The 932313-nt window shown below is 43.3% G+C and overlaps 31 protein-coding genes, 2 long non-coding RNA genes and 4 pseudogenes across 111 annotated transcripts; 14 read left to right on the forward strand and 23 right to left on the reverse strand.

Moving 5' to 3' along the window:
• Window positions 1-17564: 17564 nt before the first annotated feature.
• RPP25L (ribonuclease P/MRP subunit p25 like) lies at window positions 17565-19912 on the reverse strand. Of its 2 annotated transcripts, none has more exons than XM_082694643.1 (2): window positions 19803-19912; window positions 17565-18386 (listed from the first exon to the last, which is right to left on the reverse strand). In XM_082694643.1, exon 2 carries the CDS (start codon window positions 18350-18352, stop codon window positions 17861-17863), a length of 492 nt encoding a protein of 163 aa, XP_082550769.1. In that variant the 5' UTR covers window positions 18353-18386; window positions 19803-19912; the 3' UTR covers window positions 17565-17860. The 2 variants fall into 2 exon arrangements, with proteins under 2 accessions (XP_082550769.1, XP_082550770.1); XM_082694644.1 differs by having other exon boundaries at window positions 19566-19856.
• Window positions 19913-21375: 1463 nt separating this feature from the next.
• Window positions 21376-27577, reverse strand: DCTN3 (dynactin subunit 3). 2 transcript variants are annotated; one of them, XM_082694647.1, is made up of 7 exons: window positions 27388-27577; window positions 26009-26093; window positions 25196-25282; window positions 23535-23618; window positions 22536-22594; window positions 21889-21948; window positions 21376-21694 (listed from the first exon to the last, which is right to left on the reverse strand). In XM_082694647.1, exons 1-7 carry the CDS (start codon window positions 27481-27483, stop codon window positions 21605-21607), a joined length of 561 nt encoding a protein of 186 aa, XP_082550773.1. In that variant the 5' UTR covers window positions 27484-27577; the 3' UTR covers window positions 21376-21604. The 2 variants fall into 2 exon arrangements, with proteins under 2 accessions (XP_082550773.1, XP_082550774.1); XM_082694648.1 differs by lacking the exon at window positions 25196-25282.
• A 929-nt stretch (window positions 27578-28506) lies between these two features.
• ARID3C (AT-rich interaction domain 3C) lies at window positions 28507-36252 on the reverse strand. Of its 3 annotated transcripts, XM_082694649.1 has the most exons (8): window positions 36088-36150; window positions 34837-35223; window positions 32937-33009; window positions 30975-31158; window positions 30552-30841; window positions 29782-29964; window positions 29499-29588; window positions 28807-29038 (listed from the first exon to the last, which is right to left on the reverse strand). In XM_082694649.1, exons 2-8 carry the CDS (start codon window positions 35149-35151, stop codon window positions 28938-28940), a joined length of 1236 nt encoding a protein of 411 aa, XP_082550775.1. In that variant the 5' UTR covers window positions 35152-35223; window positions 36088-36150; the 3' UTR covers window positions 28807-28937. The 3 variants fall into 3 exon arrangements, with proteins under 3 accessions (XP_082550777.1, XP_082550775.1, XP_082550776.1); XM_082694651.1 differs by lacking the exon at window positions 29499-29588 and having other exon boundaries at window positions 28507-29038; window positions 36088-36252; XM_082694650.1 differs by lacking the exon at window positions 36088-36150 and having other exon boundaries at window positions 29499-29585; window positions 34837-35246.
• Window positions 36253-44743: 8491 nt separating this feature from the next.
• On the reverse strand, window positions 44744-47479 carry SIGMAR1 (sigma non-opioid intracellular receptor 1). Of its 4 annotated transcripts, none has more exons than XR_014301713.1 (4): window positions 47189-47461; window positions 46893-47046; window positions 46620-46712; window positions 44744-45811 (listed from the first exon to the last, which is right to left on the reverse strand). XR_014301713.1 is itself a non-coding variant. In XM_082694652.1 (4 exons), exons 1-4 carry the CDS (start codon window positions 47337-47339, stop codon window positions 45585-45587), a joined length of 672 nt encoding a protein of 223 aa, XP_082550778.1. In that variant the 5' UTR covers window positions 47340-47479; the 3' UTR covers window positions 44744-45584. The 4 variants fall into 4 exon arrangements, 2 of the variants coding, with proteins under 2 accessions (XP_082550778.1, XP_082550779.1); XM_082694652.1 differs by having other exon boundaries at window positions 46846-47046; window positions 47189-47479; XR_014301714.1 differs by lacking the exon at window positions 44744-45811 and adding an exon at window positions 45939-46152 and having other exon boundaries at window positions 47189-47436.
• A 5840-nt stretch (window positions 47480-53319) lies between these two features.
• GALT (galactose-1-phosphate uridylyltransferase) lies at window positions 53320-56867 on the forward strand. Of its 3 annotated transcripts, none has more exons than XM_082694684.1 (11): window positions 53320-53486; window positions 53776-53945; window positions 54170-54245; window positions 54359-54407; window positions 54507-54636; window positions 54794-54850; window positions 54996-55118; window positions 55407-55539; window positions 55639-55722; window positions 56034-56188; window positions 56696-56867. In XM_082694684.1, exons 1-11 carry the CDS (start codon window positions 53405-53407, stop codon window positions 56774-56776), a joined length of 1140 nt encoding a protein of 379 aa, XP_082550810.1. In that variant the 5' UTR covers window positions 53320-53404; the 3' UTR covers window positions 56777-56867. The 3 variants fall into 3 exon arrangements, with proteins under 3 accessions (XP_082550810.1, XP_082550812.1, XP_082550811.1); XM_082694686.1 differs by having other exon boundaries at window positions 53323-53486; window positions 54167-54245; XM_082694685.1 differs by having other exon boundaries at window positions 53371-53570.
• Window positions 56868-58274: 1407 nt separating this feature from the next.
• Window positions 58275-67555, forward strand: IL11RA (interleukin 11 receptor subunit alpha). Of its 4 annotated transcripts, XM_082694668.1 has the most exons (14): window positions 58606-58659; window positions 60380-60463; window positions 61632-61731; window positions 62022-62082; window positions 63094-63263; window positions 63399-63513; window positions 63634-63666; window positions 63752-63918; window positions 64624-64787; window positions 65550-65691; window positions 66020-66139; window positions 66236-66332; window positions 66568-66650; window positions 67124-67555. In XM_082694668.1, exons 3-14 carry the CDS (start codon window positions 61632-61634, stop codon window positions 67138-67140), a joined length of 1269 nt encoding a protein of 422 aa, XP_082550794.1. In that variant the 5' UTR covers window positions 58606-58659; window positions 60380-60463; the 3' UTR covers window positions 67141-67555. The 4 variants fall into 4 exon arrangements, with proteins under 4 accessions (XP_082550791.1, XP_082550793.1, XP_082550792.1 ...); XM_082694665.1 differs by lacking the exon at window positions 62022-62082 and having other exon boundaries at window positions 58275-58659; XM_082694666.1 differs by lacking the exon at window positions 60380-60463 and having other exon boundaries at window positions 58584-58659.
• A 69-nt stretch (window positions 67556-67624) lies between these two features.
• Window positions 67625-70737, reverse strand: CCL27 (C-C motif chemokine ligand 27). Of its 2 annotated transcripts, none has more exons than XM_082694687.1 (4): window positions 70616-70737; window positions 68275-70244; window positions 67990-68122; window positions 67625-67801 (listed from the first exon to the last, which is right to left on the reverse strand). In XM_082694687.1, exons 2-4 carry the CDS (start codon window positions 68471-68473, stop codon window positions 67642-67644), a joined length of 492 nt encoding a protein of 163 aa, XP_082550813.1. In that variant the 5' UTR covers window positions 68474-70244; window positions 70616-70737; the 3' UTR covers window positions 67625-67641. The 2 variants fall into 2 exon arrangements, with proteins under 2 accessions (XP_082550813.1, XP_082550814.1); XM_082694688.1 differs by having other exon boundaries at window positions 68275-68563; window positions 69655-70737.
• A 373-nt stretch (window positions 70738-71110) lies between these two features.
• On the reverse strand, window positions 71111-73397 carry LOC309846073 (uncharacterized protein). Of its 3 annotated transcripts, none has more exons than XM_082694701.1 (4): window positions 72119-73397; window positions 71682-71749; window positions 71395-71454; window positions 71111-71273 (listed from the first exon to the last, which is right to left on the reverse strand). In XM_082694701.1, the coding sequence occupies exons 2-4, from the start codon at window positions 71726-71728 to the stop codon at window positions 71117-71119; spliced, it is 264 nt and encodes an 87-aa protein (XP_082550827.1). In that variant the 5' UTR covers window positions 71729-71749; window positions 72119-73397; the 3' UTR covers window positions 71111-71116. The 3 variants fall into 3 exon arrangements, with proteins under 3 accessions (XP_082550827.1, XP_082550826.1, XP_082550828.1); XM_082694700.1 differs by lacking the exon at window positions 72119-73397 and adding an exon at window positions 72044-72108; XM_082694702.1 differs by lacking the exon at window positions 72119-73397 and adding an exon at window positions 71825-72037.
• Window positions 73398-90310: 16913 nt separating this feature from the next.
• Window positions 90311-92178, reverse strand: CCL19 (C-C motif chemokine ligand 19). 2 transcript variants are annotated; one of them, XM_082694691.1, is made up of 4 exons: window positions 91837-92178; window positions 90980-91106; window positions 90671-90764; window positions 90311-90580 (listed from the first exon to the last, which is right to left on the reverse strand). In XM_082694691.1, exons 1-4 carry the CDS (start codon window positions 91895-91897, stop codon window positions 90560-90562), a joined length of 303 nt encoding a protein of 100 aa, XP_082550817.1. In that variant the 5' UTR covers window positions 91898-92178; the 3' UTR covers window positions 90311-90559. The 2 variants fall into 2 exon arrangements, with proteins under 2 accessions (XP_082550817.1, XP_082550818.1); XM_082694692.1 differs by having other exon boundaries at window positions 90311-90577; window positions 91837-92162.
• An 11170-nt stretch (window positions 92179-103348) lies between these two features.
• CCL21 (C-C motif chemokine ligand 21) lies at window positions 103349-104608 on the reverse strand (the record flags this gene model as incomplete). 2 transcript variants are annotated; one of them, XM_082694689.1, is made up of 4 exons in its annotated part: window positions 104367-104608; window positions 104152-104272; window positions 103882-104064; window positions 103349-103794 (listed from the first exon to the last, which is right to left on the reverse strand). In XM_082694689.1, the coding sequence occupies exons 1-4, from the start codon at window positions 104431-104433 to the stop codon at window positions 103752-103754; spliced, it is 414 nt and encodes a 137-aa protein (XP_082550815.1). In that variant the 5' UTR covers window positions 104434-104608. The 2 variants fall into 2 exon arrangements, with proteins under 2 accessions (XP_082550815.1, XP_082550816.1); XM_082694690.1 differs by lacking the exon at window positions 103349-103794 and having other exon boundaries at window positions 103878-104064.
• Window positions 104609-112170: 7562 nt separating this feature from the next.
• On the forward strand, window positions 112171-389182 carry LOC309846075. Its single transcript, XR_014301724.1, has 2 exons — window positions 112171-112341; window positions 388107-389182. It is a non-coding gene; the product is annotated as an uncharacterized lncRNA (long non-coding RNA).
• Window positions 117074-123751, reverse strand: LOC309847218 (protein SPATA31F1 pseudogene; annotated as a pseudogene). Its single transcript has 3 exons — window positions 123731-123751; window positions 121233-122174; window positions 117074-120863 (listed from the first exon to the last, which is right to left on the reverse strand). The product of its transcript is annotated as a protein SPATA31F1 pseudogene (transcript).
• Window positions 137192-160759, reverse strand: LOC309847219 (uncharacterized protein; the record flags this gene model as incomplete). The annotated part of the gene is made up of 7 exons (XM_082697153.1): window positions 137192-137437; window positions 142496-142550; window positions 143609-143648; window positions 157036-157131; window positions 157623-158049; window positions 160285-160414; window positions 160738-160759. The coding sequence occupies 7 exons, from the start codon at window positions 160757-160759 to the stop codon at window positions 137410-137412; spliced, it is 798 nt and encodes a 265-aa protein (XP_082553279.1). The 3' UTR covers window positions 137192-137409.
• Window positions 172518-210787, reverse strand: LOC309847220 (protein SPATA31F1-like). The gene is made up of 9 exons (XM_082697154.1): window positions 210580-210787; window positions 210042-210087; window positions 209450-209510; window positions 207807-208291; window positions 204450-204910; window positions 179031-179177; window positions 178352-178391; window positions 177763-177823; window positions 172518-176597 (listed from the first exon to the last, which is right to left on the reverse strand). Exons 1-9 carry the CDS (start codon window positions 210721-210723, stop codon window positions 172826-172828), a joined length of 5217 nt encoding a protein of 1738 aa, XP_082553280.1. The 5' UTR covers window positions 210724-210787; the 3' UTR covers window positions 172518-172825.
• On the reverse strand, window positions 228627-290601 carry LOC309846074. Its single transcript, XR_014301723.1, has 3 exons — window positions 290495-290601; window positions 244360-244406; window positions 228627-228776 (listed from the first exon to the last, which is right to left on the reverse strand). It is a non-coding gene; the product is annotated as an uncharacterized lncRNA (long non-coding RNA).
• On the forward strand, window positions 270414-271095 carry LOC309847221 (mediator of RNA polymerase II transcription subunit 7 pseudogene; annotated as a pseudogene). Its single transcript has one exon. The product of its transcript is annotated as a mediator of RNA polymerase II transcription subunit 7 pseudogene (transcript).
• Window positions 290191-320701, forward strand: PHF24 (PHD finger protein 24). Of its 4 annotated transcripts, none has more exons than XM_082694681.1 (8): window positions 290191-290384; window positions 305954-306335; window positions 306997-307182; window positions 314150-314228; window positions 314559-314764; window positions 315110-315270; window positions 315567-315662; window positions 315983-320701. In XM_082694681.1, exons 2-8 carry the CDS (start codon window positions 305958-305960, stop codon window positions 316077-316079), a joined length of 1203 nt encoding a protein of 400 aa, XP_082550807.1. In that variant the 5' UTR covers window positions 290191-290384; window positions 305954-305957; the 3' UTR covers window positions 316080-320701. The 4 variants fall into 4 exon arrangements, with proteins under 4 accessions (XP_082550807.1, XP_082550806.1, XP_082550808.1 ...); XM_082694682.1 differs by lacking the exon at window positions 290191-290384 and adding an exon at window positions 290910-291192; XM_082694680.1 differs by lacking the exons at window positions 290191-290384; window positions 306997-307182 and adding an exon at window positions 290586-290834.
• On the forward strand, window positions 327278-336546 carry DNAJB5 (DnaJ heat shock protein family (Hsp40) member B5; the record flags this gene model as incomplete). 9 transcript variants are annotated; one of them, XM_082694669.1, is made up of 5 exons in its annotated part: window positions 327278-327419; window positions 328286-328430; window positions 330778-331022; window positions 334398-334999; window positions 335130-336546. In XM_082694669.1, the coding sequence occupies 4 exons, from the start codon at window positions 328363-328365 to the stop codon at window positions 335361-335363; spliced, it is 1149 nt and encodes a 382-aa protein (XP_082550795.1). In that variant the 3' UTR covers window positions 335364-336546. The 9 variants fall into 9 exon arrangements, with proteins under 9 accessions (XP_082550795.1, XP_082550796.1, XP_082550798.1 ...); XM_082694670.1 differs by having other exon boundaries at window positions 328289-328430; XM_082694673.1 differs by lacking the exon at window positions 328286-328430 and adding an exon at window positions 328037-328229 and having other exon boundaries at window positions 327330-327419.
• SPATA31G1 (SPATA31 subfamily G member 1) lies at window positions 350812-361893 on the forward strand. The gene is made up of 2 exons (XM_082694654.1): window positions 350812-353701; window positions 354064-361893. The coding sequence occupies exons 1-2, from the start codon at window positions 353471-353473 to the stop codon at window positions 357478-357480; spliced, it is 3648 nt and encodes a 1215-aa protein (XP_082550780.1). The 5' UTR covers window positions 350812-353470; the 3' UTR covers window positions 357481-361893.
• VCP (valosin containing protein) lies at window positions 362544-377735 on the reverse strand. Of its 2 annotated transcripts, XM_082694662.1 has the most exons (18): window positions 377363-377716; window positions 375958-376116; window positions 373444-373555; window positions 373066-373238; window positions 371807-371949; window positions 371032-371162; window positions 369180-369311; window positions 368274-368376; window positions 367566-367699; window positions 367353-367488; window positions 366899-367011; window positions 366340-366504; window positions 366133-366255; window positions 365684-365896; window positions 365199-365507; window positions 364767-364922; window positions 363361-363515; window positions 362544-363205 (listed from the first exon to the last, which is right to left on the reverse strand). In XM_082694662.1, the coding sequence occupies exons 4-18, from the start codon at window positions 373230-373232 to the stop codon at window positions 363100-363102; spliced, it is 2286 nt and encodes a 761-aa protein (XP_082550788.1). In that variant the 5' UTR covers window positions 373233-373238; window positions 373444-373555; window positions 375958-376116; window positions 377363-377716; the 3' UTR covers window positions 362544-363099. The 2 variants fall into 2 exon arrangements, with proteins under 2 accessions (XP_082550788.1, XP_082550787.1); XM_082694661.1 differs by lacking the exon at window positions 375958-376116 and having other exon boundaries at window positions 377363-377735.
• FANCG (FA complementation group G) lies at window positions 379103-386396 on the reverse strand. Of its 5 annotated transcripts, none has more exons than XR_014301719.1 (15): window positions 385205-386396; window positions 384885-385005; window positions 384600-384690; window positions 383956-384087; window positions 383522-383724; window positions 382651-382786; window positions 382352-382482; window positions 382105-382251; window positions 381834-381985; window positions 381354-381420; window positions 380818-381107; window positions 380581-380627; window positions 380202-380357; window positions 379629-379720; window positions 379103-379487 (listed from the first exon to the last, which is right to left on the reverse strand). XR_014301719.1 is itself a non-coding variant. In XM_082694664.1 (15 exons), the coding sequence occupies exons 2-15, from the start codon at window positions 384978-384980 to the stop codon at window positions 379379-379381; spliced, it is 1881 nt and encodes a 626-aa protein (XP_082550790.1). In that variant the 5' UTR covers window positions 384981-385005; window positions 385205-386395; the 3' UTR covers window positions 379103-379378. The 5 variants fall into 5 exon arrangements, 2 of the variants coding, with proteins under 2 accessions (XP_082550790.1, XP_082550789.1); XR_014301720.1 differs by having other exon boundaries at window positions 385136-386396; XM_082694664.1 differs by having other exon boundaries at window positions 379629-379752; window positions 385205-386395.
• A 1497-nt stretch (window positions 389183-390679) lies between the features above and the next one.
• Window positions 390680-398135, reverse strand: PIGO (phosphatidylinositol glycan anchor biosynthesis class O). 9 transcript variants are annotated; one of them, XR_014301715.1, is made up of 11 exons: window positions 398050-398113; window positions 396762-397273; window positions 396003-396146; window positions 395696-395819; window positions 395220-395379; window positions 394832-395011; window positions 392999-394601; window positions 392305-392511; window positions 391874-392088; window positions 391205-391275; window positions 390680-391052 (listed from the first exon to the last, which is right to left on the reverse strand). XR_014301715.1 is itself a non-coding variant. In XM_082694656.1 (11 exons), the coding sequence occupies exons 2-11, from the start codon at window positions 397270-397272 to the stop codon at window positions 390923-390925; spliced, it is 3270 nt and encodes a 1089-aa protein (XP_082550782.1). In that variant the 5' UTR covers window position 397273; window positions 398050-398135; the 3' UTR covers window positions 390680-390922. The 9 variants fall into 9 exon arrangements, 6 of the variants coding, with proteins under 6 accessions (XP_082550782.1, XP_082550784.1, XP_082550785.1 ...); XR_014301717.1 differs by having other exon boundaries at window positions 396762-397276; window positions 398050-398089; XM_082694656.1 differs by having other exon boundaries at window positions 393074-394601; window positions 398050-398135.
• A 4990-nt stretch (window positions 398136-403125) lies between these two features.
• On the reverse strand, window positions 403126-406478 carry STOML2 (stomatin like 2). 3 transcript variants are annotated; one of them, XM_082694705.1, is made up of 10 exons: window positions 406313-406478; window positions 405935-406072; window positions 405375-405474; window positions 405178-405236; window positions 404985-405086; window positions 404701-404835; window positions 404409-404553; window positions 404210-404289; window positions 403820-403948; window positions 403126-403406 (listed from the first exon to the last, which is right to left on the reverse strand). In XM_082694705.1, exons 1-10 carry the CDS (start codon window positions 406355-406357, stop codon window positions 403269-403271), a joined length of 1071 nt encoding a protein of 356 aa, XP_082550831.1. In that variant the 5' UTR covers window positions 406358-406478; the 3' UTR covers window positions 403126-403268. The 3 variants fall into 3 exon arrangements, with proteins under 3 accessions (XP_082550831.1, XP_082550829.1, XP_082550830.1); XM_082694703.1 differs by lacking the exon at window positions 403820-403948 and having other exon boundaries at window positions 406313-406464; XM_082694704.1 differs by lacking the exon at window positions 405375-405474 and having other exon boundaries at window positions 406313-406410.
• A 1010-nt stretch (window positions 406479-407488) lies between these two features.
• ATOSB (atos homolog B) lies at window positions 407489-419606 on the reverse strand. Of its 5 annotated transcripts, none has more exons than XM_082694771.1 (9): window positions 419516-419606; window positions 411432-411575; window positions 410205-411173; window positions 409987-410045; window positions 409691-409796; window positions 409406-409564; window positions 409153-409221; window positions 408893-409068; window positions 407489-408754 (listed from the first exon to the last, which is right to left on the reverse strand). In XM_082694771.1, exons 3-9 carry the CDS (start codon window positions 411096-411098, stop codon window positions 408601-408603), a joined length of 1617 nt encoding a protein of 538 aa, XP_082550897.1. In that variant the 5' UTR covers window positions 411099-411173; window positions 411432-411575; window positions 419516-419606; the 3' UTR covers window positions 407489-408600. The 5 variants fall into 5 exon arrangements, with proteins under 5 accessions (XP_082550897.1, XP_082550895.1, XP_082550893.1 ...); XM_082694769.1 differs by having other exon boundaries at window positions 419489-419571; XM_082694767.1 differs by lacking the exon at window positions 419516-419606 and adding an exon at window positions 419065-419225.
• Window positions 419607-437350: 17744 nt separating this feature from the next.
• UNC13B (unc-13 homolog B) lies at window positions 437351-663331 on the forward strand. 9 transcript variants are annotated; one of them, XM_082694714.1, is made up of 41 exons: window positions 437362-437747; window positions 494359-494388; window positions 505965-506064; window positions 510988-511105; window positions 512299-512422; window positions 515457-515530; window positions 522238-522295; window positions 555276-555311; window positions 560265-560499; window positions 573172-573486; window positions 575537-575627; window positions 623950-623996; window positions 626651-626729; window positions 628959-629033; window positions 629515-629734; window positions 632895-633122; window positions 633722-633863; window positions 636057-636226; window positions 636691-636806; window positions 637131-637294; window positions 639887-640037; window positions 641614-641682; window positions 643105-643194; window positions 643528-643656; window positions 648703-648830; window positions 649463-649548; window positions 654342-654468; window positions 654720-654816; window positions 655211-655354; window positions 655675-655752; window positions 656259-656336; window positions 656580-656668; window positions 656906-657058; window positions 657182-657305; window positions 657414-657470; window positions 657658-657738; window positions 658637-658784; window positions 661157-661249; window positions 661432-661591; window positions 661758-661939; window positions 662987-663331. In XM_082694714.1, exons 1-41 carry the CDS (start codon window positions 437726-437728, stop codon window positions 663109-663111), a joined length of 4833 nt encoding a protein of 1610 aa, XP_082550840.1. In that variant the 5' UTR covers window positions 437362-437725; the 3' UTR covers window positions 663112-663331. The 9 variants fall into 9 exon arrangements, with proteins under 9 accessions (XP_082550839.1, XP_082550842.1, XP_082550838.1 ...); XM_082694713.1 differs by lacking the exon at window positions 555276-555311 and adding an exon at window positions 660273-660329 and having other exon boundaries at window positions 437351-437747; window positions 661758-663331; XM_082694716.1 differs by lacking the exon at window positions 555276-555311 and having other exon boundaries at window positions 437351-437747.
• Window positions 445423-451462, forward strand: LOC309847222 (large ribosomal subunit protein uL22 pseudogene; annotated as a pseudogene). Its single transcript has 2 exons — window positions 445423-445959; window positions 451451-451462. The product of its transcript is annotated as a large ribosomal subunit protein uL22 pseudogene (transcript).
• LOC309847224 (aminoacyl tRNA synthase complex-interacting multifunctional protein 1 pseudogene) lies at window positions 524660-527826 on the reverse strand (annotated as a pseudogene). The gene is made up of 3 exons: window positions 527805-527826; window positions 525600-526212; window positions 524660-525143 (listed from the first exon to the last, which is right to left on the reverse strand). The product of its transcript is annotated as an aminoacyl tRNA synthase complex-interacting multifunctional protein 1 pseudogene (transcript).
• A 1379-nt stretch (window positions 663332-664710) lies between the features above and the next one.
• On the forward strand, window positions 664711-775442 carry LOC309846081 (phospholipid-transporting ATPase FetA-like). Its single transcript, XM_082694730.1, has 29 exons — window positions 664711-664800; window positions 672222-672265; window positions 693560-693637; window positions 715492-715550; window positions 720058-720171; window positions 721100-721198; window positions 722769-722830; window positions 727968-728040; window positions 728413-728483; window positions 729566-729648; window positions 731342-731500; window positions 733955-734043; window positions 744210-744406; window positions 747514-747722; window positions 748457-748500; window positions 755707-755872; window positions 759500-759688; window positions 760376-760491; window positions 764443-764607; window positions 766134-766245; window positions 767648-767753; window positions 768083-768230; window positions 768783-768966; window positions 770304-770527; window positions 771894-771977; window positions 773348-773593; window positions 773777-773915; window positions 774663-774793; window positions 774890-775442. Exons 2-29 carry the CDS (start codon window positions 672238-672240, stop codon window positions 775079-775081), a joined length of 3567 nt encoding a protein of 1188 aa, XP_082550856.1. The 5' UTR covers window positions 664711-664800; window positions 672222-672237; the 3' UTR covers window positions 775082-775442.
• Window positions 775443-785424: 9982 nt separating this feature from the next.
• RUSC2 (RUN and SH3 domain containing 2) lies at window positions 785425-855773 on the forward strand. Of its 6 annotated transcripts, none has more exons than XM_082694725.1 (12): window positions 785425-785748; window positions 842527-844623; window positions 849707-850336; window positions 850586-850771; window positions 850932-851072; window positions 852125-852201; window positions 852408-852582; window positions 852670-852775; window positions 853450-853496; window positions 853958-854762; window positions 854857-854994; window positions 855078-855773. In XM_082694725.1, exons 2-12 carry the CDS (start codon window positions 842595-842597, stop codon window positions 855277-855279), a joined length of 4536 nt encoding a protein of 1511 aa, XP_082550851.1. In that variant the 5' UTR covers window positions 785425-785748; window positions 842527-842594; the 3' UTR covers window positions 855280-855773. The 6 variants fall into 6 exon arrangements, with proteins under 6 accessions (XP_082550851.1, XP_082550852.1, XP_082550853.1 ...); XM_082694726.1 differs by having other exon boundaries at window positions 785429-785748; window positions 850097-850336; XM_082694724.1 differs by lacking the exon at window positions 785425-785748 and adding an exon at window positions 832597-832849.
• On the reverse strand, window positions 855708-858198 carry CIMIP2B (ciliary microtubule inner protein 2B). Of its 4 annotated transcripts, none has more exons than XM_082694797.1 (6): window positions 857681-858198; window positions 857055-857245; window positions 856748-856965; window positions 856488-856539; window positions 856214-856266; window positions 855708-855967 (listed from the first exon to the last, which is right to left on the reverse strand). In XM_082694797.1, exons 1-6 carry the CDS (start codon window positions 857734-857736, stop codon window positions 855746-855748), a joined length of 792 nt encoding a protein of 263 aa, XP_082550923.1. In that variant the 5' UTR covers window positions 857737-858198; the 3' UTR covers window positions 855708-855745. The 4 variants fall into 4 exon arrangements, with proteins under 4 accessions (XP_082550923.1, XP_082550921.1, XP_082550922.1 ...); XM_082694795.1 differs by having other exon boundaries at window positions 857055-857278; window positions 857681-858196; XM_082694796.1 differs by having other exon boundaries at window positions 856214-856411; window positions 857681-858190.
• Window positions 858199-874105: 15907 nt separating this feature from the next.
• TESK1 (testis associated actin remodelling kinase 1) lies at window positions 874106-880054 on the forward strand. The gene is made up of 10 exons (XM_082694762.1): window positions 874106-875692; window positions 875826-875947; window positions 876077-876125; window positions 876628-876774; window positions 877083-877165; window positions 877338-877428; window positions 877678-877761; window positions 877914-878003; window positions 878139-878253; window positions 878586-880054. The coding sequence occupies exons 1-10, from the start codon at window positions 875474-875476 to the stop codon at window positions 879470-879472; spliced, it is 1887 nt and encodes a 628-aa protein (XP_082550888.1). The 5' UTR covers window positions 874106-875473; the 3' UTR covers window positions 879473-880054.
• CD72 (CD72 molecule) lies at window positions 879715-887513 on the reverse strand. Of its 2 annotated transcripts, XM_082694785.1 has the most exons (9): window positions 887074-887513; window positions 886875-886982; window positions 886183-886254; window positions 885498-885587; window positions 884834-885169; window positions 881949-882091; window positions 881194-881312; window positions 880331-880477; window positions 879715-880053 (listed from the first exon to the last, which is right to left on the reverse strand). In XM_082694785.1, exons 1-8 carry the CDS (start codon window positions 887153-887155, stop codon window positions 880336-880338), a joined length of 1092 nt encoding a protein of 363 aa, XP_082550911.1. In that variant the 5' UTR covers window positions 887156-887513; the 3' UTR covers window positions 879715-880053; window positions 880331-880335. The 2 variants fall into 2 exon arrangements, with proteins under 2 accessions (XP_082550911.1, XP_082550912.1); XM_082694786.1 differs by lacking the exon at window positions 880331-880477.
• An 11318-nt stretch (window positions 887514-898831) lies between these two features.
• On the reverse strand, window positions 898832-900576 carry SIT1 (signaling threshold regulating transmembrane adaptor 1). Its single transcript, XM_082694803.1, has 5 exons — window positions 900286-900576; window positions 900031-900166; window positions 899890-899948; window positions 899711-899772; window positions 898832-899619 (listed from the first exon to the last, which is right to left on the reverse strand). Exons 1-5 carry the CDS (start codon window positions 900332-900334, stop codon window positions 899386-899388), a joined length of 540 nt encoding a protein of 179 aa, XP_082550929.1. The 5' UTR covers window positions 900335-900576; the 3' UTR covers window positions 898832-899385.
• A 2516-nt stretch (window positions 900577-903092) lies between these two features.
• On the forward strand, window positions 903093-906066 carry CCDC107 (coiled-coil domain containing 107; the record flags this gene model as incomplete). 4 transcript variants are annotated; one of them, XM_082694800.1, is made up of 6 exons in its annotated part: window positions 903093-903295; window positions 903386-903537; window positions 905284-905344; window positions 905436-905526; window positions 905624-905736; window positions 905818-906066. In XM_082694800.1, exons 1-6 carry the CDS (start codon window positions 903190-903192, stop codon window positions 906021-906023), a joined length of 729 nt encoding a protein of 242 aa, XP_082550926.1. In that variant the 5' UTR covers window positions 903093-903189. The 4 variants fall into 4 exon arrangements, with proteins under 4 accessions (XP_082550926.1, XP_082550924.1, XP_082550925.1 ...); XM_082694798.1 differs by having other exon boundaries at window positions 903122-903295; window positions 903383-903537; window positions 905791-906066; XM_082694799.1 differs by having other exon boundaries at window positions 903122-903295; window positions 905791-906066.
• ARHGEF39 (Rho guanine nucleotide exchange factor 39) lies at window positions 905346-909945 on the reverse strand (the record flags this gene model as incomplete). 2 transcript variants are annotated; one of them, XM_082694789.1, is made up of 9 exons in its annotated part: window positions 905346-906721; window positions 906884-906972; window positions 907225-907454; window positions 907637-907765; window positions 908020-908090; window positions 908724-908842; window positions 909099-909219; window positions 909483-909577; window positions 909763-909945. In XM_082694789.1, the coding sequence occupies 9 exons, from the start codon at window positions 909943-909945 to the stop codon at window positions 906709-906711; spliced, it is 1050 nt and encodes a 349-aa protein (XP_082550915.1). In that variant the 3' UTR covers window positions 905346-906708. The 2 variants fall into 2 exon arrangements, with proteins under 2 accessions (XP_082550915.1, XP_082550914.1); XM_082694788.1 differs by having other exon boundaries at window positions 905346-906724.
• Window positions 909946-910011: 66 nt separating this feature from the next.
• Window positions 910012-922497, forward strand: CA9 (carbonic anhydrase 9). Of its 4 annotated transcripts, none has more exons than XM_082694778.1 (11): window positions 910012-910101; window positions 916522-916756; window positions 917570-917599; window positions 917867-918037; window positions 918203-918513; window positions 919547-919613; window positions 920957-921114; window positions 921323-921467; window positions 921615-921641; window positions 922074-922155; window positions 922267-922497. In XM_082694778.1, the coding sequence occupies exons 1-11, from the start codon at window positions 910027-910029 to the stop codon at window positions 922331-922333; spliced, it is 1368 nt and encodes a 455-aa protein (XP_082550904.1). In that variant the 5' UTR covers window positions 910012-910026; the 3' UTR covers window positions 922334-922497. The 4 variants fall into 4 exon arrangements, with proteins under 4 accessions (XP_082550904.1, XP_082550902.1, XP_082550905.1 ...); XM_082694777.1 differs by lacking the exon at window positions 910012-910101 and having other exon boundaries at window positions 916354-916756; window positions 918203-918345; window positions 918421-918513; XM_082694776.1 differs by lacking the exon at window positions 910012-910101 and having other exon boundaries at window positions 916182-916756.
• Window positions 922498-923450: 953 nt separating this feature from the next.
• On the reverse strand, window positions 923451-931579 carry TPM2 (tropomyosin 2). 4 transcript variants are annotated; one of them, XM_082694793.1, is made up of 9 exons: window positions 930549-931579; window positions 929995-930120; window positions 926929-927062; window positions 926714-926831; window positions 926551-926621; window positions 926019-926094; window positions 925780-925842; window positions 925544-925613; window positions 923451-924661 (listed from the first exon to the last, which is right to left on the reverse strand). In XM_082694793.1, the coding sequence occupies exons 1-9, from the start codon at window positions 930660-930662 to the stop codon at window positions 924579-924581; spliced, it is 855 nt and encodes a 284-aa protein (XP_082550919.1). In that variant the 5' UTR covers window positions 930663-931579; the 3' UTR covers window positions 923451-924578. The 4 variants fall into 4 exon arrangements, with proteins under 4 accessions (XP_082550919.1, XP_082550918.1, XP_082550917.1 ...); XM_082694792.1 differs by having other exon boundaries at window positions 923451-923599; window positions 930549-931565; XM_082694791.1 differs by lacking the exon at window positions 926019-926094 and adding an exon at window positions 926337-926412 and having other exon boundaries at window positions 930549-931565.
• Between the last annotated feature and the right edge of the window lie 734 nt (window positions 931580-932313).

Raw genomic sequence — 932313 nt, forward strand, 5'->3', positions numbered from 1 at the left:
CCTCTGACCCATAATCCCTGCGCCTTGCCCCTCCTGGGAGCTGGTCCAGGGCTGGGGGCGGGGAGAGGGGAAGGAACTATCTCGCAGTTTCCTCACGCCCTTCCCCAGTAGGCTGCCCAGAGTGCCCGGGCCCTTTCCCAAGAAGTGCCTCAGGGATTCTGGTTGCAAAGGAAAAACCTTCTTCGCGCCACTGCCGGGGCTTTTCACTTTCACTTCCGTGGCTTCAAAAATCCCCTCGGTGCAACCGGTAGGGGTCAGCCGGGGCTGAGGCTCAGAGAGGGCTGGCTGGCGCTTAAAGACACACAGCGAAATAATGGCTCTCAGCTGAGACCCCGTCCATCTCCATTCACAGTAAGCGTTCCCTATTTGGTCTCTTGGGCCCGCAGCCTCCAGAGTCCCGAGCCACGGACGAGGACGAGATGGTGGGAACCGGGAAAGAGCGGGGGCTGTGCGAAGAAACTGGGAGAGGGAAGGAGGGCCCAGCGCGAAAACTAGGCCTGGTTGAGGTTGGGTGCTCAAGAGGCCCCGCTCCCCTCGAGGGGCCGAAGGGCGTTGAGATCGGCGGGTCATTGGTGGGCTGACTTGACCTCCAGAGCCTCCTGTGTCCTGGACACTGCCTCCTTCTTGAAAGCAGAGGAGAGTTCACCCCGGACAACATCCCTTCTCCACCAGTCAGCAGTGCCGAAGTCCGCGGGTCCCGGGGCAGGGTCTGCGCGGGGCAACCGGGATCCGGGAGCCGGACATGTGGGTCTGTCAGAGGATTAGCGAGGACAAGAGGCGCACGTCGGACCGGATCCCGGCATCCGTTGATCCTCAGCAACTTCCAGGCGCAGCACCCATCGGCCGCTCTCGCTTCCTCGGTGCCGCAGCGACACCTGGCGGGAAGTTAGAGAGGCGCGTAACCCCTAAGTCTGAAGATCTGTCTCAGAGGCAGCGCCCACCTACGGAACAACCTGTGGGTGCGGCCCCTTCCCTTCCGCCTCCCTCCGAACAGATTCTGCCACCACCCGGGCTGGGGCAACAGATTACGTTTCCGCTCCTGCGGCCTTCAATGCCCTATCTGCCCAGGAGCTTATGAGCTTCCTAAGCCTCTGTTGTTGAACACTCCCATATCCCAGAGCCGTGGGGGCACAGGCAGGCTTCTTAGGTGGGGCTTAAAAACCCTTGCAGGATCTGGTCGAGTATCCTCTCAAACTTTTTAATATTTATTTATTTATTTTTAAGATTTAATTTTTCTAAAAAGTAATCTCCACACCCAAGGTGGGGTTGGAACTCACAACCCTGAGATCAAGAGTCACATGATCTAGGGACTGAGCCAGCCAGGTGCCTCTCCTCTCAAGCTTTATTAGGCACCCCTCTTCCTAGCCGCCCTAGCTCTGCACCAGCCCCCTTCTCCGTCATGGTGCACTTTTCCTTAAACTAAACCCCACTTCACTGATACCCTCCCCCCAGCCCCATCCCATCTTCATCATTCTTCAACATCTGCCTCTCCCTTAAGGGGCAGCAGGAAATAACTCCCTTAGTTCAGAGCTCTCCTGCAGGCAAGTAGTGTAGTTTTCAGATTTGATAACCCTGGAAGGCCTTGGGAAATTGAGGGAAGTTCTTGACCTTGAATTCTCAGAGTTTTACACCTGCCATGACAGGTGGCTCTATGGCAGAATTTTTGGCTCCGCCTTACTCCACCATGGCACGTGACCTAACCCGGGACCACCTTGTGCCCCTCGCTCTCAGGAATCAACTTGGCCATCCCAGGACTGGGTAGCAAGGAGCCTTGCCCCCATTCCTACTGATGTGCCCTCAGGGAAAGAGAGCTTCCACCCCACCTCCTGTAGTCTGCCTTTTCTAGTGCTCCTTTGGGAAATGATGCTCTTCTAACCAGCCATACCATCAGAAAGCTCCACTGTGGTCACGGATCTGGCTACCCAAAGGTAAAAATACAAAGAGGCTCTCTGTCTTGCCTTCAAATACACCATCATGTAAAGTCACATACTCAGTCTCAAAGAGTCAAATGTTTATATTCAACCTTACTATGTTCCACTGGGCATCAGGGTCCTCTGCTTGCAACTAGCAGCTAGAGGTCCTTGTACACCATCCCCACACACTTGTACACCATCCCCACACACAGATTTAGCCCCACACACAGCCATGCACTCACACCACGTGTCACAGAGGCACACACTCATAGGCACACACTGTCAATCATACAGTCCCACAAAGTCCCTTAGCAGTAGGGGCGGGCTCTGGGAGGCAGTTACGTAAAAGCCCTCATAGCTCCCCCCTCTCACTCCCCCTCACCGCGCCCCCCCTCCCCTGCTTCCTCTCGCAGTGCCAGCGCCCGGGGCGGCTTGGCCGGGGACCGGGAACAGCTCGGCCTCGCGGAGGCTCCAGGCGCCGAGAAACCCGATCCTAACACAGCCCCGGGCCGAGCTAGGGAGGGGGGCCCCTTGAGCACCCACACACACACACACTGAGGGTCCAGCCTGGCTCCCCAGGGGGGACTCACCCCTATTCTGGGACAGCACCTAGGGCTCACTTACCACACTCCCATGCTGCAGAGCCCCTTCTGGAATTCTGTTATTTGGACCACTGCCTAAGTGTGCCCTGACCCTTCCAACCTTGGCACCAGAAAAGGGCAAAGATTCCCTAAAGGTAGAAACTAGGAGAGAGCTGCAACTCTAATGGAGAAACCTAAGTATTCAGCCGGAATTGCCCTCAGTTCTCCGGAGTTACCTACACTTCCCTCCTCACTGGGGCCCTCTAAACCACTCTGATAGAAACAGTGCTTTCAGTCCTGCTCCAGGCCCCCCTCAGATTTGCTGCCTACTGATCCCATTGTATTCTACAAGAATTCTAAATTATTTGGATAGACCAAAGCCTCCCTTCCTTTTCTTTGATACCCTTCTTTCCTCCTTAGTTGGAAGTTCTAACGCCAGTCTAACCCCAGTTCCTCCTGTTTTGCTAAGAAGGAAGTTTGGAAGGCAACCTGAGACATTGAGAATAAAATCCCTGAAAGGAGGAAGGATTAAGGTTCAGGAAGCCCCTGAAAGTCCGGAGTCTAAGAGGAGGGAAGAAAATGTCTGTATCTCTCCTCCACCCCCCACCCCCCAAAATAACCTCCACCCTACTCTGCAGCCCAGACTCTATTTTTCAAAATAGCTTTTGAGTATTTGCCTGGGCTGCCCAGGCCCAGGCAGCAAGGGAATTTCCCCCTATGTTCTCTGCTAATGAACAAAACATTTCATGTTGAAATTTCTCCTCTGCCCCCAACCCAGTGTCTCTAGGGCCCCCCAGGCTGACCAAGCAGAGGAATCACTAGGAGTAGAGTAACAGTAGGGGGAAGCCTCAAGAGGAAACATAATTTACATGGGGGTGCATCTTTTTTTCATAAATAATTAGAGTGTCTTTTTTTTTTTTTTTTCACTTTTGGCTAAAATTACCCACTCCTGTGGCAGCTTCCCAGAAAGGGCGGCGGAAGGGCAGCCGGAGCTGTCCCAAGGCCCAGGACATGGCCCCCCTCCCCTGGGCGAGGAGCTTTCCCCAAGTTGTTTTCCTGGTCTCTTCCTCTTGGATGTTTTTTTGATTATTAATCACATTTTCCATCCACAGGCTCAGCCCAGACCCTCTCCCCCTTGGGTCAGGGCTGGACAGAGAGAGGAGGAACAAGCTCCAGAAGGATGAGTTGGGGACAAGATGGGCAGTGACCCCTGATTTTGGCTGACCTGAAAGAAGCTGTGAGTGATATGTCACAGATCACACTCTCGCCATCCTGGCACCCATCAGTAGCACCTTGATTGGTACAAGCAGAGTAAGTGAATGAGCAGGTGTCTAGCTCTCACAGTGCCTAGCTGGCACTGGAAGGCAAAGCCCCTACTGTCAGTCCCCTTATGCTACAGACAGGGCAACAACTCAGAGAGGGGGATTCACCTAACCAGAGTCACACAGCAAGTTAGTGCCAGAGCCAGAACAGGACCCCAGGAATGCTGATGGCCTCCCCTTCATAAGGTAGCCAATAAATATATATTGAGCATCTACTATATGCCAGGCATTGATGTAAGTGATAGAACAGAGCAGTGAGCCAAACAGACAAAAATCCCCCACCCTGGCAAGGATGTGGGGCAACTAGGAGGCCACACACTGCTAATATGTGTACAAGTTAGTACAACCATTTGGAAACATTGTTTGGCAGGATCTACTAAGTTGAACATAGATATACCCTACCACCTCACAAAGAATGTTCATAGCAGTTTTATTCATAATATTATCAAACTGGAAACAACCCAAACGGATGAAGAGATTATGATGCAGTTATGGCAATAAAAAAGACCAACAGGAGCTACACGCAACCAAAAATGGATAAAGCTGGCAGATAAGATGTTGAGCAAAGAGAAAAAAGTAACCAGACCAAAAGGGTCCATAATGAATGATTTCATTTGTATAAAGCTCAAGAATAGGGCACCTAGGGGGGGCTCAGTTAGTTGAGCATCTGCCTTCAGCTCAGGTCGTGATCCCTGGGTCCTGGGATCGAGTCCCACAATGGGGCTCCCTGCTCCACAGGGAGCCTGCTTCTCCCTCTGCCTCTGTCTCCCTCTCTCTGTCTTTCATGAATAAATAAATAAAATATTTCTTTAAAAAAAAATAATGCTCTAAGAACAGGAAAACTCATTTATGGTGATAGAAGTTGGAATTGCACTTACTTTTATTGGGGTGGGGGGGAATGGTGGTTCCAAGAGTTTAGACCCATGCCTCAAAATTTAAGCTGTACCCTTAAGGTTTGTGTACTTTACTCTTTACTTTTTGTCAAAAAAAAAATAAAAGTTTAAACACCCCCTGCCCTCATGGAACTCTCATTCTAGTCAAGGAAGATGGATACTAAACAAAATAGCTAAGGATACAATTTGTCCACATGAGAGGGCCATGTCTGACTCAGCCCCCTTGGGCAAGAGGTGACAGCCTAAATGCCACCTAAAAGCAGCGTAGATTAAGCCCTTTGTCTTCTCCCTTTGTGCCACAGTCTTTTTCCTTACGGTAATTTGTGTGATGTTTAACTACCTAGTTACTTGTGAGCTCCATGAGGGCAGCCCTGTGGCAGCTAGAGCTGGGTCTGGCATAGAAAAGGTGCTCCTAACATTTGAATTAGATTTAAGGAACTATTGAATGAATGAATGAATGAATGAACGAATGAATGAATGAATGAACAAATGATATAAGCAAGCAGGACAACGTTCACCTGGAGGAGTCAAGTCCCAGGGCACAGGAGAGGGAACTACCTGAATGGGTTACAGCCTCAAGGGGTGGGAAAGGTTTGGTAGGCAGTAAGGGAGTAAGCAGAGACCCAGAAGGCAGACTGAGACAGTCTGAGTGGCTCAGAGACCTCATCCTGAAGTGTGTTTGGTGCTAAGGCCATGCAGGCCTGGAAAGGCAGGACGCAGGTGAGGAACATCACCAGATCTGTATTTTAGTGTGATCCCTGAGGCAGCTGCTGTTCGGGGTGGTGGGCGAGATGGAGGATAAAGGTGGGACACCCAGGGAACAGGTGTTTGCAGTTACCCTAGGAGGGAGAGCTCCAGCACAAGCTGGGGCAGGGCCATGGGGCTGAAGAGAGAACAGAGCTTTGAGGGAGGAGAGTGGGCACTCAGATTCATTTCCACCTGCTCCCATGATGGAGGAAACCCTGTGTTGCCCTGTACACAGAGAAGAGATCCCTGGACACTTAGCCTAGCATCTGCTCTCCTAAGGACCCTCCCTGCCATGATCCTGGAGTCTGGAATAAGTTTGGGAAAGGAGCAGATGGTCAGGGAGAAAGAAAAGGATCCAGAGAGGATGGGGAGGTAGGGTGGGGAGAGGGACAAGAGAGGACAGAGAAACTAGGAATTAGGACACTAGAGCAGGGGCATAGACTTGCAAAACCACAGATGCAATTTTTCATTTTGTGTTGTAAAAATTTGCATGAAGCGAGTTCCAAACGAAGCACAAAGTCCCTCCTACCTTTCCTCCCCCTCCAGTGGGTCTCGATCCCTTTCTCCCACAATCCTTCATGGAGGAGACTTATGTCTTCAAAGAACTGCCTCCTTCCAGTGACAGCCCAGAGTCCGACTTCAATCCCCATTGCTATAGGGCCGCCTCCCTGATAATGGCACTGGGATTTCCAAATAGGAACATGGCTCCAAGATTGGCTCCCTCTCTTCAGCTCCCACAGCTCCATTTCTAGCCAGGCTGCGATTCCCTGGGGCAAGGGCAGAGGGAATAAAAGAGGCCCAACTTCTCCCTCAGAAACTCAATTGCAGTGATTCAGAAGACAGAGGAAAATTCGAGATTTGAAGACCGAAACACCAGAAACACCAAGTCCCAGAGAAACAGACAGAAGCAGATGGGAGTCCAAAGGAGAAAATTGAAATAAGTTCAGTTCAACAGACATTTTATTAGCACCTACTGTGTGCCAGGGCCAGAGGGAACATTGTGTACAAAAGCATAGATGACACCCAGCTTTTTGGCATAAGTGACGGGGAGATGATGGTGCCATTCATTGAGCTGGAGAGAGCTGGGGCTTGACATGTCCAGTTGAAGGGTCTGTGGGATGATGGCCAGCAGGGACAAGGATGGGGAGGACAACACAGAAGGTAAGAGAGGGCTGCCAGGTGGCAGTGTGCCGTTCCCTGCTCAGTAGCTCCCAGTGCCCTCTGTAACTGGCTCTTGGAGGTTGTGTGGGTATTCGTCAAAGTCTCAGACTGATCCAGGCACTCTGAGTGATGTAGGAGATAAAAAGATCATGGAGTGGGGAGAGAAAATGAGAGGGAGCGGGAGGGGTAGAGAGGGTGGCGGTGAAGCCCTAGGAATCATGACTGAAGAAGACCAGAGAGGCTGGATGACTGGGTGGCTCAGTCAGTTGAGCCTCTGACTCTTGAATTCAGCGCTGGTCATGATGTCAGGTCCTGAGATTGAGCCCCACAGTCTCCCTCTGTCCCTCTCTTTGCCCTAGAGCTAGTATGGCATGTGTGCTCTCTCTCTCTCTGATAGATAAACAAACAAAAAAATAAATAAATCTTTGAAGAATAAAACAAACAAAAAACAGAGAGGGCAGAGAAAGTGTGGTTGCTCCAGAGACAGAAGAGCAGGAGTCAGGGATGTCACAAGACCAAAAAGGAGCCTGGTGAGGCCAAGAAAGAGCTCTGGGCTTTAGCAGCCAGGACTGGGCTGAGGTCACTGGGACCACGCTGGTGTTAAGGAGCTGGCTGACGTAGCCCTTCCACAGAAGCTTGGGAGCAGAGGGTGGGCCCCTCTTTCCCCAGCCTCCCTGTTGTCCTCAGAGCCCTGCTTGGTCTGGGGGCCTCTCTCAGCCAGACATTAGGAAGAAAAGGTTGGAAAAGCTCCCTCGCCCCCAGCCTCCTATCCCTGAGTCTCTAGTCTCTGGCATTCCCAGGAGGGTCCTGAGCATTCCTCAAGCTTGGGAGCCCTCAACAGCCAGGGAACCCCGGGGACCCTGGGGGTAATTGAAACCAGGGTTAAGACATTAGAAACCATAACGCCAACTCCCCGACTCCCTCAGGATAGTTCCTGGTTTTCTTCTCAACCCTATCCTCCTTGCTGCTGACAGCTCAGCTCTCTGGGCCCCACCAGCTGGGCCATGACCTTCTTCCCCAGACCAACTACAAGGGGCCTCCAACCAGAAGGCACCCAAAGCCAGTCCTTAGGGACCTCTTCTCTGTGCTTAGCTAGGCTAAGCCTCCATATTGAAGTGTCCCCAAATTCTAATCTGGATCCTTTATTGCAGAATTTATCTTCGGGGATTTACATTAGACAATAGGAAGGGTTTCTCAATAGGGAAAGAGAAAGAGGTAGGAGATGTGGGGCAGGAGTGCCTCTACTAGTAGATGCTCAGTAAATCTGTAGGGAAGAAAGAATGAATCTCAAAGTCTGGGTCCCACCAAGGCAAGGCGTTGGATGGGCCAGATCCGAATCAGGAGCAGGACAGGCTGTACACCTGGCAGGGAGGAGGGTCTGACAAGGAATTCTGTGGCCTGGAGATCCCTTTCCATCTCTCTCCCTGCTCTGAGGTCTCTGTCTCTCTCTCCTTCTATGTCTCTCTCTGTTACAGTCCTTGTCTCTGATAGAAAGGATGGGAAGCTGCATGCTTGTTGACCTGTGGGAAAGCCCTCCCCTGCCAGCTGCCTGATGACTTCAGGATTCCCAGATTTCCCATGCGTGCTGGTGGGATAATCTGTCCCCACCTCAGTCTCTATATTTGTCTCTTTTCTTAGCTCTTCGGTGAGACTGTAGGGTTCAAATACCTACTCCACCATTTACTGGCTTTGTGACCTCAGGGAAATGACTTCATGTCTCTGTTCTTCAATTACCTCAGGAGTAAAATAGGATCATAATAGTGCCTATTTCCTAGGGCTATTGTGAATATTCAATTAAATGAGATAATCCAGTCAAGTGTTGAGCACTAGCCTGGTGGGCACCAGACCCCCCTTCATCTGCTGGCTTCGGCTTTCTCCCCATCAATGTCTTTATGTCTCCTCTGTCTTCCTCCACCTCCCTCTATGTATCTCATCCTCTGTCTCTCCGTCTCTCTCACTCTCCATCTTTCCCCTGATCCCTTTTTCTTTCTCCATATGTGGCTTTGCCAGAAGCCCCCCAGACAGCCTGTTTGACCCTGCTCCAACCCCGTTGGCACAACTAGCCCAGATGGGGTGGGATGTCCAGGGAGGTTTTTAATTCAAACATGGAATTCCTAACAGCAGGATCACGCCTGGGCCTGAACATGGGTGAATCACAGTTGGTGGGAAGAGTGATTATGTCTGTGTCCTCTGGAGAGACAGGAGAGCTGGGGGCTCAAATTGGCACTCTCTTAGAGCAAGGGGGACTTGCCCTGACTTCTCTGACTGCCCCCACACCTGGGCCCAAGCCAGATCCCCCATGTCTAGTGCCTGCTTGGAGGTAAGGCAACCTGCCCAGAGCCCAGGACTGAAGGGGGAAGCCTTCTACCTCTATGTAGCGTGGCTTACCTGCCCTCAAAACATTCTGGGCCACCCTCACCCTGAGTCCTGCCTCGTTTCCCACACCCCATCCCAAACCCTGTATGGAGACATATTGTTTCTCTATCTTTATCTCTGTGTCTCTGTTTCTCCTAACCTTGATCTATGACTTTTGCAGCTGTATATGCTTTACACCCCCTAATGAGCCCACCAGGGATAGGAAGCTGTGGGATTGAAGAGTCTGTGTTCTTCCACCTGGACCAAAGAGCACATTCTGGGGCGGGGGAGGTAGGGGGAGGATGCAAAAAGTCCAGATGTCAGTTCTCTATCACTGTGGATCTGTGAAGACAGAGACACGGTGTAGAACAGGTGCTCTATAAATAGAAATCCAATGACAGAGGGGCAAACAAAGGACCCTGAATAGGTAATTGGATGGTTAAGGCTGCAACAGACAGGAGCATGGATAGACTGTGGATACGTTGCTGCTTGATTTTGTGGCTGAACAAGGAGTCTTCTCTGGGGCCAGGATTGGTCTCAACTAGCCCTAGACACCCCCATACTTGGACCCCAGCCAGACCCCTCACGTCAGCCCTTAGGCAGAGGGCCAGATGGATGAACCACTAAGACTTACCTCTCAATTGCCTGTTCTCTACACATCATTGCCTCAGGATGCCCACCAGATTCATGGAGCGAGAGATGAGATTACAGATCCAGAGAGAGAGAAATACTAGGTAGGGTCACACAGCAGGCAGAGGCTGGAACAGGAGCCCGGGTGTACCAGCAGCCAGTGTGGGCCTGTCACGGGGATTCTGTGCCAAGGCTGACAGGAGCCAGACCTGAAACTGGATTATATGTGGGCAGAGCACTCAGGAAACTTCGAACATGCAGGCAGTCGGGCTGTCAGGCAAGGACGGATATGTAGCTTTCTTTCCTTCCCATCAGACAGAGACAAGCATTGGAATAAGAAGTTCAGAGAGAGAGAATCAGAGTGAAAGAGAGGGGGGAGAACCTGGAAGAGAGACCAAGAAATAGACACAATTAGACAGAGTCAGACACAAAAATAGAGATGCAGAGAAAAAAAGATGTGAGTCAGAGACATGGAGAAAGGGAGATGCAGGAGGGAGAGCCATGCAATTTAAGACATAAAGATAAGGGAAGACATGAAGTCACAGAGAAATACTGTCTCAGAGTCATAGAGCAACAGTTACATGGAGTCAAATATATACAGACAGGGACAGACAGAACTCAGAGACTGAGAGACAGAAACGAAAAAACAGGAGGGAGAAATAGAGGTGGAGACAGAAAGATCAAGGGAGGCAGAGAGATGGAGAGAGCAAGGAGACAAAGACAGAGTGAGGCAAAGAAAATGATCAAAACAGCAGGAAAGGGAAAAGCAGGCGACAGAGGAGAGGCTCTTGGTCTCCAGTCTCTCCAGCCTGGCCTCCCCAGGGTTTGGGCCCCCCTTTGCTATTCTTTGGTTTCCATAGCAACAGGGAGGGCAGCACTAAATTTGCATATACATTTACATCCTTTCGGTCTGCATAATTCAACAGGTTTCTGTGCATATTCATGAGACTGTGAATGAAGGTGACTCTCCCAAACCCTGCTCAAAACCTGGCTGTGGTGCCCCCTGCCGGCAATACATGGTCATGTCTCCAGGCCCAACCTCAAGGGTTAGCCAGACCTGTTAAAACATTCCCCCTCTTGGGGCGCCTGGGTGGCTCAGTGGTTAGGCCATTGCCTTTGGCTTGGGTCGTGATCTCAGGGTCCTGGGATCGAGCCCCGCATCGGGCTCTCTGCTCAGCAGGGAGCCTGCTTCCTCCTCTCTCTCTCTGCCTACTTGTGGTCTCTCTCTGTCAAATAAATAAATAAATCTTTAAAAAAAAAAATTCCCCCTCTTTCCCTTGTACTTTCTTTCTTCAGGTGATGCCCCTCTGCCTCAGCATCAGTCCTTCCAGTGGTACACATGTACACGTACAAACACATACACACTGGTGAGGTGGGGGGCATGGCAGGGAGGGACAGCTGCAAACTGAAGGCTGACACATCTACCAAAAGAATGGGGACATAGGAACTGTGGGCCTCACATGGAAACTGACAAAGGACGCTGGTTCCAACAAGAATAACCAGGAGAGCTAAGACAGAGACAAAAGGGGCCTCTGAAACAGAAGGGCTGAGGTGGCTTAAATGGTGGTAAAGATAGGGCTAAGAACTCTTTCAAAGTGCCAGGCTTTGGAAGCTCTTGTGGACTGGGAGGGGCTTCTCTAAGGCTCCACCCATCATTTTGGCTTTACCATCTCTCCCTGGACCCCTACAGGACCCCTACAGAACTCCCTGGACCCCTCCACTGCCCTTTCTGACCTGTGTCCCCAATCTACTATCCACACTGGAGCAGCCAGAGCTCTAAGACATGAATCTGATATGCCACATTTTCTCCTTAAAGCCTTCAGTGACTCTCCATCACCTTCAAGAAAAAATCCAGGCTCCTTGGCCCAGCACTCAGGCCCTTCCTCACATTCCCTGCCTTGAACTTCATGCTCCAGTATGATCTCTGTGCTCTTCTCACCTCTATGCCTTAGTTCATGCCTGTCCTTTAAAAAAATTTTTTTTTAATTTATTTGAGAGAGAGAATGCAAGAGTGAGCACGAGAAGGGAGAGGTCAGAGGGAGAAGCAGACTCCCCGCTGAGCAGGGAGCCCAATGTGGGGTGACTTGATTCTGGGACTCCAGGATCATGACCTGAGCCGAAGGCAGTTGCTTAACCAACTGAACCACCCAGGCGCCCCAGTTCATGCCTGTCCTTTACCTAGAATGTCCTCTTCACTTTCTACTTCTGGAGTTTTTTTCGAGATTCTACACAGGCATCATCTCTTCTTTGAAGCTTTGTCCCTAAAGACTGGATGAGGGCCTCTGAACTCTTGAAGTCTAACAAAATTCTCTAATCCCTCTATGTATCATACCAATAATGAAACTATCTACGTATGTGGCTATTGGCCTCTTGGGGGGGAAGTTCTGAAGCCAGTGGCTGCATTTGTCACATTAAGGGTAGCCTTTGGCTGTTTGTTGAACAAACGAATAATCTTTGTAAGCCTAGACTAACTATCCCTGTCTTGAGGCTCCTGGAACCTCTGCCCAAACCCTGCAACAGGATGGGGCATCCCTTTGTAAATGCTGCCACCTAGTGGTCATGTTCAGAAGTGCAGCCAAACATCACCTTCCCAGGGGGAGGACTAAAGTGGGAGTTGGAGGTACCCATCAGAATCAGGCCAAGTCCTGGGGCGCCTGGGTGGCTCCGTGGGTTAAAGCCTCTGCATTCGGCTCAGGTCATGATCCCAGGGTCCTGGGATGGAGCCCCGCATCGGGCTCTCTGCTCAGCAGGGAGCCTGCTTCCTCCTCTCTCTGTGCCAGCCTCTCTGCCTACTTGTGATCTCTATCAAATAAATTAAAAAAAAAAAAAATCAGGCTAAATCCCAAATGGCGGAGGGAGGGGGCAGGGAGAGGACTGGTGAGGAGGGAGGTCCTCAGGGCGAGTGCCCAGAGCTTAGCGTTCTTTGAACAGCAGACAGAATGGCTCAGAAGCAGAAAATATCATGGCATGTGAGAAAAGTAAGGCATTAGTGTGGCCAGAGCCCAAGTCCAAGAGCAGTGGGCCAAAGATGAGCTGAGCAATGGCAGTGACTAAGCAAGGGGGTCCTTTAAGACTATCCAGTGAATGGGTGTGCCTCTGTGGCTCAGTGGGTTAAGCCTCTGCCTTCTGCTGTCATGATCTCAGGGTCTTGGGATTGAGCCCCGCATTGGGCTCTCTGCTTAGTGGGAGCCTGTCTCCCCCTCTCTCTGCCTGCCTCTCTGTCTACTTGTGATCTCTCTCTCCTTGTCAAATAAATAAATGAAATCTTAAAAAAATAAATAAATAAAAGACTATCCAGTGAATGAATTTGGATTTTGTCTTATAATCTGGACATGGGGAGGTTGAGGGAGAATGACAGATGGCCTAAATATTTATCAAGCACCTACTATGTAACCAAGCAATGTTCAAGATTAATCAACAAAACAAAGATTCCTGCCTTTTCCAAGCTTACATTCTCATCTAGAGGAGACAAGACAATAAACAAAAACACTATTTTAGAGAAGTAAATTAGAAGTGGGGGGGGGGGGGAGGCAGGGTCAGGGAAATCAAGTGCTTGACTGATGGGGCACCTGGGTGGCTTAGTCAGTTAAGCATCTGACTGTTGGTTACAGCTCAGGTCATGATCTCCTGGTCCTGGGATTGAGCCCTGTGTTGAGCTCCATACTCAGTGTGGAGTCCGCTTCAGATTCTCGTTCCCTCTTCCTGCTTATTCTCGCTCACATGTGCTCTCTCTCTTATTTCTTTTTGAACAAATTAAACCCTTAAAAAAAAAAAAAAGTACAGAAGTGTTTGACTGCAATCTTAAATGGATCAGTCAGAAAAGGCCTTGCTGAGGTGACATTTGAGCAAAGGCTTAAAGGAGAAAGGGAGACAGCCAGGAAGGAATCTGGCAGAAGAGCATTCTGAATAAAGGAAACGTGGTTTGAAGGATAGCTCAGAAGGGTGTAAAGCAAGGAGACCAGTAAGGAGAATGTTCTAAGATAATGAGGGGCACAAAACAAGTAGTCATGTGGGAATGGAGAGACACCTAGGAAGCAAAATTGGCAGGACTTGGTGCCTGCTTGCATGGGGAAGGTATATAACACCTCCAGTCATGTTGTGTTTCTAAGTCCCCATCCCAAGACTACCAAAATCACCTGACATGCCACCTCCAAACCAGGCAACAAGAATGCTCAGCACATTCCATCCTGGATGACTCCATTGCCCATCTTGATGCCCAACTCCTGCCCCCAACACACTGCCACCCTCCCCAGCCTCTTAATTCTTCAGCCTCATCTTCAGTGACTTTTCCTCCAGGCCACCCAGCTATCTACTCTCATGGCCACAACAAAGTCCAGTCAGCTCCTAAAACTCTCAAAACCACCTTCTTCCATCTCATCCTTTAGTTAATGTTAAATTATGTCCCTCTATAAAGGATATGTTTAAGTCCTAACCCCAGTAAGAGAAAAGGTGACTTTATTTGTAAATAAGATCTTTACAGAGGGATTCAAATTAAAATGAGGCTATTTGGGTGGGCCCTAATCCAATATGATCAGTTTCCTTATAAAAAGAAGAAAACTGAACATAGAAACAGACACAAGGGAAGAAAGGGTGAAGATGAAAGACTGGAGTCATTTTAGAATGACATCTAAAAGCTAGGAAGGCCAAAGACTGATAAATCAGAAATTGGGATGAGTCTGGGGCGCCTGAGTGCTTCAGTTGGTTAAGCGTCTGCCTTGGGCTCAGGTTGTGATCCCAGGGTCTGAGATGGAGTCCCAGGGCCTGAGGATGGAGCCCTGCATTGTCGGGCTGCTTGCTCAGCAGGGAGCCTGCTTTCCCCTTTGCCTGCCACTCCCCCAGCTTGTGGTCTCTGTCAAATAAAATCTTTTAAAACAAACAAACAAACAAACAAACAAATTAGGACAAGTCAAGGAAGGATTCTCCCATAGGTTTCAGAGGGAAAATGGCTCTGCTGATGCCAACTTGAGACTTCTAGTCTCCCAACACTGTCAGGCAATACATTTCTGTTGTGCTAGGCCACTCTGTGGTACTTTGGTATGACTGTCCTAGAACTAGGGCAGTGCCCTGTCCTAGTTCTCTCAACTACTCCATTTCATTCCACCCCACCCCAGACATCTTCATGTGGATCTCCAGGACAGTGACTTCTACCCCTTTCTATCTTCACTTGTCTCCTGGCCCACTTTGGATTCCTTGACTCTTCACTACATCTTGCTATTCTCCCCACTCTTCTTTCATCATTTCTGCCAGTCTCAATCACAGTCTGGAAGAATGCAACAGTGATTTCTCTTGAGTCCTCACCTATCCTATGGATGTTACTGAAGCTCACACACTCTGATAACACTACAAGTTCATGGTCACCAGCCTCACCTCGGCTTTTAGACTTGCCTGTTCATCCTCCTGTACCTCTCTGGGTCTCTCTCCTCCAACAACTATCTCGTACTACTTTCCCACCAGCCTCCTCATTCCACTCTCAGCAGCAGAGCTGGATTCCTGCTTCAAGAAGAGAGAGAAACCTTCTGAACTCCCTCATATCCCACCTTCATCTCCACATCCTTCCTCATGCACACCCATCTTCAACTCCTTCTCTGGGAACTTACAGGGAGTCCTCTTTGGGAGGCCCATACCTCCATGATTCTGGCTCCCATTCCCTTTTACCTCTTACAGAGTCTCATTCTGAGTTAACCACAGTCTCTTGCATCTTTCTCTTTCTCTACTAGCTTCTTCCACCAACCTACAAGTATGCTCAAATTTCTAAGTCATTAAAATAAAAAATTCTCTGTATCCCGCATTCCTCTACATTTACCACCTCTCCTCCCATTCACAAACCTACTTCTGGAAAGAGCTATCTCCACTTCCTTACCTTTCATACCAAAGCATAACCTTTCCTAAGAAATTATGGAGGCAGAAGCCACACTGGAGTGGATTAAGAATGTGGGAAGAAACTGAATCAGCAGTTACACACAACTCTTATGTCCCTCCTAAGTTGGGTCAAGATTTCTGGTTCTAAAGGCCTATCTTCTCTCTGGCTCCCTCCCTATAATTCCTCCTCTAGGTTCCAATAGGGCCCCACAGAAACCCAGGAGGGAAAATACCCCAGAATCACTAGTCATCCCTCTCTAAGCTTCTGGCCTATTTCCTGATTCTTGGAACTACAGATCCTGTTCCTCCCAATTGTGACCCCAGCTGTTTCCCTCACACATACCCCTGCCATCATCCTGGAGTTGCCAGGTGGTGCCTCAGTGTGCCCACATGGGAGCCCCTCCTAGGACTCCCAGGGCTTGTGATACCACCTTACTGAAGCATTCATTCAGTACCGGTCACCATGTTTATTCCACTTGACCATTACAAGTGGTAGAGCAGACTGGATCAGGATGGGATGTTGAGGTATGTAACAAAAGTCTTCAAGAGGCTGGTCCTGAAGTTCTGGAGACTAGTGGCACTCGGAAAGCTTTTCATGGTAGAAAACACCAAGTGATGCTTAGAGAAAAGTCAATATGCAGAAGTTGGGAAGGAGCAAAAACCCGAGTTAGCCACAAAGAGAATAGGGAGAAGTCAGGCAGTTGTTGCTAGCAAGACACCAGAGTGCCTGTCAGAGCTTCTAGGGGTGTGTTAGATGCTCCTTGACCTTCTGAGTTTGAGAGGCCTGGCTGGTGAGCTGCTCAGAGGATTTCACATCTCTAATATCACTTGCCTCTCCCTCAGAGTCTTCTCTATTACACTGGGCAACCTCCTTGAAAAGCACAGAATGCAGCATTCAAAGCTTGACCACAGCCTTTTGGCCTTACGCTTGGTCCCCTAATCCCTGCCCTAAAGCCCTTATTGAGGCCTCTGTCCTCCATTTCTCCCAACCTCCTAACCCCTCCCACCTAGACTCAGCCAAATATCATTTCACCACTCTCAAATTGCTGGGCCCTCCATGCCACAATGTGAGCCCAGAAGAGCCTCAAGTTTGTGCTTTCCTGGTGAATGGACACTCAGTCTACTGGATACATTGAAGACCTCAAAATCCAGTGGGAGACTCACCTGACTTAACTCTTCACTGAATCTACACTGCCCACAATCCTGCTCTGTTCCTGCAGACTCCTGGCTACCACTGCAATCTTCACCTCTCCTCATGCCCCTGCCTTACCATGGTGAATGTAAGAATCTATGGCCAAGTTGACAGAAAAGGAGCAGCAAGGGATAAAAAGGAAGGATGAAACCTGGAGAGGAGATATGAATTTGAGCTATTTTTTTTTAAGATTTTATTTATTTATTTGACAGAGAGGACAAGTAGGCAGAGAGAGGGGGAAGCAGGCTCTCTGCTGAGCAGAGCCTGATGTGGGGCTCAATCCCAGGACCTGAGATCATGACCTGAGCTGAAGGCAGAAGCTTAACCCACTGAGCCAGCCAGGTGCCCCAAGCTATAGTTTTGTTTTTTTAAAGTCTATCTATTTAAGTAGTCTCTACACCTAACATGGGGCTTGAACTCATGACCCTGAGATCAAGAGCCACTTGATATTCCAACTGAGCCAGCCAGGTGCCCCGTGAGTTGTTTTTAAGATAGGAAAAAATATGTTTGTAAGTGGAGTTATTAATAATGATAGCAATTAACATTTATATAACACTATACGCCAGGTGTTATCTAAGAGTTGTATGTGTATATTTCTACATTTAATCCTCATAACAACCTTATGAGGTAAAACCCACATATATCCTGTGTTATGGATGGGATCACTAAGGCTCAAAGTACTACTTACCCAAGTTCACAAAGCAGTAACTTACTAGCAAATGGCAGAACTAGGATTCAAATCCAGGTAGTCAGTACTTGAGACCATGACCTTAATCACTACATTGTAAATCACTACAATGAAAAAAATGCTGCAAAAGAAAAATGTCCCTAAACTAGGGGTGGGATGGAAGGGTACAGGGACTCCCCCTCCTTTATTCCCACCTCCACAAAGCAGGTCAAGCAGAGGCTCATCAAACAAATGGGCAGAACGTTTATTTCCTAACCCACTCCCTGGATCTCTGTCAGAAGAAAGGACAGAGGCACAGTAGGTAGAATGCCAAGTAAACCCCAGCTGAGACTGCACACCTTTTAACTCTTCGTAGCAGTCCCATTTCACACCCCAGAAAGAAGGGGAAGCAGGACAGGGAGGCCCATTTCTGTGAATTCAAGTCTTGTTGGGGATGTTGAACAGTTACAAGAGGCTTTCCTGAGGAGGCAAAGCCATCCTAGACATTCATGCGTGGAAAACAGCTTGCTTGGCACATCTTCAGGACCAGGTGTCTCGAACCCTTCTTCGGGGTCGTGGACCACAGCTGGAGGTTGATGTGGGGCCCAGGCCAGGGGGTGCTCCTGGAGGCTGGTAGCCACACTCATTGGGGTCCAAGGGGTCCCGGCTGAGCAGTACCCACACTGCAGGTACATGGCGGCGTACCGTGAGGGGATCCAGGCCTGTGTCAGGTGAGACTGGCACCCAGCTGTCCTCGGTCTGCAGGAAGCGCAGCTTGGTAAGCTGGTGCAGGCCTGGTACACGCCGCTTGACAATCTCAGCACAGCTGACTGCCTTCCCTGCAGCCCGACCAGAACCTGAGAACACCACATGCCGTGCACCACCACCCTCCAATCGACCCAGTGCCAGCCCTAGTAGGTTGCGGATTTTGCTGCCATCTCGGACCCGCATCTCCAGGGTATCAGGAGGTAGCCGCGGCATCGGAGAAGGTGCTGGGAGTTCCACAGAGCCAGCTTTTCGGTAGTGCTCCATTCCTCTTGTTGTTGTGTCTGAATTTCACGGTCCACTGCAGGGAAGTATCAGATGAATGCTGGGCAATACGCCCCAAGCCATCCTCTAACCCCAGCTCTCCAGGAAATGGTCCCGCTCCTCAACCCAGACTTCCCAGGAACAGGACTGTATCCCCTCATCCCTGGCTTCTCAGCACAGGTGCCATGCCTACTTTATCCTGGGAAAGGGCAGTATCCCAAATGTCCCATTCTTCTGGACATAGCCATAAGCCTCCCTCCACCGTGCAGTCCCTGACACAGGGCCAAATTCATCAAAAACTGGTCTCTTTAGGATAGGCCAAGCCCCCTCATCCTAAGCTCCCTAGGACTGGGACTGAGCCTCCTTCACCTTGAGCTCCTTGGGACAGGGCTGTGCCCTTGAACATGGACTTCAAGTACCTCCATTTTTACCTCAACCTGTACTTTCTAATAAAGTTCTTTCCAGTTTATCTTTCTTCCATCCTTTTTTTTTTTTTTAAAGCTCTACACCCAACGTGGGGCTCCAACCTACAACCCCCAAGATCAAGAGTTGCATGCTTTACTGAGCCAGCAATGCACCCCTTTAGCTATCTTTTAACTCAGGCAAAAAGAAGACCCTGCAAGCAAAGCATCCCCTGATGCGAACCAAAACTACCCCTCAAGCAGTAAGGACTGTGTTAAAGGCCAGCAAGACCCTCATTGGTCTCAAGACAATGATGGACCTGCCTTTTACTGCCCATTGCACCTACAGACTGACCGTTGCCCCACGTTCTCCTTGTATAAACACAGAAGCACTGTCAGCAATTTGAAGACAGTTTTTGAGTTTTTGAGACAGCACTGAGTCCGCTGTCTTCTCAGTGCTGGATCCACTGAAATAAAAGTCCTTTCTTGTTTTATCAACACTCATCTCTCTGCCTTTGGATTTTGTCAGCCGGGAGTGGCAGAATCTGTTCTGTTGGGGACCCCCAGAGCCAGGTGCTTTTGCGTCCCTGTGCCCCGGTTACAACCCTGCCGTAGACTTTTGAAAACAAGACTAAGCGCCCCTCACCCACAGCTCCTTAAGATAGGGCCAAGGACCCCTCACTCCGCTCGCAGAAGTTCCTACACTCCAAGCTGCCTGGCAAGAGCAAAGAACCCTCCTCCAACATGCTCCTCAAACAGAACTGAACCCCTCCCCCCATTCCGGAATCCTAAGAATAGGGCCGAGCACCTCTCACCCTGAGATTCCCAGTGTTGATGCTCCCAACCCAGGTCACTCAGAAACTCAGAGGCTTGACGCGGAGCGCTGCGTGGGCTACTCCTAGAGCGGGGTCCACAGCACGGCCCCCTCCACCGCCACGAGCGGCCCAAAGTCCAGCATGCCTCAGACACCAAGGAGCCTGCCTCAGCTCTCCTCCCTGTACATCCAGACACCCGTACCACCGACCCCAAACCCGCCTCGCTCCAGCTCTCACCGCCACGGCTGCGCACACCTCCGATTCGATATGGAGCCAAGATGGCGCGCACGCCGGGAGCGCGCCGAAGCCGCGGGGCCGCGCACGCCGGGTAGAGGCGGGGCCTGCGGGGCCGTGACCTACCCAGCCGTAGCCCGCTGTGCCTCAGCGGTAAAACCGAGTATGGCCTGGACGTCTAGGAGTGAGCTGAGCCAGGGCAACCTGAGACCATGAACATACGGGCAGTCTCCGCTGTTACGCCCTGGGGAAGGGGCACCCCTACCGGGGCGCAGAAGAGCCCCGCGGAGAGGAGCCACCATCAGAGACTCGCGTCCCAAAAATGGGGAGGATCCGGCCCTGAGAAGATGGCCGGGGGGCGTCACCAGTAGAACGCCTGCAATAGCGAAGGCGAAGCAGTGGGTTTCACTTGACGGGGCAAGAGGTTCCGTTTGAAGTGGCTGCTGCTGCGGGGGGAGAGCGTTGGTCACCGAGTTCTGAGCTTCGACCTCATCCTGTGGGCATGGCGAGCCACGGTGGCTTTTCATCAGGGGCCAGTCAAACCAGTTTGTGTGCACAGCTCACTCTGGCAGGGGGTGGGAGCGGGGAAACTGGTCTGCAACCTCGGGTGAACAGTCGGCGGGGTGCCGGGGGCGTGCCCACGGAGACTCGTATGGTGCCTAGCGCATAGTAGAAGCTCAAATATTTGTTAAATGATTTAAGAGAATGAAACAAATAGCAGTTGGAATAGAGAAAAGTAGATTAAGTTGGGAGATAATAGGAGGTAGGTTTGGTGCGTTGGTGACTGTACTGAGAAGAAGGTTAAAATCTAGGATGACTCCCAAGTTTCCATCTTAGAACATGCTGAATTTGAGATGCTAGCGAAACGATGCAGGTGGGGTGGCGGGCGGGCAGGCAGCTCTAAAGCGGTTTGGGACCACAGCGCTCCCTGAGACCACAAGGGGGCAGCAAACACTTGTTGGAGTGAGGCACCAATCTCCATCTAGGCTCCATCAAGCTCCCTCCGTCTCTATCCCAGCCACCCCCAACCACACCACTCCAAAAACAGCCCATGCCCACCAAAGAGCCCAAAGCCCTGCAACCAAACCTATTCTGGGCTCCTCTTCCCGCTTAATAGCACCAAGTAAGCTCCTAAGAGAGAAACCTCAAGGATCCTGCCTTTGCACATGCTGCTCCCCAGCTCCGGAATACCCTGCATATCACCTTCCAGGGCTGCCTCCCCCATCCCTTTTTCTTCGGTGCTCCAAAGGACCCAGTGCCCAACTGGTGGGATGGGTCTTTTCCTTGATCATCTCTGCAGCTAGTGTGCAGGGCAGGGATCACATCCTCCCCACCTAGCATGGTATCTGACATTTGCAGGATACTTGATAAATGTGAAATAAATGAATGCACAAACAAATCTTCCACTCATATTAATCAAATGAGAGTATCTGCTGAGAGCTCTACATCCCCCAGAAAGCCAGACCAGGATGAGTATAGCTCCTGGTCCAACCACTAGCAAGGCTGACAATTCTGCCCTCTACCACCCTCATCTTCACCATCATTCCCATTATAGACCAGGAAGTTGGCACATACCTCCAGTGATTTCTATAGTTTATTGTCACTGGAATAGGACACTGATGTGGGGGAAGGGTGCAAATAGCAAACATCAAGTAGCTAGAGCTCTGACCTCAGAGCCCCACCTGAATGCAGGTAGGCTGAGAATCCAGTAAATACAGAGCTGCCTCTGCCCTGTTACAAAGGCAGTTTAGCACATGGCCCTGGAGCCTGGCTGTCCTGGTCCACCCAGCAATGGGAAGCAGCCATCATTCCTCTGCTGGCTTCACTTGCTTGGCGGCCTCTAGCTGGCAAAGTAGCTCATCCCACTGCACAAACTGCTTGGAGAGAAGCATCGTCTGGTGGCAGGTCAAGGTGAGAACAAGAGCTTGAATGAGGGAGTGGAGATATCTTCCATCTGCCAAAGGATTGGGGAGGAGGGGAATAGGCAGGGTCATTAGGATGGGGTAAAACAGCCAGAGCTGGAGATGGAACAAAAGGACAGGGTTTTGGACATCATTCTTTTAGGGGCCTGGCCGAGCAGAAAGGATACAGTCTTGTTGTATTCCTCCAGGAGAGCCTTCGACTCCTCAGTGATCTCCACACACTGGTCCTATGGGGCCAACGTATGACAAAGGAGCTGGATAAAGTCCCCACTTCCCACTAACTTTCCCGCCTTATAAGGGGCCCTCACTCCCCATAAAGCCTAGAAAAGGTAGTGTTTAACCCCAGAGCCAAAAAGAGCAAATTTCTAGCAAGGCACAATCAAGCTCCAAGATGGGTACCTTAACAGCAGTCCTAAGGGGGAGTGGACCACTCATTTAAGGAAATATTCCTGCTAGTTTACAGACATATATATACCTCCTTCCCTGTCCCCTATGTTTGAATCCTCTCTGAAGGATTAATCTAAGGCCTGGGAATGGTAAAACAAAACAAAATAGAAAACAGCTCCTCCACTCATAGTCAAGGACACACCATCCCCAGAAATTCTTGGGCACCTCCCATTATCAACCTTCTGGTGTCTCAGAACAGTCCTACTCAGAGGCAAGAGACCTAAGACAGATGGAAAATAAAGGATAAATCCAGTTTCCCCTGGAGCTGATATGAGGGTAGCCTGAGGCTGCTTCCCCAGGTAGCATGGGTTGGAACTAGGAGCCTCACCACCTCTACTTTCCCTTCAAGTCCTCTCCCCTCCCATACCTGCTGCTGGATGTGGATCTGGGCCAAGCGCTGCAGGCGGGCAGCATGCTCAGGAACAGCTGTAAAACACAACACACACTGCCTGATGATGCTTGTGCTTTCCCCTGGGACTGCTCAATAGTCTATTAGGTCTTCAGCAGGATTAGAGTATTGAGTGGAGAAGCTAAGCAAACGCCAGGCTTCATCGACCACTGCAGCTAAAGGTGGCGGGGCTCCCTGCCCACCCCAGTCTTACTCTAGGACCCAGAGTGGGTGAAGATACAGGCTCCTAGGAGAAAACAAGGAGGAGGTCCCCAGAGTTGCCCCATGCCCCCACCCCAGTGCTGTAAGCAGGATGAAGTAAAGAAAGCTTTGCCTATCATAGGATCTCTCCCTTTGCTCTCAATCCAGTGGGACCAGGTCAGCCTGGAACAGGGATCCTGCGGGTGGGTTGAAGATGAATGCCAGGTTCCTATGCTGGACACCTGGAATCCAACACCTAGAGCCTTGGCCACCATGCTGGTCCTCAGCTTAAGGCTGTCAGACCCACAACAGATAGCTGATCAGGGGTGGGGATAGGGAACTAGGAAAAAATACCTCCAGAGACAGACAAGATGGATATCTGGATTCAATTAAAGTCACTGTCTGCCTGTAAAAACAGGCCCAGGGACTGCTCTGGGAAGTGCGGTGAGAAGAATTTACACACATTCACAAGCCTGGCAGGAACTCGGGCTTCACAGCACCATGCAGAACAGATGCTGAGAGGGTGAGGAAGAAGGTAGAAGGAATACCCAGAGTTGGGGACTACTGGACTTAAACTAGTGTCCTTAGGTCCAAACTGCCTGAGGTTCTGAAACTGACTCTGCTCTGGCCATTTTAATCCCAATGCAGGTAGCAGGATGAGGGTAAAGATAAGGAACAGACTTAGTTTGAACCCAGGGCACCTGAGGCACAGGGAAGTCCTGGCCATCTACCCACCTCCCCAAGCAGAATAGTAGAGCTGCAGCCCCAAAGAGGTACCTTTGATGTGAGCGCTGTCCAGCATGGGCACCAAAGCCTCCACCTGCTCCAGGAGTGCAATCTGGGATAAGATAAACTGCTCCTCTGAGGCAAAAACAGACAAGACAGTGAGGTAAGCCTGGGCACTGCTACTCCTATGTGAGGGGCTGAGAACATGGCAGGGGAGATGGCTGAGTCCTGGAGCATGAGTCAGCTACTCTGCCCATTGCCCCTTCTCTAGGTGCATATTCCCCTATTCTGCCCCCACCTCTCCTAGATGCCTCTAGTATGAGCCATCTTGAGCCCAAGGAGCCTCAGCGTTTCTCCAAATCCCACCTGTCTTAAAGTTTTAACTCTAGGGCCTCTTCCTCTAGCCTCCTATTATCAAACTCAGTAAGTCCTTCTGACACCACAGGAGACCGAGTACTTCAGACTTGGGTCTCCATGCCCAAGGACTCCTGGGATGGTATGAAAGAGGAGACATGCGCCAGACTATCAGGCAGGTTCTTCTCAGTGGCCCTGAGAGGCAGGGACAATTACAAGCTTCTGGAGAGCTCGGGCAGTAACAACAGAGCCCAGTGAGAAGAGCAGGATATGAACTGGATCTGGAACAGGTGATTTCAATGGCTGCAGCGAGTAGGAAGCACATTCAAGAAAAAATGAGTATTATGTCAAATGTTGGGAGGCAAGGATGCTTATCAATTAATAGAGGAAAAAGAATTCAATTGGCTGAACTGGTGCAAGGAGAGCACAGGAAACAGAGCTGCATGGGAGGGTGGATCCACAGACTATAGAAGGCTCTGAATGGCAGGCTAAGGAATTGGGATTTTACTCTAGCAAGGAGAGAGATGGAGATGCTGAGGTTCCAAAGTAGACAAAGTAGCATATTGATGTGTTTGGGGAAGAGGATACTGGATCACAGGCATGGAGAGAAAGACTAGGGTCAGGAAGAGGACTCGACTGTAACTATTCATGTATGAGGGGACAGACGCTGAGGCAGTGGACAGGGAGGGATGCAGAGGCTGGACTCCATAGTCGGTGTAGGAGAAGCTCTCCTGAACTTGGTACCTGAGCCATGGCAATGGTTTAGGGATGTCCTGGTTCACCACCATATACCTCACACCAAGGATGGTCTGGATCACAGCAGATGATCAGTCACTAAACATCTTTTGAATGAATGAACAAACACAGATACTTGGCAAGCCCTACCTCATGGAGTGGCTGACTAAACTGGGTAGCAGACATTGCCAGGTCTAGAACTATGAAATCCCAGTGCTTTCTCACATGAAAGAAAAATGTTGAAACTCATACCAATATTCTCGCCTCTCCCAAATGCAATGTTCTGCTCCCACCCTTTCCTAGAAGCTCTCCTGTCTAGTGAATGGAAGTGAGGAAGGTTCTGAAGGAAAATGCTAGAGATAGATCACTGATAGAACACTGAAGTAGTTCCCACTGTTGCTGGCACTATGGCCTGCAGCTGGCTCAGAAAGATACCACACCCAAAGCCTACTAGAGGACTATAGGATGACCTCAGGCCTCAGCACAGAGCTAGGCCAGAATTCCAGACAGCAGATTCCAGAGCTGTTATCCATGAAAGGACTGGCAGGATGGCCATCTCTGTGCCCAGCTTCCCCCACAAACCAAAATCCCCAGATGCATGTGCACACATTGTCCAGCACTACCTGCTAATATGAACTGCAGCTTAGAGGCATCAGGTATGGCAATGCGGTCAATGTATTCAGGATCCAGATATTTGATCAGGTCTTCAACTAGAAAAGAAGCAAGATGAAAATGGAATGGGGCTGGGGAGTGGGGAATCTGTCTTATGAAGGATATTAGGGGATATTAGGAGGATATCAGTGGTCAACCTTGGGGAGAGCCTTGAGTGGGAAGAGGACAACCACAGTGCCCATCAGCAGACCTCCATCAGGCCCCACCTCCCTTTCTCTCTCCTCTGACCACCTCCTGGTTAACCTCAGCCTTTACAACTGGGAACACAATTGCCTCCACTATTCTGGGGCCCTCGCCTTTCCCACTAACCTATCTTCAACAAAGGTGGAAGTTCCCTTGCCCCTTAGTACCACCAAGACAAGTCAGAGCTTTTTCCAATTTTTAGGTTGCTTGCTTTGACATAGCAAAAAGACATGGATAAAAAAAATAAGGTATGGCAAAAAAAAAAAAAAATTAGACCATAGGACTCTCAGGGTCTAATTTCTTTCCTGCCTTTGAACCTTGCCTATGGAAATCCCATATCTCTCCTCCTTACTCTACCAAGAGGATCTTTGAGGCAGAGGTCTTACCCCATAATTTAGGACACTATCATGGGCTTGGAGTTTAAGCACAACACCCCACTTTACCATTTCAGCAGGAAAACATGTTCACATTCTATCCCTATAGGGCAATTCCAGTGACCTTGCTGGCCTGGAGGGCAAGGACCACATCCCACGAAGCACAGGCATAGGAAGGTCAGGCAGGCACCCTATGGAATCACTTACTCTTTTTGTACAGAATCTTTACTCTCTCCCTCTTGCTGGCAATGTTCCCCAAAGCCACCTGTACCTTGACTAGGCCATCAGCCACCTGTAAGGGGATTGAAAGTTAATTCCAAGACTCATCTCTTGACTCAAGGCTTGAAAAGGGTAAAAAACACTCATTTCCCCAGACTCCCAAATCTCCTTGTCCCAGCAAAGTAGGCTGGCCCCTTCTTTTGCCTTAAAGGAGATGCAACCCCCCCTTCCGGGAATCCTCAGTGTGAAGGGGACGATAATCATGTAGTCCTTGGGAAGTTTCAAATCTGATTAGGGAGATAATTAACTATAATTGCGTTCATAGGGCATTAGTATATCCTATATATTATATTCCCTGGTTCCTACCTCTCTAGCTAAACCTACATAGACTTTAGGGGTAGAGGGTGTGGAGTCCCAATATTAAAGTGTTAAACAAAGGGAGAGGCTATAGGAGGTGGATGATCTCACTCAGGTTTCTAAAACTTGTATTTTAGAATACAGGATAAGGAATGCCAATATGCAAGGGTCAAATATATGGGGAGGCGAATAGGACTAAGCAGCAACAGCTACAGAGGAAGGAGGAAAATTACGATTTCGTGTCATAGATGTCAACTGAAGCACATGCTTTGAGAAATCAGTTCTCAAATGGGGCATAATCTGTTACTGACAACTAATTCCAGAGGAAATGTACAAAAAGACATCATTACCTCTGATGCACTTAACGCCAGGGAATGCCTGACACTCCGCCTTCAGTAAAAGATCTTCTCATAGTAAAAAGGGGATGAGGGGGTTGGGATTGAGAGAACTAAGCTTCACGGTTGTCAAAATCCAGTCACTGGTGTGAAGGAGTCCGGGTCCATATCTCAACACCCGGTACCCAATCTCTTCCCCTCCTAGTCCTGGCTCTTTCAGACCTCGCCTCCCATCCCGGGGGCCTTCCTTATCCACCTTTGCTCTGCCTCCTCTGGCGTCCCATGGCCTTCTTTCTGTACAGTATTTAGCAATTAATGACGCAGCGCTCTGTGACGGCCCTTCCACTGCGGACTCCAGCTCTTCACGATACTTTCTCTAGTCAGTTTTCTCGAGTGTGTTAGGTCTCCCCAAGCTAGTCCGCGAGGACAGAGGAGGAGTCTTAGTCACAGTTCACACCGAGCCCATTGCAATTGGTCCTAGTAACCCGAAGTGCACGCCATATGAAAATGGACCCCGAGGGTCCGATAAACTCTGGAAGGCTTCGAACCTTTATTATGTCAAAAGCCAGGCTGCGGGAGATGATACTGGAGTGGTAGCATCCATCCCAGGGACCAGGCCAGTAGACCGCTCTTGCTCTGCCCCAAAAAGAGAGCACTGGAAAACAGATCGCTCACCTTCCGCGAGCCGCGCGGCCCGCCCGACCCATACACCCAGCGCTCCAGTTCCTCCACACGGGCCTGTAGCCGCTGCACATCGGTCACAGCCGCCATAGCTACTGCCACCCCGCCTCAGCCGGGGATCAGCCAGAAGGCGGGACATCCGGCCAAATAGAGAAGATTGGCTAATCCGAGTGCGTGGGTGAACTACGATACGGGAAGTGGCGTCACGATTCAGCCCTCTGATGCCGGAAGTGACCGACTGGGCCGGTGAAAGATGTCAAACGCCGTCTGGTTACCTAGGCAACGGTTACCTAGCCAAGTTGTCAAGCCCTACCTTAGCTTCCATGGATGTCTCCTCCCCTCCCCTCAAGACAAGGTCTGGCCGGTCTTCTAATTCCAGGGAACCGGAGAGGTTTCCCAACCTATTCCCCGAGATTGCCCATATAAATACACCTAATTTTAAAGGATTGATCCTTTCCTATAGATCAGTAGGGGACTCCCTGGGATACCACAATCAAGAGTCTTAGAGGTTCAAGCGATTAAATGTCTTGCCCAAGGCCACCCCACACTCTAGTAGTAGAATCAGGATTTGAACTCAGGCAGTCCGAGTCATGAAATCCAGCCCCTCTATTTTCCTTCCTTCTTCCTTTTTTTTTTTTTTTTTTTTTTTTTTTAGATTTTATTTATTTATTTATTTGACAGAGAGAAATCACAAGTAGATGGAGAGGCAGGCAGAGAGAGACAGAGGGAAGCGGGCTCCCCGCGGAGCAGAGCCCGATGCGGGACTCGATCCCAGCACCCTGAGATCATGACCTGAGCCGAAGGCAGCGGTGCAACCCACTGAGCCACCCAGGCGCCCCCCTTCTTCCTTTTTTAAAAAAGATTTTATTTATTTATTTGACAAATCACAAGTAGGCAGAGAGGCAGGCAGAGAGAGGGGGCCTGATGAGGGGGCTCGATCCCAGGACCCTGAGACCACGACCTGAGCCAAAGGCAGAGGCTTAACTTACTAAGCCACCCAGGCACCCCTCCAGCCCCTCTACTTTCGTGGGCCTTTGCTGTTCTCTCATCCCCTCTGAGAACCTCTGGCCTCAACTCCCAGACCCAAAGAAAAAAGGAGAGGAGGCACTGGAGAGGGAGGGACTGCAGCTTTATTATTCTGATGTGACCTGAGGGACGACTCCTTCACAACACCCCAACGTAACCCTTCACATGGCTTCTGAAGAGAAGCAGGTATGATTTGAAGAAGTGGGGTCCCAGAGATGACATTGATACAGGGAAGCACATGAGGAGATGACTGGGGTTACTGGGGGCAGAACTCTTTGGTAGATGCTGATGCTGCTGGGGTCAAGCAGGGAGGAGATGCTCTCCCTTTACAATGAGGTAGATGTAACATTGAAAGAAAACTCTTTGGCTTCAATCCCACATGGCATCTTGCCGGGGGGGGGGGCATGTCCCAGGGCTGGGTCCTAGAGTGGGCACCCTGAAAGAATCAAGGTGTGGGGGATGTCTCCTCCCCTCCCCTCAGCACTGGAGCTGGGACTCTTAATTCCAAGTGGGAGTTCTCATGGTGAGGTGCTGGAAGGGGGTCCTGTAGGGAGAAGAGGTGCAGGGTTGGTTGGACCCTGGGAAGCTGGCACAGGCTGGCGACGGGCAAAGAGGACACCTGACAAAGGGGTGAGGAGACAGTTAGAGGGAAAACACAGGCAGGAAGGGGTGGGCACAGAAACAGAAGAGGAAAACAAAAGTCAATGTCCTGATTGTTAGAACACCACACACATATCCCTGCCACAAACCAATGAGGACAAACCCCTTAGGTCAGTGGAGATCCTGTGCCAATATAGATACCCTCAAACAGGTAAACAAGAAATATTTACACTGATACACAGGCCCATGACAAGGCAGACATCCCATGGTACCCATGCCAGAGAGGTCATGCCTTAGACCCCATGCCATTGTAGACACCCCTTTAACCCATGCCATTGTAGCAATCCCCTGACCACCACATTACCCATGCAAGTTTGGATATCCCTGAGCCTCATGCTAGCTGAGAAATTCTAAAATCCCCATGCCAGAGCAAATACCCCTAACCTCATGCCAGTATAGACAGCCTGCAGTACCCATACCAGTGTAGACCACCCCGTTGATCTCTAGTGCCATGTTGATACTGCTGATACCACTGCCTGCCAGATTGAGAGGCCCATCCAGCCGCTCTTCTGTCCAGGAGGGGCAGGGAGTCACATTTTGGAGAATCAGGCTTCAGACTTATAAGCTCCCCCCTCCATCGTTATAGACAACCCCCATTCCACTTCTGCTGGACACCTATAATCACACAGTTGTCTATTGAGGGATCTTTCTGCCCCACCTCCAACACCTATGTTCTCCCTCAGTGCACAGACCCCTCCTCACCCCTTAGGGGAACCTTGCCACGGGGCAGGAAACTGGAGGGAACTCCAGGTCGAGGTGGGTCCATGTGCCCCATCAGCACAGCCCTCTTCTCTGGTGGCTCCTCTGGTGCCAACTTCTCCCTTGCAGTTCCCAAAGCCAGGCCCACAGGCAGTGCCAGTCGAGGGGCTGGAATTCCACTTTCCTCTGGAAGAAAGGTCATTCAACTCTCTGGACCAACCAACTCTGCCTCTGCATTTGGTTCACCTCCCAGGCCTGGGACCAAAGGAAGTTACCCAAGCTGAAGCACCAAGTGTGATCCGCCCCGCCCCTGCCCCCCCCCCCCCCCCATCCAGAGTCTCAGCCTTGAGGCTCTGAAGCTGGCGTGCCCAAAGGGCCAGTATATGCCTAGGTTGGTCCAAGATAATGTGGGGGCTTTTCTTGTTCTTAGTTATTAAATAATACAGGTCATAGGAGGCAAAAACTACATGCAAACAGGAGCCCAAGTTGGACAGGTGTGGAATGGAGCTCCTCTGGATAAATGGCCTTTTTCTGAGCTTCAGGCCCACATCGCAGTAACCTGTACCCCAGACCTCCCACGGCTTCATTGACCCCAAACCTCAGTACACCTGAACCTTAGCGATCGGCAAACCCCAGTGCCCTGTCAGTCCTTACTGCCCTCATACCTCAATGCCTCCCAGACTTCAGAGTCGCCACATTTTAATGTTCTCTATATTTCAGCACACCCCCTAGGTCTCAGAGACGCCCAAACCTCAGCCCCTCTCCCCTCACACCTTTCTTAATGGGGCTCGGGCTCAGCTGTGCGCAGGCGTGGGCCGGCAGGCCTGAGGCGGAGCCCTGGGCTGTACCGGGGCTGGGCGTAGGCGTCAGCGGGGCGGCGCCGGGACCCGAGAGGTGGCCCGGGGTTCCCCGAGGGGTAGGCCCAGCTAAGCCGTAGAGCGGAGCGGCGGTATAAGCCTGACGACGGCCCTCGCGTCGGTTGCTGTCGATGGCTGCCTGGAGCTCCCCCGGGGAGCTAAGCGCCCGCGTCTCGCACTCATAGGGGTACAGGTACTTCATGTACCTAGGGACGGACGAACAAGGCAGGGTGGGTGGGAGGCTAGACCCAACTGATCAAGCCCACTGCGAAAGTACCCCTGGGCCCTCCACGCCCTGTGGTCCCCTTCCCGCGCGCGCCTTCCAGCGCCTGGCCTCACTGGGTGCGTAGAGTGAAGGCTGCCGACGTGATGGTGGTGGGCAGGCTGAGGCCGCGCGTGACCTCCCGCCACACCTTGCGGTTGATGACTTCCACCAGGCCGCCTTTGGCTGTCACCAGACGGAAGAGCGCGTACAGGTCCAGCACCTGTTTTGCCATGATGGGCACACGGTTCACTGGCGTCCCTGGTGGGAGGTGGGCAGAGAGTCAGGACATTAAGACTGAGATCCTGTCTGCGGACATCCTGGGGGGCGAGGCCAGGGTACAGGGCAAGACCTCTGAGAAAAGGGAATAGGGAGGGACAGGGAGGTGGGATTCCAGGCAGAGTCCACAGAGCCCCCAAGTCCTGCATTGTAGCAGGAAGGACAGGAAGCTAGATCAGGGGTCGGCAAACTTCTGTAAAAGTCCAGACGGTAAATATTACAGGCTTTGAGGGTCAAACCTCTTCTGTCCCAACTACTCCACTCTGCCATAGATTGAAAGCAGGTATAGATAATATATAGAGGAATGGGCCCGGCTGTGTTGCAATAAAAACTTTATTTACAGACCCTGAAATTCGAATTTCACATGTCCTTAAATGTCATTCGTCTTTTAAATTTTTCCCACTATTTAAAAATGTAAAAACCTTTCTTATCCTGCTAGATTTGGCCAGTAGCCTTAAGTTTGCCGACCCCCGGGGTTAGACCCCTGGAGTAGACTGTAGTAAGGACTTCCTGATAGTGCTGAAGAGCTGGACTCCCCTAAGCAGGGGCCCCAGGATGGCTGCCCGAGACCGGGGGATGGCTGATGGAAGAAGCAGCGGCCCCCCGGCTCGGCTCACCAACTCCGCAGCTCACGCCGCCCCCGCTGGCCAGTCCTGACAAAGGGGCCTGTCTGCGCTGAGCGATGGGCCCCAGTTAATTCCTTACCGATCCCGTCCCCTTCCGCCGCCGCCTTTGGACCCGAACAATTAGCTGCGGCCTGATTAATGGGGGGAAATTATCGGTCCCGCGGGACCTCCTCCCCCAGCAGAGGGAGCGGAGGGAGGCAGGGACCGGAGGGAGGCAGAGCTCCCGGCCAGAGGGTGATGGGAGGGAATGCTGGGACCCTACCCCACTTCCCCAGCGGAGGCAGACCTTGAGGAAAGGAAGGGAGGGGACATTGGGACCAAAATGACTGGCCCTCCCTGGGAAGCAAAAAAGACCTGGGGTCCCACTGATGCTCCCTGGCTATAAAGGATCCCAAAAGGGGATGCTGGGCCTGCAGTGGGAGCCTGGGGGACTTTGACCAGCAGCTGCACTAAGGCAGGGAGGGGGGGTGCAGTGCAGCTAGTTAATTAGTGGCTTATCAGGCCAAGCTCGGAGTGAGTTAATTAGCTTTGTGGAGAGAGATAATGAGTCAGTCTTCGGACCCATGAATCTGGGGAGAAGCCTTAGTGATGGACTGCCGCCCACCCTGATCTCCTGGACCCTTGCATTTTCTTCTAGCTCTGAGAATCCTGGAAAGGAATTCCTCCTCCTCCACAATCTCAAATCACATGGTCCCCAGCCTACCCCTTGGGAAGTCCTTCCTTCAGTCTAAGCCCAGTCCTTCCTGCTGTGGAGCACATTGGGTGTCCCCTGCCTAAAGCAAGGGGAAACTGAGGAGAGACAAGGCTGGACAAAGGGCCACTGAAAGAGGAACAAGGCATTCCCAGCCCCCCAATCCTGGGAACCACCCCCAAGCCAACCCCCTACCAGTTCCCCCTCCCACCCTCCCAATTGATCCCACACTCATTAACCTACCAGTGGGCTGGCCACTAATTAATCCCTGGGTGGAGGAGGGGGGCAGGGTCAGAGGTTAAAGACGCTATTGAGGGCCCAAAGGATAGGTGTTGCCAAGCTCAGGCCTCTGCAGAGAGGACCCAACCTAGGGACTAAACCCTGGGGTCTCCCTTCCTCAGAACTGGTAGGTAGGGGTCCTTCCCTTACATCATCCCACTCACCCCTCTTCTGCATGAAGCTAAACAGGTCATCCAGAAATTCCTTCCTCTTGGGGTCTGCATCAAGCTCGTACAGCTGGGGAAGGACTGAGGTCATTTTTCAGCTCCACTGACTTCCCCCCTCCCCCTGGGACCCCAACTCAGGTTATACTCTGAATAAGGGTTCTTAGCTGAAAGGGTGAGTAGGGTCTGAAATATGGACTTCCTGGTATTAGACTCTCTCTCCCCATGAGGGTAGGTAGGGGCACTTTTTTCTAATATAGAAGACCCTCCATTGGCCAGGCAGGCCCTGGGAAACTCAAACAATCCCTCTGGGGAATAGGGGACTGAGAGGAAGTTTAGCTGCCCTCTAGGGCATGCACAGAGCCCTAGGGAGGAAGTCAGGCTAGGAGAGTGCATCACATTGAAGAAACTGACAGATGTCTCTGAGGCGCTCATTTACTCTTGCTCATTCCTGCAAAGGCTTCTTGCTTTTCACATCTCCATGCATCAAGGCTGGGGATGAAGGGCACAGATACCTCTAAACCATTCCTCAGGCAGAGTGGATGCTCAGAAGCTCCTGGATTGAAACGTGGGGCCCCTGAGCCCACCTTCTGGTCTCTTACCAGGGACAGTGACCTCTCCACTATAGAGGCTGCCACAGAGGTAATGGCCCTGCACCACTCAGGACCTTTGGGGTCAGAACTTGGAAGGCCCAGAGGTCATTCCACACATTTCCAGTCACCTGGAGCCTCATCTCCAGTTTCACCTCCCAAATACCACCCAGGACAAACAATCCCAAGAGTAACAGTCATTTACCCAGAATAACAGTCCCTGAGTAACACCAATAGGTAACACTCCATTCCCCAAGAAGAACTCTCAGAACAACAACAAAAAACACCCATAAGTAACAAACCCTAGAGTTCCACTTTAGACCTACGCTCCCATAAGAACCGAGCCCTAAGTATTAGATAGATACACACAAATAACACACATGCTCTCCAAGTAATAATTCCCAGAATTATAGCCAGAAGAGACAGTCACTAGAACCACAGAGCTCTGAATAACTCTTCCAGTTTGACGCTAATGCCACAGAGTACTAGGCACAGATGAATACTTCTGGAAAATACCCAAGACCAACATCCTACAAGTAACATTACCAGGACAACCCAGCTAGAGTCAGAGTCCCTCATAATACCCTCATAGTGACAACCTGAAGCAGTGCCTTAGAATAACAACCAGATGCATTCCACAGAGAGGAAGAACCTCAAATTAAGGCTCTATGAGTAAGATCTTGTCATTCCCAGCTGTGCAGGAGTCCTTTAGTCACTCTGCGGCTGTAGTGGCCATCACAGACTAGGAACTGTCACACACAGACTTCAGGCCATGGAGAGGTTTGGATGAGGGCAGTGCACCAGGGAAGAGATGAGGCGGCTATCAGCTTGCCAGAGAACTAGCAACCTCCAGCCTGCTTCGAAAGACAGAAATAGGCAGCCCAGGAAACCCCCACTGGTTGCTGGAATATGACCTTGTGACTTGATGTGGGAGAAGGTAGGGTATGATGGTTCTGGCACTGGAATCCTCATTCCTCAGATCCTACTCCCTCAAAAGAATTCTTGAAGCTCCTCACCCCTCCCACTTTTCCTTCCAGCCTCACCAAAAGCCTCTAGTCTGTCATGCCTCCATGTTTCTGGGCGTCTCCTGCACCTTTCAGTGTGTGCCTATGCACTTCTTTCCATGTCTCTGGGTGTCTGTTTCTCCCTTCCTGTCATTTTCTATCTTTCAGTCTTCCCCCTCTCTCCAAGTCTCTGTGTCTCTGTCTTTCCATCCTGCAGAGGGCAGTGGGGGTGGGTGGGCTAAAAATCCCCTGGTTTTGCCTTTGCCCAGAGAAAGGGGAGAGGGCCTGACATCGACGGGGTCCTACCTGCTTGAACTGTTCCTCGTAGGTCCATTCATGGGGATGAGGTCCAGGGGGTTGGCTGGAAGGTGAGCTGGGGCCCCGTGTCCCTGGACGGCTCTCCTCGGCTGCCTCCTCCTCTGCCCCAGCTTCCTCCCCTTCCTCATCCTCTTCAGCATCCTCCTCTTCTTCAGTCCCAACCTCCCCCAAGGCCCCCTCAGGGGCCTGCAGGGTCGGGGGGCCAGGCAAAGGAGGTAGTGGTGGTGGCAGTGAGCGTGGGGGGGCCAATGGCCCCACCCCTTGGGCCAGGCGGGCTGCCTGCTGCCTCTGCAGGGCCTCCATTACAGCTTCCAGGCGCAGTCCCCCCGCTGGTGAGGGGGCTGGCACCAGGCGGGGCCCCGAGGAAAGGGCCGCCTGTGGGGGTGGGAATTATGAGTGTTGGGCCCTGCTGCCCCCACAACCCCCAGCACAAGAGGAGCTGGTCACTGATTCCGGGAAGTGTAAAGGGGCCACAAGAAAAAAAGCAGAAAAATAGCTTTTCCAGAGATTGACAGACATGGGTAGAAAGAGCAGGAGAGACAAGAAACGAGACCCAAAGAGATGGAAAGGGACATTGACAGAGGACAGGTAGAGACAGCAGATCAGAGAGGGTGACAAGGACCAAGAAACAGAGAGAAGGAGAGGGGAGGGGGGAGAGAAGGCGAGAGCAAAAGAGAGATCCAAGGGAGAGACAATGAAAGGAGAGGTACAGAAATAGAAATAGAGATGAGACTGAGAGACAATGAGAGATCGAGGTGGGAAGAGACAGAGATATCCAGCAAAGACAAGAACGGAGAGACAGAAGTGGGGAGAGATGAGATTGACAGAGATGCTGGGTAAAGAGGGAAGGTAAGAGACATAGAGAAGCAAGAGATAAATAACAAGACCTGAGTGGCAGGCAGTCCAGAGAGGGACAGGGACAGAGACAGAGCTGGAGAGACAAATAGTGAGATAGTGGTTGAGAGGGACCGGGAAATAGCGACGCAGCATGAAGGAGACAGAGACTGAAGAGAGAGAAGAGATTAGAAGGAAACAGGGGGAGACAGTAAATAGGGGAAAACAGAGACAGAGGCAAGGAAACAGACGGAGAGACGGGGCAGAGACGCAGAGGACCAGCACTGAGGAGGCGCGGGAACAGAGGGCGGTGGGGACAGAGCCTGGGACCGGGCGGGCTAGGGACCACGACCGCGGGGTCTCGACGCCCGCTCTCTGGCTTCCCACGGCCCGCGGCGCACTCACCAGCCTGGAGCGGCCCGGTGCCCCCGGCGTCTCCACGGCGCTCCCTCTGCTCCGCCCGCCTCTCGGGCAGCCACTTGCTCCGCTCGCTTCCCTGCGCGGGGTCCCCCGCCGTGCGCTCCTGCCGCGGTGCGCTCTTCTGACCGCGGTGCGCTCACAAGCGGCTCTGCCGGCGCCGCCGCGGGGGCGGGACCCGACAGGGGCAGGGCGGGCGGGGGCGCCCGGGGAGAGGCCCCGGGGGCCTCTGCCGATCCCAGCCCCCCAACAGGTGTTTCCCCCTTCGTACTATCAGACGGGGGCGGAGAGGGCGCTGGAGAGCTGCCGGGGATCGTTCAAAGGAGAGTGAGGAGTCTAACACCACTGGACTCTGGACCAGGGCTCCGTCACACCAAGTCGTGCCCCCCAAATCCACACTCAGTGCCTGGCATTCACACACAGATAACCGTGTTCATACCCTGTCACAAGTTCAGGCACACAGCCGCCCTGTCTCACATATCTGGTTACACGGACATTACAGCACCAGTGGCCTGGGCAGGTTGTGATCACGAGGGTACTCACACAGCAAGATGCTAGGTGAATGTGGAGGGCCTGCACAGAGCAAAAGCTTTCCCGCTGCCCTGCCCAAGCGCTGTCCCCAAACGCATGCACGCTGCAGCTTGCGCAGTCCGTGCCCACGGTGGCGAAGGCACACATCTGCACTGACACGCAGAGGTCATTGAACTGCTTCGGCACCCACATCAGCAGGCTACACACGCCACGCGCAGATACATTCACACTTTGTTGTTGTTGTTTTGTTTTGTTTTAAAGCTTTTGTAACCTTCTGTTATGGACATTTTCAAACATATACCCAAGGAGAATAATAGTATTATGAACCTCTGGTATCCATCCCACATTTCAACTGTCATTCTTACCATTTTGCCAATCTTCACATGCTTCCTCAACCATTTTGTGTGTGACTCCACAGTTTGTATTTCCAGACCCCTTCAGCCAACTGTTCCAGGCCCACTCTACCCCCAGTGATCCCCCAGAGGCTGAGATTCTTTATCTTATTTGGGGGCGCTGAGTGGCAGGCCACGATTTGATTTTTCCTCTGAGAAGCTTGGATACCCCCTCCCTTTCCTAGGCACCCTCATAACTTCTCCAGTTTCTTCCTGTGCCCAATGGGATGGACCTACCAAAAGCATGACAGCCATCCAGAAATGATTCCAAGTCTGTGAGTGAACAACCTGTATCTGTTGGTTTGACACCTGGCTTGAGTATGAAACTCAACTATGTCAGAGCCAGAGACCATCCTCTGACCTCACACCCAGTGAGGCACACTGTTCTCAGGGCCAAGATTCCTTGAGGAGGCAGAAATCCAGGTGTGACTTTGCCTCCCCTCCCCTCCCTCCTCTCAGACCCAGCTTGTCCTGGCCTGGATCACTACTAGCTCTTCCTACTTCTCCTCTTGTGCTTACTTCTCTTCTTGTGTAACACCTTGCAGGTCTTCTTCTTCTTTTTTTTTTTTTTTTTGAAAGATTTTATTTATTTATTTGACACAGAGAGAGAGATCAAAAGTAGGCAGAGAGGCAGGCAGAGAGAGAGGGGGAAGCAGGCTCCCCACTGAGCAGAAAGCCCCATGTGGGGCTCAATCCCAGCACCCTGAGATCATGACCTGAGCTGAAGGCAGAGGCTTAACCCACTGAGTCACCCAGGCGCCCCACCTTGCCACTCTTCTTGTCCTCTAATCTCCACCTTTGTCCCTCGCCCAGATTCCACTGCAGCACTAAGTCCTTGTTCTCTTTGACCCATCCCTGATCATACTGAAACTCAGTACTGCTCATACCTTTGGCTCACTCCAGTGTTCTCCTGCTTACATTTCAGACCTGACGGCCAGACAACCCCAACCTCCCAAGAAGCAGCCTTGGTGATCCAACTGCCTTCAGTACTGATGCCTGCTCCCCCATAGCTTTGTGTGCCGTGAGTTCTCCTGAAGAGTCCTGCTCCCTCTTCGGGACCCAGAGGGGAGAATCTGAAGGTGCAGAAGCTGGCAGACATGTCTTAGGGGCTTCTGGGGAATAAGGACAGAGGGTAGAGCTCTGAAGAACTCCTGTGCCCACCTTGCTCCCCTTAAACCCTCCCCCATACCCAAACCCCTGCTTTGAAAAGAGGGGGTACCTGGAAAGAGAGATGGTTAAGATTTTTCTTGGAAAGACAGAAACTGGCCTAGGGAAATTCCAGTTCTGAGAGTTTGGAGACTGCTTTGCAGAGGGCAGAGTAGGACAGGGGCAAGGGATTGGGCAACTAATCCCAAAAGGAAGGAAATCAATCTTGAATCAAGCATAGTAAACCTGTCCTTGGGGTCTGGGCCAGGAGGGCTACAACTGAGAAGGGCTGAGAGGAAGCAATAAGCATCACTGGGACCTGGTTTACCTCTCTCTTCCATCTGTAAAGAGGAGAGGCTGTCTCTTACACCCTCACTGAACTCCCATCTGATCCTAAACCACCTCACAGAGACAAAGACAGACAGAAAGACACAGACCTCCATATATCCAACACATATTTACTGAGCACCTTTGTGCTAGATGCTGTTGGACATGGGAATAAATAAAACATATTATGGGACGCCTGGGTGGCTCAGTTGGTTGGACGACTGCCTTCGGCTCAGGTCATGATCCCGGAGTCCCGGGATCGAGTCCCACATTGGGCTCCCGGCTCATGGGGAGTCTGCTTCGCTCTCTGACCTTCTCCTCGCTCATGCTCTCTCTCACTGTCTCTCTCTCAAGTAAATAAATAAAAAAAATAATAATAAAAAAATAAAACATATTATAATGGTATAATTCCAGTGGGGGAAATACACAGTATATCAGATGGCAATAATTAAAGTGGGGAAAAATAAATCTGGGTTGAGGGGAATAGAAAGGAAAGGATACATGCTACCCATTACATTGTAACAAACTACACTTAAACTTAGCAAGCTTAAAACATTTATTTTCTCACAATTCAGTGGATCAGGAATTTGAGAGTGGCGTAGCTGAGTGGTTCTGGCTCACTTCTCATGAGGTTGTAGTGCAAATACTGGCTGTAGCTACAGCTCCATGAAGACTAGACTGGAATTGGAGGATCCACCTCCAGGATGGCTCACTCCCATGGCTGTTGGTGGGAAGCTGTTCTCCCTGATGGAACTCTCCAGAGGACAGGGCCTTGTGCCTCAGTGTCTTCCTAACATGGAGTTGGTTTCCCCCAGATTGACCCAAGAGAGACTAAAAGAGGCAGCAATGCTATTTTATGGGCTAATCCTGGAAATCAGTCACTTCTGACATGTATTTGTTAAAATTACATAACCAAGTCCAGGCCATATTCAAGGGGAAGGGAATTAGTCTTCATCTCTTAAAGGGAGGAGTATCAAAAATTTTATGGAGGCATTTTAAAACCACCATAGAAGGGTGCCTGGGTGGCTCAAATGGTTCAGCATCTGCCCTGCCTTGGGCTTGCAGCTCAGTGGGGAGTCTGTTTCTCCCTCTGCCCCTGCTTGTGCTCTCTCTCAAATGAATAAATAAAAAATCTTAAAAACAAAAACAAAAACAAAAACAAAAACAAAAACAAAAAACAACTGGGGCACCTGGGTGGCTTAGTCGTTAACCGTCTGCCTTCAGCTCATGTCAAGATCCCAGAGATCAAGTCCTGCTTTGGGATCCCTGCTCAGTGAGCCTGCTTCTCCCTCTCCCTTTCCCTCTGCTGCTCCCCTGCTGTGCTCTATCAAACAAATAAATAAAATCTTTAAAACATAAAGAAAGAAATAAAAATAAAACCACAGAACAGGGAGAGGGACAGTGCCTGGCTGGCTCAGTTGGCAGAGCATATGACTCTTTTTTTTTAAAGATTTATTTTATTTATTCTAGAGAGAGAAGGAGTGTGTAGTGGGAGGGACAGAGGGAGTGGGAGAGAGAATCTCAAGCAGACTCCCCACTAAGCGTGGAGCCCAATACAGGGCTCAATCTCATGACCATGAGACCATGGCCTGAGCCCAAATAGAATTGGATGCTTAACCAACTGAGCCACCTAGGCACCCTAGAGCATGCAACTCGTGATATCAGGATTGTGAGTTCGATTCCCATGTTGAGTGTGGGGTCTACTTAAACAAATGATAAATTAAAACAAACAAACACCCTTTTGTGTTTACAGAAATGTTAAGGGAAGAACCAAGTATTGAAGGAGTGGAAGAAAAGAGCCACAGGCATAGGGAAGAGCACAGCAGCCAGAACAGCAGGTGCAAATATCCTGTGGTGGAAGTTTGCTTGGTGTATGGAGGAAAGCAAGGAAGACACTGTGCTAAAATAAGGTAGCAATGATTAGACGTTTGGTCACAGCTAACATGGGCCTTAGAGTTGGTAGGTACCTGGAGGCAGTGAAAGGACTAAATGAGATGGAAACCATTAGAAACGTCTGAGCATAAGGAAAGACAAAGAAAAGTGAGCAGAGAGAAGACAGAAGTCTGACTCAGGCTACTGTGTGGAGAATCATCCACACAGGAAACAAACATGAGGATTAAGAAGCTGTTGCAGTAATCCAGGTCCAAGATGCCCTGGACCAAATGGTAACAGTGAAAGTGGCAAGACATGGGTAGATTCTGATATGTTTTATCTTTAAAACAGGATCTAGGTGGCGCCTGGGTGGCTCAGTGGGTTAAGCCGCTGCCTTCGGCTCAGGTCATGATCTCAGAGTCCTGGGATTGAGCCCCGCATCAGGCTCTCTGCTCAGCGGGGAGCCTGCTTCCTCCTCTCTCTCTGCTTGCCTCTCTGCCTGTTTGTGATCTCTCTGTCAAATAAATAAAATCTTTAAAAAAAACAAAAAACAAACAGGATCTGGGGGTGCCTGGGTAGCTCAGTGGGTTGGGCTTCTGCCTTCAGCTCAGGTCATGATCTCAGGGTCCTGGGATCAAGCCCTGCATCAGGCTCTCCGGAGCCTGCTTCCCCCTCTCTCTGCCTACTTGTGATCCCTATCAAATAAATAAACAAAATCTTTAAAACAAACAAACAAACAAACAAAAAACAGGATCTGTACGGGGCACCTGGGTGGCTCAGATGGTTAAGCGTCTGCCTTCGGCTGTTTGTGATCTGGGGGTCCTGGGATCCCTGCTCAGCAAGGAGCCTGCTTCCCCATCTCTCTGCCTGCCTCTGCCTATTTGTGATCTCTGTCAAATAAATTAATAAAATCTTAAAACAAAAACAAAAACAAAAACAGGATCTGTTGATGGATATCGGATGTGAGAATGAAAGGTATTCAAGATGGGATGCCTGGTTGGCTCAGTTAGTACAGTATGTGATTCGATCTTGGGGTTGTGAGTTCAAGCCCCATGTTGGGTGTAGAGATTACTTAAAATTATAATCTTTTTAAAAAATTTTATTCATTTATTTACTTGACAAAGAGAGAGAGAAAGAGAGAACAAATGGGGGATGGAGCAGAGGGAGAGGGACAGACTCCGCACTGGGCAGAGCCTGATCCAATGACCCTGAGATCACAACCTAAGCCAAAATCAAGAGCTGCCCATTCAACCACTGAGCCATCCAGGTGCCCCTAAAAATAAAATCTTAAAAAAATAAATACATTTAAAAAAATAATAAAATCTTTTTCCTTTAGATTTTATTTGTTTGTTGGAGAGAGTGAGCACACAAGAACAGGGGGAGAGGCAGGTGGAGGGAGAAACAGGCTCCTTGCCAAGCAAGAAGACTGATGTAGGAAATGATCCCAGGACTCTGGGATCATGACCTGAGCTGAAGGCAGATGCTTGACTGAGCCACCTAGGCACCCAAAAATAAAATCTTAAGGGAAAAAAAAGGTACCCAAGATGACTCCAAGATTCTTGGCAGCTGAGTACATGTAGGTACCCTGAACTCAGACAGTAAAGACTGTAAGAGGTGCTGGGCTAGGAGCAAAATCAGTTTGTGCTGCCATTTCATTTTATTTTTTAACTTTTTAAAAAGATTTTATTTATTTATTTGACAGATAGAGATCACAAGTAGGCAGAGAGGCAGGCAGAGAGAGAGATAGGAGGAGCAGACTCCCTGCTGAGCAGAGAGCCCGATGTAGGGCTCGATCCCAGGACCCTGGGATCATGACTCGAGCGGAAGGCAGAGGCTTTAACCCACTGAGCCACCCTGGCGCCCCTATTTTTTTTTTTTTTTAAGTTTTATTTGTTTGGGAGAGAGAGCACAAACAGGCAGAGTGGCAGGCACAGGGAGTGGGAGAGGCAGATGCTTAGCCAACTGAAGCACCGAGGAGCCCCTCGCTGCCATTTTAAGTTTGCGATGCCAATGAGACAGTCAAGTGGAGAAGACAGTCTGGTATCTGAACCCGGAGCTCAGAGGTCTAGGTTAAGACAAAACAAACCCCCCACCACCCCATTCACACACACACACACACACACACACACACACACACACACACACACAACACAGGAGTTAAGGCATATAGATGGTCCTCAAGACCCATCCATGTTGTTATAAATGGCAGGTTTTCCTTTTTTAATGGCTGAATAATATTCCGTGGTATGTTCATATGGACCTTCATACATACATACATTTTCTTTATACATTCATCTTTGCAGGCATTATGCTAAGTGAAGTTAAGTCAGATGAAGACAAGTACTCTATGTTCTCACTTATATGTGAACTCTACAAAAATCCAAACTCACAGAAACAGAGAACAGACTGATAGTTGCCAGCGGTGGGGGTAGGTGGGCATGAGGGCAGGGTTGGGGGGTAGTGGAGAAATGAGGGAAGGTAGTTAAGAGGCACAAAGTTCCAGCTGTAAAATAAATAAGTCCTGTGGATGTAATGTGAAGCTTAGTGCTCTAATACTGTATTATTTAAGAGTATATGAAACATCATACAGAGAGGGACACCTGGGTGGCTCAGTCAGTTAAGTGTTTGCTCAGGTCATGATCCCAGGGTCCTGGGATCCAGCCCTCCATTGGCTTCCCTGCTCCTCTTCCTGTCACTCCCACTGCTTATACTATGACGAAGAAGGATATAAAATCTTGAAAAAAAACTACATATAGAATTGAAAGGTTGCTGGGAGTAGATATTGGAAGTTCTCACCTCAAGAAAAAAAAACTATGTGAGACGATGGATGCTAACTTACTGCGGTAATCATTCCACCATACATGTATCAAATCATTTATACTGAACACCTTAAATGAACAGAATGTTGTATGTCAATTATAGTTCGATGAAACTGTTAAAAAAAAAAAAAAAGACAAAGATATTTGAAAACACCTGGGAGGGGTATAGAGAGAGAAGTTCGAGGATTAACTCTTGGGAAGTCAAAGGAGCCAATCTAGGATTTATGGAGGTAAGAGCAAGGTAAGGAGCCAATTTAGGGTGAGTGGAGTTCGGGAAACTTGAGTGTTTTATGAGGAATTAACTGCATCAAAAGAAAGTTAAGAAATACCCATTGGGTCTTGCAACTCAGGGAGGAGTCTGGGAGCCTAGCCCCATGTGGAAAAGGAAAGAGGACAAGCGGAGCTAGGGCATTCCTGATAGATGTGGTCTCTGAGCTGTGGCAGAGCTGGGTTACAGGGTGGGAGAAATCCTTAGAGGAATGGCTTTGCAACCCAGTGGAGAAGCCCCAGCCAAGACCTGTCACAGCCAACACAGTTGTGGTAGTGAGAATGGCCATCTTGCCTGGGCCTCACAGTCACTGAGGTACAAACCGAAACTTGGTTTCCCAATGGTTTTATATGTAGTCTTTGGTGTTGTTGTTCATTAGGATGTTATTTGGGGATGCCTGAGTGGGTCAGTTGGGTGTCTGTCTTCAGCTCATAATCCCAGAGTCCTGGATCTAGTCCAGCACTGGGCTCTTTGCTCAGTGGGGACTCTACTTCTCCCTTTGCTTGCTGCTCTCTCAAAAGATTGTATATACTGTTGAGTTTGTATATAAAAATGGAGTATTTTGGGGGCACCTGGGTGGCTCAGTTGGTTAAGCGTCTGCCTTGGGCTCAGGTCGTATCTCAGGGTCCTGGGATCAAGCCCCATTTCAGGCTGTGCTCAGTGGGGAGTCTGCTTTTCCCTCTCCCTGACCCTCCCCACCACTAGTGCTCTCTCTCCATCTCAAACAAAATCTTTTAAAAAATTGTGTATTTTTATAACCAGTTTCCTTCTGTTCTTAATATAGCAGGAGGCGTAAGAAGTGACAGTGGCCTGGCTCTTACTCAACCTCAGAACAAGGCCAGGAGGAAGGTGAGGCCAGCCAGATGCCAGGGTGCAAAATTTAAGAGGTCAAAGGTGGTGTCCCTGGGAGTGACAGCACCTTAGGCACCTCTTTTGCCCCATCCTAGCACCAGGACACCTCGGACACCACCAGGTAGCACTCTTGCTCTCCACCCCTGGGGGCTTCTATGAAGTCAGGTGTTCTAGAAAAGACAGATTGGAGAGGAAGAACTCCTACTCTGGGTGGGCATTATCATCCTAGAAAACAGACAAAAATGATTGTGCCTCCTTCAGCTCAAAAGTGGGTATACACTGCCACCCAGTGGCCATCCAGGGTTGAAGTACCAGGACTATTTCCAGAATGGCTCAGGCAGAGGTTAAGGCAAGAACAAGTCACATACTACCTCACCCAGACCTTAATTTCTTCACATTAGCAGGTTTTCCTGCTGCTGAGACACACGAAGAAGTGAAACTGTTCAACAGGTCTTTATTAACAGAGACAGATGGACAGACAGTGCACCAAAGGCAGTGTCTGAAAGCTGTGATGGGGGTATATGTGTGCAGACCTTCTCTAGGCAAGGGATGGCTCCCTGGACCTAGGCTAACCTCTCTAGGTCCCCTGCCCAGCAGTGGGTCCTGAGCTGCGGCCAGCCTCCCCATCATACTCCTGAGGGATGAATGGGATTGGGGGCAGGGTCTTTCAGGATAAGAGGACCCTGACCTCAGCATTCTCCATTCTTATGGTTCCCCAGTTGACTTGGTTGCTGGGAGGGTGGGGACAGGCCACGAGAGCACTTGCATAGCAGGGGAAGAGAATGGGGGTAAGGCATATGGTGAGGACAGGGAGATGATGGGGGCCACCACAGGTAACCCTTCATCTTCCTCCCCCCTCAACTGCTGTTGGATTGAGGGGTCAGGCCCAGACAAGTGTATACCCACACCCATCCCTAATTCCAGAGCCCTGACTGCTGGCAGGGAAGCTCTGAAAGGCCTGAGTTACTGAGTCAAGCCTATAGTATGTGTGTCTCAATATGACTGGCCCCCTGGGTATATGTGGGGCTCCCTCTCTGGGCAGGTGTGAATGCATGATGCTGCTGTACACATGGAACTGTATCTGCATGTATGTCCCGTATGTTCCCATGAGTCTATGTTTGTTTGTATAAGCATGTATGTCCTTGCTCGTACACCAGGAACTGGAATAGTTGCATGTTGTGAATATGTCCCTGTCTTTTCACGTGAGCTCCAGAAAGAGGATGCATGCGGGCCTGCCCGCTCCTTTCTATCCACAGGTCCTCCTTCACGCCTGGCTGGTCAGGGGTCCTGGCCGAAGAGGTAGGTGGTAAACTCAAGCCGGAGGCCCCGGGCATAGGCGCGAAGAGTATAGAAGAGTGTGAGGAAGTCCTGGGTGCTGAAGATCGTGTCAGCCAGCGCGAAGGCCAGGGTGGATGGGATGACACCCCGACCATACTCCACCATCCATGTGTTTGGCCCCCATTCCACAGCCGTTGCCTCACCAGGCCCATGCACCACGGTCTCTCCTGGGGAACAGGGAGCGTGCACATAAGAAGCCTAGCCCTGTCCTTCCATTGCTGCCACCTCCCTAGCCCACGGGCTATCTAGGGGCAGGGAACAGAGCAGGAGCTTCAGGGAAGGAAAAGGCCTTACCTCACTGGCCTTGCTGCCCATCTGGAAGAGTAAGAAGCCAAGATAGCCACTCCTAAGTTTTCCTCTGTGCCATCACCTGGCTCACGTCCTCTTTGGGGGGAAGCCAGGGAGGGCCACCTCACCAGGCCATGGGCCACTGTATGGGAGTCCTGGAAGTCTGCATTCCCAAACCTCACTCATGTCAGGCAGAAATTTAGCTAAACTTGGGCTGGGCCTGTTAGATAGGGAGGGAGTGATAATAAGACTTGTGTGGCTTTCTGAGAAATGCCGCTGTCATGTGTCATGCCTGTTAACACTCAACCTCAAACTTATATGGAAGTCCAAAGCTCTACTTTTTATGTAAAATGTTTTAACCACAGAAACAAAGAAGACGATAATCTGTCTTGTCTTTGGAGGTATGAGAAGATATCTGATTACCCAACTGTCTCCCCAACAACTGCTGGAATGTTGGATGAACAGAACAGTGTCATAACAGGAAGCTGTTTTGTTTTGTTTCCTTTTGACAGTGGGAAGCAAAAGGGGCGTTTGGACCTGCTTCAATCGAGGGCCTGTGGTGCACTGGCGGGCGGTATGGGAACCAGACAAGAGCCCCCAACCCACCCCCCTTCCATGATATGGCTCTACTCCAACTATGGGCACCCCAGAACGAACGGACCCACATGACAGAGCCCCCCTACCCACCTGGGTAGAAGACCTCACTTTTGGTAGTGCCCTCTCTCCACTGGTGGAAGGTGCCAGAGATGATGGTGTCCGAGATCTCAGCCCAATAGCGTCCTAAGGGACAATCAGATGGACACCGAAGATCAGGATATCAGCGCCAATACATGGCTTGGCCAAACATCAGAAAGGAAGGCATGAGCCCCTGCACAGCCCCAGCCTCCCAGTTCTGCCCGCCGCCAGCACTGACCCGAGTGGCCGCGAGAGCCTAGGGCGGTGCCGAAGAGCAGCACGTACTCGGACAGTGAGGCGTGCAGAAGGCACATGGCGCCCATCCAGCCGCCCGCGTTTACGAACACCCACTGCAGCTCCTCGTCGGGCAACACGTGGCCTGGGTGAAGCCGCCGTAGTTCCACGATCAGCCGAGAGAAGGCCAGCTCGTGGTCCAGCCCTGGCGGGGTCAGAGGAACAACAGAGTCAGAGCCAAAACCACTCCGAACTGGAAAGGCGCTTCTGAAACTCCCAGCTCAGTTCGGGCCTCCCCAGGCCCCTGCCCTCCACCCGCTCACTCGCCCGGTCATCCGTCGGCTCACCCGCGTACTGCCTGGCCAGCTGCGCGATTTCTTCGTGCTGGAAGACGAAGCTTTGCGTGCCCAGCCAGAGCCAGACCACCTGGGTCAGCACAGCCGCGGCAGCCAGGAGCAGCGCGGCCCACACCCACCGCCGGCCCAGTGCCCACTGCATCCCGGCGGGCGGCCTGGCACAGAGAAGCGAAGGACCGAACTAAGGCCTGGAGCTGTGACTCCCACTTCCTCCAAACCTGCGGAACGCTGTCCACTATCGTTCCCCCGCCACCGCCGTGGTACGGCTTGCCTTGGCCAATCAGAACAGTCCGGGCACCCGGGCACCGCCCCTCGGGTTGAACCATTCCTTCTCGGGAAGCGGGGAGCGCGAAGGGGTGGGGCGGAGCCTCGCGCGTGATGCGAAGGGGCGGGGCTAAGCCATCCCGGCGGCCGCGTTTAGGGTCTACAGGCTGGGTAGCTTCCAGTGCCAAAGCTGGTGTGGGTTGGGGGGTGAGTGTGGGTGGGGCTAGTAGGTGGCCGTGACACTCAGAATGGACTGGCCTGTTTGGGCTCCCAGGTGAATAAAGCGAGCCCGGAAGTAGAGCTTCCTGGGGACTTGTGATTGTCACCTTTGCTAGCACAGAAAGTAGAAGGCGCTTTTGCCTGGGAATGTTACGGAAGGCTTTCCGGAGGCGGTGACGCCTGAGCTATGTATCTAAGGGAAATGGGGAAGGCGGAATGAGGCCTATTCCAAGTAAAAGACGCCATGAAGAGTCAGCATGGGGGTTTTTTGGAGCCTACGATTCATTCTTTGTTTTGAAGCACAAAATGTGAGAAAAGGGCATTGTAAACCAACAGGGTTACAGGGAGGGAATGATAAAGGAAGAGGAGCAAGGGAGAAAAAAGGCAGCAAAGTGCAGTGATTAAGAAAGAAACTCTGGAGGGGTGCCTGGGTGGCTCGGTGTGTTAAGCCTCTGCCTTTGGCTCAGGTCATGATCTCAGGGTCCTGGGTCTTGCTTGGCAGGAAGCCTGCTTCGCCCACTCTCTGCCTGTCTCTCTGCCTACTTGTGATTTCTGTCAAATAAATAAGTAAATAAGTAAGTAAGTAAGTAAGTAAGTAAGAAAGAAAGAAAGAAAAAAGAGACTGGACTGGAGCTGGACTGGGTTAATAAGCCTGGCTCTGGATACCTACTAGTTGTGTGATCTTGGGTAAGTTATTTAAACCCTGTGACTCAGTTTTCTCATCTGTGAAATGGGATGAATAAAAGTACCTACCTCATAGTACATACCTTCGTTGTGATGAAGTTTAAATGAGTTAATATTTATAAAGCAATTAGTGCCTGGCAAGTGGTGACATACATGTTTGTTTTATAAATAAAACACAAAGAAGAAGAGAACTGGAAGAGCATAGCATCATACATGATTGTGATGGAATGAAGGGTCAACACAGTCAAATGTAGTTGAGAGTTCCGATAAAATGATGGGAAATGGTCAGTAGGGACATGTAGCTCAGATGATAATATATACATTCACAAATCTATTTCCTTTTGCTCTTGGGCAGTCAGATTACATTCCACAGTATACTCTGTAGTTGATGAGGCCATATGATTGTGTTCTGGCCAATGAAGTATAGCCAGAAACCATGTATGTCACTTTCAGATCTAGCTCCTAAAACCTGTGAAATTCTTTACATTTTCACTCTTTTCTCACTTATTATCTTAATTACAGAGAATTAAGTAGTGGAGAATTCTGAATGCTGCTTTCCCTATCCCCCCACAATGGACTGTGTTGCTAAGCCACTGAGTTTGGGGGGGGGGTGTCATTTGCTACAGCAGCTAAGATTACTTAATCTAATACAGACCATTAGACATGTTACAGTGTATTGTACAGGTAAGAGTAAAGGCTGGGAAGATGGACTATTTTTTTTAGAAACTTGGCCAAGAAGGTTAAGGTAAAGAAGGGATTATCTAGAGGAGACTGCGTGATGGTGGAAACATTTTTTTAAAAGATTATTTATTTATTTATTTATTTGACAGAGATCACAAGTAGTCAGTGAGGCAGGCAGAGAGAGAGGAGGAAGCAGGCTCCCCACTGAGCAGAGAGCTGTAAGGGCCTATTTGGCCAGAGGGATGCCATCAGGTTAAAGAGTGATTTTGTTGTTTATGCAGTAAATCTTAAACTGTCCCTGCCCCTTCTCTCCCCAGGGGACCTACTTAAAAACAAGTCCCCGGAAACCAGTTCCAGGTAACAAAGCCCAAATACAAGGGTGGGTCAGGTCAGGTGGAGGTATTCAATCAGTGGGGGCACATACTGTCTCCCTAGCTATCAAGGAGTGTGGGCCCCACCTTTTTGGGTGCCTTTTGGGTGCCAATTCTGACCGAGGTGATAGGCTAATTCAAATATCTACTATAGGGTAAATTGTAATTCAATTGGTCACTTATGTGTGACCTAGCAGGACTGTGCAGCTTTCTTGTGTTACAATCTCATTGGCCACCTGTGCATGGCCAGGCCCAACTACCTGGACTTTGCCTTAAAAGCTAGTCTGTAAGGCAGAGAGAGGTTGCCTCTTTGCAAGAGATGGCCCTGGCTGGTCAGTTTGATTCCCGATGTGGGGCTCTATCCCAGGACCCCAGGATCATGACCCGAGATGAAGGCAGAGGCTTTAACCCACTGAGCTACCCAGGCGCCCCAAGATAGACCTTGTGCCCTGAGCCAGAATCAAGAGTCCGATGCTTAAGGTGCCCTGGAAGTGGAAGTTTTTTTTTTTAAGGAAGAAGTCTGGGACAAGAAGATTAGAAAGAGAAAAGGATTGGTGCAGGCCTGTTCCTTTTGCCTTAAGGGGAAAAGCAGGGCCTCTTATTATGCAGATTACCTTGTCTTCCTTTGGGGGAGAGGGCCCAGGTAGGGAATCGTTGGTGCTAATCGGAAAATTCTGATTGACCAGGGAAGACTGTATTTCTGGGGAAGTTGAAACCATAGTTAGATGAGGCATTAAGCCTCTGTTTGAAAACTTGTCACATGTGACGCCAGTTTGGGCCTATAGCTTTTTTTTTTTTTTTTTTAAAGATTTTATTTATTTACTTGACAGAGATCATAAGGAGGCAGAGAGGCGGGGGTGGGGGGTGGGGGGTGGGGGGGAAAGCAGGCTCCCTGCTGAGCAGAGAGCCCGCTATTCAGGGCTCGATCCCAGGACCCTGGGATCATGACCCGAGCCGAAGGCAGAGGCTTTAACCCACTGAGCCACCCAGGTGCCCCTATAATGTTCTTTTTAACAACAGTGTAGAAGAGATCTTGGAGGAGAAGGGCTCGGTAGGCCCCATCTCAGCCATTTTACTCTTCCCCCAAAAAGTGATCGTGGGGAGACAGAAGAGAAGTTTGGAAAGTTTGGAAATGTTTCTGAAGGGGGTAAGGAGTTAGCTGGCATTGATGAGGGGGCAGAAGGCAAGCAAGGACAAAGCACAAGCTGACACCATGCAAGCCCCTTCCCCCCACACAGGGGGCAGTGTCACACAGGTGGGACAGGTGTGACATTCCTCAGGCCCTGCTGGCTGCCCGACCGCTAAGGAAAAACAAATGCTTAACTTACAGAGATCACAGTCCAACTAGACATCCGCCTCCCTCAATTTACAAATGTTTTAGTGATATTTGCAAGAAAAAAAAATTCTTATCAATAACCCAACTTCCAAAAGGAAGTTCCCAACTGTCTTCAGGTTAATGCTTTACTAGAGGACACGGCCTCCAATCTCTAGAAGGTCCTCTTTACCACAGGAAAGTTTCTTAAAAATCTCTCTTTTCCCCCCACACCTGGGTGGCTCAATCATTAAGTGTCTGCCTTTGGCCCAGTTCATAATCCCAGGGTCCTGAGGTTGAGACCCAGGAAGCAGGAGCCCTGCTTCTCCCTCTGCCACTCCCCCTGCTTGTGTTCCCTCTCTCACTGTGTCTCTCTCTGTCAAATGAATAAATAAATAACATCTTGGAAAAAACAAAAACAAAAAAACCCCTTTTTCCTTACCCCCAACTCCCAAGTATATAATCAACCACTCCTCACAACTCTGGTGCAGCCCCTCTCTCTGTCCAAGGTCCTGTCCCTTTGCTTTAATAAAATCACCTTTTTGCACCAAAGACGTCTTAAAATTCCTTCTTGGCCATGGGCTCTGGACCTCATCTACATTCAAAACTACATCATCGCAATCCAAGAAGTGGCACCAAAGAACTGGTATTCTTGGGAAAATGGGGCTGCCTACAAAATCCAGTCACTCCCAACAACAAAGATGGCTGAGAGAGGAGAAAGACAAATCTTCTATCTCAGCTCCCCTCACCCCCACTCCAAAGAATGAAAAGCCAGTGGTATATGTAAAAGCCTCATTTCTCAGTTCCCTGCCCCCTACCTAATAGCCTCTTTAGATTCCAGTCTGAGGACCTAGGGCAGAGATTAGGTCAATGACCAAAGACCCAGTTTTTGCATCTGAGCTGCAAAACACCGGTTGGCCTGGCCTGGGTTGGGGGAAGGGGCCTCCCTGCTACTGTAGGGTTCCTAGCTCACTAGGTTTCTGTCTTGATCTCACTGAAATCTCAGAGGCATTTTAGAGCAGTGAGAAGAGCCTGGAAACCTGGTTCAAATCTTAGCTAGGCCACTAATCCTTTAGCTGACCTTAGGCTTCTGTCCTTCACTGTGGAATACAGAGGAGGTTGAAACAATATTTAGATGTCTTTTTGAAAGTGTCATGGGAGGAATTAATTTGGATTTTAACTTAGTGTAAAGGAAACACCCCTGATCCCACCTAGGTGGTAGTTGGAGCTACTGGCCATGGGGTCCTCTTCACACTTTCATGATTTTTCTTTGCTTTTCTTCTTCTTCTTCTTCTTCTTTTTTAAAAATTTATTTTATATTTTTAAAGATTTTATTTATTTATTTATTTGTGAAAGAGAGAGAGAGAGTGCGAGCACACGCACAAGCTGGCAGAGTGCCAGGCAGAGAGAGAGAGAGAAGCAGGCTCCCTGCTAAGCAAGGAGCCTGATGTGGGACTCCATCCCAGGACCCTGGGATTATGACCTGAAGACAGTGGCTTAACCAACTGAGCCACCCAGGCGTCCCTCTTTTGGTTTTTTTAAAATAAGGTGTGCTTTCTTTTCTTTCTCTCTTTAAAAAAAAGATTTTATTTACTATTTGACAGAGAGCACAAGCAAGGGGAGTGAGAGGGAGCAGGAAGCCCAATGCAGGGCTTGATCCCCAAACCCTGGGATCAGGACCTGAGCCAAAGGCAGAGCCTAGCGGACTAAGCCACTCTGGTGCCCCATTTACTTCCAGGTTTCTTTCTTTCTTTTTCTTTTTTTTTTTTTACATTTATTGACAGAGATCACAAGTAGGCAGAGAGGCAGGCAGAGAAAGGGGGAAGCAGGCTCCCCGCTGAGCAGAGTCCCATGGGCCGCTGTATCTCAGGACCCCAGGACCATGACCTGTGGGAAGGCCGAGGCTTTAAACCACTGGGTCACCCAGGCGCCCCACTTCCAGATTTCTTATAGCCCTCTTACACTCCTTACCTCTTGTGCTTTCAGCACGAGCGTGTGTGAGAGAGTATGGTTACTTAGCCTTTTTTTCCAAACCTGTTTCTCCTGCCTGGAGGGGGCGGGCTGTGATTTTGGAGAGCTATGGACTCCTCCAGGTACTAACTGGAGGCCAGGGTTCAGCTAAAGCAGATCACTCTCACCCTCAACCCCATACTATTTTGCTTCTCCTCCACTAAAGCTATTGAGCAAGTAAGTGAGGTAGCTATGGATCCAGGGTTATACCCCTACTTGGCCCTAGACTGTAAGCTGCGGGAGAGCAGAGACCATGCCTGACTGGTGCAGGGGCATCCCTTTGCCCCACATGGAGTCTAGGCTAGGGGCCTGACACACAAATATTCAGTAAATATTTGCTAAATGAATGACCGAATGCACCACCTCATGCAGCAAAGAAATCTTGTAAATGTCATGGAGCTGAGGGATCTGCAATACGTGGCTTTTACAGAGAGTCTTCTAAGGTAGTGACTTGGCGCAAGGGGTATTGGGATGACCAAAGCCGCCCCTCCAAAGTGCTAGGCTTTCCGGAATCCGGCTCGGGATTGGGCGGGTGCGCGGGCGGGCCCTTTGGCAGTCACGTGCTGGCTACTGGCCAGTCACCCGGGTGGGGCGGGGCAGACCCGGAGGTGAGTGAGAGTCGGCTCTGTACAGTTCCAGACGATCCCCACCCACACAAGTGGTCTAATGTCGCGCGGCGGATCAATTCCTGAGCAGCGCCAGCAGGCGTCAGAAGCAGACGCCGCCGCCACCACCTTCCGGGCTAGCGGTAACTGCAGGGCGTCTGGGACTTGCTGGAACGCGGAGCCGAGCCCTCCCTTTGCTTAGAAAGTTATCGTCCTTTCCCCCCCAGGTCGGCGCGCCCACCCCGCCAAGCTGGCGCGACTGAGTTGTGGTCCCAGGCTAATGGAAGCTGGGAAAGCTCAAGCCCCGGCCATTGGCTCCTGAGCCGGACAGGGCTGAGAGGGTGCTTCTGAGGTTGGGCCTGCTGGTGGGTGAGACCCAGGGCAGAGAGGGTCAGAGAGTTTTGCCGACTGATCTTGTCTCTCTGTCCCCAGAACATCAGCATATCCGCTACAACCCGCTTCAAGATGAGTGGGTGCTGGTGTCAGCTCACCGCATGAAGCGGCCCTGGCAAGGGCAAGTAGAGCCGCCTCTCCTGACGACAGTTCCCCGCCATGACCCCCACAACCCTCTGTGTCCCGGGGCCACACGGGCCAATGGAGAGGTAAGCCTTTAGAACCTACTTCTGCAACCGGAACACGAGTAGTAGCTCCCTCTTAGAGCTGCCCCTCACCCACAAGGGAGTAGACGACCTTCTGTGTTAGGTCCCACCAAGTCTTTGACCCCACAGCCCATCTTCCACACCCCCTTGTAGTCTGTCCAGCCCTGAAGCCCACGTGACTGGTGGGTAGGGAGCAGCAAATGCTTCTATCAAAACCTTGTCAGTAGGTGAATCCCTACTATGACGGTACCTTTGTGTTTGACAACGACTTCCCAGCGCTGCAGCCTGATGCCCCCAATCCAGGTAATCTGGCTGTAGCTGCTGTTGACGGGGGAGGGGGCAGGGGAGGGGGGAGGGGAGAGGAGGCTGGACCTCTTGGGGAACTTCTGTTGTCAGACTACAACCTTTTACCTCAGGACCCAGTGATCATCCCCTTTTCCAAGCAGAGGCTGCTCGAGGAGTTTGGTAACTATGGATTTCCTCTCTTCAACCCAGGGCTTGGATTCTGCGCCTAGCAACAGCTAAGCCCTGTATCTCTCTCATTTCTTCTCCCACACTACCTAGTAAGGTCATGTGCTTCCACCCCTGGTCGGATGTAACACTACCACTCATGTCGGTGCCTGAGATCCGCACTGTCATTGATGCATGGGCCTCAGTGACAGAGGAGCTGGGAGCCCGGTATCCTTGGGTGCAGGTCTGTGAGGTTGCCTCCTCCCTTGGATGGATGGACAGGGAGGGGGTGACACAGCTTTGGTGCTGGGAAGCGGTATTCCTGTTCTCAAAGGGTGTGGTCAGGAGAGGCTGATTCGGTGTCTCTCTGGGTACTAAAGCTCCCTACCTCTACCTGATAGATCTTTGAAAACAAAGGAGCTATGATGGGTTGTTCCAACCCCCATCCCCACTGCCAGGTAAGTGTGTCAGGGGCTCCAGTGGATTTCTGGGCTGAGTCCAAGGCAGTATTGTGGGGAAGGGAACTGGAGGGACAGACTAAGTAATGAGGAGGCTTGGGGGTGAAGGATCTGCCAGCTCTTCACTCCTCCTGCCCCTTGACAGGTGTGGGCCAGTAGTTTTCTGCCGGATATTGCCCAGCGTGAGGAGCGAACTCAGCGGGCCTATCAGAGTCAACGTGGAGAGCCCCTGCTAATGGAATATGGCCACCAGGAGCTGCTCAGAAAGGTGGGAAAAACCCAGACCCTGTTTTCCCAAGGAACCCCTAATCTCACCATAGAAGAGAAAGGTCTGTGAAGGAGAAGGGTAGAAGGGAAATAGCAGGATACTTGATGGGAAGCTATAGCAGTAATCTAAAAGAAAGAGGATGGTGGCTTACATAGGATGGTAGTGGTGGAGGTGACGAGAAGCTATCAGATTCTGAGTACATTTTTTCTTCTCCTATTTGCTGACAACCCCTCCCCCGTCTCACCTCTCCCCCACTTTGATGACTTCATGTCCACTCGGTCTGCCCAGGAACGTTTGGTCTTAACCAGTGAGCACTGGTTGGTACTGGTCCCCTTTTGGGCAGTGTGGCCCTACCAGACACTGCTGCTGCCCCGTAGGCATGTGCGGCGCCTGCCTGAGCTGACCCCTGCTGAGCGTGATGGTGAGTCTCCCAACTGACCCAGGGGCCACGTACAGGATGGGGATGGCTCTGGTAGGGTCAACATCTTGGCCCCAGCTGAGAGTCAGGCTCTGATTCCAGATCTAGCCTCTATCATGAAGAAGCTCTTGACCAAGTATGACAACCTTTTTGAGACGTCCTTTCCCTACTCCATGGGCTGGCATGGTAAGACTTTGAGCATCCATACCTATCCCCAGTGTCATTTTTGAGGTCCTGAGGCCAAGATTAGTGGACTGTAGCTCCCAGCAGGCTTTGAAATACTTTTTGTGGGGTGTGTCCTGAGCAGGGATACTGGGACTGAAAGTGGAACAACAAACTTGGTGAAACTATGTTTCCCAGTCTTTTCCAATGCCTGGTCTACTTACTGGCAAGGAATGCTGGGAGATGTAGTTTTTAGGTACCCAACCTGGTTTGGGGGTAGAGGCTAGGTGGAAGAATTAAAAATGGGCTCTCCAGTTTTCTCTTCTTCCTGTTAGGGGCTCCCATGGGATCAGATGCTGGCGCCAACTGGGATCACTGGCAGCTGCATGCTCATTACTATCCTCCACTTCTGCGCTCTGCCACCATCCGGAAATTCATGGTTGGCTATGAAATGCTTGCCCAGGCCCAGAGGGACCTCACTCCCGAGCAGGTCAGGTTTCAGAGCACCCTGGATTTTTGGGATCCTTTTCTCTCCCATTTCTCCAAGGGAGTCTAAAAATCATGACCCTGTGGGACGCCTGAGTGGCTCAGCGGGTTAAGCCTCTGTTCAGATCAGGTCATGATCTCAGGGTCCTGGGATCGGGTCCCGCATCGGGCTCTCTGCTTGGAAGCAGGGAGCCTGCTTTCCTCTCTGTCTCTCTGCCTGCCTCTCTGCCTACTTGTCATCTCTCTCTCTCTCTCTGTCAAAAAAAAAAAAAAAAAAAAATCATTAAAAATCATGACCCTGAAAACCTCATAACCTAGGCATTCCTAAGGACTCAAGCTGCTCATCTCTACCTCTGGTTATTCTGGCAGTCCTTACCACCAGCCTCCTGGTCCTACAAGCCTTCCCCTCAGTGTCTCCTAGGCAGTCGTTACTACTGTTCCGCTCATATGACTCCATACCACCATTCTGGGCAGCTCGTATTCTCCCTGATTGTCCCCTGTTCCCTTCCAGGCTGCGGAGAGACTAAGGACACTTCCTGAGGTTCATTACCGCCTGGGGCAGAAGGATAGAGAGACAGCAACCATCGCCTGACCACACTGACCACAGGGCCTTCTGCTTGAGGGAACCAGGGACTGGGGTTGGGAAGATGTGGGATCAATAAAAGTAAACTGTGTTTCTCAAACTTGAATCACATATTCTAATGACAGAGGAGTATAAACTATAATCCTCAGGGATCTGGGTTAAAGGCTGATGGCACAAAACCAGCCACAACTTCTTTTGCCTGCTGATACTCAAAAACTTAGAGTACAAAATTTCCGCCCCAAATCTCAACCCAAATGAAGACTCAGTGCTATATCTGGCCTATAGATTATCGTATTTCTGGAGTAACAAAGGCATCATAGTTTCAAGAAATGTTTAAAATCCTGAGTTCTTGTCTGTGGCTAAGGCTTTGGGAAGCCCAGAGCCCTTCACCACCACCCCTAGGATGATATGTCAGCTCATTAGGCCTAGGCCTGAGGCTTTGGTGTGGAGCTGGTGAACAGGATCCTGGTCCCAGTGGTCAGTGGCCAGACACTGGGCTGCTGGCCAGAACCCTGGCTTTGTGAGTGGCTGCAGCTTGGCTCTGCTCCAGCCCACAGGGGCTGAAGGGGTGGGTAGGGAACGTGCACGTGGCTTTGTGTCCTTGACTTGTCTAGACTTTCACGTGCAGCATATATGGGCAGGCTTTGGCCACTTGTATTGCCCATGGGCCCCCATCATTGCAGGGAAGGAAAGCAAGAAAACAGTTTTGGCAGGAAAGGGCATGTGAGAGTTAGGAGCCCCAGCCTGGGAAGAAGGGACCCTTGAGTCTGCTCCCTCCTCTCTGCACCTGTTCCCTTGGTAAGATTATGAGAGTGTGTGGCAATAATAGGGCATGCGACCCAGGAGACTTGATGCCACCTAGTGCCCTCCAAACTTCAGGGGAGGATAGGGCCTGTGAGCAATGCAAGGATGGCCTGAGGCTTTTCATCTTAATTCTTTTCTCAAGGTAACAGTTTGGGAGGGGCTCTCATGCCAAGGCTAGGCAGTGATGACTTGGCCCAGGAGTACCTGAGGCTTTTCATCTTAATTCTTCTCTCAAGGTAACAGTTCGGGAGGGGCTATCATGCCAAGGCTAGGCAGTGATGACTTGGCCCAGGAGTACCTTGGCTGCCTGCTTCTAGTCCAGGGGTTTTTGTTTCTTTTTTTATCTTCAGACCCTGCAGGGGTAGGACCTGGGACTTAGAGCATCTGGAGGGAGCTCAGACAGACATGATACACATCTCCCTTGAGGCCGCAGTGACTGGGGAGTAGATGTGAACCCTGAAGGTGGGTGGCTGGTTTCTTAAGTCATACACCTACAAACACCTGATCCTACACCCTTGACTTGGCTGCATTTTGGAATCATTTGGGAGTTTTCAACACCGATGCCAAGGCCAGCTTCCAAAGATTCGGATTTAATTGGTTTGGAGTGTGGCTTGCCAGTTTTAAAACCAAAAGGTCCAGCAAAGTTTGAGAACCATTGCCCCACAAAAGTCCTTATCTGGAGTCTGGGGCACCTTCAGCTTCTCCAGTCACCTGCCCAATGGCTCCCCAGCCACTGAACTTGTGGCTTTGTTTTTGGACTGCTGGAAGGAGGAGGGGCCTGAAAACTTCCAGTCCTGCTGTCCCAGCAGGGCAGTGCTGTAGACGAGGACCCAGGAATCCAGCTCCACACTCTGTCCCCCAGCAGTCTCCTCAGTCCCGGACGGGACAGGAAGTGTCCGGCAGAGGTGGGGTGGAAGTGATTGGCAGTTGGAGGCTCCAATGGGCCCAGACCCCCTCCCTTTTCACCCCTGTCCTTCCATTGGTGCCTGGGCAGAGCCGCCCCCTCTGCTGGGGCCCCAGGGCGGGAGGGAGCAGAGGCCGGGGCAGAGGGCGAGGGCGGAGGGCGCAGGCGGCGGAGGCCGCAGAAGGTGAGGCCTTGGAGGAGCGGGGGGAGTGGTGGCGGCGGCGGGAGTCCTCGGGGAAGGCCTGCCAGGAGAGGGCGGGGCAGGGTAGTGAACGATCTGAAGGGCCTGGACCGGCTGACGGACTGTCAGTGTGTGCGTGTGACTCTTGGGCTGTGTGTGACGATGTCAGCGTGTGGACCTGTACCGCTTGGTGCAGCTGTCAGTTACATGACTGCGTGTGTCAGTGCGCGTGTGGTCGAGTGTGCATGCGGCTGTGCGAGTGTGGGATTATGTGTTCTGTCCATGTGCAGTTTTTGGTGAGAGACTGGGTTGTGTGTTAGTGTGTGAGAGGGCCTGTCACAGCATAGGGAATGGGTTTGGGGAAGGTCTCTGGGGGGTTTAAGACTATGTGAGAGTGGGTGGCTGGGTTTATGTGTGCAGTGTGTGACTTGAGCAGTAGCAGAGTGAGAGGGAGACTTGTAGTATGTGTGTGTCCTGTGTCAGACCGTGTATTATGTGTGTGTCCTGTGTGCTGTTTTAGACTGCGTGAGAGTGGAGCTGTGTTGTATCTTGGGGACCAACTTCATTAGTCAGTGGGACTGACCTTTCTGCTTAACACCCAGCAAAGACAGACCCACGCCAGCACACTTATCTTCCCTTCCTTTCTGTGCCCTGGAATCCCTCTCATTGGTCTACTGCTTATTTTCTGTTTCCCTGACTCAGTTTCCTTTTATTTCTTTTTCTCTTCTTACTATTGTCTTTCTGGAGCTGTCAGTCATCTGTGTCTCCTCCTCACAGTTTTGTCTGCCCAGGTATCTCTTGTGTATCTGCCTCTCACATCCTCTGCATCTCTCTCTCTCTCTCTCTCTCTGTACCCCTGTGCCTAGCTCCCTTGCTCACCTTTGTCTCTTTGGGTACATGGGGGCCTGAGCGGTGATGAGATGTGGGATCTGCCATGCTAAGAGCTCCCTGAAAGAGGGGCTGAAACCATCATGAGGATTTGCTTTTAGGGAGTGCTGCATCCCTATCCCAGGGGCAGAGTGCTAAGTGTCTATGTGTCTGTGTGTGAGGGTATGGGTATGAGTCTGAGTGGGGGTGTCTGAGTGTGTTCTTGTGACTGTGAGTGGCTATATCTGAGAGTGTGTGTCTGAGGGTAAGTGTGGATCTTGTGTATCTGGCACCAAGGGACCAAAGGCATTTCCTGGTGCTGGGGCCCAAAGAGTGGAGGGGGAGGTGAGAAATGGCTGGAACGTCCAGGGGCAGAGGGACTGGACTCTGGGTTTTCTTTATACCTCCCAACCTGGGGCCTCCCTTCCCCTCAAAAAACAGCTAGCTATGCCCCAAGGAAATATTTGCTAGGGAGTGAAAAGAGTGGGGGCAGGAGTCTGTGTCTGATTTTTCATTTGGTTATGCCCCTGTGTGTTCAAGGGAGTTTCTTTTTGTTGACTGTGCTTAGTTGAGTCCATGCATGAATGTGGCTGGGTGAAAACCTAGGGAATCTCTCCCTGACAGGGACATAGCAGCCCTCCTTTTCCTCTTGCTGGCCCTGGCTGTGCCTGTGGCTTCCTTTCCAGACTGGGGGGGAGGCCTCTTCCCTTCCCAGGGCCTCGGGTGGGAGGGGGGGCAAAAGGGGAGGAGGGAGGAGGAATGAGGGAGGTGGGGGCCTCGCTCAGGGCGGCTGAGCTCTAGGGCCCAGAGGGGCGGAGGAGGGAAAGGGAAGGAGGGGATGATTCTGGGGTCCCAGAACTGAGTGGAGCTGAGACGGGTGCTGTAGCTGGTGCGAGGAAGTCCTGGAGGCCATGGACAGTCAGCCACTGGGATCACCGAGGTAGGGCGGGGCTAAGCAGGGTGAATGTGGCTGGGGGGGTGGGTTGGGGGAGTGTGAGCCACTAGACACATTCAGACCGATACACAGACATGTGGAGGCCCTTGTTCGCTCTGCTTGAGAGGGCTCAGTGCTCTTCCTCTTTTGGAGCCCTTGCTTGCTTGGGCCCTCTCCCTATGTGCTCCTCCTGTGCCCATGGCCACTTCCCCACTGCCTTTCTCATCCTGCTCCAAAATCCCTCTCTCCCAGCACTCCCACGGGCAGTGGTTATCATACACCTCCTTTGCTTTTCTAGTTCCCTCTGCCCTAGCCCAGCCCTGAACCCCACCACCACCTGGTTTTGATGTCGGAGCATCTTTTAGTCCTGTAGCCTCCACCCCAGACCCCTTCCCTGCAGGCTTCTCACTCCTCTCAGCCTTCTCTCCCCTCCCCGACACCCTGTCTCCATCTCCTGGCTCCTTGCCCACCTCCAGCCTCTGGCAGCAGCCAAGGCATCTGGATCTGCTTAACTCTGCAGCCTCAGCCTGCACCCCAGCCCCATCCAGCCTCACAGGCTCGGGACCAACAAGATTCCAGAGTCAGGCCTAGATGAGTGGCCCAGGGAGCTGGGCTCAGGAGAGAAGAGGCCTGGCAGCCAGAGCAGGGCTAGGCCTCGTGGTAGGAAAACAGCGTGGGCTCAGACCCACCACGACAGCACCCCCACCCAAGTTTGATGAAGGCTGTCTTAGGTTAACCAGAGGCAGTGAGTCGCCCTGGGCCAGGTCGGGGTAGACACTGGAATTCCCAACAGCTGGGTTGGAGGAGTTAATGGGAGTGACTGAACTGGTGCCAGCACTTGGTGCCAGGGGTGGGCGCCAAGGGTGGTGTGTGTGGGGGGGTACTGCTGGCACAGTCTGTCGCCTCCGGCTTTTGTTCTGGGCCTTAGGCCCAGGACTGAGATGGAGGGTGTGTGTGTGTGTGTGTGTGTGTGTGTGTTGTTTGTTTGCATGTATGTGTATGGGTGTATGGTGGAAAGGGGGACCTTAGATCAGATCTCTTGCTGTTTTCTGATACCCTGATCCCATTTGGGACCAGTTTTCTTCTAGAAGTTCCCAGTTTAGAAGAGGAGGAGGCAGGCTTTAGCCTCACATCTGGGCATGGGGGATTGCTGACCCTGCCTCTCTCTCCACAGATGAGCAGCAGCTGCTCAGGGTTGAGCAGGGTTCTGCTTGCCTTGGCTGTAGCCTTGGTGTCCACTGCCTCCCCCTGTCCCGAGGCCTGGGGCCCCACAGGTGAGAAGAATCCTGCTGTATGCCTCCAACTCTGACTTACGACTTGCCATCCTCCGTGTGAACCCTTTCCTTGCCTAGTCTGTGACCCCCAACCCCTGACATCCAACCAGGCAACATTCCTTCTCTGCCCTGTCTTCTGACCTCTGTCTCTAGATTATAACATGATGCTTTGAGCCAGTGACCCCACCCAGCCTTAAAAGTCTGCTGTTTACCCTGTCATGCTCACTAAGAGGGGGCTGGGATGGGAGAGAGGGACAGAAAGAGCCTTTCCTCAGAAATGCCCTCCACAGGGGTCCAGTATGGGCAGGCTGGCAGGTCCATGACACTGTGTTGCCCTGGAGTGACTGCTGGGTAAGTCCCCCACCCCTGCCCACGGGCTGACAGTCATGACCCTTTCTTGACTCTCTCCAGTCCTCATGCCCCTCCCATCTTTGCCCTGTGTCTTTAATCCTCATCTCTTTAGCTATGCTAACCCTCAGACCATCCTTATTTAATGGAAAATTTGAACCAACATGTATTGAGCACCTGCTCAGTCCCTGGTCTGTTCTAGGCTCTGGGATCTAGCAGCGCACATGCCTGGCAAGATGCCTGCCTGTGTAGAGGTTAGATTCTAGTAGGCCAGACAGATAATAAGCAAATATAAATCTTGCTAGGGAGTGGTACCTGCAGGGCAGAAAATCAGAAGAAAGTGACGTGGAAGAGGATAACCGATTGGTTACTTCTTCTTCTTCTGGAAGAGGATAACCGATTGGTTACTACTTCTTCTTCTTCTTCTTTTTTTTTAAGATTTTATTATTTATTTGACAGAGAGAGAGATCACAAGTAGGCAGAGAGGCAGGCAGAGGGGGGGGGGAAGTAGGCTCCCTGCCGAGCAGAGAGCCTGATGCGGGGCTCGATCCCAGGACCCCAAGATCATGACTGGAGCTTAAGGCAGAGGCTTAACCCACTGAGCAACCCAGGCGCCTCTGATTGATTACTTTTTATTGGTAATAAGGGAAAGCTTCTCTGAGGAGGTGACATTGAAGCTAATTTCTGAAGGTCAAGAAATAGGCAGCCATGCACGTGTTAGGCATTCCTGACTGAGGGAATAGCTAGTGCAAATGCCCTGAGGTGTGAATGAGTTCAATACTCTTGAACAGAAAGAAGACCAATGTCACTGAAGTGTAGTGGGTGAGGGGGCGAGAGGGAGGAGCTGAAGAAGGAAAGGAAGGCAAGGGCTAGATCACCAGGGGCTTTGTAAACGCCTGGATTTAAAGGACCTAAAAGGGTTTTATTGCAAGCGCAGTGAAAAGCCAATGGAGAGCTGTGGCTTGGGTTAACACTTTAAATCTTCCCTCTATCATCACCTCATCTCACCCCCAGGGCCCCGGTGTCCTGGTTTCGGGACGGGGAGACGAGACTGCTCCAGGGACCTGACTCTGGGCTAGGGCATGAACTGGTCTTGGCCCGGGCAGACAGCACCGACGAAGGCACCTACATCTGCCGGACCCTGGATGGTGCACTTGGGGGAATTGTGACCCTACAGCTGGGCTGTGAGTTGGGGAGGGAGTATTGGGTGGCCGCGATGAGGCAAGGGGCTGCTGAGGGCATCCAGGCCCTGAGTAGGCCCTCTCGGAGGGGAAGGACCTGGGGACTTCTCAGACTCCAGTTGCACCTTCTGCCTCTAGACCCCCCAGCCCGCCCTGTTGTCTCCTGCCAAGCAGCTGACTATGAGAACTTCTCTTGCACTTGGAGTCCCAGTCAGGTCAGCGGTTTACCCACCCGCTACCTCACCTCCTACAGGTGTGTGCATGATTGGGTGTGTAAGCCTATACATTTGGGTGTGTGTGGGAGGCAGAAGGCCTCAGAGGGAGGGAGGATACTCTTTTCCTTCCTGACCTCAGATGGTCCCCTTCCTGCCAGGAAGAAGACCGTACCAGGAGCTGATGGCATGAGGTAGGACATAAAGGAGAGGCTGGGGACTCCAGCTGGATCCCCTAATGAGCATTTCCAAATCCCACAACCACATTGTCCCTCCTAGGATGAATCCATCCACAGGGCCCTGGCCGTGCCCACAGGATCCTCCAGGGGCTGCCCGCTGTGTAGTCCATGGGGCAGAGTTCTGGAGCCAGTACCGAATAAATGTGACTGAGGTGAACCCGCTGGGGGCCAGCACACGCCTGCTGGATGTGAGCTTGCAGAGCATCTGTGAGTACCCATTCCCGCTGCACCTCAGAGACTCCAGATGGACTTCAGGGCACAGAGACCCCAACACCAAACCTCCACCTACCAGAGCTCCCAAACAGCTCCCTCCTGATGGAGACCCCATTTTAGCACACAGGTAGCTACTGTGGAGACTAAGAAGCTGAAGAGATCAGCCCAGGAGGCAGGGTTACCTCAGCCTCTAGAGGTTGCTACCCCTAGCTCCTCCTGGCTTCTAGTGCACAAGTCCTTCCCGGGTGCCTAGTCCCAGACTGCCTCTGGTTCCAGGCCCTGTGCTAAAGGCAACCATGCCTTGTGTCCTTCCTGCCCAGTGTAAGCCCTTGCTGGCCTCTCTTTCTTTTGATCTGTATGTGGGAGGGGGAACTAAACCTCTAGTTAAGAGCTAGAGAGAGACAAGCAGACCCCACGCTGAGCATGGAGCCTGACGTGGGCCCAATCCCATAACCCTGAGATCCTGACCCGAGCCGAAACTAAGAGGAGGACGCCCAACTGGCTGAGCCACCCAGGCGCCCCAGCTCATTTTATAACAGGGATAACAGACAGGTCCTGAGCCCAGAGGATGATCAAGCTCAAGATATCCCCAAACCCCTTGGAAATGCCTCCTTCAGGTACCTTTAGGCATATACCCACCTTCCCTTGGTGGGTATATGCCTTTGTCCCGTCCTGACTTTGTGTCTCCACTACCCTCAGTGCGCCCTGACCCACCCCAGGGGCTTCGGGTAGAGTCGGTTCCTGGCTATCCCCGCCGTCTGCATGCCAGCTGGACGTACCCTGACTCTTGGCCCCGCCAGCCCCACTTTCTGCTCAAGTTCCGACTGCAGTACCGTCCAGCGCAGCATCCAGCCTGGTCCACGGTGAGGCCTGGAATGTGCCCCAGACTTCATGTACCTGGCTATTCTACATAGCGTACTGGCAGGTCACCAGAGCCCTGTCACCTCCCCCAGTAGAATACTGTCCCTGGGTGATCCTTTGTGCCAGGTGCTGGAGTTGCTGCTGGGTGCGAAAGGCCCACTCTCTGCCTTGTGGGGGCTGTAACTCTGATGCCAGCCCATCTGTGGGAGGACAGGAGTGGCTTTTTGCAAATGACTTTTCTAGAAAAAGGAGTGCCTTTCACCCAGAGGCACATTCTCATACAAACATTCATATATCCAGATGAGGACAGTAGTGAATTTCCACCTCTGAAGATGTTAAAGATTGGCTGGCAGCAAGTCTGGGGAGCAGCGGCTTCAGATAATGCCTAGTATTTATTGGGTGCTGCCTGCCCATCAGGGCATACTACACATTTAGTATGCATTGTCTTATTTGGGTATATTCTCCACTATTTTACAAATGAAGAAACCAAGGCACAGAGTGGCCTAAGGTCACTCAGTAAGTGCTACAGCAAGGATTTGAACCCAAGCAGGCTGCCTGTGTAACCACTATGCACTTTCATCTTCCACACACTTGATGTACACCTGACGCCACCAGCCACCCCACATGAGGCCCAGACAGCTCCTGCAGTCTGACAGGAATGGAACTGGGAGGAAGGGGTGCTCTTTGCTAACTAAGGCTGGGGAGGAGATAGGCTTGGTATTAACAACCTAGATAACTGGCCGAGGAGCCATCTTCATTCCCAGGTGGAACCAGCTGGATTGGAGGAAGTGATCACGGATGCCGTGGCTGGGCTGCCCCACGCTGTACGAGTCAGTGCCCGGGACTTTCTGGACGCTGGCACATGGAGTGCTTGGAGTCCTGAGGCCTGGGGAACTCCGAGCACCGGTGAGAGACAGCCCAGGGCACGGGCACCAAGCCCGTCCTGCAGCATCTGTCGGCTGGATTGGTGTGCAAGTGGGCTGCACGCACATGCCCTGTCAGTGGCAATTGAGGTCCCAGTCTTCAGCCTTGGCTCTCCTCAGCCCTGCCCCAGTTTAAGCCCTGCCCCTCAGCCTCCACCTCTGTTAGGTCCCCAGAAGCTGGCTCTACCCTTTCGGCTTCCACCTCCTGGGCTCCCCCCATGTCCAAGCCAGGTCCTGGCCTCCCCTCGCAGACCCTGTCTTCCACCGCCACCCCGTGTGGAGATTTCTCTTCAAGTCTCTCCTCCCTTCAGGGCCTTTGCTGAAGGAGATGCCAGCTGAGGGACAGCTACAGAAGCCCCTGGAGAAAGAGCCTCAGGCAGACAGCCCCGCTCCCCCCAGGCCCTCCCTCCTGCCGGACCCACGGCCACTTGGTAAGCTTGGGCAGGTGAACAAAGGTTGTATAGTATGGGAAAGGGTTTGGTCAGGCAGCCTCGCTGTGACTGTGGCCTGTGACCCTCCCCCCTCAGACCACAGAGACCCCCTGGAGCAGGTAGCAGTGTTGGCATCTTTGGGAATCTTCTCTTTCCTGGGACTGGCAGCTGGGGCCCTGGCACTGGGGCTCTGGTAAGTAACTGCAAGTAGTCCTCTCAAATTTGGATCCCACACAGATGTTCTGATACCCACAGACCACACCTGTTCCCACCCTTCATGATTTCCCAGGGAAACTCTGATTCTGGAACAACTCCCTCCTTCTCCCTCCAACCCCCACTTCATTATTGGCACTGATTTCTCTCCTGACCTTGTATTTATACACTGTTTTGGAGGAGACAAAGATGCCCACTACCTTTTTGTGCTCCAGGCTGAGACTGAGACCAGATGGGAAGGATGGACCCCAAAAGCCTGGGTTCTTGGCTCCAGTGATTCCAGTAGACAAGATTCCAGGTGAGTAGGTCATCTAGGAGGTTTGGACTCAGAGGTGTGTACCCTCATTTTGAGTGTCTGGATTAATAGCCAGATGCTCTTGTCAGAGTTGGGTCACCTCATTCATACAAAGTCTGAGCTCAGGGATAGACCTTTCATTCTTGAGTCCTTGGGCTCAGAGTTGGGTCTCTTCCTTCCCTCACATGGTATTCGATTGGCCCCCCCCCTCATTTTCAGGGTGTTAAGCTAAGAGCTGGATATCTATCTTGATTCTGGGGTGTCTTAGATCAGAGCTGGGTCCCCTCCCTTATTCTCAATGTATCTGGGTCCAGAACTAGGAACACTTCATCTTCAGGGTGTTGGGGTTCAGAGCTGGGTTCCCCTACTCATTCTTGGTGTTGGGCTCAGACCTTCTTCCCCTCCCTCATTTTCAGGGTCTCTGGGCCAAAATCTAGTCCTTTTATCTTCCTTGATTTGCCTCCTGCTTCTTCTAGGAGCCCCAAACCTGTAGATGACCCAGGAGGGCTTCAGCTGATTCCACCTATAACTCTGTCTTGCTCGTGTGGATGGATAGAATCCAGGCAGGATAGTAGATCCCCACGGAGGCAGGAGGGCGGGGAGTGGTCTCAGCTGGAGATTCTGTTTGGAACCCAGTTCTGTCAGACTTTGTTCCAGACTTGCCAGCTGAAAGGTGCCTGGACCTCTCATTTCATCTCAGAGCTGGAGGTCCACCTGAGGAATGTGTGTAGATGTGTGTTCGTGTCCATGTGTGCCCATGTGTATGTGAGGTAGGGAACATGTTTTCTCTCAATGTATGCATGTAGGTGCCTGGGGAATATTTGTGGCTCCTTGGCACTTGGCTTTGCCCCTGGAGGGGTTTGTGAAGATGTGAATAAAGAGAACGAGGAGGTTCTTCTGTTTATTAACATGTCTCCCAGATTCAGATTCGGGGCCCACAGGAGAATGCACAGAATTTGGAAACCACAGTCAGAGACTGTTATCCAGTGCTGCTTTATTGTTCCAGCTCCTGGGGCCCCTGGCCCATTTTCCCTATCAGCCCCAAATTCAGGTTAGGCAGAGTCCCCTGGAGCCTCCTCCCTTGGCGCTCAAACCACCGAGCCAGGCTGCGGTTCTGAGGGTGGATGCAGACACTGCGTCGAGACAGGTGAAGCCTAGGAAAGGAAAGGTGCAAAGCCATAGTCATAGCTTGGCGATGAGGTTAGAGTCCAGGGGTTAGGGCAAAGGCTAGATGAAAACCCAAGTCAGCATCAGAATTAGCAGTTGGGGTTGGGGTTGGCATCAGCATCAGGGGATGGGACTGAGGTCAGGGGTCTGTATAAGGGAGAGGGTCAGAGCTCACACAAAGGCCTGGAGGTGACAGTCCCCATCAGCTTCCTGCACTTCCACCCGGATGACCCTCCTCAGTAGCTTGTTCGAGAGTGGCTGGCGGTAGAGCTGAGTACAGCAGGTAATGCTGGTTGGCAGTGGCAGTGCTAGGGGACAATGGGGCCATATGTTCAGAGGGCTCCTGACCCAAAACCCTTCCATGAGACACCTGGAAGATGGACTTCCTTGGTCCCTTTCCCTCCATCCCGTTCCAGAGGCATTCTGAGGAAATGCCCTTCTAGACCCCCCAAGCGCTCACCTGCTCCAGGGTCTGGGCTCAGCAGCAGCAACAGCAGCAGCAGCAGCAGCAGCAGGACGCTGCTTGTGGATGAGGGCCCCTTCATGCTGCTCAGCCTGGGTACTTCTCTCTCTCCTCCTCCTTCTCCCCTACCTTTTATCTGGTGCCTTTTACCTGGGGCACCAGGTGAGTCAGAGGCAGATGAAGATGTATTGCTCATCCTGTGACATTCCTGGGCCCTAATTGCCACAGACCCCTTCCTCTTCCAGGGCTGCCATTTCACTTGGCTTCTAAGCCCTGGACAGAGAAGCTGGAGAGAGGGGTAGTGGCTGATGTGAAGACTGATGGTACAGTAACTGAATGAGGGCACCTAAGTATCCACATGTTCAGGGATGGACATTCACACTCACAAACCCACAGTCATAGTCACACCTCAATCACTCAGTCAACCTTATGTTCAGAGACAGAATCACATAGCCCCAGTTGTACTCGAAGTCCCACTCCCACATAGTTGTGTCTTCACAATCATTCAATCACACACAAATTCTCATAGGGATTGTGGGTGGGGTGGGAGCAGATGGCAGGCCAGCACCAACTTGCCTTCATCTTCCCCTCTCTCCTTCCTGCCCTAGCCTGCCTGTCTTATCAGGAAAAATTGATGGGTATGGATCCTTAAAGCAAGCTCTGCTGGCTGAGGATGAGTCTTGGCTGGGACAGTCACATCCAGAGTGAGGAGCTGGGTGCTACTGGGGTACCTTTGGGATGCTAAGGTGAGGGCTGCTTTACCCAGGGAGATGAGACAGGGCAGAAGGATGGGGTGGATAAGGCGGAAAGATAAGAGAAGATAAAGTTCTTTGGTGCCAGATTGCTGCTGTCAAACAAGAAAAAGACCCAAGAAATCTTACCATCCTATTTTTGCCTGGTCTTGTCCCAGAAATAGCAGCCTCTTACCAGCAGGGTCCTGGGGGTTCCAGACTCAGTCCTGGCTTATTGAGACATCAGACTCAAGAGCTCAATTACTTCTCTTTTGTTCTATTCAAATTCCAGCCTCTCCCTGCTGCCCACCCAGATCCAGTAATTCACCCCCCCAAACCTTATACATTTTGCATCCCTGCATCCCATCATCTTGCTAAAACCCTAACTTCTCCTCTCCTTCCTGTCTCTTGTCTCCTAATTGCATTTCCAGCCCCCACTCCCTTCTTCCCCTTACCCCCTAAAGCAAAAGTCCTCCTCCTCCTCTTGTCCTTTCCAGGAAGCCAGGGACTGCCTGTGGTGGGGACAAGCTGCTAAGTTTAATGCCTCTGGCACCTTGAATTTCCCACTCCTGGTCTGGGGATTTCAATCCTCAAGTCCTGCTTTCTTTTTGAAACATAAACTGAGTCATAACCTAGTAATCCAGACCTTATCTGGTTGTTGTAAGGGTGCCTTCTGCAGCCTTCTGCTCTGTGGCCAACTCTCCTCTAAGGGGCAGGCTTTCTCCCGGGATAGGGACGCAAACCTATCCTGGGCATCTTGCTGCTGCAGGACTGCTGAAACAAGTGGGAGGAACCATCCATTCCAAGAGTAAGAACTAGTCTCCGTGCCATGCTGACCAGCTCGAGCTTCTCCTCCTTCCTGTCCAGGGTAAGGCCTGAAGGCCCTTTCCTGGAGTTTGTCTTATGGATACTCAGGAATTCTGACAGTGTCCTGGTGAGGTGTTGGCCCAGGGTTGGACAGGGCACTCCACTTCTGACAGGGTTCCTGATGTAGAAGTTTTGAAGAAATGGCTCAGGAACCTGGGTCCGTTCTTGAAGGTGGCCACAACCCAGAGGTCACTCATCTTGAACTGCTAGTACCTAGAGGCCTTGGAGTCTCTCCCACCCTCCAGTCTGGACTCGTGCCCCAGAGCTTGGGTACAGCTCTTGGGAGGCCATTTACTTATCCCAGATCTCCATCAGCTGGTTGTCTGCCACATACTTTGTGGTCTTTCCTGGACCAATCGATCCAGATACCTGGGAAGACAAGAAATAAATTCTTCCAGGTATGCACCCATCTCTCCCCTTTGGCTCTTCCAAATATAGGGCCAAGTCTTCTCCCTAGCCACAGTCTGCTGTGATGGGGGGAGCCCCAGGCTGAAAGTTAGCTTTGCCCCATAAATTGGGCCGTTTCTTTTCTTAATCTTCCCTGTACCTTTTCTGGTGCTGGGTCTCCTCCCTAACTGAAAGCAGGCCCACTAGGAGTCCCTCACCCTCAGCACTTCAGGAGCTAGAGAGTCTCAGGTCAACTAGGTGACAAGACAGGGGTGGCAGGGAGCTGTGGCCTTTGGGTTCTCCTAGGGATAGAGCAAGAACTGCTAGGTAAGCTGATGCCAAATATCTTTAACCTGGGAAACACTGGGGGAGCCAGAAGTTGCGGTATTAATTGTAGGAAAGATCTCCAACCATCCCAAGTCACTCCCCTGTGGCAGGCTGAGGGAGTCGGCGTCTAGGAATCTTCTCCTCTCACAGCCCACTTCCTACAACTCTGGGCTTACAGTAGTTTAGATTCACTCTCAGAAGAAGATTCTCCAGACACCTGGCCAAGTCCTGTCTAGAAGGAAGGTGGAACACATCAATGTGGGAGGAAGACAGGGACAGGGTTACTGAGTTCCCAGCATATAGGCTACTTACAGTGAAGTGTGTGTGTGTGGGGGGGGGGGGGGTAGGTGGCGCAGGGCAGTGACACTGAGAAGGGATCCTTAGTAGTAACCGGGGCCAAGATATGGAAGGGCACCCTATCAGGGAGGGAAGCCCTGTCAGTAACGAAAAGCAGGCGTGTAGAGGGGCTCCCAGCCCGAATGGTGGCAGCGGCGGCAGAGTCAGGAGGGCAGCACGGTGGCTTCGGTTTAAATTTTTAATGCACCGGCTGGCTGGGCAGTGGCGGTGGGGGTGCGGCGGGGGAGGCCGCGACCCGAGCGCTGGGGGGCAGGGCCCAGGCCGCTTGACAGACAGCTCATCAGGCCTCGCAGAGGCTCCAGCTTCTGCTCCCGGGGATGCGCCGAGCTGTGGGGCAACCCGACAGTGGCATGAGGCAGGGAGGGGACTCCCGGATTCCCCCCATCCGTCCTCCTGAGGCTGAGCCTCGTATGCCCCGGGCGGGTCCGCGGTGTCGCAGCCCCCTCACCTCCTGTCCCTCCGCCACATGCGCAGCCAGGGAAAAAAGTAGAAGCAACCCCAGTAGATCCTGCAGAGAGAAGGCCGGGCCGGGCGGGGCGGGGCGGGGCTGACCCCACAGCCTCCGCCGTTCAGACGCCTCGCCCCTCCCTTGGAAGGCCCCGCCCTTTGGAGGCGGTCCCCTCCACAGCCCACGCCCCCTGATGGGCCCCACGCCTCCCGCCCGCGGAGAACTCGCGCCCTCCCCCAACCCCGGAGCGGCTAGGTTCCTCCTCCGCAGAACCCGCCTCCACTCACTCCTCCTCCGCCTCCAGCGCCACCTCGTATCTCCTCAATCCCGACATGTCCTGGGCTCCGAACGTCTCCTGGGGAGCGGCATGATTGGATCACGGATACTCCAACCCCAGGTCCCCTTCTGTCATTCTCGGGACCAGTCTGACCTGTTCTCAGATAATCTGAGGCAGGTGCCCCCGGGAAGCCTCAATTGCCACATTGGGACAGGGTGGGACTGAAGAATTGGGAGGCATCAGACGTTAAGGAATTAGGAGGTCGATCATCGCGGGGGCCTGGGGCATCCAGGGGGTCAGGACGAAAGATTTTTCGGTCATGGACCTGGGATATTTGGGGCCCTAGGTGAGGATTTCGGGGGCTGGCATCACCTGGAGGGGGGCTGAGGGGTCGGCGCAGCCTAAACTCCCGCCCTCCCTGGCTCCACCCCGGAAACAGACCGTTACCGTTACGTCATAGGGACTCCGTCGCGCTCCAGGGGTGGGGTTTGCCTATTACCCGGAAGGGGCGAAGTCTGAGGGTTTCTTCAGAGGAGGAGGAGTTAAAGTGTCACGCGGGAGGTGGAGCCAGGGTCCTTCTGTCACTAAAGGGACCGAGTCGGGCCCTATTACCTAGGTTGGGGACGGACGGAGTGTGGGATTGTCTTTTGTCAGGGATAGTGTCAGATTGCGGAACTCCCTCCCTGGAGACCTCAGCCCCAGGCAGCAAAATGAGAGCTTTGGGACTCTATCCAGTGCTGTTTTCCTAGTCTTCTCTCGTCTTGCTCTGCCCTCTGCCCTGCCACTTGTTTGGCTGTGGTCTGAGAAGGAATAGGTCTCCAGAGAGGTCTCAGCTTAGATGAAGCAGACTACAGAAGTACTTGATGTGTGAGTGGCTTTGTCCAAGTCACTTGATGGCCAGGAGGTCACAGCCCTTCCTCTCTGAGCTGAAATTTATCTTCCTCTGATTTTTTGTTCCTACAGTCAGTCATTCGGTCCGCAAATATATTATGCTAGGAATGGGTATACAGCAGTAGAGCAGCCAGATTATTACAGGAAACATAGCACAGTGGTTGGAGGCAATAGAGCGTGTTGCAGTAGAACCTAGAGAGCGCAATTAACCAAGCATGGGAGGTTGGGAATAGCTGTCTCTTTGAATTTCCCATGTAATAAGAATGTCTTTTTTTTTTTTTTTTTTATGAGCCCCTTGGATAGTCACACCTGAGTTTATGCTAAGAGATGGGATGACTTAGGATCATCTGGGGAGGGAGGAAGAGACCCTTCTGGCTGGACTGTAGGGGAGTGACCAGAGTCATTCAGGCTTTAGTGTGGCAAATGGGTACACTACTCTTTTCCCCCATCCCACCTTTTTTCTCCCTCTCATACCTCTCTTCCCCTGCCTGGGCCACAAACAAGATTGTAGACAGGTCCGTGGGTACCGGTTGGGTTTTACTGGAAGCATTGCTGTCTTGAGTGTAGAGGAGAAGCTGTGCTCCTGCCACACTCACTCCTGCTCACACTCACCCTTCCATTGACACTCCAGGCCCTGTCTCTGCTGGGTCAGGTCTGGTGCAGAGCTGCTGGAGGCCTGGTCCTCTCTTCTGATCCTTGGTTCCCCAGGACTGCAGTGAGTCACATCCCTTCACTTGGACACAGGGCTCCCTCTGGGGCTGCCATGGGTTAACTACAGTGGTGCTCCTAGGGCAGGAAGGAAAGGGCAGGAAGGAGAGGCAGGGGCATGGGTTGGGTCTTGAGCAGGGGCTGTGAGGGAGGAGGCAGGGCTGGGGAGGGTTGGGGTTGCCTTTGCAGAGTTCTTCTGCAGTCTCCGGATGATGCAGTCCACCCAGGACTGGTCTGGAGGGGCATAAAGGTGGTGATTTCTCAGTGCAGTGAACCTGGAATAAGAAGGAATGGAAAAGAGTCCTGGAACCCAGCTTCCTGGCAGGCCCTGGTGTGAGGGGCAGAAACTGAGGACCGCATCTGGGACCCTGGTTCAGGGGCTTCCTTGTGGTGAGGAGCTTGGCAAGGAGAAGGGAAGTAAAATGATGAGTGGGCGCCCAGGTGACAGAGGAGGTGACTGGAAGAGGAAGAGACCAGTTCATTTTCACCGCCTCCCCCACAAAGACAGCAGTACCCTACAGCCATCATTGAGAAGGAGATAGGAACAAAAAGGCACCAGAAATGTTCCTGGAAATCGGGTATTGGTTCACCAAGAGACAGTGTCCTCGGAGTTGTTGGCATCACTCAGAGCTGGGGTGTGGGTGTAAGGGCTAGGGTTTGAGGGACTTTTACATGGAAAGACCACAGCACTGACTAGAATTCAGGATGCCTATCTGCTGCACCATAGCTTTAGTGTTCCTTTCTTTTCCATCCACGTGCACTAGCCTCCTCTTCCTCTGGAAGCCCAGGCTAAAGGAGATAGACCCTCTACAGAGAAGGGCAGCCAGAGGCCCCAGGACCCATCCAACTGTTGACACATTAAGGAATAGCAGGGGCACAGGCACATCTGTATCACACAGGTGCACACCTGGGTCACAGGCACACCCACACCACACAAGTCTGTGTATACATGGCACATGAATGTGCACATGAATTTCGGGTACACCCGACAGTACACAAGAACGCAATCACAAGGGCACACCCATTTGGCACGTGTACACTCTCAGGTTCACAGACTCACTTGGACCTGAACTCACAGTGTCCTCCACAGACTCCCTGATCCCTCCTCTGCCCCTCATCTTACCATTTTACCCCTTCCCCTTCCCAGGGGAGACCAAGAAAGCAGTATGCTGAGAAGAGGAGTGGTGCTGTGCAGGTGGCCACAAAAGATGGAGGGAGATGGACAGATGGATAGACTCTTTGCAAGCAGCAAGTGTGTGGGTTGCAGGAGTCCTGCTTGTGTGCAGTGTTTGTGAGACTGTGAGGCTGGATGGCAGAGATTGAGTGGAAGAGTGACGGTAAGGGGGAGGGATCCATGATGGTTCTGTGATATGTATGTGAGGCTCTTGCTGTCTTGTTTATGGCCTCCTGAAGCCTTCATTTTTTAAATATATTTTTTAAATATATATCCAAAAATTTCTTCCTTTCTGTTGTATAATAAAGAATTTGACTGGTCTTTGTCTCTGATTTCTGAAAGGGAGATTTTAAATCTTTTAATTTCCCATGTAATAGGAATATTTTTGTTATTTATGAGCCCCTTGGATAGTCACACCTGAGTTTATGCTAAGAGATGGGATGACTTAGGATCATCTGGAGGATGGTCACAAGAAAAACCAACCATGTCACTGAAGAGTCGGGGCTTTGAGGGGCACTGGAGATTGAGTTCAGCCAATTCAGTCATGTCTACATAACGAAATTTCAATAAAAACCTTGGACACCAGAACTTGTAGAACTTCCTGGTTGGTGGACACATTGATGTGCCAGGAGGGTGATGTGTCCATGAGGTTTAGAGCATGAAGCTCTGTATTTGAGACCTTCCCAGACTTTGCCCTGTGTGTGTCTTCATTTGGCTCTTCCTGATTTATATTCTTTACAAAAAACTGTAAATATAGCCCTCCCGACTTTCACGAGTCATTCTAGTGAAATATTGAAGCTGAGGGATCATGGGATCTCCCTGGGCTTATAGCCAGTTGGTCAGAAATGCACGTCTTGTGGGGAACCCCACAAGTAGGGGCAGACGTGTTGGGGACTGGGCCCTTAGGCTTATGGAGTACGATTGGGAGTGGTTAGTGTGTGAACTGAATTGGAGTACGTGAGTTGGTAGAATACCTTTCCACTGAATATATTTTTTAAAGATTTTATTTATTTATTTGATAGAGATAGAGCCAGAGAGCACATGATGGTTTTGTGTGTGGCTGGGGGGGGGAATGGGAGAGGGAGAAGCAGACTCCCCGCTGAGCAGGGAGCCTGATGCAGGACTCGATCCCAAGACCCTGGAATCATGACCTGAGCCAAAGGCTGTTGCCCAGCCAACTGAGCCACCCAGGCTCCACTGAATATTTTACCCACTGTCTATCTAGAAGAACCTTCTATTCCTTTCATAACTCCTCAGTAGCCTCCCCATATCCATTTCCCGTTCTTTATCTTTTACCTCTGAGAATCTGAGGACTCTAGGCCTTCACCCTCCTGACCCAGCCAGCACTGACCCTTTGCCCTGTTGACCCATTTTCCTATGCCCCAAGCTGAGTCAGAGGAATAGCTTGAGGGGAATCTGGCCTAGAATGCCCCTCCTACTGTGCTTTTCCTATCGTGGGAATGAAGAGAGAATTTCTGAGAGGCTGGTCAGCTTACAGAAACAAGGAAACTATGTAGGAGGAAGAGGAGCAAGTGCTTTCCTTACCTGATAAGAGGATCAAGAGACAGACCAGAGGAGGAGACCTCCCCTAACAGACGAATTGTGGAGCACTCCTCTGTTTCCTTTTCCAGCCCTAGAGCATATGATGTGACAAACTTAACTGCAGACCCCAATTTTTCTACCTTCTCTATCACCCATCCTCGGGTCCATGTCTACCCTTCTTTGTCTATCTATCTATTCTTCCTTCTTCCATCTTTCATACATCTTTTCATATCTTCATTTCCATTTGTACATGCATATGTTCAACCATTTTAATCCAGTCATCATCTATTAATATATTGTTTATCCATCTATTAGTTATGTTAATAATTCATATTTGTTGGTACTTGAGTGCCAGGTACCATGTTAAATTCTTTAAATTCATTGTCTCATGGCAAATCTATGAAGTAGAGTGCTGTGGGCTATGCTTTTGTTCATGCAGAAACTTTTTTTTTTTTAGACTGTATTTATTTATTTGAGAGAGGGAGAGAATGAAAGAACATGAGAGGGGAGAAGGTCAGAGGGAGAAGCAGACTCCCCACTGAGCAGGGAGCCCAATGCAGGACTCCATCCTGGGACTCTGGGATCATGACCTAAACCAAAGGCAGATGAATGACTGAGACACCTAAGTGCCCCTATTTTTTAAGTATTTTATTCTTAAGTAATCTCTACACCCAACATGGGGCTTGAACTCACAACTCTGAGAACAAAAGTCCTATGCTGTATCCACTGAACTAGCCAGGTATCCCAGACAACCTCTGTTTTAGATGGCTCATTATAAAATGTAGACTTGAGGGGATGCCTGGGTGGCTCAGTCGGTTAAGCGGCTGCCTTTGGCTCAAGTCATGATCTCAGGGTCCTGGGATCGAGTCCCACATCGGGCTCCTTGCTCCGCAGAGAGCCTGCTTCTCCCTCTGCCTCTACCTGCCACTCTGCCTGCCTGTACTCTCTTCATCTCTCTGACAAATAAATAAATAAAATCTTTAAAATGTAGACTTGAGGCTTCTAGGATCTATATTTCCTGCTGTTAGAACAGTACCTATCTACAAGAGGAATGAACCCCCCTAAAAAAATTAGAAGTTAAGAGGAGTTAACATCATTTGGACCCCTAGGGCAGAAGTAGACTAAAATGTATTAAAAAAAAGGGTTTTTTTTTTGAGAGAGAGAGCACGCAGGTGCATGAGTGAGCTTGAGTCGGGGGGATGGGCAGAGGGAGCAGGAAAGAGAATCCTAAGCAGGCTCCACACCCAGCTGTAGAGTCCAATGTGGGGCTCAATCTTACAACCCTGAGATCCTGAGCTGAACCAAAATCAATAGGCAGATGCTTCCCTAACTGAGCCATATAGGTGCCTCCAAAATCTATTTTTAATGCTCCTAGTTCTGTGATACAACAATTTTAACTTTTTGTTTAAGCACTTTAAGTTGGATTTTTGTCATTTGCCATGGGAGGGGCTCTGAATAATGATTACTATTATTCCCATTTTACAGATGAGGAACCTAAGACACAGAAATTTTTCCAAGGTTTTCTAGCATATAAATGACAGAACATTGGTATTTAGAATGCAAATTCTGGTATATTACCTATAGTATCCATCTACCTGTGCAATCATCCTTGCTCTATCCCTTTCATTTATTTACTTGACTAACCTTTCAGGACTAAAACTCTGAAGACAATAAGCCTTGTCTCACTTGCTAACTCCAGTTCTGAGGCAGAGTTTGGATCAGGGGCTGGCAAACTTTTCTGTAAAGGGCCAGACAGTATATATTTAAGATTTTGCTGGCTAAACTGTCTCTGTAGTGACTACTCAGCTTTGCTGTTGTAGCCCCAAAGCAACCACAGACAATATATAAATGAACAGGTATGGCAGCATTTCCATAAAGCTTTGTTTACAAAACAGGTGGCAGGCTGGATCTCTCCCACGGGCCATAGTTTGCCAATCCTGTCTGGATCAATATTTTTGGGAACATAATTTGGGAGTGGGAGCATGTATGCCTTGCATTTGTCATTACCAATGAAGGAAAACAACAGGATTTTAATATTCAAACTCATGTTTGAATCTGGCTTTATGATCTTGGACAAATGAGGGAAGAGATGACCATTTCCTTACCTGTAAAACAGAACTAATGTATATCCTATGAGGTAGTTCATGTGCCTGACTCACGGTGGGAAATTAGTGAAGGTCAGGTCCATCGCCGTTCTCATTTATCACCTACCACGTATTGCCAGTACCCTGGATACAGTGAGGACAGCTCAGCCCCGCTGGCTGAGTTCAGGAGTCCAGCTTCTAAGAATGAGATTTTGTACAAGTTATATAGATTAAGCTCTTGTAAACTCCAAATTTCTTTTTCTTTTATTCAAATTTCTTTCTTTCTTTCTTTTTTTTTTTTAAAGATTTTATTTATTTATTTGAGAGAGACACAGGGAGAGAGAGCATGAGTGAGGAGAAGGGCAGAGAGAGAAGCAGACTCCCCGTGGAGCTGGGAGCCCGATGCGGGACTCGATCTCCGGCCTCCGAGATCATGATCTAAGCTGAAGGCAGTTGTCCAACCAACTGAGCCACCCAGGCGACCCTCCAAATTTCTTTTTAATAGCTCTACCCCATCTCTTATCTGTGCTGTTCCAAACGGAAAACCCCTCTAGAACCCAGCAAAACAGAAAATTGTCTCTCTAGTCAATAAGCCCTATTAGACCTAGAAGTGGCTCAGCCTCCTTTTATATCACTCAGAATACTACCCTGTTCCCCCGGTGGCTTTTCAACCCAATTCTTCCAAACAAATACTCCTCTTTAGGAGAAAAGATTACATCCATGTGTGTTTGTGTGTCTGTGTTTCTGTGACATGTGCATGAATCATGTGTATCTGATATGCCCTTGTGTCCATCCATATTGTGATTTTGGCTAAGATCAAGTGAAGATTAAATGTTTATAGTGTGTCCTTTGGTGTATATGAGTGATGGGCTGTGTATGCATACATGGGTAGGACATATGTGAGTGGGTGAGGGTGTCGGCACTTGTGTGTGTGTGTGTGTGTGTGTATTCTGGTTGCTGTTCAGTCCATCCCTTTGTGATTCCCAACCTCACAGCGCCTGCAGGCCGCTCCTATTGCACAGGGAAAGGGGATAGGAGGCTTCCGGCTTGGGCTCTCAACCTCACGGGGCCTGTAGAGGGCGTCCAGGGTATGCAGAAAATGAGAATGTGTGGCTCCTCGCTTGTGGAGTGGGGGCTTTGGTCTGAGGAGGCTGGGCTGTCTTGTTCCAGAAAGGAGCTGGAAATGAACAAGAAACCAAATGACTCAGTCCCCGAAAGTCCCTGATCGTGGGAAGGGGTCTGCTTCACATCCCATCCTTTTCTAAACCTTCTTCCATATTCAGAGGCTCCTGGCCCAGCCAGAAGGGCAGAGCTTGGCCCTTTGGTCTCAGGGTGTGGGTAGAACATTGCACAGGACTTCCAGAGATGACAGGACATCAGGATGGGGAGAAGTCTTGAGCAATAGTATACCCCCCTTTCCTGCTTTCTGCCCTCTGGAGCTTGAAATAACACCACTGCCAGGATTTTCTAATATCCCCTCTCCTTCGTTTCCTGCAATTCGGGCTACTCCAGGCCCCAAGGTTCTTTGCTGGGAGAAGTGCAAGAAACAAGGATCCCTGAACCCAAAATAGAAAGTGATACACGTAGCTGGAGATGAAGAATCTGTAAGGGCCTATTTAGCCAGAGCGATGCCATCCGGTTAAACAGTGATTTTGTTGTTTATGCAGTAAAACTTAATCTGACCCTGCCCCCAGTCAGGGACTTACTTAGAAGCAAGTCCTGGAATCCAGCCCCAGGTAACAAAGCCCAAATACAAGGGTGGGTCAGGCCAGGCGGAGGTATTCAGTCAGTGGGGGCGCATACTGTCTCCCTAGCTACCAAGGAGTATGGGCCCCGCCTTTTTGGGTGTCTTTTGGGCGCCAATTCTGACCAAGGTGATAGGCTAGTTAAAATATCTACTATAGGGTAAATTGTAATTCAATTGGTCACTTATGTGTGACCTAGCATGACTGTGCAGCTTTCCCTCTCTGTTACAATCTCATTGGCCACCTGTGCATGGCCAGGCCCAACCACATGGCCTTTGCCCTTAAAAGCTAGTCTATAAGGCAGGGAGAGATCGCCTCTTTGTTAAAGACGGCCCTGACCAGTTGGTTTGATTCTCGATGCTTGGCACGAAATAAAGCTTTGCTTGACCTTCACTTTGTATCAGTCTCGCTCCTTTAATCACGGACCCATTATTGGGGGACCTTTCAAACCCTTGAAGGTCAGAGAGGAGGCTACATGGAGGAAGGACTTCTGCAGAGCCTCGAGGGTGGGTGAGGCAGGAGGGAGGACATTCCAAGTAGAATGAACAGTAAGCACAGAGGCTCAGAGGAGGGAGAGGGGTTTGGGATTAATCCCAGTGTGGGCAAGGAAGGGGAAGGACAAGTGGTGAGAGGCTCTATGTGTGTGGGTAATACCTGGGGTACTTGGGGCACTTCCTCTTGGTGATGCCATGCCTAGTGGTCAAAGTTAATGGATGACCCTTGTGACCTTGATCAGGCAGGACCACTAGGGACTAGTATCCCTTGGGTGTGAAGGTTTGAGTCTCTTTGCAGTCACAGAATGTCAGCTGATTGAAGCGCCAGTTGGAGGTAGAGGCAATGAGTCACAAGGGAAGTGTGGTGAACATAATTCTAAAATTCCTGCCCCCTGGTGTGTATGCCTGTATCTTCTTGATCTGGGATCACCTTGACCTCTTGACCTGTAAATATGACAGAATATCCTTCATGGGATTAGGTTATGATAAATGACAAAATGGAGGGATTTTGCAGATGTGATTAAAGTCCCTGATCAGGGCGCCTGGGTGGCTCAGTAGGTTAAGCTGCTGCCTTCGGCTCAGGTCGTGATCTCAGGGTCCTGGGATTGAGTCCCGCATCAGGCTCTCTGCTCAGGAGGGAGCCTGCTTCCCTCTCTCTCTCTGCCTGCCTCTCTGTCTACTTGTGATCTCTCTCTGTCAAATAAATAAACAAAATTAAAAAAAATTAATAAAGTCCCTGATCAGTTGACTTTGAGTTAATCAAAAGAGAGGTTACCTTGGATGGGCCTGACCTAATCAGGTAGGTCCTTTAAAAAAGTGTCTAGAGATTAGAAATAAGCAGTAGCCTTAAATTTTTTTTTAAGATTTTATTTATTTATTTGACAGAAATCACAAGCAGGCAGAGAGGCAGACAGAGGAGGTGGGGGAAGAAGGCTCTGTACTGAGCAGAGAGCCCGATGTGGGGCTCAATCTCACGACCCTGAGATCATGTCCTGAGCCAAAGGCAGAGGCTTAACCCACTGAGCCACTCAGGCGCCCCTAAATTTTTTTTAAAAAGGGGGTTCCTTGGGGCACCAGAATGGCTAGTTGGTTAAGCACCTGACTCTTGATTTTGGCTCAGGTCATGATTTCAGTGTTGTGAGATTGAGCCCTGCAGCCAGGCTCCATGCTGGGTGTGAAGCCTTCTAGGATTCTCCCTCTGCACACACACCGCTGTCCCCCTCTCCCCGACTCATGTGTTCAATCTCTCTCTCTGTCTCTCTCTTAAAAAAAGGGGAATGTGTCTGGCTGACTCATTTGGTAGAGCATGTGACCCTTGATCATGAGTTCAAGCCCCATGTGTGGCATAGGGTTTACTTAGAAAAAAGAAAGAAAGGAAGAAAAAAAGAGAAATAAGCAGCAGCAGATGCTGTCATGTTGGTTGTGAAGAAGCAAACTGCCATGTTTGTAGAAGGGGCCATGTGGCGGGCAGCTACAGGAACTCAGGACCTCAGTCCTACAAGCACAGCTGCCAATACCCCATGAGTTTGAAAGACGAATCTGAATCTGAAATGCAACTGCAGCCCGGACTGAGTCTAAGTTCAGTCCGGTAAGACCCCGAGCAGAGAGGACCCAGTCAGCATGTCCCTGGACTCTTGACCCATAGAAACTTTGAAACAGTAAATCTGGATTTTTTGAAGCTGCTAAGTTTGTGGTGATTTGTTACATAAAAATAGAAAATGAGTATGAGAAGGAAGAAGACAATAAATGTTAGTTAAGCCCCAGGGGTAGTTTCATAACAACAGACTATAGCTTTTTTTTTCTTTTTTAAAAGATTATTTATTTATTTATTTGACAGACAGAGATCACAAGTAGGCAGAGAGAAAGGCAGAGAGAGAAGAGGAAGCAGGCTCCCTGCCGCGCAGAGGGCCCGATGCCAGGCTCGATCCCAGGACTCTGGGATCATGACCCGAACCAAAGGCAGAGGCTCTAACCCACTGAGCCACCCAAGCGCCCCCAGACTATAGCTTTTAACCATGTTTTCCTCCTAGCTTTGAAATACCCTTCTTTCTTTAACTGACTCCCCTTTTCTTTCATCCTCCTTTATTCCATTCTTTTTTTTTTTTTAAAGATTTTATTTATTTAACAGAGAGAGATCACAAGTAGGCAGAGAGACAGGCAGAGAGAGAGGAGGAAGCAGGCTCCCTGCTGAACAAAGAGCCCGATTCGGGGCTTGATCCCAGGACCCTGGGATCATGACCTGAGCTGAAGGCAGAGGCTTTAACCCGCTGAGCCACCCAGGTGCCCCTCTTTTTTTTTTTTTTAAGATTTTATTTATTTATTTGAAAAAATAGAGAGCATGATGGTGAGATCAGAGGGAGAGGGAGAAACAGACTCCCTGCCGAGCAGGAGTTGAGGAGGGGGCTGGCGCTTGGTCCCAGGACCCCGGGATCATGACCTGAGCCAGAAGCAGATGCTTAACCAACTGAATCACCCAGGTGCCCCTATTCCATTCTTGAAGATAGATTTTTGTGCGGATATTATTACTACGCACCAAGACACTGATCTACTTCTCCTCCCAGACATTGTTTCCTTCAAGTTAAGTATGGCTGGGGGCACCTGGGTGGCTTAGTCAGTTAAGCGTCTGCCTTCAGTTTAGGTCATGATCCCAGGGTCCTGGGATCCAGCCCTACATCGGGCTCCCTGCTCAGTGGGGAGTCTGCTTGTCCATCTTTGTCTGCCCCTCCCCCTGCTCATGCTCTCTCACTCATGATCTCTCTCTCTCTCAAATAAATAAATAAAATCTTTTTAAAAAAATGTTAAGTGTGGTTGTATGACACACTTTGGCCAATAAAATGTGTATAGAAATGGCATGTATCATTTGTGGATAGACGTGTTTAAACAAAAGATGCCCATCTTTCCTGGCTGCAATGATGTTGGAAATATGTGTTGAGATGAAGGAGCATTCCAGAAGATCAAGGCAGCCTAGAATGTTGAGCCGCCACATGGAAAACAGCTGTGCTAAAGACCCGCCTAGACCCAAAGCGGGCTTGGAATGCATGGGGATAGAGTTTTGTTGTGTTAAGGCACTCAGATTTGGTGTCATCTGTTATTGCAACATAACCTAGCCTATCCTGACCAATCAGGTGTGTCGTTGGTGGTTACCAGGCATTGTGCAACAGAGATGGGATTATAACAAACTAGAAGAAGAATGGATGTCACCCTGAGATCTTGGATGTAGAATTGGATTTTGCTGTGGGCCGAATTGTTTCTGTGTGACCGTATCTGGAAATAAGATCTTTAGGAAGTAATTTAAAGTAAATGAGGTCATAAAGGTAGGGCCCTAATCTGCTAGGACTGTGGCCTTATAAGAAAAGAAAGAGAGGTGTGCCTGGGTGGTTCAGTGGGTTAAGGCCTCTGCCTTCGGCTCAGGTCATGATCCTGGGGTCCTGGGATCAAGCCCCACATCCAGCCTCACATGGGGCTCTCTGCTCAGCGGGGAGCCTGCTTCCTCCTCTCTCTCTGTCTGCCTGCCTCTCTGCCTACTTGTGATCTCTTCTATGAAATAAATAAATATAATGTTAAAAAAGAGAGAGAGAGAGTGAGAGATCTTTTTCTCTCTGTTGTGGGACAGAGTAAGGCGGCGGCCATCTGCAAGACAGGTAGGGCGCTCTCACCAGAAATTGACCATACTGGCACCTTGATCTTGAACTTGTAATCTGCAGAACTGTGAGAAAATAAATGTCTGTTGTTTAAGCCACCCAGACTATGATATTTCATTTTGGCAGCCCAAGCTGACTAAGACAGATGTGGTAATTGTTAAAACTCTGAAGTCTCTCTTTGAGGAGGAGTGAAGTTTTTTGGTTGTATAAGCAAAAGTGATTACTATATTAGGTGATACCCTTAAATTTTTAAGAGGCCTAGGGTTTGAGACAAAGGGTGTATTTTGATGTTGGCTAGCCAGAGGGTAGGCTATAGAGGTATTTATTATTGTTTTCACTGCCCACATCCTTAACCCTTTTCGGTATTTGAGGAATTTCCTATTATATTAGTCTTAGTTCCCAATAGTTATCTTCCATCATAAAATGCCCCACGGTCACATACTAATTCCTGCCTCCCTTTGCTATTTGACCTTGGACGTATGACTTGGACTTAGCCCATCAGAAGCACCTTCCAAGGATTGTGAGTAGGAAGTTAGCAGTGATGCAAAGTAGCAGGATTAGTAGAGAGTCTATATTGATGGTGACAGGAGTGGTGGCAGAAGTGATGTGTGTTTTCCAGGAGCACGGGAGCTGTGATCCCAGAGGTAGAATCTGGCAAGCTGATCACCTAACATTTTCGGGGTTTGGAGCAATGGTACAAATGAAGGGCAGCATACCATGGATCTAAATATTTAAAAGTTACAGGGCGCCTGGGTGGCTCAGCCAGTTAGGCGGTTAAACATCTGCCTTTGGCTCAGCTCATGATCTCGGGGTTTTGGAATCGAGCCTAGGGTTGGGCTCCCTCCTTGGCAGGGATTCGCTTCTCTCTCTGTCTGTAACCCTTCTCCCGACTTGTGCTCTCTGTCTCTCTCTCAAATAAATAAATAAAATCTTACAGACTGAGCCACCCAGAAGTCCCAGAAAATAAAATCTTAAAAAAAATTATTTAGAAGCTATAAATCGAGCTAACACGTTGTCAGATAAAAAATGTCTCTCTCTTACTGCCTTGAAAAATATGCCTTTAGAGCAATTCAAAGGCGAGGTTCAAATTTAGAATTCTTGGACTCCTTGGAGTTCTATGATGGAATGAGGTGGTAAGAGGAGAGCCAAGCTCTCGCGCTCTACTTGTCCCCTTCTCTTTCACCAGCTCCTCTTCTAGCCTCAGTTTCATCATGAACCATGAAAGGCCTCCTGTGCCTGGTGTAGACACTCTGGCCCCATACATACATTTCCCTGGAAATATCTACCTCTTGGCAACCCTCTGGTTGCTGGGAGTGACACAGTCCATTCTAGGAAGGATGACTCTCAGGAAGAAGCTTGCACGGACTCTGGAAGCTGCTTGGGGCTGCTTAGGCAGGGAGTTCTCTAGTTCCTGAAATGTGCTCTAGAAGGAGAAGACAAGCTCCAGGTGGATATGTCCCCTTAGCCCTGTGTACTCTTTGCTTTGTGCCCAGATATATGACTGGCGAAGAGCCGGAGCAGAGCCCTCTGAAACGTGAGACGCAGGGCAGGGGCTCCAGCTGTCTGGACATGAGGGTGGTGTTGGCATTTGGCATCCCTTCTAGGGATGCTGTCTGAAAGGCTGTCTGGCCTGGCCTGGCTCTATACAAGATTTGCAAGCTGTTCCAGCTGCTCGGGCTCTCTTGCTCTTCCATTCTCTCCAATTTCTCAGGGTCTTTTCTACAAATTACTTTTCTGCTTAAATCAGCTAACAAGGGGCGCTTGGGTGGCTCAGTCAGTTAAGAGTCTGCCTTTGGCTCAGGTCATGATCCCAGAGTCATGGGATCGAGTCCCACATTGGGCTCCCTGTCCCGTGGGGAGCCTGCTTCTCCCTCTTCCTCTGCCTACTGCTCTGCCTGCTTGTATTCTCTGTCAAATAAATAAATAAAATCTTAAAACAAATAAAAGAAAAAAATTAGCTAATGAGGTTTAGTAGCTTGCAACTAAGAATCCTTGTTAATACATTTGTCTATTCACTTCTTTGTGTGTGGGGGCAGGTAGTGTAACCTTCATTAGAGGCTTTCATTCAGCTTCATGAAGCCCGAAACCATATCTGTCTTGTTCATGATGGTATCACGGGCTCTGAGAACAGTGCCTGGTAGGAATAAATGTTCTGGGTTCCAGTAATGTGGTATCCCTTTGGACACAAGGATTTGCCAGGGTTAGGACCCTAGATCATGGTAGCCCTGAGACTACTAGGGGCCCTACATTAACAGATACTCTGACACCTAGGGCTGCCGTGCTGAGGTGCCGAGGGGCGCCATTTACATGGACTACAGGGAACATGGTGTCCTCGGAGTTATACAATGTTGATGTCTTGCCTGGAAGGCATGGTGTTCCTGATTGTCTTTCTACGTGGCCCACTCTCAGGGGTCACTGAGGAAGTCCTCTGACCAGAGAAACACCGTCTTGTTCTTACAGAGGGGTTCTTGAGGAAATTCCCCACTTGGGAGTCCTGCTCCTTTGTGAGACTGTTATTTCCAAGATTTTTCTGGCTGTTTCTGAGTTTCCCGGAGGCCAGAAAAGGGGAGCCTGGGGGTGGGGGCTTACCGAGAAATCGAACATGAGCTGATGAAAACATGATCAAAACCGTATGGGGCTGGCTCTTACCAAACATTTACCCATGCAACAGAGAGCCCCAGCTCTTAAGAACTGGATGTGCTCCAGGTAGGAGTTGGGCGGGGCATCATGGGAAAGGGCCATTTTCAGTTACATTTTTTGTTAATTAAATGAGTTCTGGGGCTTGTTCTGGGCCAGCCCCTGAACAGAGCAATGTTGGCAATGGAGACGAATAGGTTCAATCCAGTTCTCTGGGAAGCCTATCCAGAGACAGGGCAGGGAGCTTTTTGTCTATCATGTAGATGGGAGCTGGGAGTTCTCTGAGCAGGAATGTCAGGTCCCTTTAGGGAGGTGTTGGCTGCTGGGGTCTTGGGCTTTCAGGGTAGGGAATTTTCCCTCTGCTGTTGGCCTTAAACTGGTAGTAGGAGCCATGAGCCCTAGACAGGAAGGTGTCTACTCAGAGGCAGGCAGCAAGACCCCTATATTCTGGTGGGGGAGCTAGTCCACACTGTCCCTTGGAGACACAGACAGTATTGTCAGGCAGGCAGGAGGTTTCTGGCCTGCCAGAACTCAGGATAGTGACATAAAACTTGTCATTAAATCATAGTAAAACAGGGAGCAGGTGTGATTAGATGAAATCACAGTGCTGAGAATGTTTGGGTGGTTGGGACAAGTCACAGGTGGCTGGGCTAAGCCCTCATGTATCTGGCAGGGAGATAAGAGGCTAGGACTCAGTGCCCAGGAGAGGTTAGTGGCTGGGGATGGGGAGGCATGGGCTGGGGAAGGGTTAGGGAGGGCTGCATGCCTGCTCTCTGTGGTACTCTGGTGTCTACGCCCTTAGACTTTCTTGAAATTCTTTATTCCTCAGTCCTCCAGGGTCTGGCCAGACACTGTTCAATTCAAGCTCCTTCACTAGCTCCTGAATTCTTTTCTCTTTTGCTGAGTCTCAGCTCTTTCTTTGTTCCCAGAGGGTGGCCCCTGGGGCCCCAAGAAGTAGGGACATTTCTGAATGTGCATGACTTTGAGGGAGCCTGTGTGAATGCTAGGGGTTTAGCCTGAGACCCAAAGATTCATGAGTCAAACCTTTGGAGAAATTAAGCACCTCTCCCCATACACCTGACTGATGGGGAACTGAGGTTTTAGAGATGGGAGTTAAGGAAGAGACTTGACTGGAGTGGCACAAGGAAGCACTGAAGCAGAACGGTGGGCTGGGCACTGAGCTCAGGACTTGTTCGTGTCCCTCCCCTCAGTGGCAGTGGGAGGGAGGGAGTGTCCAGGACCTCCGTCATAGCAGCATCTTCCTCAGGTCTCCTGCCCTCACTCCCTCTACTCTATCTGGGATTTTCCCCCAAGAGTCCAAAGGGGAGGCTTTATGTCTTCCTCTGTGGCAGGCTGACTTCTGCTTGGCTTCCCTGGGAACTGAGAAGGATTTGAAGCAATGTGCTCCCCTCACACCTGTGTTTGTCCTTTGCTTGCTGGAGTACAGGGTACGGGGTCCAGAAGGTGTCTGTATGTAGCTGGGACCCCTGGAGCTCCACGTTTGACTGCCTTCAGGGATGGATCAATGGATGAATGAGTACATGGATAGAGGAGGGGAGGGATGGACAGCAGTCTAATGGGTACAGAGATGGCTCAATGGATGGACTCATGGGGGCATGAGTTGGACAGCTAATTTCCTCCAGGCAGCAAAACCACACTTCCCAGCTACAGCAGTTGTTCTTGCAAACTATCCTCATCCCACCTGTAAGGGCCTATTTGGCCAGAGGGATTCCATCTTGGGTTAAACAGTGATTTTGTTGTTTATGCAGTAAAACTTAAACTGACCCTGCCCCCCACTCCCCCCAACCAGGGACTTACTTAAAAGCAAGCCCGGGAAACCAGTCCCAGGTAACAAAGCCCAAATACAAGGGTGGGTCAGGCCAGGCGGAGGTATTCAGTCAGTGGGGGCGCATACTGTCTCCCTAGCTACCAAGGAGTGTGGGTCCCGCCTTTTGGGTGCCAATTCTTACCAAGGTGATAGGCTAGTTCAAATATCTACTATAGGGTAAATTGTAATTCAATTGGCCACCCGTATGTGACCTAGCATGACTATGTAGCTTTCTCTGTGTGTTACAGTTTTATTGGCCACCTGTGCATGGCCAGGCCCAACCACATGGCCTTTGCCCTTAAAAGATAGTCTGTAAAGCAGAGAGGAGTTGCCCTCTCTGTAAGAGGCGCAGCCCCGGCCGGTTGGTTTGATTCTTGATGCTTCGTGTGGAATAAAGCTTTGCTTGGCCTTCGCTTTATATCAGTCTCTCTCCTTTAATCATGGACCCATTAGTGGGGGACCTTTCACCACCCACTCCTGTGACTCTAAGAGATGGGATATCTGAGATCTTGAATACCTTCCTTCTGGGAGTGGGGGTGGGGGAGAAGCTGCTGTGTACTCAGCTCAGTGAGGAGGGGCTGGCACAAACCCCTCACCACTGTTCCCCTTCCTAGGCTGCTCAGGCCTGATTTTGTTACCAGATGAGGTATGTCTACTTTAAGGATGACCCCCTTCCCAGGAAACGATGCCCAGTCTTCTGTCATGGCTGTCATCCAACCCCAGTGCCACAGCCTGACTGCCCTCAGTGGGACAGGCCCTTAGAGACCCAAGTTGGAGAGCAGCAGCTTCTCCAGAGACTTCCTGGGCATGAGGAATTCACTCCTTCCAGAGAAGCCCTTCAGTATGCTCCAAGAATCACAGTGCTTTCATGTCCCCAAGAGGAGACTCCTGCTCTGTAACTCCCTGGTCTTGGTGTTGCCTCCGTCCTGGAGGTTGCACGGCTGGTGGGGAAGTTCCTCCTTGTTCAGTCTCCCTGGCTTCCTGGTTGCTCCTTCTTCCACCCTCTAAACCCTCTTCCACTCTGACTTCTGGCTCCCAGGTTTCTCTGTCATTATCCCTCAGAAATGTGACGCCAGGATTGCTCAGACGGGGCTAGACCTGGCCCAGCCTGAGGAGAGAGAAAGGCTATCCTGAAGGTCAGATTCTGTGTGGACAGATGGGCCCACAAAGCTGGCTGTTGAGCTTTTCCTCACATATGTATTCATTTTCTAGATAAATATTTATTGAGTGACTACCTTTTGCCAGGCAGTGACACCACCACCAGGGAGACAGTGGAAACCAAAAGAGACATGAGATCTCTTGAGGAAGGCTGACAAACTATCAGTTAGAAAGAACTCAATGTGATGGTGCTGCAAGGGGAGGGGGCGAGGGCCCTGGGAGCTTGGGAGGAACGGGGGCTACTTAATCTAGCCTGGAGTCAGGGGAAGCTTCCTGGGTTAAGAGTCATTAAGCCCCAGAAGGAAAGGCAGGTGAGCTGCTGAGAGAGAAGTGTTCCAGACAGGGAAAGGCGGGGGTGTGGGGGAATATGGATGGGGACTCTCCTTGCCCTTGGCCAGGAAAGCTGGTTCCTGACATCTCCCCTCCTGCTGGTGACACCTGATCCCTGAGACACCTGGATACTTTGTTTTGGAGAAGAAAGACTGGGAGGCATAAAAGAGTTGGCTCAATCAGAGAAAAGACACAGGTTTGGTGTTGCTGAACCGTGGAGAGTTAGAGGGCTGTGAGTAGACCAGGTGGGGCTCTGATGGTGGGAACTCATCCCCAGAACGCTGGGTGTGAAGTAGGGGTCCATGAGGAGGTTGCTCAGGTTGCAGAGGAAACGTGAGATTCTGCTGTTGCATCTCCCCCTTTCCCATTCTGGTCCTCTCAGACAGACAACAAACAGCAGACAGGTCTGTGGGTACCAGCTGGGCTTTATTGGAAGCATTGCGGTCTGGGTGTGGAGGAGAAGCTGCGCTCCTGCCACACTCACCCCTGCTCACACTCACACTCCCATTGACACTCCAGGTCCTGAACCTGCTGGGTCAGGTCTGGTGCAGAGCTGCTGGAAGCCTTGTCCTCCCTTCTGATCCTTGGTTCCTCAAGACTGCAGTGAATCACATTCCTTCACTCAGACACAGGGTTCTCTCTGGGGCTGTCAGGGGCTAACTGCCATGGCGCTTCTTCTAGGGCAGGAAGGAAAGGCAGGGTCATGAGCTGGGGTTTTGAGCAGGGGCTCTGAGGGAAGAGGCAGGGCTGGGGAGGGCTGGGCTTGCCTTTGCAGAGTTCTTCTGCAGTCTCCGGATGATGCGGTCCACCCAGGGCTGGTCTGGGGGAGCACAGAGCTGGTGACCCCTCAGTGTGGTGAACCTGGAGTCATAGGTCAGAGGTCAGAGAGGCTGGAGCCCAGGAACCCACCTTCCTGGCAGGCCCTGGCAGAGGCTGGGGACCACATATGGGAACCTGTTTCAGGGGCTTCCTTGAAGAGATTGGGCTTGGCAAGGAGAAGACAGATAAGAAGGTGGGGGCATAACCAGTGGCTGATGGGGGGGATGAGGCTAGACGAGCTCCTCCCCACAACTCACACAACAGCAGGCACTCTGCAGCCATCCTTGATGAGGAGGTAGCGAAAGGCTCTGATGATATTCCCTGGGATCGGGCGCTGAGTTACAGACAGGCAGCAGTCTTCCGCATCGTTGGCACCACCCAGAGCTGGGGTGGGAAGAGGGGAGTGTCAGGGCACAGGGACCCTGAGGAGGGGAGGCCAGAGCCCTACAGGGATGAAGGACACACGCATGCATGTGCCTGAGCATGTGTGTGTGTGTGTGGGTGTCGTGGAGGGGGGCAGTTAAATCTGTTATTTAGCTGATATATACCCATATGGCCCTAATTGTTGCTAAAAATACTGGAGTACTTCTGAGCTATTTGGTAAACCACCACTGCCCTGAGCCCCACAAATGCTTTCCCGCTGCCCTGATCACCCCAAGCTCTCTCCCAGGATCTCTCAACTGCCACATAAATGCAGAGTTGATGCTGCTCACAGCATGGGGCTGGGGTGTGAGGGGTAGGGGTAGTAGGAGACCGAGATTAGAGGACTTATGAATTGTAAAATATTTGGACTATTAGCCCTGTCTCAGCATCTCCCATCCTCCCCACCGTAAACAAATGCGTACTGTTCTCTCCAGTCTGGGAAACAGAGGCAGCAGGAAACAGGCTCCTGAGGGAGGGGTAGCCACAGACCCCTGGGATACAGACACCAAGAGACAGACATTGGGATTCAGGGTCCCAGGTATACCCACACTCACAGGTACACACACAGGGCTCAGGGCACCCCCAGGTTGACCCAAATGGGCAGACCTAACTCAGTGTCCCTCATGGCCAGCACCCTGAGATTTAGACGCCCCCTCCCCTACGCCCACCACAAGCCTTCCCTCAGCCTTACCAGGGGAGGTGCAGAGAGCCAGCAGGCTGAGGGTCAGTAGTGTTCCAGCTCGGAATGCCATGGAGGGCGGACAGAGGCAGAGCGACAGTGAGCTGAGCGTGAGCGCGGGTGAATCCCTGGGGGTGTGCTGGAGTCTTGCGAGGCTGACACTTGGCTGGCAGTGGGAGGGAGCAGTGGGAAGCGCCCTTGTGGGGTGTGAGGGGCTCTGGGAATGTGTGTGAACGCCTGTGTGAGGCTGCAACTGCCTCTTATTTATGGCTCAAAGCTTTCACTTTCCCCGCTCAGAAATTCCCCTCCGCGTCCTTTCCATGGATTCCCCTCCCCCCATTTTCTGAGGGAAACTGCCCCTGCCCCCCCTTCCTCCCTCAATAGTTTACTGCTTTTCTGCTTTTTTTGGCTTCATCTCTGAGAATCTAAGCAGTTGGCAATCTAGCCAAGAGAAGGGACCTTGTCCCCTCAGCCAAAGATAGGGTGTCTGCACTATCACCTTCTAGGTGGTATTTGCGTCATTAACCGTAGAGCTGGCTTTCAGAGGTGATGTTCGGGACTGGGGGCTCAGAGTGAGGACTTGCATCTGCTTCCCTAAGTTTATGCCTCATTCTCAGTCTTGTCTATGTGGTTCTTCTCTTCTCTGTGGTGTAGGTGGTGGGGAGGACGGGTCTCTGGTCCTCTCAGAACAATCGTGAAGCCTGAGGTACCCTCTCAGCGCTGCCCATCTGTTATCTGGGAACCAGTCCCTTACTTGGGATAAGCAGAGTTGAAAGGGAATGTCCCTTGGGAAGAGGCCCGGCACCCATCCCACATCTCAGGCCTCTGGGATTCAGTCTCTTGGCTCAGCCAGCACTGCCCTGTTCTCTGTTTGCCATGTTCATATGTCTAACACCTGGGTCAGAAGAACAGCTGGAGGGAGGCTGGCCTAGAATAGCTCCCTTCATGTTTCCCCTGCTCTCAATCCTGGGAACCACGAGGGGATTTTTAAGGAGAGGGGCTGGTCAGCTTATACTCAGACAATCCCCAAATTTCAAGGAATCGACAGATGGAGGAGGGGACAACTGATTTCCCATCCTTATGAGAAAGACCAGGACTCAAAAGGGAAATTAATATGTGGAACACCCGTTCAACAAACCCGCCCAAGCTCTGGATCCTCTTTTGGATGGGGTGGTGTTTCTCACATCTTTTACCTTTCTTTATCTTTATCTATTTCATCTCTTATCTTTCTTTCCATCCATTAATAATAATAATAATAATAATAGTAATATTATTGTTATTTCATATTGTTTACTCTGTACTAGGCTCTGTATCAAGAATGCCACTTTACTAACTTTCCCAACAAAACTATGAAGTCATTTATTTTTATTTATTTATTTGTGAGAAAGAGCGAGTGTTCAAGTGCATGCTTGCGCAAGAGTGGGGGAGGGGCACAGGGGGAAGCAGACTCCCTGCTGAGGAGGGAGCCCAGTGTGAGACTCAATCCCAGGACCCTGGGACCTGACCTGAACCGAAGGCAGACTCTTTTTTTTTTTTAATTTATTTACTTGACAGAGATCATAAGTAGGCAAAGAGGCAGGCAGAGAGAGAGGAAGAGGCAGGCTCTCTGGTAGGATGTGGGGCTCCATCCCAGGACCCTGAAATCATGACCTGAGCCAAAGGCAGAGGCTTTAACCCACTGAGCCATCCAGGCGTCCCCGAAGGCAGACTCTTAACTGATTGACCCACCCAGGCGCCTGTAATTTTTATCATTAACATATTATTGTTTCTATTTTATGCATAAAGAGCATGAGGTTCAGAGCACAAGACCATACGCTGAGTGAGTGTCTTATGCCTAGGTGTCTTTCACTCTAAGGTTTGCACTCTTTGCCGCTATCCCAGGCTGCCTGTCTGCCAAACGTCCATTGATCACAGAACAGTACAGATGAGAGAAACTCTACAGATAGAATGCCTTGCTTAGGATTCCAATTCCACCACTTGTTTACTGTGTCACCCTGTGCAAGTTATCCAGTTCCTGTGTCTTACTGCCCTTATCTATAAAGTAGGAATGGTATAAGAACTACTTCTTAGGATTAAGTGAGGTAATCCGAGCAAAGCCCTTAGTTCAGAGGTTGGCATGTAATAAATACCTATCAAATGTTGACTAGTGTTATTGTTCTATCCTTTCATTCAGGTATATGTCAGTTCATCTATCTATCCATTTTTCATTGACCTATGCATCCTCTTGCCTCTGGTGGTTCTGATTATTCCCCATTGTCCCACACTCACCCTCCCACCTAACTCTCCCCTGCTCTCTTCTCTGGAAGACTGACCTCTATAGACTGAATTACTCAGGATCCCTTGCCCTCCAGTTTCTATTTGAGTTTGGTCCACAAGAGCAGCAGCAGGAGATGTGTGGGTGATAGGAGAGAGATGTTAATTCCCCAGAGCCTTCCATCTTGCTGTAGTCCTGGCAATGAATAATTTTCTGTCTGGTAGTTATTCTCAGAGTGGTCTTCAGATAGCAGAAGCAGCATCACCTGGGAGCTGTTAAGTTTATTGATATTGGTGGAACTGTATTAGCTCAGCACCTGGGAGTGGTGTTAATTGTCTGTTGGGCTGGTCACTGGAAGTGTAGACTCAACACTACACTTTGATCAATGAGGTTGAGATGTTAGAACCTCACTGACATATTGTACAACAGTGCTTCTTTTTTTTTTTTTTTAAAGATTTTATTTATTTATTTGACAGACAGAGATTGTAAGTAGGCAGAGAGGCAGGCAGAGAGAGAGGAGAAGCAGGCTCCCTGCTGAGCAGAGAGCCCGATGCGGGACTCGATCCCAGGACCCTGAGATCATGACCTGAGCCGAAGGCAGCGGCTTAACCACTGAGCCACCCAGGCGCCCTACAACAGTGCTTCTTAAACTTTGATGCACATGTGATTCACATGGGAGTCTTGTTAAACTCTAGATTCTGATTCACTAGGTCTGAGATGAAACCCAAAATGTCACATTTCTAACAAACTTCTAAGTGATGCTGGTGTTGCTGGTCCTCAGACTATATACTTTAAGGAGCAAAGTAGAGGAAGGAGTTCAAAGTTTAGAGAGGTGGGAATGTTAGACTGTACCTGTGGTGTGCAACCACTAAAGGCACACCTCTGAAGGCCCCAAAAGATAATTCCTTTTCCAAGGCAACAAGAAATGCATTAATGAGGGGAACAGTAGCTTCTTGGAAAAGCACTGTTGTGGCTTCCTTAATAGGCAAAAGATAGGGTTAGGGGATGCCTTCTTGGGACTGGGCAATCTTATTTCAAGGGGAATAATGGAATCCATAAGTGGAAGAGGTCAGATATTGGCACATGACCATGAGCAATAAGGTAAATGAGATTACTATATAAACTGTAGGGACAAGTGGTAATTTATGTGCTTTGCCCAGAGGGATCTGCGGTGCTAGCTAATTGATCATAGTGTTCCTAGTAATGAAATAGATGGACATCTTACTGATGTGTTACTTGACCTGTTTAAGTGGAAACAGCTAGACCTGGTGGGAAGAAATTTGATCCAAATAGTATTGGGGATTTACAGTCTTTTACCCAGTTCCTCTACTTAAGTCATTTTGCCAGACTGAAAGCCCTTTAATCAGATGGGAGGTGGGAGGTGGGACGGATTGAGGCTCTTTCATAGGTGGATTCTATAAATCTTTCTCCCAGTTAGCAGTTCTCCTAGTACATCTCCAACAGCATCTGCATCACCTAAGAACTTGCCAGAAATGTAAATTATTGGGCTCTGGCCTAACTTCACTGGATCAGAAACTCTGCAACTGGTCCAGCAATCTGTACTTGAACAAACCTTTCTTGTGATTCTGATGCATGCTAAAATTTGAGAATAACTAGTCCAAGGCTTCTCTTCAGAGAGATCTGTAGCCATTTGCTAGGGTGAATCTGAATGTGAAACAGGACATACTCAGAACTTTGGGACGTTATTAGATACTGTCTGTCTTATGTTAATACTAATCTTGGGGACCCAAAATCCCACTGGGGTCCACCAGTCGGAGTGAGGCTTTACAGAGGTCAAGTGACAGATTTGCCACTGGGCCCTGGTCTAAAGTTCAGGCTCTAATTCCCTCAGTGACAATGTGTTCTAAGAGTGTTACCTATAGCAGATCATATAGTTGGAGGTGCAGAACAGCATTCCATTGTTAAATGGTCATTGAACATACGAGATCAGGCCTCAGAAGTTTCAGAAGGTGCGAGTAAAAGCATGGGCAGGTGGCTCAGATGCCTATCTGTATAGTGTCTTCCTCTGATCATGCTCACGCCTTCATGGAGAAGTTTTCTACAGTCAACACAGAAAGAAAATGCATGGTCTTGGTTTTTAGATGGGTGGTGTTTTATTTTTTTATTTTTTTTAAAGATTTTATTTATATATTTGACAGACAGAGATCACAAGTAGGCAGAGAGGCAGGCAGAGAGAGGAAGGGAAGCAGACTCCCTGCTGAGCAGAGAGCCCAATGCGGGGCTCTATTCCAGGACCCTGGGATCATGACCTGAGCTGAAGGCAGAGGTTTTAACCCACTGAGCCACCCAGGTGCCCCAGATGGGTCTTTAAGGCAGGCTGGCCCTGGAAGATGGTGATGAAAGCAAGTCCTTTCAGTGGGCAGAATTTCAGGCAGTACACTGTGAACATTGTCTGGAAGGAGAGATGGCCTGAGGTTTGGAGGTGCCACCAGCAATGGCTGCCTACAACAACACTGCCCCACTTTTGTAAAAGTTTCCCTCACATTTTTCCACATTGAACCTTTTTGGACATGCAATTTATTTCCCACCAAGATCCTGAATGATATAAGAGTATAGTGCCGAAGCTGACATAGAAGTTTCAATTAAATTTTAATGCTGTCTGCCTGGAATGCCTGTTGGGAAAGATCCGAAGAATCAGCAGGAAAGAGTGAAATAATGAAATAATAATAAACAAGGGATTTGTAACACATTCATTCAATAAATATTTACTGAAAGCCCCCTATGTTCCAGACACTGTTCTTGGCACTGGGATATAGCAGTAAACAAAACAGACATTTCTGCTCTTGTGGAGTTCTTAATCTAATGAAGGAGACAGGCAATAAGCAAACAAGCAAAATATATAGTATTTCAGATGACAGTAAGTGCTATGAAGAAAAATAAAGAAGGCAAGAGGGATAGGGAGCCCTGGGGAGGATGGTCAGGGAAAACTTAACTGACAACATTTGAGAAGAAAGCTTGTGTGAAGAAGGTGAGGGAGAGAGCCTTGCAGAGATCTGGGGAAGAAGTTCCAGGTAAAGAAAATAGCAAGTGAGGGGCGCCTGGGTGGCTCAGTGGGGTTAAAGCCTCTGCCTTCAGCTCAGGTCATGATCCTAGGGTCCTGGGATTGAGCCCCGCATCGAGCCTGCTCCCCCCACCCCTGCCTGCCTCTCTGCCTACTCGTGATCTCTGTCTGTCAAATATAAAAATAAAATCTTAAAAAAAAAAAAAAGAAAGAAAATAGCAAGTGAGAAGATTTTGAGATGAGAGTGTGTTTGAGGAATAGAAAGGAGCCCCATGTTTGGAAGGGAAGTGAGCAAAGAATAGAGTGGTAGGAGTTATAGTTAGATAATAACAGGGGCCAAATGGTGTAAGGGTTTGGAGGCCATCGTAGGGTTTATGTTTTACTGTAAGTGAGATCGGGAATCATTGGAGAGTTGACAGAGGTGTGACATGATCTGACTTGTTTTAAAGGCTCCTCTGGCTGTCCGATGGAGAACAGACCAAAGTAATGCAAGAAGGGAAGCACAGAGACCAGGTAGAGGCTCCTGCAATAACTGAAAGGGGACATGATGTTACTGGGAGTTGGTGAGAAGTGGTTAGATTCTGGAATATTTTGAAGGTAAAGTCATGGCTTTGCTAAGGGGTTCAGAATAGGATGAGAGAGAAAGACGAGGCAAGAATACTGCAATATTTTTGGCTTGAGCTGTGTGATAGCCAGAGTTGTATTTATCAAAATGTGGATGAGTACCAAGGAGTGGGTTTGTGGGAAGATCAGGGGCCTTTTCGGACTTGTTAAGACGAGGCTACATTTTGAACATATAATTGGAGATGTTAAGTAGGCAGCTGGTAATATGAGTTTGAAGATCAGGGGAGAGATTTTAGCTGAAGATACAAAGTTGAGAGCATATATAAGGCCGTAAGACTTTGAAATCTCCAAGAGAGTGAGGATAGATAGAAGAGGTTCCTGTTCTAAGTCCTGAAGCTCCCAAGATTGACAGATCAGGAATATGAAGAGGAATCAGGGAAGGAGGGGAGCTGTCAGTGTGATGATGGTACCCATTATCATGGAAAAAAGTGAAAGGACACAGGGCCCATGGAAGGTTAAAGCACCCACTTCCTTTGTTTAGATGGTCTCATGGGTGTGGGAGTGGGAGATTGGATGTCAAGGAGGTAGGTTTGAAACAGTTTCTGACCACACACACAGAACCCTAAGTAGGCTGCATGCTTCACCTAGTTCACTCTTCCCAGTCAAGTCGTCTTTGTGGGGTTCTTGGTTCATTGCGAGCCCTGGAGCAGTCATCTTACAACTCAGGGCAGCCCATTCCAGCCTAGACCCACACTGCTCCAAGGATCCCACACAGTCTTCATGCTTCCTGGTCCTACCAGAATCCCTGTTCCAGGAGCAGAGATCTTGGATGGTGGGTATCTTAGCTATTGGGGCAGGGGAGGTAGCATCTGGGCCTGGGAAGTCAACCTTGGTAGGGGTGAGAGTACAGGGGAGTGAATGAGTGTAGGAAGAGGACCTCTATTAGGTGCTTAGTGTTTTTTGAGTGGATGAATGTTTCCTGGAGGGAGGGCGTGTGGGGGGGGGGCGGGTGGGGGCTGTGTGTCTGTGTGTGTGGCTGTGTGTCACCCCTCCCAGGCCTGCAGAGGGCGCTCCAGTCCCGGAAGGGCGCTCTGGAGTAGGGTAGGGCTCTGGTGGAGTGATGAAGGGAAGCTGTGGCTGGCTGGGGGTGCTCTAGCAGGAACGCGTGGAGGCCTTGACTCGGCGGGCCCCTCAGAGGCTGAGGAGGGCGTTGGGCCCAAAGTCCCTGGGCCCGGAACCGCCTCTGGTGCCCTCCCGGCTCCAGGCACCCGCGGGCCCCGAGGCGGAGTATCCTAGCCCGCCCCGGGGTCCGGAGAGCGGGCCGGAGGCACGGCGGGGAGACTCGGACTGTAGGTGGGATCCCACCCCCGAGGACGTGGGCCAGCGTGGGTCTCGGATGTTCCCGGGAGGCGGTTGCCCCAGGCTTAGGACTACAGCACTCCCCCACATCCCCGCCACTCAGGTCCTGAATCCGTCAGGTACCAGGCGGGCTGGCGGAGACGCGTGGGCGGGCGAAGTCCCGTATTTGGCTACGAATATTTCTCTGTCCCACCCCCACTGCAACCTACCCTGAGTCCAAGGCACCCAACTTAGAAGACTTGACATAATGTTTGCCTTAAACGCTAAAGGAAGTTCACACCCCCTCCGGCACTTCCTTCACAGAATAACCTGCATCCGATCGACTCCTTACGCCGCATAACTACGGTGCCAACTCTACCAAAAGGTTTCTTTAGGCAGCGGGGGTTTATGGAAAGCCTAACTGTACCGGGCGCCAGAAGATGAAGGGCTTTAGCACGGGCAGAGCAGAAAAGCAGTTTGTCCTACTTGTCAGTGGACACGGGAAAACTCTAGGCCTCTGGCCTATCATGAGACGCACTTGAGGACAACTAAAAAAAATAATTAAAAAAACTGATCCCAGAAAAAGAAAAACAAAAACAAAAAACCAAACAACACATCCCAGAAAGATGAAGGAAATGAGGATAGAAAATTAAACCCACAAGCCTGCTGTTTGCCTTTAGCAGACCGAGGATCGCGGCGACGATGCTGCCTCCTGGTGGCGGGACGGGGCGATGACGCTACACAGCCAAGCGGAGTTTCGCGCGGTTGTGGTGATGGTGGTGACGGGGATTCTGAACCAAAAGAGGCTCTGGCTGCCCAGGTGACCAAAAGCGAAGTTTGGTTATTTTAATATTAGATTGGCATTTATTATTACCACACTCCATAGCTCTAAAGCAAAGTCTTCAAGAACACGGCATCAGAGTTTGCCTGGGATGTTTTGGTTTGCCACCAACTGAGAAAGGGATGTCTTTAAGAAAACAAAGTCTTCAGCTTCTTGGCATAGCTAACACATTGTCTCTAGGGGAGCTGTAGACACCAATAGAAGAAATACAAATATAGGTGTTAGGAAACAAGACTTGGCAACTTCAGCATTGATAATCATTGGTCAAGACTGATGCCAAAGTAGAGAAGCATTAATGATTTTATTAAAACAGTGTAGCATCATTTTGTCCCAAATATAAGGAAAAATAACACTTGGATATGGGAAAGAAAAAGAACTTCACATGAGAAGCCAGTGAAGCTGAAGACATTTTCACAGGTAAGTGACTAAAGCTAGGAAACAAATTGATTTTGAGCTTCATAAATAGCAGGTATAGACCTAGTCCCTCTGACCTTCCTGTACCATAATGCAAGGTAGAAGATGCCAAGTGTGTCAGTGGTGCTGTGTTGTTAGCCCCATATTGTTGCGTTTTTAATTTAAAAATTTTTAAGGTTTTTAAAAAATTTATTTGACACAGTATTAGAGAGTACAAGTAGGTAGAACAGCAGGCAGAGGGAAAGGAAGAACCAGGCTCTCCACTGAGCAGGGAGCCCGATGCGAGGCTCAATCCCAGAACCCTGGGACCATGCCCTGAGCTGAAGGCAGTGGCTTAACTGACTGAGCCACCCAAGGACCTCTAATTAAAAAAAATTTTTTTAAAGGATCTTGTTTATTTATTTGACAGACAGAGATCACAAGTAGGCAGAGAGGCAGGCAGAGAGAGAGGAGGGGAAGCGGGCTCCCTGCTGAGCAGAGAGCACGATGTAGGGCTCAATCCCAGGACTCTGGGATCATGATCTGAACTGAAGGCAGAGGCTTTAACCCACTGAGCCACCCAGGTGCCCCTAATTTAAAAATTTTTTTAAAAAGATTTTATTTATTTGACAGACGGAGTAGGTGCAGAGGCAGGGAGAGGCAGGCAGAGAGAGAGAGAGAGAGGAAGAAGCAGGCTCCTAGGGCTTGATCCCAGGACCCTGAGATCATGACCTGAGCCAAAGGCAGATGCTTAACTGGCTGAGCTGCTCAGGTGCCCCAAATCTCCACTTTTTATAATAGGAAGTCAGTTGGCCATATTTAAAATAGATAAACCAAGAAACAGAAGTAGGAACAAAATATTTAGACGTATGGCACCAACTCCTAGAAGAAGTACCTTAAGAGTTAAGATTTGCAGGAAATGTTTTTCAGAATAAGCCATTTGGTACATTTCAATATTTTAAAAAAACTATGAATATGTATTATTTGATCTTGTAAAAATTATGCATCTTACAGGAAAAAGGAAGAACAGGATAACATTGTCAGAGATGATGGCAGACAAGGAAAGTGGTCATTCTTTTTCTGACGGAATAGAGAGTATATTGCACATCTGCTCAGGGCAGGGTTTGAGACACATATGCAGCATGCAACGTGGCAGGATAATTTAGCAAAGTAGGAACTTTTGTTTGTTCTGCCTATGTGTTTCCTTTCTCTCTGGAGCAAGCAAGAGTTTTGGCAGGGCTCAGAACAGAGGCAGCCTGATGTCAAAGGACCTTCTGCCTATGTAAAAGTCCAAAGTAAACCTGGGGAAAGGTTCTGTCCTGGAGGGCCTGGGAAGAGGATTTTGAAGAGGCTTTTATGACTGGGAGGGGATTGGTGTGTAGGTTCAGCAGTGGGTTGTGTTGAAGCAAGTGGCAGAACGTGAGTACATGGCTCTGGGGGTGTCTGAGGAAGCCAGGTACAAGCCTAGAGGCTCTCATAGCTGAGTTTCCATATCTTGAATATGGCACAGAGCTAAGAGTTTGAGAGTCCAGCACCTGAAAAGCCGTACCAACTAGTATTATAGGGACCTTAGCAATCACTGGTAAGACTGATGTCCAATGATGGGATGGTGTGTGTGGGGGCGGGTAGGAAGCCTACTCTGTGCCTTGGTGTTTCTCTGACCTTTTGCACAGCTCTTGGTAGGTGGGAGCTCAGGACTGCCAGATGCTGAATTCCTCACTAGCACCCAGTGCAGGGACTCAGAGTAGGATTGAGGTCATTGGAAGAACTTTTTATTTTATTTTACTTATTTTTTTTAAAGATCTTATTTATTTACTTGACAGAGAGAGATGACAAGCAGGCAGAGAGGCAGGCAGAGAGAGAGGAGGAAGCAGGCTCCCTGCTGAGCAGAGAGCCCGATGCGGGGCTTGATCCCAGGACCCTGAGATCATGACCTGAGCCGAAGGCAGCAGCTTAAGCCACTGAGCCACCCAGGCGCCCCTGGAAGAACTTCTTAAAAATGCAGTAATTCTTGCACACCTGAGTTTGCAGACTAAGATCACATTTGCTGCACAAGCAGAGCGAGGCAGAGTCCCTGTTTTCACTGGTTGCAGGAGGAGCCAACAGCAAGTACTTAATGACTTCATGATAAGTAGTAAATGAGATGGTGTGCTCAGGCTCCCACTGAAGGAAAGGCTGGTGGGGCAGTCACCTCTAGCTTTTTGCTCCTCCAGGATCTATTTCCTTCTTTCTCACATGGCCTGGCCCACCTGATGGTCGTCCCTCTCCCTATATAAGAGTGAAGGAGGGAATAAGAGGATCTCTGCTCGAGGGAGAAAGAGATAGAAAAGACCCAGGCAAGAGTCTTTCTTGCTCAGGACACTGATTTACATCTGAATTCTGGGGTTCTAAATCACTGCCGGAGGTTAAAGGGGCTTGGTGTCCAGAGGTTAGAGGGGCTAAAGGACCCTAGGGGAGAAAAGAAGGGAAGGGGAGGAGGCTTTCCCAACTGGAAGGGAGCTGAGGGAGTCAAGAAGCCCAGATAGGGATAGAGACGCACACAGTCCTATTAAACAAAGAGGGACCCAACTTCACTGATTAGGGCAGAAGGGAATCCTCTTGGATGTTTGAGAAGAGATGGGGCTCTGAAGGGGTCCCAGGGCTGGAGCTGTGCAATAGGGTAGGGTTTAGTAGAACTTGAGTTTGCCCGTGTTACAGGTCTCCCTCGGGGGGACCCTTCCAAAGGAGGACTTGGGAGTTGGCGTTCAGAAGGCCCCAGGGAAAGTGGAGTCAGTCCCAGGTAGAGCTAGGAAAAGATCTGTAGGTCACTCCTGGAGTGAGAGAATGCTGGATAGAATCACGAAAGGGCTCTCTTCAAGGTCTCAGAGGCCTGCAGAGCCTTTGGGGATATGTGCTATGGGTCCAACGTCTCTTATCAATAGGGATTTCTCAGAGACCAGGAGCAGCCCAGGTCCCTTCTACTGCCAGGGTACCTGGGGGGCAGAGAAACTCTTGGACTAGGTGAGAAAATAGGATTTTCCAGGTTTAGCTCTTGGCTGGGACCCCAGAGTGTGTGACCCCACCCTGTAGCGACACTGGCTTCCCCCAGGACACAAACACACAGGAACAGATATTTGGGTGGGAGGCTGGAACAGTTTTTTATTGTTAGGTAGAAATCATGTTTACAAGGAAGCAGTAGGGTGCAGCGGGAACAGGGTCAGGTCCAGAGGGTCCTGGGTGACCTTTCCTCAGAGGGGACAGTCCTGCTGTCTCCTCTCACGCTTTCTGGGAGATTCGCCCTCCTCTTTGTTTCTGGGCCTGGCCTGGTGTGGGCATCTCAGCCATGCAGGGTAGGGCTGGGAATTTAGATGGGATGGTTGAAGCAGGAGAAGGGGTGAGGCAAGGCCAGCATGAGGTGGTTGCTCTGGGGCCCCTGAGCAAGAGGACCCCATCCTTTCTCCTAGCCCACTTCTTGCTCCTTGGATCGGGGTTCCAAGCCCTGGTGAGGTTTGGGGGCCTCCTGGGCTCTAGGCTGGTCACTGGGCTGTGGACCTTTCTGGGGTCTGTGGCGGTTTAGTCCTGGGAGGGCAGAAGAGGGGAGGGGCTTGAGGGGCGAGGCTCCCCTTCACTCCCCCCTCCCCACCCCCGTTCCTTTAGCTTCCTCACCTCTTACAGCCTTTGGAGCCTTTTCCCTTCTTGCCAGACTTAGGAGTCCCTTTGTCCTTCTTACAGCCCTGGACTTGTTTCTGCGGGGCTGGCGGCTGGTCCAGACGCTGCATCAGCTGCTGCACCCAAGGCTCTTTAGGGTCTGCACACAGCTCTGGTTGAGAGCGCTTCCGAGGTGAGAACCTGGGGGTTGGGCATTAGCAAGCCTGTCCTAGTCTTGCCCACCACACCCTCCCACTCAGTGGCACCCACCTTCTTGCATTCACTCACAGGATAGCCGGGATGGGGCAGCCCAAACTTGGCTCCTGCTTCCGGTAGCTGCGGACAACCCGGGCAGGAATCTTCCTTAGGCTGTACTTGAGGCAACAGTCCTGGGCCCCTCCATCACTGCCTGCAGGGTGGGGTTTACAGGGAGCCAGGGCTTCTTGTAGGCTCCCACCCAGGCCTACCATTGTCCCCATCCTTGGCAACTCCCTCCTCGGTACCTTGGGTCCAGGGGATGCAGAAAGCCAGGACGAGGACAAGAAGGCTAGGAGTCAGTAACTGAGCCATGGCTGTGGTGGAGGGTGAGGGCGAGGCCAGAGTAGTGCGCGAGGTGGACAGCTGCAAGTTGGGGGTCCGAGTGTCCGCTCGCACTGGTCTGTTGCCTATTTATGCAGGCAGGCACTTTCACTTCCTCCACTCCCAGTCACTCTGTCCAGGCAAGAATAGGGATCTCCCTCCTTTTCCTTCCTGAAAGGCAGATCCTGTCTTGGCACCCAGCCTCACTAGTATGCGGAAACAAAAACTACACGCGGCTCATCCGGGTCCTAAGCCGCCCGAGTCTTTCCCCTCAGTATCAGGTGAATCTGTCAGACCCTCTTTCTACCTTTGACCGCTGTCTTGGTGCAGGCCTCACCACCTCTCCCCTGGAATGTTCCCCAGGAAGACTGCCTCTTCACTGCATTCCAGGTTCCATACTCTCCCCATCCTTCTAGCAGGCTGAGGACTGTTCCTAAAATGCACATCTGATTACTGGATTGTAAGAGTTCTTTCTATGTTCTGGATAATAGACCTTTGTCAGATATATGATTTGCATATATTTCCTCCCATTCTGTGGGTTTTCACTCTCTTGATAGTGTCCTTTAATATACAGAATTTTAAAATTTTGTCCAACTTACCTATTTATTTTTCTGTTTCCTGTGCTTTTGGTGTCATATTTTTAAAAAAAGATTTTAAGAACCAAGATGCCCTTCAACAGACGAATGGATAAGGAAGATGTGGTCCATATACACTATGGAGTATTATGCCTCCATCAGAAAGGATGAATACCCAACTTTTGTAGCAACGTGGACAGGACTGGAAGAGATTATGCTGAGTGAAATAAGTCAAGCAGAGAAAGTCAATTATCATATGGTTTCACTTATTTGTGGAGCATAACAAATAGCATGGAGGACAAGGGGAGATGGAGAGGAGAAGGGAGTTGAGGGAAACTGGAAGGGGTGGTGAACCCAGAGAGACTATGGACTCTGAAAAACAATCTGAGGGTTTTGAAGGGGTGGGGGGGGTGGGAGGTTGCGGGATCTAGGTGGTGGGTATTGGAGAGGGCACAGATTGCATGGAGCACTGGTTGTGGTGCAAAAATAATGAATACTGTTATGCTGAAAAAAAATTAACTAATTAATTTAATTATGTTCAGTTAACCAAAAAAAAAATAAAATAAAATACAAAAGATTTTATTTATTTACTTGACAGGAGAGAGAGATCACAAGTAGGCAGAGAGGCAGGCAGAGGAAGGGAGAAGCAGACTCCCTGCTGAGCAGAAAGCCCATGCAGGCCTTGATCCTAGGATCCCGAGATCATGACCTAAGCTGAAGGCAGAGGCTTAACTCACTGAGCTACCCAGGTGCCCTGATGTCGTATTTTAAGAAACCATTGCCAATCCAAGGCCATGAAGTTTTCCACTTGTTTTCCCCCCAGCTTTATTGAGGTATAACTGAAAAGTACAAATTTGTGTTTATTTTAAGCATTATAATGTGATGATTTCGTGTAGGTATACATTGTAAAATAATTACCACAATCAAGTTAATGAACAACTCCATCACTTCACATAGTGACTTTTTTCTTTTTTTTGTGGTGAGAATGTTTAAGATATACTTTCTTAGCAAACTTCAAGTGTATACTATAGTATTATTAACTAAAGTGACCATGTTGTACATTCATTCCTTAGAACTTATTCATCTTCTAACAAAGTTTGTACCCTTTGACCAACATTTTCCCATTCTCTCTCTGCCCTGAACCCCTGGCAACCACCACTCTTTTTCTGTGTGTTTGAATTTTTTTTTAATTGCATATATAAGTGATACTGTGTAGTATTTCTGTTTATCTGTCTGGCTTATTTCTCTTAGTAAAAGGATATCTAGGTTCATCCATGTTGTCTCAAAGTGCAGTTTCTTTCTTTTTTTAATGGCTGAATAATATTCCATTGTATGTATATACCCCATCTTTATCCATTCATCCATTAATAGACACTTAAGTTGTTTCCATGTCTTGGCTATGTGGATAATGATACAATGAACAAGGGAGGACAAATATCCTTTGGATATATACCCAAAAGAGGGATTGCTGGATTATACAATTGTTCTATTTTTAATTATTTGAGGACTATCTATACTGTTTTTCATAATGGATGCACCAATTTACATTCTCCTCAATAAGGTACAGGGTTCCTTTTTCTCCACATCATCTCCAACATTTGATATCTCTTGTCTTTCTTTATAATTTATTTATTTGAGAGAGAGAGAGAAAGAGAGCGCAAGAGCACAAGTATGAGCATGAGCGGGGTGAGGGGGTTGGGGGTGAGAAGGGGAGGACCAGAGTGAGAGGGGTGAGGGGCAGAGGGAGAGAGAGAGGTAGAAGCAGACTCCCCTTGATGCAGGGCTAGATCCCAGAACCCTGAGATCAGGATCTGAGCAGAAGACCAATGTTTAACCAACTGAGCCACCTAGGCACCTCACTCTTGTCTTTTTGATACTAGGCATTCTAACAGGAATGAGGTGATATGTCATTGTGGTTTTGTTTGCATTTCTCTGATGACTCTCCACACCTCCTTGCCCAGTGTGGAGCCTCGCTGAAATCAAGTTGGATCCTTAACTGACTGAGCTGCTCAGGTGCCTGGATTAGTATAGCATTTTACTATAGTTTGAAATCAGGAAGTATGATGCTTCCAGCTTAGTTTTTCTTTTTCAAGATTCTGGCTATTTGGGATCTTCTGTGGTTCAATATGAATTTTACATTTTCTTTTTTATATTTCCGTGGAAGAATGCCATTGGGATTGTGATAAGATTGCTTTGAATCTGTAGCTCACTTTAAGTAGTATGGACATTTTAACATTATTAATATTCCAATCAAAGAACACAGAATATCTTTCCATTTATTTGTGTCTCCTCTTCAATTTCTTTCATCAATATCTTATATTTTTCAGTTTATAAGTCTTTACCTCCTTGGTTAAATTTATTCCTAAGTATTTTATTATTTTTGATGATATTGTAAGTAGGATTATTTCTTAATTTCTCTTCTAGTTTGTTATTAGTATATAGAAATGCAACTGGTTTTTGTATGTTGATTTTGTATCCTGCAACTTTACTGAATTTGTTTATTAGTTCTAACAGGTTTTTTGGGTGAAGTCCTTGGGATTTTCTATATGTAAGATCATGACATCTACAAGCAGAGACAGTTTTACTTCTTCCTTTCTGATCGGCATGCTTTTTATTTCTTTTCTTTTCTTTTCCTTCCTTCCTTTCTTTATTCCTTTCTCTCTCTCTTTCTTTCTTTCTTTCTTTGCCTAATTGCTCTGGCCAGGACTTTTAGAACTGAGTTGAACAGAAGTGATGATAGTAAGCACCCTCATGTTTTTCCTAATCTTCCCCAATAGGAGGCTCCAACTCACAACCTTGAGATCAAGAGTCACGTGTTTTACCAACTGAGCTAGCCAGGTGCCCCAAATATTTTTTAAAGTAAACTCTATGCCTAATGTGGGGCTTGAACTCAGACCCCTAGATCAAGAGTCTCAAGCTCTACTGACTGAGACAGCAGGTACCCCAGTTTTGTTCCTAATCTTACAGGAAAAGCTTTCAACCTTTCACTTTTGAGGATGATGTTAGCTGAAAGCTTGTCATCTATGACCTTATTTATATTGAGATATGTTCCTTGCATACCTAATTTATTGAGAGTTTTTTTTATCATGACATGATGTTGAATTTTGTCAAATGCTTTACTGCATCTGCTGAGATGATCATATAATTTTTATCCTTCATTCTGTTAATGTGGTATTTCAGATTTATTGATTTGAGTATATGACCCATCCTTGGATCCCAGGGATAAATACCATTTTATCATAGTGCATGAGTCTTAATGTGCTGCTGAATATGATTTGTAAGTATTTTGTTGAGGATTTTTGCATGTATGTTAATCAGGGATATTGGCCTGTAATTTTATTATCTTGCAGTGTTCTTGTCTGGCTTTGGTATCAGAGTAAGGCTGGCCTCATAAAATGAGTTTGGAAGTGTTCCTTCATCTTCAGTTTTGAGGAAGAGTTTCAGAAGGATTGGTATTAATTCTTCTTTAAATGTTTGGTAGAATTCACCAGTGAAGGATTCACCTGGTAGAATTTACCAGGACCATCTATCTGGTCATGGGCTTTTCTTTGTTGAGAGATTTTTTTTTTTTTTTAAGATTTTATTTTATTTATTTGACAGAGAGAGATAACAGGTAGGTAGAGAGGCTGGCAGAGAGAGAGAGAGAGAGAGAGAGAGAGAAGCAGGCTCCCTGCCGAGCAGAGAGCCCGATGCGGGACTCGATCCCAGGACCCTGAGATCATGACCTGAGCTGAAGGCAGCGGCTTAACCCACTGAGCCACCCAGGCGCCCCTGTTGAGAGATTTTTTAATTGCAGATTTAATGTCCTAATTAGTTATAGGTCTATTTAGATTTTCTATTTCTTCGTGATTCAGACTTGGAAGGTTGTATGTTCTTGGGAATTTATCCCTATCTTCTAGATTATCCAATTTGTTGGTATATAATTGTTCATTGTGGTCTCTTATGATCCTTTGTATTTGTATGGTATATGTTAGAATGTCTTCTTTTTCAATTATGATTTTATTTTCCAATAGAAACTTCCAGCTGTTTCCATTGCTGCATGAATTTATATTATATTGTGGTTCCCTTTTCTCCACCAATACTTGTTATTTTTTGTCTTTTTGGTAATAGCCAATCTGACAGGTGTGAGGTGATATCTCATTGTTTTGATTTGCATTTCCCTGATCATTAGTGATGTTGAGCATCTTTTCATGTGCCTCTTGGCCATCTCTATGTCTTCTTTGAAAAAATGTTTATTCAAATCCTCTACTTATTTTTAAATTGGGGTTTTAAAATATTAAGTTATTAATATTAATAAATGTAATATTAGGTTTAAATATGAGTTCTTTATATATTTTGGATATTAGCCTGTTCTTGGATGTGTGATTTGCAAATTTCTCCTCTGATTCAACAGGTTGCTTTTCATTTTGTTGATGGTTTCCTTTACTGTGCAAAAGCCTTCTAGTCTGATATAATCCCATTTGTTTATTTTAGCTTTTGTTGTCCTTGCCTAAGGAGATTGCCTCCCCCCCAAATATATTACTAAGACTGATGTCAAAGAGTTTACTGTCTAGGTTTTCTTCTAAGAGTTTTATGGTTTCAGGTTTTATAATCAAGCCAGACTCAGTAATTTTGATTGCCTTATCTTCAAGTATCTGATCCTTCCTTCTACCTTCTCAAGTTTCGTTGAATTCTGCCAGCTAATTTTTTCACTTAAGTTATTATATTTTTGGCTTGGGGCACCTGGATGGCTTGGTTTTTTAAACATCTGACTCTGGGTTTTGGCTCAGATCATAATCTTAGGGTCTTGAGATCAAGCCTTGCATTGGACTCTGTGCTCACTCTTCCTCTCCCTCTGCCCCACTTCTCCCTCTCTCTCAAATACATAAAGTCTTTAAAAATTAAATTATTGCTTTTTTGGCTCTAGAATTTTTGTTTGGTTCATTTTTTAAAGGATTATTTATTTATTTATTTGACAGACAGAGATCACAAGTAGGAAGAGAGGCAGGCAGAGAGAGAGAGAGAGAGGAGGAAGCAGGCTCCCTGAAGAGCAGAGAGCCCAATGTGGGGCTCGATCCCAGGACCCTGAGATCATGACCTGAACCGAAGGCAGAAGCTTAACCCATTGAGCCACCCAGATGCCCCTGGTTCTGTCCCTTTTAATATTGTGATTTATGCCACTGTGGAAGTTGCTGTAGCCTAAGAGGTCTGCAACCAAGGCAAGCATTTGCACCTGTCCTTTAGGGAACCGCCAGACCAACCAAAATGCATAATCCCCAACTCTTGGAGGACAAGATTCTCTGCAACCAGCCAGACACTCCAGGAATGTGGGCTACTTTCCCTACAGCATTAGCTAGTAGCTAGTTGATGCATAGTGTTCTCTTATGAAAGATCAAGCATCCTCTCCCTTCATCAATTGTTATAAGTGTCTGATCAAGTTACAGAGTTCTGAAATAGGTGCTTCCAATTGCTCTTTCCAGTTCAATGGTTGCTTCATTGGAGGGATCAACTCCTAGAGCTTCCTGCTCTGCCATTTTGCATGCTGTCATTACTTTAGATTAGTTTTTAACATTTTAAGACTTTAATCCATTTGAAATTTATGCTGGTATATGGTGTATTATTAGGTTATATCTTAGAATCTATATATATATTTTTATTATGTTATATATATATTTTTAAAGATTTTATTTATTTATTTGACAGAGAGAGATCACAGGTAGGTAGAGAGGCTGGCAGAGAGAGAGAGAGAGAGAGAGAAGCAGGTTCCCTGCTGAGCAGAGAGCCCGATGTGGGACTCGATCCCAGGACCCCGAGATCATGACCTGAGCCGAAGGCAGCGGCTTAACCCACTGAGCCACCCAGGGGCTTGATTCATTGTGTATAACACCCATGTTGGAGAAATTATGGAGAAAATACAATGGAGATAAAAGGGGAATCCTCTTACACTGTTGGTAGACAGACCAGCTTGGGACCTCAGAGTTGTGATTATCAGGTTAGGACTGGAAAATTCATCTAGTTCCCAGAGTGCTAAACTCAGCACCATGCCCTCTCTTCCCTAGGCTTATCCCAGATTTCTGAAAGACAGTTTGTATTGGGATAGGGAGACCATAGAGAAATGTGGAGAGGTTAAGAACTGAGAGGAATAAAATCAGGACAGGGTGGTTCAAGTACAAGATAGTGACAGAAAGATTGTGCCCTTGATTGGGGTGTTTTTGTGGGATTCAGCAGGGATGGGGATTGGAGATGGGGATATTGGGGATATTGTTGGTTGGGGATGAGGATGTGGTGTTTTATCCCATCCACTGAGTGGAGAGACTGGAATCTGAATGAATTAAAGGAGAGATAATTGAGCTCTTGAACTTGAGGTGTTGTTGTTGTTTTTGAGCTTGAGGTTTTACAACAGGCTGAGACTTTAAGCAGAGCAGGGATTGACTCAGCTGGCAAGAGTTTGGCATTTTTGGGACAGGACTGGGCAAAAACAAGGAGATAAGATTTCTTGGGTCATTTACCTGGTCTGATGGTAAATCCTGGCATGAGAAAGCTTTTAATTCCCATATCTTCAATCTCTCCTTCCCCATCTACCCCCACCCTCTGTGGAAGTGACTAAGTAAGGAGTGAGCAGCCTGTTTCTGAAGAGTTCCCAGAAAGGTAGGATAGCTTGGGTCTGGGGTGGTGGTGGGGGCATGTAGATGATTCCAGAGGTATATCATATTAAATTGTTTCTACTCTTTCCAAATTTGACTGTACTTCAGAATCACATGAGGAGCTCATTGGAAATATAGAATTAGAGACACCACTCTAGACTAACTTTTTTTTTTTTAAACATTTTATTTATTTATTTATTTATTTATTTATTTATTTATTTGGGAGAGAGAGCAAGCAAGGAATCAGGGGGAAGAGCAGAGAGGAGAAGCGGACTCTGCTCTGAATGTGGAACCTGACCTGGGGCTCGGTTCTATGACCCCAAGATCATGACCCAAGCCAAAATCAAGAGTCTGATGCCCAACCAACTGAGTCATCTGGGTGCCTCCCTGCCTCCCTCTACCCCCCCACCAGACCATCTTAAATAGAATCTTAGAATAGAGTCAAAGGATTTGTGTTTTTTTAAAGTTCTCCATACACTTTCAAACATTTGGTGGGGGGCGCCTGGGTGGCTCAGTGGGTTAAGCCGCTGCCTTCGGCTCAGGTCATGATCTCAAGGTCCTGGGATCGAGTCCCGCATCGGGCTCTCTGCTCAGCAGGGAGCCTGCTTCCCTTCCTCTCTCTCTGCCTGCCTCTCTGTCTACTTGTGATTTCTCTCTGTCAAATAAATAAATAAAATCTTTAAAAAAAAAAACAACATTTGGTGGGGGTGGGGCTGGAAGATCCACCTGGTCTGTTTTGCACCCCATCCCAAACTCCAGATGGGCACAGAACCTGTAGTAGGTAACAAAGATGGTCTGGGAGAAGAGGAAGCTAGAGTGATACACCCCCCAATCTTCCTGAGGGAAAGGACTTTCTGGCCTGGCACAATGTATAGAAAAAGGGAGAGATGGCTGGGAAGAATTGGGGACAGTCTATTTCTTCTCCTCAAATCCTGGCTTCCCTCTGTCTCCCAAGACATCTTGTCCTTCCCCTTATTTATACCATCATGGAGGGAGGCTCTTTTTTGTCAAATGGTCCAAAGCCCCCTTAGGTCCCATCCTTGACTGAATTTCCTCTACTCAGGAGGCTTTTTCTAGGGTCTACTATAAGTCCCTACTGCTGGACTTAAGCTTATAGTGGTAGATCAGCTATTGAGAGATGTTTCATCTTGGAGGTGGATGTTTCATCCATGCTTATTCCTAGGACTTAGATCCTAAGTTAGGGGCCCTGGGAAAAGCAAGGGAAAGACTAAAGACTTTGCTGGAGGTAGATAATTGGCTGGACAAAAAACTAGAACTGGAAAGAGCTGCTGTCAGAGCAGGAAGGTGACAGCAAGTCTCTGCCACATACAGGGCTGCAGGTGACTGAGCCTATGAGGTGGAGGTGGGAGACATGGCAGGGAGACAGTGAGAAAGTCTGGAAGATAGTGGAGACCTGGTATAGATACAGTCCACAGGACAGGGGTTGAGACAATAGAAGGAGTTGTTATCCTTCTCTGGGAACACAAGTTGGCCACACAGCCATTCCTGGGCACTCAGCTGCTAGCCTTGGCTCATTCCACTCATAGTTCCACTTGCCTTAAGCTTGGTGTGGCAGTCTGGAACTTGCAGCCCTGAACCAAGCCCCTCATTTAATCCTCAGGATAGGCTGGAATGTAGATATTGGAGAACAGAACACAGAGACTTGGATGAATTTCTGTTTAACAAGGATCAAATGGCCTGGGTACCTTGGTGCTCCTAGGTTCCTAGCTGAGCACTGAGCCCTCCAGGAACATCCTGCTCTGATGACTATGCACGTGTTAATGAAGGGGCTACTGATCTCCTGGAGTGCAGATGACCTATTCTGTCCTAAGTGTGTGATATTTGTGGGCCTAGTGGAAGCACAGACATTTCTCAGTGTGTAGCCATCTAGGGTTAGGTAACTGCTTGGAATAGCATTGATGTAGTTGGTTACAGATTCGAGGTAGACAGTGGTAAGCATAGGGCAAGGTAAAGATTTTGGGAGGCAATACCCACCAGCATTATCTTGAAAGGTCTGGTTTATTCTTCCCTTAGGTCTATGTCTGCTGAGAGCCTGGGGGTCAGGACCCTGCAGTAAACTGGGGACACTCCTGTGGATGGGGATGGGTGTATAGGTGAAGGATGGGGCTGCTGAAGAGGGCAGTGGACTCACTTGCTGACCTTGTCATTTCCCTTTGAAAGCCCACAGCCATGTTGTTGAGACCAGGGTGTGCATGTGAATCCAAGACTGTCCTTATTAAAGGAGAAGCAATGAGACAGAAATCAGAAAGCAGAGTTTAGAGGAGGGAAAGACAGGCCTGCTTTAAGGTGACCTAGGAGCTTTATGGAGGAGACCAATGTTGAGGGACGAATTTGGACTGCATTTGTGTTTGTAGGTCTGCAAGATGGTCTGTATCTGTTTGCAGACACAATGGGGAGACTGTCTTTGTGCCTGCATGGTGCTTGTGCCAGCATCTGCTCCTGCATGTCTGACTCAGGGTGTTCTTGAGTCTAGGTAGGTGTGTTTCCTGGACATGTCTCTGGGTTCTCTGAATTAGTTTTGCAGTGGCAACATTGACTTTGTGTCCTTGTGTTTATGCATCTGTGTGGCTGGATGTCTGTGTCCATGTGTCTTTGACTATGTGTGGGATTCTGCTCTGGCCTCTCACTTTACCCTGCCCCTCTTCCCTGACACTCCCCAGCTGCCAGCATCATTTACCGCAAGGAATGGCTTCCTTTCCCTTCCCGCTGTCTGGATTCCCATGAGACCAGCTGTCTGCCCAGGGTCCTGCCCCTGTGGCCTCTGTAGCAGACTCGACCTTGAGAGCGATATACTCTGGAAAGCCCCCAACATGCTCCTTGCATGGCCATGGACCCAGAGAAGTTACAGTGGAAGAGAGGGGGAAGGCAGAAAAGGGGGGGCAGTTGGCAGAGCCCACCCCTCCTTCTGGAAACAGAGATCTCCCTCTGGCCCCTTCCCAGGGCCCCTTTCCCTCCCTATGCTCTCATCCAGACCAAGTATTCAGGGTCCTGGCCTCAGTATCTCTGGGGATAGGAATGAACATTCCTCTGCAGGCCCTGCCAGAGCCACAGGGATCTGGTCTTCTGTGTCCCCCAGTACCTTCCATGCCTGCATCGTGTTCGTTCCTCATCTCTGCACCTGAAGCCCAGGCTGTCTTCTCTTCTTTCCTCTTCCTATGTTGGACGCAGTAACCACTCTTGTTCCTTGTTCTGTGACAGACCTGGCCTCTGCCGTGGGCCCCTGACCCAGGTGGAACATTAGGCTTTGGATGGCTGGGAATGAGCAGAAGCCCAGGCCCCTCTCACATGGTGCAGAAAGTAGCATCTGTGGGGTTTACTCCTGTTCCCATTCTGTGTTCACTGTTCTCCCTGGATGGGCTGTGGTAAGCAGGTACAAAAATGAAGCAGTCATGGTTTCTATCCTCTAGGACTCAATGTTTGACAGGAGAAGTGATTTTGTGGAGAAGCCACTTTCCTCCACCGCAGGTAGTCAGGTGCCTGAAATTCTCTCCATAGAATTCTTAGGTGTCCTCTGCAGAAGTCGGGAAGGGCTCCAGAAGGTCCGAACCTTTCACCATGCCATGTTACTTGTGAGGGTCAGAGGTGTACTCCACAGAGTTCCCAAGCAAGCACTGATATATTCCTAGCACCTGCCACCACCATTTACACTGGAGGTGTAAATGCTTGAGTTTCTATCCTCCATGAGGCCTTTTATTCTGATTTTACCTCTGTTGAGACTCGGGAAAGCTGGAGGGTGGGGGCTGTGCTAGGGTAATGGGATGGGATGAACAAGGTTTCATCTCTCAACAACATCCTGTGTGAATCACAGGCTCTGACCCTATCTTCTCTCAGCTCTTGGCTTTGCTGAAACTGAGAATCCTGAAGGTGTTTGTTCCAGCTCATCTTTATGCCTTTTGACCCTTTATTGTAGGACTTTGGTCAGCACTATGAACTCACACTGTTCTGGGACAGGTAGAAGCTTGAGGGGACCATGGGAAGGACCCATTCCACCTAAGTCAGGATGTGTGCACATTAACCTTGGCTTCCCACACGATGCTGCTGTGACCTTTCTGGGTCATTCCCTTCATGCTGTCCCCTCTCCCCCCACCCCACATCCTTGCTCCGTGGCTCTCTGCCTAATTGCTACCTGACAGGGAGGATGTGTCTGTCACAAGACCTCCTATGATCTCTGGGCATGCTTTAGGAAAACACCTGGAGGGTGTTGGCTCAGCAGGCTTGAGCCTTGTACCTCCTCATCCTGAGGGTCACAAAGGGGCTTGGCTCCCATCCCTTAGGCAGAGTCACCATTCAGAGGAGGGATACATTCATGCTTCTTTCCATCCTGGCTTTTCTTCATCCTGTTAGCAGTGGACACATTGGGTCCTATCAGAGGAAGAAAGTCCTGCCACCACCTCTTGGTTTAATGGGATATTGAGTCATCCTGGATTTCCTTAGGAATTAGTAAGGCAGGGGCATTTAATTGTCCCCCATACCACATTATAGGGAAACTATAACACTTCTTCCACTTCCTTGAGCTCTTGGCTTTTGTGAGGTAGGCCAGAAGGTGGGAATGCAGAGATGCCACCTTTTGAGAGATACAGAGTGTCCAAAACAGATTCTTTCCATCTCCTCAGGGGAGCCCTCAGAGGCTCTTTGTCTTTTGCCTTCCATTTCTCTCTTCCCCCCTCCAAACTACCGTAGTCCCTGGGAGGACACCAGGACACAACAGCTGCCCTATTCCTCTGTCTCAAGTCCTCTCCTCTTCCTTATGTTCCATGCATTTAGAGCTTTCTCTGCCATCTCTTCTACTGTGTTCCAAGAGCAACTGTTCCACACAGATGATCACCAACTTCAACCAGTTTTTCTGACCACCTGGGCTCACACACTACTACCGACTTCTTAGGCCTTAAATATAACTCACCATGGTACTTTCTAGAATTCTCCTCCACATATGACTTTGGCTTTCCATTTTGTCCTTTCCACCATTTGCTATGATTCTTCCCAGCTTCTCGTTCTCCCTTCATGATCTTTGTCCCCACTCTCTTAATTGTGGGGGAAACTTTTTTCTCTTGATATACAAAGTCCTCCCTCATTAATGTCACCTGTTCCTTACTTACCACCAGTGCATCGTCTGTGCTTAGTCAAGTCCCCCCCCCCCCCAACCCCTTTTTGGGGGGACTCACTCCTATTGTGTTACTTTGTTCTCTTGCATTGTCAACTTACTCCTCTCCATTTAGTCTTTTCCATCAACATCTAACATATTATGTCTCCCACCTTTAAAAACCCTGCTCTATGTCCTCATTTTTCAGCATGCCTATGGAACAGAATTCCTTGGAACAGTTGCTTATACTTGCTATGACCACTTGCTCTTCCATTCTCTCTTGAATCTACTCCAATCACAGCTTCATTTCCACTATTCACCTGGGTCTGTTCTTCTCAAGGCATGAATGATCTCTATGTTGCTAAACTTAAAAATCATCTGAGTCCTCATCTTACTTGGCTGATTGGCAACTTTTCATGCAGTTTCTCACTATCTCCTTGTAATACTCTTTCCCTTGGCTTCTGGTATATTATACTCTACTGCTCTTCTTCCTACCTCACTGGCTACTACTTTGCAGTCTTTACTTATTGGTTCCTGCATTCCCCTCTGCCCCTAATTTGTTAATGTTAGAGTGTCTCAGAGCCCAGTCCTAGAACTCTCCTTAATTTATACTCATTTCTTTGGTGATCCTATCCAATCTCATGGTTTTATACCTACCTATCTATCATCTATTATCTCTTTCTCTCTCTCTCCCTCTATCTATCTAATCATCCACAGCCTGCTAGGACCCTCCTTGAGGACTATCAAGCTTCTGTGTTGATAACAGGCTGTTGAGATATAGTCTTAGAAAGAAGCTGGAAAATTAGTTATGTGGCTACTGCAGAGACAGAATGAGAAGTGGTCATGTTCTCAATTAATTTTGTAGGTGGACACAGGATTTACTGATGGATTGGATATGTATTATGGAAAAAAAGGCCAAAGATGACATTAATATTTTTGTCTTGAGAAAATGATAAGATGGAGTTGCCATTAAGTGATATGGTAAATACTGTCCAGGAAGTGTGTTTTGTATGTGTGATTGGGTAATGGTGATGGGTGGGGAATCAGTTGTTCACTTTTCTGTAGTTTAAGATGACTATTGGACATCCAAACATATATTTTGATTAGACAATATTGGCAAGTGAGACTCTATCCCATGAGATCATGAGCTCCATTGTGTAAGTCCTCTGTTTTCTTCATTGTTGTGTTTGCTATAGTACCTTGGATATAGTAAGTACTCAAATATTTTTATTGTTGAATGTAAGACACTTCTCAAAGTCATTCTTACTGTAATCCTTCTGGGGTCCTCTTCCTCCTGTGACAGGATCTCCCATTCTATAGACCTTATCATACTAATGTAGTGATTTGTCTGCTTCCCAGCTCAGAATTTTATTTTAAGTAGTATTAATGTATTACTGTGGATCAGCCACTATTCTAAGCCCTGGGATATGAGCCATTATTTAAACTATTCTGTCAAGAATAGATGGAAACGGAATACAAATAGGCAATAATAGTAGAGGAAAGGAGCAAACTTGACGGATATCAAGCTTAGAACTCAGTGACTAACTTCATATTTGGGCTAAGCAAACAATGTGCTTCTAGTTACAACATTACAAGACATTAGGTCACAGTTTGGTAGGGTACAGGGAGAGTGTTCTGATTTTGGATTTATTTGTATTACCTTTGGATAACAAGGCTCAGCTGGTTGCTCTTTATTACACCATGGGCAAGCAGACTGAAGCTCAGATTTACTCTTTCACTTCCCCTAAAGAGCATCTGAACTTTGGTTTGGCTTCCTGGCTCCAGGCTCTTTTGAGTGCAAAGTAAATTGGCTTTGCTTCCTTATCATACCCTGGTCAGGAACAGTCAGCCTCTGTCCCAGGTACTCTGATCTCCCATCTACATGCTCCCCCTCCCTGATTCTCTCCCTGCCTGCCCTTGGGAGTGGGGGACAAGTCCCTTTTCATGACCTACTCTGATCTTCATTCCAAGAGTCCATGCAGCTGGCAGGCAGTGGGCAAGATATAGGCAAGAGAGTTACAGCAGCTTCCCAGATGAGCTCTCCAAAAAGATCTTGCCAATAACCATCAGGAGCAGAGGAGGGGGGAGATTCTATCATTTGCTTTTGACATCCTGTCATGTTAGCTACATGTTTTTGATAAACACAACATACCTCCTCAAAGTTGGAACACTATGGCACTCCTCTAAAAACCTCCCCCGCAGACTGTGGGCCTCTAAGGAAATCATGAGTGATTCTGCCTGTGGGATTCGTGGCCAATCCTCCTCATCACTGCTATCCTCAAGTCCACATTGCTTCTCTGGGGCTAAAGACACCAATGGGAAGCCATGATAGAATTCAAACCTGACCTTTATTTACCTTACCTTCCTTCTCTGCCCAAGCCCCTTTATCCATAGTCCAGGGTGGGCCAGGAGGAGTTGTGTGGAAAGCTGACCCAGCTTAAGAGTGGATTAAAGTTCCTTCTCTATATGGGAAGGACACTTCAGCCTCCCCTCATGCCTTCCCTTAACACACCACAGTGGAGAGAAGGAGGAGACAGACAGTGCTTTGCTTAGAGACATAGAGTGTATTTTAGGTGGCACTCTGCCCCACATGCACCATTAAATGAAAATGACAGTAGCAATCCTCTTCAAGGGACACAGATGAGAGCCTACAATGACTTTTGATTGTGTTGGGTCTTCTTGAGCAGACCAACGTTTCTCTCTGAGGTGGGAGGTGAGAGCTAGGGTACATTCCCTGGTTGTGTGGCACAAGCCACTAAAGGACAGTGCCGAGGGCAGTGGCGGGAGTGGCCCAGGACTGAGGCAGAATGGAATTGGTGAGAGCGGGAGCGGTGCCGGAGCTTACTGTCAGGGGAATGGGGACCATCCAAGAAGGCCAGGCCCTCCTGCTTCTCAGTGGGGGAAGATTGGGCCTTGGAGTCCCCTCTTGTCCTCTCTGTCTTGGTTTGCCCCATGGAACTTTTGGCTGGAGCCAGGCCCTTTTCTGCATTTTCTTTTCTGGTGTTGGCCCCTTTCCCGGCTGTAGAGGACATGGATTCCTCATGCACTTTGCTTTTTGCCTTGGAGTTAAAACAGTGAAGAAAGGATTTCATCTTACTTCTCAAGCCTGATTCTGGAAGGCTGGGCCTCTTGTGAGTGTGGACTGGCATCACCTGTCCCTGCAAAACCTGACCTTTCAAAGTTGGGCCCTGCAAAGGCTTACCCTGAACGAGTTGGCCCAGGAAAAGCTGGCCCTGTGATGCCTGGGGCACCACAGGCTGGGCATTCTTAGGAATCCTTGCTGGTTTGAGGAATACATTAAGCTTGGTTTGACTGTTGTGCGGGTCATTCTTCTCAGGTACCTTCACCCCAGGGATTCCTGGAGGTGGCTCTGGAAGCTTAATCTGAGGGTGATGTCGGGTACTGTGTTCACAGGGAGCATCAAGATGAAAGCTACGGCTCCGTCGCCAGGGGCTGTGAGGTGTCCTGTTCAGAAGCATCCCTTTTGGTGTCTGGGCTTCATCAGGGTGGCTTATGTCTCTTGTGGAGGAGTGTGCAAACCCTGCATCCCCTTCTCCATGGTCCCCTGCCAATTTGGGTTTCCCTGGGTCCTCTCTCTTTTCTGCCAGCATGGGGACATGGGCTGAGTCCTTGCTGTGGCCAGGGCTTTGGGACTCAGGACTCCAGGGCTCCTCCAGGCTGGGGCTGTTCACACTGGCCTCCAACTGAACACAGAGCACCTGGGCCTCTGTCATGTCCCCACTGGGTTGTGATATCTTAGAGGCCCAGTGGGCAGAACCATGAGATACTGCTCTTGAACTAGGTTGCTTCTGGTTCTGCTGCACCGCCTTTAACTCAAGGGCCAGCTGTTCTTTAAGGTGGAGCCATTCTGGATCTGGGACACGAGGAGTATCTGGTGGGATGGGGAGATCCTGGAGCAATGTTTCTCCTAGGTTCTCTAGACTAATCCTGTGTGGATGTGTTGTCTGAGTTTGCTACAGTTTGTTCTCTGGACAGCCTAGCCTTTATGGGAATTCCAAGTTGTATCTCTAGGATCTTCTTTCTTAGATGGAAATTTAGTTTGGCTAAGATGGGTTTCTTGAGTGTGTAGGGCCCAGAGGTCTCTGCCTGGCTTTCTTTTTTAAAAAAAACTGTTTATTTATCTATTTTTTTTTCAAAACAGGAAAAAATATACAGTGGAAAAAAGACAGCCTATTTATCTATTTTTAATAAAACTTTTTATAAACATACAATGTATTATTAGCCCCAGGGGTACAGATCTGTGAATTGCCAGGTTTACATACTTCACAGCACTCACCATAGCACATACCTTCCCCAATGTCTATAACCCCACCACCCTCTCCCCACCCACCTCCCCCCGGCAACCCTCAGTTTGTTTGTTTTGTGAGATTAAGAGTCTCTTATGGTTTGTCTCCCTCCTGATCCCATCTTTTTCATTTATTCTTTTCCTACCCCCCAAATCCCCCACGTTGCATCTCCACTTTCTCATATCAGAGAGATCATATGATAGCTATTTTTCTCCAATTGACTTATTTCTCTAAGCATAATATGCTCTAGTTCCATCCACGTTGTCGCAAATGGCATGATTTCATTTCTTTTGATGTCTGCCTGGCTTTCTAAAGGCACCATCTTGATCATTTCTTCTACCAGCTCTTCAACCTGGAGCTCATCTTCAATGTCTGCACAAGTATCACTGATATCTTGAAAGCTTGGTCCAGGACTCAGAGACTGCTCTTCAGATGAGATCATCTGAGTCAGAGGTTCAGTTGAGAATTCACCAGGTCCAGGCACTATTCTTGTGATTACAGCTTGGGTAGAGATTGCCAGTGCCATGGCCCTAGAGAGAGCCACTTAATAAAGAGCTGGCAGCCCTGACAAGAAGGCCAGGTACTTGTGCCACAATGTTGTCTCCAGTTTCTCAATGGCTCCCTTGGACAGGGCTTGGGGCAGCTTAGGGTGTTCAGGGACAGCATCTGGTGAGGCCTGTTGCTGTTGGTCAAGGGCCATTGGTATCCAGGGCATAGCTTTCTGCTGTAGGGCAGGGTCAGTTGCTGCCTCTAGCTCCAAGGGCTTGTTTTCTGGGATGCAAGTGAAGGGAGCCACTTGCAGGCCCCCAGGAATTATGCACTGCCAAGAGCTATATACACCAGCAAGGACCTCACCATGGTGAATCTGCCCACATTTGGAGTTGATGTGGCTCTGCAATTTTGCCTTGGCCTGGTCAGACGAGTGTGGCATGGGGATTGACACTGGGTCTGTGATGGGTGAGAATGGGTCACTGGCCCCAGTGGCCTCCAGGGCTGTAGGTTGGGAATCATGCACGGTGGTTAGGGCTGGGCTGCTCTAGGACAGAGTTGACTGATCAGTGGGGGACAGAAGTAACTGGATGGACTCCTGGATCTCTTGGGGCAGGCCCTAGTGATGATGAATCACCTGTCACTGGAAGTGGATTTTCTAGACTATGTATCTAAAGATGGACATATGGACCAATTCTGCCTAATACGATATATGATGAAATTTACTGGGGGCTTCTGGGGAAGAATTTGCATTGGGATTAAAGAGACAAGATATGAGAACTTGCTTCTATTTCTCCAGTCCATGACCTGTTGCTTCCTGTCTTGAATAAGAAGTATAGGTGTAATGTTTACATTTATTTTTTTTAATGTAAAGATTTTTACTTTTTTATTTGAGAGAGAGGGAGAGCAAGAGAGCATGCACACACATGAGCGGGAGAGGGTTGTTGGGGAGGGGCAGAGGGAGAGGGAGAATCTGACTTCCCACTGAGCAGGGAGCCCAGTGTGGGACTCAATCCCAGGACCTGCATATCATGACCCAAGCTGAAGGCAGATGCTTAACCAGTTGAGCTACCCAAGCACTCCTGTAATATTTACATCTAGAGCTGCCATCTTAAGATCCTGAGTTGATATCTCTAGGTTAAAATATCATTATCTGAGGATGATGGAGATGAATGGATAGTGGTTAGATGTTTGATGGCATCAATAAATTGAAAAGAAATTGGAACCTCTTGGGTTTGACTATATTTTTTGAGCCACAGCACTTATATTTCTTTGAACTACCTTTCATTTTCATGTACCATAGTTCTGGGTTATAGCTAGCTATTTCCTAGTTTCATCTAAGGTGTAGTTTGCAATTGTGTCTTCCTTGTTTTGAGGTGATTTTCTAGAAGAAAATATTTCTCAGATTGAAAAAAAAGTTTGATTATAAGATATATTAGGAAAGATGTGGGGAAAATGCTTTATTACATACTTCTGGTTGAAACATAAAAAGGAACAAGCTTTTGGAGTGCAATTAAGGATAGGAAATGTAAAATGCACATAGCCCTTGACCTAGCATTTCCTCTTCTATGAATTTATCTAATAGATAAACTCACAGAGACTTATGTGTAAAGATGTTTACTGCATCATTCTTTGTAACAGTGAAAGAGTGGAAACAACTTAACATGATGCTGGTTAATTAAATTATGATTTAGCCACACAATGAAATACTATGCAATCATTAAAAAGGATGAGATCAGTATATATGCTCTTACATGTAAGTGAAACAAGTATATCTAGTACCCTTTCATTTTTGTAAAAAAACCCATGGGAACACACAAATATATATTTATATTATATATATTATATATAATTATATATGATATATCTATAATATTTATTATATTATATATAATATTATATATGTTTATGTTATATATTAAATTATGCATAATATAACACATATTTATAAATATTATATTTTATATTATATATTTACATTTATATAAATATATTTATATTTATAAATCTATATAAATATAAATAAAGGACCATCTTGGAGGCTGGGTATTACACAGGCAGATGAAATCTCTCTCTGTTCTCCAATAGATTGCTACAAAATTACACTGTTTCTGTATTCCCTGTTCAGAGATGTCCTGCATGACTAAGTGACAGTTGGGCTGCCTCTGTAATTGGCTTTCCATCTTTTCCTACCTCACTTCCCTTTTCCTTCATCCTCTCTATAAATAATTGGTACTTAAGCTTTTCCTGGGCTCTGTTTTCTTGGGAACTGGGGCTAATACCAAGAATATAGCTTAAATAGTCCATGATAAATATTTTAAATGGGAGGAAAAAGGGAAAAGAAAGTACTCTTAAGATATGCAGGGCTGGGTGACTGGGTCACTCTGTTGGTTAAGCGACTGCCTTCAGCTCAGGTCATGATCCATGATCAGCAAGGAGTGTGCTTCTCCCTTTGACCTTCCCCCTGTCATGCTCATTCTCTCTCTCTCTCTCAAATAAATAAATAAAATCTTAAAAAAAAAAAAGATATGCAGTGCTTACTGTGTTGCAACCATGTATTCTCGTCTTGAGAAAATTCTTGAAAGTACAGAGCAAAGAAATGTCATGGTATAAAAGAACTGCCAATGAACACTGAACTCATTTAACTAGATTTATTTTTCCATTTAATTATTTTCTCTTCAAAATCACTATTAAATTGTCCAAGGAAATATAGTAAATAGGAAAAAAATCCAATTCTGTAATGGAAGGGCATTTATATTTTATGAAGTTTCAGGAAGGTATAGGGCAAATGTACCTGGACTGAGGGCACATTAACCAGCTTTCAATTTTGTGAATATAGAAATCCACGATCAGAACAACAGACTTATGAGTGAGAGTGGGCTGTAGGGGGAGGGAACCAAATGACTTTGAACACTGCTCCCATGGCCTAGTCCTGGAGTACCTCTCTCCTTACTCTCAGCATTTCCACATAGTAGACACCTCTGGGAACATTGCTGCAGGTCCTCCAACAAAGAGTTGCGTTTCAGGTGACTTCTTTTTTTTTTTTTTTAAGATTTTGTTTATTTATTTGACAGACAGAGATCACAAGTAGGCAGAGAGGCTGGCAGAGAGAGGAGGAAGCAGACTCCCAATGGAGCAGAGAGCCTGATGCGGGGCTCCATCCCAGGACCCCGGGATCACGACCCGAGCTGAAGGCAGAGGCCTCAACCCACTGAGCCACCCAGGCGCCCCAAGGTGACTTCTGGTTGTCACAACCAATACAGAGAAAAAGTGACCACTAACTACATTAGTGAATATGGTAGATCTACTCTTTTTTTGCATAGGGTGAAAAATTATGTGCCTTATTTATATGAATTTGCATTGAACACTTGCATTTTAAAAAGTCACACCTTTTAAAAGATTATTTATTTATTTATTTGACAGAGAGAAAGAGAGAGAGCACAAGTAGGCAGAGAGGCAGGCAGAGGGAGAGGGAGAAGCAGGTTCCCCATTGAGCAGGGAGCCCAACAGGGGACCCGATCCCAGGACCCTGGGATCATGACCTGAGCCAAAGGCAGTTGCTTAACTGAATGAGCCACCCAGGTGTCCCAAAAAGTCACATTTTAACATAACTATTACCTATAGTAAAGGTTGCTTCATGAAAATGTAGTACAATTCAGATATCAAGTTGCCTATTTTTGTAAATAAAGTTTTATTGGAATACAGTCATGTCATTTGTTGATGTACTGTCTGTGGTTGGTTTTTCAGTACAATGGGTGAGTTGGGTAGTTGCAACAGAGACCGCTACTCTAAAATATTTACTATCGGGGTGCCTGGGTGGCTCAGCGGGTTAAAGCCTCTGCCTTCGGCCCAGGTCATGATCCCAGGACCCTGGGATCGAGCCCCGCATCGGGCTCTCTGCTCAGTGCAGAGCCTGCTTCTCTCTCTCTCTCTCTCTCTGCCTGCCTCTCTGCTCCTTGTGTTCTCTGTCAAATAAATAAATAAAATCTTTAAAAAAAATATTTACTATCTAAAAATGTGGCTTCCAACAGCACTGTAGTTAAATGATACCAGTAGTTAAATGAGAAACAGTTTCAGTAAGAGTATATTCTCTCATTTGTATCGCACATTTTCCCCAAGCCCTTGTGCAAGTATACATACCTTACCCTCAAAGACTTTATATCTCTCTATATATTTTATTTTATATTATATTTTCCCCAAGTCCTTGGGCAAGTATATATACCTTACCCCCAAAGACTTTATTTCTCTAGGTACAAATGCTATATAAAAATTTTTCCTTTATCAAAATTGTAAATCTTTTTATAAATATTTTAATCCTATATGGCATATGGCATTGCATTTCTACAAAGTAGTAAACTCTGTAAAGCACCGTTAGGTTAGCACGTTTTTATACTGAAAAAGGGACATATTTTAATATAGAATGGAAAAATTGAATTTTGAACACAAAAGGGATAAAATCCCTCTAGAGTGTCTATTTGGGAGGATTATTTACAAACATACTAAACCATAAAGTTGACATTGGTTTCTTGCTCTTAACTCTCCAGGTAACTGCAGAAAGATTTTTAGGTTGTTTAGCCATTTCTATTCATCTGCATCTATCCCTTGAAAATATGAGGGCCACAAATTGATTTAACTACCGGGATTTGGGAAGGACCCATGACATTAGCCAGCATTCTTATGTCAGGGAATATCCCTCAAGTATCATAGGAGTGTCTTTATTTTTTTTATTTTTTTTTTAATTTACAGCTCTTCTTAAGTTTGAGCAAAGAATTTTGAATGGGTCCAGTAGACGTGCCTAAAAAACATTGCCTCTTTTCCTTCAGAAGATGGCTGGTCCTCTCCTTACTCTTTCCCTATTTCTCCCAAACAACCTTAATTCTAAGCTGGCAAAAGTACCCACGATTAGGAGCTAGAGACAAGAATGGCTGCCAGTGGGGAGCCAAAGTATAGTTAGATACCTGACTCTCGGTATTGTATCAGTGACTTCATTGGAGAATAAATAGGTTTGGGATTTTGAAGAACCAATAAACTACCTGTTTATTAGAGTAAGAAAGGTATAATGCTTAATCATGGACCTGTAAGTTTGTGTTCAGCCTAGAAGTTATAACAAAAGTAGCTTTTTTATGACCAACCACATATTGGGTTGCAACACAGATCTGTGCTGTGTATCAGAAGGTTCTCAGTAATTATTTTCCAATGAGAAGAATAACTACTTTCTTCCAAAGCAGTGTTTTTCAACCTTGATGATTTTTCACCAAATAATATCATACAAAATCTATGGAATGTTTTATCCAATGAAAAATAAACATGATTTAAGTTTCTCTCTCTAATACACTGCTTTTTCTCACCTTCCTTCAGATGTTCTTGGCTGTGTGGGAGAAAAAGGGGTGAAGTTACAACATGTATGCTAGAAATCGTGCCCAGGAATATACTGAGCATTTGAATATCATTTGTCAAATGTGTTGGGGCAGAAAAAAAGTGTGAGAGCCACTTCTCTAAACAACATGTCCTGCCAAAATCAGATAATCTTTGGCACAGGAATATTCCTAGTAGGTAGAAGAGAGAGTATCAAATGTTAAAGTGCTTTTCTTTCTTTCTTTTTACACATATATCCAGGACCATAACATATTCATTAATTGCCTGCTCCACCAGCCAGACAGGTGTTGGAAGAAGAAGACATGGCTTAAGTACAACTCAACAGGAATACTTTAGCACAATGCAAAGGAGACAAGGCCATCTCCTTAGTAGCAGGCTTAGGCAGAAGCTAGTACTATTGGTGGGTTGGATGCTGAAGGAGTAGTGTGGGTATTCTGAGCACACTGAAGTAAAGGAGAGATTAGACAAAAGAATGGACAACTGACAGACTAATTTCCAGGACTCATAGCAGAGGAGGGGGCAGGAGGAAGCTGAAATAGGCTGAATATCAGGTTTCCATAGCTAAGGTATTGCTAATTCTGATCAAACCTCCTATTCTTCCTCCCCAGTACCTGGCTTCTTGGCTTAACAGCTACGCTGGCCAAACTTGGTGAGCCATGACCAAGAGGTTGAACAGAGTGGGCTACTGTATTTTTCATCCACCATTAGTTTCTTTTGCATAGGCTAGCTGGTTCACTGGGGTGTAAGAAAGAGCTATAGGTATTCTCTTGAGAGAATGAAAAAAATGGTGTTTAATTAATCTTTTGGAAAAATGATATTTACAATAAGTAGCTAGGTAGAACACTGATGTAATAAAGTTAGGTGAAGAAGAAAGCATGTGTAATTATTTGAGCATCACAAGTGTAATTGTGTAAAAATGTACCCATAAGAAAAAAGATCAGAAAGAAATAGCCCAGACTGTTGGCAGTAATTATTAGGGAGGTAAAATTGTTAAGTATATACTTTTTCATTTTCTGAATATGTCACTTTACTTATACAGTTTTTTTAAGTTTTTTTTTTTTAAGATTTTATTTATTTGTCAGAAAGAGAGAGTGAGCACAGGAGACAGAATGGCAGGCAGAGGCAGAGGGAGAAGCAGGCTCCCTGCTGAGCAAGGAGCCTGATGTGGGACTCCATCCCAGCACGCTGGGATCATGACCTGAGCCAAAGGCAGCGGCTTAACCAACTGAGCCACGCAGACATCCCTACTTCTACAGTTTTAAAAAGCATGTCAAAGTAAATAATTAGAGGGCTGCCAATCTAATGATAGATTATTTATTCAGACCATCCCTCCTGCTAATAACAACCAGAAAAGACTGGCAAATTTTTAAAAATGTTGTTTGAGGCACGATCCTTGAAGACAGAGACTGGGAGAAAATATTTGCAAAAGACACATCTGATAAAGGGGTGTTTTCCAATATATGCAAAAACAAACAAACAAATACTCAACAAAAAAACACAAGCAACCCCATTAAAAAATGGGCCAAAGACCTTAACAGACACCTTACCGAAAAAGATAGAAGGATGACAAATAAGCACATGAAAAGATGCTCCACATCATATGTTATCAGGGAAATGCAAATTAAAACTGTGAGATACCACTACACATCTATTAAAATGGCCCAAATCCAGAACACTGACAACAACAAATGTTGATGAGAATGTGTAGCAACAGGAACTTTCAGACACCGTTGATGGGAATGCAAAATGTTGCAGCCACTCTGGAAGACAGTTTGGTGGTTTCTTATAAAGCAAAACATACTCTTATTATACAATCCAGCAATCATTGTCTTTGATATTTATGCAGAGAAGTTGAAAACTCATGCCCACACAAAAACCAGCACACAAATGTGTATAGCAGTTTTATTCATAATGCCAAAATTTGGAGGTAACCCAGATGTCCTTCAATAGGTGAGTGGAAAATAAACTGGTACATTCAGACAATGGAATATTATTATTCAGCACTAAGAAGAAATGAGCTATCAAGCCGCAAGTAGCCATGAAGGAAATGTAAATATTTATTACTAAGAAAGAAGTCATACTGATAAGGCTATATATCATATGATTCCATCTATATGACATTCTGGAAAAGGCAAAACTGTGGAGACAGTTAAGTTGCCAGAGATTAGGGAGGAGGGAAGGATGAGTAAGTGGAGCACAAAGGATTTTTAGGGCAATGAAACTATTCTTGTGTGATGCACAATGGTGGATACATGTCATTATACATGTGTTCAAGCCCATAGAATGTATATCAACAAGTGTGAACCTTAAGGTCAGCTATAGCCTCTAGGTTATAATGATGTGTTCATGTAGATTAATCTATTGTAACAAATATACCACTTATGGTGGAGGATAATGATAGTGGGGAAGGCTGTGCATATGTTGGGAGAGGGATATATGGAAAATCTGTGCCTCTTTCTCTAAATTTTGATATGAACCTCAAACTGCTCTAAAAAATAAAGTTTATTTAAAAATCTGATTTGATGATTAGTGCTGTGAAATACGTAAACCTGGTGATTCATAGACCTATACCCCTGGGGCTAATAATACATTATATGTTAATAAAAAATAAAAAAAAATTTAGACATCTGATTTGGATGAAGAAATGCTCAACATAATTCATCAACAGGGAAATACAAACTGAAAGTATAATGAGATATTACCTCACACCTGTCAGAATGGCTAAAATCAACAACACAAGAAACAACAGGTGTTGGCTGGGGATGTGGAGAAAGGGAACGCTCTTGCACTGTTGGCAGGAATACAAACTGGAGCAGCCACTCTGGAGAACAATATAGAGGTTCCTCAAAAAGTTATAAATAGAATTACTCTATGATCCAGCAATTAAAGTATTTACCCAAAGAATTAAAAAAAAATACTAATTCAAAGGGATACATGCACCCAATGTTTATAGCAGCATTGTCTACAATAGCCAAATTATAGAAACAACCCAAGTGTCCATCAACTGATGAATGGATAAAGAAGATGTGAGATAGATATATATATATGTATGCATACATATATATGTATATATTTAATATGTGATATTCATATTAGTCATAAAAAATAAAATCTTTGCCATTTTCAGTGACATGGATAGAGTTTAGAGAGTGTTATGCTAAGTGAAATAAGTCAGAGAAATACAAATACGATATGATTTTATTCATGTGTGGAAGTTAAGAAACAAAACAAATAACATGGGGGCAAGCCAAGAAATAGACTCTTAACTATAAAGAACAAATTAATGGTGACCAGAGGGGAGGTGGGTGGGAGGATGGATTAGATGGGTGATGGAGATTAAGGAGTGCATGTTGTGACAAGCACTAGGTGTTGTATGGAAGTATTGAATCACTTTACTATACACCTGAAACTAATATAGCACTGTATGTTCGCTAACTAGAATTTAAATAAAAGTTCTAAAAAATCTGTTTGAAGGCATTACCGAAACAGTGAGGATTTATGGGTCCAAGACTGAGGCAAGAAGGAAAGATTTCAGAGATTAGTGTGACATTTAGTGCTATCCTTTCCCTTAAGGCTATCATCAATGACAATGACCAAGAGGCTGAAATGAGCAGAAAATTTCACAGATTCACAGGATAGAGGTAACAAGAATTGGAGTCAGGGTCTGATTAAGGAGGAGAGGCTCTGGTAAACACCAAAGACTTTTGACTGAGACCTGGGAGGACCCATATCAGTAAGTATGAATTGTAAAGAGACTAAACCGCCCCTGCCCCCCCGAGATGGAATCCATGTTGAATCCTCTCAGTCTCTGATTTAAATAGATGATCTGGGATCACCAGTGCCTCTAGCTTACCTTCCAGCCATAAAATACCAAAACCTGATAAAGACAGAATGAGGGGGTGCCTGGGTGGCTCAGTGGGTTGGGGCCTCTGCCTTTGGCTCGGGTCATGATACCAGGGTCCTGGGATCCAGCCCCATATCGGCCTCTCTGCTCAGCGGGGAGCCTGCTTCCTCCTCTCTCTCTGCCTGCCTCTCCGCCTACTTGTGATCTCTATCTGTCAAATAAATAAATAAATAAAATCTTAAAGACAGAATGAGAAAAAGAAAATTACAAGCTAATCTAATTTATGAGCAGAGGTCTTATGAGCCTAAACAAAATATTACCCAACTAAATAAAAAAATATAAAAAACAAGAACCCACTATGACTGAAATGGATTTAGGGAGTGCAAGGCAAATTTATGACTGAAAATGCAATCACTGCAATACATATTAAAAGAATTAGGAAGAAAAATTAAGTGACCATATTGATGGATGTAGAAAAAGAAGTTTATATCAAATTAAACACCATTCATAACAACATTTTCTCAAATGAGGCATAGAAGAAATCTGATAAAGAATATCTATTAAGCAAATATTATATTTAAAAAGGAAATGTTGAAGGTTTTCCCCCTGAGATAAGGAATGAGATAGGTATGCTTACTATTATTCTTTATAATTAATCATATACCAGAGGTTCTAACCAATGTACTAAGACATGAAAAGAAGAAAGGGGTAATACAGATTGGAAAGAAGGAAATAAAATAGCCATATTTCACAGATTACTTGATTTATATGTTGAAAATCTTAGAGAATCTTCAGATAAAAACTGTTAGAATAAATAAGAGAATTTAACAAGATAGAAGATCAATAAATAGAAGATAGGAGATCAATATATAAAAATCAATAGATCTGAGACTACTTCAAAAAATAGAAATGGAAGGAAACTTCCAAACTCATCCTATGAGGCCAGCATTACCTTGATTCCAAAACCAAATAAAGACCCCACCAAAAAGGAGAATTACAGACCAATACCCCTGATGAACATGGATGCAGAAATTCTCACCATGATACTAGATAATAGGATCCAACAATACACTAAAAGGATTATTCAATACAAACAAGTGAGATTTATTCCTGGGCTGCAAAGTTGGTTCAACATCTGAAAATCAACCAATGTGATACCACATTAATAAATGAAAGGACAAGAATCGTATGTCCTCTCAGATGCAGAGAAGCATTTGATGAAATGCTTCTTGATGAAAACTAGAAGGAACATACCTCAATTATCATAAAAGTAATACACAAAAAACCCACAGTGAATATCATCCTCAACAGAGAAAAACTGAGAGCTTTTCCTCTAAGGTCAGGAACACGACAGGGATGTCCACTCTTACCACTGTTCAACATAATACTGGAAGTGCTAGCCTCAGCAATCAGACAACAAAAATAAATAAAAAGCATCCAAGTTGGCAAAGAAGAATTTAAACTCTCACTCCTCACATATGACAACTATAGCCACTTTGGAAAACAGTTTAGCAGTTCCTCAAGGTCAAATGTAGAGTTACCATATGACCTATATTCCACTCTAAGCATGTACCCAAAGAGAAATGAAAATACATCCACACAAAAATCTGTACATGAATGTTCATAACAGCATTATTGATAACATCCAAAAGCCATAAACAACCCAAATGCCTATCAACTGATGAATGGATTGACAAATGTGGTATATCCAAGATCTATAAAGAAATCCTTAAACTCAACACTCAAAAAACATAATCACGTCAAAAAATGGGCAGAAGACATGAACAGATACTTCTCCAAAGAAGACATACAAATGGCTAACAGAATGATAATATTCATCATCATTAGCCATCAGGGAGATTCAAATCAAAACCACATTGAGGGGCACCTGGGTAGCTCAGTGGGTTAAGTCTCTGCCTTCGGCTCAGGTCATGATCTCAGGGTCCTGGGATCGAGTCCTGAGTTAGGCTCTCTGTTCAGCAGGGAGCCTGCTTCCCCCTCTCTTTCTGCCTGCCTCTTGCCTACTTGTGATCTCCCTCTCTCTCTGTCAAATAAATAAATAAATAAAATCTTTAAAGAAAAAATATAATCAAAACCTCATTGGGATACCACCTTACACCAGTTAGAATGGCCAAAATTAACAAGACAGTAAACAACAAGTGCAGAGAGGATGTGGAGAAAGGGGAACCCTCTTACACTCTTGGTAGGAATGCAAGTTGGTGTAGCCACTTTAGAAAACAGTGTGGAGATTCCTTAAGAAATTAAAAATAGAGCTACCCTACGACCTGCGATTGCACTTCTGGGTATTTACCCCAAAGATATAGATGTAGTGAAAAGAAGGGCCATCTGTACCCCAATGTTCATAGCAGCAATGGCCACAGTTGCCAAACTGTGGAAAGAACCAAGATGCCCTTCAACAGACGAATGGATAAAGATATGGTCCATATATACAATGGAGTATTATGCCTCCATCAGAAAGGACGAAAACCCAACTTTTGTAGCAACATGGACAGGACTGGAGGAGATTATGCTGGGTGAAATAAGGCAAGCAGAGAGAGTCAATTATCATATGGTTTCACTTACTTGTGGAGCATAAGGAATAACATGGAGGATATTAGGAGACGGAAAGGAGATGTGAATTGGGGGAAACTGGAGGGGGAGGTGAACCATGAGAGACTGTGGACTCTGAGAAACAAACAGGGTTTTGGAGGAGAGAGAGGTGGGGGGATGGATGAGTCTGGTGGTGGGTATTAAAGAGGGCATGTACTTCATGGAGCACTTGGTGTGGTGCATAAACAATGAACACTTTGGAACACTGAAAAAAATAAATTAAATTAAAAAAACCCAAATATGGTATATCCATATAATTGAATATTTTTCAGCCATATAAATAAATGAAATATTGATATATTCTACAACATGGATGAACCTTTAAAACATTCTTCTTAGTGGAAAGAAGCCAGTATCAAAAGACCAATGTTGTATGATTCTATTTACATGAAATGTCCAGAGTAGGCAAATATATAGGGACAAAAAGTAAATTAGTGAATGCCTAGGGTTGGGATATGGGAAGATTGAGAGGCAATGGTTACAGGATATGGGTTTTCTTCTGAGGTGATGAAAATATTCTTTAAAAAAATTTAACCTAAATGTATTATTTGTTTCAGGGGTACAGGCCTGTGATTCATCAGTCTTACACAATTCATAGCACTCAGCATAGCACATAACCTCCCCAATGTCCATCACCCAGCCACCCCATCCCTCCTACTCCCCTCCGCTCCAGCAACCCTCAGTTTGTTTCCTAAGATTAAGAGTCTCTTATGGTTTGTGTCCCTCTCTGGTTTCATCTTGTTTCATTTTTTCCTCTCTTCCCCCATGATCCTCTGCCTTGTTTCTCATATTCCACATATCAATGAGATCCTAAGATAATTGTCTTTCTCTGATTGACTTATTTCACTTAGCGTAATACCCTCTAGTTCCATCCATGCCATTGCAAATGGCAAGATTTCACTTTTTAGTGGCTGCGTAATATTCCATTCCATAATATTCCATGGTGTATATATATATACACCACATCTTTTTTATCCATTCATCTGTCGATGGACATCTAGGTTCTTTCCATAGTTTGGCTATTGTGGACATTGCTGCTATAAATATTGGGGTACACATGCCCCTTTGGATCACTACATTTGTATCTTTGGAGTAAATACCCAGTAGTGCAATTGTTGGGCCATAGGGTAGCTCTATTTTCAACTTTTTGAGGAACCTCCAAACTGTTTTCCAGCGTGGCTGCACCAGTTTGCATTCCCACCAACAGTGTAGGGGGTTCCCCTTTCTCTGCATCCTCACCAACATCTGTCCTCTCCTGACTTGTTAACTTTAGCCATTCTGATTGGTGTGAGATAGTATCTTAACTGTGGTTTTGGTTTGTATTTTCCTGATGCAGAGTGATGTTGAGCAGATGTCTCCTTTGACGGAGTGTCTGTTCATGTCTTCCACCCATCTCTTGATTGGATTATTTGTTCTTTGGGTGTTGAGTTTGATAAGTTCTTTATAGATTTTGGATACTAGCCCTTTATTTGATATGTCATTTGCAAATATCTTCTGCCACTTGTCAGTTGTCTTTTGGTTTTGTTGACTGTTTCCTTTGCTGTGCAAAAGCTTTTTAATCTTGATAAAATCCCAATAGTTCATTTTCGCCCTTGTTTTCCTTGCCTTTACCTATGTGTCTAGGAAGAAGCTGCTGTGGCTGAAGTCAAAGAGTTTGCTTCTTGTGTTCTCCTCAAGGATTTTGATAGATTCCTGACTCACATTTAGGTCTTTCAAGAGATGAAAATATTCTTTTTTATTTTTTTAAAAAGATTTTTATTTATTTGACAGAGTGAGAAAGAGCACAAGCAGGGGGAGCAGCAGGCAGAGGGAGAGGGAGAATAAGGCTCCCCACTGAACAGGGAGCCCGATGTGGGGCTTGATGTGAGGCTTGGTCCCGGGACTCTGGGATCATGACCTGAGCCGAAGGCAGACGCTTAACTGACTGAGCCACCCAGGCGCCCCTGATGAAAAAATATATATATATTTAAAGGTTTTATTTATTTATTTATTTGACAGAGAGACACAGAGAGAGAGATATCACAAGTAGGCAGAGAGGCAGGCAGAGAGGGGGACGCAGACTCCCCGCTGGGCAGAGCCTGACGTGGGGCTCGGTCCCAGGACCCTGAGATCATGACCTGAGCCGAAGGCAGTGGCTTAACCCACTGAGCCACCCAGGCGCCCCTGATGAAAGTATTCTTAAATTAAGAGTAGTGATGGTTGCCTAACTCTGTAAATATATATAAAAAAGCACTGAATTGTACACTTTAAGTTGTCTAATTGTATGGTATGTGAATTATATCTCTATAAGGCTGTAATAAAAAACCCATTAGTATCCATGTTTCCCTCCCCCAGGTAAGAATATTTGGGAAATTATGTTTAAGATAAAGAAACAAATTACTATATGTTATTTTTTAGAGACCTTATTATATCTTCAAACCAAAATAGATCCTTACATTTAAGATAGTTTAGGAGTATTCCTACCTAAACATGGGATGAATCTGAGATCCTTCAGGAACTTTTTTGAGCTTAAAAATTCCAGAATACAGGGATGCCTGGGTGGCTCAGTGGGTTAAGCCGCTGCCTTCGGCTCAGGTCATGATCCCAGCGTCCTGGGATCGAGTCCCACATGGGGCTCCTTGCTTGGCAGGGAGCCTGCTTCTCCCTCTGCCTCTGTCTGCCATTCTGTCCACCTGTGCTCGCTCTCTCTCCCTCTCTCTCTGACAAATAAATAAATAAATAAAATATTAAAAAAAAATTCCAGAATACAAGAACAAGAAGACTCTTTCTAACAAAGAACAATGAATGATTAATGCAAATAAAATATGGTGAATATACAAATAAAAAGCAGCTTGTGTCAGGAAACCTACAAAGTAGCTTAATCTTTTATTATTGTCCTGTATTTATTATGAGGCCTAAAATTTAATGTGCTGTCCTGACATCTTTGAGCCTTATGAGGTCCCAAAGGTCTAACTATGAGTTCAACTCTTCTCAGATACACCCCTCACCCAGCAGGAAAACCCCCTACTTTGCTAGTTTCCCTACAGCTGGACCAGTTGCACTTAACTCTTCCTCAACCTAGTGGGCTTACCCTGCAGTCTGTGGAATTATTTGCCAATCACATCCTCCCATGGAAACCCCATCTTCTTGTTACTACAAAGCCTACCTCCCAAACTCCCCTTTTGTTCACTCTACTCCTGAAAGCAGCCCAGTGTGATGTTGCATGGTGTTTGGTGTCCTCCTTCCCTGGGCTGTGAATATATGTGATTAATAAACTGATGTCAATCTCACAGGTCCAGTGTCCAGTGCTGTGAGTTCAGCCACCTCCAGAACCCTAGGACACTCCCTCTCTCACCAATGGGATGAAGAGAAGGTGAGCAGAATTTTGTATTTCCTACCCAACCAGCTCTGCTTCCTGCAGCTCCTGCTGCCTTCTCACTGCTGAAACAGTTCTGTCTCCTCCTAACCTCCTGCCCATGACAAAACCACCAGATTGTGCAAACCTTGCACCTGTTCTAAGCAGTGCACTGTTTACCTTACAGATAGCCCACTACTAAGCCGTTAAAACCATCTGCTGCGAACCCCTCTGCAGCAACTCACTCACCCTTGTTCCTATCTCCAAACTCAGGAGGTAGAGCCAAAGACAATCTTACGTGTTTTTGCAGAGTAGGCCTTTAGTACAGGTTTGTTTATTGAGCTGGTACTCATTGATGAAAGGTGCTTGAGTAGTTGGGACTGTGGGATCAGAGTCTTCCCAAACAAAGGCACATTCATGTGATGAACACATCAAGGATGTGGGCATGGATCTTCACATTTGCCCTTCCTGCTTCACAGATTATTGTGAAGAGCAGACAAAGGAGATGAAGTACCTGAAAAGCCTCTATGGATTCTGGAGCCTCTATGGACTCTACACAACCATAAATTCACATTTCATCATTTGTTTCCAGAAAACTTGCCAAAGCTAGAATCTGCTTCCATGATTGTGCCACAGTGTCACAGTTACTGTAATAGTAGAATTTCTTCAGGAAACTGTTCAGAGTTGTTGACTCATATGTACCATGGGTCATATCAGAGCCCCGTAGAGAAAAATCCTGAAAGACATGCCACTGATGTGAGTTTGTCTCTCTACATAAACCGTATGAAGAGCTGCTGTGCTGCTATGTTTTATTCTCAGAAAATATTACTGAATACCTAAGATTTGCCCAGCATTATATTAGGTACTGGAGACAGAAAAACATAGTTGCTGCTATTTAACAGCAACATTAAAATTTTTAAAATTTTAAATTATGTTAAGAAACATGTAACATAGGGGGACAGTGGCTGGCTCAGTCAGTTAAGTGTCTGCCTTCATCTCAGGTCATGATCCCAGGGTCTTCAAGGCAGCCTGCTTTTCCCTCTCTACCACTTGTGCTTTCTCTCATGTACTTTCTCTCTCTTTCTCAAATAAATAAACAAATGATATTTAAAAAGAAACATGTAACATAAAATGTATCATTTTTAAAAATTTGAGGTATAATTGATATAACATTATATTAGTTTCAGGTATACAACATGATTCAGCATTTGTATATATTGCAAAAAGATCACCACAATTCTAGTTACCATCCATCACCTGACAAGTTTGCCAAAAATTTTTTTTTCTCATGATGAGGATCTTTTAAAATTAACATATAATGTATTATTAGCCCCAGGGGTACAGGTCTGTGAATCGCCAGGTTTACACACTTCATAGCACTTACCTTCCCCAATATCCATAACCCCACCACGCTCTCCCTCCCCTCTCCCCCCAGCAACCCTGTTTGTTCTGTGAGATTAAGAGTCTCTTATGTTTTTTTTTTCATTTATTTATTTTCAGCATAACAGTATCATTATTTTTTCACCACACTGTTTTGTCTTCCTCCTGATCCCATCTTGTTTCATTTATTCTTTTCCTACCCCCCAAATACCCCATGTTGCCTCTCTACTTCCTCATATCAGGGAGATCATACAATAATTGTCTTTCTCTGATTGACTTATTTTGCTAAGCATAATAAGCTCTAGTTCTATCCACACCATAGCAAATGGCAAGATTTCATTTCTTTTGATGGCTGCAAGTATTCCATTGTATACATATACTACATCTTCTTTATCCATTCATCTGTTGATGGACATCTAGGTTCTTTCCATAGTTTGGCTATTGTGGACATTGCTGCTATAAAATGCAGGTGCACGTGCCCCTTCGGATCACTACATTTGTATCTTTAGGGTAAATATCCAGTAGTGCAATTGTTGGGCCATAGGGTAGCTCTACTTTCAACTTTTTTTTTTTTAAAGATTTTATTTATTTATTTGACAGAGAGAGATCACAAGTAGGCAGAGAGACAGGCAGAGACAGAGAGAGAGGAGGAAACAGGCTCCCTGCGAGCAGAGAGCCCGATGCAGGGCTTGATCCCAGGACCCTGAGATCATGACCTGAGCTGAAGGCAGAGGCCCAACCCACTGAGCCACCCAAAACCTCCATGCTGTTTTCCGGAGTGGTTGCACCAGCTTGCATTCCCACTAACAGTGTAAGAAGGGTTTTTAAGATATATTCTGTGCAACTTTCAAATATGCAACACAGTATTGTTAACGATAGTCACCACGCTGTACATTAAATCACCATGACATAATTATTTTATAACTGGAAGTTTGTACCTTTTGACTCCCTTCACCCATTTCTCTCACCCCTTACCTCTTACCTGTGGCAACCACCAATCTGTTCTCTGTGAGCTTGGTTTTGTTGTTTTAAATTCCATATGCGAGTGGGATCATTCAGTATTTGTTGTTCTCTATCTGACTTATTTTACTTAACATGCCCTTGATGTCCATTCATGTTGTCACAAATGGCAAGATTTCATTCTTTTTAATGGCTGAATATTATTCCATTTGTGCATGTATATCACATTTTCTTTACATATTCATCTATCAGTGGATATTTAGGTTGTTTCCTATCTTGGTTATTATAAATAATGCTGCAACATGGAAATGCCTTTATCTTTTCAAGTTAGTGTTTTCATTTTCTTCAGATAATACCTAGAATTAGAACTGATCAATCATATGGTAGTTCTATTTTTAATTTTTTAAAGATTTTAAATATTTATTTATTTATTTGTCAGAGAGAGCAAGGTGAGTGGCAGGCAGAGGGAGGAGAGAGTCCATGCTGAGTAGGGAGCCTGATGTGGGACTCGATACCAGCACCCTGGGATCATGACCTGAGCCGAATGCAGACTCTCTACTAACTGAGGTACCCAGGCGCCCCTATTTTTAATTTTTTGAGGAACCTTCCTACTGTGTTCCACAGTGCCTGTACCAACAACTTGCATTCCCACCAACAATGTATGATGGTTCCCTTTGTATCCCTGCCAATACTTGTTATTCCAGGTCTTTTTTTTTTTTTTTTTTGGAGCAGGGAGGACAGAGGGAGAAGGAGAAAGAAAATCTTAAGCAAGCTCCATGCCCAGCACAGAGCCCCAATTAGGGCTCCATCTCACAACCCTGAGGTTACGACCTAAGCCAAAATCAAGAGTTGGATGTTTAACTGACTGAGCCACCCAGGGACCCCTCTTGAAATATTTTTGATATTAACCCCTTAGCAGCTATATAATCAGCAAATATTTTCTCCCTTTCTGCCTTTTCATTTTGTTGATGATTTTCTTAGCTGTGCAGAAGCTTTTTAGTTTGATGTATTCCCATTTATATATTTTTGCTCTTGTTATCTTTGCTTTTGGGATCAGATAAAAAAAACTCATTGCTGAGACCCATGTCAAGGAGTTTACTGCCTATGTTTTCTTCCAGTTTTATGGCTTCAGTTCCTAAAATTTACCATTGTAACAATTTTTAAGTGTATAGCTCACTAGTGTGAATTGCATTCACAGTGGTGTTCAACAGATGTCTAGAAACTTTTCTTCTGACAAAATGGAGACACCCTAATTATTGAACAACTCTGCCTCCTTGGTTAAATTACTCCTAAGTGTTTTATCCCTTTTCATGCTATTGTAATTGTAATTGTTTTCTTAATTTTCTATTCAGTTAGTTTTCTTTTCATATTTTTGTGTGTTTACATAACATTTTTATACATGACCATGTTTATTAATGCCCAAGAGCTAAGATTTCCTTGGAAATCTTTGCACAGTAGTATCAGGCAGCAGGACCACAAGCCCTTCGTAGCTGACGTAAAAATGTAGTATTACTAGATGGCAGCCAGAGACACTAGAGGGCAGCACCCACCCACCCAGTGCTCCTGGTTCTGCAGAATCAGTGACCAGAACTTTTAAAAGATAATTTGCTCCCCCTGGGGCTAATAATACATTATATGTTAATAAACAATTAAAAATTTAAAAAGATTATTTGCTCTTGTGGTTCTCAATCCTGCCCTTATTTCAGAATCACTGGAAGGCTTGTTAAAAATGGCTGGTTACAGGGGGACCTGGGGTGGCTCAGTTGGTTGGGCATCTGACTCTTTGGGCTCAGGTCATGGTCTTGGGGTCATGGGATGGGAGCTTTGTGTGAGGCTGCATGCACCTTTCTATGCTGCTCCCCATCCCCAACTCTCTCTCTCCAATAAATAAATAAATGAGTAAAATGTTTTTAAAAAAGTGGCTGGTTGGGGCACCTGGGTGGCTCAGTGGGTTAAAACCTTTGCCTTTGGCTCTGGTCATGGTCCTAGGGTACTGGGATCAAGCCCCAAGTCGGGTTCTCTTCTCAGCAGGAGGCTGCTTCCTCCTCTCTCTCTCTGCCTACTTGTAATCTCTGTCAAATAAATAAATAAAACCTTTTTTTAAAAAGTGGCTGGTTTCTCAGTGTTATTTGATTTGAATAGTTTTGATTTGAATCTCCCTGATGGCTAATGATGATGAACATTTTTTCATGTGTCTGTTAGCCATTTGTATGTCTTCTTTGGAGAAGTGTCTATTCATGTCTATTGCCCATTTTTTATTTATTTATTTATTTATTTATTTATTTTTAAGATTTTATTTATTTATTTGACAGACAGAGATCGTAAGTAGGCAGAGAGGCAGGCAGAGAGAGAGAGGAGGAAGCAGGCTCCCTGCTGAGCAGAGAGCCCGATGCGGGGCTCGATCCCAGGACCCTGGGATCATGACCTGAGCAGAAGGCAGCGGCTTAACCACTGAGCCACCCAGGCGCCCCTATTGCCCATTTTTTGACGTGATTATCTGTTTTGTGTGGGAGAACAATAGGAGAAGGAGAGGAGAAGTGAGTTGGGAGAAATCGGAGGGGGAAACAAACCATGAGAGACTGTGGACTCTGAGAAACAAACTGAGGGTTTTGGAGGGCAGTGTGGTGAGGGTGTGTTTGGGTAAGCCTGGTGGTAGGTATTAAGGAGGACAGGTATTGCTTGGAGCACTGGGTGTGGTGCATAAACAATGAATCTTGGAACACTGAGAAAAATAAAATAAAATTACAAAAAAAAAAGTGGCTGGTCACATTATTTGTGGGGTCTAGAGTAAAATGAAAATGGTGACACTATATTAAAAAATTAGGAAAGAATGTGTTTAAAGGTACTAAAATATTAAACTTTTCCCTTTTTGCTACAGTCCCTCCTTCCCCCTCTCCTGACTTGTCCTGGTGTTTTGTTGTTTGTTTGTTTTTTACTTGTCTAGTGTTACTCTAAATAAACATTTAGAACTTTAAATAATAACCCTGAATTTTACTGTTAATCATTGTATTGTACAATGCCAGTTTTAAGTATAAATTTCAGATCATTTAACCTTTATGCAGGATCACCAACATTACACAATTCATATTTTGTAACTAACTCGTGCATATGTACTTCATTCTTTTTTTGTTGTTGTTAAAGATTTTAGTTATTTATGTGACAGACAGAGATCACAAGTAGGCAGAGAGGCAGGCAGAGAGAGAGAAGAAGGGAAGCAGGCTCTGCGCTGAGCAGAGAGCCGGATGCGGGGCTCAATCCCAGGACCCTGGGACCATGACCTGAGCTGAAGGCAGAGGCTTTAGCCCACTGAGCCACCCAGGCACCCCTATGTACCTCAATCTTACCAAAACATGGAAACACTAAACAAAATTAACTCTATTTTTTATTTTACTTCTTGATAAGTGTACATTTAGTAACACTCCATGGAAGTCAGTGACTTTCCTACTATGCTTACCTTGTATTCACTTTGGGTCTTGAACAATTCCCAACATCATGGGTCCACAAGATTTCTGTTTATGGGGACATGCAAATGTTCCATGTGAATGGAGCAGCAAGGAATGGCAGACATACATGACCCTGTGTCTTTACTCATGAATACTGCATTATCTCATTAGACACCACTTACAAAATACAAAATAAAATTATACTCCACACAAAAATTTACTCTATTTCAGAGGCTATGGGCAATTAGAAATCCATTCAAGGACATCCTAGGGAGCCCCATCAAGAACCTCATCAAGAGGGGCGCCTGGATGGCTCAGTGGGTTAAGCCACTGCCTTCGGCTCAGGTCATGATCTCAGGGTCCTGGGATTGAGGCCCGCATCGGGCTCTCTGCTCGGCAGGGAGCCTGCTTCCCTCTCTCTCTCTCTCTGCCTGCCTCTCCATCTACTTGTGATTTCTCTCTGTCAAATAAATAAATAAAATCTTTAAAGAAAAAAAAAAAAGAACCTCATCAAGAAATGAGAATGGAGGGCGCCTGGGTGGCTCAGTGGGTTAAAGCCTCTGCCTTCTGCTCAGGTCATGATCTCAGGGTCCTGGGATCGAGCCCTGCATCAGGCTCTCTGCTCAGCAGGGAGCCTGCTTCCCTTCCTCTCTCTCTGCCTGCCTCTCCACCTACTTGTGATCTCTATCTGTCAAATAAATAAATAAAATCTTAAAAAAAAAAAGAAATGAGAATGGATCCTGCCAAAACCACAGACCATAGCTCAGATGTAGTGGTCTTTAGCAAAGTCATACTCCTTATAGTCTGAAAAGTTACAGCAAAGAGAGGCTTATGGTATTCTCAGATGTACCCAATTAGCCTGGCAATTAAGAGTAGTTTCTTTGGGGGTGCCTGGGTAGCTCAGTGGATTAAGCCTATCCCTTCAGCTCAGGTCATGATCTCAGGGTCCTGGGATAGAGCCCCGCATGGGGCTCTCTGCTCAGCAGGGAGCCTGCTTCCCTGCCCCCTCTCTGCCTGCAACGCTGCCTACTTGTGATCTCTCTCTGTGTCAAATGAATAAAAATAATTTTTTTTAAAAGAGTAGTTTCTTTGGAATTACAACGGGATTTGAATCTCAGTTTTACCTTGGTAAGTTCCTTCTTTTCTGCGTTTTAGATCTTTTATCTGTAAAATGAAGATGATAATTATATAAACATCATAGAGTGCTTGTAGGATTATGGGGGGTTTTGTAAAACAAGAGAGTTTAGCACAGTGCCTGGCACAACTGATAGCTACAATGAAAGAAAAAAAAAATCTAACAAGCACCCTCACTGAAGGCCTCTTCTAGAATCTCTGAATACCTGCTTACCTGGCTTCTCCTTGTCTTCACTTGGTAGAGGATAGAGTGGCTAACACAATAAAAAAATGGAAATAAGTTGAAAGCATAAAAAATTAGTAAGATGAAAGTAAACAGTCATTATTGGAAGGTGATATGATTGTGTCTGAAAAACAGAAGATAATTGACTCAAAAATTACTACTACTACTACTACCACTAGTGTTATTACTACTACCACCGAAAGAGAGAGAGAGAGAGAGAGTGAGTGAGTAATGGAAAGAGAGACAGAGAATTCACTAGGTAGTTGAATACAAAAATTAACATGCTGAAATCAAAAGCCTTTGTATATACAAATATACGATTGGAAGATATATTGGAGAAAAAAATCCCCTTTCCAATAGCAACCCAAAATAATAAATACTTAGGAATAAAACAGCAAAAATTTTTTGAGAAAAATATTAAAACCTTTTCAAACGTATAAATGCAGTCTTGAACAACAACAAAAAAGACATACCATATTCTTAGAGATAGGAACACTAAAAAAATCCCAAAGTTAATTTATAAGTTAATGTTTTTAAAAACATATTTATTTATTGGGGCACCTGGTTGTCTCGTTCAGTTAAGCGTGGGACTTGTGATTTCAACTCAGGTCAGGATCACATGGGTCCCGGGATAGAGCACCGGTAGGCTCCTGGCTCAGCAGAAAGTCTGTTTGAGATTCTCTCCCACTGCCTCTCCCTGTCTGCTCTTTCTTTCTCTCTCTCTAAAATTATTTATTTGAGAGAGAGAGAGAGAGTGCATGGGCGAGTGGGAGGAGGGGCAGAGGGAGAGAAAATCCCAAGCAGACTCCCTCTGAGCCCTATAGGGACTTGATCTCACCACTCAGAAATCGCAACTTGAGTCAAAACCAAGAGTTCCATGCTTAACCAACTGAGCCACCCAGATGCTCCTATTTTAATGTGATCTCAATAAGATTTTATTCACAAGTAGGCAGAGAAACAGGCAGAGAGAGAGGAGGAAGCAGGCTGCTTGCTGAGCAGAAAGCCCGATGCGGGCTCGATCCCAGGACCCTGGGATCATGACCTGCACCGAAGGCAGAGGCTTTAACCCACTGAGCCACCCAGGTGCCCCAACTAGGCTGATTTCTAAATTTATGGTTGGAAGTAAGCAAAAATAGTAAAACTCTCAACAGGAAGAACTATGATAGAACTGAGATTAGTGATATCAAATAATTTAAAAAATTATATAGCCTTAATTATTAAAACATGATGGTACTTGTGCATGAATAGACTGACAGATAAATGGAACTAATGAAAATGTTCAAGAATAGAACAAACACATAGTAGTATATGATAGAGGTGTCATTTCAAATCAGTACAGTAAACATGTATCTTTTTTAAAAAATTTTTTAAAAAGTCTGTTTGTTTATTTAAGCAATCTCTACTCCCAATGTGGGGCTCCAAATCATGAATATGGGGCCAAGAGTTGCCTGCTTTTCTATTTGAGCCAGCCAGGCACCACTAAGCACACGTATCTTTTAAATAAATGGTTTTAGGACAGCTGGATAGCTTTTTAAAGAAAGATAGGTGAATTCATATTTTGTACTATATACTTAGATAAACTTCCAATCAACAGATTTAATTTTAAAAATCATACAAAAAGTTTATAGATTAAAGTACTAGAAGAATACATGGAATAATTGTTTTAGAACCTTGGAGAAAGGAAAGCCTTTCTAGTAACTATGAAACCATAAAATGAGTGATTAATTTATTCTGCATAGAATATCTTCTGCCATATCTACATATGTCAGAACACACCACAAAAAAGCCAAAAGACAAATTACAACCTGAATTGCAAATCTTTTTTCAAAGCCCAATCTCCTCTTACATATAAAAAGCAGTTAGTAAGCCAGCAGAAGTATTTATAAAGGACAGAAACAGTCCATAGAAAAAGAAATACTAATGACTCTTAAAAAAGAAATACTAATGACTCTTAAAAACATGAAAAGACAGAGTGACTGAGTGGCTTGGTCAGTTAATCGGCTGCCTTTGATTCAGGTTATGATGCCAGGATCCTAGCAGGGAGTCTGCTTCTCTCTCTCCCTTGGCCTGTCTCTCACACTTGTGCTTTCTCTCTCTGAAATAAATAAAAATCTTTTAAAAAGACATTCAAACTTACTCTTAATAAGATAAATGCAAATTAAAATCACTGCAGCAGATTGAAAATTCAAAAGTTCAATAGCACACTCTTTTGGCAAAGTGAGGAGAAAGTAACAATCTCATATTTTTCTGATGGGAGTGTAAAATGGTGCAATTATTAAGGAGAAAAATTTAAGAAATATTTGTTATAAATTGCAAGTACATTTTCCCTTGACCCAACAATTACAACTCTAGAATTATTCTTACATTTAATTCTGTCTTGGCAACAGCTTTTCTGAGGGCTCAGACTAACACATATCCTTTTGGTGGGAAAACTGGAATAATAAGAATATATATTCATATTTTCAAGTATTTATATAAAATACATTAGAAGTATATAGAAGAAAAGAATAAGGGAAGCAATAGAAATGGTGGTAATGGGTTGGGTGGAGAAATAGGAGAGAGTGAGAGTTTTGAATCCATGTGAATTCATCTATGCAAAAACTAAAAGGCTCTTGGAGAATTTCTGTAAATTTTTTATTGAGTAATTGCAGAGGTCCCATGTACTCTTACCCAATTTCTCCCAATGGCTACATTTTACATAATTATAGTAAAATATCAAAACTGGAATTTAACATTGACACAATATGTATATGATTTTAGCCACTCTTTCACATGTGTGTAATCACAACTGCTACCAAAATACAGAATTATCCCATCACCACAAGAAGAAGAAAGAATTTGATAGTACATACTAAAGGGAAAGCAGTCAGCTTCAGGTGTTAAGAATTTAGGCCTAAGCCTAGGGCTTAGACTCAGAATGACTTGCTTTAAAGAAAGCATATGTGGGGGTGGCTGGGTGGCTCAGTCTGGTTCAGTTAAGTGTCTGCCTTTGGGCTCAGTAGGTTAAAGCCTCTGCCTTTGGCTCAGGGTCATGATCCCTGGGATTGAGCCCTGCCTGGGGCTCTCTGCTCAGCAGGGAGCCTGCTCCCCACCCCCCCACCCCCCCAGCCTGCCTCTCTGCCTACCTGCGATCTCTGTCTGTCAAATAAATAAATAAAATATTAAAAAGAAAAAAAATGTCTGCCCTTGGCTCAGGTCATGATCCCAGGGTCCAGGGTCTGGGGACCAGGGATTGAGCTCCACGTCATGCTACCTCTTCGCCTCTCCCACTCCCCCTGCTTGTGTTCCCTCTTTCGCTCTCTCTCTCTGTCAAATAAATAAATAAAATTTTTTAAAAAGGCAAGCAAGCAAGCAAGCATGCATTTGTGTTACATCTCTCCAATGTTAAGTTTGGCTGAGGCTGTAGTCAAACAGATCAACATGGCCTTGTTCTCATTCTCATTCTGAGATTGGCTGAGACATGCTAGGACTTGAGATAAAAATGTTTATCTCACTTTATTATGGATACTTTGATACTTCTTCCAGTATCAAGATGTTACTATGGAAATTAATCACCATTAAATAACCCCAGGTGTTAAATACAAGAATGCTCATTTCTTAGCTGATCTCCAGTCTGAACATTAAATTAACCTTAATTTACTAGATTTCAGCTCAAATTTCACTACCTATATAAGAGCCAGTTACAATGAATTAAGTTAAAACTCTCCAAGAGAATGACAGATACCTAGGATCAGTCAACAATACATAAAAGCCTTGCTGATGGGAATGTAAACTGCAGCAACTGTTCTGGAGAGAGATCTGGCTCTAGATATCAAAGGCTTAACAATGTGCCATTTTGGAGCACCTGGGTGGCTCAGTGGGTTAAGCCTTTGCCTTCAGCTCAGGTCATGATCTTGGGTTCCTGGGATCAAGCCCTGCATCAGACTCTCTGCTCAGCAGGGAATCTGCTTCCCCCTCTTTCTCTCTGCCTGCCTCTCTATTTGTGATCTCTGTCAAAAAAAAAAAAAAAAAAAGAAAAGAATGTGCCATTTTTTCTTGACTCAGTAATTTGACTTCTAGAAATTTGTCTTGAGGAAACAAGCATAAGTAAAAAACTTTATTACCTAGTATGGTCATCATAAGAAATCATTAAAGGATATAATATAATATATTCACTTAATGTAAAAGAAGGCAATAAGGGGGAAAAGAACAAAAAAGACATGAAATGTATAGAAAACAAAAATCAAAATGGCAGACATAAATCTGACCATATCAATAATAACATTAAATATTAAGGAGGCTGACTCTGTGGCCTTTCTGTTTGATTTGATTACCACTACAAAACCTCAAACTTTGCCTCAGAATAAACTCACTGTCTTGAGAATGAGTTAGCTTTTCTGTTTTACTTTGACCTTTATTAACTTCATCTAAAAACCCTTCTTCTCAAATGGCCTTCTCAGATGGTCTTCAGACTACCTGCTGTCAGAATTCTGACAGGTCCCTGATTCAACATGAATAAATCCTGTCCTCTCACTGACTTGTCTCACTCTCACACCTCTCACACTATACCTCAAGGGGTATGCATATCCCATGCCTAAAGCAGTGAACCATCTAAAAATATGATCTATTTTCCAAGCATAAACTGGGTTTCAAAAGAGGAATTTGGGGTCTTTTAAAGACTCCCTGTCAAAAATACTCTAAGGAGGGGCACCTGCGTGGCTCAGTGGGTTAAAGCTTCTGCCTTGGGCTCAGGTCATGATCCCAGGGTCCTGGGATCAAACCCCACATCGGGCTCTCTGCTCAGCGGGGAGCCTGCTTCCCCTTCTCTCTCTCTGCCTGCCTTTCTTCCTACTTGTGATCTCTGTCAAGTAAATAAATAAAATCTTTTTAAAAAAATTAAAAAAACCCTAAAGAAAAGTGGAGTAGGGAACAAATCCTTTAGAACATATCCCAGATGAATACCTTTTTGATAAATCAAGAGATATTCAGTCAAAAGATACAGATGCAGTGAAAAGAAGGGCCATCTATACCCCAGTGTTCATAACAGCAATGGCTACAATCGCCAAAATGTGGAAAGAGCCAAGATGCCCTTCAACAGACAAATGGATAAAGAAGATATGGTCTATATATACTATGGAATATTACGCCTCCATCAGAAAGGATGAATACCCTTTGTATCAACATGAATGGGTCTGGAGGAGATTATGCTGAGTGAAATAAGTCAAGCAAAGAAAGTCAATTATCATATAGTTTCACTTACTTGTGGAGCACAAAGAATAACAAGGAGGGGGCCCCTGGGTGGCTCAGTGGGTTAGACCTCTGCCTTCAGCTCAGGTCATGATCTCAGGGTCCTGGGATAGAGCCCCAAATCAGGCTCTCTGCTCAGCGGGGAGCCTGCTCCCGCTGCTCCCCCGCCCGTCTCTCTGCCTACTTGTGACCTGTCAAATAAATAGTTCCTCGAATACAGATCCTTTACCTTTTTGGTTAGGTTTATTCCCAGGTATCTTACAGTTCTTGGTGCTATAGTGAATGGAATTGATTCTCTAATTTCCCTTTCTGTATTTTCATTGTTAGTGTATAAGAAAGCCACTGATTTCTGTACATGGACTTTGTATCCTGCCACGTTGCTGAATTGCTGTATGAGTTCTAGTAGTTTGGGGGTGGAGTCTTTTGTGTTTTCCATATAAAGAATCATGTCATCTGCGAAGAGAGAGAGTTTGACTTCTTCATTGTCGATTTGGATACCTTTTATTTCTCTTTCTTGTCTGATTGCTGTTGCTAGGACTTCTAATACTATGTTGAACAAGAGTGGTGAGAGTGGGCATCCTTGTGTTCCGGATCTCAACAGGAAGGCTGCAAACTTTTCCCATTGAGGGTGATATTTACTGTGGGTCTTTGATAGATAGATTTAACGAAGTTCAGGAATGCTCCCTCTATCCCTATACTTTGAAGTGTTTTAATCAGGAATGGATGCTGGATTTTGTCATATGCTTTTTCTGCATCGATTGAGAGGACCATGTGGTTCTTCTCTCTTCTCATATTAATTTGTTGTATCACATTGATTGATTTGCGAATGTTGAACCATCCTTGTAGCCCAGGGATGAATCCCACCTGGTCATGGTACCCCAATGTTTATAGCAGCAATGGCCACAGTCGCCAAACTGTGGAAAGAACCATGATGCCCTTCAATGGACAAATGGATAAGGAAGATGTGGTCCATATTCACTACAGAGTATTATGCCTCCATCAGAAAGGATGAATACCCAACTTTTGTAGCAACATGGACGGGACTGGAAGAGATTAAGCTGAGTGAAATAAGTCAAGCAGAGAGAGTCAATTATCATATGATTTCACTTGTTTGTGGAGCATAACAAATAGCATGGAGGACATGGGAGTTAGAGAGGAGAAGGGAGTTGGGGGAAATTGGAAGGGGAGGTGAACCATGGAGACTATGGACTCTGAAAAACAATCTGAGGATTTTGAAGGGGCGGGGGGTGGGAGGTTGGGGTACCAGGTGGTGGGTATTATAGAGGGCACGGATTGCATGGAGCACTGGGTGTGGTGCAAAAATAATGAATACTGTTATGCTGAAAACAAACAAACAAACAAATAAATAAATAAATAAAATCTAAAAAAAGGGGCACCTGGGTGGCTCAGTGGGTTAAGCCTCTGTCTTCAGCTCAGGTCATGATCTCAGGGTCTTGGGATCGAGCCCCACGGGCTCTCTGCTCAGCAGGGAGCCTGCTTCTCCCTCTCTCTCTGCCTGCTGCTCTACCTACTTGTGATCTCTCTCTCTCTCTGTCAAATAAATAAATAAAATCTTTAAAAAAATCTTAAAAAGAAAAAAAGAATAACATGGAGGACATTAGGAGAAGGAAAGGAAAAGTGAATTGGGGGAAATTGGAGGGGGAGGTAAACCATGAGAGACTGTGGACTCTGAGAAACAAACAGGGTTTTGGAGGGGAGGGAGGTGGAGGGATGGGTGAGCCTGGTTGTAATAAGGGGGGGCATGTATTGCATGGAGCACTTGGTGTGGTGTATGGACAATGAATCTTGGAACACTGAGAAAATAAAATTTTAAAAAATCAACAAAGGATCAAAAGAGAGGGAGACAAACCAAAATACAGACTTTTATCTATAGAAAACAAAATGTTGGTTACCAGAGGGGGTGGGGACTGGAGGGATAGGTGAAATAGGTGATGGGGATTAAGGAGTGCACTTGTGATGAGCACTGGGTGAAGTCTGGAACTGTTTAATCATTACATTGTACACCTGAAACAAATATAATATTGTATATTATTTATATTGGAATTAAAATAGAGTTTAAAAATATTAACAAAACAAAGTTCAAACTTTTTAGTGGGGAAGCTATAACTTACTAAATTCCAAAAGGAAAATATATGGAAGAAACACAAATGTGTATCACTGAGTGAAAGAAACCAATCTGAATAGGTGACATACTACATGATTCTAATTGTATGACATTCCAGAAAAGGTTAAAACTATGGAGACAGTAGAAAGATCAGTGGTTGTCAGGGGTTGGGGGAAGGGAGGAATCAATAGGCAGAACACAGAGGATTTTTAGGGCAGTGAAAATATTTTGCATGACACTATAATGATATATACACATCATTATACATTTGCCCAAACCCATATAATGTACAACACCAAGACTTTATGTAGATTATGGACTCTGATGATGACCTGATGTAGGCTCATCAGTTGTTAACAAATGTACCACTGTGATGAGGGGATATTGATAATGGAGGTGGCTGTGTGTGTTGGGGGGACCAGGGGTATATGGGAAATCTCTGTAACTTCCACTCAATTTTCTGTGAACCAAAATGCTTTAAAAAATAAAGTCTAGGGATGCCTGGGTGGCTCAGTCAGTTAAGCATCTGCCTTCAGTTCAGGTCATGATCCCAGAGTCCTGGGATCAAGTCCTGCATGGGGCTCCTAGCTCAGCAAGAGCCTGCCTCTTCTTCTGCCCCTCCCCCTGCTCATGCTCATGTGCACTTGCTCTCTCTCTCTCTGACAAGTAAGTAAATAAATAAATAAAATCTTTTAAAAAAATGAAGTCTATTAAAATTAAAAATTTTAAAAGCAGTAGACCACCAGAATCCTGGACCCAGCATGTTCTGAATCTGTCTGGAGGCCAGAGTTAGGTCAGAAAAAAGCAATAGGAGATGGAGGGAAGTAGATGGGTGATGGGTATTAAAGAAGGCACTTGTTGTGATGAGCACTGGGTATGGTATGTAAGTTACGAATCACTGAATTCCACTCCAGAAACCAATATTGCACTGTATATTGATTAACAAAACTTAAAGAAAAAAGGAAAAGAAAAAAGAAAAAGGGTAAGGTATGGAGTATAAAGACAGAGGCTGAAGAGAAGGCCAGGATCTATTTCCTTTGAAATTCAGCAGCTTGATAGAATGCAGCCTGAATGGTTCCATTATTCTACTGGGTGTATCAATCCTGGTCCAACAATTCATCAGACTAATGTTCTAAGAGCCTTCCTCAAGAAAATCTTTATGGAAGAGATGACCAGCATGCCATTTTCAGTTGAAATAGGCACCATTTATGCTCTTCCTTGGTCAATAAAGATTAGCCCCTTGTAGACCCTTTTAAGTACTAAAGCAAAATACACATTTAATGTTGGAGAGGGACATAATACATAATATGTGGTATTAATATGCATTCTCTTAAGCTTAGAAAATCCATCCTTCACGGAGCTGCTCTGAGAAATCTCTTAGATTTTTTGAAAGATTTAATGTATTTATTTGAGAGAAAGAGAAAGAGAGAACAGAACAAGTAGGGGCAGGGACAGAGGGAGAGAATCTTCAAGCAGACTCTGCTAATCACAGACCCACGAGATCACAATCTGAGCTGAAACCAAGAGTCCAGTGCTTAACTAACCGCCCAATTATCCCTTAGATTTTTAAAAATAGAGATGCTGAGAAAGATGTTTTCTCTTTCCTCTGGGCCTGCTAAACTGGAATGACATAATCCTGAAACTGCTTGCAGCTATGATCCTACTGTCCCAGTATGGCTCAGTAGGTGTGATGTTAAAGAGAAAAATTATTAGTGATACTTGTTAAAGAATAATAAGGCAGACTTTACTCAGGTGACTATCACAATAGATATGGGGACCACTACAATGGGTTTTGCAGTAGAAGAGAGAGATTGGGCTCGACCCCAAATATAACAAGGAAAAGTGGGAGTATATAGCCAAGGAGTAGAGGGGGTGGTCAGTAGATGGAAAGTTAAAAGGAAACATCAAAACTAAGGGAGGAGTCTAGAAAAACAACCTAACAAGATTTTTTTTTTTTAAGATTTTATTTATTTGAGAGAATGAGAGAGAATCATGAGAAGGGGGAGGGTCCCAGGGAGAAGCAGACTCCCTGCTGAGCAGGGAGCCTGATGTGGGACTCGATCCAGGGACTCCAGGATCATGACCTAAGCTGAAGGCAGCTGCTTAACCAACTGAGCCACCCAGGTGCCCAGCCTAACAAGATTTTTGTTGAAGGCAGGCCAGGGAGATCAACCTCACCTAAGGAATGGTGGAAGATGAACCCTATCAGATACTGAGTGTGATCAGATATCAAGGATGGGGGATTCTGGTTGAATGGACTCAGTAGGATTCTTGCTAAAATTGGACAATGCAGAGATAACACAAAAGGTCAAAAGTCAGGGCTTGGTTGAGTAGAGTTCAGAGGAGCCTGACTAAACTTTGTTTAAAAACTCTGCCAATAAAAGGAGTCATTGATCCAAGATTGGAAATAAGATCCAAGATTGGAAAGAAATGATAATTTTTGAGTATGTGAGCTCAGCTCCACCCCTGGATTTTCCAACTTCCTGTTATATGAACCAATAACTTTACTTTTGTTCTTCAAATTTATTTGAATTAGATGGAAGAGAGCAAATGGAAGAGAGCTCATTAATATGAAAAGAGGATTGATTTGATGAGTAAGTTCGAGGTGATGGGTAGATGATTAAAAGCAGTGAGTCAATGGCAAAATAAGAAAGTATACATTTCTAAGCTAACACATCATCATAGGCAACATACAAACTTCCTATATACCATTCTTACTGTGTCCTCAGGGCTGTAGGCTTAAAGGGAGTATTCTATAAATGGCATAGCAATGTTTGCGAAATTGGGATTCCAGAACTGAACAGTTTTGCAAGACTGGGCAATATAGTAGCTGACACTTACTAGGTATATACTTTATTCTAGGCATGCTAAGTGTCTGATATGCATTATTTTAATCTCCATTTCATAGACTCAGAGATATTAAGATATTAAGACCTATTCCAAGGACAGATAACTACTAATTACACTTTCAGGATCTGAACATAGATCTCTCTATTCCTGAATGCATGCACTTCAAAAAAAAGTTTTATTGAGATTTAATTCATATTTATCATACATTCCAAATTCATCCATTTATAGTATGCAATTCAATTTTTGGTATATTCACAGATATGTACAACCATTACTATATTTTTCAAACATTTTAATCACTTAAAAAAGAAACATCATACCTTTTAGCTATCAATCCTATGTCCTCCCCAACCTTCCACCTTAAGCAACCACTAATCTACTTTCTGTCTCTATAGATTTCCCTGTTCTGGACTTTCATATAAATGGAATCATAGAGTGTGTTATCTTTTGTGATTGGCTTCTTTCACCTACCATTATTTTTTTTAAAGATTTATTTCTTTGAGAGAGAGAGCATGAGAGGGGAGGGGCAGAGGGACAAGCAGACTCCCCGCTGAGCACAGAGCCTGTCATGGGGCTGGATCTCACCATCCTGAAATCATGATCTGAGCTGAAGTCAGAAGCCTGAACTGATTGAGCCACCCAGGTGCCCCTCAGCACTTCATTTTTTTATGGCTGGATACTATTCCTTTAGAGATATCACATTTTACTTATCCAGATATCCATTGGTGAATATTTATGTTATTTCCACTTTTTGGCTATTATAAATAGTGCTGCTATATATATTTATATGCAAGTTACTGTGCGGATATGTTTCATTACTCTTGAAAATATACCTAAGAGTAGAATTATTGGGTCATATGGTAATGCTATGTTTAATAATTTGAGGAACTGCTAGACTGTGTTCTAAAGTGGCTGCACCACTTTATATTCTCATCAGCAGTGTAGGAAGATTTCATTTCTCCAATCTTTGCTAAACTTGTTGTTATCTGACTTTTTGATTTAAGCCATTCTAGCGGGTATGAAGTGACATCTTATAGTGTTATTGATTTGCATTCCTTTCATGATTAATGATATTGAACGTTATTTCATGTACTTTCTGGCTATATGTATATCTTTGAAGAAACATCTTTTAGATCCATTGCCCATTTAGAATATGATTATCTTTTTGTTATTAAGTTACATATTCTAGATGCAAATTATTAAATATATGATTTATAAATATATTTTATCCCATCCCATGGGCTGTATTTTCACAATCTTGATAGTGTACCTTGATGCACAGAAGTTTTTGATTTTGGTCAAAATCAATTTTGGTCCAGTTACCTGTTTTTCCTTTTGTTGCCTGTGTCTTTGGTGTCATATCCAAGAAATCTTTGCTAAGTCTAGTGTAATGAAGATTTTCCCCTTGTTTTCTTCTAAGAGTTTTATAGTTTAGCTTTTAGGTTTAGGTCTTTGATGATTTTGAGTTAATTTTTGTGTATGGTATAAGGTAACTTCATTATTTTGCATGTGGATATCCAGTTGTCTGTTATCTGTTATCTGTTGAAGAAACTATCCTTATCTCACTGAATAGTTTTGGCACTCTTGTTGAAAATCAGTTGGCCATAGATGTATGGGTTTATTTCTGGACTCCCAATTTTGTCTCATTGATACAAATGTCTATCCTTGTTTACACAGTAACACACTGACTACCGCGTTCTAGCAAATTTTGAAATTAGGAAGTGTGAGTCCTCCTACTTTATTCTTCTTTTCCAGGATTATTTTAGCTATTCAAGATCCTTTGTAATTCTATATGAATTTTAGAATCAGCTTGTCAATTTCTAAAAAAGAAGTCAGCTGGGATTCTGGTAGGTATTGTGTTGAATCTATACATCAATCTAGAGAATACTGTCATCTTAATTTGTCTTCAGATTCATGAACATGGGATTTAAAAAAATCTTTACTTAGATCTTTAATTTCTTTTCAACAATTTTTCATAGTTCTCAGAGTATTAGTTTTATATTTCTTTTGTTGAATTTATTCCCAGATATTTTATTCTTTTTGATTCTATTAAGTTTTGAGAGAGCATTAGAAACCAGTATTCACAGGTGGCAAGATGGATGATGTGGTGTTATAAGTAATAATACAACTAGCAATAAAAAAATGATATTAGGAAACTAAAGAGGCAAGAAGACCTACTTTATTTCAAGATGTAATGAGAAGTAACGGTCTTATGAGTAATAATACTGTCATTACATTTTTCTTGTGTGAGATGTAAAATTTGGAAACAATAGGGGCACCTGGAGAGATCAGTGGTTTAAGCCACTGCCTTAGGCTCAGTTCATGATCCCAGGGTCCTGGGATTGAGCCTCATATCCGGCTCTGTGCTCCGCAGGGAATTTGCTTCCCTTCCTCTCTCTCCGCCTGCCTCTCAGCCTACTTGTGATCTCTGTCAAATAAATAAATAAATAAAATCTTTAAAAAAATTTTTAAAAAATTGCCAACAATGGTGAATATGAAATAAAGACAAAAAGAGATGGTATACAGACAGTACCAAGAATCTTTACGTGCACTGATATAACTGCAAACAAATATGTAAGTACCACTTTTATACCCACTATCTCAAACTTCATTAATAAAACATTATACCCCACATAGGATCATGAATTTTATAACACACCTTATAACAGTATTATTTACATAATAAGTGTCCTTGAAAAAATATTTTTGTGGGATGATGCATATCCTCAAGGTGGTTCTGGAGGCAGTGCAGCAAAACAAATGGTTAGGAGAATGGGATCTGGGGTCTAAATACCTAGATTCCATGTATTAGCTATGTGATCTTAAGCAGGCGGTTTAACCTCTCTGTGCCTCTCTGCATCTGTATAATCTAAGCAATGAAATACAATACTTTATCGTGATGTTGTAAAGTTTAAATTTCTTAATACATATACAGTGTTTAGTAGCTGGCATTTTGTTTAAAGGTGGATAGTTGTATATAGTACTGTACTTACTTTATATTCCATATTGTTAAGTTTCATGATGGTAAAAACAAAATGTTTGTCTTTGTATCCCCCACAGGATGAACTGAATTGTATTTCTGAATTTACCTGTAAACAGGAAGTATATTAAAAATGTAAGCAAAATATTAAACATTTAAAAATAGTTTAAATAAAAATCCTCAGCATATCATCTGTATTTCTTCAGTTACTGCTTTATAATTAGCTGTTAGGGACTTCATGACTTCTGACGTTCTTTTTGTTACCCTCACTTTCTTCAAAGCCATCTAGTTACGGTGTAATGTCAGAACAGCCTTCAGAACCTCTAACGGGGTAGTTTGAGGAATGCTGAGGTAGTTTGCTGCCCCTGCAAAGAGTGGCTGCTGGAGATGGAGGACCAATAACCTCAGAAAACAGCGCACAGGAGCAGCTGGGCCAGCAGAGCACTTTGTGAGGGCTCATCTGGACACTCCGCAGTGGGGAACCGCGAAGGTGAGTGCCCTAACGCGCGGGTAGTCGACCCCGAGGCCTTGACGGGGCACCTGGGTTTGGTGAGAAAGGGAAGGGCTCCAGCCGAGGCCGCTTGGATGAGTCATTCTCACCTCCCTAGGCAGGTGCGGGTGGCAGGACGCTTCGCTTCGGCGGCGGGCGGGCGACGAGAGCCGCGAGCTGCCGCGGAGTCCCCTCTCGGGACGCCTCCTACGGGCCGGCACTGACCTTGCCGCTGGCGGCCCGACCGCCGAGAAGACCCGGCGCCGCAGAGCCGGGCGCTGGTCGGGGCCGCCCACTGCCACCCGGACCCACCCGTCGTCGGAGCCGGCCGCCGCCCTCCTGCGGTTCCTCAGCGCCTCAGTCCCACGCGAGGTCGCCAGCTGAGCCCAGAGGGCCGCGCCGCGCGGCGCAGGAGGGCGGGGCCGGGCGCTGGCCCACCGGCCCGCGGAGGTCGTCTCGCGCGGGCGCACGCGCCGCAGTCGCGCGGGGCGGGGGGTGGGGAGGGTGGGTGTGCTTGGGGCGCGCGCGTCGCCGCCGCTGCCGCCTCAGCCTGCTGCTCCGCCCGCGCCGCCTGCTCCCGGCGCTTGGCCCCAGCACGCCGGCTCCCGAGCGGCCATGGGCGGCGCGGGGTTCGCGGTGTAGAGTCCGCCAGTCCCGGACCCGCGTCCCGCACCCTGACGGTCCCGGTAAGCGGGGGCGGGGGCGGCGGGGACCGGCAGGCACCCTAAGGGACGGGTCTGCGGGCCTCGGACAACCCTGTGGGGACTCTGAGGTGTTGTGTGGGAGCCGCCCCGAAGGGAGTCCTTGAGTAAGTGGATAAACCCCGAGTGTCCCTGCCTCTGCCCCTTGGGAGAGCCCCGGAGGCGGTGCCGGGAGCCGCCCCCCAGGAGGACCCCTGTGTGAATGGAGACTCACACAGGGCTCTGTGTGAAGGGCTCTGTCTGCATTTGCTGCCATGGGGAGGCGCAGTGTGGGAGCACTGTCCCCTCAGAGAGACCGTCTGTATGACTACCAGACGGCAAGGGTGGTCTCTGATGTTGTCTCGGTGGAAGACCATTTGAGAAAAGAGGGGAGCCTCGGGAGCCTCAGGAGCCTGCGCGGTGGAGATGGACCCCACAGAGGACCCCTGTAATAAAGGCATACTTTAGACTGCTCCTTAGAACTGCCTGGAAGGAACCTGACTGGAAGGAGAGGAGCCTGCCATGGATCTAGGCCAGGAGTAACTCCCCATATGCCCACTTTGGCCTTGACCTTTCTCGGTCTCGGTGTGCCCTTAATTGAGTCCCTCCATAGTGGTCGAGAGGCTGGGGCCCTGCAGGACTGCTGCCTTTGTCCATTCCAACCCCCACGCCATTAGAAATTTTATTCTCCGTGGTAGCCCAGGTTGGCTCCAAGCTGGATTTTTGTGGAGGCAGGAACTTCTATTAGAGCAAAGGGCAAAAGGGAAGGGAGGACCAGTGAAGCCTCTGAAGCAAAGATAGGAGACTTGGGGCCCTGGGCTTGACCATCCACAAGCAAGCAGTGAAGATCAGGTGGAATAATTGATGCTGGCAGGTCCTGGAAGAGAAAGTCCTTTGAAGGAAAGAAGAAGAATGCATGGGATTATCGAGCTCCAGTGTGCTAGGCACTATACTATGTTTAAACATATGACTCTTAACAACCTTGTGAAATTATCCCTTCAGTGATCATTAATCTGAGACTCAGAGATTTTAAGCAATTTGTCCAAGGTCACAAAGCTTGAAATCATGAATTCTGTTTTTCAGATTTTATTTGGGAAGAGATATCAGAGAGACAAGCAAGAATGTATGTTTGCCTAATTTTAAGAGGTAAAACTATATAGAACACTAAGGGAAACATCTCCACAACCTTGGATTTGCCAGTAGTTTCTTAAGTATAACATCAAAAGCACAGACATGAGAGAAAAAATAGAAAAATTGGACCTCCTCAAAATTTAAATTTGTGCATCAAAGAATTCACTGAAGAGAGTGAAAGGACACCCATGGAATAGGAGAAAATATCTGCAAATCATATATCTGCTAAACACCTAATATCTACTGTGTATAACGAACTCCTACAAGTCAATGACAACAAAAACTACACTCGATTCAAAAATGGAGAGGATGTGAATAGCCATTTCTTCATAGAAGACACATAAATGGCTAACCAGCACTATTCTCAAAAAAATGGAAAATAATGGAAGGATGTGGAGAGATTAGAATGCTGGTACATTGTTGGTAGAAATGTAAAATTGTGTAGCTGCTATGGAAATGTTTCATGGTTCTTCAAAAATTTTAAAAAGAATTTTCATATGACCCAGCATTTCTACTCTTTATTATATATCCAAAAGAAATGTGATATGATATGGAAACTGGCCAAATTACAAATTTGGTAGCTCTCTCCTGTGATCAAAGAAATGACACATTTCTGTATTATTGGTTACCTAGCATCATCCCTGCTAACTCCAACTCACCAATCAGGTTCCATCTCTGAGGAAGCACAGTGGATATGATGACTTCTTGATTACATTGTTTCTAGAAACAAGTTCTGAAGAAGTGGTCTTCTCAGACCCTTCTGGCCCCCTTTGAACTACAGAGAGGATACTGACACTGTGGTCTCAAATAAACTCTTTGCTTCCTCCAACCATCTTTGCAGCATTTCTTTAAGATTTATTCAACATTTGTTCTGTGTAAAGCAGTGGAAACTATTCTGATTGTTCCTTCTTCCTGAACTCAAAGAAAATCTGGAGTTCCTATTTCTACCTGTGAAACTTACTGATTTGGGTTGTTTCTTCCACTTTCCTTTTCAGAGGTTTCTTTTACTCTGTTACTTCCTGGGTGACATTCCTCCCCATTTTCTACAAGATCACTGCCAGTTACATCTTTGAGCCTTTCACAGATATTCGCTATTCCCATATCAAAAAATCAGATGAAAGCACAAAAGGGTAATTTACATTTAATATGTGGGATGAGATGGTTCCAACTTATTAAGAGAGCAGCACACTCTCTGTAGCTATGTGTCTTTATAGAATGAGCTGAGGGAGAAGATCTACCTAGATACCGTCTCCTTCTCTCTTTCTTCCCAAACTCGTACTGTGGAACAGCTCCTTCTTCATCCTAACTCCACTTGCTCTTGTAAATAATCTCACTGAACTTTAAGCAGATGCTCTACAGAGAATGTGTGTGCCTTGGACACATACAAGCTGCATGCTGCCCACATATACCTTACTGTCAGACACTTTTACTTTCATGGCTACAACAGTGTATTAGTTTCCTGTTACTCTGCAACAAGTTACCACAAATGTGGTGGCTTAAGATAATACACAATTTATGATCTCACAACCTCTGTGAGTCAGAATTCCAACTTAGTGAGAAGAATTCCAACTACTGAGAAGTCTGTAAAATATTGGCTGGGCTGTGTTCTCACTGGAGGCCTGAATGGGGAAGAATCTTCCAAGCTTAGTCACGTTGTTGGCAGAATTCATTTCTTTGCAGTCATATGACCAAGGGCACTGGATTCTTGGTGTCTCTTAGCTGGAGGCCATGGTCATCATCTAAAGGCCACTTACAGTTCCTAGAGGGTACATGGACTTTCCCAAAATAGCCATTTTATCAAGCCAGAAAGGAGAGACTTAGAAAAAGTATTCTAGAAGACAGTCTTATATAATGTAATGTAAGTACAAAAGTAACATCTTATTACTTCTGCCATCATTCTGTTAATTACAACTAAATTGCAGGTCTGTTAACACTCAAGAGGATGTAATGACACAAAGCATGAACACCAGGGGTTGAGAACATGGGGGAAACCAGCTTAGAGACTTTCCCCACAAAGAGTACCAAGGAAAGGTTTAGGTTGTCATCTCATACCTCATTTTGTTTGACTAAATGGGCCTATTCTACTTTCTCGTCCCATTGGGATTTACCACCACTTGCCCCAGACCCTTGAATTTTTTTTTAAGCCCTTCTCAAGTTACCACAGATTCTTCAACATTCATGTTGTCTCTATGATAATATCTTCTCTCTCTCTTTTCTTCTTCGATAAGGACACAGAAAACCATAATTCTAGTTATCTGCTAAAGAAATAATCATTAAGCATAATTTGTGGGCCAAATCAAAATTTGATTTTCTTTTTAACCTGGGTATCTCTCCTAGGACTTCTTTCAGGACATGGAAAACACTTTTCCCCTTCACCATTCATTTGTTTTTAACCATTGTTAGTCATGGTTGGGAGAGACAACCTAGCATGGGCTCTTAGCATCCTTGAATGTTTTTACTGGGTAGGTCAACAATGTGGGACACTGACTGTTTTCTAGGCCATTTCTTAGAATTGTATTTACAACAAGCAACCTTGAAAAATAAAGCAACATCTCTCCCTGGACAGTGATCAGGCTTGCTTTTTCTTTCTGTAAAAGGTGTGAAACCCCAAACCTTAGCATTCCTCTCCTGTAACACAGCCCACTGTATGAGTAGGTATAGGTCATAGATCCTGTGCTACACCCAAGGCATTTGATAGACACGGAGAACTAATACAGAAAAACCATGCTAAATCTCTTGCTATGGTTGTACTGTGAGTAGTAAAATCCTTGATATCTTACCCAGGAGTCTTGTGTCTTCTGCCAGCATTCATGAAGCAGTAATAGGATATCTTGTTAACTTAAAAACACAGTAAAATCTAGGGATGCATGGGTGGCTGAGTTGGTTGGGCATTTGGCTCTTGATTTTGACTGAGGTCATGATCTCAGAGTCATGAGATCGAGTCCTGCGTCAGGGTCCATGCCCAGCGCAGAGTCTGCTTGAAACTCTCTCCCTCTGGCCCTCCCCCCACTTGTGCTCTTTCCCCCACCTAAAATAAATAAATAAATATTTTTAAAAAATAGAGCAAAATCCCAGCCCCTGCACTGTTCTTGACAATTACTACTATTTGTTTTTCTAGAGGTTAAAACTGATTTTGTTAATTTCTCAAGCACCTTGTTCATATTTTGGAGCTTGCTGCCCTGAACTAAGGTTGCCCATCTCTTGGTCTCCAAGCCAAACATTGGGGAAGGGGTCATAGCTTGGATGGCTAACATCTGAGTTGTGAGTGTCCACCAAAGAGCTGTAGTCTGTTGGGTGAAAATATTTGCTTGGTGAACTCCTGACAGAGCCTCAGTAGTGTTTGACAATCTCTAGGGTGGCCGGGGTTCAGAGGAGTCCGGTATAAGAGATTCTGATGCCTGGAGTTGGGAAGTGAGGGATAAATGGATTAGGGAGGTACAATGGCTGACTTCAGCTTTATCTCTGCTGATGAGTTCATTGTGAATATACCCTTTAATTCCCTTCAGGAGTAGAGGAAGAGGAGGTGTGCTCATTCACCCTTATTCTCCCCCAGTGTCAGTAGGTTCACTGTCTATCTAGGAGAGGCACATCGGCCAGGCTTTGAAATAAAGCTCCTAGGTATGATTGTTGCAAGAGTCTGGAAATCCCCACATCCTTCATCCCCAGGTCGGAGGCATATTTACTCCTGCCTGGGTGAAGTTCCAGGGCAACAGATGTTCCCTGTTTGACAGGAAGGAGCCGGGGAAGGGTATGGTGGAAATTTGAGCTCAAAGCCTTGGCTAGTCCCAGAACAGGGCTTGGAGTGGGCTGAGCCCCTGCAGGCTTTTCTGTCTAGCAAGGGTCAAATGGCCTGGGCATTTGGTGCTCTTGGGTCACAGCTGAGCACTGAGCCCTCCAGGGACATCCTGCTCTGATGACTATGCACGTGTTAATGAAGGGGCTACTATCTCCTGGAGTGCAGATGACCCATCGTGTCATAAGTGTGTGATATTCATGGGCCTAGTGGAGGCACAGACATTTCTCAGTGTGTAGCCATCTAGGGCTAGGTAACTGCTTGGAATAGCATTGATTTAGTCGGTTACAGATTCGAGGTAGACAGTGTTAAGCATAGGGCAAGGTAAAGATTTTGGGAGGCAATACCCACCAGCATTATCTTGAAAGGTCTGGTTTATTCTTCCTTTAGGTCTGTGTCTGCTGAGAGGCTGGGGGTCAGGACCCTGCAGTAAACTGGGGACACTCCTGTGGATGGGGATGGGTGTATAGGTGAGGGATGGGGCTGCTGAAGAGGGCAGTGGACTCACTTGCTGACCTTGTCATTTCCCTTTGAAAGCCCACAGCCATGTTGTTGAGACCAGGGTGTGCATGTGAATCCAAGACTGTCCTTATTAAAGGAGAAGCAATGAGACAGAAATCAGAAAGCAGAGTTTAGAGGAGGGAAAGACAGGCCTGCTTTAAGGTGACCTAGGAGCTTTATGGAGGAGACCAATGTTGAGGGACGAATTTGGACTGCATTTGTGTTTGTAGGTCTGCAAGATGGTCTGTATCTGTTTGCAGACACAATGGGGAGACTGTCTTTGTGCCTGCATGGTGCTTGTGCCAGCATCTGCTCCTGCATGTCTGACTCAGGGTGTTCTTGAGTCTAGGTAGGTGTGTTTCCTGGACATGTCTCTGGGTTCTCTGAATTAGTTTTGCAGTGGCAACATTGACTTTGTGTCCTTGTGTTTATGCATCTGTGTGGCTGGATGTCTGTGTCCATGTGTCTTTGACTATGTGTGGGATTCTGCTCTGGCCTCTCACTTTACCCTGCCCCTCTTCCCTGACACTCCCCAGCTGCCAGCATCATTTACCGCAAGGAATGGCTTCCTTTCCCTTCCCGCTGTCTGGATTCCCACGAGACCAGCTGTCTGCCCAGGGTCCTGCCCCTGTGGCCTCTGTAGCAGACTCGACCTGGAGAGCGATATACTCTGGAAAGCCCCCAACATGCTCCTTGCATGGCCATGGACCCAGAGAAGTTACAGTGGAAGAGAGGGGGAAGGCAGAAAAGGGGGGGCAGTTGGCAGAGCCCACCCCTCCTTCTGGAAACAGAGATCTCCCTCTGGCCCCTTCCCAGGGCCCCTTTCCCTCCCTATGCTCTCATCCAGACCAAGTATTCAGGGTCCTGGCCTCAGTATCTCTGGGGATAGGAATGAACATTCCTCTGCAGGCCCTGCCAGAGCCACAGGGATCTGGTCTTCTGTGTCCCCCAGTACCTTCCATGCCTGCATCGTGTTCGTTCCTCATCTCTGCACCTGAAGCCTAGGCTGTCTTCTCTTCTTTCCTCTTCCTATATTGGACGCAGTAACCACTCTTGTTCCTTGTTCTGTGACAGACCTGGCCTCTGCCGTGGGCCCCTGACCCAGGTGGAACATTAGGCTTTGGATGGCTGGGAAGGAGCAGAAGCCCAGGCCCCTCTCACATGGTGCAGAAAGTAGCATCTGTGGGGTTTACTCCTGTTCCCATTCTGTGTTCACTGTTCTCCCTGGATGGGCTGTGGTAAGCAGGTACAAAAATGAAGCAGTCATGGTTTCTATCCTCTAGGACTCAATGTTTGACAGGAGAAGTGATTTTGTGGAGAAGCCACTTTCCTCCACCGCAGGTAGTCAGGTGCCTGAAATTCTCTCCATAGAATTCTTAGGTGTCCTCTGCAGAAGTCAGGAAGGGCTCCAGAAGGTCCGAACCTTTCACCATGCCATGTTACTTGTGAGGGTCAGAGGTGTACTCCAGAGTTCCCAAGCAAGCACTGATATATTCCTAGCACCTGCCACCACCATTTACACTGGAGGTGTAAATGCTTGAGTTTCTATCCTCCATGAGGCCTTTTATTCTGATTTTACCTCTGTTGAGACTCGGGAAAGCTGGAGGGTGGGGGCTGTGCTAGGGTAATGGGATGGGATGAACAAGGCTTCATCTCTCAACATCCTGTGTGAATCATAGGCTCTGACCCTATCTTCTCTCAGCTCTTGGCTTTGCTGAAACTGAGAATCCTGAAGGTGTTTGTTCCAGCTCATCTTTATGCCTTTTGACCCTTTGTTGTAGGACTTTGGTCAGCACTATGAACTCACACTGTTCTGGGACAGGTAAAAGCCTGAGGGGACCATGGGAAGGACCCATTCCACCTAAGTCAGGATGTGTGCACATTAACCTTGGCTTCCCACATGATGCTGCTGTGACCACTCTGGGACATTCCCTTCATGCTGGGCTCCCCTCTTATCTCCTTGCTCTGTGGCTTTCTGCCCAACTGCCACCTGACAGGGAGGATGTGTCTGTCACAAGATCTCCTTTGATATTTGGGGATGCTTTAGGAAAACACCTGGAGGGTGTTGGCTCAACAGGCCTGGACCTTGTATCTTCTCATCTCGGGGGCCACAGCAGGGGCTGGGCCCTCATCTAATAGGCACAGAGTCACCATTCAGAGGAGGGACACATTCATGCTGCTTCTCATTCTGACTTTTCTGCATCCTGTTAGCAGTGGACACCTTGTGGTAAGTACTGGGGTCCTATCGTGGAAGGGAGTCCTGCCACCACTTCTTGGTTTGATGGGATGTTGGATTTCATAGGGAGACTACAGCACTTCATGCACTTCCTGTAGCTCTTGGCTCTTATGTTGTAGGTCAGAAGTGGGAATGCAGAGGTTTCACCTTCTGAGAGATGTGAGGTATCCAAAACAGAGGTCCATCACATCCACTCAGGACAATATATTTTTTAAAGATTTTATTTATTTGACAGATCACAAGTAGGCAGAGAGGCAGGCAGAGAGAGGAAGGGAAGCAGGTTCCCTGCTGAGCAGAGGGCCAGATGTGGAGCTCCATCCCAGGGATCATGACCTGAGCTGAAGGCAGAGGCTTTAACCCACTGAGCCACCCAGGCACCCCAGGACAATTTTTTTTTTTTTTTTTTTTTTTGCCTTCCAGTTCTGTCCTCCCACCCCTAAACATCCCTAATCTCTGAACACTAGGATGGAATACCTGCCCTCTTGGTCTCTAACTTAATGTACTAGGCTCCACACATCTAAAACTTCTCGAAATCTCTCCCTCTCCACTCATCTGAGAGCATCTTTATACACACAATCAGCAGTGGAAACACCTTTTTATGCCCACCTGGTCTCTCTGTTGGATACCTACTCCATAGACTCTAATAGTTATTTGCCATGGTAACTTCCAGAATCCATCTCTACTTCCAGTTTTTTGGTTTTGATATTTCATACCCCTCTCTCCATCCCCAGCCATGGTCTCTTCCTTGCTCTTTCCTTATCCTTTTGGGCCTTTGCTTACACTTTGTTACATGTGAGGGAATCTTCCTCCCTCCCTCTCTGCCTTCTTTCTCTCTTTCCTTCCTTCCTACCCTCCTTCCTTCCTCTCTCTTTCTAGATTTTATTTGAGAGAGCACAAGACAGACACAGTGCATAAGCTGGGGTGAGGGGCAGAGGGAGAAGGAGAAGCAGGCTCCCTACTGAGGGAAGCTGAAGCTGGGCTTGATCTCAGGACTCTGGGATCACGACCTGAGCTGAAGGCAGATGCATAATCGACTGAGCCACCCAGGCACAACACATGAGGGAATCTTTCTTGTGGTCCTTTTAGACAAAGTCATCTTTAGGACATGTGCATTTGGTCTTATCCCCTACTTCTACACTGCCTCATTACTCCAGTAGTTTTTTTCTTGCTCTGCCTTATCCATCTGTCCCTCCTGATTGCATCATTTCAGTCAGCATCCAATATGTTATGTCTCTCATTTTTTTCCCCTTACTGTTTTCCACAGTGGCTGCACCAATTTAAATTCCCACCAATAGTACGCAAATGTTTACTTTTCTCTGCATCCTCACCAGCATTCATCTCTTGTCTTCTTGAGTATAGCCATTGTAACAGGTGTGAGATGACATCTCATTGTGGTTTTGATTTGCATTTCCCTGATGATTAGTGATGTTGAACATCTCCTCAGGTACCTGTTTGACATTCAAATGTCTTGTTTGGAAAAATAGTCTAATTAGTTCCTCTGCCCATTTTTATTTTATTTTAATCTATTTAGGTTTTTATTTAAATTTCAGTTAGTTAACATACAGTGTAATATGATTTTGAGGTATACAATATAGTGATTCAACACTTCTATACAACACACAGTGCTCATCACAAGTCTACTCCTTAATCCCCATCACCTATTTAACCCATCCCCTCCCACCTCCTCTGGTAACAATCACTTTATTCTTAATAGTTAAGAGTCTGTTTGTTAGGGGAGCCCTCCTACCCTGTTGGTAGGAATGCAAACTGGTGCAGCCACTCTGGAAAACAGTGTGGAGGTTCCTCAAAAAGTTGAAAATAGAGCTGCCCTACAACCTAGCAATTGCACTTCGGGTATTTACCCCAAAGATCCAAATTTAGTAATCCAAAGGGGCATGTGCACCTCATTTAGTAATCCAAAGGGGCATGTCCACAATAGCCAAACTATGGAAAGAGCCTAGATATCCATCAACAGATAAATGGATAAAGAAGATGTGGTATATATACACAGTGGGATATTATGCAGCCATCAAAAAATTGAAATCTTGCCGTTTGCAATGATGTGGGTGGAGCTAGAGGATATTATGTTAAACGAAATAAGTCAATCAGAGAAAGACAATTATAGGATCTCAGTGATACGTGGAATTTCATATAGGGAAAGAGAGGAAAAAATGAAACAAGACAAAACCAGAGAAGGAGACAAACCATAAGAGACTCAATCTCAGGAAACAGACTGAGGGTTGCTGGAGTAGAGGTGGGTGGGAGGGATGGGGTGGCTAGGTGATGGACACTGGGGAGGGTATGTGCTATGGTAAGCATTGTGGATTGTGTAAGAATCACAGACCTGGATGCTTGAAACAAAAATACATTATATGCTAATAAAAAAAAAATAAGATTCTGTTTCTTGGTTTGCCCCTCTGTCTCTTTTTTCCTTTTGCTTGTTTTGTCTCTTAAATTCCACAAATGAGTGAAATCACATGGTGTTTTTCTTTAATTTTCCTTTGCATAATATTCTCTAGTTCCATATATTCCATATCTTCTTTATCCATTTGTCAGTTGATGGACGCTTGAGCAGTTTCCATAATTTGGCCATTAAATCAGACTTTTTTGTTGTCATTGATGTCATAAACCTCCCCCTCCCCCTTTTTAAGATTTATTTGTGAGAAAGAGAGGGCTCGAGCAGGGAAAAGAGCAGAGGGAGGGGGAGAGGACGCAGACTCCCCCCTGAATGTGGAGCCCCATGTGAAGACTCCCAATCCCAAGATCCCGAGATCATGACCTGAGCCAAAGTCAAGACGCTTAAACGACTGAGACACACAGATATCCCTGATGTCACTCACCTTTTAAAAAAATCATCTCTGGGTCCCTCTTCCTTCTACTGCTATTTCATTTTTCTGCACTTCTATGAAACAAACTTCCTTGAAAGAATGACTACACTTGCTATCAGCAGTTATTCTGCTTCCATTCTTTCTTGAATACATTCCAGTCATGCCTTAATGTCCACCATTCACCAAACTATTTTCAATGCCATAAGTGATCTGTGTTGCTGAATCTAATGGTCAATTCTGAGTCCTCATTTTCTTTGGCCCATTTGCAACTTTTGACACAGTTGCATATATCTCCTTGCAATACTTTTCTCCTCTTGGTTATGATATACCATACTCTTCTGCTTTTCCTTCCTCCCTGGCTACAGATTCTCAGTCTCCTCTCTTATATAACTTTTTTCCTCCAATTTATTAGTTAGAATATTCCAAAGCCCAGTCCTTAGTTCTTTCTTAATTTCACTGATTCCTTTGGTGATCTTTTCTAGTCTCATGGTTTCATGTACATCAATCAATTAGTCAGTCAATCTAATCAGTCATCTCTCTCTGAGGACCATCGTGTTTTTGTGCTTTTTTAATTTTTTATTTTTATTAAGACTTGTTTATTTGACAGACAGCACAAGTAGGGGGAACTACAGGAGGAAAGGGAGAAGCAGGCTCCCTGCTCAGTAGGGAGCCTAATGTGGGACTCGATCCCTGGACCCTGGGATCATGAACTGAGCCAAAAGCAGATGCTTAACCAACTGAGCTACCCAGGCACTTCTGTATATGTTGATTAGAGGCATGAGACTCAAGTTCGGAGGCATGAGACTACCCCATAGAGTAATGATCTCCTTGAAGGCAAGGCCTGTGTCTTGGTGATTATTTTGTCTGGCATAGTTCCTGGCACATATTAAGTACACAAATATTTTAATTGTCAAATGAAAGATACCTCTCAAGGTCATTTTTATTGTGAGCCTTTTATGTTACCCTAAGGTTCTCATCAGTTGAGTACTTACTCCTGTGGCAGGAGCTCATAGACCATAGTACTTATCACATTGATGTAATAATTTATCTGCTTCCTCAGACCAGACTTTAGAGTCAAGTCTATTAAGGTATTACCATATGCCAGCCCCTATTATAAGCCCTGGGAATATGAGATACTACTGTAATTTTTTTTTAGGAAAGAAAGGATGTGAAACTGAACTCAAAGCAGAGGCAAATCTGAGAGATGTCAAAGATATCAAAATTAGAACCCAGTGACTGACTTGATGTATGGTCCAAGCAAATAAAGTGGATGTATAGTGATACCATTCCATGACATTAGAAAGCAGTTTGGTGGGGTAGATGTTGTTTAGAAACTTTGAATCAATCTGCATTGTGTTTGGAGCAAGATGGACTTTCTTCCTATCTATTGACTGGCTATATAGTTGGAGCTCAGAGGAAAGACTAGAACAACAAAGTGACTTTGGGAATCACCAGTATATTAGCAGTAATTGAGGTTTGGGATATGGATGTACAGTTGTCCCCCTTTCCAGATAAAGGAATTGGGACTCAGAAACTTGCCAAATGTCAGTTAGGATTCTAACTCTGATTTTTTTCACATTCCATTCTTGTGACTTTGACCTTAAAATCTGCATCCTGTCCAAGGGTCACACATTTGGCATGAAAATTGTAAAAACATGCTCAAGGATTTTGTAATGTTTTTCTTGTGTTGTAGTTTTGCTGCCCTTTATTCAGGCTTGTCATTTTTCTCTGAAGTCATTCTCTGGTCATTTTAGTCAGAAGTCTCCTTCTGAAGGTGACCTAAACCTTTTTTTTTTTTTTTTAAGATTTTATTTGCCTGACAAGAGTCACAAGTAGGCAGACAGGCAGGCAGAGAGAGGAAGGGAAGCAGGCTCCCTGCTGAGCAGAGAGCCAGATGCGATGTGATGCGGGGCTCAATGTGAGGCTGGATCTCGGGACCCTGGGATCATGACCTGAGCCAAAGGCAGATGCTTAACCCACTGAGCCACCCAGGCCTCTCATGGTGACCCAAATCTTTTATTCATACTTAACCTTATATTGAGTGGAATAAGCACAACTTTCAGGTATGCTGTTTCGCTGTAGCCTCCTTAAGGGCCAGATTCCAGTCTTCCTTCCAAGGACACCATGCCTGCCCCAACCCAGTTAATGGGGAAAGGTAGGACAGATCCAATCACACCTCCTTGGGAGGTCAGAGAATATATGAGTCTGATGGCCACCGTTAAGAGATTCACTTTGTGGCCAGGGCTACAGAGGCTGCTAGTGGTGCTGGGGGTGAAGGTGGGAGAGTAGGTTGACTGAAGTGGAAGTGGGAAAGAGTTCTAATATTGCCTTAGTATGGCAAGCTCTTGGAGAGTCCTCATAAAACAGGTCTGTATGAGGGACTTCATTTAGTTTGTGTGTGAGGGACTGTATAGACAAGATATGGTCAGATCTCAGCTTGCCTGAGATAGTTTCTCCATTATATTCCAGGGGTTTCAGAGAACTTCATGTCATCTTTCCATTAACGAGAAACAGATATTACTATGAAATAGCCAATTATTGCACATTTCAGAAAAATTGAAAGGACCACAGTCCCTGTTCAGTTCTGAGCAGCTTATCTGCTTTGGAGCCTCATGTGTGGCATTAAATTCTGGATCCCTGTCCATTTTCCGTGACTTTTAATGGAACAGCACACTACAAAAGCCTAAAAGTTTTTTTGTTTGTTTCTGTTTTGTTTGTTTTGAGAGTCAAAGTGAATGGTTCTGGTGTTTTCTGAAATATAGGGGGATATAAGAAATGGGGAAAGATGACAGGCATCAAAGGCGGGAGTGGGCAGACTAATTTGGCTGGGGAGAGAAGAGTTATCCTCTGAGGGGAAGATACCAGTCAGATCCTGGGAGAGGATACAGCTGATTTCAACACCATACAACATGCATGAACATATAAAAATGAACATAATACACTTATGTGTGTATATTCAGGAAGGCAAGACTGGTGGAAAGAAGGAAAATAGAGAAGGGTCGCAGTTGTAGGTGGTATACAAATAACTCATAGCACAAGCACAAGACTGAATGTGTTTGGAAAACCACTCCTGTTTATGGTTCTTTCCCAGAAGCTTCAACACTTAGCCAGTCACTCTTAATCACACTAAAAACAAATAGATTGAAGCTCAGATTTACTCACCTACTTCCCCCCAAAACACTTGAATCTTGGGTTGCCTTCCTGGCTCCAGGCTCTTTTGAGTGCAAAGTAAATTAGCTTTGCTTCCTTATCATACCCTGGTCAGGAACAGTCAGCCTCTGTCCCAGGTACTCTGATCTCCCATCTACATGCTCCCCCTCCCTGATTCTCTCCCTGCCTGCCCTTGGGAGTGGGGGAAATGTCCCTTTTCATGACCTACTCTGATCTTCATTCCAAGAGTCCATGCAGCTGGCAGGCAGTGGGCAGGATATAGGCAAGAGAGTTACAGCAGCTTTCCAGATAAGCTCTCCAGAAAGGTCTTGCCAATAACCAACAGGGAGCAGAGGAGGGGGAGATTTCTATCATTTGCTTTTGACATCCTGTCCTGTTAGCTACATTTTTGATAAACACAACATACCTCCTCAAGGTTGGAGCACTATGGCACTCCTCTAAAAACCTCCCCCGCAGACTGTGGGCCTCTAAGGAAATCATGAGTGATTCTGCCTGTGGGATTCGTGGCCAATCCTCCTCATCACTACTATCCTCAAGTCCACATTGCTCCTCTGGGGCTAAAGACACCAGTGGGAAGCCATTATAGAATTCAAGCCTGACCTTTATTTACCTTACCTTCCTTCTCTGCCTAAGCCCCTTTATCCATAGTCCAGAGTGGGCCGGGAGGAGTTGTGTGGAAAGCTGACCCAGCTTAAGAGTGGATTAAAGTTCCTTCTCTATATGGGAAGGACACTTCAGCCTCCCCTCATGCCTTCCCTTAACACACCACAGTGGAGAGAAGGAGGAGACAGACAGTGCTTTGCTTAGAGACATAGAGTGTATTTTGGGTGGCACTCTGCCCCACCTGCACCATAAATGAAAATGACAGTAGCAATCCTCTTCAAGGGATACAGATAAGAGCCTACAATGACTTTTGATTGTGTTGGGTCTTCTTGAGCAGACCAACGTTTCTCTCTGAGGTGGGAGGTGAGAGCTAGGGTACATTCCCTGGTTGTGTAGCACAAGCCACTCGAGGACAGTGCCGAGGGCAGTGGCGGGGGTGGCCCAGGACTGAGGCAGAATGGAGCTGGTGAGAGCGGGAGCGGTGCCGGAGTTTACTGTCAGGGGAATGGGGACCATCCAAGAAGGCCAGGCCCTCCTGCTTCTCAGTGGGGGAAGATTGGGCCTTGGAGTCCCCTCTTGTCCTCTCTGTCTTGGTTTGCCCCATGGAACTTTTGGCTGGAGCCAGGCCCTTTTCTGCATTTTCTTTTCTGGTGTTGGCCCCTTTCCCGGCTGTAGAGGACATGGATTCCTCATGCACTTTGCTTTTTGCCTTGGAGTTAAAACAGTGAAGAAAGGATTTCATCTTACTTCTCAAGCCTGATTCTGGAAGGCTGGGCCTCTTGTGAGTGTGGACTGGCATCACCTGTCCCTGCAAAACCTGACCTTTCAAAGTTGGGCCCTGCAAAGGCTTACCCTGAACGAGTTGGCCCAGGAAAAGCTGGCCCTGTGATGCCTGGGGCACCACAGGCTGGGCATTCTTAGGAATCCTTGCTGGTTTGAGGAATACATTAAGCTTGGTTTGACTGCTGTGCGGGTCATTCTTCTCAGGTACCTTCACCCCAGGGATTCCTGGAGGTGGCTCTGGAAGCTTAATCTGAGGGTGATGTCGGGTACTGTGTTCACAGGGAGCATCAAGATGAAAGCTACGGCTCCGTCGCCAGGGGCTGTGAGGTGTCCTGTTCAGAAGCATCCCTTTTGGTGTCTGGGCTTCATCAGGGTGGCTTATGTCTCTTGTGGAGGAGTGTGCAAACCCTGCATCCCCTTCTCCATGGTCCCCTGCCAATTTGGGTTTCCCTGGGTCCTCTCTCTTTTCTGCCAGCATGGGGACATGGGCTGAGTCCTTGCTGTGGCCAGGGCTTTGGGACTCAGGACTCCAGGGCTCCTCCAGGCTGGGGCTGTTCACACTGGCCTCCAACTGAACACAGAGCACCTGGGCCTCTGTCATGTCCCCACTGGGTTGTGATATCTTAGAGGCCCAGTGGGCAGAACCATGAGATACTTCTCTTGAACTAGGTTGCTTCTGGTTCTGCTGCACTGCCTTTAACTCAAGAGCCAGCTGTTCTTTAAGGTGGAGCCATTCTGGATCTGGGACACGAGGAGTATCTGGTGGGATGGGGAGATCCTGGAGCAATGTTTCTCCTAGGTTCTCTAGACTCTCTAGAGAATCCTGTGTGGATGTGTTGTCTGAGTTTGCTACAGTTTGTTCTCTGGACAGCCTAGCCTTTATGGGAATTCCAAGTTGTATCTCTAGGATCTTCTTTCTTAGATGGAAATTTAGTTTGGCTAAGATGGGTTTCTTGAGTGTATAGGGCCCAGAGGCCTCTGCCTGGCTTTCTAAATTCACCATCTTGATCATTTCTTCCACCCGCTCTTCAACCTGGAGCTCATCTTCAATGTCTGCACAAGTCTCATTGGCATCTTGAAAGCTTGGCCCAGGACTCAGAGACTGCTCTTCAGATGAGATCATCTGAGTCAGAGGTTCAGTTGGGAATTCACCAGGTCCAGGCACCATTCCTGTGATTACAGCTTGGGTAGAGATTGCCGGTGCCATGGCCCTAGAGAGAGCCACATAATAAAGAGCTGGCAGCCCTGACAAGAAGGCCAGGTACTTGTGCCGCAATGTTGTCTCCAGTTTCTCAATGGCTCCCTCGGACAGGGCTTGGGGCAGCTTAGGGTGTTCAGGGACAGCATCTGGTGAGGCCTGTTGCTGTTGGTCAAGGGCCATTGGTATCCAGGGCATAGCTTTCTGCTGTAGGGCAGAGTCAGTTGCTGCCTGTAGCTCCAAGGGCTTGTTTTCTGGGATGCAAGTGAAGGGAGCCTCTTGCAGGCCCCCAGGAATTATGCACTGCCAAGAGCTATATACACGAGCAGGGACCTTGCCCTGCTGAATCTGCCCACATTTGGAGTTGATGTGGCTCTGCAATATTGCCTTGGCCTGCTCAAACAAGTGTGGCATGGGGATTGACACTGGGTCTGTGATGGTTGAGAATGGGTCATCGACCTCAGTGACTTCTATGGCTGTAGGTTGGGGATCATGCATGTTGGCTAGGGCTGTGCTGCTCCAGGACAGAGTTGACTGATCAGTGGGGGACAGAAGTAACTGGATGGATTCCTGGATCTTTTGGGGCAGGCCCCAGCGATGGTGAATTAACTGACGCTGGAGGTGGAATTCTAGCAGTCTCCGGGCATGCTCTGGGAAGAAGACTAATTCCCTAGTGAAGACTGTGATGGGCTTCACTGGCCAGGAAGTTTTCACTGTCTCAGGAGACTGGGCTTTGCCACATGGCCTATATTGCACGGGGTTCTGGGTGTGCTGAGGTCTCTGGAAAACAGCTGGTAAGCCCCACTGAAGCTGGAGCTGCCTCTGCAGCAGGTGCCACTCCAAGGCATCACACTCGGCCAGGGTCAGAAATGGGACACTTATTTGAGGTTGTTGGTAGTCAGATGGAATGACCCAATTTGGGGAGGATGGGGAGGAGGGTGTGGTTGACTGGGGTGGAGTTTTAGGTAACAGAGGGAGAATAGAAAGTTCCTTGAAAAGAAAAGGATCCTTCAAGGGATGCTTGGACATGCTCCCATTCATATAGAAACTTTGAGAGCCTAGGAAGGTGTTAACCAATGATTCACTGTGCAGGGAAGGGAGTCCACAGAATAGCTGGCTGTATTTCTGCTGCAGATGGCCCACTGAGTCATGATCCTGGTACCCAGGAAGTGCATAGAGACCACTTGAGTCTTCAAGGCCTGGAGAGTGCAAGGCCACAGCCATATTGTTTGGGATTTGCTGGTGGTGGTGTCTTTGTTCTGGGTCCATAATGGACCATTCAGAAATCCAGAAGGCCTGGGTAGGCTGGCTGGCCATACATGAACCCCAGGTCTGGTAGGAATAGGTCCCCAATTTTTCAATAGGGAACTTAGAATTGTTCTTCTGGATGAAAGAAACTGGTTGGTTGTTTACAGGTTGGTAACACAATGGCGGATTTGGCATAAGCTGCCTCAGGGACTCCTCCACACGTCTGGGTAGCCCCCACCTCTGGAAATGCATCCATTTTTTCACATGTACCTCAAGAAGTCTCAGTACTTCAGGACTGAGGAATGGCAGGTGGGCAGGGAGGACAGTAACCACATGCAAGGCCATAGGGTGTGTCAGGGTAGTGATTTCTCCGTTCAGGGTCTGCAGAGAGACCTGGGAATTAAAGGGCTGTAGCCTTTGATTTCCACAGTCAAGGGTGGGGCTACTCTGCACCATCTCCTGTTGGTTCACTAGAACCCTGGGCTCCTCAAGTCTTGAACAACATAAAGTCTCTGGGTCCGTGGGCACCTCCTGTATCTGAAATCCCTGCCCCAGCTGGAGATGTTCAGTCCAGCAATCATGGATCTTAACTGTACCAGCTGACGGGACAATCGACTGTGTTAAGGATTTCTGATCCACTAATTGCAACACTGGGGGGGTTGTAGATCGAAGTGCAAGTGCTTTGGAGTGTAAGGAGTGTTGCTGCAGACTCTGGTCAAAAGACACAGTAGGCATAGACACAATCTCTAGGCAAGAGGAATCCTGCAATGGTCCCGATGAAGGGGGAGAGATCAGGGTGTTCTCACCCACCAACAGCTGCTGAATTTCCAGAGCCATGGCATTGCAGATTTCGCAGCAGGTATCTGCACATAGGACCCGCCTCACACTTCCCTCCTGAGGAAGCCAGCCCTGGCTGGGAGGGAAGAGGACAACAGTTATGGATGGAGTGACACCGGCCTCTTTGTTTGTTTGTTTGGCTTGTTTGCTTTTTTAAATAGTCTCCTTACATAGCATGGAGCCCAGAGCAGGGCTCAAACTCAGAACCCTGAGATTAAGACCCAAGCTGACATCAAGAGTGGAACGCTTAACCGACTGAGCCACCCAGGCACCCCAACACCTGCCTCTTTGAGCGTGGCCTGGAGATTTGGTCCACCCACACCTAGTCCTGGGAGCCTTTGGGCCTATACCCCCAGGGTGTTTATCCACCCCTCTTTTCCTCCTAGGAAAATGCTATAGTTAAGTTATGTTGGCTGGGCTGGGCTGAGGGTCTGGAGCTTGTTGGGCAAGGTCTCAGACAATCCATGGAAATGCAGAGCCACGAGAGACTAGGAGGTGGGGTACATTCTCTGTTGATCTATGTTGAGAAGCTGAACCAGGAAAAAGGAACAAGGCAGAAGTGGGCAGCCAATGGTTAGCTGATGGGGCATCACCAGGAACATTACCAGGGAGAACGGAGAGTCAGACTCATCTGGGATTAAGAAGGCCATTCATATTCCTAAACTGTGGAAAATGAGGTCTTTGTGGGAACTCCACATTCTGGGGATTATGGAGTGTCCTAGATCCTATACATAGCATCTCTTGAGAGCCAATCCCATTCCTGGAGCTTTTAAAAGGATGACAGGCTCGTTTCTGAGGGCTGTCCTAGGAGTTGGCCTCCCTGAAGACAAAGCCATGGAGCTAATATCAGCAGGTTCCCAGGGGTCTGCCCTTGAATAGCTGTAACTGTAAAGGGAATATGGCATGGTCATTTATTTGTGCAGGCATTTGCCTATTCTCTTGACTGGATAACTTGTCTGTGGCTGAGTGCAAACTCATGTAGCATCTTCAGTGAATCACATAGTAGTGAAATCCTGAATTTCAGGACCACTGTGAACCTAGCCAGAGCAGAACTGGGAGACTCCTCCTACCTGAGACACCTGATCCCCCTCTGCCCTGGCAACCCTCTCAACCAGTCTTCACCATCCACTGTGTCTGACTCCCTCCCAGACATTATCCCTCTTCTCCTCCCTGCCCCAGGCCAAGCAGAGAAATCATCACAGGCCAGGCTGAGAGTTTGGAGACCACAAAGAAGGGATCACCTTTTCATGACAGAGAGCAGCTCCCATGGTTTCTCAGCTTCTTCCTGGCAAAATCTCCTAGCTGAAAAACCAGGACAGTGTTACAAGAAATGAGAGGATGCAGGGATATCCTGTAGGAAGCTAGAGGCCTTGAGTAAGAGGAGGTTGAAAACCCCAAGAGTCAATGCTCTAAGGCATGTCTGTGTACAACTTAACCCATTGCAACATGCTGTCCTGGACCCAATTTCACTTGATCATCACAACCACACTGTGAGTGAGGCAGGATCATGAGACTCCCATTTCCTGGATCATGGACTGAGACATGAAGTGACTTCCACAGGGTGGTAAAACTATATATAAAAAAAAAGGCTTCTGTCCTACTTCCTCATTCTTCATTCCCAGGGGCAGGTGTAAGGTAGAGAATTTTGGGACATTCCTAGGCTCTGATTTCCCACCCAAGAAAGTCTTCTGGGAGAATTTGTCAGCTGGGGCAATAGGAGCCTTCAGTGGTTAGAGTACCTGGCTACTTGTTTCAGGGGTCATAGAGGGACAGGAGTTAGGGGAATATTGTCCATAGTGAGGGGAGTCAGAACAGAGATGTAGATCTTACCTCTTGTTGCTGCATCTCTTATCTTGACTCTTCGGTGACGCTTAAAGACAAAATGTTAAAGTATGAAGCTGGGACACCATTTTTTTTTTTCATGTTTAAAACATGACAAAGCTAATACACATTTCCTAATCCCTTTCTATGTGTCTATATTTTATTTACTTCCCTAACTTTTCTTTCCATACCCATTTCTTTTTACCTTAAAGTTTCCCTTATCTGCTTGTTTTTTATTTATTTTAAGGCTTTCCCATACTCAATACCTCTCATTTATTTTCCAGGAGAAGTTATGCATGAAGTTTATGATGAAGCAAGAGAAAAAGTAGAACAGATTAAAGGGTGTGTAGGTGTAATAGCCAAAGATTTTCTGTTAACAAATGTCTATAGAAACCACCAACCAGAAAAATTCGACTTATTGGGAGGTAGTCTGAGATCCAGGATGTAGATTCCATTTCATCTAGATCCCAACCCAAACCAGACTGAAAGGTTCTTTATTTTTCAACTAGTATACACTGTAGCGTGGCCTGGAAAATAATTATTTCTAGTCTCTGAGAAGTAACATATAAGAGTTACTGAATGTATGATATAAAAATTAGGGGGGGTGATAAAAGGAGAGACTCTGAGATCTTAAAAGCTTCTTATCTAAAGCATAATTAGTTTAATCATGGTCATAATATTTCCCTACCTGGCAGCAGATCCTTTTAGGTTCCAACCTCAATCCACAGTAACTCCTTGTTACTTGCCAGATAATTAGAAGAATAATGAAGATGAAGCCATAGGTATATAAGGGATACTTGAAATCCCACAGAACCACATTATGGCTCAACATGGTCTAAACCATGAGGAGACCAACCACTCCTATATCTAGACATTCAGTGTCCTGGTGCCTAATGACTTCCAGTGCTATGCCTTGTCATCTCCGCCTCATAGATGATGGAACCAGGTCACCAGACTGCATCACAAAGCCCTACTGTTTCACAAGGCAGGTGTAGTGTCAAAGACTTTTATGTGTCTTAGGGAAGCTTATATGGTGACTGAATCTGTAGATAGTGTTCAGTTGTCTGTAAGGGCTATAGAGCCTGGGACTAAAGGTGTCTACTCATAGGCAGTGTCTTTGCCTCCACTTGATCTTTACTCAGCCCACTCTATATCGGCCTGATGTCTTGGCTCTCTCCTTTGTAACTATCTGGTGACCTGTCCCCAGAAAACAATGTTTAGGGACACAGGGAACCTTTTTAGGAAGAGTGGCTTGGACAGAGGAATCTCCATTAACTCCCCTACCTGTACTAGAAATATATCTGTGAAGCACTCTGAGCTTAGGGAGGGCAGATTCTGGTTATGGCTTGAGAATGGAGAGCTTTGATATTACAGGCTTTGGGTGATGGGGAATCAGAAGTGTATCAAGGGGACCGTGGCTTAATAGGAGGAAAAGGGCAAGGTGACATCTTTAAAAGACATTGTGGGAAGCAGGGAGGAATACCTCCTGGTCTGTGTGGCCTCAAGCTTACAGATAGGTGGAAAGAGATATAAACACTGCCTTCCACGGAGATACAGTAACGAGATTCACTTACTGAGCTCTTAAAAGTTAGTTTTCTAGAGCTGTTTTTACCATGTTCTAGAATTCTGTCTGCTCATGGATATGACTACCTCCAGAGAGGGGTTAGTGGCCACTTCTGACTTAAGATCATAAACTAGTTGGTAACCATGGTTAAATCTATTTATCTACTCTGTATCTATGCTATTTGCCTGCAGGAGGGTTTTTAGTTTTGTTTGTTATTTTTTTAAAACTTGGATTTTTGATGGGGCGCTTGGGTGGCTCAGTGGGTTAAGTCGCTGCCTTTGGCTCAGGTCATGATCTCAGAGTCCTGGGATGGAGTCCGCGGGATCGAGTCCCTCATCGGGCTCTCTGCTCAGCAGGGGGCCTGCTTCCCTTCCTTTCTTTCTGCCTGCCTCTCTGCCTACTTGTGATCTCTCTCTGTCAAATAAATAAATAAAATCTTAAAAAAAAAAACTTGGATTTTTGATAACTTTAAGCAAGCTAGTTGTTTTCTAATTGATACCTGGGGCCCAAGTCTATTCTCTGCCCATTTATTTATGCATTTATGTTACCTGATTGGTATCTGTGGTTATTGTCATATTTCTCCAACCTTGAACTTTTGAATTTCCTTGAGAATCTTACCCTGGTGGACAGCAGTCTCACAGCCAAAAAAATCCTTTTGCTCAAAATCTGTGAAGAGGCTATTTTGGTCCCTTCTCTAGCATCCAGTCCTTCACCCACCTGGCATGGTGAGCCCTCTTCTGCTCATCCCTAATTGGGGCAGTGTCAAGGGTACAAAGGCATTTGAGTTGTTTTGCCTTCCAGCTCTCAAGACACTTAAATATCTGGTTACCAAGATAAGACTAATCCAGGATCTATAAAGAACTCCTCAAACTCAGCACACACAAAACAGACAATCATATCAAAAAATGGGCAGAAGATATGAACAGATACTTTTCCAATGAAGACATACAAATGGCTATCAGACACATGAAAAAATGTTCATCATCACTAGCCATCAGGGAGATTCAAATTAAAACTACATTGAGATACCACCTTACACCAGTTAGAATTGCCAAAATTAGCAATACAGGAAACAACACGTGTTGGAGAGGATGTAGAGAAAGGGGAACCCTCTTACACTATTGGTGGGAATGCAAGTTAGTGCAGCCACTTTGGAGAACAGTGTGGGGATTTCTCAAGAAATTAAAAATAGAGCTTCCCTATGACCCTGCAATTGCACTACTGCAGGTATTTACAGATGTAGTGAAAAGATACAGATGTAGTGAAAAGAAGGGCCATCTGTACCCCAATGTTTGTAGCAGCAATGACCATGGTCGCCAAACTGTGGAAAGAACCAAGATGCCCTTCAACAGACAAATGGATAAGGAAAATGTGGTCCATATACACTATGGAGTATTATGCCTCCATCAGAAAGGATGAATACCCAACTTTTGTAGCAACATGGACAGGACTGGAAGAGATTATGCTGAGTGAAATAAGTCAAACAGAGAGAGTCAATTATCATATGGTTTCACTTATTTGTGGAGCATAACAAATAACATGGAGGACATGGGGAGAAGGAGAGGAGAAGGAGTTGAGGGAAATTGGAAGGGGAGGTGAACCATGAGAGACTATGGACTCAGCAAAACAACCTGAGGGTCTTGAAGGGGTTGGGAGGGGGAGGTTGAGGGAACAAGGTGGTGGGTATTAGTGAGGGCACAGATTGCATGGAGCACTGGATGTGGTGCAAAAACAATGAATACTGTTACACCAAAAAGAAATTTAAAAAAAATTTTTAAAAAGACTAATTCACACAAAGCATGAGGTAATAATCTAGAACAAATAGAATTACATACTCACTTGCAAAGTCCAGGTTATGAATATTCCATTTCAGAGGAGAGAAACCATAGTGAGGATCAGGGTGGTCAAGAGGGCTCCTGGGTAGAGTGACATAGGAATTGGGTCTAAAAGTGCAGGCTGTGGGGGATGGAGCATATTCCATGTGGAAGAGAAACTTATGAATAAATGCAGAACACAGAACAATGGGCCATGGAGTGAATTTGGCAGTAAGAAATGCAGTCTATCTCTAGCAGAGATGGAGATGGGTAGATTGGAGAGGACTTGTGACAAAATATTGGAGTAGCAGGGATGAGGTCCCTTGATGGAGGGCCAGTGCATTTAATGGATTTTTAAAATTTTTATTTTATTTTCTCAGTGTTCCAAGATTCATTGTTTATGCACCATATCCAGTGCCCCATGCAATACATGCCCATAATACTACTTCAACATTGGCCACAGCAACTTCTTTCAAGACATGTCTCCAAAAGCAAAGGAAACAAAAGCTAAAATGAACTTTTGGGACTTCATCAAGATCAAAAGCATCTGCACAACAAAGGAAATAGTCAACAAAAGAAAGAGGCAACCCATGGAATGGGAGAAGATATTCACAAATGTTACTACAGACTAAGGGCTGATATCCAAGATCTATAAAGAACTCCTCAAACTCAACATTCAATAAACAGATAAACATGTCAAAAAATGGGCAGAAGACATGAACACACACTTCTCCAAAGAAGACATACAAATGGCTAACAGACGCATGAAAAACTGTTCATCATCATTAGCCATCAGGGAGATTCAAATCAAAATCACATTGAGATACCAACTTTCACCAGTTAGAATGGCCAAAAATAACAAGACTGTAAACAACAAGTATTGGGGAGGTTGTGAAGAAAGGGGAACCCTCTTACACTGTTGGTGGGAATGCAAGTTGGTGTAGCCACTTTGGAAAACAGTGTGGAGATTCCTAAAAAATTGAAAATAGAGCTACCCTATGACCTAGCAATTGCACTACTGGGTATTCACCCCAAAGATACAAATGTAGTGAAAAGAAGGGCCATATGTACCCCAGTGTTCATAGCAGCAATGACCACAGTCACCAAACTGTGGAAAGAGCCAAGATGCCCTTCAACAGATGAATGGATAAAGATGTGGTCCATATATACAATGGAATATTACTTCGGCGTCAGAAAGGATGAATACCCAGCTTTTATATCAACATTGGAGTTTTATATCAATATTGGACTGGAGGAGATTATGCTGAGTGAAATAAGTCAAGCAGAGAAAGTCAATTATCACTGGTTTCATTTACTTGTGGAACATAAGGAGTAACATGGAGGACATTAGGAGAAGGAAAGAAAAGTGAATTGGGGGAAATCAGAGGGGAGATGAACTGTGAGAGACTGTGGACTCTGAGAAACAAATTGAGGGTTTTGGAGGGGATGGGGGTGGGGAAATGGGTGAGCCTGGTGCTGGGTATTAAGGAGGGCATGTATTGCATAGAGCACTGGGTGTGGTGCATAAATAATAAATCTTGGAACACTGAAAAAAATTCCTTAGGGACTTAGCTATCTCTAACTTCCTCCAAACTTGAAAGTGTATAATGGGCCACTCCTCATGACCCCAGGGCAGCTCTTTCTGCCACAGGTCCTGTCCCTGTGCCTTAATAAAACCAGTTTTTGCACCAAAATAATAAATAAATAAATATAAATTCTTGTGAGAATACACAGAACCCACAATAGCCAAAACAATTTTGCAAAAGAGTAAAGTTTGAGGATTACTTGATAAATTACTTGAAGATTTATAAAGTGACAGAAATTAGGATGATGTGTTATTAGTATAAATATAGACAAATTGATCAATGGAAAAGAATAGAGAATAGGGTGCCTGGGTGGCTCAGGGGGTTAAGCCTCTGCTTTCTGCTCAGGTCATGGTCTCAGGGTCCTGGGATCAAGGCCCACATCAGGGTCTCTGCTCTGTGGGGAGCCTGCTTCTCCCTCTCTCTGCCTGCCTCTCTGCCTACTTGTGATCTCTGTCTGTCAAATAAATAAATAAAATCTTTAAAAGAAAGAATAGAGAATAGAATAGACCCACTCATGTATGGACAGCAAATTTTCAACAAAGGAGAAGGTCTTTTCAACAAATGGTGCTGGAATAACTGGTTATCAAGATCCAAGAAAATGAATTTCAGCTCCTACTTCATAATGTATACAAAACCTTATTCAAAATGGATTACAGATCAAAGGTAGAGCCTAAAACTATAAAATTTGTAGAAAACATAGAAGAAAACCTATGAACATGAGTTAGGCAAAGATTTCTCAGATGTAATTCCAAAAGTATGATTCATACAAGACAAAGTGGGTAAACTGTATTTCATCAAAATTTTAAAATTTCTGCCTCTGAAAGACAATGTTAACAGAATACAAGTCATATAGTGGGAGAAAATGTTTGGATGTCATCTATCTGGAAAAGGACTCATACCCAGAATATATAAAGAACTCCCAAGATTCAACAATATGAAAGAAAACAACACATTTTTTTCTCCAAACAACATAATTTTAAAAGCAGGAAAGGATTTAAACACACACTTCACCAGAGAATTGGTGAGGCACAGGAATATAGCATCCCAAGGCCTTTGCCAGACTGTAGTACATACATTGAAAGCCCTGGAACTTTAACAGAGTTACCCCACTTCCTGTCTGTATTACTATTGCTGCATAACAAATTACTACAAAATTTAGGCATACCAACACATATTTATTATCTCATGGTGTCTATGGGTCAGGAATCCAGACATAGCTTAGCTGGATCTTCTACCTCATGGTGTCTCATAAGGTCAAAATCAAGGCATCAGCCAGCAGTCTGCAGTCTCATCCAAAGTTTCAACTGGGAATATGTTTCCAAGCTCACTCCATAGTTGTTGGCAGAATTCAGTTCATCAGGCTCTTTTGGACTGAGAGCTTTAGTTCCTTACTAGTTGTTTGCCATAGGCCATCCTCAGTGGGGTGGGCCTTTCCAGTATGACAGCTTAATTCATAAAAGTGTGCACATTAAGAAGGCAATAGAAAGAGTTTGGCTAGCAAGATATAAGTAATATTTTGTCACCTAGTCATGAAGGATGATACCCCTCAATGTTGCCAACCCTTCTGTTGGCCAGAAGCATGGTATTCAGGAGGGGTTTATATAATGCCATGAATATCAGGAAGCAGGGCTGAACAGGAGCCATTTAAGAGACTGCCTACCCCACTAGCCACAGGAAATCCAGTTCTCTAGGTTAGTTTATTTTTAATTTCTGAAATCCAAGGACATATTTCCTTATTACTTTAACTGTATTATTTCTGATCAATTCTTTGAGCTAATGATAATTCTATGTGAAAGCATGTTTCCTTGCCAATATATTTCTTCCCAGCACCCAGTCTGGTTTCATACTACCTGAGCCACAATGCAGGGGTGTTGGGGGGGCAGTCTGTGTGCCTGCCTTTCTGTGTGCTTTTACTTCTTTCTGGATTGACTGTTCTTTATCCATTGCAGAAACTCTTACTTATCTTTCAAGATTAAGTTTAAGCAGCATCTTCTCAAGAAGTCTTCCACGTATGCACCCTGCTGCTGCCCCTCAGAACAATTTGTTACTTAAACTGTAACCCCTGGAGGATTTTACTAGTTACCAAGCACATTTAGATATGGCCTTAAGAAATACATATACTGGCAACAGGTCTTTGGGGAGAAGGACGATGTACAACGGTGAAGCTGGGCAGCTGGGGGTACCTGGCTTGCTCAGGGAGGAAGGCCGCCCCTTCACAGAAGCCAGGCAGACGGAACGCCCGGCCCACCCAGGGTGGAACAAAAACCGCCTGCTTCCCTTTTCCATTATTGCTCCTTTCTCTTCCCAGAGCGCCTGTTGTTAGTTAGATGAGACCTTTGAATGTGCTTGTTTAACTATAAACTCTATCCTCCTCCTTGCTTGTTTGCAAGATGGGATTAACATTTGACCTTCATCAGTCCTTCTGTTGGCTATTGTTTCTATCCAATAAAAGTGAGACTGTGGAGTTGCTTGTGGCAGCAGTCCTTTTCCACTGTTGTCCCCGGCTCCCAATCTCTTAAAGCTGGCTTGTTTGTGCCTAATTCTTCTGTCGTCGCCGGCTGGAAGCAGCAGCACCCTACATACACATACTCATACTGCATTCTACAGGCTGAGCGAAGTTCCATTTGTTCATTTTACCACATTTATTATGAGGCTGATGTGTGCTTGATACATACAAGGTTGCACTCTGCAAATGTTTGTAGTATCAGCAAATAAGTAAATGGTGACAAACGGTATAATGAGTGCATTAGATAGGACTAAATCTATTAACATGGGTTCAGAGCAGAGAACAGGGAGTGCCTCTGCATCTTGCTAGAGAGTTCTGCCTGCTAAATGCAGTCATACCAGTCACTGATAGGGGATATTCCTTAACTATTGTTCTGCTTCTGTGGGAAGCCAGCACTGTAGCTTTTCATGAAGATGCACGCAAGGGCCCCAGAGGCTAAAGATCATGTCATAATTTTGTCTCCATATATATTAGAGCTTTATGGGCTTTCAGTAAATATTAAGCACCAGTAGGATCTCACAGATGCCTCATTCTCTTGAGCTGAGTCCAGAATGTTTCAGTTTCTGTCCTTGGAAACCCCAAAATAACTCAGTTAATGTAGGGTGGCCATATTTTCTGGGTTGGCTGAAGCTAGTGTTGCTGTACTGGATAAACGAGGGTGAATGGAAGGACACTGAATCTACAGAGATAGAAACTAAAAATAGCATGCCAAGTCTCTCTCTGGCTAAGAATAGGCTCCAAAAGCACTGTGGGGAAGTGCTCCATTCCTAAAGCAACAGCCAGTGACTGGAGAACAGGCAAATCACTTAGGACTTGGATTTCCTCAAAGAGCAGGAGTCTCATGGAAGGGTAAAAAGACTTTTCTTTCCCCATATAAATTCACACTTTTAAAATTATGTTCAGTTTGCCAGCATTTAAAATGTACATTGTAAGTTTTTGTTACAGTGTCCAACAATTCATTAGTTGCATAAAGAGACTTTTTGTTGTTGTTTTGGTTATGTTTAGAGCTTCATCAGTGTTAATAACAGCCAGATGTGCAGTTATGTGTGAGTTCTGGGTGTTGTTATGTGCATTCTACATTTTTATTTTTTTTTTTTTTTACAGACCCGAGTTCTGTTGGTTTTCCACTTTCTATGTTAGGTATATGGCTTTCCCTGAGGCTCTCACAATACAATCATTCAGGCACATGCTTCCAGAAGCCAATTATCAATCACTCTGAAAATTTTCACTGTTATGTGCAGATGCTGCTTGTGGTCAATTTCTCCAGCTCAAACCCAGGACAGAAGAGATGCATTTTGAAGATCCCTACACATGCCTTTAGGCCAGCTGCCCCGCTGTGGGCCAGGTCACAGTGCCCCAGGACACAGAATAATTGCAGCAAACTTTTGACTTTGGTCTCTCTTTTATCATTGCAGTTATAGAAACTGGCTAAATACCACATTTTTGTAGCTCTCCTCTGTAGTCAGAGAAACCACTTATAGCTACTATATAATTGCCTATTCTCATCCCTGCTAGCCCTGAATTGTTATTCAGGCTCTACCTCTGGGGAAGCAAAGTAGATGTGATGAGCCTTGTAACTGTGTATTTTCTAGAATTGAATTTTGAAGATTTGTCTGTTCAGTCTCTGTGGTCCATTTTGAGGGGAAAAAAGGTACTGATACCATAACCTCACACATTTTCTATTGCCCATTCATTGATACAGCATTCATTCAACAAAGATATAAAAATACATGCTCTCTGAAAGGCAGCAAGAATCATCTAGGTTTGTTTACCTCTCTTCTGATCTTAATGAAAAGTTAGGGCTTTCTTTTCCACCTTTTGAGCTCTCTTTGGCTGTTTCCAACGGTCTCCCCTTTCAGAGGTTTCTTTTAGTTTGTTTTTGCCTAACAAAGCCCTCTCACTTTTCAGGAGATCACTATTATTTACTTTCTCAGTTATTTAGCCTTACAGAGAGAGGTTCCTAAACTGCCTTCCAATTCCCTCTTTCCTGTCTCCTGATGCAAAGCAGCACCCCTCCTCCCACTTTGTACTTATAAATAAGCAAATTCTCTGCAGAGAATAGACATATTTTGTACACACATAAACATACAACCCAAGTTGCCATGTATATCTTAGTACTTTAGAAAGACATCTGGACAGACTTCTTGGCTGCCACAGTCCCAAGGAAAGATTCAGGCTGTCATCTGCTTTCATTTCCTCTGGTTCAAACAACTAGATGGTCTTATACCTTTATACATTTTTGTCTCTCTTTTACTCTTCTCCTTCAAAATTGAATTTACTATATAAACTTTAAAATCAGCTTTTTGGTGGGATTTTTAAAAATTTTAAATTCAATTTAATTAACATGTAGTATATTACTAGTTTCAGAGGTAGAATTTAGTAACTCATCAGTTATATATGACACCCAGTATTCATTCCCTCAGGTGCCCTCCTTGATGCTAGAATCAGTTGTATTGATATCTATAAAATAACTTGCTGGGATTTTGATTGGAATTGCATTGAATCTTTAGATCATCTGGGAAGAACTGATTATCTTGATAATGTTGAACCTTCCTTTTCTTTAAAAATGGAATATCTATTTAGTTTTTTAAAAAAATATTGTTCATTAGAATTTTGTAGTCTTCCTTATATAACTGGTACCTAGGAAGGCAATGGACTTTTATGTGTGTGTGTGTGTGTGTGTGTGTATTTTTTTTTTTTAAGATTTTATTTATTTATTTGTCAGGGGATAGAAGGAGAGAGAGCGAGTGAGCACAGGCAGAGAGGCAGGCAGAGGCAGAGGGAGAAACAGGATCCCCGCTGAGTAAGGAGCCTGATGCGGGACTCGATCCCAGGATGCCGAGATCATGACCTGAGCCGAATGCAGCCACTTAACCACCTGAGCCACCCAGGCGTCCCTGGACTTTTGTATATTAACCTTATATCCTACAACCTTGCTATAATTATTACAGTTTTGTCAGTTCTTTTGGTTTTTCTACATACACATTCATGTCATCTTTGAGCAAAGATAGTTTGATTTCTTCCTTCCCAGTCTGTGTACCTTTCATTTCCTTTTTGTGTCTTATTACATTAGCTGTAACTCTCCAGACATTTGTTTTTAGCAGAGAACCACTTGGTTCTCTGGAAATTCAAGCTGATTTTGCTAATTTCTCAAATATTTCATGTGCACATGTTGGATATTTGAGAACACTCACTTTTAATCAAGGTGTCTTTTTTATCCATTTTAAATTTTTTTCAAGTTTTACTTTTAAAATTTTAATCCCAGTGTAGTTAACATAATTTACATTGTATATTCATTTCAGGTGTACAGTATAGTGATTCAATAATTCCATATATTACTCAGTGCTTATCAAGAGAAGTATACTCTTAATCCCCTTCACCTATTTCATCCATTCCCCCACCCCCCTCCCCTCTGGTAACTATTTGTTCTATACACTTAAGATTCTGGTTTTTGGTTTGTCTCTTTTGCTTTTCCTTGGTTCATTTGTTTTGCTTCTTAAATTCCACATATAAATGAAAACAACAGTATTTGTCTATTTCTGACTGGTTTATTTCCCTCAGGATTATATTCTCTAAATTCATCCATGTTGTTGCAAATGGCAAGATTTCACTCTTTTTATAGTTGAATAGTATTCCATTGTGTATGTATGTATATATATATGTATATGTATATGTATATGTATATGTTTATGACATCTTTTTTATCCATTCATCAGTTGATGGACATTTAGGTTGCTTCTGTAATTTGGTTCTTGTAAATAATGTAGCTGTAAATATAGTGGTTCATGTATCCCTTTGAATTAGTTTTTGTATTCCTTGGGTAAATACCCAGTAGTGTGATTTCATAGGATAGATCTATTTTTATCTTTTTTTTTTAATTTATTTTTTATTTTCAGCATAACAGTATTCATTATTTTTGCACCACACTCAGTGCTCCATGCAATCCGTGCCCTCTATAATACCCACCACCTGGTACACCAACCTCCCACCCCCCCGCCCCTTCAAAACCCTCAGATTGTTTTTCAGAGTCCATAGTCTCTCATGGTTCACCTCCCCTTCCAACTTCCCCCAACTCCCTTCTCCTCTCTAACTCCCCATGTTCTCCATGCTATTTGTTATGCTCCACAAATAAGTGAAACCATATGATAATTGACTCTCTCTGCTTGACTTATTACACTCAGCATAATCTCTTCCAGTCCTGTCCATGTTGCTACAAAAGTTGGGTATTCATCATTTCTGATGGAGGCATAATACTCCATAGTGTATTTTTATCTTTTTGAAGAATCTCCTTGTTGTTTTCTCTAGTGACTGTACCAGTTTACCTTCCCACCAATAGTGCAAGAGGGCTTACTTTCAAAACTCTCATTCTTTGCCAGCACTTGTTTCTTGTGTTTTTTATTTTAGCCATTCTGACAGGTGTGAGGTGATACTTTATTGTGGTTTTGATTAGCATTTCCTCAATGATGAATGATGTTGAACACCTTTTTATGTGTCTGTTGGCCATCTGTGTGTTTTCTTTGGAGAAATGTCTGTTCATGTCTTCTGTCTGTTTTTAAATTGGATTATTATTTTTTGGTGTTAAGTTGTATAAATTCACTATATATTTTAAATACTAGCCCTTTATTGACTATGTCATTTGCAAATATCTTCTCTATTCAGTAGAGTGTCTTTTAGTTTTGGTTGTTTCCTTTACTGTGAAGAAGCTTTTTATTTTGGTATAGAACAATAGTTCATTTTTGCTTTTGTTTTCCTTGCCTCAGGAGGCATATTTAGAAAGATATCAGAGAAATTACTGCCTGTGTTCTCTTGTAGGATTTTTATGGTTTCAGCTCTCATTTTCAGGTCTTTAAACTATTTTGAATTTATTTTTGTATATGGTACAAGAAAGTGGTCCAGTTTTATTATTTTGCATGTAGCTGTCCAATTTTCCCAACACCATCTGATGAAGAGACCAAGGTATCTTTTGTTTATAGGTTTGAACCTCTCTTCCATTAACTATTAAAAACTTTGGCCTCATTCACTAATCCTAGTTCTCTTGTGAGAACTCACAGTTTACTCTCAAAAATCAAAGCCAGGGGCGCCTGGGTGGCTCAGTGGGTTAAGCCGCTGCCTTCGGCTCAGGTCATGATCTCAGGGTCCTGGGATCAAGTCCCGCATCGGGCTCTCTGCTCAGCAGGGAGCCTGCTTCCTCCTCTCTCTCTCTCTGCCTGCCTCTCTGCCTACTTGTAATCTCTCTCTGTCAAATAAATAAATAAATCTTTAAAAAAAAAAAAAAAAAAAATCAAAGCCATATAAATTCAAAATGACTTGGGATCTTGTTTGGATTTTCCTGTTTTCTTTTCAAGGTTCTATTTTATATTTTCTGCCTTTAGAGAGGGAAAAGGGTTGTTAAGAAAGGAGTCATCTCAGGTAAAAGGAGCAGAAGTCCTCTTAGAGTCTGTGGTCAGGGTTGGAAAGCATTGGGGTGTTTGGGTGTTTTTTCTGGGAGGGAGATGTGGGGTTTTTTTTAATTAGTATTTCTTTTACTGGTAGATGTCCACTTTAGTTCATTAAAATTCCTTCAAAGACAGTCTCCCAAAGCCACTATAATGACATGCTTAACAATTGAGATAACTTAATAGTGATTCTTGTTATCCTTATAGAGAATAATAGTGGTAGCAGGACTACAGTGTATTAAGAGGTGCCTGTGGTTAATTTGCTGATACAATATTAATGAGTAAGTTCACTTAAAGTGTAACTCTCCTAATTGGTTGGCCTTTGTTCAATAACTCTTACTATGTTGTCTGAAAAAGCCTATAAGAGCTTTTTTTTTTAAAGAGTTTATTTATTTGACAGACAGAGATCACAAGCAGGCAGAGAGGCAGACAGAGAGAGAGGGAGAAGCAGGCTCCCCGCCGAGCAGAGAGCCCAATGTGGGGCTTGATCCCAGGACCCTGGGATCATGACCTGAGTGGAATGCAGAGGATTTAACCCACTGAGCCACCTAGGTGCCCCTGAAAAAGCCTATAAGAATTAAATGGTTACCACTGATTTTCCTCCAAGGAATAATTCTGTTAAAAAAAAAAAAGTTTTATTTATTTATTTATTTGTCAGAGAGAGAGAGAGGGAGAGCACAAGCAGGCAGAGTGGCAGACAGAGGCAGAGAGAGAAACAGGCTCCCCACTGAGCAAGGAGCCTGATATGGGACTCCATCCCAGGACTCTGGGATCATGACCTGAGCCAAAGGCAGCGGCTTAACCAACTGACACACCCAGGTGTCCCAGGAATAATTCTTGAAATTAAAATTTCAAGTATGTTTGTTCTAGGTCTTTGAACAAGTGTTTCCAGTTTTTAAGATATAAACATTTTATGACTGCTCCCTAAAACTTCGGATATAGCTTTTTGGAGGGGGCTTCCCCAAACTATTTAAAAAGCTGGTACTTTGTGTCTTCCCAAGAACAAAGAAGATACTATAAACCTCTGCTCCTTTTTGGTTTATATTACCAAAAAAAAAAGCGGGGGGGGTGTATTTTAATATTTGTCTTATAAATATAAATATGTATATTCTAATTAATATGCTTTTTCAATCCACTCATTTTCTCCCTCTTCTTGGAGATTCTTATAGACCCTTCCCACCTGCCCAGAATCCATCCAGTTCCACCATTTAAGAATTGTTGCTCTAGACTTTATATTCCTGTTGAGATTGTTTCCACATTTAATAAAAAATGATTTTATTCACTGGAGAGGGAGAGCAAGAGAGTAGGGGCAGGGAGGAGAGGGAGAAGCAGGCTCCCCGCTGAGCAGGGAGCCCAACGTGGGGCTTAATCCCAGGACCCTGGGATCACAACCTGAGCCAAAGGCAGATGCTTAACCAACTGAGCCACCCAGGTGCCCTTATTTCCATATTTAAATCACTAAAAACAGTGCTCCAATAAATATTCTTTTTTTATATATATTCACAGGTCTAAAAGGATCAGCCTTTCATAGAGTACAGGGTTTTTTTCAGTCAAAGATATACTAGTAGCTGTCCATCTCTGTTAGACCTTCCAACCACACAGACTCTTAAGACAAGCTTGAGAATTCTGTTCTTGCACAGCAGAAGTCAAGGGGAAAGCTTACCTTATACTCTACAATGTTGTCCTTGTCTTTTAGAGGTAACCATCTTTAAATCAAGATAAAAATGTGGTTCTGTAATCAAAAATGTAAAATTATCCTAAGGCTGTGTTTCTCAAATTGTAGGTCCAGACTCATCGGGAAGTCACAAAATCATCTGAGAGAGTCACTATCAGGATTGTTTTAATGGAATAGATAAAAAAGGATAGAAAATATCAGGGAATGCAGCCATCAAAAGAAATGAAATCGGGGCGCCTGGGTGGCTCAGTGGGTTAAGCCGCTGCCTTCGGCTCATGTCATGATCTCAGGGTCCTGGGATCGAGTCCCACATCAGGCTCTCTGCTCAGCGGGGAGCCTGCTTCCCTCTCTCTCTCTCTCTGCCTGCCTCTCCATCTACTTGTGGTTTCTCTCTGTCAAATAAATACATAAAATCTTTAAAAAAAAAAAAGAAATGAAATCTTGCCATTTGCTATGACATGGATGGAACTAGAGGGTATCATGCTTAGTGAAATAAGTCAATCAGAGAAAGACAACTATCATATGATCTCCCTTATATGAGGAAGTGGAGATGCAACATGGGGGGTTAAGGGGGTAGGAGAAGAATAAATGAAACAAGATGGGATTGGGAGGGAGATAAACTATAAGTGGCTCTTAATCTCACAAAACAAACTGAGGGTTGCTGAGGGGAGGAGGATTGGGAGAAGGGGGGTGGGGTTATGGACATTGGGGAGGGTATGTGCTATGGTGAGTGCAGTGAAGTATGTAAACCTGGTGATTCACAGACCTGTACCCCTGGGGATAAAAATATATTATATGTTTATAAAAAAATTTTTTTAAAGAAAAAAAAATATCAGGGAACATCACATGTAGTAAAAGTAGGATTATTTCACAAAACTTTGGGTTCAGTTCTAGATCTATGAACACATGTTTATAACTCTGTATTACAGCTATATTTCTTGCTATAGGTCACAATAAAAAAATGATAGGACACCTTTGTGGCTCAGTTGATTAAGTATCTGACTCCTGATTTCAACTCAGGTCATGATCTCAGGGTCATGAGATTAAACCCCACATCGGGCTCTGTGCTGGGTGTAAAGACTGCTTAAGATTCTCAAGAGAGAAAGGGTGAGAGAGAGAGAGAGTGCGGGAGGGGCAGAGGGAGAGGGAGAGGGAATCCCAAGCAGACACTATGCTGAGGGCACGATGTGGGGGGGGTCTCAATCCCAGGACCCCAAGACCATGACCTGAGATGAAACCATCTCAGACCATGACCAAGATGAAACCAACTCAGACCATATCTGAGATGAGTCATACGCTTAACCAATGACATTGCCCAGGTACCCCAATATTCTGCCATTTTTATATCATTTATACTTTCACCCATTCTCTACCACTTTCATTCTATCATCATAATCATCATCATCATCATCATCATTAATATATGGTTCTTTTTTGGTAATACATACACTAAAGTGTATAATTTTTAACTGTATACTTTTGACAAAAGGATATTACAGTATAGAACATTTCCAACACCCCAGAATGTTCCCTTGTATCCTTTTTCAGCCAGTGCCTAGCCTATAAGTAATAATAATTTATGATTTTTTTCACCTTAGTTTTTCTTCTCTAGTGTGTTCTTTTTTGTTATTGCTGAATAGTAATCCATTGTGTGAACGTTAACACTAAGGTTTTCATTTTTTGCTATTGTAAATAAAGTTGCTGTGAATATACCTATACAAAAATAATTCTCTCTCCCCCTCTCCTTCTGCCCTCCACTTGTGCTTGCTTATTAGCTTGCTCTCTCCAAAAACAAAAACAAAACAAAACAAAACCAAACCTGAAATAAAAATCTGAAAGGCTTACCACAAAAGGCTTCTGAGAAAAAGTGTGGCCTTGGAAATAATAATTGATCATGAGGAAGTCCACAATGAAGGATTGTTTGTCAGCTTTTTGTTTTTGTTTTTTTGAGAGAGAGACCAAGTGGAGGGAGGGGCAGAGGAAGAGGGAGAGAGAATCCCAAGCCGACTGCAAGATGAGTGAGGAGCCCATCATGGGGCTCAATGCTAGGACCTTGAGATCATGACCTGAGTCAAAGCCAAGACTTAGTGGCTCAACAGACTGAGCCACCCAGGTGCCCCTCCCCCCTTTTTAAAGATTTATTTATTTTAGAGAAATAAATTAATTTAAATAAATTTAATTTATTTAAAGAGAAAGAGAGAGAGAGAGAACACACACAGGAGAGTGCACAGCATGGAGAGGCAGAGGGAGTCTCAAGCACACTCTACACTGAGCAGGGAGCCTGACTGGGAATTCGATCTCATGCCCTGAGATCACAACCTGAGCTGAAACCAGTCAGATGCTTAACTGACTGCATCACCTAGGTGCTCCACCCTGCCTTTTTTTTTTTTTTTAAGATTTTATTTATTTGACAGAGAGAGATCACAAGTAGGCAAAGAGGGCAGGAAGAGAGGGGGAGGGGAAGCTGGCTCCTTGCTGAGCAGAGAGCCTGATGCGGGGCTCCATCCATGAGCCAAAGGCAGAGGCTTAACCCATTAAACCACCCTGCCTTTTTTTTTTTTTTAAGATTTCTTTATTTGAGAGAGAGTGTGTGTGTGAGAGTGCAGGGGAGAGAGGCAAAGCAGATTTTTAAATTAAATTTTTTGTGTATAGTTGACACAAAATACTATATTAGTTTCCAGTATATAGTATAGTGATTCAAGTTTATGCAATGTTCGCAAGTATAGGTACTATCTGTCCATATACATCACTATTACAATATCACTGACTGTATTCTTTACGCTGTATCTCCCTCTCCTTTTACCCATTTTGCCCAACAACCCCACCTGTTGCCCTCAGGAAACTATCAGTTTGTTCTCTGTATTTATAGACCTGATTCTGCTTTTTTGTTTATTCATTTTTTCGATTCCACATATTAGTGAAATCATATGGCATTCAGATAAGCAAAATATAACATATACACAAAGTGGAATATTTAGCAGTAAATATTTCAATCTCATCTTTTTTATGGCTGTATAATATTCCATTATATACATAAGGGGTGTGTGTGTGTGCTGCATCTTCCTTATCCATTCATCTATTGATAGACATTTAGGTTGCGTCCGTATCTTGGCTATTGGAAATAATGCTGCAGTAAATAAAGGGGTGCATATTTCTTTTTGGATTAATGTTTTCATTTTCTTTGGGTAAATACCCAATAGTAGGAATTATTGGATCTTATAGTATTTCTATTTTTAATTTGTGAGGATCTTCCATACTGTTTTCCATAGTGGCTGTACTAATTTATGTTCCAGATTGTATGTCAGTTTCACATTCTCCTCTCTGGTGTGGTGTGCCTATTCCTCTCATAGGGACCTGCTTTCCCACCTAACCACAGAGCACAGCTGGTGCTCATGAGACATGTGGACAGTGTCTGGAAACTATAGACCCACCTTCTTACTTCAATAAAATCCTAGGTGAATAGCCTAAAAAATGTTTACACATATGCACATAGTCCTCCCCTGACCCATGACTGGATTCTAGAGAGAATCCTGGCTGCATGCTCCGATTTAGTCCATGGATGTTTTAAACCAGTTGAAAAAAAGTATGAGTATCCTAGATGTTATGACAAAACGGGAACTCTGTGATATCTCTGTTTCAGTACTCACTGATAGATAGGGAAACTGAAACTCAAAGTGGTAAAATTTTGTCTTCTGGGTCACAGAGTGCTATATGTAAAACTAAAATAAGCTACCTTGTTGCCAAATCTGGGATTTTAAAATTATATAATAAAGTTTGTAATTAATTTGCAATGTAAAAATCAGAAAACACAAATTAACAAAAGATGAAAAATGGAAACATATTTTTTTTCAAGTATGAGATTATGAGAAAATCCATATGACCTTGATGATGACTTCTTAGATGCATCATCAAGAGCAAAATCTGCGAAAAAAATTAACCTGAACTGCATTAAAACTAAAAACTTCTTTCTAAAATACACTGCTAAGAGAATGAAAAAGCAAGCCACACTTGGAGAAAATTTGTGTTAAAGACATAACTGATAAAGGACTGATATCCAAAATATACAAAAAAATTATTAAAACTCAACAATAAGAATTTTAAAAATGGTCAAAAGACTTGAGCCCTTCACCAAAAGAAGATGCAGAAAGATATTCAACATTATATGTCATTAGAGAATTGAAAATTAAAACCACTATGATATACCACTACACAGTTATTAGAATGGCCAAAATCCAGAACACTAACCATGAATGCTAGTAAGGATGTGGACCAATAAGATCTCTCATTCATTCTTGGTGGAAATGCAAAATGCTGTTGTAAAAACAATTTGGTAGCAGTTTCTCTAAAAGTTAAACACAGAATTACCATATGATTCAACAATTCCACTTCCACTTCTATCCAAAGAAACATAAAGCCAGGACACAAATGTTCCTAGCAGCTTTTCTCACAGTAGCTACAAGAGGAAACAATCCAAGTTGCCCATCAATGGGTAAATGGATAAGCAAAATATAACATAAACACAATGTGGAATATTTAGCAATAAAAAGAAATTAAATTCTGATACACGTACAATATAGATGAAACTTGAACACATTATGTCAGATGCAAATAAGCCAGACACAGGGGTGCCTGATTGGCTCAGTGGTTTGGGCCTTTGCCTTTGGCTCCAGTCATGATCTCAGGGTCCTGGGATTGAGCCCCCGCATCAGGCTCTCTGCTCAGTGGGGAGTCTGCTTCCCTCTCTCTCTTTCTGGCTGCCTCTCTGCCTACTTGTGATCTCTCTCTCTGTCAAATAAATAAATAAAATCTTTAAAAAAATGTTTATATCAGCAAGGGCCACGGTCGCCAAACTGTGGAAAGAACCATGATGCCCTTCAACAGATGAATGGATAAGGAAGATGTGGTCCATATACATTATGGAGTATTATGCCTCCATCAGAAAGGATGAATACCCAACTTTTGTAGCAACATGGATGGGACTGGAAGAGATTATGCTGAGTGAAATAAGTCAAGCAGAGAGAGTCAATTATCATATGGTTTCACTTATTTGTGACATAACAAATAGCATGGAGGACAAGGGGAGATGGAGAGGAGAAGGGAGTTAGAGGAAATTGGAAGGGGAGGTGAACCATGAGAGACTATGGACTCTGAAAAACAAATCTGAGGGTTTTGAAGGGGTGGGGGGTGGGAGGTAGGGGTACCAGGTACCAGTATTATAGAGGGCACAGATTGCATGGAGCACTGGGTGTGGTGCAAAAATAATGAATACTGTTATGCTGAAAATAAAAAATAAATTAAAAAATATAAGCCAGTCACAAAAGGACAGATATTGCATGATTTCTCTTATATGAAGTAACTAAAATAAGGAAATTGATAGAGACAGAAAATAGAAGTTACCAGGCACTGGGGTGGGTGGGGAGGAAGTTGAGGGTTATTGTTTAATGAGTACGGAGTTTCTGTTTGGGTTGATGAAAAAGTTTTAGAAATAGTGATGATGGTTATACAACACTGAATGTACTTAATGCTACTGAATTATACACTTAAAAATGGTTAAAATAGGGGCACCTGGGTGGCTCAGTGGGTTAAAGCCTCTGCCTTCAGCTCGGGTCATGATCCCAGGGTCCTGGGATTGAGCCCTGAGTCGGGCTCTCTGCTCAGTGGGGAGCCTGCTTCCTCCTCTCTCTCTCTGCCTGCCTCTCTGCCTACTTGTGATCTGTCAAATAAATAAATAAATAATTTTTTTAAATGGTTAAAATAGGGGCCTGGGTGGCTCAGTGGGTTAAAGCCTCTGCCTTTAGCTCAGGTCATCATCCCAGGGTCCTGGGATTGAGCCCTGCATTGGGCTCCCTGCTTGGTGAGAAGCCTGCTTCTCCCTCTCCCACTCCCCCTGCTTGTGTTCCCTCTCTGTGGTAGCGGCATCTTTCAAATAAATAAAATCTTTTTAAAATTTTTTAAATGATTAAAGTAGTAAATTTCATGTTATATGTATATTTTATCACAGTTTTTAAAAAGGAGCAGCAATGGCCATGGTGACCAAACTGTGGAAAGAACCAAGATACCCTTCAACGGACAAATGGATAAGGAAGATGTGGTCGATATGCCTCCATCAGAAATGACGAATACCCAACTTTTGTAGCAACATGGACGGGACTGGAAGAGATTATGCTGAGTGAAATAAGTCAAGCAGAGAGAGTCAATTATCATATGGTTTCATTTATTTGTGGAGCATAACAAATAGCATGGAGGACAAGGGGAGATGGAGAGGAGAAGGGAGTTAGGGGAAATTGGAAGGGGAGGTGAACCATGAGAGACTATGGACTCTGAAAAACAATCTGAGGGGTTTGAAGGGGTAGGGGGTGGGAGGTTGGGGGAACCAGGTGGTGGGTATTATGGAGGGCATGGATTGCATGGAGCACTGGGTGCGGTGCAAAAACAATGAATACTATTAACGCTGAAAAGAAACAAAAATTTTTTTAAAAAAAGAAACATTAAAAAAATAAAAGGATCAGAGGTTGCCAAGGGTTTGGAGGAAGGGAAAAAGGAATGAATAAGTGTAATACACAGAATTCTTAGGGCACAGAAACTATTCTGTATGATACCTTAATGGTAGATACACATCATTATACATTGGTTAAAACCCATAGCATGTATAATACAAAGAATGAAACCTAATGTAAACTATGAACCTTGGTTAATAATAATGTATCAATATTGGCTCATCAATTTTAATTTACCACACTAAATGCAAAATGTTAAAAGAAGGGAAACTGTATGTGGTCAAGGGTGGAAAGAGATATATGGGAATTCCCTGTACTTGCCGCTCAATATTTCTGCAAACATAAAACTGCTCTAAAAATAAAAACTGGGTGTGATTTATAAACAATGAATCTTGGAACACGGAAAAAATAAAGTTAAAAAATAAAAATAAAATCTGTAATTAAAAAAAATGAGATTGTAATACGATTATTTTTATAACTTGCTTTTTTTCACTACTATGTTCATATATTAATACCATCCTGCCAGGGACTCAGCCTGGACACAGAAGAGCAAGTATAAGGTGGCAATGGGAAGTTAGGCCAAAATAGAGATGAGGCTGTGGAAAGGAGGATGAGATTCAGATGATGTGAGAATTTAGGGACAAGGCACATTTTACCCAAAGACCTACAGAGTAGGGAGACTAGAATTTTGAGTGGATAAGCAAAGATAACTGAGTGCCTCTAAGCATCTCCAACAGGTTAGGAATTTGAGTAGGGCAGGTGTTTCAACACATGTTCATAGCAAGACAGAACTGAGCAAGAGCAAGGAAATGAAGACTCACACACTTACTCCTGTGCTCAGAATATTCTATGACCTCCCTGCCACAGTGGAGGGAAGCAGGAACAAAAGTCTAGCTGTTATGGTCAGCTGTTTGAAACTTCTGTGATAGGAATCTACTGGGGGCAGGTAGGAGACTGAGGGGGACCATGGGAAGGACCTGCTCCACTTAAGCCAGGATGTGTGCACATTAACCTTGGCTTTTCTCCTGATGCTGCTGTGACCCTTCTGAGTCACATTCCTTCTCCTGGGCATCCTCCTACATGGCTCTCTGCCCAACGCCTACCAGGCCGTGAGGATGTGCCTGTCACAGGACCTCCTATGATCTCTGGGGATGCTTTAGGAAAACACCTGGAGGGTGTTGGCTCAGCAGGCTTGGGCCTTGTGCCTCCTCACCCTGAGGGCCACAACTGGGGCTGAGACGCCATCCATTAGGCACAAAATCATCATTCAGAGGAGGGACACATTCATGCTTCTTCCCACCCTGGCTTTTCTGCATCTTGCAAGCAGTGGACACATTAGGTCCTGTCAGTGGAAGACAGTCCTGCCACCGCCTCTTGGTTTGATGGGATACTGAGTCATCCGGGATTTCCTTACCAATCAGTGGAGCAGGAGTGTCCTATAGTCCCCCATACCACATCATAGGGAGATTAGAGCACTTCCTGCACTTCCTTTAGCTTTTGGCTCCTGTGTGGTAGGTCAGAAGGTGGGAATGCAGAGGTACCACCTTCTGTCCAAAACATAGATCCATATCTTCCACTCAGGGCAGCTTCTGTCTTTCTATGTGTGGTATGTCTGGTATGTGTGATTCTGTGGGAGAGGGACACAGGGAATCAGAAGTTCACTTATGAGATGAATGTTGCACATCCATGTATTTATTTTGATTAGCCAATTTGGGCATGTGAGACTATCCACCCAGGAGATCATGATCTGCATAAAGGCAAGGCCTGTGTCTTGGTGACTGTTATGCTTGCCATAGTTTCTGTAACACAGTACATACTCAAATATTTTAATTGTTGAATGTAAGATGTCTTTCAAGGTCACTTTTATTGTGACAACTTTTTTGAGACCTCAGGGTTCTCCTTATCTGCTGAGTACCTCCTTTGAGGACAGGACCCCATATATCATAGCACTCATCATACCAATGTAATAATTTTTCTGTCTCTCTAGCCTAGTCACATGGTTTATGGTTTTAAATACATCTATCTACCTATCTATCTACCTATCTATCTATATCATCACCATCACTACCACCACCACCACCACCATCATCATCATCATCATCATCATCATCATCTATGTATATCTATTTATCTAGTTGTCTGTCTGCCTGCACTTCCATGAATTCCAGGGTCATATGCTCAAATTGTCTAATCAATATATACACTTGAATGTTCAGTATCTATCTCTATGTAAACGTGAACTCCTAATTGAACACAATTTAAAAAAATTAAAAGAAAGTGAAGTCCTGATTACCACTCTCCCCATCCAATCACACATATCACTCTGCTCCAGTCCTAGCATTTCTCATATCAGTTAATGGTAACTCCATATTGCCAGAAAATTGGGCCAGAAACATTGGCATTATCCTTGATTTTTTTTATTTTTCCTAACTGTCCACATCCAATGTATCAGCAAGTGGATATAAGTATCCTATTGTCTGTACCTCAAAATGAATCCAGCATCTAAACACTTCTAGCCCTTCTGCTAAGATTACTGGAATAATCTCATAACTAATCTCCTTGTGTCTCTCCAACTCTATATCCCCAACACTGCTGTTAGCAACTCAGCCTAAGTGACTTTTTAAAACACAAGGGAGATCTAAGCAGATCCTCTAACAGCAACGTCCATTTACTCAAAAATCAAAGACTTTGCAGTGACCTTCTAGGCCTTACCCCATTTGGCTCCTTTACTACTCTGACTTTGTCCACCATTACTTTCCCCCTAACTCTGCTTTGGGCTCACTGTGCTTCTTCCTTGGAATAGCTCAGGCATATTCCAGCCTCCAGACTATTCATGTTTGACATAAAAGTTCCTCAGTTATCCATGTCTGACATGAAATTTCCTCAGTTACGTATGTGATTTACTCTCTCACCTCTCTCTAGTCCATGCCTATATTTTTTAAAATGGTGTTTATTTGTCAGAGAGAAAGAGAGAGTGTGAGCGTGCAAGCAGGGGGAGCAGCAGGGAGGGAGAAGCGGGCTCCCTGTGAGCAAGGAATCTGATGAGTGACTCAATCCCAGGATCCTGGGGTCATGACTTGAGCCAAAGGCAAGTGCTTAGCTGACTGAGCCACCCAAGCATCCCATATGCCCACATTTTGGAAGGAAAAAAAAAAAAGATTTTATTTATTTATTTGAGAGAAGGGCAGATAGCGACAGCATGAGTGGAGAAGAGAGGGAGAAAAAGGCTCTCCACTGAGCAGGGAGTCCAATGCATCTAGGGGCTCGATTCCAGGTCCCTGGGATCATGACCTGAGCCAAAGGACACACAGGCATACCCATGCCCACATTTTTTTGTGAGACTTGCCCTGAAATCCCTATTTTAAACTGCACCCCACTTAAATCTTCCCCAAACTTCTTACCTCTTACATATTTGGTCACCTTCTACATATTGCATTTTTTACTTGTGCTTCTTTTAAAAACTATTTTATTTATTTGACAGAGAGAGAGAGAGAGCACAAGCAGGGGGAGCAGCAGAGGGAGAGGAAGAGGGAGAAGCAGGCCTCCTGCTGAGCAGGGAGCCCAATGTGGGGCTCTATCTATATCTGAGATTATGACCTGAGCCAAAGGCAGATGCTTAACCGATTGAGCCACCCAGAAGCCCCTACTTATGCTTCTTTTCTCTCCCTCCCTAGTGTACCATCAACGTAAGCTCATTGAAGACATTGTTTTTTCCTCTTTTGTCCATTGCTGTATACTCAGTGCTTATACAAGTGTGTGGCCTATAGTAGGTGCTCAGTATTAGTTGAAGAAATGAAAAAAATGCATGAGTGAATGCCATCCATTCCCCAGCTTGGCAATCTCATTCTGATCCCTCAAGTTTTAATATGCTTTTGATTATTATAAGCACTTCTCCAGGAAGTTACTGTTCTCTTACATAAGCATATCCATTTGTTTGACACCATACATTTGCACAATTTGTACACTCAGGCTGTGGGAAACCCAGAGACTCTCCACTTCCTTCCTGGAAACTTCTTATCCTTTGAAATTCAGTCTACATATCACCACTTCTAAGAAAATTGCCATGAACCCCCTCCCCCTACCACATTAGTTTAAGTGCCCTCCTGTGTATTTTCACCTACCTCCTCTAACCCGTCTTTATCAAAGTGCTTTAGTAGCTTTTTATTTGACTGTCTACTCCATGAGTCCATAAGCTCAATGGAGGAAGGCCTGTTGTTCATTGTTGTGCTCCTAGTGTCTGGCATAGTACTGGCACATAGTGGTTGAATATTTGAACTATTGAATGTTAAGACTCAGGTCTTAGGTTTTATTGTGATCTTTTTGGGAACCTTCTCTTCAACTGATCTTCATTCTATGAGGCATTTATTCCATGCAACTGAAAGGCAATGGGGGTCAAACTGGCAACAGGCTGCAGCAGACTCCCAGATGATTAGTCCTTTTAAAGATCTAATCAGTAATAACAGCGTTCAGAGAGGGGAGAGTCTATCATTTGCTTCTGACACATGTCACATTACCTGTATGCTTTTGTGTTTATCAAGGATGAGCAATGTGACACTCCTGTAAAAAACCTCCCTTCAGACTCTGGGCATATAAAGAAGTTATTGGTGAATTGTGCCTATGGGCCAAAAATGCACTAGATTCCTGGCTGCTACTTCTTATACTATTCTCATGTCCACATTGCTCCTATAGGGCTCATAGATGCCACAGGAAGACATGATAGAAATCAAGCCTGGTGCACCTTCCATGCACCTTGGACAAGGGTCTTCCTTCTTTGCTGAAGTCTCCCAATCCATAGTTCAGATTGGGACTGAAAGAGTTGTATGGAAAATGCTGCTCTATTTGAAATACATATTTAAGCTCCTATTCTGTATGTCAAGTATTATATACCTTCTTTACTCTCTATATCACACACAACCTTAGAAATAAGGAAGCAGAAACAGAGGGTTCTTTGCTTAGAGGTATAGAGTATATTTGGAGAGGGTCCTGCCTCACCTGCACATTAACAGAAATGATGACAGCCTTTTTCATGGGCATGCAGAGGATTGGGAACCTATGAACTCCTTTTTCCTGGACTGGGTATTCTCTTTGTATAGATCAGTGCCTTCTGCTGAGGTGAGAGCTGAGAAGTGGGATGGATTTTCTAGTTGAGTGGCACAAGTCAGCTGAGGACAATGCTTGGAGCCATCTCGGGAAGGGCACAGGAACCAGGAGTGTCTGGGCTGAAGGGATTGTTCCTTGAGTTCATTGTCCAGAGACTGGTGGGCATCAAAGAAGGTCATGCCCTCCTCCTCTGTTTTCTTCTCCAACTTGGCTCCTCTCACAGGGTGTCCAGTCGGGGATGGATTCTTCTCAACCTTTTTTGTCATGGTTTTGGGAACTGTTTCATCCTTAGAGAGGAGAATGGATTCTTTATGCCCTTGACCTTTCATCTCAGGATTAATCCAGTGTGGAAAGTGCTTCACCTTATCTTCCAAGCCAGCTTCTGCAGCTTCTGGAAGAATGAGATCTTGTGAATATGGGCTGCTTTTACTAGACCCTGTAGCTTTTGACCCTAGAAAGTGTGGCCCTATAAATTTTGGCCCTACAAAGTTAGGATCTCAAAACTGTGGTCACTTTAAATGCTGGACTTAACAGTTTGCTCCAGCAAATAATTACCCAGTAAATTGGCCATGTAAGGTCTGGCCCATTAAGCTCTGGGACTCTAGTTTTGGCATTCTGAGGAATCTTTATTTGGATGAGGTCATTCAGCCTGCTTTAACAGCCTTGCAGACCATTCTCATCTGGCCTTTTGACCCAAGGAATCCTAGGGGATACTCTAGGAACTCAAAGTGAAGGGGAAACTTGTGAAGGTGCTGACAGGGATAAGTCAGCTGAGAGGATAGAAATAGTGGCTCTGCAGATCCAGACAGATCCTTACTAGTTCCAACTCACTCAAGGAAATCCTAACTAAAATCCTACCTGAGAAAGATCCTGGAGATACATGTGGGAAGTCAGGGGCACTAAGAGTTCTATTTATAAGTGTCCCTCCTGGCCTCAGTAGAGTAGATGTTCTCTCTGGCTAGGGAGAGCTTCAAAACTGAACCCCCCTTGTCTGTGATTCTCTGTTGCTTTAAGTCTTTCTGGATCCTTTGTTCTCTCTGCTGGGGTAGGGAGTTGTGCTCACCTTTGCAGGGATAAGTGTTCCAGGGCTCCTCCAGGCTGAGTTTGTTCACATGGCCTCCAGGGGAATGCAAAGCATCTGGGCCCCTGTTGTGTCACCAGTGGGTTGTGAGATCTTGGAAGCCAGTTGGGACTAGCTTGCTTTTGGTTCTCCTGCACTGTCTTAGTTTATCTGCAAGCTATTCTTTAAGGTGGAACATTCTAGAGCCCATGGGATGATGCCTGGTGGGATGGGGAGATCCTGGAGCAATGTTTTTCCTTGCTTGTTTAGACTCTGAAAGGACTTCTAGATATTCTTTGGGACAGCCACAATTTGTTCCTGGACTCCTTTTTCTTTATAAGACTTCCCAAATGTATCTACAGGAATTTTTCAGATTAAAATTAAGTTTGGGCAAGATGGATATCTTGAGTGAACAGGGGGCAGCAATATGTCTGGCTCTTTAGAGGCACCATCTCCATTCACCTATACTTCAACCTGGAATGCTTATATATTGTCAGAACAAGTCTCACAGGCATCTTGAAAACCTGGCCCAGGACTTATACATTGATGTTTAGATGATATTGAGCCATAGGTTATACTGGGCCCTCAAAAGCCCCAGGCACATCTCTGTGAATGCAGATTGGCCAGTGATTTCTGTGGTCATGGCCTTGGAGAAAGCCACATAATAAAAAGCTGGCAGCCCTGACAGTAAGGCCAAAACTTGTCTCCAGTTTCTCAGTGGCCCCGTGGGAAGATACCCAGGCAGGTGCTGACCAGAATGATCAGTGACAGCATCAAGTGGGGCTTGTTGCTGCTGGTCAAGGCCTATCAGTGTTGAGGATGTGGCTTCCTGATCCATGTAGGGGCTGACAGCTACCACTACATCTAGAAACTTTCTTTCTGAGCACAAGGGAACCAAGCTATTGTCAGGGCCCTTGGAATGCTGCAGGCCCAATGATTTCTAGTCCCAACAGCTGCAAATGTGAACATGAAAACTGCCCCAGCAGTTTTCCCCACACCTGTAGTCACCGTATCTCTGCAACAGTGCCTTAGCCTGGGCAAGCAACTGTGGACTGGCCCTGCTGCCACAGTGGATCAAAACAACTCACTATCTCCACTGGCCTCTAGGTCTGCAAGCTAAGGGGACACTCACATTGGTCAGTGTGCTGCTCTGGGGCAGGGGCTGCTGGTCAGGAGGAGATAGGAGCAACTGTTTGGACTGCTGGATCTTTTGGGGCAGGCCCTTGCAATAGTGAATCAATTTGCTAAATCAACAACTTCTGAAAGTAGAACTCAAGCAGCTTTGGGCATGTTCCAGTGAAACACCACCTCCCTCTTGCAGACTGAAAGGGGTTTCTCCTAACAGGTAGGCCCCTGGGGACAAGCGGAACCATGTCTCAGGGCTTATTTTATATGGTTCTCTGCACCTACAGAGATTTCTGGGCTAGCAAACCCCACTGAAGATATAGCTGCCTTTGCAGCTGGTGCTGCTCTAAATCTTCACACTTGGCCAGAGGAGGAAATGAGATATTGAAATGGGTTCGTTGTTAGTCAGATGGAGAAGCCCACATTTGGGAATGTGGAAAGAAGGTGGGGCTAACTTAGGTGAAGGAAATTTTAGACAGTAGAGAGATTATGAAGAAATTCTTGAAGAATAAGGGGACTGGGCTTCCCTTTTGTGGAGAGATCTTTATGGGGAGACTGAGGACTCATTGTGCAGAAAAGAGGAACCACAGAAAGGTAGCTATGTTTCTGCTGCAGATAGCACACTGCAGCCTCAGTAGGTCCTCCAGGCAATGGATAGAGACCACTTAGAAATTGAAATGTAGTAGAGGGTAGAGCCAGAGCTATGGAGTTTGGGATTTGCTTGCAGTGGTATTTGCTCTGGGTTCATAGTGGATCCTTCTATAAACCAGAAAATTTGGGTGGAATGGCTCAACTCTCATGAACCCAGGATCAGGAAGATACCTCATATTTTCAATAGCGGCCTTAGAGGTAGCATTATGATTAAAGAAATGACTGGTTTTTTTCCTCCCAGGCTTGGAAAGTATCTGAGGCTATGTGTTATAAGCTGTCAGAGGAACTCTTCTAAAGATCTTGGAAGCCCTCAGGTATAGAAATGCATGCATTTATATACGTGTACTTAAGGTTTGGGGAAATAGGCACATGCAAGGCAATGGGGTGTTTCAGGTTCATGAGTTCTGAATTCAAGGAAAGAAAGAGAATCAGATATTCAAGGGCAGCTGACCTTGTTTTTCCAGCACACATTCAGAGTGGCTCTTCCTCTTGTCCTCCTGATTCACAGGAATCCTAGGCTCCTCACTTGAAGAAGACCGAGCTCCTGCATCCCTGGACACATCTGGCACTTCAAATCCCTTCCTTCGCTGAAGGAGTTCAGCCTGGTGATCTTGGAGGCTGACACTGGTTGATTGGGCAGCTGACTGTGTTAAGGATTTCTGATCCGTTAATTGTAACTTTGTGGAGGTTACAGATGGAAGTGAAAGATCTTTGGAGAGCAGGGAACCCTGACTCTGCTCCAAAGAGAGACTAGACATGGACAAAATCTCCAGGCAAGAGGAGCCCTGCGATGGCCCCGATGAAGGGGGAGAGATCAGGGTGTTCTCACCCGCCAGCAACTGCTGAATCTCTAGAGCCACAGCATTGCAGATGGGGCAGGAAGGATCTGCACACAGGAGCCGCCTCACACTTCCCTCCTTAGGAAGCCAGCCCTGGCTGGGAAGGGAAGATGGCAACAGTTACTGATGGAGTGACACCGGCCTCTTTGTTTGTTTGGCTTGGTTTGCTTTTTTAAATAGGCTCCACACCTAGCATGGAGCTCAGAGCAGAGCTTGAACTCAGAACCCTGAGATTAAGACCCAAACTGACATCAAGAGTGGAACGCTTAACCGACTGAGCCACCCAGGCACCCCAACACCTGCCTCTTTGAGCGTGGCCTGGAGATTTGGTCCACCCACACCTAGTCCTGGGAGCCTTTGGGCCTATACCCCCAGGGTGTTTATCCACCCCTCTTTTCCTCCTAGGAAAATGCTATAGTTATGTTGGCTGGGCTGGGCTGAGGGTCTGGAGCTTGTTGGGCAAGGTCTCAGACAATCCATGGAAATGCAGGGCCACGAGAGACTAGGAGGTGGGGTACATTCTCGGTTGATCTATGTTGAGAAGCTGAACCAGGAAAAAGGAACAAGGCAGAAGTGGGCAGCCAATGGTTAGCTGATGGGGCATCACCAGGAACATTACCAGGGAGAACGGAGAGTCAGACTCATCTGGGATTAAGAAGGCCATTCATATTCCTAAACTGTGGAAAATGAGGTCTTTGTGGGAACTCCACATTCTGGGGATTATGGAGTGTCCTAGATCCTATACATAGCATCTCTTGAGAGCCAGTCCCATTCCTGGAGCTTTTAAGAGGATGACAGGCTCGTTTCTGAGGGCTGTCCTAGGAGTTGGCCTCCCTGAAGACAAAGCCATGGAGCTAATATCAGCAGGTTCCCAGGGGTCTGCCCTTGAATAGCTGTAACTGTAAAGGGAATATGGCATGGTCATTTATTTGTGCAGGCATTTGCCTATTCTCTTGACTGGATAACTTGTCTGTGGCTGAGTGCAAACTCATGTAGCATCTTCAGTGAATCACATAGTAGTGAAATCCTGAATTTCAGGACCACTGTGAACCTAGCCAGAGCAGAACTGGGAGACTCCTCCTACCTGAGACACCTGATCCCCCTCTGCCCTGGCAACCCTCTCAACCAGTCTTCACCATCCACTGTGTCTGACTCCCTCCCAGACATTATCCCTCTTCTCCTCCCTGCCCCAGGCCAAGCAGAGAAATCATCACAGGCCAGGCTGAGAGTTTGGAGACCACAAAGAAGGGATCACCTTTTCATGATAGACAGCAGCTCCCACGGCTTCTCAGTTTCTTCTCGGGAATGTTTCCTAGCTGAAAAAACACAACAGTGTTACAAGAAATTAGAGGATGCAGGGATATCCTATAGGAAGCTGAAGGCCTTGAGTAAGAGCAGATTGAAAACCCCAAGAGTCAATGCTCTAAGGCATGTCTGTGTACAACTTAACCCATTGCAACATGCTGTCCTGGACCCAATTTCACTTGATCATCACAACCACACTGTGAGTGAGGCAGGATCATGAGACTCCCATTTCCTGGATCATGGACTGAGACATGAGGTGACTTCCACAGGGTGGTAAAACTATTAAAAAAAAAAAAAAAAGGCTTCTGTCCTACTTCCTCATTCTTCATTCCCAGGGGCAGGTGTAAGGTAGAGAATTTTGGGACATTCCTAGGCTCTGATTTCCCACCCAAGAAAGTCTTCTGGGAGAATTTGTCAGCTGGGGCAATAGGAGCCTTCAGTGGTTAGAGCACCTGGCTACTTGTTCCAGGGGTCAGAGTGTGTCAGGAATCAGAGAATCTTGCCCATAGCAAGGGGAGTCCAAGGAGAAACTAGGACTTTACCTCTTGATGTTCTATCTTTAGCCCTTTGTTTGACTCTCCGGTGATGCTTGAAAACAAGAAAGTTAAGAGTATTAAATTGGGGTACCTTTTACTTTTTGTCTCTAAATGAGACAAAATCTGTAAATATTTCCCAAACTTTTTCTATATTCCAATTTTATATACTCTCCTACCATTCTTTTCCCTACTCTATCTTTTTCACCCATCATTTCCCTTCTCTTATTACTAATTCATTTTAAGGCTCTACTATACTATATACCTTTACCCCCACTCCCTGAACAAGTTCTGTGGGGATATCAGAATGAGACAGGAGAAAATATGAGCAGATTAAAGGATAAGAGGTCTAGAAGCCAAAGCATTTTAGCTACCCAAGGTCCTGAATGTCTCCCAACCAGAAGAATCAACCCAAATTTGGATCTATTAAGGGATCCATGAGGAAACCCCCATAAAAATGTAGGGGTCAGGGTAACAGGAGAAAGTAAGAGGATGAAATCTTGTTTGAAGCTTAATCAGTTTAGTTATGGTAATTGTGTTTCCCTACCCGGCAACAGCTCCTGTTAGGTCCCAACCTTAATTCTTGGTGGCTCTTTTTCACTTGCCAAATAATTAATGCAATAATAATGATGGAGCCATAAGTGTATAAGGGATATCCAACATCCCACAGAAGAAAGGTAGGGGTCAACATAATCTAAACCTCACTAGCCATCCCTCTTCCTAGGCTTTCAGGGACTTGGAACTTAATGCCTCCAAATTCTAGACCTTGTCATCTCTGCCTCACAGAAGATGGAACCAGATCACTAGCCTACATCACAAAGCTCTCCTATTTCAAAGGGCATGTAGAGCATCACAGACCTTTATTTGTCTGGGAGAAGCTCATGTGATGCAGTGTTCAGATGAAGTATCTGGTTGTCTGTATGAGTTGCAGAGCTTGGGCCCTAGAGGTGCCAAGGTCACCGGCAGCATATATCTTTTCATGTATTCCCTATAATCTTATGGCTTAGGTCTCTTCTTAAGACAACAGTCTGGCATCTATCCTAAGATAAGTTAGTCTTCATGTACACAGCATTTCCTATAAGAGAGAGAGAGAGAGTGGCTAGGTCAGAGGAACCCTATGTTACATCACCTATACTGGGAAGATAACTAAAAAACACACAAGAGGCTAGGACATGCTTTGTCTTGTTAACTATTAGAAAATGAGGATTTGGGGTACCTGGGTGGCTCAGTTGGTTAAACAACTGCTTTCAGCTTAGGTCATAATCCTGGAGTCCTGGGATCGAGTCCCAAGTCAGGCTCCCTGCTTGGCAGGGAGTCTGCTTCTCCCTCTGACTCTCCCCCTTCTCATGCTCTCTCTCTCTCTCAAACAAACAAATAAAAATCTAAAAAAAAAAAAAAAAAACAACAGGATTTTGATGTTACAAGCAATTGGTGGTCAGTATTAAGAGCCTCAAGAAGAGTGGGATTATGGACATTGGGGAGGGTATGTGCCATGGTTAGTGCTGTGAAGTGTGTAAACCTGGCGATTCACAGACCTGTACCCCTGGGGCTAATAATACATTATATGTTTATAAAAAAATATTTTTAAAAAGAGGTTCAAGAAGAAGATCATGCCTGATATGTCAAGGAAAGGATATAGCTCTTGTCTTTTAAAATAACTTTCTAGAATTAAAGAAAGGTTCCTCTCAGTTTATGGTCAAGCTTGGGATGGGTGGGAAAAGACTGTAAATACTGCCTTCCATGAGGCACATAAATGAGGCTCTCTTCTGGAGCTTGATTTTCCAGAATAGCTCTACAGATCTTTTAGCATCCTGCCTATTCTGGAGATGAGTCACTGGCAACATTTCTGATTAAGGAATACAAACTTGTGGTTCTTTGGCTCAATCCAACATGTTTGGAATGTTTGGCTAAATGTTTTATGAAGTCTGAATTTGAATACCTTTAGGCAGGGCAAGCTTTTTCCTGTCCAACCTCAGTTACCCACCACTCTTATGTCCACAGATTCACATATTAATGTTAACTTCATGGCCCTTGTCGACATTGTGAGATGCCTCCAACACCCTAGGACTCTGGAAATTCCTTAAATTCTTGCCCTGATAAGAGAGGTCTCATACCCCAAAATTCTTAGGCCGAAAATCTCTGAAAGTGCTACTTGGTCCTTCCTCCAGCATCCAGTCTAACACCAGACAGTGTGATGAGCATTCAATCTGAGTTCATCCTTAAGCTAGGCAGTATCAAAAGCACAGACACATTTGTGTTGTGTTGTTACCCGCCTTCTCTCAAGACACTTAACAAACCTAGTTACAAAGATAAAACTAATTAACGTGAATCAAGGCTCAATCTTACTAGAGTTTGGGGAGGAAGGGATTAAGGAGTTATTATTCAGTGGGTACAGAGTTTCTATTTGGGATGTTGAAAGAGTTCTGAAAATGGATAGTGAAGATGACTGCACAACACTGTAAATGTATTAAATGACACTGAACTATACATTAAAAATAGTTAAAACAGTAAATTTTATGTTAAGTATATATACCATAATTTCAGAAACAAAAGGCAAAAAATATCCCTACCAATCATTAGTATGAAGGATTTTCTTTATTAGCTATGGGGAAGAATACTCTGAAAATGATTTAATAAAAAATGGAAAGAAATAGATCAGTGAATGTTTTTAAGTGTCCTTTTTATATAGAACAAAACACAAACAAAAGTCATCCTTACATTTAACATAATTTAAGAAGAGTCTCCCCCTGATGATGGGATGAATTTGAGCTATTTTAATATCTTTATTGTTTTTTGTTTTTTGTTTTTTTCAGATCACAATGCTTTGAAACTGGAGCTCAATCACAAGGAAAAGTTCAGAAGGAACTCAAACACCTGGAAGCTAATGACCACCTTGCTTAAGAACGCTTGGATCAACCAGGAGATCAAAGAAGAACTGAAACAATTCATGGAAACCAATGAGAATGAAGACACTTCGGTCCAAAACCTATGGCATACAGCAAAGGCGGTCCTAAGGGGGAAATACATAGCCATCCAAACCTCCCTCAAAAAACTGAAAAATCCAGAACACACCAACTGTCTCTATACCTTAAGGAACTGGAGAATCAACAAGAAATCAAACCAACTCCACACATAAGAAGGGAAATCATCAAGATTAGAGCTGAAATCAATGAGGTAGAAACCAGAGATACAGTAGAACGTATCAATGAAACTAGAAGCTGGTTTTTTGAAAGAATCAATAACATCGATAAACCATTGGCCACACTAATCCAAAAGAAAAGAGAGAAAGCCCCAATTAATAAAATTATGAATGAAAAGGGAGAGATCACAGCTAACACCAAGGAAGTAGAAACAATCATCAGAAGTTATTATCAACAGTTATATGCCAATAAGCTAAGCAACCTAGATGAAATGGATGCATTCCTGGAAAACCAAAAACTCCCAAAATTGAACCAGGAAGAAATTGACAACCTGAATAGACCGATATCTAGTAACGAGATTGAAGCAGTGATCAAAAACCTCCCAAAAAACAAGAGCCCAGGACCTGATGGATTCCCTGGGGAATTCTACCAAACTTTCAAAGAAGAAATAACACCTATTCTCCTGAAGCTGTTTCAAAAAATTGAAGCAGAAGGAAAACTTCCAGACTCTTTCTATGAAGCCAGCATTACCCTGATCCCCAAACCAGGCAAAGACCCTACCAAAAAGGAGAATTTCAGACCAATATCACGGATGAATATGGATGCTAAGATTCTCAACAAGATCCTAGCCAACAGGATCCAACAGCACATTAAAAAGTCTTCAACTTTTATTATTTCTACCCAAACTGCTCCTGCTTCCTGCAGCTGCTTCTGCCTTCTAGGCTACTTCAACAGTTCTGTCTTCCATTAGCATGACCTAACGTGGCCCTGCATGGTGACTGGTGTCTTTTTACCCTGGGCTGTGAATACATATGATTAATAAATTGTTGTCAGTCTCAGAAGTCCAGTGTCAGGTGTCATGAGTTCAGCCACCTCCAGAACCCTAGGACACTCCCTCTCTCACCAATGGGATGAAGAGAAGGTGAGCAGAATTTTGTATTTCCTACCCAACCAGCTCTGCTTCCTGCAGCTCCTGCTGCCTTCTCACTGCTGAAACAGTTCTGTCTCCTCCTAACCTCCTGCCCATGACAAAACCACCAGATTGTGCAAACCTTGCACCTGTTCTAAGCAGTGCACTGTTTACCTTACAGATAGCCCACTACTAAGCCGTTAAAACCATCTGCTGCGAACCCCTCTGCAGCAACTCACTCACCCTTGTTCCTATCTCCAAACTCAGGAGGTAGAGCCAAAGACAATCTTACGTGTTTTTTGCAGAGTAGGCCTTTAGTACAGGTTTGTTTATTGAGCTGGTACTCATTGATGAAAAGTGCTTGAGTAGTTAGGACTGTGGGATCAGAGTCTTCCCAAACAAAGGCACATTCATGTGATGAACACATCAAGGATGTGGGCATGGATCTTCACATTTGCCCTTCCTGCTTCACAGCTTATCGTGAAGAGCAAACAAGGGAGATGAACTACCTGAAAAGCCTCTATGGACTCTGGAGGGATACACAGCCATAAATTCACATTCATTTGTTTCCAGATTCTTGCCCAAGCTAGAATCTGCTTCCATGATTATTCCACAGTGCAACAATTACTGTAATAGTAGAATTTCTTCAGGAAACTGTTCAGAGTTGTTGACTCTCTTCAGAGTTGTTGACTCTGACTGCTGTGTCTCAGTATCAGAAAATATTGCTGAACATCTAAAATGTGTTGAGGTTCTGGGGATAGAGAAGCACAGTGTGCTATTCAGCAGCAACCTTTTTATACATAAGTGTTTTTATTAATGCCTAAGAGTTAAAATTTGCAGGAGCTGGACAGGAAACTCAATAGCTGTGTCAGGCAGCAAGACCACCAGGGCTCATGCAGCAGGTTGCAGTATGCATTAAGTGCAGCAAGAAGCTGGCGACACTAGAGGGCAGCACTTGCCCACCCAATGCTCCTGGTCCGGCGCCCTCTTAAAAGTGACTTTCTTTTTTATTAAAAATTTTATTAATTTATTTGTCAGAGAGAGGGAGCACAAGCACAAGCAGGGGAAGTGGCAGGCAGAGGGAGAAGCAGGCTCCCTGCTGAGCAAGGAGCACAACACGGGACTTGATTCCATAACCAGACCTGAAGGCAGACCCTGAACCCACTGAGCCACTCAGGTGTCCCCTTAATGACTTTAAAAGGTCATCTGTTCCAGTGGCTCTCCATCCTAGCCTTACATCAGAATCACTGGGAAGCCTGTAGAAATACAGATTTTCTGGCCTCATTCCAGACTTAATTCGTCAGAATATCTAGGGGCAGGGTCTAGCAATCTATATATGAAGTATCAAAAATAATCCTCAAGAAATGAAGCACCAAGGTCTGGGTGTATATTTGGGAGATACGGGCAACTGCCACCCCAACCCCCTTCCGGTTTTACTGAGATATAATTGACATATAACATTGTATTAGTTTTAGGTGCACAACATAATGATTTATGTATATATTGAAAAAATGATTACCAAGTAAGTTTAACATCCATCTCCTCACAGTTACAATTTTTTTCTTGTGATGAAAACTTTTAAATTAAATCTGCTCTCTCAGCAGCTCTCAAATATACAAAATATATTATTGTTAATTATAGTCATTATGCTGTATATTAGATCCCCAGAACTTATTAATCTTCTAACTGGAAGAGTAGAGCAAACAAGGGAGATGAACTACCTGAAAAACCTTTTGGTACCTTTTAACCACCTTCCCCTGCTTTCCCTCCACCCTTCACCCCTTGCCACTGACATCCACCAATCTGTTTTCTGTTCTGTGAGTTTAGGAATTTTTTTTTTAGATTACACATATAAATGAGATAATACAGTATTTGTCTTCCACTGTTTTTCTTTTCACTCAACATAATGCCCTCAAGATTTATCTATTGTTGTTGCAAAAAGCAAGATTTCCTTCTTTTTTACACCTCATAATATTCCATTGTATGTATGTGTGTGTGTGCGTGTATCACATATTCTTTATTCTTTCATATATATTCATTCACATATAGTGATTTTGTTTCCTTGAGCTATATACCCAGAAGTAGGACTACTGGATTATATGGTAGCTATATATTTAGTTTTTTGAGGAACCTCTATGATGTTTTCCATAGTGGCTGCATCAATTTACATGCCCACCAGCAGGGCACAAGTGTTCCTTTTTCTCACAAGCATTTTTTATTTCTTGTCTTTTTAGTGACAGCCACTCTTTTTTAAAATAATACTTTAAGATTTTTATTCATTCTACAAAGAATGATATGATGTTAATTCATGGCAGATTGTGGTAATTTCAGGGTGGTTGTACAATTTCTACAGTACTAATTTATAAACAAAAAACCCCCCAGTGATACAGCTAAAAAGTAATAGAGTATATAAAAAGAATACTGAAAATAAGCATTTGAATAATCAAAACAAAGCTGTAAAGGAGAAAATAAATAAATAAGTCAATAAATAAATGAAAAACAAACCACAAATTCAACCATATATATATAATTGCATTACATATAGTTGGACTAAACAATTAAAAAATAATTAGAAGTCCAATTAAGATAGAGATTGTCAATCTGGGTTGGGTTTTTTTTTTTTTTTTTGACACAATGTCTTTCTTTTTTATTTATTTATTTGTTTGTTTGTTTTATTTTATTTTTCAGTGTTCCAAGATTCATTTTTTATGCACCACACCCAGTGCTCCACGTGCCTTCCTTAATACTCACCACCAGGCTCACCTATACCCTAACCCCCCCTCCCTTCCAAAACCCTCAGATTGTTTCTCAGAGTCCACAGTCTCTCATAGTTCATCTCCCCCTCCGATTTCCACCAACTCATTTCTCATGTTATTCCTTACACTCTACAAGTGAAACCATATAATTGACTTTCTCTGCTTGACTTATTTTACTTAGCATAATCTCCTCCAGTCCCATCCATGTTGATATAAAAGTTGGGTATTCATCCTTACTTTTTTTTTAATTTTTATTTTTTATCAACATATAATGTATTATTAGCCCCAAGAGTACAGGTCTGTGAATTGCCAGGTTTACACACTTAACAGCACTCACCATAGCACATACCTTCCCCAATGTCTATAACCCAACCCCTTTCCCCCCCAAAACCCTGTTTGTTTTGTGAGATTAAGAGTCTCTTATGGCTTATCTCCCTCCCGATCCCACCTTGTTTCATTTATTCCTTTCCTAACCCCCAACCCCCCCATGTTGCCTCCCAACCTCCTCATATCAAGGAGATCATATGATAATTGTCTTTCTCAGATTGACTTATTTCACTAAGCATGGTATTCATCCTTTCTGATGGAGGCATAATACTCCATTGTATATAGGCACCATATCTTCTTTATCCATTCATCTGTTGAAGGGTATCTTGGCTCTTACCACGGTTTGGTGACTGTGGCCATTGCTGCTGTGAACATTGGGGTACAGATGACCCTTCTTTTCACTGCATCTGTATCTTTGGGATAAATACCCAGTAGTGCATTTGCAGGGTCATAGGGTAGCTCTATTTTTAATTTCTTAAGGGTTTGGGAGAAGGGGGTGGGATTATGGACATTGGGGAGGGTATGTGCTTTGGTGAGTGCTGTGAAGTGTGTAAACCTGGTGATTCACAGACCTGTACCCCTGGGGATAAAAATACATGTTTATAAAAAATAAAAAATTAAAAAAAAAAAGCAATCTCCACACTGTTTTCCAAATTGGCTGCACCAACTTGCATTCCCACCAACAGTATAAGAGGGTTCCCCTTTCTCCACATACTCTCCAAATTTTGTTGTTTGTTGTCTTGTTAATTTTGGCCATCTTAACTGGTGTAAAGTGGTATCTCAATGTGGTTTTTATTTGAATCTCCCTGATGACTAATGATGATGAACATTTTTTTCATGTGTCTGTGAGCCATTTGTATGTCTTCTTTGCAGAAGTGTCTGTTCATGTCTTCTGCCCATTTTTTGACATGATTATCTGTTTTTTGAGTGTTGAGTTTGAGGGGTTCTTTATAGATCTTGGATATCAGTCCTTTGTCTGCAGTTGATGACAACCATCCTAACACATCTGAGATGATGTTTCATTGTGGTTCCCATTTGCATTTTGCTGATGATTAGTGAAATTCAGGACCTTCTCATGTATCTGCTAGCCAATTGTATGTTCTCTTTGGATGAGTGTTTCTTCAGTTCCTCTGCTCTTTTTTTAAAGTAAGCTCCATGCCCAGCATGGAGCCCAATGTGGGGCTTGAATTCATAACTCTGAGATCAAGACATTAGCTTTAACTGAGTCACTCTGGCACCCTGACCAATTTTTAATCAGATTTTTTTTTGCTACTCAGTTGTATGAGTTCTTTATATATTTTGTGTATTAACCACTTATTAGATATATGATTTGCAAATATTTTATCTCATTCTATAGTCGCTTATTCATTTTGTTGATGGTTTCCTTTGTTGTGCAGAAGCCTTTTGGTTTGATGCAGTCATACTTGTTTATTTTTGCTTGTGTTGTCTTTGCTTTTAGTGTCAAATCCAAAAAATCACTGCAAAGGCTGATGTCAAGGCACTTACCCCCTAATTTTCTTCTAGGACTTATACTCAAGTTAAAGGTCTTATATTCAAGTCTTTAATCCATTTTGAGTTGATTTTTATATATGTTGTAAGATAGGGGTCCAGTTTTATTTCTGTTGCACATGGCTCTCCAGTTTTCCCAAAACCACTTACTGAAGATATTATCCTTTCCCCCATCATATATCCCTGGTTCTTTTGTCATAAATTAATTGATCATAAATGCATGAGTTTCTTTCTGGGCTCTCCCTATTCTATTCCATTGATTGGTATGTCTGTTTAGGTCAGAGAAACAGTTCTTACATTGTTACAGACTTTTGTGAGTATCTGATGAAACTGTGTCTCTTTCCTCACTCTCAATATTTGATTCAACATCAAAGGGTCAAGACTTCATTTATCAACACTCTAAAAACCCAAGGAAACTAATTTGAGTGTACTACACTCAAATTTCTTAATTTGAGTGTAGTACATGTCAAGACAAAGACCACAGCTCTAAGACCTTTATATTCTGAGAAGTTATAGAAAAATAAGGGAAAAACAGGGGCACCTGGGTGGCTTAGTTGGTTGTGTGTCTGCCTTCAGCTCAGGTCATGATCCCATGGAATCAAGACCTCAGGGTCTAGGGATCAAGACCCACTTTGCATGAGGTTCTCTACTCACTAAGGAGTCTGCTTCTCCCTCTCCCCCTGCTCCTGCTCTCTCTCTCTCTCTCTCGCTCTCATACATGCTCTCTCTAATAAATAAATAAAAGCTTAAAAAAAGAAAGAAAAGAAAAATAAGGGAAAAACAGAGAAGACACAAATTATCAATATCAGGAATGAGAGAAGTGACTCCATACAAATTCTAGATATTAAAAAAATGATAAATTAGTATGTGAAAATTTTAACATATATAAATCAACAACTTAGATAAAATGAACAAATTCTGTAAAAGACACAAACCTTCAAGACCTACTCAACAAGGGACGCCTGGGTGGCTCAGTTGGTTGGGCAGCTGCCTTCAGCTCAGGTCATGATCTTCAGGTCCTGGGATTGAGTCCCACATCGGGCTCCTTGCTCATCAGGGAGCCTGCTTTCTCCTCTCTCTCTGCCTGCCTCTCTGCCTGCTTGTGTGTGTTCTCTCTCTCTCTGACAAATAAATAAAAATCTTAAAAAAAAAAAACCTACTCAAGAAGAAATAGAAGGGGAGTTTAAGAGGTAGAGGAGTGGGGGGGCGGTTCTTAAGTTTGCCTTGTCCCTCAAACACAGCTAGATAAATACCAAATCATTCTGGACACCCAAGAAATCAATCTGAGAGAACAAACTGCACAACTAGAGATTAAAAAAAAAAAAAAAAAAAAAAAGACCACATCCTGGAAGCTATGAATTACAGAGTGTTGATTTGGGGGAGTAAAGTGCTGCCAGTGCTATGGAGGGGAGACAGCCCTAATCAGAGAGAGGAAGGGTAGGGAGGGAGAAAAAGGTGGGAAGGAGAGAGGGAGAGAGAGAACAGGAAAATGGGCAGGGGATTGCACAAGAAAAACTTTCCCCTAAAACTACTGACTGGGAAAAGGGGAGGGGCCAACTACCACAAGTTTTTATAAGCAATGGAATGCAAAGTCTGAAGTTGTAGAGGTCCATGCCATTGCCAGTGTTGCACCCAGCAGTTTTAGCAGTACTCTGGAGCAGAAGGAGGGTAGAGACCAGGGATTCTGGAGATCCCCTAGGTCACATGGGTAAATACAGTTCCCCTTCTTGGAAGTGCATTTGGGAGGGGTGGCATAGCCTCTCTGGGGACAAAAGACCCAGCAGATGCCATTAAGCTTTCCCATTCAATAGCATAGGAACAGGGACTCTGGCTGAGGGCAGCAAGCCTTGGTGCTGGCTTTTTGCTACATGCTTTACCATAAATTCCCAGCTGGTGCTCAGGCACAACCAGTACCTGGCCATGGCAAGGCGGCCCTCCCCAAGAGGATCAGCGTGGGTCCATGCTGCTGGGGGGTCTCTGAAGTTTGGAGTTTTGAAACCCAGCCTTGCTGGAGATAAAACATGGGAATGCTGTACTGCCTGGCAGGCAGACAGCTCAGACACAGACAGAGTGAAGGCAGAGATCTGACAGAAGCCAGAGACACAGGAGGGGTAACTGTTCTTCTGTGAGGGCTTCCAGAAGAGTGACAGGTGTAAGCTGCCCACAGTGAGGAGGAGAGGGTGGGGTGATGCCATTTTCTTCCCACTGCCCATCAACACTGACCAACTTCAGTGAGCAAAACAGTGCCACCAAGTGGAGGCTGGAGCTGCTTACACCAAGCCTTGCCCAGACCCTGCACCCTGCAGGTGCATCTCCACTAGGGCAAGTCCACCTGAGAATCAGTGAAGCAGGGCAGTATAGAAGACCAGTATAAACCTCTGCAAGAACCTAGTCTACTGATCATAGAGTGCTGCAAAACTTCAGCTCTAGGAGAAATAGGATCTAGCCTCCTTCCTCTCTCTCTCTTTCTAGATTTTATTTATTAGACAGACAGAGTACAAGTAGGCAGAAAGGCAGGCAGAGGGAGAGGGAGAAGCAGGCTCTCCACTGAGAAGAAAGACTGATGAGGGGCTCAATTCCAGGACTCTGGGATCATGATCCGAGCTGAAGGCAGCTGCTTAACCAACTGAGCCACCCAGGCACCCCACTTTCTTTCTTTCTTTTTCCTTCTTTCTTTCCTTTCTTCCTTCTTTTCTTCCCTCCCTCCTTTCTCCCCTTTTCTTTCCCACTCTCTTTCTTTCTTTCCTTCCCTCCCTTTCTCTTCTTTCTTTCTTTCTTCCTTCTCTCTCTCTTTCTTCTCTTCTTAATATAGCCATTACTTTCAAGAGCAGGAATGCAGCAGACTGTCCTAACAATCACACACAAAAAATGACCCAGACAAAATGACAAGATGGAGGCATTCACCCCAAATGAAAGAAAAGGAAGAAGTCACCGAAAAGGATTTAATCAACACATATAGAAGATGTCTGAAATGTAATTTAAAACAATAATTACTAAAGACATTGGGGTTGAGAAAAGCATTGAAAACACTAGAGAAAATAATGAAACTGAAAGAAGAGTGATATAAAGTTACTGAATCACAAATGTAGACTTAGAGAACTAAGGAACTCCTTAAAGCATTGTAACATTCAAGTGAGTCCCAGAAGAAGAGAAAGAAAAAGGGGCAGATTTATTTCAGCAAATTATAGCTGAAAACTTCCCTAATCTGGGGAAGTAAACAGACACTGAAATCCAAGAAGCACAGAGAACTCCCATTAAATTCAACAAAAGCTGGCTATCACCAAGACATATCATAGTCAAACTCACAAAATACACAGATAAGGAAAGAATCCTGAAAGCAGCAAGAGAAAAAAGTCCTTAACCTACAAGGGAAGACAACTTAAGTTCACAGCAAATCCATCCACCTGGCAGACCAGAAGAGAGTGGCAGGATGTTTTCAACGTGCTAAATGGAAAAATATGCAGCCAAGAATACTTTATCCAGCAAGGCTGTCATTCAGAATAGAAGAAGAGACAGAGTTTCCCAGACAAAAACTAAAGGAGTTTGTGACCACTAAACCAGCCCTGCAAGAAATAGTAAAGGGGACTCTCTGGGGTAAAAAAGACCAAAGGCAACAAAGACTAGAAAGGAACAGAGAACATCACCAGAAATACTAACTTTACAGGTAGCACAATGACACTAAATTCATATCACTAATGTAAATGGACTAAATGTTCCAATCAGGGGCGCCTGGGTGGCTCAGTGGATTAAGCCGCTGCCTTCGGCTCAGGTCATGATCGAGCCCCGCATGGGGCTCTTTGCTCAGCGGGAGCCTGCTTCTCTCTCTCTCTCTGCCTGACTCTCCGCCTGCTTGTGATTTCTCTCTCTGTCAAATAAATAAATAAAATCTTTAAAAAATAAATAAATAAATAAATAAATAATTTAAATGTTCCAATCAAAAGACTGAGGACATCAGAATGAATAAAAAAAAATAAGACCCATCTATATGCTGTCTATAAGAGACTCATTTTAGACCTAAAGACACCTGTAGCTGGAAAATGAGGGGATGGAGAATCATATATTGTGCTAATGGGTGCCAAAAGGAAGCCCAACTATCAGAAAAACTAGATTTTAAAACAAAAACTGTAACAAGATATAAAGAAGGGCATTATATCATAATTAAGGGGTCTAATTAAGAAGATCTAACAGTTGTAAATATTTATGCCCCCAACCTGGGAGCACCCAAACACATAGATAAACTAAAAATCATAAAGAAACTCACTGATAATAATACAATAATAGTAGGGAACTATAACACTGTACTTAGAGCAATGGACAGATCATCTAAGCAGAAAATCAACAAGGAAAAAATGGCTTTGAATGACACACTGGACCAGATGGACTTAACAGATACAGTCAGAAGATTTCATCCTGAAACAGTGGAATACACATTCTTTTCAATGCAAGGGAACCTTCTCCAGAAAAGGATCACATACTGGGTCACAAATCAGCCCTCCACAAGTACAAAAAGATCAAGATCAAGATCAAGATCAGATCATGCATATCATCACATGACAACACTATGAAACTTGAAGTCAACCACAAGAAAGAATTTGGAAAGACCACAAATACATGGAGGTTAAAGAATATCCTACTAAAAAACGAATGGGTTAACCAGGAAATTAAGGAAGAGATAAAGGGGTGCCTGGGTGGCTCAGTCAGTTAAGCGTCTGCCTTTGGCTCAGGTCATGATCCTCATGTTCTGGATTCAAGCTCTGCATCAGGCTCCCTGCTTGGGTAGGGAGTCTGCTTCTCCTTCTCCCTCTGCACTTCCCCCGACACATACACGTTCTCTCTCTCCTCTCTCAAAAATAAATTAAAATCTTTAAAAAGTAAAAAAAAAACTTTAAAAAGAAGAAATAAGAAAGTACATGGATATGAAGAGGATGGTTGGGTTATGGACACTGGGGAGAGTATGTGCTATGGTGAGTGCTGTGAATTGTGTAAGCCTGACACAGATCTGTACCCCTGGGGCAAATAATACATGATATGTTAATAAAAAATAAATAAATAAAATAAAGTACATGGAAGCAAATGAGAGAATACACGACAGTCCAAAACCTTTGGGATGCAGGAAAGGCAGTCCCAAGGGAAGTATATTGCAATACAAGCCAACCTTGAGAAGCAAGAAAAGTTTCAAATACACAATCTAACTTTACACCTAAAGGAGCTAGAAAGGAACAGCAAATAATGCCTAAAGCCAGCAGAAAAGAATAAAGATTAGAGCAGAAATACATGATATAGAAACAAACAAAAAAGTAGAACAGATCAATGATCTAAGAGCTTGTCCTTGAATTAATAAATAAACCCCTAGACAGACTTATCAAAAAGAAAAGAGAAAGGACCCAAATAAATAAAATCATGAATGAAAGAGGAAAGATAACAGTCAACACCACAGAAATATAAATAATCATAAGAGAATATTATGAAAAATTACACACACACACAGAGGAATATTGCTCAGCCATCAAAAAGATGAAATCTTGCCATTTGCAATTATGGGGATGGAACTAGAGTGTACTATGTTAACGAAATAAGTTTGTCAGAGAAAGACAAATACCATATGATTTCACTCATATGTGGGATTTAAGAAACAAAACAGATGAACATAGGGGAAGGGAAGGAAAAATAAAATAAGGTGAAATCAAAGATGGAGATAAACCATAAGAGTATAAGAGTCTTAACTATAGAAAACAAACTGAGGGTTGCTGGGGAGGAGGGAGGGAAGGAGATGGGGTAACAGGATGATGGGCATTAAGGTGGGCACTTGATGTAATGAGCACTGGCTATTATGTATAACTGATGAATCACTAAATTCTACCCTTAAAACTAATAATACATTATATGTTAATTACATTGAATTTAAATTAAAATGATTTTTTAAATATACCTTTTTTCCCATTTAAAGAAATGCTTCTAAATATTCTGAAAATTTACTTCCTATTTATGACAGAGTTCAGTTAAAAAGGAAAGGGCTCTCATGGGGAGGGTGGAGTGAAAGGGGTGACAGCAAAAGAGTCATAAAATCTATGTGATGATATTGTAAAATACCCTCCTATATTAGATAAGTTTGGTTATCTCTAGGAATGACCTAACGTAGACAGTGAACTACTAATGGAGGTTAAGAAGTCAAGAATGCAAACAGTATGGAGGCTCCTCAAAAAGTTAAAAATAGAGCTACCCAATGACCCAGCAATGCACTACTGGGTATTCAACCCTAAGATACAAATGTAGTGATCCGAAGACGCACCTGCACCCCAATATTTATAGCACAATAGCCAAATTATGGAAAGAGCCTAGATGTCCATAAACAGATGAATGGATAAAGAAAATGTGGTATGTATATACAATGAAATGTGCAGCCATCAAAAAACCCTGAAATCTTGGGGCGCCTGGGTGGCTCAGTGGGTTAAAGCCTCTGCCTTCAGCTCGGGTCATGATCCCAGGGTCCTGGGATCGAGTCCCACATCCGGCTCTCTGCTCCGTGGAGAGCCTGTTTTCTCCTCTCTCTCTCTGCCTGCCTCTCTGCCTACTTGTGATCTCTTTCTGTCAAATAAATAAATAAAATCTTTTAAAAAATTGTAAAAAAAAAACCAAAACCCAAAACCCTGAAATATTGCCATTTGCAATCATGTGGATGGAACTAGAGGGTACTATGCTAAGCACAATAAGTCAATCAGAGAAAGAGAATTATCATATGATCTCACTGATACAAGGAATTTGAGAAACAAAACAGAAGAGCATAGGGGAAGGGAGGGCAAATGAAACAGGACGAAACCAGAGAGGGAGACAAACCATAATCTTAATGTTAGGAAACAAACTGAGGGTTGCCGGAGTGGAGGGGAGTGGGAGGGATGGGGTGGCTGAGTAATGGACATTGGGGAGGGTATTTACTATGGTAAGTGCTGTGAATTGTGTAAGACTGATGAATCACAGAGCTGTACCCCTGAAACAAATAATACATTCTATGTTAATTTTAAAAAAGAATTCAAGAATGCAAGGAAGAAAGAGGAGCCTTTCTAAGATTGTCCCATTCATACTCCTGGCTTGATGACAGGCTCATCACTCTGACTAGGTTATAACTTTCAATATAAATAAACTTGTAAGAAGAGAATGCCCTGACCAACAAATGGGAGTATGTCAGGTCTCTTGGGATTATATTTTCCAGTATAAATTAGTATATTAGTATTATAATTTATGTCTCAGATTCTTTATTTTTTTTTTTAAAGATTTTAAGTAATCTCTACACCCAACATGGAGCTTTAACTCACCACCCTGAGATCGAGAGTTGCATGTTTCAGTGACTGACCCAGCCAGGTGCCCAACATTCTTTTACATTTAATTACAGTTTGTCCATCCTGAAGAAACCAATTGGCTCACAGAACTTTGACAAGTTGGAGTCTTTCTATTTGTAAAGCTGAGGAATGCTGTACTCCTACTTCACCCTCCTGTCTGTTCTTCCTAGCTAGTAGTTTCCATCCTCCCAGCCAGCTGCACAGGCAAGGAGAGTGGTCCTCAACATCACACTACTGCAATGACCACAATCTCCAGCATCCTCAGAGGAGAGTGAGAGCCACTGTTTCTCAATCTAAGCTGCCTTCCTCTTGTGTGCCTCAGTTTTCTCCTATTAGTATAAAGTAGTAGTATCTATTAAAGCCTATTTAATGAATAAAGCATGAGAGGTAGTAAATGTTTTCTGGAAGTGAATCCAGATCACTTTAAAGTTTTGTTTTCCGCTTGGTAGGAAATAATAGGTAGTTATACAAAAATACTCAAAATATCTCAGAGTGTACCTCATACAGACAAACTGCTATATAAGTCTCCTATAAAGAAGAGAGAGATTATTTTTGGCTGAAGTGATCTGGGAAAGCTTCATGTAGAAAATGGCATTTAATCTACTGCTTGAAGCAGAGAGAAAATTATAATGTGTGGAAGAGAAAGTGATCCAAATGCAGTAGTCAGTATGCACATAGAGTTTGCTAGTTTTTCTGTGTAATGATATGTGGGGATAACAGAAGGATTTTTGAAATATTTATTTTACTCTGGGTACATTTTATTTTGTATATATTTTATCTCAGTGCAGTGAGGTTTAGACTTCATTTTGCCTCTGTGTGGAAACCGAGGTTGCAGATATCTCATTGCGGCTGTATTTTTCTGCATGATGTGGACATAAACTCTGGAGATAGGTCTCCTGAATCTGACCATATGTGTTTCTAGGTATAAACGTGTGTGGGTGCATTTCTCTGCAGATATTTTGGTCTTTGTGGGTGTATGCACATGCAGTCCTGAGATGATAGGAAGGAAAGACAGAGGAAGGATTAGAAGGGTGGCAGGGTAGAGGGGAAGAAAGTGAGCTGTTGAAAGGAACCTGTCTGAAGCCCAAATATGGAGCTGTTAAACATTATTAGCATTTTTTAAAAGATTTATTTATTTGACAGAGATCACAAGTAGGCAGAGAGGCAGACAGAGAGAGGAGGAAGCAGGCTCCCTGCTGAGCAGAGAGCCCCCAATATGGGGCTTGATCCCAGGACCCTGGGATCATGACCCAAGCTGAAGGCAGAGGCTTTAACCCACTGAGCCACCCAGGCACCCCAAACATTATTAGTATTTTAGGTAGTTGATAATTCATTATCACACGGACCTCAGAAGCTCTTTTTTAATAAAACAACATTTACTGGTAAAAGAATAGTGTTTCAAAATGCCAGTTTTTATCCATCACATTCTGTCTCTTTTCGTTGTCCTTCCTTTCATTCAATTCAACTCTCTTTTTCGAGTTTTTTTTCTTTTAATTTCCTCTTCCTTCCTTCCTTTTTTTTTTTTGGTTGTCAAAAATAAAGTTTTATTTCTTCCTTTCCTTTCTTATCCTTCCAGTTTTATTCCTTTCTCCATTGAAATGTTCTCTTTCTGTTTTCCCCTTTCTCTTCTAATGTATGGAGCTAATACCATACCCCACCCACACCCCAGAATTGATTGTTTTTAAATTGGGAAAGGGGTAGGTCCCTCTTGTTGTAAAGATATTTTAGGCTCAGTCTTAGCCTTTTGTCTTTACTGTCACTGCCACAGTCAGTTCATTCATTGATTCAACAAACTTTAATTGGGTACTTTGGTGCATGTTAAAGGCCTTCTCTGATTACTGGAGACACAGAAAAAATTATCTAGCATGCCAACCAATTATATTCATTATCATCTTTATTGAAGGCAACCAACTTTTCTTTTTTCCAGACATAGCAGAAAATTAAAAGACAGAAATGCAAAAGTGATTTAGCTAGTTTTTTTTAGCTAGTTTTTTTAGAAATGTATTATATATCATTTTAAGAAAATTGAGGTAGTAAATAATCATCCAGTGTATTTGCATATTTTTTCATATTTGTTCATATATTGCCATTCTAGGAAATGAGGACAAATCAAAATTGTTTTCTGAGCAGTATTTCTACATTTGTTTCTATACTCCAGGGATTCAATTTTTTTAAATTAATTAACCTAATTGTCTGTTTAATGATTAAAGTTTTAAAGAGTTAAGAATCTGGGGGACTTAAGTGGCTCAGTGGGTTAAGCTTCTGCCTTCCGCCCAGGTCATGATCTCAGGTCCTGGGTTCGAGCCCTGCATCAGGCTCTCTGCTCAGCAGGGAATCTGCTTCCCCCTCTCTCTCTTCCTGCTTCTCTGTCTATTTGTGATCTCTCTCTCTGTGTTAAATAAATAAATAAAATCTTTTTAAAAAGTAAAGACTTAAGAATCTGAAAATACAATTTTAGCTAATACATTATACCTTTATGACTTCTAGAATTATTAGAATGCCATAAAATTAAACTCCTCTGAAAATGCATTCATTATTACCATTGTATTTAAACTAATATATGTATATCATTGGTACAGAAAATATATTCCAAGAAATGATGGCTGGGGCACCTGGGTGGCTCAGTGGGTTAAGCTTCTGCCTTCAGCTCAGGTCATGATCTCGGGGTCCTGGGATCGAGGCCCATGTCAGGCTCTTTGCTCAGCAGGGAGCCAGCTTCCCCCATCTCTCTCTGCCTGCTGCTCTGCCTGCTTGTGATCTCTCTCTCTCTGTCAAATAAATAAATAAAATCTTAAAAGAAAAAAAAGAAATGATAGCTGAAAATTGCTCAAATTTAATGAAAGTTATAAATTCACACATTCAAAAACTCAGTGAAACCTAAACAGGATAAACTAAAAGAAACCCGTTCCTAGACCCATCATAATCAAGCTTCTTAAAACCAAATAAATCTAGAAAATAACCAGAGAAAAACAATATGTTACAGGTAGGATGACTGGATTTCTCATGGAAAAACCATATATGCCAGAAGGCAGTGTAACAACATCTTCAAAGTTGTTTTTTTAAAAAAAGCACACTATCAATCCACAATGTTATAGCTAGCTAAAATGTCCTTAAAATAAAGATGAACTAGGGGGTGCCTGGGTGGCTCAGTGGGTTAAGCCACTGCCTTCGGCTCAGGTCATGATCTCAGAGTCCTGGGATCGAGCCCCGCATCGGGCTCTCTGCTCGGGAGGGAGCCTGCTTCCTCCTCTCCTGTGCCTGCCTCTCTGCCTGCTTGTCATCTCTCTCTGTCAAATAAATAAATAAAATCTTTAAAAAAAAATAAAGATGAACTAGAAACATTCTCACATGAAAGAAAACTAAGAGAATTTGCTGCCAGCAGACCTGCTCTAAAAGAAATGCTAAAAGTTCTTCAGATGTGATCCCAGAAAGAAACTGAACTTCAGGTATTAAAGAAGAGCAACAGAAAGAGTAAATATCAGGGTAAATAGACTCTTTTTCTACTCCTATTAAAATACATAATAATGTTGAAAGCAATAATTACAACATTGTGTTTATATGTAATACACAGACACCTTTTTTTCTTTTTTTTTAATTTATTTTCAGCATAACAGTATTCATTGTTTTTGCACCACACCCAGTGCTCCATGCAACCCGTGCTCTCTCTAATACCCAACACCTGGTTCCCCCAACCTCCCACACTCTGCTGCTTCAAACCCCTCAGATTGTTTTTCGGAGTCCATAGTCTCTCATGTTTCACCTCCCCTTCCAATTTCTCCCAACTCCATTCTCCTCTCTAACACCCCTTGTCCTCCATGCTATTTGTTATGCTCCACAAATAAGTAAAACCATACGATAATTGACTCTCTCTGCTTGACTTATTTCACTCAGCATAATCTCTTCCAGTCCCGTCCATGTTGCTACAAAAGTTGGGTATTCATCCTTTCTGATGGAGGCATAATACTCCAGAGTGTATATGGACCACATCTTCCTTATCCATTTGTCCGTTGAAGGGCATCTTGGTTCTTTCCACAGTTTGGCGACCGTAGCCATTGCTGCTATAAACATTGGGGTACAGATGGCCCTTCTTTTCACTACATCTGTATCTTGGGGGTAAATACCCAGTAGTGCAATGGCAGGGTCATAGGGAAGTTCTATTTTTAATTTCTTGAGGAATATCCACACTGCTCTCCAAAGAGGCTGCACCAACTTGCATTCCCACCAACAGTATAAGAGGGTTCCCCTTTCTCCACATCCCCTCCAACACATGTTGTTTCCTGTCTTGCTAATTTTGGCCATTCTAACTGGTGTAAGGTGATATCTCAATGTAGTTTTTTTTTAAATAAATTTATTTATTTTCAGAAAAACAGTATTCATTATTTTTTCACCACACCCAGTGCTCCATGCAATCCATGCCCTCCATAATACCCACCACCATGTACCCCAACCTCCCACCCCCCCTGCCACTTCAAACCCCTCAGATTGTTTTTTGGAGTCCATAGTCTCTCATGTTTCACCTCCCCTTCCAATTTCTCCCAACTCCATTCTCCTCTCTAACACCTCTTGTCCTCCATGCTATTTGTTATGCTCCACAAATAAGTAAAACCATACGATAATTGACTCTCTCTGCTTGACTTATTTCACTCAGCATAATCTCTTCCAGTCCCGTCCATGTTGCTACAAAAGTTGGGTATTCGTCCTTTCTGATGGAGGCATAATACTCCATAGTGTATATGGACCACATCTTCCTTATCCATTTGTCTGTTGAAGGGCATCTTGGTTCTTTCCATAGTTTGGCGACCGTAGCCATTGCTGCTATAAACATTGGGGTACAGATGGCCCTTCTTTTCACTACATCTGTATCTTGGGGGTAAATACCCAGTAGTGCAATTGCAGGGTCATAGGGAAGTTCTATTTTTAATTTCTTGAGGAATATCCACACTGCTCTCCAAAGAGGCTGCACCAACTTGCATTCCCACCAACAGTGTAAGAGGGTTCCCCTTTCTCCACATCCTCTCCAACACATGTTGTTTCCTGTTTTGTTAATTTTGGCCATTCTAACTGGTGTAAGGTGATATCTCAATGTGGTTTTAATTTGAATCTCCCTGAGGGCTAGTGATGATGAACATTTTTTCATGTGTCTGATAGCCATTTGTATGTCTTCATTGGAGAAGTGTCTGTCCATATCTTCTGCCCATTTTTTGATATGATTGTCTGTTTTGTGTGTGTTGAGTTTGAAGAGTTCTTTATAGATCCTGGATATCAACCTTTTGTCTGTACTGTCATTTGCAAATATCTTCTCCCATTCCATGGGTTGCCTTTTTGTTTTGCTGTTTCCTTTGCTGTGCAGAAGCTTTTGATTTTGATGAAGTCCCAAAAGTTCATTTTCACTTTTGTTTCCTTTGCCTTTGGAGACATATCTTGAAAGAAGTTGCTGTGGCTGAATATCAAAGAGATTACTGCCTATGTTCTCTTCTAGGATTCTGATGGATTCCTGTCCCACATTGAGGTCTTTTATCCATTTTGAGTTTATCTTTGTGTACAGTGTAAGAGAATGGTCGAGTTTCATTCTTCTACATATAGCTGCCACATGGTCCTCTCAATCGATGCAGAAAAAGCATTTGACAAAATCCAGCATCCGTTCCTGATTAAAACGCTTCAAAGCATAGGGATAGAGGAAACATTTCCTGAACTTCATCAAATCTATCTATGAAAGACCCACAGCAAATATCATCCTCAATGGGAAAAAGCTTGCAGCCTTCCCGTTGAGATCAGGAACACGACAAGGATGCCCACTCTCACCACTCTTGTTCAACATAGTATTAGAAGTCCTAGCAACAGCACTCAGACAACAAAGAGAAATAAAAGGTATCCAAATTGACAATGAAGAAGTCAAATTCTCTCTCTTCGCAGATGACATGATTCTTTATATGGAAAACCCAAGAGACTCCACCCCCAAACTACTAGAACTCATACAGCAATTCAGCAACGTGGCAGGATACAAAGTCAATGTGCAGAAATCAGTGGCTTTCTTATACACTAACAATGAAAATACAGAAAGGGAAATTAGAGAATCGATTCCATTTACTATAGCACCAAGAACCATAAGATACCTGGGAATAAACCTAACCAAAGAGGTGAAGGATCTGTACTCGAGGAACTACAGAACACTCATGAAAGAAATTGAAGAAGCCACAAAAAGATGGAAGACCATTCCATGCTCTTGGATCGGAAGAATAAACATTGTTAAAATGTCTATACTGCCTAGAGCAATCTATACTTTTAATGCCATCGCGATCAAAATTCCACTGGTATTCTTCAAAGAGCTAAAGCAAATAATCCAAAAATTTGTATGGAATCAGAAGAGACCCTGAGTCACTAAGGAAATGTTGAAAAACAAAAATAAAACTGGGGGCATCACACTACCTGATTTCAAGCTTTACTACAAAGCTGTGATCACCAAGACAGCATGGTACTGGCATAAAAACAGACACATAGACCAGTGGAACAGAGTAGAGAGCCCAGATATGGACCCTCAAGTCTATGGTCAAATAATCTTCGACCATACAGAAAAAAATATACAGTGGAAAAAAGGCAGTCTCTTCAATATTGCTTTTCTTTTTCTAATCTACTTACTATCCTCAGGTACCATTAAAACTTTTGAGATTAGTCAAACCTCATCCACTCACTGAATTTTTTATTAACATATAATGTATTATTTGTTTCAGAGGTACAGGTCTGTGAGTCATCAGTCTTACACAATTCACAGGACTCACCGTAGCACATACCCTCCCCAGTGTCCATCACCCAGCCACCCCATCCCTCCCACTCCCCTCCACTCCAGCAACCCTCAGTTTGTTTCCTGACATTAATATTATGGTTTGTCTCCCTCTCTGGTTTCGCCTGTTTCATTTTACCCTCCTTTCCCAACTATGCTCCTCTGTCTGGTTTCTCAAATTCTCATATCAGTGAGATCATATGATATTTGTCTTTCTCTGATTGACTTATTTTGCTTAGCACAATAACCTCTATTTTTAAGTCTGTGCCTTGAGTATACTATTCTTTCAGACAGCTTTTGAACACTGTCTCCAAGAAACTAGCAGTAAGTGGACTTGACAACTGTTTATTCTGTGTAAGTTAGCACCAGAGCAGCCTCTGTGGGAATCTCGTTGCATAGGTGGCAAAAACATTTTAACCTTAAAAATGCCCTAAGGAAGGGTATTTATCTATCTATCTATCTATCTATCATCTATTTTATTTTTTTTAAAGATTTTATTTATTTATTTGAGAGAGAGAAATCACAAGTAGATGGAGAGGCAGGCAGAGAGAGAGAGAGAGAGAGGGAAGCAGGCTCCCTGCTGAGCAGAGAGCCCGATGCGGGACTCGATCCCAGGACCCTGAGATCATGACCTGAGCCGAAGGCAGCGGCTTAACCCACTGAGCCACCCAGGCGCCCTATCTATCTTCTATTTTAAAGATTTTATTTATTTATTTATTTGACAGAGAGAGACCACAAGTAGGCAGAGAGGCAGGCAGAGAGAGAGAGGAAAGCAAGCTTCCTGCTGAGCAGAGAGCCCAATGCAGTGCTCAATCCCAGGGCCCTGAGATCATGACCTGAGCTGAAGGCAGAGGTTTAACCCACTGAGCCACCCAGGTGCCCCTAAGGAAGGGTATTTATAAATGAACTTGGCTCTGCAGCCAGTGAGGTATCTTTTTTTTTTTTTTTTTAAGATTTATTTGTCAGAGAAAGAGAGGGTACAAACAAGCAGAGGGAGCAGCAGGTGGAGGGAGAAGCAGACTCCCCCCTGAGCAAGGAGCCCCATGCAGGACTTGATCCCAGGACCCTAGGCTTATGACCGGACCCCAAGGCAAATGCTTAACCAACTGAGCCACCCAGTGAGGTGTCTTTTCCTTCCTGGGTGGCATAGAACAATTGGTTGTATGATTTTGTATGTGCTTGAGTGAAAGTGATTACAATGCAGGTAGGTGGATGGGCATGGAACCAACTTATCCATGACAATCTTAGCTAGTAATTCATCCCCCAGAGAGAAGGAAATGGGGAAATGCTTGCTGCTACCAATTTGGAACTTAGAGTATATTGGGAAGGGGAACATTTTTAAACATACTAAATAAACCTAATCATTGAAATAATAAATTTGGGGGTTTTCCTACTTTGGAGTTATAGGAATTTGAGAGAATTCCAAAACATTATTAGCCCAAGTCCCTCTTTTGAGCAAGGTTCAGCCTCTATAAGAACCAAAAGATTGTGTGGTAGATGCAGGGAAATATCTTGCTCCACACACAGTTCAAGCTCTTATGATCTGAAGGTTCTGTCTTCTGGCCTTTAATCTTCCATGTTTTCATCAGTACCACGTAGCTCCAGCTCTTAAAAGAAATTTATTTGATGATGACTTTCATCGCCCTACACTTGTGCTCTGAATTTTTAAGTGTCAGCAATGAATACAGGGTTGAGACAAAATGAATCCTCTCATTTTTCAGTATCCCTATAAAATGAGTATAAATCATCTCAATAAGTCAGTCTCCTTCTAACAGCTAACCAAATTTTTTTTCATTTATTTATTTTCAGCATAACAGTATCACTATTTTTTCACCACACCCAGTGCTCCATGTAATCCGTGCCCTCTATAATACCCACCACCTGGTACCCCGATCTCCCACCCCCCCTGCCACTTCAAACCCCTCAGATTGTTTTTCAGAGTCCATAGTCTCTCATGATTCACCTCCCCTTCCAATTTGCCCCAACCCCCTTCTCTCTAACAGCTAACCAAATTTTAAGACAGTAAAAGGATTAGGGAAAATTTTGTAGACATGTAGGTTATAGGCAGAACTTACCTGGCATAGTTCCCAAATGCACAAATTTCAGTTACCACAGTCAGTTAAATAACAGCAGTTCCCAAACAGCATAGTTGAGATTTCAGTTACAACAGTATGTTAACTGCGAATAATTGCATGAAGTACAAACTTCATACTAACCTTTTAGTCCACTAATCCCTATGTAAATAACAGATAAGTATGGGTCAGTGGCCAATGCATCACCTCTTTCAAAGTCTGTTAGTGATTGATCACCTGTGATTAATCAGTTTACAGAGAGATAACAAAGAAAGTACAGTTGTGTTGCCTCCTTATCTCATGGTGATAAACCACACACACTTTACTAAAAATAGATGTTTGACAGAGAAGAGTACAGCAAAGAAACAAAAAATAATAATAATAGGGGTGAAATCTGAATCAAATGTAAAGTAAATGGAGTTAGAAAAGAAACCAATAACTATGAGTGACTCTGCCATCATTCAAGAGACCTTAGATATGTAGCAAAAAGGAATGTAGTAAAGGTGAACTTAACATAAATAGGGAAAGAATGATGATGTCCCAGAAAAAGTGATGCCAGCAAAATACCCCACATTAAAGTAATGGTTGGAAACACTTTGCAACACTGAAAGTGCAAAGGATAAAATGTTGGAAGCCGATCCAGACTTAGGAGTATGATAATCTGCAAAAGCACAGAAAAGATACTCACTCTATACCCTAAGTTACATGATAAGAAGGCAAGCATGATTCAAATCATTCTTGATAAATTTTTTTGGTTTGAAAGTATTTTATTAAATCTTAGGAAGACAGTTCAGAAAGCATTATCACACAGTTACACTATGCAACCTTGTTAAAAGGATAGGTTTTCTTCTTTTTTTTTCTTTTTTTATAAACATATAATGTATTATTAGCCCCAGGTATACAGGTCTGTGAATCAGCAGGTTTATACACGTCACAGCACTCACCATAGCATGTACCCTCCTCGATGTCCATAACCCTGCCATCCTCTCCCTACACCCCTCCCCGCCGCAGCCCTCAGTTTGTTTTGTGACATTAAGAGTCTCTTTTGGTTTGTCTCCCCCCTGACCCCATCTTGTTTCATTTATTCTTTTCCTACGCCCTTAACCTCCCCGCCTCCCATCGCTGCATCTCCACTTCCTCATATCAGGGAGATCATATGATAGTTGTCTTTCTCCAATTGACTTGTTTCACTCAGCATAATACCCTCTAGTTCATTCCATGTCATCACAAATGGCAAGATTTGGGGCGCCTGGGTGGCTCAGTGGGTTAAGCCGCTGCCTTCGGCTCAGGTCATGACCTCAGGGTCCTGGGATCGAGTCCCGCGTTGGGCTCTCTGCTCAGCAGGGAGCCTGCTTCCCTTCCTCTCTCTCTGCCTGCCTCTCCGTCTACTTGTGATTTCTCTCTGTCAAATAAATAAATAAAATCTTTTTAAAAATCTAAAAAAAAATGGCAAGATTTCATTTCTTTTGATGGCTGCATAATACTATATATATATATATCACATCTTCTTTAACCATTCATCTGTTGATGGACATTTAGGTTCTTTCCACAGTTTGGCTATTGTGGACATTGCTGCTATAAACATGCGGGTGCATGTGCCCCTTCAGATCACTATGTTTGTATCTTTAGGGTAAATACCCAGTAGTGCAATTGCTGGGTTGTAAGGTAGCTCTATTTTCAACTTTTTGAGGAACCTCCATGCTGTTTTCCAGAGTGGTTGCACCAGCTTGCATTCCCACCAACAGTATAGGAAGGTTCCCCTTTCTCCACATCCTCACCAGCATCTGTCATTTCCTGACTTGTTAATTTTAGCCATTCTGACTGGTGTGAGGTGGTATCTCATTGTGGTTTTGATTTGTATGTCCCTGATGCTGAGTGATGTGGAGCACTTTTTCATGTGTCTGTTGGCCATCTGGATGTCTTCTTTGCAGAAATGTCTGTTAATGTCCTCTTCCCATTTCTTGATTGGATTATTTTTTCTTTGGGTGTTGAGTTTGATAAGTTCTTTACAGATTTTGGATACTAGCCCTTTATCTGATATGTCATTTGCAAATATCTTCTCCCATTCTGTCAGTTGTATTTTGGTTTTGTTAACTGTTTCCTTTGCTCTGTAAAAGCTTTTGATCTCGATGAAATCCCAATAGTTCATTTTTGCCCTTGCTTCCCTTGCCTTTGGCATTGTTCCTAGGAAGAAGTTGCTGCAGCTGAGGTCAAAGAGGTTGCTGACTGTGTTTTCCTCAAGGATTTTGATGGATTCCTTTCTCACATTGAGGTCCTTCATATATTTTGAGTCTATTTTCATGCATGGTGTAAGGAAAAGGTCCAATTTCATTTCTTTGCATGTGGCTGTCCAATTTTCCCAACACGATTTGTTGAAGAGGCTGTCTTTTTTCCATTGGACATTCTTTCCTGCTTTGTCGAAGATTAGTTCACCATAGAGTTGAGGGTCTATTTCTGAGCTCTCTATTCTGTTCCATTGATCTATGTGTCTGTTTTTGTGCCAGTACCATACTGTCTTGATGATGACACCTTTGCAATAGAGTTTGAAGTCTGGAATTGTGATGCCACCAACTTTGGCTTTTTTTTTTTTTTCAATATTCCTTTGGCTATTTGAGGTCTTTTCTGGTTCCATATAAATTTTAGAATTATTTATTCCATTTCTTTGAAAAAAAAATGGATGGGATTTTGATAGGGATTGCATTAAATGTGTAGATAGCTTTATGTAGCATAGACATTTTCACAATATTTTTTCTTCCAATCCAGGAGCATGGAACATTTTCCCATTTCTTTGTGTCTTCCTCAATTTCTTTCATGAGTACTTTATAGTTTTCTGAGTATAGATTCTGTGCCTCTTTGGTTAGGTTTATTCCTAGGTATCTTATGGTTTGGGGTGCAATTGTAAATGGGACTGACTCCTTAATTTCTCTTTCTTCTGTCTTGTTGGTGTAAAGAAATGCAACTGATTCAAGATATGTCTCCAAAGGCAAAGGAAACAAAAGCAAAGGTGAACTTTTGGGACTTCATCAAAATCAAAAGCTTCTGCACAGCAAAGGAAACAGTTAGCAAAACAAAGAGGCAACCCACAGAATGGGAGAAGATATTTGCAAATGACAGTACAGACAAAAGGTTGATATCCAGGATCTATAAAGAACTCCTCAAACTCAAAACACACAAAACAGACAATCATATCAAAAAATGGGCAGAAGATATGGACAGACACTTCTCCAATGAAGACATACAAATGGCTATCAGACACATGAAAAAAATGTTCATCATCACTAGCCCTCAGGGAGATTCAAATTAAAACCACATTGAGATATCACCTTAACACCAGTTAGAATGGCCAAAATTAGCAAGACAGGAAACAACGTGTTGGAGGGGATGTGGAGAAAGGGAAACCCTCTTACACTGTTGGTGGGAATGCAAGTTGGTGCAGCCTCTTTGGAGAGCAGTATGGAGATTCCTCAAGAAATTTAAAATAGAACTTCCCTATGACCCTGCCATTGCACTACTGGGTATTTACCCCCAAGATACAGATGTAGTGAAAAGAAGGGCCATCTGTACCCCAATGTTTATAGCAGCAATGGCTACGGTCGCCAAACTGTGGAAAGAACCAAGATGCCCTTCAACGGACAAATGGATAAGGAAGATGTGGTCCATATACACTATGGAGTATTATGCCTCCATCAGAAAGGATGAATACCCAACTTTTGTAGCAACATGGATGGGACTGGAAGAGATTATGCTGAGTGAAATAAGTCAAGCAGAGAGAGTCAATTATCATATGGTTTCACTTATTTGTGGAGCATAACAAATAGCATGGAGGACATGGGGAATTAGAGAGGAGAATGGAGTTGGGGGAAATTGGAAGGGGAGGTGAACCATGAGAGACCGTGGACTCTGAAAAACAATCTGAGGGTTTTGAAGGGGTGGGGGTGGGAGGTTGGGGTACCAGGTAGTGGGTATTATAGAGGGCATGGATTGCATGGAGCACTGGGTGTGGTGCAAAAATAATGAATACTGTTATGCTGAAAATAAAAAATAAATTTAAAAAATTTTACCATAAAAAAAAGAAATGCAACTGATTTCTGTGCATTGGTTTTATAAAAGGATAGGTTTTCAAAGAGAAATACATACTTTCCATGTACATGAACAATAATATACCAAAATTAAAAATCCTATTTTCCTATATAAATTATTCTGTATCTTTGAAAAATTTAAAATATCACTGAATAGTTCAAAAACTTGCAAGGTTGGGCTCCTGGTTGGTGGAGCATCTGACTCTCGATTTTGGCTCAGGTCATTGTCTTGGGGTTGTGAGATCAAGCTCCACATCAGGCTCCACACTCAGCAGGCAGTGTGCTTGAGATTCTTTCCCTCTCTTTCTCCCTTTATACCACCCCCTGTTTGCATGCTCATGCTAGTGCTCTATTTCTCTCAAATAAATAAATCTTTAAAAAAAATAAGATTTAGGGGCGCCTAGGTGGCTCAGGGGGTTAAGCCTCTGCCTTCGGCTCAGGTCATGATCTCAGGGTCCCGGGATCGAGCCTTGCATCAGGCTCTCTGCTCTGTAGGGAGACTGCTTCCTCCTCTCTCTCTCTGCCTGCCTCTCTGCTTACTTGTGATCTCTCTTTCTGCCAAATAAATAAATAAATAAAATCTTTAAAAAAAAAAAAAAAGCTTTAAAAAAGCTTACAAGCTTTTGAATACTAGAATATGGATGAACAAAAATCATGGGGGATTTTTTGTTTACAAAGTTACTGAAGTGTTCACACCTATAAAATTCTTCAGTGTTGAAAAAAAAGATATAAAACATATCCTTTAAAATGTCTCCTATAAGTAGGAAAGACTAGTCTGAAAGCCTTAAGATATCGGTTCTGAGTTTAGAGAGAGACGTAGGGAAAATCCTTACAGTATTACCTTGTTAAGTTTCTTTATAAAAATTAAAAATAAAAAATAAAACACTTGAAATCTCAGTATTTCTTTATTAACAGCAATAAGAGGTTTTTTAATATTTTGAAAGAAAAATTTTAAAGGTTGCTAAACAATTGTAATTTTCCCCATTGATTATTTAAGATCACTTTACATGGTTTCAGCTTACACAGTCCTTTTTATGGCCCCAGGCTACTATGCAAAGTAAGAACTGCTTGTGCTGGAAACTGAATTACCTTAAGAATCATTTATATTGATTAGACTAGTAGTTTCATATTGTGCTCTGAAAAATCCTGGGTTCTAGCAAAGTGTTCCAGGACTTTCAAACATTTCACAAGTTTTAGTTTTAATTTCACTTTTAAAATGCAGTTTAACTATCTTTCTTAACAAACTGTTTTTTGGAAGTTTTGGATATACAGAAAAATTGAAGTGACAGTGCTAGAAGTCCCTTCCCTTCCTCACCCCCCCCCCACACATTTTCCCTTGTCACTTATTATTATTATTATATTAGAGTGGCACACTCGTTACAATTAATGAATCAATAGTAATACATTATTATTAATTAAGGTCCACATTTTAGTCAAATTTCAATCATTTCTAACTAATGCTCCTTTCCTATTTCTGGATGCTATCCAGGATACCACATCACATTTAGTTGTCATGTCTCCTTTAGGCTCCTCTGCAGCAGTTCCTCAGAATTTCCTTGTTTTTGATGGCCTTGACAGGTTGTTTTTTTTTTTTTAAGATTTTATTTATTTGTGTGAGAGAGAGAGAGAGAGAGAGCACAAGCAGGGGGAGCAGCAGGTAGAGGAAGAATCCAGCTCCCTGCTGATCATGACCTGAGCTGAAAGCAAATGCTTAATCAACTGAGCCACCTGGCATCCCAAATGGCCTTGACAGTTTTGAGGAGTATTGGTCAGGTACACTGTGAGATATACATCTACTGGAATTTGTCTATTGTTGTTCTCATGAATATACTGGGGTTATGGGGTTTGGAGAGAAAGATGACACAGGTCATCTTCCATTTTTATCACATATTAGCTATTTCTTTAATGAATATATAATAACAGACTCTTGGTGGTGCCATGGCCCCTGAACTCTAAGCAGGCTCTGCTGACTGCTGGGGGAGCAAGATCAAGAGGGGCAGTGCCCCAGGAGAAAACTGACACATTTAAAAGTATAGGTTCCAGGGAGGAGTCCAAGATGGTGAAGGAAATGGAGCCTTAATTTCATCTGGTTCCAGGAATTCAGCTAGATAACAAATCATTCTGAACACCTGTGAACTCAACTGGAGATCTAAGAAAATAATAGCTGCAACTCTACTAATAGAAAAGTGACTACTTACTGCAAGAATTACAAGATGGAAAAACTCACCTCAAAAAAGAAAACAAGAGGCAGTACTGACTGCCAGATACCTAACCAGTAAGGATATAAGTAAATTGTTGGAACTAGAGTTCAGAATAATGATTAGCTGGGACTGAAAAAGCATAGAAGACACTAGATTCCCTTTCTGGAGAAATAAAAGAACTAAAATCTAACCAAGTAAAAATCAAAAAGGCTATTAATGAAATGCAATAAAAAATGGACACTCTAACTGCTAGAATAAATGAGCAGAAGAGAGAATTAGTGATATAGAAGAGCAAATGATGGAGAATAAAGAAGCTGAGAAAATGAGAGATAAACTACTGGATCAGGAGGGGAGAAATTGAGAGATAAGTAAAGTAATACCATAAAGCAAAACACATTAGAATATGTTTTATATATTTTGTATACCTAATATGTATATTAGAATAATTGGGATCCCAGAAGAAGAGGAAAGAGAGAGGGGGCAAAAGGTATACTGGAGCAAATTATGACAAAGAACTTCCCTAATTTGGGGAAGGAAACAGGCATCAAAATCCAGGAAGCACAGAGAACCCCCCTCAAAATCAATAAAATAGGTCAATAACCCAATAAATAATAGTGAAATTTACAAATCTCAGAGACAAAGAGAAAATCCTGAAATCAGCTCAGGACAAGAGGTCAGTAACCTCCAAGGGCAGAATACTAGATTGGCAGCAGAGCTATCCACAGAGACCTGGCAGGCCAAAAAGGACTGGCATGATATACTCAAGGTGTTTTGTGTGTGTGTGTGTGTGTGTGTGTGTGCGCACGCGTAAAGATTTTATTTATTTAATTGACAGACAGAGATCACAAGTAGGCATAGAGGCAGGCAGAGAAAGAGAAGGAAGCAGGCTCCCCACTGAGCAGAGAGCCCCCATGTGGAGCTCAATCCCAGGACCCTGGGATCACAACCGGAACTTAAAGCAGAGGCTTTAACCCACCGAGCCACCCAGGTGCCCCTATTCAGGGTGTTAATAAGAAAAGTATGCAGCCAAGAATACTTTATCCAGCCACAGTGTCATTTAAAATAGAAGGAGTGATAAACAGAAACTAAAAGAATTTATGAACATGAAACCAGCCTTGCAAGAAATATTAAAAGGGATCCTTCAAGCAAAGAGAGAGCCCAAGAGTAACAAAGACCAGAAAGGAACAGAGACAATATACAGTAACAGTCACTTTACAGGTAATACAACAGCACTAAATTCATATCTTTCAATAGTTACTCTGAATGTAAATTGTAAATTGTAAATGTAAGTGGGCTAAATGCCCCAATCAAAAGACTCAGTGTATCAGATTGGATAGAAAAGCAAGACCATCAATATGCTGTCTGCAAGACACTCATTTTAGACCCCAAAACACATCCAGATTTAAAGTGAGGGGGTAGAAATCCACTTAGCATGCTAATGGACATCAAAAGAAAGCTGAGGTGGCAATCCTTATATAAGACAAAATAGATTTTAAACCAAAGACTGTAATAAGAGATGACAAAGGACACTATATCATAATTAAAAGTTCTATCCAACAAGAAGATCTAAGAATTCTAAGTATTTATGCCCCTAATGTGGGAGCAGCCAATTATATAAGGCAATTAATAACAAAATTAAAGAAACACATTGATAATGATACAACAATAATAGCGAACTTTAACACCCACCCCTCACTGCAAAGGACAGATCATGTAAGCATAAGATCAACAAGGAAATAAAGGTTTTGAATGACACACCGGGCCAGATGGACTTAACAGATGTATTCAGAATATTCCATCCTAAAGCAACAGAATACACACTTTCTCAAGTTCACATGGAACAGTCTCCAGAATAAATCACATACCGGGTCACAAATCAGGTCTCAACCTGTACCAAAAGACTGGGATCATTCCCTGAATATTTTCAGACCACAATGCTTTGAAACTGGAACTCAACCACAAGAGGAAATTTGGAAAGAACTCAAATACATGGAAATTAAAGAGTATGCTACTAAAGAATGAATGGGTCAACCAGGGAATTAAAGAAGAAATTAAAAAATTCGTGGAAACAAAATGAAAACAAAACTGTTCAAAATCTTTGGGATGCAGCAAAGGTGGTTGTAAGAGGAAAGTATATAGCAATATAAGCCTTTCTCAAGAAACAAGAAAGGTCTCAAATATACACCCTAACCTTACACCTAAAAGAGCTGAAGAAAGAACAGCAAATAAAGCCTAAACTGAGGAGGAGAAGAGAAATAATAAAGATTAGAGCAGAAACTAATGAACAGAAACCAAAATAACAGATCAACAAAACTAGGAGCTGGTTCTTTGAAAGAATTAATAAGACTGATAGACCCCTGCCCAGACTTAATAAAAAGAAAAGAGAAAGGATCCAGATAAATAAAATCATGAATGAAAGAAGAGATCACAACTGACACTGAAGGAATCAATTATAAGAATATATTATAAAAACACGTAAGAACATATATGCCAACAAATTAGGCAATCTGAAAGAAATAAATGCATTCCTAGAGACATATAAACTACCAAAACTGAAACAGAAACCTGAACAGACTCAAAACCAGCAAGGAAATTGAAGCAGTAATCAAAAATCTCCCAAAAAACAAGAGCCCAGGGCCAGATGGCTTCCCAGGGGAATTCTACCAAACATTTAAAGAAGAATTAATATATATTCTTCTGAAGCTGTTTCATTTTTAATTATTATGTTTAGTTAGACACTGTATAGTACATAATTAGTTTTTCATGTCGTGTTCAATGATTCATTAGTTGCATACAATACCCAGTGCTCATCACAACACATGCTCGAAAAACAGAAATAGAAAGAAAACTTCCAAACTCTTTTCATAAGGTCATCGTTACCTTGATACCAAAACCAGACATAGACCCCACCAAAAAGGAAAATCACAGACCAATATCCTTAATGAACACGGATGCAAAAATTCTCACCAAAATACCAGTCAGTAGGATCCAACAGTACATTAGAAGGATTACTCACGGGGCACCAGGGTGGCTCAGTGGGTTAAAGCCTCTGCCTTCAGCTCAGGTCATGAACCCAGGGCCCTGGGATTGAGCCCCACACCAGGCTCTCTGCTCTGCAGGGAGCCTGCTTTCTCCTCTCTCTCTCTCTCTGCCTACTTATGATCTCTGTCTGTCAAATAAATAAATAAAATTAAAGAAAAAAATTCAGGAGGATTACTCACCATGACCAAGTGGGATTTAGTCCTGGGCTGCAAGGGTGGTTCAACATCTGCAAATCAATGTGATACATCACATTAATCAAAGAAAGGACAAGAACCATAATATCTTCTCAATAGATGCAGAAAAAGCATCTGACAAAGTACAGCACCCTTTCTTGATTTAAACTCTTCACAGTGTAGGGATAGAAGGAACATACCTTAATATTATAAAAGCCATATATGAAAAGTCCACAGCAAGTATCATTCTCAATGGGGAAAAACTGAGAGCTTTTCCCTGAAGGTCAGGAACTGACCAGGGATGTCCACTTTCACCACACCGTTCAACATAGTACTAGAAGTCCTAGACTCAGCAATCAGACAACAAAAAGAAATAAAAGGCATCTGAATTGGCAAAGAAGTAGTCAAACTCTCACTCTTTGCAGATGACATGATGTTCTATGTGGGAAACCCAAAAGACTCCACCCCCAAAGTACTAGAACTCACACAGGAATTCAGCAAAGTGGCAGGATATAAAATAAATGCATAGAAACCAGTTGTATTTCTATACACTAACAATGAGACAGAAGAAACAGAAATTAAGGAACAAATCTTATTTACAATTGCACCCAAAACCATAAAATACTTAGGAATAAACCTAACCAAAGAGGCAACGAATCTATACTCAGAAAACTATAGGATATTCATGAAAGAAATTGAGGGAGAAACAAACAAATAGAAAAACTTTCTGTGCTCATGGATTGAAAGAACAAATACTGAAACAATGTCTATGCTATCAGAGCAATCTAAGCATTCAATGCAATCCCTATCAAAATACCATGAACTTTTTTCACAGAGCTGAACAAATAATCCTAAAAGTTATATGGAACCAGAAAAGACCACAAAGAGCCAAAGGAATGTTGAAAAAGAAAATGAGTTTATCTTTGTGTATGGTGTAAGAGAATGGTCGGGTTTCATTCTTCTTACATATAGCTGTCCAGTTTTCCCAGCAGCATTTATTGAAGAGACTGTCTTTTTTCCACTGTATATTTTTTCCTGTTTTGTCGAAGATTATTTGACCATAGACTTGAGGGTCCATATCTGGGCTATTCCACTGGTCGATGTGTCTGTTTTTATGCCAGTACCATGCTGTCTTGGTGATCACAGCTTTCTAGTAAAGCTTGAAATCAGGTACGTGATGCCCCCTGTTTTATTTTTGTTTTTCAACATTTCCTTAGTGACTCAGGGTCTCTTCTGATTCCATACAAATTTTTGGATTATTTGCCCAGCTCTTTGAAAAATACCGGTGGAATTTGATCGGAATGGCATTAAAAGTATAGATTGCTCTAGGCAGTATAGATAAATATTTTTATATTTATATTTTAATTTAATAATTTAATGTAATTAATAAAATTTAATTTAAATTAATAATAATTAATTTAATAATTTAATTTAATTTATATTGCTCTAGGCAGCATAGATAAATAAACATTTTAACAATGTTTATTCTTCCAATCCAAGAGCATGGAATGGTCTTCCATCTTTTTGTGTCTTCTTCAATTTCTTTCATGAGTGTTCTGTAGTTCCTCGAGTACAGATCCTTTACCTCTTTGGTTAGGTTTATTCCCAGGAATCTTATGGTTCTTGGTGCTATAGTAAATGGGATCGATTCTCTAATTTCCCTTTCTGTATTTTCATTGTTAGTGTATAAGAAAGCCACTGATTTCTGCACATTGACTTTGTATCCTGCCACGTTACTGAATTGCTGTATGAGTTCTAATAGTTTGGGAGTGAAGTCTTTTGGGTTTTCCATATAAAGAATCATGTCATCTACGAAGAGAGAGAGTTTGACTTCTTCATTGCCAATTTGGATACCTTTTATTTCTCTTTGTTGTCTGATCGCTGTTGCTAGGACTTCTAATACTCTGTTGAACAAGAGTGATGAGAGTGGGCATCCTTGTCATGTTCCTGATCTCAACGGGAAGGCTGCAAGCTTTTTCCCATTGAGGATGATATTTGCTGTGGGTCTTTCATAGATAGATTTGATGAAGTTCAGGAATGTTCCCTCTATCCCTATACTATATAAGTGTTTTAATCAGGAACGGATGCTGGATTTTGTCAAATGCTTTCTCTGCATCAATTGAGAGGACCATGTGGTTCTTCTCTCTTCTCATATTAATTTGTTCTATCACATTGATTGATTTGCAAATGTTGAACCATCCTTGTAGCCCAGGGAAGAATCCCACCTGGCCATGATGGATAATCTTTTTAATGTGCTGTTGGATCCTGTTGGCTAGGATCTTGTTGAGAATCTTAGCATCCATATTCATCAGTGATATTGGTCTGAAATTCTCCTTTTTGGTAGGGTCTTTGCCTGGTTTGGGGATCAGGGTAATGCTGGCTTCATAGAAAGAGTCTGGAAGTTTTCCTTCTGCTTCAATTTTTTGAAACAGCTTCAGGAGAATAGGTGTTATTTCTTCTTTGAAAGTTTGGTAGAATTCCCCAGGGAATCCATCAGGTCCTGGGCTCTTGTTTTTTGGGAGGTTTTTGATCACTGCTTCAATCTCGTTACTAGATATCGGTCTATTCAGGTTGTCAATTTCTTCCTGGTTCAATTTTGGGAGTTTTTGGTTTTCCAGGAATGCATCCATTTCATCTAGGTTGCTTAGCTTATTGGCATATAACTGTTGATAATAACTTCTGATGATTGTTTCTACTTCCTTGGTGTTAGTTGTGATCTCTCCCTTTTCATTCATAATTTTATTAATTGGGGCTTTCTCTCTTTTCTTTTGGATTAGTGTGGCCAATGGTTTATCGATGTTATTGATTCTTTCAAAAAACCAGCTTCTAGTTTCATTGTTAGGTTCTACTGTATCTCTGGTTTCTACCTCATTGATTTCAGCTCTAATCTTGATGATTTCCCTTCTTATGTGTGGAGTTGGTTTGATTTGTTGTTGATTCTCCAGTTCTTTAAGGTGTAGAGATAGCTGGTGTGTTCTGGATTTTTCAACTTTTTGAGGGAGGCTTGGATGGCTATGTATTTCCCCCTTAGGACCGCCTTTGCTGTATGCCATAGGTTTTGGACCGAAGTGTCTTCATTCTCATTGGTTTCCATGAATTGTTTCAGTTCTTTGATCTCCTGGTTGATCCAAGCATTCTTAAGCAAGGTAGTTTTTAGCTTCCAGGTGTTTGAGTTCCTTCTGAACTTTTCCTTGTGATTGAGTTCCAGTTTCAAAGCATTGTGATCTGAGAATATGCAAGGAATCATCTCAGTTTTTTGGTATCAGTTGAGTCCTGATTTGTGACCCAGTAGGTGGTCTATTCTGGAGAACGTTCCGTGTGCACTTGAGAAGAATGAGTATTCTGTTGTTTTAGGGTGGAAAGTTCTGTATATATCTATGAGGTCCATCTGGTCCAATGTGTCATTCAATGCTCTTGTTTCTTTATTGATTTTCTGCCTCGATGATCTATTTCTGAGAGAGGCATGTTAAGATCTCCTACGATTAGTGTCTTCATGTCAATATGATTCTTTATCTTGATTAACAGTTTTCTTAAGTAATTGGCTGCTCCCATATTGGGAGCATAGATATTTACAATTGTTAGATCATCTTGGTGGATAGTCCCTATAAGGATTATGTAGTGTCCTTCTGTTTTTTTAAGTTACTTTTCTTTGGCATATGTGTTTGAGTTTTAAAATTTTTATCCTCCCACCAGCACTACATTATCACACAAATAAATATAAAATCACACACACAAAAGTGCTACTTGGGAAAAAGTAGAGTATTCTGACTGTGTATAGCACTGGAACAAAGCCTAACCTTGGGGATGTGGCTGTCAGAGAAAGGTTTGCGGAGGAAGTAATATTTAGATTGAGACCAAAAGAGTGAGTTAAATTGAAGAAAAGCATTCTACACAGAGGTAATAATGTATACAAAGGTGTAGAAAAGGGGCACCCAGGGGTGCCTGGGTGGTTCAGTGGGTTAAGCCTCTGCCTTTGGCTCAGGTCATGGTCTCAGGGTCCTGGGATCAAGCACTGCATCCGGCTCTCTACTTAGCAGGAAGCCTGCTTCTTCCTCTCCCTCTGCCTGCCTCTCTGCCTACTTGTGATCTCTCTCTCTCTCTCTCTGTCAAATAAATAAATAAAATCTTTTTAAAAAGGGAGGGCACCTGGTGGCACAGTTGGTTAAGCATCTGACTCTTAGGTTTGGCTTAGGTCATGATCTCAGGGTTGTTGTGAAGTCTGTTTAAGACTCTCTCCCCCTCTCCGTCTGCTCCTTCCCGTTGTTCTCTCTCTCTCAAAAAAATAAATGAATAAATAAATAAATTTTTAAAAAACAAAAATGTGTTGAAGTGGAAAGAACCTGCACATGAGGAAGTAAAGCAAGCAGTACAGTATGGTGATGAAGAGTCCAGGCTCCAAAGCCAAATGGCCTGGATTTGAATCCCCCTCCACTGGCTGAGTGACCTTGGATAATTTACATAACCTGTCTGGACCTTGGTTTTTGTGAGGTGAGTAATTTAATTGTTCAATAAATATTAGTTTGTTATTATAATAACTGGTTAAACTAGAATGATGCTACAGGTGTTGGAAAGGTAGGCAGGACCAAAATATCATGGAGGCTTCTAGGCTCTATTAAGAATTTAGGACTCATCTTCAATGCAGTGGGAAGCCACTGGAGAATTTTAAGCAGAGATGTAACATCCTGAAACTTGTGTTTTAAAACATTAATCAACAAATATTATACTTCTGCTTTGTGGTGAAAAAGACTCTCATGAGCTAAACCTTTCCTATCAGTTCAGCCTTCTTTTCATTCTCTCCTTTTCCCCTTGATCTTTTCAAGATTTTTTAAAAAGATTTTTTAATTTATGACGGAGAGAGAGATCACAAGTAGGCAGAGAGGCAGGCAGAGAGAGAGGTGGGGGGGCAGGCTCCCTGCTGAGCAGAGAGCCCGACATGGGGCTTGATCCCAGGACCCTTAGATTATGACTTGAGCTGAAGGCAGAGGCTTAACCCCCTGAGCCACCCAGATACCCTGTTTTCCAGTAAGTTTTAAGTCAATTCAAAGTTCAGCCCTCATAGGAGTCTTCTTCCCCTCCCTTTCCTCCTTCTCAAGCACACCGTGCTGTTGTAAGGGAATGCTTATTACTCTTCCTTGGTAACATGGAGGTATAGCTGGTCTCCACGCTCTTTTTCTGCTGGCCTGCAGTTTAGCTGTTTCATCCTGTTTATCTCTATCTAATCCATCTCTGTCATTTTCTATCCTTCTAGAATCCATTTGGGATGAAAAAACACCACCACCAGAACTCTGGGGGCACCAACCTCCATTACTGACATCATCTCAGTAACCCAGGAGTTCCTGGTCTTGCTGTGTTCACAATTCTGGGGCCATAGAGGCACTTTTGAGTCTCTTATATTCTCGATACAGACCATTGGGAACCAGCAGCATTATTTGAGAAGGTCTACTTAGACACTTGCCTTCACAGATGCTCCCCTGCTGCCCACTCTCCCCTCTCTATCTGCATGTCAAACACAGCTTTTCCTTGGTTTGTACCTGCCACCAAGCTCAAAGGATCTCATGTCACCCTTCTCCCAATGTCAGTATTTCCACTGCATCTTCCCACATTCATATCCCTACTCTCAAAACAAAAGTGCTTCTTTTTACTTCATCTTCCTCTCTGGAGGGAATTTTACAGTATGTCCCTTCTTTAGGTAGGGACTGTATTGGTGGAATGGCTGCAGCTGAATATGATTGGATATAGGAAATATGATTGGGGTTAGGATGTCCATGAAAAAAAAAGCCACATTAGTTTATTGTCAGAATATCATCTCCAACTGTTTGGCTCAACCACAAAATACAAGCTGCAGGAGGAATGGGTCGCCTTTGTCTGTTTTCTTGACTGCTATATCTCCAATTTCTGCTACTCAATAGATATTTGTAGAAAGAATGAAGAAATAATATGAGCAAACCAACAGAAAATGAGTGATTTTGTGCTGTTGGCACTGGGACCCATTGGAGGATTTTGAGCAGAGGATTGAAGCAATCAGATTTGCAGATTATCACATATTTTTGTTATAAACTGTATGGTTGTGTTCCCCCCTCCTAATTCATATGTTGAAACCCTAACCCCAATGTGCTGGTATTAGGAAGTGGGGCCTTTGGAAGATAAGTAGGATTAAATAAGGACAGGCATGCAGAGGACTCACAAATGGGATTAGAGTTACCTTACAAGAGTCAGGAAATGACTTGCTTTACCTCTAGGCTTTCTGCCATCTAAAGATACAGCAAGCAGATCACCAGGAAGCAGGCCCTCATAAGACATTGAATCTACCAGCACCTTAATCTTGGATGTCCCAGCCAGTCCCAAAACTGTGAGAATTAATTTCTGTTGTTTATAAGCCACCCAGTCTATTGTATTTTGATATAGAAGCCCAAGCATATTAAGACAGTCCTCAAGCTATCACAGTCATCATAAGCAGCAGTCTGTATTATCCCAAGTAACAGTTATTAAATTAAACCTCAAGTACCCATACTCTAGCAAGAGAATATACACTACTGTAAATATTCAAATCCAAGAACAGCCTCCTGAGAAGAACTAAGAAGATGTCACAAACATTAAAACTGCCTCACCTTCTCTCTATATCCTCTTTTTACCTCTTCCTTCTCCTAACACTAGGGCCCTTTAGTCAGTGGAACTAGCGAGCCATTGTAACCCTTTCAGAGAATTTCAGCTGAAATCTGGATACCCAGCCAACTCTGATGTGGTATTTGCCTTTCATGCTTAATGTGTCTATAACATTACAAATTTCATACTCCTACATTTCTACTGTTAAAATCATAATACTATTTTAGTACTTCTCTTTTGCAAGTGAAATTAGCATTTACATGTAAAATAGAAAAATTGTTGGTTGTCTCCCTAATGTTTCTTGGGGCTTAATCCAAGCCTGAAATTTAAGTTCTCCGTGCCTAAGATGACATATGTTTTGTGCAGGTTTCTCCGCATACTTAACTGATACTGGGGGCTTACACCTGGGTCTCTTTAAATCAGGTGATGACCAGGTTGACTTTTTCTTTGGTAAAACAGAAGGAACCTGAGTTCAGAGACATCATCTGAGCATATTCTCCTGAAATGTTCTATTGCTCCTTATCCTTACAGGATTTTCCAACAGAAGGGCAGAGCATGGATGCCTCTCCATTAAAGGAGGTACCAGGAATCTGTGGGCCTCATGTCTAGAGTAAAAAACTTGAAGGTTTTTTCTAGATATGTCTCCTAAGGCAAGGGAAATAAAATAAAATTAAAAATAAACTATTGGGAACTAAACTATCAAAGTAAAAAGCTTCTGCACAGGAAAGGAAACAACAAAAAGACAACCTACTGAATGGGAGAAAATATTTGTAAATGATATATCTGAGAAGGAGTTAATAGCCAAAATACATAAAGAAATTCTACAACTCAACACCCCCAAAATAAATAACCCAATTAAAAAAAAATGAGTAGAAGGGGCACCTGGGTGGCTCAGTGGGTTAAAGCCTCTGCTTTCAGCTCAGGTCATGATCCCAGGGTCCTGGGATTGAGCCCTGCCTCGGGCTCTCTGCTCTGCAGGGAAGCCTGCTTCCTCCTCTCTCCTCTCTCTCTGCCTGCCTCTCTGCCTACTTGTGATCTCTGTCTATCAAATAAATAAATAAAATCTTTTAAAAAATGGATAGAAGACATGAAGAGATATTTCTCCAAAGAAGACGTACAGATGACCAACAGACATGAAAAAACTGAATATTACTCATCATTAGGGAAATGCAAATCAAAATCTCAATTAACTATCACCTCACACCTGTCAGAATGGCTAAAATTAAAAACATTAAATAACAAGTTTTTTAAAAGATTTATTTATTTATTTTAGAGAGAGGGAGCAGGGGGAGGGGCAGAGGGAGAGAGAATCTTAAGCAGGTTCCACGCCCAGTGTGGATCCCTACTTGGGGCTTGGTTTCATGACCCTGAGATCAAAAGCTGAGCCAAGGGGCACCTGGGTGGCTCAGTGGGTTAAAGCCTCTGACTTTGGCTCAGGACATGATCCCAGGGTCCTGGGATCGAGCCCCACATTGGGCTGTCTGCTCAGCAGAGAGCCAGCTTCCCCCTCTCTCTCTGCCTGCTTATCTCCCTACTTATGATCTCTGTCTGTCAAATAAAAATATAAAATATTTTAAAAAAGCGCTGAGCCAAAACCAACAGTCAGATGCTTAATCAACTGTGCCACCCAGGCGCCTCAAGAAATAACAAGTTTTATGAGGATGTGGAGAAAAAGGAACCCTAATGCACTGTCGGTAAGAATGCAAACTGCTACAGCCACCTTGGAAAATAGTATGGAGGTTTCTCAAAAAATTAAAAATAAAATCACTATATGATTCAGTAATCCCACCATTGGGTATTTCCTCAAAGAATACAAAAACACTAATTCAAAAAGATATATGCACCCTTGTGTTTATTGCAGCATTATTTACAATAGCCAAATAATGGAAGCAACCCAAGTGTCCATCAATAAATGAATGGATAAAGGAGATATGGTTTATATATACAATGGAATGTTATTTGGCCATAAAAAAGAATGATATCTTGCCTTTTGCTGCAACATGGATGGATCTAGAAGGTATAGTGCTAAGTGAAAGAAGTTCATAGATAAAGACAAATACCATATGATTTTACTCATATGTGGAATTCAAAAAACAAAACAAAGAAAGAAAGAAAAGAGAGACAAACAAAGAACCAGATTCTTAAATATACAAAACAAACCAGTGATTATGGCAGGGGGCAGGGAGCAGAGGAGGTGGGTTAGGACATGGGTGAAAGAGATGAAGGAGATTAAGCATACATGTATCTTTTTTTATTTTTTAGATTTTATTTTTATGTAATCTCAACACAACACAACACAACACGGGACTCAAACTCACAACCCCAAGATCAACAGTCATATGCTCCACTGACTGAGCCAGCCAGGTGCCCCAAGAGTATACATATCTTGATGAGCACTGAATAATGTATAGAATTGTTGAATCACTATACTGTAAACCTGATGAATCACTATACTGTAAACCATAATTCAGTATTTGTCTTTCACTGACTATGTCGCTTAGCATAATATACTCTAACTCCATCCATGTCATTGCAAATGGCTGTGTATATATATATATATATATACATATATATGTATATATATATATATATATACACACACACACACACACACACACATACATACATACATACAAACATTGTATGTTAATTATATTGGAACTAAATACATAAATAAAAATTTAATTAAAAAGGAGGCTTAAGTGGGTAGAAGAAGAAAAAATGAAACAAAATGGGATTGGGAGGGAGACTAAACATAAGTGACTCTTAATCTCACAAAACAAACTGAGGGTTGCTGGGGGGAGGGGGTTTGGGAGAAGGGGGTGGGATTATGGACATTGGGGAGGGTATGTGCTTTGGTGAGTGCTGTGAAGTGTGTAAACCTGGTGATTCACAGACCTGTACCCCTGGGGATAAAAATATATGTTTATAAAAAATAAAAAGTTAAAAAAAAAAAAAAAAAAAAAAAGCCTGTGGGTTTTGCAGCTAGTGCTCACGTCCAGAGCAGAATCAAGGTAGTGTCTCAGGAAAGTGGCTTGAAGCAAGCGCAAGAGCCCAAAACACATTTACATAAAAATCAGGAACATTTACCCCTAGTACTAATGAAAATTTCTAATAATTGTGTGACTGTTGTTCTTATTTTATATAATTTCACCATCAGGGAACTAACAATTTAAGCAGAACAATAAACTTTTTTAAGTTTAACATTTTAAGCAGAGACCAATGAACATTTCAGACAGGGTCAGGGACACAGAGAGGAATTTCTCAGATGATCTTTTTAACATCTTTTTCAATTTTATAACTTTAATCTAACCCTAAAAATCTAAAAATTGTTCATAAACTCATTTCAGTATCTGAATAGTAGGGAATAAATTAGGAAACTGCACCCCAATTTAGATATATCTAGGCAAGAACTCAGCCTAAGACACTGGTGGCAGCTAGAAAAGAAAGCAAGAGGCCAAATCTATGGCCTATACAACTCAAAATTAACTTGTTTCAAAATTATCTCAGAAGGGGTTATGGCTTGCATCTCAATCCATAGCCCCAATATCTTAACAGAAAAAAAGTACAGGTCTTTGCTGTGGGGGTAGGGGAAGTATTTCTCTAGAAATCACCTAAGGTTGAGAAGGCAACGGTGAGAATCTGAGGCTCCTCTCTACTTCTAGAACCTTCTCGCTGGTCTCCAGGCACTGACATATCCCAGGGATTGAATCCTGCTTCTGTCTACTCATCTTCTCAGTAATACCAATATACCTCTCTTTATCTCATCCCTTCAAAGCAGGCTCTGGGCTAAGTTCAGAATGCCTTTATGTGATATTCCCTCCCACTGTTACCATCCCACTGCACTGTCTGCAGCCCCAAGCCATGGCCAAATATCAGGAAACAGCCCATTTTTTTCCATGCTGAAACAGCATGGGAAAATTCTTGGAAATGTATGCTGAATAAACTATATACAAATATATGCTAAGGCAATTGAAAAAGAATAATATTGTAATGAAATTATGGATAATTTTTCTATTTTAAAAAATTTCAACATAGTGGTATTATTTACATAATTATAAATAAAATAATACTTGCTTTTCAAAATGTTCTAAATTTATGTTTATTTTTAAAATAAAATATATAATTATACATTTAATACTTTTATAAAAATGAAAAGTTTATACGTACTTAACCTACTGCTATAATAAATTACCATTTTTATATAAAAGTCAGAAAAAAGTTTCTCACATGTTTTCTAAATCATGCTTCTATCTCTCTACATTGGCTGCACTCCTACTGGAATATAAGCCCATGATCATGATAATGTGAGCTGTCTCCCTCCTACCAAAATATAAACTTCATGAGAGCAGGAAGTCCTTTTTGTTTACCACTGTATCTCTAGCTCCAGGAATACTGCATGATAAATGGTAGGCACTCAATAAATATTGCTGAGTAAGTGAATGTATGCCTGCATGCATCTTTATCCAAAGACAGGAACACTAATATAATCAAATGGAAGCAAAAAATGCATATATTATATGGGTCTTATTACAGTATTGATAATAGGTATTGTTTATTAAGCATTTATTAATATGTGAGGCACTGGGCTAAATACTTGATATGTAAAAATATGATCTAGGTACTATTGTTCATTTTATTTTTCAAAAACCTGGAGGAAATGAATTTGAGACGTTAGTATTGTTATTACATACCTACATATATCTTCTTTGTAAAGATTTATTTATCCGAGAGAGAGAGAAAAAGTGTGTGCACAGGAGGAGGGGCAAAGGGAGAAAAACAGACTCCTGGCTGAGTAAGGAGCCCGACTCAGGGCTTGATCTCATGACCCCAAGATGGGATCACTGATGGAGGGGCAGAAAGAGAGGGAGAGAGAGAATCTCAAGCAGACTCTGCACTGAGCGTGGAACCCAATGCTGGGTACCATCTCATGACCCTGAGATCATGACCAAGAGTCCGACACTTAACCAACTGAGGCACCAAGGTGCTCCTGCATATATCTTTTTAAATTTACCAAACCCCGGATCCATCTTTATGAATTGTTCTTCATAATAAAATTATAGAGTAAGACAATGTTCAAGTTCTCATATGGATTCTCAAAATCACATGAGTGAAAGAGCTGCAGTAAGGATTTTGATTCCTTAATCCTAATATGTGGCCAAAGCAGCTCATATTTCTTCCCAGAAGACAAAAACAAACATTTGCAATAATGTTGCCTATGTCACAAGTCTCTGGTGATGGAGAGTTAATAAGTGATTATAAAATTCTTAGTAAATACAAATTGCTGTGGAAATGCAAAACATTTACAACAACAGTAATTAATTTTAATCATCATCTCTTTTCTATGTGCAGCTGTCTCTCAAAATTCACTTTGGGGGTTTAATCACCACATCTCAACAAATAAACTCCCTCTCTCTCAGACCTTATGAATAAGCTGCCCCACATTCCCCCCAGCTACTGAAATTCTTCTCCTCCTCACCCCTACACACTTCCAACTCCCAGGTGATTAGTAAAAGGCTGAATGATGATATTAATCAGAAAAAAAGAGTTCAGACTGAGACTTGAGCCTTTCAAAAATCCCTGAATTTCACTTTTTTTAACTTCAAGTTTTTATTTAAATTCTAGCTAGTTAACATATAGGGTAAAATTGGTTTCAGGTGTAGAATTTAGTGATTCATCACTTACATATACCACCAAGTGCTCATCACAAGTGCCCTCCTTCACACCCATTACCCATTCAGGCCATCCACCACCCAGTTCCCTCTATCAACCCTCACTTTGTTCTCTATCATTAAAAGTCTCTCATGTTTTACTTCACTCTCTCCCTTTCCCCACCCCTTCCCTTATGATCATCTGTTTTGTTTCTTAAATTTCACATGAACAAAATCATTGTTTGTTCAAATATATATGTATATATCTCTCACAGTATTCCATTATGTGTGTGTGTGTATATATATATATACACACACACAAAACATATTATACACACACACACTGAAATATTACTCAACCATTAAAAAGAATGAAATCTTGCCATCTGCAACGACATGGATGGAACTAGACAGTATTATGCTAAGTGAAGTAAGTCAGTCAGAGGAAGTCATAGGAATACAAATACATGATATCATTCATATATGGGATGTAAGAAACCAAACAAATGAACATGGGAAAGAGAAGGAAAAATAAGACAAAACCAGAAAGGGATACAAACCATAAGAGATTCTTAAGTATAAGAGACAAACTGAGGGTTGCTGGAGGGGAGATGGGTAGGGGGATGGGCTAACTTGGTGATGGGCATTAAGGAAGGAACTTGATATAATGAGCACTGGATGTTATAAGCAACTGATGAACCACTAAATTACCTTTGAAACTAATAATACATTATATGTTAATTAAACTGAATTAAAAAAAAAAAAGATTCTCTCTTTGCCTCTCCTTCTGTTCTTTCCGCCCTCACTACCCCCTCTAAAAAAAATATGTATTTTGAGAAGAAGCAGTTCATGAAATGGCAGAAAAGCAGGGAACTGTGGTGTCTCCAAAGACAGGTGAAGACAAAGACCACTTTTTAAAAGATTTTATTTATTTATTTGACACACAGAGAGAGACAGCGAGAGGGAATACAAGCAGGGGGAGTGGGAGAGGGAGAAGAAGGCTTCCCTCTGAGTGGGGGGCCTGATGTAGGGCCAGGGCAATCAGGACCCTAGGATTGGGACCTGAGTAGAAAGCAGACACCGAATGGCTGAGCCATCCAGGCATCTCTGACAAAGACCACTTTAAGGTAAGAGGAAGTGATCAAGCACATTAATATTGCGTAGAGGACAAGCAAAGTGGGAACTAAGAAAATGAATGTTGAGTTTTATAACCTAAAGGCCACTGGGGACCTTCATAAGAACATTCTCTTTGGAATGGTAGGAAATGATGTGGGAGTTCACCAAAGAATGGGAAGAGAGGCAGGGGAGACAGGTAAGAGTTTTGCTAGAAAGGAGAACAGAGAAACTGGTCGGAAAAAGGTGAATGAATTCCATAGGCATAGCACCTGGACTACAAAATCCAGATAGCCCTTGGTTTTCACTTCAGTGTTAACCATTAAAATTTTGTGTTTTAGTTAATAAAAAAGAAGAAACCTTACAAAATCACAGAAGATTTTATGTGGAGAGACATGTTCTAATAAGATAATGAGAATAAAGGTACATGGTTTCTCTTATAAAACAAAATTGAACTTTTTTCCCCCTTAACTGAACTTTCATAACTTAATTCTCCAAGGAGAATTTCCAAGCAGGAAAGGGCAAGCTCAGCAAAGCTGCCCCAACTGTGTTCTCTGAGTTTCTCCTTCCCCACGGAGACTCTTTTTAATTCCAAGAACTGTCACAGACCCCAGGAATACAAATGTTCTTCTTTTCACATTCTGGTAAAAGTGCGGTCAAAAACTCTTCCTACCTTTGCAAGGTAGAGACAGACTGGAATATTCAAAAGCCTTTCCAGGAGACTAAGAGAGAATGAAGTAAACAGAAAGGGCAGAGGCAGGAAAACAAGAATATGAAATCTAGGCACACAGGCTTTGAAGTCAGATAATCCTGGATTAAAATCATTGCTCTGCCACTAAGTGGCTGTATAACCTTGTGCAGGTCACTTCTGCACCTCTCCAAAGCATAGTTTTTTCATCTATATAATGGGTAAACTTACTCCTACCTGTGTTCATTCAGGTCTTCCAAGAAATAAACACCAAGATCAGATCAGACTTGCAAGAAATTGGTGGGAATGCCTGTGAAAGAAAATGGAGAAGGGGGGAAAAAAAGAAAATGGAGAGGGAGCTAGAGAAGGAGGATATCTGTCACAGAATGACACACATCTCACTCATAGGAAGGAGAACGTGAAAGAAGGTACGACAGGAAAAGCCTTAGACTGCTCTGAAGCTTTCAGAAAGTTTCTGCAAAGCTGATATAGAATAATTGGGCCAAAACCATCAGTCAGAGAACTCTGTCTCACAGGAATGGGCTGGGCTTGCTGCAGTATCTCTGCTGTGCACCTCACTGGCTAAAAGATACCACAGGAAACATAGCCTCTGAGCAAATGCAGTGGTGTATTTAGATACAGCAGTTGGGGGCATCAGTAATAATGCTCCCCACAGTAGGAGATCTGAGAGGCACATTCTCATAGTTGCACATCTCCCTCTCTACAGGGGATTGCAGAGCAGCTCCTCCTTGGTTCTCAGGGGCCTTTCTTTTCGAGGAAGGGCCGGGTAGTGAAATGAACTGCAGCTCTCATCACTGCTGTTGATTTCAGGCCTGCAACTGATACTCTGCCTTCTCCATTTTAAATTCTCCTCACTGTCATCTGTCACCTTGGCTGGTCTTGGTGGCCTATCTGGTGGTGTGACCTGAACATTCATTCCTAAAGGGTTTGGTAATCATATAGTTGGTAATCACACCCTTCTCAGGTTGAAACATCTTTTATTCCTTGGTTCCCAGACCTGTGTATTCTTCCCATTGGAGGCCTAGCATCAAAAGTTTTCTCTATATATTTCCCACCCTTTCAGAGTGTTATTACAAAGCTGGCACTTCAGCTCTGCCTTTAAAAGACTGTTCCAATGTTTTCTAAGGCCAGCTGACCCTGGATGGTGCAATATATGACCAGTGGGCCCATACCTACTTCACAAATCCTCTACTGTGAAGGAGGTTCCATGTTTGGAAACTAAGCTGTGTGAGAATTCTGCGTGTAGACTAGGCATTCCATAAGCCTATAGTGATGGTGGCCAAGGCACTACAGGTAGGAAATGCAAACTCATATCCAAAATAAGTCACCTATCCCATCTATCCCTGTTCACCTATCCCTAACCACCAGCTCTTCCATTATAGATAAGGCCCAATGTAGTTGACTTGCCAGCAAGTACCTGATAGGCTTCCTCAAAGAATAGTGCCCCATCAAGGGCTCAGCATTGATCTCTATTGTTGATAAGTTAAACATTCAGAGGCTACAATAGTCAGAATTCTAAAGGCCTGCGCTATGATTCCCCCACTGGATCTTTTTTTTTAAGATTATTTATTTATTGGGGCGCCTGGGTGGCTCAGTGGGTTAAAGCCTCTGCCTTCAGCTCAGGTCATGATCTCAGGGTCCTAGGGTCAAACCCTGCATTGGGCTCTCTGCTCAGCAGGGAGCCTGCTTCCCCCTCTGTCTCTGCCTGCTTCTCTGCCTGCTTGTAATCTCTGTCTGTCAAATAAATGGATAAGATCTTTGAAGAAAAAGATTATTTATTTATTTATTTGAGAGAGAGAGAAAGAATGAGAATGAATGGAGAAAGGTCAGTGGAAGAAGCAGACTCCCTGCCGAGCAGGGAGCCCAATTCAGGAACCGATCCGGAGACTCGAGGATCATGACCTGAGCCGAAGGCAGTCGCCCAACCAACTGAGCCACCCAGGTGCCCCTCCCCCACTGGATCTTAACAGAAACTCCATACTGCATCTTTTCCCATCATCGATGCTTCCAACCCCAGAAGGTTCTCCTGATCTTATTGGCAGAGCCCTTTTCTTTTCCAGGTCTCACTCAGAGCTGGCAGCCTTCCATATTATCTGGTATGTGAGCCAAAGCAATGATCCTAGGTATAGAATACATTGCTTCCAGAACCCAAACAGGTCTATTGGCACTGTGCTTCTATCTTAGTGGTAGGGAATAAAAGATGCTGCAATTTTTTACTTTGGAGAGCTATCACAATATACTCCTGACCATTAGATTCCTAAAACCTTCACTGAAATGGCAGGTTCCTTAATCTTTGTAGGATTTATCTCCCACCATCTAGAGCACATCAGCATGCCATCGATGAAGTGGAAGTGTGATAGTTCTGTGGGATACCTAGGCAGTCCAGATCTCATCAAACTATATTATGACAGTGGGCAGGAAAGTTGACAAAGCCCTGAGGCCAAAGTATAAATGAATAGTGTTGGCCACATAACATGAACACAAACTCTTTCTGATCCTCCTTCCTGACTGAAATTGAAAAGAATTGCTTTTGTCAGATCAATGGCCATATATAATGTATCTGAAGACTTACTGATGTGCTTTTGCAATTAGGCCGTATCTGGCACTAAGTAGCTATGATGAAGGCTACTCCTTGTTTAAGCCAGCAATAGTCTTCAGTCATTCTCTAGGGATGTGATATTGTTTCTGATTTATTATCTCGGCTGGGAAAGGAAAGAAGGTAAAGGAAACTGTTTCAACAGTTTCTACTTGGCTTTCCTCACTCTTTTACCGTACAGAACCTAATGCGAGGGTTATTCTAACATTCAAGTGTATCAGTGCAATCAGGAACAGAAAAAATGACCACTGCATGCATCCATTAACCTAGGAGGCCCATTCTGAGCAGATTTTAGTGAGGACTTAATTTATTACCCAGTATCTGTAGGTCCTCCCTTTTATTAGAATTATAATGATGCTTTGGGTCTCCAGGTATCAATAACAACTCAGATTGAGTTCCAAAAATGTCTGAGCATTTTATCTTTCCCAGTACACAATCACCCAAGTAAACTGTCAGAGGTACCTTTTAAAAGAGAACTAGGGGAGTAGTATGTACTTGCCATGGTGGCGCTACTTCTTTTTCTGTCAGAGACATCATGCTCTATTACCATCTCTACAATTCTGTGCAGCTCAGGTCCCTTGACTGGACCCTCAGATCTTGAAGGTCATTATAATTATTGTAGTCTCTATTACATTGAAAGTCATCATCCCTACAGATATTTATGAGCCTCACTCTGTAACCACCCCTTCTACTATCAGGTCTGACCTGCAGAGGAGAGCTACGACTATGATGCTGATGCTAATCTCACCACTGCTTTCCTGATGGCCTGATGAATGGTGTCTCTTCTGAGCCCTGCCAGAGAACAAAATCAACCAGTATGTTTTGTGGCCTCACATAATACAGCCATTCCTGCTTGCCCACTTTCCTTAGCTCAAGCACTTCTATTTCACTCAGCATTGGCCATTCCTTTGTATTTATTTATTTATTTGTTTGTTTGTTTTCAGCATAGCAGAATTCATTATTTATGCACCACACCCAGTTCTCTTACACTGTTGGTGGGAATGCAAGTTGGTGCAGCCACTTTGGAAAAACAGTGTGGAGATTCCTCAAGAAATTAAAAATAGAGCTTCCCTATGACCCTGCAATTGCACTACTGGGTATTTACCCCAAAGATATAGAGTGAAAAGAAGGACCATCTGTACCCCAACGTTTATAGCAGCAATGGCTACAGTTGCCAAACTGTGGAAAAAAAACAAGATGCCCTTCAAGGGACAAATGGATAAGGAAGATGTGGTCCATGTACACTATGGAGTATTATGTCTCCATCAGAAAGGATGAATAACCAACTTTTGTATCAACATGGATGGGACTGGAAGAGATTATGCTGAGTGAAATAAGTCAAGCAGAGAAAGTCAATTATCATATGGTTTCACTTATTTGTGGAGCATAACAAATAACATGGAGGACATGGGGAGATGGAGAAGAGAAGGGAGTTGAGGGAAATTGGAAGAGGAGATGAACCATGAGAGACTATGGACTCTGAAAAACAATCTGAGGGTTTTGAAGGGGTGGGGGTGGGAGATTGGGGGAGCCAGGTGGTGGGTATTATGGAGGGCATGTATTGCACATTGAGATACCACCTTATACCAGTTAGAATGGCCAAAATTAGCAAGACAGGAAACAACGTGTTGGAGAGGATATGGAGAAATGGGAACCCTCTTACACTGTTGGTGGCCATTCCTTTTTTAAAGACTCTAAGAACCACCTCATCCTCTAGGGTTCTTGCCAGTGTGTTAAATCCTATGACCCCCCCCCCACCAAAATTGTCTATAAGTCTATGAATACCGGATTATCCAGTCTTACAGTCTAACCTCAAAATATAATCCCAGGTATATCACCTTGCTTCTGGTAGCTAATTCTTGCAGTTCCTTCAGTGTATAACATCTTTCCTCTCTTACAAGGTCCAGCATTTCTCTAGCCAGACTGGACTAGTATTTAACCCTAAGTTATTGACATACTGGCCAGGAGATGAGGTAGGGCAGCTGAGGGGGAATCCTCTGCCTTATTGGAGAAGGAACTATAGAACTTACATTATAATACAATGTCTATCAATGCAAAAGTGCTAGCTCTTACTACAGAAGAGTAGGTTACCTCTGCAAATTCTTAGGGTTTGGGGGAGTCTTTAGAGCCAAGTCCTTAGAAGCATGTATTCAGATGTCCCTATCCCATAAATCTAGGTCCCCAGTTTTCCCAGCCAGGACCCTTAGCATAACAGACCAGGTTTGACTGTAATTTAAATGTCTCCTGGAGCTTGGGGCACCTGGGTGGCTCCATTGGTTAAGCATCTACTCTTGGTTTTGGCTCAGTTCATGATCTTAGGGTTGTGGGATTAAGCCCCATGTTGGGCTCCACACCCAATAGGAAGCCTGAGTCTGAGATTCTCTCCCTCCTTTTGTCCCTCCCTTGTCCCCTCTACTCACAGGCACACTCAAGCACTCTCTCTCTAAAACAAATACATAAATCTTTTTAAAAAATGTTTCTGGGGCTCTGCGATTCTAATCAGATCATATGTTTGCTGCTCAGCTATGTATTCTCTTCCACTGCAATGTATAAGGCTCTCATACTTAGACTTTAACTTGTTTTTTTTTTTTTTAGACTTTAACTATTTAATAGCCTTCTGATTCTCATCCCCTGCCAAGTGAGTGTTCATTCAACTTAGCAGTAGCCAACCAACAAGACTGTCTTTGTATGCATTGTTCTCCCATATCTTCTAAATAACTGAATCAAAGCAAAAAAATCAGCACGGTCAATCCTCTTAACCAGGATTCTTTCACAGTGAATTTTTCACTGGCCCACCTCTGTGTATCAGGGACTATTCATACTTCACATATCACCCAGGAGGGAATAATCTTTACCCACTGGGAAACAGGTGAACCATACCCAGAATCCCATCTTACCACCTGTTTTCTTGGGCCACATGTATTGACTGAAATATCTAAGGAGCAGAAGTCAAGTTAAAATTAGATACACAAGAGATCTGTGGTGGGAGCAAGATGAACTCCTGTGAGAGAAAATGGGGAGAGAACCAGAGAAGGGTGAGAGAGCTATCTGACCATGATACAGGTCTGTCCCCTTGTATAGGAGAGGCAAATAAAAAAAGAAAGAAAGAAGAAAGGTTGGGTAGGAAGAGTCTTAGATAGTCATTCAGTCCAAAGAAAATTTTGGCAATGCCAATGGGAGATCGTTAAGCCAAAGGAACCGGCTGAGGAGTCCTCTATCTTGCAGGACTGGTCTGCCTTAGTAAGGCTAATGTATTCAGTCATTGGCTAAGAACAGTCAGTGGGAAGTACACCCTTAGTGCAAATGCAGTGGTAGGTTCACAGTGCAGCAGCATATGAATGGAAGGAGCTATGCAGAGAGAAAAACCAGACCTAAGAGATGACATTTTTAAAGAACCTACAGTCAGCTCTACCCCTAACATTCCAATTACATAAACCTTTGCTTGAATTTGTTTTCCCTTGTTCACATTTCTTTGAATTGGGCTTCTGTCATTTTTTTAAAGATTTTATTTATTTATTTGACAGACAGAGATCACAAGTAGGCAGAGAGGTAGGCAGAGAGGGTGGGGGGGAGAAGGCTCCCTGCTGAGCAAAGAGCCCGATGTGGGGCTTGATCCCAGGACCCCAGATCATGACCTGAGCCGAAGGCAGAGGCTTTAACCCACTGAGCCACCCAGGCGCCCCTGATTTGGGCTTCTGTCATTTTTTAAGTGCAAGAGAACTCAGAACATAAGGAGAGAACTGATTTAATATACAAGTTTGAGGTAATGAAAGGAAGGTTAAAAGGAGTCAATGCCAGAATAAGAAAGCCTATATTTCCAGGTGCCTGGGTGGCTCAGTGGGTTAAGCCGCTGCCTTCGGCTCAGGTCATGATCTCAGGGTCCTAGGATTGAGTCCCATATTGGGCTCTCTGCTCAGCAGGGAGCCTGCTTCTCTCTCTCTGCCTGCCTCTCCATCTGCTTGTGATATCTGTCTGTCAAATAAATAAATAAAATCTTAAAAAAAAAAAAGAAAACCTATATTTCCAAACTAATAGATAAGCATATACAGTACATAAAAATATATACCATCCCTATTATGTCCAGATGTCTATAGGTATAAGAGAATATTGTTTGTGAAACTTGAATTCCAGCACTGAACAATTTTATAATCTTGGGCAACATAATAACTGATATCTATTAAGTGCATACCTTATGCCAAGCATGACCCTAAGGGCTTTATATACATTACTTTATTTAACCAGTATTTCACAGATGAGAAGACTGTGACTCAGAGATATTAAGAAACCACCTCTGGGGGGCGCCTGGGTGGCTCAGTGGGTTAAGCCGCTGCCTTCGGCTCAGGTCATGATCTCAGGGTCCTGGAATCGAGTCCCGCATCAGGCTCTCTGCTAAGCGGGGAGCCTGCTTCCCTCTCTCTCTCTCTGCCTGCCTCTCCGACTACTTGTGATTTCTCTCTGTCATATAAATAAATAAAATCTTTAAAAAAAAAAAAAAGAAGAAAGAAACCACCTCTGGGGCACCTAGTTGACTCAGTTGGAAGAGAGTGTGACTCTTGATCTTGGCATCATGAGTTTGAGCCCCACATTGGGTGTGGAGAGTACTTAAAAATAAATAAACTTAACCACCAGGCTCAGCCTGGTGGTGGGTATGGGGAGGGCACGTATTAACATGGAGCACTGGGTGTGATGCATAAACAATGAATCTTGGAACACTAAAAAAAATAAACTTTAAAAAAAGGGCAGATATCTACTAAATGCAGTTTTAGGATCTGAATACAGATCTTTTTGACTCCAGAATCCATGCCCTTTACCAGCATATTATATGGTCTCTCTTGAAGTCAATTTGTGTCTAGACCTGTGGCTAAAATGTTTAAAATTCACAGATGTCCTTTCACTAATATTCATAATCTCTCTACTCACTGGAGTTCTTAAAAACCATAGAATATGGGGCACCTGTGTGGGTCAGTGGGTTAAAGACTGCTTTTGATTCAGGTCATGATCCCAGGGTCCTGGGATGGAGTCCCGCACTGGGCTCTCTGCTTCAGTGGGGGGGCTGCTTTCCCTGCTCTCTCACTCTGTCTATTTGTGATCTCTATCTGTCATATAAATAAATAAATAAAATCTTTTTTAAAAAACCATGAAATAGGGACGCCTGGGTGGCTCAGTTGGTTAAGCAGCTGCCTTCGGCTCAGGTCATGATCCCAGCGTCCTGGGATCGAGTCCCACATCGGGCTCCTTGCTCCGCAGGGAGCCTGCTTCTCCCTCTGACTCTGCCTTCCGCTCTGTCTGCCTGTGCTTGCTCTCTCTCTCTTACAAATAAATAAATAAAATCTTTAAAAAAAAACCATGAAATAATTATGAATATCTGTTTTCCAGATAATAAAATTTCTGGCAATATTTAATAACTTAGAGCTAGAATATGGAGCTTCTACTCCACCTGAAGCCTAACACTGACAGTTTCACAGACAGTAGAATTTGATTTGATATAATGGTAATTCTTGTGTAGAGGCATCAGGAGCACAAAGATTTGTAGTTACTTTCTGAGGGATTTATTCTCTTTTCATCAGAATCCCCAGAAGACTGGAAAATATACAGTCACTCTTTCCTTGCCCTTTGCAATCATTTTGTCCAAGACATTTAAAGAAATTTATATCAAATAAAGGAGAAACCAGACACAAGAAGGTCTTCCATAGTTAGAGTATAGTTAAGAAAAGACTCTTCCTTTTCTTCTCTGTCTCCAGGATACTTAATATCTAAGTCCTCATTATCACTTATAACCTCAGTGAAAGACATTTTCTGTATTTGAATCCATTAGGCATGTGAAAACCTGGGCTAAGTGTAATATGCTCACCAATTCCCTCTAAAGTGGTCATCTATCATCTTGCTAGATATTGGCAGGACATATCTCAGAATTCCATTACTTCCAATCTGGCTCTTACCACCAGTCCCTCCGCTGAAATTGCTCTTTCCCAGTCCCCAGCAACACCCACATTGCCAAATCCAATAACTATTTTTTTAAAAGCTTATTGTTCTGGAACTCAGCAACAATTACTGAGTTGGTCGCCTCCTGCTCTGTTCTCCTGCCTTCCTCTGGCTCCTTGCTCCTTCTGGTCACATTCCCTCCCATTGGGGTCACATTGCCCTTCAGTCTCTTTCAAAGGCTTTCTTCTTTTTCTGGCTCCTTAAAAGAATTTGTCTTTGGTCTCCTTCTATGTTCTCTCTATTCCCTCTCCGTGGATGATCTTAACTTTATCCATAGTTTCAAGAAATACCCTGATGACCAGTGATGTGTATTAAGGAGGGCACAGATTGCATGGAGTACTGGGTGTTATGGGCAAACAATGAATCATGGAACACTATATCAAAAACTAATGATATGGGGCACCTGAGTGGCTCAGTGGGTTAAGCCTCTGCCTTCGGTTCAGGTCATGATCCCAGCATCCTGGGATCGAGCCCCACATTGGGCTCTCTGCTCATTGGGGACCCTGCTTCCCCCTCCTCTCTCTGCCTGCCTCTCTGCCTACTTGTGATCTCTGTCTGTCAAACAAATAAATAAAATCTTTAAAAAAAAACTAATGTGGTGAAAAAATAATTTTCTGTAAATAAAAAAAACTAATGATGTACTGTATGGTGACTAACATAATTATATATATATATATATATATATATATATATATATATAGTCTTAGCTAATATTTCAATAATTTCTTGACCAGTCTACTTAAGCAGTTTAACTCAAACCTCAATCCCTTCTGCTCTATTCTCCACACAGCTTTCAGAATGATCTTTCTAAAATCAAATTAGATCATACCACTCCCGAGCTTAATGACTTTAATGGGTTCACTATAGCCCTGGGATAGTCCAAAACCTAAGTAGGATATAACTGAAACCTCTCCATGTTTTGGCTCCTGCCTACCTATTCTCCAGCCATATCACTCACCACTCACCCACAGGCACTTAATAAATTAGACTGCTAGTCCCTCCACACATACATAACTTCCAACTGTCTACCCTGAATCACTCTTATTCTTTCATAAAATGTTTATTGACCACTTGATACGTGCCAGGCAATATTCTAGGTACTGGATACTATGTGATGAATACAAAGGCAAAAATCTCTGCCTTCTTGGTGAATTCGATCTCTCTTCAAATGCTAGCTACCTTGAACTGGATGCCTTTCTTCAGACCTTCTATAGAACTGTCCGAATATCTTTATGATACTTTATCACAACATGCCATAATTGTTGATGTACTTGAATGCTAGGGAAAATCTAGGTTTTATGAGCCCTAAAGCTTATGTAATTTGGTTGTATGCATCTGAGGGGGCATCTTTAAGAAAAAATATTACTTATATAATATTGCTAAGCCTTTTTCAGGCAGAGCCTTGGAAGGAGCCTATGCAAATCATTTCATTGTAAATCCACTCCTATTTGCCCATCTTTTCCAAAAGACTATGAACTTTTTGTTTTCTATACCTCCATTTCTATACCTCCATTCTGTGCCATCTCAGAGAGTTATTTCCTCACAAAACTTTGTTTACTGTTTGCCCACAAAGGGTACTACAGAACAAGAATCTTGCCTAGGAGCCCTATCTACCTGTCTTGTCTTAGAGAACTTCCTCTTGAGATAGTGAATTACCAATTCTAACACTTCATCTCAATTCTGCATGCTTTCCTGAAAGTACAAATCCTCTTAGAAGACCACTCTCTGGCTTTTCAGGGGTTCCAGACACTTCAGTTAGTGCAGTCTATTTCCATAAGGCACAGGACCCCTTAAACCAGATTAATAACTAGTACAAGGGTGTTTCCAACAATCACTAAAAGATTTCAAAACTGTTTACAATAGGGGTTGTCACACATACAAAGAGCAGACCCAGAGTCCAGATTTAGAAAAATTCTTTCTGACATTTAAGACTTTCTACATTTAAGACTTTAAGACTACCTAAATCTACAAATTTCTTGGTCCAGTATCACTTTGGGTTTTTTTTCTGGATATATATACTCTATCCATCCAAACATTTCCTGAACTGCCCACGATCAGAGAATCAAGAGATTTTATTTTATTTTTAAGATTTTATTTATTTATTTGACAGAGAGAGATTACAAGTAGGCAGAGAGACAGGCAGAGAGAGAGAGAGAGAGGAGAAAGCAGGCTCCCTGCTGAGCAGAGAGCCCGATGCGGGACTCGATCCCAGACCCTGAGATCATGACCTGAGCCGAAGGCAGCGGCTTAACCCACTGAGCCACCCAGGCGCCCAAGAGATTTTATTTTTTAAAAGATTTTATTTATTTATTTGACAGACAGAGATCACAAGTAGGCAGAGAGGCAGGCAGGCGGGGAGCAGGCTCCCCGCTGAGCAGAGAGCCCCATGTGGGACCCTGAGATCATGACCCGAGCCGAAGGCAGAGACTTTAACCCACTGAGCCACCCAGGCACCCCAAATCAAGAGATTTTAGAGTAAGAAGGAACTGAGAGTTTTTTTAAAAATCATATATTAGTATATCTATTATATGTGAGCCATTGTGAGGAAAACAAAGAAGAGTAACCTATCCTAGGTCTCAAGGAGCATACAAAAAGGTCATGCCCAGATTTTTCTACCTATGGTGTTATTTTTACCTCCTTTCTCCATCTCTGAACATTTTATTTTACTGAACTTTAAAACAGTCCCATTATTAAAGTCACATGCTACTGGCAAAAATTACAAATAACTGCAGAAAAACAAGCATACCTATCAACTACTCTCCTAAATATGGTAGACATACTCAAAGAGAGAAAATTACCTTTTTAATACCTTAGAACCAGGCAGTGTATCCTAGAAATTAGCTAAATTTCATTTGCTGGAAACTAAGCAACTGAGCCCTAAGGAATGACTAAGGGCTTCCACAAGCTTCAGTGGCCTCATAGATCTACATCACTGATGAGTTCCATACTGCAAATAATTCAGTTTTGAGGAAAATAAAGAATCTAAAGATATTAAAAATAATACCCAACAAACATTTATGTTTGTGCCTTTGAGGACCCACCACATCTCAGACACTGAAAATAAAACATGATATCTGCCCTTAAGAAACTCACAGGCTAGTAATAAGACAGAAATCCTGCAGATAATAGTACAAAATGGCCAATGAAAGAAATGACAGAGATAAGCACAGGGTACTATGTAGATCCGGAAGATGGGTACTAACATAGCTGGTATGGAGGAAATAATATTTGACCTGACTTTTAAAAAAAAATGTGTTTCAGAAAGCAAAACTGAGAGGCAAAGTAAGGCAAGGTGCATAGATCTGTCATGTTACCAACGAATCAACAGAAAACAACTTCGGGGATTTCAGTTGCAGAGGCAAAGGTGGCTCCAGTATAAACCCTTAGCCGAGGATCTTGATCTTCTGCTATGGGTGAGCCACAAGTGAGTGCTCTTCCACCCCCCCCACCCCAATGCAGTACATCAAGGAATATACAGATGAAAATATTCAGGAAGACCTAGTTCCCAAGCCTCCACCTCCAATAAAAGGCAGTTATATAATGGATGGCAATCAGTTCCAATGTGATGATCTTATCATCCTCCCTGTAGAATGCCAGGGCATCAAACGGCTTCATCCTATACAGTTTGATCACAGGAAGGAACTGAGAAAACTCAGTATGTCTATTCTTATTAATTTCATAGATGTCTTAGATATCATGATAAGGAGCCCTGGAAGTATAAAATGAGAAGAGAAACTAGAAGATCTTAAGCTGCTTTTGTACATGTGCATCATCTCATAAATGAACACCAACTCCACCAAGCAAGAGAGACATTGAGAGTCATAATGGAGGTGCAGAAATGTCAACGTCTTAAAACAGCTGAGCAGTTTCAGAAGCATCTGGAACGAGTCATTGAGATGATTCAGAATTGCCTGGCTTCTTTGCCTGATGATCTGCCTCATTCAGAAGCAGGGATGAAAGTAAAAACTAAACCAATGGATACTGATTATAGCAGCAATTGTACTGGACAGAATGAACAGCAAAGAGAAAATTCAGGTCATAGGAGAGACCAGATTATAGAGAAAGACAAAATGAATGAAAGACCATAAAGGATGTTACTTTTTCTTTTTGCTTTTCTCTTTATCTTTCCAGTAAATGTCATATATTCATTAATTTGCTCTTGGAGAGTCTTAGAAGAGATATAACTAGAAGTCATGTGGGGCACCTGGGTGGCTCAGTGGGTTAAGCCTCTGCCTTCAGCTCAAGTCATAATCTCAGGGTCCTGGGATCAAACCCCACATCCGGCTCTCTGCTCAGCAGGAAGCCTGCTTCTTTCTCTCTCTGCCTCTCTGCCTACTGGTGATCTCTCTGTCAAATAAATAAATAAAATCTTTAGAAGTCATTTGAATGGCTTGACTCCAGCTTAATCAGTTATGAGGTGTTACAGTCTGTAACTGCACTGTATGGCAAGTGTAGGCAAATGAGTATATATGTATACATTAAGAGTAATCACCTTAAAAAGGAAAGTCCTGCAATTGTGTGAACATTCCTGGATTTGGAGTTGCAGAAAACATTGAAGATCTCAGTAATAGCAAGCTTTCAGCTTTGAAAACTAGATTTGTCATTTGCTTTAAGAATGATAGATAAGGGCGCCTGGGTGGCTCAGTGTGTTAAGCCTCTGCCTTCGGCTCAGGTCATGGTCTCAGGGTCCTGGGATCGAGCCCCGCATCGGGCTCTCTGCTCTGCAGGGAGCCTGTTTCCCTTCCTCTCTCTCTCTCTGCCTGCTTCTCTGTGATCTCTATCTGTCAAATAAATAAATAAAATCTTAAAAAAAAAGAATGATAGATAAAGGATATCAAGCTGTATAAATGTGAAATTATAAATTCTTTAGATTTACTTAAAAATTTACTTGATCTCTAAAAATGTAGTATAACATGTTAAAAGAGAGGAAACCTATAGAGTTATAAAACAGCAATTTTATTTTTCCTCTTGACTGCTTCTTAAACACACTATTTCAGCTTCTTGTTCCTACCATGGATAGGTCTATTAACTTTTTTCCAGTCACTCAGATAATAAATCTTTTGATTACTTTTTGTTACCAAAAAAGGAAAGAAAGAAAGAAAGAAAGAAAGAAAGAAAGAAAGAAAGAAAGAAAGAAAGAAAGAAAGAAAGAAAACAACTTTGGCCGATTTAATTAGAAATAGAGTTTATTTTAAAAATGTGCTGTGTAGCTCAGAGAACCCCAGAAAGACTGATGATGCAAGATTAAAAAATAGACAGGAACAAAAAGATGATGCTCAGAGTAAACACAGTCCAAATCATACCAGAGAATGTGTCCAATGAAAGTACTCCTGCTGCCATCATTGAACTCTGGATTCTTTAGTTTAAAATGCCAATGTTGCTGTATTAGATACTAGACGCTGGCACTGAATGGTGGATGCTGATACTAGATAATGGATGTCCAGTGCAAGACACTGCAACCTTCAAAACTCATAAAATTGGTGATTCCTAAACCATACAAAGGATACTCCAATACTGACAGTTAAAAAAAGAGGCATGGGACAACTGAATGATTCAGTTGGTAAAGGACTGATTCTTGATCTCAGGGTTGTAGGTTCAAGCCCCACTGTGAGTGCAGAAATTGCTAAAAAATAAAATCTTAAAAAAAAAAAAAGAGGCACTATTGCAGCAATCTAAGAAGATGAGAAAGCAAGAGAAAATACATAGCTAAAATTTTTAAAAGCTTCCCTATGACCCTGCAATTGCACTCCTGGGTATTTACCCCAAAGATACAGATGTCGTGAAAAGAAGGGCCATCTGTATCCCAATGTTTATAGCAGCAATGGCCACGGTCGCCAAACTATGGAAAGAACCAAGATGCCTTTCAACAGACGAATGGATAAGGAAGATGCGGTCCATATACACTATGGAGTATTATGCCTCCATCAGAAAGGATGAATACCCAACTTTTGTAGCAACATGGACGGGACTGGAAGAGATTATGCTGAGTGAAATAAGTCAAGCAGAGAGAGTCAATTATCATATGGTTTCACCTGTTTATGGAGCATAACAAATATCATGGAGGACAAGGGGTGTTAGAGAGGAGAAGGGAGTTGAGGGAAATTGGAAGGGGAGGTAAATGAGAGACTAGGGACTCTGAAAAACAATCTGAGGGGTTTGAAGTGGCAGGGGGGTGGGAGGTTGGGGTACCAGGTTGTGGGTATTATAGAAGGCACGGATTGTATGGAGCACTGGGTGTGGTGAAAAAATAATGAATACTGTTTTTCTGAAAGTAAATAAATTAATTTAATTTTTAAAAAAGCTTGTATTAGAAAAGAATAATCACATATCAATAACTTTAGGCTTTAATCTTGAGAAAACAGGAAAAGATGAATAAACCAAATGCTAAGCTAGCTATGGGACACCTGGGGGGCTCAGTGGATTAAGCAGCTGCCTTGGTTCAGGTCATGATTCCAGCGTCCTGGGATCTGAGCCCTTCATCAGGCTCCTTGTTCAGCAGGAAGCCTATTTCTCCCTCTGTCTGCTCTGCCTGCCACTCCCCTGCTTGTGCTCTCTCCCTCTCTCTGATAAATAAATAAATAAAATCTTTTTAAAATAAAATAAATTTTAAAAAAAGAATACTGCTAATAGATTTTGTGATACTTAACCTTGTTATGTAATGTGGAAACTTTAATTTCCTTTTTCATCTCCACTCTTCTTTACTTTCCCTAGGTGGAAAAGTGATTTTTTTTTTTACCTTTTGCATTTTTCCATGCATTTATTTTTTTGTATTTTCCTGAGTATTAGTAATATACAAGTGCAAAAAGAATATACATCAACATAAATGAGCTCTATGTTTTTTCTACCTACTTATTTTTTATATTTTCCAAAAGCACATACAATACTGTTACAATTTAAGAATGATTAATTGTGGGGGCACCTGGTGGCTCAGTGGGTTAAAGCCTCTGCCTTTGGCTTAGGTCATGATCCTAGGGTCATGGGATCAAGCCCCGCATCAGGCTCTCTGCTCAGCGAAGAGCCGCTTCCCCCCACCCCCCGCCTTCCTCTCTGCCTACTTGTGATCTCTGTCTGTCAAATAAATAAATAAAATCTTTAAAATAAAATAAAATAAAATAAATAAATGCTAAGCTAGCAGGAAATAAAAAACAATAAAAATCAATGAAATAGAAAAAAAACAATGAAGGAAATCAATAAAGACAAAAGTTGGTTCTTTGGGGGGGTTTTGGTGTTTTTTAAAAAGATTTTACTTATTTATTTGACAGAGAGAGGGTTCACAAGTAAGCCGAGAGGCAGGCAAAGACAGAGGGGGAAGCAGGCTCCCCGCTGAGCAGAGAGCCTGATGCCGGGTCTCAATCCCAGGACCCTGAGATCATGACCTGAGCCAAAGACAGAGGCTTAATTCACTGAGCCACACAGGTTCCCTTGGTTCTTTGTTTTTTGTTGTTGTTGTTGTTGTTGTTTTTTAAAGATTTAAATCTTAGAGAAATTAAAGGGTTATAAAAGAAATGGTATTAACAAATTTATGCCAATAATTTGGACAACTTATATAAAATAGATGAAGTTCTAAAAAGATACAAATTACCAAAACTAACTTGCAAAGAAATGGAAAATCCAACTAGACCCATAAAAATAAAGAAAGTGAGTGGTGCCTGGGTGGCTCAGTGGGTTAAAGCCTCTGCCTTCGGCTCAGGTCATGATCCCAGGGTCCTGGGATCGAGCCCCACATCAGGCTTTCTACTTGGCAAGGAGCCTGCTTCCCCTTCTCTCTCCCTCTGCCTGCCTCTCTGCCTACTTGTGATCTCTGCCTGTCAAATAAATAAACAAATAAATAATCTTTAAAAAAAAAAAGAAAGTGAATTAATAATTTAAAATATCTCCACAAATAAAATCCGAGGCCCACATAATTTCAGTGGTGAATTCTATCAAAATTTCAAGAATGTGTAATACCAATTACTCACAAACTCTTTGGAAAATAGCAAATGAAGAAACACTTCTCAACTTACTCTTCTAGGTTAATATTACCAAATACAAATGTTGGACAAAAACATAAAAAGAAAAATGGGGCGCCTGGGTGGCTCAGTGGGTTGAGCCGCTGCCTTCGGCTCAGGTCATGATCTCAGGGTCCTGGGATCGAGTCCCGCATCAGGCTCTCTGCTCAGCAGGGGGCCTGCTTCCCTCTCTCTCTCACTGCCTGCCTCTCTGTCTACTTGTGATTTCTCTCTGTCAAATAAATAGATAAAATCTTTAAAAAAGGAAAAAAAAACATAAAAAGAAAAAAATTATAAACCAAATGCTTCATGAATACAGACACAAAAATCCTCAACAAAATAACAGGAAATTGAATCTAGCAGAATATAAAATGGATTAAACAATATGATCAAATGGAATTTATCCCAGGAATACAAGTCTGATTTAACATATAAAAACCAACTAATGCAATACATCGTGGTAATTTAATAAAGGACAAAAACTATATGATCACCTTAATAGGTACAGAAAAACCATTCAACAAGCTCCAACAGCAATTCGTGAGAAAAAATTTTCCTTTTTTTAATTAGTCAGAGTTTATTGTGTGCATAAAAATAGTTTGCAATTGGGAGCTCTCAGACTAACATGTACTGAGACTCAAAGGTATACTGTTATAAGATACCTTAAATAGTGCGAATGGAGAGGTTGTTTATTATTTTCAGTGATTTATTTTATTAGAGTTTTCCTAATGATTGAGGGTTGGTTAGAAGTGATCACCTCATTCCAGTTTGGGGGAACAATTTGAATTTTATCTATGATTTTCAGAGGTATATACAAGAAGAAGCCCGAGGTAGCTTTCCCTTCTTTTGCAGAATAAGCTAAGGTTGGATACAGTAATTTTCCTAATAGCATAATCAAAGTTATCTATTGTCATTATTCTAAAATCTAAAAATAGATAGGATTGGGACGCCTGGGTGGCTCAGTTGGTTAAGCAGCTGCCTTCAGCTCAGGTCATGATCCCAGCGTCCTGGGATCGAGTCCCACATCGGGCTCCTTGCTCCGCAGGGAGCCTGCTTCTCCCTCTGACTCTGCCTGCCATTCTGTCTGCCTGTGCTCGCTCTCGCTCGCTCTCGCTTGCTCTCTGACAAATAAATAAATAAAATCCTTTAAAATAAATAAATAAATAAATAAATAAATAAATAAATAAAAATAGATAGGATAGAAGTCCTATCTCAATCATGAGTCAAACCAAACTGTGTGATTATAAAGTGAGCCTAGAACATGCTCTAAATTAGGTTCAGTACCTTTAAGGTTTTCTATGCATAAGGACGATTGCTAGCAATGAAGTCTGAGTGCTTATGGGGCATCCTTTGGCTTCCAAGCTTCCTTCTAGTATCAGATTAATGGGTATAAGTATTAGTTGAGTGGCCAAGGGATGGATACCATTCTTTTTTGTAAAGCCATTTTCCTGTCATCCAAGCATGTAGAGGAGCTGGTTTTAATATTAACTGAAAATCTTCCTAAGCATTTAAGTGGCTCCATAACCAACAATCATTTTGATTAATATAGAAGGGTATGTATATACACTATGGAGTATTATGCTTCCATGAGAAAGGATGAATACCCAACTTTTGTAGCAACATGGATGGGACTGGAAGAGATTATGCTGAGTGAAATAAGTCAAGCAGAGAGAATCAATTATCATATGGTTTCACTTATTTGTGGAGCACAACAAATAGCATGGAGGACAAGAGGAGTTAGAGAGGAGAAGGGAGTTGAGGGAAATTGGAAGAGGAGGTGAACCATGAGAGACTGTGGACTCTGAAAAACAATCTGAGGGTTTTGAAGGGGCAGAGGGGGCATGGGAGGTCAGGGTACCAGGTGGTGGGTATTATCGAGGGCACGGATTGCGTGGAGCACTGGGTGTGGTGCAAAAACAATGAATACTGTTATGCTGAAAATAAATTTAAAAATTTTTTTTAAAAAGGGGTATGCATTGAGTGATAGGCCTTGAGTAGAGAAAATAACAGAAAAAGAAAAATGAGTATGAAAGTTTTGTGTTAGTTTGTAAAAGAGTAATAACATAATAACTGTTATAAAAATGAGTTCTGGAGAAAAGGCGATCTAATAGAATCTTGTTCAGTGATCTTTGGTGTAACCTTTCTGCTTTGCCTTATTGTCTGCTTTGTGGGAAGTTTTTTTCTTTCCCGGAAAATCCTTAATTTAAAGTTTGTCATAGATTTAGAAGTCCAATAGTTGAGGAATAAGGAGAATTCTCTTTAATTGAGAGACATGACCCAAGTAATTTAACTGCCGTGTGAAAAGAGAACCTCATAGAGCCCTTTTCATCAAAGTACAAGTACTGTTATGTAAAAAAATTCAACAAACTCGGAAGACAAGAGAATTTCCTTAACCTAATAACATTTATGAAAAACCCATAGCTAACATTATACCTATGGAGATTATGAAACACTGAGTGATTTCCCCCTAAAATCAAAGCAAGGAGATGATGTCTGCACTCACCATTGCTATGTAACATTCTGTTGGAGATTCTAGCCAGTACAACTAGGCAAGAAAAAGGAATAAGAGGCATCCATGTTGGAAAAGAAGAAGTAAAACTATCTTTATTCATAGATAACATGATCTTGTGAGTAAAAAATCCTTAAAGAATCAAAAAACAAACAAAAAATTAGTTTTGAATGAGTTAAGTTCATGAGATTCGAGATCAATACACAAAAAAGAAATTTCATTTCTAAATATCACCACTCAATCATCCACAAATAAAATTAAGAAAATAACTCTTAAGAATTTAACAAAAGGGACAAACCATAAGTGACTCTTAATCTCACAAAACAAACGGAGGGTTGCTGGGGGGAGGGGGGTTGGAAGAAGGGAGGTGGGGTTATGGACATTGGGGAGGGTATGTGCTATGGTGAGTGCTGTGAAGTGTGTAAATCTGGCGATTCACAGACCTGTACCCCTGGGGATAAAAATATATTATATGTTTATAAAAAATAAAAATAAATAAATAAATACTTGTTTAATGTAAAAAAAAAAAAGAATTTAATAAAAGGGGTGCCTGGGTGGCTCAGTGGGTTAAAGCCTCTGCCTTCAGCTCAGGTCATGATCCCAGGGTGCTAGGATCCAGTCTGCATTGGGCTCTCTGCTCAGCAGGGAGCCTGCTTCCTCCTCTCTCTGCCTGCCTCTCTACCTACTTGTGATCTCTGTCTCTCAAATAAATTTAAAAAAATTTTTTTAAATAATTTAATAAAAGAAATACAAGAATTATACACAGGAAACTATGAACTACTGCTAAGAAAAAGAGCTAAATAAATTGAGAGACATTTCATGTTCATAGATTAGAAAATGAAATATTATTAAATAGCAATTCTTTCCAAATCTATCTATAGATTCAATGCAATCACTATTAAAATACAAGCTGTCTTTATTACAGAAATTGACAAGTTGATACTGTTTTTTTTATTGTGACCAGACTTATTTAGTGATCTGAATGATTTTTTTTAATTTACTTTTTTAAATTTATTTTTTATTTATTTTCAGCATAACAGTATTCATTATTTTTGCACCACACCCAGTGCTCCATGCAATCTGTGCCCTCTCTAATACCCACCACCTGGTTCCCCCAACATCCCACCCACCCCCGCCACGTCAAACCCCTCAGATTGTTTTTCAGAGTGCATAGTCTCTCATGGTTCACCTCCCCTTCCAATTTCCCCCAACTCCCTTGTCCTCTCTAACTCCCCATGTCCTCCATGCTAAGTTTTATGTGAAAAGTCAAAGGACCCAAAATAGAAAAAACAATTTTGAAGAACAAACTTATATTTTCTGATTTCAAAACTAACATGAAGCTATAGTAATCAAGACAGCATGATACTAGTGTAAAAACAGCTATATAGATTAATAAAAGATAATTGATAGTCCATAAATAAATGGCTAAATTGCCAGAAACTTCTAGAATTAATCCAAATGTCCATCTACTGGTGAATGGATAAACAAAAAACATGTCATCCATACAATGGACTTACTAGGAGGCAATAAAAAGGAAAGCAGTGATACATGTTACAACATAGATGAACCTCAGAAACATGCTACACTTAAATATCCAGGTGCAAGAGGCCATATATTATATAATTACATTTATAGCAAATGTCCAGAAAAAGTAAATCTATACAAACAGAAAGTAGATTCATGGATGACTGGGGTTAGGAAAAGAGGAGTAACTACATGGGTAAGAGGGGTATTTCTGTGATGGTAAAACTATTCTAAAACTGAACTGTGGTGATGGTTACAAAACTCTATAAATGTACTAAAAATAATGAATTGTACACATAAGTGGATTCAGGTATATAAATTAATTCTTTTTTTAAGATTTTATTTATTTATTTGACAGAGAGATCACAAGTAGGCAGAGAGGCAGACAGAGAGAGAGAGGAGGAAGCAGGCTCCCCGCCGAGCAGAGAGCCTGACACGGGGCTCGATCCCAGAACCCTAGGACCATGACCTTTGCCGAAGGCAGAGGCTCAACCCACTGAGCCACCCAGGTGCCCCTATAAATTAATTCTTAATAAAGGAGTTAAAAACAATTGCTGAATCACTGAATAAGGTACATGGAGAGGAAGAGACCTAAATCTACATATCAAAAAAAGGAAAAAAAATTACTAAAGATAAATGTTGGGGGGGGGGATTCCCTGTCAATGGATGTTTGCTTTGACATCTAGCTCCCTCCTTGCACTACAGAAGTGCATTTCTAAGATGCAAATAAAAATCACAATAAACCTAAAAAAAAAAGATGTTAAATATAAATAGTATAAGCATACCAATTAAACAATAGACATTGTCAGAATAAATAAAAATAATACCCAACTATATGCTATCTATAGGAAATCCACTTTAAATAACAAGATATAAATAAAGAGTTAAAAGATGGAAAAATAAATACCACTGGAAACTAATTAAAAGAAATTTGGAGGGGCGCCTGGGTGGCTCAGTGGGTTAAAGCCTCTGCCATTGGCTTGGGTCATGATCCCGGGGGTCTGGGATCGAGCCCCACATCGGGCTCTCTGCTCAGCAGAGAGTCTGCTTCCTCCTCTCTCTCTCTGCCTGCCTCTCTGCCTACTTGTGATCTGTCTGTCAAATAAATAAATAAATAAATCTTAAAAAAAAAAAGAAATTTGGAGTTCCTATATTAATATTAAACAGAACAAGGACCATCACCAGGAAAAACAGCCACATTATTTTATGTAATGATAAAAGGATTAATTCACAAAGGAAGCATCACAATCCTAAAGGTATATGTACCTAATAACAGATGTTCAAAATACAGAGAGCAAAAACTAGTATTACTAGAAGTAAAATTCATCACATATATCTGAAAGGTTAAACACCATTCTCTCAGTAATCAATAGAAAAAAAATAAAAAATCAGTAAGGGTATAGAAGATCTGAAGAACACTGTCAACCAAACTTGACACAGATGACATTTATAGAGCACTGCAGCTAACAAAATTCTTTTAAAGAGCATTTGAGGGGTGCCTGCATGGCTCAGTCTTTGGGCTTCTGACTCCTGATTTCAGCTCAGGTCATGATCTCAGGGTTGTAAGATAGAGCCATGAGTCAGGCTCAGTGCTGGGCATGGAACCTGCTTAGGATTCTCTCTCTCCCTTTCCCTCTGCCCCTCCCCAGCCCCCACCCTGACTCATGCACATATGCACACACACTCTCTCTCACACACACACAAAGAAAGAGTACTTGAAAGATTCACCAAGATAGGCCATATTTCATATTTCTAGACTATAAAATAAGCTATAATGAATTTAAAGGAATTGAAATCATACAGAGTCTGTTCTTGGACCGTAATGAAATAAAATGGAAATCAATAATAGAAAAGTATCTGGGAAAATCCTACAATAGATGGAAATTAAACAAGATATTATAAATAGTTCATGTACCAGAGCATAGATCTCAAGGGAAATGAGAAAATATTTTTGAATTGAATGAAAATATAACATATCAGGGGCACCTGGGTGGCTCAGTGGGTTAAGCCCTCTGCCTTCAGCTCAGGTCATGATCTCAGGGTCCTGGGATCAAGCCCCACATCAGGCTCTCTGCTCAGCGGGGAGCCCACTTCCTCCTCTCTCTCTCTCTCTCTCTCTCTGCCTGCCCCTTTGCCTACTTGTGATCTGTCTGTCAAATAAATAAATAAAATCTTTAAAAAAAAGAAAATACAACATATCAAAACTTGAAGATACTTGTGTTAATAAAGAAGAATGTTCTGAAATTAAACAGTGGTGACCATTACACAACAATGTGACTATAAGAACACTGAACTGCATTTTTTAAAGGTGGGTTTATGGTATGTGAATTATATCTCAATTTAAAATCATAAAAGAAAGAAAAAAATGTCTCAAAACAAAAATCTAAGTTTCCACCTTAAACTAAAACTAGAAGAACAAACTAAACCCAAAGAAAACAAAAGAAAGAAAATAATAAAGGTAAGAGCAGTTAAAAAAAAAAGATTTTATTTATATATTTGAGGGAGAGAGATAAAGAAAGCACACAACCAGGGAGAGGGGCAGAGAGAGAGAAGCAGGCTCCCAAGCAGGGAGCCCAACATGGGACTCAATTCTAGGACCCTGGAATCATGACCTCAGCAGAAGGCAGATGCTTAACTGACTGAGCCACCCAGGTCCCCCAAGAACAGTTTTACAGTAAAATTATAAATAAAAAAAAAAGAGGAAAATCAATGAAAACAAAAGCTGATTCTTTGAAATGATAATAAAATTGACAAACCTCTAGCCAGACAGACCAAGAGTGGGGGAAAGGACACATATTACTAATATTGGAAATAAAATAGGGCACCTGGATGGCTCAGTCAGTTAAGTATCTGCCTTCAGCTCAGGTCATGATCCCGGGGTCTTGGGACAGAGTCCTGCATCAGGCTCCCTGCTTAGCGGGGAGTCTGCTTCTCCTTCTACTCCTTCCCCCTGCTCATGATCTTTCTCTCTCTCTCTCTCTCTCTCTCTCTCTCTCTTAGTCTCAGATACACAAATTAAATCTTTTTTTAACAAAGGAAATAAAATAAGGGACACCATTACAGATCCTACAGATGTTAAAAGGATAATGAAGAAACATCATGAACAGCTACATGCCCATTGTATTAGTTTTCTACTGCTATTTAACAAATAACCCCAAACTTAGTAGCTTAAAACAACACATTTATTAACTTACACTTTCTGTGGGTTAAGAGTTCAAACTTGATTTAGCTGGATGCTGTTTATGGTCTCATAAGGTTGTAATCAAGATGTTGGCTGGGCTGTGTTTTCCTATGAGGGTATGACTGGCATAGTAGGCAGAATAATGGTTCTCCTAAGATGCCAATGCCCTTATTTCCAGAACCTGTGAATAAGTTACCTTATGTAGCAAATGGGCTTTGCAGATGTGACTAAATTAAGATTCTTTTTTTTTTAAAGATTTTATTTATTTATTTGACAGACAGAGATCACAAGTAGGCAGAGAGGCAGGCAGAGAGAGAGAGAGAGGGAAGCAGGCTCCCTGATGAGCAGAGCCCGATGCGGGACTCGATCTCAGGACCCTGAGATCATGACCTGAGCCGAAGGCAATGGCTTAACCCACTGAGCCACCCAGGCACCCCTAAATTAAGATTCTTAAAATGGGAGATTTTTCTGGATTATCTAGGTGGGTTCAATGTAAATACAAAGGTCCTTATAAGAGAAATAGGCAGGCAGGCAAGTCAGAGAAGAAAATGTGACAATGGAAAAAGTCAAGGTGATATGATGTGAGAAAAATGTAACGTGCCACTGCTGGTTTGGAAGACAGAAGAAGGGGCCACAAGCCAGAGAATACAGGTGGCCTCTAGAAACTGGGAAAGACAAGGAATGGATTCTTTTTTTTTTTTTTTTAGTCTTTAAAGATATTACTTATTCATTTGACAGAGGGAGAGATCACAAGTAGGCAGAGCAGCAGGCAGAGAGAGAGGGGGAAGCAGGCTTCCTGCTGAGCCGAGAGCCCATTGTGGGGCTCAGTCCCAGGACACTGAGATCATGACCTGAGCTAAAGGCAGAGGCTTAACCCACTGAGCCACCCACGTACCCCTAGGAATGGATTCTTCCCCAGAACCTCCAGAAGGAATACAGGTCTGTTGCCACCTTGATCTCTGGTCCCATATACTCATTTAGGACTTCTGATCTTCAAAATTATGAGATAATAAATTTGTGGTTTTTTTAAAGCCACTAAGTTTGTGGAAATTTGTTACAGCAGCAATAGGAAACTAGTATCATTAAGAAAGAATAAACTTGGGCACTCTCTGCTCAGCAGGGAGCCTGCTTCCTTCTCTCTTTCTCTACCTGCTGTTCTGCCTACTTGTGATCTCTTTCTGTCAAATAAATAAATACAATCTTTAAAAAAAAATGTTAAATGGAGAGTGCTTGGGTGACTCAGTCTGTTAAGCATCTGCCTTTGGCTGAGGTCAAGGCCCAAGTCAGTCTCCCTGCTCAGCAGGGAGTCTGCTTCTCCCTCTCTCTCTGCTCCTCCTCCCCCATTGTGCTCACACGTGTTCTCTCTCTTTCTCTCTCTCTCAAATAAATAAAGATAATCTTTTTTTAAAATGTTAAATGGATGACAAATAAGCACAGGAAAAAAAGTTCAGCATCATTAGTCATTATAAAATCTAATAAAATCAATGAGATACCAATATATACTTATAATAGTTAAAACAAAAACCTGATGATACCAAATACTGGAGAGGATGCAGAACAACTGGAGCACTCATACATTGCTGATGAGAATGCAAAAAGATACACCCATTTTGGAAAACACTTTGTAAGTTCCTTACAAAGTCAAACATATACTTACCATACCACCCAGCAATCATACATCTTGGTATTTGCACAAGTGAAATGAAAACGTACCACACAAAAACTTGTAAGTAAATATTTCTAGTGACTTCATTCATAATCGCCAAAAACTAGAAACAGCCCTAATGTCCCTCAACTGACTGGCTGAAACATAAGGGAAAGAAATGGAAAGAAAAGAACCACCAAGCTGCAGGAAGAACAGGGACCAACCAATACAGTCTTGGGGTCACAGCAGCAACAGTGGGTGGGCCTTCTCTTCAGGACACCCACTAACTCAAGTCTATCAGTTCCTAAGCTCTGTGACACTTGGTTCTTTTGTTTTGATTTTGGGTTTTGTTTAATTGTGAGGAAATTCACATAACACAAATTTAACCATTTTAAGAGAACAATTTAGTGATATACAGTACATTCACAATATATAGAATGAGAGAAATATTTACAAATCAAATATATAATAACAATCTAGTATCTGGCTGCCTGGGTGGCTCAGTGGGTTAAGCCGTTGCCTTCGGCTCAGGTCATGATCTCAGGGTTCTGGGATCGAGTCCCGCATTGGGCTCTCTGCTCAGCAGGGAGCCTGCTTCCTCCTCTCTCTCTCTGCCTCCCTCTCTGCCTACTTGTGAACTCTCTCTGTCAAGTAAATAAAATAAAATCTTTAAAAAAAAAACAATCTAGTATCCAAAATATTAGTATCCAAATATTAGTTCTTACAACTCAACAACAACAAAAAGCAAACAAAAATTGGGCAAATAAATTGAATAGGCATTTCTCTTAAGATGACCTATGAATGGCAAACAAGCACATGAAAAACATGTTCAACACCACCCTGAGCGGGTGGCTCAGTCAGTTAAGTGGCTGCCTTCTGCTCAGATCATGACCCCAAGGTGCTGGGATCGAGACCCACATCAAGATCCCTGCTCAGCAGAGACCCTGCTTCTCCCTGTCCCTCTGCCTGCCACTCTGCCACTTGTGCTCTCTCTCTCTCTCTAGCAAATAAATAAAATCTTAAGAAAAAAACAACAATACCCTGAGGTACCACTTACATCCACTAAAATGTCTAAAACAAGAAAAAAAATTTAACAGGTGTTTGTGAAGGCATAGAAAAATGGAATTTTCATAGAATTCTGGTGGGAATGTAAAATGGTTCAGCCACCGTGGAAAACAGTTTGCCAACTCCTCAAAAAGTTAAACATAGAATTACCGTGTATTGCTTGGTTCTGAATTTCAAATTTGGGAGAAACTATGACAGCACCAATTTAAGTTGGGTGTCTACCTCTGGATCAACTCACAGCAACCAGGGGGGTGAGTTGCTTAAGTCTGAGAAGGCCACTGGGATGTTATCCTTGTGCTCTAGAGCCACACACAGCAAAGGGAAACTGTGTGCTAGGTAGCCCCAAGAGATGTGTACTGTAAGCAAAAAGGGTGCATCTTCCACTGGAGGTCACCATCAGAATATGAAAAGCACAAAATAGGATTCAGTGGCATTCTGATTAATTTTTCCCCTCACAGTTTTCTCAATATCCCAACAGATTTTTGTCTAAGGCCTAAGGGAGAATACACTCATTCTCACGTTTATATTTTAAAAATTTTGTTTGAACAGGGGTGCCTGGGTGGTGCAGTGAGTTAAGCATCTGGCTCCTGGTTTCCACTCAGGTGGTGATCCCAGGGCTATGAGATTGAGCCCCCCATTAAGCTCTGCCCTCCTCAAGGAGTCTACTTGAGATTCTTTCTCTCTTTCCCTGCCCCTCCTGCTTGTGCTCTCTCTCTCAGATAAATAAATAAATCTTAAAAAAAAAAAAAAGTAACATTTTGTTTGAACTACTGACAGAAGATCATGTGCACTTCTGTTCAGTCCTTTATCTAAAAGAAGACACTTCTAGAGGCACTTGGGTGGCCCAGTCAATTGAGCTTCAGCCTTCAGCTCAGGTCATGATCCCAGAGTTCTGGGATCAAGCCCCACATCAGGCTCCCTGCTCAGTGGGGAGCCTACTTCTCTCTCTCCCTGCTGCTTCCCCTGCTTGTACTCTCTCTCTGTCATATAAATAAATAAAATTGTTAAATAAATAAATAAAAGATAACACTTCTAAATGCTTGGGGTGGTCTTTAATATGCAACTAACTACCTGTTCAAAAACTTGTATGTGCTCCGTATTACCTACCATATTAAAACATCTAACTATTTAGAGTTCTTTATCAAATAGCCTTTCTCCGCCTTTCCAAACTCCTTATTTATTAAACATTTGTTGAAGGGCACCAGGGTGGCTCAGTCTGTTAAGCATCTGACTTTGACTCAGGTCATGATCTCAGGATCTTGGGATCGAACTTTGTGTCAAGTTCTGCATTCCACAGGGATTCTGTTTGTCCCTCTGCCCTTCTCCCTCCTCATACACACTCTCTCTCAAATAAATAAATAATATCTTTTTAAAAAATTTGTTGAATATACAATGACCTCTACTTTCCAGACACTAACATGGATATGCTGACCATATCTGTCAATCTTAATGACAAGAACTTCTGGGCATAATGGCATCAAATTTCTGAACTCAGACCATCCCAGAAGATTTGTGGCATGTGTTTGTCATAATTAAAAGACAAGGAAAAAAATAGCTGAAAACACAGTCTCTATCTTGCAAGAGCAATTCTGTGTGGTACAGACTACTCTCCAGCAATCTTTGACCCAGTCTTGTCAGAGTCCTGGCTGCCCCAGATATACCTTGTTCCCTCACACCCTGAATTTTATATATAAATATATATATATGAATTATATAATTATATGAGATATGATAATATATAATTATATGAGAATTATATAAATTCTCATACTGTTTAAAACACTTAAGTATCAACAATAACTTAAATAAAAATTATATATATATAATTGAAGTACTGCTGACATATTAGTTTCTGATGCACCACATAGTGATTTGACAATTCTATACATTACTCAGTGCTTGCCACAATAAATGTAGTTGCCCTCTGTCACCATACAATGTTATTACAGTATTAGTGACTATATTCCCATGCTACACTTTTTAATCTGCATTATTTATTCATTACTGGAAATGTGTACCTTTTAATCCCTTTCACCTATTTCACTCATCTGCCTATCCACCTCCCCTCTGGCAACCACCAGTTTGTTCTCTGTATTTACAAGTTTGTTTTTGTTTATCGTTTCTTCAATCATTTTGTTTTTTAGATTCCACATATGAGTGAAATCATAATGTATTTGTCTTTCTCTGTCTGACTTATTTCACTTAACATAATACCCTCTAATTACATCCATGTTGTCACAAATGACAAGATTTCATTCTTTTTTGTGGCTGAACAATATTCGTGTGTGTGTGTGTGTGTGTGTGCATGTGTGTGTGTGTATACACATACTACACCTTCTTTATCCATTTATCTACCAATGGACACTTGGATTGCCTCCATTTTTGGTTATTGTGAATAATGCTGCAATAAATACAGGGGGCATATATATCTTTTTAAATTAGTATTTTTGTTTTCTTGGGGAAAATACCCAGCGGCGGAATTACTGGATCATATGGTATTTCTATTTCTAACTTGAGGAGCCTCCCTACTATTTTCCAAGTGGTTGTACCAATATACATTCCCACCAATGGTTTGAGCGTTCCCTTTTCTCTACATCCTTGCCAACATTTGTTATTTCTTGTCTTTTGGACACTAGTCAGTTTGACTGGTATGAGGTGATAGCTCAAAGAAACTGGACCACTTTCTTACACCACACACAAAAATAAACTCAAAATGTATTAAAGATCTAAGTGTGAGACCTGAAACCATCAAAGTCCTAAAAGAAAATAGGCAGTAATCTCTTGGACATTAGTCTTAGCAACATATTTATGGGTATGTCTTCCCAGGCAAGAGAAACAAAGCAAAAATAAACTATTGGGACTGCACCAAAATAAAAGCTTTTGCACAAAGGAAGCCATCAACAACATAAAAAGGCAACCACTGACTGGGAGAAGATATTTGCAAATGATATATCCTAAAGGCTTAATATCTAAGATATATAAAGTACTTGTAGAACACCCCAATAATAATAATAATAATCTGATTTACAATGGGCAGAGGACTTGAATAGACATTTTTCCAAAGAAGACAGACAGAAGGCCAACAGACACATGAAAAGATGTTTAACATCACTAATCATCAGTGGAATGCAAACCACCTTACTTCTTTTGCTATTTCTTTGACCTTGAAATCTTATCTTGAGCATCATCATTCTATTCTGTGCCCCTCACTAGGAGAGATAAGGTAAACCAACTTCAAAATGTTTGTACTTACTAACCTCTCCATACTCAGAACAATTCTTACAGTAAAAAGTTGTCTTTTGAGTGCCTGGTGGCTCAGTTGGTTAAGCCACTGCCTTTGGCTCAGGTCATGATCCCGGAGTCCAGGGATGAAGTCCCACATCAGGCTCCCAGCTCTGTGGGGAGTCTGCTTCTCCCTCTAACCTTCTCCCCTCTCATGCTCTCTCTCTCTCTCTGAAATAAATAAAATCTTTTTTAAAATAAGTTGTCTTCTCTGAACATGAGAACTTTGCATGTAATTTTTAAGAAATAAGGGAATTTGAAAAATTCTCATACTGTTTAAAACACTTAAATATCAACAATAACTTAAATAACAATTATGTGTTTTCCTTAACCCAAGTTCCTCTCTTCATGAAGTAATCTGTCTCTCTCCTCCTTGGAATTCCCATTGCATTTCATTCCTTTATTGAGCACAAATCATTTTCTGTTTTATATTATGGTTCTCTGTCAATGCTTGCTTCCTCTGTGAGATTCAACTCCTTGAGGGAAAGTACTGTTTCTTTTTTTTTTTTTTAAGATTTTATTTGTTTATTTGACAGACAGAGATCACAAGTAGACAGAGAGGCAGGCAGAGAGAGAGAGGGAGGCAGGCTCCCTGCTGAGCCGAGAGCCTGACGCAGGACTCAATCCCAGGACCCTGAGATCATGACCTGAGCCGAAGGCAGCGGCTTAACCCACTGAGCCACCCAGGCACCCCGAAAGTACTGTTTCTTAATCCTATCTGCACCCCTTCCAGTTCTCAGCACAGTGTCTGACATACTATAAGTGCACAATACACATTTTTTTTTAATGAAGGAAAGAATTAACCAACAGAGATTTATACGGTGATAGCCTTTTCTTCCATATATCCTATCAAACAGCCTGGAAATAAAACACTTACTGAAAAGAGTTCAGAGAATTGTATCTGTGAAACTGTTTATATGATGTAATTCTAAAGAAGGTTAGGGGCCTCCAAGCTAATAGAAAGCTGTCTGTTCTTTTGTGTTACTTTCACAAGCAGGGAGGAGGGAGAGGAGGGACAGTGGTTCCTGAGCAATAAGTACTAATTTTAAAATTCCATATATAAGTGTTAATATCCTTTTTTTCCTCAATGGCAGTACAGTAAAATAGGAACTGGAAGTCTGAAGTCAGAATTTAAGGATTTCAATCTCAACCTCCACCATGTATTAGCTATGTGACCTTAAGCAAATTGTTTAACTTCTCTGTGTTTCATTTTCATCACTAGCAAAATGTAGTCCCTCAAAAGAATGGTATAAAAATTCACGACTTCGGGGTGCCTGGGTGGCTAAGTGGGTTAAAGCCTCTGCCTTCCGCTCAGGCTATGATCCCAAGATCCTGGGATGGAGCCCCCCATCAGGCTCTCTGCTCAGCAGGGAGCGGGCTTCCTCCTCTCTCTCTGCCTGCCTCTCTGCCTACTTGTGATCTGTCAAATAAATAAACAAAATCTTTAAAAAAAAATTCACCACTTAATATATTTTTTTAGAATAAAAGTTTGTAGAATAATACCTGGTACTTTGTTTGCAAGTAACAGCATACAATACCAGTGCTCATTACTTCAAGTGATGAATCACTAAATTCTACCTCTGAAACGAATACAGTTTCTGTTAATTAAATTGAATTTTTAAAAAGTGACAGCAGCATGTAGTACTATATTGATCTTATATCCCCTATTGGGAGTCCCAGGATGGTAAGACTAAAATGAGTTTCCTTTTTTTTTAATCCCCTAGTACATGCCTGGTACACGGTGTAACAAATACTAGAGGCTCAAAAAATGATGTGAATTGTATTTGAGATACGTATTTAAATGCACAAGAAAATGAAGGTATGTTAAAAATGTAAGCGAAATTACAAAGGGTTCTTGCATTTCATTTGCATATCTTCAGTTATTTCTATATAATTACTTGTTAGGTGCTTTATGACTTGATCTTTTTCTTACCCTCGTCAGAGGATGCAGTTTGGTGTAATGCATGTTATAGCCCTCAGGGCTGCGGGCCTCCTCACACGCTGGCTGTTCAGATAGTCTGAGGGATGAGGCTGCTGCAGCCAAAAGTGGGTTACATTACAGTACTGCCTGCTACTGGAGATGGAGGACCAATAACCTCAGAAAACAGCGCACAGGAGCAGCTGGGCCAGCAGAGCACTTTGTGAGGGCTCATCTCGACACTCCGCAGTGGGGTACCGCGAAGGTGAGTGCCCTAACGCGCGGGTCGTCGACCCGGAGGCCTTGACGGGGCACCTGGGTTTGGTGAGAAAGGGAAGGGCTCCAGCCGAGGCCGCTTGGATGAGTCATTCTCACCTCCCCAGGCAGGTGCGGGTGGCAGGACGCTTCGCTTCGGCGGCGGGCGGGCGACGAGAGCCGCGAGCTGCCGCGGAGTCCCCTCTCGGGACGCCTCCTCCGGGCCGGCAATGACCTTGCCGCTGGCGGCCCGACCGCCGAGAAGACCCGGTGCCGCAGAGCCGGGCGCTGGTCGGGGCCGCCCACTGCCACCCGGACCCACCCGTCGTCGGAGCCGGCCGCCGCCCTCCTGCGGTTCCTCAGCGCCTCAGTCCCACGCGAGGTCGCCAGCTGAGCCCAGAGGGCCGCGCCGCGCGGCGCAGGAGGGCGGGGCCGGGCGCTGGCCCACCGGCCCGCGGAGGTCGTCTCGCGCGGGCGCACGCGCCGCAGTCGCGCGGGGCTGGGGGTGGGGAGGGTGGGTGTGCTTGGGGCGCGCGCGTTGCCGCCGCTGCCGCCTCAGCCTGCTGCTCCGCCCGCGCCGCCTGCTCCCGGCGCTTGGCCCCAGCACGCCGGCTCCCGAGCGGCCATGGGCGGCGCGGGGTTCGCGGTGTAGAGTCCGCCAGTCCCGGACCCGCGTCCCGCACCCTGACGGTCCCGGTAAGCGGGGGCGGGGGCGGCGGGGACCGGCAGGCACCCTAAGGGACGGATCTGCGGGCCTCGGACAACCCTGTGGGGACTCTGAGGTGTTGTGTGGGAGCCGCCCCGAAGGGAGTCCTTGAGTAAGTGGATAAACCCCGAGTGTCCCTGCCTCTGCCCCTTGGGAGAGCCCCGGAGGCGGTGCGGGGAGCCGCCCCCCAGGAGGACCCCTGTGTGAATGGAGACTCCCAGGGCTCTCTCTGCATTTGCTGCCATGGGGAGGCGCAGTGTGGAGGCACTGTCCCCGCAGAGAGACCGTCTGTATGACTACCGGAGGGCAAGGGTGGTCTCTGATGTTGTCTCGGTGGAAGACCATTTGAGAACAGAGGGGAGCCTCGGGAACCTGCGCGGTGGAGATGGACCCCAGAGAGGACCCCTGTATAAAAGCATACTTCAGACTGCTCCTTAGAAGTGCCTGGAAGGAACCTGGCTGGAAGGAGAGGAGCTTACCATGGGTCTAGGCCAGGAGTAACTCCCCATATGCCCACTGGCCTTGACCTTTCTCGGTCTCGGTGTGCCCTAAATTGAGTCCTCCAAGGTGGTCGAGAGGCTGGGGCCCTGCGGGACTGCTGTCTTTGTCCATTCCAACCCCCATGCCATTAGAAATTTTATTCTCCGTGGTAGCCCAGGTTGGCTCCAAGCTGGATTTTTGTGGAGGCAGGAACTTCTATTAGAGCAAAGGGCAAAAGGGAAGGGAGGACCAGTGAGGCCTCTGAAGCAAAGATAGGAGACTTGGGACCCTGGGCTTGACTATCCACGAGCAAGCAGTGAAGATCAGGTGGAATAATTAATTGATGCTGGCAGGTCCTGGAAGAGAAAGTCCTTTGAAGGAAAGAAGAAAGGATATGTAGGATTATTGAGCACTCATGTGCCAAGTATCATGCCAGGGATATTTAACATCTCATATAATCCTCACAACAGCATTATGAAATTATTCCCTTTTAAACATTAGGCACTTTAGACTCAGAAGTTTACCAGTTTGTCCAAGGTCACAAAGCTTGGAATCATGAAATCTGTTTTTGGAAGTTTATTTTGGAAAAAAGTATTAAGGAGAGACAGAAGCAAGAATGTATATTTGTTACGTTGCATGAAGATACCTAACATAGGGCTTTGTATATGGTTAGTAAATGTGTTGATTAAATGAGTGAACAAGGACAGTTTAATTGGGGATGAGACTGCTGCAGGAACTGATATCTACTGAATCCCCAGATTTCAGGGTGTGGCTTCCTTTCCTGGCAACCTCATTGTAATGATACCTCTGGGGGTCTCCGGACTTAATTGGGTCTGAAAGAGACCTCTGCCTGTGGCCTTTGATAGGACGTGCTCTGGGAAACAAGAGGAACACTCCAGAGGATGGTCTTCTAAGACTACCCTCCCAGCTTGCAGGGAGCAGAGGGAGAGACAGGGTCACTTTTAGGAAGCGTAATTCACAGTATCTTTGTAGCCATCTGAATAGTGCACCATAGACACTGGTCCACAGATAACATGCAGGACACTTTTCCCAAAAAGTGCTTCTGCATGATGAGGAGGAGGGCTAAACAGGTGCACAACCAAGGAAGGCTTATTGGAAGTCTACTGTCTGGGGAAGGCAAAGGGTTCTTTGCCTGATAGTGATGCATCCTTATCTCTCCTCTTTGGCTCTGGTGGTGCTTTCATTACACCTGAATTCCAGGGTGCAAATTTGGGACCAAGGAGAGATTTTGGTTTCTTGCCCAAAAATTGAGTGGCAAGGGAAGTAAGCAATGTAATTCACTAAAGAACCATTCTGAGTTTTCCTGCACCCCCCCCCCTTTTTATCCTTCCTCATACCCAAACCTAGTGACATCCTCCTATAACAGAAGTGGCTTCCCTAGGCTCCTGATCAGGGTTGTGAGAAAACAAAACAACCTCATTTACCAATTGCTGGCTTTTCTATTTAAGTCAATGGCTGCCTGAAGCATGGGTGTGGCACCTCATACACAGCTCCTCAGTGGAGTAAATTCTGACAAAGGTTTATATTCCTTAATCACCTCCCCGTGACAAAGTTGTTTATAACTGTTTATAATTCCCTTTCAGTTCAAACCCCTTTATTCAGCTTAACACACCAAAATAAATAGGGATATGGATATATGGATATATACACACACACATATATATATATAGTTTTTTAATATCCGTATGTAGCTTTTTAAGAAAATCAGAAGGAACAAGCCTGCAAATGTGATCTTTGCTCCAATTCAGAATATGTCTTTGGGGTTTTTTTTCTACACTGGTCTTTTCGTTGAGCGCTCTTAGTATCACACCCTCTTGTGTCCCTGGAAAGATTGCATACTGGACCTTGAATATCATCTCCTTGATGTCCAGGTTTGGATAAACATAAAGATTATGAAAATCCTAAGAATACTGTCTAACTCTCCCCTAATCACAATGTAAGCCAAATCATTCCAGAATGGATGTGAAGGATGTCAAGTAGTTGCCTTAATCTACTAAAAAAAAAAAAAAAAAAGCTTTCTCCAAAGGATAATGAAAGGGGAAAGAATTTCACTTGCATGTACACAGATATATCTGGGTTTTACTTAAGGATTTTTTAGCCTTTAATCTTGTACATCTTCTCTGATCACATTGTTAGTCTTCTTCCTCCTACATTTGCCATATTTTTGACAGTGCTTCCTTTTCCTCAAATATGAATAGTAGGACTCTCTCCAGCCCATTTCCCCCATTCCTTTTATTTTTTCCAATACACCTGTTCCTTAGTGGATCATATTTATGCAAATAGTTTCCTTTCTCTTTAGTCACAGAATCCATTATCTTCTAGTCCCACGTGCTTTTCTCCAGCAGTACTCTTGATTTCTGCTATCTTCATTTCCCGGATTGATTTATTCATTTCTGATGAGAGTACTATCATCTACTCCACCCCTCACTCTTAATGACCAAGTTCTGACGAGAATTGCTTACCAGCTTTGGATCAAGAAACCAAGACCATCAATTTGTAGCTGGAGACATTATTTTTTCCATTATAACATTCCTTTCCAAACCTTCTCCCCTTCCAGCAATCCCCTCAGAGACTCATAGATAGTTCTTACTAAGTGCTACCTACTCGCCAGGCATTATGTTAGATAAATATGACAGTTGGTTGCTCTTGAGGAGTTCACATAGAATCAGTCTGCATTTCTTCTTCTTTTTTTTTTTTTTGAGATTTTATTTATTTATTTGACAGAGAGAGAGAGAGAGATCATAAGGAGGCAGTCAGAGAGAGACAGGAAAGCAAGCTCCCTGCTGAGCAGAGAGCCTGATTCGGGGCTCAATCCCAGGACCCTGAGGTCATGACCTGAGCCAAAGGCAGAGGCTTAAACTCGCTGAGCCACCCAGTCGTCCCCACAGTCCACATTTCTCCAATCATTTACTATAGAGTAAGAAAAGTGAGGGGAAATTACAGTTTTACAGAGTATCTATAGGAATCTTTGTAGAGTAAGTATGCCTTTTCCCAGGCATCAATGAAACACAGCTGCTGTTTCTGTGCCTCCTCTGGCAGCTCCATTGTTAGTCCCCCTGCCATTGCCCTGTCAAAATTACTTTTGCCCATGTGCTTTCAGTGAACTAGCCACATGATAATAATGACAGTGATAATAATGACAGTGTCTTATATTTGGATAACACGTTGTAGTTAGAGCCCTTTTACATACCTAATTGCCATTTGTTTGTGAGAAATATTTCATCTTACTGGGGTCTTCTCACTAAAACAACAGTGTGTGGGCTGCCTAAATCACTTTCTCTCTCTCCATTTTTTTTTTCTTCTTTTTGGAGTCTTTTAATTAAGTTTATGGGTCTCCCAGAGGGAAAGCCCAGTGATTAACTACAGTCACCATCTAGCAGCTCTTATGCTATAGAGAGGAGTTTCTTTGTTGGGTCCAAAGGCCAAGCAATGTGCTCACTGGTCAGCCCTGGTACTTATCAGGGCTATCCTACTAACTGGCCTTGGAAAATTCAGTTCTCCGGTTTTTTTTTTAACCTCCTAAAATTCAAATACATATTCCCTTCTAAACAAATATTTTAAGCATACTGTCTCAAACCAATTTGGGGGGCTGATTCATAATGTGAAGGCAGTTTTCCTTGCCTATTTCTATCCAGCAACCGGCTGGCTTCATACCATCTAAGCTAGAGTCCCCATATAGCAGTCCATGCCTTGGCATGTGCTTTTACCTCTTCCTGGAATGCTTTTTTTTTTTTTTTCTTTCCCTTAGCCACTCGGGTAACTCCCACTCATATTTCAAAATTTAGCTCAAGCAACACCTTTTTTTAAAAATCCTACACTCATGCCCCCTACACATGCATATACACTGCATTCTCACAGACTGAGTGAGATTCCATTTGTTCATTCTACCAAGTTATTAAATGCCTGATTTGTGCCTGACACTTAGTAGGTTGCACTCAGCAAATACTAGCAAAATCAATAAACAAAGATAATTAATGTGTAATAATTCATTCAACCCCATTTGTTTTGGGTTGAATCCCTGCTTCAGGGGCCCAGAGCAGAGAACAGGGAGTGCCTCTTCATCTTGCTGAAAAGCTCTGCTTGCTAAGTGCAGTCACAACAGCCAATCACTGATAGTGTGCTATTTCTTAACTGTTGCTCTGCTTCTGTGGAAGCCAGCACTGTAGCTTTTCATGAAGACTCACCCTAAGCCCTCAGAGGCTGAAGATCGTGCCATAATTTTGTTCTCATGTATATTAGAGCTTTATTGGCTTTCAGTAAATATTAAAAACAGGACCTCCGTCATGACTTACTCTTGAGCAGAGTTCAGGAAGACAGTTTTATTCAGTCTTTAGCCCTTCTGCTGCTTGGAAATCCCAAAAGAGCCCTGTGCAGTTGGGGATGACTGTCTCCCTGGACCAACTGAACCCAGTGCTGCTGTGCTGGATAAATAGGGTGATTGGAGGAAGACAGGGAGGTACTAGGTAGATCCTTTTAGGGTCTGCAGATATGAAAACTAAAAGCTGTACAATACTGTTGGGCCACAGAATGGCTGACTATGAACAGGGCCCCAGAATACTGTCATGAGACACTGCATTCCTAAACCAAAACTCTTTTTGATGACTTTAAAAAAAAAACTTGAGATTGATATTGATGTCCACAGTAAGCTTAGAGTCTGTGCTATGCATTTTGCATTTCTTAGACCCTGGTTCTGCTGGTTTTCCATACCCTTGTGGCTGTTAACATTCTATGTTAAGTACATACCTTTCCCCAAGGCTCTCTATCATTTTTGGAACATACTTCTATGAACCAGCTGTCAGCCACCTTGAAATTTTTATCCTCATGTGCTCATGCTGCTCATGCTAAATTTCTCCAGCCCAAACCTAGGAGGGAGGAGATATATTTTCAAGCTTCCTACACATGCCCTTAGAGCAGTAGCCCTCCTTTGGGCCAGGACACAGTGCCACAGGACGCAGCATAAATGAAGGGGACCGTTGACCTTGGTAACATTATCTCTTTTTTGTTTGTATAAACTAGCTAACTTCCAAAATTCTGTAGCTCTCCCCTGTGGTCAAAGTAATCACCTGTAACTACTATTTGGTTACCCATTCTCATCCCTGCTAGCCCTGAACTACCATACCATACAGGGTCCACCTCTGGAGAAGTAGAGTGGATGTGATGAGATGAGGTGGTGACTCTAAGTTTTGATCAGTCTCTCTGGCTAACTATGAAGAAAAGAAAGGGTACTGACACCATGATCTCAAACTTTTTATGTTGTCCAGTCATCTTTGCAACATTCACTCAACAAAGATTTATAGAATCCATGCTCTGTGGAAGATAGTGAGAACCATCTAAATTTTTCTCCCTCTTGATATCACTGAAAACCTGAAATTCCCTTCTCTACCTGCTCAACCCAGTCTGCTTTTTTCCCCTTGTCCCTCCACTCAGAGGTTTTCTTTGCCTGTTCCCACCTAGGAAAGCCTTCATAACCTCCAAGCAATCATTTTTAGATGTTTTTGAGCCTTTTCAAATAGCTGCCAGTCCTATATGGAGAATCAGATGAAAGAAATAAAAGGCAGGATGCTTGGGTGGCTCAGTCGATTAAGCATCAGCCTTCAGCTCAGGTCATGATCCTGGAGTCCTGGGTTCAAGTCCTGCATCGAGCGCCTTGCTTGGCAGGGATCCTGCTTCTCCCTCTGCCTGCCACTCCCCTTGCTTATGCACTTTCTCTCTCTCTCTCTCTCTCTCTGACATATAAATGAGTAAAATCTTTAAAAGAAAAAAAAAGAAAGAAAGAAAAGGCATCCAGATTGGTAAAGAAGTAAAACTTTCACTATTTGCAGATGATATGTTACTATATATAGAAAACCCTGAAATTCCACCAAAAAACTATTAGAACCGATAAATGAATTCAGTAAATTTCAGAATGCAAAATTAATAAATTTTAAAAAAGAAATCAGATAAAAGCAAGTACAGTAAATGTTCTTTACATTTAACATGTGAAATGAGGAGACTCCTGCCTATTAGCAGGGCTGCTCCCCAGGCTTCTCACAGTTACAAATCTTGTTTTTTTTTTTTTTTTAAGTACTCTGTACACCCAAAATGGGGCTTGAACTCACAACCCTGAGATCAAGGGTCACATGATCCACCAACAGAGCCAACCTCTCAGTACGAATCTTTATAGAGAGCTTGGGAAGAGAGTCCCTAGCTGCCTTTTCCTTCCTTATTTTTCCACCAGCTCCTACTGTGGAGCAACCCTTCCTCCTCTCACTCCCACCACTCTGCCCTTATAAGTATTTTCACTGTGTTCTAAGCATGTGCTCTGCAGAGAATGGGTGTGTCTTTCACACACACATTCCAAGCTGCCCGCATATGTCTTACTACCTGGTAAATACATTTATTTTTTAATGATTTTATTTATTTATGTAACAAAGAGAGAGAGAGATCACAAGTAGGCAGAGAGGCAGACAGAGAGAGGCGGAAGCAGCCTCCCCACTGAGCAGAGAACCCAATGCGGGGCTCGATCCCAGGACCCTGAGATCATGACCTGAGCTGAAGGCAGAGGCTTAACCACTGAGCTATCCGGGCGCTCCCTGGCAAATACATTTAGACAGACTTCTCTTACCCAAAGAAAGATTTTGTTTTTTGTTATCTGTTTTCATTTTCTCTGGATCATATAGCTACACAGCCCCATTCTACCTTCTTGTCCCTCTGTTATTCACCACCACCTGCTCCTGCCCTCCTGAGGTTTATTCCAAGCCTAACTTAGATACTACAGACTCTCTGGCAGTGACATCATTCTTGAGACAACATCTTTTTATCCTTCTTTCATCCTTTTTAGGAAGGCAGAAAACCCAATTCCACCCACCAGCCAAAGAAGTAATCATTAGCTATCATTTGTGGGATCTTTACAACCTGATTTCCTTTTAACTCACTTTTCTTGCTAAGGCTTTTTCCGCACAGGAAAAGCCAGGTTTTTCTCACAAGGCATTTGTTTTTACCTGTCACTAATCACTACCACTTGTTCCTCTAGAAATTAGAGCACATTTTGTTAATTTCTCAAACACTCAGGGGCACATCATGGGTATTTCAGCACACCTGCATTTAATCAATGTGTCTTGTATACAGGTTTGATGTTCCATTAAGCACTAAGGGTTTCTTTTTTTTTATTAAAGATTTTTATTTATTTATTTGATAGGGAGAAAGATCACAAGTAGGCAGAGAGGCAGGCAGAGAGAGAGGGGGAAGCAGGCTCCCCGCTGAGCAGAGAGCCCGATGTGGGGCTCCATCCCAGGACCCTGAGATCAAGACCTGAGCTGAAGGCAGAGGCTTAACCCACTGAGCCACCCAGGTGCCCCCACTAAGGGTTTCAACCTCATTCTTTGAAGCCTACTGTTATTGTGTCCTCACAGTTTACTCTCAAAATCAAAGCTGTGTCACAATGACTTGGGGTCTTGTTTGGGTTTGACGGTTTCTTTTTGAGGTTCTGCTCTACATTTTCTGCCCGTATGAGCACAAAGTGGCCTAGAAAACTGAACCATCTTAGGTAAAAGTAGTAACAATTCCAGGATCCTGTGGTAAGGAATGGAAGGTGGTTTTAATTTCTTTTTATGTTTGTTTTGCTGGTGGATGTCATCTTCAGTCTTCATTGAAATTCCTTTAAAGATTAACTCCCCAAACCACTGCAGTGACATCATTAACAATTGAGATAGCTTAATAGTGATTCTTATTATCCTTACAGAGAATAATGGGTCGTAGCAGGACTACAATGTATTGGGAGATGCCTGTGGTTAATTTGCTGATACACTATTAATGATTCAGTCCACTTACAGAGTAACCTTCCTCTTTGGCCTTTGTTGAGAACTCATTACATTATCTGAAAAAGCTAGGAAGAGCCAAATGCATATCATTGATTTTCCTTCAGTGGATCATTCTTGAAAAAGTGAATTTCATATGGTTATTCTAGGTCTCCAAATAAGCATTTCATGACTTTTTTTTTCAACCCATACTTTCTTGCTGATAAACCTGGAAATAATTAATCATGAAGAAGGTCCATAGTGAAGGGCTATGTGTCAGTTTTACATTCTCCCTCCTGGTGTGGTATACCTATTCCTCTTGTTCTAAGTCGGGGGCTTGCTTTCCCACCTAACCATAGAGCACAGCTGGTACTCTTGAGTCATGGACAGTTTCTGAAGATTATCGATCCAGCCTCTTCAAGAATCCTCTGGACCCTTTGGGGCACCTGGGTGGTTCAGTTGGTTAAGTATCTATCTTCGGCTCAGGTCTTGATCTCGGGATCCTGGGATCTAGCCCTATACTGGGTTTCCTGCTCAGAGGGCAGTCAGCTTCTTCCTCTCCCTTTGCCTCTCTCTACCATCCCACTTATGCTTGCTCTCTCTCTTAAATAAATAAAATCCTTAAAAAAAATAAAAAGAAAAAGAAAAAAGGTAAAGAATCATCTGGCTCCATAGCAAAAGCTCTAACATACACATACTCTCCTCTCTACCCCTAGGCCCACCCCCGCCAGGCTAGGTCACATGAATTTTTTTCTTTTTTTTTTTAATTTAAATTAAACTTTGTTAACAAAGTGTATTATTAGTTTATTACTAGTTTATTATTAGTAGTAGTAGTAGTATTTTCAGAGGTAGAATTTAGTGATTCATCAGTTGCATATAATTATTATTATATGTGTATTATTAGTTTCAGAGGTAGAATTTAGTGATTCATCAGTTGCATATAACACCGAGGGCTCATTTTATCTAGTGCCCTCCTTAATGCTCATCACCCGCTAACCCTATCCCCCCTACCTGCCCTCCAGAAACCCTCAGTTTGTTTCCTGTAGTTAAGAGTCTTATGGTTTGCCTCCCTCTCTGTTTTCATGTTATTTTTCCTTCCCTTCCCCTATGTTCATCTGTTTTGTTTCTTAAATTCCACATATGAGTGAAATCACATGGAATTTGTCTTTCTCTGACTAACTTATTTCGCTTAGCATAGTACCCTCTAGTTCTATCCATGTTGTTGCAAATGGCAAGACTTCATTCTTTCTTATGGCTGAGTAATATGCCATTGTATATATAGTCTACATTTTATTTATCTTCTTTATCCACTCATCTATTGATAGACATCTGGGCTCTTTCCATATTTAGCTATTGTGGCCATTGTTGCTATAAACATTAGGGTGCAAGAGTTGGCTGCTTAACTGACTGAGCCACCCAGAAACCCCCCAAAAAGGATTTTTTAAATCACAGTTTATTATTGTCCACTGGGGGCACCTTGGTGGCTCAGTCAGTTAACTCAGGCTCTTGATTTCAGCTCAGGTCATGATCTCAGGGTTGTGAGATAGAGCTCCTGCAGGTCAGGTCTCCACATTCAGCAGGAAGTCTGCTTGAGATTCTCTCTCACCCCCTCCCTCATGCTCATGCTCTCCCTTACTTGGGCTCTCTCCTTCTTTCTCTCTCTCAAATAAATAAAATATATTTTTTAAATGTCCACTTGGGCAAGAGCACCTTAACGTGAATACAATTTCCTGAATCTGATCAATAATTCTTTACTCAGTCTTCTTTGCACAGTCCTGTAAACGACAGTTATTTATTCAAAGTAAATATTTCTGGAGCACCTGGCTGGCTCAGTCAGTGAGTGTCCCAACTCCTGATCTCGAGGTATGGGTTTGAGCCCCACATTGGGTGTAGAGTTTACTTAAATCTCTAAAAACAAAAACACCAAATTAAATATTCCTTAGTCGTGCACTTTAATTTTATAAGCAAATTTTACAAATGGGGAGAGGGGATATACTTACTTTCTTACCATTCTCTAAATTCAAAAACATGGGTTGTTTCTTTGGTAACAATTGATGGCAGGACAATTCCAGGCAGTGTGGAAATTTGCACCTCTATGATAACATGACAGTTGTTTCTGGAATGAAGATAGAGTTGTCCTCATATATTATGTGTAGTTGAAATTCCTTTAAAGAATTTCTCAGTCAGTTAAACATTTGACTGCCTTAGGCTCAGATCATGATCCCAGGGTGCTAGGATTGAGCCCTGAGCCCCACGTCAGGCTCCTTGCTCAGCAGGGAGTCTGCTTCTCCCTCTGCCCCTCCCCCTGCTCATGTTCTCTCTCACTCGTGCTCTCTCAAATAAATAAAATTTTTTAAAAAGGTATTATGTGTATTAAGACTTTATTTAAGGGGTACCTGGGTGGCTCAGTCAGTTAAATATCTGCCTTAGACTCGGGTCGTCGTTCTAGAGTCCCAGGGTCTTCTTGTCCCTCTCTCTCTGTTCCCCCCGCTCATGCACTCTCGTTCACTCTCCCTCTATCAAATCAATAAGTAAATTCTTTTAAAAAGACTTTATTTAAAATATCAAAAAAGGGGCACCTGGGTGGCTCATTGGGGTAAAGCCTCTGCATTCGACTCAGGTCATGATCTCAGGGTCCTGGGATCGAGCTCTGCATTGGGCTCTCTGCTCAGCAGGGAGCCTGCTTCCCCATCTCTCTCTCTCCCTGCCTCTCTGCCAACTTGTGATCTCTGTCTGTCAAATAAATAAAATCTTCAAAAACACAAAATAACAAAAAAAATCAAAAAACCTTCTTCACTATTAATTGGAAAGTGTTTATTTTTTTTTAAGTTTAATGTTTTTAGTAATCTCTGCACTCAATGTGGGTTTCAAACTCACTACCGCAAGACTGAGAGTCCTGTATTCTTCTGACTGAGCCAGCCAGGCACCCTGGGAAATGTTTATTGTCACTCTTTTTCATACACATTTTTAGGCAGTGGAGATAGGTACTAACCAGGGTAAAAACAATCTAATAGAGGAAACTGACATTGATTGGATAATTATCCTTCTGAATATGTAATGACAAAGATAAGTGCTCTAGATCAGATCTAGTATTATGTGTACACTCCAATCTGGACTTCCACGAGAACATGATACTTGAGTTGAGCTCTGACAGATGAATAGGTATTAACAGAGGGAAGGAACGTTCAAAGGTCCCAAAAATATAGGGAGCAAACAATGACTGAAATAAAGCCAGTATGGTTAGAACACAGAGTAAAGAAAGGAGACCAGACCAAGCAAGGCCTCACAAGCAATGGTTAAAAAACAATAAAAAAAAAAAAAAGCGTAACTTGAATGACTTTATCCTGAAAGCTATAGAAAGCCATTTAAAAGTTTTAAGCAGGGGATAACATAAGACTGGAATGTCCAAGATATCTTTAATTCAACATGTACAAAATCCTATTTCATTTCCCAATTTCTATAAATGGCAATACCATTCTGCTAAGTTTTTTTAAAGTTTTTTTTAAATTTTTTTTTATTTATTTGCAGCATAACAGTATTCATTATTTTTGCACCACACTCAGTGCTTCATGCAATCCGTGCCCTCTATAATACCCACCACCTGGTACCCCAACCTCCCATCCCCCGCCACTTCAAACCCCTCAGATTGTTTTTCAGAGTCCATAGTCTCTCATGGTTCACCTCCTCTTCCAGTTTCCCTCAACTCCCTTCTCCTCTCTAACTCCCCATGACCTCCATGCTATTTGTTATGCTCCACAAATAAGTGAAACCATATGATAATTGACTCTCTCTGCTTGACTTATTTCACTCAGCATAATCTCTTAAATTCCAGTTAGTTAATATACAGTGTAATGTTAGTTTTAGGTATGCAATGTAGTGATTCAACATTTCCATACATTACCTGATGCTCATCACAAGTGCCCTCCCTAATCCCCGTCATCTATTTCACCCAGCCAACAACCTACCTCCCGTCTGGTAACCATCAGTTTGTTCTCTATAGTTAAGGGTCTGTTTCTTGGTTTGCCTCTCTCTTTTTTTTCCCCTATGATTGATTGTTTTGTTTCTTAAATTCCACTAGTTAGTTTATTTAAAACTGCTCTCTCAGTAAGTAAGGCAGTGAAAGGCTGAATGAAATACTGCATAACTTTACTTATACATGGAATCTAAAAACATTGGACTCGGGGCACCTGGGTGGCTCAGTGGGTTAAAGCCTCTGCCTTCAGCTCGGGTCATGATCCCAGGGTCCTGGGATCAAGCCCCACATGGGGCTCTCTGCTCAGCAGGGAGCCTGCTTCCCTTCCTCTCTCTCTGCCTGCATCTCTGCCTACTTGTGATCTCTGTCTGTCAAATAAATAAATAAAATCTTTAAAAAATAAAATAAAATAAAAACATTGGACTCATAAAAACAGAATAAAATTACCACTGCCAAAGGCTGAGGAGAGGAGGAAATGGGGAGGCATTGGTCAAGAGGTATAGATGTTCAGATATAAAATGAATAAGTTCCAGGGATCTCAGGTATAGCAGGGTAACCATAATTAATAAAACTTAAAAGATTCTATGAGAATAGAGCTTTAATGTTCTTACCATAACAACAATGAAAAAATGGTAATTACGTGAGGTAAAGGATGAGCAACCAAGCCTTATTATGGTAAGCATTTTGCAATATATAAGTGTATCAAAACATCACATTGTATATCTTAAACTTACATGGTATTATATGTCAATTATATCTTAGTAAAGCTGAGAAATAAATATGAAACTGTCCTCTTTCCCTTTAACCTTTATCCAGTTAGTTACCAATTTATTCCCAAATTTCTCTAATTCTATTCCCATGGTATCAGGTAGACTCAGTCAACGTTATTCCTGCTGCCATCATTTCAGTTTAAACTCTCTACATCTTGCCTGGACTATTAAAGTAGTCTTCTAAGTGGCCCTAACTTCTCCTCCTATCCTCTCCCCCCCTTTCATCCAAACAAACAGAGGATAACTTCCTACCCATTCTTCATGGTCCGCTTTGATTCCCAGTACTGCAGTCTTAACCTTCATTTAGGCATTTCTGATACTTTGTCTCACTCTTTGAGGTTTTTAAAAATATTTTATTTATTAGAGAGAGAGCATGAGCAGTGGGGAGGTAAGGGAGAGACAGATGGAGTAGGAGGGACAGACTCCCCACTGAGCAGGGAGCCCAATAGTGGGCTAGAGCCCAGGGATCATGACCCAAGCTAAAGGCAGACACTTAACGAACTGAGCCATCTAGATGCCCTCTTCTTTGAGTTCTGATATTAAGTAGCTTAAGTGGTGAGACTGTCCTCCTGTCTTTTATTTCCTATGATGAGTAGTTAGTACCTTATATATAGTACTGTTCAATAAGTCTTAATTATAACGGATTGAGAGCAAGGCTAAAATGGACTCTCCGTTTCACTTTACTTAGAACACGCTTTCCCCAGCCAAATTCTACTTCAGAAGACCCTCAAGGCTCAGAAAGAGTAAACCAGCTTTGCAATATGCCATGTCATGCCCTCACTTTCTGGTATTGTAGAATTTCCCTGCAGAAGAGCAGGGATAATGTTACTTCTTAACCTGTGAAGTTTTTATTAAACAGCTCAGAAAATCAAAAGAGAAAATATGGGAGCAACATTAGTGAAGCCTTAAAAGTCTGAGAAGCACTTTAAGCACTTATAATGGGCAGGCTGTCTGTGAAAGACAAACAGACCCACAAAGAACTATAGCTAATTAGAGGGGGCAAAGGAGTCTTTGTGATCTTGACCGTGTGGATAGATTGGTAGAGTTTCCTATCTAATCCAGGAGTCCCCTAAAAGTAGGAGTGCATTCACTCTGACTGAAAAATTGAGAATTTGATGTGGATTATCCCCGGATGCAGTGAGCACAGCACTTATTGCAGAAGCTTTTCTTCAATCAGAAGTCTGAAATGTATTCCTATAATATTGCTTTAAGCTTGGGTCCTCTCACGGGGCAGAGGAGAGACTTAAGCTCTAAAGTCTCCAACCATCTCCAGAGGCCTGGGACCCCTGGACCTAATGGCTTTGGGACAGCAAGAAATAAATAGATACCATTTCACATTTGTAGAATACTTTCTAATGTTTTTCTAATGTTATCCTCATGACAGCCCTGTGAAGTGCACTGCGCAGACAGCCCTCATTTTACACGTATGAAAACCAAAATCACAGTACCAGTCAGAAATAGAACCAGGGTCTTCTGACTCATTAACAAGTGTTTTTTCTATGCCACCATGCCTCTGAGTTCCAGAAGAGGGAAAAACTATTTAAATTTTTTTTTTAATTTTTTGCTTATTTGACAGAGAGGGATCACAAGTAGGCAGAGAGGCAGGCAGAGAGAGGGAGAGAGAGAGAGAGGGAAGCAGGCTCCCTGCTGAGCAGAGAGCCTGATGTAGGACTCTATCCTAGGACCCTGAGATCATGACCTGAGTGGAAGGCAGAGGCCCAACCCACTGAGCCACCCAGGTGCCCAGGAAAAACTATTTAATAGCACCTGCCACTTAGGTGAATGGTTGAAATTGCTTGGCTTGACATGGTCTGCCATTGGCTGAATCTGGGCCCCTCTGCTTTTTGTCCACAGAGCCATGGGGGTGTTGATGTCCAAACGGCAGACAGTAGAGCAGGTACAGAAGGTGAGCCTGGCTGTGTCTGCTTTCAAGGATGGTCTACGGGACAGGCCTTCCATCCGGCGCACCGGTGAGCTTCCAGGGTCCCGCCGTGGCACTGTAGAGGGCTCTGTCCAGGAGGTACAGGAGGAGAAGGAAGCAGAGGCAAGTACCCCAGTACTGCAAGAAGAGAGCAGTACCAAACGTGCAGCCTGGGAGAGGCTCCGAGATGGGCGTGGAGTGGAGCCGGAGGAGTTTGATAGGAGTAATCGTTTCACACCGCCGGCTTTCATCCGCCCCACCCGGAAGCTGGATGATGACAAGCCTCCTGATATCTGCTTGGAGCCCAGAGAACTTGTGAGTATCCAGTTAGGGCACAGTCTTCAAGTCTTAGACCTTCTGAGGACCAGGGAGCAAGACAGGGAGGCCTGGGTACAGTAAAGTGAGACCCAAAAAGAAAAAACTCCAAAAAGGTGCAGTTGAGTCTGGAATAATCTTTGAATTTTTTCCGCAAGAATAAAAATGTTACATCCTGGGTTGGTCTTAGTGAAAGACTGGAAGACAGGTGATGAGGAATGACACCATGGCAGGTCTCTTGCCATCCATCTCGCTATGGGATAGTAGTGTTCCCTGTAGGAGGCATTTGGAAATTTATGGGCATTCAAGAAGGTCATCATCACTGGGAGTTGCTACTGGTTTTTAGTGCCAAGAAAACCAGGTATGCTCAGTGTCCTGCAATGTCTGGGACAGTCTTTCAGAATGGATTATTTTTTCCAAAAATGTTAGTAGCATCCCTGTTCAGAAAAGTGGGCACAGAGTCCTGAGCAGTTGGAAGAGCTTGCTGGTTCTTATCTTTCAGAGAGAAAGCTCTATCACCTTAGCACTGACGTCAGTTGGAATTGTTCTTCTGGGCTGCTCCAGGGATATTCAGCCCCATGTGGGTAACTGTGTTTGGTGGTCATAGGACCTTGCTGCCTACACTGCAATGAATACACTCCTTACTTATTCTTTTTGCCAGGTTGTCAACGATGAGATGTGTGATGTCTGTGAGGTCTGGACAGCTGAGAGCCTCTTTCCATGCAGGATCTGTACCAGGGTTTTCCATGATGGCTGTCTGCGCCGCATGGGCTACATCCAAGGAGATAGCGTGGCAGAGGTGACTGAGGCAGCCCACACAGAAACTGGCTGGAGCTGCCACTACTGTGTAAGCCCGGACAGCAGGGACTGTGGACCACAGCACTACAGGGAACTTGGCACTTTTCTGGAGACCCATTCTTAGAACACTAGTTTCTAGGCACTGACCTAAAAGACTTTTCCAATAGTAGATACAGATATCCTCAAACTTGGTCAGGCTTTTTCTACCTCAGTACTATGACATTTTGGACAGAGTAATTTTCTGTTGTGGGGGATGTGTGCATTGTAGTATGTTTAGCAGGATCCCTGGCCTCTAACCCATTAGATATCAGTAGCACCCACCCTCAGTTGTGACAACCAAAAATGTCTCCAGATATTACCCAGTGTGTCCTAGGGGAGCAAACTCATCCCCTCAGAGTCCCCTTAGCTCAGAAACACTGAGCTAAAGGAATCAATGGTTAGGATGAGACCTAATTATTTAGAAGTAATACTGCTTAGAGTAGTGCTTTCTCTAGTAGTCTATAGTTGTCATTCATTGTACTCATCTGAAAAACCAACCTAACCAACTTGCTTTCAATAGGAATAGGTTCTAAAACAGTAACACTTCTTAGTCTAAAGATCATCACTTAGCTTACCACCTAACTCTTAGGAGCATTTGTTCTTCATCTCTAATGTGATCATTATGTAAATTAAATAACAATTGTTGATTCAGAACTTTGCAAATTATATATAAATGCCTTCCAACTTTTTTTTTTTTTTAAGATTTTGTTTATTTGACAGAGAGAATCCACAAGCAGGGTGAGCAGCAGAGGGAGAGGGAGAGGCAGGCTCTCTACTGAGCAAGGTGCTGGAGGCAGGGCTCGATCCTAGGACCCTAAGATCATGACCTGAGCCAAAGGCAGACACTTAACCCCCTGAAGCACCCAGGCACCCCACCTTCCAACTTTTAAAAAGACAAAAGCCAGATTCGTATCTATTTCTTAGCATATCTGAATAGAATTTAAGTCTTGCTTTATTGGTCTGTTATCCTGCAGATATCTTCTAAGAAACATCTTAGCAGATCCCCCCCTTCTTCCTACTGCCTAAAAGAAAGCAAAGATGTACCACTTTCTAACAAATATCACTTTATCGATGGCTTGCCTAATAACTCAAGTATAGAACAGTTATTTTGAGCCCCTTACACACCTTTTCCCCAGCTGAAGTATGCCACAGTAGAGCCTGCTCTACACACCATTTTCTCTAGTCACCACCCCTCCAAACACCAGCCTTTTCACTCATAGTAACTCTGCCCTGCAGGGTTCTTCTGATGTGGGACCCTGCTGAAGATGTCTCCTTCCTACTCCTTCCTGGCTTTCTGTCACAGTCCTACCATCATTACTGCCACTTGCCAGACTTTTTACAAAGGTTTCTTCCCTTCACAGCCAGGCTGCTTCTATTTTCTTTTTTCTTTTTTTTTTTTTTTTAGCTTATTCTTTTTTTGTTGTTGTTTAAATTTCTTTTCAGCGTAACAGTATCCATTGTTTTTGCACCACACCCAGTGCTCCATGCAATCTGTGTACTCTCTAATACCCACCACCTGGTTTCCCCAACCTCCCACCTCTTACCCCTTCAAAACCCTCAGATTGTTTCAGAGTCCATAGTCTCTCATGTTTCACCTCCCCTTCCAATTTCCCTCAACTCCCTTCTCCTCTCCATCTCCCCTTGTCCTCCATGCTATTTGTTATGCTCCATAAACAAGTGAAACCATATGATAATTGGCTCTCTCTGCTTGACTTATTTCACTCAGCATAATCTCTTCCAGTCCCGTCCATGTTGCTACAAAAGTTGAGTATTCATCCTTTCTGATGGAGGCATAATACTCCATAGTGTATATGGACCACATCTTCCTTATCCATTCATCCGTTGAAAGGCATCTTGGTTCTTTCCATAGTTTGGCGACCGTGGCCATTGCTGCTATAAACATTGGGGTACAGATGGCCCTTCTTTTCACTACATCTGTATCTTTGGGGTAAATACCCAGTAGTGCAATTGCAGGGTCGTAGGGAAGCTCTATTTTTAATTTCTTGAGGAATCTCCACATTGTTTTCCAAAGTGGCTGCACCAACTTGCATTTCCACCAACAGTGTAAGAGGGTTCCCCTTTCTCCACATCCTCTCCAACAGATGTTGTTTCCTGTCTTGCTAATTCTGGCCATTCTAACTGGTGTAAGGTGGTATATCAATGGGGTTTTAATTTGAATCTCCCGGAGGGCTAGAGATGATGAACATTTTTTCATGTGTCTGATAGCCATTTGTATGTCTTCATTGGAGAAGTATCTGTTCATATCTTCTGCCCATTTTTTGATATGATTGTCTGTTTTGTGTGTGTTGAGTTTGAGGAGTTCTTTATAGATCCTGGATATCAACCTTTTGTCTGTACTGTCATTTGCAAATATCTTCTCCCATTCCGTGGGTTGCCTCTTTGTTTTGTTGACTGTTTCCTTTGCTGTGCAGAAGCTTTTGATTTTGATGAAGTCCCAAAAGTTCATCTTTGCTTTTGTTTCCTTTGCCTTTGGAGACATATCTTGAAAGAAGTTGCTGTGGCTGATATCGAAGAGGTAGTATACTGCCTATGTTCTCCTCTAGGATTCTGATGGATTCCTGTCTCACGTTGAGGTCTTTTGTCCATTTTGAGTTTCTCTCTCTCTTTTTAATCTTATTTATTTATTTATTTATTTGACAGACAGAGATCACAAGTAGGCAGAGAAGCAGGGAGAGAGAGAGGAGGAAGCAGGCTCCCTGCTGAGCAGAGAGCCCGATGTGGGGCTCGATCCCAGGACCCTGGGATCATGACCTGAGCCGAAGGCAGAGGCTTTAACCCACTGAGCACCCAGGCGCCCCTTGAGTTTATCTTTGTGTACGGTGTAAGAGAATGGTCAAGTTTCATTCTTCTACATATAGCTGTCCCGTTTTCCCAGCACCATTTATTGAAGAGACTGTCTTTTTTCCACTGTATATTTTTTCCTGTTTTGTCGAAGATTATTTGACCATAGACTTGAGGGTCCATATCTGGGCTCTCTACTCTGTTCCACTGGTCGATGTGTCTGTTTTTATGCCAGTACCATGCTGTCTTGGTGATCACAGCTTTGTAATAAAGCTTGAAATCAGGTAACGTGATGCCCCCAGTTTTATTTTTGTTTTTCAACATTTCCTTAGCAATTTGGGGTCTCTTCTGAGATTATTTGCTCCAGCTCTTTGAAAAATACTGGTAAAATTTTGATCGGAATGGCATTAAAAGTATAGATTGCTCTAGGCAGTATAGACATTTTAACAATGTTTATTCTTCTGATCCAAGAGCATGGAATGCTCTTCCATCTTTTTGTGTCTTCTTCAATTTCTTTCATGAGTGTTCTGTAGTTCCTCGAGTACAGATCCTTTACCTCTTTGGTTAGGTTTATTCCCAGGTATCTTATGGTTCTTGGTGCTATAGTAAATGGAATCGATTTTCTAATTTCCCTTTCTGTTTTTTCATTGTTAGTGTATAAGAAATCAAACCAACTCCACACATAAGAAGGGAAATCATCAAGATTAGAGCTGAGATCAATGAGGTAGAAACCAGAGATACAGTAGAACATATCAATGAAACTAGAAGCTGGTTTTTTGAAAGAATCAATAACATCAATAAACCATTGGCCACACTAATCCAAAAGAAAAGAGAGAAAGCCCCAATTAATAAAATTATGAATGAAAAGGGAGAGATCACAGCTAACACCAAAGAAGTAGAAACAATCATCAGAAGTTATTATCAACAGTTATATGCCAATAAGCTAAGCAACCTAGATGAAATGGATGCATTCCTGGAAAACCATAAACTCCCAAAATTGAGCCAGGAAGAAATTGACAACCTGAATAGACTGATATCTAGTAATGAGATTGAAGCAGTGATCAAAAACCTCGCAAAAAACAAGAGCCCAGGACCTGACGGATTCCCTGGGGAATTCTACCAAACTTTCAAAGAAGAAATAACACCTATTCTCCTGAAGCTGTTTCAAAAAATTGAAGCAGAAGGAAAACTTCCAGACTCTTTCTATGAAGCCAGCATTACCCTGATCCCCAAACCAGGCAAAGACCCTACCAAAAAGGAGAATTTCAGACCAATATCACTGATGAATATGGATGCTAAGATTCTCAACAAGATCCTAGCAAACAGGATCCAACAGTACATTAAAAAGATTATCCACTATGACCAGGTGGGATTCATCCCTGGGCTACAAGGGTGGTTCAACATTTGAAAATCAATCAATGTGATAGAACAAATTAATATGAGAAGAGAGAAGAACAACATGGTCCTCTCAATTGACGCAGAGAAAGCATTTGACAAAATCCAGCATCCGTTCCTGATTAAAACGCTTCAAAGTATAGGGATAGAGGGAACATTCCTGAACTTCATCAAATCTATCTATGAAAGACCCACAGCAAATATCATCCTCAATGGGAAAAAGCTTGCAGCCTTCCCGTTGAGATCAGGAACATACAAGGATGCCCACTCTTACCACTCTGGTTCAGCATAGTATTAGAAGTCCTAGCAACAGCAATCAGACAACAAAGAGAAATGAAAGGTATCCAGACTGGCACTGAAGAAGTCAAATTCTCTCTCTTCGCAGATGACATGATTCTTTATATGGAAAACCCAAAAGACTCCACCCCCAAACTACTAGAACTCATACAGCAATTCAGCAACGTGGCAGGATACAAAGTCAATGCACAGCCAGGCTTCTTGTAAAAACTCCATCATTTCCTTGTGGCTCCTCAACCACCTGTAATTCAGCTTCTGCGTCCATCATTCTGCTGTCATTCTGACAGTGACCTGTCAAGTCTAGTGACCTTTTCTCAGGCATCTTCTTATTTGACCTCTATGAGGTATTTAGCACTCCCTTATTGCCGTCTCTTTTTGCAGGGGATTTAAGTATTTATGAGAATTATTATAGAAAATAAGGAAAATAGAGAAAATAGAAAATCAGTAAAGTCCCATCATAGTTGTATCACCACTGTTAACCTTACCTTCTATTTTTGCAACTCTCTTTTCTTGGCTTCCAGTGCTCTCTACTGATTCTCCTCCTACCTTCTTCTCTGACCATTTGGGTGCCCTTAGTTCATTTCTTGACACAGTCCTAAACACTGGTCTTCCTTTGGGTTCTGTTGTTAATAGTTTTCTTTTCTCATTACACACATTCTCTCCCTGGGTTATTTCATCTACTTCAGTGGCTACAGCTACCATCTAAACACAGATGATTCCAAAACCTGCATGTCTAGACCTAAATTTCTTATCTCTTGGCGTTACATTCATCTTGATGCTTCACAGGTACTTCACACTCAACATGCCCCAAAATGCCTCTTCTTCCAGAAACCTGTTCTAAATTTCTTACCTCTCTGAATAATAATACCAGCCCTCCAGATGTCAATACCAACTCATTTCTGTCCTTCATCACTCACATCCAGTAAGTTAACAGGTCCTAGTGATCTACCTATTAATACCTCTCAAATCTACTCTCTTTTCCATCCTCATGTCTTAGGTTAGCCACTCATCTTTTCTTTTTTTTTTTTAAGATTTTATTTATTTATTTGACAGAGAGAGAGAGAGAGATCATAAGTAGGCAGAGAGACAGGCAGAGAGAAAGGAGGAAGCAGGTTCTCCACCAAGAAAAGAGCCCACTGCGGGGCTCGATCCCAGGACCCTGAAACCATAACCTGAGCCAAAGGCAGAGGCTTACCCCACTGAGCCACCCAGGCACCCCAACCACTCATCTTTTCTTAACCTGTACTATAGCAACAGCTAACTAACTTTTCTCCATGTCTCTAGACTTTGCCCCTCCAATTCATTCTCCATGTACCAAAGATCTGACCATGGCACTACATATGCCCTTAAAAACCATTCAGTCAGCCACCCGGATGGCTCGATCGGCTAAGTGTCCGACTCTTGATCTCAGCTCAGGTCGTGATCTCGGGGTTGTGAGTTCAAGCCCTGAATTGGGCTCCACGCTGGGGGTGGGCCCTACTTAAAACACAAACATTTGGTGACTCCCTTTTGACCTCAGAATAAAAGCCCATTTGAAAAGCTCAATAATGGGTATTTGAGGCACTTCACAGTCAGGCTTCTGCCTAGCTCTCCCTTATCTTTGTCATTCCTCTCAGTTTTCCCTCCACACACATACACACACAGCCTACGCTCCAGCCCCACTGGACATTTCACAATATTACACCTCACTGTGCCCAGCATAAACCAGGTACTCAATAAGTGCTTATTGAAAGAGTTGAGTTATGAAATCCACAAATGAATGTTCATGAAATGTCTATTTCTCTTCTTTGCTAGTATTTTAAGAGAGAAAAATAACCCACTGGAAAGAATCTTTGACAGCTTAAAGACTATAAGACTGTAAATTAGTATTAATAAAATAACATATCACTGTTATTTTGGAATTAAAATTTCTATGGCACCACAAAAAACTCATTTTGTTTTAGGAACTTTGTCATAATGGCATTCTTTCAAAACCACTCTGGATTTCTTAAAGTAACACAGCCTACTAGGAGCAGAGTTAGAATTAAACTTCTTTTTTAACTGAAATACTTTTTGAGCACAGTCTAACATAGAGGCTGAATACATAAAATGAATAAAGATGGAGCTGTTGTGGTTGATGGAGCAGGGGATTCACAACCCTGCCCACTTATTAGTCTCCTTTTCCTTTGCAACAGCTTCCTAAGGCACTTCCAAGGAATCCCTAGGGTATCTCAGGATAATTTTAAAACTACTATTTAGTAAAAGGGTCTCAGGTATAGAATCAGGATACCTGGCTTTTGGAGAAGATTCTGCTACAGAGTTGGACAACTCTGAGCAAATCCGTTCCCCTTTCTGGAGCTTCAGTCTCTTTGATTATGATTATAGGCGGGGATTAGATGATCCCATAGGTGCCTTCAAGTTGAAATACAATTTCCATCTTTCTTGATCCTTGGCCTTTCATACTGGTCTCTATGGCCACTGACTCAGATTTTTCTTTTTTTCAGGATAATCTCAACTTGCTGCTAACTGAGGAGGAAATGTACAGCCTCACAGAGACCTTTCAGCAGTGTAAAGTCATTCCTGGTAAGGCCGGACAGTGCTGCCAGATGGAGAGGGGCTGGCACATTTTCCTCTATACTTTCTAGGATGAACCATAAAAGGAGTATGCTGGAATTTGGAGAGTAGGGGTCAATAGGTCCCTATTCCCAAGCTGTTGGCCAGCAGGGGCACCCACACACCCACCCATCTTCCCCACCCACCACAGCCTGAGTTATCCTGGGTATGGGAGAAAAAGACGAAAATCTATGGATATAGGGGTTCTGGAGTATACCCTAGAAGTAATAGAGGGTACCCTAGAAGTAAAAAGAGGCTGAGGAAAGGGTGGGCTTGGCTAGTATGGGGTGCCTCCCACAGATTGCTCCCTGACACTGGAGGACTTCCTGCGCTACCGCCACCAAGCAGCAAAGCGGGGGGACAGTAACAGGGCTCTAAGCGAGGAGCAAGAGGAACAGGCAGCCCGCCAGTTTGCAGCCTTGGACCCTGAACATCGAGGACACATAGAGTGGTCTGACTTCTTGTCCCATGAGTCCCTCCTACTTCTGCAGCAATTGCGTCCCCAGGTGAGGGCCAACTGGGGTGAATGTCTATGGGATATTGGGTGACAAAGACTTCGGAAGCATGCTGGGCAGGTTGGAGGGGCACTAGATACTGTCTTAGCAGGGACCACAGCAGGAAAGGCTCACATTCCACCCAGTGACAGATGATCCAGTGCCTAAGCTGGGGAAACTGCCCAAGGAAGATTGATTTGCACTGGACCCAACTACAAATGTTAATATGACCAGAAAGGCTCTGGGCGGCTTCAAAGGGAGGCTACAGAGGTGGTAATGGAGGTAGGATTCTCTATGGTTTGACATTTTACAAAATATTTTCACCTCCAAGATCTTAACTTGTTGCTTTTTCCCCAGAACTCTCTGTTAAGGCTTCTGACAGTCAAGGAGCGGGAACGAGCCCGGGCCACCTTCCTCGCCCGGGGCAATGGGAGTACTATCAGTGAGGCAGAGTGCCGTGCAGCCCAGCACTCTTGGTTCTGCAAACGCCTTGCAGAGGCTCCTTCCTGCAGTGTCAGGTCTGTTCCCTACCAATCCCTGCCACCACTCACATGCCTTCCTCCTTTTTCCACACCAAATGGCCCTTGGTATGAAAGGTACCTCTCTGTTTCTTCTGTCAACACACAGGAGAGAATCCTCCTGTGCATTACACATAGGACATTGCCTCTTATTGTTCAAGGCATAGGGCATCCTCTGCTGGCTCATGTCAGAAAAGCATGGACATGCATTTCTAGAGCCATGGGTTCCCCAGAGTTTGGGAGGGGCCAGACCTTTCACTTTCCTACTCCTAACCACATATCCTTGTACCCAACAGCATCAGCCATGTGGGTCCCATAGCAGACAGCAGCCCAGCTAGCAGCAGCAGCAAGAGTCAGGACAAGGCTCTGCTGCCCACAGAGCAGGAGTCCAGGTGAGTAGGTTCCCTCACCAGGCTGTCTGCACTCCTAACCCTTCAATACACATAAGTGAGCATTGCCCACTGCTATCCCAAAACAACAAGTGCCTATCCCAGAAACCAGGCTCTAAAAATGTCCATTTGATCCTAGATCCATAGGGTAAACTGGCTGGGCTGTCAACTTGGAAGCACAGCCAGCCATACCTATGTCAGCCAAAAGCCAGGGTTTCCCTGAGCTTTGCCCGGCTTAATCCATACTGCTGCTGGGATCAGGTCTCATGAGCATCCAGGTTTTGCGGCCAACCTCACAAACCTGTTCTTTCCTTCCATTCCAGATTTGTGGACTGGCCTACATTCTTGCGGGAGAATGTTGTCTACATCTTGGCTGCTCGCCCCAACAGTGCAGCAATTCATCTGAAACCCCCAGGATAGCATGGAGCAGAGAAGCTCAGTTCGGGGACAATGGTCTCCCTCCTCTCCTTTTTCTCTTTCCCTCTTTCCCCCAACATCCTCTGGTACTGAGACTTGTGGGGATGGAGCACTGCCAGCATCTCAATTTGCCACTAAGCTTTATGGAACCGAAATCACTGCTCCCCTCACAACAGAGGCAGTATATGCATTGCTGCAGGGAAAAGCCCTGGGAGCTGTGGCAGTATCCACTCCTGGAGCCACTCCCCTGTCCTCACATCATAGACTGGACCTGCCACTGCACACAAATGTGCGCACATGCACACACACACACGTACGCGTCACACTGTCCATGCCTTCAGAGAGCTGGTTCTTCTTGGTTGAAAAGGACCAAAGTTCTTTTTGTGAAGCTCCTAGTATAGATGAGAGGGGTCTCTATTCACTTCTTCTATTGGCCAGTTCTGATTTCCAATAGACAAGTCTCTGGCCAAGTGATTGTTTTTTGTTTTTTGTTTTTTTAATTTATTTTCTCACCATAGCATACATCCCCAATGTCCATCACCCAGACAAGTGATTTTTAATAATAGGGCATATCAGACTCACATGCTATCCTAGAGATGTTGATAGGTTTCCTCTTCCTCTGTTGAAAATCCCTTCTGTGGTGAGCCACTGTTCTGATAGGTATGTGCTATGTCCCTTGGGTATGTTGGGGTGGGAAAATTACTGAAAACCACCACTGCACTTCAGCCCATTCTTTATTTAAATTCTAATTCCTAGTGACAGAGAAGGCAACTAGTCTATGGAGTCCTAATTAGAAGAAGGGAAGGCAGCCCTCCCAGGAACCCAGGATTCTAGGAACCTCTCAGCCAGGTCTTTCGAGTCCAAAAGTCTTTAGCAGAAGAGTCAAAAACGAAGATGAGCCATCCTGGCCCCTGTTTTACAGATGGGACCACATGGCCCAGAGCCCAAAGGCCCTGAATAGAACAAGTATGATGGCAGAAGTCACAGCCCTCTGTATTAGATGCGTCACCCAAGTCAACTACCCCAAAGACGGGAAGCCTGATCTCCAATGAAGACAAGGTTTGGATGAAAAACAAGAGAAGGCTCATGATTTTCCATCTTTCCACCTCACCCCAGATGTGGACCTGGAAGAGTGTGCCGTTGGATGGAGAACAAGAGCCAGCATCTTCACAGCTCAGAAAGAGCAGCGAGGACTCCTTTCAACCACCCTGACAAGTTGGAACCAAGAAGAGGATTTGCATCTCAGCTCTTTCCTTCTTTTTTTTTCTTTTTTTTTTTAAGATTTTATTTATTTATTTGACAGAGAGAGAGATCACAAGTAGGCAGAGAGGCAGGCAAAGAGAGAGGGGGAATCAGGCTCTCCAATGAGCATAGAGCCTGATGCAAGGCTCAATCCCAGGACCCTGAGATCATGATATAGGCCAAAGGCAGAGGCTTAACCCACTGAGCCACGCAGGCACCCCTCTTTTTTTTTTTTTAATCTCACCTCTTCAGCAGAGGAAGTCCCAGCAAAGCCTCACAGAAGAAGGTTCATCCTTCTCTCCCTCACTGAGATATGGCCTGAGTTGTTGCTTCTCCCTGCTGCTCACTACATGTCTTTCTCCACCAAGCCTGGCCTCTAAGTCCCAGCTGTGCTCCCTAGTTCTCATGAAGTTCTCAAGTCACTGCATGTTGTGGGCCAGCCCTGTTCCTGGAGTCCAGTTTCTGTTCCCAGTCTAAATACTAGAGAGGGGCTTGGTTCAGTCATGTAAAAGCTAACATATCTCTATTGCTCAAGGCACTTGTACTGAATTGGGTGCTAACAGAAGTAGCATACAGCTCAGTGTTGAGATGCTCAGAGGAAAGTGGGGAGTTACAACAGGGTTATGGTAACAGCACCTTCTGTAGAAACTGCCTAATATAGAACAGATAGTGAAGCTTCAGGGGTTGGATTATTCAGGTCTAAAATGAAGCAGACAGACGGTGAATCTGGGTTCATGTGTATGGCCCTGAACATTTCAAAACAAAAAGAGCTTTTTGTAAATACTGCTTAGCCATACTCCCAAGACTGATCAGTAAGTGGGACCATTGTTCAGTTTATCCAGAATGAAAAAAAAAAAAAAAAGTGAAAGCACATGACTCTTGGGTCCAAGGACTGCCTCTGAAGCAGCCAGACCTGGGGTTTTGCACTGAAAAAGATGAAAGCACATTCAGCACAGGGGCTCTCACTTACTCTCCTGGTAAATCACATTGTATGCAATGACCTTGGGCTGCTGGATCTCACAGGGCATTTTGAGTAGAGACAAGCTCTGGGCTTTGTCTGAACAGTTTTTCTTTCTGCTTCTTCATCAGGCATAGGGACTAGAAATCTATCTTCTTGTTCCCTGATCCTTCACAGACAAGGTGATGCCTACCTCTCTGAAGCTGCACCTTCTAGCTTTCTGTAGATGAGTGGTGAAAGACTATGGGCCAGATCAGGCCAGCTATATCTCAGGGCCTGGCAAAGCAAGATTTCTTCCAAGGTAGTATCAGGCCCATTTGGGACTATTCCTCTCCCTATTCCAAGACAGCAAGTTTCCTTGGTAGGGGCATGCTACAGAGGGCCCCAGGGATCCCAGCATAGAGTTCCAGTCCACAAGAATCCTAAGAAGCAGAAAAACATGGAGGAACAACTAGCCTCTTTACCATTAGGCATCTACCTTTTTACCAATGAAAAGATTCCCTTGCTCCCCCAGACCAGAGTTGTAGAAGCCCCACCCGAACCCCCCTGCCTAGGATCTCCCCCTGCAGTGTTCTAATCCATAGAGCCCCTCTGCTGTACATATGAAGATGCTCAAACTTTTATAAACCAAGTGAAGCTCATTCCCTTTTCATCAAGCCTTTCCACCACTGTGACTATCTGAAATTCTGCCAAGAAAAAAAATCAGTGTCTGACTCTAAGGGTTTGAAGAAATGTTCTAGTCATTTCTCCTTGGCTTCCCAGAATTGAAATCAACACTTTTTAGAAACACCAGCCACTCCACCCACTATCAACAGAGGTTAGGGTTGCTCCTCTGAAGACTCTTTGCCCTAAGCCTATTTTTCACCCAATACTCCTCTTCCCTATGCTCAGATTTAAAGACAGGGGCCTCTGGATGACACAGTGGAGCTGCAGGGACAGAAGGTAAGAAGAGGCGGTTAGCTGTGGCTACATAACCTCTCCAGGTCTTCTCTGTGGCTTCCTCTCCTGAGACCAGCCTTTCTCAACAGAGGTAGGCTCTGTGATTTTAGGCAGTGGCTCCTTTGGATCCCAGGGATGGAGCAGTTCCCTTGCTCCCAGGTACTGATCCACTCTCAAGTGCTTTTCTTCTTTGAGAATGGCCAAAGCCATGAGCACATTGCCTCTTCCCACCGTCAGCCCAAGTGACTGGGGCTAAAGGGCAGATATGCCTTTAAGCCCTAGTGCTCCCCATGGGATGTCACCCTGGCCTTATGGCCATATCTTGGAGTTCCCCCACTCCTATCACTAACATTGGAAGTACAGAATCAAACTCTCTGGGAAGAGGGCACCTCACTGGGGTGTAAGCCCAGGATTATGCCTAGGCCTCTTAGTCTGAAGCAAAACCTCAACCATTGCAGGTCTCATGGCTTCAGTAAGAGTGATACAAGGAAGCCCTAAAGAGGGAAGCTCAGCAGAAGCTGTCTGGCAGGGCCTCAGGCTAGTCATGACCACCCCAGAGCCAAGAATAACCCAGGCAGGACTGATAGCAGGCTCTAGTGATCCTACAAGCATGGCCCCTTCAAACTAGCAGAGTAAAGGCAGGTATATACTTGGCACCAAAAGACAGAACAATTGGATGTCAGAATAACATCCAGGCAGCACCTCTTTTCCCTCAATTTACAGTCGAATAAAATTGGTACTTTCCCTGTGCCACTTAGTTTGAATTTGCCCAGGATCTCTCTCCAGGGCCCTGGCTACAGCTCAGACAACAGAGAACTGGATGGAGAATGGAAAATATTAATGCATCATACCTGTTTCTATAGCTCAGTCCTGGAGTGTGGTGGGACTGGGCATTTCCCCTGCTCTTGCTTTCCTGCTGCCACTGCTTTTGGCAACCTTAGAAAGAAAATAAACCGGTAACAGAATTTCCACTAGACCCAACTAGCACTAAGGAAAACCTTCCCTCTGAGCCACATGACCTGATGACCCAGATGTGGACAGTGTGTCACATCTAGTCTGGGCTAGTGACTAAGAAGTTCAATCACATTCCAGTTTGTATAGAATGGGTTGGCATGACCACAGATGAGAATGTCAAGGTATAAGCATCAAAGACTTTCCATATCCATGTGAAATAAAAGCCTTCAAGCTTACCCTCCTTTAAGAGATGGCCTGTGATCTGTCTCCCAGCCAAACATAGGCTTGTGAGGGGAGTTCTGAGAACACTTAAGTAACTGGAGGATCCAATGCCTTCTGGTCCCTCATGCCCTTCCTACATTCTTTTCTGTGGAAGGTACCTTGACTCAGCTGAGGGGAACATCCCCAAGCCCTGTCTTCCCACCGGTACAGCTGCATGCTCCTCTCCATGGCTCAGCCTTAACTCTTGAAGGAGCTGATGCTCCCAGAGGCTGGACACAGTGGAAATCATAATAAAGAGATTGCTATGTTATTTTGGCTTCCTGCTTCCCATTATTTGGGGCACCTGCTGAGTTTCTGTGTGGTTTCCTATCATTAGCCAATTCTTAAATCTAAGGAGCTGCTGTGGCCTCCAGGAAGATTGCAATACACGATGGCTCTTTCTAGAGTTTTCCTGGTGTCAACTTTCCTAAGAATCAAGCAATGGGTGGGAGGAGGCAGGGGCTCCACCATGGACACAGAGGGGGAAATGAAAGCACTGAAGAGAGAAGCCAGAATTTTCTAAGAAGCTGAGGAAGAGGTAAGGCCTCTAAGCTGTGTGTAATGTATTCCATCATCACCACCACCAAGGGCCAGTTTTAGGCACATTTCTCTTCCCAATCCCTGTTTGGTGACAAAGTAGGGAAGCTAGCTGGCTATGTTTTCTCCTGGTCCTCTGGGTCCTTCTTGGTAGAGAATTTCCTCCCCATTTTTGCAATGTTTTAATATGATATGATAGAGTTGGGTAAACTAAGGTCAAGAAAAGCCTTTAGAGGTCTGTGAAATCCCCTTTTCATTTCCTTTACCTGATAAAAGCAAAGCCAATACCTAATAGGCAAGAAAGCATCTTTAGAGTGTGGGTCAGCAGTGTATAGTCTTACTTCTAAACCAAAAGGGCCCCAAATACAAATCATTGCTAATACTTTTGAGCAGTCACTACGGACTGGGCAGTTCTAAGTGCTTTACATAAAATCATCTTCAAAACAACCCTGGGGTTTGTATTACAAATAAAAGTCAGGAATAGAGGCTGAGAGTTTCTGAGGGTTACGAAACAAGGGAACCAGGTAGTCTGGCTTCAGTGCCCATGTTCTTAACCACTTTATTGTGCTGCCTGTCAGAGCACACCTCAAGCAAACAGCTGTTGTGTAGTCTAGCATTATCCCCTTTCCACCCTGGAAACAGACACATAAGCAGCCAGTCCTGTAGCCACTGTCATAGGATTTCTAACAACCTGCACAATTCATCCCATTCACTCACATAGCTCCCATTATCTCTCCTCCCTGGAATTTTCAAATGGAGGTCCATCAGGCTCAGGACAGCTTGAGATCTTAAGGGTCCCTTCTGTCTCCAAATTCAATGAAGACAAAGCATTAGGACAGAAAAAGAGATGTAAAAACTGGGCCTCTGGACCCTAATGAAAAGCAAGATTTTCCTACTCTCGGGGCCGCGGTCTTGAACTTCAGATCCTCTTAGGATTGTTCCTCCTCCTGCTACTTGTTCCCAGGGCTGGCTGGAGCTCAGTTACATACAAACTTCCACTGACCCTGCCCTGCTTTGGGTCAAATGAAATCCTCTTACCTCTAGAGGAAGTCATTCCTCAAAGGAGAAAGAGCAGCTGCTAAATTTGCTAAACATGGAATAGAGTTCTCTCTCCCCCCCTATGCAAAGTGTTTGTTGAAGTTGGACCTTGCTGAACTTGTTTCCTCATCTGTAAAAGTCTGGGAAACAATTCTTGTCCTGTCTCCTGGGCTGATAGTCAAGTGAAGACAGAGAGTTTGGTAAGAGGAACTATAAGGCATTCAGTGAGCAGCAAGGATTTCTGGCCCTATCTAAAAGCTGTGCACATATCATCTTCCATCCACCCACAATCACAGGCATAACCCAGGGGGTACCGCTAATGTCCTCTGTCCACAGTGCTGAAGTCATAGCTGAGACGGTGGGGTATCTTCAGTCCCTTTTTTTTTTCTTTTTTGGTAATATACTAATTTATTCATATATACACTCACTTTACATTATTACATTTTAACATTCATCAAAACCAAAAATATAGAACGCTTCATGAATTTGCATGTCATCCTTGTCCAGGAGCCATGCTAATCTCTGTATGGTTCCATATGTGCTGCTGAAGCAAGCACTTCAGTCCCTCCTATCCCACTTTTAAGTAAACATAAATGTAGAGAATTGCAGGCCCAAAGATTGTTCTAAAGTACAAAAAGTATTGCAAAAATGTTTCATTTTTTCCCAAGTATCTTCATTTTTAAATTAAATATAACACTCCTTTCAAAATCATAACATTTGGGCAATTGTACACTTGTAGCATTGTACAAAGGGGCAAGATGTGATCCGGCAGCTCAGGAAGAGGAGGTTATAGTCTTCACTTGATATGGAGGAACAGTACGAGGGAGCTACCAAAAAAACTGATGTAACATGAGGCTATGTAGGAAGAAGTTCAGAGTCAGATGCGAAAGGCCGGCTGGCTCATTTGTACACTGCACCAGCATTCCTGGAAAAAGCTAATCAGACCCAGGCACCATGAACTGAAACCCAGCCAAGGGAGCATATTCTTAGGGGCTGGAAGGGAATAAGGCAGAGGAGGAACCCATGAAGACCTGAGAGGTGTCTCATCCTGGAGAGGAGCAGACTTCAGGGATGTAAATGTAGATGGGACTGATGAGGTCAATGTGACCTCAAAAACAGAGCTAAGACCAAAGGTGGAGGAGAGGCAGATTTTTGCTCAATAGGACAAAAAGGTAACTGGATACCAGGGAAGGTAGTGAAGCTGTATAGGATAGAAATGTTGAGTTTGGGGTGGGATACCTTACCAGGTATACAGTCCTCTTGAGATTTGTGATACCTATAAATGGTGAAGCACCTTCTGGTGTATGCCCAGCCCTAAGCCCAGCTGAGATACAGGCAGATTCAAGATTTTACAGACCCAAGAAACTTAAATTCTTTAGTTCAACGTCATAGACTGACTGTTGTGCCTCCAGCTCTGGGTCCTGACCTCAGAGAAAAGAGCCAAGGTCTCAATACACCTAATACCCCCTTCCCAGATGGGCTCTGGAAAGCCGGCCTCTAGAACCTGATGTTGCACGCCATCTGCTGGTCATTTCTAGCATTATTCTCTAACTTCCAAGGCAAGAAATAACCCTTAAGGTACTACTACTGGTCAGTGTAGGTTTAGACCAGGTAAGAACCAGGGAGTTAGATCGCTGGTCAGTGTCCAGTGAGCGAACAGGACCAGAACTGAATCTGCAGTTGAATTCAAGTAGGATTAAGGCTCATCCATGTCTAGAAAGGTCTTAGGCTAGTGTTGAGTTTGGGGAACTGACTGGTCCAGGACTAAGGCCAAGGTCGGTTACTCAGGTGAGGTCAAAGTTGGTACTCTGTGTGAAACTGAATTCTGGGTTCAAGTGTCAGCATGAAGTATGTATTCAGGTGAGATGCTAAGAGTCTGACTTCAGGAAGAAGTCAGTCAGCTTTCAGGGGTCAATGTAGCATTCCGATAGCAGGTGAAAGCATCAGGTAGTAAGTACCAGCCACAGGAGAACTCAAGCAAAGACATTGCAAGGGGAGAAGTATAGGGTTGGGGGACAGAATGAAGTAGTCACTAATTTCTAAGGACCTCCCAACTTTAAAGATGGTAAAGGGCAGGCTAGAGCCACGGTCCTCTCAGAAGGTGGATTCCTATATTCCAATTCCAGCTTCCTGTGAAAGCCCCCCACCAACAATAGTATTGCCACTTACAAGTCAAAGGTACAGTTTGGGGACAGGAGAGGTCCAAGGACCAGTCGGGTCACCACAGAAAGCGCAGCTGTGGGGCTAGTCTTCCTTCCCCCCAACTCCTGTTCTCTGTTTCTACTGGCAACAGGGCCTAGCAGCCTCCCACACCTAGACCTTAGCAACCGTGGGAGCCCCTGGCAACTGCTGCCATGGCGACAAGACAGGGAACTAAGAATGGGCGGGGTGGGGGGGCACTTCCTCTGGAGCCTTCAGGATATGTGCAAGATAGGGGGCTCCCCCTCCCATACACAGTCTGGGAGGGAACATGTGCTCCTGTCTAAACACCTCCTCACTGGCACCCACCCCCGCCCCTGCCCCCAGGTTCCGGTTCCCTCAGGGTGAGAAAATGAGGGACACCTAGGGTTATGACGTCTTCATAGGAAGGGAGGAGAATGAGGGTGTTCAGAACAGACATGATCACGGGTTCATGCATGCACTGGCAGTCAACGTGTCAATATGCATGACACGGTTTATCACAGGGACACAGACCTACATGGTCATTTAATCACACATGTATATTAACACAAAATCACATATACAACAAATAATACACAATCAGGCATATTACCTCACAAAAGTATTACACGGATATACACAGACACACTTTCACTTACAAATCACACTACAGATACAACAGTACAAATAAGTCTCAATCAGACTTGAACATCAAACAATGCACTCACACATCCAGATACCTGGAACATACAGAGTAACGGTTAACTCTGCTGAGCAATAACTACATACCAAGCTCAGAACTACATGTTTTGCATGTGTTACCTTAATTAACCCTCACAACAACCCTATGAGGTACTGCTCTTTTCTATACCCATGATACAAAGAAAGAAATGAGGCACAGATGTGGCAAGCAATCTCACAGGTCAACAGAGTCTACATTCTTACACCTATACCACATTGTGCACCCTGGTTCCTAATGCACACCTGATACCCAGGGCAATAGGACCCAGGGTGAAAATAAAAACCCAGCAGACAATGGAATCCATGCTACCAGCACCTGAAGGCAAGGCCCTGCACCCCCAAAGGTCTAAGCCCACAATATAGCATTAGCAGGGACCAGGTAACGGCCAATGACTAAACTCTGCCTCCGTGTTGGCACAAGCAAGGCTGGAGGAGGCAAAATAGACAGAACTGGAATAGGAAGAAGTAGAGCCACCCACAGCCCGGGCCCCCATTGAGTCTGGAGGGGGCAGAGTGAGATCCCCCAGACTGAAGTAGCCAGTATCGGTCCTGAGCCCCCTCATCCTACCTTGCCCATCTCCATGTCACACTACTATTCCATTCCTTCATCATCCCATTTCCCCTCCCTTCTAGTCTTTGTTTCCCACTTCTTCCCTTCTCAGGGCCCCTCCTTACCTTCCACCCTATCTCTTCTCCCCTCCTCTTCCCATCCCCCTCACCCCATCTATCCTCCTTCTTCTCATTTCCCTCATTCCACCTTTTCTCTATCCTCTACCCCAGTTCCTTTCCTTACGTCACAGCTCACACCCCTTTACATCTGGGATCACCATGGCGAGTACTGGAAAGAAGGCAGATAATGGAGAATATGCAGACCTGACCTTGAAACCCCCCAGATCTCTCTCCTGCTCTGCTCTGTGGCCAGGTACTGATGTTCTCCAAGCCTCAGTTTCCACCTCTCTCCAGATTGCATGAACTCATGAGTGTCCAAACTGTTTCTGGGAAACACTTGGACACTCTGGCGAAGAGAGAGAGAGGTAAGAGCTTCTGCCCTGGCCCTTCCTTTGTCCTCAAACCTCCCAAGAACTCCTTCTCCTTCCTCACCCCCGGATAACCCCCTCCCCACCCCCGCTCCCTGTAGCACAGATGGTCCTGGGAGACAGTGACGTGGGCGCCAGGCACCGTGTCTGCTCAAGCGTCGGCTTCCGCTGGCTACCGCCTCCGCAGCCCTGCCTGCTCTGAACACCGGGGACACTAGGGCTGAGATTTAACGGCGGGGGGGGGGGGGGGGGGGGGTTGGGATTGAGATGAGAGATTCTGAGTGCGTTAAAGAAATCATGTGGAGCTGAGATGAAGGGTTAAAGGGGAGAGTTAGGATAGGACAGATCATACAAGTAGATAACGGATTAATAGGATGAAACGGAAGATGCGGAGGGGGGCGGGGGGAGGCAGGAGATAATATCCAGCCAAGAAGAGGGGAAAGAAAGGGTGGGCTAACATTTGGGAACTCAAAGGGGAAGTAGGATGAAAGATTACAGAGAGAACGTTAATGAGAATTGTGGGGGTTGCTGAGGAGGGGCTGCTCACAAGGGAGCTGGGATGAGAGGATTATACAGAGGATGAATAGGGGACTCACAAAGGGAATGAGGAGGCGCTAAACCTGGAAACAACTACCAGTGTAAATTACCAAGGAGAAAGCGGAAGGGTGCTTAAATTCTGCATGTCTATCGGGGTCTGTTTTGTTAGGTCACCTCAGGTCAATTCTGGGTCAAGATAAGGTAAAGCTGAATCAGGTCTGGTCGAGGTCAGTTCACAGCCCGGATGGAAGACAGGTAAGAAGGGGTGACCTTTTGACCCTGGTCCAGACTACACCTCGCAAAGCGCACTGTTCTCTCCCTTACCCTCCTAAATCAAGAAAGGAAAGAATGCCCAGAAATCACCGCCAACTGGTAGGCAGTTTTCCTTTAAGGCTGCCTTTGACGTTACACAGGTTCCAGAAGGTTCTCCCGGGATTCGAGCGGTGGCCAGTACGTCCCACCTTCTCAAACCCGAGATTGGACTAATATAGTTGCCCCCAGTCTCGGGTCTGAGCCCGATAGACCAACCAATAAAATCAAAGGGCGCCTAGAGTTGCCGCCCTCTTTTCCTTTCACCAATGACACGACGAGCTAGCGAAGAGGTGTGGTTGACTGATCCCAGAGTGCACCAATCAGACGGACACCAATCACTGCCCGGAATGTGTGCGCGTGTGGCCGGGTGACAGGGGCGGAGAATGGGCGGCTATCACGAAGGCACTCGTTGAAGGCTGTCCAATTACAGCGGAGGCTGGGTTGAGTGACGGCCAGGCCGCGCAATGGGCGGCGCGGAGGCGGAGCCGTGGGGGCGGGTTCCCCGGCCCGCTGTCTGCGGCCGGCGGGCAGGCGACTCCTGTCCCGAGTGGAGGCGGCGGAGCCGGAGCCAGGGGAGGGGGCAGCGGCTGTCTGACGGACCGCGGTGGCGCCCGCAGCTCCTCACTGGTGAGGGCACCGAGCCAGGACTCAGGGGTCCCGGGAGCGGGGGCGTCGCGGAGCCAGGGGTCCTGGTGTAGGGGGTGGGGGAAACGGGGGGAGGCGCTGGGACACTGAAGGCCCATCGTTTCTTCTGCCGTGGTGGTGCGGGGACTGGGGTCTGCAAGTGCTCGATGTCTGCGACCCTCTTAACGGGGGGTAGCCAGCGTCTGAGCTGGGGGGAGGGTCGGGCCGGGTCGGATTGGGTTCCGCCGGCGGAGGCGTTTCTGAGCCAGCCCAGCCTGTCAGCGCCGGTGACATCACCGACCACCCTCCCCCGCCCGAGCCCCTTCCCCTCCCTTCCCCTCCCTTCCCCTCCTCTCCCCTCCTCTCCTCGCCGCGCCTTTTGTCCGGGGCGAGCTCCGCTCTGCCCCGCCCCTCCCCGCCCATCTGAGAGGGAGGAGACTCCGGGTCAGTGACTTCATTGAGTAGGTTCTCGGGGATTGGGGTCGGATCCTCCCTGGAGAGAGGCGAGAGGAACTCACTGCCTCTCAGGCACTCACAATCACACCTGCCACAGGTACACAGGCTGCCACTAGCAAGCACACGCTTGCCACTGCCAGCCTTACTGTCACACTGCCATACAGCCATTCATACAGACATTGCTGCACCTGAGAGCAGGTGGCTGCTGGACCCTATTCCTTCACTCTCCACACCTGGGGATCAGGTCTAGCTCCTGCTGCACCGGACAGGACTTGCTGGGCAAGTGCCTCTGAGAACCTGAGGAGGTGGCTTCCAGAGCTGCAGCTTTCCAAGCAGGCTCCTGTGGAGCGATCAGAGGTGAGGGGCTGGGCTGGGCATGTTTAAGCGCACAGTGCTCTCCTGCCCATCCCCAGCAGCACCCCCACTACAGGCCCGAGGAGCTTTCCGGAGCTTCCCACACTTCTGGGGAGAAGACTTCTTAGCCAGCTTGATGTTTAAAATTCAGCTGGAGCCCTTAAAACTTCGAGCGTGGACGCTGAATGGGTTTGTAAAGTTCCGGTAAGTCCCTCTGGAGAAGGGCACTCATATCCCTACCACGTCAAATTCTCCACATCATATCCCCCTTCATTGCCAACCATATCATCCTCATCCCATCCCCATTACATGTAAGAACCCCCCTCCTACCTCACCCTTACATCTGAATGAACTGCACCCCTTGTCATTTATCTCCTATACCAAACCTTTTGGGCATCCATCCGTTTTCCACAGACATCTTCTCCAGTATTTCAACTCTCTACATCTCTCTCTCAACCCATTGGTAACCCATTTTCCACCTCCGTCGTTTCCATTTGTCATCCCTTGTCTCCTTCACCAGTAATTCATTTTCTGTCTCAACCATTCCCCTCCCTATACAGGCCTTCTTGCTATTTCTCATTTTTCACTCCTGCCTCTACATGAACATCCTCTTCATTCTTCTCCATCCAAGGCAGTGCCATGCCATGGGGTTCCTTTGTCATTGCAACACGTGGCTTGTGGGTATGGGGAGGGAGGGAGAGAGGGAGGAAAGGAGGAGGAAAAAGGCAATTCCTGAAAAAGCTTGCTCTGTGTCTGTGGAGACAAGAGAATTGTAGGTCTAGAATGCTTATCAGGTGAGTGCCAGGAAGGAAGCTGGCCTGATAAGGAGGTAATACAGGGACAGCAAGAGGAGGGGGGGAGCACTGGCAAGCTGTTCCACTTGCCCTCTGCCTAGAAGCTGCTGTGGCTCTCTGCAGGCACCCTCTTGGTGTACTAAGGTTCCTTCCCAGTCCTGGGGTGATGGGGAGAAGGTGTGGGCTGAGGCAGAGATGGCAGACCACCCCCAGTTCCCTTTCAGACGGCTTTTACCGCTGCTTCCGAAAATGGCTGCCCACCCCCAGATGCTCTTCTCTCACTCTTGCAACCCCAGCTTCCCCCACCAGGCGTGACATGCTGGTAGGGGGATAAGGGGGAGTACCCGCCTTTATGGAGCCTTTTCTTCGTCAGAGTGAGGTGACTCCCAGAACCATGAGTCAACTCAGCCACCTGCAACAGGCCCTGTGGGAGCAGGAACTAGGGCCATTGTCCCTGCCTTCCTGGGGCCTTAAGGCCTCCCCTTACCCATTAGAGCCCTCCCTCCTGCCAGGAAACCCTGTATACCTTACTGAAGCAGTCAGAGGCAGAAAACCAGACCTCAGCTATGGCTGCCAGCCCAGGACATTGCTAGAAAGACTCTGATTTTCTGGGCTTTGGTAGGGGTTGGCCAAGCCACTGAAGGCCTAGAGAATGTCTTCTGGCCATCTCCCCAGCTACAGAACAGTCCCCTTCCCTCCTATCCACTACGTAGTCAGTGATGAAAGGGGATTAGGGTGAAGAATGAGGGCCCTATGTTTCTGCCTCACAAAACAAATGCCCCTGCATCTAGCTTAGAAGGAACTATCAGAGGAGTGTGAACCTGGCCCTGGGCCACATCCTGAACCACTGGGCAGGTGAGAAGGAGGGACTGGTAGGGAAGGGAAGGTATTAAGGAAATAGTGATTAGTGCCTAACTGTTCTGTCAACTAAGGTTAAGAAAGGCCCTATGCCCAGGATGCTTTTGTTCACTAACACTAGTGCTTAGATGGCAAAGACATGTCTTCACAAACATTTTGTGTGTAGACACTGGAAAATGAGTAAAGGGAACTGTTGCCCTGGTTGGAGGAAGGACAGTGTCATCTCCCTGCTAATCAGGGAGTTAGAAACACCAGTTTCCAAAGGCTATGAGTCATCCTCTGATCTGAGTCACACGTGAGGCTTAGCATTTTCTGGGAAACAGGGACAGGAGGCCTGGGGTCTTCACTAGTGGAGAGGACTCCAGGCACCCACACCCTGACTCAGCCTGGCTGGCCAGGACAGCTGGCTAAAGACCGGGCCTGTCCCTAGTCCTGGGCCACTGCCCCAGCTGCCCTTAGCCCAGGCACCATGCCTGAGGAGTGGCGTAAAAGACCACAACGCTCAGTGACCTCACCCAGCACACTGATCTTTGCCAGCTTCTGTGTGTGGGCCTGTCAGTCCAGGGTGCCACCTCATGCAGCAGGACCTCTCAGGGGTCCTCAGTCTGGCCCAAGGACCTGGGCCTTAGCCTAGCCCCTAGTAGGCCACAGCCCCCAGCTTCTTGCCGGGAAAATCCAGGAGCTGACGAAAGAATCACAGAATCCTAGAATGTCAGAGCTGGAAGAGATCATCTAGACCAAACCTTTCATTTCACTGATGGGGAGACAGAGGCCTACAGAACAGGCATGACCTGCTGAAAGTCACACAGTGAGTCACTTAGAGATTATAGGATCATCAGGAACAGGGCTAGGTCAGGAGGGAAGAGGGGCTTCAAGGACTGCCCCTGGGTTTCTTTCAGAAACAAGGAGACAAGTGCCGGTCCAGTGGCTGTGATGGGAAAGGACTATTACAAGATTCTTGGGATCCCATCGGGAGCCAACGAGGATGAGATCAAGAAAGCCTACCGGAAGATGGCATTGAAGTACCACCCAGACAAGAACAAAGAACCCAATGCTGAGGAGAAGTTTAAGGAGATTGCAGAGGCCTATGATGTGCTGAGTGACCCTAAGAAACGGGGCCTGTATGACCAGTATGGGGAGGAAGGTAAGAGGACAGTGCTCCAGTCTGATACTGGACCCCTGTCCTTGTCTGGGGTGCTGGGTGACCCAGTTCTCATAGGCAACTGGAAGCTGAGGAGGGGGATGAGGGAGGCAAGGGTACTTAGCACTGACACCTGGAGGAGAGAAGAGACCACCCACTACCCAGCCTTGGCTTACCATAGTTCTCCCCACTTCTCTCTAACCCTCTCCCTCCTCAAATTCAGGCCTTAGAGACTTCTGGAGTCAGGAGCAGAGGCCTTCCCCCTCCCATTTTGCCCTCCCAGCCTTATTAGTCCAGTCTGAAGTCCCAGCCACTTCATTGGCTGATAGGGAATGTTAAGGAGAAGGAGTGTGTGCGGTTTGGCGGTCTGAGGACAGAGCATTTACATTCATCAGCATCAAAGTTTGGCCCTTAAGCAGCCTGGGAATTAACCACTGGAGCTCTGATATGGAGAGATGATCTTCCCCTTCCTTGCCCACTTCAAGCCAGCATAATGGAGGGGGAGCTTTGCCTCCCGGAGGAAGTGGCAGGGATCCAAGGATGGAAGGGGAACTGCTGCTGGCATCTTGCCACCCTCCCTGAAGTAGCTGATGGCCTCGCACAGGGTGGCAGGAAAGGCCCAAATAAAGCCTCTGAGAGGGCGGCCCCTCCCAGTACATCCCACAGGCATGAGGTAGCTGCTAATTCTGGGCCTGCCCCTCAGGGCCGCCTGCCACCCGCCAGCCACAGGCACCTGTTAGGCTATATTAAGAGACGTTGCCACAGCTGAAGACTCTCCTTCCCAAGAGGAACTGTCCTTCCTGCCCAAGAGCATCTACCTTTCTTCCACATTCTCCTCCTCACTCTCCCCACTCCAGCTTCAAAACTAGATGGGCTAATGATACATACTGTACTTGCTACAGAGTGTGCTCCAAAGTGTTCTTTTCCTCTCCTCTTCGCTTTGTGTCCCATGTTAGCCTCTCTGCACCCCAGTCCTCCCAACCCCACTCCTCATTCTCCATGCCACCAGTTTCTTCAGTTTTAACCCGCTCACCTACTAGACTTGCCAGCTCCCAGATTCACAGACATTTGCTGGAATCCCCCAGTGTTCTCTCAGCTAAGACATTTTTCTCTCTGGGGTGGAGGGGGTGGGGAAGAGGGAAGCAGTGTACACACCATGCCACCGTGTGACCTGTCTAGAAATTACACTCTTTTTAAAAAAATTTTTTTAAAGATTTTATTTATTTATTTGACAGAGAGATAGATCACAAATACACAGAATAGCAGGCTGAGAGAAGGAGAAGCAGGCTCCTTACTGAGCAGAGAGCCCAATGCGGGGCTTGATCCCAGGACCCTGGGACCATGACTTGAGCTGAAGGCAGAGGCTTAACCCTCTGAGCCACCCAGGCGCCCCTAGGAATTGTACTCTTTTCTCCACTTGGCCTCACCTTTATTAGCAGAAGAGCTACCCAGAAACTTCACCCCGCCTGCATGACCAAGCCTGAGTGAAGGGCAAAGCTCAGCCCCCAGGACCAGACACTGGGTTCTGCTGTCAATCTACAGCCCAGGAGGTCTCCAAAGAATGCAGCACAACCTTAAGGAGAAACCCAGGGCCCAGGGAAGGAGAACCAGCCTTGAAAATGTGGGTTATATTTGTTGGCCCTGCCCCGGCCCCAAGAGCCAGCCAGCAAAAGTGTGCACAGAGACTCTCTGCACAACCCTGGCTGGGGACAAGTTGTTCCCAGCTTGGGAAAGGGAGTGGTCACTGCCACTGCAACAGGGATCCCTACAGAGAAGTTTCCCCTCTTGCTGTTACCAGTCCAACCTCTCTCTCTCACTGAGCTCTGGCAAGCTTCTTGAACTTACCTGATAATCAGACCCTCAGTATAAGCAAAGAACAGACCCCGAGTCTCAGGGGAGGGATGAAGAGACAGCTGCCACAAATCTCTGAACTGCCTGACACTTGGCCTCTCTAATGAAACCTAAGTCTGTCCTTGCAGTCCCAGGAAATAAGAGGCTAATTATTTTAGGCTTAGACTTCCACAGCCAATTGAAATTCGAGATAAAAAGCCTCAAAGAGAAGAGTCCTTCCCCTAGCCTGTGCCCCACCTGAGTCTACACATTGTAGATCCTTTCTCAGTGTTAACCCACTCCCTCACTCCTCCCCACACCCTACCCCATCACCACCACTACCATCCCCCCATGAAGGCTGCCTCCAGCAATCTGAGCTCTGTAGGCAGGACCTGACTGTGAGAGAGCAGCTAGGGCCACTACCCACAACGTGCCAGCACATTCGCACATTTTGGCTGCTCTGACATCAGGTATAGGATGTGGGGCTTGGTGTTGTAGAAGTCCAAGAAGCATTATTCCCATTTGTATTTTGTGTCTGTCCAGTGTGTGAACAGCACCCCTGGAGTTGTATAATACCATGAGCTCTGAGTGTGGAAGCAAAACATCTGAAAACTTTTTCTAGAGAAACAGCTTCTTGGGGCACCTGGGTGGGTCAGTTAGTTAAGCATCTGACTTTGGGTCCGGTCATGATCTCAGGGGTCCTGGAATCAAGCACCCCCATCCTGCCCCCTCATCCAGCCCCTTTGTGTCCAGGCCCTGTGTCCAGTTCCCCCCCCACTCCACCACAGGGCTCCCTATTCAGCAGGGAAGCTGCTTGTCCCTCTCCCTCTGCCCCTCGCACCCCCCCCACCCCCAGCTCATGGACACGCTATCTCTCTCTTGCTCTCTCATATAAATAAAATATTTTTTAAACAGAAAGAAAGAAAAAGAAATAGCTCCTCATCTCCAAGCTAATGAGCTTTCCTGCTTTTTGGGGCCCTCCTGATTTCCCATTTGGGTAGGAGTCAGGAAGAAGAAGAACAACACTAGAAGCAGAATGAGCGTGGGCTTCCTCCTGGACAGTATCCCCACATTATTTGGGACAGGTCACTTATAGCTTCCTGTACAGTTAAATCCGGTCCAGTTGCCTCTCACTCTGTTTGTCTTAGGAAATAAACAAAGATTTGGGAGTCAGGTATGACTGTAATGTGATCCCAGGCCAGCCACTGAAGGCTTTGTGAGATATCTTTGGGTCATGGGGACATGGAAGAGAGTACATGACTGGAAGTCCTATCCTCCAAGTCTTCTAGCCTTGGCTTTTCTACCCGTTAGGTAACTCAGCTTCTTTGAACCTCCTGATGGGCTTTATTATTAAACATATAATTAAGAATAGAAATTAATCTTATCAGATTCTGGCATACTGGCATACTCTGTTATGCCAGTCCTCTTTATGCGAGTTGAAGGGGGCTTCTTTCTCTAGGCCCATGAACTAGGAGCTAGAAGGCAGGGGGCGGAGATTGGGGTGGAGCCAGGACCAGCCACACTATGCCTAACTTCTCCTCCCTCCAGGCCTGAAGACCGGCGGTGGTTCATCAGGTGGCTCCAGTGGCTCCTTTCACTACACCTTTCATGGGGATCCCCATGCCACCTTTGCCTCCTTCTTTGGTGGCTCCAACCCCTTCGATATCTTCTTTGCCAGCAGCCGGTCCACTAGACCATTTGGTGGCTTTGACCCAGAGGACATGGATGTGGATGAAGATGAGGATCCATTTGGTGCCTTTGGCCGCTTTGGCTTCAATGGGCTGAGTAGGGGTCCAAGGCGAGCCCCAGAACCACTGTACCCTCGGCGCAAGGTACAAGACCCACCTGTGGTGCATGAGCTGCGGGTGTCCCTGGAAGAGATCTACCACGGCTCTACCAAGCGCATGAAGATCACAAGGCGGCGCCTCAACCCTGATGGGCGAACTGTGCGCACCGAGGACAAGATCCTACACATTGTCATCAAGCGTGGCTGGAAGGAAGGCACCAAGATCACCTTTCCCAAAGAGGGTGATGCCACACCTGACAACATCCCTGCTGACATTGTCTTTGTGCTCAAAGACAAGCCCCATGCACACTTCCGCCGAGATGGCACCAACGTGCTCTACAGTGCCCTGATTAGCCTCAAGGAGGTAGGGCTTGGGTCAGGGTGTTTGTGTGTTGGGGATGGAGGGAAAATGGGCACATTCTTTCCTCGCTTCAATCTTTTCCTCCTTTCCCACTCTGTGCCACCTTTTCCTCACTCTGCCTCATTTTCCCCAGGCGCTGTGTGGCTGCACTGTGAACATTCCCACTATCGATGGCCGGGTGATCCCATTACCCTGCAATGATGTCATCAAGCCAGGCACCGTGAAGAGACTCCGTGGGGAGGGCCTTCCCTTCCCCAAAGTGCCCACCCAGCGAGGAGACCTCATTGTCGAGTTCAAAGTTCGCTTCCCAGACAGATTAACACCACAGACACGACAGATCCTTAAGCAGCACCTACCCTGTTCTTAGGCTCTGCCCCAGCCAGCCCAGAGTCTACCACAGCAATACCCCCTACACTCACCCCACCCAGTGTGCACCCAGCTTGGTGTCCGCCGGACACGGGCAACTTTTTCTAAAATGGAAAAAAAAAAAAAAAGCCACTGGGTTTCAGGAAAATGTTCCTGTCCCTGACCCTTTTCAGAGCTGGGCTGCCTTGGGGAAGTGGGTGGGAGGTGGGGAGAGCTAGCCCAGGCCTGGGGTCAATTTTCATGTCACTTGTTTTGAATCCAGTAACCACGCCAGTGGCTGGAGAGTGACCTGAGTGCTACTTGAAGATACAGAGATTCCCTGTCCATGCCTGTAAATAGCATGTCCTCTTTCCCCTCTCAGCTTTGCTAATACCTCTCCTCTCCCTTCTCTTCAGCTTCCTCCTACTGGGGGATGAAGAAGATAGAAAGGGCACTGCTTCCCCACCCCACCCCTAGGTCCACAGTGTCTAAGGTTAATGCACACATACTCACTCACACAAAGCACTCACCTAGAGCTATCTGTGCCTCTCCTGAGTCAAGATAAGAAGGGAAGGTCCGTAACCCATGAACCGGGCCACTGAGCACGAGACACTTTTCATTTGGGGCAGAAAGGTGAACAGGAGGGCCCTTGGCAGCCTCCCTGAGAGCTTCCCTGCCCAGATCCCACAGAGCTGAAAGTTCTGTCCTCCCTGCTGCTCTCAGGAGTGTGCAAGGTGGGGGGAGGGGAAGAGGGCCTGCTGTATTAAGGCTAAGAGGTAGGGGGCAAGGTCCATCTCCCAGCCTTCATCAGGAAGGGAAAGGGCTTTGGGGTCAGGTGGCAGCTATTCCCCACCAAGAGATTCAGGGTCACAGGTTTCTCCCCACACCTCTGAACTCAGGGCCTAGCCACCCCCAAACTTCCAAATCCTACTTTTGTGATATGTGAAGCTACTTATTTCTTACCCTTCATGGAGACTGCGTGGGAGAATTTCCAGCCCTTTGATGTCTGTTACCCCACCCCACTCCCACAGTTGTAGAAAGGTCAAATAGTGAAGAAGCTAGGGGAAGATGGCTTCCGCCAGGTCCTGGGGTGGGGTCTTTAGGTTTTCTCACTTTGACAAGCCCCTGAATGTTTTTATAGTAGTTTTTTTGTATTTTTTTGTAATGACAGTATTATGAAAAAAAATAAAGTATTTTAAAAATAAGCCATCTGAGCAGGAACAATGAACCTGGGATGGGGGCAGATGTGAAGTACCACTCAACTTCCCTCCAGGGCCCTGGTCACTGCAGAGAAAATCCTGGAAGTCCCACAATATAAGGTGAAGCGGACCCCTTCCTTCCTCTAAGCCTAGGCTCCTGGGATTTCTAAAACCTATACCCCAAACACAGCAGAGCAGAAGACACCACTCAACTATTAGAAGAAACAAATCTATTTAGAAAGAATAAATATCCTTGGTTATGAGAAATAGAGACTATCCTCTTTGAAGGATGTGCTAGCATGAGAACTAATATATCTTCTCTACGGGGACTGGAATTTTCCTTTGAGAAAAATGTTCCTCCTATGAGGGGATAAAGGAGGACTTTCTGGCAACTAGAAGAGAATCATCCCCACAGACAGAGCCTGGGGCAGTGGAAAAAGCGACTAGAGGTAACTGGCTGGTGTCTCTGGCCCATGCTGGCAGGGCCTGGCTGGGGATGCAGGCTCTTTAGAAGGCATGAACACTGTTGCTGATCCTTAAATCTTAGAGTTTTCTGAGGATGTTTGTCCTTGTCTCTGAACTACTTATCCCTGATGAGACAACTCTGATCCTCATGGGCTGTACATGGCCTGCCCGATGCACTTGTCAGTCTCCTTGGATCTGGGTAAGGAGGGGACCCATAGTTGTAGGAATGCCCACCTGCAGGCTGGGCCTGGGCCTGGACTTCCTCCTGATGCTGACTTTATTCCATGCCTGAGCCCCAGATTCTTCTTCAAGATCAAGCTACAAGAACCGTGCCCTCCTAAGCTTCACAGTGCCATGAAGACACCTCTGCCTTTACCGGGGCCTAGGCTCCATACAGAGGCTAACACAAACTAAGCTTTAACAAGGAACTTCTGTCCTTGCCTTTTCCCCTGGGACAATGCCAGTGAAAAAGCTTATCATCATTTTACCTATGGTACTTTGGGAGGAGCCTGTTCCTTCCACTGCAGAAACCAAGGGGTCTTGTTCACAAAAGTGTCTGCAAATTTCCTGGCCTGGGCAGGGAGATCCCCAACCCTGCATCCACTACTCTGGGCTTTCTTGTTTTGGGTCCCCTAGGTTGTCCCTCTTTGCTTGGGACTAAATTATTGTCCTGGCTCTCTCCCAAGGCCTGAAGCTTTGGGATCCAGGTCTGCTGAGCCAGACTACTTCCTCTGGCTTCAGTGTGTAAATGTAAGACCTGGGAAACTGTTGTATCTCACTGAGCACTCTCTGGGGATAAGCTTATGAGTCCTTAAAAGCCAGGCAATCTGAGGCCAGGGGCACTCCTGTGAGAAAACCCTGAAGCTGGTTCTGCTGCTCTAACTGCAACTTGAGCCTTTCCCATCTTAAAGGTTGCGTGGGGGATTTTGGTCATTTAATGCCTGTGTAACCCTACACACACACACACACACACACACACACACACATCCCTCCCAACATAAAAGTCAAGATAGTAAAAGAGCTAATGGAAAGACTAGTTTAAAAAAAAAAAAAAAAAGACTAGTTTTGCCAGGTCCTGGGCAGGGGCGTCTTAACTCACTTTGAGAAGCCCCTGAAGCCTTTTATAGTAGTGTGTGTGTATATGTGTACAATTTTGTAATGACAGTACTGTGACTGTCATTTGCTCATTTGTATAACAGTAACATGTTCTTTAAGGTCTGGCCATCCTGAATCTTAAGCAGCCATCACTCTTGGTGGTAGGGGCCATTCCTTGGTCACTGGAGCTCCTTGACCACTCAGATAGCCATTTAGCTTCTGGGCATCTCCCAGCTCACTGACTCAGAACACCTTAACATCTGGAGTCTTCTTGGACTTCACTATCTTCCTAGACTATTTGACCCTTGAAGGAATCCCTAAATTAATCTCCAATATCCTTTTCCCAAGTGGAGACTCCAAGAAGATGCTCCCCTCTGTGGCCATCCCCCTCCAGACACTCCTCCTCTGCATTTGGGGCACTGCTTCTCCATGGCTGGAGTCTGTGGGTACATAACTCCACTCTTAATCCTTGGGTCATCATTTGGAAGTGACTCTGGACTGCCTCTCTTATCCCCCATACATTTGCATTCTGCTACGATTTGTCCAGAATGAGGGGCAAAAGTTTGTCTGCTCTTCTTCTTGGACTGAGGGTCCTATGTGAGCCAGAACCAGCATCTCAGGGCCCTCTGGCTTCCTTGCTCACAGGAAGCAGGGAAAGAACTATACAAGGTAGGGACTGAATCTTTTGTGATCAGCCTTTCCTCTGACCTACACAATGGTTTCTTTCAAAGAGTTACACAATCTTGGCTTAGCCATTGCCAAAACATGTGTGGCTGAGAAAGAAAAGTGGACCAGGGAATAAATCATGATTGGGTCTCCAACAATGTAACAGTTTTATGATTCAAGGACCTAGTGAGGTAAGCTCTACCTCTGCAGCACCCAAAATTATTTAACCTGGGCTTCCTAGTGCTTAGCTAATGCCTACCTAGATCAAGGAACGAAAGATACCTTTCAAGAGGTATTCAGCCAGTGTTCCTGACTCATTGAGGGTACCAAATTTCCAGTTTCTAAGCAGCTGTAAGATTTCCCAGGAGGCAGCAAATGTATAATAGGCAGCAAGCCATGAACAATACACACCTATAGGAATCCCACTGTGATAGACTTGTCCCAGCTTCCTGTCCAAGTAAACCAATGCATTTTCCAGTTGCTTCCAATTTAGTTTTTCTTTTGAACACCTTGAAAAGTCATTTTCTGACCAATTCTGTCAATGACTCAACAAGTCACTTTTTATCTCCTCTACAGAATCAGCCCCAAAACCTCACTAGATAGCTTTCTGAACTCCTTGATAGGTAACAACTCTGTGATAGGTCTTTTCTAACTATGCCTCAGACTCTTCCTTTGGTTATTCCCTAACTGGAACTTTGTGGATTCCTCACATAGGAACTTCCTGGGTGTCACAATCCAATCTTCCTTAGAGCCTTGCTGCTTTGGCTCATAAACACATAGGGCTATGAAAGTCTATGATTGTTCCTTAGTTGAGATTTGTCTGTTGGTTGCCACGAGGCTGCATCAATACCAGAGACTTGGATCATGCAAGCCAAGACCCACCACTGTCACATGGACTCTTTCAAAGGTGATGCACTCTAGTTGGTTCCAAATATTATTGCTTATAGTAAATTCTCTAGGAAGAATGGAAACTGCCACATAGGTCTGGGAGGCCAGGCTATACTGAAAAAGATTAAAACTCACAAATCTACAAACCACTTCTGTAACAGGTATTAAATTTCATTTGAGGTGAGAGATTGTACCTCATGCTGGATTCTAGGAAAGGATACCCCAGAGATCCTAATCTGGGATGAAAAAGAAAGTAGTAGGAGTGGGAGCATGGGTTGAAGTTTGGCTTGAGGTAGGGGCTGGTAATGAAGCAGGGTTCAGGGCTGGGGGAGCACTGGGGAACCTGTAGTCTGAATTTTAACTGAGGGGTGGAGGAGTGGGCATTAGAAATTATACCACAGTGGTGCCTGGGTAGCTCAGTCAGCTGAGCATCTGGTTCTTGGGTTTTGGCTCAGGTCATGATCTCAGGGTCGCAAGACAACCCTGCCTCAGCTTCTGCACTAGGCTTGCAGCCTGCTTAAGAAGAATCTTAATCTTTCCCTCTCCCTCTGCCTCTACCCGCCCACCATTCACTCTCTCTCAAAACAAACAAAAAATTTTTAAACTACTGATTTTTTTTTGATTTTTTTTAAGATTTTATTTTGACAGACAGAGATTACAAGTAGGAAGAGAGGCAGGCAGAGAGAGAGAGGGGAGGAAGCAGGCTCCCTGCTGAGCAAAGAGCCCGATGCAGGGCTTGATCCCAGGACCCTGGGATCATGACCTGAGCCGAAGGCAGAGGCTTTAACCCACTGAGCCACCCAGGCGCCCCTAAACTACTGATTTTTAAAATGATGGGCATAGGGGCGCCTGGGTGGCTCAGTGGGTTAAGCCGCTGCCTTCGGCTCAGGTCATGATCTCAGGGTCCTGGGATCGAGTCCCACATCGAGCTCTCTGCTCAGCAGGGAGCCTGTTTCCTCCTCTCTCTCTCTCTCTGCCTGCCTCTTTGCCTACTTGTGATCTCTCTGTCAAATAAATAAATAAAAATCTTTTAAAAATAAATAAATAAATAAATAAAATGATGGGCATATATTACTCTGATTTAAAAAAAAAAACTAATTTGGGGTGTCTGGGTGGCTCAGTGGGTTAAGCCTCTGCCTTCGGCTCAGGTCATGATCTTAGGGTCCTGGGATCAAGCCCTGCGTCGGACTCTCTGCTCAGCAGGGAGCCTGTTTCCACCTCTCTCTCTGTGGGCCTCTCTGCCTACTTGTGATCTCTGTCTCTCTGTCAAATAAATAAAATCTTAAAAAAAAACAAACAAACCTAATTTTAAAAATAACCAAGAAAAAAAGCAAACAGGTGTTTGATAGAGATTGCATTATAAAAATCTCCACATAGGGGCGCCTGGGTGGCTCCGTGGGTTAAAGCCTCTGCCTTTGGCTCGGGTCATGATCCCAGGGTTCTGGGATCGAGCCCCATGTCCGGCCCTCTGCTCGGCAGGGAGCCTGCTTCCCTTCCTCTCTCTGCCTGCCTCTCTGCCTCCTTGTAATCTCTGTCTGTCACATAAATAAATAAAATCTTTAAAAAAAAAATCTCCACATAAATTCCACGTGGATGGAACTGGATAGTATTACACTGAGTGAAATAACTCAGTAAGACAAAGACAAATATCATATAGTCTCAGTCATATGCAGAATACAAGAAACAGTGCAGAGAATCATAGGGGAAGGGAGGGAAAACTGAATGTGATGTCATCAGAGAGGGAGACAAACCAGGAGAAACTCTTAATTATAGGAAACAAACTGAGGGGGTGCCTGGGTGGCTCAGTTGGTTAAGCAACTGCCTTCAGCTTGGGTTATGATCCTGACGTCCCAGGACTGAATCCTGCATCAGGCTCCCTGCTCAGTGGGGAGTCTGCTTCTCCCTCTGACTCCTCTGACTCTCTCCCCTCTCACACATACTCTCTCTATCTCTCATTCTCTCTCTCAAATAAACAAATAAAATTAAAAAAAAAAAAAGGAAACAAACTGTTGCTGGAGGGAAGGTTGGTAGGGGATGTGGTAGCTGGATGATGGGCACGAACGACAGCATGTGACATGATGAGCACTGGGTGTTATATGCAACTGATGAATTACTGAATGCTACATCTGAAACTAATGATGTACTCTATGTTGGATAACTGAATTTAAATTTCAAAAAAATCTCCAAGTAAGCCTGAAATAATCCAATTTTAAAAATGAAGTCTATAAGATATCCATCTCTGACATTTAGCTAGTCTAGGTATTATGAAATGTCCTCCCACTGCAAAACACCCAAATGCTGATAAATTAGAGCAAATACACTTTTAAGTGCATTGCTGAGCTTATAAAAAAAGTAAGGGAGGGCACCTGGGTGGCTCAGTGGGTTAACGCCTCTGCCTTCGGCTCAGGTCATGGTTCCAGGGTCCTGGGATCGAGCCCCCCACATCGGGCTCTCTCCTCGGCAGGGAGCCTGTTTCCTCCTCTCTCTCTGCCTGCCTCTCTGCCTACTTATGATCTCTGTCAAATAAATAAATAAAATCTTAAAAAAGAAAAAAAAAAGTAAGGGAAGCTTTCAGTAAACAAAAAAAGAAGAGAGAAAAAGAAAAAGACAAATAAAAGAGAGAGGAACGGGCACCTGGTTGGCTCAGACCACAGAGCATACAACTCTTGATCTGCAGATTGTAAATTCAAGCCCCATGTTGAGTGTAGAGAGTACTTAAAAATGAAATCTTAAGAGAGAGAGAGAGGGAGGGGCGCCTGGGTGGCTCAGTGGGTTGCGTCTTTGCCTTCCACTCAGGTCATGATCTCAGGGTCCTGGGATCAAGCCCCGAATCGGGCTCTCTGCTCGGCGGGGAGCCTGCTTCCCATCTCTCTCTGCCTACTATGTGATCTCTGTCTGTCAAATTTTAAATAAATAAAATTCTTTTAAAATTTTAAAAAATTTTTAAAGGTTTGGGGGGAAGAAAGGAAGAAGGAAGGGAGGAAGCAGGGAAGATGAAAGAAGGAAGGAAGAAAAAATTCTACAGCCAAAATTAGATGGAAAGCCAACACTGACACCAGGGCTGCCTTAGGAATATGCCCAAACCAGAAACCTAAAGCTTTGCTGGTTATCAGCCCCACTGAGGAACAGTGTTTAGATTTAACAAAGGGAGCTGAATCTAAGGACAGCACATAAAGCACCCAAAAGGACTATATCTTGAAGATATAAACAGAAAAATCTACATGCTAGTAACAAGAATCAACAAGAAAATCAATCTGTCTCAGGTGACACTAAGAATGGGGAGGAGAGACTGATTTGAAAAATAGACAAAGTCTGCAAAACTGAGTGGAAAGACTAACAACATTAATGTTAATGATTTTCCCTAATAATTTATAATCATAATCCTAGTCTCATGCAATCCTGGGATTTGAATTTATACCATACTCACAGAATGAGAAATCCCAATACAAGAAATAGAAACAGTTCCAAGTTCTTCAAGATTCATAAAGCTAAAACTGAACCAAATATGAGCTCCTAATAATACATATATCAAACATATAAGGAATAAGACCTCCAAAAGCCAAAGTCCAGAGAAACTACAAACAGAAAAACAAGACATGTTCAGACTGCAGATACTGAAATTATAAGAAAAAGTACACAAAGTAAATAGATTTAAAGTGTTTTAAGTGAAAAGACAGAGATCATCTCTATGCAGAGCAGAAAGAAGGAACATTTAGACCTACCTGGATCTTCAGGGTAGGTTACCTAAGGAGATAATGTCTGAATTAAGACAGAAGGAAATTTAAGAATTAGCCAGGTGAGGGCATTCTAGAGAGAGAAATAAGAATCATCATGGGCAAAGATATGAAAGCAATAATGAGCACAGGGGGCTCAGGGGAAACTACTAACATTCTTCTTCTTTATTAGAACAAATGCAAGCAGGTAATGGCAAGATAAGCAAAGAAGTACAGAGAGATCTGTAAGTGGAGGGTTCTGTACATCGTGTAGGAAATATGGCCTCACTGAAGGATTTTAAAGAGGGTAGTATCATGGACATTTTTGGTGAGGAGAGAGGACTTAAGACAGACAAAGTTGGAGAAATGGAGATCAGCTAGGAGACAATTGCACAGTCTGTGAGAGAAATGATGAGAGCCTGAACTAAAACAGGATGACAATGAGAATGGGGAAGAGAGATTTAAGAAACAGCAGATAAAATTAGCAAAAGTTGGAAAAAAATAAAGGGGGACCAGTGTAGAATGGCTCCTGTTTCTTTTCTTATAAGATTTTATTTATTTGATTGAGAGAGACACAGCAAGAGAGGGAACACAAGCAGGGGGAATGGGAGAGGGAGAAGCAGGCTTCCTGGCAAGCAGGGAGCCCAGTGCGGGGCTTGATCCCAGGACTCTGGGATCATGACCCCAGCTGAAGGCTGACACTCAATGACTGAGTCACCCAGGCGCCCCGGGCTCTTGCTTCTTGCCTGGGTGATTAGGTGATACTGATTGCTTTGGGGAACACAGCAGGAAGAGCAGACTGGGACAGAAGGAGAAAATGGTTTAAGTTATGAAGATGATAGACCTGGGGTACCTGTGGGAAACTGAGCTTGGGGATGTTTAGCAAGCAACTGGGATTTACTAGACTGAAGCCCAAAGAAGTCAGTGCAGAAATAACTAACCACAAGAGAGGCTACTGACTACCTAAGATAACCTACTTTAGAGAATAACATAGTTATTAAAATTGATGGTTAGGAAGAGTTTACAGTGAGTAGAAAAGGCTTACACTAAAATATTAACTGCCTTCCTACCTTATTAAACCTACATTTATTTAATCAACATAAAAATATGAATAGCAGGGGCACCTGGGTGGCTCAGTGGGTTAAAGCCTCTGCCTTCCGCTCAGGTCATGATCCCAGGGTTCTGGGATCAAGCCCCCATCGGGCTCTCTGCTCAGCGGGGAGCCTGCTTCCTCCTCTCTCTCTGCCTGCCTCTCTGCCTGCTTGTGATCTCTGTCAAATAAATTTTTTAAAAATAATAATAATAGGGCGCCTGGGTGGCTCAGTGGGTTAAGCCGCTGCCTTCGGCTCAGGTCATGATCTCAGGGTCCTGGGATCGAGTCCCGCATCGGGCTCTCTGCTCAGCAGGGAGCCTGCTTCCCTCTCTCTCTCTCTCTCTGCCTGCTTCTCCATCTACTTGTGATTTCTCTCTGTCAAATAAATAAATAAAATAAAATCTTAAAAAAAAATAAAAAATAAAAAAAATAAAAATAATAATAATAAATAAATATATATATGAATAGCAAAGTCTGAAAAGAAACGTCAAAGTGCTAGGGAAATTATTTTGAGATTGGAAGTTTATGGGATTCTTCCTTCTAGTTTTTCATATCTCCTAAATTCAGTATATAATACTATCTTAACTGTTAAAAAAAAAAAAAAAAAGGCAATATTTCTTCCTGCCTCTAGTGGGACATAGCTAAACTTCCAAACCCAAAACCTTACACACAGTAGCCCCTCAATAAATGCAGTAAAGTACCAACACCTGGGATCTGAAAGCAGATGCTTCAGATTTTCCTATCTTCTTTTTTAAATTTTATTGATTTAAGTAACCTCTGCACCCAACGTGGGGCTCCAACTCCCATCCCCAAGATCAAGAGTCGCATGCTCTAACAACGAGCAAGCCAGGCGCCCCAGATCTTGCTGTTCTAAAAGCCTTGGCCTGGCCTGTCTGCTAGAGGCCTCTCCATGGTGGGCCTCAGCTCCTAGGGAGCCCGCCTCACCTCAGCCGCTTGACACTCTGCCCTACCTAGTGGGCCAGTGCTGGGCTGCCTCCCACCACTCCCACTGGCGCCCCCCGCGGCCTCACAGCACCCATCATTCTCCTCTGAAACTTCCCGGGGCCAGGTCCGGCATCCTGGCTCCTGTGGATGAGTGTGAAGGAAGGAGAGTTTGAGAAACTGACCTCTCCTGGAGGAGTGGCTCCGTGAGGTCTCACTGTCCTCTGACCAGTCCAGACATGTTCAGGACACCGGGCCTCTCCGGGACACTGGACAAGACCGTGTCCTTGCGGCCAGGGTAGTGGGGCTGGGCTGCTGGCGGGGCCCTTCCCGACAACGCCATGGAGGAGGCGGGGACGGGAGGAAAAAGGGGAGAGGGAGGGGGAAAGGAAAGGGAGGAGGAGGGAGAGGAAGAACGACTAGCGGGTTAGGCAGGGAAGAAGCTGCTGCAGCGGCGACCCGTCAACGCTCGGACCCACGGCTGATCCTCGGCGCAGCGCCCCCTACCCAGAAGCCTCATCGCTGGAGGTGGGGTAGTCCCGCGGCGGAAAGGGCTCTGGGGCGTCGTTAAAGTCCCGCCTGAACCTGGGCTGTGAACTTAACTGCCCAGCTCACGTCTCACGGAAGCCAATGAGGCTCACCAGACTGGAGGCCTCCAACCTGGAGATGAGGCCTCAAGAAGTGGCGAAGGCCTCAAGGAAGCCTGAGGAAAGAGTTCGGAAGCCCGGGAAGAGGACCTAGGCGGGGCCTCTCCAAGAAATCCCGCCCATCGCTCATTCTAGATACTGAACTCTAGCCAAATACTACCAGGCAGATGCTGGAGTTAAAGCAGTGGAGTGAGTAGACAAGGACTCTGCCCTCAGATTATTAAGGCACAAGTTACAGTCTAGTGTATTAAGTGCCAGTTGTGGGTGAGGGCAGTGTGTTAGGATAAGGGCTCCCATCCTAGCCTGGGAAGGTGAAGAAGGGCCTCCCGTAGAAACACCTTTCACTGCAGCAAGAAGGAAGGAGACTGAACGTTAAGCGTTTTTAATGATGAAAAATTCCCATATGATGGCTTCCATTCCTTTGAAAAGTGGAGATCTGGCCCATCTGCTAGGAGCAAGAGAAGTTGAAGAAAGTAAATAAGGTTTGAATTGATTTTAAGTAGAATAGGAAACTTTCTTTTTTAAGATTTTTTTTTAAGATTTTATTTATTCATTTGAGAGAGAGCACAAGCAGGGGGAGAGGCAAAGAGAGAGGGAGAAGCAGACTCCCCCTTGAGCTAGGAGCTGGACCTAGGGCTTGATTTAAGGACCTGGAGATCATGATCTGAGCCAAAGTCAGACGCTTAACCATCTGGACCACCCGTGTGCCCCTAAGACTTTTTTTTCTTTAATATTTTATTTATTTGTCAGAAGGGGAAAGAGCAAAACCAGGGGGAGCAGCAGGCAGAGAGGCAGAAGCAGGCTTCCTGCTGAGCAGGCAGCCTAATGTGGAACTCAGTTCCATGACCCTGGGATCATGACCTGAGCCGAAGGCAGATCCTTAACAAACTGAGCCACCCAGGTGTCCCTAGGATGGGAAAGCATTTAAGGAATAAATGAAATAAGCTCCACGAGCAGGGAGTTTTGTCTGTTTCAAAAGCTGATGTATCCCAAGTACTTAGTGCCTAGCACATAGTAGGCACTTAATGGAATGCATGAATAAATGCTTTTCAAGTGATAGTGGAGCTGACCATTAGTTACAGACCATGAATGTACAGTGATACGAACATGTACAATTTTATCCAACAGGGCCGAGCTACTTTCTAAAGGGCAGGTTCAGCAGAGGCAGAATTGGGATTTTGCCAGGTAAAAGTGATGAAAGGAAGAACTGAAGTGTTTGGGATGTGATTAAGTGATAGACCTTGAAGTCTATCATAAAGAGGGAGGAAATGAAGGCAAGAAGTTATTGATGGACAAGGAGAAAGTGAAACGGATGTTCTGACAAGACTGAAGAATTGGCATATTTAGGACAAATCTAGAGGTTGAAGTCAGAGGATGGGATGCCAAACTATTTTAGAGAGCAAAACAGTCCATGATGAGGCTTCAGATATGGCATAGCTAGACTGGAGCTGAGGTAAAGGACTCTAAGATGAAAAAGTCTAGGAATTGAGAGTCATTAAATGGGCTATCCATACAGATGTTTACATTTCCCACAGATTCCCTCCTCTTAAAGATGCTTCCCTGGGCTCCATCCAGCCCCTTCCCCAGTCTTCAGAGGATCTGCCTTCATACTTCAATGTTAGCCATAGATCCTAAAAGGATAATGGCATGGCTGAGCCAGAAAACAGAATAGAAAAGTTAGAGAGGGCGGTAGTGGACATCTATTTTGTTTTATTTTGTTTTCATACCAACATGCATACACTTTTCTGAAAACAGTCTGCTTCCTTTGGAGGAACTACAACATCCCGGCTTCTTCAGTCTCAGTCCATGCGCAGGTAGAGTGCAAGTAACTCTGACCTGTTAGAAGAAGCATTCTGTTTCCCTGAGAGCAGTTCAGTGAGTAGTTCAGGGATGGATACATGACCAACTGGAACCCATAAGCACAATGTTGTCAGCACAACACCACAGTTTCAGCTTCACTTGAACCTGCTATGACACAAAACCTGAGAATATAGTTAGCACAGAAGAGAGCCAAGAAATAGAAAATAAGGACATCTGGATGGCTCCATTGGTTAGGCATCTTCCTTCAGCTCAGGTCATGATCCCAGGGTCCTGGGATCAAACCCTTCAGGGAGGCGGGGGGAGTCCCTGCTCAGCAGGAAGGGTCTGTTCCCTCTCCCCTGCTCCTCCTCCTGCTTGTGTGCTCTCTCTTTTAAATAAATAAATAAAATCTTTTTTTTTTTTAAGATTTTATTTATTTATTTGACAGAGAAAGACATAGCAAAAGAGGGAACACTAGGGGAAGTGGGAGAGGGAGAAGCAGACGAGAGCCCAATGCAGGGTTTGATCCCAGAACCCTGGGATCATGACCTGAGCTGAAGGCAGACGCTCAACAATTGAGCCACCCAGGTGCCTCAGTAAATAAAATCTTAAAAGAAAGAAAGAAACAGAAACTGAATCCTGATGACATTGAAATTAGTTCCTGAATCAACCCTACTATCTGAAACCAGACAGTCCTAACTCTTCAGTTAGGGTCAATATAGTCTCATTTGCTTACACCTATCGGATTTTATTTACTGTCTCTTATATCCAAATGATTCCTCACAATGCAAGGGGGTCCTCAAACTCTGGCTCTGCTTTCTGGGATAGCCATATTATATTTTATATATATATATATATATATATATATATAAAATATATAAATATTTACATATTTATATATAAATATAAATTATATTTACAAATATAAATTATATATAATTTATATTTATAATTTATATATACATATAATTATATACATATAAATTATATATACATATATAAATTACATATATAACATATAAGAATATATAATATTGTATAGTAACAAATTATATAATTAATATAATTATACTAATATATTAGTAATAAATTATATAATTATATAAATTATATAATTAATATATATTAACTTCTCTGTGCCTCAGTTTCCATTTATATGGGAAAAAATAACAATACCTACTTCAAAGGTTTGTAAAGATAAAACAAAAGAGTTGTAGGAGCGCCTGTGTGGCTCAGATGGTTAAGCATCTGCCTTCCACTCAGGTCATGATCTCCAGGTCCTGTGATCTAGCTGCATGTGAGGAGCCTGCTTCTCCCTCTCTCTCTCTCTGCCTCTCCCCCTGCTTGTATTCTGTCTCTCTCTCTCAAATGAATAAAATCCTTAAAAAAAATAAAGAGTTGTAAAGATTAATAGAGTATTATTAAAGAGTAAAAATTTAAGATTATAAATTTGTTCCACAACACTGAGAAACAAGAAACATTACATTACTTAATTTTTCTAAGTTAAATTAAATCCAGTTCAAATCCCATTTACTAGTGTTGGAAGACATCCATTATTAAATCACGATGTGGCAGGGGCTTTTTTCCTCTTTAGCATGATACATTCACCAACAAAACAACCCTTCCCTACCCCCCACCCCCAAAAAACCACTTAGAAAATAACCTCTGCTCTTGAGTATATCACAGTTGCCACTGGGATGTGCATTGTATAAATGCATACAGTCCGTTCAAAGACAGGTGGCTCCACAGCATCTCTCTCAGGTATGCACACAGCATTTTTGCCATAGTTCCCAAGACTATGTGCTGGGTGTTCAGTGCCCTAACCATTAAATTGGCTCTCCCCATTAGAAGCCCTTGCCCCCCTCCCCCAAAATCCTGCTGCCTACCAGTGGACTTGTGTACAGACCCTGTCACTCATGGAACCCATTATTATCTCTTTTCTCAAATTTCTGAACACACTTCTATCCTTGGGCAAGTCTTCTTTCAATCATCCTCCATCTTCTCCTTCTCAAGAACACCTAGCTAGGGGCGCCTGGGTGGCTCAGTGGGTTAAGCCGCTGCCTTCAGCTCAGATCATGATCTCAGGGTCCTGGGATCCAGCCCCGCATTGGGCTCTCTGCTTGGCAGGGAGCCTGCTTCCTCCTCTCTCTGCCTGCCTCTCTGCCTGCTTGTCATCTCTCTCTGTCAAATAAATAAAATCTTTAAAAAAAAAAAAAAAACACACCTAGCTAAATTAAATTCCCCCTCCCACACAAGAGCCTGGATAAAGTTGTAGACTGGATATCTTGAAACTTGGGTTCGGGACTAGAAAACTAAAATCTATTACCAATTCCATGAGACAAGAAACCTAGAACTCCTGGAAGAGAGGAATTCTATACATAACATAAAAAGTTACCTTTTTATCCTACTGGTTGTTTCCTTTGGCAAGAAGTAGGAAAAAACAATTAAAAGCTTGGTAAATTGTCCTGCCATAAATGTATGTAAGTATTCAACATTGCTTTTGCTTTTTCCCATTAGGACTCAACTTACCTTCTTCATCCACAGGTAGCAAACTCAAATGCAAGGCAGGCAATACAAGTACAAGTAAAAATGGACACATATAAGCAAACAAAATCACAGGCACAATAGATAAACTGCAACTAGCCTTAGCTTTGGCATCAATGATGAGAATATGGAGAGAACCATGGTGAAGGGGAGCCACTGCTACTTGGCTCTAAATGGTCTTTACTTAGGGGTGCCTGGGTGGCTCAGTGGGTTAAGACTCTGCCTTTGGCTCAGGTCATGACCTCAGGGTCCTGGGATTGAGCCCTGCATCCAGCTTCCAGTTCAGTGGGGAACCTGCTTCCCTCTCTCCCTGCCTGCCTCTCTGCCTACTTGTGATCTCTCTCTCTATCAAATAAATAAATAAATATATATATATTTTTTTTAGATTATTTATTTGTTTATCAGAGAGAGAGAGGGAGAGCGAGCACAGGCAGACAGAATGGCAGGCAGAGGCAGAGGGAGAAGCAGGCTCCCTGCTGAGCAAGGAGCCCAATGTGGGACTCGATCCCAGGACGCTGGAATCATGACCTGAGCCGAAGGCAGCTGCTTAACCAACTGAGCCACCCAGGCGTCCCAATAAATAAATAATCTTTAAAAAAAAAAAAAAAAAAAAAAAAAGGTCTTTACTTAGTGGAAATGAGTGTCTACTGCTGCCAGATTTTAAACTTGAAATACTGATTATTATGTACAATCTGCTAGTAGTTTTATAGTGTTGGCTACTCCAGTTTTTAATGCTGGCCACATTGAACCAAATGGTACATATCAGTACATAATTTTTAAGCCCTTTTGTGGTTTCAGCTGCTATATATATGCTGCTAGCTGTCAAATTTTACATCTCCACCATAGACTGCTCTTCCAAGCTTCAGATCCATGTATCTAATTGCCTCCTGCCCAGTTTTTCCTTGTCACAAAAACCTCACATTTGAATGTCTAAATGGAGCCCATTACCCTCCCCCAACCCTAACTTGGTTCCCAGGTCTGTGTTCTCTATTTCAGAAAAATGGCACTAATAGGGACGCCTGAGTGTCTCAGTCAGTTAAGCACCTGCCTTCAGTTCAGGTCATGATCCCAGGGTCCTGGGGGATAGAACCTGACATCGGGCTCCCTTCCGACATCGGGCTCCCTGCTCAGTGGGGAGCCTGCTTCTCCCTCTTCTGCTGGGGCTCCCCCTGCTTGTGCTTCTCTCTCACTCTGACAAATAAATAAAATCTTAAAGAAAAATGGCACTAATATACACACCAAGCCTCCTGAGTTAGGAACCCTAGAGTCATTCTCAACTCCCACTCTCCTCCACTCCATGCCATTGGTAATGAAGTCTAAACCAACTGTATCTTTGGAATTGTACTTGAATTCATCATTGTCTCACTCACTGCCTTGGTTTAGGCCTCATCTAAACTAAACTAAAGCAAGAGTTCCTTAATTAATCTCTCCTCAATCTCTTTGCCCTCAATAGAGCCAGTGTTCTTTCTAAGACACAAAACTTGATCTTGTCACTTTCATGCTCAAAATTTTTCAATGATTTTCCATCCTCTTCAGGATAAATTTCAGTTTCTCAGACTGAAATTGAGGGGCCTTGGTGATCCTGTCTTTCCAGGTCCATCTTTTACTGCTTCTCCAACCCCCATACATTGAAATACCTGCAATTTCCCCAATGGTACATGCTTTCTCTGCCCTAGCACCTTTAGACAGGCTGTTTCTCCTATGTGAATTGTCCTTCTCTTGCTCCCTATACTTTCATTTTCTTGGCTCCTCAAAACAAGCATTAATCATCTCATCTGGGAAGCAGCCCCTGGCAAGAAACCCCAGGCTAATTAGATACCTTCCTCTAACCCCATAGTACCCTGTGTATATTTCTATTTTAACTGTCTATTACTTGACTGTTTTCCCCCCACTGAAATGGGACCTACTTTAGTGCAGAGACTGTCTTATTTCTATCTCCTCAAGCCTGAGACAGTATCTGATCCATAGTAGGCAATCAATAAGTATGTTGAAAGAGTGAATGAATAAATAAATCTAGTCCAACTCATGATATCTAGGGGAGAAATCCTTCTTGTCTGAAATCACAGAGCTTATTAGTGACAGAGTTAGGAAACCCAAATCTTAATTTCAGCTCAGTGCTTTCTATCAGACTAAGAGGCCCTTTGATGGGGGTGGGATGAGGAGAGAGGCATTAAATTGTACCTTGAAGGTGGGGATTGAAGTTTGGCCCTGAAAGGAAGAGTCCATTTGGAACAGAGTGGTGGTTTTAGGATAAAGAGGGGCAAATGAAGACAAATGGTCAAGCATATTTGATTTGTATTCACATACACGCTTGCCAAAAAGTTCTTAACCAACTTAAAGTCAAATAAAACATTTCACAGCTGACACAAGATTTTAAAAGGGGGTAGGGTGGGAACAGAGTCCTTATATTAAAGATGGAACAAGGCTTATAATTAAAAACCTTAAAAAAGTAATTTTTAAAAGATTTATTTTAGAAAGAGAGCACACACGCACACGCGTGCACAGAAGAAGGGGCAGAGGGAGAGGGAGAGGGAGAGAAGCAGACTCCCCAGTGAGTGCAGAGCTCCATGCAGGGCTTGATTTCAGGGCCCTGATATCATGACCCGAACTGAAACCAAGAATCAGCCACTCAAATCAACTGAGCCACCCAGGTGCCCCAAAAGAGATTCTTAGCATATACTATGTTCTATCCTAATCATATGAGTTTGTTCATTTAATCCTCACAACAATTCTATATGGTAATATCACCCCCATTTGACAGGTGAGAGAACTGAAGCACTAGAAGATTAAGCAGTTTGATTTCATAGACAGGAAGTAGCAGCACCAGGATTTGAATAAAGCAGTTTGATGCTAGAATCCACGTTCTTAATGACAATGTCTGAAGCATAAATCTGGCTCTGGCAATCAAGACAAAAGGTATCACTAAGGTTTCACTGTTATGAAATATTAGTTGCCTGACAAGAGGCAATGTTTTGGCTCTAAATTCAGGGAAAAGGCTGTTAGGCATGTGGGGGATGGGAGTTCTTTGTTCTGTGATGCAGTGATGACCTCGGTAAACTGCCACTAGGCTGAGGAAAATGAAATGGCTGTTAGAAAGCCTGCTTGGGGCTGAAGGGGACATGGAGCTTCTCTGGAGCCAGTTGACCCATGCCCTGGCCTGTAGACACTGTGGCAGCAGCTGCCTCCAGAGTCCAGGGAATCTGGTGACACTACTCCTGTTCATGATTTGGCAGATCCGGAGGTGGTGGCAGCTTGGGAGGTGGCGACAGCTTCAACCCTGGTACTCTGGGGACATGATGCAAGGCACGGTGGGTGACATGGATGTGCAGCTGGGTGAATGACTCTTGATATTACATGTTGAGTTCAGGCAAAAAAAATTACTGACATGGAAGGACTTTAAGTCTTAAATGTGAGGCCGGATGAGTGACCATGGATACCAGATTTAAAGACAGGTGAATGATCACTGACCCTAGATATAGTTACGGTAGGGAATGCTGATCTCTAAATATGATCTAGGACATGGCCCAGGTGGGTAAGTGACTACTGACCACAGACATGGGGGCCAGGTGAGTAACTTCCTTCTGGATGTGGAACAGAGATTAAGGGCTTTATGACACACCTTGTGTCTCTGAAAGGTTTCATGCCTGAAGTATCTTTCTCCACTCCCCAGGGCCTACCACTTCTGTACAATGTGGTTTTCTTTGATCACCTGTGGAAGCAGAAGTCAGAGGATGAAGAGGAGGAGGAGGAAGAAGAGGAGACATCTCTGGATCCACTGAAGCCATATTCATTTCCCAAAGAAGCTTCCACTAGAGAGCAAGCCATCACAGCCCCATCTCAACCATCCTGTGGTTCTGAGGACCTCCACAAAGCTGTAAGGACACCAAATGAAGTACAAACACAGAGCCCAAGCTCTTCCAGATCCTTCCCCACCTTTCAGATCCTGACCAACCTGCCTGTGAGGCACAAAACAGAATCAGGAAGCTATCTACGTCAGAGAAAAAGCCAGCTCTTCTGGGGTCTCCCCTCTCTGCACAGTGAGTCCTTGGAAACCATCTTCCTGAGCTCAAGTGGCCCCTCTCCCCTGAAGTTGTCTGTTGGTCCCTTTGTCTTCTTCAACAAGCTTGCCTTCGTGGCTAGGTCCAATCTGCAGCTTCCCCAGTATTGCTCCCCAGTTCAGCCTCCTACCCATAAAATCCACATTACGGAAGATCTAGAAGGGATAGCCCTTGATCCTCAGCAACTTCCTCCTCCTTCCCCTTCTGTCCCATCACTACCCTTCCATCTTAAGTCCTTTCCCACGGACCACCAGGGAGTCCTATGTGGTGCTAAGGCATATACACAGTGGCTTATGCAGCAGAAAGAGGTCCCTTGGATCTCTAAGGATCAACCCCTGTACCTACAGCCTGAACGCCAAAGAACCAGACCTTCTAAGCTCTCCCTCTTATCTGAGGTCTGGTGGGATGTGCCACCGGATCCCAGCATCCAACAACACATCCTAGATTCACTCTCTGACTCTCCACTGTATCCTCCTAGCCTTCTGGGAGTCCTGACAAGGCTTGAGGCCCCACAGAGGACAATGGGACAAAATGAGGACACCACGGCCACTAAGCCTGTAATGCCAGCTCTCAGCACAAATCTGGCTTCCCTTTCAGAACTCCAGGAAGTCACCCCTATAGAAGGCTTGCCTACAGCTAAGGCCCTCTGGGAAACCACAAGGCAAAGAAAGTATCCTCAAATCTCTGAGCCTTCAATCCTGGTCCATTGCCAATCTGTAGACCCCATGAGAGAGACACAAGAAACCAGCCCCCTGGGAGTTCCACCTGGATATAAAACTCAGTGGAGAACCACAGGACATAAAGGGAGTTCTCAAGCCTTTGAGCCTTCAATACCAGCTCCCTGCCAAGTCCGAGATGCTCTGTCAGAACTCCATAAAGTCATCCCTGAAGGAGGACCTTCTGCACCAAAGAACTTCTGGGAAACCATGAGTCACAGAGAGAGCCCTCAGACCTCTAGGTCTCCAATGCCATGCCTTTGCTCTCCCCCAGGGCCCCTGCAAGAACTCCAGGGAGAAAGTTCTCTGGAAGGTCCATCTAGGTATAAGCCCCAGTGGGGACACAGAGAAAATTCAGGAAACCCATGGGCCTTTAGGCCCCCAGCCCTGGACCTCAACCCAGCACTCTATTCAACCAGCCCTGTATATGTCCCACCAAGATCTGAGACTTCGTGGAATGGTAGGGAGAGTAGAGAAAATCTCTGGGTTTCTGTAGACCCCATTTCTTCTCCCAGGCTTCCTCTATCTTCCTTGCTGGTATCCCTAGGAATGAGTTCCCAGGGAATTGTGTCTGAGTCCAAAGCTCTGGAAGGGCAGAGAGAGAACCTCTGGACCTCTGAGTCCCCAGCCCCTGACCACAGCCCATTTCTAGCTTCCATTCTGGAACTTCACAGACTCAATCCTATGGGAGGCCTCACCAGATCAGAAGCTGCATGGAGGGACATTGAGCATTCTAGGAATTCCTGGGCTTCTGAACCTCCATCTCTGGCCCTCAGCCCATCCCCAGCTCTTAAATTTGAGCCCCTCAGAGCTAGCCCCATGGGGGTCCTGTTTGATTCTGAGGATAGATGTGGGGATATAAAAAGGAGAAAGAACTCCTGGGCCTCGGAGCTCCCAGCTTGCAGCTTACCCCAAGACCCACGTGGAGCCAGATCCTTGGGAGCCCTGACTGACTCTGAGCCTACTGGGAGGAACAAGCAGCAGAAAGAAACCTCTTGTGTTCCCGGGTCCCCACTATGGGGCCCCAGCCCACCTTCAAACTCTAAATCAAAGTCTCACATAAGTGAGCCTCCTGGAGACCAACATACCTGTAAGCCAAAGGGGGAAACAGTGGAGCAGAGAGACAACTGCTGGGCCACTGAGCTCCCAACCCCAACCTCCAGCTCTCTCTCTGCCCCTCCTCCAGATCCATATATTGACTCTGACTTTGTGTGGAGGAATGTGCAACCAAAAGGGATCCCCCAGGGCTCTAGTCCTCCAGCAGTGGATCTCCTGCAGCCAAAACGCTGGCCTGCCACTTTAGCTAAAGCTCTGAAGATTGAGCCCAACCAGCCTGACCTACCCAAGAGAGAACTGTTTCCAGGGACTAAGGCAGAGATTCCATCCTTCCAGGGAGAGGCTGTCCCAGAGGTGACCCCTAACTCTAGGATCCAGGCCTGGCACTGGAGTAGAGAATTGGAACTCAGGCTGAAAAAACTACAGCAGAGCCCTGCTTCCAGATCCCCTGACCCAAGTCAATCGTTTGGCAGCAACTCTGTGCTGAGCTCCACAACTCAAGGCTCCTGGAGACACTCTTCCTGCCCCCCACAGCTGAATCGTCCCTCTAATTTATGCCCCCACTCTTCAAGCTGTCATCCCTCCAAAATTCACAGCCCAGATCAGCCTGTCCAGATCTCCCACTGTTACCATTCACACTCTTCTTCCCAGCCACAGCCACAAGGGTCTGGCAGGGCCGAACAAAGGTCTCAGACAGAGGAAAGAATGAAGATGAAGATAGTAGCTGAGGTCTTATGCCAGGGGCCATGTGTTTGCATGGAGACTGGTGAAAACTGCTCAGACCTAAGCAAGTCCTCAAACCCTGAGGTTCCTGCCTCAGGTAACAAGGCTTCAGCCCCATCTTCAGCCAAAAAGAGAGGGAGTCCCAGGAAACCCAAAGCAGGAGACCACAGAAGAGGGGATGCAAGACTGGAGTCATCCACAGTTACACGGAAAAGCCACCCAGCCCAGGCAAGACGACCAGTAGAAGCCCCTGTAAGCAGACTTTTCCAAAGACCTCAGCACCAAGACCATAACTCTCAACACATTGCTCTTCCTCACCACTTTCACTCTAAGGCTGCAGGTCCCCAAATTCAGCGAGGAGCCGGGCTGGGAGCTGGTCACATCCTGACCCCTCAACACTCTAAGCACTGCCCTTGGGCCCACATGGAAAAGCATTTCTCCTCCCCTACACCTCAGATTCCCCTTACCAAGGGTCTCCAAAGAATGTTAGCCAAGTTTCTGGTCACCCATGGCCCCTGCCAACCAAAACCATAAAAGGAAAGGCTGGTAGTACTGGCACCCAATACCCTAAAATTTGAAGCCAAACCAGTTGTGGGATGGGGAGAGGAAATCCTAATAAACTAGGTTAACTAGACCAATCCCTCTCACGTCATCTTTGGAATCTGTGGTACTGAGAATTATCAGCTCCCTATTAGCTTCTGCTATAGCTGTACTACCTCAGGATCCAAGAAGTAGAGAACTCAGGATTTTGCAGGCTTAATTAACTTTTCAAACCCTTCAGATCATCAGCCTGGAGTCCACACTTCTCTGCGCTACAGGGGGAGACTGTAACGCCAGAAGAGTCCAATGCTACCCATGAAAAAAACTTCACAACAAGTGAACATTAGAAAAATACATCCATTCACATCAACACAACTGGTCTGAGTCTAGTCAGCTGTTCTTGATCCTCAATACAGTCCCCTTCTTCACCCACTTGACCCACAAGTTCTCTATACTTCTGACCATTTCTTTGATCATCTATCCCCAAGAACATAAAAATAAGCGCCTTTTTGTATGCTCAGTGACGATGGGGATTTTTTCTATAATTGCCTGTTCATAGCCTTTACCCATTTTTCTACTGCTGCCCAAACAAATTTACCACAAAACACAAATTTGTCAAAGGTCTGACATGTCCCATGGAGCTGAAATCAAGGTTGGCAGGGCTGCATTCATTTCTGTAGGCACTGAAAATTCATTCCTTGTCTTTCCCAGCTTCTAGAAGCTACCCACATTCTTCAGCTACTGGCTGTCTTCCTCCATCTTCAAAGCTAGCAAATCCAAGTTAAGTTCTTACCACTCTGCTTTCTTCTGCCTCCCTCTTCAACTTTTGTTTTGTTTTGTTTTTGTTTATTTGACAGAGAGAGAACACAAGTAGGCAGAGAGGCAGGCTGAAAGAGGAGGAAGCAGGCTCCCCGCTGAGCAGAGAGCCTGATTCGGGGCTCGATCCCAGGACCCTGAGATCATGACCTGAGCTGAAGGCAGAGGCTTTAACCCACTGAGCCACCCAGCCGCCCCTCCCTCTTCAACTTTTAAGGACACCTGTAATTACATTGGGTCTACCTGGATAATCCGAGATACTCTTCCTATCTTGAAGTCTAACCATTTTAAAGTCAGCAACCATTAATTTAAACTGCAATGTTTAATTCCTGTGCCAGATAAAAATAATATATTCATAGGTTCCAGGAATTAAGGTGTGGACCTCCTGGAAGGGCCTACCTACCACAGATATTATCCTATTATGCAGGCTACAAATATTTTCTCCCAATCTGTAGCTTAATTTCTAATTTTGTTTAAGGTGACTTTCACTGTACTAAGCTTGAAAGTTTTTATGTAATTAAGTAGACCAATTATTAAGATGATGATTTTTAAAATGTGCTCATATGTATTTTTAAAGATTTATTTTAGAGACAGACACAAGAATAGGGAGAGAGAAAAGGAGTCTTAAACAGACTCCTCACTGAATGCAGATACATGGCTCCATCTCGTAACACTGAGATCACAGCCTGAGCTGAAACCCAAGGGTCAGATGCTCAACAGACTACACCACTCTGGTACCACATAAAATTTGCTTGTATTTTTCTAAAATTCTACAATACACATTACTGCTTCTATAAAAACAAGAAGTTTTTAAAATGTGAATTGTCAAGGTGCCTGGCTGTTGGTAGAGGGTATAACTCTTGATCTCTAGGTGGGGAGTTTAACACCCACACTGGGCATGACTACTTCAAAAAAATTAAGTGAACGGTCTATGCACAATGCATATATGTCTGACAATATTATGTACACTTGGAAATTGAGTGAATTTTTTTTTTTTTGCCACAATTAAAAACGGGAGGAAAATAAGTGAATTGTCTAGCACTAAAATCTGTCACTTCCTGCCTAAACCGCCCAGAAAACCCACAACTTTAAAACGAACTTCATGGGGCACCTGGGTGGCTCAGTTGGTTAAGTGGCTGCCTTCCGCTCAGATCATGATTGTGGGGTCCTGGGATCGAGCCCCGCATCAGGCTCCCTGGTCAGCAGAGAGCCTGCTTCTCTCTCTCCCTCTGCCTGCCACTTTGCTTCCTTGTGCTCTGTCAAATAAAAAAGTAAGATCTTAAAAAAGAAAAATAAACTTCACTTGGGGAGGCACCTGGGTGGCTCAGCCGATTAAGCATCTCTTATTTTTAGCTCAGGTCATGATCTCGAGGTCATGGGATCAAGCCCTATGTCGGGCTCTGCAATCAACAGGAGTATGCCTGACTTACTCTCCCTTTCTGCCCCTACCCCACCACTGCATATGCGCACATGCACACATACTCTCTCTAAAACAAACAAATCTTTAAAAAAAAAAGTAGCAGGAAAAATAAAATAAAAAATAAATTTCACTTGGGGCCCCTGGCTCGCTCAGTCAGTAGAGCATGCAACTCTTGATCTTGGGGGTTAAGTTCAAGTCCCATGTTGGGTGTAGAGTACTTAAAATCTTTTTAAAAAATAAAGGTTCTATGAGGTTAAATCCACATTCCCAATCCACTGCTAAACTTTTCATTCCACAATATTCCCTCTATTCCATATATACAGTTGACAAAAAAGACAGTACATGCTGTTCCTCTGCCTCCTGTCACTCTTCTGTTCCAAAGCTTTATTTAGCCTAAACCTGTCCAGAGGGTCTTTCTCCAGAACTCACCACCTGCTGGCCAGGAGTGGAACTGAAGATATTTTTCCTCTTCCCAACTACTGCCCCGGCCTCCTAAATAATCTCAAAGCCACTGCAATTCTTTAATTTTTTTGGTTAATTTTAGGTAGGTTCCATGCTGACTATGGGGCTTGAACTCAATCCTGAGACCAAGAGTTGCATGCTCTACCAACTGAGCCAGTCAGGCACCCTGAACACAATGCAATTCTTAATTTCTACTTGTCACAGGGGGCATTTCATGAGTATGTGCCTATCTTTTTAAGCCCTTGGTGGAAAAGAGTAACAAACCATTAATATTTGGCTCAGTTCAGCTGAATTAACGACTGGCAGACCTGTGTTCTCATAGGCACTGTGACTAGACTTTCACGGCAACTTTTAAGATCAGTATCTTAAATCCAAATATATCTTAGGGTGCTGGGTAGTTCAATCGGTTAAGTATCTGACTCTTGATCTCCGCTCCAGTCTTATCTCAGGGTCATGAGTTCAAGCCCTGTGTTGGGCTCCATGCTGGGTGTGGAGCCTCCTTAAAAAAACAATAAAAACAAATATATCTTAAGATATTGGGTTTATAGTTTCATCTTTGCTTTTCCATCTGCAGTATACTGTTGGTCCTCTATAGTCTGTTTCATGCCATATTCCTGGTTAGAAATCCATCTCCAAACTGTAGCACCTATCCTATGAAAGAAGCAATTAGCTACAGTAAAATTATAAAATCCAATTTCTTTCTATGAACACTGGAAGGAAAAAATGGGGCTGCCTATATTTGCCTCTTGGTTTAGGTATGCAGGTGTCTGCATGTGCAAGCTGACAGTTCCTCACACTGCTTTGTACAGTTTGCAAAGCATTGTCAACCACTTTACTTATCAGAGACCCCAGAAGAATTAAGTGCCTTGTTCAAAGCTACACTGCTATAAGCTCCAGTGCCAAAACCAGAACCAGACCTCTCTCTCACTGTAAGTCTTGTTCCCTGGTTTTTCCTAAAGGATCTATAGAGCTCCATCTGTCTTCTACAAACACACTCTGTGTGACATGTAAAACAATCATTCCAACTCAAATTTCTCACATTATCAACCAGTATCTCTACATATTTTGCAAGAAAATACCACTTGTCTTCTAATCTGATCCTATAGCTTGATGCAGAGGCACCACCCAAATGTCTTTCCCCCAAATGATTGTCTTTGGCCCACAATGAAGTTAGGCTGCCAACCCAGTGATAAGCCATATATGACAGAATGATAATGTTCAAAGTGGAAATAAGACTGAAGGCTAGCCATCAGGACACATAAATGGTGGGAAAACCAGAAGAGGATGAAAGACAGAATGTGGCAGAGAACGAAACATGGAGAATGAGGGAAGAGTCAACTCAATCTCCAACGTCCAAAAATCTCTATTTCACAACACACCAAGTTCCATCAGCCAATAAAATTATCTTGTCCTTGCAGATTATCTATCTTTGTAATCCATACCAGTGACTGGTGTAAGTACTAGGAAGACCAGTAAAAAGCTGATTGGGGATTATTTTTTCTGCACCATACTCCTCTTTAGGTAAGGCATCACAGTACTGATACTAAGAGCATTAAATGATTATGTTGGTACCCATTGAACAAAAAGGATATTCTATACCTGGACATGGACAAGACTATGCAAGCAATCATCTGAACAGGGTGAGCAGAGGAGGATGTTAAGTTTAGGAAAAAAACACATCCAATACTAGAATTTTATATTAAGAAAAAAAACCCGGGGCGCCTGGGTGGCTCAGTGGGTTAAGCCACTGCCTTCGGCTCGGGTCATGATCTCAGGGTCCTGGGGTCGAGTCCTGCATCGGGCTCTCTGCTCAGCAGGGAGCCTGCTTCCCTCTCTCTCTCTGCCTGCCTCTCCATCTACTTGTGATTTCTCTCTGTCAAATAAATAAAATCTTAAAAAAAAAAAAAAGAAAAAAAACCCATATTTTTTATAATACAAATTACATAAAGGTGGACATAACTAGTAATCCTCAACCAAAGCATCAATGTTTAGGACTTTCAGATGCATGTAAACAATATCCACCTCAGACAGAGATTCTCTTTCTGCAACCCTTAAGGTTTTTGGAGGGCAGCCGAATTCAGTCGTTGGTCAGGAAAAAAAGAGAGCTCTGCAGGCTAAACCTTACCATCCACATGAAACACAACTGGAGCTCCATCAGGCAGGCTGCACCCCCTCCCCTGCAGTCCTACTCAGTGATGATACAGACATGGGGCAAGGTGGCAGTTCATACTACAGTAAATCAGAAGGGGAAAGAGGGTGCAATCTTTAATTTTTCACATTTGAAGAGGGCCTTGACAGTAAGGGATAGCCCAAGGCCCTTCCCAGGAAAAGAAGCAGGCACAGGGGCCAGGACTCAGGCTCCATTTTGACCCAACGTTTATTGTCCTTTTACAACATGTCATTTTTGGTTTAGAAACTGCTTGTGATTAGTTTTCCAACATTAACTCAAAAGCATGTAAAATAAAATCAACCTACTCTCTATATAAACACCCAGCAACTGTGGCCCTTCAACCTCCTGCCCAGGCTGGGTAGAAGGAAGGAGGGAGGGCTTGGGTAGCACTGAGTGAAGTGCAGACGCTTTACTGTGGGGAGTGGCAGTGGTGCCTTGGTTCACACCCACACAGGTCTCCTGCACTGCCCCAAACTACAACAGAAATGGCGTAGGCCCAAGGCCCAATTCCCTGTTGGTAATTCACTCTCTGCCTCCCAAATGAAAATCGCTTTTATTTTATCTCTTTTGTTTGTATTTTTTTGCAACAGAAACCCCCTGTCCAGAGTCTGACTGTAGCTGAACTGTTCAGACTGAGGAATGGAGCAGGCCATGGGCACACCCCTGGTCCCTCCTGGGCAAATGCCCCCACCCTCAGGGAACAAGGTCCAGCCAGGCCAGCTCGCTGCATGCTGGCCAGCACCACTTAGCCATACAGATCATCATCATTGTCTTCCGTGTACACACTGCCACCTGTGCCGCCTCCACTGCCCTGACTGGGGCCAGCTCCACCCTGGTTTCCTGAAGGGAATCTGTATGCACAAAAGCAGAGCCAAAAAAGAGAGTTAGGATAGGGCCTGTGTAGGATTTTCACAACTAACCCTCCAGCCTCCTTAGGATTTCCACAATCCTGGTTGTATAATTACCCAAAAAACAACTTAAGAACTGCCCACTGTAATGAAATTACCTGAAGCTGCCAAAGCCCCGACTCTGCTGAAGGGTCTGAGCAAACATCTCATACTTCCGGATGTCATTATCACTGACAGAACGGCGAGCAAAGCGCATGGCTTCCTCAAAGTGATCTCGGCGGATCTCAGGCACTGGATCATCTTCTTCTACCTCCTATAAGATTGGTAAACACAGACCACCAGGGCTAAAAGTCCAGCCCGAATTCCTTCCCTGGCCTTCCTGGACACTCCCCTCCCTTACTGTCTCCTCTAATCCAAACCGAGTAAGTTGAAAGGTCAATCTTCCTAAGAGTCAGTGCCCTGTTTAAAAACCTGTCAGTGTATTCTGGAAAAAGCCCAACTGTGGCAACAAAACTCATGTTAGTGGTTGCCAAGGTCTTAAGAGTAAAAGCTGTAGTACTGAAGTGGCATGAGGGAACTTTCTAGGGCAGAAATTTATCTAAACTGTGATAATAGTTATAGAACTTAAATACATTTGTCAAGATACACAGAGACAGTATATATAAAAAGGATGACTTTTACTACATGTGAATCATATCTCAATAAAGCTAAATTTTAAAAATAAAGTTTCTAAAAACAAAACAAAACAAAAAACTGAAACCACCTAAATTTTAAAAAGACAAATGACTTTCAGCACTTACTACATCAGATGACACCTTACCTCATGGCCTCACTCCAGTAACATATGCCCTCTTAAATCTATCCAGGTTTCCCCCAATTCCTGCAATCCTATTTCTTGAGCCAGTTATTTGGGCTACTTATTTCCTTATTCCTTAGCCTTTACAGTCTCCTTTCATAACCCAGCTCAAACTCTAGCTCTTCCACTAAGAAGCCACTCCGACTGCTGTGACATAAGAGATTGCTCCACAGAATTAAGTATATCAATAGTTTCTAAGCTTTTACGGGAGAGAAGGAGAATCTCAGAACTCCTACAAAAGGTAAAGTTTCTCATTCATTTATTTATTCATTTATGAAGTCTCTAACACGGTGCCAAAATACACTAGAAAACATACAAGATTATATAGATTCCCTATCTTTATGAAGCTTACATACACACCCCAAATTCTGCATTTAATTTCAGGAGGTCCATGGATCACCAAGGAACACAGGCCCACGGATCCCAGGTTCTAAACCCTGCTCTATTTGTTTATGTGCACAATCACATTTTGATTTCCTTCACAGAGCCTACTTCAGGCTGAGCATACAGACTAGACTATGCATCTCTCCTTGGCTTTTACAATTCCAGACTGAGGAGATTAATACTCCATATTCTCTCTGACGTCCACCTAACAGGGCATTTATCAGGTATCTTTTCAAAACCTTACAACTCTTAACTCCAGAGCATGGCAGAGATTGCCCCTGACGCCCCACAACTGGCACATATGGCGAAAAGATGCATACTCACCATGGCAGATGGATTGGTCTGCCTCTCCCGTTCTCGCCTAATTTCACTTTCGATAGATTCACGGATGGCCAGCTTGCAAGCACGCTGGCAAATTTCTGTCAGGTCAGCTCCAGAGAAGCCATTAGTCATCTTAGCCAGGAACTCCAAGTCCACATCCTAAAAGAAGCAATAGAACCTTACCATTTAGCCTCTCCACCCCTGCAATACACTGATCTCTGGGCCACCCAAGCACTCCTAATACTAGTCCGTGCCACCTTCCGCCGCTGTTTTACTCCTGATTACGAACTGTATTAATACCTTCAAATCTTCCATCTTCCCCTGACATCCCTAACCCCAATGGATTCCCCCCAATGGAATCTTTTCCAGGAATTGAACTCCATACTAGGCTGAGCACTCACAGAAATCCCTTATCATCAATGCCCTTGCACCTGCCTTGGCAACTGGAGACTTGCGCAGGTTGGCCTTGAGGATGGCAACACGGGACTTCTCATCAGGAAGAGGAATATAGATGAGCTGATCGAGGCGGCCAGGTCGCAGGATAGCAGGATCAATAATGTCAGGTCGATTGGTAGCGCCAATAATAAACACATTCTTTTTTGTAGACATGCCATCCATTTCTGTCAGGATCTGGTTGATGACTCGGTCTGCAGCCCCACCGCCATCTCCAATGTTGCCACCACGGGCCTTGGCAATTGAATCCAGCTCATCAAAGAACAGTACACAGGGGGCAGCTTGGCGGGCCTATGGGAGAGATACACGGACTCAAGCATTAACATAACTGGGTCTCTCAGATCTGAGAAGGAAAGGAAATTAAAGTGATCTTCACTGCTCCAGAACAAGATATCTTCAATTCTCCCAAGAAAAAGCTACCTTGCTGCCAAACAAGCGAAAAGACAGCTCAACTGCTTGTAGCTCACCTTGTCAAAGATTTCCCTGACATTGGCTTCAGACTCCCCAAACCACATGGTGAGCAGCTCAGGACCCTTGATGGAGATGAAGTTGGCCTGGCACTCATTAGCAATGGCTTTGGCCAGCAAGGTTTTCCCACAGCCAGGAGGGCCATAGAAGAGTACTCCCTTGGAGGGTGTCATACCAAACTTGAGGAATTTGTCTGGATGCTCCACAGGATACTAGGAAGAAAAGGAAAGATGGTTTGGCATACCCCCATAGTCTGAAACAAACTTAACCGAAGAGCAGCATCCCTCCCAAGGTGTAAAATCTGGTTCTCTAGGGGCACGGTCCTTGGTGCCTATAAATTGAGAATAACAGGTTCATGAATTATGCTCTCACAATTCTTGAACTACTAACACCCCAAGCCACCTACAATATATTGAAGCAATGACTCACTCTGGACGAGTTACCCTACCTGGACCAGCTCCTGAAGCTCACGTTTGACATCCTCCAGGCCCCCAATGTCCTCCCAGGTCACCTGTGGTACCTCCACCACAGTTTCCCTCAGTGCTGATGGATTGCTCTGGCTCAGGGCCCACTAAAAAGAAAACTGGAGATGAGATTACCAATGGAAAGGTCAAAATGCATGTGTGTATACCTGAGATAGGGGTGCAGTCCTTACCCGGAAGTCATCCATAGTAACTGCCAGAGAGTTCATGACTTCAGCATCGATAGTCTCATCCTCTAAGTCAATGAGGTCCATCTTCTTGCGGATAGCTTGAAGAGCAGCTTCCGAGCACAGGGCTGCTAAGTCAGCGCCCACATGCCCATGAGTCTCATTGGCGACCTGCAGAGAAAAGATCTACTTACTACTCTGTAAGACCTAGCTGCCTTAGGAGGCTCAGAGTATATATAAAATCCTGGCCCCTTCCCGATACGCCTATCTCTGGGTCCTCCCATTTCCCTGAACACATACTAGCAGTTCTTTCATGGCTGGGTTTTAAGTAGTCAAGCCTAGAGTTGGGGCCTGGAAATAAAGCTGACCTCAAAGTTCTGGTTTACTCTAATGTGGTGTCAACAGAGAAATATGCCAGCTCCAGTTTCCTGGATTCAACCTCAGATCAATTCCTTTCCCCTGTCCAAGAATCAAAATCAGTCTCTTTACATCTTAAGCTTATGTTCACTTTAACTGCCCGGGAACAGGTATCGTAACTCAGGGCCAGCCCTCTTCACCACTCCACCTGCTCCAGGTCCACATCGTCTGCCAGCTTCATGTTCTTGGTATGGATCTGAAGAATTTCCAAGCGTCCTGTAGCGTCAGGGATTCCAATATCTACCTCCCTGTCAAAGCGACCTGTGGGACAGTGTGTGAACACAGACAGGGCTCATTTCTGGTCCAGAGGGAAGAAGGGACAAGTCTCAGGTGACCAACCATCCCTGTCTGTCCAGGACTGTCCTGGAACTGATAGTTCCATGTCCTGGGAAACTCCTCAGTCTCAGGCAAACCACGATGGCTGGTCACCCTAGACAGGACACAGAATAAGGGAAAGGCCCCCAGGCCCTATCACTGCAAGGAGCTTCAAGAAATCCTCAGATTAAATGAAGGACAGGCATGGGATCAAAGAGATTCAGCTCAGTAAAGCTATAGTCTCCCTTTGAACAAGAGGAGGGTTGAAAGAAATCTGGGGTCCTTACCAAATCGCCGAAGGGCTGGGTCAATGCTATTGGGTCTGTTTGTTGCTGCCATTACAATCACATGTGCTCTCTGCTTTAGACCATCCATGAGGGTCAACAATTGTGATACAATACGCCGTTCCACCTCCCCGTGGGTCTGTCAGGACAGGATGTCTGGTCAGAAGTGAAGTGAGGACCTTTCAACCCCCACTATCCCCTCGGATAAGTTCCTACTTTCTCTCTTTTGGGAGCGATGGCATCTAGTTCATCAATGAAGATGATAGCAGGAGCATTCTTCTCAGCCTCCTCAAAGGCTTTACGAAGGTTGCTCTCAGACTCACCAGCCAACTTGCTCATGATCTCAGGACCTAAAAGGATACAGAATTCAAACAATGACAAAACTGTATCCTTCTTCAATCCTGAAAGAAATAATCTCTTATCTGCCCAGCCCAGAGACAGGCACTGTATGAAAATGTGGTAACCTCTGCCTACTTTCTCAGAGACTCTACCAGACACTATCTCACAATCAAGCTCTAAATGTCAAGCACATGCTCTGGGACTTCTGGCCAGAGCAGGAGACGCAGCAAACCAGTTAGACCTCTATCATTCTCAAGGAGCCAGGTGATCTCAGCCAGTCTTCCCTCAAAACCTCTCAAATAAATTTGCAGACAAAATGTGAGTTCTCCTTCTATCTTGTTCCCTCTAAGTGCCTTCAGCCTTTCAACAATCTTTCTCAAGGGGGTTAAGTCGGGGGCACCAGAGTACAATACCTTCCCCTTTTTGCGTATCTGTCCATAATGTACGCTAGCAGAAGAAAGATGATGAAATATACACGAGGGCACGTGTGGAAATAAACACCCGTGAGTTCTCCAGCTCATGAACCTGGATCATGCTCAGCTCAGAGTATGATCCAGCCAAACGAAGGTGAATCAAGTCTCCTACCATTGATCAAGAAGAAGAAGGCTCCAGTCTCATTTGCCACAGCTCGGGCAATTAGGGTCTTCCCAGTCCCAGGAGGTCCATACAGCAGGATTCCCCGAGGAGGCTGAAGAACAGTACAGAGGATATGTTTAGGTTCAGAGTCCTACCTTCTCCCATCGCCATCCACTCTAAAATGGTTTGACTGCGGCTCTATCTAGAGAGGGTGAGAATCAGAGCTTGACCCTGACACTAATAAAAATAAGCTCTCAGCATTAACTGCCAGGAAAACAGTTTACTTCAGATTATACTCACTCATTCCTCTTATTAGCAGAAAAAATACAGTCAGAAAACTGACGTTTATGACATTTATCACATACATTGCATACAAGACTCAGAGCACAGAAACCACCTAAGAAACTCTAATGTGGCGAAGTCTAAGATCCTGGACTACAAAATAGCAAGAGGCCACTAGGTCAAGGGCTTGACTTTTGACAGACAAGGGCCAGGACTAGCTTAGCCACCTAAGTGGCCTCATTCACAGGCTGCACATGGGAAATGCCCACGCAAAAGATAAAATTATTTGTATGCTACATACTAGATGGAGGAGTAATTTCATCTTCAGTGTGCCCCATGATATGCAAATGGTTAGGAAGTTACACTGTAGATCTGCAGTTCTCAAATGTTTTGGATTCAGGACCCTTCACACTGCAAATTTCCTGAAAGTTCTACTTCTGTTAGGTGATACTATTATAAACAAGCTAGCAAACCATGGTATTTGCTTTTATAGAGTCCATGAGATAACAATGGTTTTTTACATTTTTAAAGGACTGTTAAAAAAAAAAATAGACATGTAACAAAGAATGGACCTACCTGATTCTATGTTAGTCACCAGCCGAGATTATGTCTCACGGGGCCCAGGATGCTTACCTTAACACCAATTGCCTTAAAGAGGGCAGGATGTCTGAGGGGTAGCTCTACCATCTCCTTTATCTGAGCCAGCTGTTTTCTGCAGCCACCAATGTCATCATAGCCTACTTCATTCAAGGATTCTTCCTCATCCTGGATAAAGAGACAAAGAAAAAAGAAGGCAGGATATTAGTAACAGCAAAAGTTGAGTTTCTCTAAACCCTTCTATAATCTAGAGAAATCTGTTCTAGGATTTCCTCTAAAGGGATCCTGACTCAAAGAACAACTCTAAAAATCCCAAAGCAAAGATTTCTAGCACAGCCTTTCCCTTTCACACTACTATCCTTAGTATTATTACTGGTAAGGGCTCCCCCACAGACCTAAAGCTGGAAACTCTGGGAAACAGGCAGAAGTCTGGATGCCATCATCAATATCACTTCTACAAAAATTATTCTAACCACTTAAGATCTTTCGGGTTTAATCTAGATTGTATTTATTTATTTTTTTTTTTAAAGATTTTATTCATTTGGGATGACTGAGTGGCTCAGTCGGTTAAGCGGCTGCCTTCGGCTCAGGTCATGATCTCAGGGTCCTGGGATCGAGTCCCACATCGGGCTCCTTGCTCTGCAGGGAGCCTGCTTCCTCCCTATGCCTCCACCTGCCACTCTGCCTGCCTGTACTCTCTCTAGCTCTCTGACAAATAAATAAAATCTTTAAAAAAAAAAAAAAGATTTTATTCATTTATTTCACAGACAGAGATCACAAGTAGGCAGAGAAACAGGCAGAGAGGAGGAAGCAGGCTCCCTGCTGAGCAGAGAGCCAATGCGGGGCTTGATCTCAGGACCCTAGGATCATGACCTGAGCTAAAGACAGAGGCTTTAACTCACTGAGCCACCCAGGTGCCCCGAGATTTTATTTTATTTTAAAGATTTTATTTATCAGAGAGAGCACACAAGCAGGGGGAGGGGCAGGCAGAGAGAGAAGCAGGCTCTCCACTGAGCAAGGAGCCCAATGTGAGACTTGATCCCAGAACCCTGCGATCATGACTTGAGCTGAAGGCAGATGCTTAACTGACTGAGCAACCCAGGCATCCCAAATAATCCAGATCTTAAAAATCACCGGTATCAGGGTGCCTGGGTGGCTTGGTGGGTTAAGCCTCTGCCTTCAGGTCCTGGGATCAAGCCCCACGTTGGGCTCTCTGCTCTGCGGGGTGCCTGTTCCCCGCCCCACCGCCTTCTCTCTGCCTGCTTGTGGTCTCTGTCAAATAAATAAATAAAATCTTAAAAAAAAAAAAATCACTGGTATTACATACTTCTAGGAAACACACAGGTCTGAAAATGAATAGTTGAGAAATTTTCCCACCTCTGGAAAGCAGCTTAGTTCCAAAGAGCAACCAGTTTTATTTTAATTTTTTTTTTTTGGTGGGAGGAGAAGGAAAGGGAAAGAGAAATCTTTTTTGTTGTTGTTTTTAAAGATATTTAATTATTTGACACAGAGAGAGACAGAGAGCAGGAACACAAGCAAGGGGAGTGGGAGAGGGAGAAGGTGAGCAGGGAGCTTGATGCGGGGCTTGATCTCAGGACTCTGGGATCGTGACCTGAGTGTAAGGTAGATGCTTAACCACCTGAGCCACCCAGGCACCCCAGGAAAGAGAAAATCTTAACCAGGCTCCATACCTAGCACATAGCCCAAAGCAGGGCTTGATCTCACAACCCTGAAATCATAACCTGACTTGAGATCAAGAGTCAGACGCTTAACAGACCAAGCCACCCAGGTGTCCCAAAGAGCACCCACCTGATTTCAGTAGTTATCACGTGACTGCCCCACTTTTGTAATTATGAAACTGGGTACTGGAATGAAGGAGAGAACTCACCTCTCGTTTGATAGGCTCCCCTTCACAGTGAATCACTGTGTCTGGAGCAACAATGCAGTAAGGGCTGGGATCTGTCTCCACTACTTTGAACTCTACAGCACGCATTCCACCCCGGACAAGGAAAATGTCTCCTGTGAGAGCAATTAGCACAAGTGAAGTCAGAGAGGTCAAATACCAGAGCAAGTGAGAATTCCTCATCAGTACCTAGAGTCTAAAACGCCAAATTCGTGCTCGCTTTGGCAGCACATATACTAAAACACCAAATTCATTAGATATTGCTCTTTTCCCTTCCCACCTCCACTTTATTAAGCATCAGGCAAAAGGAAAAAGCTAAGCTGTGAAGCATCCCACTGCCACTCAAGGACGCTGAACAAAACCTTATGGGTTTTTTTGGTACATCAGGTTTTAGCCTCTGGCCTAAAGTCCATAAGGTTTTTGATTTCTGGACTATAAGTAACCAAGCTTTCACAACCACCACCAATGGTCAGGATGTGCTAAATATTAAATACACTTTGGACTGGGACACAGTCACAAGTGCCCAAGCCCTCCTCCTGGGACAAAAGAAGATAGATTACTCTACTAAAACAGGGAGTGGAAGTAGGAAAACGGGGCAGGGGGAAGGGAGAAGGAGGGAAGGACAGTACACATAAGCATGGGTGCAGAATATATGCGTAAGCACATATATATGAGAATGAGATAAAGACAATCCAAGGTTCACTCCTAGGTAGCCCTACAACCAACCATCCTTAAACTCAGTCCCTAGATTGTCTCTCACCTTTCCGGATGGGTCGATAAGCTTCCAGGAAATATGGCTTAAGGTATACCTCGAAGAGATTGCCAGTGATGCCTTCCACCGTGTCATCGATGGGTAGTACATGGATACGTTTGCCGTACTTCACATCAGGGCACGGCTGGATGCTGAGGATGACAAGCAGACTCCACATTACCAACCACACTGCAGCCCCAAGCACTGGGTGTCCAAAAGGGCCTGGCACAGAAAGCTGATGGCGAGCGAAAGAGAAAAGGCAGGGATGGCTTTAGGTGAAGAGAGGCAGGACGGTAGTGTGAAAGTGAGGACAAAAGAGCAACCACGTAGAACTAAGACAAGTCATACTCGGTGGGGTAGTAGCAGGAGCCATTAGAAGAAGCTACTGGGGCTGCTCACTCCTCATCAGCAAGCCAAAAGGAAGACCCACACATGTAAAGCCCCCAAAATAAAACAGGAGAAAGGGTCTTTAGTGAGAGATATCCAAAGATGACCCATTCTATATCAATAACCCAATATTACAAAGGGAGGCCTCAGACAAGTGTCAGGATCAAAGAAATAGAACTGAAAAAAATCATCTCAGCCAAGTGATCAGAGCATCTTGACAAAGTGACTAAGCACCTCTAGGAAGAAGGCTACATGAAACCTAGAATCCATGAAAAACAATCAGAAGTCTGAGATGTTCCTGGCCAGATGACAGGTGGTTAAAGAGCAGTGGCTAATGAGGACTCCAAAATGGGGAAGCCTCTTGCCTAAAGTTAAGGCCAAAATCACTCCAAATGAAGCTATTTAGGGATCTAACTCAAACCATGTCTCCCTGCTATATTAACTTGGATCCTTAAAAAAATTTACTCGGGAGTCCACCCTCTGTGCCCACACTTCCACCTCATTCTGGCCCCAACACAAGCCATTATTTCAACATAACAGTGAGACCATTTTATAGACACACACCCTCAAATGGCATCCTAAACCAGTGTCTAGCATGTGATAAATTATACCTCTGGCAAAGAAAGAAGGAAAGAAGGAAGGAAGGAAGACAGGCATCAAGAAAGTCATAGAAATCCAATTTGTCCCAAGGATCAGCAGAAGTAAATTCTGAAGTCCCAGGGAGGAAGAAACAAAACCTAGACAGTCTTGCTATAATAAGCCTTCCCATGGCTAAAAGGCTTCTGCTTTGTGTAGCTGCCAAGGACTTCGCTGGGGTCCTGTCTATAATTCAGGCTGTCTCTGGCCTCCCATCCTTGAGGGTACAAGAACCCCACACACACCTGATGACATCTCCTAGGTGTACACGAAGGTTGTTCCGAACAACTCTATTCATTCGAATCTTCTCATCGGAACATGTGTCATCAGAAAGCACAATGCACACAGCTTCCCTCCTCTTCTTTCCTTTCAGCAACACCGTGTCACCTCGGAACAATTGCAGCTCATCCATCTTGGGCTGAGAAAAGAAGGTTAAGGGCTTTGGGTCACTGGGCCAGGGGTTAAGCAGCAGCCCTGGAAGCCAGAATACCCAGTAAACCCTGCTCTATCTGTGGTCACTGCAAAAAACAAACAAACGAACAAAAAAACCCAAGGAAAGAAACCCGGGAAAAGCCCTCAGGTTAAGTGCAATGAGGAAAGATTAGACCTTGGACCCAACTTACCTGGGACAAAGACACCACACTGTTGTCCTCATTGATGGCTTCATCAACAATTAACCGATTGGGACGGTTCTTCTGTTTAAGAATGGCTGTTGATAAGTCATCACCTTTTGAACTAGAAAGAAAATGAAGTTAGTCCCAATACATACTCTAGTCCCAAGGGCCCCACCAGTCATTAAAACTCACACTTAAGGAAAGAAATAGTGGATAAATGAAGCTGTCCCTAAACCAGTGATGTGAGATAAAAGATATTCAGCCAAGGTCATATAGAGTAACATTTAGCACATACAGTTCCCATTCCAGCAGCTCTTGGTATTCTGAGCACTGGTAACCTAGCTGTAAAGGCCCCAAGTGATCCTGCCCCAGAGTCAGGAAACTATAGCCTGAGAAGACTAAACAGATGTAGAGGCTGGATAACAATTAGAGAAATGACAACAGTCTTAATATGAGACAGTGATTAGGAGAAGGGACTCACAGTAAGACCTGCTAGGTCTGAATCCCAACCCTGCCACTGCTTGATTGTGATCTTGGGCAAGTCATTTAACCTCTCTGGAAGTTGATGTCCTCATCTGTAGAGAGGTGAATACAGTAGTACCTATCTTACAGGATTATTGTCTTAAGTGAGATAATGAATGCAAAATGTTCAACACAATGCCTGGCACATGGTATTAATGGTCACAATGATTAGCACTGCAGAACAAAGCATAAGCTCGCTCTTTGCTAACCTTCTTGGAGAATGAAGTGAGCAAGACAACTTCCTGTAGGGCTCAGCGAAGCCCCAAGTCCCACCAAGCAAGCCTGGGGACAATGAAGCAAAATCATTAGCACTACTATCCTTACTGGCTAAACCAGCCGATGCCAGCGCATTCAATATACCACAGAAATGCCAAGCATAAAGACCATGATATTTGGGGAAAACAAAACAACTCAACTAACAGATATGAAACCTTAAAAAAGATAGCCAAGCTCAAAAACAGCTTCACAAATCACTGCAAAGACATACAATTCCACAATGTTGGCTCAAAAAGTCCCCAAGTCCCACCAAGCAAGCCTGGGGACAATGAAGCAAAATCATTAGCACTACTATCCTTACTGGCTAAACCAGCTGAATGCCAGCGTATTTGATATACCACAGAAATGCCAAGCATAAAGACCATGATATTTGGGGAAAACAAAACAACTCAACTAACAGACATGAAACCTTAAAAAAGATGGCCAAGCTCAAAAACAGCTTCACAAATCACTGCAAAGACATACAATTCCACAATGTTGGCTCAAAAAGTCCCCAAGTCCCACCAAGCAAGCCTGGGGACAATGAAGCAAAATCATTAGCACTACTATCCTTACTGGCTAAACCAGCTGAATGCCAGCGTATTTGATATACCACAGAAATGCCAAGCATAAAGACCATGATATTTGGGGAAAACAAAACAACTCAACTAACAGACATGAAACCTTAAAAAAGATGGCCAAGCTCAAAAACAGCTTCACAAATCACTGCAAAGACATACAATTCCACAATGTTGGCTCAAAAAGTCAAAACCAAGAAATGCTGAGACATGGAGCAAATCCAAATCCCTCACCCAAATCAAGGCTGCCTGAGTCTAAGCTCGGTTTAAGCCCTCTAAATAGTTTCATTTCATTTCTTCATTTCCTTGAAGATTATTCACTTTATACCAACTTTTTACCTACCTCTTCTTCAATCTTCAGTAACTAGACTCAGTGGGCTTTCCCTTTGAAAAGTTATCCTCTTTTACTAAGGCTCAGGAAAACCTGAACATTAACCAAAACAGGGAGACCAGAAAATGGAGAAAATGAAGAAATAAAAAGGAATCTTTTCCATTAATTATTCCTTCAGTTAACAAATTAGCAAGTATACATTACAGGCCAGCCACCCTCCTAAGTTGGATGTATCTTCACAACTTGCAAGAAAAAAAAGATGCCCATATTCCAGAATACCAGCGAAGGCATTGTGGGGTTTCTCCATCTTTTGGTCCTGATATACCCAACAGAAATACAAATCCCGTTCATCTAGCAAATCTGCTGATCCTCTCACATAGGCTGCATCTTTAATCATCACCTTAAAACTGATTTCTAAGAGTAGAGTTTCCTCAGCTTAAACTTGCCTCCTCAACCTAAAAATGTAGCACTCTGGGTACAATGCTGCATAGCAGGCAGACTCTTCCAGTGCTTATCAACACGCTGGAGAACAAGTATGATCAATATGGCAGCTGAAGGCAATTCCATCCCATCAACTCTCCCTCTCTCCCACACATCAAAATACCTTCCAAAGACTGCCCACTTTCCTGTTTAATCTATGATACTGGGGCTAGAGAAAAATAAAATGCCAGATGCCTCTAGTCATCACAGTTTATATTTTAACCCCAAAGCTGCATTCTAGGAAAACTTACCTGCCTACCATTCCTGACCCTGGCAAATGGAGATGAGCAGTATGTCCTTCTCTTAAGGTAAAGACCTTTACTTCCCTATCTATCTACTAAGATCAAAGGAAGTAACCTCTAAAAGAGAGCTTCAGCCTGATCGTGGGCCAACAGCAGTCCTGGAGGCTCTTTGGGGACATCCCCCATTGTCTTCTGCATGAGTCAGGCCCTTTCCAGAACTCCAATGGGCCACAGGGGACTTGGAGGGAATTCAGGTAAGAGTCATCAAGATGACCTAGAGGTTAGAAACCATCTATGATGCCAGGTTCCGAGAATTTTGAATTCTTATTTTTAGTCTTGAAAATAAATGATTGACTAAATTACCTAAGAGAGTAAGAATTAATAAGTAATGGTCCTTTAAAAGACACCCAAGTAATACTTCATCTCGGTTTAGAGACCAAAAAAAAGAAACACACCTCAAAAAACTTAATTCTCTTCAAGTCAGGAAAGTGATTTGCATAAGAGTTTTCACAGAATGTTTTTTTTTTCCTTTTTCAGTATCTAAAGCTCTTGATTCTAAATATAATGGGCAGAGGGGTTGAGGTGGTCATCTCTTATCTGATGCTTTCCTGAGGAACTGACGACCCAAGATTTCTCAACACAGCGGTTTGGAGAAAGGAGCGTGTGTGTTCAAAGAGTTAGGGCAACTCTAACCTCAACACAAAGGCTGATATCGAAGAAGGCCCGCAAATTACCATCTGAGATTCGAACTTTAGCAAACGACCAAAACAGTAGAGAAAAGTTCCTACTCCCCCCCCCCCCACTTCCTAAAATTAAGGAAAACTGACTAAAGCTTTATCATGTGAACAACCAACATAAACTACGAAGGCCAGAAACCTAGGGCCCGCCCTCTCCCTAACAGCCCCTCACTACTCAGGTCGTGAGGATGTCAACCAAGGGACAGGCCGAGCCAGCTCCGAAATAGCCGTTGTGAGCTTCCCTGAGCTCGCCGAGTCTTCCCCGTTCCCCGCTCCGGCCTCCGCCTGTCTCGCAGCTACTAAGGCCTTCACGTGGCCCAAAGTCCACGCCCACCGGGCCCAGTTAGGGCGTCAGGCCCACGGGGCCTGCTCCCTCCGGGGACCAAAGGCTTTCCGCGGATAGTAGACCTGATCGCAGGTGGGCGCCCTAAGGCCCTGGGGCTCCGCGCCGGCCATGTGGACTAGAGACTTCACAAGAACCAGACAGTGGTTCCCAGGGAGCCAATCAGGCCGGCCGGGCCTGCATGACACAGCACGATCTGGCCCAGGCCCCGACCCAGGCCCAACGCAAGCCCGGCCTAGGGGACGCGCGGCTGCGCAGCCAGGCCCAGACCCGACCGCGGCCCCTCATCGCCCCCCTTCTTCTGCTTTCCCTGTCTCCCTCCTTCCCTGCCTCCACCTCTTAGACGCGCCCACTGCCAGGCCCCGCCGGGCCTACCCAGCTCCGCGAGTCCCCAGGTGCGCGCACCCGCAGCGGGCGGGCGGGCGCGCGCACACACTCACTCAGCTCCAGAGGCCATGGCGCGCGCCTCTCCCGGCCGGCGGCTGTGGCGGCCCGCGGGTAACGGCTACGAGGGGTGGCAGGCGACCGACTGGGCCGGGGCTCGGCTCTCCCGGGCAGGGGGCGAGCTGCGGCGACAAACCCGCAGGCGGCCTCCTTCTCGTTTCCTCCTAGCGGCACCGAGGCGGTGGGCGGGCGGTATACACTGGCTCCTGATCCGGGAGGGGGCAGCGGCAGCAACGACTCAAACGACGGCTGCAGACGCTGCGCTGAGACTGAACCCAGAAGAGCCGAATCATCGGAAGGAGAGGTGCTCTCACCTCAGCCAATCAGCGCCTGGCCTGGGGACTCCCTCCCGCCTCTCTGCGCCTCTCCCCAGCAACCCGCCGACCAGAGCCAATCAGGAAATTCGCTTGTGGCCTGGCTCCCGCCTCAGGGATGCAACACGCCTAGTAACGCCACGTCAATTGGCCGCAGCGCTACGCTTCCTCGACGGATTGGAATTTACGACCAATCAACAAAAAGGATGGGGCCAGATCGACGGGCGAAAAAAAGAGCCTTTAATCCCTGGGAGGCGGACTCTCCCACTTGGCTCCAGTTCATTGGTTCCTGATCTTACCCTGCTGAAGAACCTGGCACAATGGATTGAACCCTTGTATTAGTCTAGTCCTGTTGCAGTGATAACCTACACACCATTTTCTTCCCAAACCTAAGGATCCACCCTAAACCTTCTCCTGGCTTCTTCAAAACGCTGGCTGGAGCCATGCCTACTCTGAACCCTTTGACTAGCACCCCACCTTTTAATCCACTCCACCCTATTCTTGTGGCACCCTCTGGTAACCCTAATCCCATAAGCTTTACAGTTCCTCAGAGCTTGGAGGTACATGCTTCCTCTTACCACTGTGTATTTATATTAATGGCTAGAGGAGGGAGGGCACTCAAGTCCAAAAAGGAGTCTAAAGGCAACCACAGGGGCGCCTGGGTGGCTCAGTGGGTTAAGCCGCTGCCTTCAGCTCAGGTCATGATCTCAGGGTCCTGGGATCGAGTCCCGCATCGGGCTCTCTGCTCAGCAGGGGGCCTGCTTCCCTCTCTCTCTCTCTGCCTGCCTCTCCATCTACTTGTGATTTCTCTCTGTCAAATAAATAAATAAAATCTTTAAATAAATAAATAAATAAAATAAAGGCAACCACAGAACCCAGTAGATTCAATAGAACCCAAAGCAGCAAGAAAGCTGCATGCTGAGACTTGAAGTCCTTGGGCCCCAAATGCCAGCTAGCCCTGACTAAATTCAATAAACAGATTTGGTATCATGCTGATTATATTAATTCACCCTTCACCTCCTATCCACACAGACAGGATTGACTGAGACTGTCAAATCCCAAATTTCTAGAATTTGGGATAGGGGTAGGGAGTCACTTAGAGACTCAGAGGTCTGCTTGTCCCTCCCCTCTAAGAACCAAATGTTTGCCCTTGTCCTGAGAGGTCTGCCCAGACCACCTTCCAGACCCAGCTCCACTCATTCTGTGACCTTGCACAGGATCCTGGGCTTTGAGACTCTGGCTTTTAGGCAACAGAAAGAACCAAAGCCATTGCAAGGATTCCTGTGGCCCTTTCCCTTTCTTCTACCCAGAACTCAATCTCATAAGGTAGATGATGTTGGGAGAGGGCATCTTAGAGAACCAGCACTCAACTGAATCAGACAGCTGTGAGCCATCCCACTCAAGTATATGTAGTAGGCAAACAAGAGATAAATATGCATTTTACTCAACACAATTAACAGGAATATAGGAAAAAAAGGTGTCAGTCATAGCAAAGTTAATGCCTTTTTGGTGGCAAAGGAACCAGAATGGCAGTAACTAGGCCAAATTTTGCAGGACTCCTACCAACTTCACCAATACCAGACTTATACAGGAATGATCTATTTCACCCACACTCCTCAAGAATGGTAAAGCAGAAAGCCGTCCCCACGGAGAAATGGGCCACTGGAGCCCCAGCTCAGGCTCTTTAAAATGTGGCAGCTACAGTTCATGAGGCTCCGGCAGAGATGTCTGAAACTCCTCAAGAAGGGTTTCACGGTCAGGGGAATGAATCCAGTCCAGATAGGTTTCTAGGTACAGGGGGAGAGACCTGCAGAGCAAAAAGAGTCATGTTTGAGGGTGAAGGATAGGCAGCCACTCCATCCCTTTCATTCATTACCACCCCCAACAGACTCAAGGACTCCAAGAAGCCAACTGCCCTCAGCCCCAACCCCGCAGGCCTCAGCCTCACCATGCAGCATTCTCCTGTGGCAACTCTGTTTGGGCCTTTAGCCTCCACCAGAGAGCAGTGGCCTCATGCCTCCGATCCATCCTCCTCAGAGTCTGAAGCAGGTGAAAGGAAGCATCTTGATTACCTGCAGCCCCACCCCAAAGTAGAAAGGCTTAGAACCTGACACAGCCTTAAGCATTTTATAAAAGGAGAAACTGAGGCTTAGAGCAGGAAAGTATCTTTTCTACAGTCACACATGGAACCAGGAGGGTCCATTCCCAACCATTCCTACTCCAGGGTACTGCCCGCCCAAGAAAAAGGGCTCAGCTGACTGCTTCTCCCCAGCAAACTCTGAGCATAGTTGTGGTCTTTGTGTCTGAGGACACTGGAAAGACTGAGGAACTCCAGAGAGCCCTCACACACACTTGCAAATGTCTTCAAGCCTGGGTATATCCCTAGGTATATATGGTACAACCTCATTCATCCCCTTCTATCTGGGAACATCACTCTTCCACTGATCCCCAAGTACCTCCCAGATGGCCCTCTCTGTCCTTGTACATCTGGACATAGCTGATATCATGCAAATATACATACCTGGGCACATTTGCACACTGAGAAGGAAGTCCTGTAGGGCTTTCGTATCTTGGTCAACGGCCACCCACTGAAGTCCACGACTAATCAGGGCAGCTGCCCGAAGCTGTTGTAGTGCCACATCTGATATACACCCCTTCTCACGATTGGAAGCAGGCCCTGGGGACCACCTCAAAGTCAAAAAAGTGTGTCCCTGCTACACAGGCACCTGTGTACTGTAGTACTACAGAATCCCAAGTACTCCTCCTTCTCTTCTTATGTCTGGAGTACCCCCCCCACCTTTTTTTAAAGTCTCCTGGTAGGCTAGGATACAAGGAAAGGCAACACATTCACCACCCCTCCCCTTCCAGGAGGGAAGAGGAAAATTGAGAGTCTAGATCACCTTGTTCTTCATCCTTAGGTGTGGTCCGGAAAAGCAGCTCAAGGCACCTGAAGTGGAACACAAAATAGGGGTGAGGAAGAGTCAACCTCAGAAACTCTACGGTGAAAAAAAAAAAAGAAAAGAAAGAAAGAAAGAAACTCTAGGGTGACTCGGTAAGAATGGAGCTTACTCAGGTCCCAATCAGCAAATTATCCCTCCACACTTCCCCTAGGATTCTGGTTGGCTTCCTGAGCTCACCGGCTAAATTCACTAATTGCCTCTTTTGGGGCCCCCAGCTGCACCCAGGCTTGACCCTGAAGCAGGTAGGTTGCAGAGACCCAGGATGGGCAGTGTGGTGACTCTTTGGTTCCTTTTCTGGCATCTTCCCTCAGCTGGGGCATCTTGGGAAGCAGAGATGATGTGCGGCTGAGTAGCTCCTCACATACAGTCAAGGCATCCTGGGCTCGGCCAGCCTGGATCAGTGCTGCAGCTGCCTCTAAGAACACCTCAGGCATACAAGGCCCTGGAGGGGAAGGCGGGGGAAAGAACTGGGGTGGGAAGAGGACACAGTGTCTTAAAGAGACATTAGTCACCATCCCCAACCTCTTCACCAGGCTCTGGTACCACAGAGACCACCCATTGCTTGCTACCCCGGACCTTTTGCTCGAGAACCTTTGTGGTCTAGCCTTCCAGCTTGGACAGACAGAATAGCAGAAGAAAGAGAAAACAACAGTCCTATTCTACTCCAGAGGAGACTCCAACCCTCTTACAGAGAATCTTGAAGACATACCCACCTTTGATTCTGAGCCATCCAGCACCAGAGCCAGTAGGTCCAAGTAATGCTCTGCAGCATCCTCTGCCCTGAGAAGTCATAGCCTATGAGCTTCATCTTAGGCCCTTAGCAGGGTCCGCCAAGGGCTCTAAACTAACAAAAGGATGCTCAAGGTCCCTGGGGAGTAGGGAGAGTGGGAGCTTGGGGCTCCCACTCCTTACAGAATGGATTTGGGAGATTTCAGGGTTTTACACTTGATCTTAGCCAAAAGGCCAAGAAGCGACTGATTTCAGAATTTTAAAGGTACAAGAGCTTAGTGTCTGGGTGAAGAATCTTAAGTTCAGGTCCAGCAATAAGGCAGAAGGTTGAGGAGTGGAAACCTATGTCCTACCACTGACTCGTCCACACAGCTGACGTGCAAGAACAGAAGCAGAATCACACCCCAGGGAAGGCATCAGAAATGGGAAAAGGAGCTCAGATGAGCAAGGCAGTGGAACCTCACCTTCCCACCTGTAAACATCGACTTGCTAGCAAGTACTTGGCCTGGCTCTGTGTGCCACAATGAAGGGGTGAGGCTGGGTGAGGTCTGGGGAGTAGTAACTCTACTTCAATGAGAAGCTGAGGGGCTTCAAAACTGTGAGTGACATTCAAGGCCTAAAAGGGACAAAAAGAAAAAAGTATATCTTTAATCTTTGGAAGTCCTATTTCCTTCTATTTACAATTTAATTAGTCTCCCTAACACTTCAGCAATCCCTGTATCTTCAGTCCCTTACCTCAACCAACAGCTCCAGACTCTCCAGCTCTGCTGCTGTGTTCCCCAGTTGCCGATACAGCCTAGAGGCCTCCAGAAGTGGGGGACCACATGTTGACCCCCCTTTCAGGGCTGCAGCCAAGTACAGCAGAGCTCTTTGTGGATTGCCCTAGAAGGTTGAGAGGACACAAGCCTCAGCTACCCTCATGACGCAGAAAGGTGTCTATAACACCCATAATTTCCCCGACCCCCACTAGGACTGTCTTTACCATTTTACGGAGACAGGTCCCCAGAGCCGTGTACACCTGGACCAACACAGGCCGTGAGCATAGACCTGAGGCTGCTTCTTGTAGGCTGCTCAGTGCCCTGGGCAGGCTTCCTGTGATCAGCTCCTGGAGGCCTAAGGTCAGTTCAGGGTTTAAACTTAAGGAAGCTGGGGGATGATAGGTAACAAGAAGTACAGAGAAGCTCCACTGAGCTGAATGGAACATGACAGGGAAGGTTTGAGCCAAAGGACCCCTTAAGACAGGGAGCGGGGAAGAAGGGATGAGTAGGACTGCTAGCTGACCTTGGCGATAGGCAGAAGCTGTAAGAAGGATATCCCTTAAGCCCCGGGCATCCTGCAGGGTCAGTGGAGCATCTGACTCCTCAGCTGGAGGGCTCCAAGTTTTCAGAAGCAGCAGCAGATTCTCAGAGGCCTCACTCTGAGGAAAGAAGGGTGATCAGAGGCTCTAAGCCTATAAACCACCTCTCCTCTCCTATCTCAGTCTATCCTGACTGGACCTTGAAATCAAGGGTCCTCCTGATTCCTGTTCCCTCAGTTTTAAGACATAGATAGCTATGGGGTGAGGATAAAGGGAGGATGAAAACCTTGGGGGCACTGATGATCTGTTTTAGTGAGCCTCCTCATTCAGTATGAGCCCAGAAGACTCAGGGCAAGAACTATGTGTGGGTTATTGATGAGAAGACTGAGCTGGGAGATGACTTCAGCAAGGTCAATAAAAGCCCTAACCCTATCCAAGATCATTAAGCAATTTGAAAAAACACTCAAGAGGCACCGGGGTGGCTGGGTTGCTTAAGTGTCAGATTCTTGATTTTGGCTCAGATTATGATCTCAGGGTCATAAGGTCAAGCCCCACATCTGGCTCTACGCTTGAGTCTGTTTGAGATTCTCTCCCTCTCCCTATGCCCTGCCCGTGCATATGATCCCTCTCTCTTTCTCTCAAAACAAATAAATAAATATTAAAAACCTACCACCACTCAAGAGAATCCCCCCAGTGAAAGACCAACCAGAACAATGTCACCAAGAGTCCCAGAGAGAATCCAGGTCTTCTAACCACCAACCCAGCAGCCTTTCCAGCACAAAAATGATGCTACTGCCACTGAGACAGGTGAGAAATAGGAAGAGACCCTTAGATCCAAGTTACTTCCCAAATTACCTGGTTGCCATTCAAGGTCTGCAGCAAGAAGGTCAAGTCCCCCAAACAGTCAGTGCTTAGCCAGACGGCAGCCTGCAGGCCAGCCAGGTGGTGAAGGGCAGGGAGCACCTCCAGGAGAAGGGTGGAATAATGGAGAACGGAGTCCCACAGCCCCCTGAGCCCACATTCCAGTCTGGGCCCCAACTTCTTCTGGGTCTCCAGCACTGTAGAGGACAAACATACAGCTGAGGTTGGGACCTCATCTCTGCTTTTCTCTTTCTGCAGGAGCCCAAAGGTCACAAAAAGTGCTCCTGGTCTGAAGAACACCTGGAGGATAAGAGAATTGCAACTCTCTCCATGGAGGTGACAAATTTTATTGCTCCTGATATCCCCTTTGCAAGTACTTAAACCCAGACAATCTGGCAGGGAAATGGAAAGCAATCTCTGGCCCTCACCTCTCTCCAGGCCCTGTTGGATATCCTGTGCCTGGTCCTCAGTGAAACCCTGGGCCAGGCTCGCCCTCAGGGTAATGAAATTGCAGGTAACAGTCAATTCCAAGGGGAGAACAGGAACAGCTGCAGGGAGCCCTGGAGGAACACAAGTTGATCTCACAGACCACTCCCCGCAGAAAGATTCCCCAAATAAGATCCAAACCCAGGGACGCCTGGGTGGCTCAGTTGGTTAAGCGGCTGCCTTCGGCTCAGGTCATGATCCCAGCGTCCTGGGATCGAGTCCCACATTGGGCTCCTTGCTCCGCAGGGAGCCTGCTTCTCCCTCTGCCTCTGCCTTCCACTCTGTCTGCCTGTGCTTGCTCTCACTCTCTCTCTCTCTGACAAATAAATAAATAAAATCTTTAAGATCCAAACCCAAAGATCTTCTCACCCCAACCAAAATGGCCATTTGCAGAGTTTGGAAAGGGCGAGTGATGGAGCAAAGAGATTCACCTGCACCAAAGTGAATTCCACTCCAGTCCTGTCTGTGACTTAAATAGGATCCCCTGTCCCCTGAGGAATTTTCTCAGTTCCAGAAATGCAGAACAGGAACTGGTCTCTAGCTGTGGGGGAAGGTAACTGACCAACCTGAGGAGTATCCTACTTACCCCTCAGACTATGGAGGAGTCCCCTGAACCCTTCCAGTGAATCTTGAGCCAACTGCTGTCGCCTCAGAGACAGACCCGAGTCCTGAGCCACCTAACAGATGTGGGATGAGGTATCATTGAGGATCAATCCTTATTTCTCCCCTTGCAACAGTGGCAAGGGATGATGTTCTCCAGTCATTTCTGGCTCCTGACGGGGGAAGCCAAACTCACTCCCTCCCCATCAGTTGCGGTAAATCCACCGGAAACCCCCTTTCTGGTAAACGAGGGTCCCAGCAACCGTGTTACCTTGGCCTGTCGAACTAGCTGGTCATTCTTTTCCCTCCACAGGTCTAGGCAGCTGGTGTGTGGCACTGAGGTGCCCAGAGGGTTCTGGTGCGACATGGTGGTCGAGGCTGGGGTTGGACACCTGGAGGGGAACCCTGAAAGGTAAGCCCGGCCCCGCCGCGGTCCCCACCGGAGCGGGGAGGGGTCCTTCCGCTTCCGAAACCCCCCGCAGCTCCTTTGCTCCCCTCCGGGCCCCAGCAGGAGCGACTCGCCCTTTACAGGAGAAATGGACTATCTCCTGGACACTGTGGCGGCTCCCACCCCCGCCTCTTCCATCTCGCCTCTGGTTGGCCCGGCCGGCAAAACTCTCGGCTGCGGTTGGTCCTCTTCAAGGGTTACTGCCCGCGGGAAACTCGAGGAAGAAACGAGTCGGGTAGCGATGGGTGAGAGAGGCTACGGCGGACCAGAGGGCGGAAGTGGTACTTTTCAGGGTTCGGCTTGCTAGTCCTTCGCGCAGGCCAAAACCCTGAGAAATCGATCTCGGTACTAGAAACCGTGTCCCATCCCTTCCCTCGCAGCCACACTTCCCGGTCTGTCTAGCTTTGCCCCCGCAGAGGGCAGGCCCGCGCAGTGCATGCTGGGAATCGTAGTACCGCCCGGAGTCGCCACAATATACCCAGCCGAGGCACAAAGTATCTCCAAAAACGAACTGAGGCCAGACCAGGGCCCTTGGTAATCCGCCCATCCTTTCTTTGCTCACCATGGAGCACCAGCACGCTACCGCATTCTGCTCAACCCTATGCAGGCCGACTGCTGGCAGAACGGCCCTGGGCTTGCACAACCCGCTCTGCTCAAAGGTACCTGCCCCTTTCAACAAATGAGACCCAAGAGAACTGGCTATCAGTACGCAGAAACAAAGCAAAACTGTGACCCTTACCACAGATAAAGCCAACTCAATATGGGTAAGCTGAACTTCATTAAGAACTTTTGCTACAAAGGCAAGATCAAGAAAATTAGGGGTGCCTGGGTGGCTCAGTGGGTTAAAGTCTCTGCCTTCAGCTCAGGTCATGATCCCAGTGTCCTGGGATCCAGCCTTGCATCAGGCTCTTCAGCAGGGCACCTGCTTCCCTTCCTCTCTCTCTGGCTTCCTCTCTGCCTACTTGTGATCTGTGTCTGTCAAGTAAATAAAATCTTAAAAAAAGAAAGAAAATGCAAAGTCAAAAATGGAGAAATTATTTTCCGATTATTACCTACCTTATAATCTTATAACCGACCAGTATCCACAATATGTAACTCTCAAAGCTCAATAATGAAAAGAATCTAAACCATTTTAAGATGAACAGAAAAACATGAATAGGAATTTTATGGGGAAAAAAGGTAAATGAATGGCTAAGCACCATATTAAAAAATGATTAGCCATCAGGGAAATGCAAATTAAAACCACAAGATAACCTGGCTGGCTCAGTATGTCTCTTGATCTTGGAGTTGCAAGTTCAAGCCCCATGTTGGGTGTAGAAATTACTTAAAAGAATAAAATCTGGGACGCCTGGGTGGCTCAGTTGGTTAAGCAGCTGCCTTCGGCTCAGGTCATGATCCCAGCATCCTGGGATCGAGTCCCACATCGGGCTCCTTGCTCCGCAGGGAGCCTGCTTCTCCCTCTGATTCTGCCTTCCACTCTGTCTGCCTGTGCTCACTTTCGCTCGTGCTCTCTCTCTGACAAATAAATAAAATCTTAAAAAAAAAAAAAAAAACCTTAAAAAAAAAAAAAAGAATAAAATCTTTTAAAAAAATCTTTAAAAAATAATAAAACCATAAAATACCATGACACATGTACACACACAGAATGGTTACAATTCTTAAAATGCAGATAATGCCAGGGGTACCTGGCTGGCTCAGTCCGTAGGGTGTGTGGCTCTTGATATCACAGTTTAGAGTTCTAGCTCCACATTAAGTGTGGAGCCTACTTTAAATAAATAAACAAACAAACAAATAAAAACACAGGTGATACCAAATGTTAGTGAGGATGTGGAAGAACTAGAACTCTTACACATAGTGGGAATATAAAATGTTATAGTTACCTTGGAAAATAGTCTCGCAGTTTCTTAAAAATTAAATCATAAGCTTATCATAGGACCCAAAAATTCTACTCTAGGGAAACCTCTCAAGAAAAATAAAAACACATCTACACCAAGAATGGTATGCAAATGCTCACAGCAGCTCCAAAAATATTCATAATAGCTAAAAAACAATGTCCATTAGCCATACAATGGACTATGACTCAGCAATAAAGAGGCAAAAACTGATACATGCTTCAACATGGATGAACCTTAAAAAATTCTAAGTCATTGGGGTGCCTGGGTGGCTCAGTGGGTTAAGCCTCTGACTTTGGCTCAGGTCATGATCCCAGGGTCCAAGGATTAAGCCCCACATTGGGTTCTCTGCTCAGCAAGGAGCTTGCTTCCCCCTCTCTTTCTTTGCCTGCCTCTCTGCCTACTTGTGATCTCTGTCAAATAAATAAAAATTAAAGACCACGTATTTGATGACCCCATTTGTATGAAATGTTCAGAAAAGACAAATTTAGAAAAACAGAAAACAGATCAGTGACCTGCAGTGAAACTGAGGATCAGTTGTAAACAAAGTATAGGGACTCTGTAGGAGTGATAAAATTTTTTCTAAAACTAGGGGCGCCTGGGTGGCTCAGTGAGTTAAAGCCTCTGCCTTTGGCTCAGGTCAGGATCCCAGGACACTGGGATTGAGCCCTACATCAGGCTCTCTGCTTAGCAGGGAGCCTGCTTCCCTACCTCTCTCTCTCTGCCTACTTGTGATCTCTGTCAAATAAATAAAATCTTAAAAAAATATTTTTTTCTAAAACCAAATTGTGGCATTAAACAAGGTTTCTTACATATGAACACCAAACACACAAGCAACAAAAGAAAAATAGGATGAACTGGACTTCACCGAAATTTTAAAATTTTGTACTGCAAAGACGATCAAGAAGATGAACACTATCAAGAAAAGGAAAAGACGGGGCGCCTGGGTGGCTCAGTGGGTTAAGCCGCTGCCTTCGGCTCAGGTCATGATCTCGGGGTCCTGGGATGGAGTCCCGCATCGGGCTCTTTGCTCAGCAGGGAGCCTGCTTCTCTCTCTCTCTCTCTCTCTCTCTCTCTCTGCCTGCCTGTCTACTTGTGATTTCTCTCTGTCAAATAAATAAATAAAATCTTAAAAAAAAAAGAAAATGAAAAGACTAGGGCAGTTGGCTCAGTCAGTAGAACATGGGTATCTTGATCTCAGCGTCAAAAGAATTCAAGTCCCAACTCAGGAGTGGAGTCTACCTAAAAAAAAAAAAAGAGGGACGCCTGGATGGCTCAGTCAGGTCAGTGTCCAGCTCTTGGTTTCAGCTCAGGTCATGATCTCAGGGTCCTAGGATTAAGCACTGCCTTGGGCTCCATGCTCAGTGTGTCTAATGAAGATTTTCTCTCTCCCTCTACCTCTCCCTGCACTTGCACACACACTCTCTCAAATAAATCAATCTTTAAAAAAAAAATGAAAGGACAACTCAAGAAAATGAACAAAGTATTTGCAAATCATGTATCTGACAAGGTATGTATACCTGAAATATATAAACAATGCTTATAACTCAAAAATTAGGAAAAAACTCAATTAATAAACAGAGAAAGACTCTGAATGGACAGTTCTCCAACAAGCACAAGAAAAATGCTCATTACCTTTAATCATCAAGGGCATGCAAACCAAAACCATGAAATACCACTTCACACCCACTAGGATGGTTAGAATCAAAAGTAGTAATTATAAGGCACGGATGTGCAAAAATTGGCACCCTTATATACTAACCATAAGAGTATTACGTGGTACGGCACCTTGGAAAACAAACTGGCAGTTCCTCAAAAAGTTAAACATAGATGTACCATTTGACCTAGCAATTCCACAATATACCACTAGGTATATACCAAAAATAAATGAGAACATACATCCAAACAAAACTTTTACATGGATGTTCAAAGCAGCATTATTTGTAAAAACTGAAAGGTGTTAAGAACCCAAATGGCCATCAATGAATGAACAGATAAAATGTGATATATCCCTGCAATGGAACATTATTTGGCCATAAAAAAGAAATGAAATACTGATACGTGAAGCAACATGGATGAACCTTGAAAAATTGGGCTGAGTGAGAAGCCCGACAGAAAAGGACACATATTGTAGGATACCATTTATATAAAATGTCCAGAATAGAAAACACAGTCAGAAAGGAGATTAGTGGTTGCCTAAGTTTAGGGATGGAGGTAGGGAGGGTTGGAGGGTGATAGGAAAATGTACCGAGTTTCTTTTGGGGGTGATGATAATGTTCTGAAATTGACTCTGGTGAGTTGTACAGCTCTGTGAATATACCAAAAGTTATTGAATTGTGCACTTTAAATGGCCAAATTTTATATGAATTGTACCTCAATAAAGCTCTTTAGAAAAACAGTGAGTTAGTGTGGAATGGGTGTTTTGATGTCAACTAGGAGGCAGGGATAAGAATTTTTAACCATATATCTTTCTCCAAAAGGATCTTGAAGTTAGATCAGAAGAAAAGGAAATAGCCGATGGCAGATCAGCATATTTTCCTTAGGCTTTAGGCTTCAGGCTCCAGGAAAGGAGGCTCCCTGCCAAGAAAAAAAAAGAAAGAAAGAAAAAAAAAGGACGAGGTGGAACCTGACTAGGAGAAGCTGAGGAACTGGAGTCCTGAAATCCTTCCCATTGGTGCTAGGGATGGAATAGGGTCTTTTCTTCTCACAGAGGTACTGTGTGCTTATTAAATGATGCCTGGGAATGGTGTCCACGAGACAGAGAAAAGCAAAGGGACTTTTTTCTAATTCATCTTTTAGTCTTTGCTGGGGCCTAACTTCTTTCTTTTTTAGTGTATCCCTGCCAAGGTTACCAATGTCCTATCCTCTAATTGCCTGAAATAGTATACATTTCTTATCATCTTTCTGTTTGACCTATGTAGCACTACAGACTATTAGCCATGAATAATTCCATCTCTTTCTTTAGCTACCACAGCCGTGAATGCCTTTCCTTCACACTCACTGCTAAGCAGCTTGTCTTTCTGCCAAGAAGAAGTGCTATTCCACAATTTTACATCTGTTCTTCTTTCAGTTGTTTCATCTCCTCCTGTCCTGGGCATTCTTGAACATCAAATAGCAGGCCTGACCCTTCTCTTCAGAGCTTCCCCCCACCCTCCTTTGAGGCACATTTCCATGAGAATTTCATGCCAGCACTGCAATGTGACACAGTAGTGAGATGGATGGAGAGCACAAGGGTCATGCTTTAAACTTATAATTTTGGTTTCAAGTCTGGAATAATCAATGGGACAAGATGAAATGCTATGTAAGAAGGGCATTAGGTCTGATAAATGATAGCAAATGTTGGAAACCTAGGGTGGCCTCCTAAGCCACTTTGTCCTAGAAGTGAAGGACAAAGGGTGCTCTGGGGTGAAAGAACCCAAAAGAGGAGGGAATACAGCACCGTTTCGGGTTTTAGACAATGAGTCTGTGTACTCCATGATGCCTGGGCTTGTCTTTCCAGCAGTCTCTGCTATCAGCCAAAGGATAAGAATTTAATAAAATACATTACACGGAAAAGAAAAGAAAAATGGCAGGTGGGATAACAGGAATGAAGTAAGGGGAGGAGGAGGAGGAGGAAGTAAGGGAAGTGAATTCAGACACTTTCAAACACTTCCCAAAGGTTTTCAGGCATAGGCAGGTCTGCATAAGATACAGGTGGGGGGCTCTGCCACCTCTCAGACACACATATTTACATTATTAGTTTATTCTTCTTTGGAGGCCACCCTCGAAAGCAAGAGTTAGGGAGCAGGCCCCACTATGATTTTGAATTATAAAATAATGAAGTCCCAGGTGTCAGTAGCTCCTGGCTGCATGGTGGTAAAAAGTGGAGCTAAGCCTCTCTTGCAGATGATCCAGCCAGCACCTATATAGGCCAGGCTAGACTGTTCTCCAGCTCTGCCTGTGGCCACAAACCAGCACTAGCTGCCTAGGCTATCTCTGCTGGGCCAGAACTAGCTGCCTGAACCAGGAGCTCACAGCACCATCCACTCGCATCACCAAAGCTATGCCCAGGAAAAGTCCCACGCTGCTCACAATAAAGCCCATGGCTTCAAAAATGAACCTGAAAAGAAAAGTGGAGAATTCTCAGGGGACACTGAGAGTAGGTCTAGAGCCTTTTCCCTGACGAGACAAAACCTGACCACCCTAATGTTCATTCTTTCCTCCAAGCTTCACCCTCCCCAACACCAATACTTCTCAAGCAAATCCACTTACTTGGGGGCAAACACCTTCCAGACCATGAGATGCCTGCGGAGGATGGAGGCTGCCAAGGCACAGGCCAGAATCTAGGGAGGACAGGAAAGGTCAATTTACTTGGGGAGGAGGAAACAGGTCAAAGGGAGAGTTGCCCCTGTGAGGACTGGAAGGAGTAGGAAAGTAGTGCATGTCAGTGGAAAAAAACCTGGGTTAGGAGTCAGGAGACTTAAGTCTTTTCCTGGCCTCACCATGACTCACTGTGTGACCTTGGACAAGCACTATCCACCTGTGCTGATCACATTCAGGCTCTGCCTCCCAGGTTGAGAGGAAGATGTCAGTCACACCTTCTGCCTCTGAAGAGAAGGAAGATCCATGACATAGTCTGGGAAAGAATCCTGGCCATCACCTCAGTTTTTCCTGTCTGTCCACTAATGAAGGAATCGCCAAATGCAATCAGCAAGGTCCAGATCTAGCTTATAGAGAGGAAACAATCCAAGGCTAGGATTTAGGAGACCCAAGTTCAAGTCTCAATACAGCCAGCCCCTTGAGGCCACAGCCTTAGGCAACCATTTTGCTTATCTGTACTTCGGTCCAGGCTCTCCCCCAGGGTTTTGGCAAAGTATGAAAGAATGTGATGTACAGGCATGAGAAAAGGTCACTAACTCCGTGCTCTCTCTCTGCACTCACCTGAATACCGAGGACAAAGAGGTACTTGAGGCCCAGCTGCAGCAGCGCTGCATTGAAGTGATGAGGTGCATCCCGGAGCCGCATCTCCATCAGTGGCTCCTCTTCCTCCTCAGGCCTGACTCTGGCTTCAGCTTCATTCCCTAGGGACTGCCACCTCTTCCGGGGCCCTTGACTCTCACAGAGGAAGGGCCAGAGCAAAAGCAATGGGCAACCTACTGCCTCAGGGGGAAGGCAGGGCTAGAATCAGTGGAGGCCCTAGGAACCAGGCCACCCCGGCCCCCAACCACCCTAGCCGACTAAGGCTCCAGGAAGTGCTGGCCAAGGGGTGCCCAAAGATCCAACAAAATAACCTCGCCCCACTCAAATCCAGGGGTCTCCTTTCTCTCCAGAAAGTCAGGGTAAACAATGGAAGCAACGGAGGAATAAAGTACCTGCAAAGAGGAGATGGGAGGCAAAGGTGTTGGCTCCCACCAGCAGAGCAGGCAGCCAGGTGGAGGAGCCATGACCCTCTGGGAATCCCACGAAGGCTGCGTGCCAATGAATGGCTGGAAAGACAGGCTGGTGGCCCATGGAGTAGAAGCTCTGCGTGGCCATGAGGGCCCAAGCAGAGACTGCCTGCCATGGCACAGTAAAAGGACCTGGGGGAAGACAGAAACCTCTTCACAGTCACATCCCATTCCCTAATCCATAGCCTACTGCCTGGCAGTCAGATCCTCCTACTGCTTCAGTGCTACACACATACATGCCCCTCACCCCGACCTCCTTACATGCAACACTCTGCTATTCTAATTCCCTCTTTGGCACTAAGCCTCCATTTCTCTAATCTGAACTGTGTTCCATCTCTCTCTCTCTCTCTATCTCTCTCTCTCTCTCATATACAAACAGCTCACTATGACTTTACACACTTGTAATTCCCCACTCCCATTCCCACTCCCACTCCCACTTCCTGGAAAATCAGGAAATGAACTCCATGAAGGTGCAGCATTTCCACTAAGAAATGAATCTTAGAGTACTCATGTCTCTCCCTCCTTCATGAGCCTTGCTGAGAGCCAGTGGCAGGGATCAGTTAGCTTGGCTACACCAGGAAGACCATCCCAACTTTGTGAAGAATCTGAGGAGCAACACCTCCCTGAAAACAAGCGAGGCTGAAGTCACATCACTACTGTCCTTGGAGGAATAAGGGCTGAGAAACGTATTTACCAGGGGTGGTGATGGGTATCCCAGCAGCAAGCAGATGCAGGAGAAGGAAGCTCTGCAGAAACAGAAGCAGGAACACCAGGCTAACGCGCTCTGCATGCAATAGCAGAAGTGGGAAGGCCAAGAGGGTGAGTGCCGTGACCATAGCAGCTGAGTAGACACTCCCCAACTGATAGGCCGCCACAGTCAGGGGGCCCCGGGATCTGGTCCTCTCTAGCCGGCCCCGGAACTCCTCTTGCATGTGTCGATAGATCTGAGGTACCACATAATCCAAGTCAGCCTGAGAAGTGGGGGGGCCTGAGAAGGGAGTGAGGACAGTCCTGGTCCTTGGGGCTCCTGTCGTAGCCTTTACTAGCACTGTCACGGGCCTCCAGAGCAGCAGCATGAGCCCTGAAGCGGCCAACACGGCCACAGCCCTAGGCAGCACAACTGATGCCCCAGCAACCAAGGCCCGGAGACGTGGGGGTGCTTCATCAGCCCCCGACGCCAGCGCCCAGTAGGCAGCAGTGCCCAGTACCATTAGGGGCAGCCCCCAGCGCACAAAGAGCACAGAGGGCTCAGGACTCTTGAGATTGCTATAGCGGCGAAGCCATAGGCGCACGACAGCTAACAGGGCTACCAAAGCCCCCACACAAGCTCCATACCACAGATTCTTGGCTCGACCACCCACCATGGATGCCAAGGGACTCAGCCAGGGAGAGGAACGGCAAGCAGGTGTCTCTTCAGGGCAGCGATGAAAAAGCCCAGCTAGCCTTATACATAAAAGCAACCCTACTCCAAGTCCCAGGGCATAAGTACCACTGTGTCGGGGAGGGCCCGTAGAGGCTGGAAAACAAAGGCGGGGCATTGTGAGCAGCTTAGGTGGGAGCAACTTGCCCTCCCAGTGAAGCTGGGCAATCAGGAGCAAGATGAGGGAACCCAAAAGGAAGGGGGTGGCCCTCGCCTCAGCTACAACAAAGCTATCAGAGAAGAAAGCAGCAAAGCGAATGAGCAGGAATAATAGGACAGGCCCAGGGATGGGAAGTAGGGCTTCCAGGGGCCTCTTGGACCCCCAGCCAGCCCATGCTTTCCACAGAAAAGGCAGGAGTGAGCCCACTGCAGCCATAGCCCCTAGGACCACTGGATCCAGCCTCAGCCCAGTAGTTGTCAGGAGTCCAGCACACACTATGGTACCAGCCAGACCACAGGCCATAGGTATTAGGAGGAAGGGGTGGAAGCAGAAGCCTGGGGATGTCGCCCACTGGGATACCAGCAGACAAAGAAAGCAGGCAGCGGCCATGAGAGCAGCACCCCCGGCCATGCGACCCAGAGAGAAACGAGCCCAAGACTGAATGCACATGGCCCGAACTCCCCGCAGGAACTGCTGCAGCTCAGTAATCACAGTCTGTAGTGCTGCCTCAGCCCCCTGGGGGCTCTGCAGAAGCCGCTGGTAGTCAGCAGAGGCATTGGAGAAAAGGTTCTGCAGCCGATGAAGCTCCGTAATTTGAAGGTCCTGAGAAGCAGCTGAGTAGGCGTGAAGAAATCGGGATACCTGGCAAAAATGGTCAGAGACCAAGGGGAAAACATCAGAGATATCAACCAGGACAGAGGCAAAGATAGCTGTTATCAAAAGGGGTATCTGGAAATCAGGGACCTGAACTCTGTCTGGAACAGGGGGGAAGGGAGGGAAGGAGGACATGACTGTGGAAGGTGGGATTAAGACTGAACAAATGACAAGTGATCATTATGCTTCTCCTATGCCCACCCTAGTCCATCACCTACCTGCTGGGCATTGAGATGGAGAGCTGAGGCTTGGGCCAGAGCAGAGGAGTGAGGCTGGGCATCTTCAACCTCTGAGAACAGCTCAGCCATCACCTCCCCAATGTTCCCAAACGGAATGGGCAGGCCCAGCAGCAGGGCCAGCGTAGGAACAAGGCTGATTTGAGGAACTATCTCCGGCTCCTAGAGGAAAAGGAGAGGGGCCAATGGGTTCACCACAGAGCTGAGATCAGGATTTGGGATGGAAGACATAGGGACCTCAGTAGGAAATGAGTGGGGGATGCCCAGAGTCATGAATTTGAGAGCCAAAAATGGAGAGAGCCACAAGAATGCTGTGATCATAATTCAACTGAATACCAAGAGACCAGACAAAGAACACCCCAGGCCTCACCTCTGGGGGGGCACCAGGAAAGAGGGCTTTGGGACTGTACAGAAAAAGTGCAGCAGAGATCTCCAGCTCACTGTCTCCTCCATGGTCCCCAGTCATGGTCATCCCATGGTCCCCAATCACAACCAGCAGTGTGTCATTTTCCAGACGCTCCACAAGTCCCCTGAGGGCCAAGAAATACATCAGGAGGTAGGAATGGATAAAGATTTTCCTAGGAGATCATTCCCCGCCACCATAACTTCCATTAGGAGGGTCTAGACTTTTGGCAAAGAGATACCTCTTCAGTCATGACCCTACTTCCCAAAGTCACATGCTGAGTTACTCAAGATGGATGAGGCCCCTAACTTCAGAAAAATGCCTAGAAAAGGCAGAATTCAGCAAGGAAAGAGGCTCCAAGATAAAGACTTTTTCTCTTGGGTCAATATATCCTAAGATTCTCAGACACAAACCCATTCCCCCAGCCAATATCCCACACTCACTGGATCACCTGGTCCATTTGGCTAAGTTTCTTGGCCATTTCAGGGTGGTGAGGGCCATACTTGTGGCCACAGTGATCCACACCCAGGAAGTGAGCAATCAGCATATCCCATTTACCACTGTCCACTGTGAAAGGAAAAACACTAAGCACAGGGGACTAAGGCCCACTCCTCAACCCCAGCCAAGTTCTGACACTATGTGAAGGGACACAATCCCAGGCCACTGTATCCACGGGAAGCTCAGAATTTGTGACCTGAAGTAGCCCTCCACAGCTCCCAGTCTTGGGCCTGCCTCTGGCCCCATGCTCACTGGTTGGATACAGGTGTTCCAGGATGCCATTGTCCACTGTGTGCAGGTCTCTGACATTGAAGGATGGGAAGAAGAAAGCTTGGGAGAAAGCTCCAGGGAAAAGATCTTTCCAGGTATCATCTCCCATGAAGACCACACGCCTTCCTGCAGGGACATGAGAGTGGGTCACAACCTAAGCAAGAGTCAAGGCAGAGGGAAAGAGAAGAGGATGCCCTTTATAGATGTCTCAGAAATCTCAACCAGCAATTTCACCCAGCAACTCTTTATCCTTCAAGGCCTAAAATTTTCTGCTATGAAGCTTTCCCTGATAACCATACTTTCCCCAATAACCAGACTTCTCACTCCTTGTTTCTACAAAAGGCTCTGCTAGTTCTCAATCCCTAGCTATTTTTGCTACTCTGTTTTTCCTGGGTATATGCTGCTTTTTCCAAGTCAGTGAGTGGACAAGGTATGGCACCCTCTGCACTTTCCTCCACACTTATGAGAATATCAGACTCACATCGTCTCCTCTTCATTGCTCTACTGCCTCTTACTGAAAGCTCCCCAAAAGTAAAACCAACACTCCATGCAGATTAAAAACTCCAGAACGAAAAAGCCCACACCTGCACTTGCTGCATGCAGGGCTCTGGTCTCTCTCTCTCTTCCCCTGTCCTTGCACAGCAGTCTAGCATGCAGTTGAGCACCCAAAGTTCTGGCTCTCTGACCTCTAAAGAGAAAATATGGTAAGGTATTCTGGCTTCCAAAGGGGCCCAGACTAACCTGCACTGGCGAGCTGCTTAATGAGATTGTCTTCCACTATGGCATAGCTGGCAAAGTTACTGCCAGCATCGATAAAGGTAGGCAGTGAGCCTGTGGTGAGGGCCTTCAGGCGCTGCATGGTGGTGGTGGGGGGATCCGCCTTAGATTGGTAGAGCCTGGCATGGTGGGGCTGAATCTCCAGGATCCTTTGCAAGGAGTCCAATTTGCCCAGGAAGGGCAGAGAGACAGGAGGCTCTCCAGGACCGTGGGAGCGCTGGGGATGGGCAAAGTCAAATCTCAGAGCATCTATCAGCACCAACACAAGCCGAGAGAATCGAGAAGCCATCCAGCAGGCCCCAGGCTTCCCTTGGCTCCCCCATGGCAGGGACCCAGGGCCTGGGGGCTCTTGGCAGCTGCTATGGTTGGTGAGTTCCAAACGGGTAAGCAGGAAGCCACTGGTGAAGAGAGCAATGCCGGCATAGAAGAGGAAGCTGACCCAGGCCAGGAAGAGCAGCACTGAGATCTTCTGCATCCTGCTGGTAGCGGGGAAGGAATTCATCACTGTAGGGTAATGTATATTCTGGTGCCTCAATACAAAGCAAAGCAAAAATCACTTCCTCTTGGAAGCCTTCCGGAGGATAAACAGCCCCATAGCCAACCCAACGCAATGTTCCTCTCCATCAGTTATACCAGTGTTTCCAAAGATGAGATCCGCAGACTATGGGCATCAACCTGGAGCAGTTGTTTAAAATGCTGATTTCCAGGCCCCACCCCAGATCTACTTAATCAGGATCTTTAGGGGTGGAGCTAGGGATTTGCACATGTACTCCAAGAGAGTCTAACGATGAAATGCACAGTCCACGAGGGAAACTTATTCCTACTGGTAGAAAGCTCTCTGACAGCTCATTTCTTCACCTCTCTCCTTGCCAATCTCAAAACCCCTGGGGTGGCCAGGGCTTGCAACCGCAGGGTAACCCGGGCGGGACTGACGGCGCCGCCTGGTGGGGACCACGAGGACCAAGGGGAGGAGTCACGCTCAGCTTCCGGATGGCCAGTATCGCCAGGAGACCGGAGTCGCAACCTACCCCGCGCAGCAAACCAGAGTCACAGGGTCTAGGGCTTGTTGGGCCTCGCCGGGACCCACACATCCGGACGACTCTGCTTCATCTGGTGGCTACCCAGACTTCTCCTGGGCGCCGTGGCTTCGGTACTTAGAACACTAGGTTGCGAGCTGCGGGGTATGGGTCCCTTTGGAAAAGGGGAGTGACCAGTAGGAAGAGCGAGTAGATTCTCGAAGACCCTGGCTCACCTTGAACGATGCCCGGAAGCGCAGCAGCAACGCCTGCCCACTGGCACCACAGACAAGCGCACGCCGGACAGAGCGGCCCGCGGGGGCCCTCAGCGCCATCTGCCGGCGCCTCCGAAGAAGTTCGGCAGGGAGCGCCGGACCCGCCCCAGGAGGAGAATTTGATGAGAGATCATAGTAGTTCAAGAGAATTAGGAGCAGGGAGCTAAGCTAGAAGAGCTCAGGGAAGCACTGGTCATTCTTGATTAAGCCTAAGAACTGTCCTTTTGGAATCAAACTTAGCATGAATCTTAGCTCTGCCACTCGCTGGCATTATTGGGCATTACTTCATCCATAAAGTAGGGATAACTATTTTCTCCTTTTTGCTTAGCTGACACCAACTGATAGATTTTATTATTCCCCCTCTTCATGTATTTTCACTGTATCTTCCAATTTAGTAATTTAAAAAATACTCCCAATTTAAAAATGGGCAAACGTGTGGCAACGGACGGGCTCAGTCGCTAGAGCATGCAACTCTTAATCTTGAGGTCGTGAGTTCAAGCCTCACATCGGACAAAGACCCCCGCTTTAAAATAAATAAATAAATAAATAAATACATAAAATTTTACAAGATTTTATTTATTTGACAGAGAGAGAGATCACAAGTAGGCAGAAAGACAGGCAGAGGGAGAGGGGGAAGCAGGCTCCCTGCTGAGCAGAGCTGGATGTGGGGCTCCATGTGAGGCTCTATCCCAGGACCCTGAGATCATGACCTGAGCCGAAGGCAGAAGCTTAACCCACTGTGCCCTCCAGGCACCCATATAAGATTTTTAAATGGGCAAAGGAGGGGCGCCTGGTTGGCTCAGGCAGAAGAGCAGGCAACTTTTGATCTTGGGGTTGTGAGTTTGAGCCACGTTTGGTGTAGATATTACTTAAATAATTTTTTAAAAGATTTTATTTATTTGTCAGAGAAAGAGAGAGAGTACACACAGATAGAGTGGCAGGCAGAGGCAGAGAGAGATCAGGCTCCTCGCTGAGCAAGGAGCCCGATGCAGGCTCAGTCCCTGGACCCTGGGATCATGACCTGAGCTGAAGGCAGCCACTTAACCAACTGAGCCACCCAGGTGTCCCAAAATAAATAAACTTTTAAAACACAAGCATGTTTTTAAAGAATAAATAAATATAGGCAAAAGATCTGACTTTTCTCCAAAGAAAATATACACATTAACATTGCACCAATTAACATAGGAAAAGATGCCCAACATCATTAAGCATCAGGGGAATACTAGAGATACCACTTCATACTCACTAGGATGGCTGTAATAGAAAGGACAAAAAACGAGTACTTGGGGCGTCTGGGTGGCTCAGTGGGTTAAGCCGCTGCCTTCGGCTCAGGTCATGATCTCAGGGTCCTGGGATGGAGTCCCGAATCGGGCTCTCTGCTCAGCAGGGAGCCTGCTTCCTTCTCTCTCTCTCTCTGCCTGCCTCTCAGTGTACTTGTAATTTCTCTCTGTCAAACAAATAAATAAAATCTTAAAAAAAAAAAAAAAAAACGAGTACTGGCAATGGATGTGGAGAAATTTGAACCCTCACTCACTGATTTTGGGATTGTAAAATGGTGCTTTGGAAAACAGTCTGGCAGTTCTTCAAAAGGTTAAATATAGAGTTACCATACTCCCCAGCAGTTTGACTCCTAGACATACATCCGAGAGAAATGAAAAGCATATGTCCACACAAAAACTTGCACTTGACAGTTCATAGCAAAACAACCCAAATGGCCTTCACCAATAGACAGACAGATATTGTATGATGTACTATATCATACAATAGAATATTATTCTGCCGGGACGCCTGGGTGGCTTGGTTGGTTGGACGACTGCCTTCGGCTCAGGTCATGATCCCGGAGTTCCGGGATCGAGTCCCACATCAGGCTCCCGGCTCCATGGGGAGTCTGCTTCTCCCTCTGACCTTCTTCTCGCTCATGCTCTCTCTCACTGACTCTCTCTCAAATAAATAAATAAAAAATCTTAAAAAAAAAAAAAAGAATATTATTCTGCCATAAAAAGTAACGGAGTACTGCTACCTGTTATTACATGGATGAAACTTACTAAGTGAAAGAAGCCAATCACAAAATAGCATTTTATATTATTCCATTTACATGAATACAAAAAGCTACAGAGACAGTACATTAGTGTTTTCCTACAACTGGGGGAAGAGAGGAGTGACTGCTAATGAGTACAGGGTTTTGGTGGTGTAGTAGGGATGGAGGAGAGATGATGAAAATGTTCTAAAATGGTGATGGTTGCACAACTCTGAATACACTACAAATCACTGATTTATACTTTAAATGGGTGAATGTTACGTGAATTACATCTCAAGAAAGTTACTTTTAAAAAACATTTTATTTTTTCAGTGTTCCAAGATTTATTGTTTATGCACCACACACAGTGTTCCATGAAATATGTGCCCTCCTTAATATCTACCACTAGGCTCACCCAACCCCCCCCCCCACCTCCCTCTCCTCCAAAACCCTCAGTTTGTTTCTCAGAATCCACATTCTCTCATGCTTCGACTCCCCCTCTGATTTCCCCCAATTCACTTTTCCTTTCCTTCTCCCAATGTCCTTCATGTTATTCCTTATGCTCCACAAGTGAAACCGTATGACAATTGACTTTCTCTGCTTGATTTATTTCACTCAGCATAATCTCCTCCAGTCCCATTCATGTTGATAGAAAAGTTGTGTATTCAATCTTTCTGATGGAGGTGTAATATTCCGTTGTATAGATGTATCATATCTTCTTTAGAAAGCTACTTTTTAAAAAAAATATTTGAGAGTGAGAGAGACAGAGATAATGAGAGCACAAGCAAGAAGGAGAGGGAGAAGCAGGCTTCCCAGGGGGCTCAATGAGGGCTCAATCCCAAGACTCCATACCAGAACCCCAGGATCATGACCTGAGCCAAAGGCGGACTTTTAACCAACTGAGCCACCCAGGTGCCCCTCCATAAAGCTACTGTTATAAACAAAAGCCCTCTCCATTGGTTTCAGATTTCACAGTAAAGCCCAAGTTCTTGTAGTCCTGCATGGTCCTACAAGTCTTCATGCCAGCTCTGGCTTCCCTCTCTCCCTCTCTGATTTATCTAGTTGCCACTTCTTTGCTTCCTTAAGTTTGTTCCATCTATTTTAATTTTTTTGCTTTTTATTTTTAACTTTTAACTTTTAAATTTTAACTTTTGCTCTTCCAGTTACAATGGCCTTACCGCCGTCACATTTAGAATCTCCAGGTTTACTCCCAGGTGCTCAAATAGGTCTTCCCCTCATCTCCATATCTAGCTCAAATATAACTTCCAGAGGTTTCCAGGAACATAATGTTACAGATTACAGCCTCCTCTCCCATCTTCCTTCTTTTTCTTCTGTAGCACAATTCACTAAACATCTTATTAATGATTTGTCCCTTCCAAATAGAAATTAAAACTTATTGAGGGATATCTGACTGGCTCAAGTCGGTAGAGCTTGTGACTTGATCTCGCAATTTTAAGTTTGGGTCCCAAGTTGGGTATAGACATTAATTAAAAATTAAATGTTATAAATAAAATAAAAATAAAATCTTAAAAGAAAAAAACCCTTTTTTCTCTCTCATTGAGAGCAGGGAATTTAGTTCTTCATTATTATATATCCTTAGTGCCTGGCATGTATTTTGGGGTTCAATAGTTATCAAATAGTTAAATGAGTAAATTCTAATTCAGACAAATGTTGAAAAATGTCATCCCTTCACCTCCATCCCAATGGGTCCTTACTTCAGTTCAGGCCTCATCATCCCTTCCAGGATTGTTGAGGCCGCCTTCCTACTGTCTTTCTGCCTCCCATTTCATCTTCAAATACCCTGCCCACATTGTACCAGGTCAGTTGTATCTAAAGCACTAATATGACTACCTTAATCTTCCTAAAAGAATTCAGGAAGGGAAAAAAGAAAACCTTCATGGCTCCCTCCCTATCCTAAGGCTGAAGTCCAAATTCTTCGTATTCTATCTCCTTGTGCTGTGGACCTTGCCATACAGTTACACACCCTAACATCCCACCCTTCAGCCTTAGCAAACTCTGAATGTTCCAACTTCTCTGGAACTGTGGGCCTCCGCATATTCCCAAACCCTAGCCTGGTGAAGGCATTAATTTTTCCAGCCTGAGCTCAATGGCAGAGTTGGCAGCCCTGTTGCTCGCACCAGAACCTTCTCCTATCCTAGCACTTATCACTTTGTATCTATTTCCTTGTCTGTCTTCCCTGCCCAACTTGAGTCTGTGAAAGCAAGAACCACTGGGTGGGTCTAAACTGCTTTTGTAAACTATGTCTAGGACTGAGGTTGGCCTATGGTAGAAATCATGAAATTTTTGAAGGAATAAGTATCTTCAGTTCCGGAAAACTCTTTAAGCATTCAGCAAGACTGTCCTGCCAGCATAGTTCTGTCTCCCATAAAAAAAATCCCCCCAGGGGCACCTGCTGGATGGGTCAGTTGGTGGAGCAGAGGAATCCAGCATGTGAAATAATCTTTTTTTTTTTTTTAAAGGTTTTATTTATTTGAGAGAGCTTAGGAGAGCACACATATGTATGCAAGCAAGGGGAGGGACAGAAGGAGAGGTATAACCAGACTCCCCGATGAGCAGGGAACCCAATGCAGGGCTGGATCCCAGAACCCTGGGATCATGAACTGAGCTGAAGGCAGACACTTGAAGGACTGAGTCACACAGGTGCCCCAAGCAGGTGACTTTTTATCTTGGGGTTGTGAGTTCTAGTCTCACATTGGGTATAGAACTTACTTAAAACAAAATGAAACCAATCCCCCAAACACCTGCTCAAATTCACATCCCCATAGTTAGCAGGAGGAACTACACTCCCCAGCTGGCAGTTTAGTAGACCTGTGGCTTAATCCTTCCACCCTATCCCAAAGCTTTTCCTAAAGATAGGATGATTTTATCTACACGAGGTTCATTCTTACTCATGGAGGAATCAGCTTCCTAGACCTGAGAGGCCTGGAGGATGGAAGCAGACATCCATGGAAAACAATGGTGATTTTTTCCCAACTTCATTCCCCAATCAAAGAAGACAGTTTCTGGTTTGCCACTGGCAAGTTTATTACATGATTAAAGTTCAAATAAAAAAATAATAACAAAATCTTGGCAGGGAAGCTAGAACCAGAGTCTGGGAGTACTGTTTCCCTGTCCCCAGCCTCCCTGGCCAAGCCCAGCTCCATTAACTCAGTTTGACTCGATCAAATTCCTCATCAAGACTTCCATCTGTGCCCTGGACATCTCTGCTGCTCCCGCTGGAGACTGAGTCCTTGGCCCCTGGCACGGGGGCTTTGGTGAGGGCCCCATATACACCCATGGCCTAAGAAGAGGGACAAAGAGAGAGCCATGAGGACACATGAGAGAAGGCACATCCCAACCCACCAATGACTACAAAGAAAGTGGGGCTGGGCCCAATATGGTTGTTTTCCCTTTCTCTCTCTCAAGACTCAAACTTTTGAGCTGATTCTAGGAATCTTATAAGCTGTCAAAACAGGGTCACCCTCAAAATAATGGTGTAAGTATCTGCCAAAAAAAGAGATGTCTCAAGAGCTCCCCTATCTACAAGGGTGAGGAAAGTGTTTCATTCTTAGAGATTTATTCTCTACAGAGTCTAACAGGAGGTCCAGGTCTCATGGAACTCCAAAAGCCTCCACGGTATATAAGTTGTGATGGTGATGGTGGGGTCTCAGTTTCTGGCATTGGTGTTGTGCTGGGTCCTCGGGGCACTCTAACCTGGGCCACCATACTGGTGACATCTCCAGGGTTCGAGGGCAGCAGAATAGTGTTGGAGTCCTTAGCCAGTTTGGAGAACGCACTGACATACTGCTCAGCCACAGTCAGTGAGGCTGCTGCATCTCCATTCTGTAGCCATAGAAGGGAAAAAAAACACAGATCACAGACTCGGACAAGGGATTGGGGACAGAGGGTACGTAGAGGGGAGGGGAGAAAAAAGAAGTTGGACTCCTGAAAAAAGGATCAGATCACAATGCAGATCACAATACAAGAGATCATGTAATCTGGCTCAATGGAACACACAAAGGCAGGAACTTATCCCAAGGGTAGATGAGAAAACCTCTTCCATTGTCAATTCCTGTCCCCGACTCCCAACCTGGGGCCTCTTACATGTTGTGTCAGAGCTGCAGCCAGGATCCGAATAGCTTCAGCCTTAGCTTTGGCCTTGGCCAGAACTGCACTGGCCTCCCCTGGAAGAGAAGAGACAAAGCTTTACTCATGAGGTCAGGGTACATCAAAGCTCCTGTCACAGCACCAACCCTCAAAGATCCACACCCTGCTCCTCCCTCAGCCTCTACCCTCTGCAGACCTGCTGCCTGATTTATTTGTTCAGCCTTTTCCGCCTCGGAGGCCAGGATCTGTGCCTGCTTCTTCCCCTCTGCCACGTTGATGGCTGACTCTCGGGTCCCCTCAGACTCTAGAACTGTGGCCCGTTTTCGCCTCTCTGCCTCCACCTAGAAGGCCCCCAACAAGCCCCATCAAAAAGAAGCCAGAATAAACTCTTACAGAGACCTGTAATATCATGATAGGGAAGGGAGTCCAGGTACTCATGAGACTGGAGCATCCCGAAGTCCTCTTCCCCATCCCTCCCTGGCCCCCACCTGCATCTGCATGGACTCTTTCACCCGGGGTGGCACGTGGATATCCTTGATCTCATAACGGAGGCAGCGAATGCCCCAGCAGTCAGCAGCCTGATTGATGGCGTCCACAATGCTAGCATTCAGGGACTCCCGCTCCTGGAAAAAGAGGTATAAGTTCCATGGCCTCAACCCACTGATCAAGGGTCTAAGCTGAGAAGTGCCTCTGACTAATCTTGACCCCCAGAAAGAACTGAGAGTGAGAGGTATGTGTCTTTCAACACTAACTCTGGCTCAGATCCCCTTACCCGGAAGACTTTGTCCAGAGAGAGTTTGCCGAGCTCTGATCTCATGGTTGTCTGAGCTAGCTGTGTGACAGCATACTCAGGGTCCTCTACACCATAGCTTGCCTGAAAAGGGCATGGACAGTTTAAGAAGCTTGAGTTGAGGATTTTAGTGAGAAAAGCAACTCAGAAGCTGAATAAAGCAAGTAGGAGATACCTTGTAAGGGTCCATGATTCGCAGATAAAGGACTCCATCGATTTGCAGAGTTACATTGTCTACAGGTACAGGAGTGGGAGAGAAAAGGGGGAAAATCAGGCCTCCAATTTTCAGTCAACTCATTCTCCTGAGCTCTGGATCTCCTGCAACCACATCCTAATGGCCTCAGAAAACCCGTGTCACCCTGCACCCCTCACCGAGAGTCACAGCCGACTGCTCAGGCACGTTGATGACAATTTCCTTGAGACTCTGCACATATCGGATCCGGTCTAACACAGGGATGAGGATGTTCAAGCCCTGGGAAGAGGAGTCATGGGTCCTCAGGATGAGGGTTGTAGGGTTGGGATTCAAGCTAGGCCTGGAGTGGGTATGGAATCAACATGTGGTACATTCCAAGTACAGCAGAAAGCTGGGGGTGTCAATGGTAGGGAAGCCCAAGAGGATAGGAATACAAGGCTGCACATCTGAATGGAAGAGAGAATCAAGGGAATAGGCGCCAGCAGAGTAGTAGACGGGTGGAGCTGAGAGAGAGTAGATACGGGAGATACCCAAGAACGGGGTCTGTGGGATGCTAGAGCAAACAGGAAAAGATGGTAATATGGGTATGAAGTTCAGCAGCCTGCGGTTCGCTAGGTCTGGCTGGGGGAGTTGGAAACCAAAGGTGGGGGCAGGCTCAAAGGAGATCCCACCCCATTCGCCCATGTCATGGGGGAATTCGCCATCCGGCTGGCTCTGAGTGGGCAGAAGAGGTTCTCACAGGCTCCAAGATCCGATGGAATCGGCCCATTCGTTCCACCACCCAGGCCTCCTGCTGCGGCACAAACAGTACCACGGTGTTTCGGGGCAATCCAGAGGAGGCGCGACGCGGAGCACGACCAGAAGCCTGTACGGAGCCCTAAAGAAAAGACAAGGATTAGCTAAAACCCCAGCCGGCGGGGCACCACGCCCTTCTCGGCGCCTGTCCAGGAGACATCTTCCTAAACCGCGACCCTAAAGGGTCCTCCGAGAGGAACTCACGTGGATACCATGACCTCTGACCCCAGTTCTCTGACCAAACTTAGAATCCCGCTTCTTCCCAGGTACGGACCCAGGTGCTCTCTGGCCCGACCTTTGGATTAGGTTCCCCCGAACTCACCCTCAGCAAAAGGGCCCCAGTCCCCCGCGCCGCGCGCGCCAGCATTTCCCACGGCCGAAGGACCTCCGGAACCAACGAGACGAGGAGCAGAGAGGTCGCTCTAGAATCCCGGACCGGAGCCTTTCCTCCTATATTTCCACTCCCCAGACGTACTTCCGGCGGTCTGCCCCCCTCCCCCAACCTCAGCCAATCAGCATTATTCAGCTGCAGTGTGTATCTAACTGTTTCCTTGGAGATGCAGGCCTTCTAGTGAAGGCCGGAGGGTGGAACTCGTTCTAGTTCTCGTTGATCGAGTCCAAGATCCCGGACATGGTGACTATACAGGCTATTTTCCATGTGCAGCTGGTCCAAGAACACCTCCCATCGAATTCTTTACCTCCATCGGAGACTCAGTTTACCCTTCTGAGCATATAAACGCTCCTGTCACCATAGCGACCAGGGGATTGGAGCGCTCTTTCTTACGGTTGCCATAGTGACATAGTCAGGTAGCCGAGCTGTGTTGTATCCAGCCTTCCCACTAGGGACTGACCCCATTCCCGTTGCCGTGGTGACTGGGCCTAACAATGCCTAGTGATTGGACTGAGATTTCCCCTTCCCCTCTTTTCGCAAAGCACCACAGCTTTTTCTACTTCTTTCGACCTCTTCCCAGTTTATCAGGCCTAGCGCTGATTGGACTGAGATTTCCCCTTCCCCTCTTTTCGCAAAGCACCACAGCTTTTTCTACTTCTTTCGACCTCTTCCCAGTTTATCAGGCCTAGCGCCCTTGCATAGCGCCCCACACAGCCCCTACATTCGGCCTTCTCTGGATCATGTCACTGCACATATCCCTGATGCTCTGGCACATCTTCTAAGAGACCTCCATTAAATCATTCTCATTTTACATTTCAGGGCTCGTAAGTTCAAGAGGGGCTAAAATCAGTAACAAAAGAACCACTATAGGAATGCAGGTCTACATTCAGAGAGTTTAGCTTTTGTGGACTGAACCTTCCCCACCACCCAACCCCATTTATCTGAAAAGAACAAGACCAGATCCTGAGAATCTTTAGGGCCTTGCCTAAGACTTCATGGCCTTGGGCCTCAGGTGTCCTCTTTGGAGAAATGGGCAGAGTCTGAGCTCCAGTTAGGCCCTCCATCCCCAGTACCATACACTCCCCAACAGAAAAAGTAAGGTTTAGCTCAAGTTTCCAAACAAGAATTTATTCTTTCTGTTTTTTTTTTTTTTTTCTTGAAAAAAAGTACCAGGTACAATTTTTTCCTTTTTCCTTTTTGTTCAAGTTTCAAGCAATTGCTTGTTCCCCTCAGCCCAGCCCTAGGAGTTAGAGCTAAGACTGGGTCAGAATCTGGTGTGGGTATTGGGGTAGCTGGGAATCACATGACTGGGTGTGAAGGGTATCCCTCACCCCAGCTGAGGTAGGTGGGTCAGAGTCTGGCCAGATGAGAGGAGGCATCCCAGTCCTTGGCCCTGACTCTGCCCCCTGAACACCTTCCTCAGTCAGGACCCCAAAGCAAGGAGACACAGGCAGGAGGATAGGGACAACTGGAATCTGGAGACTTAGATGAGGGGTGGTTAACCTGTGTGTGTGCATGCATGCAAGCTCTCTCTCACACACACCACGCAAATACAAGCTTGCATGTGCGCACATACGTGCACACACACACACACACACAGCTGGTTTTCAGAGAGGGGTCAGAGGGTAGGGGAAGTGAAAGGTATAAGACAGGGCACGGGATGCTGAGTCTTTGGCTAGTGACTCAGTCCTTCTGGGATAACCTCTCTGCTGTCAGCTGAGGAAAAAGAGTTCTTCCCTAACCCCCAACATCAGCTTCTTCAACTCCTGAGCTTGGAGCAGTATCTGAGAGTGGGAATGGAGGAGGGGCAATGCCAATTACCAGGTTTGGGAGGTTACCAAGGCAATCCAATTTGAATAAATTATAAATTAAAAATAAATAAAATAATAAGTGGCCCCTGCCCAGGACAGGGAGGCAACGCTGGCATAACTTGCCTGGGAACTTGGGATAACCTCGGGATAGCTCTGGTGTCTCCCCACTACCTAAGCTGGCCTGGGAAATCCAAGGGGATGAGGAGGCACGTGGAGTACCCAAAGTAGAGCAGAGTGTGGTAAGGATCGGAAGCCTTAAATACCCAAATAATCAATTTGGGCATGAGCATGGTGAGGGCTTTAATTCAAGCCTGGAGGATCTTTTGCCACCTTTCCACATATTTGCTCTGTTCGGGATGGAGCAGGATGAGCTGGTACTTGGCCCCCATGGGTTCAGGGCACTGACAATCAGGGCAAAGGTGAATAACGTGGGTTGTGAGGGGACTCAGTCACTGCCTGCAGTTCGTAGGGGAGCCCTGTGTCCAGTTCCAGGCTCCGGCGTGAAAAAAGCAGGCGGATGTCTCCATGCAGGCTTAAGCGGCCTGAGCGGGAGCTCCGGAACCTGGGGGAGGACAGGGTGATCAAAGAAAGGATCCAGACAGTTTAGAGGCCAGGAGAGATCCTATTCAGAGAAGAGAAAACCCAGGGTGGGGAAAATTCTTTCCCTGGGCCTCCCAACGCCCCTGGGCACTGTCCTAACCTGAGGTGCAACAAGTAGCAGAGGAGGCGGCAGGTGGGGCTAGCATTTCCCTCCTCACCCACAGGCACCAAAAAGAGGCGATGGCGCAGGAAGGTCATATGGGCAGCAGGCATGTCCGAGAAGTCAAAAGTCACAAGGAACATCTTCACCACAGTCTGGTTGGGGTTAAATAAGGTCTGGGGGCAGGACAGAACAAAGTTCGTAGGGTCTAGGGGCTGTTTTCCTCTTCCTACTGCCCCTCCTTCTCAGGGAACACTTACCACTTGGATGGTGCCCACCTTGGGCACGCTGTAACCCTTCCTCCCCAGGGGGTTCAGGTCCACGACACCCTAGAAAGGCCATGGAGCCATCAGCTAAAGTTGGGTCTCATCCATCTCCATGATCTTTCACTCTGGGCCTGGCCCCCGCCCCACACAAGAGTTCTCCCCACCCGGCCCTGAACACCTAAAGAATCCCTTCTGCCATCAACCCCTCATCCTCACAAGCTAACTTAGAGTTGAGGTCAGATCATACCAGGAAGGGGGCCGGGGCGTTTTGCTCAGAAACATCAAAGAAGGTGACAGTGACAGGCAGCGTGACATGCTGGGGGCAATAGGATCCACTAGCTCCAATCTCTGCCGTAAAGCCCTCAATGTGGCCAGATGGTGCAAAGCGTCCTCGCAGCAATGATTCCTGGGGTGGAGATGGGGAAAGCATATTAGGAGACAGACACCAGCTGTTTTCCTTACCCATCCAAGCCACATTCCACCATCTCACTTCCCCCAAGGCCCCCCAATCACAGAATCCAAGGGGAACTACCTCAAAGTTGCCCAGCAGGGTACGGCTGACGGCAGGGGTAGGAACAAGGGAGGCACTGGGGGGGTTCAGCAGGCCTGGCCCCTTCCGGAGGCTTCGAAGGGAGCTCCTGGTAGGGGAGGGGACACACAGTGTGTTGGCTTAAAGCATTCTGCTATGCTTACTCATGTCCTTGGGTTCACCCTTTGCCACTATCTAGGGCTCCTGCCCTGGGGTCCCCTACCCTGGGGTTGGAAAAAGGATTACAGACTTTTGCCCTATTTGCAGGGTCAGAGCAGAGGGAGAAGCTGATCACTCACAGCTTCAGGCGACGGGCACCTTTCAGCCTCCGCCCCATGGGACTGCAGTCTGTTGGGTCCTATGGAGAGGAAAGATTACAAAAAGAGATTGGGTGGAGGCCAAGTATGTTTGCAAGCAGGAACTCATTACAAGCTCTCATAGGAACATCCTCACCGGTCTTCACCTTTTCCCATACATGTATCTACTTAAGAGTAGACCGTCTCCTCTCCTGGCTTACCAGCACAGGCTCCTTGGGCCCAGGCAGCAGATGGCTCCAGAAGGGTGTGGCTTTGGCATCAGAACTGTTGGCAGCAGGAGGGTGGCCCAGGGTTCCCCGGCGCCTCCGAGGGGCTGGCCCCTCATCCTCAGAGCTGACATCTAGGGCTTCTCCAGCAGGAAGCAGCCTTCGCTTGGTGGGGCAGGGGCCTGGAGGTCCAGGGCCGGGGGGTGTGTGCTCGGGACTATGCCCATTGGCAGTGCCAGGGGACTCCCTAGGCCAGGGGCTTCCCCCGTTGCCCACCCCAGCCACTGGGCTCTTACCCCCTATTTGTGCAAGACTGTGCAAATCAGTGTCAAATGTGTGCAGCTGGCCCAGAGGGGCTGGCCCTGGAGACTCCCCCAGGGACCCCTGTACCCCTGGATCTGGGGAAGCCCAGTCTCTGGTGTGCAAACTGTTGCAGGAAGCATTTGATGGGGAACAGGGGGGACTTTGGGCCCCTGAAGTCCAATGTGAGGTGGAGCTACTTCCCTGTTCCACAACACAGAGGCCATGATGGCAGAAATGCTGGCTGGTCACACCCAGTCCCAGCCCCAGTCCCTCTGGGCCTAGTAGCCTCACAGTAGATGGTTCTTCAGGGGGTAGTCCCTCTCTGGCCCCCAGCCCAGGACCTCTCTTCAGCTCCCTGGGAACCTCAGTGGGTGGGGCCGGCCGTTTGAGGGCCCTATGAGGCTCAGAGGCACCAGCTGGAGGGGAAAAGATGGATACCTGGTAGACCCCGGGGGATGTCGCCCCCCCTGCTGGGCTGTAGCCCATGAGCAGGCCACCCTGGAGAGCCCCCTGCCTGACTGCAGGCTGTGAAGGGCCAGCCTCTGGTTCTGAGGATGGAGACGGCTCCGCCTGCACGTGGCGCATGAAGCCCCCCTTGGGTCAGGGGGGCCCCCCCACACAGCCTTTATGCTGGGCCTGGGCTGGGGGGCCTGGGGACATCTGTGCAAGAGAAGAGAAGAAAAGACCATCAGAGGAATCTATGAGTCTTCTCCCTTCCACTTGAGTTTCAGATCCTCCCCCAGCCTGAAGAGATGACCTTGTGGGGTTCCTGGGGGTGTAGGTGTCCAAATCCCCAGAAAGATTAATGGAATATTGATCCCATTAATAATAGACCAGTGCGAGAACTTCTAAGAGGGTAACGTGTTTAGCTCAGGTTTCTTACTGGACCTGTTTCCCCTCCCTTTCCCTAGCACTCACGCCGATGAAGAGGCCTTAAGCCTAGATGTGTGTTCCCTCTTCCTGACTGATGCCTTGCTCTCCTAGCTTGCAGTCTGGTCCATTCCCGCTGCACTGGCAAGGTGACTGCCACCATTCCGTGCAGCTCCTGGGCTCAGCCGGACCCTGAGGGAAGAAGAGCAGACATAAGCCAGAGTGCCTAAAGCCAATGGTTAGGCTCCTCTCCAATTGTGAGCTCCCAGAGTACCCTCCAGGATATCCTTCTCCCATATGAAAAGCTCTTCAGAAACAGAAGGAGCAGTCTTGGGATCCAGAGCCCAGAGGGCAGAGCTGGGCTACCTAAGGAGTCAGAGAGAGGCAGGTCTCCCTTCAGTGGAGTAAGGATGTGAGAAGTAAGTTGTGGCAGGATGACCACTTACCAGGGCCACCAGCAAAGAGATTTCTGCCCTGAACATGAGGGGGGATGTAATATCCCAGGATCCAAGAGATCATGCCACCTGAGAGCTGGTCAGAGCCATCAATGAAAGAATGAATTATTCCATTCAGTCCTCCTAGTCAGGGCCACTGAGTTGTGTAACTCCTTCCCCGTAAGTCTATTTCCTAAGGGACAGTGCTACCCCAAAGCCCTAAGGGCAGAGATCTTGCAGAAATTCGTGTCCCATGAGCACTCCTCAGAGGTACAAACCTCAGGTCAGCTCAAAGCTGGCTCTTCAAATGTAAACTCCCAATTGCCTCCAGCAGTCTATCCCTTTAATAGGAGGCAACAAATCTAATCAAAAACAAGTGGAGGGGGAGTGGAGGAGGTACTGCCAGAAGGCACTTTCCAGGACCTACCCTCCCCCTAGGCCCTGCAAACTAGAGATAAGGCAGGGGCAGTCAGACAGCTGGAAGCAACTAAGACTACCTCTTCGCTTTTCACAACAAGTTCCACGAACTAAAATGCAAACCACTGTTTTTCTGACAGGGCACACGATGGTCTCTACTGACTGGTTCATCCCCAGGATCCCATACCAAGTGAGGGGAATGTCAAATTGAAGGCCATCTTCCTTTATGTAAGGAAATATTGCCTCCAGGATCAAGCTTCTCCTTTGTGCAGTAGTCTGTGCTGACTGCCATCCACAATATCTCTTCCCCTTTAAAGAATATCTCCTGTATGCCTACCTAAGTCCTGTCTTTACTCCTTGGCTAGCCCAAATGCCATTCCCTCCAGAAAGCCTACTCTGGCCACCCTAAGTCATAAATCTCTCTCTCCCCCTCTGGACTCCACCTAAGGCAGTGTCATTATCTACTGTAATCCAGTGACAGTTTTGCTTGCTCTTGTAGGTAAGAAATCTCTTAGACAGGAGTGCCTAGGTGGCCCAGTCAGTTAAGCATCTGACTCTCGGTTTTGGCTCAGGTTATCTCAGTGGCATGAGATGGAGACCCGTGCTGGCTCCACACTCAGTGTTAAGTCTGCTGGAAATTCTCTCTACCTCTTCTCTGCCCCTCATACTTGTGCTCTCTCATTCTCTAAAATATATAAATAAATATGAAAGGAAGGAAGGACGGAAGGAAGGAAGGGAAGGGGGAAGAAAGAAAGAAAGAAAGAATTCTCCTAGACAGACTATGGGATTCTTCAGGGTAGGTTTGTGTTCTGCTCCTCCACCAAATTTCAAGTATAGGGATTAAGCACAGAGCAGGGCTCAAAAAAGTAGAATGGAAGCCCCAGAGATCTCAGCAGTGCAATTGGTCCTGACAGTGCAGAGAAAAACTCCCAGAATGAGAGAAGCAGAGATATTACTTGCACAGAGAGAGTCAGCAAAAAGAGAGGTGGAAGTGGAGGGCAGGGAGAAAGAGAGAGTTGTACCCCAGAGACTGAAAAGATTTCCTATACCAAGTTCCTATCATTGCATCTAACACTACCCTATTTCACCACATTCTCATTAGAAGTAAGACCCTTAAGAAAATTCTGGTTTTCTGTGGTGGTTGGGGTATCTGGAAAGGGCAGAAGTCCAATGACAGCACTGTCAAGTGGCACAACATGTATTCATCTCTACCCCTCCTTTTCTCTACCCAAACCATACAGATTCAGAAACGGCCTTTTCTGTAACACTCCACCCCCTAGTCATCCAAGTTGGCCTCTTGAGTCCTTGCCCTGGGGAAGCCAGGTGATGACATGATGCCCTATTTGACCCCAGCATGCCTGGCATCTGCTTATTTTCCCAGAGCTCTCTCAGTTCCTGCTTTGTCAATGAGAATCTCAAAGACTCACTTCCCTGCTACCCAGCCTGTTTGGCTCTAGATCATGGCTTCAAGCTGACTCATGGGGCAGGACTGTGGAGGAGGGGGGCAGAGTAGGCCAAACCTCACTCTGTGCAGGGGGTGGGCAGCAGCTGGCGTCAAACAGCTGTGCCAGGCTGTGGCTGGCAAGGACTACAGCTCCCAACATGCCCAGGGAGCAAGGCCAGCAAAAACAACAAGTCCCAGAATACAGTGGGTTCTGTACCTCACACACCTGCTAGGCCTGGGAGGTGGGGTAGGTGGGTGTTGGTATAGATATAAGCTCCAGGCTCACTCTCCCCTTCCCTTCAGTATTAAAGATACCCATTTCTACACTGATCAAAGAGGGTGACAGGAAGAATTCCTCTCCATGTGCTTTCTACCCTTGTGTCCCACCAGTTGAGAGAGAACAGCCAGCTGCTCTGCATTTTTTCCCTATACGTGTCCATACACGCAAGGGGGGCTACTCCCATGGACCACCACCACTGTGATTACAAAAGTCAAGCTCTGCTCTCTCACCAGCCCCTCGACCGCTGGCCTAAAACCCTCTACCTTCAGTGGAGAGTGAGCAGATGTCAGCACCTCCTCCAAACTAAGCCTGGCCAACTCACCCCTTTTCCTGGACTCCTTGTTCTGGACTATCCCCCAACCCTGCTTAGTCTCCCAGGTCCATTTTCACCCCTCTCCTCCCCAGACCCTGGGACAGGCCCCATTCCCTAGTGGAGCTTCGGAGATTTGCTCTTCCCCCCTAGCACACACTCACCCCGCTCTTAAATTGGTTCCGCCGCGGCGGCCGCTGCTCCGGGCCCTTCCGTCCCGTCCCGGTCCCTCCCCTCGAATCCCGGGTCCTCCCCGCCACGGGCCCCCAACCCAGACAAAGGGTGGCTCAGGCAGAGCTCTGCTCTGCTAGGCTGTTCTCTGTTCAGCTTCGTGTGCAACACTAGCGGGCTCTGGAGCCCGCAGCCCCCCAGCCACTGCCGCACCCCTCCCCGCGACTGTCCCTCCCGGTGGCCGCCCCGGCTCCGCGCTGCCGACTCCGCTGCCCCTCTGACTCACAGGCCATTTCCTACCAGCTGATGGGGCCGCCCGCCCCGCCCAATGCCCCAACACCCCCGCCGCGGCGAACGCGGCCGCCACGCCCCCCTAACACCACGCCCTCCATGGGCAGCGATCATGCTGATTGGCCCACAGGAGTCCAGCCTCTCCACGACCTCAAGTGTGAGGCACGCCCCCTTCAAGAGACGCACGCCCATTGGTCCACAAGGGGGCAGGCCTACCTGGGACCACCCCGCCCATCTCCTTAACCCCTCATCTGCCGAAATCCAAAGGCGCTCCCTCCCCTTCCATTTAACCCTTTCAAAGGCTTGGGCCTCCCACTTCTCACCTCCACCCTACCTCTTCCGACGGTGTTTAATAGGACGCCCTAGGGCTTTCATGGACAAGTTCGACAATCTCCAAAGTCGGCCTGCTCTTCCCACACCAAACCCCAAATATCCCCACTCCCATTCATCTCTCCCTTCCTTGCAAACCAGAGCTTCAGAGACCAGAGGACTGCTGAAGTCTAGAAAGCTTCCTTCATGCCAGAACAGATGAAATAGTCCAGCAGTGGGACCTTGTGTCCTTCCATTGAGAAATGGTATTATTCCTTTTCTTACTCTATATTGGTGTTCTTTTGCCTTCATTAGAGGGACTCCAAGGACTCCTGAGATAGGGATACATTTTAATTCAGGGACCTACACATTCTTTTTTGTGTCTCTGAACTACCATTCTGAGACCAAGACTGCTTTGTCCTTTCTACCAGTACTCTCTCTTTATAGGAGACTGAGCACCCAGGGGAAGTGAGATAGTAAGGCTTCTGCCATTAGTGCGGTGAGATGTGCCAAACTCTTCTGATGGAGCTCACTTCCATGACTCACAGCTCCCCTGAAACTCCCTATCCTCCCCCTGAGTCACTGGGCTCCAGGCTCAGGCCAGAATCAGCATTCTAAATTCTTGTCCTTCTACCCTTTAAATGACCAGGATGGGAACCTCTGCCATGGATGGGGCATTAAAAGATACTTTTTATGGGCACCTGGGTGGCTCAGTGGGTTAAAGTCTCTGCCTTTGGCTCAGGTCATGATCCCAGGGTCCTGGGATCGAGCCCCGCATCGGGCTCTCTGCTCAGCAAGGAGCCTGCTTCCCTTCCTCTCTCTGCCTGCCTCTCTGCCTACTTGTGATCTCTGTCTGTCTAATAAATAAATTAAAAAAAAAAAAAAGATACTTTTTAGAGGAGCTGCTTTAGGGGCAAGCTAAGAATATACGTAGCCCTGACAATCTTCCCCTATGCACTTGTTGATAAGTCAGTTTCCAAACTTAAGAAGCTTTTTGTTTCAGTCTTCCACAGAAGCAAGCGAACACCAGAATGAAAAGAGGGAAGACACAGGGCATCACCTCAGTCAGAGGAGTATGCAACTCTTGATCTTGGAGTGGGGAGTTCAAACCCCATGTTGGGTGTAGGGATTACTTACAAATAAAATCTTAAAACAATAACAACACAAAACAAAGAGGGAAGACTCAAACTGATACCTGGAGAACTGGCATCAGCGAGGGTAGACTCTCTGGTTGTGCCTCCAAAGAGGGGGAGTCCATTCTTCCGTAGTTCAGAGCCCACAGAAGGCCCAACATCCTTGTTTCTACCTTGCCTGTACTGTAGGCCCCAAGGGCCCAGAGGTTGTCAGTGTGCAGTAAAGAAAGGCTCCCCTCCCCCTACTTCCTCCTTCAGCCTTAGACTTAGGAAGAAAAACTAAGTAACCCTTCTCTCTGGCCCCTGTCTCCTCACCTCAGACCAGGAGCAAAACCCTGAAAAAGAACCCAGTTCCAGTGGACTCACTTCTTCATTGGTTCTCTAATAGTAAGGAACAGGATTCAGGAAATTTTCAAAATCCTGAACAAAATGGCAGAGTACTAAAGAAAGAACCTGCCTGCCTTAGTAAAAGTTTACTGGGAAGACAAACAGACACAGAACACTATAGGAAATTAATAGTCCCTTGGTGACGCCACAGAACAGGCAGTAAGTTCTGTTTTACTGCCACTAACATAGGCCAAGGCCTTAGTTACTTGCAAAGGTCTTGGGGGTAACAGTTCAATGGGAAGGATCAAAGATGTTCTAGGCCTCTCTGTACCCTAGGAAAACAGCATGGTACAATCAAGAGGCCCTAACTAGCTGCCCCAAACTCTTACCCTGCTTTATTTTTTCATAGCAGTTATCACCACATGGCCTCTCTCTGCGTCACACACTCACGCATAGTTCTTTCTCCCCCTATTAGAATGGAAGCTCTATGAGAGCAGAAAAGTTGTTTTGTTCGTGCCAGTATTCCCAGAATCAACATCAGTGCCTGGCACATAATAGCCATTCAGTAAACATTGGCTAAAAGAAATGATGAGCCCTGGGCTGCGTGAACACAATCAGAAGGCCTGGATCCTAATTCCTGCTCTTTCACTGTGAGACCCAGAGAAAGTCAATCTCTTTGGATGCAAATTTTCAACTCTATAAGATGAGGAGTTTGTATAAATGATGGCCATTGAGGCCATCTCTGTAACTCTGGCCTTATATTGCTATGTTTCTAATAGCAATTGTTCACTCAAATTCATTTTCAGAGGATGGACCCAAATGTCTGAATGCCCTCCTGCTTGTATTGAAGCAGAGAGGCTAAATATCCCAGCCTCAGCACAGCAAACTGATGCCCTTTTTCTTCATGCCCCACCCACTCAAACAAATGCCTCAGTCCTGAGGAAGCTGGAGTGTTTGCCCTAGGCCCGCCTCTCTGAGAGACGGTCTGGGAAGCTGTGTTGCCATAGCAATCAGCTCCTCCTCAAAAGGCTTCAGCCTGCCCTCCCTTACCCCACCCTACCCCACGGCTTTGTCTGGTCTCAGCACCCCCTCCCTCCCTGGCCAGTCACAGCTAGAAGGAGGTTGGCTAGGGGCCCCTTTCAGTAACACTGTCACACACATTCAGCCTCTGTGGGGAAGGCTGGCCTTTTTCACCCTCTCCCAGATAGCCCAGGGGCAAATAGAACTTTGGCACTATATCAAGGCTCCTCAGGAAACCTGAGGGGCTCCCTGGAGGTCTAAGCCCTCGTCTCCATTCTGACCATCAGCTTCCAAGCCAGGAGTGTGGGAGTCATTCTCTTTTCCTCTTCCAGCTAAGGCTGGAACCTCATATCCCTTCTGGAGTTCAGCCTGCCATAGTAGCCCATCTCTCAAAACATATATCCAAGATATATGTAATTTTCAGCCTTCCCAAAGAAGGTCCTAGGGTTTTTAGGTTTTAGGTCCTAGGGTTCACCCCCAGGAGAAGGAAAAGGGTGGGGAAAGTAAGTTTGTGGCAAGTGGTGAAAAAGTGGCAGCCAGTCACTTGTGGAGGCTGTTGGAAGACATATTGGTAGGAGTGGGGTGGGGTCTGGGCCTTGCTCCTGGTAACTAGGGTCTGTGGCCGTTGAGCACAAAGTTCCGGGCAGGGCACAGCTCCTAGATGGGCAAGTCCCAGGCCAGGCCCCAGGGCGAGGAAGGAAGTGGGAAATGAGCACACCCAGAGCATAGGGCAGGGCAAAGTGGGGGAGGGGGAAGACAGGGACCAAGGCAGGCTTCTGGGAGGAACAGGAACTAGAATGGGGGTTAACAGGAACACCAGCTGGGGGAAGAAACTCCAGTCTCACCCAGGCAGATCCAAAGCCAACTGAGGAGACAGTCACAGAAGACCTAGTAGCAAGTGGGGCCTGATCCTCCCTCCCTAAGAGTGGTAGCCTGAAGGTGTTATTAGGAGCCAAGGAGCCAGGAGCACTAGGGACTGGCTTCTTTACCCCACCAATTCCATCACACCATTCCTAGAACACAGTACACAAGCCTCTTCCTGAGTCTCTACAAAGCCCCAGGACTTTCTCAAAGGACTAGTGGTTCTTCCCCACTCAGTTGGGGCCTACAACTCTTCCCCTCACACAGTGCCCACAACCCCATCCCTTCTTTCTGTGCACAGTCCCTCTGTCCCTCCGTTTCTCCCACACTCTGGACCACCAGCTCTTCTCCATCACAGGGCACCTGCTTTCCCCAAAGCAACTTTAGATCCCCTCCCCCTCAAGTATAGCCAGCCTCCAACCCTCCACATCAGACAGCGTCCTAGCCCCCTCACACTGTACCTACAACCTCGGCAAAACACTCCGGTCTCTCCCCCACAAAGGCCCCTGGAGAATGCACCTGCTTACCCACACATTGAGCCCCCAAGTCCTCCCCCAACTCTGTCTTCCTTCCCCCCCACAGCAGTCCTCAGATTCTCTCCTTTTCTAACGTGCCCCCCACCTCCTGTTTGCCCAAGCGCACCCCCATCCTTGTCCCTCCTTCCACGCGCACCCCACCCCACACCTGTAGTTCCGTGAGTCCCGTTGCACCTGAGGAGGTAGTGGGTTGGGGCAGTTACAGAGAGGCCCTAGCAGCAGCCTCGGCCTGCAAACCTCACCCCTTCTGTCCGAGCCCCGCCCCCGCAACGCCCAGGCCCACCCCCTCCCTTGTCCCACCTCCCACCTTCTCCGGGCTCGTCCCCTTTGCTAGTTTCTTTAATTCCTTTGGCTCCTCCCCTGTAACAAGGCTCCGCCCCCATGGCTCCGCCCCTTCTCTCCAATGCACCTCCCCAGGAACATCCGCCTGTCACTAGCCCCTTCCCCGATCCCCGCCCTCTTCTGGTTCCTCAGCCTTTCGCGGGGACCCGCCCCTCGGATTCCAGCCTGGCAAAACCCAAGCCAGGCCCTCTTCCACCGCGAGCCCTGGTCGGTCTCAGAGACCCTCCTACCCCCGCCCCTTCGCCCGCCCGCCTCACCCGGGCGCTAGAGCTCCAGCCCGGATCCGCTGGCTCTGATTGGCGGCGGCGGCCCCAATGGATGTCGGGGGAGACAAAGTGATGGCTGCAGGTCGCCCGAGGTCCCACCCGGCCACGTGCGGCTTCTGTGATGACAGGTCTAGAGGGGCGGGGCCTTGGCCCTCAGGGTGCGGGCCTCGGCTGGCCGGATCGGACTGGGGGTGGGGGAGCGGGACCTGGCATCAAAGCGCTAGCCTGAGGGTACCGAGCCTGACTGGGGCTCTCCCGGGCTTTTGCGTTAGTGTGAGCTGCCCGCGGAACTTGAGCCTTTTTCTGGGGACGTCTGGGTTAGCGCACGCATTTGCTTTAATGGGGGAGGTCTTTGGGGTTTGCAAGGTAGTGCAAGGAGTTTCAGGAGTCTGTAAAGATGGGAGAATCTGGTTGGTGGTGTCTCAAGTCTGTGAGGTTGAGCAAGTGTCTACAGCCTACGCCGTACGGGAGAATCTGAGTTCTGGGAGATGGGCAGTAACAGCCAGATCTGTACCTATGAGAAGGTGGGTTAGAAAGGAATTCTGTGAATTTTAGGAGCTTAAGTGTTAATACGAAGTTAGAAGAGTCTGCAATCGCCGGAGAGAAGCAGGGCCCTTGCTTTGTACAAGTGTCAAATGACCTATGTGACAGTTACATATGTTCTGTAATTTAATTAGCGCTTGAGTTTTCTCTCCTATTTACACTCGCCCTACTAGTTCCCGAGATATAGCAGAGGGAAGTCCACGCGTATCAGGTACCTGTAGATGGCAGCACAGGACCCTTGCAGAACTGAAGGGCCCAGAGCCCAGGGCCTATCGCGGCTCTCGGTAGAGCAGGCGGTATAGACTGTCGGTCAAACCTGGTGAAGTTCTCTGAAAGTGGCAGATTCTTTAGGTTTCTGGGACTTTCTGTGAGTAGTTAGCTTAAGATAATTTACTAAACACCAATTGTATGCAAAGAAAAAAAAGGATTTTTTCTCTGTCCTAAAGGAACTTGTTTAGGTTGTCATATAAGTACCTCGATAATTCTACAGACAGTAAAATTGGAAGGGTTTGGGGTGGTGGAAAAACCATAGGGTTTGTAATCATTTGTGTTGGCCTTTGAACTTTAGGTTTGGGTATTTACTACCTGTATGAATTTGACTAAATTACTTGACTTAAAAAAATAAACTTAATTAATTTTAGAACAATTTTAGATGTATAGACCATTTATGAAGCCGATTCAGAGTTTCCGTTGTACACCACCCAATTTCTCTTATTAACATTTAAATTACTATGGTTCATCTGTTATAATTAATTAACCAATATTGGTACATTATCATTAATTAAAGTACATACCTCATTCAGATTTCCTTAGTTCTTCTTCTTTTTTTAAAAAGATTTTATTTATTTATTTGACAGAGATCACAAGTAGGCAGAGAGAGAGGAAGCAGGCCCCCTGCTGAGCAGAGAGCCTGATGCTGGGTGTGATCTCAGGACCCTGAGATCATGATCTGAGCTGAAGACAGAGGCTTAACCCACTGAGCAACCCAGACACCCCTCCCTTTCTTAGTTCTTCTTTACACCTTTTCTCTGTTCCAGGATCCTATCCAGGATCTCAAATTGCATTTGGTTGTCATGTCTCCTTAAACTTTTCTTTGGCTGTGACATTTTCTCAGACTTCCTGGTTTTTGATGACCTTGATGGTTTTAGCATTAGATTTTTTAAAAAATTTTTATTTATTTATTTGACAGGCAGAGATCACAAGTAGGCAGAGAGGGAAGCAGAGAGAGAGAGGAGGAAGCAGGCTTCCCGCCGAGCAGAAAGCCCGATTTGGGGCTTGATCCCAGGATTCCTAGGATCATGACCTGAGCCGAAGGCAGAGGCACAACCCACCAAGCCACCCAGGACCCCTGCCATTTGATATTTTATAGAATGTCTTTCAGTGGGATTTGTCTGATGTGTTTCTCATGATTAGACTGAGGTTATGGGTTCAGGAAAGGATGACTCCTGATTTAATGACTCCTGATTTAAAGTGACTGCTGCCTGGTCCAAAGCTCCTGATCAGCAGGAAGTAGCTACCATTAGTTTTCACCCTTTTTCCCTAACAGGAGTTAGGGTTACCTCTTCAGAGGCAGGGAATGATGGGGGATAGTTGGAAGGCAGGCAAGCTGGAACGGGGGCTCCTGCCCTAAGAGGAAACCACCTATTTTACACTACCCTGCAAGGAGCCCTCCACCCTTTCCCATGTGATAGATCGGTGACAAAAACCTGATGGGATGACAGGTGCAGGAAAGTTTAATCAGATTAAAACAGCCCACTAACAAGACCATAAAACCCCCGAGATTTAGAAGTTCTAGTGGCAACCCTCTCAGGTTCCTTGCCCTCCTCAGGAGCTTTGTGCTATAACTTTGCTGTCACTCAATAAATCTTGCTTTGCTGCTCACACACACACACACACAAAAGTCCAGTTTCATCACATTATATCATGTCAATCTGTGTGTGTGTGTGTGTGTGTGTGTGTGTGCACACGTGTATGTGTATGTGGTATGTTTATATACACAGTATTGGCATTATACTGTTTACTCATATTACAGGTTTTTACTTTAAATCTCTCTCAAGGGCGCCTGGGTGGCTCAGTGGGTTAAGCCACTGCCTTCAGCTCAGGTCATGATCTCAGGGTCCTGGGATTGAGTCCCGCATCCGGCTCTTTGCTCAGCAGGGAGTCTGCTTCCTCCTCTCTCTCTCTGTGCCTGCCTCTCTGCCTACTTGTGATCTCTCTTTGTCAAATAAATAAATAAAAATCTTAAAAAAAATAAATCTCTATCAAGTGAATAAATAAAATCTTTTTAAAAATTAAATTAAAGAAAATAAATAAAAATTTCTTTTTTTAAGATTTTATTTATTTATTTGACAGAGAGAGGCACAGTGAGAGAGGGAACGCAAGCAGGGGGAGTATGAGAGGGAGAAACAGGGACTCTTCCTGAGGGACTCGATCCTACTAGGATCATGACCTAAGCTGAAAGCAGATGCTTAATGACTGAGCAGCCCAGGCGCCCCCAAAAAAGATTTCTTTATGAAATATTTTAAGCACAGAGAAAGTTATAAAGAATACTATAACAAACATCCACATTTTTCTCACAGAACTTTATTAAGTCTTAATATTTTACCACATTTGCTTTGAATTCTCTCTTAAAGAAACTAATATTTCAGATAGGTTGAGATTTTATGTACTCCTTCCTAATCTCATTCCATTCTCTCACTTGCTCCTCATGTTCTCTTCTCAGAAGTAACCACTATTCCAAACTGGTATTTATTTTTCCTTTACATTTTTTTTTTAAAGATTTTATTTATTTATTTGACAGAGAGAAATCACAAGTAGGCAGAGAGGCAGGCAGAGAGAGAGAGGGGAGGAAGCAGGCTCCCTGCCGAGCAGAGAGCCCGATGCGGGACTCGATCCCAGGACCCTGAGATCATGACCTGAGCCGAAGGCAGCGGCTTAACCCACTGAGCCACCCAGGCGCCCCCCTTTACATTTTTTTAAAAGATTTTATTTATTTATTTGACAGACAGAGATCACAAGTAGGGAGAGAGGCAGGCAGAGAGAGAGGAGGGAAGCAGGCTCCCTGCTGAGCAGAGAGCCTGATGCTGGTCCTGGTCCTGGGCTCGATCCCAGGACCTTGGGATTATGACCTGGGCCGAAGGCAGAGGCTTTAGCCCACTGAGCCACCCAGGCGCCTCTTCCATTACATTAAAAAAAAAAAATTTATTAACTGATGTATATGTATTTCTATTGGATATATACTTAGAAGTAGAACTGCTGAGTAATAGGGCATGTATATGTTTAGCTTCAGTAGATATTGCCAATATTTTTTTCAAAGAGATTATAAGAGTTCACATGCCCACAACACATGAGAAGTCTAGTTTCTCCACTTTTGTGCCAACTCTTGATGTTGTCAGTCTTTTTAATTTCAGCTATTCTAGTGTATATGCACTGGTATCTCACTGTGGCCTTAGTCTGCATTTCCCTGATATCTAGTAAATTTGGGCACCTTTTTTTATTGGCCTATTGGTTACCTTTCATGACTTGCCTGGCCAAGTCGGCCTAGTTTTCTATTTGGTTGTCTGTCTTTTTTCTATTTGTAGGAGCTCTTTGTATATTCTGGATCTGCTACTTTTGTTAGAGAAATCTATTGCAAATACCTTTTCCCACTGTAGCTTGCTTTTTTATTTTCTAAGTGGTGTTTTTCAATGAACAGAAGTTCTTGTTTTAATATAGCTCAATATATTTCATAGTTGGTGGATAATGCCCTATACCTGTTTAAGAAGTTTTTGCCTGGCAGTACTTCTAGTCCACAGATCCTGTACCTCTGGTTTAATAAAACCACCTTAAAAAAAAAAAAAAGGAAGGGCACCTGGGTGGCTCAGAGGGTTAAGCCTCTGCCTTCTGCTCAGGTCATGATCTCAGGGTCCTGGGATAGAACCCTGCATCAGGGAGCCTGCTTCCCCCTGCCTCTCTGCCTACTTGTGATCTCTCTCTCTCTGTCAAATAAATAAATTAAATATTTTTTTTTAAAAAGGAAGTCTTTGCCTATTCCAAGGAAATGAATATATTCTCTTATGTCATTGTCTAGAAGCTTTATTATTTTACCTTTTATAAGTCATCTGCAATAGATTTTGTATATCTTGTGAGGTAGGAGTCAAGGTTCATTTTTTTCCCCATATGGTTATGGAATTGATCCAACACTTTTTTTTTTAAAGATATTTATTTATTTATTTGTCCGAGAGAAAGAGAGAGAGAGAGAGAGAGAGAGCACAAGCAGGGGGAGGGGCAGGGAGAGGGAGAAGCAGGCTCCCCACTGAGCAGGGAGCCCTATGCAGTACTGGATCCCAGGGCCCCTGGATCACAACCCCACCCAAATGCAGATGCTTCATCAGTTGAGCACCCCTGATCCACCACTTTTTGTTGAAAACATTGTAAAGTACAATTTCCAAAGAGTTAAAAGCAAGATTCTCTTTTTTTTTAAGATTATTTATTTATTTATTTATTTGACAGAGAGACATCCCAAGTAGGCAGAGAGGCAGGCAGAGAGAGAGGAGGAAGCAGGCTCCCTGCCGAGCAGAGAGCCCGATGCGGTACTCGATCCCAGGACCCTGAGATCATGACCTGAGCCGAAGGCAGCAGCTTAACCCACTGAGCCACCCAGGCGCCCTAAAAGCAAGATTCTTATAAAAATACAGAATGAAAACATAACAGAGATTCATTTAACTCATTATTTTTTTTTAAAGATTTTATTTATTTATCAGAGAGAGAGGGGTAGAGAGAGAGCACAGGCAGACAGAATAGCAGGCAGAGGGAGAAGCAGGCTCCCCGCTGAGCAAGGAGCCCGATGTGGGACTCGATCCCAGGACACTGGGATCATGACCTGAGCCGAAGGCAGCTGCTTAACCAACTGAGCCACCCAGGTGTCCCCATTTAACTCATTATTGAGGGAATAAGGAGGATGGTAAAGCATGTTTGATGAGCATTCAAGGAAATTGGGTATTGTATTAGAGTTGTGGTGGGGGGTGATATGTATGTGTGTGTGTATATATAAATACACATATATATGCACTTATATGTGTATGCATATATACATGTGTTTATATATATGTACATACATATGCATATACAGACACAGACACACTCATAAATAGGGGTAGAGATAGAGAAATTTTATTACAAGGAATTGGCTTATAGGATTATGGAGGCTAACAAGTCCCAAGATCTTTAGCTGGCAAACTGGAGACCCAGAAGAAGTGATGGTATAGTTCCAGGCCCAGTCCAAAAGCCTGATAAAAAACTGGCAGTCTGGTTCCAATCTGAAAGCCAGCAGGAAGAGCTGATGTTTCGGTTCGAATCTAAAGGTAGGATAAAGGACCAATCTCCCACTTTAAAGAACTGGCCAGTCAGAGAGAAATTTCCTCTCTCTTTCTCTTTTAAAGATTTTATTTTTAATTAATCTCTATACCCAACATGAAACTCAGACTCACAACCCTGAGATCAAGAGTCACATGCTTTACAGAGTAAGCCAGCCAGGCATTCAGAGAAATATTCTTCTAATCATCCGTTTTGTTCTAGTGAGGGCTTCAGCTGATTGGACAAGGCCCACCACCTACATTAGGAAGAGCAATCTGCTTTACTCAGTCTATTCAAATGTTAATCTCATCCAGAAACATCCACCCAGAATAATGTTTAACCAAATATTTGGGTACTTTGTGGCCCAGTCAAACAGACATGTAAAATTAACCATCACAGTTACTTATAGGCATTTGAAAAAAGAATGTTAGATAAAAGTTAGTTAAAACTGGTATATGTCTACAGGATAATAACACCATAACCTTTTCTTTTCTTCTTTTTTAAAATATTTATTTATTTATTTTACACAGAAAGAGAGAGAGAGTGCATGCAAACACAAGTGTAGGGAGGGGGAGAGGGAGAGGGAAAGAAGCAGACTCCCTACAGAGCATAGAGCCCAATGTCAGGCTCAATTTCATGACCCTGAGATCATGATCTGAGCCAAAATCAAGACTCAGACACTTGACTGACCAGGTGCCCATCCCCCTTTTTAAATTTCTTTATTTCAGTAATCTTTACATGCAACATAAGGCTCAAACTTATGACCGACCCTGAGATCAAGAGTCACATGCTCTTCTGACTGAGCCAACCAGGTGTCTCATAGCCTTTTCTATTAGTCAGAAATCCTTTACATCATTACCAGACAAAAATCTGTAAGTTAACACATGACTTCACAGAGTTTTAGCCTTTAATCAATGATAAGTAGAGAATGAGTTAAGCATAAGTAAATTGCCTTGATAGTTTACCTTTGGCTAGCCCTACTGCCTTTTCTTTGCAGGATTTCCAGTAACTATGTGGATGATTTCTGTCAAAAAAAAAAAAAAACTATCTTTACCCCCATTGCTCTACAGTATCTCCTTTTTCATAAAATAAGTATTCATCATAAGAGTTCTTCATAGCTATAATTTTATAATAAATTTTGATATCTGGTAGCCCATGTCCTCCAATTTCAAGATTGTAAGATTATATTAACTATTCTTGACCATTCCATTCCATTCCATTTCCATATCAATTTTTTTTTAGCTAAAAAAATTTAGCTAAATTTAGCTAAATTTTTTTTAGGCCAAACTCATGACCCTGAGATCAAGAGTTAAAAGCTTTACAGATGGAGCCAAGCAGGTGCCCCTCTATATAAATTTTAAGATCACCTTATTACTTTTTAAAAATTAACATATAATGTATTATTTGTTTCAGGGGTACAGGTCTGTGAATCATCAGTCTTACACAATTCACAGCTCTCACCATAGCACATACCCTCCCTAATGTCCATCACCCAATCACCCAGACACCTCAACCCTCCTACTCCCCTCCCCTCCAGATTATCACTTATCATACACTCACACACACAAACCTACCCACTAGGATTTTCATTAGGATTGTGTTGAATCTACGGACAAAACATTTAGATTGTTTATAGTTTTTTGCTTTTACAAATAAATGTTAACTTTCCTTTATTTAATAAGGAGACTATAGGACTTCATGGGAACCTTTTCACTTTAAGCCCAAAGGAAATACAATAATTTGATGACTCTAAGCGCACTGATCTTTTAGAACAAAACATTGAGGGAAATTTTATTTTCTCAAGAGGAATTAGTGAGTCAACAAGTTGAATGTATATTTTAACATATTTCAATGGTTTTAACTTTTTACATGTTGAGTTTGATGTACCAGAATAGTTTTCAGGTAGAGAAATCTAGCAGGTTGTTGGACATATGGGTCTGAAGCTGATGAGAGCAGCCTGAGCTAAAGACACAGATTTGGAATCTATTGCTTACAAATGTAAGCAAGGTTAGAGTTTATGGAGGGAAAAAATGGGCTGTACACAGAGACTTGGGGCTCTATTTCATGTCTATATTAACTAATTTGAGGAGGAAAATGAGCAACAGAGATTAAAGAGCAAGGGGGCCCTAGATCTTGTGTGTATATGTGCTGGGGCTGTGGGCAGGCCTTGTTCTGTGCCATAGAGTTTTTCATGGTGCTTTGACCACTGGGCAGGCTATGTGAGTTCTGAGTTCCTTCTCTACCACATCCCTGACTAACCCCCAAACTTAACTAACTCCCAAATCTCTACTCCTTTTCCTGGCCCTTCATGTGTTTTGGCTCTTGAAAACAGTAACTATTCTCTTTTCGCCAGTAGAGTTGACTTCCTTTAGTTACCTGGATTTGCCCATCTGCGCAGGTTTATAAAGATAGGAATTGATCTCCAGAAGCCCAGGACAAGGCAAGAGAGCACAGCATAGCAGCAGTGGGAGCTGGGGCGAGTACCCAGTGGGCCATGGACAAGTCAGCTCCCCAACAGTTTAATAATGAGGTCCTGAAGACCTCCAACAAGTGCTAACAGCAGCATTGTGTTCCCCCTCCAACCCCCCACACACTGAAGCTCTGCAAGAAGACAAACCAGGAGGCTCAGCATTATTCAGAAGTCCTGGCCAGCCCAAGGATACTCAAATCCAGAGTCCAGTCACAGCCAGTTTGGAGAGAACCTGGAATGGCCTCCTATGATCAGACAGGAAAGGAGATGACTGATAGATGGTACAAAGAAATTAAGAACTACAGCTTCCAGCAGCCTGACTTCACCTCCAGGACAGGACACCCACAGCCATGGTTTGGAAGAATACAATAAAGATGGGAGTGGGTTGGGGCGCCTAGGTGACTCAGTGGATTAAAGCCTCTGCCTTCGGCTCAGGTCATGATCCCAGGGTCCTGGGATCAAGCCCCGCTTCAGGCTCTCTGCTCAGCAGGGAGCCTGCTTCCCCTTCTCTGCCTGCCTCTCTGCCTACTTGTGATCTCTCTGTCAAATAAATAAAATCTTAAAAAAAAAAAAAATGGGAGTGGGGAAGGCACCTGCAAGTGAGGGGTCTTCCTTCACAGTGGCCCAATATTTCCCAGCAGGAAATGTCAACTAGGCTACTTTGAAGAAAATGTCTTGTCTCCAAAGAAGAAATTCATTAAATGTAATGGGAAGGTGGCAGACTTAAGGTGGATACGAAGTGCCTGGAACAGTAAAAACTCAGCTGTGTGACTGTCCCTCTGAATGTATGTGCTTGTATTTGTGATGCATATGAGTGTGTCTTGCACACACACTTGGATATACAGTTCTGCATGATTTTTTTTTTTTTTTTTTTTTGGAAAGAGAGAGTATGGGATGGGGGTGGAGGACAGAGTAGTAGAGGAAGAGGGAGAGTCTTCAGCAGGCTTCACACCCAGCACAGAACCTGACAGAGGGCTCGATCTCATGACCCTGAGATCATGACCTGAGACAAAATCAAGAGTCCAATGCTTAACCGACTGATTCACCCAGGCACCCCTAAAAAACCTTATTCTTATCAAAGGAAAGACTATATAAAGCCTTTACTCTGTGGGGTGCCTGGGTGGCTCAGTGGGTTAAAGCCTCGCCTTCGGCTCAGGTCCTGATCTCAGGGTCCTGGAATCGAGCCCCACATCAGGCTCTCTGTTCAGCAGGAAGCCTGTTTCCCTCCTGCCTCTCTGCCTACCTGTGATCTCTACCTGTCAAACAAATAAATAAATAAATAAATAAAAATCTTAAAAAAAAAAAAGAAAAAAGCCTTTACTTTGATGGTTACCTAGACCACACTTATTTGGACTTTGGGGGAGAAATCAATTTAAAAACTTTTTGCTATTTTTTAAGCAAATTTCTTTTGTACATTTCTTGTAATAGCCATCTTTGGGATTTCTGTGTTCTAACGTTTGTGACGCTAAGAAGTAAAGTTCATTTTATATGATCATGCATTGTAGCCTGCTTTTGGTAGATTTAAGAATTTAAAATTTAAGAATGTCTTTTTTTCCTTAAAGATTTTATTTTTAGGGGCACCTGGCTGGCTCAGTTGGAAGAGCCCATGATTTTTTATTTTTTTTAAGATTTTATTTATTTATTTGAGAGAGAGAGAGAGCATGAGAGCAGGGGGAAGGGCAGGGGGAAAGGGACAAGCAGACCCCCAGCTGAGCAGAGAACCCAGTGGCATGGGACTTGATCCCAAGGCCCTGGGATCATGACCTGAGCCCAGGGCAGATACAACTGCTTGAGCCAATCCAGGAGCCCCAGTACATGACTCTTGATCTCGGAGTTGTGGGGTCAAGCCCCACATTGGCTACAGAGATGAACAAAACAAAAAACCAAAAGTAAATTATTTTAAGTAGTTTTCCTTGGCTCCTAATGAGTCTGCAGTTGCCAATACTGTTAAGTTGTTGTTTTTTTGACAAGTCAATGATGAATTTGAAGTGACTGAAGAATTAGCCTTGATGAATAGTTTGCATGAAATAATTACAGGTAAAAATGTTTTCAAAGAAGTTGAGAAAGCACTAATTCAGCACAACCTGAAGTGGAATCTGCTAAACTGTGTCACAGCTGATGGTGGCAAAAATATATGTGCAGCAGAAAAAAGGCTTAGTTCAACAAATTTACAAGTCTTGTGAAAATGTCATGTATTTAAAGTGAACAGTTATTCATGGGGTGCCTGGGTGGCTCAGTTGGTTGAGCATTCAATTCTTGGTTTTGGCTCAGGCCTTGATCTCATGGGTTGTGAAATCCAGCCATGCTGGGTTCTGTGCTCAGTGGGGAGTCTTCTTGAAGAGTCTATCCCTCTGCCCCTCTCCCCACACTTGTGTGGGTGCGTGTGTGCTTGTGCGTACACACTCTCTCTCTCAAATAAATAAATCTTCAGAAAAAGTGTATGATTATTCACTGTACAAAGTACTTTGTAGAAAATATGTAAATTTATCATGGGTTATTAAACTACTCGTGTCAGTAGTTGACTTCATTCACTCTCAAACACAACCATCATCAGTTCTGTGGCTTTTGTTTGTTTTTTGTTTTGTGAGAAATAGAAGCTGAATATCTTGCTTTGTCCCCCCCCCCCCGACAGCAATTTGATGGCTTAGTATTGGTAATGTTTTATTATGGTATTTTGAGCAAAAATTGGTCAGGGGTGCCTGTCTGGTGGAGCATGTGACTCTTGATCTCAGAGTTAAGTTTGAGTCCCACGTTGGGGGTAGAGATTATTATTTTTTATTTTTTAAAATATATTTTAAAAAATATTTTATGTATTTATTTGACAGAGAGAGGTAGAGAGAGAGAGAGAGAGAACGTGCACACAAGCAGGGGGAGCAGGAGACAGAGGAAGAGGGAGAGAAGCAGTCTCTCTGCTGAGCAGGGACTCAGTTCCAGGATCCTGGGCCATCACCTGTGCTGAAGACAGACCTTAACCAGCTGAGTCACCTGGCAACCTGCAATTACTTTATTTTTTAATTTTTTTCCTGCAACTACTTTAAAAATAAATAAAAACTTCATTTAGAAAGTTAAGCAAATGTCAAGAGGAGAATCTAGTAGAATTCTATAAATGCTTTCCAAGCAATGAATATGCTCAGTTGAATCACATGTTCATGGACTGATAGCAGTATTTAACAGTAGTTACTGTGAGAAAAGACAGATGAGATTCATAAGATCTCATTACAGATCAACATTAGTGCTTGAACATTTGCAGTTGATTCTAATAATACTTGAACCCCAACTAAGCAAAATGCATACTCTCCAAAAGAATTTCAACCTTCTCATTAGTAGACCTATTGTACCAAAAACTTGTATTCAATTATTATTGGTTTATTTTGAATGTTACTATTTTTTTAATAAAGTCTTTTTTTTTTTTTAAAGATTTTATTTATTTATTTGACAGAGAGAGATCACAGTAGGTAGAGAGGCAGGCAGAGAGGGGAAGGGAAGGAAGCAGGCCCCTGCTGAGCAGAGAGCCCGATGCGGGACTCGATCCCAGGACCCTGAGATCATGACCTGAGCCGAAGGCAGCGGCTTAACCCACTGAGCCACCCAGGCGCCCCAAGTCTTTTTTTTTTTTAAAGATTTTTATTTATTTGTTAGAGAGAGAGAGAGAGGAGAGAGAGATACAGAGCGCAAGCACAGGCAGACAGAGTGGCAGGCTAGAGGCAGAGGGAGAAGCAGGCTCCCTGCCGAGCAAGGAGCCCAATGTGGGACTCGATCCCAGGACGCTGGGATCATGACCTGAGCCGAAGGCAGCCGCTTAACCAACTGAGCCACCCAGGCGTCCCTTGAATGTTACTATTTAAAAAGTTGTTTTTTCTCTTGTTATGCAAGTACCTATACAACAGCCTCAATTTTGCTTTTTTTGGCCTAAAACCTAAGTATTTACTAAATTGTCTTTTACAGAAGAAGTTTGCTGTTCTCTGCTCTAGACAGTGCCTGGTACTAAAACTGCAAGAACATCCAGCAATTTCTTTTGCTTGTTTGTAAGTCTTGGATAATTTTTTCCAATAGTGAGAAACACACGTCCTTTCCTTCATGAAGTTTATATATTTACTAAGTTAACTATACCCTCCCCACTTATTAAGTATTCAAATAATTCTGAAACCTCCAGGTATGTATGCAAACAACCCATTTCTTCCTTCTAACCATGATCGTAGCACTTTTAATGGTCTGTCTATCCCCAGACTGTGCATTCTTTGAAGAAATGTCTTATTCCTCTTTGTGTCTGTAGCATGGTATGTAGTACTTGGTAGATGCTCAATAAATTTTTCTTTTATTTTTCAAAGATTTTATTTATTTATTTGACAGAGAGAGATCACAAGTAGGCAGAACAGGCAGAGAGAGAGGGAAGCCAACTCCCCACTGAGCAAAGAGCCCGATGTGGGGCTCAATGCCAGGACCCTAAGATCATGACCTGAGCGGAAGGCAGAGGCTTAACCCACTGAGCCACCCAAGTGCCTCAATAAATTTTTCTTGAATGCACTAACACTTACTTACATCTCTTGTAAGGTCTCTTTCTCTGATATTTATCTATTTGTATAGGATTACAGTGTTACTAATAAATAGATATTAAGTAAATATTTGATAGGAATGACTAAACTGATTTATAGGAATTCATTGAATTATTTGGCATTCTGATTTTCAGATTTCACTACTTAATCCTGTACAAATATCTTTTTGCACAGCTTTCCCCCCATTTATTTGAATTATTTTCATGGAATATATTCCCACAGTGGAATTTTATTCATTTGGCAGTATTTACCGAGTTCCAAATATGCTGGGCTAGGGGCACCTGGCTGGCTCAGTCATTGGAGCACATGACTCTTGATCTTGGGGTCATGAGTTTGAGCCCCATGTTGGGTGTAGGGTTTACTTAAAAATAAAATCTTTAAGGGGCGCCTGGGTGGCTCAGTGGGTTAAAGTCTCTGCCTTGGCTCAGGTCATGATCCCAGGGTCTTGGGATCGAGCCCTGCATCAGGCTCTCGGCTCAGTGGGGAGCCTGCTTCTCCCTCTCCCACTCCTTCTGCTTGTGTTTCCTCTCCTGCTGTCTCTCTCTCTCTCTGTCAAACAAATAAATAAATAAACATTTTTAAAAAAACATGGTTTTAAAAATATTTTATTTATTTTCTGTCAGAGAGAGAGAGAACGCAAGCAGGGGGAGTGGCAAACAGAGGGAGAAGCAGGGTCCCTGCTGAGCAAAGAGCCAGGACACTAAGATCATGACCTGAGCTGAAGGCAGATGCTTAATCGACTGAGCCACCCAGGTGTCCCTGTCCTAATCACTTTGACTAATGTACAGGTTTATTTTTGACAATAACCAAGTCTAAAAACATTCTCATTCATTAATTCATTCATGTATTTAATTAGTCAACAGGTCTTTTTTGGGCATAATTACCAGATGTTGTGTTAGGTGTTAGGGATAAAGATATAGAAAACAGGTCCTTTGTTGTTGAGGAGCTCTGTGTCTAAAGAAAGGATAGATATGCAATTATTTTTCAAGAAGATAAGATCTATAATGGAATAATATACAGGTAGTTTGGTTATTTTCTTGTTTTCCCTCTCTGACCATTTCTTTTCCATCTCATTTTCCTACTCCTTAAAAGTAGGTGTTCTCCATAAAAGACCTTTGTTCCTTTCTGAGTTTAAATAGTCTCCTAGCAACCATAGGGCTCTCAAACTCTTTGCAACTTACTCTTAAATACCTGTACAGGTTCAGTGATTCCATTTCTTTTTTTCTTTTTTTTTTAAAGCATTTTTTTGTTTGTTTGTTTTAAAGATTTTATTTATTTGACAGAGATCACAAGTAGGCAGAGAGGCAGGCAGAGAGAGAGAGGAGAAACCAGGCTCCCTGCTGAGCAGAGAGCCTGATGTGGGGCTCGATCCCAGAACCCTGGGATCATGACCTGAGCCGAAGGCAGAGGCTTTAACCCACTGAGCCACCCAGGTGCCCCCAGTGATTCCATTTCTTGATTTGATCATACAACTTATTCTCTGTATATGAAATACCCTTTCTTCCATATGTGTATGTTCAGTGCTGTCCATACATTGAGATCCACCTCCTCCACATGCTACTTCTCTCTTATGAAGCCTATCTTGATTCCTCCATAGCTTTTGCTGAATTTCTCCAGTTCTTAAGAGGCAATATAGCTGTGTGGCTAATTGAGCTCTGGTGAAAGATACAGTTGGGTTTGGATTCTAATTTTGCTTCATTTTCTTTATTTTAAAAGTGGGGATTAAAATAGTTATATCTTTATTGATTAGAAGATCTATCTCTAGCTTGGACTGCTTTCTCAGGGTTCAAGTCCACATTATCTATCTAGTGGGTACATATGACAATCTCAAGCCTAATGTATATGTCCAAAAGGAAACGTTTCTCCCCAAACCTTGGTTTCCTCTCTATCAGTAAACTGTAGCATCATTCTTTCAGTCTACCCAACTTTAAAACTCTCTCTCCCTCCAATGGTTCACTACTAAAGAAATGATATTCTTATTCTTCTCTGTATTCACAATCATTGTGTGCCAAGTTCTATCACATTAGTTCTTTAACACTGACATATGTTAAAGGGATTTTTCTTTCTTATACCCCTCAGTTCCATATTCACTGCCCCAGTTAAGTTCTTCGCTCTTTCACAGATCTTTCCCAACACCTTATAAATCTTTTATGGATAAAAACTGTGCTTTGTTTGCTTTTGCATCCTCCCATTAAGACTGATCTAAAAGACACTTAATAAATATGTGTTAATTAGTTATTTATATTAAATTTCTCATTAGGCATTGGGAGATATTTTCTAAGAGATAGGGAACTTGGAGGAAGAGTGAACTTTTAATGGCCTTGGAGCATGACTTAAAGATAGTCATAAAGTTGGTAGATGGTTCCCCTGCATCAGGGTTCTAAGCTGGACCACTTCTTTCTTGCCTGAGGGCTCCCAAAAAAGGCAACAACAGAGCCAAACTTAGGTATTTCGGTCTGAACCTCTTGAGATTCTTGGGTTCTCTTCACTACTTACTTTCCTTGTTCCCTCCCCCTTTCCTTCTCATTTCCTGGATTTCAGAGTCCTAGCTCTCAGCTACCTGCCAACTAAACCTGAAGTATGAATTCCATTCAAATGCTGAAGAACTTTCAAGTACTGTACTGGAAAAACTAATGAAGACTGTGTGGCATGGAGGACTGGTTTTCTATCCCTGTCTGAGTTGCTTCTGAAGGTACATTTACCTTGTTGATGAGTATAACTGGTGCCTGTCAAGGGCCTAGAGGGTCAAAGACGTCATTGCGTTTTTCCTCTGAACATTAAAAAAAAAAAGATTTTATTAATTTGAAAGAGAGAGAGAGAGAGACAGAGAGAAAGCAGGAGCAGGGGGAGAGGCAGAGGGAGAGGGAGAGAGAGAGAGAGAAGCAGACTCCCTGCTGAGCGGGGATCCTGGTGTAGGGCTTGATTCCAGGACACTGAAATCATGAACTGAGCTGAAGGCAGATACTTAACTGAATGAATCACCCAGGTACCCCTTTTCTGAACTTTTAACTGGGAAACTGGGATTCCTCAGAGCTTACATCATAAACTTTAGACAGTGGCTCTTGCTCTGCTTACCTTCCCTTTACTTCCCAGCCACATTCCTACCTTTATGTCCACAATCTAAGTAACAACAAACATGTATTGGGCATTTTTGTATTTACTAGTTAATTTAAATGCATTTCCTCATTTAAACTTTAAAACCATCTTATAAAGCAGTTACTATTATTATTCTTTGGGAAATTGAGGCCATGTAGCTTGTCCAAGGTCAAAATATTAGAGCTAGAACTCAGTTCCAGGTGTGGTAGGCAGATTTTTAGGATGGTCCCCCAATGATGGCTGTCCCAGTGAGGGAGTTTCTGGTGGTATTCATGTCCTTGTGTAATCCCCTTGCCTTGAATGTGACTTGCTTCTGATGCAGAGAATACAGCAAAAATGAGGGGATGTCACTTCTGTGATTAAGCTAAAAAATAATGTGACTTCCATTTGCTAAAAGACTTTATTGCCTTCTCCGCTTGTATGCTTTAAGCAAGCAGCCATGTGGGAAAGGCCCGATGAAAGGAACTGAGTGAGACAGGCCAACAGCCTAGGGGGAATTGAGTCCTGCCCACAATTACAGGAGTGAGCTTAGAAGTGGATGTTTTTTTAGTCAAGCTGGCACTTTGATAACAGTCTGTAAAAAACCTGAGTCAGAGGATCCAATCAAGCCATACTCAGATTCCTGACCCACAGAAACTGTGAGATAATGTTGTTTCAAGCCACTAAGTTTTGGAGTAATTTGTTGCACAAAAATAGATAATATACCAGATGGATCTGATTGGCTTCAAGGTTCATGCTCTCCTCAATTTTATAAAGGACAGCTGGGCTAGATAGCTAGGTAGTCCAACTTCCAGCATTCCGGAGAATGCCCATTATTTTGAGGGTCAGCATCTCTGTTAACAAGGCTGGCTCATTGGCCGTGGTGAAAATCTTCCTCGGGGTATTACTCCAAATTTGGATGAACACTGGAAGGATCAAGTATTCTTCATTGCATTTGCTACTCCTTGCTATTGCATTTGGAGTGTCACTCTCTCATAGCAACTATTTCACGGAGAGAAATTATATGATAGCTAGGTTTGCTTCGGGAGGGCAAAGACCCTGTTAGATTGACAGACCCTCCCTGGGACTGCAGGCAGAATTCCATGGATACAAGAGTTGCAAATGCTGAAATCTTAGTTGGCCTAATGAGGTCTTAGAAAGCATCTCCTCTAATGGTGCTCAGCCCTGGCATCACATTAGAATCACCTGGGGAGCTTTTAAAACATAGGATTCCTGAGCTATACCCCAAATCAATTAGATTAGAACTGTGGTGTGGAAGGGGTGTTGGATCTGTACGTTATACTATGTGTCTTCCAGTTTTCTGTTCTGGTCTTTTTCACGTCCTCACATGTTCATTTGTCATCCTACCAGAGAAGTCCTAGCTTAAAATACTTACCGTCCCTCTATCCTTCATTCAGTAAATATTTACGGCCTCATTTCTATATACCAGGTACTACTACAGTCGTTGGAGATACAATGGCGTGCAAGAAAAAAAAGAACTGGTCTCCAAACATTTTACTTTATGCTCACACAGTTATTTTACTTTTTTTTTTTGTAGTTGCTAATTAAAACATGTTTGTCTTGTGGTATGATCTTACTAAATTAGTACCCGTAGGGGTTCCGTCAGTTGTAATCAATAGAGTAAGAAGTCGAATAGAAAATTCTTCAATGAAAAAAATCTTCTTGGGTAGGAGGAGCAGAGGGTTTCAGTTACCTCCTCCTAGTGAGGAGAAGCCCCGCCCACTCTGTTCCACACTTATTAGTGGGCGGAGCTGCCTTCATTCTTGAACTTAGGGAAGAGGAAGGAAACCCCGCCTCTTACGTGCTTATGGGAGGTGGGGTCGGTGGACTGGGCGTGAGTTGATTGGCTGGGAGGCGGAGCGCCACTGGTAAGCTCCTTCCAGACGCTCGCCGGGATCCCGGTGGAGCGAAAGGAGGGGGGTAGTCCCGGTAGCTCCTGCTTCCCAGCGATGGCGTCGTGGTGCCGCGCCCAGTCTCCTGCCTCTCCAACCGTACTCAGAGCTATTGGGAGCCCAGTCAGACGGTGAGAATTGACGCGGGTCCGAGAGAGCGGCGGGACACTGCCTGCCACCCGGACCATGAGGAGCGGTCAGACCTGTGGGGCCGATAGCGGGAGCAGCTGCGGCACCTGCTGAGAGGAAAGAGGGAGCGGCCGGGTGCGGCGGCGCGGCTGGGGTACGGCGGAAGCTCGCCGGTGCCTCGGCCATGTCATTGCTCTGTGTACGCGGTGAGTGTGGACTGGCGGGGAAGGGGACGGGGTCGTCGAGGGGTCCCCACACACTTCCTGTGGGCGTGGGGTTACCACCTTTTCCAAACTTCACTTCCCGTTCGCGCCTCGGGGAGCGATTATGTTAACACATTTATAAACATTTAAAGAGGTTCTTTCCACCCTTTCTTGTTTTCCCTCACTCTCCTGTGGGGGGACTGTTAACCTCTCCATTTCCGTGGCCATGTGACGGAGTTGTTGGCCGGCAGGCCCAGATCCTATTAAACAGTGACTGGGGCTCTTTTCCAGTCAGAGTGGAATAGCTAGGAAACCGCGAATAGTTGGTGTCAACAGTGGGCAGTCTCCCTTCCTTTTCCCTGCACCGTGAAACTGCAGGCGGATTAGTAGAAGGTTCTTTTTATCGTTATTTAAACGCGATGTAGTACAGCTGTCACATCCCTTCTTCCAGTGTATTTCTTGGCTGGCACCCTCTGCTGCTTGTCTGGTTCCCTGCTTCTCTGTAGTGTAGGATAAGGTTATTCTAATATTCGACTTGGAAAGCTGTGTTGTCTTCTCTCCTTTTGGAGCAGAGCATAAGTCGTATTGACCTATATGTTTGTTTATGTATTAGCTTCTATCACAGTAATCAAAGGGCCTTTATTGCTTTTTCGCTGAGGTCGCTTGACCCATCTAAGAAGATATTTTAAGGCAAGAGCTTTGGGGGTTAAGATGAGGCAAGGTGCATGGATTAAGCTCTGTGAGGGTAGAGATTGTTTCTTACAGGTTTTTGTATTCTTGGTGCCTGACACAGGAGCTCAGTACTGGCTTTGAATAAATGCATGGGAGTACTGTGATTTTAGAGATTATCTGATTAGAAAAAGCAGGGCTTGGATTACCCATTGAATTTGATCTTGGACAATTGAAGTTACAGCCTATCATATCAGTGTTCAACAAGATGTAGGATAAGGTGGCTTGATGATGAGAGAAAGAATTTATCTGCAAGAGCCTTTTCCTGATACCCTTCACTGGATAGAGTTCATGTTTCTTTTGGCTCTGTGGATTAGAAGCATTGTTATTTGTGATTTCTTTGATGGGTGTTTCCCCCAGCTGCTGGCGGAGGGAACTGTTTTGCTCTGCTCTCTTCCACTGTTTTGTTAAATCTCCATTAACCCAAAATGGATTTGACTATTTTCAAGGGATTAGGAGGCAATTTTTTTTTTCTTCATGGTTGATTTTTCATTAATGAGAATTTTGCTCTGCTTTTAGTAAGACATTTTCTCTAAGCAGCTGGGAATCTATTTATTCTTTTAGATCCCTGCTGTTGAGTAGCAGGATTTGGGAGGTTGGGTTTTGCAATGTCCCTTGGACAGTTTAAATCTTTTCTGCTGTACTGTATTATAGTGCTAGTCCTTATGAAAGACTGTTTAGGCAGCAACTCTATTAAACCAGAAATTCCAATTTAATTGCATTTAAATAACTTCAGAGAAGGAGCTGCTGCAGTTCTAATATTGGGCAACTATCATTGTCTAGAAATTCTATTTAGCTAACTTCTTTCTGTTTTCACATTATATTAGTCGAATCTCTCTTCTTTTGAACCTGGGGGATTAGAGATCAGCAGGTCATTATCTTTTGAATGGAAATCCTGAAGAGTATTAATTACTGAAATAAGCAGGTACCTCATACAGAAGTATTCATATTAAATGCCAAAGTATCCATTCTGGGAGAACTTACAGAAATGGATCAAAATAAATCTTTCTTTCTTTGTTTTTTAAATAAATCTTTCTAAAATGATATTCTTGCATTATATTTTGAAAGTTAGGAATGTTCATGTTATGAAAGAAGCCTGTGTAATATTGCAGAACTCACTATCAGTTCATCTTGGTGTAGAATTGAATTAGAAACTTTTCCCCTGTAGTCAAAGTTCAAACAGTAGTAGAAACTGGCGTAGAAATTGGCAAACTGGTATTTAATTATCTCCAGACATCTAAAGAAGTCAGTTTCGGGTGCTCCTCCTTGTGGGTAGAGAGTCTTAAAAAATGAAAACAAAACTTCATTCCAGAGGACAGAATTGGGACAAGTTGACCAGTGGTTGAAAATGATAAGAAACTCTACATCTCTTCTGAGAAGTACAAAATTACCAAAGGCACAGTATCATTGGAAATCACTAGAAGAGGGGCACCCCAGTGGTTCAGTCGGTTTAACATCTCCCTTCTGCTCAGGTCATGGTCCCAGGGTTGTGGGATCAAGTCCTGCATTGGGCTTCCTGCCCAGTGGGGAGTCTACTTCTCCCTCTGCCCCTTCCCCAACTCATGGTCACATGCATTCTCTCTCTCTCTCTCTCTCACTCAAAAATAAATAAAATCTTAAAAAAGTCAGTTTCTTGGTATAACCCTTTAATCATGTCTTTTTGCCTATGGGTTAAGGTTTCTTTTTTGGCCCTATTTTTTTGCCTATCCTTATACAGATATTTAGCTATAGCACTAACTCTGTTCATTCCTGCCTCTGCACCACTGTTCTGCATTTGTACCCCCTGAAATATTCTTTTTGAATTTTCTGCTTATCAAAAATGTTTTCTTCCTTTCCCAGCATACAGTCTACTTTTTTTTGTTGTTGAAAAGTTCCCGAGTTCCTGTCCTCAGTGATCTTTTTCTCCTTTACACTTTTAAACTATAAATGCCTTTATTTATTTATTTATTTATTTGTCTTCTATGGTCTGTGGGTCTTTTTTTAAAAATTATTATTAATTAATTTATTTTCAGAAAAACAGTATTCATTATTTTTTCACCACACCCAGTGCTCCATGCAATCCATGCCCTCTATAATACCCACCACCTGGTACCCCAACGTCCCACCCCCTGGCCACTTTAAACCCCTCAGATTAAATATAAGTTACTTATGGGCTGAACAGTACTACTAATTTGTCAATAAATTGTATACTGCTGGGCAACTTTTCTTTTACTGTTTATGGTGACGTAGACAAAGAAAATAATGACAGTGGTCAGATCAGATCTGGAATTTTGTGTTCACTTGGGGTATTTGATTCTAAGAGGCACATTGAGAAAGTAGAATTTCTTCAGAGGAGAATCATTAGAATAATGAAGAGTGTAGAAAACATTTGAGGAATTGAGAGGTTTAGTTTTGAGATGATTTAAGAGGGGAAGTATCATAATAGACAGAAATTGTTTTAAAAAACTTCATTGCAGGGGTGTCTCTCTGGCTCAGTCCATGAAGCATGCAACTCTTGACCTGGGGGTTGTGAGTTTGAGCCCCAAGTTGGGTGTAGAGATTACTTAAAAAACAAAAATAAAACTTCATTCCAGAAGGCAAATCTGGGGCAAGTTGACCAGTGAATTGAAAATTATAAGAAACTCTACATCTGAAACTAATGATGCACTATATGTTGGCTAAATGAATTTAAATTTAAAAAAATTAGAAGAAATTATATTTACTTATTTATTTATTAATTAATTAAATATTTTACGAATTTGCGTGTCATCCTTGTGCAGGAGCCATGCTAATCTTCTCTGTATCATTCCAATTTTTTAGTATATGTGCTGCCGAAGCGAGCACAATTAATTAAATATTTTATTTATTGGTTTGACAGAGAGGGAGAGAGATGGAGAGAGGGAAACAAGCAGGGGGAGTAGGAGAGGGAGAAGCAGGTTTCCTGCCAAGCAGGGAGCCTCATATGGGTGTGGGGGGGGGAATCCCAGGACCCCGGGATCATGACCCGACCCAAAGGCAGACGATTAACGACTGAGCCACCCAGGCGCCCCGATTTTTAAAAATGTTTCTTTAAACTTTGAGGTTTTTTTTTTGCTGGTTTGTTTTTTAAAGATTTTTTATTTATTACTTGACAGAGAGCAAGCGAGAGAGGGAACAGGAGCAGGGGCAGTGGGAGAGAGAGAAACAGGCTTCTTGTTTAGGATCCCGGGCTTCATTTGGAGGCTTGATGTGGGGTTGGATCCCAGGACCCTGGGATCATGACCTGAGCCAAAAACAGATGTTTCTCGACTGAGCAACCCAGGCACCCCAAGAAATGATTTAATTTAAAGTAAGGAAGAACGTTAAATTAGAGCTGTTCTTAAAGGGAATGGACTACTTACGATTTTTTTTTTTTAAGAACATTTTAAGCAGAAACTGAATGAGTGGTAAGAATGTTCTAAAAGACATAGAGTGGAAGGTTGGACTTGATGAATTTTAAGAAACCGCCTTTTCATAGAATTCACTTAGTCTTTCTTTAAAAATTTGGCACAATTTTCTTCATACTACTGATATCTTTTTGCTTCCAAAAGGTCTAATACCACAGGAGCAACTTGAGTAAAGGATTTTCTTTAACTTTTGGTGTCTTGGTATTTGTCAGTAGTTTTTCCCAATAAATTATAAGCATTTTGAGAATTGAGTCTTTCTATATGTATATGTATGTGTGTGTGTGTGTGTATATAAATAAATATATATATTTTAAGATTTTATTTATTCATTTGCGAGAGAGGGGGTACAAGTCTGGGTGGGGGGAAGAGAGGGAGTGGCAGAAGCAGACTCCTTGTTGAGCAGGGAGCCCCATGTGGGGCTCAATCCCAGGACTCCGACTTCCTGACTGGAGATGAGGGCAGATGCTTCCTACTGAGCCACCTAGGCACCCCTAAATCATTCTTTTCAGTGGTTTCAGAGAATTCCGTGTGTAATTCCATACACATTAATAAGCATGCATAATTTAGCCATTTTTATATTGATGAACAGTAATAGATTTTTTTATTTTGCTGTTATAACAATGCTACCATGAACATCCTTGTGGATAGTTTTATTCTGTTTGGATATCTCTAATCAGTTTTCCACCTGGACTCTGGGTGTGGTTTGCTCATTGCTCTTTCCTTGGCATAATTACACTCAACTGACCTATTAGCAAATCAGATGCCTCAGCATCTTTCAGATAAGCATCCTCTATAGAGGCAGGTCCTTACCAGTAGGAAATATTTTATGCCTATCAAGAAGACAGAAGACCTCAGCTTTTGTTAAGTTTGACCTATGATTTCCATTTACTCTTCTTTTTTTTTTTTTAAGATTTTATTTATTTATCTGACAGATCACAACAAGTAGGCAGAGAGGCAAGCAGAGAGAGAGGGGGAAGCAGGCTCCCTGCTGAGCAGAGAGTGTGATGTGGGGCTCGATCCCAGGACCCTGAGATCATGGAGATTATATCCTGAGCTGAAGGCAGAGGCTTTAACCCACTGAGCCACCCAGGCGCCCCTGTACTCTTCTTTTTTAAAAATCATCTTTGTGGGACGCCTGGGTGGCTCAGTTGTTTGGACGACTGCCTTCGGCTCAGGTCACGATCCCGGAGTCCCCCATCTGAGCAGAGAGCCAGATGGGGTACTCAATCCCAGGACCCTGGGATCATGACCCGAGCCGGAAGGCAAAGGCTTTAACCCACTGAGCCACCCAGGTGCCCCTAAAAATTATTTTTCATATTGATACATGTACCCAAGGTTCATAGCAGCATTATCTACAATAACCAGATTATGAAAACAGCCCAAGTGTTCATCAGTTGGTAAGGGGGTAAAGAAGATGTGGTGTGAGGATGCCTGGGTGGCTCAGATGGTTAAACGCCTGCCTTTGGCTCAAGTCATGATCTCATGGGATCAGGTCACATATGGGGCTCCCTGCTCCGTGGGGAGCCTGCTTCATCCTCTGCCTCTCTCTCTCTCTCTGTTTCTCATGAATAAATAAATAAAATATTAAAACATATGTGCTATGTACGTGTGCATGCACACACACAGTAGACTATTACTCAGCCATAAAAAAGAATGAAAACTTGGCATTTACAACAGCATGGATGGAGCCAGAGAGTATTATGCTAAGCAAAATAAGTCAGAGAAAGAAAAATACCATATGATTTCATTCAAATGTAAAATTTAAGAAACAAAACAAATGAGGAAGGGGGGGGGGGAGAAAAAGAGGCAAACCAAGAAATAGACTCCCAACTATACAGAACAAATGGTTACCAGAATGGAGGTGGATGAGGGGGATGGGTAATATAGCTGATGGGGTTAAAGAGTTGGATTTATTGTGATGAGTACTGGGTGATGTACAGAAATACTGAATCTCTGTATTATATACTTGAAACTAATATTGCACTAGAATTTAAATAACTTTAAAAAATGCATTTCCAAACATTTTTTTGCAAAATTATTTTCCATACTGAACATTAATTACTTGTGCTTTTAAACAATATCCCTAGTGATGAGAATAATATCAAGTCATTTACATTGAGTTGCCCATAGAAAAACTTATATTGGAGCACCTGGGTGGCTCAGTGGGTTAAGCCTCTGCCTTCTGCTCAGGTCATGATCACAGGGTCCTGGGATGGAGCCCCGCATTGGGCTCTCTGCTCAGCAGGGAGCCTGTTTCCCCTCTCTCTCTGCCTGCTTGTGATTTCTCTTTGTGTAATAAATAAAATCTTAAAAAAAAAAAAAGAAAATCTTGTATTTATCATCATTTATTTGTTACCTAATTAACTAAAAAAATACTACTGGGAAACTCTCTAGAAAGTGAATTCTGGGGGTGCCTGGGTGGCTCAGTTGGTTAAGCCTCTGCCTTTGGCTAAGGTCATGACCTCAGGGTCCTGGGGGAATCAAGCCCCAGGTCAGGCTCCCTGCTTAGTGGGGAGTCTGCTTTACTTTCTCCCTCAAGCCCCTGCTAGTGCTCACTAGCATGTGCTCTCTTGTGTGCTCTTTCTCTCTCAAAAAAAAAAAAAAAAAAAAAATCTTAAAGAAAGGGAATTCTGATGGACATTCAGGACACACATTGATTGTAGGTCAATTCTAGGCTGGGGAGACCTCAGATAAGTTTTGGTTTACTGCCGCTGTGGAAAGCCGGAATAGTAATAAATTAATTTCTTTCTTTCAAAAAAAAAATTTTTCTTTTTTTCTTTCTTTCTTCCTTCCTCCCTCCCTTCCTTCCTTCCTTTATTTCTTTATTTCATTTTTTAAAGATTTTATGTGTTTTTTTTAAGTAATCTTTATACCCAACATGGGGCTCAAACTCACATCCCTGAGATCAAGAGTTGTACTCTACTGACTGAACCAGCCGGGTGCCCCAGAAGAGTAATGATTTTAGAATTTTCAGGCACAAGAACAGATGATCAAGTATTTTCTTCACCTTATTTTTTCCCTAACATTGTCATCTGCCTTTGCTAACTCCTTGCTGCTCAGTTTCTATCCTATCATGGTTTGAGTAGTTAGTTCCTGTCCTTAAAAGCAGAGTTGCTGCTGTGTTCTTTTCACTTAGCTATGACATTAGGAAGTTGTGCCTTGTCTGAGCCAGGCAGGAATGAAAGAGGAAAGGACCAGTTTCCTCTGCCATGGATAGCTGTTGGCATGAATTGATCTCTTCCTAAAAAGCAGTATATTCTGTAATTTCTTGGTTTGTAAAAGTGGGATTTCTGAAAGTTGTACTGTTTAGGCCAATAAGCTGAGTTTTTACCCTATTTTGTCTGTGCTATGTATTTCAGACTTTGATATGTAAATTTGTTTAAAGTTTGGGCTTTGACTCATTAGTAAATATTTGTTGAGTGCCTTCTCTCTGCCTGTTTATGATACATATCTGTATAGTAGATAAGAGCCCAAAGAATCTAAATGGGTTTTAAAACATCTGCTTTCTTCTTCTTCCTGTAAGCAGCCTGAGATGATCTCTGAAAATGGTTTGCTATTCCCTTGACCCAGAAAATCCTACAAAATCATGCAAATCAGGAGGTTTAAATCTTTGTATTCACTTTAGGTACACAGGTGAAACTGCCCAGGCCATCAAAGATATGCATATCTGAAAAGCCACCAAATACCTGAAGGGTCACTTGACTGAAGCATTGTGTGCCATTCTGTTTCTAGAATTGAGTTGGCAGGTGCGCCCAGGCCAAACAGTACGGCTGGACACGCGGTTGGTGGTTACAAAAAAGTGCTGAATTTTTACTGCACATGCTTAAAAATGCAGAGAGTGATGCTGAACTTAAGGGTTTAGATGTAGATTCTCTGGTCATTGAGCATATCCAGGTGAACAAAGTCCTTAAGATTAGATAACAAACTTATAGAGTTCATGCTTGGGTTAACCCAACCATGAACTCTCCATGCCACACTGAGGTGATTCTTACTGAAAAGATCAGGTTGTTACTAAAGCAGAAGAGGAGGTTGCACAGAAGAAAAAAGATACCCCTGAAGAAATAAAAATTTATGGTCCAGGAGTAAATCGGCATATAAATGCAAATAAAAAGTTAAAACAAAAATGTCCTTTTTTTTTTTTTTTTTAAAGATTTTATTCATTTGTTTGACAGAGAGAGACATCACAAGTAGGCAGAGAGGCAGGCAGAAAGAGAGGGGGAAGCAGGCTCCCTGCTGAACAAAGAGCCCGACACTGCACGCGGGGCTTGATCCCAGGAGCCTGAGATCAAGACCCAAGCCCAAGGCAGAGGCTTAACCCACTGAGCCACCCAGGCTCCCCCTCCTTTCTTAGATAAATCCAGAATTAGGACTATTAGGTGTGAACTAGGATAAGCAAAATAAGTTAAGTTCTTATTGGAGTGGGGAGATACTGCACTATTTTTACTAACATTCAAAGCAAGATTCTTTAAGTTTGGGGAATGTTTTAGACAATCCAAGTCAGGGAAGATTTGCTATTTGTATATCAAACATTTTAAAAAATTGATTTATAGTGTATGTACAGAGAAGTACATAGGTCTTAAGTGAATGGCTCACTGAGGGGCACCTGGGTGGCTCAGTTGTTAAGTATCTGCCTTTGGCTTGCAGGTCATGATTCTGGGTCCTGGGATCCAGCCCCACATCTGGCGCCCTGCTTGGAGGGGAGCCCGATTCTCCCACTCCCACTCCCCTTGCTTGTGTTCCCTCTCTTACTGTCTCTCTCTCTCTGTCAAATAAATAGATAAAAATCTTAAAAAAAAAAGTGTATGCCTCACTGAATTATTACAAAGTGAACATATTCACGTGACCATTACTTTGGTCAAGAAGTAGAACACTGCTAATACCTCAGAAGCCCATCTTAGCATTCCTGTCAGTCAGTATTTCCTCCCACTTTCCCAAAGCTATTTTTACCTGACTTTAATATCAGAGTAGTTTAGCTTGTTTTTTTTTTTAAATAAACTGAAATTTTTTTTTTTTTTTAAAGATTTTATTTGTTTGACAGAGAGTGAACACAAGGGGGAGCAGGAGTGGGAGGGAGTGGGAGAAGCAGGCTCCCTGCCAAGCAGGGAGTCCGATGTGGGGCTCAGTCTCAGGACCCTGGGATCATGACCTGAGCTGAAGGTAGATACCTAATGAATGAGCCACCCAGGTGTCCCTAAACTTAATTTTTTAAAAAAGATTTTATTTTTAAGTAAACTCTATATCCACTGTGGGGCTCAAACTCACAACCCTGAGATCAGTTATTTTTTAAAAGCAGTTTTAGGTTCATAGCAAAACTGAGCATAAAGTTTTGCTTGTTTCTGAACTTTAAAAAAAATCAAAATAGAGGTATACCTGGGTGGCTGGCTCACTAGGTAGAGTATGCCACCTCTTGATCTTAAGGTTGTGAGTTCAAGCCCCATATTGGTTATGGAGATTACGTAAAAATAAAATCCTTAAAAAATTAAAAGATAGAATTGACAAATTAACTTTTAATAAATGGAATTATACAGTATTTCTTTTGGACTGGCTTCTTTTGCCTAATAAGCTTGTCAGATGTTTCCACTTGATGCATAGCTGTAGTTCACTGATTTTTAGTTGCTCTGTAGTATCTCATTATATGAATATACCACAGTTTATTTATCTTTGGATATTTTTTCCCCCATCTTAGTGTTTGTATTTTTGGTCCTACCTTGTGTATATTTCTGTTGTGTATATATATGATGTATTAAAATTTCTGGGTCATAAGTTATGGTTATGTTCAACTGTAGTTGATAACATGAAACAGTTTTCCAAAAATCTACCAATTTACTCTCCTGTAACTGTTTTCCTAATATTCATTTTTTTTTTAAAGATTTTATTTATTTGAGAGAGACAGAGCACAAGGGGGGAGGGGCAAGGACAGAGGGAGAGGGACAAGTAGACTCTCTGCCGAACAGGGAGCCCCAAGCGGGACTCAGTTCCAGGACCCTGAGATCATGACTGAGCCAGACGTTTAACTGACTGAGCTACCCAAATGCCCCTCTAATATTCATTATTTAGAAAAGAATTGAGGGGCGCTTGGGTGGCTCAATCATTGGAGTGGCCAAATCTTGATTTTGGCTCAGATCATGATCTCAGGGTGGTGAGATGAAGTTCCCACAGCAGGCCCTGCTCAGCAGGGAGTCTGCTTAAGAGTCTTTCCCTCTCCCTCTGCCTCTTCTCCTGCTTTTGTGTAAGTGGGCTTGCTCTTTCTCTTTCTCTCAAATAAATATTAAAAAAAAAAAAAAAAAGAATTGAATGGCCCTTAATTCTCAGCATTTGGCCAGGTTATCAAATCATTTCATAGGCATTAGTACATAATTTTTACAAGTTAATCCTTCAGGCTTGATAAAATATATATTTATATATACATATATCTATTTTAATTTTTTTTAATGACCTGAAGAGATGTATTATGCTTGAGATGATTTCTCACATTTAAGACTAAAATTTTTGGCCAACAATTTATTGAAAAAAATGTTGAGTTAATGTTTATAATGTTGGATAAAGACAATAGCCAAGTCCCTGTACTTACTGACATTACATAGTTTTAAGAAGGAATACCATTTTTCTAAAGAGAGAAGTTATTCATTCAAGTGCTTATCAGCTTTGTATATGTCAGGCACCACTGGGCACACTGAGAATATAGAAGTAGGTGAACAAGGTAAATGTGGTCTGTGCCATCACAGAGCTTACAGACATTATTATAGGCCTAATGAAGACCACTCGAAAATATGGGAAGGTGGTGAAGTAAAATAACACAAAGGACAAAACCCCCAAATCACTTAAAATCTCATCCCTCAATATTACTGTTATTTTGTTTGCTTTTTAAACTTACTGTGGAGAATTTAAAATATGTAAAAGTAGGTAGAACAGTGTAATGAACCTACAGGTTCCTGTCACTCAGCTTAAACATTTATCAGTTCTTATTTTTTTTATTTTTAAAGATTTTATTTATTTATTTGACAGAGAGAGATCACAAGTAGGCAGAGAGGCAGGCAGAGAGAGAGTGAGGAGGAAGCAGGCTCCCTGCTGAGCAGAGAGCCGGATGCGGGACTCGATCCCAGGACCCTGAAATCATGACCTGAGCCGAAGGCAGCGGCTTAACCCACTGAGCCACCCAGGCGCCCAGTTCTTATTTTTTTTAATAACTTCATCCAGTCTCCTTCCTTTATCTACTTGAAGCAAATCCATACACCACCCCTTCATCTGTAAATATTTCAGTATGTATCTCTAAATGATAAGGATTTAAAAAATCTCCACAAAACCAGTATCACATTTTAGATAATCCTTAATTCCACCAAATATCCATTGTTTGAATTTGCAGTTTGTTCATAAGTGCTTTATGAACAAACATTAATTTGAGTGTTTGAATCAGGATCACTATAAAGTCTACACATTGCTTTTGGTTGATAGTTTTTTTTTTTTTTTTTAAAGATTTTGTTTTATTTATTTGTCAGAGAGAGAGAGTGCGCCAGCGCGCACACACACGCAGGCAGAGAGGCAGGCAGAGGCAGAGAGAGAAGCAAGTTCCCCCCTGAGCAAGGAGTCCGATAAGGGGCATGATCCCAGATCATGACCTGAGCTGAAGGTAGTGGCTTACCTGATTGAGCCACCCAGGTGTCCCTGATTGATAGTTCTTTTGTGTCTCTTAATCTTTAGGTTTCATCTCCATCTCTCCTATTCTCTTTTTTGTTCTTTTCAACTTCTTTGTCGAAGAAACTGTATCGTTTGTCTTGTCCCCTAGTCTGGATTTTGCTCTTGTATCCCTATGGCAGAGTTTAACATCATCTTGAGTCTTAAACTATATACATTTACAGAAGTCTGGGTGGCTCAGTTATTTTTTAAGCATCTGTCTTGGGCTCAGGTCATGATCCCAGGGTCCTGAGATCAAGCCCTGCATCGGGCTCCTTGCTTAGCCAGGAGCCTGCTTCTCCTTCTCCTTCTGCCACTCTCCCTGCTTGTGCTCACTACCCCCTCCCAACCCCATGATTAAAAAAAAAATCTTTAGGGGTGTCTGGGTGGCTCAGTCGTTAAGCATCTGCCTTCGGCTTAGGTCATGATCCCACGGTCCTGGGATCATGACCCTCATCGGATTCCCTGCTCAGTGGGAAGGCTGCTTCTCCCTCTTCCGCTCCCCCTGCTTGTGTTCCCTCTCTCAATGTGTCTCTGTCAAATAAATAAATAAAATCTTTAAATATATATATATTTCCTATAATGTTGAAGTTAAAATTAGAGACTTGATCTTTCTTTCTGTTAAGGCTACTTCATGAGTAATGTTGGGTTGTTCATCAAAAGACTCAGAATGGTTGTCTGTCTCTTTTTTATTTTTGGTGATGTTGGTGCCTTTTGATGCTTAATGTCTAGTAAATTCATTAGGGGTTGCAAAATGGTGATAATCTAATTTAATAATTCCTTCATTTGTTAGGTAGAATATTTCAGTAAAGAGAAAATTCCCCAAGTATTTTTTAAAGATTTATTTATTTTAGAGTGTGTGACAGGGGGAGGGGTAGAGGAAGAAGGGGAGAGAAAGAGAGAGAAGCAGACTCCCCACTGAGCATGAAGCCTGACTTGGGGCTCAATCCCACAACTCAGAACATGACCTGAGCCTAAATCAAGAGTCGGGCACTCAACTTACTGAGCCACCCAAGTGCCCTTCCTCATATTTACTATTTAGCTACTCAGTGGGTTCTTACAGGAAAGTCAGGATAAATGCTTGGTTCTTTCCTTCTATTTATCGATTCACAAAATAGTGATTTGGTCTCCGCATTCTCTAACAGTAATTAATTAGTTGGTATTGCCTTCAGTACTATTTGAAGTCATAGATTTAAACATATTTCATTCTATGTGGTTGTTCCTGATATACAAATTGTTCATTTTTGCCACTAGGAGCTTCTTACTACTCATATTTTGATGTGTATCCTTTTGAGCACTCCTCCTCATACTGTTTGGCCACTCTCCCCACCACTTTGTTTTGAGCTCAATTTTCACATGCATTTTCTCATGTCAGTAATTTTTTTTTTAAAGATTTTATTTGTTTATTTGACAAAGAGAGAGATAGCCAGAGAGGGAGTGAAAGCAGGGGGGAGGGGGAGAGGGGGAGAGAGAGAAGCAGGCCTCCTGCTGAGCAGGGAGCCCCATGCAGGGCTCGGATCCCAGGACACCCCCCCCAATTATGAACGAACTGAAGGCAGATGCTTAATGACTGAGCCACGCAGGCGCCCCCACATGTCAGTAATTTTTTATTTTTTAATCTAGAAATAATTTCAGACTGCTAGAAAAGTTGCAAAAGTAAAAATAATAATAAGAACAACCACTTGGTGTAAGTTTCAGACAACATTGCTCTCTATTCCCTAAATACTTCATTGTATATTTCCTAAGAATAAAGATGGTCTCTGACATAACCACAGTAATCTTTCAGTAAATTTAGCACAATATTTAGTACAATAATTTTATTTAATCTTCCAGTTATATTCATTTTTGTCAATTGTCCCAGTTGTCAAATGTCCATTGTGACATTTTCCTTTTCCTGTATAGGATCCGGTCTAAGAGTTGGCTTTCCATTTAGTGGTCACATTTCTTCAGCCTCCTTTAATGCAGAACATTTCCATAGCCTTAAAACAATTTTTGTTTTGTAATATTGGCATTTTCTTTTGAAGGATACAGTCCTCTCCTTTTTTAGTAGAATGTTCATCATTTTTGGTTTGTCTGATGGTAAGCCTCTGAATTGGAGTAGTTGATGTTGTGTCCTTCTCAGGGTATCAACATCAGAAAACACACATCATAACTCCTTTGTGAAATAAATTTTGATTTATTTTGGTTAAGTATTGTTTGACTTTTCTCCGGTGTCCTCTCTGTTCCCTGTAACTTATAAGCACCTTGTAGGAGATATTTAAAAGCCATTCAAATATTCTGCATAATAGGAGTGTTATAAGGACTAAATAGAACAGAGTCTGCTGGCTGGCTCAGTCAGTAAAGCATGTGACTCTTGATCTCAGGGTCATGAGTTCAAGCCCCATGTTGGGTGTGGAGCCTACTTAAAAAAAGAAATTAAGGGGCGGGGGTGCTTGGGTAGCTTAGTTGAGCATCTCCTTCCGTTCAGGTCATGATCCCAGAGTCCTGGGATTGAATCCCTGGTCAGGCTCCCTGCTCTCCCTTTGACCCCCTCATGTGCTTTCTCTCTCTTGCTTGCTCTCTAATAAAGGAATAAAATCTCAAAAAAAATAAAATTAAGGACTAATTAGAACAATATCTATCCTAGAGACAGACAGTGTTATGCATATGGGTTTGTTAAATTTGAATCTGCCTGACATCGTGTAAGTACTGCTTTAGTGTATTTATTAATCTGGTGACTGTTAAGCTGGATTAAGTGGGGGAGAAATTAAAGACATTTAAATCATAGCAGTAGTAATTTAGATTGAATGTAAATTAAAATTTCTTGTTGAGATTTGAACCATTGCAGAAAAGCTGTGAAACTCATTTTTCTAGGTCTCTTAAAAATAAGTCCCATTTTCTTCTGTGTACAGTACTTAGGTGTAGCTGGTGTGGATGAGGAAAGTTAGATAAACAGCTTTGCATTTCCTGCTTTGTTAAGATTCTTTGTGATTACTGAGAAATGGAGTAAAAATGTTGGCATATTATAGAATTTTTTGTCCCAATTTAGCAAGGAATCTATTTCATTTTTCTATTTATCTTCAATAAAAATAGAATGTGCATTCTCATGTTGTCTCCAAAAGCAACTACCCACTGAGCATGTGAGAGAGGCCCCTGGCATCAAAGGAAAAAAGTCATGAGGGCTCCTTTTTTGTGTTAGTGAACCCCAGAGTAATAAAAAAAAATGTGGTCAAGATATAACAGGAACAAGTTTGTGTTATTGTGTATGGATACAAACTCTTTTCTCCTGAAAAAATGTTATAAATTAGGAAAGGCAATTCTGAGCCTTTAGGAAATACAGATTTCTGTGAAAGGCCTGTTTTGTTTTCTATTACTGCTTTTGTGGGTTCTGTTTCTGTGCAGTAGGTACTTACTTGGACTGGAGAACACATAGGCCTTTGGATTGTGTTTGGCTGTTAATTTTCTCTTGGAACTGTTTGGTTTATTATATTTTTTACTTTATTAATTTTTAAAAAAATTTTAGTTAGAGCTCTAGTGGAGGGGAGGGGCAGAGGGAAAAAATCTCAAATAGATTCCATCCTGCCCCAGGTGGGGCCCCCAGTGGGGTCCTGGGTGGGGTGGTCCCCTGGTGGGGTGGGGTGGTCCCCAGGTCGGGTAGGTCAGGGGCATGGTGGCCAGGTAGGGGCTGGGGCAGGGCAGGGGTTTGGGGGGGTGGGGGGGCAGAGAGGGTCAGGGCGTGGGACTGGGCCCCATAAGGGGTGGGGTGGGATAGGGTGGAGGTCGATTTCACCATCCAGAAGATCACAACCTGAGCCAGATGGATAACCTGCTGAGCCACCCAGGCATCCTGGCTTTATTAATTTTTACAGCGTTTTATTGTGAGTGATGTTGAGAAGAAAGGCTAGAGGACAGTGAATGAGGAAGATCTGCCTAGAAGCTGAGGGACTAGTAGTTGAACAATGGGAAGGTAGTTGCTTTTATATGTGATTAAAGGGGAGATAAAAATGATTTAATCAAAGGGCTAGTCACTTAAATGATTTCTATTATGATTCAGATCTATAGGGCTTTCATTTACAGAAAGATAAAGGAAATCTGCTAAGGAGAAGGGGGTAAGTGATACAGATATAGATGTCTATGTCTACCTCTTTTCAGTCATCCACACCCATGATCACATCATAAAGCATGTCACTCCTTGGAATGGCATTCTGCTTTTGGAATCTTAAATTTCATTACCTATCTGATTGTATTCTCCCATCTGTCTTTCTAGTTTTTAGTCTCACTGTGTTTTTCTGCTGTAATATAAGGTAGATATTAAAAAGCTTTGGTTTTTAGGCAGACCTGAGTTGGTGAATATACATCCCTACCACTTGTGAGTTGTGTGCCCTTACATATGTTAATCTCATTGAATATTAATGTCTAGATCTTTAATATTCATATATCAGTTCTGAAAGTGTAAGTTCCTATTCTTTTTTCTTTGCTTGTGTTTCACTAAGCTTAGGCCCGACATGGGGCTCAAACTCATGATCCTGAGATCAAGAGCTGCATGCTCTGCTGACTGAAGCAGCCAGGTGCTCCTTAAGTCCCGGTTTTTTGTTCTTTTTTTAAAGATTTTATTTATTTATTTGACAGAGAGAGATTACAAGTAGGCAGAGAGGCAGGCAGAGAGACAGGGAAGAAAGCAGGCCCCCTGCTGAGCAGGGAGCCTGATGTGGGACTCGATCCCAGGACCCTGAGATCATGACCTGAGCGGAAGGCAGTGGCTTAACCCACTGAGCCACCCAGGCGCCCCTTAAGTCCCTGTTTTTAATGGAGTTTCATTCTATTAATGGAAGATACAGAAATAAAATAAATGAATAATTAACTCTGGGATAACGATACCTGTAGTGACAAAAGTAAGATAAGGGACCAAGAGTGATTTGAGTAGAAGAATTATTTGAAATAGGATTGTCCAGGAAGGCCTCACTAGGGTGGTGGCATATGGGCTGAGACCTGAATGATGGAAGGAATCATCAGTCAGAGATCTGAGGTAAGGTTTTTTTTTTTTTTTTTAAGATTTTATTTATTTATTTGACAGACAGAGATCACAAGTAGGCAGAGAGGCAGGCAGAGAGAGAGGAGGAAGCAGGCTCCTTGCTAAGCAGAGAGCCCGATGCGGGGCTCAATTCCAGGACCCTGGGATCTTGACCCGAGCCGAAGGCAGACGCTTCAACCCACTGAGCCACCCAGGCGCCCCTGAGGTAAGTTTTTTAAGCAAAGGGAGTTGGAAGCAAATATTTTGAGGGGAAGGAAAAAAAGAAGGAATTATTGGAAGTTAGGGTGACAGGTAGGCTGGACTAAATCATACATGGTCCTGTAGTTTGTACTAAAGAGTTTGATTTATTTTTTATTTTAAAATTTTTTAAAAGATTTTTTTTTTTTTAATTTGACAGACAGATCACAAATAGGCAGAGAGGCAGGCAGAGAGAGAGAGAGAAGAGGAAGCAGGCTCCGTGCCGAGCAGAGAGCCTGACGTGGGGCTCAATCCCAGGACCCTGGAATCATGGCTCGAGCTGACCCTCTGAGCCACCCAGTCGCCCTGAGTTTGTGTTTTTTTTTTTTTTTTTTTTTTAAGATTTTTAAGATTTTTAAGAGAGAGAGCACAAGTCATGGTGGGAGAGGGAGAAGCAGTCTCCTCACTGATCGAGGAGCCAGATGAGGGGGCTCCATCCCAGGACCCCGGGATCATGACCTGAGCCAAAGGCAGATGCTAAACCTACTAAACTACCCAGGTGCCCCAGAAGTTTGATGTTATTATAAACTGCATTAGACCTAATTCAGTGGCCTTTAGCAAGATCAGTGCTTTGATTTGTGTTTTACAAATGGCAAGTTTGTGGTGAATAAACTGGGGTCGGAAGCAACACTGGAAGCAGGGGCCCACTTGGAGCATCCAGGTAAGAGATAGATGGTGACTTGGACTAGGGTGGTAGTACTAGAGATGGTGAAAATATTAGCAAAGTGTTGCTGAGATAATTGTTGTGACAATGATTAGCACTATCCCAGGCCTAGAATGAGTACTTATTTTACTATAAAAATAGTATTCGTGGTTCTCATTCAGCTTTATGCCATCTATTCATCTAAGTCATGAAGCTGGAAGTCATCCTAGATTTCTCAAGGAAGAAGATACAGAGGAGAAAAGAGTTGTTAGGTTCAGTTTAGTTTATGATGTCTATAGAGTAAATTACGTTTAAGATATGTTGAGATAAAAGTATCAGTAATCTCCTTGCAAGATGACCCTTGAAAATAGTACCTGAAAATGTATATAGCTTGAGAAGTCTTGTTAGATATAAATACTTTGGAGTTATAGGTATTTGGTAGTATAAAGCCATTTGCTTGAATAAAATTGCCTGTCTGTATAGAGGATAAAAGAGGAGAAAAATAAGCTAATGCTTTAGCTAAAGCAATGGGCAGAAGGAGTCGATAACTAGTCAGAACTGCAGGAAAATTGAGAATGCTGTGTCAGTACCTGAAGCTTGGAGTAGAGGGAATTTCAAGAAAGAAATGATTGGATGAAAAAGATGAATGAGACTGGTTGAGGATGAACAAACCAAGGTCACTGGATTTGAAAACTAGAGCAGTTTCATTAGAGTAGTAGGAGAGTAGGCATCATATTACAGTGATTCCAGGAGTATTTGGGAAACCAAGTGGAATTAGCAAGTATAGGCTACTCATTCAGAAGAATTACAATAAAGAGAAGGGTTGAGTGCCTCTTAACAGAGAGGATACTTGGATGTTTGGAGGCCAAAGGGGAAGGTCAGGATAAAGGGGTAAAGGAAAGATGATGAATGATTTCCCTGTAAGTGGGATGCAAGATTATCAGCTGAAAATGAAATGTTATTCTCTGGTCAATGTACCTCATTGAGTTGAGAATTAAATTCTAAATGAGAGCATATGTGGGAAAGTCCTTTGTAAGTTATAATAACTTTTACTTTTGGATAGTCCAATTTTTTCTCCATAGAGGCTTAAGTATTTTGAAATTTAAAAACAAAGAGGATGGGGCGCCTGGGTGGCTCAGTGGGTTAAGCCGCTGCCTTAGGCTCAGGTCATGATCCCAGGGTCCTGGGATTGAGTCCCGCATCGGGCTCTCTGCTCAGCAGGGAGCCTGCTTCCCTCTCTCTCTCTGCCTGCCTCTCTGCCTACATTTCTGTCAAATAAATAAAATCTTTAAAAACAAAACAAAACAAAACAAAAAAACAAAAAAACAAAGAGGATGTGATCAGTTCTATAAACATTTATTGAACACTTAACTATGGGTGAGGCATTGAACTAGTCACCCTGAGTATATAAAAGTGAGTAAGAAATGGGCTTTAAGAAACAGCCAAGATGGGGAGATAGTCATGTATACAACTAAATATGTTGCAGGATACATTTTGGTAATTTCTAAAACAGAGGTACAAAATAAAATGGAGTGTAGAAATGAAGTGATTGATTCCACGTGAGAGACAGGAAAGGCCTTACTTAGCTGGGGGAGGAAGGAGGTAAAAGTGGAGTCAGGCATTTCATTGTGGTGTCATTAATTGGAATATGAAACAAAGATCAACAGTTTTGGGGGAGATGATTTTGGTTTGGACAAGTTAAATTTGAGGGGCTTGCAGTCCATGTTTTACAGTAGGAAATATGACTAGGTAGATCATGGTTAGAGGTGTGTAGATTCTTTGTGGATCTGTTGGGTGGAGGAATGGTGTCAGGGTGAAAATTTACTTATATATACTATGTTTCACTGACTGTAAGAAGCCAGAGAGTGTAAGACACACCATTATTTTATGTACCATTAAGAAAGAGATACTATTGATTGAACCACAACACATCTTTGACTTTTTTTTTGCTTTAATTTTTTTTTTTTTTTAGTTGAAGTGTAGTTGCTGCACAATGATATATTAGTTTCAGGTATACAGCATAGTGATTCAACAAATGTATATATTCTGTGATTATCACAAGTGTAGCTACCATCTGTCACCATGCACTGCTATTACAATACCATTGACTATATTCCCTATATTATGCCTTTCATCCTTGTGACTTATTCATTCTATGACTGAAAGCCTATACTTCCCACTTTCCTTCATCTCCTTCACCCATTTTGCCCATCCTACCTCCTTCCCTCCCCACCAGTTTATTCTCTGTACTTAAGAGTCTGTTTATTTTCTCTTGTTGTTTGTAATTTTTTTTAAAGATTCCACATATACCTGAAATCATATGGTTTCTGTCTTTCTCTTAGTTATTTCACTTAGCCTAATACCCTCAGGTCCATATATCTTGTCACAAATAGCAAAGTCTTACTCTTTTTTTATGGCCAAGTAATAGTCCATTGTATATATATACACACCACATCTTCTTTATCCATTTATCTATTCATGGACATTTGGGTTGCTTCTGTATCTTGGCTATTGTAAATAATGCTTCAGTAAACATGGGAATGCATTTATCTTTTTTTCTTTTTTTAAAAGATTTTATTTATTTATTTGACAAGACAGAGATCACAAGTAGGCAGAGAGGCAGGCAGAGAGAGAGAGAGGAGGAAGCAGGCTCCCGGCTGAGCAGAGAGCCCGATGCGGGGCTCGATCCCAGGACCCTGAGATCATGACCTGAGCCGAAGGCAGCGGCTTAACCCACTGAGCCACCCAGGCGCCCCTATCTTTTTTTTTTTTTTTAAAGATTTTATTTATTCATTTGACACAGAGAGGGGGGAAGCAGGCTCCCGCTGAGCAGAGAGCCCGATGCACGGGGCTCGATCCCAGGACCCTGAGATCTTGACCCAAGCCAAAGGCAGAGGCTTAACCCACTGAGCCACCCAGGAGCCCCACATATATCTTTTTGAATTAGAGTTTTTGTTTTCTTTGTGTAAATACCCAGTAGCAGAATTACTGGGTCATATGGTATTTCTATTTTTAATTTTTGTGGAACTTCCATATTGTTCTCCACAATGATTGTACCAATTTACATTTCCATCAGCAGTGCAGAAGGGTTCCTTCTTCACATCCTCTTCAACACTTGTTATTTCTTCTCTTCACAGTAGCCATTCTGACTGGTTTGATGTGATATCGCATCATTTTTTACTTTCATTTTTTTGGTGATTAGTTGAGCATCTTTTATGTGTTGGTCATCTGTGTGTCATCTTTGGGGGGGGGGAACCTACATAATTGATTTTAAGACACGTTTTGATTTCAGTTGTTAAATGAGAAAATGTCCCACTGTCTTAGAATCAGTGACATACTGAAGCTAACATTTATTGAGCCTTTTTCTCTTTGCCAAGCTGCTTGCCAGAAAGTAGGTAAACATTAACAATTTAATTCTGGGGGTGCCTGGATGGCTTCGTGGTCAAGCATCTGCCTTTGGCTCAGGTCCTGATCCCAGGGTCCTGGGATTGAGCCCCTCGACAGGCTCCCTGCTCAGAGTGAGGTCTGTTTCCTCCTTTCCCACTCCCCGGGTTGTGTTCTCTCTGTGTGTGTGTGTGTGTGTCTCTCTCTGTCAAATAAGTAAATAAAAATCTCAAAAAAATAATAATTTAATTCTAATAATCTTGTTTATCTTTACTTTCTTTTTATAGATGAGGGCACTGGACTCACAGAAGTTACTATGTTAACATCCTGTAAAGCTGAATTTAGATCTTTTTAGCCTTAGTATATGCTGAAATTAATAATACAGGATAATGCTTTGGAACATGAAAAAATCTATATAAATAATGGTTAGGGGAGAATAGCTTGGTGCACTCTTGCCTCTGAATCAGTGTCACTATAGCTGTGGTTTCTGTTTGCCTAGGATGTATTCGGGGCAGTATAATAACATGTGTTTTATAGATTGGAGAGTTCATTATGGCTCTGATGTAATAGTGTTTACAATTTATATTCCTTTTATTCTTGGGACGATATGTGGTATAATGGAAAATCCAGGATTTTGGATTCAGGAGAACCCTGTTTGAGTCTCACTGGGTAATGACTAAAATGTTATCTATTAGTCTTTTAACTTCATTTAGAATCATATGTCAAATGGAAGAGATAATACACATATCAGTTTTACTGGATTGGAGTGAGGGTCAGATTGACAGATAAAAAAATACTATGAAGTTTTAAAAAAGACTCAGATAGTACAGACCGGTGGGTATAATTATTCTGAAAAGTTTAGGAGCTGGAAATATTCATAAAGCCTGACCTAAGGGGCACATGGGTGGCTCAGTCATTTAAACTACTGACTCTTGGTTTTGGCTTAGGTCATGATCTCGGGGTTGTGGGATTGAGCCCCCATGGGGTTCCATGCTCAGTGTGGAGTCTGGCTGAGGTCCCCCCCTCCCCCGCCCCACCGACCCCCGCTCCTCCCCTGGGTCCTATGTACGTGCTCTTTCTTTCTCTCTAAAATAAAATCTTTTTTTTTTTTTTTAAAGATTTTATTTATTTATTTGACAGATCGAGTTCACAAGTAGGCAGAGAGGCAGGCAGAGAGAGAGAGAGAGAGGAGGAAGCAGGCTCCCCGCTGAGCAGAGAGCCTGATGTGAGGCTCGATCCCAGGACTCAGATCATGACCCGAGCCAAAGGCAGAGAGGCTTTAACCCACTGAGCCACCCAGGTGCCCCTCCAAAATAAAGTCTTAAAAAAAAAAATTAAAGCCTGATCTAAGATATAAGAACTAGTTGGGAATTAATTGGGCTCTCACTGAAATACAGCAGCCTTTCATGTAAAATGAGAAAGGTAATCGTTATATTGGAACATTCTATACCAAGACAACTCAGGTTAAAACTGTAGACTTTCGGGGTGCCTGGGTGGCTCAGTGGTTAAGCCGCTGCCTTCGGCTCAGGTCATGATCTTAGGGTCCTGGGATCGAGCCCCGTATTGGGCTCTCTGCTCAGCAGGGAGCCTGCTTCCTCCTCTCTCTCTGCCTGCCTCTCTGCCTGCTTGTGATCTCTCTCTGTCAAATAAATAAATAAAATCTTAAAAACAACAACAACAACTGTAGACTTTCCTACTTGTTTAGGTCTGGCAAGGTGCTGGTTTGCTGACCTTAGGCAAATGATACTGGTTTTGAATATACCTAATTTTTGAAGGTTTTATTTATTTATTTCACCGAGAGAGGTCACAAGCAGGCAGAGAGGCAGCAGAGAGAGAGTTCTAGGGGAAGCAGGCTCCCCGCTGAGCAGATAGCCCCATTCTGGCCTCAATCCCAGACCCTGAGATATGACCTGAGCTGAAGGCAGAGGCTTAATTAACCCACTGAGCCACCCAGATGCTCTTGAATATACCTAGTTAAGAGAACTTTCATATTGGTATATGCATTCTATCTATCTATCTGTTTATCTTTGAGAGTTTTTGTTGCTGCCAATCCAATAGTTTATTCAAGAGACTAAGTACTCTCTTTCAAGTTAGCTCCATATGCCTGATTTCAGCTGAAGCATAAAGCTGCCTTAGGGAATACATATTAAGACTTTATTGTATACATCATATTGTGTTCCTTACAAAGATAAAAACAGATGTGGTTCATCCTCCAACTAGTTTGCACTCTAACAGAGAAGACAAATATGAGAGAATATGCCTGACACCGAACAGAATATAAGTAACGTTATAGAGGAACAACTGAAATAGAATAGATTTCATCTGGGGAATGATAAGGGAATGCTCTTTGGTGACCATTATTTTTTCTCATATGGGTGATATATGTGCACTTCAGAAATTTTGGGAAATAAATCATCAAGAGAAAAATAAAAATAATTCCACTGGTCTTTTGTGTAGGGCATGTGTATATACGAACTTTTTTCTTTTACATAAAATTGCATCCTACTTTTGTAAAATTTACCCTGATTTCTTTTTGGATAATTTCTTTTTGGATGGGATATTATCATATAGATTAGAATTTGATAATTCTTCTCCTTTACTTCTGTCTCTGATGAGGCTCCTCTCTTTGGAAATTGGAAAGGATTTTTAGAATCTAGTAAGCTAAAACTCTAGGAAGCTAAGATGTTCCAGTGTGATGAATTATTGAAGTCATGATAGCACTTTTTAAGCTATTTGAGAAAGTATATGAAAAATAAAATAGAACAAGGGCATGTATTAATTGCTGTATTAATCTAATTTTCTCACCATTTAGTGATCACTGTAATGAAATAAACCACAATAAGTCACTGAAATGAAATGAGGTAACAATATTTGATATTAGAGGATGGTGCCAAACAAGTCTTTGCGGTGTCAGTATCTGTTGCTCTGGTTGGAATGATCCAGCCATTTCTAGCCGTACTGCAGTCTAGAGGTCTAGAGTTAGTACTGTAGTCTAGAGTCAGAGTGATAACAGGTATTTCTTGCTATGATCTGTGAATGCTATTTTATAATGTCCAGAAAACTTGCTTTCCTATATTTCTTGAGATCTAAGTCTATATATGCTTTGTTGCAACTAGAGAAGGGAGGTAAGCTACTAAAAATCACTAAAAAGAAAAAAAAATCCTTGTCAAGGGGTGCCTGGCTGGCTCTCTCTGCCTCTGTCTGCCACTCTGCCTGCTTGTGCTTTCTCTGACGAATAAATAAATAAAATCTTAAAAAAAAAATAAAAACTTTAAAAAATTCTTGTCAATAAATTTCTGGTTGGATTTCTAATTATATCTCAAGGACAAAGTCCCAGAAGTTGAGATTATTAAACCTCAATGAATGAGTATTTTTTTTTTAAGATTTTATTTATTTATTTGATAGAGAGACAGAGACATGGAGAGAGGGAATAGGAGCAGAGGGAGTGGGAGAGGGAGAAGAAGCACGTTTCCCGCTGAGCAGGGAGCTTGATGCAGGGCTCAATCCCAGAACCCTGGGATCATGGCCTGAGCCAAACCAGACGCTTAATGACTGAGCCACGCAGGCACCCCAAATGAGTGTTTTTTAAGGATCTTTTACAATTTGTCAAACTACTCTGTAGAAAAGGATTTTGTTTTACATAATACCTCATACCAATTTATATTTTCATGAGTTGTGTGTAAGAGTGCTCATCTCCTTAAACCCTCACCAGCATCCAGTTTTCTGTCTCTATTACTGATACTTAATTTTTTTTACTGTAAATTTCATGAATTTTTCTAAGTGTATTTTGTACATGTATGAAGTTTCATTTTCATGTTAGTAGAAATTCATTTATCTTTTTTGTGAATCATCTATTCGTGTTTTTTGCCTGTTTTTTATATTAGTGTTTAATATTGATTTGTAAGCGGTCTTTATATATTATCATTAATTATTAATATTTTGATCTGTTAATGATTAATCAGTATGTTAATGACATATTTGTATATAGTACTTGTAAATAACATATACATTTTATAGTTTGCCTTTGAATTTTATTTATAATATTTATACAGCATCAACATTTCAAGGTATTAATCCAACCTAAACATAAAAAATAAAGCCACACAGACCTGTACCCCTGGGGCTAATAATTCATTATATGTTTATAAAAAAATAAAAAATTAAATAAAAAAAAAATAAAGCCACACAGAGACACACACAGATGTGTGCATTCCTCTCCACCCTGTGTGTGTGACTTGAGTTCTAGCTTGTAGCTAGTTTTAGTATCTTTTTTTAAAGATTTTATTTATTTATTTGACAGAAAGAGATCACAAGCAGACAGAGAGGCAGACAGAGGAGGTAGGGGTAGAAGGCTCCCTGCTGAGCAGAGAGCCCGACATGGGGCTTGATCCCACTACCCTGAGATCATGACCTGGGCTGAAGGCAAAGGCTTAACCCACTGAGCCACCCAGGTGCCCCTCTTTTTTTTTTTTTTTAAAGTTTATTTATTTGTCAGAGAGTGGAAGAGCCTAGAGAGCTGAAGGCAGAGTAGGCAGAGAGGGAGAAGCAGGCTCCCTACTGGGCAAGGAACCTGATGTGGGACTTGATCCCAGGACTCTGGGATCAGGACCTGAGCTGAAGGCAGACACTTAACTGACTGAGCCACCCAGGTGTCACTAGTTTAGTATCTTAAAGGACCTGGGAACCTTTTACAGGATAAGTAATGTTCAATAAACATATGATTTGTTTTAATATATGTATGTATCAACAATTATCCTGTGGGCTTCTCTGTAGGATAGTTACTGGATTTTAATAAGGGCCTACTGGATTTTAATAAAGACCAAGAAATAGTTAGGAGTTATGAGCAAGATAAGGTATATTATTATAATGGTTTTAGTTATTAAAGTTATAACATTAAGCTAAGTGAATTAAATAATGTCCTGATTTTTCTTTATACTCCAGGATAGCTTGTAAGACAGTTGCCTAATGAAGGAATTAGGTGGCTAAATGGCTAGACTAACCTTGTGCAGTCCATGTATAACTAAGCTTGAATTATTTCTGGTAAGTAGTTACCATAGAAATCTGATTGTATATTAATATAAACTCTATTCCATCTAAGGTTTATTTATTTAGAAAACATTTAAAAAAGGTATATTTGAGCACTTGTATGTGCTCAGTTATAACCTAGACTGTGTTTACTTTAGAATTAGTCATCGGCTTTGTTAGTTGAAGTTTGACGTAAGTACTTGTTTTTCTTTTGGTTTGAGAAGACGCTTATAGGTAGTAAATCTTGTTGATTCTTGCAGAAACTTTTTTCAAGGACTGAGTAGCATATTTATGTATTCTATAATAATATTCTATTTAAGTTATGATAAATAGCTATGAAGTCAAGTAGAGGCTTTGCAGTGATATTTTCAAGAAATGTGTATGAATGAAATCATAGGTATATTACTTATTTGCAACTTTGATTTTTTTATTACTCTATACCACCATATTTTTACAGAATTTATTTGTCTTTGTCTTGGTTTACGTGGGCATAAATTAAAGAGTTGGCTGTTTATTTGGTGTGATTTTGGCATTAATGTTGCAGGGAGAAAGCTGCATACCACAAGTATAGGCTTTTGAATCTGGATTTGAGTTTCAAATATCACTGTTTTAAGTCTGAGACCTTGGACAAGTTACTTAACATTTCTGTTTTAGTTAATCTGTAAAGTGGAAATTTTACACTCTATAGCAGTATTTTTTTGAACTGTAGGCCTGATTCATTAGTTCTGAAATAAGTTTAGCAGGTGAAAGGAGAAAAAGATACATAAACAAAGAGTTGCATTTAATAAGGGAAAATGCTATTTTGTGAGACTTTTGTTTCATAATATATACATGTATATAATACATATGTGGGTAAGCATATGGGAACTTTGTTGCATTGTAAGATATATTTCTTACCATAAACATTTAAAAAATATTTTCCTATATGGTCATTAGGATTAAGTGCCTAACATAGATAGATAGACACTGAGAGAAAGATGGAGAAATCGTATTGGAGATTTTGGCTTTCTTGTATTTTGTTGTGTTTATACAGATTTGGTCTTTGTTTCAAGAGCTATAAAATAAAAATTGGATTTTTACTTCAAATTTAGAAAATTACTTGACACAGAAAGGTTTTGGGAAAGTATTGTTTTGGGAACTCATACACGGGAGGTGGGAGTGTAAGTTTCTGTGACCACTTGGAGTGCAATTGGGCAATGCCTAGAAAATGTGAGGATAAGAGTATGCTACAGCCTAGGGTTTTCAATTCTTTTGGTTGTGTCAAGGGAGACATGCGGGAGGATGTTGATTGCTGCATTGTTTATAATGGCAAGAACTTAAACATCTTGAAAGTCCCATGCATGCTGTGTTAATCAAATGTGGATAATGTGATGTGTTAATCAAATGAAATGCTAAACTTAACTAAGTTAAAAGAATAAAAAAAAAATACACTAAACTTTATTTATCAATAATGATTGACTTCATATCAAAATGGGTAGAAAAGCAAGTTGCAGACAGATTACAGTATGACATTATATATATATATATTTTAATTTTTAATTTTTGTTTTTTTAATTTTAAATTTTGTTTTTTATATATAATATATATATTTGGTATGTATATATATGTATGTACATATATATTTATATGTAAATATATATATATTTGGTGTGTGTATATATATATATACACATACCAAAAAAATAAAAATTAAAAAATATATATTTGGTGTGTGTGTGTATATATATATATATATATATATATATATATATAAACTTTTAATTTTTGGTTTTTTGGTCAAGATTCATCTATCAGAGAGAGAGAGAAAGAGTGTGAGAGTGTTCATGACTGGGGGGCAGAGGCAGAGGGAGAGAAAATCCAAAGCTAACTTCACAGTGAGCGTGGAGCCCTACGAAGTGCTTGATCCGCTGCTGCCCCTCGGAACAATTTGTTACTCAAACTGTAACCCCTGGAGGATTTTACTAGTTACCAAGCACATTTAGATATGGCCTTAAGAAATACATATACTGGTAATAGGTCTTTGGGGAGAAGGACGATATACGACCGTGAAGGTGGGCAGCTGGGGATGCCCGGCTCGCTCAAGGCGGAATGCCGCCTGCTTCAGGGAAGCGGAGCACCCCGGAACGTCCAGTCAGCTCAGGGTGGAATGAAAACTGCCTGCTTCCCTTTTCCGTTATCGCTCCTTTCTCTTCCCAGAAGTGCCTGTTGTTAGATGAGTCCTTTGAATGTGCTTGTTTAACTATAAACTTTAGCCTACTCCTTGCTTGCATGTAAGACGTGACTAACTAACGTTTGACCTTCATCAGTCTTTCTGTTGGCTATTGTTTCTATACAATAAAAGTGAGACGGTGGAGTTGCGCCAGGCAGCAGTCCTTTTCGAATGCTCTCAGTTTCTTGCAGCTGAATTGTGTGTGCCTAATTCTTCTCCTGTTGCCAACTGGAAGCAGCAGATCCCACGGCCCTGAGATCATGACCAGAGCAGAAACCGAGTTGGATACCTAACAGACTGTGCCACCCAGTTTCCCCAACACCATATATTTAACACTTAAAATCATTGAAAAACAGTACCATATATTGTTTATGGATACAAATATAAAAATTTGGACTGGAATGATACATATTAGTGTCAGGATGATGGATACTTAAAGGGAGGCAAGGAATGGGATTAAGTAGGGATTTTAGTTGTATCTGTAATAAATACTGGAGAGAAAAAAAATCTGAATCAAATATGGCAAAATAATGGTCTGGCCAGTTTGGCTGTTAGGTATATGGGTGGTCTTAAATCTTTTTTGTTTTTCCCTGTATTTTTTTTTTTTAAGATTTTATTTATTTATTTGACAGACACAGATCACAAGTAGGCCGAGAGGCAGGCAGAGAGGGAGAGGGGAAAGCAGGCTCCCCGCCTAGCAAGAGAGCCTGATGCAGGGCTCCATCCCAGGAGCCTGGGATCATGACCTGAGCTGAAGGCAGAGGCTTACCTCACTGAGCCACCCAGGTGCCCCTCCCTGTATGTTTTAAATATTGAAATAAAAAAAACAGTTCCTTAAAAAATTTAGTACCCAAGGGGCGCCTGGGTGGCTCAATGGGTTGAAGCCTCTGCCTTCAGCTCGGGTCATGATCTCAGGGTCCTGGGATCGAGTCCCTCATCGGGCTCTCTGCCCAGTGGGGAGCCTGCTTCCCTTCCTCTCTTTCTGCCTGCCTCTCTGCCTACTTATGATCTCTGTCTGTCAAATAATAAAATATAAAAAAAAATAGTACCCAATTCATGACACTGATAAAACACTCAGTGATATCTATTAAAAATAGCACATTGTTTTATGGTCTAGAGAATAATGAGTTTTCTACAAATGAGGGCTTAACCTACTTAGGTGATCTTCTAGGCTTTCCAGTAAGATCTTTCAACCTTCTTCCCTCCCTCCCTCTCTCCCTTCCTTTCTTCCTCTTAGATTTTATTCATTTGAGAGAGAGAGAGCACACATGAGTGCCTGAACTGGGGGGAGTGGGGGAGGTAAAGCAAACTCTGCTGAGCAGGGAGTCTGACACAGGATCCCAGGATCCTGACCTGAGCTGAAGGCAAATAAATGCTTAACCAGCTGAGCTCCTGGGTGCCCCTCTAGTAAGATTTTAGTTCAATGTAGACATAGGTAAAAATATATCAAGAGAATTACTGGATGTATTTCCATGATAAGGAACCAAAGCTTCAATATAGACATATTTCTTTGTATGAATCTATCTCCTTCCTGTGCATGTTATTTGTCCATTGCTGTACAAGCATGAGTCACAGTATTTGTGATTACCCTTAAGAGGCTCCTGTAGTTTTTCAGATAGACTTTTGTTATAGTTATGCTTCAGTATGTCTTGGCTCCTGCCTTTACTGTGTTACATATGTCATTTGCTACATCATCATAAAGCAATTTCTTGATGATCCTGGTTTACTACTTGTAGTACTTACTCAAAGATCTGTTGTGCCAAGCATTATAAGGCTGCATTATAGATTCTCAGTATGTTCTAGTCCAGTGCTGTTGAATAGAACTTTCTGCAGGGATGAAAATGTTCCACGTTGTTGCTCTTTCAGTATGGTGGCCGCTAGTCAGATGAAGCTATCCAGATTTTGTACTGTGGCTAGTATGACCTAAGGACTGAATCTTTAATTTGATTTTGGTTAATTTAAGTATCCCTTTGGGGTTGTTGGCTACCATACTGGTCAGTGCTGCGCTAGTCTGTTGAAAAGAATGCTGGATTTGGGGTACCTGGCTGGTTCAGTCGGTAGAGCATGCAACTCTTGATCTTGGGATTGTAAATTTGAGCCCTATGTTGGGTGTAGAGATTACTTTAAAAATAAAATCTTTAAAAAAAAAAAGTGCTAGGTTTGATTACTGACACATTAGTGAATTTCCTGAACTTGTTTCCCTGTGTGTAAAAGGGGACTAATAATTCTTGCCTTAATCACATCTGGGATCCTAGGGAAGAGTTAAAGGAGAGCCTCTTGAGAAAATATAAGTCAAATGGGATATTATGTATTATATGCCATTAAACTGTATATATATATTTTTTTTACTGCAATTTTACTTCTAGGACTTTATCCTAAGAAAGTGAAATTTTTTTTTTTTAGGTTTTTTTTTTTTTTAAGATTTTATTTATTTATTTGACAGAGAGAAATCACAAGTAGATGGAGAGACAGGCAGAGAGAGAGAGGAGGAAGCAGGCTCCCTGCTGAGCAGAGAGCCCGATGCGGGACTCGATCCCAGAACCCTGAGATCATGACCCGAGCCGAAGGCAGCGGCTTAACCCACTGAGCCACTCAGGCGCCCGAAAGTGAAATTTTTATATATCCCTTATTATCTTTGAGAACAGTCATCCATGGTTATTTATAATTGTATTAATTTTCTAGGGCCATCAACAAAGTCCCACAAACTGTGAGTGGCTTGAATAACAGAAATTTGTCTCACAGTTCTGGAGGCTTGAAGTCCAAGATCAGGGTGTCTGCAGCATACTTTTGAGGGTTGCGTGAGAATCTATTTCATGCCTGTCCCCTAGTTTCTGCTGGCTTTCTGGCAATCAGTGGCATTCCTTGGCTTGGAGAATCATCTCTGCCTTATTTTCACATGGTATTCTCCTGGTATGCATGTCTCTGTGTCCAAACTTCCCCTTTTATAAGGATATCAGGCATAATGGATTAGGGTCTACTCTGAAGACTTAATCTTAGTTAGTTATAGCTGCATGATCCTATTTCCAAATAAAGTCATGTTCTGAATTCCTTGGGGTGAGGACTTCAGTATTTGAGTTTTAGGGGAATACAATTTACACCATAACAAGAATATCTGATAATTGAAAGCAAGGTAAAAGTCCTGAAAGAGTGAACAGTATAAATACCATTTATGCAGCTGTTTCAGCTTGGGCTACTACAACAATATACCGTAGACTGGGTAGCTTAAACAACAGACATTGATATTTCTCAATTCTGGAGGCTGGAAAGTCCAAGGTCAAGTATCTAGCATGGTTGAATTTTTGGTGAAAGCCATGATCTTGGCTTGCCGGTGGCTGCTTTTGTTCCTCCTATGGTAGAGAGGGAGAGAGCTAGCTTTTCGCTTTCTTCTTATAAGGATACTAATCCCAGTATGAGGACCCTACCCTCATGACCTCATCTAAACCTAATTACCCTAAAAGGCCCACCTCCAAATATGATCACATTGAGGGGACACATTCAGTCCGTAACAGCTAAAAAAAATCATGTTATAAATGAATATCTAGTAACATTGAAAAGTGTTTCATAAAACATTGTTAATGGGGAAAAACAGCTTGTAAAAGCAGCTAGGTACAGTAAATTCCAAACTAGCTAAGTAAAACAAAAATAATATATATTAATAAAAGACTAAAAATATGTACATAGTAATGTTAAAATGATTAACATTGTAGAACTGTGGAAAATGTTAATCTTTTATGATGTTTTCAATGACTATATACCAGTTTCACAATAGAAAAAAAACCATAATACATTTCTAGATGTGGAATTGCTAGGTTAAAAGCAAAACATTTGAACTTTCTACAGTTTTTTTAGTCATCTCTACACCCAGTGAGGGCTCAAACTCATGACCCCAAGATCAAGAGTCTCATGCCCTTTGGACTGAGCTAGCCAGACACCCTAGAATTCGAACTTTTTTTTTTATTTAAGATTTTTATTTTAGAGAGTACATGAGGGAGTGGCAAGTGGGGGTAGGGGTAGAGGGAGATAGAGAGACTCTCAGGCTGACTCCGACATGTTGTCCAGTGCAGGGCTTGATCCCATGAGATCACGATCTGAACTGAAATCACAGGTCAGATGCTTAACTGAGCCACCTGGCACTCCTCCAAGCTGGTTTTTAAGTGTTGAGTTTATGCTAGTTGTTCCTCCTTTGAGTTCATTCTCCTAAGTTCTTACCATTTTACTCTTCTCCTTTTGGTGTTCCTTTGTCTTGAACATTTCTGTGCTCTCCATCTAGATGTTTTTTTACTGTATTAGGGGATGGAAGAGAGACACATCCAGCAGATGATTCAGGTTAATATCTACCTTGATTCTTTTTTTTTAAATTTTATTTATTTTTTTTAAGATTTTTATTTATTTATTTGACAGAGATCACAAGTAGGCAGAGAGGCAGGCAGAGAGAGAGAGAGAGAGGAGGAAGCAGGCCCCCCAGAGCAGAGAGCCCAACGCAGGGCTTGATCCTGGGACAGCCACCCGAGCCGAAGGCTTTAATCCACTGAGCCACTCAGGCACCCCTCTACCTTGATTCTTTATCTGCTTTCCTTTTTCAGTGAGGAAAGTAGGTATCTGAGGAAATCTCAGTATTCACAGGTCTAGGCCCAAGTGCGTACTTGCTTATTTTTTTCTGGCTGTAGAACTGCATAAATCCCATGGGCCACAGGGGTTTCCTAAAGAGAGGGCATTATTAGTACTGTGTCAAAAGAGTACAGAGATGATAAAATAACCACTTTCTGGTTTCATAATTTTGTAATTCTTTTAGTCTGCTTATTTAGATTCAGAGAAGCAGTATCAATCATCAGATTGGCGGGGTGAGGCCAACAGACGCGTAAAAAGATGCTCATCAGGGAAATGCAAATCAAAACCACAATGAGATCTCACTTCACACCTGTCAAAATGGCTAAATTTAAAAACACAAACAGCAGGTTTGGTGAGGACATGGGCAAAAAAAAGGAACCTTATACTGTTGGCAGGAATGCAAACTGGTACAGCCACTCTGGAAGACACTACGTAAGTTTTTCAAAAATGTTAAAAATAAAGACTGTACTTTCAGGGATCATTTCTATAGTTTGTTGCTAGAGAAGTTTCTTTGAACGTGTAGAATATCCCAAAAAGTTAAAAATAAATTAGTCTGTGATGCAGCAATTCCATTACTGGGTATTTACCCAAATAATACAGAAACACTAATTCAAAGTGATAAATGCACCTCATGTTTATAGCAGCATTATTTACAGTAGCCAAGATATGAAAATAACCCAAGTGTCCATTGATAAGTGGGTAAAGATGTGGTATTTGACATAGAGACAGGTATTTGACAGCCATAAAAAATGAAATCTTAACATTTGTAACAACACAGATGGAACTAGAGAGTATAATATGAAGTAAAAGAAGTCAGAGAAAGACAAATACCATATGGTTCCACTTACTTGTGGAATTTCAGAAACAAAGGATCAAAGGGGAAAAAGATAAACCAAGGAACAGGCTCTTAGCTATAGAGGACAACTGATGGTTACCAAAGGGAGGTGGTGGGGGGCGAGGGTTGGGTGAAACAGGTCATGGGGATTAAGGAGTGCACTTGTTGTGATGAGCATTGGGTAATGTATGAAAGTGTCGAATCACTGTATTTTACACCTGAAACTAACATGTAACACTATATTAACCAACTGGAATTAAAAACTAAAAAAAATAAATAAGTAAAAGGAGGGGCGTCTGGGTGGCTCTGTTGGTTAAGTGTTTGCCTTTGGCTCAGGTCATGATTTCAGAGGCCTGCAATCTAGCCCCACATTGGGCTCTCTGCTTAGTGGGGAGTCAGCTTCTCTCTGTCTCTGTCAAATACATAAAATCTTAAAAAAAAAAAAAGTAAAAGTACAAGAAATTGTAGGAATGAGTTGAATACCTGAAAATAAGAAATGAAAGGAGCCAAGGAACCCAGTTACAGGTTGGGAAGTTAAGTTGAAGATGGGTCTAGCATATAATTCAGGACTGAGTTGAGATATTAGGTCCTTTGCTGGTTTTTTGTTTGTCAAATAAATAAAGTATTTTTAAAAAAATTAAACAAAATAAATCTGCAAAAAAAAAAAAAATGCAGATAGCTAGCTCACGTGGGCAGAGCAGCAGAGTCAGAGGGGTAAGGAGTAGCGGACTCTCCCCTCAGTAGGGAGCCCGATGCAGGGCTGGATCCCAGGACTCTGGGATCATGACCTGAGCTAAAGGCAGATGCTTAGCCCATTGAGCCATCCAGGCACCCCAGATTTATTTATTTTACAGAGAGCATGTGAGTGGGGGGGTGGGCAGAGACAGAGAATCTCAAACAGATTCCCTGCTGTGCGCAGAGCCTGAGGCAGGGTTCCATCTCACAACCATGAGATTATGACCTGAACCAAAATCAGGAGCCACCCAGGCATCCCCCTTTGCTGTTTTTTTGTTTTGTTTTGTTTTCATTTTTTGTTGGATTTCAAAATAAAAAGAGTTGACTATAGGAGCCCTTCGTGGGGCCGGATGCTAATTAAATTGTTGTTTTGATACTGAAACTGGAGGAAGAATGTCCTTCAGCTGTGATAGTTAGAGTCAAACACAATCTGGGCATCGCCTTATTAGATTCTGAGATCCTTGAGGGCAGAGACAGTATCATTTTCTTTCTTAGTCTGTTATGTGGCACATTGCCTGATAGTAGGCATGTTGAAGGAATGAAATTGAAGGAATGAATGATATTGAAGGAATGAAAAATGAAGAAGGAAAATGGAAAAACATCTGTGTATCAGAGTCTGTTAATGCTCATCTGTTCTGCCTTGGCTCTAGAAGCAAATTCATAATCCTTCACAGAATTTATTTTCACAGATCTTTCTTCACCATCTCTGCCTCTACTACATTAATGCACATTAAGTACTCTCATCTCTTGTCTGGACTACTGAAATAGCTTTCTTTTTTTTTTTTTTTAATTTTTTATTTTTTATAAACATATATTTTTATCCCCAGGGGTACAGGTCTGTGAATCACCAGGTTTACACACTTCACAGCACTCACCAAATCACATACCCTCCCCAATGTCCATAATCCCACCCCCTTCTCCCAAACCCCCTCCCCCCAGCAACCCTCAGTTTGTTTTGTGAGATTAAGAGTCACTTATGGTTTGTCCTGAAATAGCTTTCTAATGTATCTTTTTTCTTTCATTTGTGCACCCCCTTTTTTACAGATTTTATTAATTTGAGAAAGAGTGTGAGTGAGCACAAGCAGGGGGAGCAGCAGAGGGAGAGGGAGAAGCAGACTCCACACTGAGCAGGGAGCTCAATATGGAGCTCGATCTCAGGACCCTGTGATGACCTGAGCCTAAGGCAGCAACTTAACCAATTGAGCCACCCAGGTGCCCCTCATTTGTGCTTCTCTGGGGGTACATTCTCCAAACAATAGTCAGAGCTATCTTCTAAAAATGTAAATTGGATCATGTCGCCTGTCTACCCCGATCTTCCAGTGACTTCTAATTATATATCTTAAATAATTATATATCTTACACTTTTAAAATCTGTTCTAGGGGCACCTGGATGGCTCAGTGGGTTAAAGCCTCTGCCTTCGGCTCAGGTCATTATCCCAGGGTCCTGGGATCGAGCCCATATCGGGCTCTCTGCTCAGCGGGGAGCCTGCTTCCTCCTTTCTCTCTGCCTGCCTCTCTGCCTACTTGTGATCTCTGTCTGTCAAATAAATAAAATCTTTAAAAATAAAATAAAATAAAATCTGTTCTATTTACTGAATTAGAAGAACTGATACTCTGATACTGAAGGATTCTTTTATAAAGTGTTTCTATTCCCCATCTCTTCCCTCCCACCCCAAAAATATACCTGGAAAAACGACATTGGCAGGCAGAAAAGCTTCAAAAGAGCTTCAAAAGAAGTATGTTTTAAGACTCAAGATCCAATTAAAACATGAATGGGAATGTTCTTCTACCTCTTTAACCACCTCATCCAGTTCCTCAGGAAGGGTTTCTAATATATATACATGACAGGCACCGACTGAGCCTTCCTTTCTCTAGGTCTGAAGGAAGAAATAATTACTAAATTCCTCAAGCCTTTTCCACTCAAAATGAAGGAATCTAACAAGGATACCTATCCATACTATCCAGGCCATGAGAATGGCAGTCTACCGTATTGATTAAGAGTATAGGTAGATCTTGAATTCAGATTGCCTGGATTTGAGTCCCAGCTCTTTTACTATATAACTTTGGGCAAGTTGTTTAAACCCCTCTAAGACCCAGTTTCCTTATCTATAACATGGAAATAATACTGCTGCTTATCTGAAAGTTTCTGTAGGGATTAAGAGAGCATTTAAGAGATTAGGTACAGTTAGTGTGTTTTCAAAAATGTTAGTTGTAGTTATTGTTTTTGCAGTTTTCAGTATTACCACTATAATCCTACCCCATTCCAAGGAAGTGTAATATTTATTTCTGTTATAGCATTTGTGTTGTAACTTTCTGTTTCTACATTTATTTTCCCAGACACTTTAAGAGGCTCATTTTAAAATTTGTATTCCACAGTGCCCAGTATACTTTAAAAAAAATATTTTATTTATATATTTGTGGGAGAGGGAGAGCACAAGCAGGGGGAGCAGCAAGCAGAGGCAGAGGGAGAGGGAGAAGCAGGCTCCCCGCCGAGCAAGGAGCCAAATGTAGGACTCAATCCTAGGACCCTGGGGTCCTGACCTGAGACGAAGGCAGATGCTTAACCCACTGAGCCACCTAGGCATCCCATCCCATGCCTAGTATACTTGACATGCCATCTATATTTGGATTAATCTGAATAATACTAACATTTGAGTTCCTCTAAATTAGTGGACTTTTATACAGAGTACACAGACTTACAAAAGATTGATTAAAAAAAAAGCAAGCTTTAATATTGCTTACTGAGATCTAGTGGGGAAGAAAGGGATAATTCCTTTGCTAAATACAAAAATTGAGAGTCACATATTTTTTGCTATATACTGACATCAAAGAAAGATGCATAGGTTTCTTTTGTCAGCCTTTGGGTCCCCAAAGAACCTTAGCCCTTCAACCACCAGTTCCATTGTCTATAGTTGTCCCAATGAAGTGGCCATTGGTACTTTTGTTTTATGGAGCCAACTACATGTGGTCTAGACTCTTTTAATATGTCCAGGCATTCAGGGACTGGGCACAGATAATCCCTTGCTTCTTGAAAAATACTGAAGTAAAAAGTCAATCATATATGTTATATGTAGCATTGGCACCTAAACTCAAAATTGCTTTACTATAATTAGATTGCATCAACTAATTTTATATGTAAGGCCCACAGATTTCTAATTACTTTAGGGAATTGTTAGTTGGGTTACTAAAGAAAGTCTTGCGGCAAAAAGGCATTTATGTTATTTGGAAGAGTTTTATAGGTTCCAAAAAAAGGAATTGTTTCAGGAACTTCTTAGCAAAATTATACTCAACAAATTTTAGAGAAATGATATGATGGGGAAAAAAAAAAAGAATCCTGTCCTTAAAGAGCTTTTGCTCATTATTGGATTTAAGATTTTGATATAAAAGCTGGGTGAGGGGAGAGAAAGAAAGCAAGCGGTACATAAAAACTGCTATGGTAATTTGGAACAAAGAGACAGTATTTTTGACTGATAGTATTTGGGGAAAAAATTGGGAAGTTTAGTAGGAGAGATAGTATTTGTGTTTGGTGTTGAAAATGAGGAATATTTTGAACATGTGAAAATGAAGTATACTGTGACTGTCTTTATTCAGGACAGTAGTCATATTAATAATATGTAATCTAGGGGCACCTGGGTGGCTCAGTGGGTTAAGCCTCTGCCTTCAGCTCAGGTCATGATCTCAGGGTCCTGGGATCGAACCGCGAGTCAGCGGGGAACCTGCTTCCCTTCCTTTCTCTGCCTGCCTCTCTGCCTGCTTGTGATCTCTGTCTGTCAAATAAATAAAATCTTAAAAAAATAATATACAATCTACTTCTTGGCTATTATTTTTAAAAAAAGATTTATTCCTTTATTTTAGAGAGAGAATGTGCGTGTCGGGGGGTAGGAGCAGAGGGAGAGGGAGAGAATCCCAAGCAGACTCCCTGCTGAGCACAGCCCAGCGTGGGGGCTTGATCTCACAACCCTGAGATTTTGACTTAAGCCTCCATTAAGAGTTGGAAGTTCAACTGACTGAGCCACTCAGGTGCCCCCTTCCAGGCCATTTTTGATATGAGTATATTTTGATAGGAGATTATGAGTATGAGTAGTCATTGTAATAGCTGATATTTATTGACTGCCCATTCTATGCCAGAATCTGTTTTGAGTGCTTGACATTTATTAACTCAGTTTTCACAAACCTGTTATCTTTATTTTAAAGGAAATGAAACATGAGGCCCTGACAGATTAAGTAATTAACTTGCTCAAGATCATATGGTAATAAATGGAAGTAACTTGGGTTCCAACCTCTGTAGTCAGATTCTAGGACCAACCACAACTGACTATTAAGCTGGATGTTTTTTTCTCTTTCTCTCTCTTTTAATGATTTTATTTATTTATAGGAGAGAGAGCAGGGTAGGAACAGAGGGAGAAGAATAGCAGATCCCACATTGAGTGCATAGCTTGATGCAGAGCTTGATCTCAGAATCCTGAGGTAATGACCTGAGCTGAAACGGAGTTGGATGCTCAATCTACTGAGCACTCCAGGTGCCTCTAAATATTTTCTCCTTTTTTTCCTGCCTTTTTCTTTCCTGCTAGATGTTGCTTTTTTTTTTTAATAATATATATATTTTTTACATGTGCATATAATTTAAACAGCCAGTCAGGGGCACTTGGGTGGCTCAGTGGGTTAAGCCTCTGCCTTCAGCTCAGGTCATGATCTCAGGGTCCTGGGATGGAGCCCTGCATCGGGCTCTCTGTTTGGCAGGGAGCCAGCTTCTCCCTCTCTCTCTGCTTGCCTTTCTGCCTACTTGTGAACTCTCTGTCTGTCAAATAAATAAATAAAAATTAAAAAAAAAGTAAACAGCCAATCAGTAAACATTATAAATTTTGTTAGGACGAACATCAGTCTCCCCCGCCCCTCGCCCCATCCCTTCCCATTAGAAGTGTAAGTTTAGTGCTTGCTATTGTAGACAAGGTATGGGAGGAGAAGCTGTGTACCTGTTCCACTCTCCTCTTGAGATAATTACTGCTTGCTTTCCTTATGCTTTACTTTACCTTGGGGTGTGGGGTGGCCGGCATTCAGTGCATCTCCAGTTCTATACGGAGATGCCAGCCATGAGTTATAGCCGTTGCTCAGCTCTCCCAGTCTTTGACTTTCCTGTTAAGAACTTCATCACCTTTTTCCTTCATCTCTCTTCAAGTTCTCACTGTCTAGGTACAGACAGGTAGCTATCCTCTCTAACTTGGGATTCTGTAACAGCTTTTTTTTTAAGATTTTGTTTACTTTTGTGTGAGAGAGAGTGAGTGAGCACAAGCAGGGGAGTGGCAGGCCGAGATGGAGGAAGAAGCAGTCTCCTTGCTGAGCAAGGGAGCCCTTTGCAGGACTAGATCCTAGGACCCTGGGATCATGGCTTGAGCCAAAGGCAGACGCTTAACTGAGCCACCCAGGTGTCCCTGCAACAGACTTCTTATTGATCCTCAACTTGCCTTCCTCCAGTTTATTCTCTGTACTGTAGCCAGAATAAATTTTCTAAAATGTGGATCTGATCAGGGCACTACCCTGCTTAAAATCCCTCAGATTCCTAACGTGGTTACAAGGCCCTTCATGGCTTTCTCTTTAACTTTTGCCATTTCTTACCCTCACTCTTTAAGTTCTGATTATAATCAGATTACCAGTGATTCCTGAAAATACTTTTTCTCCCCTCACCTTTGATGATACATCTAAAAGGAAAGATAAGAAGAGAACTGTCAAATGCTCAGCCTAGCTTCATGAAAACCCCCAAAGTCACACAACTAGGAATCAGTCTCTCTGAGTAGAGAGAACTTAAAGGTTTGGGAACTAAAAGATTGTTCAGGAATGAATGAAATTCTAATAAACAGGCTATCTTGTTAACCCTTTAGCCTCAGGAATTTGTCAATATGGAGCAGAGACAGTGTTTTTTTGTTCTTTATTGCCCCCCCACCCCTAATTTGGCCTTACTCCCAACTCTCAGACTTGTGTCTGTGAGTTACATTTCTTTCCCCTAAGTGGCTGATTGATTTGGTCAGTGATTACCCCTTATAAATGTTTACTTTTGGCACAGTTTTTCTTCAGGACATTTGTTGAGCTGCTGCTGCTTTGTAGCCTTTGGGCTTGAGAATCACCCTTGGTATAATCAAAGGAGGACAGGATGTTAGGGTTACGTTTTGGGCACAAGTACTTAAAAATATGAAGAATTGCACTGGGCTGTTTTCCTTAGCTCAGGGCCAATGATGAGGTATTTATTTTAGTGAGGCACCTAGAGCATAATGGGCTCCTTTTTCATATATGAATGGTAACTGGGTGGGTAGAGAGTTCCTTGCTTGTAATATTTTGTTGTTAGAAGCTATAGATAGATGGCGCTTTTTTTCTTTTAGATTTTATTTTCAAGACTGGTCAGTGGAGCATGTGACTCTTGATCTCCAGATTATAGGTTTGAAACCTGTGTTAGATGTAGAGATTACTTTAGTGGGTTTTTTTTTTTTTTTTTAAATTTGTCAGAGAGAGAGAGAGAGGGAGAGAGCAAGCACAGGCAGACAGAGTGACAGGCAGAGGCAGAGGGAGAAGCAGGCTCCCTGCCGAGCAAGGAGCCCGATGTGGGACTCAATCCCAGGATGCTGGGATCATGACCTGAGCCGAAGGCAGCCGCTTAACCAACTGAGCCACCCAGGCGTCCCAGATGTAGAGATTACTTAAAAAAAAAAAATAGTCTTAAAAATTTTTCCCCCTCATGTTTACCTCAGTATACTTATCTCACCGAGCTTCCTTTTTATTTTTGTCTATCTCTTATCAAGCTTCCTTAGTATTTTAGTCTTTTACCTTTTCTCTTTTACTTCTATGACTCCATTAAAAAAATAACTAGAGGCTCTGGAATACTACCTAGAATCTTCTTTTTGTAATCCATAATTTCAAAAGTGTCTCTTTACCTTTGAATGTTATGTTCTTACATGGTTTTAGAATCATTTCATGGTCTGTTTCTTTTTTTTTTTTTTAATGGTCTTTTTATTTATTTTTAATTTTTTTTAAAAAAAGATTTTATTTATTTATTTGACAGAGATCTCAAGTAGGTCGAGAGGCAGACAGAGAGAGAGGAGGAAGCAGGCTCCCCATTGAGTGGAGAGCCTGATGCGGGGCTCCATCCCAGGACCCCGGGACCACGACCCGAGTTGAAGGCAGAGGCTTTAACCCCCTAAGCCTCCCCTCAGTCTCCCCTCATGGCCTTTTTAGAAACAATTTAAATGGAGGCTCCTGGGTGGCTCAATTGGTTGAGCGTCTGACTCTTGATTTCCACTCAGGTCATGATCTTAGGGTCATGAGATCAAGCCATGCATTTGGCTCTATGCTGGGCTTGGAGCCTGCTTAAAATTCTTTCTCTCCCTGTCTCTTCTACCTTTCCTTCTCTAAAAGCAAACAAAAACAATTTAAATGTTCTTTTTTTCCTTCCATGAATAATGAGATTTTCATTCATATGTGGCTTTCCCCTCATCCCTCTCTCCTCCTCAAAACAGGCAAATGACCATTTCTTAGATGATGTCACTTCCACTTCCTCTTAGATTTTAACATACGATCCTCATTGCCGGTTAAGTAATGTGGCAACCTCAAGGGAATGAGGCGGGAGCCCTGGCTGCAAGGTACTCTTTTAGGGGAAACTTATCTTTTTGTAGGATTTTGTTTTCGGAAAAGTTGCTATGTCAGGTTCAGCTCTAATACGGCCACCCCACTGCTTTGAATGGCTCTGTTTTGTGTAGCTACCTTTGCTACACTAGAAAATGGTTTGCAACTTGTGCAACTAACATTAATGCCCCAGGCTTTCTGGTATAACTACCCTCAAATTCTGCCAAGTTGATCTCCAGGTGCTGTACCTCACCTTATGAGAGGAGGGTCCTTCCCACTGCTTCAGTAAGAATGTTCCTCCAATGCCAAGACTCTCTTTGAGCTCCTGTCCACAACTCTTCTCAAATTCTGCTAGTTTGCTACTTCCATGTGCATAGTATGTATCAGGAATTCCAAAAATCTTTAAACATTTTGTACACTTCTCTAATTTCAGGCTTTCCCTGTTTTGTGTGTCTTTGTATTTCAGTAGGAATTTATCAAGTGATTTGTCAGGGCCAAGTAGGAGTCAGACTTGCATTCTCAGTCCGTGGTCCCAAGAAGTCTTGGGACTTTATCAGAGTACCTTTGATAAAGAAACTTTTTTATTTTTTTAAAAGATTTTATTTATTTATTTGATAGAGACACAGTGAGAAAGGGAATACAAGCTGAGGGAGTCGGAGAGGGAGAAGCAGGCTCCCCACTGAGCAGGGAGCCTGATGCTGGGCTCTATCCCAGGACCCTAGGATCATGACCTGAGCCGAAGGCAGATGCTTAACGACTGAGCCACCCAGGTACCCCAAGAAACTTTTTTTTAAAAAAGTTTTTATGGGGGCGCCTGGGTGGTTCAGTGGGTTAAGCTGCTGCCTTCAGCTCAGGTCATGATCTCAGGGTCCTGGGATTGAGTCCCGCATCGGGCTCTCTGCTCAGCAGGGAGCCTGCTTCCCTTCCTCTCTCTCTGCCTGCCTCTCTGCTTACTTGTGATCTCTCTCTGTCAAATGAATAAATAAAATCTTTAAAAATAAATAAATAAATAAATAAAGTTTTTATGTATTTCTTTGACAGAGAGAGCGCGGACAGACAAGCAGGGGGAGTGGCAGGCAGAGGGAGAAGTAGGCTCCGCAGGGAGCCTGATGATGATGATGATGATGATGGTGATGCAGTACTCCATCCCAGTACTCTGGGATCATGACCTGAGCTGAAGGCAGATGCTTAACCAACATTAAGTTGAGGCACCCAGGTGTCTTTTAAGGACCAAATTTCATTTTCCCTCATAAAAATGAACAGCTTAAGGCAGTGTAAAAAAAAATAATTTGTAAATGTGTGATTCATGGGAGAATGATTTAATACATAATATGGTACTTAGAACATGATTATTTTAGGGAACCATTAAAAATGATAGTTGTAAAGACTGGATAGACATGAAAAAATATTTGCTATCACTTTAAGAGGAAAATGATTTTTCATTGTATAGTTTTCTTTTTAGAGTGTTCAACTTTGCTGGTTACTCATAAAGAAGGGGAAAGGAAAAAGGACATCTTGTTAGCCAGTTGTAACAGCTAAGCCAACTCCTATGGTCAGTTGACTGACAGAAGTCACAGTCGTGCAATTTTATGTCCAAGTATTTGACAAATGTAAAAGTGTAATACAACAAAATATACAAATTAATAATTGCAGGTAATCATGTATACACACATAAATATGTGTGCCATGCCATATTGAAAACAGCAGTGGGATTATTGTTTCTTGAGTAGAACAAGCTTGAATAAGGCAGGTTAGCCATTCCCTATATCTGAGGAACCAGGTCACTGGATGCAGTCATTGTGCATAGGATTATTTCCTGTAATCTCAAGGGTGCCCGTTGTAGATTTGATTCTTCAGCAAGGTCAGAGATATTCAAGAGCTGAAGTTAATGGTTTGAGGGTTAGGCACAGTGTATTTTCTTTTATTTTTGCTTTTTATTTATAAGGAGTTTGTGGCCAAATGCTCTTTCTGTGGACTTTCATGTACAATTTTTTTAAAAAATTGAAGCAGAACTCATAAAACATACAATTAACCATTTTAAATTAAAATTCAGTGACATTTAGTATATTTATTTATTTATTTATTTATTTTTTAATTTTTTATTTTTTATAAACATATATTTTTATCCCCAGGGGTACAGGTCTGTGAATCATCAGGTTTACACACTTCACAGCACTCACCAAATCACATACCCTCCCCAATGTCCATAATCCCACCCCCTTCTCCCAAACCCCCTCCCCCCAGCAATCCTCAGTTTGTTTTGTGAGATTAAGAGTCACTTATGGTTTGTCTCCCTCCCAATCCCATCCATCTCTTTCAAAGAAATGGAACAAATAATGCTAAAATTTATATGGAACCAGAAAAGACCTCGAATAGCCAAAGGGATATTGAAAAAGAAAGCCAACGTTGGTGGCATCACAATTCCGGACTTCAAGCTCTATTACAAAGCTGTCATCATCAAGACAGCATGGTACTGGCACAAAAACAGACACATAGATCAATGGAACAGAATAGAGAGCCCAGAAATAGACATTTAGTATATTTAAAATGGTTGTACAATCACCACCTCTCTAAAGTTTTCAGACTTTTTCATCATCCTAGAACACCTCATAATTATTAAGTAATCACTCCTTCTTCCTCTATCTCCTGGTAACCACGAATCTGATTTCTGGCTTTTCCAATTTTGGATATATTATATCATGTAAAAAGAATCATGCAGGGGGCGCCTGGGTGGCTCAGTGGGTTGAGCCTCTGCCTTCGGCTCAGGTCATGATCTCAGGGTCCTGGGATTGAGTCCCACATCGGGCTCCCTGCTTGGCAGGGAGCCTGCTTCCTCCTCTCTCTCTGCCTGCCTCTCTGCCTACTTGTGATCTCTGTCTGTCAAATAAATAAATAAAATGTTAAAAAAAAAAAAAGAATAATGCAGTATGTAGTCCTTTGTGACTGGTTGCTTTCATTTAGTATAATGTTTTCAACCTTTTTGCATGTTGTAGCATTTATCAGTAGTTCATTCTTTTTTTAAAAAAATATATTTAATTTATTTATTAGAGAGAGAGAGAGAGAGGGAGAAAGCATGAGAGGTGGGAGGGGCAAAGGGAGAGGGAGAAGAAGCAGAGTCCTGGCTGAGCAGGGAGCCCTATATGGGGCTGGGTCCCAGGACCCTGAGATCATGACCCAAGCTGAAGGCAAACACCCAACCAACTGAGCCACCCAGGTGCCCCTCAGTATTTCATTCTTTTTTATGGCTGAATAATATTCTGTATAGATACATCACATTTTATTTATCTATTTATTAGTTCATGGACATTTGGGTTGGATACTATGAATATTGCTTGATATTATGAGTAATGTTACAAACCTTTGTATACATGTTTTGGTGTGGGCATGTGTTTTCATTTTTCCTGGATGTATACCTGAGAGTGGAATTGTTCCTAGGAGCCAAATGGTAGCTCTGTATATAGTGTTTTGAGGAACTGTGAACTGTTGTTACAGTATCTGTACCATTGTACATTTCCAACCAGCGGTGAATATTGATTCCAATTTTTTCCATATCCAAGCCAGTAAGGTATTTTTTTTATTTTACCCATCCCATTGGGTATGAAATGGTATCTCATTTGTGAATACTAATTTTGATTTACATTTTTGTTTTGTTTTCACATACATTTCCCTAATAACTAATGATGTTGAACATCTTTGTGTTTGTTGGTCATTTGTATATCTTCTTTGGAAAAGCATCTATTCAAATTCTTTGCACATTTTATTTGACAGAGATCACAAGTAGGTAGAGAGGCAGGCAGAGAAAGAAGGGGGGAAGCAAGCTCCCTGCTGAGCAGAGAGCCCGATGTGGGGCTCCATCCCAGGACTCTGGGATCATGACCCGAGCCGAAGGCAGAGGCTTTAACCCACTGAGCCACCCAGGTGCCCCTCTTAGCATATTTTTAATCAGGTTATTTTTATTAAGTTACAGAGGTTTTTTATATATTCTAGATACAAAACCCTTGTATATGCTTTGCAAATATTTTCTCCCATTCTTTGGTTATATTTTCACTTCCTTAATCGTGTCCTTTGACAAGAAAATTTAAGTGTGAAGTTCAATTTATTTTTCTTTTGTTGTTTGTGTTTACGTGTTTTATATAAGAAAACATCACCCAATTTAAAGTCATAAAGATTTATGTCTGTGTTTTCTAAGACTTTTCATAGTGTGAGCTCTTACAGTTAGGTCTTAGATCTATTTTGAGTTATGAGATTTTTTGTTTGATTTTACAAAACAATCACATGAAGTGTATTATATATTTTTACTTGATAATACATCCTGGATATCTTTTCTGGTCATTAATATCTTTTGTATTTTAAAAGTCTATGAATAAAAAAAAAGTCTATGAGTAAAAGAAGGTGTTGCTTTTCGAATTTGTAAACTTCCCATTCTGGAGCATTGATATCTTTGAGTCTACCTGCAGTCACCTTTGCCAGCTGTGTATTGATCCAGACTCTGTTCCAAACCAAACTTTAGACCACTTGCTTTCAGGCTGTACTTTGATTTCCGTTTTAATGTATCCATCCATTTTGAGCTAAACTAAAACATCGGTTTTGTATAGTTAAATGCTACTGGGGAGGTGTAATCTAAGACATATTTGGCCTTTCATATAAACCATTCATATTATGACTATCACTCTGATTATTTCAAGGGAATATTTTTGCTGCTTTGTGTTAGATGATCAACAAGTGCCAAAACTGAGATGATACAGTTATTAGAATCACCTGACAAGGATTTTAAAACTGCCGTCATAAAAATGCTCCAGTCAACAATTATAAATGCACTTGAAATAAATGAATAGCTAGAAAATCTCAGGAAAGAAATAGAAAATCTAAAGAAGAACCAAGTGGAAATTTTAGAAATAAAAAATATAATCACCAAAAAACCCTCAATGAATTATCCCAGTGGCAGAATGAAGAGAGTGAAGGTTCAGTGAACTTGAAGATAGGATAATAGGAACTTTGCTGTTTCAATAAGAGAAAATAGACTGAAAAAAGTAAAGAGAATCTCAGAGACCTGTGGGATTACTGGAAAAGATCTGATACTCATGTCATCACAATTTCAGAGGGGAAAAAGAGGATGGGGATGAAAAAGTATTCAAAGAAACAATGGCTTGGAAGCTTTTCAAATTGGCAAAAAGCATAAATCTACAAATTTAAGAAGCTGAGCATAATAAAAGAAGTCCACACCGAGAAACGTCATAATTAAACTTTGGTAAATTAAAGACAAAAATCTTGAAAGCAGCAGAAGAGAAATATACAGAGTAAAAACAGTTTAAATGACAGTGGATTTCTCATTAGAAACCATGGAGACCAGAAGGAAGTGGTACAACACTTTTCAAATGCAGGAAGAAAAAGACAGTCAACTCAAAATTCTATATTCAGTGAAAATATCTTTGAAGAATGAACATGTTCTTAGATGAAGAAAGTTCTTCAAGCAGTAAGGAAATGATAAAAGAAGAAATCTAGGAACATCAGGAAGAAAGAACAATGGAAAGAGAAAAATGTGGATAAATAAAATAGGCTTCTTGAGTTTCTAAAGTATGTTCAATATTTGGAATCTTGTTCTACGTGGTTCTTATCTTTTTTTTTTTTTTAAAGATTTTATTTATTTATTTGACAGAGAGGGATCATAAGTAGGCAGAGGGAGAGAGAGATGAGGAAGCAAGCTCCCTTCTGCGCAGAGAGCCCAATGCAGGGTTCGATCTGAGTACCCTGAGATCATGACCTGAGTGGAAGGCAGAGGCTTAACCTTAACCCACTGAGCCACCCAGGTGCCCCTGGTTCTTATCTTTGTAGTGGAAATATTTAAGATCATTGTAATAGAAGTAGAGGAATGAATGGTAAGGTGACTTAAAGGCAATATAACAGCTTCTATACTTCACTTGAACTGGTAAGATGTCGACAACCTTAGACTGTGATGTTATATGTGTAAAATGTAATACTAAGGGATACTGCTAAAATCTGTACAAAGTAATACATTAAAATATGCTACAAATAAAAATGGAGTTCAAAAAAAAAAAGTTTAGTAACCCACAGGAAGTCAAGAAAATAGAAAAAAAACCTGAGAACAAACAGAAAACAAAAAATGACAGACTTAAGCCCTAACAGTTTAAGAATTACATTAGATATAAATGATCAAGGTACATAAGAGTTTGGCAGAATGGATATAAAAACATAGCTCTATATTAATACATAGAACAGTTTGGTTGGACCTCAGGGTCATTATGCTGAGTGGAAAAAGGCCATCTTGAAAGACCACTTTCTTTTATTTTTATTTATTTTTTAAAGCTTTTAAAAAAATTCGATAGGGAAAGACAGCAAGAGAGGGAACACAAGCATGGGGGGTAGAAGCTGTAGAATCAGACTTCCTGCTGATCAGGGAGCCTGATGTGGGACTCGATCTCAGGATCCCAGTATCATGACCTGAGCTGAAGGCAGATGCTCAACAAATGCGCCCCAGGTGCCCCAATTTCCTGGTTTTGATAATGTAATATCATTGTGTATGATTATATAAGATTTTTGTAAGATTTAACTGTTGGGGGAAACTGGGTGAAGAGTACCTTGGATCCCTCTATTATCATTGCAACTCTCTGTAAATCTATAATTATTTCAAAGTTAAAGTCCTATAATAAACATTGTGTTCAATATTGAAACGTTAAAAAATAATTATTTATGTGTATACACACACACTCACAAACATATAAAGGAATCACTTAGCCATAAAAAGGATGAGATGTTGCCATTTGCAACAACATAGGTAGACCTAAAGGGTATTGTGCTGAGCGAAATAAGTAAGAGAAAGACAGATACAATACGATTTTACTTGTAAATGGAATCTAAAAAATAAATGAATAAACAAAACACAGAAATAAACTCGTAAATACCATTATGTGAGGGGGTTGGGATGGTGGGGGAGATAGGCAAAATGGGTGAAGAATAGATGGAAGATAGAGGCTTCCAGTTATGGAATGAATAAATTATAGGGATGAAGGAAAGATAAAGCATAGGGAATATAGTCAACGGTATTGTAATAGAACTGTATGATGACAGATGGTAACTACACTTGTGGACATGAGAACTTGTTGAATCATTTTGTACACCTGAAACTAATGTAACTATGTATGCATTATACTTCAATAAAGAAATTGATGTTCAAGGTGTTAATATTTTAAAAACTCCTGCTTGGGACACCTGGGTGGCTCAGTCAGTTGGGCATCTCCCTTTAGCCCAGGTCATGATCCCAGCATCCTGGGATCAAGTTCTGCATCAGGCTCCTTGCTCAACAGAGAGCCTGCTTCTCTCTCTGCCTCTGACAGCCGCTCCCCCTGTTTGTGCATACACTCCCTCTCTCTGTGTCAAATAAATAAAATCTTAATAAAAATAAATAAAATCTTAAAAAAAAATCCCGCTTAAAATCAAACAGTTCAAGGGTGCCAGCTTTTATTACTTTCAATAGTTTATTAGAAGTCCTAACCTCTGCCATAAGATCAGAAAAAGAATGGAAAATTTTAGGTTTGGAAAGAAAGAAGAAAATGATAGATGGTGTGATTTTCTGTAAAGGAAACTAGAGAATCTAGGCCTAAAAGAAGAATGTAACAGAGTTATTGGATTTAAGGTAGTTTTCAAAAGTTAACTACATTTCGGGGCACCTGGGTGGCTCAGTGGGTTCAGCCTCTGCCTTTGGCTCAGGTCATGATTTCAGAGTCCTGGGATTGAGCCTCTATCGGGCTCTCTGCTCAACAGGCAGCCTTCTTCCTCCTCTCTCTCTTGCCTCCCTACTTGTGATCTCTCTTTCTGTGTCAAATAAATAAAATCTTAAAAAAAAAAAAGTTAACCACACTTCTATGTAGTACAAATATGAGTGGCAATAGCAAAAAAAGAGTTCTGTAGTGAGTTCTAGCAAAAGATGTATGGGGCCAAATTAAATTAATTAAACTAAGACATTAGAGAAGGGTTAAATAAATAGACATGCTGTTTTCAAGTATAAGAAACCTAAAAATTTCTGTTCTACCTGCCAGCGGAAACCTAAATATTTTTAAAATGTAAAGTTTGCTTATTTGATTTATAGATGTTAAATGCAGTTTTGATCAATCTTAACACTGATTTTGGGAACTTGCCATTTGATTATAAAATTTATAAAGGTTTGGTTATCATCTGAAAACTTGTTTATGTCATAGCCACATTAAGAAATTAATGGGGAAAAACCTTATGTTAAGAGATGCAAAAAAAGGACTAAGCAAAACACTAAAGAACTAGGCAGGAGTCTCTTGCCTTAGTTGGTATCAAGATTTTAAAAATAACATTATAGTTATATAAAGAAAAGTATGTGATACTTAAATATACATGTATATTATGACAAGTAAAGAAAAGTAAAAAATAGGACATAGGTCAACTTTAATATAGTATTCTAAGATTTAAAATAATGATAGCTGAAGCAATCTTTGTTACTCTCTAAGTATAAGTATCCAAATTCCAAAATAAATCAGTAAAACTAGGTCACCAGCACTTCTGAGGATCTTATTTTTCAAGTAACTCCAGTGCAATTTGACTTTTCAAGTGAATTTTTTTGCTGTTGCTTTTATTAAAATATGCATGTCATGAAAACATTTTACTTTATAAAAATAGGAGTTAATTTAAAAATGGGAACTGAAATGAATGCTTTCTTATATTTCACTGTCCTTTCACATCAATTCTTCTATCTCCCTCTCTCCCCATTTACACAGAAACTCAATATGCAAGAACTTTTATTTTCCAGAACAGACATAATATTCACCTTCTATCTGAAAACCCCGAGGGCTAAGATAATACTTTTTTTTTTTTTTTTTACATCTAAGGGCCCACAGATGAGCCGTGTCAGAACCAGGTCTAGAATCTAGGTCTGGTTCCTTGTCCTGTGCTTTTCCCAAATAACTGCAATGGTTTTCTAGCATTAGCTGCTGCTGTTTTAGTTCCACTTCTGCAGAATTAATGTAACATTTCAAGAGTTATCATTGAAATGTTGGCAGACACTCAGATTTTAGGTGCTGTATCTTTATGACAAATACTTAGAAAAACATGTTTCTGTGATTTTCTCAAGGGCCTATGTTTATTATTCCTACTGTTAGAGTAGACCCTGAGTTAGAAATGATTCCATCCAATTCCAAAGAGATAACCTGCAGACACCATGGGCAAACACCACGTCATTAGCCCATTTTAATAGAGCAAATAGACCTAAGACTAGTCAGTAAAGTAGGCTTTTGCAAATATAAACTAGGAAAATCTAATGAGAATGACAACATTGGTAACTTTAGCAAAAAACAATTTTATTAAGAGATGATCTTAAGCTGCATGAATTTACCATTGATATGTACATTGTTTTGTGGATACATGTGCATTTTTCTGGAGAGCAGATCTGTAGCTTTTGTTGAATTATCAAAGGAGTCTAATTTTTAAAAGGTTAAGAATTTATGGTAATACACAATGGGAGGGAAGGCATGTTGGCACAGTTTTGAGGAGGAGCAAGTAATAATAAAAGAGGAAGAGAGGGACTATACCTAGAAAATGCTGAAACGTGAACAAAATGTGTCTACTTCTACTTTCTGGTATCCTTATGCTGTCTTTCCAAAGGGGATTTAGAAAACTTCCCTTTTTTTTTATTCTTCTTATTTTTTTTAAGATATATTTTTAAATAGGAAAAGCTCTGGATTTAAGATATTATAATAACTCCTTTGTTTTAGCTCCGTGTTTAACTAGCCCCAAATACCTGTACCCAAACTCTTGGAGATTTTGTGGGGCTAGTGGACTTTGCCTGCCTTTGGAATGTTGGGATTAGGTGATGTTACCTTCATGACAACGTAGAAAAAGATGCTCCAGTGATTTTTTTCCCCATGCCTTTTTAATGCTGTTTCTTATGTCTCTTTTCTTATCTATATTTTACCCATTAGAAGACTTTGATTGCTATCCCACCCTCCTCATTGATCTTTTCTTTGTGGCACATTTCACCCAAACACTGGTTTTTGATTTGTAGACTCATAGTGAATTTTATGATTGGATCTTTCCTCTTTGTGCTTGCATTTTTTTTTCTTTTCTTTCCCAACTTCCTTAGCGTAGAGACTAGTTTTTTATTTTTTCTTTTCCTTCTGATGCTGCTTTGGCATTCTGGTGAAATGTGAAGAACTAAATTTTTAGTCAGAAGACATAAATCCTTTATCAAGCTCCATTACTTACTATCCATATGATGTTGCCAACAGATTCTTAATCTGACCCTTCCATAGAAGCTCTGTGAGCTTGACTTTTGCTAATCTGTAAAATGGAGATAAAAAGGAAAATTAGCATAAGCTCCAAACATCTCTTAACAGGAAAGGTCCATTGGGGTGCTCTAACATGCTGGAAATTTACTGTTGTCCTTTAGAACTCTTCTCTGCAGCTTTCTCTAACCAACCCTGCATCTTTGTTTCACTCCCTCAAAATTGAAGTTGGGAGTATTGATTACTGCATCTATGTCAGCTGCCTTTGGCTTCTGTAGTGTGTTTTAGGTCCTGTCTCCCATCTCTCTCAGGATTACTTCAGAAGGAGAGTGTTTTGATACTAAGGAACCCAGAAGACGAATAGCTACCTCATACATTTAATTGTTTTTAGGCAGTTTTTTCCTTGCTTAACACCATTGTTTTAATTTGTAATTCCCTAGTGACATATGATATTGAACATCTCTTCATGGGGTTACTTGCTATCTTGTATATCTTCTTCAGTGAAGTGTCTGTTAATGTCTTTTGTTCATTTTTAAATCAAGTAGTGCGGGCTCAGTCGTTTAAAGCCTCTATCTTTGGCTCGGATCATCGTCCCAGGGTCCCTGGGGTCGAGCCCCACATTGGGTTCTCTGCTCAGCAGGAAGCCTGCTTCCTTCCTTCTCTCTCTCTCTCTTTCTCTCTCTCTCTCTCTCCCTGCTCTTGATCTCTGTCAAATAAATAAATAAAATCTTAAAAAAAAATAAATCAAGTTGTGTGTTTTCTTACTGTTGAGTTTTAGTAGTTCTTCATGTATTTTGGATAACAGTCCTATATGAGATGTGTCTTTTGCAAATACTTTTTCCCATTCTGTGGCTTATCTTCTCATTCTTTTTGTCATGGCCTTTCACAGAGCTGTTTTTAATTTACTGAAGTCCAGCTAATCAATTACTTCTTTTGTGAATTGTGCCTTCGTGTTGTGTTTGAAAAAGTCCTAATCATACCCAAGGTCATCTGCATTTTCTCTTATGTTATCTTCTAGGAAGTTCATGATTTTGTTTTACATTTAGGCCTGTGATCCATTTTGAGTTAATTTTTGTGAAAGTCTGTCTCTAGATTTTTTTTTCCCCACCATGTACACGTCCATTAGTCAGCATCATTTGTTGAAAAGGCTATTGTTGCTCCATTGTATTGCCTTTGTTCCTTTGTCGAAGATTAGTTGACTGGGGCTCCTGGTTGGCTCAGTTGGTGGATGGAGCCAGGTATCTCTCGGCGTTGTAAGTTTGACACCCATATTGGATGTAGAGGTTGCTGAAAGATAAAATCTTTAAAAAAAAATTAGGTGGCTATATTTATGTGGGTCTGTTTCTTGCTTTTCTGTTCTATTTGATCTATTCGTCTGTTTTTTTCACTAAAACCATACTAGCTTTTATTAGCTTTATAGTAAGTCTCCAAAGTTGGGTAAAATTGGTCTGGAACTTCAGCATAGAGTTGGCTGTTGTGGGTGTTATGCTTTTCCATATAAACTTTACAATCAGTTTGTCCATATCCACAAGATAGCTTGCTGGGATTTTTTTTTTTTAATAAAGAGCCTTTTACTTTATTTTGAAAGTAGCAAGCCAATGAAGGAATAAGTGACATTTTAAAGGTTAGCAGACTATGATGGTCAGAATTCTGTTTAATTATATCATTACATTTACATAAAATTACCATTACATATAAGTGACTCATATAATATTATAGTGCTAACAATATTAAATAACTCATGGGTAAAAACCATCAATTTAGATGTTCAAAATCTTAGTCATGCAGGGTTGTAGTGTAAAGTAGTATTTTTGAACTGCTTTTTTTTTTAAGTGATGCAGGAAATTTTAATATTAACTTGCTGGGATTTTGATTAGGATTGTTTTGAATCTCTAGGTCAAGCTGGAAAGAACTGACATCTTGGGGTGCCTGGATGGCTCAGTGGGTTAAAGCCTCTGCCTTCGGTTCAGGTCATGATCCCAGGGACCTGGGGTCGAGCCCCGCGTTGGGTTCTCTGCTTAGCGGGGAGCCTGCTTCCTCCTCTCTCTCTCTGTCTGCCTCTCTGCCTGCTTGTGATCTCTGTCTGTCAAATAAATAAATAAAATCTTTAAAAAAAAAAAAAAACTGACATCTTGATAATATTGAGTCTTCCTATCCATGAGGATGGATTATTTCTCTAATTACTTCTTTTATATCTTTCATCAGAGTTTTGTAGTATTCCTTGTCTAGATCTTGTACATATTTTTTAGGTTTATACATAAGTATTTAATTCTTTCATGCTAATGTAATTGTTAAGTGTGTTTAAAAAATTTTTTTTTGTTTTTAAGTTTCACCCAGTGTGGGGGTGAAACTCATGACCCCTAGACCAACAGTCACATGGTCTACCAACTAAGCCAGCCCAGTGCCTTCCTTTCTACGGTTTTAAATGTGGGTTCTTGATTTCTTAATATTGAGTTTTGAGATTTCTTCTTATAGTCCTTTATCAGTCTTACCAAAAATGTTTTGCAAATATTTCCTCCTAAACTTGCCTTTTTTTTTTTTTTGAAGGTTTTATTCATTTACTTAGCATGTGTGTAAGCCAAGGGAGGGGGAGAAGGAGAGAAAGAATCCTAAGCAGACTCCCAAGCAGACTCCAAGATGACTGTGGAGCTGGACACAGCTCCCTGAGATTGTGACCTGAGCCGAAATCAAGACTCAGAAGCTTAACTGCTTGAGCTCCCCAGATGCCCCAGACTTGCCTTTTTAATAGTGTCTTGAGGAATGCATGTTTTAAATTCTCAGTCTAGTCTATCCATTTTTTTCTTTTAAAGTTCATAATTTTTTATTCAATTTAAGAAATCTTGGCCTAGCCCAAGATCACTATGATTTTCCTTTTTCTCCTAGATATTTTATAGTTTTAGCTCATATTTAGTTCTGTTCATGATCCATTTCAAGTTTTACATGTGTATGAAGTAAAGATAATGTGTTATAGTTATATATCTTATATATATTTCAATTTTTAAAAAATTTTTTAAATTTTTAATTTTTTAAAAATATATTTCAATTTTATTTCATTGGTCTATGTCTATTTTTGCCAGTGCTATGGTATCTTGATTACTGTAGCTTTATAGTAAGTCTTAGATTAAATGCAACTATTAAAGAATAATTGAATAATTGGGAAGAGGGATTGATGTGAGACTGCAAGGGACAATCCAGTGGGAGATATACTTTGATTCAGTAAAATAGATTTTAGCATTAAGTGTTAATGCTAAAATTTCCTGAAATCTCCTAAAAATGGTGAGGGTCTTGTAAGAAGGTACTGGATTACCCATTCTCTTGGATGTGTTAGGAAGAGCTTGGATGTCAGCTTAGGAGAAGCTTTCAGTTGTCTTGGGATTTCTTTTTATTCTCCCCCTATCCCTGCAAACTCTGTCCCACTCTTCATTAATGGGAAAATGTTTCATGTTTACTGGAATTTAGCAGTTCTCCTGCATGTTTGTTGTCTTTGACCTTTCCTAGAAGCTGGCATGCTGCAATCCTAGTGAGGGTTTTTTTCTTTTGCAGTCCTGCAGTGAGGTTTAGTAAATAGCTCCTTGTGATCATTTGGATAGGAGCGTCTCTTGTTAACTTGTTTATTCCCAGCAAGAAATTACTTCTCCTGGGGAACCTGGGTGGCTCAGTGGGTTAAAACCTCTGCCTTCAGCTCGGGTCATGATCCCAGGGTCCTGGGATCGAGCCCCATGTCGGGCTCTCTGCTCCGCAGGGAGCCTGCTTCCTCCTCTCTCTCTGCCTGCCTCTCTGCCTACTTGTGATCTCTCTTTCTCTGTCAAATAAATAAATAAAATATTAAAAAAAAAAAAAGAAATTACTTCTCCCCATTGTTTAAAATCTGCCTGTTGAGCTTGTCTTTTGGCATGAATGACATGGAAGGAGTTTTTATGATGGGCTTTAAATGAGAAACATATATAACTTAAACCTTAGATATGTGACATGAAACTGGTTGCCTGCCATAGGAGTAATTTAGTTTCCTCTACCTCGTTGTCAAAGGCTGTAAGAGATTTCTGTGTTGAGGAAGAGATTGGATGATTTGTAAAGGCCTTTTAACTCACTGCCTTCAAGCTTTGCTCAGATGTCCCAGAATCTTTCTCTTAGACTTAGACTTACAAACCTAGTTCTAACTCTACCACTGGTATATAGTAGATGCTTAAGAAATGTTGGTTTAGTTAATGAATTTGCAAAAATTCTTCATGGTGTCCTCTTTTTTTCTCTTACAGTTAAAAGAGCCAAATTCCAGGGCTCACCAGGTAAGGCCAACCTTTAATTATTATGTCTTTTCCCTTCATGCTTGCTGTGGATTTAAAATAAATCTTTAAAAAAAAAATTAGCCTTTTAAACAGTCATTAATTTCATTTAACTCACTGATTAAATTCACAAAATTTATTAAATTATTCTAAATCAATATGGGGAGATGTTGGATAAGGGGTACAAAGTTTCAGTAATGCAAGATGAATAATTTCTGGAGAATTAACATACATGTTCATAATTAATGATTACTGTATTCTTGAAATTTGCTAAGAGACTAGATCTCAAGATTTTGTTGTGTACATACACAAACTTGAAAAGAAAATGGTAATTATGTGAGTTGTGATGAGTACATTACTATATTAATTAGCTGATTATGGTGGTTATTTCATAGTGTGTTTCAGATCAAGTTGTACACCCTAAATATAAACAATTTTAAGCTGTCAGAGTACCTGACAACAACGACTGTGGCTCAGTTGTTAAGCGCCTGCCTCGGTTCAGGTCAGGATCCCAGGGTCCTGGAATCAAGCCCTGTATTGGGCTCCCTGCTTGGTGGGAAGACTGTTTCTCCCTCTCCCTCTGCTTATGTTCCCTCTCTTGCTGTGTCTTTCTCTGTGAAATAAATACACAAAATCTATAAAAACAAAACAAAACAATTTTAAGTTGTCAATTATACCTCAGCAAAGCTAGAAAAAAAATCAATGCTGTTGTAAAACGTTAAAGAAACCGAAGATGGCAGAGAAGTAGCAGGCTGAGACTACTTCAGGTAGCAGGAGATCGGCTAGATAGCTTATCTAAAGATTGCAAACACCTACAAATCTAACGGGAGATAGAAGAGAAGAAGAACAGGAATTCTAGAAGCAGAAAATCAACCACTTTCTGAAAGGTAGGACTAGTAGAGAAGTGAATCCAAAGCAACCGGAAGATAGACTGTGGTGGGGAGGGTCCAGCTCCCTGCAAGCGGCGGAGCAATGGAGCACAAAATCGGGACTTTTAAAAGTCTGTTCCGCTGAGGCACATTGCTCCAGAGGCTAAAATGGGGTGAAGCTCATGCAGGGTCAGTGTGGCCTCAGGCCCTGTAGGGTCACAGAAAGATCAGGGGTGTCTGAGTGTCGCAGAGCTTGCAGGTATTAGAACGGGGAAGCCGGCTACAGAGACAGAGCCGAGGAGTGAGCTCACAGCTCGGGGGTTACCTTGAACGGGTCGCAGGCTCGGTGAGCTTGGAGCACTGCCAAAGGCCAGGGAGATGGGAGTAAATGGGCGCTGTTCTCTGAGGGGGCACTGAGGAGTGGGGCCCCGAACTCTAAGCTCCACCGGGCCGGAGACCGGGAGGTCACCATTTCCATTCCCGTCTTCCAGAATTCTAAGGAAAGCGTTCAGGGAACAAAAGCTCTTGAATGTGAACCTGAGCAGATTACTCAGCCCGAGCAGATTACTCAGCCCAGCTCCTGGTAAGGGCGGTGCAATTCTGCCTGGGGCAAAGACACTTGAGAATCACTACAACAGGCCCCTCCCCCAGAAGATCAACAGGAAATCCAGCCAGGACCAAGTTCACCTACCAATAGTGCGGTTTCAATACAAAGGAGAGCAGCAGAATTTCAGAGGAGGAGAAACCAAAGCATGGAACTCATGGCTTTCTCCCCATGATTCTTTAGTCTTGTAGTTAATTAATTTTTTTTCTTTTTAAATTTTTTTCTCTCTTCTTTTGCTAAATTTTTTAAACTTTTACCCTTTTAAAAATGTTTTTTAACTAGTTTATCTAATATATATATATTTTTTCTTTTTTCTATTTCTTTATTCGTTTTCTTTTTAATTGTTTCTTTTTTTTTCTTTTTTTCTTTCTGAACCTCTTTTTATCCCTTTTCTCTCCCCTCACGATTTGGGATCTCTTCTGATTTGGTTAAAGCATATTTTCCTGGGGTCTTTGCCACCCTTTTAGTATTTTACTTGCTTCTTCATCTACTCTTATCTGGACAAAATGACAAGGTGGAAAAATTCACCACAAAAAAAAGAACAAGAGGCAGTACCGAAGGCGAGGGACCTAATCAATACAGACATTGGTAATATGTCAGATCTAGAGTTCAGAATGATGATTCTCAAGGTTCTAGCCAGGCTCGAAAAAGGCGGATGATATTAGAGAAAAGCTCTCAGGAGAAATAAAAGCCCTTTCTGGAGAAATAAAAGAACTAAAATCTAACCAAGTTGAAATAAAAAAAGCTATTAATGAGGTACAATCAAATATGGAGGCTCTGACTGCTAGGATAAATGAGGCAAAAGAAAGAATTAGTGATATAGAAGACCAAATGACAGAGAATAAAGAAGCTGAGCAAAAGAGGGACAAATAGCTACTGGACCATGAGGGCAAATTCGAGAGATAAGTGACACCATAAGACAAAACAATATTAGAATAATTGGGATTCCAGAAGAAGAAGAAAGAGAGAGGGGAACAGAAGGTATATTGGAGAGAATTATGGAGAGAATTTTCCCAATATGGCAAAGTGAACAAGCATCAAAATCCAGGAGGTGCAGAGTACCCCCCTCAAAATCAATAAGAATAGGTCCACACCCCGTCACCTAATAGTAAAATTTACAAGTCTTAGTGACAAAGAGAAAATCCTGAAAGCAGCCCAGGAAAAGAAGTCTGTAACATACAATGGTAAAAATATTAGAGTGGCAGCGGACTTATCCACAGAGACCTGGCAGGCCAGAAAGAGCTGGCATGATATATTCAGAGCACTAAACGAGAAAAGCATGCAGCCAAGAATACTATATCCAACTAGGCTATCATTGAAAATAGAAGGAGAGATTAAAAGCTTCCAGGACAAAAAAAACTGAAAGAATTTGCAAACACCAAACCAGCTCTACAGGAAATATTGAAAGGGGTCCTCTAAGCAAAGAGAGACCCTAAAAGTAGTAGATCAGAAAGGAACAGAGACAATATACAGTAACAGTCACCTTACAGGCAATACAATGGCACTAAATTCATATCTCTCAATAGTTACCCTGAATGTTAATAGGCTAAATGCCCCAATCAAAAGACACAGGGTATCAGAATGGATAAAAAAAACAAAACCCATCTATATGTTGCCTACAAGAAACTCATTTTAAACCTGAAGACACCTCCAGATTTAAAGTGAGGGGGTGGAAAACAATTTACCATGCTAATGGACATCAGAAGAAAGCAGGAGTGGCAATCCTTATATCAGATCAATTAGATTTTAAGCCAAAGACTATAATAAGAGATGAAGAAGGACACTATATGATACTCAAATGATCTGTTCAACAAGAAGATCTAATAATTTTAAATATCTATGCCCCTAACGTGGGAGCAGCCAGCTATATAAACCAATTAATAACAAAATCAAAGAAACACAATCAACAAAAATACAATAATAGCGGGGGACTTTAACACTCCCCTCACTTAAATGAACAGATCATCCAAGCCAAAGATCAACAAGGAAATAAAGGCCTTAAATGACACACTGGACCAGATGGACATCACAGATATATTCAGAACATTTCATCCCAAAGCAACAGAATACACATTCTTCTCTAGTGCACATGGAACATTTCTCCAGAATAGATCACATCCTTGGTCCTAAATCAGGTCTCAACCGGTAAAAAAGATTGGGATCATTCCCTGCATATTTTCAGACCACAATGCTCTGAAGCTAGAACTCAATCACAAGAGGAAATTTGAAAAGAACACAAATACATGGAGACTAAACAGCATCCTTCTAAAGAATGAATGGGTCAACCAGGAAATTAAAGAAGATTTGAAAAAATTCATGGAAACAAATGATAATGAAAACAAAATGGTTCAAAATCTGTGGGACACAACAAAGGCAGTCCTAGAGGAAAATATATAGCAGTACAGGCCTTTCTCAAGAAACAAGAAAGATCTCAGGTACACAACCTAACCCTACACCTAAAGGAGCTGGAGAAAGAACAAGAAAGAAACCCTAAGCCCAGCAGGCGAAGAGAAATCATAAAGATCAGAGCAGAAATCAATGAAATAGAAACCAAAAAAACAATAGAACAAACCAACGAAACTAGGAGCTGGTTCTTTGAAAGAATTAATAAAATTGATAAACCCCTGGCCCGACTTATCAAAAAGAAAAGAGAAAGGACCCAAATAAATAAAATCATGAATGAAAGAGGAGAGATCACAACTAACACCAAAGAAATACAAACAATTATAAGAACATATTATGAGCAAAAATACGCCAGCAAATTTGACAATCTGGAAGAAATGGATGCATTCCTAGAGACATATAAACTACCACAACTGAACCAGGAAGAAATAGAAAGCCTGAACAGACCCATAACCAGTGAGGAGATTGAAACAGTCATCAAAAATCTCCAAACAAACAAAAGCGCAGGGCCAGATGGCTTCTCGGGGGAATTCTACCAAACATTTAAAGAAGAATTAATTCCTATTCTCCTGAAAATGTTCCAAAAAATAGAAATGGAAGGAAAACTTCCAAACTCATTTTATGAGGCCAGCATCACCTTGATCCCAAAACCAGACAAGGACCCCCCCCCCAAAAAAAAAGAGAACTACAGACCAATATCTTTGATGAACACAGATGCAAAAATTCGCACCAAAATACTAGCCAGTAGGATTCAACAGTACATTAAAAGGATTATTCACTACGATCAAGTGGGATTTATTCCAGGGCTGCAAGGTTGGTTCAACATCTGCAAATCAATCAATGTGATACAACACGTTAATAAAGAACAAGAACCATATGATACTCCCAATAGATGCTGAAAAAGCATTTGACAAAGTACAGCATCCCTTCCTGATCAAAACTCTTCAAAGTGTAGGGATAGAGGGCACATACCTCAATATTATCAAAGTCATTTATGAAAACCCACCACAGATATCATTCTCAATGGAGAAAAACTGAAAGCTTTTCCACTAAGGTCAGGAACATGGCAGGGATGTCCATTATCACCACTGCTATTCAACATAGAATTAGAAGCCCTAGCCTCCGCAATCAGACAACAAAAGGAAATTAAAGGCATCCAGATCAGCAAAGAAGAAGTCAAACTATCACTCTTCGTAGATGATATGATACTATAAGTGAAAACCCAAAAGACTCCATTCCAAAACTGCTAGAAATTGTACAGGAATTCAGTAAAGTATCAGGATATAAAATGAATGCACAGAAATCTGTTGCATTTCTCTACACCAACAACAAGACAGAAGAAAGAGAAATTAATGCGTCAATCCCATTTATAATTGCACCCAAACCCATAAGATACCTAGGAATAAACCTAACCAAAGATGTTAAGAGCCTATACTCAGAAACTATAAAGTACTCATGAAAGAAATCGAGGAAGACACAAAGAAATGGAAAAATGTTCCATGCTCCTGAATCGGAAGAATAAATATTGTGAAAATGTCTATGCTACCTAAAGCAATCTACACATTTAATGCAATTCCTATCAAAATACCATTCATTTTTTTCAAAGAAATGGAACAAATAATCCTAAAATTTATATGGAACCAGAAAAGACCTCGAATATCCAAAGGAATATTGAAAAAGAAAGCCAAAGTTGATGGCATCACAATTCCGGACTTCAAGCTCTATTACAAAGCTGTCATCATGGTACTGGCACAAAAACAGACACATAGATCAATGGAAAAGAATAGAGAGCCCAGAAATAGACCCTCAACTCTATGGTCAACTAATCTTCAACAAAATAGGAAAGAATGTCCAATGGAAAAAGGACAGCCTCTTCAATAAATGGTGTTGGGAAAACTGGATGGCCACATGCAGAAAAATGAAATTGGACCATTTCCTTACACCACACACAAAAATAGACTCAAAATGGATGAAGGACCTCAATGTGAGAAAGGAATCCATCAAAATCCTTGAGGAGAACACAGGCAGCAACCTCTTCGACCTCAGCCACAACAACATTTTCCTAGGAACATTGCCAAAGGCAAGGGAAGCAAGGGCAAAAATGAACTATTGGGATTTTATCAAGATCAAAAGCTTTTGCACAGCAAAGGAAACAGTTAACAAAACCAAAAGACAACTGACAGAATGGGAGAAGATATTTGCAAATGATGTATCAGATAAAGGGCTAGTGTCCAAAATCTATAAAGAACCTAGCAAACTCAACACCCAAAGAACAAGTAATCCAATCAAGACACGGGCAGAAGACATGAACAGACATTTCTGCAAAGAAGACATCCAGGTGGCCAACAGACACATGAAAACGTGCTCCATATCATTCGGCATCAGGGAAATACAAATCAAAACCACAATGAGATATCACCTCACACCAGTCAGAATGGCTAAAATTAACAAGTCAGGAAATGACAGATGCTGGCGAGGATGCGGAGAAAGGGGAACCCTCCTACCCTGTTGGTGGGAATGTAAGCTGGTGCAACCACTCTGGAAAACAGCATGGAGGTTCCTCAAAATGTTGAAAATAGAACTACCCTATGACCCAGCAATTGCATTACTGGGTATTTACCCTAAAGATACAAACATAGTGATCTGAAGGGGCACGTGCACCTGAATGTTTATAGCAGCAGTGTCTACAATAGCCAAACTACAGAAAGAACCTAGATGTCCATCAACAGATGAATGGATAAAGTAGATGTGGTATATATACATAATGGAATACTATGCAGCCATCAAAAGAAATGAAATCTTGCCATTTGCGACAACATGGATGGAACTAGAGGGTTTCATGCTTAGCGAAATAAGTCAATCAGAGAAAGACAACTATCATATGATCTCCCTGGTATGAGGAAGTGGAGACGCAACATGGGGGGTTAAGGGGGTAGGAGAAGAATAAATGAAACAAGATGGGATTGGGAGAGAGACAAACCATAAGTGACTCTTAATGTCATAAAACAAACTGAGGGTTGCTGGGGGGAGGGGGGCTTGGGAGAAGTGGGGTGGGGTTATGGACACTGGGGAGGGTATGTGCTATGGTGAGTGCTGTGAAGTGTGTAAACCTGGCGATTCACAGACCTGTACCCCTGGGGATAAAAATATATATTATATGTTTATAAAAAATAAATAAAAATGAAAAAAAATGTTAAACCTATCTAGTGAAAATTTAAAGTCCACTTACCTCTTGGCCAACTCAATTCTACTTCTTCCCAGTAACTCTCTAGAGGTTTGTATATAACTTTCTCAGATTTCTTCTTTGTATATGCACATATAAACAAATAGACTAACCTTGTTCAGTCTGCTTTTATTCCAATAACACATCACTTTTAGTGTGTGTATACATATATCTGGTTCTTCTTTTTTATTTTTATTTAATTATTTAGAGTTAACTTTGGATGCATCTGGGTCGCACTGTTGGTTAAGCTTCTGACTCTTGGTGGGCTCAGGTCGTGATCTCAGGATCATGGGACTGGGCCCCACATCAGGCTCCGTGCTCAGTGCAGTGGCTTGAGTTTTTCTCCCCCTCTCGTGCTGTTCCTCCCCGCTGTGCATGTATGTGCGTGCATGCTTTCTCTGTCTAAATAAATAAATGAATAAATCTTAAAAAAAAAAATTAACTTTGTGCCCATTGTGAGGTTCGAACTCATGACCCCGAGATCAGGAGTTTCATGCTCTACCAACTGAGCCAGGCAGGCACCCCTCTGGTTCTTTCTTTCTATTTAAAAAAAAAAAAACAAAATTTGTTTTTTAAAAGAGTTTATTTATTTACTTGACAGAGATCACCAGTAGGCAGAGAGGCAGGCAGAGAGAGAGAGAGGGAATGGGCTCCCTGCTGAGCAGAGAGCCCGATGCTGATGCCGATGCCAATGCAGGGCTCCGATGCTGGCTCAATCCCAGGATCCTGAGATCATGACCTGGACCGAAGGCAGAGGCTTAACTCATTGCGCCACTCAGGCGCCCCCTTTCTTTTTAAGTGTACAGATTTTTTTTTTTATAAATTTGTACCCTAGGATCTTGATTGATGAATATTTAGATTACTTCCATTTTTTACTATTATAAGCAATACATGTTTTTGTGCATATATTATTGTCTGCTTTTGTTAATGTATCTATACAGTGGAGTCTAGAAGTAGAGAATTGCTGGGACAAGGGTATGCATTTTTAAAAAATTTGGTAGCTGCTGCCACATTGCACTTCTGATAGTTTTGGGGAGGTTATACTTAAATGAAAAGTATATGAGTGTTGATGAGTGCTGGGTGTTATATACAACTAATGATTCATTGAACACTGCACCAAAAACTAATGATGTAGTTTATGTTGACTAATTTAGTGCAATAAAAAAATGAGTGTTTATCCAAATTCTTATCCACATTAGGCAGTATGAAACTTTTTTTAAAAAAAGATTTTGTTTATGTATTTAACAGAGAGAGAGATCACAAGTAGGTAGAGAGAGAGGGGGAAGCAGGCTCCCCACCAAGCATAGAGCCTGATGTGGGGCTCCATCCCAGACCCTGAGATCATGACCTGAGCTGAAGGCAGAGGCTTAACCCACTGAGCCACCCAGGTGCCCAGTATGAAACTTTTTAATCTTTACCCATCATAAGGTGAAAATAGTATTTACTTGTTTTAATATACATTTTCTTAATTATGAATGTCAAGTTACAGAGAGTTATTTTATTTATTGCTGGGGAAAAGGGAAGGTACTGCGGATTACTGGGGAAAAGTGAACATGATTAGGAACCCATGGAATGCTGAAAAAAACCAAACCTTGGGTACAATAGGAACTAAAACAGTTACTAGGCCTATTGTTCTCTCCACTAGTGAGGTCTCTCTTTCAGAGAATCTGTTTTATTTTCCTTTCTCTTCTAGCTGGCTTTCTGTGCTTACCTGTTATGTACACAGCCCTTGATGGCAGCTCCAGTGGAGTATACATACTTCTCTGAGCTTCAGCACCAACCACCAATTGTGTCTCTATTTCTTTGTTTTCCTTATTTAAGATCTTTTGAGAGGGAATTGGATTGGTTTCTGTTTTTGTTGATCACTTCAGGGATTAGCTACTCTTGGGTGGCATCTAAACCTGCTCTGGTTAGCTGTCGTTGGATGTTGGGGGGTAGAGTACAAAATCATGATAGGAAACATAGCTCAGTGGTCTATTACACTGCTACTGAATATGGATGGGGATTCTCTCATGTAGATAGACTTATATTTTCATATATCTTAAGTATAATTCTGGTAAACTTCTAATGTCTAAGTATAAAACTATGTAATTTTTTAAATGATTTCATAAGGATTTAATAATAGTTCTAATAGTTAAAATGGCTATGATTTGTTGAACACTTGCTATATCAGGGCATTGCCTAAATACTTTTACAAATGTCTTATTTAATTATCACAATGAACTTAGAGCATTGTATTGTTCTCACTTTTATTATTTAAAATTTTTTGAGAGGGGAGAGACAGAGGAGAGGGAGAGGGAATCTCAAGCAGGCTCTATGACCAGTGCAGAGCCCAACATGGGGCTTAGTGTCACAGCTCTGAGATTGTGACCTGAACTGAAATCAGAGTCGAACACTTAACCAACTGAGCCACCTGGGCACCCCTAAATTTTTTAAATGAGTATAGTTGACATACAATGTTACATTTTTATGTGTATAATGTCGTGATTCTGTAAGTTTATACATTATGCTGTGTTTACCACAAGTATAGCTAGTCTGTCACCATATAGTAGTATCACAATACCTTTGACTATATTCCTTTTGCTGTGTTTTTTATTTCTGTGATTTATTCATTCCATAACTGGAAGCCTGTATCTCTCTCCATTTTTTTCTTTCCCACCCATCTGGCAACCATCAGTTTGTTCTCTGTGTTTTTGGGTCTGATTCTGCATGGTTTTGTTTTGTTTTTAAGATTTATTTATTGGGGGGGGGCGGGGAGGGAGAAAGCAAGTGAGGGGAAGGGCAGAGGGAGAAGCAGGGAGCTAAGCAGGGAGCCTGAATTGGGACTCCATCCCAGGACCCTGAGATCATGACCAGAGCCGAAGGCAGCTACTTAACTAACTGAGCCACCCAGGTGCCCCATGATTCTGCTTTTTGAGAGACTGCACAATTTCTAACGATGCTTTAGAGAAGATTGACCTTCTGTTAGAAGTGCATGTCAGGGCCTATTAACTCATACCCCTAACATTAGGTAATCATTTTAAATAATCTTTGCCTATTTGATGAGTCAAAAATGATAGTCTTTTTTCATTTTATAATGTTAAGATTAATTTCTTACATAGAAAAGTGAACTATTAGTTCAGTGCCTCTGATCATGGTTCATGTCAGTGTATTAGGGGACATGCAAAATGTGCTATATTTAAGCAGTTAGTACTCAATTTATATTCTCAGGTTAAAGAATCTCCTTTTCTGAACTCTATAATAATATTGCTTTTTTTTCTTTTTTAAAGATTTATTTATTTGAGGGGTGCCTGGGTGGCTGAGTTGGTTGTCATCAACTCTTGGTTTTGGCTGGGGTCGTGATCTTGGGGTCCTGCTCAGCATGGAGTGTGCTTGAGATTCTCTCTCTCCCTCTGTCCCTTCTACTTGTGCTGCCCTCTCTCAAATAAATAAATAAATAAATAAATAAATAAATCCTTTTAAAAAAAAATTATTTGAGAGTGAGCGTGAGTGCACAGTGGGGGAGGGGCAGAGAGAGGGAGAGAGAATCCCAAGCGGACTCCTGCTGAGTGGAGAGCCCATGAGGATAGGGGGGAGCTCGATTGGACCTGCTGAAACCAAGAGTCAGGTGCTCAATGGACCAATTCACCCAGGTGCCCCAGTATTGCTTTTTATGTAAGTTGTGTTTTAGGCCAGCCTGAATAGATGAAGCTTGGAATCCCTTTCTTTTATGAAGATTTTTTTTTTTTTTAAAGATTTTATTTATTTATTTGACAGAGAGAAATCACAAGTAGATGGAGAGGCAGGCAGAGAGAGAGAAAGGGAAGCAGGCTCTCCGCTGAGCAGAGAGCCCGATGCGGGGCTTGATCCCAGGACTCTGAGATCATGACCTGAGCCGAAGGCAGCGGCTTAACCCACTGAGCCACCCAGGCGCCCCTTAGGAAGGTTTTTTTCTCAATTTTTGTCCCTTTCAACAGCTAGAGATAATCCTTTCCTCTCCTTTAATCTTTACCATTTTTTCTCTTTCTCTTATGGTACTTACTCATTTTGTTAATTTATGTATCTTATCTTTTCTATTTGATCAATTAAATTTGTTTTTTTCAAACTGAAGATTGGCAATAAAATCAATTCAGTTGGTTATGATTAATGTTTTAATAGTTTAAATAAATTAGAACAGGAAATATCAATGTATCACATCATATATTTCATGAAGCTTTGTTTTCATTTGTGTGTATGTGTGTCTCCAGGGTCAAATATGTATTTCTAAAATTTGAAAAACTATTTTAGCTTATGCTTTTGAGAATAGAATGTGTTTAATAATTTTTTACAGCTCTGTATGCTTAGAATGATGCCATATAGTACAATATATAGTTTTATTTTTTCTTCATCATAAAATACTTTAATTTGGGTTACTCAGTTCCAAAGACTTTGTGAGATTGAGTAACAATTTGAGCACTAAGTATTACATCTTCACTGTGCATTTTTTTGCATTTTCTTAAAGATAAATTTAACACATATGTGACCCTGAAAGTGCAGAATGTGAAGAGCACAACTGTAGCAGTTCGTGGTGATCAACCTTCTTGGGAACAAGATTTTATGTTGTAAGTGTTTTGCAGCAGCAGCTGCCTACAGTATTCTTTATGAAAATTACAGAGTTATAAGAACAAGTGAGGGGTATGGTGGGGTGAAGTAAATCTGCAGTTTTGTTCTCTCCTGGGTTTGTAATTGATCTGCATTATGCGAATTATGAATGTAAGTAAACTCCAAGTTCATTTATGTGGGTAAATATACTGCCTGGTCAGATTTTCCCAGTGGTCAGAATTAAGATATAGTACAATATACTTAACATGAAAGTAAACATAATTTGAATCTTGCTTCGATTCTCAGAAGGCTCCTTGAAGGAATGTGTTATGTGTGCTCATGCGTGCGTGTGTGTGTGTGTGTGTGTGTGTGTGTGTCAGACAGAGATACAGAGAGAATGTGTGTATGTGTGTGTATATCCAGGTTACCTGCTATAGAAGATAAGGATTTCTGTGCTTAAAATCCTTTTGCTTTATAGAGTGAAATGTCCTACATTCCCCTAATTAATAGAAATGAGTAACTATTAGAATTTCTTTCATATTACCCCAAATGTAGTACATTGTAAGCTCTGGCTTACAACTGTAGCCAGCAACTGGTCATTTCCCTTTTTTCCTCTGCAATTTCAGACATTTTTTTCTTGCTCTAGAAAAGGGGAAAATGTAGAATATCATTTTGAAGGACTGTACAAGTCATTAAACTTCTCTGAGTACCAGTTACTTCACCTGTATAGGTGTATTTTTCTTACAAGGATATGCTTCTTTTCTGGGAACTTAGGCATGAGGGTGTCAAACAAGAAAGTGTATTAAAATTGCTGTGAATTTTGAAATGGAAGTGAAATTGCTTTACAAATTTTGTAGTACACCTCAGAAGCACATAGGGATGATTATTTTCTTGTACATATATTCCAATCCTTTGAGCTTTTAATGTATTACTTCTTATAGTACCATTTAGGAAACTAGATTGTAAATAAGGGTGAGATTATGAGCAGCTGGGTTAATAAGACAGTAGCAAAAGGGATAGAAAAAGATGGAAAGAAGGTGTTAAGGAGGTAGACTTGTCTTGCATGATTGGGTAGGTATTGTATTCCTCATTAGGATAGAGGACACTATAAGATCAGTTATATAGCTTGTATTTGAGGTTCTTACAGGACTAGTAGGAGGAGAGGTACAGAAGATAGTTAAGAACTTGGACCTGGCACTTGGGAAAGAAGTCAGGGTTGGAGAAATATTTTGGTTGGTTGGAACTGTAGTTGTAGATGAGGAAGCTTAGGGAGATGCTAAGTAAATTGAGAACAGGGCCTGGGGTAAATCCTGGAAGGGCATCAGCATTTTACGTGGGACACAGGGGGCTAAACAAGAATGATCAGAGAAAAGGAGAAACAAGAAGCTGAGAGAGAACTGGGGCTTCAAGAAGAGAGAGGGCCAGTGTTGTCACATTTCTCATTGGTTGCCTCTCTCTCAAGTTTATAAGCCTCATTCATTCCCTTTCTCAGTTACAGTGATGTGAGAGTGAGACTGTGTGTTTCTTTATACCTGTAGTGTACATAGTCAGCTATGAGGGGTTTATTCAGGTCTCTTCCCATGGCTGTTTGGCATATAAAATCCAGCAATTCTACTTTATTCTGACTTCCATTTGGCAGTAATAATCATTTACTGTTACAACTGTTCCCATTGTATGAAACCTAGCAATCTTATGTAGCCTCTCATCAGCATAACTAGCTTTATTCTTGTGTGTTTATTTTCTAATTACCCATAGAACTTCCTCTTTCAATCCTTCTGTGATATGAATTTTTTTTTTCATCTCCCACCTTGAGATGCTGTGTGAATTTTACTCTGTCCTCTGTTATACATGAATTTTACTAGTTACATTTTCCTCTTTTCTGCTCCTATTCCTTATTCCTCCTACCCTGTTCTTTTGTTACTGACAGCTCCATTGCTGGTCTCTTGTCTCCCTTTCTCCTTTTTCCTTCTTCCTGATGTATTATATGGTGGTATCTAATAGTCATTCTTGTATTTTTGTTATTCATCTTTAATATTTTTGTATCTTATTTCCAGGACTATATTATTCATTTAAGGATAAGCAGGGCATCTTTAGTTACTATGAATTTGCCTAGCCCCAAATCTTGTATATGTATATGCATATATACTTGTTGATTAATTAATAGAGAAAAGAAGTTTCCCCAGAGCTTTAGGGATGAGGCATGAACAGAACTCTCAGACTTCTTTTAAGTTGTAGATGAGTGAAGAAACTTCTTATAGGAGATAGCCTCATTGAGTTTTATTACCCAGAGTTCCCTAAAGAACTTTTTTCTGTCCAAGTTAAGCTGTAAAGACCTCTGGCTATTTCTTTCATCTATTGGATTGATATGTTGCTTAGGACTTGCTATAGGAACATTATGTATGTATCCCCAACCAATTTTTCTTTTACATATTCAAAAGATTTGGGGGTGTCACATGTCTTTTCCAATGCTAATTGATTAATTAGGTTGAATGAAACTGTGTGACAAAAGCTTAGTTTCCTCACACCCTGAACACCTTAGCTTACTACTGGCTGGGTTTAGTTACTTTGTGGTTTTGAACAGCTCTCAAGAGCTTAGAAGGTTTTAGAGATAGAAATCAGGTCCTATATAATGTGTATTACTCAAAATACCAAACCATATGTATTTTATGTGCTGAGGAAACAATTAAATGAAAAAATGATCTCAGTACATTCTCTGTTCTAGTGTATTTATGAAAAAGGGATGACTTTTCTTTGCTTCACTTGTTTTCAACATACTTGATGAGAAGTCTTTGGCTCTAATACCACATCCTAAACTTGTGATTCTGAGAACGTGTATTTTTTTTTTTAAGATTATTTATTTATTTGAGAGAAAGAGAGGAAGCGCACACAATCAAGGCAGAGGGACAGAGAGAGAGGGAGAAACAGACTCACTGTTGAGTAGGGAGCCCGAAGTGGGGCTTGATCCCAGGACCCTGTGACCTGAGCCGAAAGCAGATGCTTAATAGATGCTTAATAGCCACCCAGGTGCCCAAGAACATGTATCTGACTAGAAGAGGGAAACCAAACTTTCTCTAAAGTGTGAACTTCCCTTTTACCAAGACAGCACCGTAAGGCTAAGAAGGAAGCCCCTGCTCCTCTGAAAGCGGAAGCCAAAGCAAAGGCTTGAAAGGCCAAGAAAGTGGAGCTGTAAGGCATCCACAGTCACACAAAAAACGAAGTCCCACACATCATCTACGTTCCAACAAGCCAAGAATCTGTGTCTCTGAAAGCAACCCAAATATCCTCAAAAGAGTACCCTTAGGAGAAACAAGCTTGATCACTATGCCATCATCAAGTTCCCCCGACTATTGAGTCAGCCATGAAGAAAATAGAAGACAGCAACACACTTTTGTTCATTGTGAATATCAAGGCCAATAAGCACCAGCTCAAACAGGCTGTGAAGAACCTCTATGATATTAATGTGGCCAAGGTCAATACCTTGATCAGGCCTGAAGGAGAGAAGAAGGCATATGTTTGACTGGCTCCTGACTGTAATGCTTTGGATGTTTCCAAAAAAATTTGGGTCATCTAAACTGAGTTGAGCTGGCTAAATCTAAATACAAATTTTTTCACCATAAAAACAAAAAAAAGGAAACTGTGAACTTGAAACTTCATGTAATGAAAGCTGTTGTCTCACTGAGAATACCTTTCTACTTTTTCTGCTAGAATTTTTTTTAATGTTTCTTGCATTTCCTTTCAAATAACTCTCTATTTCAATGAAAGCCTTTTGGAGGATGTTTTTAGCATAATATAAGTGTTTGCTTGTTCCCCTTTAAGACTATAATTATATTTAAGTTGGCCCTTCCAAGCTGATATTCTACTACGTATGATGCTATTTTTGCTTGTGGTTAGTGGCCCTTTCTGGAATTTCTTTTCAGAAATTTTTTTCCTAGTTATTACAGGATAATCATTGTGTTTATAACTATCCTCTGACAAACATTTTGTTTAGAAGGAACGGTGTTTTAACTGGGTTCTCCAGGGGCTGAGTGCAGAGTGAACTGGTATACTCTAGTGTTCCTTACCTGCCTCTGACCACAAGTTCCCATCAGAATTAGATCTTCTCAGGGGCTCATTTACTTCTGCTTGGAATCCCTTTCATAAGTCTTGTAAAGAAGCCTTGCCTTTTCCTAAGTTTCCTATATATAGTTTGTAAGTGTAAGTTGAGGGCAGTGTTACTATTAATAATAAAACATATAAAAGTGGTTAGTAAGGGTAGAGATTGTAGACTTGCAGGCCTAGCAGTAATGCCCTTATTATTTACCCCCCGCCTTTTTTTGTGCAAGTGCATTAATCTAACCATATTTGTAGTTCCAAAGGAGAGGGGACGGATGGACAAAGGCATTTTTGTATAGATAATTACATAGTTTTCTTAGGAACCTGAAGAATGGTTGTAGCATTCTGGGACATTTTGATTTTCCTGACAATAGGATCCTGGTGAGAAAGTATTCAAGGTATAGCAAAACAGGAGATGAAGATGTAGGAGATACATATTTCGTATTATTTGGCTTTCTTCTTTTTTTTTTTTTTCCAAATTTATTATTTTTTTTTTTTAGTGATTTCTACACCCAGCATGGGGCTCAGACTCACAACCCTGATATCAAGAGTCATATTCTCTTCCTACTGAGACTGCCTGGCACCCCTATCTGGCTTTCTTTTTTTTTTTTTTTTTTTTAAAGATTTTATTTATTTATTTGACAGAGAGAAATCACAAGTAGATGGAGAGGTAGGCAGAGAGAGAGAGAGAGAGGGAAGCAGGCTCCCTGCCGAGCAGAGAGCCCGATGCGGGACTCGATCCCAGGACCCTGAGATCATGACCTGAGCCGAAGGCAGCGGCTTAACCCACTGAGCCACCCAGGTGCCCCCCTATCTGGCTTTCTTTAAAGGGCTTTCTTCTTTTCCTTCAGTGAAATTAGTCGCCTGGACCTAGGTCTAAGTGTGGAGGTATGGAACAAAGGACTGATCTGGGACACCATGGTGGGGACCGTGTGGATTGCACTGAAGACTGTTCGTCAGTCGGATGAGGTCAGTCGATGCATTGCCCATTTGGAGGTACAGTTCTAGCCCGTGCTTGTCCCAGTCCTGGCTCCGTTCAGTTTATATTCACCATGCATCTCAGATTGCTCTGTCCCTCTTCCTAATTTGTGAGCATGCAACCAGCCTATTCCTAACCTCACACAGAGGTTTAATAGATTTTATTTAATTCTTGTTTTCTCTCTGTTTTATGACTGAACTCAGAGGTGCCAGAACATCTCTTTAGAACATATCAGGTAGATAGCCCCTTCTGAGTACTGTGTATGTGGGAGAGAGAGAGACAGAGAGATCAGAGGGAAAAGGAGAGAAGAGGGGGAGTAAGTATATGTTTGTGATCTAATACCTCTGGTTTCTAATACCTCTAAGATGCTATCCTGGGAGAGGTTCCATTAAAATTCCTTAGCCTGGATCCCATTCTCTGCTTTATTTCTTTGAATCACAAATTGCCAGGGAACTGCTTTCAGTCTTCCATCTTCCACATGTAACCCTAACAGAGTTTAAGACATTACCATGGATAGCAATTGTTATTTACCCTGGCTCTATACATTATTTCCAAGAGTGGTTTTCTACTCCATTTTCCCAGATTAAAACATAACTCAGCATCATATTCCCATACACACTCACTTTGAACCTGGAAAAAATGTATTATATTCCTGTTTGGCTTTAACATTGACTGTGTGCTTTCTCTGGGTGTAGGAATAGTGAAGGTCTGCCTCTCTTTCCTAAATTCTTTTAATTCTAGCTATCTCTACTTCCCTAGGCAGATGGAAAGTTTATTTTTATTGTGGCTCCAGTTCAGGTCTACTTTAAGTAGCAATGTTAGTAGCTCTCTACTGATTAGAAGTAGTAATACATATTAAGTGACACAGCCATTAAAAGTTGTGCAGATTACATATTGATCTATTGAGATGTTTGGTTTTTGAGTTTGGTACTCCAGAATTCTATGTTCAGTGGGCTTGCAGAGAGCTGAGCATGGTGTAAGCTTCTCTTCCGCCAAAGAGGGAGAACGGAAGCCACATAGCAGCAGAGACAAATAGTGACAGTGGTGTGTTTGCCTCATCAGGATGTGAGTGGTCTCCAGGAGCTCTCCAACAATGACATTCAGAAAAAAACACCCAACTCTTAAAACAGGAGGAGGGGGGTCATGAAGAAATAAAGTTTAATCTTAGATCTCTGTTTTTTAGGAAGGGCCTGGGGAGTGGTCCACATTGGAGGCAGAGACATTGATGAAAGATGATGAGATCTGTGGAACGAAAAACCCGACTCCTCATAAGATTTTGCTTGATACAAGATTTGAGTTGCCTTTTGGTGAGTCTATTGAATTAGACTTTAAAAACCACCTAACACTTTTTATCATATTGTTAACAATTGTTTGCTAGTCTCATTACTGTATTTTTTGTCTTGTCAGCTATTCCTTTGAGGGCATTCTGACATTTTCTACTCTAGTCCCTATAACACCTAGCCCAGAAATGGTGCAGACTGTAGAATGGTACTCATTAAAGAATCCACACTAAGTGCATTCTCTTCAAGTCAATAGGTTTCTCTGATATTTTAATGACAGGAAATACTTGCTTATTAGAGAACAAAGATTTATTCTTTTGATAATTTAATATTCATTGTCTTGAAGTGAGTGTATACCTTGTGATTTGTCATTTTAAACATTGAAGTAGCATTAATAAATAGAAAAATATTTAAAAAATAATTTTAAAGTCAGAAAACCAAAAATACCATATGATTTCACTCATATGTGGAATTTAAGACACAAAACAGATGAACATAAGGGAGGGGATGGAAAAATAAAAGAAAAACAGGGAGGCAAACTGTAAGAGACTCTTAACTCTAGAAAATAAACTGAGGGTTACTGGAGGGATGATCGGTCAGGAGATGGGTGATGGGCATTAAGGAGAGTACTTGATGTAATGAGCATTGGGTGTTATATGCAACCGATGAATCATTAAATTCTACCCCTGAATCTAATAATATACTCTATGTTAACTAAATTGAATTTAAATGAAAAATATAAATAATTTTTAATAAAAACAGAAAAATACATGATCATGGCAAAAATAGTATTTTTGTATATATGCAGTTTTGCTAAAGAGTGGATCTGTGGAGCTCCTCACACTGTCAATCCATCCTCATTGCATTTTATTTTATTTATTTATTTTTATTTTAAGTAGGCTTCATGCTTAACATGGGGCTTTTGAATTCACTACGGTGAGATCAAGAGAGTCATGTGCTCCACAGACTGAACCAGCCAGGGCCCCCGCACCAAGGCATTTTAAAAGGACATTCCTCTCTTTAAATACTGCATCACTTACATCGTGTCATTGGTGGCAGTATACATTTCTGTCTAGATTTGAGTTTCATGAGGGCTCTTGTATATTTTATTTTGGTATCTTTTGAGTTGCTTGGCATATAATAGGTGTCTGATAAATGGGTTTTTGAATAAATGTTAAGGTAAAACCTCAGATAAATGAACGTGCATTTGCCAAGCTTGTGCCTCTATGATAACCACATTTGGGATTCAGTTTTATTTTTTTATTTTTTCACGTTTTTGGGGATACAGTTTTAAAAGGCATAAGAAAGGGAGGTGCCATAAAAAATTAACTAATTAATTAATTTAAAAAAAGAAAGGGAGGTGCTTGGGTGGTTCAGTCAGTTAAGGCTCCAACTCTTGTTTTTGGCTCAGGTCATGGTCTCAGGGTCATGAGATAGAGTCCAAGTAGGGCTCGCTGCTCAGTGGGGAGTTTGCTTCCCGCTCTGTCCCTCTGCCCCTCCTCCCGATTAAATGCATACACTGGCTCTCTCTCTAAAATAAATAAATAAATCTCTTAGAAAACTAAAAAGGGTCTTTCTAAGGGAAGAATTTTAGCTTACGGTTTGCCATATTTTGGCAATGGAAATTTCTTTTGGACAATTCAGAAACCTGTGAAATATTCTATTCAGTTATCTACCATTATCTTTTTAAAAATAGTAACATGATTTTTTTATTATGTTGAAAGTTCAGAAAATACAGGTATGCAAAAAGAACATGAAAATTTCTTACCACCTCATCAACTAGAGATGTTTTTTACATGTTGATATGTTTCTTTTTATTTTTTTTAAACTTTTGTCTGTTACTTTTTTTTTTTTTTTTAACATTTTATTTATTCATTTGACAGAGAGAGAGAGCTCACAAGTAGGCAGAGAGGCAGGCAGGGAGAGAGGGGGAAGCAGGCTCCCCGCTGAGTAGAGAGCCCAATGCAGGGCTTGATCCCAGGACCCTGAGATCATGATCTGAGCTGAAGGCAGAGGCTTAACCCACTGAGCCACCCAGGCGCTCTGTTTTTCATTTATTTTCCCAAAAAAATTTTTAGGGACATCTGGGTGGTTCAGTCATTAAGTGTCTGCCTTTTGCCTCAGGTCCTGTGGTCCTGGGATAGAGCCCCACATTAGGCTCCCTACTCAGTGGGGAGCCTGCTTCTCCCTTTACCACTCCTCCTGCTTCTCCCTTTCCCGCTCCTCCTGTTTGTGTTCCTACTCTTGCTGTGTCTCTCTCTGTCAAATAAATTTAAAAAAATTTTTTTTTAAAGATTTTTTTTATTTATGTGAGAGAGAGCATGAGCTGGGGAGGGGCAGAGGAGAGGGAGAAGCACACTCCCTGCTGAGCAGAGAGCCCCTGTGTAAGGCTCGATCCCAGGACCCTGATATCGTGATGCAGGCTGATAGCAGATGCTTAACTGACTGAGCCACCCAGGCGCCACAATATATAAAATCTTTAAAAAATTTAAAAAAAAATATTTATTTATTTGAGAGAGAGTGAGGAGCAGAGAAAGAGGGAGAGTCTCAAGCAGACTCTGCACTGAGCGTGAAGTGCAACAAGGGGCTTGATCTCATGGCCCTGAGATTATAGTCTGAGCCAACACCAAGAGTTAGATGCTTAACCATCTGAGGTACCCAGGTGGCAAGATTTTATTCCTTTGATGGCTGAATAATATTCCAGTGTGTATATGTGTTTGTGTGTGTATACATATACCACATCTTCTTTATCCATAGAATGAGGTTTTCTGTTTCTGCAAAGAAACATCATTGAGATTTTGATAGCAAGTGCATTCAATATATAGATCACACTGAGCAGTGCTGACATTTTAACAATATTAAGTCCTCTGATCTAATGGGAGTAATAGTACCTTATTTTGTTTTTTTGTGAAGATTCAAGATGAAGTTCATGGCAAGAACCAAGCCTTCCAGTATAATTAGTCCATCACTTTCTAACTTTGATTATTTGATGGAATAAAGGATTATTGAGCCATGATTAAATTAACAACCTAGTAATTTAGTTTCTTCTTTTTCATGGTAGATATCCCAGAGGAGGAAGCCAGATATTGGACCTACAAGTTGGAACAAATCAATGTCTTGGGAGCTGACAGTGAGGTAGGAACTGCCTTATATGCAATACAGAAAGATGGGGAAAATTTCTTTCTAGGACACTATAGTTTGCCAAGGGAAGACCTAGGAGCATGTTAAAAAATGAAATAATTTAAGCTTCATTAAAGAAAGAAGGCAACTGGAAGATCACTGGACATTCATTAGAAGGATCTGTTTCCCACTTCTTCTATTTTTCTCATTGTTCCCCATAAATGGCTGAGTTGGTATTTAGTCTGATTGAGGACTCTTGAGTGGAAGCTTATACTAGGGAAACTGTCCTCTTGTTACACAGGTGAGTGAAAAGCATTTTTTTTTTAAAGATTTTATTTATTTATTTGACAGAGATCATAAGTAAGCAGAGAGGCAGGCAGAGTGAGAGGGAAGCAGGCTCCCTGCTGAGCAGAGAGCCTAATGCGGGACTCGATCCCAGGACCCTTAGATCATGACCTGAGCCGAAGGCAGTGGCTTAACCCACTGAGCCACCCAGGCACCCAGAAAAGCATTTCTTCTGCTAATTCCCAGATTTTGGGAAATACAGCTGACTATTGAACAACAGGAATTTGAACTGTGTGGGTTCACTTGTACACAGATTTTTGTTTTTTAAGATTTTTATTTTATTTGTTAGATATGGTGGGGAGAGAGAGAGAAAAAGAGAGTGAGTGCACAAGCAGGGGGAGTGGTAGCAGAGGGAAAAGCAGGCTACCCGCTGAGCAAGGAGCCCTTATGAGCTCAGTCCTAGGACGCTGGGATCATGACCTGACCCCAAGGCAGATGCTTAATTGACTGAGCCACCCAGGTGTCCTGTACACAGATTTTTTTTTAATTAATACAGTACTATAAATGTATTTATTACTTTTATGATTTTATGAACTTTTTTCCCCTTTAGCTTGTAAGAATACAGTATATAATATATATAACATACAAAATATGCTTTAATTGACTGTTAATTGTTAAGGCTTCCAGTCAAAAGTAGGCTATTAGTAGTTAAGTTTTGGGGGGGTCAAAAGTTATATGTGGGGCACCTGGGTGGTCTGTTGGTTAAGTGACTGCCTTTGGATCAGGTCATGATCCTGGAGTCCTGGGATCAAGTCTCGCATCGGGCTCCCTGCTTGACAGGGAGTCTGCTTCTCCCTCTGACCCTCCTGCTTCTCATGGGCTCTCTCTCTCTCTTAAATAAATAAATCTTAAAAAACAAAAAAGTTATATGTAAACTTTTGCCTGTGTTGAAGGTCAGTGCCTGTAACACCCCTTTGTTTGAGTCAACTGTATATTGTTATTAGTATGTTCTTTTTAGGGATGCTTAGAGTATTGCATTGCTTGATTTTGTCTTATCTCCACAGAGAAATCTGGTGCACAGAAGGGAACACAGTCAACTCAGTCTGGGCAGTCAGGAATGGGGAATGGTTTTGTTATTGGTGGTGAAGGGAAAAGATGAGATTTTCATTTTGGGGCATGTTGGGCTGTTAGAAGATTGATCTGATTTTAAGGTAGAATTTGGAGTGCCAGTGGATATTTCAATGGAAATGTCTGGCAAGCAACCTCATGAAAGAACATGAAACTCAGGGTTAGATAGGGTTAGGAGGTATAAGCATAGAGTTTGGATTCATGAACATGATGGTAGCATTTGGAATCCCAGGAATTCACTCAGGTAGAATATATAGGAAGTATTGAGGAAGAATGAGGACAAAACCTTGGGAAAACATCAAAGATAGAATATGGAAAAAACCAAAGAGGTGGAGAAAAAGTTGCCTGAAGAGAGTTAGTGGGAGAAAGATAAAAAGGTTCATGGAACAAAGGGTTTTAAGGCAGAAATTTTTTTATTTTTAAAAAGATTTATTTATTTGACAGAGAGAGAGATCACAAGTAGGCAGAGAGGCAGGCAGAGAGAGAGAGGAAGGGAAGAAGGGAAGCAGTCTCCCCTGCTGAGCAGAGAGCCCCACGCGGGACTCGATCCCAGGACCCTGGGATCATGACCTGAGCCGAAGGCAGCGGCTTAACCCACTGAGCCACCCAGGCGCCCCAGAAATTTTTTTTTTAATTTTATTTATTTATTTGAAAGACAGAGGTCACAAGTAGGCAGAGAGGCAGGCAGAGAGAGAGAAAGGAGGAAGCAGGCTCCCCGCTGAGCAGAGAGCCCCATGTGGGGCTCGATCCCAGGACCCTGGGATCATGACCTGAGCAGAAGGCAGAGACTTTAACCCATTGAGCCACCCAGGCGCCCCAAGGCAGAAATTCTTGATACTGTTGAGTGTTATTGAGAAAAATGATGATGAGGAGTGAAATGGAGCTGTTGCATTTGGTAATGACTGACCAATATCTCTGGATTAGTGTGGGAAACCAAAACAAAATATTTTGATAAATGTATTTGTTTCCTAGGGCTGCCATAACAAAGTACCATTATCTAGTGGCTTACAAAAACAGAAATTTATCTTCTCACAATTCTGGAGGCTAGAATTCTGAAATTAAGTTATTGGCAGGGTCAGTTCCTTCTGGATGTTCTAAGGACTTGTCTTATGCCTCTCTTCTGCCTTCTGGTGGTTTTCGGTAGTCCTTGCTGTCCCTTGGCTTGAAGACACATTGTTCCATTCTCTGCCTCTGTTAATCATATCCCTTTCTGTCTCTCAGTCTGTCCTCACAGTGTGTTCTCTTGGTATGTCTCTGTACAAATTTACATTTATGTTGTAAGGGCAACAGTCCATTGGATTAATTGGATTACATCTATAGAACCCCGTTTACAAATAGGGTCACATTCATAGGTACTGGGGATTAAGACATTCATTTTTTTTTTTAAAGATTTTATTTATTTATTGGACAGAGAGAGATCACAAGTAGGCAGAGACCAGCAGAGAAAGCCGGGGAAGCAGGCTCCCCGCTGAGTAGACAGCCCGACTCGGGGGTCGATCCCAGGACTCTGGGATCATGACCTGAGCCAAAGGCAGAGGTTTAACCCACTGAGCCACCCAGGAGCCCCTTCATATTTTTTTGAGGTACACAGTTCAACACACAATGAGTTAAATCAAAGATGAAGAAATAGAATTTGTGATAAGTGCAAATTACTCTTGTCAGGGTTTTCTCTTAATTTAACTGAATCCTCTTTAGGCTTCCTATTATAACTTTGTAACTCTTCTCATGTCTAAGCCAACACCTCAACTTTTTTTGTTTGTTGAATGCTCCAATCTTTCTTCATCCTTTGACAAATGCCACATAGACTCTTATCATTATATCCACTTTACCCATTGTGCTTTTTGTTTTCCCACAGTCTGGGTGTAGACTGGTATACAGTTTTCCAAAATCCCATCTTCTTTTTTTCCCTCTTAAAGAAACACATTTCTGAATGCCTGGCTGCCTCAGTTGGTAGAACATGCAACTCTTGATTTCAGGGTTGAGTCTGAGCCCCACATTGGGTGTAGAAATTACTTAAAAATAAAATATAAAAAAAAACCCACATTGTACTTTTGATTTTATAGGCTTACTGTGTGTCACTATGCAGGATCAGATGAAGAAGTTAAAACAATAAAAAACCAAATATAACTTATACAAGTACTGCGGAATTTTACAAGTTCTGACAATGGTGATTCTTGGTCTGTGGTTCTCAACTTCTTCTAAGATTTTTGCTTTTTGTTTCTGTTCTAGGATTCGGAGTTCACTCAGTTTACTTCTTCCATCCCTTCCTTTATAACCCTCTTCTTGTTGTTTTGAAAGATTTGTTTATTTAAGTGAGGGATAAAGAGAAAGCAGGAGCAGGTGTAGGGGCAGAGACAGAGAGAGAGAGAGAGAGAGAGAGAGAGAGAATCCTCTAGCAGACTCCCTACTGAGCATGGAGCTGGATCCCAGGACCCTGAGATCATGACCTGAGCCGAAATCAAGAGTCAGCTGCTTAACTGACTGAGCCACCAGGCGTCCCACCCTCTCGTTATTTTTAAAAGCTTTATTGAAATAGGGTTCACATACCATATAATGCACACATTTAAAATGTACAAACATATCTGTTTTCATATTAACATTATAATACTTATAGATAAATAATGTGATGGATTTGACTTAGTAATCTCTTGAGAATTGTCCACTTATATTCATGATGAGATTGGATATAATTAGGATTATTTTTTTTCCTGTATGTGTATGGTTTTTTTGTTTGTTCATTTGTTTGATGAAGTAAACTCTACCCCCAACTTGGGGTTCAGACTCACAGCCCCAAGATATCAAGAGTATGTTTTTCTTTCTTTTTTTTTTTTTTTAAAGATTTTATTTATTTATTTGACAGACAGAGATCACAAGCAGGTAGAGAGGCAGGCAGAGAGAGAGAGAGAGAGAGAGAGAGGGAAGCAGGCCCCCTGCTGAGCAGAGAGCCCGATGCGGGACTCGATCCCAGGACCCTGAGATCATGACCTGAGCCAAAGGCAGCTGCTTAACCCACTGAGCCACCCAGGTGCCCCAAGAGTATGTTTTTCTATTAACTGAGCTAGCTAGGTGCCCCTCTGTTTTTGTTTTTGTTTTTTTGGTACATATGTATGATAGATTTTTCCTTAGCTCTTTTAATATTGTTAATTAGGCTTTAGTTGGTTTTCCATCTTTCTGCTTTGGGTCTAGAGAATATTCATGAAATATGTCTTCTGAAAATATCTGCTATTGTCTTTTTTTTTTTAAGCATCTTGTTTATGTATTATCACAAAGGGAGAGCACAAGCTGAGGGAGAGGCAAGCAGAGGGAGAAGCAGGGCTCCCCACTGAGCAAGGAGCCTGATGCAGAAAAATCCCAGGACTCCAAGATCATGACCTGAGCCCAAGGCAGACACTAAAGTGACTGAGCCACCCAGGCATCCTTCTACTTTCATTTCTTAAATATGAATTCTTCTAGTTTAATATTTAAAGTTATAGAATTTTGGGGGTTCCGGGTTGGCTCAGTTAGTAGAGCATGTGACTCTTAATCTTAGGACTGTGAGTTCAAATCCCATTTGGGTGTGGAACCTAGTTAAAAAGAATTCAAAATTAAATTTAATTAAAATTAAAAATTAAAGTTACAGAATTTTCTCACTGTTAGATCTGTGTACTACCTATAAAAATCATCCTCATTTGTAATGGTTACTATTGATAACCAAGTCCATTTTTTACTTGGGTTGCTTAACTTTCAAGAACTTTTTGAGCATTTACTATTACTATTGTTTAGGTTGTGCTTGACTTCTCATTATTCTCTATTGGAATTAGTAATGGCAATATCTAACTCTGATATTTGTATCATAGTTAATCATTTATAAAGTACTTCACATATAAAACTATATTTACATACAAAAAGTGTTTTGTATTTTGTGTTCAACTACTTGAGATGTTCTTTACCATTAATATCTCCTATGTAAGCTGCCATAAACTTTCATCTGGATTATTGCAGTAATTAGTCTTTTCCTCTTGTTCCCTATAGTTCACCTTATGCAGCAGCCAGAAAGACTTTTACAGTGTAATCGAATCATATCCCTTTTGTGTCTAAAATTATAAATGGCTTTCCAGTACACTAGAATAAAATCCAAACTCCTTACCATGATGTACAAACTCTGTCAAGGCCTTTGTAGATAATGGATTCTTAAGAACTTTATGCTGAATGAGTGACTCATTCATTGGCAGTGTTAGAGAACTGTCTTGCCCAGTACATCAGAGCATAGTAATAAGTGGCAGAGTCAGGATGAGAACTCCAGATTTCATATTTGCAAACTGCTGGACCAAATTATGTCTTTTTTTTTTTTTTTTTTTTTTTTTAAGATTTTTTTTTTATTTATTTGACAGACAGAGACCACAAGTAGGCAGAGGCAGGCAGAGAGAGAGAGAGGAGGAAGCAGGCTCCCCACTGAGCAGAGAACCCGATGTGGGACTCGATCCCAGGACCCTGAGATCATGACCTGAGCCGAAGGCAGCGGCTTAACCCACTGAGCCACCCAGGCGCCCCAAATTATGTCTTTTGAATCCTCCAGTAGGCTCTGATCAAAATATTTTGTTTTTCAGACTGTGTTTGTTAACTTGTGTATGCCTTTTTCTTGTTTTGCCTTTACAAATTTTGCCCATCCTCAAGACTTGCATTTAGTTATGCTCTCTTTTACAGAACTTTTTTTTTTTTTTAGTGGCTTCAGTAATCTGTATTTTTTTTTTTTTTTTGGTTGTGATGGTGGTGTTGGGTTGGGGAGGCTAGAATGGAAAGGGAACTGTAGTTGGTATGAGATGTTGCATTACATGCTTGAATAAGTAATTTTACCTCCCACATGACCTCGTGAGGAAAGAAGCACTATTATGTTTTTAAAGACGGGAAAACTCCCGTTTCAGAGAGGTTTTCGGTTCCATCACCCAAATGGGGAAATCTGTATGTTATCCATAAGAAAACTCAGAGGGCTGAGTTCCCTAAGCTCTCTAAGGCTCCTTGAAGCCTTCTATGGCTGTCTGGCAGAGCTGGTACGTACCCAGGTGCTTTTGATCAAAACAATCTCTCTGCTCTCCTGCATTAATTAGCCTGTTAAATTGGGCAAGGGCCATAATCTGACAGTCTGGCCTATATATCAGGATCATACAGGGAAATCAGCAGGATGACTTGTTTCTGTTAAATAAAAATTTAACTCTAGTCAAGCACTAAATCTTTTCACAAGCAGCTGTGATTTTTTTGTTTGTTTTTTGTTTTTTGGCCTGTATTTGGGCCTCTTATCTGTGTTTTTTTTTCTTTCTCCTTTTTGCTTCTAGTATTCCAGTCAAGAAGAAAACCAGAGGAAGCCATTGCCCACTGCTGCCGCCCAGTGTTGTAAGTGAGAAACTTGTTTTTGAATATCATTGATCAAAGCTTTCTGTCAGTTCTCCAAACATGGCTTTTTTTGAGTTGGGGAGGGTGGAGATGTCAACAAAAGATATTCTGGAGGCATACCTATTCAGGCCCATATCTGCAGTGGTTATCTAGTCATTAGTGTTTGGAAGAGTCCTTTTGGTTTTGTGTGGCTATAAGCAGGGCAGTGGTGCTCATCTTTTATCTCCATGTGAAAGCTTTTACCATGGGGAATGATTTTTTCCCCCATTTTATCCCATTTACCTGTTACTGTTCTTTAAAGTTCAGTGTCAGTGTCCTCACCCCTGGGAAATCTTCCTGCTGTTTCCTCCCTCCCCCATGTCTAGTTTGGGTGTCTCTCCTCTACTTCCATAGTATCCTATGCATACATTCATCGTATAACCCATTATATATTATAATCTATCTGTATTTCTTTGGCAAGAACACAGTTTTTATAGGCATAAACATTCTTCTATTTTATATTTCTAGACTCTTTCTTAATACCTGATACGTAGTACAGAAAGCCACAATAAAGTTTGATGAATGACTGAAAGAATTTGTCATTTCTCTTGAGATTAATTTATCCAGACTACAAAGATTCATTCTTGAAATGAGCTGTGTTTTATTGGTGTAGTTCTCCCTTCTCAGTGTCTCTCAAAATAGCCTGAGGAGACACTAAAGGACTGATGTATAGTCTTTGTCTTTCACTTTTTCAACCACTGTGTGTGTGTGTTTTGTGCTTCTTTTGTGTTAGTATAGTTTTTCTGAACCAGATGCCAAATTCTAAATAGCTGCTGGTTGAAAGTGGTAGTTGTAGTAGTTATTGTAGCAATAGTGGTAATAATAAGAGCCATAGTAACATAAATTGAGATCTTACGGTATGCCAGATGCTGCCATCAGAACTAAAATGTACTAATTTATTTAATCTTCATAAATAACCCTAAGACATGGTTTTTACTGTTGTCCCATTTTTCAAATGAGGAAACTGAGGCATAAAGAGATTGAGTAATTTGACACAAATCACATAGGTAGTAGGTAGTGAAGTAAATATTCTAACACAGACAACCTGACTCCACCGCCAATACTTGGAACCATTATAACCTTCATAGTGTTTCTGAGAAGGAAAACTCCATTCATGGTTTGTCAGTCCATTGGTTGTCTTCCATTTTATAGGCTACTTTTCTGATCAAAGTAAGACCAGTGGCAGATCTCAACATTTTTTCTTTCTTTAGAGTAAGTCTGCAATTTTTCATTTTACTTATTGCTAACTTTTTTTTTCTATATAGGACTTCAAATTTATCAAACATTTAGGGTCATAAGAGACCAGAAGAATCTAAATTGAAAACCAGGCTATGAATTAAAGTCTATAGGTCCTTTCCAGAACTCATTCTAATGAGTTATTTTTGACCTTTTAAATTATTTATTTATTTAGTTTTTCTTTTAGCAAGATAGAGAGAGAGAGTGAGAGGGCAGAAGGAGAGAGAGAGAAAATCTCAGTCAGCTCCATGACCAGGACAGAGCCCAACATGGGGCTTGATCTCACAACCCTGAGATTGTGACCTGAGCCAAATTGAGTCAGATGCTTAACTGACTGAGCCATCCAGGCACTCTTGACCTTTTTAATCTCTTCAACCTTTCTCCAAGACTGCTAATGAGATGTGAAATGTAGTGATTGAGATTTCACTTCCCTTTCCTCCCTGCACCCTTTTTGAAGTTCACTTGCAGTGATTGGAGATCAAATGCCAAGAGAGCTGGTAGAAATAAAAGGCCATAAATAATCAATAGGTTTGAGACACTTGGGTGGCTCAGTCAGTTAAGCGTCTGCATTCGGCTGAGGTCCTCATCCCAGAGTCCTGAGATCCAGTCCTACATTGTGCTCCTTGCTTCTCCTTCCACCTTCTTTCTCCCTCTGTCTGCCACTCCCCTGCTTGTGCTCACTAGCTCTCTTGGACAAATAAAAAAAAAATCTAAAAATTTTTATATGTTTATTGGCTAATTTATTTTTCTGTGAATAGTCTGTTCCTATCTTTTGGGAAAAAGAAACACCCCAAAACAGAAAAGTTGACCGTATAATGAGGGCCCATTTATCCTTTACTAGATTCAGTGGTAAACATCTTGCCACACTTGCTCTCCCTTGTCCCAAACTCTCATTTCTCTCCTTCTGTATATATGCATACACAAAAATACACATATTTTCTGAATCATTTGGATATAATCTTTTTTTTTTACAAGTGACAAATGTATTTCTTTCTATTGTTATTAAAGTTTTCTCCAATGTAGTTCAGTAAATGAAGCATTTTTAAACAAATTTTTATTTATTTATTTGACAGACAGAGATCACAAGTAGGCAGAGAGGCAGGCAGAGAGAGAGGGGGAAGCAGGCTCCCCGCAGAGCAGAGAGCCCCATGTGGGGCTCAATCCCAAGACCCTGGGATCATGACCTGAGCTGAAGGCAGAGGCTTTAACCCACTGAGCCACCCAGGTGCCCCAGTAAATGAAGCATTTAATTTTATTTTATTCCAGTGTTAGTTATAGTTTGAGCCCTACACACTCCCTTCCCTTTCACCTCAAAGGGAGCTCCTTTGTATGTAGCCACACACTCATCATTAGTAGAGAGATCAGGCTGGATCTGCTCCCAAATCTTCTTCTTAGGATTCAGCTCCTTGTCAGGCTCTCCAGAAAAAGCATCAAAACCAGTTCTGTCTCCAGGAACAGACCCATTAGGAGGTGCCAAGATTTCACCTTTCTCAGGTGAACTAGCACACATCACCATTGCTTGAGATATTACCCCCCTCATCTTTGCAGGTTTCAGGTTACAAAGTGAAATCACCATCCGATGTTTATTTTTTTATTTTTTTATTTTTTTTTAATTTTTATTTATTTTTATTTTTTTTATTTTTAAAATTTTATTTATTTATTTGACGGACAGAGATCACAAGTAGGCAGAGAGGCAGGCAGAGAGAGAGAGGAGGAAGCAGGCTCCCTGCTGAGCAGAGAGCCCGATGTGGGGCTCGATCCCAGGACCCTGAGATCATGACCTGAGCCGAAGGCAGAGGCTCAGCCCACTGAGCCACCCAGGCGCCCCACCATCCGATTTTTTAAAAAATATTTTATTTATTTATTTGACAGACAGAGATCACAAGTAGGCAGAGAGGCAGGCAAAGGGAGAGAGGAGGAAGCAGGCTCCCTGCCAAGCAGAGAGCCTGATGTGGGGCTCAATCCCAGGACTCTGGGATCATGACCTGAGCCGAAGGTAGAGGCTTTAACCCACCCAGGTGCCCCTCACCATCCAATTTTGCATATGTTCAAGAGGAACATGATTCACCAGGCCACTGACAACTGTTCTTGGGACTGTTTCTCCAACATCTACTTCTTCCACATATAAAGAATCTGCATCAGGGGGTTTTCTGGCAGTCATGATAAAACCAACTCGAAGACGCAGACGAGAAACATCTACTGGCTTAGAGTCAATGCTTCCTTCTACTGACTGCTGTTTTCTCTCCTTTTTCTCTCCTTTCACTTCAGTTTTATCTTTCATCTTCTTTTCTTCTGCTCCTCTTCCTATCTGTTCTTTGGCACCAGCAGTTATAGTTGTTATTGATCTAGACTGTATCACATTTTCAGAAACTGTGGAATTAGCTTGCAGCAGATATCAGATGGAAATGGTATTTGTTTCACTCCATTTTGAATTTCTGCCTGAATTAGCTCCTGTTTCAGTTCTTCAATTTCTTTCTTTAATTGAGCATTTTCAACTCGAAGTTTCTTCTCTTCTCTCGAAGTTTCCTGCAAAATTGCTTTTTCTTTAAGAAGAGCAACTTGCTGCTTTAAATATTCAATAATTTCATCTACTTCTGCACCCTTCTGTTCCGGTCTCTTCAGAATAGCACCATTAGGGGCGCCTGGGTGGCTCAGTGGGTTAAGCCGCTGCCTTCGGCTCAGGTCATGATCTCAGGGTCCTGGGATCGAGTCTCACATCGGGCTCTCTGCTCAGCAGGGAGCCTGCTTCCTCCTCTCTCTCTCCCTGCCTCTCTGCCTACTTGTGATCTCTCTCTGTCAAATAAATAAATAAAATCTTAAAAAAAAAAAGAATAGCACCATTAGTTGCCATTTTTGCCAAGAAATGGCAGAAAATCATGAATCAGTGGACAGAGCAACCTGGTGAGCCTCACCCAGGCAACCTCAGTATGGAGCCGTCCATTTGGATGTAATCTTCAGACTTCATGACACATCAGCATGTATCTCCTTAGAGCTAGGACAGTCTACATAACCAAACCACCATGATCAGAATCAAGAAATTTAAAACTGACACAATAATACTATCTAATATATGGTGCATATTAAGAATTCCCTAGTTATCCCCCAAATTTTTTATAGCTCTTTTTTCCCTCATTGTATAATCCAGTCAGGAATCACACATTTAACTTAGTTGTTCTGATTTTTTAATATACTTTAATAATCATAAAAAAATCCTTGCCTTTTTGGTAATTTATTACAGTGGTATATATATTTTTTCCAATCAGAAGATCATTCGGTTCAGTCATTGAATTTTTGGGAGTTTATTATAAGTAATCAAAAAGCAGATAAAGATTTGTGTATAAAGATGTTGATTACAGAATATTTAAATAACAAAGTTAAAAAGTGACTATAGTTAATAGTAAATGATAATCATAAGATTGAGTATTATGCATTAGTTAACATTATGCTTTGAATAATAGACAGTTTTATGAAACTTTAAAGGGGTCCCTGGGTGGGTCAGTTGGTTAAGGATCCAACTCTTGATTTTAGCTCAGGTCATGATATCACAGTAGTGAGATTGAACCTGCTTGGGAATCTCTCCCTCTCCCTCTGCCCCTCCCCACTCATATACTCGTCTTTTTCTCTCTCAAAATAAAATAAAATCTTAAAAAAAGATCTTTAAGTTAAAAAGTATATAAAACAGGGGTGTCTGCTGGCTTAGAGGTATGTGTGACTTTGATCTTGGGGTTATAAGTTCAAGCCCCAAGTTGGGTGTAGAGATTATTTTAAAAATATCTTTTAGAAACTATATAAAACTTCCTGTATATATGCCAGTTTCAACTAACGGAGACAAAGAGGGAAGGAATGAAGGCTATTGGCTTCTTGGATTCTACAGGATCAGATCGTAGCATCATTTTGGTGTGAACATGTGCTTTTCTTGAAGAAAGGGAAGAATGACCTGGAAGGTGATTCAGAGAATATCAGTGCTGCTACTCCCAGCACAGGCCCAGTGGGCAATGCTCTTCTGCTTTAGAGGGAGGCCCCTGAGGAAAGCCATGTGGCAGGGCCATCCTGAAGAGCTGTGGGGGTAATGCTGCTAACCAAGTGGGTCTGGAAGGTGGGACATCAACCAAAGAGAATTATTCTACAGCTTTAACATTGAATATAATTTGCCTTGCTAGGTTTTGGACTTGCTTGGTATCTGTCAGCTCTTCCTTCTTTCCTTTTTCTTTCTTGTAGAATGGGAATCTCTCACTTATTCCTGTCCCTTCCACCATTGTAACTTGTTTGGCTTCACAGGTTCGCAGCTGGAGAGGAATTTTGCCTGGAGTCTCACTAATATCTAATTAGTTGCTATTTAAGTGAGACTTTGGATTTTAGACTTTAGGGTTGATCTGGATTTGAGACTTGTGGGGCTGATGAGATGGAAAACATGTATTTTGCATGTGATAAAGACATGAATTTTGAGGGGGCCCGAGGTGGAATGCTGTGGGCTGAATTGTGTTCCCCTAACATTCATATATTGAAGTCCTAACCCCTAATGTGATTGTATTTGGAAAGAGAACCTGTGAGGAGGTGTTAAAGTTAAATGAAGTCATGGGGGGACCCTAATCTGAAAGGATGGGTTCCCTTTTAAAAAGAGGAAGATACACCAGAGCTCTCTCTACCATGTGAGGACATAGCAGGACAGTTGCCATTTGCAGGGTAGGAGAGCTCTCAGTAGAAACTGAACCCTACCAGAACCTTGATCTTTGACTTTTAAGCCTCTGGAAACTGAGAAATTTCTGCTGTTTAAGCACCCAATCTGTGGCATTTTGTTATGGTAGCTCATGCAGATTAATACATGTATATAATGTATTTATATAATTTAGGAGAAAAATACCTGGAAATAGAAGTACCAAAATATTAATCAAATTTGTCTCTGGTATGAGGGATTGACTTTTTTTTTTGTTGTTCTTCCAATTTTATTTATTTATTTTTTTAAAGATTTTATTTATTTATTTGACAGACAGAGATCACAGGTAGGCAGAGAGGCAGGCAGAGAGAGAGGAGGAAGCAGGCTCCCTGCGGAGCAGAGAGCCCGATGTGAGGCTCCATCCCATGACCCTGGGATCACGACCTGAGCTGAAGGCAGAGGTTTTAACCCACTGAGCCACCCAGGCACCCCCTGTTCTTCCAATTTTAACCTAAAAGAAATCAGTAAGTAGTTCCAAATGAAAGTCCAGCAGGTTATTTTGAAGGACTCAAACCTCAGAACATTTATGTGGTACTACCTATTGTTTTCCTTCTTGTTTTAATTCAGATAATTAACATAAAGTGTTATATTAGTTTCAGGTATACAGTATAGTGATTCAACAATTCTATACATTGCTCATTTATTCATTGCTCATCATGATAAGTATACTCTTAATCCCTTACTGCTCTTTCACCTATTCCCCCACTCACCTCCCCTCTGGTAACCACCAGTTTGTTCTCTATATTTAAGAGTCTGTTTTTTTGTCTCATTTTTTCTTTGTTCATTTTGTTTCTTAAATTCCTCATACAAGTGAAAATAATATGGTATTTGTCTTTGACTGAGTCATTTCACTTATAATCATATCCTCTAGATCCATCCATGTTATTGCAAATGGCAAAATTTCATTCTTTTTTATGGCTGAGTAGTATCCCATTATGTATACCACATCTTCTTTATCTGTTCATCTGTGGCATTATGACTATTTAACCCCCTTTTTGCATCTTACATTTTCTAAGTACTTAATGATGTACTACTTAAAAAAAAAAATAATCTCTACACCCAGTGTGGGGCTTGAACTCATGATCCTGAAAGCAAAGTTCACAGGCTCTACTGAGTGAGCCAGGCGGGCACTCCCAACAATGTAGTACTTTTAATAGCTAAAACTTTCTAAGAAGAGTAATGAAATAATTAGTCCTTGTTCTAAATTTGGGTTTGCTGTATCTCTCTGAGTGACTCTGGAAGTCTTGTTACTGTCTGCTTCAGTTTCTTCATGTATAAAAGGGGAGAGTTAGTCTAAATGGTCTCTAGGTCTCTTTTCTTTCTTTCTTTCTTTTTTTTGGGGGGGGTGGGGTGTTGGGGGAAGCAGGGGTGATAATGTTTTTAATTCCTGTATGTGAGATAAACCGGAGTGCTTGGGCCAAGCTGGTATTGGTCTCCAGCGTCTGGCCAGGGGGTACAGCTGGCCCCTTAAGCAGACCTCAGTAGCCATCATTGGCCCAGGTGACCTTGTACTCAGGGTACATGGCTTTGATCTTCTTGGTGGAGATGGAGTGTTGGGCATGACCGTAACCCACTGAATAGACATACATGTAGATCTTCTTGTCCTGGGTCTGGTGGGAGATGGGCCTGCTTCCTAGGCACTATAGCTCTTCTTCTGTGTCTTGCCCAGTACTTTGTCACAGATGTCAGTTGAAGACGCCATGAGAATTGATGTTCACATCTGTGATCTCGGCAAGGTCTGTTGCCACCATGTTCCCCATGGCCCACCTGTCCCTGAAAACTGTGTCTCTAGGTTTCTTTTAGCCGTCATATCACATGATCCTGTAACTTCCTAGTCCTGAGATACCTTCACAGGTCCCTCCACTGCCTTTTCTTTTAGGTTCAGTCTTCTGTAGTTACTTGTGAGATGCCTTCAAAATGTTTTCACAAATGACTACTCCTCTAAAGAAGCTCTTACTCTTAGCTTTGCTGTGAAGGTTTCTCTGACCCCAATTATTTGGATATACTCTTTTTTTTTTTTAAAGGGAGTGAGAGAGAGAGAGAGAGAGAGTGCAGGGGGTGGGAAGGGGCAGAGGGAGAGGAAGAGAGAGTATCTTAAGCAGGCTCCACACCTAATACAGAGCCTGATGTGGGGCTTGATATCACAGCCCTGAGGTCATGACCTGAGCTGAAATCAAGAGTTTGATGTTTAACTGACTGAGCCACCCAGGCACCCCTCATGTATTCTTTCTTTAACTCAGTTTTTTATAATATAGCTCTGTTACTGTCTTCGCTCAAATTTCCCCAAATTTGGCTTTTGAGACTCCCTTTAAACCAGATCCTGTGTCCTTTTGACATGGCCCCATCATTCTTTAATAAATCCTTCCTTTCTCGGTGGTAGATGTTCCATGCATCTTGTCCTTTCACTGCCTCAGTCTTAGAATAAGTTACTTCTCCAGCAAGCCCTGGTTTGTTTTAGTGGGGAATAGTATTTAGAAATCAAGATCTTGGAACTGGTCACGCTCATTGCTACTGGAGTAGTATTGCTTTTTGGTTCTTTAAATGGACAGAACTAGGAAAACAAACATACATACCTAACTCATATGTTCATACTGTTATTACCAATTAACACTTTCATGTCAGGGTTTTTCCTCACCTTCTGCCATTCCATATTTGTATGTTCCTTTTTCTCTCAGTGAGAACTCTTGTTCCCAAGAATATCAAATTATGTACTCATTTGCTTTATCCTATCATGTGCATAGGCAAATTTCAGGATTGATATACCAATGCTATTAGTAACAACAGGCCTACTAATTAAAATTCAGTGTTCTTATAAGGTTTTTTTTTTTTTTTTTTTTTTTTCAGTTGTATTTTACCTTAGGGTATAATTCACATAGGATTACAAAACTATCACACCTAAAAATTTAACAGAATTCCATAGTGGCTTCTGATGTCTACTCTTTATACAAAAATTCTCTAATTTTCCTAAAAATATTTTTGCCCTTTTTGTCCTAATTTAGGCAGGCAAGAATTCTACCACTGAGCCACCAATGCCCCGCCTCCTTTTTGTCCTAATTTAGGATCCAACTAAGGTTCATTCATTGCCATTTGTATGTGGTGTGAGTTAAGGGTCTAAGATAATCTTTTTGCATGTGTATATCCAATTGTACCAGCATCATTTGTTAAGAAGGCTGTTATTTTTTCCCCCACTGAATTGCCTTTATATCTTTTTTTGAAGTCATTCTCAGTACCAGCACAATAGCCCATTACTTTTGTTCTAGAACTTTTTAGCAGAGTTGATTTTATAGGGTCACATAAAAGTGAGTGAATACACTTTTAAAAAAAAAAAATATTTATTTATTTATTTGACAGAATGAGTGAGCATGCACAAATGGGGACTGGCAGAGAGAGAGGGGGACGGAGAAGCAGGCTCCCCACTGAGCAGGGAGCCTGGTGCGATGCAGGGCTCAATCCCAGGACCCTGGGATCATGACCTGAGCAGAAGGCAGACGCTTAACCAACTGAGCCACACCGGTGCCCAAATATACTTTTGTTTTTAGGTTGTGTTCCTCAGATATGTCTTCAACTGAGGGTTGGTGGCAGATACCAACAGATACATACTTTTTGTATGTTTGAACCTCATATTTACTTTTGCAGGTCTTATCTGCATGCCAGCTTTTTCATATTTATATAATTCTTGCTCAATTTATTGAGCTATTCTGAGGCTCTGCAATTTGGTCTGCAGATTAGATAGAAATCTCATTTGCAACAAATGGTATAATGTGAATTTACCTTAGTTACAACGTTAAACATACAGGAAGGTGGTGTAGAGAGATAAACTGTTTTATTCCTTTTCCAAAGGTATTTAAATTTTCTAAGGTATTCAAACTTCATTCTTTAGTGAGGATATTTCTACCTATGTCTTGTCAAAGAATGAAACAGCACACATGTTGCCACACCAAATGACCTTAGGACTACTAATTTTTACAACTTTCTGCTATTTTCAATTTTTTTAAAGGCTCCACGCCCAGCATGGAGCCCCCCTGCACAGGGTCTGAACCTATGACCCTGAGATCAAGACCTGAGCTGAGATCAAGAGTTGGACGCCTAGCTGACTTAGCCACCCTGGCACCCCCTGCTGTTTTCAGTTTTTATACATATCTGGTTGTTATAGCACTCCTGCTGTATTATTAATGATGGTATTACTGGTTGCAATTGAGAAGTGAAACAAAAGTGATTTAGTATCTGGCAAGGATTTGATTGGATGACTACTCACACATTCTGTCGGGGTGTCTAAGTTAGCACAACCTTTCTAACTCAATAATTTTACTTCTAGGTGATATTCATGGAAAATAAGTTGAGATGCAAAGGAACATTTATGTATAAACTTTAATTATAGTGGATAAAAATTGCAAAAATTTTGAAAGAATGGGTAATTGTGTCATTTCCATGTGATGGAGTACTATGCTTTTAAATAGTTTAAGATATGGGCGCCTGGGTGGCTCAGTGGGTTAAAGCCTCTGCCTTCGGCTCAGGTCATGATTCCAGAGTCCTGGGATCAAGCCCTGTATCGGGTTCTCTGTTCAGCAGGGAGCCTGCTTCCTCCTATCTCTCTGCCTGCCTCTCTGCCTACTTGTGATCTCTGTCTGTCAAATGAATAAATAAAATCTTTAAAAAAATAAATAAATTAATTAATTAATTAATAGTTTAAGACACAGGAGATATCTATATGAAGAAGCTTTAAAAAGTAGGATCCTAAGGTGATAGGTAGTATGATCTCAGTTATCTAAAGAATAAATTATATTTAAAAAAAAGAATAAATTATATACAGCTAAGCATAGGAAGAAAAACTCTAAGGAAATACAGTTTAGTTGTAATTTTTTAAGGTTTTATTTATTTATTAGCATTTTGTTTCTTTATTTTATTTATTTATTTGACAGAGGGAGATACAGTGAGAGAGGGAACACAAGCAGGGGAAGTGGGAGAGGGAGTAGCAGGTTCCCTGCTAAGCAAGGAGCCCAATGTGGGGCTCGATCTCAGGACCCTGGAATGACGAGCCAAAGGCAGATGCTCAATGACTGATCCACCCAGGCGCCCATATTTATTTATTTGACAGAGAGAAAGAACAAGCAGAGGGAGAGGCAGGCTCCTTGCTGAGTAGGGAGCCCTATCTGGGGCTTGAACCCAGGAGCCTGGGATCATGATGAGCTGAAGGCAGATGCTTAACCAACTGGGCCACCCAGGTGCCCCTAAAATACAGTTTTAATGTGGCTCTCAGGACTAGGATTGTAGGGAAGTTTCACTTTTATTCTTTATACTCTTTTGAACTTTGCAGTTTTTCTCTAAATGATTTTGTATGTGATAATTTAAAAAAAGCAATAAATATCAGAAAATGGTCCTAGGCCTGACATTGTAGAGGCAAGTCATGTAGATTTCCTTTTTCAATTTGGATTTGAGACTTAATTGAACAATAGTTGGTTGTTGAGGTTGACATGGTTTAGTTTGATAATACTAGTGATTCCTTGATTGAGAGTTCTAAATAGTTCTTTTTTTTTTTTTTAAGATTTTATTCATTTATTTGACAGAGAATGAGATCACAAGTAGTCAGAGAGGCAGGCAGAGAGCGAGAGAGGAGGAAGCAGGCTCCCTGCCGAGCAGAGAGCTCCATGCAGGACTGGATCCCAGGACCCTGAGATCATGACCTGAGCCAAAGGCAGAGGCTTAACCCACTGAGCCACCCAGGCGCCCCGAGAGTTCTAAATAGTTCTTGAAGTTTTAGTGTTGCTTTTATTGGTGATCATTCCTAAGGTTTCTCCTAATCAATTACTATGTCTGAAATAAAAAGGTTTTGGGGTTTATGCTATTTCTATTTGTAATATGACCTTGAAGGTAGCTTGAACTTTTGAGATAGAGCCCACCATTGGTGTTTCAGAGATTTCTCTGATTATCTGTGAAGGGTGTGTTTCACTGGTTTTGTTACAATATTTCTTATAAATAGTGACATATCAGATCATAAACCAGAATTTCTTGAGTATGAATCAGTCTTTTAAATTAGTAAAACAGGGCATAGCTCAACATATTGTTTAACATTTTTCTTAAAAGTATGAATCAGTTCAGAAGAGTGGATGTGAGTCACATCCATGAATAATAGTGACCAAACATTGAGAAGTAGAATCATTATCAACTTAGCTACTAAGTTGTGATATTTTGGCCACCACTAATTTCAAAAGGGTCTTTTTTGCGATCATACTGAAAAGAGACATCTTCTTATAAGATGACTTACCCTACCTTTTCAACTTTTTGTTATATTTCCTGGCAATCTATAATGCTGATATTGTTGATTCCTTGATAGGAAGCTGGAGCTAGTGGGAAGTACTTCCCACTACGATTAAGCCATCAGGCCTGACATGCAGTATCCCTAGTCTGTACTACATTCGAATAGTCCTCTAAGATTCTCCCATTATTCTTGGTTTCCATCTTGTCCACTCCATGCTATGACTTACTTCTAATATACCTTTTTGGGGAGGCAGAGAAATGGGTCATTCGTTATATATAACCAGTTATTCCCCATCTAGAAGATTAGATTCCAGTGTACTATACAGATGATGGTATAATTCCTTGATCAAAATCAAGCCTACACAAAACTCTGGGCTGATACTGCCAGTTCTGCTCTTAATCTTAGTTCTCCCCCTACCATAAAAAAGACTAACTTTAAGCTTCTAGGTGTTCTGGTTTTCTCCCAGTGGGGACCAGGACTTGTTTTCCCAGTCAGGTGATGGTGGATTCTAATAGGCAGGTAATTTTATTTGTGTCTGATTCAGAATTTCCTTCTTTCATTCTGGGCCCAGCCCTTGCCGGAAGGAATAGACCCTTTTAGCAAGTACTTACTGTGTCAGGGTATAATCATATGGAGTAGACCATAAAACTGACACTCCAGCATTTTATACCAGAGGACACCAACTTGCACTTCATGACTGTCAGACCTAACCCTCTTGCATAGCTGCAGATAAAAAGGAAGCTTGGCTGGCATCAGGTCCTGTGGCCTCTTCTCCAGTAATTTTCTTTTCTGTATCACTATTTCCAAATGACAGTAGCTTCGATGCTGATCGCCTCTACCTCTCAGGAGATCTAAATCTTAGAGAAGTTTGTGGCTTCACAGTCTCGACTAGGAGTAGCATCCTTTTAGGAGCATATACTGGGTGAATCTATGTTTCCCACAGTGTATTGAAGAGATCAAGAATCCCTCACCGTGGGGCACCTGGGTGGCTCAGTGGGTTAAAGCCTCTGCCTTCGGCTCAGGTCGTGATCCCAGGGTCCTGGGATTGAGCCCCGCATTGGGCTCTCTGCTCGGCAGGGAGCCTGCTTCCATCTCTCTCTCTCTGCCTGCCTCTCTGCCTACTTGTGATCTCTGCCTCTCAAATAAATAAATAATAAAATCTTAAAAAAAAAAAAAAAAGAATCCCTCACCGTAACTTTTTTTTTTTTTTTTAAGATTTTATTTATTTATTTGACAGAGAGAGATTACAGGTACGCAGAGAGAGAGAGGAGGAAGCAGGCTCTCTGCTGAGCAGAGAGCCCGATGCGGGACTCGATCCCAGGACCCTGAGATCATGACCTGAGCCGAAGGCAGTGGCTTAACCCACTGAGCCACCCAGGCACCCCCTCACCGTAACTTTTGAATGGACAGAACTCAGCTTGTCCTATGTTTTGCAATGCCATGTTGCTATTGCATGGCAGGCTCCTTCCATATATTAGCACGGTATACTAAGACTTCAGATAGCTTTCTTAAACAATGCCCTGCACTGAAATTGAGTGATAGGTGTCCAAGATAGTCCTGGACAAATTATTGAATTCCTGTCCCAGGTTCCTCTGAGACACTGTTACTTTTGATTTAATCACAAATACATTCACTCCCCCAAGCTATAATACTTATGCTGTTCACTTAAATTCAAAGCCTGATTAGTGGGCTGTTTAGTCCCTCTGCCAGCTGGCTTTTAGTTCCATCCATTGTGGTGCTACCTCATAAACTCTAGCTTGATAACTGTCCCAGTTGTTTTTGTCATAATGTCGTTTTCAATACATATCATGAATTTTTTTTTAAAGATTTTTATTTATTTATTTGACAGAGAGAGGTCACAAGTAGACAGAGAGGCAGGCAGAGAGAGAGAGGAAGGGGAAGCAGGCTCCCCGCCGAGCAGAGAGCCCGATGTGGGACTCCATCCCAGGACCCTGAGATCATGACCTGAGCAGAAGGCAGCACTTAACCCACTGAGCCACCCAGGCACCCCCATATCATGAATTTTAAAGGTTCTGTTCAATGTCCTCAATGTTAAAATTTGGTCTCATTTCAAGTCACTTGTATTAAAAGTTGGGCAATGTATTGCTTTTCTTGTTATAATCTTGATGGCCACTTTGCATGGTAGCATGAAGAAAGCAGCCCAGAGGAGAAAAAAAAAAAAAAAAAGAAAGCAGCCCAGAGTCTTTTTATCAGGGCTTCTCACCGGTCACCTTCTTTTGTGCCACTTGTTTCTAGGAAGTGTGTGAACTGGGGTTAAAACCTTGGTCTATTTGACTCTTAAGGTCCATGTTCTTTACCCTATATGACCTATTGATGTAAAAAATCTAATGTAATATAATTCAGAAAAATATGCTCTTCTTATTTGCCTTGTGCCTTTTATGTTATTTTAAAATTACGTCATTTATTAAATAGGAAATATGCATATGCCACACAAACTTTAAAATATTAAAGAGAATACAGTAAAAGGTCTCCCTTCCATTTCTATACCTAGGGATTTGGGTCTTCTCCCCAGAAGTAGTCATCATTAACAGTTTCTTATGAATCATTTGAGAGATTTTACACATGTCAAAATGTATGTGTGCATACATCAGAAAAACCTTTTGCTTATTTTTTTCTATCCTTTGACTTGCTCTTAGAGTACCATGTGTTACAAAAAAATATTCAGAACTAACTTTGAGTTGAATACCCCTTTTGGGTTCTTACTATGTTTTAAAAATTTCTTGAAGTCATAAGGAATAGATTGTTTATTTTTTGGGTTGCTTCCCATGGCAAAGACTGTTTCCCTGAAATCCTGGCCTTGACTATAGTAGGAATTTTCCTCTGTCCTCATTCGCCCTGATAGAATGAGTTTCACACGTTTGTTATTGGGTTAAGAAATTCTGGTAGTTCATGTCCAGATAATGTATTGGAATTCAAAATTTGTGTGGAAACTTTGTGATTACTTTGCAACGTGTTATAAAGCATTGTCGCCCCTGCCCCAACATATTAAATCAATTCCCTTTTTAGTCTAAACTTAAAAACCCAAAATACATAATGTCTTTTCTGTAAAAATTTTTAAGTGATTGAGAAATATAAACAGTTACAGTTCTCTATAATAATCCCTCCCCAGCCGACTCCAAGATAACTAGTTTTCTCAGTTTGGAGAATACTCTTCCAACATCTTAATTTTTCTTAAAAAAAAAAACTTAAATTTTATTTACTTATTTTAAAGGTTCTATTTATTTATTTGACAGAGAAAGAGACAGTAAGAGAGGGAAGCAGGAGGAGTGGGAGAAAGAGAAGAAGGCTTCCTGCTGAGCAGGGAGCCTGATGTGGGGCTCCATCTTAGGACCTTGGGATTATGACCTGAGCTGAAGGCAGATGCTTAACGACTGAGCCACACAGGTACCCCATTAAGAAAACAAGTTAAATTTTAATTATACACGGGCCATCTGGGTGGCTCAGTACACAGAGTGTACTGGGAGTCTAAGCATCTGCTTTCATCTCAGGTCATGACTCTGGAGTTGAGCATCAAGCCCTCTGTTGGGCTCCCTGCAGTGGAGAGTCTGCTTTTCCCGTTCCCTCTGCTTCTCCTCTGTGCTTGTGCTCTCTCCCTCTTGCTCAGTCTCTCTCAAATATATAAATAAAATCTTAAAGAAAAAGTTAAAAAATTTTAATTATGCAGTATCTGAATATGTGAGAGAGTACTTGTAACACATTTAAGTTTTGGAGAGGAATAGAGGAACTAATACCAATGAGCCCACCACCTATCATTATTTTCTAGTAGAGTTTAGTGTGATGTACTCTACATGTTTTCTTAGACTTTCCTTTCCTGGTTGGTAGGATTTTTTCTCCACTAGACTGGTGAATTGCAGGAGCAAGGACTTAGTCTTCTGTTTCTTTTGGAATTTGCACAACTATATCTCACTTTGTGATATGTTAGGTACCAGGGAGTGAAGCCTGATTTTTCACCTCTGAGAGACCTCAGCCCATGTGGATTTTGGGGGAAAAGTTTTCTGGAGAAAAAAGAAAAATGATTATTGAAAAAGTATAATTTGCATTATTTATTGGAAGGAAGTATTCTTTTCCTTTGGGTTGAAAATTTAGTTTCTTCAGAATGTGTGGATTTCTGAGGATGCTTCTATAATAGGACTGACATTAAGACTCATAATCAGGTAACTGATAGGTGATATTGGCAGTAACTAAAGCTTTGTGAGCTGTGTCGTAATTTATAAGCATTAAATTGTTCATGTTTATTTTTTGTAGAAATAAAGACTTTTTAGCAGATGCTAGATGGAAAGAATTATCATACTTTTCTTAACTTCTCTTATGAAACTTGGAAACTCCAGACAAGCATTACAGAGAAGAAACTCAAAGCTTTTTGGTATAAGTTTATCCATTAAATCTTTTCATTTCCTCCTCTCCAAAGGCTTCTGTATTTTCATGGAGTATTCTTGTTTTTAATGAATAGATACATAGACAAGAGAATATATTTTATATTTGTGGGGTTCAAAGAAGAATGATGGGAGGATGGAAAAAGAATCAGAAGATTTAGCTTATAACCTATTTAGGTCAGAAAAGGACAAATACACAAATGTAGCAACTTGGCTCTTATTTATGAGATGATCCTCAGGTGCAGTGTGATATCCTAGAAATAGGAAAGTACTCACATGACAGAGGAGTAAGCAAATAGTTAAAAATAGCATAAAGTTGGTTCAAGAAGTCTTTCCAGAGAGATGAGTTTAGAGATGATATTTAAGGAGCTAATTGAAATCTGTTGATTGGGGCGCCTGGGTGGCTCAGTGGGTTAAGCCGCTGCCTTCGGCTCAGGTCATGATCTCAGGGTCCTGGGATCGAGTCCCGCATCGGGCTCTCTGCTTAGCAGGGAGCCTGCTTCCTCCTCTCTCTGCCTCTCTGCCTACTTGTGATCTCTCTCTGTCAAATAAATAAATAAAAAATATCTAAAAAAAAAAAAAAGAAATGTGTTGAATGAAAGCAAAGATTATTCATACTATGATATGTGGTAAGTATGGGGAGAGGATTAAAAAGATGCCAAATTATATGCCGACCATATTGACTTGGAGAGAATAGAGTGATACCAAAGCTGTACTTGCTACTGTGCTGAAGAAAATGAGTCCCTGTTTTGTACATCTTCTTCAAAGAGTAAAGATATACAGGGCTGGCCCTATTTGGCAGATTCACTCCTCTGGGAGTTCCTTCCTTCCTTCCTTCCTTCCTTCCTTCCTTCCTTCCTTCCTTCCTTCCTTCCTTCCTGTCTTTCTGTCAGTGGGGGGAAGCTTTCTCACTTTAGGTCCTAGCGTCCTTCTCGTCACCTATTACCCTTTCTCGTTTTTAATTTGTTAGAGGATTGAAAGCTTTGTCCACTTAAAATCTTGGTGGCTTATGACTGATTACTGTGAGCAATGAAAGCAGAAGAGCAAGTGTTACATCACTAGTTACTTCCACTTATTTATATAGAACCACAAGCCCTCAGGAAAATAGGATCGCTTGACCAACTGGCCTCTATCTTGCAGATTCTCCCACCTCATCAATTTCTTTTGTTTTTCCCTTTCTCATTTCTAAAACCCCAGAGCTCATATTCTTTCTTTGCCATCTGTCTTCCACCATTTACCACTTCTATTTGAGTCTTCTCTTCTGGCTCTTGCATTAAAGTATCTTAATCGTATTGGTGTTCCCTGGGTATCTGATTCTTGGTTACCTTGAACCTAGGACCCCCTCCTTGCCCTTTTGTTATTATTTTTTAAAGGAACCTCATACATACATTTTATTTTTTATATCAAAAGATATAGTGTATGCTATGAAAAAGAGTGCTTTTTTTCCTCTACTCTATCCTTTAGCCATTCAGTTTCTGCCTTGAGGCAATCAGTATTGCCATTTATTATGGATTTCTCTAGAAAGAGTTTATGCATTCATAAACATGTAATATACTTAAAGTCGCCCTCACAAATGTAGTATGTTTTGCACAATGTTAACATATCTTACTTTTTTTCACTTAATATGTTGAATATATACTTAATATGTTGAATATATACTACACTTAATAGGTTGAATATACACTATATAGGGTACCAGTTCCTATTAATGGACATTTAAAAAATTGAGATGAAATTAATTTACATAAAGTTAATTTTATTAATTAAAAATTATTTATTTTTTCAAGATTTTATTTATTTGAGAGAAATTGAGAGCATAAGCAAGAGGAGGAGCAGAGGGAGAGGGAGAAGCTGACTCCTTACTGTGCAGGGAGTGCAATGAGGGGCTCCATTGCAGGACCCTACGATCATGACTGAGATGAAGGCAGACTCTTAATTGACTGAGCTACCTAGGTACCCTCGAAGTACATTTATTTTAGAGTTAATTTTAGCACTTATCTTCCTGAGGTGGCTGAGGAAGAAGCGGATGGTTAAGAATGGCATGTAGTGGGGCGCCTGGGTGGCTCAGTGGGCTGAGCCTCTGCCTTCAGCTCGGGTCATGACCTTGGGTCCTGGGATCGAGTCCCGCATCAGGCTTTCTGCTCAGCGGGAGGCCTGCTTCCTCCTCTCTCTCTCTCTCTCTGCCTGCCTCTCTGCCTACTTATGATCTCATTCTCTGTCAAATAAATAAATAAATCTTAAAAAAAAAAAAAAAAGAATGGCATGTGGTTTGTTCAGGAAAGCTTTCCAGAAGACGTGAGTTTAGAGATGGCTTTTGAAGAAGCTAATTAGAATGTATTGAATTAACGAAAAGATATTCATAGTAGGATAAAAGAAAAGTATGAAGGGAAAATTTAAAAGATAGCCCCCTCCACTCTCAGTCTTGGCCAATAACTGGCTAGAACATCCTCCCTGGGTAGTGGGAGTAGATGATCAGTCAATTGATAGTTTTGCAACTTTTATTCCAGGGTTAGGACTCTCAGAGTCAGGAAAATATACTGGTTATAGACTCCACAGAGTGTAGAGGGACTCTTATTTTAGTAATAGGGCAGTGCAGTGAGTCTGGGACTTCTGTCAGTAAGAGTGGGTGATGAGTTTTACCCTGTACATGTGGTATCTGTATAAGCAGTTGATACTGATGATGATTATAGGTTTTGGCAAACTAACAAAGAAAAGAGAGAAATTATAACAGTATGGTTTGCCTGATAAAAATAATATTAATTGTAGTCTTCTGACTCATTTATTTCTATCCTGTCTTTTTCCAGAGAGAATTTGAGGTGGCTAATTGTAGTTAATACATCAACTTATTATCATTTATTTTCAATTACTATGGCACACAATTATGTATGTTAAAAATGTCAGATTAATGTATTCAAGTTTGGGGTGCTCCTGCCTGGATCAGTTGGTGCAAAATGCTACTGTTGGTCTTGTGATTGTGAGTGTGAGCCCCATGTGGGGTGTAGAGATTACTTAAAAAATAAAATGTTAAAAAAAGTTTTATTTGATTATAGCACGTAACTGCCTAACCTAGGCACAGTATTTGTTGTATATATACGACCGTTTGTTATTCCCATAAAAACATGGTCATCTTTGGTTTGTTATTATTGGTTTCTTTGGTTCAGAGTGGGAAGAAATGAATTTGATTGGTAAAACATGATTAACAGAAGTACTGTTGAGATCAACAATTGTTAGAATTATTTGTTGTACAAATAATTATTGGACACCTCTTCCTCATATCAAGAACCATGCTAGGAACTAGAGATATAGAGATGAAAGTCTTTGACCTTAGTGAGCTCAGGTCTAGAGAGGAAAAGAAATTTACTGCCTTGTGATTCAGTGAGTAGTAGAGGAAGAAAACTTAATCCAATTTTTAGATAGTAAAGAAAGGCTTCCCAGAGAAAGTGATTATTTATTTATTTATTTATTTATTTGTTAAGGTTTTATTTATTTGTTTGACAGAGAGACATCACAAGTAGGCAGAGAGGCAGGCAGAGAGAGAGAGAGGAGGAAGCAGGCTCCCTGCTGAGCAGAGAGCCCGATGTGGGACTCGATCCCAGGACCCTGAGATCATGACCTGAGCCGAAGGCAGCGGCTTAACCCACTGAGCCACCCAGGCACCCGAGAAAGTGATATTTAAATTGAAAAGAATTTAAAAGTCAACAAAACCCCATAGATTACATTATAGTTCACTCTTTGCCTTGTATGTTCTGTGCGTTTTGGCAAATGTATTCACCCTAGTAATATGATGCAGAATAGTTTCCCTTCCTTAAAATTTTCCTGTGCCCTATCTATTCATCCTTCCTTCCTCTGAAACCTCTGGCATAAATTGAGTTTTGAAAGATAAGAGTCAGTCAGGTAAAGGAAAAAAGAGTTTATGGTACTAGGACATTAATATGAAAAAGCATGATCTATAGCCATGTTGAAAATTCTGGATGACGTGAGGGCAGGGAATAAGTGTGGGGCAGGGTCAGAGATAAGGCATATAGTCTTCATATCATGCTGGGTTTGAAAGCCATAACAAGCTATTTATATTTTATCTTGAAGACAGTGAAGCACTTTTTGAAGACTTAAGAGAAATGAAATAATCAGATGGTAGTAATTGTAATGATATACCCAGTTTGTTTGAGGCACAAACAAACAAACAAAAATCTATTGTAGGGCACCTGGGTGGCTCAGTGGGTTAAGCTGCTGCCTTTGGGGTCCTGGGATCGAGCCCCGCATTGGGCTCTCTGCTCAGCAGCGAGCCTGCTTCCTCCTCTCTCTCTGCCTGCCTCTCTGCCTGTTTGTGATCCTCTCTGTCAAATAAATAAATAAAATCTTAAAAAAAAAAATCTATTGTAGAATGTAACACAGATAGACAACTTTATAAAACAAACATTTAATGAATTCACATAAGATAGGAAAAAAAACCCTTTCTTAGGCACCCTAGAAAGCTTTCCACATGCCCTTCCCAATCCCAATCTTCTCCCTAAAAGTAATTACCAACCTTTATGACAGTGACTTCCTTGCTTTATGTTTTATCACTCAGGTGTGCATCATTAAACATTAGAATTTATTTTTACCTGTTTTATCTTTTTGATGTAGCTTGTAATTTTTTTTTAATCTGTGGATTCCTTCTCCATGTCTTAATTTTTTCCTTGCAATTATTTATTGAGGCAGTGAAGCCATTTAATTGCATGTCTTTGTTTGACTTATAGTTTCCCATATTGTGAATTTTGCTGTGTATATTCCCATAGCATAGTTTACTTTTCTGTCCTTCATATTTTTTTTTGTAAATTGGTAGTTGTACCAGAAGATTGATGAAATTCAAATTTGATCTATTCCATTTGAAATGTATAATTTAAAAACTCTTCTCCTATTGGTAGATATTTGGATTTTTCCCAAATTTTTGCTCCTAAAACAGTGTTATGGTGAACAACTTTGTATAAATGTTTTTTGTAAACATGCAAATGAATCTCCCTTTCCCTATTATATATTATTTTATGTACCTTTCCTTCATAATACTTAATATATATGATTATTTGATTAATATTTTTCTTTTCTAGGCCATAAATTTTATAAGTAGGGAAAATGCTTATTTGTGTATTCCTAGTACTTTTGCTCAATAATATTAGTTGAATTAGTGCATTTCTATTAAGTGGAATTACTGAGTTAAGGAATACACACTTTAAAAAAAATTATTTATTTATTTGACAGAGCAAGTGAGAGAGAGAGCAAGTGAGTGAGCTCACAAGTGGGCAAAGAGGCAGGCAAAGAGAGAGGGAAGCAGGCTTTCTGCTGAGCAGAGAGCCCAATGTGGGACTCGATCCTAGGACCCTGAGACCATGACCCAAGCTGAAGGCAGAGGCTTAACCTACTGAGCCACCCAGGAGACCCAGGAATACACACATTTTTAGTTTTGTTAGATGTTGTCCAATTATACTCTAGAAAGATTGTAACTGTATTTATACTGCTGATAGTCATTTTCTCACCTCCAACCACGTTGCCTCTTTCCCCTCTATCTCTTGATCCTTTCCTTCTACAAACATTTTTAAAAAGTTCATTTATTTTTAGTAATCTCTACAGCCACCATGGGGCTCAAACTCATGACCCAAGATCAAGAGTTGGGTGCTCTTCTGACTGAGCCAGCAAGCACCTTACAAACATTTTTTGGTACAGTCTCGATTCTGTTCTAGGTGCTTGGGATATATGAGGAAGCAAAACACATCAAGCTCCTGGGTGGGGGGAAACAGTAAATGTAATGAATATTATATTATATTCATTATTATATATATAGGAATTTAGGAAATTATATAGGAATTTAGAGAGTGGACCAATTATATAGGAAATTACATTTCCTATAGGAAATTATATAGGAATTTAGAGAGTGGACCAATAAAAGAGTAATTGGTGAAAGGAAATTGAGAATGCTAGAATTGAAATTGGGTTGTAATTATAAATAAGGTAGTTAGTGCTTAAGCCACAGTGAGAAGATGACTTTTGTGTAAAACTTAGAGGTGAGGGAATTAGTGATGTGGCTCTCTGGGGAAAGTGTGAAGCACAGAGGAAATAGCTGGTTCAGAAGCTAGTTGAGGGGTGCCTGGGTAACTCGGTAGGGTGAGCATCCAACCCTTGATCTCCGCTCAGGTGTTGATCTCACGGTTGTGAGTTCAAGCCCTGGACTGGGCTCCATGCTGGGGGTGGAACCCACTTAAAAAAGGGGGGAGGGTGGTTGAATGACTGAAAAGGAGTAGGAAGAGGTCTGCTGGATGTTGGTCTATTCTGTTCCTTCATCTATGTAATGGTTGCATGAGTGTGTTCACAGTATTCATTGAACAATGCACTTAGATGATTTGTATACTTGTCTGCATCTTATATTTCAGTAGAGCTTCTGTATTAAAAATAAGGAGTAGATCTTGAACATTTCAGAATTGCTCAGTAGTACTTACCCAATTGTACATGTGTATCCATTGTTCCTTTGACTTATTAATGTGATGATTTCATTAATCAGTTTCTATTGATAAATCATCTCTGTTTTCCTATAATATACCCTATTTGATTATGGTAAATTATTCTTTTACTATAATGTTAGGCTAAATTTGCTTGTATTCTAATACATATATATTCACAAAGAAGATTGGTCAATAGTTTTTTTTTTTCTTAAGTTAGGTTTGAAGTACTTTTCTTAATTATAGATTTTTTAAAAACTATTTTCAATTGGAGGAAAAGTTTTGTGATACTTACCTGTTTTGAAAGGGAGAACAGAATAACTACTAATGGTTGACATTTTTTTTGTCCTTTGTGAGCTACCTGGTAATTACTACAGTTTAGCAATTGATAAGAGAGTCCTGTCATTGCCTAGACAGATGGCTGTTCACTTGAAATCAAATATCCTGTCATTTCATTGTCTTGGAAAAATTGACCAACACTGGACTATTGATTGGTGATATAACTGTTGCCTAAGGGTGTTTTGTTTGGTAATTATCAGCCTTATTTCTTAATGTGACTACGTCTGATTTCTTATATTTTCCACTAGAAACAAGATGAAATAGGCAGAACAAGAAGCCTATGAATATGTGCTGTAGCCTTATCAGCAGGGATAAATGAAGAAGCTTTGCCTTCTAGGAAAGAGGATTCTTTTTTTTTTTTTTAAAGATTTTATTTATTTATTTATTTGATAGACAGGGATCACAAGCAGGCAGGGAAGCAAGCAGAGAGAGAGGAGGAAGCAGGGTCCCTGCTGAGCAGAGAGCCCAACGTGGGGCTCGATCCCAGGATCCCAGGATCTATCACGACCTGAGCCGAAGACAGAGGCTTTAACCCACTGAGCCACCCCGGCGCCCCGAAAGAGGATTCATTTTTAATTTTTTCACTTACGTGTATGCTTACAATGAATTGGTCTTTGAGCTAATAGGATAGTACATCTGGCTGCCTCTTTTCCATCAGTCCAGGAACACTATGCTTTTGACTGAGAGACTGGCTTTTTTCATATAGGAAAGTCGGCAACTGTATTTTTCAAATTGTAATTTAAAATCATTGACATGAGAGTCCCCAGCTTCTTACTGAAAAGGCACATTCCAACAACAACAACAAATATAGATTCTGAAGCCATTTCAGGGGTTTTGAATGAGACTCTCTGGGAGTAGGGTCTAGGTATCTGCATTTTATAATATGAGTCTCAGTTTGGTTTCTTTTTTTAAGTTGTTGTTTCTATCTTTATTTATTTTTTTAGAGAGGGAAAGAGTGCGTGAGTGGGGAGGAGAGGGAGAGAGAAATCCCAATCGGATTCCAGGCTCCGCATGGACTCTGAGGCCGGGCTTAATTTACGACCCTGAGATACATGACCTGGGCCAAAATCAAGAGTCTGAATACTCAACTGACTGAGCCACCCAGCGCTCTGTTTTGTTTTGTTCTTTTAAAGACTTTATTTTCAAGGTGGTGCTTGAACCTATAACCCCAAGATCCAGGGTCACATATTCCACCGACGGTCAGCCAGGCTTACCGTTAAGTTAAAGGCATACTGTTAAGTAATTTTTTTAAAAATGATTTTATTTATTTATTCGACAGTGAGAGATCACAAGTAGGCAGAGTGGCAGGCAGAGAGAGAGAGGAGGAAGCAGGCTCCCCGCCAAGGAGAGAGCCCGACGCGAGGCTCCATCCCAGGACTCTGGGATCATGACCTGAGCCGAAGGCAAAGGCTTTAACCCTCTGAGCCACCCTGGTACCCTGTTAAGTAATTTTTTTAAAGAAGATTTTATTTATTTATTATTTGACAGATAGAGACACAGCAAGAGAGGGAACACAAGCAGGAGGAGTGGGAGAGGGAGAAGCAGGCCTCCTGCTGAGCAGGGATCCCACTGTAGGGCTCGATACCAGGACCCTGAGATCATGGCTTGAGCCAAAGGCAGATGCTTAACAACTGAGCCACCCAGGCGCTCCTGTTAAGTAATTTTTATTAAAATTTAAAGATCCTGCTTGGATTAAGAGGAACCTGCTTTTTTTTTTTTTTTTTTTTAAAGATTTTAATTATTTGTTTGAGAGTATGCATGAGATGGTGGGGGTCAGAGGGAGAAGCAGACTCTGCTGAGCGGGGAGCCCAATTTGGGTTCAATCCTGGGACTCTGGAGTTATGACCTGAGCTGAAGGCAAACTCATAACCAACGAAGCCATCTAGGTGCCCAAGAGGAACCTACTTTTATTCAGTTGTTATCTCCTTCAGTATAGGTTTTCTGTGCCAACCATTAAGAGAAATATAGAGGAAGTATAAAACTTCTGTCTTACCCTCGAGGAACTTACAACCTAGGTTAGGGATGGATGGATTGGACAAAGGCAAGTGATAAGTTCTAATGCAGGTTTTTAAAAATTTTTATTAAAAAAAATTTTTTTTAACTTCTCATTTTTCTTTTTAAAATTTTATTTATTTATTTTTCTTTTTAATTTTCGTCTTTTTTAAAAAAAATTTTAAATAACTTTTTTTCTGTTCTGTCCCATTGCTTTATGTGTCTGTTTTTGTGCCAATACCATGCCGTCTTGGAGATCATGGCTTGATAATATAGGCTGAAATGAGGCAGCATGATGCCCCCAGCTTTGTTTTTCTTTTTTACCTTGGCGATTCAGGGTCTTCTGGTTCAATACAAATTTCAGGATTGTTTGTTCCAGTTCTTTGAAAAATGACTTTGGTATTTTGATAGGGATGGTATTGAAAGTATAGGTTGTTCAACATCGTTAACCTTCAGGGAAATTCAAATCAATACCACATTGAGATACCACCTTACACCAGTTAGAATGGCCAAAATTAACAAGGCAGGAAACAAATGGTGGAGAGGATGTGGAGAAAGGGGAGCGCTCTTACACTGTAGGTGGTAATGCAAGTTGGTACAGCCACTTGGAAAACAGTATGGAGTTTCCTCACAAAGTTAAGAATAGAGCTACCCTATAACCTAGCAACTGCACTACTAAGTATTTACCCCAAAGATACAGATGTGGTGAAAAGAAGGGGCACATGCACCCCAGTGTTTATAGCAGCATTGTCTACAATAGCCACACTGGAGGGAGCTGAGATGCCCTTCAACAGACAAAGGGATAAAGAAGATGTTCATATATACAATGGAATATTGTATAGATCAGCCATCAGAAAGGATGAATACTTACCATTTGCATCAACGTGGATGGAACTGGAGAGGATTATGCTAAGTGAAATAAGTCAAGCAGAGAAAGACAATGATCATATTTCATTTTTATTTTCATATATCATATTTCAATCATATGTGGAACATAAGGAATAGTGTGGAGGACATTAGGAGAAGGAAGGGAAAACTGAAGGAGGGGAAGTCAGAGGGGGAGACGAACCATGAGAGATTATGGACTCGGGGAAACAAACTGAGGGTTTCAGAGGTTGGGCATGGGGGGATAAGTTAGCCTGGTGATGGGTATTAAGGAGAGCATGTATTGCAATGAACACTGAGTGTTATATGCAAATAATGAACACTGAGTGTTATATACAAATAATGGATAATGGAACACTACATCAAAAACTGATGATGTATGGTGACTAACAGAATAAAAAAATAAAGGTTTTTTTTTTGTTTGTTTGTTTGTTTTTTTTTAATCAACTATATTGAGGGGTACCTGGGTGGCTCAGTTAAGCATCTGCCTTCAACTTAGGTCATGATCGCAGGGTACTGGGATTGAGCTCCACAGCGGGCTCCCTGCTCAGCAGGAAGTCTGCTTCTCTCTGTCTCTGCCCCTCCCCGCTACTTGTGCATGCACTCTTTTCCTCATTCACACTCATAAATAAATAAAATCTTTAAAAAATTTTAAAAATCAACCTTATTTAGATATATATACATATCTATATATAGATGCATATACCAGTGAAACTACCACCACTGTCAAGATGCAGAACATTTCTGTTACCTCTAAATGTTTTCTCATGCCTTTTGTACTTCATCCTCTCCCTACTCCTGGCTTGAGACAACCACTGTTAGGTTTTTGGTCACTGTGGATTAAATTAGTCTTTCTAGAGTTTTATATAAATGGGACCACATACTATTTATTCTTTTGTATCTGGCTTCTGTTACTCAGCCATTTTATTGGGTTTACCAGTAAATCATTTCTTTTTATTACTGAGTAGTTTTCTATTATGGATATACCACATTTTGTTTATCAACTCATAGGTTGATAGGCACTTGGGTTTTTCCTAGTTATTATGAATAATATGAACATCAGCTTGATGATATGTTTTCATTTCTCTTGATTAAATATCTGGAGGTGGAATGGCTGGATCATATGGGTAGATGTGTGTTTAACTTTTTAAGGAAATGGGCAAATGGCTTTTGTTTTGATAAGAGACATTGTACTAGAGTTATTGAGCATTGTATAAGGAAAGATGTTTAAAAGGAACTTAAGAATGGGTGCCAATCAAATAAGGGAGAATAGGGAACATTTACTGAGTAATTATCATTCATCTAGCACATGGAGTTAAATGCTACATACATGATTTTCAATATTTAGCAAATTTGAGAGGTAAGTGGTATTACTCTTCATTTTTTACAGATGATGAATACAAGGGCAGAGAAGTTAACCTGCCTAAGGTCACACAGCTACTAATGATGGCTTTGGACCTAGGATTATCTGGTTCCAAAACTCAAAACCATTTCCATTACACCAACAAACAGTGGAAAAGAAGGACGTTCCAGCTTCAGAAGTTGAGGGGCAAAAAGGGGAAATCAGGCTCATTCCTCTATCTTCCAAGTGTGGCAGATACAGGAACTGTGACCTGTTTGCCAATAATGACTTTGTTTTGGGTGAGTGGTTGACAGTGTGTTTTGATATTATTTGGTATCAGATTATAGAGGACTCGAAAGCTGGAAAGATAAATATACTCTTTTATGCATAGTGAGAGGTTATAAGTTATTAAAAGGGCAATGAATGATGTGATTAGAAGCTGGATTTAGGGAAATTAGTTGCCATCTGCTGAGTAGATTGAATGGGACAGAGATTAGAAGGTCATAAATTCAGCCAAAATCTGTAACAATTCAGGCATGAGGTAACGAGTTCCTTGATAAGGACTGTGAAACCTAGGAGGAAGGGACAGTAGGAAGGAGACTTGAGTGGAATTAACTATTAAATTTGTTGACAGATTGGAAATGGGAGATAAACTTAGAGGAATTTTGGAATGGTCTTGTAGTTTCTGTTTGAAGTGTTGGGAGTTCAGTGATTTTGGGCTTAAGGTGAATTTGGTAAAGTTAATCTGCACAGAGCTCATAACATTGAAAATACAATGTCATTGCCAGTGGAGGCTCTAGTTTTCTAGACTGCCTGACTCTTAGCATCAGGTGCCACTGAGCAACGGGGTAATTGGTTATTCACTTGTTAAATATGTGAACTGAAGAGGTTTGAGGCTCTAGGGAGGTGGGAAACACTAGCATGCTCATTATAATTGTCAATTTGACACACATTTGATATGTGTGAATGCCCAATTTGAGAATGTTGCTGGTTTTGTAAGAAGCTCTTAATGTACTCAGTTTTTTCTGTAACACATTTGGTGATTGTTCCTTGCTTGCTTCTTTTTGGCATTGTGATAAGCAGTGTCTACCATCTTGCTCACATTCAGCGTTTTACTGTATGAATTACAGAATCTCTTGATGTCTCCTTATTCCATTGTATGTGCTTCCACTTGTTTCTTAACAGTCTATACTCCAGCTTTCATTCATTAAAATTTCTATTGAAGTTTTTATTAACCTTTTAATTTCTAAATCCAGTAGGCCTTTTTCAGTTTTATTTTGACTACCCTGCAGCGCTTAACACTTGTTAAGTGCTTGTCACTGCCTCCTTGAAACCTTGCTTTTTTTCTGATTCAGAGACCACACCACCATGGTTTTTCTGTCTTTGGTTTCTTCACAGCCTCCTTCATGGACTCCTTTTTTTTTTTTTTAAGTCAGATTTATTATGGTATAACTTACATTAATCAAAATTCTACCTTTTATTGTACAGTTATATGAGTTTTGACAAATATGTACAATTTTGTAACCATAACCATAGTTAAGATATAGAGCAGTTCCATCAACCCTAAAATTTTTCTTTTTAGTCAACCTCCCCCATTTCTGGCCTGAAAACCCTAATTTGTTTTCTGCCCCTATGGTATTGCATTTTTCAGAAAGTCATATACGTGGAATCATATTCTATGTAGCTTTTCGAGTCTGGCTTGTAACACTAATCATACTGCATTCGAGATTTATCTGTGTGTGTCAGTTCATTCTTTTTTATTCCTGAATGGACCTCTGCTATATGGATATACCATGGTTTGTTTATTCAGCAGATGGGCATTTATGTTTACAGTTATTAGTGAATATGAATTAACCAACTGTGAACATGCATGTATAGGATTTTATGTGAACATTTTGTTTTTCTTGGATAAATACATATGAGAGGGATTGCTGGGTTTTATGATTATATATAAAACTTAATAAGAAATACCCAGTCTATTTTCCAAAGTGGCCTGCCACTTTGCATTCATGCAAAAAGGAGAGAGAGAGTGGGGGTGGGGGCAGAGGTAGAAGGAGAGAGAGCATCCCAAGCAGACTCCCTGGTGAGGGTGGAGGCTGTTGCAGGGCTCAATCTCCGGATCCTGAGAACATGACCGAGCTTAAATCAGGAGTTGGCTGCTTAGCGCACTGAGCCAACCAGGGACCCCTGCCTCATTGTTTTTTCTTACTTACATTGTAATTTTTATCCATTAATTCACAAATATTTGTTGAGTTGCTGTTTTGTGCCAAGCACTGTTTAGGCACTAAGGATATAGAAAGGAACAAAGCAGAAAAATCTGTCTTCATGGCAGCTTGTATTCTGAAAACTTAAGACTTTACGTATCTTTCTCAGCTTCACAACCATATATCCAGCTGTCTTCTCAGACATATTCATTTAAAATACTTCATAGATACCTGAAAGCCAGTAATCTAACACTTCTACTTAATGAATGATGTCATATCCACCCAGTAGCTCAAGCTGAAAACCTAAGCAATATTATTTAGGCTTTATTCTCCTCACCTCCTGCATTTAATTACTTACTAAAGCCCTTGATTTTAACTCATGAATCTTATCTCTCCACTCCCTCTGCAACTTTCCTGGTTAGGGCAATCATTAGGTGAGTGTAGTAGCTTCCTTACCAGCCTCCCTGACACCAGCCTCCAGTCCATCTACCCTACAAATGTTCAGCCACACTGTTCCACCATTCCTTTCTAAAGTGACAAATTTGATTCTTCTCTCCCATGCTTAATACTAAATGGTTTCACTCATATGTGGAATTTAAGAAACAAAACAAAGGAAAAATAAAGGGATAAACTAAAAAATAAACTAAAAAAAAAAAAAGATTTTATTTGAGAGAGAGTGAGAGAGCACAAGTCGGGGGCAGGGACAGAGGGAGAGGAAGAGCCAGATTCCCCGCTGAGCGGGGAACCCCATGCAGCACTGGATACCAGGACCCTGGGATCATGACCTGAGTCCAAGGCAGCTGCTTAACTGACTGAACCTCCCAGGCCCCCCAACCCCAAAGGCAGACTTTTAACCGACTGAGCTACCCAGGTGCTCCTAAAAAACAGTCTCTTAACCATAGAGAACAAACAGATGGTTACCAGAGGGGAGGTGGATGGGGGTTGGGTGAAATAGGTCAAGGAGATTAAGAGTAAACTTAACATGAGCACTAAGTAATGTACAGAATTGTTGAGTCATTATATTTTACACCTGAACTGTGACTGACTAGTAGTCCCTGATCTCCAGGATTGGGAGTTAGCTCAGGTAATGAAACCAGCTTCTGTTGGCATCATTCAACGCTTCCAGAATTTTGAGTCTTAATCGCAAATTTTCAAGGGAACCGCACCCTTAGAACTCTGAGGACTTTTTTTTTTTTTTAAATTTCTTTCTCTGAGGACTTTCTAACCCAAACATAGACAATCCCTTAGCAGATACTAAGGTTATCAGTGTGTGGATCTTCCTGCTACCTATTTATTAGGAACCCATAAGACAAGCAAAAACTTGGCAACATGACACAGCAACAAGAAATGCCAATTGTTTGCCCCATTCCAGGGGCCTGTACTAGTTTCTTTACATGCATTTTTCTCTTACAATCCTTTGGTAACAATGAGACTCATAATATTCTTATATTACAGTTGAAGAAATATCTATAATAACCTTTTTTTTTTTTAAAATTTTTATTTATTTGACAGACAGAGATCACAAGTAGGCAGAGAGGCAGGCAGAGAGAGAGAGAGGAGGAAGCAGGCTCTCCAAGGAGCAGACAGCCCGATGCGGGGCTCGATCCCAGGACCCTAGGATCATGACCTGAGCCGAAGGCAGAGGCCTTAACCCACTGAGCCACCCAGGTGCCCCGAAATATCTATAATAACCTTTTAAAGAGTAGTGGCAGAGCTAGAAGAACTTAGCTTTGGCTTGAGTTCTCATATTCTTAATTATGAAGCTAAATTACGCCTTGTTTCTTGGGATAAAGATCTATTTTTAGTGTGTGTGTGTATGTGACATTAGTTGCCTCAAATTCAGTTTTGAATACGGAATAGGATTTAAATGTAATTAACATTGAGTTTTTTATTTTGAAAAATGAGTAGAAAATGTTCAGTTTTCTCTCATCATTCAAAGCCTCTGTATTTTAATGGATTTTATTAAATTTTGCAGGCATTTGAAGAAATGATTCTGAGCAGAAGGCCACAGTGTTTTATTACTTGGAAGATTAGATGTTAATGCCATTCTTTGGCATTTTAGTTTTCAATAGAGAGCATCAAAATTAGACATCATCACTCCTAGACAAGGAAATCACTCTCTTTTCCACTGTATCAGGTTGAGAGTCTCATGGAAATACTATGGTAGGCTCAGGTTTGGTGAACGAAGAGATAGGAAGGATTTCTTAGAGGTTGAATTTTTGTCATTTTGAGTAAGGAAAGGTATATTAGCTCCTAAATGATAATGTTCTGAGTTCTAGGCCAGAAGGAGTTTTAAAAGAGCATAAAAGCATGGGCACCTGGCTGGCTCAGTCAGAGGAGTGTGTGACTCTTGATTCTCAGGGTCATGATTCTGGGCTCCTCCTCAGGTGTCGGACTTACCCAAATAAATAAAGCTTTTTTTAAAAAAAATTGTAATTTTATTTTATTTTATTTTTCAGTGTTCCAGTATTCATTGTTTATGCACCACACTCAGTGCTCCATGCAATATGTGTCCTCCTTAATACCCACCACCAGGCTCACCATCCCCTCCACCCTCCTCCCCTCCAAAACCTTGTTTGTTTCTCAGAGTCCACAGTCTCTCATGGTTCATCTCCCCTTCCAGTTTCCCCCAATTCACTTTTCCTATCCTTCTCCTAATGTCCTCCATGTTATTCCTTATGCTCCACAAGTAAGTGAAACCATATGATAATTGACTCTCTCTGCTTGACTTAGTTCCCTCAGCATAATCTCCAGTCCTGTCCATGTTGATAAAGAGTTGGGTATTCATCCTTTCTGATGGAGGCATAGCTGAGATGCCCTTCAACAGACAAATGGTTAAGTAAATAAAACTTTTTTTTAAAAGTGTAGAAGCAGTTTTTTGTTATTCTCTATATAGTGAATTAGAGCAATGGTATTTTCTAGATTTGTCTCATCCCTGATAGAAGGCAGAAGGCTCTCTACATGTTATGTAAAATTAATGGAATACAAGTAGGGCAGGTTCAAGCAAGGTAAGGTGTATAGTCATTGGTGGGATGGGGAAATGGTCTTTGAATTTTTCCTAAAATTGTCTCTGTCACTCTTCTTTTTTTGCTACCATTTGCGGTTTTCTTAGGTCACTGGACCTATTTGGGCTGGGGAGAGCAGCAGAGTACGTAAGATTGAATTCCTTATAATTTTCTTGATTTTACCCTTTAACACATTCCCTCTGAACTATGAAGCTGGATATTCATGCATACAAGCAAATATAATTTCACTCCCTTCTCCTCCCTTACTTAAATCTTAAAGACCATTACTTGCAGTGGAATGAATCCTTTCATGCTGGATTTTTTGAAGACTGTGTGCATGTGCATGTGTATGTGTGCGTGTGCGAGAGAGATGTGTATGTGTGAGAGAGAGAGAAATTTCAAACCGAAGTCCAGTTATAATCTTGGCAGTATCTAGGTTTTTCCTTCCCAGAGATAAGTACTATCATCAGCACTAGTGTGGGAAACTCTCCTTTGGTCTCTTGGCTAAGGAGTGCAGTGACTAGAAGAAAGTTCCTTCTGAAAGTGTATTTTTTGTGAGCAAGAAACTGAGAACATGGTTTGACTTTCCTTCAAGCAGCCCAGTTAGGCTGGAGGCCATCTTCATTCTAGAGCTTTGAGAGTAGACAGTCAGTTCTTTCCAGCAAAATACACAGCCTTAGGCTGTCACTACTGGCTATATTACCCATCTTACAGGGGGTTTGGTTGAGTCCCAGTGCTTAGGTATCCAGCATGTGCTAAGAGGGGCCAAATTTTGTTCTGCCACTGGGATTTCTTATGACTTTGTACTTTCTGTGATTCCTTAGTGTTTCCACTGGGAACTGCTCTAAGACAGCCTAAGAAAGCTGAGATAATTTAATATTTTCAAAGAAAAAAGTAACTAAGCCATGAAAAAAAAATGGTTTGAATTGTCTTTCCTTTTTTCTCAGGCTGATAAAGTTCTCCCTGTATTCTGTATTTAAAGACAGGATTTCAATCCAGGACCAGAAATCCTCATTGTTCAGTATTTCATTCAGTATTGAGTGCCTGCTCTGTACCTGGGGGCCCATTTTTGCCCCAGATTAGATTACTTTCCCCAGGTTTATTTTCTGTCCTTCCTTTCCATGTCCTTTTATGTACCTGCTAAATGAGCTACAAAGTGTTTCTTAAAAATATATATGGCCTTTCTCACTGTTGGGCTTTTTATTCATGCCATTGTTTTTATCCAGATTCTAGAAGGTATTTTCCCCTTCCCCTCTGAATTTAACCTATTGAACACCTACCAGTCTTTCAAAGTTGTCTCCTCCATAAAGCTTTGTCTGCTCACCCTAATAGGAAGTGACCTTACCTTCAACTCATATAACATTTGGTGTGTACTGTTCTCATGATAGTTACTTTCTTGTTTTTGTATCCATATTTTCTCTCTCCTTTTAGACTGATTGTGCTCTGAATCTTCTATGTTGTTTGGCCTTGTACTTAAAGGCATTCAGTTAATACTTGAATTAGTTAATTTTCCCAGCCTTTTAGTTTTTCAAGGGCTTTTCAATTTTTGCCCTCAACCTAGCCCACAAGTCCTTCTTAGGCTGAGTAACCAAACCTGCAGTCAGGTTCTTTTTCTCAGTAAAGCCAGCTGCAGTGGTATTGTGGAGTAGAGTAGAACCAGTAAGAGATTGTCACTGCCACACTGAAAGCACAATTCTTTCATCCAAACCTTCTTCTTTTTAAAAAAAGATTTTATTTATTTATTTATTTAGTTAGTTAGTTAGTTATTTGACAGAGATCACAAGTAGGCAGAGAGAGAGGAAGAAGCAGGCTCCCTGCTGAGCAGAGAGCCCGATGTGGGGCTTGATCCCAGGGTGCTGGGATCACAACCTGAGCCGAAGGCAGAGGCCTTAACCTACTGAGCCGCTCAGGTGCCCCTCAGAAGTTTTTCTTAATTTCCCTTTTTAGTCTGTAATCAGCCTTGGTAGTTCCAGGAGGTTTTCTTTCTAGGGAGATCAGGGATGGTTTCAGGGGAGAAAAATCTGGTCTTTGCCCTTATCTGCCTTTTTTTCTCTTTCTCTTCTTTGTCTCACCTCACTTCTTTGTATTTCCTTTTTCCTGTACCCTCCTACTTTTCTTTCTTTCTTTCTTTTCTTTTCTTTTTTTTTTTTAAGATTTTATTTATTTGGGGCACCTGGGTGGCTCAGGGGGTTAAGCCGCTGCCTTTGGCTCAGGTCATGATCTCAGGGTTCTGGGATCGAGCCCCGCATCGGGTTCTCTGCTCAGCGGGGAGCCTGCTTCCCTCTCTCTCTCTCTGCCTGTCTCTCCGTCTACTTGTGATTTCTCTCTGTCAAATAAATAAGTAAAATCTTTTAAAAAAATATATTTTATTTATTTATTTGTCAGAGAGAGAAAGAGCACAAGCAGGCAGAGGCAGAGAGAGAAGCAGTCTCCCTGCCAAGCAAGAAGCCCCATGCGGGACTTGATCCCAGGACTTGGGGATCAGGACTGGAGCCAAAGGCAGCTGCTGAACTGACTGAGCCACCCAGACATGCCTTCTCCTACTTTTCATATTCTCTTCTACTCCTAACCTATTCTTTCCATGAACACTTTCTTTCTTTCTTCTTTTTTTTTTAATATTTGCCCTCTATTTTTTAGTATAGAAATGTCAGCTTTTAGGAAAGTTTGGGAGTATTCTTCCCCTTAGCCTAGCAAAATAAATAAGCAGAGGATTAATTAGGAGTAATAGGTCAGACACAGTGAAAAACCAAGGGTCTGTCCAACATAGTTTCTGGCTCTGAATCGTGGGCTCCTAACTCTGGCTGAGCTACTCTCTCCTGGCCACATAATGAGTGGGATTATCCATCGCTGCTCCTTCTTTGGTTCTCTGGATTATATGTTGATACTTTTGTGGTGTTTAAGTAGACTTTTGGTTTTGTCTCCCTTGTTGCCTCTGCTGTCTCACCTGTATGCATGAAAAATCCATCTTACTTCTTCCACTGACTCTTTCTGTGGGTTCAGAAAGAATTAAGTCTGAAAGACATTGGTTTTTGTCTGTTGATCCTTTCTTTCTAGTGTTCAGAATGACAAATGCATCAAGATAGAAACCAATGCCCCTGAAGTCCTATTTTTTAATCCTAATATGTGTTGAGAGTGCTTTCTGAGCAGAATGCTTTGCATCCCCTAATTTTTGACTAGTACCCTTCCTGACCACTTGAAGGTTAGCCTCTTCCTTTTTTTTTTAATACTCTTATGTATATATATATATATATATATATATATATATATATATATATATATATTTAAGATTTTAAAAAAAATTTATTTCAGAGAGAGAGAGAGAGCCCAAGCAAGGGGAGGAGCAAGGGAGAAGATGACTCCCTGCTGGGCAGAGAGCCTGATGCAGGGCTTGATCCCTGGGATCATGACCTGAGCCAAAGGCAGACTCTTAACCAACTGAGCCACCCAGGATCTCCTAGCCTCTTTCTCATACTGATTTTTTTTTTCTTCTGAGGTTCTGGTTACTCTCCTTGTTTTATGTTCACATGTTGCCTTAAACTCAAAAGGGAAAAGTTCATGAGATCTTCTACCTGTACTCCTTCTGTATCCATGGTGTTGTCTGGAATCTGGTGTTCAAATACTCTTCGTTGTTTGTAAAGCCCACATGTTTGTGCCCTCTTGTCTCTTTTAGTGGAATTATTATCTACCAGGTAGTCTGATGAGTAAGCCAAGGTCCTGTCTTTGTTACCTTTCATTTGTCCCCACGTTTTATCATTTGTCTGGATTTCTTTTTCTAGTTCATCAGTTCTTTTACATTTCAATGGCATAGATGCAGGTTCTTATCTCCTGCTTGAGTGATTGTGAAGGCCCAATCTTACAGTCTTCAGAAAGCTCTTACTACCTACACATCTATCAAGAATTTTTTTTAAATTGCTAATATGAGTAGTTCATCATCTGCTAAAAGTATCTCCATTTTGGGATAATGAATGTTCCTTTTCCTCACTGTGCCAAATAGGAAATTGGGCAAGACAGGACATCTGGGACCTTCTTAATTATACACATACGGAGTTGGTGTCAGAAATGGCTTCTCTATAAAATAAACCATGAAGCACTATTAGGTTGAGCTCCCTTTCCAAGTACTGTGTTAAATATTTTTATTTGTGTTTGTAGCAGGATTTGTAACTGTAGTCATTTTAGTTAACATCAAGAATAAAACTATCCAGTCAGGTGCTGGCCTGAAGAACAGAAATAATTCTATGAAATTATAGTCACTGTTATTAGATAAACTTGGCTGGATTGTCAGCAAGATCCCATTGATAGTGCTTATGTTTTCCTTTTCTTCTTTAGCCCCAGATTTTGGGTGGAAATGCTGAGCCCCAGGGTGGAGGTACTTGGTAGTAATTGTTAGAAAAACCTGTTGTTGCAGCCAGACAGTAAGACTGTTACTGTTTTGGGGGACCTGGCTGGCTCAGGCAGTGGAATTTGTGACTCTTGGTCTTGGGATCATGAGTTCCAACCCACAGTGGGTTTAGAGCTTACTTAAAAATACAAAAAAAATAAAGTTTGGCATAGTATGTAAAAGACTGCTACTGTTCTTAGTTGTATCTAGAACTTTTGGTTTCTTAGAGCCTTGGGTTTGTCCTTCCTGATTATTTCACCACCTTCTGATGTTGGACCTGCTTACTGGGTTTAGCTATGTATTTTTTAAGTCTAAAAACAGCAGGTGAACTCTAAATGAAAATTTCTCTTCTGCCCATTTTGATAATAATAGAGGAATAGAATCTATGACATTTGAAAGTTGATTTTCGCTAGAGTTATGATAGCTAAAGAATCAGAATTCCATAGAGTTCTTCATTGGGAAAATACAATTTGGAACTTATCTGAGAATCAACACTAAAATGAAAGCAAGAATCTTGTCTTATTTAATAAGGAAAGAAACTTAACAAGTTTTAACTGAAACAGTTCTGCACATGGGTTTGCGGTCACTTGGCTCACGTGCATCTCAGCTTGCTCTTGTTCTTAAGGTCTAGGCTTGTGGCTACTTAAGTGAGAAGCAGAAAAAATTCTAAAAAGCTAATAAAGCTGGGATGCTTTGATTGACTGTGCTTATTTGGCAGCTTTCGAAGATCCTGATAGTGCTGTTGATGACCGAGATAGTGACTATCGCAGCGAGACCAGCAATAGCATCCCACCTCCTTACCATACGACTTCCCAGCCCAACGCTTCTGTGCATCAGTTCCCTGTGCCAGTGCGATTGCCACAACAGCTGCTACTTCAGGGCATTTCCCGGGATTCCTACAATGACTCTATGCAAAGTTACGATATTGATTATCCAGAGCGGCGAGCCCTGAGGTGGGTATTGGAAACAAAGCACTTCTCTCCCTGGAATATAGTTTCCAAGATTCAACTGACAGTATTTGGATGCGTTAACCTGAGGTGGTAGTGGAAGTATAACAGAATGACAGACTAAGCCACAGCCATTTTGTATAGATTCTCAGTCTTCCTTTTTGTCTTCTGTATATTCACATTTAGACATTTCTGTCATTACTATTTCTCTTTATGATCAGTGATTCCCAACTGGTGAGAACAGCCTAACTTGGGGTGGATGACTGAAAAAAATAAACTCATGCCTCTGCCCAGGCTAGTGATTCTGATACACTCTTCACCACGATTAAAGAAAGAAAATCACAGATGTTAAATGTTTGGATAATCCTTCCTACCTAAATGTTTCCCTGGGAACTTCAGATGATCTCTTAATAGCAGATTCAGTACTTATGCTGGAACTTTAAAAAAAATGTAAATATATAAAACATTGACATGGTTAAAAAAAAGTTAAGGTACAATACACATGCAGTGAGGAATCTCCCACTCGTACCTGTCCTCCTCTATTCTGTCCCCTTACTATCTCCTAGCTCTCACACCACCCTTGTTTGTTTCTTATGTACCCTTCCATACACTACTCTCACATAATTTAGGAGTATAAAACCAAACATATGCATATATGCTCCCCCTTCTTCCCCCACTTTAAAAAATAATTCAGACAAAATTTGGGAAAATACTACATTAACACCTGTATTCATGTTGCCTAGACTCATCAATTGTATTAACATTCGGGCATATTTACTTTTATTTCATTCTCTGTTAGATTGTGTCATTATTCTATTTCCCCAACTTTTTACCCACTAATTTAGCATCCATTGATGATCCTTGCTTGAATCAATTATTGGTTGGAGGTTAATATTTTAAAAACCATTCCAGTTTAGCTCATACTTTTGGTTGCTAAAATTCACCATACCATAACATTATTTTTTTTCCCTCATTTTACCAAACTGGTGAATATTTATCCTGACCCTCAGATGATTGCCTACCTGCTAGACAACATCCTATCTCAGTTTACTATCACCTCTGAAAAATTTTCAGTGAATTTTTTCATGTATCAACCATCACATAGAATTTTTACTCTTTATAATCTGATTCTAAAAAAGAAACATGCCAGGAATCCTATTGTAGTTGGTCTTTTCTTCTTGCTGGTTTATTAGCTGAATATTTGTATTTTTTACTTATTTGATTTTAGTTGTTTATATTGTTCTACTTTAAGGGGAAAAAAAACATTGCTAAAAACCCACTACTTTTGACCCTCTTTTCCCCTCTGTATTTGTAAGCCTTAGATGTGTAGGCCAGCAGTAATAGTGGCACATCAATCTAAATGACAACATACTCTTCCAAAGCACTGCATTTTACCCAATTGTTACCATATTGTTATTTTTATTTCCTATTAATAATACATAGAAGAATATTAGTGATATACTTTAGAGTGCCAAATTTTTGCTAAAATTTTTTAATTGATCTCATATAAATTTGATTTTACTCTCCATCAGTATATGAAATGAGGTTTAGGAGTGAATATTTTTTCATGCAGAGAAAAACATTACGATTATTTATTTATTGATTTATTTGAAAGAGAGCATGTGAGCAAGACAGAGCATGAGGTTGGGAGGAGCAGATGCAGATGGAGAAGCAGACTCCCCACTGAGCGGGGAGCCTGAAACAGGGCTCAGTCCCAAGGTCCTGGGATCATAACCCGAGCTGAAGGCAGATGCTTAACCTACAGACCCACGGAGGCAACCCCCAAATTACATGATTTTTAAGTAACTTTAATACTGAGGAAACATGTTCATTTGTTTCTATCTTAGAAAATAAAAGGATCATAAAAAGCTCATAGTAGCAAGTAGCTATGGTTATTACTATAGCTTTTCTTTTTTTGATGTGGAAAAACTGACTAAATTGCTTTAATACTGAGTTGAGAACATACAAATTTCTTTATCATGTATTTTCAGTCTGAATGGTTTTTATCATATTGACTTTTTATTTTAGTTTTCTCATTGAATATGCACTAAATTTTATACTTTGTTTCTTCCTTTTCCCTGTTTCTTCTCTTTTTCTTTGCCTTATTCTTCCTCTGATTTTATCCCTTTACATCAGACAAGGTTTGCAGGCCAAAAATGACAAAATTAGGATTATTTCAGCTTTCTCTGATGTTGACTATGAAGAGCAAGAAAGTATATATGAGGAAATAGAGGGGAAAATACCACAAGAGTTTCTGGAAAGCAGTAACATAAACTTAAAGGAAGCAGAAGTAAAAGAAATTAGAACTCTTTCAAAAACTGATAAATGTTATAGCCAACAAGAACAACTGAAGTACAAGCATTGGAAAAAGATACCATTTCCAGGTCAAGAAACTGAATATTCTACTGCCTTTAATTCTGACCTTAAGTTTGAAACATCCGTGTTCGCCAGATATCCTCAGAAATATGATACAATAGATAGGAGAAAGAAAAACAAGCCCTTACACCATCATTTTGGAGACAGTGAAAGAAGACAGTATGGTGATAGATTAGGAGCTAACACTGACTTCCAAAGTACATATCCTAACACTGAAAACTGTAACATTTGCCACATTGAAAAGAAGAAACAAAATTACCCAATTTTGCATCCTTACAAAAATGGTTTTGTGGTTAAGAGTGGCATATGGACCACTAAGTTGCAAAATCATGATTATGATTGTTCTGGTTGTTTTAAGAATTGTGGGAAGTTATCTGGCTTAAACCAGCATGCCACTAATTTCACTCCATTAGATATTCTTGAAGATTCTACTAGCAGTACTTCTGATGAACTTCTGAGTTCTCCTCTTACGGATAAACAGGGAGGTTTGCTGTCACCAACAAGTCATCCATCCAATATCCATCATATTAGAGACTTACCTGAAGAATATCATGTAACAAGTCCAATATTCTCATTACCCAAGGTAAATTGTGATGCAAATACACTTGGAGATCTGTCCGGGTGCCCCCTGGAAGAGATGACCCCTTCCTCTCTTGAGGAACCCAAGAAGGACTATGTTGATACAATGGGTGAGCTTCAGTGTTTGGTAGAAACAGTGTCAGAATATTTAGCAGAGAAGGAAGAAGAGATTAATACATTTGGTTCCTTTTCAGAAACTAAAAAATCAGTTAAGCACAACAGTACTGTTGATAATAGAGAACAGAAAATGCCTGGGGATCAAATACCACCTTCAACCATTGTCAAGAATGACAAGGACAAGGCTGTCTCTTTCCCTGAGCTGAATGGAGTCAAATGTGCTGTTGGTTCTTTGTTCAGTTCACTCACAGAAAAAGTGGGTTCAGGCACAAAGCATCTAACAACCTCTGTGGAAAAGCTGGTTTCTTTAGTTCCAGAGAAAACAGAAACTCTTAATCAAATAGAGATGGTTAATTCGGGATCTAAACCCAGAGCCAAGTCAGTATTGGGGAAGGATCTTTCCATGCAATTTCCATTATCCTCTCAAGCAGTTGATAATAAGGATTTTGGCAGAAATGACAAAACTTCTGAAAATGAGCACACAGCTAGTAAAACTGGAAATTTAAGCTTTCAGGATGTAACAGAGACTATTAGAAGGGACTCCACTCCACAGAGTCAGAGTTCAGTTATAAAGTCTGTTTTTAGCATGCTAAATCCATTAAAGATCTTCTCAGAAAAGAATGAAGCCAAAAAAGATGATGACCAGAACAAGCCAACAAGAAAGGAAAACTTTGTTGGGTGTGGATCAGAGTCAAATCAAAGGGAAGACACTCCTGACAATAACAGTAGTATCATCACTTTAGATAAGAATGAGAGAAAAACTGCAAGCTCAACCCAAATGCCCTCAATTGAGGATTTGTTGTTGTCTTCCCAAGTGGCCAATGAGCCTTCAAACTTAGGCAGTTCTGCAAATAAAAAAGATGATATTGAAAGTCTTTTGGAAAGAAAACCCTGTATAGATTTGTCTCTGTTACCAAATCAATCAAAAATATGTGCTAAAGACACTCCAGGACAACCTTGTATAACTGGCAGTAGAATCGCAAATAAAGAGCCTACTTCAAAGCCATTAGAGGGGGACAAAGTTACTAGTGATGATGATTTTCTCGAGCCTCTCAGAAAATCATTTAGCCAGTTTTTCCTCACTTCACCTGAGACTTGTTCAAAGGAAACTTCATCAGAATCTATGAAAATTCACCAGTTGGAGGAAGGTGGATGGGAGAAGGACCCTAAGAAAGATGGACATTCTTTTTCCTTTACTGGAAAACTACATATTCCATTTTTCAGTGTTCTTAGTCATTCTGAAAAGCAGCAGGATTTAAGGGAGAAAGGAAGCATTTTTCCTTTGTTTAAATTTCCTTTCACTGACAACCGTATCACTGTCAGTGACCAGAGTTTTCCTGACTCAGCAGTAACCATTGATGAAGAGATCCAAAGAAACTGCCATGAAAATGCCAAACTTAGTTTAATAAAATCTAGTTCAGTTCCAAATATTCATAGTAATTCAGGAAATTTTGATGATACAGAAACGTTTAATAAAAATGACCAAATAAATTGGCCTGAAGACGACACGCTTAATAAAATAAAGTCTAATTCAGTTCCAATTATTAATAATGATTTTGGGGAATTTGGGAATATAGAGAGATTAAATTCAAGTGACCATGCAGCAGTAGATAACTGTCAGATAGCTACCTCAGCCGTCCTTGGAGTTGTGTCCAAAGAATATATTCCTTCAGATTCTTTAGAATTAAGTAAGACTCTTACACAAATGACATCTTTAACAGTATCAGACTGTTCATTAGCATCTACTTCTGTCATTTCAAAATCCACTGTGGTTAATGAAATTAATGAAGACAGACTTGTAGATAAAGCTTCCAAGAAAAGAACCCAAGGAGGCCTCCTTTCTGGTCTGTTTAACAGGTTTTCTTCTCTTGAAAATTTGTCTAGTCAACAAGAATTAAGTTTGAAGAGTGATGATTCTCATCATAAGAATAATACCCCAGGTTTACTCTCTGGAATATTTAACCTGATATCCAATAACAGTGTGACTGATTGTAAACCAGATGAAGCAAAGTCCATGTCCTTAGGCAACATAAAAAGTTTGAATGGAAATAAACATATATCCTTGGATGAGATCCCTGTTACTTCATGTGTGACTTTTGAAAATCAGAAGAACCATGTTGAAAAAGAAGAAATATGTGGATTCGTAAAAAGCTCTTTATCCTTACCTAAGGAAAACATACCATTATCTGATGCTTGGGTTGATAACCACCATTGCCCTTCTTCATGGAAGAACCAGCAAAAAGAAAACAATTGCCCTTCTTCATGGAAGAACCAGCAAAAAGAAAACAATTGCCCTTCTTCTGAGAACAGGGTATTTCACTGTGCTCCAAGCACTGAACAGGGCCTCTTAGAGAAATCCTTGCCTGAGAGGCTGACACCACACTATGTTCTTAAGGCAAAAATACATGAAAATTCAAATAAGTTAAATCTACCTATATTAAATACTAACATTCTTAATATATCAAACCACTATCAGACTTTTGAAGAGATTAATAATCCTTTCTGTTATGAATGGGACTCTGATATAAAAGATTTCTCCAAAAATTCCAGAAAACTTCAGCCACTTTATTATATGTTGAATCAAAATACATACCCATCAGGTGATGTTTTCTTGTGGCCTGACTCAGAAAATTCAGCAATAAATTTTTGCCAGAAGGATCAAAATGCAAATGTCTTGGAGGGGAAAACAAATCCAAACAGTGTCATTTGGCATGACTTACCATATGAATCATTGGACCAGTTAGCATTTAAAGAAGATAACTTATTAAGAAGGGACATGTGGGCAGCGTACTCATTATATAGAAATTCTTATTTTCCAGTTATTGAGACTAAGAATTCACTGGAAGAATTGCCCATTGACTTAAGTTGTTCTTCAGGTTATGAGAAGACTACATGTTCCATAGTTGATCAAGAATTATTAGGAATGGATGAAAATTTTATTTTTACAAGTGTTGGTTATGAATACCAGGAATGGTTATCATGTCTTCAAAGTGGAGTGTGGTGGCCATCAGAAGATGGAAATTATGGATATTATATGTTCCATGATGGTCAGTATATGTATTATGTCCTCACTGATTCTACTGGGCAATATGCATATTTATTTATACCTGATTGTTCTGATCAAGAGTATTTGAATTGTGGCTTACGGACAAATGATCTATCAAGTAGTTTAGATGACAGCATTATTTCTGCCTACAGTTTTAAGGAAGATGAATTATTCTGGTGTGTTGAAGAGGAACCAGTTGATGACCCTCTTGATTTATCTGTAGTTTTGCCAAGAAGTGAGGGACCAGTGTATCTAAATTTAGGAACCTTTTCACAAGTACTTGAAGAGTCAAGTTGTGGCCAAAAGGATCAACCATTAGATTTTTCTGGCTATAATCTTCAGAAATTTAATGGAAATTTTGGATCTTTTGAAGAAACGGTGTGTGGTTATGAAGACTTTGAATATATATTGGATCTCAGAAATCAGCCCCGAACTATTATAAATCACGACTTAAATAAAAACCACTTTATAGAAGGAAATAAGAACCAGTTTCTAGCAAAGGAGTCATCAGTTTACCCTTCTAGTTTACACCCGGTTCAGTCTTCTGAGGAAGCTACCTCTTTGGTTTATCCTGAAAATATGACTTATAATCCACAGCAAACAGGAGAAATGTCATCATTGAATGAAGTGGCTTCATTATTTTCTGCTTTAGTTGGAAATACTTTGTATTTTGATGATAATGTATCCTTAGAGTCTTTGGTCTTGAAGAAAACGGATCAGCCGTCGTCAGACTTAGCAGAGCTCACAAATGATGGTCTTGGGTCGTTAATCTTGAATAAACGATTAGAGAGTAACTTCCAAGATAAAGAAGAAAATCTTTTCAAGAAAGATTTAGAAAGACAAAAAGTATCCAATGTACAGCGACCAGAATTTACTAAAACTATGAAGCAAGAATTCCCTTTAAATGAAAGTTTTCATGAGAAAAAACAAAGTTTGTTAAAATCTGCCGCCCAGGTAAGCCAAACAACTCCTCAGGCTAAATCACATATTGAAGATAATGAAATTATTACAGTTGACTCTATTTCAATTCCTCTTGAATCACAGTTTAGTAGGGATGAACCCAAGAACTGTGAGATTCCTCAGGACCAATCTTCCAAAGAGTCTGAGAGAACATTATTTAAAAGTGCATTGAAACTCTTTGTTCGGGGAGAAGACTCTTCAGTAAGTACTGTATCAAATGGAAAACAGGCATCTGGAATTTTGAACCTCTTTAAAACCCAGGTGAAAAAAGAAGGACCACCAAATTTAGAAAAGAATGGTGATAAAAATAGAAAGATACCTTCTCAACAAAAGAATGAATCTCCTGGTGTTTCAAATTTTTTTGGTACTCTTGGGGATTTATTTAAAACCAATGCATCTTCTATACAGACAACTGAAAATATGTTTGTTTCTTCATTGGTTAATAAGGATGAAGTCAAATCAAGTCCTAATCCTGCACAGCCCATTTCTGCTATACCAATTGCCTCTAAAAGGAAGGTTCGAGTTAGGAGTCTGAACAAGCAGATGACTATTGATGACAGTGGGCTAAAAGAACCATTGACTAGGGATATACAGGGTAATAATTTGACTGAAAAAGAGGTGCCTTCTAGAGACCACCTAATCCAGAAATCACCAAATCAGTCTTTCTCAGCAAACTGTCTTGAAGAGTCTTCTAGAGATTCTTCAATAGAAACTAGTGATGTGTCTACAGTAACAGAAGTTTTAAGAAGCAACAATTTATCTTTTGATATTCCAAGCCCAAGAAATTCAAAGGAACAAGATCATTTTTCTGACCAGCATTGGAGTTTTTCAACTCCCACGACTTCTCCATCTCAACCAGAGTTGCCCACCAGAAAGAGTATATTTTCTTTCCTGACTGGATCCGAAAAATCTGAGAACCGGGCCTCTGCTACTCCTCTGAGAACCAAATCTCAAGCAGAAGGGCTATTTACACTTCCTTCCTTTTTTCCCACTACTAACTCAAGCAACAAGAAGGATGCCTCTCATAATAACTCTTTTAGTTTCTTCAGCTTACCGTTTTTGGATGGAAAGCAGCAGACTCCTGGGGAAAAACATAGCCTTTCAACTGTTGCTCCAGTGACTTCCCAGCCCTGTAAGAAGTCAGGTGTTTTTGTAGACATGGGTGGCACAATGACTAGAGAAAGTTCCAGTAGCACTGGAGATAGCATAGTCCAGGAGGTAGTTCATGTACAGCAAACGGCTCCTTGTGTTTCCATTAGCAACAGCATTAAGGTTACTTACCTTACAGATGAGCTCAAGGGAGAGAAGGACTATCAGAGAAAACTAGATTCTAGTAATGGACCAGGGACATCTGTAGCAGATTTCCAGATGAATCAGTTGCAGAATGACATTGTTCCTCATTCACCAGAATTTCAGGCACAGACTGAAACACTGCTCACTGGTCTAGAGACTACTGGAGTAGCTCCTTATGAAGAAGAACCTTTCATACAAGAAGCCTTATCTAGTGGCTCATTGGCACAGTCTTTTTCACATGATAACCATTCAACTGAAAAGCTCAACAATTCAGACACTTGTACTAACCACCACCAAAATGAAAGATTCACTAGTGACCCCTTAGATTTGCCATTAGAAAAGGCCCCTGGTGAAGTCTTAACACAGATCTTGGAGCCAACCTCTCCCTCTGTGGAGCCAGGGTGTACAAGGCATCTCCAGAGCCCAGAGGTGGATAAAGAGGAGGACAAATCAGTGTTGGGCTCTTCAGTAGAGGTGCTTTCAGGGTTTGTGACAAAAGTGAAATCTTTCTCCGGGTGCTTAATTGAACCTCCTAAAACTTTCTCTGGACTTTTCTCCCCTCCTAAACTGCCAAAGAAAAACTCCTTTTTCTCTCTTTCTTCTGGTGCATCATCTCAGTCCCTCAAAGGTGAATTACTTGGAATTTTTAAAAGTCCCAAACCAGAGGCATACAAACAAGAATCACCTATCCCAGCTACTGCATGGCCTCAAAATGATTGTTGCAGTGATACTGTAGGGTCAGTACCTCCAGAAAATTTGTGGAGAGAAACTTCCTCTCCAGCACTCAATTCAGAAGCTACTCTCAGTGACTGCACAATGACTGCAGTTAGTGCAAAGTCAGACTCAGAGACTCTGATAGATGATACCAAGCTGATAACTGAAATGGAAAACAATAATATTCATGACAATATTCTAGAACCCCAAGATTCTGAAACAATTGGGGCTGCACCTTCTGTTTCAGAGGACGATACTGGGCAAGGAGTATTGTCTCTGAGTGATGAAGGAGACATGGGGTTGTTGCAGGGCACAGACACAGATGCATCATTGGAAGCAGAGCATATTCCATTGCCATCACATGTGGATTCAGATCCTACCTGTATTGCCCAAGAGCTTCCTCCTCTGGTTCATCCACCTATTCTCCTTGAGGCAAAGCCATCTCTGCAGTCTGACTCCACAAACCAATACTTCTTGGAACTACAGGCAGCCAGTTCACTGGAAACCAGTACTCCACTGTTGAGTGAGGCAAGTGTTGGCCAGAGTGCCACACCAGAAACCCAGGGATACCTTTCTCATCTTGTGCTAGAGGAACCTGTGCTTTGTGCCAAAGAAAGTTGTGGGATACTTGATACCCAGAAAGATCTACCTGCAATTCCCCAGGAAACAGAGCAGCCAAGATCTCATTTTGAGATCCCAAACATGCCCAGTTGGCCAAAACTCCATTTCCCATCCTCTGCCACTGACTGTGGGAAACCACTGAGCTCTTTGTTTTCCCCATCTCCTTCCTCTGGCAACAGAGCAGTAGAGCCTGGTTTAATGGCCAGTTTTAAAAAGTTGTCAACTCTATTTGAGGGAGGTAGTGAGGGGAAAGGGAGTATTGTGGCAAGTGATCTAAAACTAAGGTTTGGGAAGAAGCTGGATCTCTCATTCACATGGCCAAAAGAGAACAAAGGGGGCCCTGAACAAACGCCTGCAGAATCCTCTTCTCCAGCTCTGGTTATCAGCAGTGATCAAGACCTTAATGCTAGGGAGGCTGACAAAGCTTTAGAGTCTTCTCAAATGACTGAGGCTAGTGCTGAGCCAGCTGGTCAGCCCTCTGGGACCTCTGAGCAGCAGGAGACCAAGCCAAGTATATGTGCTCGTGAGCTTTCAGGACCTGGAGAAATGGAAAGCCAGCAAGAAGTCTCAGCATCAGGAGAACATGGGGGTTCCAATAGCAACCTTTCTAGCTCCACTTGTCCTTCAGGCACTCATAAAGAAGAACACTGCACTGTCACTGAGCTACTTCACCAGCCAGAAACACAAAAGGAGGAGGTGTTGCCTGCTAGCACTGACTCTCTTTCAGACATACAGCAACCAGTTACTCTCCATGGCATCAAGGAACCAAAGACCGACAAAAGGCCTGTTGTCAATCTAAGCATCATAAATGACTTTAAGAAATTGACCATTTATGATGCAGTGACTTAGTGCTAGTTTAATGGTAGCCTGCTTTTTATTTTTCCTATGTCTTTCCTAGCATCTGAGCTTCATGTTAACTAGGGGTTAAGTAACAAGAAATAATGTAAGGGTCTTTTCATCCTCTCCCCTCTCTCTAGTGTCAGATGTAATTCATTTATTGGAAGAAGGAACTTACTGCTAAAGGAAAGGCTGGACCCTGGGATTTACTCACTATGGTTTTCTCTGCCTTGTGTAAAGTGGAATGGAGAACTCCTGATGCAGATTCTGGAGTTGGCTTTTGTCCTAATTATCCCGAACAAGGTCAGGAAGAGGCAGCAAGTAGTAGTGTAGCATATATTAATTACAACCACATATGATAGGTTAGGATGCTTCCTTGGGCCTTTAGCACTTTTATCTATACAAGCTGGGGAGAGATCTACTGTGCTTTGCTTTTTCAAGGCTTCTAAGATGCTTTCTCCAGTGGCAATGAGGTTATTAAGTAAAATGTAAGATACAGAGGTTGGGGTAATTTATATTCTATGTCCTATTCCACATGGATTTGCATAGTTTCTTCCAGTCTTTGCCTTTTTGTACCCTTAAGACTGGTGTCTGGTAAGTGCTTTGAGTAAAGTGTCACAGGAGCTTAAGGCTGTCCTTTGCTGTAGTTCTTTATTCTGGAGCATTGTGCAGGGTCCACGTGGAAAAGATCCTGTTATTTCCCCTAAGAAGAAACACCGTATACAGTACAACTTAAGAATGCTGCCAGGACCTCTTTCCCATCCTGTCCAAAGGGGTTGATTTTAGAGATCGTGTGTGTGTGTGTGTGTGTAGACACACACATATGTTAGGAACTGTTCATAACAGTGACCTGGTACCTGTCCTGGTGCCATGGGACAAAGGATGAGAAATTAGCCTGAAAATACCAGGTAATCAGGAGGTACCATAGGGAAAAATATCCCTGGGAAACAATAATGATTTATTTTCATTTAGTCAAGGGTAAACATAAGCCTTTCAGTTAAAGGCTTGACTCTGTGGCAAAGAAATTCTTCATCCTTTTGCACGGAAGCTTTTTAGCAGGATACCGGAGGTGAAAGGGTTCCCCTGATTTGGGATAGAACTATCCATATGAGCTGGGATAGGTCTTAAAGATCATCACCGAGAAGCTCTAGCTGGAGTACTGACTGCCTTAAATTCAGTGTATAGCTCAAGGAAGGAACTTGTGGATACTGCTCTTCTTTCTAATCATGATTCACTGCCACTTTCTCTGCTATAGGTGCTGTCTCTCAGAACAGGGGAACAAATTTCTTTTACGGGTATGGGAATTCAAGTGATTGAGTAAGGATTGGGCTGGCCTCTCCTCAAGTATAGAAACATATTAGTGTGGTCCTGATGTAGATTTGTCCTATTTATCCCAAACAAGCCATATCCCGAGAGCAACTCAGTTACAGGTGGGCAAGTTTATCGTTAGGACATTCCCTGTGCTGCCAGGGATATATTGTTACATTCATGTTGATGAGACCATTCCCCAGAGGAATTTTTTTTTTTTTTGTCATAGATTTCATCTCGCAATAGTGTCCATTACCTCATCATGTAGATAGTTGAGAGATAATTGAAGGAACATCTCCAATCTCCTTTGCTCATCCTAAGGAACAGAATTCACGTTTATAATTACAGAGGAAGGAAAGGGCACATCAGTTTAGTAAATAGTAGAAAAGGGGAGTAGAGCTCATCCATTTTACTTTATGGAAATTAGAATACTTTAATCACTGCCACTGGACAAGATTCTTTAGAAGTCCAAGTAAAGATTATTAGATGTAAACAAGAGGCTACTTTTATATTTAGTAATTCTTAATAATTAAAGTTAAACTGCTACTTAAAAAATTACTTTGAGATAAAGTATGCTTCAACATCTGCCACAGGTTGAGATTAAGTGCTGTTAGAGAACCCAGCATGTTGTATTGTTTTTCCTTTGTGCTTCTGCTGACTAGAAACTAGTTCTTCTAGATTGTGAAGTTTGGTTCCGTCTTCCCAGGAACCTTGTATTTGTGATTCTTGTCACTGAAAGAATCATTATTTCTGGATTTATCCATTACTTTTGTCCCGGTCTCTAGTTTGCATGTACTTACTCATCTGTCTTCCTCTCATTCTTACAGCCCCACCAGCAGTAGTAGGTATGGCTCCTCCTGTAACGTAAGTCAAGGAAGCTCTCAGTTGAGTGAACTAGACCAGTGTCACGAACAAGATGATGACCATCGGGAGAGGGACTCAATTCATTCGTGCCACAGCAGTGGCAGCTTCTCCAGAGATGGCCAAGCGGGTTTTGGAGAACAAGAGAAAGCCTTGGAGGTAACAGGTGAAGAAGAGAAGGGGAGAGCATTTGAACCCAAGGAGAGGAAAGAAGATGCCTCAATCCATTCTCCCCCAGATCTGGTGCTACACAAAGACCACGTCCTCGGCCCCCAGGAGAGGTAGGTGATAGCTGCCTTGAGGAGTTCACATGGTCTCCTTAGTACCTGCCTGTGGTATTTCAGGATGTAAGTGCTTTTCGTTTGTTTCTGTACAGGTGGGTATGCCAGTGATTCAGGATACTGAGGTTTAGCTCTGCACTGCTTCCTTTGATTTTTCGGTATAATTCCCTAAATATTTTGAGGCTCTCAGAGGAATACTTGGACTCTTTGTAGTTAGCTGCAGTGTACCAGGCCTTCTTAAATCTGCAGTTGTTGGCCTACTAATTGACCTATATATGGGAGCCTCTGAGTCTGGAACTGATCCAAACCCTACAACTTGCTTCATTAAAAAGACCTGCTTTGGATGAAATAGGCCTGCTAGCCTATTAATGTTTAAATTTCTTACGTGAACATTGTTTTGTTTTGTATTTTCCTGATTGAGAAAACTAGGACAGAGTTAAGAAAGAATTGGTCTAAGAGTCAGATCTAACTCACCCTTCTGCCCCAGGGTCTAACAGTGTTTCTAGAATTAATTGGTACCCATAAGAAGAAAAATTTTAAACTTGTGTTTCTAGCAGTCTTGTAATGAAGTTTAGTACTGTGTTTGAGTGTTATTGAGCTGAATTGGTCAGTGGATTTGTTGATAGTTTGGGGCAGAGTGTGATTTTTCAATCTTGGCACTATTGACATTTGGGACCAGGTAACTCTTTGATATGAGAAGCTGTTGTGGGCATTGTGGAATGTATGTTGGCATCTCACTACTTGCCAGTGGCAACTACCAGTTGTGACAACCAAAAATGTCTCCAGATGTTGTCATTGCCCATACTGGGCAAAAGTGTCCCCCGTTGAAAACCACTGTGGTAGAGTGATAAGGGCTAGGTATGACTTGGATTCTCAGATTTCAAGGTCTAAAAATAATGCCTCTCACCAAAAGGTCAGAGCAGTGAGTGCAGTTATAAGTGGTAAAAGTTTGAAGAATTGTTGGTATATTTAATCCACCACTGAAGATACAAACTTTCTTTTCTCCTTACGTTTTCCTGATTTTTAGACCTCTCTAGTGGCTCATCTAATAGTCAAGACATCCAAGAGTTGTGGTTGATGACCCACTGAAAAATGGCTCTTTGTAGACCTTAGATTTGGCAGATGCTGTTATGTGGGTAGAGTTCTTGGTAGAGCAGCAGAAGTACCCAGCACAAGTATTTGTCCTTCTCTAGTGGCTGTGTCCTTTCAGATCCTAGCTGTTCAAGTGAGGTCCAGTTCTACCTTGGTCACCAGTGCCCACAATGTTTTAAAACAGCTGATCCAGTTAGATGACAGCAGAGGTTGGTCTATATTTCAGATGTATAGATGGATGCTTGTTTGCTGCCTTGGCAGTAGACCTCAGTGGAAGAGAGGAGAAGCATTGTCACCAAGAATTGACTACTGTTCCACAGTTAGGAAACTAGATGATGATTTGTTCTAATACAGTGTAGTGTTTCTGTCCCAAAACTAGTTTGTTGTATCTATTGTTGTTTCATTGAGGGTGTCCCTAAGGCAGCTCAAGGAACAAGACTGTGCTTTTTTCCTTAGCATTTTTTTTGTAGTCTAGGAATTGGTAAGCCTTCCAAAATTTTTAGTGGAGCAGGAAGGGTTTGCAGGAACAAAATTGTGCCCTAAGGATGGATGGCATGTAGAATGCTCAAGAGAGACTGGTGGTCTTGAGAGGCAAGGCACAAGGATTAGTCCACATGTCTGCATAGTTTTTGTGCTAGCATCGAGTCAAGGCCCTTGCCATTGCTTTTACTAGAATCCTGAAATCTGACTGTCCCAGTGAGCTGGCTTATTGGGTAAGTGAAAAATGGGGAAAGAAGAGAGGGAATGGATAAAAAGCTAAAAGGAGTTGTCATTTTAGAGAAGATTTTTTTCCTCCCACATTGGCTATTTAGGACTATGCTGTATAGTGGCCTGACTCATGAAACAAGTCTAGGCATGAATACAAAGTATTTTACTTAAGTTATTTGGCACTTTTGCCTTAAGCAGTCACCCCATGGCCTGGGCTTTTCTTAAGAAACATTCCTTTCTTTGTTACAAGTTTTCCTGAGGAGAATGCTTCTTCGCCATTTACCCAAGCCAGAGCACATTGGATCCGAGCAGTTACCAAGGTTCGACTCCGGCTGCAGGAGGTAGGAAATCTGTTTTTCTAGTACTAGTTGGGACAGTTTTTCCTTTGAAATTTGGAGACATATGGTGCTGACGAGGCAGTCAGTGATTAGTCATCTCCTTATAGTGTGCATCTGGGGATGCATGACAAGTAAGCTAGAGCCTTAAGGGATGGGAGGTGGCTGTGGGTTTCCTTCTATGCTGATTAATGGAAATCAGATAGATCTAGTGGGTTGAGAGCCTGAAGGTTAAGTTAAATGCTATTTTCAGTACCATCGTCACTTTGAGCCCTTTTCATTTTGAGTTTAGGATGGGGAACCATTACAAGGCCTCTTAGAGTCAGTTGTTGTCTCCCTTGGCTACCCACTGCCTCGCCTGTTAGGGATGGCCTTTGTGATGTATACAGACAGGATGTTTTGTTTTTGTTTTTGTTTGTTTGTTTTTTTATTTTATAACCCCACAGGCGCCCAGGGTGTTCCCACCTGCCCCCACATACACACCGAGGGATGCAGGGCACACGCACGGCTCCACAGGGCCGCTGGGTAGCCCCCTCCCGATGGCCGCACAAAGACCATGGCATGGCATGGCGCAGCAACCCTGGCCCCGGGGGTGCGGTGGGCGGTGGAGTCTGGGGGAGAAGGGAACCCTCTTCCCCCAGAAAGGATGTTTTTAAATGATGACAAGTGGCTGTCAGTAGTATAATACTTGGCAGATACCTGCATTAAAAATACAAGCATGCTCACGTGTGTAAACACACTTGAAAAATAATTTATTTTGAAATAATTTCAGACTTAGGGAAAAGTTGCCAAAATAACAGTATTAAGCTCTTAAATCTTTCTTGCCAAGGTGCTCCAGTTGTTGATGTCACCACAGTTTTCATCACCTTCTGTCCATTATGTGTGATTAATCTTTTTCTGAACCATTTGAGAAAAAGTTGAAGAGATGATGTTGTGTTATTCCTAAATAGTTCTATTTTTACTTCCCAAAAAACCAAAGCTACTCTCTTATATAAGTACAGTGTAACTATCCACTGGAGGAAATCAACAATGGCAACACCATCATAAAAATGCCATACAAATTTTGCCATCACAACAATGTCTCTTTTCTTCCCTAGTCCAGGGTATACTATCCAGGCTGACGTGTTGCATTTAGTAGTCATATCTCTTTAGTCTCCTCTAATCAGGAACAGTTCTTCAGTTTTATCTTGGACAGATGGTATAGGCCTTTTATTTTGTAGCATGTTCTTCATTTGGGGTCCATCCAGTGTTTCCTCATGTTCAGACTCAGGCCATGCTTTCTTGGCAGGAATTACACAAAAATGATGCTGGGCTCTTTTTAGTGAATTGTATCTGTTGGGTCCTCCCAAAATTGGGTACCCCAATAATGGGTCCGTGATTAAAGAAGCGAGACTGATACAAAGCGAAGGTCAAGCAAAGCTTTATTTAGCGCCAAGCATCAGGAATCAGACTGACCGTCAAATAGACCAGTTGGGCCACCCCTACAGAGAGGACAACCCCTCCCTGCTTTCTAGACTAACTTTTATAGAGCAAAGGCCATGTGGTTGGGCCTGGCCACACACAGTGGCCAATGAGATTGTAACACACACAGGAAACTTCACAGTGATGCTAGGCGACCAATTAAATTACAGTTTACCCTAGTAGACATTTGATTTAGCCTATCACACCTTGGTTAGGATTGGCGCCAGAAGGCTCCCAAAGGGCGGGGGCCCATATTCCTTGGTAGCTAGGAGACAGTATGCACCCCACTGATTGAATACCTCCTCCTGGACTGACCCACCCTTGTACTTGGACTTTGTTACCTGGGACTGGGTTCCCAGACTTGCTTTTAAGTAAGTTCCCATGGGGGTGGGGGGAGTCAATTTTAAGTTTTACAACAAAATGGCAGTTCAACCGGGGTGGGGCTGCTCTGGCTGACTAGGCCCTTACAGTATCAGAAAGTACACGTGTCAACATGTGCTACCTGTTATGCCACAATAATAGGTCTGTGATTGAAGGAGCGAGACTGATACAAAGTGAAGGTCAAGCAAAGCTTTATTTCGCCCCAAGCATCAAGAATCAAACTTGCCGGCCAGGGCCGTGCCTCTTACAGAGAGGGCAACCCCACTCTTCTTTACAGACTGGCTTTTAAGGGCAAAGGCCATGTGTTGGGCCTGGCCACACACAGTTGGCCAATGACATTGTAACACACAGAGAAACTTCCCAGTGTTGCTAGGTGACCAGTTGAATTACAATTTAGGTTAGGATTGGTGCCCAAAAGGCTCCCAAAGAGGGGGGGGGGCCGCGTACTCCTTGGTAGCTAGGGAGACAGTATGCAACCCCCCACTGATCGGATGTCTCCACCTGGCCTGACCCATCCTTGTATCTGTGCTTTGTTACCTGAGACTGGTTTCTGGGACTTGTTTTTAAGTAAGTCCCCTGGGGGAAGGGGAGCAGGGACAGTTTAAGGGTTAAACAATAGTGTTATTGTTTAACCTCAATGGAAGCTTCTGGCTAAAATATAAAAATATAAAATAGGTCCTTACACTACCCTTAATATTAATCTCAGTCACCTAGTTAAGTTTTTATTGACCAGGTTTCCAACCTGTTGAGGCACCTTTTTTTCCTTTTGTAGTTGATGTGACTGGTAAGTGTTTTGTGTACTTTGAAAATAGCCAGTATCTTATTCCGCATTGCATCTCCACCAGTGAGCTAAGCATTCATTGATGTCTCCTGTCTGAATCTTCCATCACTAATGGCGGCTGCCAAATGGTAACTTTCTTTTTTGTTTTTTTTTTAAATGGTAACTTTCTATTTCCATTATACTTTCTACATTCATTAGTTAGCATTCTACTATAGGGAAGAGATTTCCCTTTTCTCCTATCAATTTTATTTATGTCACTGTGGACTCATAGATACCTAATTTATTATATAATGTATTACATTTTACAGTCATAATCATTTTTATCATTTATTTTGTTACTCATATTGTTCTAGCTTCTTACAAGCATTGCTAATTTGACCCTTCAGAGAGAAGATGTTTTAATAATGATTGAAAAGGTAGCTGCTGTGAATACAGGATGTTTAAGAATCTTTCTTTTGTGTGTTCTTTTTTTTATCAGAAACAATGACTGTTACCTATAAAACCCTGTAACTACATGTTCTAAAATTTTGGAAAGAAACTATTAACAGATTTGAAAATACTTATAATGAAAGTTTTCAGTGAGATTTGAACTTACTTGTTAAAAATATTTCTATTTGAGGGGCACCTGGGTGGCTCTGTAGGTTAAAGCCTCTGCCTTTGGCTCAGGTCATGGTCCCAGGGTCCTGGGATCGAGCCCCACATCGGAATCTCTCTACTCAGCAGGGAGCCTGTTTCCTCCTCTTTCTCTGCCTGCCTCTCTGCCTACTTGTAATCTCTGTCAAATAAATAAAAAAATAAAGATATTTCCATTTGGTAAGATAACAGAGAAAATGGGAACATAATTAGCCACATTTTAACAAATCTTTGAATAATTGCTATGTAGGAACCACTTGCACATCTTTCATTTGACTGATGTATCTGTATCTTTTTGGCAGCTTTGAAAACGAAGTATTGAAATAATTGAAAGTGGAACCAGACCTTCAAATAATCCTATAACAAAATGTTAAACCGAGATTTAAAAAATAATGAGGCATATTGTATCACATTGCTTTCACTAAAAATATTATTAGTACTTTTAGTGATAGCAAAAAACATTTTTTATCATTAGTAAATCTTAAATGATTGTTTCTTTTATGCTTTTTACATTTTTATAATGTAATATATTAACACAGTTATACGTGTGTATAGATTTTAGGTTTGGAGTCTGTTGGTCTAGAGTGACAGGAGATAAACATTTAAAGTGAACATTTATGGAGACAGTGTTACAATACCTACTAACTTTTAATTTGTAATTTTCCATAAGTAAGGGTTTTATAATTCTTATTATAAAGGAAAGTAAAACAAATAACATCCATATAAAAGTTCTGAATGAGAAAAACAAGAATATATTGGAGCAGGCACAGTTTGCTATGATTTTTTTCTTTTTAAGAGGCAATTCAGGGGCGCCTGGGTGGCTCAGTGGTTTGGGCTGCTGCCTTTGGCTCGGGTCATGATCTCAGGGTCCTGGGATCGAGCCCCGCATCGGGCTCCCTGCTCTGCAGGAAGCCTGCTTCTCTCTCTCTCTCTCTGCCTGCCTCTCTGCCTACTTGTGATCTCTGTCTTTCAAATAAATAAATAAAATTAAAAAAAAAAAAAAGAGGCAATTCAGAATCTCTCAGAAAGAATAGCAAAAAACAGAACCATTGCTTAATAAGAGAACAGTAGTAAATATATACATAACACAGGTAATGTAACTAGAAACTGATAAGATGTGGCCAAGAGGTTAAAGATAAGCCAGAGTTTAATGAAGAGTATCAGAACAGTTTCAGGTAGAGGTAGAAGTACGCTATATATACTTAACATGAGATTTGCCTAACTTAATTGAGGTTGTGAGAGTAGGAAGTTAAGTACAGCACCCCAAATATTTTTCCTGAGTAAATTGGAAGTTCTACCGAGTCACCCTTTAATGGTCTGTCCAAGGTAATAATTGTTAGTTTCTTACTGTTCCATAGTTGCTTGGTGCAAGTGCAAGAAAATATGAATATATATTGTACCCCCTCACTTTTTTTTTTTTTAAACAAAATTGGTGTACATACTGAGAACATCTTGTTTTTTCATTTGGAGATCCTTCCATATTAGCTTTAAGAGAATTTTTTCTCAATAGTTACAGATATTTTGCTGTATGAAGTTCCTGCAAGTATTTAACTAGTATTCTGTTGATGTTAATTTGGTTCATTTGGTTGTTTCCAGTCATTTGCTATAACAAACCATGTTGTAAATGAGCACCTTTTACATACGTCATTTTGCAAGTATATTTGAGAGGATATGTATTTGTAAATTCGATAAATATTGTCATGTTGCTCTCCATTTGTCAGTAGCTTGAAACAGTAAAGGTTTATTTTGTTCATGCTGCTTGTCATCCTGCATGTTGAGGAGTTCTGCTTTAAGATGTCTTCTCTCTGCAGTACAGGCTTATGCATCTAGGATATTGTCAGTATGGGTGGTGGAGGGAAAGAAAAGATAAATGAAAGAGAACATAGCAAATTGCACTCTGGTTCTTAAAACTTCCACCCGGGGGGGCGGGGGGCGCCTGGGTGGCTCAGTGGGTTAAGCCTCTGCCTTCGGCTCCAGTCAGTCTCAGGGTTCTAGATCCAGCCCGGCATCTGGCTCTCTGCTCAGTGGGGAGCCTGCTTCCCCCTCTCCCTCTGCCTGCCTCTCTGCCTACTTGTGATCACTCTTTCTCTTTCTTTCTCTCTCTCTCTCTCTGTAAAATAAATAAATAAATAAAATCTTTAAAACAAACAAGCAAAAAAAACTTCCACCCAGAATATACAATATGTCACTTTTGCTCACATTTCCCTGGCTAAAGCAAGTCATATAACTGTATTTAACCTCAAGTGAACAGTATAGTATACCTTGAAAGAGAGGAGAAAGCTTTTGTGAGCAGCTTTAATGACTACCCCAAAGGGTATCTGCCTTTCACAGATAATGTACCAATTTATACTCCTACTAGTAATGTCATGAGGGTGCTTTTTTTCTTCCCAAATCCACCAATAGAGTGATTTATTCAAATTTTTTAATTTTTGCTGGTCTACTGGGCAGTGTTTTCTCAGTAGAATTTAAGTGTGTGTATCTTAGTACAGTTAAGGATATTTTCTTGTTTTTTTCTTTTTTCTTCTTTTTTTTAAGATTTTTTATTTATTTATTTGACAGAGAGAGATCACAAGTAGGCAGAGAGGCAGGCAGAGAGAGGAGAGGAGGAAGCAGGCTCCCTGCTGAGCAGAGAGCCCGATGCGGGACTCGATCCCAGGACCCTGAGATCATGACCTGAGCCGAAGGCAGCGGCTTAACCCACTGAGCCACCCAGGCGCCCCTAAGGATATTTTCATACAAGTAAAGGCTGTTAGTATTTACTATTTTGTGAATAGTCTAGTCATACTCTTTGCTCATTTTTTTTTCTATTGAACTTTTTATTCCAGGAGCTTAGTTTTAGGGAATTTAACCCTTGCCTGTGATATGAGTTGCCATATTTTTTTCTCAATGTATCCTTGTGAGAAAGTTTTTTAACCTTAATGAGCCACATTTTCCTAATCCACAAGATGGGGAAAGTAATAGTACCCTTTTATAGGGTTTTAAATTATCTAGTAAAACTATGATTTAAAAAAAGAGGAAATCAGAAAAAATATACTTCAGTGACTCCACATTGTTTTCATGATAAAATAAGACCTTGATAATTTCAGTGTGACTCCCAGTATGGTCCATGGGCCAGCCCAGGAAGTGTTTGTTTCTACTTTTTGATGAAGTAAGTACTGAAATTGAAGTAAGTACTTTAAGTGAGCATTTAGAGGCAGTTTGGATTGCTGTAATACCATGTGCATGATAATATCCCTGTCTCATTGAACAGGGTTTAGACAAAAAATATTAGTCCATGACATGTTGGAATAAAAAAACCAAATCCTCCACAAAAAGAACTGGAAAAGCACTGATACAGACTTTACATGCCTTTCTGGTCTTACCTCTTTGTGCTATTCTTTTTTTTTTTTTTTTAATCTCAGAGACTTTGCACTTGTTTGCCATGCATGGAATACTCTTCCTCTTTCTCCACTTAGCTAAATTTTTATTCATATTTAAAATCCAGTCAGGTGTCAGTTTTGGAGGTTGTTTTCAGACTCTGTGCATACATTTTCTAGACCAAAATGTGATGGAGTTACTTATTTACTGTTTGATCTAACTTTCCTCCGTTCTTGTAAGATTCTTGATTGTTGGGGCTATGCTGTTTATTGCTGCTGTTCGAAAGTCCTATAGAGAACCTAGCAGAGTGTTTTGCCAAACTTTTATGGATGCTTAACTAGCCAAAAAACTCTGTCACCATTTTCACAGAAGTCTCCACTTGCCTCTTTATTTCTTAATTAAATCTATTTTTTATTTTTTCCAGGGCTTAGTAACTATGAAATATTAGCTCTGTTTTCTTATATAACTTTTATATACATTAAATATAAAGTTACTGAATTTAGACCATACTATGTATGCATTTAAATTTTTCCTCACTTAGGGGTGCCTGGATGGCTCAGTGGGTTAAAGCCTCTGCCTTTGGCTCAGGTCATGAGCCCAGGGTACTGGGATCGAGCCCCTCATCGGGCTCTCTGCTCATCGGGGAGCCTGCTTCCTCCTCTCTCTCCCTCTCTCTCTGCCTGCCTCTCTGCCTACTTGTGATCTCGATCTGTCAAATAAATAAATAAATAAATAAAATCTTTTAAAAAATAATAAATAAATAAATAAAATAAAAATTTTCTCACTTAGATTATTTTTGTGAGCTTTATTCTGAGTTGTTGTTGTTGTTTTTAGATTTTATTTATTTATTTGACAGAAAGAGACAGCGAGAAAAGGAACACAGGCGGTGTGGGTTGCTGGAGAGGGAGAAGCAGCTTCTTTGCTGAGCAGGGAGCCCGATGTGGGGCTCAATCCCAGGACAATGGGGACATGACCCAAGTCGAAGACAGATGCTTAACGACTGAGCCACATAGGCACCCCTATGGGTTATTAAATATTTTTATTTATTATTTAATTTTATTTATTATTTTATTTATTATTTATTTTATTAAATATTTTTATTTATTAAATATTTTGGGTTATTAAATATTTTTTGGAAACATTTCATGATTATTATTAACTAATATTTCATTGTGTTGATGTTCCATAACAACTTATATTTCTTTATAATTTACAAATAATGATATAATGAGCATTATTGTGCATGAATCTGTTTTTGATTTTGATTATTTCTTTACCTTAGATTTCTCAAGTAGATTCAAATAAATTACTGAGTTAAGGAGTATATGCCTTTTAAAGACTTCTGATAAACTTCTGATGTGTTTTCAGAAAGGTTTTTCCAATCCATACTTTCAGTAGTTGAACGTGCCACACCAACACTGAGTATTATTTTAGAAAATGTTTGCCAATTTGACAAAATAGCATCTCTCTTCAGAAGATTGGTATCTCCTTGTTTTAATTTGCATTTCTTTGATTGTGATTTGAATATTTCCGATAAATTTATAGGTCATTCATACTTCTTCAGCTGATAACTGCATTCCATAGACTTTAAGGAACTGCCGTAGGAACGTAGCTACCTTATGCCATGCCTATAAGCAGCTTGAGGGGAGAGATCATATAGGTCATCTCTGTATCTGGCCTGGTTGAGCACCTGGTCATATGTACTTAATAAGTGTTTGATGACATTGCGGTAATGTTAGTAGTGTGGGTGGAATGGATATGATTCTGTACCTTATTTGGCTTAGCTGCAGAAAAATCTGGGGGAGGAGGTGAGACTTTTAGCTCTAGAAATGGAGACTGCGGTGGCAGCAGGTGGGTGGGTGTTCCAGGTGGAAGGGACAGTGAAGGAGAAGACATGAAGGTAGGCCGTGAGGAAGCCTTGACAGAAGCTCTTGGGTTGCTAAAGAAAGCTGAAGAAGGAGAGACTTATTTAGTAAGCAGAAATGGAACTGAGCAAATAGATTAGAAGGCCTGTGTTTAAATGGAGCAATCCCGTGAAATCCAAGATTGGGGTTGGTCAGCCTGAGAGATGGATCAGCATTTTCTCAGGGAAGATCATTAAGACAGAATGAATCAACTCTCCCACAAAGTACTGTTGTGTTCTTGTGACTCTCTCTCTAGTGGGGACTTTCTTCCTCTGCTATTATTGAAACCCTGAAAAAGATATTCCCCTTGGGGAAAAATGCTCAAGTGGAGCAACTTTGAGGACCCCATCTCTTAGACTTAGTTGCACCAGGAAAGAATTCTTTCTATAATTTTAAACTCCAGGATTTTGCTCTGATCAAGGCTGCCTATCTTAACTTTCACCACTTCAACTCTTTGCCCTAATTGAGGCCACACTTATCCCTCCTTTTTCCCACAATCTGTCATCCCTCTTCCTAACCATTGCTACTATAATAATTAAAAAACTAAAGAATGTTTTGGATAAGTAATAAGTGTAAAAATAGAAAATTACACAAAACATAAACATGTATAGTGCAATATTTCCTTCCTACTTCAGACTTCCAGGCCTCTAGTCCCTATCTCCCCCTTTGTTACCTGTGTTTTGTGAATCAATCCACAGATAATCTGTGCAGTTATAACCACATGCATGTGTGCACATGTGCACATGCATGCTTGTGTATATTTACATACATTGCTCTTCACATTTTAAAATGTAATGTTATATCTTGGAGATTTTTCCATATTAGTCCAAATACAGCTCTTCCATTCTCTTTTAATAGCTATGTAATATTTCTCTTGGGGGATATATTATAATTTATATACTCTGTCCTCTCTTGATAGATTTTTTAATTGTTTCTAATCTTGTGCTACTACTGAACACTGTCGAAAATGAAAATCCTGTAGTAAGCCTGAATACTTGTAGACCTCTCTCAACTACAGCTTTTACTTTTTTTTTTTTTTTTTTCCAACCACAACTTTTAGCATCTCTCTTCAGACTTCGTGGTAATCCCTACTCAAGATCAGGCCCTACTACTGCTTCACAAACTAGAGAAAGCTCTCTTAGACGAGGGTTCCAGCTGTTGCTCCAACAGGTCCCTTCTGCCCTTTGCAAACTGGAGTTCTTACTGACATCTGAGACCAGAATTTAAAACCTGGCTGTTTGCTAAAGCTCCCCACTGCCCCGCCTCTTTCAAAGTAAACTCTACCCTCAGCATGGGGCTTGAACTCAAAAGTCACATGTTCTACTGACTGAGCCAGCCAGGCACCACTAAAGCCCTTTCTAAAGGGGGAGGGTAATGCCTTTTTCATGGGTGAAGAGTGAGGCTTAGTTTTCTCAGTCTCTCTGTGCCACTTCCAGACCATTACTAGATATTCACATAACCTATTCTGATCCTCAGCTTCCTTGTTGCAGTTAGGTCCCAATTGTTCGATAATTTCTCATTCAATGAAAACTTTATTACCTATATCACAATTTTCCTTTTGATCTCAACTGCTGCCACTATCATCATCATCATAACCATACTTACTGGGAATTACTATTTTTTAAAAAGATTTTATTTTTTATCAGAGAGCAAGGAAGAGAGAGCACAAGCAGAGGGAGCAGCAAGTAGAGGAAGAAGCAGGCTCCCCACAGAGCAAGGAGTCAGGTGCGGGACTTGATCCCAGGACCCTGAGATCATGACTTAAGCAACTGAGTCACCCAGGCATCCCTGGATATTACTATTACTATAAATACTTTACATGCATTATCCAAATGAATCCCTCACAGTAATTTTACAAATCAGGCTTTGTTATTTGGCCCATTTTATAGATTAAAAAAAAATGAGGTTTACACAGTTAGAAACTTGATTGGGGTCATTTAGCTGATAAGAGAACTGCATTCAAGTCTAGATCTATTTAACTCTGGAGCCTGTGTTTTTTTTTTTTTTTTTTTAAGATTTTTTTTTTTTTTTTAAGTTTCATTTATTTATTTGACAGAGATCACAAGTAGGCAGAGAGGCAGGGAGAGAGAGAGAGAGAGAGAAGGAAGCAGACTCCCTGCCGAGCAGAGAGCCGGATGTGGGACTCAATCCCAGGATCCTGGAATCATGACCTGAGCTGAAGGCAGAGGCTTTAACCCACTGAGCCACCCAGGTGCCCTGGTGCCTGTGTTTTTAACACTATTTCCCACCATAATCTTAGAACTCCAGAGTATGGAAAAATTCTGTTCCACAGAACTTCAGTTTCTACAACTGTCAATAGATTCTCTATTACGTGATAAAGAGATCCATGGTCAAAGAAATTTGGGAAACAGTGGGTTCCAGTAGAGTGTAACATCAACAGATTACTCTATTGTAGGCTTGGTATACTTCTTTAAGAGGAGGATATAATGTGCACAGTGTTATGGCAAACTTATTTGACCATACAACTCTGTTTTGGAGAAGCATTCTGTAGGACTCGTTTTCTAAGGAATACATTTGAAGAAAGTCTGTCTCAGTTGATTTCATTATCATTTTATTAAAACTGCATTTGTGGACATCATCATTGAGCTCATAGCTACCTAATTTAGTGGTTGCTTTTAAATCTCAATGGACCTCTCTGCAGTATTCAACTCTAAACACTCCTCTTTTTTTTTTTTTTTTTTAAGATTTTATCTATTTATTTGACAGACAGAGAGATCACAAGTAGGCAGAGAGGCAGGCAGAGAGAGAGGGGGAAGCAGGCTCCCTGCTGAGCAGAGAGCTCGATGCGGGGCTCCATCCCAGGACCCTGAGACCATGACCTGAGCTGAAGGCAGAGGCTTTAACCCACTGAGCCACCCAGGCGCCCCTCCTCTTTTGACATTTAAGAAACCATCCTCATTGTCATTCTTTCCTGAGCTCTCTTTAGGCTCCTTTTCCTGATTTCTTCTTTTTTTTCCCTCACTTCATAAATGTTGGTCTTTCTGGAATACTTTGCTCAATCCTCTTTTCATACAAATCCCCAACATTGTTGTTATGAAATCTCATTCATTACGTCAGTTACTACTTACATGTAGGTTGCTCTTCTGACTGTGTATCTAGCCCCAATCTGTCCCTTGAACTCTAGGTTCATATTTCTAACTACTTCTTGTATATTCACTTGTCCCATCAGCATCTAAAATCCAACATATTTAACCAAAGACATCATTGAGGAATTTTATAATTGTCAAATTTCATCTTTCCAGTCACCTATCACTATGGCGTCTTCCTGTCTTCATACAAAGGTGGCTTCCATCTCCTTTGATTGTTTCTAAAGTAAAACAGAGACAAATATATTGTGCTTTGTGTACTCTTCCAGTCTTCCCATATAGCCCTTCTTCTGTACCATTTCCCCTTATTGGACTGAAAAAGGAAAAGGAATCCTGTTTTCTGTGTGTGTGTGTGTGTGTCTTTAAGTAACAGATATCTTTTTTATTGAGATACAAGTCATACAACCTAAAATTCAACATTTTAAAATATATTATTCAGTGTGTTTTAGTATATTCACTGTTGTACAGCCATCACCATCAGTTTCATCACCATCTAATTTCAGAACATTTCCATCACTCCAAAGGAAATGCCATACCCGTTAATAAGTCATTCCTCATTTTCTGCTTTGCTCTAACCTCTGGCAGCCATTAATTTACTTTCTGTCTCTATGGATATGTCTGTTCTGGACATGTCATGTAAATGAAATCATACAATATGTGGCTTGTTGTATCTGTTTTCTGTCACTTAATATAATGTTTTTAAGGTTCATCTATGTTGCAGCATCTATCACTACTTGATTCCTTAATATGGCTGAGTAATATTCCATTCTGTGGATATACCACATTTTGTTTATCCATTCATCTATGGTTGAACATTTGGTTTGCTTTCACCTTTTTGCTATTATGAATAATGCTGCTGTGAACATTCATGTACATTTTTTTGTATGGACATAGATTTTTGGTTCTCTTGGGTATATACATAGGGATAGAATTGCTATGTTAGATGGTTACTACATTTAACCTTCTGAGAAACTGTCAGACTGTTTTTTTCAAACAGCTTGTTCCATTTTATATTCCCATAAACAACATATGAGAGTTCTAGTTTCTTCACATCCTTACCAATACTTGTTAATCTTTTTGTTATAACCATCCTAGTGCATGTAAAGTGGTGTCTCTTGTGATTCTGATTCACATCTCTCTAGTGACTAATAATGTCAAGCATCTTTTCACATGCTTATTGTCCATTTGTATATAGTCTTTGAAGAAATGTCTATTCAAATCTTCTGCCCATTTTTACATTGGGTTATTCACCTTTTTATTGTTGAGTTGTAAGATTTCTTAATATATCCTGGGGACACCTGAGTGGCTCAGTTGGGTAAGCATCTGCCTTCAGCTCACTCAGGTCATAGTCCCAGGGTCTTGGGATCTGAGCCCCACAGCAGGCTCCTTGCTCAATGGGAAGCCTGCTTCTCCCTCTGCCTGCTGCTCTCACTGCTTGTACTCTCTCTCTGACAAATAAATAAAAAAATCTTTTAAAAAATCACATAAAAAAAGATTTCTTAATATATTCTGGATTGAAGTCCCTTATCAAATATATGATTTGCATCTAGGATATGATTTGCATAAAACGAACAGCCCTGTTCCTTTTAAACTTATTTGAATCTTTCTTGAATTTGCCATATTATGCCATAATTGTTTGCTAATCTGCAACCTTTCTTTCTCCTCTTTGTCTTGCCTATCTATGGAGAAATTGGCAACATCACCTGAGCCTTTGAAGTAATAAGAAGCTGTTTTTTACAGGGTTTTGAAGTAGCCTGCCTATGTCAGTCCCTCCTTTTCTGTTCCTCTAATTCACAAATCTCGCTTAGTCCTTGGAATTCATCTGCTTTGGTAAAAACTAAAATCTTAGGTAGAATGAAATTCCAAAGTTGAAGCTGAGTGGGTGTTAATAGTGGTATCCTTAAGAAATTTATTCTTTTACACATGAAGACAGGCCCTCTACCTTTTCCACCTCCATCTGCACTGATCAGAACAGGAGTACACGGAAAGGACACACATGGTTCTCCTGCCCATGTTCTGTTAGGAAGCAATCCAACACAGAGAAGGAAGCTGACACTGGGCGAGTTCTCTTCCTTTAAAGCGAACAGCCAGTATATTTATTCTATTCCATTCTAAAGTCTCCCTACAAAGGAAGGGAAAACACCAGGGTACCTGGCTTCTGAATCTGGATTTTCTCCTTTTTTCTTCTGCCTTTTAAATCCATAATACCCTCAAAACCCTGATTTCAGAATTATGTACCTCCCCTCCCATATGTTGAAATCTTAATATCTCAGAATGTAATTGTATTTGGACAGAGGGCCTTTACAGAGGTAATTATGGTAAATTGAGGTGTTTTGGATGATCTCATGTCCAATACTGGAGTTGTAAGATTTCTTAATATATCCTGGGGACACCTGAGTGGCTCAGTTGGGTAAGCATCTGCCTTCAGCTCACTCAGGTCATAGTCCCAGGGTCTTGGGATCTGAGCCCCACAGCAGGCTCCTTGCTCAATGGGAAGCCTGCTTCTCCCTCTGCCTGCTGTCTGTTGCTTAAACCACCCAGTCTGTAATGTTATGTTATGGCAGCCTTTGCAAACTAATACACCTTCAAGGTAGAAGGGGAAAGAAGATGATAGAAGAAGCTTCTGTGTCTGTCACCTGTGAAACTCTGTTTTCTGAGAAATGTGGTTGCCAGGATGGTATATGGAGAACCCATTCACAATATACCATGTCTTTTGTATCCGTTTACTATTAACCTTCTTATTACTAAAATGGGCTAACTGGAAATAGAATTGGGTCCTTGCAGTAGCTCAGTCTTTTTTTTTTTTTTTAAAGATTTTATTTATTTATTTGACAGACAGAGATCACAAGTAGGCAGAGAGGCAGGCGGGGGTGGGGATGGGGGAAGTGGGCTCCTCGCTGGGCAGAGAGCCCGATGCGGGACTTGATCCCAGGACCCTGGGATCATGACCTGAGCCGAAGGCAGAGGCTTTAACCCACTGAGCCACCCAGGCGCCCCGCAGTAGCTCGTCTTAAAACCCGAGAGAACTTGAACAAATCACTATTTTCTATTTCTCAGTCTCCTCTACTGTAAAATTAAGGATAACTGTCTTCTCTTACAGATTTCTGGTGAGATCATAGAAAATTGAATTTTTTTAAGTGTAAAGCTCTAGATATAATTGCTTGAGAGTTAACAATAGGCCTCCTATTACCAGAAGTATTGTTTTTCAGGGCTCACACATATCTTCCTAGCCTAGGACTAAGTGATCTGTCAGAGGTCTTGCTGCCCACAACTGGAGCCTTTGCTACTGAGTGGGAACACAGCGAAACTGCTTCTGATGGCTAAAGCAGGAAGGAGCCAGTGCCATAGGATTTCAGGTTTTTATAGGGATATAGATTCCTTGGTAGCATGGGGTTCCCGGGATAACTATAAGGGTCACTCAGAGAAGGCTCTCTATTTTAGTTTAATGGTGCTTCTCTGGGGCTTGAGAGGAAAAAGTCAGTGGAATGCCTAACCCAGAGGAGTCTAGGGAAGGTGGACAAAGGCTGCCATGGGTACTGCTGGGGATATTTTCCAAGAGCTGCTTTTGTGTGCTTATGAGGAGAAATGCTTAACATTTCTTAGTGGCTTTTTTCCCCTGAAGTGTTTTGGACATGTTTATGGCCTGGATCTTGATGTTTATCAATGGTTGGTCTTCTGTAAATCTTAGATCTGGTTCTAGGCTGTGACTGAACCCTTGTGAATTTTAAGATGTCCCATCTGTGCCTGGGATTTGGGGCAGCTTTTTATGAAGCAATGGAGTCTTGCTGTGGTTTCTGAGGTGCATATCAAAACATCGCTGAGGAATGCCGTGGTACCATTGACTTGCCTAGAGTCAGAGGAGGGTATCAGAAACTGGCAGCAGGCTTAGCTCCAGCTGGCAGTGTTTTCTGGGCATAATATCAGTAAAGAGTGGTACTTAGTAAACTTTTATGTAACTGGTCTGATTGATACCTCTGTATAAAATTATAAATTACTTGTTTCTAGATAATAAAGCAGCTCTTCTTGCTTTCTCTGACTCTTGATGCTTGTTTGATCATCCACCCAATGGGAACATTTGATGATATTGCTGGGAAGGAACTTCTCCTCTGTGAGAGAAAATCCTGTTGCCAAAGTTATGCAAAAGAAGCAACTGAAAGAAAAAAAAAAAAGGAGCAACTGATAAAATTATTCCCCTTTTAATCAAGCCAACCAGTAAGTGGGTACCACTGGGTGTATTGGGCTATTTTAAGACTCTTTGTTATCATTTAGGAGTTTATAGGCCACAAGGGAGATAGAAATAATTAAGTTAAATATTTTCATTTTTTTCCCCAGATACTTTCCTCAGTCTTGATTGTCATTTTTCTCTGCAGCATTCCAGTGTGTATTTTGAAACTCCCTATTTGTAACTTCCTATTTCTGTGACTTCCATTATTCTAGATTTTCCCATTCTCTTCCTTCCTTCCTTTCTTCCTTTTTTTTTTTTTTAAAGATTTTATTTATTTACTTGTGAGAGAGACAGTGAGAGAGAGCATGAACGAGGAGAAGGTCAGAGAGAGAAGCAGACTCCCCATGGAGCTGGGAGTCCAATGCAGGACTCGATCCCGGGACTCCAGGATCATGACCTGAGGCGAAGGCAGTCGTCCAACCAACTGAGCCACCAGGTGTCCCTCTCTTCCTTCCTTTCTTACCTTGCCAGTCTCCTTCCCTGCTTGTCTCTTTCTACAGATTCCCCCACAGGCATTTTTTTCCATCTCAAATCTCTATTCAGCCTCTAATCCAGAATCCTTAATTGAGCAACTACTGTATATAGCTAGTACTGTGCTTGATCCTGGCTTTTGTGCTAGGTAACCAGTCGAATTCCAGCTGACCTTTCTTTTTATTTTTTTTTAAAGATTTATTTATTTATTTATTTGACAGAGAGATCACAAGTAGACAGAGAGGCAGGCAGAGAGAGAGAGAAGCAGGCTCCCTGCTGAGCAGAGAGCCCGACATGGGACTCGATCCCAGGACTCCGAGATCATGACCTGAGCCAGGCAGCAGCTTAACCCACTGAGCCACCCAGGTGCCCCCCAGCTGGCCTTTCTAAGTAAACAATTCCCAAATCTATACTTCTAACTGTGCTTTTCCCCTTAGGTTCTATCTTTCATGTCTAATTATTTACTAGTTATTTTCACCACAATTACCTAAAGTTTGAAACATCCCTCCTGGGCCTATTCCTATTCTTTGTTCTCTGTTTGTATTAAAATACCATCATTCTGCTAGTCACCCACTCAAAATCATGGTGTCATTCTTCCTTCTCTCTTGCCTCCCACATTGGATCATTTGCCAGACCTTGCTCTTTTTCCTCTCCATGGTTTCTTTTATAAGTCTCTTCTCTGTTCCCTTTTGTGTTCAGGTCCTCTCTACTGCATAGTCTATAGTGTCAGCCTTCCAAAGGTTATCTTGATCTTATTTATTTGTCTTGGACTACATTGTGTATACCACTGCCAGCATTGTCTTCCTGAAAACAGAGCACTAGTCCTGGCTACCATTTATGCTCAGGGCTTGAATTAGATGTCACATATTTTGAAGCCTTTCTCAAAGTCCTGGGTAGTTAGATACTAAAATTTTTATTTTTCTATTGTATTTCATATACAGTCAGTTTTGGTGTTTATCCTATTATCCTGGAGATATGTGAGCATTTGACCCCAAGATTATGTATTTCTTAAAAGAATATATATTGTATGATTATTTTTATATTAAGTTTGGAAACAGGTCGAAGTAATCTGTGGTATCAGATTGTAGAATAGTGATTACCTTTGCAGGGCCTGGGGGGTCTGTTGGTAGTGACTAGATGGGAGCACGAGGGGTTTCTGGAATTTGGATGATGATTAGTTCTTGATTGGGATTGTTTACATTGAAATGCACTTTTCTTTCTTTCTTTTTTTTTAAAAGATTTAATTTATTTATTTATTGTGAGAGAGAGAGAGAGCGCACGCGCATAAGCAGGCAGAGGCAGGGAGAGAAGCAGGCTCCCTGCTGAGCAAGGAACCTGATGCGGGACTCGATCCGAGGATCCTGGGATCATGACTTGAGCCGAAGGCAGTGGCTTAACCAACTGAGCCACCCAGGCTTCCCAACATGCACTTTTTTATATGTTATAATTCAATAAGAAGCTTACATAAAAGTTAAATAAAAATAGCATGCAGATACAAAACAGGGACTTTTTAACTTTATATCTCTAAAGCCTAGCACCCAGCAAACTCTTAACATATATCCGAGAGTGAACGAGTGAATGAATGGAAGGTTTCTCCTTGAAAGAAAGAGAGTGAGAGCGAGAGTGAGAGGAAGGAAGGGAGGGAGGTTATTAATTTTTCTTTCCATTAGTAGTTAAATTATAGTCTCAACTTTTTAGTTTGACATTCATAACCACTCATGATTTAGTCCAGCCTATTTTTCTAACTTTTGTTAATCCAGAGGCCATATTGTATAGTTGGAAGATGCAGGACCTTGGAATGAGCCAGCGCCAGAGTTTGAAGTATGGCTCTGCTACTTATTACCTGTGTACCCTTAGGCTTAGACAAGTTACCTTGCCTCTTTAGAAATGTAGTTTTCTTGTCTCTGAATTGGATATGGTTTGCCTCACCAGATGGACATGGAGTAAATAAGATAATACATATATAGCAGGACCTTGCATGTTGTTGGTATTCATTAAATACTCATTTCCTTTCTTTTCCAACAACGTATCTTCCTTTTTGTCCTTTTCATATCTGTGCTCATCTTGCTTCCTCTGCCCTAAGGCCTTTTCTTCTGTTCAGTTACCACATGTCCAAATATTATTCATCCTTTAGGATCAAGCTCAGATGCCACCTCTTTGACAGAGCCTTCCTGACTCCCATCCAAACCAGAACGTTGAAAGCTGGAAATATTTCCCTCTCTCAAATTCTCCTACATTTTATCAGTGTTTCTTAAGATAAGTATTAGTCACTCAATCTAACCTTTAAAGAGTTTCTGAAAGCTGCCCTCACTCTAGGCCCAAAGAAAAGGCGCTCTAATTGGGCTCTAATGATAGAGGCAGGAACTCTACCAGTTGGAATAAACTGGGGGCATGAAAAGACAGGTTGAGAAAACTGCTTTGGGCCTTTGGTATTATATGTATATTCTCCTCTTGCACTGGGAGAGATTCAGATGTCTAATCAAGAATGTAACCGAGGGGGGCACCTGGGTGCTCAGTGGTTTAAGCCTCTGGCTTTGGCTCAGGTCATGATCTCAGAGTTCTGGGATCGAGCCCCACATCAGGCTCTCTGCTCAGTAGGGAGCCTGCTTTCCCCTCTCTCTCTGCCTGCCTTGTGATCTCTGTCAAATAAATAAATAAAATCTTAAAAAAAAAAAAAAAAAGAATGTGACTGAGGAGCAAGGAGTCAAGTTGCAAACTGCTCTATCTGTATTTTGAATTGGTCTTTAGTTAAAGATGTCTTTATAGCCCAGCCTGGCTTATCAAGGTAGGAGTTATGTGGGAGTTTGAGTCTGAAGTCTTAGGAATTAAGAGTAGATAATTCCCTGGAGTTTCTTCTGTGCTTAATATGCCTTAGGGGCTTGTACACATAGATAGAAAACAGAGTTCAAAGATATAGAGATCCTGTTCCTGGCCTTATTTTCTTGTTACTTCTGCTTTCTACTTGAATTTTCCATATCCATATCCATACATATGCTTTAACTCCTTTGTTAGATTGCACTTGAGGTCAGGAGCTGATTAGCTCTGATACTTAGTGGACAGTAAAGTTTTGCTTAAAACCATGAAATGAAGTCACACTGCAATATAAGTAATTGGTTGCAAAAGAAATGATTAACACTTGTAACAGAAAATCGAAGGAGCAAACCCTTTGAGTTAGGGTGGTCAGAAAAGTCAGAAGAGGGGCACCTGAGTGGCTCAGTTGGTCAGGTGTCTGCCTTCAGTTCAGGTCATTATCCCAAGGTCCTGGGATCAATCTCCAAGTCAGGCTCCCTGCCTGGCTGGCAGTCTTTTCCTCCCTCTCTCTCTGCACCCCACTCCAATTCGTACTGTCTCACTTGTTTGCTTGCTATCTCTCTCAAATAAATAAATAAATAAAATCTTTTTTTTTTTTTTTTAAAGAGGAATTCCCAGAGGGTACTAAGTCAGCAATTGTTATAAAATATCAAGAAATGCCTAAGAAATAAAGTAATGTGAACTTAGAAAGATGGAAATCAAAGGATAACTTGCTTTCTGTGTAACATTAAGTTATATGGAGATCCATGCCTCCTTATAAGTAACATTCTTGCTGTAAACAATGCAGTGAGATTTACCACCATTCCAAAATAGGCACATCCTGAAGTACAGCCATAGTGTATAAAATAGGACTTCTTGAAGCGAAAGGAAAGAGCTAAATTGTAACAAATAATTTCCCCTTATTCTGTAAGCTTCTGCTTCCCTTTGCTGGTTGTCATATTCAGGCATACTAGGAAAATGTGTTTATTTGGTCCACACCTGAGGACATTCAAACATAAATAAACAATGATGACAAGTTAGGGACGGCATTCTAGATGCCCTTGGAGCAACCTAGAGCATTTTTGGTGACAGGTGAGATAAAAAGCTGTTGACTGGTTTCTCCCTAAAACATTCTTCCTTCTTGGGCTTTTGTGATATCTTTCCCTCCAAGTTTTTTTCTTATATCTGACAGCTCCTTCTTTGTTTCCTATACAGCATTTTTCCTTATCTGCTTGTCCCTTAAAACTTGGTGATTCCTAGGACTCAGTTTTCCACCTCTTTCTCTGTCCCCTAGATAATCTCAACCATGGGTTTACTCATAAACTGGTAATTCTCAAATTGCTATCTCTACCTTTCATGAATTCCATACTCATATATCCAGCTGCCTGTGGATCTTGTTTCCAGAATTTTCTTAAGCACCACACGCAGTATGTTCAAACAGTACTCATTGTCTTTTCTGTCTCCTCCACCTCATCCCCTGTATATCCTTTCAGTAAATGGTACTACCAGTCACCCAAGGACAAAATCTAATACTTTTCTCCCTTGAAATATATAGTATGGATATAATAATGCCCATATCATAACATTTCCCTGTTAGGTTATAACCTACCTAAAGGCAAGGATCATATCTTTTCATTATGCCTGGTACAACACCTAGGTTACTCAGTAAGTATTCATTTATTACTTATTTTAAAAATTTTTTGGTAGAATTGTGTTAGTAATTCTCAAAGGTACTGTATTTGTTTAATGGGGATGCCATAACAAAGTACCACAGACTGGGTGGCTTAAACAACAGAAGTATATTGTCTTATATTTCTAGGTGCTAGAAATCCAAGATCAAGGTGTCAGCAGGGTTAATTCCTTCTAAGGGCTATAAAAGGTAGGTATTCTTACAAATTGTCAGAAATGGTTGGGGAGTAGGAGGTAGTGTTGCAGGAGGGTAGACTAGGGAGGATGAATATTTTGCTATAACTCATGTGAGAAATAATGAAGCCTAGATGAAGGGTTGTGGAGAAGGGGACAGATTTTTTTTTTTTAAGATTTTATTTATTTGACAGAGAGATAGCCAGAGAGAAAACACAAGCAGGAGGAGCAGAAGAGGGAGAAGCAGACTTTCCGCTGAGCAGGGAGCCCAATGCAAGGCTCTGTCCTAGGACCCTGGGATCATGACATAAGCTGAAGGCAGATGCTTAATGACTGAGCCACCCAGGCCTCCCAGAAGGGGAAAGATTTTATAGATAGAAAGGTACAATAGATTAGACTTGGTGACATGTGATAGATGGACAGAGGGTTTTGCAGGGGATTCTGTCACTGGATGGAAAATTAGAATATAGAGGTTTTAAAGACCTTGTGTTTGAGCAGAGGTCATCTCCCTGTGTGACTGGTATGGGTGAGTTGGCAGTGTAGGACTCCAGTGCCACTGCCACCAATAGGCTTTCCCTTGGCATTCCTTGCTTTGCCAGCTAAGTCTAGCTTTCTCTCTTGACTCCTCTAGTTGAGTACTTGCCTCTTTCCCCACCATGCTTCCCTGTTATTTGTCAAAAATCATTAAGAGATTTGTTTCAAGTCTTTTCTTCCCATTTGAATGTTAGCTACCTTTTTATAATTCAGTGCTTCATACCAGATATTTTTGAATATATGGGGAACCCTCCTCTTTGAGGTCCCTTCATTGATTCCCAGGACACTTAGCATTCATATGCTAGTTAAGAACATATTTTGAAAAGCCTATGGAAGCAAGGTCTTATACCAAAAGAATTCTCCAGATTTGGGTTTACCCCAAGGTATATCTCAGAACAAGCACAAATATTTGATCAATATTAAGCCAGTTAGAATATAGCTACCTTATGGTATAAAGGGTTCATTTCTCCATGAAATTTCAAATTTTGGATTCCTATTAGAGAATCCTTCACATATGGTCTCTTGGCTTCCTTCGGGTATAGAGGTTGAGACAGGGCCAGTGTACTTTGTGGATTGTACCAAGATGTATTTAAGTAGGTACTAGTTCGGGACCAGTCTTAGTTCTAAATCTGGGAGCTGTGACTTTTGAACAGGTTTATGTGAGAGGGCAATAAACATGTGGACTCCTTTGATTATGAGTTTTTAATCATTTGGTCCTGGAATGGAAATGGGGCCGTAGCCTTTGGAGGTATAGGCTAAAAACCTGTTTAACCTGGTAGTCCTGAGGAGTTTATCCCTCTAAGTTTTTGCTAATCAGGGATGGTGCTTGACCTGATTGTAGTACTGAAAATTGTCAGCAGTTTGTGACTCCTTAGGCCTGCCTTGCAGCTTGTCAGGTCTGATTTAGTCTGTGTAGCAGCTATGTGTCAGTATATCAGTAAAGTCAGCACATCTCTGCCAGGCTCATCATTTCCCTGCCAGGCTCATCACTTTCCTTGGGTGGCATGTTCCTGAGGGAAGGAGAATCACCTCCCATTGCCCATCATTCTCTCTTACATGCAATTTTGGAGTAGTTTATGGAGGGCATAATTCTAGGGGGAATAAGGAATTTTCTCAGGCACCAGAACAAACTATTTTCCTGATGAAACAGATCCTGCTTGTGTGACCCATGTCTGCCTCTCTTGTTGCTTATGGCTTTACTTAGTGGGAGAGAAGAAAAAGAGTCATGGACTTATTCTGATATAAGTCAGACTTTGGCTCCACCTATCCTTGGCATCCTTGTATGTGATTGTCAACACTGGGAGATGAGGAAGGCACCTACTGGTTCTGACCCTATCATTTTCTGGCAGTGATACCTGGAAAGGCAGACCAGATTTGGAGCAGGCCCATTCTTTGCTTTTGGACAAGTCATATCTGGCCCAAGGGAGACTTAGATGGTTTATTATCATTTTTTAAAATATTTTATTTATTTATTTGACAGACAAATGTCACAAATAGGCAGGGGGGATGGGGGGGTTGGGGGGGAGCAGGCTCCCCGCTGAGCAGAAGGCCTGCTATGGGGCTCGATCCCAGGACCCTGAGATCATGACCTGAGCTGAAGGCAGAGGCTTAACCCACTGAGCCACCCAGGTGCCCCAACTTCAATGGTTTATATAAAAGGGGAGAATTGTAGTTGGTGAGCCCCTCCTCCAGTATCCCTGTGACTCCACTCAGATGCTTTAACCAAGGATGAATTTTGTGTGCCAGGTGGTCTTCTGACTAACCCACCCATTTGGTTCCCCTTTAGAGCTCCTGCAGCTCTGAACCTTCCCACAACTCTGCGTGAGTGTCAGTGTCTCATGTTGAATTTCCATCTTGACTCATCTATCTCTAGGCGAAGATCCCTGCAAAGATTTAAATTGGGAACCAGACCTTGAGAATGTCTGTTCAGAGCATTTCACAGCTTCTGGATAAATGCCTTTTCCTTCTTAACCCAATCTGTTTTTCCAATTCTGCCCAGCTAGCTCTTGAAAAGCCCTGCTTTGAGGAAGCTTCCCAACTGAGGTGGGTGCTTATGCTATTTCCTACCCCTAAAAGCACCCCTATTCTTTTAGCCTGCCTAGGATTCCTGAGAGCCGAATCCACTGTGACAGGGAGGCTGTATTGTTACTCATATGGCTCAGGAAACAGAAAGTATGTGTTTATCCCAAAAGGCTAGTCCACAGAAGAGGTCTAACTAACTGTCCTTTGGTCATATGATATCTGGCAGTCTATGGGCCCTGTTGATTGGTAGAAGGAGCCTGCTTTTTTTTTTTTTTTTTTTTTAAAACAAGAGCTTGTACTGACAGCTGTTTACCACTTTCCCACTTACTCTCCATAGTTTTGCTGAAATATGGGAAGGTGGAAAGATGTAAAGGTAATTTATGGTCAAAGCCATATGAACTCTCTTGTGAAGTTTGAAGACCATAACTAGAGGTTGCAAATTTGTTATGTCTTCTGTTGTAAACATGTCTTCTCCTGTCTGAACCTTTATTTTCCTGGAAAACCCAAGTTGATTTGAAGATGAGCTGAACGTGTTTGAATAGGCAACTAGATAAGACAGGGTCACATTAACCTCAGGTATAACATCTAAAGCCTCAGCCAGGTCCTGGAGCCACTGGTGGATGAGGCAGGAAGAAATGGGTTTTTTAGTCAGTGTCCTAGCTCTGAAGATCATTCCTACTCTTGAGAGTTTGAGCGTCTCAGAATAGGAAGCCCACACCCAAACCTGATAATGACAGCCATTCTCTGGGCTCTTTATGAGTGGGAGGGAATTCTGATTTAATCAGTCTTCCCTGTATTTCTTGTTTTAAATCCTTTGCCTCTTTCTTCTGGCTGAAATATGGGAAGCTCCTCAGTAAATTGGCTGTGGCTTCCATCGAAATTTGACACTTTTCAAGTGATTTTTTTTTTCTGTATTTAGATGTGGTTATAGTTGCACTGTCAGTCCTTATCTCTTCTGTCATCCAGCCAGCTCCCGACTGGGTTAGGAGGTATTTGCTCTGCTGTTAGTGTTGGCTGCATAATGAGGTAGATGGTTAAGAAATGGGTTGTTTAACATCTCTCAGAGTCTAAATTTTCTTCCTGGGTTGAGGGGGAAGCAATGTTATTGGAAAAAGGCAGTAGGGAGGCAAATGTTGGCTCTGGAATCAGCATTTTCTCCTCAGGATCTTGGATAAGCCAAGGAAATCTTTCTTCATTTAAAAGCTTATTTTATCTACCATATAGGGCTGCCTGTTCTGCAGTGACAGTTTCTCGGGTGGCCCCCATAGACTGACTTCTTGATTCCTGGCTAACAAAGGCCATGTTTGATTATGGACTGTCATGAAGAACGTTGCAGGACAGCAGAATGTTGAGAGCCTGGCTTGGACATGCTGGGTGAATCAGTTTTGTCCACCTTCCTTTGGCCTGAAGAAGAAAAGGGCCTTCTTATTTAATCAGGCTCAGAGGAGGTAGAATAAGAATGGCTTCACTGGATTATTACTGGTTAATTGGAGCTCTATACTGAAAAGAATTCTGAGTTTCTTTGGACTCAAACAGTGTTTTTCCTGTCTTGTGGGTACAGAGTGGAAAGGAGTATTGTATATTTGATGTATTTGGCATTTTATACTCCGTGGCTTCAAGGATTTCTGGCTTATGTTTGGCATTATGTTGCAATGAACAACTTGAGTGCTCTTTGAAGATAAGGACATTCAATTTCCTGATGAGTCCTAAGTAGAATTGTTGAGCTATTAGAAATTAGGGCCACGTGAGAGCCACCTGACTAGCAGCTCTCCATGGAGATGGGGCTGCCATTGGCAAAGAGGAACTGCAAAATTTGGGATCATGAAACTGGGGCCTTGAATCTTAATAGCTTAGTCAATGTGATTTCACTTTAGTCTACTTAGTTCCAGATTCTGGATCCCAAAACAATCTGTGGTCCAGACTTCTGCAGTAGAGGGTCTACCTCAGCCCAACCAGCTTCCCGTGCTTCTCCCTAATCATTGCCTTGGCATAGCCTAAGGGAGTTCCTGTTTTCCAGTTGGTTATTTTGCTGTGGCTGTTCAGGAAGAACTGGACTAGGTATCCACTCTGAGAGCATAGTGCTATTTGATGTTAACTGATCTTGGGTACTTAACCTGTTTTCCAGCTTTGCCAAATGCAGAAAACAGATTATATATATAGCAAAAACAAAAGCCCCAAAACAACCAACTAATCAAAAAAACCTACAGTTTGTTTCAGTAGAAGGCAAGATTTGCTTTGTATTGTGCTCTTGCAATTTCTTGCTGTATTCTGTCTTCTCTCTGAGACTGGGAGCTCCTCAAAGTATATAGGTCTTTGGTCCTATGTCTCTTTATATCTGATAGCCCAGGCATGAGAGAGGTAGATAGGCAGGGGAAAAGAAAGGAGGCGGGGGTGAAGAATGAGAGAAAGAAATGGGGGAGGGGAGAGAGTAAGATCTATATTTAGCGAGAGGGAGAGACTCTCACCAAGGGTGTGTAAGTGAGCTTGCTGGCGAGGTTTGTGTGTGCGTGAGTGTTCTGGGAAAGGGGGTGTGTGCGCCAGGAACGTGTGAGGAGGGCTGGTGCCCTATGGGAGGTTGCAGGCAGGAAGCAGCTGGAGAGGAGGAGGAGCAGCAGCAGGAGCAGTAGCTGCCCTGCTTTCTGTCTCAGTCTCAAAGCCTGGAATCGATTGGGTTAGAATTCCACATCCAATTGAAGTTTGGCTGCTATTGCCTTCAGCAGGGCCGGTCATCAGAGTCCCCCTCAGCAGAAGTCTGGACCAGATTGGATTCCTAGATTTGTAGCCAGCGAGACTCCTGCCCAGCCTTTCACTGAGGGGATTTCTCTGCTGGGCATTGTTCCTATCATCAACTTTGCACCGTGGAGCCAGCCAGCTGGTGCAACTGAGAATAATAGCTCCTTGGCTCTGTTTGTCCGTTGGGCAAGCAGCCATGCTGTGGCTTAGAAAGTTCATCCTGTGGCTTTTCTGTTAAACCGAGGAGTGCTCCTGAACGGATTTCCTCTTAAAGACAGCACTTGCATTCTAAAACTTGAGAATTTGTGATTTTAATTTTTTTTTTCCTTTTCATTTCCTTAACTCTTATTTTGATTGCAGCAGCAAGGTAAGTGGTATCGAGTGTATGACTGACTCTGAACGACAGGCAGGGACAAAAGCAAAGCATTTGTGGGTGGAATACAGAGTAGCTACATTAATTACATAACTGCTTGAGCCAACTTGCTGGTGGGGGTCATTAAAATGGGTGAAAAATAGCATACTCAGCACTGGGGTAGGATTTTCATGTGCATGTGTTTATATGCTGATAATCTGACCGTCGGTTCTTCCTTGGTACTCTCCTGTATGTATATAAATAACTTAGCCACCCTTCTGAATGTGTGCATACTTACATACAAATAATCTGTTTCTCCCTTCTGATATGTCCATATGTTTATAAACTGACCATTCCTTTCCTGTGTGTACACACATAATAGAAACTCATTCAACTCATTCATTCATTTTAAATGAATATACACAGGCCATATCTCCCTCCATGTGCATACATAGATGTAATCTCTTTATTTCATGCATGTGTATATATACTTGGGTAACTTTCCTCTTCTGGTATATGCCTTTATATATTAAGAAACCCCACTATTTTTCCAGTGTGTGAGTGTGTGTTTACTATTCTGTGTGATGTATTAATTTTTTCCTCGCATGTGTACATATGCCATATAGACAGAAAAGTCATCTTGAGTTTTCTCAGTCTTGAGTGTATACACTATGCATAATAATCTGTCCATTTGCATCATGTGTGTGTGATAAAAATAGCACTAACTTTATAGATTGAAGATCCCCTTTCAAATCCTAACTACTCAGTGACCTTAGTCAAGTCATTTAACCTCTCTGAGCTAATTTTTCTCATTTATGAAATAAGAAGAATCTCCTTCCTGCCTCATAGGGTTATGATGATAATATGTCATGATAAAATAGGAGTCATGTGAGCTGTAAAATTCTAAACAAATATAATTTTACTATTATTACATGTCCCTCTAGTGTGAGTTGTATAGGATAGTCTTTGACTCAGCTGCACTGAGATTGTGCTCTTGTCTAAGAGGTCTGTAAGTCTTCCCTGCAGAGGGGTAGCTTTTATCGAAGTAATTAGATTTAACCTGTAGTTTTGCCCAGAGTATTCGAAAAAAGCTACCTATTGCTACAGAGTGTCTAGAAGGGGTTAGATTGAGAGAGAGAAAAGGTCTCATCCTCTGTAGTTTTGGGCCTTATTCTTTGTAGCCTTGAGGATTGAACCTGTCGCAAAATGGAAATATACTAGCTCCAGCTGGGATCAAAGTGAGAAGGTGAAAAGATGAGTAAAAGAACAGAGCATTCTGCTGCCCCTGAGATGGCAACCAGCCATCTGTGTCGGGTTTTGAAGGCTCTATACAGTGTCCCCTTTCTCAGCCTTCTAGACTTGTGTGTCCAATATGGTAGCCACCGGCCACATGTGGTAGTTGAATACTTGGCAGGCAGGCTAGTCTCAATTGAGATGTGCTGCAAATGTAAGATATATACCAGAATTCAAGGATTCAGTATGAAAAAAGATGATGAATAATTTTTTAATATTGATTGCATATTGAAATGATTAATATTTGGATAATGAATTATATAAAATATATTAAATTGTACTTTTAAAAAAAACTTTTTATGTGACTGCTAGAAATATTTAAATTACATAATGTGGCTCACACTATGTTTCTAATGGACAGTGCTGTTCTAGACCTGTCATCCAGCACAAGGATTGGGGTAGCTCTTCCAGCTGGAAGGGCAAGTGGAAGCCCCATGATAGCAGCTCTGGGGATGGTAGGAACCATGGCACAGCTGCTGCTACTACCTTCTTTATTTGTCCTGCACGAGTCCTCAGGAAAATTTAAGTGTATTTGAGGAGAGGTTTCCAACTTAGTTTTTACAATAAAAAGGGGTTGTAAGCCATCAATCTAGAAGTAAACCTAGAACTTGAAGCCACATATTGTTATGGCAACAAAAGTGAATTAGAATTTAGGAGACTAGACTATTGCAGTTCTACCATTCCTCATTTATTCTTTCCATGGCACTGAGTTCTCACTGTGTGCCAGGCCATATGCTTGGCATAGTAGTGCCCTGTGCTAGGCATTGAGAATTAAAAAACAAAGCACAGCTTCCTGTGTAATGGAATTCATATCCACTCTGGGTCCTTAAGCAAGAACCTCCCCTTTAGGGGTCTGCCAAAGTAAAACAGATTAACAACAACAAGGGTGTCATTTTAGGTCATGGGTTTAAACTTGGGTAATAGAGCTTCTGAGGATCTAGAGTAGCTGCCTAGCCTGTAAAGACTTACACATTTAAAATTTAGAAGAACACTGTGATATCTAAATACAACTCCTCCATAAGCTAGATCACAAGGTAGTATGAGATTCCAGGTCTAGTATTCTATCAAAGACTCTTTCAACTCTAAACTTTTCTGATTTGGTGTTCTGATTCCTTTTATTCAATGGCAAGGTTTTGTTTGTTTGTTTGTTTGTTTTGAGCACTATACATGCCAGGCACTGTTCTAGGTGCAGGGAATATAGTAATGACCAAAACAAAGTTCCTGCTTACATTCCAGAATAGAGAGGTGGTTAGAGTGATAAATCATATATTTGTTTATTTGTTTATTGCCTATCAGGTAGGTGGTAGTAAGTTCTTTGAAGAAATTATAGCAGAGTAAGGAGATAGAGAATGTGGTTTTTTTTTTGTTGGGAGGGGCTAGTATTCAGGGGCTAACTAGATTCCTGCTCACATGTCTTCTTCAGTCTACTCATGAGAACCATGAAGTAGTAAGGATGCATGCTTCAGAAAAAAAAAAATGCTGTGACCTTTGTTAAAGACATTAAGGCAGACTATATTCAAGGTGATTATTACATTGGGGTATTGTAATGGGGAGAGAGATTGAGCCCAGCTCTGAATATAAGGAGAAGTGAGAATTTATAGTCAGGGAGCAGGTGGAGGGTCTGTGGATCAAAATTACTAAGAGGAAACATCAAGGGTAGGGCGAAGTCTGGCTAAACTGACTTGACATGAGTTTTGCTGGAGGGAGGCCAATGTGGTGGATGAGGAATTTGGTCAGATATCAAAATGAAGAGTGTTCATAAGCTGAGCCAGCAGGATTCTTGGCAAAAGTGGACTAAACAGAGCTCAAAATCAGGGGCCTAGTCAGAAAGAGGACTTAGAGCTACCAGACTCAGATTTGGTCAAAGAGAGAGTCTTTGTCATGAGTATCTGATTCTGGGTGCATATGTATTTGTTTCAGGGTTGGTTATATTCCGTGGTATAGTAAACCTGGTACTGCTGACAGGAAGCCCTGGACAGGGTAAGAATATCCAGCTCTTGTGACTGGTGTTCTTTCCTTATTTTGCGGTCTTGATATGCTAACCCTCTGAAGGCTGCATCCTTCCTCATGCTACTTTATGTTACCCGAAGTTCTGTCTCCCCTTTTGGATATAATGCTTGAGGTTTTCTTTCCTTTACCATGTCTAGCTTCTGGTGTGTAAATGGGGTTCCTCCTAATGCTGATGAGGAGGAATGGCAAGTCCTAGGAACTGTAGTACCTAGTTTGATCTAGGGCATTCTTTATTCCTGTTAGCTAATGTCACTCTTCATGCCATGTGACTCTGACCACTTTCTCTGACAATCTTTGTAAACATTGATTCTTTCCCAAAGATTAACATCCTAAAAGAACTCCTTCCTGTTAGAGCCCTAGAAATCCATTCCTCCCACCTTGTTAGCCAAACAGTATAATTGGCAAATGGCCCAGGAATGATCTGACCTCTGTAGAAGTGGTGTGCGGAGGTATGTTCAGAGTTCCTGGCTTTCTGTCTTCTGGGCTTGTTTCACCCAGAATGAGAGGCTGCTTGATATGTACAGAGAGTTCTGCCCTATTCCCAGAGATCCCCAGTTGGTCCTCCCAGCCAATATTTGGGTCAGAAGCAATTTTACAAGGAGTACTCCCATTGCTAATCACATTTATTTGATGTCAGAGAAAGACACAAAAAGAATCAGCCATTTCAGAAAATAGAGGGATTTTTTTCCTCTTGACTTTTTTTTGGTAGTCTGGTGCTGATGTGATTTAAGGGTCTATTCCCTGCCATAGTTCTCAGCTTTCTATCCTTGAAGTTTACTCCTTTGGATCGATACATTTTGTTTTGATATGTTCTCTTTTCAGACAGTTATCCCTTGAATGGGCTGCCTTATTTTCCCCAGCTTCAGGCATTCCTTAGGAAAAGATAGCAGAAAGGTGTGGCCATTTTTGAGAGCGTATGTATGAAATTTGGAGAGTTGACTAGAAGCTAATAGAGCAGGGCAGAATGAGAGCACTGGATACCTTGAAGGAATCCAGAGGGTCAGCTTTGAGCTGGGTGGACCCCAGTGCCTCATCCCATTACAGTTCAAATATTACTTCTCCGTGGCTTTCCCTGTCCAGGTTTTGCTGGGCCTCTCACTGTCTTCTCATTCCCCATCACTGGAATTAAATGCTTATTATTTATGACTTATTACAACTTTGGTTAAAACATGTTTCACTTAATTTTGTGATTGTATATGCGCCTATTTCCCTCTCTGAACCTTGATATATTAGGATGCAGGGACAGTGTCTTATATCCCTGGCACAAAGCTTAGTGCCTGACAAATCAGTTGAATTGATTCAGAGGTCAAACTGTCCTCACTCTTTAGCCCTTGTTATTTCATTCCTGTGGACACTAGTAACAAAGAGAGGCTCAGAGGGAGGTGGACTTGACTTGGGCTTTCTGGCTCCTGGTATCTTATTGGGTTCTGAGCGAAGTGACTGGTTGATTCTCTGGACATTACATTGAACTCTGTCCCCTGCTTCAAAACCTAAATATCTGGATGGCTGAATGGGTTTGGTGCCTTTAGGGAACCCATATCCCCAGGAGGTGATTCTTAGGTTCATCTAGGGGCAGTGGTTATAACTCATAAGAAGTTTTGGGGGGGGGGGTTGTTTGTTTGTTTGTTTGTTTGATATGGAAGCAAGCTCTTTCTTTGAGGCTGGGAGAAGTTGCTATAGTTGGAAATTTCCTATTTGTTAGTAACATAGGAAACCAGGCAGCTTTACCTTTAGTCCTTCAGGAGGCTTTAGGAAAGGACTCTGAACACAGTGGCTGTGCCATTTGCCCCCTGTATGGCTAGCCAGCCAGTGTTGAAGGCACTGTACTCTCAGAGGAGACACTTGGCAAGTCTGTCCAGAAGTTAAGCCAAGCCTATCTGGAGTATTGATCTGAAAAGCAGAAATAGGCCTGCAGTTAACCTGACTTGCACTGAAGCAGCAGGAGAATCAGATTCACTTTTGCTCTGGAAAAGCTGCCTTCTCTGGACCAAAGTGGGGTTAGTCTCTTGGAAGACCTGTCAATGAGTTCTGGGCCTCATCAGCATCAGAAAGGAAAAGTTTGCCTTCTCTAGCTGTTTGCCCCTTTCTCATGCTTTCAGACTGCCTGAGGGAGCATGGCAAGCCTCTGGTCACCTGAATGAATTGTTGGGAACCGACTGTTTTGCCCTCTTTTTTTAATCTTAAGAAACAACTTCTAGAAGAAAACAGGATTAAGAAAGGATGACACATTCCAGTGGTATGGTTCCAAGCAGTGCTGCAGATTGTTAAAAGACACTGTGAAAGATAGGGGTTTTGGGGTTAGATAGAAATCATGGTTGACTCAATTCATACCCTTTTATAGGTGGTTGCATGGTTGGCAACATTTCTGTGACTGTCTTCCCCACGTTATAGATGAGGATACTAAAGAACAGAGAAGTCAAGGGTTTTATCCAAGGTCACTGATTAAGCAAGACCCGAATTTAAGTCTTTTGATCCTCAATTTAGTAGCACTTGCTCATGACTTCACATGGTCATATGCGGACCTTCCATCTTGGTTTAGTAAACAGTCTTTCTCTTTGAGACAAACTGGAAAGGCTGATTACCAGTTCCAGCCCTTATCAGACCAGTGACCTTGTTCAAAGCTAATACTAGGTGCCAAGACAAAAATCAGGTGAACCTAGAACTTGCACAGTTGGGGCTGGGGTTGAGGGAAAGAGAAGGGTGGCTTTGGAAATACAGTTGTGCACTTGTGGAAGGAGAGAAGGAATAATTTGACCAGTCAGTCCTAGAACTGGGAGCTTTGCTATCTAGGCAGTTAGGCACTAAGTCCAAGACCCAGCAGTTCTGATTTTGCACATGGAGTGTCTTCTCTCTATCTCCCTCTCTGACACAGATTATACTGAGTTGGCCACTTAGGGGTGTGGCTGATCCTGGCCCCTTGAGACATAGGAGTAAAGCAACAATGCTAAAAAAGCAGTGATTGGGCCTTGGCAGTACCTCACAGAATGGGTAGCATTTTTAGGTGAGGAGTTCTAAATGAAGTAGAGTTTTTAGAAGAACCACAGAGTAGAAGGGAAGACATGAAAGGAGAATTAATCTCGTTTCTTGGTTTCTAGTCTCTTGACCTGGTTAATTCCAGTGAAAGGGGTTAGCTTAATCTTTATCCCAAATCTTATAACTCTTGCTTCTGATTCTTCCTATGAAGGGAAAGCACAGTGTTTTTAACTTTTAAGCACAGAAACTGTAGATAGTAGCCCTTCCTAAAAATGAATTGCTGTGGGAGCTTTCAGCTTGTGCTCTTCACAGGCAGTTTTCCCCTTTTAGGGGGAAACCAATTTTACCTCTCCCAGGGTAACCGAGTAGAACCAGAAAGTATTAGCAGTCCCATGTAGTCCTGGACTCCTAGCTTTTCCCTTTGTACTTTCTACTTTGCTCCTTCCCTACACTCTACATGATCCCAGTAAAAAGGAAAAGAATACCAGCCCCATGTAAGGTAATAGTCATCTTTACCTTTGTAGTCGTCACTTGCAGTTTAGGGTATGGGGCAAGACTGGTGGCAGGCTAGCTTCACCTTTTTGAAGGATAGCAAAGTATCCTCAAGCCCTCTGTGATATAACCAGTTCCCCACGTGTCCCATGCATTGTTCTTTCCAGGCCATTTGGAGGGCTAGAGCAATCCTCTGTTACACCACGGTACTCTAGGAGTACCCTGGTGCTCTGAAGGAGGTCTTAGATCGAATGCATGGTAGAGGAGAAAAGCCAAACCCGTGTGTTGATTAGGCTGCACCAAGCACTTGGGGACTATTAAATGGAGTTCAGGATTCCACACTGTCCCTGAGCTTCCTTCATCCCTAGCTGACCCACCATATGTGTGTCTTTGGCCACATGCCCCACTAGATTCAAACATGCTTAATGCACCTGAGTCTGGAAAATGATTTTTGCCTATGCCACACCACCTTGTTCCAGAATTTTTAGAAAACATTTTTTTTTTTTTTTTTTGCCCTCCAAGTTTGAAATAATTGCCATGGTCTTTTTTTCCAAATAAAAGATAGCTGTCTCTATAAACACAGGCAGGAACCAACCTTGGAATTGCTAAGTTTTCAGCAAAACATCCAACTGGGAAAACAAACATTCCATGTCTTGTCTCTGTCTTTCACTGTGTATGTAATTTGAGCTTTGGTAGTTAAGCATCTATTTGTTCATTCCTGAATCAGACCCTAGTGTTGTATTTTGTAAAGATTCAGTCACTCATTGACCTTACCCACCTACTTCCCAGGAGTTTGTCTTAATTTTAATGGCTTTGAGTACTTGCCCAGAACACAAGGAGTTGATACATCAATACTCTGATGGGAAGCCAAGAAAAGAGAAGTGAGTGCCTACAGCCTTGAAGGCCAGCAGTGGGAGACAGGTCAGGGTTGGCTTCTACAGTCTTAGAAGGTAACGTTCTTATTCCTGCTTGACAGCTTGATTCAGATTAAAAGTATCCTGCTGCTTTCTGACCTGAGTGCACTATTTTCCTTTTTTCACTAGCTGCAGGATAAGAGTCAAGCCAGAATCCAGGGCATGTACCGGGTTTGGAGACTACACATGGGATCATTCCAGACAGTACTGTGGGCTAAGCCCAAGGCATCAGCCAGCCATAATTGCTAGAAATAGACTGAAAAGAGCAGGGCAGTATATTGTCTTCCAAGACAATCTCTGTTAAGCACCCTGACCAGAAAGAGGAAGAAGCAGAGAATCCCTCATACCCTGAGGGGGAAAATGAAACGATTGTTGCAAGAGTCAGAGGAAGAAATCATGGTCACCTTGGGACCCTCTTCCAGGCTTTCTCCAGATAAGGCTAAGTCAGAGACTATGTGTGGCATCAAGAGCAAGTCCTCAGGCCCTATTGAATCCTTACCAGAGGATAGCTCCCTGCTCCCTCACTGTGGCTCAGCAGCCTCAACCATTGGTGGGGATAGAGATGGGGGCCTGGCTCAGCATTGCAGCTTTGAGCAGCAGACCGGCAGCCAGTTTCCTCTGGGCTCCACTCCATGTGCTTTAGGATCTGGCTCTCAGGACCTCTTGTCTGTCAGCATAAGCACAAGCTGTCAAGAGCCCTCAGAAAGGAATCAGGCCAAGTCCCTTTTGTCCAGAGGCCTTCACCAAGGCTGCAGCTGTGAACAGAGAGAGCCTTTGGGGGATGTAGTAGACTATATAATCAGAGAGCTACAAGGCATCAGCCGTCTCCAAACTGAAATTGCTGAGCTGCAGCAGCACTTGAGCCAAGTCCGGGGTTCAGTGGATGAAGTGTCTAGCTGTGTAGACTCGGTTCTGAGTGGAATAGAAGGCTTGCAGGTAGGCAGCAGCAACCTGGCCAAGGTGTGTGGGGGGGAAACGGCCCAGGAACCCCATTTGGACAGCCCTGGTGAAGAAGCAATTCTGTATCTGTATGGACTTCCTGAGCAAGACGGGGAAAATACCATGGAGCTGGTACACAGCTTTCTGGCCATGCACCTCTGTGTTAATGGCATGCAGTGCAACAGGTACATCAAAGAGGCTTACAGGGCAGGCAAAGCCCCAGCCCCCAGGCCTGCTGTTGTGAAACTTGCCCATCTAGAGCATAGAGACTTCATCTTGCAGAAATCCATCCTTTTGCAGAGTGTGGGGGTCCGAATTGCCACCAAAGAAGAACCAAGCTGGCCACAGTGCTATAAGAATCCTCAAAAGGAGTCTCTTTCATTTTTGCAACAACTTCAGGATCATAATGCAAATTCTTTAAACAAGCATGAACCACTTCTTCAGATGGAAACAGGGGACCCAGGACCCATAACAGGAGCATGTCAAATGAGGGCTCAAAATCAACACAGAGAACCTCAAACCACTGAGCAGCAAGGCCTTTGCTTTCCACCCAGGAATAATTTCACAAAGCCAAGTGATGTATCTAAGCCAGGAGATGAAGTTAAAGGAACATCAGGAGCCTCCCAAGTTACCAGTGGCAGTTTTGAGCTGACAGGGAGAGAAGCTTCTGAGGAACCTTCCCCAGTGTTAATCTCAGAAGAGGAGGGTTCTGGGAAATCCCAGGTTTTCAAACAGTCCAGCCAAGGATTTGAAACGTGTAGGGTAGCAAAAAGAGAAAACAACTGCAGCAGTGAGACTGGCAGCTGCCTGTCGCTGTCTGGGTTGCTGAAGACAGAGGACAAGCTCCTGGCCTGTGAAGCTGGGCTTGATATTCTGAGCTCCAAGCAGCTAGAGGACCTTTTAACAGACAAGTCCAAAAGATTTGCAACTCTGAGCCATGACCACATGATGGAGGAAATCATCATAGGGCCTGAGACTTTCAGTGACATGGTTCATATTGATTTGAATGAAGAGGAGGAACATGCTACTCGGGTCCTTAAAGATGTCTTTGAAAAGTCATCTTGTGGCTTGGTTGGTTTGCAGGAGGATGAAGATGTTGAAATTAAGTTTTACAAAAGCAAACTGGGCCGAGCAATTCACCACTTTCGTTCAGCTCTGCAGGGCGTGTTTCAGAAACTGGAAAATAGTGGGTCAATCAGTCCTGAGGACCTGGAAAGTAATGAGAGCGGTTCTCAGTCGGAGAACAGTGATAGACTTCTTGGGACAGTGGGTTCAGAGGGAGCCCAAGATTTCTCGGTGGAGAGCCCTGGGAGTCAGGAGAGTGAGAGCTTGCTCAGTGTGGTCTCTGGTGGAGTGGGCACCTCTACACAGAGAGACCAAACCTTTCAGGATCCCAGCAACTTCTCTCTTGCTTCTAACGCCTCGCCTGTTGCATATTCATTACCAGGTTTTGCTCTGGCTCCATGTCTGGGAGGTGAAACGTGTTCCAGGCCTGAATCTCCCAAGCAGGGCATACTAAGCCTAGAGCAAGTGTGTGCAGAGACCATCTACCTCAACAAGTGCATCAACAATTTCAAAAATGTTCTGAGAGAGAAAAGACTGAGGCAGAAAAAACTTTTGCATGAGCTAGTACAGAAGGCAAAGAATATCTCAGTAGAAGACATACACTCAGGTATTCTAAATCTATATTTAATGGGGTCACAGCTGGCTGAGTATGGCCTCTATCAAGCTAGTCTGAGACCCACCTTGGTGGTGAATTTCACAAGGTGATGGGGGAGGACCACAGCTTAAATTAGTCTAAATTACTCGAATACAGATTTTAAGCTAATCCTTGTGGGAAATGGAGTGTAAGAGGGTTCTAAAGCAACAGGAAAGGAGTTCCTGCCTGTAGGAAGCTTCCAGTGTATTGGGGAGTTAAAGGTAGCTTTAGAAACTACCTTTCCAAAAAGGGAGGAACATGTAGACAGTAGTTTACAGCTGCAGGTCCTTTAGGATATGCCACTGTAAAGTAGGTATGGTGTAGGAGGCAGGAATGGGCATATTGCTCACAGGCACTGGAGGGGCTGATGAAATCCTACACTGCATTTTGAAATTATTCTAAATGGGTTTCTTGCTGAGATAAGATTGTCATCTCCCTAGCAGCTGATGGGCCATTGTGGGAATTTCCCTTATCCTAATGTTTCTTCTTCCGAGTACTGGACTTAACACAGAACCTTATTTTCAACTTGAAGCTGTTCAGTCCTTGCCTTACCCAGGAACTGGACTCTGCCTTCCATAGGTCATACTCCTTCCATTTTTGGCTAAATGCTCCTCACCTAAACTGGAGAATGGAATGGTTTTGACTCAAGGAATGAGAGTACTTTTTTTTCTAGGCAGCATGGAGATATGTAGTTTTAAATTTACTTCTCCCAATCAAAATTAAATTTATCCAAAGAGCATATGCTATATTCATCCAGTTTTAAATGTAAGTGGGGTTGTCCTCCTATGCATATAACCTGATTAATGTTTCTAAGGGAGAATTAAAATTATGAAGCATATTGTGTTGACAAAGGTGTGAGGAACAGGCACTCCTGCATTGCTGGTGGGATGGGAGTGTAAATTGGTATAACCTCTAAGGAAGACAATTGGCAAAATATATCAGAATTCTATATACCCTTTGAGCCCTAAAATCACTGCCAGGAATATATCCTGCAGGTTTATTTTCACATGTGTAAAGGACATATGTTCTATTTTTGAAGCATTGTTTTTAGTAGCAAAGAGTGAAAACAACCTAAATGTTAAGAAAGACAGTTTGGGGGGGCCTACGTGCTCTGTCGATTGAGTTCTTGGTTTTGGCTCAGATTATGATCTAATGGGTCATGGGTTGGAGCCCTGTGTCTCTGACTCTCTCCCTCTTGCCACTCCCCCACTCAGGCAGGCACGCTCTCTCTCTCTCAAATAAATAAATCTTAAAAAAAAAAAAAGGGACTGGTTAAATAACCTACTGGCACATCCTAACTATATAATACAGTACAAGTTCCATACAGCTATAAAAAGAATGAGGTAGCTCTTTACTGAAATGGAGAGGTATCTAAGGTATATTGCCATATGAAAAAGCAAGATGCAGAACAGTATTATAAAATGTCTACATTTGTATAAAAAAGAGAGGGAAAGAATACTTAAACCCATAGTATCTGTATCTATTTGTATAGAATATCTAACAAAGATACGTACGAGAGGTGGCTCAGTCGGTTAGGCCTCTGCCTTCAGCTTAGGTCATGATCTCAGGGTCCTGAGATCGAGCCCCACATTGGGCTCTCTGCTTGGCGGGGAGCCTGTTTCCCTCTCTCTCTCTGCCTGCCTCCCTGCGTACTTGTGATCTCTCTCTCTCTCTCTCTGTGTCAAGTAAATAAATAAAAATTAAAAAAAAAAAAAGATATGTAAGAGACTGACTGGTACCTGATCGCCCATGGGCAAAGGTATTGGGTGAAAAACTAAGGTGAAAAGTAGATTTTTTTTCATTGTAAACCTTTTAAAATACTTTTTAGAATTTGAAAAATAAATGTGATACCAAGTTATAAAAATTTAAAAATTAAAAATTAAAATCACGTCATGTTCAAGTATCCCTAGAGTTAAGCTGCTACTTATAGCTTATGAGAAAAGTCTAAATTCCTTCACTTGACATTCAGAACCAGTACATTTGGTCCCTAGTTTCCGTTTGCAGGCTTACCTCCAGTTGTCCCACTATACTCCTCCCAAAAGGAAACTTTGCTGTCACAAATTCACCTTGTACTGTCTTTTCTCAGCATATTCACATATACATGTTTGTTTGTTTTTTTTAAAGATTTTATTTATTTATTTGTCAGAGAGAGAGGAGCAGGAGTGAGCACAGGCAGACAGAGTGGCAGGTAGAGGCAGAGGGAGAAGCAGGCTCCCTGCCAAGCAAGGAGCCCGATGTGGGACTCGATCCCAGGATGCTGGGATCATGACCTGAGCTGAAGGCAGCTGCTTAACTAACTGAGCCACCCAGGCGTCCCACATATACATGCTTTCTTTTAGCCCAAGGTGCTGTATTCATCAAATCAGCCTAGCAGAATTTACTCAGTTCTTCAATATACAACCAAAATATCACCTCTTCCAGGAAGCTTTCTATAATTCCTTAGCTGTAAGAGATTTCTTTCTCCTCTTAATTTTGCATCCATTTTTCCTTCTCCCTGGGCATTTAGAAGTTACTACATCACTGTACCCCTGGGGATAAAAATATATGTTTATAAAAAATAAAAAATTATAAAAAAAAAAAAAAAGAAGTTACTACATCACAGCAACAATGGAAACAACAAATATCAAAGCAGTACTTCCTTACCAGCTTCTTAAGCATTGGTGGCAGTTGATGTTAGGATGAGTACTCAGCACACTTGGTCTGGCTCTTCAACTTGCAAAATTCCCTTTCTAAGCTGATATCCTGGTGGGCAATGCAGGAACTTGTACCTGTGGTAAGCAGGTGGTGGCAGCAGCAGTGATAAATGAGACAAAGTAGGTTTTCTGAAGCACCAGTAAGAAAGCAAACCAGAGTTCTGGGCCCTAGCCAAGATCAAGTCTGGTCTGTGGGCTGCAGAAGGAGTGGTAGAAGGGTGCTGGGTCTAGGCCTGACTCCCAACAGCATTCCATAGGGTAGGAAGAACAGAGCAAGGAAAGCACATAGGGTTAGCCTTTCACCCACAACAGTGCCACCCTAAGCTTTTATCAGTATATTTCAGTATTAGTAACAGTGGCTACTACTACAATGAAACATTTAAGAAATCAGCTTTCTTCACTGCTCTGCTTGAGGCCTCAGGGCCTAAGCTTACTAGTAGCTTACCACTGATTTGAGTTCTTATTTTTTATCCTTTTTCTTCTGTTTCGGGGGGTGCATAGCACTGTTTTAAGTACTGTTACATGCGTTGTATGAAAATTCAATTCTTTTATTTCTACGACTCTAGCAAAATTGCTTTTGCCAAGGCCATTGGATGACCACCATGTTGTCAAACTCCTGTTCCATTTTTAGTCCTCCTCTTAATCAACAACTTGACATAATTGATTACATTCTTCTTTTATTATAACAGCTTTATTGAGTTATAATTTACTAACAACAAAGTTCACCTTTAAAATCCCTTAAAAAGTATACAATTGAGTGTTTTTTAGTAGATTCATAGAATTATGCAGCCATCAAACTCCAGAACATTTCTATCACCCCAAAAAGAGATCCCTTAACTATTAGGTAATCCCCTTTGCTTCAAGCCTCTAGCAACCACTAATCTACTTTCTGTTGCTTTGGATTTGCCTGTTCTGGATGTTACATATAAATGGATTCATATGATATGTGGCCTTTTATGACTGGCTTCTTCCACTTAGCATGTCTTTAAGAGTCAGCCATGTTGTAACATGTATCAATACTTCATTTCCTTTTGTCGTGGGATAATATTCCATCATATGGATATGCCATATTTTGTTTATCTATTCATTATTTGATGGGCATGTGGTTTGTTGTTGTTTACTACTTTCTGGCTATTATGAATGTTGCTGTTAACATTTGTGTAAAAGTTTTTGTGCAGACGTATGGTTACAGTTCTCTTGGGTATGTATTAGAAGTGGAATTGCTGGGTAATATGGTTAACTCTAAGTTTAACATTTTTGAGGGATTTCCAGACTGTTTCCCAATGTGGTTGCACCATTTTACATTCCAGCCAGTAAGGCATGAAAGTTCTTATTTCTCCACATTCTTGCTAATACTTATTAGTGTCTGTATTTTTTATTATACCCATCCCAGTGGGTGTGAGTGGTATCTTATTGTGGTTTGATTTGCATTTCCCTAGTGGCTAATGATGCTAAGTATCTTTTCATGTGTGTATTGGCCATTTTTGTATTTTCTTTGGAGAAATGGCTACTCAAATTGAGTTGTCTTTTTGTTGTTGAGTTATAAAAGTTCTTTATATATTCTGGACATGTGCCTCTTATCACATATATGATTTGTAAATATTCCCCTCCAATCTTTGTGTTGTCATTTCACTTTCTTGATGGTGTTTTTTTTTTTTTTTAAAGATTTTTATTTATTTATTTGACAGAGAGAAATCACAAGTAGATGGAGAGGCAGGCAGAGAGAGAGAGAGGGAAGCAGGCTCTCCGCTGAGCAGAGAGCCCGATGCGGGACTCGATCCCAGGACTCCGAGATCATGACCTGAGCCGAAGGCAGCGGCTTAACCCACTGAGCCACCCAGGCGCCCCGGTGTTTTTTTTTTTTTTTTTTTTTTTTTAAGCATACATGTTTTATTAAAAATTTTTTATTGCCATAAATCATACATAATATAAAATTTATCATTTTAACCATTTTAAGTCTGTTCACATTGTTGTGCAGCCATCACCATTATCTAATATCCAGAACTTCTTCATGTTCCACAACTGAAACTCTCTACCTATTAAACTAACCCCATTCGCCCTCCCCCCAGCCTCTGGCAACCACATTCTACTTTCTGTCTCTTGTCAGTGTGATTGCTCTACCTACCTCATATAAGTGGAATCACACAATATTTGTTGTTTTGTGACTGGCCTGTTTTACTTGGCGTAATGTTTGTAATGGTTCTCAAGTTTCATCCATGTTGTAGCATGTGTCAGGATTTCCTTTTTAAGGCTGAATGGTATTCCTTTGTATGTATATATACCACACTTTGTTTATCCACTCATTTGTAGGTGGATACTTGGCTTTCTTCCCCCTTTTGGCTATTGTGAATAATGCTGGTATGAACATCGATATATAAATATCTCTTTTGAATCCTTGCTTTCATTTCCTTTGGGTATTATAATTCTGCTAAAGTAGAATTGCCATATTGTTTTCTACAGTGGCTGCACCATTTTGCATTCCTACCAACAGTGCACAAATGTTCTAATTTTTCTACATCTTGCCAGAAGTTGTTACTTCTCTCTCCCTTTTTTGTTTTTTGTAATAGCCATTATAATGGGTATGAAATAGAGTGCAAAATTTTAGATTTTGATGAAATTCAATTTATCTGTTTTTCTTGTGTGGATTGTGTTTTTAGTTTCACAGGTAAGAAACCATTGTTGAACCCAAGATCACAAAAATTTACTCCTATGTTTTTTCTGAAATGTTTTTTAGTTTTAGGTCTACAATCCCTATTGAGTTAATTTTTGTATATGGTGTGAGATGGGGCTGTAACTTCATTCCTATGCATATGGCTGTTCTACCACCATTTGTTAAAAAAGACTCTTGCAGTCTATACTTATGCCTCAGTTCCTGCTTTTTGAAACACTTTCTTCACTTGTCTTCTAGACCACCTCTCTGTATTTGTTCTACCCCAGTACTATTGACCATTCCTTTTTAGCCATCTTTTTTTTTTTTTTTTTTTAAGATTTTATTTATTTGTGAGAGAGAAAGAGAGCACACAAGCAGGGGGAGCTGCAAGCAGAGGGAGAAGTGGGCTCCCAGTTGAGCAAGGAGTCAGATGTGGGACTCTATCCCAGGACCCTGAGATCATGACCTGAGTTGAAGGCAGACGCTTAGCTAACTGAACCACCCAGGTGTCTCCTTCTTAGCCATCTTTGCTGGTCTTTCCTCATCTTCCCAACCTGTAGCATCCCAGGATTCAGTCCCGATTTTTTCTTTTTATTCGGGCTCTTTATAGGGCTTTTTATTCTTCTTTTTTATTCAGGCTTTTTATTCTTCTTTTTATAGGGCTAAGTAACCTATTTCAATATCATGAGTTTCATAAGGATTCCCAGGTTTATATCTCTGGCCCAGACATCTTCCATGAACACCAGACGCTGGACAAACATGAGAAAACATTTTTCTTGTTAAGAGTCAAACTTTTTGTGCTTGCTAACTTCCTAAATGCCTTAACATTTTTTTTCACTCAGATTTAGTTTTCAGTTTAAGTGCAATGTATCTTACCTCAGGCTTTGTACTTGCTCTGGTTCTGACTAGAATATGTCTTTCCTAGAATCCAAATAACTTCTTGACTCATTTCGTTCAGGTCTCTGCTTAGATGTCACATTATCGATGAGGCCTCCCTGGTAACCTTTATAAATTTTTAATAGTGGGGTACCTGGGTGGCTTGGTTAAGCATCTGCATTCAGCTCAGGTCATGACCTCATGGTCCTGGGATCAAGCCCTGTGTCAGGCTCCCTGCTCAGATGGGCGTCTGTTTCTTCCTTTCCCTCTGCCCCTCCTCCCACTCATGCTCACTCTCCCTCTCTCTTGAATAAATAAAATATTTAAGTAAATAAAATCTTTTAATAAATAAAAAATAGTACTGTAATGTCACTATAGGGGGCTTTATCTTCCCCACCTTACCTGAATTTTGAAGCACAGTCTCTGTCACAAGAGATATGGTATGTATATAGCCCTAGGTCATGGAACCAAAAGCCCTGTTGTGAATTTTGGCTTTGCCCCTTGCTGTGACTTCAGGCATCTTTCTTAACCTCCCTGATGATCTTTAGTTTAATCAACAAAAAAATGGAGATAATAATAGTATTTACCCAGTAGAGTTGTTGGGAGAAATAAATGAGTTTATTCAAATAAAATGACAGATACATTATAGTGTTAGCTACTATCATCACCTTTATCATGATCAGTCATCAGCTCTTCCTCTAGAGTAGAAGCTTCTCAAGATCAGGGAGCTTGTTTCATTTCCTTTGCTTCATCACCAGCACTGAGAACAGTGCCTAGTGTGCAGTAGGTTCTCAATAAGTACTTGTTGAAGAAATGAATCCTCACTATAACCCTGGGAGGTAGCAGTCTTATCTGCTTTTTACGGATAAGGAAATGCAGGCTCAAATAAGTTTGAGTACCTCAAGTTTTTTGACTCCTAAGTACAATGAAGTTAAGATTGTTTTAATAATGAAGAAGTATGTCACTTCCTTATAAAATGTATTCTCCACAAGAATGCAATCATTTTTAGGGGTCAGGGATTTTTTTTTTCTTGGCAGAGTGGGTGTTCTACGGATACATTGCACTTAAACTGAAAACAAAATCTGAGTGGAAAAATGTTAAGGCATTTTAGAAAGTTAGGACGCACAAAAAAGTTTGACTCTTAACAAGAAAAAGGTTTTCTTATGTTTGTCCAGTGGGTGGGACAAATTGAAGAGCTAGTACAGCAGTTCCTTGGGGTCTGAAAAATAGTACAGACTGTTAGCTAAGAAACCTGTGTTTTCTCTGGTAATGGGCAAAACACGTGTTCTTAGAAGATATTGTTTTCTAAGTCCTGAAAGTTTAGGTTCCTTTTGCTATATACTAATGCTAGGAAATGTGCTAAGCCCTCAGGCTACAAAAGTAAAATTATATATATACAGACAGCCTTGTCAGCAGATTTTTATGCATTATGGGGAACTCTGGGAAGAATAGAAAGACACAACTTAACTTTGACATGATGTATAAGAGTGTATTTTTAAGATAGTGGAGATAGAGAGAAACCTTTCCAATTTGAATCACAGGTCAGTTAAAGTGTTCCTTGCCTTATTTTCTTTTTCAAAGAGAGCAGAGTACAGTAGGGGAGGTGGAAGTAGATGTAAAAGAGATATGGCCCCATTCCAGCAAGTGTTTTTTGCATTTTACCCACATTTCTGTAGCTGCACTGTTTTGGAGGATTCCTATTCCTGAGTTCACTTTTCTGTCAAGTCAGGTGACCCGTTAGGCCATTAGAAATAACTGAAAAATTGGAAACTTATATATTAGTTCCTATGATTCTCCCTTTTACTTGTTATGTAATATCAGTGGGTCTTTAAAAGGGAGGGAAAAGAAAGTGAAGGGGAGCTGATCAGTCCAGGTGAATGAACTTGCTTTAGAGAAGGAAACCTATGGAGCCATCCATTTGTCTCCTAACAGGTAATGTAGCCTGATGAGTAGAAGGAGTAATCTCTGGACTTTATCTTTCTCTACTGTGGCTTGCTAAGGTCCTTCTGGAAGCATCCATTTCCTTTGGAGTATTGTTCTGGATTTAATAGATATTCAGGCCTGGGGTTGCTATCATGGTTTTATCATCTAGATCTTGGTGACTTCTATTAGGGCAGGGGCCAGGTGATGCCTCCAGCTATAGCTTTTAAGCATCCTGGTCCTAGCCTTAAATTCAGACCTTAACCTGTCCTAACTTAACTTGGGCTTTGGGAAGACGGGCCAGGGTTTGCTGGACAAATGCATGGCCAAGCCTGTATGGTAAATTGGGAAATGGTTCAATTACCAGGACTTTGGGGCTTGAGGACTTACCCCAGATCCAGGGTGAGAGTACATATAGCTTCTGAGGAAGTAACTAATTTTGTGCTTACCCAGTTCAGACAGCCTGTCCGAGTGGCCCTTGGTAACAAAGCCTGTGGCCCTGGTTTCCCAGACATTGCCTGCAAGCCAGCTTGGAAAGGGGAAGTGGGTGACTGAAATCCCTAGGTAGACTTTGTCCTTTAGTATGAGTAGCCAGACAGGGACTGTTCTAAACTAAAAGGAGGGGCCAGCCAATACAGTACGTAGGGATTCTGGAAATTACAACTGGGCAGTTGTTCAGGGGACCTTTTACTTTCCTCCATGTCCCTTGAGATTTAGCTGGCATTTTCTTGGGGTTCCATGCTATGGGACTTAATCTACTAACCTTTCTGCTCTTTTTTCCTGCTCTTTCTCTCCTTGCAGAAGGAAAGCGAGGAGCCGTTCAGGTTGTGCCTCTGGCCCCTTGGGCCCTTATTGTTGTCTATTTTCAACCCTTCTCTCCTGAGCACGGTGTGCATGTGTGTGCACATGTGTGTATGTGTGCGCGCCTGCACACACATGTATGATCTGTGCCCCTGACCTTTGGCTCCTGCAGATAGTCTTGTTTTTTTTTGAAAGCAGTTTGTAAGCATGCTCCATTCTCATGTGCAGACATCCCTGGAGCACAGTGTGAGAATGTGTGTGCCAGCATGGTGCACATTCAATGTAGCATGTGTGTGCTTATACTTGTACTCAGTTTGACTACCCCAAACACTGATTGCCCCCCTCTTCTACTTTGCACAGTGTTTGTCCATTTTTTTGCTTGTTGCTGCAGGTTGGCATATGCTGTAAGCCCTGGCTGAGCCCAGCATGCATACACTTTGTATTTGGGAGCAGGAGTTGCTGTGGGCATTTTGTGCCTCTTGCCTGGGGTCCTAAGTGTGAATGTGCTTTGTGCTTCTGAAAAAGTTTCTTGGTTTCTCTGTGAGCACAAAGTTCTATAGACCTGTGATGTGGTTCCCTCATGCCACATGAATGCACAGTATAACTAATGCTTTGTGCCCGTAAGCACTGGTTCTTGAAGACAGGGAGGGTTTGCTGTTGCCTATGATTCCAGCCCTGGTGAACAATGAATCCTTCAAATGGGTGTGTGCACATGTTTTATCACCCTATGTGCAGGATCTGTGATCACCGTGTGTTTCCTTCAGGCATAAATTGTGTCTGTGAATATACCTGCTGTAGGTCCTTTATTTGGATCTCCTCTTACTTTCAGTCCTCCTTCTGTCCCTCTGTGTGCATGCTCTATGCTTTGTCTGCAGACTTTAGCAGACCCTTTACCTCCTCTAAGCATAGGAAATGTGTATGATCTGAGCTCATTGAACCTAGTTCCCAGAGACCTTTTGTGACTTGGTTTCCTTAAAGTCTGTGGTTTCTGGCAAACATCTAATTCTAGGCAGGAAATAAAAATCTGCTCAGTACAGTGGACTATTTTGGATTTGGGGATTTAGGGATTTGGGACTATTTGGGGATTTAGGGATAGAGCTACCCCTCAGAAGCAACCTTAGGAGAGGTATATCAACCACTTCTGATTTCCTTTTGGGCTTGGTTCTCCTTTTGCCAGTATTATCCCACCCACAGAACCAGGGCAAGAGCCAGATAAGGTGAAATAGGTTCATGAAGGGCTACAGGCAACAGGCAGATAGGCTTTCTTAGAATACAGACAATCTGAGAAGGGTTCATCTTGAGCCTGCTGCTGACCCAGGGTAATTCTTACCCACTTTTACATCACCTGTGCCACGGCTGTCCTAACTCTCCCTTTTCTACTTTGTCTTGCCTAATTTTATCTGTAACTTCTCCCATCTGTGGCTCTCCCAAAACTTTACCCCCTGTACAAAGTTAAACACCTTACTTCTGCCTTCCCTGCTTTGGAGCCCTTTTGTTCCAGGATAGTTAGCTGGAGCTTAGGTATCAGGAATCAGGAAAATTTTGGGGGGTGGAAGGGAACAAGGAAGGGGCGGGAAGCTCCAGACCGGCTAGCACTAGGTTTTTTGAGCCTAAACAGGCTTTACCATTGGCTCTCTGGAGAGCTCTGAAAGTTCCAAAGCTTTAGAACTTTGCTCTGTACACTGCTTAAAGGATTTTTTCCTCTGGGTTTGTTTGTTCGTTTGCTTATGGAGAACCCTTTAAAAACTATTTTCAAACTGTTTCTTCTTTGAATTGTTTGGTACCTCAGTTTTCAATTTCTCATTATAGAGCTCATAATGTCCACCAGAAGATAGAATCTAAATATCAGATCTACCCTGGGTTCTCTTGTTATATATATAGAGAGAGTTTATCAAATGTAGAATATCTTTGAGTTAGGACTTCAAGGAACCTAAGCCAAGTCAAATCACAAGATGAAATGGAAATCTAGAAAGACCAAGTCACCACTCCGTGACAGCAAAGGGGACTTAGGAATATAACTAGAAGAAGATTCTATATGAAGTTGTCCTTTTGCTTAAGTGAGTGAGGTGAGGCCTGGAAGCCCCAAATGGACTTTTTTTTTTTTTTTTTTTTTTTGGCCTTGGCTTACTGTTATATATACCAGTGGATTGTGTGAGGGGGATGGAAGTTCTGATACCTCTCACACTCCCAGTGAACCTTAGCCTTGAGATCTCAGTGAGCTTGACTTAATATCCTTCTTATTCACTGGGGAGAAGAGAGACAAAATAGTGCTCATTTCAACAACATGCTTGTTGTTCTGGCTGATCAGGGCACTGGTTTAGACATCAGTCTGGCTGTGTCACCACAGATTGTATGTAACCTACACTTCTCTGAGTTTCCTACTTTACTACCAAAGAAAGATGACTGTCTACCATCTTTTCTAGGATCTAACTTTTTTCCTATCTCTTTTTAAAGATTCCGGATGATGGTCACTCCTCTTTGCCTCAGTGGCTCCCAGAAGGGTAAGTGATTCCCTACAAGGTTTCCTTGGATTTTACAGGCTTTCACTCAACTTCCAGCTTTTCCCCTGGGAAGCAGTAGAAAAAGCTTCCTCAGTTGGATCCTGGGGAAGAAGAGGCTCTGCTATACAGATTGGTTGGTTTTCTGGGGAGAGGAGAGAACTCTGCAGACTGATCCCTCAGAGACAGAAGAGAGAGCTTTATAGAGTGGTTCCCCTGGAGCAGGGATAGGAGCTTTGGGGCTTCTCTATCCTTGCCTCTAGAATTTCCGATTCTTTGCATCTTAGTAATTATATACCTTTTAGGTAGAAGAAAGAGGAAACTAGAAAAATATCTACCTTTGACACAGTTCTTTTTTATTGCATTGTTTATAAGCATGGTTGATTAGATTACTCTCTGGGTTCTGTCCTGACTTCAGCTCTTGTGAGTCACCTACTTATTCCATTCCACTCTAGTCAAGACATAAGTAGCATCCCTTATGAGCTCAGTGTGTTCTGTCTGTGCTTCTTGTTTGGGAGTCTCAGGCCCATGTGACTGCAGCAGAGAGTCATTTTAAGCTGCTCAACTGCTGCCTATAACTGACTGTTCTTAAGAGAGGAAAGAGTTTACCCTCCCCCCAACCTCTTCCTACCCATTATTTCTCAGGATCTTCCTTTTCTCCTTGTTCCGTAAAAGGCCTTCTGACATGAGAGTTCCCAGTGGATGCCTTCTCTTCATCATGACCATGGAAGAAATAAGAGCAGATCATAAAGTTTTCTACTGTGTGTTCACATGCTCCTTTTCCTTGTGATTTGTCCTTTTTAAATCAAGAGTTGGTTATTTGAATGAACTATCCTTTTTTCTGTTGTCTGAAGCCCATTTATGTTGTAAAAAGCGTAAGTGGTACATACTGGATTTTTTAGAATTAACCACAAACTGGTGGTACCAAATGCTTTTTCTACAACCCTTCTTTAGGACGTTAGCTTTTTCCTTCTAATGGTTGGAAAATACGTACGTGACAAACATATCTGAGCTATTTTTATTTTTAATTTTTAAAGCTATTTTTAAATGGGGCCGTACAGTAATTTTCTAAATGCCTCCCAGTTGTTGTCTTTTCTTTCCTTCAGCTTAGTCCTTGGAAGCTGTCATAGGTTTAGAACTTCCTTAGGTCTGGTAGTCTAATTGAAAGCAAAGTTCATTTCCTGTGTTTGGGAAGCTAGTTTATTAGGAATCAACATACCAGGTTGCCTGTTGCAGCTCTTGGCCTTGACCTAATTCATGGCTTCATTTTTTGCTTATATAGCTAGCTGGCAGTACCTATTTATTCTTCTGAACATCCCTTTTCAGACCAATTATGATACACCACCCAACTACCTTATCACCTCCCCTGTCTCCTTGTTTTCATTAAGGTTAAGTACATGAGTTCTTTTCACTGAGGCTCAGAATGACAGCTTCCAAAATGTCAGAGAAATTTTGTAGTTCATTCCTTTTATAGAATTGGAATCAAGGAACAAGATGGGATCAGGAGGGAGACAAACCATAAGAGACTCTTAATCTCATGAAACAAATTGAGGGTTGCTGGGGATGAGCAGGTAGGGATAAGGTGGCTGGGTTATGGACACTGGGGAGAGTATGTGCTATGGTGAGTGCTGTGAAATGTGTTAAGCCTGATGATTCACAGACCTGTACCCCTGAGGCAAATAATACATTATATGTTAACTAAAGAAAAAAAAAAAAAAGAATTGGCATCAAGACCCAAAGAGAGGAAGTAATTTTGGCCGAGGACATGTAGTGAATTAGAGTTGGGGATAAAATCCAGATTATCGCATTGTGAGAGTGGTGTTCTAGGACATTCTCTTTATTTTTATTGTATGTAGTTTTGGAAGAAATGGCAAAGAACAACAAAATTAATAACAATAGAAAAGGTATAGAAGTTTTAGAAATCTCCAGTTGCAATTCTTTTTTTTTTTTTTTTTTCCTATTCCTTGTTAAGTATTCATAGGGCTAGGCCAGACTTTCAGAGTCATTCTGTTGTTTCCTTCTTGAATGGTCTCTTTTCCCCTCTAAGTGGCCTTTTGGAAGTCTTCTATCCCACCTTCCTGCTTCCACTTGGTTATGCAGGTTCCTCTTTCTGTGGAGACCCTTTTTCTTCAGGAGGCTTGGATGGACAGAAGAGGTGACTCTTTTACTCAGGATGAGGAAGGTTATCTCCTGCATGTCATTAGCAGTCTTGCTTACTAATGCAGCAGCTCTTCTGTAGAGCCATTCCTATGGGCTCTGTTCTAGCATAGCCCTGGAAACCCTGATCTTAGGGGAGCAGTGTCTCTGACCTGAGTGTGGGGAGCAGCCCTCTTAACTACCAGTTCCCTCTTTGCATTATGGAGTACCAAGGGCCTTCAAATAAACAGAGGTTTCTTGAAGTGCTGTAATGGTATAAAAGAGCTCTCAATTTTTGGCCAGAACTATAGAAGGAGACTCAGAAGGGCACCCTCGGAGCAAATTCCATTGATCGTCATTCTATGACTTTATTTCTCTTGCTTTGTGTCTTCCTTACCCCTCTCAGGAACACATGGTAGAAATTTTCCTCTGGAGAGAGAGTGAGCAAGGAGAATAGAACACTGAATCTGCCAGTAATAAGGCAGGAGTGGAGGTCCTGACATATTTTCTTCTCTCCTCAGGCCAGCTGGAGGGCTCTATGGCATTGACAGCATGCCAGATCTACGCAGAAAGAAGCCACTGCCGCTTGTCAGTGATTTGGTGAGTGACTCTTTGCAAACTTAGGCTATAGGCTTGGGGTATCCTGCAATGGGCCTTGGCATGTTATTAGGACTGGTTATGGTCCATTTAGTGTCAGATATTGGACTGAAGATGTATCCATCTAAAGCTTTACTGAGATTTAGTGATGAGACTTTAGTTGGACCTGTTCTACCTTACTCCCTCATTAGAGTCCCAGGTTCTTCATTAGCTAAAACTCCGACCTGGAACTATAGCTTGGGCTCCAAAGTTGTCTTCTAGGTATCTCGTTCCTCTAGGTTTTTTTACAACCTTCTTTGATGATATGGAATGGAAGCTGCCTCTATAGAATAGAATAGAAGTGAATAGAACTGCCTAGCACTGAGATCATTTAGTTTAGTGTATAATGAGAATGACTGATGCTACTCCTTGGAGATCAAGTGACAGTCTCCTCCTAAGATAGATTTTTCTGGAGTATTTCTGTGTCCCTAGTATTTAACTCAGTGTCAGTGTCTGACACTGAGATATAATGATTAAAAAAAAAAATTGTGGAATTGAATTGAAACAAGCTTGGGAGTTAAAGCTGATCTCAGGACCTCCGGAATAACTGGAAGGTCCCACTTTGGGTCATGCTTCCTGAGGCAGGATCAACTCAGGATTTTCCATAGACTAGTGGGTAGTGTGGGTAGAGTGGGGCCCAGGCATTTCCAGAATCCTAGAGCTCTAAAGCTAGAAGTTCAGTAAGACTTGAACCCTTTTTCTTATTACTATCTTCTGTTCCTGTTTTCTTCCCCCTCCCCCATTCAGTCTATTTTGTTTTTCTATCCACTCCTTTTCCCATTTCTCCTTCATTCCCTGCTCTTCCCCCAAGTCCACCCCCCAGTTTCTCTGTCCCTAGTTAACTGAATGGAATTATCCTCTGCCATTTTTTTCTCTCTCTCTCTCTCTTTTTTTCCCCTACTGCATGTGTATCTCTCTTTTCTATTTTTTTTTCTTTATAATGTACGTCTTCACTTACCATCAAGCTGGTTGGATGAGGATAGGTTCTAAGGTCATCTCTACTTTACTACTTTCATTATCTTCCATCTCCTTTTTCTTGTCTTCCTACTTTTTCTCCACCTCTTCCTACCCCCATCTCTCTTGCACATCAGCTCCTCTTTGCTTAATTAATTGAATAACAGTGTCTTAGTCATTTCCCGCACCCATCCTCATCTTTTAACCTTGCCTATATTTCACTTTCTGGCATGACTCTTTCTTAGAGCAGAAGCTCTAGGCCCTGGACCCCTGGGTGCATTGAAGATAATTTCTAGTGGATAGAGGAAGAAGGGGTTAGGATGTTGTTCCCCACGTTGATTAGACTACATGGAAAAATCTCTCAGTTGCTTCTGCAAGTGTTTTCGTGCTCTTGGGGGTGGCTTTAACATCATGTTATTCCTTTTTCTGCTGTCCTCTGCACAGGCTATGGTGAGTGACTCCAGAACCCCTTTCCATCCTTCGTAAGAATCCATATCGCAAACCACCTGGGCCCCTCCCAACTCTTTCCCCTGCTTAGGCTGATACTGTACCTCCTGTCTGCCCAATGGCCATTGCCTTAGGGAAACCATGAGCCTCTTCAGGGGCTGTTCCTAAAGCCTGGGCTTGGTAGATACATTAGGTTCCTCTACATGACAGCGTGGCTAGCAGAGCAGTCCCAGCTCTCAGGCTTAATCCCTGCCTTGACTGACTGATGTTACATTGCCCTTTCACTTCCCAAGTGTCCTGCTCATTTGGACTGCTGGCCTCTATAGCCACCTGCCTGGGATTGTGTGGGTGTGAGGTGGTACTCAGGGATAAAGGATAGCATGGCATCATTTGCAGTGATGGTTCTTAAATATGACTCTGACATAGTGTATTCTGTTCTTAATGACTATTTCCTATAGTAATTCTAAACTTGTCATTTTCCTTTGCCTTCCTATAAATGAGGGGTAGGAAAGCTACCAATAGGGAAGGAAAGGGAAAGTCTTTGGATGATAGGTACTGTAAGAGAAGTGCCATTCTAATACTGTTAGAACAGTCCCGAGGGCCTTATGCTTTGGATCTTAACTTGGGACTCATGTTACCTAGAACCCATGGGTAGTTCTTGTGAATGGCAGTTCAATTAGAGAGAAGGTATTAAGTCAAGTAGTTAAGTCACTTTGGTCACTGAAACTCCCTTCCTAGGATTTTGCCAGCCTTTGGCAGTAGCCAAGGCTGACAGCAGGTCTTCTCTCACAGTCTTTGGTCCAGTCCCGGAAGGCAGGGATTACTTCTGCAATGGCTACACGCACGTCTCTCAAGGATGAAGAGCTGGTAAGTGACCCATGGGCTTCCATGAGTCCACAGGCCTAAAAACTGGTTATCATCTTTATAGCCATACTAACTGAGCATTCAAGAGTGTTGGGCACAACATCATTAATGAAACAGATAAAAAGCTTTGGTCTGAGTTTTCCACACTGGAAGAGGCAAGGGACCAGAACAGAGGTAAGACCCAAGTCTCATGTTGGAGTACGTGACCAGTGAATTCAGGGTTTTATGGTGGGGCTAGCACCCTCTGTTTCCCTAGGAAGCTTGAATGCTGGGAAAAAGTTCAGATATAGCATTCAAGTCAGATCTCTCTTAGATGACCAGGAGCACATGACATAGTGCGGCTTTTTCTTCCAGTCTTGGCCATCATATCTCCTTTATTGCCAGAGGAGAAACCAGCGTCTCTGTTACCCTGCAAGGATCTCAGTTCTGATATCTCTCAGCAGAGACTTAAAGTTTTTTGGGGGTGCTGGGGTGTGTCTTTCAGAAATCCCATGTGTATAAGAAAACTCTGCAGGCCTTAATCTACCCCATCTCGTGCACTACACCCCACAACTTTGAAGTCTGGACGGCCACTACCCCAACCTACTGCTATGAGTGTGAAGGCCTGCTTTGGGGCATCGCCCGGCAGGGCATGCGCTGCAGTGAGTGTGGAGTCAAGTGCCATGAGAAGTGCCAGGACCTGCTCAACGCCGACTGCCTACAGCGTGAGTGCCCCTGTGGTGAGGGGTGTGGAGCAGGGACAGCAGGGGCCTCTCCAAAATATTCTTTCAACAAAAAGCTAGGATGGCTAGACTGTGATTCCTCTGGTTTACCTTGTTGTGAAGCTCTTTCTTTTTCAGAGAAAGTAGGGTCCTGAGTCAAGGGGCACTACCTTTCCAAATAACAGGTCTTATAGTACTCTCTTAAGCACCTTTAGGAAAAAAATTTTTGAGCTTTCTGTGGCCCTCTGGCAGAACTGGATCTCTTCTGGGATTCAGATAATCCCAGAATCTGCTTGAGTAGTATACACACTGCAGTGGCCATATTGCTCAAATGACTAGAGCATGTTTCACTGGGGACCAAAACTAATGAGAGAGATTGTTCTATGAGCTTCCATGCCTCAGAGAAGAACCTCTTCAAGTATAGACCCTAGGAGCCAGGGAAGGCAGCATTTTTTCCTTGATTATAGATGTAGCTTTTAGAGACAGTGCCAGGAAGAGAATTGTCAGATGGATCAGGCAGAGGTCCCAGAGGAGAGTGTGCCAAACTCCCAAGACCCTGAATAAATATACGATTTGTGGTGCCATCATGGAGTGGGGTGAATAGGAGCAGGAAAAGCAACAAGTTTCTGTCAAAGGAGTTGGTAGCCCTCCAAGTTCTTGCTCCTTGCTCTGCTTCTGCAGAACTTGTACCACTGTGACTAGACCTCAGGAGGAGCAGGGGTTAGGGATATGAGAGAGTATTTTCTTGCCCCTCCAGGTCTTGCATGTGTTACTCAGAGCCAAGCCATAGCAATGAAAGCCTCAAGGATTGCTGGGAGGAGAAAGGAAGATTACCTTTAGACTCATAAGCACTTGATTATCCCAAGGAAAGATAATGTGACATAAATGGTGCCCAGAGAGAGGCCTCAAAGAATTGTTCCTTTAAAATGTCTTTTTGTGAAGAGCCCTAAATTGGTGCCTGTGGCATGGCTACAGCAAAGTCAGTGGAAGAGATGGGGCCCTGAAAAGACTGAATATGAATGCTGGTGATGACTTTGCCCAAACCCATTATAAGGGGTTTACAACAAGCACAGGTGCCAGCAGACTCTTGCTTTAATTGCTGAGAACTAGCAGCCAGACAGACTGCATAGGCGGCTTGATGGAAATCTTCTGAAATGCTGTTCTGTAGCAAGGGTATCTACCTTTTTCTCAAGGGCCTTCTAGAGGTCCCAATTCAAGGAGGTGGCAGTGTATGGGATATGCTAGCTAAATGGAAAGACTAGGATGCAGCCCAGGTCATTTTTCATTTATCAGAAAATATCTTTTGCCTAAGGCTTCTGTGAAGCTTAGAGTGGAATGAAATGCCCTACTGTGGGCCTCCTGTGAAAGAAGATCCACTTGCCATCTTTCCAGGGTTAGGGTGCAGATGTTGGCCTTAATTTTTGCTCCAGGTTTTATAGAAAAGGCCTAGGCCTTTGGGAAGTAGAGCGAGGTAAGAGCCAGTCTGCAGGGCCAGTAAAAGAGGGCCTTTCTGACAAGCCCATTTGGTGAAATACATCAGAGGAGTCTGTTTTGCCACAATACTTAGGGTAGTAGGGAAAACCTGCTAGCCTCTGAAATGAGCTGTCTGGGGTCAGAGCTGGTGAAGATGGCCCTCACCATCTCTGCCGGGGTAGTAGTGATGCTGATAACAATAAAAGTGACCATTTATTTGAGTTCCTGCTAGGTGTCAGGCTCTGGGCCAGATGCTTTATATATGCCAACATAAAGCTTCTTATAATCCTGAGAGTTAAGTGCCATTTTCTTAGAAGAAACTGGTTTACCCAGCTAGGAGTTGTTAGGTCCGTTATTAAACGAAACGAGACTGAGACAAAGTGAAAGTTATTTAAAGCTTTATTTTATGACAAGTATTAGAAGTCAGGCTGATCGGCCATGGGGAATGAGACTGAAACAAGTTAAGGTTATGCAAAGCTTTGTTCTATGCCAAGCATTAGAAGTTAGACTGACCGGCCAGGGCCGTTCTCCAAAAAGAGTGACCACCCCCAGCTTACAGGCTCAAGAATTGACTGACTGACTGGTCAGGGCCGCCTCTGAAGAGAGCGACCCCTCCGCATCTTACAGACTACCTTTTATAGAGCAAAAGTCTGGCCACACATAGGTGGCCAATGAGATTGTAGTCATGTTAGGTCACACACAGGTGGCCAATTGAATTACAATTTACTCTATAATAGCTGTTTGACCTAACCTATTACTCTGGTCAGAATTGGTGCTCAAGGTTGGCACCCAAACAGCAGGGTTTACATTCTTTGGTGTTAGGGGAAAAGTATGTGGGTTTCTTACTGATTGGATGTCTCCACCTGGCCCAACTTGTCCTTGTATTCTGGGCTCTGTTATCAGGAACTGGCCGACCTGGCCTTGTATTCTGGGCTCTGTTATTAGGAACTAGCTGACCATATTTTACTGGTTTCCCAGACTTGCTTCTAAGTAAGTTTCTCTGGGGGAAGGGGGGCAGGGTCAGTTTAAGTTTTACTGCACAAACAACAAAATGGCTTTTAACCAAGATGGAGTCACTCTGGCTAAATAGGTCCTTAACAGGAGTGGTGGAGTGAGGGTTTGAACCCAACTTTGTCTCGTTCTAAAGGCTTATCATACTACAGTATTTTCTGAGATTAAAGGCATTAGAGTCCTGAGGCAGAATCCAGTGTGTGCGGTGAAGAACTCTGAGATCTGTATCATGGCTTGGAAGTTGGATGAGATTAGTGGAATTGTCATGTGCACTCACCTACCCTCCCTGATAACTGAGATACCCATTGGTGGTATTTTGGCCTTAAACTTGAAAGGTACCTCTCAACCACCATGTGGGGTAGAAGAAAGACCAGGCCAACTTCAGGCTAAGCGACACTTTTTTGTTTCTTTCCTTTTTTTGATGAAAAATTCAACATATATCTAAATGGAATAGTATAATAAATCCCCATCATAAATATCAAGTTTTTGAGCTTAAATTCCACTAGCCAGGCATTAAACTTCAGCAGGTCCCATATTGATTAGCTTTTCTTAGAGCCATCCCAGTCTTAAGCTTCTTCTACTTCTCAGTGATCTCTCCCAGGCTCCATTCCTCAGCTTTACCCTTGGTCTGGTGGGTGGCCTATGGTTACCTTACTTTCTGTCTCTGGCCATTCTTCAGGGGCTGCAGAAAAGAGTTCTAAACATGGAGCTGAGGACCGGACCCAGAATATAATCATGGCCATGAAGGACCGCATGAAGATTCGAGAGCGGAATAAGCCAGAGATCTTTGAGGTTATCCGAGATGTCTTTACTGTGAGCAAAGTTGCCCATGTGCAACAGATGAAAACAGTGAAGCAGAGTGTACTGGATGGCACCTCCAAATGGTCGGCCAAAATTACCATCACTGGTGAGCAGGCAAAAGTTTGAGAGGACAGGAAGGCCTAGGCTGTGGGGAGAAACCTGGAGGAAGAAGCATCCTGAATTTGAGGGAACAGTGGGCTAGAGAGAAAGAGGATAGAATTGAGGGAGAAGGGAGGGACTTTCTCTTCTAGACCATGGTGCTATCAGGTACTGGGAGAGCAAGTCCAGCACCTACAAGTGATAGGAATGATAATGAAGGATTTGATAGCAATCTGATGTTATATACTTAGTTAACAGTCTCATATTGTAAGAGCTAGGGGTGGGGGAAACAGAATAGGTAGGAGATCAGGGAATAGTTAAACTAGTGTTTTACTAGGTAGATGGGTGTGGCTGAACCATGTATATATCAATAGAAGGGTAAGTGGTGAGTTAGGGCTCTGGTGAGCAGGTGGGATTCTTGGGCCAACCTTTGAGAGGAAGACTGGTGGCCCAGGACTAAGCATAGATGGGGAAGATTGAGATTAGCGTTCCCTTGCAAGGAGAAGATAGAAACTGCTCTAAGATGGAGAACATATGAGTGGTGCTGGAAGACTTTGGATTTCTGGAGCATACTCTAAAGCCTTCTCCTCTGTAATTGGGTTGCAGTGGTGTGTGCCCAGGGCCTACAAGCCAAGGACAAGACAGGATCCAGTGACCCTTACGTGACTGTGCAAGTGGGCAAAACCAAGAAGCGTACCAAGACTATTTTTGGGAACCTGAATCCTGTTTGGGAAGAGAAGTTCCATTTGTAAGTCACGGGGCTTTGTCTTACCTGGGACTGTATGTGCTTTAGAAGCAGCATTAAATACTATTATTCTTGGGTGGACCCTAAGAGGATGGGGCAGAGGCACTGGAGAAAACTCATTTCTCACAGGCTTTAGTTGGGCAACAGCCATTTATTTCCTGGGTTTCTCTCATGGACTGTTATATCAGGGTTACCTTATCCAGGCCCTGTCTTAACTAGAGCTATTAAAGGGGACCCTGGGCACTCCATACTGCTTTTTCTAGAGTTAGAAAGATTTTCCTACTGCTCAGTGACAAAACCAGGGACTGACCACCCTATTGTGTACCTCTCAGCCTTGCCATCCTGCCAAGGAAGGATTAGACTCTTCTGGAGAGTTAGGAAGGAATGCCCATGCCCTACAACTGGGTAATTCTGGCTTGAAGATGGAAATCTGGACTCGGGAGAAGTTTCCATTTCCCTTAAAAGGCCCTGCTTTTTTCCTGCTTCAGCTCCTACACCTACTCCTTTTCCCATTGTCACTTTCTTATAGACTATTTCTTAAGATAGTAAGGGATGGTTGTTGAAAAATTGCAAGCTCTAATCTAGGACATGGGATAATGTTTGGAGAATCTGGATGCTTTGTCACACCCCTAAGACCAAGGACCAGGACTTAAGAGTCTGAATTAGGTAAGCAGGCTGGTTATGTAGAGACCTTCTTCTGTTGGCTCCTGAGAGAACTCATGTGAGGGATTGGGGCCTAGTACAATTGGCTTCCAGTCCAGAGGCAATAGTTACTGGGGGGAGCATCTATTTCTTTGAGAATCTGAGTGGTTCCTGCTTGAATTCTGTTTATTCTAAATTAATTCTAAATGAACTGACTCTGTAGTCAATTTGCTGCTTTTATCCATTTAGTAAATACATTCTTTTTTAAAATTTTTAAAAATTTTTTTATTAACATATTATTATTAGCCCCAGGGGTATAGGTCTGTGAATCGCCAGGTTTGCACACTTCTCAGTACTCACCATAGTACATACCTTCCCCAATGTCCATAACCCCACCACCCTCTCCCTCCTCCCCTCCCCCCAGCAACCCCCAGTTTGTTTTGTGAGATTAAGAGTCTCTTACGGTTTGTCTCCCTCCCGATCCCATCTTGTTTCATTTATTCTTTTCTTACCCCCCAAACCCCCCACTTTGCCTCTCAACTTCCTCATATCAGGGAGATCATATTAGCAAATACATTCTTAAGCCCCTATTCTATACACAACACTGGAGATGATATTGTGTGTATAAAATGTATAAGACATGGGGCACCTGGGTGACTCATTGGTTAAGCATCTGTCTTCAGCTCAGGTCATGATTCCAGGGTCCTGGGATTGAGCCCCATTTCTGGCTCCCTGCTCAGGGGGGAGTCTGCTTCTCCCTCTCTGCCTGTCCCTTCTCCTGCTTGTTCTCTCTCTCTCTTTCTAATAAATAAATAAAATCTTAAAAAATGAAATATGTAAGACAATTCCTGCCTTCGAGAAGCTCTTTGTTGATTTGTCTATTTTTCAGTAGACCAACAGTTATACTATAGTATTTTAATGAAATGTGCAAAGATATTATGAGAATACAGAGGGAAAAAAGCAGCAAATTCTATCAAGTACAAGTATGAGGCAGTAGGACCCAGTAAGCACCTGTGAGGGAAGGAGAACATGGGAGGGTACCTGGCCAAACTACCTTTTCCAAAGGAAACATCATAGAGAAAAATGACAATTCAACTGTATTTGAAGTTCAGCAAACACATACTTACATAGATGGGTAGCTGGATGGAAAGCTAAGCAGATATGACCAGGTGGACATATCATGAACATTAGCACCTTTACTGACTCTGGGAAGGGAAGTAGCAGTTGCTTCCTAGGGCTCTGTGACATTTGTCCACCTGTTGATGTTGTCGATAACAGATAGCTGCACAGAAATTCAGAATTGTCCCTAATTATTCTTCCCCTCTCACCCTTCTTTGTGTTAAAGGAATAAGGACTGGATAATGGTATGTAGAGCCTTCCAGGCTGACTAGGATAGTTTGACTCACTTGGAACTTTAGTACCAGTTTCCTGACTCCTTTTCTTCCTTTGCAGGGCCTCAAGTACAGTTGATGGAGCTTTGGAAGGAAACTGGAAGTACTAGGAATGGGTGCTGCTTGGTCGGTCCCTAACAGGTTTTGCCTATTTCTCTCACAGCGAGTGCCACAACTCTTCTGACCGCATTAAGGTACGTGTATGGGATGAGGATGATGACATCAAGTCAAGAGTAAAGCAGCGGCTGAAGCGAGAATCCGATGATTTCCTTGGTCAAACCATTATAGAGGTTCGGACACTGAGCGGCGAGATGGATGTCTGGTACAACTTGGGTAAGGAAACAAGACCAGAGAAAGTTGCTGAGAAGGGACAGCATGAGTGGAAAATCTAGGGAAAAGCCTATCTACTAAAACCACCATTCAGTCCCTGAAGCATTCCTCTATACAGAGTCTGCCTTACCTGCAGAGAACTGATCATTAGTATAGATGGGGGACAGAAGTGTGGAAGTGGCCGGAACTCACTCTGGCTGGACATTCTTCAGATTCCAGAAGGCCCTTTAATCCTCATGCTCACCTCTAATGGCTTTAGCTCCTGGTTCTCTTAATGGCATAAGAGAATTTCTGTGGGGGAATATTTGGGGTATTTATAGACGATGTGGTTGCTGGAGTAAGTTCACCCTATTAGGTGAACCATTGGTTGGATCAGTCCTCTTTTTCCTTGGGTTAAACTGGGATGGGGGATGTCTGTGTTCTCTATAGTTGCATTGGTGTCAATCTCCGTCTTCTTTTATTCCTAGAGAAGAGGACAGATAAATCAGCTGTCTCAGGGGCTATCCGACTACAAATCAGTGTGGAAATCAAGGGGGAGGAGAAGGTAGCACCATATCATGTGCAGTATACGTGTCTCCATGAGGTGAGCCAATCCTTTGTAGGGTGGGGTATCAGAAAGCTGTGCTGGGAAGGGCCCTTGACAGTAAATGGGATTGCTGGGTGTTTGAAGATCTGCGCCCTCTTTTTTATTCACTGTGCTACCCTAGACAGCCCAAGTAATAGTCCCAGCCTTAGTTTTCTTTCACTAATGTAAGAGCAGCCTACTGGGGCCACATGAGAAATTAGCAATGACTTGAAAGACAGAATTTCTTTGGAACTTTATTCACATTCTCCTGGACTTTACCACCAGTTTTTGGTTTTGTTTTTAATACATATGTAACTCTTTCCTTTTCTCTGTCTCCTGCAGAACCTTTTCCATTATCTCACAGACATTCAGGGTAGTGGAGGAGTCCTGATCCCTGAGGCTCGAGGAGACGATGCATGGAAGGTGTACTTTGATGAGACTGCCCAAGAAATTGTGGATGAATTTGCCATGCGCTATGGCATCGAGTCCATATATCAGGCCATGACGTGAGGCTCTCCTGGGGCTTTGGGAAGTGGCTGCTAACTCTCGGGGAGGCTAATGAAGGCACACAGAGAGGGCGAACAGGTCCTTAGTAGGGTAGTATGCAGTGATTTGTTGATCTCCTTCCTGAGCTTAGGTGAGGTGGGTCTTTGCCCCAAGGCAAAGAAAATATATGTAAAAAGGGAGTATGTTTATCCAGAATTCAGGGAGAAGGTATTTATCTGTCTCCCCGACAGTTCAGAGATAAGAAGGGCAAAGGACATAAGAGGATATGCCAGGACAAACTTGCCCAAACATCACAGGCCTGAGGAGATACCACATGTGTTCTTATGTATATGTGTGTGATGGACAAGCTTTCATAGATTAGCCTGGATATCAGAGAGGTCACTAATTTATAGGGAAAGCCACTGTGTCTGGGGTTGACCAAGACTCCTATGCTGGAAATTTTTGCTTACTATGAGAAGAGGTTTTGTTTGTATATTAGCAAGACTGCCACTAGAGCTGTGCTCAGGAAGCAGCCCCAGGTAAACAGAGGGTAACTATTGCCCTGGATGTGCTTCATTTATTCTAAAAACTTTTATCAAGTTCCTTTTAGGTGTCACATGTTGTGCTAGGTGCTGAGAACACAAAGATGAATAAGATGGGACCTCTGTGCTTGGGGAATTGAGTCTAGTAGCAAAGAAAGACCATTAAACAAACAATTACAATATAAATGGTAGAAGTAATAACAGGGTATTATGAGAGAATCAAAATTTTAGGGGAGGCATGTGAGGGAAGCCATTAAAGACTTGACACTTGAACTGAGTCTTGAAATACAGGAAAGGTAGAGGAGCATTTCCAGTAAGGCATGTGCTAGGGTGTTGAGATGCAGCCGACCAAAGACTGTTCAAGGAATTACAAGAAGTTTGTTATAGATGGAATGAAGAAATATGGTGAGGAATGAGCTTTGAGAATGCCTCCCTACAATTCTTACTCTGTTCATTCTTCCTCTATGATCTCATCCAAACCTATGACCTTAACCACTACTTATGATCTAGGGACTCCCAATTTCTTTTTCCAGATCATACCTTTTCCTGAATTTCAGATCCATTGTCAGCTGCTTCCTCAGTATGGCTAAATTCCAAATCAACATCATCTCCACCAAATATATGATATCTTCCTATATTTCCTATTTTAGTAAGTGGAACAATTTTCTAGGCGGTGTTCACACAAATTTAGGAGTCAGCCTAAACTTTTCTTTCATAATTACTATTGCCCCTTTAACTCCCAACATCCAAACTCTGAAACCTGGATTTGTATCTCCTTAAAATGTTTTTAACCCATCACTTTTACTATAGCACAATAATAATGAATACAATAACAACTCCCTTGTGCATTTCCTTATATCCCAGGCACTGGTCTACGCACTTTATGAATTTTAACTCATTTAATTCTCATATTAACCCTGTGAGGGGGTATCATTATCTTTCTCATTTTATAGGTAAGAAAACAGGCATAGAGAAGCTTAAGAAATTTATCCAAAGTCACTGAGTAAATGGTGGAGCTGAGATTCAAACACAACCTTGCTATAGAATCAGTATTCTTAACCATTTCTCTGTTCCATTTAGTGCTTCATTGCTTCTTTTTTGAATGATTGTCGTTAACTCTGCAACTGCTCTTTCTGTCCTTGTCTCATCTCTCTCCAAGCCTTCTTTTCCAATTTATCATCAAAGGGAGCTTTCTGAAAAACGAGTCTGATCACATTGTGCCTTCATGTTAAAATTTACCATGGTGGGGCGCCTGGGTGGCTCAATGGCTTAAGCCTCTGCCTTCAGCTCAGGTCATGATTTCAGGGTCCTGGGATCGAGCCCCGCATCAGGCTCTCTGCTCAGCAAAGACCCTGCTTCCCCCTCTCTCTCTGCCTGCCTTTCTGCCTACTTGTGATCTCTCTCTCTGTCAAATAAATAAATAAAATCTTTCTTTAAAAAATTTACCATATAGAGGATAAACTCTCCTGTTTATCTGTAAAATAATATATCTTTATCTATATCTATCTATGAAATAGTTCTGTTAACTATTTTATGCTTACTTCTCCTCTCTCATTTCTTGGTATTCCTCTATCAAATACCCGAACAGTGGCCATAACTGAGGTTTCCCAAATGAATCAGTCTCTCTGATATATATTTGTCTTTTGCAATGCAATTTTCCTTTGCCTGCACACTTCTCCATTTGACTAATTCCTACTAATCCTTTAAGTCTTGGTTCAATCAACTCTTCTTTGAGAAGCCTTATTCTAATCCCTTCCAGCCCCAACAATTCTGATTGAGGTGATCTTCTTGTGTGTTTCTACTTCTAGGTTTTGCCTAGCATGCCTTGGCTTATTGACTTTCTAACACTTGCTTTCTCTGCCAGACTATCACATCTTTGTATTCTAGCACATAGCACTGGCCCTGGCACATGGTAGGCATTCATTAATGTGTATTTGAGTGAATCAATTATGAAGATCCTTGTATGCCAAGGTTATTGGAAGCTTCATACACACCAATGAGCTCTTTTAATTACTTGGTTTTTGCTGCAAGCCCTGAAGAGTCTTTGAGGCTGAGGATGCTATTTTTCAGGCACTTTGCATGTTTGTCATCCAAGTACATGTGTCCTGGTGTGCCTGCAGTGATGAGCACCTTACTGGCCAACATCAATGCTTATTATGCCCACACAACTGCCTCCACCAATGTTTCTGCATCTGATCGCTTTGCAGCCTCCAACTTTGGGGTGAGTGTGATGTAAAAACATATCTACTCAGTTGTTATCAGTTAATAAAATTTGATTTTTCCCAGTAGGTACTATAGAGTTATTTTATATGCCTAAAATTCAGAGAGGGGACACTTAGATAGATGTACTTGTTTCCTTGTGAATGTGTAGACTATGCTAGTAGACTCCTCCTTATTTCATTATGGATAGATAGACTTACTAATGGACTCTCCTCAGACATGGATAAATGAGAGAAAGTGGAATAGCATCACTATGGTTTCAGAGGTACCACCTCGGCTCAGGCAGAACCTCTCTAGGCCAAGAACTTGGTTGAGTCATCATGTTCCTTCGTTCTGCAAGTCCACAAGTAGACTTTTCTTAACCTTGTATTGTTTCTCTCTCTTACCCACTCAAGCTCATATGAGACTGATGTCTAAGTGAAGATACCAGTATATTCCTGAGCCTTTCCCTTTTCTAGTGTTTGGACTGTTTATCCTATCCAGGATATGCCCTTTCCTGGTTTTAAGTTACTTGAGAAGTTGAATCTTTATTCAGAATGTCACCTAAGTTCAGTGTAAACTAGATGCAATATCTTTGACCAACCACAAAGATTACCTCTTTAGGAATAACACTGCTGATACTCCCAAATCTACTGGGTCTCTGAGCCCTGTTTTTTGGGAGTAACCACCTTCCCTTATTTTGATAGAGTCTTTTTGTAAATGAATTAACATCATTGATTAAGCCACTCAAATATGAGTTTCATTATCTCATCCCATTTTATATATTTACATAAGACCTAATGATCTGTCATATAATCAGTATATGAATTCCAGGAGTGCTATACCAACAGCCTATAGGCATGTGATTCCACATTTAATTATACCTTTTCTATAAAAATCAACTAACAAAATAGTGTGGTGAGTGTGGGTGTTATGTAATACTGATGAATTACGGACCTGTACCCCTAAAACAAATAATACATTTTATGTTAAGTAAAAAAAATAATAATAATATAAAAATAGTGTCATGTTATTTATCTTAACATTAAAAAAGTATAAACTAAGGAAAATGATGTGGAACATGGTTGAAAGAGAAGCGTTCTCAGGTCTGCTTGATCACCTTCCAAATGAATCACTGTTTCTCCCTCTTATCATTACTGGTAGACAGTGGCTATTTAATTGTTAAGAGCTGCCTGAAGGTAAGTCAGGAGACCACAAACTCAGGAACAATTTGGACAATGTGTTTTGAGTTTCCTCTTATTTGACTAAGAGAAGTTAGAGTCCCAAAGGAATGGAGATGCATGAGTCATCTCCCGTTGACTCTTATATAGAAAGAGCAGTTTCTCTCCTGGGGACTTCCTGTTCCCTTGCCAGTGTGAAAAGATTCCCCAGTTTGAGACAGAGCCGCTAAGAGAGGGAACAGGGGCCACCTATCCCAGTCCTCTGTTACATTGTTCTTTCTTCTCATGGGCAAGGATGAGATAGGATGTGTCCTTAAACCAATGTCTCCTCCTCACCCAGAGATGGTTCTGTTTCTGCTACAGTCTAGGGAACTCAGATTATTTCTCTCTTCCCTGTTATTTGTTTCCTACCTTCAGAAAGAGAGATTTGTAAAACTACTGGACCAGTTGCACAACTCACTGAGGATTGACCTCTCTACCTACAGGGTGAGTGAAGACAGGACTGTGAGATGGAATAACAGATAATATCAAGCTCTGTCTAAACAAACCTTAGTCCAATCTTGGCTATAGAGATTAAAGGCAAGGAAAATTGGTCCCTGTCATCACACCTACATACAGGGCCAGTGGCACTGACATCTGTGATTCTCCAAACTACAAAGACCATGCTGCTGTAAATAGCAGGTGTGGCATTTTTTTTTTTTTTTTTTTTAATACGCAGTTGGCTCTCCAACCATACTGATGTCACTCTGTCAGACTCTCTGATGACATTCTCATTAGGGTGGAGAATCTCCTTCAGAAGTGCCCCTTTAAAAATTAGATACCTATATTTCTTTTTTGTGTTTTTCATATTCTCCTTATTTTTCAAGGGAGGTATGAGAATCTGGCTAAAGGGAGAGAAAAGATAGCTTGGCTTCAACAAGTGATTTGTAGTGAGGGGTCATGTCCATTCCTAGAATGGAAGGAGAAAATAGATATATTAGGAGGGTGAATACCAGGGACAGGGAAGGACACGAAAACAGGCAGTTTCCCAATTCTTCCTAAGTTAGATCTTCTTAGAATGGCTTTGTTACTTGCTTTAAGCTGTTGTGAATTTCCAGAACAGGCAATATACCCACATTAAAAAGTAAGTATAAAAATAACCTCAAAGTCAAAAAAGAAGTGGAGTTTTAATTATCTGCAATTTCAGTGCCCTCCATTTGCATGAATAATGGAGAGTTGACTATGTATCTTATATTTGGCATATAAGTAGCCATTTGAAGGTTTAAAAAAGCAACCCTTAAAATGGAGAGTGGCTCAACATCTCCCTTCAGCTCTCCTTGGCAGCTTCCTCCTAAAACCCATGCCAAGGGGAATGAAGTGAGGCATGGTGGGAAGGTCTTAAAGAACTCACTCCAAAACAGTTCTGCTCAGAGCTGTGCCATCTTCTGGCTCTGGAAGGAAAGTGGAATAGCTGGGGTCCCTTGTACAGAAAGTATATCCTTGATCTTCGTCTGGTCCGTAGCGTGGCACCATTTATATTCCAGAATATAGTTACATTGTAACTTTTGAAGAACTCAATGTTTAAGTGTAAGAATCTTCACCCAAGAAAAATGTGTGTATAAAATATATGTGTCTGTGTGTCTTTGTGTCCATTTGTACAAATGCTCACTCATTGCATGGGAAGTAGGGTTGGCATAGGATGTGTTGCTTGCTGGGCTAGGGATGATTAACCCCTGAGTTTGGCAAGGGCCTATCTGTGTCAGTAGAAAAAAAAGAGGGAGACCTGTTGTTTAACAGCTTTTAAGTTCAGCTCACCTGGGGAAAATCCCAGTGGGTAGCAGTTAAGGAGGCTTTTTATTTCATTGCTTTTGGCAGAGAAGGCTTTCATATTTCTCTTTTCCTTTCTTAAATTTGCTTGATTTGCAACAGAATAATTTCCCTGCTGGAAGCCCTGAGCGGCTTCAGGACTTAAAGTCAACAGTGGATTTGCTGACCAGCATTACTTTCTTCAGAATGAAGGTAAGAGAGAAACTGGGCTAGATGGTGATGGACAGGTCACCTGACTACAGGAACATGAAGAGTCATTGGGTACAATCTTAAGCTATAGTATTCATCACCTCTAAGCCCACATTTCCATACACCTGTTCTCTGGGTTACCTCTGAGAAGACTGTAGATCAATAGGGATGGGCTGCGTGGTTCTCCTATTCAGATATCCTAGCAATTTCATCCTAGGGTACGGTCCAGGGACCCATCGAGAGATGATGCAATGGAGTAGTTTGAGGGGAATTCTAGGAGGAGATCCACTCAGGTGGGGAGGACCATGGGCCCATATTTCTTTTATTAATTGGCAGGTGCAAGAACTTCAGAGCCCTCCAAGAGCCAGCCAAGTGGTAAAGGACTGTGTGAAGGCCTGTTTGAACTCCACATATGAGTATATCTTCAACAACTGCCATGACTTGTACAGTCACCAGTATCAGCTGGTAAGAGGTTCAGGATCAGGTGGGATCCACTGTCAGTGACTCTTGGATCCTCAGTTTTCCTTTACTGTGGTTATGGTGGAAAGGAGCTCAGGACAAAGTCCTTGTTGTTCTTGAGGATGAGTAAAGTGTAGAGTGAGGACCTTCTAAACCAGGTGAGACATTTGTGGGTTAATAGGGACCACTGGATGAGATGTGACATAACTGAGTTGAGCAGAAGTGGCAACAGTAAGTTTTAGTTTGGTGCTAAGGTAAGTGACCAAAACTTGGGCAGTTTAGAGGGTGAGTAGGTGAATTCTCAGTCCATCCTCTCCCAAGCTTAATTTGTTACAGGCTGCTTTCCTCTGAGATCTGTAGTTGTCTCTCTGAACTACCAGCTTGTGAAAATTTTAAATTTTCCCTCTGATACTTCTCTCTGCACTACATGGTCTTCTGAGATATATTCATCAGCTGACTGTCAAGGCTGACTCTTCTTTGTCTTTGAGGCTGAGTTACATCATCTGTTCTATGCTGACATCCTAACTTACTACCCAGTAACCATGTATGTTTCTCAAGATCCTTTCAATAGTATCTTTTATTCTCATTTCAAAGCCAGGACTTCTTTTGGGGTCTTGTTACTAGATTACAGTTTCTGTCGAAATAATTCTTGCAGACCATGCACTTGCAAAATATATGCCCTTTAGTCCAACAAATATGTATTGAATGAGTCAGGTATGAGGAAAGCATAGAGCTCCTTCAGTTAGTTCACAATTCGTAAGAAAATATATAATTCTAATCAAAGCAGTCTGTGAGAAGTGCCTTGAAAGCTGAATAAAATTGAAGGGATTCCAAGAAGGAAGAATCCACACTTGATCAGGTATTGGGAAAAGCTACTAAAACAAGGGCATTTTACATAAACCTTAAAAGATAGTAGGACAACCTATTGCAAATAATGAGAGGACAATCTAAATATTGGACTGCAAATAATGAGAGGACAACTTAAATCTCTTGAACATTTGCCCTTTGAAGAATACATTTAATTTTTTTTTTAAGGTTTTATTTATTTTTTTGACAGACAGAGATTACAAGTAGGCAAAGAGACAGGCAGGGAGAGAGAGGAGGAAGCGGGCTTCCCGCGGAGCGGAGAGCCGGATGTGGGGCTTGATCCCAGGACCCCGGGATCACGACCTGAGCCGAAAGCAGAGGCCTTAACCCACTGAGCCACCCAGGTGCCCCGAATACATTTAATTTTTAATGCTTCCTAGGAGTACCTCTTCCCATTCCCAAACATACTCTTTGTGCCAGCCCTATCTTTAAGGCTTCCTCCTTTTAAGTTTTATAAAACCTCCCCTTGGTTCTAAAGCTCATGGGAGGTTTTCCTGGAGCCTTTGTTTAACTTACCACACTCTGGGCTCCTCTGTCATCTATCTGTAGATTCTCTTGGTTGGAGAAGACACTGTTCTCGGCTTTGATTTTTCAACTATGCAGGGGTCTTTCTGAATATTTAGTCTCTGCTCCCTACCATGAGATGAGCCTGGACTTTGAAAGAGGACTTATAAACCATTCAGACACTTTTTTTAACCTTTGAATTTTGCCAGCAGTTTTTTACTTTTTTCATTCTCATTTTCTCATTATTCATTATTTACAGTGAGGTAAACCATTGGTGTCTTTTTATTTCTTTCAATCACTTAGTCATTGGTTCATTCATCCATTTAATTCCTTAGCAAACTGAACATGTAGGGATGTGAAGTTGATCAAGACACATCTCTTTTTTTGGCAAGCTCATCATTTAGTGGAGGTAGGTGGGACAAATTACTAGATTTATTGTTTTTTTTTTAATTTACTTTATTGTCTTTTTAAAATTGTTTTTTATTACTGCATTTTATTGTAGTTGCCAAAGGTTCATAGAGCGTGTTCTGGGAACTTAACAAGGGAGGCATCTAAGCAGACCCGGGTATCAGGGAATACTCAAAAAAAGTAAAGCTTAACTGGAATTTTGAGGAACGAGTAGGAGTTGGCTAATGAAAGGGGTTGGGGAAGAGAGGGATGCCATATAGAGGTAGTAGAATGTTTGGAGGCACAGAATTTTGAATGAGTATGTTAATTTGAAGAAATATAAACAATATAGTTAGGGTAGTTATGTGTCAGGCTTTGGAGTTCAGCTATCTGGGATCAGTTCTTGGTTCTACTGTTTATAGCTATAAGACCTTGTGCAAGTCATGCAGCCTCACTGCCTTTAGTCTCCTCTTCTGTAAAATTAAGGTGATGGAGCAGTTAGGAGGATTAAATGAGATAACCCATGTAGAATTCTTAGGGTGCCTGGCACTTAAGCACTAAATAAGTGGTGGTGGTGGGGCAGTGATGGCTGCGAGGAAAGGTAAGGTGTGGGGTTGACAGATCTGTCAAGGCCTTTTGTGTCAAGCAGTGGAGTTGAAGTTTACTGAAGGCCTTAACTGAAGACCATTGAAGGGCAGAGGAGTCACACTATGAGATTCTGTTTGCAGAAGGATCACTAACAGCTATGTGGAAGGGGACTGGAATGAAGATTAAAAACCAGTTAGGAGACCCTTGGATGATAAGGATAGGGTAGTGGCAGAAAAAGTTAAAGGAAAAGATGTATTTAAGTGATATTAAGCAAGCAGAATCTACATTTTGTGGGTTCTGTCCTGGTTTCTAGTAACTTCCATGTAATACAGGCTTATTAAGGACTGTAGAGACTGTGATGACATATGGCATCCCACATAAAAGTCCTATCCCTCTTCTTCTGTGTGGTTCCAACTTCGCTTTTGTCCCAGTGGGAAACAAATGTCCATTCCAGCAGTGACCCCTCCTTGTCCTGTCCAGGGTCTGAATGTAGAGTTGCTTCTCTTTTCCTGAGATTCACCACTGTATTCCTTTACCTCTTCCCAACCAAGTCTTTTTTCTTCCCCCAGCTTTACTAGGATATAATTGATGTATAACATTGTGTAAGCTTAAGCTGCGCAATGTGATGATTTGATACAAGTGCATGCTGTGAGATGTTTACCACAGTAAGGCCTGCACCTCACATAATTATCATTTTTTGTTGTTACGGTGAGAACATTAAAGCTCTGCTTTCATATTGATCTTTCCAGTATATAGGACAGTATTTTAGCTATAGTCAACCATGCTGTACCTTAGATCCCCAGAACTTACTCATCTGAACTGAAAGTTTGTACCTCTTGACCAGCATCTCACCATTTCCCCATCCCTATCTCCTGCCAAACACCACTCCACGCTTTTTATGTGTTTGGTGTTTTTAGATTTTATATATAAGGAAGATCATACTGTATTTGTCTCTTTCTGTCTGACTTATTTAATTTAGCATTCTGCCCTCAAAGTCCATCATGTTACTGCAAAAAGAAGGCTTTCCTTTTTTTTCGTTGCTGAGTAATAATTCATTATATTTATATACCACATTTTCTTCATTCATTCATTCACAACTTAGGTTGTTTCCATGTCTTGGCTTTTATGCATAATGCTACAATAAATGTGGAGGTATCAGTAAATTTTGGAGATAGTTATTTCGTTCCTTTTGAATATATACCTGGAAGTAGGATTGCTGGATTATAGGATAGTTTTCTTTTTAATTTTTTGCGGAACCTCCATACTATTTTCCATAGTGCTCTACCAATTTACATTTCCTGCAAACAGTGTGTCAGGATTCCCTTTTCTCTCTTTCCTGGCCAGTATTTGTTATCTCTTACCTTTCTGAAAATATTTATTCTAACAGATGTGAGATGACATCTCTTTGTGGTTTTTATTTGCATTTTCCTGATGTTTAGTGATATTAAGTACTTCTTCATGTACTTGCTGGGCATTCTTTGTTGTTTATTTATTTGAGCAGGGAGCCCCATTCAGGGTTTGATCCCAGGAACTTGAGATCATGACCTGAGCAGAGCTCAGATTTAGCCGAATGAGCCACCCAGGTACCTCTTGCTGCTGGACATTTGTATGTCTTCTTTGGAGAAAGGTCTATTCAAGTCTTTTACCTATTTTTTAATCAGATTTTTTTGTTTGCTATTAAGTTATGCAAATTACTTATATTTTGGATATTAATCCCTTAGCAGATATAAGGTTAGCAGATGTTTCCTCCCATTTTGTAGGTTGCCTTTTCATTTTGTTGATTGTCTCTTTTGCTCTACAGACACTTTTTAGTTTGATGTAGTTCCACTTGTTGGTTTTTGCTTTTGATGTGTGTACTTTGGTATCATATCCAAAAAAATCATTGCCAAGACCATTGTCAAGGAACTTTTCCCCTATGTTCTCTTCTGGGAGTTTTATGTTTTCAAGTCTTGTATTTAAGCCCTTAATCTATTTCGAGTTAGTTTTTGTGAGAGGTATAAGAAAGGGGTCCAGGTTCATTCTTTTGCATGTATCTAGTTATCCCAACACCATTTATTTGAAGAGACTGTCTTATCTCTTATCTGCATTGAGTATTCTTGGCTCATTAAGACCTTAACTTATACAACTAGGCAAATAGCTTTGTAGATACAGTTCTTCTTCCTAATAGCATTCATGAGGTTAAGGGAAGTCCTTAACCTACTGAAGGTTGGACCCACTTGCATGCTAGGTCTGTGTAGTAGCTCCTGCAGAACTTGAAGGAGCTTCTCAGAGCTGAGATGTATATGTATGTGTGTGATAATTTAGGGGAGGTGTAAGAGGAGACTGCCAGTGGGGTCACATGGAACTAGACCTATTTAGTGAGGCTGGAGGGGCAACTTACTTTGCCTGAAGAGTCACTATACTCATAGCTATTTAGAGAATGAGGAAGGGGGTCAGGCATCTTTATGTCTCCTAGACCGACCAAGCGTATCATATTAGTTCCTTGGAGGTGGGGAGAGAAGTGCTCTGGAATGGACTCTTTGTGTATAAGGACCTCCCAACAGTCACCCTTTTGACAGAACATGGGCAGTCTTGTGCAAGACAGGCTCTAGGAGAAGAAGAAGGGTACCTGATTCTAAAGGAAGGGGTATGGGGACGGAAAGAGAAAGAAGACTGGAGGCATTCTCCGTATTCTACTCTGACTCTCACTGTCTCCTCTGGAATAAGAAACAGGAACTACCTCCAGAGGAACAAGGACCCAGCATTCGGAACCTGGATTTTTGGCCCAAACTCATCACGCTCATTGTGTCAATCATAGAGGAAGATAAGAATTCCTACACACTCGTTCTGAACCAGTGCGTATCAACCCACTTGGCCCTGTTTGGTTGGTAGTTGGCATGTCCATCTGTCTAACAGCCTCTTTCTTTCCTATTTCTGTGTGTTTGCAGTGCCACCTCTTCTTCCTGTACATCCGTCTGTCCCTCTGTCCCTTGTATCTATCTGAGTAACTGTTTCTGGAGACAGGTGTGGAAACGTAATGGGGGGCCCTGTTCAGACTGAGTCAGCCTCCCTGGAGTGAAAGCCCCCTGGGAATGGCTGCCATATGAGTCCCAGGGGATCCAGAGACCATGTGTGTATGTGTTTGTCCACTGTGAATAATGGGCTTTCTTAGGCCCACTCCTTGAACTTTTTCGTCCACCTTCTTTAGCCTGGGCCTGCCTTCTAGCTCCAACCCTTCTCTGGGCCTCAAGTCCCTGCCTTCTGGGCATCCTCTTCCCTGGACCGCCTTGCCTGAGGAAATCCTTTACCCAACTTGTCCTTCCACTGGCTTCTGGGTCCCTTTTCTCCAGATTGAGCCCAGTCCTATTTCCTAGGCTTCTCCTCTCTTCAATCTGACTTCCAAGAGATTAGGCACATAAGTTTTGGAATCAGTCAAATCAAATAGCTCTTGCTTTATTCTCTGACTGTGGCTTCTTCCATCATCCAGGTTTCCTCAGGAGTTGAATGTGGGAAAAGTCAGCGCGGAAGTGATGTGGCAGCTCTTTGCCCAAGACATGAAATATGCACTGGAGGGTAAGGGTACACCAAAGGCAGTGGGCTGTAGGCTGTTAACCCAAGCACCTTGTTTGCTGTCCCTTTCCTCTCCCAAACAATTATAAGTTTTGGGTGAATGGTATGGTGAGAAACTAGAGGGATTCTAAGTCATGTCAGGAGTCCTTAGGTAGGCAAAGGTTCAGCCAAAGTAATAATGGAAATGGCTATGTGGATGTGAATTTCCCCTTCCAGTTTTAGACCAAGTGCCTGTTTAAGACTTTCCCTAACCCAAAGATCAACTCATCCCATGCTGGGTGTTGTCAAGTGGCCCACTTTCTGGAGTATGAATGGTCTTGTGAAGTTTATCTTTACAGTTTTAAAGAATCATAGAACCTTAAATACATAGATAAGACTATTTTCTCTTATTAGAGACTGCCTGGCCTGGCTTTCCTTAAAAGCTGTTCTGGATTGGTATGACAGAGCCAGAAAGATACTTCCTCCCTCCCTTCTCTTATAAAGCAGTGTCATGGACAAATTATTATTCATCTTGTTTATTTAGCTTATTCTTTTATTCATTTCCTGCTTTGGTTGACAAAGATAACACTGTCTGCCTGTATACTACCTTCCCATTTGTACCCTTCTGTGTTCACTCATTTAGCTGCCTTTCCTGTTGTTTCTATATGTTAGTTTGCCTCCTCAGTCTGTGCAAGTGGACTTACAAGGAAAGGGAGCAGTCTGGGGTGAGGACAAATCAGAGTCTGGATCTGTTATTTTGGTGGAGTGGCAGGGAAAATGGGTAACCCTCAGACTTAAACTTTTGAGGTTTAGGAGCTGAGGTTGAAAGAAACCTTGAAGATCTGTTTTAAGTTGGAGACAGCCAGAAACTGTACATGTACATTCTGTAATTCTGCCCCAGAGCAATGGCTCCCTCTTGCTCATACCAGATCAAGCTTGAGGCTATAGCCCAGGCCTTACCCTTTCAGGCCACTTAGAAAGTCACTTGTCCCCTCTCCAGTAGCACTTAGCAAGCCTAATTTGGGAGAGTATGGTCCAAGTTCTTGAAGAATCCCAGCTCTGAGGGGTTTTGGCGGGGGCGGGGGGGTAGGCAAATACCTGTGAAAAGTATATCAGTTTCACAAGAGGGATGGTATGAGGTGGAGCAGAGGTTTTCAAACAGAGGTATCTCAGGAGCTAAGTGAAAAGGGAATAGCCAGGTAGGGGGACAGGGTTGCTGGGCTCCGGGACTTTCACCTGGTGCCAGTTAAGTCAGTTCTGCTTTTATCAATTTTATATGGGGTTCTAGATGAGATTTCTCTTGAAAGGGGAGTTCTGCTAATGTTTACAACAAACATAAAAGGATTGAAAAACTGCTTTAAGAGAGAGAAGTAATGTTAACCTCGTTTCAAATCTCACTTTCACGACCTAATCAGCATTGTGTTTTTATTTTTATTTATTTTTTTAAAAGATTTTAATTTATTTATTTGACAGAAAGAGATCGCAAGTAAGCAGAGAGGCAGGCAGAGAGAGAGAGGAGGAAGCAAGCTCCCTGTGGAGCAGAGAGCCAGATGCGGGGCTTGATCCCAGGACACTGGGATCATGACCTGAGCTGAAGGCAGAGGCTTTAACCCACTGAGCCACCCAGGCGCCCCAGCATTGTGTTTTTAGACCAATTTTTGTGAGCTCGCATTTTCTCATCCATAAAACAGAAGCGATAATAGCCTCTGTTTCATTGAGCTGATGAAATAATGTGTAACACACTTAGGATACTGCTTGGCATTTACTTGGCCCTGAATAAATCTTATTAAAGACAATAAGAAACCCCATAGGCTTATGAGCAGAGATGCAGTACAAGCAAAGTAGCCTTTTTTTTTTTTTTAAGCGAGAGAAAGAGAGCAAGAGTGAGAGCTTGTGAGTGAGTGGGAAGGGGCAAAGGGAGAGGGAGAAAGAGAATCTTTTTTTTTTTTTTTTAAAGATTTTATTTATTTATTTGACAGAGAGAAATCACAAGTAGATGGAGAGGCAGGCAGAGAGAGAGAGAGAGGGAAGCAGGCTCCCTGCTGAGCAGAGTGCCCGATGCGGGCCTCAATCCCAGGACCCTGAGATCATGACCTGAGCCGAAGGCAGCGGCTTAACCCACTGAGCCACCCAGGCGCCCGGGAGAAAGAGAATCTTAAGCAGGATCCACACACAGTGCAAAACCTGATGCAGGGCTCCATCTGACAACCCTAAGATCATGAGCTGAGCTAAAACCAAGAGTCAGACATTTAACCAGCTGAGTCACCCAAGCACCCTGCAAAACAGCATTTTTTTAACTTAAATTCAACTAGCCAAGGTACAGTACATCATTAGTTTTTGATATGTTCATTGATCCATTAGTTGAGTGTATCACCCAGCATTTTTATAAGAGTTCACGTTAGGGGGAAAAAAAGAAAGAGTTCACGTTAGGGGAAAATAGGACAGCTAGAACAAAGAGACACTAGACATAGGGACGGCAGATGATGTTGTAGTAATTTAGGGCTGAGGAGTTGGGTTTAGAGTAGAGAATTGGAGAGGGAATAATGAGTTTCGATAACCACTGGAAGGAAGTTTTAACAGGACTTCATGACTGTCAGAATGTGGAGGATAGGACAAGGGGAGGAGTTTGGAGACCTGGATGATAAAAGGATAGTGTTGATTCCAACTGTGAAAATGGTATCATTCACCCAATTTTTTTAAGTCAGTTTTATTAAGGTATAATTGACATACATAAAATAAAAACACTCTATATTTTGATGAATTTGACAAATACGTGACTGAAGAGGAAGAAGGTAGATGATGATGCTCATCATTGAACAAGATGCTACAATTAGTGTGTGTACTCGGTTCAGCTTCAGCTGAGATATTAAATTGTGAAAGATGGGGACTAGAGTTAAACTCTGGCAAAGTGAAATGGCCAGCAGGGCCTTAGACAGACAGTACCAGAACCAAAGAGAGATTTGGGGGAGATAGCAGCAAGCTGAATAATTGAAATCACGAGGTTGAAAGAACTCCAAAGATGAAAGATATGTGGAAGGAGGGATGTGGAAATCAGGGGCAGGAGAAGATTTAGAGACTCAGTAACCCTTTATGAGAGACTAACCATCCCTGTACTTCTATCAACAATAACCTCATGCAACTTTATCGGGGCTTGACTCCATGGGACTTGTTAGAATAAAGGGTGACCACTGTTTCAGCAGTCATCCTGTTAGTTTCTGTACTACAGAAATTAATACTGAAATTGAGTTTGGGGATCAGAGTACAGATAAGGGATTGATAGAGAAAGGGAGAATTATATAAATACAGTAGCTTGAAGATCCCTAGAAGAAAGCAGTTAGGGAGTTTGAGGAGTGATGGAGCAGTACTGCCTCCACTTCTAGTGGGTTACTGAACAGGAAGGAAAGAGAGTCTTCCTCATGGTACATTTTTATGTCTCTAGGTTCATGCACTGGTTTAAGAATAGCAGAGTGTGGGGTGGAAGAGAAGGGGCAAGCCCTGAGAAGTCTCTCTGATGACCCCAGAGGTGGTACTGCCTGCCATGCCAGGAGATGAACTTTCCTGGGACTGGGAGCATTTTGCGGCTGAATCCCAAGCTCCCATTTCCTCCACAAGGGTCTGTTATACTAATTCACAAGGGCCAACCACCCCAGATTGGATTTCTGCTTTGATGTGGAGGAGCATCACCCATAGCAACTCAAAGTTGAGCAGTAGAGGTCACAAGGACCCTGAGCTTCCTTTCTCTGTTACTCAGTACTCTTCCCCCATTTGCCTGCTTTTTTCCCATTATGTTATATGTAAGCACATATTATTTCAAATTAATTTTTTATTTATAAAGGGGATGGATGAAGAGAACCTGTCGTCGTAGCCAGTGCCTGATGCAGGGGTGGTGTTTGTCCTGGATTCTCCAGAAGGCTCTGAAAATCCAGTTAGATGACCTTAAAAGTCCATAATAAGCATCTCATTTTTTACAGCATAATAGCCCTTTCATCTGCTGTGTTCCTGTGGTTTCCAAACTGACTATTCTTATTTGCATACTTCTCAGAGAGTTCATTTTCTCAGTGTCTCAACTGTATTCTGGGGCACTTTAGTTTACCTTAAGATGCTGTTACACTCTGGCTGCTTAACTGCTCTTTCTGTCAGCCCACTGTGGTTTTCCCTGTCTCTGTAGTTGTCATTGACTCATTCATGCTGTGTGTAGCTGCTCATCGCTTCATCTAAGCTGATCTGAGGGAATGGCCCAGCTACTAGGATTAGAGAAGACCTAGGAAACCACCATCCGGGACGCCTGGGTGGCTCAGTTGGTTGAGCAGCTGCCTTCGGCTCGGGTCATGATCCCAGCATCCTGGGATCGAGTCCCGCATCGGGCTCCTTGCTCGTCAGGGAGCCTGCTTCTCCCTCTGCCTCTGCCTGTGCTCGCTCTCTCTCTCTCTCTCTCTGATAAATAAATAAAATCTTTAAAAAAAAAAGGAAACCACCATCCCTCACTAGTCCTGGGCAGCCTCTCCACTAATCAACATTAGCACCCAAATCTCTTCCTCCTCTTCTTCATCAGATGCCAGTATCTCAGTTGACACTTCTAGAAGCTAGAGCAAGAAGACTTCCATCCAGGAGTTTGGCTTAGTCTCTAAAAGATTTGGACCAGGCTCTTGGAGAACAGAGTACTGGTAGGGGGAGATGGTTGTGAGGAAATGGTTGGGAATCACCCTTGTTTTAAGACTTCTGATAGAGCTGCCTGGCCTCATCTGCTGCTTTGGGAAAGCTCAGGAACCATGGCCTCTGCTGCTGGGACCTGACTCAGCTTCCTTCCCCACCACTAGAGCATGAGAAAGACCGGCTGTGTAAGAGTGCTGACTACATGAACCTACACTTCAAGGTGAAGTGGCTCCACAATGAATACGTGCGAGATCTGCCTGCCCTCCAGGGGCAGGTGCCTGAGTACCCAGTGTGAGTCATCATGTGGGCACTACATGGGAAAGGGAAGGGGTCCCTCCATCTTAGGGGATGGGCAGGACCTATGTCTTCATTTCAGTTCAGCAAGCCAGTCTTGAGACTGCCAGTTCTAGGCTCTGTTGTAGAAAGAGAAAAGCATCAAACTGTGCCCTATCTTCTAGAAGACCCTAGTCTGGTGAAGCTGTTAAGCACATGGCATATGCCAACCACTGGCTCTAACCCCCAATTCTCCTGCCTGGCTGCAGGTGGTTTGAACAGTTTGTCCTGCAATGGCTGGATGAAAATGAGGATGTGTCCCTGGAATTCCTGCGTGGGGCCCTGGAACGAGATAAGAAGGATGGGGTAAGTTGGAGCCTTGGACTGCACTTGGGTCAGGCCAGGTGTCCCAGCATTTAGCTGCCAGCAAAAGTTCCAGGGCTTTACGCTGTCTTCGGCTTGGGTCATGATCTCGGCATCCTGGCATCGAGTCCCACATAGGGCTCTCTGCTCAGCAGGGAGCCTGCTTCCCTCTCTTCTCTCTGCCTGCCTCTCTGCTACTTGTGATAACTCTCTGTCAAATAAATAAAATCTTAAAAAAAAAAAAAAAAAGGTTCCAGGGCTTTAGTTTCTTCCCTGTGGAGTTCATAAGGAAGGCCAAAGAGCCTCCCCTGCTAGGCAGCAGGAGCCCTTTTGAACCCTACACACTTGGGAAAAGATAGTGGCTGAAGATGACAATCCTATTGTTGGTTTTTCTTAGTTCCAGCAGACATCAGAGCATGCACTCTTTTCCTGCTCTGTGGTGGACGTCTTCACACAGCTAAACCAGAGCTTTGAAATCATCCGGAAGCTGGAATGCCCAGACCCCAGCATCCTTGCCCACTACATGAGAAGATTTGCTAAGGTGACCATAACCCTCCCTTTTCCCTTCCATTTGCCTTTACTATGCTCACCGCCTCATCACAGGCCTGAGCTCAATTCCCCTCTGTGGTGGCCTTCCAGTAAAGTCACCCCGTTCTCATTTGCTTGTGTCTGGGGCAGACTGGTGGGTTTATCTTGGTGTGTTTCTGGGGTTGAGAGGGAACTTTGTCCCTTACTATGAGATTCCGCTCTACCTCCCTATTGTTGTTCTGGGATGACAGGTATGATCTCAGGCAAGATCTGTGTAGGGAAAGCTAAGCGTTCCCTTGCCTTTCCTTTTCTCTTTTTCTTTTTTGTTTTCAGACCATCGGGAAGGTGCTGATGCAATATGCAAACATCTTATCAAAGAGCTTCCCAGATTATTGCACAAAGGAGAAAATGGTGAGGGTCAGGTCCTGGGAGCCTAGAGAAGAGAGTGGAAGACATCTGAATCCTTGCTTTTGAGGCTATCCTCGGACCGAGGGTGGGGGTGATGCTCCTGACTTGATTCCAGTAGGGCTTCTTTTGAGATTATGACACAAAATAAGAAGAACTGGACTAGGAGTTCGTCTGAGCCTCCGTTTTGTACTTAATTTTCTACTAAGCTAGAGCTTTACTTAATCTTTCTTAAAAAAAAAAAAAAAATTAAGACATTCAAAAAGTTAAAAGAATAGTGCCATGAACACCTGAGGCCCACCAACCTGCTTAAAAATGGAAACATTTGCTCCTAGTCTTTGTTCAAGGAAAACTGTCTGAATTGGTTCCAGATCTCAGTACTTAGGAGGAGATGCATATAATATGTGTTGTAAATTCCGTGTCATTTTTGGAGTCGTATGAGAGAGATACCTTAGTCTGATAGGTCCTGTGCCAAAAGAAGTCAAGACTCAACAGCTCCATCTTCCCCAAAGCCCTGCATCCTGATGAACAACATGCAGCAACTGAGGGTCCAGCTGGAGAAAATGTTTGAGGCCATGGGAGGCAAGGAGGTAGGTGTCAGGGTGTGGGGTTGCTGTACTTTCCCTTTGTTTCTTAGCTACCTGGCCATAGAACTCTACCATCTCCTGACTAGGTATACGCCAGCAGTTTAGCTTAGAGTCTGGGCTGGTTTAAGCTGAGGGATTTAAATAGACACTGGGGTAAAGGCCTTCTGAGGGAGGGTTTAAGGGGTGCAGGAGGGAAGAAAAGTGTACAAAAACCAGCTCAGCCAAGCATACTTTCTGTGGATACAGTTGGACCCTGAAGCTGCAGACAGTTTGAAGGAGCTGCAGGTGAAACTGAATACAGTTTTGGATGAACTCAGCATGGTATTTGGAAACAGGTCAGTGGCCCCAAGCATACAGCCATAAGAGCCAGGTATGGCCCCTGGCCAGTCCCAAAGCCCCTGCCCCACACCCTCCATCCAGCTGCAGGCATGTGGATCTTTCCTCTCCTCCTGTTGGCTGTCCCTGTTGGAGCTGCACCAGGAGTATGCTGGAATGGGACTGAGTAGCTGGTGTTGCTCCAAGGACAGTGCGTGTTTGGGCAGGGGAGGGCTGCACTGCGGGCACATGTGTAGTTTTCAGGTGCGGATTGATGAGTGTGTTCGACAAATGGCTGACATCCTGGGCCAGGTTCGGGGCCCAGGGAATGCATCCCCCAACGCCAGGGCTTCAGTGGCTCAGGATGCAGATAGTGTGCTCCGGCCTCTCATGGACTTCCTGGATGGCAAGTGAGTACAGCACTCAGCTGTCCTGTGGGACAGGCAAGGCAGAGGCAATCACATGGAGAAGCCTCTCAGGGAAAGGGGCTCTCAAATTCTAGCTCTAGTCTTACCTGTTACATGGTCCCACAGCCTTACACTCTTTGCCACTGTGTGTGAGAAGACAGTCCTGAAGCGTGTACTAAAGGAGCTCTGGCGGGTGGTGATGAACACAATGGAAAGGATGATTGTTCTGCCTCCACTCACTGACCAGACGGTAAGGACGCTTCCCTTCCACTTCCTCCTGCTGTCTCCTCTATCTTGCTCCACACTTCCTGATCAAGTTTGGAGTCCTCTGCTTTTGACCGATCCCCTCTCTGCCCAGGGCACCCAGCTAATCTTCACCGCTGCCAAGGAGCTGAGCCATCTTTCCAAACTCAAGGTACTGTGGATGTATAGGGTCCTTTTGAGGCTGGGGGTGACAGGATGCTAGGAGGAAGAATATTTGAGCTTTGGAGATGGAAGAGGAAAAGAATGAGAGGAACATGTAATATAAGCTGGCAGATGGGGAAAGACTGTCATGGCAGCCCCAAGCTGTCCTGATGCTATTGCTTTCTCTGGGGTTCCAGGACCACATGGTACGAGAGGAAACCCGGAGTCTCACTCCAAAGCAGTGTGCCGTCCTTGACCTTGCTCTGGACACCATCAAGGTGGAGACCTGCCTCTTCTCCAGTCATACTTCATGTTCCTGGTGTTCCACTCTGCCAAACTGATGTCCCCTGGGCTCTTGCCACCCCACATCCAGAAGAGAGTGATTTTTTATGTTTGTTACTTTCTCTGTTATATCCATATTTCTGCTTGGGAGCAACCAAAAGTTACCTCCTTTATGGTCTCAGATGACTTACCACAGACCCAGAGCACTTATTCCTGGGTTTTGAGTATAGTTCAGTCTACTTAGTTCCTCATTGCCATTCCTGAATATTTTCCACTGGGAATCAATCTTTCAGATCCTCATACCCCAGATCTGGCAGAAATTTCCCTCTTCCACTTATATATAAATTTATTTGGGCTTTCTACTACCCATTCCTTCATTCAGCCAGCCAACATGTGCACAGGATGCTGTGCATGAAGGATACAGAGAAAATCAGATATAGTTCCTAACTTTAAGATGCTTATATTTGGTAAGGCTACAATAAGGCAGGTACACGTAAACTGTGATATGGGGCAGTTGGGAGAATTATGTTAAAGGATAATGTTCTCTAATAAGAGTTCAGAAGGGTAAAAGAGCACTTCTGGCAATTCTCTGCCTGAAATGCTTCTATTCCATATCTTTGCTTGTCTGGATAGATCCATACTTCAAAGACCCACATCCAGGAATGTCGCCATCCTTCACTGCTCCTACACAAATAGTAACTCTTCACCTGAGAGATTGTGACTCTGCATTGTATTCCCGATCTTGTTGTCTATTGAATGGCTTATTGTCCTCATCATCCTCTTTTGGCATCTTCATTGAGCTTCTGCTCAGATAGGATTTTCTCTGAGGACAGTGTGGAAAGCTGCCTCTTTATAAGGGGAGGAGGCTATAGCAGGTATTCTTTTGTCTTTCAGCAATATTTTCATGCAGGAGGTAATGGGCTGAAGAAAACCTTCCTGGAGAAGAGCCCAGATCTGCAGTCCCTACGCTATGCCCTATCTCTGTACACGCAGACCACCGACACACTCATCAAAACCTTTGTGCGCTCACAGACTGCCCAAGGTAAGGCCCAAGGGCTTTGGGTCCCTATCTCCATTCCTTGATACATTTCTGCCTCTAGGGAGTCACTAGCTTCCAGTCCTTAGAAAGGATCCAGGTACTTCTCCAGAGAGCCTATTAAACTCAGATCCCAGGATTTCTTGAGGGACCCCAGTACTCACCCCCACACCATACCCATACCAGACAGGAAAATGACAGGAACCTGGGAAATGTGCCTGAGATTCTTCTTTCAGACATTGCTGAGCTAGTGCATGTTTATCAAGGAGTGCACCCTGTCTGTTAGGAAGTATCTTTCAGGAAGCCTGGAGAATGAGTGATTGAGACACTCGTGAAAACTCATAGCTTTGGGAATCTTGTTGGAAGTTGTCCTGGAGAGAGAAAGCAAAAGACTACAGATTGTCTAGTGTGGATGAGAAAAAGGACTAGGAGAGGCAAACTGTGGGAGCAGTTGAAGAGAGGATGTGGATCTTGGGGCTCTGTGCATAGCTGAGGTTCCAGCCTCATGGGTGATGCTCATTTATGCGTAGGGGCCCAGGTAGCTGGTTTTCTCCCAGTGACTTCCAGTCCTTAGAACCCCTCCCTGTCTTTAGGCAGGTGCCTCTATAAACAAAACAAATCTACCTAGAGATGGTTCAGACTGAAATTCAGCCCCTAGCCCTGGATCAGGGCCCTCCCAGAAAAGACTTTCAGGCACATTTATTATTTCATCTGGGGAACCGTGGGTGTGATGCCGAGTGAATCCGATGGCGGGAGTGGGAGAATTTAGGCTTTCCTAGTCTGTGGATTCAGAGCACAGAGCCGACCTGAAGGGGAAGAGGGATCTAAGCAGTTAGACTAGAGTTGATAGAAGGTGAAAAGATGCAAAGGACTTGTAGCACTCCTCCATTTTCCACACCTGTTCTTATTTCAAGTTCAGGATGGGAAGAAGAGAGAGCAAAGGAGTTATGAGCCTTGCTCAAGGGGGCAGGGAGATCTTTTAAAGATCTGTACATGGAAAGACCTTAACATCGGGGAGGATCTGAGTTAATCCAGAAAGATTTTTTAGAAATCCTGAACTTTAAGCTAGATGTAAAGATGAGGAAGGGCTGAAATGGGCACATATGTGATAAGAGCAAGGGCGGGTGGGTACTGCAGGGAGGATCCAGGTGTGTGTGTATATCTTTCGTACCCATTGTTTTATCATTTAAGGCCTAGGAAATTAAAGCCTACAACATCTCTCTTTCCTGGCCTGATGGTCTCAAATACCTTCTCTCTGTATGTTCTTTTGCTTTTCCCCCATGATCTGGTTGATCCTTGACCCATGAAGTCTAATTTGGAGCACTGAGGCATTGACCCCAGCTCTTTGACTTCTCTCTCCACCTCAGCTCTGTGATCCCTCAAAATATGTGTAGAGTTGCTCCAGATGGCTGTTAACACCTTAGACCTCTAACTGATTATTCTTTCTCTGTCCTGCTGCTGCTACTACTTCTTGACTTGCCTGTTCTCACTCAGTGCATGATGGGAAAGGTATTAGGTTTACAGCTAATGAGGACATTCGGCCGGAAAAGGGTATGTTGTATACCTTGCACATGTGAATCTAACATAGGCTAACACTGTTCCCTATGAACTAGAATGAGCTGCTGCTTAGGCTAGCAGTAGGGGAACTATGTGTCAAAGTTCAGAAGCTGTATCCCAAGTCTCAGAGATGAGTGTTGTATTCATACAGTCTGAGAAGGGGTTGACAGTAGTTCTGTCCTCAGGATTCCCCCACCCCTCCACCTGAGGACAGAGTTTTATCTGGGGTGCAGTGTACCGGTATTTTATCAAAATAGTGAGACCTCTGCTGAGGGGAGCCTACAAACTGGCCAGAGACTGGGACTTGTGGAGGGGTCCAGGTGTGAATAGGACAAAGTCTGAGCAGGGCAGCCTCCCAACCAGGGACGTCCCGGAATCCAAGGATATGTGGGAGAGTGGAGAGTATTGCCTTTGGCTAGAAGGGACCCTCATTGTTCCATTGAGACACTGTGGGGTGGCCATAATTCCCAGACAAAAATACAAGGTGGTAATGCTGTCCTTTTCTCTAAAACCTTTCAATGAAAAATTCTTCAGCCTGGGAGATAAGAGAGGTTTGGGGCACCTGAGAGGTTCCCAGTGCATTTTTAGAACATTTCACCTAAGATGTCATCACCTTAATGTATTTTAATACACAACTGCATTCTTTATCCCCTTGCTTTCCCTTCTCCCATTGCTTACTTCCCCATGACTACTTTGGGTGATTGCTTCAGACTTTAGGATATAAGGTGGTGGCCTCCTAACTCCTCAGTTTTACCTGGGATAATTAGGCCTAAAGTCTTAGTGTTCTTCAGTGAGGGACCAACTGTCCATCTGTCCTTCAGGGTCTGGTGTAGATGATCCTGTGGGAGAAGTGTCCATTCAGGTGGACTTGTTTACACATCCTGGAACTGGGGAGCACAAGGTCACAGTGAAAGGTGAGTGGCACAGACTTACGAGTTGTAGACCGTTTCTTATGCACTAGCCTCATCAATTGAAGGCACGGGCTGCTTTATCTCAGTCCTCCAACTTAGCCTTCCTCCAAGGGGATTGCCACCAGGGGGCTCAAGAACTGGGAACACATGGTGGGATCCCTCACAGGCTTCCTTTGTTTGGGCAGTGGTAGCAGCCAATGACCTCAAGTGGCAGACAGCAGGTATGTTCCGGCCCTTTGTGGAAGTGACCATGGTTGGCCCACACCAAAGTGACAAGAAGAGGAAGTTCACAACCAAATCAAAGAGCAACAACTGGGCCCCCAAGTACAATGAGACATTTCACTTGTGAGTTACGGGGTAGGGGACCTCTAGGACTCTGGGGTGGGGGTGAGCTGGGAGGTAAGACTTGGGAGGGAAGAGGAGGGAATGGATTGGATGGTGGCTGGGGTAAATTCATCTGAAGACTCTTTCAGCTCTGGCTTCCTCCCTTCCACCCACCCTATGCTCACAGCCTCCTGGGAAATGAAGAGGGACCAGAAGCCTATGAGTTGCAAATATGTGTGAAGGATTACTGCTTTGCCCGTGAGGATCGTGTTTTGGGGCTGGCTGTGATGCCTCTGAGGGATGTGGCAGCCAAGGGCAGCTGTGCTTGCTGGTGCCCCTTGGGCCGGAAGATCCACATGGATGAGACAGGCATGACTATTCTCCGGATTCTATCTCAGAGGAGCAATGACGAAGTGGCTCGAGAGTTTGTGAAGCTCAAATCGGAGTCTCGTTCCATAGAAGAGGAGAGCTGAGCACCTAGGTTCCTGTGCCAACCACATGGCATCAGTTCCACAAATCAGTGCCAGTGAGAGTTACTATGTAGCCAGCTTAAGGTCCTCATAGTTGAGAGGCTGACTCCTTCAGTTTGAGGATATTAAAGGAAAAATTGAGGTGATGAAAGTATGGCTTTTCACAGAAGGGGTCACGAATCCCTGACCAGCAGGTCTATGGTGCTAGGAGCTGGGCTGTGGGTATTACTGCATAGAGAAGTTTTCCATAAAGGGAGGGACAGACATTTCTGAGAGTATCAGCCATTCTTTGTAGACACCCCTCTCCATGCCACACCTTATCCAGCTAGACCCATACATATCAACCATTAGAAGAACAAGTTTAGAGAGCCTGGAGCATGTATCTGGTTAGCTAAATAGTCAGTTGAGCCTCAAGGTGTTGCTGAGCCCTATAGTCTGGATTGGAGTATGGCCAGGGCAGGAATGTACAGAAGAGAATTTAGAGTCTCCCTTGAGCAGGATCCACTGGTTGTGTGTGGCTCCATGAAAACAAGGCTTTGAGACTGAACAAGATACCTTCTAGAAATGAGCTGTGCTAATCTTTTCCCCAAAATATGTCATGAGTAGAATGAGGTTCATATGATACTTCAGAGCCCTGAGCAGAATATTCTTTGGAACCCTAGCACTGTAGGCCACCTGCCCAGGAGTCCCCCTCCTTCACTCCTGTAGGAAGGGGAACAATGATGTTTCAGAACATGAGAGGCTATTCCTGTGTGTGTGCACCTGAGGGCTAGTTGAAGGATCCAGGAAAGAGGGCTGTATTTTCTTCTTGGATAGACTCTGAACAAAGCCAAAAATTGTAGAAACCAGTCTAGAAGGAGTCCTCTTCACCTATGGCTACTACCTTCTGGTTGTCCTCTCCTTTGCAGAAGGAATCTAGTCTTTGGCCTCACTCCCTTTCATCTAGGTCAGCTGCTGTTTGCCTCACAGATGTTCAACCCTACAGAAGGAGCTTGGACTATGATCCCTCTGTACAGGCTGGATGGAGGGGCCATCAACATTCCTTGGGAAGTCAAAGACAAATTCTTTTAGAAGGTCATATGAACTTCTCAGCCCTTGATCAGAGAAGTGACATGGTTCTTGGATATCCTTGGTAGCAGCCTCCTGGACCTCCTGAGGACTCGGTGTTATCCACAGCTGTACCAGCCATTACATGTAACAAGAAACTAAGCATCTTTGCTGTTGTTAATTACTGTATGTGCCATTGTCACAGGACATTTTTGGCTAGTCTGTAATAAATTATCTTAGAGCAGCCTCTGGGGTCCAGTAATTCTGTTAAGGTGTGGAAAGCTATAAAAATAACTATCCTGTGTAAGCCTGTATAATGGTAAATTTCTTACCTGACTCTTTGCTGCCTATTCTCCCCAACAACATAAAACAGCTCTGGGTAAGCACCAAGCAGTAAAGCAGGTAATGTGGGCTAGCATCTTGGCCTTGACCTGAGACTACCAATCCAGTAACAGAGTCATGGGGACCCAAGGTATCAGCTTCCTGCAGAAGGTCCAGAAGAGTAGGAGATGTCATGTGCTAGTAATATAAACTAGTCCATGTTGTGAGGACAAGGTAAGGGTGTGTTTCTGGGGATTGCTAGAGGGCTGAGGCTGCCATGTACAGGGCAAAGGAATAGGCCTAAGAGTAGAAATTGGACTTTCATTTGTGAAGATTCAAGGAAATAAAGCTGGAGTAAAAAGTCTCTTCCTATATTGGAAGAAACAAGGTAAAATGAGGCCTCCTGGCAGGGAGATCAAAGAAGCTGACACAAAAAAGTGCTTACCTAGTTTCTTAACCCTTGTAAGGTGGGAGCTGAGTGGGAGCATAGGATAGGGAATTAACTCCAGCCTTCCAATTCGTCATTTCCATTTGCTTGCTAAATAAATCCTTACAATTCAGTTCCCCAGTCATTTTTAAAACTTCCTCCTTCTTCTGGAAGCCATTTGTGCTGTCATTTCTGCCTTAAACTTACCTGTTGAATCCACTGTCTTACCTCAGTTCCCAGTATCATAAATGGAATAGTGGCTTTTAGTTCCTCTTATTTGGATATTACTGTGATAATCACCTGCCTTCGTTCTGCCCCAGCCCTCTTCACATACTCTGGTAAGTCTCTCTCCTGTTAAAACTATTCAGTAGTTACCTATTATAGCCTTTGGGCTGAAATTCTAAGAGCCTCCAGGACAGTGCAGACACCCCCCTACCATTCATCCTGTAGCTAGCTGTTCTAAAGCTCTTCCCTGTAGTTCCAACCCTACACACACACTGCACTCCTACCCTTCTGTGCCTTTGCACATTCTGTTCCCCCTTCCTGGAATGGCCTGCGGGCTTTTCCATGCCGCCTAGGTTCTGCTACTTCATGGCAGCCTTTAGGACCCAACCAACCCTGAACCCCTTCACACAGCACTTAAAAGTTATAATTTACTTGTTTGTCTTCCTCAAAAGTCTGTGATCTACCCAAAGGCAGGGTCTGAGTATTTCATCTGTATTCCCCAGCGTCAGGAATTTAGAGCCATGCCAACAGCTACAGGACTGCTTTGGGAAACCAAGGCGGGAGGGGCAGTTGGCGGGCTCCTGAGAAGAGGGGCGTGGTGGTGGTGGGGGGGGGGTGCTTATGAGTGGGGGCGTGGTCGGAGGCGGGACTCTGCCCTTAACCCTACCCTGGGGCGCTAGGGCGCCTGCGCAGAAAGCGTTAAGATGGAGATCGGTGAAGTTGACGGCCGCTCGGCAATGGTGAGCAAGAAGCGCCCGAAAGGTGGCGCCGGAGGAGAGGTTATTGCCTTCTCCCTCCCAACACTGAAGAGACTAACCCTGAAGAGACTGACTACCTGACTGGGGTTCAGCTGTGTGTACTTCCCGCTAATACCTGTCTATCCTCATAATTTCTTGTAAACTGTTCTCCCGATACTCCTGGAGGTTATTGCCCCCCTCCCCATACTTGAGTATACATAAGGGTTTCCCAGACATTCCAGAGAAGATGAGTTTGCCTGAATACCTAGCTAAGGGGATTTTTATTCCCCACCACATACTTCCCAAAGTATGTGGTGGACACATTTACCCAGTTACCTCTTGAAACAGATACCCCCAAACTCCTAGCTAAGGCGCATTCTATTAACTCACGGAGTTTTTCCATTTCTCCAGCAATATCCAGATTGACCGAAAAAAGCATAGATCTTATACTACATTTGACTTGAAAGTGACACATTTGTTATCATTCTCTCATATGGCACAGGAGACCTACTCCATAAAGAAAAGTTAAACTCTGGCTGGCTACCCACGTCTTGCAACAGCCTTGCACATTTGAATTAGCTATTTAAAACCAGATTTAACATTTTAACAATGCAGATTTACAGCCTTTTTTTTTTTTAAAGGAGGTCTGTTAACTTTTAACTCACATTCTCACAAAGCAACTGGTGGTTGGAACTGAAAAGCAACTGTTAATTTACTATAGTTCATTATAGACTCCATTACTCTTTGTTTACTTACAGTGAGCTTTGCTTTATTTGCCTGGCATCTGGTAGGCATTTGAGTTTGTGCCCCTGTTGTGAAGATGTAGGACTTTAGTTTGGGCCATTTTTTGAGTCAACACTCTGAGCTTTTAGTGGAAATTGAAATTCAAAGAAGATGGCTAATATGTTTAGATTCTTTTTGGTTTCTGCAGTGTTCCGATTAGGATCAGAAATCGTCCTAATACCTAAAACCCAGGGTGAAATCTGTACCAAAGTCTTTGCGGTAAGAGAATTCAATCAAAATATTTTAAGTAGCTCTCCGGTGCATTTGATCTTGAAGAAAGCCAGTGTGCACAGCCCCTCTCTGATGAGGTCAGGCCAAGGACAAGAAGTTACTTGTTTCTCTTTGAAGACCTAGTTTTATAAGGGCCCAGCTGTACAAGAAGTGTAAGAGATCTGTACAGGAAGTCATGTCTCAAAAGTGCTATCTCCCTTGTTCCAAAACATATAGATGGTAACCTTCTTTCCTCCCTCAGGGAAATAACAGGCCTCATAATAATCAAGAATGGTGATAATCTGGGGTGCCTGGGTGACTCAGTCGGTTAAACATCTGCCTGTGGCTCATGATCTCAGGGTCCTGGGATCGAGCCCCATATTGGGCTCCCTGCTCAGGGAGGCTGCTTCTCCCTCTCCTGCCTGCCACTACCCCTTCTTGTCCTCTATCTCATTTTCTCTTTCTCTGTGTTAAATAAATAAACAAAATCTTAAAAAGAAAGAAAAATGGTGATAATCTGTAGGCTTTATCTAATCAGAAGTAGAATAGAAGTACCTTTAATGATGGATTTTTTAAAAGGTTTATTTATCTTAGAGGGAGAACATGGGCAGGAAGGGCAGAAGGAGAGAATCTCAAGCAAACACTTCACTGAGAGCAGAGCCTGACATGGAGCTCAATCTCATGACTCTGAGATCATGATCTGAGCAGAAGCCAAGAATCCTTTGTTTAACCAATCACCCAGGTGCCCCAATAGTGGATTTTTAAAAGAGCAAAATCACTTCTTTGAACACAAGTATATGATCTACCTATTTGTTTATTTATTTACCTATTTATTGTGAATATTCAGACTCACTCCATGAATGAAACTGCTATACCTAGAAGCGGAATAGCAAAGCTGAAGAAGCAACATGGAATAATGGAAATAGTATTGAAGTGGAAGTAAAAAAACATGAATATTGGTATCAGCTCTACTACATACTAATAAAGGGACCTTGCTTTTTAACTTCTCAGAGGCTCAGTTTCCTGCATCTGTTAAAATAGACTAATAATTCCTGCCATGTCTACCTCAGAGGGAGCAAATGGGCTCATTTAAATGTGAAAGCACCTTGAAACTATACACTTTCTCTAGGTGTATAGGGGATTACTATTATAATGATCCTCTGAATTCTGATTAACTTCTAAGGAATTAGTCTTGCAATCACAGGTTCAAAATGAGCAAATACTTGCTGGGCACATCCTGTATGCTGGATAGTTGTCTAGATACATGGCTTAGCATTGAACAAAACAAAAACTGAAAAAATTTAAGTATGAGTCATTAGCATATTGCATACCCAGTGCAGTATCACAGCATGTGAAACAATAGGAAGAATCTAGATGATGGGTTTGGGTTTGTCACTATTCTGTAGCTGTGTAAAACTAAACCGCATCTATAAAATAAAGAAGTTAGACAAGGTAACTAGACTCTAAGTTTCCTTCTAAAATGTGTTTGTCATTAGAGATTCTAATTGCTGAAGTTCCCTACTGCTAAGAGCTTATTGCCCTGCAGGGACGATCAGACTGACAGAACTGAATGATCATAGAACTATAGGACAATAGAGTACTAATGTCACACTAGATATGCCACATGGCACAATAGTGGCAACAACAGTGTTTTTTTGTAGGTAACGGTATTTTAGAGAAGCTTCTTAGAAGACCAGGGAGTCCCAGAAGGATGGGAAACTTTAGATCAGAGGGAAAGGAGACTCCTTCTTTAATATTAAAGATACTAGAAATTGAAGGAATCAAAGTGCAACAACATGCCATTTTTTGGTTTTATTTTCCTAGTTTATCAGTCAGAATCCTTGCAGAAAAATAGCTGGTGCATTCAAAAGGGTTTAAATGAAGAGTTTAACCAAAGGATTGTTTACAGAAGTACGATCAGTATTCACAGGAACTAGAAAGAAATGTTGAAACACATCAACAGTGGCAAGTTAGTAGGACTCCTAGGCCCCAGGGGAAAGGGGAAGGAGTGTTGTTACTAGAGACCACCTACAGCTACAATCTGGAAGACGACTGCCTGACAAGAGCTGTGGCCAGAAGGGCTAAACCGTTGCTATAAGCAGAAATGAAGTAAAGAAATAAATGCTCTAATCTTTCTCTCTTCCTGCTCTCATGTCTCCAGCTAGTACTTTCTATTGGCAAAATCCAAACAAGCCTAGGGGTAAGGCAGTCTGGATGATGTAGTTCAGAGAGGTCATCTTCCCAAATAGGGCAGAGGGAATCGGGTAGGGGAAGACACAGTACACAGAATAACCAGCATACAAGGGATCTAGGGAAGGAAAAGTCACCACTCTGAACTCTTACTAAGAATTACCTAAGTTCAAATTCAAAATCCACTTTAAGTCTTAGTCTCCTTAGCTGTGAAATGAGGATAGTAATGCCTTTGTCCCAGGATGATTGTGAGGATTCTGTGAAGGGCGGGGCAGGTACAACACTGGAGACTCTGCAGTTAGTAGCAGTGGCCTGAACTTAGGTAGAAGCTTTTGAGGATAGAAGTAGATGACTATCCCGAGTTTACTGTTTAATGAGGGAGGAAGCAGAACTTCCTAATTAATTACAAATGGGACAGTGAAAGAGAACATTGTCAAAGATGACTCAGGTTTCTGGCTTGGGCCACTAGGTGAATGGCTAGACTAGTAACTGATATTCAAAGACCGGAAATACAAGAGAAAGCACAGCTTCTAAGTGTGTGAGAGATGAATAGAGATTATTTCAGTTTTGTAAATGTAGATTTTTTTTAATTGTGGGAAAATACTCATTATGTGAAACTTACTACTTTAACCATACAAAAATTTAACCACAATATACATTAAGTATATTCACAGTATTGTACAACCATCACTAATGCTTATTCCAGACCCTTTTCATCACCCCAAAAGGAAACCCCATCCATATTAAGCAATCATTCCTCAGTACCTGTAGATTTTGAGACTCGTGTGACATCCAAAAACAGATGTTAAGTAGCTCTTTGGATATGTAATACTGAAGCTCAAAATAAAAATTTAGACTGAAGGATATAGATTTTGGAATCATTAGTACATAGGGGGTTCTTAATCTGGGGCCTATGGACCTGAATGAAAAAATCTCATCTTGAATTGGATGTAAAATGTATATAGGTGTGTATGTTTATTTTTTTAAAAGATTTTATGTATTTATTTGAGAGAGAGAAAGAGCACACAAGGTGGGGGTGGACAGAGGGAGAAGCAGACTCCCCACTGAGCAGGACTCAATTCCTATGACCTTGAGATCATGACCTGAGTAGAAGGCAGATGCTTAACTGACTGAACCACCCAGGTGCCCCAGTGTGTATGTTTATTTTTATGAAGAAAGGGCATTAATCAGATTCTCAAAGGAATTTCTTAACCTTAACAAAGTTACTAGCAAATGATGTATATAGTATATGAAGCTGGTGTTGGGGGGTATGGAAGTGATTAAGAAAACTCAGGGAAAGTGAGTAATGAGAAAAGAATGAGGATAGGACCTTGGGTAACATTTAAGAAAGTGAGAAGTCCAAAGGGTCTTCTCTTAAATACAAGAAATAAAATTGATGTCTTCTTCAAGATTAAGTAAAGGCTTTTAAAGGGCGATGTCATTTTCTAGTTGTTGCATATACCTCACTTGTTGCCTTTGTCAAATACCCAAACATTCATTTCATAAACTCATTCGTTTGTACTTTTAAATAGATGGTCTAATTAAGTAGTTTACCCTAACTTCTTCCTGATTTAATCTTATTTTTGGCCATTAGGTATTGGAGAGTATCATTTACAAGGGCAACAATAGAGAATTGACTAAGTTGTCATAATTTGCAACAAGCATGTGTGCATGCCTGTGTTATCTATATATTGTGGACTTTATGATAAACCAGTAGTTCTCAAAGTACGGGATCTGAACCAACAGCATCAGCATCAGCATCACCTGAATTTGTAAGAAATGTAAATTGTTGGGCCTTACCTCAGACCTGGTGAATCAGAAACTCATGGGACCCAGCTTCCAGGTGATTCTGATGAAAATTAAAGTTTGAGAACAACTGTGATAGACCATTCCTGGCCAACTTGTTTCAGTTTATAAATAAAACATGGTGTCCTATTCTTTCTTTATCTTTTATTTGGTAAAATATGGATGGCAACATTTTGCAATGTCTGATGAGTTCCTCATGAAAAAACTTGACTGAACATTCTTGTCTATCTGTGACCTTCTCCACCACTCTGATTACTAATACAAATACTATTCCCTACATGTTATTTTCCTCCTTGGTTTATAGTATTTATCTTCAACATAAATTACAAAATGTCAAGCTATTAAAATGCATTGGAAAAGGAAATAATTATTTATGTGAATATTCTTTCTTATCCATCCAGTCCTTTATTTTGGGACCTCCCAGTCTTTTGCTAAGTCATAGCCTTGGCTTCAGAGATTTTGAAATGAACCTCACTGAAATTGCACCCTTCTCTCTTCTCTACCGCATCAAGACATTTTTCAGCTACGTGGCCTTGCCTAGAGATGCAATAGCTATATACAAGTCCTTTGAGTTCCCTAACATTAGTTGCCTTAGTCAGAAAGAAAGTAGAAGCCACAGACTGAATTTGAAGAGAATTGGATTTTGTTATCGAGGGCAATCAGGCAGTGTTTTCAGCTTCTGCTAGTCCAAGGGATAAGCCATACTGCACAGGATTTTAGTTATTTCTGTTTTTCTAAGAAGATTGTACACTAATTGAGGGCATGGATGATGTCTTATCTTTGACCATGTTTTAACACATACTAGGCACACAAACACTTGCCAAATTGGATTTATTTAATCCAGAAGTTAGAAGATTAATTAGGGTTAGGGTTCTAAGCCACTTTGAGTTATCTTAACTGACCTCTGTTTTCCTCATTCTGAGACAGATATAGTTTTGCCCTGCCTACTTCCCAGTATATAAGAATCTAAAAAGAGAATACATATAAAGTACTCTTTAAAAGTCCAGAGAACTCTGTAAATGTGAGGTTACATAATAATCTTGATTTATATGCCCTCAATTTTAGAGGAATAATTAGTTTATTCTGGATTGTGGCGAGAACACAGTATAGTGAGCTAGAAGTCAAGATGCTGGTTTCAATCCTGATTGCCTTTAAATTCTTTGGGTCTTAATTTTCTTTTATCTCAAACGAGGAAGCACAGGGCAAATTGGTATGGTGGTTCTCACTCTTGGTTATACATTGCAATCACTTGGTATCGAAAAATGCTGTTATCTGGAACAAACTAGCATATGTTTGATTCAATTAGTTTGGGATGCATGCTGGGCCTTGAGAATTTTTTCTTCTCTTTTGCAGCCAAGATTTGTTTTGTTTGTTTAAATCAGCAAAACTAGTATTCAGGTACAGTCTTACACAAAATTCCAGGTTACCAGTAAAGCTTCTGCAGTCATTTTTTTAAGACTTTAAGCTCTGACTGCCGCTCCTTTTTTCTCATATCCCATTTTAGAACTCCTAAAGCTTCATAAAACACTATTAGAAAAACACTGGAATAGACCATTCAAGATCTCTTTCAGCTGCAAAACAATGTTATGACCTTACACCTTCTCACAAGATCTCTGTCCTATCTTTTTCTTAACACCAATCTGACCCAGCGTCAGACTGATTATAATGGAGGCTAGCTTTCAACTTACCTCCTGCTGATTATGCTAGCTCTTTTGCTGCAAGGCAATGAATAGTCTAAAATTTAATAGGCAAAAAGATCTCCTGGGTTTCTTTTTTTTTTCTCCTGGGTTTCTTGTTGCCACCCCTCCCAGAGATTCTGTGTCAGTACATCTAGAGTAGGGGCCAGGTGTCTGTATTTTTCTCAAAGGCTTTTCATGTTTTTGAAATAATTTGTTCATGGACCATGCTTTTGGGAATGATTGCTCTAAGAGGTTCTCAGTCTAAAGAAAAAGGGGCTGATGAAATGTGGAGACATAGTGGAATAGAGGATTTTCTTCTGAGCTCAGTGCCAGAGCTACCGAAGAGTAGCATGTGGGCATTTAAGACTTCACATTCTACTCTATTTGACCACAGTTCTCAGTTACTGCCCTAGAAATGCACTTGACAGTCATCTCTTCATCTGTGATGAAGTCTACAAGAGAGAGGATAAAAATTGTGATAAAGAGCATCCAGACAAGCAGGGATTCAAATCTCTACCCACTGTAACTCTACCGCTCTCTGATTTTATGACCCTGAGCAAGACTTAATCTTAGGCCCAGGTTTTTCATCTGTGGGAAAGAATAATATCCTATTTCTAGGCCCATGTTTTAGTGAAAATTAAATAAAATGATCTTGGTAAAGCACATAGTAAAGTTTCCAACTCACAGTAACTTTTGATAAATAATAAGTATTGTGTCAGCAGGGCCTGGACTGATAAGTTTTTCTTTTATCTTTAGGTGGTGTTTCTCTGAAATGAAATACATAAAATGTTTTATTTCAGGTAAGTGCTCACCTTATATCTGGTGAGATTCTCGAGGTCAACATCTTACTTAACTACTATACTGTACCACTTTTAACCACAAAGCCAGGAAATTGGTTGCTGTGCTCTCAGAGCACTCATTAATGATTGAACTAAAGTCCACCAAGAAGCTTCTTGCAATTTTGAATCTCTAAAAAACTTCTTAGGGGAGTACACAGACTTGACTTCCTCTGACCTGGCTTTGAGACTATTTTTGCTGCAAAGGTGGGAGGGAAAAAAATTTAAAATTGAACTTGAGACTATTGTAGAAAGTCTTTGGCTAGAACCATTGATGATACTAGTTCCCATTAATTCACATAGACAATAATGTTTAAGTGGGTTTAAAAAAATTTTTTTTAATTACATTATTTTGGAAGATTTTATTTATTTATTTGAAGAGAGAGTCTAGAGATGGAACGCAAGCAGGGAGAGTTGGAGAGGGAGAAGCAGTCTCCCTGCTGAGCTGGGAGCCTGACTAGGGCAGACACTTAATGACTGAGCCACCCAGGCACCCCTGAGTGTTTTTCTTAGAGGGCAGTTTCCCTCCAACAAAAGGAAAACTTTTTGTCATAGTTCTTTGTGGATATGCTTATGAAAAATTTTAAAAAGAGTAAAAGAGCTATGCATGTGGGGTGCCTGGGTGGCTCAGTGGGTTAACCCTCTGCCTTCAACTCGGGTCCTGATTCCAGAGTCTTGGGATCAAGCCCAACATCAGGCTCTCTGCTCAGCAGGGAGCCTGCTTCCCTTCCTCTCTCTCTGCTGGCCTCTCTGCCTACCTGTGATCTCTGTTTGTCAAATAAATAAAATCTTTTTAAAAAAAGCTATGCATGTGTGTGTTTGAGGAGAGAGGGTGGTTTTCATTTTAGTGAAACAAAAGGAATTCGACTTGAACTGTATTTGTTTTCATAATTTTAAAAGCTGACTGGGCACCTAGCTGGCTCAGTCAGTAAAGTATGAAATTCTTAATCATTGGGTCATGAGTTCAAGTCCCTCATTGGGTGTGGAGCCAAAATACATTGGAGCCCCCCCCATATATATATATATATATATATATATATATATACACTTAAAATTTTAAGTACATTTATGTTTATATATAATATATAATTAAAATTTATATATATATAAAATATATAAAAAAAAATATATATATATATATATTTAAAGCTGAGCTTTGAAGAATGGGTAGATGGATTTTAGCTAAATCAAGGAATGTGAGAGTTACATTAAAGAGAATTATCCTGAAATTGGAAAGGGAGAATTGCTAAAAATTTCACATGATATCTTTTATAGTTTGAACCTTTCTTTAACTTAGGTATACTCAATGTATATGTAAATGTTATATACATTTACCTGAAAATTGCCATTATTACCTGCATTGGTAGCTCTCCAAATCTCACTAAAGGAAGAACCTTTAGTGCTGCCATTACATTTGACCCAGTTCTTACATAAGGAATTTCATTTTCCTTGGCCTTTTTCATAATCTCTTGTCTCATGATAGCATCAGCGTATTTCTGCCTTATAGACATATTTTCTGGTTAAGATCTTGAGATATCCAGGCAGATCTGTGCTCATCTTTGTTTTGCTCTCTTTGTTTTTATGGTAGTTCCCTAAACAGATTTAGAGTTGAGACTGTTTCCTTTTAATGTCCTTCCATGTAAGTTGGCATAGTGCCAAAGCATTGTTCAGTGTAACCCATTCTGAGCTTGGGGCAGAATATTCCAGTTGAGGTAAGGCTTTGATGATCTGTTTCAATCCAAGGAATAACAAATTTTAGAATATATATAGAAATACTTAACTCTTTTTCTGGGGGGAATAAATAATAGAGTATATTGAGAACTTTTAAAATCACAGAGGTTTTTTCAGACAATTTCAGGAGGTTCACAAAGTTTCTAGAGCTCCTTTATTCAGCCTTGGCTCAGAAAACAAAACCAGGCAGGGTCCTGGCTGGTTCAGTAGGCAGAACATATGACTATTGATCTTAGGGTTGTAAGCCCCATGTTGGGTGTAGAGATTACTAAAAAAATAAACTTAGGAAAGAAAATGAAAACAAGCAAACAAACTGATTCCAAGCAGTGGCTAAACAGTATATCCTTCAAACAATTCTCCATAAATGTGAATTCTTAATTTATATTAAACAGCATTAAGTTCATAATTATACCTGGAATACAGATAGTCTGTACTCTAGAATTGTGTGCTTTATTTCTGAGATCTTTCTTTATAGGTGAGACTGGCCCATGCTGGGGGTCTTAGGAACAAGACTGGATTAAAAAAAAAAAAAAAAAAAAGACTGACAAGAGCTCAAAGAAAAGTGGAACAAACCATAATCTGGGCAAAGGTGAATGTTGAGGGACTCAAGGAGTTCCAGGCCCAGAAAAAGGTAACACTGGAAACAAAGGTCAGTGAGGAAGGTTGAGTTCAAAGCCCTAGGCAGAGGAAAAACTGGGCCTCACAGAATGAAAGAGGGAACAAGAAACACGCAAACATTGATGGAACAGGTTTAAAATTTTCTTTAATATAACAAAAATAGAATTGGTAAAACACATGTAATATTACCATCTTTTTTTACAAAGATTTTTCTTATTTATTTGACAGAGGGAGAGAGCACACAAGTAGGGGGAGCGGCAAGCAGAGGGAGAGGGAGAAGCAGGCTCACCACTGAACAGAGCCCAGGATCATGACCTAAGCTGAATTGAGCCACCCAGGCACCCCTAGAATATTACCATCTTAACCATTTTTAAGTGTACAGTTCAGTGTCATTAAGTCCATTCACATTGTTGGGCAACCATTACCACCATTCATCTCAGAACTCTTTTCATCTTATTAAACTGAAACTCTGTATCCATTAAACACTAACTCACCATTCCTCCAAACCCTGGTTCTTGGCAATTACCATTTTTCTTTTTGTCTCTATGAATTTGACTACTAGAGGTGCCTCATAAAAGTGGAATCATATAGTATATCTTTTCTGTGACTGGCTTATTTCACTCAACATAATGTTCTCAGTGTTCATCTATGATGTAGCATGTGTCATAATATCCTTTTTAAGACTGAATTACAGTGTATGTATATATAAGACATTTTGTTTATCCATTATGTTGTTGGACATTTGGGTTTCTTCTGTTCCTTGTTTTTATGAATAGTGCCATGAACATGGGTATACAAATACCTCTTCAAGTCCCTGCTTTCTTTTTCAATGAGGTGTTGTTTTGTTTTGTTTTGTTTTGTTTTAGATTTTATTTATTTATTTGACAGACAGATAGCACAAGTAGGCAGAGCAGCAAGCAGAGGGAGAAGCAGGTTCTCCACTGAGCTGCGAGCTCGATGTGGGACTTGATCCCAGGACCCTGAGATCATGACCTGAGCTGAAGGCAGCCACTTAACTGACTGAGCCACCCGGGCACCCCAAGTCCCTACTTTCTGTTCTTCTTTTTTTTATATATATATTTTATTTATTCATTTGACAGAGAGAGAGATCATAAGTAGGCAGAGAGAGAGGGGGAAGCAGGTTCCCTGCCTGCTGAGCAGAGAGCCCGATGTGGAAGTCGATCTCAGGACCCTAAGACCATGACCTGAGCCGAAGGCAGAGGCTTAACCCACTGAGCCACCCAGGCGCCCCAGCTTTCTGTTCTTTTGGGTATGTGCCTACAAGTGAAATTGCTGGATTGTATGGTAATTCTAATTTTAATTTTTTGAGGACTCACCATACTGTTTTTCGTGATAGTGCACCATTTTACATTCCCACCAAAAATGCACAAGAATTCTAATTTCTCCATATCTTTAACAATACTTATTTTTTTTAAATAGTAGCCATCCTAATAGATGCAGTGGAGCAGGTTTGGGACAAAAAATTTGGAAAAACACCATGAGACCATACTATAGTACATTTTAAGAACTTTTTAAGGCACCAGTATATAGGGAGGGATGTGTTAAGAGAACAGAAAAGGGGCACCTGGGTGGCTCTGTCAGTTAAGCATCAGACTCTTAGTTTTGGCTCAGGTCATGATCCTCAGGGCTTGGGCTCGAGCAGCTTGGAATCTGCTTGAGATTCTTTCCCTCCCCTTCTCCCCTTTGTCCTGCCTCCTGCTCATGCACATGCATATGCCTGCTCTCGCTAAATAAATAAAATCTAAAAATAAATAAATAAATAAATAAAACAAAAAATCCCTGTTCAGTTGTGCCTGGATGGCTCAGTCAGTTGAACAACTAACTCTTGGTTTCCGTTCAGGTCCTAGTCTCAAATTTGAGGTATCCAGCCCCACTCTGAGCAGGGAGTTTGCTTGAGATTCTCTCCCTCTGCTTTCCCCACTACTCATTCACACACACTCTCTCTGTCTAGAATAAGTAAATCTTTGAAAAACTTGATTTTTATATTAATTATATATCTGGAGTTCTCTTAATTTTCATGAGGAGGTTACCAACTTCACACCCAGCTTAGGTGGTTATTGGTATCTGAATCTGCTCTGTGCAGGACTGGATCTCATGACCCTGAGATCATGACTGGAGCTGAAATCAAGAATAAGATGCTTGACCTACTGAGCCAACCAGGCACCCCTCAATAGTTTGCTTAATAGCAATTGCCAATTAGAGAATATAATCCAAGAAAGATTCCATTCATATTAGCAACAAAATATTAAAATATCTAGGACTAAGCATAAAAAGAAATGCATAAAACATATATGAAGAAAACTTTAACTATTGATGGACAAAAGGATAGCCTGAATAAATGGCAAAACAGGGCATGTTCCTCAATGATATACAGTGGCTCCCATTTTCACTCAGTGAAAACCAAGGTCCTTACCAAACAACAACAAATAACCCAGGGCTCTTAAATACAAACGGGTGGCTGCCAGAGGGAAGGTGTGTGGGGTGAGGGGTGAAACAGATAAAGGGGATCAAGAGTACACTTACAGTAATGAACATTGAGTAATGTGTAGAATTGTTGGATCATTATACACCTGAAACTAATGTAACACTGTATGTTAATTATACTTGAGTTAAAAAAAGTCGAGGTCCTCGCTTGGCCTTTTAGATTGTGTATATTCTGCCCCTACCTTGCCGGATCTCTCCTACCAGTCTGCTCCTTGCCTTGCTGTTGCAGCTACTCTGGCTTTCCTGCTTTTCCTTAAACAGTTTTTGGTCTCGTTCATTATTCCTTCCGATTGCAACGCTCTTCCTCCAGATAGGCCTTTGAGTAACTCCTTTGTCCACTTCAAGTTGTTGTTCAGTCTAGTCTTTTCTGTAAGGCCTACATGAATTTTTCAGCGCTATATTACCCCCCCCCCATCCTCCAGAGAGTGGAGAGGGGCTGGAAACAGAGTTAATAATTGATCATGCCTACGTGAGAAAGCCTCCATAAAATTCCATGTGGGGTTCAGAAAGCTTCTAGGCTATCAAATGCAACCACATGAGGAGTTGGGTTTGTACCCAACTTCACTGCGGCGGATGCTCCTGCTCTCAGGCTCTCAGATGCTCACAGGCTCTCAGACCTTGCCCTCTGTATCTCTTTATCTGGCTGTTCATCTGCATCCTCTCTCATGTCCTTTAATAAACCAATAAATGTTTCCCTGAGTGAGCTGCTCTAGAAAATTAATTGAAACTGAGAAGAAGGTCATTAGAACCTCTGATCTATAGGTGGTTGGTAAGAAGCACAATTACAGTTTAATGTCTGAAATTGGGGAGTGGGGGAGTCTTGTAAGGCTGTACCTTACCTGATACTATATCAGTGTAGCTAGTGTCAGAATTGACTTAAATTATAGGATACCCAGCTGGTGCTGTCAGAGACTTGATTATTTTAAGTGCCCCACCACCACCTCGTACATTTGGTGACCAAAAGTGTCAGGTGAAGTGTTCTGTGTGAGTAGTAAAGATGACTCAAAGGAGAGACAGTAGGGAAGACTGGGTTTTCCCTATACAGGAAGGGAAAAAGCTGAAGTTTTTCCTTTACACACCTATCTTTATTTAAAAAGGTTATTTGATTATCATGGAAAAAAATATTTGGATTTATTCTTCACCAAGATTTACACTGCTGTTGTAAAACACAGATCAAATATCATCTTCCCCATTAAACCCTTCTTGACTTCTCTAACTAGAAGAACTATTTTCCCTCCGAACCATTTTGGCATTTTGTTTACTATTCCCTCCTCCAAGTTCCCTAAAGGCAATGACTATTTGCATTATATCTATTTATACCATTGGATCTAATTCCTTTCCCTATTCACAGTCTTCATTTTTATATCTCACTGTAACATGTACTGGTAGGGTTTTGTTGGTTTGTTTTTTTTGTTCTCAGCTTTGAGGGGATATAATTGACATATAATATTGTGTAAGTTTAAGAGCTACAACATGATGATTTTATATGTATTGCAAAATGCACATAGTAGGTACTAAGTGAACATTTAATAGACTAAAGATTAAATTAGAAAATGAAGAAAATAAGGTGTCATGGATTCCATCATTTTTGCAACTATGATATCCTGTATCTATGATTTTGATATTACAGTACCCCTTATCAAACTTGTTTCTATTGCTTTTAAATAAACTAAACAGTAAACTTTAATAGATTTAATTTTTAGGATCTCTTCATTACTTTAGAAAAAGCTAGAACAATTTGAGGTGTTTTATGATCAGTGTTAGTAGTTGTGGTTTAAATCCCTCTGCTGTGTGGAGGTATCCATTCAATTAGATCTTTCCAATAAGCCAGTTGCCAAGTTTAACTTTGGTAATAATGAGTCAACACACAGGCATTATGTCCTTTGTGACATAACTCTTTACTGTCCCCATCCTGCCTTTCCCCAAACAGAAGTGATTACTATGTCCTCTGTGCTCCAACTGAAGCTATTTCTATTATCCCACTGTTGTGTAATTACTTTTTTATGTGTCTGTCTGTCCTTCTAAATCGTGAGCTCTGTAAGATTAGGGATTATATGTTGGTAATTTCCACTTTCCCCATAGTTCCTGGTACCGGAACATTGTGGGTATTAAATAAATAATAGATGTGTTAATATAAATAAAGTATATTCTGACAAGGATTCTGGCTAAATAACTATATGAAAGACAATCTCTTCAGATGGCTCAGGGGTAAAATGTCAGGATTTGATTCATTTAAGTGATGAATTTTACGTATTCAGCCTATGGTAGGGTTAATTGTCCTTAAGAATCTTTTCTTTATTTGTTGTTGTTGTTTTGGGTTTTTGTTTTGTTTTGTTTTAAGTATCTCTACAGCCTATGTGGGGCTTAACTCACAGCCCTGAGATCAAGAGTTGCATGCTGTATCTATTGAGCCAGCGAGGCACGTTTGGGAGCCTTCTCTTTGTAAACCACATTTTGTTTGGATCCTACCCATTTCCCTCACTATCTCACTGTCTTTCAACTTTCACCTGGAGTTTGTAGAAAGTAAATAGTGACAGAGAGGTCAGTTGTTACTCTACCATCTCTACGAACTTGGAAATAAGGGAAATTAGACTTATGACTGAGAATTAAATTGAAACATGAATATATATCAAGGCAGAGTTATCAAAAATAACCTTAAAAAGGAAATCTGGACAAATTAAGACTTGACTAAAGATATTTATCTCAAGGGGCACCTGAGTGGCTCAGTCAGTTAAGTGGCTGCCTTCAGCTCAGGTCATGGTCCCAGAGTCCTGGGATCAAGTCCCACATCAGGCTCCCTGCTCAGCGGGAAGCCTGCTTCTCCCTCTCCCACTCCCCGTGCAGTGTTATCTCTCTCAGTGTGTCCCTGTCAAATAAATAAATAAAATCTTTTTTAAAAATAGATATTTATCTCAAGAATATTCATTGAAGGACTGTTGGTTAGCAGTAGCAACATAGAAACAGGACATTGAGAGGCATAGAGTAGCAATATAGAAACAGGACGTTGAGAGGCATACTACGGTTGTAGCTGTCCCAGGAAAAGAATGTAGCCAACTGAGTTGGATATTTCTATCTCCTATCTATGGCCTGATGCTATTAAACCTTTGAAACATCCAATTTAATTTCCCTACCTCAAATTCCAAGTTCATCAAACATCTTTCTTTCTGATTATGTCTCATTTCTTCTGTGTATCTTTTTACAAGGAGAAAATGTCTGAACTTCATGCCAAAGCAAATATTATCATTATTATGATAGTTAATCTATTTCATTGCAAATCATAATCTAGCATTCTGGTTTTACATCAGCCTCTGACCCCTTTTTAATGTTAGTTTGAATTAGATATTCTATCTCAGTAAAGAGCCAAAACCAGGTTTCTGAGCCTAAAAACTGAAGTCCAGATCTTGGACTTAAGTGAATTCAACAAGATAAATTCCACTTTCTTGAATTTTATCTCATATAACTGTCAAATGTAACCCCTTCACAACCTTGCCATTGCCAATGCCTATTTATTCACCTATTTATTATTTTTCCTCTGGATTACAGTAGTAGCATCTCAACTCATTTTCTGGCCATCACTCAGACTACACTTCACACTGATGTATCTTTAAATCATAAGTTTCAAAACATTGTGTTAACTTTTTAAATATTTAATGGCATTCTGCAATGTCCTCCACTCCATGACCTTCCATATGTTGTTCCTCAGCCCTGCCTGGAAAATTCTGTCTCACATATTCATTAAGTTAACTTATATTTATGCTCTAAGGCTCAGCAGAGGATCTGCTCCAAGAAACTTTACCTGATCCCCACAATTTGGTTTAGATACTCTTCTTTTGCACTTCCATGACACCCTATCCTTACCTCTATCATACTATCCACTACACTATAGAGCAATTTTTAACTCATATGTCTTCTCTTCCAGACAGTGAATTTCTTCACAGCAGTGAGAAGGATGTAGTGTGATTCTTTCCTATATTCCCTAGCTCTTAATGTAATACTTAATTTGTTAAATGAATTTAAGAACCTCTTTTATAATTTTATTCATCTCATTTAAACTTCAATAAGCTTCTGCATTCTCCTTTCATCTCTTCCAATCTGCACTTCCTTTTTGATCCTTGAACATTTATCCCTAGCTACTTTTTTTTACCCACTTTGAACTTGTCACACTCTTGCTGTTTCTTCAGAATCATATGACCAACAGACTACCATGTATGTGTGCATGTGTGTCCATTAATGAATGAGATTTTCAGGTATCACTGTTTGTGAAATATAATTTTCATATATAATTCCTCCCATAGAATATAATATGATTGAATAAAAATAGTTTAAATAAAATGTAATTGAAAATATAGGTAACCTCTGGCTCATAAATGAAAATTACTACATAAATGATAGCAAGTAGACAAAAGTCTTTGAGATGAAAATCCTAAGGAGTTGGGTACATTCACCCACTACCTTAATGAGTATTGCACACCACACAGAGCATCCAATTGAGATTTATGCTTCAGTAAAATCACTCTATAGTGATTTTCAAGGTATTGTGAGCTTTCAAGGTTGCTCCTGAAATATATAAATATTGAATCTGAGAATGCCAGGTTTGCAGTATTATATATATATATATATATATGCATGCTAGGCTTGATGATGTATTAAACAATGTAAGTTATGGGTTTTGACCTCAAAAAGTATACAGATATTTCCCTTTATTCAAAGGACTCATGAATTTCCACCTGCTCTAGGAAATCCTGTTTGAAAGAGGTAGTGAATGAATAGTCTCTTTACAGACACATTTTAAATTATTTATACTTTTCAATTATTGAATAATGACTGTGATCACATTAGATTTATAGATTAATCTGGGGGATAATTTGTATTTTTGCAGTGTTGAGTCTCCTTATCCAGGAACATGGTATTTCTTTACTAATTCAGGTCTTCTTCTGTGGCCCTCAGTAAAATTTGTATCTTTTCATATAGACTTAATTTGTTAAATGAATTTATTGTTAGGTTTATTCATAGATATTTTAAATTTTGTTGCCATTTAAGTGGTACTTTTTCTATTATTTTTCTAAGTGATTATTATAAGTATCTAGGAAGGCTATTTCATTATAAATTTATTTTGTGACTGGGTACCTACCAAAATCTTGTTATTTCTATAATTTCTAGAGTCATGGAATAGTCCTAAGAGTGTAAGGGAGGGGCAGTGGAAATTTTCTTGTCCAGCCTTCTCATGTACAGATAAGACTCAGAGTAGTCCAAACAGGTTTGATTGAAATCTTAGATCTTATGAATCTCTAGTCATTGAGTTTGACAAAATATGGTAAAGAGGTTAAGGAACAAGACTGAGACAGTAGACTGCTAGAGTTGGACCTCTCAAATCTGCATCTTCATGTGGTCCTCACCAATCTAAGCTTTATAAGTTCACAAGTTCAATATATAGCCTGTCTTAGGAGTGACCAGGTCTCAGGAGATCAATTCACTCCTTTCTTTCTAGCAAGAATAATTTATCAACAAGACCGCTAAGTTGGAAGTTCAACATGGAAAATCTAATAGCATCCAGGACATTGTTTTCTCATGGCCAGCTCTACCCAGGAGAACAAGTTAGAGATCCCAGAATCACAGCAAAGAGAACTGAATGTACTCTCATAGTCTTTTCTGTTCTAATCATTGTATTAGATAAATATCCAATGATTTTTCAAATAACTCTGTTAGGTATTATAATGAGAGAAACCTTTCCCTAGGCAAGAGCTGAAAACAGTGATAAATGTTTCAATATTTTCTCTTCTAAAAACTGTCATTCCTTCACTCTCTCCTGACCAACATGTTAGTTTTAAAGAGTAGAGCCTCTCTTAGATTAGCTCTATTTTAACTTCATGGCTTCCTCTCTAGAGAGGAACCCTAAGCTCTGTGTGAAATGTATTTAGACTGTACTTTAATCTTACCAGCTTGCTTATTTATTGATTTATATTTGTGGCGGCGGGGAGGGGGGGAGGCAGAGGAAGAGGGAGAGAGAGAATCCCAAGCAGGCTCCATACTCCACACTCAGTGTGGAACATGACCCTAACATCATTACCTGAGCCAAAATCAAGGGTCAGACACCCACCTGACTAAGCCACCCAGGTGCCCCTATCATCTCTTAAACGGATTACTTTAGGAATATTTCCATAGATGGGTTAAGCATTTATTAATGTTGATTCTTGTTAACTGCCTTTCAAGGGCTTGGTGAGTATGTTTAAAATCTGGTTTCCCAATTCTGTATGTACCTTTTTCGGGTACTATAGCTTCCCTATCAAACATAACACAGCTTCTTGAGATCAACTATAAAACTAACCACTAAGCATGACCCATCAGTAGCTATTGAAATTCAGGGATTGTCGTGATTTTCTGTTAGGTGGAGTTGCCCACCTGCTCAATCTTTTGTCAGAACTGTTACCCTTGCTTTAGACAACGTTATCTGGGTGATATCATGTGATTTGGAATTGTTGGAATAGAAGGAAAATATGTAGAGTGAATACCAGTAGTTATGTTGGAAATCTCTAAAGATAAATTGGAAAATTGAAATCCCTAAAAGGATTTGAAGTTGGATAAGCTTGGAGTGGAGTGCATTTAAGCAGCAAAGCCAAAGTGTCCTAGATCTATGCTGAGAAACTAGTAAAGTGCTCATAAATCATTTTATTGGCTGCTGCTTATTCAGTAAATAAGTAGATCAGACAGATTTTAGGGGTCAGGACCCTGAACACCTGTTTGGTTACCACAATTATCATATGCTGGAAGATGAGGATGATACTATATTAAGTAGCACACTCAAGGACTGGGTGTTTATCTCAGTATTCACCAGCTGGGAAGAGATAAAGATAGAACTTACGGAGGCTTTCTTTTGGCTCTTGCTTGCCTCCAGGGCTTATAGGACTCAGGAGAAATTTAATGAATAAAGGAATTTATAGGTAGAGCTGTCTGAAAATGTAGAGACCATCTTGAGAGAGTGATTTCTTCTATACTGGAAGTATTTATGTGACTTAGTCAGGGTTGCTAAACACTAGGAATGACTGCTCTGGATGGAAGGATGATTAGGTATCTCCCAGTCCCTTTTTAGTTGTGAAATTCTGTAATTTCCAGCATCAGAGTAACTCTGAGAGGCTCTCCAGGATCCAGGGTGGCTCCCAGCACAGACATTACTGGTGGAAGTAGAGAGCAATTCTGAAAGTAATTATTTTTACCTGGGCTTAGTTTAATTTAGTTCACCCTGGTCATTCAATGATTCTACTTAGATCCAATAAAACCCCTTATGATATGAGAAAACCACTTGACAACTCCATTTGGCACTATGATCCAGGTATGTTCCTAGTTTAGTCTCAAAGCCAGCATTTCCTGGGGACATGAGAGCAGGGAACCTAATTAATACTGGAGTGTCTTCAACTCCCACAGCTTGTTGACCTGGTAGCATTAGGAAAATTCTGCCTTCTGCCATAAAGTAGAGTAGTAGCGCACAGATCACTAGCAGAAAACTGACATGTGGGGCCCAGAAAATTCCTCACGACTTATGATTTTGGATTCTGTGAGTTGCAGACCCTCTCCACTTCAAGGCTGCCACATGTGTAATAAAGTAAGGCAGCTACAATAATTAAGCTAAGTTAATTTGGATTGATTTTAACTAAGAGATGTACAGATCCCAGAGCTGATTTTAAACATCACCTGACAAAGTGTTTGTATGCTTTATAGCACTTGTCTTGATGAAGTTATCACAAGAGACATCTTATAACTTGTATTTTTCAGAAAGGCTAATATTCTTAATAATTTTACCTACTGCTTGCCTTCATTCTTCCTACTTGGAAGCCAGGCTCTGTGCAAGGGTTCTAGAAGACACAGAAATTAATTAGACATGTTCACACCAGTCAATCTGATAGAGGAGATACAATTCAAGAAATAATTATAACATAAGGAAAAACAAATTATTAGAATTATACCAATGAAATAAGATAGCAGTTGGAGAGAAGTGGGGGAATTATTTCTGGATCAGAGAAAGGGAGAAACTACATGGATTCATGGAATTTGAGCTTGCCTTTGTTAAGATAACCTTTGAAAGATTTTTACTGATACAGAGCAAGGGCATTACCCTTGGAAGGGACAGTGTGAGTAGAGGCATAGAGGCAGGAAAGTCTGGGCTGTATTTAGGGAATTGTACATAAGCCAATTTCAATAAAGGTAAATAGTGGAAAAGAAAGATGAAAGAATAGTTAGGGTTCAAATGAGAGCATCTTGACTGTGCGGCTGATATCTTGACTTCATTCTGTAATCCATGGGGAGCCACTGCAGGTTTTGACCTGCTCAGGAAGAAGACATGATCAGTGTTCTGCTTTAAGGTGACAGCGGATAGTTTATTAAAGTCAGAAGCAGATAACAGGATATTGAATCCAGAAGAAAAGTAAAATGAATCTGAGATGATAGTAGCAGGATTAGAAAGGAAGTAATACCTTCAAGAGGTCCTCAGATAGAATATATAGGATCTGGCAGGTAATCAGATGGGGAACTGAAGGTGATTCTTAGATTTCATGAACAAGTTAGAATAGTAAGACAGAAGAACAGATATGTTAAAATCAGGAAAGTAAGAAATATCATTTTGGAACATGATTATCTTGATAATCATATTCTAATTGTCAATCATTGTCTTTATATTATGTGATTCATAATATAAATCACATAACATAAATCACATGTCACATAAAGACATATCTTTATGTAAAGACAATGACTGTCTTTATGTTATGTTTCTCTTTTATGTCTTTTATGTTATGTGATTCTTTTATGTCTTCAGTCATTGTCTTTACATGTCTTTACATTGTCTTTATGTAAAGACAATGACTGTCTTTATGTTATGTGATTCATTTCCTAAGAGGAAATGTCTAACAATATGGATTTGGGACTAAAGATGGTTTTAGGAGCCTGGTATAGAGATGCAGAGAGAGGATTTGATATCATGATTCAAGAAAAGCACACACAGACATCAGAGAGGAGAATAATGCTTTGGGGAATAGCCCATGTTCAAGGCACTGTAGAAAATGCTTGATATACTTAATATAGTCTTTGCAACTAAGGTGAAGCAATTATCTTCATGTGAGAGATGAAAGACTAAAGTTCAGAGTGATTATCTCATTACCCCAAGGTCATAAGTGTTGGCTCCAGGGTTTAAATTTAGGTCAGCCTAACTGCTACAACACATTGCAAAGCAATCAAAGAAGTAGGGGAAGAAAAATGAGGGAAATGAATTGTCATGAGAATAAAGAAAAGCCCAAGTATCTTAATGAACTATGTGCTGGCCATGGGACAGAAAAGACTGGTAAGGAAGCAAATGTCTTCAGATAGTTCTTAGTAACTCCAGCTTTTGTTGGGAATCGGTGCCAAGGCCACATAGACGCTGGGCTTAGGTACATCAGGAACGGCTATGAAGGGACCTTGAACTGTGCTTGCCCTAGTTGGAGGTTGAGTTTCATCTACAATTACACATTTTAACTTAAACACTTATCCCAGAAGTTTCCAGGTGATTTTCCAACCTTCTTTTGAGCAGGTGAAACTGGTTTTTTTTTTTTAACTTAAAATAAAGGAAAATACCAGATAAATGTAGAGTTATTCAAGTTGAGAGAAAGGAAATGCCCTCTACTTCCTCCTTGCTCTTCTCTACCCTTAACTGTATTTCAGGCCCAGAGGAACCTGCCGGCTCTACATAACACCATTTGAAAACCCCTGCTATACTTTTTATTTTTCATGAATGAGAAAGGGAAGTGATTATTATTATAGATAAGAAAATCTAGAAAAGTGAAGGTAAAAGTCATTTGCTTTAGGTGCAAATAATTTAGGAATCTAGCTTTGAATAGAACAGAGGTTTTCAAACTCCCCATTAGTCAGTGTTCTTTCTGGCCCTTGACTCCAGTTATAAAACAAATTTTATTTGTTTAAAAAGGAACATAACATCTGCTTTCTAAGATTGCATTCAACAGACATTTGTTAACTCCCTTTATGTGCAAAACAGTTAAGACTAAGTAAACATTAACTTACTTACATAGACTAAAAGAAAAGGAAAATAAATGATCCAAAAACATATTTTACTACTTAATAAGGAGTTTACATTGTGAGACTGCAAAATTACAAGCTCGAGGAGATTATTTGGTCAGACCCAATTTTAAGCTCTAGGCAGACAAGAGAGGGTTTTTGTAGCACACAACTGCTTTATAAAACCTGCCTTCTAGATGAAGCAGATAACTCCTGAGGAAGACCTGGAGTTTGAAAATAGAAGCAGCAGCTAAGGAACTATAGTATTTTGTAGGTTTCTTTCTACCCATTTTGTATTTGAAGTTTATATTAATCTTTAGTTTTTTTGTTTTAAACCACCTGAAACCAAATCCAAGTTAGTTGAAAGGCTATTCAAGGTCTATGAATCACTTTTGGAAGAAGCAGGTTAAAAATCAAGGTACTGAGACTCACTTCACTTTCCCTATTTAGAGAAAACAGAAGAGAAAAAAAAGAAAGAAAGAAAACCCACAACAAAGGAATGTAGCAAGTTCCCAAAGCCAAGAACCTGTTAGAAAACAGAAGGAAATTTTGTCATCTAAATGGTCTCATAGACAAATATATGTTTCAACACCCTCCTACCCCTCCCAGAATATTAAAGAAGATCCTTGTTTCCCTGAAGTGTTTTCCTGTCAGAAAGTAGTTGTGATTGAAATAAAGAGATGAAGCGGGGACTATAACTGAGAAGAAAGGGAGAATGTGGAGTCCTGGTGGGTTTTGGACTGTGCTTCTTGAAAGCATTTGGGTAAACTTCCTTTTTAATTGTGTATGTGCTTCTATTGCTTTAAAAATTTTTTTTGTTAGCTTTGGTGAGATTCATGTGATATAAATTGGAATGGGGGAGCCTGATTTCTGGAGTAACTAGGGATTTGTGGGTTGGATATAATAGTTCACTCTGGGAAACATTAATGGAATAGTCTGAAAGCTTTCATGATTTTGTATGACAGTCTGGGGGAAATAAAAGTCTTAGTTTTAGTCAGGGGATCATGAGCACATCTGCTTCTGTGTGAGAGTCCTATCCTCAAATTCTGACATGCAGAAGTTTGTTCCTTTGTTGATAAAAAACTGTATTCACTGAAAGACAGATTTGTTCACTAAGAGCCAATTATGAATTTTATGCATGCAGTCTATGACAATATAGTACTCAGAGTCATCAGCTATGCTGGTATCACAAATATGCCACTGCCAGACTTCATTGTGTTTTTATAGTTTATGTAGTTTTCAGACAGAGCTAAATATAAACTTAAAGACTTTCTCCAACCTTTATATTTAATAAATTTACTAATTTTTTATGTATAATAACTGGGCAGGGGGGATGCAGGATGCTGGCAGCACAGAATCACAGTTAAGGCTTGGAGGAACTTGAAGTTGGTTTGTACTATTTTGCCAGTTGGAAGACTGGAAACTGGTAGATCAATACTCCATCCCCAACCCCTAGTTTCAGTAAGGTTGTCTTTATGTTATGTGATTCAGTTCAAGGACTAGGCAGCTTAAAGATTATCAGCTGAAGGTGGGACCTGTTTTTTCTACCTTTCATTCTCATATCTAAATGAAAAAGAGTTTTAGATTCTCTAACTGTGTCTTTTTTTTTTTTTTTTTTTTTAAGAGAGAGAGAGAGAGGGAGAACATGAGCAAACATGTGAGAATGGTGGGAAGCGGGGAGCAGAGGAAGAGGGAGAGAGAAGGTTAAGCAGGCTCTGATCTCAGCTCAGGCCCTGACATGGACTCAGGAAGAGGGAGAGAGAAGGTTAAGCAGGCTCTGATCTCAGCTCAGGCCCTGACATGGACACAACCCTGAGATCATGACCTGAGCTGAAATCGAAAGTTGGATGCTTAACTGACTAAGCCACCCAGGTGCCCCAGATCCTATAACCATGTATTAGAGATGCTGGTGCTATTCCTTGATTTCTCTTCGATGCCTTTTCTTATATCTCTAGTGTTTTCCAACCTTCTTTAAAATGTAATGAGTCTCACCCCCAAATATTTAGTAATTACAAAGGGAAAAATAGTAAGTTTACAGTGGAGAATTCTGGCAGACACCATCTTAAGCAATCTAGGTTATTATCACCAGAAATACACATGACAGTACATATCCCCTGAAAGGATACACTGAGAAGGGCACATCAGACAAACCCAAGTTGAGGTACACTCTACAAGACAATTGGTCAGTACCTTTCAAAAGTGTCAAGATCATGAAAAACAAGTAAAGAATCAGGATCATTCACAAGTTGAAGACATACAGCTAAATGCAATGTAGGATCCTGGATTGGGTCCTGGAGCCAAAAAAAAAAAAAAAAAGAAAGAAAGAAAGAAAGAAAAGAAAAGGACTTTAGTGGAAAGAATTGGTAAAAAATAATTTCTGTACTTCAGTTTATATATTTTTTAAAGATTTCATGTATTTATTTGTCAGAGAAAGAGAGAAAGCACAAGCAGGGGGAGAGGCAGGCAGAGGGAGAAGCAGGCTCCCTGCTGAGCAAGGAGCCCAATGCAGGACTCGATCCCAGGACCTTGAGATCATGACCTGAACCAAAGGCAGATCCTTAACCGACTGAGCCACCCAGGTATTGCTTCAGTTTATATTATTATATGAAGATTAAGATTCGTAGTGTATAATTGTTCTAATATGGTATATAAAATATTAATATAAAAATACAGTGTGTGAAGAGTATATAGAAATTCTCTATAGTATTTTTGCAGCTCTTCTGAAGTTTGAAATAATCTCAAAATAAAATGTTTTTCTTTTAAATGTGGTGACCCAAATTGGCCTCTTCTTTCAATAAGGATTATTAAAAAATTACTCTCCTGGGGTGCCTGGGTGGTTCAGTGGGTTAAAGCCTCTGCCTTCGGCTCGGGTCATGATTCCAGGGTCCTAGGATTGGGCCCAGCATCCCTGGGATCAGGCTCTCTGCTCAGCGAGGAGCCTGCTTCCCTTCCTCTCTCTCTGCCTCCTTGTGACCCCTGTCTGTCAAATAAATAAATAAAATCTTTTTAAAAAAATTAAAAGTTACTCTCCTGAATAAGAGAGGAAGGGTATTTCATATGACTGGTATATGTACTTCTTTAGTTCTTTTGGTATTTAATTTAACTTTAATTTTTTAGTTCTTTTAATATTATGTGTTGAAGAGATGTAAAGTTTATAATAAATGTGTAAGTTTAAACAGTAACAATAACAGGAACACAAGTGTAGCTTGAAGCTCAGTGTGCCTTTTCCATCTTCCCACCCTCTCCTAATTTTTATCTTGAATTTCATACTTTTCATTCTCTTGCTTCTCTTTATAGTTTACCTTAAAATATATGTCCATAATGATACAGTTTTGCATGATTTTTAACTTTATGTAAGTGAACTATCATATGCATTCTTTTACAATTTCCCCCCTAAATATTATATTCCTGAGATTTAATCATGTTAATGTGCTTACCTGTCGTTCATTCATTTTCACTGCTATGTAGCTTTCCATTATATGGACATACCACAGGTTACTTCTCTATTCTATCATTAATAGGTATTTTGGTTTCCAGTTTTGCTGTTAGGAAGAATGCTACCATACACATCCTCGTATATGACATATTATGAGAGTCTCTCTAGGGTGTATACATAAAATGGACTGGCTAGATTGTAGGGTAAATGCCCCATCAACTCTAAAAGTTAAATTGTTTCCCAAAGTATTTGTTCAGTTTTTAAGACCATCAACACTAAGTAAGTGTTCCACTGGCTCTACTTTTTCCTCTGGCACAGTATTATTAGACTTAAAATTTTTTACCAATTTAGCAGGCATGTATATTAAAATTTTAAAAAGTTACCATTTATTGATTGTCTACTTTGAATCAAGCACTGTGGCAGACATTTTCATACCTTATTTAACTTAATCCTTTCATAACTCTTCTTCTCAGTCCTGTAATAGAAACTAATGCTGTCCTTGGTTTATAATACATAATTACCCCCCAACCCTCCATCTCTCTGACAGATTTATTCTTTCATGGGCCTTTCAACATCCTGTATCTCCCTAATTTATTTCCTCTTTCTTTTTTTAAAATCTCAGTCTAGAAGAAATTTGAGGGAAGACTCTGTGATTTCTAAGTAGTTAATAACTTTCCCCAGCTCACACTATCATTAATTAGTAGCAGACTGAAATTAAATCTGGTTCTGTAGCTCCTAATCTTTTTCTTTTCTCTTGTCTTTTCTTCTTTTTTTTCTCTCTCTCTTCCCTTTTTCCTCCCAAATTCCATTTCTTCCTCCCTTCCCTGACATTCTTCCCCTCTGAAGTTTTTTTTTTTCTTTTCCTCCTCTGAGTTAAACAGCTTAAATATACTTTCCACTTGGCTGCTATGTAATGTGATGTGCGTGCAGAGAATGTCACCAGATTGGGTGAGTTCCTGATTCTAGCTAAACAGTTGTAACTCGGGCCCCTGGCTAGCCAGTAAGTGCCTTATAACCATTTGACATTTCTAGCTATGCTCCTTGTGTGGATTTGGCCAGACTACTCTCTCAGAGCTGCTGATGGCCCTGCAGGGGATGGAGAGAAGCCAGAACTTCAGGACATCCCACACTTGGCTCTTCTTTCTTGGCAGCTGTAGAAACCCCAAGCCTACTGTGAAGATGTAGGCAACTTACAGAAGGACTGGATGCCTAGAGAATGGTGGTATTAGAACTGCTAATATTAGACAGAAAAACACAGATTCTATTGACAGAAGAAACAGACAGACAGTAGGTTGGGATACAAACCTTGTAGCCAACAAGTACAAATAATCTTGTTGGGCCTGCACAGTATTTAATTTTCTTTATTTTTCATTTGGACACTTTCATAGGAAGCATGCACTCTCCAGTTTGTCACAGTACCCAGCACTTCATTTCCTATTGTTTTACATCTAATTGCTGATAACTTCCTGGCCCCTATTTGAGTTATTTGCTGCAACTCTGCCTAGATTACTGAAATCTGAATTTTATCCTTAATGAGGTCACTTGGTCCTCACACAGAGCAGAACTGAAAGATAAATTGTTATTCCAAATCAGTTTTTCCAGCTAGCTGTGTGTGTGTTGTTTTTGTGTGTTTTGTTTTGTTTTGTTTTTCCTGATCTTGGCTGGAAATATCCTTTTATTTAGACTTTACATTTCCCTAAATTTATAAATTTTCTCCCATCTTGGGAGATGATTAAGATGAAAAGACCTATAAATTTTTCTAGTCTTGGCTTATCCACACTTAGTGACTTATGAGACCTGTAAGAAACTAAATAGATTTAATAGTATATATGTATACTAGTTCCATATACTCTTTTCTAGAGAATTTCTAGAGAAATTCTAGAGAATTTCCATATACTCTTCACACACTGTATTTTTGTGTTAATATCTTATATACCATATTAGAACAATTATAAACAAACTTAATTAAAGATTAAAATAAATGTACTTTATTGGCCTTTTCTCGGTGTGGTTAAGGATAAAGAGAAAGAAGAGTTTTTCCTGTATAGAAAACTCATGGGGTTTCATAAAGTATAATTTTCAACTGGTTAAAAAACATGACTCATATAAATATAATGAGCAGGTGTCAAATATTTTGTAATTCATTAATTAATGATGTAATCAGAAATAAGTTAAGACCAGTTCAAATGAAAATCTAGAAGCTAAGTATTTACAGGAAATATAATAAAGAAAAGTTAAGATTTCTGAATTATACATAAAACTAACTGAAGTACTAAAGTGCACAAGTCACAACCTTTGGAGTTACCTTTTTCATCAAACAAAAAATATTTGTATCTCTATGGGATAGAAATTTACACGTTAAGCTCTGCCTACAGATTTATAGAATAGTCCCATCAATAGAAAATTTAAGATGTCAATCAAGAACTGCACTAAGAGGGATGCCTGGGTGGCTCAGTTGTTTGGGCAATTGCCTTTGGCTTGAATCATAATCCCAAAGTCCTGGAATTGAGTCCCTCATCAGGCTCCCAGCTTGGTAGGGAGCCTGCTTCCCTCTCTGGTCCCTTCCCCTCTCATGCTGTTTCTCACTCTCTCTCAAATAAGTAAAATCTTAAAAAAAAAAAAAACTGTACTAAGAGACACCCAATAATTCTTTTGCCTGTTTCCAATGCTCTGTTACAGATAATTTTTCTGACAAAATGTAGTCATCAGTCTAGACTTGATTGCCAGAAAGTGGAATCTGTTTGCCAAACTTTGAAAATATAGCTTTAAGATGAGGACATATGAAATGAATTCTAAAATTTAGCATATGTATCTTAGAGGTAGATTATTTTGGATTTCAGAGAACAAGTTCCAAATTTCTTAAGCACATGTTTAAGTGAAATGGTATTGGCATGAGAAATTCTTATACTGAATCTTTATTTCCTTTACAGAAATTCCATGGAATTATAGTTGGTACTATTCTGCAATGTCTCTAGTTGAAAGCCAAAGTGAAGACAGACAAAGTGAAGGTAGGTGAACTTAGTAAATATCTAAGTCTCTGTGTCATTATTACTGCATGCATGAGTACACGTGCTAATATACATATGACAGACAAAACTGACTGGCCAGTCTATCAATCAGACCACACCAATCTACCAAGCAACTGACCAGGAAAGGAAATATACTTTGCAGAAGTAAGTACTTTGTCCTTACAAGTACAAGCTCCTCTGTGTGGTTATCTGAGAATTCTGATGTGAGTAATTCCAGTCTCTTTTGTATTTTTATCTATTTTTATTTTATATTGTACTTTTATTTGGAAATTCACCAGAAAGGTCTGTGTTCCTTTTCCTCTCCTCATCCTTCACAACTGCCTCCTGCTAAAAAGAAGTGGTCAGTGTGAAAAGTTGCTAAAACACATAAGGTCCTCCTTTGCAGACTCTTTGTGGATGGAGCAAATAGATCGGCTATGATACTAAGATTTCCATACCATTTCCATGCTTTCCTGTGGTGCATCCAAGTACTAAAGGGAGCTGGAGTAATCATGCCTAAGCCTGACATGAGAAAAAAAAATTTTCTGACATAAAATTTTCAAAAAGGAAGCCAGAATGTAGTTCTATATTTAGAACTGACTGACATGAAAAGGTTTTTTTCTGACATAAAGTTTTGAAAGAGCAAGCCAGAATGTAGTTCTATATTTAGCTTCCTTTTGAGGAATGAAGAAGGTGCAGAGAATGAAATTAGGTTACTGATTTCAGGTCACTCTAAACTTCTTTACTTTCTGTCATTGTGCAGTTGTCTGATTCCTGGAGGGAACTTATTTCAAGAGCAGGTAGTTCCATAAAGAAGAATTCCATCCCAAGGGCACAGGCTTTAGTTCCAGGAAGAGGAAGTCAGGGATATCCCAACTGAGGGAAAAACCAGGGAGTCCTTTCCTACCCTCAGAACTGCTAGAGGAAAGAAGGCTAGAGAAAACAAGTTAACTGATCAATTTCTCCTACATCTTCTTATGAACAGAAAATATGGGAGAGCATACTTGAGGGAACAGTAAATTCAATGCAAAAGAACAAGTGGCAGTCATCAATAAAGACTGCTTTACTGACTCAACAAATATTTATTGATCATCAAATGAATGCCAGCCACTGTGGTACATGCCGGCAATACAATGGCAACAAAACTAGATAGAATCCCTGCTCTTATGGAAATTATGGTTTAGTGAAGGACAGCCATTAATTAAGTAATAACACATCAAATAATAGCACAGAGAAATAACAAATTATATGTATAATAAGTGCTGTGAAGTAAAGATCATATGGGGGTATAGTGGTTAAGAGCATGGATTCTGGAGCCATACTGTTTAGGCCTCAATCCTAATTCTGCCATATACTGTTATCTTGGGCAAATCTCTTCATTTCTCTATGCTACAGTATTTCATCTATGAAATCAGGCTAATAACAGTGCTATCTCGTGTGTTGTGAGGATTGAATGAAGTAATACTTGTAAAGCACTTAGGACAGTTATCTGGTACATGGTAAACACTAGGTAAATATGTAAAAAAAATCTAATCTATAGGAGCTTTGATGCTTTTGTTGTTGTTGTTCAGGAAGATAATTAAGAACTTGAACATTTATAAATGGGCTTATTTCAAAAGTCCAAAGTTTTATCAGTGAAAAATAATTGAAACCACTTTTCCTGGTCTAAACCCCTTTAAGTAGGCAAATCCTACCTACTACATTAGAGTTATTGCTTGTGCTGTTTTGAGTGGTGAGCGATTAATATTGATCCATCCAAGATGTTGGCCTTTTAGCTTGAATCAACAAAATAACGGTGGCAAACCCAGTAATTTGGCTTCTGTCCTTTTCTAGGCTATCAACCTATTCTGGTTGGAAAACTTACAGTACATAGAATGAATATTGACTGGTTCTAGTGTCTTGCTTATCTACCTTCTCCTTTCTATTTTTTACCACTTTCTTAGTTCAGCCTGTCATCATTTTGAAAGTTGACTATTAAACAGTAATCTCTTAAATCATTGTTATGTCTGCAATCTCTTCCTCTGTAAATCCGCCATCTTAATATTCTGAAATTCCAATTTTATCATGTTTTTCCCTGCTCAAAGTCTTTCTGGGATTCCTTGTCAGCTACTAATAATTTTAAGGTCATCAGCCTAACATTAAAGCCCTGACTTAATAGGCTTGTTTCCTGCCTCCTTCAGACTCTTCTTACTTCTGTACTATCATACAACTTGTCTGGTCTCAGTGCCAAACTTTTCATTAGGTTCTTCTTCCTGCCCACGTACATGTCTCCTATATTTATATTGAACCTATATTCATCTTTTAGATTTAGTGCAAGTTTATCTCCATGAAGCCTTCTCTGGCAATTCCAGCCACCAACCTCCCCCGCCCCCTCCCCTGCATTGTCTTTCCATCTTGATTACTTACAGTGCTTAGCTTCTGCAGTCTTTAAAAATAATAGCCTTACTGAGATATAACTTACATGCCATTGAATTATCCTTTTAAAGCATAGAATTTAGTGATTTTTTTAAAAAAGATTTTATTTATTTGACAGATCATAAGTAGGCAGAGAGGCAGGCAGAGAGAGAGGGGGAAGCAGGCTCCCTGATGAGCAGAGAGCCCGATGCAGAGCTCGATCCCAGGACCCTGAGATCATGACCTGAGCCGAAGGCAGAGGGTTTAACCCACTGAGCCACCCAAGTGCCCCCAATTTAGTGACTTTTAAAATATATTAATGGAATTGTACCACATGACCATAATTTAATTTTAGAACATTTTCATCACTCCCAAAAGAAACCCCATACCCATTAGCAGTCACTCCCAATTCCTGCCTTCCCCAGCCTCTAACAACCACTTTCTATCTCTTTTGATTTGCCTATACTGGACATGGCATAAATAAAATCAAAATTTTATTTTGATAAAAATATTTATTTTGATTTTTTGGCCTTTTGTGACTGGCTTCTTTCACTTACTATTTTCAAGGCTCATGTTGTAGTATGTATCAGTACTCCATTCCTTTATAAGGCTGAATACCATTCCAGTGTATGTATATACCACAATTTATCCATTCACCAGTTGATAGACATTTGGGTTGTTTTCCCTCTGGAGCTATTATGAACAATACTGCAATAACCATTCATGTATAAGCTTTTGTGTGAACATATCATGTCAATTTTCTTGAATCTACAATTCATTTTAAGCCTTTCTTATATCCTATTTTGCATTCTTGCTTTACTGTTTTGGTTATATCTTGTATGATTCTACTAAATTGTAATTGGCACTGTGCCTACAGAGTTTCCTCTGTTTTGGAAAGTATATATGTATGCATTTGTATATAAATACCCTGAAAAGGAAGGGATGCAAAGGGCATATACCAGTCTGTTAATGATGCTTTCCTTGGGAAAAGGAGAAAGAGGGGAAAGGAAACTTAACTTTTTTTCTTTATATTTCTAATTTTACATTTAAAATATATTTATGTGTTACTTTGGGGTGTTTGAAAAATCATTAAAGAAAAAGTGTAGGGGCTCATGGGTGGCTCAGTGGGTTGAGCCTCTGCCTTCGGCTTGGGTCATAATCTCAGGGTCCTGAGATTGGGCCCCGCATTGGGCTATCTGCTTGGTGGGGAGCCTGCTTCCCCCTCTCTCTTTGCCAGCCTCTCTGCCTACTTGTGATCTTCCTCTCTCTGTGTCAAATAAATAAATAAAATCTTTAAAAAAAAAGATAGAAAGTATAATTACAAAAGAAGGGAAGTTGGAGAAACTAAAAGGAAAGGACAGAAAAAGGAAAAAATAGAAAGGAGGAGGGGCATAGATATTGTGGCATTTGGAGCAGAAAATTAATCAGAGCTTTAAGTGAAATAAGTCAAGCAGAGAGAGTCAATTATCATATGATTTCACTTATTTGTGGAGCATAACAAATAGCATGGAGGACATGGGGAGTTAGGAGAAGGGAGTTGGGGTATATTGGAAGGGGAGGTGAACCATGAGAGACTATGGACTCTGAAAAACAATCTGGGGGTTTTGAAAGGGCAGGGGGTGGGAGGTCGGGGTACCAGATGGTGGGTATTATAGAGGGCACGGATTGCATGGAGCACTGGGTGTGGTGCAAAAATAATGAATACTGTTATGCTGAAAATAAAAAATAAATTGAAAAAAAATAATAGAATCCTACACAATACCACATTTAAACACAAAAATTAGACATATTGTATAACTGTGTGAACATACTACAAACCATTGAATTGTACATTTTATTTAAATAGGTGACTTGTGGGGCACCTTGTGGCGCCTTCAGCCTTCAGCTATCATGATCCTAGGGTCCTGGGGTCAAGCCCTGAATTGGGCTCTCTGCTCAGTGGGGAGCCTGCTTCCCCCTCTCTCTGTCTCTGCCTGCCTCTCTGCCTACCACATTGATAAAAAAATCATTGGCTCTACTTTCCAAATGATGTCAGAATGGCAAAGCACCATTCCCAACTTTCATCTATGTGGAGTGATATGAAGGATATTCCTTTCAGCTTCTCCCTTGAGAGGGAAGAAACCCAAGATTTCCAACAGAAATAGTGGATAGGACATTTAGTTTTGTTTTTTGGGGTTTGGGTTTGGATTTTTGGTTTTTTTTTTTTTAAAGATTTATTTATTTATTTTAGAGATTGAGAGAGGATAAGTATCTTATGGGTTTAGGTGCAATTGTAAATGGGATTGACGCCTTAATTTCTCTTTCTTCTGTCTTGTTGTTGGTGTAGAGAAATGCAACTGATTTCTGTGCATTGAGTTTATATCCTGACACTTTACTAAATTCCTGTACAAGTTCTAGCAGTTTTGAAGTGGAGTCTTTTGGGTTTTCCACATATAGTATCATATCATCTGCGAAGAGTGATAGTTTGACTTCTTCTTTGCCTATTTGGATGCCTTTAATTTCTTTTTGTTGTCTGATTGCTGAGGCTAGGACTTCTAATACTATGTTGAATTGCAGTGGTGATAATGGACATACATCCCTGCCATGTTCCTGACTTTAGTGGAAAAGCTTTCAGTTTTTCTCCATTGAGAATGATATTTGCAGTGGTTTTTCATAGATGGCTTTGATAATAGAGGTATGTGCCCTCTATCCCTATACTTTGAAGAGTTTTGATCAGGAAGGGATGCTGTACTTTGTCAAATGCTTTTTCAGCATCTATTGAGAATATTGTATGGCTCTTGTTCTTTCTTTTATTAATGTGTTGTATCACATTGATTGGTTTGCAGATGTTGAACCAACCTTGCAGCCCTGGAATAAATCCCACTTGGTCATGGTGAATAATCCTTTTAATGTACTGTTGAATCCTTTTGGCTAGTATTTTGGTGAGAATTTTCACATCTGTGTTCATTAAGGATATTGGTCTGTAATTCTCTTCTTTGATGGGATCTTTGTCTGGTTTGGGGATCAAGGTGATGCTGGCCTCATAAAATGAGTTTGGAAGTTTTCCTTCTATTTCTATATTTTGGAACAGTTTCAGGAGAATAGGAATTAATTCTCCTTTAAATGTTTGGTAGAATTCCCCCGGGAAGCCATCTAGCCCTGGGCTTTTGTTTGTTTGGAGATTTTTGATGACTGTTTCAATCTCCTTACTATTATGGGTCTGTTCAGGTTTTCTATTTCTTCCTGGTTCAGTTGTGGTAGTTTATATGTATCTAGGAATGCATCCATTTCTTCCAGATTGTCAAATTTGCTGGTGTATTTTTGCTCATAATATGTTCTTATAATTGTATTTCTTTGGTGTTGGTTGTGATTTTTTATCTTTCATTCATGACTTTATTTGGGTCCTTTCTCTCTTCTTTTTTATAAGTCTGGCCAGGGGTTTATCAATCTTATTAATTCTTTCAAAGAACCAGCTCCTAGTTTCGTTGATTTGTTCTATTGTGGGTTGTTTTTTTTTTTTTTTTTTTTTTTTTTTTTGGTTTCTATTTCATTGATTTCTGCTCTGATCTTTATGATTTCTCTTCTCCTGCTGGGTTTAGGCTTTCTTTCTTGTTCTTTCTCCAACTCCTTTAGGTGTAGGGTTAGGTTGTGTACCTGAGACCTTTCTTGTTTCTTGAGAAAAGCTTGTACCGCTATATATTTTCCTCTCAGGACTGCCTTTGCTGTGTCCCACAGATTTTGAACCATTGTGTTTTCATTATCATTTGTTTCCATGAATTTTTTCAAATCTTCTTTAATTTCCTGGTTGATGCATTCATTCTTTAGAAGGATGCTGTTTAGTCTCCATGTATTTGTGTTCTTTCCAAATTTCCTCTTGTGATTGAGTTCTAGCTTTGTGGTCTGAAAATATGCAGGTAATGACCCCAATCTTTTGATACTGGTTGAGACCTGATTTATGACCCAGGATGTGTTCTATTCTGGAGAATGTTCCATGTGCACTAGAGAAGAATGTGTATTCTGTTGCTTTGGGATGAAATGTTCTGAATATATCTGTGATGTCCATCTGGTCCAGTGTGTCATTTAAGGCCTTTATTTCCTTGCTGATCTTTTGCTTGGATGATCTGTCCATTTCAGTGAGGGGAGTGTTAAAGTCCCCTACTATTATTGTATTATTGTTGATGTGTTTCTTTAATTTTGTTATTAATTGGTTTATATAGTTGGCTGCTCCCACATTAGGGGCATAGATACTTAAAATTGTTAGATCTTCTTGTTGGACAGACTTTTTGAGTATGATATAGTGTCCTTCCTCATCTCTTATTATAGTCTTTGGCTTAAAATCTAATTGATCTGATATAAGGATTGCCACCCCAGCTTTCTTCTGATGTCCATTAGCATGATAAATTGTTTTCCACCCCCTCACTTTAAATCTGGAAGTGTCTTCGGGTCTAAAATGAGTTTCTTCTAGGCAACATATTGATGGGTTTTGTTTTTTTCTCCATTCTGATACCCTGTGTCTTTTGATTGGGGCATTTAGCCCATTATCATTCAGGGTAACTATTGAGAGATATGAATTTAGTGCCATTGTATTGCCTGTAAGGTGACTGTTACTGTATATTGTCTCTGTTCCTTTCTGATCTACTCCTTTTAGGGTCTCTCTTTGCTTAGAGGACTCCTTTCAGTATTTCCTATAGAGCTTGTTTGGTGTTTGCAAACTCTTTCAGTTTTTGTTTGTCCTGGAAGCTTTTTATCTTTCCTTCTATTTTCAATAATAGCATAACTGGATATAGTATTCTTGGCTGCATGTTTTTCTCATTTAGTGCTCTGAATATATCATGCCAGTTCTTTCTGGCCTGCCAGGTCTCTGTGGATAAGTCCGCTGCCAATCTAATATTTTTACCATTGTATGTTACAGACTTCTTTTCCTGGGCTGCTTTCAGGATTTTCTCTTTGTCGCTAAGACTTGTAAATTTTACTATTATTGTTGTTTCGTCTTATGGTGTCACTTATCTCTCAAATTCTCCCCTCGTGGTCCAGTAGCTGTTTGTCCCTCTTTTGCTCAGCTTCTTTATTCTCTGTCATTTGGTCTATCACTAATTCTTTGTTTGCCTCATTTATCCTAGCAGTGAGAGCCTCCATTTTTGATTGCACCTCATTAATAGCTTTTTAGATTTCAACTTGGTTAGATTTTAGTTCTTTTATTTCTCCAGAAAGGGCTTTTATCTCTCCAGAGAGGGTTTCTCTAATATCTTCCATGCCTTTTTTGAGCCTGGCTAGAACCTTGAGAGTCATCATTCTGAACTCTAGATCTTACATATTACCAGTGTCTGTATTGATTAGGTCCCTAGCCTTCGGTACCGCCTCTTGTTCTTTTTTTTTTGTGGTGAGTTTTTCCACCTTGTCATTTTGTCCAGATAAGAGTATATGAAGGAGGGGCACCTGGGTGGCTCAGTGGGTTAAGCCGCTGCCTTCGGCTCAGGTCATGATCTCAGGGTCCTGGGATTGAGTCCCGCATCGGGCTCTCTGCTCAGCAGGGAGCCTGCTTCCCTCTCTCTCTCTCTCTCTGCCTGCCTCTCCATCTACTTGTGATCTCTCTCTGTCAAATAAATAAATAAAATCTTAAAAAAAAAAAAAAAGAGTATATGAAGGAGCAAATAAAATACTGAAAGGGTGGCAAAGACCCCAGGAAAATGCGCTTTAACCAAATCAGAAGAGACCCTAAATTGTGGGAGGGAGAAAGGGGATAAAAAGAAGTTCAGAAAAAAAAAAAAAAGGAAAAAAATTTAAAAAAGAAAACAAATAAAGAAAAAATATAAAGAAGAAAAATATATATATATATTAGATAAACTAGTTAAAAACATTAAAAAAGAAATGGGTAAAGGTTTAAAAAATTAGCAGAAGAAAAAAAATAAAATTAAAAAAAATTACATTAACCGCAAGACTAAAGAATCATGAGGAGAAAGCCATGAGTTCCGTGCTTTGCTTTCTCCTCCACTGGAATTCTGCTGCTGTCCTTGGTAGGTGAACTTTGTCTTAGCTGGATTTCTTGTTGATCTGGGAGAGGGGCCTGTTGTAGTGATTCTCAAGTACCTTTGCCCGAGGCGGAATTGCACCGCTCTTACCAGGGGCTGGGCTAAATAATCTGCTCAGGTTCGCTTTCGGGAGCTTTTGTCCCCTGAAAGCTTTCCGTAGAATTCCGGAGAACGGGATTGAAAATGGCGGCCTCCCAGTCTCCAGACCAGAGGAGCCGAGAGCTCGGGGCCCCACTCCTCAGTGCGCCCTCAGAGAAAAGAGCCCAATCACTCCCATCTCCCTGGCCTCTGGCCATGTTCCAAGCTCACCCAGCCTGCGACCAGTTCAAGGGAATGCCTAGCTGAGAGCTCACTCCTCGGCTCTGTCTCTGTAGCCAACTTCCCCGGCCTAATACCTAAGAGCTCTGCGACACTCAGACACCCCTGATCCTTCTGTGACCCTGTGGGACCTAGGGCCACACTGGCCCCGCGTGGGCTTCACCACAGTTTAGCCTCTGGAGCTTGTCCATCAGTGGATCAGACTTTTAAAAGTCCTGATTTTGTGCTCCGTTACTCTGCTGTTTCCCAGTAGCCGGCCCCACCCCCTGTGGTCTGTCTTCCCATCACTTTGGATTCACTTCTCCACCGGTCCTACCTTTCAGAAAGTGGTCGATTTTCTGTTTCTAGAATTGCTGTTCTTCTCTTTGATCTCCCGTTGGATTTGTAGGTCTTTGCAATGGTTTGATAAGCTATCTAGCTGATCTCTTGCTACCTGATGTAGTCTCAGCCTGCTACTTCTCTGCCATCTTAACTCCTCCCATCCAGGTTCTTTTTGATATTACACTCTATCCACCCTCTCCAACCATGCTGAATATCCTCCTGTTTGCTGACCTTGGCATAGAAAGATCAACAAAGGGGGCATCTGGATGGCTCAGTTGATTAAGCCTCTGACTTTGGCTCACATCATGATCCCAGGGTCCTAGGATCAAGCCCTGATCATAGCAGGGCTCCCTGCTCAGTGGGGAGCCGACTTCTCCCTTTCCTCGCCACTCATGCTTTCTTTCACTATCTCTGTCACTCTATCTCAAATAAATAAATAAAAACTTTAAAAAAAATGTTTTCTCTTGTTATCTCTGTCTCTCTCAAATAAATAAATAAGTAAATAAAATCTTTAGAAAGAAAGAAAGAGAGAAAGAAAGGTCAACAAAGAATTAGCTGAGGTTTCTCTTCCAGCCCAGCTGTTCTGTGACTCTATAGAAACTCCCACAAGCAGGAGGCAATTATCCTCCATTGGAGGGGTTTAGACAGAAATATGGCCACCATTTAACAAAGCATTTTTAAACATCTACTTGTATGCTTATTCATTCAGTGAATCTTCATTCAATCCAAGGCCTAATGCTGAACTAAGTAGTAGGATACAGAGATTTAAAGGAAAAAAAAAAAAAAAAGGAAAGATAGGGTCTCTACCTTTAAGTATCTCTTTGTTTAGAGGGAGAAGACTACAGTATTATAAATAAATAAGTGAGTTAAATGTAAACCATGAGACATAGCAGTGGATAGACTTAATCTGAAACATAATGAAATGATGATGAGAAAACAAATGAATTACTGTTTATTCTGCAGGGCTACAGGTTCTGGCTTTCTTGTTATGACTCTCTTCTATGTCATTTAGGTATTCTACTTACCATTCCTTAGATGGAAATATTATTCGTTGGATAAACTCCAGATATTTTAAAGATGCAGTCTGTGGGGGTGCATGGGTGGCTCAGTGGGTTAAAGCCTCTGCCTTCAGCTCAGGTCATGATCCCAGGGTCCTGGGATCAAGCCCGGCATTGGGCTCTCTGCTCAGCAGGGAGCCTGCTTCCTCCTCTCTCTCTCTGCCTGCTTCTCTGCCTACTTGTGATCTCCTTCTGTCAAATAAATAAATAAAAATCTTTTTAAAATTTATTAAATTAAAAAAAATGATGCAGTCTGTGAAGAGGAGACAGAAATTTTTTTGTGTTTGTACCCAAGACTTGAAGTCATATGGTTAGCTGAATCTACTGGTAGCTTCCATGTTTCATATTATACTATTTTAGTCACATGCATTATGTGACTTGGGTGAAATCACATAGACCTGTTAATCTAGAATGACTACAAGGGACCATTGCTGAGTTTCTCCCACTAGCACGTGTGCTTAATTGAGTTGGGAGTTTGGTGGTGTAAGGAGAGAGGGCCTAACTAATCTGCTAGAGACTTGTACTCCTAAAAATCATCTCACTATTTTTCTTTCTTAGCTGGAAAATTCCATTTGTGATTGAGTTCCCACTATGAGCAAGGAGGTACTTGCTGAGATCCTCCTAAACCTGATTGCCACCTGACCAATGGCCTTATTCCCTTTTTCTAGCTTCCTCCTTCTTCCTACTGGTTACTTACTTTTCAGTGTGCCTCTTTCTCTAGTTCCCTCTTAACAGAGCTCATTTTCCTTTTTAGTTTCTGCCATTTCCTTGTCTAGAGTAATCTCCAATCTTCCGTAGCTTTAACCCTTATAACCTGAGGTTGGATTACATCAAGACTGAATAAGAGCTAACTTTTTCACCCTGGCATTTGAATCAAAATACTAGCACTGTTAGACAAAGGCTTCTTCTATTTTGACACTTCTCTTCTACTACCATCCCACCAAGGGCTTGAGTAGAGTTCCCCTCAGTAGACTGTGGCTTTTGTACCCTTCTTTCTTTACTGACTAGATTAGCTTTGTACATCCACAGGAGATAGCTGAAAGTTCAAAAGGAAGTATGGGCCTCCCTGCTCAGTGGGTAGTCTGCTTCTTCCTTTCCCCTGTGTGTGCTCATTCTCTCTCTCTGTTTCAAATAAATAAATAAAATATATTTTTTTAAGATTTTATTTATTTATTTGACGGACAGAGATCACAAGTAGGTAGAGAAGCAGGCAGAGAGAGGAGGAAGTAGGCTCCTCGCTGAGCAGAGAACCCAGTGTGTGGCTCAATCCCAGGATCCTGGGATCATGACAGGAGCCAAAGGCAGAAGCTTTAACCCACTGAGCCACCCAGGTGCTCCAATAAATAAAATCATTAAAAAAAAAAGAATTGTTCTAAAATGATACTGTATATGCCTTACTTTATTAATCCTCACAATAATCTTATGAGTAGATATTATTATCATTTCAATTTTATAGATGAGGAAAATGAGTCTCAGAGAGGTTAAGTGAATTCCTCAAGGCTACATAGCTGGTAAGTGGGGAACTGATATTTAAACCTTGGCAGCCTGACTCAACTGCTCATGTTACTAACCACTGCTGGAAGCTACCATAGTTTTAAACTCCAAGTCCAGTTCACATTTTATAGTACCAAGTTGCCTTGCTTCACCAAAATGTCTGGCCCTTTCAGTTCAATTATTTTACCACCCACAGCCCAGCTCTGATCTCAACACAGTTCCCTGTGAAACCAGGCCTTCAGTCAATAGGCTGTAGACTCAACTCTTAGTTACCAAGGATGGATGCATTTTCCAGTCACCAGAGGCTGAGGTAGGTATTTGTACCCTTGAATTCCAGAGTCAGGACCTCTTCAACTAGACTGTCTTCTAGACTCTCCTTGTCTAATCTAATTTCTAGCCTTCTATAGTTCTAACCTCTCATCCATAATTCACATTTTGTCACTCTTGTTTCAGCCAAACAGAAATAAACTTTGAGTTAACAGGTAATGGGGTAGTCATCCCAGTCTTTTCTCAACAGTAGTCACAAGCCCTAGCAAATTGGTTTTTGTCGTCATCGTTGTTGTTGTCATCGTTGTCGTGGTCGTTTTGGTGAATCTTGAATTAATCTTTTATTATCCAGTCTGAAAACTGCCTGCCTACCTTTATTGTCTCAAACATGACTGACTACTTCCTTTTGTTAGGCTTGTCTTCTGTCTCAGACTTTGAGTTTCTTCTCCTAAACGGTTGTACCAACTGACATTTTAACCACTTTTCTCCTCATTCCTGTTTTTCCTTTTTTAGAAGCATCTTCTGAAATCTGACTTTTTAGCCTTGATTCCTCTTCCCTTCCTTTTGGAAATCCCATTTTCTTTTCTCCTTTCTCTTCTTTCATGGAAGATGTGATATCAAAGAGACTAGATGAAGATTAGGTGAAGTTTACTCCTGCCCCCACTTTGGAGTCTCAGTCTATCTCCACCAACTCAGGTTCTGAACTTTGGGATCTACCTGCTTTACTTTACTCTTAAACTCAAAGAGGAAGGTATGTAGTATGTTGTTGTGCAGAGCCTGGACTCCATGTGTATCTTGGGACTGGTAGGCTTAGAGAGAATAGCCCTCTGCATCCAGGTGAGTTGCTGGAAAAACCTATTAGATTCTTGGTAAATTAAAAAATAATTACTAATATCTAGGATTAAATTTAATAAGCAGTATAAGATTCAATAAGAAAATATTAGAACTTCATGGAGAGTTACGTATTTTTTTAATAAATGGAGAGGCTGCGTTGGTTGGTTGGGTATAGTTAGAGGGGCGAATGGCATGGGAGAGACTGATTTTACTTATTGCCTAAGCTGATTGAGTATGAACATAGTATATTAGCCTACTCAGGGATTAAATAAGCTCAACACTGGTAGAAATACCAATGCTCTCCTGATACTCTGCCCTAATCAGGCAACTATCTGGGCCCTTGGAAAATTCCCTCCACAAATTGCATAGGCCAACTAGCAACTCTAAATCCTAGATGCAACTAAATTATCTGAGCCATATGTTCCAGTTCTTCAGATAACATAAGCTATAATGGTTAGCTGAAGCTCTTGTATCACAAGGTTGTAAATACGCCACTAACTTGTCAAAACAAGGCACAACAAAAGATCCTATCAGTTCCTTTCAACTTTACCTATCTTCATTCACGTAATCCTAATAATCACCAGAATTAAACAATGTGAAAGAAATGCACTAGTTTGGTAGAACATACTAGGGGTGCATAGCTGGATCGTAAACCTAGGCCAAAGAAGACTCATATGTATTGCTAGCAAAATAACTATACAGATAAAATCACAATAATGCACCAAAGAGTGGCTTCTCAGGGATACACCAACAACTATCTTCCTCACAGGGATATATAGTATGTCACTAAGTAGGGAACTAATAGTGCAAAAATGTCAACTCCATCCCACTTAATCTGTATAACCTCTCAAATCCTGGGGTAAAACTAACTAAAAATCCCAGTTTTATCTTTCCTATAATTTGTGCAGATCCTTGAACTTCCTCATAATTCTCTATTTTTGTACTGCCCAATGTGCAGACTTTGGCCCCTTAGGTATTTTCTATAAGAAATTTACTCATGTTATAACTTCTTGATTTTTAGCAATTTTTGTTGATGGACAAAGGAGGAATAAGATATTATGTGAAGAACCATGAAAGTTCCTACCTTATCATTGCCTTATAATCTCCTCAGCTATATTTTAAAAGTCTACAATCTAAACAACAGGTATTGCCGAGGATGTGGAGAAAAAGGAATCCTCTTACACTGTTGGTAGGAATGCAAACTTGTCCAGTTGCTCTAGAAAACAAACAGTATGGAGGTTCCTCAAAATTAAAAAACAGAACTACCCTGGGGCATTTAGGTGGCTCAGGTAAGCATCCAACTCTTGATCTCTGCTCAGATTTTGATCTCAGGATCATGAGTTCAAGCTCTGCACTGGGCTCTCTGCTGGACACAGAACCTGCTTAAAAAGGGGCAGGAGCTGGAGAATAGAACTATCCTAAAATCCAGCAATTGCAGTACTGGCTATTAATCCAAAGAACACAAAAACACCAGTGCAAAAGGACACATGCACCCCTGTGTTTATAGCAGCATTATTTATGGTAGCCAAGATATGGAAGCAGCCCAAGTGTCCATCAACTGATGAATAGATAAAAAAGATGTGGTATACATATACAATGAAATATTATTCAGCCAGAAAAAAAAAACAATGAAATCTTTGCTATTTGGAGCCAGAGATGCTAAGCAAAATAAGTTAGAGATAGACAAATACCATATGATTTCACTCATATGTGGGATTTAAGAAACAAAACAAATAAGCAAAGGGGAAAAGAGAGAAATAAATCAACAGACTCTTAACTGTAGAGAATAAACTGATGGTTACCAGAGGGGAGGTGGGTGGAGGGGGATGGGTAAAATTTGTGATAGGGATTAAGGAGTGTAATTGTTGTAATGACATTGGATAATGTATGCAATTGTTTAATCACCATATTGTATGCCTGAAACTAATATATCACTGCATGTTAACTAACTGGAATTAAAATGAAAACTTTTTTTTAAAAGATTTTATTTATTTATTTGACAGACAGAGATCACAAGTAGGCAGAGAGGCAGGCAGAGAGGAGGAAGCAGACTCCCCACCGAGCAGAGAGCCCGATGTGGGGCTCGATCCCAGGACCCTGAGATCATGACCTGAGCCGAAGGCAGCGGCTTAACCCACTGAGCCACCCAGGCACCCCTAAAATGAAAAGTTTTTGAAAAGTTTTTAAAAATTTTATGATCTTATGCTCCTGAGAAATGTAATATCATTTCCCAGACCTGACTGTTTCTCCCATGGGTGGTAGCTCTGCCTCTCAGTCTTGAGGAAACTGGACAAAATTATTCTGAAGTTTATCAGAAGAGAAAGAAGAGCCAAGAAGACTTTTTAAAAAAATACTTGCTTCCATCAGAAAGGATGAATACCCAACTATTCTATCAACATGGACGGGACTGGAAGAGATTATTCTGAGTGAAATAAGTCAACCAGAGAAAGTAAATTATCATATGGTTTCACTTATTTGTGGAGCATAACAAATAACACGGAGGACATGGGGAGATGGAGAGGAGAAGGGAGTTGAGGGAAATTGGAAGGGGAGGTGAACCATGAGAGACTATGGACTCTGAAAAACAACCTGAGGGTTTTGAAGGGGCAGGGGGTGGGAGGTTGGGGGAGCCTGGTGGTGGGTATTAAGGAGGGCACGTATTGCATGGAGCACTGGATGTGGTGCAAAAACAATGAATACTATTAAGCTGAAAAGAAATTTAAGAAAAACAGTAAATAAATAAATAGATTTACAGAATTAGTGCCAGAATAGTACGGGCAGTTCCCAAATACCCATATCAGTACACTCTGTTGTTGATACCTTAGATTAATATAGCATGTTTGTCACAATTCAAAAAAAGAAAAAAGACTTGCTATCCTGTATTAAATGTTACATGATTTAAATGAAACAAGATGGGATTGGGAGGGAGACAAACCATAAGAGACTCTTAATCTCAGGAAACAAACTAAGGGTTGCTGGGGGATTAGGAGGGAAGGGATAGGGCGGCTGGGTTATGGACATTGGGGAGGGTATGTGCTATGGTGAGTGCCATGAATTGTGTAAGACTGATGATTCACAGACCTGTACCCCTGAAGTAAATAATACATTATATGCTAATTAAAAAAAAGTTACATGATTTAGTGGCACCTAGGGAGCCCAATTGGTTAAGCATCTGACTTTTTTTTTTTAAGATTTTATTTATTTATTTGACAGAGAGATCACAAGTAGACAGAGGCAGGTAAGGAAGGGTTGGGGGAAGCAGGCTCGTCGCTGAGCAGAGAGCCCAATGCAGGGCTCGATCCCAGGACCCTGGGATCATGACTTGAGCCAAAGGCAGAGGCTTTAACCCACTGATCCACCCAGGCACCCCTCTTTTCTTTCTTTTTAAAGATTTATTTATTTGTTTGTTTATTTGTCAGAGAGAGAGAGAGAGATCACAAGTAGGCAGAGAGGCAAGCAGAGAGAGAGGGGGGATGTAGGCTCTCTGCTGAGCAGAGAACCCAGTGCGGGACTTGATCCCAGGACCGGAGCTAAAGGCAGAGGCTTAACCCACTGAGCCACCCAGGTGTCCCAAACATCTGACTCTTGATAACGGCTCAGGTAATAATCTCAGGTTGTGAGATCAAGCCCCACATTGGGCTCCATGCTAGGTGTAGAGCCTACTTAAGACCCTCCCCGCCTCCCGCTGCCCCATCTTTTAAAAAACAAAAGTGGAGAGGATGAGTTAAGATTAGTCGAGGAGCAGGGGACCCTAAGTCTTGTCCCTCAAGTACAGCTAGCTAGTTATCAAATCATTCTGAATACCTGAGAAATCAATCAGAGATCTGAGAAAAGAAATGTTGCAAGTCTACAAGTAGAAAAGCCATCTACCTTTTGGAAGGTAGGAAGTGCAGAGACTTGAGTCAGGGGTGATACAGCTGAGGATATGGCAGAGAGGAGAGAGTCTGCTTACAGAGGCTACTGCAAAGTATTATAAACAGTGGAGTACAGAATTGGAACTCTTAGAAGTCTGCTACAGTGGGGATGTCCTGGCTTAAAGATGCTTAGGTGGTGAAACTTTCCAGGATGTGACAGCATTGTCTCAGGACCCCAGGGTCAGAAGAAGAATGGGGGGTGCCTGAGTGGAGCAGAGTTCGCAGATGTAGGAGTGGGGAAGCAGGCCGAGAACAGTAACTCTAGGTGCTGTCTTTCTGCTCTACATTGCCATAAACTGTGAACTGTTACATGGTTGCACAATCACTTTCCTGGGAGGGGTCCAGCAAAAGGCAGAAGGTAGTGAGACCCTCCTCCCTCCCCCAGGAGGAACAGTGCAGGTCTACTCCACAGGAATCCATAAAATTGGGGGTTTTGAAATTTAGTCACAGGCCTGAGATAAAAACAACTCAGTCACAAGGCAGATGAACACAGAGTTCTGACAGAAACCAGGGAGACAAGAGTGATTGATTGCTTTTCTGTGAAGGCTCACTGAAGAATGGAGGGTGCAAACTTCCAGCTTGGGGCTAGAGAGTGGGGTGCCACCATATTCACCCCACCCATCAGTGCTTAAAGCCTTCAGGAGCAAAACAGTGCTACATAGTGGAATCCAGATTTGCTTACACTGAGCCCAGCCTCTGAGCAAGGGAGGCATATTTTCAATAGGGCAAGTCCATCTGAGAATCAGTCAACAGACCCCTCTGCCAGAACACCAGCAAAAACAACTGAATCACACCAAGTTTACTGATCACAGAAGGTTGCAAAGCTTCAGCTCCTGGGGAAAACAGTGTATGGTATTCTTTTTATTTTTATTCTTTAGTCTTATAGTATTATTTTGGGGGTTATTTTCTTATTTATTCAATCATTTTTTTTAATTCCTTCTTAATTATTATTTTTAATATGTATGTTTTTTATTTTTGTTTCCTTTTTATTATATTTTATTTTTATATATATGTAAGTTTTACTGTCTTATTTTGGAACCTAATTTCTTTCTTTCTTTCTTTCTTTTCTTCTTCTTTTTTTTTTTTTTTTTGGTGGCAGCAAAGCAAAGTTTTGTGTTGTTTTGTTTTGTCTTTAGCAAAGTAAAGTTTATTGAGTGACAAAGTGACAGTACAAAGCTCCTGAGGAGGGGGAGGGAAGTTTCCTTTAATAAGAGTTCTAGGCCAGATTCCCAGGCTTCCCAGAGGAATTCTACCAAACATTTAAAGAAGAATTAATACCTATTTTTCTGAAACTCTTCCAGAAAATAAAAATGGAAAGAAAATGTCTAAACTCATCCTATGAGCCTGGCATTACCTTGATCCCAAAACCAAGCAAAGATCCCACTAAAAAGAAGAATTACAGACCAATATCCCTGATAGACATGGATGCAAAAATTCTTACCAAGATACTAGCTAATAGGATCCAACAGTACATTAAAAGGATTATTCACCATGACCAAGTGGAATTTATTCTTGGGTTGCAGGGGTGGTTCAATATTTGCAAATCAATCAATCAATGTGATATACCACATTAATAAAAGAAAGGACAAGAACCATATGATCCTCTCAATAGATGCAGAAAAGGCATTTGACAAAATATATCATACTTTCTTGATAAAACTCTCCACTGTACAGGAGTAGAGAGAACATACCTCAATATCATAAAAGCCATAAATGAAAGACCCACACCAAATGGCATCCTCAGTGGGGAAAAACTGAGAGCTTTTCCCCCAAGGTCAGGAACACAGCAGGGATGTCAGTTCTCCCCACTGTTGTTGCACAAGTATTGGAAGATGTAGCCTCAGCAATCAGACAAGAAAAAGAAATAAAAGGCATCCAGATTGGCAAAGAAGAGGTCAAATTTTCATGTTTCACAGACGACATGATACTCTATATAGAAAACCCAAAAAAACGCCACCAAAAATTTGCTAGAACTGATACAGGAATTCAGCAAAGTCACAGGATATAGAATCAATGCACAGAAGTCAGTTGGATTTCTATACACTAACAATGAGAAGAAAAAAAAATCAAGGAATCGATCCCATTTGCAATTGCACCAAAACCCATAAGATGTCTAGGAATAAATCTAACCAAAGAGGTAAAGGATCTGTACTTTGAAAACTATAGAAAACTTATGAAAGAAATTGAGCAACATGTAAAGAAATGGAAAAACTCATGGTTAGAAAGAACAAATATTGTTAAAATGTTTATGCTACCCAAAGCAATCTATACATTCAGTGCAATCCCTGTCAAAATAACATCAGCATTTTTCACAGATCTGGACCAAACAAACTAAAATTTGTATAGAACTGGAAAAGACTCCAAATAGCCAAAGGAATGTTGAAAAAGAAAACCAAAGCTGGAGGCATCACAATTCCAGACTTCAAGCTCTATTACAAAGCTGTAATCATCAAGACAATGTGGTACTGTCACAAACACACACACACATAGATCAATGAAACATAATGGAGATCCCAGAAATGGACCCTCAACTCTATGTCAACTAATCTTCTTCAACAAAGCAAGAAAAAATATTCACATGGAGAAAAGACAGTCTTTTCAACAAATGGTATTGGGAAAATTGGACAGTCACATGTAGAAGAATGAAACTGGACCATTTCCTTATACCATACATAAAAACAGACTCAATATGGATGAAAGACCTAAATGTGAGACAGGGAACCATCAAAATCCTGGAGGAGAACACAGGCAGCAACCTCTGTGACCTCAGCCACAGCAACTTCTTGATAGATACCTCTGCAAAGGCAAGGGGGAAAAAAAGCAAAAATGAACTATTAGAACTTAATCAGGATAAAAAACTTGCACAGCAAAGAAAACAGTCAACAAAACTAAAAGGCAACCTGTAGGATAGGAGAGATATTTACAAATTATTTGTCAGATACTTAATACTTAACTATATAAAGAACTTACCAAATTCAACAGCCAAAAAAAAAAAAAAATCCAGTTAAGAAATGGGCGGAAGAGATGAACAGACATTTCTCAAAAGAAAACATACAGATGGCCAATAGACACATGAAAAAATACTCTACATCAGTGAGCATCAGGAAAATACAAATCAAAACCACAATGAGATACAACCTCACCATGGCTAAAATTAACAACTCAGGGCAAAGGATATTGGTGAGGTTGCAGAGAAAGGGGAACCCTCTTACACTGTTGGTAGGAATGCAAGCTGGTGCAGCCACTCTGGAAAACAGTATGGAGGTTCCTCAAAAAGTTAAAAATAAACTAACCTCCTATCTAGCAATTGCACTACTAGGTATTTATCCAAAGAATATAAATATTGTGACCAGAAGGGGCACCTGCACCCCAACGCTTATAGCATCAATGTCCACAATAGCTAAATTATGGAAGGAGTCCAGATGTCCACTGACAGATGAGTGGAAAAGAAGATGTGGTATATCCTGGGGATAAAAATATATTATATGTTTATAAAAAATAAAAAAAATTTTTAAATAAAATAAATGGTGCAGGGGAAAAAAAGAAGATGTGGTATATATATACAATGGAATAGTACACAGCCATCAAAAAATGAAATCTTGGGACACCTGGGTGGCTCAGTGGGTTAAAGCCTCTGTCTTCGGCTCAGGTCATGATCCCAGGGTCCTGGGATCGAGCCCCACATCGGACTCTCTGCTCAGCAAGGAGCCTGCTTCCTCCTCTCTCTCTGCCTGCCTCTCTGCCTCCTTGTGATTTCTGTCTGTCAAATAAATAAATAAATCTTAAAAAAAATGAAATCTCGCCATTTGCAATGACGTGGATAGAACTAAAGGGTATTATGTCAAGTGAAATAGTCAATCAGAGAAAGACAATTATTATCTGATCTCACTGGTATGTGGAATTCAAGAAACAAAACAGAGGATCATAGGGGAAGAGAGGAAAAAAGAAAGCAATACTAAACCAGAGAAGGAGACAAACCATAAGAGACTCTTAATCATAGGATAAAAGCTGAGGGTTGCTGGAAGGGAGGGGATGTGGAGAGATGGAGTAACTGGGTGATGAACATTAAGGAGGGTATGTGATGCAATGAGCATTGGGTATTATATAAAACTGATGAAGCATAGGCCTGTACCTCTGAAACCAATAATACATTATATGTTAAATTAATTTAAAATTTTAAATGTTTAAAAAAATAAAAATAGAAGATAGAAATACACACAAAAAAATTTTCATAACACAATAATGGAGTCTCTATTTTTTAAAGATTTTATTTATTTGACAGAGCACAAGCAGGGTGAGTGCCAGGCGGTGGGAGAGGAGAAGCATGCTCCCCACAGAGCAGGGGGAGCCCAATGTGGGAGTCAGTCCCAGTACTCTGAGATTATGACCTGAGCTAAAAGCAATTGCTTAACCGATGAGCCACCCAGGTGCCTTGGGCTCACTGTTTGTAATAGTTCATAACACTTACGTGTTTTGATGTGATGGTTTTGTCATATGTTATATTATCAGGCTTACTACTACTACCAAACTGCAGGTCCTTGATGTCAGGGACTGTCTTACTCATCTATCTTTTTATCCCCCACAAGATCAAACACACTGGCCTCTATACAATAGCTGCCTAATAATGGTGTATTGATTTAAATTTCATTAAGCAAGTTTAGGAAAAGCTGCCTTGGAAAGAACCTCAAATACCTTAAAATAAGGTCCTGGGATTGACTAATTGGAGAGGGCTGGGTTTCTGTGTTTAGCAGTGATGTTGGTACAGCCATCCTGTTGTCTGTGGAGACATCACCTAGGATTATTACTGAGAGACATTCATAGTACAAAACTCCTCGAGGGGTGCCTGGGTGGCTCAGTGGGTTAAGCCTCTGCCTTCAGCCCAGGTCATGATCTCAGGGTCCTGGGATCGAGCCCCGCATCAGGCTCTCTGCTCAGCAGGGAACCTGCTTCCCCCTCTCTCTCTACCTGTCTCTCTGCCTATTTGTGATCTCTGTCTGTCAAATAAATAAATTAAATTAAAAAAAAAACCTCCTTCTGGTCCTATTGCCTCCAGAATGCTTTAACACTCGAGGATTTCCATTTTTATTGTATTTCTTCGTTCTTCGAATAGAGACAAAAGCCCCATTTGTAGACATAATCCTCCTCAGTGAGAAAGTGTGAAGATCTAGTGGTCTTCACTAGCAGCCAGCATCCCAGGCTGATCCATAGAGGATTATCCTTCTCATCATTTCTTTCCTCTTTTTCAGAACAAGTGAGATATCTACAAGCCAATAGCAGAGAACTCAACTCTACCTTTGGATATCCCGTGAGTATCAGGCCTCTAGTTACTTCAGGGGGGTAGTATTCTCCTCTAATATTCCCCTTTGTGAGTAGGGCAGGAATTCATTGCAGATGTAGATCCTACAGCATAGGTTCTACTTTCTTTCAAGCTCCTATACAATGAGGGCCGGTATAGTGAAGGCTCAGAAACCAAAATTAATTCTCCTGACCTAGGCTCAGGAGAGAATATATCTCAGATTTTGGGTTTCATATATAACTTCTAGAAAAGAAATACTGTAGTTTTTTCTTGCACAAATGAAGTCATAGTTCAACAATCTTTTTTCCACTTGGAGATCTGTGATAATACACAGATCTAACAGTGGAATGGTTTTTCACTGTTTTAAATATACCTTAATTTATTTTACCAGTCTCCTATTGATGAACATTTAAAATGTGTCCATTCAGGGGTGCCTGGGTGGCTCAGTCAGTTAAGTGTCTGACTTTTGGTTTTGGTTCAGGTCATGATCTTGGGGTGGTGAGACTGATCTCCACATCAGGGCAGAGTCTTCTTGAGATTTTCTCTCTCCCTCTTTCTCTGCCCCACACATACACTCTCTTTAAAATAAATAAATAAACCTTAAAGAAATAAAATGCCTCCATTCATATCCAGGTGTACCCTCTAAAAAAATAGTCCCCAGTGTTTTGCTATGATAAAGGGTTCTGAATGAACACCATTAATCATAAATTTTGTCACATTTGTGTGAATATATCTTTTTTTAAAAGACATTTTTGTTTTAGAGAGAGAGAGAATGTACAAGAGCAGGAGGAGGGGGCAGAAGCAGAGAGGAGGGGAAGCAGACTCCTTGCTGAGCGGGGAGACCAAGGCAGGGTTCTATCTCAGGACCCCGAGACCATGACCTGAGCATAGACCAAGAGTTGGACACTTAACCGACTGAGCTACCCAGGCGCCCCTTGTGTGAATATATCTTATGAAAATTTCCTAGAAATGAATTGGCTGGGTCAAAGGAAAAACACATTAAAAATTGTGATGCATATTGCCAGACTTCCCTCTAAAAAGATTATATCTACTTATATTTCTACTTATAGTAGAGACTGCTCATTTTTCCATATTGCTGCCAAACTAGATATTATCAATCTTTTTCATCTTTGCCGGGCTCTTGAATGAAAAATGATGTTTTGTTATTTATTCTTTCTTAATTTCAAATGACTTCAGTAATCTTTTCATGGTAATTAACCTTTTGTATTTCTTTTTATGGAACTACCTCTTTGCCCATTTTCTATTAGGTTGTTCATTTTTCACTTACTTATTAATAACTCATAAAGAGATATGTATTTCAAATTCATACTCCAGCACCTATCCTTGCCCACCGCTGCTCCCTGTAGAGGACTATTCATTTTACTTTCTTGTATATTCATCAGTGCTTCTTTGTGTAAATAAAGCAAAGCCGCTTTCTTAAACTGTTGAGAAGCTTTACAGATATCCTGGAGATGTTTTCATAATAACTTTTTCCTTCTTTTCTTTTTTCACCTGCATAGTATTTCTTTTGTAGATTTAGCATAATTTATGTAGCCAGTTTCTTGAAATGGCATTTGGGTTGTTTCTAGCCATTTATAGTTACAAGGAACGTTTTTATACATGTTATTTTGTGCATATACAGCTATATCTATCTATCTCTCTATCTATCTATAGCGCGGTAGGTATATAAATACATATATAGCCATACATATTTGTAGTCTCTGTAGGACATTAGTTTATGATTTCTGAATTAGAGAGGTTCTGGATAATAACAATGTTCAGGGTATGGCCATGGGAGCAGATTTTCTTTCCCCCTTTCTATCTTTTAGACATATATGAGAGACATTATAAAACTAGATTTTGACATTAGACAGACCTGAGTTTGAGCACAGCTCTACTCCTTACTAACTTTGCATCTTTAGTCATGTTTTTTAACCTTTCTGTTCTTGATTTTCCTCATCTGTGAAAAGGGCCTAATTCGCCTTACATGGTACTTGTGGGAGTTAGACATAGTTGTGAATAATACTGTCTCTCTTTCTGCAAGACACTATTGCTTCTTGAGGAAAGAGTACAAGTTTCATTCATCTCTGTATCCACAGTTTGCCTCACAATATTTGGCACATAAAATGGCATTTGATAAATTTACTGAATAAATAACTTTTCTTATGTATTTAATAACCATTTCATATCCATGGCAAATTACTGATTTTTTTCCTGTTCTCTACTCTTTTCCAGTCATATTCCTTTTCTTCTTCTCAGCCTCTAACTTCTAATTCCCATTGTGGCCTTGGCCTTATGTTCTCCTCTATTCCCTCATTTAGCCAACAGTCAGGTTTTACTACCTAAGTAAACAGCCCAAACCAAAATCCACCACCTCTATCATGCTTAAATTTTGTCACCTCTGCCAAAAAAGAACTGAACACCGAAGAAATTCATAGTTAAACAGATGTTCTACATTCTTTAGATATTCCTTCTGGTTTGACGTAGAACAGAACACTCTGGTTGCCAAGTTAGTAAAGAAATACTGATATTTCTGTCTTGATATAGAATCTGCAAGGCTTTTGTCTTTGTTTACTAAACAAATGCTACCAAGTGGGTAGAAACCTGAAATATGATAATTAGCTATAAAATCAAATGGACAATCAGTAGTGAAGGCTTGCTACTTCAGTAAGGCTGAAGATCAGAAAAGGTCTTTGGTTCCAAGTTTCAGAACTTTCTGTACTTAGACACTAAAAAATTTATTAGAGTATCTCATGATCAAAGAAATCTATTTCTATGTTAGAAGAACATTTTCTCAGGGTTAGAATGGCTAATAGAGATCATTTAGTTAGAACTTCATTCAAGACAGACCTATGAGCTTCTTTGGGATAGATATTTAATTTTTTTTAGCCTCTACTAGTATAGCCCAGAATAGGGCTATGAACAGAAGAAGCCTTGAGAAATCTATAGTGTTTGATTGATTACAAACTGGAAAATCATAGAGAAAAACACCAAGGAAATCTTAATTGTAACTTGGATCTCTAAACTCCTAAGCTCTATTACTAGCTTCTGTTCCTTAGGAAAATAGAAAGACACGTCTTGACCAAAGAGCCTATCTAGCCTTCCTGGGCAAGTTTTAGACTTAGGACTGAATGGTTTTTGTTTTCCAAGAGAAGGTTTCTGATGCTTTCCCAAGGCAGAGTCCAGCAAAATTCTTCATACTTGAGCAATATTTATACTCCAGGACTGCATGTGGATTTTTTCTCTTGTTTTGGCCTTCTAGATGGAGGAGGTAGGGGAGAAGCTTATCTTTAGGAAATTGTTTGGTTAAAATTATTATTCTTTTGCTTTTCTTGAGCTCTTATATTCAAGCTCTGACCTCTTAAGTCAAATGGTCGAAGACCCAAAGGTAGAAAGTAAGATGGTCCTGTCAACATCTTGAAATCAGAATTAAAGAGGTAGCAAGTTCCCATTTTCACTCAGCAAAATCCTAACTCACATGTAAACCAAAACTATTCAGGCTGTCAGGACAGTTAAAAGGCAAGTGACTTCCCAATGCTGACAGGGATCAGTATGGGAACACCTTCAGTGGGCTCAACTTGAAAGAGTAATTTGCTTTTGGCACCTTATATCCTTCAGCATTGAAAACAGTACATAAAGGTACACCAAACTGAATTTGCCAGGCTTAGAAAAACTTATTTGAGAGCTTTGGAGTAGAGCTAATACAAATGGCAGAGTTGCCTACTATTTAGGGCTGAGAAGAACTGGTGGGTGAGGTAAGATGACACTGAAGGATGTCTGAATCTATGAAAAGAAGGCATTTGGATAGTTATACAAGTGAACTGGGGCTCAGAGGATAGCACAGTCCCAACTCTGCAACTGATTTTGTGATCTTTGGCATATAACCTCAGTGCCTCAATTTCCTCATCCTCAAAAAGTGATCATAGTGATCATACAGTCCTCTCCTCATAGGGTTATTGTGAGGAATAAATAAGCTGCTACATATAAAATGCGTAGAACAGTGCCTTGCATGTAGTAAGTATTCAATAAATGTAAGCTTTTATTGTTGATTTTATTATCATTTTTTTCTTTTTTTTTTTTAAGATTTTATTTATTTATTTGATAGATCACAAGTAGGCAGAGAGGCAGGCAGAGGGGAAGGGGGAAGCAGGCTCCCTGCTGAGCAGAGAGCCTGATGTGGGGCTCCATCCCAGGACCCGGGATCATGACCTGAGCCAAAGGCAGAGGCTTAACCCACTGAGCCACCTAGGCTCCCCATCATTATTATTAATAACATCAATAAACAAAGAATTCCATGCCTCAAAAAGTTCCCATATTGATCAGACTTGCCTTCTTTGCATTCTCTAGGTCTCCACGAAAAGTGGGAGACAAACACTTCTTCCCTCCCTCCCCCTCACCCCATGGTAGAAGAACAGAGGCTTTTTCTGTTTCAGGGAGTGGTCTTGGTGCTTTTTGTTAAAACTGGGAGGTGGGGTCTTTTGTTCCTCTAATTGTGCTTGTTTTCTTTTACTCACAGAACAATACCATCAAGACCTCAAGATACAGTGTCTTTAACTTCTTGCCCCTGAACCTGTTTGAACAATTCCAGAGACTTGCAAATGCATATTTCCTCATTTTGCTATTCCTACAGGTATTGGCTTTTGGGATCTTTTCCACAGAGCATTTTATCACTGTCTCTGGGATCTGGTTACGTAATCAGTCCTTTTCCCTAAACTGAGAAACGTCTCTTTAAATAACAGGCAAAAGTCTGGGCAATCACAAAAAACCTGTGGTCAGGATTAGGTGGGATGGAATAAATCTCTACAAAAGGAAGGACACAAGGTCACTGAATCCCAAGGAAGGAGAGCTCCCTCACCATGCCTGCATGGCCACAATTCAGCTTGACCACAGGAGGTCACAGACTCTTCACCCCGACCACAACTACAACTCCATTTCTTATTCATTCCCAGCCTCCCTGACAGAAAGTTAACATGCAGGAATTCTGAGAAAGAGAATGGTTTAGAGCATACAAGTACCACCACAGGGCGAGGAAGTAGGGCAGTTCTGGACCAAATTGGGAGAGAGGAACAGATTGTCTCTTTTCCACTTATGTTGAGGGATAAAGGAGGGAATGTGGTTTTCCAGTGTCCACTCTTCTCTCCCAGTTCCCCTTACCTCTCACCGGAACCTTCATCATCAGAGGAGAAATAGCCCATCAAGACTATTGTAGTGGGGGGATAAATAAATAAATAAATAAATACATACATACATAAATAAAAAGACTATTGGAGTGGATTTGGGGACAGATAGCTGGCAACTTACTATCTCCTATTGTCCTTTCTTGGTGATTTTTTTCCCTCTTTTTTTTTTTTTTCTTGGTGATGTTTACAAAATATTTATATCTATATTATATATTTACTTATAATACTTATATTTCCAAAACAGTGGAAAGCAGCTAGGATCACTGAATCTATTATGAACCTGTGGAAGTAAAAGAGTTTGGGGGTGGCTGGTGCTGGTAAGAAATATATTGTCCTTTAAGCTTTCTGAACCAAGTTTCTTCCTTTTCCCTCTCACAGTTGATTCCCCAGATCTCCCCCTTGGTGTGGTACACGACTGTGATACCCCTGATGGTGGTGCTATCCATAACAGCAGTGAAGGATGCCATCGATGATGTGGTGAAGTGGCTTTTGGGGCTCCTAGTCCTTCACTGTACCTAGTTGGGTTGGGGGTCAAAAAAGGCTTCCCAGAATTACCTAGTGCAAGGAAGAAGCACTGTATGGAAAGAGATGTTTCCTTTCCTTGCTTTCTTATCCATCCCAGAAGAAAATGTAATTCCCTTAGCCTCAAGATTGGTGGTCTATGCATGGCCAGAAAATGGCAGTGCAAGACCTTTGTCTTCCTCTGCCACCATTTAGCCCGCTTTCAGGATTTCTTCCAGCTCCTTTCTAATAACCCACCTCTTCCCTCACTTGGCTTTCTTCAAATTTGTGCTCATCTTCCTCCTTCTCTCTTTTTTTTATTCCTGTTCCCTTCCTCCCTCTGTCCCCTCCTCCCTCTTTGTTCTGTTCTTAGTTTTCTCCCCCCATTTCCACATTCCCCTTCTCTTCTCTAGCTCTCCCTACTTCCCATTCCAACTTTCACTTCTGTACGGTATATACAGCTAGGAACCCTTTGGGTTTAGAACGCCTTAGGACATAAACAGAGGCCAATTCCTTTCCTGGTCTTGGAGGGAGAAACTGGCTCACAGTGAGCTGCTTGGCATCGTTTTTGCGTCTTACAGCAGGCCTGGCATAGAACGGTGAGAGTGAAGCCCCAGTACCAAGCCTGCTAGTGGGATTTGGGAAGTCAGACCTCTTGACCTAACTCCAGCTTCCCTAAGAGAGTCCTTCTGATTTTGCCAGGATAGATTTTTAGACCAAAGTTTGTGAGCTTGATGTTACTCTAGCTTTTTAACTTTGCAACTCATTTAAATCCATAATTAGCCATGTAGTAGTTGAAATTTTAGTCAAAACTCAGATGTACAAAATGTGACTTTATTTCTCTACAGCTAAACTCAGTATATCTCACAACTACCACCCCACCATTCCAAACCTTTTTAATGAGAGCTGAACACTAAATTTGCCAATTCAAGGTAACCCAGTTACTTCTGGGTTAGAATTTACTTTTTTTAGCATAAGCATGCTGACAAATTCAAGATTCTCCCTCCCCTATTCATAATCCTGCCTTTTTCCCAGGGAGTGATCTCACCTGGAAGTAGAAGATTCATGTGAGCATCAGGACATACACTTCTATTTGGTTTTTGAATAGAAGACCTCTGTTGCTCTTTCCTTAGTGCATCTCCTGTAGAAGCTTCTGTGTGTTGACTGTAGTGGAGGTATGCTTGAGAATTCTTAACTTTTCCCTGCTCCTACCAAGGTGTTCACAGGGACTCTGGTCCTGTCCTTCATTTTTCATTCTCTCCTCTGTGGCTTTAACTAAGATGCTTGTTCTCATTCCCCCAATTTGACTTTTGATATTTAAAGCCAAGATTTTGTCTCTTATCTTTTCTCTTCTTTTTCTGACCTTCTTTCCCAGCTTCTCTGAGACAATCAACCTCTTACCCTGGTTTTAATGATAGAAAGGCTTGGGAGTTAAAGGAAAATTATAAATAAGGAGTATTACCTTGGGTAGTATTTCAGAATACTAACCTTCTACATGCAGTTTGCTCTATGCCTATTTCCTGAACATTTTCTTGTGTCATTTTAGAAAAGGCACCAAAATGACAATCACGTCAACAACCGTTCTGTTCTGGTGGTGATGAATGGCAGGTAAGTCATAGGGAAACCAGTTTAGGTAGCTCAGTTCTGGGAAAGGGTTGTCTTTGCTAAAGCTTGATGGTGTTGGGTACTTTGGAAAGGTAATTCAGAACAGTGAAAAGAACCTAAGGTTGAACATAAGAATTTGTTTCTAGATCTAGCATACACTGAATTTGCTGTGTGACCTCAGATCTCTCTGAGCCTCATATTTCTTATCTATAAAGGAAAATAAAATTCTGTACCTTGGAGGATGTTGCAAAAATGAAAATGAAATAATATATATTAAAGTAATTAACAATTTATGACATACAAGTGATTATTATTAATGTAGTTGTCAGCATGGAGATATGTGTCTTTAGAACATCATTAGATTCTGGCATGGCTTATTGGCCATTATACTATATAAAACGTTTGATCAGGTCATATCTTCATTAACAATCTAAAGAAAGTATTGGCTAAAAAAAAATAATAAAAATAAAGAAAGTATTGGTGTTGACGCTATTGCTGTGGTGTTTGGTGGTAACCGTCTAAAGTGTTGTCAATGAGTCTGTGTTTATATTTTATGATGTCCTACAAAATTTAAGCAATTTACTTTGTCAGGAATATACAAAGGCAGACATAATTCCTACATAAAACAAAATATGGAGACTATCATAAAAGATACAAAAAATTATAAGAATTAATAAAAATGAGGAATCATACCTGGTTAAAAGAATCAAGGAAGACTTTCTAGAAGAGCTAATGTCTGTGCTAGGCCTTAAGGAATGGGAAGAATTCAACAAATAGAGATTGTAAAACAGGAAAAAATGACAAGTATGTGCAGTAACATGATTGTATTATGAAGAATTTCAAAATTGCAGTCCAGTCTTTGTTCACAGTGGCCCTATAGAACCCCCAGGAGCTGTAGTTTTAATCACATAATTCTTCTACATGAAGTCCTTGGGTATCTAATCCTGTTATTTATTGTTACAGCTCATTCTTATTCCTGGTGGATTATTTCCTCAAGTGTTTTGGTCTGTTGAAGCCTCTCATAAGACACCACCAGAAAAGTCAGTTGTGATTAAAAAGAAAATTTGAAAGAAAGAAAGAAAGGAAATAAAAAGAAAAAAAAAGAAAAGACAAAAACTCAGTGTCTTAGAAATTTTCAGGGCTAGGGAATTACTGACCAAATGGATTTAGTCAAATGAACTCCTCAAGTAGTTTGAGAACTTGGGTTTTGAAAGACTGTTGGAGGGACACCTGGGTGCTCAATCATTAAGTGTATGCCTTCCACTCAGGTCGTGATCCCCCAGGTCCTGGGATCCAACCCTGCATTGGGCTCCCTGCTCAGCAGGAAGCCTGCTTCTCCCTCTCCCACTTCCCCTGCTTGTGTTCCCTCTCTTCCTGTCTCTCTCTGTGTCGAATAAATAAATAAAATCTTAAAAAAAAAAAAAAAAGAAGACTAAAAGAAAGACTAAAAAGAACCTGTCATAGAGTGGTTTTAGGGTGGGAGGCCACGAGTAGGGCCCTGGTTAGACTTTACAAGCCAGTGTTTAATTGAACACTCAGTGAAGATGGTTGTTCAAACAGTCTGTATTCCAGAAAGTGGCTTTCTTTTTCTAGAATACATAGTTTTGAATAGAACTGCTATTGAAAAATTTGTCTGTTTTGCAAGTTGTGATTTCTGCCATTTTCATTTCTCAATAATTTTGGTTACAAGCACATCATTAGTGGAATTTTCTTTATAAGAATTCTAAATCTTCTGAGTTGAGGTTGTATCCCTTTTGAGGGTTATGTGTTTGCTTCTGCCACATAACTCAAGGATATCACCTACTAAGACCAATTTGAGGAGTTATAAATTTGAATCCCATACCTCATTAGGCTATACATTCTTAAGGGGGGAGTTCTCTACTGTCTGACGCTCAACCCTCCAGAGTAAGACAGACAAACTTTCTTGCCAGTGGTTTGATTTTTTTTTTAGACTACCCTTTCCCTAGAGGTGTTGCCCTTTCAGAGTCCTGGCTTTATGAGGGGTTCTTAGTTCCAACTCATTGCCTCTCAAGATCCTAAGGCTTCATGTCCTGTCCCTCAGTGGGCTAAATTAAAATTCAAGTCACTAATTATTAAGATTGGCGATTCCTTTCTTTACTCAGAGCAAGAACAGCTTTAGAACATGCTGACTTTTGGATTTGAGATCCTTGTTTTGTAACGTTTTGTTTCTCCTGGTTCCTTACTTTGTGATAAGCGTAGCCTTACTTTTGAAAGAATGTTTGCCTTAGCATATCTAGCATTCTAAATGCTGGTAGTAGAAAAGGTACCATTATGTCACAGAACTTCAGGAGGTACCATTCACCAAAAAAAGAGACTGTAATGTGAATGGTCTCCTCTGGAGTCAAACCCCTGCCTTCTCTAGCTCTCGGGTTGTGTTTTCTAAACCAAAAGTTAGAATGCAATGCCCGGAAAGTATTCTTATGGCATAACAGGATTTAATATTTTAAACCAGAAGGCAGTATCTTTCCTTCTCCTAAATTTGGGACACATGATTGTTATAATGTCCAGGGGAAAAAATGGTAATAGTTTGAAGCTCCTATGTAATAAAATATAAGCTGTTAAATCTTTTGGAGAAGCCCAAATGGTGTAGCTCTTCTTGCCACATTTTACTGGTGAAAATCATGGCAGATAGAATACCAGAGAACTAGCAAAAGTGAATGTGGCATCAAAACAAAGCAAAACAGCTATTCAGATGTTTTTCTGCAAGTCTTGTAGCTACTCCCTTACAAAACTATAAAGCAGATTCGAAAATTAGTAACAAAAATAAGTAAAGGTATAGGATTTTATCTGTGTAAAGATGACACTTGAAACCGAGGGAAGGAGGATGTATAAATAGTGGTTTTACAACAAAGTCTTACATTTGTATTGTATCATGCAGGGAGGGGTGGCAAAGTTGGTTGGGCCTCCAGCTCTTGGTTTTGGCTCTGTTCACGGTCTCAGGGTTGTGAGAGTGCATAAAACGTTCTCTCCCTCTCCCTCTGCCCTTCCCCCACAAAAATAAATAAATAATCTTATTAAAAATAATAACAGGCAGAGAAAATTGAATTTGTAAAAAGATTTAAAGAAATGTAACCCAGGAACTGGAAGAAAATTGTCTAAAAGAAAGAGTGAATTTATATAAAAGATTTTTTTTTTTTTTTTTTTGGATAAAAGAAGTTTGGCCCTTCTTAAAGAAGCTATCTTCCCAGAAAAGGCATTCTGAGAAAACCCATGCCTTTGTGTGTCTGGCAAAGTTGTGATTTATGTCATGCCTACAGATAACAAGGCTTCATTTGAAGGTGAAACAAGCAATGGCATTCAGGTATGCCTTCTCTTTGCCACATCTTTGGGTGCTTAGCATAACAAAATTGTTGCAAAGAGATAGCTCATATTTCCAAAATGCTCATGGCACTATGTCTATCTTTCTTAGTTCTTTCTCAGATTTAAGGCCTCTATGCATTTAGGGAAATTGAGATACAAAAAAGGGAAGGGGAGGGACGCCTGGGTGGCTCAGTTGGTTAGGCAGCTGCCTTCGGCTCGGGTCATGATCCCAGCGTCCTGGGATCGAGTCCCACATCGGGCTCCTTGCTTGGCAGGGAGCCTGCTTCTCCCTCTGCCTCTGCCTGCCATTCTGTCTGCCTGTGCTCGCTCTCTCTCCCTCTCTCTCTGACAAATAAATAAATTAAAAAAAAAAAAAAAAAAGGGGAAGGGGAGAGAGCAGTTACTACCGTAGAATCTGCTCCTACTGCCATCTGCCTTTTGTAGGAAGTGAGGATTTGAGGGGTCAAAAATAATCCAATTTTAAGGAAACTTGATATAATGAGCCCTGAGCATTATATGCAACTGATGAATCACTAAACTCTACCCTGAAATGAATAATACACTGTATGTTAACTAACTTGAATTTTTTTTTTAAAAGTAATCCAGGGGCGCCTGGGTGTGTCAGTTGTTAAGCAGCTGCTTTCAGCTCAGGTCATGATCCCAGGGTCCACATCAGGCTCCCTGCTCAGTGGGAGGCCTACTTCTCCCTCTCCCACTCCCCCTGCTTGTGTTCCCTCTCCTGATCTCTCTCTCTGTCAAATAAATAAATAAAATCTTTAAAAATTTTTTTTAAAAAATAGGGCTCCTGGGTGGCTCAGTGGGTTAAGCCTCTGCCTTCGGCTCAGGTCATGATCTCAGCGTCCTGGGATGGAGTTCCGCATCGGGCTCTGCTCAGCAGAGAGCCTGCTTCCCCCTCTCTCTTTGCCTGCCTCTCTGCCTACTTGTGATTCCTCTCTCTGTATGTCAAATAAATAAATGAAATCTTTAAAAAATAATAAAAAATAAAACAATCCAATTTTAACATAAGTAAATAAAATTGGTACAGCTGTATGATAGAATACATTTTTATCAAAAATAGCCAAAAAAAATAGTGAGGCACATCTTCTATAAGTGCTCTGCAAGACATAAAAAATGCAAAGTATAGCAAATTATGTATCTAGTGTGTAACTTTTAAATGTATATGTTGTATTACTGGATTGATATTTTCTAGAAAGGAATACAAAAATTGCAGTTGCGGGCGCCTGGGTGGCTCAGTGGGTTAAGCCGCTGCCTTCGGCTCGGGTCATGATCTCAGGGTCCTGGGATCGAGTCCCGCATAGGGCTCTCTGCTCAGCAGGGAGCCTGTTTCCCTCTCTCTCTCTGCCTGCCTCTCTGTCTACTTGTGATTTCTCTCTGTCAAATAAATAAATAAAATCTTAAAAAAAAAAATTGCAGTTGCTACCTTGAAAAGCAGAACGAAAATCAGGGGAGAGAGGAGATTTTTTCCTTTTATATACTTCTGTATTAGTTGAACTATTTTTTACCGTATGCATATATACATATTTACAATATGCACATTCCTTTTAGTGAAAGAATAATTATGTGTGCATATGACTACAAGTGCCATAGAGTTTTAGAAAATCATTATAACCTGAAATCAAGAGAAATGGGTCCCATTCTTGATTATAGCAAGGATTCATCACAAACCAGTTTGGTTCTCCTATAAGTCTTGACTTCATCTCAGCTTTTTTCTTTCTCTTTTTTATTTCTTTTCTTGATTGTCAAAGCAGAACCGTGGAGAAATTCTCAGAGCAGGCATTCAGGGCCCATTTTCTTACAGGATAAAGGAAGACAAATGGATGAATATTCAAGTGGGAGATATAATAAAACTAAAAAATAATCAGCCTGTCACGGTGAGTACCTCTTTGGGCTGTGGCTTTTTCTTTTTTGACTTGAGTGAGTACAAAGGAACCCTTTTAGCACTGCTGTGGCCCCTGCTTTTGGTGACCTCTGTCTGCCTCACTTTGCATCCAGAGATTAACAGTTCCTGTGGTAAGAAGCCCGTTTCTGTCTGTCTCTCACCATAGCTACAGATAAAGAATGACTTGTTTCAGGAGGGGCTGTGTGTGGTAGCAGCAGTGGGTCCTAGACAAAGAGAACAAACCAAGTATCTATAAAATTTTTAGGATGAATATCTGTTCATGAGGTAATTGCTTTTGTTACACTGTAATATTAAAAGTCTGCCTTCCTGCTTTCCTTACCTTCTCTGACTTTTCTGACCACAGGCTGATGTGCTATTACTCTCTAGCAGTGAGCCCTATGGTCTGACATATATAGAAACAGCAGAACTGGATGGGTAAGTGTTCCTTCCTGATAGTCATTTAAGACAACTGAGCCACCTTAATATCTCACTGAGGGAGAGCATGATGCAGAGAATGAATTTTATTCTCAGATGGAAGTGCCAAAGATGCTAGAAATATCCAGATAAGCGAAAAGAGGAGGCCAGGTCCTTGGGACCTCAAGTCTAAGACTGAGCTCTTAACAGCAATAATCAAGCATCCACTGGGTGCAGAATCTGAACAAATAAACTCTATATTCTCAATCTCTAAACTGGAGACACTCTGGCTATATTCAGTAATGCTGAGTGATAGGAAAGAGGTGAATAGAACTGTAAAATTTCAGAATTTTTTTTAAGAGTTCCGAAGTTTCCAGTGGGAGTTAAGGGGGTGGGGAGGATGAGCATGGGGGCAATTATTTACTGATAAAATACCGTGTTCTATAAAGGATTTAAGGTAGAGATTAATTAACATGCAAAAGCTAAGGTCTTAGGAAGATAGAGGCCATCTTCAGAGAGCTTGTCCTATAGGGTTTTCTATCGATTGCATTCTTAAAACTATTCCTCTTGGTGCTCACAAGGTTTTTGAAATGTGGCTTCCATTTTTGTTTCTGTCTCTATGCAATTCCTGTATCAACAAATGGTTAACTGGGATTCCTTCATGTGTCCTATAACTATTTATGAAGTGAAGAGTATGTTTACTTGGAAATGTGTGCAGCAGTCTTACCAAGACCTGCTCCTTATTCTTGAAGGGAGCAGGTGCCACCTTCACGTTGTTTTGTGATGTCTCTTCAGCTTGATCAAGAGCACCTGACCGAGAAGATTTCATGGATTGGTTGAAGTAGAGGTGGTGTGTTGCAGGGAATGAGAGCAGGGAGAGGGGACTGAGTGGGCTAACACTTGGCTTCCTTGTGGAGCCATCTACCTCAATACTGACCTTGAGAGAGAACAGTAGATGTGACTCTTACAGCTCAAACCTGTAATCCAAGCTTTACTGGCAGTATCTATATTCTAAAATCCCATGACGAAGTAGGAGAAACTGGACCCCTGCTGCTGTTGTGCATGTGTCCTGTGCTCTGGTGACTCTGTGCCATTTGCTTTAGTGAAACCAACCTGAAAGTGAAGCAGTCCATCTCAGTTACCAGTAACTTGGAAGATAACCTGGGGCTGCTGTCTTCTTTTGATGGTGAGTTAGGAAGTAGGTTTGCCCCCCCAACATGTTTATCAGTAGAGGACTAGTTAAATAAAGTACAGTAACTTAACTAACTTCATAACTTACTAAGAACAATATGCAAGTTGATATTTTTTTTCATTTATTTATTTTAAGCATAACAGTATCATTATTTTTTCACCACACCCAGTGCTCCATGCAATCCGTGCCCTCTATAATACCCACCACCTGGTACCCCGACCTCCCACCCCCCCCGCCACTTCAAACCCCTCAGATTGTTTTTCAGAGTCCATAGTCTCTCATGATTCACCTCCCCTTCCAATTTACCCCAACCCCCTTCTCTCTAACTCCCCATGTCTTCCATGCTTTTTGTTATGCTCCACAAATAAGTGAAACCATATGATAATTGACTCTCTCTGCTTGACTTATTTCACTCAGCATAATCTCTTCCAGTCCCGTCCATGTTGCTACAAAAGTTGAGTATTCGTCCTTTCTGATGGAGGCATAATACTTCATCTTCCTTATCCATTCATCTCTTGAAGGGCATCTTGGTTCTTTCCACAGTTTGGCAACCATGGCCATTGCTGCTATAAACATTGGGATACAGATGGCCCTTCTTTTCACTACATCTGTATCTTTGGGGTAAATACCCAGGAGTGCAATGGCAGGGTCATAGGGAAGTTCTATTTTTAATAAAAATAAGAATCTCCATACTGTTCTCCAAAGAGACTGCACCAACTTACATTCCCACCAACAGTGTAAGAGGGTTCCCCTTTCTCCACAACCTCTCCAACACATGTTGTTTTCCTGTGCAAGTTGATATTTTTTACATGGAAAAAATATTCAGAACATATCATTAAGTGAAAAAAATACTATTAAAGTCAACTCTGCATAGTGTATATAACGTAAGCTTATTGGGGCGCCTAGGTGGCTCAGTGGGTTAAAGCCTCTGCCTTCAGCCCAGTTCATGATTTCAGGGTCCTGGGATTGAGTGGGTTAAAGCCTCTGCCTTCAGCCCAGGTCAAGATCTTAGGTTCCTGGGATTGAGCCCCACATCAGGCTCTCTGCTCAGCAGGGAGCCTGCTTCCTCCTCTGTCTCTCTCTCTGCCTGTCTCTCTGCCTACTTGTGATCTCTGTCTGTCAAGTAAAAAAATAAAATCTTAAATAAATAAATAACATAAGCTTGTTTTTGGAAGCATATATGTTTACAAGTACATCTATAGGAAACTTGGAAGGATGTACTTCAAAAGATTAATAGCACTTATCTCCAGGCAATTTTACTTTCTCCTTTCTCCTCCTTAGTATTGTATATGTATTTACAAAAGACATATATTACTTTAGTAATCAGGAAAAAAAAATTATTTCCACTTTGATAAAAATACTACATTTGCTTTAAGTAGTTTTTAATTTCTTCAGATTCAGAGATCATATGATCTGTCAGTACTGATGGTGATAAGGTATCATGTGGGGTTTTCTCTCTTTGGATGACCCATGTCCCATACAGAATTACTCTTCTTTGGTGCCCAGAAATCTTTGTCTGCCTTTCTAAAGGAAGCTGGTGAGAAGTGGGCAGCAGCTGAGAGAGGATAGGAAAAGATGTGTATGTATTTTGAAAGAGAGGTATTCTTTCCTCTTTTTTGTTAAACCTACTGTTAGGAAAGGCCTAAGATTACAGAGCCTGGACTCTTACTCCTTCATTTTTCTTCAGGAAAAGTAAGGTGTGAGTCTCCCAATAACAAGTTGGACAAATTCACAGGAATACTGACTTTTAAGGGAAAAAACTACACCCTGGACCATGACAAGCTGCTACTCCGAGGCTGCATCATCAGGAATACAGATTGGTGCTATGGCTTGGTGATTTACACTGGTACGTCTCCTGAGAGTCATAGTCAGACTCCCAACCTGCTATACTCCATTCATGATCAATTTATGAACATCAGTTTCCAGGATGTAAATATGGGACTCAGATGTACATACACCATGGCTTTGAGACAAACAGAAAGGGAGGTAGATAAATGGGTAGACAAGAGGATGGAATATTTAAGAAAAACCTTTCTTCTTAGAAAAAGAAAAAAAAAAATACATTCCCCCGCCAAGAAATGAGCTGCCAACATTATCAGCTCTGCCTTTTTAAAGGAAGTCTTTGTGTTCTAATACCATAAGGCACTTATGAGTCTTTCTAATCATATCTGGACACAGGTATGAAAGAGTACACATGGAATTACCATGTGAGAGGGGAACATATGAAAGAAGAGTATATATATGTGGATTACTCCCAGGAGAGAATACACATGGTGCTCACTATGGAGAAGAATACAAAATGTGAGGATTCAAGCCACAGAAAAGGCACATGTGAATCATTAGCAGTGGCCCCTCCTCAGATGTCATTTAGAACCATAATCCCTTATACCTGGTGAAGGGTTTTTGGTGGATTTTAATGTGTTTGGAAAGATGGAGGAAGTTTCTGCGCCACACTGTGCCCTTAGGGATGATGGGCATTGGTGACAATGGGCATTGATGACGACAACCATAGTTAAAGGATGGGGAACACTGAAGAAAGCATCAAGGAAGATTTACCATGGTGAATATTCAATTCATAGCTCCCCTTCTAAAGAATTCACCCTTAGACAGGGGGATCTTAGATGTCTCACTTTTACAGAAAATAATGAGATCCAAACCCTAGAGAGAAGCTTGAGATTCTAGGGAGGCCTTGGTGGAACTTTTTTCATTAGTTCTTGAGTTATAGTGACAGCTTCTAGGGTGACTAACTCCAAACTCAAAAGATTTGACGTACACTTATTTTCTTCACTGTACTTCAGCAGCTACTCCTACACATCGCCATTCAGAAAAAACTCATTTTTTCAGCAAAGGGTTTCTCTCTAAAGCAATGGCAGTGAGGCTGCCAACAAGCACAAATTTAGCGCAAACCAGAAATTAACTCTTCGTTTAAATGTTAGTGAAAAGTCTCTTGGAGCTTTGGGAAACTGAGAGCAAAGGAGAACTGATACCACTTAAGAACATCTTGAAGGGGTGCCTGGGTGGCTCAGTGGGTTGGGCCTCTGCCTTTGGCTCAGGTCATGATCTTGGGGTCCTGGGATCAAGCCCTGCATCAGGCTCTCTGTTCAGCAGGGGGCCTGCTTCTCCCTCCCCTTCTGCCTGCTTCTCTGCCTACTTGTGATTTCTCTCTCTCTGTCTCTGTCAAATAAATAAAGAAAATCTTTTAAAAAAAAAAAAAAGAAAAAAAAAAGAAGAACATCTTGAAGTTCAGGATTTAGTTGCTGTTCCTTCTACATGATTCCCAGGTTCTACCGTGATCTCCACATCCTTCTTGAAACATGAGGTAGGGTCATTCTTTCTAAAGACCCTTGGAAGATCCTGTCCCTTGTAGCTTCCAGCCTCTGAGACAAACTCCTCATGACTTCAGGCCCTTCATGAAATGCCTTAGCTTATGCCCTGTATTCTCAGTGTCTGCCCACATTATTAGGGAAGTTCAAGCTCCCTCATCTATAAACATTAATGAAATTCCTTCATTAGAGTACATGTAAAAATAACAATCAGGTGGTAAAAACCAGAGAAATTGCTGCTTATACTTTCTTCCAAACCTCTTACATTTTATGTACAGCCATATTTCTGGTCAGTAATACCCAACTGTAGTCCCACTGGTCACTAAAACTCTTTACTTCTACTTACCATCTGCCTGTTGTGAAGAAATACAGTCTTTCTCAGCCCCAGAAAAGCTTCCACCTCAGAAGAAATCACTGCCATTGCCTTTTCTGTTCTTCCTTTCCCAATTAGAAACTTGAAATAGAGCCTGGCCCAGTAGAGGGTTTCGTCAAAATAAGGTGGAAAGCTCCTTATCAAAAAATCTCTTTTCTAAGCTAAATAAACCAGACGATGATGATGATACGTTTGTGGCTTCTGGTGTTGAATTACTGTATTGTACACCTGAAATTAATATAACACTGCTTGTTAAGTTATTGGAATTGAAATTAAAACTTAAAAAACAAAACAAAAAAAAAAAAACCCTGGGGCTCCTATTCTGACTTAAACCATCTATGGAAGATTAGACTAAGGTGCTGCAAAAAAAAAAAAAAGGGGGTCAACATTGATGTGCTTGCAGAAATAGTTGGGATAATCCTTAGAAACAAAATGTGCATTTTTTTAGTTATTGGCACCAACTGCAAGCCTTTCTCCAGACCTATATTATCCCCTGCCATTGGTGAGAGGTTTGATTGGGTGATCATAAGTGTATATTTCAATCCATTTTCAATCCTCTGAGATATTCAATGATTCTAAGAGCTGGTCTCCCTGTTTCACTTAGGACCAGACACCAAATTAATGCAGAACTGTGGAAAGTCTACCTTTAAGCGGACACACATGGACCATCTCTTAAATGTCCTCGTGCTCTGGGTAAGTTAAAGACTTTTTTTTTTTTTTTTTTTTTTGGCTTCTTTACAAATAGACATGCTTTCCTTCCTTCCATGGCAGTAGCTGGCATTTCCCACTAACTTTAGTTGTTTGAAAAACTCAAGCAGTTTTGGGTATGCTATTTCCTAATGCCAGAAGCAGGAAAGAACAGAGCTGGTTGACAAGGGAGTCTCTCTCTAGTTTACACCTCTGTTGTAGACGACAGTCACAATTTGTTTAAGATTTCATGCTCTGATTAGTGATTCTGGAATGGATCAAGGACCCTGCTTTAGACACTGACACATTTTTATCTCCTCATAGCCTGTATTACTTATGAGCACTTTAAGAAAACTTTACTTAGACTACTAGAACACCTTACTTAACACAAGATGATTTTCAAACTGTTTCCTTAGAGGAGTCTAAGGTCTGTCCTAGGGAGGATTGAAAAGATCAAGTGAATTTTGTTCTGGCCCCCTCATCCTGATATTGTACTTCAAGAAGAGCAGCTTGATATTTATCTGCTCTGTAAAATTTCAGTTGGAAAATAGATTCTGCTGCTAAGAAATGAAATTTGAACAACACTCAACAGACAATAATAGCTTTGGTAACAGAAACTTAAATTAAAGATTTATTTCTGTGCTACCCTATACAAGTTACCTTCATTCTTATTAGATATAGACTTGTTTGCAATAACAGCAATTTCGGTGGTGCCTCTACTTAATTTAATGACTTTTCATTTTTATTTTTACTCTATTGCTTAGACTGGAAATTCAAAAATGTCTTTTCTTTCTCTATATCTCTCATTAATATCTGAATTATAAACTGCCTCTTCTCCCTTATTAATTATGGGAAATATCACTGTTTTTTTCCCCTAAATCTTCTGGATTTAGTAAATGGGGTTTAAGACAATTAGGAAAGTTCATTCAGCTTTGAGACCAGAAGCTAGTATATACTCTTTTTCTTTCTACTGTCTGCATAGCTTGCAGCAATTGAAACAAAATGACATTTCTTGTTTTCTTGATGAGGAAGACAATCACATTTGAGAATTCAGGAAGATGACATAGGTAAATACGCCTCTGACAGTATTAGGAACATGTATTTTTAGGTACTAAGTTAGGTCATTTAGCCTAGACTAAAATATTTTCAAAACAAGATGTCTCCCATAGGCCCAGGAAGGTTCACCTACTTATTTACCTATCTGAAGGTGAGTGACAATACTTGACATCTGTTAGAGGGACAAGTCCTGTTTAAAAGGCAGATAGTCACATATGAAGAAATTTTAAAACTAAAAAGCAAACCCCATAAGCTTCTGGAGAAGAATAAACGGTCATATACAAGGATCAAAAATTAGAATACCATTAACCTTCTCAACAGCAACAGCAGAAGATAAATCTCAATGCCTTCAAAGGTGTGTGAGAAAATTACTTGTAACCTGTAATTCTAAATCTAGGGAAACTGTTGATAAAATTCAAGTATAAAGAAATATCCATATTGTAAAACCTCAAAAAATTTTATTCATTCATCATGTCTCTCCTCTTAGGAAGCTCCTAGTATGTAGTATACTTAAGCAAAACAAGAAAGTAAACGAAGAAGAAAGATTGTAGAAGCCCGAAAACATGGGGACAAGTGAAAGGGAGTCCTAGGAAGATAGGTGAATAGCAAGCCTAGAGAACTCCAGTGCAGATTAGAGCAGGAGTATTGAGGTACCTGCGGTGAGGGTCTCCAGAGAGAGAGAATGTAGTTCTCTGCTCAGGTTCTCACAAAATAGAGGCAACAGAGAGTCAGTGGAAATGCTGGGGGCAGCTAAGCTGGCAGAGTAGTTGCTATAAATTCCTATATTTCTATGGTCGTTCATGCAACCTTTCCTTCAGAAAGTATGAAATATTATCTGGGCTACTGCGTCCAGTTTTGGGCATCCAGTTTAAGAAGAACATTGAGAAGCTTAATGAAATGACTGTAAAGAAGTACAAATGCGAAGTAAATACCTAACAGCCCTGACAGGAGATGAACTATCAGCAGACCCAAGGTGTTGAGTTTTTGGAAGGCAGAAACTAGATCGATGATACTGATAGATAAACCAGAGTATTAAAAGCTTCAGTGCAAATGCATTCTTCTTGATAGAACTTGGTAATAGCTCCAAGCTCGCATCAGCAGGTATGGAGAACAGAAGTGGTAGGTGGGATAATGATTGAGATAGTTAATTTTAAAACTGCCCATAAAACAACATGGGCAACAATTGATCCTCTGTACCACCCTGCCACCCCTGTAGCATGTATATAGCAATAACAAATGTATTTGCCTTCCAGTCTCAGACAAGAGAACTGCTTTCTAAGGAAATTTACAACCTTTCTCAGAGCACTAATGCTTCTAATATGGGTATCACATTACTTTAGAGTAAAACTCATTTTACTTTAAATTCAAGGGGCAGGGTACCTGGGTGGTTCAGTTGGTTGTGATTTTGGCTCAGGTCATGATCTCATGGATCCTGGGATCAAGCTCTGCAGCAGGCTTCTCACCTAGCAGGGAATCTGTTTGGGATTCTCTTTCTCTCCCTTTGCTCCTCCCCAACACATGTGCACCACTCTCTTGTTCTCTCTCAAATAAATAAATATCGTAATTCATGTAGGCAGGCAGGTAGGTAGGTAGTTATGGGGCTTAAATGTGCTTGCATGTTCCTTGTGCACCTGAAGGTGAGCTCCGTCAATAACACTTCCTGCCTACCTACACAAAACACATGCTTCCATGTTCCCATTCAGGAGAGTGGCCTACTGGGGAAACAAAATTAACCAAAAGAAACTAAGCCAACCAATAACGATTAAACTGCTCTTTTACTCATATTTGTAAGTAGACTATAAGGAAACCAGGAACACAAAAGAAAAGGATAAGGAGGAACAAATGGAATAACTGACCCCAGAAAAGACACAATTCAGAAAAAAAAGAAAAGAACTTCCAAAAACTCTTATTACTATTCTTAGAAGACACAATTGCATAAATAAAGAAGAATAGGGTTGCTAAAAAATGGAAAAAGAAAAAAGCAATCTAAGAGCAATAGAAAAGAATTTCGAGAAGTAAAAATAGCTGAAATTTTAAAAAGCCAATAAAAGGACTGAAATAAAGAGTCAAAGAACTCTCTAATAAAAAGATAAAATGTATTAGATAAATACTTCTTTTTAATAGAAAGCCAAACCAGTAGCCCCCAAATTCATCTACCAGGAGTAACAGGAAGAGAAAATGGAGGGGACAACATTGTCAAGAAATAATAGAAAAATATTTCCTAAAATTCAAAAGGATATGAGTTTCAGATCTAAAGTGTCCAATAAGCATCCTGAATCTTAGAGCTTCAAAGGTATAGAGAAGTCCCTCAAAATCTTCACAAGGATAAGAATAAGATGCCAACCAAAAATTGAGAATTAGGTTGGTACCAGATTTCCTACTCATACAACTGGGTCCTAGAAATTAGTAGGATCATCCCTTCTAAGATCTTAATGAAAGTTATTTTGACCCAGAAATCTATACCCAGGAAAACTACAAATCAAGTGAAAAAACAAACCCGTTACTATCTTAAGACTTTTACCCTTGCTGTCAAGGCCTGCCCCAGATCTTTGCATGGCTTGCTTCTTGTTCATAGTTCCATGTTACCTTTTCAAAGAAGCCTCTTTTCTGTCTAAAGTAGTCACTCCCACCAAGACCTTCTTTATTCTGTTAACCTGTTTTATTTTCATCATAGCACTTAGCACTAGTTAATTTTTTTTAACTTCCTATCTCTTGGTCACCTATCTCCATAGCAGTGTAAACTCTTTGAGAGTAAAGACATTGTCCTTTTTTTTGTTTTGTTTTTACTACTTCATCTTTAGTCCCTAGAACTATGCCTGATACATAACAGAGCTTTACTATTCTTTGTTGAGTTCATGAAAAAAATGAATGAGTATCTGAGCTACCAAATTATGAACTCTAAGTTAGAAATTAGGTCATATTCATCTCTATATTCTTGGAAGTGCCAAAATAATGCTCAGGAAATACCTTTTGAATGGTTGCTAAATGAGGAAATGTTTTTGAATTACCTAGGTTCTTGTCAGCACTGTAGTTTTGTTTAGATGGTATTTATTGCCAGGAGATTGTTAATGTAATTAGATGTAATGCACTCTCAGTTCTTGAAGCTGCAGCACAAATCTTACCTGGTTTAAACACTTCATTTTCTTCATTTTTGGCAATGTTTCTTAGGGGAAAATCTGGCAGATACAAAAAGCATATTTAGCAAAATTGCTTCCTGATGAGCCCCAACTGAGCTGGAGTTTGATCCCCTCTCTCTCCCCAGTGACAGTGACACTGCTTTCTAAACCCCACTCTATTAAGTAGGAGTGTGTCTATTGAGTAAAGAAGCAGTGTTTGAAATTTGAGTGGTGCCAGACATCTAGGATATATTTTGGGGGAGGAACAATGAAAAGTGCAGATGTGAAGGTCAAAGGACCAAGGAATAGTTTTTGTTTACAGCTGCCTGTGAAACCTGGGAGCTCCCCTGTGACAGGGACATCCTTAGTAGTACTCTGTTAGTTTTGTCAACAGTGACAAAATTGAGTATCTCTGAGCGTTTACTGGTACTACTTTTTGTGAAATGGAATGCTGTCTGCTCTTCTTGGATCTGACTGGCTCTGATAATAAACAAATAACCTGGGGTTTGTAGTCACAACCAATTACTTATTTGTTTCTAACTATAGAAAAGAAGCAAGATGAAGTGTTAGAGACTACATACCAATAAACTCCATCACAATAAGAGACATAGAACATCTGCAAGGGCTTAGAAAGCCTTGGGATAGCAAGAAAAGTTTTGGGAATGAGGAAAGAGCAGACTGTGCCCTGCCCCTACAGGCCTCACACTGAGGGGGAAGCTCTGCCCTATGGAATTTGGTCTCATAGAGGTAATTTTCCTTTCTGGTGGCTTAATCTGAGCAGAAAGATCTGGTCCTGGGGGACTCATGGTCTCACAGTAGAGGCAGGGCACATCACTAGAAATCATGGGTAATTCTCAGTTATCCAGGCAACAGAGATGAGCAGGTTGAAGTTCCTCTGTAATATTTTCCCACAGCTTTGAAAGAAATAATTAATTTAATAATTTATAACAAAAAAATAAATTATAAATAAATCTCTATTTATAAATAATAATTTATTCTTTTACCTTCCCCATTTTCTCTCCCACTGGAGCTGATGAAATAGTGCCAAATATGGACTCAAATTTAATGCTGGCCACATAGATTATCCAAAAAGGAAGGTGGGACCAATAGAATTCATCATTGAGGTTTGATCTGAATAATGAGGATAGCCTTGAGTTCACATTGAAAAGAAGGAGAAAAAAATAGGAATAAGATTGAGAAGAAACGGTTTTATAGCTCCAGAGAGACCATCACAAAGAGCTCAGCTACTCAGTATGAATCTGCGTTTGACTAGAAATAAAAGCAGGTTTTAATTTTTTTTTTCAGTCTTCCTCTCTTTGGTTCTCCCCCATCCCATTACTCATTCAACACTAAAATCTCAAATATTGAATGACACTAAGGATTTACTTTTAATTTTTAAGTGATAAAAGTATTGTGATTATGTGTTTAAATAATATCCTTTAAAGGTATATATTAAACAGATAAAATTATATAATGTGAGAAATTTGCATAAAAGGGGAAGAGGAGGGTACCTGGGTGGCTCAGTCGGTTAAGCCTCTGCCTTCGGCTCAGGTCATGATCTCAGGGTCCTGGGATCGAGTCCCGCATCGGGCTCTCTGTTCTCTCTCAGCGGGGAGCCTGCTTCTCTCCACCATCTCTCTCTGCCTGCCTCTCTGCCTACTGTGATCTCTGTCAAATAAATAAATAAAATCATTAAAAAAATTTTTTTTAAGAAAAGGGGAAGAGGAAGTTTAAATGAAGTAAGACTAGCAATGAATTGATAGTTGTTGGGTACATAGGTATTCATTATACCATTTATATAACTTAATATATATTTGAAATTTTTCATAATAGAAAGTTTTTTAAAATCTCATTTTCTGAGAATGGTCTCAGTTAGACCTACTCCTTCTGCGTTTTATACACTTGTCTTCAAAGACTTTCCCCTCAAAAACAAGTACTTTTCCCATCAGCAACTCAAAGATGAGAACTCCAGCCATCTAGCAGTGGGAATGTGTTGCTTTGAGCTAGTTACACTTTGTGACAAAGTGCACAGGTATGAAGATCATTGAGCAGACTTAGAAATGGTTCAACAGTAACATCATATCTGTCTGCTCTAAAGGTATGTGGGCATCTAACGTAAGTGGAATGTAAAATTGTACAACTTTGGAAAGCATTTAGCAGTTTCCTAAAAAGTTAAATATAAATTTACTGTAGGATCCAGCAAGTCCAATTCTAGATATTTACTAAGGAAATAAAAGCATATATCCATGTAAAATCTTGTGCACACATGTTTGGCACAGCTCTTTGCAATAGCCATAAACTGGGAAAACTCAAATGTCTAACAAATTAGGAAACAAATTGTGCAATATCCATACAATAGAAGGCTACTCAGCAATAAAAATAAATGAACTATCAGTAGATGCAAAAACATAAATAAATTTCAAAATAAAAAAAAATTATGCTGAGCCAAAGAAGCTGTCAAAAAAGAACATATATACATATATTTTAAGATATAATTGGCATGTAATGCTGTATGAGTTTAAGGTGTACCATACAGTGATTTGATATATGCATATGTCAAATATATAGTGAAGTAATTACCACACTAAGGATAGTTAACACATTCATACCTCACAGAGGTATAATTCTTTTGTTTGTTAGTTTGTTGGTAAGAGCTTTTAAGATCTACTCTCTCAGCAACTTTCAAATATACAATACAGGATTGTTAGGCCTAGTCACCATGCTGTTCATTACATCTCCAGAACTTAAATATCTTATACTGGAACTTTGTGGTCTTTTACCACCTTCACCCCACTCCTCCTCACCTACCCTTAGCCCCTAGCAACCACCAATCTGCTGTCTGTTTTTATGGGACTTTGTTTTTGTTTTAAATTCCACATATAGAGTATCAGAGTATTTATCTTTCTCTGACTTATTTCACTTAGCATACTGCCATCAAAGTTCATCCATGTTGTCACAAATAGCAGAATTTTCTTCTTTTTTATGGTTGACTAATACTCCTCTGTGTGTGTGTGTGTGTGTGTGTGTGTGTGTGTTTGTAACACCTTTTCTTTGTCTGTTCATCTGTCAGTAGACACTTAGGTGATTTCCATGTCTCGGCTTTTGTAAATAATGGCACAGTGAACATGGGGATACAGATAACTCCTCAAGATAGTAATTTAATATCCTTTGGATATATACTCAGAAGTGGAATTACTAGGGCGTATGGTAGTTCTAGTTTTAATTTTCTCAGGAGCATCCAAACTGTTTTCATAACGGCTGTACCAATTTACATTCCCATCAACAGTGTATATCCCCCCAGTACGTGTTATCTCTCTTTTTTTTTTTTTTATTACAGCCATTCTAACATTCTTTGATTATAGCATTTCTAAGGTGACATCTCATTGTGGTTTTGATTTGCATTTCCCTGATAATTAGTGATGTGAGTATCTTTTCACATACCTTTTGGGCATTTGAAATCTAAATACGAAACAAATATTTGAAACCTATTATTGGGGTGCCTAGATGGCTCAGTCGGTTAAATGCCTACCTTCAGCTCAGGTCATGGTCTCAGGGTCCTGGGATGGAGCCCCATGTACAGCTCTCTGCTCAGTAGGAAGTCTGCTTCTCCTTCTCCCTCTGCTCCTCACCCCTCCTCACTTGTGTGTGCATACTCTCTCTCTCGCAAATAAACAAATAAAATCTTAAAAGAAATTTTAATTAAAAAATAAACCTCTTATCTATTTAGGTCCTTTGCCCTTTATTTAATCGAATTATTTGCTTTTTTGCTATTTGCTGTTGAGTTACATGACTTCCATATGTATTTTGAATATTAACCTCTTATCAGATACACAATTTGCAAATATCTTCTTTCACTCCATAGATTGCCTTTTTATTTGTCAATCATTTCTTTTGTTGTGTAGAAGACTTTAATTTGATGTAATCGCACTTACTCATTTTTGCTTTTGTTGCTTGTGCTTTTGGTTGTCACATCCATAAAATCATTGCCAGACTGCTGTCAGGAGAGCTTTTTCTCTAGGAATTTTATGGCTTCAGGTCTTACATTTAAGCCTTTAATCCATTTTGAGTAAATTTTTATGAGAGGTATAAGATAGGGGTCCAGTTTTACCCTTTTACATATGATTATCTAGTTTTTTGAGCACCATTTATTGAAGGGTCTGTCTTTTCTCCATTGAGCTTTCTTGCCTCCCTTATCCAGTATCAGTTGGCCTTATGTGCATGGGTTTATTTCTGGACTCTTGACTCTGTTCCATTGGTGTTTATGCCAGAGTATCATACGTTGTTTTTGTTTTTTGTTTTAAGCTTTTATTGATGTGATACGGCGGGGTGGTGGAGAGCAAGCTACAAGCAGAGACAGCAGCAGGCAGGGGAGAAGCAGGCTTCCCACTGAGCAAAGAGCCCGATGTGGGGGTTGATCCGGACACTGGGATCATGACACGAGCCAAAGGTAGCTGCTTAACCAACTGAGGCACCCATACTGATTTGATTAATATAGCTTTGTAATATAGTCTGAAATGAGGACATGTGATGCATCTAGCTTAGTTTTCTTTCTTAAGATTACTTTGGCCATTCACAGTTTTTTAGGGTTCTATAGAAATTTTAGGATTAATTTTTCTATATTTGTGGGAAAAAATGCCATTGGAATCTTTTTTTTTTTTTTTTTTTTTTTTTTAAGATTTTATTTATTTATTTGACAGAGAGAAATCACAAGTAGATGGAGAGGCAGGCAGAGAGAGAGAGAGGGAAGCAGGCTCTCCGCTGAGCAGAGAGCCCGATGCGGGACTCGATCCCAGGACTCTGAGATCATGACCTGAGCCGAAGGCAGCGGCTTAACCCACTGAGCCACCCAGGCGCCCCATGCCATTGGAATCTTGATAGGCGTTCCATTGACTCTATAGATAGCTTTGGGTAGTATAGAATTTAACAATGTTTATTGTTCCAGTCCGTGAACATAGAATATCTTTATGTTTATTTGTATCTTCTCTTTCTTTCATTAGTGTCTAAATCCCAATTGATCACAATGTTTGATCCTTTAAATGTGTTGTTTACTTTGGTTTGCTAGTATTTTGTTGAGAAGTTTTGAATCTATATTCATCAAAGATATTGGCTTATTGTTTTTTTCTCTTGTAGTGTCCTTGTCTGGCTTTGGTACCAGGGTAATCTGGCCTTGAAAAATGACTTCAGGAAGATTATCTCCTCTTCCCAGACTTCTTTTCTAAACATCATTCTCAAATTTGTCTTTTTTGCTTCCTTGTCCCTCTATACCCTTTTCTCTCTCAACCTGATGGCAGATTGAGCTAATTTGGAACCATGATCTTGGGTAAGAAGGTATTATCTTTAGGGGCATCTGGATGGTGCAGTCAGTTAAACAGTTGACTCTTGGTTTTGGCTCAGGTCATGATCTCAGGGTCATGAGATTGAGCCCCACATTGGGTTCCATGCTAGTTAGCAGCAAAGTGACTTTAGGAAAAACACTTTTCTGTTTTTAATATCAAGTTCCTTATCTATTACTAAAAAAGAGGTTTTATAAATATTAAATTAAATAATATACATAAAGTACTCAGCACAGTTGCTGATATTTAATAAGTGTTTAATATAGTTTAATTACTTTTTTAAAGATTTTATTTATTTATTTGACAGAGAGAGACACAGTGAGACAGGGAATACAAGCAGGGGAGTGGGAAATGGAAAAGCAGGCTTCCCACCCAGCAGATCCTGGGATCATGACCTGAGATGAAGGCAGATGCTTAACGACTGAGCCACCCAAGCTCCCCTAGTTTAGTTACTTTTATTTCCCTTCAAAGTCCCAAAGATGCCTCCTGCTGGGCTTTTTTTTTTTTTTTTTCTATTCTGGGTAGTACTGGTTAGAGCCTATGAACTATAGGGCCGCCCTCACCTCCAGGAAGAGAGAGAAGATGGTTGAGAGATAAGTCTCCAAAAGGTAGGTCTAAATCAGCATATGTCTTGGACGAAATGTTAATTCTTTTTTTGATTTTTCAGATTTTCCTGTTTTTAGGTGGCATGTGTTTTATCCTAGCAATTGGGCATGGCATTTGGGAGAACAAGAAAGGCTACTACTTCCAGGATTTTCTACCATGGGAAGAATATGTGTCTTCATCATTTGTCTCTGCCATCCTCACATTCTGGTCCTATTTCATTATTCTCAACACTATGGTGCCCATTTCCCTTTATGTCAGGTAGGCTTTTTTGACCACTTTGTGTTATAGGGGGAGAAACTGACTTTTACTTCCTGCTTAACTTACCAAATAGACTGTGAATGTTTAGATAACATAGATTGTGTGCTCTTTAACTGTTTCCTTCCCACAGTGCCCAGTGTACAAAACACTCTGAGAAATGTCTAGAAATGGGGTGCCTGGGTGGCGCAGTAAGTTAAAAGACCAACATGGTTTCAGCTCAGGTTATGATTTCAGGGTCCTGAAATTGAACCCCACATCTGGCTCCACACTCAATGTGGAGTAACCTTGGGATTCTCTTCCTCTCCCTGGCCCCCTTCTGCTTGTGCTTCTCTTTCTCTCTCTCTCTCAAATAAATAAATCTTAATAATTTAAAAAAAAAAGATAAGAAACTGCCAAACTTCTTATCCAAGTGTTAAAAAAAAATGTCTAGAGATTGTGTAAATGCTTTCCATATCCAGGATACTGTGCTAGATACTATGTGAGTTATACAAAAGAAAATCATCCCTACCCTTAAATGGCTTATAATGTAAATGACTAGGAGCACCTCAGTGGTTCAGTAATTAAGCATCTGCCTTTGGCTCAGGTCATGATCCCAGAGTCCTGGGCTCCCTGCTCCATGGTGAGTCTGCTTCTCCCTCTCCCACTCTCCCTGCTTGTGTTCCCTATTTCACTGTATCTCTCTCTGTCAAATAAATAAATGAAATCTTTAAAAAAAAGACTAAGACATATAAACCCATACAATAATTAGAAAAAATGTACAGAAATTGGGTGATACTAAAGTACAACCCAGGGAGCCACAGTTAATCAATGAGATAGGTTCCAAATATTCATTTGTAAATCATTTAATCAGAACTCACATTCTGTTTTCCCATAGAAACAATGTGACAAATGGTAGGTAGGTATAATTATGACCTAAATTCTGGTTTCTAAAAGTTGCTACAGAAAAGGATGTTTCCTCCTCCTTTGCATGGACAAAAATTTGAAATAGATAAAATAAATTTTTACTCTGATCTCCTTTTTCTGTTTTCATCATTCCCTTTCACAATATGCACCCAGACACATTTTTGTATCCTTCTTTCCAAGTTTCCTAAGCCCTGCACTGTGACAGTCCAACCTGAAAAGCACCTTAAGTGACAAAATTATCTTATTAATTTAATATTTATTGAGCACCTACTATGTGCCAAGCACTATAATAGGTGTTAGAAATAGAAGTATGGGGTGCCTGGGTGGCTCAATGGGTTGGGCCACTGCCTTCGGCTCAGGTCATGATCTCAGGGTCCTGGGATCGAGTCCCACATCGGGCTCTCTGCTCAGCAGGGAGCCTGCTCTTCCTCCTCTCTCTCTCTGCTTGCCTCTCTGCCTACTTGTCTCTCTCTGTCAAATAAATAAATAAAATCTTAAAGAAAAAAAAAAAAAGAAATAGAAGCATGAATAACCAGACAGCTGTATCAGGCTCTCCACTCAGCAGGGAGTCTGCTTCTCCCTCTGCCTCTGCCCCTCCCCCTGCTTGTGTTCCCTCTCTGAATGTGCTTCTCTCTGTCAAATAAATAAATAAAATCTTTAAAAAATTATGGTACAGTATAGAAAATGATGTAATAGGAGTATGTATGGGAATGCTGTGGGAGACTAGAAGAGGAATGGGTTGATTCTACTTGGAGAACCTTGGAGATTTCCAAAAAGTAACAATCAAACTGATACTTGAGAAAAGAGTAGAATTCACCAAGTAAAAATAGCAAAACAATATTGCAAACAGAAATATCAGTTTGTATGAAGGTTTGGTGTTTTTTAAAAGCTTGATCTAGTCAGAGAACAGTGAGTAGCCTAGGATAAAATGTTGGATGGTAATTTAATATCATATCCAAGAGAGCCTTAAATGCCAGGACAAGTAGTCTGGATTTTATCCTAAAAGCCAGAAAGACCTTTCTAAGGATAGAAATAATCTGATTAAATGTTTGGGTTTAGAGAAATTGCTGTGTTGGTTAGTATGGCAAGGAAGGGAGGGATCAAAAGTCAGTGCATGAGGTCTAGTAGTCAATAATGTGGGCTAGAACCCTCCCACCTCACCTGAAATAAAAAAATCCACATTGCTCAATGCAGCTGTCTCTTAGAAGCTATCAAAACTAACACACATTAAGCATGAATAATGATAGGAAGGAGGCCCCTTAAAAATTTTAACTGTTTTAAAATGAAGATGCTTGTTAACCATAAAGAATCTGTAATGTTAAAAAAAATTAAAAAAAAAAAAAAAAGGGCTCCTGGGTGGCTCAGTGGGTTAAGCCACAGCCTTCGGCTCAGGTCATGATCTCAGGGTCCTGGGATCGAGTCCTGCATCGGGCTCTCTGCTCAGCAGGGAGCCTGCTTCCCTCTCTCTCTCTCTCTGCCTGCCTCTCCGTCTACTTGTGATTTCTCTCTGTCAAATAAATAAAATCTTTTAAAAAATTTTTAATTAAAAAAAAAAAGAATCTATAATGTTCCTTACTTGGAATAGAAGAGGAATGTGAATAGGCAATAGGGAAAATTCAGATAAAGTAAGGAAGACACTATTAGGGTTGGTGGTGAGGGAGAAGCTACCCCACACAAGCAGACTGGGTCTGCCTGGAAATTTATCAGGTCAGCTTCTATAATCAGCTGTTTCTAATTTTCAGACATCCTTCCCTTCTTCTGTACAAAGAAGTTTGAGTGTTTCAAGTTTCTCTCTCTTCTTTACCGTGGATTTACATGACAGTTACAGTAATCCTCTAATTTAACCTAGGCAGCCTTTTAGTAGTTAGTTCTTAATTCTGTCAGGCTTTGCATTACTGCAGAAATTCAAAATATTTTACTTTTCCTGGGTATGTTTTGGAAGAAGAAAGAATGAAAAGGGGTTATGCCTCAGCAAAATTAAGTATGTCTCAGGTGGTAAAGCCCTGAATAATAATGGTCAAAATCAGAATTACATTGGGTTGGCTGGTGGGAAGAGTCCTTCAAAATCCCTGGTAGGTTCCCAAGGAAGATACTCTGATTTTCAGGTCCTCACCCTGACCTATCATAGGACTGTTAAGAAGGAAACCAAGATGATGTATTTGATCTCTTCTGACCCAGGACCCTTCTTTTCTTGCTTTCTTCAGTGTTGAGATAATAAGATTGGGCAACAGTTGCTATATCAACTGGGATCGGAAGATGTATTATGCACCAAAGAACACACCAGCACAGGCTCGCACCACCACCCTTAATGAGGAACTTGGCCAGGTCAAATATGTGTTCTCCGACAAAACTGGAACCCTGACTCAGAACATCATGATTTTCAATAAGTGTTCTATTAATGGAATAATCTATGGTATGCATGCCTTCCTGCTTTCCCTGAGTCCTAGGGAAATTCTACCTTGCAAATTGTTTCCAAGAGTAATCTCCCTCTAAGTCTATATGCCTCTGAAATTCACATTTACCTCTTAATCTTCAGCCTTCCCTAATCGCTAGGCAAAGATCCCTCCATTTACCTGCTTACCAAAAAGCATTTATTTAACACCTTATAGAGGTAAACCATTGTGTTGGAAATTGGAAATACCAAGATGTACAAGACTTAATCTCTGTCCTCAAGGTATTCCTGATGTCTTGAGAGTGTCAGTTCACTCATACTAAATCAGACGGAGAAACCAGCATGTTGATGAAGCTGCTAATCTCTACTTCAGACCAATAAGCAGGCTTGAGAGAAGCTATCAAAGGAACATAATAAATGCCACTGAATTGTACGCTAAATAATAGTCAACATTTTATGTTACATGTATTTTACCACAACAAAAAAATTTAAACCTTTCTTTAAAACCCTCGCCAAGGGGCACTTGGGTGGCTCAGTCAGTGCATCTGACTTCAGCTCAGGTCATGATCCCAGGGTCCTGGGATTGAGTCTCACATTGGGCTCCCTGCTCTGCAGGGGGCCTGCTTCTCCCTCTCCCACTCACCCTACTTGTGTTCCCTCTCTCGAGACAGTGAGTCTCTCTCTGTCAAATAAATAAAAATATATAAATAAAATAAAACCCTTGCCAAGTCTCTGCTCTGTTTCTTTACCAACAGGTTATGGCTATGACAAGAATGGACAAAGAGTAGAAGTCTCTGAGGTGAGTGATTGCAGCTCCCTGTAAAATGCATGTGGGAGCTAAGGCTGTGCTGCATAGCAACATCGTTAACACAAATTGGGAGTCCCTTAGCTCCTGAAATAGTAAAGCTTTTATTGGCTCCGTAATATCAGAAAGCATTGTACAAATGGCCTATGTTTATTTGTAGGCCATTTGTTCAATGGGATTTGGGTTTGTGGGTTTTTTGTTTGTTTGTTTGTTTGTTTTTTTAAGATTTTATTTGTCAGAGAGAGAGAACGCAAGCAGGGGCAGAGGAAAAAGCAGGCTCCCTGCTGAGCAAGGAGCCTAATGTAGGACTCAAACCCAGGACTCCAGGATCATGACCTGAGCTGAAGGCAGACACTTACCTGACTGAGCCACCCAGGCATCCCAAGAATTCCTTGCATTTTAAACATTCATATTTTATAGTTCAAACTCCCATTTGTTGATTAATTCTTTTTTTGAAATCTGTGTTTTAAAATGAAAATACCGGGCTCCTGGGTGGCTCAGTGGGTTAAGCCGCTGCCTTCGGCTCAGGTCATGATCTCAGGGTCCTGGGATCGAGTCCCGCATTGGGCTTTCTGCTCAGCAGGGAGCCTGCCTCCTCCTCTCTCTCTCTGCCTGCCTCTCTGCCTACTTGTGATCTCTCTCTGTCAAATAAATAAATAAAATCTTTAAAAAAAACTATTAAAAAATAAAATAAAATGAAAATACCTTTGTTTTTTTCTGTTTAAAAAATAATCTATGCTCACTATTAAAAAAAAGTCCAAACTATACAGAAATGTATGAAGAAGAAAGTTAAAGTCACTCAATCCCTTGTAGAAAACCAGTGTAAAATTTAGAGGTATACTCTTTCAGATATTTTTCATGTGTGTATATGCACACACATATACATCGAGATCTAATGATAGGCATATGAATGGATGGATGGGAGGAAGGAAGGAAGGAGAAGAAAGAAAATAAGGAAGGAAAGAAAGAAGAGGAAGGAAAGAAGAAGCATTATAGCATGTATGCTATTTTCACCCTCCTTTTTATGCACTGGATGTATATTGTAGTCTTGTTTCCATGTCAGTAAATTTAGGTCTACATCATCATTTTGAATGATTGGCATATCCAATAGTATTAGTGTACCTTAATTTATTTAAACAACCCCCTATTTTTATTCCATTTTCTTTTGCTATTATAAATAATATTGTGGTAAGCAGCTTGGTATATACATTCTTGTCTCTTCTTCTGATAATTATTTCTTTAGAATAAAGTCCTAGAATTGAAATTGGCTGGTCAAAGTGTAGCCACATTTTTAATGCATTAGTATTGCCATATTGTTCTCTAGATAGATTGCATCAATTTATAATCTCACCAAAGTATCTGAGAATTCTTTTCTTCCCATATCCATATCAGTACTAGGTATTAATCATCTTTTAATCTTTAGAAATTTAATTGGTAAAAAAATGACATCTCAAAAAAAACAAAATGACATCTCATGTAATTTATCTTCCTCTGTTTACTAATCAGATTGAATCATTTTTATGTCCTTATTTTCCTTCCCCTTCCCACTTAATTTCCTATTTATAATATTTTATGAGTCGCCTGTTCATACTCTTTGCCCTTTTCTTCTTATTTGAAAGCACTCTTTTTTTTTTTTTTTTTTTTTTTTTTTTTTTTTTTGAAAGCACTCTTTATATAGTAAAAACACCAACTCTTCCTTTGGCACATACGTTATAGTTACTTTCCCCATTTTTGTCTTTTGGGTTTTGTTTATCATTTTTTCTGTGTAGAAGTTTCTAATGTGTGTGACCAAGTCTGTCAGTCTTTTTCCTTTATAGTTTTAGGATTTGTGATATATTTAATAGTCCTAACTCACACAATTATAAAAATATCTTCCTATTCATTCTTCCTATTTCTAGCTGGTTCATTCTGACTATTTTCTCAAGTATTAAATCTCAGTTTATGTTTATGGATTTGATTTTAAGCATCCCTTCATAGGGCTTTCTCTTTTACCTTCATGGTACTCCTTACCCTGTCCCTTTCCTTCTAGAACCAGTTCCAAACCCTTAGCCACTTGACATATGTACCAAATAGCTAACTCCAGCTCCCAACTACTGCCTCATTTATATCTCTCCAAAAATATTGGGAATGGGAAAGAATATCTTTCTCCCCCTCCTCCCCCTCCCCCTCCTCCTCCTCCTTCTTCTTCTTCTTCCTCCTCCCCTCCTTCTTCTCCTTCTTCTTCTTCTGCTTCTGCTTCTACTTTCAGTCCTCTTCCAGGCACTCTGGTAATGACCTTGGCAATATAAACAAAGTTGTAGTTTGTAGGGAATACAAGCTGGTCAAAGGGTGGCCACATTTTTAATGCATTTAACATTGCCATATTGCTCTCTAGATAGATTGCATCAGTTAATAATCCCACCAAAGTATATGAGAATTCTTTTTTTCCCACATCCTTCCCACTTCTTCAGGAAACTCAGTCAGTCCTAAGCTCTCTCTTTCTTAGTATCTAAAAGTTATCTCCTTAATGTGATTCTTTCCCCTCAACTCAAGTTTTCCCTTTCTTTAAAAAAATGCTGAGGCGCCCAAGTGGCTCAGTGGGTTAAAGCCTCTGCCTTCAGCTCAGGCCATGGTCTCAGGGTCCTGGGATCAGGGTCCTGGGATCGAGCCCCACATCAGGCTCTCTGCTCAGCGGGGAGCCTGCTTCCCCCACCCCACCACCCCCGCCTACCTCTCTGCCTACTTGTGATCTCTGTCAAATAAATAAATAAAACCTTTTAAAAAAATAAAATAGGGGCCTGGGTGGCTCAGTGGGTTAAGCCGCTGCCTTCGGCTCAGGTCATGATCTCAGAGTCCTGGGATCGAGTCCCGCATCGGGCTCTCTGCTTGGCAGGGAGCCTGCTTCCCTCTCTCTCTCTCTGCCTGCCTCTCCGTCTACTTGTGATTTCTCTCTGTCAGATAAATAAATAAAATCTTTAAAAAAAAATAAAATAAAATAAAATAAATTAAAAAATAAAATAAAATAATGCTTAGTGCATCCATACAATGGAATGTTATGCAGCAGTAAAAAGAAATGAGCTATCAAGCCACATAGACACAAACACAAGGAAGAACTTTTTTTTAATAAAGATTATATTTATTTATTAGAGAGCACAAGCAGGAGGAGGAAGAGGGAGAAACAGACTCTCCACTGAGCAGGGGACCCAATGCAGAGCTGATCCCAGGACCCTGAGATCATGACAGAGCCGAAGGCAGACACTTAACTAACTGAGCCACCCAGGTCCCCCAGGGAAGAACTTTTTTTTTTCTTAAGATTTTATTTATTTATTTATTTGACAGAGAGAGAGAGACAAGCAGGGGGAGAAAGGGAACACAAGCAGGATGAGTGGGAGAGGAAGAAGCAGGCCTCCTGCTAAGCAGGGAGCCCAGTGCGGCACAATCCCAGGACCCTGCAACTGTCGACCTGAGCCGAAGGCAGATGCCTAATGACTGAGCCACCCAGGTGCCCCAGGGAAGAACTTTAAATTTTCACTTAGCATATTGCTAAATGCAAGAAGCCAATCTGAAAAGGCATATACTGTATGATTTCAACTATATGACATCCTGGAAAAGGCAAAACAGTAAAGACAGTAAAAAGATCAGTGGTTGCCAGGGGTTTGGGGAGAGGTGGAGAGAGAGATGAAGCAGTGGAGCACACGAGATTTTTAGGGCAGTGCAGTTATTCTGTGTGATGCTGTCATGGTGGATTCATTAAAATATGCATGTTTCAAAACCCATAGAACTTTACAATGCAGAATGAATTCTAGTGTAAACTACAGACTTTAGTTCATAATAATATATCATGACTTTCGGCTCAGGTCATGATCTCAGGTCCTGGGATCGAGCTCCACATCCGACTCTACTCAGCAGGGAGCCTGCTTCCTCCTCTCTCTCTGCCTGCCTCTCTGCCTGCTTGTGATCTCTCTCTCTGTCAAATAAATAAATAAAATTAAAAAAAAAAAAAAAGGAGTATTGGGCACCTGGGTGGCTCAGTCAGTTAGGCATCTGCCTTCAGCTCAGGTCGTGATCCCAGGGTCCTGGGGTTGAATCCCGCGTCAGGTTCCCTGCTCAGCAGGGAGTCTATTTCTCCCTCTCCCACTCTCCCTGCTTGTGCTCTCTCTCGTTCTGTGTCAAATGAATGAATACAATCTTTAAAAATAAAATTTAAAAAAATAAAGAGTATTAATTTAAAATAAAATATGTAGTTAAAATAAATAAAATAGTAAAATAACCCTTAGCCCATTAGAGATAACCACTAATAATAAATTTTTATATTTTATTTTTATTCATATATTTTTTAAAAGCACTTAGAACTATTCTTGCATTACCCTCTAGCCATTATCTGTCTCCACCAGTCCAAAATACTATCAACCATATGTCAGACTTTGAGTAAATGCTGAAGGTTGGAGAAAAACAAAAAAGACATGTTCCCTACCTTCAAAGAATTGGCAGACTGGAGGAGGAGCCGTATAAGTAAAAAGGCAATTACAGAGGTCTCTAACTCCTCACCTTTCTTTCATTCTTCAATCTACTCTCTGTAGTCAGACTCTGTCCTAGCATATCCACTGAAACTATCCTAGCCAACTAGCATAGTTTCCTAGCCAACTATCCTAGTTGACTACTTGCTGTTAAATCCTTACCCAACTTCTCTGCAGATTTTAACACTTCATCTCCACTTTTTCTTAAAGTTCCTGTCTATTGGCTTCTGTTAAATAACTCTCTTTTTGTTTTTTCTTCCTGTCTAATTGCTTTTTCTCATCAACTTGGCCACAGGAGCTGATGTTCTCCAAGGCTCTCTTATTGAACCTCTTCCCCATCTGTATAGTTTCCCTGAGTAATCTCATGTATTTACATGGCTTTAACTACCACCTACTTATTGATGACCTCCAAATCCATCTATCTAAGGAATCCTTTGTTGCTCCCTCCTACCCGTGGCCATGACTAAAGATATTTTATAGAAACTGTCTATAGCTATGCCGTAGTGTCTTAAGGAGTTTACTCGGTTACTACCTCTACCCTCTATTCTGAATCCCCTTCCTCTCACCTGGTATCCCCAGTTTCCATCCTTTGTGTAGTACCTGAATTTGCTTTTCCACCTTATTTAACTGGTTCTTTGGCTTACAGTCTCGGAATTTTCCATGAATTCTGACTCTCAGATCATGCTGTACTGCAGCTCCAAGACTGCCCTGTATCACTCCTGTATCCAGCCAGATCTAATGTTCTCCAACATTACTTGTCTGGAAGGGGGGGATTAGAAACTAGCTTTGATCTTTACCTAAGCTTCAAACTATATATGTCTGCTTTCGTCACTACCTGTAAATCCTTCAAGTATCTCCAGTTCAGCCTGTAAAAAATATCCTCCTGACAAGTATCCTATCTCAGTGAATGGTCTTATCACCTATTCAGGGGCCCTATTAGGAAATATAAAATTATTTTTAACTCTTTCCCTCTGTCACCCCTCATATCATGTATCAGTTCCAGTTCCCTATATTTTCAAACTATTCTCTTAATTTAATATTTATTGTTACTACATCATTTCTCTTATGAATTACTCAGTGGCCTCCTAACTGGTCTCCCTGCTTCACATCTTGTTGGTTCCAGTATATTCTCCTGCTGCTACCAGAGGATTTTCTCTGACACAAATCTAATTATATCATTTCCAGAAAAAAAATTTGCTGTGATTCCCTATTGCATATAAGATGGTAATGCAGGATCTACCTCATGCCTACCCTCCAACTTTTCTCTCATCACTCACCAGCTTCCAGTTTCAAAAAGTGTGCCGGTGTAAGATCCCAGTTCTAGAAAGCCTCAGGAGATGCTACACTAATAATAATAATTAATAATAATAATAATAATTCACTAATGCTAGTGAATTATCTTAAATTATCTTAAATTACTGGACCCACAAACTTCTCAGAGCTCACAGTTCTGTGGTTGGCCAGGTCTAGGGCTTGGTTCTGGACCTGACCATACTTCCTCACTGCTGTGACAAAACTCCTTCTAGATGGTATATAGGAAAGAGCATCTGGGTAGTTCAGTCAGTTAAGCATCTGCCTTTGACTCAGGGCATGATCCCAGAGTCCCGTGATCCAGCCCTGAGTTGGGCTCTCCACTCAGCAGGGACTCTGCTCTCCCTCTCTCCCTGCTCCTTCTCTCTCTCTCTCTCTCTCTCTCTCTCTCTCAAGTAAATAAATAAAATTTTTAAAGAAGAAAGAAGAAGGAAAGAGCCAATATAGCTTACTATAAACGTCCCTGTTCCAGACATAGCACCAACCAGGACAGTTACGTCTATACTTGACGTACTGGGACCCAGCAGATGTAGAACCATAACCAAAAAGAGCTAGAGAAATATCCTTGAGAGTTCTGGTATGGACTGGAGAAGTTTGTTATTAATATGACACTCCAGGATGGGGGCAATAGAGTCTCACAGCCAAACGGAGTCATGTTTACCCAAGATGGTCACTACAAGCCTAGCTGAAATGGAGAGTGAGAGTCAATATCTAAAGGAACTGGGAAAATGTTAGTGAATATTGGGTCCTTGAGGGTTAGAGGCAGGAAGGGACCAGGTATGCTGACAAGTCAAGTAAAATGGCTCAAAATTAAGTCTGTGATCAATAGGTATGTACTGAAGCTTCCTTGTTATACAGCCTTGCCTCTATTTTGCAGTATTCCTCTCTAGCCACCTGTGTGGTTAGACAGAAGTAGTGCAACACAGTGATATCACTGTACTTAGGGTTAAGTTCCCTTCCCAGGCCCCAAAATCAGACATAGGGCATCCAGAGACAAAATTTTTCCAGATACCATTTACTATTATGGAGCAGTTACCCCCCCCCCATTTCCTCAAGTTTGATTACCCTGGATTTGGAACTTGGAAGAGTAGAGCCTAAAGATCATTGATCATTTAGGGTAGCTGGGGAAGAAAGGGGACAAGAAGGGTCTGCCAACTAGCCCTCAGTTTTTCTCCTGTGGGATGGATCTTTTCTGGCCCCAGGGAATGGATGGTTCAGGTCAGAGCTAGAAAGACCTTAGAAACCAGCACAGAGTCTCCTCCATTTATCTTGATTTTCTCTTCCCATCCTCCTGCTAAGAGTTCTTATCCCATTCCAGAAGTTGTCCCCAAACAGACCTTCTGTAAAGTGTCAGGCTGCCACTGAGAAGTTTGTTCTGGCTTATATGTTCTAGGAAACAGAAAAGGTCGACTTCTCCTACAACAAACTGGCTGATCCTAAGTTTTCATTTTATGACAATACTTTGGTGGAAGCCATGAAAAAGGGAGATCACTGGGTGCACTTGTTTTTCCTCTCACTCTCATTGTGTCACACTGTGATGTCAGAAGAGAAAGTGGAAGGTGAGGAGGGGCCTGAGGACTCATTGACAGAGAATATGTCATAGAATCTAGGATGGCTACAGGTGGGCTTGGTTTGATATCATTTGTAATGGCTTAATCTAAGAGCTTTCTAATAGGGAGTGTTGTCCAGCAATGGGATGGATAGGCAACTAGTGAGCTTCTAGTCACTGGAGATATTCAAGTAGAAGACAACCTCTTAGTCATATAGAAGATTCAGTCATTGGATAGGGTTCAAACTTGATGCTTCTGACCTTGATTTTCAGCAGTGTTCTGTCACAGAGTCTACCTGAATTGTCCCCAAGATCAATCCCATTATCTCTGACAAGACTTCCTGAAGGATGAGTTGAGTTGTCTTGTTGCTTCACAATTTCACAGTATCCCCACATATCCTAGTTTCTTTAGTAATCAAATATGACTATGACATCCATGAATTTACTTAAACCTCTTTTAGAAACAATGAATGAGAAATGACTGATTAAAAATTAAGAAGGCTTTTGGGGTGTTTGGGTGGCTCAGTCGGTTGAGCATCTGACCTTGGTCTCAGCTGCAGTATTGATCTCAGGCTATGGGTTCAGGCCCCACACTGGGTTCCACCCTGGGCATGGAGACTACTTTAAAATTTTTTTAAAAAAATGAGAAGGCTTTTTTTTTTAAACAAACAAGAATTTAAGTAACCAAATCAATCATATCCTTTAAAATCAATGTGCCTGGGTGGCACAGTCATTAAGCATCTGCCTTCAGCTCAGGTCATGATCCCAGGGTCCTGGGATCAAGCCCCACATCAGGCTCCCTAATCCATGGGAAGCCTGCTGCTTCCTCTCCCACTCCTCCTGCTTGTGTTCCCTCTCTCACTGTGTCTCTCTCTGTCAAATAAGTAAAATCTTTAAAAACTAAATAGATAAAATCAATGTACCTTTAATATAATACTACCGTCAAGACCACCTTATATTTGTGTATCACTTTATAGTTTTACAAATTGCTTGCATGTTTTTTAAAGATTTTTTGAGAGAGAGTGAGTGAGAGCTTGAGCAGGGGGGAGAGTCAGAGGGAGAGAGAGAAGCAGATTCCTTATTGAGCAGGGAAGCCGGACACAGGGCTCCATCCCAAGACCCCAAGATCACAAATAGAGCCAAAGACAGCCACTTAACTGACTGAACCACCCAGGTGCCCCAAATTGCTTGCATTTATATTATCTCCCACAATTTTCACAACAGCCCTCTTAAGTAAGCAGAAAAAGAAAAAGGAACCCAGTTTTATAGAGAGGGAAACTGGAGTTAAAAGAGATTAAGTGACTTGCCTAAAATTCTGTAGTTAAGAAGGCAGAGATAAGAACCCAAATCTCAGGGGTGCCTGGGTGGCTAAGTCGTTAAGCATCAGCTTTCAGCTCAGGTCATGATCCCAGGGTCCTGGGATGGAGCCCCACATCGAGCCCCACATTGGGCTCCCTGTTCTGCGGAGGCCTGCTTCTCCATCAAATAAATAAAATCTTTAAAAAAATAAATAAATAAAATCTTGTCAAATAAATAAAATCTTAAAAAAAAAAAAAAAAAGAACCCCAATCCCAAGCAACCCTCTTGGGTACCCGCCTTCTTCAGGAGCTTTGTACTCTCAATAAACTTTGCTTTGCTGCCCACCACAAAAATTTAAAAATAAAAACAATAATTTAAAAAAAAGAACCCAAATCTCATGCCATGAGATCTTGCCCCACCCACCATGGGTGTCTCCAGACCTGATATTCTACCAAGTTGCTATTACTTGAAGCATATTTGGAATTGCCTTTATTTATTGCCTTAAGTGACAAGGTAGGAAACAAGAAAATAGTCTTACTGTCCCAGAGATACATCTTATGTCTGACATAAAATTATATCCCATGTGCCTTATTCACAAGTATAAGACTCTGATGATACATAACTGTTTATACAAATCAAGTTGGGGGTGCCTGGGTAGCTCAGTGGGTTAACCTTCTGCCTTTGGCTCAGGTCATGATCCCAGGGTCCTAGGATTGAGCCCCACATCAGGCTCTCTGCTCAGCAGGGAGCCTGCTTCCCCTCCCCCTCTGGCTGCCTCTCTGCCCACTTGTGATCTCTCTCTCAGTCAAATAAATAAAGAAAATCTTAAAAATCAAGTTGACATAACACAATAAAAAAAAATCAAATTGAACTTCAGAAGAAAAATAATCCAAAATATACCCTAGGTTGTGGTAATATTTTAAAAGAGGAGTTAAGCATTTTTCAGTGCTATAGTGTTTGCATTCATTAGTGCAGTTTTTTGTTCTGTTCTCTTTATGACCAAAATAATTTGAACCAGTTATTAGAATACAGTAGTTTGTGATGAGAAAAAAATAATACATGTCACAACTGATTGAATTCAACAGTTTGGGGTGTTTTTTAAAAGATTTTATTTATTTGAGAGAGAGTGGATGGGCAAAAAAACAGGGTGAGGGTCAAAAAAAGAGGGAGAAGCAGGCTCTTCAGAGCTGGGAGCCCAGTGCGGGGCTCGATCCCAGGACTCTGAGATCATGACCTGAGCCAAAGGCAGCGGCTTAACCCACTGAGCCACCCAGGCACCACTCAAGCATTTTGTTATTAATTTTCTGAAGTGTTTCTTCACAATCTAGGAAAATATTTTTTCATCAATGGACACTGAAAACCATGAGAGAAATTACCTTACAATGGCAAAATGGGGAAGAATAAATTTTATTTTACTCTGCTGTAAAAAATTTCAAGAGGAGTGGGGTGCCTGGGTGCCTCAGTCGTTAAGCGTCTGCCTTCAGCTCAGGTCATGATCCAAGGGTCCTGGGATAGAGCCCCCTGTTGGGCTTTTTGCCCAGATGGAAGCCTGCTTCTCTATCTCCCACTCTTCCTGCTTGTATTCCCTCTCTCACTGTTATCTCTCTCTGTCAAATAAATAAAATCTTTTTAAAAATATTCAAGAGGAGTTACAGAAATGTCTTGAATAATATAAGATTGACAGACTGATTCAACAGAATGAATCATTAAGCTTCCCAGGGTGAGAGTTTTAAAGGTGACAATACTCATTTATATATACATATATATGTATATATAAATTGTTTGTTATATCATTAGTCTTATTATCATGAATCCTATTATCCTGCTCTGTAATCCTATCCTTATTGTCCTATCTTATCAAGGTATAGCCAGTCTTACATAGGAGCAGTTTATGCAGAACAACCTGCATGAAATTCACCCAGGAGATTTGTTAAAAATTCAATTTCCTGAGTCCTCCTCTCATATTTTGTGACTCTGGATTCAGTAAGTTTGAGTAGAGCCCAGGAGCCTGCATTTTTAACAAACCCCCTGACCCATCTTTACCCACTAAAACCAGAGAGTGAACTATGTTTTGTTTGTTCATGTATATTGCATGTACCATGTGCCTCTATAATACTAACTCAAGTCTGTGAAATAAGTTGAAAATATGGGAAAGCGGGGGTGGGGGGGGAACTGACCTGTATACAGCCTAGCTTTTTAGAACTAAACTTGTAAGGAAGTTTGAAGAAAAATGTTCCCTCCTGGGCTCTATCTTTACATAAGCCCCTTGGTGTCACTTCTGGGTTAACTTCAGCTGCACATCTCTGTGGGCTCTGGTTGCCCTCTTCTCTCTTGCCAGGTAAGCTGGTGTACCAGGCTCAGTCCCCAGATGAAGGTGCCCTCGTCACTGCTGCCAGGAACTTTGGCTTTGTATTCCGTTCCCGCACATCTGAGACGATCATGGTAGTTGAAATGGGTGAGACCAAAGTCTACCAACTGCTGGCTATTTTGGACTTCAGCAATGTGCGCAAGAGGATGTCTGTTATTGGTAGGTGCCCCTCCTACTCAGTCCTCTCCCTTTATTTGTCTTTCATATACATTCACACGTTGACTTTCTCTTTTATATACACACAAATGTTTTCTCCTACTCAAATGCCTTCTCAAAGGTACCATGCCTCAAATACAAACACATAGCCATTCCTACTTTCTCCTTCACATATCCTATATATTTTCTCTTTGAGAGCTTGCTACCATATACCTCTTTAGTTTTCCTGGATAGTGGCTTGTCTGAAACCTCAAAGCCAAGATAAGAACAGAGAATAAACCCATAAGAGATAGGGGGAGACAATATAAGGAAAATTCATACTATCTTACTCTCAAATAGTTTGAGCCTCAGACTGAAGAGGAAGAGGGTCATTCTTCATCCTTGGTCCTTACTAGGTATGGGCCTCGGTCTGGAACTTGTACTTGGGAAGCTAAATGTGATTCTGCATCAGAGTCTTCCAAGATGACATTGAACCCATAGAAGAACTGGTTGCATAAGGTCTCTTTCCACTCCCACCAGCCTTTACTGACTGCAACATTTATCCTCTGTAACCACTCAATGAGTGCTTATCCCCCAAAAGAATCAGAAACAAATGTCATGGGAACAGCCTCATTCTATTCCTCAGTGGCCCAGACAAGTTCTTGTAACAATGGGCCTATATGGTTACTCTCTTAATTTGTTTGCCCTTAGTGAGGACACCTGAAGATCGAGTAATGTTATTCTGCAAGGGTGCAGACACCATTCTCTGTCAGCTGCTCCATCCATCCTGTAGATCCCTCAGAGATGTGACCATGGAACATTTAGATGTAAGTGTTTAGGTCACAGGGGAGGGAAGCTGTGGGTGGTTCTTTGTACATGGATTATGCGTCCACATATATTGTGTCCGTGTATTTCCCTATGGACGTATTTTAGTATCTGTGTCTCTTTAATTGATGGAAGAATAAAGACTACTTCATTGTGTGGCATTCCTAACGACTACATTGCCAGCTTCTGTGTCAAGAAGTTAGATGGCACAAAGGCATGATGAGAATTGTATCTGTGGGGACACTAACTACAATCAAAATGGTTCTCTCTGTGATTCCTGGCTCAGGAGGTACCATGGTCAGACCTAGAACTTACTTCAGAATTGGGCCTGCTGGTACAGGAAGCGCTACCTCACCAGCCATGGCAACTTTGAAGGTATAGAGGAAAAGGTGCCAGGCTTGGGCTATTTAGGGGACTATTGATTGTTACCATTCTATGTTATCACAAGATTAGACTCCCCAGGGGTACCTTCCCCCTTGCCTATCCCACCCTCCTTCCACCCTCTAGGATTTGAGATGGATCTGAAAGAGAATGGCTCCAGCCTTCTGGCACTAGAAAGGAAAACCAAATCTATATTCTCCAAGATTTCTACTCATAAACCTAGATATATAAAGGGTTGAGGGAATAGGAAAGAGAGGGGCAGATCAGGAAAAAAAAAATTTTTTTAAGAGGAAATAGATTGAAGAAAATGCTATTTTATTAAGCCACTTTGGTTTGACCCACATTAACACATTATCAGAAGTCAGAGAACAGATAGTCAATAAGCGCATGAAAAGATACTTAGTTTCATCAGCTTTTAGGAAAATGCAAATCAAAAACCTCAAGATACTACTTCACATCACCAGGACAGTTAGATGATCAGATAATAATAAGTAATGGTAAGGTATAGAGAAATTGTAACCTTCATACATTGCTGATGGAAATGTGAAATGATACAGTCATTCTCATGGACTGAGCCACCCAGGCACCCCATGATGCAGTCATTTTAGAAAACAGTTTGGCAGTTCCTGAAAAAGTTAAGGGTAGAGTTATCATATGACCCAGCAATTCCACTCCTAGGTATATTCCCACGAGAAATGAAAATAAACATCCACACAAAAACTTGTACACATAGTTTATAGCAGCATTATCTATAATAGTGAAAAAGTAGCAACAGCCCAAATGTCCATCATGATTGGCATGGATGAATAGATAAATATAATGTGGTATATCTAAACAACAAATATTATTCAGTCCCCAAAAGGAACAACATACTGATACATGCAGATGAACCTTGAAAACATTATGTTAAGTGAAAGAAGCTAGTCACAAAAGGCCACATAATGTATAATTTCATTTATATGAAATATCCAGAATAAACAAATCTATAGAAACAAGTAGATTAGTGGTTGCCAAGAGCTGGGGGAAAAGAGAATGGGAATGACAGCTAATGGGTACAGGATTTCCTTTGGCAATGATGAAAATGTTCTGGAATTAGATAGTAAAGGATGCACAACTGTATGAGTGTAATTTTTTTAACCACTGATTTGTATACTTTAAAAAGTATGAATTTTATGCTCTATACATTATATTTCAGGTTTTAAAATAGTTGGTGAAGTATCCAACATAGGACAGTTCTTATGTCCTATACTGGTTCCCAGAGGCCACAGTATTTTCTATGGGCTAGTTTGAAAAACTTATCTTTTAACCTTCCAGAACACATGAATTGGGGTATCTTCTCAGAGAGCATTTCCACAGGCTGGCTCCAAAGGGGATCATAAAACTGTTTCAGATATTTTGACCTGCGTCCTGCTACCCACCTTTACAGATACCCATAATGGAGCCTGACTACACTGCAATCTGTTAACCACAGATGAGAAATTTGTAAGAGTGAAGCTTATATTCAGAAGTCAAGATTCAAAACCTCTTTTTTAAAAAAAGATTTTATTTATTTGAGAGAGCACAAGCAGGGGGAGGGACAGAGGGGAGGGAGAAGCCGACTCCCCACTGAGTACAGAGCCTAAGAAGGGGCTCCATCCCAGGACTCTGGGATTATGACCCAAGCCAAAGGCAGACCCTTAACTGACTGAGCCACCCAGGTGCCCCAAGATTCAAAAACTCTTACAAAAACACAGCTCCAGGCCCTCTACGACAGGAATCAGCAAGCGTCTCATATAAAAACAAGCAACAGTCAGGATTTGCCCACCACAATAGAAAAGAAAAAAAAACACAAGTAAGAGGTAAGTAAGAAATAACTTCAGTGCAGACTACTAAATTATTTGTTGAATGAATTAAGGATCTGTCAGTGTGTTAAACCTCGTTTAGTATCCTAAGCAAGATCAGTTTCTGCCATATCTCTTCCTTCTAAGAAGTCTCTGACATCTTCTCTCAGGCTTCTCTTCATAGCTGCTTCTGCTAACAGCACAGAGGTTTAAGATATGGTATTCCATACATACATTGTTTTATGCTCATTTCACTCAGGAGTTTCACAGGCAACTAAGAGCAGAATATCAGGATAATAAAATTCTTTTTCTCTTTGCTCTTATAATGCCAAAGTGAATTATTTTGAAGTTTACTATAACAGTGATCATGGAGAATTTTTATTTATGTGCAATTCTCAGGACATAAAATCTAACTCACCCTCAGTTGGATGTGAGTTCTGCCCTAAACTACCCACACTCTCACCTGGCTCTCCTTATGACCCACAGAACACTTTGCAGGATAGGATATAATATAGTTTACAAGATAGGGTATACTGGTGGCCATAGAGCAAAAAGATGCTAACTCACCCAAAGACCATTTCTGCAGTGCATCATCAACACGGCTGGCTGTGGTTAATCAACTGAGTCAGCCAATCAGCTGTAGACTAATATACAAGTGTGTGTGTGCTTTTTTTTTTTTTAAGATTTTATTTATTATTTATTTGATAGGCAGAAATCACAAGCAGACAGAGAGGCAGGCAGAGAGGAATGCAGGCTCCCTGCTGAGCAGAGAGCCTGATGCGGTGCTCAATCCCAGGACCCTGAGATCATGACCTGAGCCGAAGGCAGAGGCTTTAACCCACTGAGCCACCCAGGCGCCCCGTGTGTGTGCTTTTTGAGGGGCCTGTTGATACTTGAAGGAAGGCAGGGAAAGAGGAAAATAAAATGAAATGAATGTATGGGGTGCCTGGGTGGCTTAGTCAGTTAGGCATCTGCCTTCAGCTCAGGTCATGATCCCCGAGTCCTGATAAAGCTCCCTGTTCCGGGGCGGGGGTGGGGGGCTGCTTTTCCCTCCCCACTCCCCTTGCTTGTGCACTCTCTCTCTCTCAAATAAATGAATAAAATCTTTTTTTTTTTTAAAGACTTTATTTATTCACTTGACAGAATCACAAGTAGGCAGAGAAAGAAAGGAGGAAGCAGGCTCCCTGCTGAGCAGAGCCCGATGCGAGGCTCAATTCTAGGACCCTGAGATCATGACCTGAGCCAAAGGCAGAGTCTTAACCCACTGAGTCACCCCAGGCGCCCCAATAAAATCTTTTTTTAAAAAATGAATGTATGCTTGTAAAAGTAGTAAGATCTTTGATTATATTTTATAACAACTCCTTTTACTTTAGTATTCTATTCTCATATTACAGACATCATTATCCTCTCTGTAGGCAGTGAATTACTATCCCAATTTTACAACAAAAAAATCTAGAAGGCTAAATTTTTCCCAGGGTCACACAGGAAATAATCTAACTACAGGTAAAAGCTAGAACTCTCTATATTTCAGAAGTACTTTCAAACTTTGCCCCCAGTTATGCTGGCCCCACCTTTAAGACATTATTCTGAGAAAGCTCAACAGTTGTTTTGTGGTTAGGCTGGGTACTAGCCCCATGGTACTAATCATTAAATCCTATTTTGCAGGCAAATGGGCAGTGGGGTCAGTTGGCCTCTTCCTAAACTCAGCCCTCACCCAGCCCAGGCCTACTCAGTGCACAACATGTCTTCCAGGATTTTGCCTTTGAAGGTCTCCGCACCCTCATGGTGGCCTACCGAGAAGTGGATAATGCCTTCTACCAGGCCTGGAGCAAGAAGCACAGTGAAGCCTGCCTGTCTTTGGAAAATCGGGAAGATAAAATATCAGATGTCTATAGAGAGATGGAAAAAGACTTGATGGTTAGTGTGAAGAAGCCAGGGACAGATTGGGGGCAGCACTGGGGGTGGCAGTCAGCAGACTGAGCAAGGTCTCTAAGAGTGACTTCCAGCAAATCAATAGGTTCAGGGACTCTGGATACAGGATACTGGAATCCAGGCTGATTCAGAATGTCCTGGATCTTTGAAATCAACAAATAATGAGGGGGGTGAGGAGATGGAATGCACTATTTGTAAATTGTATCCCAAAGCTACTCACAGAAGCTAAGTAATCTGGGAGAGATGAGGATCTGAATAATGCATAGATTAGATAATCCAGAACTAACTGATGAAAATATTCACTCATTCATTCAACATATTTACAAATCACCTCCTATGTGCCAGGAATGTTTTAAGCCCTGAGCATGTAGCAGTAGACAAAAATAACATATATAGATTTTGGATAATGAAGTGCTATGGGAGAAAATAAAGCCAGGGAGATAGCTAGGGAATATCAGCATACACATGTATGTTTTAGAGAGGGCAGAGTATAGTTACTATTTTATATAGGGTACTTTGAGCAGAAATCTGAAGAAGGTGGCGAGCCAAACAGACCTCTGGGGGAATTAGCTTTCCAGACAGAGGGAATGACATAAGTGAAATCCCTGAAACAGGAATAGGCCTAACTTGTTAGTTGAACAGCAAGTCAGTTAGTGGGGCTGATAAAGTATAAGTAAGGAGGAGAGAAAAAAGGACATGAGACAGAGAAGTAGTAGAGTGTCCTCATAAACCAGCGTAAGTACTCACAATGAAATATGGAAAGCCATTGAAGAATTCAACCAAAGAAGTGATGTGGTAGCTTAAAAAAATTTTTTATTTATTTGAGAGAGAGAGAATGAGTATGAGCAGGGGGAGGTGCAGAGGGAGAGGGACAAGCAGACTGCACTGAGTGCAGAGCCAGATGTGGGGCTCAATTCGAGGACCCTGACATCACAACCTGAGTCAAAAAGAAAAAGTTTTTGACCAGACTGACACAGGCTGGCTCTGCTGAAAACAGAAATTTCTGATACCAGATGGGAAAACAGAGATCCCAGAGGTCATACATCTCCTTCCATCATCAGTTCAGTGGTTAGTATTTCTAGTCTGTCCTTCTGGAGGCCTAAAAGAAATCAGCCGATTGTTTGTCTGTCTGTCAGTTCCTTAGACTGAGTCCTGGTGCCCATCCCTCTGGTCAACACTGGAAAGCCAGTAAGTGTACTCTGAAGCAAAAGAGCAGTGAAAGTGTGTTGAGAAACAGATGGTTTAGAAGTAGCACACAGCTTCATGTATGACTTGGATAAGTCTTTTCCCTCTTTGACCCCTGACATTCTGTGTCTCAGTTTGATTTATGTGGTTGAAAAGCTGCATCTGTTGTGAGGCAGAGGGTGCTGAATTTTATAACATTTGGATCCTTATGTCAGGACAGAGCCAGCTTGCTAACGAGAATGATGAGGTGCCAGTTGAGTTGTTGGGTAGCACTAAATGCTGTGACATTCTCCCTCCTTCTCACTCACTGTTCTCTCTGTCCCAAGCTATTAGGGGCCACAGCCATAGAAGACAAGCTCCAGGATGGTGTACCTGAGACAATCACCACCCTGAACAAAGCCAAAATTAAGATATGGGTCTTAACTGGAGATAAGCAAGGTAACGGGGAGCTCTTCACTTCACCAGTTCTCTTCCCTGTCCACCTTAGCCATTTCTTTTATTTTGCATTTTCTTTTTATCTTAGCCATTTATTTGACAAATACCTTATAGTTCAGGTCAAGTCCTTACAGGACACCTTCACTCCTAGTTTTGTACACAGTCTTCTAAGAATATATTTTATGCTGGATGCTGTATTAGGCAGTGAGGACACGGAGATGATTCAGTCAGACACGACCCCTGTCACTCAGGAACCCACAAGCTAAAAACTTTGGAATTACCTTGGAATATACCCTCTCTCTTGTCCCAAAGATTCATTGTTTCACCATGCCCACCGAGGGTTCTGAAGATCCCCTTTTGACTGTGCCACCACCGTAGTTCAGCCTTTGTCCCCTTTGATTGTACATTTACAAAAAAACTTCTGATCTCTGTCTCTTGTCCGTATTGATTTCAGTATAGCCTATATACAACCATCAGCTTGATCTTACTAAAATATACTACTTTTATATGCTCTTCCTCTGCTCAGATACCTTCAGAAACTCTATGTGGTAAAGTCAGACTCCACTGTACAGCCTTCAAGATCTTGATAATCTGTTGCTACCTACATATACTTATCTCCATCCTGATGTGACCATTATTTTTAGTATGTCCCAAACAATCCAGTTCCTACTCTAGGGCCTCCGTTTGGGTTGTTTCCCTGTTTGTAATGTTTTTTTTCCGGCCCCTAAATAAGTCTTACTCGTCCTTCAAAGTCTTTTCCCAAGTAAGTTTCTATGACATTACAATCTCTCCTCTGAATTTTGATACCATTGCAGAGAGGGCTCAGGATTAAATTTTTGTAAATTGTTTTCCTTAATATGAATTTATTCCAAATTCCAGGTTCTTGATGTAAAGACCACAACCGAAACAGTTCCCCATAAACTCTGGCATAAAAGCAGGCACAGGGAAATACATCCTGACTGTTTGGAAAAGTGGATGCAGACTGGAATTGTTTTAGGAAATAAGGGAAGGCCCTGTTGGAAGGCTAAGCCAGAATGGTGCTGTCTTCGGCGGCACATATGTGAAAATTGGAATAAAATAGAGAAGGTTAGCATGGCCCCTGCACAAGAATGACAGGCAAATTCATGAAGTGTTCCTTGTTAAAAAAATGAAAGAAAAAGAAAGACTAAGCCAGAATCATCCTAGTTATTGATAAGTAACTCACTAGTCTGTACTAGGCTGAGTGTCTCCTGTGTGTTTGAATATGGTCTCCACTGACTCATAAAAAATATACTTTGACTGCCTCCATGGCAAATGTGGACAAATGGGCTCTGCTGCCCACCATTAGTGCTTATGTACGTATACACTTTTGTAAAGACCCTGTCCCAGCCAAAATGTGGCCAGTGTTCCCCCCCCTTCCCTGCAGAGACTGCTGTGAACATTGCCTATGCCTGTAACATATTTGACGAAGAAATGGATGGAATATTCATTGTGGAAGGCAAGAATGATGAGACTGTTCGGCAAGAACTCAGGTACAGATGGGAGAACTGCCACAGCTCTTAACTTACTATGACTCCCACACTGTCAGAAGGAACAAAGAAGATACGGAGAAGTGGGGGCAAAAAACTAAAATACTTGAGATGATTTTGTGAAGAAGCTTTAGGGCTCAAGGAGTTGGAGAAGTGTGGTGTGTGGATGGTCAGGGACCTGAGACAATGGCAGTTCGCAGGAGGCAGTCGAGTTTGGCTGGTGCTTTATAGAGGCTATGTACCTCCTTTGCCCACTTACATTCTGGGACACTTTCACTTTCCTAAGCTCTGGGGCTTTCAGTCAGACATTAACCACTACTCTTGGCTTTCAGGTTGGCAAGGAAAAAGATGAAACCTGAGTCTCTACTGGAATCAGACCCAGTAAACACCTACCTGAACACCAAGCCCCAAATGCCCTTCAGAATACCTGAGGAGGTGCCCAATGGCAACTATGGCTTGATCATCAATGGCTACAGTCTGGTGGGCAGCGCAGAGCTACAACTCTATTCTCTTCTCCCAAGGAATTTTTTTCCTAGGTCCAGCCTGCTTCAGGGAAATTTTAAGACCCCTTCTCTATTTCATCAGTCACCTTTTCCCCCTTTCTTCTGGTGCTCTTTCCCAACAGACACCTTTCCCTATCTTTCTCTAGGCAGGAATAATGAAGAAAGAAAAGCCAAGGACATGTTCCTTCCTTATCCAAATTCTTCACTACTGATGTGGCTTATCAGTTAGAGGAAGTGGGGAGCAAACAGAACCAGGTCCTCTAAAAAGTCGTTTGGCCTTTATAGCCTAGTTAACTGATTTGACCCAGTGAGAAAGGCTGACCAGTTTCCCATTGGAGGCTGGGTCAGATGTGAGGATGCCTAAAAGTGACTTGGGGACTTAGCCTCCCTTGGGAGTGCAGTACCTGGAAGCCACTATGCCTGACCTTTGTAGTATAGGAGAGTATGGCTATGGGGAAGGGCCTAGGAAGATCTTGTTCTGAGAGCCTTTTTGGGCAACCTGAAATGTGGGTGTGTCCTGGTCCTGCAGGCCTATGCTCTAGAAGGGAACCTGGAGTTGGAACTGCTGCGAACAGTGTGCATGTGCAAGGGAGTGATCTGCTGCCGGATGACACCCCTTCAGAAGGCCCAGGTGGTAGAGCTGATGAAGAGGTACAAGGAGGTGGTGACACTGGCCATCGGGGATGGGGCCAATGACGTCAGCATGATCAAAGGCATGTGAGGGACGGGGGACCATAACCTCCAACCAAGGGCTTGCACTTTCCTTCCTCCATGGGCAAAAACCAACCTGAGTGGCACTGTGTTTTAGATTCACACTCCTGCATATCATATATATTGTACATTTATAATGTTTTGCAACTTCATTCATGCTCCTCTATACCTGCATTCCCACTTATTTACACATGCATACATCAGTCCATATGCAGACATGCACACATTCAACTTAATGCACTTAACACACGTATACACAAATATGCCTGGCTTCCATAAGACATATGCATATATTCACAGAATAGGCCATGGAACTACAATACCATCTTTCCAAGGTGGCATCAAAGCCTACAAAAAGAACCCCTGGGCACGAGTCATAGTCTGTTCCTTTTTTGAAAGCTGTATGCCTGAGCAATGTTAAGCAGAAGACAAGACTGCTCAACCAGGGCATTAGCTATGAGGCACAATGTAGGGATCTCTTCTTCCCCGAGGCAGTGTTCATTAGAACTTGTCCTGACTCACCTGGCTGGAGGAGAATAGCAGACTTACTGATGCTTTGAACCAATAGAAGCAAATGGCTGAAACTTGTTTTAATTTCAACTGAGTGTTGTTAGCTTCCAGCAACTTGTGGTTCTGTCAAATATGGACAACATCTAGAGGTCCTCTAGCCCAACCACTCTCCCCATCCAGGAAACACTAGCAGACATTCTAGCCGTGTCTTTAATACCAGGAAGTGTTCTTGATAGCTTCCTCGCTTTCTAGAATTCTCTGGTTTTTAGGGCCTTAGAAATTTCAACTATTCCATTAAGCAATGCAATAGATATATACCAGAAGATGAGTGAATTTACCCTACACTACAACAGACTAATTAAAACTTTTAGGAACTTTGGTCTTATTTTCCATCAAGTGTAATCCTTGTTTTATCTAGAAAAAGTCATGTTAGGCCTCTGAAGAACTTGCTTTTCACTAACAAAGTAGGTACATCATTTATTTCCTCCTAACAGGTGGATTTTTAGCTCTAGATAAACATTGGTAATTAAATATTGTATTAGATTGACATCTATCCTGCATCTTTAATTGATGTAAGTGGCTTCAAGAGATAACAGGAAATTTTTACCTCAGCATCTGGACAGCAGGAAAGACCCTAGATGGCTATAGTAGGTACAAAGACCATCTAAGAGAGCTTTCTAGTACTAGCCATGCCAGGCATTCCTGAGTGTTTTCCAATGTAAAATAAGGTGTTTATACAACATGATCTCAGCCTTTCTCTTACAATTCCCAACCTGGGAGCCCAGCAGACAAGCTTTGTGGTTGAGAAGCTTATGGGATTTCTTTGCAGCTGCCCACATTGGGGTTGGCATCACTGGCCAGGAGGGAATGCAGGCCATGCTCAACAGTGACTACGCCATCTCCCAGTTCTGCTATCTTCAGCGTTTACTCTTGGTCCATGGCCGATGGTCCTACAATCGCATGTGCAAGTTTCTCAGCTACTTCTTTTACAAAAACTTTGCCTTCACCCTGATGCACTTCTGGTATGCCTTCTTCAGCGGGTTCTCTGCACAGGTAGGAGATCTGGTGACATTCCCCACTCTGGTCAGCTGGGTCTTTTCTACTCACCCCCACTTCAGCCATCTCAGACCCATTTTCTTTTCTAGAGACCAATGTATGACATATTGCCATCCATCCATAAAACTTCTCACATGGGGGCACTTGGGTTGCTCATTCAGTTAAGCATGAAGGTCCTCAACCATTCTGATCCCATCTAACCTTACATTTAACCTTAGATTTCCAAACCCTAACTTTTCTGGCTTGGCTTTGACTTGGACTTAATTCCTATCTCCAAAACTCTCCCATAAGATATTTTCACCTTTTACCTGACATGGAGACCTAGTTTCCAAACATAGATAGTATGTGGAAATTCTTGGATCTGGTAGTTTTTTTAGTATCCAAAGCAATCTTTATGGAACAGACTAAGCTCCAAGGGGCCTCTGCGTCTTGCCAGGCAGGTTAGTTATGGTGTTCACCTGTAGCCCGATTTCATAACTTCCTTTACTTCTGCCTCCCCACCCCGACACCCCTTCTCTGTGCCCCAAACATATACTGTTGTTGCTCTAATGAATTAATTCTACATTTGAGTATAAAATCTCCCCCACAGTAATGGAGAGAAGTAGGACCTGGATTTTTATATTCTAAGAGGAATCCTTTTTCCTATGAGAAGTTTTTCAGGGTTCTCACATTCCTAAGAAAAACAAGCTCAGGAATTATTATCTTGGGACATCCCTACTACCTTTGTTGCCTTGGGCTCTGGGGGAAACAGATTGTTCAGCAGAAAGTAATTGACTTGTATACCCCCAATTGTTCAACAAAGTCATTCTAGTATGCGAGAGGTGTATTCATATGTGTGTGTTTTGCTGACCTCTTGTGGCTAGTAAAGGAGCCCTCTCTGGGCCCCAAGGATGGAGCACCTAGCTAGGAAAGGGTTACTGAGTCTATTCTACTTACCACTGTTAAAAAGTACCCAGTGTTGTAGAAGCTACTGAATGTATAAATCAGATTAAAGAGCCCAGAGGCTTACACTCCTGAAAATTCAGGGGTACAGCTAGCATTCCCTAGCAGACACTCTGGATCTTTTCTGTGCACGGATGGGCAGTGCAGGTCATGGTAGGGTTGTTCCAAATCAACCTTGTAGCGTTGGCCACAAACAAGCTTGATGTGGCCTTGCCCCAGCCTGGGACACAGAGTTCTGACTTCTGTAGGACCAAACAGAGATGGGGGTCAGCCTTCTCTGTCAGATTTCTGAAATCCAAATCCTGCCCTAGGTTAGTGTAGTGGTGGGTAGGTGGACCAGAAGGGACTCTTGAACCTGGGAGGTGGAGCTGGGACTTTGGAAAACAGAGGAATCTAAGAAATCTCCTTGGTATTCTCTTAGACAGTTTATGATACCTGGTTTATCACTTTCTACAACCTGGTCTACACCTCCCTCCCTGTCCTGAGCTTGAGTCTGTTTGACCAGGTAAGACCAGCGGCAAACCTCTTAGTCAGGACTAAAGCCCTTGGGCCCTTGAGGAGTATTCCCAAGAGTGGGAAGGACAAGAGCTGAGTTCTACAAAGGCAGTTGTAAATGGAATAACTTCTAGAGCAAGGAAGGGAGCTTATCACCTGGAGAGGTATCATGGGATAAAGTAAAGAATCTTCCTCCACAGAGAATAATCATCAGTTTTAGAAATCCAAGTTTTCCTGTGTCAATTTTATTTTTGTAGAGAGAAACATAGTAATCGTGCTTTATAGTAAATTGAGTGTGTATAAAAGGTAGTGAAAGGAAATAGAGTTATTAGGGCAAGACTAGGTAAAACAAGGAACTTCAAGAAGTGAGAGATACAGAGATAAAGTACAACTTACATACAGAGATAAAGTAAGCCAATTCAGGGTGATCTAGTGAGAGTCCTGAAGGCCAAGCATGGGAATGTGAGTATGATACTTTGAGTCCTAAGGAGTCAGCCTTGGGGATATCATCTGTCCCTGTCAGAAATTTCCTGGTATCACACCTAGTATCACACCTCTCTTTCCTCTTCTGTCCCAACTTCCTGTCTTGGGCACATTGAATAGAAAAGAAGCCTCCAAAGAGGAATAAAATAGCTGAAAGAGGACACCATGGCATCATGGTTTCCTGGTCTCCATCAGGGTAGGAAGTCAAATTCTCCACAAGGTAGCTGTTAGCAACAGAGCAACAAGAGGGATGAGTTGTGTCCCATGAAGCTTCTCAGTTGACTAATTCTAGGGATCCACAACCTCTCAAAAACAAGCTGTAAGCTTTGTTATCCAAAGTTTCTGGTTTAGGAGATGAAGATGATCCAATGGCATTCACACGGAGAATCCTGTTCACCTGATTTCACCATTAGCTATGGAAATGGGAAGAGCATTACAGAACATGGATACCTCCATGTGACTAGCTGGTCCCCATTGGCTTCCCCCTCTCCTTTTATTGGCTTTTGACGCAAAAATTACTCAACTAAAGGAACACTTAAAACTGGGGCCTCATGTACCAACTGCCCCCCATCCTAAGTTCCCATTCTTCCTTCCAGCTACCCCCAACCCTAGTTACTCCCCATCTCCCCTCTCCTAACTGCTTCCAGGTCCTTACCACCACCTTGACCTTCTCCTAGCTTTCTTCCACCACCTAGATCCTTGCCTAGAGTGTAGGACTTCAGGAAGGGTCTATGGTCACTGCTCTGTTCTCTGGTTCCACCTCTCAAGTAATCCATGAGGAAGTTCCTAGGCAGGCTGTCAGCAGATGCAGTGAGGGAAGAAACTTCTACTCCAATGGAGATAGGAACTTCTATGGAGAGACCCTAAACTTTCCTCCTTACCCTCTGGTACTTCCAGGACGTGAATGAAACATGGAGTCTACGCTTCCCAGAGCTGTATGACCCAGGCCAGCACAACCTCTATTTCAACAAGAAGGAATTTGTGAAGTGTTTAGTGCGTGGGATCTATAGTTCCTTCGTGCTGTTCTTTATCCCTATGAAGACCATTCACAACTCAGTGCACAGTGATGGGAAAGAGATCTCTGACTACCAGTCCTTCTCCCTGCTAGTACAGACTGCCTTGCTCTGCGTGGTCACAGTGCAGGTGTGGCTAGGGGAGGAGGGGAAGGGGTGGTGGAGGAGGATTGGGTGGGGAGCCTGTCTGGAAGAAAGGGAAAGAAGGACGGAGGGAAAGTGGGAAGGGATATTCTCCACTATGGACTGGAGAAGGGAGGCGGCTGATATGTCCCAGGTTGTACAGTATTGCACATAAAAGAGTGTTTTTCAGATTGCCCTGGACACAACCTACTGGACGTTGATAAGCCACATCTTTACCTGGGGTAGCCTGGGTTTCTACTTTTGCATCTTATTCCTCCTGTACAGTGATGGCTTGTGCCTAATGTTCCCCAATGTCTTCCAATTCCTAGGTAAGGCTATGCCCACTCAGTGTGTGGCAAGGAGGTGGAGGGTAGGGTTGGGAAGTGTGAACAAAGTATATTTGTTTAATAAATGTTCACTGACCAGGTATTACTATGTACTAGGCTTTGTGGATATAGATAGGAATAAGACATGGCCTCTGCCCTAAGATATTTTCAAATTTCTTATCTAACTTAATCTTTGCAAGCATCCTATGAAGTAGAAATGGCAAGAATTATTAGCACCATTTTAGACACTTTTAAAAATTAAATTACTCAAATCTAGCTCTCCTGCTTCCCAGTCCAGTATCCTTTATACAGCATACCACTGTATACTGCCTTATTGTCTCCCATATTAATTTCCCTACCTTTCATTCTACTTTGATGGGAACAAAATACAGTGAGTGTGGATAATAGATGTAGCTGCCTCTCACCTCTCATCAAGCCACTCATTTTTCCTCTCCAAAAACCTGTATCCCATTTTTGTGCCCAGGCCAGTGTTCCAGGATTCCTATAACCTGCCCCCACTCTCTTGCCCTGCCCACCCTTTAGAGGGAGATGAAGGCATGTGAATTCACAGTGACTTTGGCTTTACAAAGGACCTCACTGTAATTCTTCTGCATTTATATTATTAGGAAACTTAATGGTCTCCAAACCAGTAACTTCCTTTTTTGGAATGGAGAGTTATCTAATTCTGGCTGACGGTCCCCTTCCTCTAGGCTCTGGTTCAGCCTCCTTCCTGCACCTCATTGTTTACAGGTGTGGCCAGGAACACTCTGAACCTGCCACAAATGTGGCTGATTATTATCCTCAGCGTGGTCCTCTGTATTTTGCCTGTGATTGGGTACCGATTTCTCAAACCATTGTTCTGGCCTGCCGACGTGGACAAGGTGAGTGGAACAAGGAATCTACCCAGATAGAATTCATGGTCCTGTCTGCCTTTGCCTCGGTGGATAAAAACCCTGTCCTCCATGCTCTGACTATAGATTATGAACAGAATTCATCTTTGGACAAGACATCCACTGATACCCCCTACCCAGACCAAACTGAGACACGCAAGGCCTCGACGTTCTGCCTATGCATTCTCCCACAAACAGGGCTTTGGGGCCCTCATCACTTCAGGCAAAACAATGAAGGACAAGGTATTCAAGAAAAACAGCTTTTCTTTTAAAAAGTAAATGCCCTTAGGGAAATCCCAAAGGAATCAGTCATTGCTCTTCCTCCCTTGTATCCACACAAATTAAGGATGGATTAGAGCCCCAGGAAAACTAGAATAAACCTGCCATTCTGCTCTCACTCTAGGGGCTCAGCCTCTTCATTCCCTAGAAGGTTGTGGCCAGGTAAGGCAAGGAAAGGTAAAGAAAGGACCTCCAGATATCTGTCAGAGTTGCAGTGGTTCAAGAAAAAGTGACGTCAGGCTTCCCTTCCACCACCCCTTCCAAGTTTTAATCCAGACAAGCAACTATGGAAGTGGTGAGTGAAAGGGGGCAACGTAAGAAAGGGGAAAAAAGAAATATATATAGATAGATACACACATATATATATATATCTCCTAAGAATCTTACTTTGGGTCCTGTTTCCCATACCCAGAGCAACTGTAAACATTTCCAGGGCTCCACACAAGTATATCTTACCAGATACCTTTCTCAGGTTCATCCGGGGAATTCAGGGTAAGTCTTTTGCTGGCCCTGGGTCTCAAAAGGAAGAGGCAGCTATGAGAAGTTGATCATAAAAAGCTGAAGGAGAGTTTCTGGACCAAAAAGAAAAAAAAGCTGGGGTGGGGGGGAGGCGGGGAGCTGGTTCCTGCCTTGATAAGACAGCTCAAGATTTCGCCTTCTTCCCCTCTCTTTGACCCCTTTTATCCAAGAGCTGACACCTTTTCAGGCTTCAGAACTGGGAGAAGGAGACTGCTGGGGATGTTTAAAAATCCTTTCTTGAGGGGCGCCTGGGTGGCTCAGTGGTTTGGGCTGCTGCCTTCGGCTCGGGTCATGATCTCAGGGTCCTGGGATCGAGCCCCGCATTGGGCTCTCTGCTCCGCAGGAAGCCTGCCTCTCTCTCTCTCTCTCTCTCTCTCTCTCTCTCTCTCTGCCTGCCTCTCTGCCTACTTGTAATCTCTGTCTGTCAAATAAATAAATAAATAAAATCTTTAAAAAAAAAAAATCCTTTCTTGAGGGGGTATAAGCCACAATTGATGAACATTTGTCTTCATTCCATAAAATTACTTTGAGAAGAAATTGTATGTACTTGGGAAATTGTTTCTGAGAAGTTTATGGAGTAATAAATTGCTTATTTTGGAGTGGAGAGATGTATATGATCTGTTGGGTCCCAGTGACAGTAACATCCAAGCAGTATCATTGACCCCACTGCCCTATCCACCCCTTTTCTCTCCTTCTGCAGTTCCATTTCACTTTTCTGTCCTTTGTTGTTAAACTCTATCTTGACCTCAATATGACCACATCCTTTGACCATGGAGCTTTATCCCCTTTACACACCTTGGTACTAGGTTGAGTGACTTCATCCAGAATTCGTTTATCAACAGAATGAAGATTTTAAACTATCTTAGATCTTTCTTAGAACAAGATCCATTTATTAAACTGATTCTGAAATCCTGGGGCGCCTGGGTGGCTCAGTGGGTTAAGCCGCTGCCTTCGGCTCAGGTCATGATCTCAGGGTCCTGGGATCGAGTCCCGCATCGGGCTCTCTGCTCAGCAGGGAGCCTGCTTCCCTCTCTCTCTCTGCCTGCCTCTCCATCTACTTGTGATTTCTCTCTGTCAAATAAATAAATAAAATCTTTAAAAAAAAAAAAAAAACTGATTCTGAAATCCTTCATTTACTTGAATCCTAGGAAATTCACTCTCAGTCCACCAACATGTATTAATCATTTTCCCCCAAAACGTCACCCAGGATGCTGCCACCGTGATCCCAGTCACCCAAGGCAGTGATGGAAATCATTCCACACTCTTCCTCTAGTCTGATGTCTATTAATAGGTCATCAAGAAATGTAAACTCTGGGGTGCCAGGGTGGCTCAGTCGTTAAGCATCTGCCTTCAGCTCAGGTCATGATCCAGGATCCTGTGATCAAGCCCCGTGTCAGGCTCCCCACTCAGTGGGAAGCCGGCTTCTCCCTCTCCCACTCACCTTGCTTGTGTTCCTTCTCTGGCTGTGTCTCTCTGTGTCAAATAAATAAATAAAATCTTAAAAAAAAAAAAAGAAATGTAAACTCTGCCTCTATTATGTCTTGTTTTCGGTTCCCTCCATCATTACTACTCTTGTTCAGACTTCAATCATCTTTCATCTGAATTATTGCATAAAATCTCCCAACTCACGTTACTCATTTTCCCCTATCTAAAGCATCCCACCAATACTACTTCCAGAGTAATATTTATAAATAACAAATTTGATGGGCGCCTGGGTGGCTCAGTGGGTTAAAGCCTCTGCCTTCGGCTCAGGTCCTGATCCCAGAGTCCTGGGATCCAGCCCTGTGGCCCGATGACTCTCTGCTCAGCAGGGAGCCTGCTTCCCTACCCCCCCCCCAGCCTACTTGTGATCTCTGTCAAATAAATAAATAAAATCTTTAAATAAATAAATAAATAGAAAAGTTGATCATGTCAAACCCCGACTTTGTACCCCTTAGTGGCTTTCTGTGCCTTCTAGATAAAGTTAAAATTTGGACATTTTATTGTTGGGCCCTCTCTAGCCTTGCCTTCTACTACTCCCCCACCTGTAGTCACTCCAGCCATGCCACATCTGGTCTTCATGTCATCAAACATGCTATTCTCATATCCTAAAATGTTTTCCCTCACTCCCTTCTTCGTGTAGCAAAGTCCTAGGCCCCTTCAAGACAATAGTTGGAACTAGATAGAGGTGATGGTTGAAAACCATTATGAATGTACTAATGCCACTGAATTGTGTACTTTGAAATGGTGAATTGTATGTTATGTGCATTTCCCCTCAATTTTTTAAAAAGATTTTTAAAAATCTATTTCTTTGACAGAGATCACAAGTAGGCGGAGAGGCAGGCAGAGGGAGAGAAGGGAAAGCAGGCTCCCTGCTGAGCAGAGAGCCCGATGTGGGACTTGATCCCAGGAACCTGAGATCATGACCTGAGCCAAAGACAGAAGCTTAACCCACTTAGCCACTCAGGCACCTGATTTTTCTTTTCTTTTTTTTTTTTTTTTTTTTTTAAAGATCAGGTTAGGCAACCTCTTCCAAAAGCTTCCCCGAATTCCCTCAGTGTGACTTATCTACCTTTCCTATGTATTTACTTGCTTCCCTGTTAATAACTCTCTCAGTGACACTTTATCACAGGGCATTAGAATCATTGATATACTTGTCTATTCACAGCATATAATAGGACTTCAATAAATGTCTGTCAAAGAATGAACAAATGAAACATATGTGCTTCTCTGCCTGGTTTTCTTCTTTCCTGAACAGCATCACCACCCACTGGCTCAAATCAGAAAACTAAAGTCTTTCTGGACTCCTCCCTTTCCTTCTTCTAATCCTGTCCATTCTTTTTTTTTTTTAAGATTTTATTTATTTATTTGACAGACAGAGATCACAAGTAGGCAGAGAGGCAGGTGGGGGGGGCAGGCTCCCCGCTGAGCAGACAGCCCCATGTGGGGCTCCATTCCAGGACCCTGGGATCATGACTAGAGCTGAAGGCAGAGGCCCTAACCCACTGAGCCACCCAGGTGCCCCTCCTACTTTTCATTTGTCCTAAACTTGCCTCTTACCCTGTCCTTTTTTTTTTTTTTTTTTAGATTTTATTTTTATTTATTTATTTGAGAGAGAGAGAATTAGAGAGAGAACATGAGAAGGGAGAGGTCAGAGGGAGAAGCAGACTCCCTGCTGAGCAGGGAGCTGGAGGTAGGACTTGATTCTGGAACTCCAGGACCATGACCTGAGCTAAAGGCAGTCACCCCACAAGCTGAGCCACCCAGGAACCCCTTACCCTGTCCTTTCAAAATGAATCTTATCCTTTGGTATCTAGTGCTCAGTTATACTTTAGGGGTCTCTTTTTATGAAACATGGCCACTAATGGTCTGGTCTCCTTTATAAGGCATTTGTAAGAAAATAATTTGGACCTAAAGTATCCTCCAATGTTCCTGAACAATCAGCATCCTCTCCCAGTGGTTTATGTGCATCTTGGGAGATATGAGTCTCCATCTCTGCTGAGGATCCAAGATAGCACATGCCATATTGCACACTGAGGGGTGAGATGGCCATGCAAGACTTGGAAAAGGGGAGTGTGAAAAACAACTTTTATATTCAACTTTTAATCACCTACCCACCTTGAGAAAAGGTCCAGAGATTCAGACATTGATAAGGGATCTATGGAGAGAATTGCTAGGGGGCTTTGAGTCTACCCTCAGTTCAGTTCACGTTGGGAGGGTTTTAAGGAAATTATTTGGAGACTGATATGATAAATGTGTTTGGGGGATACAGAGAATGCACACCTAACTCATACCTGGAAAATCTAAAAAGCAGGAGAACAATCAGCTATCTGTTTTATGACAGAGCTAGAAGTGGAGGCTGCTGGTGGCTATAGTGAGATGGGCCTATACTCCCTACACTGTGTTTTTCGGGACAAAGGGATGAATGGAAACTCCCCATAGACCACCTACTTATGGGCCATCTAACAGACCTAGTTAGCTAGTTTCTTTATTCTGCCAGAGAGAGGAGAAAAGCTGAGGAGATCTCAGCAGAAGGAAGCAATAGATCTGCTGTCAAATGCTTAGAGATTTCTGATTAAATAAAAGGTCACTGGAGGGTGGGATTGATTGCCTGTGAAGGGGCATGAGGTAAATTAGCTGTATCTAGATTTTGGAAGTGTTTACATGGGTGTATATATTTGTCAAAACTCATCAAACCGTACACTTAGTATCTGTGAATTTTATTGTATGTAAATTATACTTCAATAAAGTTGCATTTTAATTCTTAGAGTTTTGGGGTTTTTTTTTAAAAAGATTCATGTATTTATTTTAGAGGGAGAGTTAAGTACGAGCAAGGGGATGGACAGAGGGAGAGAGGCAGACTACCCCCCTGATGTGGAGCGCAACGATCCCATGAGCAGAAACCAATACTCTGACCCTCAACCAACTGAGCCACCCAGAAACCCCTAACTCTTTGAGATTTCTAAAGGAGTCATAAGTGACCAACTAGAGCTGAATTCACCCACGTTAAAGTAACTAACGTTAAAGTAGGTATAGAAGAAATATCTCCACCCATAGAAAGGGTCTGTCTGAAGAACCTACAAAAGGGCTCCTTGAGAAAGAGTCAGTTTTAGACACCCGCCAAGCACTAAAACTAGTTTGCGGTAGCATTAGTCAAGGAAAAAACCTTCCTCATCTCTTCCCCCTCCACCGTGCTCAAACTCTGAAGAAAGAAGGTTAGCAAGTGGGGGAAGGGAGAAAAAACAGACATCTACTCATCTTCACACCTTTTCCCAAATAAACATGGGCATCTATATTAGGGCCAAGCTCAGAGACAGGAAAAAAACGTAATTTTAAAGTCTGAAGTTTAAAAAACTATTTCATCATCTGAACATTTTAATTATGAAAGTAAAACAAATTGGCAAGTGTTGGTTGCTACCTGAAAAATGACCAGAAAATTCATGAGTGGGTTTAAAGAGTGGAAGACAAAATAAAGTCATTTTACAGTCATCCCAATCCCACAAATCCCATTCTTTCAAGGTTCCAGCTTCTCTCTCTCCCTGTCTCCCTCTCTCCTGCTCTCCCATTGTCTCTCTGATCACTTTCATCCATCCATACAACAGATATTTCTTGAGCATCTGCCATAATCTGAGTACTGTTCTAGATGTGGAGATACAGTGAAAGCCAAAAATCAAGAAGGTAGTTCTACTGTCATGGATCTTACATTCTAGTAGGAGAGACAATAACAGACAAGATCATTCTGATAGGGGCGCCTGGGTGGCTCAGTGGGTTAAAGCCTCTGCCTTCAGTTCAGGTCATGATCCCAGGGTCCTGGGATCTAGCCCCCTGTGGGGCTCTCTGCTCAGCAGGGAGCCTGCTTCCCTTCCTCTCTTTCTGCTTGCCTCTCTGCCTAATTGTGATCTCTGTCTGTCAAATAAATAAATAAAATCTTAAAAAAAAAAGATCATTTTGATAATAAGTACTATGAAGATACTTGGTAACAATGAGGGACTGTGGAGAGGAAGGGGGAAGCTACTTTATAATTTATAGTCAGAAAAGCCCTTTCTGTGAGGAAAGTAGCATGTGAAATGAGACCTAAATGACTAGAAGGATCTAGCCTTTCAAAAACCTGATGTAAAGGCCTTGTAGGCAAAGTAAATAGCTAGTTAAAAGTCCTAAAAGGAGCAAGCTTTGTGTGTATCAAAATGAAGCCAATGCAGACAAAACATGGTGAGCGAAGAGAAGGACATTTAGATAGATCCGATGGGAAACAGTGGAGGACTTTTAAAAAGCCAGCTTGAAAGACTGCTCAGGCTATTCTATGGACAATAGGGGTGCAAAGTGACATCAGGAAGAGTAGGAGGCAATTATAATTGTCTAGACATGGCATGGTGGTGTCTTGGACTAGGATAGAAGCAGTGGAGAAATAAGTGGTTGAATAGAGGATATATTTTGAAGGTGGAATCAAAGGACTTCATGGTTTGGCTACCAAAGATGCAAACACTAGTTTATCAAATGATCCTGTGGATTTTCTCAGTGGCTTCTTCTCTGATAATCAGGGTACTAAATTCATAGATTACTGACACTTCCCACACAGCTCCTGATGAAGGGGTGAATTTAGGTGGTCATGCTTGGTGCCAGTTGACTCCACTACCCTTAGACACAACTGGCCAAGAGTGGATATATAACACACTGTAGTTTCTGTCTCTCTAGAAATTAGAATTAGAACTCTAAGAAACTAAGTCAGTGATGAGGACAGTAGCTAAAAGGTCACATATTTTCAGGCAGTGGGGCCTCCATTTTAAGTCCTATTCTATAACCTAAATCTATCTTCTCTTTTCTAACACCTCAGCCACTGTTCTAATTTAGAGCTTCTCACTTCTTGTCAGAATTACCAGAGTTTCCTAACTGGTCTCTTTACCTTCTTCTATTTCAATATCCACACTCCTACTAGAGTGAGATTTCTAAAGTGCAAGTCTGTTTGAGTACTGGTAATAATGCAGAATGTTTCTGCCCATGACAAAGCAAATGATTCCTGTTCCTGATGATGCAAATTAATTTTGCCTAGTAGAAAATACACATTTATGAAAGTCAAATTCTCATCTGAACCAGTTTTAGTATCTTACTGGCCCCCTCATTAATTAGTGAGTTTTAATATGTGTTTATGTTTGTATAAGACTCACAATTTTACCTTTTTAAAAATTATTCCTTAACAGGGGCGCCTGGATGGCTCAGTGGGTTAAGCCTCTGCCTTCGACTCAGGTCATGATCTCAGGCTCTTAGGATCAAGCCCCCATCTGGCTCTGCTCAGCAGGGAGCCTGCTTCCTCCTTCCTCTCTCTCTCTGCCTGCCTCTCTGCCTGCTTCTGATCTCTCTCTCTCTCTCCATCAAATAAATAAATAAAATCTTTTAAAAAAATTATACCTTAACATAAATAACAGGAAGTAACCTATGCTTGCTGAAGACAAAAATGAGACTATATGAAAGGACAGAAAGATGTGCCATGAGCCCAAGGCAGGAATCAAGGTGACCCTCAGAAGAGAACCCACTGCTAGAAGGTCACCCAAGAACTTGGGGAGTAGTCTCTTCGTGTCTAGACTTGGCTCCTCTCTTTGCAACAGATTGATCCTTCTCAGCAAACTGGCTTTCTTTGCTACTTAGGCCATTTAGCAAGTAAAAGATAGTCACAACTCTCAGATTTCCATTGTAAGCCCAGCCATGAGTAAGGGAAGAGATTCTAATTGGCTTATTTTGGGTTAAGTCCCTACCCTGGACCACTTTAACTGTACAAGCTTTTCATTAATCTCCCTACTGGTAGACCTAGCCCTCTCCACTTCACCCCAGAATTTTATTTCTAAAATTCAAATGTCATTTGTCATTCCTCCCACTGCATAAAGCCCTTCAGTGTCTTTCCACTGCTTACAGGATGAGCCCCGACTCTTTAGTACATCATAGGAGGCTCTTCATCACATGCCTGACCATCTCTGCTGTGCTCTCTCCATGGTACCCCACATTTCAATCATACCAGTTATTTTGCCCCTCTGTTTCTTTGTACATCCTGATTCCCAACCCTTTACCTCTCACTCATTCTTCAAAACTCAGCTCACACCACTTCTGTGAAGCCTGAGGATGCATTACACAGCATGACATTTAGCTGCTTTCTTGACTTTGACCTAACAACTCTGAGTGGTAGGGTCTTCGTCTCTAACTCTTCCATGGGGCATAGAAACCAGTGAACTTCTAGTAACTATCTACTGAATGACTGCCTGCCTTCCCCTCCACCCCGCTTTGGGTGGAAGGAGACAGCAGAATTCCCAATGTCCCCATACATTCGGCCTGCCATGAGAAGAGAATGCGTTCTCTTGAAGAAAAAAATTTTCATGACACTTGTTAAAGATGATAAAGTAGACCTTAAGGGGCATCACAACTGGTATGGGACCACTGCAATGGGGTCTTATAGTGCTCTAGGGATTTAGCTCAACTCAAACACCCTCAAGGACAGTGGGGATTGATGGGGTTTTGGAATATGGTGAGGTTTGGTGGGCTGAGGTCCGGACCCAACGACCAAGAAAGAATTCTTGAGACGTCTTTGGTGCAAAATGGTGGTTCATTAAAGCAGGAGGACAGGACCTGTGGGCAGAAAGAGCTGCTGTCCTGGGATCTTGGGGAGGGGCTGATTATATACTCAGGGGTTGGGGAACATAAGGAAAAGGGAGGTTTCAAAAGAACTTTCATATGCTAAAGAGGACCTACCTACAAGATACCTACAAAATACCAGGGGTCTTGCCGCTGTCAAGTTAAGGTTGTTTCCCCTCTAGCAAGGTATTAACATTTAGTTGGGAAATCCCTGAAGAATGTCACAAGTGTCCCACCCAGAAGTTGGGGTTGGGGGTAGGTTTCAAGGGGTCAACCTGTGCTTTGTCTTCAGCTAGCCCTCTGATCCCTCATCAGGGATTTCTAGCCAAGAAGCACAGTAGTGGGCAGTGGATGCAAAACTGAAGTCTTTAGTCTGCACAGGCAGAGATAATGAAATACCACCTCATAAGCAACAGACATTTATTTCTCACAGTTCTGGAGGTTAGAAATCCAAGATCGGAGTACCAGTGAGTAGGGGGCAGGTGGGGCTGGGTAGGGAGAGATAGATAGGGGGGGCTTTGTGATCAGGCTCAGAGAAATCCCCAAAATGTGGAGTTGTAGGGAAACCAGAGATAAGGGAACAAACGGGACCACCTGCCCTAGGTGTGAGGGATGGGTGTCATTTTTTATGACAATCACCTGAGACCAACAAAGAATAACCAGACCCTGAAAAGGAAGTAAGCTATTTGAAGGTGTCATCACTAGTCCTTGCTCAATGGTGGTATCAGTAGAATGTTTAAAGGATTTAAATTCCCCGGTTAGCTTTCTATAGAAAACCAACCCTGGCAACCCTGTTGGGACCCCTCTCACTCTTGAGAGCTTTTTCAGTATCTTCACTTAATAAACTCATTTACTCACTCTCCATCCCAGAGATTCATTCTTCCACTCCTGGGACAAGAACCCAGCTCTGCCGCTTCATCAGCAAGGATGGGTGAGAGCTCCCTTCTGGGCAGCAGACTTCCCCTGGTAACCACACCTGGAGAATTTGACTTGGGACCACTGAGAGATCTCTTCCGTAAGAGCACTAATCCAATTCACGTGAGCTCCAATCTCGAGAGGCAGTCACTTCATAAAGTCCCCACCCACCTACTAATACCATAGCGTTTAGGAGTATTTCGATGTGTGGATTTCTAAAAGACACATTCAAACCACAGAGTCTTAATAATTATTGCTAAAGGCAGGCCAAGGTGTTAAGATATGGAGGGTGGTCAGATACCAAAGATGGGGGATTCTCACTAAATTAGGATTCTTGCTCAAATTGGATTCTCCAGGGAAGCCCAAGGTCAGGCCTAGTCCAGCAGGGAATTCAGAAGAGCCTAAGGTTTTGGTCAAAAGAGAGAATCTTTGTCAGTTCCGGGTTTTACCAGGACTTCTTAATCCTGGCGATGCATGGAATACTTTTAAAAATATTAAAGCCTGGGCGCCACCCAAGGACCACTACACTCCCACCCCAGAGATCCTGATTCAGCCCGTCTCAGCCGAGGTCAAGCCTTGGTTTTGTTGGTGTATTTCGAGTTTCTGTTTTCCCTAAGAGGTTCTGCTGGGGTGTCAAGGTTGAGAACCGCTGCTTTACGAGAAGGTGGGACGGATATATACCTATCTTTAATGCCGCTATGCCGGCGCCTACGGTCCCTTGGGCTCTCGGTACCGCAGCCGCACTTGCGGGGCACCACCCCAAAGGGGCGGGGCAGGGGCCGCAGAAGGCGGGGCTGCGGCCGAAGCCTCGCCGCTCCCGTCGCCGGAAAGCACTGCGCGTGACTCGCGGCACCCATCGCAGTGAGCCGCTTGGGAGGTGGGCAAGCACGGCCGGCCCAGAGGACCGAACCAACGCGCCGTCCGGAGGGGCGGTTGGAGGGAAAGCCAGATTGGACCATCGGCTCCGCGGCTGCAGGGGGGGCCGGACATTACCAACCCGGCGGGAGAGAAGGGGGGCGCCGGCCTGACCCAGCTGCAGCACGACCCCAGGAGGGCGCGAGACGCGGCCGCCGGCGCCACAGCCGCCGCCAGCACCGTCGCCGCCGGCACCGTAGGCTCACGCTGAGGCGAGAAACGAGGTAGGGACGCCTCTTTGGGGTTGGCGGGGTCCGGAAGACCCACTGCTCTCACGTTCCGAAGGATCCCTTAGGAGAAAGCCCTGCGTGCCTCCGCCCTTCCCCTCAGCCCTGTCGGTGGCCCTTCATCCCCACCCTCCTGGTCCGCTCCCACCCTCTGGACCGACCTCCTCCTGACCTTACAGCCCTACCATCCGCTGAACCCTCAAGCACCAAGGACCAGACATCCCTTTGGGCGTCACCTCAGATCCAGCCCAACCGTCTCCTCAGACTGTCCCTGCGGTGACACCCCTCAGCTGACTCGCGCGCAGCTGTATCGTTGTAGCCACATCTCCTTTGCGGGCCCTGGGAGAGCGCAGCGGCCCAGCAGCCAGCCCCGCGACCGTGGCGGGGGCTTCCGCACAGCCAGTCCCAGCCAGGCCGTCGGTGCCCTCCGCCCCTTTGGCCCCTGGTTCTGGAGTTGATATCTGCCGGAGCCAGGCTAAGATCTTTCTCTCGCTCTCACCTTAAGAAAACGTTTGGCCTGACCTTTTGCCGGTTTTCCCACCCATGCACTTACCTGCTGCGAAGGGCACGGTCATCCCGTGCCCGGAGCTGGTTTGGGACTGTCAGGCTGGCATAGCAGACGCCAGGGGACTGCCCTGGGGGCAAAAACCATACAGTATTCTTTTGTATCCCCAGCGCCCCAGCACAGTACCTGACATGTTTGCACCCAGTAATATTTGACGGGTGGATAAATGAATGAATGACCCCAATGTAGAAGGTGTGAGGCAGAGTGCTTTGGTGGGAAAGGTGTCTCTAGTTAGCATGGGGGGGGGGGCGTATCTGAAAGGTTACTTGTGATGCTCATGTGGCAAGCCTACAATGGAGTATGTTCAGTCTTATAATTCACACATCTAACTTCATTCAGGTAGGACCTTCGGTCTATCAGCTGTTTTCCACTAATGTTCTAAAAAGGGGGCGGGGGTGCTGCAGAAATTTTTATTGGTAGGTGCCTTAGAGGCTGCCCAGATAATCTTGAAAGAGCTTTGCCCAAGTGACCTGCTCCTCTTGCCCTAGAGGCTAACTACTCCCTCTGGGGAAGAATTCTGGAGGTCAGCCACAGCCTTTAATGCTGACTCAGTGTAGCCAGTCAGCTGGTGTTCAGGACAGGTTGAGGAATGAAAGTCCTCATTGATTTTACTCTTTAGCTCCTGGATACCCCCACCCACACCCCTCAGAGACTGGAGTGGTAGACCTCCCAGGCAGGCCTACTGTGATAGATATCAAAGATTCCTAAATACTGCTGTAGTATGATGATCAGGCCATATTGAGCCATTTATATCTCAGTAGACCAGAATCAGACAGGGATTACCACTATGTGAACAGTGTCAGTAATAAATGAGAATGTGAACCTTTTTAAAGATGCGTTCTCAAAGAATAGCCTGAAATCTGTTTTTGTTGATTTGTAGGAGGATAACCTGAACAGATTCAGATTCCTGAAGGTGGGACAGGGTTCAAAGACCTGTTTTAGCTGAGGTTCTATAGGGAAGTAGGTGATACTGCAGTCATGAAACAATGGCTGGGAAGCTGTAGGCGCTTGATAAGCTGACAAGTAGTTGCTTGACCAGTAGTGGCCTTGTTTTAACTGGGGTTCAGAGTATTAGTAAGTACAAATAATGATTGGAGTTTCTTAGGAGGCAGTGATATGGCTTTGTGGAAGGAAGAGAGATTCCACCACTATTCCTGTATTCTGTTACCTGTGCCCCTCCTGCTATAAGTGCCATAGGATACTTAACCACCTTTGTTTCTCTTCCACTTTGAGCCAGGGCAAAATCTGATTTCCCCTGATTTTAAGTGCTGAAAGTCGCTTTTCCAGGCCAGGGCAGCCTAACGGGAAGCTGAGTATGTTCTCACCCATTTCTAGCTTTAATTTATCCTTCTTCACTTTTTTTTTTCCCTCCACCCTCTGATCTGTCTTTATAAAGTCCTGGACCATAGATACCCAAATCAGGGAGGGGCTCCTGAGATGCAGTCCACATGAGCATTGCATATGGAGACCAATACGTTTTTTTGGTGGGGGAATTGGGACCAATTTTTAAGGTGCTTTTTTTTTTTTAAGATTTTATTTATTCATTTGACACAGAGAGATCACAAGTAGGCAGAGAGTCAGGCAGAGAGAGAGGAAGGGAAGCAGGCTCCCTGCTGAGCAGAGAGCCCGATGCAGGACTCGATCCCAGGACCCTGAGATCATGACCTGAGCCGAAGGCAGCGGCTTAACCCACTGAGCCACCCAGATGCCCCTTAAGGAGCTTTTTTACTTTAACCTGTGTAGACTCCCTATCAAGTTGGACCTCAGGGAGCCCTGAACACTCTGGGTTATTTTACTGATTTTCTTTTCAACTTCTAGTACTTCATCGTGTTGCCAGATAAAATACAAGATGCCAAGTTAAATTTGAATTTCAGATGAACAACAGGGTGTCCTGTATTTTTGTTTGCTAAATCTGGCAACCCTAGTTCATGGGAAGGCTTATGCGTTCTAATTTTCTCTCTTCAAACTTAGGACAATAACTCACCCTTCTCTTCTGTTACTCACACACAATGACTGAGCACCCTATTAAAAGTCACTTGACTGGAGTGGCTTATGACACATTAGGGTAAGGGCAAGCTCTGTGAAGGTAGTCTGATTGATCAGTGTTTGGGTTACCCAGAAAACACCCACTCAGACACTGGCGTACAATATTATAGTACCTGTCAAAGAATCTGTCGTGCAAAATGAACATATTTTGAGTGGCCAGATATCAACATAGCTCTGAGAGTGATGGCCAGGAATGGAGATGAGAGTGGGATGGGGGTGAGTAGATTCTAACAAAAAAGTACAACACATAGCAGAACCTCCTGTACCACCGTCACTCTCTCTTTTTTTCCAACTGTGGTGACATATGTATAACATAAAGTCTACCATTCTAACCATTCTTTTTTTAATCATTTTTTTCATCATAATTATACTTTTGAATGGCCATTTCCTATTTCCCCCATTCCCTCACCCACCTCCATTCTGGTAACCATAAGTTTGTTCTCCCTAGTTAAGAGTCTGGGGGCTCCTGGGTGGTTCACTCAGTTAAGCATCCAACTAATATTTGGGCTCAGGTGGCGATTGAGATTGAACCCTGTGTGAGGCCCCATGCTGGACATGGAGTAGGCTTAAGATTCTCTCTCTTCCTCTCCCTCTGCCCCTCCCCACTCTCTTAAAAAAAAAAAAAGTCTGTTTCTTGGTTTGTCTCTCTTTCTTCCCCCTTTGCTTATTTGTTTCATTTCTTAACTTCCACATGTGATTGACATCATATGATATTTGTCTTTCTCTGACTGACTTATTTTGCTTAGTGTTGTACTCTCTAACTCTGTCCTTGTTGTAAATGACAAGATTTCATTCTTTTTTATGACTGAATAATATCCTGTAATATATATATTCTGTATTTTACACACACACACACACACGCCCCATGTCTTCTTTGTCCATTCATCTATCAATGGACACTTATGCTGCTTCCAGAGTTTGGCTACTGTAAATAATGCTGCAATAAACATAGAAATGCATGCATCCCTTCGAATTAGTGTTTTTGCTTTTTTCTAAGGCTGGAGGGGGAATACCCAGTAGTACAATTACTGGATCCTAGGGTAGTTCTATTTTTAATTTTTTGAGGAAACTCCATACTGTTTTCCTTAGTGGTTGCACCAGTTTGCATTCCCTCCAGTAGGGCAGAGGGGGTACCTTTTTCTCCACATCCTTGCCAACATTTGTTTCTTGTGTTGTTGATTTTAGCCATTCTGACAGGTGTGAGGCAGTGTCTCATTGTCGTTTTGGTTTGCATTTCCCTGATGGTGAGTGATGTTGAGCATCTTTTCATGTGTCTTTTGGCCATCTGGATGTCTTCTTTGGAGAAATTTTAACCATTCTGAAGTGTACAGTTCAGTGGCATTCAGTATATTCACATTGTTATCCATTCATCGCTACCATCCATCTACAAAAGTTTTTCATCTTCTCAAACTGAAACTCCATACCTATTAAACAATAACTCTCATTCCCTCTTCCCCAGAGCCCCTGGTAACTACCATTCTGCTTTCTTTCCTCTAAGAATTTGACTACTCTAGATTACTGTATGAATTTGACCACTGTAAGTTAAATCATATTTATCTGCGACTGGTTTATTTCATTTCACATAATGTCTTCAGGGTTCATTCATTTTGCAGCTCATATCTGAATTTCCTTCCTTTTAAGGAAAAGGCAGGGAGAGAGAAAGCACAAGGTGCGGGGGAGGCAGAGGGAGAAGCAGACTCCCCTGAGCTGGGAGCCCAGCATGGGGCTTGATCCCAAGACCTGAAGATCATAACCTGAGCCAAAGGCAGACTCTTAACTGTCTGAGCCACCCAGGTGCCCCATCTTTGCCCATTTTTTAATTGGGTTGCATATCTTTTTATTATTGAGTTATGTGAGTTCTTCATATATTCTGCATAGAAGTCCCTTACCAGATATATGATAGACAAATATCTCCCCTTCTGTGGGTTGCCTTTTCACTCTGTTGATTGACCTTTGATGCATAAAGTTTTAAATTTTGGTGAAAACCAGTTTATTTGTTTTTCTTTTTGTTGCCTGTGGTTTTGGTGCAATGTTGGGAATAAAAAATCATTGCCAAATTCAGTGTCATGAAGTTTTCCCCCTATGTTTTTTTCTAAGTTTTTTATAGTTTTATGTCTGTGGTTAAGTCTTTGATGCATTTTGAGTTAATTTTTGTATATAGTGTAAGACAAAAGCCCAGCTTTATTCTTTGCACTCTGGATATTAGTTTTCCCAACACTGTTTATTGAAAAGACTGTCCTTTCCTCCATTGAATAGTCTTGGCATTCTTGTCAAAAATCATCAACCAGATTTGCCAGAGTTTATTTCTGGGCTCTGTATTCAATTCCATTGGTCTGTATTTCTGTATTTATACCAATACCGCACTCTTTTGGTTACTGTAGCTTTTTAGAAAGTATTGGAATTAGGAAAGTGAAGCCTTCTGGCTTTACTCTTCTGTTTCAAGATTGTTTTGCTATTCAGGAACCCTTGAGATTACATATGAATTTTAGGATGGATTTCTTCATCGCTGCAAAAAATATTGTTAGGATTTTGAAAATGACTGCATTGAATCTGCAGGTTGCTTTGGGTAGTACTGACTTTTTTTTTTTTAGTTAATGTGGAAAGAACACTTAAAAATATATTGTTGGCTATAGGTACATTGTTGTACTGCAGATCTCTAGAGCTTACTCATCTTGCTTGACTGGAACTTTATATTCATTGAACAGCAATTCCCCATTTCCCTCTCCACCAGCCCCTGGCAACCACCATTTCACTCTTTGATTCATTAATTTGCCTATTGTAGATACCTCATATAAGTGACATCAGGAAATGTTTTTCTTTCTGTGCTTAGCTTATTTCATTTAGCATAATGTCTATTTATGTTGTCACATATTGCAGGTTTTGACATCTTAACTATATTAAGTCTTAACAATCCATGAACACAGGTTATCTTTTCATTTATTTGTGTTTTCATTTCATAGTTTTTAGTGTCCAAGTCTTTTACCTCTTTGGTTAAGCTTATTCCTGAGTATTTTGTTCTTTTTGATGTTATTGTAAATGAAATTGTTCTCTTAATTTTCTTTTCATATTTTTCTTTGCTGGTGTATGGAAACACAACAGATTTTTATGTCCTGCAACTCTGCTGGATTAATTTATTAGTTCTAACAGTTTTGTGGGGTATTTTTAGGGTTTTTTACTTGTAAGATCAGGTTGTCTGCAAACAGAGACTCAGATGCCTTTTATTTCTTTTTCTTGCCTATGGACTAGAAAGGGGTTTGATAATTTGGTATGCAAGTCCTTAACAGACTCTGAGAACAAAATTGCATTTTAGCGTAGTATATTAATTAGTGTTCATAGTGAATCATTAATAAAAAGTTGAAAAAAAAAGTTATAACCTATATATTGTATGTGAAACAAAGTATATAAGAATGTAACTTTAGGGCGCCTGGGTGGCTCAGTGGGTTAGGCCGCTGCCTTCAGCTCGGGTCATGATCTCGGGATCCTGGGATCGAGTCCCATATTGGCTCTCTGCTCAGAACGGAGCCTGCTTCCTCCTCTCTCTCTCTCTGCCTGCCTCTCTGCCTACTTGTGATCTCTCTCTCTGTCAAATAAATAAATAAAATCTTTTAAAAAAAAAGACTGTAACTTTATTTTTTAAAGGATTTTATTTATTTGTTTGAGAGAGCGGGAGCGGGAGCGAGCCGGGGCTGGGGGAGGAGCAGGGAGAGAGGGACAAGGGGTCTGCTCTGAGCATGGAGCCTGATACAGGACTCCATCTGATGAGCCTGAGATGATCTGAGCCGAAATCTAGAGTCAGGCACTTAACCCACTGACTCACCCAGATGCCCCAGTAAAAGTGTACTTTCTTTTTTTTAAGATTTCATTTCTTTTTTTTTTTTTTTAAGATTTTATTTATTTCTTAGAGATAGCTAGAGAGAGGGAGAAACAGGCTTCCTGCTGAGTAGGGAGCCCGATTTGGGGGCTGGATCCCGGAACCCTTAGACCATGACCTGAGCTAAAGGCAGATGCCCAACGACTGAGCCACCCAAGTACCCCTAAAAGTGTACTTTTAAAGGAATTTACCAAGGGGCACCTGGGTGGTTTAGCTGTTAAGCCGCTGGCTTTGGCTCAGATCATGATTCTTGGGTCCTGGAATCTAGTCAAGACCAACATCGGGTTCCCTGTTACATGGAAAGTCTGCTTCTCCCTCTCCCACTCCCCCTGCTTGTATTCCCTCTCTTGCTCTCTGTCAAATAAATAAAATCTTTAAAAAGAAAAAAAGGGGGGCACCTGGGTGGCTCAGTGGGTTAAGGCCTCTGCTTTCGGCTCAGGTCATGATCCCAGGGTCCTGGGATCGAGCCCCGAATTGGGCTCTCTGCTCGGCAGGGAGCCTGCTTCCTCCTCTCTCTCTGCCTGCCTCTCTGCATACTTGTGATCTCTGTCTGTCAAATGAATAAATAAAATCTTAAAAAAAGGGGGGGGGGTTACCAAAATACCTAAAATTTAAAAAAAAATTTTTTTTTAAAGATTTTATTTATTTATTTGTGAGAGAAAGAGAGTGAGAGCGAGCACAGGCAGACAGAGTGGAAGGCAGAGTCAGAGGGAGAAGCAGGCTCCCTGCGGAGTAAGGAGCCCGATATGGGACTCGATCCCAGGACGCTGGGATCATGACCTGAGCCGAAGGCAGCTGCTTAACCAACTGAGCCACCCAGGCGTCCCAATTTTTTAAAAATTTTGACGCTTCAGGAAGAAATCCTCGGTTCTCTAGAATTCTTGGTTTAATAGGATAGTCTTTTTTTTCTTCCAGGAAGTTAAGACATTGAGCTTTGAAATAATCTGCTGTGTTTTTTATTTGTGTGAGGTCCTATAGTCAAAGACAGTGTATTGATAACTGGATAGAGAGGAAAACAGGGCCAACCAACTTCTGGTTACACTTTAGTTATCTTAGGATCCAAAGTCTATACTTAACTTGCTTATCTTAGTATCCTAAAATCTATATTTAACTTGTTTATCTGTTTTTATACTTTTGTACTTTCTTTTCTTATACAGCTCTTTTTAAAAAAAAATGTAGCCTTATATTTAGTGTACTCAGAGAGAAATGGAAAATTATTTTTATCCATGCTCAGGTAAAGAGAACAGGAGAGCAGAGTATTCCTGACATCAAAATAGATAGGGTTCAGGTGACCCTAAGGAAAAAAGCAAAAACTCGAGAAAGTTGGGGATCTACTGCTGATCCCATTCATTATGGAGTTCTCTTACAAAATATTATTTACTTGTTTTTTAAAGTGTTGTATTCTATTTAAGGATACAGGCACCTGGGTGGCTCAGTTGGTTAAGCCTCTGTCTTTGGTTCAGGTCATGATCTGGGGTCCTGGTATCAAGCCCCACTTCGGGCTTTCTGCTCAGTAGGGAGTCTGCTTCTCCCTCTCCCCACTGCTTGTGCGTTCTCTCTCTTTCTCTCAAATAAATAATCTTAAAAAAAAAAAAGATACAGCTGCATAGCTCGAGTTTTTCTGTAAGGCTGATCTTTGCCTCTCAGTATCCTCCAAAGCATAATGATTTCAACTTTTTTTTTTTTTAAGATTTTTTAAAATTTATTTATTCATGAGAGAGGAAGAGGCAGAGGGAGAAGCAGACTCCCTGCTGAGCAGGGAGCCCTATTTGAGGCTGGATCCCAGGACCTGGGATCATGACCTGAGCCCAACGCAGACGCTTAACCAACTGAGCCACCCAGGTGCCCCTGATTTAAACTTTTCTGTCTCACTTATTATATATTGCTGTATAACAAACCACCCCAAAACTTAGTGGCTTAAAACAGTGATTATGCCTCACAATTTGGTGAGTTGGCTAGGTGGGTTTTTTGCAGTACCAAAGAGGAGTTCTAGAAATGTTTATATATGTATATATTTGATACATATATAATTTTTTAATTTTTATTTTAAGTGGGCTCCACACCCAACATGGGGCATGAACTCAAGATCCTGGGATCAACAGTTACATACTCTACTAACTGAGACAGCCAGGTGCCCCCAACTTTTTTTTTTTTTAACATACATACTTTTTTAAATTTTTATAGGAGCTCTAGATTTTTTTTTTTAATGTAGGCTCCACACCCATCATGGAGCCTGGTGAAGGTGTTGAATTCACAACCCTGATATCAAGACCTAAGCCGAGATCAGGAGTTGGATGCCTAAGCAACTGAGCCACCCAGGCATCCCAGGAGTTCTAGAAATATTTTGTATAGGAGCACTACTGTAATGAAGTAAGTCTTTCAAAGTGACTACTTTTGAAGCTTACCTCTTGGTTGTAAAAGAGCTAGTCTACTTCTTTAAAATATTATTCTCTTTTCTTTATACTTAAAGTTAACTTCTTAGATAATGTAGTGTTTATTTTGGTTTATAGGCTGGTTTATGTAAAGTGTTTTGCTTGACATCAACACAGCAACCTACAACATCATTAGTTTATTCATCCCTAATGGCAGTGATCAGAGAAGGGAGGAGGCCTGGAAGCAGAACCACGTGCCTGATTATGCATTTGTGAGTCCTTTCTACCAACCAAGTGGTAGTAATAGATAGTCAACAAAGGTCATTGATCTCATGAGAACAAAAGACAGCTATGGCTTTGTGTCAGTTGGGAAGATCTGTAGTAGAGAATCTCAAACTTCTTTTAGAGGGACTTCTTTGTTCAAGTTTATTCCACGAGAAAGCGGACACAAAAAGATAAAATCCGAGCTGTTTTGGTTGACAACAGGCAAGGAGTTGGGGAAATAGAGTCTAACCTAGTCATCTCTCCCTCCTTTCCTCTTCATCTCCTTCATCTCCCTGTCTCACAGCCCCACGAGGGAGCTCTGTAAAGCACAGTTTGAAAGCCACTGACAAAGATGTTTCTCCTGCTGAGTCATGATTCCAAAGTAGAAAGAGGTTCACATAAATGATTGAATTTGAGATCCCATCTTCAGTTGACTACCCACTAGTAGCCAGTCATGGTTTGAAAAAAATATAACTGAAATGTGTTTTGCAAAAATATAACCAAGTGATTCCCAAATTCCTATGTAAAACTGATAGCCTTGGGACACCTGGGAAGCTAAGTCCGTTATACTGCCTTCGGGGCCCCTGGGGGGCTCAGTGGGTTAAAGCCTCTGCCTTCGGCTCAGGTCATGATCCCAGGGTCCTGGGATCGAGCCCCGCATCAGGCTCTCTGCTCAGCGAGGAACCTGCTTCCCCCCACCCACACACGCCCCCCCCCCCACAAGCCTCTCTGCCTACTTGTAATCTCTGTCAAATAAATAAATAAAATCTTTAAAAAAAAAAAAAAGGTATCTGCCTTCAGCTCAGGGGATTGTGTGCTCTCTCTCCCTCTTGCTTTCCCTCTCTCTCTTTCAAATAAATAAAATCTTAAAATTTGATAGTCTTAATTTAACAAACTTCATGGAACTAGGCATGAATTACAGATACCTTTTGCCCTTTCATCTAAGACCTGTGCTAATTTGTTGACCCTTTTTAGCCCAGAGCCAAGAAGAATTTTTCTACCCATACATTTGGTTTATAGTAAATAAAAGGTTTTGTCTTTAGACTATTTTATAATAATGTATATGCTTTAAAAATGTGTACGTTCAACATTGGGGAGCTCTGTACCTCCTTCCTTTTGAGTACCCTTGGCCTCTTTGCCCAATTTCCTCTAGACATGTGCTTTTCAAACTTGAGGGTGCATAAAAATCACCTAGATCACCCCTGAAATTCTGATTCAATAAGTCTGGCTTGGAGCCCAAATATTTGCCTTTCTTTTTCTTTTTCATTTTCTTTTCTTTTCTTGTTAAGATTTTATTTATTTGTCAGAGAGAGAGCACAAGCAGAGGGAGAAGCAGGCTCTCTGTGGAGCAAGGAGCCCAGTATAGGATTCCATCCCAGGACCCTGGGATCATGACCTGAGCCACCAGGTATCACAGTATTTACCTTTCTTTTTTTTTTTTTTTTTTAAGATTTTATTTATTTATTTGACAGAGATCACAAGTAGGCAGAGAGAGAGAGAGAGAGGAGGAAGCAGGCTCCCCACTGAGCAGAGAGCCCAATGCGGGGCTCGATCCCAGGATCCTGAGATCATGACTTGAGCCAGAGGCAGAGGCTTTAACCCACTGAGCCACCCAGGAACCCCAGTATTTACCTTTCTAATAAATTCCCAGATGAAGATGATCCTACTGCTCCAATGACCACACTTTGAGCAGAACTACTATTAGATCTATACTCTGATCTCTGCCTTTTAATCAGTGGCTTTCAGAGTTGATCAATATAAAAACTTTCATTAGAGGGTAGGAGGTGCAGGGGGAGAGCCCCATGTACAGGACCCAAGAATTGAAGGCAAAAGTGCTACTGTCTAAGAGTGTTATTTGGAGCATATAATTTCCACACTGGATTTTATTCCTTTAGAGAGAAGGATTATAAATATCTCACTCATTCAAGATTAAGGGATTGTGGAGAATAGTTCTAAGGAAATGCTATTAGCTGCCCAGACTTTAACCTAGAAAATACTTAAACAAGTGTCTTTTTATGGAGAAAGGTGAAATGAAAGGTACTATGACATTTTCTCTTTGAAACTTAAAGCAAAATTTAGGTATTTTTGTTTAAAGATATTTTCTGGAAAATATTTTGCATTTTTTTTCTTTTTTAATAATGGTGTTTCTTTTTCTTTTTTTAAGGTTTTATTTATTTATTTGACAGAGATCACAAGTAGGCAGAGAGGCAGGCAGAGAAAGAGAGGGAAGCAGGCTCCCTGCTGAGCAGAGAGCCCAATGTGGGGCTTGAACCTAGGACCCTGAGGTCATGACCTGAGCTGAAGGCAGAGGCTTAACCCACTGAGCCACCCAGGCACCCCATGTATGTTTTTTTTCTTATTATAGATGAATATGCTCACTGTGGATAATCTAAAAAATAAAGACAAGTATAAAATGAAAATATACTACTGAATAGTTCTGACAGCCACATTTTTTAAATTGAGATATAATTGACATACAACATTTGATTAAGTTTCAAGTACACAACATAATGATTCAATATTTCCATAAATTGCAAATGACCACCACAAAAAGTCTAGGTAACAACCATCACCATACATAGTTAGAAAAATTTTTTTCTTGTGATGAGAACTTTTAAGATTTACTCTCTTAGCAACTTTTGAATATGCAGTATAGTATTAACTATAGTCTCCATGCTGTATATTATATCCCCAGGTCCTTTTTCTTATAACTGGAAATCTATACCTTTTTACTCCCTTACCCATTTCTCCCTCCCTCTGACAGTGACCAGTCTGTTCTCTGAATCTAAGAGCTTGGTTTTTTTTGTTTTGTTTAGATTTTGCATGTAAATGAAATCATATGGTATTATCTTTCTCTGTTTGACTTATTTCAGTAAGCATAGTGCCCTCGAGGTCCACCCATGTTGTCACAATTGGCAAGATTCCTTCTTTCTTAATGGCTGAATAATAAGAGGAACTCTCTACATTTGTTCTGACTGAAGGCTGTCTTTACCCTCACCCACAGAAATATTTCTTTTACTCCTTTAAGAATATACTCATATGACATCCTTTCTGAAACCTTTCCTAATCACCCCTTGCAAACTTAGGTATGATTTCCACTGTGCTGCCATTGGCCTTGTCTGGGGCTCCATTATAACAGTTAACACCTAATGGTAAACTCTGAGTGCAGGAATAGTCTTTGAATCCAGGATCTCTCAAGATTTCTGAGAGATCCTGGTCTCATCCAGTTTTTGATTTTTAAAAAAAATGTTTTTAAGTAGTCTGTGTACCCAACATGGGGCTCAAACTCACAACCTTGAGATCAAGAGTCACATGCTCTACCAAGTGAACAGCCAGGTGCCCCTAGTTTTTGAAGTTCTTTGTATATTAAAAATGACAGGGGCACCTGGGTGGTTCTGTAGTTAAATGTCCAACTCTTGGTCTCAGCTCAGATCATGATCTTAGGGTCATGATTTCAGGCCTCACAATTTTTTTTTTAAAAATGGCTGAAATCCAAAAGAGGATTATAATAATGTTGGCATATTTTAAATATTTACATAAACAAACTCTGTGTAGGATAAGAATCACATGATCATTTCAATAGATGCAGAAAAGCTGTTTGACAACTTCATGATAAAAACACTCAACAGGGGCACCTGGGTGGCTCAGTGGGTTAAGCCTCTGCCTTCAGCTCAGGTCATGATCTCAGGGTCCTGGGATCAAGCCCCACATCGGGCTCCCTGCTCAGCAGGGAGCCTGCTTCCCCCTCTCTCCCTGCCTGCCTCTCTGCCTACTTGTGATCTCTGTCAAATAAATAAATAAAATCTTTAAAACAAAACAAAACAAAAAACACTCAACAAACCAGGAATAGAAGAGAACACCCTCAGGCTGATAAAGGGCATCTACAAAAAACCCCACACCAGCTTTGTACTTAATGGAAAAAGACAACTAAAAGCTTTCTTCTTCTTCTTTTTAAAAAGATTTTCTGTATTTATTAGAGAAAGAATATGAGAGGGGAGAGGGTCAGAGGGAGAAGCAGACTCCCCACTGAGCAGGGAGCCCGATGCCAGACTCAATCCTGAGACTCCAGGATCATGACATGAGCTCTGAAGGCAGTTGCTTAACCAACTGAGCCACCCAGGCACCTAACTAAAAGCTTTATGAGATCAGGAACAGGAGAAGGATATCTGTTCTTGCCATTTCAACATTATACTGGAGGTTTTAGCCAGCACATTTAAGGAAAAAAAAAAAAGAACTATTCTGTTAGCGAATGACATGATCTTGTATATAGAAAGTCCTAAAGAATCCACAAAAAAACTATTTTAACTAATAAATGAGTTCAGTAAGACTATAGGATATAAAATCAATGGGTATAGGGTTTCTTTTAGAGGTGATGAAAATACTGCAAAATAGATTGTGGTGATGGTTGCACAACCCTGTAAATACACTAAACCCCACTGATTGTACATTTTTAAAATGTACAGTAAAGCTATTTTGCTTTATGTGTAAATACCTAATTTACACATAAAATTCATTTGAATATAAGGATAAAAGGCTAAGTTTGAGGCCCTGTGTGAATGTCAGACTTGAGCCAAAGATCTTTCTGTTCCCTAGGGACATATACTCATGTTCCGAACATAATGTCTGACAAATAATATAAGCTCAATAAATATTTGTGTGATGAATGAATTATGGTAACTGAACTGACTTAAAGCCTAGTTCAGCAAATCTATATTCCTAAGGTTTTTTTGCTTTTACCAAAGATCCATGATATTAACATCCACAGAAATTCTAGCCTGGCCCCAGGATAAGTTTGGTTTTAGCCCTATAAAACAAGTTTTTGTGTTTTTTTTAAGATTATATTTATTTATTTGACAGACAGAGATCACAAGTAGGCAGAGAGGCAGGCAGAGAGAGAAAGGGAAGCAGGCTTCCCGCTGAGCAGAGAACCTGATGGGGGGCTCCATCCCAGGACCCTGGGACCATGACCTGAGCCGAAGGCAGAGGCTTTAACCCAGTGAGCCACCCAGCTGCCCCTAAAACAAGTTTTAAAGAAGATAGAATGGTCAGTTAATACTGGTAGGCCAGATAAAGACCTTATAAAAAGAAGATCTATAAATCAAGCTGGCATTCGGTGAAGGGGAAATAGGAATTTTTTAAAAATACTTAAAAACAAAAATAAAACAGTAATAATAAAATAAATTTAAATCACATGTAATCCCATCTGCCTATCTTTTCTGTTTACATGCATATATAAAGTTTGTAGGGATGTAATTATAACATAAAATTATTTTGTACTCTACTTTCTTTTAACTAACATTATTTCCTAAGCATTTTTCCATGTTGCTATTGAGGCCCTATAGTTTATGACATAGTGTATTCCATTCACTTGCTGCAGCACCCTCAGTGGTAGCCCTTTAATTTCATTCACATAACCATTCTCTTAAAAATATATTCATCTAGGGGTGCCTGGGTGGCTCATGATCTGCCTTCGGCTCAGATCATGATCTCGGGAGTCCTGGGATCGAGCCCCGTGTTGAGCCTGCTTCCCTTCTTCTCTCTCTGCCTGCCTCTCTGCCTACTTGTGATCTCTGTCTGTCAGATAAATAAATAAAATCTTTAAAAAAAATATATATATATACATCTAGGGCCGCCTGGGTGGCTCAGTTGTTAAGTGTCTGGTTTTGGCTCAGGTAATGATTCCAGATCGAGCCCCGCAACAGGCTCCCTGCTTGGTGGGAAGCCTGCTTCTCCCTCTCTTACTCCCTCTGCTTGTGTTCCCTCTCTCGCTATGTCTCTATCAAATAAATAAATAAAATATTTTTTTAAATATTTATTTATGTATATATTATACACATATATAAATATATACATATGTATATATTTATTTATCTAGTAAAACCCTTACCCTGAAAGAACATAATCCTTCACCTTACTCTGTCATACTCAAACAACCTCACATTGCCGGAGAAAATTGTACAACCCAGCAAATTTAATATCACCTTAAATTCATCATCACCAAACTTACAGTGACCAGCAATCTTACTAGATTTTTCTGACAAAGTTGTTCCTCCATTCTTTGTAACAAATATTTTATACCTTCACTACCTTCTGCAGCTTCTGACCCTCCTTTTTTCCCTCCATGCACTCTGCTGATGACTTTGACTTACACACTTCGAAAGAGAAAAGAAGTCTTAGAGTATGAACTCTCTCACTTTCTACTATCAGTCTGCAGATGTGTCTGCAGCCATCCTCTCTTCACTAACTGAAATGGGGGAGATACCCCAGCTCTCAGCAAAGGCCAATTCTTCCTGGTGCACTGGATTGCATATCCTCCTTCATTATTTTTTAAGCTACTGTAGTACCCTGAAATATTTGCAGTTGATTATCTGCCCACTGAAACCAGATTTTATTTAGGAGAGTTTGCCTTCCTTCCTCTCTGCTGGCCTCTGAAGTTAACATAGCTGGATGTAATGGTTGAGATGGTGATAGCCATCTGTTCACCTAATAGAGTATCTGAAAGACATGCTAAGGCTCTGAACTAACTATCCCTGTAGTAACTCTACCTCTGGTCTTCTTGATAGATATGATTAATAAATTTACTCTATTGTTTAAGCTGCTTTGAGATTGTTTTTTATGTCCATTCAGCACAGGGTATCACACCTAAATGATACACTTTTTAAGCTACCCCAAATAAATCTGTATCCTGAGTAAAAACAGTGTGATTGCTATACAGATGGAACTTCAAGGCAATTCCCTAATGCCACCCAACTCCTACCCACACCTTTTGATCTGTTTGCTAATCCCAAATTCAAACTATATAGCAATTTTGGAGCTACTACTGCTTCTCAGGATATTGCTTATCATTTAATCCCAACCTTTTCTAAATATTCAACATCAGTGGGGAGGAAATTAGGGAAAAGAAAGGAAAGGGAAGAAGGAAGGAAGCAGGGCAGACAAGTATATTTCCCAGAACTGAAGAACATTGAGTCTCCAAATTAAAAGGGCGCAGTGTGTGCTACTACAGCAATAGAAATAACCTACCCAAGGGTACCTCATCATCAAAATTTGGAACATTGGAGGTAATGGAGAAATCCAAAACTCTTCTTGAAAAAGTTATATACAAATATCAGGAATCAGAATGGCATTGGGCTGAACAATAATGGAATCTAATTAGCAAGCAATGGAGCAATGCTTTCAAATTTCTGAGAAGAATTGATTTTTTTCTTTTTCTTCTTCTTCTTTTTTTTTTTTAAGTAAGCTCCATGCCCAGTGTGGAGCCCAACATGGAGCTTGAACTCACGACCCCAAGATCAAGACCTGAGCTGAGATCAGGAGTTGGACGTTTAACTGACTGAGCCATCCATGTGCCCCAGAAGAATTTATTTCTAGCCTAGGACTTTACGCACAACCAAATTACCATCTGTGAAAGTTTTTGTGTATGTGTGGAAGTTTATATATTGTCAGATACTCATTTCCAAAATGTTCCTTCTGTGTATCATTTTTTAGGATGCTACTAAAGAATATGCTCCAGCAAAATAAGAGAGTAAACAAGAAAAAAAATATGGGATCTAGAACCTAGGGCAACTAATATTAGAGAGAGGCAAAGGAAATTCCTAGGATGCTGATAAAGGGAAGCCCAGTATGATTGTGGTGTCATAAACACAGAAAATAGTCCCTTCAGAATGCATCAGGAGAATAGAAAGTTCCAGGAGGGGGACACTGGGTGGCTCAGTGGGTAAAGCCTCTGCCTTCAGCTCAGGTCATGATCCCCGAGTCCTGGGGATCGAGCCCGAATCTCCCTCTCTGCTCAGCAGGGAGCCTGCTCCCCCCCCCCCCGCCCTCTCTCTGCCTACTTGTGATCTCTGTCTGTCAAATAAATAAACAAAATTAAAAAAGAAAGAAAGAAAGAAAGTTCCAGGAGGATCTTCTAGAGGAAAAAACAAGAACAACAAAAACTGTATTTGACATTGAGAGGGATTTTTTTGAGAGGGATTTTTACTGTTCTGCTAGACAGTTTGGGAAGAATTAGGGGCAAATATATGGAAAACTAAACCAAAAGAGAGACAAGTATTATAAATTATATAGTAATAGTGAGGGTCCACAGGCTACCAAGTCACAGTAAACACTGGATATTAATCTAACTAGAAATTGTGAGGAAAGTGGGTGTGAAATTGCTGAGTTTTTGTCTTATACAAGGAAGTAAAAAGAGAATGTTTACCAAGAAACTAAAGGAATGCCTGGGTGGCTCAGTCCTGAGCACATGCCTTTGGCTCAGGTCATGATTCCCAGGGTCCTGAGATCAAGTCCGGAGGCTCCTTGCTTGGTGGGGAGCCTGCTTGTCCCTCCCTGAAGCTTCCCCTGCTTGTGCTTGCTCTCTCTTTCTGTGAAAAATAAATAAAATCTTCAAAAAAAAAAAGTTAAAACCAAGAAACTAAATAAGTACATTATTTATAAACATAGACATAAATGCCCACTGAGACAGCTAAAAGATTTGAAAGTAGTGGTCTCAAGAATGACACAGAGATGGGAAGGTTGGGGCTGAAGATTGTTATTTTTCATTATAAATGTGATAATACTATTTAGCTTTGTGAGCATGTGTATTTATCAGTTTTAATAAAATAAATACTAATTTTTTTAGAAGTCCTTTGACCACACATCATTCTCTTGGTACTGTCCTATTTCTCAACTCTAATTCTTCACTGTAACAGCCAACCTTCATTGACCATCTATGCTATTGCCACTACTCCATTTTTCATTTTTTTAAAGAAATTTTATTTTATTTATTTATTTGACATAGAGAGGGAGAGACACAGTGAGAACTGGAACACAAGCAGGGGGAGTGGGAGAGGGAGAAGCAGGCCTCCCGCCGAGCAGGGAGCCCGATGTAGGGCTCCATCCCAGGACCCTGGAATCATGACCTGAGCTGAAGGAAGACGTTCAACAACGGAGCTACCCAGGTACCTCTCTCTCTCTCTCTTTTTTATTTTTTTTTAAAGAGAATGCATGCACAGGGTTTGGGGGGGGGGGTGGTAGGCAGAGGGAGAAGGAAAGAGAGAATCTCAAAAGCAGGCTCCATGCCCAGCACAGAGCCTAATATGGATCTCAATCTCACAACCCTGAGATCAATACCTGACCCAAAATCAAGAGTCAGATGCTTAACCAACCAAGCCACCCAAGTAACCCCTCCATTTACTTTTGAACCCTCTTCTAACTTCATTTCCTACCACTCCCATGAAATGATTTATGTCAAGATCACCAGTGAACTCCAGGTTGTCAAATACAATGAACACTTTCAGCCACAGTGACTTCCTTTCAGTTTTTCTAAGATACCATCCATTTTGTTCCTTGGGGCCTTTCACACATGTCATTCCCTCCACCTGGAATGGGCTTCAAAGACCGGAATTTTCAGTTCAAATACAGATCATTTCAGTTGCCAAGTCAGTATACACTGATCCCTGATTAACAAATATGTTCATTGGCCTCCCTGCACAGAACTGGCTTTTTGAATTAGCTATCTTTCCTTTGAATGTAGCATATTCCAGAGGCCTACTTTATAGTTTATATGGTCATAGTTACTCAATTATTTGTTCAGTCTCCCCAGGTGAACTATAAGCTCCAGGAAGGAAGGCACCGGGTCTGTTCTGTTCACATATTGCAGCACTTCACAGGTATTCAGTCAGTGTTTATTGACTGAGTCCTTGTGCAAGACTTTGGCATCTGAGGTTCTTCAGGCCAATAGCAAATTCCTCCATACATCTGCCTAAAGTAGGGAAGGAAGCCCTTCCAAAGCCCTGTTGATGTGCTTCTAGGTCAGGCTATTAGATTTCCCAGACCCAGCCTCTTTTGAGTGAGCCCCAAAGACTTGATTCTGTTTGGGCTCTGGTTTTGGCAGTGGGGCTTGTCCTTGTTCAGAGATTTTTAACTACAAACGGATCAGGCTATTTCCAGGAGAACTCAGTGGGTCCACACTTGAGGGGCAGTGGGAGTTCAGTTACTGCTTTCCTTGCTGGAACCTCCCTATCACTGCCCAGAGATGTCTCCAGTATAAGCTGGCCAGTCAGGAAATTCCAAACCCTTTTCCTGAAACTCTAAATAGCTTGAGGAATCTCTCCAGCTGGAGTTGGAAAAGCTCCCAGCAGAGAGAGCTGGGTCTTACGTAACTTTATAGACTGCCCATTTTTAGGAAAAAACAAACTGTTCCTCAGCTAGTGTTGGACTCTCTGAGACACATCCTGCATTCCTTCCTAGATGCTCAGCAGCCCCACTGGGGGCAGCACATAGAACAGAGTTGAAGACCAGTGAGGTTAAGTGGGGAGAGATGAAGAAAGAGGAGGGGGTGTGGTCTGTCGTTGTGGCTGGAACATACAGTTCTGGTTCTCTTGCTTCAGCTCCTGCTAGCAGTAGAGAGAGTGCCCAGCTGGGTGTGAGGGGAACTCCCGGAGAGGAATTATACCTAGGCATCCTTGCCCTGCACATTCCAGAAGGCAGCCTGCCGCTATACTTGCTTGATCCTCTCAGTACCTCACACCCCAAAAAGATCTAGAACTAGTGTGTAAATATGACTACCACTGTAATGACCAAATTCTGCTCTAGAAAAGAAATTTCTAGTTTAGTTTGGTGAACTCCTTAGTTAAAGTCACTGAACACTTTAAGGCACATATAAGGCTCTATAGTAGGTTAAGTGACTACTGAGATCAAGACAGTCTCTATCCTTAACATGCAACCAAGGAGGAAAGAGGAAATGTATATGCTAGTTATACACTTCTTTGCTTTATAGTTCTTATGGGCTATGTGATTCTTGTGTTCTTAACTCTTACAGAGGTAACGATCAAGTTTATGTCTACCTGTGAACTAATGTCCTAGGTAATTCAAGCTAAAGAAAAATACAAGAAAATTTCCCCTCTTCAGATGTGACCAGTTATTTTTACCAAATTACTCATGAAAGAGGCAGGCACAAGTTTTAAGAATATTCTCACCTTAGTTGTTTTTATTTCCATAATTTTTTCAAGCTAATGTAAGGCATTTTAGAACTTTGAATATAACCTAAATCTTTCAAAATAAGATAACTTTCTCAATGAATTGTAATTTGCCCTAGAACATGCCTGTAGTTTTGCTTCTTCCCTGAAATAGGTATTAGGCATTTCATAAGTACTTGTTGATAAAAGTGTCTGTCCTCTTTTGGTCTGTAAATGGGTGGTCCTTCATGTCTCCTATGATGATATGGTCCAGGAGGCCCAGACCTTCCAGCCTATAAGGATCCTAATTGGCCTAAAAGATTCATCAACCCATTTACTGCTAGAAAACTCATTTACTGCTATCAAACTACTGATAAAAAGAACTAAATGTGTGTATTTTTTAATTAAAATTAGCTTACACCATGAATTGTGCCTTATAAACTACATTATTAAAAAACTATATCATGCATAGGGGAAGGTAAGGAAAAATAAGACAAAATCAGAGAGGGAGACAAACCATAGGAGACTCTTAGCTATAGGAAACAAACTGAGGGTTGTGGAGGAGATGTCGGTGGGGTGATGGCGTAACTGGTTGATGGGCATTAAGGATAGAATGAGCACTGAGTATTATATAAAGCTGATGAATATGTATATAGTTTTGTCTCAATACTATTCTAAACAATATTTTTTAATGCTTTGTAGTCTGTTCCATTATGGGCTACCTCATAATTTAACCAATACACTAATGAAAGAGAATTTAGAATATCTTTTAAATTTTTGCTTCTATAAATGGTGCTTCAGTGAACATCCTTATGTATATATCTTCATGTACTTTTATCATGCTATTTCTTTTAGATTTATTTCCTAGAAGTAGACTAAAGAGAATACTTATTTCAAATTCTGTTACATGTTGCTTAGCTACCCTCTTTGAGAATTTCATTCATTCATTCAAAGGGAAGTAGAATTTTAGTTGGAAAACATTATACCCAGCTGAATATCAGGCTTCTATTAATTTGAAAGAGAGAGAATAGATGTTTTATTGGCAACTAACAACCTGGGGCTTGTGAAGGTGGGAACTACAATTCAGCCAAATTGATTACAAAGTAATATTGATTTTTACACAAAGATACACATATACCACTATTGAAAAGTGATGTATTTGGCAACTAGGCAGAGATTTAATATAGTATGTTAGTTCAGATAAGGCCCCAGCTTAAATGTAAATATAGCTGTATTGATGTGACCTGAATCACTATCACACAGAATTGTCATGCTTGTAATTTTAAGCACCTTGTCATTCATTAATATTCAGACCATAAGAAATTACTGGCCAGGATCCCTGGCTGCCTTATTCAGAGGACCATGAGATTCTTGGTCTTGGGGTTGTAAGTTTAAGCCCCATATTGGGTATAGAGATTACTTAAAATATTTTAAGAAAAATAAAAGAACAGACCAACAGATTGCTGCTTTTAGAACAAAATCTAAACAAGACCCAAATAAAAACATTTGCTGATTGTTGTTCTCCACCAAGGATATTAGTAGTGTATGACAGTGGAAAAAGCAAGGGCTTTGGAGTGAGTCTAACAAGAATTCCAAGCCCAACTCCCCTACTTTCTAGCTCTGTGATCTTGGATAAAGTTATCTCAACAAGAGCTTTAGTTTCCTCAACTGCAGAGAAGAAATAATAATAGCTACTTTGTTGGGGCACCTGGGTGGCTCAGTCTGTTAAGCATCCGCCTTTGGCTTAGGTCTTGATCTCAGGGTCCTGGAGTTGATTGGGCTCCCTGCTCACAGGGAGCCTGCTTCTCCCTCTCCTCCCGGCTCATGCTTTCTCTCTTGCTCGCTGTCTCTCTGTCTCTCAAATAAGTAAATGAAATCTTTAGGAAAAAAATAAATAATAATAGCTACTTTGCAGGCTCATTGTGAAGATTAGATAGAAGTATTAGTCTTTAGCTGTAAGTCATTTACTTCTTTCTAATCCATGGTTTATGGAGAGGTAAAACTCCCAATATTCCTGACCCTATGTACACTGTTCTTAGGTTGCCTCTATAGCAGTTAGAGCCAGTTTTATAAAGCCTGTGTTTGTGGGTGCCTGGGTGTGGCTCAGTGGGTTAAGCCTCTGACTTTGGTTCGGGTCATGTTCTCAGGGTTTTGGGATGAGGCCTGCATTGGGCTCTCTGCTCAGCAGGAAGCCTGCTTCCTCCTCTCTCTCTGCCTGCCTCTCTGCCTACTTGTGACCTCTCTCTCTGTGTCAAATAAATAAATATAAGAAATCTTGGGGGGGAAAAAAAAACACAAACCTGTGTTTGTGATAGAGCGTAGATTCATAGTCAGCCCTAAGTTGTTGCTCAAAATGAACTCTTCCCTCCCTGCCACCATACCTCTCATCCATATTTACCATGCCCAAACCCTTCTGACTGTTCATAGTTTCCTTGCTGTCCACAACCATACCACATACAGAAGTAGAAGGGATGGGGAGAAGAGAGAGACTTGGGACCTGAGCCAATTCAAGTGTGGGTTTGGAACCTGGGAGCAGGGGGAAAACAAACAAACAACAAAGGCCTTGCAGAGGCATGGTATAGTATTTTAAGCAGAAATAGAAAGATAAGACTGTAAGACTGTTTATGGCTTAGTCTGCACTCCAGAATGATAATGCAATATGCTAAATTCCACAGATGTTTTTTAAGTGCTTTATATGAAGGGAATTAGCACGTCTGTTAGCTCCAATACAAATAACCCTAGAATTCTTCCTTCACATTCTTCAGTGGCTCCTTAGAGGGGAGTTTACTCCGAAAGCCCCACAGGAAGAGGCAAGAGGATCTCTAGGCAGGCCCAGCAGAGGCAGAATTCTAAGATCCAAACCTTGATTAGAGGGGCCTTTAAGGTCTAGAGTCAGCAAACTATGGCCCACGCCAGGGTGATTTAATAGTGGTCCACAAACTGAAAGTGGTTTGTACATTTTAAAGAGTTGTTAAACACAAACACACACACACACACAAACAGCCCATGAAGCCTAAATATTTCCTCTTTGACCCTTTACATATTTACCTATTGAGTGTGCTGTAAGGAGGGTGGGTCTGACAAGAGGCTGCAGGATATCAGAACATCTCTTTTGAATCGCCAGTGTAGACACTTGCAGAAAAAGAGGTGTCAGCATCAGTGAATAATAGATTTCTGTTTCTCTTCTCCATGAACTCTGGAGACCTGGCAAACTAACCCCATAGTGAGGGATTGCTGGGCTAGAAAGAGTGAAGGCTTGTGTTGGGTGTAGAACACAGTGTTGCCTTTGTTCTAACAGAGCAGTGGAATACATCCTTTGATTAACGTTGCTTTCTCAGGCCTTTAGGCTAAATCCAGTTGGTAAGTCCTGCTGCTAAATGCTGTATCAATAGGATACAAGCCTCAGATCAGTGGCCTGGGCTCAGGGGTTAGGGAGAATTAGATGTGTAGATGGAGCAAGTTGGTGAGTGGAGGTGTTCTTTCTGCTTGCATGTTTTTACTTTCTTTGTTACACATTAGTGGAAAGTAATACCTTATGTCTAGGTAAGCAGATTTCTAACTATTTCAGCTGTTCCTCAAACCAGAAGGCCTGAGGAAAGGAACTGTACTTCCCAACACGACCCTCATGACCTAGGAGGAAAAACCTGAAAGGCCAGGGCTCCTATATGCATGAATGACAATTATATTTCTAGAATACTTTGGTGCTCGGTGCCCCTGAGTGGCTGGCGTCTGCCTTTGGCTCAAGTCATGTTCCCAGGGTCCTGGGATTAAGCAGGCTCCCTGCTTAGCGGGGAGCCAGTTTCTCCCTCTCCCTTTGCTGTTCCCCCTGCTTGTGCTCTCTCTCTCTCTCTCTTTTTCTCTCTCTCTGTCAAATAAATAAAATCTTTAAAAAAAAAAAAAAAAAAAAAAACCTTTGGTCCAAAAAATTTACAGCATTCATATTTATTGCTACTTACTGTTTTAATTTTTCAAATATTTTTCCTTGCTACAACACTAGAAGATGAATACGGTTAGCTCCTTTACCTTTGAGAGGACAGGTACCCTGCCCCCAGATGACCAAAAAATCAGAAAAAGCCAAGAATGAAAGCAGTGTTCCTGTCCTTGGGCATCCTGCCACTATCCTAGGCATGGGTAGCTTTCAGATGGAACTGAGAGCAAATCCTGTATCTCTAGTGATCAGATCTGGTTGTTTCTGAGGCTGCATTGTTGTTCTGATGACCAGGTAGATTAAGCCTTGAATAACAGGAAAAAAATGTATTGAATGAGTGGCTCACCAGCCTACCTTCTTGCCAGCACCCTGGCTCCTGAAGATAATGATTGTTGTATCACTGATGATGATTATGAGTCAGACACAGGCAAGAAGATGATGGAGTCACTGTTACTGTGCACTTGGCTGCTTGGCTTCTTTCTTTGCACTTCAGCATTCCTACCTGATGTGTGGTACATTTTTATCATTCCACAGCAGTCTGCTGTGCACATGGCCCCTTAGTAGGTTATTTACATCAGCTGTCCAGCTGTCAGCCTTTGTGCATCCCTGTCTGCCTAATAGGACAAGATGAAATCTGTGTTAGAAGCTGCCTTCCAGGGAGACGAGTGGGATAGCCACAGAGAGCCAGAGACTGTAGTAAAACTGCAAGGTCCCTGAGACCCCAGTCTGTAGGCCTTGAGGGATAAAGAAGCCTTTAGGAAAGATGTTCTGGGCATTGGCTCCAGGCCAGAAAGATGAGGGCTGGTTTCTTGGTGCTTCTATCCTGTTGTGCCATGTGTAGGAAGAGCTCTGGCCAAATAAATTTTCAAGGGATTTGAAAATGCTAAAAAATCTACACAAATCAGTTAAAGACCAGCCTAACTAACCATTCTTTGTTTCAGATATATTTTTCTTAAAATGTCAGCACTAATCTGGGACTTGTAACTGATAAGGCTGAGCTTCTGGTTAGTTGAGTCACAGTCTTTTCTTGATTTATTCAGATGGTTTGAGTGCAGCTAGTTTGTATCGTGTGTATATATGTACACCCTTCCAAAATAGTGTATTAGGTCCCTTGGATGGGGCCTACCTGGCTCCAGAGAATGCGATGAAGAACACTTCTCAGTCGAAGTCCTCCTAGTCCCAGAGATTTAGGACCAGACAGCTGGACATGGTGACAGCTCTGTTTGCTTCCTTTCCCCTTCCCTGTCTCTGTGGATTCTGAACTGTTTTCAACAAGGCTTGCTTCCCTCAGAATTCACTTTAGCATCCTGGAGAAGCCTGAGGCCAGTCTTGTAGCAGGAAGCTGTCCTAGATTTGGGCAGTAACCAGTAGAACTTGATACTGACGCCAGAGTGTAAAAATAAACACCTCCTACAGTGCTGTCTTAATCCATTGGCATCAGAGTTGCTATTATTAACCCATAGGCCTCATAGGCAGCTGTGATGGGCAGCCTGGACAAACCTATCTTGCCAGCTTGGGATCAGACTATTTCTTTTCTACATCTACTGGGATCTGATCTGGGGCCCTTGGAGAAGCACCATCAGTCTGGGAGCATGCCCCACAACAGGTAATACTAGAGATGGATTAGTATCTTTGGTTTAGGAGAGTCTTGGGCTCCCAGGGCCAGCCTACCAGTCTAGAGTATAATCGGCACAGGCTGACTGATTCATTCCTAGTGCAGGGGAGGGAAAGATCCTTTGGATCTTTTTAAGACTTTTTGCCTACCAGTTCTCTGGACCTGGAGGCTTTAGGTTTTCTGGGAAATTGGAAAAGAAGAGAGGAAAAGATTCCAGTGATCATCTGCCAAAAATACAATAATAATGGTGACCGTGATAGAGCGCTTACCCTTTACGTGCAGTATCTTATTTAATTCTACCTCAAGCCTTTGAAGGAAGACATGACAATTTTACAAATGAGGAAGCTGAAGTTTGGTGAAGTTGAGTAACTTCCCAAAGTCCATAGCTAGCAACCAGTGAGTTACACTTGAATCCAGACCTAATAACACCAAAATCCATGTTCTAAATCATTAGAGAACCTAGGTTCCTGAATACTCAGGATTCAGGCCAGACCCTAGTCACCTGCTTTTAAAATTTAAGTATGCATCAATTACTCTCCTTTTAGTCTTTTTTTTTTTTTTTAAGATTTTTATTTATTTATTTGACAGAAAGAGAGGGAAAGCCCCACCCAGCAGAGAGCCTGATGTGGGACTCGATCCCAGGACCCTGAGATCATGACCTGATGTGAAGGCAGAGGTTTAACCCACTGAGCCACCCAGGCGCCCCTCTCCTTTTAGTCTTAAAACTAAAGCAAATACAGTATCTGATACACAGAAATGGTCTTTGCCACCACCTGCTAATGAGGCAGCCCCAGTGCTCTCACCAAGCATGGCGAACTGGACTCAGACTTTCTTTTATTTTTTTTTAAGATTTTATTTATTTATTTCACAGAGAGAGAGATCACAAGTAGACAGAGAGGCAGGCAGAGAGAGGGAGAAGCAGAGAGCTGAGCAGAGAGCCCGATGCAGGGCCTGATCTCACGGCCCCGAGATCATGACCTGAGCTGAAGGCAGAGGCTTAACCCACTGAGCCACCCAGGCACCCCTGGACTTAGACTATTTTCTAAAGCCTGTCAGAAGATAAGTCACCTCTGGGAAAAGGATTTTACTCTGGCTGAGAATTCTCAGGGACTAGGCCCCCTCCACTAAGAAAAAGCCCAGACTGGAGCCCAGTTCCCTAAGGCTTTGATGGCGTCTAGTGGTCACACTGAGGAAGGAGTGTGTTTAGATGATAATATTTCGTTGAAGGGCGGATAGACTTCTTTTTCTTTTTCTCTTATCTCCCCCACCCTGTCTCCACAACTGGCTTGTGTAATTCAATCTAGATTCTTCTCATAGTCCACCGTGCACTTGTGGCCCTTTATTTACAGCTTTTGAAAGACTGACTGAACAGCAGCCTACCAGCCTGCGTGCCTCAGTCCACTGCCTTGGGGGAGGGGAAGCAGAGAGCACTCTGGCCTTGCTTCCTGGAGCCTAGGAGCCAAAAGGAACAGCCAAAGAAAAAACAAGGGATTGATCACATTGGGCCTTTTTTGTCCTAGTTAACTTGCTCCTGCAGATCACCCTTGAGAGCTTTCCTCCTAGCAGAGCACCCTAAGCCGTGCCTTTGACTCTCCATCTCTGGCATACTATGCCAGGTTTTGGTGGTTTTCTCCTCCCTTGTGGCTCACCTACACCCAGCATTGGAAGGCTTAATCTTTCCCATCTTCATCTTCATTCCCTCAGTTGAAGAACTTGGTCTGTCAAGGTAGGAACTAAATCTTTCCTAATTCTCTATAGTCTTCTTTCTCCCTAATCTATATCTTCAGAAGAGAAAAGTAGGATTTAGCAAATTCTCAATCTCTAGAGACTCCTAACTGTAGCAATGAGACACCAGGCACCTGGAGGTATAGGTGTGTGTGTGTCTGTTTATTTTTGTTGAAAGGCAGGAGGGTGAGTGGAAGTACATTAATTAGCACCCTGCATAGGAACCTTTCCTTGAGCCTTAAGTTTTAATTTGGCTTAGTTTGTAATTAAATATGAAAGGGACCTTAAAAAGTCATGTGATTCAGCTTTGTGCCTCTAAACAGGTGCTATAAGTTGAACTAATGAAGGAATCAAAGTATTGACCTACTGGGGAAAGTTATACACTTGCTGGCTGGATGAGCAGAAGAGAAGAATTTTTTTTTTTCTAGGTATAACCTCTTTTGAGTAAAAAGGGACTCTGGAACAAAGCTAGGTTTATTATTACCAAATTTTAATGGAATAAAGGAAAGCAACTCTTTATAGCTCAATGAGGGTTAGTGGCTTTTAGTTTATTCATTTCCTGCGTATAATTTTCAGTGCTGTAGTCTCCATTCATTGAATTGGGGCCTAATAAAGGTTCCACCCCTGGATGTTCTGCCAATGATTTTGATTACACTTAAGGTGCCTATATTTTTCCAGTCCATAAGTGAGGAGATAGACTTGGGGACCAGGTAGTCCTAGGAAACAGCCCATTCTACTTCAGAACCAGGCCTTTTCTATAGTGTTTATATTGGACTTTAGGGAGTGGACTTGGAGCTGAACCTTTTTGTAACTTAATTTGAGAAGCTGAAAGCAAAACAAGCCCTGTGCTTGGAAAGAGGATTCTATATTAGGGAGTCCTGAGAAGGAAGCAGCTGGGTGTGTCTAGGACAACCCTGCAGGCCTTTTCCAGCACACTCCCAGCATGCTGGCTGGCCTCATTTGGAGTCCAAAATAACATAATACCAGTTCAGCTAGCCTCCTCAGCTAGCAGCAGCAACATGTAACCAGGAAGAAAGACAAATGAGCTCTGGGCATTGGCTGCTATTTCATTCGTGGAATCAGACTGCTGATGCCATAACCAGGTGCTCTCGGGCCTCCAACAGTCTGTTTATTCTTTCCTAGTAGCTCAGTGTGGACACCCACAGGAATCACTATCACACCAATTCTTAAATCTCTGAAATCTTTTCGTGGCATCTCTTACACATTTCAAAGAGAAGTACTTACCTTACAGCAAATTCAGTCTCCATCAAATCTCATGGCCTATAAAGACCTAGAAGCTTGGTAGGCATGGAGGGTATTTATATAAAACTGATTTTCCTGAATTAATGCAGAAGTTCATTTCTGTACTCAGAAGTAAGTCTGTTATTAATGCAGCTAATTGGCGTTTTCCAGGCCTATTTTATTTGGGAGCCATGAAGAAAGAGAGAAGAGATGGTCTCTGTCAGTTAATCATTTATTTCACATTCCATTTCCCTGGCCCAACAAAGCATGTTGGTCAGTCTTGCCTTTGTCTTGAGGTTTTCAGAATTTCTTCCTCCAAGCCCTAGGGTCCCCTGGAAGTGCTTTTGGGGACCCCACAGTGGAGAGAGAGAGATTTGGAGTATATACAGCTTTAGGCCTCTCCTGCTTCAACCAGAGTAGCTCTGTTTCATGTATGAGGGCTGAAAAAGTTTGAAACCACTGCCGTAACCCTTGTCTCACATACTGAAATGTCTTTCTTGCTTCTTTAGCCCTCTGGAGAGGCATGTTGACAATAATTTTAACAAAATTATGAGCCCCTCAAGTTGGGCTCTTAACATAATGCTTATACACAGTAGGATGTTTGTGGTTTGTTTGCTTGCTTGCTTCCTTAACTAACTCCCGAGATGATATTAATTAATGGCCTTGGGATGCTTCTAGATCAGGGAGAAGTATACAGTAGTCATCGATAGTTTTACTTTCCATGGATTCAGTAAACCCATGCATGTTCAATCATGGTCCTTCTGGAAGCAGATGATCCTCCTCCTCCTGACAGTTGTCAAAGGGTCAGTAGCTGAAAGCACCATCACAGTGCCTGTGTCTTTCATCTCACTTCATCTTATCACAGAGGCATTTTACAATCTTACATCAATACAAGAAGGGTAAGTGTAGCACAGTAAGATACATTGAGAGAGACCTTATTCACTTAACTTTTATTATAGGATATTAAAATTGTTCTATTTTATTATGGGTTATTGTTGTTAATCTCTTGCTATGCCTGATTTACAAATTAAACTTCCATAGGTACGTATAGGGAAAAAGCATGATATATATAGGGTTTGGTGCTATGCACGGTTTCAGGCATTCACAAGGTGTCTTACAACAGAACCCCTGCAGATAAAGGGGGACTACTGTATAGTATGTCATTAGTTTATTTGATTTGTTATGATTTGACCACTTCTGACCTTTCCTACTGGAATCAGTCATGCAATTTCTGGTGAAAACATGGCTAAAGTTGTTACCTAACATAAGTTTGCTGCTGGTGTAGAGGATAGCTGACTAGGTCACAAGCAAAAGTACTTCCTGTTGATTTCCAAAGAAGAGTGTCCTGAGGTAGGCAGAGTAATTATTGGGAAAGACTTGAGGCAGAGGTCTAGTAAGATCAGGATCCTATAAAGCATTTGGACTTTAGGGAGTGGACTTGGACCACATAGTCTTATCTATTTTTAAATACTGCTTGCTTTCACTAAAAATTACCTGCCTAGATAGTTTCCAGAACTGTTCAGTGTCTTGACTGTGGAAAATGTAGATCTTTTTCTTTACTGAGGTGCATTTAGAACAACATCCAGGCTGCTTGTCTGCAGCCTCCAGTATACATCTAAATATCTTTTTGGGTTGTTCTGTTTGTTTGTTTTGCTTTATTTTGTTTATAATTAACATATGTTTTATGAAAGTGGAAAATGCAGATCTTTTTCTTTACTGAGGTGCATTTAGAACAACATCCAGGCTGCTTGTCTACAGCCTCCAGGATACATCTAAATATCTTTTTGGGTTGGTCTGTTTGTTTGTTTTGCTTTATTTTGTTTATAATTAACATATGTTTTATGAAAGTCATATATACATTTAGTTTTTTAAAAAAACAGATAATAAAAAAGGACATTTAATGGAAAGAGTGGCAAAACCCAAATAGTTTGCAAGTTTAGTTAATAGTAATGTGTTCAATGTTAATTTCTTTGTTTTAATAAATGTATGAGGATTATGTAAAATAGTAACAGGGAACTGGTTGAAGGACATACAGGAACTCTTTGAACAATCTTAGATACTTCAAAAATTATTTCAAAATAGTGAATTTGGGGGCACCTGGTGGCTCAGTCAGTTAAGCATCCAACTCTTCATTTCAGCTCAGGTCTTGATTGCAGGGTTGTGAGTTCAAGCCCCACGTTGAGCTCTATGCTAGGCCTGGAACCTACTTTAAAAAATAAAAATTAAATAAAATAAATAGTTAATTTTCTAAAATTGAAAACTATTCCAAAATAAATAATTTTAAAGAGTTTATACACAGCAATAAAGGTCTTCACAATGAAAAAAAAAACAAATAATGCCAGATATGAGACAATCTGATCATCAAAATCAATATCAACAATAGGTTACAATCCATTCAATTTTTTAAAAAGCCCAAGATTCTATTCGATACCAAAGGGAGGGAGGGAGGGAGAGAGGGGAGAAAAGATGGAAGCGAGGGAGGGAGAGAGGGAGGAAAGGAAAAAAGAAATTTTTCTTGTATTAGAATGCCAACTAATAAATGTAGAAAGAGTAATAGCTGATTCAAGCAAAAATCATCAATGGATGTTAGCATTTAAAAAAAATTTTTTTTAAGATTTTATTTATTGAGAGGGAGAGAGAGACAGAAGGATCCGGGAGGGTAGTGTGCAGAGGGAGAGGGAGAAGGAGGCTTCCTGCTGAGCAGGGAACCAGACATAGGGCTGATCCCAGGACCCCAAGATCATGACTTAAGCCAAAGGCAGATGCTTAACTGACCCACCCAGGTGCCCCAGATGCTAGCATTTTTTAAGAGCAGTACCAATGCTTTACATTTCCATAAAACACTTACAGTTTATAGAGCACTTTCACACATTGTGTTTTGAGTAAGCTACTGTTCACATCTGTAGCTGGGGGTGTAATGTGTCTCCTTTAGCCTTCACATTCTTTTTTTGCACCTTGTGACACTTGCCCTCCCCCCCATTAAAATGGCCTGGGCAGGAATAGGAATGGTTAGTAGCCAGTGGTTATATTCATTTACGTTTTATTTTTACCACCCCTAGATCTCTGCTATTTGATTATCTTTGAGATTTTATCCTGTATTTAAAACATTTCACATGTAGACACATAGCTTGTATTCTGTATCTGACATTTTTAATACCTGAAGTGCTTGCAGTTTAAATCTGTTATTTGTTGTTTTCTCTGTTATTCATTCGTGGTGTTTTGCTTCCATGTGTATTTGTGATCTTTTTTTTTTTTTTTTTTAAGATTTTATTTATTTATTTGACAGAGAGAGATCACAAGTAGGCAGAGAGGCAGGCAGAGAGAGAGAGAGAGGAGTAAGCAGGCTTTCCACTGAGCAGAGAGCCCGATGCGGGACTCAATCCCAGGAACCTGAGACCATGACCTGAGCCGAAGACAGAGGCTTAACCCACTGAGCCACCCAGGCGCCCCTGTTTGTGATCTTTGATATAAATTTTTGTTTGCTCTTTAATTTTGAGAATCCTATCTAGTTAAGGTGGTGTAGTTTCCTCCAGTGAAAATTTGTATCTGCTTCTTCCCCAGAATTGGGGGGAGGGGAACCACCAGCCCTGAATCACTTGGACATACTTCAAAGGTCTCAGCTTAATGTGGGAGTCTCAGGTTTGACCCCCCCCCCCCACCTTTATTGGTCCAGAGCTTATCATTTTGAACACAATTAGAATGTTTTGGGAATTGGCCCACAAGGAACCCTGACCCTCCTCCTTGTTTACTCCATAGCTCGTGTTTTTTTCCTCCTTTAAGGAGTAGCCTGGGAGATTTCTTCTATTTACTGTGAGCCCTGAAATGTTTTCAAAGGTATATGTTTTACTGGATCTAGGTTTTTTTGCAGTAGAAAGGACTCCCTTAATACCTTGTTCACCATATTCAAGGAGAAGAAGTCTCTTTGTATCTTTTGATATCATACGTTTTTTAATTAACTTTTAAGCCTTTTTCTATACAGTCGTCATAAATACCAATCCTATTTGGATATTTAGGATATTTTTAATTTTTTGCTGCAGTGAACATCATTGTAGAAATGAAGGTAAATCAGGGGTTGAGGATATTGAGAAAAAGTATAACTTATTGTGGGCAAGGGTTCCAAATTCAAATGCTTTATAGGATCCTGGCAAATAATGCAGATGAATAAAACGAACCAATGAAGCTGCAAAAGACCATAAGGAGTGGTGGGAACATGTCAACCTGAAGGGCACTTGCCTATCTTATGAAGGCAGCCGCTTCTCAACTCCAGTCAGTGGTTACCATCTAGAAATGAGAGCCTGGTATGGTCAGTTCTCATTCTTCGAGCGAGACAAACTGGAAATCCAGATGATGATGGTGATGATGATGATTTTTTTTTTTTAAGAAATCTCCAAAATGTTTATGGGGGCATTTTGACTGCAAGCCACATAAAACTTGTTGACACAAAAGATATGACTTTGCAGTGTATGTTCTAGGATCATAAAAGAATAAATGGTAGCAAAGTGCTTACTGAAGACACAGCTGCTTGGTCATCTTTCCATCCTCAGTATGAAAATTGAGAGAAATGAGAGGTTAAGAGTTTAAGATCTTGGCATTGAGATTTTTTTTTAATAAGGCTCAGCCTTTTGGTTTTCAATCTATCTTCCTCCTTTCCCTCCCCTCCTGTCCTTTCCCCTCCCCTCAGCTCAAGGTTGCAGGGAGGGCCAAAGGAAATAGGAAGAGAGCATTCCAGATATCTTCCCAGTGGAAAGCCAAAACTCAGAATTCTTAATAAATTTGGCATGTGAGGGAACATGATTGAATAAGTAGGAAGGAACTTTGAATGTAGCATTAAGGAATTGGGATTATCCTGTAGGCAATAGGGAGCCTTAAAAACTTCTTAGTAATAAGGTGACATATTGAAGACAGTGCTTTGAGGAGGTTAATCTTGTGTCATCATATAGGATAGCTGGAAGGAAGAAGCCAGAATGAAAGCCATAAAACTAGTAGAAAGACTATATAATAATTCAGAGGAGAGATGAGTGCAGATCTGAATTAGAACAATAGGAGTAGGGGTGGGAACTTGAGAGGCAATATAATGAGTGGTAAAGAACACTGACTTTGGAATCAGACAGATCTGTATCTGAATCCCAGATCAGATATTTACTGTGTTACCTTGGGAAAATGATTTAACACCCCTGAGCCTCATTTCTCATCCATAAAATAGAAATAATAATACTTAGCTTAAAGAGTGGCTATACAAATTAATGAGATGATGTAAGTGCTTAGCATAATAGTTGAAATATAGTGAAAGTACAATTAATTATTAGATCCATGTCTAAAACACTGGAAAAAAGACTCAGCATGACTTGGTTGATTGGGCGCTCTGCTCAGCAGGGAGCCTGCTTACCTCTCTCTCTCTCTGCCTGCCTTACTGCCTACTTGTGACCTTTGTCAAATAAGTAAATAATAAAAAAAATAAAATAGAAAAATCAGTTTGACTTTAGATATGTGGAATTTGAGGTAATGGTAAGAAGTGTATAGTAGGCTATTAGAGATTTGATTCTGGAAATTCTGGTAGAATGTAAGATTTAGAAATCAGCAGCATAATGGGAAGGGCCAAGCAGTTCTCAAGTTGGAGAGACTTCACCTCTGAGCCTTGCTATAAATCTACGTTTTTTTTTTTCCACTGTTATTTTTTAAATTTTACAATTTGACTATAAATCTACATTTATATGTGTGAGAGGTATTTTTTTATTTTTTTAATTTAAATTCAGTTAACTAACATATAATGTATTATTTATTTCAGAGGTAGAGGTCAGTGATTCATCAGTCTTATATAGTACCCAGTATTCATTACATCATGTGCCCTCCTTAATGTCCAACATCACTAGTTAACCCATCCTCACACCCACCACCCCTCCAGCAACCCTCAGTTTTTCCTATGATTAAGAGTCTCTCTCTCTCTCTCTCTTTTGTTTTGTTTTTTTAAGATTTTATTTATTTCTTTAACAAAGAGACACAACCAGAGAGGGAGCGCAAGCAGAGGAAGTAGGAGAGGGAGAAGCAGGCCCCCCACTGAGCAGGAAGCCTGATGTGGGGCTCTCCTGGGATCATGACCTGAGCCAAAGGCAGACACTTGATTACTGAGCCACCCAGGCGCCACAGATTAGGAGTCTCTTATGGTTTGTCTCCCTCTCTGATTTCATCTTGTTTTATTTTTTCCTCTCTTCCCCTTTGATCCTCTGTTTTGTTTCTTAAATTCCACATATGAGTGAGATAGTATAATTGTCTTTCTCTGACTGACTTATTTTTCTTAGCATAATACCCTCTAGTTCCATCCAGATCATTGCAAATGGCAAGATTTCATAATTTTTTTTAATGGCTGAGTATTCCATTACACACACACACACACACACACACACACACACCACATCTTTATCCATTCATCTGTCTGTGGACATCTGTCCTCTTTCCATATTTGCCTATTATGGACATAGCTGCTATAAACATTGGAGGGCAGGTGCCCCTTTGGATCACAACATTTGTATCTATGGGGTAAATACCCAGTAGTGCAACTGCTGGGTTGTAGGGTAGTTCTATTTTCAACTTTTTGCAGAACCTCCATACGGTTTTCCAGAATGGCTGTACCAGCTTGCATTCCCATCCTTGTTTACATCCTTGTCAACATCTGTAGTTTCCTGACTTGTTAATTTTATCCATTCTGACTTCTGTGAGGTTATATCTCATTGTGGTTTTGATTTGTATTTCTCTGATGCTGAGTGATGTTGAGCATTTTTTCATGGGTCTGTTGGCCATTTGTATGTCTTCTTGGAGAAATATCTGTTCATGTCTTCTGCCCATTTCTTGATTGGAGTTTAATAAGTTCTTTAGAGACTTTGGATACTAGCCCTTTATATGATAAGTCATTTGCCAGTAACTTCTCCCATTCTGTCATGTGTCTTTGGTTTTGTTGACTGTTTCCTTTGCTGGACATAAGCTTTTTATCTTGATGAAATCTCAATAGTTCATTTTTGCCTTTGTTCCCCTTGCCTTTGGAGAGGTGTCTAGCAAGAAGTTGCTGTTGCTTCCTGTGTTCTCCTCTAGGCTTTTGATGGATTCCTGTCTTACATTTAGGTCTTTAACCCATTTTTGAGTCTGTTTTTGTGTATGGCATAAAGAAATTTATTCTTCTGCATGTGGCTGTCCAATATTCCCAACACCATTTGTTGAAGAGACTGCCTTTGTTCTATTGGATATTCTTTCCTGCTTTGTCAAAGATTAGTTGACCATAGAGTTGAGGGTCCATTTCGGGTTTCTATATTCTGTTCCATTGATCTTTGTACATATTTTTGTGCCAGTACCATACTGTCTTAATGATTACAGCTTTGTAATAGACCTTGAAGTCTGGAATTGTAATGCCTCCAGCTTTGGTTTTCCTTTTCAACATTCCTTTGGTTATTTGGGATCTTTTCCAAATAAATTTTAGTTTGCTTGTTTCATCTCTGTGAAAAATGCGGGTGGTATTTTGATAGGGATGGAACTGAATGTATAGATTGACTTGGGTAGCATAGACATTTTAACAATATTTGTTCTTCCTATCCATGAGTTAGTTATTTGTGTCTTCCTCAGTTTCTTTCATTTATTTGTGTCTTCCTCAATTTCTTTCATAAGTGTTCTATAGTTTTCAGAGTACAGATCCTTTAACCTTTTTGGTTAGGTTTATTCCTAGGTATCTTATGGTTTTTGGTACAGTTGTAAATGGGATCAATTTTTTGATTTTTTCTTTCTTCTGTCTCATTGCTGGTGTATAGAAATGCATCTGACTTCTCTGCATTGATTTTATATCCTGTGACTTTGCCAAATTCCTGTATCAGTTTTAGCAAATTTTTGGTGGTGTCTTTTGGATTTTCTACATAGAGTATCATGTCATCTGCGAAGCATGAAAATTTGACCTCTTCTTTGCCAATCTGGATGCCTTTTATTTCTTTTTCTTGTCTGATTGCTGAAGCTATGACTTCCAGTACTTGTTGAACAACAGTGGGAAGAGTCAACATCCTTGTCATGTTCCTGATCTTGGGGAATAAGCTCTCAGTTTTTCCACATTGAGCCATCCTATATGGCTTTTATGATATTGAGGTATGTTCCCTCTGTTCTTGCACAATGGAGAGTTTTTATCAGGAAAAACTGTATTATATGCTGTATTTTGTCAAATGCCTTTTCTGTGTCTATTGAGAGGATTATATGGTTCTTGTCCTTTCTTTTATTAATGTGGTATATCACATTGATTGATTGATTGATTGATTTGCAAATGTTGAACCACCCCTGCAGCCCACTTGGTATGGTGAATAATCCTTTTAATGTATTATTGGATCCTATTAGCTAGTATCTTGGTAAGAATTTTTGCTTCTATGTTTATCAGGGATATTGGTCTGTAGTTCTTCATTTTGGTGGGTCTTTGTCTGGTTTGGGGATCAAGGTAATGCTGGCCTCATAGGATGAGTTTGGAAGTTTTCTTTCCATTTCTATCTTCTGCAACAGTTTAAGAAGAATAGGTGTTAATAATTCTTCAAATGTTTGGTAGAATTCCCCTGGGAAGCCATCTGACCCTGGACTCCTATATCTTGGGAGATTTTTGATTACTGATTCAATTTCTTTGCTAGTTATGAGTCTGTTCAGCTTTTCTGCTTCCTCTTGTTTCAGTTTTGGTAGTGTATATGTCTCTAGGAATGCATCCATTTTTTCCAAATTGCCTAAATTGTTGGTGTATAGTTGGTCATAATATCTTCTTATAAAGGTTTGTATTTCTTCAGTATTGGTTTTGATCTCTCCTCTTTCATTCTTTTCTTTTTAGTAAGTCTGGCAAGGGGTTTGTCAATCTTATTTATTCTTTCAAAGAACCAGCTCCTAGTTTTGTTGATCTGCTCAACTGTTGTTTGGCTTCTGTTTCATTGATATCTGCTCTAATCTTTATTATTTCTCTTCTTCTGCTGGGTTTAGGCTTTATTTGCTATTCTTTACCAGCTTCTTTAGGTTTAAGATTAGGTTGTGTACTTGAGACCTTTCTTGTTTCTTGAAAAAGGCTTGTATTGCTATATACTTCCATCCTAGGACTGTCTTTGCTGCATCCTAAAGGTTTTGAACAGTTGTATATTCATTTTCATTTGTTTCCATGAATTTTTAAAATTCTTCTTTAATTTCCTAGTTCACCTGTCCATTCTTTAGTAGGATGCTCTTTCACCTCCATGTATTTGAGACCTTTCCAGATTGATTGAGTCCCAGTTTCAAAGTATTGTGGTCTAAAAATGTGCAGGGAATAATCCCAATCTTTTGGTACTGGTTGAGACCTGATTTGTGACCCAGTATGTGATCTATTCTGGAGAATGTTCCACGTGCACTTGAGAAGAATGTGTATTCTGTTGCTTTAGGATGGAATACTCTGAATATATCTGTGAAGTCCATCTGGCCCTGTTGTCATTCAAAGCCTTTGTTTCCTTGTTGATCTGCTTAGATGATTTGTCCATTGCAGTGAGTGTGGTATTAAAGTCCCTTCCTGTTATTGTATTATTATCAATGCGTTTTTATTAAACAATGAAGAAAGACTGATATAAGAAGAGGCACTAAGAAGTTTGGTGTTACAGAAGCCAAAGGGAGAAGAGGGTTTCAAAAGGAGAAGATAGCTAAGTATCAGAAAATTTAAGTAATATAAGTTCAAAATTAAACTAGTTCAGATAGTCCAAGTATTATAAGAAGATAGACTTCTGGTGGTTAAGAAATGGTTAAGGAGAAGCTAAAGTTAATATAGTCTATTTTTAAAGAACTTTTGTGTTTTGTTTTGTTTTTTTAAGATTTTATTTATTTATTTATTTGACAGAGAGAGAGAGATCACAAGCAGGCAGAGAGGCAGGCAGAGAGACGGGGGGAAGCAGGCTCCCAGCCAAGCAGAGAGCCTGATGCGGGGCTTGATCCCAGGATCTTGAGATCGTGACCTGAGCCGAAGGCAGAGGCTTAACCCACTGAGCCACCCAGGTGCCCCGAACTTTTGTGTTTTTAAAAAAGAAAGAAAGAAAGAAAGAGGGAATTGTCTGAAGTCCTTGGGTTGACATGCCAGCAATGCTGGAGATGCCGCTTTCTGTACACCTGAAATTCCACCATCCCCACCCAGTTACAGAGACTTCAAAAACTTCTATCTCTGTGGAGCTGACCAACACTATTCCCTAGGCTGCTGCTTTTTGTTTTTAACAGTTTTATTGAGATATAATGGAGGTACATGTTTCATCATTTGAAGTATACAATTTAGTTGTTTTTAGCATATTCGTAGAGTTGAGCAACAGTCACCATAATCTAATTTTAGAACATTTGCATTATCCCACAAAGAAATCCCATACCTAGGGACGCCTGGGTGGCTCAGTTGGTTGGACGACTGCCTTCGGCTCAGGTCATGGTCCCGGAGTCCCGGGATCGAGTCCCACATCAGGCTCCCAGCTCCATGGGGAGTCTGCTTCACTCTCTGACCTTCTCCTCGCTCATGCTCTCTCTCACTGTCTCTCTCTCAAATAAATAAATAAAATCTTTAAAAAAAAAAAAATCCCATACCTATTATAATCAATCTCTATTTTCCCCTTCCCAAGTCCCTGGCAACCACTAACCTACTTTTTGTCTCCATTGATTTGCCTAATCTGGACATTTCATATAAATGCGGTCAAACCATATGTGACCTTTTGTATTTGGCTTCTTTCATTTAGCATAATGTTTTCAAGGTTCATCTGTGTTATAGTGTGTTTCAGTATTTCATTCCTTTTTTTGTTGTTGAATAATACTCTTTTTTATGAACATACTGCATTTTATTTATCCATCTATTGAAGGGCACTGAGGTTGTTTGCACTTTTTGGCTATCATGAATACTGCTGTGAACACTCATATATGCAAGCTTTTTTTTTTAAGATTTATTTATTTATTTGACTGAGAGAGAGATCACAAGTAGGCAGAGAGAGAAGGGGAAGCAGGCTCCCTGCTGAGCAGAGAGCCCCATTCAGGGCTCGATCCCAGGACCCTGAAATCATGACCTGAGCCGAAAGCAGAGGCTTAACCCACTGAGCCACCTAGGCATCCCCATATACAAGCTTTTGTGTGAATATATGTTTTCATTTCTTATCTAGTATAAGTATATATCTAGGAGTAGAATTTCTGGGTCATATGGTAACTCTATATTTAAGATTTTAAGGAACTTCCAGACTGTTTTCCAAAGTGATTACACGATTTTACAGTCCTCCCAGCAATGTATGAGGGTTCTGATTTCTCTACATCATCAACACTTGTTATTATCTGTCTTTTAGATTTCAGCCATTCTAGTAGGGTGAAGTGGTATCTCATTTTAGTTTTGGCTTGCTCTTCCCTGATAACAAATGATGTTGGGATTCTTTTAATGTGTTTGTTGACCATTTTTATGTCTTCTTTGAAGAAATATTTATTCAGATCCTTTGCCCATTTTTTAATTGAGTTATATGTCTTTTTATTCTTGAGTTGTGAGAGTTCTTCATATATTCTGGATAGAAATCCCTTATCAGAAATTTGATTTGCAAGTATTTTCTCTCATCCTGTGGTTTGTTTTTGTTTTGTTTTTTTTTTTTCATTATCTTGATTATGTCCTTTGAAGCACAAAAGCTCTAAATTCTAACAAAGTCCACTTTATCTGTGTTTTCTTTTGTCACTTGTACTTTTGGTATTGTTATAATATTAATATATTATTTAGACAAGAATATATTGCCTAACTCAAGATTATGAAGAGTTATTCCTTTTTTTAAGCTTTCTTTTTTTTTTTAAGATTTTATTTATTCATTGGACAGAGATCACAAGTAGGCAGAGAGGTAGGCAGCAGGGGAGGGGGGAAGCAGGCTCCCCACTGAGCAGGGAACCCAATTTGGGGCTCGATCCCAGCACCCTGGGATCATGACCTGAGCCAAAGGCAGAGGCTTTAACCTAAGCTTTCTTTTAATAGACTCCCCCCCACAACGTGAATAGCAGGGTCTTGTAAGCCTTTTGAGTCAGATCTGTCTACCACTCACTCTCATTTACACTCAAGGCACATTTCTTTTACACTACTCTCATCCAGCAAGATTTGGACTAACCACCTTGTATCTGCCAACCACTGTGCTAGGTTTGTGGGAAACAGAACAAAAATGATTCTGTCCTACACACTGGGTATTGGGCGAAGATGAATTTAACTGGGACACCTGGGTGGCTCAGTGGGTTAAAGCCTCTGCCTTCAGCTCAGGTCGTAATCTCAGGGTCCTAGGATCGAGCCCCGAATCGGGCTCTCTGCTCAGCAGGGAGCCTGCTTCCCCCTCTCTCTCTGCCTGCCTCTCTGCCTACTTGTGATCTCTCTCTGCCATAAATAAATAAAATTTTTAAAAAAGATGACCTGAGCCGAAGGCAGCAGCTTAACCCACTGAGCCACCCAGGCGCCCCTAAAAAAGATGAATTTAACTTGGATTTTGCAGTCAAAAGAGACATTAAAGTAGATATGAAAAAAGAACATTAAACATATCAAAGGACAAATGACTTATTTAATAAAACTGTTCATGGACTGATACTACTTTTTGATGAAGTTTGCATCAGTACACAATGAAATGAGAAAAATTATGACAATATGCTTTCTCTTATGCAATGATTATAGTTGATGTGAAGTTTTATTATTATTTTTTAAATGGTGCTATTAGGCAGTGTAAGAAATTAGCAATCCCATATAGATCTACTGGTTTTTGTGGGATTCTTTTCTTGTCTGTAAAACCAACAACCTGTAGCCACAGGTTCAGAAGACAGGAAGATCATTCCTGGCAGTGAAGACTTGATGAAGGAACTGATTTGAGCCTTGTAGAATTTGGATAATTCTGAATACAGGCAACTATAATAGGTAGGAGAATGTGAATAAGGGTGGCAGAGTGGAAATGAGATTATGAAACAGGTTTGAAGGACTACATGATGGGGTGTCAGAAGTAAGTTTGTGTAGAGAGAGAGTAGGTAGATAGCCAAGATGGAGGATCTTGAAAGCCAAAATGAGTTTGAACTTGATTCTCTGGGTAATGGGAAACCATTAAAAGGGGCAAGAGGAGTGACGTATTGAAGAAAGATGGTACTTTAAAGAGATGAATCTGGCGGTTGTGGAATGTAAATTGCAAGTGAGAATACTAATTAGGAGCCAGTTGAAGTTTATAGTGTGACAAAATTTTTTTGTTGTTGCTAACCAGAAAATAATTTGATCTTTCATCAAAAGCACTACAAATTTTTAGGAACACCTGGGTGGCTCAGTGGGTTAAGCCTCTGCCTTCAGCTCAGGTCATGATCTCAGGGTCTTGGGATTGAGCCCCACGTTGGGCTCTCTGCTTAGCCGGGAACCTGCTTCCTCCTCTCTCTCTGCCTGCCTCTCTGCCTACTTGTGATCTCTCTCTCTCCCTGTCAAATTAATTTAACAAAAAAAATCTTAAAAAAAAAAAGCATAGATTTTTAGCAATAGTGGGTAGAAAGTAGGTGATGATATGGTGAAATAAGCCAGGCATTGAAAATTTGAAATTTACCAACATTTCCTAAATAGTGGCTCTCCAGTGTGATACATGGCTTAGCCTCACAGAAATTTCAGGGAACAAGATCCTGGACCTAGAAATCTTACAGTAAGATGCTAGAAGTCCAAGCACTTGGTCATGGAGAATGACTTTGTCCTACCCTAAAGCTGCTTCTCCAGCCCACTTTGAGGTGTCTGTCAGGGGAGAGGGAAGTACAGCTATACCTCAGAGATATTATAGGTTCTGTTCCAGAACACCGCGATAAAATGAATGTTGCAAAAAAGCAAGGGAAATGAATATTTTGGTTTCCCAGTGCATATGAAAATTATGTTTTTACTATACTATAGTCTGCAATAGCATTATGACTTTTAAAATGTACACACCTTAATTAAAAAATACTTTATTGCTGGGGCACCTGGGTGGCTCAGTTGGTTAAGCAACTGCCTTTGGCTCGGTCATGATTCTGGAGTCCTGGGATCAAGTCCTGCATTGGGCTCCCTGCTCATTGTGGAGTCTGCTTCTCCCTCTCACCTCTCCACTCTCGTGTTCTCTTGCTCTCTCTCATTCTCTCTCTCTCTCTCAAATAAATAAATAAAATCTTTTTTAAAAACTCTTTATTGCTAAAAATATCAGCCATCATCCGAACTTTCAGTAAGTTGGAATCTTTTTGCTGGTGGAAAGTCTTGCCCTCGATATTGAGGGCTGCTGACTGATCATGGTGATGGTTGCTGAAGGCTGGGGTGGCTGTGGAAGTTCTTAAACTAAGACAACTAAAGGGGCATCAGGGTGACTCAGTCCATTAAGCATCTGATTTTGGCTCAGGTTGTCATCTCAGGCTCCTGGCATCAAACCCCACATCAGGCTCCCTGGTTAGCTGTAGGAATCTGCTTGTCTCTCTGCCCACCCACCCCCAACTTGTGCTCATGCGTGGGTGTTCTCTCTTTTCTCTCTCTCTCTCAAATAAATAAATAAAATCTTTAAAAAAAAAATAGGACAGTGAAGTTTACTGCACCAATTGACTCTTCCTTTCACAAGCAATTTCTCAGTAGCATTTGATGCTGTCTGATAGTGTTTTACCCACAGTAGAACTTCTTTTGAAATTGGAGTCCATTCTCTCAAACTTTGCCACTGCTTTATTAACTAAGTTTATGTAATTTCTAAATTCTTTGTGTCATTTCAGCAGAATTCACAGCATCTCCACCAGGAGTAGATTCCATCTCAAGAAACCACTTTCTACTTTCTTTGCTCATCGATAAGGAGCAACTCCTCATCTGTTAAAATTTTATCCTGAGATTATAGTAATTCAGACACATCTTTAGGCTCCACTTCTAATTCTAGTTCTCTTGCTATTTCCATCATATCTTCACTTACTTCCTTCACTAAAGTGTTGAACCTCCTCAAAGTCATCCTTTAGGTTTGGAATCAACTTCTTCCAAACTCCTGTTAAATGTTGATATTTTGACCTCTTCCTATAAATTACCAGTGTTTTTTAATGGCACCGGGAATGGTGAATCCTTTCCAGAAGCTTTTCAATTAACTTTGCCCAGATCAATCAAAGAAATCACCACCTATGGCAGTTTTAGCCTGATGAAATAAGTTTCTTAAACAGTAAGACTTGAGGGTGCCTGGGTGGCTCAGTCAGTTAAGCATCTGCCGTTGGCTCAAGTCATGAACCCACGGAACTGGGATTGAGTTCCACATAGGGCTCCCTGCCCTGTGGGGGGACTGCTTCTCCCTCTGCCTCTCTCTTTTTCTTTCTCTCATGAAAAAATAAAATCTTCAAGAAAATAAAATTTAAAATTTAAGAATTAAAAAAAAATAAGGCTTGAAAGTTAAAATGACTCCTCGATCCATGGGCTGCAGGGTGGATATTTTGTTAGCAGGCTTGTACATCTCCATCAGAGCTCTTGGGTGACCAAGTGCCTTGTCAATGAGCGGTAATATTTCAAAAGGAATCTTTTTTCTGAGCAGGAGGTCTCAACAATAGGCTTAAAATTAAGTTCAGCAAGCCATGTTGTAAACAGATGTGCTGTCATCCAGAATTTTTTCCGTTTACAGAGCACAGGCAGAGCAGATTCAGCAGAATTCTTAAGGGCCTAGGATTTTCAGAATAGTATATCAATCCGGTTTCAACTTAAAGTCACCAGCTAGCTGCCTTAGCCCTGAGCAAGAGAGTCAACCGGTCCTTTTACAGTTTGAAGCCAGGCATTGACTTCTTTCTCCTTTCTAACTCTGAAAGTTCTAGAAAGCATCTTCTTCCAGTAGAAGGCTATTTCGTCTTCATCAAAAACCTGTGGCTTAGTGGAGCCACCTTCATGAACGATCTTAGCTGGATCTTCCAGACCTTGCTGCAGCTTCTGCATCAGCACCTGCGGCCTCACCTCGCGCTTTGATGTTACAGAGACGGCTTCATTCCTTAAACCTCAGGAAGCAACCCCTGCTAGCTTCCAGCTTTCTCCTGAAGCTTCCTTACCTCTCCCAGCCATCACAGAACTGAAGAGTTAGGGCCTTGCTCTGGATGAGACTTTGGCTTAAGGGACTATTGTGGCTGGTCTGATCTTGTATCCAGACCACTGAAACTTTCTCTATAGCAACAATAAGTCTCTTGCTTTCTAATGATTCATATGAAAAGTGCTACTCATGCTACAGCAGAGTAGCACTTTTAATTTCCTTCCAGAAATTTCTTTTGCATTTACAACTTAGATAAGCATTTGGCACAGAGACCTACCTTTTGGCCTATCTCAGCTTTCAAAACACCTTCCTCACTAGCTTAATCATTTCTAGCTTTTAATTTAAAGTAAGAGTTGTACAACTCTTCCTTTCACTTGAAAACCCTGAAGCCATCTTACGAATTTTAATTGGCCTAATTCCAATATTATGTCTCAGGGAAGAGGGAGGCCCACAGGGAAGGGGAGATACAGGTGAGTAGCCCAAGTGAATAGAGCAGTCAGAACACATACAACATTTATGAAGTTCGCTATCTTATATGGGTATGATTCATGGCACCCCAAAATAATTAACAACAGCTTTATATCAAGGATCACTGATCACAAGTCACCATAACAAATATAATAATAATGAAAAAGTTTGAAATATTGTGAGAATTCTAAAATATGACACGGCGACACAAATTGAGTAAATGATGTTAATGGCACCGAGAGCCTTGCTCCACAGAGTTTTGCCACAGACTTTCGATTTGTTTAAAAAAAAAAAGTAGTATTGAAAACATAGCAAAACAAAGTTCGGTAAAAGGAGATATGCTTGTACAGTGACACCATATCTGCCACTTTCAACTTCCCTGTGAGGATCACTAATGGTTAGTTTTAGGAAGCAGACTCCCTTTCTCCTTCTCTTCCTCACTGTTTCTGCTTTATAGGATCATGGTGCCATGTCCCCTCAAAAAAAGATCAAGGTTGGAGGTAGGTTTTGGGGTTCTCACCCGCTTCTGTTCTCTCTACAACTCTGTACCTCCCAACATATCGTCAGTGGCCTCATGGGTCTCACAGGGAATAGAAGAAGCAATAAGGGAGAGAAACTACATCTCTTCTGTATCCTGAGTGGTGGCTGCTGTGGTCCCGGCCAGTGGACACCAGGCTTCTTTCTAGGGACCTGAAATCCAAGGGCTTGGCTGTGGAATCCAGATACTGGTCAACACTGGGAGGAGACCTAGACTACCGGGCTAGTACTTGGGGGCCAAGCCCAGCTTGCGACTATCTCTGTGTTCAAGGGTGGCAGCAGGGAGTGGTGGTATGAAGTGGACAGTGTTGTTGCTTGCTATACAGTTGGCTCTGGCTGTGACTTCTCCACTGTTCACTGATCCCCACAGAACTGCCCCAGAACGAGTAAGGTGGAGCTTACAAGGGCTCTGTAGGTCTACAGGTAGAACTGAGATGTTTCTGTGGCTAAGGGGAGACCACTCCCTTTCCTTAGCCTTCCTTTCCCTAGGAAAAGAAGCTTCCTGGCCTCTCACCCTGGCCAAATGGATTCTGCCTCATCACAGGCCCAGCTGGACCCCACTCGGCACATGTCCAAAAGCTAATGTAGGTGAAAGGGAAAGGTTCTATTCCGGCCACACTAACAGGCCCTCTGAAAATCCAGGGAACTGAATTGGACCCTTGTTAGGAAGGGGCCTGTTGCCAGCTTGGTCCTCAGTCTCACTACCACCCAGTGTATAGAAGAAGCCTGCCTGTGGCCCAGTCTCCCTTTTTTTCTGAGACAGACCTCATTTCTCTGAAGAGGCACACCCTTAATTGCCTAGTGCTAAGTCCAGCTGGGATCCACAAGGACTCTGCCTGCTGGTAGACTGATGACAGGTCCTTATAACCTCCCTTCAAGGTTCAGGAACCCCCTCCCACGCTGGCTGCCCCACCCTGAGGCTCGTCTGGAATCTTAGTGAAAGGAAAAAGCTGGAAAACAAGGAGTCATTCAGAGTGGGTTGAAGAGAGGAGGGAGAGGTTTCTGGCTAAGATCTAAAAGGAGAGGCATAAAGAAAGGAAGCTCTAAGCCTCTGCCCAGACTTTCCCTGAGACTCCTAAGGACAAGAGAGAAGCTAGGTAGGCCCCGCTCTCTCCCTAATTTTCTTCGCTGCCTTTAGAGCTCTCAGCCTTCCAGCACTGCCCGCCCTCTGTGGCTGACTCCTTTCCCTCCCCACCCCCCTCCCTGGGCTTAAGGGCCCACAGGGACTGACAGGGAGGGAGGCTGAGTGGCTGTACTGTGGGCATGCCTGCTCCTTTCCCTTCCCCCTTCCCTTAGCAGCAACGTCACCGCAGCACCAGTGGCAGCGGCGGCAGCAGCAGTGAGGATCCTGGGGCTGGGATTGCGCAGGCTCCCTGCATTAGCAACGATGCCATTGTATTAGCAGAAATCAGATCTTAGGAAATCAGTTCCCTCTGTGTGGTCCTGTGGAACAATGCCTCAGCTGGAACTGTCAAGGTAGAGCTTGGTTGGAGTGCAAAAGGAACAGAAGCCTCCGGGTACAGCTCAAGGCTCCTTACAGAGGTATGGCTCAGCAGAGCTGGGGGGAGGGGCAGGGCAGAGACGCTAGGATAACCGATCAGCACATTTGGGCCCTGGTTTCTGAGGGTTGGCTTTGTCTTTCCGAAAGAGAGAGAGTGAGTGAGCAAGAAAGAGGGGGAGAGCATGAGAGCAAACATTAGCTGAGCTCATCCTTGCATATATTTGTGCTATGGTGCGGAGGCTTGGGCTAATGCTGTTTTGTAAAGAAGCAGATCCCCTCCTTCCTCTCTGGGCGTTTCTAATGAAGTACTATAGTGTGGGCCAGGGTGGAGGGGTTCAGATCTAAGAACAAAGGCTTAATGGGAGGAGACACCCCCAAACCTATTATAAGTTTATGATGGAGAAAATGCAGGGATTTGAGCAGCTTTCAAGAGGAGGAGCTGGGAAACATCCAGCTCATTCCTTTTCCTCCATACAAAAACATACATACCTATGGACACACATATCTTCTGGTACCACGGAAGCCAATAGGCTCTCGGTAAGGATGGAATAAGAAAGAATGTTGACCAAGAGGCTCCACAGTCTACTGGGGGCGCGCAGGGAGGTGGTCACTGTTATGCTGAGGGCACCTGACTTGTTACAATCGGTCTCCTTATACAGACCTAGATTCCTAACAGGAAGGGACCTGACCATAAGCTGATACTCCCAAATGCACCCTCTACCTCTCCTCCCTCAGTCCTGCCACAGAGGGGACCCAGACAGGAAAAAGGTTATCCGTCCTACTGATGCTCCTCATGGAACCTAAGGTCAAGGTCAGATTGTTAGAGATTAGCAACTGAGTACCACTGTCATCCCAGTCCTCCTTCAGAAGGCCCAAAAAAAGAGGGAAGGCATTCAATGACTGGCAGAGAGATGCTGATGACCAAAAATAGAGGAAACCTTTCTTCTGGAGTGTAGAACATTTTCCTGCCCAGAGTTACCTTATTGCTGAGCAGGTAGAGTTCCTTAAATTCCCATTTCCATTCACCACCTTGGTGGATGATTCAAAAATATGCTAATAGGAGTCAGTAGTTCCACTTTGTGCAAATATGTGGTTGGGGAATACACTGGGAAGTTGTGGGAGGTTGTTAGTTCCCAGGAAGCATCTAGGAATGTGAACTACAGAACAGGAAAAGGGGGCCTTGGGAACTATGAAGGGGGAAGGGAGATGAGGACCAGGAGCTGCAATAGAAGGTGAATTGAAGACTGTTTAGTAACATTCATATTACTGGGGCAGTAATATTGAAAGAGACAATGGGTTTAGAGAATAGAGAAGTGGGTAAACACAAATTATGTAAGTGGAGGCTAGAGTGCGGGCCTATACAGGAAAGGTAGGAAGCAGCCTGGCAGGGTAAATGCCAAGACTTTAGGAAGAGGGTGTGGCCCTGATCATTTTCTTTGGGAGGGAGTTGTAGTAGAAATAATTAAGAATTGGGCAGACCTGAGTTTGTGTCCCATCTCAGCTGTGTAATTATGAGCAGACTACTTAACTCTTGCTATGCTTCAGTTTTCTCATGTGTAAAATGGAAGTGATCATGCCTACTTTAAAAGATTAGAGTGGTGGGGCGGGCGCCTGGGTGGCTCAGTGGGTTAAGCCGCTGCCTTCGGCTCAGGTCATGATCTCAGGGTCCTGGGATCGAGTCCCGCATCGGGCTCTCTGCTCGGCAGGGAGCCTGCTTCCTTCTCTCTCTCTCTCTGCCTGCCTCTCCATCTACCTGTGATTTCTCTCTGTCAAATAAATAAATAAAATCTTTAAAAAAAAAAAAAAAAAAAATTAGAGTGGTGGGGCACCTGGATGGCTAAGTTGGCTAAGCATCTGACTCTTGATTTCTCCTCAGGTTATCATCTCAGGGTCATTGAGTCTCACATCGGGTTCTGTGCCCAGTGGGGAGTCTGAGATTCTCTCTCTCCCTTTGCCCCTCCCCACCCATCCCTTTCCCCCTAAAATAAATAAATAAATCTTTAAAAAGTTATAGGGGAACTAGAGATGACATATGTAAATCACCTGGCATGCAAGAGATCAATGAATGATCACTAATAAATAGTATTGTTACGATAGGCCAGGAGACACCAATTTGGGATGGGAGCCAGGAAAAGGGCTCTCATGGAAAGCTTACCCTGGTTCTAGAGAGCTAGACTTCCTCACTTGATGCTGGCTGAACCCACCACTATCTGTCTAGTAATCATAGCTAGAAGGCCCATCTTCTGAGAGCTTTCTTCCACTTTCTTCCTATTCTGGATTCTCTGTTCTTTCTGCATCTTCATCTTCCATGTCTCTCCACTTAATCAGGGTACAGAATGAGTCTGGAATTAGCTCTTCTACCCCATTGTTTTCTCTTTTACTTTATTAGAGTTCATGGGCTGCAGTATTAAACTTGTATTATTATAGAACAAGTTATTCCCAAGAAAGAAGTCTAAGAGGTATGTGCTCTGTGGTGTTTGAAATAAAGTCACATGTATAGTATACTCTCATTACATTCTTAACTGATCAAAAGGTAAGATTCCTGAGTCCTGTCTTAATCTGTCATTTATTCATTGAGTGATCTTGGACAAGTCCTTTTTTTTTTCTGATTGTTGCTTTCCTCATTTTTTAAAATGAAAGTGGCTCTGCCTATTTTGGTGAGTTGTTGTGAGGATCAGTGAGACAACATATTTGGGGGAGGGGGGCAGAGGCATGAGTACAAAATCGCATAGGATGTCTGCAGAACTTCACCTTAGTTGGCTGACCTAGAGTTGTCTGTGAAGGAACTCTTGGGCAGGCATTTCCCTTGGTTGTGTAGAGATCAGGGAGGAATAAGACCTTCTCTAAGATACAAAAATATAAAATGAATCCACCAGTGATGTAGTTTTATAGTTAAAATAGAATTCAACACAACCTAAATATAAAAGCTAAAATTATACAGCTTTCAGGGGGGAAAAAAGGAAAAATTTTCTTCATGATCTTGGGATAGGCAAAGACATTTTAGATAAGACATGAAAAGCTTTAACCATAAAAAAAGAAAAAGATAAATGTGATTTTATATAATTAAAAACTTCCCATTAATTGAAAAGCAACATTAAGAAAACAAATGTAAGGGACGCCTGGGTGGCTCAGTTGGTTGGACGACTGCCTTCGGCTCAGGTCATGATCCTGGAGTCCCGGGATCGAGTCCGGCATCGGACTCCCAGCTCCATGGGGAGTCTGCTTCTCTCTCTGACCTTCTCCTCGTTCATGCTCTCTCTCACTGTCTCTCTCTCAAGTAAATAAATAAAATCTTAAAAAAAAAAAAAAGAAAGAAAGAAAAGAAAAAGAAAACAAATGTAAGACAAGCTAAGAGAAAATATTCTCAAGATTTGTCTGATGGGAGTGCCTGGGTGGCTCATTCCTTAGGCATCTGCCTTGGCTCAGGTCATGATCCTAGGATCCCTCGATCAAGTCCCACATCAGGTCCCTGCTGGCAGGAAGCCTGCTTGTCCCTCTCCCACTCCCCCTGCTTATGTTCCCTCTTTCACTGTCTCTGTCAAATAAATACATAAAATCTTAAAAAAAAAAAAAAAAAAGACCTATCTGACAAAGGAAATTTTAAAACTCCTACAACTCAATTATAAAAAGATAAACAAGTCACGTTTATGAGTCCACAAATAACCAAGCACTTACCACATTCCGAGCACTATGTATAGGTTCTGGGGACACGGAGTTGACTATATTCCAGTTTCTAACCTCAGGGAATGAACTCTAGTTTGGGAGACAGATACATAAACAACATTGTAATACAGCTCTCTGTATCCTCTAGCCAAAGGTTCTTCATCATCTTCTGTATCCATTTATTCTCTCTCCCTGGTTTAGAGGATCAGCCTTCTAGACTCTGTGTCATTATGTTTTTCCATTTTGAAGCCTGTATGACTCAGTAATAGTTTTGTGAATCAAATCAAAAGTTCTTATGTGTGTACGTTTTATTTGTGAATGCTACTTGAAAATCGTGCTGGGGACGGGGGGTTGGTTGCTATTCACTGAAGATCAAATGATGGCTGTAGCCCATAGGTTTTCCTGAAAGTACTCCTATCCGTACAAGACAGTTTTCTATGCTCCTTTTAGTCCAGGTGTCACATGATAGCCTAGACTTTGGGGAAACTTAATACTCTATGTAAGTAAGGGGAAGCTGCCCTCTCTAAGCCCTGAACCCACTGTATCTGTGTTGTTTAAAGAAAACAAAATGAGGCATCTTGGTGGTTCAGTTGGTTAAGCATCTGACTCTTGATTTCAGCTCAGGTCATGATCTCAGGGTTGTAAGATCAAGCACCATTGCCAGGTTCTGTGCTGGGTGTGGAGCCTGCTTGAGAGTCTCTCCCGCACCTCTCCCCCCAAATCTAAAAGAGAAAAACAAAACTGTTTAAATTATGTACATAATAGATATTTATTACATACAAATTAGAAAATACAAATGACTAGGATTTCTGGAGGGATGGTAGGTAGGGGGTTGAGGAAGTGGATGATGGGCATTAAAGAGGGCATATGGAAAAAAAAAAAAAAAAAGAAGGCGTATGATGTAATAAGCACTCGGTGTTATATGCTGATGAATCACCGAACTCTACCTTTGAAACTAATAATACACTATAGTTAATTAACTGAATTTAAATAAAAATTTAAAAAGAAAATATAGATGAAACAGTAAAATTAAAAATAATCCGACATTGCTCAATAGAGTTAAGCACTATTAATATTTTGTTGTATATGCCTTCAAATTTTCTCTCATGCATATTGATACGGTCTGAATATTTGTGTCCCCTAAAATTCATATGTTGAATCCTAACCTCAAAGGTAGTGATAGTAAGAGATAGGGCCTTGGGAGGTGATAGTTCATGAGGACAAAGCCCTCATGAGTGGGATTAGTGCTCTTACAAAAGAGGCTCCAGAGAGCTCCCTTGTCCCTTACACAATATAAAGATATAGCTAGAAGGTGCCAGCTATGAACAAGGAAGAGGGCAGAATGCAGCCATTCTGGCACCTTGATCCTGGACTTCCCAGGCTCTAAGACTGTGAGAAATAAATTTCTCTGTTTATAAGCCGCATAGTCTGAGATGTTTTGTCATAGCAGCCTGAACAGACTAAGACACGTAATAGACATGTATTTATTTACAAAAATGGTGTCTGCAGTTTTACTTAACATTTTATTAACATTTTCCCAAGTCAGTAATCATATTAACATATTATTTTTTTTAAAGATTTTATTTATTCATTTGACAGAGAGAGATCACAGTAGACAAAGAGGCAGGCAGAGAGAAAGAGAGAGGGAAGCAGGCTCCCCGCTGAGCAGAGAGCCCGATGCGGGACTCGATCCCAGGACCCTGAGATCATGACCTGAGCCGAAGGCAATCCACTGAGCCACCCAGGCCCCCTTAACATATTATTTTAATGATACTCTGCTCTGTACTTTTTTGTGGATTGTTGTTACTGGAATTTTAGGTTGTTTGCAACTTTCTGTTATCCTTGTAGCATATATATTTGAACCCAAGTCTTCTTGGTGAAGGAAGAAAAGAGATGGGGAATCGTGAAGGGAAAATTATCTCATGTACTTCATAGCTAAATTTCCTAAAAATCCTCTTTATTCCTCTCAACAAAATCCCATACTTGAAGGCAGCTTTCTTTCTTTTGTCTTTCTCAGTTTGTGTCTGCAAATGCCTAATCCCCTCCATTGCTCAACACCCATTCCCTTCCTCATCTCCCCTTTCCTCTTCTCATAAATCCTAATATTTTTTCTATTTTTAAAAAAGGTTTTAAATAAAAGCTTTGTTAAGGTATAATTCACATACCATAAAAATCTATAGATTTTATTTTACTGACAAACTTTCATAATTATCACCACTGTCTGATTTCAGAACATTTTCATCACCCCAGAAAGAACTTCTGTACCCATTAGAAGTCACTCCCCATTCCCCAGTCCCCAGCAACCACTAATCTATTTTCTGTTTCCCTGGATTTGCTTATTCTGGACATTTCGTATAAATGGAATCATACAACACCATACAAAGAAGCCTTTTATGACTGGCTTCTTTCACTTACCTTTTTGAGGTTCATTCAGATTGTAGCATTGATCACTACTTGATTCCTTATATTGCTAAATAATATTCTATTGCATGCATATATCAAATTTTTTAAAAAGATTTTATTTATTTATTTGACAGAGAGAGACACAGCGAGAGAGGGAACACAAGCCGGGAGAGTGAGAGAGGAAGAAGCAGGCTTCCCACTGAGCAGGGAGCCTGATGCGGGGCTCAATCCCAGAACCCTAGGATCAAGCCCTGAGCCGAAGGCAGGGCTTAATGGCTGAGCCATCCAGGCACCCCTATATCAAATTATTTTTTAACATCGGGGGTTTTTTGCAGCTTTATCTATCTATCTACACTGGGGCTCCTGGCTGGCTTAGTTGTTGGAGTGCACAACTCTTGATCTCAGGGTTGTTGGTTCTGTCCCCACCTTGGGTCAAAAGATTACTTAAAAATAGAATCTTTAAGGGGCGCCTGGGTAGCTCAGTGGTTAAGCCCCTGCCTTCAGCTCAGGTCATGATCTCAGGGTCCTGGGATTGAGCCCTGCATCGAGCTCTCTGCTCTTCAGGGAGCCTGCTTTCTCCTCTCTCTCTGCCTGCCTCTCTGCCTGCTTGTGATCTCTCTCTCTGTCAAATAAATAAATAAATAAATCTTAAAAAAAAAAAAAAAAAAAGAATCTTTAAAAAAAAAAAGAAAAGAAAAGAAGAGAAACCAAATTTTAAAAATAAAGTACGTAAGCTCTACACCCAGAGTGGGCCTTGAAGTCTAGACCCTGAGATCAAGAATCACATATTTTACCAACTGAGCAAGCCAGGTGCCTCTGTTTCACATTATGTTTATCCATTCATCTGTTAATGGATAATGGCTTGCTACAACTTTTTTGGCTACTGTGAATGCTGCTGTGAATATTAATATACAAACTTTTGTGTGAACATGTGTTTTCCTTTCTCTTGGATATATACACAGGAGTAGAATTGCTGGGTCATGTGGTAACTCTATGTTTAACATTTTAAGGAACTGTCAGACTGATTTTCCAAAGTGGCTGTACCATTTTACAATGCCTCAAACAAGGTTGAGTTTCCAATATCTCCGCATCCTCACCAACATTTGTTACTATCCTTTATCTTAGACATCATGGTGGAGATGAAGTGGTATCTATGTGGTTTTCATTTCTATAATGACTAATGATGTTGAGCATCTTTCCATGTGTTTATTGGCCATTTGTAAGTTTTCTGTGGAGAAATGTCTATTGAAGTTCTTTGTCTAGTTTTTAATTGGGTTATATGTCTTTCTATTGTTGAGTTATAAGAATAGTTCTTCATATATTTTGATCAGTAATCTCTTTGCAAATATTTTCTCCCATTTTGTGGATTGTCTTTTCTTGATGGTATCCTCTGAAGCATGAAGGTTTTTAAATTTTATGAAGTCCACCTTATCTATCATATCTGGGAAACCATCACCCAATCCAAGATAACAAATATTATTTCCATGTTTTCTTGTAGAACTCAAACCTCATAGCTCAGTTTAGCCTCTCTGGTTTCTACTTTTCTCCATATGAACTCATTACCCCAATCAACTCCCAAAAGGTTGGAAGTCCAACAAAGAAGTCTTCCTCTCAGAACGTAAAGGTGGGGGGTGGCGGGGAGAAAGGATCAACACTCGCTTTTTATTATTGATGTAATTTAATTTATAAATTTTTAAAACTGTATTCCTCACATACGTATTGATCAGCCACTTGAATTTTTTCATTTATGTTTTTCCTGTTCATGTCCTTGAGCATGTGTGACTTACCCAGATCTTTTCTATACTCCACATAAAGAGCTGTGATCCTGTAATCTAAATGAGTTAAATTTTTAAAAATTGATGTTAAGCATTCAACTAAATGACGGAAAACTTAGGCATTGAGCAATTAGATTCATAGTGGGTGGAAGGAAAATGACAGGAATAAAAAAGGAAGGATGAGAAATGAATGAATTAGCAAAAAATAGATAGGAGGAGTCTAAGCAAGCAACGACTGTTAGGACTTGAACTTGGTAGCACAGGAGACTAGAATTTGAAGAAGCCATTTGGCCACAGTCCAGCCAGCAGACCAAAGAATCTCTGAATGGGCTCTGTGTGCTTGGGACCAGGAGACTTTGAACAGGAGAGAACTTTACCTTAGCCTGTTAGAGGAAAAAGTGGGAAGAGAATACTTTCTAGGGGACCCTGATAGTGAAAGTTCTGGACTGAAACTGGGCAGAATTTGGGCACTTCAGAAGATCTGTATCCTGAGCCGGATAAGAGTGTATTATGCCTATGATGTTTGCTAGGCTTTCTGTGTGCCTGAGTGATACAAAAGTGATAGAAATAGACACCCATTCCCTCAGTGAGAAGGTTGGCTTCACCCATACTTGTAGTCACTCTAATGCCCAACTCGGTCTCTGTATTCAAGAATCTCCAGGACAGGGGTGCGTGGCTGGCTCAGTCAGTGGAGCATGTGACTCCTGATCTCAGGGTTGTGAGTGCCAGCCCCACATTCACTGTAGAGATTACTTAAAAATAAAATCTTGAGGGGTGCATGGGTGGCTCAGTCATTAAGTATCTACCTTCAGCTCCAGTCATGATCCCAGGGCCTTGGGATGGAGCCCCATGTCGGGATCCCTGCTCATCGGGAGGCCTGCTTCTCCCTCTCCCACTCCCCACTGCTTGTGTTCCTCTCTCACTGTGTCTCTGTCAAATAAATAAATTAAATCTTTAAAAAAATAAAGTCTTGAGGGGCGCCTGGGTGGCTCAGTGGGTTAAGCCACTGCCTTCAGCTCGGGTCATGATCTCAGGGTCCTGGAATCGAGTCCCACGTCGGGCTCTGTGCTCAGCAGGGTGCCTGCTTCCCTTCCTCTCTCTCTGCCTGCCTCTCTGCCTACTTGTGATCTCTCTCTGTCAAATAAATAAATAAATAATCTTAAATTAAATAAAATAAAGTCTTGAAAAGGGAAAAATGTAGAAGCTCCAGGACAGTAGGAGGGAGAGTGAGGATCGCTAGCTAGCCCACAGCCAGCATAGAGGGACAAGCATTCTGGGGCTCAAAGGAGAAAATGAAGTGACATGGGGGCAAACCATACAGAATATTTAAAAAAAAGTTTTCTTGCAAAATTAATAGCTTATTGCCATGAGTACATGATGTAGTTCGTACTCATGATTTTACCCCTGTCTGAGAGCTGGCAAACTATAGCTGGGTTTATGGCATCTCTCTGTCCCCCTCAGGGCCGAGCACCCTTTCAGCATCCTAGATGATTTTTCTAAGTTTTCATGCTTTTTTTGTAGTTGGGACTTATCATCATTGTTTACTGCTAAGAACATGTCCTTGAAAGAAAAGGAGAAATTACTGTTCTTGAGATCCCCAGACCTTCATAGGTGGCATGAAAAGGGGTTTGCCCTTTGTCACAAGTGGATGCATGGCCGATGTGGAATGGAGCAGGCACTCAGGAGCTGGACCTGTGCCATGTGGAAAGTCCAGCAGGGTGGCCTTACTCTGTCAGGCTGTGCTCTCAAGCTCCATCTTGACTCTGAGTCTTTTCTCCCCTTGGGCTCTTCTCCATCTGAAAATGCTTTGGGGAAGGGCATGTCCCTGACTTCCAGGGAGGTGACATTAGGTTCCCTTTCTTTCCCTCTCTCTCCAGGTGCCAAGCTCTCCTGATGAAATGTGTTCTGCCCCACTGGGCTCCGGGGGCAGTGTCTGGTGCTGTTGATGCCCTTGTTCGAAATTTCCAGAATGGATAGTCCCCCAAAGCTGGCTGGAGAGACCCTCATCGTCCACCACATCCCCCTGGTGCACTGTCAGGTCCCAGACAGGCAGTGCTGTGGAGGGGCAAGTGGAGGTAGTGGGAGCACCAGATCCAATCCTTTCTGCCCCCCTGACCTGGGCATCACCCAGCATGATCAAGACCTAGGACAAGCTGACTCGCTGCTATACAACAGTCTGCACTCTGCTGCAGGGGGATCCGCACGGCCTGCAGACAGCACGAAGAGTAGGGTTCGGGATGGCAGAGGCCCTGGGGCCCCTAAACGGCACAATCCTTTCCTGCTGCAGGAGGGTGCGGCTGAGCCAGGACTTAGTGATCTGTATGACGACAGCATTGGTGATAGTGCCACCCAGCAGTCCTTCCACCTGCATGGGGCTGGTCAGCCCACCTTCCATCTGTCCCCTTTCCAGCTGCCACCACCTGGCCCCAGAGCGGGCAGGCCATGGGGGGCAACGCGTAGTCGGGCTGGAGTAGTGGAGGGGCAGGAACAGGAGCCGGTGGCCACCTTGGAGAGCCAGCACTGCAGCCCTAGCCACTGCTGCCGGCCAGACCTGGAAGCAGAGACCATGGAGCTGGATGAGTGTGGGGGACCTGGGGGGAGTGGCAGTGGGGGTGGAGCCAGTGATACCTCTGGCTTTTCCTTCGATCAGGAATGGAAGCTCAGTTCAGATGAGTCCCCAAGGAACCCAGGATGCTCAGGCTCGGGGCCTCAGCACTGCCGCTGCAGTAGCACCTCCAGTCAGTCCGAGGCGGCTGACCAGTCGATGGGCTACGTGAGTGACTCCTCCTGCAACAGCTCAGATGGTGTGCTGGTCACCTTCAGCACCCTCTACAACAAGATGCATGGCAACTCCCGTGCCAATCTCAACTCCGCCCCACAGTCTTGCAGCAACTCTTCTTTCTGTAGCCACTCAGACCCTGGCGCCTTCTACCTGGACCTGCAGCCCTCCCCAGCCGAGTCGAAGATGTCTTGTGAGTCCCACCACCCTGACAGCGGAGGAAGGGAAGGGAGCTATGGCTGTCCTCATGCCTCATCTCCTGAGCTCGATGCCAACTGCAACTCCTACCGCCCACACTGTGAGCCCTGCCCAGGTGTGGCTGACCTCACAGCCTGCTTCCAGAGCCAGGCCCGTCTTGTTGTGGCCACCCAGAATTACTATAAACTTGTCACCTGTGACCTCTCCTCCCAGTCATCCCCAAGCCCAGCTGGCTCTTCCATCACCAGCTGCTCTGAAGAACACACCAAGATAAGCCCTGCACCAGGCCCTGGCCCAGACCCTGGCCCTAGCCAGCCCTCTGAGTATTACCTATTCCAGAGGCCAGAAGTCCAGACAGAGGAACAAGGAGTGGTGGGTTCCTCGGTGGAAGCAGCAGCTCCTATGGGCCCCGGTGTGATTGAGGGGCAAGTGTATACTAACACTTCACCCCCCAACCTTAGCACTGGACGCCAGCGCTCTCGGAGCTGTGATCGCAGCCTCGCGCGCAGCCCTCCTGTCCGCCTGGGCTCACTGGAACGCATGTTGAGTTGCCCAGTGCGCCTGAGTGAGGGTCCCGCGGCCCTCGCTGGGCCTGGCTCACCACCTCGGCGAGTCACCTCCTTTGCTGAGCTCGCCAAGGGCCGGAAGAAGGCTGCAGGCTCTGGCTCCCCTCCACTCCGAGTGAGCATTGGGGACTCCTCCCAAGAGTTCTCACCCATCCCAGAAGCCCAACAAGATAGGGTGGGCCCACTGGACGAGGGCACTCGCTGTAGCCACAGCCTACCACCCATGCCCTCAGGGCCCGGCATGGACATAATTGGCCCAGAGTCCTGGTCCACCCAGGTCTGTCAGGGCCCCCAGTCCAGTGAGATGCCACCTGCTAGCCTCAGAGCTGCTGGGCAAGGACCCCTGGCCCAGCTGATGGATCCAGGGCCTGCTCTCTCAGGGAGCCCAGCCAACAGCCATACCCAGAAGGATGCAAGAGCTAGAGCTGACGGTAAGGAACTTAGAGGCTGGAGAATACCAGGATATGTATGCATGGCCTCCTCAGTGATAGGGCCCTAGCAACCACCCTATCCATAACCACTAAAGGTTCCTCAGCCTAGATCCATCATCTTTCCAGTCCAGGTCATGTCCTACAGTTGTAATGGAGGGAAGGATAAAAAATAACACTGAAATGTCAGAGATTGATATATTGGGAAAGGAAGTATGCAGAAGACTGTGATAGTAAGCCTTGATGACTGGAAAGATGATGGTTCATGGATAGGGACCACAGACACTGATGTAAAAGTGGATTTCCTGGAAAAAGGAGAAAGTCCCAAGTTCAGTTTGGGACATTTAGGAATTTACAGTGCCTAAGAGATAGAGATATATCCCATAGGCAAACCACACTGGGTGTCAGTGAGGTTTGTTCTTTGGTCAGTGATTGTTGCTGCTCTTCAAAGAGCCTGAATCCAGACACTTCACCTTTAAGCATCCTGGGCCTGCTCTTTCCCTATTTATTTTATTCCATTTAAATAGTTGTTATATAAATGCTCTGTGTTAAATGTTGGTGATAGATGTGAGGGATAGTCTCTAGCCTCAAGGAATTCTGACTATGGATGAAAACAGAAAAGGTAACATCATTAATACACAGAGATGGGGTGAGGCGCACGCCTGGGTGGCTTAGTTGGTTAAGCAGCCAACTCTTGATGTCAGCTGAGGTCTCAATTTCAGGATCGTGAGTTCAAGCCCTGTATTGGAGCCTACTTAAGAACAAAAACCAGAGATGAAGGTGTACAGTACTGGGCATCTCTAGACAGACTAAAATGTCAGAGAAAGACTGCTAACAATTTGTATTTAAAGCCAGTCTAGAAAGAGGATGAGGAATAGGCTTTGTAGAGACTTATTCTGGGTTCATACAGTTGTCTGTGTGAAACCACAAAGGTGAAGAATAACTTGATGCTTACAAAAACTCTAAATAATTTGGTATAGCCAGATAATTTGGTAGGGTGTGGAGGGAACTATTGAAGGATTTTAATCAGGGAAGTGGCATTTTGGTTGTTTTTAATAGCTTAATGGGATGGTCTTTGCATTTTAGAAAGATCACTGGTTGTTTGGGTGAAAGGCGAATTGGAAAAGATGCCCTGGGGGTCAGGAGACCACAAAGATCAAAATCATCAGAATAATCGAGGTAGCTGAAGCTTCAAGTAGATGAGAGCCCCCAGGGAGAATGTGTGGAGTTGTAAAGGGAACAAGGACAGAGAGCCCTGAGGATATAATGATTTAAGGGTGAGCAGAGCGACACTCAAAGGTTCTGAGAAGAATTAGGAAAATCAGGGGAGAGTAAAGCCACAGGCACTAGAGGAGGTGAAAGTTTCAAAAAAGAGTTGGGTTCAACAAAGTTTTGAAGAGAAATTGCTAACATTAAGGCTGAAGAATCCCGAAAACAACATTTGAGAGTAGTGAGGGGGGAAGCAGATCTCAGAGGGTTTGGAAGAAGAGACAAAGCAGGGAAAGGGAGATAAAGGGTCATGTGCTATGCTGTGGGCTCGGGTCGGGTCCTTTGGCTTGGGAGTGGGTTAAAGAACCATTAATGGTGTAATCTCTGCTGTTGGGGAGATCATAGCCTGAAAAGACTTCACACTCTTAAAAAGACACAGAGAAGCTGCCTTTGGGGTGGAGGATGAAAGGGGAGGCCCCAAGGAGGAGGGGGTTCTGAAACAGCAGAGATTGGCCAGAGTCCCACGTCCCACTCCCTTATTAGACTTCACTACCTGGTGGGTGCCACTCAGCCCAGGGGATGCTGTGGCTGGCATTCTGAAGGCAAGAACAGTCCTGGTCAGAGATGGGAGAGGCATTTTAAAGCGTTGTGTGTGTGTGTGTGTGTGTGTGTGTGTGTTTAATCATTGAGTAAGACTTTTCATATAGAGATGCTGTTCCGTTGCACAAGTCTCCAGTGACCTCCCATACGGTTCCTCTCTCAATTCTGCATGGTTTTTTTTTTTTTTTAAATTAAAGAGTGAATGACAATTCAATGAATTCATGAATGACAAAAGAAGCTGAGATCTCTTTGACATCCTGAGCAGCAGAATCAAGATTCAAAAAGATCTTACCAAATCTGGAAAGAACAAAACAAAAAAGCAGGGGCTAATGTGAAGTTTGATAGGTAAGCTGGACTTAACTTGTGATATTTAATTGGTTGCACATTCAGAATGAGTCAGCAGTTTGGAAGGGCTTCCACACAGTTCAAATGACTGTCTTCATTGATAGACTCCAGAAGGGAGAAGCAGATAGTCCTCTACTCCTCTGAACAGTTAGCACTCACCTGCAAGTTCTGGGTACTTCATTTTAAGAAGGAACTGAAGGACTGTGGTTGTGTCACCTACAGAACAGCAAACTTGGGTGAATGTGGTCTCTGATTTTCTCAAGGGCTGTCCCACAGAAAAGCAAGAAACCTTAGTCTCTGTATTCCCTGGGGACAAAACTGAGACCCACTCCCCAGGTCAGACCCCTCCTTCTTCCCTTATCTCATTTCTCTGCCTCAAACCCTATGCTGGGGACCTGGGGAGGATTTTTTTTTTTAAAGAGTAGAAATAAACAGTCTAATTCAAACATACTTTATATAGCAGGCATAATAAAGCTACTGTTGGGAAGGCCTAATCTAAAAGCCAGGGTCAGTTCAGCCTTGAAATTTGGTATTTAAATAAATGGAAAGGAAGGAGGCATTCCCAACAGGAAAGGCTGTGTACTTAAAGATAGGAATATGGTGGGAAGAGCGGTGTCTATGGCAGGTGTGTGAGTTTGAGTGGAGCAATCTAATTGGTGGCAAGTGTGGATACCTATTTGAGAAGATTAGACTTCATTCTGTGGGCAGTAGGGCCACAGGGGATAAAACTGGTATTTTATGAAGAAATCTGACTTATGTAAGATCTGGTTGCAGGAAGACTAGCCTGAACCAAGGGTGACCATGGGGATTCATTCATTTAACAGGTATTTATTCAGTACCTACTATGTACTGGGCTCTAGTCTAGGCACTGAGGATACATCAATGAACAACTCAAAGCCCTGCTTTTTTGGAGTCCTTATGAGGAGTAATAGATAATGAACAAATAAGATAATTTCTAATAGGGATAAAATGCTGAAAAGAAAATACAACATGGTAATGAGACAGAGGGTGACTTCCCAGAGGGACTGGGTGGTCACCACTGAGGTGGTGATATTTGAACTGATGCCTGAATGATGAGATGATTTCGGGTAGAACCAGCAGGTGCAAAAGACCTTGAGATGTTAATTAACTTGGCATGTTTAAGGGCAGAAGGAATTGTGGCTGGAGCATAGTAATAAGCAAGGGAGAATGACAAAGATTGTTCTCTAAGCACAGATTGGAGATGACAGGAGGGTATATTTTGAATATATTCCCTGGGAGTGATTCTGAAACCCCTCCCTGTTGGGGGTTGTGATCACTATCCCCTTAAGAATCAATGAAGTAAATAAATGGGAAAAGATGAGGGATACCATTTCCTGTGTAGTGCAGTGTGATAAAGAGAACATTAGTCCCTATGTCAGACTCCGGCTTAGGCAGAATTCTAGCTCTGGCACTTCCTAGTTGTGTAACCTTGGACAAATGACTTAGTCTCTCTAAATTTCCAATACCCTGAGCTGTCAGGTAAGGATATTAATTCCTGTCTCATAGATTTGTTGAGCCAGAGTTGTCTAGTGAGCCACACCCAGGGTTTCTGGCTTCGTGGAAGCTTGTAGCACCACCTTGTGTCAATTCAGATGTTTATAGTGTGTGCAGTGTTTTATTAGAAGCACAGCTCACACAAAGACAGGCTGTGCAGTATCCTGGAATTTTGTGTTTAGTTCTGAGCCTTGTGTGTTGAGAGACGCTGACCTGAAGATTGGCTGAAAGAACAAGAGAGGACCAGTGTTGGGGACCACAGCTCTGTGTAGAGGGAGCAAATGTGGATCCTGAGGCTCCAGTGCCAGGATCATGAAAGAGTAGGAATGGGGTGGATGGAGGTGACAGGAGGCTGATTCCAGCTGCAAATGAAGAAATGTTATAGTTAGATTTGCTTAAAAATGAAATGAGTCAGCTTTAGTGGAGACTGGTGATGAGCAAAAGCTTGAAGTAAATAACATCTTACCTTGAATATCTGTGATCCTTACTCCCAACTCTTTAGGCTTAGAAAAAAGGAAATGGTAGTTCTGCCCTTGACAGAAATGGAAGTCATGAGAGGAAAGGTGATAGATGAACTTACTGAAAATAGCAAAATTTTGATGGGGAGGGGGACAGATGGAGAGTCTTTTTCTTTTTAAGATTTTATTTATTTTAGAGTGAGCGAGGCAGGGGAGGGGCAGAGAAAGAAGGAGAGAGTGAGAGAGAATCTCCAGCAGACTCCCCACTGAGAGCAGAGCCCAATATGGGGCTTGATCTCACTACCCATGAGATCATGACTCATGAGATCATGACCTGAGCCGAAACCAAGAGTGAGAGGCTTAACAAGCTGTGCCACCCAGGCACCCCAGAGGGAGAGAAAGAATCTTAAGTAGGCTCCAAGCCCAACACAGAGCCTGAGATCATAATCTGAGCCGAAATCAAGAGTCAGATGCTTAACTGACTAAGCCACCCAGACACGCTTAAAATAGTACATTTTAAGTGAAAGCAGAATCCTCAAGCAGAATAATCCAAAGATTAAGGGGAAGGTGGGGGCTAAAGCTATGGGTTCAGGAGTCTTCTGTATGAATGTCTGAACTTGAACAATACAGGGGAGAAAATGTAAAGGGAGATCTAAGGATGGAGGCTTAAGATACACCCACCCTTGAAGTCAAGAAAATGAAAAAGGGGTGACTAGTCAAGAGTACAGAAGAGTTAAGCATCGTAAAAAAATAGAAAAAGTTTTATAAAAGATGGGAGGAGCACTGTCACATTCCCAAACTTGGATTGCCCTTACCCCGCATTCAATTCCTACAACCCATCCTTCCTGCCCATCTCTTCCCCTCTCCCCTGTGAGCATTATCTGTCTGCTTCTTTGCTTCCTCTCCTGGGGGTTCTAGGGTCTGTCTCTCTGATTCTTCCTTCATCACTGTTGCCACAGGGGGTGGTGCGGACAGCCGACCAGTCCTTCGCTACAGCAAGGAGCAGAGGCCAACCACGCTGCCCATCCAGCCCTTCGTGTTCCAGCACCACTTCCCAAAGCAGTTGGCCAAGGCCCGTGCCCTCCATAGCCTTTCCCAGCTCTATGGCCTCTCTGGCTGCAGCCGTGCACAGCAGCCTGCCCCACTGGCTGCCCCCACTGCTCAAGTCGCAGCCTTAGCTCCCTCAGGGGAGTCACAGGCACCTGCCAACAGAGGTGCCAGAAAAGCTGGGCCTGAGCCAGAAACCTCACGCCCATCGCCCCTGGGTAGCTACTCCCCCATCCGCAGTGCTGGCCCCTTTGGGCCCAGCACCGACTCTTCTGCTTCCACCTCGTGCTCCCCTCCTCCAGAGCAGGCCACAGCCACAGAAAGCCCACCCCCATGGAGCCGCTCCTGTCCTCCTGTTGCCCGGCCTGCCACCTCCCAGCAGCCACAGAAGGAGGATCAGAAGCTACTGACCTTGGCTGAGTACCGTCTCCATGGAACAGGAAGCTTGCCTCCTCTGGGCTCCTGGAGATCTAGCCTCAGTCGAGCAGAAAGCCTAGCCCGGGGAGGTGGTGAGGGCAGCATGGCCTCCAGGCCCAATAACGGTATGAGCTTTACCCTCCACCGCAAGCATTTCTACACCCCCACCACCACTACCCCGGCTGCCTGTGAATGCTTTCTTATTCTCTGACCTGGGGTCAGGGGTTAAAATGTTTATATCTCCTTCCCCAGCTTCTATGAATAATATCCAAGCACTCCCAGCCCTCATTTTATATGGCCACACTGGGTGGATGTGAAATGTTGTCTCCTGCTAACTCTTGCCCGTCTCTTCCGCTCATCTGTTCTGCTTTCAGCCAACCACCTATCCCCTCAAGCACTCAAGTGGCGGGAATACAGGAGGAAGAACCCACTAGGGCCACCTGGATTGTCAGGGAGCCTAGACCGAAGGCCACAGGATGCTCGGCTGGCCCGAAGGAACCCCATCTTTGAGTTCCCTGGCTCCTTCAGTGCTGCTGGCCATCTGAACTGCCGGCTGAATGGTGTGTGGGCCAGGTCCCCAGGATGCCCAGGGCAGGCCCCGGGAAGGGCTGGGGAAGGGGGCAGTCCCACAGGAGCATGTCCCAGAGAGTATGAGGCACAGAACTGAGCTGCGACTCTTGGAAGGATGTTGCTTGAGATTGAGTTTTCTCTTCTTTCCAGGTCAAATAGTGAAGCCATTACCACTGACCTGCCCTGACTTCCAAGATCCCTTTTCCTTGACTGAGAAGCCTCCAGCTGAGTTTTGTCTGTCCCCAGATGGCAACTCAGAGGCCATTTCCATTGACCTGCTTCAGAAAAAAGGTGAATATGACCCCCAGGTCAAGCCAGGAATTCTGTTGTCAGTACCTTTTTGTGCCTATTGCCCTACTGTCTGGTCCTCCAGAATATTTCCCTATTTAGATAGGGAAAGTGCTAGAAAGGAATCAGCACAGGAACTGGGGCAAGAGGCTGAAGTCTGTGCATTTTGTAAGGCGAGTGTGCATGAGTGCACAAGGATCATTTATCAGATGCTTAAGAATCAGGCTTTGGTCTCTTACCTCAGGGAGCTAAGGAGAGTGAGGGAGATTGCCATGTCATAAATGGCCATGAGCTTTAATGGGAGTATAAGTACCACAGGGCCTACCAGCTTGGGTAGGCATGATGGTAACATCTACTAAGAGATTCAGCAAATAAGGGACCACTGGACTAAGAGAGGGCTGTTTCGGTGAGATGATGGGGAAAGAATTGAGCATAATTGTGGGCTGAAGGGAAGGCTGTGGGAAGGGAGAAGGATGAAGCTGAAGTCCCCTGTAGAGGCAGAGTGGGGAGTTCAAAGCTGGGAAAAGGGAAGAACCTTGAGCAAGGTAGAGATTGAGGGGGGCAGGAAGGAAGATAGATAGAACGTAGTTATGTCTTTTGAATGGATCGTGAAGTTGAATTGACCAGTGGCCTCTATTCTCTTAGTAAAGTCAAACCAAGAGTTTGAGAAGAGGGTAAAAACTTGGCAATGTGAGAGCATAAGCAGTGTGTCAAAGAGGTCAAAGAGGTACCCTTGTCGGCCACTGTTGTGAGTGGCCCTGGACTTTCTCCAACAACCACTAGCCTGGTTTCTTATAGCGAAGAAGATGGATAGTTAGTTTGATCCAGGACTGGAGCAAGAGGGTCTTGAAGAGGCAATCGCTGGGACGGGCCCACTGGCAGTGAAAAAAGTAACAAGGCTTGAGAACTGGGCAAAAACAGGAAGGGGCCGGGGCCATGTGCAGGGACAGAGAGAGAGAGTAGACGCCCCAATCTCTCTTCACTGAGGACTCAGTTTCAGCTGAGTTGCCGAGGGACTTGCTTAGGAATCCGTCACATGGAGTTCTCACTTGCAGGGCTGGTAAAGGCGGTTAACACTGCCGTGGACCTCATCGTGGCCCATTTTGGCACAAGCCGGGATCCTGGGGTGAAGGTAGGCAAAAAACTGGCAAGCTGAGCTCTACCCTGCTGACCCTCACCCATTCTATGCTGCCGCCTTCTGCTCTCCTGCACCTAGAACTCAGAATCGGGTACTTTGGGCTGGGGATTGCAAGAGAAGCACGCTGAGGCCTAAGAGAGTCAGAGAAGACCAAGGTTGGGCTTCAAACGATTCCTTCTTCTTCTCTACTGCATCCACAGGCAAAGCTGGGGAACAGTTCTGTGAGCCCCAATGTGGGCCACCTGGTTCTGAAGTACTTGTGCCCTGCAGTCCAGGCTGTGCTGGAGGATGGGCTCAAGGCCTTCGTGCTAGATGTCATCATTGGGCAACGCAAGAACATGCCGTGGAGTGTGGTTGAGGCTTCCACACAGCTAGGTAAGTGCTGGGTGGCAAGATGAACCCAGGCGAAGATTCAGATTCAGGAGACTGGGAATGTGACTGCTAACTCTGGCTTCCCCTCAGGCCCATCCACCAAGGTCCTGCATGGCCTCTACAACAAGGTCAGCCAGTTCCCAGAACTCACCAGTCACACCATGCGTTTCAACGCCTTCATTCTCGGCCTGCTGAAGTGAGTGTGTGGGGAAGCAGGAGCGACAAACCACAGCCATCACCCCTGGGCTCTGCCACGTCTGTGGAACCAAATCCCTAGGCTGAGAGAGGCAAGGGAATTTGCAGGCTCTGTGGCCAGGGCCCAGGCTCACTTTCTCCCCATCTAGCTTCAGCCTCTCTCAGTGTGTCCCTGGTTTCCCACCATACCCATAGCCCTCTGGCACTGCTCACCAACATGGTCTTTTGCTTTTATAAATTCATAATCTGGCTTATTTGAAAATTAATGTGGTTCTCTGGATATTGTAAACCTTGATCCACCCAATTCCAGCACTACTTCCAAATCCTGCCTGACCATAAGATCCCCTTGAGATCCACATTACAGTATCCTTGCTTCTCAAGTATGAGCCTGGGTCATCCCCTTTGAGATGTGTACCCTGTACTCTCAGTAGCTGCCCTGACTTTTGGGGTCCTAGGCAAGCCACATCCATTCTAGAGGGATGTCATTGACTTTTGAATCACATCCCCCACTGACTTTCCAGAACTATTTTACATGAAATGAACTAGGTAACATCCCTGCCATAGAAGGGAGGTGTACCTATGCCTCTGCCCTATGTTTGACCCCATGTCTGTCTTCTTTGTAACTTATCATCTGGCTGTCTCCACAAAGATTCAACTCTGCCTATTTTCCTACAGCATCCGGTCCCTGGAGTTCTGGTTTAATCACCTCTATAACCACGAAGGTAATGCCCGGAACACTACTCTCTCTTGCAAACTCAATATAGGCCAGATCTCAGAGGCTCAGAAGAGGGAGACATGGCTCTTTACAGATGATGAAGGTGGGGAAGGAGACCACCCAAGCGATCATCTTCAGAGCCTGGACTTCCAGCCCAGTCTCTCCCCAGCTTCTACTTGTGTTAGAGCCTTGGAGTCAGCAGGATACTCAGGAAATCTGGAAGTCAGGGTGGCCAGGAATCCCCACACCTCTCCTATGAACTTGAGGCCGCCACTTAGGGTTGTAGAGGTCACGACCTGCACCAACTTCGGACGGCCTCTTTTGCGCTGGCGTCCACCCAAAGCCACAGTGCCTAGCCTGTGCAGCAGTATGCAGCAGCTCTGCCAGGGCCACTTCTTGGAGGCACCACCCCCCCAGGCCAGGCTCTCCTTCTCTGTGGGGCTCAGGCTCTCTCTCTTGCTCCCCTAGATATCATCCAGACCCACTACCAACCATGGGGCTTCCTGAGTGCAGCGCATACCGTGTGCCCCGGCCTCTTCGAGGAACTGCTGCTGCTACTGCAGCCCCTGGCCCTGCTGCCCTTCAGCCTCGACTTGCTATTCCAGCACCGGCTCCTGCAAAGTGGGCAGCAGCAGCGGCAACACAAGGAGCTGCTGCGGGTGTCCCAGGATCTGCTGCTGTCTGCACACTCGACATTGCAGTTGGCCCGGGCCAGGGGCCAGGAGGGGCCTGGAGACATGGATAGGGCAGTCCATGGGGAGCGGGTGAAGGGTGTGGGTGCCCCTGAAGGTGGAGAAGACGAGGAGGAAGAGGAGACAGAAGAGGTGGCAGAGGCAGCTGGGGGTTCAGGGCGTGGCAGGTGGGCCCGAGGCGGGCAGGCTGGCTGGTGGTACCAGCTCATGCAGAGTTCCCAGGTCTACATAGATGGCTCAACTGAGGGCTCTAGGTTCCCCCGTGGTGGCAGCAATAGCAGTGAGAAAAAGAAAGGGGCTGGAGGCGGAGGACCACCCCCCCGAGAGGGAGTAGTTGAGGGGGCAGAGGCCTGCCCTGCCCCTGAGGAGACCCTTGGCCGGGACAGGGGCTGGCCCTTCTGGATGGGAAGCCCCCCCGATTCTGTGCTGGCTGAGCTGAGGGGTAGCCGGGAGAGGGAAGGATCCACTGCCCCCCCAGCAGAAAATGAGGAAGGAGCCTCAGAGCCTTCACCCGGGGGCATCAAGTGGGGACACCTCTTTGGCTCCCGAAAGGCTCAGCGGGAGACCCGGCCCACAAACAGGTGAGAGGCAACCCAAGGTGTAGATGGAGGGATTTGGGGAGCCTATCTAAGCCAAAGCACAGATAGAGCTAGAGCCCCGGTTGCTCTCCCCTAGGCTACCGTCTGACTGGCTGAGCCTGGACAAGTCCATGTTCCAACTAGTGGCACAGACGGTGGGTGCCCGCCGAGAGCCAGAGCCCAAGGAGAGCCTGCAGGAGCCACACTCCCCAGTCTTGCCCTCCAAGCCTCCATGGTAAGCCCTGGAAGATAGGATTGGGGGGGGCTGGGTTTGGCTTTGGGAGGGGTTTCTCTGACCTCCATTTGTTGTTTCCCCAGCGAGGTGAAGGCACTGTGCCATCATCTGGCTACAGGCCCTGGACAGCTGAGCTTCCACAAGGGAGATATCCTACGGGTGCTGGGGCCAGCTGGAGGAGACTGGCTGCGCTGCAGCCGTGGCCCCGACACCGGCCTGGTGCCTCTGGCCTATGTGACCTTGACCCCAACTCCATGTCCAACCCCAGGAAGCAGCCAAAACTGAGGCCCTGTGCATGCTGGTGGCCTCAGGGACCCTCATAACCCCTGACTCAGAGCCTGAGAGCCCTTCCCAAGCCCTCTGGCTTGGCCACAGAGAGTAGACTGAGAGCTGGGGGCCATACATCCCTGTGCTCAGTATTAATTACTCCCCATTAACTGTCCCAGTGACCTCATCCAGACCTCCACCCAGGAAAGGAGGGAAGGGATGCAGCACTGGGCTGCCAGGATTTCCCCAGCCCATCTGGGCCAGCCCTTCCATAGGTACAGATAAGCATGTCCCTGTGGAGGGAGGTGACCAGAGGCCCATTTGCAGGGTTCCCTAAGCCAGGTAGGAGGAGAGGTGACAGTATTGGGGCCAGCTCCCTAAGCCCCCAAATGTAAATAGGCTGTGGCCAGTGCCTGGTGGTCAGAAGAGGGAGGAGGAGCCCAGGCTTCTGTTTATGTATTTATTTATTTATTTATTACACCTATTAATAAAAAAGGTGCTCGGCCTCCAAACCATTTCTCTTTGTGCCTCCCCCCACCCTCGGGCCCACTTCTCTTCCTTCCAAAAGGATGACTGGGATAGGAAGACAGAGAAGAAAGACCTTGAAGTCCAGGTACCTACACCAGGAGCTGCTTCTGGAGGGTGGTGAGGCCCAGTGCATCATGGGTGAGATGCCCATATGTGTGCCCGAACTGGAACTTATACCCTGTATGGACAAGAGAGTCATGTCACTTGTAGCCAGTGGTATGGAGACCAGTTTCTAAGCCCTCTAAAATCCAGTCACCACTTCCCACTGTGAGCTATCTCCATTTCCTTTTTCGCACAGTGAGAAAGCTAAAGTACATGATCCAAGGCCACCCCCCCCCCATATCTATTCCAACTCTCCCAAGCCACTTCCACCCATTCCACACACACACACAAATATTCCAGTCCCCTCTGGGGCTATCCTTACCTGGCACATAGCCCCCATAATTAGGTAAAAGGCCCAGGTTCTGAGGGTAGGTCCTAGAAAGTGGAGGGAGAGGTTTGGGATCCTTCTGGGGTCTGCCCCCTGAATACATCTGTCCAAATTCCTGCAGCGCCCGGTTGGTGAGCACAGGAAAGCTGGAGCCGAAGAGGAAGCGGGCACGGGGCACGTAACCAGTGAAGCCTGGGGGGTGAGGATACTGAGTTAGGACCCTTTGGGGGCCTCCCCATGCCTTTAGTCATTACCCACTTCCTCTCACCTGGCATGAAGAACTTGCGAGGATCTTTGTCATCCATGGAATAGGGGGAAGCCTTGGGAGGAGAAGTCAGAGAAAAAAATAAGGCTATCCAATTCAGCCCTCATGCTCCAGCAGAAGCTCCCTGGGAAGTGAAGCTGGCAGTTGAGTCCACATTCCTGGTACCCATAGCCATGCTACTCGTGGCCACCGGCCCGACCTCACAAGAGGTCAGGCTCCCCACTCCTAAGCCCCTGGACCCCCTCTACCCTTCTTGGTCTCACTTGTTCCGCCTCTTGCTGCAGCTCTGGCTCCTTCTCTGCCTCCAGCTCTGACTCAGGCTTTGGCTCTTGGTCTTTCTTGGTGTCTTTTTTACCCTCGGCCTCCTTTGGCAGCTCTTGACTGACTTGTCCCCCAGACCACTGAGTGAAATCATTTAGAGCCTCAGCCCAGACCCTGCTGCAGTTCTTGGCAAAGATGAACTGTGCCTGGGGCACAAAACCTGGGAGGAAGGGGACAAGGAAGATTTTGATTAGTGTTTGGGGCACACATTCTAGGTTCGGGACATCTGTTCAGACTATCCATACATACCTGTATACCCAGGGATCATGCTGGAACTGAGTCTTTCATGCCCACGCCTGACAGGCAGGCTTCCCCTGGGAACCTCAGGAGATGCCGGAGGACGGATGGGAGGCAGAAGTGTGCGATGGGCAGGGGGCCAGGCTAGGCCAGGAGATCCTCGAAGTAGCTGACCGGTCATCTGCCCATAGGTCTGGCCCATGCTGAACCGAAGTAGTGGGCAGTGTCCAGTGTACCTGTAGCATAGGACTCACCGCTCGCCTCTACACTCCCCCCTGCTCCACCACCCCCAGATATACAGAGACCTCTGAAGCCCTGATTTCCTTTTTTTTTTTTCCCTGGATTCAGCTCTATGTTTGTTTGAAGCAGGCATTTCTCCATCCTCTCTGGGTTTTCAACCCTTCCCCTCTGCTGTTACCCTGTTACCATGGAGAAGACAACACAGAGCTTCATGCAGGGCCCAGTTACCACTATCCCCTTGCTCTTCCTTTTCCATCCAGCACCATAAATATCTCAGCCCTGGGCCTACCATACCAGTTTGTCTGTTGGCCCCCAAGGTCTGGGTGGCACAGCTCCCTTGTCCTTACATCCCTATTCCCAGAAGCAAGCAGGGGTGTGCTTTTAGGTAGAAGTCTTACCCTGGGATATAATGAGGGTTCTTAGGGTTCAGCCCCGGTATGAAGGTGCTGGTCATAGCCGTGAGAATCCAGCTTTTGTTTCCCTTGGAGCTGAAGCTCCAGGCTGTGTGTACTGTGTCCAGGGCTGTGGGGCGGGGCCAGAGGCAGGAGGCGGTGCCAAGAGAGGAGAGAGGGGAGAAACACTAGTGAGGACTGCCAGGGCCAAGGCTAGCAGAACAGGAGAGCAGGGGCGCACTGGTTTGTCTACTCCAGAATAAATGCAGCCTATGACGTAGGGGAAACTCTGAGTGTTGCCTCCACGTTCCAGGTGAGAGGTGAGAGAACAAACACTGTTAGGTCCTTTCAGCTCTATCTTAAAGAGGGCCCTTCCTTCTTAAACCCCCTGCCTGAAGACACGTGAGTGCTACTCTTTGTTGAGTGTTGACTCAAAGTGATGGAATTCCTGGGAAAGGAGGGTCTCTGAGGGGATCCCAGAGGGGAGGTGACAGGGAGAAAAAGGAACCTAGAGACCTCTAAGCAGTGACATTAATTTGACAGTTACTGAATACCCACCATCATCTGGATTATCATTTAACAAATACCGTTAAGCCCTGCTAGGCATATTTTGTAGTCAGAAAAGCCACGCTCCACATGACTTCCAGCAAGTCACTTCCTATCTCTGCACCTCTTACAAAATGCAGATACCAGGACTTCCCCTGCTACTGTTGTGAGGCTCAAATATATACAAATGTGTTTTGTACCAGCAAACACTATGTAGTCTTTGTAGGACGGAGTTCATGTAGGATGGAGAGGAAAGACCATGGGCCTGAGGTCAGGCTATCATGGGCTCCTACTAGCTTGTGGCCTCAAGCCAACCTTACCTCATCTGAGCAAGTGACATAACTTCTGCTGAATGTGAATTCCCTAAACCCAAAATGAAGGTTAAAATAACCTAACTTACCAGGATGCTGTTAAGGATAAAGTCAGTGTGGGAAAGAATTTACCCCAGCACCTGGCACTCAGTTATTAAAACTTAACTTTCTTCTCTATTGTCTAATATTTTCTCTAAGTTTCTAAGACACATGGGAGACCTGTGACTGGTTAGTAAATTCAGTGGATAAGGATTTTTCTACTGTGGGAGTTTAAGGAAAGGAAATATGATGGTAATGTTGGGTTTTAAGACTGGTGACAAATTAGAATTTGCTAAGAAACCAATTCAGAGGGTGCCTGGATGGCTCAGTTGGTAGGACATGCGACTCTTGATCTCAGGGTTGTGAGTTCAAGCCCCACAATGGCTGCAGAACTTACTTAAAAAAGAAAGGGAAAAGGAAGAGAAGAAGAAAGGAAAGAATGAAGGAAAAGAACAGGGGAAAGAAAGAAAAGAAGGGAAGGAAAGAGAGGAAGGAAGGAAGGAAAAAGAATTAATATCCTAAGAGCAGAGAAGTATGGACCAGAAAAGAGCTCTCAGAGATGGGGGAACATGCGTGGAACTCAGCTCTGGTGCTGAGTCAGGGTCAGGCCAGTTTACCTTTCCAGGAGGTAGAGCCCCTGTTCTTCTCCCCACCCAAATATGACACGTCCAGGCTGACCAAGCATGGGTCACTGACCTGTGGATTCCAAAGGAGCACCAGCCCCAAGGAATATATTTCATGATTTCATGTTCCTCACTGTTCTGTTAAGAACAGCCTTGGTATGTGTCATTTAGAGCTATGGTTGTAGGCTTGGCTCACTGTTAAGGAAATATGCTGGATGGGAAGGGGAACTGCGGGGAGAACCCAGAAAAACAGCAGTGTGGCAAGGTTAACAACCTGAACTTAAAAAAACACACACAAAACACAACCTGGACCTTTGGATTCTATAATAGACACTGCTGGTCACACACTCAATACCCATTCTCTACCCCCATCTCCCTTCTTCCTAACAGAACTTTAATTTTGTTCTGTGGTTCAAGGAAGCCAGGTGGTTCAAGGAAGCTTGAATCCAGCCCTGGGAATGAGTCTTGATTAGTCTAATCCCTTGATTCTGGTCCTATTCCCCTTGCCAAGTGATTCGTGAGCACGGGTTTATGGCATTCTGGACAATAAAAAATCTGCCAGGATAAGAGAGAGTCATAAGAAAAATAAGCAACTTAAAATGCTCTTAAAAAAAAAAAAAAACCATGACAGGGACGCCTGCGTGGCTCAGTCAGTGAAGTGTATGACTCTTGATTTCGGCCCAGATCATGAGCTCAGGGTCAAGAGATCAAGCCCTGCATTGGGCTCCCATGCTCAGCACAGAGTCTGCTTAAAATTCTCTCTCCCTCTCCTCCTGCCCCTCACCTCCCTGAAATAAATAAATCTTTTTTTTTTTTTTTAATGCACGACAAATTAAAGGGAGAGATGGACAAGGAGGAATGGTGTCCCTCCCTGCCTCTAGAATTTCTACAAACGTAATGACAGAACTTCAGTAGACATTATGAAACCTAGTGGGAAGCTAGGTTAACCTGGGAACAAAGCCTAATACAGCAAGGGTGGGTGGGAGAATAGAAAGGCTTAGGTCCTTGATGAGCTACTGAACTAACCAACCTTTTTATAGGAAATAATTTCATTATTGTTAAAGCCAATTTAAGTTTTCTTTTACTTGGACAAGGCATCATAACATAAAAATAAAAACAACAAAAAGTAGTTCAAGTCCTAGCTTTCTTGGGGATGTGGACCTTGTCCAAATTCATCTTAACAAGCCTCAGTCTCTTATCCATAAAATGAAGACACTAATGTTACTACTTCATTGAATAGGACAAAAAGAGCGGGACAAAACAGTAGCACAAGATGGTACGTAAAGAGCAATTGGCCCCAGTGTCTAGCTGATGTTAAGTGCTAACTAAAGAGCCATTCATAGTATTTGGTTGGAATGTGGTGGGAATGGGAGAAAGGAAAACTGCTGAGGATAGTAACAGAGGTTGGGAGTTCAGGGGAAAGCATGTGAAGCTAAGAAATTGGAAGGTTAGAATGTGAAGGTAGGGGTATAGAGTAGAAGGTAGGGGCTGGAACAAATTCTGCAGCACTGACCATGGCAGTTAGAATCTGTGTGAATTAATACAATTTAGGAAGCAAGTTACAGTGAGTCTTAGATTTGTGTTTATGAAGAAACAGTCCACTTCTCTTGGTGAATGGCCTGTTACTATTGTTGTTTCCACCTGTGTAAACGGTATTTCTAAGTCCCTGAAGATCGGAAAGGTGTTCTAACCTGGGAAGGAAGTGAAAGACCTAGCTGAGGGGCCCACAGGACTGCTCACTGCCTCTCTGCCCCCTGATTCCAGTGGATAGTCATCATGGCAACACAACCCCAGTTTGGGGAGCAGCACAGCCAGTGCAGGTGGAAAGAAAGTTTCACTGGGATTACACCTACTCAAAAAATGAGGGTCCAGTTAGTAAAGCCACGTTAGTGCCCTGCCCTGTTCCACACAGCCTGTGAGGTCTCCAAAATAGCAGTCTATAACCCTGTCATTCTGCCTTCAATCCTGACCAGGAATTGTGTAAAATTTCATGTAAGTGCAAATATGAAATCATTATGTTGTACAGCTGAAATTAATATTATATGTCAACTATTATCCTTAATTTTTAAAATCACTTGGAATATTTATTTAAAAAAAAATTCTGGTGGATCCCAAATCAGTCATTTGATTTTAAGACAATACTGGGCAAGCATAAATCCCCTCAGTGGAGATGAATTAAAAGAAAATCACAGGGCCCTTGAAAAAAATTCCTCAGATCAAGAGACCACCAAAAGTAAAACAAGTAGATACAATGATTCAGTAATTCCACTTCTGGGTATTTACCCAAAGAAAATGAAAATATTGATTCAAAAGGTATCTGTACCCCTATCTATGTTCATTGCAGCATTATTTACGATAGCCAAGATATGGAAACAACCTGTGTCCATTGATAGATGAATGCATAAATATGTGGTGTGTGTGTATATATATATATATATATATATATATATATATATATACAATGGAATATTACTCAGCCATAAAAGAAGAATGAAATCTTGTCACTTGCAAAAAACCTGGATGGACTTAGAGGTACTATGCTAAGGGAAGCAAGTCAGAATGAGAATGACAAATGCCACATGATTTCCCTTATATGTAGAATCTTAAAAAAAAAAAAATGAGCAAACAGAAACAGATGCATAAAGAACAAAGTGATGGTTGACAGAGGGGAGATTGAAATAGGCAAAAAGAAATACACAGAAAGGGAGAGTTGAAATAAAACTACATCAAAAGGAAAGCAAGATAATGTTGAGCATGAGTTTCAGATGCTTATCCCATAGGGAGTGAGACAAAATGGGAGGGGAGACCATACAGTTAGATGTACGTTACTATCAAGGTCTCAGTTTTTGTTTGGGATAGTGGCTTCATAAATGCTTATTATTAAACATTAATAATTAAAGCAGGATCAATGATGAGTCTATATCATAAACCAAGGATTATGATAACCCAAATCTGGGCATTGGACTTTAGAAACTGGTCATATATGGGCTCTGTGCTCGGCAGGGAGCCTGCTTCCCTTCCTCTCTCTCTGCCTGCCTCTCTGCCTACTTGTGATCTCTGTCAAATAAATAAATAAATCTTTTAAAAAAAGAAACTGATTATATAGTTTAGTCCTGACTAGAGCATGGAACTAATAATGGTATAGGCTTGAGCAAATCAAGTCTTTGAGCCACATCTGTAAAATTAAAGAGAAGCACTGGATGGTTAAGACTCTAATTCTGGGGTGCCTGGTTGGCTGAGTCAGTGGAACATGCAGTTCTTGATCTGAGGTTGTGAGTTTAAGCCCCATGTTGAGTGTGAATATTACTTAAAATCTTAAAAAAAAAAAGACCCTTTCCAGTTCTAACTCCCTTCTCTATTTGCCAGTGCAAATGTTTAATGAGCTTAAAAAAACAAACACATTAAAAAAAATAATAAGAGAAACTTGGACATGCTTTCAGAGTCACTTCTAAATTCAACTATATTTGTAAAAGTTCCATACAGTTTCATTGATCTTTAAAATGTACATTTTCGGGACACCTGGGTGGCTCAGTTAGTTAAGCAGCTGCCTTAGTCTCAGATCATGGTCCCAGGGTCCCAAGATCGAGTCCCATGTTGAGCTCTCTGCTCAGCAGGAGTCTGCTTCTCCCTCTTACTCCCTTTGTACTCTCTTTCTCAAATAAATAAATAGAATCTTAAAAAAAAAAAGAAGAAGAAGAAGAAGAAGAATACTATGCGAAACTCCATGTAACCAAACCAAAGTCTCAGTGCAATTAATATTGTCTGGGAAAATATAAATCAAAATCAACCCAAATGATACAGAACATCCGAATGCAATAATAGCCACTGAAGAACCTGAAAAAGTGGTCAGATAGATGCCTCCCACCAAAAGACCCACATCACACTTAATTCACCAAATAAGTGTTAACTTAATTCAAGACCTGACATATTCAAGAACTAACAACCTCACACACATTATACAATGAAAGATTCTAAATAAAACATCAAACCAGGGATAGCAAATAGCAGGATGCTTGTCTGCTGTCCTCCAGTCTAATGGCAGGTTCCACTAAATGATCATGGCCTCATTCTGGGACTTCTCAAGGCTCTGTAAGACAGCATATTTTGGGTTTGTTTGTTTGTTTGTTTGTTTGTTTGTTTGTTTTTAAAGATTTATTTATTTGACAGAGAGAGATCACAAGTAGGCAGAGAGGCAGGCAGAGAGAGAGAGGAGGAAGCAGGCCCCCTGCTGAGCAGAGAGCCCGATGCGGGACTCGATCCCAGGACCCTGAGATCATGACCTGAGCCGAAGGCAGCGGCCTAACCCACTGAGCCACCCAGGCACCCCCAGCATATCTTTTTTAAAAATATATTTTATTTATTTATTCAAGAGAGAGCTCAAGCAGGGGGAGCGACAAAGGGAGAGCCATATCAAGACAGCATACCTTGAGTGAGTTCTGCCAAAGGCTCAGCATAAGGGATAACTGGCAAATGTTCTCTCTTTATTACCTCTGAATTGAGAGCCCAATACAGGCAGATACTTTGTCTGTCTTGTTCACAGGTGTGTATCTAGCATGCAGCAGAGCTGTCTGGCATATAATATGAACTAAACAAAACCCACCAGTATTGTAAAGGAATAATACACGTTAAGATTAGTAGGTTTCTAGGACTACAGCAATGATTGAACTATAAAATTCATCAATGTAGTTAAGATGAATTAACCAAAGGAAACAGCCATTTCATCACTCTAACAGGCCCTGGGGAACTCTTTTAGAAAATTAAATATCCATTTGTGATTTTTAAAAGGCTTTTTAGTACCAGGAACAGAAACATGAAAAAGAATATTTGAAATGAACAGCCAATATCAAAACTACATCAAAGAGAAAAGCCAAGGCCAAACAGATCTCATTCATTGTACCAAATCCAATTAACTAGTCACTTAGGGGAATGTTACTGTGAGGTTTCTGAAAAAGGGCTATGGCTTAGCAGAAAAAAGTGCTAAGGATTAGCTATGTTCATCATGGACATAAGATGAATGCCAGCGATTGAGTCCTGCATCAGGCTCTCTGCTCAGCAGGGAGCCTGCTTCCCCCCTTCTTTCTCTCTGCCTGCCTCTCTGCCTACTTGTGATCTCTGACTGTCAAATAAATAAATAAAATCTTAAAAAAAAAAAATGAATGCCAGCATGTAGAGTTGATAGTCCTTCACTTAGGCGATCTTTTAAAAGTCAGAACCAAGACAAGACTAATCACTATTACCTTTATTATTCAGTATTATTCTAGATAGTGTAGACAGTATATGAAACAAAAATAAGAACCATAAAATCTTTAAAAAAAAAGAATCATAAATGTTGGAAAAGAAGAAAATAATTATCTACTTAGATAAGAAGCCACTGAAAAACAATGAGAATAAGAGTAGTATAAGACAGCTTATTACATGAAAAATCAATTTAAATATGAATAGCTTTACGAGCCAGCACCTACATGTCATGCTGGGGGACTTCAGAACATCTAAGTGGTCCTCAGAGGATTACCCAAAGCAAATCAACTACATAAGCAAATCAACTGCATTAGGTAACTGTGTGTTTGCCTTTCAATAATTTGACTAGATTGTAATCCCTAGAGCAACCACTAAGAAAGTAACTAAAATACTTAGACTAAACTAAAATTCTTAAGCTAGAATGTTTAAGCAATTAGGAAAACTAGAATTATATGCTAAAAAATATTAGCTTAAACCAAAGATAGTAAAAGAGGAACAAACACATCAAAAGGGACAAGAGACAATGAAAATGTATGTCCACACAAAAACCCATACATGAATCTTCATAGGAGCATCATTGTAACAGCCAAAAGGTGGAAATAACCCAAATGACAATCAGCTGATGAACAGATAAACACAGTACATTCACACAATGGAATATTACTTGGCAATAAAAAAGAATGAAGTACTGATACATGCTAGCACATGCATGAAACTTGAAAACACTAGGCTGAGTGAAAGAAAGATACAAGTGCCCATATATTGCACCATTCCATATAGAAGTGTCCAGAAGAAGCAAATCTGCACAATGAGAAGTTTTAACTAATGGCTGCCTAGGACTATGGGTGAAGGAGTCAGAGGGGGATGTAGGGAGTGACTGTCAATGGATATGAGATTTCTTCTTGGAATGATAAAAATACTCTAGAATTCATTGTGATGATTGTTGCAAAACTCAGTGAATACAACAAAAACACTTTAAATTTTACACTTTAAATGGGTGAATTATATAGTATTTCAATTATATTTCAATATAAAACTAATAAAAAATTAAATTGTAAAATACCCCCCCAAAAAACAAAAAAACACCCAAGTCTAATATTGTAGAAGGAGAGGAGGAAGATAGGAAGGAGGAGGGGAAGAGAGGAAGAAGAAGAAAAAAAATCAAGATCAAGTTAGATTTATTCTATAAATGCAATTAGTTTAATTTTAGAAAATTACTTAATGTATTCTATCATTGCATAGAAATCTTTTCTCCCTTCCTACCATCTCCACTCTAGACAGAGTATACTTTGGGCTTGGTCATATGACTTGCTTTGGCCACTGGAATGTTGACAGAGAAGTTAGGACCCAGAGACATGGAAGCAGTTGCAAAACCATACTTGTCCTCTTACCTTTTCTTCTGTCACTATGAACATGCCTAGCCTATCCGGGTAGAGAAACAGGTGGCACACAGCAAAACACTCTAGCCAGTCCTAGTTTAGAATGCTGACCCCAGTCAACCCATGGATCTAGGGGAATTAGTAATTGTTTTATGCAACTGTTGTTTGTTTTTTTTTTTTAAGATTTTATTTATTTATTTGACAGAGAGAGAGAGACAGCGAGAGAGGTAATACCAGCAGGGAGAGTGGGAGAGAAGCAGGCTTCCTGGAGCAGCAGGGAGCCTGATGTGGGGCTTGATCCCAGGACCCTGGGATGATGACCCATGTCAAAGGCAGACACCCAACCAACTAGAGCCACCCAGGTGCCCCAGGTTTGTGTGTGTGTGTGTGTGTGTGTGTGTGTGTGTGTGTGTGTTTCTAAGATTTATTTATTGGGGCACCTGGGTGGCTTAGTTGGTTGAGTGTCTGACTCTTAATTTTGGCTCAAGTCATGATCTCAGGGCCCTGAGATTGAGCCCCTCATCAGGCTCTGCACTGAGCATGAAGCCTGCTCTCTATCCCTCTACCCTTCGCCCTGCTTGCACTTTCTCTCTTAATAAAAAAAATTAAAAAAAAAAGTTTCTCTTAAAGATTTATTTACTTATTTGAGAGAGAGAGAGAAAGAGAGTGCAAGCAGGGGGAAGAGCAGAGGGAGATGAGACAAACAGACTCCCTGCTGAGTGGGAAGTCTGTCACAGGGTGAAATCAAGATTTGGATACTTACCTGACTGAGCCACACAGATGCCCCTATGCCTCTGGATGTGATTAATTACATGCCACTTTTGTGATAAGAACTAACAGGTAGGGGGTGCCTGGGTGGCTCAGTTGTTAAACATCTGCCTTCAGCTCAGGCCATGATCTCAGGGTACTGAGAAGGAGCTCTGCATTGGGCTCCCTGCTCAGTGGTTAGCCTGCTTCTCCCTCTCCCACCCCTATCCCTGCTTTTGTTCCCTCTCTCACTGTCTCTCTCTGAATGTGTCAAATAAATAAATAAATAAATATCTTAAAAAAAAAAAAAAGAACAGGTATACATAGGTACAAAAAAAACCACAGTAAAGATGAAACTTGATAGTGAAAAATCACAAGCATTCTTTTAAAGACCAGGAACAAGATACAGGTGTCTACTGCCATTACTTCACTCAACAACTCAACATTACACCGAAGGTCTCAAGCGAAAGAACAGAAACCAAAAGTATAAATATTAGAAGAGAAAAAAACTATAGTAAAGATTTTGGGATTTGTTTTGTTTTGTTTTTAAGATTTATTTATTATTCGGCAGAGAGAGAAAGAGGGAGGGGGAGAGAGAGAGCATGAACAGGGGGAGCATCATGTAGAGGGAGAAGCAAGTTCCCTGCTGAGCAAGGAGCCTGATGTGGGACTCAATCCCAGGACTCTGGGATCATGACCTGAATGGAAGGCAGACGCTTACCTGACTGAGCCATCCAGGCGTCCCAATAGTAAAGATTCGGATTTTGATTCTGAATAACAGAAGATTTTGAGCAGAGAAAGAAAATGAACTGACTTACACTTTAAATAGGAGTATTCTGGCTGCTGTATACACAAGAGATTATAGGGAGGCTGACGCATAAGCAGAGAGACCAAAAAGGAGGCTATTGCAACAACCCAGGCAAGAGGCAGAGGTGGCTTAATTGGGTCACAGACAATGGAAATGTCAGAAGTGATCAAGATACGGATAAATTTCAAACACTTAACAGACATGATTTGTTGATATGCTGAATATGAGGTAGAGTAAAAGAGAAAAGTCAAGGATAACTCTGAATTGTCTTGCCTGAGCACCTAATGGATTAAATTTATTGAGATGGGAAAGCCTTAGAGAAAAACTGGGAAAGAGGTACAAGATTCAAGAGTTCTGTTTTGTACCCATTGATTTTGAAAAGCCAATTCGAGGGGCACCTGGGTGGTTCAGTGGGTTAAAGCCTCTACCTTCCCCTCAGGTCATGATCCCAGGGTCCTGGGATTGAGCCCCACATCGGGCTCTCTGCTCCATGGGTAACCTGCTTCCTCCTCTCTCTCTGCCTGCCTCTCTGCCTACTTGTGATCTCTATCAAATAAATAAAATATTTTTTTAAAAAAAGAAAAGCCAATTAGATATCCAACTGGAGGGGGCACATAGGTGGCTCAGTTGGTTAAGTGTCCAACTCTTGGTTTTGGCTCAGGTCATGATATCATGGGACATAGGATTGAGACCCATGTCCCACTCCCGTGCTCAGCAAGAAGTCTGCTGGAGATTCTCTCCCTCTGCTCCTCCCCACCAGGCACAAGCACACAAGCTCTCTCTCTAAAACAAATAAATCAATCTTTAAAAAAAAAAAAATAAGAGGGGCACCTAGGTGGCTCAGTAGGTTAGAGCCTCTGCCTTGAGCTTGGGTTGTGATCCCAGGGTCCTGGGATTGAGCCCCGCATCAGGCTCTCTGCTTGGCGGGGAGTCTGTTTCCCTCCCCCACCGCCTGCCTCTCTGCCTACTTGTGATCTCTGTCAAATAAATAAATAAATAAAATCTTTAAAAAAAATAAAAATAAAATAAAAAAAGATATGGGGTGCCTGGGTGGCTCAGTTGGCTGAGCATCTGCCTTTGGCTCAGGTCATGATCTCAGGATTCTGGGATTGAGCCCCATATCAGGCTCCCCACTCAGTGGGGAGTCTGCTTGACCCTCTCCCTCTGCCCCTCCCTCAACTTGTGCACTCACTCTCTCTCTCTGTCTCAAATAAATAAAATCTTAAAAAAAAAAAAATAAAAGATACCAACTGGAGCTGATGAGTAAGCAACTGACTATAGGAGCTGAGTTCAGAGGAAAGGTGGGAGAGAAAATGGGAGTTTTTAGCATATGAATAGTAGTTAAAGCCATGCAGTTAATGGAATGACCTGCCACATAAGTGTGTAGAAAGAAGAGCAGATGTCCAGTGATGGAGCCCTGGGTATGTCACTGCTTAGAGATCAGGAAGATCTAGAAGACCAGCAAAAGAGACCTAGAAGAAAAAGCCAATAAAATATGAGGAGAATCAAGAAATGAAATGAAGAAAGTAATTCAAGATGTGATAATGGTATTTTGGTTACACAGAAATGACCTTAGGAGACAATTCTAATGAAGTGCCATGATGTCTATAAGTTATTTTCAAATGCTACAATAAGGGGCACCTGGGTGGCTCAGTGGGTTAAAGCCTCTGCGTTCAGCTTGGGTCGTGATCCCAGGGTCCTGGGATCGAGCCCTGATCCTCCTCTCTCTCTGCCTGCCTCTCTGCCTACTTGTGATCTCTGTCAAGTAAAATCTTTACAAAAAATGCTACAATAAAAGTGTTTTATATTCTGTCAGATCACACACCATATACCATATTAGAGACACACAAAGAGAACAAACAGCAAAATGTTAACAATTGTTGAGCCTAAATGAAGGTACACAGGTATTCACTGTACATTTCTTCAACTTTTCTTCATGTTTGAATTTTCAGAGAATAAAATTCTCTGAATAAAGAGATAGTAGAGGGGACTGTTTTGAGAAGAATACGTAATTGACTGTATTCACAAAACTGCTCTTCTTAGACCAAATAATCTTATATTCATAGTAGCCAAACTGTGGTCTCTAAATACCATTTCTAACTAAAAGCAACTATGAATCATTGGAAGAAATAGCTGATACCAGTTCTAGTCTAGGAGTGCACAAAATGAGCCTGGAACATTTTACCATATCAAATAGGAAGAAACCTTAAGGGTTGTGTCAAAAGGACTCACTCCCACTGGCCAAAACAGGACAATTTAAAAATGATAAAAACAGGGCACCTGGGTGGCTCAGTGGGTTAGGCCGCTGCCTTCAGCTCAGGTCATGATCCCAGGGTCCTGGGATCCAGTCCTGCATTAGGCTCTCTGCTCAGCGGGGAGCCTGCTTCCTCCTCTCTCTCTCTCTCTCTCTGCCTGTCTCTCTCCCTACTTGTGATCTCTCTCTGTCAAATAAATAAATAAAATCTAAAAAAAAAAAATGATAAAAACAACCAACAATTGAGAAACATCATACTTATTTTTTTTTATAAAGATTTTTTTTTTAATTTATTTGCCAGAGACAGACAGAGTACACACAAGCAGGCAGAGAGGCAGGCAGAGGCAGCGAGAGAAGCAGGCTCCCTGCTGAGCAAGGAGCCCGATGCGGGACTCGATCCCAGGATCCTGGGATCATGACCTGAGCTGAAGGCAGCGGCTTAACCAACTGAGCCACCCAGGCGTCCCCACATCATACTTATTTTAAACTGAGTTCACAGTGGTACTAAAAATCACAAAGGGGTATTAAAAAAAAAAAAAAAAAACCCTCAGAGTGCCTGGGTGGCTCAGTCAGTCAAGCATCCAACTCTTGATTTCAGCTCAGGTCCTGATCACAGGGACATGAGATTGAGCCCCACATGAGGCTCCACACTGAACATGGAGCCTGCTTAAGATTCTCTCTCCCCCTCCTTATGCCCCTGTCTGCTCATATGCTTTCTCTAAATAAAAAAATTAAAACCCTGACATTTTAAAAAAAACTTACTTTTCGAGGACGCAAGGGAACCAACTCACTAAGCTGGGAAAATAAAAAGGAAACAAGCATTTTTCTTGCCTTTCCTACATGAAATATGTCTCTGCATAACAAACAGGTATAGAAAAATTTCTCTTTGTAGAGGAAGGAAGGAAGAGTAGAATGAGTATTGTTTTCTAACTCCTACATTCCCCCAGGGGAAAACTGGCAATGTCCCGAGACATTTTTGATGTCACAACTAGAGCTGCTACTGGCATCCAGTGGGTAGAGGCCAGGGATGTCGCTAACATCCTACAGTGCACAGACAGCCACCTAACAATAAAGGATTATCTGCCCCCAGGGCACCTGGGTGGCTCAGTTGGTTAAGTGGCTGACTTTGGCAGGTCATGATCCCAGGGTCCAGAGATCAAGCCCCCATATTGGGCTCCTTGTTCATCAGGGAGCCTGCTTCTCCCTCTGCCTGCGCCTCCCCCGCTTGTCGTTTCTCTCTAACAAATAAATGAAATCTTTTAAAAAATAAAAATGAAGAGATTTAAGAGATGTATCAGCTGCAAAGTATGGACCTTATTTGGATTTTGATTCAAACAATTTTTTTAAACTAAACATAAGACATTGGGGGAAATGTGAGCAAATAGATACTTGATATTAAGGAATTGGGGGGTGGTTAGATATAACATGGTACTGTGATTTTGTTTTAAAGAAGAATTCTTATCTTTTAGAGGTAACATATTGAAATATTTATTGATGAAATGCTATATCAGAAATATACACCAAATAATTAGGTGAGGGGAAAGCACAGGGGTACAGAGTACATATGAAACAAGATTGGCCAAGAATTGATCATTGGAGAATCACTGGCACAAAAGGTACATAAAAGCAGGTACTTTCACTTCAGCCAGGTCATTTATGTCAACAACACAACTGAGGCAGGGGTAAGTGATTTATTTTTTTTTTAAGATTTTATTTATTCATTTGACAGACAGAGATAACAAGTAGGCAGAGAGGCAGGCAGAGAGAGAGGGTGTAGCAGGTTCCCCGCCAAGCAGAGAGCCTGATTCAGGACTCGATCCCAGGACTCTGGGATTGTTACGTGGGCTTAAGGTAGAGGTTTTAACCCACTGAGCCATCCAGGCGTGGGTGATTTAGTGCAAGGCTCTCCACAAATGGTCTTACAGAGGTAAATAAGGGTTCATTGTTCTATTCTCAACTTGTTCTTATTTTCATGATTGACATTTTCCCATCATAAAGGTCTGAAAAACAAAAACAAAAGGATCTTCTAATAGCCTAACTTGAGCAATACTTAAAATTTATCTTAGCAGGGGGCGCCTGGGTGGCTCAGTGGGTTAAAGCCTCTGCCTTCAGCTCAGGTCGTGATCCCAGGACCCTGGGATCAAGCCCCACATCAGGCTCTCTGCTCAGCAGGGAGCCTGCTTCCTCCTCTCTCTCTGCCTGCCTCTCTGCCTACTTGTGATCTCTGTCTGTCAAATAAATAAATAAAATCTTAAAAAAAAATTTATCTTAGCAGACCCCTCTACATTTAATACTATTCAATACATTAAATGCTATTCATTATTCCACTTTCCCTAAATTCCCCATTCCTTGGATTCCATAGCACCAGCCTCTCTAGAGTCTCTTCCTATCTTTCACCTTGTTTCTTCTCAGTCTCCTTCATGAAATTCTCTTCATCTATCCACCATTTATATATATATAAATATATATTTATCCACCATTTATATATATATATATATATATAATATATATATCCATCTCTTCACCTATCCATTTTATATATATGTATGTATGTGTGTGTGTATATATATATATATATATATATATATATATATATATATATATAATTTATTTGAGAGAGAGAAAGCACACAAGTAGGCTGAGGGGCAGAGGGAGAGGGAAAAAAAAGACTCCCTGTTAAGCCTGATACAGGGCTTGATACCAGGACCCTGGGATCATGACCTAAGCTGAAAGCAGACACCTGACTGAGCCACCCATCCTCCCTTTTGATGTTGGTGTTCCCCAGGATTCTTGCCAGCCCATTTCTCCTCTATACACCCTACTTGGATGATGGCATCTGCCTTTAAAGTTTCCTTTATCATCACCCCTTTCCTTATGGCAATCATCTGTCTTCCCCCACCCAACCTTTTCTCCTTCTGGGTTCTTTATCCCAGTTGATATCATACAGTCATCTAAGCTACAAACATAAAAATGATCTTGGCCAGGGTGCCTGCCTGGCTGGCTCAGTTGGTTAAGCATCTGCCTTCCGCTCAGGTCACTGGGCTGGAGCCCCTGAATCAGGCTTCCCCCACCACCTCTGCCCACCTCTAACCGTATTCTCAATCTCTCTCAAATAAAAAATTACAATCTTAAAAAAAAAAAAAGTACTGGCTGATGCTCCTTCTCTCCCCTGAACTGACTCTGGATACTAAATCAATCAGCAAGTTTTCCAATATTAGTTGACTGTTTCCCTATTATCCCTATCCTAGTTCAGTCTCTCATCCTCTCCTGACTCCAGCATTGGCAAGTCTCGTTGCTTCCATACAACAACCACAATGATCTTTCTAGAACAGGATCCCGGCTCCTCTGCTTAGAGTTATTACCACCAACAACAGTAACTTTCAAATTTAGATAAAGGATCAGATATAAGTGAATTAAATTATTATAATACTATTTTAACAAAATGAAGCATAAAGTGCTAGCGTTTATAGATCTCAAACAGCTATAGAAACCAAACTTACAAATTAAGTAGTTGTGGATGCTAACATTAAGATAATGAATGAGTTTGTTTTGCTGAGACCGAACGGTCTCTGGAAGAATGAGTATGAGGCACAAAGTCCAGGCATAGGTTGTTCTCAAGACTGGCCTGGCTCCACGGGCTCTAGAACGACCGTGAATCTTGCCCATTCTCTCTCCAAACCTGTGAGAAACCTTCAGTTGCACAGGGCATGGGCACAGCCTCTAGCCTTCTCTCCACCCTGGGGCACCGTTTGTAATCTAAGACTGTTTTCTCTACTCAATATAATTGGACAATTAAATAGAACTCGGCTCCAACTCTCATAAACAGGATTCTTGTCAGACGGCGAGCACCCACACGGATGCGGACTGGGCTTGTATAAATTTCCTTTCCATCTTACCACAAAAATAGACATGCAGTACTTGAGAATTTTTTTAAAGAATTCAGCCTTGAGTGAGAATTTTTTTTTAAAGATTTTATTTATTTATTTGACAGATAGGAGATCACAAGTAGGCAGAGAGGCAGGCAGAGAGAGAGGAGGAAGCGGGCTCCCTGCTCAGCAGAGAGCCCGATGCGGGGCCCGATCCCACGACCTGAGCCAAAGGCAGTGGCCCAACCCACTCAGCCACCCAGGCGCCCCTTGAGTGAGAATTTTTGATAAGAATTCAGACTTGCTCCCTCAAGCTCTGTCCCAGCGCTTTTGGTTCCGGAGACTTGCAGCGCCCACTCCCGCCGCCCTCCATTCCGCCGCTAGGTGGAGAGCTGCTCAGTGCCGCCCATAATAGCTTGCCCTGTAGGCGTCGGTCCGATCCCGAGACGTCACTCATCCCTGGCGATAATTGGCTATTTCGCCAGCGGAGAACCGGAAGCGTTTGGGGACGGCTGTGCGCAGCGCGTGCGCATTCAGGGCCCAGCGCCCCCTTAAAAAAAAAAGAGACCAGCTGCAGCTCCTCCTCCAGCCTCAGGGGGCAGACCGGATTCCTACCAGGCGGAGAGCGGAACCTCCTAAGAGGGGTCACACAGATAAGGGCTGGGCCACACTGAGGGGAGGAGTCACGTTGAAAGGCGGGGTCACAATGACCCGTGGAGTCACTCCGAGAGGTGGGGTCTCATTGTGTGGGAGGAACAGACAGAAGGGTGTCGCACTGAGGGGTTCTGGCACACACTGACGGTGGCAGAATCGTATTGAGGAATGGTCCCTCTGAAGGGAGGGTCTCACTAAGGAGGAGAGGGGTCTCCGAAGGGAAGTCTCCCGGAGGGGCGGGTTTTTGCCGAGGGGGCGGAATCCCACGGAAGGCGGGGCTTCCGGGCAGGTGGAGGCTTCTCTGCAGAGAGATAGGGCCGTTTGGAGGAAAGAGTAAGAGGAAGGTTCAGGCTGGGTGGTCACCGGGCGGATACACCTTTCTTCTTTAGAACTTTATTCGAGGGAGGCGGGATGGAATAAGGAGGTGTGGGGCCACACCAGGGACAGGCGGGCCGCGGGCTCACTATATAGGCCTGAGGCATCACCACCGCCCGAGAAGGGGAAAGTGTCAGGGAATCCAGAGGTGTTGGGGTCGAGACCTGGGAAATGGGCAGGCTGGGCCAGAGCGGAGGCCAGGCAGGTAGGCGGGTTGCTGGGCTACCTCCGATTGTGGCTGGCCGGAAAGGGTCTACTTTTCTGCCCTGCTGGCCGTCGGAGTCCAGGAATCCGGCGGCTTCCTGAGCCCGGCTTTCTTCAGACAGTGGCCTGAGGGTGGGAGGAGAGAAAGGACTCCCAGGGCAGCTAAAAGACGTTTGAGCTGCGCGTACGCACAATCAGCCCATAATTTCCTTCAGTTATTCAGCTCGGGCCTGAACTTACTTGGTCCCGACGTCCCGGACCCACTCGCCTCGGGTGTCTCGGCCACCGGTTGGGGGTTGCGTACCTGAGGGGGCGTGGCCGCTGCCCGTGGGCCGGGCTGGAAGGAGTTAAGCGGAGGCCCGGCTCAGCCCCGCCCCCGGCAGGCCGCGGAGCCTGAGCCCCAGCGGCGAAGCCGAGCAGCGGTAGCCAGCCCGCCCGCCCGCCCGCCAGCCCGCCTCCGCCTGCGGGGAGCCCGCCCGCCTGCCCGCCGGCGCCCAGGAGAGCCACCGCCACCGCCCGGCCCAGGCCCAGGCCCAGGCCCTGCGCAGAGCGAAGCGGAGCGGCGTCTACCCGGGCCCTGCAAACCGGCGCGGCGGGGGCGGGCCCAAGACCTGCCGCGGATCTTCCATTCTCCAGGGCGGGAGCGGGAGCTCCGGCGTCCCGGATCGGGCTCGGCGCACGCCCATGGCAAGCGCGGCCTGCCCAGGCCCCGGGGACCCTGCCATGTGAGGCAGGCCCGGGCTGGGGGCCCGGCCATGGCCGGGGAACGGCCCCCACTGCGGGGCCCTGGGCCAGGGCCGGGAGAAGCGCCGGGGGAGGGGCCCCCGGGACCGGGGAGTACGGGTGGAGGCCCGGGCCGGGGCCGCCCCTCCTCCTACCGGGCTCTCCGCAGCGCCGTCTCCAGCCTGGCGCGCGTGGACGATTTCCACTGCGCAGAGAAGATCGGGGCCGGCTTCTTCTCTGAGGTGTACAAGGTAGGATCAGCAGAGAGGGCAGATGGGCGGGACCGAGCCATAGCCGCGAGGCTGGAGCTAAGGGGCCCAGACCCGGACGACCCGCGCGACCTGGCGGATCTGCCCGGGACTCGCCAGCCTATGCCGCCCCCAGGTTAGGCACCGACAGTCAGGGCAAGTCATGGTGCTGAAAATGAACAGACTCCCCAGTAACCGGGGAAACACGCTACGGGAGGTGCAGCTGATGAACCGGCTCCGACACCCCAACATCCTAAGGTGAGCGGCCCCAGCCGCTTGCTGAGAAGCTTGCTGGGAGAAAAGGAAAGATCCCGCGGGAAAAGTGGGAACTGCAGAGGGGCCTGGACTCTTAAAGCCTACCCTCCTATCTTCTTCATCCTCTTCCAGGTTCATGGGGGTCTGTGTGCACCAGGGGCAGCTGCACGCTCTTACAGAGGTGAGGATGGGCCAGGAAAGGGGACCCCCACCACCACCAAGGGGAGAGAGTGTCAGCGCCCGGTGCATTTGCTAAGGAATAATGAAAGGCAGCAGGACCCCCTCCCATGAGAGGCTTTCCTGAACTTCCCTTTGGGCTAACCACAAATAAAATTCCTCCATTGGTCACGTTTTCTATATGCGCTTTAACAAGTACTGTCCAGTAAAACTTTCTGCAGTGATGAAAATGTTCTGCAGCTACATGTGGCTAGGGAGCAGTAGAAATATGACCAGTAGAAATATGACTGAGGAACTAAATGTTTAATTTTATTTAAACTTAATAATTTAAATAGTTGCACATGTCTTGGAAGGACAGCCCTAGAACGTGAGTGGGAGACTCTAGAGCACAGACTCCCCCTTCTGACCTTTGTGATCCTCCTTAGTGTCCCCTGGCCTATAAGTGGGAGACGTAGAGTACAGGCGGAAACCTTGATGTTGATTCCCCTTCTCCCCCTATACCCCAGTATATGAATGGGGGGACCCTGGAACAGCTGCTCAGCTCCCCAGAACCCCTGTCCTGGCCAGTCAGGCTCCGGCTGGCTCTGGACATTGCCCGGGGCCTGCGGTACCTGCATGCCAAAGGTGTATTCCACCGAGACCTAACATCCAAGGTAGGCTGGCCAGGTGGGTGGAGGCATGAAAGGGGATTCAGGTGTGGATTGGAGTGTGGATAGTGGACATGTTAGGATGTCCAGAGTAGCAAGGCCCTGGAGAATGGGGACTGGGATGACAGGGAGCTCTGAGGGGCAGAGTACCATGCTATGTTTGGAGTGATGATGTTGAAAGATTGGGGTGCACTGGAGAACTGGGAGGTCAGAGGGGGTTGGAGTTACTCTGGAGTGACAGGGCTTTGGGGTATATATTGGGAGAACAGAAAAGAGAAGGTGATGGGTGTGTGGGGATGCTGTATGTATATCAGAACTGTCTGATCCGGCGGGAAGACCGAGGCTTCACGGCTGTTGTGGGTGACTTCGGGCTGGCTGAAAAGATTCCTGTGTATAGGTGAGGTGAATGCCCTTGTACCCCCCCCAAACTTTCTAGTAGAAGGTCCCTATCTAAATGAAGCCCCCAGAGACATATCCTTTGGAGTGGGGAGGGAGCTGACCTCATCCCCTTTTGTTTAGGGGGTTATCTGAGTGGGATGTCTCTGATCACTCTGCCCCTACCCCTGCAGGGAAGGGGCAAGAAAGGAGCCATTGGCTGTGGTAGGTTCCCCTTACTGGATGGCTCCAGAGGTGTTGCGGGGTGAGCTGTATGATGAGAAGGTAAGACATCAATCCTTCAGATTCCAAGGCCTTCCAGAGACCCTTGAGATATTTCATAGGGCCCCATCCCAAGTTCTTCAACAGCCATATTGAATATTTAGGAGACCCCCAAATCCTCCTTTGCCCCCTCATAGGGACCCCTCCAATGCATGAAATTATCATGACTTCCCCCAAATTCTGACATATTCTGACAAAATTCTGACATGAAAACCATCAGTTCCTCCTGTTGACATTCTCTCCTCCCCCCAGGCCGATGTCTTTGCCTTTGGTATTGTCCTCTGTGAGCTCATTGCACGAGTACCTGCGGACCCAGATTACCTACCCCGAACTGAGGTGAATAATTTCTCCAGTTTCGAAAATGGGGAGCTCCAGACTGGGCAGCTTATAACTGAGGAGGGATCCCTGGAGGTTAAGGTCCTGATTGGAGGTCAGAAGGAGAACCCAAGGAAGGCTGACTTGAAGACCCCTTCTCTCTGTCCCTGCAGGACTTTGGCCTGGATGTGCCTGCTTTCCGGACCCTGGTAGGGGATGACTGCCCACTGCCCTTCCTGCTCCTGGCCATCCACTGCTGCAGTGTAAGAGCCTCTCTCTCCCTGCCCACCACCCCCATCTATCAGCTGCAAGGCTTTCCTGCTCCAGGTGGTGGGTAGAAAATGTAGGGACTCTCTTTTCGAGCACTGAGTGAAGCTATCCCTGTCTCTACCCATCAGATGGAACCTAGCACTCGTGCTCCCTTCACGGAAATCACCCAGCATCTGGAATGGATCCTGGAGCAGCTGCCTGAGCCAGCCCCCCTCACCAGAGCTTCCCTGACACACAATCAGAGTAAGTGAGCATGACCTTGACGCAACTAAACTCTTTTTGCCTCTTCCTTAGAACTCAAGGGATTAAGACTAAATGTATTTATTAGTTGAGAAGGTTGGGGAGGGGGGTGTGAAAGGACATCTTAAATAAAATATTTTCAAATTCTAGAACCAAGAGAGGGGAAGAAGGAAAGGAGAGGTGAAGGAGGGCTGGAGGTGATATCTCCCCTGTCTAAAATACCCAGTGGGACTCCCTTTTGTAAGCTGTAGTCCCACCAGCCTCCTGGTGAATAATGAGGCCTCAAGGAGCCATGATCAACGCTGAGAACAGTAACCAGACTTCTCTGTCTACAGGGTCTGTTTCAAGAGGGGGTCCCTCTGCCACCCTTCCTAGGCCAGACCCCCGGCTTTCCCGAAGCCGGTCAGACCTCTTCCTGCCCCCATCACCAGACTCACCCCCCAACTGGGGGGACAATCTGACTCGAGTCAATCCCTTCTCACTCCGGGAAGACCTCCGGGGAGGCAAGATCAAGCTGTTGGACACACCTAGCAAGCCCGTGACCCCCCTGCCCCTTGTTCCACCATCACCACTGCCCTCCTCGCAGCTGCCCTTGGTGACCACTCCAGAGACCCTCATCCAGCCTGGGACACCTGCCCGTCGCTGCCGTTCACTCCCATCATCCCCTGAGCTCCCCCGACGTATGGAGACAGCACTGCCAGGTCCTGGCCCTCCCAGTATGGGCCCCTCGGCTGAAGAAAGAATGGAGTGTGAGGGCAGTAGCCCTGAGCCAGAACCCCCAGGACCAGCTCCCCAGCTGCCCCTGGCCGTGGCCACAGACAACTTCATCAGCACTTGTTCCTCGGCCTCCCAGCCCTGGTCCCCTAGATCAGGACCTGCCCTTAACAACAACCCCCCAGCTGTGGTGGTGAACTCCCCACAAGGCTGGGCTGGGGAGCCGTGGAACCGGGCTCAGCATAGCCTGCCCCGGGCGGCAGCCCTGGAGCGGACAGAACCCTCGCCGCCCCCTTCAGCTCCCCGGGAGTCTGATGAGGGGCTACCCTGCCCTGGCTGCTGTCTTGGCCCTTTCAGCTTTGGCTTCCTATCCATGTGCCCCCGCCCCACACCAGCTGTTGCCCGCTACCGCAACCTGAACTGTGAGGCGGGCAGTCTTCTCTGCCACCGAGGGCACCATGCCAAGCCTCCCACACCCGGCCTGCAGCTGCCCGGGGCGCGCTCTTAGCAGTGGGGCCTGTGGTCTCTGGCCTCCAACTTTGGCCTTCAGGATGCCCTGTGAGGACGGAGCACACATGTTGGACAGTGCCAGCCCCAGCAGGGCTGACCGGCTCTTCTCCCCATGTAGGGGAACCTCAGCATGGACTCAAGGGACAGAACATTTCCTGTCTAGCCCCTGGGCCTGCTCTCCCATGGGTGATCACTGAACCAGACAAAGCATTGCTGACACATGAGACTAACACGTGCAAATTATTTAAAAATATTTCAATAAAACTGCCTGGCTGGCTCCGGGCTGCCCCTATCCACTCAGCCCATGCGCCCTCCTCCACCCCCTTGCAGTGCCACTATGGGAAGTTTTTGGGGAGGCCAAAATCTCTTCTAGTGACTTCTTCACCAGTTTCCCAGGAACAGTCCAGCTTCTGGGACAGGATTTCAAGCAGGCAACAGGCTGGCTAGAAGTGTTGGGCATGGATCAGCCCTTGGCTAGGCACTGCCCAGGCAGAGTGAGAGAACACTAGAGGGAGATGATCTTAGGGCCTGCAAACTGCAGTTAGGGTGAAGGGTGCAGGCTTCTGTTGGCATGAGTACCTGTAAGAGTAAAGCACCAGTGAGGTCCGCAGTAGACTACTACTAAGAACATTCATCCAGCTCCTACCTCCCTGGACAGCTGAACCCCCAGCCTCCCTTCAGTTCCCAACTTTCCTGCTGAACACCCTCCTTCATAAGCAGACCAAGACCCTGAAGGCTATGGAAGTGACCATTGTTCTCAGGAATTAGTTTTACCTCTGGCTTCTGAGCCCCTGCTTTAAGTTCCTTTCCCTCCCTGCTCCCTGACCCTCATGCCTCAGTGGGTGGTCATGCTTACCCAACTCAGGGCAAAAAGTGGTCCCTGTCAGGGTGCTTGAAAGCTGTCATCTCACAGATGCAGGGATGAAGAGAACTACAGTCATCCATCTGTATTTTTGGCCAGTTGCTTTGTACCTTAAAACAGCTTGAGCTTTGACTGTAATACCTAAAGATTGGTGAGGTAGAACTGGGACAAGGCCTGCCTCTCCTCTCCCACCCTGCCTTCACTCCCCTTGCTCCCCTTGCCCTGTGTTAAACACAATGAAGTCCTAATTTGCCCTACCTGCCTAAGGCCACATTTGGGTATGGTTCAGGGACAGATGGCTACTCTAACAAAGAGGCTTTAGAACCAGGGGAGGAAAAAGTCACTCAAAATATTAAAGATGGAAACTCCATAGGGAACATAGGAGATGACTGCCTGTTTCAGGGTTCCTGGAGTTGATTTTCAAAGTTGCCCCACTGCTCCCTTCCTGGAGGTAACTATAGTGCCCCCAAAAGGCCCTGACTGAGAAAGTGCCATCTCAGTTTGGGTAGTCCTGTCAAGGGATGGGAAATTGAATGCTGGGGTTCATGAGCTGTGAAGTCCTAGCTAAAGCCTCAGCTTCTCCCTCTGAAAGAAAAACAACATAGGTCCCAACCTAGTAACTTAAAAAAAAAAAGTGCTTGGGACTGCCAGGTACTGGAAAGGCGCCAGAGAAGAAGGCTGTCCTAAAGAGTTTTAAGTAAAGGAAACAGACAAGTAGGCAATTACAATACTAACTTGTGAAAGAATTTTGGGAGCAGGACCTCCCAAAATTTGGGGGACAGGAGGAGAATCTCATTACTATGTCTATATGAAGGAGCTATGGGGTTGAGTATGCCCAGAAGTCCTAACAGACTTACCCAGTGCCTCGTTTGCCTTGAGCCTGCTGCCACCACTTAGCAAAGCTGTAATTAGTCCAAAATGAACCAGGTGGCTTAATTTGCTTCAACATCTTACTTGCGCTGTTGTGGTTTGTAACCTGAGGGGAGAATCAGAGGAGAGGTATGTGGAGAATGATGAAAAATATTCCAGTGCAAGGGGCCGGGGCGGGGGTGTGGTGTAGGGAGGAGGGAATGTTGGCCAATGAAAGAAAATGAGCTCTATGGGGGAGGTCTCGGCTTTGACAAGAGGACTGTTTCTGACTGGCACAAGACATCAGCTCCTTGGGGGCCTGTCCCTGTGGCCTTCAAGTGCCACCTTGCAGATGCAAGCTCACCCTTCAGTTCACCCCCCAGCTGGTGAAGAATTTCTGCCAGCCTTTGAAAGAGGAGTCATTCCATGGACTGCTGTGGTCATAAAGCATCAATCCCAACAATCCAGCCCCCCAGATATGGGACCTCTGCCTGAGAGGCCATGAGAGACAAAGACGCTGTTAAGCAGCCCTGGAGACTTGACCAGAAAGCTGAGATGAGAAACAGGTTCAGGTAAAGATAGTTCATGAGCTTCAACTCTCGTGCCAACTCTGGCCAGTTGGTAGGGGCCGCCTGGAGCACTGTGCTGAGAAGCTGCCGGAAAAGGAACGTGCGCCCTGTGTGCACCGCCATTCCTGACTCGCTGACACATATCCCTTCGCCCAACAGTACCCACTACAGTCTGTGAATAAGGGGATGCTTACCCAATAAGAAATGTCACCGAACGTGGCCAGGTCGGAGGACAGAGATTGACAGTAGTTTTGGCTCTCCCCCCAACTTCTCTCCGTGTATGAGATGTAAAAGCAATTCCTCTCATTCAGTATCCATCCCATGGGACAGCAGGAATCTATAAACCAGAAAGAATGTAACAGCATAGCCCAGACCCAGGAGGGAGATCTCCCCATTTGGGACAAAAGTGATGATTCCTCAGTCTGGTTGCTAACAGTGCCCGCCTTGGTCTAGTCCCAGCACCTTCACTGGCTTCTAGCCCTTCACATTTGCAATCTGTCTTTGGCCTCCCCTGGTAATGCCATTCCTATGCATATTTAGTAAAAGTCTTTAATATTCACAACAGCACTCCTTAACAGTCTGGGAGGTTTATTTTAATAGGGTGGTGGTACTATTCCCAATTTCTGAATGATTGCAGTCTCCCCCCCACCTTACACTTTGGTTGACCTGACCTGGGCCCCCGTAAGTGTTCAATCAACCTCATCATCATTTTAATCGCTCCCTAAAGCATTCCTCGCTGCATATTCAAAACTTGCCCACACCCTCCAAGCTGCTAGCCACCTCCTTCCCTCTCTCTTCACTTCCACAAGCAAAAACCTTGGTTCCTGTTCTGCTGAAATTGTCAAGACACTTGATGTGAACTCTCTCCGTTTCCTTCCCTTGCACCCCAAAAACTCTCTTCTCTGTTCCACTGTTCCTGGCTATCTCTAAGCAATAAACATCCCTCTTTCTTTCACAGCCCATATACCAATCTGTGCTCCTGATCCCAACCCACCTGTCTCTTTGCTTTGTTCCAGGAATCCTAACTGTGACACTCAAAGATCCTTCCTTCCTTCCCCAGCTCCCTCTCTTCCGTCTACATTGTCTCGTGTCCTCACCCAGGTACCCTCTTGAGTTTCTGTCCTATGGCAACTAAAGGAATACAAAGTCAGTGTAGCCAAATGGAAGAGGGTGAGAGGCTAAGTGGCCTGCTGAAAGGTAGGCAGGGACCTTGGAAGCCAGGCTAAGGCTTTTTATTTTTATTTTTTTATTTTTTTTTTAAAGATTTTATTTATTTATTTATTTGACAGAGAGAAATCACAAGTAGATGGAGAGGCAGGCAGAGAGAGAGAGGGAGGGAAGCAGGCTCCCTGCCGAGCAGAGAGCCCGATGCGGGACTCTATCCCAGGACCCTGAGATCATGACCTGAGCCGAAGGCAGCGGCCCAACCCACTGAGCCACCCAGGCGCCCCAGGCTAAGGCTTTTTAAAAGAAAAAATTTTCTATATTACAGGGAAGAGTAAGTCAATGTAGCTTTTTAACATAGAGAAGTTTTGTTCACTGGCTATATCCCAAGTGCTTGGACATGTAGTATGTATGCAATGAGTTTTGATGTAATTAATTAACTGGAATGACATGATCAGATTTTGTTTTTAAAGAATTGCCCTGGCTTCCACATGACAAGTGGATGGGTGGGAGAGGATGAGAGATGTTTAGGAGAAATGACGCAGCAAGCTGTCACAGTGATCCTTGCAAAAAATGGGGGTGAGCAAAAATGTGAATGGATGTATAGGCTCAGTGGTGGAAAATGGAGTGGGGCACCTGCTAAAAGTGGGAGAGAGGGTGGTAGGGTAAGGAGTTCTGCACTGCTGCCAGGCAGTACCGAGTTTTGGGCTGAGGTTGAGACTAGAGTTTTGGTGGCACCAAGCAGAATGATGGCACAATATGGCACACCTGGGTGCGGAAGGGGCAGTGGGGGCGCAGTTCATCCAGAGTTGAGATCTTGCCCCTCTGGTACACCAGAAGGACAACAGAACAAAAGAGTGACTGGCTGAAGTGATGGGCCCCAGAAGCCAAGAAGGGTAGAGAGAGAAGTGACAGCCAAGGCAAAGGGAGGAAAGGGGAGACAGTGAGTTGGAGGCATCAGTGAGGTTGAAGAAGTGTGGGGAAAGACTGGAGGAGGCAGCTGTGGTCGGATTGGTCTGGAACCAGCCTTCTAGCAGAAGAACAGTTCAGGTTGCTTGGGCCTGGGGTGCAGCTGAGGGAATGGGTGGCAGCACTGCCTGGGACTAAGGGTCACAGGGAATGAGAAGGCTAAAGACACAGGGCTGGGGGTATCTGTACATCAACTCACTATCTTAAGCCTTGGGGGAGTCTCTGGATGCTCCCTGAGCTAGACAGAGCCTAACCTGGACCGTAGGTAACCAGGCCATGAACACTCTGGTTGCCTTGGGCCTGGTTCCCCACCCCGAACCTCAGCCTGCTTCTTGCACAGCCTCTCCCCTTTTCTGTGGCCCCCTCCCTCATCCCCACATACTGCCTGGGCTCCTGCCTTCAAAATAGATGAACTCTTCCCGCCAGCTCTCTCCCCAACCTTACCCCCACCCACCTCATTGTAAGTGCTGCCCACGCTTGAGAGCTTCAGCTGCCTCGACCCCACCCGCCACACTGCACCTCAGTAATCAGGATTTCTTAACACTTGGGGAATCTCAGATGTGGTGAGAAATAATTAAAGCGATAGACCCTCTCTTTAGAAAAAAGTGCAAAAGCCCAGTTCCACATCCCAATTCAGGGGGTTCCCAGATAATTTGACATTGATATCAAGGGCAGAGACTTAAGTTCGGTGCTTTGAACAGTGTGATCTGCATTGCCATCTGTCTCCCTCCTTCCTCCTGTAGGATCTGCCTTAGAGCTGGGTGACTCGCCCTAAATCCAGAATGCAGCTTGATTCTCCTCTCCGTTGGCCACCACTCTCATTTACTATCCCTTTCCTCCACAACTCAATGGCCCCCCGACAGAGAGACACCTGCCGGGAGTGTCTCCTTGCTTCAATCCATCCCTTACAGAGACCCTCCCAACTCTTGTCTCCCAAAGTGGATACCTCCTAAGGGGCACGTGAATAAAGGCTTCAGTGTGTCATGCATGCTGCTCAGCCTCTGCTCCAAGGTCATCCTCTGCACCTCCTTACTTTGCAAGTCCTCCTTTGTCTTCTCCATCTCAGACTGGCAGGCCTGTAGCTGCTCTTGGGTAGTCTGGCAAACCCTCTGTTTCTCCTGTAGTGCTTCCTGACTCTGGGCTACTTCCCTCCTGGACCCCTGCAGATCCTCCTCCTTCTTCCCCAGCTGGGTCATCGTTAGGTGGAGCTGCTGTCGCAGGCTGCTATTAGTGGTTTCCAGAAGCCTGTTCGTTTGCTGGAGCTGCTGAGACACCTGCAGATCTGTTTGGCCATAATGAGAGATTTGGAGGTCATCTTCAGCCATGCCCTGCCACCCTGAGACTTCAGCATCCGTCCTTTTTCTGCTTCTTGCAAATTTTTGCAAAACAGGCTGAAATATAAGAGCTGACTGCCTAAAGCTTTAGGAGGTACTGGATTAGGAAGACACAGCACTCTAAAATAGACCCGACTAGAAACTAGTTGAAAAGCTAAGGATATGGTGGTGGTGTCTCTGGGCCCTGCCCAGAGAAACGGCAGTTGTTGGGGAGAGTAGAGAGTAGGGGAGAAAATGGCTTGGGGTAAATGTGAAATGGGGGACAGCCATACTCACAGCGTACTCCCAGGCAGATGGCAGCCACCCCAAACAGCAGGCTGGTGAACAACAGGCCGAGAAAGAGGTACTGCATACAGGCTGGGCGACCTTAGCGAGACAGTGGGACGAAGGGCAGAGAGCCCCAGCAAAGTTTAGAGAATGAGGGGCTGGGTGGGTGGGGGATATTCATGGGAAAGAGCACCCCTCAGAGGATATGGTGCAGGTATGATGGGTTTTGTCGGTTAGTGAATTTCCGCAGGTAGCAGAAGGAAGATGTTCCAGAATAAGGACTGGGTCGTTTCTGGTAAGCACTGAGGGGCGCTACCTGGTAGGATGGGAGCTAAATTTCAGACGGCGACAGAGGACGGGGGTATGGGAATGGGACCACCGTAAAGGGGAAGGAGGGAGGATCTGGGTCAACCTGTGGGAATGATACATCTGGGTATGGGGGGTCAAAGAGGCAGGGCAGGGTTCTCGGGGCTGCCCGCGCAGTCCAGAGTGCTGCTCCCCGGGCTCACTCTCGGTACCGGACACGCACACGCAGGGCCCAGCACCATGCCCTTGGGATCCCGCCAGCTCGCCCTCCGTGAACAGCCCGCGCGGCCGGGCGGGGTCGGCGCAGTCCGGGGGACGACCGCCCCGCGCGCCGAAGCACCAGCCGGGCCGCTGGGGGCGCGCGCCGCAAGGAGGGCGAGGGACTCACCCGCGAGGAGCCTCCCGGCAGCCGGTGACGTCACGGAGCTCCAGGACGCAGTTGGCTGCTCGGGGTGGAGCCCTGAGGACCCACAGAGACTCCGGTTTCCAAGAAGGGAAGACCCGGGAAATTCCCTTTCTTTCCACCCTCTCCGCCTCCACCCCTCCCTCTCCAGTCTGGCCCCAGATACCTTCTGCGACCTCCTGAGATGCTCTGGGACCCCCTTAGCACTCCCCGGAGTCCCGCATCTCCACCGGGACTCTTGTGTCTCTCCGGGTCTTAGTACTTTTCCGGGTCTCCCTCCTGGGTCTCTCTTTAGGTTTTACTCAGCACCCCTAAACCTTCTCCTCCAAAGTGCCCTCATCCCTCTCTCCTACCCTCTTCTCTGTCCTGTAACTCCCCATTTCCCACTCGAAATCGTCTCCCCACGGGGGCTGCCTTCACGTCTCCTCGCTGAGCCCTGTCTCCGCACTGGGACTTCCACCTTGCCCCAGGAGCTTTATTCTTACCTGACTCCCATTTATCCAGGGCTCATTCTTCTCTTTCCTAAGCATCCCCTCCTTTCCCAGGGATATTGTGTACCGCCCCTCCCCCGCTTAAGAATACCGTAGAGTCCAGCTCAAGACACACACACACACACCCCACACACACCCCACACATACCCTACCCCGTCAAACATATATCCTTTGGGGTCTCCATACCTGCTTTGTCCCCTACTGCAGAAGAAGCCAAGCTCAAGGGCCCACCTGAGACTGAGGGCACTTGCACATTCTCATAGGTGAGTTCCTCATCCTCATCAGTCTCTGGGTCTTGGAAGAGGAGAGAAAAGGTGGAGGTGGGGGTGCGGCCATGAGGGAGCTTAGGGATGCAAAATCAAGGAGATGCCCCTTCCACCCTTACCGTGTCCTAACCGGCTGGAGACGCTCTTCTTCAGCGGAGCCTTCACAAACCGCAGGTCAGCATAGGTGATGGCCTCAGCCATTGCCCTGAACACCTCTGCTCCCAGCTGTCTCCTCCTTCTTCACCCTTGACACTCTTCCCTGGACACTCTCCCCTCTGTCCCTTCACACCCTTAGACTCTTTCTGTGACTGCACAGCTTAGTGCTTTGCCCTGTGACTTCCAGCTACAAAAGAGGAAGACGTCAGCAAGTGTCAGACTAATGGGTTCAGTGAAGCAGACTGCATCCCTGAGCCTCTGCTAAAGGGACAGGGGATGGGAAACTGAGGTCCGGAACATAGGGGTTGAGTCTGGAGGTGTCACTAGATCACGACTCAGGCCTGTTTCTTCATCCTGCCTGTGCTCCCCCGTCATGCGTCCCAGATGCACTTGGGCTGTGCTGGGCTCTGAATACGTGTCTTCCTGATCATTTACTCTGGTTTGCCCTATGCTCTTCTCTGCCCGTGCTTCTCTGTCTACGGGCTTATCCATGTGTTGTCAGAGCTCTTCTGTGCCCAGATGAACCCAGAGGTTCTCTCACAGTGGAGCTCCATCCTTCCCATCATACTGGGGGGTCCTAATGAGGAGCCTTTGCTCCTCATCCTGGGGTTTCCAGCAGGTATGGGCTCTCTGCAGGTAAGGAGCCTTTGATTTGGTGGAGCTCTTTTCCCTGTCAGTTTGGAGACTTTCAGGTAGACCCAGCTCTGCTCCTGCAGTAGTCCTGCAGACTTGCTGAGGGTCCCACACACAGGGAGGTTCTCACTCCAAATCCCTTCCTGAGAATGTGGCAGTGCTTTGGAGGATGGATCTGGGACCACACTATTTCTCTTCTGCAAACTGCCCTAGATTCCCTCTCCACAGCCTTTCCCTGGCCCTGTCCACCCTTGTTCCCTCCTGATCACACCTTTGGACAATCATCCCCTTCCTCATCCCATCCTGTCCCCTGCTGGACATGGCATCCTATGTCCCAACATCAGGGCTGGAGCCAGCAAACTGAGTCGGAGAGGCACAGGCTTGGGGATAAGCTAGGGCTGGGGGTGAGGATGAGGGGCAATCCCAAGCTTGTGCACCTTTGGAAAAGCCTGCAGTACTGAGAGCCTTATGCACCCTCATGGGGAGTCGGGTTGGGGGGCAGGTGAACAAAGGAATTGGGTGGGGATGAAGAAGGGCAGTGGCTTCTTGGAAGGGAGGCAAAGAAACAAAGCAGGGCTGGGTGTTGAGCGCACAGACGCTGGGCCTGAGGTTTTGATATTTTCTTGGTTTTGTTTTGTTTTGTTTTTCTTTCCTTCCTAAAGTTTGTCCCTTAAAGAGCCTCAACATTGTCCCTTTGCACCCCGCCCCAAGGGAAAAGGGAGTGTTTGTGGGAGAAGACCAGGGACTGGGAGGCCCTCATGGGTGGTGAAGGTCTGGCTGATGGGAGGAAGGGAAACCGGCTGGGAGAGGAGGGTTGTTGAGCAGTGGTTCAGCGGTGCTGCCTAACATTATTTTACCAAGCTATGACCCTAGAAGGGCTTGCTTCTGTGGGTGCAAAGGGGCTGAGACAAGACAGGCTCTGTGGGAGGGAAAAAACCCACTTGCAGTAGGTGGCATCTGCCCCCGCAGAACCTCTTGACACGCTGCACCTGTGGGGAGGAAAAAGAAAGGGGGAAGAGGTGCTCACCGCACGCTGACAGCTGTAGTGTATGACTAGTGGTGTGTGGAGAGGTGTTGGACCCGGCTCTGTGGGTCTGCTGACAGCTCTGCCCAGCAGCACCACACAGCCCTCCCAGAGAAAGTGCCCGCCGAGGTAGGAAAGCACATTTGTCACCTGAAGAAGAGGCAGGTGTGTGTATGCATGTGAGTGTGCATGTGTGAACAGGCATCCTCAGGTCTTCGTGGTCTGTTGGGGTGTCTGTGTGCATCTGTGTCAAGGCCTGCTGGAAGGAGTAAGCTCAGAGGATTCTGTGGGCTGAAGGGTGCCTGTGATGGCTGCTATTTTTTTTTTTTACCATGACAGGGAATGAGGAGCCATTTGCAGAAAAGTCTTAAAAGGTCATGGGGACAGATGAGGGAAATATTTCTTTTCTCAAGCTCACTTGTTCCTAAGGTTACCCTGCAGCTGTTAACCGTCCTTGCTTAATTAAAGTTTCCAACAACCTGGTCCCCTCCCCCAACTCCCCCCATCAGGGCTTCCTCCAGAAAACAGACGGTGGTGGGAGTCGGTGGCTCCCTGGGGGCTTCTGGGGCCTGTGAGATGGAGTGGGAACATATAGAGCAGCTGGGGGCAGGGGCGGGTGCGGGCTGTCAGGAGACCGGGTGTGGTGTCTGGGGGTAGGGGTCCCTTCTCCGTATATCAGTTACGGGAACATTTGCAGGAATTCAGTAAACTGTAGGTAATGCCCTAGTTTTCTTTTTCTTTCTTTTTTTTTTTTTTTTTTTTGAAGATTTTATTTATTTATTTGACAGACAGAGTTCACAAGTGGGCAGAGGAGGAAGAAGAGGAGGAAGGAGGAAGCAGTCTCCCTGCTGAGCAGAGAGCCCGATATGGGGCTGGATCCCAGGACCCTGGGATCATGACCTGAGCCGAAGGCAGAGGCTTTAACCCACTGAGCCACCCAGGCACCCCAATGCCCTAGTTTTCAAAACCAGTACACACAAGTGAACATGGCCTGGACACCAGGTAAAATGCCAAACCGAGTTTCCAGTATATGCTCAAAAAAAAAAAAAAAAAAAAAAAAAAAATCAATGGGTCTGCTGCCTAAATGGGCCCTTGGGGAGGCTTCAGAAGGAAGGACACCAGGATGCCAGTGGAATGAGCTAGACTGCGTTTCCACAATGGCATGGGTATGTTAAGAAGGCCAGGCCTGCATCTCTGTCCTCCTTAGCCCTTTTGGTGGTGGCTACACATCCCCTTATGATGCTCTGCTTTCCCTTCCAGTGCCTTCTTTTCAGACTAGGGTGTGAGGGTGGTATCCTTCTTCCCCATGTGTATCGCATGTGGTCTTTGCAATACTGACCTTCACATTACTTTTCCAGACTGGCCAACATGGGGGCCTGGGTGGCTCAGACAGTTAAGCACCTGCTTTCACCTGAGGTCATCATGATCCCAGGGTCAGGGGGTCAAGTCTCAGGTTGGGCTCTTTGCTCAGAGGGAAGCCTGCTTCTTCCTCTGCCTGCTTGTACTCTCTCTCTCTCTGGCAAATAAATAAAATCTATTAAGAAAAAATTTTTTAAATGTAAATGTAATTAAGGACTTCCTGCATTTGTTAAATCATCCAAGATATGTTAAATAAGCATAATAGCAGGCACCTCTGTCTAAATGTTTATTTTAATGGAAGCGGTTTTAGTATTTCACCATCAAGAACAATATCTGCTGTTAGGTCTTAGTAGAAAGTCTTCATTATATTTCAGCAGTTTTCCTCTTTTTCATTTTTACTTAGAATTTTTTTTAAAGATTTTATTTATTTATTTGACAGAGAGAGATCACAAGTAGACAGAGAGGCAGGCAGAGAGAGAGAGAGGGAAGCAGGCTCCCCACTGAGCAGAGAGCCTGATGCAGGCCTCGATCCCAGGACCCTGAGATCATGACCTGAGCCAAAGGCAGCGGCTTAACCCACTGAGTCACCCAGGCGCCCTTTACTTAGAATTTTTATTAGGAATTGAATTATATTATTCTGGTTCTAAATATTAAATATGGGAGCTTTTCTTCTTTTCCTGTAGTTTTGACTAGATTAAATGGCATGGAAATTATCATTATTGAAGAATAAATAAAACTTGGGTGCTTGGGTGGCTCAATCCATTAAGCATCTGACTTTGACTCAGGTCATGATCTCAGGGTTCTGGGATCAAGACCAGAGCCCCATTTTGGGCTCCATGCCTAGTGAAGAGTCTGCTTTTCCTTCTTCTGCCCCTCGCCCACTCATCTCTCTCTTTCTCTCTCCTTGCCCCATGAATTTAAAAAAAAAGAATAGATAAAACTCAGCTCTGGTGTCCTTTGAATGCAATCTTTCCCAAAAGTAGCTCTAAAGTCACCTTCTTATTCTAGTTTTTTCAAAGGTAGATTGAGCTATTCAAGCTTTCTTCTTTCTCTTGGTCCAGTTTTGGTCATTCACATTTTTCCTGAAATGTATAGATGTCCTCTAAATTTTCAAGTTAGTTGATGTGGAATTTTATTTTTTTATTTTTATTTATTTATTTATTTATTTTTAAAGATTTTATTTATTTATTTGACAGAGCGAGATCACAGTAGGCAGAGAGGCAGGCAGGGAGAGAGAGAGAGGGAAGCAGGCTCCCTGCTGAGCAGAGAGCCTGATGCGGGCCTCGATCCCAGGATCTTGAGATCATGACCTGAGCCGAAGGCAGCGGCCCAACCCACTGAGCCACCCAGGCGCCCTTGATGTGGAATTTTAGATTGCACCATTTTATAATTCTTTTTTTCTTTTCTGAAAGATTTTTTTTGTTAGAGAGAGAGAAGCGTGCACTAGCAGGGGACTGGCAGACAGAGGGAGAAGCAGGCTCCCCGCTAAGCAAGGAGCCTAATGCAGGCTCCAACCCAGAACCCTGGGATCATGACCTGAGTTGAAGGCAGACACTTAATCGACTGAGCCACCCATGCATCCCACCTTTTATTGATTCTTTAGTTTTTTTCTTCTGTCATGTTTTCTTCTCAGAACTAATCTTGTCTATTTTTGCTCTTTTTTCTCTCTCTTTCTTTGTGCTTATAAGAAGTTTACTTTATTAGCCTTTCTATTTTTTAATAATATTTTTAAAGATTTTTATTCATTCATTTAACAGAGAGAGAGATCAAAAGTAGGCAGAGAAGCAGGCGGGGTTGGGGTTGGGGGGGTGAAGCAGGCTCCCTGCTGAGCAGAGAGCCTGATGCGGGGCTGGATCCTAGGACCCTGGGACCATGACCTGAGCCCAGGGCCGAGGCTTTAACCCACTGAACCATCTGGTGCCCCCTTATTTACCCTTTCTTTTTTTTTTTGGCAGAGAGAGAGATCGCAAGTAGGCACAGAGGCAGGCAGAAAGAGAGACGGGGAAGCAGGCTCCCTGCTAAGTAGAGAACCTGATTCGGGGCTCAATCCCAGGACCCGGAGATCATGACCTGAGCTGGAGGCAGAGGCTTTAACCCACTGAGCCACCCAGGTGCCCCCTTTATTAACCCTTTTAAAGAAATTCTTTATATTCATGCTTTTTAGTATTTTTGTTTGTTCTCCATTGCATTCATGTCAGCTTTTGATATTTCCGGATTAATTTTGGTTTCTTGTTCTTTTTATAAGTTATTGAAATAAGTATCCCCTTTATTTTTTTTCTCTCTCTCGCTGTTTTTAAGCCTGCTGTCTATATAGCATTTTGAGGATATATAGATACAGGGTAATTGAGAGAGTATCCAGTATTCACTATTTTTTCATTCATTGTTTACATTTTGTAAATACCTTAATTTTATACTTTTTTGAAGCCAGTTTTACTGTATTGTAACTTGCAGTAAGTTTTGTCAATTTTAAGCATACAGTCCTATGAGTTTTGACAAATGTATTCAGTCATGCAGCCTTCACCACAATCAAGGTACAGAAGATTCCCATCTCCCTAAAAGTTCCTTCCTACCCCTTCACAGGCAATCCTCACTCCTCTTCCAGTTGGTAACTTAAATTCCCATTTTGGATACCAGCATTACCACTGCCTTCTGTTTATCTGTCTGGTATCCCTTTCCCACATCTTTATTTTGAATCTTTCTTGATCACTTTGCTTTAAGTATCTTCCTTCTAAGTAATATTGACAAGAATTTGATTTTTAACAAAGTCTTAGAGTCTTTTTTTTTTTTAAGATTTTATTTATTTATTTGACAGGCAGAGATTACAAGTAGGCAGAGAGGCAGGCAGAGAGAGAGGAGGAAGCAGGCTCCCCGCTGAGCAGAGAGCCTGATGCAGCAGGACCCTGGGATCATGACCTGAACTGAAGGCAGAGGCTTTAACCCACTGAGCCACCCAGGCGCCCCAGTCTTAGAGTCTTTTAATGGAAGAATTCAGTCCACTCATATTTCCTGTACCAAGGGATAAATTTGATTTATTTCCATCTTACTTGTTTTTAAATGTGTAAACAGTGTTGGGAACTCTTCTTTACCTTTGCTGGACTGAGTGAATGGCTGTTGATCCCATTTTCTCCTTGTTAATTTGGAGTTTGTTGTTCTATTCATAGTTACCATCCCTTGCCCTGTTCTCTTAAATAGATGCACATGATTGTTCTAGTTCATGAATACAGAACAACTATTTCCATCGTACTCTACTTATCTTCTACTTCCTCTCCACCTCAGTAAGATACTGTCTTTAGACTACTTTTACTACCTTTCTACCTCCTCCTCCTCCTCCCTCAGATCCTAGAACACTCACCTTCACCTTATCCTCACTACCTGATTCCAGAGTTTTATTGAGATAATTTAGTCCTTATTAGAATTTCCCTTACAACCTGTTCCTTCTGTTTTAAGGGTGTTTAGCATTTGAGTGATGTGTTATACATATGTAGAAATATAGATATAAATACATAGCTCATGGCTCGTTGCATCCCACTGATTTCTCTCCTCCTCCTTTGACCTTCCCCCATCTTGAAGTCTGTTCTGATTCATTTGTTGTCTCATTAGAGCCTTTTCTTTAAAATATTTCTCACATGAGATACTGATTGACTTTTGTAAATCTTCAACTATTTTTCTTTCTCCCTTTGCTAGGTCCTGGTCGCAGGCCTTTTCTTTCATTACCTACCTCACATTCCTTTTCGCTGTTGTTTAACTTCCAGGGTTGCAAATAAGAAAAATGAACTTTCTTTCTGCCTGGAAATGTGTGTAGCATTGTTCTCATCCTTAGAGTTCAGGAATTTTCACCGGTATGGGGCTATATATTTCTTCATCTCAGGGACATTCCCTGTTAAATTATTTAATTATGACGTCTCCTCTCCTGTTCCTCTTCTCCTAGAACTCATAGAATTTGCAGGCTAAATCTCCTGGGACTGTTTCAGTCTCCCATCTTTCACCACATAATTTGCATCTCTGTATTTTTGTCACATGTTTTGAGATATTTCATCTGTTTAATTTTCTGGACCTTTTTTGGGGGGGTTAGCAGTATCCATCCTCTCCTTTGCTTTATGTTTGGAAGTTTTTAGCTCTGATATCACATTTTCTAGTTCAGGGAAATCTTTTGTGTTTGACCTTCACAAATATCTCCCCCAGGCTCTCATTCAGTCAGAGAGTCATTTGTTTCCTCCAGCAGGTCTCTCCCACCCTCTGGTTTGTCTGCATTCTCCTGGCCTCAAAGGCTGAGAAATTCAATCCACCATTAGTTTTTTAGAGAGCTGGAGAGACTCAGCAAAGCCATTGATTGTTCCTGGGAAGCCAGGAAGGTCTTTTTTCTTGGCTCTGAGACTGTTCTCCAGAAACTTGTCTGCAGGAAATTCACTCTGCCAGGAATTCAGCAGAGCGCATTTAAAGTTCATTCTCTGTAGCTGGGAGTTGTCAGAGGGGTTGTGGAAGGGAGAGCTTCACCAGGGTTTGCACGTACCTAGAATCCTCTTGCTCCAAGTATTCTTATTATTGACAGAATGATAATCACCAGAAGACTTAAACACAGTACCCATTAATAGCAAGTGCCTCCGTGAACTACAACCAGAAGTAGGATTGGGGTGGGGGGATGGCCTTTTACTCCCCCCTGCCCCATTCTAGTATTTCTCAGCCTCAGCACTTTTAATTTTTGGGGACCAAAATTCTGTATGGTGAGTGGCTGACCTGTGTGTTGTGGGCCGGTCAGCAGCATCCCTGGTCTCTACCCCCTATAAATCAGTACTTTGGGGCACTCCCCAGCTGTGAAGACTAAACGTATCTCTGCACATTGCCAAATGTCTCCTGGGGGCCGAAGTCACTTCTGGTGGAGAACCATTGGTGTCTACCTTTCAGTTCTTTTTTTTTTAAAAACATGTACTCACACTATTCCTAAAATTAAACATTGAACTGAGGTCATGAGACAGAGGAGAAAATATCAAGCAGTTGTGAGGAAGCAGAAACCAGAAGTAGAGGATGAGGAAGCAAGTTAGCAAAGTAGGAAAAAACTGGGAATAAATAAAAGACACAGAAACTCTGTCAGAGTCATGGGACAGGAGGAGCGGAGTGGGAAGACCCACATACTCCTGTCACCAAGGTCCCCAGCAAGGCTGTGATTTGAGATCTGAAATCCCCTTAACTTAACCAAAGCTAAGTGAGTGTATTTCTTACAAACAAAGTCCCATAGACTTGGTGCCCAGTGAAGAGACGGACTGTCCACAGTTTCCTACCAGTACTATATTTACCTCTTAGTAAAGAGTACTTTACTAAGTACTTCACACTTGAAGAGAGACTCTGCTCAAGCAAAACAGTGGGAATGATGAGTAGCTGCAAATATCTGTAAAAGGAATTCTAGAAAGCTTTTTCCGGGAGGGAGAAAAAAAAAAAAAAAAGACTTAGGCCATCCATCAGGGCTATGATGTACAGGAGGGAGAAGGACAATGAAATGATTGCAACTCAGGAGGCAGAATGATGACAAAAGTAACAGGCAGATTTTGTCCCCCCCACTCCCCACCGAAAAGTTCTCTCAAAAAGAAAGATTGGAAACAAGTGCTTGGTTAAGGTAGTGAGGTCCCTAGTCCTGGAAATGTTTAAGAAGTGGCTGGCAGGATGGCTCCTGCAGTGGGTATAAGTTTGGGCCAGATTTGCCTCCTCCCAGCTGTAGAATTCTAGAAATTTAAAAGCCTGGCAAGAGGCACACACCAAGCAGAAATATTTGAGGGTCAAATGGCATTATAGTTCATTTAAATAAGTCAGCAGAGGATGGGCTGGTGGAGGAGTTGAGCAATAAGGGAAGATCTCAGAGTTTCAGCATCTTCTGCTGGCTCTGGTGTGCTGATCTTTCCCTCACAGAATGACTTAAGCAAAAAAGAGAATGCATTAGCTTACATAACCAAAAAGTTCGGGAGGCAGATATAGCTCTAGGCATGTCTGGATCCAAGGTTCCAAATGAAGTCATTACAACTTGGTCTCTTTCCATGTCCCAGCTCTATTTCCCTCTTTACAGCCAAAACAAGCTTGGAAGTTTAGACTCATCTTTACAGAGTACAGAGCAAGGCCAAAGATGGGAGGTTCTTGGCTGGATGGCTTCATAGGCCCCCTCCCCACCTAAAAAGTGATTCCTTTTTTTTTTTTTTTTCTTTAAAGATTTTATTTATTCATTTGACAGAGAGAGACACAGTGAGAGAGAAACACAAGCAGGGGAAGTGGGAGAAGGAGAATGAGGCTTCCTCCCAAGCAGGGAGCCTGATGCAGGACTCGATTCCAGGACCCCGGAATCATGACCTGAGCCGAAGACAGACGATTAATGACTGAGCCACCCAGGTGGCCCTACCAGTGATTCCTTAAAAACCTTCTATCATTAGGGCGCCTGGGTGGCTCAGTGGGTTAATCCTCTGCCTTTGGCTCAGGTCATGATCTCAGGGTCCTGGGATCAAGCCCCACATTGGGCTCTCTGCTCCGTGGGGGACCTGCTTCCTCCTCTCTGCCTGTGTCTCTGCCTACTTCTGATCTCTGTCTGTCAAATAAATAAATAAAATCTTAAAAAAAAAAAAAAAAAGAACCTTCTATCATTGAACATTTGACCATCCCAGAGGCCCTTCCTCTTTGGCTCTTGGGCTTGTCCCCAGTCCTCCCAACTGAGATGACAGGAAGAGGGGGGAAAGCTGGGGCTCCAGACTCCAGAGGGCTCTCATGGCTTCCCCCAATGATCTTCCCCTAGGAATTTGCAAGGAACAGGGTACTCCTTTCTTTCTATCTATCTATCTATCTATTTATTTATTTATTTATTTCAGAGATCACAAGTAGGCAGAGAGGCAGGCAGAGAGAAAGGAGTAAGCAGGCTCCCCACAGAGCAGAGAGCCCGATGTGGGGCTCGAGGACCCTGGGATCATGACTTGAGCCCAAGGCAGAGGCTTTAACACACTGAGCCACCCAGGCGCCCTGGAACAGGGCATTCCTAGTGGCTGGATCTTACACCAGTCAGGAAAGGGAGACCACTAAGGAAAGCACCCCTGGAGCTACAGAAGGGGAGACAACTGCAAGGTGTTTGGGAAACGAGCTGACCACTTAGAGAGATGAGGCAAAGGGTCCCCGAAGATGTCTGAGGTGGAGCTGGCTGCCCCATTTCTTTTTTTTTCTTAGACGCAGGGATCAACTAGGACGTTGCCACACAGTCCTGGCCTTCAGTCCTGAGGGCCTGGGCCAGGGCACGAGCCTCGGAGACAGATTAAATTAAAAGATTGCAGCGAGGGGCGCCTAGGTGGCTCAGTGGGTTAAGCCGCTGCCTTCGGCTCAGGTCATGGTCTCAGAGTCCTGGGATCGAGTCCCGCATCGGGCTCTCTGCTCGGCGGAGAGCCTGCTTCCCTCTCTCTCTCTGCCTGCCTCTCCATCTACTTGTGATTTTTCTCTGTCAAATAAATAAATAAAATCTTAAAAAAAAAAAAAAAAAAAAAGGTTGTAGCGAAGAGAGAAGGTAAAAGATCCGGGCTTCAGGACCAGAAGTAAAATAACGTTCCAACCGCACCCAGCTCCAGATCTAGTGAGTCCCTACGTCCCGCGAACCGCGAAACGCTGTTCTGGGCGCCCCAGGGTCCTAGCTCCGCGAAGGGTACGCGAAGGGTAGGGCTAAACTCGTGGGATGGGTAAGATTAAGGTGGGGGAAGGGTGGAGAACTGTCGGGACTATATTTCCCACCATGCTATGGACTGGGCAGTTTTACGCATGCGCAGAGGCCGTGGCAAGCCTGCGATGTGCCTGACGGGGGCGCTCCGGCTTTGGTCCGGAGACGGGCAGAGTGGATGTAAGGGGGAGTGTTAAGTCCTGCGATGGTGGCGTTTGAGGCCTCGGCTGCAGTTTTCGGCTCGTCCCAGTGGGTTGGCGGGACCCCAAGCCCCTTCTCTTACAGAGCCTGTCTTTCACGTCCCCCAGGCCGCGGAACTGAGCGGTCTGCAGACTAGCAATCCTCAGAACCCCACATCCCGCTGCCAGTGGTTCCCCGCATCCGGTGCCGGCCCCCAAAGCCGCTTTCCCTCCCACACAGCCTCAGCTGCCTGTTGCTACCGCGACCGGCGCCTCTGCTGGGGGAGGCCCAAGTTGAGGTCCACGGAGGCGGATCTGGCGTTTGGGTTATTCTCTGTGTGTGTGTAGAGGGTCTGCCTTATTGGGACCACCAGGTAAGGCTCAGGAGCACAGTTCCCTACTCTGGTTTTCTCTGGGACTGTGAGTGGGAAGGAGAGATGTTTGGAAGTAGAAGCCTGGCTTCCACTATCTTCTGGCCCTGAAACCTCAGAAAGGTCTATTAAGCCAGACTTACCTCTACAGAAGCCGGAGGGTGAAGTGGTGTAGACTTGAGGTTGTGGCTGGTGGCAGCACAGTCATAGAGGCCACGGGGAGAGTGGGTCAGGAGCTGGGGAGCTTGCAACACCAAGTGATGGGAGTGGGGTGGCTCTGAGTGCAAATTCTAACGATGATCTAGCAGCAAGTACAGCTAGAGCTGGGCTCCAGCCTCCACCCCTAGCACTCACCCTGGCAGTGTTGATGCCACTGACGCTCTTGGTCCAGCAAGGCGCCCCCAGAAGTGCTCTGTACAGAGAGCAAAGCTCACAACCCTACCATGTAGCGCCTGTTGCAGGTCTGAAGCCTCTAGATAAAAATCTAAACACTTTCTGAGAAGTTTTATTTGAAAACTTGGGGACATAACAGAGACAGCAGGATGTGGGCTGGTATTCTCCAGCCAGCATTCTCAGATAAGAAGCCAGGCTTGGGTTCCTCAGGTCGCTAGCTTCCAGGATCCCTCCAGACTCTGGGGTCCCAAGGAGAATACCCACCCTTCTCCTCTCAGGCGGTTACCCCCTCCACCACTGCCCATTTCCGGTATCTGAGGGGACACCGAACTATAGACTTTAAGGGAGCTGGAACAGAGAGGATCTGGTTAAAATCCACAAGGACGGGAAGTAAGTAACTCGGGAGCTTGGGGCCTTAGGGGAATAGATAGTTTCCTCCATCCCCAAGAAACCAGGGACCTACTCGTTCCCCTGAAGTGTCTCCCTCACTTAGAGGGGAAGTTTGGGAAACATTACCTCCTGTGACCAGACATTTCCTACCTGTCTTTGGGGGGTGGTTGGGAAACAGTCATGGTGGGGCAGAGTAGCAGTAACCCCTGCAGCAGAGGAGGCTGGGGTGATGATCGTCCCACTCTGCCAGCTCCTCCGTCTCAGCTGGGTGCAGGCTGGCTGTTGGCATACGCCTGGTCTGGGAAGGAAGCCCGCGCCCTGCGGGTCTGGGCACACACTGAGGCGTACAGCTCCGGCTCGGGGCCTGAGGCCTGGGGCTTTGGCTCAGAATCCAGCACCACCTCTGAGTACTTGATGGGGGTTCCGGGGCTGGGGAGATGGCCCTGGGAAGGCCGCAACTGCAGGCTGGTATAGCACATCACTTTCTCTGTAGCCTGGAGATGCAAGGCTGTTAGAAGTTCACTGGACCCTTGGAAAAGCCCTCACTTCCTTCCCTCCCCCCTTCCTCAGCCACAACTGACTCACCGTGACGGGGTCTCTAGGAGCTGGATCTTGCTGGTCTGGCCCCGGTTCTTGAGACAGTCGACCTGGGATAGGGAACAGTAGTAATCTGGTCACTTCTTGTTCTTCCCCCTGCCATCCCTCATCCCACCCACCCAGGACGTGCATGGCCTTGGTGCCCCTCCCCTTTGCCAGCTCCCTACCAGTCTGAAGATAAGGCAGGTTCCCATATAGGGGGACCTCTTCCACAGATCCTCCAGAGCTGCAAGACAGAGATGAGGGGATGAGGGGACATCTGGGTAAGGGGGAAATCTCAGTCACCTATCTCTGTTGTCCCTACTCACCGTCCCTGTCCCGGATGGCTTCTGTTCCGGCCACTAGTCCATCGGAACAAGTGTGCAGCCAGTGAGATGAGAAGCAGCAGCGTCGCAGCCCCTAAGAGGGCCCACAACCCCCAGGCCTGAGTCACAGTGGGGATTCCTGTGGATGCCAGGGTATGGGGGCTGTTACTGCCCAGCCCAGCCCAGCCCTCCAGGTCCCAGCGGGTGGGACAAGGGGCCATGTGACCCCTCCCCCTGCCCCTGCCCCGCCCAGCTCACCGGGCACTAGCAGTTCTGTGACTTCTGTGCGGTTGGCACCTCTGCTCATGACTGCTGACCTGGGAGCTGAGTCTGCAAGCCCTGTGCTGAGGGGTCAGCTTGGCTTATGGCCTGATTGCTGCTGCAGGCCCCTTTACTCTCGGCCCTCCCCAGGCCTGGCCCCCACAGTTCATCCCCAATACTGCTGGTGGCAGAGTCACTGGTTTCCGGGGAGGAAGGGGGAGGGGAGGGATGAGCGAAAGAACAAAGACACCGCCCTGTGCCTGCACCTGCGCCACCCAGTATCTCCCAAGCTTCCGCCCCCACCCCTCGCGGCCCTATACCTTCTATGGCCAGAGAAGAGAAGCAGGCCTGCGATTTCTGTGCCACTGTGCAGGTGAGCCCATGAAGACTCCCAGGAGACAACAGGGGCAGGACCAATAAGTCAAGGAAGCCAGGCCTTAGGACAGAGATTACTCTCTGCCACAGAGTGTCTGCTTTTTCTCTCCCACTCTGAGACCCATGAGAGAGAATATATTCCTCACTGAGCATACTACCAAGAGGAATGAGATGGGGAGGCTTCCTAGTGCCTAAAATCCCATCACACCCTAAGGCTGATAAGTTGACCATTGTCATTCTTATTATTACTGGTATAATAGTTTAGGGCATAGAGGAAACTTATATTCTCCCCCTCCCGACCCACTTTATCCAAACTGTCCCAAGAACTGTCAGTCTCAGTTAATTGAATCAAAGAAACCTCTACCCCAGTACATCCTGGAAACTGAGCCATGTCTTTGCGCTTGTTCCCTTCAGGAAGTGGAGCACATGTGATGCTCCATACAACCCATGGGCTGCTACTGAAGCAGAAGAAGGATTTCAGGTTCCTTAGGCCAGAGGTCAGTGATACATCTGGCAATAATGGGTTCAAACTCCCTAAAGGCAACTATCAGTCAAGGGCCATTTATCGTATTATATCTGGCCTGAACCACTTGTTTACGTTGACTATGCCAGCTGGCTTAGGGTCAAGGTTTGGACTACACAGCTCTGCAACCAGGCTGCCTCTAGATCAGTTAGACTACGGTAACTCCTGTGAGTGTTGGTCTCTCCTCCTGGCTCTGCCCCCTCCATTTCTGGAAGAACAAGAAGATACACTCCTAGGTCATTCATTTATTTAGCACACATATACCTCATTCATTTGTCACCTGTGCCGATTGCTTGCATATGTGCCAAGCTTTGGAGATAAAGATGTGAGTGGGAAATGGTTTCTTTCCTCAAAGGGCTCTTGATCTAATTAGGAAGATGACCCAATGTGTCCCAGACAATTAAAAGGCAGCATGAATCACGGGAACTCTCCAGGTCTGCCTGAGGTCCTGGAGGTGAAAGGAAGGGCTGGGGGTGGGGGGTGACATGTGGTAACTGATAGGGAGACAGAAAGCTTTGGAATCTCTGACTTGCCTCTTACCTGATGAACTTACTGACCTTCCTGAACCTCTGTTTCTTCATTCTTTGTTTTTTTAATTTTTTAAAATATTTATCTATTTGAGAGGGAAGGAGAGAGTATGAGCAAGGGAAGCGAGCAGAGGGAGAGGGAGAAGCAGACTTCCATGGAGCATGAACTGGTACTCATTCCCTCTTTTTTTTTTTTTTAAGATTTTATTCATTTGACAGACAGAGATCACAAGTAGGCAGAGAGGCAGGCAGAGGTGGGGGGGTGGGGAGCAGGCTCCCCGCTGAGCAGAGAGCCCGATGCCAGGCTCCATCCCAGGACCCTGGGATCATGACCCAAGCTGAAGGCAGAGGCTTTAACCCATTGAGCCACCCAGGCGTGCCCAGTACGCATAGTTCTAAGGACTTTCCTTGGATTATCCCACTTGATCATCATAACGACTCCGTAAGGTACAGATAGTGTATTATCATTATCTCCATTCCTCAGAGTGGAGACTGAGGCACAGAGCGAAATTAAGTAACTTGCCCAAAGTCATTTAGCTTTTGAGTAGCAGAGGCAGGTTCTAGGCCATCAGTCCATAGTCTACTGTGTGCTGTGCTACACAGTGAATGGTGACTATTAGAAACATTTGCCGATTGAAGAGGGTGGGGGTAGAGAAGGCCACTGTAGGAAGAGGGAACTGCAAAAAAAAAGAAACTCCAACCGATGTGATACATACAGCGCGTTAGGTCAGGTCATAGGAGAAAATGACTCAGCGGTGGATTAAACCACTTGCCCGCTCCATCCTTGAGCCGCTAACAGTACCCGGAACAGAGACCCTCCGCCTTAGTCCCACTTTTAAAAGTCAGCCGCGCTGAGAATGAGCCCCGTGTGGTTGGTGCGCACAGCTGCGCGCACTGCCTGCGTAACTAGAAATGCTGACGGACGACGGCCCCGCAGCACGCCGCTCAGCTCCCCCGCAGCACACGGGATGGCTTCTCGGCGGACGTTACAGTGCAAAGCAGGGAAAGTCAGCGTGCACGCGCACGCGGCACTCTCTGCCAAAGGGTCCGGGGACTTTCCCCTAGGCAAGGAATAAGGAACTAGTCCTCCGTCTGTAGCCTAGGAAACAGGCCTTCAGCACGAGCTGCACGCAGTTTCCACGCTCATTCTTTTAAGGTGCGGCATCCTAAGCATTTTTTGCTTAGGGTGAATGGGTTGCGAGTATGGGAGATAAAATCCATTTTCCAGCATAATCTTATAAGATTGTAGGCTCCTAGAAGCATTCTGGCGAATTCTTAAATAGACGAGAAATGGATTCATTTGGGAAAGTTGGGCCAAGGTCCTATGCTAATAAGCGTGCCCCGCCCACACATTAAAATGGGCGTGACCTCCTAGCGTGTCCCGGTACGCGACCCTCGCACCGCCCCTCTTGCGCATGCGCAGCGGGACTCCGGGCCAGCTCTGGCGCCTCCCGGGCCATCGTTCTGTGGCCTGCAATGGCGGGGTCGGTCCCATTTGCGGGTTTGCTGGGGTTGCTACTTGTGTCTGCACTGCCCGGGGTCCTCGGAGACCGCCCCAGCCCCGACCTCCGGGCACACTCAGGTATCAGCGAGGGCTTCTGGAGGGAGGCTAAGGCTGCCCATGGGTCCCCAGGCCCCGGCTCTACTGACCCACCTCTGCCGTCCTCAGCAGGGGACAATGCCCAGGTTGGCCCTGAGGCCACAGAACCCCGGCGACGGTCGCCGCCCAAGGACCAACGAGAGCGGGCCCGGGCGGGAGCTCTGCCTTTGGGGGCGCTGTACACCGCAGCTGTCGTGGCTTTTGTGCTGTACAAGTGTTTGCAGGTGCGGGACGACGAGGGGTGGGGATGCTCCGGGCCTGAATCTCCCATGGGGGCGCTATAGTATCATGAACGAGACACTTCTTTCCGTCAGTTTGTAAAACGAAGACAGTAGTTCCTTGGCTTTCCAACACTAGAGGGTTATTTTGAGCATCCAGCGAGGTAGCAGTTGTGAAGCGTTCTTGGTAAATTGTAAATAAATAATGACCACCACATTTAATTCTCCCAACAGTCCAATGAAGAGATTAAGTCATTTGCTGAAAGTCACACACAGCTGGTAGTAACTGGGATTTGAACCCAGCAAGTCTGTGTCCATACTATTACGGAAGTGTGGCTGCTGGTAAGATTCTAGTCTTGGCACAAAGTGTTGGTTGCTGTAGCCACAATATGGAAGGCCCTAGTCTCATGTTCTCCTTAGAAAGGAGGCCCTGAAATGTAAAATGACAGTACATTTTAGTGTATGGAAATGGTTGGAATGGAAAATAATACCTTCCAAGGCTCTATCCTCAAACCTGGCCTGATTACTTATTTGCATTAGGAAGTAGGAGGCTGAACCAATTTGGAGGGGATATGAAATTAAAAGGGATAGCTAGTCATGATTCCAAATAGACTTGACTAGTTATGATGAGGGACTATCATGATGAAATTTATTTATTTATTTTTAAAGATTTTATTTATTTGACACACACACACACACACACAGAGATCACAAGTAGGCAGAGCAGCAGGGAGAGAAAGAGGGGGAAGCAAGCTCCCCGCTAAGCAGAGAGCCGGATGTGGGGCTCGATCCCAGGAACCCGAGACCATGACCCGAGCTGAAGGCAGGGGCTTAACCCACTGAGCCACCCAGGTGCCCCTATCATGATGAAATTTAAAGAGAATCAATAATAAATTATATTTGTGGACCCAAGTACTATCTGGAAGAAACATATAACTTAGCAGTTTATTAGTTGAATAATAAAGTTCAGTCGTGTTGTGAAACCCACTTCCCCAGGCAATGCTAGGAACAAGGTATTGCATATCATCTTTTTAAATTTACTTGACAGAGATCACAAGTAGGCAGAGAGGCAGGCAGAGAGAGAGGAAGGAAAGCAAGCTCCTGCTGAGCAGAGAGCCTGATGCAGGCTCGATCCCAGAACCCTAGGATCATGACCTGAGCTGAAAGCAGAGGCTTAACCCACTGAGCCACCCAGGCGCCCCTGCATCTCATCTTCTGATCAGAACACTTGGGAGAATTTTATTCTCTTCAGGGAACTATTTTTAAAAACACTATGTGCCCAGTAGAGCAACCAGAGAAAACCATATCAAATGAACAGCGACTGAGTAAAACTAGAGATACTAAACCAGAGAAGACATGGGGAAGGGGAGTGGATAAAGACCACTGTCTTCAAATGCCTGAATGGCTATCGTGTTGAAAGGACATGGTTTTGGAAGGCAACATGGAAAGAAGATACATAAAGTTTTTGGTTTTGTGTATAAACTAACAACCAGAGCTTTATCAAACTGGACAGAGATGCTCATTCCTGGGAGTGTTTCATTAGACTGAATGACCCCGTGTGGGGGCATACTGACATGTTGCTTCACATCCTAGGTGAGGAGCTAGACTAGGTTTGATTATGATTCTTTAAAGTAAAATCTCTATGGCTTTCTTGACTTCAAAATCATCCCTCTCTTCTCATGGCTTTGGAGACGTAGGTGATGGAGAAGCTTGTTCCTGCAGGCTAGCCTTCTCTTTCTTCTATTTCATCAGGGGAAAGATGAGGCTGCAGTTCTCCAGGAGGAGGAAGGCAAGAAGGAATCATCACAGTCAGGTGGGTTTTGCACAAGCCTGTATTTGGTAGGGGATGACAGGACCACAGAAGATACAAATAACCATTGTTCTCCTTTTCTCCTTTACCCCAGAGCAACAGCTGGCCCAGTTGACACAACAGCTAGCCCAGACAGAGCAACACCTGAACAATCTGATGGCCCAGCTGGACCCCCTTTTTGAGCGGTAAGAAGAACAGTGACCCTGTGGCCAGGGGAGCTTTGTGATAGGTGGAAGAGGTGGCGGCAGATCGGCTAGCCTCTGAGTGGATATTTTTCTACAGTGTGACTACCCTGGCTGGAGCCCAGCAAGAGCTTCTGAATATGAAGCTTCAGACCATCCACCAGCTGTTACAAGACAGCAAGCCAAACAAGGGTGTGGACGTTCCAGAACCAGGTAAAGGGTTGGGTGGTGTGAGTCTTGTGGAGGTGGAGACAATCTCTGAGATAGGAATATCCCTGATCTTTCCCCTCACAGAGGCCAGCCTACCCTTTCCTGAGGACTTATGTATAGAGGAGGAGGCGGAGGCTGGTGACAGTCAGGCCTGGGAGGAGCCCCTACACTGGAGCACTGAGACGAGAAACCTAGCTACTCCTTGGGAAGTGGAGCAGGGGCTAAGGAGAAGATGCAGCAAGGCTGTGGGAAGGGCTGCAGTCACAGCCCCTGCCGGCAAGGAGAAATGACAGCTAAAGGTTTAGTAAAACAAAGTCTGTGCTTGTGACTGGACACTCCTGTGTGCTTTTTCTATTCCAGCTGGTCCTACACACACCCATACTAGGTGCCCAAGAACAACTGGGCCTTCCTGAAAAGCTTCCCTTATTAGGATAAAAAGAGGCCACCTTCCAGTGTGAGAGCTGAGAGAGAGGGAGCTCCAGCTCTTTTCCTTATATTCCTGAGGCCACCAGCAGGGCAGCCTTCAGGGCACAAACACCTCTCTTTCCCTTATTGCAGAGCTGAGACAGAAAGGCCTTTCCAAAAAGGGGAAGAAGAAAAATATTTACTAAAATGCAGTGGGAAAATAAATTACGGAAACTGTATTCAACATAAAAACATCCACATTTACAAAGCTGCAGTCCTGATAAACAACCACCCAGGGATTCAGCACTGAGCTTAATCAGTCCTAAATCCCCTCATCTGCTTTGGAGGGGCTGGTTCAGCAGAACTTCACCAGGGTGGGACTTGGTTTCCTGATTCTCAAGGGCTGGTCAGATGAGCTGGCACAGGTTGGTCCCAAGCAAACCCGAAATGACCCTTCTCCAACCATGAAGTGTTGTGTGTGTTTTGTTTAGTTAGTACTGAAGATTTCTTTGTACTCCTCTGACTTTGACTTGTCTCTCAAGTAAACTGGGTTCTGGAATGAAGATTCTTCTAGTTCTTCTGGCTGCTGTGGAGAAAAGACGGTCAGTTCAGGCACTGCCATGAGCACTTTCTTCAGACAAAACACCCATGGCCTTGGGGGTGGGACAGCCCAGAAGGTGTTAGACGTGAGACAGGATTAGAACTGCTCACTCCCGGCCCATGGGCCTCATCACAGCACTCTTACCTGATGGCCAGAGTCAAACTGTGGTGCCAGTGCAACAGCTCCTCCTGGTCTGTGCACATAAGCAGTAGCTTCTCATGGGGAAAGGACAGCTAAGGAGAAATCACCACTTAGTGCAGAGCTCAGAAAGGTCCAGACTAAAGCTGAAGGCCTTGCTGTTTCCATGAAGGTAATTCAGGGCTGAGGTGAGAACTAGGGATGAATCCCAACCCCCCCTCTCATCTCAATGCAGGTGGCTTAGTTCCTCTGAAGGGGGCCTAGGCCACGAGGATAAATAGTACATAGGCATTCGAGGCCTGTTTTGAGCCTCTCCTACCGAACTAGGGCTCCCGCCAATAACTTACGCTGAGCAGTCCACCACAAGGGGCTCCTGAGTGGCCAAAGACTCTGTGGAGTTGACACTGGGCCATGGGGTAGAGGGCACGGCAGGCAAAGGTGCCACTCTGCAGCAGGTGCAGTGGGGGTCGAGGTTTGGCCATGAGGAGCACATCGGAGAAGAGGAAGAACATTCGGGGCCGGGGCTCCCCATGGGGAGGCACTACCAATAGCCAGCCCTGGCGTAGGAACCAGCGACCTGGGGGGCGGTGGGAGAGCTGTTATTCTGGTGCAGCTCCAGGACCATGATCCGTGGGAGCAGACAGAAGGGGAGGCTAAGGAAATAGGGCATGTGTGCTGGCAATACAGAAAAAGGGTCAGAAAAGGGGAGTTTGAGGATTGGGGATGGGGTGGGGCACAGAGAAGGGGAGCGCGCAGTACCTGAGGTAAGCCCCTTTGCCTGGCGGCCACTGAGCAAGGCCTGAACACGCTGGAGGTGCTGGTCATTCTTCTGTTTTTGACCAATGCTGTAGACTCTCTGGGCGGTTTCACTTATCAGCCGGGCAGCCCCTGGAACAACATCCCCCACCCCATTCCTGGTACAGCTTTGACTTTGGGTGACTGATGGTGAGGAAAGGCTATTCTGGAGGGGACTAGGGTGAGGGTCTAACCTCTGGGAGGGCAGGCAGGGCAACAGACACGTTGTGTACATGTCAGTGGAAGATAGGGACATACCAGACATTGTTAGAGGACAGAACCAGAAAGGCAGAACCAGAACAGGAGAGGCAGCCTCCTGCCTGTGTTTCAGAGGAGCAAGAACATACGTGTGAGCTGTTGCTGGTCAGGGCTGTTGGGACCTGTGTTTTCAGCCAAAGCCACAACAAGATTCTCATACCTGGAATTAGACAGCTGGAAGTCCACGAGGGGAAGTAGAGTTGGGCAGAATTCCTTCTGCCTGACCTACAGATTGCTCCCAACACACACTTTAGTTGCAAGGCCAGGAAAGACCTGCTTTTGATGGTTGCATACCTTTCTTTCATCTGGGACTCAGAACCCGGGCTCACCCCACATGGCCCTCTGCTTCCATCTTCCCACACTGAAGAGTCAGGAGCAGACTGACCATGATTTGGGAGTCTAGTTAATTAGATTAATGAAATTTAATCCAAGATTAATGAAAATTAATCCATCCAAGGAGGATGCTAAAGACAACCTGACTATATGCTCTTAACATCCCCAGGAACAAAAATCTAAGGTAGGCAAACCTCACCTCAACCGACTCTTCCAGATACCTTGCTTCTATTACAGGCCCCCTCACTTCAGTGCAGACTTCCACATTCCTAGCTAAGGGCCTGAGCTGCAGACCCCAGCTACTCCAGTGGGTTCACATTTACTCTTGCAAGAGGTTTTTAAGAGCGGTTGGTCCCAGGAGAGGCAATGGGACAGAAGCCATAAACCCCACAAAGCTGAGAGCAGCGATCATACAGACCCAGAAAAGAGAGGTTGGCTGAATCCAGGGGAGTTTACTCACTGCTGGAGCCTCTGCAGAGGCAGAGGGAGCAGGTCCTGAAGATGAAGGCTCCCAAACTCAGGGCGGCCTTCCTGAAGTCGCACAAACCTCCGGAAACGCTTGTTTTTCTTTAGTTGCTCCTGGAGTGATAGGGAAAGGATTGGCAGCAGGGAGAGAAGCCACTCCTTATATTGTATTCATCTGTATACACTCCCCCACCCAGCCCTCTGTAAGCTGTGTGCTCCTGGGAGAAGCCCTACAGTGAACTTTGGAGAGATGGGGGACACCTACGGGGCTGTAGAAATGTAGGAACAGTATGAGTGAAGTTTGGAGCTCCAGAGGAAGAGGCAATGTATGGGGCAAGAGGGGAAGAACTTGAGATTATCTTCGGGTTACCTGCAGGGTGGTCCGGGACCTCTCTGCGTTGGCAGCAAATTCTGTGTAGAGCTCCAGGTGGGGGCAGAAGCTTTCCAGCCCCTGTCCCCAGTGCCCTCCTTCGAGGTAGGGAAGAAGCTCTCTGCGTGGGTGAGGATAGTAAAAGCAGTCCAACAACTACTCAGGCACCACCTCATTGAATTCTCATAACCTTGCCCTGGAGGTAGTGGTATTATCCCATTTTACAGATGGAAGGTGGGGCAGGGTAAGGCACTGGGCCAAGACCACAGCTGAGGCAACTGGCAGACTCCGTATATGAACTTGGGTCTCCCCCGACTCCAAGCTTTGTGCACTGCCAGAGGCGAGTGCCCCCCGCCTTCTCTTTCCCCTCGCCCCTCTACTCACTGGCTGGCGCCGTAAATGAGCTCCCAGGGCCCAAACAGGGCCTGACGCTCTGCTGGTCGCAGGGTGCCCTTGGCTTTCAGAATCCCCACGAAGTACTGCGGAAGGAGAGTACGGGTATATAATCTGCCAGAAGAGGAGGCTAATGCCAAGCCGCTGCTAGAAACTAGAATGCCTGAGCTCCCTAAATGCAGGCGGCCGGCCCAAGACCCACTATACCTCGCAGAGACCCTCCCATACCCTGGGGTCTCCGCCCCATACGGGAGGGCTTGCGCGGCCGCACCGTGGCCACCAGCCCCAGCTGTTCCTGGTAGCGCCGCTCGGTCTCCAGCAGCTCCCGGGCAGTACAGGCGCGTTTCCGCTCCCAACGGGCACGCTGCTCTTGAACTGTGCACCGTCCGCTGGCGCCCCATTTCTCCATGCCAAGCTGAGGGGTCGGTTCTTCCGGCCGCAGCCCGCCAGACATTCAAATCCCAACCGCTCCGGGGGCGGGGCCAGAGAGAGGAGTGCGCCTCCTGGCGCCGGGAGGCTGCGCGCAGGACGGAGCATGCGCGGCGGCCCGCGGAAAGGCCTTGAGTCTCTGCGGTTAGGACCTTGCCCTACCGCCAGGGCGGCGCTGCAGGTGCGAGAAGCCAGTTCAGGCAGCGTTGAGTGGGGCAGGTGGGTGGCCCTCCTCTGGACTGGCGCGCGCTAAGTTGGGGCTGTAGTCTGGACCTTGGAAAGCAGACATCAGCGGGACCTCAGTGTCCTATCTGTAAAATTAGGAAAGGGGCAATAATTACCGTACATATTCTCTCCTGGGCCTGTGCCAGATCTGGGGTCCAGTCGTCCCCAGTGCTTTCACTACTAGGAAACCTCAGGGGTCACAAGGTTTGAAATGTTTTGGCCCTTGGACAAAAGTTTATAGGTTTTAAGTTACTAACTCGTTTTTTCCTTTCATACTGATCCAAAACCTGACAGCCCATTAGCTCCTGATCAGCAAATGTCAGTAACTAACGTGGTGGTCAGAATTGCTGTAATTCTGGTCAAAGGCTCAAGCTTGTAGTTGATTAGTCTGTGCTACCCCGTCAAAGATAAAATGGACCAGATTTTCCTTACTTCGTTAGGTCTTTCGAGAAATTGGCAGTAGCCCTAGAGGGTAAATTGGCAGAGCCATTTTGCCAATATGTATGAGAAGTCTTAAAATGTGCTTACTCTTGGGGTGCCTGGGTGGCTCAGGTCGTGAATCCAGGGTCTTGGGATCGAGCCCCGCATCGTGCTCTCTCCTCGGCAGGGAGCCTGCTTCCCTTCCTCTCTCTCTGTGTGTGCCTCTCTATTTGTAATCTCTGTCTGTCAAATAAATAAATAAATAAATAAATATCTTTTTTTTTTTTTAAAGTGCTTACTCTTATCACCTAGAAGTTCCATTTTTAGGAATGCACCCTAAAGAAATAGATGTGAACAAAAATATGTATATAAAATATATATATATATATATATATATATATATATATATACACCAGAATGGGTGGTACAGTGTTGTTTGTAACCTTATAAAAATTGGAAGCCTTCTAAATGTCCAGTGGTAGAGAATTGGCTAGGAAAATTATAATACAGCTATTTGAAGAAATATGAAAGCATTACAAATGTAAAAAGCCTATCAATATGGAAAAACATGCAGAGTATATTGCCAAGACCAAAAAAACCAGGCTAACAAAGCTGTTTGTACAATATGATCCCATTTAGGTATAGCATATATAGGACTGGAAGGATAAGCAATTAAGAGGTAGTTGTGGTTGTTATCTCTGGGTGATGGCATTGAAGTTAATGCACTCTACAAATATTTTTTAAGCATCTAATCTGTGTCAGGCACTGGGTCGCTGAGGTTAAAGAGGTGAATGGGACAAATAAGATGATTTTTTTTAATTCTTTTTTTTTTTTTAAGATTTTATTTATTTACTTGACAGACAGAGTAGGCAGAGAGGCAGGCAGAGAGGAAGGGAAGCAGGCTCCCCGCTGAGCAGAGAACCCGATGTGGGGCTCGATCCCAGGACCCTGGGATCATGACCTGAGCCGAAGGCAGAGGCCCTAACCCACTGAGCCACCCAGGCGCCCCCAAAATTCTCTTAATGTTTTTCTCCTTTTTGTAAGTTTTCTGCTGGAGCATGCAAGCATTACATTTTATTTATTTATTATTTTTTAAGGATTTTATTTATTTATTTGACAGAGCACAGGTAGGGGGAGCAGCTGGCAGAGCAAGAGGGAGAAGCAGGGGAGCCTGATGCAGGGCTTGATCCCAGGACCCTGGGATCATGACCTAAGGCAAAGGCAGATGCTTAAATGACTGAGCCACCCAGGTGCCCTGCATGCATTACTTTTTTTTTTTTTTTAAGATTTTATTCATCTATTTGACAGACATAGATCACAAGCAGGCTCCCTGCTGAGCAGAGAGCCCAACGCGGGGCTCAATCCCAGGACCCTGAGACCATGACCTGAGCTGAAGGCAGAGGCCCAACCCACTGAGCCACCCAGGCACCCCCATGCATTACTTTTTAACCGGAAAAAAAAATACTATTAAAAACCAAAATGTTAAGAAACTTTCAGACCCTGCATTCCTCCCACTGTGGAACCCTAGGAATTTGGAACTCAAGACAAAAACCAGAGTACTGTTAGGGTTTTGAGGTCCCCTCTAGCTCACTGACATTCTAAGAATTCTAAGGAGAAATGCTGGACTTAGATCAGGGAAAAACAACTTGAAGGGTTGAATGGCGGAAAGAGAAAGTTTGGGTCAGACTGTACCTTGGACTCAAGGAAACTGATGATACCATATAGGTGAAGACTAGTTACACACTCTTCAGTGAATGTGGGGCAGTCCACGCTAGGAGTTCATGGCAAGATGGGACAGATAATCCCACAGTAATCTTTTTTTTTTTTTAAGATTTTATTTATTTATTTGACAGACAGAGACCACAAGTAGGCAGAGAGGCAGGCAGAGAGAGGAGGAAGCAGGCTTCCCACTGAGCAGAGAGCCAGATGCGGGGCTCGATCCCAGGACCCTGGGATCACGACCTGAGCCGAAGGCAGAGGCTTAACCCACTGAACCACCCAGGTGCCCCAATCCCACAGTAATCTATATCACTAGGAGTCTCTTCTGCAGCCCCGGGATGAGCAGAAACATGGCCCTAAATGTCTGAAGGCACAGACCCTAATGACCAAAGACTTGGCCATAAACACCACAGAGAGGCCATGCACAGGCAGGTGGTGCCCCAGTCAGTTGGTCCTGAGTACACCATGTCCCAACCTGGAAAGGTCCCAGAGTAAGACTCTGGGAGCTTGAACCTGTTTTAGAGTTTGGCAGTCTCCCAGCTGCAAAGGCATGATGATCCAGGGTCAGAGTCTATACTCCCACCCAGACCAGAGACACAGTCACACACAGAAACAGAGTGCTGAAGAAAGACACAGCAGCATGAAGAATGGCATTTGGAAAATTAAAAGGCTGAAACAGAGAGAGACCTGCACATAGACACAGATCTAGGCTCTGAAACATTGACTAAAAGCAGCTGAGATGGCAGAGAGGCAGGTGGACGTAGAGTGCTGCAGAGAAGTGTACCAGGAAATCTTGACAGAGACCAAAAAAGGAAACGATGGAAATATGAAGAACATTTGTAAAGAGGGAAAATGAAGTAAAGCTGGGATGGGTCTTGGAGAAATATCTCCACACATACAGACTCCAGACCCCAGTAAGCATGGTGCTTCTGTCTACTGTGGCTGCCCATGACCTCTTCCAACTCAACTAGACTTGTCATTACTACATTCTGTCTTGACCAAGTCCATCCAATTCGGTATCACTAGCATGTACCCTCCATGTGTCAGTGTCTAACCAAGGTGCTGACATCACAGCCAACCCAGACAATAAGCTGACCTTCCACTTTGCACACTGGATCAGATTTCCATGGATGGCTCTTAATTTGGCTCCAGAAATAGCAACCTGGATTGTTAGGCTGCCTCCCTCCTTGGAGGACAGCAACTGTTCAGCTCTGTGCAAGTTTTGGTATACACTGCGACAGTTAATCTGACAAGGCAGATAATTTGGGGTGCTGTAAAAATGTGACCTCATGCTCTTGGAACAGTTGTGGTTTGGCAAACACAAGTCATCCGACAATGAACTCCCTGAGGGCAGGGAAGCCATCTTAGTTGATTTGGTTTTCCTCAAGTCCTGGCAAGGTGATCTGCAGAGAGAAAAATGCTCCATAATGGTTGGTGAATAAAAGACTTAATCAAATACTGGACCCTGCCCTTATGGAACTCAATGCTATTAGAGCAGATAAAATGTCATAAATCACCTAATATAAGTTGGATGGTGGGCAAGGTTATTAGTAAGGGTAGGCAAAGAACTGTAGTGGTTCAGTGGCACCAGAAATCTCTTCCTGTGGAAGAGAGTGGAGGAGGTGGCCTTTGAGCTAAGTCTTGAATCATAGGAGGGACTTAGACAGGAGAGACAGTAAAAGTATTTTACAGGGTAGTGGGTACAGAAGTACTGATTCCTGACAGTGGAAGCTGGCTGGGCCTCTGCTGTGCCAGTCATGACCTCTTTATTATTATTATTATTATTATTATTAAAGATTTTATTTATTCATTTGCAGAGAGATCACAATTAGGCAGAGGCAGGTGGAGAGAGGGGGAAGCAGGCTCCCTGCTGAGTATAGAGTTCGATGCATGGCTCAATCCCAGGACCCTGAGCTGAAGGCAGAGGGTTAACCCACTGAGCCACCCAGGCACCCCTATTTTTTAAAAAAATATTTTATTTATTTATTTGACAGACAGAGATCACAGCAGGCAGAGAAGCAGGCAGAGAGAGGAAGGGAAGCAGGCTCCCCACCAAGCAGAGAGCCCAATGCGGGGCTTGATCCCTGGACCCTAAGACCATGACCTCAGCCGAAGGCAGAGGCTTTAACCCACTGAGCCACCCAGGCGCCCCTATTTTTTTTTTTTTAAGATTTTATTTATTTATTGACAGAGATCACAAGTAGGCAGAGAGGCAGGCAGAGAGAGAGAGGAGGAAGCAGGCTCCCTGCCGAGCAGAGAGCCCATTGTGGGACCTGATCCCAGGACCCTGAGATCATAACCTGAGCTGAAGGCAGAGGCTTTAACCCACTGAACCACCCAGGCACCCTAGGCATTACCTTTTTAGATAAGAGATTAGTAGAGACCCCAGAGAAGAGGGAGGTAGAAGGAGCGCCCTGAATCTAGGAACTAGTTCTTAACAGGATTAGAAATATTTCAACATGTTTCTCTAATGCATACAATCATACTGGCACATATCTATTGAATTTAGCCCCAAATAAGAACTTCCTGAGATGGCCTTAATCTCGTTTGGTTTGTTGAAGCTGTGGGGACCTTACTAGAATGTGAGCTACAGAACAGTAGAGGTGGGTTCTCTAGTTCAGTGCTGCATCCCTAGGGGAGGCTCAATGTTTCTCAAATGAACAGGCATACTGGGAACCCCAAGTCCATTCTTAGGGTCCTTTCAGTCTTCATCTCCTTGTACCTGCTCTCCCCCTCCAATCCATGCTCCACACCAGCACTCAACACAACCTAATATGAGAATTGGATTCTGTCATTCTCCTGCACAAGATACTTGATGCCTTTCCTTTGCACAAAATACCATTCTCCCCATTGTTTTTAGCAATTGAATCGCTACTTCTCCAAAAGCCATATCAGATTTTGCCTACTTCTGTATTTCTTTCTAATGCAGAATTAATCTCTCTCCACTAAATATTGTGCCCTCACTCACTAGACAGTGAGCTCCTTAGGGCAGGGATTGTGTCTTATTCATTTCTGTACATTTAGTCCATAGCCCAGTGCTAGACATAGTAGATGCTAAATAAATTTTGTTAAATATAAGAGTGAATGGTATTCCCAGCAGTGAGAACTAGATGAACAAAGGTGGTCAGAGGTGGGGGGGGGGGGCGGGGAATGAATGTTTTAATTTGGCTGGAGTATGAGGGAGAATAGTAGGAGATAAAATGGAAAGGATTCTTGGGTAAGATTTTGAAGGACTTGAAAATCAACTAGAGGAAGAAGATGGGCAGATGGAAGCTAATGAAGGTTTTTGAATAGATGTATAATATGATGAAAAATCAATTTATTGTAAAGTCATCACAGGTCCCTCTTCTACATATACTCAGTTTTGCATTTAAAGATTTTTTATTTACTTATTTGACAGAGACACACTAAGAGAGGGAACACAAGCAGAGCGAGTGGGAGAGGGAGAAGTGGGAGGGAGCCTGATGGGGGGCTCCATGTGGGGCTCAATCCAGGACCCTGGGATCATGACCTGAGAAGAAGGCAGACATTTAAGCACTGAGTCACCCAGGTGCCCCACTCAGTTTTCCATTTATACTCAGATTTGCCTCCCACCTACCTATCTGTCCTCCTGCTCCCAGGCTTCCCCAGCAGCTTGTCCTACCCCTTTATCTGCTCCCTGGCTAGGCCAGGGATATATACATGGGCTGCTTCCCCTCTCAGCCAGAGGCTGTGGGGGCCCCAACTCCCTGTCTTTCCCCTTCTCTGTCTGGGCCTGGGAAGCAGGCCAGGGTTAGCTGAGGCTGCCTGGTGAGCAGCTGGGCGGTGCCAGGGGGAGCCTGTGTAGTGCCAGGTGGTGCCTTGGATTCCAGGCTAAGCCTGTGACCCCGATAACCTCCTGCTTGTGCACATACCTGCCCCTCGCACCACCCCCATTCAGGCTTTGGTATCGGGGAGGGGGCACAGGGCCAGGCAGACCCACAGGACTTTGGCTCCATCTCTACAAAAGGGCCCTCTGTGAGTCAGCCTGCTCCCCTCCAGGCTTGCTCCTCCCCCATCCAGCTCCTGTTTCCAATGCACGTACAGCCCGTACACACCGTGTCTGGGACACCCCACAGTCAGCCACATGGCTCCCCTGTGCCCCAGACCCTGGCTCCCTCTGTCGATCCCAGCCCCTTCTCTGGGCCCTGCCCTGCAACTGCTGCTTGCACTGCTGCTCCTGGTGCCTGCCCATGCCCAGAGCCTGTCCCGTATACAGGGGACGCCTGGGTTGGGAGGAGATTCATCTGGGGAAGATGATCAACTGGACGGGGAAAAGCTACCCAGTGAAGAGGACCCACCCGGAGACGAGGACCCACCGGGAGAGCAGGACCCATCTGGAATGAAGACTGAACCAGGAAAAGAAGACTCTCTGAAGTTAGAGGATCTGCCTACTGTTGAGGCACCCAGGGACCCCCAAGGCTCCCAGAATAATGACTACAGGCACAACAAAGGTAAGCGGTCATCGGCCCCCCAAATCTAGACTCCAGGAGGTTTGTCCTTCCCACACTAAATCCCAGCCCAGGCAGGGATTATTCAGAGAAGGAATGGAGTCTGCACTCCGACAGTAGTCTTTCCCATCCCCAGGGGATCTCATGCCACTAGACCCTTCCCCTTTCAGAGCTAGAAGGGGATGAATGGGGAGACAAAAAGCACAGAGGGAGCAAGGTGAGCAGGAAGAGATGAGAAAGAAAAAAGGGGAGGTTGGAGAGGAGAAAGATGCAGAATGTGGAAAGAGAGAAGACAGGTGGAGAGAAGTAGGAATACGAGGGAAGAGAAGAGAAAGGATGGCAGGGGTGGTTGGGAAGCAGAGGAGGAGCCAGAGGGCTTGTAGAGATCACCTTATCTTCAGTCTACAGATGAAGAAATTGAGACCTGGGAAGGGGGAATAAGAAGTAGGGGAATCTGGTATTTTGATTCAGAAACCAGGAACCTTGGGAAGGGAGTGGAGACAAGGAGAAAGAAAAGAGGGTCTATTGATTTGGGCCTGGGGACTGAGGCCCCCCACCTACTTTACAAAGACACCGGTTGCAAACTGGTATCTCTGAGACCAGTAGGATCTTTGGTCTACCAAGCTGTGGTGTTATATTTGGTTGCAATCCGTTGTGCTTTATATCTGGCCATGTTAGGTATTTTGGTTACCTGCTATGACCCTGTAAGACATCTGAGTTGGAGAACCCCTACTAGTAAGGGGGATCCATCTCTTTCTGGCCACTGGGGAGGGACTGGGCTTGAAGATCGGCTTTTCATTCTTCTCATTGATGCAGGGGATGACCACAGTCATTGGCGCTATGGAGGTAAGACACCTACCCCCTGCACACCCAGCCTGGGCACCCTGCTCTGATCTGACCCCCCAGCCATCTGGAACTCTGATCTTGGGTGTCCCACCCATTGCATCCATGTCTGACAGTCCCCAACGCGCAGCCTGCTCCCTGTTTCTGTCCACATCCCTGATTTCTATTTCCCGCCCCATGCTTTCTCACTCCACCCCCTCCCTTTTTCTATCCCGCTTTCTTATTTCTGATCTTGTCACCAGACTGCCGGTCCACACTCTCTCACTCCAGGCGACCCGCCCTGGCCCCAGGTGTCCCCAGCCTGCGCAGGCCGCTTCCAATCGCCGGTAGATATCCGCCCAGAGCTCGCTGCATTCTGCCGGGCTCTGCAACCCCCCGAACTCCTGGGCTTTGAGCTCCCGAAACTCCCAGAACTGCGCCTGCGCAACAATGGCCACACGGGTGAGGGAAGGGTCTAGCTGCCGAGCCTCGGGGAGGAGGCGGGGAAGGTATCTGCTGTACAGGGACCGGTCCAGAGCCGAGGGCCCGCCAGGCGGGTGCTTGGGAGTTAGGCTGGCCCTTCCGGGTAGGCTGGTCCTCTCGGCTCACCTGCCTCTTCCCTCGCAGTGCAGCTGACTCTGCCGCCGGGGCTGGAGATGGCCCTGGGTCCCGGGCGGGAGTACCGGGCCCTGCAGTTGCATCTGCACTGGGGGGCTGCGGGTCGCCCGGGCTCGGAGCACACGGTTGACGGCCACCGTTTCCCAGCCGAGGTGAGCGCGCAGCGGAGAGGCGAAGGGGGGCGCTGGGCCGGGGGTCTTGCCCACTTCTACCCTGTTTCTCTCCAGATCCATGTGGTTCACCTCAGCACTGCATTTGCCAAAGTTGATGAAGCCTTGGGGCGCCCCGGGGGGCTGGCCGTGTTGGCCGCCTTTCTGCAGGTACCAGCCCTGGACACCCCTATCCCCTGCTTCCCCACGCCCCAGGGCTCACTGTAGCTTGACCCCAGAGATCCCATCCTAGCACACTCACCCTTGCACCTGGCCGTCCTCATTCACTCATTAATTCATTCGACACGCCCTGTAAACCAGGCGCTGAGCCACACAAAGGATTCCGAAAACCCTGGCTCCGCCTACAGCCGGTGGGGGAGGCTGATACAAAGGGCACAGAGAGAGTTAAAGAGGTGGTCAGAGAAAGCTTCACAGAGGAGGTCAAACTTGAAGCCTTCAGTAGTGGAAAAGAAAAGATGTTCCATGCAGAGCCAACAGTGTATGTGGAGTAAGAATATATCCACTCAGGGAATGGCTGTGGAACGGGGTGGGGGCGGGGGGAACGCCAGGAAGAGTAATTTATTGAATAATCCGGTAACCTATAATTTCCATTTTGTGTAATGCAGTGAAGCCTAGAGAATTATTTAGTGACATCTTTGGACCTGTATGGATCCAGGCTACATACACAGTGATTAGAAGAGGCTAGTAAAATGGGCAGATGGTGAGATACCTTCTAGGCTCTGTCACTGCCTTACTGACTCTTTAACGCCAGCCTTAACAGCACAAAGTTCAGAGAAGTGCCTCTGAGATAGCATGTCCTTGCTCCAAAGGCAAACACATGAATTATTCAGGTGAATGTAGAGGAAATGTGAATGCAAAGGTTATTATGGTTTTCTGTGGGGAGACCATGAGTGTGTATGTGGACGTAGGATCAGTGAGACTGGAAAAGATAGTAGGACCCAGGTCACTGGAGGCTTCCTATCCTAGGAAAGTGACCCACCTTCTCCTCCAACTTACCATTGAAAATCAGTCCACCAAGCAGGTTAAATTCGTTTGCAAATAAAAGTAAATCCACTGAGTAGTAATACACAAGACTTTGTGTTCTCCCAGCATTCTCAGAGTATGGGAAGCCCACCTCACCTTCAGGCCTCCAGCCACGACCTTGGATACCTGTAAAATCCTGTCTTGAACTGTCATTTCCCAGGAGGGTCCAGAAGAAAACAGTGCCTATGAGCAGTTGCTGTCACATTTGGAAGAAATTACTGAGGAAGGTCAGTTTGTTAGTTTGGCCACTACCCTCAATACTCTTGTTCATAAAGAACTGTCCTTGGGGAGCCTTAGGTGTGAGGATGGAGATGGGCTGGCTCCCACAGGCAGGGAAACAACGTGTGAACTGACTGAGCTTGACAATAATTACAAAGCTGAGCAGAGGCCTACAGGCTTTATGGCTAAAAACCAAAATAAACAGACAAAAACCTCACCCCACCCCACCCCCAAAAAACCCAAAACTCCACAAAACCCCAAATCAAAACAAAAACCAAAAGAAGACACAAAACAAGCCCCCCCCCCAACAAAAGCATTTGGAACTTCAGATGCTGAGTCCAGAGAGCTAAAATTTTTCTGAAAATTCTCTATTTCTCCTCCATAAGCATCAAATATTTTAAAGTTGTACTTTTGTTGAAAATCTTTGCCTTCTCAGTCACTCTAAGTTATTTTATTTTATTTTTTTAGAAGATTTTATTTATTTATTTGACAGAGAGAGAGAGAGAGAGATCCCAAGCAGGCAGAGAGGCAGGCAGAGAGAGAGAGAGAGAGGGAGAGAGGCAGAAGCAGGGCTCCTTGCTGAGCAGAGAGCCCAATGTGGGGCTCAATTCCAGGATCCTGAGATCATGACCTGGGCTGAAGGCAGAGGCTTAACCCACTGAGCCACCCAGGTGCCTCTCACTCTAAGTAATTTTAAGCCTCACTTCTGGAACTTACATTTTACCAAACTAGAGGGAACTGTGCTTTTTTGAGTTTTGTGTCTGTTTTTTATGGTTTCAAATATTTATATTTACAAGTTACTCTGCTCACTCCCTCCCCCCACCTTTTTAAAAAATTTTATTTATTTGACACAGAGAGAGATCATAAGTAGGCAGAGAGGCAGGCAGAGGGGGTGGGGTGGGGTGGGGGGAGGTGGAAGCAGGCTCCCTGCTGAGCAGAGCACCTGATTGTGGGGGGGGGTTCTGACCCTGAGATCGTGTCCTGAGCCTAAAGCAGAGGCTTAACCCACTGAGCCCACCCCAGGCACCCCCTCATTTTTCCTTTTGATTCATTTGGGTTTAAATCTGTAGTCCAGCATGTTATCATAGTATGCAGAATAAGAGTGAAGACTCAGGGAGGACTCAGGGAGGACTTTGGGAGCACTTCTTTCACTCTGTGAGGCCCCACAGACTTTTTACTTTATTCTGAGTTAGGTCTTATGCTGAGTGATGGGAAGGGACATACTTAGTGAAGAAGTGGTCTCAGGAAGTTGCATCAGTTTGGCTTCTGGGAGGTGAAACTGTATCCCTATACTCCAAAGCTTTGGAGGGAAGCAGTCCAGGTGGGATTCTGGCACAGGTCCTCTCCACAGACTCAGAGACTTGGGTCCCTGGCCTGGATGTATCTGCGCTGCTGCCCTCTGACCTCAGCCGCTACTTCCGCTATGAGGGGTCTCTAACCACACCCCCCTGCGCCCAGGGGGTCATCTGGACTGTGTTCAACCAGACAGTGAGGCTGAGTGCGAAGCAGGTGGGGCTGGGGCATGGTGGTGACATGTGGGGGATGTGGGGGAAAGGGGTGTAGGGATGAGATCAAGGTGCATAAAGAGATGAAGCAGCCGTATGGGGGACAAGGGGGACAGAGGGTGAAGCCCTGAGTGCTGGCGGTGAGTAGGCCTGTGACCATTTCATTTTCTTGTCATGAGCCTACCCCCACATCTGTCTCCTGACTTCCCTAGCTCCACACCCTCTCTGGTTCCCTGTGGGGACCCGATGACTCACGGCTACAACTGAACTTCCGAGCAACACAGCCTTTGAATGGGCGAATAATCGAGGCCTCCTTCCTCACTGAAACAGAGGGCAGCCCCAGGACTGTTGAGCCAGGTGCAGCTTTGTGGTGACCCATAGTGCCATGCCCCGTCCCCCCCCACCAATCCCAGATCCGTCATCCTCCCATGTGTCTTCATTTGTGCCTGTGTCTGTCACTGGCAGTCACAGACCCTGGTTCTAATGTGTCCTTTTCCTCTTCAGTCCACCTGAATTCCTGCCTTGCTGCTGGTGAGTCTGTGCCCCATCTCTGGCCCCTGACCCCTTGGCATCATTCAGCCTCAGGAGCTAGGACCACCCCTACCCCTTCTCCTTTTCTGCAGAACAGACCTCCAACCCCAATTAGATAGAGTGTCAGATCAAGGGAGAGAGGATTCCGCTGTCCCCAGGGCAAAACTTAATTAGCATGAAGCTACAGAAATCTCCAGCATCCTCCTTCTCAAACAACCTCTTTTACTTTGCTTTTAGGTAAGAAAAAGAGGTGCTTATCTTATTCTTTCTTGTGTATCCAACCCCATTCCTTTGTGGGCCTCTTCTGGATTCTGACACTGAGGGCAGCTGGAGAACGGAGTGGGGGGGGCAGGGTGGGGGATACACTGAAGCAGGCTGAGGGAATCCTACAGACTCCTCGTCACCCTGAGGCAGTCTCTCCTCTCCCTCCAGGTGACATCCTGGCCCTGGTTTTTGGCCTCCTCTTTGCAGTCACAAGCATCGCCTTCCTTGTGCAAATGAGAAGGCAGCAAAGGTATACCTGCCTACTTCCTGACACCCCTCTTCCTCAGGCCCACTTCCCTGGATGAGTCCAGACAGTTTCATGCACATTGGAGTTTTCTGATTGGGCTTTTGTGTTGTGTAGACTCCGAAGTGGGACCAAAGGGAATGTTAGCTACCACCCAGCAGAGGTCACGGAGACTGTTGCCTAGAGGCCTTGGAACTTGGAGAATGTGCAGAGAAGCCAGCCAGAAGAATCCGAGGGGGAGCTGGAGACTTTGTCCTGTCCTACCCTTTATACCACTTTCTTTTTAAGGGCCAAATGTTTTTTAAAATAAATGTTAATAAAATATATGGAAGGCAGCTCTGTTCCCCAGATGAGGAGGATGGTGTATTTATTTCCTATTGCTGCCTTTAAAAATCACCACAAACTTAATGGTAATGCAAATTTATCCTCTTAAGTTCTGGAGGTCAGAAATCCACAATGAATCTTCTGGGCCAAAATCAAGGTGTCAGTAAGGGCTGGTTCCTTCCGGGCACTTTGAGGGGAGGCTTCCTTTTTCGGGTTCTAGAAGCCCAATATTCCTTGGGTTGGCAGTCCCTTCCTCTTATCGCCCTAGCCTCTTGCTTCCATTGTCTTATCTCTTAACGACTGCCTTTGACCTTGCCTCCCTCTTATAAGAACCTTTGTGATTACACTGGGCCTACTTGGGTCACAGGATAATTTCCTACTTTCAAAATCTTTAGCTTAAACACAAAGTTCCTTTTCCCACATAAGGTAACTTTTCACAGGATCAGGGTGTGGACAGTTTGGTGGGGGGGGGGTGGCATTACTGCCTAGCACATGTTTTCGGGAAGGTTGTAGAAATGACTGAGATAGAATGGCCTTGGGCACACACACAGCAGTATATGTGTCTGGGGGTAGGGCAGGCTTAGCCTCCAGGCTTAAAATCATAGTGAGGCTTTTGGGCTTTGACCCTGCTCAAGTAAAATCTGCGTAGCTTTGCTGTTTTTCCTTCAGACTGGCCGCTGCTGGAACGGCACAGGGCCGCTGACTGCAGCTCCTTTGCGGTATGGATAACAAGGGCTTGGATGTTCCCCCAGTCCAGAGGGGCTTCTCTGCTTCAACTCAGCCTGTTCACAGCCCTCCTCAGGGAATCCACTGCCCCCACCCCTTGGCTCCCTTGGTAAAGGAAGTCCTACTGTGGAGTATGGTCACTCGGGCCCTTCCACTCCACTGCTCCCCTTGGGCATCCTCTCAGCCTTTCTACTTTGGAAAACTACCACCACCATTGCTAACATCAAAGAAAGGTTTAAAGGGCCCCGTGATGCAGGTAACATCCATTTTATTGTGTTGGGGCGGCGACGGCAGCCCGGCTGGGGGCAGAGCAACCCTCACAGGTTGTTGAGTTCCAGCAGGGTCTGATCCAGAGTCTGGTGTATCTCCACGTTCTCTTCCTTGGCACTGGCCAAGGTCTCTGTGAGGGGAAGCAGCATGTGAGGAGGGGCAGGGAGACATGAGGGGAGATGGGGGATGAGGCAGACTTGGAATGGGATGAAGGCACAGGAAGACATAAGCATGAAGGAATCTGAGGATCCCGTGCCACGGGCAAATGGATGGATTGGCCGAGAGAGACAGATGCCTCACTCAAGGCTTCGGGGTCGTGGGGGTGGGATGGGGAGGTCTGAGTCATAAACTACTTTACCTCCTTCTCTAGAGGGTTTACCAGAGTTGGAATCAGAAGAGAAGACAAAGATTGAGCCAGAAAGGGGAAGGCCAGACAGACAGGCTTGAGGCAGAAACCAGACCTGCAGTGAAAGCCCCATGTTGGGATGCAGGGTTTTCCCAATGGTCACCCCAGACCTTCACTACCTTCTGGCCCGTCCTTGGCACCTCCCCACCCATCTCCTCTCCAGTCCTTCCTTCATCCTGGAACCACAGTGGCGTGCTCGGCACTAGTGACAGGGCTAGGTCGGCATAAGAGCGTGTCTCTCAGAGGCAGCAGAGGGCTCACAGCGACTGACGGGATGATTTGTGCCAACGTGCAGCAGTTAGACAGTGACAGAGCGAGAGTGCCATGTGAAGGGGGTTCTGTGTGGGCCACAGTGTTCTGTGGGTGAGCTCAGTGTGGGGGTGGGGCTCACAAGATTGGGGGTGTCTGTAAGAGCCAGGGTCTCTTGAGGGCGTGAGGAAGTGCTCTCTGGAGGGCAGGAAAACAGCATGGAGACCAAGTTGAGTTTATTAAGCAGCAGAAAGAGGCAGAGGCTGGGTGGAGTGGGTGGATAGAAGGACGAAGCAAGTGCCAAGGTGGGCGGCAGGTGTGGCGGGGGCTCTCTGAGGCGGCGCCCAGCCTGGCTGTGTGATGCTGACCATTTTGCTCCTCCTGCCTGCCTCCTCCCCACAGAGAATGGAAAGAGGAGAGAGAAGGGGCTGAGGGGGCCACACTGGCGTGGGGCTCAGAGGGAGGTGATGTCGTTGAGTGCGTTGTCCAGTTCCTCGCTGATGGCCTTGTACTTCATCTTCTGTGCATAGACCTCGTCTGGGGGTGGGGGTGGGGGTCCAGGGGAAGGGAGCCAGATGGGAGTGTGGGGAGAGGGAATGAAGGGAAAGAGGAAAGGAAGGAGAGAGGGTAATGGAAAGAGAGAACAAGAATCAGAGAGAGGTGGACAAAGATGGAGTAGGAGAAATAGGCCAGAGAACAGGCTGGACAGCCCTGAGGGCTCCCTCTTCCCCTCTCTGTACCCCTGTCTCTTTTTTCTCTGGAGGCCAAATCAGTCCTTCCCCTTGGAGCTCCTACCTCCCTCAGGGACATGGGGGCACAGTGCTTTGAATGAGTAGCAGTGCTTGCTTCAAGGGGAGGGTGCTAGGGCCAGAAAGGACAAAGGTCCTAAAGTTGGAGATAAAATTGAGGCTTGCCTGAGAAGGCTAGAAGCACGAGAAGTGGGAATTACGAAAGTGAAAGGGTTATCGTAGAATAAAAAGAAAATACAGTTTAGGTACAACATTCTTGCTACTACTGAGAAACAGCCACAGACAGCAAATACCTGGATGCTCATTTTCATCAAATCTAGCTTAAAATAGTATTTTCCATTAATGTCATGAAAACTTAGATATTAAACCAAATCTCTCTATTTTTAATAAAGAGAGCTTTGTGATATAGTGCTATTATGTTGCACTTGGGGACAAATTGTCTAGGTCAGTGCTACTCAAAGTGTGGTCTGAGGACCAGCAGCATTGACCCTACTCAAGTTCGAGAAGCACTGGAGTGGGCACACTGCACCCAAGTGCAGCTACTTGAATGGTGGGCACAGCCTTGGGAGCTGGTGGAGTCCTAGGTGGTCCAACACCAATTTATCTGGGACATGTAATAAGGGACAGATCGACTTAAAAAGGTTTGGGAATTAGGGGAATATCCCTTTACCTTCCAGGTCATCAATGGTCTTCTCCAATTTTGCCACAGACCTCTCGGCAAACTCTGCTCGGGTCTCAGCCTGGGAGTAAAGGTAAGAAGAAGGGGGAATGATAAAAATTAGACCCTCCCAGGTACTTTCACTTAAGTCAACCTCCTCTTCCATCCCTATTCCCAAAGTCCCTCCCACAGGCAGTCTCTGACGGGGATGGGGGCTCGAGGGAAGAACGGGGATGGGAAAGTCTCACCTCTTTTAGCTTCTCCTCCAGCAGTTTGATCTCCTCTTCATATTTATCTTCTTTGGTGGAATACTTTTAGGGACATACACATGCCATCAGGAGGTCGCCTCTACAACTCCTTCACTCCACTGAGCCCACAGGCTACTGCTGATCTTGTCTCCAGGGAACACCCAGCCCCTCCCTGCCTGAGCGTTCCTCCTCCCTCCCCTGCAGGACCCCATCCTCACTGCCCATCTACCCCCTTCTACCTTGTCCGCTTGGGCTTCCAGGGATTTCAAGTTGTTGGTAACAATTTTCAGCTCCTCCTCTAGGTCCCCACATTTACTGCAGGGGGTGTGTGGTGGGGGGGTGTGAGGGCACAGTGTGGGAGACAGTGGAGACCGCACAGTGAGGAAGGGGTGGAAGAGAGAAGAGAAGAGCAAAGTTGTGAGAGTGACAGCAGGCAGAGTTTGGAAGCCCCAGGCCCTTCCCAACCCCCAGCAGGTGAGAGAGCAGCCTGAGACTTGGGGGGGAAGGTGAGCTGAGAGAAGGCACCACTGCCCAGAAAGGTCCAGAGAGGGCACTACCTCCTCTTCTGAGGCCATCAGGGACTTGAGGGCCTGGTCCATGGTTCGGAGTTCCTCCTCCAGCTGCCTGGCGCGGCTGGGGGCAGCAGTTAGGGGTCAGAAGACAGGACCTGTCCCTATCGCCCCAAGCCTGGGAAACTGCCTCCCATGGTCCAGAGTACCCCAGAGCCATGGACCAGGCCAAGTTTCACTTGTTGCCCCAGGGTCTCCTTACCTCTCAGCCACCTCTGCTCTCTCTTCTGAGCGCTCCAGCTCTCCTTCCAGGATCACCAGCTTCCTGGCCACCTGCGGGGAGAGGGACAGAAGGCACACACCTCTGGTGAGTGGCTGGGAACATCTGTGGTTTGGGAGGGAGACAAGTGGGGCAGGGCTGTCACCTCCTCGTATTTGCGGTCGGAATCCTCAGCGATGTGCTTGGCCTCCTTCAGCTGCATCTCCTGCAGCTCCATCTTCTCCTCATCCTTCATGGCTCGGTTTTCGATGACCTTCATTCCTCTGAGGCACAGGGTGTGGGGTGGAAGTGGGGTCAGGACCAGCAGAGACAGGCTGCCAGCCCCTGCCTGGCCCGCCCTCTGGGAGGCCCCCTGCCCACCTCTCGCTCTCGTCAGCTGCCTTCTCAGCCTCCTCCAGCTTCTGCAGGGCTGTGGCCAGGCGCTCCTGCGCCCGGTCCAGCTCCTCCTCTACCAGCTGAATGCGGCGGTTCAGGGAGGCTACATCTGCCTCGGCCTGTGGGTCAAAGGCCAGAGGTCAGGGGGCTTTTTTTTTTTTTTTTTTTGCCTTGGATGAGGATCAGAGAGGTTCCAGAGGATGGTAAGATTCTTGTCAGAAAGAATCTGTTTCCTGGCTTCCAGACTTTCAGTCTATTTTTTTTCCTCCCTGCTAACCAACCATCTTTTATCCAGATTCTCTACTCCAGCCCCAAACATGCATTCCTTAACAAGCTCCACTCCTCTGCTTCAGGGACTCTTCTAACACTGTGCATAGTTTCCTGATGGTTATCTGCAGGCCTTTCTGTACCCACTGAAAGAGCTTCAAGCTCAGACCAGGTCTGAGCCCTCCTGACTCCTCCCCAACAAAGCCTGGCCCAAGGGGGTGGGGAAAATCGAGCCAACCAGACAGAGCCGCTGCTAAAAACAGCCAATCACAGAGTCAAGCTTAGTGATGTCACCAGCTGCCAGTCAGACTCCCAGTGAGGGGCTTGGTGCCTAGCCAGGCCTAAGGGAGACATCCGTGGCTCTAACAAGGGGCTTCTGAACAGGCCCCTCCCCCTCCCCGCCCCGCCAGGAGGCACCTGGAGGCGGTGCTAGGGCAGTGTGAGTGACACATGTGTAGCCCCAGATCTGCAGTAGAAGTAGAACCACGGAGATTTTGGGAATGGTCCACGGACAATGATGATACCTTATGAAAATAAGAAGGCAGAGCAAGAAGGGCCTCCAATAAAGGAAAATGAGAGAAGCACTGCAGTTTGGTGTTAAGAGCAGGGGCTCTGAGTCAGCTACAGCTCACTCACTCTACACTTATGTGACCTTGGGCAATTTATTTAGTCCCTCCAGGCCTCAGATTCCTCCTTTTTAAATTTTAAATCTGAGTTGACACAAGCAGTTCCTCTTCTGTAGGTGGTTCTGAGGTAATGCAGGTCTTCTTATAATCAAGACCACGTGGAAGGGCTTGTAAAACCAAACAGGCTTTCTAGCTCCACGCTAGGTGCACTGAAATGAGATTTCCAGGGCAGGAGCTTGGAAATCTCCCCCCCCCCCTTCTTTTTTTTTAAGCTTCCAAGTGATTTTGATGATAAGCCAAGTTTGGGAAATTGTAAAACAGTATGTGGAAAGCACTTGGGCACACTATCCGCAGAGTCTGCACTCCATAAATGTTAGGTTATCCTTGTGTCTCCCTCAGAGACAAAGACCTTGAGATTTAAGATTGGAAAGGAGAAAGGACCAGTGTAGGGGAAGAAGTGAAAGAGGGAAGGGGTGGGTGGCAGCCCTGGGGGCAGAGCAGGTAGAAAGTAGGTCCTGGGTGGTATGGAACAGCAGGGGAAACTCAGCACCATATAAAGTCATGGCTTGTCCTCCAGGTGCTTGAGGCCACCTAGAGTGACAAAAGCTCATCATGGGCAGAGGACCAGATGACTCAGTGTGGAAGGATTCTGGGGAAAGCAGTGGGGATTGGGAAGAATGACTCTGGGGGACCTTAGGGGTCTACTCTAGAGAAAGATGAGACTCTATAAAAGGAAAACTCTCTTTGTGATAGTGGGATGACAAATGACTCTGAAAAGTCTGGGAAGTCCTGGGGTCCTCATCACAGGGCTGAAAATTACCATTTTCTACTTCTCAAGCTCTTCCCAGTTTATAGATGCTGCTCTCCAACCATAGGACAGGCACTACTGTCCCCACTGGATAAATGTGAAGAGAGAAGGGAGAAACTGAGGCATTGTGTAAGTGAAGTGCTGTGTTCAAGGTCATACAGTAAGTCCAGGCAGTGTTTGCTACTGACTCCTGGCGCTGCTGCCCTGCATCCCCGGCTCTGTCCCTGTCCTCCCCCCTCCCCTCCAGCCCCCACCCAGCTCCTTGGGTTTCCAGTCCTGCCTCCAGCTGCACTGGGCCTTAGTTATTTATAGAGCGTCAGACACACAGGGCTGCCTTTGCGAGCAGCTGCAGGTCAGTTCCCTCCCAAGTGCCAGGGCTGGTGGAGAACCAAAACCAAGCCTGGAGGTCAGAGAAACCAACCTTGGCGGGTAGGTGTTGGGGAACATGGATAATGGTCAACATAAACAGTAATGTCACCTCAGATCTCAAATGTTCAGACCTACTTTTGTCAATCCTACCATACCTCCAATCATAGACTCATTTTAATCCTGGATGGAAGGCAAGTGGGGAAACTGAGGCAGAGAATAGTACAAGTATCATAACCAAAGTCATTTGGATGGTCATTTGGTCATTCTTCAACCTCAAGGTGGGGGCTGGGAATGGCAGAAGGTAGAGAAGTCTGGTTAGGGGGATGTAGGGTGGACAGAGAAATATCAGAGTGAACAGGACTTGGTAAGGTGGCTGCCTTGGCATTTGTGGCCCTGTCCTTCTGTCTTGTGGCCTGGCATGGTCTCAAGGCTGACAGCTTAATGAGGGTAAATGAGGGGCCATTAGAACCTGAGCTGGGCCCCAGTGCACAGCAGGGCTGCTGGAGCCAGAGGTCAAGGCCAGGGAATTTCTAATGGCCCCCCAGGGGTGTAACTCAAGTCAGGCCCCATCTCTGGATTCCTCTCCCTCCTCCTACTCAGTAGAACCTACACCCACACCCCACACCCTGCAAATGGAGCTACAACCTCTTCTCCACTTTCAGCTAGAGGATTAATTGAGGTAGATGGTAAATTCTTGTACCACCCCCACCCCCCCACGATGACTAACTGCTTGATCACTGTGCGTTCTAAGAGCTGGAACCAAATGGACTTACAAGGCTGCGTCTTCTGGGGGAAATGGTGTGTGGTTTTGATTTAACCACTGCCTTAGAATAATTGTGCAACCTTGCCTTGGCCTGGGTTTCTGAGAGGAAACTATTTCTGTCCTGGTGCTGGGGATGTCCAGGTCCCCTTCTCCCTTCATTCCTGTATCTGGGACCCCTCCCAGTGCACTCTCCCACCATACCCCAGGTACACACTCACATCGGTAGCCTTCTTCTCAGCCTGTTCCAGTTTCTCCTGGGCGTCCTTCACTGACTCAGAATACTTTTCCACCTCATCCTCTGTCCCCTTCAGCTTCTTCTGGAGGGCCTGCTGCTCCTCCTCCAGCTGGGAGGGAGAGGCCTTGGTTAGTTAGGCCGGAGCCCCAGGAAGGAGGCCTGGCTGTGGGTGAGGGGGCTACTAAAAGGTACTTAGAGGCTGTCAGGTAGGAAGCAGGAGAGCAGAGGAAGGACAGTGCAGCCAGGGGTGTTGAGAGGGATCTGGTGGAGCTAGAGATAAAGCTTCCAGCCCCAAGAAGCTGGACCCATCATTGCTCTGCAGGGGCAGGTGTGGAAATTGGGAGACTGCAGCTGCCCAGGTATGGTGGGTGAGATTAAGTGTGGCTTTGGCTGGGTTCCTGATGGTAATGTGAAAGTCCAGCCCCCACACTGGACGGGAAAGCCTGCGATCGCAGGCCTCAGGCTAGGGGGCACAGGGCAGGGCCTACCCCTCCCTCATTAGGGAGGAGGGCGCTGCGCTGGGTCCGGGGCCCCCACCTGCTTGCAGCGGTCCTCAGCCTGCTTTTTGTCGGCCTCGGCCTGCTCGGCACGGTCGATGGCATTCTCCTTGTCCAGCTTTAGCATCTGCATCTTCTTCTTGATCGCGTCCATGGCTGCGGTGGGGGGCGGGCCGGCCGGCGGGCAGTGTAGACTAGACGAACTGGGCTGGCTGCGCGGACTGGGCGCACGGGTGGCGGGCGAGGAAGACCAAGCGGGACTGGGATGTCCCAGCCGCGCGGGCGCCTAAAAGGCTGGGAGGGGCCGGGCGGAGCCGGGACCCGGGACCCTCCCCCACCGCGGCCCAAACCTTGTAGGGGCAGAAGCTCAGCCGGGTGGGGGAGCGCCGCTGTCCCCTGCGCCCACCCCCCTCGGGACCGCCCTCCTCGAGGCTCCTCCCCTCCCCCCACCCCCCAGCCGTCGGAAGGTAAAGTAGCTGGTACCGTCTGCTGGAAAAACTCTGGTCTTGCGGAAGGGAGGGGGACCCTCGGGCTGGGGGCTCTAAAGTTCCTCTGAGTGACAGCCGGGCCCAGTAACAGCTGCGGTTGGGGCCCCTGGGGCTATTTCGGGGCGTGAGCTCACGGCAGCTGCGCGGGCGCAGGGACCCGCGTGCCCCCCTCAGCTGCAGCAGTCGCTGCCCTTAATTTAGAAGTTTCCTGTAAATCCCCCTGGATTAAATGTCTCTTGGGAGGCGGGGCTCCTCCGTGGTTCGAGTACCTCAGTTTACCCCGAGTCCCAGACTCTGGGTCAGCGTTACTGACGTGGTATTGACAGCGGTGAGTCTCACCAGGGACCTGGGGAAGCTGAGGCAGGAAGGGAGCCCAGGGTCGCGAGCCAGTGAGGAACGAAGCCGGGCCTGCTGCCCCCGAGGGCGGGCCTGACCTCTCTTCCCTTCGCTTCCCCTTCCAGCCCCTGCCCCTGAGGCAGCGCCCCTCCTACGGTGGCGGAACGGCTAGGTACCCAGCTCCGCGCCCCGCTCGCCCTGCCCCCCACGTGCCCCGCATATTTTCCGCGTGGCTCCCGCCGGGCCCGACCCGGCGCGCTCCCCGCCCCCACCCCCGGGACGCGGCCCTTCCGTCCCCTTTCCCTCCCCCTGCCGGCTTTTCAATCGCCGCCGCTGCCCCGCGCGCCCTGCCTCCCTTCCTTCTCCTTGCGGACTCTCTTGTCTCCTCTTGCTGGCCAACTTTACGCCAAAATTTCTTTTCTGCCCTTTTTTGGGCTGTTTCCCCGTGGGGAGGCGGGGCCGGGCTGAGGCGGGGAAGGCGGGGGTCGAGGGGAAGAGTTCCAGAGCTCCCGGCGTCGGGAGTCGGGGGCGGGATGCCTCCTCTGGCTGAGGCCGCCGCAGCGGGAGCCGCTCCCGCGTCGGGAAGCGTGAACCCCGGGGTGCGGGGCTGTTTGTTTCGTGCTTCCTCGGGCGGGGTTGGGGGGAGAGGAAATGGAGAGCCACTTCGGAGGAGGGGGAAGGGGAGTCCCGGCGGAGGAAACTGGGAGGGAGCGGTTCTCCTCGCTCCCCTGAGGCCGAGAGCGTTGGTGGGGGCGGGGGGGTGGTGGTGGTGCTGGCTTTTGCTCGTGGGGGCGGGAGCCGTGGGAACCGAGGGCCCCGGGCCCGGGCCGCTGGGGACGGGGTGCGGAAATGTATTTAGATCTGCTCAGCTGCGGATATGCTACGCGTGGAACAAATCTGACCTCGCAGCGTTCATTGCGACCATCTCCCTGTTTTTCCCCAAACTCGTGGAAGACACCTCCACCCTCTCCAGTAGCCAGT

Source organism: Mustela nivalis, assembly GCF_964662115.1.
Source record: "Mustela nivalis genome assembly, chromosome: 13".
Lineage (NCBI taxonomy): Eukaryota > Metazoa > Chordata > Mammalia > Carnivora > Mustelidae > Mustela > Mustela nivalis.

What these genes read in the sequence shown, in the direction of transcription:
- RPP25L (XM_082694643.1), bottom strand. Translation starts at nt 18,352, where the DNA reads ATGGAGCACTACCGAAAAGCTGGCTCTGTGGAACTCCCAGCACCTTCT.
- DCTN3 (XM_082694647.1), bottom strand. Translation starts at nt 27,483, where the DNA reads ATGGCGGCTGTGACCGATGTGCAGCGGCTACAGGCCCGTGTGGAGGAA. An exon ending in GGCCGCGCGGCTCGCGGAAG is followed by an intron (nt 26,094 to 27,387) that starts GTGAGCGATCTG and finishes ATCCCCTTACAG; the next exon opens with GTGGCTGATGGCCTAGTCAA. An exon ending in TGGAGGAATACAACAAGACT is followed by an intron (nt 21,695 to 21,888) that starts GTATCCTTTCTG and finishes ACCTGCCACCAG; the next exon opens with ACGATGCTTCTCTCCAAGCA.
- ARID3C (XM_082694649.1), bottom strand. Translation starts at nt 35,151, where the DNA reads ATGGAGGCCCTGCAGAGGCAGCAGGCAGCCCGCCTGGCCCAAGGGGTG. An exon ending in ACGAGGAACAGTTCAAGCAG is followed by an intron (nt 33,010 to 34,836) that starts GTAGGACCCCGT and finishes GTCCTTCCCCAG; the next exon opens with CTGTACGAGCTTGATGCAGA. An exon ending in CAACGGGGTGGTCTACACTG is followed by an intron (nt 29,039 to 29,498) that starts GTATGGGTACTG and finishes CCCCTTTGTCAG; the next exon opens with GTGTCCTCTTTGCCCGTCGC.
- SIGMAR1 (XM_082694652.1), bottom strand. Translation starts at nt 47,339, where the DNA reads ATGCAGTGGGCACTGGGCCGGCGGTGGGTGTGGGCCGCGCTGCTCCTG. An exon ending in GCTGGCCAGGCAGTACGCGG is followed by an intron (nt 47,047 to 47,188) that starts GTGAGCCGACGG and finishes TGACCCCGCCAG; the next exon opens with GGCTGGACCACGAGCTGGCC. An exon ending in AGGCTCTCGCGGCCACTCGG is followed by an intron (nt 46,713 to 46,845) that starts GTCAGTGCTGGC and finishes ATTGTCCCTTAG; the next exon opens with GACGCTATTGGGCTGAGATC.
- GALT (XM_082694684.1), top strand. Translation starts at nt 53,405, where the DNA reads ATGTCGCGCGGCGGATCAATTCCTGAGCAGCGCCAGCAGGCGTCAGAA. An exon ending in CACCACCTTCCGGGCTAGCG is followed by an intron (nt 53,487 to 53,775) that starts GTAACTGCAGGG and finishes CTCTGTCCCCAG; the next exon opens with AACATCAGCATATCCGCTAC. An exon ending in ACCCCCATCCCCACTGCCAG is followed by an intron (nt 54,851 to 54,995) that starts GTAAGTGTGTCA and finishes GCCCCTTGACAG; the next exon opens with GTGTGGGCCAGTAGTTTTCT.
- IL11RA (XM_082694665.1), top strand. Translation starts at nt 58,290, where the DNA reads ATGGCTCCCCAGCCACTGAACTTGTGGCTTTGTTTTTGGACTGCTGGA. An exon ending in CGCTACCTCACCTCCTACAG is followed by an intron (nt 63,514 to 63,633) that starts GTGTGTGCATGA and finishes CCTTCCTGCCAG; the next exon opens with GAAGAAGACCGTACCAGGAG. An exon ending in GCCCTGGCACTGGGGCTCTG is followed by an intron (nt 66,333 to 66,567) that starts GTAAGTAACTGC and finishes TTTGTGCTCCAG; the next exon opens with GCTGAGACTGAGACCAGATG.
- CCL27 (XM_082694687.1), bottom strand. Translation starts at nt 68,473, where the DNA reads ATGAGCAATACATCTTCATCTGCCTCTGACTCACCTGGTGCCCCAGGT. An exon ending in GAGCCCAGACCCTGGAGCAG is followed by an intron (nt 68,123 to 68,274) that starts GTGAGCGCTTGG and finishes ATTGTCCCCTAG; the next exon opens with CACTGCCACTGCCAACCAGC. An exon ending in TGTCACCTCCAGGCCTTTGT is followed by an intron (nt 67,802 to 67,989) that starts GTGAGCTCTGAC and finishes TTCCTTTCCTAG; the next exon opens with GCTTCACCTGTCTCGACGCA.
- LOC309846073 (XM_082694701.1), bottom strand. Translation starts at nt 71,728, where the DNA reads ATGTCGGGATTGAGGAGATACGAGGTGGCGCTGGAGGCGGAGGAGGA. An exon ending in GCGCTGGAGGCGGAGGAGGA is followed by an intron (nt 71,455 to 71,681) that starts GTGAGTGGAGGC and finishes TTCTCTCTGCAG; the next exon opens with GATCTACTGGGGTTGCTTCT. An exon ending in ATGTGGCGGAGGGACAGGAG is followed by an intron (nt 71,274 to 71,394) that starts GTGAGGGGGCTG and finishes GTTGCCCCACAG; the next exon opens with CTCGGCGCATCCCCGGGAGC.
- CCL19 (XM_082694691.1), bottom strand. Translation starts at nt 91,897, where the DNA reads ATGGCATTCCGAGCTGGAACACTACTGACCCTCAGCCTGCTGGCTCTC. An exon ending in TGCAGAGTGCCTGCTGTTGT is followed by an intron (nt 90,765 to 90,979) that starts GTGAGTTGTGGG and finishes CTATGACTCCAG; the next exon opens with GTTCACCACACTGAGGGGTC. An exon ending in TGCAGAAGAACTCTGCAAAG is followed by an intron (nt 90,581 to 90,670) that starts GCAAGCCCAGCC and finishes TTCCTGCCCTAG; the next exon opens with AAGAAGCGCCATGGCAGTTA.
- LOC309847220 (XM_082697154.1), bottom strand. Translation starts at nt 210,723, where the DNA reads ATGTTGACCCCTACCTTTCTTCTGTGGGATGTTGGATATCCCTTATAC. An exon ending in ATGTGTGCTGGAAAAACAAG is followed by an intron (nt 204,911 to 207,806) that starts GTCAGCTGCCCT and finishes TCATTCTTCCAG; the next exon opens with AAGCTGCAGAAGCTGGCTTG. An exon ending in CTAAAAGGATCTGCTGCCAG is followed by an intron (nt 178,392 to 179,030) that starts GTAGGGAAATAT and finishes TTTGTCTTTAAG; the next exon opens with CGTCACCGAAGAGTCAAGAT.
- PHF24 (XM_082694680.1), top strand. Translation starts at nt 290,605, where the DNA reads ATGACCTTGCCGCTGGCGGCCCGACCGCCGAGAAGACCCGGTGCCGCA. An exon ending in TGGCCCACCGGCCCGCGGAG is followed by an intron (nt 290,835 to 305,953) that starts GTCGTCTCGCGC and finishes TTTTGTCCACAG; the next exon opens with AGCCATGGGGGTGTTGATGT. An exon ending in CCCACAGAGCAGGAGTCCAG is followed by an intron (nt 315,663 to 315,982) that starts GTGAGTAGGTTC and finishes CTTCCATTCCAG; the next exon opens with ATTTGTGGACTGGCCTACAT.
- SPATA31G1 (XM_082694654.1), top strand. Translation starts at nt 353,471, where the DNA reads ATGAAATGGCTGTTAGAAAGCCTGCTTGGGGCTGAAGGGGACATGGAG. An exon ending in GGGACATGATGCAAGGCACG is followed by an intron (nt 353,702 to 354,063) that starts GTGGGTGACATG and finishes TCCACTCCCCAG; the next exon opens with GGCCTACCACTTCTGTACAA.
- VCP (XM_082694661.1), bottom strand. An exon ending in TCGCTCCCAAAAGAGAGAAA is followed by an intron (nt 367,489 to 367,565) that starts GTAGGAACTTAT and finishes CTGTCCTGACAG; the next exon opens with ACCCACGGGGAGGTGGAACG. An exon ending in TCAGGGAAATCTTTGACAAG is followed by an intron (nt 365,508 to 365,683) that starts GTGAGCTACAAG and finishes TCTCTCCCATAG; the next exon opens with GCCCGCCAAGCTGCCCCCTG.
- FANCG (XM_082694664.1), bottom strand. Translation starts at nt 384,980, where the DNA reads ATGTCGCACCAGAACCCTCTGGGCACCTCAGTGCCACACACCAGCTGC. An exon ending in CCAACAGGGCCTGGAGAGAG is followed by an intron (nt 383,725 to 383,955) that starts GTGAGGGCCAGA and finishes TGTCCTCTACAG; the next exon opens with TGCTGGAGACCCAGAAGAAG. An exon ending in CCACAGGAGAATGCTGCATG is followed by an intron (nt 379,488 to 379,628) that starts GTGAGGCTGAGG and finishes TTTGCTCTGCAG; the next exon opens with GTCTCTCCCCCTGTACCTAG.
- PIGO (XM_082694655.1), bottom strand. Translation starts at nt 397,299, where the DNA reads ATGAATTCCTTCCCCGCTACCAGCAGGATGCAGAAGATCTCAGTGCTG. An exon ending in CTCCCATCTCCTCTTTGCAG is followed by an intron (nt 392,089 to 392,304) that starts GTACTTTATTCC and finishes CCCCTGAGGCAG; the next exon opens with TAGGTTGCCCATTGCTTTTG. An exon ending in TGGAAGGTGTTTGCCCCCAA is followed by an intron (nt 391,053 to 391,204) that starts GTAAGTGGATTT and finishes TTTTCTTTTCAG; the next exon opens with GTTCATTTTTGAAGCCATGG.
- STOML2 (XM_082694705.1), bottom strand. Translation starts at nt 406,357, where the DNA reads ATGCTGGCGCGCGCGGCGCGGGGGACTGGGGCCCTTTTGCTGAGG. An exon ending in CTGGGGCCCTTTTGCTGAGG is followed by an intron (nt 406,073 to 406,312) that starts GTGAGTTCGGGG and finishes TCTTTTCTTTAG; the next exon opens with GGCTCCGTACAGGCTTCTGG. An exon ending in CTGCAGCTCTGACACAACAT is followed by an intron (nt 403,949 to 404,209) that starts GTAAGAGGCCCC and finishes CTATGGCTACAG; the next exon opens with AATGGAGATGCAGCAGCCTC.
- ATOSB (XM_082694771.1), bottom strand. Translation starts at nt 411,098, where the DNA reads ATGCGCCACGTGCAGGCGGAGCCGTCTCCATCCTCAGAACCAGAGGCT. An exon ending in GGTGCCCGTCGCCTGAAGCT is followed by an intron (nt 409,797 to 409,986) that starts GTGAGTGATCAG and finishes CTCCCCTACCAG; the next exon opens with GAGCTCCCTTCGAAGCCTCC. An exon ending in ACGCCCCGGCCCCCTTCCTG is followed by an intron (nt 409,222 to 409,405) that starts GTATGATCTGAC and finishes TGGCCTTTCTAG; the next exon opens with GGTGTCGTGGACCTGAACCC.
- UNC13B (XM_082694711.1), top strand. Translation starts at nt 610,278, where the DNA reads ATGAAACGATTGTTGCAAGAGTCAGAGGAAGAAATCATGGTCACCTTG. An exon ending in TTACTTTCTTCAGAATGAAG is followed by an intron (nt 643,195 to 643,527) that starts GTAAGAGAGAAA and finishes ATTAATTGGCAG; the next exon opens with GTGCAAGAACTTCAGAGCCC. An exon ending in GCCATCTTTCCAAACTCAAG is followed by an intron (nt 657,471 to 657,657) that starts GTACTGTGGATG and finishes CTGGGGTTCCAG; the next exon opens with GACCACATGGTACGAGAGGA.
- LOC309846081 (XM_082694730.1), top strand. Translation starts at nt 672,238, where the DNA reads ATGAAATACATAAAATGTTTTATTTCAG. An exon ending in AGATGGAAAAAGACTTGATG is followed by an intron (nt 764,608 to 766,133) that starts GTTAGTGTGAAG and finishes CTCTGTCCCAAG; the next exon opens with CTATTAGGGGCCACAGCCAT. An exon ending in TGACGTCAGCATGATCAAAG is followed by an intron (nt 768,967 to 770,303) that starts GCATGTGAGGGA and finishes ATTTCTTTGCAG; the next exon opens with CTGCCCACATTGGGGTTGGC.
- RUSC2 (XM_082694725.1), top strand. Translation starts at nt 842,595, where the DNA reads ATGCCCTTGTTCGAAATTTCCAGAATGGATAGTCCCCCAAAGCTGGCT. An exon ending in TGACCTGCTTCAGAAAAAAG is followed by an intron (nt 851,073 to 852,124) that starts GTGAATATGACC and finishes TCTCACTTGCAG; the next exon opens with GGCTGGTAAAGGCGGTTAAC. An exon ending in TTGCCCTCCAAGCCTCCATG is followed by an intron (nt 854,995 to 855,077) that starts GTAAGCCCTGGA and finishes TTGTTTCCCCAG; the next exon opens with CGAGGTGAAGGCACTGTGCC.
- CIMIP2B (XM_082694794.1), bottom strand. Translation starts at nt 857,736, where the DNA reads ATGACCAGCACCTTCATACCGGGGCTGAACCCTAAGAACCCTCATTAT. An exon ending in TGCAGCAAGAGGCGGAACAA is followed by an intron (nt 856,540 to 856,747) that starts GTGAGACCAAGA and finishes TCTCCTCCCAAG; the next exon opens with GCTTCCCCCTATTCCATGGA. An exon ending in TCGCAAGTTCTTCATGCCAG is followed by an intron (nt 856,412 to 856,487) that starts GTGAGAGGAAGT and finishes CTCACCCCCCAG; the next exon opens with GCTTCACTGGTTACGTGCCC.
- TESK1 (XM_082694762.1), top strand. Translation starts at nt 875,474, where the DNA reads ATGGCCGGGGAACGGCCCCCACTGCGGGGCCCTGGGCCAGGGCCGGGA. An exon ending in GAAAAGATTCCTGTGTATAG is followed by an intron (nt 877,166 to 877,337) that starts GTGAGGTGAATG and finishes CTACCCCTGCAG; the next exon opens with GGAAGGGGCAAGAAAGGAGC. An exon ending in GTGAGCTGTATGATGAGAAG is followed by an intron (nt 877,429 to 877,677) that starts GTAAGACATCAA and finishes TCCTCCCCCCAG; the next exon opens with GCCGATGTCTTTGCCTTTGG.
- CD72 (XM_082694785.1), bottom strand. Translation starts at nt 887,155, where the DNA reads ATGGCTGAGGCCATCACCTATGCTGACCTGCGGTTTGTGAAGGCTCCG. An exon ending in TGCAGTAGGGGACAAAGCAG is followed by an intron (nt 886,255 to 886,874) that starts GTATGGAGACCC and finishes GTGGGTCCTCAG; the next exon opens with GGCTCCACCCCGAGCAGCCA. An exon ending in TCGGTGACATTTCTTATTGG is followed by an intron (nt 881,313 to 881,948) that starts GTAAGCATCCCC and finishes TTCTCCCCTCAG; the next exon opens with GTTACAAACCACAACAGCGC.
- SIT1 (XM_082694803.1), bottom strand. Translation starts at nt 900,334, where the DNA reads ATGAGCAGAGGTGCCAACCGCACAGAAGTCACAGAACTGCTAGTGCCC. An exon ending in AGCCATCCGGGACAGGGACG is followed by an intron (nt 899,949 to 900,030) that starts GTGAGTAGGGAC and finishes TCTGTCTTGCAG; the next exon opens with CTCTGGAGGATCTGTGGAAG. An exon ending in CTCCTAGAGACCCCGTCACG is followed by an intron (nt 899,620 to 899,710) that starts GTGAGTCAGTTG and finishes TTGCATCTCCAG; the next exon opens with GCTACAGAGAAAGTGATGTG.
- CA9 (XM_082694776.1), top strand. Translation starts at nt 916,390, where the DNA reads ATGGCTCCCCTGTGCCCCAGACCCTGGCTCCCTCTGTCGATCCCAGCC. An exon ending in TGTTGGCCGCCTTTCTGCAG is followed by an intron (nt 918,514 to 919,546) that starts GTACCAGCCCTG and finishes GTCATTTCCCAG; the next exon opens with GAGGGTCCAGAAGAAAACAG. An exon ending in TGAGGCTGAGTGCGAAGCAG is followed by an intron (nt 921,115 to 921,322) that starts GTGGGGCTGGGG and finishes TGACTTCCCTAG; the next exon opens with CTCCACACCCTCTCTGGTTC.
- TPM2 (XM_082694793.1), bottom strand. Translation starts at nt 930,662, where the DNA reads ATGGACGCGATCAAGAAGAAGATGCAGATGCTAAAGCTGGACAAGGAG. An exon ending in AGAGCAGAGGTGGCTGAGAG is followed by an intron (nt 926,095 to 926,550) that starts GTAAGGAGACCC and finishes CACCCCCTGCAG; the next exon opens with TAAATGTGGGGACCTAGAGG. An exon ending in TGGAAGCCCAAGCGGACAAG is followed by an intron (nt 925,843 to 926,018) that starts GTAGAAGGGGGT and finishes TGTCCCTAAAAG; the next exon opens with TATTCCACCAAAGAAGATAA.